This window comes from Phodopus roborovskii, unplaced genomic scaffold (assembly GCF_943737965.1).
Source record: "Phodopus roborovskii unplaced genomic scaffold, PHOROB, whole genome shotgun sequence".
NCBI lineage: Eukaryota > Metazoa > Chordata > Mammalia > Rodentia > Cricetidae > Phodopus > Phodopus roborovskii.
This window is the reverse complement of record NW_026126578.1, coordinates 10,448,409-11,527,836: the sequence shown is the minus strand read 5'-3', so window position 1 is coordinate 11,527,836 and position 1,079,428 is coordinate 10,448,409. Positions and strand designations below refer to the sequence as shown.

The window sequence follows — 1,079,428 nt, the reverse complement described above, 5'->3', positions numbered from 1 at the left end:
GAGCAACTCAGCAATCGGTCTAAGCTTCAGACACATGTTGGCATGTTGGTATGTTGGCTGCCAGTTCTTACTTTCAGTTTGCAAATTTGGGGCTGGTGCAGTCTGGGCTCCCCAGGGCCGATCAAGTCCACTTTGGACTTGCTCCCTCAGAAGCCTATCCTGGCCCTAAGTCTCCTAGGGACCTTGCTGGGGTCTCCAAATGTTATGAAATTTGTAATCTCTTGGAAAAGATCATAGATTTAATGATTTGTTTATTATGCATATGAGTGCTCTGTCTTCCTGTGAGTCTACACAACAAAAGAGATCCCATTACAGATGGTTCTAAGCCACCATGTGGTTGCTGGGAATTGAACTCAGGTCCTCTGGAAGAGCAGCCAGTGTTCTTAACTACTGAGCCATCTCTCCAGCCCCATAGTTAAAGATTTACTGATGAGCTGCTAACAGGACAAATAATCTCTGAGCCAAACTTGAGGTTGCTGTGAGAAGGGAGACAAGGGAAGGACTTTTAAGGAGGAAAACCACAAGAAGACTTGCAGCATCTATGCAAGAAAGCAAAAAACTGGTCTGTTCTGCCAAGTTAAATGACCCCAAACAATCTTTGGGTATCTACATAAGCAAGTTACAAAAGCCAAAAAAGCATTTAGTCAAATCCTAACAGGCAGAGAGTCATAGCTGTATATTTTTGGGTGGGGGGGGTCACTGATTCAGGGTTCCTGGGAGCTTATCTTCCAGGAACTAGAGTCATAGACAAACAGCTAGTGGGTCCAAGATGGATGCCTGGCATAAAATGAAGCTTCTTTAGCCATCACACTGAATACTAGGCAGTACTTCCCCACAGGAAGGTGTGTGTGTGTGCACCATAGTTCACATGTGGAGGCCAGGAATCTCTGTAGGAGACTCCTTCCACCATGTGTCCTAGTATGAAACTAAGATCATCAGCCCTGGAAGCAAGTACCTTTACCTGCTGAGCCATTTTATGGGTCCTTCTTTTTTTTATACTAGGCATGGACCCCAATGCCTGACATGTGCCAGACAGGAGCTCTATCACTGAGCTATACCTCCAGCCACCCCCAGCCCCAGTAGCCTCTCTCAGTTTAATGCCCATATGTACACTGGTCCTTGGTCTAGCACAAACAGCAGGATGTTCTCTGTAGCCTCCTCTGTATTGCTGCCGGGGCTATAGATCCTGTCTCAAATAAAATAAAATGAAAATTTGAGAATGGGGAAATCTTAAAAATGTATTAATTTTCCTGTGGACTCTATTTGAAAGACCATTTATTACGGTGTACTGTTTAAAGACAGTTTTTCTTTGGCAGTGTATGAATTCTTTTCCTGTTGTGACCACTTTAAGGGAGGATTTGTTCTGGCTCATGGTTTGGAACAGCTTGAAGCTGCAGCAGCTGCCCTATGAGGCTGCTTGCTCATGTCGCTGTGGACCAGGAAGCAGGAGGAGGCTAAACTATGAACATCAAGTTCCACCCCACAGAGATCCTCCCCTCCCAGGAAGGCTCCACCTCCCAGAGTTTCTGTAACTTCCCTAAACACCACCAGCAGCTTGGGACAAAGGCTCAAACAAATGAGCCTGTGGGGACACTCTATCTAAACTATAATATAATACTTCTTCCCCCCCCCCCCTAGTTTTACAGAGTCTGCTGAGAAGAAATACCCAGCATGAGTAAAGATTGCTAAGATTTCTTTGCAAATCACAACTCCCAGGGAGCTATACTGCACATGTGAAAACTTGCTAGTTTCCCCTGCTCCCTGTTACTTTTTGATCAAGTCATGTTTCCACCCAGCCTTATTAAGGCCTGTAGCACTACACTTAACTTAGCTAGCCTTCTTTTGTCCATTTTTTTTTTACTCTGGTTCCAGAATCCAACCTAGGGCCTTATACATGCTGGTCCAAACCAAATTAACTATATCCCCCGTCCTTTTGTTCCTTAAGGAATACAAGACGTCCAAGGTTCCTCTCTAGGCTGTGAACAGAAGGATATGACTGTGGAGTAGGAGATAACGATACCCACTTATAGAATGCAGTGTGTCCTTTCTTAGCTTGTATTGAACTCTCTAAGGAATGCTTCAGTGGACCTAACTGGGTAACAGAGAACCTGGGCCTTGAACATTCTCTGCACCAGCAGATCCCAAAACCCATGTGGGACTAGCATGCAGTTCTTTGTATGTCCACTAAGTGTCGCTGTGTCATCAGTTCTAGTTCCATCTTCATAGCTCACACCTTGGTTCAAAAGTTAAGAGCAGTTTCAAGTACCTAGTCTAAGTGACAGTTGAATGACCTAAGTAAGACATTTATGCTTTCCTCTCTAAAGTTCAGGGAGTTAAAAGACTATAAAAGTGGGAAGACAGAGAGAAGGGCTGCAAAATACCATCTTTTGGGCATGATACAGCCATTGTAAGCATAAATTCCCAGCATCTCCCTGCACCAGGCCTGCATAAGAATAGTCCTGTCAATCGTCAGTCTGGAATACTGGAGAGGCTGGCTCATGGGGCCTCCTGGCTATTGCTAGACTCCGAGAGACGGAGAGCCAATATTTTCTGATCCTACCGAGGTGTACCTACCGAGGATCCGACCACTCTCCAGTGAACAGTTCCATGTTCACACAGATGGCCTTGGTTAAACTCAGTGGGTTCCACAACAAAACAAAAGATGTGAATGTGAAAATGGATTGTATTGGAGACAGGGAAGGTATATGGGTGAAAGGGAGAAGAGAGGATATGGGTAAAAGCAATAAGACTGCATTTGATGTCGGGTGGTGGTGGTGCATGCCTTTAATCCCAGCACTCGAGAGGCAGAGACAGTGGATCTCTTAGTGTTTTAAGCCAGCCTGACCTACAGAGTGAGTTAGAGAACAGCCAGGGCTACACAGAGACTCTGTCTCCAGAAGACCCCCAAAATGCATTTTAAACATGTATGGAATTATCAAACAACTTTTTTTTTTTTTTCCCAGACAGGTCTCGATGTGTACAGTCCTGGATTGACTGTAATTTGTTATGGGATCATGGGGATTGAATTCAGGTTGTTAAACTTGTCAGCAAGTGCCTCTACCAGTTGAACCATCTCTCACAGACCTTTTTTGTTTTGTTTTTAAGCAAAGATCTCAACGGATCACCTGCCAGTGGAGCTGCCGTGTGCCAGGACTGTGCTTAGCCCTGGATGGTCTTGTTCCCGCCCCTAAGTCACTTCCTCCAGGTATCTGGGTAGTTTGTAGACTTGAAGGTTGTCTTTCAGCAAGTGAGCAGGTTGTAGCCACCGCTTACCACATGCTCACTCATGCCCGCTGCTGTTTGTTTGCACATCATGCACAATCCTCTCAGCTCTTCTGCAAGGGCGGCATAACACCATCACCTACACACCTCCCACAGGCTAGCTCAGACACAAATTTGCCTCACACAGAAGTCCCCAGTATAGACTCCAGTCTCTGTTCTTCAGTGGGTTTCTGTGTAACTAATGACGGAGCCACCTGAAGCCAGACCCCCGTTTTCCACTAAGTCTCTGGCTGGGTTCAGTCATCTTGCCTTCTTGACAACATAATTTCAAAAGGGAAGAATGATGGGGTAAATGGACATGATAGGAGTACCTGGCCAAAGGGACTGGAGATCCCAAATCTGAAGTTGCTAGACAGGTGAAACTGAACCAACCACCCCCACCCCAAAAAAACTGGTTAGTATATTGATTTATATTCTGAAGCTATGAGAATGATCAGAGGCTAAGTGTGGAGAATCAATGTCTAAGGCAAGAGGTAACTCACTAAATATTCAATAACAGGTGACCCTCTTCAGCACAAAGTGCCTTATAGGGGATAGTTTATAACAGGGCCGTGGGCACACTCCACAAGGCTACTTCTCCCAAGTTCACAGAAGGAATCTATCTTGCCATTGTCTTCCTTGGATGTTAGGAGTGGGGGCTGGAGATGGTTCGATGGCTGCTTTTCCAGGGGATCTAGGTTCAATTTCCTGTGCCTGAATGGTGGGTGGCTCATAATCAATCACCTATATAGCTCTAGTCCCAGAGGATCCCACTCCCTCTGCTGGCCTCCTCTGGCACTGCACACACATGGTATGCAGACATACATGTGGGCAAAACATCATGCACATAAAAGATAATTTTAAAAATTAAAAATAAATAAAATGCATAAGTGTTGGTTGAGGTTCAGTAGTAGAGCACTTGCCTAACATGCATGAAGCTCTGTGTTCTCTCCCTAACACCAATAATAAGTGAAATGAAATCAAAGGGCAATGCTTTCGTGTCTTTGCTTTTGAGCAGACAAGATCATGACATGAGCTCCTCGATCCCTTTTGCAATTTTCTCTTTGGTCTCTTAGTCTGTGTGCCAGGACTTCACTTGGCACCATAGGTCATCAAAGTCACTTTTCTTGTTTTTGGATAGGACCTCGACTTATGGCACCCGCCTATACCAGCCTAGAAAGAAATGCTGGGGGCAGGGTGGAGAGCTGGCTCAGTGGGTAAGGGTGCAGAGGACCCAGATTTAGTTACCAGCACCCCCCTGTAACACCAGCTCTAGGCCACCTCTTACTCTTGTGTGTCTCCTTGGGGAGCTGCACTCAAATGCACCCCCCCTGCCACATAATTAAAGAATAAAACCAAATTGCTTTTGAAATATACAGAAAAAGAAATGCGTGTGTGAGAGGGGATAGAAGAGGAATGGTTTGCAGGGCCGAACTGGGTCTGGGCCTGGGGAGGTCCTGGTCTAATGTGCATATGTGTTTTTCGCCCCTACAGTGGTGCTTGTAAGGAGGGAATCCATGTATCTCAGACATTGGCTCCTCAGGGCTTGCCCTGATCCGGTTGGGTCAAAATCCTGTGAGGAGCCAAGCATGGAGGGCTGGCCTATAATCCCTCTTACAGAGGGCCTGGATTCTATTCCCAGCACCCTCATGGCAACTCACAACCATCTGTGACTCCAGTCCCAGGGGATCTGATGCCCTCTTCTAGCCTCCACAGACACCAGGCTTGCATGGTGCACAAACATGCATGCAGGTAGGCATGCTTGGTGCACATACATACATGTGAGTAAAAAACAATACATACAAAATACATAGAGGAACAGCATCCTGTGACAGGTCTTGATACCAGATATTTTGATATTCTGTGTTGTCTTTGAGAGTACCAGCCTTTTCCTGCCCCCAGTAAGCTTAGCTTGAGGAGCTAGAGTCCTGGAAAACTTAACAGCCATGAAAATCATCCTGAATCCATGGTTTTCAGGGTCTCGTCTCATGAATTTGAAGGATGAAATTCGTGGACCACAGAGGATGAATTTTAGAGACAAGTTTATTTCAGTTCATAGGTGGAAGCTTAAGAGAGAGAAGACAGACTCCTGTACCCTGTATAGAAGGGGGGGGGGATCCTTAGAAGTGGGGTACCACTGAGCTTTTAGTCTTGGGCTTTTTAAAGGATGCATGGCAGAAACCAAAGTGAGCCAGGGAGGAGGATGAGCCAGTCAGTGCAGCTGGTCAACCACAGGTGTCCAGCTGTCCCCTTGTAGCAGACTTTTCTGACCCACTAACTAGTTCCCAAATAACCACAGAGAGACAATTAACTATAAATGCTCAACCGATAGCTTCGGCTTGTTACTAACTAGCTTTCACATCTTAAATTAACCCATAATTTGTCTATGTTCTGCCCTCTGCCACGTGGCAGTACTCACTTTCAACACAGCATGTTCATCTGGCTTCTCTCTGTGCTGTCTGGTGACTCCCGAGATTCCCTCCTCCTCCTTCCCAGCATTCTCTAAGTCTGATTCTCCAGCCTAACCTTGTCCTGTACAGCTATTGGCCAGTCAGCTTCTTATTAAACCTATCACAGTGACATTTATTCACACAGAGTAAAGGAATATTCCATATTGCCTCTCAGTTTCAGTCACCTATGACTTCCTGGCAAGCAGAGGAGATAAGGGATCAGGAACTAGAACGTTCTATCCTGGTGTCCCTGACCTCAAACTAGGACATTCTGCCTGGAGTCCTTGCCCTACCTGACTAATCTCTATCTCCCATTACCATAAACCTGAGGTGGGATCTAAATTTCATTTCCAGTGTCTGCTGGAAGGGGGAACCACAACCTGTCCTGGGTTAGCTACTTAAGTCTAAAGAGTCTCTGGAACAGTGTTAAATCTCACTGTGCTAGGCTGGAACCATGTCAGGGGATCATTTAAGAAGAAAGACTTGGATGGGGTAAGCACACCTGAGTGCTAAGCTTAGCCTTAGGAAATAACAAATAAATAAATAAATAAATAAAATAAAAATAAATTCAAGAGACCATGAAAATAAAGCAGGTTTGTGTGTTCAAGTCAAGGTATCCCTATGTATCCTTGGCTAGCCTGGAACTTCTAGGAAGACCAGGCTGGCCTCTATCTCATAGAGATCCACCACCTCTACCTCCTGAGTGCTGGGACTGAAGTGGTGTGCCATCACACACCTGGCTGGAGCAGTTTTTAATATGCCATTGCACAGAAGGATGCAGGGCAGGGAAAAGGCAAAAATGCTGGTGTGCAGATTTGACACAAGGCCCCCCACCAAGAATTCCTGCCATCTAATTCCTAACCTTATTAGTATAGGGCACAAAGGTTTATATAATGATCAATGATCAAAAAGTGCCCCGTGGGCTCAGTCATGTAGCAGACTATCTATAATTTTCCAGCCCTTGGAGTTCTGAGAAGCAGGCATCAGCTGCCAGCTAGGGAAGAGAGGGCCTAGTGCCCTGCTCATCTGCAGCCCTGATAAACTTTAAGCCCATCTCATACTAAGAATGGACCATCACAGTCTAATTCTTACAGCCTGCATTTTTGATCTGGCTTGTCTAATTCTGGAAAAATACACAGCCCAGAAAAAAAAGTGCAGCCTTACCTCCCACCCCACCCCCCCAAAGCATGCAACACACAGAACTGGATACATCTGAAGGGTCATAGCTCAAAAGGAGCCTCATAGTCCCAGCTCCTGGCAGGACTGAGCAGGACAAAGGCGGTCATTCCACATATTCTGCTGGTAAAGGCCAAGGGTACCATCGAAAGCACAACAAAACACCAGGATATGAGTGACCTGGTAAGGGAAATGGGAAAGGGGCACTCCTTAGGAAAAGAATAGGGGGGCCAATACAGAAGGAGGGAAGTGGATAAAATAACAATATGAATGTCTGAAAAGGACACAAAGAATCATCCTATTAGCTAGTTCCCTTAAAATCTATAATGCACATAATTCAGTGTGAACTTTTCTGGCCTGGGCTGACAGTGCTCCCTCCAAGAACCAAACATCACCTAACAAAAGCCCTAACACCAGACATGATCCTCTTTAAGAGACTCCCAAAACATATAGCCTATTGTTGTTGTCCTTGGTTACCTCCAGAGGTGGAAGATAAGTCCCTATTGCTAAAGCTACCATGCATTTCAGAAACAAATCCCAGAGACCCCTGAGCTGGACCTGACTGGAATGTCCTCTCCCCAAGGATTAGCTTTTATGGTACCAGAAAATGCCATGAAAGTTTCCAAAGGAAACGATCCTATCCAGCACTGATACCCATAAACTGCATCAACAACTAACATGGCACTATAAACCTATGGGTGCAGTAGTGGCATGCATATCTTAGCAGTAACCAACTGCTCTCTCATTGGGCTTAAGACCCACTTAACAAGAGGGTTACTATGCCTGTTACTGGGAACCCAGCCAGCTACACAGTGCTAGTGATACCATGATTATTGGAAGAGAATCTACAACCACGAATTTACTGAACCAGCAAAATCCCTAACAACAATCTATAAACATTTGTTCTTACACCCAGAGATAAGGTTAATCCTGACCCCTCATCAAGGGAACTTGTGTTTGCAATAGATGGAGGCCATCATAGAAACCCACAACCAATCAAAACACATTGTGGGGCCCAGTTCCAATAGATACACCTATAAGAAACATTGTAGAAGAGGCAACAGAAAAACTGTAAGAGCCAGAGGATCAGGGAGTTTGTACTGATTGTGTCTCCTAGAACATAGAAGTTACACCCATAAAGCCTCACCAACATGACTGCCCAAATGTGGTGAGATTTTGTTTGTAATCTAACAAAGCTTGCCTGAAGATCAGAGTGCAGATCTAAACTACTCGTTAGCCACACATCCAAGCCACTAGTTAGCCACAGAGAACAGGCAGTGGTGGCTGCACCTTTAATCCCAGCACTCCAGAGACAGAGGCAGATGAATCTCTGTGAGTTCAAGGCTACCCTGGGGTACAAGAGAGTGAATGAGTCTCAGAGAGAAACAGAGCTCACACCTTTGATCCCAGCGCTTGGAATGACATGCCTTCAATCCCAGCACTAGAGAGGACTATAAGGCAGGAGCTCAGTGCAGTCTCAGGGCAATGCCAGGTTTCATGGAGAGCATTGTGGTCTGCAGTCACACTGCGGGACAGGATCGTCCCTCTTTGGTCTTAGTCTCTAGTGGCTTGGCTATTTTGCTTTTCTGATCTCCAGCTTGAACCCCAATATCTGTCTCTGGGTTTTTATTATTCATGCTACACCCAAATGTGAGCTGAACAAGGAGTACACCAACGAACATGGGGATGGGGTGGTGAAGGTTGTGGATGGGGAGACACTGAGGTCTCAACTCCACAGAAGGAACTACAGACAACTAAGTAAAGTTAGGAACACACCAACTGAAAACATACATATAACATTATATGGACACAACGGTTCTGTTTAGGGATATATGTGTGTATACAGATACATATATGCATATAATAGCAGTTGCTGAAAAGAGAGGCCATCGATTTGAAAGAATAAGGAGAATTATATGGGAAAGTTTGGGGGAAGGAAAGGAAAAGTAGAAATGAAATTAAATAATGATCTTAAAAATAAACGGGGAAAAAAAAAAAGCCCACAACAAAAATCCCAAACAGAAACAGAAGCCACTCCTAAAGATCATGTTGGTTTGTGAAAGTCACCTGACTTTGAAATGGGCCTCAAGGTGTGGCTGCATAATCCCACATCAGGACAGAATAACAGCCCTAGTTCTCATGGCTGCCTGCTGGCAGCCTGGAAGAAATGGGTTGGAGGCGGGTGCTCACAGGGCGTTCCTAGAGTTGGTGCAGCCTCTGCCTGCCCTTGGCATCCTGGGAGGCCTAGGAGCTACAGAGAATAGAACGCACTTTGAAAACTGTATTTGAGCCCATCCTGGCTTAAAGTGTCAGTTCTGCTACGGACTGTTGTGAGCTGACCTAGTAATCATGAGCAAGTCCCCTTCTCTCCTCCCTTTTCTTTATTGCTTTATCTGGAAAAGTAGTGAACAACACCTTTTTTTCCTGCCAAATTTTTTTTTTCTTTTTTTTTACAAAAGATCCAGAGGTGAAAATAAAGGATGGCTGCCAACAGAGCGGCTATCTGTTTACCAAGACAGGTCGCTGAGTCACAGATTTCATTCCCTGGAGGAACCTAGAAAATTAGAAGTGTTTCATTGTCTAGGATAATCTATCTGAGTGTACAGCCAGAAGGAGACCCACATGTTTTCTGGAGACTCATTTCAGCTCCAGGACTGTGAGAGCCCTGCATCTCTTTAGGGAACTAACTGGTCCCTGCAAGGGCCCACAGTTTGGTGCAGAAATTTGGCTTCCCAATTAACTAGCTAGTGCCAGAGAGTTTCAGAACCATCCTGGCAGTAATGAAGATATTATAAACACATAACATGTACCCCTGTCTTTGGTTATCAGACTGCTAAAAAATGGACCCAAGACATCAGAATATTCCCCCAGGGATCTCACGCTGGGAACAAGAAGAGAACGGGACCCTGGTACCAGCTGCAGAGGAAGCTTGCCCACTTAGAGACACAGTTCTAACAGCCTGCCTCATCACCTTACAGCAGGGTCACAGGCAGGTCACCTCGGCCAGGATCCACCTTACTTGAGAGTCATGGGCAGGCTCCACTTTAGCCAGGGCCCAACTTACAGGAGAGTCACTGATCACATGCAGGTTCCAACTTGGCCCAGGCTACCTAGCTATGCTTGCCTTGGGGCCTTCTATTCAAACTTGAAGGCAGTACTAGGATTGTCATGACTGTTGGGTGGGGGACCATTGAACCTCTTTGTTTCTTGTCTCAATGTGGTGCTATCGAATACTTCTCCTCTTTCAGCTTTTTGTTATTTTTCAAGTCTTGAACTGGCCTGTTAAGGATACTTGACTGGTCCTGGTCCTTCAGGGCTGCCAGGGCCCAGTCTCTGACCCTAACACTGATAATAGTTTTGGTAGCAAAACATGGGCTCCTGTTTCTAGGGAACACAGGTTCCTTTTTGCAGGTTCTTAATCTCCTTAATAAAATAGTTTTAAGAGGTCACAAAAGGAAGCTTGAGGACCATTTTATTAGAATTTGCTTCCAGTGTTTCAATTTTCCTGAGGGTTGGGTGTTTCCTGTCTAGTTTATTGACAGGCCCAGTTGATGTGACTCATAAGGCGGGACAGTAGTATACCTTTGTAATCTTATGTTTTAAGCAGGTTAGCGTGTCATGTCTCCACTCAGAGTCAGATACTCCTTTGAAAGGGAGGAAGTAGCATACCCTTAATGGACCTTAAAAATCCCTGATGCTGCCTGCAGTAAGCTCCACACTGCCACCTTCAGCAGCTGCACTTAAGGACCCAATTCAGTACAAAACCGATTTGCGGCTTTGATGAGGGGTGGGGGGTGGGGGGGTTCAGGATGGACTAGTCAGAGCTCAGAATGTTATTAATGACATTTTAATATGCCCATAAACAGGAAGCTGGAGCGTGGCCTTCCCAAGGAGTGGCATTTCAGGCCTAGCACAGGCTGGAGGTCTGAGATCTGAGAACAGTTCAGAGGTTCAGCCCACGTGCAGGCAGACGTGGTGCTGGAGAAGGAGCTGAGAGTCCCACATTTTGACTCACAGGAATCAGGAAGTGAACTGAACTAGCTTGAGCAGAGGAGACCCCTACAGTGACACACTTCCTCCAATAATGCCATATGTACTTCAACAAGGCCACACCTCCTAACAGCGCCACCCCCTCGGAGCTGGTGGGGGTCAATTGCATTGAAACTGCCACTGCTTCCTTCTTTGCCTCTGCTTTTGTTTTTGATAAACAAGATTACAAATTGACGCTGGAGGTATATTGGATGAGATTGCAATCTAATAAGTTAAAACCAGAAGTCACTAAAGTTATACAAGGTGTTTAGGACACGGCTCTTACTGTAAATGGGGATTCTGATGCAATATATATACACACATATATATGCATACACACACACACACACACACACACACACACACACACACACACACACATTCTTCTGCTGGGTGGTGGTGGCTCTTGCCTGTAATTCCAGCTCTCAGGAGGCAGATGCAGGTGGATCTCAATGAGTTCAAGGCCAGCATGGTCTACAGAGTGAGTTCCAGGACAGCCAGGACTCTCTGTCTGTCTGTCTGTCTGTCTGTCTGTCTGTCTGTCTGTCTATCTATATCCTTCTATATTTTCTATGTCTCTAGCTTTTCTACTTCTTTTGGTGAAGGATCCTTCAACTACCCCCCCCAGAGGGGTCACAACCCACAGGTTGAGAACAGCTGCTCTAACCTGTAAGCCCCTCTTATCCAAGGACAGATAACTTTCTGGAATTCTGGGGGCTGTTGTTCATGTAAGATAACAAGCCATATGTTTTCTGGTCTGTAAACAAGGTTGGTTGCCCCAACTGCGCAGGATGTGTTTGACCACATGTAGGCAGAAGGCACACAGGGAGGAAGTACATCAGGATGTATGCTTGCCTCTGATTGGATGAAGGCAGAAAGCAAATAGCCTTGTGAGTTTTTCCTAATAAACACCTGACTAACAGGGTTCATGGCTATTCTCTGGGAATGCCGGGTATGGACTGGCCACTGTCCATCATCCTGGTCAGTATTTAATAAAGCTTGCTTCAAATTAGGCTCAAAAATTGTGGGAGTGATCTTAATTTTTTCCTGTTGGGATTGAGAATAGACTAGGCTAGCCTGGAATGCATAGAGATCTGCCTGCCTCTGTCTCCTGAATGTTGGATTAGAGGTGTGAAGCATCTACATATGCTATCAATATCCCCACCTTATTCCTGTTCATATGGCTATTTACTTATGTGAAGGTCAAAGGACAACACATGTAGTCCTCTCTTTTCATATGAGTTCCAAGGGCCAGACTCAAGCCATTAAGCTTACTTGGCAAGTGCTTTTATCCACTGAGCCATCTCACTAGCCCGCATACTGTCTTTTATATCGTGAGGACCTTAAAAATTGGAGTATGACTAAGAAAACTGAAGGTGGGGGTCCAAAGATTAGGGAAAGGGGTCCATCCTCAATGTCCTCCAAGCCTGTCAGTACCCAGATAGTTATCTAGCATCCTTATGTGGATATCTTTTACAAAATATAAGCCTTTCAAAATGGAAATACTGGGCTGGGATATAGTTCAGGTAGAGGATGTGTGACGGATACTTGAGACTTGAATTTTGATCCCTAGAACAACAAAACATAAGAAATAAGACAAGATGAGAAAGAAAACCGAAAAAAGAAAAAGAAAATATGATTGATTGGTTTGTTTTGTTTCTTTGAAGTGTTGAGGGTGGAACTCAGCATGCTAGACCAGTGTTCTACCACTGAGCACATCCTGGTACAGGAATGTTTTTGTTTTGTTTTGTTTTTGTTTGGTTTGATTTATTTGATTTAGTTTCTTGAGACAGGGTTTCCCTGTGTAGCTTTGGGGCCTGTCTTAGAACTAGCTCTTGTAGACTAGGCTGGTCTCGAACTCACAGAGATCCACCTGCCTCAGCCTCCCAGTGCTGGCATTAAAGGCATGCACCACCATCGCTGAGCCTGGCAGAGGAATTTTACCTTAAGATTTATTTTTATTAGCTGGGCATGGTGGCACATGCCTTTCACCTCAGCACTCAAGAGGCAGAGGCATTTAGTTCTCTAGTTTCGAGGTCAGCCTGAAAATTCCAGGAAAGAAACCATGTCTTGGAAAAATAAAAACTAATAAACATACTTATTTTTATTATTATTTCTATTCATGTGTGTCTGCCACACATGTGGGGTACCCACAGTGCCCACCCAATGTGGGTGCTGGGAACTGAGCTTGGGTCCTCTGGAAGAGCAATGAGCATTTTTAACGGTGGAGTCATCCCTCTGGCACCTAGGAAACATTCTTTTTTTTTTTTAATTTAAATTTGCAGCTGTTTTACCTGTCAATGCCAGTTCCCTCACCCTCCCCTCCTCTCCTGTCCCCCTCCCAACCCCCATCCCATCCACCTAGAAAACATTTTAAGAAGTAAAATGTATCAGGCACTTAGGCACATGCCTTTAATCCCAGCACTTGGAGGCAAAAGTAGGCAGCTCTCAGGGATTTAAAGACAGCTTGGTCTACACAATGAGTTCAGGCCAGCCAGGGCTACACAGTGAGACTGTCTCCAATATAATAATAATAATAATAATAATAATAATAATAATAATAACAACAACAACAACAACAACAACAAGAATAAATAAATACAGAAGCCAGGTGTGGTGGCGCTCCATGCCTGTAATCCCAGTAGAAAGCAGGGTCAAGAGAGTCTGAGAGCCAAAGTTACTTTTTAAGTTTTGATTATTATGCCTAAGAGATCCATGAAACAGCAATGTCTCTGATTTGCAAGCTCCTTGTCCAAGGACAGATAGTTTCTGACATGCTGAAGGCTGTTGTTTATGGGCGACAGTAAGCCACATGTTTTCATTCCCCTAACAAATTTGTTTGACCCATCTGAACCAGATGTGCTTGGTCACAAGTGAGCAGGAAATGCATCAGGATGTAGGCTGGAAGTATGTCAGGACATATGCTTGCCCCTGAAAACCCAGAGATGAACCTGGCGAGAGCCCATCCACCTGGGTAGTATTTAATTAAAGCTTGCTTCAGATTTGGCTTTAAACTGTAGTAGTGGCCTTATTCTTGGCCACTGGGATTAGCAAATTTTTTGGCAGGATTGTGTTACAGAATGAGACTCTGTCGCAAAGAAAATAATAATAATAATAATAATTCATAATTTTAAAAATTAGTCATGTGTAAGGTTGTGACTTGAGAAAAATCAGATGGCAGAAGTGTGACTTTAATCATCTAGATTTTTAGAGATGGGCTAAATCTGTTGAAAAGAAACAGCTCCCCATAGCCAAGAGGGGCATCTGGGTACATAATGTGGAATAATAAGGATCAGGAAAAACAGGCTGAATAGATGTTTATTCAGGGAGAAATAACTTACAACAGAGACAGATAAACACCAGCAGGTTCCCGTCCCAAGGATGCCTGTCTCCGTCCCTACCTTAGACCTAGTACCCTCAGGTCACATCCATGCTTGCCCCCACCCCCAATGAGCACAGTCAGGGCAACAGGTGGGGACAAAGTGAATATCTCACTACAGTATGTCTGGCTCTTTGCATCCCAAGAAATTCACTTTTCTTCCTAGTGTTGACCTTGGTCTTTTTCTAGGAGCCAGGAACTAAAAGAGCAGAAGTCTTTTTTTTTTCCCCTGCCTGTTTACCATTGCTGGGACAAAGACCTTAGGAACTTCAAAAGAGCAGAAAAACTAAAGGGAAACAGGCCTGCACTGGGGCCACGGAAGGCTGAGACAGATTTTGCCTTCCTTTAAGGTCTGGCCACCCTCTTTCTCCTCCTGGCCTCTACCAAAGCCTGGGCAACCACATCCAGGACCTAGGGTTGGGGCACCCCAGGCTTTTTTCATTACAGGGTGGTGAGGCTTGAGGCCTGTTGGTGACCATTATACAGGGGCACAAGACATTCTTTAGGGCTGTCTTGAATAACAAAGATTACACATGGCCTTATTTATCTGAGCACATGCTTTCCGTTTCTACACAATTGACTTACAAATTCTCTTTCAGAGAACAATGGCTATTCAGAGGTTTGGGACATTTTGTCCATGTGACTTCTGACTAGGGACTCATAGTCCTCGGGAGAAGGGGGTGTGGAGGGGGGAGTTTGGTATCAGTGCTACAAAGTAGGCCAGTACTTGGACGTGCAGGTCCTAATGCTTGCCAAGAATCTTTGGGCACACACCGGTGACTGGTTCTGACCTGCTCCAGAATACTCTGGCACATGGGGCTGTCACGTGTCCTACTAGTGTCTAACACAACTTTTCCCTCAAGATATTGAGCAACTGTGTCCTCAAGTAAGGTCATAGCAATGCAATTTCAGATCCATTCAGGCCAAGTAATGTTAAGAAAATGACTCAGAGTACTGGACACTATGGCTGCCTGACTTTCAAAAGTACCTGTTCGGCTCCTATGGAAAATAGGACAATGAGAAACTCTTATCCTCCTGTTCCAGACAGAGGCCCTTGAAGCTCTTAGGAGGCTGAGCACAGTGGAGTTCTAAAATCCCAGTGGGAGGCAGGAAATCAGGAGTTCAAGGCCAGCCTTGGCTACACTGAGTTGAACCCAATCTGGGCTATAGGAGAGCCCATCTTGAAATATCAACATCTTTGGACAGAGGCAGGAGGCACAACTCCTGCCATAGCAGACTGAAGATCTTGTTCCCCTAGACTTTTAGGGAAACAGGCCAAACTGAGATTCCTAGCTTTGACACAGAAAATCATTTCAGGACAAGCCATTTCATGAAGCAGAGTTGGGGTTTACTAAAGATTTTAGTATAGGCTTAAGCACAAGTGTTAGAAGAGGCACTCGGAAGACAGTGAGACACACCTCAAGCCTGGCTATGGTCTCTCTGGGGAGGAGTTTGTTGATTTTCACAGTCATATGGAGGGTAGGTCACAGTGGGAGGGTAAGGATGGGGAGGGAGCAAGGTGCAGGCACACACGTGCTCTACATATGTGAACATGCATACACACAAGCACACATACCATATACACATGCGGAAAGATGCTTTAGAAAAGATGAGGCAGGTGCACGCCTTTAATCCCAGCACTCACGAGGCAGAGGCGCTGGATCTATGAGCTTGTACCAACCTGTTTGAACCAGGACAGAGAAACCCTGTCTTGAAAAACAAAAACAAAACATATAAAGGAAGCCAGTTAACCAAAAAGACTGGAAACCCTTCCCTACTTGGGCTACAGGTAACAGACAGCAGTTGTGAGAAAAAGCCCATCTTATAAGCAAGAGAAGCTGGTGCTATGTAAATTGTCATGAGACATGTGCCTTTTGCTGGCTCACTAGACCATTCCCATTCTCAGGAGTGACCTTCTCTTTCTTGGCAGACTTTTCTATTACTTTATCACAGGTACCCAGTACAAGTCTTTGCCCTGTGACCAAGAATCTGGGAACCTCGGGAAGTACCCTCAGACTCTGATACACAACTCTTAACAGGATTTGGGTGAGTTTTCAAGTTATTATATTAATATCTCCAGAATATCTAGGAAACCTAAAGGAGGCTATTGGAAGGTTCCTGATGGTCACTTGGTAGAAAAAAGTCCATGTCATAGGGAGGGAGTGAGGGAGGGAAGGAGGGAGGGAGTGAGGGAGGGAAGGAGGGAGGGAGTGAGGGAGGGAGGAAGGAAGGAACAGACAGAGAACATCCTCACGGTAGGGGTAGGCAAAGTTAACAGCATTGTTTTAGTGATGTCTTAGAAAGCAATGAATGAGACAGTACTCAAGGCTACAAACTACATCGGTGGTTCTTAACCTTCTTAACGCTGTGACCCTTTAATACAGTTCCTCATGTTGTGGTGACTCCAAACCACAAAATATTTCACTGCTACTTCATAATCTTACTTTTGCTAGTTATGAATCAGAATGTAAAAACCTGATATATAACTGCAAAGGGGTTGTGAGCCACAGGTTGAGAACCACTGCCTTAAGTGAAAGAAATGTTAATGCTATATTAGCAGTTATTACAGAAAGTGTTAATATAGCTTCTCAGCTGGCAAGAGTCTCTAACTGGAGGCTGGAGAGGTTAGGAGCACTGGCTGCTCTTCCAGATGACCTGGATTCAATTCCGAGCACCCACAGCTGCTCACAACTGTCTATATAACTCTGGTTCCAGGAGCTCTGGTACCATTACATAGACACACATGTTGGCAACATACCAATACACAAAAGATGAAAACAAAATTTTAAAAAGTCTTTAACTGGACCATGGTGGAGAGACACCTTTTCTTTCCCATGCCCCTATATTTTTTCTGTCTCTCTGTCCTGCTTAAAAAGCAACAAAACAACAGCAAAACCAGCCAACTTTCTCTAAAATATTGCCCCATCTTGCTTTACCTGAAATGTTATCTGGCTTGGCTTGTTTAAGACATGGAGAAGCAAGGAAGCATATGGAATAGTTTAGCAATCTGCTTGGCTCAGAATGGGCTTTGCAGCCTGAGACCCTCACCTGTACACACTACATACAACCTCACCTGTACACACTACATACAACCTCACCTGTACACACTACATACAACCTCACCTGTACACACTACATACAACCTCACCTGTACACTCTACATACAACCTCACATGCACACACTACATACAACCTCACCTGTACACACTACATACAACCTCACCTGTACACACTACATACAACCTCACCTGTACACACTACATACAACCTCACCTGTACACACTACATACAACCTCACATGTACACACTACATACAACCTCACCTGTACACACTACATACAACCTCACCTGTACACACTACATACAACCTCACCTGTACACACTACATACAACCTCACCTGTACACTCTACATACAACCTCACCTGTACACACTACATACAACCTCACCTGTACACACTACATACAACCTCACCTGTACACACTACATACAACCTCACCTGTACGCACTACATACAACCTCACCTGTACGCACTACATACAACCTCACCTGTACGCACTACATACAACCTCACCTGTACACACTACATACAACCTCACCTGTACACACTACATACAACCTCACCTGTACACACTACATACAACCTCACCTGTACACACTACATACAACCTCACCTGTACACACTACATACAACCTCACCTGTACACACTACATACAACCTCACCTGTACACACTACATACAACCTCACCTGTACACACTACATACAACCTCACCTGTACACACTACATACAACCTCACCTGTACACACTACATACAACCTCACCTGTACACACTACATACAACCTCACCTGTACACACTACATACAACCTCACCTGTACACACTACATACAACCTCACCTGTACACACTACATACAACCTCACCTGTACACACTACATACAACCTCACCTGTACACACTACATACAACCTCACCTGTACACACTACATACAACCTCACCTGTACACACTACATACAACCTCACCTGTACACACTACATACAACCTCACCTGTACACACTACATACAACCTCACCTGTACACACTACATACAACCTCACCTGTACACACTACATACAACCTCACCTGTACACACTACATACAACCTCACATGTACACACTACATACAACCTCACATGTACACACTACATACAACCTCACCTGTACATACTCCATACAAAACCCCCACTCTATACATTGCACCTGGTAACCTGTTAGGGTCCTCACTTTTGTCAAGCTGTACACTGTACACCCATGTGTTTTAAACAGCGAAAATAAAGTTGTTCCCTTTAGGAATTCCTATTCAAAAACATAGTGGGCCAGGCCAACCTACACTGCTGTTGGGTGAATGTTTAATAAGGCAATCTCTCTCTCTCTCTCTCTCTCTCTCTCTCTCTCTCTGCACACTGTATTCTTAGGGAACTTTTAGGAAGAATTCTCTGTTTGCTCTTTTGTCTATGCAGAATCAGATGTTTCATGGGGAAGGATGTGTGCTGTGATCGAGAAGACTTACATAATCTAACTTTGTTAATAAAAGCAGAGAAATGCTCACACTATGCCCTTAGCAATCAAACTCTGCCACCTTTTGAGCCCCATAAAAGGAAGCTCCAAATAGTGCCTGACCCTTGAGTACATTCTCATATGAACCATTCTCATCCTGAACAACGCACACCTTTTCTTTGAACAAAGTTTCCTTGCTGCTTCACAGGTCTGTGTGCGATTATTTCAGTTCATTGAATAAGAGGTCAAGAACCTGAAAACACCCTGCCCAGACCTGAGCACTTAAAAGTCGGCCTCCAATAGAGATTCTCCTGCCTCACCCTCTGGAGCTCCTGAGACTCGAAAGAGGTGCTGTCACTGTGATGGACTGTCTTAGCTGTGGTGACAAAACACCATGACCAAAAGGCAGCTTGAGCACATCACAGTCCAGCACTGAAGGAAGTCCAGGCAGAAAGTTGGAGGCAGTACTGATGGAGAAACCATGGAGGAATGCTGCTTGCTGTCTTGCTACTCCAGTCTGTACATACCATTTGCCTCACACAGGCCTCAGTACTCACTGTGCAGTCGGAAGGTGACGGGTGTGCCACCCCTGGGCAGGTGGTCCTGAATTGTACAAGAAAGCAGGATGAGCAAGTCATGACCATTAAACCATTAATTAAGACATTGCCCCACAAGCTTGCCTGCCCACAGGCTAATCTGGTAGGGTCATTTTCTCAATTGAGATCTTGTGTTCCCAAACCATTCTAGCTTGTATCAAGTCGACAAAAACAAATAGACAAACAAACTAGCCAGCACTTGACTTCAGTCATTTAATTTAATGTTCTGGTACCAAGAAGGCTTTTAGACAGGGTCACATCACACTATATAGTCCTGGCTCGAAGCTCACGATTCCGTGTCTGTCTCGCTAGCTATCCAGATGTCCACCACCACACCCAGCTCCATCATTTCTTTGTTCTGAGAAAACTCCAGAGCTAACATATTATCACAGCCACCAAAACCAGCATTCACACTCATCACCACCCTTCCCCTCTCTCTCCTTTCTCAGTCCAGCCTCACCCAGCCATGAAAAACTCACCATACCAGAGTAAAAAAAAAAAACCTGCCACACAGGCTATGGATTCTGTTGCCTGGCCTAGGTGGAGACTTAACCTTCCAGTCAGGCTGGTTCAATCACGTTGGCTAAGGGACCATCCTCAGGAAGGCAGGTTCACCTTAAGTTGTGCCAAAGAGGTGGGCGGAATAATTAGTCCTTAAATGAGATGCTGTACTTTTCCTACCTAGAATCCCTGTGCCTAGTGAAGAAAGAAGCTTAAGGGCCACAGACACAGGGTTGTAAGTCAGCCTAGTCCCTGAGTTATTCTGCAAAGGGAAACTTTTGTGTTTCTTCCTCCCCTGTTCTCAGCATATTTTCCTTCACCCCCAACCCCAACCAAGATTTTTTACTTCCTTACTCTTTGTCCAAAGTTGCCCTCCCCACCCCGTGGCTTTTTATTGGCCATGTATCTGAGCTCCAGTCCAGCTTACGTGGCATCATGGCCTTTTCTCTCCTCTCCTCCCTTCTCCTCTGGGCAGTAGCTGAGGTTCATAGTCTGCCTGCCCTGCAGTTTTCCCTTTAAGCGCTAATAAAACTGTCCTTGTACCTCCATTTGAACCCATTGATTAATGAGACTAAGAACTCCCCCAGGAGACCCCAGTTTTCCCTGTATCACCAGCCTCCACAAATACCGCATTGCCTCTGACCGCCTGGTTGGAGAAACAGCTCTCAGCTAGTACTGTGTGGCTTTCTTAGGTGGCATTTGTCACAGGGAGTTACTGGGAACACTGAACCCTGCCTTTTCCCCACTGGGGCGAACTGCCCTCTAAGAGCTCTTGGGTCTCCATGGGGCAGCGACAGGATCTTGTGCATCTGTGCATACCATTGGGTTTACACAAGCCATGCATCTTCCTTCCTCCCTTTGGCCAACCTCTGGCTTGGCTTCTCTCCACCTCTTTCCCACAGCACATTTGGCTGAGAGAATCACACGCATGAACTTGTTCACTCCTGATATTTCAAGGTTCCCAGTCTGGGTGGTGCCACCACATGCTCTGTGCCTGGGTCCTTTCCCCTCTTTGGCTCCTTCTGGCCTGTGTTACATAGTCCACTTGGCACTGATTCAGAAAAATATAATATTCTGTCACCTCTTTCCCTCCAAACATGTCCTTTTCCTTCTGAGAGCCTTCCATATGGGAATCCTCACATAAGCCAGATCTGCAATCTGCCCGGTACTGGTAGCTCCTCTGCATCCTACACCCTGAACACCTGTGGATGAAGGAAAAGGTAGGAAGCAAAGTACCGAAAAGGGCAGCCCTGGCCACATGAAAAGCACTGGATCACCTCCCCACACCATCATCTTGGGACAGGAACACCGCTCTGCTGGTCCTTGTCTGGGAAAATGGTACAGGAAGCCTGGCATGGTGGTACATGGCTGTAACTCCAGCACTTGGGAAGTGGAAACAGATGGATTATATAGGGAGTGCCAGGGCACCCAGGACTACAGAGCTGACTCAAAAACAAAACCTCAAAATTGGGTACAGGGTCAGGAGACTCAGGAGACACGGAGTGAAGGAATCAATTATTATTTGGGCAGGATGGCCTTCAGTGTCCTTCTTTCCCACTAGGTTGACCAAAAATATGTTAATCCTAGCACTTGAGAGGCCTAGGCAGGAGGATTGCTGCAAGTTCAAGGTCACCTTGGGCTACTCAGTTTCATAGTGACTGGATTGGTGTTGGTTGTGTGTGCATTGTATATGTGTGTATACATGTAAGTATGTGTTTGTGTGTATCCATGCATGTGTGTGTGTGTGTGTGTGTGTTTGTGTGTGTACATGTGGCCAGTTTGGTGTCAGATATTTTCCTTAATTACTCTCTACCTTATTTTGTAAGACAGAATCTCTCATTGTCGTAGAATTCAAATTCAGCTAGACAGTCTGACCAGCAAGCCACAAGGATCCTCCTGTCTTTTGTCACCACAGGGCTGGGTTAGAGGCAACCACAGCCACATATGATGATATACATGTGTGCTGTGGCAGAATTGAGACCTTTGTGCTTGCTGCTCAGTGGACACTTTCCTGACTAAGCTACCTATCTCCCTGGGCTCCTGAAGTGTTCCTGCTGCCACCCACCCTCTCCAGAGAGGCCAGAAGCTGATCTGGAACTCACTCTGTTCTCAGAAGGCCTTGAACTCAAGATGCTCCAATCTGACCTCCTGCTTGCCAGTCAGAAGTTGACTCTTGAATTTTTCTTTAGGGGGGCTTCTGTTTTGTTTTGCTTTATTGATTTTATTTTATGCATATTTGTGTTTGCCTGCATATATGTCTTACACTGTGTGCATGTATAGAGTGCCTGAGGAGGCCAGAAAAGGGCACTGGATCCTTTGGAACTGGAATTACATATGGTTGTTGGCCATCACTTGGGTGCTGGGATCAAAACCTAGGTCCTCTAGAACAGCCAGTGTATGCTCTAATTACTAAGCTATCTCTACAGCCTTAGGCAACTAGTTCTCGATACAAGGCATTAATTATGTAGCCCTGGCTGGCTAGGAATTCACTTTGTAGTCCAGACTGGTCTTGATCTCATTAGAGATTCGCCTACCTCTGCCTCCAGAATGTTGGGATACAAGAGTGGGAGACCACACTCAGTTAAGCCAGGCTGCTGCTGCGCTGCTGATTCATCTCCTCCTCCTCTCCTTCTCCTTCTTCTCCTCCTTCTTCTTCTGCCTCTTCCTCTCCTTCAAGACAGGGTTTCTCTGTGTAGCCCTGACTGTCCTGGAGCTCCCTCTGTAAACCAGGCTGGCCTTGAACTCAGACTCTGCCTCCTGGGATTAAAAGTCTGCACCACCATGGTGCGTTTAATTTTTAAATGTGTTCTCCATACTAGAACTTTAACCTAGAGCATCATGCATGCTAAGTGAGCATGCTTTCACTGAATCGGTTATCACTCCAGTGATATACTTAGCACTCCCCCCCCCCAATCTGAGCTCATAGCTGCTTCCAAGTCACTGGGCCTTAATAGGGTCCATGCTAGGTCCAGAGATTGTTGGGTCTGTGAAGCTTATTGGCCAAAACTGAGCAGAAGTGGCTTAGCCATGAGATGTATGGGCTAACACCCAGGCTGTTTCAAAAGGGAGACTAAATTAAAAGGGCTGATTTGAGCTGGGACCCGTGGGGATTGGGTCATGACTCCAGAGTTTCAAAACCTGTCTTGGCTGGAGAAAGGCAAGAAGAGTATCTCTTCCAGATATCAGTTTCCCTCTGCCCCAGTTCTGCTCTAGGTCCGAAGGCTAAGTAAGCCTCTCCCTGCACTGAGATCTCCAGACAGAATCTCTTTCAAAAGGTCAGAATGCAACTAAGCTCCACCTTCCCTGTGCTGTGACTGTAGGTGGGAAGATGTGGGTGAAGGTTTCTCATGTGATTCGCAAGTACTGAGGTTTGGTTGCTTGCTTGCTTGCTTGCTTGGTTGGTTGGTAGGCTTGCACTGGGGTCTTGCTATGTAGTCCGTGCTGAAGTCTCCACCCTCCTGTTTCAGCCTCCAGAATATTAGGATTGCAGTCACCCATCACACCTGGTCTAGGCTTTTCTATAATTTTCTAGGTTTTTCTATAATTTGATTTGAGTTCCCTCTTCCTCAGCCTCCAGATGGCAAGTTTAATAATCTGTCCCTCTACTGATAGCCTTTTAATTCTTTTAGATTATTCATTGTCACAGGTTTTTTTTTTTTTTTTTTTTTTTTGTGAACTTGACAAGAGGGGACAGAGGGGAGTGGAAAGGCAGTTGAGGAATTGCTTCCATCAGAGTGGGCCATGTCTATGGGCATTTTCTTAAACATTGCTAGTTGATGTAGGTGAGCCAAGCTCACTGTGGCATCCATGGGCAAGACGGCCTGGGCTGTGTAAGATAGGTAGCTGAACAACTGGGCAAGCATCACTCCTCCATGGGTTCTGCTTCCGTTTCTGCCTCAGGTTCCTCCCTTAAGTTCCCTTAAGTTCCCGCTGCAGCTCTGTCACTGAGGGGCTGTAGTCTGTAAGCCAAATCCTTCCCTCCCCGTTGGCTTTGCTCTGTGTTTTATCACAATGTCAAAAGCAAACTAGGACAGCATCCAATTCTGCTGTGGAGAATTTCTAGCACATAGATGTCTTTGTGTATCTGAGAGAGGACAGCTTTCTTGGTTTTAAACTCTTTTATGTCAGGGTGTGTGCATGTATATGTGTTCACTAACATGTGCCACAGGCACATTGTGGAGGTCAGAGGATCACCATTGATTGATTGATTGATTGATTGATTGATTTTGAGACAGAGAATCTCTGTGTAGCCCAGGCTGTCCTGGAACTCTCTCTACTGGCCTCCACTGGGATGGAATGCATGTTCTTCCATGCTCAGCTACAGGACCACCTTTGAGAGTCAGTTCTCCCTTCAAATCAAGGTCACGAGTCGGCAGCAAGCACTTTTACTCAATGAGCTTTTTTTTTTTTTTTTTTTTTTTTTTTTGGAGACATAGTCTCACTATTTAGACTTGCAGCAATCCTCCTGCCTCAACTCCCCACTGGAGCCAGGTTCTCGCTGCCATGGAAGGTAAACGGAGAAAATGTGAACGGGCTTCCGAAAGTTGGAGGTCACAGGTGTGAATCTTGGTTTACTCTCTCCCCCCCTTCACTCCGTTTCTCCTTCCCTCCCTCTCCCTCCCTCCCTGACTCCCTCCCTCCCTCTCTCCTTCCCTCTCCTACTGCTTCCTTCTCTTCTATAAAGTCCCAGCTTACAGGAGCACTCTACCTAACACTGGCAGTCCCTCAAAGGATCATGGGAGCTGTGATTGGCGAGCTGCAGTCTTGTGGGTGACTGGAGAAGAGGCAGATGACTGAAGTAATGGGCTACCACGAGTGTCCTTCACAGATTAGGATTTTATTTTCCGACCCTCAGGTAAACTGTGACGGCTTGTGTGTCACAGCAGTTGCTGAGGCATCCCACAAACCACAGGTCTTCACTGTGTCTTCTTCATTGTGCTGAAAATCACAAACTTTTCCTAGTACCAAAGCTCAGCCCAGCAGTGACAATAGGCTTCTTCCTTCCTGAAAGCACAATAGTGTGTGTGTGTGTGTGTGTGTGTGTGTGTGTGTGTGTGTGTGTGTGTGTTTGTGTGTGTGCATGTGCACACGCATGAATATGCTAGGCTCACCTCGAACTCACAGAGAGCCTCCTATCTCCTCCCAAATGCTGGGATTAACTGCTCTTGCTTTTTGAGGCAGAGTCTTTTGTAGCCTAGACTTTTCTCAAGCTCCCTATAGAGCCAAAGATGACCTTGAACTTCAAATCCTCTCTCTCTTTCTCCCTGAGTGCTGGGATGGCACGTGTGAGTGCTGCCTGTGTTTTGCTATGGATCAAGTTTCTTTGTCATTTTAGCAGGAAATATGAGCCATCTGACTGTCTGTCCCACTTTCTCAAGATTGTTTTGGCTAGTTCTATCAGTTTTCATATGAGTTTTAGAGTCCATTTGTTTGTTTTCACAAAGGTAGTAGGAATTTCTAAATTTAAAAAAAATGTTTTAGGTGTGTGTTTATGGTGTATGTGTACATTTGCAGGTGGGCTGGCCTGGCCTGGGCATGGAGGCCAGAAGATGTCAGGACTCTCCCACTGAACCTGGAGCTACCTGAGGTCAGCAACTACCTGAGGTCAGCAAGCTTCACCCATCCCCCTTACACACCCTCCACAGCATTGGTATTACAAGCATACACGAAACCATGCCTGTGTTTTCTTCATGGGTTCTGGGGATCTGAACTCGGGTCCTTGTGCAGCAAGTGCCCCTACCTGCTAAGCCATGTTCCCAGTTCAAATCTTTACTGCTCTGAACTCACTATGTAGCCAAGGTTGACCTTGAATTTCTGATCTTCCTGCTTGGGTGCTAGGATTACAGATGTGGGCTACTATGCTTGGTTTATGTGGTACTGAAAACAGAACTTGGGGTTCTGTCTATACTAGGCAAGCGCTCTGCTGACTGAACTACATCCTAGTCTGTAAATCTTTAATTTATACTGATATACTTACTGAAATAGACTACACAAGGCCCCGTACCTTGTCTGATATGGTCATGCTTTATCAATAGTACCAGCCCATACGTGACCTAGAGCAAGCACTCACTACTAAAAGAACAGCAATAAAACCGTCCGAGACAAGAAATAGAATATTATTATTCCTCAGGAGTCATACAGTCACCTTCTGATCAATTCACCCCAATTCATTCATTATTTTCCTCTCTCCCCTGTCCCTTTCTTTCTGGGCCTCTATAGACCTGGCTAGCCTGGACGTCATTATGAAGCCCAGGTTGGCCACAGACTCCTGGAGATCCTCTTGCCTCAGTCTTCAGGGCTCTGGAATTAGAGGTGTGAGCTACCAGGCTGAGTTCCTAAGGGGTGAATACTAGAGAATAAATAAAGAGAAAATGGATGACATGACCTGGGAATTAAATTGGAATTCAGTCTGTGTTGCCTGTTGACAATAAATAAAAACCAGGGATGGAAGCTTTAAACTGTACTTATTCAGACAGCTGGAAGTCTGGGAGGGACACTTGCCTTCCCCAAACCATGCCCCCTTAGCATATTTTACAGGGAGTCAGAACAGAGGCGATAATTCAATCCAAACACTACTGCATCTTGTCCCTCTGGCCAGGCAGTTGCTCTTGACTCTGACCTTCCCCTTTTCTTTTATAGTTGTTTGTTTGGTTTCAGAGGGTTCAATACACTATGGCCACCCAGTTTTGCACTTTTTCCCGAGTCTCCGTTTGGATGGCATCCAGTTTGAAGGTTAATTTGGAACAAACAAACAAACAATTAGCTGAGTGTGCTTGTTGGATTATTACCAAAGTGTACATTCAGAATCCCTCCTACAAAACCAAGCAATGAATGTGCTTTTACAATTCAGAATAGGAAGGACTTCAGTTTCTCCCCTATCGGAAGTGGTAGGAAGTCTGTTTGACTGCAAGACAATACTTGGTGCATGAAATAATCAAAGTAAAATTTTGGAATGGCATATTAGGGAGAGATGGTGGAGGGTCTTGGAGTTCAGCTACAGGGAATTTGGACTTTGAGAGTTTTCAAAGAGTTTTTGAACTTAATATAGCTTAAAAGTTAATATTGGCAGCAGCACATAGAACACATTTGAATGGTGGAGATATTGATGACAGGAAGACCAACGAAGAACTTACTGTAGTCACTCAGAAAGGTTCCTGAGCATGTAGCAGTGGTAAGGTATGGCAGTCTCAGAGCTGTCGAAATGCCCCAAGTGTAATCGTAGATGACCTTGGGACTGAGAGATGGTGTGCAGACTGACACTCTCCAGAGGAAGGCTGTTTCCCAGTGGAGCAGCATTGCAAATGCCTAGAGATTTGCTGATGTCCTAACAGAGTCACATGCTACTTATAAAGTGCCTGCTAATTAGCCCATAGAGTCAGCAACTGCCTTTGATCTGCACCTGGATGTGATTGATGGCTAATCTCTGTTGTCAACTTGACTACATCTGGCAACAACTAAAGTCCAAGCTGCTGGGCACTCCTGGGAGAGATTTTCTAGATCACATCATTTGAAGCAGGAAGACCCACCCTAAATCTGGGTGGCACCTTCGGTGGCAGCCCGTGTAAAAGGACGTGGAGGAAGGAAACGGCTCTTGCCTGCTGCCCCCTCTCTCACCAGCGAGGAGTCCATCTCTCTACCTGTTGCCTCTGCATTCCCTCACTGACATTAGAGCCTGCTTCCCTGGGATTCCACCACAGACCGAAGACCAGCTGCTCTCCAGGAACCCAGGGTCAGATTGGAACTGCAGAGACACCCTGCCTCATAGACGGAACAACGATTGCATTCTTGGCCTCTCCAGTGTGAGTCAGCCATTGTTGGACTTCTCACAGTATCCTGTAAGCCATGTATATATTTCCAGTCTGTCATTTCTGTTCCTTTAGGGGACCCCTGACTAATATACTGGACTTGAAAAGCGTGTATCAGGGCGGTGTAGAAAACAATAAGGAAATCAGGGACTGTAGAGATGCTCAGCATGTGCATGTACCCCACGCTGACATCACACAACACACAACTAAATTGTTTTCTAAACTCTAAAATAATAATAATAAACTAGGGAAATCTTTGGAAACTAACTATAGAAGATAAATAGCAGTTCCCAGCATCAGTCAATGTAAGGGTAAGCTTTTTCCCCCCTTTCTTAAGTGAGCAAGATCTAAAATTGTTGGTCTGGACCTTCAGTCTAAGTTTCTTTCTTTCTTCCTTCTTTCCTTCCTTCATTTCTTTCTTAAAAGTAAGAATTATTATTTGTGGGTTTCTTTGAGTCAGGGTTTCTCTGTGTAAGAGTTTTGGCTGTCCTGAAACTTACTCTGTAGACCAGGCTGGCCTGGAACTCACAGATCTGCCAACCTTGCCCTGCTAGACTTTTTCCTTTTTTTTTTTTTTTTTTTTTTTTTTTTTTTTTGACATGGGCTTCAGGGATTAAAGGCAGGTCTTTAAACTTGTATGGCTAGTGTTTTTACCCACTGAGCCATTTCACTGGCCTAACTTTTGAAACTTTTGACTGAATTCCTAAAAAACAATTTTCTTTCATTTATTCCACCAAACACTAAAATAGTCTAAGAGGTTTTTTTTTTTTCTTCATTGGACTTTATTTTATTGGAGACAGAATTTGGTTATATAGCTCAGGTTAGCCTCAAATTCCCAATCCTGGGATTAGGGATGTAAAAGCTGATAGAATGCTTGCTTGCACAAGGCCCTGGGTTGGATACTCAGTGGTTAGCCACTCCTGTAATGGACTTGCAGGACTGCAGAGGGGCCTCATTCTGCCTGGCCAGTTGATACTGTCATACATAGGACCCACCACTGAGTAAGACTGTTGCTGACAATTCTCTCCACTCATAGCACCTTCCAGCACTACGAGGCTAGCCCAAGGGGAAGATACTAGACTAGATCAAGCGTGATTTCTCTATTCAGACAAGGCATGTATTACCTTCAGCAACAAGGTTTTACCATCTAGTTCTAGTGGGCAACCACCAGCTGCTGTAGTTGTCAGTACTGTTTTAGGAGGCCTCAGAGACCTCCCTGACAATGTTGTTTTTCTGAGACAAAGTCTGTTCTAGTTCTTCAGATTGACTGTCGGACTTGACCCAGAGTTCTCAGACAACACAGCCGCAATTGAGGAACTGCCTACATCATGTGGCCTGTGGACACGTCTGTGGGAGAAGGCCTTAATTGCTAATTGATGTTCAAAACCCAGTCCACTGTGGGCAATGCCATTCCCTGGGCTGTAAAAGAAAGCTGTCTAATCCCAGCAGACAGAGGCAGGTGGATCTCTGAGGTTGAGGCCAGCCTGCTCTACAGAGTGAGTTCTAGGACAGCCAGGGCTACACAGAGAAGCCCTATCTGGGGTCAAGGGAGAAAAGAATGGAACCTGCCTGCATGGGTCTGTGAGGCAGCCAGTAAGCAGCATTCTTTCATGGTTTTGCCTCAAGTTCTTGCTTGAGTTTCTGCCCTGAATTCCCTAGAAACATGAGCTAAATAAACCCTTTCCTCCCTTAAACTGCTTTTGGTCAGTGCGTTTCATTACAGTAACAGAAAAAATGAGAACACAGCCTCATTAGGTAGTTCAGTAATCCTACCCCTCCTACTCCTCCCCCCCACATCCTGAGTGACCTGTGCTAACCAGTCCAGTGGAGACTTGAGTTTGAAACAGAGTCTCACTGTGTAGCCCTGGGCTGGCCCAGAATTTGCTGTGTGGACTGGGCTGGCCTCCAGTTCACAAAGATCTGCCTGCCTCTGCCTCCGAAATTCATCACTGTGTCTGGTTCTTAACATTACAAAACCTTTTATTTGCATGTGTTTCATGCTGAATTTGTCCCTGTGCTTTAAGCTGTTGTTTCTTCAGTTTCTTCTGGTATGTCTTTTTCTTCCATGCAGCCTCCTCTTCTAGCTTAGGGAGAGTTTATTCTTTTTATTGAAGATATCTCAGTGATAGGCAGTTCAGGTATGGGTTGCCTGAACATGAGCTCTGTTTGTGTGGCGATGCATCTAGAGGGCTTTGTTCATGTGGGTTTATTCGATGACTGGAGGATCTGCGTCTGAGTCCTCAAGCTTAGCACTGACTGGTTTCTGCATTTTGAAGCATGTGCAGTAAAAATTCAGCACCCTTTTTGGGCAATCCTGTGCCAGGTTTCATTATTTGTCTTCCGACTCCGTTATTATCCTGCCAGGATGGTACACACTGCTTCTTTACAGTAGTATCTTCCAGATACTAGGCTTTACAGATAACGTGTACCCTGATGGTCTGGGCAGCCTCATTGATATTCTCAAAGTAAGCATGGGTATTTGAACCTCTTGTTTTACATGACATCATATGGGGTTCTGAAAGAATAGTGAGTCATTTTTTTTTTCTTGAGACAGGGTTTCTCTGTGCAGCCCTGGCTATCCTGGAATTCTCTCTGTATAACAGGCTCGCATCAAACTCACAGAGATCCACCTGCCTCTGCCTCCTGACTGCTGGGATTAATGGAGTGTACCACCACTGCTTGGCGGGAATAAACATTCTTGAAAAATCTTTCCAGATGCTGATTTTGCACATAAGTGATTAAGAACTTGGGCTAGCTGTGGTGATATATGTCTGCAATCCCAGCACTTAGGAGGCAGAAGCAGGAGGATCATTATAAGTTTGAGGCCACCTAGCCTACATAGTTCCAGGCCAGGCTACACAGGGAGAGTCTAGCTCAAAAACAAACAAGCAAACAAACAAACAAACAAATTCCAGCCTCCTATTAATTTTATTCATTTGTATGGGAAGAAGAGTCAGGAGGTGATGGCCCAGGCCTTTAACCCCAGCACTCAGGAGGCAGAGGCAGGCGGATCTCTATGAGTTCGAGGCCAGCCTGGTCTACAGAGCAAGTGCTAGGACAGGCTCCAAAGCTACACAGAGAAACCCTGTCTCAAAAAACAAGAAAGAAGAAAGGACATCTCATGGCCCAGTGGTTAAGAGCATATACTGCTCATTCAGAGGACCTGTGCCTGGCACAGTTCCTCTTTTGCAAGTGACATGATCTTGGGAAAATGAGTTGCTTGTGCTTCAGTTTTCTTATTTGTAAAATAAGGATAAAAAAACAAAACAAACAAAAAATTTAGAGGTATAGTGGCACACGCCTGTAACCCTAACCCTGGAGAAGCTGGGATAGGCGGGTTATTATGAGTTTGAGAAGAGCCTGGGCTACATAGTGAGTACCAGCCCAATCAAGACAACATAACAGGATGTTATCTAGAACAAAGAAAAACCAAAAACCAATGATCAGTTATCTACCTCTTGGGGCAGGTAAAGGTGAGGGCAATGCCAGTCCTTTGCCCACTGTGTATGGCCTGCTGCAGCAGCCAGCCAAGAGCTAAGGCAGTCATCATGCCTGGCACTTGGAGGTCACTCTCTATGTGCCATGGCCATGAGCCTGCCATCCTTTCAATCAGCAGGCAGGCAAGAGTGCAGACAGGAAGTGTTGTGGGGAGCAGGGTGGTGGCAGGAAGTGTGGCAACCCCATGAAGGCAGAGGTGAAGGGCACCGTGCCTGCCATCTGGGGAAAGCTCTGACTCATGAGAGGTGCTGGTGTCACTGAGTCTGCTGGGAGGGGAAGGGTGAGTTCACTGTTGGGCTTGGCATTTGTCTTTGCACAGATGTGTCTCTGATGGACGGGATGGTGTGGTGTGTGGAACTGTAAAAAAAACAAAAGTAGATGTGTCACCCCCTCCCCACCTCAATTTGTGTAATCTGGGGATCTGAGCCCAGGGCTGTATGTATCTAAGCAAGTGCTCTACCATGGCGTTCCACCCCCAGCCCCAAACCAAAATTCTTGAGATCGGGCTCCCTGAAGTAAAATTTAAGCCATTGCAGGGACGAGCTAGTCCTGGGACAGGGTTGCAGGTGCCAGCAAAAGTCCTAGCAAGAAGGCTAGGTGGCAGCTGGAAAGGCACCAAGCCCTTCTTCTGTTCCACACTGTTCCCTCCCTCCCCGTTTTTGTGCTCCCATTGTCTGAGGTCAGGGTTAGAGGTAGGTTAGGGCACGTAGGCACAGCTACACCTGGCTAGTAACACTGGCTGGGGTCAGGGTTGGAGGCAGAACAGCTACACCTGGCTAGTAAGCCATATGAGTTGCTATTTTGCACTGCTGGTGATCCACTGTGTAAGGCATGCTGCAGGAACCAGCCAAGAGATAAAGGAACCTATGGCCTTGGGCAAGCATTCTCACTAAGCCACCCCCACAGCCTTGACACATGACCTTATTGAACAGAGTTCAAGAAGGATTGACTTGTGGTTGTCTTACTTTTTTTCAGAAGGAATTATATCTTCTTTGTCTCCTCCTCCTCTTCCTTCTCCTTCTTATTCTAAGGATCAATTTATTTATTATATACAGTATTCTGTCTGCATGTATGCCTGCAGGCCAGAGGAGGGCACCAGATCTCATTACAGATGGCTGAGCGCCACTAAGTGGTTGGTGGGAATTGAACTCAGGATCTCTGGAAGAGCAGGCAGTGCTCTTAACTGCCGAGCCATCTCTTCGGCCCTTGCTTTTTGCTTCTTATTTAAGCCAACAGAAAAGCAAAAGTAACCAGAGAACCAGCTAAGAGGACCGCTGTGACCCCACAGCCCTGTACAGGGAGATCACTCAGTCTTTGAACTCAGTTCCAGATCAGTTATTTCCTCTCAGCAAATGCCTCACCAGTTCTTGCTTCTACTTCCGCAAATCAACCCCTCACCAGATTGCAAGGTGCATTAACAATACTTAGTAATTTGATATAATTCTCATCAAGTTATCGTACAAAACTGGGTTTTAACCCAGCTGGGAGATGCATGCCTGTATTTCAGCAATGGGTAAGCTGAGGCAGAAGGATTGTCATGTATGAATTTGTGACCAGTCTAGACTATCTGGAAAGGTCTTGATTTCTGACCCCAGTATACAAACAAATAAAAAAATTCCAAATTTGAAATCCCCAACAACCCCTCTACAAAACAAAAACAAACCTGTGTCCAAGTTCTGGTTTAGCCACACATTTTCATCAAGCTCCTTCGAGGTGAAGAGACCTCTTGATAGTACGAATTTTAAATTTTAGCCTAACAATAGCAGTGCATAGTGGACAGTGCCTATAATGCCAGCACTCCAGTAGCAGAGGCAAGAGCAATTCAGAGCAAGCCTGCATACATAGTTGAGTTCAGCACAAGTATAGTGTACCCCCCTCCCCCACAATACTTCGTGTGGCTGGAAGAATAAGCAGTCACTGTATAGAATAAGTCTTGACTTTTTAAATAATAATAATAATAATAATAATAAAAATAAAACTTAATAGCATTTTTTTTTTTTAAAGAAAGGTTCTTACTCTGTAGCTGAGGCTAGCCTGGAACTCATGTTATTTGCCCTGCCTCAGTCTCCCAAGTGCCGGATGATGACCAAAAAAATATCAGCGACTGCCTGCAGCCAGGCTTGGAAAGAAAGTTACCAACTCATGGAGGGCTGCATTTTACTGCATGTAAGGCATAGCCTAATGAAGACGTCTGTTTGTTTCATTTTGTTTTTTAGATTCTTTTACGGACTATGTTTATTGATTCTTGTGTGTCTGTGTATATGTGTGTGAGCATACATGTGTGGAAGTCAGAGGACAACTTGTCAGTGAGATTTTTTTCCTTCCACTCTATTCTATGGGTTCTGGGGATTATATTCTGGTTGTTAGGCCTAGTGGCAAATGCCTTAACCCACTTTCCCATCTCTCTAGTTACACCTTTGAGATTTTAAAGACAGGGTCTCTCTTCATAGTTCTGGCTGTTCTGGAACACTGGGTTGGGCTTGAACTCACAGAGATCCACCTGCCTCTGCCTCCCAAGTGCTGGCATCACAGGCACTCACCACCATGCCTGGCCACTTTTGAGATTGTTGAGACAGGTCTCAACATGTATCGTAGGTGAGCCTTAAACTTACTACGTAGACCAGGCTGGCTTTGAATTCCAGAATTCCTTCCCAAACCTCTCTCACTTTGAGACTGCAGACGTATCTGATGAATAAAGCTTTCCTTTTCTTTTCAGTGATAGAAACAGAGGTAGTCTGTCAAGATGTGTTTTAAAGGTGCTCCCAAGGGTGGCAGTGGGCTAATGAGCTAGGAACATAGATGCTCGCACACTGATTTTTAGATGGCTATTCCAGCACAAGGAGGCAGAGGCAGGTGGGTCTCTGTGAATTAGTGCCAGGATAGCCAGAGAGGTCTGTCTTTAAAACAAAACAAAAGTTGATTTTATAAACTGCAAAAGTTTGGTGGTATTTCTAGTACATTGCCATGTACAGACCACCAAGCATTTCTAAATGTTAAGCAGTTTGTCATTTACTTGGTCTCTTTCATAAGAAGAACTGGAAATTACAGACACTCTTTACCTCTCCTTAGTTCTCACACCTATTTCCCACCCCTTCCCACTGGCATGTGTGTTCATAAAGTTGTCTGTGTCCCTTTTGTGTGTTTAAAGCATGTGTTTCGGCTGGGCATGAGCTCAGTGGTGCAGTGCTTACCCAGTACACATGAGGCCCTGGGTTGAGCAATAACAACAACAGAAGCTGCATGTATTCATAGACACCTTTGCTGTTTGACGAGACTGTGCAGGCCACACTTAAGCAATGAGTCAGTTAGCAGCATTGTCAGCAATAATGTTCTGTCTTACGAGCCTTCCCCAGGGCTACACTAACTACCTATGTTAGAGGAGCTGCTAATGTTATTTATGTAATTATGAGAGTGTTTATACTGATCTTAGTTCTTGGTTTTCAACATTGGGGCAACTTGGCACAAATGGGAATTTAGTGTGTTATGACATACTACAAATGTTTGAAGACAAACTGCTTATAAACTTTCAAATTCAAGATTAACGTGTTTTAAACAGTATAGATTTTTGACTGGTAGCAGTGTAGTTGTAAGCATCACAGAGTACAGTGTGTGTGTGTGTGTGTGTGTGTGTGTGTGTGTTTGTATAGTGTGTTTATATATAGGGTGGGATCTGGTATTTGTAGACAGAGGCCAACAATGAGTATCTTCAACAGCTTTCTTATTTTTGAGGCAAGGTCTCTCCCTGAACTTGAAACTCACTGGTTTGGTTGAACTGGCCAGCCAGCAAGTCCCAGGGACTAATTCTGGTTTCCTATGGCAGAATAAACTTTTATATTAAATATAGCAATTGTGGGACTGGAGAGATGGCTCAGCAGTAAAGAGCACTCACTGTTCTTCTAGAGGACCTGAGTTTGATTCTCAGCACTCAATGAGGGATCCTATTGTGTTGAGATTACATGTGTGCACTTCAAAGGCTTTTTATATGTGCTTGGAATTAGAATTTAGGTCCTCATGTTTGCAAGCCAAGTGTTTAATGATTGAACCATCTCCACAGTCCCAAGACATAATAAAATTAATCTAAATACAGATTTTCTAAAGACATTTTCAAATCAGTTAACACACGGCGTCCTAGCTAACTGGCTAGACTTGATAATTTTGTCTATGTATGAGATGGTCACAGGGACTGATGTGGTATTTCTTGCCCCTTAAGATTATCTTTGTATGTACTTATTATTTTGTGCTCATGTGGTCATTGCAGTGCTTGTGTGAAGAGAACAACTTTTGGGAGTCAGTACTTTCCTTCTGCAGTGTGGATTCTAGGATTGAACCTGGGTCATGAGGCCCAGTGGATCGTTACTTATGAGCCATCTTGTGGTCCTTAGGTATATCTTTTTTATTCCTATGTTTTCCAATTATGGCTAGGTTTATTTTTTTATGGCTCACCGTTTATACTGTCTAGATCACACACACACACACACACACACACACACACACACACCTCTCTTAGCTTCCCTGCTTCTTAAACCTTTTGTACTCTGCCGTGACCTCTTAACCCTTTACAGCCATTCTGTATTCAAACACACCTACTGTGTGGCATATAATATACAATCTGATTGTTAAATCTGTTTGCTTTAACCTCAGATATCATGGGAAGTGGGAACACTGGGCAAACGGATGCCATTGAAACCTCCATACCTTGTGAACTGATTTCCACTCAATGAATTCTGACATGTGGAAAGACACAATTATGTTTGTCTATGTTTCTGACATAGCATAGTCATGGCATTATCTATTTTTGGTTTTTTGAGACATGGTCTCCTTATACAGCTTAGGCCTTAGCCTTCCCAGTCCTGGACTTACAGACATGTACTTCAATGCCCTGCTTGTACATTTTAAGCCACAAATACAGGTTTCTCAAAATTATATACTAATTTTGGTTTCCAATGGCAGAATAATTTTTTTCTATTCATTATAGCAATTATGGGACTGGAGAGAGGGCTCAGTGGTCAAGAGGACCTGGGTTCAAGCCTCAGCACAAACAGGAGGGAGCCAATGCACTCACTGTCTGTAGGCACTGTTCAAACATGGTATACAGAAATATGTGTAGGCACAACATCTACAAAAAAAATGAAAATCAATCTTAAAACTTTGAGAAAAAAACAGTTGTTCTGAGCAGAAAAGAACTTTTTTTTCCCAATAGAAGCATTGAAACCAATTTCAGACTGAAGTTAAAATTCACAATGGTATCTAGAATTTTTGTTTTATTTTGAATTAAGAGCTGTTCTACCATTTGGTTATGACTTTAGAATTTTAGATACTTCTTCCATTTTCATTGGCTATTGACTTGACTATCACAGCAGTGACTAAGTCTGTCCTAGGAGCAAGTTCAGTGTCATTATGCCAGCAACAAGTCACTGAAGCTATAGCTGGAGTATGAATGCTACTCAACCAGTGTTTTGTCCTCCTTGTTAACAAATTACAGAGGTGAGTATACCAAACTGGCTGACTGGTGACTGGTGTGGGGTAGGGTAGAAGGAAGTATCTTTTGTTGCTGTAGGAGATGCAGGGCTCACCCACTATGGAAAAATGTAACACCTAAAGAATGGAGAGACTGGGCATGTGAGCTGAGTCAGTGGCTTACCTCCAAGCCTGATGAAATGAGTTCATCCCCCAGACCCACATGATGCAAAGAGAGAACAGAGTTGTCCCCCGGTTATGGCATCTGAACCCATTAAAAAAAAAAAAAAAAACTGGCAAGAAGGATTAGGGGTGTACCTAAGTAGTAGGAGGCTTGCCTAAACATTCACACTGCCCTAAATTCAATCTCCAGTGCTTCAAAAACAAACAAATGAGCAAATGAACACAAGAAGAGAGATTCTGAAGATTCATAGCTGATACTGGAAGATACTGAATGTTGTTGAGTTCTCTGTGATGTGTGAACAGATAATCAGGAGATAACTCATAAAAATCAATAGCTAAGTCACAGTCAGGGAAAGAGAGCTAGAAAAAAAAATCTGCTTTGAAATATCTGATGGTGCCATTAAGGTAGGGATAAGGGTGAAGGCAGTGTGGTAATGAACTCAGGAATGTCCCTCCAGGCCAGGGAGAGTAGTAGCAAAGATCTTTATTAGCTGGGAAGGTGTGAGCATTTTGAGGAAATAAGGTGGTTTGTTTCATCATTATAGAAGCATCAGAAATTGCATGTAGTGATTGACAATGAGATCACTTCAACAGAGACCAAGTGAGAGGTAAGAGGGGAAATGGTGATGGTCCCTTAAAAATCTGCTTCAGCACAAGGTGTACTGGTCCTAGAGGAAAGTTCTTTGGTCAAAGTAGAGTCTTTTAAGAAGGAAAGAGCTGCAGGGAAGGTTTGATAGGGGTTTTGTTTCCTTTTGTTGAGGCAAGATCTCATTCTAGCCCTGGCTGACTTGGAACTCATCCTGTGGCCCATGTTGGCCTTGAATTCACTGCAGTCATCCCATATCAGTTTCCCAAGTGCGAGGAGTTAAGGTGTGAGCCTCCACACCTGGCAAGACGTGAGATCTTGGAAGACGTAAGTCTGCTGTCCTTAGGGGATATTTTATATTAAGCCTGAAAAATCTTCTCAACTTTGCCCCATGTAAGCTGGCATTGTGGACCTTCCCCCCCCCACCCCCCTTCTTAAGTTGGTGATGGAATCCAGGCTTTCAGAGAGCTAAGGCAAGTGATCTATCATTGAGCTATATCTAGAGATATGGGACAAATGTGTAGTTCTAAAATGCCCGCATTCGGTTTCTGATGTGCTGTGGGAAGGTACAATTGTCTTTCTTGACTTTGGTTTCCAAACCTTTATATCTTTTTGTTGTTGTTGAGACTGGGTCTGGCCTGGAACTTGCTATGTAGATCAGGCTGACCTGAAACATGGAAGACCCTCCTGCTTCAACCTCTCTAGTGCCTTTCCTGGCTGACGAGTTTTCCATGTCTGTTTTTCACCATCCCCCATCATCAGACGAGCTTCTTGGATATGAGACCTATTGTGGTCCAATGGCAAGGACAATAGGCTGCCGGCACAGGCTTCCTCTAAAGTCTAAACTAAAGCTTCTGAGTTTATTTTAATAGTTATTAAGTTTTGACCTAAAGAGTGTGAAAGATAAATTCTTCTTACAACCGAACACGAAAAAACCATTTTTCTTTGCAAACCAGCTCCTACATTTCCTTGTTCTGGTTCTTAATGAGGCAGATTTCAATAGGATATCTCACTCCTCGTTAATCACTCCTGTGTAAACAGACACAAAGCTTAAGTCGTTTGGAACCGACCATTACTTTAAACCCATATAAAATAATTTTGAATTACACATTTTAAGGGTTCGTACATATCTTCTAGAAGTAGTAGGGCATTTTCATCATACGTTAATATAGTAATAAAAACAAGCCCTACTGTTTGAGGAAGTGTTGACTAACGCTTTCGGAATTCCGAAACCTTCACAAGACGACGCCTAGCATTATGTTGGCCGCTGACACAAACGCACGCTCCGGCCGAATCTTTAAATTCTGGCTCGCACCCACGGACATCGAGGGAAGCATCCCCGGCCGCGGCGGCCCCCTCCTCTTCTGATCTCTTCGGGAAACGTCGAGGAAGCAGGGTGAGTTCGGCTGGGGGCATTCTGCCTGCACTGTTTACATTGTGTTCCCGGCCGAACTACAACTCCCAAGATGCACCGTGGTTCTAAAGCCACCGGAGGGGAGACTTCCGGTTTGAACCAGCACGGCTGCGCACGGGGTGTGGTCTTACTGGCTCGACCCGCCTCGTGCGATGCGCGTCACGGCGACGCGCGGGCGCGGGGGCGGGGAGACGCGGCGGCGGCGGCGGTCGCGGCGGCGCGAGCACAGTCCCGACGCGGTACCGCGGTGGCGGCAGCGGTGGCGGCGGCTCCGGCGAGCGGCCCCCTCCCTCCTCGCCCCCTCTCCCCTCCCCGAGCCGCTGCTTCCCGAGGCGCCCGAGCCGCGCGACTAGGCGGCGGCCAACTCGGGTGAGGGGCTGTGGCGCGAGCGGCTTCCCGGGCTCAGCAGATTGCCGGGGTCGGAGGGAGGTGAGGGCTGAGGGACAGGTGTCCCCGGCGCGGGCCGGGAGCGCGCGCCTGGCCGGCTCCGAGCTTGGCCGGAACTCTGACCGGCGGCCGCGCGCCTGCTGCGGGGGCCCGAGCGGCGGCCGGGGCGGGGGTGGGGAGGGGTGGGGAGGGGGCTGGGGCCCCGCTCCGCTCCGTGCAGCTGCGCGGGCGCCCGCTGTCCTTTGGCCACCGCCGGCCGGAGGGTCCGAAGCCCCTGGCTCCGACTCTCTTCGCCTTCCGGGCCGGTGTCCCCGTGACGGCCCGCCCCGAGAATCCTCCCGCCCCAAGTCTAGTTGGTGTCTTCTGCCACTCTGGCCAGGCTTGCTTCGGATGGGCTGTGCTCAGCGCTACTTTTCCAGCCACTGGGATGGGAAGGTTGCCCTCACCTTTTCGGTGGCGCTTCAGGCAGCTCCTGCGGGATAGTTGTTGGGCCCAGTTCCCAGCCCCTTTGGGTTTTTAAGCTGCCAGTGTTAGCTTGTTAGAGAATTGCTGGTAACGGTTATAAAATAAGTTTTGAAGGGTCTGAGAGGGCATTGTATTACAAAGTTGACGCATTTCTTCTTCTGGCTTCCTTGGCCTTGATTTAAACGTCTGCTTTTGGAGTTTTAAAACTTTCACGGGGTTGAGCAGTGACTTTTTGGTGGAAAGATTACATGTCCAACTGAGATCTGATAGGTACAGTGTGCTTCACTGGAGGTTTTAATATTCTAGTAGAATGATTTTTTTCTTTTAGTTTTATTTTTTGCTCTAGATGTCTCGTTTAAAATAGCTTAAAAATTAAAAACCATCAGTTTATTATAGTATGTGCACATATGTGCGTGGGGGGGGGCGCATGTGTCCACGGTACACTAGTAGAGGTCAGAGGGCAACTTTGAAGAGTTGGTTCTCGTCTATACTTATGTGGATTCTGGGAAGGCCTTAAAATTTTGTATGGCAAAGTCCTTTACTCGCTTAGCCATCTCGACATCTTTCATTCTTGTGTTACTATCTTGACTCCGATTTTCCTAAAGCAGACTGCCTACACTACTCCCCAAGAAACAAGTTAAAAGTACTGCCAAGTCTTTTATGATACTGAAAATTATTTGATCATAAAACTTTTCCCAGTTAAATTTGTGTGTGTGTGTGTGTGGTGGTGGGGGGGTAAGGTCTCACTCTGTAGCCCAAACAGTTGTCTCAAACTAACAAGAATCCTGTTTCAGCCTTCTGAGTGCTGAAATGAATCATTCACTTCGTTAGGCCAATGAAAAAGTTAAAAAGAACTTCCTTTAACTTAGCTTTTTGTTGTGTGTGGTTGGTTTTGTTTGTTTGTTTTTTGTTTTTGAGGCAAGCTATATCTTTGTAGCCCAGACAAACCTTAAATGTTAATCCTGACTCTGACTCCAGAGTCCTAGTATTATGGACAAATGCTCTACTCAGGGCTTTTTTTTTTTTCCCCCAAACATCCTTTCACTGGAACTCACTATGTAGACCAGCTGGCCTTGAACTCAGAGATCCACCTGCTTCTGTCTCCCAAGTGGTTGGATTAAAGGTGTGTATCACCTTTACTCAAAAAATAAAGCTCAAAGCCTTAATATTTAAAGGGGAGAATTACAGTTTGTTGTCAGTTCTAAAGTTTAAAGTGTTTTTACCAGAGGACTTGTCTTGTCACAGCTCACTTCTGTACTGCTTGTAGAATATAACAGTGCTGATTGTGAATGAACCATAAACTAAGATTATTTTAGCAGCAGGGACTTCCACACATAGGCTTCAGCAAATTGGTGGTAGATCATGATTTTTGAGAAGTTCAAATTAAATATGGAAGATATGTTCCCAGTGTCTACCTTTAACTGGCTACTCACCAGTTTATATTTCAGGCTTTGGGCTACTTAGTGGCAGATTTTATCTTCTGTGGATGAGAGTAAGATTTCCAGAGCTTACAGAGTTTGTGTTTTTCCATGCTTGTGCTCACTGTGTAAACTTAAAAACGAGTAGACTTTTTTCCCTTATGAGTAGTACCAGTTTATGTTGTACACTCAGTACAAGTTGTGTTTTGTTTTCAAAAAGTACTTTCATTTCCTTTATTTCAAGGGTTGACAGACTTTACAGCCTTTAGGTCAAGTGCTGCCTGTTGTAAATACAGTTTTACTGAGATATGGACACATGCAGTTGTGCTTGCTCTTGCTATAAAAAGTTGAGTTGTTTCATACTTGTCACAGATAGAAAGAAAAAAGTCAGTGTATGGTGGGTATTTGCTGTCTGTGTTCGTATTTGGGAGGCCAAGGTAGGCCTGTGAGTTTGAGACCAGCGTGGGCTACACGTTGAGACCCTGTTTCAGAAGAAGTGTTGTGAGGGGGAAGTATATTCAGTGACAAAACTAAAATGAGCCCGGAAATATAAAAGCTATTCAGAATTATTTAAGAGGCTATTTTGGTGATTATCCTTATAGACACTCTTGGTGGTTATTTTTATGTAAGTGGCTCATGTTAAAATGTTGGTGCGTGTATACGTGCGTGTTCGTGCCCAGGTGTCCCTGAAGAAGGTATTAGATCCCCTAGAGTTGGAGTTAGATATGGGTTCTACACTTGGGTCTTCTCTGAGCCATCTTTTTAGCCCCATTCTGCTGGCTTTGAGTTCTCTTGGTTCCTAGGGATGATAATAGGGCCACCAGGAAGTCTGGTGATAAGAGCCTTTATTCACTGAGCCATCTCACTAGCCCAGTTTTCCTCCCCCCTTTTATTTTTTTTAAATGAAGGGTATAGATATTGCTGGAAGTAACTGTTGAGCTAAAAGATGGCTTAGTGGGTAAGATTACTTGCTGTGTAAGCATGAATACTTGAGTTTGGATTCCCAGAACTCATGTGAAAGCCTGGCTGCAAATGGGCCTGTGACCCCAGTACTATAGAGGTAAAGAGGAGGTGAAGTCAGAAAGCCTAAAGTCTCCCATGGTGTGTATGATGTATTCCTTCCCTCTGCTTGACAAGTAGGGCATGTATGCACACACACAGTCGATTCTATTTTAGTCTATTTCCCTTTGGGCTTTCTTAGATGGTCAGTTACTTTCTTTGTTGTGCTTTGTAGATTTTTATGAAAGTTCCTATAGCTTTGGAACTCTTTCTCCTTGGGCATGTTTGGCTTCTTGGAGATTTCTTCTTTCTTCCCTTCTTTTTTTATGAGACAGGGTTCTCTGTGTAACAGTCATGGCTGTCCTGGAACTTGATTTGTAGATCAGGCTGGCCTTGAACTCACTAAGATCCACTTGCTCTGCCTCCCAAGTGCTGGGATTAAAGGTGTGTACCACCACTGCCCAGTACCACCACTGCCCAGCTCTTGGGGATTTTTTTTTTTTTTTTGCATTTTCCTGAAACAGCAGTCCTTTGAAACCCACTCACCCTTGATGTCCTTCACCAGAATGATACTTCCCTTTCATCAGCACTCATCCTTTTTTCTCAGCCTTTAGCACTTGGAATCCAACCTTTAGCATTCAGCTCTCCATATTTTTGTATCTTTGATTTTATGTAGACTTCTGTGGGCTTGCCTAAAACTTCTAAGGCAAACATTTGAAGATTTAGAAGTGTGTCAAAATAATAGCATACATCATCACTTTGGGGGTTGTGTCTGGTGGGGAGAGGGATAAAGAGAGTAGGGGCTATGTGTGAACTACAGTCACCTTCACTTTTTTAAATCTTTGTTTTGTGTAGGCTTAGTCTTAAGCAAGTCTTTCAGAGCTGGCTAGAAACATTGGGCTGCTACTTTTTGTTTTTTATTTTGTTTTTTTAAGTGTGTGTGGTGGGCATACATTATTGTTTAGGAAACATGCATGCCATGACACACATTTGCAAGTCACTGGGGTCCAGTCTTTTTTTTTTTTTTTTTTTAATGTGGGTTCCAGGAATCAAACTCAGGTCATCAGGCTTACCAAATAAGTGCCTCTATAACTGCTGAGCTGGCCCTGTTATCATTTTTTACAAATATAACACTGACTACTTACTATTAGGATCCCCCCTTTTTTTCTTTCTTTTTCTGAGACAGAGTATGGTCATATAGCCCAAGAACAGCCCGAGCTAGCCTTTGGACTCTTGATCATCTTACCTGACCCTCCTGAATGCTTGGATTATGGATGTGTGGCACTGTATCCAGGTGGCAGAATTCTTGTTCTTGTCTATAATATGTTTGGTCACAGTTATAAACTGTTACTGATGGTTGGAACTACTAAGTGCTGAAATGCTTATGCAGCAGAGGGATTTTTGTTCTTTTTGTTTGTAGAGACTTGCCCGAAGACTTAGAAGTTAGAAAGCTTATGAATTCCTACCTATCTGATGATGAATGAGCTCCTCAGAGCTTTATCTTTATTTTAAACCCTTACTTAGAGTCTGAGTTTAGTGGTACTGTCCCAGTTCTTGGGAGGCAGAAGCCAGGGAATCAGGAATTCAAAGTAATCCCTCTGGCTGCATAGGATGCTCAAGCCAACCTGGGATTCAGAGACCCTGTCTCAAAAACCAAAAAAGGGCTGGTGGCATGTTTCTAGAGATTCAGCTTAGTAAAGAGCTTTCCATGCAAGCATGAGGACCTGAATTCAAGTAGTTGATGGGTATGGTGATTAGGGTCCACCATCTTGCCATAGTTGTTAAGTACTAAGTGAGAAAGAAACCTTGTTTCCAAAACCAAGATGGAAAGCTTCCAAGGAATTGTGCCGAGGTTGTCCTCTGGCATGTGACTCATGAATTTCTGCACTTACCTACATACACATAATACATGCAATAAATGAGTACTTCTGTTTTTGGTTCAGGGAGATGGTGGAAGGAGAGAATCTACTTCTACAAGTTATCCTATGACCCACATGTGCACCATGGCACACATGCACATAAATACTCAGAAAATAAAGTATAAAACAACCCCTCCCCCAAAACACTCTCTTCAACCTTTATGATCTTTAAAAACAAAAATCCATAGACTCTTTTAGTTGCTTTAGTGTCTTTTGGGCAAAGCTTTGGAGATCACAAATCATGTGATTAGTTAAAAAATTAAAGCTATTTTTTCTTAATTTGTTTTTTGGACATGTTCATTTCAGCTTTTTTTTTAACCTTCTTCCTCATGGTGTATTATGCTAAGGTCTGTTGCTCCTTTAGCCTTAGCTTTGGAGGCATGGTCTTTTTTCTCTTTTCTCTTGCCCTAGGAAGAAATCAAAGCAGTGAGTTCTGTGTAGTGTTTCCTACCTATGACCTCGGGACTCTGTAGGCTAAGGCCTGTGAATGGAGAATTCTATGCCAGCTTGGCCTAAGTTTCAAGACTGTCTTCATTTAAAGAAAAGGAAAAGGTCAAGGCAGCAACCACTGTCTTAGTGACTTTAGAGAAACAGTTTTGATAATACAGTTTTGACATCCAGAGATCTTGTCTGTAGTGCATTAACATCAAGAGATCTTGTCTGTAGTGCATTAACATAAAATCATGGCATTCATGAAGTTGCATTTTTATGTATTTTGTTGTTTTATACTTTCATTCTTATTAGTCATGATAAGAATAGATAAAATTATCAAACTCATTAGGGCACCTAGGAAACTTGATTATTGGTGGGATTCTTCATTGAGATCATTCATAGCTTTGTAAAATGTTGCTAAAAGGTTCATATTTCAGACATAATTGTAGGAAAGCAGATGTTCAGCTCTTGAGGAAAGTTAGCTAGGTGATCTAGGGCAGCAGTGTCCAATTGTAAATACCAGTAGCTCTTTTTTCCCCCCGGGTTTATTTGGTTGTAATTTGGTTCTTCCACATTGAATTTCTCACATCTTGGATGTGGTATGGAATTGTGCTTCTGGATGTGAAATAGCACTTGGAAGCTGGGCAGGTGATGCTATGTTATGTTGACTTATAGTAGCACATTAAAAAATAATGTTATGGGTTTCTTTCTATGTCAATAAATTACCATCTATCTTGTTTTGTTCATTTGTTTGCTCCTTTGGTGGTGTTGGGAATTGAACACAGGCCTCTATCACTGGCCTACATCTCTAGCTGCTGGTGTGTGTGTGTGTGTGTGTGTGTGTGTGTGTGTGTGTGTGTTTTATTACTTTTTTGACACAGGAGTCTTTACTGTGTAGCCTGGCCATCAGCTTTTAATTCTCCCATTTCAGCTTAAGTGCTGGAATTACAACCATGTGTCATGTATAACCTGCCCTGCAACACCCACCAGCTTTTTTTTTTTTTTTTAACTAATGTTTTTTTGTTTGCTTGTTTTATTTTGAGACAGCCTCCTGTTTCCCAGACTGGCCTTGAACTCAGTATATGGCTAAGGATGATCCTGAAACTCCCAGTACTCTTGTTTCCACATCTGGGTGCTGAGAGTAGAGGCCTGTATCACACTGCATTATTCTTTTCTTAGAACTCACCATATAACTGAGGTTGGCCTTGAACTCATGATAGTACTGCCTTGGCCCCCAGAGTATTGGCATTATAGATCCTGGGTCACCACTGGTCATACTGTATGAATATAGTGATTAGTCATTTAAAATTTATTCTAGTTTTGATAGGCATTTGGATTGTTGCCTGGTGTTACAAGCCTGTCGTGCCAGTTACTTGGGAATCTGAGACAAGAGAATCACAGATTCAAGATCTAACTATACCTTATTGAAATTGTCTCAAAAAGTAAAAAGAAAAAGTGCTTTAGGATATAATTCAGTGTTAGAGAACTTGCCTAGTATGTGTGGGGTCCTAGATTAAATCACCAGTACTACCAAAAACAATTAGAATGATTCCATTTTTTTTTCCCTGCAATAAAGTCAATACTAGGGCCAGCAAGATGGCCCTTCAGGTAAAGCATTTGCTGTCAAGCCTGATGATGAGTTTGCTCTCCAGGGATGAAATGGTGGAAGGAGAGAACCAACTCCTGCAAGTTGTCCACATATACTCTCACAAATATAAATGCAATAAAAAATTTAAAAACAAAACCAAAGAAACCCTAATACTATATTGAACATTCCTCATCAGGACTTCTTGGTCTTGTGTTTAAGATCTTTGGCAGGTTGTTGGTGATGGTGTGTGTGTGTTGCTGGAAATTGAGTCCAGGGCCTCATTCATGCCAGGCAAGCTCTCTTTTTGTTTGTATTAGGAGACAGGGTTTCTCTGTGTAGCCCTGACTGTGCTAGAATTTGCTTTGTAGACCTGGCTGTTCTAGAACTCACAGAGATCCACTTGCCTCTGCCTCCTGAGTGCTGGGATTAAAGGCGTGTGCCACTATGAGCTAGGCAAGTACTCTTATCAGGCTAGGCAAGTACTCTTATCAGGTACCTAGACTCTTAGGTTTTTCTTCCTCAGATACAGGGTCTTGCTGTGTATTCCAGGTTGGCCTTTAACTTAGTGTGTAATCATGTTGACTTTGAACCTCAATTCTGCCACCAGAGTGCTGAGGTGGAGTGTAGCCCTCCCTTCAAGAGATAAGTTGTATATGGGGAATCATTAGGGGGTGTGGTGTCAATTTAAGTTTAAAATAGAAAACATAAGTAGTAGGTTGGATTGTAAGATAAAATGTATGAAACTGAAACTGTTCTATATGTATGTATTCTTACTAAGTTAGAAAGTAGGTCCTTGGGGTTGGGGATTTAGATCATTGCCTAGTATAGGGAAAACACTTGAGTCAGGTGTGATGGCCCACACATTTAATCCCCCGGGGGTGGGGGTGGTGGAGGCAGTCTACAAAGTGAGTTCCAGGACAGTCAGGGTTACATAGAAAAACCCTGTCTTGCAAAACAAAAACAAAGAAAGAAAGAAAGAAAGAAAGAAGAAAGAAAGAAGAAAAAAAAAAAAAAAAAAAAAGAAAGAAAATACTTAAGCAGGTATGTTGTTAGGTTGCCAATGAAATAACCATATTCTAAATGGCTCAAACAACAAATTTGTTTTCTGAGTCCAGAATTCCAAGTTTAAAATGTCAGCAGATGGGCTGTTCCTTTTGTCTTAATAGTGTCTTTATTCTGGGCATGCGTTCCTAGTGTCTTTTTCCTATAAAGACATCAGTCAGACTGAATTAGAACCAGGCATCCCCCCCACCCCACTCCCCACCCAACTTTTCCTGGAGACAGATTCTAGCTATATAGCTCAAGCTGGTCTGGAATTCACTCTGTAGAACTGCCTTCTCAGTACTGGGATTACAGATCTAGCTACCACACCCAGCCTAGGGGCCTACTTTTATTACTACATTTAGTTTTAATTACCACTTTAAAGGCCTCTTGTCTAAATATAGAAGCTAGAGAGATAGGCATTTAGTGAGTACTTGCTGCTCTTCTGGAGGACTGGGTTTGATTCAATCTCAAGTGATCCAGTGCCCTCTTCTGGCCTCCTTGGACACTGCACACATGGTGCACAGACATACCTGCAGGCAAAACACCCACATAAAGGAATCAAATCAAACCTTATGGTCTAAGGAACTGGGGGTTAGGGTTTCAGCCTAAGGATTTTGAAGGGATATGATTTTGTGCAACCAAAGAGTTCTGAGAACTTGGCCTATGCTGTTCAGTTTATGGATGGTGAACAAGATGGTTTGACACATATGGTACTGATAGTTTGGGGAAGTAGGGAGATAGGAAATAATCTCAGGAAAGTCAGGCTTGATGGTAAAAGTTTTTAGTACTAACTCTTGGGAGATAGAGGCAGGAGGATCAGGAATCTAAAGTCATTCTTGGGAGCCAGGGAGGTGGCTCAGTAAGTAAAAACACCTGTTGCCAAGCCTACTGGCTTGAGTGTAATTTCCTGGTACTGACATTGTAGAGAACCACTTCTCTCAAGTTGTCCTCTGACTTCCACAGGGTGGCATATATGTGCTCCACCAACCAAAATAAAGAAATACATTCAATTAAAAATAACACCAAATCAACAGCAACAGGGTCATTCTCAGCTGCATGGGAAGTTTTGAGTCAGCTGGGTTTCATGAGAGCCTAACTCAAGGAAACCCAAACAGAACCTAAGTAGATAATCTCAGAAGAGAGGTAACAGCTAGAAAGACATTAAACAGCATAAAGTGTTACTGTAATTGTTAGGAAGAGTGAGGTATGGTGTAGTTAGGTAAAAGTGGAAAAGTTAGCCTTTGCCCAAAAGGAGACCTTTTACCTGAGAGGTAAATGATAAGCAAGGCCTAATTATTTACAAGTCCAGGCTTGTTTCTAGATCATGAAGCTGATAAGATTGGCGTGGGAGCTGATCCTGTTGGCAAATGCCTGACTGAAACCCTAGTATTGAGACATAGAGGCATGAGGATCAAAAGCTCAAGGCCAGTATCAGGTATATAGTACATTTAGGCCCAGACTGGCTTCCAAAAAGTGTTGTATTTTATATGTGTTGGTGTTTGGCCTGCATGCATGTATGTGTTAGATCCACTGAAATTGGAGGTATAGACAGTTGTGAGTTGCCATGTGGGTTTAGGAATTGAACCCAGGTCCTCTGGAAAGAGTGGATAGTGCTCTTAACTGCTGATCCATCTCTTCAGCACTGAATGCAGATTTCTTTTTTTGTTTTGTAAAGATTTACTTATTTATTATGTACACAGTGTTCTGTCTGCATGTATGTTTGCACACCAGAAGAGGGCACCAGGCCTCATTATAGATGGTTGTGAGCCACCATGTGGTTGCTGGGAATTGAACTCAGGACTTTAGAGCAGTTAGTGCTCTTACCTCTGAGCCATCTTTCCAGCCCCCTTGAATGCAGATTTAAGAAGAGCCCTAGAACCAGAAAGAAGTAGGTTGAACATTAGAATCACTGAAAAGCATATGTCTACCAAGAATTTCTGTATCTGTCAAAACCGTCAAAAATAAATGAAGGCATTCCTAGAGAAATAAAAACTGGAAGAGTTCATTACTATGATACCTGTTCTGTAAGAAATTCCAAAGGAGAGCCCTTTGAGTTGAAGTGAACCACTGGCTGGTAACTTGAAGCTTCATAAAGAAAATGGTCTGTGTTAAATGCAAAGTATTATGATAAAACTGTATGGCTATTTTAGCAAAGAAATATTCGTAAAAAGGCACCAAAGGAAATTTGAACAATTTAATAACAGAATTGAGGAAGTCACTAGAGTTTAGCAGCATATAACAGTTAATCTCTATATAAGTCATCTGCTTTATGGGATTACAAGGTGAAGGAATAAAACAACAGACATGCATTTACATCCATTCATCCACCTATTTATTTATTTTAGACAGGTTCTGTAGTCCAGGCTAGGTAGCTGAGGATGAACCTGAAATTCAGACCCTGCTTCTGCCTTCCAAGAGCTGGGGTTATACACCCAGTTTATGTGTGATGATAGAGGTAGAACCCAGGACTTAGTGTATGTTAGGCAAGTACTCTGCCAACTGAGTTATGTTCCTAGCCCCAAAGGTATAATTTGTTACTTCAGAAACATAAAGCCATGAGTGAGTTGGGAAGCTTTGTAGCAGTGTGTTTATAATGCAGTTGAAATTAAATTTGTGTCTTAATCTGGTTTGTGTTGCTATGACAAAGTACTTTAGATTGGGTAAAGAATAGAATTTTATTTTTTCATAACAAGGAAGCCCAATATTCAGGTACTAGCAACTTTGGTGTGATGAAGACTGCTGGTTCCAAGAGGGCACTTTGTTGCTGTGCCCTCTGGAGAGGTGTGTTCTTATAATAATAAAGTGCTATACTTTACTATTGTCTATTCCTTGCAGCTTTTGTTGGAAACTGGACATTAGATAAGACATTGTGGCAGGTCTTATTACTTGTTGCACCTTCCTTTGGGATTATTATGCACTGTCGTATTTGTTTAATGATTAAGAGGCTTGTTTTAGTGAGGTCTGTTTAGTGAGCTCCAAATGCTGTTTTCTTTGAAGGAATCACTTCTGAGGTTAGTGTTTAATTTTTGTTCCAATCCTACTAGCTATCTTACTTCCTGGTTTTCTCCTGCAAACTTGAGTCCAGTTATCCTGTATCCTGATTCTTTTCCCAAAGACTGTTCTTTTTATTGGGGTGGGGTATTGGAGATTGGAGTTAAGGTCTTATCCATGCTTAGGTGAGTGTTCTGCCACTGAGCTATGTCCCTGGCATTCTCTGTTCTTTCTAGGGTTGGCATCTTCACCTGTTTTTGAAATTGTTTTTCTGTTTCTCACCCTGAACAAAAACTTTTCAGTCAAGTGTGGTGGTGTACACATTTAATTCTGGTACTTGGGAGGCGGAGGCAGGTGGATCTCTTGAGTTTGGGGCCAGCCTGGTCTACAGATCAAGTCTCAGGACTATACAGCAGGGTTATACAAAGAAACCCTGTCTGGAAGAAAACAAAAACAAACAAAAAATGACAGCCTTTCTTACGTTGTCTCACAGATGATGGGTAGCCTGTGTCTTGTCTGGTGTGGAACCACACTGCCTCTTAAGCTGCTTCAAGAATTTTTAGGACTGCTTTTTTTTTTTTTTTTTTTTTTTTTTTTTTAAATAGTATTTCCTGCCTAAGATAGGACTTCATCAAGTGGGGGCAGAGCAGAGCTGATATAGGCACTTGATTCTGAACTATGCTTGACAACTGCAAACAGGTAGCTAGGGAACAAGAAGTCTAGATGCCCTACTTCTGGGAGGAATCCTTTCTGAATGTTGGAGTCAGGGGAGTTTTTTTTTTTTTTTTTTTTTGTAGGTATATGGATATATATCTTTATCTATATACATAATGTATATGGAAGAAAACCTCAATTTAAATAGCTCTTACCTTTATTATTATTATTATATATTATTTTATATATACAGATGCTTGCCTGTATGTATGTCTGTGTACCACATGTGTGTCTGATACTCTTGGAGGCCAGTTACAGATGATTGTGAACCATCATGTGGGTGCCGAGAATAGAAACTGGTTCCTTTGGAAGGGCAGCCAGTATTCTTAACTGCTGAATTATTTCTCTAGTCCCCAGCACTTATCTTTGTTAAGAATTCGTTTTTTGTTATTTTTTTTTTTTTTTTGGTTTTTTTCTTTTTTGGGTCTCACCCCCCCCCACCCCCCCCACCCCGCTTTGGAACCTGTCCTGGAACTCACTCTGCCTCAGTCTCCCAAGTGCTGGGATTAAAGGCATGTGCCACCAGCAACTGGCATTTTTGTTACATTACATTATGTATATGCAGGTTTTTCTGTGGGGTCTGTACATGAGTACAGGTGCCTTCAGAGGCCAGAGGTGCCCCCTCACCTTCCCTCACCCCAAGGGAATCACAGAGAGTTGGCTGTGAGCTGTTGGACATGGAAGTGAGAACCAGATTTGGTTCCTTTGAAAGATCAGTATGTGCTGTCAACCTTTATTGAACTGTCTCTAGCACCCATTTCTGATGTAGTTTCTCTCTTCCTTCTTCTCTGGTCGTTTCTGCTCTTTTCTCTTTTGCCATCCGTATATACATTTTATGCTGCAATCACATGAATTTTCCAACTTATAATGGTTCATTTGATTATCATTGGCTTATTTTTTAAATATATTGTTTCATGTGTATGTGTATCTTGCTTACAAGTATGTACGTGCACCATATAATCTGCCTGGTGTCTGCAGAGGCCAGAAGAAGGTACCACTGAAACTGGAGTCAGATAGTTATGGGTGCTCTTAACAGCTCAGCCACCTCTCCAGTCCTGGCTATTGTAGGTTTTATCAGTAAATATAAATCTGAAAATTTGTCTTTCTCTTTACAATTTTTTATTGTATTTCATATTTTGGTTTTTTAAGATAGGGTTTCTCTGAATAGTTCTGGTTGTCCTGAACTCACTCTGTAGACTGCCTGGCTCTCCTCATTTCCCTCTTATTTAGGTACTTAATCTCTAGGACAGAATTAAACTGTAGTGTTAATAAAAGAAACCTTTCTTATCTATTACTTTACTAGATTTGTTTGCTTTTGGTTTCAAGGTCTTAGTCTCTAGTAGGAGTTCATTTGCTTCAAGTAGGTAGAATGTAAATAGACAGACTATAGTAAAATTTGATTCTCTAGAACCTTCTAAGATTAGGAGATTTCATTTTGTTAAGTTTTTGGTAACCTGAAGTTTACCTAAATTGCCTCCCCCACTTTTTACTTTTTCCTCATTGTGATACAAGGTCTCACTATATAGCCTTAATTGGCCTGGAGCTCACGCAGATCAGCCAGCTGTGGTAGTGCATGCTTTTAATTCTGTCTGGCAGTTGGGAGGTAGAGGCAGGCAGATCTCAGAGTTCAAGGCCAGTCTGGTCTATATAGCTATTCTAGGACAGCCAGGGCTACACAAAGAAACCATGCTTGAATCCCCCCCCCCCCCACACACACACACTGAAAAAAAATCATTGCAGAAAAAAAACTTTTGGGGGGGGTGTTCCAAGAGAGGGGGAAAAATCTAAAAATCTTTCAATTTCTTTGCTTAGGGGTTTTATAGAGAAATTGGACAAAGGCTGAGGTAATCCCTTTTGACGTTGCTGAATTTTCTGAGCTATCTTGGGCTGAACTAATGGAGTCCCATCTCTCCCCCCCTCCCCCACTATGCTTGTATCCCTGGCTCAACCAAGGAAATAACTATACCCCTATTCATGCACTGCCTATCAGGTTAGAGGTGATCAAAACCCTCTGTCCATCTCTGGCTCACTCTAGTTTGACCTTGACTGTTAGTCACTTGACCAGTGTTACTTTCGTCATCTGTCCTTGCCAAGCTCTCTGTGTTCCCACATGTACATGGTCAGCTTGCATGTACATGTCAGAATTAACTGTATCCCAGCCATCAAGATGTAGCTGTGGTCTTTCTTGGCTTCTCATGTTTTAACTCTTTGTCTATAGGGTAGTCTAGGGTTCATCTCTTAATTGGCAGTTAGTCATCATTACTTAAACACAATTTATGTGTATGCGTATTTTACCTATGTGTACCATGTGCATGTGTGTGTTACCTCTGGTGCCACAAGAGGGCATCAGATCTCCTGGAACTGGCATTAAAGATTGTTATGAATCACCATAGGTCCTGGAAACTGAACTTGGTTCCTAATTGCTGAGCCCTTTTTCTAACTTCTTGTGCTTCTTGCTGCATAAACTTTGAAAGTAACTAGAGAAATCCTGCAGTAAGCTTAAGTCATTACAGAGACTAATTCTGTGGCTAGCACTTAGTTTGTACATCAGTATCTTAGTATCTACATCAGTGTAACTTATACTTACATACCTGGTTCACATACACAGGACAGCCTTGCCTGGTTTTTACAGAGTCTAGGCTTTCTTTGTTCTTCTCTTTCTCCAATGAGAACATCATGTCTCAGCATTCCAATGCACATTATGTTCCTTAATCTTCCCTTCAGGTGAATTAACTATTTTAATCTATTTTGTTATTCACCTGATTGTCTAAAGTACATTTGTGTTCTATGAATGGTTAGATGGGAAGAACTTGAAAGGCTAGAACTTTTTCACAGACTAGTTAGGAAAAAGGTGGTTTATGAAAGTTTTTATCACTCAAGAACATTGAAATACCTTTCAGCTATTTGTTAGATATTTATATATATATGGCATCTCCTGGGATTGCAGACATAAAAGGGATATGCTCTGGTCCCAAGTTTTTAGCTTTTCATGGTAGTCTTATTAGAGACCAGAACAACTAAAAATGTCAGATATTAAGCATGTTGAATATAGTGTTGCTGGTAATACATATTAATTAGTTACTATTAATTAATACACAAAAATATGCATGAATTTAGAGATTTTGTCCTATTTTATAAAATATGTGTGCAGAGTTTTGGTTTTCCCACTTGTAAAAGAAAAATAACCCTGGTCATTACTTAATGAAATTTGCTAAAATCAAATTGAAATTTAATAAAATGAAACCCTGGCATTATTTAAATGAAGTTGGATATGTAAAATGGCATAATATGTAAGCTTACATGTATTCCAGGCTGGCCTGGAATTTGCTTTGTAGACTTGGCCTCAAGCTCACAGAGATTCCCCTGCCTGTCTTCTGAGTGCTGGGATTAAAGTTCTGTACTACCATGCCCAGCTTGAGTTAGGCATGTTTTTAACTGAAAACAAAATGATAGGGTTAAAAAAAAAGGCATAGGCAGAGCATAGTAAAATGTAAGTCTTTTTTTTTTAAAATAAAATCCTTGAGTTCTTCTTTATGTGTTTCTATGCCAGGGGCATGGTTTTGAATTTCTAACAATTGTTGTATGTGCATAAATTTATGCAATCACATTTTTTACAATTAATGTAAGTGGAAATACTACACATGTCCTTTTTGGTTGTTAGATTTTGGCAGTCTTTTAGCAGTGGGTGTAACTTATTAAGAATATTGTTCTTTTTCGTGGTTGAATTTTGTTCCTGAGGGTATAATAATGTAGCTCATGTGTTTTCCCAGCACTCATGTGTATAACTTTTCTCTCCTTAGGGTCAACTCGCTATCCCTTAAAAATCCATTCTCCCAAGAAGAAGGGACAGAAAGAAAGATCACTTTGTAAGAAAGGCTTTGGTATCCCATGAACGAGCCAGCAGAACACCGATTGGGGTGCACCAGGACTCCAGAGCCAGATATAAGGCTCAGAAAAGGGCACCAACTTGATGATACAAAGGGAGGTAATAATGACAGCCACCAAGGAGATTTGGAGCCCATTTTAGAGACATCTGTTTGTTCTTCCCATTATAAAAATGTAAGTTAAAAATCTGGAGGGTTGCAAACAAAGCATATGGACATACGGAGATAAGGGGTGATATTTGAAAAGAATACATATGTGTAATATATAATGTGTGATTTTTCTAGAGGAAAGGTGGAGGTGTTGACTTAGAGTATTTTTTTTTTTCTTAATTTTATGTATGGGTGTTTTGCCTGCATATGTCAGTACCATGTGCGTGTTTTGTGCCTATAAAGGCCAGAAGAGGGTGCCAGATTCCCTAGAATTGGAGATACATATGGTTGTGAGTCATCATGTGTGTGCTAAAACTTGAACTCAGGTTCTCTGTGACAACAGCAGTGCTGTTTTGTTTTGTTTTTTCAAGACTCTGTGTGTGTGTGTGTGTGTGTGTGTGTGTGTGTGTGTGTATAGCACTGGCTGTCCTGGTATTTACTCTGTAGACCAGTCTCAAACTTACAGAGATCTACCGGCCTCTGCTTCTCTGCCTCTGCCTCCTAGTGCTGGGATTAAAGGCATGTGCTACCATGCCTGGAAAAACTTGGTTTCTTACTGAGCTCAGATATTTGACTTCATATTTGCACCTTTCTGCTGGCACTTAAAATCATAGCCACTCTGTTTTGTCATTTTAGGAGAGACTGAATGTTTGTTTTTAAAGATTTACTTATTTTTGTGCTTATGAGTGTTTTACCTGCCTATCTGAGTGCATTGTGTGCCTGGTAGCTTCAGAGGCCAGAAGAAGGTGTAGGACCCTGTGGCTGGAGCTACCAGACTGTTGTAAGACCCCATGCGGGTGCTGGGACCTGAATCCAAGTCCTTTGAAAGAACAGCAAGCTGAGACATCTCTCTAGCCCCAGAACCAGCTACATTTTAGTTATGACATTGTCATTGATATTTTGGAGAAATTATGTACAACTTCTCAAATTGTGTATTTTCAGTGAATATCTTGGGGTCAGTAGAATCTTGAGGACAGAAGGTAGATTTTAATGTTTTATTTAACTTTCAGAGAAAAAGGGAAGACTTAGGCAGTTCATAATGGTAGCAAATGTGTTTGTGAACAGCATCAGACAGTGTTACAGGTGTGTTGATGTGTACACTGGAACTTTTATGTTCATTCATTGATGTGGTGCTGGGAGATTGAATGTCATACTGCAGGATTATGCTTCCTAATGGTTAGTTATTTAATCTTGCTATTATGAAAGATTACAGGTTGGCTATGCCATCCAGGCTATATAGTGAGACCCCATCCAACGCTTAAGACAAAAAATATTAACAGCAACATAGAAAAACATTGAGATGCATGTATATAGCAGTACACATTTAAACTAAATTAAAACCATAGTTAAACTGGGTGTGGTAGTGTACTCCTTTAATCCCAGCACTCAGGAGGCAGAGGCAGGCAATTCTCTTGAGTTCTAGATCAGTCTAGTTTTCAGAGTGAGTTCCAGGCTAGCCAGGAATACATACTGAGCCCTGTCTCAAAAAGACTAAAAACATACATTTGATTTGATAAACTAGTTTTATGTACTTGTGGATATGTTATATCTGTAATATTTTTAAGTTAAATCCTTTTGGTTTGTGAAGCTAGGTCTTATGTAGTATGTGCATGCGTGTATGTGCGTGTATACAGGACAAAAAATGAAAAAAAAAAGTTTTTTTTTTTTTTTTAAAAATAAAACCAAACAAACGGTAATAAACAATTCATGCTGCTAGAAGCAGAATCAATTTGGTGGCCTTGATTTAAGTTATACTTAATACATTCTAAATATAAAAGGTAATACCCACTTTGTATGTGATTGATTGATTTGGTTTGGTTTTAAGGTGTTGTGGGTCAGACCTAGGGCTTTGGATATGCTAGGTAAGTGCTGTTCCACTAGATACACTTTTGTTGTTTAAGATACCTTCACACACTTTTTTTTTTTTTTAAATAAAAATAGGCAGTAATTTGAAATACCAGTTTAGTCAGTCTTGGATTATGCTGCTTGGCCACTGGTCTCAGATATTTCTACATAGATTTTGTTTTCACTTTTCTTCTGTTTTAGTCTGGCTGGCAAGGAGAAGGATGTTGCCTTGAGAAGATTTCCCTGAGCTGATTCTGGGGTTGAACAGCTTGTTGTTCCTGAGGCGTTGTTTAGCCTCCTTTCCTGCCGTTTACTGCCCTCTCCTTCTAGCATTTGCTTTCTGAGATTGGTGTGAGTAGTGGTTCACACTAATTGAGTGACATATCATTGTGGAGGAGCCGCCATAGGCAGCGTGCTAGTTCTGGAAGATTGTTGTGAAGACTGTACCACACCGTTCCTCAAGCCTGTGGGAGGAGCCTGTGGGAGGAGCCGGCAGGGTAGCATGCTCCTGGCCCCCACATCACCTCATACCCAAGTGGCTCCCAGGGCCACCTCCTTGTTCCTGCCCCTGCTTTCTACATTGTAGTCTCTCCTGGCACCAGATCTCACTCCAGCCCTGTCCCTTTTGGGTAATGAAAGTGGGTGATCGTCCCGTGGAGCCCGCCTTTGTCTGTTAGTGGAACTTGACATCCTCTGTTTTGTTGCTGAGGGGGGAGTAGACTTCTTGTCATCCCTCTCCCTCGTCTTGTCCACTCCTCACCTGGATGTTTCCTAGAGAATCACCTTTGGTGTGGACACCTAAGTAGGAGCTGGCCCCGGATTCTTCATCTCAGACTGGAGAGGAAGGTGATGTAGCCTTGGCCTGAGGAGGGTATGAACATACTTGGCACAGTGCTCTGTTGGTTAACCTTATTCTCATCTTCCACAAGACCTGTTCAGAAAGTGAAAATCAGTTCTGCTTTGAGCTATAATTGATCTTTACCACAGGGAAAGTTGACCCCACTGCAGTTGACATCTGAAGGCTCCTGTGGAGTGAAAGTGAAAGGTGACAGACCCAGGCTTCAAGTGGCTTCCTTGTGGTCTGCAGGCAGCCTTCATGGATACTTATCTTCTGGTGCTTCAGGAAAAGGAACTGAAGCCACCTTACAGGGGACCATGTTGAGGAAGTGAACCAAGGCCTGGTGGTCAGTGTATGGATATGCTCTTACCTCAGGGTCAGATAACCCCAGCCTAGCACTAGAGATAAAAACAAATGGTGAATTTTTTTTTTTTTTCGCTTTTCAAAGATTTTTTTTATTAGGTATACAGTGTTCTGCCTGCATGTATGCCTGCATACCAGAAGAGGGTACCAGATTATAGATGTTTGTGAGCCACCATGTAGTTGCTGGGAATTGAGGTCAGGACCTCTGGAAGAGCAGCCAGTGCTCTTAACCTCTGAGCCATCTCTCCAGCCCCAGTGAATGTTTTTTTAAAATCATATTTTATATTTTTAAGGTAGGATCTCATTAGTAGCCCTAGCTAGCCTAGAACTCACCATGTAGATCAGAGTGGCCTTGAACTCTACATTGCTCTGCCTCCCCAGTGGAGTGATTAAAGGTGTATGTCATCATCTTGGCAAATGTTTGTTTATTAAAATCAAGACCAAAAGAAGGTTAGAAGGAAGAATTGTTCTGAAACAAAATTTAGAAGAACATAAAGTTCCTTGTGTGAAGGAGAAAGGACTTTAGGAAGTGTGCTGGTTCTTAGAAACATCAGTCAGTTGGGATCTTGGAAGCTGAACGAGCTTTCACGAGGTAATGGCAGATGCTATAGATGAAGTAGCTTGCCCCGAGGACGATGTTTATGATGGACAAGGTGATGAGGCTGTAGATGGTCACCCTCTTTGCCGAGGTTTTCCTGATCAGGCAGTGAAGGGGGGCAGAGCAGCTGTTGGTGTTGCAGTGAGTTTTGCCATGACTCACTATGGGCAGATATTTGAATGTGAGCAGGCATAGAAACACAATCTGGATGCTGACCTGCAGGAGGCTGTGGAGCAGATACAGATATAAGAGTGTCTTCTTTTGGTGGAAGCTCAGGAAGGATATCTTCTGGGAGGGGCTCTGTTTCCACATTTCCTCCATGAAACCTTTCTCCATTTCCTTTATGTTCTCTGTTTGCTGCATGGACTTCACCTTTACCTTGCTGTGCTTATGCCGAATCTGAGCCATGAAGAATTCCATGAGGAAGAACAAGGCTAAGAAGATGAAGTAGAAGTAGTACCACAATCCCATGATAGGCATGCTAAATAGTTGTTCAAAACACTCCATAACACAAGTGTAGGTGATATTTCCATGGCAGCTGAAGTCTTCATAGATTTTGTTCCAGTGCACATGGATCGCATACATCACTAAGCTGTATAAGGAGATGAGGCCAAACCATAGTGTTCGCCCTATGTAGTAGCCAGATTTGTCACCTGCTACTGTGTACAGCACAGGGATCATTGCAATTGTCACTTCTACTGTCATGTTCTCCTATTTTTCAGGAAAAGGCCAGATCCTTTACAGCCCCCTAGAAAGGAAAGCAGGGCAGGAAGTCAGGATTAGGATCAGTGGTGATGACTCACTGGATTAAAATGCATGCTACACGAGCATTAGGACCTGAGTTTGAGTCTCCTGAACCCACATAAATGACTAATGGAGCTGGGCAGAGACTGGTGATTCCTTGGAAGTGTGCCTACATAGCAGTAAAACAACAAAAGATACTGTCTCAGTGTGTAAGGTGAGGACCATCCTACATGTAAAGCTGTCTTCTGACCTTCACATGTGTGTTGTCACATGCATACACCTGCTTCTATCCACACCCCTACCCATGTCCACACACAAAACTTTTCAAAAAGAAGTCAAGATCAGAAAGTGAGAGCAATTGCTGAGTTACCTCAACCCATCCAGGAGGCCTGTTATGTTTCCGATCTCTCAGCACTGCTTCCTGGCTGTCAGCTCAGCCATTTCCCTCTATCATGGATGTTTCCTGCTTCTCTGGTTCAGCCTACAGCAGAGATCATCTTCCCTGCTATCAAAGAACCCTTCCAAATTAAACTCACGACTGTAGATCTCATCTGTTTTGTTACATTATGAAGTGTGGCCTTCATGTTTACATGGTCTATATTATCCAGCATAGAGTATTACTATTAATGTGGACATATTTATATTTGATAAATGAAGAATGGAATTCACAAGTAACATTAAAAATTCTCATTGTATCTGATTATTTCTATTCATCCTTCTGCCTAGTGAGAAGAATGTCCTGAGTTCATTCACCAACACCTTAGGGTAAAAAGTCAGTGTATTGTTTCTCAGCCTGTGGATAAGTATAGGTGTCATATGAGAATCTCTATAGACCATTGCCAGGACATTCCCTTCTTTCTTGTTAGGAAGAACATAGTGCCTATGACTTCTTCCATCTGTAACTCTTGGGTAGAACTATCTCCCTAATTGTATAGTGGTAACCCTGCCCATTCAGTGAGTCCTGTGCTGGTGGGCTACATACATTATTTCTTAAACTGAAACTCTGTGTCTGTTAAACATTGTCTGTCCTTTGCCATGCTCCTTAGCCCCTGAGAACCACCATTTTGCTTTTTGCTAGTCAAATTTAATGACAGGTAAGTGAAATCATAGAATGTTCATCCCTCAGTGTAGAGTTTACCTCACTTAGCATGATATCATAGGTGTTTATCTATACTGGATCAAATGTAAGAATTTCACTTAAGAATCTCTTGATGTAGTGGGTGAGGTGGCTCAGTGGCTAGAGTATTTGTTGTGTAATCTTGACCTTGAGTGAAAGGAGAGAACCAGTTATACAAAGTTGTCCTATGACCTCCATACATGACTGTGTCAGGTTCACAATTCTCTCTCTCTCTCTCTCTCTCTCTCTCTCTCTCTCTCTCTCTCTCTCTCTCTCTCTCACACACACACACACAGAGACAGACAGACAGACAGACACACACACACACACGCTGGCGAAGAAGAAAAAAAAAAGGATCTCGTCAAGCATGGTAGCCTGTCCTTTTAATCCCCACACTGAGGAGGAGTCCGAGGAAGAAGTATAGCAAATTTGAAGCCAGTCTGGGCTACATAGCTCCAGGACAGCTTTGAACTACAGTGTGATGAGACTGTCACTGTCTCTCAGAAAGAAAGGAAGGAAGGAAGGAAGGAAGGAAGGAAGGAAGGAAGGAAGGAAGGAAGGAAGAAAGAAAGAAAGAGGGAGGGAGGGAGGGAAGGAAGAAAGAAAATTGAAGAAAAAAAATCATAGGTGTATTGTGTGAACATTATCATTCCTTGTGTGTCAGGTGACACTGGTGTGGTTCATGCACACGCAGCAGGAGAGGCGGGCACCAGACTAGCTGATGGTCCTGTCCAGCGGGTAGGTGATCAAGAATGACCAAAGGGATAGAAGGGGACAAGGAGAAACACTCCAGCTGAACACCTTGGTGCCAGGCACTTTGTTACATACACACTGAACAGTGGTGGACTCTGTCCTTTGAATGACCTTACAAACTGGGCACAGCTATTACTATTTACAGATAAGAAAACATCTCATTTCTGCTTAAAAAGACTTACTTCTAAACCAAGCAGTTGGCGGTTAGAGTGTGCTGCTCCTGGGGTGACAGCTGAATCCCCTAGCCTCTTGCAGAAGCCCGCTCCTGTATTGGGAACCTCTCCTTCCTATCAACTGCTACTCTGCTAACTGCCTTGGAATCTGTCAGGGAGCTACTCTTATTTGTTGAGCCACCTGCCAGTCTTTCTGGACTCTGCCAATCACCACATGTGAAACAAGATGAGGGAATAAATACACAGACCATGGTTTATAAGGATGGATTGTAGTGGGACTGGAGAGTTGGTTCAGTGGTTAAGAATACTTGTTCTTGAAGAGGACCTGAACTCAATTCCCAGTATCCACATGGCAGCTTACCAATGGTCTGTAACTCCAGTACCAGGAGATTCCATACCTGACCTTGGCTGATAACAACATGTATATGGCACACATTCATACATACAGACAAAACATTTGTATAACTAAAATAGTGATTTTGTTTAAAAAAAAAAGTTGGATGGGAGCCTAGGAACCTGGTCCATTCCTCTCTGAATCTGTCCCTTGGCTCTATGCCTGTGTTCTAAGGTCCCAAATATCTGAATTTGGAAGAAACTATCATATTCACCAGCCGCTTCAGTATCTGTATTAATTAATCTTCTGTTGCTGTGATAAAACACCATAACCAAAAGCACCTTAGAGAAGAATGCAGAGGGTTGGGAGTATCATGACAGGAAAGTGTGCAGCAAGTGGCAGGCATTGTGGAGGGACATCGTGCTCAGAGGGCACAGCCTTTACCCCAAGCACAGACAGAGAGATTGAACTGGAAATGGTACAGGTTTTAATTTCAGAGTCCATTCCTAGTAACTGATATACTTCTTGCAGCAAGGCTGCATCCTTTAAACCTCCCCAAACTGCCATCAACTGGGTACCAAATATTATTTTTCATTCAAACTACAGCGGCACCCTTTCCATTCTTAAGCATCCAGTCTCAGTCTCTATTAATTTTCTCCATCTCCTACTTTAAAACAAAGTACAGAAATTATTGGCCAAGACTCCTGCTTTATTCCTTACAATTCCATAAACCTCCTTTCACCATTTCTATCATCTTTGCTGCTCATAGTAGCAGAGAGGCTATATTCATCCTCTTTGAAAAACTTGTCTCCAGCCAAGCGTAATAGTGCACACCTTTAATCCCAGCACTTGGGAGGTAGAGGCAGGTGATCTCCGAGTTAGCCAGCCTGGTCCACATGGAGAGTTCCAGGATAGCCAGAGAGCTACACAGTGAGACCCTGTCTCAAGAGTAGTAAAGAAAATATGAGAAAGCTATTCAGTGAATTCAGAGTGTCCAGGCCTTTGAAGGGGTCCTGTGTCAACTCCCAGCTTCTTCCCTTCTCTGCTTGGAAGCAAGTTCTTTCTACTGTGACCCTACTTAGCTGTATTCTGTTCTGTGAAGCTCCTTGAAAGAATAGACATGTGCACAAGCTATCTCCACTTCTCTGCACTGATCATTTCAGCCCCTCTCATTGAGGGTGTATGTGTGTCTGTCTGTTGGATTCAAACAAAACGGGCTCACAGTGTAGCCCAGACTGGCCTCGCACTTTAGCTTCTTCCTCTTTCTTCCTCACTTTTGCTTATGTTATGTCCTGCCTGAAATTTCAGAGCTACATATTCAGTTAGAATAATTCCATAGATGAGGATCATGGCATGTTTTCCTTTCCTGATAGTTGTAATTGTATGTTTTTATTTTTGGTTGCTGTTGTCACTGGTGTTTGTTTTGAGACAGGGTCTCATGCAGCCCAGGTTGATCTTGACTATGCTGTCTCCCAAGTCCCTACCTTGAGGTCTGGAAGCAGAAACTTTCTTCCTCCTCTTTCCTTTTCTCCCCTCCTCTATCTCTCCCTTCCAATTCCCTTTTCCTTCTTTTTTTTTTTATTCTTTAAGCCAGGGCCTAGTTATGTAGACCAGGTAGCCTGGTATTCATAATCATCCTGTCTTAGCTTCTAGTTTCTTCTTGGCCTTTATCATGAAGGGGTAGGGTGTTGTACTTGTCAAAGGTGATTTGAAGTTATTTATGTGTGATTGTATGATGTAAGGGTTAGGGCCCTTGTGCCAGGTTGTACATGTGGAGGTCAGCAGACAGCCTTGTGGAGTTGATTCTCTCAATCTACCATTATGTGGGTTCCAGGGATCAAATTTCCATCATCCAGCTCTCACTGACCTGTGGAAGTAACTCTTAAACCCAAAGGAAACTAATAAAGCTTTTCAAGGGACAGACTGAAGTGAGCATAGGGATGTTCTTATAGTATAGTTGTTTATCCCTCAGAATTAAGAAAATGATGTTTTACTTGTTTATATTTGTTTTGTCTTATTTTGGATTGAAAGTGTGCACCACCATGCTTGGCTTCATTTTTAATGCTAATAGGTTTACAATGAACTTACTGCTACTGACTTGTTAATGCTGGACTGAGCTTGACTTGAAACCTCTGCATCTGCTAAGGTCCTGTCCTTGAGTCTTGCTGTGATGTCTTTGCAGAGCTCTAAGGAACTCGAGTGTAAAGATGACAATTCCCAGGAAGATGAAGGGTTTATGGGCATTTCTCCCCTCCTACAAGCCCATCATGCTATGGAAAGAATGGAAGAATTTGTTTGTAAGGTAAGATTTCCTTTCCTAAGTAGACATTGTGAAAGTAGATGATAGTGCTTTGCTTTTGTCCTGCTTATGGGGGAAAATAATGGCAAGATGGGAATAAATAATTCTCCTGGTCTGAACCTGTTGATGATACATTTGTAAAACATACTGATAAAGTTCTTGTGTCATCAGAATGTCCAGTTGGGATATGAATCTCTCCTGATACAGGGTAACAGAGTAAATGTAGATTAGATAAGACAGAATGAAACAGTTTGGAGTGGTTGTACTAGAGTTATTAAAAAGCCATACAAAACCCTGTTTAAATGAACAGCATAGTTGCTGTTTCTAGAGAGTCCATGGATAATCAAACTGCTGAGGTAGACATTTCAATATTTTCATGTTCATTTATTATTTTCAGTTCAGCCAGTTTTTTGTTTTGTTTTTGTCTCAAGTCCCTAGGACCCATTGTAGGTGCTTTTTTTTTTATGATAGAATTATTTTTTTAAATGAAGGTAAAATTGAAGTTCCTTTTTAAAAATGATAACTAAAATTGAAGTTACTTGTTGAAAAGAATATAGAGTCTGTTAGGTTTTTAATCAGATAAGCAAGTGTCTGGGGTTGTGTCCTAGTTTTCATGATGCTGTCATTAAATACCCTGACATAAAGCAACCTAAGAGAGAAAGAGTCTATTTTAGCCTGTAATTTTAGGTTATATTGTAATGTTACAAGGAAATCAACTTCACTTAGATTCTCAGGACCCGAGCAGAATGAAACCAGATATTTGGCCAAATATCTCATTAATGGCTTCTGTGCAAGTACTGGGTAGAATCCTTGGTCCCCTATGAAAGCTCATGAGCCAAGCCTTCATTGGTCTGTATTTCTTTCAGCATTCTTCCAAGCTTCCACAAGGTCAACCTATTTAAATATTTTCTATAGAATTCAATGGCTTTCCTGGCCTGAAGTTTTAAACTTTACACTTTGTATGTAAAAACATACAAAGGCTAACTCAGTCAGAACAAGAATCATGTAGTTAGGTTCATCACAGCAGACCCCACTTCTGGTACCAGTTTCAGTTCCTACTTCTGTTCTTCAGTTTCTGTTGCTGTGATGAGATGTGCTGACAAAAAAACAGCTTAGGGTTTATTTTGGCCCACAGTTCCAGGTTAGAATCCATCTTTTTGGGGAGCCTTTGTATCAGGTACTTAAAACCATTACACCCACAGTCTAGAGCAGAGAAAATGAGTGTATGTACGCCTGTCTGGACTCAGCTTGCTTTTTCTACTTATTCAGTTCAGGACCTACACCCAGGGAATGGTCCTTCCTACAATGGACAGGCCTTCTCAACTAGTGTAAACAAGTTATGTAATTAACATGATTAATGTAATCAAGACAATTCCCCAAATTTGGTCATAGACCAACCTCATTTAGGTTATATCAAGTAACTAGGTATGCCAGTATAAACCTTCTCTCCTCAAGCGCCCGCACGCGTGTGTGCGTGTTTACGTGTGTGTGTGTGTGTGTGTGTGTGTGTGTGTTGTCTCCTTTTCCCTCCCTCATAGCTGTTGTATTGCATTCAGTTCTAGCTTTTTTGATAGTCTGAGCAAGAGGATCACTTTAGTCTATGAATTCACAGCCAGCTTAAGCAGTATAGTGAAACCCCCATCTGAGGAAAATAGAATTTTAAAAGAAGAATGAAAATATTTAAGAAAAATAGGTTGTCTTCTGCACAAATAAATATACAAGGGTTTGTTGTTATTATTGTTATTGTTTTAGACTGTCATTTTATCTAAAGAGTTAGGAATCTGCAGAATTTTCTGTTAACAGCTGTTCTTAGATGCAGTCATTCATAGCTACATGGGACAACTTAAGAACTAGCAGGAAACAGTGAAGATGAGAGTCATCTTGGCTTATTTTATTTATTTGACTTTAGGGATATACATGGATTGACCAGGTTAGCATCAATGAGTATAGGCCCTGAGGTTTGAACTGGAAGGTGAGAGAGATAAAGAGAAGGGAAGGGGGAGTAAGTCTGATTTAATAGGTAGGGTGGCTGCATCTGTTCTGATGTTGTCACTTCCCTTAGGAGAATAGAAGTGTCACATAGAGGAATACTTCTTTCTGTAGTTGTTAGTAAGGAAATCAGAAGGCAGAGAACAGGAAATGGGATGTGGGGTAAAGGAGGGGCACAGTAGCGGGCAAGTGACAGTCTTTCTACGTTAGTGGGGAGGAGAGCCCAGTTTATGTGGCTTAGCTCTTGCTTTGCTTCAAGACCCCCAACGGAGAGTAGGGAGAAGTCTTTTGAGTAGTGTGTTAGTGGAAGCACTACAGAGCACAGTAGTACAAACTCTTCTCCTTTGCTTGCTGCTGGATCCTGGGTGAAGTTGATCATCACGGTGTGAGGTTTAAGAAAGATACGAGGGTCAGTGGTGAACAGACTTTCTCAGGAAGCAGTGTCAAGGTCCTAACCCCCTTTCCTCTCCTCCTGGGGAGGGACAGCAGGAAAAGGAAGGGGGCAAAGCTTTGGGACTTGATGGTCTGGTAAGGAAGCACCTTTTATTTCAGTCTCCCTGGCAAAAGGATTGCCTCTGCACAATTAGAATTGCTTCTGACCCAGGGGGGTGGGGAATGCTAGCAGTGTGGACACAAGTGAGGTCTGTATGTCATTTGCTTGATCTTCAGAATTCATTAAGTGAAGTGCTGTCACCCTTGTTTTATAGGCAAGGAGAATTTTGTAATTGATTAAACTCATACTAGTTAACAGCAGAGACTCAAAATCTCCTTAGCCCTATGCTTTTTCCATTTAACACTGCAGTTTCCTTGTAGCAGAAAGCAGAGAGGAGACTTTTTAGGAAAAGACATGAAATGAAGCAGCGAGCATTAAGTATAAAATGGTCTTATTTAATGGCTAATTTTTATGAGCTTAAGTCTGTTGTCAATGAATGAAGGTCTGTGTAGCTGGGACTTTGAATTCCTCATCCCTCTGGCTGGACTAAAACCAAAGTCTTTTAGGACATAATTTGGTATATTCATGCTTTGCTGTTCCTAACAAAGACTGCTATTTAGAAATACATTTTTTAATCAGTCTTTATTTTCTCCAATATAAAATTATGGTAAAAGTTGTTTGGGAACAGTGTTGCTAAATGACAACTAAAGTTTGTTTGACAACAAAGTGTTTGATAACATTCTTCAATGAATAACTAGGTTTGGGAAGGTCGATGGCGAGTAATCCCCCATGATGTGCTACCAGATTGGCTTAAGGATAATGATTTCCTTCTCCATGGACACCGACCTCCTATGCCTTCTTTCCGGGCCTGTTTTAAGAGCATTTTCAGAATACACACAGAGACAGGCAACATTTGGACACATCTCCTAGGTATGTAATGTCAGTGGTATAATGAAATTAGTGATTTACTTAATTTTCTTTGATTTTAATGTATTTTGAGTGTAAGTACAGCTCTTAAAAAATATGATAGAATTTACCTCTTTCCCCTTAGATTTTCAGTGATAATTTCTCTTTGGTTTATTCTTTGTTCATCCTAACTTGTGCTGTGACTTTATTACAACAAACTCATCTTTTTTTCTCCTAGATTCTTGTTTTGAGACAGGCTCCCATGGTGTATCCCAGGCTAGTCTGGATCTCCGGCTTCTTGCTTCTCAGCCTCCTCAGTGTTACAGTTATCTGTGTGCGCCTCATGCCGGCCTTCCTACCTAGACCTTTTGACAGTGGTCTCAAGTGAGGCAAGGGAAGAAATGCTGTAGGAAATAGACAGTTATAAACATTGAAAAGATGTATGAGTCATTGCTTAGATTATTTTCAGTCAAATTTCAGTTGATGTGAATAGAATATGAAATAGACATTTTCCATATTTTTATTAAATTAAGAATACAGAGGGAAGAAAGAATAATCTTTCAGTAAAAAGAACAGTGGAGCTGAGGTAGTTGTATAAGAAAGAATGAAGTGGTATGAGACAGGGTAGCATAGGCCTATAATATCAGCACCTAGTAAGTGAGACAGGATTATGAGTATCAGGTCATCTTGGGCTTTAGAGTGAGATTCTGTCTTGAAACCAAAACCAAATCAAGTTCAGTCCCAACTTCATACAGGAGCTAAAACTATATACCCTTAGGAAAAACACAGATATAAGTCTTGGTGACCTGAGTTAGGTAACAGAGTTTTTTGTTTGTTTTGGATTTGTTTTTTTCTTTTCTTTTTGAGACAGGGTTTCTCTGTGTGATCCTGGCTGTTCTGGAACTTGCTCTTGCTCTGTAGGCTAGGGTGGCTTCAAACTCAGATTGGCCAGCTTCTACCTTCCAAGTGCTAGGATCAAAGGTGCATGCCACCACCACCTGGCAGATAACCTAACAAACCTCACGGAATGTTTTCAAGAAAGTTAAAAAAGATAACTCACAGAGTGAGAAAATCTTTACATGTCATATTATATCTGATCTACCATAGGACTCTTGTTACAAGTTAACAATATAACTGGCCCACCCATTTGGAGGGGGGCAGTAAAGCTTCTCTGTAGACATTTCTATAGAGAGGGTATAGGGATGACAAACATAGTATGGACATTTTTATAGAGAAGGAATACAAATGACAAACATGTACTGTTTGTTGCTTCTAGATTTTATGCCCTGAGTTCAATCCCCAGGACTTACAATGGTGGAAGGAAAAAATAGGTTCCTACAATTGTTCTCTGGCCTCCACACACATAAGTAAAAGTAAGATTGAAAAAAAAAAAAAGAATTTAGTTATAAGGAGATGAATTACTGATGTTTGTTACAATATGCAGAGTGAGCCATTAAACTAATTAAATGAAGAGACTTAATAGGCTACATAATTGTATGGTTCCATGTACATGAAATGTTCAGAAAACACAAATCCATAGTGAGAGAAAGTAGTTACTGTTTGTCTAATGATAGGAGCAGATTTCCTACCAGCCTTGTCCCAGAGCTGCATCAGCCCCAAATAACCCAAAGAGATTCTCTGTATTAGATATAAAGCTGTTGGCCTGATACTATTGTTTCTCATTGGCTAGCTCTGTCTTAAATATTATTCCATTTCTATTAATCTAAGTGTTTCCACATGGTCTTATCTTACTGGAGAGATGGTCCAGACTTCTCTCAAGGTCCTGTATATTAACTCTCCCTACTCACCTCCAGAATCCTCCTTGTCTCCTAGGCCCGTTTATCTTGCTTTCCTATAGGCCAACAGGGCTTTATTCATTAACCAATAAGAGAAACATATTTATAGAATGACATCTCCCATCATCTCTTTTTTTTTTCTAAATAAAAAGAAGGGTTTTAACGTTTATATAGTAAAATATATAACAAAACAGTTAAATAAGAACTATAGTTAACAATATTTAGTCCATTGACATTTAGCAAGATTTAAAGAAAATATTCCATCATCTCCTATCTTTGTGAGTATAAAGTCTTATATGTACCTTATCTTTAATCCTAACAGGAAAACTATAACCATAACTATTGTCTTTAACTCCCTCAAAGACCACAGAAGGATAATATATAAACTCTAGAAATGACAGAGACATCTCGCTACCTGGTCAGGCACCTGAAGTTCTTCTGTAAAGTTCCATCTTCAGCCTATAGGGCATAGTGTGTCTGGCAGACTCCTCAGCAAAGCAGGAAACTTTAAACTGTCCACCTGTGTTGGCAGTTTGTCAGTCACTTTTCTCTGTGTCTTGTAGACTGTCTGGCAGACTCTTCCATGAAGCAGGAACCCTACAGCAATGTCCATCTGGTTTTATCAGTCACTTTTTTGTGGGTCCTGATGTCTACTTTATGAAGCATATAGTTAAATAGTCTAGACAAGAGCAGTACCTTGCCCAAATGGCTAGTCTTGCCATATCAAAAAGCAAACTCTATGAGTTTCTATGATGTCCATCTTCCTTTCTGACTCAGGTGGTGTTGCCAGGAGTAGTTATGTCTCACTGTCAAGAAAAACTCTAAACCATTTTAAATGCCATATTCTGTAGGTCTTTGAAAGGTTTGAAGAATATATATATATATATCTATCTCAAATATATCTCTGTATATCTAGAAATCCTAACTAACCTAACTATGAGTTTTGACTATTACAGGTAACTATTTATAATCTGTACTAAATTATACATTTTAAATGAGCTATGTAAACACAATACCTAAACAAGAGGAGAAATATACTTATCACAAAATTGACCTTAAATTTGTATCAATAAATGAAAATCCATTCTAAAACAAAGAGATTGGTTGTGATCATTAGCCATTTGTAGCCGCTGAGCGATGGGGCCACATGCCTTTAATCCCAGCACTCAGGAGGCAGAGGCAGGTGGATCTCTATGCAAGGCCAGCCTGGTCTACAGAGAGAGTTCCAGGACAGGCTTCAAACAGTACAGAGAAACCCTGTCTTGAAAAACCAAAAAACAAAAACCAAACCATTTATAACCAATGCCATTTAAGTGAAAACAAACATTTATAGGCAATATTTGGTATTTGGGTATTGTTCTCTGCTCCAAACTACTTCCTGCTGTTAGGGTTGCTGTCTTGGGGATCCTAAGAAGATTCAGAAATCCTAGCTGTAGTGGTCTGCAAGGCTGTCTTGTCCCAGCTGTTTTGGATGTTGGATCACCTGGGGCACTGTTTTAGTGGGTCTTGCTTGATCATGTTAGTTTGGAAGGAATTCACAGCTTTTGAGTTTCTGTGGAAACAAAAATAGAAATCCTTTTCCCCAGTAACCTGTCCTTAGACTTAAATTTTGAAGTCAAGGCATTTTTAATATATATAAATCCTTAGCTAGTCATTATATTCTTTAAAAAGCTGAAGTATATATGACACCAGCAGTATTGGAAGTAAAGTAAAATCTTGGATAAACTTTTTTATTTTGATAATTTTTCTCACAGAATTTATGGTTCTGGTATTACTGCCTCTTGGAAAAATTGAAATCAGCATACAACAGCACAGATCACATTTCATCCATATCTCACACTCCTTTCCTAGGTTGTGTATTCTTCCTGTGCCTGGGGATCTTTTATATGTTCCGCCCAAATATCTCCTTTGTGGCCCCTCTGCAAGAGAAAGTGGTCTTCGGGTTGTTCTTCTTGGGAGCCATTCTCTGCCTTTCATTCTCATGGCTCTTCCACACAGTCTACTGCCACTCAGAAGGGGTCTCCCGACTCTTCTCCAAGTAAGTGTTCAGTTCATGCTGTCCATGCTGTCATCTGTGGTTTAGGGTCAGTGGGGCAGGGACAACCTGCAGCAGAGCTGGCAGGAACATCCTATGGGAACATCTTCCCTTAATTGATGCAGACAGCCTGTTTGCTTCTTAGTTGCTGCTGATGTCATAAGTCGTGGGGGAATAATTGGAGCCTCTAACAGATGATAATTTTTAGCATTAAATGGAGTTCTTTTTAATTTCAACCCTAGATTGGATTACTCTGGAATTGCTCTTCTGATCATGGGAAGCTTTGTCCCTTGGCTTTACTATTCTTTCTACTGTAACCCACAACCTTGCTTCATCTACCTGATTGTCATCTGTGTGCTGGGCATTGCAGCCATTATTGTCTCCCAGTGGGACATGTTTGCCACCCCTCAGTATCGGGGGGTCAGAGCAGGTGAGTGCAAGTGAATGTATAGTTCACTGGTCATTTACAGAGTGCTGTTAACAAACCAGTGCTGTGTTTTTGCAGTGCAGATAATGAAGTAACCACTGTTCTTGGGGGAACTTCTAACCTGGTAGTTGGTTAATAGAAAACATAGGGTTGAGGGGCAGTGATAAGATGTTTATTTGAGGAAATATATAATATAATGAGTTCTGTAATTGTTTCAGTTTAGTGTAGTTTGTGATAATTAATTCTTTTTGTGTTGTATTTAGTATTTATACTTTATTTAAATCACTTTGATAGACCTGAGTTCATGGCTGATTATGTACCAGTAAAGTAGATGCCATACTTCTCTGATGTAGAGTCCTTTGGTATTTAGGTAATGCCTACTGAGTGCCCTGTGACATTGGCAGTTTTCTTGTTTGAATGTGGCATTTGCAGAACCAGAAGATTGAAAAACACTGCCTTTAGTTTTAAAAGCAGTAGCCTGTGCTTAGTGATTCTGACAATCTTTATGAACTGGGACTCAGTTGTCTGAAGTTGTGTCTTGCTTTCTGTCCCCAAAGTAATACCCAATGCCTCCTAAGTGCTATTGCAACATACATACATACATACATACATATATATTATATATATATATTTTGTTTATGTGCATGCAATTAGAATACCAGACACAGAACTAACCCCATGTTGATGAAATAACAGTCTGCTCTCCTCCTTGTTAAGACACTCACAGGAGCAAATAAGCAATAGCCAACACTAGCTCTGTGGTTCTTCACTAGGTCAGCAGTGTTAAACCTGTTAGAGTGCATGAGATAAGAACATCTTTACTGAGTGGAACTGAGCAGTCTACTATTTATAAACCCCAGAAGGTTAAGTCCTGAGCCTTTGAGAGTGAAAAGCCCTATTAGCAGCCTTCTTTCATATGCAAAGGACAAGAACAGGAGTACAGCAATGCCTTAGAGGACAGTAGAGAGTTGCAATAGTTTTTATTAGGTCTGCTTGGTCCCTGAGTTTCATGCAGTTAGCATGCCAGTTTCTTCTCTCATTTGTGTATGCTGTGACATGCCCAGCTTACTGGTGGTGCTGGGTTGAGTTCTAGAGACTGTGGGGAAAGCTTCAGTCATTTAGAGCCTGTTGCAATCTGCCTGTAAAAGGATGACATTAAAGGAAGTTTTAGCAAACTCACCATGGTTTCCTTTCTTAAATGTCTTGGCAATGTGGTTCTGACTAACCCTCAGGGTTGCTTACACAGCCTTGCTTACTGCGAGGCTTTTCGTATCTGTAAATAGAACGTAGCTACATCGTCTTGTGTGATGGTGTCTCAAAGTTTGAAGGACCTTTTTTCTTTTAAAACAAGAATGTCTGACAGCAGTGGTGGTGCACACCTTTAATCCCAGCACTCGGGAGGCAGAGGCAGGTGGATCTCTGTGAGTTCAAAGCCAGCCTGGTCTACAAAACTAGTATCAGTACTAGATCTGTTACACAGAGAAACCCTGTCTTGAAAAAAACCCCAAAACCAAAGAAAGAATGACCATACTTTGAAATTTTAAGTTGATCAAGGTAAATAATACTATGTCATAATATGTCATAATATTGATTTTTCTTATTTTCTTGTGTGTTCTCTTCTTATTCTGTTCTCCTGAAATCTTAGGAGTGTTTGTAGGCTTAGGCCTGAGTGGAATCATCCCTACCTTGCACTATGTCATCTCTGAAGGCTTCCTGAAGGCTGCCACCATAGGGCAGATAGGCTGGCTAATGCTCATGGCTAGCCTCTATATCACAGGAGCTGCCCTCTATGCTGCCCGCATCCCCGAACGCTTCTTTCCTGGCAAATGTGACATCTGGGTAAGTGTGGTCAATGGCAATAAGGTGTACGTTCCCATTAGTGTGCTAATGGCACACTGGGAGTTAAGAGACTTGTGTTCCTGTCTTAGCTCTGTTCCATGTTGTCTGGTTTCTCTGAACAGTGAGCATGGTGCTAACTGCTAATCCTGTTAACCAGGCTGACAGACCACTCAGTGCCTGGCAAACACTGAGTGTGGCACACACAGCAGTTCATCAAGTGTGTTCTCATTCTCACTCAATAGGAAGCTAGGGCTCAGGAAGGCTCAGTAGCTTGTCTAAAGCAAGTGGCCATTAAGTGGTACACATAGAAATGGAATGAAGCTGGTTTTAGTGTCTGTCTGTGTGTGATCTGGTTTGCTGCACTGTAGTGGAGCCACGGTCATCCTTTCTGTTTTCCATCATGTTTCTCACTATGAAAGAAGGGCAGTCTTCCGCTGAGATAATTTTTAAAAAAGAAAAGTCTGAAGCTGGGTGTAGTGGTGCATACCTTTAGTTCCAGCACTCAGGAGGCAGAGGCAGGTGGATGTCTGTGAGTTCGAGGCCAACCTAGTCTACACCAGAGTGAGTTCCAGGATAGCCAGGGCTATAAAGAAACCCTGTCTCAAAAAACAAAACAACAAAAAACCGAAAGAGGGGTGGGCGGAGTTACTAATTTAGTTATTGTATGTTTGAGCGTGGGTGTTAGAACTGGTACACACACGCTGTGGTGCCCATGTAAAGGTCAGAAGACACCTTTCAGGATTTGCCTGTCCTCTTCTACAGCGGTTCCAGGGAGTGAACACAGGTTGCCAGCCATTGAGAAACAAATGCTTTTACCTGTTGAAATCACATCTTGCTGGCCCCAGGATCCTTTTTGGTATCCAAACCCAGTAATATTGATAGGAGATTGTATCTGGTGGGAGAAGGGAGGAGAGGGAGATAAATAGACTGTGGCTAATGAGAGGAGAGGGGAAAAAAGGGAGAAAAGAAAATGAGGAACTGGTAAGATGGGCATTTCTACCTGAAGAGGATCTGAAACATTTTCAGCAGTGTAGTAGATTTGGAGTGCTCTTAAAGCGAGGTCTGATTTGCAGGTTCTGCTAATCATTGTTGCTCACAGTTGTATGCTGAGCTGGCCACCCATGTCTGTAAGGTAAATGGAGATTGTCCTGAACTCAGTCTTCTGAGCTTCAGGTTAGCTAATTTACCTTCCGTTCCTACCTTCCGTTTCTTCTTAGTTACACTGCGTGTGTGTGTTTGTTTTCCAAGACAGGGTTTTTCTATTGTGTAATAGCCCTGGCTATTCTGAAACTGGCTTTGTAGGTCAGGGTGGCCTCAAACTCCCAGAGATCTGCCTGTCTCTGCTTCCAGAGTGCTGGGATTAAAGCATGCGCCACCAAGGCCTGGCTCAGTTGCATTTCTAATATCAGTGTCTTGATAAATAGCACTGTGCCTTTTCATCTTGAGACCATGAGAGAATGTTGTAATTTCTCAAGTGTCTGTCAGTAAATCATGTCCTGCTGATGGGGTCCTGGGGAATTTGGTGGTCTCACTGCAAGGTTTGTATGGAATTCGCCCCTAATTTCACTATGTTAGTGGCAGTACCTGTATTTCTCTGGGGAAGAGTTGGCTTTTGACTCAGTAAAATGTGAGGTCCCCAGTGGATATTCTTGTATCCACCTTGAATTTGAACTCTATCATATGTATTCCAAGTGTCAGTGCAAGCTGGGAAGCAGGGCTTTTCCCAGGTGTCTGCAGCACGCTGGTAACGATGCTTTCCCACCCTTCTGTCTCTCTAGTTTCACTCTCATCAGCTGTTTCACATCTTTGTGGTTGCTGGTGCCTTTGTCCACTTCCACGGCGTCTCAAACCTGCAGGAATTCCGTTTCATGATTGGTGGGGGCTGCACTGAAGAGGAAGCACTGTGAAACTCCGCAGGAGCCAGGGACTGTGACCCTGAACCCAGGCCTGCAGCTCCCACAGGTCTGCTCACTGGCTGTCGGTGCCAGAGAAGCCCCAAAGCATGGACAGCCTCATGGGCCTCGTGATGGCCAAGGGCTCCGTGGGTACAAGACTAAGAAGAGAAAAACAAAAATAAATCATACCTCAAAGGATGGAGTGCATCAATTTGGAGAAAAGGAGAATGGCTCATCCCCTGACTTCCTTTTGGGATCTACTGATTGAGGGCAACTCTGCAAGACCCTTGCCTGACAGACTGGCTTCTGATGTGATCGTATTTATTTGTAGAAGATGGGAATGTTTAGTTGGTGGTTCTTTCTTCTCCCTCTCTCTCCTTAAAGCAGTAATACATGAGTACTGTGCGCCGACTGATTGTGCCACTGCAGCTCCTCAAAACAATAATCAAAACCAATTTAGGTGAACATTTCTACCCAACACAGGGGTAGGAGTGTGAGTTTAGGCACTCTTTTGGGAGAACAAAGAAATTAATGTAAATAAGATTTCTAATTTACTGTTTAAATAAGAATTTATATAAACATTTAAAACATAGGGGCAGGGGAGGGAGGGAGTCTTTTTTAACAGAATGAAACATGATGCAAGTACCACACACTGTTTCAATTTTGCACAAATGACCGAAGGAGGATGAAGTAGTAGCCCCAGAATGCACGCTGTTTTGGTGCACCAAGGTGCCTTCCATAGGCCGATAGCACTTGGACCCTGCTGGGGCAGAGGGTTCAGCCCCAGTCCAGGGATTTCCTGGCCACTCTCAAGACTTGAGAGCTGTAGGCATTCAGAGGTGGAGGGGGTGATAGGAAGAGATGTGTGCTTTCTCAGTGGAAGCAGCTCAGGTTGTCGGAATGGCTCTAGAGAAAGTGTCACTTGAGAGGCTGTCATGTAGGCCCTTTCTGAAGAGTGGAGCCACCGCATCCTGCCATCCATGTATTAAAGAGATGATGAAGGGGAGGAGGGACCATCTGCACAGGGCTTGGCCAGTTCTTCCCTGGTGTCCTGTTTTTACCTGAATAGAGGTGTGGCCATTTTCCAATCCCTCTCTGTGGAGCCCTGAGCCATTCTGCAAACTTTGCTCTACTGAGAATCACTGCCCTACTATCCTTCTTCCTCCTCCTGGAAATAAAAAAACTTGTCTTCGTGTCCATCGTCCCCCATCCCCCCCCCCCCCCTGGCATGGAGCCAGCCACTAGTGAGTCTGATGACATCAAATAGGCAGGTGTGGAGAGCCAGCCCTACTAGGAATGATGGTGTTTTTCTCGGGTGCACTGTCTGGTCAGTGTGGTGTGACAGAACAGGCACTTCTGCTTCCCTTGGACAGAAAGTCAGCAGTGTCTACTGTGAGTAGTTAGCACTCACTGAATGCCGTTTACAAGGAGTATGGCACAGTTTAAAAGGAAGTGGTATGTTATTGCCGTGTAGTGGGATAGACTTAAGCCCACAAATTGAATTGCTGCTGGAAGTTACAAATAATTTCTCTGTCCCAGGGCCACTACGTTAATGGGTTTTAGAGAGTGGGGATGATCTTGGCTCCTAAGTGAGAAACCAAGCACTTGAGTTTCCAGGACTTCAGGCAGGCATCACATCCTGGGGCTGGGTATTGCAGTGGTACATGGGCCCTCTGGCATCTCAGAGGGGATGCTTGGGAATTTGAGAAGGTTCTCCTATTCGGTAGTGTTTTCTTGGTCATTGTTGTCCTTCCTTTACCATCAGATCTCCAGTTGCAACTGGGGATCCAGAAGGAGTCCATTGTAAAACCTGGGAAGAACTTAGGAGTGTTTGGTTGTGGATAAGGTCACTGCCCTAGGTAGACCAAATGGAAGACTGGGTAAACAACATTATGCTGGGTTAAGAACAGTGTTAATTCCTCAAGAAGCTTAGCAGGACAATGTCCATCTGGAAGGAAGCTCACCTAGGTTTGTGGTAGCAACAGCACATATCAGAAGCCAGACTTCTTCTCTGGTCCTGTTCTTAGGGACAGAGTATGAGATGCTACCCCATGACCCTACAGAAGTAGGGGTCAGAGTCTAGTCATCCCTCTTCCCGAGCAGGAAGAGTCTGGTTCACCATAGCACAAACTCTTAGGGTAAAGAATCAACACCGCCAGTGTGTAGTCCAGTAACTTCCCTTCTGGGTGTGTGTGTGTGGGCACATCATGGGTGCCCACGTGTCCGCGCAGCTCACTACAACAGCCTCCATGTGCACTTGACCTGGTGCCCCCCCCACCCCGGGAGCTTGTCAGGTTGGCACCTGAATGCCTTACCTTCAGCAGTCTGAGGCTGGCTTGCTATGCGCACCTGTTCATTTTCTCCTTGACCCTAGGCCAGTTAGGAACCTGTATACCTTCATTCTTTCATCAGTAAATAGTGGCCTTTTTCAGTATTTCCCCTTTCTAAGTTGCCGAAGTCACAAAGCACACTTTTGGGGATCATAGAAGGTTGGGGTTCCAGCAAGGCATCTATCCATTCACCATGGGATTTCCCTACTTGCTGTCTTCTCAATTTCTCTAATAAAAAGAGCCAAATGGAAGATAAACTTTGTTATGTTTTTGTTTACTTTTCCTTTTTTGCATTTAAAAACCCTATCTCACTTTAGGGATATCCTTAACACCCTGATTTAAACAGGAAGTTTAAGGAATTTTTAGGAACTTCTTGCCATCAGGAGGTTGATGAAGGAGGAACATGAGTTTAAAGCCAGCCTGGGCTACACAGAACTCGTCTTAAAATTGAGTTTTCTCTATCCCTGGCTGAAGTGACTGTACCGGTCAGAGAACCTGGCCACTTGCACATTGGGCCCTGTGTGTTACCAGGGCCATCTGCACTCCGCTGGAGGAGCTCTGTATGGCACTGCTGTAGCTCAGGAACAGTACTGTCTTCAATGCCGAACTCTAGTTGCACTTTCTTCCCTCACAAAGCTCCACTCCCAGTCTCCCCAGAAACCATTGAGAAGGGTGCAGGCTGCACACTCATGTCCTGACACCCTCCTGCTTGTCCTTTGGCTACATTAGCCTCAGAATAGAGGGGCAGGTACAAGTCCTCCTTACTCCTGTCGATTGCCATGGGACAAGATCCGTTTCCTTCCCTGGTCACCTGTCAAAAGTAAACGTATTCTTGGCAGTTTTCCACTATAAAAAAAAAAAAAAAAGTATTTCCAAAATTGCCATTGAGCTTGGTTTGGTTTCTACCAATTCCTTTCTGTAACTGTTTTTTGTTTTGTTTTGTTTTGCATTTGAGCCCCTCCTTGCCCTACACTTTTCTGTCTTTAAGATGTCCACTCCTAGGCCGAGTGGGTGGTGGTACACGTCTTTAATCCCAGCACTTGGGAGGCAGAGGCAGAGGCAGGCAGATCTCAGTTAATTCAAGGCCAGCCTGGTCTACAAAGTGAGTTTCAGGACAGGAACAAACAAAAACAAAACAATGCACTCCCATGTTCTCTTGAATCAAAACTCCATTAAGCATTACGAAATGGTGGGTGAAGCCTTTTATTTGAGGTGGTTCTATTAAAACGTGTACTCTGTAGCACATTCCTGGTGCTTTGGACAGCATCCTTGAGCTCTTGCCATCGAAGGTGACAAGGAGGCCAGAATGCTGTACCCATTTATTAAATGGCAGGGACACCAACTTCTTTCCTCAAGTCAAGGGGCTGGATCTTTAGCGGAAGCGGGGCTATCACCTGCCCGTATCTGCAGCAGTTTGTCAGAAATGCCTTTTCTTTAACTCTTAACAGCCTCAGCAGTGCCAGGCACAAGAGTCTCATGTTCATGGCCAGGAGCTGCTTGGCATCCTGCACTTAGCATTTTATCCTGTGGCTGAAATAGTTGATAAATTTGTTCAAATGCTCTGCCTGGTTGGGTGAGGAAGATGAGCTTCCCCAAGAGCCCATGCAGTGCTTGTCATTGAGACCTAATGCTGCTGAGTAGAGGTCACTAATGAAAAAGCAAGGAAGGCAGGCACTGTGGCAGGAATTAGGAAAGACCTGTCCTGCTGTGCCTGACAACACTGTCTTGGCATGAAGAAGGAAGTTCAGCTGTGACAGTTTGGTACTCACCTGGGCTGGGCAGCACCTCTGATCTTTCCTGCCTTCTAAGCTATGAAGCAAGGGGCTAGGGTAGTCTAGTAAATCGCCTGTTATACAAGGTCTTAATAAAGCCAAGATTTAGTTTCCTCTTTTCATTCATTTATTTATTCATGTGTTCCCCAAGACAGGTTTCCCTGTGTAGCTCTTCGAACTAAGATTTTGCCTGCCTCTGCCCCTTGAGTGTTGGGATTAAAGGTGTTTGCCATTGTGCTGGGCTTAGTTCCCTCATTTAAAAGATGGTTAAATCATGGGGCCTGAGAGGTTTGGCTAGTGAAGTATGAACCCTTGAGACTGGGGGAATGCAAGGCATGCTTGTAATCCCAGCACTGGGGAGGTGGTGACAGAAGGGTCCCTAGGGTTAGCTTCCAGCTAGTGTGAGAGACCCTATCTCAAAAAATCAGGTGGGCAGGGGGTGAGGAAGACAGCCACCCACCATCGTCCTCTGGCCTCCGCATCTGTGCACAAACGGGTCCACAAACATGCACCATTGCATACATCACACCTGACAAAAAAGGGAAGGTAAATTCTAGCACCTACTTGAGGGCATTGTGGCAAGGATTATATGTGTTTCCAACCTCAAGGGCTTTCCCCAGAGACAGTCAAGTAGTTACTTTTGTAGAGCCTGAGCCACAAAAAGCCCACCATGGCCTTGGAGAGCGCAGTGAGGTCCGTGGAGACCTCGGCCCGGCTCTGCTCTTCCTAGTTCCTCCCCTGGACCACACCTGCCCAGTGCTGCAACTGCAGGGCTCAACCTGGTGGCTTTTCTTTTTCTTTTTCCCTTTTTTGAGATTATAATTTTAACATCTCTCCCCTCTCTTTCCTCCCTCCAGACGATCCCATATACCCCTCCCCGTCTCCAGATTATTAGGGTAAAAAGGTTGGAGTCCTTCAGTGTTAGCATTCGATGACACCTCACAGGACTTAGTGGCTATTCAGGTCCTTATCTCTTCCATTTCTTCCCTCCTCACCATGGTCCAAGTTTTCCTGTCTCTCCCTCTGCCTGTCCTCCCTTGCACTCGTAATGGATGAAAGTGCCTCCCTAAGGACAGGTGTTTGTGATGACTGTGCTCTTGCTACAACCTCAGCATGGGCCTCAGGGCTCAATCCTGGGCCCCAGAACTCACATCTGCAGTCGACCAGCCAGGGAAAGACCGCCCCTTTGGCTGGTTCCCATCTACAGTAACTAATGTCCTTCTTCCAGTTGAGCTCCTGAAGCAGAGACAAGAGTAGAAGACTTGGGGTGGCTGGTACCCGGCACCCTGGAGAGCCTTGGGGATCCTTCCAGTGATCTCTGAGAGGCAGGGACTTGTGGTAGCCCAGGGCTGAAGCCCAGGAGACATCCTACTGCTGTGAGCTGGGCTCTCATCAGCTGGTGACGTTTTAGGATGTCTCTATGAGGGTCCCCTTTTGTGAAAGTTGGGTGGGATGGGGTCACCACAGAAGCTGGCGTGGAAGCAGCCAGGCCCACAGCGGTAGCAGGAGCAGAGAGAGTGAAGCTACATTGTCTGAAGCGCCACCACAGTCCTGGGCATTCTCCTGTGAAGCCAGAGAGGTAAGGGGCATTAGGAGAGGGCTAGTCCTCCCAACCCAGGGAGCAGCAGGCACAGTGTGGTTAGACAGATAAACCAAGAGCCTGGGAGACGGGAAGTTCCGAAGAAGAGAGGAAACCGACCTTTCTTTGAGCTTTTAGGGAAGAGTAGAGACAGTGTGCTGGGCCTTTATGAAGAGAAAGCTCTTCATAAAGGTATGGAGTAGCCCTCACCTCAAGGGCATCTCCAGGGGAGGCAGTTTGTGGCAGCCACACCCAGCGGAGACTGGCTAGTAAGGCCCTCAACTCAGTTGTTAATAAATGCCACTTGCCGTTGCACTAGATGGTGACTAGGGCTGAGGTAGCCGGAGTGAGGCAGTAAGGGGAAACTTACTGGGCCCCAGGCCCTAGAAAGTGCAGAGTCCCTTGGGGCCTTTGTTCCATTCTCTTCCTCTCTGCTTTCCTTTGTCTCTCACCTTCCCCCCTCCTCCCCTCCCTGCCCCCCCCCCACGCGGACCCGGAACTCCCTTGCTTTCTTCTGCCCCCGAGTGCTGGGATGATAGGCCTGGCTAATCTATTTCTTCTATCACACCACATGAATGTGACTGCAAGGACCCTCCCAGTATGATGCACACATACAGCTGTGTCACCAACGTCCAGAAACACCCATATCCCAGGAAGTCACACCAAGGACAAAACCGGAAAGTGAAGACCAAGCCCACACCTCTGGATGGAAGGCATGGCAGGGTCCCGGTCGCCGGCGGGGCTTCTGGGAACGCATCCTGTCACATTTGACTGAGGCGTTATGTGCAGAGCTCGCTGTCAAGGTCACAACTCTCCTCAGTTCCAGAGATCCCCGGGGGTCGGGGGAAGTGTCAAGGTCTGGGAACCCTGCCAGCAGGTTCAGGATGGGCCACGGCACCCCCACCCCTGGGCAGAGGGGCTAGCTCATAAGTCAGGCTGTAAGGAAGGGAATAGGACTGTGTACCCCAAACCTGAGCTCCTCCATGGTCTCTCAGCCACCCCCTCTCCCTTGGAGGAGGTGAAGGATATATTTGACTTCTGTGGCTTCCTGGAGGATGGGAGAGTAGGTGCTGCAGTCACAAGTATTGTCTGTCACTAGGAGGAGCAGGTTGCTGCTGGGAATCTGTTGCATCACGAATGTCCTGCAGCAGAGAGGGTGGTTGGTTCTAAATAGTAGGGTGCAGCCCCAGGAGGACTTAGGGGAGAGACCTTTCAGGGCCCTGGGAAAGACATGTAGCCACAGGCAGACCAAAGCCAATAGCTCAGTACTTTTATACCAGCCTTACAATGGCATCCCCCCTGTCCCAATAGCCCGGAGAAGGTGTAGAAGGAGCCATCATTAACATACAGGGGCCATTCCTAGCAAATATGGATGGATAGTATCCCTACTCTAGAGTGGGAGAACTTGTAATTCTGGACTTGACCACAAGGTGGCACAATGCTCCTATACACAACTTGGGGTTGGGGGTAGGGAAAGATCTTTGTGCATTGGCCCGGTGTTACATACATAGCAGTGATGGCTGTCACCAAGCATTTCGTATAGGTTGGGTGATGTTACAGGTACAGACAGGTATAAATCACACATATAAACTCACAGATGTGGTCATAACAACATGATGTGAACTCGGTATAGTTCCCATGCTGCACAGACAAAACAGGCTAGAAGAAGTAAACTTGCCTAAGGCTACACTAGAGGTAGAAAGGAGGGGAGCTAGACTTAAAGAGTCAAGTACATCTGCCGGGAAGCCCTTATTCTCCACCATCCCCTTGACATTTCCTTCAAGCCTTGAGATAAGCACATCAATAGTGCCAGTCGCAGGAAGGCTGCTCTGTGTTCACATAAGCTGTCACACGCGATAAAGAGGCAGAAACTTAAATCTGTCTGATGCCAGGATTTTAAGGTAAGGAATAGTTGGTATGGGTCTGGGCTCCTCAGACATGCTGGTGAGCAGCAAGACCGGCTGCGGGACAGAAGTTTCTGGGCTGGTTCCTCCAGGGTTTGGAATGGGAAGTCAGTAGGCTGGGCTCTCCAAGCCAGTCTGGATGGAGCTAGGGGTTTCTACCTAGGAGCTAGCCTGACTGGGTCCTGCTTTGACACTCTAGCTTGGGGTGACGATGTCCCAGGGTATGACAGCTCAAGGGATATAGGGCCAAGGCCCTCCAAGCCTGCATTTGCTGAGTATACCCCAGACCTACACATAGTTAGTTCCTGTTTTGTACAGGGCAGAACTTACTGCTTCTTTCCCAGCCTGTGGTGTAAGTGTGCAAGGCCCTGACACTAGCATGATATGGCTGGGTTGGCCTAAGCAGAAGGAAGAAAGCAAGCAAGGGGTTTCTAAGAGAAACCCTGTGGCATTGAACTTAGAGGGACTGACAGACATGGGGATTGGCCTCTGGACGCCTTGTCCCTGTGTCCCTCTAATGCAGACCACCAAATTGTTCATGTCCTCTCTCTTCTGTTTCAGCCTGAGGGATGAGGAGGGCGACCTTTCCCTGAAGTGTCTCTCCTGTCCTACTGGAAAGTGTCCTCCTTTCCTACCTTCCTCTGGGTGCCGGGGGTACGATGCTGCACCCTGGCTAGCCTTGGTGACTGCTTGAGGACCTACTTACTTCTGGCAGGCCCCGCACTCGATGATCCCATTGGTCTCCTGGATGGCTTTCTGGTGCACAAACACTGGGTATTCTGTGTCACAGGGGTGCAGCAGGCCCTGCTTCTTATGCTTGTGGGCTGTGGGTGACAGGAATGTGTGTGAGGGGGACTATCACACATCACAAAGGTCTTAGGAACCCCATTTTCAAGGGTGACACCCTTTAGTTTGCTACAAGTGTCAGGGATAGAGTGACCAGCACTCAGCAAAAGATGCTTTAGAACCTGGAGGCCTCACTGAGCTGCTGTGTGTCCTTGCCAGGACCCCTGAGATCTTTCTGCAGAGCACCGTGGCAGTGTGCAGAGCTACTGTCCTAAAGCATACTTTGCCTCTTAAAGCCCATCGGTGAAGGAGGCAGGGAGGGCAGCAGTGGCCTGGAAACACCTGGAAATGGAGGCGCAGACTTGCATTGCTTTTGCAAGGTCACATAAGGAGTGAGGAGAGCCACAGGTTTCCTCGACGCCTGGACCCAAAAGCTTCCCTCACAGACTATGAATCTCAGAGGGGAGGTAGGCTGCAGGCTAAACAGTCCTCATGGGCTGGAAAAGCACCCACAGTCCAGCCAGCTTCCATTCCTGTTTGTGCTGCTGAGCATCCCTACTCCTGGTCCTTGGTGTTACTCGGTGTCAGAGGACAGATGCCTCACAACTGACTATTATGGGCTGCTTTCCCATCACTGGAGCCACGGGTGAGAGGTCATTCTTGTGCCGGTATCTATCATAGTCATCAGAAGTAGGACCAGGGGGCTTCTGCGAGGTCACTAGAGAGTGTTCTGGCTTCCCGGAGGAAGCACAGACCGGACATGCTAGCACAATCGGGGTCTCTGCCTGCATTCTGAGCCTGTGGCGACTGAGCTGTTCTGTCACTGATCCAGTCAGGCCCTGTGAGAACTGCTGGGGGTGACTTCCCACCACAGCCTGCAATCATGAAGGGGCCCAAGGACCTGTCCTGGTCAGCAGCAGCTGAGGAGGCAGAGGGGAAGGACGGGAAATTGTTCATATAAGGAAGCCAAACAAGAAGGCAGTGGGAGCCTTCCGGCTACTGGGTGTCCAGAACGCAGAGAGAGTTGAGCAGGGTGGGCTGGAGTCAGGGATCTTCATGACACGGGAAGCCCCACACTTCTAAGTGTACTTGTGTCTCTTGGCTGGTGGAGATCATCCCCTCCCCGCCTTCCAGGCTAGCAGCAAGTGTCAACAGCAGCTAGCTGGGACAAAGCTTTGCCTTTGCTAGTGTAAAGGCCCTTGGGCTTGTCACTGTCTTTGGGGGCTCTGTCCTTAGGCAGGATTTCATGGGAGGAGTGTCATCCTAGAGGACACTCCCTCAAACTTGGAGTGCCACAGTTTTCTTCTCGGGGTGACCTGGTGGCATCTCAATTATGTGATGGGCCATACCTCCCTATGCATTGCATTCTCTCAAGAGGAGATGGCTGCCTCCTAGGGCAGCGCTGTGCAGGTGTGGCCTGTGTTCTGGGTTTTCTTGCTTCCCACAAATGGTGCTGCAAAGTGGGTGATGGGTTTGGGGACCCCTGCCCCACAACCAAGGAGTGTTCTAGAAACTCAGCCTGCTTCTGCTCACTCCCAGGACACAGACGTAAAGGCACCTTTACGGTGCCCCACTGAACTGGGGCAAGGCAGGCTCTGTCGGCCAGAACTACTTACAGTGATGAAAGACAGCCTTGGCTGCCCAGACACGAGGTACACCACAGGGTTGGACATGGCACAGGAAAGACACAGCATCACACGAGGACACGATGTCATAGGGCAGTGATGACGTCACATGGAGCGAAGGTGTTCAGAGGTGATTGATGTGATGTCACACACAGAGGTGAGGGGAAGGTGATGAGAGGAGATTATGAACATGGAGGCTTTGACCCCCGCCCCCCGGTCAGCCACCCCAGGCAAAAGCGTTTCAATGAGCTTCCCGAAGTGCTGCCCACATCTGCCTCCTAGAACTCACCCTCTGACCCTTTGTCATGCCAAGATCCCCAGGCACTCCACTGTAGCAGGGACCTGCAGGATACAGAGCACAGTGCTGAGGGCTGGCACGTGTAGCTCTTGGGGTATCACTGCTTCTAACCAACACCTGTAGGAACCGCCTTTCTGCTTGAGGGCGTGAGTGAAGGAGGGTGTAGGGTGGAGTTGCACGCTTCTCTCTTGGCTAGGGAGCCAGCCAGCTTGTGGGCCACAGGCAGCTCCCCTTGAGGGTACCCTCATGCACCTACCTACCTACCTACATGCAGGAACCCTCCCCTGCCTGTCACCATCATGACCCAGTCCTCCCCCAAAGGGAATTCAGCAACCTACAGGGGGCCCTCTCCTTTGGTCCTGGCCTCATGATCCAGTTCCCTGGTACAATGAGACCTCCTTGCCCCTGCAGGACCCCTGACCATGGTCTGCCCCCCCCCATGGAGGTGATTCTCCATCGAACCCCTACTCACAGCAGGAATTCATGCAATAGCCACTTGACCACCATCAAGGAGGCAGAGAGAGGCTGGAGGAAGAGCAGAACCATTTCAGGGAAACAACAGGTGATGTCCCTTAACAGCCTCCCTACAGACCCGACCTGCCTGTCCTCCAGGAATGTCAGACCAGACCTCAGAGACCTTCTGCAGGTAAGACTCCCCACAGGCAGGATTTGACAAACTCTTCAGGAGTCTGGTCATTTCCCATCTCTGATGGACCAGTGCTGGGGACCCCTGAAGATCTTATTGTGAGCCTGGGAAGTGAGGATGAATACCTCGCAGGATAAAACAGCCCCCATCCCTAGGAGATGAAGTGACCATCAGAACAATCCCGAATAGCCAGAAGGCCTGAGGCTGGATGAGAATGGGACCAGGTGACATCCTGAAGGACAGGGAAGAGGATGTGTCATAGTAGAGGGAAGGCCTGTGGTGAGACTCACACTGATCAAGGCCTGGGCTGCACTGTGGTGATGGTCTGGGGGCTTGCACATGGTCTGGTAGTCATACATGGTCACACTGGAATGCAAAAGCAAGCTCTGTCAAAGCCAAGATTACTCCATGCCCCAGTCTGGAGCCCTTGGTAACAGGATTTGTGCTCATTAGGGTCCCTGTAGGTGCCAAGTTAGAACAGTGAGCCAGAGCAGAAGCCAGTTCATGCCAAAATGGCACTCTCGTGCTTGAATGGCTGCAAGAACAGGGACATCATGCTTGCTGTTTTGCCTATGTTTTCCTCTGACCCTGGCTGGGGCTGGAGGGTCTCTCTGAGGGATACCCACAACCTCACACCCAGTCAGATTGGCTTCAGTCTCCCGCTCCAGAAAGGCATCTTTGAGGCCTCTCTGGGGACATCTGAGGTCAGACCCTGAGGGCTACCAGAGGACCAGGGAGGGCTGCACTTCACTTACCGGCTGAATACCCCCATGCTGAGAAGCTGTGTCATGATAGCACCATCCATTTCCCCCAGAAGTCTTCCCATCTGTGAGGGGGGAGCCAGAGATACTACCAGGCTGTCCCTGGAGATGCTCCTCCATGGAAGTTTCTTCTTCCCTGCAGCCCGCCCCGCCCCGAACTGCCCATTACAGTGCAGCTGCAGCTGGCTATGAAATCAGCCCAGAGAGGGCTCTACAAGGGGCGCAGAGCTCCTTAGAACAATTCACAGAGTCAGGGCTTTCAAGAAAATGAGTTTGTGGGCCACCTTTGCTGTATATGCCTTTTGTTGGGTGTGGTGGTAGTGGTGGTGTGTGTGTAGATGGTGGTGGGATAGTAGTGATTATTGGGATAAGGCAGCGGGAATGTATTTGGGAGGCCTTGGGCAAGGTGTGCTACTAAGAGATCATGCCATGCAACAGATCTAATGTAAGAGGTTTATTGAGAGAGGGAGGTGAGTGAAAGGCCATTTGGAGTGGGGACATGAGAGAGAGACAGAATCAGAGAGACCAGGAGTCGGAGAGAATGGGGGAGATAGTGGATGGAGGAGAGGGAAGGAGGGAGGCAAAGAGGAAGGAAGGAAGGGGAGAGAGAGAGTGAAAAAGAGAGAGACAGAGACAGAGAGAGTGCTGTCCAGAGGGACCTGTTAAAGGAGCCATATGAGTTGCTACAGTGAAAATGTGCTACACATGCACCTGGCAGTGACAGGTGATGATGCAGCCATCGAGCAGAATGTTTACTTTACAACAGTGATGATAGCGATGGTGGTGCTGATGGTGGTGGACGTTTACAACAGTGATGATAGCGATGGTGGTGGACGTTTACAACAGTGATGATAGCGATGGTGGTGGACGTTTACAACAGTGATGATAGTGATGGTGGTGGTGATGTAGTATTTGGTAGCGGTGATGATAATAATGGTGGCAGTGGATGATTACATTCAGTTGGGTTAGCTCTTTGCTATTCTAGGGACTGTGTATACTACATTTCTCTTCTATCGCCAGGTAACAAGATCCCTGCAGAAACATGTCTCTATCCTGTAACACCATACTGGCCCTGCTCATGGTGTGTGTGTGTGTGTGTGTGTGTGTGTGTGTGTGTGTGTGTTTGTGTGTGTAAAACCTGAAACTTGTGCTCTTTAAGACAGGGAAGCTGGGTGCAGATCAGGGATGGCTGACCAAAATTCCTGTAAGCCCATCCCATTCTCTTGCTTAATTGTAGGCTTATTCAATGCCAGCTAGCCCTGCTGTTTAAATGCCCAGTTCTGAGGCCGGAGGTCTGACTGTAAGGAAGCAAATCTTGGAAAATACTTCTGCCTCTGCAAACAAAAACTCCATATCTTTGGGCATGTCACTCAGCAGGAAATACCCCCTGCCCTTCTTTTAATAAGGCAGCTTGACTGCAACAATGGTAGCAACATGGTCCACAAAAGACTACACTTCCCAGAAACCCTTGTACTGAGGGCTGGCCAATGAAATGGAGCAAAGCCCTGTAGAAGCCTTCTGGGAATCTGTTTAAAGCAAGAGGACTATGTGGAGGCACCCAAACTCCACTGTTGCCCTCCTACTTGTGAAGTGGACTAGAAGGCAAGAGTTCCCCAGCACCGTGAGGATGGAGATACCTGGTGCCTCCAGGAAGCCGTTCCAAGCCCAGGCTGCTTTGATCTAGGAAATAACCTGTGATTTGCTTAGGCCAATGCAACAGGGAGAGCGTACTTCCTAATGGATACAGCTACTGTTGGCTTTTGTCCAAATGAATTAATATCTCAGATTGAAATTCTGGACCTGCAAAAGGAAGGTTCCGATGTGGATTTTGGGTCCAGATTTTAATATGCGGCTGTACCAGAAACAGAGCTGGCTGGCAAGGGGCTTCCCAAAGCACCTCCACCCGAGCTTATCCTTTCATAGCACAACCGACATGCTGGCAGAGCTCTGGAAGATCCAAAGGCCCAGGGTTGCCTGCCTTTGGTAAGGGTTTGGACTGGAGTCAAGGTCTGCCCTCATGCCTGGAGTTCAGTGGATGGCTTAGGTAGGGAAGAATTTAGGAGTGAGTGAGTTGATTCCCGCTGTGGGACGGTTGCCTCTGGTGCAGGGCTATCTTTCCTGATGTGTAGCTGCTCATCCAATACCCATAGATGTGCTCCCATCTATGTGTTCAAACTGGTCGAGTCCTAGGCCTGTGGATCTGGTGACCTCACCACAGCACAGCTCAGCTTACAGCTTGTCCCAGGCACGTACAGATGAGAAAAGAGATACTGAACATGTCAAAGAGCTGCGGCTCCAGTCTTGACATGAATCTTAGAGTTAACCCAGGGGTCAATATTCCTAATCCTTGGCTCCCAAAGACCTGCAGAATTGGTCAAGAGCATCAGAGCCAGTTAATTCTTTTGAGTAGAGACAGAGCAACCTGGGCAGGGCATTGAAGGACTCAGGATGGCGACCAGGTGATAGGGACTTGTACCCTACCCTTGACCCCCAGACAAAGCTAGTTTGAGTTCACCAACCTCGTGTGTATGTGTTTGGGGGCATGTCTTGGAGCTGGCAGAAGCCTCTAGACCAGTGGTTCTCAATCTTCCTAATGCTTCAACCCTTTGATACAGCCTCATGTTGTGGTGACCCCCAACCATAAAATTATTTTGTTGTTATCTCATAACTGCAATTCTGTTGCTGTTATGAAGCATAATGCAAACATCTGTGTTTTTTGATGGTCTCAGGCAATCCTCGTGAAAAAGTCGTTCAATCCCCAAAGGGTTGAGACCCACTGGTTGAGAACTGCTGTTCTAGAAGCTAGTTTCATTTATAGTTTGTTTAATTTCATAACAGATTTGGATCAGCTTATAAGCCTATGCAAAACATAAGATAATACAACACTCGAGAAGATGAAAGCACATAAGCTAAGTACTTAAAATAGAGAATGAAAATGTATGTTATATCAAATATAAATCTCAGAACAAACCGACTGTTTCTGTGATGTCTTGGGATTGCTGTTCACAAGCATACGGGGGGGTATGCTCTAGGGAGAATGGGAACATATCTGCCCAATGTGTTTTTCAAGGGCCCTGAGGTCTTCTTCACTGAGGTAGCCCTTTGCTGCTTTCCGTGGGTAGACTGGGCTGGGGACAGAGATTAGGAATCTAGGAATGCAAGCTAGGAATGAGAGCTGCATTTGGCCTATTGGGGACTTGCGTGGGTTCCGGGTCAAAGAACAGCCTTTTTGTTTTCAAATGGTTAAGGGGGAAAAAAAAATCACAAGGCCATTAATATTTCAAGCTCATGAACATTACATGAGATGCGTCAGTATCCATAGCAGATCCTGTTGAAACGGTGCCTGCTCACTCATGTGTCCTTCGCCTCTTGCTCAGTTGTCACCAGAGACCACCAACTCACAAGGATGATGCCCCCAAATGACCTCTGCCTCTCCGTAGGCTCCATGGCTCGTGTTCTGGCATATTCTTGGGCCTGCCTGTAATCTTATCTTGCCTGACCGAGTCAGCTGACAGCCTCTGCCACTCCTTACACTTACGGCCACCTTCCAACCCTTGAGCTGCCCCTCTGGAGTCCAGGCTCCACCGCTAGTCATTGTCATATGGCAGTGGGACCAGGGTGTGTGTGACTGTGACACTGTTGCCCTTAGGCCAAAGAGTAAACTTCTATTTCCATCCATTTTCTGACAGAATGGACTGTCTCTGTGTGAGGAAAATAAATCAGGAAAAGGGAGGAGGCAGACAGAACCAGACACCCAGGTGCGAGGACTGATGATTGGCCCGACCGAGTTCTGGCAGTGTCCTGGTGGACAGCCCAGGCCTTTCTAGTGGAGGAAACGCAAACCTGCTCTCCCGTCTCTGCTCTTGCTGCATGTTAAATGGGTGATTTAAGAACTGCACCCAGGGAACCAGTCCCACGGCCCTTCGGTCCCCTTCGCTCTCCATTCTGTGCCCAGACTCCTGATGCCCTGGTTCTACTTCCTGCCATGTTCTGACATTTTCCACAGACCCTCAGCCCCACTTGGAGGAGGCTACAGTGTGGTTTGGGGGGGGGGCAGAGGCTACCTTGGCCAGGACCCCGGTCAGCATCTGCTCTAATCCTGCACCTCTGCCAATATCCAGCACCTGGAGTTGATCCCTGGCAGCAAAACCCAGCCTGTGGTTTTCAGGAGGAGGAAACTGAGGCCCAGGGCTTGGGAGCTGCTAGCCGAATTGAACACACGCCTTCCGATGAAGTTCCTCTAGGGGTTAAGCGCAGCTGTGGCCATGTGTCTAAGAACTGGTTCAGGTGTCTATGTTCAGGTTTGGCTCCGGGTAGAGCAGCCTTCTTTTAAAGGAGTGTGATTTAAAGAATAATCCCTGTCTAATTTTAGGGTCTGATTTGTGGCTGAGCAGATAGAAAATTGCCACTGTGGCTTCCTCTTCTGTCTGAGTAGGTGGCTGGAGGGAAGGCAGGCTCTGGGTAAGAGAGGGTTGCCCCTGTGCCCCTGCCAGACTATTAGCACCCAGGGTGGCTGCAGTAAAATTTTCCACAAGAAGTCCCGGAAAGGAGAGGAGCACAGGGGTGGGGACAGTCCCCCTGGATACCATGATGGCGGGCGGGTGGGAGGATGGGTAAAGGAGGGTAAGACACAGGCAGCAGGCATACTTAGGACTCTCATGGTTGTGTGTGTGTGTGTGTGGGGGGACACCGTGGCGGTGCTGCCAGGCCCTCTCTGAGCAGGGTTCTTATTGAGTGGCCCCTCCCCACATGTGATGTCATTTCCTCCCATCACATGTTAGAGAGGTCAGCTTGGTCACAGTCAACAGGGAGAAGTATTTTTGCACTTGAGTGCTGTTCCACATTTGCCATCTTGCTCTGTGATTTGGATTGAGGGTAACTCCTTTTCTTCTACCAGATTTGCTCCCAAGTGGGGTGAGGGTTCCAGCTTTTGGCCTGTTTGGCTGATATAGCTGCTCAGGGTCTTGTCTTGCTCCTGCCCTCCTCTCTAAGTTCTAGCTCTTCGGTCACTTACCTCTTGGGGTCTCTCTGAGATCAGAATGAAGCCATTGTTGTCTATGATGAAGCAATCCAGATCCTGGGGGAGAGGCCGGGACACGAGGTCTTAACCAAGGCCATTGAAGCCTCCTGCTCACTCAAACAGCTGAGGAGGGCTGAGCCCTGCAGGCAGGGCCAGGAAGGAGGCGTTTGGGAAGGAAGGACGTAGTCCACAAGGGACACAGGACACTGAGTCCTCCTTCGGGAATAACTTACATTGTCCTCGCAGCTCTTCGGGCATGGCCCCTCTGCAGTGCTGCACTGGAAAGAAGAGGGGACACTGTGAATGGTGTGTCCTTTGTGGGTGCAAGCGAACGTGTGTGTGCGTGTGTGTGTGTGTAGGCATTGTGTGAAGTATGTATCTATGTGTACTACATGTATATGTGTTAAAGGTAGGTTTATGTGTGGTGTGTCTGTGGAGTGTTTGAACACATTTTATGTGTCGTATACATGTGCTATGTATAGTCTGTGCACATGTGTATACCTGTATATGTGCAGTGTGTTATGGTTATGAAGAGTGTGTTGTATGTGAACATATATGGACTATATCTCACACATAGAAGGTCTGCCTGTGGTGAGTGTGTGCATGTATGTGTGTCTATATATACACATTGTGTGGTGTATTCGTGAAGTGCCTATTGTATGTGGAGAATTTGCCTGTGGTAAGTGGAGTATATGTGGGCATTCCCTGTGTTCCCGAAGTATATGAGAACAGGCATGTACACACATGTAGGTGTGTCTCAGCAGGCAGGGCAGGCTGTGCTCTCCTGAGGACAAACACAGGCCACCTGCCGCCTGGCATTAGGGCTTTCACATGGTGAATGGGTTCTTATTGGTCCCCTTCACCTCCGTGGCCCTTCTCCCTTCTCTATGCAACTCCCTATGCCCAAGGCAGGGACTTGGCAGCCTGGAGTGAAGGAGTAGAGGGGATTTTTCACTGTGAGGATGACTCAGGCTAGAGGGACATTCGGAGGACAGTGAAGGATCCTGGTGTGTGTGTGTGTGTGTGTGTGTGTGTGTGTGTGTGTGCCGATGATAGGCAGGGGTAAGTGCTTAGGAGCCTGGACAGCAGACAGGGGCTGGGCCTTGGCGGGAAGGACCAAGTAAAGTTCTACTCTGTAGCAGGCAAGGGTGATTTGGGGGCAACAGCGGTAGCCGTTTTATCCTTTGTCCTGGGTCTGATCAGGTGACAGAGCACCGGATGGAGTAGAAGGGGTGAGAGGCCCGAAGACCAGGGAAGGCAGAAATGGAGTGGAGGTGTCTCCTGTGGGACGGATGGGCCAGGCTGTGAGGACAGTCCTTTTCTATGAATGGCTCTTTGAGTTTTCTATTCTCTTCTGGGCCCCTAGCTGCCTACCTGCTTCATGGCTGCCCAGAACTGGCGCTGGAGGTAGTCCACTTGCATCTGGATGCCCACAGCTGCAGAGAGCAGGAAGGAGGAGGCCAAGGCCAGATGAATATTTGGGGAAGGAGGAAACAGAGAAGAAAATAACAGAGCCCACTTAAAGAAGGATTATCCACAGGGGCTGTGGGGAGAGACACATGGGCAGGTGGGAATGACCGAGCCTTAGTCATTGGCAAGGGGATCTAGGGCCTCTGGGAGCAGGAGTCTGGTTGGAGAAGGGGATCCAGGCTAGGGGATTCTTCCTGTGGGAAAAGTAACACCAAGAGATGCCCAAGAAAGGTAAGGATCTGAAGCCAGAAAACTATGAGGATGGCTTCCCCTCTCATCCCTGGAAGCTCAAGGCACACTTGTGTGGCTCTTCGCCCTTGACACACGTGAAGAGAGAGGCTGGCGAGAGCATTGTTTGTGAAAGGTCATGAGGCCAAAAGTGGCAAACTGAGTCTGGAATGAAGGCCTTTGTGAGTCTGGAAGCTGAAAGGCCTCGTGTAGCACCCCCTGTAGGCACACAGGGAGAAGGCCAACTTGACAAGGCCGAACCATAACCGGACCACCCAAGTTTGCAAGGCCATTTCCTGGAGACCAGGAATGCCGTCAGTGCACAAATGCTTCCCTTTTGATGTCTCCCAACACAAGCGCCGTCTGTCCCTTTGATTCCCAAATAGGTCTGGAGAACCCAAGGGGGCATTCACATACTAAGAGAAATCTGGGACAAAGAGCGACAGGAGAACTTGGGGCCAAAGGATGGAAAGAAAAGGCAGGCTATGCTGAACAGAAAGGGAGGGTCCAAAGTAGGCCAACTTCTTAGTGTCCAGAATAATACTAAAGGAATTTTGGGGGGCTTTGGTTGAGTTAGGCATAAGGGTGTTTAATCCTTCACAGACTGGCACTAGCCTCATTTAGACTTCATGGGCAGAGGGAACAGAACTGAGCACGGGTTCCATGCTCAGCTAAGTTGCTAGTCAGGAAGTAACAAAGCTAGCTTCAGTCTGGAGCCCCGAGCCTCTAAGACATAGCTAAGTTCCTCTCTGTGCCTGTATGGGAGGCCTGGCAGGCAAAATGGCTCACAGCCTGTTGGCAGGCCTCTCTCATACATACTGAGCACAGGGAAGCTCAGGCTCTTCAGTCATTACACAACCAGCCTGAGAAAGTCTAAAGTCAATGGGTGCCCGTTCTGATTCTGAGCACCCCATGGCCCTTCCACAATGCACTCATATCCTAGCATGGCCCAAAGGTGTAGACTTGCCTCTTTTCTTAAAGACAGTGGGAATCTAGCCTGGCACAAGCCTGGGCAAAGAAATTAGGGAATAGTCATGTCAGCAGGGTCCCAGCCAGTGCAGCCCTAGCTAAAATCTGGATCTGACTTATTCCAGCAACGAGTTGAGCTTGCCATCTCCACTAAGCTGCAGACCCAGCCTTATTGATGCTTCTCATTTTGCAACAGGGTTTTGCTGAGTTGCCCAGGCTAGCTTTGAACTTGTGATGTTCCTGTATAGGCCTGTACCACTGTTGGGGCACAGGGGACAGAAGATGCAAGGTCTGGATTCTAGACCAGAACCTCCTGAAGGGCAGGTGAAAGTCACTCTATAGTTTCTCGCCCGGGAGACAGGCTAGGACTGGGAACCTACATTTCTCATGGCAACAGGTGATGCTGAAGCAGGTCTCAGGAGACCCTGACCCAAAGCTTTCCCATGTAGATGAGTTTTATAAGATGATAGGGATGTCCCACACCTATCCTGTCCCAAACTGTCCCAAATCACCATGGCTGCTGTGGGACTCCATATGGACTCTTGAGATTGAGGACCTGAATTTTTACTATTATTTTATCTTAATGTAAACAAGGCTAGCCCCATATAGTTGGCAACTTCCATGTTGGACAGTAGTTATTCAGCTAATCTGCATTTGCAGTTAAAACAAAAACCCGAGGCCCCAAACAGCGCCCCTTCTCCCTCTTAGTCTCGGGATTCTGTGTTGTGTCTGGGAGCTTCTGTGATCGGGACAGCTGGGCTTGAAGGTCCAAGTGGCTGAAAGTGGTGGGTGGGGGTGGGGGGACAACAGACAACATGCCATCCCAAGTGGGTAAATGCTCTCTCTCAGCAAGCGTGGTGGTACCTCTCGTCTCTCATTTTTTTATCTGAGGGTGCAGGGGACCCCTTTTTGCTCTCTACCCTTTCTCACTGAGGACTACCTAGAGCTCATTGCACACAGATCTTCTTCTCTCACAAAAACAATGCTAACTCTGCTTCCGGGCACTATCCTAGGGCAATGGTGCTGATGGTGAGGAGAGTCAACTCCCTGGGATGTAAGAAAGCTTATTGGACTTCATCCCTGGCTCCACTGGTCAAAGGGTCCCAGATTGTTTCTACAATGGGACTCTACCTTTCTCTCTCCTGTGGCTCAAGGTGTGTCTCACGGACTCATGCAGTTTCTAAGGTGGCTCTGTGACTCTAATTTGGGAAGTCTGGAGAAGGTAGGGTTTGGTTCTGCTTCAGAGAACATCAGGCTTCAGGGCTTCTTGGGTAGAAATGAGGGCTTGGCAAAGGGCAGGCTCGTGGTGGTTCCACAAGGCTAGCGTCTCTCCTTCACAGAATTCGGTATAGTAGCTTCCTGAGCCACTGTGTCACTGTGAGCAACCAAAGGCACTTCGTCTTCAGAAGCTGACCCATCCCTCTGCCCGAAGCCTGATCTCCTTGCAAAGTCTGCATTTCAAGGCTCATTCTTCCCTGTGGCTGTCTTCCCTCTTTATCAACCTAGCTTCTGAAGGCCATGGTTCCAGGATTCCATACAGACATGAGTATACACACTGCTTATTTCTGCTGTGACCACTGTGGCCAAGCCATCGTTCTCTTGTCCTGTGCCTTTAGGGTCCCAGCTTCCCATTCTGGCCTCTCTATGATTCTCCAAATGGCCACAGTCATCTCCCAGAAGGTCAAAACACATCACTTCTTTACTTGACCCCCACCCCCTTTCCATTTAGTGCAAAATGTAGATCCCTGCAAACCCATGAGGCAGCCTTGCAGGTGTCTTTGGTTTCCTCATTGTCTTGCTCAAAAGGAGTCAGCTCTTCCCTATTCCGGGACATTCTCGTCAATTGCCTCTTTCTGAAATGTTCTTATCCGGAACTCTTCCTGACTGGTGATATAATCAGGTCTCATCAACTCAACCTCATTACCTGGCAGCGACTCCCATGCTCTCCCCAGATAATGAGGCCCCTCCTCCTCGCCATTGCCCTCCCTCTTGTTGCTGTTTTATTTTCTAAGTGACATGATTTGTCTCACCCCATGGAGTGGGGTTCACATAGGGCAAGCGGCCTGGGATCGATTCTTAGATCTGGAGTCACCCTGTCCTATAACAGGGTGCAATGCATTCTTAGTAAATTTGTGTCAGCACCTGACTGGGGGCGGGGCAAGTTTATGGCGACCTCACTTCCCTGACTGCAAAGGTTCAGACCTTCCCAGGCAGCCCCTCCCCCACGGAGCTCCATTTCACGGCTCACACTGACCTGTCAACACAGAGCGTTATCTGTGTGCCCCAAAGTCCCTTAGCAACCCACCGGGAAAGAGAGATCAAGTGAGAGACAAAGCAGATCTTTCTTCTGGTAAGAAAGGCAAGATGCTGATGAGGCTGATACAGAAGTGGGGGGGGGGAGTGGGGCATGGGGGAGTGGGGCATGGGGGGGAGTGGGGCATGGGTGGGGGGGAGTGGGGCATGGGGGGAGTAGGGCATGGGGGGAGTGGGGCATGGGTGGGGGGAGTGGGGCATGGGGGGAGTGGGGCATGGGTGGGAGTGGGGCATGGGGGGAGTGGGGCATGGGTGGGGGGAGTGGGGCATGGGTGGGGGGAGTGGGGCATGGGGGGAGTGGGGCATGGGGGGAGTGGGGCATGGGTGGGGGGAGTGGGGCATGGGTGGGGGGAGTGGGGCATGGGTGGGGGAGAGTGGGGCATGGGGGGGGAGTGGGGCATGGATGGGGGGGGAGTGGGGCATGGGTGGGGGGAGTGGGGCATGGGTGGGGGGAGTGGGGCATGGGTGGGGGGAGTGGGGCATGGGGGAGAGTGGGGCATGGGGGGAGTGGGGGCATGGGTGGGGGGAGTGGGGCATGGGTGGGGGGAGTGGGGCATGGGTGGGGGGAGTGGGGCATGGGGGGGAGTGGGGCATGGGTGGGGGGAGTGGGGCATGGGTGGGGGGAGTGGGGCATGGGGGGGAGTGGGGCATGGATGGGGGGGAGTGGGGCATGGGTGGGGGGAGTGGGGCATGGGTGGGGGGGAGTGGGGCATGGGTGGGGGGGGAGTGGGGCATGGGTGGGGGGGAGTGGGGCATGGGTGGGGGGGAGTGGGGCATGGGGGGGGAGTGGGGCATGGGGGGGGAGTGGGGCATGGGGGGTGAGTGGGGGGCTCAGATTGTCTTAGGTAGTGGAGCTGTCCTGCTGAGGCTCTGACTCCCACAGCCCTAGGCTCTAACCCTGTCGTGGCACATTCCCTGACAGAGCTCAGCCTTCAGGCCTAGTATCTTTGTTCTGCTGGGCTGGGGATTCACCAGTACAGAGGACCACCTTCCTGAGTCACCTCCTGCTACCTGCTGTGCGGAGGCGGAGGCTGCGTCTGCCCAGATTTTTCATGAGGAGAAACAGGCAAAAGAGGCCAGGGTAGGAAGACTTCCTGAGTGGCTTCCCTGGGGTTGGGTCTGATGGGTCCCTGTTTTATGCCTTGACCTCAGTTTGTGAGGGATCTGCCATAGGTAGGAAGGATACATCTCAAACCTCTTCCTACCTGCCGGAGTTTACCTGGGTCCTTCTCCTGCCCCGCCCTCCCTACCCCAGACTGCCTGGGCCTTCCCCTCCTGCTATCTCCCCACAGGGATCTTGTGTTTTCCTCCAAGACCCCAGTGTCCTCTCAGCTGGGCCTATAACGGAGCAGAGCACCCCAGTAAGCCCACAGGCAGTTAGAGCCTCGCTGGAACCTATATCCTTGCTCCATGCTACTGCTTTGTCACCAGGGACAGCAAAACAAAGCAGACACACACACACACACACACACACACACACACACACACGTGCGCGCACACAGGTACCCCAAACACACACACACACAGATACAGACACGTTACCCCCCCCCCCCTGCACACTACACTCTGCCTCTGCAGTACCATCGCTTCTCTGCTGGCCTCCACACCTGTGTTGATCCTTCTTGGCCTATGACTAGCTGAACAGAGACTGTGCGGGAGGAGCCTGATTTCTGCAGCATTAACTGTGGATCTGGCAGGTACTCGGTGAGCACTGGGGTCATAGGATTCCAGGGCTGGAGGCAACCGCAGCAGAGCTCACTCTACCTGCTTATTCTATAAGGCAAGAACTCAGCAAGGCTCCAGTTTACCAGCTAATTAGCAAAGGTAAAGACTTGACCAACAAGAGGGCCTAGAGCTGTGGGGGAGAGGGAGAGGATAAGGTCAGTTACCCCCAAACAGCTCACAATACAAGACAGAAAGCTACCACATTATTTTCTCTGTGGTTGGAACCATAAAATGGCCCAGAATGAACATCCCTGCAGAGGGGATGTTGGGGTGTTGTTAATTTTACTCATATGTGGTGTGTGTGTGTATGTGTGTGTGTGTGTGTGTGTGTGTGTGTGTGTGTGTATGCACTCTTCCCAAGGACAATCTGTGGGAGTTTGTTATCTCCTTCTACCATGTGGGTACTGGGAGGTCAACCTCAGGCCATTAGGCTTGATGACAAGTACTGTCACCTGCTAGCAGAGCCACATCACCATCTTAAGTCTGGGTAGATCACTATGGGCAGAGTGCACCGTGCTCCTGAAGGGCCTGTTTTCCTGTGGCAGGAGGTAGGAGTGTATTAGGGCAGTGGCAGCTTGTCTTGTTGGAAGGGTAGGCACAGGGGACTTCAGAACAGATGGGGGTCTCTCTCTCAGCTTTCTTGGATAAGAGTTCTGAATGAAGAGGCCTCCAGCCCTGACTATATCGGGGAGGAAGGTCACCCGGGCACATCCCGCTGCTGCGTTACCTGCAAACTAGACATCAGCTAGACAGGCAGCCTTCCAGGATAGAAAGGAATGAGGAGCCTTTCGTGCCGCAGACTGGGAAGGCTAGCTCTCTTCTGGCTTAGCCCCTGGCTCAATTCAGCTTTGGACGGAACACTTGCCATCCCGATGAAGAGCAGTGTTTGACATGCTTTGCCTTGCTTGATTCGCAGAGGCCTTAGCATTCTTGGCTGTACTTCCCTCTTCATGTGTGTGACCCATGCTTTAGACCAGCAGGGAGTCGGCTCCTTCAGGGTTCCCTGTAGGCACTGAGGCACATGGTCTCTGTACTTGCTGGGCATCTGCTCCTCCAGGCTGCGGCTGCCTGCTTTGACACACTGTTCTCCTAAATTGTCCTGGCCAAGGGTGGACACATCTCAGCCCCCTGTCTAGAGGGCCCTCACTTTCCTCAGCATTTCTGAGGATCCGTAGTGCTTCTCTTGCAAAAGAACTCAGCCTTTAAGGAGCGGGCTCTTGGCACAGCTGGGCTCGGACACAGAAGGTGTCCCAGTAGGTCTGGGATCTAAGTCAGTCCCTGGACCTGTGGTCTAGGTCCGGTACCCCTTGGAAGGTCTTGCCTTCCTGACAGAGGTGGCTGCTCCTCAGACTGCTGGGAGGTGAGAGGAGGCACGGTTACCTCTGGTCTGGGACAGGGGTGAATCACCCATAAAAGCTGTCCTGCTACCACAGAGCTTCAGCGACCTATGCGCGCGCCCGCCATCGCAGATGCGCCCCAGCTGTCACTCCGCAGCGCGCTCTCCTCCCTCTGCTCGCTCGCTGTTGAGCACGCGCGCTCTGCTCCCTCTGCCTCTCCCCCTCTTCCTCGGTCTGTCTTCCTCCCGCCCTCCCTCTTTCGCTTCAGTTTGTCGCTGACCCCGGAGCCCCCTCCCTGGCAGCAGCAGCTCAGCCTGTGGATCCGCCTCCTTCGCAGGCGCTGCCCAGGCTCCCGCTGTCCTGAGCTAGACCCGACATCCCGGCGTTCTGCCTGCCAAGCTGCCCATGTCCATCGACCTGGTCTGAGCATCAGGTCCCAGTGCAAAAAGGTGAGTTGTGAGCAGCTTCTGGGAGAGAATGGGTCCGTGCAAAAGAAGGATGGCTCGGGTATGAGAGGGTATGAGAACTAGGGACCATCTACGTTGGACCACCTAGGGCTTCCTTCCTAGGGCAGTTGCTGGGGTGGGGTGGGGGGACCAGACACTTAGGACCAGACACCCCCTGGGCAACCCAAGGTACAGAGCATTAGGAACTCTGACCCCCTCAGTGCTGGGGACATAGCTGTGCTTTCTGCTTAGGAGGGGGTAGGGAGGAGGGGACACGGAGAAGAGCAGGGCTGGTGCCACATGATGGCCCCGGGTAGCATAGAAATGTCCCTGCAGCAGGAGGAGCGGCAAGCCAGAGGAGGGGGAGACAGCTTGGGTGTTGGAGACAGGCTGGCATACAGAGAGGCTTGGAGTGGGGGTGGAGGACCCACTGAGTGAGGCAAGGGCTGGACCTTTATACCAGTTGCTCCAGCTGGGTTTGCTGGCCTTCAGGTAGCTGTCCTTGGGCAAGGGTGCAAAGGAGCCCTTGCTAGTTGGAACAGTCTTTGCAGTCTTGATGGAGCCTCCCTGGTGGGGGTGTGGCTGGGAGTGAAGGAAGGGTGTCTGGTAGTTCTTCCTTACAAACCCAAGCCTTGATTTTAGCACACTGGAGAGCTAGACAAGCCAGGAACATGAGAACTGAGGTGGCCTGCCAGTGCATAATGGCCTTTGCAGCAGGTGGGTCAGATGCCTTAGGAGCACTGGGCACTCAGTGTAGGGGGCAGTGTACAGCCAGGTCACATTCACCTGGCTACCTGGCTCTCATGGGCATGGATGCCTGCCTCGGAGCAGGACATTAGTTCTCAGGAGCCCCAGGCCCATTTCAGAACGCTGGAGCTGGATTCTGCCCAGGAATCTGCAGTTCAAATTCCTGTATGGCCGGCAGGTCTGGGGCTGGGCTCTGATTGGTTGCTCTGCCTCCCACCCCCAGCTGTCTGCATTCCAGGGTGGTGGTGGGGACGTTGGCACCAGGCTGCCAGGGTTTGTTGGGCATTGCCTTGTGTGACTCAGATTGACAGGCCCACAGCTTAGGTAACTACAGCAGGTGGGGGGAGGGGAAGGAGCCAGCACGTGGCACTGGGCGGGGGAAGTCCAGCTGGTAGGGAAATCCAACATCAGCTTCCAAGCTGCCAAGAAGAGCCCGGCGCTCCCACCCCACCTTCCCACTGCAGGAGGGCTCTGGCTCTGCCAGAAGAGGGAGCTGGGGAAAACCAGGCCGGGCAGGCAAAGAGACCGGCTTCTTAAGCCCCCTAGCAGTGTTCTTTGAGGTTTGGCTAGAGGATGTACCTGCTCTCAGGACACGCTTACCCTATTCTTATTCCCCAAGTTAGGGTCTTGCTTTGGCCAGGTGGGTGGTGATGGAGGGGGCTGGAGAGAGAGAGAGAGAGAGAGAGAGAGAGAGAGAGTGTGCAAAGCTGGGAAGAGGAGGGAGTCAGCATGAAGCTGGGGTGTGGGGTGGGTGATCTTTCTTGGCTCCTGCCCAGGGAGGCAGTGAATGGTGGGAACCTTTTGGGTCCTCAATGGACTCTTCCGCTTCCCAGAGCAACCCTGGTGTGTGCTGGGTGGCTCAGGGGCTTCCCTGTTTTGCTTCCCAGGGGTTCTGTCAATGACAGGGAGAACTCGACAAGGAAATGTGACTCAAGAAGCTGGAAGTGAGAAAATAGTGGACTGAGAGGGACCCGGAGGGAGGGTGTATGGCTGCTCCAAGCAGACATCTAGAAGGGGTTTAGGAACTGCTTTAGTAGGCAATATGTGCTTAGGGGTGACTGATGGGACAGATGGGGGTATTTCCTAGAAGGGTCTCATGGCAAGGCCGCAAACCAGGGGACATTTCAGTTTCCTGTGTTCTGGGCCACATGGAATTTCAGTTGCTCAGACCAGATGTCCAGGCTCCCTGGAAGTCCTCTGGGAAGGGGCGGAATGACTTGCAGGCTTACTGTCCTAGCTCAGCCACCCACCAGCCTTGAGCCTCCCTGAGGGACAAAGAGGATAGTGTAGCCCATACATTCCCTTTCTGCCTCCCCTCTGGTGTATGGAGCTGGAACTGTGGTGCAGAAGTCTTGACCCAGGGGCAATAGATAGGATATGCCCAGCCTTGGCCCAGGTGTCAGGAGGGCATTCATGGGCTGCATGTTGTAGACACTCGATTTGAGGGGTACCAAGAAGGAGCTTGGAGGAATCCTGTGGATCCCAGGCCTGGTGTTCTTGGTTTTTAGTTAAGTGTGAGCCCACATCATAGGGAGAGTAGGCCTACATCTGTGGGAGAGATTGGAGGGAGGGCAGGTGGCAGGTGCACTCTGTCATCCCAACCTTGATGCTCTGCAGAGCAAGCCTGGCTGGCTGCTCCAAGCTGCGGGAGGGGGCAGCTGGGATTCCAGGGGCAACCGCTCCCACGCCCTATCTCTAGTGGGTACAGCAGCCGTCGGGCTAGCAGGAACACGTGCACCCCGCTACTGCCTCACCTGCCCGCTGCTCCAATCCTCCACTCCCTGACTGCCCCACCACATCCCCCAGCTCGCACCCAGGAGTGGTTTTCTGGAGATCTTTTAGTCTGTGGGTAGGATGGAGACAGGAATGGCTGTTTGCTCAGCTCTAGTGAAACCATCATGAGGAGGTGCCTTATAAAAGATAAATTTCTATATGAATGAGGGGTTGTCTGTCCCTGTTTCCGACTCAGCCTTTATCTGAGGGCTGGGGCTGAGGAAGGAGATTCTGAGGGCAGCTGAGTCAGCAGCTATGTGGCCAGGTAACTCGGGTCCAATCTATATTCCTCATTTGCCCAAGCTTTTCCATGCTTGTTTCCCGGTGATGCTTAGCATCCTCCCATGTAAAGGCTTGTAGGAGGCCCTCAGGTTGGGGCCCTTGTGCTGTCCTGCCTTAGGCAAGGTTAGTTAAGATTTTGGGTGAGCACCAGATGCAGTTTTCCTTTATATCTGCCATCTTCTGTCTCAGCTCCTCCAGGATCACCATATGCAGCCTATGATGTCTCCAGTTCCTGGCCTAGAGCTGGGTAGTTGTTAGACCCTGGCTGAGAGTGCTGGCCTAGGCTTTTCAATCTTGAATATGTCCCTGAACTGCCTGGGTTCTTGGTACCCAGCATATTCTCACTTAGCCAGTCTGGGTGGGACTTGAGATTCAGCATTTCTGAAAGGTTCGGGGCTATCTGACCTCACTAGCCCATCTGACTTAAGACCACATGTTTCTGGTTTGGGAGGTGCCGAGGTTGGCCACTCCTAGTTTATCAGTCCCATTCTTCAAACTGGAGCCCGGTGGAGTTCAGGGATTCCCTGCTGGGCCCAGCCTGGTCCCTCTGCTCTCTGTTTCTAGGGCTAGGACAAAACAGGTTAGTTTTTGGAGCAGGTCCTGTATCCAGTGCCCATGAGCTACAAGATGGAGGTGTGTGAGATGGACAGACAGGGGGCCCTCTGGCAGGACCTCCAACTCTAGCCTGTCTCCCACTCCCACGGAATGTTAATTTATTCCAGCAGTTGCCCAGTGCCTGCAGCAGCAGCTGTCCTCTGCTTCCCAATATAGGTCACCCCTTTCCTGAGGTGTCTCTGCTGTTTCGGGGTGGAAGGGTCTTTCACTGGGAGGTGCGTGAGTGGACTTGGAGTGGAAAAGCTAGGCAGTGCCCTTCCCCCACATCTCTCGGAGGATCAGGAAGGTGCTAACATCAACCAAGAGGCCACAAGCCACAGGGGGCACACGCTAGCTAGAGAGAGCCAGGGTATCTTCTCCTAGACATGCCCTCTTTTCTCCAGAACACACCAGTCACCAAAGTCCTTTCTGCCACCTCAGTAGACAACACCCCAGCCTGTGCTGGTTATGCAGGGCCCCGGGGGCATCATAGGGGGCAGAGTGAGAGGAAGAACCTTCATGGGAGCCTGTCCCCCTGTGGGAGGGCACAGGGATGGGGGCAGCAGCTAGCTGGCCAGGGCCTTCAGCCCACCTGGGCCTGAACAAGAAGACTGGCCTGGCTTTGTGGCTGCTGTGTGGGACTCTCGGCAGCAATCCCCTCCAGGCTGGAGGTGTCCCCGTGTTCCCCTGCTGGGGGTATGCTGGAACTGTGAGGCATTCCTTTGCTGCCCCAATGACTATTGCTAAGAAGTGCTGGGATGTGTGTGTATGTGGGTGTGCATGCATGTGCCCATGAACATGCCTAGCTTCACAGATCTATTACCCCTGTGTGGGAGTACATGTGTGCAAGGACGCGTGTTAGGATATGCTTGTCTCAGATTTCTCCTTATATGTCCACCTAACTCTGCTGCATACAGTGCTCCAAGGTTGTGTCGGAGAGCTCTGTGCACACATAAGTCTTTCCCCATTAGGGCCCCTGCAGGCTGACAGCCACCCGGAAGTGGGTAAACAGCCTGGCTCAGAAGCCGGTAACCCATCCTCACCATGTATCCTTGGCAAGCTGGTGATAGCTATGCATTTGGGTGGCTATAACTTGCCTACTGTTTGACAGGTGCTATGACCTGTGGTGTGACTGATGTTTTAAAGGCAGGGGCTAGAGGGCCGTTGTGAGAGGGAGACTGCTCAGAAGGCATTGCATGTGAGGGACAGAAATATATCAAATCAGAATATGGTGAGAACGACATGAAATGGGCCCCTGTGACTGGCCACGGCCTGTGTCAGGCTCAGGCGTCTGTGAGACTGGCCTCACCTTATGACGAAGATGCCCATCATGGGCTCAAGGCGAGGTGGGAGCCTTTGCTGAAATTCCTTAGGTGATGTGTACCTCACACACACCCACTCTGTTTCCACCCACTGAGCATCAGACCGTCACTTTTAGGGCTGGGAAGCTGGGGCAGAGTTTCAGCAGTGTGTTGGAAGGAGATGGAGGTCATGGATTTGAACCCACAGACTGACTGTGAACCTGGGTCCACGCATATGGCAGCCAGGGCCAGGCTTCTGCCCTTAGCCTACGGCCGTGCCGAGTTATAGCCATGCTCAGTTTTGGTGGGCAGCCCCTGCTGGACCTTTCACAAGCTGCTGCCGCCTCCTAACTGGGAAGTGGGGAGGTGAGGTCAAGGCTGCTCTGATCCCAGCAAGGGAGCAGAGCAGAGTGACCTATGAGGGCCACATAGGTCACAGCAGCACAGGCCACCTTGGTGGCTTCCTGAAGATTACTAAGGTGGGATGGAGTGGAGGCAGAGAAAATGGGTTAGGCACTGTAGCACACACCTTTAAGCCCAGCACTTAGAGGCAGAGGCAGGTGTATCTCTGTGAAATTGAGGACAGCCTGATATACATAACAAGTCCCAGGCCAGCCTGCGCTCAAACAACAAACAAAACAACAATGAAATGGGGTTATGCTGGGAGAACGCAATGGAGCACTCCCCAAACACCCGAGGGAAACCTGGGTCAGCCTGCTCTGGCTTCTAGACGGAATGCCCAAGCACCCTGGCAGCTCCACTCACCTCCTCAGTGTCAGCTCTGTTTTGCCATTGCCTGGGAGCTCTAGGACTAAACAGAGCTACGAGGGCTGCAAGTGGAACCATACAGGAGCCATGAACTTGGTAGTCAAAGAAGGTCAAACTTGCTGCTATCCTGGGAGGAGCGTTTCCAGATAGCAGTGCCCTCTGGGTACTAACGGGCATCTGGGGTATAGTACAGCCTCCCCTATCTGACCCTTTCCTGGCTCCCATTGTCCCTAGTGCCTTGAAACGGCTCTAGCTTCCCTTCTGATGGAGATGGCAGGGTGCAGGCTTCTTACCTATGTCTGGAGGGAGCTGGGGTGATAAGTAGGCCTGGGCCTCCTTTAGAAGACTCTGGGTTGTGGCAGACCCTAGAAAGGGTAAGTAGCCCACTTGTTCCCTGGAAGAGTGACCTGCTCCCTACTTCTAACCCTCTGCCATTTCACCCTCTCTAGGCCTCAGTTTCTCCTGGGCCAACGGCTGAAGGGCAGGAACCCCAAGCTGAAGCAGCTATAGATCGGCTAGCTGGCAGAAAGCAGATCATTGGGCTTCACCGCAGGGTGGCCGTGGGATCAGAAGCTGGGGGCCACACAGCACCCCACATCCCGTCAGCAGGCGCTGCCAAGGGGGACCCAGCCTCTGCCTCCTCACGGCTATGGTAAGCTCTGGGGAGGGGGGTGGAAGGGGTGCATCCTGGGGGAGAAATGAGAGGCTCAGAAATGAGAGGGGGCTCATTCATTTACCTAGGAGAGATGTGCCTTCATTTCCCCACCTGTGGCGTGGTAAGCCTGGGTGGAGGAAGCAATATTGCAATGAAATCGTTTTTAAAGCCCACCAGAGGCTTTAGGGAGCGGAACCCCCAGGGGAGTCAGGGGAAGGCCCGGAAGGGAAGGAGAGGGCTGAGCTGGGGGTTCAGCTGGCAGTTCCTGTGCCCTCCAGAGCCCCTAGGAGGCAACAGCTTACTCACAGTGAGAGCAACAGGAGAGGACATGAAGAATGTAAAGAGACACCTGGGCCTTGTCCCTAACCCCTGGGCTGGAACCGGCTCCAAATGTTTTGTGTTCTCTCTCTCTCTGGCGCTCTCTCAGGACTGACAGCCGGTGCATGCTGAGGGGCTGAGGGGCTCTCTCTCCAGAGCTGCAGAGAGTGTGGGTTCCACCATGCTGGCATCAGGCGGTGGCCCAGAGCAGAGGAGCAAGCTTGCCCTGCAGTGGAGGCAGGTCTCCTGTGAGTATGGGCCCAGCATGGGGTTGGGGTGTGTGTATCTGACAGGGTGACGGGCTTGATGTCTGACCTTCCTGGGTGCCCAAGGCCTTCCTTTGGAGGCTCAGACTCATGGCCTTGCTAAGTAAAGACAGTTCATGCAGTGTGCTTTCCTGAGGCTGGGAGATGGAGGCTGGACAGCTGGTTCTGCCTCATGCTTCTCATTCCCTGGCAATGACCAGCTAAGAGTTCTGCTGGAGAGTGGTCCAGCTTCACTACTGCTAACTGGGATCTGTAGCGTGTGCAGCATGTGCTGTGCAGGGGCAGAAATCTGCTCCACCCTGGTCCGCAGTATCAGTCAGCCTCGGCTATAAGGGAAGCTGCCTTCCACTTGGTCTCATCTGCTGAATGAACCAGAGACCCTGGCAGGGTCTGTATGCCGCCGTCTTCCCAGCTCTGTGGAGGCACCAGTGAGCCCTTGGCGTGCAGCTGTGGAAGAAGGGGCTGGTGCATTCCTCCCTGTACATGTGGCACACTAAGGTTACATACTAGCGAAAGCAGCCTTGCCCATGAAAATTCTCTTCAAAGGGACAAGGCCCCCTTAGCTGGTTTGCCCATGGCTATACAGTGAGAAGAAAGAAATGGCCCAGAGGGACATTGCTCTGCCTGACCTCCCTGGCCTTCAGTCCAGTTGCCCTGGCATGAAGCGGCTTGAATTATTCACCAGGTGAATGGCTATCCGAGGGACTCAGATCCCTTTCATCCTAGGATCACGCTGACACCTCTGTACAAGGTTATGTTTTCTTGTCATAGAGCTTTGCTGCAACTCTGAGTTTGGCAGAGGGGGGTGGGATGGGGGGGAGGAGTCCAGCTGCCCGTTTATTTCCCAGAAAGTGTGTGGAGTGTGGCTCCTGCCAGTGAGTGTCCCCTGATATTGATTGTCCTAGTGATCGGTTGAGTCCCTCCCCTCCCCTTCCCTCCCCTCTCTTCTCCTCTTCCCTCCTTTCCTCTTCCTGATTTCTTTCAATTCTCCCCTTTCTCTCTTTCTCTTCCTCCTTCCATGTCCCCTCCATTCCTTCTTTCACTTTCTTTAGCTAGTTCTTAAGTAGCACAGGCTAATCTCAAACTTGTGATTCTCTGCCTCAGCCTCTTAAGTGCTGAATACAGATGTATGCAAAGAGTTGTTGTTCAGGTGGTGTGTGGTTGTGTGTGTGTGCATGCGTGTGTATGGTTGTGTGGTACGGGGCAAGCTGGCTCAGAGAGGTAGAGGTCATTTCAGGTGGCCCCAGGTAGCAAGGAGAGGTCTCCAGGTGACTGTAATAGGTAAGTTGTATTCATTTCCCATCAAGAACAAAGTGGCTCAGGTGTCAGCCTCATGGTGTACCCTTCACTGCCATTAATCCCACAAGAAAGGGCAGGGAGAGTGTCATTTTGTCTCCTCAAGCTCTACCCTCTGGGGCTTCAGATGACTAGACACCCCCAGACAGACTGGAGACTGTCTCATCCAGGTGCACTGGTCGGGTTGGCTGCTGGCCATCCAAGTGGGGCCCCGTGGGTGGCGTCTGGCTTTGAACTTTACCAGTTCTCCATCTGGAGGCTTTTCTCAGGACTCTAGGTCGAGTTGATTCAATGGAGACAGAACTGCATGAGCTATTTCCCCAGGTTCCCAGGAAGGCAGACCTCCACTGAGGCTGACTACAGGGTCACCACCAGAGGGGCCTGACTATGGGTAGGGGGCTCACTTCTAGCAGGCATGTAGGCTGGATCCACACACTCTATTTGGAAGGGTTTTGGGCCAAAACAAGACATGGCAAGAATCCTGTTGCTTGATCCACTCGGGAATGCTACCTTGTACCCTAAGACTAGAAGTATAGGATGGGCCTGGCAGCTTCAGCGTTCAAATGTAGATAGAGCAATCCTGAACAGGCTTCTAGTGTTGGGAGCCGCTGGTGTACCCTGCTGTTTCACAGTGCTCTGATGCAGACCCCAGCTGGGCCTGGGTCCTACCTTAGACATGAGAATCAGTAAATGGGTCAGCATTTTGGATGCTGTAGGGCATACATATTCTGGACTCGACTTTCATGTGCAAAGCATATCTTAGTGTGCTGTGGCTTCAGGTGAGGATGAGGTTCCCATGGGAGAACCCAAGTCCTATGGCCACTGACTTTGAAAAGCTTCCCTGATAATCTAAAATCTTATATTTTGTAAATATTTGAATTATTAGAACATCTAGGACTGGAGACACTTATCAGTGGGGGCCATGAACAGGAACTGAGAAGCTGTGCCTTGTCCTCTAGGCCACTCCACTTTTTTTTTTTTTTTTTTAAATCACAGTGTGATGTCCTTTAGCATGGATGTTTCAGGTTCCCAAGCACCTTCCTGTGTGGTCAGTGAATATGAACTGACTGTAGCTTGTGTCAAAGGAGATGAGGCCAAGAGAGGACTAGGGCATGAGCAGGGAAGGGGGAAACAGAGGCTGGAAAACCCAAGCCGGTTACTTTCTCTTCCTGACTCCTCCCTAGGGATCACCTGCTGGATTGCCTTGTGTGCTGTGGAGGTGCTCCCTGCCTGTCCTTTCTCCTGCACATGTGACAGCCGCAGCTTGGAGGTGGACTGCAGTGGCCTGGGCCTCACCACTGTGCCCCCGGATGTGCCCGCTGCCACCCAAAGCCTTCTGCTCCTGAACAACAAACTGAGTGCCCTGCCCAGCTGGGCATTCGCCAACCTGTCCAACCTTCAGCGGCTGGACCTGTCCAACAACTTCCTGGACCAGCTACCTCGGTCCGTTTTCCAGGACCTGGTCAACCTGACAGAGCTCCAATTGCGGAACAACAGCATCAGGACCCTGGACAGGGACCTGCTCCAGCACTCCACGCTGCTTCGCCACTTGGATTTGTCTATCAATGGCCTGGCCCAGCTGCCCCCAGGGATTTTTGACGGGCTCTTGGCTTTGCGATCCTTGTCCCTTCGCTCCAATCGTCTGCAGAGCCTGGACAGGCTGACCTTTGAACCCCTGGCAAGCCTGCAGCTGCTTCAGGTTGGGGACAACCCATGGGAGTGTGACTGTAACCTTCGAGAGTTTAAACACTGGCTGGAGTGGTTCTCCTACAGAGGTGAGCTCTACCACCCCTACCCCTGCCCCCAGGTGTGAGGGCTGGGATGAGGTCGGGGAAGGAAGAGCTACATCCCTCTCCCTAAATATCATTACCTCCCTGCAGGCAGTGGAGGTCAGGCACTGCTCCTCTCTGCTCATTAAGACTCATTAAGGGCACACTGTACCTTTGCCTCCCTTTCTTAGGTTTTCCATGGGGACTTAAAGACACATGGTGCTCTTTTCTGTGCTCTCTATCCCACTAGTATGCCTCTGGGGCTTCCCTGCAGGGCAGGAAGAACAATCACCTTTCCTGGCAATAATAAGGCCTCCTGCCTCTCACATGAGGGCAGAATGTAACTGAAACCCACACACACAACCATTTTCCTGTGAAGGTGCTGGCAGCTTCCTGTCCCAAGAAGTCCCCTGCTCCAAGAAGTTTTGATAAGAAACTTAATATGCAGCTGGAGGGCTTTAGTTTTACTCCCTTTCCCTCCCCCTCCTTTAAAAAACTTATTATTTATTTGAACACGTGTGCATATGTGAACACACACTTATGCACATGTGTGCACATATGCCCCAGAACACATGTGGAAGTCAGAGGAGTTGGTTCTCTGGTTCCTCCGTGTAGGTTTTAGGGATCTACCTCAGGCCAGCGGGTTGGTCAGTGAGTGACTCTGTTCACTGAGCTGTCTAGACAGCTCTTTGTTGTTAAGTCAGAGCCCGACTCTTGCCCCAGGCTTGGGACTCATTCTGTATTCCAGGCTGAGCCTAAACTTTGCCAGGCAATACTCCTGGTTTCTCCCCCAACTTAAAGTTTTGTTTATTTATTTTATGTATAAGTGTATGCATGTGTGCCCAAGTGTATTATGTACACCACATGCATGCAGTGCCCTCCAAAGCCAGAAGAGGGCGCTCCTTGGAACTACTGTTATAAGCAGTTATGGGCAGCCCAGCTGGGTTCTGGAAACTACAAGAGCAGCAAGTGCTCTTACCGGCTGAGCCATCTCTCTGGACCTCTCTGCCTTTATTTAGCCTGAGTAAGTTTTATAATGAACAAATGAACTGATCACATGAATGCTTAGCCAGGCTCATACTTATAATCCCAGCACTTGGGAGGTAGAGCAGCAATGGAATGGGAAAATGAACAGCTCTTGTTTGAATTTTGGCCCTGCCACCTGCTTGCTGTGTGATCTTGAGAAGTTAATTAACATCTCTGTGGCATATCTGTAAAAGGGGAGAAAGGCGGATTGTGAGAACTAAACAGGGCAGGTGTGTATGAGGCCTTTTGAGAAGTATCCAGCATGAAGGACGTGCTCGGTGGAGCCCGGACTCTCTTGCTCATTTGCTAGTGGTATCATAAACTCAGGTGCACACAGTAGGACACAGTCAGTGCCCAGCACAAGCCAGCTACTTGGTTATGTGGCATTAACAAACCATTGCTGAAATTCTGAAAATAACACAGTGTGTTCCCTTACTCTTATCCCGTTCATTCCCTATCCAGCCACTAACTCATGCAGCTCAGATTTCCATGCTACTCGGATGCATTAATTAAAAGCACTTTACAAACTATAAAGTACTTTGAGCTATTAGTCATTATGATAATTCTGTTTTTTGTACATGGAGAAATGATTAATGCTGTTGTTTAGTTCCCAGTTTTACAAATACCCTTTTGTGCACGTTATCTATTTTAATCTCTCTAGCAGCTAATTGAGGCAGATATCCTTATTTCGCAGCTAAGGACATAAGATTTGGGCATAATTAAGTAAGTTAAATACTTTCCAGGTGACAACACAGCCAGGATTCAATCTCAGGTCTCTGGTGCAGGAAAATGAGGTCACTCCCTTCTCACTCCCATAATGGTTCTCTGCCATTCTAACCAAGGTGGCCTTGGTTACATGCTCACTTCACTTCAGCCTTTCCAGCACTACCCAGGTGGAATTAAAGGCTTGGTGCTGGCCTTAGGGCAGGAACATCCTTGCCCTTAACCAGCAGGCCGGAGCTACTTTCCCAGACCTTGTCTTCAGCCTTGCACTCCTTAAAAAACAAAACTAAACCAAGAAAACCCTCAGTGCACCAGCACCCTGAGCATTCTCCAGTAAGGTCTTTTGTGAGATTGGACTCTAGGTGGCTGTGTTGGGAGAGGGAGCCGGAAGTGGTGCTGTAGCTGAGTCTCTCTAGAAGCTGAAAGAAGGCTCCGGCTCCAAGGGCGTCTGTCCATGTTACGGTCCTTAGTTCCCGCTTGCTTACCTTACCCAGTTAGGCACTGATATTCTTTCCCTGCCCTGTCCAGCCTCCCCTGGGGTCAGACACTTTCCTGTGTCTCCATGATCTCCTCCCTAGATACCGCTGTGCTAGCGCAAACCTGACTAAGACGGATACCATGCCCTCTCCTTGGTGTCCTCGGGCCATCAAAGCTCTGTGTGGAGGAGTGGATGAGGCAGTGGCTCTGACTTTTGCTCTCTTTGTGAGAAGGGACACAGGCCAAGGCACTGTATTGAAAACAGTGGCAAGGGTTCACAGACATCATCGAGCATCTGTGCAGAGAAGGAGATGTACAATCTGGGCAGGGACATGGCTTGCTGTACCAAAGTCGTGTCCTGAGCATGCCTTGCTGTCCTCCTGCAGGCCAGTGTGACCTTGGAGGGACAGGCTTGAATGAGATGGATGTGAGTTTCTGTATAAAATACAGGAATGGTAAAATACAGGAATGCAGCAGTGGTGGCCTTCTGTATGACACACATGTATCACAGTCCTTGGCTTATCGGTACTACTTCCTCTTCCGTAATCAGGATTGACTACATTACTGGCAGGACCGTTCCTTTTGGGCCTTCCCATTGGAGGTCAGGGAGGAGGGGAGAGCACCCCAGTTCCAGATGCCTTCTCAGCACTTTTTTTTTTATCTTGGATGCAGGGGGTCGTCTAGACCAGCTTGCCTGCACCCTACCCAAGGAACTAAGGGGGAAGGACATGCGTGCGGTACCCATGGAGATGTTTAACTACTGTTCCCAGCTAGAGGATGAGAACAACTCTGCTGGGATGGATGCTCCAGGGCCACCCTGCACCAAAGCCAGCCCAGAGCCTGCTAAACCTAAGCCAGGGCCTGAGCCTGAGCCTGAGCCCAGCACTGCCTGCCCTCAAAAGCAGAGGTACCGGCCTGTGAGCGTGCGGCGAGCCATCGGCACAGTGATCATCGCGGGTGTGGTTTGTGGCATTGTCTGCATCATGATGGTGGTGGCTGCTGCTTACGGCTGCATCTATGCCTCCCTCATGGCCAAGTACCACCGGGAGCTCAAGAAGCGCCAGCCACTGATGGGGGACCCCGAGGGTGAGCATGAAGATCAGAAACAGATCTCTTCTGTGGCTTGAGCCAGCCACTGATGGGGGACCCTGAGGGTGAGCATGAAGATCAAACAGATCTCTTCTGTAACTTGAGAGCTATCTGTTTGGCCCAGGTAGGACAGCAAGGAGACCCATCGACACTGGTACCAGAGGGATGCCCTTCCCTCCATCACAGGCCCTGCCTCAGCCTGACACTGCTACTGCCTCCCTCAGCAACCTGGCCCCCATCTGCCCTCCAGTAGAGCAGCCTCCCAGTCTCTTTCCAAGGTTCTAGAGGTTTCCCTTGGCCAAAGGTTCCAGTGGAAGGCCCTCTCTGGGCCCCTGGCCTTTGGAACACCTGAGTGTCCCTGTAGGCCTCTGGCCATTGAGAAGAACCTACACCACAAACACCGAACACCTCCCTCCTGCCCAGGGTCAGCACAGCTGGAGATCCTCCCTACCTCTTGCTCATTCCCACTTCAGTCTGCATTAGGGCCTAAGAGGGAGGGACAGGGGAGCCAGGGGTAGATTTCCGTGACTCCTTTTGAAGCCAGAAAGATATTCTTAGGTCCTTGCAGTGTGAAGCTAGTCCGGCTCTCAGTGGCTGGTGCCAACGTGCAAACATCCCCCAGCCCTGTGATCTGGGTACAGTGCTTAGAAAAACCAAAGTGACTATAATGTCTTCCTTGGGTGGATGCCATTATCTTCCTTTATCTGCTATAGACTTCTCTGACTACATTGGTCTGGGTTTATTAATTTTATATTCTTGTTCTAGTATAGGGTTTTGAGACAAGGTTTTACTCAATAAACTAATTCACTGTCACACACAGGGCATTGCTATCACAGTCCCTTGGGTTAAAGTCACACACACACACACACACACACACACACACACACACACACACACACACACACCCCAGGTGGTAACTATGAGATCTTGGGGGACTGAGGCCCTCTGTCCCTTCAGCCTAGAGGCCATAGGCTCTCTTCCTGACTACAGTCTTCCTAAGTCATCAGGGGTTAGGTCCTGGACAACAACACAGGGACCCTTGGAGACCTTCTAAAGTGGGCCACAGCATGCTGTTGGAGGGATTGCCCATTGCCATGGCAACTCTAGTACCTCTCCTGCTAGGTTTACCAGAGATCAGGAGCTGTGTGTGTGTGTGTGTGTGTGTGTGTGTGTGTGCGCGCGCGCGTGCGCGCACTCGCACGCACGACAAGCTCCAGGCTCCTGAGAGCTCAGTTGCAGACCCCTGGGTGTGCCTGGGATGCTCCACCCTGCCAGTCCCAGGCACACCCAGCAGTTCCCACTGCTGCAGCCTGAAGTGTCACTTCTGTTCCTCTGCTTCTGCTGCTTCCTCTGTCACCTGCATCTTTTGTTTGTGACCTCAAATACAAGGCTGGGTCTGGGCTGTGCTCTGAGATTGGTGGTTCACCTTAAGGAGAGCAGATGTCAGGCTGTGGGTCCTGGATGAGGCTGGCTGCCTTCAACACATTCCCAACAGACTGCAGGAACAGGAACAGGATGGCTACATTCTGTGTGGAGGCCTCAGCAACAGGGCTTCCTTTCCCCAGGGGTTCATAGGCTCTGCTTGGTTTCCTGAGAGCGTGCAATTGCACCTGGGCTGTTCCAGCTAAAAAGTGGCTGCGGTCCTATCTGGTGAGGGCTCTGCACATGTTCAGGATTGCTGTCTGCTGTTCTCAACTGCCCCCTCCTTAGAGACTGGTATTCCTCTGTAGGAGATGCCAGGCTAATACCTTGCCTTGAGAAGGGTTTAGGTGGTAGCCAGAAAGAGGCCAGCTAGACAGCAAGGCACTGAGGATGTGTCTATGGGGGCATCGGGCAGCCTGGCAGCCCTTTTCCTTTTCTTCCATCACCTGCTCTACTAGCAGGGGCATGCAATGGGAGAATCCGGAGAGCTTTCACGGTGGTTCTCTGGCCGGTAGACAGAGAGCACAGGCTGCTATGAAGGACCACAGGATCCTCTAGGCCCAGCCACAGCCTTCCTTCCTCTTTTGGCTGGTGGACCAATCCCAGAGCTGGGATTTTCTAAGGGCCTGGAGGAGGGAGGGTGTTGTCAGTGGTGATATCTTTAGCCTGAGACAGAAGATTTTTAAAGGCAAAATTATATTTCTGGTTTGTTGTTTCAGAAGACCAATAAAGACTATTTTCCTATGTATTTCCTTGCTTTATTGGGTGGGAGGGGATGTGAGCATTGGGAGAATGGTGCCCTGTCTCCCTGTTTTGCCAGACAGCCAAGCCATTTGTAGAGGAATGTCACCCTGATATAGAGAGCTCTATGTGACAGATGGGCCCCCTACTCAGTATCCAGGACCTCAGGGCTGGGAGGGATGTGAAGACAGCATCTTGGGTGGGATTTGGCTCAGGACAAGGGTGTCAAGCTCTGGCCAGGGCTGAGCTGGGATTTTCAATCTAGCCATGCTCCAGCCTGGCAGTAACAAATGTGAGTCCCAGGGAAGAGGGAAGCTCATGGAGCAGAGGTGAGCAGAGCTTGCTAGGCCATGTGCTTGGGCATCCATTCAGCTCCTGACCAATCTGTCCTGGCAGTCAAGGGCGGGTGACAATCCACGTGGCATGAGGCTTGCATTTACATAGAAGTTGGCCTCTATGCAAGGCTCAAGGACTCTTGTTTTGCCAGGAGGTGGGGAGACTAGATAAGAGCTGCCCTGTTATCTGGGTTTTATTAGCCTCACCTGGAGTCTGTGGTGGTCTGCTGGAGTTTCATGAATGCTACTTTAGTCTAAGTAAGCACCCCACACCCCTGCCAGCCAGTGCGGAGCTGGGATTAGGGGCTGGAAAGCTGGAGATGCAGCACTGAAGAAGGGAGCAGCAAGACAGCATGACTTCTGGGATTGCTTGGTCCAGCCCTGGAGGAAAAGCTTGGCTCCCTGTGGCCCTGTCACTCCCCAGGGCAGGCCTGGCCTCTAGCCTAGTGATTCTGAACTCTGTCTTCAGAGACTCACATGTAGCCTTCACCGTGGGAGCCTTCTTGGGCTGACAACCCACTAAGTTAAGAACAGACTTCAGCGAGATGTGAACCCCCAGGGTACACAAAGCTGTGTAGCCAGAGAGACTTTCTTCCTATGTGTGGTCAGAGCCAGGTCACCCTTCTCTAGTCCTATTGCAGAGCCAAATCTGGTCTCCTCTGAGCCCCCTGCAGGAGCAGGACATCACAACACACATTGCTACCGAAGCAGAATTCATAGAGGGAGCCGGCCTATCTATCTAGACCCCTAAGGTGACCCAAGCCTCTTCAGACAGGACAGGTCTTGGACACAGCCCTTGCTGACACACCATGCAGCACACCAGCCCGTTCTGGAGAGCATCCAAGGCCCCAACTTCCAGGGACAGCAGACACGCCACCTACCCTTCCTTGAGCTGAAGGTCCCAGGATCAGGGAGGTTGTGCCAGGGACCAGGCAAAGGGAGAGGATGAGATGCAGGTGAACTCACGGTGTCAGGCCTCTCTAATGCCTCAAGCTTTTTCTGTCACAGCCGTGCACCCTGAGCGTCACAGGGACTGTCTGAAGGAGTTCAACTCGAGGCACTAGGACACGGTTTCTATGGCAACCCCTCCTGGCTCTAACTTAGCTCTGAGTTAAAAATTAAATCAGATAATTGGGGAGTGTGGGGACGCACAGCCAGCAGCCTGGCCTCATGTCCCTTCTCTCCTTTCCCAGGTCTTCAAGGTAGAGGGGCCAAGAAGGCCACCTCCAGGCAGAGCAAGGTAGCCATGGTATGCTGGGACTAAACCACAGGAGGGTTTTAGGGAGATAAGTCGGCTTGGTATCTGGCCCAGGATTAGCATGCCATGGGCGCTAGAAGAATTGTGCTGTGGTGATGAGCTACTGGGATGCAATACATCCTCTCCACAGGGTCAGAGGCATCTTACAGACTGCCAGGGATGCTGGGGTGGACATATCACCAAGTCACCTTTGGCTACCTCAGCCCAGAAGGGAATACACAGGAACACTGACTCTGGGTAGCACGGGCTGCTTAAGGAAACTTAGGCCTGTCCCTCCCATTCCTCTCCCTAGATGCTCACAGCCTTAGGAAGACACCAGGGTCCTGCCTGTCACTGGCCTCCCATCTGGCTAGGCTCCTGGGATGTGAGACAAGTGCCTAGTACCCCAGCTCCACCAGGATAAGTGATCATGGATTCCACAGCTTCTTGAGGAACGTGGAAGGCATGATTACTGGGGCTCAACGAGCAAGGCATAGGACTGTCCTAGTCACCAAGAAACTGCAAAGTCAGGCCAAGCCTATGAGGGCCACTGGGTGCTTTCCTTTTAGAAGTGGAGGCAAACTTATCAGGGGAATAACCCTGGATATCAAAAAGAGGTGTTCAAATCCAGGCTCTAGCTTTATTGCTAGTGCTGTGGGACTTTGGATAGGTAACTTCTCCATGCCTCAGTTTCTTTGTCTATAATATGGCCTCCCGTAGGCACCCTGGATTCCTGATAGAAAATGCAAAGTCATGAACCCAGGTCTGTAGTTCATGTAATGTCTTAGGAAAGCAGTGTCCCAGGGATAGGGTGGGGGTCTGGATTGTCCCTGCCCTGTGTGACCTTGAGCAGGTTTCTTAACCTCTCTGAGCTTCATTTTACTCCATGAATCTTTTTGATTCTATGGTTTTATAAACAAAATGACAAAAGCATCCACTTCCTTTCCCCGGAATTTCTCCTGGGAAAATTTAGAATCCTATATCCAGGGCATCTTATTCTTTCTTCCTGTGTGTGTGGTGCTGGGGATGGAAATGGCCTCAGGCCAACTAGACAGGTGCTCTAGCTGAGCCAACCCCGCCTTGCCAGCCCTCACCTTGACACTGCCTTGTAGCTCCCACCAGTGACTCAGGGTAGCGCCTACCTGCTGCAATGGCCGTCTTCCCATCCACTGTCACAGTTATTGCAGTGCTGGCCCTTACCGCCACTGGCTTGCCCGGGCTGTCTGGGAAAGTGAGAATTATTGTTATTCCTAGTGCCTGCAGAGGGGTGCTGGGGAAGAGCCTCTCTCTTTCTTGGAATAGGAGACAAGTAGGATAAGCCACCCCTGAAACAGGTGAGGTGGGGGAAGGGCCCTGCTGCTGTCCTGTTATTGCTGCCCACCACCTGTCTTTCAACCCTGTCATGGAAGTCCCTTGCTGTCCCCTCATCTGAACAAGTCAGAACTCAAGGGATCAGGCCTTAGCCTCTGCCAGCCTGAGCCAAGTGACGCTGTGCCTCTGCTCCATTTCCAGGCAACAAACCGGTCTGCTTGCTGGTCCTGCTTAGCTCCCTTGCAGTTGTGGCGGGAGCAGCCTGTCTTCCCAGTCATTGTCTGATCCTAGCTTGTTTTTCTGTTGCTGTGATAAACGCCACAACCGAAAGGACCCTGGAGAGGAAAGGGTTTATTTCCTCTTACTCTCCCAGGTCACACTCCATTACTGAGGGAAGTCAGGGCAGACAGTCAAGGCAGAGCAGGAAGCAGACATTGATGGAGTAATGCTGAATACTGGCTTGCTCTCTCCCTAGTTTGTGCTCAGCCTTCTTTCCTGCACAACTCAGGCCCACCTGCCCGGGGATGGCACCGTCCACAGCGGTCTAGGCCCTTCTACAATTAACCATCAAGATTGTGCTACAGCCCAGTCTGATCAAGGCAGTTCTTGAGTTGGGGTTCTTTGCCAGCTGACAAAGTCTATGCTGTCAAGTCGACAATAAAATCTACCCATACAGGAGCCAAACATGCACCTCATATTGAGGGCCAGGCTGTAAGCATTCCAGGCCTGAGTGGTGGGTGACCTGCCTTGCCTTTATGAGTCACACAGAGGTGACAGTGATGGTCCTGCTCAGGAGCCAGATGCGGTGGATGAACCATCTCAGTAGTCAGGATGGCTTCATGGATCCTAGTCGGTGGCATCCAACTCAACACCATAATGACTCCCTGTTTCATTGCTGCCCTTCTAGAACTTTTGGCCAGGTCCCTGGAGGCATGGGTTGCCTCTCACGTCTCTTAGGAGAACCAGGCCATCCTAGGCACAAGATTCAAAGGGTGGTTTCAGCTCTACATGAGAGCAGCTTCCCAACTAGCTGCTGTTTGAACTCTGACCTCTGTCCATCCACACCCTTGGGCCATTTTTCCAAAGGCCTCTTATAGTCTATAGGTCAGACTCCCCCACATAGCCTAAGATCGTGTTCTGTCCTGTTCTGTTAAATGTCCTACTAGTGAACACTGCCTGTGATAACCAGGCCTCAGAGCCACATGGAAATTGCTCAACACCAGAGTCTCTGTAATGGGGCCAAGCATGGTCACACACGTGCTGTGTTGTTAGAGTTCTCCCAATACTTTCAACATGTCTCAAGAATCTAACTACACCTGGACTCTGAGAACCTGTGACACTTGAGCTGCCCTTGACTCCAGAAGTTTACCATGGCGAAGTCAAAGGAGCCAGAGTAGAGACGGACATCAGAACCCTCACTTTTTTTTCTGGAAACATCTATAGGACACGAATGTCGGGGGCCCTGTAGGAGTTCTTGGCTCTGTAGCCTTGACTCTGTAGCCTTGGCTCTGTGGCCTGCCTTCCAGCTAGCACAGGCTTGTGGGAAACATTCAGTTAATCTCTGAAGACCTTGGGAATATCAATGTTAGTGTCAAGGGCCACATGACCCAGAACCTGTGTGACAAAGCTCAGGAAGAGATGAATGTGGAGTCCCAGGCCAGGCCCTTGGTGTTGGCAGATTGCAGTGTGCTGGCAGGCGGCATGGGCACAAGCTACAGGGACAAACAACTGAAGGGAGCAGCACTGAATCTAGCCAGACCCCAGGCCAGCGGGGGGCTGCACCACCCCGTGTCTGCTTCTAGCACCCCCACACCAATTGAAATGGCTTTCTTTCTCTTGGGGAGGATGGGAGCCCAGAAGTGTCCACGTGGCTTTAAGCGTGTGTGTGCTTGGGCTGAGCAAGTGTGCAAGGGCGTAGGAAGGGAGCGAGCTCCTGCTCCCTTCCTCAGCAGTCCCCTTTTGGGTTGCCAACTTCTCTCCCTCCTCCTGGCAGCTCAGTTCCCCCACCCACCTGCCCTCCTACCTCGTGGACACATAAAGCTTCCCCTAGCAGCCAGCAGGCAGTCTTGGTGACAGCGCAGGCAGCAGGGAGCCTGTCACCCTGGCTGGGCGGGGCCCAGGGTCTCACCAGGGAACAGCTATGGAGTCCGTGGGTGTCTTTCCTGAGGGGAACCCTTCACATGATGGGAAGAGCTGCCTCTCTGCCTCAGGTACAACACGGGAAGTCGTTCAGCTTGGTCTTAAGAGAGTCCTTGGTGGGTTCTGGGAATGAAAACACCTCTCTGCCTCCTGCCCTATATCTAGGGTGTCAAAAGAACCTGGACTTTTGTGAGGCAGGCCTGGCTCTAGCTTGTTGGCTCTAGCTTGCTGTATAAAAGGCTTCTGTGCTGAGTAACTTGAACAAGTCACAGAATGTCTCTGAGCCTTTGATTCTCCCAGGAGATAGTATCAACAACACTTATCTCATGGGGTTTAGCAGGGAAATGTTTGTAAAGCGCCCTAGACACTGGTATGTGGGTGGAGAGAATAACACAGGATGGAATGACAGGCTCAGTGGATACTAAGGAAGCTTTGGGGTTGTAGAGAATTCACTCTTGCTGTCTTCAGCCTAGAGAGGGAACCCTGGAAAGTCTGGGGTCCTGAAGCTGACGGCCCGAGGACAACTCTTTGTGCTGTGTGTGTGTGTGTGTGTGTGTGTCCCTAGTCCTTAAGTGTGCATGTGTGCACACATACGCAGTGGTGTTCTTCTGCAGGCCACCATTTCCTGCACACCTTCCTCAATTAAAACACACACACACACACACACACACACACACACACACACACACACACACACACACAGAGAGAGAGAGAGAGAGAGAGAGAGAGAGAGAGAGAGAGAGAGAGGTCATCTCTGAGATGCCTGCCGTTGCCCTCTTGGCCTCTCGTCTGCCGCATTCACCCATTCCGTGCATACTGTCCAAGTCCCAGCCCCTCTGAATTGGACTCAGCCTGCTTGTGGTATCCTGGTGGATACTTGTTGCTTCTTAGACTCCTGGGCCCTGGACAAACCCCTCAGCCTCTCGGGATCGCCATTTCCTCAAAGTAACAGAGTAAGACTGCACGGAGCCTTAGGCTCTCTGGGTTCTCAGACGTCTGATTCCCTCACACTCTGTGAAGGTCCTGGTGTTCTCTCCTGCTGTCCTCCAAAGTGACCAGGGCTGGAGTGGGAGTCCTCAACTTGGTGCCGCCTCTCCTTCCTGTCCAGTTGCCTGGGTCTGTGGGGTCTGCTGGCTGGCCCTGGCTGTCTCCCCTATGCCCTGGGAGTTGCATTGTGGGTAATCTGAGCGGTGTGGAGACGGGAAGAGCCACGTGGCTAAGGCTTCTGAGGCACAGCCTGGGGCTTTCATCTGGGCAGCCATGGAAGCTTTAAAGTCGCCCGGGTTCTCAGAACTGGAAGCCTCTTGGCGATCAAGATCAACCCTGCTGACCTCGCACTGGGAATGTGGGCCAGGAGTCAGCTTGTTGGGCTTTTGGGTCAGATCTCTTTCTTTTGCTCCATGCTGGAGCCTGAGCGCTGAATGGGAATGAGAACACGCAGTCCTAAATTCTGTGTGCAACGCTAGGCATGTTCTAAGCTGCAGTCAGGAGGGATGGAGCCCTGGGAGGGGGAGGGGGAGGGGGAGGGTGCTCCCATTTCTCATGCTTGGCAAGAGCACAGAGGTGAGGTTACCTGGCCCCTCTTCCCAGCGGAGATTGAAGACAAAGCTGCCAGGGGGCTGCTCAGAGGCCTGACGATACCACAGCGGGAAGTGGTCCATGGTAAAAATGCTGGCTTCATCTTCAGGTGTCAGGAACTTCCTGGGAGAAAAGGATGGGTGTCTCCTCAAATCTGGGAAGACATTTGTCCCTTTTCTCTGTGCCATCTGAGATTATCTTGGCTGGACCAAGACCAAGACTCCCCTGTGTGCTGGCAGAGTTGTAGGTAGGAGACACCACCACCCCAGCATAGGAGAACACTGTACCCCAGCACTCTGAGGACTAGGGAGGATGTCCACAGTTTTCAGTTATGTTGGCTACATGGCAAGACCCATCTCAGGATTTCCCAATAAAAAAAAGAGTGGAAAAAAAAAAGTGCCATCAGCTCCTAAGTATGCATTGCTATGCTCCAGGAAGCTCCTGCCTCTTCCAGAAGCAAAACAAACACAGCAACATCCGGTGGAAGGGGAGGCCAGCAGAGCGGGAATATACAGCTGTGTTGCCAGCAAAGCACACTTTCCTTGGCTATGGGTGATTTCCTTCACGCTGGCTCACTGTCAGATCTGAGTGAGGAAGCCATGCAGTGGATTCCTTCACTGCAGCAAAAGAGGCACAGCCTGCCCTACGTGGTTACATTGAAAGGCTTTCTGTGTAACATCAGTCTCCTTTTGGAGCAGCTTTTCCTTGCTAATTGTGGGTTTGCTTTCCCTGAACACACACAAGCCTACAGAGGGAGGCTGGTCCAGAAGCTGACTAGGAAGTGGGCGAAGCTGGGGAGGGTGCACAATTAAATGGCACCTGTGTGTAATTCACAAGGACTGACGTTTGAGTGAGTGGCTTCCCTGCTCTGGAAGTGGATTTGCTGTCTCGCAGTTCCCTGATTGCCTGTTGCATCATGGTCTGGGCAAAGGGAGTTCTCAGGTGAACACAGTGCACCTGTGTACAGCACCAGCTTCCCAGAGTCTTTGACCGCTCAAGGAAGGCCAATTTGTGTTGCCATGTCTTCCCATCCTTAGAAGCCCTTTTAGGATGGTACCATTTTCCTCTCCCCATTTCTCTGGGGATCAGGGAAGGGAAATATGAAAGGGGGGGGGTGATATCAGCAAATTTGTTTCCTAGAAAGCCTCTTGCTTAGCATGTGCATGTTCTTCACTGAGTCCTGAGAGAGGCACAGAGATGCTCTGTGGCTAATTGCGCCAGGACCTAGTGAGGGGGACAGTGAGCGAGCAGGAGGAGAGATGGGTGTATGAAATCATCCATCAGCTCAGCTGTCACTGTTCTCCTGGTGTTTGAGGCTTTGCTTCCCCGAGCCTTCTGAATTTTAGGACAGCAGGTGGGACCACCCTGCTCTCTTCTGGGCTCCCTCCTCCCATGCAGAGTCATCCAGAAGACAGTAACTGCCAGGGGTGGGGTGGAGGACTGAGCAGTATGTGGGCCCCCAGCCCACAATCTGCACTTTGCTTGGAGTAGGATTTGAGGGACCGAATGATTGCTTCAGGAGCTGTCCTGAGGTACATGGACACCCAACAGCACCTCTGGCTCCTTACCATGGTAATCACCTCTCCACTTCTTCCAGTGTGATAACCCAAATCACCTCTGGACATTGTCACACGCAAACACGCAGTAGCTGAGAAGTGCTCACCAGGAGCCTCTGCCTCCCATGCCCTGCAATGGGGGGGGGCAAATCCCAAGCTTCGGGAGCCATTAGCTATAGTGGCTCTGCAATTTAGGGACTGTGCAATAGCAAATCCGACCCTCACTCTGATCTGTGTGCAGTGAGGACTCCAAGGACAGCCCTTACCAGGGTGGGGAAAGACCCCACAGAGGAGGAGGGATAACTAGAACACATAACTGTTGCCCAGGCTAGACCCAGGGAAGGACACAATCCCTGCTTCCCTTTGCAGTACCTGAAGGGTAGAATCTGACCTACCCTTCCAGACTCCAGGACACACTAAGCCAAGTGGGCCACTGCTCCTTTTACTGTTCTGGTCTTTGAAATCCAGTCTCCTGTCCTCCATGGATTCACAGGGCACAGCATACTGAAGCTGTATCTGCTCTACATGCTCCAAGGAGACTCAAGACTTGAGCCATGACCCCCCCGCCCCCAGAGGCCAACGGATTCCTAGGCCTTACCTGTCAGAGATTTTCTCAGAGCCCACAAACAAGCTTTGTCTTAGGAGACCAGCCCGGGTCCCCAAAAAGGCCACATCCACGCCAGGCTCTGATGCTCTGCAAGGCAAAGCAATGGCAATATGTAAACTGTCTCTTCTCGTATCTGGGTCTTGGGCTCTATAAGGGCACAAGGCAATATGGGAAGCATTGCCAGGGCCCAGATGCTACAGGATTGTCTACACTGGCAGTACCCAGGTACAGCACTGGGCCTGGGGTAATACAGTTGGTTAGATGTCTGGAGTCCCTGGAGAGAAAGGCCTAGAGAGATGGGACCCCTGCAGCTCAGTGTCTGTGTTACTCAGGGTTTAACAGTCATAGGTAACAACACCCTAAATTAGCTGCACTGAGTCAGACTCTGAGGTTGGCATCTCTAAACAGCAGCAATCCAGTTTGTTCCTGGAGTCTACTTTGCAAACACCAACCCAGGCTTTCTAAGATACCACAGCAACTGGATATTCTCAAGCAAACCCTAGGTATTTAATCAGTAAATACTTTAATTTATATCAGAACTTAAGGAACTAAAACAAACAGAAAAACACCCCCAGTGCCACTGTCATGCCTTTCCAAAAGAACCAATGCACCCAATGTCACCAGATAGCCCAGTGCCTCATGAGTTTAACTTGAGTGAATCACATTCCTACTGCTCAGAATAGCAGCTTAGTAAACCGGTCTCCCTCTTCCCCATTTTGAGCTACAACTCATGAACCATATAATTTCCCCATCTAAAGTATATTTCTTTTAGTGCACGCATCAAATGGCACAGCCATTGCCACTGTGACTTTGGAACATTTATAGTCCCCCCTGAAGGAAACTCAATGCTCATGGCAGTTTTTAGCCTCTTAAACCTGGCTCTGGGTCTCCTATCTCAGCTTCCCTTCTCCTTGCAGACCATTTCCTGCACATACCAGACCACCAGTCTGGGTGAGGTCAATTGCTGAAGTATTGTTTAGCACGCTTTTTTTTTTTTTTTTTTTGGTCCCTTGTATTTCTTGTAAATTACCTCTTAGACCTCTTGGTCTGATTGTATCCAGCTATGAGCGTTTTACTTTCTATGATTTGGGTGAATGTCCCTCAAAGTCTCAGTTATGGAAGGCTTGGTTCTCTGGATGGTCCTAGCAGGAGGCTGTAGCGCCTTTGAGAAGTGAGGAATGGTGGGAGAGGGTGTCCTTGAAGGGGGCATTGGGACCCTGGTGCTCTCTACCCACATAAGCATTGCACTAGCCCCGCTGTATTTCCTGTAGCATAGGCTCTGCAGCAACAGGTCAGCCTAACACATGACTGACTTGGAAGCCAAATGAATGTTCTCCTAAGATGGTTGCCGCTGGTATTTATTATTCTAAATTATTATTATTACTATTATTATTATTATTTGGTTTTTTGAGACAAGGTTTCTCTGTAGCTTTGGAGCCTGTACTGGAACTCACTTTGTAGACCAGGCTGGTCTCAAACTCACAGAGATCCGCCTGCCCCTGCCTCCTGAGTACCGGGATTAAAGGCGTATGCCATCACCGTCTGGCATCTCTCGTATTTATTTTATTACAATGCTATGGAGCTAACACACAGGCGATTCAGTCCTGACGGGCAAATGCACACTGTGTTGACTTGGGGATACTCACAGCATACCCCTCCAACTTTTTCTTTATTTTGCTTTTACCGGGAATACTGTATACAGAAAAACTGCATCCCAAGAAACAATTTGCATAGAAGAGGCAAGATGTAATTGATGCTTTTGCTTATCTTAATTAGTGTTTGTCTCACACCTCCAAAGGGGACCCATGAATGGGTTTTGTCTTCCACAGTCTTTTCATGGATACAGGGTTTGTAGTGTAGCCCATTGCAGCTATGGCTACCCTCTGCTCCCACCATCCTTGGTTCATGAGCTCTCTGCAGTGGTCCCTGAGTCTCATTAGTCTTGCTAGCTTCTACCTGGTGGGACAGGATGCTCCTGGTTCACCTGGGTCTTTCCTGCCCCTGTCCTGTAGTCCAGATGTCCCCAGATTCACTTTAATGAGGACCAGCACTGCCAGTCCCTGTGACAGCTGGGTACTCCAGAGGCTGTGCTCCCCAGTAAGGCAGGGCAGGTCAGGGCCTTCCTCCTTATCACTTTAAGAGAAAATAGATCTGGAAGTCTGGTGACCGTTTACAGTTCAGGGCATCCGAGCTCCTGTAGCTGGAATTGTATTAGAGAGATTATAATGTATTAGAGAGATGCCTGATGTGGGTACTGGAAACCGAACTCTGGTCCTCTGCAAGCGTAGGAAGTGCTCTTAGCCACTGAGTCATATTCATCTTGTATATTTAAACATTTTTGACTTTTGAAGCTTCTCTCTCTTTTCTGGAAATATTGGCTCCTGATGTGGAATGTCCTTCTGTATGCTGAGGGTATGTGTTGCTTTTATTGGTTGATAAATAAAGCTGAGTTGACCAATGGCCAGGCAGAATATAGCTAGGCAGGAAATTCAAACAGTTGTGGAGAAAAAGAAGGTGGAGTCAGGGAGACACTGTGTAACCGCCAAAGGAGTAACATGTGGAAGCGTTACCGGTAAGCCACAGCCTCATGGCAATACGTAGATTAATAAAAATGAGTTAATTTATAAGAGAGAGCTAGCCAGTAATAGGTCTGAACCATTGGCTAAACAATTATACTTTAATATTAAGCCTCAGAGCGTTATTTCATAAGCAGTTGCAGGGACTGGTAGAAGGGAGAGAAACTGGTCCAGTAGGGGCCAGGTGACAGAGGAAAACCTCCAACTACAGGCTCCTAATGATGTTAACATAGTGTGACTGAAGCCACAGCATTCCACACCAGCATCCTTTCCAGCAGTGTGAACCACACACGACTTTATTAGTTTCTGCCTACAGCACTTTTGCTAAGTGTCCTGTGTATGCTGCAGAATTCAGTTGCACTGGATGGCAAGGGGTGCCATCTTGAGTGGTTTCATGTGCATTTCTTTTATTCAGATCTGGGTCAAGATGACACACATTTAAGGACTGATCCTTTCTTTTGGCTGTTGTCCCTGCATGGTTCCGTGCTTCTGCTCATCTGTTCCTGAAGCTCTTTGTCATTCACACTGTAGCTGTAGAGATGGTACCACCGCCACCCACTCAGTGGCCGAAGCATCCCAGTTCATCCCTTCTTTGCTCATGCAGTCATTTTCGGGTTGTTCAGTTTGCCAGTCATTCTCGCATTGCTTCCGAGCTTTGAGTCATTAGGAAGCTTGCTGACGCCCAGATTTCAGCACAGCTGGATCACAGTATCTGTTAGTCCTTACATGACTTCTTTCTTGTGTGTTTGAATATGAGTCACTCCATCCAGGTGTGCACACTCGTCCACTGGCCCTGCACCAGCTATTAAGCCCACCTCCCCTCATTAACGTGACACAGTGCCTTGGGATGCACCCCAAATCCACATGCGTGCCCCCACCCCGGGCCTGGCTGCTGTCTTGCGTACCACAATTCAGAGTGCTCAGAGGTTTGATAATGTCTTTACATCTAGGTAGGACCATCCCCTGGGTTGAGACATCGGGCTGTTCTGGATTGTTCTTTTAATGAACTTTACAAACAGTCAGCTGGATACAGAGACAGTCTCCAAGGCATGCCCTTTGAGTCTACACTAGGGAGGAGCTTCATGGTGTCTGTCTTTCCACTCTGAGACACCATGAGTCTTTCCATGTGCTCAGGCTTACTTCTTTGTCTTCTAGGATTGTTTCCCCCCTACACACCCCAAGATTAAACCTAGGGCTTCATGCCTGCTACCACAGAGCTGTATTGTGTATTATTTTTTGAGACAGTGTCTTACCCTGTGGCCCTGGCATGTCTGGAATTTTCAATCCTCCTGTCTCAGTTCTCTGGGTAGTTGGAATCACAGGTCCAATGTTTCAGATCTGTTATAACAGCTCACACCCTGTATGTTCAATGTGTTTTTATAATTCTAGAACAATATTTTTATTTCTTGCCATCCTAAAGTCTTTTCATGTTGTATCTCTTTTGGGGGGGTTTATTTATTTGCATAAATATTATTAATTTTTAAAATAAGATTTTTTATTTTTAATGGCATACATGAATATGTCTCTGTGTGGTTATAGGAACATGAGTGCAGTGCCCATGGAAGCCAAAAGATGGCGTCAGTTCCCCAGGAGCTGGCGTTATAGGCAGCTGTGATCATTGAGTGTGGGTGTTGGGAAGCAAACTCAGATCCTCTGTAAGAGCAATATGTGCCCTTAACCACTAACCCATCTCTCCAGCCCCAGGTATTATTAATTTTTGAACACTGATATTAACCTTCCACTTTACTAAATTCTCTTATTGGCTATAATGATTTTCCTATTATTTTGACGTTTCCTGGTATAAAATATTTATTTTACAGTATTGGATATAGAGCCTGGGGCCTCATACATGCTAGGCAAGCACTCTACCGTGGAGTCACCCCTTTCCCCAATCCCTGCTCATGTCATCTTTGACCAGAGACAGTTTTCTTTCTCCAGTTGTCACCAGCTAGAAGCATTTTCTCTTGTCTAGCTGCTTTAGTGCTTTCTGACCTTTCTGTATAGGAGTAGGATGGGCTGTGCTTGCCCACGTCTTCAGAGGGAGAGCCTCCAACTCCCACAACACGCTGCCTTTCAATTTTATGTGTGTGTCATATGTGTGTACACATGTCTGTGTGAGCATGTGCATGTATGTATGCATGCATTTGGAGATCAGAGGTTGATGACATGTCTTCTTCAATTGCTCTCTACCTTGTTTATTTTGCACAAAGGTCAGTCACTGACCCTGGAGCTCACTGATTGGGCTGGGTTGGACAGCTGATAACTCCAAGGATCTGCCCATCTCTGCCTCCCCAGCGTGGGGATACCATGCCTGTCTTTTTACACAGGTTCTGGGAGTACAAACTTAGGTCCTCACACTTGTGTGGCAAACACTCTATCAAGCCATCTTCCCAGCTCCCACCAGACCATTCCTTTGGTAGTGTAGAAGCTAGTGGCAAACAGTTGCCCCTCAGTACACTGTGTGTTAGTATCTGGCCCTAGAGATTGTCTTTATTTTAGGTTTATTTCTATACCTACATTTATACAATTCAAAGTTGCATCAAAATGTATGCAGTTCAAGTCCTGTTTCAGTGACCTATTTTTCTAACCAGAGAGTAGCAAGCCCTCAGAACCTCTGCTGAACAGCCTTCCATGGAAACCAGATGCACATTGGTGTATATGCACACGAACACTGTGTTCTGCCCCCTCTTGAAGAAATGGAGCAATCACACACACGTGCTTTTGAAAGTAGGAGATTGTTTTGTTAGAGGAGTGGCAGTGAACTTGAGTGTTAGGGAGGGTTGACATCTATGATCTTGAAATCTTCCTATTCAGAAACAAGCACTATAGCCCTTACCTCATTAATGTCACCTTGACTGCCTCCCCCTTATGCCAAGTGATCACTTTTTTTGTCTAGCCATGAAACACAATGTCACTAAGAAAAAGCCAGTAGACGAATGAGGGAAATCTCAGAGTCTGAGGTCAAGCCAGTGGTAGCTTCCTTCGAAGCTAGAAAGGAGTCTTCATTGACTGTCTTGTGCTCACTGGGGCACTTCTTGGGTAGTGGGAGACCAACTGAGAGAAGGCATTCAGCCCCAGGCTTGGTGTGGGCCTCAGTGTGACTAGGGCTTGTGGTTGGGAGAGCCGCACTTGATGTGTTTGAGTGAGGAGCTTGCTAGGAGCTGAGCGATGGGAGTTTGCTTCACAGGAGAGCTGTGAAGGCCAGTCAGTCCCATTCCACCATATCCCTGTGTCCCTGTCCTCATCGTGTTCCCTCAGAAGCGGTGGTGTCTTTCCAAGGGATAGAACATGCCTGAACGTGTCACCTGCTCTCCCAAAGCCCTCGCCCCTCCTGTACATACTCAGAGATGTTGAGTGCCAGTGCTGTCCAGTAGGCTTCCATGGGGGCTGTCACCACTGCGTCAAATAGCACCTCCCGTACTAGCTCCTCGTCACCTGGGGGTAAAGTCACAGAAACCAGCCACAGGTCACCTATGGACCCAGCACCCGCCCTATTAAGAACAGCACGGCTCCTAGAAGCTGGGGATGTAGCTCAGTTGTGGTGGTACAAGCCTGAAATCCCAGCTCTTGGAGTAGAGGCTCAGAAGTTGGAGGCCATCTTTGGCTACATAGCAAGTTTGAGGCTCTATCTAGTAAGAACAAGGCATACAGCACAGCACCCTACCCTACCCTATCGAAGTCAGGAGACCCTTGCTGGTGTCTCTGGGTTTTCAAGCCATCCGAGTGGGCATAAAGATATCAATTATATAACAACCCTCCTTGTTCTGCCTTCAAGTTCTCAACCACAGAATAGATGTGAGTTGACATTTATTTACATCCCACAAAACTAATATAGTATTCAACTCAATGGCTACGTGTTCATCACTGTATAACCCACCCCATCTACTTCCAAAATATCTTTATTGCCTTTAAAGAAGGTTCCAGATACCTGGGTCTTTTCATGGAGAGAACATACATGTAGCAGGGCAACCAAAGAGGAGGAAGGGGCTTGCTGAGGGCCATGGTCAAGCGAGCTGGCCAGAGGCCTGAGTGGCTAGACTTGGCAAATCCTCCCAGACTGAAGGGTTGAAGAGATGGCCTGACCAAATGCTATGCTTGGCGAGGACTTGAAGACAGTGTTCGATCGTTGCCCCATTTAAGGTGGTGGGGATGATAGACTAGATGACCAGGAGGGTTTGGGGGGCTAAAGAAGGTCCTAGCCTCTGATATGGGGATCCCTGGTACAGGCTTCCAGTTCCTAGAACACCCACTGCCCCAGCCAGCTCTGCCTGTTTCTTTGGGGCCTCTTCTTGTTCTCCTCAAGCCTTGTGGTTCCCGGGATGGGTTGATGGCACTCTCCACCCTGGAAAGCCTTGAACTGCTGGGGCCCAGAGGACAAGGGTTAGGGAACTCACACTCCAGGCCTGGGTCCATCCCTGTCAGGAAGCGGACCACAGCTTCCAGTTGGCTGAGTTTCCGGTGGTCTGGGTCGATATCCGTGATACAGTAGATCCTGGGAGTTCAGGGAACCCATGTTACCTCCAATCTCCTTATTCTCCCTCCCACCCTTACCTCCTTGCCTACCAGTCGCTGGCCAGGGACAGATCCGGATGAAGCAAGTCATGTAGGCCTGAAAGCAGAGCCCATGCTCAGGCTGACGCCCTGTGACTGTGGGCACACACCCCAGGTCTGCAAGCCCCTTTGCGGGAAGGGTTTTCATGAACACACCCTGAGCATCTTGCTATAGGTTTTAGTAGCTACAGCCTTAACTCTCTTTAGATACCAGTGTCTGTCAAGCTCCACCTTCTTGACACCTCCCTCCGAGGGGCTAACCCTTTGGAAGCAGTGACTCTATCTTCCCTTTTATCAGGGCCAGCCAGGGATGAGCCTGGGGTGGGCTGCGCCTGCCTAATGAGCTCTGGAGCCTCACTGGGCTCTTAGCCTGTCTGACTACGCATTCAGTACACTTGCTGATGGAATGAGTGAATGAGCTCTTGGTAGCTTAGTGCTCACACACAAGTAGGTGCTCAATGAAGCTTTGAAAGTTGTAGACAGAGACAGTGGGCAAACAACTGGGCTCAGGGACTGCATGGCTTCATGAGTGAGTGACAGACAGCTCCCTCTGCACCTTGGAGTAATGTGGGAGGGACTAATTGGGCAGTGGTAGGAAGGTGGGGGGATGAAGAGGCACACTGAGGGCCTAGGGAACTTAATGGCTTGGTGGCTGGGGACAGAGGGAGGGAGCGCCAATAGCAGGGCCTCTTGCTATAGAAGGATGTGGCAGGCAGGCATCAGTACACCACCTTGGCAGGGAAGGCCCACCATGGGAAACTGGAGAGGGCAGAGCCATCTAGATTGGCACCCCATAGGGCCAGGGTGAGCTGGAGGGAGGGGCCAAATGGAGAGATTTTCAGGGACGCCTCCCCCAGCTTCCAGTTAGCCAGCTCAGCTCCCTGCCCTATTCCCACTATGCTGTGGACTTCATCTTGCCCATCACCACACAGCCTCCTTCCCTCAGCTGTCTACTAAAATGTGTTGTTATTACTTAATGAGTCTGGGTGTTTTTGCCTCCATGTATGTCTATGTACCATACGTACAAGGCGAGAAGAGAGCATCAGATCCGCTGGAACTGGAGTTCCAGATTATTGTGAGCTGCCACATGGGTGCCAGGAATGGAACCCAGGTCCTTTGCAAGAGCAGCCAGTGCCCTTAATTGCTGAGCCACCACTCTAGCCCTCAGCTACCCATTTCTTCTAAGGACACCAATCTTCTGAGTGTGGCCATCCTAAAGATTTCATTTTGGCTTGACTACATCTGCCAACACCCTACCCTGGAGAAGGTCACGTCCACGGCTTCCAAGAGTCAGACCTTCAGCATCTCTTTTGAAGGGTAGGAAACTTAAGAGAGTGAGCCTGGGGGAGATGGCAGAAAACCTCTAGGAGAGAAGGCTTTTCTAGAAAGATTCTTTGGATGAGGTCAGAGACGGAGGCAGGGTTGGAGCCACTGTGGCTGTCTAGTGATGAGCGGATATGACTAGATAAATGGTAGGCTATGAAGTGATGAGACGTATCCCAGGGATGAGAAAGAAGAATGGGCAGACATAGTAGTGTCCCTTCTTTCAGGGCTCTCAGTGACATCCTGACCCTCATGAGGGTTGGTTCTCTCAGGGTGCCCAAGGTAGCTGGGGTCATGGGCAGTTTGGGTCATGGGCAGCTGGGATAGGTGTGTGGCCCTTTTCTTCTACCACACCTTGATTCCGCCCTGGGTTGACCTTGCTCAACAACCTGGGAGAGTAAATTCCCTACCACTACCACATCACCGTCAGCACATGGCTTGACCTACCTTCCTCCACAGATGTATTTCCCAGGAGGATGTATTCTCCATGGCCTCTGGTCAGCACCACTCCCAAGCTAGAGAGAAGAGAAAGCAGTTGTGTGCACAGTACTCACAACCACTCTGGCTAGTTCCTCACCAAGCAAGGAGCTTTTGGATACAGGGTAATGACATGCCTTTCTAGCTCTCCTCCTTTAGCCTGGCCTCACAGGTTATCCCCTCGAGGACCAGGAAGGCACTACTACTAGTTTATCAGTCATTCTTCCCAAGAAGGGCCCTGGAAATGCTACAGACCATGATTCCTGAGCTCCCAGGTTACTTAAGGAGTAATAAGTACTTGAGCTTCCAGGGGCCACCTGAAATGTTCAGGGCTCTCAGGATCCACCTAGAGGGTTCCTTTCCCACTTAACCCCTTCTCTTGGTAGCACATTAGATTTGAATCTGGGGAGCATCAAAGGGTGTGATGCCTAGGCTCTGACACAGCTGGTTTGCATGGACTAAGGAGTTGGCAATCTTAAGAAGTTCTCAGGTATTCTAGTGGGTGGTCAGGAAACCTGAGATCCACTGGGAAATGTGGCAGGAACCTTAGCACTATTCTACTTTGATCTTCTCATCCTAGTACCCTGTGCTGATATGTATGTGGATTGTGTCATGTCATCATCAACACAGTCAAGAGGTAGTTGCTATTATTATCATTTGCATGTCACAGATGAGGCACAGAGACATTAATTGTTTTGGCTCAGGTCACAAAGCCTGTAAGTAGTGGAGCTGGGATTCAAACTAAGAGTTTGGCTGCAGAACTAGACATTTAGCCACATTGGCAAAGCCCATCTGGGTCTCATTTCCTGAATGCTAGCTGGCCAGGATCTTTTGCTAATAGCACAAAATTGCTAACTTGGTAAGAAAGAACCACCTCTCAGATTTGAAAGTCCTATCATGAGTTGGTGGTATTTCTACTCTGTCTCAAATCCCAGTCTCACCTGAAAGGTGTGTCACTGATGTCCGTGAAGAAATAGTCATTGGTCAGGAATAGAACACGTTTCTGAAAGCAAAAGAGAAGTGTCCCAGCTCAGTGACAGAGTGGCGCTGGCTACCTGTCCCCCATCCACACCCTTGGTTGCTGACTGTCTTGCTGTGTCTTCCTCACACCTCACTCTCCACCATCACAGCCCCTTTTATTGTCACTCATGGGCAGAAACAGCTCATAGTTCTGCAAACTGGCTTTTTGAGTGCTGCCTTTAAGGTCTAGGCTTGCCCAGTCTATGTGGCCAGCTCAGTACTCGGAACATCTTAATTAATTTTAACAAACATCTGTTAGGAGCAGGTTTTCCCACTGTCCTGTTCCCAGAGCCACACCAACCCCAAATAACACACAGAGACGCTGTATTAGATATAATGCTGTAGGCCTGTTACTAGCATTACCTATTGGCTATCTCTGCCTTAAATATTAACCCATTTCTATTAATCTAAGTATTTCCACATGGTCTCATCTTACCAGAGAGAGGGTCGATATTCTGCTCTTTCTGTCCTACATGTTGAATCTCCTCATCACTTCTTCCTTTCTCCTAGTCTCCTAGTCCCCCTATCTTGCTTTCCTTTGGGCCACAGTGTTTTATTCATTAACCAATACGAGAAACAGATGTACAGAATGACATCTCCCATCAAACATCAGTGTAACTTAGATTATCCACATCGCTGCTATGTTGGACCCTTTCTTCAGGTCAGTGAGGTGACACTGGGGCTGGAAACATCTAGAGCTGGGATGTATACATTTGACTAACATCTTCCCGAGGAGAGTGGGACACTGCTCTCCTGACCCCATCTCTTTAACTTCTAGAAAAACTGCTCGGAAAGAAAAAGATGATATTCCAAAGAAAAAATGAGAGGGAGAGTTTCAGAAACCCACAAAGGAAGAAGGGTAGAAGTCAGCAGGGCTCAGCCTCAACTGTGTAGCTCACAGGGGTGTGGGAGTGTGGGATGTGTGGGGTGGGACATGGGGCATGGAGGTGGGAGCTTGGGGGGTTGGAGGTGGAACAAAAATCATAACTGGAGGCTAGCCTGAGGAAAGTCAGCAATCCTGACCCCATGGCAAGCCCACAGCCCCCACAGCAAGCCCACAGCCCCCACAGCAAGCCCATAGCTCCACAGCAAGCCCATAGCCCCTATAGCAATCCACAGCCCCACAGCAAGCCCACAGCCCTCACAGTAAGCCCACAGCCCCACAGCAAGCCCACAGCCCCACAGCAAGCCCACAGCCCCACAGCAAGCCCACAGCCCCACAGCAAGCCCATAGCCCCCACAGCAAGCCCATAGTCCCACAGCAAGCCCATAGCCCCACAGCAATCCACAGCCCCACAGCAAGCCCACAGCCCCCACAGCAAGCCCGCAGGCCAGCCTGGCCTACAAAGTGAGTTCCAGGACATAGAGAAACCCTGTCTCAAACAACAACAACAAAAAAGAAAAGAAAGAAAAATAACAAACCAAACTCCAAAGCAATACGTGGGAAGAAATAATTATGATCAGGGCAGAAATTAAATGACACAGAAGAAACAACAACAGAACAGTACAAGGAGTCAGTGAAAGAAAGAGTTGGTTCATCAAAAAGATAAATAGGTCTGCCAAACCCTTAGCCAAATTGTCCAAAAGAACAAAGGCGAATACCCTACATTAATAAAATTAGAAATGAGAGGGGAGACACAAAACAGATAGCAATGGAATTCAGAAAACCCTAAGAGCATCCCTTACAAACACATGTTCTAGACAATTGGAAAATGTAAAATAAATGGACGAGTTTCTAGATGCATACAGCCAACCAAAATTAAACCAAGATCAGATAAACAATTTAAACAGCCCCATAGCTAGCAACGAGACTGAAGCAGCAATTAAAAAAAACCTCTTCCAACTTAAAAAAAAATACCTAGGAGGATGCAGGCAGCAGAGCCCATCGATATGAAAATAGAGGGAATACTAAGGATGGCAAGATTTAAACAGGGAAAGGGTGTGGCCTATGATGTCCTAGTTTCATTTATGCTTATTGTGATAAAATACCATGAAAAATGCAACCGGGGGAGAAAGGGTTTAGTTAAGCTCACAATGCCAGGTTCCAGTACATTTTTAGAGGAAGTTGAGGTGGCAGGTACTTGAAAGAGCTAGTCATATCCAGTCAGCAGCAGCAGCAGCAGCAGCAGCAGCAGCAGCAGAAGAGAGTGAATGCATGCATGCATGCCCATGCTCAGGCCACCTCATTCTCCTCTCTTAAGAGTTCAGAACTCAAATTTGGGGCAGGGTGTGTGTCTCCCACTTTTAGGATGGGTTTCCCACCTCAAACAATGTAATCAGGACAACCACACACTGATTTGCCTATAGGAAAACTTGATTTAGGCAGTCTCGCTTGGACCCTCTCTTCCCAGGTGACTCTAGAGTGAGTTGCCAAAATTAAGGATGTAAGAAGTCATATGGATCTGAGTAGAGGTGCCATGAATAGGTGGATAGTGGCAATCCCGGACTGCCTACCAGATGTCTATGTTTCTGTCCGGACAGTACTGCTGACCTCAGCCTTGATCAAAGACACCTCTCTTACAGAGAGTGCCGGTGAGTGCGGGGGCTCGTGGCCAAGGTGCTGAGAACAGGCCACTGCAGAGCTTTAAGCAGGACACTCCCATCTCCTCCCCCAATAGAACACTTCTGAAGAAGGGCAGAAAGAAAGTTAGATCTGGACAATGGGGAGGAGGGCCATCTTTAGGGCATGTAGAGAGTCTGCTTCCTGTCTGCGGGCAGAGTGAGACCAATCATTTCCTGTTCTAGCTGCCATGTCTATCCCTGCCTGCTGCCAGGCCTCTCAGCCACTATGGATTCTTCAGGAACCAATGAGATGGCTGTCTCGAGTGAGACTGAGGCTTATAGGATTTGTTCAGGTCTCTTGTCCTGAACTGGGACCTCTGCAGCTCTTGAGGTCTAGTTCTGTGACTGGCATCTGACCGTGTGTCCACGTGTTTGTCTCATATCAGAGAGGAAGCGAGGTGCCCAGATGACCTTGAGCACCAGGCCCTTTCCCAACACTAGCCTGACTTTCTGCCAGTCCCACACCGACAGGGCTGGCATGTTACCACACTGCTTTGTAACTCACTGAACTATAAATTTCACTGAGATGTAGGTTTTTATTTTGCGTTTGACAATGAGCCTGTGCATGTGGCTTTGTTGTCAAGTGTGACACACAGTGTCATCAAAAGAGAGGAGGCGTTATAAAGCTTGGTAGAAAATAAACCTGAAAATTGAACAGGTTAAAAAAAATAGAACATGATATTGCTCTGGCATTCATAGAACTGTGGTTCCCTACATGGAACTGGAACGAGACTAGACTTAAGCGTTCATAGAGGGGACAGGACTCATTCAACCCTGTTTCACCTAGGACAGCTAAGAGCAGCCAGTGGCTGATGGGGACAGACAATTCTTCAGTGACGTAGCCACTAGAGAGTTACTCATTCTCCAGTGGGTAGGTTTACACGAGTGGCTCTGGATAATCCCAGTGGGTCACAAAGCAAAAACAAAAATCCATGAAATCAGGATAGGGAACTTTGTGTTTGTGAGGATGTTGGTGAAGGTAGAAGAAAGATAGGATGGAGAGATGAACGGGACCAGACTAAAACTGTCAAGTAAATTAATAAACATTGACCAGTGACCTGAAATAGGCTATAAATAATCAAACAAATTTAGTTCAGGATCTGGACAGAAAAACAGAAACATAGAGGGAAAAACCAGAAGACATACCTGAGAAAGTTAGCATGGAAGAGAAAAACTAAGCAAGGAAACTGACTTAAATTAGAGAAGTTGGAAACTAAGAACTAAGAATCAAATAAACCACAGTGGAAAGCATCAGCAATAGACACCTAGAGGAAAAACAGCAGGAGTGAAGGATGAGGTTGATGAACCACTACATTTAAACATTACTAAGGGTAAAAAGGAACATGATCACAACTCCAAGAACTCTGTGGTATATTCAAAAGACCAAACAAACCTAAGAATCTCCAGGAGAATAAAAGCTGAGACTAAACACTGAAGGTGTAGATAATATATTCAACAAATTTCAGCAGAACCTCCCAGAGTTAAAGAAACAGACACACAAATGCAACAGGCCTTTAGAACCCCAAACAGACTTGACCAGAGGAGATCTTCACTATGACATAGAACATATTGTAGACAGGAAGTCAGACTTGACCAGAAAAGTTCTTCACTATGACATATTATAGACAGGAAGTAAAAAAAAAGAAAAAAAAAAAAGCAAATTCATTGCTGTGAAGAGACACCATGACTATGGCAACTCTTATAAAGGAAAACATTTAGTTGGGGTGGCTTATAGTTTCAGAGGCTCAGTCCATTATTGTCATGGCATGGAGCATGGCAGCATGCAGGCAGATGTGGTGCCGGAGAAATAGCTGAGAGTCTTACAGTCTTGCAGGTAACAGGAAGTAGACTGAGACACTAGGTGATATCCTGGGTATAGGAAACTTCAAAGCCCATCCCACAGTGGCACACTTTCTCCAACAAGGCCACACCTCCTAATAGCGCTACTCCCTGAGACTATGGGGACCAATCTCATTCAAACTACAACAGGAACACTATTAAGAGCTATGGGGGCAGGCTGGAGAGATGGTTCAGTAGTTAATATCACCTACTGTTCCTGTAGAGGACATGGGTTTGATTCTTAGCACCCACATGGCAGCTCACAATCTTCTGTAGCTCCAGCTCCAGGGAATCCCAAACTCTCTTTTGGGGTTTTTAGGACACATGCACTTCTGTGCACATACCCAGACACATACACATAATTAAAAATAAAATAAATTAAATAAAAGTGGTAAGAGGAACAAATCTAACACATATTTTTTAGTAGCACTTGATGCCAGGAAAAGATGGAATAATGCATTTCAAGCTCTGAAAGTAAGTAACTGCTGACTAAGATCGCTGTGTCCAGCAAAGATATCTTTAAAAGTTGATGAAGAAATTAGGGCATTTTCATGACAAACATAATCTTGAACAGTTTGTGGCACCAAGCCAGCAATGCAGGAGATACTTAAAAGACTATTATAGAAAGAGGAAGGGGAGAGACTGTCTCACTTATGAGAGCACAGGAAAGAATGTTTCCTGAAAGCAATAGACAAAATAAAGCAGAACTAGGAAGAAACCCACAAGTCCAGCACAGTAAACCAGCAAACCTCTACCAATCAGGGAGAAAATAAAGACAAAGAACAAGAAAAACAATTGGCAAAAATTACAGGAATTAGTAAATATTCCTCAATAGTAACCTTAAATGTGCATGGCCTCAACTCAGCAAAACAAAACAAACAAACAAAAACAAAAAACCCAAACTGCTGAGTGGATTAAACATCTTTATTTGATTTGCTGCTGTTTCTAAGAGACACACCTTACTGGCAAAGATACCAGACTGAAAGCTCATTTTTAGCATATAAGAAAGCTACTGATTTTTTTAAATGTTGAGTTTGCATCTTGGAACTTTAATGAAAGTGTTTATCAGATCATAGAACCTTCTGGTGGAGTCTATAGTGTCTTTTAAGTATGTAATTATGCTGCCTGCATATAGAGATAGTTTGTTTTCTTCTTTTCCTATTTCCCCCTCTTTTATATTTCTTATATCTTATTGATCTAAAATTTTGAGAACTATATTGGGTAAAAACAGAGAGCTTGTGATCCTTGTTTCATTTCAGAATCCAGAGGAAAGGCCTTTAGTTTTGACCCACTTAGTGTAATGCTGGTTATAGGTTTGTCATATTCAGCCTTTATAATTTGCAAGAACTCCATCTATCCCCAATTCTTCAGTACTGTCTTAGTCACTGTTCTATGGCTGTGAAGAGACACCATGACCAAAGCATTTAATTGGGAGCTTGCCTACAGGGTTAGTCCATTATCATCATGAAGGGGAATGTGGCAGCACACAGATAGTCATGTATGGTGCAGGAACAGTATAGCTAAGAGCTACATCCTGAACCACAGGAAGAAAGAGAGGCACTAGGCCTGGTATAGGATTTTGAAACTTCAAAACTCACCCCCAGTTGATGGGAAATGTTATTCTGTAAATATGTTTCTCTTATTGGTTAATGAATAAAGCACTATTGGCAAATAAGAAGACAAGATAGGTGGGACTGGGAGACAAGGAGGATTCTGGGAGGTGTAGTAGGGAGAGTCAAAATGTAGGGACTTGAGAGAAAAGGTCCAGCCCTCTCTCTGGTAAGATAAGACCACCTGGAAACACTTAGATGAATAGAAATGGGTTAATATTTAAGACAGAGCTAGCCAATAAAAAATGCTAGTAACAGGCCAACAGCTTTATATTTAATACAGTGTCTCTGTGTGTTATTTGGGGCTAATACATCTATGGGACCAGGCTGGCGGGAAAACTGATTGTAACAAAATGGCGCCCAACGTGGGTACTAGGAATGTCCACTTAAAATTTAACAAAAGCTTAAGAAAGGATTTTAAAAACAAAATAACAGAGACAAACAAGTCTTCTTGGTAGCAGCATTTTTCTCAGTTGGGCTCTGTTTTGCTAGAGACAAGCAAAGACTTTCACGGCTCCTTTAAGGGAGGTTTCGTGACCCGGCATAAGTGGTAAACCCTGCTAAAAACTTAATAGTGTGTACGAGAGCTGGCAATGGCAGTGAATACATCTCCAAGCTGGTAGCAGCCTGCTGGATGGCAGCGTAGACCAAGGTGGTGAGCGCAGCTCTCAGTGCTGGTGGTAAACTTTACCCTGCCATTTTGGATAGACAGTGGCTAAAATAGCTGCTGCTTTAATTTTAACAATGTTGTTTAGCAGATAAAAGATTTGTGGCCAGAAAAAAGATTAATAGAAATGGGTTAATATTTAAGACAGAGCTAGCCAATAAGAAACACTAGTAACAGGCCAACAGCATTATATTTAATACAGTGTCTCTGTGTGTTATTTGGGGCTGATGTGGCTCTAGGACCAGGCTGGCGGGAAAACCGATGGTAAAACCTAGTGCATACCTCCTCCAACAAAGCCATATTTCCTAATCCTTCCAGAATTCAAGCATATAAATCTATGTGACCATTTTCATTCAAACCACCACAAATATCCTTATGTTTTTTTCTGTATCGATCTAGATGGTCATATAATTTATATCCTTAAGTTCATTTATATGGTGTGTTATATTTATTTATTTATGTATGTTGAGCCAGTTTTGCTTTCCTAGGATGAAAGCAACTTTGCTGCAGTCTGTGATCTTAACATATTCCTGATTTTGGTTTGGTGTTAAGAATTTTTTTCACACAAACACACTCAGGTATTCACACATACAAGTCAATCTACCTTCAAAAATACCAATTATGCTCTTCACAGAACTAGAAAAGCAATCCTACAGCGTACGAGGGTGTGCACAAGTCCCTTTGATGATGTAATGTGGTTGTCAACTGGATAAGATCTAGAGTCAGCTAAGAGACGTACCTTTAGGTGTGTGTGTGAGGGTATTTCCAGGAAGGATTATCTGAGGGTGGAAGACTTTGCCCTAGAGTGAGCAGCACCTTTTGGCAGCAGCTCAGATATAGAGGACGTTTGAGGGAGAAGCGGCTTTGCACTTTGCCTGCTCACATTTGTTCCTTCTTATGTGTGTATTTACTCTGTTCTTGCTGCTGACCCTGCCATCCTTTCCTGGCACCGGAAACCAGTATCCTTGGTCTCCCAACCTTCACCATCTGATTGGAACTGCTGAGTCAGCTCATCTTGTGACGTCCTCATAAGCCTGCTTCCACAGTGACACACTTCAATAAGGCCACACCCACTCCAGCAAGGCCACACCTCCTAATAGTGCTACTCCCTATGGGCCGAGCATTCAAACACACGAATCTGTGGGCCATGTCTATTTAAACCACCACACTGATACAGACTTGATTATCTCAAACAGCCATTGGCAGAAAGAGTAGTGCTGGAGGTATCACAACTTACATTGCAGCCATAGTAACAAAGACACCATGGTTAGTGGAGCAGAAGAGAGAATCTAGAGATTATACAGCTACTTAATGTTTGACAAAGGCGTTAAAATACACATTGGACAGACTTTAGCAAAGGATGGTGGGGAAACCAGGTTTCTTTATGCAAGTTAATGGAATTAGGTTTGTGTAGCTCAAAAGTCAATTCAAAACAAATCAGCACCTTTAATGTTAAGATCTAAAACTTAGAAACTGCTAGAGGACACATAGGAGAAAGATTTCAGGACACAGACACAGGAGGGGCTTTCTAAAAAGGATTTCAGCAGCATAGAAAATTCCCTAAACACTGACAATGGGACCACTAGGATTAAAAGATTTACACAACAATGGGAGGCATCTCTAGCAGGAAGAGACAGTTCACAGAATGGGGACAAATCTTTGCCAACTACAAATTAGTCAGGGAATTAATTTCTAGACCGTGTAAAGAACCACCTCTCCCAAGAAAAAGAACCACAAACCCAAACACTGGAATCAGTATATACTGCCAGTGGGAATGTAAACTTGTATAGTCACTGTGGAAATTGGTATGGCAGCTTTTCAAGACACTAAACATAGGCCCGCCATATGACCCAGCCATACCACCCTTGGGTGTGTGCCTGAGGAATCTAAGCCAACACAACACAGGACACCTGTCCCTCTTTGTTTATTGCTATTCTGTTCACAGTAGCTAAGAAATGAACCAGCCCAGATTTCTATCAACAGATGAATAACTTAAACACACACACACACACACACACACACACACACACGATTTTGGAACTTTAAAGAAAAGTGAAGTTATGACATTTGCAGAAAACTGAGTGGAACTGGAGATCATGTTAAGTGAAATAAGTCAGACTAAGAAAGACAAATACTCTGTGTTCTCACTCACATGGGAATCTAGATTTAAAATGACACATGGGTATCTATATAAATGTGTGTATTTATGTGTCTATGTGCAAAGGTTATGAAACTTGAAAGATAATCATGAGGGGATGGGCAACATGGTAGAGGAGGGAGGGAAAAGAGGATCATGGAATACACGTGACATGAAGCAGATGGGGAGGGGCCCAGGCATGGACTGGAGCTAGCCAGAAAGAGCAGGTTGGAACCAGAAAATATTATACTGAGTGAGGTAGCCAGGCCCAGAAAGAAAAACAGTGTGTGTTTTCTCTCACAAGTGGGTACTAGCATGTATGTATGTATGTGTGTATGATTTATATGTACACACATATATATAATCACACAATGCACACATATATCATACATAATTATATAATATATGTAGGACACACACATGTATTATCTATGTGGGAGCAAGTGTGTATAGAGTCTAGGAAACCAAGAAGGGGCTCATGAAAGGGGGAAGGAGACTTTAAAGAGAGAGGAAGAGAGAGTAATAGGACAGATGGATACAAAAGTGGACGAGAACCATGGTTGGGGGATGGGAAGATGGGGGGGAGTGAGCAGGACTAATTAAAACTACGTAGGAAATGCCAAGAGAAAGCCTGCTACTCCCTAACCTAATTTTGTAAAGAAAAGACATGTTTTCCCAGACAGTTGAGGGGGGGGGTCTTTGAGATTGGCACTCCAAGCACACAGGGCTCAAAGGCCTGGAGTCTAGAATTTGTGATTTTCCATGATTCTGGACTAGTTTCTGGTTTCTCTGATGTCTCCATCTGTAAGATATAGATAAGAAACCTGCCTCCATAGGGTGGCTGAATAAATAGGCATCTGTGCTGTGCTCAGTCTCACTTCTGACAACTCTGACTGCCATTATTGGTGGTGTTAGCAGTAGGAAGACAGGGTAGCTGTGTCATAAGAAGCGAGCATCACAGTTGCCATCGCCACCACCATCCTGCTTCTCTGATGTACACATGTTTCAGGCAGCAATGAGCAAATTTCTCAGGCAGGAAGAAGTTTCCATAGAAGCTCAGACTTGTTTCTGGTTAAGACTCTGCCTGGTGGCTTGATGGGGATGGAGATGCCTTGAGAAAACCTTGGGCCCTGGGAGAAAAGGGTGAATGTATGCTCCACCCACTGGGTGGGGCAGTGTGTTGGATATAGCGCAGATTTTCTGACTGTTAAACGGCCATGTGCGCATTAAGTTTTTCATGTCCTGGAACGCTCTGTACCTTGGCAGAAGCCATAGGGCAGGTTGAAGGCACAGGGAAGGGACCATGACTCTTTTGGTGTCAGTTATCCCGGGTGACTGACATTACTGACATTCCCAGTGTGTCCAATGAGGCAGAAGTTCCACAGCAGTCCTGGTGAAGACCAACTGCCTGTCTAGAAGGGACACCGGCCGGCGCCTCTCAGTTTCACCTCTGTGGAGAGCTGTGTGCAGGGAAGGACGTGGGTCTAGTAGCTGCAGACAGATGCTATATTCTTTGAGTGGAGGCAGGTGGGTAATGAAGGACGTGGTAGGGGTGGTTGTATGGGAGGAGGTGGCATTTGTTAATATGTCAAGAGATGACTTCAGAGGACTCATCAGAACCTTTTAAGTGAGAAGATGAAATGGACTTTTCTGATGACACACAGGTCTGAACAGATAGTGGGGTTTTCTGGTCTTGATTCTCTGTAGCAAGGGCATTCGCTTCCATTCTCTGTGTTTGGATAAAAATCAGCTATAGGGAGTGGTGAGTATTCCCAACCTTTCCCCATGTGACATGATTTAGCAGAGCTTCTGGCAGTTTGCAAAATTAACTATCACCTTCTCCCTTTTTATCACAAACAAGCAAAGGGCCAAATAGCAGGCAGCAGAGAGAGAACAGAAGACTCGGGCAACCTCCGTACTCTGTGTTCTCTATAGGACAGGTCATCACAGGCAGAGGTCTGTGAGTTCAAGACCAGCCTGGTCTACAGAGTGACTTCCAGGACAGTCAGGGCACATAGAGAAAACCTGTTTTGAACAACTAAAGCCAAAACAAAAATCAACTAACTAAACAAAAAAGAACCTGACATCAATGGATAAGCTGTGCAGTTCCTACCCTTTACCCCCTTCCCTCTCTCCTCACTCCCAAGACCACAGTAAAATCCAAGTCCAGGCTCAGTGCTGCCTGCTGGGACCTCATGGGCACTGTCTGATTCCTTACCCCTTTGTCCAGTGGCACCTTCACGTCCATGGAGTGAGAACCGGTTTCCCCGTTGATCATGGCCGTTCTCAGCTTTAAGAGAAAAGAAGGGGGAGTTGGTGCCTGTTCACCTGGAGCAGGGAGATTTGGGGCTTTGACCATGTCTTAGGATCCCTGGCTCTCCCTGTTTTCTCTAAGCAGAACTCTAGGAGGGAAGATGGACCTGTGTCTAGGTACCACTGGCTCTCAGTTCTAGGATTTCACTAAGGCAGTGTTATGAGGGGATGGCTGCTCTGGGATACAGTGTTGTGTTGCTGAGACATAATTTCCCCTAGGATGTGATCTGAAATTTGGAAGCTAAGCATAACACTGAGACCATGCTAGGCTGGTAAGCACAATTTCAGCCTGTCTCAGTCACCCATGTGACTCAAGGGTCACGGCTGGATATCCATAGTTGCTGAAAGAATTGCAGGCCCCAGAGATGGCCAGCAGCCTCTGCATTCTCCATGCACCCAGGCTCACCTGCTGGCTGCAGGGCTAACTGGGTGAGCAGCTTCTCATCCCCGTTGTCTCCCCACTCACGGTTTCTGCTTGGTCCTCCCACTCCACTTCTGAGAGGTCCACACTGTTGTAGTTGGGTTTGGGTTTCAGCTTCTTGCCATCTCTGTACTGGAGTAGGCCAAATGGGATGAAAAGGTGGGGTTAGCATCCACCCTGTTCCCTAGACTCTAAAATCTTTCAAATACCAGCATAAAATTAAAGTGTCTCATGATCTCCCAGGATGGCCCAGGCCAAGCTTTTACTCAGTGCAAAGCTGCCACAGCCAATGTGTGCCGCAGATGACCCTCCCGGCCTCCTGAGGGTCACACACTTCGCATACCAGGATCTCCCTATTTTGTGAGACAGCTTGTCACAGCTTGGATAGCTCTTACTACTAGGAAGTTCTCCCTCCGGTGGAGTTCAGACCTGTCTCCTAACTTTTACTTATTGTTGTCGATTTTCTTCTGGAACCACCCAGAATATGTTCCTCTTGACAAGACTTGGGATGCTCAGTCTTGTCACTCCTAAGACTTGACTGTCTCCGGCTAAATATTTCCAGTCTGAAAATAACTCAGCTCTCTGAAGATGCTCAACTCTGTCAATGTCACTCTCAAAATGGAGCTGCCAGGGAAAAAAAAATCAGTCTCGCACACGGAGTCAGGCCAGGAGGTGAGAGGTGTGTTCTGTGGACTGAAGCACAGTGCAGCTCTGACTGTCTGTTGGCTGCTTGGACAGCCAGGCCAGCTTGGCATCCCAGATGGCACCATTAGCCAGGCAAATCCCCTCGGTGTTCTCATGTGGCACACTCCCACGCGTGGGTGCTCAGTTTGCAGAGCGCCCACCTATTTCTCATACATTCCATCTTGTTAATCTCAGATGATCATTTCAGAATACTTTCTGAGCAATCATTTTCTCTTCCAGATTTTAAGGCATCTGCAGAGACATTTCATCTTGATAGATATTTTTAGGTGGTCAGATCCAAGGGCAGATCAACAGGACTTAATAACCCCCTGACCCAAAATTTGACACAGATCCATGAGCCAATTCCCCGAGTGGCATTATTGTCTTGTTTTTCCCTCTCACATGCTCTTATTTTCTTGCTTTCTTACTCTCCCTCCCTCTCTCTGACAGATATCATCGATATCTATAATTATGCCCATGGCACTTCCCTGGTTAATTTATAAAGCCATCAGTAAAAGAGAGTTTATCGTCAGAGTACATTAAAAACAGCACCATCTACTCCTGTAAATGGGTCCCCAGTAGATGTATGGGTGGCTGGAGTCACTGATGTTCTATATCTTCCTTCTGCTAGCTGTTTCATTTACGTGTGTTTTATTTCCTTCTGTCCCGATGATAGTATGACTGTCACAAGGCTGTCCCTTGCCTTCTTGCCCATGGCCCACATAACACTCTGTTCGCAGCCTTCCTGATGCCCACACTGACCAGATAGTGCTGCCCTACCCTCCCACACCCAAGTGTCTCTCTGGCAACATCCAGTGCAATTTCCTAAGTCCTGACCACACCTGGCAGATTGTAGTCAGTCCTTAGCCTCTCAGAAGAAACGTGTGATTTCATTTGCTTAGGGCGTTGACACAGAAAGGCCCCAGCATGCTTCTTGCCCCTTTTTATTCTATTGCTAGGGATATCCTCTACTATTTTGATTTCTGAAACTGTGCCTTTTGTTATCCTGATAGAGCTTTTCTTACAAAGTGCGTGGCACTAGCCTCCCTGTGTCCTTTGGTAAGCCATTACCTGCCAGGTGCCTTCATGCATTTTCTTTTCTTAATGCAATACGTGCTTGTGTTGATAGCATTCTTACTAGCATGGTGATATCAGGCACACAGTAGGTCCACACATGAATTGGCTGGTGAGAGCATTACTCCTGTGAGTTGCCTAGATGGATACTGACTGCCAGGGGGGTTTCTGGTCAACACTCCTTCCCTCTGTATGTCAACTCAGGGATCAACCTACACGTTCTCTCACTGTGAGTCAGTCATTATTAGCATCCATCCCCCAAGACCCTGCTAGGGTAAGACCGTCCGTTATGGGTTTAGATACATGCCCTGCCGAATCTGAATTGGGGATACAGGGGGGCAGAACTATGTGTCTCCATTCTGAGCCCTACCATTTGCCTTAAGTGTTCAGTCAAATGTCTTACGGGATATTCAGTGTCACTGGAGCCAGTTGGCATGTGCCTTGGTTCAGCTGGCCTCCCCAAATGACTCCTGGGGTAGAGAAGCACCTTCGTAAATTTTCCTGCTACGCAAGATTGTCTTGGGGTTCCTTAGAAGACTGAAGAGAAGAGTAGGTTTAAGATGCCTCCAGGACTTTAGCTCCCCTTACCCCTCCAGCCATCACACCAGCTGTGGACATTGCTACTGTGGACAGTGTTGATGCCCTGGAGGCAGAGTTTTCAGATATCAGGTGCTCAGGGGACTTATGTGAAAACACCCACAGCCTCTGGACAAAGTCAGAGGGAGACAGGGTCCCTGGGCATCATCAGAATCAAGCTTGGGGGGCCATTCACTGCCATTGTGAGAGGGCCTTGCTATTTTTGTTGTGAACTCATTGCTCACATTCCCTTTGTGGCCCTCCGGGGTTCTGCTGGGCCATCTGTCAGGTTGTAGGAGGCATGGAGTCACTTCAGCAGTGAAGGTCTGTGATAAATGTCTGCAGTGATTAGACTCTAAAAAAAACCTCATTTCTAACTAAGTACATGTGTGTGAATTTGGGTGTGGGTATGTACATGTGAATGCAGGCGTCCATGAAGACCAGAGGTATCAGCCCCCGGGGACTGGAGTTAGAGGGAGTTATGAGCTAGCTGAAAAGGGTTCTGGGAACTGAACCCAGGTGCTCTTAACTGCTGAGCCAGCTCGCTCTCCCTCAGGGTGAAGGCTGAGTTCCAGCTAAGCATGGTTGGAAGATGGTGGAGTTTGGAGATGAAGGAGTAACATCCTTAAAAAGGGCTATGGGAGTAGAGGCTCTTAGGCTCTTTCTCATTTTACTGCCTGGGGCAACAGGTTCACTCTGTCACGTGATCCCATCATGCTATGCCGCAACAGGCTCAAAGCCGTTGACTGAAATAACTCTTTCTTTATAAGCTGGTGACCTCAGATGCTCATTACAGTAATGGGAAGTGGGCTGTCCTGCAGGGTTCCATTCTCACAACCCCAGCCTGCATTACTCCTCGCTGGTGTGGTTTCATGTGTTTTCCCATGTACATCCTGCTAGATAATAAATAGTTTGAAAACAGGTATAATGATGTTCATTTTTTTTTCCTCTTTACCATCCAATGAATTTTAGCCATTTTTGTGAACTGTCCCCAAATCTCATATTGTTAGCTTCTCAAGGCAAAGATCTGTACTTACCAAAGGTCGGAGGTCAGGATGAGAGAGGATGTAGCCATTGTTTGTGTTCAAAAAGGCATATCCATGTACCCCAAGCTGCCAAAGCCAAGGATTGAGGCATTAGATGTGCTGGTTGGCTAGGTAGGGGAGGGGCGGGGGAAGGGTATGATCGAAGACAGCAGCTCCTAGCAGTGGGTTTCACGTGCAAGTCATACCAAGCCAGTGTCATGCTTCCCCCTACTGGTCTCCAGTCAAGCCACCATGACTAAAGCCACAGAAATGACAAGCTCAAGCAAATCTCTCCTCTCTTTAAGCGGATTTTCTCAGGTATGTTGTCACGGCAATGGGAAGCTGTGGCTCCCCCTCCCCCCCAGGGACCCCTCTCAGGCTCACCTTGTATCGGGGTGCCAGCTTCATGAGTTCTCTTAGGGTCACATCAGAGCCCACTACACCCAGGAGAATGCCATGGGATCGCTAGAAGGAAAAATGTGAGGCTCAGGGAAACTGGGCTTCTCGGACTAGGCCTCCCTGGAGCCTGGGAGAGGAAATATTTACTGTTCCTTTACAGTTAACTTGTGGGCCGAGTCCCCCAAACAAAAATGTAGACTGTCAGAGGAGGCCCCAGGGGCAAGCTGAGCTGTTAGGAAGATAAATGCCCTATGTTAATATTTAAGTAGTAACATTTAAATGAAATACAAAGCTAAGTGAATTATTAATATTCACGCTAGAGGGTGAAACAGAAGGACCATAACTTATGTAGCCTCTCTGGCATAAGTGACTCATGAGGAAGTATTTTCTGACCAAACAGACTATGGGAAGCTCTGGAAATCCCTTCACCAGAGGCCTTCACGTACAAGCCAGAGTCTACCCACTCTGGCTAATTAATTAAGTGTGGTTAATCTGGAAGGTTAGCAGAGGGGGCTGGAGAGATGGCTCAGCCATTAAAGGTTAGGCTCACACCAAAATTATAAGAACAGAGCAGAGGGCAGCACCCCTCCCCCAGGCTGGGAGCTTTGGGAAAGCAGGAGCTCTCTGCCTCGCAGTTCCCACAGTTGACCAGGAGGTTCTTGCATGGCTGGCCCAGGATTGGGCTTGGGAATCTGCAACCCACCCAGGCAGCTGGCTGTGAAACTCAGGCCTGGAACCTAACCTATGTGCGGAGGCATGGGGAACAGTCACTCACTGTCTCATTCTTTTTGCTGAAGACTGGCATGGCCACCGTGGTGAGGAGCGTCAGGCTTTGTGCCTCTGAGGTGAAGAGCTGCTGGGAAGCAAGGGCAGAGATCAGAGGAGGAGTGAGCCCAGGTGGGCACAAATCCTTTGCACAGTGGCTTAGCGAAGCAAGGATTTGTCTCTGCCACCGTTCTCTTTCCCAGACCTCCGCTAGACTCATATCCTGCGGCTACCTAGGTGTGGCCACCACTATCCATGGCCCAGCTTCCTTTCACTGCATTTCAAGTTCTCAGACTTCCTTCTGCTGGGTCCTCAGCATGACCTTAATACTCCCATGTGTGAGAGGTACAGGGAGCACATGCCAGGTTGCAGTGGAGGGCGTGGGCGGATGGAAGAGCAGCAAGCAAGAAGGGACGGTGTCAGCTTGCAATGTGGAGAAGTCAAGGCAATACCAAAGCATATCTTAGCCTCTTTTCTTGCCTTTCTTTTGTCCCTCTTCCTACTTTCCCATGCTGGGACAGATGGCCTGTGGCCACTGACCACCTGGACAATAGAGGGTCACCTACCTAGATGGACAAGGCTCTTCCCTGTGGCCCTCAGCTCAAGGAGTGGCCATCAGTGTGGGACAGATGGCATCTCCTGGGCAACGTCTCAGGGAAGAACCCACTGGAGCTGGTCAGGTGCTCTTCCTACTATGAAGAGATTTTAGAACGGACTCCTGAGGCTTTGGTCCCCAGCTTGGCAAGATGGTTTATGCCTACTGCTACATGCTAGAGTAAGTTTGCCCCATCCTTACACACAGAACTAAAGAAGAAAAGCTGAAAGTGTGACTTCTCAGCCACCTCTGCCTCTTGGAAACCAGCACAGGACTGAGTCTGGTCAATGAGAGGTAAGTGCATGAGCCAGGAGGACCCCTGAGCAGTCCTCTTTAAACAGCTAAGCATGACCTTCACCATCAGCCCCTAGAACCAGGAGGGCTCAGCCTGGGGAGGAAAAGTGGCTACAGGAAGGAGCCTGGCTCCCTGTGTTCAGGAGCCTCATCAGCTCTGAGATGCCCACCACTAAACGTCTAAGCATCTTCTCCACTTTTGTCTGATCTAAGCCACTGTTGTCAGGCCCTGATTCTAGTCTATATGAGTCATAAAGGCAGGTGGCTCCATACAGGAGGTGATTTTTGGGAAGAGGCAGAAAAGTCTCCCTCCTCCAAACATCTTTTTGACCTCCTGACTTTGATATTTCTCCTTCTGTGTAAAACATAGCTTCTTGCAGACTGTGTAAGGCAGGAAGCCCCAGGGTGAAGATAGGATGGCGGATCATTGGTGCGAACATTTTCTTCCCATGGCAGGTACGAGAGGACACTAAGGAGGGTAATGCAGAGTGAACACAGGGGTGGGGCATATTTGGGGCAGGTATTTAGGCTTCTGGGAGCAGTTGGGCACAAAGCTGGTAGTGGGATGAGGCCTGCTAGGGGAAGGAAGGCATGGGCAGCTTTTACCACCCTCATGACCCCTCCCGTGGAGACATGATATTGGCCTCTCCTGACCCAGAAGTCACCTCTTGCTCCTTCCCTTAACTCGGGGCCTCCCTGCCTCCCTGGAGCCATCACACTCACCCTGCTGTCCATATAGGCCTCTGTCCAGATGATGTCATGGTCGTGGTTGATGACCATAGGACGGCTGAGCACATGTAGATACTCCATCACATTCTCCTGAGCGTCAGCCAGTGTGGAGATCTGTGTGTAGTACCCTGGAGAGGGAAAGGCTGTGTGCTCAGAGGATGTGAAGGAGAGGGCCCACTTGGTTCCTGCACAGGGCCCATGCACATTTCCAGCTGCTGGGTGCTCCTAGCTGGGCATCTCTACTTCCTGGAGCCCATGTCTTGTGCCCTAGTACAAGACAAAGGCCTGCCCAGCTTCAGCTTGGAAGATCTTGGCGGGGCCTTCTCACTGCTGACACTTCTCCAAACAACAGCAGCGGCCTCAGTTGCCACAGTGGTGCCCACCAACAAGTCCCCACTTGTGTGCTCTCTAAGAGTGTGTTCAGAGACCCCAGCAAGATGGGGACTCTTGTCTTCCTGTGCCCGCAGCTCTTGGTTTCCCTTACTACTATTCTCTCTTGGGTGGTGGAGCAGGCTGTGTTTTCTCTTCATGGTAGGCATGAGGCTATTGGAAAGGGCACCTGGCTAATGAGGCTGTGAATGGTTTAATAGCTTCTGTTCTCATTGCCTACCGCCTCCCCAGGCCATTCCTTCCATATGCCAGCAGACTGGGACAGCTTTCCCTCATTCCACACCTCTTGCCTCTGCCTCCTCTAGAGAATACTGTTTCCTCTATGAGCAAGACCTTTCTTCATAGTTCCTAAACTGGAAAGTGTCTTTCCCACTGTTCCTCCAACCCTGCCTGCCCCATGCCTCCGTGTTGTCACAGAACATTTCCATCATATTGCGAGTAAAGTGCTAGCTACACCAAGATCAGGACTGAGATCATTTGTCCCATCACCCTTGGTCCACAGCCATCAAGTAGCACCAGGTACAGAGTACATGCTCAGTAAATTTCTGTTGAATAAACAGATCTCATTGTAAGCCCAGGTCTTGGGTTCTGATCCCAGATAATAGAGAACTGTTGGTACACAAAACATCCCAGAGAAAATGCTGACCTGCTGGGTGTGGTAATCTCTATATGTAATCCCAGCACTTGGGAGGCTGAGGCAGGAGGATCACTAAGAATTGAGATCAGGTTGACATATACAGTGACAGCCTGTCTCATAAAACTAACAAATAGGGTTGATAAGATGGCTCAGTGGGTAGGGGCATTTGTCAAGAAATCTGAAACCTAATAGGTTCAATCCCTGGAACCCACATGTTCAAAGGAGAGAACTGGCTCCCACAGGTTGTTTTCTGATCCCCATCGCATGCATGCACATATGCACATGTGTGCATGCACACACAACTATAAATAAATAAATAAATGTAAAATAAAAACCTTAATATCCCTAGGAAAAATCAATTAATAAAAAATTAGGGAAAAAAAAAGAAAAAGGGGGGGGGGCTGGAAAGAGCTCAGTCAGTAAAACAATTGCCAAGAAGACACAAGTCTCATTTCTAGAACCCAGGTAAAAGCTGTGTGTGGTAGCCTGCCTTTGTAATGCCAGCACCTGGGAGGCAGAGATGGGTGGATCCGAGGCTCCCCAGCCAGCCTGCCTAGCTCAGTTGGTAAGAGAAACCCTGTTTCAAAAAACCAAGGTGGATGGCCCCTCCTGAAGTCCTCTGGCCTCCACACACATGCACACACATGCATGCATTTCCCTAATGTGTACAAAGAAAAAAAAACCAAAATAAACCAACCAACCAACCAAACAACAACAAAACCCTCTTCCCTCTGCTTTTGTCTTTGAACAGAGTCAGTGCCTTAATTTGCCACAGTAGGGCAAAAGAGCTGACGCTGACAATTTGGGTCCCTTCTTGCCTCCTGCTCTGTCTTCTGTGTTGCGTATTTGTACACAGCTTTATTTGAGGAGACAGTTCTCTCGTGTACACCCTGGACAAGTGACCTTTGGTTTGTCTTTCAGATGACTAGAAGCCTGGAGTCCCTGCAGGGGCGACAGGCAGTCTCCTCCAGCTTCAGAGAAATCTGCTCTAGCGTCTCTGAACAAGCAGGCATGATGGGCAGACTTTTGAACACAGTACTACTCCTTCAAGAGACCTGTAGCCAGAGACCTGCCCCGAAGCATTGCGATCCCACTGACTCCGTGTGGACTGCAGGGCACTCAACTTCAGTCACTCACCTTTGTTGTTGCAGGCGATCCACTTCATGCGGTCAGCAAAAGTTACTTCTCTTCCAATAAGGTAAGTGAAAACTCGAACCTGTCACAAGAGATGGCCTCAGCAGCTGCAGGCAGTGTCTGTGCCATTTGTGATGGGCTTAGATTTAGGGCCATGCATGCTTCACCCTCTTGGGTCACAGAAACCCAGGAGGCCCTGGTGAGAACATGAACTGCCAGGCTCCTGGTGAGCATGGAGCAATTCTAATGTCTCAAACCATGCTGGTCCTTTGCCTTGATGCCTCATACATCCTTCCTCTGGACCCAGGATGCTGTAGCTTTCAGACAGCCCGTTAGAATATACCTGAACTGGTGTACACGTCTAATGGGAAGGAAATCTGAACATGGAGTTGTGCTGCATGTAAGACCACTATGGTTTTGGAGAACTCTCTCTCTTGGTGTCGGGATTGGCCCCCTTGCCCCTGCCTTGCAGCAGGGGAGTTACCTTGCGGTCTGGCCAGTTATATTTCTCAAACACTGGTTCATAGTCTTCCACGGCCCCGTCAGTGATAAGCATGATGGCCTGGTTGCAGAGACTTCCTTGTCTGGCCTCTTGGAACTGAGGGAACAGGGGTGAGGCTGTCATTACAGATACAGCCTGCAGCTGCAACATGGACTCCCTGTCCTCCACCTTCCCAGGCTCCCACAGCAGTAGGCACCTGATTCAGGATTTCGAAAGCCTCAATTAGGGCTTGACTCACGACACCCACACCTTTGACCATCAGTTCATCCACCAGCTGCTTGAAATGCTGTCAGGGTAAACATGAGATGAGGCTTTAGAGGATTAAGTGGACCCAGGAATCCTAGGGTTAGGAATCCTAATGGGGAGAGTGCTTAGAAGTATTATCAGTGCCTGGCTGCAGGACCCGAGCTCCACAGTGCAGCCAATCACATTCACTTGCATTCATGTTTCTCAAATGCCCAAAGAGAACTAAGTGGGAATGGCTTGGTACCAATGTATGTCTCCTCCGAGGAGGCAGGGCCAAGGATAAGGCTAAGCAGAAGGAGGACAGTCAAAGGTAACCTGGTTCCACCCCTATGGATAGCTGAGTGACCATATACATGTATGCAAAGAGTGACTTGCTTTGCTCTTGCCAGGGGCCATGTGGTTGGCCGAGCATTGTATGGAATCTTCACAGACCCCGCCCCCTACGCCAGGCGAGCTTTGGCTGTGTTGGACACTCACCTCTCGGTTGTCTCGGTCTGCCTGGACAAGGATGCCTTTGAAGCAGGGTTCAATGTAGTGGACGTAGTCATTGTACTGCAAGCCACAGTAAAGGAGATAGAGAGAAAACAGATGTCTCACCTGGGCAGCTGGGTAGTACTGTCTTGGGGTGTCTGAACAAGCAAGCTGAGGGTCTTGACTCTAAAACTGCTCCCCAAGTCCTGGTTCTGATGTAAGGTAAACCTTCTAGGGTGTGTTGAGAACTGACACCCCGGGGAATTTCTTGGGGCACTCAGATCAGCCAAGACGCCTTCTACCAAACCCAGAGCTCCCCTTGCATAGGTCTGTCCCCAGCCGGGGCAGAGGAGTCCAGACTACTTTTTATTGCCTATTGGATGGCCAGTTTCATTATGTAGCCCAGGCTGTCCTGGGATTGAAATCTCTTGGCTCAGTGTCTAGAATGCTGAGATAATAGGTGTGGGCCACCAAGCTACAGATGTGCCCTTGCTCTCTGCATCCGTGGTTATTCAGCTATCCATAGGGATGGGACTAGTGGGAAACATGGATTATTGCTGACCCCCTTTTCTTACTCTTCCTGGTAGTTAGAACGCAAATTTCAGGGTCCCTACTCTACCTTCTACTTAAGTAACAGGGATGAGAGGGCACAGTGGCTCACCATGAAGGTGCTGTGGGCACACTGGGGGATGCAGGAGTCAGGGATCTCCCTAGAAGTTTCTCTGGGGAATTGGGGCAGAGTGTGAGATGGAAGAGCTGCAAGCTTTGAGGGATAGTGTGCTTTCCTTCCCCACAGAGTATGGAACCTGTTGGCCATCTTGTTGTCACAGGCCCTGGGATGGGAGTGGGAATCAGCCCAGGTGGGTGTGTCGTGACAGACACTGATGGGGGATGTGGCCTCAGTGAAGGGCGTGCACATTTGCATGTTATTTCAGGTGTTTTGAGGGACCTCGTAAAGCCACCCCCCAGGCAGGCTGACGATGCTAGCTCAGGAGTCCCTGTGTGAAGGAAGGTATCCCCTCTGTGGTGGGAAGGACCCATGGCTGGAAACAAAAAGCTCTTTTGGTTCAGGAAAAGAATCTTTTCCCAGAGCAGGTGAGAGCAGCTTCAGATCAGGAAATCGCCATTACCGCAATGATATTCACGAAGTCATTTTCCCCCAGGGTGTCCAAAATGGTGGTGATGGTGTGCTTGGCAATAGCCATCCTCAGCCCCTTCATGCTGCCACTCATGTCCACCAGAATCACTATGTCTTTGGGAGAGGTCGCCGCTTGTATGTACCTTTAGCAGGAAGAAAGGTAAATGGGAGGGAGGCCAAGCTGGGACTGCTGCCTGGCTGGGAGCCTCCAGTTGAATTTATTTGGTCTGGCCCATGGGTTCCCCCAAGTTTAGGCCAAGGCCCATAGGCCCTAGGTTTCATTGTGCGCTGTAAGCCCTGGGCATGGAGGTTACTGGGGTGGTAAGATTAGAAGTAAGCCTCCTCCTTTTCGACAGAGGGAGTCATGGTCCCAGAGGACCTGGCAGCAGGAAAGGAGAAGGCTCGGATACCCTGCTGATCTACCAGGAAAAGGGTTTGGCAAGAGCAGAGCTGGAAACAAGACTGATCTGGAGACAGCCTCCAGCAGTGGAGGGAGGTCTGGAGACAGCGGGGAGGGAATGAGGGGTATAGCTAGCAAGCCTTCCTATTCCTGGATTGGATTAAGCCACTGAAGTCCCTCCCTAAGCCTCTGTAGAGGAGGGAGCAGGAAAGTCAGGCAGAGCCCACGGGCCGGAAGATAAATGCTGGGGTATGGCACCCCTCCTCTGGGAGCACTTACCAGCCACGGTTTCTGCAGTCGAAGGCAATGACTCCATTTTCATCAGGTTTCCACTTTATTCCTGGAGAAACAAAGGTTGCATCTCTCATCAGCTCGGTGAGCTCAGGCTGCTGCTGGCTCCCAGAATGGCCATGACCCCCTAGGGTAGGTTCTGCTTCTAATACAGAGAACATGGTGAAGACACTTAACTACACCATGCAAACTGAAGCAGCTTGTAAGGATGGAGGCCATTTCTACAGAGAGAATGTTACCATCCAAACTGACAGATCCTGGATAGAGCCCCCCCTATATTCCAGGGCTCATTAATGAGGCTAAACCCCATATCAGTGGAGGAAGAGCTGGGGAGCCATCTGGCCATGGGCATAGCAGCCAGGACCAGGGGTCTGACCTGCTTTCCCCTCCTCACGTTCAGGTGGCTCATTTGCATGTCTGGTCCCTCCTGGGCTGAAAGAAGAACCGTTACTAAGTAATTTGATGTGGGCAACTCCTGGCACCAAGCAGAGTAGGTGTTTAACAGCTGTCTCCTGAATGAACCAAGGCCCCAGAGACCTTGCTTGAACCCTAGTAGAATGCAGTCCAGTGTCCCATTAGTTGGGATAAGTGCACAGAAAATACCAGTGCGACCCACAAATCCTCTGCAGAGAAAGACCTTCATAATCAGGAATAATGGGTTCAGAGTGAATGAAAAGAACAGATGGGATTGTAATGTATTCTATGCAGGGGCTAGACAAAGCACTGTGGCAGAATCCAGCAGTGTAGTGGCTTCAGAATTGCTAGCAGGTGGGGTGGGGGAGGCTGAGGCTTCGGGTCATCCCCCGAGGCTCACCAAGTGAGAGTGGACTCCTAAGGGTGAGGGCAAGGAATGGAGAGGCTGGAAGGTGAGGTCTTGAAGGGAAGCAGGACAGGGGCAAAGGGCAGGCTTGATGCAGTGGGAATTGTGTGGCCTGGCTTTGACCTAGACTGCAGGTGACCAGAGGAGCGAAGCATTCCTAAGGCCACACTGACCTTGTGTGAGAGAGGTTGTGAGAAGCTTGATCTTGGAAGAGTGCAGAGGGGAGCTGAGCTGCTACTTTTGGCCTGAATTAAAGCCTTAGAAGAGGGCTTTAGCAGACCTGGATGCTTTACTTTCAAGTTGAAATTCAAAGGGAAATTCCCTCCCTTCCCTCCCCACCGGTTTCTCTTCTTTCCTCCCCCCCCCCCCCGTCTCCTCCAAACCCTATCCCTCCTGCCCTCATGGTTTCATGCCTATATAGTTCCCTCAGAGCACAAGCATCACTGGTCTCATGTGAAGGTGACCAAAGCCACAAGAAGCAAGTGTGAATGGTGGTGAGATCAGGGCCACTGGACTCATCTTCCCAAGAGTTTCAGAGGGTGCGACCACCAAATACAAAACACAGGCTGGACATGAGGCTTCATCCAGATCTGAAATGTCCCCAGGGGAGTCTTGAAATGGGGGCTGATGGGAGAAAGTTAGGTCACTGGGGGGAGTTGAAGGCCAGGCAGCCAGGGCTCCACAGTGGGATCCCACAAAGAAGAAGAGGAAGAGGAGGAAGAAGAAGGAGAAATGGTTTTAAAATTATGGAACTTTTAAAAATGAAAAAAAGTTCAGACAAAAAGAACTATCCTAATGAGAAAATTAAATAGGGGAAGAGAAAATTGGACTTGAAGGATTAGTACAGAGTTTGGTTGATTCTAGAACGAGGAGATCTAGTAAATATCCTGCTGGAAGTGCAGGAGGAAAGATGGGCGAGCTGTGAGGAGGACAGTGATTAAAGAGATGTTGGGGGACTGGGGAGATGTATTCTTTTGTCACACTTCTTTATTTATTTGGCTGGCACACACACATCGTAGCATGAATGCAGAGGTTAGAGGACAACTTGCTAGAGTCAGTTTTCTCATTCTCTGTATGGACCCCAGGCATTGAACTCAGGACCTGAGCCTTGGCAGCATGCACCTCTATCCAGCCAGGGACCTCAGCAGCTTGACCTTGGACCCTGGGTTCTCCTGTCTCCATTTCCCTAGTGCTACGATTACAGATGTGTGCCATAGTGCCCGCTTTGTGTGGTGCTAATACCCAACCCAGGGCTCTGTATGCTAGACAAGCACTCTACCAACTCTGCTACACCCCCAGGCCAATTTTCCTGTGATTTCTTCAGCAATATTTTAGTTATTCAAGGGATGAAAAGATGGGTTAACATCAGAAAATATAAGAGTTTGGGCAAAACGCAGTATGCCTTTCACAGGGAGGGAATACATACAGCTAATAATGAATAGAAGGGTGCTACTCTTAGGAAAATGCAATGTTAGATCCCAGTGAGGCACCATCATAGACTAACAGAGAATTTCAAAGCTTAAGAATACTCAGCTAAAGAAATGTGAATCAGTAGGGCATCTTACTCATCACTTTAAGGGATTATAACTAATACAGTGTTTTGGGAAACAATTTGTGATTTTCTTGCCAAAATTGAATACCTGGATATCTTAAGACCTAGTAAATCTATTTCTAGATACAAACTCAAGAGAAACTCCTGAAATGTGCCTAAAAATAAACAAAACATTTATAAGAATATTCATGGTGTGGGAACAGAGGCAGAACACTTGCCTAGCATGCTAGAGATTCTCCTGTGTCACTCACAGCACCAACACACACACACACACACACACACACACACACACACACACACACACACACGAGAGAGAGAGAGAGAGAGAGAGAGAGAGAGAGAGAGAGAGAGACTGGTGATATCAAACTGAATGAAAAAGCAAGCCCCAAAAGCACATTTACTACTCCAACTTTATAAATTTTAACAACAAGTGAAGCAGAGAAAGTATTCTTGAAGATAAGATGGCAGAGTGGGAGGCACTGGGGGCCTGCCCACCTAGACAATAATTGCATGGTTTGAATATATCTGATATCACTATTTTGGAACTTTGGAGTCTATTAAAGGCTTTCAACTTTCAGGAGAATTCTCTGATGGTAAATTGCAGTTAGTGTCTATCAGTTTCAGCTCTTAGCATAGTAGCTGCCCACCTCCGGTGTCAGCCCCGTGGCAGGCAGCTGTGCATGTATTCTTAGAGCAGCTAACACACAGCTTACAGGAGTCAGGTTTGACCCTGAAGACCCTGCTTCCCACAAATAGAGGATCCGTGCTCTGGTTGCTGCATCTCATGATTGTGATGCTTGTGAAAAGACCGCTGGGCATCTTTGTTGTGCTTCCCACTTCTGTGTGAGTCCCCTCTTCCTGACCCAAGTTACTGCTAGAGAATTTCAAGACCAGGTATTTCCCTTCTCATCAATTCATTTGCTCTTTTTGGAGCCATGCGTTAAAGGGAAGAACATTTTAAACAACTACACAGTTTAGAGAGGTCATATGGGAGGGCGGTGTAGAGGAGATAATATATAGGGGCAGGTAACACCAAAGACCTTTTGAAAAAAAAAATCACTACTATAGAAGCTTCCTAAAGCATATACATACACAGAGTTTAAGTGGAGTCACACAATAATGGGGCAACAATCCATATTAGATACCTCAGGCTAACAAATAAAAGATAAGTTTCAGTAATGGGTTGCCTCTTTTGGAGTTGCTATTCAGTGAAATTCCATAGAGCCCCAAACTTTACAGGATATTGCCAATGCCTTTGGTTAGTCTCCAGAATTTGATGGTATGCCCCTATTGCTGAAGGTACCACATACTTGAGTCATAGAATATGTTAAAAAAAAAATCAAGTCTGATATTCACCTGGAAGTTTTCTCATCTGGCCAGCTTTGACATCAGAGAAGAAGCTTCTCTGATGAGGGTTGAAAAATGCATTAAACAATTGATATAAGGGTAAGTCATTAGAAAGTAGTGCTTCTTCTACGATTGATAGTGATTAATACACACAGAGGCCCCCCAATCAGCCAGGGTACACAGAGAAAGAGCCTGCTGAGTGCTCAGCCCTAAATGGGACATCTGTATCACACCCCTGTTCTCCCTAAGCTCAGGGATCATTGCGGAAGATCATGGGGAAAGGCCGTAAGAGACAGAAGTGTATGACTGCAGGAAACAGTACTTTCCAGGTACAGCAGGATAGTTGTACACATGAATTCCTAACAGCTGAGACAGCACAAGACCTGTTCAAGCATAAGCCAGACAAAATCCAAGTATGGGGGCGTGCATGAAGTCTCATGCCTAATTAAGGAGGTGTTGATTGTGGAATATTACTTTACACTGTGTAAATATATGTCGCTGTGGTTGGTTTAATAAAGAAGCTGACTGGCCAATAGCTGGACAGAATAGGGTTAGCTGGGAGAACCAGACTAAGGACACTGGGAAGAAGAAGGGCAGAGTTATAGGAGTCACCAGCTAGAGATGGAGAGGGCACAGGAGGTGCAAGATGAAAGGGAGGTAATGCCACATGACAGAATGTAGGTTAATATGAATGGGTTAATTTAAGTTGTAGGAGATAGTTAATAATAAGCCTAAGCTATTGGCTGAGCATTTATAATTAATATTAAGCCTCTTTGTGGTTACTGGAAAGTGGCTGCTGGGACACAGAGAAATTGCCTATTGATGTGGGATGCCCTTCTGCATGATGTTAATGTTTTAATACCATTAAGTCAGAAGGGCATCCCATGAATGTTTGAATGTTTTATTATCATTGGGTTAATAAAGAAGCTGATTTGACCAATGGCCTGGCAGAATAGAGCCAGGCAGGAAATCCAAACGAAGATGTGGAGAGAAAGAAAGTAGATTCAGGGGGAAGCCATGTAATTGTAGGAGAAGCAAGATGTGAGGTAACAAGCCACAAGCCTTGTGGTAAAATAGAAACTAATAGAAATGGGTTAATCTAATTGTGAGAACCAGTGAGTAATATGTCTGAGCCATTGGCCAGACACTTATAATTAATATTAAGTCTTAGAGTGGTTATTTGGGAACTGGCAGTCTCAATGAGAAGCCTCTATTTATAGCCTATGACTGGTGTCTACCAGGAGGGCGAAAGACTGTTTGTTTTCTTTAAGGGTGTATCCCCTGGTGGGTTGACTATGCTCCAGTGGAAGGCCACACTGGAAAAAGTTTTTTTGTTTTTTGTTTTTGAAGGATAAACAAGATTGAAAAACCCTTAACCAACCACATAAAAAAGAGATAAGAGCTAGTCATTGGTGGCACACACCTTTAATCTCAGCACTCAATTGGCAGAGGCAGGCAGATCTCTGTGAGTTTGAGGCCAGCCTGGTCTACAGAGTGAGTGCCTGGACAGGCTCCAAAGCAATACAGATAAACAAACAAACGAACAAACAAAAAAGAGAGATAACCCAAAGTAGTAAAGTTAGATATGAAAAGTGAACCATTATGACAGATACCAATGAAATTCAGAAAGGAACTGTGATATGCCTTAAAAACATTTATTTAATTAAATGGAAACTCTAAAAGAGATTGATGATTTTAGAGATGTATAAGACCTACTAAATAAACCAGGTAGGATAAATAATTTAAACAGATCTGTAACATATCATGTGACTCAAAATTGCCAAAAAATCCAGTTTTAAGGAATCCAGCATTCTCTTCTAGCCTCCATGGACACTTGTGTACATATGGAGTACATTCACACAGACACATAGATACAGACACACACAACGGCCCTGAGAGATAGCAAATAAGCTAATGATGCATCTCAAGACTTGTGAAACACAACAATAGCCACTTTTAAAACTAGTAAATAGAAAGAATAACAATATTAGCGCTGAAATAAATAAAACAGTAACTAAAAGAACAATCTATAGATCAACAAACCAAGAGTCTATTCTTTGAAAATATTAGTTGCCATTAGCCAACTTGACAAAAAGAAAGAGGGAGAAGACCCAAGTCAACAAAATTAAAAAGGAGAAATTGTTATATCAGACTCCAATAAAATACATCCAGGACATGATTAGAGAACACTTTGGTAACTCCCAAAGCAGAAAAACCTAGAAGAAATGGATGCATCTCTAAACGCACATGACCTACCAAAATTAAAGCCAGAATATACAAGTAATTTGAAGATCCCATTGCAAGCATTGAGATCAAAACTGTAATTGGACATCATCCTGAAAGAAGAGCCCAGGACCAGATGGACTCACTGCTGGACTCTATCAAAAAAGCTCGAGGCTTACCACCAACTCTTCTTATGTTATCCCACAAAGCAGAAGGGAGGGAATGCTACCAAACTTGTTCTACAAAGCCAGTGTTATATTGGTACCCAAACAGGTACAGGCAAAAAAGGAAGAAGGAAAGATAATTTCAGACTAATTTTTCTGATGAACATAGATGCAAACATTCTTGTTTTGGTTTAGTTTTTGGTGTTTTGATCTTTCATTGTGGGCCTATGTACACAAGGCTGGACTTGAACTCATAGAGATCTTCCTGCCTCTGCCTCCTAAGTGCTAGGATTAAAGGCATGTCCTATCATGCCCAGCTCAAAAATTCTTACCAACATATTTGGAAACCAAATTAAGCACACATTAAAAAAATCATACATCATGACCAAATGAGCCTCATCTTAGAGATGCAAGCCTGGTTCAACACATGTAAACCAGTAAATATAATACACCATATAAACAAAATTAAGGACAGAAACCATAAAAATATTTCAATGCCACAAAGGCATTTGACATAGCTCAATATGCCCTCATAATAAAAGTCCTGGAGATATAGGGACTAGATGGAACACACCTCCAAATAATAAAGGTGAGTAAAACAAACCTATGCCAACATATTAAACAGAGACAGAGCATTTGCTCTAAAATCAGGAATGAGGCAAGAATGATCATTCTCCCCTCTCTTATTCAATATAGAACTTTAGGTGTTATCTATAGCAATCAGACAGGAGAGAAGCATAAAAGGGATAGAAATAGTAAGAAAGAAGTCAAATTGTCTCTGTTTGCAGATAACACAATTTAATGCTTAACAGACTATAGAATCTACTAGAAAATTCTAGATCTAGTAAACACTTATATCAAAGTTGCAGGATACAAAGCAACACACACACACACACACACACACACACACAGAGAGAGAGAGAGAGAGAGAGAGAGAGAGAGAGAGAGAGACGCCTTCATATATACCAACAATGAATTTGTAATGGCTCCAAAAAATAAGTATCTAAAAATAAACCTAACCAAATAAGTGAAAGACTTCTACTATAAAAACATTAAGACATTGAAAAAGGAAATAGAAAAAAGATAATAGATCTCCCATGCTCCTGATTTGGCGTAATTAATATTGTGAAAATAGCTGTTCACAAATTAATCTATATTTTTAGTAGAAGATACATCAAAATTCTGATGTCATATCTTACAGAGCTAGAAAAAGCAATCCAAGAATTCACATGGAATCATGAAAGACCACACATACCTTAGTAAGAACACAAACTGGAGGAATCACAATACCTGACCTCAACTTACCCTACTATACAGAGTATATGATGCTATGGTGATAAAGCCAGCTCAGTACAGGCATAAAAACTGGCAAGCAGCCGGATGAGAGTAAAGAGGACTTGGGAATATGCTGACAAAGCTACGGCCATCTAAATTTTGACAAAGGAGGCAAAAACACGTGATGGAAAAAAGAGCCTGCTCAGCAAATGGTGCTGGCAAACAGGACATCTATCAGCAGAATAACGAAAGTAAATCCATATCTTTCTCCATGTACAAAAATCAGTTGGAAATGAATCAAAGTTCTTAATTTAAAATCTGAAACACAGAAACTGCTAAAGGGAAACTGGGAATATTTTTCAAAACACAAGGCAGGCAAAAACTTTCTCAAATCAAGCAAACAAAAATAAGGAGATAGAAACAAAAATTAAAAAATCTCCCAACAAAGTGAAGTCCAGATCCCAATGACCTCCAGATGAACAGTACCAAACACTTAACTTCATACAAATTCTCAAAATTTTCTGAAAAACTGAAGAGGAGACACTACTTCTTAACTTAGTCTGTGAGGCCAGCTCTACCCTGCTGCTGCAGGAGGGTGCTTCAAGAAAACTATAGCACAATATCCCCTAAAGAACATTGGAGCACAATTCTTCAACAAAGCCCAGCAAAGTAAATCCAGTAGTAAATTAAAAGGGCAATACATTATTTCTAGAATGTGAGGATTTCCTAACCTGTGATAAATGACCAACATGAATGCAGAAAAACAAAACAAAACAAAACACAGCATGATCTTTCCAAATGAGGCAGAACACAAAGTTGGCAAAATTCAACTCACTTTCATGACAAGAAGATTCTATGAACTAGGAACAGATGAAAACTACTCCAACATAGCAAAAGCCACAAATGGAAAAATCCACAGCATAAGGTTGGAAGCACTTGCTGCTAGTTGTCATAGAACAGAGTCATTTAGTTTTAAACTAGCTGTGTTTAAAGTGCTACAAGTTCTAGTCAGAGCGATTAGGGAAGAACAAGAAAAGAGGCAAAGGTGAAGGGAGGAAGGGTTGTCAGTGCTCACACTGATCTGTAGGAAGCCCCATAAAGCAAGGGTTAGGCCTCACAGACAAATTCAGCAACATAGCGAGCAAAATCAGTTACGATGAACAGATTTGTGTGCTAGCCTTTTTCTTTGAGACCACCAATGTCCCAAATCATGACATGGAGACTTCTTAATTAGTTAATTGGTTATGAATGCTCGGGTTCACTTAGGCTCATTTCTGGCTAGTTCTTCTAACTTAAATTAACTTGTTTCTCTTTATCTTTTGCCTTGGGGTTTTTACCTTTCTTTCCTTCTGTGTATCTTACTTTCACTGCTTCTTGTGCCTTAGGCAGGCAACACATCTTTAATTATTCACATAGCCTTACATCATTAAACAAATGCAGCATAAACAAATGTAACACATCTTTAAATAGTTAAATATTCCATAACAATTTTGTATAATTAAAAACTGTAAACTGTTGGAGGTCTGGAGAAACGGCTCGTGGTTATAAGTGGTTTTAAAACATCAAGTTCAGTTCCTGACACCCACAATCGTCTGCAGTTCTAGTTCCAAGAAGTTCAATGCTCTCTTCTGGCCTCCATAGGCACTGCACCCAAGAGGTGTACATGCTAATGTGCAGTTACACAGTTATAAAGAAAAGTCATATAGTCTGGTCCCCATTTCTGACACCTTTTCTGTCATAGGTCTTCTGTAAGGTAAGGGGCCTTGGCCACTGCTATACCTTCCTTCCTCAGTGGATTGAGACCCTCTGAAGCCATGAATCAAAATATACCTTTCTTCCCATAAGCTGTCCGGATGGATGTTTTGTCACAACGATGCAAAAGTGAGTGACACTCGAATGAGTCACACCTTCTGATTCTAACACTTTTTGCAAGGCTGTGGTGATGAAAATAGTGTGTTGCTGACATACATATGGACACAGGGACACAAGACTTCAAGAGGGACACTGGAAAGAAATCCTCACTCACATCATGATCAAATCACTGTTGACAGCCATGCCAAGTGTACTGTAGAGCAAATGACAGTCTTTAAACAAATAGTGTTGAGAAAAGTGGGCAGCCACACATGAGAGCTACAAAAGTAACTCAAAATGAGCAAAAGCTTAAGCATAAGACTCAAAACTGCAAAATTCTTACTAGAACACATAGTGGAAAATTTCTGTGACACTGGAGTTGTCAGAAATTTCTTGGCCATAACACTAAAGGCAAAGATAATAAAAGAAAGGTGGGCTAATTTAAACACTATCCATTAAAAGACAAAAGACAATATCAACAAATTAAAAAGGCAACCCATTAATGGGAGGAAATATTTATAAATAACTAAGCCAATAAGGAATTAATATTCAGAATATACAGAGAGGAGTTGACTTCCCAGCCTGGAGACAAACAGAGGACCATTTTGTCATTCCAGTGTCTTCCCAGAAAAGGGGACACTGAAAGTCATTCTGGGCAAGAGATGTGGAGATGAGTTTTTCTAAGTTGGAGGAAACCAGAAAAGAGCCAAAAACACCATGGCTGGTGTTTTTTTTTTCTATTCATTTTTTGGGGTGTGTGTGTGTGTGTGTGTGTGTGTGTGTGTGTGTGTGTGTGTGTGTGTGATTTTTGTACACGTGTGTATATGGGGCTCGCACCAGTGTGTGCCCTTTAGAGGCAAAAGACCTACAGTAAGTGCCTTCCTGTTGTCCCCTCCACACACCTTATTATTTGAGACATTATTATTTGAATCTGCAGAGCTCACCAATTCCACCAGAGTGGGTTCCTGGTGATTTCCCAGGATCCCCCTGTCTCCATCCCTGCAGTGCACCATGCTCAGTTTTTCAGGTGGGTTCTAGGGATCCGAACTCAGGTCCTCACACTTGTGTGACAAACACTTTACTGGTCCCACCCCTTTTCTGTTTCTGTGTGATTGAGAGGACTCTCCCCATTCTGTATGAGGACAATGCACTCTGCTCTCCAGTTCAGAAGATCCCTTACGGTGAGGGATTGCAGGATCCTCCCTGGCATTGTCCACAGGCTTTCGCAGGACAGGCTCTTACTCAACATTGGTGACAACTACTGTGATGCCTAGTGGAGTTACTCAGGCGTTCCCCCAGCAGCTCCCACTGACTATGTCACAGCAGGTTGTAAGAAGGTCAAGTGTGGGTGGAAAAATGCCCTGGCTATGCAGGTCCTTGAGTGCTAGCACCTGTCTTCATACTTTATTCTCAGAGAACAGAGGTGACAGAAACGATGTCCTCACCTGGATAGATCCTGAAGAACCCAGTTGAACTGCCAAAATACTGCCAAGTCAGTGTTGGGTCTCTCTGGAAGTTCTCCACAAACACAGGGTTCAGGGCCTCGGACATGTAGACGCCGTTTAAAATGTCTGGGTCTGAAAGTGAGACCATGGAAGGAACTTCAGGGGGAGTGACATCAGATGCCCGTGTAGACACGGGAAAGCTTCCCCTGCTTCCCTTAGAGCTGTATCAGGCTCACATGCAGTCCATGGTCACTAACACAGAAATATCACCTCTTCCAGCCCACGTGTGAGGTTTGGATATAGCGTGTGGGCGTTCCCAGGGTTTGTGTTTGGATGTGCGGTGTTCAGTACATATGAGAAAGGATGGAGTTAGGGGCACCATGGTGGGTGCTGTCCTAGGGCAGAATTTTTAAAATTTTACGGACTCTGATGAGTTGGCTTAAAAGGGTTGCTGTAGAAGAGAGACTGGCTTTCCTACTCTAGCTTCCAGCTTCCCTGCATGGTTGCGCCCCCTTGCACAGACCCCCTAGCATGATACCCTCTGCTACAGAGGGGTGCAGTTGAAAACCTCACCAAAGCAATGCAGTGCTGGCTGGACTCGGCTTCTCCAGACCTTGAGCTAGGGAAACCTCGACTAGGTTATTCAGCTACGGGTATTTTGTCACAGCAACAGAAAACAGAATACTTCATGCATATGTAGAATAATCCATTTTCTCATTCTATCAAGGAGGTTGGAAAGACAGCTTAATGCCCTGTAGGGCTTCTTCCAAAAACTGATACAAAATATTTAAAACCCTCCAGGATCCTCATCCTATCTATCCCCTAGACTACCCAATGGTGAGGGCACATCACCTTTGTTGTACACGTTGGTAGGTAGCTGCACACTGCTCATGGAGACATTAACCCTCTGATTGCTGAAGTGTGCATCAGACTCAAGAAGAAACTCGGCTCCCAGCTCCACATAGTTGCCCTTCTCGTCCTTCTCATTGATGAGTACCGAGTTGTAGTAGTTAAACTGGGGAGAGAGGGGGACAGGCCCAGAAGAGACAGCTCAGGCACCAAGAAGGAGAGGCAGTAAGAGAGAGAAGGAAGAAGGAGGAGAGGCAGGGGAGCAACAAGAGCCAGAGGAACTGAGCGTAAGGCCAGCTTGGGCAGGAGGGGTTGTTGGTGCCCAGTTGTGCTGCGTTTGGTGGAAAATTCAGGCAAAGGTGAGCCAAAGAGGTCACAACACACATCACGATGGCTGGGTCTGAGGGCTCACGTGCTGGGTGGGGTCAAATTGGCCCAGTCATTGCTTTGATTCTGCACTTGGCTTAGTGTGTGTGGGAAAGTCACAAATCAGAGACACACAGACCAGGACACAAGGAGCCAGGTGGAAGCAAAAGACCATGTCAGCACTGTCAGTTTCTTCCAGGTGGTGAGGGTCCTGGAGACCCTCACAGTTCAAGGAGCCTCTGGGACCCTGCCCTGCTAGAGGGCCTGTGACCCAAGGGACCGTAATCAGAGCCTCCACACTCTCTTCCCTACGCCCGTCACGCTACAAGCTCCATTCCTTCCTCCCTCTACAGCTGAGGCCACAACACCCCTCCCAGCTCCCTCTTGTCCTGAGCAGTTTGTGAGCCCAGGCCCAGCTATGTCCCTCCCTGACTCCAGCCCTCACACACAAGATTGGGCCATCTCGGAAAAGTGATCCTAAGTTGAGAAAATGCCTCCATCAGATTGGCCTAGAGGCAAGTCTGTGGAGACATTCCTTGGTTAATTATCAATATTGGAGGGCCCAGTCCACTGTGAGCATGCCACCCCGTGGAAGATGGTGAATGGTTGTGTAAGAAAGCAAACTGAGCAAACCAAGGGGACAACCCAGTAAGTACTTTCCCTCCACGTGTCTGCTCCAGTGTCTGCGTCCAGAGTCCTGCTTGGATTTCCTAGCTTGGCCTCCCGCAGTGATGGACTGTGATTGTGACATTTAAGCCAAATAAACCCTTTTCTCCACAAGTTGCTTTTGGAACTTTCCCACAGTAATTGAAAGCAACCATGACACCCAGCACCCTCGGCCCTGGCCTCTCTCAGTCAATATCCCATTTTGCTGTTCCCTGGACACAGAGAGTTTGTATCCACTGCGCCCTCATCCAGCCTGAGCTTTCTTCTTCCTGTCCCTTCTCCCATCTCTCAGCTCAGAGACACTTGCTTGTGCCTCAACTTCCCAAGTCTCCTTCCCGGGGCTACCCCTGCCCCATCTGCTTGCTAGTGCTCCATGGCCCATCACGCATGCTTGCTCTACACCTTCTCTGAGAGCCTCAGGAAGTGGAGAGAAGACTTCACTGACAAAAGCCAGGGCACAGACTGGGACAGGGACATGGGATGAGTGGCTGCTGCTCAGCTCCCCTCACAGCTGGTCCTCCAGCTGCCCTGGGGGTGGGGCATCCACTGCCAAGAGGACTTACCACCAGAGATGCATTGAACTCATGATTCAGGTCAGCCTCCTCAGCGGCCTCCACCAGGCTCTGAGGGAGGGAGCGTGGAGAGAAGGGAGGCTCACCATCAATTGCTCTCCTCTGCCACACCAGTCCAAGCTCTCAGCTCTAGTCCTCCCTTTTCAACCCTCTGCTTTCTTCTCTTGCCTTTTCAGTCACAAGGACCCACCCTCCATGGTTCCCAGGTGCTCTGAGGTGCTCAGGTGACCTCATCCCTGAACGTTTACAAAGCCTGGCTGGGAACAGTAGCTGTCCCCTTCCTTGTATGACACACCTGTCCTGACACCTGTAGTGTCATGGTTAGTATAACCCCGTCTGCATTCCATGCAGCCAAGAAGCCAAGAAAGAATTATCTACAATCAGTGGAGGCCCTGCAGGGGCCCACGAGGGATGCTGGGGAATGGGCAGTGATACCTTAACAGCCTCGACTTTCCTCCTAAGCATCGTCTCCATGTCCTCCGAGAACTTCTTCACCAGCTCCAAGCCATCTACCTCTTGGATCTTCAGACTGGATTCTGCATCTTTGTACTTCTGGGCGGGGCAAAGTGGAAAGAAGTATACCTGAGTGCACCAGGGCCATTATTGTCCCTTACCAGCTCCCCTTCAGTAGCCACCCCATGACCTCCTAATCATAGTGTTAAGCTGCCAGTCTTCCAAAATCCTCTGTTCAGGACTCCAGACACGTGGAAATTATTATTCTCAATGGGAAGTGGTGGACACATGGGCAGCAATTAAACTTGATACCAGTCAGAGCCAGTGAGCCGGGCACCTTGGACACTGGAGTAGACAGAATACTGGTCGTCCCTGTCCTTGCTCTTTGTGGTCCACCGCTTCCCTGATGCCTTCTGTGCCGGTGACTGAGAAGCAGTCACAGAGTCCAGTCACCTTTGCCCAGTTCTCAAGAACAGCACACCCCGTGTTGGGCCCGCATCCTACTGAGGGGCCCAGAGTGGCAGTTCCCGGAGCCATGCTGGTGAGTCTAGTGGAGCCTAGGAAGTGGCTTCAAACTCCTGTCTGCCCCGGGATAATCCTCAATGAGTCACCGATGACTCTTGGCCAGCCAGGTAACCTGCTGTCCCTGTGATCTTGGTCAAGTGTCCTTCTCTGGAAGATGTGATGCCTCTACAGCTTTTGACAGTGCTGTAGAATGCATAGACCCTGAGTTACACTTTCACCCCCAATAACTACACAGTTCCTCCTTGACTTCCCCACCTGGGGCTGCAGGGTTCAAACAGGGGAATCAAACAAGCTGCTGCTCACAACAGAATGAGCTCCTGGAGTCTTAAGTCTGGGAGAGCCCTTAGAGTTTACCCTGGCCCCTTCCACTTTCTGCAGCACAAAGGAGATGAGAGGCTGGCAGTGTGCTCAGGGTTGGCATAAAAGCAGAGAATCCCATCATTTGCAATATGGAGAAGGTTACGGTAATTTGAATTAAAGCCTGCCATTATTTCTTAGGTTATGGTGCTAAAGGAAGGCAAGCCTTTGTGAACATGTCCGGTGAGCCAGGTTCCAGAAAAAGACATCAGCTCGTGAGCTGGCTGAGCACAGGCAGACATGGATCTGCACTTGGGCACTTAATTAAAAGGGGCGACATGGCTGCCCGTCCATTAGGCCCACTTCTGCTGGAGCCAGGCATGGGGCTCAGCTTGTCAGGGTGCATGAGATGTAGCAGCTCTGGACACAGCCTGGATTCTGGGGTTCACTGGAACCTCTCTCCCTGCAGAAGGAAATTGACCCCTGATGCTTGCAGCTGGCATGCCTAGGCTGTCTGTTGTCCCTTCTGTCCCCACCTCCATACTCTGATCTCCTCTCTGGCTCCTTCCCAGACAGCCACACCAAGCCTCCATTACCCAGCCAATAAACCCTTTGCAGGTCTAATCTTGTCCTTGACTTCCCAAGATCTGAACTGATGGAATGCTCTTAATCTCACTGTCCACACTGGTTTGCCCTAAGAGTGGAGCCTCCTGGGGTTCCATCTGAATATGATAAGATTGACAGCAATAGTCTATTGGGTCCTTTATAGCTCTGATGTTGGTAGCTCTATCCCTCTGTGGGAAGAGGCCCTCTGACCATGCTGGAGCTTCCTGGGAGAGGTCACTGACCTTCTGCAGCAAGAGAGAGCCGGAGTATCTGGTCACCGTGTTGTACAGGTTCCTGCCAAAGGTGTCGGCCCACAGCTTCACTCTGCAGGACAGGAAAACCTATGTGTGCATGTTCTCATAGTGATCAGATGTCAGCTCCTCAAAGGTGACTGCCGCATCATGTACATGCAAAACATGCACTTCACACATAGACACATTTGTAGCCCACAGGCATCAAAATGCATGAACACACACACACTCTCTCTGACCAACACCAGCATTCCCGTGATGGTTAACTTTGTCATCTTGACACAACCTAAATCCACCCAGGAAGAAAGTCTCAGTGAGGGACTGTCTACATTGGGTGAGACTGTGGATGTGCCTGTTCGGAGACTGTCTTAACTATGTTCTCTGTCCTTAACTACGGATGTGATGTAATTACCTGTTTTCAGTTTCTGCTACCTTGCCTTCCCAGCTGCAGTAGACTCTAACCTGGAATTGTGGACTACCTCTTTCTACCTTAAGGTGCTTTTGTCAGGGCGTTTATCACAGTGACAGAGAGTAAACTAGGACAGTTCCTATCTCCCCAAATTGCAGCCTGGCCAGGGTGGCTGCTCCAGGCTGTGGCACACACACTCTGCCTGGCTTCAGAGAGTCACAGAGCTGATGGGCTCAGAGTGGCCTCAAGGACTTTTCAGTGAGACAGGAAGGAAGAGGGAAAGTCTGCGGAGGTCCAGACCACAGGGGAAAGGCCCTGAACCAATTAATCTGCAACTTCCCAAGCCAACCTGCACATTTCAGTGATCAGTCCATTACTATGTGTCTACTCAAGGCCACAAGACACTGGCTTATTGAACCCTTAGAGAGTGGGGACAGGGAGGAATGACTCTAAGTGCTTGTCTGGAGTAGAGCAGGCTAGGAGGGCAACCTTGTCAGGGCACTGACCCCTTCTTCCTCCCTAGAAGACAGACTCCCAGGTCCTGTTGGGACCATACAGCCACAGCAAGTATGGCTCCTTTAAGGGCAGCAGCATCCACTTGCACTGGCATTTACTGAGGTCTGACTGCATGTCACACCCAGAAGCCATGCACTGTTAGGGCATGCCTTCCCATGGAGTTGAGTGGTATTCCTTTGGAGGAGGAGGATAATGATGGAGAGGGAAGAAAAGGAGGCAGGATGTGAGTTCAGCATCTCCAGTGAGGAGGTTAGCCTGGTAAGGAGATTCGGGAAATAATTTTAGGTAGAGAACTTGGAGGACGTCAAGACCTCCAGCTTGGCTTGTTGACCATTTCTAAGAATGTAAGGAAGGTGGCCTGAGTGAATCAAGGAAAGAGGAAGGTGATGCATGTAGCTTGGGTCATGTTTAATGGCAGTCTCCTGACACAAAGGGAGTGTCATTGGGTCGGTTGCATACTCCATAACTTCAAGAGCCACAGAAACCCTGCACCGTTGGAAAGCTCCCATGATGTTCAGGGAGAAGTGTTCATAGGCAGTGAGTGTGAGAGTCTGACAGGTGAGAAACTGGGTGGGGCCATTAGGACATGAATAGGATTGAGACACTGAGGGCAAATGGACTCTTGGCAAGGTTAATGACTACAAGAAGTGGGACACCCATGGTTTCAGGGACATGGCAAGGTTCTCTTGAAGGTGGCAGAGAAATCACCCAGGAGCCCATGCGAAACCAGTCACTGTGCTCTGAGAATCAAGGTGTGGGGTACCACGAGAAAAGGCGAGCTCCCAAAGCAGCAAGGTGTGGGGGCCACAGTCTCCAGGAGGCTTCTGGCATCCTTGTGTATGGTAGAAGTGGAGGGCAACTGGCCATGGCTGAGGGCTGAGTGGGAGGCCTAACAGGACAGAGATGGAGGCCTGCAAGAGGCAGGGCGAGAGGGGGAGGGGAGCAGGTGCAGCGTTCTGTCTTCCTGGGACAGGAAAGCAGCAGCAGAGCTTTGTGGAGGTGGCTATCCCATTCTGCTCTCGAGGTTTCTGTGTGCACGGCCTCCCTGGATGCCGGGCATCTTCTCTTGGCCCCCTGCCACTTTGGAAATTGCCTTCTGAGATAAAGACTGCTCAGCTTATGCAAGGCTGCAGGGGCTGCCTGTCTCAAAAGCCAGGCTGGCTCAGCAGCCCGGAATCCAGCGCTTTCATCTGTGGGACTGTGCTCCTGGAGAATGGCATTACCTCCTCGCAGAGGGACTGCCTGGGCTGAAGGGAAGGCAGCCCTGGAACGGTGCTGAGCAGCGCAAGGAGGGGTCACTCAGTGTCCTGGAAGCCCACTCTTTCCATATCACAAAAACTGCTTGCATGAGTCCATGTCCTGTCAGCTAGGTTCTAGCAGTTAGGCTCAGATGTGAATTGTGAAGTGTCAGTCTAGGACGCTCAGCTCCCTTTAGCATCTGGAAATATTCCAGACTAAAGAACAAACACCCAGAGAGATTGATTATATCAGATGTAAATGATGGAGGTCAAGTCTTACAAACACCAGTCTTAATGGTGAGGTGTATAATCAAAGACTTGAAGGAGGCAGGGAGGCATAGAAAGAATGAGGGCATTGGAACCCATCCTAACTGAGTTCCTAGACAAGGCCCTGATGTTTGTAGGCACCATCCTGCCTGTCCATTTACAGTGGCTCTGCCATTTCTTGGTGTCTGAGCACAGATCACCCAGTGAGTACTCAGAGGCCACAATAGTCATTTCTAGAACCACTGCAGCCCAATCCCACCCGCTATTGTAGTTATCCTCTCTGTTGAATGCCTATACCCTCATCTAGTCCTGACATCAACCACACAAAACCAGAAGGTAGGGGCAGGTAGACTTCAAAATCAGAAGGATCTGAGGAGGACAGGAGGCAGAAAGGGAAGGGTCTCTCAGAGGCAGGATGGTTATCCAGAGGGAGGAGGCTATGAGAGGGGTCTTCAGGGTAGGATCAAACTTGAGGCTCACGTTTCCAGAGGAACTTTGGTCTGGCCCATCACAGCAGGTAGGGAAGTGTCCAACAGCAGCAACCACAGGATGATTGGAATTTTCCTCAGGAAGGTCCAGGCTGCTGGCCACTGTCCATAGTGGTCCCATTTGTGGCTAGAGGGCAGAGTATGGCATCTTGGTACAGTTCTTCCACTGGGGATGGGGAAGGGAAGACAGAACCCCTTCTGTGAGTACATTTGCTACCACACAGAACCCTGGGCATGGAAGTGTTCTGTCTGCTGGCCAGTCCCAAGTAAGAGGCTCTGCCTCCAGCTGCAGCTAGCAAAGGGGCAGCCCCAGGTGATCAGAGAGGGGGGGCAGTGAACAAACACCCCCTCTAATCCTTTGGTCTCTCCTCTAATCTCTTCTTGTTGCCAGAGGAAGGGCTGGTGCAGGAGTGGGGTGACCTCAGCAGGATTACCCTGATTCCAGCTCTGAGCAGCTGGGCTAGCACGCCCTTCTGTTCCAAAGAGGCCATCCCATGTCCACAGAACAGCCTCTGAACTCGATGGAATGAGGGTGCCCCACTCCAGTAGCCGAGTTTGTTCAGAGCTGTCCTGGAACAGACCCTGAAGGACCCTCACAACCCTCTGAGCATTCCTAGGAGGGCATGGCCAACCTACTTTGTGGGGGGTAGGCTCTGTAGGCATTGAGAGGGAGGGAGAGAGAGAGGCAGAGAGAGAGAGAGAGAAGGATGTGGCATGGGTCCTATTTCCAGGCCTGGAGCTTTGGGGCCAGCCAATTGAAGCAGGCAAGTACAGGGAATAACTTAGCAACCCGGAGGTTCACTTGCCTGGGAAGTACACATTCCTCCTATCTAACAATGCACTTGGCAACCTGGGACCCTAATCTCACATGCTGTGCACACACACGCCCATCTGCAAATAATGTTACTCCAGTTTTGGCTAGCTCAAAGGAAAACCTATTAGACAAAGGATCCACATCCCCCTCTCCCTTAAGAAGTCACCAGTCTACTTTCTGTCTGATTTTGACTGCCTCGTGTTAGTAAATCATGTCATTTTTATTCGTTTATCACTGCCTTACCTTACTCAGCATAATGTCCTTAGTTTACGTGTCATATTTTCCAGAACACTTTTTTTCGAGGCTGTATTACTCCATTATGAATATGTATGCTTTGCTTGTCTATTCAGCCCTCAATGGACATCTGGTCAACCACCACATTGGCCAAAATCTTGCGCCCCCCCCCCACCAGATTACAGCCAGTCACTCTGTATGGCCTTGGGGTTTTTCTCCTTGCCCCTCATGTGCACCTCTGGAAGCTCATTGACTTGAGTACCCCCTTAGATTCTACGACTCTTTTGCATCCATGGACCCATCAGCAGGAATCCACCGCAGGAGCCTGGACAGAAATCTGACATATAGCTGTCCTTCCATATAGTGTTCCTCCACCCCACAGCCTCAAACCTTGGGAGACCACCTCCCTTTACTTCCCTGTCAGCTTCAGCAGGCATCCTTTGGTCACTTCATGACTCTTTTGCTTTCCTTGCATCTGGCCTCACCAAGACTATAGTCAGACAGCCATGCTTGCTTGGGTAGTCTCATGAAGTCCCTGTACTTTCTGTGGCTCTTGTCTGACAGCTTGTCTTCTTAGCCCCACCTCACATCAACCTGTATTTTAAAAACTCAGGGACTCTTTGGAAATGTTACGCCTTTGTCTTTTCTCTGCTCGGGGACCCTGTGGTTGCCACCTGAGTTAAAGAAGTTTGTAACTGCAGGTCACAAGGTCCCATGCCCATTGGGCCTGGCTTTCTCCCTGCTTCGGGCTCCCTTCCTGCTCTGGTCCCTGCTTGGGTATACTCTGCTTCGTGGCCTCCACTATGGAGTCTATGGTCCCCTCAGGGGCTCTTCCTGCGATGGCACCCTCCCCCTCTTATTGCTGGCCCTCTCACTTGGGCCAAGTGTCTTTAAGCTCTGGGCCTTGGAGTTTGCTTTCTGTTACTGTGGCAGATGTGAAATGGGGCCTCTGGTTTCTGTCCATGGTGCTGGAGTCAGGATGCTTAGAAACAGGATGCTGGAGTCTGATGAAGGTCTGTGCTGCCTCTTTCACCACAGGAAGCCAAAGAGAGGTGGGGCTCACAGACAAAAAAGTTACCAAACAGGACGAGAAACACACACACACACACACACACACACACACACACACACACACACACACACACACACACACACACCCATGGAATCCATTCCATGTTGACTATTGACTAGATAGCTACTCCTGGACACAGGACCTGCCCTGGAGTGTGGTCAATATGCTCAGTGACATTCCCTTGAAGAAAACTGGTTTCCCCATCTCAGCAAGTGTCAATAGCAAACAGCTTGTTTGTTACAGCTAGGGCTTTGTGCTCCTATGTAAAGGTTTTCTCTTTCTTTCTTTTTCTTCTTCTTCTCCAACTTGTGTATATTTGCAGTGGTTTTACTAGGAGAATGTCCCTAGTCAGGGATTTGAAATTTGAAATCTGAGGTGATCCGATCAGAGCCATCATATACATGCACATACATAAGCACTGCATTAGCAACTTTTCTGTTGTTGTGATAAAACATCATGGCCAAGGTTACTGAAATAATGGAAATTCAGTATCTCACCAGAAGGCTCGAGGCAGACGGTCCCAGGACTGGTTAATGCAGGGCACAGATGTTACCAAGGACCCAAGCTCTTTGCACTGTCATTCTCTGAACTTTGTCTAGATGCTGCCATTGTTCTAGGCATTGTACACACGATAGCATCTTGATGGAGGAGAGTGACTAATTTTTCTGTAGATCTCTTGTGCTTGGTAAACAAAAAACTGAAAAAACATCCCAGCAGACTTTTGTTTACCTGTCTTTGGCTAGACAGCATTCTCCACTCCTTTCTGGTTGGAAGTAACTATGGAATAGGACACTATGTCTAGATTAGAGCCTTCACAGTTCCCTCCTGGATGTGGCTGGGGCCACCCCATACTCCCCATCCCTGTCAAAAAAGAATGTAGCAATACAGGCAATTCCAGAAAATCTAGGGTCTGCTAGAATGGAAACATGGTAGGGAAGGACATCTGCCTGCAGCCCACCTTGTAAGGGTGCCCACAGTGTGTACTCTAGGCCTCTTCTTTAGCTAGTGAGCACCCCTTTCATATGCCTTAGGTACATTGCCACTGAAACTCCAGGGACAGGCTAGACCTGCTAAATGTAACCTCCAAGGTGCGGGCATCCTGGTTTCTCAGGTGTCTTTGGTGCTGGCCAATGGCTGGAAGCCGGTCTCCTGGCTCCTTACATGGGTTCAGAGTGTCCTGCCTAGAGTCAGGTACACTGAAGAGAAACACTGCAAAGGGTGAGGTAGCTGATGAGAGCCTGGGCTGTGGAAGGATGTCATCAATTTTAGAGACGAAAGTTTTCAAATGCTGTGGGTTGGCTGGGTTGAGCATCCTCTTGCCCCTGTACAGTGGGTTCAAACAAAGGACACTGGCTTGTGGAGGCAAGGTCACAAGGGAAACTGTATGTCCGGGGTGAAAAGAGCAGATGCGTGTGCAACATAGAACACAGTGGCAAGAAGTGGTTGGTTAGATACATGCATGAAAACAAGGAAAGTAGTGATGCAGCATTTGGTGGGTAAACAGAATCAAGTTCACAACACAACAGCATTGACAGGAATGAAAAACATCCAGGGGAAGAGTTCTCATATTGCAAACATCACTGGTAGAAAATTAATAATGTATTAAAATTACTAGCATGTGTACTACGTCCAGAAACACTAAGAGAGTAAAGGTAAACAAAATATTGGGAGAAAGTGTTTCTGTCCTGCAACAGATGACTTGTGTTAGAATTTATAAAGATTTACAAGCAGCACGGAAAAGCAAATAGCCCATAGGTGACATATGTTGGTCAAGTTTTCCCCAATGAGCTCATTTACGGTCATTTCATCTGCAATAGGGATACAAAGCATAAGCCAGGTCCCACCAGAGTGGCTGGAAGGGCAGGCAGTATTGTGTTGTGATGCGGATGTGTAGCCACTGGAATTCATATGTGGCCCAAGGAAGAAGAGTCTTGGGCTGGGGAGCATCTGCAACTCTATGTCCCACAGCTCAACCTTGAGAATAAATAATCTGAGAGGACCAACACAAGTTCTGTGTAAAAAGTGTTCATTGCTTTACTCATAAAAGTCAAGTCTGGAAAAACCTAAGGTTTATCAAGGTCCAGTAATGCAAACATTCATACAACTGAACACTACACAGCAAAGCAAAGAAACATGGTGATGAGGAAAGATGTCAGATAATAAAGGATAAGGTTTCTTATTTACATCTCTATGAACTTCAATAAAAACATCCATGACAGCAGGAGTTAGGACAGTAGCAGCTCATGCATGCTGGGAAGGCCCAGGAACTTACGTGACATGCCTCTAAGTCCAACTTGGGGAGACTTGCACTTCAAGTCTGGTTTGAGCTCTCCAGCAGCCAAACAGCATAGTCAATGGGCTAAAACCCTGGTGTCTTCCCAGAAGCATCTGATATTCCACCAGTGAGTTCCCAAAGGACTCCAGAAGCATGGTTGCTTTGAGTTGAATTTTGTTCCCTTGTAGAAGCACATTTTGAAATTCTGGCTTCCAGTACCCTAGAGTATGTCCTCATTTGGAAAAAAGACCATTGTCATCTGTCAAGGCAAGGTCTTGTTGGAGTAGAATGGATCCTATTCCTACACAGCTGATGTCCTTACAGAAAGGGGATGGGGACACTGGGACACAGCAAGAAGAACAATGTGTGTCCATCGAGGCAGGGACAATGATACTTTTCCAAGCAAAGTATGTCAGCTGTCAGCTGCCACCAGGCATGGAGGAGTTTTCTCCCTGGCCTTGGAGAGAATCAGCCCTGATGACACTTTAGTATAGATTTCTGGACTCTGGAGCTGTGGGACAGTAAGTTTCTACCGATAAAGGGGTCCAGCCAATAGCATTTAGGAAGCCCCAGAAAGAGAGGCTGTGTTCCAACAGATTCGGTTCTAGCCATCCTCTGTGCACCCAACCCATTTTCCTGGGAGGAAAAGTGAAGGGTTGCTTCTCCGCAGCCAGGAGATAACTCTGGATGGAGTGTATAAGGCATTCAGAAAAGGAAGTGTTGTTTTCGGGGGGAGGGGGTTCATGCAAGGTGACTGCCTCCCTCTGATTGGGCCTACACTAGGAATGGCTGGTAGAAGACAACCCAGTGGTAATAAAGCTAGGAATGCATAGAATGGAGGTGGAAAAAGTTTTGTGAAGGGTGCTGGAATAACCTGAAGGAGAGAGAGAGAGAGAGAGAGAGAGAGAGAGAGAGAGAGAGAGAGAGAGAGAGAGCGAGCACATGCATGAGTAAACATGCATGTGTATATATGTGTGAATGGACCCGAAAGTGTGCACCAACATTGTTGTCTATTTGTGTTCTGGAGACATTGAGAAATTAAAGAAAAAGCCAGGGGAGGGGCCCACCTGGAGAACTGGCCCTTTAAAAAAATCCCCAAACTCCTCCTCCTCCCATCCTGGGCTTGCTTTCTTAATTAATATCTGTAGGGAATGTTTAGATGCCACAAGAGAAACAGCAGCTTCATAAACAGCCCCAGAGTTGACTAATGCCTGGGCCCTTAGCTGGAGGAGAAAGGTGTGGTGTCAGGGAGGCCGCTGAGGGCTGAAGGTGCACCAAGGCCCTGTTTCTGCACCCCAAAGCTGCCTCTGAGCTGATGTCTTTGAGCTTCTCTGCCTCACACTCACATCCTACCCAGCACCTATGCCCAACGTTGTGCACAAGAGAAGTGGCATCTGAGAGAAGCGGGCAGGGACTGCTGAGCTGCTCCCGTGTGCAGATGCGCTATCCTGGCTTAGAGCCACCCCCACACAAGCTGTTCAGGGAGGACCCACGCTGGGCTTTCCAAGGGAGGCTTAGGAAAGCAAAGTCCTCAGATCCAGCAGATGGCAGAGCTGGGTGAGACTGGGAGCTCACCCACTCAACTCCTAGGAGTCTTTCTGGGCTGCCTCTGGGCTGCTGTGGAGAGTGATGGCCATTGTCCACTGGGGACTGAGGGCCACTGCTGGCAAGTGACCTTTCTAACCATCTAAGGTTGGGCCCAAACAGAGAGAGCCTAGATGTGGACACTGGAAAATATCACATGTGCTCAAGCCTTCCATCAGCAGGGGAAAGTGACACCCAGAATTCTCACCACTTGGCTTTTATCACAGGCAGCAAAGCAGAGTCTGGCCGGAAGTCAGGCTCCTAACCTGGTGCCTTCCAGGCAGTTGGTCTAAGGCTGGATGTGTGGCTGGGTGTCCATGGTGGTATTTGTTCTTGTTTTCCAAGGACAGTTCAAGGTTAGATCTAGTGTCAGTACCAATGGTTGACAGTTTGAAGCATCCCAGTTAGGATGAGTTATGTGTTTGCTCTTCTGGTAGATAGTAGGATGGTACCCAAGAAGAAATAGGGCTTCATTGTCCAGCATCTTTAACTAGTACCTCTCTCTGCCCATGGAGAAATTTGCCAATGTGTACTGCAGGCCTCACCAGCACCATGCCATGGGGAAGTCATGCCTCTCCTCATCACAGTAGGGTGGTGAGCAAGCTGGAGGACACTCTGTGTTGTTTCTAAGGCAGGGACAATATCCCTGACCCCACCAACTGTCTAATGTCACCATCCATGAAGTATCAGACTACCTAGTTCATGACTCTTGGAATCTCAGACTATAGAGACATCTTTATTATCAACTCTTCAACCTGTAGTTGTGGGTTTTTGTTTTGTCTTTTACTCTTTCGGTGCCTGCACCTAGCTCCCAAATAAACACAAAGAGACTTATTCTAATTTACGAATGCCCAGCCTTAGCTTGGCTTGTTTCTAGCCACCTCTTCTCTTCTCTTCTCTTCTCTTCTCTTCTCTTCTCTTCTCTTTTTTCTTTTCTTTTCTCTTTTCTTTCTTTCCTTCCTTCCTTCCTTCCTTTCTCTTTTGGTTTTTCAAGATAGGGTTTCTCTGTATAGCTTTGGAGCCTGTCCTGGAATTTGCTCTGTAGACCAGGCTGGCCTCGAACTCACAGAGATCCATCTGCTTCTGCCTTCGGTTAAAGTAGTGCGCCACCAAAGCCTGCCTATAGCCAGCTTTTCTTAAATTAAATTATCCTGTCTACCTTTTGTCTCTGGGCTTCTATCTTTCTCTATTCTATATGCCTTTCTTTCCTTCTTATCTGTAGCTGGCTATGTGGCTGGGTGGCCAGACCCTAATGTCTTTCTCTCCTTCCTTTTCTCGCTCCTCCCCCTTGCTCTCTTTTTTCTTCCAAGCCTATATTTCTCCTCTGGCAGCCCTACCTATCCTTTCCCCTGCCTAACTATTGGCCATTCAGATATTTATTAGACCAATCAGGTATTTTAGGTAGGCATAGTAATACTTCTATACAGAGTTAACAAATGCAACATAAAAGAATGCAACACATCTTTGCATTATTAATAAATATTCCACAGCATAAACTGACGTAACACATCTTTAATAGTTCACAACATCATCTGCCTTATTGTTTAAGTGGAGAAACTGGTGTGTGTGTGTGTGTGTGTGTGTGTGTGTGTGTGTGTGTGTGTGTAAAAGGAAGCTGGTCATCAGAAAAAAGAGAGGCAGAATCCACATCACATCTTGTGGTCTCCATGCCTCCTTTACAAGAAGCTGCCTATTTATGCCTCACCACATGCAGCCAGGGTGCAGCCTTCCTGGTGGGTAGAGGTGTCAGAAGCTCCCAGATTCCCCTCTCCAGGTCCCAAGACAAAGAATTATGGAGGAAGTTGTAGGTGGGGCAGGTGGAGGGACTAGGGGGCTTGTAGCAATGCCTTCTGGTAAATGGAAAAAAATGCACCGGCCCCCATTTGAGGAAGCAGGGGGCTTCCATAAAGAGCTTATGAGTGGTGGGACCAGCACAGGACCCTGAAGCACATAACAGTCATGTACCCACAGGATGTTAGGACCGGACACTGAGAGGCTGTCTATGTGGGCCTGGCCTGGAAACCCAGTCCCCGTACTCCTGTACTCACCCTGTTCTGCCATCATCAGCTCTGGGTCTTGGTATCATTTGTGTGGCCTCTACTTATTCAAGTCCAGGCTAGCCTTGCCTCCCGCTTCCACCTATGACAACTGGCTCCATGGGAAGACAAGGCCCGCCTCTACAGAGGTTGAGGGAATGGTGCACTGAGGAGAAATGAGTGACAATATACCTGAGGGGCTTCAGTGACAGTCAGTGGTCTACTGAGGCCCGAGAACAGTGCCTGATGTGGGTATCTGCTACTGTTATCAGTAGCATTTTTTCATTGTGTCTCCTTTTGGTAAACCTAGTCAGTGAGGCAGGGCACCTGGTGGCTGTCCCTGACTACTCCCTCACCATCTATGGATGATCTAGAGGGAAACTTCACCAGTATTGTTTTCCAAACCTAAAAGTTGCACCTCTGAAAACAAACACAAAATAACACCCCAACTATCATTATCCTTTCCTATAAAGCCTACTGCAGTGGTCCCATCCTTCCAGTGGGGTCTCTACTGCTGTCATGGGTTTAGAAAGTCTCCAAAAGGCCATCACTAAAGGCTTTGTTCTCCCTCTCTTGATGCTAATGGGAGATAAGGGAACCTTTAGGAGGATAGAGGCATAGTTGGAGGAAGTTAGATTCTTGGGGTGTAACTTTCAAGGGGATAACGGGATTCCTGGGTCTTTCCTGGGCATCTCTGTCCCCTAGCTGTCATAAAGTGAGCAGCTTCCTCTACCCCATGCACCCACCATGAAGGGAGGAGCTTTAGGTTTGCCTGCAGGCTCAAAGTAATGGAGCTAGCAACATGGACACAAACCAAACTCTGAGACAGACTTGCCCTCCGCTGCCTACCACAGAGCTCATTTACTTGAATGCATCCTCACAGATGTATGTCCAACTGCCACAGATGCTCACACTCTCTTGTGCTTGCCCTCTCCTCGGCTACCAGGGAGCTGAGGGAGGGAGGATGAAGACCTGAGCATCCTTTTCTACTAGAACCCACACATAATCTCATTGTCTACAGGTCCTGACAGCTTCCTTCAGTCACACCTCCTCTTCTAATTTCTAGCACACTGGTCTGTATTCTACCTCTGATTCCTGCCCACACCAGACAGGACGGTGTGGCTGCTCCCTGCCTATGTGTTTTGTGCCTCAAACACCTACCTCTGCCCTTTGATGATCTCCTTCACATATTTTAGGAGCTGCTCAGCTATTACCTCCTCCTAGAACCCTTTGGTCCAGCCTATTTGTTCCATGCTCCTCACAATATCAAAGGCCCAATGATTACCCTGGTAATATTGTTCTATAACTAACTTTCCTCCATCCTGGACTATGAGGTGTCTGCAGTGCCATCCACAGCCTGTGCACAGAAGACTTGGTGTACATTGATACCACAAGCAAATGGTGTGGTTCCCAACTCAGTGTGTGGTCAAAAGCTTGGGAGACAGCCCATTTCTAGTAGATGGGAAGACAGACATGTTCTCTGGGTATCTACAGCTGCACAGGTACGTTCCTTTGAGTAAAAGAAGAGTGGAGGATTGGGAAAGGCACTGAGGAGGAAGGGAAGCCAGGAATGGCTGCCTCTCAGCTAACATGGCTGTCTGATCTTGGTAAGATGACAGTATCTGATGGGGCATAGCGGTAAACGTGAGGAGACTTGCCACAGAATAAAGCCCCTTATCCTTTCGGGGTTCATTACCTATGGATATTGTGTGAGGCTCCTTTCTCTGTCCCTGGAAACACAGGAAGAACACAAGGGGGGGGGATAAACTTAAGAACCCCATGAGCCTGGGGAAGTGTCATGGGCAGAAAATGCAAAACTGTCACACAAGCTATTTAAGAGAGGACTCTAGCTGGCAATAGAGAGGAGCTGGGCCATGCCTCCCCTCTGAGGCTGAGTGGAACACATTCTCCAGTGGGATCACTGTTGCAAAACATGTGTGGTTGAGCTAAGTGTGACCTCTAGGCTTATGAAAACTCTCCAGTACTCACGTGGTGGAGGAGATGGGGCACGGGGGGGGGGGGCGGGCGATGACTGAGATCCAGGTCATTCTTACTCATCGAAGCTCTCGGCACAGCATCACTTGGAATAAGGAGCTCATGACAGCTCAGATCTTTGGGTCTGCCACCTTGGTCTCAAGCCCTGGAATGGCATAGGTGCCAACGTGCTGTGTATACCAGACAGATGGTGGGAAGGAAGGAGCGCGTTCCCAAAGGAACTGGACCTGCTGAGGGGCTGGTAGGTGCGGTCACTAGACAGGTACAGAGAAGGCCAGGACGTCTGTTGCTCAGTGTCTGTAAAGCTGGGCTCTCATCACCTCCAGTGTTACCTGACTCCCTGTATGGGTGGGGATTCATTTTGGCTTTCTCACACATACTTGGGACTCCATCCTCGGTCCTCACACTTCTAAGGAAAGTTATCGGCATCGGCTCTCAACCCCTTCTCTTGTCTATTTAGAACATCCCTTACTTCTGCTCTGCCATGTCCCTAGTCAGCTTGCTAGGCTTTGAGTTCCGTTCACTTCCATCTCCAGTATCTCTGGGACTCAGCCTAAGCTGCATTCAGAGCTAGCCCAGTGCACCCCTGCCCCGTCATGCTGTCTTCCTGGCCCTTGGAGACTGTTCATTTCCAATAGCGATCTGCTTTTCTCTCCCTGTTGGTGTTTCAGACCACAGTCTGCACACACGGTTTTTATTTGTGTACTTTTCTTGGAGCCCTAAGCTGTTGGAAGACATTACTCAGAACTAAATTTGGTGAAAATCTGTCTGGATAAGCAAGGTTGGGTTAAACACACCGAGAATCTGTAACCGCCCCTCTCGCTCCCTAATTGTAAGAGGGTTGGGGTGCCAAGCATTTGCAATCTGCAAGTCAAGCATTCAGCACTACACTGGAAAGGCTTACCAACATGAGCAGCCAGCCAGCTTCACATGACAAGGCATGGCTACAACCAGCTGGCTGCAAATGACAAATTAACCTTAAGGGATGACTCAATACTCCAAAGCTGGGAAGCAAACCGACTCCTCTGAAAACAGGGAAAGAGGCCATGTCTAGATGAAGCAGACATTATTTGAAGGGGGTAGAGGTTCTTGGCTGTGACTAGGAGTGAGCACATGGCCTGGAGACCCCGTTCTCTTGGTCACCCTATGACTCTAGTCAGGCTTGTCTTCTCTGTACCCAGGCTGGCTCATGGCTGAAGGCAACAAGGTCTGAGGCAGAGTGCTCATTCTTATGTATACCTCTCATCCTTAGCACCACACATGGGGCCCAGGGAGGTGGTCTCCATTCAAAACTGGTGGTTCCTCTTTAACACCTATGAGGGAGAACAGGGTGCGCTAAGATGCTCAGGGCTGGGGTTTCTTGAGGAGAGACATTCTGTTCAAGAGGAAACAAGTGTCCCAGAGCCTGAAAGCAGAATGACACCAACAACTTGTGTCTTTAGGGAACGTGTTCAGCCCAGGGCAGGTTTGCCCTGGACCTTTCTCTCTTTTCAATGCTTAATTGTCTGTACTTTGCGTGCTTTATTTTTCTTTTTATGAATTAAATTTGTGTTCAGACAATTTCACACATGCAGGTGATGCATACTTGCCACTCTTACTGCCTGTCAACCCCTTTTCCCACAAATCTGTGTTCTGGTCTATTCATTTTGCTTTGTAACTCACTGACATCACAGGGCCACCTGTGTGCCCATGGATTTGGAACTACCTGTTACAATCTGGTGAGCTCAGCAATGGGTACACATCTAAAGATAACTAAAGTGATACCCCTCTCCAGTCTACTAATCACAGCTAGTATTTCAAAGGTAAAGCGTGGGGCCTTGTGAGCCCCTCCCCTTCCTTGACTTGTTGATAGGAGTCTTGTGTGGACCAGTGTGGGTACCTACAGCTGTAAGTGAAAGGCCATACTAGCCATCAATTCTGAACAGTGGTGTTTTGCAGCCTTTTACTCTTATTTTTTGGCCCTTTCATACTTCTAGCCCCTCTTCCACATGTTCCTTGAGCCTTATAGGTAATGGTAGGTCTTGTTTGAAGCAGCAGGCCTAGTTTTTGAAAGGTCTGGGAACAGCTGGTTACAATAGGCTAAGTAGAAGTACGGCTAGCTAGACAGTTATGCTAGATGGTTCTTGAAGATGCAAACATAGGTTCTCCCCACTGAAGTGGCCACCTTGCCTGGTTTAAGTGGGGAGATGGGGTGGTGTTTCTTCAGAATGTTTGGGGCCTTCTCTGACTTAGCAAGTAAAATGCTGCTTGCTGTGGTTTTGATTTGAAATGTCCCTCAAAGACCTAGGTATTAAAGGCTTTGGTCCCCAATATGTGATGTTACTGGGAGGTAGTGGACAGTATGAAAGGAAGCGAGACCTTTGGAGGCAGGCCCTTGAAGGGAATGCTGGGACCCTGCTCCAGTTAAGGTTACCATTGCCATGATGAAACAAGCAAGTTGGGGAGGAAAGACCACATCATACAGTTCATCACTGAAGAAAGCCAAGACTCAAGCAGGGCAAGAATACGGGGGCAGGAGCTGGTGCAGGGCCATGGAGGGGTGCTGCTAACTGGCTTGCTCCTCATGGCTTGCTCAGCCTGCTTCCTTACAGAACCCAGAACCACCAGCCCTGGGAAGGCACCACCCACAATGGGCTGGGCCCTCCTCCATCAATCACTGAGAAAGAAATGCTCTACAGGTTTGCCTATAATCCTATCTTATGGAGCCATTTTCTCAATTGAGGTTTTCTCTTCTCCGATGATTCCAGTTTGGGTCAAGTCGACATGAATCTAGCCAGCACAGGCCTCCTTTCTCTTCTTCTTTGCTTCCTGGTTGCCACAAGGCAAACAGCTTTGTTCCACCACCACTTTCTTCCTCCCATGAACAGATCCCACATCAATAGAGCCAGCCGACCATGCACTAAAACCCTTGAAACTCTGTACCAAAGTAAAACATTTATCCATTGAGTGACTCATCTCAGGTTTGCTGTCACCAAAACAAGAATTTAACACAGAACTTTACCCGAAGTCAGGGACAGGTGCAGGGTTACAGTGACATCAGTGTTGCAGCCCATGAGTTTCTCCATAAAGAAGGGGCATGGCTGCTTCCACTGCATCAATGAAGCAGGGGTGCACAGCAAGGTGGCCCTCAGGCATATACCGTCAGGACAATGGTTGGAAGCCTCCCAGCCCAGCAGCTGTGGCTCATTCCAAAGGCTGGCAGGCAGTCCTGGACCATGACAGGTTAGTCCTCTGTACGCCGTGAGGTCTCTCAGTTCATAAATAAGATGCTGCACAAAGAGACCTGTCCAAGAGCTGAAGGCAGACTGAACTCCACTCATGCTCCACTCTCTACCCACAGCCACCCGACTCCCTTGGCTCTGCAAGGTGACACTCACTACACGGGATGCTGCTGCCTTAGAGCCACAGTATTCCAGGCTCTACCTGAAATTCAAGGAGGTTAAACTGTTGCCGGGGCAGAGACCTTGAAATGAAAGCTGAATATGAGTTCAGGAGGATCATGAGAAGAGGAAGTATTAATTTATGTAGGAGGCTCAGTCCTGGATGCTTAGAAAACCCTTCTGATCCTTCCTGTGTCCATGTGTCCACAGAGCTCTGTAGAAGGCACCACTTACCTGCTGAGGTAAGGATGTAGGCACCCATCCTGACTGTCCTGCAGGTGGCATCTGTGGTCTAAAGGAATCGACTTGTTACTTACTAAAGTGGACAATGGAGAGAGAACCTGCCATTTTGTCAGAACAGAGCACTGTAGCATTGATCTAAAAAGACTGCATGTCCTCTCACCTCCCATCCTGGCTTGCTCTGTTGGGTGGCAGCAGCTGCTGCTACAGTTTTACTAATTCATGTGAAGAAAGGAAACTTTCATGAATTAAAGCTATTCATTGACACAAACTTATTAGAAATGTTAAAAATGAAATTCATCTTTCCCTGGCTGCAGACACATCTTTAAACATGCAATTATAGAGTTTTTAAATGTTTTCCATTATTTTATTTTGTTTATCATCAAACCACATTTTAAAAGACTGGTCACTGGCCAAATAACATTTTTTTTTTTAAGTGTTAGGGATTTGACCCAGAACATTATATAGGCAAGTGCCCTATCAGGAGGTACATCGCCAGCCTAATATCACTCCAATTTTAGTAGACATGTTACCAAAGTGATGCTGCTTTTACTGATTTAGGACCACAGACCACAGATGTCTCTCTTGCTTTATTCTCCTTATAAACTACAGAGACGTGTATAATTACTGTTGAGTATTTGAGAGACTTCTATGGGCTCGCAGCAGTGCTGGGTGTTATGGGAGGCATCCCTTCCAGAGGCTGACACAGTGGATGCAGGTCAAGGCACAGTGCATAGGAGCAGAGCTCAGTTCCTCTTCAGCACTCCGTCCTTCCTTAGGGGAAAGCATGCCTGCCCTCATACAGGACAGGTGATGCTCTCCCTGCTTCTGGGAGGGATGAGCAGAGCTCAAAGCTCTAAGGAAACCCCACCCCACCCAGGCCTCCATTTTAAAATCTGCATAGAAAGAATAAGATTCTTCTTGGAAGCTCTAAGCCAAAGACTTTTTTTTTTTATGATCTAGGGATTATTAAGATGCTAAAATCATGAAGCTTTATTCATTGTGTATACACAGCAAGGGTCAGTTTCCATATGTGCCCTTTGGGAACTGCGAGGCTCTTCTGCCTCCCTCTAGGATTATGCTTCTGGTCTCTTTGCACACGAGACAGCAACAGGACTGCTACAGAGCCTGGAGAATCTTTGAACTTCTGCCTCTGAATAGCCACTACCTCGTCTCATGAAATCTCCCCTTCAGCACATTTTCTAAATGTGTTTGTTGAAAGCAAGAGCAGGCTGGTCCTACTGTTTGTGTCCCAAGAAGTAGACTGAATTGGGAAATGTGAGTGTTGCTTCAAGTTTTGGGACACCTTCTAGATAGAAACCGGCTAGAAATACCTTCAGAAAGACTCTCTGGCTAAAGGCTCAGATCAAACATGCCAAATGGAGCTTTACAAAAGAAAGTCTGACTTTGTTAACAAAGTCATCATTGCTTCCAAGAGCGCATGAAACCCTTAGTAGGTAACTTGTGGGGTAACATTGCCCCCTGGTGGTTAGCAAGCTCCACGGCACACAGAGCCCAACACTAGGAAATTGCTCTCTTTAGCTTGAGCTATTAATAAACAGCTCGGAGAATATCCCCTCCCATGAAGAGCCCAATTCTTCTTAAAATGGCCTCATGAATGTAGGAAAAATTTAATCTTGTATGACCTGAACCCAAACCATCTACCCATTCAATTTGTATACAGGAGGACGTGATTCTTCAAAACCAAGAACAAAAAAACCCCAAGATATTTGACAGTACAAAACCATTTTACTTTGTATTACTCTACTTTGTTAAAAAGGCAGAAATGCATTTGGTCACACAGTTCACAGGACGAATCCGGAGAATCGATTCTCAGTCTTTGCTCTCACATAGTTGGTCACGTGGCTTTTCTCATGGCTGCTTGTGTCACACTGAAGAGATAGGCTTCGTAGATTATGCTTAAGAAGCTGTCATCATTCTGGAAAACAAAGCCAACAGACCCAGGGGACTGTCACTAGAGCAGCAGAAGTCAGGCTTCCTGCCTGGAGCTGAACTGGCCTTGGGTTCAATGCCTTACCTGTGTTGTTTGTGCTGACAGCTGGCAGAGCGGACCTGTGTATGTGATGTACAGGGACTGGAGGCAAGGTCAGGCCAGAACTGCTGGATTTTACAGAACTGCTGCATGTGATGTCCACATGCTCACAGCACCCAACATAGACAACACAGAAGCCAGTTGTGCTGTGTGCAGGATGGGACAGGAGGAGCGAGTCCCAGTGCCTTGGCAACAGCCTAGGAGTTGGCGGGTCCTTCCTAAAAATCCTCCAGGTTGCCCACAATGTCTGTGCACTGTTTGAGGCATTCATAGGGATTTTACCCACAGCATGGCTCACTGGTATGTTCCCAAAGGCAGCATGGTTGTTCCCATGACCTGTGGGAAGTCTCTGGCTTTGGCAAACTTACGGGCTCTCTGTCTCACTAAGGTGGGGGAGAGAACTCTGGGCCTGAGCAGAGATTCTCTTGATTAATGCTAGAGGCATTCCCCTCCCACTCAAATCCAACAGTGTCTGCCGTCACTACATTTCACCCTTCCTGATTCATTCCCTCCCCACCCACAGTTAGTGTCACTCTCACGCCACGAAGAAAGAAATGTTATCTCTGTTTTTCCTACAAAGATGCCCAAGTGACTTTTAGTAAATATATCAGGAAGACAAAATCCACAACACGCAGAAGTGTGAACCATCCAAGTCATAACATACAGCCTTGGAGTAATGTGATCAGATTGGAATGAGCCATAAAAAGCAAGAATCTTTAAAATCCAAACTTATGTCTAGGTTTTTCCTCATTGTTCTGGTAAATAAATGTGCACATATTTGTCCTAAATTCTCACACGCTTATTGTGAACAGGTGGGCTATTTCTATCATGGTGCACATTTAAGATTAGCGACATAATTAAAATAGGAAGTCTCCCTTGTCCTGGACTGCCATTCCACTCCCCAACTCAGATGCTTGCTGCCAGTCCCATCCTTTTTGTTCTCTCTAAGACATATTATCTTAGAAATGTTTTCACTACGGGGAATCAGACATCAATGGGAGAACCAGACAATCACAGAGGCTGGCCTGCTCCCCCCGCTGCTGTCTGGTGAGGAACAGAGCGCTACAAATACTTTCAAGAAGATCCCTGAACACATTAGTGGAGGTGTCTGCTTCTGTGTGGTTTCAAGCACTACCCTTTCCAGGACCTATCACTTGGGAGTGTGCTCCGATACATGGTGGTCTAGCCTTGGCACATTAATTTACATGGTTCATACAACAGGAGATGTGAACACTGTAACCAGGCTCAGTGTAACACTGGACCAACATAAGCCTGTTTCCTTGTCTGTAGAATCAGACAAATACAAGGGTTTAAATGTTTTTATACTTTGTGTGTGTGTGTGTGTGTGTGTGTGTGTGTAGATATGTGTGTAAGTGTGGATATGCTACAACACACACATGGTCAGAAGACAGCATTCTCTATTCTTGTATTATGTGGGCCATCAGGCTTGGTGGCAAGCCCCTTTACCTGATCTCATTGGCCCATATTAACAGGCCTTCCCATAGACCCTGAATAAATTATTAAACAGCGCATGGCACTATATAGTATAGTATACCACAGTTACAGCCGAGACACTCAAGGCAGGGCTGACGAGACATCCGATCATTCCACCCTCTCCTGAACAGTCGGTTTCAAAACCATAGCTGAACTGTGTTCACAGCAGTCTGTGTTCACAGCAGTCATGGCTTACAACTGCAGCTTGCCCAAGATGCTGGCTCTGTGACTGCTCCCGAGCGTGAGCTCCCAGAGTGCCCTGGCTGGCTGACCATCACATGCTCCCTTTCCTGCAGCTGGCAGCTAGGAAGCCTTACTCATTCCTCCAAGTCACAAATCTCTTGAAGGCTTGAGACATCGCAGGCTACAGTAGTATTCTAAATATCACCCAGTTAGCTGGATTTAGGAGCTACTGGAGGTGTGTGTGGGGGTTGCTCTCATGGCATCCAAAGAAGGCATCAGCAAATATAGTCTGCCGTGTGCCCACTGGTAGGTCAGCAGTCTTACCTGGATGAGGTTCAGCAGTACTTCCTGGAGCTGCAGCCTGGTGAGGGGCCTGCTGGCCACGGTGGAGGATTCCCAGTTCTGCAGGGGCAGGAGGAGGCCGGAGGAGGCAGCAGGAAGTTCTTGGCCTCCCAGGGGCATGAGCCCATTATCAGTCTCCCTCAGTGGGGCACAGGTGAACTGTGTGGAAACCACAGGAGGCATCAGCAGAGAAGCCACTGGAGCAGGGACACACTGAAATGAGGTGATCTGCTCACAGCACAGACATGCACACAAGGCAGGGTTAGGAAACAACCCACAGCAGAGCTCCAGAGATGCAAGGCCCTGTTCACAATGGTGGTAGAGGTGCTCAGTGGGAATCATCCTGGATCCTGTGGGTGGGAAGGGCTGACAGGTCTGTTCCTGTTCTACCCTCAGGGGCGACTACACAGCTCTGGAACCACCTGTGATGCCATGACCTCTGTGTATGAAGCTAGACTCCCGGTGAGAGTTTAGTTTTCAGGCCACATACATTTAGGATTGCTGGATTACTCAGCACTAGCTGTCCACTGCCCTGCCCTGAGGTCCTATCACCGGTAGGAGTGGCAGGATATGCTCGTCAGATGCACACTCAGCTCTTCAAGGAGACACCTCCCCTGTGACTAGGAGGAGCTGTTATTTGTGGGTTTGCCCCCTCTGGTCCTTCCTTGTTTATCTACAGAGAGCATGCCTTCTGCTTCTCCTGGCTGCTATGGGGGGTAAGGACAGGGTGAGGGTGAGGATAAGGGGGCAGATAATGGGATGAAGAGCAAGGACTGGACACATGGATCCTGGAGCATCATGGCCCATCTGTCTGCCGAGTCTACCTAATCCCCCTGGCTGGCAGGTCTAAAACCAAGTTTTCAAATGGCTTTCCCAATTATGCAAGTGACATTCTGAACTGGGTCTGACTGACTCCTACAGCTACCATGTGCCTCTAACTCAGGTGACAAAGGTACCTTACTTCTCAGCCTCAGAGCACTCCAACACTCACGCGAAGGAAACAGAGAAGCAGCAATTTAGACTTGGCTGTAATTTTATCATCACTCCCTTGGCATCTTTGGGGGCAGAAAATGGCCTAGAGGAAGACAGGCTCTTGTTTCATTTAGCTTTCCCTATTTGCTAGCCCAAGGAGAGGAGTTGAAAGCTGATGCTCCCAAAGGGAGGAGTCACAGAGTCATGGGGGAGCACAGCGTGGGCTGATGGAATGTACACGTTCCTTATTTGGTTCTTGACATTTGTGAGAACTAAAAACAAAGAAAATTGTATATGCAGAGATCTAAGTCTGGTTATTAGCTCTGATTTTCTTATTCTAAACCATCAAAGAGAAATGAAAACAGACATTTAAAAGGGGGTCAACTCTGCACTGCTGTGAGAGTGAGGACATTTGCAACAGGAAGCCTCTGCATCTGTGATTTAATAAAAACAAACACCTAGACTTGGTCTTCACACCTAAACAATGGTTTGTGCCCTGGGCCTTTGTTTTTAAAATGTGAACAATCTCTAAGGAGCTACTAGTGATAAAACATGTCAAAAAAACCTTAACAGTGTTATGATATCTCTATATCCATCCATCCATCCATCCATCCATCCATCCATCCATCCATCCATCCATCCATCCACTTACCTACCTACCTACCTACCTACCTAAATAAATAAATAAATAAATAAATAAATAAATTAGGGGTAAATTTCCAATCTTTAAAGTCAGCAGGTTTTCAGGGATTCTGTGCCAATCCAAGGGAAACAGCTGATCAGACCTTCAGATGCCACTATAGGCAAACAATCAACAGACCCTGGTTCTGACTGTCCCAGTTGTGATGGGTACAGACAACTTCCCTCCCAGAAAGATCCACTATTTCTAGAACTGACACTATGTTCCCTGCTCTGGCAATTTGTGGGTGGTACACTTGTTTCACAATACTGATCACCTAGAAGGCAATAAAAACAGTAGCATCTTTACTGCTATGTCTGTTTACTTCAGGAACCTACAAGGTTGTTGGATTTAGATGTGGAGTCTGCTTTCTCCACCATTGCATAATAAAGTGGCTACTAACATGTAGGGAGTGCTCAAAATCATGCGTGGAGCCAATGAGCACACAATGATCAACCATAAGATGAAAGCCAAGAATCAGCCAAAATGTAGAGCCAACTGCCATGGGTCTTCATAGTCAAAGACTAGGAGTTTTTCTATATCTGGGCTGGTCTCCAGGCCTTATGACACTGTAAACCATCTCTCTAAGTGGCAGAGGACACCAGACTGTAAGCAGAGAGGAGCTTCTCTTTCCAGGCGGAAAGGCAAGGTGAAAGACAAAGAGACACACTGAAGGGATTTGGGTAGCTGTTCTAAACGGAAACCCACGTGACACACGCTCCCTGTGGCAGAGCCAGTATCACTGCATTACCATAGTGGCAGCTCCTAGTACATATTTACCTGAGGAAGAGGAGCCTGTTTCTCCATGCTGGATGTCTTGTTGGCCCAGGCTTCCAAGGGCTTTTCTGTCCCCGAGCCATGGGCTGACACGGGGAACCTGGCTGCCAAGGCTGGCCGGGGGGCTGCCTGTAGCTGCTGCCCCTGATGTACGACCTGAAGCTTTCTTAGCAGCTCCCCAGTAGGGAGCACACCGGGGCTGCTCTCCTGGCAGCCTGGGAGGGAGAGCGCTTGTGCTGGCAATGCACACTGCTCCTTCCTAAGAGCCTGATGTCCTGGTGTGGGAGGAGGAAGGGGGCCAGTGAAATACACCATCTGTGAGTGCTTCACACTTTGGCATGGAGCCACCTGAGGGGCCACAGCCGGGCTGGCAGGTACACAGGGCTTATACTTATGCGCTGCTCCAGAAGCACCTTGAAGCTGCTCTAGCAGCTTGTGGCTTCTGCAAGTGCTCTGTGCACAGTGTGCAGTCCCACCGTTCCAGGGGGACCCCAGGTGGACAGGACCGGGGAGAAGTCCCCTTGTATGACTGGGGCTGCCACTCTCACAGGGCCACTGCTGAGGGTGCTGTGGCAGTGGGTGTAGCCCCGTGCTCCCAACCATGAGTTTCTGAATGGCTGGGCATAGTTGCTTCTCCACGGGGAGTGAGAGCCTTCTGGGATTTTCATAGGACAGGGGGCATGCAAGTCCTTGATGAACGGGAAGCTGCTCTTGCTGGTGGTGGTGGTGGTGGTGGTGATGGTGGTGGGTGAATGTCCCAGAGGGTTTCAGAGTTTCATGACACGGAGCTTTGTCTTGTTTCCCAAATAGAGCTGTCAAAGATAAGTGTTGGGGCTCAGGGTCCGAGGTCTGGGGGGGAAAAGATATCCAAAAATAGGTTCACAGAGTTTGGTTATGGGAGGGGGAGGCCGTGAAGCATAACTCAGCTAACTGTTAGTTTCCTCTATTTATAAAGGATCAATGACAGAGGTGAAATTTATTAACTCGAAAACCCTGAGACCTCTGAAATGTCTAATATCTTTACAGCATTCTGCCCTCCCTGCCCCCAAGGCTGTTGTTAGACTACAGTATCTGGTCGCTTGATTAGACAGGAATGTGATCCTTGAGGGGTCTGCAGCTCACAGATTAGGGGACAAAATTACACTCCATAGTATAAGATTGCCCATACTTCATGGTAACCTATCTCTATAGCCTGGGTCCATCTAAGGTTGCTGAGAACAAAATGTACTGGACATACGCAGGATGTAAGCTCCTGGTTCCTAGCAGCTTCCACAGCATATAGAGAGCTAAGGCCAGAAAGAAATGAGTACTTTAATCTAACATGCAAGGACCAGGCGTACACGATGCCGGGGCCCGGCCACTACACCACTCCTGCCCTCCTTGCCCCTGAGCCAGCCCTCTTTCGCACCTTCTGCTTGAAAACACACGGTCCATTCTTAAGTCAATGTGTCTTGGTTTATCTACTAGAATGAAACCGATTCTTGTGGCAAGTAAAAAAAGCTAAAATAAGTTAGAAAACACTTCTTTTTTTTGAAAAATTGAAAATGAGACTTTCATTAGTCAAGTCATTTTATGCCTTTGGTTCATGCTCACTTTCAGAACCTATTTAGACTAATCCCTTGAAAGCCACCTCTTTATTTAGGAATAACAACTATGATGAAGGAACAGACACGTTTCCTTACAATCAACAGTGGGCCCTGCTAAGTAGCAAATTTTGTCTCTGCTGTACAGTCCTGAACAGCACACCACACACATAGCGCCACAGGCCTGTGGGGCTTTGACTACTCTCGGGCCCAGAGTTAACCCACAGCAGGGACTCTATGCTGCGCACCCAGGGCCAGGCATTGCTCTTAGTACAGGGCAGTGCTCAGAAATGTTACATTTTACTGTGCTGCCATGATGGCTGCTCCTCCAGTGGCCTGAGAAGTCACCTGTCCCAGAAGAATATGGGCCATGAGGTTATGCTTCGGTCTCTCCTGACACTTGCTGTTTTAACAATCTATGATCTTCTAAGGTGTCTCAGCTCATGGGCCACGAGCCCAGCATTTGGTAAATCCAACAGTCCCCGAGAAAGGGCACCCGTGCTGCACAGTTCATGCATGCTGCAACAAGACTCTGCCTTTCTCCCTGATCTTCTGTGTCCTTCGGCAGTGCCAGGCCCTCCCCTGCAGTTCCAGGGTAAAGTTCTTTGGGAATCCCAGAGAGGACACGGGTAAAAGCAGACAATTTCCCCAGTGTCCGTAGTTACTCCAGGTTATATACTCAGATTGGGAGATCTGGAGCCAGCAGCCTCAGGTGAGAGAAAACATATGACATTTTTCTTTCTGAGTCTGGGTTACCTCACCTCAATAGTATCTTTCTGGTTTTACACATTTACCTACAATTTTCATGATTTCAGTTTTCGTTATAGCGCAACAGTATCCCATAGCATATATGAACCACATTTTTGTTATCCATTCATCAGTTGCAGGACATTTAGGGTGTTTCCACTTCCTGGCTATTGTGACTAGAGTGACAAAGAACTACAGTCACTTAAGAGTGCAGCCCGAGAAACTGTCTCCTCCAGGAAAGAGCACACGCACTGGCTATCCAATACCAAATGGGCAGCGCTGCAGACATGTGCATAGAGCAACACTGTACACACACATGTGACAAATAACCTGGACCGAACAGGTTGTATTTATATATTTAGGAATATATACCATTTAGGAATTAAATAGAGGCCATTAATTTGAGAGAAGGCAAAGGGAATTTACAAGGGAAGGGTTGGAGGGAGGGAAGGAGGGAACAAATGTAATTATATTTTAATTCCCCAAATTGAAAAATATGTTAAAAAAAAAAGCAGAAGATGCATACCTTGTTGGGTGGGGGTTCTTGTGGCCTCCCGCTGCCACTGGGTCTCACGGGGACAGGTTTGATAAGCTTAGGGTTGTCACAAATGGCAGAAGAACTGGTTATCTGTTTTGGCTCAGAACAGGTCTTACACTGGAATGGAAAAACACAAATACTTCATTTTTGATCTGAATAAAAGAAGCTGGAGTGTTTTTACACTCTTTCTTGCTTATCTAATTGGTAGATGGCTATTTTTTAAATAAGTTTTCATGCATGAAGGATAATCTCTTCTGAAGGAAACTGTGTTTGTGTGTAATTCAGTTAGACCCAAGCACCCGCATGCTCTTGGATAGCTGGAAGGCTATGTACACATTTGCTTAAGAAGAAATAGTTTAAAACAACCAATCTAATAAGTTCCAATGGTAAGCAATCACAGAGTGCTGGGAGCTGCTAAAAATATTTAACCCAAGCATCTAAACCTGTTTGGTCCACAAACTAAAAAGTAATGCTATCTCAAACCACTGATTTAAAAATTGGTAACACCATTTTTATCTAATAGATGACTTCTTGCATAAACAGGATAATTTAAATGAAGTGTTCTAAGCCACTCCACAACAAATTAGAATTTTATAAACAGACAGGACAAGCCTCATCATTTCAAATACTGACTCATTATCACCTGTTAATCTAACCAACCGTGCAATCGCTAGCAGTAGGATTCATAACAAAACTGCCTGGCAACAATGCTGTGGTTTATTTTGTTAAAACATCAAATAAAACAATACAACAGGACCTTCCACGCTGCAGACTCTCTGGAGCATTTGCTTCAGCTGCCCAGCCAATGCCTCATGCCTGAAAATAGTCACCGTTTCTGACAAGGCATGAGTGACAGGCCCCATCTCATCCCGGGAGCCCCAGCGTTATTGAGGCATATTCTCTTATTCTAGCACACTGGGCTTGGGTTAGTTGTCACTGTGTGCACCTGTCTTTGAGATCAACCACACAAAAGTCTAACTGTATTTTCCAAGAGTTCTGTCAATTCTTTGGCCATTAGGCATTAGCACTGAATAGAATGTGGAATTGCTTTTAGGTCATAAAATGTTATTTTTGCATTCATCTCAAGTGAGTGACAGTAATGGGTGGTATTGCTGCATGGGTCGACTGCTGTCTTCCTTAGAGCAGGGGAGCAAGGCGAGGCAAGAACACGTAAGACCCCGACTTACAAAGTGCTGGCTAGAGGAGCTGTCGGTAGTCCCTCACGCCACTTACAAAGATGTGGTGTTAATTCTACAGAAAGGAAACTGACATTCTCCCACCTTCCCTTTGTGCTGAGGTAGCTCTGCCTCCCATTGTACATCACTCCTTAGATATGTTTTTCCCCTTTTCTTTTTTAGACAGGGTCTCACTACACAGTCCAGTCTGGATTCAAGATGACAACCCTAATCATAGGGAAATGGTAATCAAAGTTACAATGAGACCTCATATCATTCCAGGTAGAATATGCAAGCTCAGAAAGGAAAAAGAGGGGCTGGAGAGATGGCTCAGAGGTTAAAAGCACTTGTCGCTCTCCCAGAGGACATAGGTTTGGTTCCCAGCACTCAGGACCATCCATAACCCTAGTTCCAGGAGATTTGATTTCTAAGGGACCCAGGCACACATATGTTGCATACATATAAAATAAACATATATTTTTTTTTAAAGTCAAAAGATAATAAAGTGTTGGTGTGCTGTGGAGCAAAGGGAATCCTGGTACAGTACTGTCGTCAATCTGTGTAGAAAATAGTACCAAACAAAAACAAAAACAAAACCCACCAAAAAATGTAATCAGCAGAAGACCTGCCAATTCCACTTCTGGGCATACAACTGAAGAGTATGAAACCATAATGTCCAAGAGAGATCCATACATGTCCACTGCAGCACCATTTATAACAGCCAAGACATGGATCAGTTAAATGTTTGTCAACAGATAGATGGATATAAAGTATAGGAGCCTTTTGAGGATGTTCCTTATTGCGGGTCATGCTGGACATGTAATCGTGTATAATGATGATCTATGGCTAATGGTGAAGAGAGGGAGAGAGTGTGAACTAAATTCAAACAAATCAAAACTATTACTGTCTTTCCTTTGAGAGTACTCACACACCAGTACCTGCCTCTGACACTGATATTAGAGCGTGCGTGTGTGCATATGTGTTGTATGTGCACATGTGTGTGTATAGTCACAAACAAGCCACCGTTCATATGTGGAGGTCAGAGGCAGCTTTCAGAAGTCAGTCCCCTCTTTCTGTCATGTAGGCAGTGGGTTCTAGGAACAAATTGAGGTCTTTGAAGGTCCAGGAATTAAATCCAGGGTTCAGGCCCCCTTTGCTCACCAGCCATCTCACAGGCTCACACTGGTTAACACTCTGTCTACAGTCTTGTTATGTGAACTCTTGACTCCTCAGCTTTCTATAACATGGTCTTCGTGGTATTCTATAAGCATGTGAAACTGACATCTACTTCCTGGAAGTGACTTCCTGCCTCTCCTCCCCTTCCCTCCTCTCCACCCATACAAGATCAGACTTTCCAGGTCGGTTTCCAGTCCTGCCTGTCACATGAGTAGAGCCCAACCTCCCCAGCTAGATGTAGCTGGCTCTCATGTACACATGCCGCATTTCAGACATACACAGACAGTGTACAGGCCATCAGTAAAATGGGCCTGGCATGAAGAAGTGGGAAATGGACAAAGTAATAAAGAACAGGATTTTCCCCTCAGAATTCTTCTTGTGAAGTGTATCTCCATTTTTGGACATGTTTAAGAAGATGCAGTGGAGATGTTAGGAAAGAATTTCATGTCTCTTGATAAGGATTAAATGAACTTCTGAGATCCCTTCTGCCTCTGGAATTTGGTGGGGAATTCAGTCTTATTTTTAAATTGAATTGAAAAGTTAAATTTGTGTAAATTAAGGCATATAATACACATAATGTTTTGATACATACATACATTGTGGAATGCCTACATCAAGCTAATGAATGTATGTATTACCTTATATACGCAGCATTTTGTGGTGAGAACACTTAAAAAATCTACTCTCTATACCTTTCCATTATGTTGTTCTTTTCACTCTCAAAGTATAATCTACCAAGACTTTTCAGTTCAAACATTTTGGCTTGAAGTCATGATTTTCCTAATGATGTTATAATGTAATAAGACATAACTTTCTTATTTTTCTTACCTACTTATTAATTCCAAGATTATTTTTTTCTTAACTTTATTTTATTTTGCCCATTACGCTAGAGAGTGTTAATCTTTCTTTCTTCCTTTCTTTCTTTTTGAGAGTGTTAATCATTTATGTATCAGTTTTTAGGGGACACCTAGTTTTCAGGTATGAATATTCGCAGTTGTTACATTTCATTTTGTTTGTTTTGGTTTTGGAGACAGGGTTTCTTTGTGTAATAGCTCTGGCTGTTCTGCAACTCACTTTGTAGATCGGGCTGGCCTTGAACTCAAGAGACATTACCTGCCTCCCAAGTGCTGGGATTAAAGGCGTGTGCCACTACTGGCTGGCTTTTTGTTTTGTTTTGTGGTTTTTATATTTTTTAAAATTTGCAAAATGTTAATTTTTATATAGTTGAAATTAATTTGAGTTTTAAGGCATAGTTAAGAAGAATTCTTTTTCCCTAGATTGCAGAGTAATCTAGGAATTTTCTAACACATTTGAGATTTATCCTGGATGTGGCTTAAGGCAGTTTGGATTTTGTACTTTTCTGAATGGGTACCAGATGACTCAACACTGTTTCCTTAAGAACCCATTCATATAACCCAGAAACAGTTCATATCATAAACTTGACCTATAATTGCATCTAAATCTGGCTTTAGCTATCCTGTTGGCCTATCTGGCTATTATGTATGAATACCAACAATCTACAGCATCCTACATATGCATATCCAATTTTAACAGTCCACAGTATCCTAAATTTTCATAACTATTTTTTAGCATCAAGTAGAGCCTGCTTCATGGCTCCCTACTCTACCTCTGGTCAATATGGCTGGTTTTTATAGCCCCCCCCCACACCCCCATTCCTCAATACCCTAAAGCCCATTTCCCCCTTACAATCAGCTTGTCTGTTCCAGGAAAAGGAGAAGAAAAGGAAACAGCAGCATTTATTAGAAATCACCTCAGACTCACAGACTAAAGGAGAACTGACAACTTTACATTCAATCTTCTTAATCCTCAGCTAAGAACCGGACATATACTTACGTTTGTTCAAGTCTGCTTTTGTGCTTTTTGTTTTGATTTACTTATTACCTTTTATTTATTCATCGGGGAGGGGTGCCGCAGCACATGTGTGGGGGTCAAAAGAGGACAACTCATGGAGGTCAGCTCTCTCCTTCCACCATATGGGTTGCAAGGATCAAACTCAGGTCATGAGGCTTGGTGGCAGGTGGCCTGACCCACTGAGCTGTGTCGTTGGGGTCCATGCTTTGTGTTTTTGTGATAGGTCTCACTACTTAGTGAGGTCTGGGCTGAAATGCACCATCTTCCTGCTTCAGCTTCCAAATTCTGGGATTACAGGCCTGCCCCGCCAATGAAGACATGTTACATTTACATGTTACCACTGTGAATGTAGTAAGTCCTCTAACCAAATACTATTTGTTTGTATGAAGGCTGTTGATTTCTTAGGCTTTTAATTTACTGTAGAAAACAGTCTATAGCCTACTACAAACAAATAGACCTTGATTTATCCCAACTGAATTTTGAAGAGCCTTGAGTCTTTCTCGGTGACAATTGTGTCACAGTGGTAAGTACAATCATAAGGAAGGACAGAGACTCACCTTAGTGTACTCATCTTTGGCCTTGGTGAGCATCTGTAAGATGTCTACTTCTCTGCCCTCTCCTGAACTCAGGCTCACTGGGGAGGATTCTGTTCCAGCTCCATGACAGGCTTTCAACTGTTCACATTGAGTGAGGCTAGAAAAACAAGGGAAATGAGTATCAGGAAACCATCGAAAACCAGTGCTATCACTGCAGTTCTCTCCCGGGTGTTTTCATCCCATTAGAGACATCTTAGAAAGACGCTCAGGCTTTTCAAACAGAAAATGAGAGATGAGGTCTTGAGCCAGCTGGCCACATATGCAAATCCAGAGGAGGAGCCAGCAAGCCACGACTGTGGGCCACAGCCTGCCATACCTGTTTTTGTAAAGAGGACAACAAACACAGACTGCTCATTATTGGACACATCAGTCACATCATGGATGCTTTTACACTGTAGTGGCAGAACTGTCCCTGAACATGGAGGAAACTTTACAAAGACCAACATTCAACAGGGATAACTGGCAAGGGGGACCGGACCACCTCAGAGCCTACAGTTCTCTGGCAATCTGGAGGTATCACAAAGGTCTCACCCTAACACTGACCACATGGTCTTAGATGATGCAGGGAAACATCAGAAAATGCCTCTTTGTTTGCTTTGACTTTTAGCACCAATTCTTTTGTTAAAGCCCTGAAGTTAATGGTAAAGTAAGACTGGTGAAGTCACAGAGAGATTTTATTCGAACTAGAGAAGGGATCTGAATCCACACAAATCAACTGCTCATTGGTAGTAATGATCACTCATTTCCCTGCCTGAGCTGTTAGGCAGTCACCACAGAATGCTACCAACTTTACCATGACCTCTTGGTTGAGCGACAGGGTATTTTTTAATCCATATGAAATCCTGCTATTAATATCCCTTGAACAACTTACAACAACATGAAATGTTTAAGGAACTAGTTGTTATGGTGGTAAATACCAGTTTGAACACACTTAATCACCATCTGTGACTTGAGCTGGTTGCCTAAAATTAGCTTTCACAAGTGAGAATTTCAGGAGTCAATTTTATTTATAAAAATGTGTTCTCTGGTTTTCATTTCCTTGGTGGCCGCAGCGGGGGGTGGGGGGGTGAGGTGGTGAGGTGGGGAGTGGGGGTGTGTGGGGGTGTCACTTTTTCATCTCACTGCCCCTGGATTTAGAATTGAATACTGGCTCTTTGCAGACAGAGCATCTCATCCACATGGGGAACAGCTAGCCTAGGCAGAGACCCAGCTTCATAAACTCACTCCATTCTGAGGCTCTTGGCCATTTGCATAAACAGCAGCAAAACTGAGCAGCCATGTTCATAACTGATCAGTCCATCAATGTCACCCTGGCCTCCTTTTGGTGCAAACCAGGGAGGCTAAGAGTAAGAAAGTCTAATAGCAACGTAGAAGCAGTTCAGAACCAGCATGCAAAAAAAGAGATAAATAATGAGAGGGGAGAGAGAGAGAGAGAGAGAGAGAGAGAGAGAGAGAGAGAGAGAGAGAGAGAGAGAGAGAGAGAGAGAGAGAGATATATTGTGCACTGATAGCTAAACTAACAGGGACTTTGACTTTCCCAGGCTCGGGGATAGCCTTTCAGGATGACTCTGCATGTTTTTGTTTTCAACTGATGGACACATCCAGAGAAAATACTACTTATTTACAAATGAAGAAAATCTCCACATGGAACCAAACCACTCACAGCATGTGAGGCAGAACAAGGCACATTATTCCAACTGTGGACCTAGAGAAAGTCAGCAAACCATTTCTTACTCCTTTTTCATTAAGTAAGCAGTGTCCAGTGTTTTGGGATCATGTTGAAGATGATGGCTGAGAAACAATTCCTGGTAAAGCTAGTGTTGCTTCACACACTTAGAAATATGAGTCAAAGCCCCGGGTAGTAGGAAACTCTTGGCCTTTTACTACTTACTTTTTCATCAGTTTTGCAATTCTTTGGCACTCTTCCTTATCATAAAACCAAATGCCATAAATGGACACTGGGAAGAAAACACATCAAACAAGCCATAAGCATCTTCAAAGTCACACAGTGAAAGAGATTCCCTTTCTGTCTGAGAGGAAAATACATAATAACCAGTTATGGAAGGAATTCACTCAATCAGTGATTAAATAAATGGAACCAGTCATTGCAGTTACATGTCAAAAAGAAGAGCGTCGATGCTGGGAGTGAGTGCCGATGAGTCTGCACAGCGAAGCTGCTTCCTTGACAAGTGCAGCCTCTAGCTCAACAGGCACTTGGTAAATGCTTCTCACATGAGTGGCTACAGACTGAAAATGAGATCAGGATTTCTAAACTTCTTGGCTTTGAGATTTCATTGTTTCTATATTCCATTTGCACATTTCACAAACACATTTCATCTTTATTTTTAAATATTCAGAAACCTGATGCTCAAATTATGCCTAGAAACCTCCTTCCCTCTCCTTCTCCAAAGAATATGTTAACTGAAAAATTGGCAGTGAGTTATTAGGATTGGGAACCAGAAAAAATTTATTTTAAAAATAAATTTCATCTTAAAATGTCCATACAGAAAATTTACAAATGTTGGAAGGTTAGGCACGACTATTGTGTAACCATTTAGCAATGAGCAGAGATATAGTATAGTTGTGATTGATTCATTTAATAATTTTTCAAATAAGTTGTCTATTAAATTTAGCATATATTTAGCTCCATAACTTCTGTAATGGGGGCTAAAACAATTGTAAGGTACATCTGTAAATATCCAGTTGAGGTTCTCATCTTATATGCAAATAATCATATAAATAATACATGAACTACATGAACAATAAAAATAACTTCATTGAAAACAGCAGCAATATGATGATAGAGCAATGAAAATTAGAAAAAAGTATTTGAAAGGCAAACAAAAAATTTAAACTTTCAAAGCGTTTAATTATTTTGTACAAAGATAGCTGTGATAGTCTAAGAACACCCTTTTCTGCTCATTCATCTTACTAATGCCCAGATAGGGACTTTCTGCCTCAGAACAACACTGATATAAATATCCAAAGGCACAGAAAATGTCTTTTTAAATGCTATTTTAAGCAGGTATCAAAAAGAGGCTTTATGAATCCAGACCACCAACTTGCAAAAAAGTCATCACTGAGACTTGAAACTTCATTTTTGTACTGATCAAGTACATGCAAAATATTTTTTAAAAAAAAGCTTTATTGCAGTGTGTGTGTGTGTGTGTGTGTGTGTACAGGCCAGACAGGGTGTCAGATACATTGGAACAGCAATTGCAGGTAGCTGAGCTCCCAGATGTGGGTGCTGGGAACCAAATCTGTTCCTCTGGAAAAGCAGAAAATGCTCTTATCCTTGAGTCCTCTCTTCAGTCCATGTATGCAGAACCTTTATCTCAGAGACCTACATATCGAAGGGCAAAGGGAGATGAAGTCCCAGGCTTTTTCAACCAGGTTACTCTCTGAGATAGAAACACACACATATCTGTCCGCAGTGCTATGACAAATCTAAGAAATATGAGAATACCAGTATTCTCCAATCAGTGTGCTATGATTGCTTTCACATCAAAATAAGCCCTTTGCATCAAGATTAAATGTGTTTATGGAAACTGAGATTTAAGGTTACTTCCCATCTACCAGAAGTCACTCCTCACTCAGACTCCCCAGACTCCTGTCCTTTTATTCTTGTATGGTCACGTTGGATCGCTAGCACTCAGCCCTTGAGGAATCTACACAGAATCTGCACATCTGCATGGATCACTAGCACTCAGTCCTTGAGGAAATCTATACAAATCACTAGCACTCAATCCAAGAGGAAGCTACATGGATCGCTAGAATCTACATGGATCACTAGCACTCAGTCCGTGAGGAATCTACATAGATCACTAACACTCAGCCTCATGAGCCTGACTACTTTGTCTCAAATACAGTAGGTGCTGAGGACTATTTGAGTGGTTTGACCACAGTGAAATCTTTTCTTTTTTGAAGACTTAAGTTTTCCAAAATGGTAAGTCAGAAGACCACAGTGCAACCAGAAACTAAAGCCCGGTGGCAATGGGTGTGTTACCATTAAACCACACCATCAAGCATTCCGGGACCATTCCTCCTATGTGACATTTGACATACAGAACTACAGTTCCGTAAGGGCAGGATGCCAAGGAAACTGTTGGCACAAGCAAAAGCCCTCTGACATCTTCATTACCACAAGATGATGACACACAGATTTCAGGCAGAAAAACAACAGAAAACCCTCCAATGTTAATGCAGAATAAAGGAAGTACTGGGTTTGCCATTATTCAGTACCTCATGAAGATTTATTTAGGAGGCAACATGGTTTTTAACATAAAGATAGGATCATTTGAAACATTTCTCTTTACCCAGTTAATACTTAGCTTGAACACAGGTTTAAATAGGCAAGGGAAAGGGAGGATAAAACACAAATTTCCCAGCATTCCTGACTACTAAAAGGAGCACCAAGATAGAGGACTGGCCCTGTGCTTTCTTCTCCTTAAAATAGTTTTGCAGCTCAGCGGCATCGTGAATCCATGAAGTGCACATTCCAGCTCAAGTTCTCCGTGTCGTGGGCCCAGACCTCCACCCCCACCAGGCCTATCACCCTTCCACACAAGAGGCTGTGCCAGACAGCTCGTGGTGATATACAAAGACCAGGGCTCATCAGGCCTTCAGGAGGTGATGAGCTGACAGGCTGACAGAAGCCATTTGCTTCACATTTCCATTCAAGGGCTCCACTGGGGAAGGGCTTGACTCTGCACAGGTCTGAACACAACAGCAAAGGCAGGACGATGCAGCAGAGAGGAGCCAAGAAAGGAGGCGTGCTTTCAGAATTCTAACCTGAAAGTAACAGCCTGAATTCCCAGCAGAGCTCTAGGGCTCCATGAGCTTTTACAGTCCTCAAAGGAGGCCACGGAAATCGGTTCTGAGTTGTTAAAAAGTGTAAGGGAAAATTACAAATGGACTAATTAGTTGTGAAATTAGCTGTTAGCACCCAGCTGGAAGTCACAATGATTCGAGCCTTCGTTCAGCCGTCCATCCCCCCATACCAGCCGCTTTCCAGTCACCTGTCTGAGGAGTCAGAGGGGAAGTTCAAGGGCAAGGTAATACATGAAGCTCAACTCAACTGTTTCTACATCTCTCCTGGAGGTAAGAAAAGCGTGTTGAGAGCTCCCCTGAAAAGCAGGATTCTAGAAGGTTCCCCAGCACATGTTTGTGTATGTCTGCACAATCCCTTGTGTTTAACTGGGACTACTCACCGCACCGTGGTGAAGCTCTGCTTGGTACTGCCCTTTCACCGGATGTCATGCTTGGTCAATTCCCCATAGAAAACAGCCTTTCAGTGGTAAAATACCTGCCTCCCATTGTCCTTTCAATCCCTTAAAAGAGTGCAAAATTTCCATATTATATTCCAGGTCTGAGTTTTGTGGGCAGACACAGACAAGAGTGAGTAAGCTGACTGTGCTTGATAATGGCATGGATTCTTTAGTTTCTCCAGCAGGAAACCTGAAAGCCAATCAAATTTCAATGGGCCAATTAAGGGTCATTAGAAGCAGCATCAGATGTCACTTTCATGTGCATTTGCACTTGCACACACTGACTCCCATTAGTACAGCACAGTAGTTCATTTTGGATGAATGATTACAGGACCCGCCTCATCCTGTTTATGTTCCTAATAGATGTTTTTATTTAATATGACCTTTGGAGACATTGACCATTTGTTCTCTAGTCTATGCCAAGTACTTTTCAACTCAAAACCTTTTAATAAGAATCAGGGCTAACACTTTCAAAGCAAGCATATACCCATCTAGTTAGTAAGTGGTATACAAATGTGTTAAGGGATGCATAGCAAACTTTAAATGGGAATTCTGGTTTGATTATGCTTTCTCATCTGCAAGCCTCCTGCTTTCCCTCCCTCGATTCTATCCTCCTTCCTCCCTCTCTTCACTTACTCCTGAAAAGGGGTCAGAGCATTTGTTTGCCTTCAGAAGCTCTCAGCTCTCTCTTTACTGGGCACCTGGCAGAAATCAGTTCTGCAAGCGACATGCAATTGAGAGTAACTAAAAAAAATCTAAGTCTCTTCAGATCCCACTTACGTCCTGGTCTTCCCTAAATGAGTGGAATAAGAATCTCGAACCCAGTGTATAATTGGTGTAAACACCTGTTTGGTGGACTTTGTTCAATATATATATTATTTACTGTCCCAATTGCCCAGTTCAAGCTGTCGTCTGTTTGGCCATGGTAAAGATGTCTACTTCTGGGAGGCTGGCAGAAGCACACACATAGCACCCACCCTTCTGACAATATAAGCACACTTTAGAGAAGGAGAAAGTCAGTTGTGAAGCTGCTGCAGGCACTAAGAGTGTGCAGCTCAGGGAGCCCCTCACAGGAGCCTCTGTGGCCATACAAGGCACCATGAACTAGCCACAGGGCTTTCCCAGTCTTGTTTCTCTAAACTATGCCCCCGAAGTACACAATACAATATACAATTTGATAAGCAAAGTTTCAAAAATCATTTACACCCTTTGATTTGATGTCTAAACTTGGCAGGAATTAGTCTGTGTTTGGGTTTGTGTTGATTTGATCATGGGGTGGGTGTGTGTGTGTGTGTGTGTGTGTGTGTGTGTGTGTGTGTGTGTGTGTCAGAAGACAACTAGCCAGAGTTAGTTCTCTCCTTCAATTATGTATGCTCTGGGGATAGAACTCAGGTCAGCCTTGACAACAGTACTTTGCCTACTAAGCCATCTCACCAGCCCTTTGCTCTGAGATGGGTTTTGCTTTGTAGCCTACACTGGAAGGCTATTCACTGTGTAGTCCAGGTTAGCTTTGACCTCATAGTAACCTTACTTTGTGGATTATCTGAAATGTGTGTTTTTTAAACCAGGGTTGGCCAGGACTTTCAGAATAAGAGAGGAAACAAGGGTCTGAGGGAGGGAGGGAAGCTGGAGAGACTGGTATCCCTTGGAATGTTTACAGTAGGATGCTCTAGAGAGGCACCTGAGGGCTGTGTCCTGGCTCTGTGGATGGTAACCAAGGCTGCGGCTGGCTCTGCATCGGTCCTGTACTTGTACCATCTGGAATGCCTGTGCTAAACCCCACTTCCCTTTGGCATGCTCTTTAATGCCTTTAAAGTAATGTTCTTTCATTCACCTTCCGCTCTGGCTTTGCTGACCAAACACGGACACGTCTTGTAAAACAAAATCTTCACTGGCCCTGAGCAGCTACATAGCATTGTTATCTTTGGCCCTGGGTCTGGTTCTTTTCATATGACATAGTTTTACTGCACCTCACAAATCAGCAGTCCTGATCCCATGATCTTGGGATACTGGAAGGTTCACAGCCTGTGAGAAGCGGCTGCTATTTAATGGCAACTAGTACCATCGAGCAGTGGGAGCAAACAGTAGGAAACCTGAGGAGCAAAAGCAAACTGCCCATTCCAAATAAAGGAACTATTTTAGAATGCTAATGCTGGTAAAACTAAATAGATCAAAACCTCACACCCAAAGCATTATGTTAATTTGAGTCAATATGTATTTCCAGCCATCAGTAAGAACTTGTTCCTTTAAAAGTAAAAGATGTATTTAGGTTTTAGAACGTTTCATTTATAACAAAGATTACAAGTGTCATTAGACTTCCTAATCTCCTCAGAGTCACTGTCCTCCTCACTGGGGAAACTTGACAAGGTCAGAGCAATTTCACCATACACTAAATTCCTCATTTTATTTCTCTCAGGGGAAAGTTACTTTATTTACTCTAAGAGGTTTAACAGATTAAAGAAATGCCTAAAAAAATTAAGATGCAGGAAAACCCTAGATTGACAGTATCAGAAATAGGAACAATTAACTTTGTTTGGTTGATCACTTGTTTATCTCCACAAATACCAAATGGATTCCCTAAAACATCCTTCTATGTTTGCAAGCCTCTATTTATCCTTGAAATCCCCACTTCTTCACTCTTCCTGGGATAAACTCCCAGTCTTTTTGTGGGCCCTTGTACTGAGAGCGTCCTACTTAAGCATTTACACATCTCTCCCCTGGTCAGAGCAACAATGCGGCACAGAGAGCAGCACGTGGGGTCAGTCAACAAGTGTCTGCCAAAGACTATTACCGATAACCCTTGCCACGTTAGCATCAGCTCTGGCTTAATTAACCATCATGGACCAGACAGGCTGGGGTCCTCTGCCAAGAGATCCGCTCTACCAGAGAGTACAGGGCCTGCCTGGATATTCTAATGTTGCTGAGAGTTGATTTTGCCTCATGCACTTCACATACTTAGGTGTAAGTCTCAGTGACAGGACTTTGCAATTCAGATGTGAGATTCCAGAAAACGACACATTCCACTGACTTGGCGCTGGGCAGACACCAATGTCTTTGTTTTATGTGTGTCTATGATTGCAAAACTTCTCCCTCTGTCATTCTTCCTGCCTACTACTCCCACCAGCAACTGGGAGACAAAGAACACATTTCCTAAGAGATCACTAGGACTGTAGTGTAGCAAACAACTATGATACTCACATGCTGGTCGCATGCGGTAACAGTAACCCTGAGCTTACAAGCACCTAAGTTACCTTAATTATTCCAATAACACTCTGAAATGCTATTATCATAAATGAGTATCAACAAAAGGAAATAAATCCTGTCTCACGATTAGAGTTTGTGATGCTTAAAGCTAAATATAAAACATTTTTATACATCTAAAATTGTTCTCCTCAAAACAAAAACCCCAAAGCACAGACTTCCTCATGTTTCAGATCACTGGAAGGCTGCTAAGGTTTGGCACAGAGGCTCTGTAGCTAGTGAGGGGAGGGGTGAATCAGAAGCCCTGTACTCCTGTCACTCTGACCTTTATCTACGAGGACACAGGAGATACCAAGTGTTCCCAAAGCCCTGTATGTTGAAAACAAGTCATGTTTCAGTTCTGTTCTGAGAGGGGTTGTGTGTGGAATGATTCCAACACCAGCTCATGGCTTAATTGCTTTCTTTCTTCTGGACCCTTAAGAATGTAGAATAAACATAAGACTCCTTCTGGAATCAACACGATTATGTGAAATTATCTGGTGATTTTTGAACAAAAATCAACAATATAAAAGTAGAATGAAAAATGTACTCCAATTCTGTGCAGCCATACTGCCCATTGCCTGTATGCCGAGGCAGGGAGAGTGAAGAATGCTCCTCTCAGGAAGCATGGAGGGGAACATTCTGGAATATAGTTTCTCTGCCAAGATTTAGGCTTTTACCATAGCAAATTTGGCTTTCTCAAACAAAATACAAAAGATGGCACAACTACAAGCCATGAATGCAGCATATGAATGGGAAGATCATCTCTATGCGAATGCTTATTTCCTACTAATGCCAAGAATGGTGCATCTGTATGGCTGAGGGCAAAGCAGAAGTGACTTCATTTGGAGTTTACTCTACAGTGTCTGCACATTACCTGCAATGTGTCACTTTGCCTCACAGACTCTTCCTCACCCAAGCATGCCAATCTTATACCACTGAGTGAGCTTCAAGATACAGATCTTCTCATTAAATTCACGGAAGTCCCACCCATGAGTCCCCTAACAGTCCACAGTGGAAGTGCAGAGTCCTTATGCTGGGTGCTCTGGGTAAGGAGTATGGCTTGCCCAGGTGGTGTGGCATGCTGACAGGAACCTGTTTCAGGAACTATGATGCATGGGAACCAAGATTATGACAACTTGTACTCAGAAGTGAAATTCTGGCTTATTTGACATCTTTTGGAGCTTGCTGTAATCGACAGAATGCCAGTTTTTTACACAAATCATCTCCTTTGGAGTTTAGATACTTTCAGCATTTTCAGAGTACTGACAGAACACACGGTTAATTCTGGATTTAAGGCTAGACTGACAATTTTATCACTCAAGTTGTAGGGTAGGAGATGTGTAATGCTTAATCACTTGTTACACGGCGTGTTGGCTCTCTGGGCAAAGGGCTGTAATAAAGAGGCCAGCTTTTCACCTGGAATGGAAATGGTGACTTACAGCCTGAGTGTGGTGGTCTGAAAGAAAATGGCCCCTCATAAGGAGTGGCACTAATGGGAGGTGTGGCCTTGTTGGAGGCAGTGTGTCATTGCAGAAGGAGGCTTTGAGGTCCCACATATCCTCAATATACCACCCAGTGTGAGAGTCCACTTCCTGTTGCCTGCAGTATGTAGGACTCTCAGCTGCCTCTCCAGCACCACGTCTGCCTGCACACATGATGATAATGGACTGAACCTCTGAACTGTAATCGAGCCAGCCCCACTGAAATGTTTTTCTTTATAAGAGTTGCCATGGTCATGGTGTCTCTTCACAGCAATAAAACCCTAACTAAAACACTGAGCATGTTATAAGTTCTAACTTTCAGGAACCTTCTTCTCCTATTGAGAAGCACACTAGAGTCCTTGAAAGTTACTGAAGGCATCACTCACACCTACCACATGCAATAAGAGCCTCAATTGTATTCTGATTACAAATGAAAAGTCAAGGGCTTTTGCTCCACATTTTGTGACTTGGGTAAGTTCCCCATGAAGATCTTATATTACTTACTGGGCAGATCTGGAAGAGAAAAGCATGCTTTTGTTATTCTTGCAAATATCAAGTTTCTGTCTATAAAATGGATGTCAAGGACTTTTAGCTGTCTAATTATGTTAAAGGTGTGTATTGACCTTAGATGGCCTGAGGAGCTCAATTGCATTCATAGAATTTTCGTCTGTAAAATGGTATGCAGAGACATGCAGAGGGTGAAATGCAAAGCACAGACCTTAGAACAGTACCTGGCATGTGGAAGGCAATCAAAAGCTTACATTCAAGAAGATGGGAAGGAGGGAGGGAGGAAAGTGAAGAAGAAGCATCAGATTCTACGGCTTAAACAGGATAAAAATTACTACTTGAGAGGGCTGGAGAGATGGCTCAGTGGTTAAGAACACTTCTTGCTCTACAGAGGATACAAGTTCATTTCCCAACACCCAGATGGTGGCTCACAACCATCTATAACGCTAGTTCCAGAGAATCCAAAGCCCTTTTCTGACCACTATGCAGCAGGCTTGCATGTGGTACGCAGGTAAGATATTCATACATATTAAGGTAAATAAACCTAAAAATGAAAAATGTACTACTCAAGAGTATCAATATACCAGCTATTACTCTAAAATGGAAAATATAAGCCCAGTTGTCTATGGGCAGATAATGAGGCTCTCATTTTCCCTGCAGTGTTTTTCCATAGGGTTTGCTTTTAACCTTTCAGCTGCCTTTATACCAACCATCTGATTCTAAGGTTTGAGATTACAAATCTCAGGGCCTTAGAACCCGCTGAGCTGGAAGACTTTTATTCCTCTAAATATCTTAAAATCTAGAAGGCTTAAGAAGTCTAAATCCCATCTGAGAGGCAGAGGAAGGCAGATCTCTGTGAGTTCCCGGCCAGCATGGCCTATATAGCAAGTCCCAGACTGTCTGCCACACTAACCATGAGGTGGGAAATAGGGAAGAATTTCTGAAAGCTGGACAACCCTGTGGCCATTGTAAATCAACCACTCCAAGCAGAATATCTTCAAAGGCTTGTTTTAAGCACACTGATGTTAGAATTGGAGGCAAAATTATTCAACATTTCTCCTCCCTCCCCCAAACAGTTCTGGAGTTGGTATACAAATCATTATTTGGGCATTACTTCTAGTCTACTGTGCAAGATCCATTTATTTTTCTCGGCCCACATGGAATCACAGAACACAATTAAAATATAAGATACAGTTTCTATCCACAAGGGACTTGAAGTTTACTCCTCATGCCTATATAGTGACATTGATTTATGGTAGTGTAATGGCAGAGCAAAGGCTTTTCAGAACACATTCTATGTATAGTGAGCAATGCTCCTTCCAAGTCATGCCCAACCTTTATTTGTAAGTTTGACTTTTTTACTGCTGTTATTTATTGTGTGTGTGTGTGTGTGTGTGTGTATATATATATATATATATATATATATATATATATATATGTACACTTTAGCTAAAGTATGTACTTTATAATAGTCATCACGAAAATGCTTAAAATTATGTTTTAAAACTATCGCTCACTTGTTATACACTGTTCTGGGGAAAAGATTGCAGACATGATGTTAGAAAATTGCATCTCTGCTAGAAAATTGGCTATTTAAAAAAGTGAATTTTATGACAAAAATAAAGTCAGCGAAGATGGTAAGGGAAGACATGGGTCTCACTGGTTCTTGCACTTTCTAATCCTAGCATGGAACTCACATCACTAGGCAGCTAATTCAAGAGACCTTCAACAGGGGCCTGGGGTGTGGTGAAATGCTACAGTGCTTGTCCATCATACCCAAGGCCCTGGGGTTCACGGGAGAGGGGAAGAAGTACAGGAAGGGGGGGCAGAAGGGGTCAGAGGGAAAGAAGGGAGGGGAAAATTTTCAGAGTATAGATTTTTTTTTATTAAGTTTCCTAATCAACACTAGACTCGCACTGGTAGTGTGGCCGTTTCCTTATGGGAAATGCTTGAGACCAGAGTGTTTCAGATTTCGGGTATTTTTTTCTTCCTGTTAGAACATTTGCAGCCTTCACCTTTTACTCATCTCTAACCTGCAAACCTCAAATCTACACTTGATCTTAGCCCACCTGAGAAGAACTAAAACTCTCAAATCTAAACCTTTAGACTGTCATTTTGGCACTCAAAATACTCTGGACTTTTTATTATTTTTTATGTGTTTGGGTGTTTTGCTCCCATGTATACCTGTGTACCACCTCCATGCCCAGTGCCCACAGTTGCCAGAAGAGGGAGCTGGAGCCCCTGGAACTGAGGTTACAGATTGTTGTGGGTATTGGGAACTGAACCAGGTCCTCTAGAAGAGCGGATAGTGATCTTAGCCACTGAGCCATCTCCCCAGACCCAGTATCCTCGTTGCTAAAATAGGAAACATGGTGTTTCCAAGAAGTTACAAGAATTTAATGGGACAACCCATATACAATCCAACACAGTGCCTGGCAGACAGTAAAGCAATTTCACTCCAGATTTAATAACTCTCTTATTTGCTCTTTACATATTAATTAAAAAAAAAAAAAAGAAAACTGTTCATGGCTGTGCATGCATATAACCAAAACTCTGGCGGGAGGAGGGGAAGTATTAAAGATAGGCCAGCCATCTTAGAAAAAACAGCAAGCTTCCAGTACAGTGAGAGAACCTGTCTCAAAGTAAGAGGGCAGGAAACAATGGGGGAAGATTTCTGACATCTTCTTCTGGTCTTGCACACACTCACAAGTGCATATCCCTGCATAGCCATCCCTTTGACACACACACAGAGTGGTGATTTGGAAGAACAGCCTCCAAAGCGAATAGCACTATTAGGAGGTACGGCTTTGTTGGTACGGTATGTTTGTAGGTCTAGTCTCGTTAGAGGAAGTGTGTCACTGTAGGATAGGCTTTGAGGTACCCTATGCTCAGGGTATCACCTGTTGCCAGCAAGATGTAGGACTCTGGCACCATGTCTGCCATGCTCCCTGCCATGATGATAAAGCACTGAACCTCTGAATTGTAAGCAACCACTTCAATTAAATATTTTCCTTTATAAGAGTTGCCATGGTCATGATATCTCTTCACACACACACACACACACACACAGAGAGAGAGAGAGAGAGAGAGAGAGAGAGAGAGAGAGAGAGAGAGAGAGAGAGAGAGAAAGAGAGAGAGAGGGAGAAAGAGAGAGAGAGGGAGACTGAGGGAGAGAGAGAGAGGGAGGGAGGGAGGGAGGGAGAAACAAATACATACATACATAAATAAAAGACAGTTCACTTAGGTCAAATACCATTTCAATAAATTCCAATAAAGCTCAGCCTATAAACCCTTTTCTACAATAAATCAAACTATTTTTGTGTTTGATTAAAATTCAAAATTACTTATCAAATGGTTTTTTCTTTATTAATTAAATGAAGAGTTTGGGATTTATTTTCTACTTTCTTATTTTGCTCTTCAAGATTCACCTAATCGACTTTTTTCTTCCTCCAATGAGTCTAAAAAAATTCTCTGAGTAAACTCACTGTGAAGCAGTTCCAGACCTACCCTACTGCAATGGCAGGCACAACTCATGAGCTATGTGGCAGGGCAAAAGGCCAAGGGCCTCTGGAGGCCTGTATGGCCCCAAGGAGTCAGTGACCATGAAAACAACCTTGCATGAAGCCCGCTCCCTGACCAAAGGCATTATCGGAGGATAGAAAGCCATATGCAACTGTTACAATGACATTTGAGCTGTAAGGAACATCTGAGAGGTACCCAGACCCTGACGGCCTGCATGATAAACCTCCTGAGGAGGTTTATTTGTCAGAGGCTGAAAAGCTCTGACAAATAAACTAACCAAACAACATGCTTTAAAGGCAATCAGCATCAGATGTTAAGGAGAACAAAATGGGACAAAAATGAATGCAGAAGAGTGCAAAGACATTGCCTTCAGGTGTCTGCTGAACAGATTTCATTTTCTATATAGGGGCTCATTAGAAAAAAGTACACACAATCCCAAAGACTTCATGTTTGGTGCAGCTGGAGGTCAGAAGATGGTGTTGGCTTCCTGGAAACTATAGTGATAGACAGTTGTGAGCTGCCATATGGGTGCTGGGAATTGAAACTGGGACTTCTAGTAAAGCAGCCAATGATCTTAATTGCTGAACCATCTATTCTACATTCATTTTTGTGACTCTTTTATTAGCATTTAAATATGTTAATTTGACACAGGACAGTATTTTTTGTGTGCATGAGCCAGACATCTACTTTTAGTGTCCACACACACACACACAAGCACGTAGGCACGCATGCACGTGCGCGCGCATGCACACACACACACACACACACACACAGCTTCTCTGTATACCCAGGGCTGTCCTAGCATCATTTTTCTAAGGTGCTGACTACCTTGTTTTTTGAGACAGTCTCTCCCAGGTTTGGAGCTCATAGGTTGGCTGAGCAGTGAGCTTCAGGGAACCTCCTGTCCCTGTTTCTAAGGATTACACACATACCACTACATCCAGTTTTTTCAATGGGTTCTGGGGAATCGAACTCAGATGATAATGTTTGCACAATACATACTTTACTAACTGAGCTAGCTCCTTAGCTTGAGTAGAATATCCGTTAACAAAAGAATATAAATTCTGATATAACTATAAGCATACACTGAAGAAGCAGCAATAAACCTTTTTAAGTATTATAAAACCTTTCTTTGCATAGGGCATACTATTGGTAAGTCATGTTACAGGTTTAATAGCTCTAATTTTTTTCCTCATAAAAATTTAAGGACTAGCTAATTATGTACAATTAAGTATAGCATCATATTTAATGCATTGTTACATTCAGTTTTAAACTATTCATTGGGATTATCAAGTATTATTTGAATTACATGATGAAAATTTTGAGTAGAATACAGTAGGCAAGCTCTGTGTGTGTCAGGTATGTGGTGTATGTGTGTGCACACGTGTGCAATTGTGCTCACCAATGCAGGGGTATACAGAGGCCACAGGCTGATGCCAGGATGTATCCTCTACACCTCCACTTTTTAAAGACAGGGTCTTTCACTGAACATGCAGCTAACCATTTAGGCTAGACTGAATGGGCACAAGACCCAGGACCTGCCTGTCTCTGTCCCCAGGACACATACCACCATACTAGACTATGATCTGGGTACATGGGGCTTGGGTCCCATGCATACAAAGTAAACACTCTAAACACCAAGCCATCACCTCAGGCTTTCTGTATTTGTGTGTTGTACAAGTGTGTATGTGTGCGTCTGCACATACACATTTGTATGAGGGTCAGAGTTGACAAGAGATGTCTTTGTCACTCTGCCCTTATTTATTTATTTATTTGCTGGAGAGGAGGTAGCATGTGACACTGGTGTGTGTGTGTGTGTGTGTGTGTGTGTGTGAGAGAGAGAGAGAGAGAGAGAGAGAGAGAGAGAGAGAGGACAACTTGTGGGAGCTGGTGCTCTCCTTTCACTTTTATGTGGATTCCAGGGATCAAACTTATGCTGTCAGGCTTGGCAGCAAAGGCCTTTACCTGCTCAGTCATTTTGTTGGCTGCCTTAGTTGAGACAGGGTCTCTCACTGAACCTGGGCAGTTTCAGCTAGCCTGGCAGGCCAGCAAGTAGTTCTGGGGACCCACCTGACTTTGCCTCCCAGCACTGGAATTACAAATGTACATGGCCACCCCTGGCTTTGAGTGAGTGAGTGAGTGTGTGTGTGTGTGTGTGTGTGTGTGTGTGTGTGTGTGTAACTCAGGTCCTCATGTCACAAGCTTCTTACCTATTGAGTTATCTCCCTCGTACCAACTTTCTATATCTTAAACTCAGAGAATAGAAACCATTAATTATATTGCAAAGTCTCTTTGAAAGTTACCCACCAAGCACACATACTTACCTTTCAAGCAGTATGGTCCTATGGTGAAGATGCCCTTGAAGCTGACAGCTTCATTAGGCTTTCTCTGGTCCAACACAGGTAGGTGTCAGATGAGACACAAGAATGAAATGAGGGCAGAATACTATACAAGCACCTGCTACTTCATCCCAAGTATACCAAGGACCTACTGCAATCTCACCATTACAAATGGTTGAGAGACTCAAAAAGGCCAAAATTCTTTGGACTTTTTGATGATTACATATTCAAAAACATAGCCCCTCTGCCTCAGTCCCTCTCCACTGTGCTTGGTCGGAGGTGACACATAAGGGAAGACTACCACTAACCAATCATGAATTATGTGTTCAGTGACACCACCTATGTGTCCCTCTCCTGTCCTCTGACCAAGTACTCACCTCCCCCATTCCTGCTTTAACCACTGATTAAAGTCAACAACTGGTTCATTCTACAGGCAGCAGAGCTATCCATAACAGGGCAGAAGGAAATTCTCACTCGAACTTCTAAGAAAAAAGCCACTTCCAAGCTAAATTAAAATGCGAAAACCCCAGTTGTTGATACTAAACACAGAACACAAGGAGGACACTGCAATTTTAGACATTTGGCCAGACTTCAGAAGTGTGACCACCGCTGTATTAAGAGACTCACATGTGGCATTTCTGTAGAGAAGGAAAGGGTCCTGGAGCTGGAAGTCCAGGTCTTTAGTAATGGGCTCTGTTCTGTTTTCCATGCTGAGCCTATTCATAATGGTGAATCCATGCTGTGGAGAGGCAGACCTGGAAATCACGGAGCAGGGGAGAGACACATTGCTAAGCAGAGCATACCTGCAGTGTAGCCACATTCTGTCCTGTCTATTAACTTCACTGTGTACTTTCATTTTCCCATAAGCAGTCGGTACACATAGGAAGCAACATTTCTTTACTCCTGGGATCTTCTACCAACATCTATGCAGCACAGACTGCCCTAAAGTCACTGTTTTTAACTGTATGTGGGGCTGTGCAGATCTCGTGTGTTTTCTTATCTCCCTGCCTATGTTGTACATTCCTTTAAGACAAAGATGGTAACTGCTTTAAAAAATCTTACTGGCAGGGGCTGGAGAGATGGCTCAGAGGTTAAGAGCACTGACTGCTCTTCCAGAGGTCTTGAGTTCAATTCCCAGCAACCACAAGGTGGCTCACAACTATCTGTAATGGATCTAATTCTCTCTTCTGTTGTACATGAAGATAGAGCACTCAAATATATAAAATACATGAATAAATAAATCTTTAAAAAAATCTTACTGGCAGATACTTTCAAAGGGTTTAGAGTTAAAAGTGTACACATCACTACAAAAAGAAAATTTTCATTGAAAGTTTAAATGTTAGTTTGAAATTGAGAATTTCAGGAAAATGAGGCAACTCTGTCAACAAACCTATGAGATGAGGTACAAACTAAGGCTATGTAATAACAGCCCGGAGGGCAGATGCTTCGGTCTCTTCAATACCAAGCAAATGGCTTTCTGGACAAGCTACTGTAAAACTTCTCTCCGTAAAAAAAAGTGACCTTTGTGAGTTTCATTTTTCATTCCATTCAATAAATAATGAATGCCTCATCCATCAGGCTCAGGAACCCACGTTATATACGGTGTAAGCTAACAATCATGTGTATATCTGCCTGTGCTGAGGTTGAATTGCATCATAAGTCAACCAAGAAACTTCCAGTGACACTTAAGTACAACATCCCCAAGTAGCATCCATGCATTCAAGTTAAGCTAGGCTGCTTATCAGTAACAAATAGGAAGAAAATTAGTTTTATTTCACTCTTAACTACTTTATCAAGTACAACACTGCTACTTTGCCACATATAGGATTTTATTTTTAAAGACCCAACCTTTTAATTGATGGAAGGAAATCTTTGATGAGCTTATTCTACAAAGAGGCAAAGCACTGACAGGCATAGCCTCATTCCCAAAGCAGTCATTTCTATTCAAACTCAAGAGAAGAAAAGGCACTCCATAGACTGACAGAGGGCCCTGAACATTATATTCAGAAATGCCAGTGACTGTATCTCCATGAACTCTACCACAAATAGGATGACATGGGAAAGCAGAAGAAACAATTCTTGACACACGATGAGTTACCTTCATGCATTTCAATAGCATAACATCTTATGGCATAAATGGCACGGGACCATACCAGTTTATACAACAGGCCCAGAAACAAAGATGTCAGGTGCACCAAAACACTTCTGAAAGAGAAGTAAAGGTGTAGCATAGACAGCTCTATTACCTTAGCCTGAATGCTGCCATTCAACGCTGAGAAAAAGACCTCACCAGACCAGGCACACTTGTCAATGTGGGAAGGGCAGGTGTACATGTGGGAAGGGATGGGAGCAGCAGATGTCATCTCAACGAGACAGTTTGGGGATCAGGATTATGCAACAGGGAAGGATTAGTTTTCTCAGTTTAATGGTTTTGTAACTGATCATTCCATTAGCAAGATGTAGTATATTAAGAGGTCCTTGAGTACTGGTTGTAGTTCAGTTGGAAGAGCAGTGGCCTAGGATGCACAAAGTCCTGGGTTCCATCTCCAGTATTACATAAATTGGCCCATGGCTGTCATCCTACTACTTGGGAGGAACAGATGTTCAAAGCCATCTTCATGGGTTAGTTTGAGGCAACTTAGTCTACATGAAATACTATCTCAAAAAATAAGATAAAATGCCTGAAAATACAAAGCTATATTTGATTTGGGTACAAAAGAGAAAATAATTGTATAGTTCAGCAGAAAAGTCCTTAAAACATCATAAAAAAAAAAATATATATATTAGTGCATCTCCTCAAAATAATCCTTCTTAGAAATGAGAAATACACACTGTGCTTTAGTTTTTCTCTTTACATTTTACGTTCTCGAGTACTCATGCTGAATAAATCCACGTAGTACTTCTGGAATGTTCTGGAATATAACATAGACTAACATGCTAATAATTCTTGGATATTCACAACCCTAAACACCTGACTTACTTGTTGCTCAGCCTGTGGCCTGGCTAGCCATTCTGTCCTTTCTGTTTCCTCTCCCTGGATGACAGGGCAGCTGACACCTCCCCACATTGTTCCTACACCCCAACTGGTCTCTTAAGGCTATTCTACTTTTGCTTTCGATGTCCCTATTGGCCATAAATTCAAGCATCAACTCACATCCATTTCCCTTTGATACTCCTCTTAGACAGTGATGCCCAAGTGCCTGGATTCCTTAATCTGAATCCACTGAGACCACTGCATAAGTATTACTTCAAAACCCTGAAGACCAAAGGCCCGGGTGGGGGGTAAACTGAAACTTAGCCCCAGATCTTTGACCCCCTCTTCCCCAGCCGCTTGAGCTTGAGTGCCATTCAGTTCAAACCACACCATTTACCTAGAAGCTTCATGTCTCAATGCCACTGTGATCTCTATCCATGCACTTTCATGTCAGCTTCAGTTATTCTGGTCCCAGCTCATCATCTCCTATCTACTTCATGGCAGTCATCCTCTTAACATCCCGCCCAACTCCAGTTCCTTTTAGAACAAGTGCCTCCTCATGATGCTAATACATTGACTCTACGCATTTTCTCACAGCTTATTAAGCATCCTCATGTTCATAAACCTTCAGTTATTCCCGACTGTTAGAAAAATAAACTTCAGAATCCTTAGTCTGCCATTCTATGCTAATGGCATCACTTATGCTAATATAGACCCTCTACATCAGAATAAACTGTCCCTTTAAACGGGAGGCTGTGTCTTTACTTTTGCCTTTCTTTCTGCTGAGACTTCCTTTCCTGAAGCCCAAACCAAGACTGGTCATTCTATAATGCCCCCCACAACCACAGCAGCCTACTGTAGCTTTTATAGCAATCAGTTCTTGGGATGGCATGTCCTGTATTGTGTTTGTTTTAAACTTGAACATGGATAAACATACTAGCATACTTATTCCTCCAGTAAAACTGTTACATCAGTTAGGGTTTATATTAGTTTTGTATTTCATAATGTACTCCCCCTAGGTGACAGAATTCAAGTAAGATACCTATGTAGAAAATTGCATGAATAAAATGGAGTCATTAAGACAACATACATACTGTATGTCTGTGTACATGTGTGATTGATATTACTGGTATGTGATAAAAAGAAATTACTGAAAGCATGAGCTTATTAATTAAATTAATCCTGATCTAATAATGTTATTAACTAGACAATGGAAGACTGAGAAACAGATTCAATCCCAGGGCATGCTTTTTTAAGCAGTTAAGGGTGAAGGAAGGTGAGTCACAAAGCCCTTTCCAACCACTGCCTAATTTAGCTAGCAGTGTACCTCTAATCTCTTTGGCAGTGCACAGTGTTCACAAACTGTGCAATTCACTGGAATCAAGCGATGAATATGTACTGCTAAACCAAATAGTGAGGTTTAAATAGGAATTACACTCTGAAGTCAGTACCATCAGAATGTGCCAGGTCACATCATGTGTTGTTTCATTCTTCTTGCCAACTAGTAATTTCAGATGAGTTTGGTTGTTGTACTTCTTTGAAATAAAACTGCCCTTCAAGACATGACAAAACTAAGCTAAAATATTTCATAACTTGTTTTTCTAAAAATAAAATACTCTTACCTTGTATAAACAAATAAGGTTCCCTCCACATCAGTCTTCTCCTAAAAATAAAGCAAACACATACCATATGTATGTTCTCTTCATTCTATGGCAGAAAACAGGAACATTTTACAGAGACCAGGAACCACACGCAATTTCAAGTAGGTGAAGTGGCAGTGTAGAACGAGGGGCTACCAGACAGGGGAAGTCAGGGACTGGGGCGCGACCAGAGCCCGCTGAGTGAGTGAGCAGTACTTGGTCACTATTCTTTCCCAAACCCTGAGAGGCCCTCCTGGCTGGAGCAGAAGTGTGATCCAGACTTCATCAGAAAGGGATGGTGAGTGTGCAGCCTTCTCCTCCACTCACCTAACTGAACGCCCAGCAAGACGTCAAATGAACTTTTATCTGCACCTCAATATCCTTCCCTTTATCTTGTGTTCATTGCCGTATCCTGTCACTAGAACAGATGATCTGTCAATAACTGTGCTCTGACTGCCAGACACACAGGATTATGCTAGAGTCTTTAAGTGAGCAAACACCTTCTTGGCATGAAATACTGCAGAGTCACTTTGGCCCAAGACTTGAAATAACATTACACAGAAATATTACCAAGTTAGGACTCAAGAACTGCCAGAGAAAATCTGGGGGAGGTGGTCAAGTTAGAGGGTGAGCTTGAGTTCCCTCCACGACAGGAGGGATCCTGTTCACCAACACAGCACACATGCAGCTCTTTTCTCAACTAGTGGTCAGATTATCATAACTCAGCATTTAATGTGTGCTTTTGATATTTTCATCATTTAATTTTGGCATTCAATTATCCTACTTAAGGCCCCAGCATTTTATAATATTTATTACACAAATCATTTAAAACTAAGTACTCTATAATTCGGGTGCAAGATATACACATTAGAATAATGTGTTGTAAAGGCACAGAATTGGAAGCATGATCTTTTCAAGTAATCTACTTGGTTACAGCTGTTTTCTCAGAGACTTAGTGCAGGGGCTTGGAGAGTAACTCCGGAGGAGAGGCAGGGTTGTCACCTGGGAGCCCCTCAGAAATGCACATTCTAAGGCCCGAGTAAGCCCATTCAGAGCTGAGCTGACATAGCTGGTGTTTAGACAGCATACAACAGCTTTAAAAGGAAACTGTAAAAGCCAGGTATTTGGTACTGTAAGTTACACTGAAGGGAACTGAAGTGGAGATGGGTGTAGGGATCTATGTGCACACAGTCGTGCTCCTTGGCTATACGACCTAAGCAGCTTCCTACTCTGCAGTATTGACCTGTTCTCTTCTGAATGCAATCAGACCTTTCAGATTATCAGCACATATAAGCTAATTGCTTTCAACTGATTTTCCTTTTTGCTTGTGACAAAAATTCTCTCTACTTCAAAAACAAACAAACAAATAAACAAAAAACCCTATACTCCTTTATTTTAGTTCAGTATAATCTAAAATCAAAATTTTAACTATAACTCACAAAAACAATTCTCAGATTTGAGTCTTGTTTAGAGTTGCTCATGGGAAGGACTTATGGCTCAATAATTACAATATGAGCCTAGAGTGATGTTTCTGCCAGATCACACTGGGATAATTCATTTACTGTTCTGTGTCACCTTCTCCGCTGCAAAGGTAACTTACACAACGCATACCTTTCAATGAAAAAAAAAAAAAAAGCATATTTTAAGAGCTCTTACTAGGCTAAAAGGAGCTCTGGAAATGTATTTTGGTGTTAGGGATGTGCTGGCTCAAAATGAATTTCAAAGGCGGCCAGTTTTTTTTTTTTTTTTGGACTTTCTGTATAAACTGGTGAATTTAGGGTGTGGCTATAGTTAAAACAAATCCTCCAAGTAAGGTGGACATAGCATTGTAAGATCTCAGTTCTAGAGTATTTTAGCCTAAACTCTAAAAATAAAGCACTCTCTCTCTCTCTCTCTCTCTCTCTCTCTGTCTGTCTGTCTGTCTCTTACCCACCCACACCCCAAGTTTGGTGCTCAAAATAATAAAGATAATGCTGTTTCATAAATTATTAGAAATACACTGATACATCTTGAACAACTGAAAGCAATTTCAATTTTACTGAATATTCTAAGACATTAAAAAGTGGGCCCACTTTAGTTTCTTGAAGCCGTCTCTGTCACACTTGGGGCAGCAAAGCCACCTTGCAGCTTCATCTCTTTCGCAGCGGTCTCATCCAGAGCTGTGGTCTGACCTACTGCACCTCTCAGGGAACTCAGGGCTGGTAACCAGAAATAAGGGACATTTGTGGTTCTAAGACATGCCACCAGCCTCGCATCGTTTGTGTTCTGGACTAGCTATATTGATGCCTGCTAACTGTAGGTCATTTGGTGACACCTCTGCTTCTACTCTGCAGACGTTACCAATGCCTGCATCCTCAAAGTTTCCTGATACTATCAAATGTCACTGAGGTGTGGGTGGGTTGGAATCAAATACAGCTGAGAACAAATGGTCTGAGTGCAAAGTAAGAAACAGTTCCAGCAATAGTCTTTCATTGGCACATGAGGTATTTTGGGGAAGGAGTCTTTCCTAGCAAAAAGGAGTAAATATAGTTCTAAAATTCCTATCCCAGTCAAAGCAAAACTCTTCTTAATCCCTTTGTGCACATATGTGTGCCCTGGGGTTAGGCTGGAGCTGTGTACACGCTATACATGCTAAGCACATGCTCTACCACTTCGCTCTACCTGCAGTCCCTTATCTTCTGCCCCGGTCATTCCACATCTGATTTCCAATGCAATAAGGACTCCTCTGCTCATACCCAACCTGCTTCCTTGCAAATATTTCCTCTCTCATTCTTTGTAGTATTTTTATACTTCTGATTAAGTTTACACTCGAAAGGCTCCCATCCAGAGATCTGAGTGCTATCACTGGGGGATGGCAGTGACAATTTGATTGCCCCCACTGACTGCTCTGTTGTTGAACTAGGTCTCTCTCCTTTGCCAAGCAACCACAGCCTGGAAGATAAGTACTTTGAAAGAATGACCTTTTACTGAATGAAAAAACAAATCCAGGAAGCAGGAAAACAAAACTCCTGTAAATAATGCATTGTGACCCCTTCTATATAGCTGGGCTTCACTGTGTATCTGGTACACCTCTGTGCGGGTTCTGTAAGGTCACTGTCACAGGACTGGGAAGAGGCCTTAGAAAACTGCTACCCAAGAGGAGATGCTCCCCTGTACATTTCAACAGCTTCCGATCTGCACTGAGCCTCCCACTGAGTCAACTTACACTATTGACTTTTATTGGGTCCTACTCTATACTACAGAATTATACATTATATGGCTCTGGAGTGGTGCTTTTCAACCTCTGAGTCTCGACCCCTGACAAACCTCTATTTCCAAAAATATTTCCACTACGATCATAACCGGTGCAAAATTATAGTTATGAAGTAGCAATAAAAATAATTTTATTGTTGGGGGGGTCACCACAGCATGAGGAATTGTATTAAAGGGGCGTGGCGTTGGGCAGGTTGAGAACCGATGCTCTGGAGAGAAGTAAAGCACCTACACGTAGATTATCTTCACATAAATATACATGTTTCAGTGAGGGAACTCCCTTTACATAAAGACCCAAATGGTAATTTCCTCCGGTGACCATGACAAATGGCCTCAGCCTCCGTTAATCGAGCCAGGAATATTTGGATCCCTGGATGATAGTTAGAACTCCGCACATTTCCCCTCCAGGTTTGGCTACTAGGAGAACAGACACAAATTCTTTGCAACTATCCTAATAATTCCTGGTCTTTTTTCACTAGTGCCAGAGATGGAACCTAGAGCCTGACTCAGGCTCCATCTCCATTTCCTTCTTCATCCTTTTTGTGTTCTTGGTTCCCAGGCCTACCTAATGCTGAATTTGCTCAATAATGGAAGTTTTTCTTGCATAAATTTTGATGTTTGTTTCAGACTTGTTGAACACAGAACACAGATATATATATATCTGTGTTCTGTGTTCTTCATACCCCATCAAACTATATTAAGACCGATGGTTTATACAAGTGAATAATATTTGGCACAAAAGTCACAAGAGGGGAAACTGACAGGTTTATATTCAAAGGTATGGTTTATAATAAATGATATGAACCAATATCTAGGCCAGAACTAATTTGTCTCCCGTTCCAATTCCATTCTAGTTGCGAGGGAAACTAAACTTGATCCAGTTACTGTGGGCTGGGGTTCGGTCTTGTGAAATTCACTGAAATGGTTAGGCTACAAACCATACACTCCTCCATAAGCCTGGGGCGTCCCACACATGGCCATTTCCTCTTTATTCCCCTAAGCTGGCTCTTAGGTGGGTGCCTGCCCTGCATTTTTGACGTTGGCGAGGCTGGACTTCCTGCGCTCATCTAAGCTTGGGGCTCCGCTCTGGCCTCCGCTGCCGGAGCGCTTCTGTCCTCCGGCTTCGGGGCCTGGGCCGGGCTGCTAGCGGCGCCGGCCACACCTTCGCGATCCATCTTCCGCACCTGCCGGTGGGTCACGCGCGCAGCCCGCCCTCCTCCAGGATCGGGCCCCCGCCCGCCCAGCCAAGCCCAGCATCCCAGCCCCGTCCCCGCCCCGCCGTCCGCACGCACCCACTTGTTGGCCCGATGGAAGAAAGTGTACAGGGCCACCTGGCTGGCCACGTCCACGATGCGACTGATGTAGGGGTCGTGGCGCCGCAGAGCCGCCAGGCTGATATCATGCCCCTTCCCGGGCAGCCCACTAGCCGCCGTGGCCGCCATCTTCCCACCCGCCCTCTTGCCGGCCTCCAGGAAGCCCCCTCAATCGACCGCCGAGCGAGCGACCGCAGCGGGGCGACCTTCCGGCTCTTGGGGATCCAGGCTAGGCTTCGCCAATCGACGGCCGGGTCCTCTCGCAGGATCGTCGTCCTGGCAACGAGAAGCCCGGGTTGGCTTAATGAAGCCGATTTTTTCCGCTATTTCTTCCTTCAGGAGCCTTCAAGCAGTGTGCATTTCCTTCTTGGATGTGGCTCACCCCTTGGCATAGCTCTTCGATGACAAACAATCAAACATAATAACTCCAACAAAGAAGAACTCTGGGCCAGATTCTTAAAGTGTGCACCCCAAAATCCGTGAGGGATTCCTTGAGCCACTCAGAAGCCTGGAATGTTAAGACTGTCTACGACAATGCTGAGACATGTGTGATGTGTGCACACTGAGGACCTGTGCACATCGATACTGACCCAAGACAGGTCCCAAACTGAACCACCACACCACCAGTCAGGTGTTTTTTTTTTTTTTTTTTTTTTTTGTTTGTTTGTTTTGTTTTGATTTTTTTGTTTTTGTTTTTGTTTTTTGCTGCTGTGCATTCACTGGAAAATGACAAGCAGCTGAAGCCAGGTGTCACTTGATAAAATTCCCAATTCTGTTAAATAATGTGGGAAAAATGGATAAAACAGAGCTATTGCACGCCATATTTCACTCTAGGAAAAATGTTCTGTGCTTGAGTTGGGCTGCATTCATGGTTGTATTGTTGGGTTTTGTTGGTTTGGGGGAGCTGGTGTTTTGAGACAGAGTCTAGTTATGTAGTCATAGAAGGCTTCTATCTACCCCCACTCCTGCCTTGGGGTCTCCGGGACTAGGATTACCGGGGTGGGCCACCGCCCAGCCCATGGGTTTTATTTTTACTTCCATAGAACATTAGTTTATAACAAAAGAAAGAAGGGCAATCTGTGGTTATTCAGATAGATACTGGATATGCTTTTTCTTTTTAAAAAATTCTTTATTTTATATTCTCAAGACAGGCTTTCTCTGAGTAGCCCTGCTGTCCTGGAACTCATTCCATAGACCATGTTAGCCTCGAATTCAGAGATCTGCCCTGCCTCTGTTCTCAAGTGCTGGGATTAAAAGCATGTGCTGCTACCATCTGGCTCTGGACAGACTTTTTGAAAACTAAGATTTTTCCTGTCACTTCCAAGAAAACAAGGGATACTTATTGTTGCCAATGATATTTTTTTAGATTAATTTTAAGAAATAGGCCAAGACCTTGACAGTGTCTCAATACTTAAATCTTTTCTGGTGAGATCAGCAGTGATATTAATGAGTTCACTTTTAAAAATTACCATCTAATGTAAACTGTCAGCATTTAAAAGATATCTCTCTGTGACTCAATATTTTTCCAGATAATAAAATGGTATCACAAAATCATGTATCAGTAAGAGACCCACTCAAGGTCAAGGTGGACCAATAGACGTCAAGTGCCACAAAATATGAGAAGCTGATAGATAGGATTCCTAAGAAACTGAAATTTGTTAACTTTTGATATATCGTTGTGGTGGTTTGAAAGAAATGGCCCCCCAAAGGAAGTGGCACTATTAGAAGGTGTGGCCTTGTTAGAGAGAGTATGTATGTCACTGTGGAGGCCAACTTTGAGGTCTTATGTATGCTCAAGATACAGCCCAGTATCTCAGTTCACTTCCTGTTGTCTTTGGATCAAAATGTTAAGTAAGGACTCAGCTCCAGCGCCATGTCTGCCTGCATTCTGCCTTGCTTCCTGCCATGATGATAATGTAAGCAAGAGTTGTCATGGCCATGGTGTCTCTTTACAGCAATAGAAACCCAAACTAAGACAATCATCCCAGAATATTCATGGCTACCTGAAAAAGGTATAAGGATGTATCCCTTATACAATTATATTCTCTCTGAGGCCAAGGCTTGTTCACATATGTGAAAGAAGATAATAATGGCAGCAGATTGTAGGTAGAAACAAATACCATCTTCATTGTCTACTAAGCCAGATAGGAAAGATTTTTAAAAAATGTATACTGTTTTTCTTACATTTTTATGAGGAGATAATTATTTTTCATGAATTATATCTGTATTTAAAAGCTTTATGTTAGTTTTATTTTGTGAGATTTTTTTTTTTTTTTTTGAGATGGCTTACGTAGCCAATGCTAATCTAAAACTTACTATATAGTCAAGGTTGACCTTGCACTGTGGATCCTCCTGCCTCTCCCAGCTTACTATCTTTCATTTACTTGTTTATGTGTGATTGTGTATTCATACATACATACATACATACATACATACATACATATATATATATTCAAATGTGTGTGCAGACACATATGGACATGTGGGGAAGACAAAGGTTGACCCTGGGTACCTTCCTTGATTGCTTGCTACCTTGTCTTTTGAGATGGGGTCTTTCTCTGAACTAGGGCCCTTATATCTGTTTTTAAAAATTTATAGCAATGCCGTTAATACAAGTGCTTGGGATGCAGAGACAAATGAAGGCATGAGGGCTGGCTTAGTAGTTAAGAGCACTTTGGCTTTTGCCAAGGACCTGGGTTTGATACCAGGTATCCACATTTGGAGGTTCACAACAATCTGTATTTCTAATTACAGGGGATCTCAGGCCCGTTTCTGGGCTCCAAGCACCAGGTGTGCAGCGAACACACATACACACAAGCAAAAAAAAAAAAAAAAAAAAAAAAAAAAAACCCCACAAACTAAAAAAATTCATCAAAATAGTATTATCTCTTTGTGTATATGATATGTATGTAGTGTATATGTGTGCCTGTTTACATGTGTAAGTGTGTGTGAGCACAGACACATGATTGCACATGGCCTGCCTTGTACAGTCCTTGCCTCCTACCTTGTTCGAGGCAAGATTTCTTGTTCAGTGCTATATACACCAGGCTAGCTTGCCAACAAACTATGGGGATTTTTCTGCCTCTGCTTCCCATCTCACCATCAGAGTCTGGGATTACAGAGAGGCACTTCCACACTCAGCTTTGTGGGGTTCAGGGGATTTGAACTCAGGTTCTCCAAGTTGTGTGATAAACACTTTTTCCACCGAACCGTCTTGCCAACCCATTCTACTTGTATTATAAATGAATGAATTCTTTGTAGTTATCAGCTTTAATTATAGTACAATGACATAACTCACATAAATGAAACTTCTTTGAGAGGATTCTTAATAATTCACTAAGTATAAAGCCTTGAGACTAAAAGGTTGAGAACCATTTGCTTTGCATTAAGAAACCCTAAGCCCACATTTATGAATTCTGACCTAATTGGCAGAAATAGGAGCTTAAGTGGCCTTGCAAAGCAATAAATGACAATACAATTTTTATAGTTACAATTTTCTTTTTATTGACGTTCATGGTTAAACTCCATTTTGAATTGTCATTCCTGTCAAACTAAAGTTTAGCCTCCCAGTGCAGGAGAGTACAGCGGGACTTCGAAGAAGCTTTAAGCCTGGGCTTGAGGCTCATTGGCAGTGTGGACATACATTTATATGTTAGTGTAATGGTTAGGGCTAATTGTCAACTTGACAGGCTCTGGAATGGCCCATGAGGGACGCTTCTCAGCACACCTGTGCGGTGTTAGCTAGTTAGTTCCTGGGCGCGCTGTGGGGAGTTATCTTGATGAGGTCAGATGGGGTGAGACGAGCAGCAGTCAGGTGGTTCCATCACCAGGGTTGAGATCCTGGGCTATAGAAGATGGAGAAGGTGAGTTGATTTTATATGAGCTATGACTGGCTGCTGCAGACTCCTGCAGATTTCTCCACCACTTACCCTTGAATTGTGAAATGAACTAAACCCCGTCCCCTTGAGTTCCTTTTGTCACAGTCACAGAAAAGGAAACCGAAACGACTGGTATCTTATATTAACTAAAATTTTTATGAAATAATACTGCTTTAGTCAAGGTTCTCTAGAGGGAGAGAACTGACAGGCTAGGATGAGCTCACCTGTGTGTGTGTGTGTGTGTGTGTGTGTGTGTGTGTGTGTGTGTGTGTGATTTATTAAGTCAGCTTACATGAAGACAGTAATAAGAGTTGTCTCACATCGGAAGGCTGAGAACCCGGTAGTTGCTCAGTGCATGAAGCTCGGTGCCTCATGAGTCCTGACACGGCACTGAGCACCTGGGTGCCTGGGCAGCTGCTGCTCCTTACTCAACAATGGGAGCCTGGGAACTTTGCTTCTCCTATCACTACCAGCGGCAAAATCAACTCAGCAAACAGGGAAGGCCAGCAAACAAAAGAAATAATCTCCCTTCTGCCACACCCTCTTTTATCTGGGCTGCACATGGAAGGTGCTGCCCACACTTGGTCCAATCAATCAACCAATCAGGCAAGGCAATCGGGAAAATCCTTCAGTTCATCTTGAAGAAACATTGAGTTTATTGGGGTTACTTACAGAGCATGGGTGAGGGGTCACTGGCTGGAGCACGGATGACCTTGAAGCAGTAGCATTGCGAAGTTGTTACCCAGCCTTGATGGTGTCGGGGCATCCTCACAGTCACCTAGATGAAGCTTTCTTACTTGATTCTTCCCTAGTCTGTATGCTCTAGTCCCCTCATGAGACTCTAAGGCCATATGCATTAGGACAAAATTGCACATAAATGACTGAGAGGAATGGCCAATGAAGGTCCAGTGATCTACTCTGGCCCTTCTTTCTGGAGGGAATGTCAATAATCCACAGGCCTAGCTGGGATGGACTCTCACAAGTAGACACACAGCCTTGAAAACAGTGGCTGTTTTGCTTGGAGGATGGCACTGTGCAACCAAGTTTAACTTGTCATATGGGCAAAGGGGCCTCTCACGGTTAACTCTGGAGCCCTCTCTCAGTGTTTCTGCTTTTGTTCCCTTGGAGGGGCACACAGATTCCGTTGTGTTTTCCTCACCAAGGGTAGTGTGGCACTCCTTACTCTTTTCTTAGCTTCCCCCATCGTTTCCACAGATCGTTTTCCTCTTCAGTTTTCAGTCCTTCTATGTTTCAGGTGAGACGAACAGACCCTGCTTTCCAAAGAACAGACTGCCCTGGGCTCAATAGAGAGGTCAGGCAATGCAGGAGCCATCACAACAGTGGTTCTCAGCCTTCCCAATGCTGTGGCCCTTTAATGCAGTTCCTCAGGTTGTGGTGACGCCTCAAACATAAAACTATTTCACTGCTACTCCATAACTATAATTTTGCTACTGTTATGAATTGTAATGTAAATATTTGCCTTTTCCAGTGGTCTTAGGCAACCCCTGTGAAAGGGTGATTCTACGCCCCCCGCAAAAGGGTCATGGTCCCTATGTTGAGAATAGCTGCATTATCATACCAGAAATATTCACAAGAGCATCCAGGCCTTATAACCTGAGTGACCAGTGTGGTCGCAGTCACAGGGCTCCTATAGAGCGCACACTACACAAAATGTATTCATCCCTTTCTATGACTTGTCCAGCACCATGCTGTTCCCAGGCCTGACCTCACAAGGAATAAAAAGAGCATCCTGTCACCTGCTTAAAGAGTCACACAGGTAAATCTCATAAAGGATTTGATTCTTGTCTTTGTCTTGTGCTGGGCTTAACGAAGGAGGCACCCCATCTCTGTCCATCTGTCCTGTGCTCGGCAGTTTTCACCCGAGTATCTCACACATTGCCATCTGTGTTCCTCATCTTCTCCTTGAATGACCTTTGCCCAGAATGCTCACTCACTGCCTACTTCTCGGCGGAACTCTTTCTGCCTTTGAAAGTTTCACATTCTCCATTGTCATTTTTCTTGCAGCACCCAACTTAGCAGGTCCCGAATTAGAGCTATTAATGTAGTTACATGATATATATGTATGTATACACATATATATAAAATTCTAGAAAGGATAAAATAGGAACTACCATGATAAAAGAGAATTGTTACAGAAAGCCTAAAACCAGATTTTGCACCTACAAATAAGCAGATGGAGCAAATAACTACTAGTTTTATACAATAACATTTTATTTCATAGGTGTTATTTTTTATGCCTTCTTGTCTCTCTACCACTTGGTTCAAGCCTTGTGCATAACGGAAATTTAGAAAATGCTTACTCTGTTGAACAAAACCTGAATGAGCGGACTTTCTACATTAAAGAGCCCTGTCTTTTACAGAATATTGAAATCCAATCTGAGTTAAAGGAGTACACAGTAGTGAATTCTGATCTTTCAAAGTTAAATTATAAGGAATATAGGGAGAGATGGAAAGGGCTTTTGTTTATATTATTTACAATTTCTCAAATTATTTTTAAGCCTTAAGTATCAGGACCCACACTTGGCAAAATAAAACCACAATGATAAAGAAATAATGTCAGCATTGGCAGGTTCTCATCTGTCTGGCTCACACAGCATCATTCTTTCTCTTTGGTTCTCCTAGATGCCCAAAGTCTGGTCCCCTGTGGTGGTGCCAGCAGTCTGTATATTTCTGTTTGAATAACCTGTGTGTTTAGAATCAGTTTACCACCGAAGGGTTGAGGTCAGCAAGGGACAACTTCAAACAGACAAAGCCCTTTAATCCGTATCTCTTCTGCTTCTATTGGCTCCACAGAGCTGTAGGATTCCAGTCTCCACAGTCCTCAGCTTCATGCTGCAGGTTAACAGTGTGCCTTCGGGGTTCATGATTATCTTGTGACTGTTATTATGCGATAAGTATGTGCCAGAACTTTGTTCTATGGGGTTAGATACTGCAATTCATAAAGTACGAAGAATGATAAGAGATAATGTCTGTGTCTGGTATATTTATACCAGTGTGATGACAAGACAAAATTGGCCACATAATTCAACAAGGTAACTGTAAATATTTTTGAAAATACAATATAGAGAAAAATTGTCTTTTAGAATGTATGAGTGTTTGCATATAAATATGACCAGCCTTGTTTTTATAATAATTGAAAATACAAATACACAACCTGCTTTCTTGTTCTCTTCTTTGTTCTATAATTGACCTCTAAGTTAGGCTGCATTGGAAAAGAGGCACTTCAAGACTGCTCCGAGAACTTTAACCCAGCCTGCTTCAGATTTTATTCCAAACAATGGCAGAAAGTGAATTGTTAATTTCACTAGTAGAGAAACATTTTGAAGAAATGCCATTGGCTGTTTTCAATGTGTGCCTCACTTATTTCTTAGGCAATTGAGCACAACAGAAAGCAACCCACCCTTCAGAAGAAAACATAGTTTAATCTGTTCCTTTTATTTTTTAAAAAAATTGAGATTGTTATGTAATTAGATCATTTCTCACATTCCCCTTCCTTCCTCCAACTCCTCCCCTTGCTCTCTATCAAACTCATGGCTATTTTTTTCTTTAATTGCTTATATACATACATACATACATGTATATTCTTACATATGCAAGTACAACCTGTGTCGTCTGTATGGTGTTACTCATGTATATGTTTTCAGGGCTGACTACTTGGTACTGGATAACCAGTGGTGTGCTCATCCCTGGGGAAGACAATTTCTCCTGCTCTCAGCATCCTTAGTTGCCTGTAGTTCCATTGAAAGATTTTAGTTTGCAGAGCAAGGATGTAAGAAAAGGGCAGGAGAATAATTCTTGCAAGCAGAATATAGAAAATCATAAGGCATGAACATTGACATGGGAGGAGAGAGCAGAAATTATGAAAACAAGAAAGTTACTATGGTGAGGGGGCTAATGGTCATGCTAAACTGATCTTGTTAAATAGGGCTAGTTACAGCCAAGAGAAAGCCAGGGTATGAAAAAAGTTTCTCACAGGTCTTGGCCCACAACAAGGAAACAGGCCCCCAACCCTGGAACAAATGGTCCCAGATGAACAGCCCTGTTTGGGTCACTCCTGACCAACAGACAGTCTGGAGACTTTCCAAGTCATTCTATGGTTTATCCTTTGAATAAGAACAGGGCATACCTGGGTGATCTCTCAAACAGGAGATCATACTTTGTAATCAATCAATCACCTTGTGCCCCATGCGTGTATGCTGATTGTGGTCTTCTCTATAAAAAGAACCTGGACCCTTTGGGGGTGTGCAGCTTTCCCCAAGATTGCTGACACCCGAGGGCACTCATTCAATAAACACCTCTTGCTTGTTGCATCTCCTGGTTTTGGTGTTTGTGTCGCAGGGCTCTCCTACTGGCCCATCAGGACCCCAGAGTTAGGGTCCAACACCATGTCTAGGGTTGAGGCCCCACAGGCTTTCCCATTTCCATGTCAGCATGGCCAATTTTGTCATCCTTGTTCAGGTATCATTTAGGCAGCCATGTTGGTAAGGGTTCATGGGTGTAACTCACATGACATTTCCAGGAGACACAAGCACGCAGAAGACTCCCTGATACCGTGGCTCTTATGTTCTCTCCGTCCCCTCTTCTGCAGTGATTCCTGAGCATTAGGTGCAGGAGTTGTTTTGTAGATATACCCATTGGAAATAGGCTCCACAACTCTGCATTTTGATTGATTAGGGTTTTTCTGTAATGGTCTTTGCTGTAAAAAGAAGTTTCCTCGATGAGGAGTGGGGGCTACACTTCTCTGTGGGCACAGGACAAATACTTAGAGTGTAGTTAGGGACTGTGCTGGTTAAGTAAAGTGGCAGTTGTAGGTCTGTGACTTCACTAGCCCCAGGTAGCTGGCTAGGTTTCCAGTACTAGGCATGACTTCTCTCTTGTTGGGTGGATGTTGAGTCTAATTAGAGAGCTGTTGGTTGCTGCCAAGGTATGTATGCCACGATTACACCATTAGGGTTATCATTGTTGTGGTTTATAGGCATCGTAGCTGGTCAGGACACTTGGTTGCCTCTCTTCTTTGGAAGTTTTCTTGGTATCTCATGATATTATGAGAACCAGTCCTCAGGGGGAAGGCTTTCATGTCAGGTCCAGCTCAGGTTTTCTGGGTCCTGTATCTGAAGTTCATAGTATCTTCAGCAACAGGGACTTGCCTTCCACACTGGAAGGCAACCAGCCTACAATGTTTTGGGAATCTTTTAGACAATCCTGATAACAACTCAAAAGGGCTTTTATGGCTAATTGAGAATTTTGTTAGATAGTCTATGACTTTTGAGTGGAGTATTACTAGCTCACATGGGAAACATTTCATTTAAACTGTGTATGTGTAGGTATATGCATATACCTACTTGTTGGTATTATAGGTATTTTAGGTAGATGGTTAACAACATGATTCCTTATCACTTTTCAGACACCCTGTTTTTTTAACCCTCCTTCATATGTATTTATCTCCCTCCCTTCTCAATTAAAACACCCTGTCACTTTCCCATTTCCCCCTCTAGATCATGTTAGATACCCTTCTAGTCCCTTCTCCATTGTCGTTCCTTCCTCTCAATAGTCCCTCTTAACTTTCCTGGTTTCTACAGTTACTCCAAGTTATATACTCACACCTGAAAATTTGGAGCTCGGAGCCTCAGATGAGAGCGAACATGCAACATTTGTTTTTCTGGGCCTGGGTTATCCCATTCAATACAATTTTTTTCTAGTTCCATCCACATAGCTGCAAATTTGATGGTTTTATTTTTCTTTAGAGTTGTACAGTATTCCACAGTGTACATGTATACTATTTTCACTATTCATTCATCAACTGAAGGACATTTAGGGAGTTTCCATTTTCTAACAATTATGAATGATTTCTATCAATGTGACCTGCAGTGAGTAACCTCATTTTGACACAGGGATCCTAGTGTCTGCCTTTCTCCTTTCAAAGGATACATGAGATCAAGTGGGGAAATGTGCCTGAAGAAGCTTTGCAATCTTAGCATCTTCTTCAAGGGAGGAAACATCAGTATTGTTAGTAGCATTGTTGTCATCAGGTTTTTGTTTGTTTGTTTGGGTGTTTTTGTTTTGTTTTGTTTTTCGAGAAAGGGTTGCTCGGTATTGCTTTGGAGCCTGTCCTGGAACTAGCTCTTTATATCAGGCTGGCCTCGACACAGAGATCTGCTTGCCTCTGCCTCCCCAGTGCTGGGATTAAAGGCGAGCACCACCAACACCCGACATGTCATCAGTTTTATCCCTATAACCACTATTATTTGAAAGTGACATTATTGAGATGCAATTTGTACATCATGTTATTATTTCAAGTACATATCAGGAAGAAACTGATGCCCAAGTCATCTAAAAAATTATGCATGACAAGAAACACACTAATTCTCAAGGCAGCTCATTTTCCATATTTCTGTGAGGTAGAAGATGCAAACTGAAGCATATTTAATCAGAAACTTAATGGAAAAGGGGGTTAAGATTGAGTGATTCATTTGGGAGGTGTATCAGATAAGAGGTAGAAGTGTGGTGACAACTAGGGATGTGAAGAAGAAAGAGACTTGTTAGGTGACCTTTGGCCAGAGTGGAAGGTAACCTGTGAAAAGGTCAGAACTTGTCTAGTTTGTCTCAGCAGCTCTCTAGGTTAGACCTGTCCTGGCCTAACATGGAGAAGGCTTGATAATGTAAGCTGTAGGGGTGGAGAAACCAGACACACATGCTCTCTTTTTAAAATTTACGTTTTTATCTATATTTATTCTCCTCTCCAAGTCTCTCTCTCTCTCTCTCTCTCTCTCTCTCTCTCTCTCTCCCTCTCTCTCTCTCTCTCTCTCCCTCTCCCTCTCTGTATAGTATAGGAACTCACAATCAGTGCAGAGGTCAAGGGACATCCCCTGGTCATCCATTCTTTTATACTACCTTGAGATCTGAGATCCATCTTTGGACAGAACACAGGCAGTCAAACTTACTCACAAGCACCTCTACTTGCTGGTCCATCTTGCTGCCCACAGATTCTGTTTTGATATCCCTTGACCTCTCTTCACCAGCCTCATAAACCCCAAAAACTTTAATGTCATTTTTAGGGAATAAAGTGAAGATTGAATGTGTATACAGACTATCTATCATAGTATCCTTTGAGTTCTGAGGTGTGAGGAAGTGCCTTTAATTTTACACAAAGAGATAAGTGGCTTAAAATGCTAAGACCTAATGGTGGCAATTTATACCCTGTATTTTGGTTACAGTTGACTAGTTACTTGATTGCCAGGAAGGAGGAAATGGAGTGGAAAGGGTGAGCTGAGACTGTAGAAGACAGGTCTTCCTGCTTTATGCTTAATGTACCATGGAAGGGCCAATGGAATATATCTCCAGGTGGCCCACTGTGCCTGGGAAATTCACACGTGTCATGCCATTGATGATGCTGTTTAATGTGGCTGGCTTTGCTCGCAGGAGTCATGTCCTGGATGGAGGAGAGGGTGGGAATTGTTACTTGATTATTCTTCATATCATAGCACCTTGTAGGGATCTTCAAATGACTCTCTGGTTTGAGCAAATACAGTTCTGGGCATGTCAGCTTGCTTCTGTGTGGAATAAGGGAGTTTGAGGTCTGCTTCCCAGCTTCCAATTCTGTGGTTTTCTATTACATGCCTTCTGAGTGTATCGAATACATATCAAATTTTTACAGGCATGTATCTAAGTCTGGAAACAAAGGCCAAACGATCGGCTCACGGAAACATCACAGTGAATTTAGATTAGGATGGCAACCTGTTAAAGAGGTCTTACTGCCGCCCAAAACTGAGGCTGTGAACTCTGGATAAGAAGAGACACTCTTCTTTCACTTTCTGTGTCCCTTATCCTCAAGGAAAGCAGCTGCTGAGGAGAGGAAGGAATGTTTACTTTTGCCATGCACTGAGTGGCTGACTTCCAGGGAGACCCACCTCCTCTCCAGATGGTCAATGCAGGTGAGCACATATTCCAACTGGCCTGAAGTTTGTAAGCACATTAGGAAAGAGTATCAGAGACTGTGGGCAAGTTTCCTAATTACCACATGCAGTGACAGCCTGCTGTGGTAGCCTTCTCTTATGCTTAATTTCTCTCTTTTTAAATGGCTGTGTAAAGACTGAAGGAAATGGGACTTGGAGTATTGTATGTAAAGAACTGAACTTTCAAAAACATTTTATTTAAATTTTCTTCATATATATTGATTATATTTTCATAATATAATGGATTTCATGATATAATTCCTTCCCCAACTCCTCCTAGATCTTTTCCACCTCCTCACCCACCAACTTCATGTTCTCTCTTTCAAAAGAAAAAACAAACCAACAAAAATAAAACTCAAAGCAGACAAAAAATATGAAGATCAATAAGGCAAAAGTTCCAAATCAAAAGAAAACACACACACACACACACACACACACACACAGAGAGAGAGAGAGAGAGAGAGAGAGAGAGAGAGAGAGAGAGAGAGAGAGAAACAAGGAAAAATCCCACAAAGAACATGGAGTTCTATTTTGTGTTGGCCAACTACTCCTAGGCACAGGGTACCCAGTGTGTGATTGACACACTGACACTCTATTGGGGAAAACTGACTTTTCCCAGTCTATGCCAATTGCAAATAGCTTACTGATCTGGGGTTTTGTGTCTGCTTTCTCTTGTTGGTGCTGGGATTTTGTCTGTTTTGAACCTGTGCAGATCTGGTTCATTTTGTCACAGTCTGTGTAGGTTCATATGTGTATTGATGCTGTTTTGTCTGGAAGACACTGTCTACCTGGGGCCATCTACTAACTCTAGCTCTTACACTCTTTCTGCCTCCTCTTACACATATAAACACCGAGACCTACGACAGAGGTGTGCTTTTAAGGCACACTGGTGTAATAGTGGCACAGATTTTATAGAAGTAACCAACCACTTGTGATTGGATTTAAGCGCACTTCATATTTGCAAACCTGTAACTAGATGGACCATGAACCTAGGAGAAAACCTATTCCATTAAAGGAACATAACAGAAAAATGACTCCTCCTAATGACACATCTCTGTACTCTCAGATCAGAGCATTGCTCAGCCCTCCTCAGAGAAGCTTCTTCTTGCAGTATATAGTAATTAACAAAGAGATTCACAACCATTTGTCTGTCTTGTATTTCTACTCCAGTACCATTTAAGCCACTGCTACTTTAGGTCTTGTGATTAGGAGATACCTTACTGACCAGAAATATTTCTGTGTAACCTCAGTTGACTGATTGTTCTTGGATTTGGAATTCCTTCAATCTCTTCAAACTACAGAGAATTTACTCATAGAGTTTAATGTCTTCTTTGGAAACAATCTCCATAAATTGCACCCTAAGGGACTCAGGTCTAAATCTTGGCTCTATCTCCTAGTTGTGTAACCTTGGGAGGGCTCTGCAAACACTGGCCCTCAGTTTTTTCAGTATAAAACAGAGCTCTTGATAATGCTAACTTCATGAGCTATTATGAGAACTAATGTCTGGGAAGTGTTTAGAATATAAAGGAACCACACACATTAAATGGTTGACCACTGTTCTCAGCAATAGCAAGATTTATATCCAGAACAAAAATTAGCAGTTTGTGATAGTATTCAAAATATATAAAGGTAATGCGCAGAAGCATTGTTTCTCATTCTTATAGTTTACTAATGGTTGTGATTTTTTTATGGTCACCATCTCCAGGCTCTGCTGTATTTGAAATGTCCTTAGGTACCTTGGGTCAGGGAGTATGACACAAAAAGTGAGAATAATGATGTGCAAGACTCTGGCATTTTCAGAGATGGTGGTGGCTGAATTTGGAGGGATGGCTGCTGGTGGGCACAGCCTTGGGAGTTTTTGTTTCTGCTTTCATGGGAGAAATATGGAAACCACACTAGTTCTTATCTGTGATAAGATGATGACATTTATTTTTGTGGCTATTGTGAGAATTGCTGAAGGAGCTCTTTGACACTCTTTAAGTGTTTTGATATAATCAAAAAATATGAGGCTTTCAAAGCAGGGTCTGAGAGTCCAGAGGCAGCTGAGCCTTCTCTACAGATAACGTCTGATGTAGTATTATTCTTTGTTTCTTTGAGGTGGTTTGAGGATGAAATGACAGAGCATTTCCTCTTTTCCTGATGATAATAAGAAGTTCTCCCTCAGCTGGTGCCTTGACCCTGGCTGTGTAATGGTGACTCCCAGGAGTGGTGACTGGAACTCCACCCTGTGGCCCAGGATACTGGCAGGGTTATTGCTAAGACCGCTAGCATTAGTGTGCCTATTAAAAATCTCAAACACTGCTGTTTGAGTTTACTTACTTTTCTTAGGAACTTATAAAAGAGGACACGGAGCTGTCAGAAAGGCAAACATACTTTTTATAATACAAATGAGCGATGTTTAATCTAAATTGAGAGAGAAACCCATCCCAGTCATTCCCTTGTGAAAGAGGACATGGTTCTGTGTTACTTGTATGCCAGACAGCCTTTATGCTTAATTGCCTGTTGTCCCCATGCATGCTTTCTATGGCTTTATGTTGGCGAGGATGCCAGGCTGGGAGTGGGGAATACTTCTGTGAGTGACGTATGTGCACCCCAACCTCTTGGAGCTCAGCTCCTCTTTAGACACTCACAAATGAACAGGTAATCATGATAAAGTTGAGGGAGGGATATTGTCAAAAGTTTGGGGTGTCCTGGGGGAATGGCAGAAGCACACAAGGGGCTCCAGTTGCTCAAAATGATTGCCAAGTGTAACAAATGAAGACACTGCATCCTATCTTTGTTTCCAGACCAGAGTAGAGTGGTCCTCATAGCTACAGGCTGGTCCTGGTTACAGGACATCAGACTCTTCTCGGCTGCTTTGGGACACAGGTCTCTTAAAGAATCTAGAGACTTGTCTGAGTAATGTCACAGATGTCATCTTAAAGCCATCTTGGTCCCCACTGGTGCTGGGGCATATTAGATTAGGAAAGAATGTTTCAAAAGCATCTAGAATTAGGGTGATCTTCTAAGAGACCCAGTGTCTCCCTATAAGGAAAGCACTTGTTCGAACTGCTATAGTCTTTCTTACCTGCTCAGCTCTCAGCTTTCTCTTATTCCTTTCCTAAGAGAACAGACTGGACTGTCCACTTCTTCACACCTACCTCTCCAACGTAGTGAGTAGAAGCCTCAATCAGTCTAGGAAGGGCTGGCTGCATCTGGCATGCTCTGTCCCCTTACCTTAAGATGAAAAGTCACCATGCAATAGAACCAACACGCATACTGTGTGGACCCATACTTAGTCCTTTGCTACCAAAGGAGTGATGTGGCTTTTGCTTCCGTTAGCATCAAAACCTCACAAAAAGAGACAGTGTTAGCTTCTCACAGCCCCAAGTTCTCTCTCATAGAGTCTGTAAAGTCCAGGAAAATGCTGAATGAGCCATATACGGGACTCCAGGGGCCACCTATCTTCTTGGACCTGAGGCTGTGGCAGAGACAGAATCTGGATGATTTCCAGGCACTCAGGCTGGAATTATGACCAAACTAAGTGGTTTAGCCTTTCTATGCATAGAGGAAACCAGCACTCTGAGAAGTGGCTTTTTAGTGGTCCCATTAGGTTAGAATAGAAAGATCGGGAGCCAAGGTTCTCATCTCTGGCTGCATTCTGGCGTTGCTAGAAGGCATTTACAAAGAAGTACCAGGGACAAGAGCTCACACAGACAAGTCAGTCAGACTCTGAGGTTGGAAAATTTCAATGGGATTCTAGCTGCATGAAGCCTGGAGGCAGAATCCACTGGACAGCATGTATGGCAGCCTCACAGTCAATAACAAACTTCCTGGCAGGGTTTAGATCTGGGTCTACTAATGGAACTGGAACAACTCATGTGTCTATGCAAACTGTCACTTCCTTCTCCATTAGGTGAGGTTAATAATGTTCACTGAGTGATAATGGAAGGTCAAACAAAAGATTGCAAGTAAAGCACGTGGGACACAGCAGGCCCTTTATGCAAACAAGTGATTGGCTGTTGGTACTTGGCAATGGCACATAGGAGTGGGTTTCATATCTCCTGTCATCCCGGTAAAGGTCTTTCAACCAATATCATCCATCAAGGCCCTTGGGTCAGTGGAGTACTTCCTTTAAAAGTATATCCTTTTTTTTTAATAAATAGAAATGAATGACTTTATATTCTTTTTAAGATTTCTTTATGTTTATGCATGTATGTCTCTGTGTCTGCCAGGGGTGTGTGGGTTTCCTAGGAGGCTAGAAGAAAGGGGCTGGATGTCCTGGAGATAGAGTAACAGGGTTATAAACCTTCAGATGTGGGTGCAGGAAACTGAATTTGGATGCTCTTCAGGACCAGCTGCTCTTCATCACTATGATAACTCTCTAGTCTCATGACCTCATTTTAGAAGTAATAAAGAATACTCATTTTTAATTATTTGAGAATCTTGTACAGTGATTTTTTATCATATTCATCCCTTTCTCTTCCAACACTTCTCAAACCCCCCACTTCCCTCCCCACCCATCTTTATGTAATTAAAAAAATACATTGAGTTCAATTTGTGCTGTCCGTATATTCTTGAGTGTGTGAGTACCCACTGGAGTGTGGTTGACCCTTAGAGAAAACAGATCCTCCCTTTCCCAGAAGCTATCAATTGGCAATAGTTCTTCAGCCAGAGGTGGGACATCATGCCTACCTTCCTTCCTATGTTGGGATTTTATTTATCTTGAGCTTGTGCAGGTCTTGCCCATGTTGTCACAACTGCTGTGAGTTCATGTGTACAGCTGTCCTCTGCCTGGAAAACACTGTTTCTGTATTGCCATCCACTTCCTCTGGCTCATAAAAATCTTTCTACCACATCCCCCACAATGATCCCTGAGCCTTTGGAGAAAGGGTGTGATAGAGATGTCCTATTTAGGGCTGACACTCCATTGTCTCTTATTCTCTATGTACATCTTGTCCAGTTGTGGGTTTCTGTATTAATTGCAGTCTACTACAAGAGGACATTTCTGTGATGAGGGCTAAGAGCATTATTTATCTATAGGTATAGCATTAGGAGTGGGTTTACGATTATGCCCATTTAGTAGAATAATAGTAGGAGTTTCTCCCTTAGGGACTTTTTATCACAGATAAAAGGCTCTTGTCTCGGATTTGGTGCCAGGTATGAATTTCATCTTGTGGATCAGGCCTTAAATATGATCAGAAGGCAGCTGGCTACTCCTGTGACATTTGTGCAAATTTTGCACTACTGGGCATGTATTGCCAGCCAAGTCAGTGTTGTAGTTCACAGGCTTCCCAGCTGGGTGAGACTTTTCTCCTCCCTGCACTATGGAAGCTGGCTAGTGTGAGTGCCAGTCTGATTTCTCCATATTCTATTACTCAAGTATGTTTTGTTTTCAGCAATAGGTTAGCTTGAAGATTAACTCAGAAAAATGGTAACAGCCTATAAGGTTTGTGTGTCTATTGGATCTGATTGGCTTACAACTCCAAAAAAGAAAACCATCCTGGGGCTGGTCCTTTGTTATCCTCTGGTGTCTAGTAGGGCATTGCTGCCTCATTATAGGGTAACTCAACTTACATTCATTTTATGGCTGTGCATGTGTATACATTAGGAAGCTTCTAGGTTTCCGTGACTTTTTCAAAAGGTCCTTATTGTTAGTAACCCTTTCCATATTCTCTTCTTTACTTTGCCCTCCCCTTCCTCACCCCATTAACCCTTCCTGTTCCATTATTTTACCTTACCCCTTTATATCACTGTGCTCTAGCTCCCCTCCCTTGGAAACACCTCTCTCATTATGGTCCCTTACCAATTTCCTGACTCTATGGATATTCCAGATAGAATACACTGTATCAGTTACTTTTCTGTTGCTGTAGCAAAGCTCTATGACCAAAAGTGTCTTCAGGAACAAAGGATTTACTTTGATTTACAGTTCCAGGAGGTAAGAGTCCACCATGGCAGAGAGCCATTGTGGAAACTAGCAGATATTGTGGCAGGGGAAAGACCCTGAGAGATCATATCTTTTAACATGAAGTAGAGAGATCAAACTGGAAATAGGGAAAGACTATACACTCAAAGCCAAACCCCAGTGACATACTTCCTCTTGCAGGGCTATACCTCCCATAACATCCCCAAACAGTGCCACAGACTGAGGACCACGTGTTGAAATGTCTGAGTCTACATGGCACATTTTTCATTCAAACTGCTACACATACATATCTAAAGACTCAAGTATAACATCCACATATGAGAAAGAACATGCTGTGTTTGTCGTTCTGGATCTGGACAACCTTATTCAGTATGACTGTTTCCAACTCCATCTATTTACCTGTTCATTTCATTTTTCTTAAGAGCTAATTAATATTCCATTGTGTAAATGGGAACTGTGCATGTTCCCATTGATGGACACATAGGTAGCTTGTTTCCATTTGTTGGCTATTATGAGCAGAATAGCAAGGTGCATGGATGAGTATGCATCTTTGGGGTAGGATATAGAGTCCTTTGGGTATGTGTCTGTGTTACTTGGGTTTCTTTTGCTGTGATATAATACTTTTACCAAAAGCAAGTTGGAGAGGGAACAATTTATTTCAGCTTACTTTCCCAGGTAACAGCCCATCACAGAGGGAAGGCAGAGCAGAAACTCAAGGCGGAGCAAGAACCCGGGGGCAGGAACCAAAGAAGACATGTTGGAATGCTGCCTACTAACCCTCTAGGACTACCTGCCCATGGGTGGCCCTGCCCACAACGGGCTGGGACCGCCTACATCAATCATTAATCAAGAAAATTCCCTATAGATTTGTCTACAGCTAATTCTGTGGAGGTATTTTCTTGATTAAGATTCTCTTCAGACAACCCAACCTTGTGTCAAGTCGACATAAAGCTAGCCAGCATGATGCCCAAGTGTGGTATGTGTGAGACTATGTGGTAGATCTATTTCTAGATTTTTTTTTTTCCAGAGTGGCTGCACCAGTTTGCGCTCCTACCAGCAGTGAGCAGTGAATAATTGTTTCCCTTTACCCGTATACATGCCAGCATATGTTGTCTTTTCATTTTATCTTAGTCATTCTAACTAGGGTAAGATTTCCTCTCCAACTAGTTTTAATTTACATTCCCCTGATGGCTAAGTATGTTAAACATTTATAAAAGTATTTCTCACCATATGCATTCCTTCATTTGAGAACAAACCCTGTTTAGTTCCATGCCCCATTTTTTAATTGAGTTGCTTTTAGCTTTTTATATATTCTAGATACTAGCTTTCTGTCAGATGCATAGCTGGTAAATATTTTTCCCCACGCTGCAGGCTGTTTTTTCACTCAAATGATGGTTTCCTTTGCTATAGACAAGCCTTTTAGTTTCATGAGGTTCCATTTGTCACTTGTTGTTCTTGATATATGTGCTACCAGGGTCCTGTCCAAAAACTCGTTTCCTGTGTCTCTAAATCCAGGTGTATTTCCTGCTTTCTCCTATAGAGGAGTCAGAGTATCAAATCTTTTGTCTAGATGTGTCTTAGGCTCCATTGCTGTAATAACACAATGGTTAAAAGCAGCTTGTGGAGGAAAGTTTGTTTTGCGTATACTCCAGCATCACAGTCCATCATTGCAGGAAGTTGGGGGCAGAAACTCCAGTCAGGAACCTGGAGATGGGAAGTGAAGTAGAAACCATGGTGGAACATTGCTTTCTGGCTTTCTTTCTTTCCTTCCTTTTCTTTTCTTTTTATTAAATTTTTAAAATTATCTTACACACCAACCACAGTTTTCCCTTCCTCTTCTCCATCCATCCCCTCCCCTCCCCTCTCCTACCCTCCTTGCTACTCCACCCCCATCCATTCCTCAGAAAGGAGAAGGCCTCCTCCCATGGGAGTCAACAAAGCCTGGCAGGACCAAGCTTCTTCTCCCCCCTGCATCAAGGCTGAGTGAGGCATCTCACCATAGAGGATAGGTTACAAAAAGCCATCTCCTACACCAGGGACCTGTCCTGGTCCCACTGCTTGGGCCCCACAATAGACCAAACTATACAACTTTCACCCAAATGCAGGGGGCCTAGGTCAGTCCCATGCAGGCTCCATAGCTGTCATTTTAAAGTTCATGAGCTCCCAGGAGCTCAGGTCAGCTGTCTCTGTGGGTTTCCCTATCACAACATTGACCCCCATCAAATAATCCCTCCTCCCTCTCTTCAACTGGACTCTCAGAGCTCAGCCTAGTGTTTGGCTCTGGAGCTCTGCATCTGCTTCCATCAGTTACTGAGTGAAGGTTCTATGATGACAATTAGGGTGGTCACCAATCTGATTACAGGAGGCGGCCAGTTCAGGCACCCTCTCCTCTATTGCTAGGAGTCTTAGCTGAGGTCATCTACGTGGATTCCTGGGAGTTTCCCTGGCACCAGGTTTCTTACTAATCCCATAATTCAGCCTGCATTCTTATAGCACGCAGTATCATCAGCTTAGGAGTGGCACTGCCCACCTGGGCCCTTCCACATCAATAATCCCACAGGCCAGTCTGGTGGGGACATTTTCTCAGTTGTGTTTCCCTCTTCCCAAACAACTGTAACATGTCAAGTTGATGAAAAGCTGGCCTTTGATCCACTTGGAATTGAATCTTGTGCAGGGTGAGAAATAAGGATCTGGTTTAATTCATCTATATGTAGCTATCCAGTCTGAATAGCACTGTTTTTTTTTTTTGTTTGTCTTTTTTTTGTTTTTAGTTTTTGAGTTTCTGTCTATTCTCCAATGTGTATTGTTGATCTCTTTGTCAAAACTCAGAAGGCTGTAAGACTGTGTGCTCATATGTGGGTCTTCCATTCTAGTCCATTGTTCAATGTGTCTGTTTATGAAAAGTTTATAAAAATCAGTGCCATATTGTTTTTATTCCTGTAGCTCTATAGTATAACTTGAAATAGGATATGATTTTATCTCTAATGTTTTTATTGTTCTGATTATTCAAGAATGCTTTGACCATCCTCTCTTTCTATGTCTCTCTGTCTCTGTCACTCTCTCTCTCTCCCTCTTTCTCTCTCTCTCTGTGTGTGTAGATGAAAGTTTTTGTCTTGCTCAGTTCTGCAGCCATTTAGTCCTAAATACACAGAGACGCAAGTATTAATTTTAAACTGTTTAACTGATGAATCAGGCTTTTTATTAGCTAGCTCTCTCTTAATTATTAACCAATTTCTATTAATCTATGTATCTCCATGTGGTCTTGGCTTACTGGAGAATGTCTGGGTGTCCTATCTTCCTGGTAGCTACATGGCATCTCTCTGACACCACCTTCTGCCTTTCTCTCTCCCTGTTTGGATTTCCCACCTAGCTAAATCCTGCCTGTCCACTGACTGAAAGAGCTTTATTCATCAACCAATAAGGGAAACATATATTCACATCATACAGAAGGACATCTCCCATCAATCAACCCATGATCAGAGAGGTTCTTCCATCTTCTGATATCATCTTCAATTTCTTTTTTCAGTATCTTAATATTTCCATTGTACAGGTCTCTCACCTCATAGAATATTTATCTGTTGAACGAGTTTTGTGGAGGACTCTTTAGGGACTTTCATATAGAACAATATCATTTGCAAGTAAGGACACTTTGGCTTCTTTTCTACTTGTACTCCTCTTGTCTTTAAGCACTTCAAGTAATTTCAAGCACTGTATTGAACAGAAGAGGAAAATGGACATCCTTGTCTTGTTCCCCATTTTAGTGGAAATGGTCTGAGTTCTATTCTGTTCACCATGGTGTTGACTATAGTCTTATAGTACATTGCCTTTATTATGTTGAGATATGTCTCATAAATCCCTAGACTCATATTTATTAATTTACATATGTTGACCATCCCTGTAATCCTGGGATAAAGGCAGCTTAATCATGGGAGGTAATTGGAAGATATATATGTGGGAGGTAATCATGGAATATATATACATATGCATAATATACATATACATATATATATATATGTTAGATCTTTGACTTTGAAATAAGGGTAATAAAGTATTTCTAAAAAGAATTTGGAAATGTTCTTTTCTTTTTTATAAAATAATTTGAGGAATATTGGTACTAATTGTTTTTCGAAGGTCTGAGAATTCTGCTTTGGTTCTGGGCTCTTTTAATTAGGGGATTTTTAATTACTGAATCTCATCGGATATTATTGCTCTATTTAAATTATTTACTTCATCTTAATTTAATTTTGGTAGGCTATAGATATCTAGAAATCCATCCATTTCTTTTAATTTTTCAGCTTCCTGGAAAATAGGTTATAAAGTTTATTTTCACGATTCTCTGAATTTCTTCAGGCTTGTTGCATCTCTTAGATGTTAAAATTTTATTGTATCCTCTTTTTTTATTAACCTAGTTAAAAACTTATTAATCTTTTTAAAATAAATTTTATTTAAGTTAGAAACAATCTTAAAGGAACCAATTCTTTGTTTCATTGAATCTTTGTATGTTTTTCATTAATTCTAGCACTGAATTTGATTATCTCTTCCCATCTAGTTTTGTGGGAGTTAGGACTATTGTTTATTCTTGTTTTTCCAAATCCTTTATGTGCATCCTTAAGTTATTAATTTTAGATCTCTCAAATGTTTTAATGTAGGAATTTAGAGTCATAAACTTTCCTCTCATGACCACTTTCATGGTGTCTCATAGTTTCTGGATTCTTTAAATCTGTTTTTATCATAGAAAGCTTTTTTTCTCTTTCAGTTTTGAATGATGTTTTGCTGAATATATATATATATATATATATATATATATATATATATATATATTGCTGTGCTTCTCTGAGGATCTTTTTTTAAATTATTTATTTATTTATTTTATATAACCAAGTCCATTTAAATGAAAACAAACATTTATAGACAATATTTGGGAATTTGGGCGTCGTTCTTTCCAAACTACTTCCTGCTGGTAAGGGGCACTGTCATGGGGGATTCGAAGAAGATTCAGAAATTCTGGCTGTAGTCTGTAAGGCTGCTTTGTCCAGATGTTTTGAATGTGGTACTCTGTTTCAGGTGGTTTGGCTTGATCAAACTACATTAGTCTGGAAGGAATCCACATCTTTTCATTTTCTGTGGAAACAAAAATAGAAATCCTTTTCCCCAGTAACTTGTCCTTCAACTTAAATTTTGGAGTCAAAGCATTTTTTTTTTTTTTTTAATTTCATTTTCATCTTCCTTTCCTGGGTGGCTTATTTTTTTGTTTGTTTGTTTAGGTTTAACACTTTCATTAACTAATCAAATTCCTCTACTTTGTCTTCAGATTCTGATAGCCTTTCTTCCCTTTGATTTATTCTATGAGTGAGGCTTTCCACTGACTTATTTTTTTTTTTTCATTTCACTGACTGATTCAATTTTTTATTTCAAGTTTTATTTCTTCCAGAAATTAAATTTTCTTTAAATTTATATCTTCATTACATTTTATTTTCACATTGAAAGCTGTTTTCATTATTTTATTCAATTGTTTGTTCATGTTTTCTAGTCTCCATTGCAGAATTTATGCATATCACCTTTTAGTTCCTTGAATGTATTTTTAAATGGCTATTTTGAAATCATTGTTTTATTTATGAAAGAAGTTGCTCTCTTCAAGGAACATACTTGTGGGGATACTAGTTTCTGAAGGAAACATAATATTGTCTTGGTTAATCATGTGTGTGTTTTTGTGATGGAACCTAGGCATCTGGGGTTATGTTGTTGATGCTGTTTTTTGATACGTATGCCTAGTTTCACTTCATTAAGTGAGTGCTTGTACCTTTGCTTGCTGTTGCTCCACCTTATTTATTTGTGGACCAGATAAATTATGCTTAGGTTTAATCTTAGCATTCCAGATTATCTAGGGATAAATGAGGCTCCTTAGCATGGGAAGAAACATTCTGGGGCATTAGAAGATCCTTGATGCTGATCTTCAAGGGTCTGTGGAGGGCTCCCTGGGTTCTATAGGTGGTCCTTGGATTTCAGGGGCTAGGGTCACAGTGGGAGTAAATAGTACATCCTTAATGTGGCAATTGCACTATCATCAGGTTGAGTCAAGGCTGGACTTACGGGTCTCTACCTGGGGTTAGAATTGTAGGATGCCATTAGGTACTAGGGTGGCATGGCATGTGGTGTCATTATGGATTTTGAAGTTATCTCATTGGTAAGTGCTACCTTATCCTCTGAAATTCTAATTTAAATAATATGTATGACTTGGGCATGGAGATTTTTTTTGAAAGATCCCAAAAGATTATGCTATATACTAAAGACTGAGAACCAGTGATTTAGAAGCTTTGTAGTCATCAAGGGCTCAGCTAATCCTGGGGCTAGAAGGTTAAAAATCTTCTTGGTCCTGTCTTGGATGCTAGGAATTGGGAACACATTCTCTAGACAACAGGGAGTGTGATGGAAGATTTTTGTTATGACATTTTTGTACAGGTGTCAAGAACTTTGTTATATTCATTCCATCTAACCACCCAAAATCTTTTACTGTGTTTGGTTTTATTTTTGAGGCATGGTTTCATGTAGCCCAGGAAGAATTCAACTTCTCTGTGTAGCAAACAATGGCTTAGAACTTCTGATCTACCCAACTCCAAGTACTAGAATTATAGGCATGCACCAACAAGATGGGTATTTGGTGGTGGTGGAATCCATGTAGTTATGCATATTAGACAAGCACCCCACCAACTGAACTATATCTCCAGCCTCAGAGGATTTTGGGAGGGGCATGATAGCTAAGCTTCAGAAAAATATTTCTGGCTATAAGTAAAAAAAGAGTAAGCCAGAGACAGGATGATCAGGTAGGATGGAGTGTCAACTACAAGGGCCTAACATAGGCTCTGACATCAAGTTGGGGGGAGAAGTACTGGCACATGGTGAAAGAAAGGGATTAAAATATATTCTTTTTTTTTTTTTTTTTTTTTTTTTTTGGTTTTGTTTTTCAAGACAGGGTTTCTCTCTGTGTAGCTTTGGTTGTCCTGGAACTTGCTCTTTAGACCAGGGTGGCCTCAAATTCACATTTACCTGTCTCTGCCTCCTGAGTGGTGGGATTAAAAACATGTGTTATCACTGTCCATCTGAATCTGTTCTTTAGCTTGTTTCCAGTTGTGAAATTTCTTTGTTGCCTTTTTGGCAAGCATTTAAAGAACTCTGGTGATTCTTATAGGTGGGCATTGAATAAAAACATCCCTCAAAAAGCCACTCATTTTTGGTTTCAAAATGGCACAGACATGAATAGCCATCCCTTAAAAGTGAAAGGATACAGTTAGCTTCCCAAAAAACCCAGCTAACCTTGGCAATATAGATCATTACCCTCCCACGTGGATTTTTCACTAGAAGGGGGAAAACATGAGTATTCTGGCTACTTTAAATCAATTCAATTACTTGGATAATTGCCAAATATCCAATTAAAGTTGTTATGTGAAGATGGCTTTAGTCAATATATTATTTTAAATGTTTTTTTTTTCTGCCTTTCCTCTAATGCTTTTACCAATTAAGACATTTTTACTGTTATCATTTCTGTGGTGCTATGTGGCTCTAGTGATGATATGATTGGATTCTGTTTACTATGTGTTCTGCTAAGAGCAGCTGCTAATGTCTAGCCAAACTCTAGACACATTGGTAAGGGCTAGAAGGCAAAAAGAGTCAGCTGGTGACCCACAGGTTGGCTTTCAGGCATAGCTCAACCGATTAGAAAAATCACGATTTGCCTTCTAAGCTGACTCAACACAATATTATACTCTGTACCAATATAAGATGATTTTTAAAAATATTCTTTTAAAATACAAAAGCCAGGACCAGTCAGTTGGTGTCTGCCACCAAGCCTGCTGATATGAGTTTGATTCCCAAGACCTACATGATGGAAGGAGAGGAGTCCTACAAATTCACATGCATGCTGTGGCATGCATACATATAAAATAAATAAAATAAACTAATTAATATAATATAATCAAATAAAGAATACAATGAAATAAAGAATTAAAGTAGGAAAACTCTTCTTAGCTTTCATGAGCCATGCAAAACAGGACATTGGCAAAGTTTGCAGAACCCATAGTCTTAACAATCGGTGTGTTAAATCAAGTCCAGTTTTCTTATAGAGTTCTTTCATTAACATTTTATTTATTATTAAATTATTCTTTGAAAATTTTATATATTTATATAATGTATTTTGATCATATATAGCCACCACTACCTCTCACTCATGCCCCCACACACCATCTCCCTCCCAACTTCGTGTCCTTTTTGAGGAACCTCCTGAGTTCAATTAGTGATGCCCATATGTGCACAGATGTGGGCCATCCATTGGGACATGGGCAACCTCCCAACAGCCATGGCCCCAAAAGAGAGAGACTCTGCCTCCTTCAGCAACCATCAGCTGCCGATAGTTTCTCTGCTGAGGATACAGCCTGAGTCCCCTCCCCTGTCCAGGCTGAAATTTACACTGGTTTGATCCTGTGTGGTGACCATAGCTCCTGTTACTCGATGTGTGTAATAGCCATGAGTGTACAGAAGTCAGCATCTCACAGCTCCCCACCACATCTGGCAACTCCTGCATGCTTTCTGCCACTCTTCTGTGATGTTCCCTGAGCATTGGATGGGGCAGGGCTCCATATGGATGACACCCCCACAGTTGAACATGCACTTTGACAAGTTATGGCTCTGCATTAATCTGCAAAAAGAAGCTTCTCTGACCAGAATCAGGAACAGTATAAATCTATGGGTATAAACACAAATATTTAGAAGGCAGTTTGGCAACATATACATTAAAAAAACAACCACCATGTTCACCCCAACTCCCCCATCTCTATGGGTTTAAAAGCAAGTACACCAGTAATGGGCTTTTGACCAGGTTTACAGTACCAAACATGACATTTTTTTTTCCTGTGGAGCAGGTCTCATATCCAATGAGAAAGTGGGTATTTACACCTTCATGCCATTATTGCACAAATGGGAATAGCTTGACAGGAAGGTTGGTATTGTAGGATGCAGGGTTCAGTGCTGGATAAGGTCATTGGTGTTCCCTCCCCCAAGCCTAACAGCCTACATGTAGCATCTTCTGACACTATGTAAACTAATCACCTGGGAGAGAACTTCCAGGTCAGTCAAGGTTGATTTCTCTATGCCTTATGCCTAAAGTGTGTGGTATCTTCAGCAATATGGTCTTACCTTACAGTTATGGTGATTAATCCAGAGCAATGGTAATAGTTTGTATTGTTTTAGGTACTCTGAGACTCCACTGACCAATAGCTCATAGATGTCCTGTGCCTGGCAATGAGATTTTCACTTGATAACCTACATTTTCTGGAAGTAGCCTTGTTCACCAATGCACAGTAGCTCTGTTTTTAACTCCTTAAAATATATGTTCTGTATTTTATTGTTATTTTAAAATGTGTTTTAAATAGAAATAGAATTATATCTCTTTCTTCTCTCCCTTTCCTCCCTCTTACTCCTCCCACACCTCCTTCAAACTAAAAAGCTCCTTTTCTTTGATTATCAATGTCATATATGTATATGTATGCACAACTGTATATAAACACAGTCGGCTGTGTCTGCATCTGTTGTTTGTATGCATATGGGCCAGGGCTGACCACTCTGCATTGAATAACCAATAAGTGAGCTCATCCCTGGGAGTGGCCAATTCTTCTCCTTGCAGTCTCCTAGTCCTAGCTAGGTTTAATCCAAATCGTTTTATCTTTCTTGTGGCTTTTGTGAATAGAATTGTTTCTTTGATTTCCTTTATGATTATGGTATTGAAATAAAAAACAGTCTTATTTTATATACCAATCCCAGTTCCCTCTCCCTCCTGCCTGCCCACTTCCCTCACCATCTCCCCATCCCACCCCATCCACTCACCAGGGAGGGTGAGGTCTCCCATGGGGGATCATCAAAGTCTGTCACATTATTTTGGCAGGATTGAAGCCCTCCCTGCTGTATCTAGACTGAGAGAGTGTCCCTCCATAGCGAATGGGCTCCAAAAGCCAGTTCATGCACTAGGGATAAATACTGGCTCCACTGGCCCCATAGGCTATCCAAGCCCCAACTGACACCCACATTCAGGGGGCCTAGTTCAGTCTTAGGCAGGCTTCCCAGCTGTCAGTCTGGAGTCTGTGAGCTCCCACTTGCTCAGGTGAGCTGTCTCTGTGGGTTTCCCCAACGAGGTCTTAACCCCTTTGCTAATCACTCCTCCCTCTCTACAACTGGATTTCAGGAATTCAACTGTTTGGCTGTGAATCTCTGCTTCTGCTCCCATCAGTTACTGGATGAAGGCTCTTTGATGGCATTTAAGTAGTCATCATTTTTATTATAGGGGAACTGCATCTAAGGTAGCCTCTCCACTATTGCTTAGACTCTTAGTTAGGGTCATCCTTGTGGATTCCTGGGAATTTCCCTAGTGCCAGGATTCTTGTTTAGCTCCCTCTATCAAGGTCACTCTTTCCTTGCTCTCCTTCTCTGCCCTTCCCCCAACTTGACTTTTCTTCCTGATCACTCATGTTCTCCTCCTCTGTCCCTTTTCCTCCATCTTCTCTCCGTCCCTCCCCCTCCCCCATCCTCCAAATTTACTCAGGAGATTTTGTCCCTTTCCCTTTTTGGGGGACCATGTATGTCTCTCTTAGGGTCTGCCTTGTTTCTTATCTTCTCTGGGGTTGTGAGTTGTAGGCTGGTTATCCTTTGTTCTAAGTCTAATATCCAATTATGAGTGAATACATACCACTGTGTCTGGGTTACCTCACTCAGGATGATTTCTTTTGCCTGTAAATTTTAAGATGCCATTGTTTTTTTTTTTTTTTAACCACTAAGTAATAGTCCATTGAATATACATACCATATTTTCTTTACCCATTCTTCAGTTGAGGGGCATCTAGGTTGCTTCCAGGTTCTGGCTGTTAAGAATAATGCTGCTAGGAACATAGTTGGACAGATTTCCTTGTGGTATGAATGTGCATCCTTTGGTTATATGCCTAAGAGTAGAATTGCTGGGTCTTGAGGTAGATCGATTCCCATTTTCCTGAGAAACTGCCATACTGATTTCCAAAGTGGCTGTACAAGTTTGTGTTCCTGACAGCAATAGAGGCATGTTCACTTTTCTCCACATTCTCTCCAGCACAGGCTGTCATTGGTGTGTTTTGATTTTTAGCCATAAGATGGTATCTCAGAGTTGTTTTGATTTGCATTTCCATGATGGCTAAGGGTATTGAGCAATTCCTTAAGTGCCATTTGAGATTCCTTTGTTGAGAATTCTCTATTTAGATCTGTACCCAACTTTTAAATTGGATTACTTGAGTTCTGATTTCTTTTCAGATGTTTGTTGTTGGTATATAAGAAAGCTACTGATTTGCATGTGTTAATTTTGTATCCTGACACTTTGCTGAAATTGTTTATCATCTCTAAGAGTTTAAAAAATATGTTCTATGTGTATGAGTGGTGTGTGTGTGTGTGTGTGTGTCTAACACATGTCTGTTGAGGGCCCAAGGATATCAGAAGAGGGTGTCTGGTCGCTTTGGGACTAAAATTATAGATGGTTGTGAGCCACCAGACTGAGCATTGAACCCAAGTCTACTGCAAGAACCACAGGTGCTCTTGACTGCTGAACAGGCTCTCCAGCCCTTCCAGGAATGTTTTGACTGAGCCTTTCAGGTCTTTTGTATAGAATCCTATACTGTCTGTAAATAGGGATACTTTGACTCCCTGCCTTTGTATCCACTTTATTCCCTTCTCTCATTTTCTTGTTCTCGCTAAGACTGGCTCCTTATCTTACTAGGAATGCTGTGAGTTTTTCTCCATTTAGCATGACGTTGGATAAGGTTTATAGTATAAAACCTTTATTATGCTGAGGTATGTTCTCACTATTCTCAGCCTCACCATGAAGTGATGTAGGAAACTGCCCAAGGCCTTTTCTGCATCTATTGAGATGATTAAATGGTATCTGTCTTTGTGTCTACATATGTAATGGATAACAGTTACTGATTTACAAACATTGAACCTATTCTACATGTCTGGAATAAAATGAACTTTGTTATGATGAATGATCTTCTTAATATGATCTTGAGTTAGCTGTGCTAGTATTTTATTGAGGATTTTTGTATCTACATTCAGCAGGGAAATTGGTCTGTAATATTTATTTTTTGCTTTGGTTAATGGGAAATACTGACTCTGTAAAGCATTTGGAAGGCTTCCCTCCTTTCTATCTCATGGTATACTTTAAGTAGTATTTGTGTTAATGCTTTGAAGTTCTGGTAGAATTCTGTAGTGAATCCATCTGGTGTTGGGCTTTTTATAGTTGGGAGCTTTGTTTTTTTTTTTTTTTTTTAATTACTGGTTCAATCCCATTGCTGCTTTTGGAACTGTTTAAATAAATTATTTCTTTTTGGTTTAATTTTTGTGTGTCATGTGTGTCTAGAAATGCATCCATTTCTATTTGATTTTTCAGTTTAGTGGAATGTTCTTGTGATTTTTTTGAATTTCATTGGAATCTGTTGTAATGCCTCCCTTTATATGAATATGAAACTTATAAAGCAGCAGGTTCCATATGACTTTTTCAAGCATCCTTAGAGTTAGCTGTTCCTTTCCATCATCGACTCTACTCTCCCATCCTGGCCCCACCAAACCTCCTTCCCCATTGAGACCATTGATATTCAGAGTTAGGGCCGGAAGATATAATTCTCATTTTGTTGATTTTGTAGTGTTTTCTTAGACCTAGTTTGATTAATTCTCCTAGTATTGTTTATTTGTCCCTGTGACATCTTTGTTGTGGATCCTTGTCTTCAGACCAAAGTATTTCTCCCAGAGCCCCCCTAGACTGGGCTTATTTGTCATAAATTCCTTTAGCTTATTTTTATCATAAAATTATTTTTATTTATAATTCCATTTTAATAAATACTTTTACAGGGCCTCATACTCTGGGTTGGCAGTTGTGGTCTTTCAGGGCTTGGAATATATCTTTCCAGACCCTTCTGGCTTTAAAAGTTTCCATCAAATAATCAGGTGTTATTCTCATTTATAGATGACTTGACCTTTTTCCTAGATTTCAATACCCATTCTTTATTCTGCGTTTTCAGTGTCAACTATATAATAGGTTGTGGAGAGTTTCTTTGCTGGTCCTTTGCTGGTCCTTTGCTGGTTTGGTGTTCTTCAGGCCTCTTGTAGCTGGATATATATTTTTCTCTGGGTTTGGGAAATTTTCCTCTGTGATTTACTCAAAATATTTTCTGTGCCTTTGGTATGGTATTCTTCTTCTTCCTTGCCCATAATTCTAATATTTTACCTTTTCATGGTGTTCCAAACTCTTCCATGTCTGTTCATATTTTTAAAAATTGATCATTGACCCATACTAACTGATTCAATTCCTCAGTTTTCCTTTGATACTCTGTTTTTCACATGGCCCATTCTATTGGTGAAGTTTTCCACTGAGATTTTAGTTTAGTTTTATTGAGTTTCCAATATCATTTTGGTTTGGGTTTTCTTTACCAGTGCTATCTCTTGGTTGAATTCTACTTTTGTATCTTGGATTGACTTCCTCATTTCAATCAGTTCTTTGTTTTTGTAGTCCTCTTGGAGTATGTGCATATCTTCTTCAAGTTATTTGAATATAGTTATGATCATTTTTATGAATTTTGTCTAGAATTTCTTCCAGCACATTCTCACTGAGGGCCATGACTATAGAATTAGAAAGTTTTGAAAGGACTATGTTTTTGTGGGTTTTTATGCTGTCTTTGTTTTTATGTCAGGACTTGAATATCCTGAGTTGTTGTTGATTGAGTATGTCTTTCTAGTTTTCCTTTTTCCTTTCTTCTTTTAAAATCACTTTTACTGTAGTTATACCTAATATCCAAGAAGAAAAGTTGTAAGAGGGCTGATACATTGTTTTTATTCACAGGATTGATATTTGAGGGATGTGAGTTCTCTCCTTAGTCTCCTTTTAAGAATCAACACTGTGAGAGACAGCTCATCCCCCAACACTGCCAGGAACTGGAATCTGGATGGCCCAGGGGCCTCGGGTAGAACCAAGCAAACAAACAAACAACACCCCCAATCAAAACAAAACAAAAAGTTAATGAAATGATTCCTAATGACATTCTACTATACTCCTAGATTGGTGAGTAGGTCAGTTGTCACCAGAGGGGCAAGATGGGATTAGATGCAGAGACCCCACAGCCAAACATTAGGTGGAGCTCAGGAAACCCTGCAGAAGAGGGGGAGGAAGGATGGTAGGAACCAGAGGAGTCCAGGACACCAGGAGAACATGGCCCACAGGATCAACTTGGCAGATCAGAGGTGTTAAGCTTGGTGGCTTATGGAGTGGGAAATAGAAGGTCTGATCTGAATGCATGGGAACACAAAATGCCAAAGGAGCTAGATGGCTTGGGGGTACGAGAAGTAAGACTCTGGAGAAGCCAATCATGAAGTCTGGTAGCCTTGGGGCTCAAGGAACCAGGTAGGCAGGAAGCCTAGGGAAGCTATTTTTTACATTCATTATTTATGTATGTGTATAAGGGGATGCCACACACAAGCTGTAGCCTGTGAGCGGAAGTCAGAGGACAGCTTTCAGGAATTTGTTCTTTCTGTATGTGATTTCTATGGCTCAAACTCAAGTCATCAGTGTTGGTGTGAGAGACTTTACAGTAGGTAAAGTAGAAGCTATTTCATTGGCCTGAGCTTGTTATCCTTATAACTACCCTTGTTATTCCTTGACTTCTCGATGCTAAATGTGTTCATAAATGAATGTGGAACACATTTGCAGTAGTAAACCATTATTTCCCACCTCAAGATACAAAAGATATAAGCACCTCTGAGAACAGAGATGATGATAAAATAATTAGCAAGTGATGAAATTTTGAGTAATTCTACCTTATATTCCTAAAGCAATTCAATTGGTTTTAAGTTGATATAATTTAGATTTTTGTTCTGGCTCACAGACATTTCTGGAATTTGAAGTCTTCTCTCATAAATTAGTATAAGCTGGCTCACATTGCTAGGAGAAGGAAGGTAGAATGTGGAGAGGCAGCTGGGATCAAGTTGAAGGATAACACCCAGGATAGCACCAAGCACAGGCGTTGCACACATCAGAAGATGATATTACAGACCTGGTTTGGGCTTTCTATGTTGTGCATGACTTAACTGATTAGAGAAGGAAATAGTTCAGTTTGACTGGCAGAAATTTTAACTTAGCATGTAGTAAATCCCAATTTTTAAAACATAGCCCTAAAATTTATGTTAAAATAGAACTATCTTAGAAAATAAAAGAGATTTTCCCCCCTTACCATAATGTTGGGGTCTACTGTTATTTTTTCTTATTGCCTCAGCAAAACCCCCAACAAGAAGCCATGTAAGGAAGGGAGGATTTATTCTGGCTTGCTATTAGAGGGGACACGTCCTCCATGGCGGGGAAGACATGGTAGCAGGACTGGAAGGCTGGCTGCTCACATCGCATGTCTGTCCAAGAGCGGAAGATGACAAGGTCCACCCCAGTGACCCACGTCTTCCAGTCTTCCAGCAAGGCTCTGCCTCCTAAAGGTTCACACCTTCCCCCAAAGGTGCCACCACGTGGGGACCAATTGTTCAAACACATGTGTCTCTGGGCTTTCACAGTTAAACCTTAAGGCCGCATTTTCTTCCTAACCTGGCTTTCCTACAAACAAGCAACCCAATGGAACCAGCCAAGCAGTGGCACAGTGGAGCCCTAAACATGGTTTGTTGTCTTTGTTTTGACAGAGTTGGATCCTCCTTTAAACACAGCTGACAAGGAACAGTCTACCTCTTAACTGGTCAAATAGAATTCACGTGGGTGCTATTGATGAGGGCGGGGAAGGTAGGAACCAACCTGGGTGATTCTTGAGTAACATTGTGTCTTCTAAGGCCCTGGCAATTGTGGGATGGAATGATTGGTAGTTGGGCACAGGAAAGGGGAAAACCGGGGTCACCGTGGCTGAAGGTCAGAAATGGAATTCATTTAATTTTCTCACAGACTTATGTGTACAGCACCCATGATGTGCTAAGTAATTTTTGGTAGGAAATGTGTACCTCAAATGTGTCTAACATTTACCATGTAATAGTATCTTTAAGATGTCTGTGATAGGATGATTTTATGTTTTGATTTCTTTACAAAACAAAATCTTTAAAATCTTTTTCTTTGTTGCATGATGTATGTGTATTCTTATGTATACAAATGTAGGTGTTTGTATGTTTTGGTGTGTATGCAGAGGACAAAGGGCAATCTTGGGTGTCGATCCTCACCTTCCAACTGGTTTGAGAGTCTGTTTGCCAGGTTGGTTGGCCTGTGAGTTTCTGGGATTCTTCTACCTCTGCATCTCACCTCTCTATAGGAGTGCTGGATTTACACACACACACACACACACACACACACACACACACACACACACACACACTACTGCATCAGGCTTTGTGGGTCCTGGGGATCTGAACCTTGGAGAAACAGAGCAAGCACTGTCCCTCACTGAGCCATGTTTCTGTTTGTGTGGTAAGTTCTTACACTTCTGCAGAGAGAAGCCATGAATACACTTTCTCTTATTACCTCCTAAGAAAGCATTGTGATGCAAACACAGAGAGCACTCTTCACAATAGTGCTGAACACAAACATAGAAGGGGGTAGGATATTTTTCAGAGTCCCCCTCCCCCTTCCAACTCCATACCACACACATATCTTAAAAGACAAAAATTCAGGACTAGAAAATATTCTCAGAATAACTCCATAAGTCAGGTATTGACATTATCCAGATCTTCCTGCTGGTACAATCACGAAGCCTGGCACGGTTAAACTGCCCAGGGTCACATGCCATAGGTGGGGACTGATTTGGGTGGCAGGGCTATTTGTCTCGAAAGCACCTTGGTGTGAGCTCCTTCCTTACTGAAGGCGCTAAGGAGAACAGGTTTCCTGAGGTGAGGCTGGGAGAAGCTCAGACACCAGACACAGGCGGACTGCTGCCGGTTGCCGAGTGTGACAGGAGAGGAAAACCGCAGGCTTCCTGAGACTGGGTGTGTGTGTGTGCTTGGCTGCACTGGAGTGGTTGAGCGGGAAAGGAGGGAAGACAGAAGGCTGATTTGGTGGAGGGCCATGGAAGGAATAAAATTAGTCACTGTAGCTACAGAATAGAAGCCCTGGAACTACACGGAATCTACGGAGTCTCAGGATGGAAGAAAACTTGAGTGCCATCTGCCTAATACATAAATTTGCTCTGCATATTGACAAGGTGGTGGCTCAACCTCCTTGGATGTCCTTGGAATTGGAGAACTCATTAGCTTCTTTCTACAGATGGCAGGACAGAAAATTCTTCCCCGTGTGGAGCCTCAATTTACCAACTAGTGATTTCTACTCTGGCCAGAAGCAGGTTCTTGGGCCATGCACAAGCCTTTCACAGAGCAGTCCCTGGGGCCAGATCACCCACTCACACCTGGTTTACTAGTCACCGACAGGCACCCGTGACATCTCTTTATGCATACCAGCTAATATAACAGCTGGTAGGACTGATTTTTGCATGCTTCATGTAGGTGGCTTTGTTTAATTTATTTTCTCAATATTGATGATTGAAGCTAAGGCATGTAGTGTCATGGCACAGCTACATCTACCACCCCCCCCTTTCCAATTTTTAAAAATTTGGGATAGAATTTCAATTAGTGTGAAGGTTTTAAAACACAAAAGCCTAGGCTGACCTTGAACTCACTCAGGCCTTAAAAACGTGATTCTCCTGTCCCGGCCTTTCTGCTGAGACTCTACGCCTGTGCCAGCCGGCCCAGCTTGTGCACAGTCATCGTTTCTGTACTACAGTGTGGAACTTTGTTCAGGGTCACCCAGAGCCCTTGCCCTTGTAGCAGCCTGGGGTTGTGTACAGGCAGGTTCATCTTCTGGTTGTTTTGTGTTACTACAATATAATTCTCAAGACACACAGTAGTTTACAAAGACCACAGATTTATTCTTCTAGTTCCTGAGGCCAAGAAATAAATCACTGAGGTGCCATAGGCTGGGCTGGGCTTTCTTATCACACTATGCCACGCCGTATCACACAAAGTGCTAGGGCAAGACAGAGCAAACCTACTCCATGACATTTCTCACGGAGAACGTAGTCCATCAGTGGGTGTCATTTTCAAGACCCAAACGTTCCATCAGCACATTTGGAGGATTATCTTCTGAAAGCATCAGTTTTGGGGAACACATTCAGCCCATAGCAAGTACCTAAAAATAAATTACACCCAGCACACAAAGAACACTCTGGAAGGTAGGATCTACCTAGCACTTGCAGCTTGTTCAGTCCCTCTCTGAGAAGGGCTTTGTGCCTGACTCCATTCTCTGTTGCCTTAGTCTTGAAATTCTTAGCATATTTTGAACAGGAAGCCCTGGATTTTCATTTTGTGCTGAGATTCAAAATTATTACCTGTTCTTAGTCTACTGTGGAAAAGAAAAGGAAAAAAGCAATCAAACTGATAAATAGCCCCTCTTTTGGCAGTGCCTTGTGTCTAGTGTTCTGCAGGTTAATGTATGTCTGAGTCATCTTTAAAACCCACGCCTCATTCAGCAGCTCTTACTTCCACCACCGAGGCAATCCTGGGATGGGGTGCTGTAGAATTGGAGCATGGAGCAATAAGGCCTTTTCTTTCTTGTATCCTCAGTCCCATGCCCGGGGACAGGCTGAGTTCTGGGAAGAATAATTCCATGTTTTTGTTTTTTCTCACTTCCAACTTCTTTAACATCATGTCGCTTGTCAAACGGAATTTGTGGACACATGATAAGAGTTGAGAGCCTAAGATTTTCCCAGGAGGGGCCTCTACCTGCTGAGTGAGAGATTTCTCATTGCTCTCTCTGTGTCTGTCTCTGTCTCTGTGTCTGTCTCTGTCTCTGTCTCTCTCTCTCTCTCTCTGGAGGGTACCTTGCTTCCAGGCATCCTCACTTCTAGGCATCTCTGTAGGCTTAGTTTGCTCAGTGTACTCTGCCCATAACAAGAGCGCTGATCCAACCAGCCCTTCTTCACAGCTCCAGCGATTGACACTACTGCTGGCTAGATGGCACCTCGATTACAAATCCTTCTAAGTGTCAGGGAGACAGCACTGGGATGGGCAGGAAATCTGGGTTTCTATCCTGATTGATCTTTCCAGAGTGGATGAAGAGGTCAAGTAGGCAATGGCCAAGGCCTGCTCTGAGTATCCAGCACAGGATTTTGTGAGGTTTTGTGATAGTGAATGGAAAAATGGAGAGATGTTGAGTTTAGGTTTACTTGTCTTGGCTCAAAGTAATCAGGCTCTCAATTAGTCAGGATGTATTTGCTGAGGTCTTTTAATTTACTGCATTGTGAGCACTATGTCAGAATGGTATGTGGCCTGTCCAGGCAACTGGAGGCTCATTATGAGGAAACTGAAAATGAGCCAATCTCCCAACTTTCACTTAGCCCCTACAGCATAGTCTCTCTTCCAGGCAATATCCACTTGGTCCAGGCATCTGCCTATGATGTCCTTAGATGGGGAATACAAATTCAGCTGCCATAAGAGTGGGCTAGTCAGCTCTTGGTTGCTATAAATAACTGCCTGTCTGAGATAATCAGCATAGAACATTTGGCTCACTGTTTTGAGGTCCTAGCATAAGATTAATTGGTTCCATCACTTTGCAGATTGTACACATCATGGTGAGAGTATGTGGTAGATCACACTCTCATGGAGAGGAAGTGGAACAGAGAGGAAGGGGCTAAGATGCCAAAGAATACTTTCAAGGTCATATCCCCAGTGACCTGAAAACCTCTCGCTGCTCCCTTCAAATATCTACCATTGCCAAAAAGAGTTGTGCTGTGTACCCCAGATCCAACCGGAATCATCTAAACTATATTCTATTCACATATTTTGTAGGCTTCAAAGAAGGGGGTCTGTTTTGGTGGGAAGAATCACTTCTTACTTAGATTCAGAAAGGGAAACTGACCTTCAGCTGTACAGAAACATGTTCCATGGTTCCATGCTCCTTGAAACATCTGGAGGAACTGACTGAAGAGAATCTCAGCATAGTTGAGTCAGTGCCATCTGATCTCCCATTCCATCCCAAGCCAACATCTGATAAGCAAGTGTATTAGTCAGGGTCCTCTAGAGGAACAGAGGAACAGGACGTGTGTGTGTGTGTGTGTGTGTGTGTGTGTGTGTGTGTGTGTGTGTGTGTGTGTGTGTTAGATTGGCTTACATAATCAAAAGCTAGATAGTATAACCTTGCAAGCTGGAGAGCCGAAGAACCTGATAACTTCTCAATCAAGGAAGCTGGAAGCTCTGAAGGAGACAGGCCAATGATGTAGTCCTCATCTAAAGGTAACAACCCAAGTGCTTCCTGAACAGTTGCTGGCATCATCAATGTGATGCTCGTGTTGTAGACATGAAGAATGACCATGTCTACAGGGTCATGTAGAGTTCTACTTAGGAGGCCTAGGGGATGCGGCAGGAAATGTGTGGCAGGGTTAGAATTCATGTAGGCATCTTCCAAGAGTACAAAGGTGTGAAGATATGAGAATGAAACCTACATTGCAGTGGAGACCTGCAATGTTTTAAGGAAAAAATTTCCCCCATAGGCTCAGGCACTTGAACACATAGACCCCATCTGATAGTACTGTTGTGGAAGGCTACTGAATGTTTAGAGCATGGAGCCTTGCTGGAGGACTTACATCACTGGGAGCTGGCTTTGGGAATTTATAGCCTTCCCCAGTTGCAGTTTGTGCTCTCTGCTTTCTACCTGTGGTTGACGATCTGATCCATCAACTTCCTACTCTGCATCTGCTGTCATGCCTCCTTCACTATTATGGATTCTCCCTCTGGAACCATAAGTCAAATAAAGCTCTCTATTCCATAAATTATTTTTGGTCATGGTGTTTTATGACAGCAACAAAAAGTAACTGATACAAGACCCCAGCAAGTTAGAGACACTGAGAGCAAGGAATATGTGCTCACAGAGGCTGCAGCTAGTGAACAGAGTCAGGGCAGGGGTAGGGCACATGGGCTGCAAGTGGCAAGGCCATAGGTGTAAGGGTAGCTAGTCCTTGGGAGCTGATGCCATGCCAACGTGTGTCTTGGATGGAGCTATAGGATTTATTGCTTGCCCTGCTGGGTTTGGGTCTTGCCATTTGTCTGATCTTTTCTTACTATTCTCCTCTTCATCCTTTTGGATCTGGGAATGTTTCTTCTGTGTCTTTGAGTTGGCAGTGTATAAACTGTTTTATGATTTGTTTTTAAAAAGGAGACTCATAGCTGAGAGTTTCCTCCAAGTCTCGAGATGTTTTGGACTTTTGAACAATACTAAAACTGTTGGGATTTGGAAGAAGAGAGCAGTATATCTTTGGGTGCACTCAGAATGGCCATGCCATGCAGAATTATGACTTTGTTATTGCCTTTACTTGGAAATTCAGTAGGGTGTAAGGAGTTGTGTTTGAGTGTTGACTTGCCAAAGGACAGATTTTTGAAGGTTGACTTCGATTGCCAACTTGATTAGACTAAGAAGAGCTTAGGCAATCATTAAAATACATCTCTGGGTATACCTGTAAGAGTGTTTCCAGAGAGAACTAGCTGTGAGGTGAGACTTTAATGGGGGTGGTACCTTCCCATAGGCATGGCCCCTGATGAAGCACGGGGAGGAAGCTTGAGACTCTAGGCATTCTCTCTTTGGTTCCTGAATGTCACAAAGTGACCAGTCCCCTCTGCTCATGCTTCTGCTGCCATTATGTGTAGACCCAAGTGAGAGCGAGTTCCAGGATAGGTTGCAAAGCTACAGAGAAATCCTATCTTGAAAAAACAAATATATATACCAAAGTGACAGGGCTCAGAGACCATAGACTAAAGCAGTGGTTCTCAACCTGTGGGTCGATACCCGATTGGGGGTCACATGTCAGATATCCTGCATATCAGATATTTATATATGATTTGTAACAGTAGTGAAATTGCAGTCATGAAGTAGCAACAAAACAATTTTATGGTTGGAGGTTGCCACAACATCAGGAACTGTATTAAAAGGTCATAGCATTAGGAAGGTAGAGAACCACTGGACTTAAAGTCGCTGAGACCCTAAACTAAATAAATCTTTTTTTGTTTTAAGTGTTTTCCTCAGGTACTTGCCACAGTAATGGAAAGTTTGACCAACACAGGTGCTGTGTGTGAATATGGGGGTGAAGGATCCCACGATCCTGGTGAGCAGCAGACCTTCTTGTGGAGAACCAGGCTACTCCCAGTCCCCAAAGCTGGTTCTGTTTAGTTTTGCTTTTTGCATTCAAAGCTCCACGCTTTGAGCTTTCCCACTTCCGTGTACTCTGCTTCATCTTTCTGGAATGCTCTTCCACCTGTGACTTCCGACTGTCACTCAGAGGCCCCCTTCCGGAGACGCTGGTCTGCAAACATCTCACTGAAATGCGGTGGCTCCTGTTGATTCTGCCTCTTACCTCTGTTGTCTCGCACTCAGCGATGTGTGTTTATGTCTTTGCTCAGGTTAAACACTTCTGACATTTTGGCCTATCCCTTTATTGGTCACCTTTGCTGTGGGGCACTGTCCTGGGCACCGGACACACTTTCACTTCCTGGCCAGGAGAAGGGAGAAGATGCAGACCTGGGAAACAATAGGGAAGAAACTCCCTTTTCTCAATGGTACAATGTTTTTAAGGGTTAAATCAACTGCTTGGGAAGGTCTGGAGATTTCACAGAGGAGCTGACTTTCTTGTTGGGCTGTAAGACAGCAGATGGGGTGGGAGCAGCTGCTGGCTGCAAGGAATGGAGGATAACCATCCAATGTCTGGCAGAGGAGAGAGATGATGGAATATGAGTGTTGGTGTTGGGAAGGGGACACGAAAGAAGACCAAAGTGAGACTAAAGGTGAGCTGGTAAAAACTGGGCTCTGAGAAAGCTTTGGACTATCCTCTGGGTAGTATGGAGTTTCGAGAGTCCTTCAGGGAGTCCCATATTGTTTTAGAAGAGTGATGTTAGATTTGGAATGATGGAGGTTGGGAGCTGAGCCTGGCAACAAACAGTTAGTTAGACACAGTCCTTGCCAGCTGTTGACAGAGGCCAAGGATGAGAGGTGGAGGTAGCCTGAATGACGGCAAATGCAGATGCCACCAAGGTTGTATCGCACTTGGTACGACCAGGTGGATTTTTAAACATTGTGTATAAATGGGTATTTTGCGAACATTTTGTTGTCCATGCAAACCCCTAAAAGTAGGTGACTACTTGTTTGCAAGCTGATTATTGAGACATCCTTGAGAGTTCACGGTGGGAGCTGCGAGCCTGTGCCGTGCTGGTCAGTCTAGTTGGTGGGCGTGCCTTCTCACCATGCTCATGCTGCCATGTTTTAGAAGAATGACCCCTACAAAGGATGCTTTTCTTTTGGATTTATTGGTTTAAAAGAATGTCCTTTCTAACCCTTTCTTGTCCAAGAAAGCCCCTGTAGTATTTCACGAAATCCAATTTGTTTTCTGTTTTGTTTACTATTATTTATGGCTCAGTAATATACACAATGGGGGGGGGGGTGTCAGAAGGAGAATGTATTATTCTTGTACTGAAAAGGTGGTTTTGTTTGTTTGTTTGTTTTTGCTTTCACTTCGCTTTGTTTTGTTTTGCATGATATATGTCACCAAAAGGACAGATGGGGGGGGGGGCTTGGAAGAATGTCTTTTCCTTCTTGCCTGACATTGCCCACACTACATGATTGCTTTTGTAGTTAATTGGCTCAGATGCCGCATGGTAATTCGCCTCTCTTCTCTCCATTTCTCTCTGCCCCTTTGTGTTTGACTCTTCTGCTTTAATTCCTAACTGCTCAACAGTCTGTCTGCTGGTCCTCTCAGCTACTAGAGACTGAAAATAAATTCTCTTTTTGTTAAAGCTGCTATTAATATATTCCTTTTGTCTCTGCCTGAGTTATGAGTATCCCTCTACCCAGAGCATTGCATCATGGCAATTGTGTAACCTCTAGCATTGCGGTAACTTCAGTGTAGCAACATCTGCGGGGGGAGGGGGGGATCTTGAATGTGTGGACACTAAAAACAAGGGACCCTTCTTAGTTCTCTCTAGAAAAATTAGACTAACTCTGACACTCCTGACACTCTTTTTCCGAGTGACTTGTTAGCCACATTTAATTAAGGAGACCATGTGAGGCCCCAGCATCAAGTTTTGTGAAGAATCACAGGACACTGCCTTGGTGGGTGTACACATATATGTGATGAGCAATCTAGCTAATTGACTTTAGCCATATGAAAAGCTGAAGAGCCTGTCTCCAAAGCAGACCCAAGTGGATTTGTAACCTGGAGCAGTTAACAGGGGTGACCAACCCTGGGAAGGTTGGGGTTCACCTATGCATTTTATCTAGGACCTCACTTGCCTGTACCACTGAAATCCACCAATCTGTCAAGTTTCTATGTGTAAAGTAATGGGAACAGTACTGGTCTTTCAAGTGTTAAAGGATGACATAGAAGCAGCACTGGAATTTTAGGTTTTTCTAGGCTCTCTGAATGTGGATAACAGTTATGTGACTTGATCTATTGAGGTGGGCAGAGCTGGCAGTGGGACCAGGACCTAGCCCAGGTGCATGAACTAGCTTTTTAGAGCAGGATACCATGCTCAGCCTTGATACGGGGAGGAGGGGCTTGGCCCTGCCTTGTCTTGGTATGCCAGACTTGGTTGACTCCCCAAGGAAAGCCTCACTCCCTGCCTCCCTGAGGAGTGGCTGGGGGTGAGAAGTGGGGATCTAGGGGTGGAAGGAGGGGAGGGAAGGGGAACTGGGGTTGGTTTAGAGTATCTGACTAAACAGTCAAATGTTTTTTAACTGTGTTCCAGAGCTACAGAAACTCTAGGACAGTGACTTAGGAAGTCTTCCACCAGGGAGGGAGTCTTGCATCCTATCTTCTCCATTTACAACAAACAACTTCATTGAAGAAAAATTTCACATAATATACTTAGATAATTTTCCTCTCCCCCATTCTCCTCCCCACTTCTCCACTACCCAACTTTTTTATGTTCTTTTTTAATTGTCTTTCTTTCAAAACAAACAAAAATAAAAACAAAAACCCACCAGAAACAAAAATAAAAACTAACAAAATACCAATGTAACAAAGAAAAAATGAACAAACAAAATGCTATGAAATTAAAAAAATCCACAAAAATACATTGAGTTCATTTTATTTTATGTTGGCCAACTACTCCAATGGATGGGGTTGTCCCTGAAGTGTGGCTGATATCCCAGGCAGATTCCATTGGAGAAAACTGATTTTCCCTTTGCCAGCAGCTATCAACTATCAATTAGAAAGAGCTTCTTGGTTAGGGAGGGAAGCCAGTGTCTACTTCCCCCTCTCAGTCCGGGAACTCCATCTGGCTTGAACCTGTATTGGTCTTGTGCCTGCTGTCACAGTCTCTGTGAGTGCCCACGTGGACCAGTCCTAGCAGTCATTCATCACCTCCAGCTCTTAGACTTTTTCCATCTCTCTTCTGCATGTTTCTGAGCCTTGAGAGGAGAGTTTTGATGAGCACATCCCATTTAAGACTGAGCACTCCAAAGTCTCCCACTCTCTGCATGTTTTCCAGTTGTGGGCCACTGTGTTAATTCCCATCTAATCCAGGAGGAAGCTTCTCTGATGAAGGCTGAGTGCTGTCTCCTCCTCTGTAAGCCCAAACAGCGATGGACCTCATCTTTTTTGGTGGCTTTGTGTTGAGTGTTGGCTATGGTCTGTCATTCTCCTTTGTGTATCACTATTCCTTGATGTGAAGCTAGTTCTAATTGGATTCTTTTGTGCTGTTTCTGGGTTCTTTCCCTCCCCCACTCCAGGACTGATAAGGCAGTAATAGTGTGACTCCTTGCCTTATCACAACTCAACCTCAGTAATTCAGGTCAGTCACCTGTTGCTCCTGGGAGCCTACTTATGTCCCTCTCTGCCTGGCAGCCAGACTGCTCTTGTGCTCAGTCGTCTGTGGCTACAGCCTGAGAAGAGAGGGGTCCCAGGGTGTGGAAGACTTATTGTCAAAAGACACCTGGGTTTGTGCAGAGCCCATATGGTAGCAGAACAGCTCTCTTCATCACTATTTACTCTGACAATGGCCACACCCTGAAACGAAATGAAAACTTTGCAGTCACATGAGTCCACAGGGTCACCATGTAGGTCACCAAAGCACTACGTGTTTTGGAGAAGTTGGAGCATCTCCTTTGTTAATAGGGAGAATCCTTACTGCTAAAGATGGACATCTGAATGGAAGAAGACATTTAAAAACAGTAATATTGGAATCTGAGTAAGGCGCAATAATCTCTTTTCAGCATGAGTGTAAAACTGAGGAATCCCAGCATTCTTCCTCAGAACCAACTACAATCTCTTCATATTAACATCTGTTAAACCAATATTGTCAAGACATTATTTTTGCAGCATAGTGCTATGTTTTTTTTTCTTACTCTCATAAACCAAGAACATCATAGATAATTTTTGCCAGTGGCACACTTTAGAGCCACACTTACCAGCTGCGTTGATCTGGCCTTCGCTGGGAAGCTATGATTCCAATGGTCTCTGTAAGTGCCCTGTCTGGGCTGTACTTGGTCTACACACAGGACTGCTGTTCTGGATCTGTGGCTCTGGTGCAGGTGTCCATCTGTCTTGCTGATGGGATTAATTATGTTTATCTTTCTAGAGTCCAGGCATAGGCCTCAGCAGGGCAGAGTTTCTTGGAAGGGACTGGGACCTCTGCCAGTCACCTGATGAGCAGAGGCATGTGACCACTGTCCATGGGGCTGAAGGGCTGACTTGAACTCAGGGAACCTAAATTAGGAAGAAAGGATCAGTATATAGATACTAGAGGGAGGCAACAGGGTGGGGACCCTAAAAACATGCTGTTATAAGGCAAAGGTCAGCTTTGTCCTCTTTTGTAATTTTTTCTTTTCTTCCTTGTGTATGAGGGAATCTACAGGCAAGCCAACATTCCCCAGACACAACCTGTTTCTGAAGAAGGACAACAGTGGCTTAGACCTTCCCAAAGCATAACAATGGGAGTTTATCCCTGGATATTATTTCTGTCATGACAAAAAGACACAGAGATCTGCTGTTTATCTGTCCACAACCATCCCAGAGTCTACTCAGCCAGCCAGATCGTGTAAAAATGCTCCTAACCAGTGGGATATCCAATCCTCTGCAGGAAAGACTCCATCATGCTCAGCAATAAGGTCTCAGGGTGGTATCCAGAGGGATTTCTGCCTGAAAAATGGTGGCCTTGGCTCTGATGATGAATGGGTAGTATAGTGAGCAGGCTGCATGGTGAGGAGGCAGGTGGAGAGAGACAGACAGCATGCTCTGGGGGCAGAAGGAGTGAGCTGAAAAGTCCAGCTACCTTCCCAGAAGACAACTCCTGTCTGTTCTCTCTGCTTCCTTCCCAATGACTTCAGGAGAAAAGAAGGTTGAAGAGAGAGCTTCTTTGTATTCGCCTCGTCTTTATGGTGGAAGGAAAACTTTACCATAGACTGGGTCCTATCCCTTTCCATCACTTTCTCTGCCCCACAACAAAGGTTCTGAATGCAAAGTAGATTTACTGGGGGAGGCTTAAAGTTCTTGCCACCTAAACTATACCCCAAGCCAAGAAATCATTAGATTTCAGTGTACTGTTGACACCAGTTTTGGAGTAAATGACTCCATGGCTTCCTTTAGGGCAGTGATGCTCAACCCCTTTGGGGGTCGCATATCAGATATTGTGTATAATAGCTATTTACATTATAATTCATAACAGTAGCAAAATTACAGCTATGAAGTATCAACAAAATAATTTTATGTTTGGGGGTCACCACAACATGAGGAACTGTATTAAAAGGTTGCAGGATTAGGGAGGTTGAGAACCACTGCTTTAGGGCTTTTGGAGTTCTAAGTTTTGTACAGAATTTTCCTAATCCCACAAATCTTTTCCAAGATGCTTGGAGAATCCCAGCTTCTGCAGGAGCAGCTGGTTTACAGAAGTGAGAGAGCAGTAGGGGCTGTTTCTATTCAATCCTCCTATGAACATGTGATGATAATCTTTGCCATTTCTCCATATTGGGACAAAAATGTAGTGTATTATCTGTGTGTGTATGTGTGTGAGATATGTGGAATGCATGCAGTGTGTGTGGTGTGTGTGGCATATAGGGTGTATGTACATGGTGTGTGTACATGCATGTGGTATGGTATATGATATGTGTATGTGACACATGTGTGTGGTATGGGTGTGTATGATGTATGTATGCCTGTGTGGTATATGTGTTATGCATGCAGTAATTGTGTGTGTATAGTGTGTAATGTATGCATGTACAACCTGTACATGCAAATGGTATGTGTGGTATGTGATGTGTATGTGTGTGTGTGTTGTATACAGGTTGTGTGTGTATGCATGGTATATGTGGTATGTATGCAGTGTGTGGTGTGTGTATGTGGTGTGAATGTGTAGTATGCAAAGTATATGGTGTGTGCATGTGTGGCATATGTGTGGTGTAGTATGTGTGTGCATACACGTGTGTCCCTATGTGTGTCTCTGTGAGGCTTGGGATAAATGTTATGACCAGACATTTCCATCTGAAATTCCTCATGCTGCCAAACTAAGCAGAGGTGACCTAGATGACCTTGGTAGGCACTGCCAGCCTGAGTCAAAGTAACTGGACATAGGGACATGTTCTGGATGCAACCTAGGGAAAATTCTTCAATCCCAACACCCTCCATCTCTGCTTAGGCTATTTCATTTTAGGCTTTACACATGTGCATACAGCAGTGTGACACGTCAGCCTCAGTGTCAAAGACACGCCCTAACATGTGCAGTAATCCTTTGCCATCTACTGACTTTTGAGTGACCCTGGAGAATTGGACATAGTCAGCCTGCAGGCTCACCTGCATGCTTGAAGATATGCATGTTAAGAATGGCCTCTTTTGCTCTTGACAAAAAGATTTGAAGACAAAATTAGCATCTGCTTTTGCTTCCACTACATCGTGCTGACGCTGGAGTTGAAGTGAGACAGTTGATGTTCCAGAATGACTGACAAGTGTAAAACCTGGCTGAAAACAGCAATGTTGTTAAGAGACTGTCTGTGGGTGTTCAGATGTGAATTAAACCAATCCATTACACTTGTTGGGTGTTCACTGGGGCAGCAATATTTTTATGCAGAACCCGAGACACAGTTCAGTAGTGTTTATTATCGACCTTGCCGTGTCCTCTGAGTTATGGACTAGTGGCTCAGAACATCAGGAGCTGGTGTAAATAACTGCTATGGTTTCTTCCTGTTCTCTATCTTTGAGGTGATGCTGCCATCTCGGGCCTGGATTAAGTAGAAGATGTGAGTGTGGCTTTTCACATCAGAAATATTTATAGAATCCAGTCTGATTGAACAATTTCTAAAGCCATTGTGTTGGAAATAGTACAAGTCAGGAAGGGAGAAGCTCTCACTCTATGCAGTACACCCCACAGAGGCTTAGATCTCTTTGGGGCGCTTTTTGGTTAAAAAAAATGTTTGCCAGCCTGATCAGCTGATTTTCTTCTTCTCTCTCTCTCTCTCTCTCTCTCTCTCTCTCTCTCTGTGTGTGTTTGTGAGCATGCATGTAGTATGTGTGTATGTGTGCATTAAGATTAGTTTGTATGTGAAGGTCAGAAGTTGACATTGGGTTTCTTCCTTGATTGCTCTCCATTGTATTTTTTGAGGTAGGGTCTCTTGCTGACTCTGGAGATGACTAACTGGCTAGACTGGCTGCCCAGTAATCTCTGAGGATATTCCCATTTCTTTCTCCTGGTGCTAGGATTACAGAACCAAACCACCACACCCAGCTTCTATGTGGTTATTTGGGGATACAAACTCAAGGTGCTCAAGTATGATATGGTTGGGCTCCCCATCTTCCACCCAAAGAAAAACCTCAAGGATGGGTGCACAGGACCTCCCAGGGCTTGTCGGGCTCAATCTGTTTCCAGCTGGATTCCCATTGCATAGATGTTAGTGCCAAGGCAAGGCAGGCTTCATGACTTGCCTAAACTCTCACACGTCCTGTAAGTGACAAAGTTAATGTCCACATCAAAGGCTATGCTCCTTCTGTGTCTTCCTGGAATGTGGAAGAGAGAGAACACTTTCTGTGTGTAATGCCAGGGAGCCAATGAGAACCACATGGAAGACTTCCAAGGAAAGACAATCCATGAGCTGTTGCCAACATCTAGAGGTGGAAAGGCCAGGACTGGGGACAAGGTGAGGGCAGCAGAGACAACTGATATAGTATGTTATAATATGCTGTGTCATATAGTATATATGTGTATTATAATAATACTCCTTTATTTCATTCCTTTAAAGTAAACCCCAAACACACAAACACAAAGGAGTCAGTGTGGGTTGCTGTACCAGCTTTTGATTAGTTGGAAATAATGTTACCTAGTGTTAGTCAAGTTCATGGTCTTGCATTCATTCATTCATTCATTCATTCATTCATTTATCTAGCCACTTATCAATAAATATTTTTTCCAAGCACTTCCTATGCATCAGGTTCTGGACATCAGTGTTTGACAACAGTCCCTGTTTTCAGAGAATCTATGGAGTGCTGCTGGATGTAGCTCAGTGGTAGAGTGCTTGCCTAGAATACACCAGGCCCTAGATTCCATCCTGAGTGCTGGGGTTGGGTGGGGTGAAGCTTTGAGTATAAGAGTCTTGTAAACAGATGCTTTTTAATTCTGTGTATAAACTTAATTTGCAAGGTGTAAATGTAAATGTGCAAGTTAATCTAACTTGGTGGTCAAGGAGATTTAGTAACTAGCAATGTGAATATGAAGAGCTCTGCCTAGTGGGTGGGATGCACCATGCTAGACTCAGACAAACAGTATGATTGTCATGTGCAAAAAATGCATATTTAAACATGTACACACAAACATACACACATGCATATGACAGGAAAGTTCAAGGAGGACTATGAGGGGGAAGGAGAGGGCCTGAGAGTGAGGGTAATGGGGGAAGAAGGATATTTTGGATTGAACTATTTGCACATATATGCCCCAGGGGGCAGAGTTTTCCTTTGCCACATTCAGCATGCTGGTGGCTGTTCCAAGATAGACTCTTGTTATTCTAGTGTCAAGCTTCAAAGTCCTGAGAAGGAGCTGTCTTCTTGAAATTTTCACTCAGCCAGAGACATTCTGAATTTTAAAAAGTGTGTGTGGGGGGGCGGGGAATTGGGGAGTTTTTCTTGACTCCTCCTTAGTGGTATGGTAGGCTGTGTCATTGAAAACTGAAGTAGGTGCTGTGTGCCTTGAGTCTGCCCACAATAGATGCAGTCTGTTGTCACATGGCAGGAGTTGGGAAGCAAGACATCCCTGGCTGGTGAAAACTAGACATCTCCATTTTCTATCGCTCCCCACCCCTACCCAACCCCCACCCCACCCACTCCCAGAAGCCCCAGCAAAGAGTTTTTCATTGCAGGTACCTTCCAACCTCAGCCAAATAGAGCCTCATTGGCCTCCTGCCCTCTCACCAGAATGGACTCATGAGTTCCAGTGGAGATACAACCAGATTCAATCTGGGATCCCCATAGCATATGCGTCTACACCCAGGTGTGAGTATAGAAGCTAGAACGTGGCAGGTGAGGGACTTGGCTCATTGTTTTCTTACCTCCGAGGCAGGACTGTACTTAAATCATCTCAGACAGATGGTTAACTGTCCTATTTTAACAGGTCTCCCGGGAGGGCGATTTCAAAATTCCCTGTGGCTGTCTGTTCTAGTATTTAATCATCTTTATTGCCAGCGAGTTGTTCATGCCCATTCTAAATCTCTTTGGCTGTGATTTAAGTCTTTTTCTTGGGGGGTGGGGAGACACTATGGGTCTTTGGCTTTAGGAGAGGAGGCAGATTATGGTTTTAATTTTGTTGTCTTAGGACTCATTCATTTACACATCCTTTGGAACTTATTCTCATTGTTGGTAAACAGGGCATTGAGTTCGAATGGTTCTCAAGGACTCTACTCCCAAAGCTGTGAGTTCTCAAGTTCAAGTGCTTCATCATGGTCATGTGCAATTTACCACTTTGTGGAAGTATCAAGGCTTGGAGATGGAGAAAGCTTGTAGCTGAACTGTGAAGCAATGACATACAGTCCTAGTTCATGAAGCCCCTCTCCTGTGGAGACAGTACAGCTGCATGGGAGTAGACATCGAGGGGCAGGGGCACTCTATTTAGGTCTCTTTGAGGTCACCTTGCAGTGTGCCAGTTGGCAGGATAAGGGCAGCATGTTTTGAAGGTGCTGCCCTCCTGTTTCTGGCTCCAGAGAACATTTGAGTAGCTGGTCAGATTTTTGTCTTCTCTGCCTTGCTAGCTTTGAGGAGCAAATTCTGGAGGCAGGTAATACCACCAACCATTAACAGATAATCTTTTCGAGGCCAGGCAACTCTGTACTAGGAGAAAGGAAGCAGGCCTTAGAGGCATTGCTTGGTCTACAGACAGCAAGGTTTTGTACAGTGGGATTCCCAGTGCCCAAGGTAGGCAAACACGCTAGGCACAGGCTCTCACAGGGACCAGCAAGATGCTTAAGACAGTTAACCCATTTTCTGCTAGTCCTAAAACATTCTGGCATGTGTGTCCTGGGAGCCATGACTTGCTGCACACAGCATTTGGTTGCTTTGTTTATGGGAATGGTGTTTGTTTGTCCTGGGCAAAATTTCACCAGCTGAAGCTCCTGAGCCCTGGGCAGGAACAGATACTGGTCTGCAAATGACCCATCCCATCATGAGACACATTAATCTGTCCGTTGTGGTATACTCTTACCTCTTCAAGCTCTCTAAAGGGAGAGAGGAGAAAGGCCTTCTTGTTGAGTAGGCTGGCTAGGAATGTTAATCTCCTGCACATGGCAGCAGAAGGCAGTAGAATTTCTACTGTCCTGGCATGCTATCACTGACAGAAATTCTCATGGTATTTCAGAGTCAGCTGAAGGTTACAGCACCTCTGACCCATGTGAGTGTGTGTGAGTGTGTGTGAGTGTGTGTGTGTGTGTGTGTGTGTATGAGAGAGAGAGTATGTGTGTGCGTATGTGTGTGTGTGTGAGAGAGAGAGAGAGAAAGGGAGGGAGGGAGGGAGGGAGGGGAGAGGGAGGGAGAACAGTTTGAAGACGTTATTTCCCTTCTACAACCTATGGGTCCTAAGGATAGAATTCAGGTCATCAGGCTTGGCAGCATGTACCTTTACCCGCTGAGCCATCTTGCTATCCCTGTTGCTAACTTCTTGATAGATGGAAAACAAAGACAAGGATACCGGAAGGGACCTATAAGAGATATGGCCCCCAGACACAGGCCCCTAGTGACCCATTTCATCCACCTAGATCCCATCATGTCCCCTCACTTACCTCCTAGCCATGGCATCTCTACAGAGGCAATCCATTGGCCAGGTCAGAGTTCTTATGATCTACTCACCTCTGAAAATGGCAACATGGACACAACTCAGAGATGTGCTTCACTAATTCCCGGGCATTTCTTTTTAAATATTAATTTTTCTTTGTCTTGGGTATTTCATATATGTATACACTGAAACATAATCATATCCACTTAACATTTCCACTTCCAACATTGTCCTCTCCAAACTTCACATCATATCTTTAATACAACCCACTATGTCTAATCAGTGCTGCTTATATGTGGATGGACATGGGCATCTACTGGAGCATGAGAAAACAGCAGGAATGATTCTTCCTCCTCCATCATGTATCAGCTGCCAACAACTCCTGAGTAAGGTGCAGTGCCTAGAGAGCACCTCCTCCATCTGTGCCAGCATCTTGGCTGGCTTGATCTTGTGCAAGTCTTATGCTGGTAACCCCAGCAGTGTGGATTCTAGAGTGCAGTAGCCATATCAAGCCTAGAACTTCGCATTTTACCGCATTCCCCCACCATCTGGATCTTGCCTTCCTTCTGCCTCCTCTTCCCTGAGCTTTGGTGATGGTGGGGTGGAGCTGTCGAGACAGGCGTCCCATTTAAGACTGAGCATCCAGTCTCTTATTCTCAGCACTTTGACCAGTTGCACGCCTCAGCACTGACTGATGCCCACTGTAAAAAGACTCCTGGGCCAAGGGCGAGAGCAGCCAAAGCCTATGGATATAAACACAAATATTCAGGAGGCACTTTTACAACATTACATGCAGGCTCCAGACCTGGATGACCTTTTTCCCCCCAGCTGCTTACATAGCACATTCTGGTTCCATGAAAGCTAGCCAGTAGGGAGGAAGTTTTACTGTTTAGAGTGAGTTTGTTTTCTCTATGTCTTGTACCCAAAGTGTGTGGTATCTTCAGCAGCAAGGTCTTACCATGTAGTTATGTCGGCAACTAAAGGCATCCACAATATCTTGTCCTTCTTTGGAGACCTCTGGAGCTTCCCTGACCAGTAACTCCTAGAAAGTATGCCATGCTGAGCATTGTAATTTTCACTTAATTACCCTAGTCTTCTGGGAGTGGCAATGCCCACCTATGCACATGAATTCCATTTGAACTCTATTTTAAAGTTGTGTCTTGAAATTAGCTTCCTAACTAGTGAATTTCCATCAGGTATTTTCATGCATTCTTAGTTTTTGTTTACCCATCCACTACCCCTCTCTTATTCTCCTGAACCCATTCCCACTTAATCCTTTAAACCCAAGAATTTCCCTTTTATTTCATATCTTCCAATAATATTCCATATATTCTACTATCTTTTCAATTATATTTTAAAAATTGGGTTGTGAGTGGGATTCAGCTTTAAAAATATATTTATTAACTATTTCAGAAACTTATACATACATATAATGTATTTTGATTGTACTTACCCCCTATGCTTCCCCCTCACTCATCCCAGATTCCACTCCACCCATCCCAACTTGATGTCCTCCTTTTTTAACCCACTGGGTCCAATTTGTGTTGCTTATATACTCATGAATAGGGGTCATCCCCTGGATCACAGTTGACCTACCAAGGGCCATATCATTAAAGAAGATTAGTTCTTCTCCCCCCCCCAAAAGCTATCAACTATCAATAGTTCCCCAGATAATGGGAGAAGGAGCCCATCCCTTCTCCCTGATGGAATTTTTACTGGCTTGCTCTTGTGAAGGCAATCACAGCCACCATGAGTCCATGAGTGTGTCACTCTTGTCATATCCCAAAGACACCATTTCATTCTGGTCTTACCCAACCTCTGGCTCTTACAATATTTCTACCCTCTCTTCTGTGAAGAGCCCTGAGCTTTGGGGGAGGGTGTTGTGATACATATGTCTAGTTTATGGCTGAGCACTCCAAAGACATACATTCGCTGTACTGAGTTTCGGCTGTGCCCTGCAAAGAGACACTTCTGGGATGAGGACTTAGATGACAGTTTGATACTATGTCTGTTTAGCAAAATAATAGTAGTTGGTTCATCCATGGAGCCTATGCACTCCACAAATAATGGGTTCTGGGTCAGATTTACAGTATCAGACATCAGACATCTGTTTCCAAGTGTGTGTGTGTGTGTGTGTGTGTGTGTGTGTGTGTGTGTGTGTGTGTTGGTTTAATATGATCAGAAAACAGTTGGTTACCCACATAACATTCAAGCTGCTATTGCACCCATGGGCATACCTGACACATCAATCTTTACTGTAGCCCATAGGCTTCAGTTTAAGACTGTTATGGCCCTGTTATTTCCCCCAGCAGCCTGCATAGCACTTCCAGTGCAGTGAAAGTTAGATATCCCAGAGGAAGCTTCCTGATCATTACCAACTTTATTGATTCATGTTCTATGACAAAGTGTGTTGTATCATCAGTAACTGACTCTTAAATCAAGTTCTGATGGACAATAAGGAGCAATGGCAATATTCTGTATTGTTTTGGGAATCTCCAAAACAATATTTTGAGGGGGGTATATCTATCTCACACCTGGTACTGAGTTTTTTATTTGTAACCTATGGGTTCTGGGAGGAGCATTATCCCCTGTGTAGGGTAACCTCATATAAAGAAGTAAAGTTCCCATATAGATTTTGCAAACATCTTTATTGTTAATTATACTTTGTCATGGCTCCTCCTCTACCCTATCTTCCCAACTCTCTCTCCACTTAAAGCTCCTTCACTATTGAGGAGACCATTGGTATTCAGTGTTATTACTGAAAGAAGAGTATCTATTTCTGTCATTTTGTTGACTTTGTAGAATTTTCCTAGATCTCTTTTGATGACTTATCCTAGTATTGTTTATTTATTCTGGAGAAATCTTTGTTGTGTATCCTTGTCTTCAGATGAAACTATTCTGTCTAGTTAGCTTCTGTAAATCTGGCTTACTGGTCATACATTTCCTTAGTCTATTTTTATCATGGAACATTTTTATTCTCTTTCTATTTTAACAGATAGTTTTCCTGGCTATACTACTCTGGGTTGGCAGTTGTGGTCTTTCAGGGCTTAGAATATAGCTTTCCAGACCCTTCTGGCTTTAGAAGTTTCTGACAAATAATCAGGTGTTACTCAAGTGGATTGCCTTTATAGGCAACTTGACCTTTCTCTCTTGCAGTTTCTAGTGAATGTCCTTTAGCTTGTGTTATTAGTGTTTTAACTGTATTTTGATGTGGAGAATTTTCTCTTCTGGTCTTTTCTATTTGGTGGTGTTCAAGTTTCTTGTACCTGGCTAATATCTTTTTCACAATGTTTGGGAATTTTTTTCTATGATTTACTGAAATGTCTTTTATGCCACTGCCCATAACTTTAAGATCTGATCTTTTCATGGTGTCTCAGAGATCTTCTATCATTGATCATTGATTTACAAAATGATCTAATTTCTCTACTCCATTTTCTAGCCATGTAACTATTTTCTACATGATCTATTTTATTGGTGAAGCTTTCCACTGAGATTTCAATTTTTCTTATTGACTTCTAGCAACATTTCAGTTTGGGTTTTCTTCATCAATTGACTTTTCATGTCTTGGTTGGCTTCTTTATTTCGTTCAGCTCTTTGCCTTTGTAGTCTTGTGCATTCATGACTTTTTTACATTGTTTGAACATAATTATAATTATTGCTTAGGATTCTTTATCTAGAAGTTCTTTCAATTTGTTCTCATTAGGAGTCATTACTCTGGTATTAATAATTTTGGAGGAGCACATGTTACCTTGGATTTTCTTGTTGTTTTTGTTTCTATGCTAAGACTTGCACATCTGGAATTAGTTTGTTAGTATCTTTCTTATACTTTTTCTTTTTAGTCTTAAGTTCACTTTTCTTTTCTTCTTTGAGTGAAGACACTTGGACAATGCCCAGAAGAAGGCTAAGCTATAGTAGAGTGGAGTTGTTTTCTCTGTGGGATTAATGTTTAGGGTGAGGAGCCTGCTCTAGTGTTCATCTGAGTGTCAGATCTACCCAGAGTCAGCTGTGGTCTCTTGTCTGCAGCTTTGCTGTGCATGGGGAATAGGGGAACTCCCCATGATTGTGGGCTTCACTCTGGGTCACATCAGTCTTGACTCTGAGTCTCTAGCATTCACTGCTCCTGTGTGTGCTTTTGAGCTTCCACAGCTCTTGTCCACAGACCCCACTGCTGTAGGACACCCTATAGACATTTCTAGATTCAACCAAGTTCAGTAGCTAGTCAGAACTAGCTACTATACAACCCTCCCACATTTACTGATGTATAGTTGAGGTGGTCAGCTGCATCTCATTAACTGCAAGAAATCTAGGTCCCACCCAGATCACTGAGTCAGATCTGGACTTTGGTAAAACCCTACTTGGCTAGAATACATAATCAAATTTAAGTGAGCATGAGAGACACTAGTGAACTAGAACAGGTATAGTGTGTGTGTGTGTGTGCACGTGCGCGTGTGAGAGCAATCAAAGGCAGTCTATGGACTGTAGTAGTTTTCTTGAAATCAACAACCTTCTTGTTTTTTCCCCTCTCATCCATATTTTGTCTAGTTTGCTCTCTGTTGCTGTGATAAACACCATGACAAAAATTAACTTTAGGAAGAAAGGGTATTTGGTGTACACATCTCTATCACAGTCCATCATTGAGGGAAGTCAGGGCAGGAACTCAAGCAGGTACAAACATGGAGTCAGGATCTGAAGCAGAGGCAATGGAGGGGTGCTGCTTACTGGCTTGCTCCTCATGGCTTGCTCAGCCTGCTTTCTTATACAACCCAGGACCACCTGCCCACACTGAGCTGGGCCCTACCACATCAATCATTACTCAAGAAAATGCCTCACAGGCTTGCCTATAGGGCAGTCTAATGAAGACATTTTCTCAGTTGAGGCTTTTCTCTTCCAAGATGACCCTAGCTTGTGTCAAGTTGGCAAACAAGCTAAGCAGCACACCTCTTCCCAGTCCCCCCAACACAGACAAACAAATTACAACACAAACTGTGCACTTAGCATGACCCAAGCCCCTGGTCTACTGGAGTTGAGGATCTTGAGAGGATAGGAATCTATTGAGCTGTCGTGACTTAAAACAGGAAGAGTTCTTTCTCAATGGGATATCACACTTTAAAACAGGATACTTAATGAATCACAGTTTAACCGAAAGATTGCATTCCCATTCATAGAATTTGAGTCACTATGACACTCTGATGGAGACTGTGGATTCCCTAGGCTACTGTGACTTTCCTCTTCATGAGTTAGGCATTGTGTGGGTGTCATTTAACCCAACACCACAACAGCAGACCTTCACTGAAAGGGTGACCCAAACTTCTCAGCCGAGGTGGCCTCCTTATTGCTTGCAATCTGTTAGGTCTGTTAGCTGCTTCCTGAGTAATTGCTTTCTTATCTTTGCTGATACACTAAACCACTTAAGATGCAAAGTTCATGGGGCTAAAGAGATGGCCAAGCACTTTAAAGCAATTACTGTTTTGTATAGGACCCGGGTTTAATTCCCAGCACCTACATTGGGTGGCTCCAAACCACCCATAACTCTAGCACCAGGGAATTTGACACCTTCTTCTTGCTTCTGGAGTCATCTGCACTCATGTGCACACACCCCATGCCCATGCATGTAATTAAAAGAAATACAAAGTTTGTTTTTGAACTAATCTATGTATTTAAGGCAAGGTTTTGCAAGTCAAAGAGTCAAAGAACCACAAAAGGAAAGGCGTGTTGAGCTGTGATTCAGAACCTAAGAGCCTATTCCTGGAGATGACTGGACCTAGTTTTTTTTTTTTTTTTGGACCTAGGTTTAATAGTGCATTGGGTTTGTGCCTGGCATGACTGCTCAGGCAACTTTAAGTGTCTATTTCCAGTCATTGTAGGGACAGGCCTAGCTTCTAGGACATTTCTTTCTTTTATTGTCTGAACTGATTTTTTTTTGCTCATTCAAGTCATTTCCCAGAGGTCCAATCCACTTCCACAGCAGTGTTGTGACTGCTCGGGTCCAGGTATTTAGCGGTCCATTCTTCTATGCGACTTTTGTCCAAACAGAGCTCATAAAAGACAGATACAAGGAAAGGAAAATGGATAAGTCCATCTGTAAGTGTTATGAAAGTAAACACACCTTTTGTGGGTAAGAATTGCAAAAGACAGAGACTGTGTTTGATGGTCTGTGAGGCTTCATGAGCCTACGTCAGGCCTCTTAGTGGCAAGATCACGCAGAGTCCCAGCCCCCAGTAAAGGGTCTGTTCAGCTAAGTAACTCACTGAACAATGATGAGAGGACAACCTCCTTTTGAAGTGATCTCCCCGGTAACCTCCCAGGGAGATTTTTCAGGAACATTATCTAGCAGCTCAAGGCCAGTCTTTCATGTAGATACTTCTGTGAAGCGATTGAAGGAAGTAGGGCAGGTCTCTCGGTCCTAAAAGTTTTCCTTTATCAGCCTGAAATTGCACCATTAGCAATCTCTTGCTTTGAATTAACCCTCTACCAACTTCAGTGACAAAGAAATCATTAATTAATTAATTCATTCATTCATTCATCCATCCATCAAATGTTTATCAAACACTTTCTGCTTCAAGGGTAGGTAGGACAAGGTTCTTGCCCTTGGACTGCTCAAATTCTAGCTGGAGTTCAAGGAGATAAATGCTCACAGCAGTGTGACCAATGCTTTAGTAGTGGTACAGTTGTTTGAGTGCAGAGGAAGAGGAGTCCAAGCCATGCCTTTTGGAGTGAGTCTTAAAGGACAGGATACAAAGGATGAAAGCCACAGCTCGAGTGTGGGAAAGAAGAAGGGGTGAGTGATTTCTTTGGGCCTTGAGTTTTCTGGAACCCCGTGTTGGTGCCGGATGCCAGTGTGTTCTTAGAGTGCTTTGTGAAGACTCAGGGTGGAGAGCATTTGAAGGGGAAGCAGGGTGGAGCAGTGTATTCTATCTGAACACTGGTGAATGCATGGAGGAACCTGTTTGTTTTCTTCTTCCCCTAACAGCACCTCTCCAAGCACCTTGCAAGCAGGGCAGGGAGAGGCTCCCACACCTGGGGGAGGAGCACAGCTATTAACTTTGCCAGTGTGAGCCATACCAAGAGATCTTGAGGATGGACATAGATATGCTTTGTTTTTAATATTTATGACTTGGACATTTCAAAACTATGAAAGATGACTTAAGCAAGGCCCATGTGTGAAGGGAAATCATTTTAGCCCCATGCCCCCAAGCCTTGGCAGGGTCAGTGAGCCCCAGAGGAGCGAGCTTGTTGATCTCTTGTCTCAGGACATTGCCAGAATGGGGCCTTTGCCAGCTGCTAAGATGTGAAAGTGGGTACCAACCCAAGCACCCAGCCCCATCCCTTGATTGCTTTCAGAGCTTGAAGGGAAAATTTCAAGATCAAATTGGTTACTTGGACAACATAATTGAAATTTAATTTGACTTTTTGAAAAATTTGGCAGAATTTGGTTATGAAAAATCTCTCTCAGCAGTTGGCTGGGCACTGGAAAAATATCAAATACCCCTGATTTTCATTTATGAAGATTGATTCCAAACACTTTCTCTGCAAATAGTGAGTTCTTTAAAAAACAATTTGATCACATCTTTTGTGTGTATACTTGTGCATATATGTGTGAGTGTGTTCCACAGTACATGTGTGGAGCTCAGAGGACATGTCAGCTCTTTCCTTCTATCATGTGGGTCCTAGTAGCTTTTACCTGCTGAACTATTTTGCCAGCCCTGGCACTCTCTCTCTCTCTCTCTCTCTCTCTCTCTCTCTCTCTCTCTAGATATTTCTGTCCCTGTCTCTCTCCCCACTCCCTCTTTCTCTCCCACTTTCTCTCTGCCTGTGTGTCTGTGCATGTATGGGGTGTGTGCTCATGTGCCAGTATGGAGGCCAGAGGAAGATGTGAGGTGTTCTGTTTTATAATACTCCATCTCATTTCCTTGAGGAAAGATCTATTATTAAATCTTGGCTGGTGGCCAGCAAGTCCCCATGCTCTCCCTGCTTCCCTCTCTTGCTACCCACAGCAACAGAGTTGCAGGCCTATTCATGACAATGGTCAACTTTTTACACAGGTGCTAGGGATTCAAACTTGGGTCATTATGATTACACAGCCAGTTCTCAACTCAAACAGTGCAGGTTTATATTCAAGAAACAATGACCCATAATGTTCAGTCGACACTAAGCTCCTTATAAAGCTGTGTTTCTAGCCAACTTATATCACAGGAAATTCAAAGCCTCCTATCTAACTTAGAGGTAAAGTAGGGAGAAAGTTTTGTGGCCCCTCTTAGGCATGGATGCTGTCCCTCACCAGCATGGGAGAAGTTACAGGGGATTGACAGATTATTGTCCTTCTGCTACCCCAAAGATTCTTGAGACTATAGCTCTCAGGGAGGAATTGTGCCAGGGGAGTAGGGCTAGGGAGAGAGAGAGCTACCAAGGTTGACATATAAAAGAAGTCTGTTGGGGCCTGAGAGATGGCTCAATGATTAAGAGCACTGTCTGCTCTTTCAGAGGACCTGGATTTGAATCCTAGTACCTTCCTGGTGGCTGTCAGTGATCTGTAACTCTAGTTCCATGACATCCCATGCCCTCTCTGGACCCAATGGATACTGCATGCATATGGTATAAGACATATCAGACAAAACACCTATACACATAAAAAATAAAATAAAAAAGAAACCAGTTGACAGAAAAAAACCCCACAAAAACTGGAATGCCTTCCATACCTAGGCTGCATGACACAGAGAAAGTGTGAGGGAAAAAAGCTGCTGGTATGCAAATATGGAAGAAGATAGGTGCTGTGTAATGACCTATCAAGCCTCAGGAGACTACCCAGTGCTTTTGAGTGTATGCTCTATCCAGGATCACTAACCCACTCCATTCTTGGGAGTGCCCTTCACTTCTTAATAAACTCGCCCATTTCTAGTATTTCTATTATGTTTGAAAAAGGTCACCAGTTTTTCTCTTTTTCCAAGGAAAAGAGGGCAAACCAAAAGGGCTGGAATCATGGCAATGATACCTAGGTGGGTCCAGAAGCAATTGCTGGGCACTGGGAGAGACTATCAGAGACATGGAAAATTCATCTTCCTGGTAGTAAACAACTTGCTATTTCTATACTTTTCTTACCAAGCATTTTCATATTAATACTTTATTTTGTGCCCAAATCCTGTTCTTGGGTGTTCTCCAGTTTTATAGTTAAAGGAAACACAAGGCAGACAGCAATAGCCAGTGCTTTGATATGAGAGTTCATTCTACTGTGTGACCTTCGACTTCTCCACCATAAACAAAAACACAGTACATTGAGATTTCTCCAATAATCCACACAGAAGGACAGACTCAAAGAACTGCTTTGGCAGCTGAGATTTAAACCTTTGGAAGAGTCGACAGGGACGTCCAGTGTTAGTTCTGTTTGGCCTTTCAAGATTAAAACTGTATTTTAAAATGGAATGATTTTCTCATGGTATAAAATAGAAGCAATCCAGGGTTAAAAAGCTGCTCAGGAGTTCATCGGTGGCAGTGTCCTGAGGATAATGAATCGTGTGTTTCTTGGTACTTTGTTCTGCAAGGATATGAAGGAGATAAAAGTCCTTGACAAGGGAGGTAAATTGTTTTAGGTCAGGTTGGGGACCCAGAGGTGTTTGTTTCATGAACATTCACTCACAAATCAAGATCTTTAACACTGATCTTTCTCCAGCACAGCATCCTGTGTGGTGTTCACAGGCGCATTAGCCGTAGCCTGCAGCTGGATATGGACCTTCCAGGGTCTCACCTGAGTTATCCTTTCTCTTAACTCAGTTTCTCAATTTTGAGAAAGTATGTGCTTAGCATCTGAAATTATAAATGCTTGCAAATGATATAATTTCCAATGCTTTGGCAGTTTAAGGCAATGTTGTACCATTTGTGTAAGGTTTCCAATGTAGCGCCATAGCTACCTGATAGCATTTGGTGGCAGTTTGAATGAGAATGTCCTCTATCAGTTCAGGCATCAACTGGGAAGTTTTAGGAGGTGTGACCTTGATGGGGGAAGTATGTCACTGGGGACCCTGCTTTGACAGCACACAGCTCTCCTTCCCATTTGTTCTTTTTGCTTAGTGCTTGCTGCTAAAGATGTGATCTCTCAGCTTCCTGTTCCCATCCGGAAGCCTGTTGCTTGCTGCCATGCTTTCCCACTACAATGGACTCTTATTCCTCTGGAACCATAATCCAAAATAAAACCTCTCCCTCCTGAGTTGTTTTTGGTCATGGTGCTTTATCACTGCAACAGAAAAGTAACTAACACACCTTTTATCACCCTTTCAAAAATACATAAAGCCCCGTTTTTGGTAGTCAAAGAGGTTACATCATTTCCTTTTCTCCTTGGAGATGCTCTTCACTCCTTCCTTTAAAATAACCTTACTATTTGTGTGTGTGTGTGTGTGTGTGTGTGTGTGTGTGGTTGAAAATCTTTCATTGATCATGGTATCATATTGCATCAAAAAGAGGTAGAGAAATTTAAATTAACCATCTTTTTGTGACCATAAGGCTCCCTATTACAGTTTTTGAATTCAATATTCTTTTAATATTTTTTATACTTAAAAATTAAAATGTAATCTGGGTGGTGGTGGTGTGTACTTTCAATCCCAGCACTTGGAAAGGCAGAGGCAGGCAGATCTCTGAGCTTGAGGCCAGCCTGGTCTCCAGAGTGAGTTCCAGTACAGCTAAAGCTACATAGAGAAACCTTGTTTTGAAAAAAGAAATTAAAAAAAATACATGAATTAAAAACATGTATGTATGTGTATCTAATGATCACAGCAATTAACATTTCCATTTCCTCAAACATTTATAATTTCCATGTGTTGGAAACCTCTGAACTCTTCTGGTTATTTTTGGATATGTTATTAATTCTAGACTGTTAATTACATTACTGTGCTATACAGCAGTAGAACACATTCCATTCATCTACCTACCTGCATCTTGGTACCTCTTATTTAACCTTCCTTCTCCTTCCTCCTTCCTCCCTTTCCCTTTCTTACTCTCTAGTGACCACTGTCTCATTACAGAAATTATTAATGTATAATTGAGCAAAACAATGTACTCACATTATGAGCTTTTAAAAGTAATTAAAATCATATTGGAAATACACCCTTCGGAAAGACAGATAATTGGAGGAGTGTGGTGTCTGGTTACAGAGGTTTTCTGGATCCCCACATGTCAATGCATGCCTGGCACGTGTCCATCTACAGGAGGACGCTGGTAAAAGGCAGTAGCAGAGACATGCCTGTGAGAGAAAGGAGAGTCAGCAAGAGGGCTCTGGCCTCCTCTGGTTGTTCCCTCTGGACTCAGATGGAATCCATATAAATGCTGGTGTCTGCAAATGGATTGGAACACATGCCAAGGGGGCTACTTCATAATGGCTTGAAGGGGTTCTAAAGCACCCAGCAGTGCAGGCCCACGTGGGAGACGGGTGGCATACTCTTGATTTTTCCACTTGACAGCAGTTGGCATAGCTACTTCACAGAAACAGAGACCCAAGTGTGTCTGTGTTGTCAGCAGATTTTAAGAGGCAAAGGCATATTAAAAAAATCATACTGTAGAATAATTTGTGATGGATGTTGCCACTAATTTACCTAAAGCAAATGAAAACTCACATGCTGAAAAATCAGATGAATATTCTGTATGTGCCGCTATCACACGATTGTTAGGGTTCCAACACATCCTCTTTGAGGACCAATTGACTGACACTTTACTGATTGTAATGGAAGTCAATTTAACAAGGGCAACTTCGCAAACCCTCATTGCATGCTGCTCACACACACAGAGCTGTTGTTTTATTCCAGTCTGCTGGTCAAAAAGGGCAATGCTATATATTATGACAATGACTTCCAGATGCCTGGGGCTTTGTATAATAATTGTGACTTTTAAACTTTTTAATTTAAATTATTATATTTTTGAGAATTTCACATTTGAAATATATATATATTTAAGTAGGCATATGTTTCCTTGTAATTTTTCAAACATTCTTAGTGTTATCTCTCCATTCCTTTCCCCATCCTGTATAAAGCACCCCTCTAGCATCTGCATCCTAAATTACACTTCACATCCAGAGCCAGCTAGTGAGAGGTTCATAAAGTCACCACAGGGTTCCAGATTGGTGGATGCTTCTCCATTTTGTAGCTATACCATTTGAACTTCATGGCAGAGGAAGAGACAGTAGGATTGCATTTTTAAAAAGTAACTTTGGGGTTGGAGAGGCTCAGTGGTTAAGAGCACTAACTGCTCTTCCAGAGGACCTGGGTTCAATTCCCAGAATCCACATGGCAGCTCACAACCATTTGTAATTTCAGTCCCAGGGGCTCCATCATTCTCTTCTGATCCCCACAGGCACTGCACACATGTGGTGCGCGCACACACACACACACACACACACATACACACACACACACACACAGAGAGAGAGAGAGAGAGAGAGAGAGAGAGAGATGCAAGACATGCACACACACAATTAAAAAAAACTCAAAAAATTTAAAAATATATAGAACATTTAAAAGTAATTGTAGGGCTGGAGAGATGGCTCAGCCATTAAAGGCTAGGGTCACAACCAAAAACATAAAAGTAATTGTACTGGAAGTGACACCTTCACTTCTACTGACATTTTATTAGTCAGAACTTGTCCAAAAGATGTATCCAAAAGTAGAGTGGTTGGGAAGTGAGTGCACTGAGTGTCATTTTACAAACAGCATTGGTCAATTCAGGGGGAAATGATCACTAAGAGTTGTTTAGTAATCATTTAATAAAGTTATATTGATTGCAAAAATAATTACATAAGTTGAGCAAACATGAGTGAGTATGTTGGCCCCATTTGACAACTCAATTAAGTCATAATGTATGTGAGTAATATATATTTATATTTATATGTGTGCATGTGAAGAAATAGCCTCAGTGAGAGTTTCCTATGGTTCACAGGGCTCATAGGTATTAGATGTGAGCTGCAGAGGAATAAAAGAGAAGGGGTATTAGTATAGGTTCTGAAGTTGACTGATTGTCTGCCCAAATGCAAGCCTGTATCCTAATCCACAGAACATGTGGGTATGACTTAGGAAAAGGGTCTTTGCTGATGTAGCTACTTTAAGGATCTTGAGATGAAAAAACTAACCTGAATTATCCAATGACCCTTACTTAAATCCAATGGCAAATGTCTTTATTAGAGTGTAGCAGAAGGAGATTTGGCAGTTAAGGGAGACAGCAATGTGACCACAGAGTCATGTGGCCACAAGCCAAGGAATACTGCTGACCACCAGAACCCAGAAAAAGAGAAGAGTGCATCTTTCCTAGAGCCCCAGTAGGACACATGACCCTGCCTGTTTTGGAAGCTGTAGTCACCAGAGGAAGAACACATTACTGTTGTTTGAACCCTTTGGTTAGTGATAACTTTGTATAAAAGCACTGGGAAAGGCTTTTATACAAAAGCCTTCTCTCACACAGGAGTGGCTTTCTCTTTATTTCTAGGTGCTCTAAAATGCTGATACTCAGTAACTCAACACTGAGTAGCCTGGCAAAAAGGAGATGCCTTTCCTTGACACATCATTTAAGGGTTGATGGAGGAAGAGTTCCACTATATATAACATGGAGCAGGGGACTGAGTATATATAGATGATATAAGAGCTTGGACCTTGCCTATCCACTTGGGGAGCTATGGAAGAACCAACAGAAGCCGCTTTCTCTGTAACTAATGGCGGGTCTGAAGTTATGTGGACCAGCAGGACCAGAAGTGTGGACAAAGCCAATGAGAGATGTGAGGGATCATGGTCAAAATGGATCAAAAGCCTCAAAGAAACTAGAATCCCTATTTGTTTCTCACCACTTCGAACTTTACTTTGAAATAAAGCTGGGATCTTCCTGCGAAGCTGGCTACACGATTCACCCTGGAGGATGCGCAAAGGGAGGAGGGAAGGGGGGATCAGGAGGAGCCACGGTTCCCTGAGAAGAACACACTGGCATATGGATGACAGTGTGTACATGGACTTCACAGCATAAAAGCTGCTGCTTTGCCTCCACAGTTCAGATTTCCCCAGAGATCTGTTGTAGATATCTGTGACCTGGGGCCATGTGAGAAGATAGTTCTGAAAAAGAAGGCCCTGGCAGCTGAGTTGACCAGGAGAGGATGGTGCTGTTTCCAGGTTCTGGCCTCTGATAGAGCATGCTCTAGGCACAGTTGCCAGCCCGTGGGCCCTTCGGAGTCCTTCCTCCTTCGCTTGTTACCTGGTTTCAAATGCCAACCCTTATACACAGACTCTCGTGAACTAGGGATTAAATAACAAATGTCATCTGGGAAGGTTGTTATTAGGCTGTACCCACTGTCTCCTTGCCAGCAGCACTCTGACACCAGCAGAGTGACTGGGGCTCCTGTCAGGCACTTTGGGTGAGTGAGGACATAACAGTACATCTGGGCTTGGATCACCGTTCAGGGAAAGTTTCAGAGCTTTGGTTCTGTTGCTGTGACAAAACATCTGGCAAAGGCAATTTAAGGAAGGGGAGATTATTCTGATTCACAGTCCATGGTGGGTGAGGATTGGCTGCAGGAGCTTGAGGCTGTCAATCACAGCATCAGCACTCAGGAAGCAGAGTAAGGAATCCTGCTCCTCTAGCCTTCTTCTTTTTACTCAGTTAGGGTCTCCAGCCCACACAATGGTGAGGTCCACAGTTAAGATGGGTCTTTCCCACATCAATTAACCTAATTGAATCAATCCCTCACAGATATGTGTAGAGGATTATGTCCTATGTGATCAATTTCTGTCAAGCTGACAAAATTACCATCCAAGGGAATTTCTCCAGGTAGGTGGTAATGTCAGGGTTAAGTGGTTGTCAGGTGGGCAGATACACCTTGGGCCTTAGCTTATGTTCTCCCTGGCAAGGTAATGGGGCCCAGGGTCCATGACTGGGATGTAGCTGCCTACAAACTAGAGTGCCTGCTTGGTAGCCTGGCTCCCACTCTTACATTCAGACAAGAAGAAAGATAGAGAAAAACTTACCTATTCTTCTGTCTGCCCAAGGGAGTTACTGCTAGCATTTTGGTGAGATCCTCTATTGTCTTTTTCCTAATTCAAGAATCCACTTCTTAAAAAAAGAGAGAACCATACATTATATGATATTTTATAACTTTTTTCTCATCACCAACATTTCTCTGTAGTACCGTTTACACCAGTTGGATTTTCTTATGTTGATATGCCAGAGTTTGTATGTGGATGGCTAAGAGACAGGTAGAAGCCTGACTTCTGGGGTTCAAACACCACACTTGAATTTTTTGAAAACATGAGCTGGTGAACAAACTTTTCTGTCTTTGTTTTTCTCCCCTGTAATATGGGAACAGAAACACTGCACAGGGCTGTGCTAAAGAGCAAGCAATTTCACGTGTACGAGGCACAAAGACACAAATAATTTTAAAATATTACTACTTAGCTGACATTTTATTATTTAGGTTATTTTCATGTTTTTCCAGTCACACAAATACACTGAAGTGAACTTATTCATTGCACCCTTGTTTGCAAAGGAAATATTTGTGCTCACAGGGTAGAATCTTATCCAGAGAAGGCCATACCTAAGTAGACATTGTGTGTCCTTATGTACAAAGCACTGTGTAGAGGAGGAGCTCAGTTCAGTTTCTTAAGATGTAGGAAGTGTGTGTGCATGCGTGGCTGCATGTGTGTGTGTGTGTGTGTTTAGGGTGGCATGGCATGTGCATAGGTCCAATGCTGTGTGGTAGGCCTGGCACAGGGAAAGACTTGGGGAAGAGGAGGAGGAGAGAGAAGACGTGTAGCTAGGGTCAAAGCTGTCAGGGAAGGAGAGGCAGGCTGCTGCTTCTGCTCCTGCCACCTCCCACATCCCCACATCCCAATTCTAAATGGTCTCTGGTGGGTGGAGAATTTGTTACCTTGCAGAAGAACACTCAGGGCTGGGTTCCAAAGTTAGAAAGTGGGATCTGGGCGTACTTTGGAGACTAAATATTTAGGAAACAAGCTTTTCTGGAAAGGAAAGAACACATTAACAGCTGAAAAGAGAATGAAAAATGAAGGTGAAGCAGTGCAGAGGTAATGTTTGCCTGTTTGATTTCTACACTGCCTTCTTTAGAAGTCAGCTGTCAGTCAAACCTGTGATCCCCCAACACACAAGTGCTCATGGCATTTTGTGAAAAATAATTTGCAATCACTTCTTGAAACTCTACCCCCTGCCATGTCACCCTTGGCCATCCTTTCATCAGAGAGCAGGGGAATACAAGAAATAAGACTTTGGTGTCAGAGTCTTCTGGACCAAGTCCCAGTTGGGTGCCCCTGGCCATGGAACATAAGGTTTAGTTTCCCTTGTCTGTAAAATAGAGACAATAATTCCTACCTTATGATGTAGCAGTGAGCATTTAGCTGGGCAATGCCTGTGGAGCATTATTCCATGGCTGGCACAGAGTATATGGCAATAGTAGGCTTCACTCTTCTTGTGCCACAGGATGCAATGGGAATGCAAACAAATTTTATTATTGGCTTATGTAATCCGCTACACTCAGACTTGAAATGCAGTCCAATAATATCCCCAAATGAGGTTGTGTAATTTCTAATTGCCTTTCTCAGACTGGAGGTTGAAAGTTGGGTAATCACACACCAGGATGGCAAAGGTACACCCCTTCTAACAATAACAGCAACAACAATTAGATCACTACTGACATAGACTCAAGATGATAGAGTTTAATACCTTCCCAGGGGGTCTTGCATTTTAATCTGGTGCCAATGGAACCAACTGAACAAAGGAAAATGAGGAGTGATAAAGTTTTAGGTCTCAAGCAGTGGCCAGGGAGGCAACTAGAGATGATGTAGCCAGTGGCACTGAAGCTACTAGGGCACTCATTCATTCATTCACTCAACATGAATGTATTAGGTGCCTGCTACCTGCATATATCACTGTATATTCTGATGAACAAAATGGGTAAGACATCTATCTGCCTTTGAGCAACTCTCGGGGAGGGGAGACAAAGGGGGCAGAGAAAACAAAATAACAAAAAGCTAAACTATACACTGTTAGCTAGGGAAGATGTATGATGTGAGAAGAGTATAGGGAGATGATAAGGCTGGTGAGGGTTGTCAGGCTGCAGTGTTTACTCAGGGTAAGATCAAGATGGGGGGTCCCTGAGGTGAACTGCGAGCAAGGTCTCCAAGGGGTCAAAGTATCCTGTAAAGAAGATGTATAGGCCAGGAACACTGCAGGAAGTAGGGACAAGTCGAGCTGAGGACAAGAGGTTTGTGTGTGCGGGCAAGAGAGGATCATTTCTGATGTGCTTGGAGAAACAGCAAGGGAAAGCAGTAGGAAACGGTGATGGAGGTCGTACTTAGCCAATCCTGCCATCCTGGTAGGTCATTGTGACTTTCATTTAAGTGACAAAGAGGCCACTGGAAGGTGTGGGTTAGAGCAGCATCATTTTAGGTGGGGAGAAGGTACCTGAGGAGAGAAGGGTGACCAGAGAGAACCAGCTACTGGCTCAGCCCCGGAAGGGGGCAGCAGAAAAGGTGAGGGAGGTTACACTGCCTTTTGTTTAATGTGAATCCCATGACACACTGATGTGTGGCTGTGAGAGAAATCAAGTCAATGACTGCAGGGTTCTTACATGAGTGGCCAGAGGGGTCAGCTGAGCTGAGGGAAGGCTGTGTGAGGAGCAGGCCTGGAAATCTGAGGTTTCATTTTCAAGTGGAGAGGGCAAGTTGGCTGGCGTCTGGTCCCGAAAAAGGTCTAGATTGTGGATTTAAAGCTGACAGAGCCCCTTGCTTAAAGCCATGTAGATAGACTACTACATGGCTAAGGGTCACTTAGGGAACCTGGAGACAGGGAGTGAGGCAGGGCTGCTATCTAGATCGGGTTTCCCAGTGGTAGGCCCTCCAAGAAAGGGCTCACCAGCCCCACCTAGAGGGTCGTGCCTGCAGGAGGTGCTTTGGATATTAACTGTGACGGCGGGCGTCAGAGAGAAGTGCTTCATAGCTCCCCGCCAGGGTGGCAGAAATAATTAAGAGAAGTAGGTAAAGGTACAGTGGCAGAACACGTGCTCGCCTGCCCCCAAGGAGGGAGCAAACCTGCCTGTATTAATCTGTTCAGACATCTGGGCACCACCGCTGCCTGGCCCACGAGGCTCCGCCTCTTGGGCTCTTTTTCTCTCTCCCCGCCCATCTGCCCATCCTCGCCTGCATGTGTCACTTCTACAACCTCTCGGATTGTAATTGATCAACACAATCACGGCTCCTTTTGCTGTTTCCTTCGGTCTATGTGAAAGAGGCCGGGGAGTTGGGCACATTGTATTCCGAGGTCCCGGGATTCCCCTCCCAGGCCTTGCTGGCGTGGCGGTGCCCCCCCTCCCTGCTCCTCCGCCCCCCCTCCCCGGGAACCCGCGGGGGGCCTTGGGAGGGTGGGGGTCTGCAGGCCGAGGCCGGGCGCCTGGAGGTGTGTCCGCGCCCGGGCTCGCTCCCTGCCGTCTCGCAGCCAGGGCTTCTCGCGTGGCGCCGCCGCTCCACTCGGGCTCCGGTCCCCGCCGCGCGCCGCCGCCACATCTGGAAGCGTTCAGCGCGTCTGCTCCGGCGCGCCGGGCGGGCGGGCGGGCGGGCGGGCGCGGGCAGGGGCGGGCGCGGGCGCGGCGGGGCTGGAGGGAGGAGGGAGGCCGCGCCGCGCTCTCGCGCCCGGTGTCTCCCTCTCGCTGCCTCTGCAGAAACAGCTCCCTGCCAGAACGGCGCTCGGCGCGGCGCGGCCCGGAGCGGCGGCGGCGGCGCTTCCCGAGGGCTCGCCCTCAGGTGTTCGCGGCTGCTGTCGCCGAAGAACGCGGCTCGGGGCCTCTCGGCGATCGCCCTGGGCGGGCCGGAGACGCCTCGGCCCCCTGGCGGCTCGGGGTCCACCCCGCGCCGCGGGCCCGCCGCTCTCCCTCGCCTCGCCTTTGCGCCTCTTCTCGCTCTGCCTCTCCATTTATTATTATTATCATTTTTTTTCCATGGTGTAGCCGCCAGAGGTGCGGTGCTAAATTCTTGGAAGGGGCCCGGATGTACTGAGGATGCATTACAATCTCACGAAAGGAGGCGGTAGTGGAAAGCAGCAGTTTTTGGTGTTTGGTGCAATAATGGGGATCAGGTAATCACCCGAAGGGAGCAAGAAACACTGCGGATCCACGGCTTCCTCGATTTGCGCGAAAGCCGCCGGCGGCCTCGGAGGAGGGATTCAGCCAGACCCGCTCGCGGCTGTTGCTGCATTTCTTCCTCTTTGTGGCTTCTCCTTTCCAAGCAGTTTTTGGCCAATGGTCAATGAAAACACGAGGATGTACGTTCCAGAGGAAAACCATCAAGGTAAGCGGGACCCCATCGCCGCACCCGGCTCGCCCGTGCAGCCCACGGCGGGTCCCTGTGGAGCGGCCCGCGCCGCGTGCGCGAGGGGCGCCAACGCCGCGCGCGGGAGCCCGCGGGAGCCGGCCGAGCCGCCGTGCGAGCCGGAGCGGAAAATTCCCGCCCCTCCCCCTCCGCGGCCGGGCTTCTTCGGAGCATGTGGTTCCCATGAAATCCCGGGCGAGGGGGAAAGTTCCCCAAGTGTCGGCGCTGCCTGGATTTCTCGCCTTTGCCTCGAAAGCCGGCCGGCCGGGCCACAGGCAGCTGGGGGAGCGGCGGCTTCGGGGTCCCTCGCTCTGTCGGGGCGCGGCAGGGAACGCGCGCGGGCGCGCACCCCCGCGGAGACCAGCCCCGGGCCGGTGGCCCCCCGGGCTGCCCCGCGTCCACTCTTCCCGGCGCCACTTCCTCAGGCAGTGCGCTCCAGGTCGCGGGTGGGGGTGGGTGGGGGCGGGGGCTGCAGCTGTGTGCGCGTCTCGGCGCGCCTCCTCTCTCCATCTCCGCTCCCTCGGCTGGCTCCTCAACACCGCCCACCTCCCCGCTGCCATTGACCCCGGGCGGGCGGCCGAGCGAGCCCACGCCAGGTGTGTGATTGTTGGCACTCCTGTGTGGACTCGCACCTGAGGATGGAAGCGGCTTAGAAGCCCGGTGATGTGTGGGCTTCGCTTTTTCATGTTTTCAGAGAAGCATGGAAGGGTGTGACTAGCTCTGAGGCTCCATACTTAGTGTTCTCTAAGCATCTCCATGCTGGGCATCAAGTATCTCCAGCTCCCCCTCTGATGGTGGAAGGCTTTCAGGTAACTCCCCACTTCCTGGAAACTTTCTCCCTCTCCTCCCCAGTCCCCACCGACAAGTTATTGTTTTTGACATTGCTCACTGATTAAGGTGATCAAGCTGAAGTGTCTTGTAGTCTCAGGATGCCCTTTCGACAGCCTCTCTGCCCCCTTTACTGTCCCCTTTTTCTTTTTGCCCTCAGCAGCTACCATCGGCCTTCCACATTGTCTTTCCTTGCCTTGCCAGGGTACTTCCTAGTGACTGTACATAGTCCAGCTTGTAGAAGTAGTCTCCAGGCCCGCTTTCCAGCCCCTTCTTCCTTTCGCCCTATCACCACCATTTGGGGACAGGGCCATTGCCTTTGCGGATTAGGCTGCTGGGGTGCTGGCTTACTGCCTGGTCTTCATCCAGAAGCTGATTTGGGGCCCGCTGTCTTTCTGCTTCCCATCTTGGGTGGCAGCGTTGGGATTTGGGCCTCCTTAAGAAGAAAGACTTGTCAAGGATCGTGGATACTGGCCTTTCATGCCATAAAGGCAACCCCTGTCTCTGAGTTACCTGCCTTTCCTCCTTCATCTGTCCTCGGATCCCTTTCCTAGCTGATGGAGTGCTGGGTGGATTAGGAGGAGCAGAGAATAAGACACAAAAGAAAGGGTGAGATTTTTGCAGAGTGGGGGTGGGCTTGATCTCTCAGGTCCTGCCCATGTCCTCAGTCTAAGCAACTTGGCAGAGAACTCAGCAGAGTAGTGTTGTTGTCCTAGCTCTTACTACCGAGGGTGAGACATATTTATAAAACAGGTATGCCCGCAGTTTGAAAGGGTTCCTTGTAGTGTAGGGTGAGCCCCTTCTTAGCTTACTTCCTTACTCTGTTTCTTTTCTTTTTGCCACTTTGCTTCTCAGCATCATCCCCAGGCCCCTTGCAGGGAGCAGACATTAAATGCAGGAGCAGCAACCCTACAGGTTCCGATGAAGGATGTAGGGGAAGAGGAGGGAGAAGTGGCCAGGAACTCTACCTATCCAGCAGGAAGCCAGCTAACACTATAGCAACCTGGATGGTACTCTCCCTCAGAGCTGCAGTGGTTACATAATTCTCAGGAGCACTTTCGCCTCCATCCCTGGATGCGGTTGGTTCTTAGGTAAAAGAGCACCAGGGTCCTTGTCCCCCTCTGCCTCCCACCTTCTCTTCGTTGATTGGCTGGGCTTCTGAGGAGGTTTGGGGAAGGTGGCAGAGGTGGGAAGGACAGACCTGGAGGAGTGTGAATATTTACAAGAAAGCAGTAGCTGGCTTAGTAACTCATGATGAAACATAGTTGGGGGCTAGAGTTTCAGAAGGCAGAGAGAAGAGGAGCCAAATGATGACCTCAGAACAGCAGTGGTGACCAATCAGAGTGGAGAAGCAAATGGGTTGCCAGGTGGCTGTTTTCTTCTCTCCTGACGGGCTTGAAGGAACTGAATGCATCTCCTTCCCACAGTTTTTCAGTGGTGTGTGTGCACCTTGGAGCTGAGGTTCAGACTGTGGCAGCCAGAGGCCAGCACCTTGAAACAACCGGGAAGTTGAGGGAGGGGAGAGCTCTGTGCTCAGGCTTCCGGCTGGAGGTTATATACCCAAGCCATGCTTCACTTGTGGTACCCTATCAGCTCTGGTCCCATTCCAGCCTTCCACCATTCTGCGCTGATTATCCAGCGTAGGCTCCAGCTAGCAAGTGAATGTCTTAATATTCAACTGTTTAAGACGAAAACGGCAGATTGTCCCCTATCTGCCAGAGACAAGGCAGAGAGGAGGGGAAACACACTGTAATTTCCTTTAAACTACTCAGCCACACAGAGAACAGTAACTATTTAAAATACAGTAATAACACAGTGACCACAGTTAACTCTTTTCAAATGGTCTGAGAGCTACACGGCCTGCACCCCCCCCCCACCTTGTGAAGGCTAGAAGAAGGGTTGACATCAGTTTCTCTGTCTCTGCAAGTTACATGGAGGAAGCTAGAGGACCGGGGCTTTTTGAGTTCCAAATGCTGTCTCTGGGAATGGCTGGGTGCTGTTCAGCATACGAACACACTGGAAGAGAGTCAATAATTATTTATTTTCATAGAATACATGTAATGACAGTTAGCAGACTTAATGCACCTCACCCTGGGTTTTATGCAAAGGAACGTTGACATAGTCTTCTAAAATGGCTTGTGGGGTTTTCCCCCCATTTAAATCTCCTATTAAGTAGAGACTCATTCTGGGAGACCAGATGCCACAAAGATAACAGTGCTTTGTCAACACAGCGGTGAGCCACTAGGATGCCTCCCTCCTCCCCCGCGCTTCTCTTAGAGTCTTGGGAAAGATTTAGGATTCCTTAAATTGCCTTTTCTGCCCAAAACTGCTTTGGGTGGGCTATTCTTTGAATAGGATACACTAAAGGACCCCAAGGGGACACCAAATAGAGGTTTTGAGGCCTTGCTGATCTTTGGATGTACTCCATAGTATAAGTAGGAGCTCATTTCAAGGGCTTGGATGCATAATTGACTATAAACTTGCAGAATAGACTCTCTTCAGGACCAGCAGTAGAGCTGACTTCTGCCTCGCCCAGTAGGTGGCGCTACAGGGCTTAAGAGTCAGGCCATGGTCTCCAGGGCCATGGAGATGAGGAAAGACATTGGGAAGATGGAGAACCAGTTCCCTCATGGCCTGGTGCAGAGGTCTTTAAAGCCCTGCCTGTGTCTCCATGGTACTATCCACCAGAGAGACCTTCCAGAATGAAGGAGGCCCCAGTCCCTCTGTGTATCTTCCCCTTAGGATGCGTGGTTACATTGTACTTTCTTACCTCAGACTCCTGTTTACCCAGGATACTGACACCTTCCCACACAGCCTTGAGGGAGCTTTTGGATGGGCAGCTGAACATCATGGCCACACGTTGATTTCCTTCATGGTTTGAAAGGAATAGTCTAAAAACTAGTGGGCCCAAGGTTCCCAAGCTAGACAAGCCTGAGGCAACCTGAAGTTGGGAACCCGGGGATGCTGGCCTGTTCATCAGTGGCTCCACAGCATTTTCTTAACTCTGTCAGCGGAGAGGACTAAGACAGCTGTGAGCACATTCACAGTTGATTTCTGCCTTGGCTATCTCTCCTGTTAGGAGACCCAGGTAGGAAAATCCCTGAGGTCCATTCTGATGTTCAGTGCTATTCTGATGTTCCCTTCTCTGCTGCCCCTGGCTTTTGAGTTGTTCTGGCAGATTCTCTGAGTCCGAGGAGCCTGGCTAAGAGGGCATAAGAGTGGCTGCTGGTGCCCTCTTCCTTTTACAGTCATCCTGCCTGCCTGGTGTTCTAGCCTTGGGGGATGCAGGGATTACTGGTCAGCAGCCAGCCATAGCAGCTCTTTCTTGCTGTCTCCTGAAAAATGAAGATGAGTCTGCTCTAGTGCCCACTAAAGAAAGCCCATGGTGTGCTGGGGAAACATGGCCTGAAGACATTAGCAACAAGGCTGATTAGCAAATTAATCAGTTTAGTCTGATTTTAGAGTCTGTCTTTTCTGTTACTTAAATTAATGTTGGGCACCGTAGAGGATAGCATAACTGATTTTTTTTTTTAAGGCATGGGGAATTGTTTGGCAAAATATCAGGTGCTAAATACTTAGCAACATGCTGCTAATGAAATGACATTTGGATTCACGGCTATCAGCATTAAAATAATTTAGTAAACACTTGTTTACCGTTCCTTAAGGTTAGATAGTGAATAAAATAAGTAGTGACAGGACAGTGACAGAATCCCTCGGGGAAGATGAGATGTTTCCAGTGCCATTTCAAAGCCCAGTGCCTAGGTTTCAGCCTGGCCCTGTGCATAGATGGAGCAAAGCAGCCGGCAGACACAGAGATCTGTGAAACTGAAACCTGTGTGTTTGATTGACAGTTGGCTGCAGTTTGCCCATGCCTAAGCCTTGCTGATCCCCTGTACATGCAGTCCAGGAGGCCTGAGCAGACTAGAGCTGCTTGAGTAGTTTGGAAAGTCGGGGAGGTAGTTGCTTGTCAAGGTAACAAGTGACGTGGGGCTGAGTCCGTGTTGTCTCTTTCTGATAATATGGGCCCCTTGGCTTTTCTCATGCTTTTGGTGAGTGTTCTGTGGAACAGGGAGTCCCATAGGTGACTGGGGGTTCCAGGGTCACCTCACAGAGTGTGCATTTGTGAAAAGACTGGCACTTCAGAAAGTCAAGGTCCCGAAGTATGACAGAAAGTGACTAACAAGAGGCCCTGCTGATTGTGCTGTCTGCACAGAGCTTGGGGAGGTCCCAGGGAATACAGCTGCCACTTGTGGACTCTTCACACTTAATTTAAGAAGGGAGTTAAGGTTCTGTAAGGAACAAGTCTGGACCTCAGCAGGTGAGAGTCAAATGAAAGTTGAAAATAGACCCTTTCTTCCTCCAGGGAACCAAAGCAATGGTTGTGTTGGCTTTGGGCAGAGGATAATGAAGGCAGGGGTTGACTGGCAAGAACTTGACTGTCTTTACCCTTCCAAAACCCCACAATCACCATACTACATTAACTGCTAGATGGTCTTATGCTGTGTGCCTGTGCGCTCTCTCCCTCCCTCCCTCCCTCCCTCTCTCTCTCTCTCTCTCTCTCTCTCTCTCTCTCTCTCTCTCTCTCTGTATGTGTGTGTGTGTATACAAAGAGACAAGTGGTAGAATTTCTGTATTCATGCTCTTAGAAGGGCCTGTCAAGCATGGAATAAATATGATGCCTCTTTAGAATTTACTTTCTAGGCTCAAAGTACTTGATGGGTAAAGGAACCTCAGGAAAAATAAAAATTCCCATTTTCATGTGAGAAATAGAGGTTCCAAAACTGTCATTTGTGCTGGATGTGACTAGAAACTGTCATGGTCTCTATTCCCTTCTTTTGCTGACCACTCTGAGGGCAGGGGAAGACCTGAGCCTGCTGTGTAGGGTTTTGGGTTGACTTTGTGCAGGGAATCTCTCTACCTCCCTTTCTTCTTGGATCTCCTGCCTCTACTTAGGTGCTGACTTAAATTAATGCCTGGGGCATTACATGTTAGGAACAGGATTGAGAGGGGTGGGAACTATCTATCATTGGAAAGGGTTAAAAATAAGTTCGTAAACTGCAGAGTGGAAGTCCATATGTGTCCACAGAAACACAGAATTCAGGATTTTACACCCCCTTCTTAGTTGATATGCCTTTTAGCTTTTCTCATTCATTGACTCCCATTGGATTGGAGAGGTACAGAGTACCAGAGTTTGAGAAAGCAACACATTGGAGCAGTTGACAGCATTTCACAAGTGTTACTGGGAGACTGAGTTACTCCAGAATTTTAGAGATGAAAACGTAAGAACAAACGAGAGTCTGAGTTAGACTGACTTATACCTGAACAATCAAGGGAGAAATGAAAAGCTAGTTAAGATCGCTCTTGTGTTTTGACACTGAGAGCTCTTCTTGACAGCTGTCAGTCACTGTTGGTCAGTAAGATCTTAGGACTAAGGATTGGTACTGCTATTCCAACTTGAGGGACAGGACTTGGGGTGGGGGTAGGGTTGCACTATGGGGCCAGCTGCCATGTTGTCACCTTGTCACAGATACGGTGCATGGTTCCCTGCCTTCAGTTTCAAGTCCAAAGCCAAATGGGTCAGTCTTCTGATGCAAGGCTATGTATAGATAAACAAGGAACGGATGTTACTTATTGCTGTGCTCCAATGTCCAGTTTCCCAAACCTCTTCACCACTGTCCTGTACAGAAGGACAGACAGTCTGGAAAGTTTTGCCTGAAAAATAACCCTTGCTTTTGGGAAATGGACCAGTTTTTTTTTTTTTTTTTTTTTTTTTTTTTTTTGGCAAAAGTCCTGGTTGTTTGTAAATAAAGAGAGGTAATAGCTTCATATGCTGCTTTAAGGGAGTTATCAAATAGAAAAGGGCCTAAGTGTCCCATTTTAAGTTGCAGGATTAACCTTTTAATTTCCTAAAATAAAAGCAACCTCATCATCAAAGAGTATGCTGGGAAACTTTTGCACAAACTTTGCACCTTCTGCTTCCAGCCTTGGTCTCAGTATCGCTAGAACCATTCCTGTTTTAATTTTTATAAAAGGGAGATAAATGTCTATACTGAAGCATATCAACCCTAAATATTCTAGAAAGGGTCAGGAGTATTACCTAACACTTGACGTCCGGACAGCCAGCATGTCCTAGGTATAATTCTTGTGTCACATGCTTGTGCTTAGCATAGTTCATCTTTATAATGAGGTGGGTATTCACAACACCTCCAAAGAAGTTGAAACCTGTGCCTGTTGGGCTTTTAAAATAGAACAAGTAAGGTTTGTTCTGTTACTTCTCCATTGTCAGTCAGCTCTCAGTTACAAGTTATCTGCAATAACCAACTCATAGAGAGGGAAGGTTTATTTTGCTGCAGTTTCAGAGGTCTGTTATCCCTGTGGTCTGTTGGCTCAGTTGTGTTGGGGCTCTGGTAAAACAGGACATCATGATGGGGAGTGTGTGTAGGATCAAAGCTCCTTACCTCATGGCCATGGGAAACAGATTCCCAATATCCAGTGACCTGACATCCTCACATAAGGCCCCACCTTCTAAAGGATTGATGCCTTCAAGTATGGCTGAAGGCTGAAAAGCAAGCCTTCAACACCAAGGCCTTTGGGGACATTTCAGATCAAAACTATAGCACTTCATGTGGGAAAGAATTGAAAGAGAAATCTGCTCCTCACTTTGAATGAACATCTGTAGTCTTACGGAGCTGTCCTCAGATTTGCGTTTGTTTCAGCGGTGAAGGTGTTGTAAATGAAGGGTTGAAGATTGGGTTTACTGTAACTGGATATGGGGCCTTTCTCTGACTTCGTCTCCCTTTATTCATGTTCTGGCTAATGACCTAGTCCACAGTACCTGCCAGTCCCCTTTGAGTCCTTCACTTTAATTAGGATTAGTTCTAAGCCCTATGGAAGTGTGACCTTGGTCTAGCCTGTTCTCAGATAGCTCTGGGGAAATAGGTACTCTTTACTTCTGATACATTTGCTTGTCCTTGCCATGAGTCCCAACATCATGAATTTTATGTATTTACTTACTTAATTTAGTTTGTTTATTTGAGGCAGGCTGGCCTAGACTTGCTATGTAGCCGAGGTTAGCCTTAAACTCTAGATCCTTCTGCCTGTATCTTCCAGATGGGAGGATTACAGGCATGTGCCATTATGCCTGGCTGTTTATTTTTAAATAGCAGCTTTATTGAGATATAATTCACATGATATAACATATATTCACTTAACATGGCTTTTAGAGTATTTACAATTTTGAAAACATCTCCACTATTTAGTTCCCAAACAGCATTGTTTATCTCAAAAGGAAGTCATGTATAAGGGTATACATGATCTAGACCTTGGCACCCAAGAATTTGCTCTTGTTTCTATGACCTTTTTTGCTCTATTGACAGCAATAATAATTCTACAAGTGGAGTACTCCATGTAGATAACACACAGTAAATACATAGAAATATTGGAACGTTTGTGATAATCTATATGAGTTAAAATGTAGAGTCTAGGTCATTTTGGAGTGGGATTAATAGACAAAATCCCAGCAAGGAAAAGGGAAATGGACACAAACTTCCACCCCTAACAAGAAGCTATTTCAATTTATAGCTGCCAGTTAAGGAAAGATCCAATTTTTTTTCAATGAAGTGTTACTGGCATATCAGCCACACTCCCGTGTGTGTGTGTGTGTGTGTGTGTGTGTGTGTGTGTGTGTGTGTGTGTGTGTGTTTGTTTTGAGTTGGCCTAGTGTTTTTTTTTTTTTGAGGGTTTTTAGTTGTGATTGTTTATTTTTTCTTTTCTTTTCTTTCTTTCTTTCTTTTTTTTTTTTTTTGAGAAAGAAGTTTTGTAGATAGAGAGGTGGGAAAGATCTGGAAACAGTAAAGAATGCGGAGAGAATATGACCAAAATATGTTGAGTGAAAAAAGTTAAATAATAAGAAAATTAAAAATTACAAAGAAAATAAAGTGAGATTACAGTTTTTTTTTTTTTTTTTTTTTTTGCGTGTCAATAATGCTAGTTCTGTGAGACTTACAGATTGCTATGGTCTTTTAAATCTACAATGTAAAGTCCATAACCCAGTGTCATTGACTATATTTACAATGTTGTGTAACCATCACTATTCCAAAATGTCTTCATGAGATAGCATCTCCCTGTGCCCCAACTCCTTCCTTTAGTCTGATGACATTTATGCAACTTTTTCTCTATGAATTTGCCTCTTCTAGATACTTCCTGTAAGTTTTGTTTTGTATCTGGCTGGCTTGCTTAACAAAGTATCTTCAAGGTTCAGTCATGCTGTGGAATATGCCAGATTCCATTCTTTCTTTTTGCTGAATACTCCTTCCTAAGTCCATACCGGTTTCTTTATCTCCTTATCTGTTGGCTACTTACATGTTTCCACTTGTGGCTGTTGCTATAATGCCATGCTATAGGTTGTTGGAACACAGGCCCATACTTGATTTCCTTTGGGTCTGAAGTGTGACATTAATTATGCTGGCCATCTCCTTATGTGGCCATAGGAAATCCCACTGTTTCAGGAGTAAGGGTCCAGTTTGCCACTGGGTGCCTCACACTCATAGCTGAGATCCGACATGGAGTGTTTGACAGTTGAGCAGCTGCTTTCTGTTGAAGACTGGCTATCTCTGCCCAAATCCCAAAATAATGGAGATCTCACCTCGAGTTCAACTCTCACTTCCCTGCTCTCTGTAACTCAACAGGAAATGGGTGTTGGCAAGACAAAGCTATTGGATCTGTTTCTGCTCTCTTCCGGTCTCTGTGGATCGTGTGCATCAGGGTTGGCTGAGTGGTGCCATGTGGCCTGGTTCAGGATGGTAGCTGCCTCTAGCCATAATGCTGCCTTTGGAGAGGATAACTTCTCAGGGCTCTTATGTGGTGTGTGTGTGTGTGTGTGTGTGTGTGTGTGTGTGTGTGTGTGTGTGTGTGTAGTGGGTCATGAAAAGAGGAAGGCGTAAAAGGAGAGAGCAGGGCTGACAGAACGAGGGAAATCGTGGCATGTGCTATGGGGTGATGAGCAAGTGGCTCTGAAAGTCACTTTCCAGACATGGGGTAATCATTAAATTGCTTAATTGTTTAATCATTAAAATGATTAAAAGTAATCATTTTACTTGAAAGTAAAAATATACTTATTGCACTTCAGCCTTTGTGTGCTGAATTTGGATGACAAGTAAGTACTTGTTGCTGCCATGGCTGTGTCCCTGTGTGTAGAGGTGTGTGAAGACCTGTGCTTGTGGTTTGACCCCCACACTAGTAGATTTTGTGTTTGGGGCTCTGCCTTCACTTCCCTCCCTGCTCTTGAGTACAGGTGCATCTGGCCCTGTTTGAAGTTGGAATGTGGTTGCAGTGTTACTTGGGTTTTTCTAGGTTGATGTTCTGGTTGTCCTGTCTTGCTTTAGGAGATATCCTGGGGATCCAAGTGGATTGCAGTGATTCAGAACTCATGTTTGGTCTACATTGGACAGGATCTTACACTCTGATTTTCAAATATTTAAAAGGCAAAACTTTTGACCTATACCCAGCTGTCTGAAAGACCAGGAGATAAATCTTTTGAGGATAAACTGCTTGTGAAATGTTTCTGAAAATGAGGTATCTCAGACCAGCTGTGATGAAGACAACCCTAAACAATTCTCCAAACTTCTCACAGAATGGGGTAGTTAGTCATTAGCAAAAAGTTACAGGGCATCTGCTTCTTACAAGGCAGTTTGATTACAGGATCTCAGGCTTTATGGGTGTAGACATCCTTTCTGCTAACAGAGATAAGAATCTACCCACATACACAGACACACATACTTTTCAGCTGTATGAAAATACAGATTAGGCTTGGTGTTACAAGAAGGTAAAGTCTTTTAAAAAGGGTCTAATGACATAGTAATAAGCTGCTCCCTAAGTTCTTATCTTTACTCCCATATATTAGTGTATCTCTTGACCCTCATCAGAGAATCTTCTTTGTATAGGTAGCTGGCAATTAATGCAACTGGTAAAGCTTCACAGAATAAGAGACTGTGGAGTGCTCAGTTCTGAATTGGACATCTGTATCATACCTCTTCATTGAGGGATCATTGAGGAAGAAGGGGTACAAAGATTGTAATAGCCAGAGGTAGTTGACAACTTCAGTGACACAGTATTGCTAGACATGGCAGTATCATTTCACACATGAACTCACAACTTCTGGGACTACATGCACAAGACCTGTACATGATCAAGCAAACCCAAATCCACTCATGGCTAGAGGAAGTACTCATGAAGTTCTACCCTTAGCTGAGGAGCCATTAGTAATTACAACTGATGGGCAGGGGTGGGGGGAGTGAGTTTTCTTCAAGGATTTGGTATCCAAGAGGGTATCCATGCTCCATAGGATAGTCCTATACCCATGAGCATATGGCCAGTGATAAATAGACTTAGTGGATTGAATTTTAAAAAGTGTATAAAGTTGGGAATGAAAAATAGTGGTAGAGGGTAGAGGAGCTGTTGGAGGGGAGGAAATGGCATAGAGATAGTTTATTATTTTTTTTAATTTTTATTTTACTCTTTGGGGGCCCACCATGTAGCTCCCAAATAAATACACTGAGACTTATTTTTACTTATGAATGCAGGGCCTGGGTTTGCCTTGTTTCTAGCCAGCTTTCCTAGCTGAACTTATTCCATTTCTCTTTAACTATATTTTACCTTTCTTTATCCTTTATATCCTTATTTTCTTCTTACTCTATGGCTGGCTATGTGACTGGCCCCTGGAGTCCTTCCCTCCTCCTTTTCTTGCTCCTCCATCTCTTCCCTAGAGTTCTCCTCCTATTTGTTCTGTCTGTCTGCCTGCCAATCCCTCCTATTTCTCTCTGCGCTCTAGCCATTAGCTATTCAGCTCTCTATTAGACCAATCAAGTATTTTAGGCAGGCAAAGTAACACTGCTTCACAGCATTATATAAATGCAACATAAATGAATGCAACACATCTTTGCATCATTAAATGTTCCACAGGATAATCAACTGTAACACATGTTTCAAACATTTCTTCCTTTTTTATTTAACTTAGAAACAATCTTATGTATCAATCCCAGTTCCCGCTCCCTCCCATCCTCCCATGCCCCCCCACTGACCCCCATTCAATCCCTCTTCTGCTCCATAGAAAGGGTGAGGCCTTCCATGGGGGATCATCAAAGTCTGTCACATCATTTGGGGTAGTCAGTGAGTTCTAGATTAAGTGTGAGACTTTGTCTCAGACAGTAAGTTGGAAGGCTGGTGTAGTGCTTGCTATGCAAACAAGAGCATCTGAGTTAGGCCCCAACAGATGTATAAAATACTAAGTGTAGGGGTGAGTAACTGTAACCCAGTACTTGGGGGAGGTAGACATGAGAATCTCACGTTTAGCTAGGTATCCTGGCTAGCCTAGCCAATGGGTGAGCTCCAGGATTGGTGAGAAACCCTTGTTACTGAGAGTAAAGTGGAGAGTGACACCCGACTTAGCCCTCTCTCTCTCTCTCTCTCTCTCTCTCTCTCTCTCTCTCGACAGGTGCACTAACAGCACACTCACAAGTGTGCCTGTGCCCTGTGCATGCACACACACGCACGCACACACGCACACACGCACACACGCACACACACACACACACACGAAGGTGATAGCTGAAGTCATGGAAATGATAAAATTGCTAGGGAGAGAAGAGAAGAGAATGACACAGGGTTGAGATGGAACCCTTGTTGTTACAGGGTGGGAAGAGGGGACAGTGGCAGAGGTGGTGGCAGAGGTTCTGGGGCAGGAAATAGCCTTCCTCCTGCAGGGCCAAGACGGGATGGTGTTTCAGGCACCAGTCCACTGTCCGTGGTGGATGAAGGGGGTGGAAGGGAAAGGTGGTGGGAAAACTCCCCAGATTTGCTGGCTTGGGTATCATTTGGTCATCAGTCACCTTTGTCGTAGAGATGCTGTCCAGTTTAACTTCACATTGCAGAGGTGTGGGATGGAAGTCTAGGACCTGGCTTTCAAGGGTTTGGGCTGCTAGTGAAAAGACATAGGATGGGTGGAAAGGAGGAACAGGGGACCTGTTGATGAAGAATGTACACAGCAGTTATGGATAGGAGTGGAAGGGGTCTGTGTTCAAACACAGGCATTAGCAGCAAAAGGGGAAGTATGGAGTGATGTTGCAGGGAGAGCTGGAGCTTGTCCCTCAGGGCCCTCAGGAGTGCTGCGTGTGGGGCATGGGGCAGATGAGGCGCAAGCTGAGGCCGAGGAGCATGAAACAGGCAACAGCCAGAGGGACTTCTAGGGACATCCAGAGAAATCACCAAGACTTCCCAAGTCCCGGAGAGAGCTGGCTTGTTCTAGAGGCCAGCATTTCTAGAGAAAGACTTCCCAGCACTGTGTGGTCAAATGAGACAAGTGATAGCCAGGCCAAATGGGCAGAAGACTCTGGCCCTTCAAGGAGCCAGGGAAGCTAGAGTCAGTGTCAGAGAACTGGGATGGCTCTGGCCAGGTGAGGTGGCTGGTGGGGTGGAGGACCACAGAACAGACAGTGCTGGCAGTGGCTTGGGAGTTTGGGGATACACAGCCTGCCGCTGTTCCAATGGTCAGGTAGCCCACCAACATTCTCTGAGTGAATATACAGGATAGGAAGGTTTTTACTGGGAAACACAGAACACAAGATAACAAGCCTGGATAGCAGAGGGTCTGCAGTTTCAGGAATCCTAACTGTCCTCCAAAGGTCCATGTGTTAAAAGGCTGCTCTCTGCTGGTGCTTTTGGGAGGTGCTAATCCCTTTAAGGTAAGGCCTAGTGGGAAGTCTTTGGGTCTTTGGAGGCATGCCCTCCAATGGTGTACTACTGGGCCCCTGGTCCAAGCTCTTATTTTTTGACTTTTTGGCTATCAGGTGAATGGATTTGCAATGCCATCCACTTCTGACACCGATCAAAATTAATGCATCAACTGACCATAGGCCGAAACCTCTTAACACCTGTAAGCCAAAACTACTGTTTTCTTTTTGTCAGTTGGTTAACTCAGGCATTTGTTCCTGGCACAAATGTCCAGCTGTGTGTCCAGGGGTGATGTAAGGTGTATGTATAGGTAGGCGCATGTGTGTATGTAAGCACAAACACATGAAGATGGATTTCATTGGCCTCACACTTTGGCCTCCCCATTATCTTCTAGATGCTGAAACCAATGTAGAGTGTATGGCTCAGAGATCTAAGGTGTGTTCGGTGTGTGGATGGAAGGAAGCATGTAACTTGAAGACTGTTGGAGGTGTATGTCAAACTATAATCACATGATGTTCAAGCATGTAACAAGTGTGGTATCTGGGGAACGTGGATAGTATTCTGCTGGCCTCAGTCACAGGAGTCGTGTGTGATAGGAGAGAATAATGTCCCAGCAAGGCAAATGAAAGTGCCATCCTTAGGAGCTTCACCTAGAGACCACTTGCCTCCTTCTCCCACCCTGGAGCTCCCATGTTTCCCTCCTACACTGCCCTAGCTTTTAGCCTGAAATACTGGCTTTCCAAAGAACCTGCTAGCCCATGTAGCTTGAAGCCCTGTGATTTTATATCCTTACAATTATAGAGAGTACCAAATTCCTAAAATAGAACATTTTGTTACTATTTTATCCTTACCACCTCATAACACTACAACCAAGATGTTATGACCATGGGAAAATCTCAGTTGGATCCCTTAAGCTTTATGACACTTGTATTTTCCTGTAATTGAGAAAAGTATGTCTGGAGTGTATCATGAAAAGGCATGAGTTTTAGATGCCAAGGACAATATTAGCACTCTTTGGATGCCATGGAAATATATTATGCTGGATATCTCTGGGTTTACTCTTGTGCAGGAGGGAGTTAGTGGTCAGGAGGTGCCCTTCAGACCCGGATCCTGTCTCTGAAATGCGTGCAGGGATCTGTGATTGAGGAAGAGTTTCACAAACATCATTAGTGGTTAGGAGGAGAGCTTTCCCAGAAGTAGCAAGAAGTGTGGTAAATCCCAAGGCTGACACCTCTGAGTTGGTGGGTTGCAGGGGGCTGGTGCCCACACAGACATCAAGTTCTCTGCACTGGCCAGTGCTTCCAGGTTGAATGAAGGGCAGTTTTGTCCTCATATGATGAGAAGTATTGATGTCTCACTCCAGAAGCCAAGCCACATGTTTGGAGTGCCAACCATTATGAGAGGCACTCATAGCCCACTAGTCTTAGAGTCTTGCCTTTTCTTGTCTTTCTTGGTAGGGAGTAGGTAGGTTTGTGTGACAGCCTTGCTTGGCAGTCCTCCAAGGAACTGCATGGTCACTGGGCAGCCACAATCTCATCATGTTGGGTGGGCTTCATCTAGAATTTTACTTGGAGAATTTGGCCTTATTCTGGTGACCCTCAAGGACAGTGCTAACCCAACTGTATCTTGTGCCAGGTCTAGGCAGTGAAACACTTTGGGGAACTTGGGCAGAATGAAATGTTTTCATCCGAGAGTGTCAGTTGTGGAATGGACTCAGGGTCTGGATGGACAGGTTGTCTCCATTTCAGCTGCTGTCACACTGTGGACAACTGGCTTTAGCATTTTTTTGGGGGTTGGTTTTTATAAGACAAAGGAAAAAAGGAAATCCAGAAGACAGTGATCCAAAGAAATTTGTACTTGTGTGGGGGAAGAGAGGTGTGCTGAATCTCAGAAGAGGGGGAGAATCAGAGGCAAGGATTGGGTCCCAAGTGGGGCAGAGAGATGGGCTGGGTCCCTGCAGCTGGGGAAGCAGAAGCATGGACATGGGCCCAGAAGTGTGTGAGGGGTGAGCAGAGGGATGGTCTGTGTCTCTACAGGGATGAGAAGCAGAGGGATGGGCTGTGCCTCTGCAGGCTGGATTTCTGCTGTGGGGAAAAGTAGAGGCTTGGCTGGATCACTGCAGGCATCTCTCTTGATTGTTTCAAAGAGCCAGGGGCATCCCAAGCTCTTCTTGGTCTGGTCTATTTGTTGACTGACACAGATAACACTGGCTAAGTGGTTATGTTTAGGTCATGATTGGTTTGAGAAGTGATAAGCCAGGTATGGTGGCTTAGGCCTGTAACATCAGCTTTGAGAATCCAAGATAGGAGAACCAAGGGCCCTAGGATTGGGCTACCAAGGGAGGTTCTGTCTTAAACAAAACTAGTCTGGACTACCAAGGGAATAGCCTGACTTAACAAGCAAGCATATAAGCAAACAAAACAAAAAGAAAGAAGAGAAAATGAGATGAGAAAATGGATATGACAGTACATACAGCAATTCTAAACCCAGAACTCTGGAGGACACCTTCTAAAATTTGGCTCCACCCTTACAAGTTCTTTGATCTGTGTGCATGCATGTACATGGCGCATGTGTATACTTATGGCTGAGGCTTGCAAAATGTGTGTGAGAAGAGTGAGGCCTAGCTTGCAATCCCAGAAAGCACGTTGTTGCATGTGTAGCTATGTCTGGAAATAAGGTCATTGATGTTTGGAGGAACATGCATTCTGTTTTGGTGTTGTGGATTTTGGTATATTTGGTATTTTGGTGTTTGATATTTTCCTTGTCAGTGGTTCTGAACCCTCTTTGCCCTGCCCCCCCCATTTGTTTAAGAACATTTTTAGTCTTTTTAACTCTATTTATAAAGGGCCATTTGAGAATAGTAGAGGGATGGATTGAGATACAGGAAGAGAACACCTTGTATTTGGCTACTTTTGTGTCGTCAGCTGCATTGGGAAATTGTAAAACGGGCTATGATGGCAAAAGAATACTTCGAAGCTGAGTTTACACTAGGAACAAATGTTTTGAGTCTGAGCAAGAAGAAACACCCCTCTTAATTTGCAGAACAGTATCAGAGTGCAAAGGCATAGGACCTGTGGTCCTTGTAGCTCTGCCTTCTTTAAGACAAGGTCTCTTGTTGAACCAGAAGCTCACCCCTTTGGCTAGACTGCTCCCTATACCACTTGGCTCTGCCCACGATGCTGAGGTTATAGACATGGGCAGCAATCCCCAGCTTTTTACGTGGGTGCTAGGGATTCAGATTCAATTTCTTAAGCTTGTACAGCAAGCTCTTTACTCATGGAGCAATCTCCCTATGCCCCAGACTAATATTTCTGTGGCTTCGTGTATGAAACTACTGAGGGACACTGATTCAGAGTTGCTTTGTCTTATATGCAGTAGTGGTGACTAAGAAAGCACGCCCACTTCTTAGAAAGTCTTAGGGAGGGTGACTTCCTGCATCTTACATTTCTTCCTTCTGGATTCTTCTTAACACACACACACACTCTCTCTCTCTCTCTCTCTCTCTCTCTCTCTCTCTCTCTCTCTCTCTCTCAGTCACTCACTATATGAGGATTTGTATATATAGAGGTATTGTGTGTGTGTGTGTGTGTGTGTGTGTGTGTGTGTGTGTGTGTGTGTGTGTGTGGTCACCACTGAACTATATCCCCAGCATGCCCCCAATCCCTGTTTTTTGTTTGTTTGTTTGCTTGTTTGTTTTGTTTTGTTTTTTTGAGACTGGGTTATTAGATTATCCAGTCTGGATTTGGACTTGGACTTGAATTCCTCCTTTCCTAGCCTCCTTAGTAGCTGAGATCACAGGCCTGTAATACCTGGCCCAGGTGCTTCTTTACTCTGGAGTGATGATTTAGACAGGCATAGAACTGTGTCAACAATTATTCTACATCAATTTAAATATATTCCACTGTTTTCTGGATCCTGTTGTTTCCATGAAACATCTGCTGTTGGTGCTATTCTGAAATTTTAGAAGATATTCTTTTTGTCCTTACAGTTTTATAGTAGTGTGTTAAGTACATAGGCTTTGTTGACAGCTTGCTTGGACTTGGTGAGAAATTTAAGCCTGCAAACTCGTATTGTTCAACTCTGAAAAATTCTACCAGTATCTATTTTTTTTCTTATGAAATTAGACGCATTAGTGGGTAAAATACAATGTATCAATACTTGATATATTGTACAATGGTTAAATTTGGTTAAGTCATTATTTTATCAAATATTGCCTGCCTTTAATTGATTTTATTCTCCTGAAACTCTGGAGGAGGAGCAGGAGGCTTATAAATTGGAGGCCAGTCTGGATTAAATAGCAAGACCTCTCTCAAAATAAAATCTCTGCCCCAGGAATCTCTCCCCTAACCACCCCCCACAAAAACCAAGAGAACAAAGTATACATTGGACATGTTTATCTTTCCCTTTCTCATAAATGTTCTTTAATGTTCTGTGTTTCACTGTCTGCGCCACTTCTCCTCTGTCTTCGAGTTTGCCAGGTTTTTCCACCTTTAAGTAAGGTTTTGTTTTCAGTGACATTTTGATATTTTTCAAATAGTATTTCCCCTTAATACCCTCCTTCCATATTTCATGTTTACAACACTATTTTGTGGGCTCTGGCTCTTGGGGAACAGCTGTCCTGCTGTTGGGTGCACAGATGTGTAGCTTATGTGTTGTTCCCTTATGTGATATGAACATGTAGATAGGGTCCTTCCTGTCCTGTGATTTCTGCCCCATAGAGGTCTGAGCACACTGAATGTTCAGTCTGCCTCATACACTCCCGAACACTTTGAATGTTGATTTATTATGCCATTGCTGCTTTGCATTGGACTCCAGTGGGTGTTTTCTGTCTCACTCTTTGTCTGGAAACGGTTTTCAAAGTTTATGTCTTGATTTGAGTGCTACAGCGTACTGGTACTGTGAGTCTCATCAGAAAACACTTTCATGCATGGACTTCCAGTCCGACTAGGACTACATATGTGGAGAACAACCAAGATCAGCATATGCCAAGAAGTCGCTTTTTGACTGCTGGTGTTCACATTAACTCGGTAGGACTCCCTGTTCTGGTCTTTGCTATGACCCTTGCTGTCTTCACTTCCTACTCTCATCCAGTTGTTGGAACATTCTCATACCAATAACTGGTACTCGTTTTAAAGTACTTAGCTGTCCGCTAGTCTGCTAGAATAGAGGCTCTAGCTTCAAACTGAGGTGGAGGGAAAGGATCTCTTTCCTGTGCTGAGGCTTCCCGGCTTAGGGAAGGGGAAAGGCTTAGAGGAATCAGGGCCAAAGTGTTTTCCCTGGGTGCTGTTTTTTGCCCGACACTGGCTGGCTGCCATGTGTCTGTTGTTAGCCAGCCCACACTAGCACGTCCTTGGGCACCTTTGTGGGTTCTCCGAAGGCTCCTCCTGAACTCTTTCACATTGCTGAGAGCCCAGAACCAGGGATAGTGGTGTGGTCTCTGCCAGACTGTGCTTCACTTTTGCAACCTCTTCCTGAGAGACAGCCTTCTTGGGCAAAACACTTTCTAGTGGCTTGAAGCCAGCTGCTTTTGTATCATCCAGTCAGTCTGGTGGAGGACACCATATTTAGTTAGAACTTGGAGTCAGGCTGCTTCCCATTGTTAGCCATTCTCCTTGCTTTGCCAGAACCCCTCCCGCAGAGATTCTCTAGGTTGAAAATAGGTACCATCTTGGTTTAGATGCATCCCCCAGACTCAACACCTAAGACAGGGGTGCGCTAGGAATGTGCTCTGTTCTGTTACATGAGGTTACAGGTTCTGTTACTTGTTGGCGTCATGCAGGGCCTCAGAGGCTGACCTCTGTTTTGTTTCATCCTATCTCCCCAAGATGCTTGCCTTCAGGCCCACATCCTTTTCTTGGGCAGCGGGAGGAGATGGCTTCTGAGTTCATACCTCATGCTTACGGGCCTCCATGTCTCTAGCTCAGTGCTTATGTAGATTGAGCGGCTGGTAAAGGGATAGTCTTAGGGCCATTTCAGCTCTTCTAGTCCCACAACAAGCTATGGAGCCCATGTCTCTGTTGTGTGAGGAGCATGCTATTGATGGATCTTAGGCTTGGGACTTCAGCTAGCATTCTGAGATAGCAGGACAAATTCCAAGCTGATACCCATTTTTCCACATTTCATTTTTTAGGGGGGCTAGGCAGGTGGAAGCTTTAGGCCCCCCTTTACTAAAGAGAAGGTGCTTTGGGCCTGGGATTTATGCCAGAGCTCAGTTCTGTCCCTGTGCTTTGTGGTCTCTCACAGCTATTATCTCCTGTCCCATGTAGGGCCTCTAGCCCAGCCCTGGCCCTTGGGCCTATGAGCCACCCCATGCCCTGGCTTTTTCAGCTGTGCCCCTGCAGCTCATTGCTCCAGTTTGCCTTCTCCCTTCCTGGAAAAGAAGAATTCCCTTTGCGCCCAGCTCACATTGTTCAGCATTTGTCTTCAGGAAGGAACGTCTCCATTCTTTGCTGGCATGCATCAGGTATGAGCATGGACTGCCGCAGTGTTGGGACTGGAAATCCGGATCTGTGCTATGGGCCACTCGCAGTGCTAGCTTCCATCGCAATGACGTTGACAGGGCAGCAAGACAGAGAGTGTGGCTATGCTGGGAAGGCGCTGATTCGTTAATGGGGATGAGATTATGGGAACTACCTACCTCACTTGGTTTGTAAAGCAGGTCTCCCAAAGACTGGATTTATAGACCGTGTTTGTAAAAGGAGAAACTCAGAGATTAATGAGATGCGTTGTTTAGTAGTTTACTTCCTTGACTCAAGCTCAAACCCAGTGAGTTCTGTTCTGCCCAATAGAAACTCCTTGTTTATAGACAAAAACTTTTATGTTATTAGCTCATTGTTGTTCCTTTCCAAATCATTTGATATAAAAGGGACACACTAGGTCTACATTAAAATTTGCATTTGGTACATTAGGTGTGTTTGTCAGCTTTTTATTACTGTCACAAATACCTGAGAGGATGCATCTATAAAGAAAAGAGGTTATTTTGATTATAGTTTGAAGTCCAGCTGGTTCTGTGACTCACTGGCCGTGCTTCTTTCAGAACTTTTGGTGATTTAGTTTAGTGTGAGAGTTCATATTAGAGCAAAACTGCTCACTTCATGGTCAGGAGAGGGAGGGGTGGAGTAGAGAAGGAGGAGGATTAAAGAGAGGGTGAAAAGAGATGCTAGGAACCAGTGTCCTCTTCAAGGGCTTGATTCTAATGACCCAAGCTCTTTTACTAGGCCTTGCCTCAAAGTTTCGTCCACCTCCTTATAGCATCCAGGTGGAGAAGCCTCCAAATCCGGGTCTTTGGGTGGGGGGTGAGGGTGGGGGGACTTCCGGATCCAAGCTAAGCTGTAACATTAGGTAAGTTTTTTCGTGTCAGGTGTATATACCAGGTATAATACGAGGTCAACTTATTCTGTGTCTTCACCAAGGGAACCAAAGCCAGGATATTCTAGCAAGTGTCAGCTTTTAGTCATTCACCCGTGTTGCCTGTGTGCTTCCTGTGAATCTCAGTAGCCCTGATGGAGGTATATTTATGCATGACCAGTTTTAACAGTTGGGCATTATGAACCAACAGCTATTAGATGAAATGTTGTGCACATTGATGGATGAAGTAGATGGACACCTGCCACATTAGAGTTGCAGAGGTGTCCCTTATTGTGGCTGCATTGTTAGAAATGAGTGGACCTCTGCAGTCTGAAGGTCTTGCAGGGCTCAGAGCACCATTCTGATACAGCTAGCCTTTCAAGCACCAACTCTGCAAATGCTTAGTGCTTTGGCAGCTCTTGGCATAGTAGGAGGGGATGACATTCTGTGATGTGGAAGGTTGTCTGTGTGCCTATGTGGTTCACCCTTTGCTTCTTACGTTTCCTGTTGCTGTGGAACTTTCTCACCCCCCCCCCACCCCGAGGGACCTAAGACTCTCACCCTTTACCTCTCTTTTCCCACAGCACAAAGGCCTCATAGCAGTGGGATTCCTCCTCCTGGCAGTCCTGGATGTGTCTTGGATGAGCTTGGCTGTCCCTGGAGGTCCACTGTGTAGGGAAAAGGCATTCAGAGGAGACCTGCCCTTTTAAGGAAGTGGCTAAGACTCCACTGGGAAGGGCTGGGCCACCTGGGCCCTGTTCAGAGGAAGGCTGGGATCGTCTATTTACGTTTTATATAAATTTACTACTTTATCTTCTCTCTGAAGTATTGCATGTTCAGCCTTTTCTCTAATTATGAAATGAAAGATTCTCTCTCCTAACTAGGAAATTCTGGCATCAGCAAATAAGTTCGGGGAGAATTAATAACACTAAAAACCAGGCTGGGGATGATCCTACTGAGCCAGAGTTTCAGAGTCAGTCAGGCAGAAGAAATATATAAAGTGACAAGTAGGTTTCAGATTTGCAGCTGGTTATGGTTCTCTGGACTGCTGTGTTGAAAAGGACTTAGAGCTGTTAGCTAAATTCACAGGAAAGCCCTCAGTGACTGATTAGTGGTGTCTGCCAGAGACAGGGTAGAGATAACAAGATAGGTAGCCTGTCTACTATTTTGGCCACTGATTAGTGATGGCAGGTAGATTGATATGTGTCTACTGTTTTGACTGTCCCACATAGAATTAGAGAGGCGCTTATGTTGTATTTTGTACAGTTGATTGAGTTAGTCATATCTGTCAAACAAGTAGCCAATTCAATTAAAGTAAAAACCAGTTGCAATATGTTTGGTATAATAAAGAATAAAAAGTTCCTCTACAACCTTTTATTCAGCTAGCTGATAAATATAGACATACTTTTAAAGGTGAATTATATCCAAGAGCTTCCAATATCTGCTGTCAGTTATTTATAGTTTTAGTGTATTTTCTTTCTCAGTATTTTCAGAATATCTCACATATATTTTATTCTTACTTGATACTTGTGACAGCTTTGTTTCTGGGGTGGGCAGGAAACATGCTAGAATAATCTGACTTGGCATAGGTAGCGTGGTAGTCAGTAGTAGGTGACAGCGTCCCTGGTCTTCTTGCTTGCTAAGAATTCTCAGGGACCTCCCTGGGATCTACTTGAGGGATGGAAAATTCCATCCTGTTGGTAGTTGAGGTGCTGTCTCAGGCAGGGCTGTACACTAACTAGGGCTGGGACTCAAAATAGCTGCCTATTCCCTGTGTACAAGGCTGCCCTTTTTATAGCAAACCGGTGAGTTGGACCCCACTGCTTCGATAAAATACTTTGGGGTTTATAGGATGGAAATTTTTGCTTGGAAATGAAAACAGCCCATAGCCACTCATGCCTCGAAGTCAGCAGCTAATGCTGTGAGTCACCCCTCACCATCTCTGGCACCCGTGGGGGGCCTCTCTGTGGTCCACCTAGAGTGGTCTGAGTTTGGCCTTATTTGGCTTTCTCAAATGCTTAGCTATGGAAGTGCCTTTCAACCTGCCAACACCCAAGTGCAATGACGGGAGTAGGCCATGCATTTAAATGGCAAGAGAGCTCAAGTGGAGGCTGCCACTGACTTGGGGTCATTTACTTAACATAAATCAGCTCTCAGGGTGCAAGTGCCTTAATGCATTCCTTTGGTTCTAAACAGTTTGGAGTCATGTCAGCCAGCAATCTCTCACTGCTCTCTTTAGCCTGGGCCTTCATTTGGATTTGTTTCTACAGCTGGGAATCTGTGATTGCAAGGCATGGTGAGGGGGTCATTCTGAAGAATAAGGATCTTGGATTCCATCCCGCACTCCTTATGTGTGGGTTAGCTGCTCATGGGGACAGGCACAGCATGAGCCCTGCCCTGGCTATCAGCACCAGAGTTTCACACCTTTCCTCGTGTAATCCTCACTTCTGATTTATGGGGTGAGACCTACTGTGAGCGCCCCCCTCATTTTTTTAATTTTATTTATTTATTTATTAACAAAGGAGAGACCAGAAGTTCTAAGAGCCCAAGTAATTTGCATTGGTCACATAGCTAACAAACAGCAAAGTTGGAGCTTGACTCCGGGAGGGTCTGCTTTCTTTCTGTGGTTATATTCTTTCTCTTCTTGGATAGTTGTGTTGGGCTTTAGAGATCCCTCCCCCCTACACATACCGTTGTTATCATTGTTTAAGTGAGCAGAAGAAACCTGTAGATGCTGTGGTCTTACAACTCTTTCTGGGAAGTTCTGTTAGGAATGTGTGCCCTCATAGAAATGATGGATTCATTCTGGTCCTACCCACAGACACAAATCAGCTAGTCTGGGGCACAGCGTTTTAGTCTAGCACATCCCTGGGTTCCTCTGTGAAGCTGGTGTGCTAGGGCTTGTATTCGAGCCTGCCTGCACCACGAATGGCTAGGGAATCCGTTTTGGTATAAACAGGGTTGGGTATATTTAGACACAGTCTCCAGAGACTGTCATATGTGTTTATCTGCATGCTCAGAGATCAAAGTCAGGGAGGGGTCAGGAAGAAAATGCTTGAGTTGACATCCAGTTGACATATGGTTCTTTCTCAGGGACACAGGGCAGCCTGAGACACAGAGCCTATTTTAGGGTCTTCCTTTATCAGTTGGGAATTGTCATTGTCTGTTGTACAGTAAAAGACTAGCCCAGTCCGCCTTTCCTGATAGGATAGATTATGTTGACAGCCTTGATTTACCTCGCAGTCTTTTCCCAATATGCTCACATGTTGCAGCTCTCTTTTCCTCTCCAGTCCACCTACAGACGTGATCTTCTGATTCACTGTCTAGTATAGGCCAGAGACTTGAAGAGTAGTGTCGAGAGGGTCTGGTTTCATGGCTGTATATTACATATGTTTAATGTTCATGCTTTGAATGTGTTCCGAGAGGACTGGATACATAACAAACAAAAACACCACATCCAGCTCTCTTAGTGGCTGGCTTCGTTGCTAACAGAGCCAGCTGCTCCAAGGAAATCCATTTCTTTCTCTCCCCTCTCCTCCCTCCTTCTCTTCTTATGTTTCATCCTTTTATTAAGCAAATTGTATTGTCGCTCATTGACAGTTTCTGAGAAGGGGGGAAGGGGCACAGAGGCCTCCCCAGCACTAGGTATTATGGGCTTGCTGTCATTTGCTTCCAGCTTTTCTTCAATGTTCGTTACTGTTTATCCTGGAGTCAACTAGATTTGTATTGGACTTTGCTATTTCCCACGAGGTGACGCAGTTAAAATGATACTTGCTATGTGTAATGTGACTCGTTACCCTGTGTGGAAGGCTCAGAACACCTCCTGCCCTTTGCATGTGCAGTGACTTGTATTTGGACGTCGCCTGGTTCTGCTGTGCAGGCTGTTCTGTGCTCCAAAAAGGGCTTTGGAAGTGGAACTGGGGTCAAATGCCCTTGCAACTGGGAGAGGAAGGAGGCCGCTGCTGGGGCAGGATAACCTGTCACAGTCAGGGTTTGGACTTAGCCAGACTATGCTGCTTCTGAGTGGTGCTAGCAGCTGTAGCTTATGCTTAGTCAAAATCTACCATGTTACTCACTGGAGAGATGAATGGACAATTGGAAAATTTAATTTAGCGATGACAAATAGCTGTGCGTGTGGCTTTTTGAATGGTAGATTGCTGATAGCTTTATGTGTTGTGTTTAATTTGGATTATTAGCTGACCTAAGCAAGAGTTTGATACTAAGATATTTTACATACTAAAAGGATACTGCTATTTGGATGTTGCAGTTGGTTGTAGATATCTATTGTTTAAACTTCTCCTTTTGTCTTTTTCAAGAGAAAGGGGACCTTTAATATATGGCTAGACCATGGTTTGCAATGTTATATTTTATAGTTGTAATTATTATTACTTTAGGAAGAAGGGAAATAACATTGGATAGACTGGGCTTATTTGGAAATAAGCATATGGCTATATGCTATTATATGCTATGTCTTAATTAGGAATTTTGTGTGAGTTCTGTCATTTAATTCTAATAACAGTCTATGTTGTATGTGTGCGCGCGCACACACACACACACACACACACACACACATATATGCACACATGCACACATATATTTTGAATATAGGAAAAACTAGGCAAAAGTAGCAAGTGCCAGTGCTCTGGGGATCACAGAGGTGTGGATCTGGATATAGGGTAAAGGCTATATAGCTTGAAACTTGGAGGTACATAAGTCATGCATGCCATCAAGCCTGAGGTTGGAGGAATGGGAATGGAGCCCTTGACAAAGGCCAGAACCTAAGGAACTCCCTGTTTAAGAGGCTGAGAAGACACCCATACCCCTAGTGGGGGACAGCTGACCCTGGTGTCATGGACATAGTGGAGCTGGTTCTACTCCTCGCCTGAGGGGGCAGCCCCAGTGGCCTGGACTAACCAGCTCAGGTACCACCCAAGGCCACAGCTGGGCCTGGGTCTGCCCACTCTAACATCTGTCCCATGTGGGACCCGCTGGAGCTTGTGAAGGGACTGGTCCTGTAGAATGATAACCGCAGGATCTCCATGACTTGGGACGATTGCAGGAGATCCAGTGAGACTCCAATGATGACGGTGTACCAGAAACCAGAGGCCTTGAAGCAGACCAGTAACTCACTCCAATAAACATTTGCAAGTACAGCTGACTGGACAAAAGGATATATATACTGTGTGACACATTTTGGCTCTCAGTGCTACCAGAAGGAATAAAGAGGTGTTAGAGAGGTGGAGAGGTGGGAAAGACAGGGAAGCAAGGAGGTTTTTGTTTGTTTTTCTTTTTGTGTTTGTTTTGTTTTGATTATTTTTTAAATTTTCATTTGGGGGTGCTGCAGGGGGAGGGGAGGATTGGAGAGATTGGGAGGTGAGTGGAATTGGGGTGCATGATGTAAAACTCCCAAAGAGCCAATAAAGAAATTATGTTAACAACAAAAACAAGAAGATGAGAAGAGAAAAGCTTTTTACTTCCCTAGCATAAGTAGTTGGTGGCTTGTATATCACCCATAAGAGAGAGAAGCCTTAGGCTAATGCCACTTATAGGTGTACCATTTGAATTTGGTGACACCACAGTTTGGTCAGTAAAGGATTGCTCTTGGATTGTGTGGCCTAATGACATGGCCAAGCTTGTGTAAATACACTGTGATGTTTCACAGTGATGAAATCGCCTGTCATTGCAGTTCTCAGGGCATGGCTGGACTTGCACTTTGCAGAAAGTTTACAGTAAAAAATTCAGCACAACTAAAAGTAGGATGTCAATGAGTGAATAAAGAAAATTCAGTATATGCATATTATTGTGGGATTAATTATGTCTCTTCAAATTCCTGTACAGGAACCCTAGCTTGGGTGTACTAGCATTTGGAGATGGGGCTTTGGGAAGGTAATTAGGTTTGTATCAGACGGTTAGGAGAATGTCTTGTCTTGGTTGGTCTTCATGGTCAACTTGACTGGATTTTGAATCACCTAGGAGATACATATTTAAGCATGTCTTTGAGGACCTTAACTGAATAGGAAGATCTGCTTTGAATATGGACTTGTTGGCTGGAGTCTCAGAATGAATAAAAAGGGAGAGAGGAGGAGGAGCTGATGAGCACTGGAATTCCCTTTTCTCTACTTTCTGATCTGTGCCGTGGACCCTGCTGCTTCTATCACCATACATACCCTTTCCTCCACCACACTCTGTCTGCCTCTGAACTGTTAGCCATAATTAACTTTTACACCCTTAAGTTGCTTTTTGTCATGTATTTGGTTACAGTGATGAGAAAAATAACACATAGGCTTTTAAAGTAAGATTGATGTCCTTAGAAGAGGCACCAAATATCTAAACTCAGTGGATCAAAACAAAACAAAACAAAACAAAACAAAACAAAACAAAACAGGTAGCTATGACCATGAGAGAGTCTTGGGGGAAGAGGACAAGTGGGTGGGGGTAGGAGGGAGCTGGCATGGCTGGAAAAGAGGAGTGGCTGGTACACATTGTGTACATGTGTGATATTGTCTGAGAACAAATTTAATAAAAATGAAAACAAAACAAAACAAAACAACCTAAAAAGGAGAAGATTTGAAAGAGGACCCAGCTATATATACTTCTAGAACTGAACATGTTGTAGTAAATAATCTAATGGCAGGGTTAAACATAGCAGAAGATAAATCAGTGTATTGGAAGATAGATCTGAGGAAATTGTCCAGAAAAAAGGCAGAGAGATAAAGTGCTTTGTTTGTGGGAGAAGAGCAGAAAGAATTTAAGGAAAGAGAAAAGATTCATTGTATCTTTTCGTGGATGTCTAAACAGCCGTGGGAGTGGTGTAAAGGCATCACTTTAAAGGCTGGTGCCAGTTTTTATATTGTAACAGTGCAAAATGGAGTGGGTAATTAACAGTATATCTATCAGCATGGAAAACAACTCAGATATTAAAAAGAGATAATGAAGCAGTAGGGGAGGTGGATCCTTTCCCCAAGGACACAAACTTTTCCCACCAAAGCAGAGCTCATAGGACAGGGCGCTGTATTTAAAGTGCTCATGTGAGTTTTAAACTTGAGTTCTAGTATACCTAGCACATTATTTATGAGTTAGGATGAAAAGACACTTTTTACCTAAAGAACAAATGCAGGATATTTACTTCTCAACAGATTCTCACTGAAATTGCTACCAAGGGATGTGCCTTGTAAAGATGCCTTAATCTTCTTTTAAAGAAGAATAAGGTGCACAGTGTTTTAAACTAAGGTGGTTTAAATATGAACAACAAGGTGGATGATGTGATATGGGCTGAGTACAAAGATCAGAACGGAATGTATTCCAAGGTCTTGGTATTTTCCAGAGGGATAATGAGCTACTATTGAAAATATCTCAAATTTCAAAAGAAAAAAAAAAGGATCTAGACTTTGACCTCTGAACACCATCATTATCAGTGGAGTAACAACTAACATGCACTGAGTTCTTACTGAGTGCAGGATGTCTCATTGATGTTATTCCACCCAGACTCACAGAGACCATACACAAAAGACAAAGCCCTTGCTTTGAGAGGTTTGAGAGCCTATTTGACTTTGTACCTAATGCTCGAAATAATGACCAGCAATGAAATGTGGATGAACCAAGTTGAGCTGAGGTTAAAATACAGCGCGTTGCCCAGGTCCCATGTTGGTAGAGTGGTAGCACGGTGTTCTGATTTAAGCTTGTGTAACTTCAAAGGCCCTGCTATGCTCTCTGCAGGGCCCTGCCCTTCACTGTTCTGTCTCTGGGCAAATGCCTTTCTGAAAAAGTCAGACATCGGCCTGGCCTTGTACTCCTCTACACGGAATGCTGCACTCCCCCCTCAATTCCAATGCTGTGTTGTTGCATGTGTTGTGTGGACCAGCTGGGTCTCCTCAATCTTTGTTTTGATTTGAACAAGCCTGGGCTTGCTGTCTCCTGAGTTTCTGTGTGGCACTCAGACAATATCTCCAGCATGGTGTTGCTAGGAAATGCAGTAATGATCATGATGCTGGATCATCCTCTCTTCCCGCCCATACACACCTGCCTTTGCCATCTGCCAGGGATGCTTCTGGCACCTTGACCCTGCCATGCAGAGATACTCTACTGTGCTTTGGACTGTGGATATTGGTTTGGCTTTCTGTGGCCACAACGCTATCAGTGACACAGATCCAGTGGGGGGGTGTTGCTAAGCACCATGGACCCTGTTCTAGTCACACATTGGAAAAAGAGGTGCCAAGAGCACTCAAATCTACTTTATACCCTTGATATGTATATTATCTGTGTATATATTCTCACATAAATGCACATATATACACATACATACCTACCTACTTACCTACATACATACATATACATGTACTGAATTGATTAAGTCAGTGAAAGTAGTTTTTGCTGTTTCTTGACTTTTACCCCTGGAGTTTGCTTACTCACGTACTGTTTGGTTTTCTGAATTTTGAGTTAGTTTCAGGCTGAAATAGTTAATTGGTGGCCCCAGGTGAACCAGCATAAGTGCAGAATGAAAGGAGAGCTCCCGTTACGGTTTCCTGTGCACTGTCATCATTCCTCTGAGGATTTTTCTTAGTGCATTTGGGCAGACCTGAGACCAAATTCATACCAGCGGGGCTGCTAATTTAAATCACCGGCACTAGTGGGCTTGGGGACAGATGGTGTGGTAAAGGCAAACAAAGGCTCTTGGCTTGCTGCTAACGGAAGCCGTGGGCATCTCCAATCTCTGCTTTCCCCACAAAGGCCCTGTCTGCAAATCCCAGCGTCACTATAGCAGCCCATGCTGTGGAGGCCTGTGTGTGTGGTTCTGTGGCTCAGCAGAGCTCTCTGACTTCCTGGGGGTATGGTAGAGGACCCAGCTGTATCTCTCCCTTTCTGGGAGGCAGCTGAGGTGACTGGTAGTAGCCTTCATCAGGCAGTGGAAAGCTGGGTCTATTTTTCCTAACCAGCCATTTCTGATGTGGCATTGGTAAGGCTGTTGGTCCTTGGCTCCTTCAGTTGGAAATGATAGTATCTACTGCTTCATTATAAAGAGAACATCATGAGAGGATGCAGGAGAAAAGATTTGTAAACCCCAAGACAATATAGACATAAGGCATTGTTTCTCTCAGCTCTTAGAGGATGGATTGTGGGAAGTTAATGGCTCTTACTGTGCTGTGTTTCAGTGCCAGGAACAGTCAAAGCTGTCAATAACTATCCATTAATGATGTGGCAGAGACCTGTCTGAATCTGTGGAAGCCAGTGCTTTGTAAATTAAGTGCATGCACTCATTTGTCATTCATGGGGCAAATGTTTATTGAATGTCTACTAAATGCTGGACCCTGGGAATATAGAGGTGAATAAGACAGGCGGGACTGTGATTAATGTTTCCCATAGCTTTATGGAGTTGGAAGTCATAGCTAGTTTTCATAGAGTTCAGTTTGCTCAGTAGAAGGAACTGTTCTTCTTATTGGTAGCTCCTCTACCCTGCTCTCTGATGAAGAGATGTGTAATGGTGATAGTTGATGGCAGTTGATCTTTGAGAACTTTATAGTGCAAGTCAGAAGACGTGTTATTGGCCTTTGAAATACTGAAGCTGAGGAGCTGCTGATCTAGCCTAGTCTTCATAGTGTAGGCTTGGACTTGGCTTGACATTGTACACAGGGCATCCAGCTGAGGACCCAGTTGTCTTCTGAGAGCAGTTAACCTAGTTTTCAATAGCATTCATCTTTGGAATGTTCTTTCTTATCTTGAGCAGAAATCTGCCATCCTGGTATTTCTGCCCATCAATTCTTCCTTCTCCATTTGGAGTGGATGGGAGTTATTGCTCTTTAGAGAAGCTATCCACATGCCCCTCCTTCCTTATTTCATATGTGTATGTAGGCACACATGTATGCTTGTTTGCATGTGTATGAGCACATGTGTGTATGTGGCAGTCAGGAGTTGACCTTGTATGTTCCCTTTATTGCTCCCCATCTTATTCACTGAGGCATGGTCTCTCACTGAAACTGGAATTTATCTGTTGTGGCTAGTCTGGGTAGCCAGCTTGTGGGGATTCCCTGTCCCTGCTGTCTCTGACTTTTGAGTGTCAAGGTTTCAGTGCACCCATATACTCAGCCAGCTTTTACATGGGTCCCAGGGATATGAATTCAGGGCCTTGTGTGGCAAGTACTTAACCAAATGAACCACATCCCCAGCCCTTCATGCTCTGTCTCAGCACATTTTCCAGTTTCCATGTCCCTTTCTTTACCCAGTCTCCTTCATGTCCTACCTTGTGCTATCTTCACCCTTCACTCCCCTTTCTGTCCTCTGCTTAGCCATGGCCCCTGTTGGATAGTATTGCCTGTGAGGTACCACGCTTGAGCATGAGCTCTCTTGTGCCATGGGCCCAGCCTGCTCTTTCCCTTACTCTGATCTTTGAACGAAGAACGAGGAAGCAAAGATGGCATTTGCCTTTTTGGCACATGAGCTACACTGCTGACTCGAGTTTGAGTCTTCTAACTCTCAGAGTCCTTGTTGGATCCATGGCTGTGAAGCTAGTATTCCTCCTACCCTTTGTTTAGGCAGTGTGCCTTTCTCATGCAAGTGCAGGCCTTGACAGTGTAAGCCTAGTCTCCTTCATCTTGTCAGTTTGGGCTGGGTCTTTAGCATGTCGAGGTCATTTGAATCCTGACTCAACCTTCTAGCATTAGTGATTAGTCCTTGATTTACTTGTGTCAACAGCACAGTTAATATTTTTCTTTGACTATCTTAATTCAGTATTAAAAAAATGAGTGCTAAAGGAAGAGCTTTTTGCCACATCAGTAGAGACCTTCTCAGCTTCAGTTACCTGGGCATCTTGTCGTTGCTGGTTCTGGCCATTCTGTGCTTGATGTCTTCTGCTCAGTGGTGGTAGCTATGCCCATTGTTGAGCTATGGTGGTGTGGTTAGGACATTCACTTCCTAACCCAGGTATATCTGTCTTCAATTCACCTCTTTTTTTGCTGGTTACTAGTTAGCTCAGGATATTCTCATCACTCTCTCTGCCCTGGAGATCCATTCTTCTGTGTCTGGAAGTACTACTTCATGATGTTATCACCATGCTGGCCAAGCCAGCTTCCCAGGAAATACTCTAAACATTTTTGTTTTCATCTCATTGTGCATGTAGTTTGGTCTGACATTTGACTTTTGCCCACCTAGGGCCACATAAGCCACCTGCAGGCTCTGATTTGTTATGCCTACATAGCCATAATGGCCTCTGGCTACAGTCTTCATTCTTGGTCCTGTTTCTTCTAGTTTGTTGCCTACTATGTCACCAGAAAGCAGAAACACACCAGATCTCATCGCTGGCACTATACCAAGTGCTTTCCTGGCTTCTTGCCCACTGTCCTTGGTGGTTGGGCCTCCATGAATGGGTTGCTCTGCCAACCTAATTTCTTACTGCCCTTCCTACCAGCCCTACCCTCTAAGTGGCCTGTTGGCAGCTAACTCTCAGGTAGGCGATATTGACTCATATTTTGTTTGTGCCATTCCTTTACTTGGGGATACATTTCTACTTTTCCCAGTCAGTTAACTTTGGCTTTTTCTTCAAGAGTGTCATGTTTGTCGCCTCTTTTAGGACTCCTTTCCCAGATCCAGACTGCATTAGGTATCTCTCACTCAGCTGTCTGTTAGATTTGTTCATGGTAGAGTGATGGCTGTCAGTACTTCCTGTTGTTGGAGGGCTTTCTAGGACAGCAGTGTCAGGTTGGTCATTTAGCAGGAACTGTACTGTAAGAGGCCTTGAGTCTCTGGCACTACTGGGCTGAGTGTTTTAGGCCCAGTGATACAATACAATTTCATTTTTCACTAAAGAGCTGGTAGCGTGAACTTCACCATCTGGATAATTAAGTATACGGTTTAGTAGTGTTAAGTATATTCACATTGTTGTGAAAAACATCACCAGAAAAATTTAATCTTGCAAACCTGAACTTGAAACTGCAGTTACTTGCGTTTCTAGGGGTCTTGTCTTTTGCTGACTGGCATGTTTCACCTCCCGTAATGGCCTCAGTCCATCTCTGTCATGGCGTGTTGTATTCCATTGCTGTTAAGGCAGAACGATATTCCCCTCTGTACATATAATCGTAGCGTGGGGCTTGTTCTTTCATTGACAGACAGTTGGATTATTTCCACCCTTTCACTATCATACCAACATGGGGATGGATCATCTCTTTTGAGTCTTTGAGGCTTCAGTTCTCTTGGATTCATATCCAGCAGTGTATTTACTGGATCATAGTGAAATTCTATTTTTATGTTTTTGAGGCCCTGCCATGTATTTTCCACAGCAGTTGTACCACTCCACATTCCCATCAACACTGCACAAGGGTTCCAACTTCTCCATAGCCTCCCAACACTTGTTTTCTGTCTTTTGATAATGGCAGCCGCCTTAATGGGTGTGAGGCTAGTAGCTTACTGTAGTGAATATCTTTGATATTTTGTAATGCTGGATATTTTTCTATCATATTTTAAGAAATGCCTTTTTAAAAGAAAACATTTTGGGGCCCGTGAAATGTCTTAGCAGAAAAACACAATGCCTGCCATCAAGTCTCTGGAATGAACATGGTGGAGGGGAGAACAACTCCTGTTAGTTGTCTTCTGAGCTCCTTTCTCTCTCTCAGAAACAAACACACAAACAAATGTAAGACAAGTTAGTGTTTTTGTTTCATTTTTCAGTCATGGGATGGATGGCCTAGGGTTTTCTTCGTGCTCACCTGTGCTCTACTGTTGAGCATCACCAGGTCTCCTTGGTTCATTTAAATCAATTCTGGAGACTCTTCTTTCTGGTCCATATTTTCTCAGACTCTGGGTATTGTTTATTGCAAAGCTGGCTGGCCCAACTCTGCCCCAGCAGAAATGCAGAACGAGTGCTTCCTGTTTGAAATCAGAGTTTGAGGTACTCATTCTCTCTGGCCCAAAACCAGCCTGTCTTGGAAACATGACTCCATCTTGCCCTGCTGCTTTTTAGTTTACAGATTTTATGCAGAGAGGTGCAGGGCATGTCTTTCCCTACTGCTGCTGCAACAAAAGAGGGCAGACGTGGTTAATGGCATTGGTTTACCATCTTTCACTTCTGCAGGGCAGATGTCTCACATGGGTCCAAAGACCCTAGGCCCCTCTGGATGCTATAGGGGATGAGTTCATTTTATGTTTTTTTCCCCCTAGCATTTGAAAGGTGCATCCTCTCTGTCTGCCAGGCTAGCACAAAAGCATCTGCTCCCTGTTTTTTTGATCCCTGGTAAGGATCTAGGTGGTTACATCTGGTCCATTTGGATAATCAGGACAGCAACTTGGACATGGACTCCTTTGGGACTGGAAGTTTCTATTCAATACAACAATGGGCCTTGGGCAACTTGAGGTAGTCTTGTAGTAAGGTATCTAATTTTGTGCCTTCTAGCCTCAGACTCCCCCGTGGATTAATGGAATGGCATCCATGGATCTAGAGTCCTGGGTTTGAGTGTGGACTTTCCTTGGCCTAACTGGAGCTTACAGCAAGAGGCTGGCTTCTCTATACCAAATAAGGGGGTTGGTGGCGAGGGCAGGTGCTTTCTGGGGTTCTCACAGTTCTGCCCCCAGCCCCTAGCTTCCATTTCTCATCTGGTATCTTCATTATGCTTTCTCTTCTCAGCTCATGGAGCAGTGATGCTGCCTTGAGCATGTTAAAAAGGAAGATGAGACTTTGGGAGCATGGCTCCTGGGTACCAGTTAATTAAAAGGGAGACAGAGTGGTGGAAATGAACGATGGCACCACTGTGTTGCCTGTCCACCTCCTCCAGTCCCCGCATCATGTTCCTTGGGTCAAATCAATGAAACTGACATGTGAGCTCCATGTACTTGTAGGTTAGTGTAACTTGTGCAGTGGCTCATGTGAAACTGCAGTTATGCTCCACTTTATATTTGATATGGCAAGATATTGCAAGCTGCTGAATAGATAGAAGTATGTCTCTTTGTGCCTGGGATGGTCTGTAATGAATAATGTCTGGGTACTAAGATGGGCTGCTGCTCTAAGGGTAAGACTTGTAGCTCAGCGCATGGCATTGAGGGGAAGATTTCCCGAAATGTTCTTTGTTCTATTTGGAACAGGTGGTCTGACCCTGCCATGTCAGGGCTGTGAGGAGTGGCTGCAGGACAAATGACATCCTGTGGTGTCTGGGACGGCAGACACGGCTGCATATTTACCATTGTCAGCTTGGGACAATGTTGCTGTGGCATAGTTATTCTTCAGTAAGCAGGCATGAGCACTAATGCTCCATATTTGATTTATATTATATTGTTCCATTTTAGTGATGACAATGCTCAGGGTCTAAGAGATTAAATTAATTTAGGGGATATCCTGCAGTTGTAGAGAGTTGAGACTCATTCTGAGTTGAGTCTAAGTAAATGCCCAGTTCCCATACACATCCTTCTACTAATGTCACTTGCATTTCCTGAATTATTCCCCTATCTGAGTCAGGGCTTTTGGACATGGGTTATAGGAGCCATGAGTGGAGAGGAGAGAACAACTGTCACTGACACACTAAGTCACAATCTGGAGAGTGGATGGCCTCAAACTAAGACCAGACACGTTTCAGAAATTCCAGATGCCTGTAGTTAACCTGCAGGCTAATCTGGCCTTGGCTGCTACGGTTTCCTGTCCAAACTAAGTCACAGTCTGAAAGAGAAATGTCCCTAGAAGGGCAATCACCGTGTGTGTGTGTGTGCGTGTGCGTGTGTGCATGCATATGTGTGTGACTGTCTGGACAGGTTACTGTGTATGTTGTGGTTGGGCTTTCCCAGGAGGCTGTGACTCCCTGAGCAGATACTGTTTCGTATAACTGCATCATTCACAGCTCCTGCGGTGAGGAGATCCTGGGAGTCACACACATATTTCTGCTTTCCTTACTCTGTACTTTGTACCATGAGCTACAAACTGGGGGGGGGGGGGGGGGGGCTGGGCTGTAGGTTATACCTAAGCAGGGGTGGATGCTGCAGATGTATCTGGTAGATGTGCAGAAAGTATGGCAAAGGCCGTGAGCTACACAGATGTGAATGGCAATGCTCTGTGCTTCCACATCCTTCATTGGTGACATGTCGATGTGTGCACAACTGCTTGTGAATACACATACTCAACAGCAAGTCTGTGGTCATGAAAGGGCCTTGCCTCATTGACCCCTTTCTTGAGTATAAAGGAGCAGCACACTCCTCACGGGTTACCCAGCTGTGTGGTCCCTGCCCTAAAGTCTGAGGGTTGAGTTTCATAATTCCTTGACATCTCAGGGAAGTTGGGCCAAACTCTTACCATCTTGAATATGAACCCCATTTATAGTTTTATAAAGTGCCCCATGTTTTTGTCACAGTGCTTAAGGTATAGAGTCTGCAGCAAGGAGCACAGGAACTAAAGCTCTGTCGACCTCCATGCTTCATGCTAGAAGCGGGGTTCTTTCAACCATTGACAGTGTGTAGATGTGTGTAGATGGATGGTCTTCATTCTTCTTCTTCCTACTCCTGAGGAAGCCACCAGGAAGGGTAGGTGAATCAGTTCCAGTGCCACTGAAAGCTGGGTGGGTAGGGGTATAGGTGTTACTTTTCACTCTCAGAATCCTGCCTTAGCGATTGGGGAACACCCTAGGAAGTGCCTGTCTGACATAGCAGAGACTTTGCAGCCAAGTTATGTCATCATTCATGGAGGGACTTCACGGGTGGATGTGGGTGTGTAGGGGCCTCCGGATCCATCTGGGAAGCTGAGTCCTTTTGACAGCATGTTCCAAACTATCAATTCCTCTACCACCCACATAAGAATTCTAGAATCTGTGAGTGTCAGGAAAACATGCAGGACCTTAGAGATCATTTGATGAACTTTTATTTGTCACTGAGTAACTGCACACAGAAGGGAGGTGACCTTGTTTGGATGTCTTATGTACTTGTTCAGGAATCTTAGTAGAAGAGGGAAGATATGGTCCAGGTATCCAGCTATGCTAAAACAATGGACTTAAGAACAAGAGGTCTCCAGGAAGTGGGAATGGCTGGAATCATGTACACCTCAGTGGAAGTATGGGTATGAGGTACAGACAATGGATAAGTCCATTTCTTGAGCCTTCCCAGGCTCCTTCCCTGAATCATCTTTCATTTCTGTAATCCTGGGACCCAGAAGCCTTTATAGTCACAAAATAATGCCATCAGTGCCACAGTGACCTTGGAAGATGCTGCACTAGGGTGAGTGCTCACTGGTGTCTTAAAATGCTTGAGCATCATGCTGAGGTCATGAGGTTAGCAAGTAGCTCAGAACAGGCCCTGGGGGTTTTCATGATCACCATCTGTGCCTCTAGCCACTAGTCATGCTACCTTTCCTTTGGGGAGGTAGATGCTATTACCATTTGCTGTTCAATCTCCCTAAACTCAAGTATTTCCACATGCTACCCTCTGTTCTCCACTGTCTCTTGTCTTCATTGAGCAAGACCAGATACGCATTGTCTTAAAGATTATAACCCTCACGATTACCACTGGACACAGGGAGAGGAACATAAACAAGGGGACAAAGTCACAGGTTAAGGTGCTTTACAGACGTCACGGGCCTTTTTCTGCTTTGTGAATTCTGTTCTGAGATGAAGGGAAGTGGGGCCTTTGGGTCTCTACCTTCATCTTAAGGATGGTGGTTCACACCACGCTTCTGCTGCTGCCTTTTGGCTTGGCCTTTTAAAGCAATTGAGGCAGAGGAAAAGCTAGGCAGCCCTGAAGCACATTGGCCTAAGTAGGGGACTAGGGTCTCCATGGACACTCTGCCCCAAGCCTTGGCCACACTCAAAGATGAAGGCATCAAATGCATCCTCTGTCCTAAAGGAAAAAGGGATGTTGAAGTAGAGGGCCCTAATATGACTGGGTCCAGAAAGGGACAGAAAATTTTGAGTAGAAGGAAGATGACGGCCGGGAGCATAGGGACGATGGGAGAGATGCTTGTGGAGACAGCATCCAAGAGTTTTCTGAGTACATGGGATCACCAGTGTGGGCTTAAGGTGCCAAAGAAGTTGGAGGATTGGTGGCAGATAAGTCAACCCTAGCCTGAGTCTCATTGGACAGGGCCACAGGTGTTTCTATGCCTCAGTGTACTGTCAGCAATGGCAATTGTGCTTATAAATCTCCAGACTTGCAATTGTCAGGGTGTAGAACCGAAAGGCATTCCTTCATCCATTACCAGCGAAGGGACTCTGCTCAGCTCGTGTGTGGTGTGCCTGGCTCTGATGGGCCTTGTCCTTCTCTCCTCTACCCTCTGCCTTACTAAAAACCATTACAGTACGTTCCTAAAGCTAGCTACCAAGCTTCCTTCCCTTATTCAGTCACTTCCTCCTCCTGAGGTTGACTACCAAGGTCCAGCTATTAAAACATTGAAGTCCACCATCAAAAGCCCCCTTTGGTTCATCTAATTAACATGCCCAATTAAAATTAAATACCTCATCCAAACACGTGTTCCCCTTTGAACCTTTATAAATCCTCATTTTTCCATGTGGCATGACTGTCTTTCCTTTATAAAGAGGCAGTCCTTTGTTCTCCTCCAGGACAGATATCCCTTTCCCCTTGTTCCCTCCCCCTTCTCCCCGTTCTCTATCTCCTGTGTTTGTCTCTTATTTCCAGTCTTCCATCCTTCTGGGGCAAATAAATCTTCTTTGTGCTGAGAACTTGGTCCTGGGGGTCCTAGGCCAGTATTTTCCCTTTCAGCTTTTTTTTTGTGTTCATAGTATGGGCTAGCTCCAGAAGAGGTATCAGAGAAGCATAGTGCCTATGCTGTGGTCTGCCCTGCAGGTGGACAATACCCAGCCAAGGCTCTGACGTCTGGTATTTAATGGTGCTTGAGACGTATTTAGACAGGAGTCTGGTTTGACTCACTTGTGAAGGCATGTTTGTGCATCTGCATGTATGATTTATTTGATATTTGAAAGTAATTTATAACCAAGATTCTTTGAATCCTTCCCTGGTCCCGTGTCAATGCTGAAGGCTTGTAGAGGGCAGGGTCTGGACTCCCTTCAGTACTGGTCCAAATTATCTTGTCATTCCTGCCGGAAGGATGGCTTGGTGAAAGCTTCTACCTTCTGATTGAGTTATAAGAGTTTTTTTTGGGTTTACTTGCAGAGTATTGGTGAGGGCTACAACAAGAACTTTGATGACCTCAAAACAAAACTGGAGTGTCTGTACCTAGCATGAATGATGTCTTTCCCAAGCTGCACAGATGGATGTCCCTATGCGTGTCTTCTCTACTCTATTTACTCTAGCCTCTCCCTAAAATACCATCAGCAATTTGGGCAGGATCTCACACAACTGGTTAGGATGATTGGCTGGATACACAAGTGAATATCTATTGGCCATTCCTACTCCCTCCTTCTCTAATGGAATGTCAGTAGTCCTGAGTCCAGCTGTGATGATCTATTGCAAATGGGTACAGCTGGTCTGGTGAAGATGGAGGCAGTTTGATTCAGAGGATGGTCCTGTATAATGCTCAGGAATGGAATCCTGTATTATAATATTTTCCTTCAGGTTGAAGCATGTGTCAGAATATCCTATTCAGGGCTTAACAATAATCGAATGTAGAACACATTTCGATAACCCACCCATCCATTGATGAACACTTGTGTTGTTTCTGTCTGTTATTTCTTGTGAATAATACTGTTAAGGATCCTGGTTTGCAAATGCCTGTTGGAACATTTACTTTTTTATAATTTTGGGTGTATGCCTACTAGTGGAATTGCTGGGCCATCCGATAATTGAATATTTAGGTTTTTGAGGGACTTCCATCTTACTTTCCAGTGGCTTGTGGCATTTCATACTGCCAACAAGACGTGTGGTGGTTCTGCTTTTCTGTATTTTTACCAACACCTACTACTTTCTATTGATCATAGACATACTAGTTGTGGTACAGTGCCTCTCTGACTTTGTGGACTTCCATGTAATCTGTGATGAGCCCAGGATGGGGTCTTCCTTGCTACCCTTCCCAGATGAATGCCCATGGGTTGCCCTTGGCACTTAGGCATAGGCTTTCAGGAGGTTGTACATTCCTATGCATAGCTAACAAGAGGCAGTGAGTAGAGTATCTGGGTACTGCTTCTCTATTGGAAAGATCCCAACTGTCTTTTGAGGGAGGGGATGCTGGGACACTTTATTTAGTTCAAGTAATGGGGAGGAGAGGCCTTGGTAGGGTCAGGCTAGTTGGCAAGAACGTGAGTCATGTGATGCCTGGCCCAGAGCACTGGGGCCTGAGTATTGAGACAGAGGACTTCTTACAGTGTTTAGAATTTTATTCTGAAGTCAAGGAAGAGGAGAGTTAAGGAGATGACTTGCAGGAGTGAGCACAGAGAAGAAATGAAGGAGCTGGGAGGAGAGTTCAGAGCTCTGAGCTTTTGATCTTAGTTTCCCCTGTCAAACATGGGGACAGTCTAGATCTAGACAGCTCTATATCAGTATGGAGCTTATTGTTTGCCTGTGGGTTTATTGCTGTTGTTTTTGTTGTTGCCCTCTACCTTGTTTGCCTGTTGGCAGAGGTTTGGAGGTTAACAAGACAAATAGGTGTAACAATTGTAAATGAAATGCACATAGCATCATTATTAAATGTACTGGGAATGTGAAGCAGTAAGGGAATGATGTTCCTTTCTTCCACCTTAGTGAGGATGAGAGGCATCTAGGGGTAAGATGAGCAAACTCTCTTTCTGTACATATATTGTTTTCCAGTGTGTGACTATGAGGGGTAGCACCCCTTCTTTCTGCAACCCCAATAGTGGAACAATTTTAGAGCCTTTCCTGGATGGACCCCTTGGAAAAGGAGCAACATTTTGTGGGGTCTCTGGGTCTCTCTGTACTTGTAGTTTCTTCTCATAAACTGACACTTGATCTGTGTGTGTAGAATGCAACAAATTTAAAGAAATGGTGTTTAAACCAAAGGATGTGTGTAGGGAAAATATTTAAAAAATAATAAATACTTTTCATGTTTCTCTTCATTAAAAGAAGGTAGTCGTCATTTGTGGCCCGAGGCTCTCTGTGTGGGTATCTGGAAAGTTCTTATTAATAGCTGTTGCTCTTTGGGTAGAACTTTCAGATATACAATCTCATTCAGTATTCTCAGTCATCCTGCAAGGAATGTGTTGTTAATTCTATTTTCAGAGCAGTTGACTGAGGCCCAGAGAAATGTCTATTTACTTGGTACTTTATAGAATCAGGGGCCTGGGTGCATGTTGTACGACAAAACTTTCCCTGGAGAGATGCAACACACATGATTATTCACCCCAGATAGGGAACCCACAACAGGCCAGAGAAAATACATCACCAAAATCCAGTCTGGTGAATCTATGTATTTTACTGAGGTTACTCACAGGAGAGAGGAGTTTCTCACAGGAGCAGAAAATGACTCAAAGACAGCTGCATAGCTAAAGCTTACCCCAGCATAGGTACAGCTCACGAAGTGGAACCTGGACCACAGTGCACATGTAGGCAGCTGAGTGTCCTTTCCAGATGCCTCAGGTCTAAAGCTCTCTAGGCAGCTCGGCTGGTTTCTGTTTCTTCTAGGCAGCCGGTCTGCTCTCAGAGTCTTTGCAGTTTTTCTCTTTTCAGAGTCTTTTTGCAGCTCAGTTTCCTTTGGGGGATTCTAAGCTTTTATTGCTTACTCCGGCAAAGAGGGGCCAGGTGAATCTGCTCAGTTTCAGGGACTTCCTGAAGCTATTTTGAGTTGCTTACCTTTCTGCTTAAGGAGCTTTCTGCAGGATGCAGTATTTTAATCTTTAGGAAAAAATATTGTTAACACAATAGTATGAGACTGCATAGCTGTGCAGCTTGTGGAAAGACATGCTCCCTCTCTGATGTCTGGTTCTGCTTGGACTTCTTCCAAATATTGTGTTTGGATAGACAGTCCATTTGAGATATGATTCAACTAAGTATCCTGACAGATATAGGAGCATGTTTCACTTCTGATGTGCCTTCCTGACCTTTTTTTTATGGATATCAGTGGGAACAAAATTATCTTGGAAGCACATAGAAAGAGAATGGAAGAGATCTGGCCTCTTTTCAGCTGTCTTTCAACCTGGGACACGATCAGTCCACTTAGTTCTGTTCTGGAGAGCCACTGCTGGAAACCCCTGGCAGCGTGTCTAGAGCTGTGACTGCAGATGGCACAAAATCACCAGGAGTTCGTGTGGAGGATGTATGGAACTCTGCGCCTCTGTGATATCAGGCAGGGGTTTGCTAGGTGGAACTGTGCCCCTTCCAGAGGGTGCTTTTGACAGTGGGACAGAATTCTGGCACTGGTTTAACTGTGGTTATCCTGGTAGATTCTGTAATCTACAAAGCAAAATCGGACCTATGCCCCCTTACCAAAAGAATCATTTAATATAGAGAATTTGGAAAGTGTAATAAAACATGAGGGTTTTAAGGGTTGAACTCTCACCATTTTGTCAGGGTTTTGCCAAGCTGCTGTGACACTGTTCCTAGATTCCAGCTACCCCAGGGACTTCCTGTTTACCCAGCATGATGTCTGTCCTCAGACAGAGTCAATTCTGTTACTTACCTACAGAGTCTGAGATGCTGACTTTCAGTAGATTCACTGTACTCACTGAATTTAGGTGTGCTGACACTAAGCCATGGTGGTGAACAGCAGAAATGGAGGCTTCCTTGTCCTGTGTGCAAGGGGACACATGGAGGCTCATCTTACTAGTGTTGTGGTTTGGCCCGAGCTATTGAAGCCTGAGATTTAACTGCATGCATCTGTGAGTTTCCCCCTTCATGCCTGCTGATACCAAGGATGGAGTGACATTATGATTAGTGTCTAGTGGGGAGAGGTTAACTGTGACCAGGAGCAGATGGCTTTCCTCCGTGGGACTCTCTTTGGGGAATCCTTCTCCTCTGTCTCCTTCTTGACTTGCTTTGCTGTAACGAGCATAGAGAAGAGGTTTCTGTGCTGGGTCTGAGAAGGTGTGGGTGCTGTCAGCAGAGCCACCTTCTGGTTAGTGTGGCCTTGGGAATGCTCAGGTTCTCCAATTGCTTCCCCTACCCCTGCCTTTGGCGGATCATCAGAGGAAGGTGCTCTATTTAGGGCAGCACTGATCTGCTGAGTTGGGGAGATGCTGCAGATGTCCTTGCCCCTTGCTGTCCCTTCATTATGGAGCAGATGTGATGACTGTGGCCATGGGGCTGTTCTCTGTACCTCATCTCTTGTAGAAAGACAAGGAAGAGTTGAGATGCTCTGTATTGTGTTCAAGCAGTTTGGGTGCACAGCTCCAAGGCTGACACACTCAAGGGAGTGTTTCCTTTCAACCTCCCCTCCCAGCTTGGGGGGGTAATATCAGGTTTCTCTCTGGACATTGAATAACATTGTTTCCACACTTATTTTTTGAGTGTCAGATAAAGATAGTCATGGCTTTGTTGTCTGTTGGAGCTGAGACTCCTTTGGTAGGCCCTTTTTTTCAGGCAGTGGTTATCTGAAGATCAGAAAAGCTACCCATTTAGTATATCCAGACATGTTCTTGGATGCTCCCCTACCCCTCTTAGAACCAAGTGCTTTCTTACCTCCCTTTCCTACCCCACACCCACCCCAGTATTCCCTGAGTGCACAGGAGCACTGTCCATCATGGTAGTCTCCAGACTCCTGTGTCTACTAGGGTGGAAATTCATTGAAATGAAATAAAACTTAAAATGTGCTTCCTTAGTTGTACCAGAGATATTTCATGTGCTCCACAGACACATTTGACTGGTAGCTACCATACTGGATAGCTCCGGATGACATTCCATTTTCACTACTTTAAATGTTATAATTGAACCTGGGAATGGTGGTTCATACCTGTAATCCCAGCATTTGGGTGACTGGGGCTGGAGAATTGCCTTTCTTTTGAGACCAGATTGGGATATACAGTGAGTTCCAGGCTCAGCCAGGGCTGTAGAATGAGACTCTGCCTCAGGAAACACAAAACAAACCCTCATACCCAAACAGCAACAAAGCTGAACTGAATAGCATGCTGTAGGATGACATGCCTCGAGCTGCTGTGGCCATTTTAGGAAGAAAAGTACTTGGTACAGGAATTGAAGAATTCCGAGTGATCTGGAAGGGTTGGGGGAGGAGGCTCTAGGATGGGCTTGTAGGAGTGGCACCCTAGCAGCACTGTGGAGCAGGTCAAGGGGACTGCATTTGGTTAGGAAGCTGGGAAGTTGCAGTCCACTGTGCCTCATGAGATTAGTTGGCAGGACCCTGGTGGACTGTACCAGTGAGCAGATTCCGGCTCCACCTGGTTTAGTTTCACATAGGGTCTTGATTGTTCACTCCCGTAGCTGTGTTAGGACTTCTGGCTTCAGAGAGACTGAGCCTTGTCTCAGATCTTTGCCACTGTAGTCCAGGAAGGAAGTAGAAAGGAGTTAGAAGTTCAGCCAAGATCTCCTTCTGCCTGTCACTCCCTGTTACAGAGTGAGCCTCGAAGGCCCATGGAATTCATCTGTGCATGAGATCCCTTGAGCTGGTGATGGACAGAATCTCGGTTAGTTCAAAACCAGGAAACAGAGTCTTCTTGTTTTCTAGTCACCAGATTTGCATGGTTCAAGCTGGTGTAGCTCTGGTTTGAGGATGGCTACTTTGTGTTTAGGGGAATATGGGACACTTGTCATCATGAGGGATTGGCATATGTAAAATTCAGATAGATGGCTGCAAAGGTCTTGAGTGATTTCTGGACCCAAAGAAGGCCTTTGCAGTGTACTCTGAGACTCTCAAGTGACCAGGACTCCAGTTGGACACCAGTTTTCAGCCCTTTCCTTCCTGGGGTGAACTGTCTCTGACCTATAAGTCACTAAGGCATTCTTCGGGAGTCACCAGCTCTATTTGTGGCAGAGGGCACATGACCACAGAAGGAGACTGTGCTGTTGAAGCACATACCTTTTCCACATTTGTGGCTCCCTTTATGTTGCCCAGGAATCTGGGCATCTTTATCAAGGGTGGCATGGAGGAGGGAGGGGCAGGAATACTGGAAGTTACTGGTTGGATTCTGCTTTCTTGGATTCGAGGTTTTAAGTCAGAATAGTTTAAAGCCGGGCCAGGAATGTGAAAAGGAACCACTAAGCAGAGAGCAGAGGGAATAACATGCTAAGTACATGTAAATGCACTGTGGCAGATAAGAGCTGGGCATGCTTGAGGGGTGAAAGGAGGTCAGTGTGTAATAAGCTCAGGGAAGCTGGGACAACATGCACAGGCTTCAAGAAACACAACTAAGATCTCGGGTTTGAAAATGATTGAAGTAGCAGCATGACAGGGCCTGACTTAGTATTTGTATTTCCCGAAGGATCATTGTGACTTAGTTATGAGTGAGGCCTGGGTTAGAAATGGGGAATCCTGGAAGTGAGAGGAAATGTCAGGGATTCCTGCAGCATTTCTGGGCAGGAGATGGATGGTGGCCTGGACTAGAGAGGTGGCAAAGGAGGCAGAAATCATTAGCCACCCCCCTTTCCCCAGTGCTCCTCCCCTGTCCACGGAGCAAGTGGAAGGCTGCAGTGCTCAAGGTGTAGACAGACAGAGTCTATCGAGTAAATTTTCAATGTTTGCCTGTGGTCTATGTTATGTCAATCAGCTCTCTGTCACTATGAAACTACTAGAGGCCACATCATAGAGGGAGGAACGGCTTACTTTGACTCACATTTTTAGAAGATCCAGTCCATGGCCCATTGGCTCATTGCTTTCGGATCTGTGGGAGGCACTGCCTCATGGCCAGGGAGTATGGCTTGCATAGACCTTTCACCTCAAGGTGGCTGGGAAGCAGAAGGACAGGAAGGGGTGGGTGATTATATTCCCTCAGGGACATATCCCTAGTGAGTCAAGTCCCTCTCATCAGACCCCAGGTTTGTCACCTTCATGTAATGAGGCTGAAGCATACGCGCTTTTAGGGGATACTTACCATACAAACCATGACAATGCTCTTGCTTATCTATGTCATCATTACTATAGTCACTAGCAATAGATGTTGAGCATCTTCTGGGATGGGGAATGAGTTAAAGCCCCACCCCCACTGGACATATTCCTGACTGGGAGGAAGTGAGGAAGCATGTGTCCATTCCCTGACTGGGACATCCCTCTAGGCCCTTGGTGGGCAGGGTGGTATGAAGCTAAGGGGGTCTGTACTGGGGTCCTGCTTGTGTCCTTGTCCTTCTGAGAAGAGGCAAAACCTTCATGTAGCAGGCATGGATGCTGCTGTTTTCAAGGGAGCCCAGTCATTGGACAAACAGGAATCATTTTTCTTATGTCTGGAAGTGGTCGATGCTGTAGAGCTCTTACCTGTTTCCATGTGGTCTGGTCTGCTGAGCTGCTATTCTGGAATTTTCTTGGGCACCAGAGCATCAGTGGATATAGCCCAGTAAAGCTGGAACCAGATCAGACTTAGCTGGTGGCATCGGTTCAGCTGGCGGCAAAGGAGGCAAAGCTTTGAATCAGCCTTATAATTTGAAAATTGTTCTTTGCATTGGGTGGTGATTTTGTGCTAACAAAAAACATCAGAGAAACAATGTGGGCTGCCCTACCTTCATGGGGTTACTCTGGACTCAGAATCCTTGCTACAGAGATGGAAGCTGCCCACTCCCCCAACTCCTGGATGGTAGTAATTCTCATTGTGAGTGCCCTTGAGACACTCCTAGAACCTTAGGTCTGAATGGGAAAGCAACTCGGAGAGGCCAAGGTCACGGTGACCTAAAAGTATAGCCCTCATGGAGACTGGCCTTGGAGAATACACTTCTTTCTTTCCTGCATATGGCCATTTATGGTGGGAGTGTCCTTTATCACTCAAAGGCTATAGCAGTATTCTAGGATAGCTGTATTCTTGTCCTCTGACCAGGGAGAAGTTGACATTCCATTCTCCTGCACTCTGAGGCTTCTTAGCATGTGCTTTCTCCAGATGTATGTTCCAGAGATGTTCTGGTGTTCTGGAAATAATGGGTCTCAATATAAATAAGGAATCCTATGGAGTGTGAGGGTGCTCAGGAGTCCACCCAAGAGTCATCCCAAAGCCCTGGTTCTGATTGGTTTGTGATATAAGTCAACTGATACGAGAGCAATGAAGGTGATTGACTAAGGGTGATTGTAATGCATTGGCATGAGTAGGGGACTGGGTGTGCAAAGTTGATAGGCAAACATCGCTGCTTTTATAGATGTAGGAGAAGGTAAATCCAGGAACTGAAACAGCATCCACTAAATTTTGTCAAACTAAATAGAGTCTACAAAGTCAAAATTGTGTGGCACAGACAGAACAAAGCAAGGGAAAACTAATTACAGCCAGGTTTGGCAAACCAAGATGGGACACAGGACTACTTTAGAATTGGTCACACCAGTGTAAGAAAAAGGAACAGGGATACTTTCCACTCTCAGTCACCAGGGAGGTACTCTTGGAAGTCACCACAGGTGTTAGTGTTGGAGATGTTATTCATTAAATATAGATATTCACCACTTTCTCCTCAGCCCAGAAAGTACAGGGGGAAGTGTATATGTATTCCTGTGCTTGTATGCGCACACATGTGCATGAGTATGGAGTGTTGGACGAGCCAAGGAGGGAGGAGTATAGTGTGGCAGCTCACCATGAGTTCTGAGTGCAGCAGAATCTTCCACTGTCTCATTTTGTGACCTTTAATGAGTCACGTGCCCCTTTTGTTTTCTTGTGTGTTGACTGAAAACACTTATCTTGCTGCTTAGGAGAGCAGCTCTACTTCAGCTTCCCTGACTAATCCAAACCCATGCTCTCAGCTTTCTGCTCTGGGGTCTTAATAAGAAAACCAAAGTTCCCAGCCTTCTTTATCCTCGGCATCTGTATATTGAGAGCAGGAAATGTTGAGTTGTGACAGAGGGTGCTTCTCAGTCTGGGAAAGGTCTATTCTCTACAGGTCTGATAGTCTGGTAAATATACTGTACCCTTGTGGTGCACCAGTTGCCTGGAGCCACTGGTCAGAGGAAGGGAAGAGAGCAAAGGCATTGATTGTATGGTGAGATGAATATGCTAGGGAAGAGGGCAGAGTGGAGGCACTTTACCAGGATCTGTGGATTAAGGCGAATGTCTAATGCCACAGAAATCAGACAACAGCTGTGCAGGTGGCTGATGACAGCTGGTACCAAAGAAGGCCTGATGTGCTTGTGTTGATATCCAGTGGATGATAAGTAGATGGCATCTGTGCATTTCCTACCCCTTCCCCTCTGTCCACAGTAGGCAATGATAATCTGTTATGATAAGCTTTCCTCTCTTGTGCCCAGAAGAGTCTCAGCACCCTTTGAGCAGCATTATGGAATCTGATGTCAATCATTTGACTTATAATTTATTGCCTGTGGCTGTTGTGATGGGGGAAGACACAGACTTTGGAACCCAGCAAGTGTGTTGAGCCCTGTGCAAGCATGTTGGTTGGGTCTCTTTTGATTGCATGAGACAAGATAACTGACTTAATAGCAACTGTCACTAAAGTAACAATCATCTTAGTGGTGGAAGAAAGTGGCTTGGAGAAGGATCTAGCACACAGGTCCCAACACATCCCAGCAGTGCCTCCCTAGGACCCCATCCAGATCCCTTCACTGGATATGAGCTTGCTTCAGCTTCACTGCATTGTATTTATCTTTCCTTTTGGAGTTCCAGTCAGAGTCGAGAGTATCAAACTCTTCATTGTACTGTGTATTTGCATCATCAGTTTCTATGCTTGTATGCCTACTCATCCACCTATTTTTCCTTCTTCCTAATTCCTATGTCTTACCCTCGTATTCTCCCTTTCCCGTGTTCTTATAAATAAGTATTTTAAGGCCCAGTTGTTGCATTAATTTCACCTCCCCCTGTATTCTTTCTCACTATCTCCGTACTATGAAAGCACAGTCTAACCTCTTGTCTGCTTAAGTCAAAGCAGTGAGACCGGAGAGGAGAGTGACAAGTCCAAGGTCATCCAGTTGAACAAGGTCAAACAAGGCCTAGAATAGATTTCCTGGCTGTATTTCTCAGCATACATATTAGCGTTTCTCCCAAGTTCCTGCAACAGCTTGAAAAAAAAAAAAAACATTATTTTCCAAAAATTGAGTCTGGGATCTAAAGTATGTCCCCACGGCTCCCATTTTCATCATAGTAACTGTTGTCTTTTCTTTCTCTCCTCGCAGGTTCCAACTATGGGAGCCCACGCCCAGCTCACGCCAACATGAACGCCAATGCAGCTGCAGGGCTCGCCCCCGAGCATATCCCTACTCCGGGGGCAGCACTGTCCTGGCAGGCAGCCATTGACGCCGCCCGGCAGGCCAAGCTAATGGGCAGTGCTGGCAACGCAACCATCTCTACCGTCAGTTCCACACAGCGGAAGCGGCAACAGTACGGGAAACCCAAGAAGCAGGGTGGTATGACTGCCACACGGCCACCGCGTGCTCTGCTGTGTCTGACTCTGAAGAACCCCATCCGGAGGGCATGCATAAGCATTGTTGAATGGAAATATCCTTTATGCTCTGGGCTGGCCAAGGTGTTCCTTGGACCTGCACCTAGGGGTTGGCTGGTCCTCTGGGGAGACCAGGTGTAGACTTGGGCTGGTGATGTTAAGTCTGTCTTATATTTGCCTAAGTGACGAAAGTTAGAAATCTAGACCTCCCTGTAAGACTCCATGAGTCACTATTTCAGAGGACAGGTCCCAGGATTTGTGGGTATTCGTAGCACCTCTAAACCAAACATCCAAAATCTCAGTTTTCCTCACACCTAAAACTTTTATAGTATCGATATAATGCCATAAATGGAAAATTGTTCTCTTGATCTTATGTGACAGGATGCAGTCAAAATGCTAAAAATTTGTATAAGGTGTGTATAGGACAAGATAGGTATCAGGTAGGACTGCTGAGTTGCTTGGTGGTACTAGGTTGCAAATTACTAGGTGGGACCAGATAGTAATTAGGTGGGAATGCATAGTTACTAGGTAGAAATGGTTATTAGATGTAAGTATTTACTGGGTTGGGTGGGAATAGATGGCCATCAACTTAATACTTAGAAAGTGCATTCAGAGATACAGGGACCTGAATTTGAGCCCTAACTGGATGATTAGTGTGGATGACCCTCTTGAGAGAAGGTGCTTTCCTACCTGGGGAGGGATGCAGCACACAGTATTAGCTACATGAAAGTGCCAGGACAGAGAGCCTCATGGATTCAACAGCTCTTGAAAAGGTGGGTCCTGGTACTCTCACCAGATGGGCAGTTTAGACAGTGATTTGGTTCTTGGAGGGAAGAATGGATGCATCAGGTTCTCTGGGCGCTCCTTGCATCTCTGCTGTAGCTCTCCCTGTCTGCCTGTTTGTCTTCTTGACATACTGTATCCTCCAGCATCAGCCTGGAGCTTTACAGTGTGTGGTGATGTGTAGTTAGGTGCTTGTGTGATGACTGCATGTAGCAGGGGAGGTGTGGGAGACAGCACTTTGAAACAGTCCAAGCTTGGCTCCCTGACCCGTAGAGGGAGTGAAGGCATCTGAGGAGTAGATATTCGCTGTCGGTTGTCTTCCTTTGCCCCTCCCTGATAGGTCAGCAAACAATGAGAATGGAACCTTGCAGCTGGGGCTAACAGTCACTGTCCTGAGCGGGTTGGGGTGTGGCTAGGAAGAGGGAGATGCAGTAGGAAGGCCAGAAGAGCTAGCTTTCTGAAATGCCCTCAGGGCCACCCCAGGCAGAGCAGCACAAAGTGGTCTCAAAACTGACTCAGCAACCTACTTTCTGGGTCTGGGTATGACTTCAGGTACAACACAACCTTTGTAAGCTTCAGTTTCCTCCATTAGTAGTAGAGATTACTGTCTATCTCCAGGTATTTGGCAGGGGTGGGGGTGAGGGGTGGGACGTGGGACAGTCATCACAGAGCTTGACATGAAGGCTCTGGAGGAGGGCTGGATCCTGTTCTTGCTGTCACCTCTCCAACACTAGCTCCTGTGGCCATTGTTGGATCCTGGCCATCTCAGTGCTGTAGACTGTAAAGGATGAACCTATTGCTGTGACTAGGCTCTGAGCCTGGCTCTTCTCCTTGCCTTCTGGGGTTCTTGGGCAGGTGTGATGATGGCCATGTTCGTAAAGGGGAGATTGGTCAGGCTCTCCTCACATGGACAATGTAATATCTTATGAGGCATCATCAGCTCTGCCGTGGGGCTGCTGGAGATCCATCATGAAGGCTGTCATTCAGTTTCTCCATGTGCAGAGCTCTGTGCCCTAGCCTAGCAAGCCTCTGAATCCAAGCTTGAATGCTGTGGCATGAGGTGACACTGGACATGGCAGTAGGAAATCTGGTTCCAGGGCTGCATGGCCACTCAACTGTGGGATAGTTCTTAGTTTTCTGGGCCTCAAAGGTTTGGAACAGATGGTCTTTAGGGTCTCTTCCTGCTTCAAAATCTGTTACATCTGTGGGAGTTTAGTTGGTTCCTCTACCCTGCAATTTTCATCCATTCCTTTCCTCTTGTTAGGTTCTGTGCTGGTTAGCACTTTTGTCAATTTGGCACAATCTCAGGTCATGTGGGGAAAGGGAACCTCAATTAAGAAGATACTTCCATCAGATTGGCCTGTAGGCAAGTCTGTGAAACATTTTCCTGATTTATGATTAATGTAGGAGGGCACAGCTCACTGTGGGCAATGCACCCCTGAGGAGGTGGCCCCAGGTTGTATAAGAAAGCTGGCTGAGCAAGTAAACAGCACCCTCTGTGTTCTCTGCTTCAGTTCCTGGCTTGAGTTCCTGCCTTGACTTCCCCTCTTGATAGCTAAAAACTATAAACTGCAATATACTCTTTCCTCCCCAGGTTGTTTTTGGTCATAGAGTTTTATCATTGCAGTAGGAAGCTAATCAGAGGAGGCTCTTGGAAAGAAGCTAGAACTTAGTTGTGGGAACACAGATTGGGACTTTCTGTGAAGTCTCCCTTTCTTCCTTTCAGTGGTAGGTGTGGTGTGGTCACAGCAGAAGACTGTCACTTTTGTGTACTACTCACTGTGTCTGGCCCTGGTGTTTCCATGGTGAAAGTACATCGGAGTATGCTGTTACTAGTGAGTGGACCCTGGGTTGATGCGCTATAGCCCAAGACATCACTACTTGTGGGAAAGGACCAGTTAATTGAGCTTTGTACACTAAAGACAGGGCCTCTACCTCTGAACCCACAGTGCATATCCTGCTTGGCTTTGGACATCCCTAAGCCCTAGGGAGGTAGGACACTCCCAACTTTGCTTCCAAAAACTGAAAAGCAAAATCTGTAGATTTCTATGAAGTGCTGCTTTGTTTAAAACCCTATTCCAATGCTTTCTCTTACCATGTATGCATGGTCCATGGTGACAGTTGATGAGCCATGAACTGTCATGGAAATGGGGTCCTGCTGGGAATCCTTCCTAGGGGCAGACAGGGCTTTTTACCCCAAGCTCACACGAGGAAAATGAAATCAAATGTAATCTAAATAAACAAAAGCAGGGAAGAAGTATTTAGAAACCTGTGTTTACTCTGGCACGCGACTGGCCTCCACTGCTCTTGACATATTAGGAAAAAAATTTGGCGGGGGTCCACTAGAAGCACTTAAAAGGCATATGTTTCTCTTCAGAATACAAGGGGCCTGGAATGCATTGTTTAAACAGAATTCTTATGAATCTTTGATTCATTTAAAAAATATATGTATGTATAGATGTATGCTTGTTTCACTTGTTTTAACAGTGGCATGGATTTCCTTAACTCCTTTCTCAGACCATTTGAAATAATTATTTTACTGACTATTTTTGCCAATTGTGTGGCCTTAGCGATCTATATTCCCTTTCCAGAAGATGACTCCAACGCCACCAACTCCAACCTGGTAAGTCTGGCGATTCTGCGTTTTTTACTATTTGCGAAGCAACTGAGCTTAGACCACATGGGTTCTGAGTACAAGTGCAAGGTGGGAGAGAAATGAGATGTATGTTTGACAGGTGCCAGTATTTGACACAGTTCAGGTCTTTGGGCCATCTTCCTTCCTTCCTTCCTTCCTTCCTTCCTTCCTTCCTTCCTTCCTGCCTTCCTGCCTTCCTGCCTTCCTGCCTTCCTGCCTTCCTTCTTTCCTTTCTTCCTTCCTTCCTTCCTTCCTTTCTTTCTTTTCTTTTCTTTTCTTTTTTTTTTTTAGTCAGTACCTGCCTTAGCACAGTCTGTTCCCAGAAAGAATATTTCAGTCAGGCAATGGTGAGCTATGCGCATGTATGGGTGCCAGAGTAGTGGGTCTTGTGTGTGTTACAAATGTACTGCTTAATTCTTGAGTGCAGGTGTTGGAGCGAGCATTCTTAGATCATCAGTTGTATTTTGAGTGCCACTGTTCCATTGTCAGGCTTTGCTTGTGTGATCATATCATCCTGCATGATTGCATGATGAATAATTTCTAGGAAGATTTTAGCAGCGTTTTTTTTTGTGTGACCAAGAGATATCATTGAGTTAAAATGGATTTATTTTTTTGGGAAAGGCTGCTTTCCATTTGGATTGCATAGAGGCCAACACTGGCAATTTGGGGTTAGTATTTGTCCATGGAAAAAGTGGAGAGTATGTTTACTTTTGGCTGAGTGTGAAGTCATTGCAAATGCAAAGGCCTTGGCTGGTCTGGGCATGTGAGGCAAGCTCTGGAATGCACTTGGCAGAGCTGGGGCTGCCTGGAGAGCTCCAGCAAAAGCCTGCAGAGAAATCTCGACTTTCTCCTACCCATGCCAAGACATTGGTAGTCTTCATGTGATTTCCTAAAGCATGTTTGGTCACCAAACCCACCATCTTTCCTGTCGTTGGTGCCTTCTGGTTAGATGAAATTGGACTCTTGCATGAGGTTGGTGTAGAAGAGACAGGAATGTTATGGGATTCTCCTCCCTGTAGTGGTGGCTGCTGATGCTGTCAAGGGGGGTCCCTTTTCTCTCAGAACCTTTGACATCTCCAAAGAGATTAAATCTTTCAACTCGTGGGTCTCGACCCCTTTGAGGGTCATAACCATGCATATCAGATATTTATATTATGATTCATGACAGTAGCAAATTTATAATTATGAAATAGTTATGAATGATTTGTTTTTGTTGGGGCTCACCACAACATGAGGCACTGTAATAAAGGGTCACAGAATCATGAAGGTTGAGAATTACTGGCTTAGATGCACATTTTAGAGTTCTCTCCAATTTCATCAGTTTTTGCAATTAGCTATAGACCTGTACTGGGGAAAGTGTTCTGTCATGTGTGTATGGCTTGGGGTCATTCTGTGTCTCATGGCTAGTATGGGGCCATGTACTGAGGATAGCTTCCAAAGGTCCCAGAGATAGGCCCCAAGTATGGAGTGATGGCATGGCTAGAGTCAGTAGGCAGAATGTGTTTGCTATAGTTACTGCAGCCAGTGTAGGTATGACCTTGTTCTTAAAATAAAGAGGTTTTTCCCATGTCAAGATATTATGAGCTAAAGTGTCATCCCAAAGTAGGAGCTCCTTCCATTGATTCTAGCTCTTTGGATGTTTGCCTCTCTTCTCTGCTGCCCTTCGTTGGAGCTCTTGTCCTGTCATTTAACCCGAAGGAGCTTTAAAAGCAGTTCTGGTTAGAAACAGAATTCAGATCTGTTCTCAAGCCAATGCATGTTTGGTTGGCTAAAACCTTCAGCCTCTCTCTGAGATGGAGGCCTAGTAGGTGATAACACATAGTCTGTGTTTAACTTGCTTTTGGGGTGGCTAGACACAAGGAATGCTGTATGAGTGGCAGTTTGTTTCCAACCACAACAGAGTGATGGAATGCTCTAAAACTAGAACTTACCAAAACAAACAAACAAAAACAAACATACAAACAAAGACAAAAAAAGCAAGTCAGATACTTGACAGTGGGTAGGTTTTGTGGCAAGTAAATGATTCTTTGATATATCTAGGGCTCTCATCCTCATTCTCTTCCCTGGAGATGCAGGCATGTAACCAACTGGATGGTGGGGAAGGTGGTAATCAAGGATAGATGTGAGGACCTTACAGACCAAATAACCAAGCGCCTCCCGACTTCTGGGCAGAAGTTCTGTGCTGTGGAGATACCCTGCAGTGCCGGGGCCTGAACTCTGCTCTTCCTCCTTCAATAAGTCTTACCTTGATAGTCTTCACCCTTCTTTCCCCTCAGTGAGCTTTGTTTATTTTCCTCCATATACAGGAATGTTACCAGTGATTGATCCTGGGCCTCTCTTTTCCCTCCCCCCCTCTCTCTCCTTGATCTCATCTCTGTCCCCTAGCATATAGGAAGTGACTCCTAGGACTTGCTTCTCCAGCTGTAGACCCTTGTGCACCAGGGCAGTACTTCCTACAGTGGAGGCTCATGGGCCTTGCAGCTCCTCCTACGACTGCCTATCTGGAGATTTTAATTGTGCATAGACCATGTTACAGCCCTTCCCATTCAAGTCATTTTTAAAATTTTTCTGTGCCTTAGTTTCTTCACCTCTGAAGTGGGAACAATAGCCTCAATAGTGTCTATGTCATAGGCTTGGGGTGTTGACTGAGTGAAATTTTAGCAGTTCTTCCGAGAGCATTGTAGGAGTGGATGAAGATAGGGCATTCCCCGTCATGTCCATACTGTTGCTGTTGTTATCACTGTCCTCATCCTCCCCGGGTGAGCATGGCTTTTTTCCCTAGACTTTCATGGCCACTTTTCTCTGGCATCCTCTCTCCAGGCTCTTCTTCAGCGGTACATCGTGCGCTCAGGTAGTCATTTGGTAAACATTCACACCAGGAGTCACGTGCTGCATTTGGGATACCTTAAGAGACAGAACCCATGACTAATAGGGAAAGTGATGCATGGGCAGATGTCTGCACAGGGAAAGATCTTATGAGAGGTGATTTCAAGGTCAAAATAGGTAAAGCCCTGTGGTCATGCTTTTTATGGTGCAGCACTGGTTTTTAGTGAATGAGAGGAGCCAGGTGACAGGAGATTCAGCTTATGCCAACAGTTTGACTTAACTGTAGGCAATGAGGAGTCCCCGAGTCTTTGAAAATAGGAGACATCATTGCAGGATGAATGAGATGACTTAGATCATGCTTTAGTGTTTGTGAAGAGACAACAAGATGTTACAAGGTCCAGCTGACAATAACAGTAAGTCCACAGATGGGATGTAGAATCAGAAGACAAACTTTGATGACCACACGTATGCTGTGGTCTTGGGATATTGATGGTAATCCATGTGTTATAAGCTAAGAGGACTTCAGGAGGGTCACATGGAAGGTGCATGGGAGACTGGCCTAGTGAGGATCTGTGGGACATGTGAATGGAGATACTTGTGGGTGATGGGAAGGCTGGGAACAACAGGTTAGGGAGATGGGGGAGACAGGAGAAGAGGGAGAAAAAAGGGTCCACAGGACAGAGAGCACCAGGAGCAGAAGGCCCATGGTAGACTCTGTGAGCATCACAGTTTGCAGAATAGTGGAGGAAAAGGACTTGTGGAAAGTGAAGTCCCTCCATGGGGCCTTGCAGGCAAAAGAGACAAGAAGTCCCCACGAGGGACTGATTGATGGGCAGGCTTGTTATTACAGCTGTCAGAGTCTGATGACAAGAAGACTGTGCTAAGGTGCTGAGATGAACTTAGGCTACATTAGGCTGAATGTGTGCTTCTCATGCTTGACACAGTGGATGTATCACAACTGCTCACTGAGGCTCTCTGGCCAAAACAGTTCCCTGGCGAAGTCTTTTATTGCCCCTGGAAAGAAGCTGGAGAATTCCCCCAGCAGGTTAATAGCTTGTTTGTTTGTCTTGATAGAGACTTGCCATTTCAGAGACCTGACTTGAGCCACAGCACAGGAGAGTCAGAAATGTGTCTGAAACTGTGGTTCTCTAACTCTCTGGCTTGAGAATTGTACGACCGCTGGAGACATTAATATTCTCAGACCTGCCCTGGTTCTGAGTCTGGAGTGGGGTCCGTGTAGTCTGTTTTTAGCAGTTCCCCCCATTGCTTCAGAAACAAGGAGGCATGCACTGCTCTTTGTGAAAAGTGATCCAGAATATTCTCTATTGTGAGCGACTCCACCTTCAGCTCCCTACACAGTTGGTTTCTGTCTACCCACAGCTCTCTCTAGGATCCAAACAGAAAGATGACACATGTCAACTGCTGAGAGGGTTCCCACTCTTCTGGGTGCAAGAGCAATTTATTTAGCAAGGCATGCTCGTCCCCAGTACAGAACTTGTAAACTCACATGTGTGCCTGCTCCTATTCTCGGTTTCTCTTAGAGCTCTACCAACTCCACCCATCTCCGTTTCTAACACTTCGCTTACTTTTGCTAGCAGATGAAGAACAATCCAGAGTAGAGCTGTATTTTTATTTTTAAGTAGTTCCTTTGCTTAAATAAGTTTATGCAGCATATGCTATATCTAGCATACATTTTTGCACTCACATCATCTTGGTTACCTTTTCATACTAGTGAAGTACAGTGAAGCTGAACTGGGCAGTGACATGACATTTCCTTCTTTACGAATCAGTGTCCTGGTGTTGACCATGTCAGCCACTGTAAGCCCCACCTGCTGACAACTGTTACTCTGCAGGTAAATTCTGTGGTGCCTGGTGAATAGCCTCTCCCAACCTATTGTGTGTGCAGAATGCCCGGCTCTTTGTAAACCCTCAAGTTCATAAAGACTTGGCTTGAGTTGAATGTTAAGAGGGTGTGATGGCATTTGATGTTTTGTGGAGAACATGTACCATGTGCTTTCTAAGCAAAAGCCAGGCTCCAAGTGTCATTAGAGAGAAAGGCAGAGCAAGAAGGAGAATTTTATGAGCCTGGCCCTTTTCTCTTCAGAGTTTGGACTGACAAGCTTGGAACATTGCAGTACTGTTCACTGTTGTAAAATCGGGGCAATTAAATTGCACCCTAACCTGTTGTGAAGATTAAATGAGGTGGTGAGATGCATGGAGCCCTGGGCCAGCAAACACTCCTATCCTTTAGAAGTAAAGACCTTCACCTAAATGTCTGGGAGTGTGCTAGGATCTACAATGATTCAGGATGGCTTCTGCTTCAGAAGGGTACAGAGGAGACCAGGCCACTCTAATGCAGCTGGATGGCTGTGTGGCTGGGGCTCTAATCTGAGTATGCTGATGCATTGGGGGGGGGGGGACTGGGAGGGAGAAACCTGTGGAATTCAACCCTCTTCCCCCTGCCACTAACTAGTCAGTGAGCTCAATGACTCAGTGTCTCCATTCTTGGATAGCACTAGGTTGAAGATTGGCTTGCATTTAGACTGCTCTGAGTTCTGAGGTGAGTGTGAGTCTTCTGGCCAGGTCTGAGGAATGAATGACCAGCAATGCCTGTGTGTGTTTCTCCACACACTTCTCAGTGATCGGCATAACCAGTTTTGCCTGGGAGTGAGCTGTCTCTCTCTGGGTTTGTGCAGCTACAACAATGGCCTGACAAGAGAGTTTTCATGATGCCATCTGTGTGTCACCCTAATTCAGCAGACATACTTTATAAGTGTACAAGGGCTGCCATGCACATACTGCACAACTACAGTCACGAGCTGTGCCACCCCTGCTTGCTTCTGTACACCTCTTCCTCGCCAGAGAGAGGCGACACAAGGCTCCAGAAGGCAACCTGCTTTTATGTGAGAGAAAGCCTAGGCCAGTACACGCAAAAGGACTTTTACAGAGCAAGGCCTCCTTAACAAAAATAGAACCAGAAGGGGGCTGTCCTAAGAGCTGTGCTGTCAGGGGTCAGGGCTTACAGGCACTTCCCTGGGAGAGACTGGCACTGTGGCCTGAGGTCAGTCACTTAACTTTGGTTGTATCTTTTTAGAAGAGAGAACATAGCATCTTTCTTTTGACTCCTCCAGCTGCTGGAGATTTGCATATACTATTTAGAGTCCCCCAGTGACCCATGACCATTTTTATTTACTTGTCTCCTCAAAATGGGGATTCAGTTCTTCCTGCTCAAGACTAGATCTCCAGTGACTGGCCCCTGCCTGGTTATTAATAAATGATCTTCGAGTCAATGGTTAGACAACTGACTGAATACTGGCAGATTTTGTTCATGCTGATGAGGGAATGAAGGTGTGTAGAAGTAGAGAGACTTGGTGAACAAGAGACAGAGAGAATTGAAGCAAAATCATGGGCCCTTCACTCTGTTTTTTTGTGGAGACGTTCCAAAGATGAAACTGTGACAGCATTAGCAGATATTTTGAAAAAGCCAACCAAACCAAATCGAGATCAAACTTGTTCCTGTTCAAGAGCAAGCTGTGTACATTTGAAGTTGAATGAAGTTAAACAGATTGTTCTAAGACTTCTCTGGGCCTATCTAAACACTTTCTTAGGGGGTTGGGTGTTTGTGATGCTGGGAATGGAACCCAGGGTCTTTTGCCTGTTAGCACATGCTGTCTACCTGAGCCACAGTCCCGACCCCAGTTTCCTGGCTTTAATATAACAGCAACAAACACGGCTGGCGAATCTGTGTTAACAGGGATTTTGTGGTGCTCTCTCTGTGTGTGCTACACGCTACTGGGGACGTTGGAGATCCCCTCTGAGGGTTTTCAGTCTCCTCAGTTAGAGAACTTGAGAACGACTCAGAAGGAAGATTGAAGACAATTTTATTAGTGTTTAAAAGGAAGCCACAGGCCAGGGAAGCTGTAAATGTTGGCAGCTGTCCAGGGGAGGAGGAGCAAAAGCCATGAAGTTCTGAGTTCATGTGGAGGTTCAGCAAGCAGCCACATGACAGAGGGGGCGGAGTTAGCTTTAGAGCAAGAGTGAAGAAGCCCCGAGTGTAGAGAAAGTGTATTTAGACTCTAGACAGCACTAAAAGGAAAGACAGAGCAGGGCAAAAAGGAAAAAGCTTTCGTGTAAACTCAGAGAGGAGGCAGACCTAAGAGCTCAGGGCAGCATCAGAGTGACTATGCAGAGAGCAAGAATTCTGGGAAGGGAAAGCATGTTATCTCATCAAGATAACAATTATCCCTACACCTCTTTAGATGAATCCACTTTCCCAGGGGATGGGGTCTGGTATTTCTTAGCCAGGTCATTGACAGTCACACTGGAAAGTTGGGTTTCCATTCGGACCACAGGCAGATTCTGTTCTCGTGCCTAGGAAGAAACACCTTTCCCTCAACAGGCCTCCAGTGCGCCTGTGACATTTATTTGTGCAGTTGCTGTCCTACGTGCTTTGGACACAAGTGTATTAAGACGCCATAGTGATGATGTGGGCTGGATATGACTATTATTCTGTTTTATTGATGTGGCCACCATAGTTTAGAGACTGTAAACTATTTGCCCATGGAAGGGTAGTGAGATATGTAGATGCTGTGTCTGCTGGTTTGTTCTTATCCACTGGGTCACAGGTATCTGACTCCCCCCATCCCCATCTTCTGGTGCCCCCATTTCTGGACCAGGAAGAGGAGGTGTGAGCTCCTGCTGTTACCACAGCTTGAGGAGGGGTAGATTCCTCAGAAAACTTCCTGGTAATGTTTTCCTGTTGAAGCATAGAGGCCTACCCCATAGCTTCAGGGGCTTACCAAAGGAAGGATGGAGCTGGGTTCTGGCTAGGACTTGGTAAGGCAAGCTTGGGAGAGAAGCTGCTTGAGAGCACAACAGTTCAAGTGGAATGGCGAGGTCCTTGGTGGATGCTTGGTTAATCAACCTTCAGGGTGCCTAGGTTATTGTTTGACTCGGTGTTTCCACACTAAATATTTCAGAGGGAGCAGACAGTGTCTGCTTTGTATTTGCCCTTGGAGCACAGGAGACGATACTTTGAAGTCTAAATATCATGACCCCTTGTGCTCTGTTTTCACCGAGCCTTATTTATTCTAGGGGAAATATTGCATCAAGTTGTTGACTCCTTGTGTAGTGAAACCTTTCCCCCGGTACCTTGGCACTTACATAAATTTGAAGAAAGCCTTCTAGAATATAAAATAAAGATCCCTTAAAAGAAGAGTAGTGACCATATTTCACTCTCTTAGGCCTGCAGTAATACTGCGATGCCATCGGGCTGAGCAACTTGTAGTGTGCCTGTGAAGAGTGTCATGGTAGAAAAGGTCCCCGCCATCTTCCCTTCCTGCTCCTATCCTGTGGACTTGGAAAGTTCTTTCCTGGTCCTTCTAGCTATGTGCAAAGTAAAGGAAGGCAGATTCCCATGGCCGGCTCACACATGAATGAGATGCATTAGCTCTAGAGCTCCAGCAGCACTGATTTTGGCTTCTCAGTGCCTTTCCCCCGTTACCCCGTCTCTTCTCACTAGTCCCCGTGTGATGGAGGCACTTGGATCTGTGCCTCCTGACAACTTTAATGTCAGCTGGCACTGTTTTAAGTACGCGACATGTGTTAACTCATTTAGTCTTTTCAACAACTCCATCAGACTTCTGTTATAATTACAACCATCCCTTTACTTATTTATTTATATTTTTACTGACATAACAGTAACTGTACATATTTAGCATCACCATCCTCTTTTAAAGATGAGTGTGTGAGGTCACAGGCTGAGGTCCCATCTGTGCAGGTGCCCCCCCCACCCGTCTGTATCCATCACTGCTGTGTGACATGACCTCCTTGAGGTGTGGGCAGGGGTGGGTCTCCTTAGAAAGTAGTGCTTTATTTGAGCCCATGACTAGTGTGTGTACCGTGCACATGGCTGTCTTTCACCAGGGGTGCCTAAACAGAAGCTGTAGCCCATATCAGGAGTGGAACTCTTCAGGATGTGCTGTGTCTGAGTGTCCTAGTGTCCACTTGTCTACTGGGGTGGTGGTGGTGGTGGTACGGATCATCCATTGGCTCCTGACAAGTGGACTTGGCTTTGACACCTGGCTTTCCTATGGACCAGTGACTCACGTTAGCCAAGATCTTCAATCACACAGGACTCTAGACCTTTTCCTAAGTAGAGGAAAACATTATGAATTGGAGTGAGGGGCACACTTCCTGAGCTAGAAAGAGCCAGAAAGAGAGAGCTGTGAAAACTGCATTGAGCTCCAGGCCTCCTTGGGACCTGTCAGTAGTGTATGGTGGTAGGGCTGGGAGCATCACATTGGGGACTACAAAGGCATCCAGCTGTGGGCAGCCAGCCTGAAGGTATCCTTCCTCTACCTGTCCAGCTGTAAGAGGGCTCCTCTGCGGCTCTCATGTGCAGGGAGGCTTCGCTGGAGCGGTCTGAGCAGCCCCAGTTTTGTGCAAATAGCACAGAACTGTATCTAACAAGCTGTATACTGCACAAAGAGGAAGTTGAGCTGGCTGTTGTGGTCCCAGGGTCTGTTCCACCTCTGCCGCTGACTACCAGGTAGGCCTTGCCACTGCACTGCCTTGGACTTGAGACTTCTCTTCTTAGTTGTGAACTACAGACAACAGCGCGGTGAGCTGTGAGAAGATGCGCAAGAATGGTGGGAAAGACAAAATGGCCCACAACCATGCTTACTGCTGCTGCTAGAGCTACATGGGTACTCCGTCTCTGGAGTGTTTATTCTGTGTTTCTGGCACATTCCTCTGTGAGCCTTTTCCCTTTGCCTCAAGATAACGTAGAGATGTAAAAGAAGTAAAAGCCAAGTTCCAAATTTAGTTTCTGACCTTTCTAAGATGGATGGAGAGCGGTGTGGCTGTCACCTGCTTGCTGGAGAGCTGGCTAGACCGCTGTAGTTGGGAAAGTACTTCTGTATGTGCTCAGGCTGGAGAGACTACCCCTCACTTTGTGACTGGAGGGCTCATTCAATAAATTTCTTATTTCTTCTGGGTCCCTTACCTTTCTTTCACCCGTTGGCTCTGGATGGGCCCACTACACTGTGACAACTTGGTTTTAATCCTGACCATCTGCAAGGACTATTTTCTAATAAAGTCATGCTCCCAGGCTTGACAATGAGACCATAAATAGACCTTTCTGAAGGACACAGATTAGCATCCGTTCACAGAAAGTGGGAGTAGGGATCACATGTGAACAGCACCTGGTGCGGTGCCTGGCGGCTGGTGAGAACCTCAGGAGTGACTGCCCAGCCTTGGCTGTGCTGGGACAGTGAGGGCCGTGAGTGCATCTCTCCTAGGAGCTTAGGTCTGATGGGCCTCACTCATTTAGCATTAGTATCACTTATCTCTGGACTCCTTCCTTGTTCCTCAACCTTCTGAGTGACCTCGGGCTAGCATTTGCCTTCTGTTTGTCCAGAAGAGAGTATGGTAAGGTGCTTCTTAGACATCTGTGCTTCCTTTCCTGATGAGTAATCCTGCTGACTCGCATGTCTAGTTCAGAGACACACTGGATGGCAGGTGTGTCCTAGGAGTGTGTTGGAAATACAAAGCCGCACAAAGCTTCACGGGGAGGTCTCTCATTTCCTCTGCTCTCTACCTCAGTGGCAGTCTTGGTTCCCATGCTCCTGACAGATGAGACTTCAGAAGAGACACGGTAGCGGAGTAAGCAGCCAAGAGCAATTAGAACAAGCATCGATGTGTTCTTTAGGCAGAGTGGGCTGAATTGAGCAGCTTCAGCCCTATCATAGCATGGTGCTTTTCTCTCTTCCTGTTAACCTGTTCCTTGTGCCTCCTTCAGCGTAGGCACTTCTGGGAAAAGGGCTGTTTTTTTGTTTTTTCTTAGAAACCTATTTACATAGAATTCTGTATGTAAATATATAAAGATGCAAGAATGTGCCTAGGGGCTTAAGCACTCCTAAAGTTGGAATGCTCACTTGGGGAAAGAGCAGCAGCTCTCTGTGTTCCCTGGCTAGAAAGCCTTGATGTTGGTTTGATCTGATCTAGCTACTATGGACCGCTGTCACTCATTGTCTCTCACATCCAGGCTTTGAGGCCCTGCTCTTGCCCATCTGGAGCTGACCACTGCCACTGTCTTTATACCTTGACCACCATTATGTCTATATCCTGTTTTAGGATCTTGAGCAAGTCCTTTTTTGGGAGGCCTATTGGATAGTCCTTCCAGGAGCTAACCTCCTGCCTAACACAAGGTTCTGTCCTTAGGAAGTCTGTGTTCAGGATCCTTAAGGCAGAGCCAGTGATATTGCCAGAAACCCACTAGGCAGAGTAGAAAACAAGGTAAGGTCAGGCGGGCATCATAAATGCCACAGAGAAAGTAAAGGGGAGAGAGCGTCATTGACAGTGGGTAGGTAAGCATGGACGGACTCTTTGAGGATGTGGTACCCATACAGCAATAGAGACACGGGTTGAGAAGGAGCCAAACGGGCAGCAACCTGTGGAGAATCCTGCATGCAGAGCAGGGCAGGGCAGGGCAGGGGCTTGATGGTGGGAGACACTCAGGGTGTTTGTTTCACCTAGAGTCGGGTGAAGGAGGGTGTGAGCTTGGGCAGGGGTACTGTGGACCCTATGAGGAGTCTGGGGGTTTATCCCAAGGATGGGGATGGTGGTTATTTAGCTGTTGCCAGCCTCCCAAAGAGCAGGTATTTTGACTGCATTAGAAGGAGGAGCTTTGAAAACTGAATGACTGCAGGACCTTTAGCTTTCCAAGAGAGCACACTGCGCTGCCAGTGGGCCAGAGCTGATGTCACTGAGAGAGTGCCCTGGAAGGTGCAAGCTGCCCTTTCTAGAAGGGAAGATAGTCTTAGAAAATGTGCCCAATGGAGAGGCACACGGAGGTGAGCTCTTGGGAAGAGATTTCCCACCCTCTGGGTGGGAACACTGGGTTTTGGTGACTTAGACCTCATTTGCCTGATTAGCAAACCCTTCAGGTTTCTGTGTGTCTGGAAGCACTTTGTCACCATCTACCAGGCTGGGGAGTGAGGGTCTTATTACCTTCACTAGGTGTTTAAACTTGTGGATTGCTTTAGATTTGAAATCTCCTCTGTGCTATATCTGTGGCTACAGCATACCTTTTACTTCAGGTCTATTTGTTGTATCTTACTTGCTTTTCAGCATTATCTGGCCAACTCACTGGGTATCTGTTATGTTCTATTTCCTGGGCAAGGGACATCCAGTTATAAAAGATATAGTATCTGCTGGCCTGTGTGGTTCCCAGAGTTCTGAGGACAGTTGGAGATTCACCCCCAATCATTGTAGAGGTCGGGTATCGCCAAGCTTGTGGTTTGGTGGAAAGTGTGCATTTTCCTGGCATTTCTCTTTCTTCTCTCAATTTGCTTAATGATCATTTCTTGCTAATGGTGCTTTGAGGAGTCTGGAGAGGCCCCAAATTGCAGGGGAAAGTGCTAACAGGAACAGAAGTGCTGACCTGGCTGTGTGCCCCGGGGCAGGGCTCTTACCCTTCTGAGCCTCAGTTTCCATCTGTTACTTAGGGCTAATTACACCTACTTAACTACCGACTTTTGCGAGAAGCATTATCTCATTAGAGATAATGTTCTTAAAAGTGCTTTGAAATTTTGTGTAGCTTTTTCAAATGGTAAGCATTGTTATTTTTATTATTGAGTGCTACTAATTCAGCACCAAAGGTGGTGAAGAAAGAAAAGGCCATTGTTATCACCAATGCTCTGTCACAGATGGGTACTAGGGTGTGTTTGGATGGAAGGGCCATGCAGAGAAAGGCCATGAATAAGCCATGGAAGAATTTGTGGTCGGACAGGGAGCCAGGAGGTACAAAGGAGCCTTGAATAGGACACTGAGAGGTTGTGGATCTTTCATGCTCCTACAATCAGGAAAGGGTTCCCTGGGAAAGAGACATATGAATTTAGCTGTCACTATCAGGAGTCTAAGAATCACCTTGAGACTATCATGAATCAAATGAATAATTATTGGGTAGCAAACAGTGTGCATTGGGAGACATGTAAATACATTTTGGTTGGGGAATCAAGTGCTTCCTAAGAGAAGATAAGTATGGGTTCACTATTTCTTCTTGGTGGCAGAGTGTGGAAATGCTAGTTAATATGAGAGCCCGAAGAGGTAGCTGAGATTCCATGGGAAAGTTCAGAAAGCAGGATGTCCCACCAGAAACACCCTCTAGGCTTTTGCTGGTAGTTATCCTTTATTCACAGCCTAGTCTAGTAGGGTTGAAATATTTGCTTTCCATCTTCAGTCTTGCCTGTCTACCTGCTCAGTGGAAGGATCACCAAGAACTTTGCAGCCTCCCCAGTATTCCCTTGTTTTGGGTGAAAGGCTTTGCAGGGAACCTGTGAATTTTAGAGGTCCTGACTCATTCAGGGTACATGTCTCAGAGTTTGTGACCCAAGCCAAGACCAAATGTGGAGGAAGAGGAGTAAGGATGAAGACTGGAAAGTGGGAATGTGGAGAACCTGTATATATCCAAAGATGGTTTGGAAAAGAGGCACCGCGTTCCCTGGGATCTCTGGGGCCTTCCTGTTATTACAGTTCTGTCCCAGGTGTCTCCCTGTTCTTCACCCTAGATCTGTAAAGCACAAAGCTTTAGGCTGAGGACAGCAGTGGGAAATGATAACATATAACACAGCTTCGTGACAATCCCTGGAGTGTTATGGCCTGCTTGTTTAATGTTTTAGAGCCTTCAGAAGGATCCAGCTAACTTTTAGGAAGCCAGGCTGACTAGAGAGACAGAGTACTGTGGAGGAGAGAAAAGTGAATGTAAATCCTTCCCCTGAGCCAGCCAGGGTGCCCTCTAGCCAGCCTGCTTTTATGTGACCTTAGTACAATGGAAGGATTATTGACAGTGGGTTTAGGTAACAAAATGCTAATTCCAGCAAAGCACACTCCTGGCTTTATTGCTATGAGGTATCACCAAAATGCTCTTCTAGTAAATACTTCCCAAAGGCTCGTCATACCATCTTATGGTGTGAAACCTGTTATTTCTGTGTACTTAGATAGGCTGGTGATTGGTAGAGATAACCCCACACTTCACTGGAGAAATGGGAATGAGAAGGAAAAGAAGAAACATGCTTTTTTTTTTCTTCCATGTTCTTTATTCCTAATCTTGGAATTAGCACTGCCAGTGTGCAAAGTCACACTGGGGAACAGTATACCTGTCAAGAATTAGGATAATGCCAAGAATGGGGAATCCATGTGACTTCTGGGACCATAGTGTTTGTGTGCTTATATTCGTATACAGACACAGTTATGCTCAGACAGGCAGGCAGGCACACCTGCACACACACACATTTTTGTGACACCCATGGAGTCCTGTAAATAAGAAGGGCCTTGAAACGACACGTATGAAGGTGGGGAAAGGCCCAAGTTCATCAGTCTGCTGTAATCAGTCACCTGCTTGACTGCAGAAATCTGGTGGGTCTTTGGCCACCCGAGTCTGACAGATGGTCACGGAAGTGTTGCCAGTGTGTTTCTTGTTAAAATACGGCATTGGAAAGACCTGGCATAAAGATACACCTTTTGATTTTAAAACTCACAGCATGCACTGACAAAGTAGCATTTGAACTTGTCTTCCAGACACCGCCCAGCCACTGCACGTTATCATTTTGTGTATTGCACTAAATGCCCTCCACAGCCAGCCCAAGCTCCTGATTTTGAGGGGCACATTACAGTCTTGGGTTCCATGTCACAACTTCCCTTTAGCTCCCGATTATCTCTGGTTACACAAACATCACCTTCTAGCAGTCTTCTAGAGCAGATAGCCTTTGCCAGGAACTCTTCAATTTGTAAATTTTGTAACCTTTAATCCCAGTAACAATTTTGCAAGCCAGATGTTTTCAGCTCTCATTCAGCAAAGAAGCAATTCAGAGGCAAAGTGACCCAGCCAGGATTAGACAGCTAGAAGTTGGAGGAGTCAAGAATTGAACCAAATTCTGTGTTATTCAAAACACACAGGGATTATTCTCTCTAATGTATGGAACCTTTGCTTCTATGGCTACTGCAGATAATGGAGTAAGAAGGGTTTGAAGAAGGTGGGCGGGTATTTTGGTGTCTGGCATTGCAAGAGTGAGTAGGAACAGGATGTGCTGTAGTATAGCAACTGTGCCTTCTGGTCCCAGGCACCAGTCAAGGTGGGTTGCTGGGTATCCCTAGGACCCGTGCTTTGCATCAGGTCTAGATCAGCCACAATGGTTTCTTTCTTCCTTCCTCCCTTCTTCCCTCCCCTTCTTTTTCCTTCTGGTAATATTTTCTATAGAATTCAGTTTTTCCTGCGATTATCTGTATTTGGGAAGATGTGATCTTTTGGGGTTGGGGGTCACCTGAGCAGCAGCAGAAGACTTACAAGATAACATTTAGGGTAGTGTTGGATTCCTTAGAAACCTGCTGAGCTTGCTTCATTTTAGGACTCACGAAAGGTGCTTGGATGTCTGGGATTGAGGGAGAAAGGATAGCTTAAACTGCCTTGAGATTTTGCTCTTCATTCTCTTGACCCTGTAGAAATACAGATTGATGCTCATGTTCAGACCAGTGAGGACTCAGGCTGAACATTCATCCATCCCAGGCTCAAAGCCAATGGAATGAGAAAGACTTGGCAAAATATCATGGGAAATGTCATGGTCCCTTCTGGATTCACTTAAAAAGCCCAAGACCCATTTACTTTTGATTTCAAGACATTTCTATTAATAGTATTTTGGGAAGCTGGGATCTAGGAAGATCCTGGCTGTAGGAATTGCCAGTTGCATGCAGCAGGCTTCTGCCTTCCAGGTTTTCACAGTGCTATAGCCTCGACCTTAAATGCTCCCAAATGTCCAAGTGTTAAAGGATTGGTCCCAGGGTGGCTCTTCTGGAAAGTATTGGGACCTTTAAGGAGTAAGGCTTAGTGAGAGATCTTGAAGTCTTGGTGAATGTGCCCTTGATGCTGCCCCCCCCCCCCAGTGTGTTTTTGTTCTTCTTCATATATAACATTACTACATGTTGCTGACCACATCCCGAAGTGATGGGGCTAACCCATTATGGTTAGCGAACCTGCTGTCTCTTGTGTGTCAGTCACCGTCTTTCTTTGTTACAGTGACAGAAACAGCACAAAGAAAATGTTAGTTTTTCCAACTGCTTATCAACTACTTCGTCAGAATATTTTAGAGCAGGATTACCTTTGAGAAGAGATGGCACCTGGAACATATGGAAGGACATTGTCCTTCAGCTCAGAGCAGCAGATGTCTTGATTAGAGGGGGAACCTCTTCTTAGGCGTGTGCTCAGGCTGGTAAAATCACCAAAGTAGCTGCCAAGGAGTCAGAGGCTGCTGAGTGGGATGGCGGCAAGCCAGAGGCTCAGGAGTGTGGACAGCAGGCGGGGCTTAAAGGTAAGCTGGCTTTATGAGTGAGGACAAGCGGGAAGCAAGGTAAAGACCCAAAAGTGACCCAGTGACATAACCAGGAACAGAGACTACATGAGAAGGAGTGAGAGGTCCAGCAAGAAGCCCAGGCCACAGAGCACTCATATTTCACAAGGAATTTGTGAGGGTCACAGCCCGCAGAAAGGGGCTGGTAGACTTGTTTATTGGCCCAGGATCTTCCCGTATTTGTAAGGTTGGGGCTCAGTCTTGGTTCGGGTCAAATGGAGGCTTTTAGGTTAAGGTAGGGCAGGGAGGGCTGGGGTATTAAAGAGAAGCAGTTATTCATTTCTCTCCTTAGGAGACTTAGACAATGCCAATTTCATTTGCTCCAAATCTTGATTGAAAGAGGTTTAGGGAAAACCCAGGGGAGCTGACCTGGAGTAGATACTTATTTAAATGAATAATTTTAAAGTGATACAGTTGTGCTCACCTTTAATCCCAGCACTTGTGAGGTGGAGACAGACAGATCTCTGTGAGTTTGAGTCTAGCCTGCTTCATATAGTGAGTTCCAGGCTAGCCAGGGCTCTGTATTCTCTCTTTTTGTCTCTGTTTCTGTCTCTGACACACACACACACACACACACACACACACACACACACACACAGAGAGAGAGAGAGAGAGAGAGAGAGAGAGAGAGAGAGAGAGAGAGAGAGAGAGAGAGCACAAATCAAACAAAACCCCATAGGAAACAGTGATCTCACCAACTTAAGCTTTCAGTTTCTTTGAGGAGTGGAGGTGACAACTCTTTCCCTCTTGTTTCCTGTTCGGTCACTCTCCTAAGACAGAGACAGTAATTGCACAGTGTGGCTTGAAGTACAGAGCACTTAGGTAAACATCTTGGTAGGATGATGTATAAAACTCAGTGGCAAATGTTACCTCTGGACAGGTGCCAAGGGCCCGAGGGCAGCTTGCTTTCTTGGATCCTGTATGCTTTCTTTGTGTTGACTGGTTCTTCTGGCTGCCTTCACTTGACTGGTTCTTCTGGCTGCCTTCACTGTGCCAGTTTTTGACAATTATGGAGAAGGATGAGAAAACTCAAAGATTTTGTGAGAAAATTCTTGTGCTGCATTCACAACAAACTACCAGTGGTGTGGGCTCCTTTGATCACAGCCAATCTCAACTGTGGCAGATTGAAGTTCATGATAGTTCAAGCTAAGAAAAAAACTCAATAATGGTCTAGTTTATTTTCTTGACTGTACAGAATGAGAAAACTGAGGCTAAGTTAAATTTTGTTCAAGTCCAACCAAAGCTGAAGCCACATTTACTGTGACTGGTGTACTGTGTATGTCCTGCTAGCTAACTGGTGGGAGCCAGAAAGTAGAGTTTGGGATTTCTCATTATCTTTTTTTTTTTTTTTTTTTTTTTTTTTTTTTGTAGTTGAAAGCTACATTCATCACTCTTGGGACATTTGCATAGGCATAGAGTAGCAGAACCGAAAATAGACTTTCTTCTTTCCTCTGCATAAAAGCCTCACTGGCTTTGGACTAGGTCCCTGTCATATCCGTTGCAGTAGCCAGACCAAGGGATCTGTCCCTGAAGCTGGACATGTCCCAGGCAGAGAACAAACACTTGTCATAGAATGAGTCGTGTAGTTGGGCGAAGAGCCAGGTTTGCATAAGTGGTTTTGTATTGATGAAGAAGGGAGATTTGTGCTTTGTCTTGACCTCCATCGTGAGACTGCTAGCTACAGCAAAGTAGAGATGACACAAGGCCACTCTGGGAGAGCCATTAAGCTTATTTCCTTCTACCCTAAATACATGGAGAGTGAACTCTCTGACAATAAGAGCAGGTGTTACCCACACAAAGAAAACATACAGGATGCAAGAAGACAAGCTGGACTCAGGCCCTTGGCACCTGCCCAGAGGTAACATTCATCACTGATTTTTGCCTTGCTTTAGAGGGTATGGGCCAAAGTTTGGGCAGAGGTCCAATTTCAATGGCTTGTTATCTGTCAGCTAACCTAACCTGTGCTGCCCAGAGTTGTAGTATTCTTACAGAGATCTGAAAGCATCAGGGACTTGGCAATGCCTAAGTGGCTTACATTGACCCTTGCATAGACTTTGAACCTAGTGTACTCAGTGCCCTGTTGCATGTGAGACTTAGTCTTTCCTTGGTAACTGTGGTGATGTCTGAAAATAGCATCAGATATGTAGCTCTCTTGGGAACCATGTGCCCATTTTCTTAGGGGTTGTATTGCTGTGAACAAATACCATGACCATGACAACTCTTATAAAGGAAAACACTTAACTGGGGATGGCTTACAGTTTCAGAGGTTTAGTTCATTATCTTCAGGGTGGCAAACATGGTGCTGGAGAAGGAGCTGAGAGTTCTACATCTTGATCTGTAGGCAGCAAAGCAGATGTCCCACACTGGGCATAGCTTGAGCATATAAGACATCAAAGACTTTGCCCACAGTGACAGACTTCCTCCAACAAGGCTATACCTACTCCAATGAGGCCACACTTACTAATAGTTCCATTTGCTATAAGCCAAGCATTCAAACACATGAGTCTATGGGTACCATTTCCTATTCAAACCACCATACTCATAGACCCTGTTAGGATACGTCTTATTGTGGGGTTGTTCATGCAAAAGAGCATACTCTGATTAAGAATATGGTCTCTATAATCTTCCACAGTGACAGATGTTTCAGCTGAACTCATGGTTATCTAGAATAAAATGCTCCAGTTCTTATCCTCCCTTATAGTTGAGTGCTGTTGTATAATCAAGACCTACTTGATGGCAAATCAGTAGAAGTGATAAGTTCTTGGTTGTTCTCTTGAAAGGAAGCCATGACTTTTTCCTTTCATTCTTGCATGAATGCAGTCACACCATGAGCTGTGTCAGATCAGGTAGATCGGCACCCTGGGACGTAGATCAACAACACAGGGGGTGCCTAGGACACCGACTGGGAAAGATTTCATGTGAGTTTCCCATGTCAGACCAATCATTTTGGCCTCTATCAACCGCAGCTCAATCAATGACTTAAGTTATACATGATTTATTGGGAACTTTTACTTTAGAAAATAAAACAAGATAACATTGGATATGATGGTAAATTCAAGAGACAGGGAAGGTGGGAAACTAGACCAGAGAATGGGTGCATCTAGATTCTAGGAAGCCCTCTTTTCTGGCTTCCACCGCATACACAGGACTTTTGTGCTCCTAGGAAATATAGGTAGATTCCACTGATATGAGTACCCAGTGGACTTTTTTTTTTTTTTTTTTAGGTAATTCTATGACTTGATTCTCTTGGAGATTGCATGTGGTGACAAACAAATTAAAGAGGAAATGGAAGCTGAGGAATTAGTTTCAGAAATGACATCACCTAACCTGTGTTGGACAGCTAGCTGTCTATCAGTATGTAGCTAGGGTAGTAAGATTCACAGGCTATAGGGTTAGGAGAAGGTCTCAGATCTGACCAACTTTAGTCATCAGCTTTAGTGTCTAAGAGTGGTTGCTTTAGTCCTTCAATTCTTGAGTCTGAAGTTAAAAAAGAATCATTGTAAGTTGCCTGGTCTGGTCTTTCAGTTTCACAGTGACATTGTCCTTATGCAACTCTTCATTTTAGGATGGAAGCTGCTTTTTGTTGTTGTACTAAAATATACATGTGGTAAAAATTGCTGTTTTAACCATTTGGGGTATGTTTTAAATGACATAAGTATATATACACTGTTGTATAACTATTATCAGATCCCAACTCCAGAACTGCTCATCTTGTAAAACAGAATTCTGACAACTACCCTTTACCTCAGACACCATTGTGCTTCCAGTATTCTTGAATGTGGCATGCTAGCGCTTCATGTTAGAGGAGTCATGCAGCCTTTTTGTGAGTGGAGGTGAGTGATTTTGCTAGTCAGAAGGAGACAGGGTCCATGATGACCAGGAATGGGAGAAACTCATATTGGAGTTCTGAATTTTCCTCCAGGTGAGATGCAGCTATCTGGTGTCAAAATGCTATCTGCCATCAGGGTATCAGTATTGTTTGGGACTGTTGGGATCATGGTACCATTCCCCCATAGACAAGGATCCTGGAACCAGCTAGCTTTATGACTTTTATGACTTGTACAGTTTATTTGTATGTGTGTGTGTTTGGGTGTGTGTGTGTGTGCTGAAGATTGAACCCAGTTGTGTTATCTTAATGCATCTTTTAGATTGTTTTTTTTTAAATCTATGGTTCTCTCTCTCTCTCTCTCTCTCTCTCTCTCTCTCTCTCTCTGTGTGTGTGTGTGTGTGTGTGTGTATGTTTGCATGCTCATGTGTACATACAATCCCTGGTGTCATTCCACAAGTGCCATCCACCTAGTTTTTTGAGACAGGATCGCTCATGGGCCTGGAGTTTTCAAAGTAAGTAACATTGGCAGGCAGTGATCCCCAGAGGTCCACCTGTCTCTGTTTCCACAGCACTGGATTACAAGCTAGTGTTACTGTTCTGGTCTTTACATGGGTGCTGGGTATTGAGCTCAGGTCTTGATGTTTGTTGGGCAACCACTTCGCTGAACATACTATCTTCCTAGTCCCCACTCAATGAATTTTTATGGCCACTCTTTTTCCTCATTGATCCTTGGTGTTTGTAGAACTATCTAGAATGATTAGATTGCTTGTTGAGGAGCTTCTGACCTCAATCTCATTTTCTCATAGAATGAGTTAATCCTCTGAGAAGACTAATGTTGTGGGGCTCTGGCTCACTAAGGGGTGCTATATATGAATGCTGGGAGAAGAATATGGCCAGTTTGGGAGGTATAATCAACCAGAACCAGTGTGTATTGACTCCTAGCGAGGATGGGAATATGGCGTTTAGTTTAGGGGGTGTGGACAAGCCTTGGTTGGGGGATGAGCCAGACTTCTCTGGAAAGCCATTGGGTGGGTACTTTCTGTTGTTTTGAAATGTGAAGTTATATTTCACACTTAAGAGAGGAAAATTGGAAATCAAATTTTCTCTCTCAAACTTTGAGCAAATTGTATATTTTTCACACATATCCTCTATAGCTTCCCAGACCTTTCACTTTTTTATATTAATGTTGTCAAGTGTTTTCCTTAACATGGAAAATTCTCAAAGCTTAACATTAATAATTCCAACTAACATACAGAAAAGTGACAGAAGACAGAGAGTATGCCCAGGAGGATTCCATTCATGTCATGAAAACGAGTAGAACTGTAAAGTCAGACATAGTTAGAGCATAGGCCTACATCCCAGCTGCTTAGGAGATGGAGGCAGGGGAATTGCATGGTCAAGGACTTCCTGGACTCCAGAGTGAGTTCAAGGTTAGCCCAAGCAATGTAGTAAGCTATAACCTCAAAGTAAAATAAATAAATAAATCAGTAAGTAAGTAAGTAAATAAATAAATAAATAAGAAAGACTGGGGATACAGCTCAGTGGTAGTACACTTGCATAGCATGTAGGAGGTCCCAGATCCTCAGGACTATCCCCAAATAATTATTTTAAAGGGTGGTGGCATTGGCTGGAAGGACAAGTGGGTTGTCATGGGGAAAGACATACAGCAATGGGATCCTTAGAGGTTGGTAATAATGTATTCCTGGATCTGGGTGGGGCTTGGATTGAGACTTTGTCCATCATTATTCATTAAACTGTGAAAATGTTTTTCTTTTGTTCTAAATGTGTGGTATATTTTGTAGACATAATAAAGTGATTTGGAAATCAGAAAAAAAATAGTCTCAGTACTTAAGAAAACCAGATAAATATTTCATATTGAATGGTCTTTTCCAAACCATATTAGAATGACAGTAAAGAAATCTTTAAAAAAATGATTAAACCACAAAGACAAAAATGCAAGGCAAAGAACACATTTGCAGCCACACTTTCAATGCATGAGTGTGTGTGAGTGCACACAGGCATGCACGGGCATGCACACACACGCACACACTCACCCACACACACATACACTTTCTCATACACACACTCTCACACACACATGAACACACAGTACACATGCACACTCTCACACGCGCACGCACACACACACACACACACACACACGCACATTTTCTGTAGTGCTTGCTTTTCATGTGTGTGCTTTTCCACCTGGTATTCACTTTTTGGTATTGAAGTATTCGTTTATAATTTTATTACATTTTGTTTATATATCTATGTGTATGAGCATATGTGAGTGTGTGGGCATGTGCCATGGCATGTGTGGAGCTTGGAGGACAATTTGCATGTTTGTTCTCTCCTTCCACCATGTGGGTCTCAGAGATTGAATTCAGACTTGGCTTCAAGTGTGTTCTCTCACTGAAGCCATTTTGATGATCCCTGAAATGAAATATTTGTTGATAGCATATTTTGCCTGAAAATTTTTGTGATGATATCTAACAACCAAACAACTGTATCCACTTCTTTACAGGGAATTGCTTGTTTTTGTTTGTTTGTTTGTTTTTTGTTTTGTTTTTGTTTTTTGGTTTTTCAGAAGACTATAAATCTTCCAGCTTTTTGTTTTGACTGACTTGGGTAAGTCAGTACTGAGAAGGTTGGTCTCCAGTGCCTCCTTGATGTTTGTTGCTGGTGCTCCACAACAATGCCTTTCTTTGGTAGCAAGTTAAGGTTAGAGCTGATCTTGAACTCACCAGGGAGATTCTCCATTTGTATGCAACATCAGCAGAGAAATAAGGCAACAGTGTTTTGAGAGCTAGAGAGTTAATGGAAAAGTAGCAACTGACTATCCATAAATAAGGTAACTGAATCCTAGGCTGCAAAAGGGAAAATTCAGATGTTTAAAATGTAACTCATCACTTCTCTAAATTTTGGAGTTACTGTCATTAGATGGTTTTGGAAATGGTTAAAAATGGGGCTAATGGAGAACTGATGTAAGAAATAATTAGACACTAGGTAGCTTCCCGCTCCCCCTTTTGCGGTCAGTTCCTTTCTTAGCTGGATACTGAAAGGCTGTTTTCTTGTGAGCATAGGGCAGAAGCCACTAGACTGGGCAGGATATGAGTGGAGCTGCCTTTCCCCATGACAGAATACAGATCTGTAACCTTCAGGTAGAAGGTTTGAACTCCTCTTTGACTAGAGAAGCCCAGCCTGCAACAGAGGCCCCAGTAGTTGAGAAAGGTCTACGCAGCAAAGCCAATCACAGTGAAGCCTAGGAAATGGTCCCACCTGCCATTCATTGCCCTAAGTTAGTATTGTCCTAAGTTTTTGATATTTAACTCTAAATACAAAGATTAAATACCCGAGAAAGCCTTTAAAATGGAATTATAAACCAAAGTTAAATACCTATTTAAAGCAGAATCGTAGGTAACAAACAAACAAGCAGATACCTCCTTTAACCCCATCTTCAGAAAGATAGAAATGGGAGCCAATTGCCCTATAGAAGAAACACTCAGAAAATGAGACTTTTTGAAAATAAAAAAAATATTATCACTAAGGACTATAAATAGTTATAAATCTAAACTTAAGAATTTCTAGGAAAGAGTGAATCAGAGTCAGAATTGGAAACTAGAAGAACAAAACAAGAAGACAGTGAGTGTGAGAAGTCTCACATCTGAATGCTAGGAATTTCAGAAAGGGATACATGAAAAAGCCGAGGAAGAAACACTAGTGACAGATGGAGCAGGAAGACATGTATTTCCTTGTTGAAGGGCTCCCCATGTGTTCATACAAATGATCATGATGGTACGTAATTGCACAGTTTGAGAAAACTAGGGGCAATTGTAGCACTGTAGTGTCCAAAAATAAGAAAACTGTATTGTAAGGGCTTAGGAATCAGTTAGATTTCACAGGAGCATGGAAAGCTAGAAGACAGTGGAGCAGTATTCTAAAAATTCTGGAAGAAAATGGTTTCTGGTTGAGAATTTTATACCCAACTGAACTATCACTCCAGAAGAAAGTAGAACAAAAGGTTTTCAGATTGTTACAAGTCTATAACAAATAAGGAGTTACTTGAAGAAGTAACTGTGAGGAGAGATCAAACTAAGGGCAGTACTGAGTTCAGGTATTTAAGCTCCAGCACAGGAGAGCGACAAATACAATCTGTGAAAAAAAAATTCTCTCCAGTCATAGCAATGAAAACACAGTACATTGGCATGAAGTATACATAGCCTGGGGGACCCTGGGCAGAGATGGCCAAAAAACCAACTCAGTTCTCACCTTAAATAATAGGGAATAAGTGAAAAACCCACCAAGAACCATGATATTTTAAATATTTAATTAAATACCAAAAGATATAGCTAGGGGTTAAAAGAAGTTTGTTAGGAGGAGGAACCGAGAGTAAGAAAGATGTATTAATGTTTTTGTTGTCGCTGCTGCTGCTGTGACAAGTGAAGGACAAGAAGCACTTAAGGGAAGAGTACCTTATTGTGGCTCATGGCTTGAATGTGCAGTCCAGTGTGGAGGGGGAGGCCAGGCAGGGGAGGCATGGCAGCAGGAGTGTGAAGCTCCGTTTACACTGCATCTGTGATCAGGAGGCAGAGGAAGGGATGCTGGTGTTCTGCCTCCTTCTCCTTATACCGTCCAGTGCCTCACTCAGCCCATGGAAGGCCCAGCTTATACTTGGCTGATTTTCCCACCTCAGTTATACTGGAGACCCTCTCAGGGACATGGCTCATAGATTTGTTTACATGGTGATTCTTAGTTACATAGAAGAGTAACAGCTATGGAAGACAACTCTAGTTCGTTTCTGTTTTTGTTTTTCTTTTCCTTCCTTCCTCTTCCTTCTTTTTGCAATGAATCTTTCAGACCTATTTGACTTTTATGTCTCATGGGAGGCAAAAAAAAGAAAAAACAAACAAACAACTGGAAAAACCCGATAGGTTATGGCTGATGAATTGCTATGTCCTTTGGAATTATTTTACATAAATCAAATAATTCTGTGTTGTTCATCTATTCCACAAATCTTTCATCCTTTGATGTATATTATGTGCATTGTAGCAATTTCTTTTTTCAGTATTTCCTGCTATTTTTATTTTTAACTCTGTGTGTGTGTGAGAGAGAGAGATGTATGTTCGTAAGTACACATATATGTCTGTGAGGGCCATAGGGAGATGTTGTTGTGTGTCATCACGTTGTTCTCTCCCTGATCAGGGAGCTTACCTCTCTTCCTCCTCCTTAGCCAGGCTGCCGGCCAGCAAGCCTCTGATACTCCTGCTTCTGTATTGTTCCCACTCACTCCCTAGTCCTGGGTCAGGTCACAGTTGTGTGCAGCCATGCCTAGCCCTGTGTGGGCGCTGAGGATCTGAACCCAGGGGCTCTTGTTTGTATGGCAAGTGCCTTACCTGCTGAGACATCTCCCCGCTGTTACTTTCTATTCATTGTTTCTTTTCTAGACCAATGTGCTGGGATCTTAAGTTTAAGAAACTACTGACTTCCTATCCTACATTTTTTAAATACTCATATTTTTAAAAGAATGAATATCTTTATGTTACCATGTATTTATACTTAATCAGTATTGAATATATAATATGTATTATATATGCAATGAAATTTATTTGCTTTAAATATAAAATTTCATTGACTTTTTGGTTTATTAGCAGAACCGAAAGTCACGATAATTTGATTTTAAAAACAATTACATCACTCCAGTATAAATATTATTTATTTTTCCTATTTTATTAAATTTGTTCTTAGACATTCTCATACATATGTAAAATATGTTTCAATTATCAGCACCTTTGTACACAACCCCTGCTCCTTAGAAATTCCTGTCTTACATTCACGTCTTTTGTTTTGTGACCTCTTGAGTTCATCCAGGGCCATCTGTATGATCATGGGTTTAGAATTGGCCTTTGGAATCTGGTAGACTCCCCATTGGGTATACCACAGATTTTCCAGGTTGGGAGACGTAGGGACCCACAGGCTCCCCCATCCCTGTCTGATGATTGACAGGGCCAGTCTTGTTCAGGCCCAGTTTGGATGACTGCAGTTGCTGTGAGTTCATGATTGCAATGGCTGCACCATGCCTAGCAGATGGCCTTTCCTGGCCCTTCTCCCTATTTTGTGACCTTTAAATTCCTTCTGACCTCTCTTCTGAGATGCTCCCTGAGCTTGAGAGGCAGTGGTATAAATGTCTTATTTAAGACTGAACACTCAACTATTCTCAGTATCTTGAAAATCCGTATAACTCTACAACTCACTATAGTTCACTACAAAGAGAGTTGTCTCTGATTAGGTTTTTGTCTGTGGGTATAAACAGAGATACTTAGAAAGCAGTTGGACACCACCAGTTTAACTAAACAGTGGTAGTAAGTTCTCTGGTAGAGCCTGTCTGTCCCACACTCTTATTCCTCAGTTTCTACTGGGCGTGAGGTTGGCTCTAATGTGTTGGCAAGTCTCAGGTGTGCTGCCTCCCCAGCAGCAGATCGTCAGGGGTGATACATTTTTCCTTTTCTTTTAAGGATGGAGAATCATACCCGACCCAGGAAGCACAGAATATGGTTTATTTGCTAAGCACAGTGCTTAACATATAGCAAATATCCATCAGGTGGATGAGCATGTTAGAATGATTCAGGATTGCTTTCTTTAAGTGAACCAGCCATCCACCTCCTGTATCCTTACAGTGGCTCTGCTATTAGGCAGAATTGGTTTCAAGACAGGGATGGGGGAGCTCATGAGTCCCTACCCTCCACACCAAACTATTGGCTACAGATGGATTCTGGGAAATAGGGAGTCAAGATCTGTTGTTTGCCCACTGAGGACTCCACCAGATGCCAAAACCTTTCCTGTCCCCTAAATATATATTTTCCCCTGGGATATAATTATTGAGATTTAATACTTTGAGTCTTGAAGGATATTTTGAATTTCAAGAAAGTACAAATGTCTCCCAGTGGAAGCCTACTATGCATCATTATAATAATTTCCAACCTGGAGTGCCCACACCCTAGTGTCTCATAAAGGTCGAATGGTGGCCAGAGAACACTTTTTAATACTTTAAACTACCTAAGTGAAAATTGCCCATTTATTCCAGGTAAGGCTGCAAAGAGTAACCACATTGTCAGGCTCCTTTGCTTCCATCTGAGATGTGTTTCCTTGTTGACTTGGTGTGGTAGCTCTGCCTGTGCTGATAGGATGCTCTCTTGGTGGCCATCTGTCTCTGGCAAATACAAGGACAGGGCAGGTCATCATCTGTGGTTTAGTTAGCTGACAGCATCTTATGAATTACATTGTTGATATGATGGTCCATGAAAAGGGCCTTTGGGAGTGAATAGATGTGGAACCTGTAGGCTACTCACTCAACCCTGTAGTGCTACAGACAGATGTCCAAGAAGGGGTGTGGAGACCAAGGGTACATATCACGGGGTGCACAGAGTTGTATAAGGGCATCAAAGAACAGTTTCATTGGCCTGCTTCATCATTTTGCTCAGGGCTGTCCTGAGGTGCCAGGGTTTCTATGCCTCTGTATGCAGTCCAGATTCCACCATGGAGCTGCCTGGCAGCAAAGATAAATGCTCCAGCAAGGCAAATGAACCCACAGGGAATTGGAGCCTCAAACCATGAAAAACGATGGAGATTATAGCCTACTTTTTTCCTTTGTAAAAGTCACTTGCACTTTTCTGGGACATTGCTTGCCCTGTAGAAAGATGTGTAAGAATGCTGTTTGGAAAACAAAGGGCTCTCTATGGTGTCTAGTGGTTCAGCTTCTGAGCACTCAGAATGGAGAACAGAGCTACAAACTGTGTATGACTTTGTGAGCCATTTGCCTCCTGGGTTGCTGAGAGCAGGAACTTGGAACTTATGTTTTGTGTTGTTGATTATTAAGTGAAGAAGTACTCAATTAGTATACCCAGCCTCCAAGACCATTTGCAGCCTCTGCCGAGGGCTTTGATACTCAGCTTTTCTCAGTTTGTTAGCTATGTTCTAAATTTGTTGCCAAGCAGATTGTGAGGTCATTAATGCCAGGCTCTTTGTTTTTTTTTTTTTTTGTTTTTTTTTTTGTTTGTTTGTTTGTTTTTTTAAACCAAGCACACCACAGTTTTCTCATCTGTGAAATCAGCATAAAATGTCTATTTTGTAGGTTTGCTGTGAGTGTTAGAGGTGAGGTGGGGGTGAATTTTGGTTGTAAATCTCCCCACTCTTTCTCCCAGGATTCGTGGGAACAGAACTTATTTCCAAAGAACAATATTCAGCAAGCACTTAAAAAGGAAAGGGGTGGTCATGGTTGTGTTTTGAGACAGGATTTCATTATGTAGTCCTGGCTAGCCTCAAACTTGCTGTGTTGACCAGGCTGGCTTCAAACTCATAGATTTGTCTGCCTCTTCCTTCTGAGTGCTGGGATTAAAGGCATGTGCTACCATGACAGTTGACCATGTTCATAAAGACATATACCCACCCTACCTATGTTAGGTCTCTCTGCTCTCTCCACTGAGTCTCAGCAAGCATGGACAGTGGTGATTCACCCTTTGGTCAAACTTGGATGAAGATGCTGATTTTTGCCTCTGTGGGGAAATGGGCCCTGCCCAGTTTGTTTTTCATATAGAGACTGGAAGCAGGCCATTATGGCGGTAAATGGTCCATCATTTCTTGTTATTTACAAAAGAAAATCCAAACAAAACAGTAAAAGGGGGGAACCCAGCTGTGAGTCACCTTTGCTAACCTGCACACTGAACATCCACGGGAATAAATAAAGCAAGAGCTGCTTTCTCTCTCTGTGGTCCTGGAGACAGGGTGTAAGGCAGGTGGCTGTAGCTGCCCTCCATTATGGGTGACAGGAGTCTGAGGAGGGCCTGCCTTCCTTGTGGGAAAGTTAGAGAGAGCACACAGAGGACTCCTAGCTTGCTGCCTGCTCTCGAGGGGGTTTCCTAGAGGTCTGCTGTCACTAGCCATGGGCCTTTGTCCTCAACATGGATGAGTGAGCAGTGAAAGATCATTGCTCTTGTATTCTTATGGCACAAAGCATGGCCTTCCTGAAGATCTCCATGAAGTAAGTACAGCAATTGGTGCCAGCCACAAGTCCCTGCACATGGAAGACTTATAGATACGTCTCCACAATTTAAAAACAGGACAACTCAAATTTATATTATCTTGAAAAGTGATAGTCAGTTTTCTCTTAATCCAAATGGTAGGCCTGCATGGCAGGTTGGTGGAGGATCTCTTTCAAGAGAAAGGAGTCAGAGGTGTCGTGGGAAATACAAGGAGTAGATGGCTAGGGTGGGCTGAACTCCTCACCCAGTGCTTCTTTACTGACAAGCTGCTTTGGTACCGTTTTTGACAACCCAGAAATAAATAGTCATGTTTCTCCCCTCATCACTCCTTGATGGGAGATACCACATCAGATGCCCCTTTCTGTCTTCCCAGGCAGTAAATGACTTTTAGTTTGTGGTGAAGATTCACAGAAAGGATCTTTTCAAACCTGCTCAGGTGCAAAGAGAGTTTGTTGAACATGTCTAGCATGGCTGGGGTTGGCTTTCCTCCCCATTGTTTGGAGTTAGATTAGTTTGCAAGGACTCTGGTGGCTGTGTGTTTCGCTTGGCCTCAGAATACCCTAGTGATGATGATGGCTTGTCAGGGTCACGGCCCTAGTGCAAGCACAAGCTATTTGTGGCTGATCTCAAACATAACTGGCGCCACCTTAGTCCAAGGGTGGAGCAAAATGAAGTGACATCTACCATATGTGGTGGAGATCAAGAACAGCATCTCTTTCTCTGTGTTTGTCTGAGTAATTGGAAAAGCAAAGTGTCTACTGCCGTACTGAGTTCCATCAAGCTGTTTGGTTTTTATTCCATCCCTGGGACATTCCTCTTGCTTCTTCTCAGTCCTACTTGCTTGAAAGGACCCTTTTCCCTCCACAGACATTCCGTGGGTCTTCTGCTTCATCGTCCAGTTAGTTCTTTGGTAAAACTGTTCTGTGATTGCCATAACAACAGTGATCCTGGCTACTTTCTTTGGACACCCTTTTTCATGGATAAACAATGATTGGAAACCCTGAGGTCTGACTTTGTTACCTAAGGCCAACCCCTTCCCTTTGATTAGCTAGGTAGCCCTTAGTTGTCAATGAAAGAGATGGCCTGGTATAGGCTGAAGGCCTTTAATCTCAGAGCTTGGGAGGCAGGAGCAGGTGGATCTCTGAGTTTAGGGCTTGCCTGTTCTCCACAGTGAGTTAGTGTCCAACTGGGGCTGCATAATGACACTCTGTCATAAGAAGAAGGAGAAAGAGGAGAACTGGGATGATCTCTGTGGTCCACTTTAAATTTAAATGCTAAAACTAATTATAGACTAATCAGGAATCTTTACTGTCCTTACCTCTTTGTATGCTACCCCACATAAACTGTCTTTGTCTTCTCATCTGCTATCATGACCTTAGCTTTGTGGAACATAAAACAAATAAACAATAAAACCCAACTATCTGTGTTACCAGAGGGAAGCCACAGAGACATTGAGCAAGAATTGAGCAGTGTTTAAATTTAGAGACTCAGGAGTCAGACAAACCGGGGGGTTATGTCTTAAGTTCCACCATGTAATTGCGCCATCCAACCAAATCATCTTTTTATCACCACTCTCTTCGTTAGAGATAGGGAGTTAACACCAGTCTATTAGGACAAGGGCTAAGTGCAGGCCACACACAGTGTAAGGGCTCACATGGAGTGGTGGCAGTCATAATGATCACACCTGGGAAGGGGCAAGAAGCACAGAGGTGTGTCTTCTAGTCCTTCCTAGAACATTTTCTGATTTGTACACTGTATTGTAAGGCAATGCCTTTACCATTTCAACAAGCAATTAATGATTTGAGGAAATGATTTCAGTTCTAATAAGAACATGAACATTGCTAATTATGCGCATGATAGCGTTTTAAGAGTGCTGTGATTTATGGAATTGGGAGAGATAAACATGGGTTGACTCTCTGGAGCCTTGGATTACTAGCTAGTGATTCAGACAATCACTTGTGTTTCCTGCCAGCACAAATAAACCACACTCAAGCTTTAGCTTCTTATCAAACAGTGAAAAATGGAAAGGACTCTATGACAAGAGACGACTTTAATGAGGCAGGGCATTTTTCAGGTGTCTGCTGAGGAGCATTCTCTAGTCTGCTCTCAGACAGTATTATCCTTGCTTTGGCTTCTCTGGAAGCTCCATGTTGAAGTGTCTAGAACCCATTGAGTGTTAACACTGGAGGACAGTTCAGTGACAGGAGCAGTTAGGAGGAAGGAGACAGAATTTGAGCAGCTGCCTTGCTCTAAAATGTTGGGAATATTACTGAACTTGATTCCTTGACAACAGGATGAACATAACCTGGCTTTAGCAAGGAACCAACACTTTCAATGACCTTTTCTCTGTTTAAATGAAAAAGTTATGTTTGGTGAGTGTTACCTTTTGGATAACTTCTGGACAGACTCCAGAGTGGTGTGTGTGTGTGTGTGTGTGTGTGTGTGTGTGTGTGTGTGTGTGTGTTTGCACCTGGAGTTCAAGTACTTAGAAGAGTTACAGTGCACAGTGTCCTCATTACACAGAGAATAGATCTGATGAAACTTGTGCTTTTTGCTGATGATGGGTGTATTACACTTAGGAGGACTTCTTGGTTTCCTGTTTTTTATCTTGTGAAGTGATATTTAAGTTTGTCATTGACTCTTAGAGTCAGAAAGAGTGGTACAAGAAAATGAGGTCCATAATAAGAGTTCAGAGGGCAAGAAAACTGAATGGAACTGGCCTCTAATCCGAGGAAATGTAGTCAGTGAAGAAATGGGTTTTGATAGATCAGGGCTGGGCATTGGGGAATGCCTCTGAGTTTGTAGAGTACTTGACTAGTAAGCATGAAGCTCCAGGTTCCATTTCCAGCACTGTATATACCTGGAATGATGGTGTATATCTGCAATGCCAGTATTTAGTGGGTAAAAGCTGGAGAGCTAGAGGTTCAATCCCTCCTTCTTTGACTAGGGGGAATGAGAGTTAATGACTAGCCTATGCCTCATTAGACCATGTATTATTTTCTTCTTCTTCTTCTTCTTCTTCTTCTTCTTCTTCTTCTTCTTCTTCTTCTTCTTCTTCTTCTTCTTCTTCTTCTTCTCCTTCTTCTCCTCCTCCTTCTCCTTCTTCTTTATAAGTTTTTAATTTAAGTTTGAAGTAAGCTTGTTCTGCATGTCAGTCCCAGTTCCCGCACCCTCCCCTCCTCCTCATTCCCCCCACCAACCCCCATCCCTTCCCCTTTCTGCTCTCCAGGGAGCGTGCAGCCTTCCATGGGGAGTCTTCAAAGTCTGTCATATCATTTGGAGCAGGGCCTAGGCCCTCCCCCATGTGTCTAGGCTGAGAGAGTATTCTCTATGTGCAATGGGCCCCCAAAGTCAATTCATATACTAGGGATAAATGATAAATACTGATCCACTACCAGAGGCCCCATAGACTGCCTAGTCCTCCCAACTAATATCACATTCAGGGAATCTGGGTCATAGACCATGTCTTAAACTAATCAACCAACTAACCAGCCAACCAACTAACCAATCAACCAACTAACCAACCAAGCAGGACAGGATTTACCCACCAATCCCATCAGTGTTCCAGTGATTCTTTAAAAGAATTATTGCTATTACTTTATTATTTGATATGTGTAGATGTTTTGCCTGCATTTATGTCTGTGTATCACATGTATTCCTGGTCCCCAAAGAGGCCAGAAGAGGGTGTCAGATCCTCTGAGACTGGAGTTACAGACCATTGTGAGCCATCATGTGGATTCTGGGGATCCAGGTCCTGTGCTCTGGAAGAGCAGCCTGTGCTCTTAACCACTGAGCCATTTCTCCAGCCCTTCTAGTGATTTCTGAGAGACCCCAACCTGGGAAATGTGTCAGATAGTCACTTTTACTGTGAGGCCAGCACACATTTTGCACTGATGAGTGACGAGCCACTGTGGCACATTTTCCAGGCATTCTGTGGTTTGTCCCCTTCCTTATCCCATTCAAGAGCAGGGGGTTGTCTGCTCTTCAGTGTGGTTGGCCTTTGGGATGCTCACTTGTACTCTCTGTAGCTGAGAGAAACAGAGTGAGCAGGCAGCCTGTGCTCAGCTTGTCTTTAGGTGCCTGGCTAATTCTTCATGTGGCTTCTTCTGTTTGACACACTGTTCCCACCTAAATTGCCTCTTTAGATTAGAAGTGACACACTTATGTTGGGTTATAAAGGAAAGGGAAACGAGGTTGCTCTTGAGCGTTTTCTTTTAATCCTTCTCTTCTTTGTCTTTTTCTCCCCCTTTTCTTCTTCCTCCTCATCCTGGTATGATAGGCAAAGGAGTATACCAATTAACCAATCTTGAGAGCAACCCTGCCAACAGCCTCTATGTGTGTGATGGGGCAGTGTTGGAAATTAAACCCAGGGCCTTGTTTACGCTCCTCAAGTACCATACCACTGAGCTATAATTTATCCCAAGAATTAGTTGCTGTTGTTGGTTTTTTTTTTATTTTATTTTACATGTCGATCCCAGTTCCCCCTCCCTCCCTTTTCTCCCTCCCTCCCCCACTGCCCCCTCACATGTTTTTAATATGTAATGGGTTGTTAGGAAAATTAAATGACCTAGTATTGTTAAATACTAAGAGCACTGTGCCTAAGATGGTAACCAGGAAAGGCTATCTAACATGTGCTAGTCTCTGGGGAGGGTCAGTAGGCATTAGGAGCGGATGATAAGAGTCAGATCCATCTCGGGAACAGGGGCGCATAGAAGAGGTCAGTAGTGCACAGGTGAGGTCAGTCATCCCTGGTTTTGAGAATGGGTGGGTTGTAAGCAGACTCTGCTCTTCAATGTCTCCGTCCTCTTCGTCACAGTGTGGACATTTTCAACTGTGAGAACAGTGCAGAGGCACTAACCAAATCAGTGACACTCGCACTAACCAAGTCAGTGACACCCAAGCTTTGTACTTCATTACCAGTTACACATTGCTCTTCTTTTCTCAACCAATGTTTCCCATTAATCTTGTGTTGCATATTGACACAATGAATAAAAGTCATACCCTACCCTTAAGAAAACCGAAGAGGAGTAGGAAGCCAACAAGGCTTTAAACAGGAAGTTCCTGAGTGGTCAGAACAGGGAAGAGAAATGGGAAGGTTTCTGGGGAGCCGATGCTGAGATGTGATGAGTAAGAAGTAGCCGGTGAGGGGACGAGGGGATCCCAGTAGCTGCTGCTTTATGTGCAAAGGTGTGGATGACAATTCTTCTCTGCTAATTCCACACTGAGTCATTTCAGGCTTACTCTCTATTGCACAGTCTCTTCCATGTACAATATATTTTTACATGTCTAATGATTTTGGATTATATTATTGACATTGTCAGTGATATGTAGAGTGCATGTCAGTGATATGTAGAGCAGTGAATGTAGAGTTCATGAATTCTGTTTTATTCCTCTGATGAGTGTTTATTTTTTATTTCAGTGGACATCTAATTTCACTGAACTGAAACCCCAAACCTGCAGTTGGCAGAAACTGCAATCTTTAAAAAATTATTTATTTATTCATTTTGTGTGTATGAGTGTGTGTGTGTGCGTGCGTGTGCATATGTGTGTGTGTTCAAATAAATGTCAGTATATTAGAGTGGAAGTTAGAGGAATGTCTGTGAGATTTAGGGTTCTTTCTTTCTCCCATATGGGTTCTGAGGACCAAGCTCAGATTGTCATCTTAGTGGCAAAGGCCTTTACCAGCTAAGCCACTTTCCAGCCCTGAATCCTGCTAATCTTAGCTGTGTTGCTTGGAGTGTGCCTCATGCATTTTTGTTTATCTCCGGAGTCAACCAGAAGTATGGATGCTGTTTATACGCAGAATTTGAGCTCCTTTCCCTTCTGCTCTTTGTTACACCTCTTATTTTTTCAGCTGCCCCAAATTTTATTTGTTCATTTTGCAGGTTTCTGTATAGTTTCAGCCTTTTCATGTAGTGATAGCTGTTCTTGAGGGCAAAAAAAGCTTTGAAACCTGGAAAACTTACTTAGTATTCTCTTCTCTGAGGTTTTGTTCTTTATTGCAAATGAACAGGTATTTGTAGTGTGTGTGTGTGTGTGTGTGTGTGTGTGTGTGTGTGTGCGCGCGCGCGCGCGCACTGCGCATGTGCATGTGATTTAACTGATTATTACTATATGCAATGGGCAGGTCAAATAAGCTACTTTATGACATTGGAAACAGAGCTCCCAAAGGAATTATTCAGAAAGTGCAAGTGATTTTGTGGTTGCAGGGGCACATGTGTGTATTGCAGGGGACTGGAAGGACAGATAGCTTAGAGGAGGGTAGATGTGAGGTCTGTATGTTACAGAAAGCTGAATTTCATCCTGAGTGCTGTGATGAAGAATGCTAATCATAACAGTAAAATAATCAACTCAGAGTCTCAGAGTCTTTATTTGGTAGTTGTCTGAAGAGATGAAAGATGGTTGGAAAATCATATATAAAACGGGGTACACATTCCTGTTCTGTAAGCTGATGATTAATGTCTGTTATGTCTTGAATCTCTTGGCTTTCCTGGATCTTAGAGTTCTTGCAAGGCTGTCTTTTGCAGAGCCCTATACACAGATCTTTCAACCTAATGTTAACTGATGCCATTAACAACAACAAGAATGCATTTGATATTGTGATGGTTTATGAACAAATTCACGAAGTAGGCAAAAGACAACACATGCAAATTCACTATAGGCCTTTTGCTTCATACTGGTGGTATCATTATTGGTGTCTGATTGTGTCACAACTGCTATTATCTGCCCCCTTCAGTCCTATTAGAGGATAGATATGGGCCTGTCAGAACTTGGAATACACAGTAATGCTTCTTTATACCAGGGTGTTGGAATTGGAGAGGGCAGGGGATGCATTCTCTGAGAATCCCAGGTGGTACTCATGGCAGTAGGAAGGCACATCAATTTGTTGTTTCTAAATCAATAGGAAATTGAATCAGTAGAAAAGTAGATTTGCTCAGTCAGGAAGTCTCCCACCCCCCAACCCCTTGTAGGTTTCCTGGAGAGTAGAACACTTAGGCCTTGTTGAGTCAGAATGGAGTAAAGTGATAATCTATGTCCATTGTTTTGGTGGGAAGGATGCCTTGGGCCCAGCAGCTGCCTTTAATACTCTGGCCTCCTCCACCTTGGTAAGAGTTCAGGGTTGGGATGTTTAAGGAATTAGGATGCTGCCTTGGAAACTAGCAGCTTAAGACTTCCCTGAGGCTGTGGAGGCAGCAACACAATTCCTTTGAGCTGCTGTTTGCACACACATAAGCCAAGGTTTTCTTCTTCAAAGTGCAAGGCCCGGGTGGTGACCTGTGAACTGCCTTTTTGTGTTTTCATTTCCACAAATGTCACTGTGGGAAGTCTGGGTCTGAGTACTTGCTGTATGCACAGTATGCTGAGCTTAAAGACACAGCACACTTTTCCATGTTGGCCATTTTCTTAGCCTTAGTGAAAATACCAAGAAGTGGGAGAGCGTGTCTGTGGCGTAGGATGTTCAAGTTAGATCACACTGCACAGTCGCTAACTGATTAATTCTGGAAGAATCAGGCCTCTTCTCGGACCACTGATTCCGAGTTGGTCTCTTGGTTTCTTGCCTTTGTCCGAAGTCTCTTCTAGTACAGCTGCTTACATGGATGCAGCCACTGCCCCTGGCTTTACCTATTGACAGCTGCCCATTATATTGGAAGAAGGGGAGTATGGAAACAAAGTCACTTGCTCATGTTGCCCCATGTGTGTAAGTCCCTGGGGGTGGGGGAACCAGAGGAATACAGGAGGGAGGGAGCAGGAAGTCTCCCATCCAGGCTGTTGTAGATTTGGGGCCTGCTTTCTTCACCCTTTGTCTCAAGCACTTAGCATTATGTTTGGGCACAGTAGATGCTTAGGAGATGAAAGCCCAGTAGTGATTGGCAGTTAGATTTTGCCATGACTTTTGTTTGTGCAAGGCTGTATCATTTTAGGATTTCTTGCATCTTGGTTCTGGAATTGTTTCTCAGTCACATTCTTCAGACTTTGTGGGGAAGGGTGTTTTCTTTATATGGGGACAAGCCCCAGAGGAGAAACACTTACTTTAGATAGAGAGCTTGGAATTGAAGCACAACTTAAAGAGAGGACAGGCCTGGCTGCCCCTCCTCATGTTCCGTTAAACAAGCCAAGCTTGTTTCAGTGCTGGGTCTTGGCCCAGGATGGAGAGTATCCACTAATGAGGCAAGTGACTTCAAGAAGATCAAAATAATTAGTCAGTTTTCACTGCAAACATGAGTCACCATTTAAAGACATCATGTTCTGGTTGGAGAGCTAGGGGGTTGAGATAGAAGACTCCTGCCTCCTATTCCCCAGGGTGCCAGTGTGTTTGAGAAGCCTACTAGCTGTGGATACTGGAGGCTGACTTGAGTCCTCCTCTGCCTGCTTTTGGCTTTCCCTCTTCCCATATCCAGTGGAAAGGGAGATGAGGGACTTGTCACACCATTCAAGGTCCAGGGATTAGAATGGGTTACCTGGATGGAGGTGGGTAGTCTGGCATGAAAGCTAGCACTGCTTGTCAGGCCTGCAGGGGCTTACGGAGAGTATTTACTGGGCTCTTTCTGACCAGAGTGATACCAGCTTCAGCTCTGGGACAGGGAGAAAGGCTGGGTACTCTCTGTGTCTTGGACAGTCCTATTTGGCAGGGACAGATACCCTTGGCCTTGGGGGCAAGTTTCTATCACACAGCTTTTCCCTGGGTCTGGAAAACTTTTGGCCTCTTCTCCAAAGGCTCTGTGGGTAGGGTGAGCTGATAGGGTCACAAGTCTGCTCCTGTCTGGCTGAAGTCAGAGGTGGGTCTGTTGGAACAGATCTTACTTCAGAACCATGAACTCTGGCCCAGAGAGACCAAGCCTGGGACCTCTCTCCTTACAGATTACCTCCAGCCAGATGGCAAATGGGTAGGCAGGCTGACAGCAGACCATTGCCACTGCTTGAGCAACCCATAGTCATGTGCTTTCTAGAGTGTCTGACCTGGGTGAGCGACCTCAGCTTAGGAAAAAGTGTGCACCAAAAAAAAAAAAAAAAGTATGTAACGGAGCAGGAGACCTGAAGCAGATGTGGGCACTTCAAGTGCCATGGCTGCCTCCACACTGGAGCTGGTCCATAGCCAAGGGGATGCTCGTCTCCACCCGTTCTCATTGTTGCAGTGAGCCAGAGGTCTTCTCTCATGGAATGTTAGCTCCGAGTAGCATTTCCAGATTCTTGTCACCAGGAGCTCTTGGTCCTCTAATTAAATAGTAATGTGCTTGTCCAGTAAGAACCATATGGTTGCAATGAATCAAGACCAAATTATCTTAGCTGTAAAAATTAATATTAGTATTGATGACAGTAAAACTCACATTTTTATGTCTATTTTTTCCTTTGTAGTAGCTCAGAATGTAAGTATTAAGAATGAATGTCCAAGCCTGTTGGTGGTGGTGCACGCCTTTAATCCCAGCACTCGGGAGGCAGAGGCAGGCAGTTGTCTGTGAGTTCGAGACCAGCTTGGTCTAAAGAGCTACCCAGAGAAACTCTGTCTCAAAAAATTCCACCCCCCCCACACACACACAAAAAAATGAATGTCCAAATATTTCTCCAGTTTAATGTAAGGGGTAAAGGAATACCCACAGAGAAGGCAGGGGAATAGCTTAAGACTCAAAGAAAGAGGCTCAAATTCTTCCTTTTGCTTTGTTTTATTTCATTAAAAAGTCCAACAATATAGAGATAGCTATTCTTTTATAGCAATAAACTGGAATAGTGGAAGGATTAGGGGAACATGCTCATTAGTGTCAAAGAGAGGATGGGACACGAATGAACTGAAGGTAAATTGCCTTGCACACCCTGGCAAGAGTGGAGAAAATCAGAAGAGACTTGCCCTAGTGAACCTTGTCTGGAGCGAAGACACAATGGAAAGAGAAAGGAGAGGAGGGGGAGCCCTTCTAGCGACTCACAGCCTGGGGCGGGAGGTGAGGGCAGAGTGGACAGGAAGAGGATCCATCATGGAGTAATGAGCTGTGAGTGGCAGGGGCAGTTCTGGGTGAGAGGCTGGCACTAATCCAAGAGAGATAGGGATGTATGAGGGCTATTTCGAGTGGGGTGACATTGCCCAGGTGAAGGGTGGGATGACAGGACACACAGGTGAAAGGTAAGGTGATACCCTGCTCCTCTACAGAGTCGGGTGAAAGGTGGGGTGATGGATGCCTACCATGACAGCTGAGGTTTGGTGACTGTTGCCCAAGTGAAGGTTGCCCTGGAGAGCGTGGGGGGCCGTTTTGCATAGGACAATATCTCAGGAGCAATAATAGAAAGTACAGACATCTCCATGCATCATCTTGTTCCCAGTATGCTTTTGCATTGAACAGACAGATACATTGGCTTTCTGGCTTGCACAGGCAGGTAAGAGTTTATGTTAGGGCTTCAGAGGGCTAAAGGGAAGAGCTGCCAGGCACACAGTTCCTAAGAAAACTGGAGACAGTGCCTTGATTGACTCTCCCTTCTTAGAAAGCTGTGTAACCAGAAAGACCTTTTTATTCCTCTGGTATTAGTGAGTTGGCTCTTAAGTGCTGGTCTAGCCCCATTAGAGCTTGTGATTAAGGTTGCCATACAGTATATCACATTTCTTCTTTGAGATACTATTAATAGCAATATGGAAACAACAGGTACACCCCCACTGGCTCAGGCAAGCCAGAACCTTTGTCACCCTGTTTATGACCCTTGAGTTGCATAGCACACCGCTTGCAAGCAGACACTGTGAAATGCATATTATATACCAGGTGTCTTCTGCTAACTATGGGATCCCTTTCTTTCCTTTCTGAACACATCCTCTTTGTCATAGAGCCTTCCTGATTAGGTTTGTGCCTCAGTTTCCCAGTAAAGGGGGCACAGTTGTCTGTCTCTTGCAGTTGGAGTGAAGCTGAGATGAATGGCTTGGCTTTTCGTTAGACCAATGCTTGACATGAGCACTGTACACATTGGCTGTCAGCATGATCCTCTCAATGACTTGCTAACTTGCACATTGTTTCCTCATCTGGGAAGCAGGGACAATAATACCTGCCTTTTAAGGGCCTGGAATTCAATGAAAGTTACCCCGACACTTCCCTAAACTCAACACCAGACATCAAAGGATGGGTTTAATACCTTTCATGCAAGTTCACAGATTTACTGCACAATTTATTTAGATGTGGAATACCTCCCTGTAGTGGCAGAGGAATTGCCCACGGGGCAGGAAGTAAATGAGCGCAATATGTGTCCTTACATGGGGAAAGGGGAGCAGGGACCCAAAATGACAAAGGGCCAGATGTCTTGGTACCCTCAGGCAGTTAAGAAGCTCCCAGACACATCGGAGCAGGTGGCCTTCCTATGGGATGAAGAGCAGAGGGGCTTCCTTTCTCATCTGATTAGTAACCACGCCTGACCCTGCTTTGCCTCCAAGATCAGACTAGATGGTGTGTGCTTAGGGTGGTGTGGGCATAGACCAGATGGGCTTTCTCTAACAAAGGAGGGGATGCTCTGGGACCTATCATGCTCATAAGGTGGCCAGGTCCTTCACTTCTAGAATTAGATCTCACCCAGAAACGATGGAGACTGAACACTCTTCTGTGTACTTTGAATATTATTTTTGTTTCATTAAGATTCTCTATAAAATAGGAAGTCATTTAAAACTCTGTAGTGGAAGGTTCCCAGTGTAATTCACATGTAGGGTCTCCTTATCTCCACTTCCATCTCCAGCTTCAGTGGTTATCAGCACTTACCAGTTTGGTTTTAACTATTTCCCTCCAGGTCCTTTTATCCCCCCTTGAATATTTGAGAGCCAAATCAGCCATTGTATAAGTTCACCTGTAAGTACTTTAGTGTGCAGACAAATCCTGTTTTTAAAATGTCTTTATTATTCCAAACAGCAATAACAGCCAAGATCCTTAATATCATTTGATACTTGGGCACATTTATTTTTTTATTTTACTGAAAACACATTTTTCTCATATAATATATCCTGATTGTAGTTTCTTCCTTCTTTACAATCCCCAGTTCCTACCTCCCCTCCTGTCTGGATTCACCCCTTTCTGTCTCATTAGGAAACAGTCTTTTAAGGAATAATAATAATAAAACAAAATATAATAAGATAAAACAAAAATAAGCCATTGGAATAGGACAAAACAAGCATAAGGAAAAGGTCCCAAGAAAAGGTACAAGAAACAGCTATAAACACAGACCCACTTGTTTTCATACTCAAGAATACCATAAAAATGCAGCACTGGCTGTCATAATATATATACCCAAAGGACCTGTAGGATTAAAAATAAAAATAAAAAACATTTTTAAAAATCCCTTATGTAACACCATGGGACAAGGAACCTCCACAGATTCTGTTGAGTTCATTTTCTGTTAGCCATCTGCTGTTAGACATGCAGCCTACCCTTAAGAGTACTTTGTTTTCCCAGTGGGACTCCTTGGAGAAAACTAAATTTGCATTTGCAAGTGGTTATCAGTTGGAGATAGATTCTGGGATAGGATAGGGTTAGGGGCATGTATCCATGTCTCCTTTCAGCTGTAGGACCCTGTCAGATGCAGACCTGTCTGGGCCCTGTGCACGCTGCCTCGGTCCCTGTGAGCTCATCTGTGCATAGATCCTGTTATTTTAGAGGGTCTTGTTTCCTTGGTGTCCTCTATCCCTTCTGGCTCTTACACTGTTTCTGCCTCCTTTCTTGTAGCGTTCCCTGAGCCATGAAGGAAGGGATTTGATGGAGATATTCCATTTAGGGCTGTGTGTCCCAAGGTCTCTAACTCTTTGCATATTCTCTGATTGTGGATATCTGTATTTGTTTCCATCTGTTGCCTGAGGAAGCTTCTGTGATGATGGTTGAGCTAGGCACTGATCTATGAATATAGTAGAATGTCATTAGGAATCATTTTACTGCTGTGTTATTTTAGTAGAATAGTAGCATTTAGTTTTCCCTTAGGTCTTGGGCTATCTAGTCTCAGCAGCATCGAATAGGGGTTCAATCTCGTGGAGTGGGCCTTAAGTTAAATTAGATATTAGTTGGTTACTCCCACAACCTTTGCACCACTATTGCTCTAGCATATCTTGCAGACAGGGCACCACTGTAGGTCAAAGGGTTAGTATCTGGTTTGGGTTAGTGTTCATGTTGCATGCAGAGTACCTTCCTGTGTCAAGGACACTATCCCATAGGGTATTGGTAGCTTAGTTCCCTGGGAATGGGGGCAGAGTGAGGAGAGGCCACACATGTAGTCTGCTCTGGACTGGGGATGAGATGGGGATTTGATATAGGGCAGAGGAGGGAGATGAAGAAAGTTCGCCTCCCTGCTCTGCAGCCCTGCTTGCTTCTCTGGCAGGCTTGGTTCGAAGGCTCCCAAGGGGTGCCTGCTGGAGCAGGACATGGGATCACAGGATGAGCATGTGATGTCAGGTTACGTGTCTTGGAGATCTCTCTGGATTTGTAATGATCCTACTGGGAATATCATTGCTTATTGAAGATATTGGCTAGAATTTCCCACATTTTGAATTGGTTGGTTACTTCTTCATTTTGTCATTTATTTTGTTACTTTGTCTTTCATATTTTCTGCATCCTGGAGTTAGGTGCAGGCTCTTTTTCTGAGGGATGGTTGGGGATGCTGTGGTTGGGGTGGCACTCTACTAGTTAGTATTTGTAGACTAGAGTGGGCCCTGGGATTGCCAGTTTCCTGTATCTATGAGGACACATCTGGTAATCTTCCCTCACTGCCTGCATCTGCAGAGGACAACCACACAGGCCCATCATTTTGTTAGTACATGTTGACTCTCTTACTCTTTTCACTTTAATAGCTAAGGTTGCTATGAGGAACTCATCTGGTGTTGCAGTTTGTCAGACAAAGCAGGGCAAATGCCTCCCCGTTGTTTATCACTTTAAGAGCAAAGAGTTGGTCTCCTTGCAAAGAGGAAGGATTTTATTTACTGAATTCTGACTGGATGATGGGCGTTGTTCTAATTCCCAGTGGCTCAGCCATCAGCAAAATGACAGAGATCCTTGCTTTCTTGAAACTTGCGTTCCAGCGGGGAAAGATGGGCAATATACAAGTTAGTGTATAACCGAGTTAGTTAGGAGGCGGCAAAGATTATGAAAAAAATGCAGAGAGAAAGTAGTGAAGGGACTTAGGACACGGTGGGGTCTGGGCTGCAAATACTGAACTGGGTCGGAAGTTCAGGTAAAACTGCTAGGGCAGAGCTTGCGAGCAGGGTGGAAGTGGGAGCATGTCTGGGTGTGGTTGTGTGAGGACCCATTAGGGGCCAACCTGGCTGATATGGGATGAGCAAAATGAAGTGAGTAAAGGTGTGGCCAGATGGGTATAATCATGTGAGGCTTATAGGCCATTTTAAGGACTTTGATTTTTTTTCCCTTACCAAAATGGACAGCCATTGGAGGATTTAAAGTAAAGTTATGATTTAACATTTTTAAAAATCTCATTTTTAATATAAAATCTTAGTCAAATATTTGGGAATTTCATAATTTATACAATGTATTTTGACCATATTTATCACCCATCTCTCCCTCTAACTCCTCCCTTACCCACATCTATTTCTCAGATGCCCTCACTCCCAACTCCAGTCCTCTTTTTGGAACTGCCTGTTTGTTAATGGGTTTGTAGCCACCCACTGGAGCGTGGTCACCCTGTCATCATCACTCGTCACACCCATAAAGAAACTGACTTTGCCTCTCCCAGAAGCCATCAGTTGTCAATAGCTCCTCAGTTCGGGGTGGGGGCTCAGAAACCAGGTCTGAAATAGTTGCTTCTGGACACGACAGTTGCCATACTGGTGAACTTACACCAGCTGCGGTTGCCTGCATGAGACTTGTGCAAGACTTAACCGTTTTTAAAGGGTTCTTCTAGCTCCTAGGGGAAGGGGACATAGGCAGGTGAGGGCAGAGGGGAGTTTAAAGTCAAACCTCCCTCCTTGCCACAGAATGCCTGGCAAGGAGATGAAGGCGACTCAGTTGCTTGTGAGGGACTCTGAAGCTAGCTAGAAGCTGGACAGCATCCCTCTCTGGATTCCATCCTTTAAAGATGCTAGGCATTGCATTCTTCTTGGCAGTGTTGAGCATGTTGTGATGCAAAAATCTTAAGGTGGGGTCCCCCCTACCCCTCCCCTCGACTCAGGAGGGTGGTGCATGGTGAAAATGCCACCATTTGTCCCTGGTCCTTTTATGTATTCACATCTGTGAAACTTCTAACCAGTTCAGCCCAGGGTGAGTTTTTGATGGTCCCAGAGTTAAGTAATGTTGTTATGGGATGAATCATTTACCCATACCAGGTCATGATTTAACCAGGGGAGGGTACCTTACCTGAAATGTGGCCAATGCTGTAAGGCACTGAGCCATGTCCCTTCTCCTTAATATTCGGAATGTCCCATTGAGCTTGTGAAATACCTTGTAGTCTAGGCAGCCTTTTCAACACCAAGAGAGTCTTTTCCTGGGAGAGAATTTATCCTTGCTTGGAACTTGTGCCCACCACAGTCTGCTTAGCAGCCAGGAGAAGGCCTGCTACTAGCCTTGACCCCTGTCAATGAGCTGTTCTCCCTTGTTATCTTCTCCTTTATGGGTTTGTATGTAACCAAACAGTCAAAGAAACACCCACTCTTAACAGAAGAGGGGTTTTTAAAAGTAAAACATCAGTCTAAATCTAATTCAAGTAGTTTGTCTCAAAGAGAGCTTGTACGCTCCCTTTCTTGTCTTTCCTTGTCATTATTTCTGGTCCTTCCTGCTGGCATCCTTCTAGATGATTCCCCTGAGTCCTTCATAAAATTGAGAAGCTGAGAGGACAAGGGAATGACTGCATATCTCCTTGAGATTCAGGCTCCGAGGACACAAAGGAAAGAAATAACCAGGGAAGCAGATTTCCCAGTGCATGAACACTGTGCCTTAGACCTGGTTCCTCATCTCTTGTTAAATGAAAGTTGCTTGCTGGGGGAACTGGCAAGCACTTCAGTTGGGCTGTAGTTTTTGTGGCTACTGGTACTGTCACCTTAGCAGAAATGGCAGGAAGCTGATGGAAGAGGCAGTTCCTGTTGGGAGGAGAATGGGAATTATAGTCTGGGTCTCTTTGGACTTGGGCTGTCAACTATTTGTTCTTAGACATATATGAAGTATAAATCCTTACACATGGTGTAAACTTAGCTCAGAGTCAGTGCTCTTCATACAACCCAGGCTTGCAAAGAATGGCTTGCAGCATCAAGAAGCCTAGATTTAGTAAGCTGGACACTAAGATCTAGCCTCTAGTCCCTTCTGGGGCTGGTTAAAAACCTCTTGCATCTGGAAAGTCTCTTTTTTCTGATCTCTGGTAAATTATGGCCTGGGTCTCAGCAAGGTGAATGCTCATGGATGGTAGTGAGTCAGGTACTCAGGACCAGGTCTTAACAGGAATCCTGGCAGTGAACCCTAATAGGGGCCTGAGAGGAAAATGTGCATTTTTTTTATAGGCAGAGCAGCCTAACATAAACAGTCCTCAGCACAGGAAGTGTTTGACTTTACAGTGGTGTGGGTATGATACACACTCAGCAAAGACCTTACTTCTACTTTATTGCCCAGACTGGCCTCACACTCTTTAGCTTAGTTCCCCTCGTAGCTACAGGCATGCACCACAATGTCCTGCAACATGCAGACCAAGATTTAGACATCCTTGAGGTTATCTAGCCTATTGCCTTATGGAGTGCTTTAAGAGTTCCCGAATTAAAAGCTTTGATTGGAATTATTGGACTGCCTCTGTAATATTGGCTTTATACCCAAATGCACAAATTAGAAGAGATTCAGCACGTGGATGCCCAGAGGAAGGAGAAGATAGGACTAAAGTGAGAACGTGAAGGATGGTCATGGATTGCCTCTGAACAGTGGCTGCAGTGGGCATGAGTGGTCCACTAAGAAAGCACTTAGTCCACATGCATTAGACTCTAGCCTTCCCTCTGGGAAAGCTCGTAGCTTCCTGCCTTTGGCTTGTTTAACCTTCAAAGAATTGGATCTACTGCTGCTAGGCTGCCCAAGGGCTGGCATCCCCTGTGTTCCTTGCTATATCCTGCTTAGATTGAACCTTCTAGCTTGTCAGACAGAAGAAAGATAGCAACTTCTTAACTTACTCTTTAGTGCCCCAGGCTTTGTTCTCTACTGTTACCTTGGCCAGGTAGATCCACTTACTGCCCCATGAACATGCATTGCTGGTGCCTGCTAGAATAGGGGCATGTCTTTCAGTTTCTTGTGGCCCCATTAGTATCTGTGCATCTTGAGGCTGAATGCATAGTAGGTGAAGGAAGGAGGGATCGCCCTGAGCCCTTCCTCCTTTCTGGTGTCTGCAGGTATCAGAGAACCTGGAACAACATAAATCTCCACCTGGGCCCACCTGGGCTGGGTTAGCAAGACACCAGGATGGAAGTCTCCCCCCCCCCCCCCCCCCCCGCACAGAACCAGCATCCACTAAGAACCATGAAGGGCCTGGTCGTAGCAAACCAAGAGAGCCGTTCTGCCTGTCAGGATCAGCTGTCCCTGAAGGATGAGTCAGTGGAGAATGGAACCAGGGAGTGAATCACTGGGAGGAGAAACTTAGGTTCTTCTCTGCTCAAAGATATTTAGGCCCCACTAGGCCTCTTCTTACTGATCTGACCTACATATAAGTTTGGTTGTGTGACCTCTATGTGTAGTTACTTGGGTTAATTTCCAAGTGCCCCCCTCCCTTCCACTATCCAGAGTTCTGCTTTCTAGAATATCTTACACATAGAGAAGTAAGTCAAATCACAGTGAAGGGGCTGGCTGTTGAACTGCAGACCGAGTTCCAACACATTACTTCCCTAAAACAGTTGATGTGTCTCATGAGGTTGTCAAGTGAGACTATGGGCTTGCTTAATGAGGACATACACTGAAGGCCTACTGTGTGTGGCCAGTCCTGGTGCAGAGTGCCAGCTTTTGGGACCAAGAAAATATGTTCGCATTAGTTTTATTCTCTATAAAATTTGGAGCTGAAACAAGATCATGTCAAAGAGGGAGGAAGTCTCAAGTCTTTTGTCTCCAGGCTTGTTCATGAAGTTACTAAGACCTTGGTTCCCCACAGGTCACAGTATGACCACAGCAGACTGTTGAGCCAGCTGAGACATGCAGAGCACCCATAGTTAGGTTCTAAAGTCTTGCCCAAATTCATGAGAGGGACAATCAGTTTGAAGATGAGCACATGGAAAAACAAACAAAGGAATGCATATTTTATTTTATTCTTGTGATCAGTGCTAAAATATGGTACAACCTCAAGCTGCATCCACAGATGAATAGTGAACAGGCCAGAGAGAAAAGTAATTAAAAGTAGTCAACATGCTGAAGTAGTTATAGACTAAGTGATTGATACACATGGTATCGTTTAATTACAGCTTGTTTTCTTTCTCCACCACAGCCCCATGGGGTAGATATGATTGTTGTTACCATTCTATAGATGAGAAATGCATCTTAAGGGATGAATTGCCCAGGGCCCATGTTGAACAGCTGAGGACCCAGGCAAGAAGATGCATTTCCAGAGGACTCTATAGGGAGGAAGTAAGCTGGGCCTGAGTTATTGTTGATGGAGAATTGACCTATATAGGCTACATGTTAGTTTAGTGAGGGGCTATTCAGAAATGAATCGTGTAGAGAGAATGTACATTTTTCACCCCTGAAAACATTCAGAGGTTGGTGTGGCTGCTTGAGGTATCAGAAAGGAAAATTTAAAAGCATAATGGAATTGACCAGTTGATGTGTGAGTTTATGTCTAAAAAAATGATGGGGTAGCTGCCAAAATGGAGTCAGTTTCTTTTGTGACTACTGACCTAAGCAAGAACCGCAAATGGCATTTCAGAGCACCTTCTCACATTTAGAAGAAGATCATCCCTTCCCCTCATTTCAATGAGCCGAGATAGAAAGAAGTACAATGCTTGATCTATGCCCATTTGAAAGAATGATGAGGTTCAGGTTGTCTGAGGACACTGCAATGGCCAGCAGATTGGCAAAGTGGCCCACGTGTACAGGGAGAAGTATGTCATCTACACCGAATGAGTGCAGGGAGAAAAGGTTAATGGTTCCTCTGTCCGTGTGGGCATCCACCCTAGCAAGGTGGGCATCACCAGGCTAAAGCTGAATAAAGACCACAAAAGGATCCTGGAAAGGGAAGCTACAGCATGGTAAGTAGGAAAGGAGAAGGGCACGCACAAGGAAGAAATGATTGAGAAGTGCAGGAGTAGAAACATCTCCTACACAGCTTTCATTAAAGACTGCTTCAGTTAAAAAAGTAAAATCATAGTGCCTGCCTTGAAGCTGTATAGTCTCTTTAATAATATCCCCATTGACAAGCCCACCCCACTTCAGATCCTGTGAGCTAGTGAGGAGGTGCTGAGCAGATCCAGGCATTAGAATCCTCATGCTGTTAGGTCCTGTCCTGGGCTCTTGCTGATAGCATCCTTGCTTCTTTCACTAGGTCCTTCCCCAGTGTCTTCATAGTTTTCTCGTTATTGGGATTTCTCCTCTCCTGTGCCACCTCAACTTGAAATTGGCTCCTATAGCTGGAGATTTACAGTTTTGGCATATTGGTGAGGCATGGTGATGTCATTGATGTCTTATATTACCAAGGTCACAAAACCTGAGTTCATCCTGGCGAAATGACTTCTCCAACTGAAGTTTCTATGAGGGAAGTAGCCAGCTTAGCCATACATTCCTCCACCTTGTGCCTCACATTTGCCCAGGCAGTCTTTGTCCAGACACCATTGTGGAGCTGACTGTGCTGGGAGCTGATCCTTGTATGCTAGTCTAAGAGAGCATAAGGACATTAGGAGGCATTGGTGACACAGTACATAAGCCTTGTGACTAAGGCTTATGAAGCCCTGTGCCAGCTTAGGGGACCACTTACCCAGAAGCCACAAAGCCCAGCAGGGGGATTTTATGGTGCTTCCTTATAAGGACTGACTTGGGAATCAGGTCCCCCTGGTCCCATGCTCAGTCTGCCTCAGACTGCTGGGAAGCTCACAAGCCCTCAGACTAGCCGTCACTCCTCACTAGTTAAATGTTGAATGGGAAAATATCCCTTCACATGCCTGTGAGGAGCAGGTTGAACGAGTTAACGGAAAGAAACTAAACACGGTTCCCTCTCTTCCTAACTTTGGAGGAAAAGTGGGGATGCTTTTCTTGAGGTCCATGAGTCCCCAAAGTTCCTAAAGTCTTGGTCTCTGGCTGGTGCTCAGTTGCCAGGACCCACTCGCAAGCTTCTGAACTACAAAGTCCCATGTGTTAGTGGCTTGTGGGGAGGGACTGCACAGAACTTGGTAAGCTATGCAAATGATCCTGTTGCACAGCCAGGCTGTGAGACATGCTGGAAATATCTGGGTGTTCTTCAACACACGTTGCTTTTGTTCAAATCCACTGAAGCCATAGTGTCTTAGGTAAAACACATAAATACACCCCAGTGACCTCAGCCAGCCAGCCAGCATACATACCATTGCTTGTTTCCCTTTGTGGATTGGGCCAGATTTCACTAACCTGGAAAAGACTGAAATTAAAAGTTTGAAGTGTGGTTTCTACTAACTACAGCCTGTTTTTGCATCATCATCAGGCTGAAGAGTCAGGGCTGGAGAGGTGGCTCAGCAGTGAAGAGTGCTTGCTACTTTGCAGAGGACAGGAGCGTGTTTTCCAGTGCCCATGTTGAGCTCCTCATAACCCTCTTTGTCTCTTGTCCCAGGGGATCTGACATCTTCTGGCTTACTCACATGCATATATACACAGAAGTAAAAATAAAATAAATCTTTTAAGAAGTACACTATGAATCCTAACTCAAAGCACTATAATAGGGGACTACCTGTGCAAAAAGATGCCCTGCCCAGTGTATGTATGCATTTTTTCCAAAGAGAGTTATCCAAATTTCCATTTTTCATCAGACTACCAGTCCTTTATGGCCCCACAAATAGTAAAAGGCACCTTTTGCTGTGGGTCCAGGGAATGATGTGCTCCGCCTCCAGGACACTCCCAGGTTGGAAGTCTAGCAAGTAGCCGGGGAAATAAGGGCCTATCATCAGCTGTCCCAGAGCTTCATAGCTTCATAGGATTCTTGGTTGTAGCTTGTGTGAAAAGTTGACATGGAAAATGTTTCAGGCCACTCCTGGCGAATGTTAAAACCATTAATGAATTATGTCCTAGTGAAAAAGAGGCAGAAAGGGAGAGCCAGCCTGTGTCTGCTTTGAAAGCTTTTGTAATTTTCCTAATTGGCTCATTCCTTATCTGAAAGGAATGTCCTCTCCACTCTGTCCCCCACTGCCAGCTGCTCCTGATTTCCTGGCACTTCAAATGCCAGAGCAGATGTGGCTGCTCTAAAGGATTTTCAGGTGTGTGAGGGGCAGTTAGGGGCAGGACATCGGCCCCATGTCTGTGGCTGTGGGAGCTGGTTCTTCATCAGGTACCCTGAGCTGGGAGACCTGGATGTTTTGACATTAGCATGTCTCCCAAGATGCTCATGGTGAGTGAGAGGAACTCTCCTTCTCCTTCCCTTGTCCCACTGAAAAAGGTGCAGAGATTTCCTGCCACTTCTGGTCTGCCCCAGAATGACTGAATGACTGCTTCCTAGGAAGCTTGTATAAGTTTGTTGTCTTAGGTTAAGACTCAAGGATACAGATTGTAGCCAGAGCTAAGTGTAAACTACACTGATAGTAATTAGCATCTGCTACATCTAGAATGTGGAAGTGTCAAAGTATGCCTCGAGTAGCTTCCTATGTGTTTTTATTTGTGTAGCACGCATATCCTGCTTGTCTCCTAAGTACGAGGCACAGTTGTGGGCTCTGGGATTCCAGTGGAAGCAAAGCCAATCCTGCTCTCTTGGAGCTTCCTTTCCATTGAGGAAGACAGGGATAAGATGGCTTGGTGAAGTGTGTGGAGAGAGAGCCTAGCCTTCCAAGCCACCTATGTCAGAAGCATTGCGTCTTCACCCTCCTTGCCCTTTATTCCCCAAAGGACTCTGTTAGGGGCAGTTTACCTGCCAGCCTGGTCCCACAGCTGCGTCAGTCCCAAATAACACACAGAGATGCAGTATTAGATATAAAGCTGTTGGCCTGTTACTAGCCTTTCTTATTGGCTAGATTTGTCTTAAATATTAACCCATTTCTATTAATCTAAGTGCTTCCACATGGTCTTGGCTTACCAGAGAAAGGGCCCAGAGTTCTTCTCAAGTCCCTACATCTTGAATCTCCTCCCTACTACTTCCTGAATCTAACTTGTCTCCTAGTCCCGCCTATCTTGCTTTCCTATTGGCCAACAGGGCTTTATTCATTAACCAATAAGAAAAACATATTTACAGAATGATCTCCCATTAGGACTCCTTATTAGGCACTAAGAACTGAAAGTCCCCCTTTCTCCAGGAGTGTTTGCTTCTTAGCTGGGGTGAAAGTTTTCAAAAGAGAGGTCCTGAGTAGACTTCTTTAGGGTGCCTGACTCCAGCAGAAGCCTCGGGCTTTCAGGACCAGTGACTCGTTTCTCCTGGGCCAGCTGTACTTATCACCCAACAGAACTGTAGGTCATCCACTGTGTCTTGCCAGGCCGTAAATTCAACTGTTGCCATTTCTGCTACCTTCCAGGTTTCCTCTCACTAAGCTCTCTGGTTTTGTCACTCACACCTTATTGGTTGGTTACAGCCAAAATTACTCCCTGTGCTAATGTTTGGCAGACACGGTAGAGCTAGGACAAGGGATCCAAAGATGAGATGGTCCTGTCCCTCTGCTCTGTAGTGCCTCTCCTAGTTTCTCCCCTCCGCTATCCCCTCATCTCGTTAACAGAGCTTGGCTGAGCCCCTGAAGCTCATTTGTGCATGGCTGTGCATAGCTCCATGGGTGAGTTCTGTCTCCCCAAATTCATACACTGATGTCTTAAACTCTGTCACTTAGAATGTCACAGTATTTGGAGGCATGGTTTTTAAAGAGGTAATTAAGTTACAATGGGTTTGTTAGGATCTGTTCTAATGCAGCATGGTGAGTGCCCTATGAGAAGACAGGACTAGGATGTGGATGTGTGAAGGGAGACCTTGCCAGGATACAGAGAGAAGACATCCCTCAAAAAGTCAAGGCAAGAAGCTTCAGATGTAGCCAATTCTGCCCATATCTTGACCTCAGACTTTGAGCCTCCAGATTGCAAGGAAATCTGCTTTGCGAACTGAAGTCATTCTTTGTCACAAGTAACCAGGGCACTACCACAGGCCATACTTGTGGCCTTGGCAGAATGCCCCTTCTCTTGTGTCTGTGAGCTTGGTCTAGTTGGCTTCTAGCTTGCTGCTTAAGGACTAGCCTGACATCTTGTAGCATTGGAAACTCTGGTCTTAATGAGATGAGTGTCCACAAATGCTTGTGAACCAATGGAAGCCACAGACCGTTCATTTATTCCCTGTACATAGTATGGCTTCCATTTTAAGCACTTGCCTTAACCATGCTCTAAGGGAGCAGTGAAGAAATTTGTGTCAACAGCTATTCCTACTGTGCCTGTGACTGTGGTTTCTGGCGAGCTGCTCTCAAGGCCTTACTTTCTTATGAGACAGCTGCTCAGCCAAAGACTGGTTAGAACTTGATGGTCGAAATAGAGTTTTTCCTTTCTGTAGAGTGATGAGCATATAGCCATGCCTGCTTTCCTTTGAGCCCTCTAGTCATGCCTCAGTTGCCTTATAGACTAGAGGGAAAATTTGTCCCTCTGTTCTGGTCAGGGCAGCTAGATGAGGGTGGGGACATGGGGTGGGCTGGTTGATGGACAAGAGGATCCAGGAGTGGCAACAAGACACAGAGAGATGCCATATGCAGAGAGTGAGAGTGTGCCCTGTAGTGGTCTCTGTGTCCTCTATGTGGGTCTTATTTTTATTTTTGTGGCTGCTGAGAGTGAGCCAAAGTCCTAGCATATGCTAGATATGTACTCTACCACTGGGCCATACTAATAACCCCTACATGTTTCATTTTAAAGAAATGAAGTGAGGAAGAAAGCCCTCTGGGATTCTAGATATGGGAGTCTAAGAAGAAGAGATGCCGAGGCTGAGATAGAGTCAGAGAGAAGAAACCTACAGGGATCTAGAAGATGGTGGTAGACAGACAGACAGGAGAGAAAGAACTGGAAGATAGATGGCCAGAGGGAAGAACAGAGAGTGGAGGATGAAGAAATTGGAGCCAGGGAGCCCAAACTATATATTGCCTGTGGATGTTTTGTTCCTGACTTGTTCATACTTCTGCCTGGAAGTCAGTACTTACGTATTTCCATAGTATGAATATAATTTGGATATACATTAATAATATGGTTCCTTGGTTCACTGCTGTGTGCCAGGCTTCATGCCAAAGCACTGACAAACATGACCTTTAATCTCCTGACAGTCCTATGACGTTGCTTTTATTAGCCTCACTTCAGTGAACAGGAAATTAAGACTCAGAGTAAATCATATAACTATCTGGGCACTGAACTGGGACTTTGTATTCAAGTCTGTTACCCCAAAGCTTGTCACATTAAGTACATGTGACACTTCTTTGTTCTCTCTTGGTACTGTCCATGTTCAGCTTTAGTCCCTGTCCCCCCAAACAAGCTACAGGCATGATCCAGCCATTGACCATCCTGTACCTTGCCACTACTTTGTGCTTTTACTGCCAGCAGACCCACACACATAAACTCTTGGTACACTTTTATTCTATGTTGAGGTTCTGTTTGTTGTTTCCAGAGCCTTTCCCAGATGGTATTTACAGTAATCTTGCCATTCTTCTGTAAAGGCAAATTGTTCTTTGCATCTTGTGGATGTGGAACTAGGAGAGGTTAGGTAATCATTTAAGATTGTTATCTGCAGCTTCTAGATGGTAGGGCTTGAACAAGACCCACTGTAGCAGAGTTTAAGTCCAGCATTTTTGCCCACCCCCCTTTTTTCCCCCAAGAAAGCTGCCTTTTCAATGCTAGCCACTTACCTTAGGCCAGAGGAGTTGAGCCACATTGATGAACTCCATATAGATCATCATCATATCGTGGCAAGGCAGGACATAGAAACTTCCCTTGTCCCAAGTCTGAGTGTCTTGATCAGGACTATATTTGTTCCTTCCTTGGAGTTCCTACATCTTGGTCTCACAAAGTGGAAGGACAGTTCTCATAGGGGAGTGTGAGGCTGAGCTTTTCAGGGCATGGGTCAGTTCCCATAAGCCAATGGATGCTGATACTCTAGAGAATGGGAAGCCCCAGTAGGCAGCAATATGGTGAATGAGGTTCATGTCTCTGCTTTGCAGGATGATCAGATGCAATTATGCCCCTGCCCGGTTCAGGTCACTAAATTTGTTATACCTGAAGCAGAGGAGGCTCCACAGCCTTTGCGTGTTCTCCTCATCTCAAAGACTAGTCAAGTGTGTGACCCTAGAACGGGCCTGAGATGTTGTATATACAGAACCTTGGCTTTTGTAGAAGAACCACAACAACTGGGTCTGCTTCTCCTTCTATCCTGGTTCAGGTCAGAGAAGACTATCAGAGGAAATTGGTACCTAGACAACAATAGGGGCTTGCAAAGAAGTCTTTCCACTTACAGTTAAAATAAACAGAACAGCTTCTTATAGGCATGGGTCCCACCTGTACATAGATCTACCACTTTCCCTGATTGTTTCAAGCCTATAAATGCTTAAAACCCCTGGTGTTTGGTAACTACACTCTGTAACACAGTAAACATATTACAACGTACCCACAGCTCATATCAAAGAGAATATGTTGGCTGCAATGAAATTAGAAGGCATTGTTGTACTTTTTAGATGAATGAGCTTTGCTAAGAATAAATCACTCAATTTGATCTTTCAACATAATCTCTATGACACTGCTCAATAACTAAGTGAATTGAGCTGCAGTTTCCTAACTGACACAGTGTTTGTAGATATCAAATTAAACATTCATTTTGATTTTACAGTGTTATATGTTGGAGCCAGTCTAGTTTTGTTTTGTTTTGTTTTCAGCATTTAAGGGTTTCATAGGGCAATGGGAAGCTTATGAATACTGGGGTTACAGAGCATGTTACACGAATGGATTCATTGGATGGATTAGATCTTGTCTGTCCCGTTCATCCCTATCTCCAGAGAAAAGGGGAGATAGAGAGTCTATTTTGGTGACTCATTTTCTAACCTAGATTATACCAGATTCACAGGCCCTATAATGTCTGATATTTTATTGGTGATTGTCAAGTGTAAGTGGCTGCCATGGTTTGGATCTGAAATGAGAACCAGAGGCTCATGTTTTGAGGGCTTGGCTCAAGGATGTAGGGTTGAGTAGGAGGGAGTTAAGTTATTGGGTGCCTGGTTTTTCTTGTTGCTCTGCCTTCCAGGTACTGTCATATAGCTTCTACCACAATATTCTGTTTCACCACAGACCCAACAAATGTGTGCTGTGAAACCATCAGCCCAAATGAAACATCTCTCCTTTAAGTCATTAAGTGCAGTTTTTTTTTTTTTTTTTTTTTTTTGTCATAGCAATGTAAATCAGACTAACTTATAGGTGATCTCTGAGGACTATGGAAACTTGAAAAGTATCCCACACAGATGATACCAAATCAGTTACCTCACATCCATTAAAAGAAGGGTGCAAGATTCACCTTTGCCCCATAAAGAACCCTCATTCAGATACAGTGACGGCAGAGTCATCTTTTAGCGGGGATACAACTGTTGAGCACCACTGGTGACCACAGGGATAGGGGATGAACTAATTTGAGATGAGAGGTATGCAAGAGTTGCTGCCACAACAATGTTCCTCTAAGTAACACATTGTTTCCCAAGGCTTCCTTGGTAATCTCCACACCTCCCATCCATCTGCTTCGTCTACATACTTGTACTACATAGTTGTATTTCAAAATAGAAATGCTCAGTTTTCATTAGATCACCTACTCTTAGAAGGGGGCAGTATTATCCTTATCCCATTTAAAACACCTAGAAGGTACTTTCATCACCTGGAAAATGAAGCATGAGTGGATGGCAGAGTCCAGCTGAACCAAAACGAGCAACTGTACCCTAAAATTTAATATAACAAACCCAGCAACACCAGGAAGCCCAAGGCTGGACTCAAGACTAGTTAAGCCCTGGCTTGAGGGAGTGAAACTGTTTGGAAAATACAGGAGGTTGGGAACATGGAGTGGTTAGCCTCTCTTTCAAAAGTGCAGGTTCTCACTGAGCAGGCACATGCCAAGGGACAAACCTTACTCAGGAGAATGCTGCCTGGCAGGAGTGCCTTATGGATCTCTATCTTACAGTATTTTCAAGTCTTTTGTTTCAATCTGTTGGCAATGTTTAAATGCCACATTTCACACAGAAGTACAATATTACTAATGAGGCAATAAGGAGTCAGACATTTTATGGTAATGTATTATGTTCAAGAAAAATCTCCTTGCAAGTACATTTTAAAGGGTTTTGTTCACATCATCTCATTTTTTAGTGAAAAAGAAGATCTTACTTCACTAGCTGAGTAAGTTCTGATGGGGCATGCTATTCTGTTAGTGGAATAACCTAAAAGATCCTTTACCTGGACTTGACACCTGGGCTCAGATTCTCAGTCTCAGCATGATCGAGAGGAGATCATTCAGGACCTCTGCTATCTTGTTGGTGACTTCAAGGGTCCTGACTTCCCTGTAATGAGTCGTCCCTGGTATTCTTAGGTCTTTTTCTTTTTCCGTTCTGTTTCTTTGGATACCACTCATTAGCAGAACCCTTAATGAGTATGTCACATTAGCAGGGGATGTCACAACCTCATGCCATTTTATTTGAACTTCTCTTATGTCAGGTGAGTCACTGTGACTGAGGCCAGCCAAATGCTCCCTCTCCCCTACTGGTTCCTTCTCAATGTCAGACAATTTTGCAGGTGGATAACAGTGCTTAATCTTGAAGCCCTTGAAAGCTAGACATGATCTCCTTGCCTTACACAACAGAATCCCACATTGGTCCCCAAATAAGAAGTCATGAAAGTCTCCATACAACAGTGATGTCTTTCCTCTGTGGCTAGACCCTTCCATATGACTAGCCATGACTAGGGAGACTCTAGCCTTGGGCTTTCTGTCGTGGCTGGTTTTGTTATATTAATTTTTCAGGTATGGCTGCTTGTGTTGGCTCAGTGTTTTAGATGGGAGGCACAAGCATAAGGAAGGAGAAGGACAATGCTCTTCCCTTTCTGGAGTAGGCGGTCTGGTGGGAATGGGTACTTCTGTTCTGAAATTGACAGTTCTGAAACTATGTAGGCAAGGTAGATGGGCAGTAGATTAGCAGGTGACCGTGAAAGCCTTGGGAAATAATGTGTTAATCAGATGAGCCTCACTGTAGGAACAAATATCCCCAACTCTTGATGGCTTCACAGGAGAAAGGTTTATATGTTGCTCCCATATATATATCTCAGGTGCATTATTGGGATGCCAGAAGGGTAATTCAGGGTTTGAGGCTCCTGTCTTGCAACTGTGCTGTCCGCTTGGGTCTTGACATTTTCTGTGTCTGCTCTGTAGTTTACAGATGTGGAACAAGAAAGTGTGTGGTAAGTTGCAACCAAGTTTTAGGGTACAGGCAGAGGATTGGCTCATGGCTTCAATGGCTGCACCCCCTCCAGGAGACTGGAAAGGAGTCTAGCTGTGAACCCAGAATGTTTGGTGGCTATCAGTAGCATATCTAATGCAAGAAGCTATTTACCCAATTGGGGAGATCTGGAGAGACTCAAGGCTCACGTGACTGCTGAGGGCTGGGTAGAGCTTGCCTGTGGAAGAATCAGGGTCCCAAATAAATGATGATGGAAAGTGGTGATGCAAAAGAATCAGGGATAGCTTAGATTGGGCCTTCATACAGAGCTGTGTACTGGTCCTAGGCTTGTAGTGGCATGACCCTGCCCTGGCCTGAGCAGTGCAGGGTGTCCACTTTAGCCTTGAAACCGCATCCCTTTTTGAGATGGGAATGTCTTTCATGGTCACAGAAAGTCCTGCCAGGAGTCTCTGGCTATATACCCTCTTGGTCCTGGAATAGTCAGACATATACCCAGTCCTTACTTTCATGGAACCCTGGATTAGTCAGACATATACCCAGTCCTTACTTTTATGGGCCCTGTGCCTTTCTTCGCTGTCCCCCAAAGGTTTGATTCCTTTTTGTTCTTGGGTTGGTCCTTGTCCTGGATGTATTTTTAAAATATTTGTATTAATTCTTTGAGAATTTTATACAATATATTTGGATCATATTTACTTCTAAGTTTCCCCCTGAACTCTAATTTGTGCTTCTGGGTGTGGGCTCACCCACTAGAGCATCATCAACCTGCGAGGAGTCACATCCTTAAAGAAAGATAATGAGTCTCCCTCCCCAGAAGCCGTAGAGTAGCTCACATCTCCTCAGTAGGGGTTCATTCCCATTTGATTCTGCTGTTGGCAGGTTTGGTCTTGTGTAGGCAGCCATAGCTGCTATGTGTTCATGAGTACCACAGTCATGCTGTGCCCCGAGGACAGTTTTGCTCCTGTCCTCCCCGCCTCTGACTCCTGTGGTCTTTCTTTCCACCTGCTCTCTCACATAGGTTTCTGAGCCCTGGGGATGGGCTGTGATATACGTGTCTCATTTTTGGCTGAACACTCAACAGTCACTTGTTCCGCCCCCCCATGCTTTTAATTGAAATTTTGTAGTCTCTGTCCCCCTCCTCCTCCATCCTGTGTTATGAGTGTCACATATACTCTCCCAAAGTGAACGCAGTGTTGCAGTGATAGAGGAATCTGGGCTTCTGTTGGTTTGAACTGACCACCAGCAGATGTCCCTGCTTCTACAGGGTCCCATGTAAACGTTCACCCCCGGGGCCTGACCTGCTATGGTAAACTTCACCGAGGAGCCTCGGGGCTCACCCCCACCCCAACAGTGTTTGTCAGGATTTACCCCACAGCCTTAGCTTTACACTGGAGACTCTGCAGATTCCATCACCAGAGAAAATAAGAATGTTGTCCAAACTAGGTCTTTTGAGGACACAGGGGACACTCTTTTCCCAAGAGCAAACATTGACTAGGATATCTTTTTGGTTCTCATGGGAGCTGGGAGAAAGTCTCAAGTTACTAAAATAGAGAACATGTTCTAATGCTGTTTTTAAAATGAAACAGTTATGTTTCTGTGAATGGGGGGAGAGAGGGAAAGACAGAGAGAGAGAGAGTTTATGGTGTGGTATTTAATAATCACTGATAATGACAGCCCGAGTACAATGGCCATTCCTCATTATGTACTGTGCTATGGCAATTGTAGTAACACACCTTTGTCATTTGGATCATTCATGTGGCAAATGTTGCAGAGTAGATCTTATGTCCTAAATCCTCAGAGAGGTCACAAAATCTGCCCTGTCACACAGCTGGAGGGCAGACAGCTAGGGTGAATCCTAGGACCTCACCACATGCTTCTTTCTAGAAGTAGCCGCTCATCTTGTCTGTCTCATTTGAGCCCCTGTGATCTGCCAGCTCACTTTTTTATTTTATTTATTTTTTATTTTTATTTTTGAAATAGTCTTTTTATGTTGTCATCGAACTTACTACTTAGTCCAGGCTGGCCTGGAACCCACAGAGATCCACCTGCTTCTGTCTCCCAAGTGCTGGGATTAAAGGTGTTTGCCACCAGCTCCTGGCTGACAGTTTACTCTTCACAGTTAACAGCTTTCTTAGCAAGAGAAATGGACTGGGATTCCTTGCTTCTCCTCAGGTGATATGTTATGATAAAATTCAGTCAGGATTCCCGAGCTTAGGTGTGATGAAAATCTGAATGAGTTTGATTACTAAGATATTTTGAGTTTTTACACATAAAAGTAATTTATGTAGTCCTCAGCTTTTGAACTGCTTTTCCATTCATGATTAAGTTGTATTTCTGATGTAGAGAGCTATGAATGGCACTTACTTTTCCAGGCTGGCCTGCCTAGCTGGAACATTATATAGTTGCTATGAATCATAATGGGAGACAATATTTTTGCAAATGAATGATGTGGAATAGTAGCTATAGAATCCCTCTGTGTTAAACCACCTTGAGAAGAAAGGCTGGCGGTAGTCCTGTTGGAAAACAGGCACATCTCCAGCAAAGGATGAAGACTGCACTAGCCATCTATGGTCTGATAGAAGGTATGAGGAGTAACCAGGAAGATGCATAGTCAGAGGAGGGTCGGAGGGTCAGAGCTCTTGCAGGTCAGGACCATGTAAACCATAAGCTGTGCACACTCTTGTGTCCTGGAAATTCTGCTGCCTGTCTGTTTCCCGAGCGTGCACAAGCTCGCACGTGCTTGTACGTATGTGTGTATGTGTATATACTCACATGCACACACACACACACACACACCACACCACACACCACACACACCCTCTACCCTATCTTGCTTTTAGGACAGGGCTGGGGATAAGAAGTGAAGGCCATCATGGTATCTTTGGTTTCAAGCAGGCCAGAATATATGTTAATTTAGTTTCTATTTTACTCAAAATGGGTAGTTAGAAGCCGCTCCACAAAGGCAGTTGTCACCTGTTGTGGGTCAGTAATCCCATGCCTGGCTATGCTACTACAGCGAGCTCTCTACAGGCACAGCTGATTCTGGGTACAGCTACCACCATCCTCACCTATGGCTGGGGGCTTTGCTTGACTCTGTTCGAGCCTCACATAACACACACTGAAGACATGGAAATCCCTGGCTGCCTTGCTGTCTCTGTGGAGGATGGGATGCCATGCTTGAGGGTACATTTGTCTGCTCTGGATGATCCACCATGTCCCCTGTCCCACCCTTTCTGCCTTCCTGTATCTTGTACCACTGGAAGCTCTTGTGGGCCATTGAGAACAGCCAATTAAACCCAGAGTGCTCTGCAGTTTAAATCCAAATTATACCCCAGGAAATCTGTCACAGTGTGTGTTTCCCATTGAATTAAGACTCAGTGATATAATGTAATTATTTATTATGTAATAAAAACCTATTATGGATAGCAATTTTCAGTGACTAATTTAATTTTACTTATTAGTGTTCATTTAGGTCTTAGCTTACAATATGTTTGGTACAGGTACTGAAACCATGGCTTTGTTTTTGTCAAAATTCAGCAGTTTGGAATCTTTCAAGGATAAGATCTGCCATCTCCCCAAAACATTTTGATAAGTGAGATTTTCCTATGTTTAAGTCAGTGACTGAATAGGGTAAATGGGTATGGTAATTTTTTATCAGAAGCACCACACTGAAATGAATTTTATTAATTTTTAAATCTGCAAGGTTGATGATAGTGTAAAAAGTATCCTGTTTAAACTAAGTCGTGCAAAGCAGTTCAGTTCAAGAAAGCCTGGTGTGTGGACTGGCGACATCGTGGTCCCTCCTGAGCTGTGTTGCCAGTTCATTAGGCGTCTGCCCTTGATTTACATTTAGTCAGTTTGATTCAATTTTATTTCATCTTCAATGAATTTTTATGACCCAAAGGTCCTTGTTTGGAAATGGACTTCCAATCTTAGTAGGATAGCCTCAGAGTAATGGGTTGGTGCGGCTCCTACCAAGGCTATCAGCCATGGAGGCGGGGCCAAAGCTGTCCTGGAAAGGCCAGAATTCCACTGTGCACCTCTGTCCCTCTGTCCTGTGTTCATGTCTGGCAGCCTGGTCCCTCCAGTGAGGCCTATGGCTTGCAGCACTGGTGTCCCCAATCATGCTTCCCTAAAGAGAGGTGGCTTCTCAGGAGAATTCCTTGTCTCCCTGGAACCAGAGGCCACCCCTTAGAGCTATTTAAATGTGTTCCTTAGTTTCAAAGATGACTCTCCACTTAACAATCAATTACAGCTCTGCGTATTATGTAGTGGCTGCACATACGTGGGTGTGTGATCTCTGCATTGCATGGTGTAGATGAATTTTTTCCACATTTTCAGACTGTAAAGACTCGAACCAGGAAAAGGCAAATTCATCATCATCTTTGGTTTGAAATCTCTTGCTTTCTTCCTGGTGTCTTTGGCAAGGCTGGCTGGTTGGTCCTGGGCAAGTGCAGTCACTAGTGGCTGCCGGAGCAGGCATTTATTGTCACAGGCTCATGGAGATGTGACAAGCTTTAAGAGATGTGCCTTTATATTTTGTCATGTTATTTTAAGAAATGTTTTCATGGTGAGGATGCATTTTATAATTTTTTAACCCAATATTATGATCTCTTTCCATAACCTCTTTTCTAAGCTTTTCCTGGTGTATGCTAGCCTGTGTAGTATGTTAACCTGTGTAGTACATGTACTGGCTGCCTGAATGAGGTGTTCTAGTGTGTTGTAAGTATGCTCTTTCTAAGTGAGTACACAGGGAGTGGCTGCAGCAGCAGGTGTCTCCATGGACTGTTAGGAGGATTCTCCAGCATCTGCTACAGCAGGCCTTGCTCCCTGCTTCCCCTGCCCCTCCCCACCACACTTCAGCTCAATTGATGCTCTCCATGCTTATACGCTGTGCCTGCCAGAGACCGCAGGTGTTGCCCACTTGTCTCTGCCAGCTATCAGTGCAAGTGCAGTCACTGGTGTGAAGTGGTCACTGTCCTACGTGGCTTCTTAACTCATGGGGGTCACTCAGTTATCTTCTCATATCACTTCGAAAAGCTGAGATGCTTTAATTTCTTATTTTGTCAATTATTCTACTGCCACCAGTTCTGTAGGCCAGCACCTGGTACCTGTAGAAAGGTAGGGTGAAGCTGAGTGAATGAATACATGGCGCAGGGCTTCCCTTTGTTTGAGTTTGAAAATCCAGTGCACATTCGAGAGGATTTGTATCAGCATATCCACAAAGAAGACCGCTAACACAGTATAAAACCCTCTCTGTGAGTGTTTTGGCCCTTTTTAAATGTATGGTTGCAATTTTCACATTCAACCAACTACATACTGGGAAAAAAAGTTGGGTCTGTAATCAACAGGTACAATATGAAACTACAGTATGAAAACCATGTACTCTTTGCATGATAGCAGGTTTTAAACAGTTGGAGAGGATTAAAGATGTGTGTCAGTTACGTGCCAAGGCGACAGGACATAAGTATCCCTGGAGTTTGGTAGTTAGTGGGTCTATAAACCAGTTATGAGGGGGTAACTAATGTCATTTAACACTTTCATAGTGCTTACCTTACTCTGTGAGGGGTTAAATCTTCTAGTGGTCATTTATGGAGTACCTACAAAGTTCCAGACACCATCTTAGAGCCATGGTTATCAGAGATAAGTTTTTCCCAACAGAGGGAACTGTCAGAGTCTAGAAGTGTTTTTAATGGTCAGCATGGGTGGCAGGTGTGCCAACACCATCAATTAGATAGAAGTCCGGCCACTGCTATTCACTCTGATCTGCACAGGGTGGCTCTGGAATGAAGAGGTATCTGGCTCAAAGTACCCTTAGTAGTAGTTCTGGAAACCAGAACTGTGATCGTGAAGGGACAAGGCCCTTCCTCTAACAAAGCTTCATATTCCTATTGGGGAACAAGTGTTAACAATCATTAAACATGTCCATTTCTATTTTTTCTTCTCCATCTTTTCCCTTCCATTCTCTTCTTCCCTTTCTCCCTCCTCTCCACTCTTTCTCCACTATCTTCCCTTTTTTTATGTGTGATAGGGCCTCATTATGTAGTCCAGGCTGGCCTTGAACTTCCGAGTGCTGCCGATACAGGTATGTGCCACAACACTCATCCAGCCTCCATGTCTTCCACACTAGGATTTTTCTATTTCCGTTTCCCTGGTGCTGTGGCAGGATGGTCGGTGGGCTATGGCAGTGGATGGAGATAGAACCTCAGTTGGGTTTTCTGCGACCGAGGATGGGTGGTCATTTTCACCATTTCCTTGATAGCAATTTGGTGCTCTCTGTGAGTTTACAAGGCTCCTGCAGCACAGCTCCATTGTAATACAAGGTGCCTGCCCTTGAGAGGCCTCACTGCTCCCCCAGGTACCAGGCACGTAGTCCATAACCTGCACCTTCTGCCTCTCCCTTCATCTCCACACTTCTTAGTAGGCCTCTGCTGCCAGTCTTGGAAACGGTAAAGGGATTCAGCCTTTAAAGACATACTTGGAATTTACTCTCTCTCTCTTTATATGTGTGTGTGTGTGTGTGTGTGTGTGTGTGTGTGTGTGTGTGTGTGTGTGTAGTATTTTTACTACTTGTGAGTCAGGTCAGTTGAGTGTGGCTTCTTCTGTCCTGGTTAGCAATGTATCAGGTATCAGCAAGTGATGAGAAGGGTTTCCAGGACTGGGTAACCAGCAGGTCAACTTTGTCTTCAGGCTCTTTCTTTCTGTTAGTGTTCTGCCACCTTGTGTGGGGAGGCTCAGTCCTCAGGAAGTGGCCCTGGAAATCAGATGTCTGTGGCAGTACCAATGGAAGTAACAAGAGTACAGAGTGGGAGGGACAGGGGCACAGGAGGGAGGGAGGGACAGGAGCGATGGGGGGAGGGGGGACAGGAAAGAATAATGTTTTTGAGAGGCCTTTGAGGGTAGAAAGATTTCCAAGTGGCCTGCAGCAGACAACACCATGGTCTGTCTGTTAACCGCTTTCCACACACCTCTCTGGCGAACACTACACCATGGTTTGTCTGTTAACCGCTTACCACACACCTCTCTGGCGAGGAGAACAGGTTGTCATTCTCGGTTTGCAGTTCCGCTGCTGGAAAAGGGTTAGACACCTGAATGTTAATCTGGGACCTTCAGCAAGGGAGAACTTGTGATTGACTCATGGCAGGCTTGCTTCCAATATTTTATTTTCTCTTATTGGAATGGGGGTGGACCTCAGAGTACTGACTCAGAATATTCCTCACATATGCAAAAGATGGATGGGTTCTTTTATGAGTTGTAATTCCAGGAGTGACAATGGTGACCTTGAGCCACAGACCCCCCATTGATAAGGATGATAGGTTACATTGACTTAGAGTTTTAGACAGGCCTTAGTGACGTCCGGCTTCACCTCAGGGACACTGCCACAGCCTGCTGAGTACCCTGTTCGGTACCCCCTTGCCTGTCATCGATGCCTGCAGCACTTTTGATGCTCATGGCTCTGGGCTGGCATCGTCCTTCTCTCTCCACAGTCTCAATTCCTTTCCCTCAGATAATCAATGCTGCTGTGGAGTCTGAAATTTTTTGTCTGAGCTAAAACCTGCATAAGAGCTAAATAAATATAGTGAACAGTCATTTATAGCTTAGCGTATTAGTCGAGCATATTAAATATTTCACATTTCAAGTCCTCATGTGGCGCACTGAAAGACAGTTCCCACGTTTACTAGCGTACATAGGAGTTATTCTGGCCAAGAGCAGCAGTTTTCAACCTGTGGGTTGCAACTCCCTTGGGGATCAAATGACCCTTTCACAGGGGTTGTGTACCAGATATTTGTATTATGATTCATAACAGCAGTAAACTTGCAGTTATGAAGTAGCAGTGAAAAATAATCTTATAGCGAGTGGTCAGCATATGAGGAACGGTATTAAAGGGTTGCCACATTAGGAAGTTTGAGAACCACTGGCTAGAGGATCTTCAGTTTTCTGATTGGGCCTTCATAGTTGGGCAGCACTTCTTCCTGCTCTAAGATTAACCTTACCCAGCCTTCTACAATCCCAGAGAGGGGCATGACTGACAGCAGGAAAGGAAAGCATCCCCTCCAACATGATCCCTGGAGCCTTCATTTAATTTGAAAGTGTTTTGTGTAGAAATTCCAAGCTTTGTTCCTCGGCTCTGAGGATGCTGCAGCCCCACGGTTCAAGTGTCTGCCTGGAAAAGCAGTGTGCGGTTCATGAGGAGACACCATTGCTTCCGGAACACCTGGTGCCTGTCAGCAGACCAAAAGTAGCTGGAAGCAGAATCATCATGGAATCCTAGCAGCCTTTCTTGGAACACTAGAAAGTAACTTGATTTCCTACTTGGGGTTATGGCCACATGTCCCTTGTCTGAAGTGAGGTACATGTGTTTGGACTACCAGGGCATGGAAGCAGCAAGCTGGTGCCAGGGAATGATGCAGGGTTCTGTCCAGTTCCACATGCTCAATGCCATCCTCTAGTGCCATAGGCAGCAGGTGCAGATACGGGCTTCTTCAGTCTTTCTAGGTTGAAGCAATGATGAAGCTGAAGAATCATATCTAGCAGTTGGCTTTCCCTGGGGTGTGCTGCCTCTCAGTTGGGGTGCTGTTATGGTACAGTATTCTCAGTTACAGAGTTTTGTTGGCCTTTTCTCCAGTTCCCCACCCAGGTATCATGACAACCAGCAATGGCCCCTTTTAATTCTTGCTGTCTGCTGGGGACCATACAGTTCCCACAGAGAATATGTTAGACACAGAGCCAACTGAGTCATAGTTCTGGAGGCCACATTGTCATGTGTTCAGCTGGCCTTCTTGCTTCCACAAGCCTCAGGAATTGGAGGTAGCAGATGCTGGGGGCACTCCCCCTTGTGTTCATCTAGTTGCCAGCATGCCTTGGCTTCCTCCAGTGCTAGTGACAGGACTGGGATAAGCTGTCCCTCTCCCTCTTCTCCCTTCATGCTGTGGTCTACTTGGAGATGTAATTGGGAAACTTTTTTTTTTTTTTGCACCAGAGAGCTTGCTAAACAGATCCCAGGAGGATAGAATGGGATGTTGTGACTTTAAGGGTCTGCTTCTTGTCAAACCTCAGGGCCAGAGCCCCAGGCTCAGTTCTTCAGTACAGTGCAGGCCCCGTGACGTCCACACAGCTGCCACTTCAAAGGGTAGAAGCAGGGTTAGGGAGGCTGGGCAGTTTCTTGAACATCAAATGGTGATTGCAAAACAATAATTTGGTGAGTTATGAATGAATCAGAAACAGACTAGTTACATTTCTCCCAGAATGCTTATTTAAAACACACACTCATACTTACACTCTGCCCCAAAGAACATTTATCCCTTCCCACGGGAGAGGGGTCTTAGCCACATGTTTTGGAAGACTGTAAAACTAGAGTGCTTCCCCACCCAGCAAGGCTTCCGGGCCCACTTCTCTTCTTCCTTTCTGCCTGCCATGCTTCCTAAATAAACCCATTCCTTCCAGCCCTTTAAAGGATGGGGTAAAACCACACTGCAGGGTTCTTGAACATTAGACTGCGAAGGTTCTTTGGGCAGTGTAGTGGGTGTGTCCCGTCTCTCTGAGAGACTAGATTCTTGCAGTCCCACATAGGAGTTTGACTGGTAGAGCAGGACTTTGGGAAGTGGCAGATAGCCGAGTTACAGGGAGGAGGTGAACTACTGTCCAGGGGCACATACTCTGTACCTGTTGTCTAGGTACATGTCCCATCTCTTGAAAAGGCTTTCCGCAGCTTCTGCGCTGACCAGAGTTCCCTTTATCTTGCTGTGTTGTGCTCTCTTCTCCCACAGCACTTAGCACGGTTTGTATCTGTGATATTTGTGTTCTTGCTGCCCCAGTTGACAGTAAGCTGCGCAAATTAGGGTCATCACAGTAACCCACTTGCTGAGCACAGTACTAGCAGTTGATGCTAAGTGGACAACTGGTGCTTGTCTTGGGTTGGTGTGACGGGAAGTAGGAAGCAGATTTGGAACTCTCAGTCTGTTGAGACACCTGTGATGGAATACATCAGACCAGGTGGCCCATAAACAACAGAGGTCTGTTGCTCACAGTTCTGGATTTCAGGACGTTCAAGATCAAGGTGCCAGATATGAACGGTTTCTTGGATCACAGAAGCTATCTTCTCAATGAGTCTTTACGTAAATGTGAAATGAGATGACCAGTGCTCTTTCTTATATACAACCATGCCCCCTAGAGAGAGGCCCAGCATTGCTAGCTCTTCACCCTCTTTCTTAAGCTCTGTGACCTACTCAGATTAATTCTGCCAATCATCATGTAGCCTCCCTGTATAGTCTGTAGGGAGCATGTAAGGCACCCATCATAGCGTAATGGAAGTAAAGGTTTATCCTGCTATCCTGCGACGTGTGTCCTACACCTCGGTTTTACATATAACCCATATATATATATATATATATATATATATATATATATCCCCCAAAGCGCAATAGAACTTTGTAAAGATATATCTCAAGTTATACTTCTATATATATATATTGGCAAGACAGAAGGATCCCTTATAGGTGTACTGGTACCTGCTGTGTTAAGAGGGCACACTAGTTCAGGGTGTTGCCCAGCTATGGCTGTTGTGTAGGAAGCCCTTCCAGGCACTAGCGATCCTTGCCATGAGTGTCAGAGGGTTTGCCTAGCCAGCAAGCACCCCCCCTCAGTGTTTACAGCTTCTCTTCCATTTCCTTCTGCTTACTGCTTCTCCTAGGAAGAGCTTGTCCCTTGGGTCCTTGTAAAGGACCAGTGAAACCAATGGAAAAGATTTTACTGAGAAAGCACATTCTGAGTGCTTTACATCGGGTGTGATCCTTCATGTGATTGTTTACAGGATGCTGTGTACCAGGCATCCTGCTGTGTGCCTGCCACATTTGGGGAAATGCATTGTAAGTGGTTTTTGTTGATGCTTTGAGAAATGGTTTGAGATTGAAGCATAATGCTTTTTATGCTTTTTTTCTATTTAAGATGATGAGATAGGTCAGTATCTCCCAGAACATCAGAAAGCTGTTGTTGGTGTGCCATATTCCTATCTTTAAAAAAAAAAATGAGGAGTTGACAAGCTTTTCCACATAGGGGCTTAACAAGTCACACAAGGTGACTCAGTCAGTCAGGGTGTTAAAGTAGACAGTGTGGTCTGTTGATTTGTGAAGTTGGAAAGAAAAGGATACATGGGAGGAGGGGTTAGTTGGAAGGGTTGTGGAGGGCAGTGGCCTCACCAGACCTAGAAAACTGGGGTTCTAGAGAGTGGAATGCCATGGCTAGCTGTTTCCTTCGGTGAGTATTCTGAAGCAATTAGGATACATCATGTTCTGTGTAAACTCTGAACTGATGAGTAAAGGAACATAAAATCCAGTAGGATGCCTGCTCTCATTTTCTTTAAGTCTACATTGAATGAAGGAACACATACACATGAAAGAGCACACACACACACACACACACAGACACACAGACACACACACACAGATTGAAGGCAGCAGAGTTATTGTTTCCTGAAAGAGGGGACGGCTGGATAGAGCATGGGTCAGAAAAGGGGATGATAATCTGGGTGTTCCTGAGTGGCTGCCCTGGCTTTGACTGGATGGCTGTGTTGACTGAGATAGCCTTTGGTAAGATCTTGATGAGCTCCATATAATAATAATGCCTGGTGCTGCAGTGGTCCTCTGGAGCCCCACCTTCTTCCATGCAAGCGCACCCAATGCTGCAGCTCTCCCACTCCCCCCAACCCCCCACCTTCAATGGGAGAGATGCACTTAGTGCCAGCCTTAGGGACTGGGGACCCTTGAGGGTTAGGAACATGGAAGAAATGACTATTTAATGGCCAGAGTACCTTGATTCTATACATGGCTAAGATATAAGTCACTTTTGAGCCCTGGAGTGGGCAGCCAAGTGAAGCTGGAGTGTATGTTATCACCCACTTCCATCTATCTGGAGAAGCTTGCTACCTGAACATGGTTACTAAGACACATGCAGCTCACACTGCCCCATGCTTATCAGACAGAAGTTGTGCACTGGGCAGGGGCCAGCCACAGCACACAACTGACAGTGGGTGTTACACACCCTGTCACCCCTTGTCCTTAAGTCTTCTACTTCCCTTGTCAGTGACAACCGATGCCAGTGTCTTAAGACCCACTCACATTTACATGTATATGATCATTCATGAAAACAGTAACCAAATATCTCAAAGATTTTTGCAAGCATCCCTTCTATAAACCTGTGTGGTTGGAAAGCAAACAAAATTAAACAGACACTAGTGAGTCTTTCCACAGCAGGCTTGGAGTGTGTGTTTGAAAGTTGTAGTAATAAGAAATTCACCGAGGAAGGGCTGTCATGTGCCTGAGATTTGATTGTCCTCAGAAGACAAGTTGTTCCATGGTGTATGTGTGTGTGCAGCAGATTGACGCTTCTCTGCAGACAATGTGACACTTTGCATGGTTAGCAACTGGCTTGTGGTGGTTGTTAACTGCACTGTACCCAGCGCCCAGTTGCCCTGTTGGCATTTGTTTGGCCAAGGGTAACTACTATAGTTCAGGAATGCAGTGAAAGGAAGTGGGGTCTAAAACTGCTGTCTTGAGCTTCAGGACACTCCCCTGTGACTGGGAAAACTGTGTGGAAGGTATTTGTACTTCCAAAGGGGAATCTGCTGGGCACAGAGTAAGACAGACACTTTTATTCTCCAGCCACCGGTTTCTTTAAAATTACTTACACATTTCTTCAAAATAGCCATTTCTTTGTTTTTCTTAAGAGCCCACATCTCTCTAGTCTTCACATCAAACTCTCAACTAAAATCAGAAGGTTTAAAATCCAGTTATTTTAAGTGATGCACACTCTTAAATGTGTGTTTGCTAAGACAGTTGTATTGGAGATTAGCAAGTCACACTACATAAAATACAGGGACACATGGTGGCAGAACAGAGCCGCGGGGAGGGCACCGGAGAGGAAGAGGGGAGGGCAGAGGGAATTTACATTTTACTCCAAACCATTCTAAACGTGGCAGATGGGAGAGTAAGAAAACAACTTTGTGCAGGAGAAAGGCAGGAAGAGCAGGGAGCCTTGTCCTCTTGGGGCCTGTTGCTTCAACACTTACTTTAGGGCCACTGTGTTTGCTTTCAGGGGAGCCATGGCTGGACATAGGAGCATGCTATGTCATGCGGAGTTCAGGGTAAGCTGAGCTGACACAATGGCCCCAAAGAGTGAACACTATTGTGGGAAGATGGGAAGACTGCTAGTTACAATGGCTTTGGCGTGACATCACTTCCTTTGAAAGTGTTCAAGTGATATGCCTTGTTTCCTTTATGGGGAAGCCTGAGAATTTGGTAGTAGGGAGGGTGACAAAAAAGACTGAAAAAGTAGTGTTCAGCCAAGTTCACCTGAGCTTGTGCTGGCATCCACCTTGTGTGCTAGGTGAGCCGAGTCAGCAACAAGACAATGTGACCAAAAAAAAAAAGTCAGGGTTGAGTGATGTTCTTATCATTCATCTGTTCAACCCATGTTTCACGGTCACCTATCGGCACATCACAGGAATGAATGACATTTGGGATTGACTAAGTCCTTTGAGTTTTAACTTGCAGGCATAAATGGAACTTTGTGCCATCAGTGAGGAAAGTACACAGTTGGGAAGTGGTGATAGACTGGGTTCCTGAACACCAAGGTAGTGGTTTCCTAAGGAAGAGCTTTAAGTCACGGTGCACTTTATCACAAACCACCCAGGAGAGGCCTTCTCCAGTCAGCTTCAGACCTGCTTCCTTGTGCTCTGTGGTCAAGGGGATTTCATGCTGAAACCCTGTGGGCCAGGGCAGATGTTGGCATGAAGGTACTCTAGCACTCAGAGAGACAGCATCCATCAGCAAGCCCACTGCATCAGCTCTCCTGGGGCTTCAGTCAAGGCCAGCATGATTAGGGGGTTTGTGGTTTACAAGATGCTACTTCCTTCTTGAACATGTGATCACAGGCCAATGGCAGATTGGTGGGTCAGTCCTGGGTCCAAGACCATCAGCTTTGTGAACACATAGCCTTGCTAGCACATGTTTGGAGTGCATGTACTCATTGGTAGAGAGTCTGGGGACCCTCCCTTCTTTAGAGACAGGGATATTAGAAGGCCATCTGACATCGCTCATTGCTGTGTAAGATTGGGGGTGGGCAGAGGGGAGGTGGGAAGATGTGGTGGGAGGAGAGAAGGCAGGCAGAAGTGGTTGGGATGTAACATAAATTTAAAAACAACAATATAAAGCTGTGAGTGGCCATGAAGGCTTCTTACAGGCAGCAGTCTTGCCCATCTTCATAACTTAGCCAGTTGGGCTGATTTTCCAAATAATGCTTAGGTATGGTCTTACTTGGAGACAGTGATTTGAAGACATTGTGGAAGGGGCTTGCTCTCATATCCCCACTGGCTTAGCTCCTTTAACCTGTTATTTTCTCTCTTACCTTTAAGTTACTCCCTCAAACTTAGGGAACTTGGGATAGTCCAGGATGAAGAACCAAGAGATTGTTGGTCTTTCTCCAGGTTGTGTGTTTTATGGAATTAGGGGGTTACATCCCCTTCTTGCACTGGTCTTAGTAGTCACTGCTCGCTGTACTTCTGCTGAGAACACCAGCTGTATTAGGGAGGAAGGTCCGAGGGCAAGGCTGCAGGGAAAGGTACCAGGAAAGCAAATGCTGCTGCCAGCTCCACTCAGAGTAGAGGTATCACCCTCTGTCTAAATTGAGCAAATGGTGTTTTAGATTAGAGAAGCTCGGTAGCTCCTCTGTGTGAGGAGATCTTACTAAAATTCCTTGTAAGAGAAACCATGGCCATCAAAGTTCTGGATTTTAGTCTGTCCGATGCATTTAACATAAGACACAGCTATATCCATGGGGACTTGGTGTCTGAGGCTAGAGACCTGAGAGGGGATGGGATTCGATTCTTAGAATGCAGAGCGTAGAATTCCAGAGAGAAGTTCTTTCCTTTGGCCAGATGCCACTGCTGCCCATGCCTTGATGTTTGTGCCTGCCATGTTAGTCAGGAGCCTCTCCCCTTCCCTCTTTCCTTCAGCATATTACCATGCTTTTATGATGTATCTGGGATGATACCAGATGCTGAGGCCAGAAAGGTGTCCAGTTAGATGCAATGTCTTCCCTCTTGCAACTTAGTCTGGTGGGCAGGGATAGAGGACATATGTCATACTGGGTCCTTGAGCCTTTGCTACCAAAACCAAATCAGAAGAATTAAGATGCTGCCCCTCAGATATTTACCCACCACTCTTGATTATTATGACAGTCTCTTCTGCATGGTAGTATAGTTACAAAAGAATCCATAGGTGTCGGACTCCACTGGTGCCTTTGGGACATGGGCCCATGTGAGCATTTTTGGAGAGGCAAGTATAGTGCTGAGAAAAAGAACATTTGCTATTTCCCACTGAACAGAGGACTCAGTTGCTCCAGATTCAGCCAGGACTGAAGTTAGAACTCTAGGCCTGAGGGAAGTAGCAAGCCCTCTGGGTTTGCTCAATGCTTTGGGTGTGGTCTTTGCCTCTCTCTGTCCGTATCTGTCCCTGTGTCAGATACTCTTTCTCTGGGCTGGGTGCTGTCTGTCTTGTGTTCTCTGGGGTCAGGCCACAGTGGGTGCTAGCTGGAGAGTGCCTGGGTGCAAAGGAGGAGGCGGGCTTACTGCCTGTTAGCCATGGACATCTCGATGGGGAAGAAACAACAGCTTTATTTTTAGGCTTTGCTAATTCTCACTCTTCTAGTTCGCTGCTACCTGGCAACAGCTTATTGTCATGGCAACACCAATGTTAATGAGTGAAGCTCTCCCGTGTGTCTGCCCTACCCAGTGCTCTGTGACAGACACTTGGTGCAGAACTATCTTTCTGGTCCTGTAGGGCTCAGACGCTAGAGTCCTTGCTCCTCCACAGGTCTCCCAGACTCTGTTATAAAGGAAGGGAATGAAGTCGTTGCCAACAAGGAGCCTGTGGCTCTATTTCCATGTTCCCGTTTACTGAAGTGTTCACAAGCTTCCTATACACTGCCTCCCAGTAGCCTGTCCCCTTCATATTCTCAAGTGGCAGCCACAGGCCAAGGAATAGGAACTGGTTTATCTGGTTTATGTTTTGGGGGTCCTGAGGTTGTGCTGACTTTTAATGTTTTAATGCCATTTAAGAGGCTGGTGCCCATAGTGCAATGGCCTGTACCATGTAGGCCAAGAGTCAGTGATTCACCTTACTCTCATCTCTCCTTCCTTTCCTGTCATCTGTGGCCCTTCCCTTACTGCTTTTGCAGGACTCCTTGAAGGGGAATAGCCATATGCTCATGCTTCTTTGTGCCTCAGTTTCCCATTGCAAGTAGCAGTGATTCAAATTCTTGGTGTCTCATACTGCCTCACAGTGGTGTGTGAAGTATTCTGCCCTCCTGGGTTTTTTTTGTTTGTTTGTTTTGCTTTGCTTTGTTTTTTTTTTTTTTTTTTTTTTTTTTTTTTTTAGAAGTTCTGTTATGTGGGTGACTTGCTGGAATGTTGTTTCCTCATTACAAATACTGGATAGCAATGGTACTTGTTTCTGAGCCTTATTACAAGCCCTCCACCAGGGCAGTGTGTGTCTAGTGCTAGAGTCAGGAGCTAGAATAAAATCATGGCTCCACAAGTATTAGCTCTTATTATGTCAGCATATTACTTAATTTGAAGTCTAATTCTTTGAACTAAATGCTGTTATTATTCTGAATCGCAAGGAAGGAACCCCTGGCAAAGAGTGGTTAAACACCTGGCAGGGTCACTGGGAAAGATGGACAGGACATGACGTAGAACCTAGGTGTACCACATCCCTTCACACTGTGCAGGATCCTGTGCAGGCTCATGTCCCAGGCCCCCCAGAGGTTCCCTCTTCCTGGAGATGGCCTCAGGGCTGCAGGAGCATGCCTAATCCCTTTGTACTCTGTGGATTTAAGGTGCTATGTGAACATGGCGTGCTGCCACCATGACTAAGTGTTGCTTCTAGAGAGGTGGCTCATAACTGTCACGATCGTCTTGAGGGTGATAATGCGAGGCTCTGCAATGAGCAGTGGATTTGGAGCTTGTCACAGTCACCCTTGCATGCGCTCAGCCTGTTTCTGAGACCTGAACTCCCTGGCAGTGGTGCTGTGTTGGCCAAAGAAGACTCCTGTCAGTGCTCAGCAATGTGTCACAGCTTCATCATCTGCGCTTTCATAGAGCTCAAAGGCAGCACATCCGTACACTATAACATAAAAGCCACACAGGGCATTTGGTAAGATGCTGTCCTCCCCTCACCCAGCCCCCCTGGACTTCTCTCTGGAGACACACTTCTCAAGTGAGCATGAACATGTTGATTCTTTGTGTCTTCTGCTCTCCATAGGTTCACGTCCCCCTAGTACTTGCCAGTGCATCTGTGGAAATGCTCCATGTTTATGCACAGCCGATGATTCCCTCCTTTTCAGCAGGTGAAGCAGTTTGTTACTCCTGGTAAAGGAGATCAGGTGTGCTAATGATTGTGAGTAAGCTTAAGAATACCTAACGGCTAGTTATTGATAGGAAGCAGTTGCCACCGCAGTGGCATTCATATAGACAGGTATACTTAAAAGTAAAATGAATCTTTTTGAGACTCGCATATGTGGACATTGTATTCACATAATTTCCACCTCTTCCTCCCTTCATGTTTGTTCCTCCATGTCCCCTTTCCCCCTTCAAATTTCCAGCTTCACACACACGGAGCCTGCTGAGTCCCTTTGGTGTTCATATGTATGTTTTGGGCTGATTGCTTGGCATTGGGTAACTCGGGTTCAGTGGAAAGAGTAAAGGATGGTCACAGGTCATTGTCAAGCGGGCCAGGGACCTGCACCTGAGCTGCATACAAGCCATTCTGGTCACATTGTCCTCTTGGTCTTGCTGTCCCTACTGCCTTAATGACTAAATTAAAGCCACCTGAGAACTGAACAGGCCTAGACACCCTTGCCTACCTGTTTGCTCATCAGTGTGTTCCTTCCAAGAAATAGGTGGCTCTTGCTGCACGATAAGAGGCTTAGCTAAGGAGGCAACTGCAAGCAACATTCTCAGCTTAAAGGCAGTCAGTGAGGCCACCGGGGTAACTGCTTGGATATCATCAGACCTTTCTGGGTTTTGATGAGAAAAGACACAAACTTACAGGCCAGAGATTTTCTAAATCTAGAGCCCCAGGAAAGTTTACAGTGGTGGTATTCACTCTATTCATCACTAGAACAGTCTTGGAAGCCTCTAAAAATGCCCATTTCTGGATGCTGGAGAGATAGATCTGTGGGTAAGAACACTTACTGCCCTTGCAGAGGACCCAGGTTTAGTTCCCAACACCCACATGACATTTCATGGCTGCCTGTTGCTTCAGTTCTCATGGATCTGATGCCCTCTTTTGATCTCCATTTCCTCTGCCTCCACACAGAGGTGTTAGTTCAGAGGACATTGCAGAGTTAGTTGTGGCTTCTGTGTAGTTTAGAGCTACCAGAGGTGATTCTAAATGTGTAGACAGAATGAGAGTCACCGGTGTAGAAGTGGTGCGAAATAGAAGAGAGAAAAGATGCCAGCTTCAGCAGGGGACTTGTTCTGCTGGTCACACAGGGACAGTGGAAGATACAGCCCAGTTTTAATGTGCAGGATTCAAAAGATATTTGTATATTCATGTTCATAATAGAGCCAAAGTAGATGCAACCCAAGTTTCCATGAACAGATCTGAGGGTAAACAAATGTGGTATCGATACTCAGTGGGATATTTATTGTTTGGCCTTAGAATGAGAGGCATGTTGACACATGCTATCATGGTAATGAACTTGAGGATATATTAAGTGAAATGAGTCAGTCACAAAAGGAGAAAAGATTTCATTTATATGATTTGTAGAAAGGCAAAGTCCTGGTGACACTAAGTTGAGTGGAGGCTTCTAGGGACTATGGTGAGGGTATAGAGTTGATGTGCAGGATTTCTTCTTCAGGGCATCCAGGGTATTCTGTAGTGAGTTGTGATAAGGGTGGACAGCAATGGGAAATGTCTAATACTTAAAAATGGGTAAGCTGGTGGGTTTTATGTCATGTGCATTTTAATACAATTAATATTAATTTCAGAGTAGTAAGAATGATTTTATCTTAAGATTTTAGAGAAAATTATGAATAAGAATTTTTAAATATCCCTTAGTATTTGGCCATGTTCTTTTTTGTTTGTTTGTTTGTTTGTTTCCGAGACAGGGTTTCTCTGTAGCTTTGGAGTCTGTCCTGGAACTTGCTTTGTAGACCAGGCTGGTCTCCAACTCACAGAAATCCGCCTGCCTCTGCCTCCTGAGTGCTGGGGTTAAAGGCGTGTGCCACGACTGCCCCGCTGGGCACACTCTTTTTACGTGTGTTTGTGTGTGTTGAAACACACACTTCAGATTCTGCTTGATCTGGCGCTTGGAAGCTGGGTTTTCACTTGAACTCACTTTGCTTTCACACTTTTTTCTTGCAGGCTTTGTTGCATTAGGGGAGGAATGTGCGAGGTAGTTTTGGGGTCTTGATTTCTGCATCTACATTAGATGTTAGGAACTCAGGTTTTCTCCACAGCCCGCCCTGCCACCTTTTACTGCCTTCCACTCCTTGATGTACCCTTTGGGAATGTGCAGTAAACACTGGCAGGAAGTTTCCCTAGCTGCTTTCCCGAGATGGGTCATCAACGAAGTCCTAAAAGATGCAACTCTATCCTAGACAGTGTCTTTATGCCCCACAGAAAGCAGCTCCATTGCCAACCCAGTCTCCTCTCTTAGGCAGTAGATTGTCAGTAGTACAGGGCTATGCTCTGGGTTGTCTGGGGTGGGGAGAAGACAGGGGTATTCCCCTAACAGACAGTGCAGTGTTATGGGCAGATCTTTTCTTATGGTGCCCACGGGGCAGAGGAGGCTGGTAGACCTCAGAGGCATGGAAGGAAGTTTCAAGTCCAGCCATCTCTCCACTTGCCAAGAGGAAGGGCTGTCTGGCAGTGCTGGGAGGGAAATCAAGCCAGGCAGCCTTTTCCAAATACAATGCTGTATTTAATTTTACTCAGGGAAACTGTGTCTAGCTATTGCAATACATGAAATATAAGATTTGTTGTGTTAGAACAACAGGATTAAAAAAAAAAGTGTGTGTTTGTGTGAGTGGAGTTCCCATGTCTGCTGTAGTTTTCTCAGAGCATTCAGGTCATTTCAAATTGATTTTCAGTCATTCAGTGCCTGCTTGCTGGGGCATCACTGATCAGTGCCCAGCAGCCTCCAGGCCCCGCCCACACTGTGTGTGGTGGGTCGTCATTAGTCTAGCCTGAAAAACACCCTTTGGGAAGAACAAGACACTGGATGGAATGGTGAGAAGTTGTAGGTATACAATGGATACTAGATGCTTGTTTGCCTAGTGTTTGGAGGGAAGGGTTCAGTTGGAACCTGTGCTCAGTAGATTCAGCATGGTTGAAGAGGCCTAGAGGATTCTCTTTTCCTGAGACCACTGCCCCTTTGTTGATCGCCATAGGCACAGGTATCCTGTCCCTTTCAGGGCTTGTGGGCTGTTGGCTGTGGAAAATTGGATGAGGAGCCAGCCAAGCAGCTTCACTTGCTTTCTCTTCCATCTTCCGTTTCCTTCCTGACCCCACTATTAGTTTTCAGCATGATGTCAAAGTTCTCCCCTCTTCTGCCTTCATTTTGCAAGTCAGGGCTTGCTGAAGCAGGCACCCATGCATTTGATTCCTTTTCTCATTGCCACGGCAGGACATTTGACAAAAGCATCTTAAGGAAGGAAGGTATTCAGCCTGTCACAAGCCAGGGAACAAATGGTGGTGGGGACTGGTTACATTGAGTCCATAACCAGGAAGCAGAAGAGCTTCCTGTCTTTCCAGGGTCCCAGCCCATGTGATGGTGTTTCCACATTCAGGGCAGATCTCTTACCTCAATTAAGCTTCTCTGGAGACTTCCTCACAGACCCAGAACAATATCTCCTAGGTGCTTCCAAACCCAGTTGAACTGACAGAAATGATTACTTAACACTCACAAATAGAGCCCTAGCTGCAGCCTGGATCTCCCCCTTCTTATTGATCTGCTCAACTAGAAAATAATCTAGAGTCAAGTGTTGCTAAGCATAGCTCCCTTGAGATGGAAATAGAACTGGCCCAATCTATCCCTTGTCCAGTTTGAGGGAACTGCAGACCATTAGCCTACAGCTTAGCATTGTCCTTGTGTGATGGCATAGAGTGGGGACGGATTCCTCCTTAAATGACTAGGAGAGTGTTGTGAATACTCTGTGATAATGTAGGGTGCTGGCATAGCACAGGCAGCTGGTACAGGCCTCTCCGCTGCTTGTCATGGGACTGCAGGTATGGAGCGGTCGCTGCAGTTGAAAGGGCTGCATGTGCACCCTTTACTCTGTTTGAAAGCTAAAGTTGTGACTTTTTTTTTCTTTTTAATATATGTTGGTTCTTGAAACCATGAAAAGTAGCTATGCTGCCTATTCATAGTTGATCGAACTAGACGAATCATTTTTCCTATGAAAATAACTGGGAAAATGCTGTGATTTCTCTTGATGTATTTCTCTACAGGACACAGCTCCTGGGGTCTGCTTACAGGAGCTTACCTCTTTGTGTATAAGGATAGCAGTGTGATGTTTGGTTGGAGTCTGACATATTACTGGTATAGGAAAGACATGAAGGCTGTTGGGGAATCCCACTCAGTATAGGGTTCACACTATTTAGTGTTTCTTGTCTTCTCCACTTGATCCTGAAGTGTGTTTTACAACACACTTACCTCTGACATTGTGTTTGGCGAGGGCACTACTAGAATGAGTTCCTTGTTCCTATGCATTCATTCATTCGTTCGTTCGTTCGTTCGTCCGTTCGTTCGTCCGTTCGTTCGTTCGTTCGTTCATCCATCAAGTCTTGATCAGGGAGGCCGTGGGCTCTGCTTCTGGACCTGCACTTGTGACATAGCAGGTAGCAAAGGTTTATAGTCTCTCTCTGCCAGGGGAGGAGGGCAGAAAATAGAGATCTAGGCATAAATGAATAAGAAATCTTGATATTTTGATGAGTCATATGAAAAAGAAACCAAAGAAGAACAGAACAGAATGACAGGATAATGTGGTAACTTAAATTACTGGCCAGAAAACACCCTTCTGGGACTTGGAAGCTAAGAAGGAACTAATCTTGTGAAAAAGATAAGAAGAGACTTCTGAGTGAAGGGACAGAGAGTGCAGAGGCCCAGGCAGAGCGACCACGACATATGTCAGAGGAAGAGAAGAGAAGACGCGGCTGGAACAAGTCCTCATGGTGTATGCCACCACGGGACAACTCGGGCGATAACCATTCACTGGATGTCCCAAAACAGCTGGTGAAGACTGTTCGGAATGTCCCCGTTATATCTAAGATGATACATAGATATAGCCGTTACCCTGAACTGACCATCACATACTATGCTTATATATTGAACTGTCACAGTGAATCCACATAAATATGAACAATTACTGTGTCAGTTAAAAGTCAAAATGTCTAACCAAGAAAGGAGACGCGAGATTGGTGGGCAGCACAGCGAGTGGAGGGTGACAGGTGAGCAGTGCTAGAGGGCAGGCAGGAGAAATGGTGGCGTGTTCACTCCCTCTAAAAGTTCATTCTGCCTGTGGACTGGGAGATGGGCTTGGCAGGGGCTGGCAAGCCATGCGGGAGGCATAGGGGCTGGCTCCAGCCGCCGACGGTGGATGTGGGATGGATGGATGTGGACATAGCCTTTCCATTATATGAAAGAGGCCTGTGTGTGCTCTGGAGGGTGGTTGCCAAGGCATGCTGGTCTGCGGTGCTCCCGAAGGCTTCCAGGTGCTAGGCAGGGTGGTTGCTGGCACACACCACTGATGAAGGTGTGGATGATGGTATTGTGAGTTGGACGTTCTCACCGCTGCTTGATGGCAGGGTAAATAGCTTACTTTGAAGGGTAGTTGGACAACACATACAGAAGAGTTAACAGTGCTCCATCCATTTGCTTCAACAGTCTGTTAAGAAGAGAAAGGGGAGAGAGGATGTAATTATATTTTGGCTTTTAAAAAGTGAAATTAAAAAAAAAACTACTTAATTTCTCTCCTGGATAGCAAAACCAAAACCGAACAACCAACCACCAATCAGAAGTACCTGAAGCTTCATTTACCAGAAAGTTTTGGAATTCTCATTCATAATTATGGGTGCCAAACTTGGGACAATTTAATTTTTCTCTTGTATTTGTTAGCCCTTTGGGAATTGGTTAAGTCAGGGTGCATCCACATGAAGAAATACCATGTCTCATTCTAATGGTGATGTGTGGGTGGGAGGGAGGGGGATGATAGTGGCATAGAAGATGTTCAATTGGATTTCTAAACAAAACAGTAGATCATAGGATGTTAATTAATATGTTCTTAATTTTAGGACATGTATGGGTGTAGATGAGAGACACAGTATTTCAGAAAGTCCAGAGGGTATATGCTGGAATTCAAGAGGCAAAAGAACAGATTGTTTTATTCTCCACTGGGTTCTACTAAACTTTTATAATAAACATTTGAAATAGAAAGGAAAAGGGAGGAGGGCTGGAAAGATGACTCCGTGTTTACAAGCACTGGCTGCTCCCCCAGATAGCGGGGGTTTGGTATCCCAGTGCCCACGAGGTGGCTCAAAGCCATTTGTAACTCTAATTCTAGGGCATCCAGTACCCTCTTCTGCCCTCCATAGGCTTGAGGCACACACAGTGCATAAACCTACGTATTGGCAGAACAACCATACCCATTTCTACAAATAGGAAGCAGAAGTGTTAATGTTTGAAAATAGTGATGGGGCCTTCCTGAAGGTGAATCTGAACAGCGGAGCCTCTGTGGGCTGCACTTTCTCTGAGACCTGTGCAGAAATGGAGTGGAGAGGGTGCTGACGACTGAGGAAGAGTGAAGGAAACAGGCTCTAGCTCTCCTGTTAAGGGAGACATCTGCTCTTAGTGGGCCCTGGATGCAGCAGTCTGCAATGTCATGACCCTCACAGCTTTGGCTGGACATGCATAGAAATGCTAAACAATTGAACAGACACACACCATTTAAAATCTCGAGTTGTGCAATGCTGGGAATGTCCTGCCTGCCCACAGGACTCAGGGTGTCCTGGATAGTGTGTCCACATGAGGATGTCTAAGGGAGGAATCCTACTCTAGAGCGAAGCTATAGAAAATAAACCCAGAGCTCTGGCAGAAGGCTTGGCCCCCATGGCAGCTGGAGATTCCTGTGGAGGAAGACAGAGCAGCCATGCCTCACCAACCTTTGAGATTTATTTTGCCAGGGAATCACAGCTCCAATGAGGCATGGAAAATACCTTCCAGGACAATTTCAGACAGCTGTGACTGTGAGTGGTACCGGTGGTCACCCAGTGTCTTTTGGACCTGAGTAGAAACTGACCTGCCATTTGAGCTAGCATTCTGATAGCTACCTATGAAGGTGTCAGTACTGCAGTTACCTCTGATGGAGTCTCCTGAAGTTGATGACCTTCCTGACTCACGTTGACAGGATGTTCAAGAAGGATGCTGACATGGTAACACTTGTTGATCAGCGTGTTTTCTGGGCGAGCACTGTGCCTCGTGGCTTACATACATTAGCTCTTGTAGTTGCAGCAACCTTGCAAGGCTCAGTATTCCTGTCCGTGTGTTACAGAATAGGAAGCAGGTAAAGTAACTGTCTCTGGGTCACAAAGCTAACAGTCCTGAGCTGGGGACTAGATCTCTTTATCTCTAAGCCCCAAATCCTCTGTTTTCCTGTCTCAAATTAAATCACTCTTCTAGCCTTAGGGTTCGTGTGTATCTCACAGTATGACTCTGTGCCTAGCCAGTAGCAGCTAAAATCAAGGAAGGCACGGTTTCTGCTCTCAAGAAACATACAACTTTTCAGAGTTTAAGGCCTATAGCAAGAGTTTAATAAATAATTTTTGAGTGAGTAATAATATATGCAAACACATTGTAGTTTAAGCTGACAGGTATCTCTAGCCCCAGTCCGATGTACAGAGAAGTCTTTAGAATTTTAAAGAAGGGAGAGGGTATCGCTAAGAAATCAGAAAATAAGATATTTGAGACATGACACATGGGATTTCCCTTGGGGTGTAAACGGTAAGGATTACTTCTTTGACATCGTCTTTTGGCGTACAGATTGGCCTCCTGCTTGCTGAACGATTTCTACTGACCCACCCTATATGGCCCTGTCCTGTTTCCCTTTTCTAGTTCTGCTTTGTAGTGTTCACAACTGCAGGCTCAGAAAGGAATCTCTTATCATAACAAACACGGTGGTTACAAGTGATTTCTATGAGAAAGTAGGATTCTCAGCTTGTCATTATCACTTCTCTGTGAATAAGTCACATGCCTGTATCTTTAGTCTAAGTCTTATGCACCTGGCAAAGAATCTAAGTATAATTATCCACCATTAAAGCTCAGAACATGCCATTCTCCCTTGTGCATGGGCCCCAGTCTTCTGAGTACTTGTCTTCTCATGGCAGTACAAGACATGGCCAGCCCCACTATGAAAAGTGTCCAGGAAGAAGACAGAGCGAGAGGCTTTTGCCTTGTGTTAAGAGGTGACGTTAGAGATTGAGTTCATACACTGGCCCCACTTTGACAACTTGGACACGCATGTATTTTCCCATTCAGTTTTGGATTAAACAAGGACAACTAGACCTCCCTCCTATAAGATTGCAGCTTGGAGCTGAAGGTAATTAAATTATAAAGTACCGTGGGGTGCAAAGATGGGAGGTCTCACGTAAGCACTGCCCTGCCATTGCCAGTGTTGTCTCAAGGGGGTGAAAATATAATGTTTGCTTATTGCAAAGTGGTTCTGTGATGTTTGGTTGAAAAGCAATAGTATGTACTAGAGCCAACTGTAAGCGCTATTTTTCTTCAAGCACAATTTATAAAGTGCTTTTTATCACACCCAGATTTTGCAGGACTGGAGAACTTAAATGTTTGGGGTTGTGGCTTTTTGGAATGAATGAATAAACACTAGCTCTCTGGAGTGGAGAGTGTGAGCTTGTCAAGGCTCCGTTTCTGATTTGCCTTCTGATCTCGTGTGCGTCAGTTCACCTCTGCTCCTTTGTTTCTCCATCTGTGAGATGAGGCTCGGTTTGCCAGGATCTCTTCAACATGAAGAAGATAATGTGTGGAGCCCTCTCATCTGCCGCATCATTAGAAAGCATTTATTTAGCACTTATGTGTGTTACATAAGGGAGAAGTATAAAGCCTGGGATTCCTGCTTTGCCTGCAGTACTGTATTCTTATGTCTTCTTTTAAAGGTGTAGCTAAGAGGTGAGCAATCACTCAAATGCTATGTTTCATGCTACACAAAAACTGACAGCATAAATTATTAACCTCAGACTACAGGGAATTTTGCTCTTGTCAAAGAGTACACACACACACACACACACACACACACACACACACACACACACACACCATCCCAAAAAAAACTGGTTAGAAAGTTCTTATGTGTCTATAACTAAGTTACACAGGGATCCTGTTTCATGTAAATGAAATTGATAATTGTTTCTCTCTGAGACTTGAGCAATGAGACTCCAGTGGAGGAAGTGGAGAGGGGAGAGCCCTTGGAGAGTTTTGCCAAGGATCTTGGTGTTGTGACTTCTGTTACTGACTTAATCTCCTTAACTTCTACTGAGACTCAAGATAGCAGTGGCTTAGGACTGCTTTAACGATGCCTCAGTAACAGCAGGCAACAGATTTACTGGTCTTTATGGACCGTTAGGACTTCATGAGAATGAGATCCAAATCGAGCTGGACCTGGATGAAACCCTAGCCAGCCAGAAAGACACAAGTGCTCCCACTGAGCTGTTGGAATGGCTTTCTCATCAACTAGACACTTGAAAGTGAAGCCCCAGAGAGAAACTGAGATAACTTAAAGAGAAAAGGTTCCCTTGGGCTCACGATTTGGGATGTTGTCCAGATTTAGTTGGCCCTTGTTGCTTTGAACTTGTGGTCGGGCACATGATGGAGGACGATGCTTGCATCATGGCTAGCAGCCAGAGAGAGAACCGACCTGCATCTCACAGTCTTCCCTAAGGACATATATTTAATGATCTGCCTTCTGACTAAGCCTCACCTTTTAGAGCATTATAGGGGGAAAAGAATCTTGTACCTCACGGTCAAGCTTGGGAACCTATCTGGTGACAGGAATTTCTCATAATCAAGTGGCACAGCCATAAGCTTTGTGATCAGCTGAGATGAATCCCAGCTTCACTTTTTCTAGCTTTTGATATGTTACTTCACCTTTCTGGGTCTGTAGAATTATGGCAGTGATGTCCTGTAAGGTGGAGCACCACCATGGGAGGTGGTGCACATGCTTAGCTCTTGGAGAGCCACTGTGGTTCTATGCTCGCTTTTCCTTTTAAAGAGCTCACAGAGCCTCTTGTTGTGATGGAAGCCAATGGGCTACCTGTGGGTGACTTTGTCATTTGTTGCACTCCTGTATGATATTAAGTATCAGTTTGGTATTGGTGTAACATACAGGTTGATGTTCCAGTTGAACATCCTAATCTGAAAGGTTTTGAGTGTATCATAATACCACATGTGGCAAGTTGCAGTAAAAATTTAATCTAGATGCCCTAAACATTGTATACAATAACTTTCAGGTTTAGGGCATCTAGATTAAATCGGTTTTTTTTTTTTTTTTTTTTTTTTTGTCTTGAATGCCATCCCTAAGCTATCTCATTATGCTTGTACAAATATCACAGGCTCCAAGGCACTTGATCTCAAGCATTTCAGGGAAGGCATTCTCTACCTGTACAATGAGACTGGTGAATTGCCTAAGGGGTAGCCTTAAACAAACTATACTGTGTATCATTGATTCTGTTGACGCTAAGGCACACCTTCCTACATTTAATTTCTATAACATTGGGATACTTTTTCTAATGGATGCTAGGCTGGAGCTTAAATGGTAGAATTTTCTTCTTTTTATTTTTTGATTTCAAAAATAATAAGTATGTCTTACTATCAGTGAACCTGGCTCTTTGTTCTCTGTCACCTGCCCAGTGTCCATGTGGCACACTGACATCTGGACAAAGGAACAATAGAGGAAAAGCTTCTGGGTTTTTTGGAAACATTTACACAAGGAACAATGGGCCCTCAGGGCTGATTTTGGGTGTTAGAGTTCAGGTGGCTGTAGTACCTCTCCTTCCCTGGTCCCAAGATGCATTAGTAAACTCTTATACAGGAGATTCCCCATCAGCTTATTGAGGTTGGGTCTTTATTTATTTTATTTATTTAGTTATTGTTTTGAGACAGGGTCTCACTAGGTAGCCCTGGTGGCCTGGGGCATACCATGTAGATTAGGTGGTCATGGATTTATAGAGATGCACCTACTTCTCCCTCTTGAAAGCTAGGATTAAAGGCATATGCCCATGCCTAGCCTAGGTTGGGTTTTCTTACAAACATTAATTCAGTGCCTATGTGCTATGTTAATCACTTGATATATATATAAACAAGTAACACAGTAACTCCATTAAGTAGATACTTCTCTTTCTTATTTTACTGATGAGGAAACATAGGTTTGGGAGTTTTCGCCAGAACTTGAACTCAGATGTCTTCTGCCCCAGCTTCTGTGATCTGAACTGTCCTATGCAATTACTCATTCCCAACTGGAGTCAGCAGACTGCTCCTTAAATCCTTGAATGCTACAACGACATGGATCTGCAGTCTACCAGGAGCCTAGCTCACCAGGGGTAGGTCATAGATTTAGAAGCCTAGCTCACCAGGGGAAGGCATGGTTATATAGATATTGTAGGAACTATTCTCCACTTTAAAAAATATATATGTTATGAGGGGCTTCTTTGATTTAGTAGAAATACATTAATTATTTTTCAAAATATGACTTGAACTTTCCTAAAGTTGGCAAACAATTCCCCTGTTGGGTAATTCCGGTGCCATCTGTTCCCTGGCTCCCAATTCTGTGTTATCTCTGCACTGCCATATAGTGAGATGCCGGGTAAAGGAACATCAGGGCAAGTGTCACAGGCCACATCCATGTCCACCTATGTCATCTCTCCCTTTTAGCTCTCTGTAGAAAGTCAATAACTATTTTAAAATATTAAATGGAAAATAAGTAAGCAATTCATAAGTTTTAACTTTGGTGTCATTCTGAGTAATATGACACAGTTTTGTACTTGCTACCCTATTCTGTTTCTGCCTGGGATGTGACTCTTCCTCCTGTCTGGAGTATCATCCACTCCGTATGGAGTACCTGCCTATTAGTCAGTCAGTAGCTATTCTGGTTACAAAGTAGCCATCATGATGTTGCACTGATTTGCTTAAAACATCTCGTTCTGATCAACAACAGCTCCAAAGTGGAAGTCAGGTGATGTTGGCAATTTTTATTTCAGTGTATTGTTGTAATGCTTCTATGTTTGCTGTTAATTTCTTCACTCTGCCTCCTCTGTAAATGTTCTTATAGGAAAAATCAAATCTTTAGAGTTAAGTGCCATGGAGCCTTAGCATATATCCTCCACAGTAGGCCGAGGGGTGGGGGGAGTGCTCCATACGTATGTGAGTGTATGTGTCTTCATATCTGTATCTGCCTGTTGATGGATCACATACACCCTGGAGACACAGATGACAAGGGCATGGCTCGGGATTAGCCAATCGAGTACAGTGGATAGCAAGTGTCTAGGCCAGTTAGCACACAGGGCGTAGTTACAAGGAATGTAAGAACTGAGAGGTTGCAATGATTGGAAGCAAAGGTACAAGACTTGCTGTCTTGAAGAAGACACTCAACACTTCATTTCCTTACTGGCTCACTTGACAAGTAGCCAGAGCCCAAGCTTTAGCTGTTTTGTCTTATAATGCAGAGTAGAATAGTTTTTCACAGCCTCATTGAGAAGATTCGTCAAGCTTTCAGAGTTCAGTGCTCCCTAATATGCCTGTGTAGGAGCATATATATGTGTACTTATGTATGTGACAATATAGTTATTATCTTCTCTAGGTGCCATAGATCTAACAGTAGAACACCCCCAAATCCCTGCACAGGAGACTTAGGCTCCCATGGAGAAAGATAGTGAATAAGTACACAAACAAGAAAGATTATTGGATGGGATCAATGCTACAGAAAAAGGCAAGGACGAGATTGTAGGTTGTGGTCAGGGTTACATTTCAATGAAACAACAAGGGAAAGCTGTCCAGGGGGCTGTTTGAGCATTGGCAGAGACCTGTGGGACCGAGAGGTCTGGTGAGGAAGATACTAGGAGAATTTATTGCAAGCAGAGAGAACTTTGAAAACAAATGTTCAGAGGCAATATTCCTGATGTAATGAGGGAGGAAACATATCAGCGGTGTCCTGAGAAAGGGCTGTCAGTGGGCAGGCAGGCCACATGAGAGGGCATTATGTCCTCACAGCTTTCACTTGGAACAAGACAGGAGCTATTGGAAAGCCTGAGCTGAGGAGTAAGTGTCATGGTCTACTCGGTTATGAGGGTGACTGATATCTATGACAGAAGTGAGTGACATAGGGATGGTGTGTGTGTGTGTGTGTGTGTGTGTGTGCGCGCGCGCGCGCGCGCGCGCACGCACATGCGTGCATGTGTGCATGCTCACAATACTTCAGAGATATAATCATCTTTGGTGTCAAGGCCAAATGTAAGTGGACAGTAGGAGGAGGAAGAGGCTGGAGAAATATGGTTTGCATTGTGGGTTTGGCTCTTCCTTGTCCCTGTTCTGAATGATTTCCCATTAGTGTGGGCTTGGAACATTGCACAGGAAGTGAGGGGCTGCTGGGCTGCTTACAGCGCAGGTCCCATGACCAGACTGTGGCTGAACCTGGGAAAGGTCCATTTCATTGGCGTGTGAGAGAAACATGAGTAGAGCTCAGGGGCTGAGACTAAGGGCATGCTGAGGACAGAGAGTGAATTTATTAGTGTTTGTTTTGCTTTGTTTTTTTGATCTGGCTTATTCCATGGTACCATGGTGGTTCTCTGGGAGGTATGTAACCAGGATCTGAAAGCTCCTTTACCATTGGTAAGAAGTTATATGTATGCCTGACCCAGTCCCTCTGGAAGAACCCATGACCCTGAAAGCTGAGAATACAATCTCAAAGACTCAGGCTTGGAAAACCTAGTCCCACAACCCCTTCAACTCCAGTAACCCCAAGACCAGCTAGTTCTCCATTGCTGATCTGTTTTCTTCCTTCTTGGGGTCAGGAGGACTGGGGTTTTCTGAAGTAAAGAGGCATTAGCAACTAGAATTCTGTCTATGAGTCTCTTTATGCCTGTCTGTCTCTGTGTCTCTGTCTCTCCCACCTCTCTTTTTCTCTGTGTTTTCCACTGTCTATAACAAAGACACAAAAAGTTAATCTGAGACAAGAAAATGTAACTTATGCAGCACTTATTTTCTCTGCATTTGATTTGTGTTGGCTACTTACAGAAGCCTGTGAGGTGGATACATTTTTATCCCCATTTTCCAGGGAAATACTACAGAGACTAACAACATTACTGGCCCCAGAAGTCAATTTCTCATAAGTGGTGAAGCTATTTTTTTATTTACTTATTTTTAAAAATTTATGCTCCTTTCATACAATATATCCTAACCACAGCCTCCCCTTTCTCCTAGTTCCCCTCCTCCTCCCCTAGATCCACTGCTTCTCCATTTCCCTCCATTAAAAAGCAGCCATCCCAGGTATATCAATTGAACACAGCATAACGAGATGCAGTAAGACTAAACACAAACCCTCATATTAAGGCTGGATGAGGCAACCCAGTAGGAGGGAAAAGGTCCCAAGAGCAGGGAAAAGAGTCAGAGACATCCCTACCTGTTCTGCCTGCAAGATGCACCAGGGCAGTGATAGACAGAGCTTATGGGAGTGGCCAACTGGTGACTGGTGACTGGTTTAACTTGAGGCCGCCATAAGAGGGAGTCCATGCCTGATACTGCCTAGATGGCCAGGATCCTGAGCTCTGTGACTCAGACACCTGGGGTAGAACCAAACATGACGAACCAAAAGAAAAAAAATTATGAAATGATTCCTAATGATATTTTGCTATAGTCGTAGATTGGTGCCTAGCCCAGTCGTCATCAGAGAGGCTTCCTCCAGCAGCTGATGGGAGCAGATATAGGGACTCACAGCCAAACATCCCCCAGAAGAAGAAGAGGAAGGATCGTAGGAGCCAGAGGAGTTGAGGGCTATTACTCAGTCTTAGGTGGCTGACTCAGGAGGCTTATCCCCCTTTCCTTTGTCAGACTTGTAGTTCTTTCTTATTTACTCTGTGGGGTTTGTGAGGATGTTTCTGGAATAATGTGCACAAACAAGCACAAAGTTCTGAGTGGTCATAACAATGAAGAAAAACCAGCCTGGATTCTTCTTTCCCTTGTCCAGTGGGATACCTGCCAGGCAGCTGGACATTTCACTTCTGTTTTATGTTGCCATTTATTGATGTGTAAGTCATCATCACTTTTCAAATGTTGGAAACTCATTCATCCAGAGTCAGGCGTATTCGTTTTTAATATTTACCAGTCTCTAAGCCAATGCCTTCAACATAGTAGATGTCTAGTAACATGCAGTGGTTTCTGAAGTTAAATGGGTATGCTTGATAACTAGTTTTCACCAAAGACTGAAAACAATGAAATGAGAACATTTTAAAGGTGGAAATGATAAGATCAGTTATAGAGTCGAATAATGCTTTTGTGACTTTTCAAAAACTTTTCCATATAGTTCATCTTTCCTCGTGAAGGGGTAGAACCCACATTATTCTCCAACTTAAGACAGTAGATGAGCTGCTCAAGGTCACAAATAGGCTCCCTCTTTTGGTATGGATGTGAAGCTCAAATAGACACTAGAACTAGAACTTTGATTTCTCAGGCTTAAGTGACATCAGTATGCACTCTTGTTGAGGGCAAAGCTTGACTCCAGGGTCTGAGAATATTCTCTTTTTCTTTCTGGTAATGTGCAAACCATTCGGCATGGTGGTGCTACTGAATGTATGCTTGCCTGACCAGTTACTAGTCCTTGACAAGACCAAGACTTTTCCAGAGCATATACCATGTCAATAAACACACTGCTTAGTCAGCTTGACTCCCCCTTCATTTTTATGTTGAAGATTATAAAATACAATATGCAGAGTTCCTGCATCCCCTTTTATGCCTGCCTCCTAGAAGTTCAGCATCTTGCAGAACCATATTAAAATGATTAAAACCGTGAAGTTAATGGTGGCTTACAAGTCTTTAACATGAATTTGTGAGTTTGCTAGTTTTTCCTTTTACATCCTTGTTTCGGTCCTGGCTCTAATTCAGGATCTCACGTTGCCTTTAATCATCTCTTCTTGCTTCCTTTTCGTCTTCAGTCACCTCCCACTGGGTCCAAGACACGCTTCCTTTGTTTTTATCATCTTAACTTTTGAAGATTGCGGATCAATTACCTTGTTTGTTGGTTTGGGTTTGTTTGTTTGTTTTTTTTTTATAATAGAGGATCAGGAGAAACAAATAGGCTAAATAGATGCTTATTCAGGGAGAAATAACTTACAACATAGACAGATGAATACCAGCAGGTTCCTGGTCCCAAGGATGTACTCATGTCCCCATGCTGCAACCAAGAGAGTTCCCAGAGCCCCTTCCTTAGACTTAGTTCCTGCAGGTGATATCTGCCCCTGTCCCCACCCCCAATGGGCGTGGCCTGTGCCACAGGTGCTGACAAAGTGAGTATCTCACTACAGATGTGCATTTCTACAGACAGAGCATGTGGTTCCAGGTATTACAGAGGTGGTATGCCCCGTGTGTTTTAGGAGTGGGAAAATGATGCCTTTGTCTGTATTGCTGCCCTTTATCACTCAGTGACTGCTGGTATCTTGTGTATTCCTTCACTGTGATGCTGCTATTTCTCATCATCCAGTACATATCCTAGGAGAGAGAGCATGAGGCTTTGAAAATATCCTGGCCCTTGTCAAACTTTTGCATATGATTTTAGAATTCATCGGTGGCTCTTGCCTGCAACAGCTGTGGTCACTGCTACTGCCTGAGATTTTTCTGTTGTTCCCGTCCTTTCTACATTTACAAACAAGTCTTCCAGTGGGGAGAACTGTTGCTCTTTCCATCTCTATTTGATCAGTGTTAATTTATGTCAGTATTGTGGTTATTTGGTTTATTTGGGGGTGGTAATTCAGTGAGGCTGGTTTTGCTCAGAATTTCATGGCTTTGCCTCCTGAGAGCTCCTTCCTGCTCTTTGACACCCAGCAATCCTTTTCTACTCTTGAACCCCAGGGTCCTTCAGGCACCTTGTGTTTGCTCTGCTTGGCCCTAGAATCTGCTGCTTCTCCAGGGCATCCCAGGTTCCTTCTTCAGAGCGTGGTATTGGATGGCCCTGTGTTCACTGCTCTGGACACTTGTCCTGTGTCAATCCTTTCTTGATGACAGAAGCATTACGTTCAGGGCACTAGCTTTTTGTCTCATCTAGAATCAGTAATAGTTTGTGACTCTTCTGTCTTGAGTCTCAGTGATCTTTACATTCTGTCCTGTCACCACTCACATGTGAGTTCATGTTGTGAACCAGCACTGTCCTTCGTCCAGTGCGCTCCTCACATCTTTGTGGAGGGCAGAGTGTATTCTAGGGTTCCTGATGGGAGCTTTCTTTCCATTGGTAACTCAAGCTTTGTCCTCAATTTATAATACAGCCCTGTCTGTGAAATCTGGGTGGTGTTGCTCCTTTTCTTGTTCACTGCATATTTTGAGAAGTCATTTCATATTATTTAGCATTTTATAACTTTGTGGATTCAGGCAAAGGTAACAGGGTTAGTTCTGATGGCAGGTCCAGAAGCCCTTAGAATATGAACCACGACGCTACGAGAGCTATTGGAAACTCTGGGCCATATTGTGGTTCTGAAATAAGTGATCTCTTTATGCCTCTTGCAAGGAGGCTGGAGATATATGTTTGCATTTTGAATGACCTTGTCAGTGTCGCCCTCTCCCATGGGGCTCCTGGACCCCAGGAGGGTCTCTTCAGCAGCAATGTGACTTCAGAGGTCCCCGTCTGGCTTTAATTTACCCCCTTCACATCTGGCCAAAGCTGGTGCAGCCTAAAGGCGCTTCTGAGTGATGTCAGCAAAGGTCATTTTAATGTGTACTGCCTTGCTCCCATCACTCCTGCTCCCTATCAGATTTACTTTCGTGGTCTTTTACTTGGTTGGTTAATGAGCATCGTCTGTACATTTTTGAGTATAAATGGATAGAAATTTCTTTCTAAGCTCAGAAAGGTGTGACTTCCGAGGGTGCCCTGCTGGGTGAACAAAGCAGCTTTTTCAGATGGAGTAGTTGCCTGGAAGCCTCTGCTGCCTGCTTTCCTTCAGGGGAGATTAGATGCTGAAAACACATGCTGAGACTGGTTCTCTCTTCCTGTCCCTTTCTGGTATCTGTTAAATTGTATCTTTTGTGTCACTGAGCGAATGTGTGTTCTCAGCATGCAAAAATGCACACATGATACTGCCTCTTACAGAACGCCAGGCTGTGGTCGAGATGGTTGCTATACATTCTGAGGATAATAGGAATAGTTTGCATTTGCCTTGAAAGGTAAGACCAGCCCCAGGCACCTGACAGTCTGTTAGAAGTGCAGGAGATATGGGCAGTGCAGAGCTGAGCCTCTGAGGAGGTCACTGATGACCAGGGGTCAAAGGTTAGAAATGGCTCTTTGGTAGTGCTCTCTGTTTTTATGCTGATGAAATCATCTGTGTTTGTATTTTTATACATGATATGCAGCCCAGCGAATAGCATAGTACGTCCCCCTTGTTTGTAGTGCACTACCTGCCCTTGAGAATTTTAAATCAGTTGACCTACATAACTTAATTTATTTCAGTGAAAAGTAGCAGACATAGACTGGCAAGAGGGTGAGGACAGGGCAGAAGCTCCCTCCCAAAGCATTGGTTCATGCAAAACAATGGGAGCAGCCAGGGATTCTGGGAAATAGACTAGCTGTCATAGAAGCCTCCACTCCCTTCCATGACATCCATTAGGAAGGTTAGCCTCTTGATGTCATCTTGCTAGGGACTCCATGGAAATTCCCTTCAGGGGAGAATTCTGCAGCACTGTCCCTTAACTTTCTAAACACCACATTTCCCCTTCCAGCTGTCTCTGTGCTGTATTCTCTAAAAGTTCCTGGCGGGGGTGGGGGGTAGGAGGGGTGGGGGTGGGGGCTGGGGAGCTATGGACATAGTACACCATCCATTTTCCTCCATGTCCAGAGGTTTTAATGCCATAGAAACTGATAATTATCTTCGTTGCTCTATAGTAACAGGCCAACATGTCGGGGAGCCACGTCAGAAAAGCCACATGGCCTTTATCCAGCCTGGATTCTGTCCTCTTCACACCCAGGTTAGCAGCTGGTCACTGCTCCAGCCTGGCATTGTAGAACAGAGCTGCCCAGCATGGGAGCAACTTGGCCTGATTGATTAATGCAGAAAACCATGGGCTGCTTACTTTGAACTGTAAAAAAGTTAAAATATAACTATCATTTCTTTCTTCCCCCTCCTCCCTCCAATCTCTCTCAGGTCCCCCTTCCACTCCCTCTCAAATCTGTGGTCTCTTTTCTGTGATTATTGTTATAGTAAATGGACCCAGCCAGCTGCATTTATATATTCATTTGCTTATATTTAGAACTTTTGTTGTTCTGGTAGGGATGGGAGGGGTCAGTTAACCATGGAGAAATTATCTCCTTTATTTATCTGAACAGCATTCCTCTCTGACATCCAAGGGTTATTCAGGTTGTAATGGGGTGAAGTATTATGCTCTATGGGGTATATCTGTGTGCTTCCTTGGGAACAAGATCCTTGCAGGGTTATATCAGATGCGGGTTTGGTCATGGAGTACATCCCACAAAGGACTTGTCTATCAGGTTATATGGCAGTAGTCAGATGTAGAAACCACTCCCATTTACAACCATCTCTCCATTTATCTGGGTGCTGGATATTTGGTATTGTCATATTCAAACCCTAGAGGGTATTTGAAGAAAATTTCGTCTCTGCTGAACATGCACAGACTTTGATCATTTTTTCACCTTAACAGTGGTGTGTAACACCAATTCATAGTGTTAGATATTATATGTAGATTTTTTAAAATGTACCAGAGCATAGGAGTATGCAAATGAAGACAATGTGGCATTTTTAAAGATGAGGGACTAGGGCACCTGTGGATTTAAATCCTTGAAGGGTTCTAGAACGGTATTTCCTCAGATGCTGAGGGCAGCTATGATGCTAACAACATGGCTGACACTTTTCTAAGCGCTTTGTATATATGAGCTCATTTGGTGCACACTGGACTCTCATCCCTATCCAGCTCCCTGTGTTGCCAGTGTGGCTGACTGGGGAAGAGGTGTTAAGGTAGACCATTTCATCTGTGGATTCCACTGTTGAGATTATACTTAGCCATGCACTTAATAGTGGATTCTATGAGCAATAAAGCAATACCATTAAGACCTTCATTAGAGCTCTACTGGAGATGAGAACTGTAGCCATAGAGGATAATCAGTTTTTGCTTGTAGACTTAGTTTCTTGAGACTTTAATGCAAAATAGATTACCATACCCTGCTCTCACCCCTGCCTGCTTTCTGGCATCTTCTCCAGTGGGCTTTTGTAGTAGTTATTCCCTTGGTTTTAACTTGGCATTTCTGGGCTATTTTCAGTCTTGTCTTCTTTTGAGTTACTCCAAAAACAGTTCTCTCAAACACATCCTGGAAGTGTACAAGAGATCAGACACCATGTTAGATTCCATCACAAAGCAGAGTCACCATGGCAACTCTTGGCTTTTGAGTGTGCCCAGCAACCCAAGCAGAACTGATAAGTGAATCGAACCAAGTTCTGAAAATGGAGAAGAGTGTTATGCCCCTCTAAATGAGGCAGCTTCACCATGCTGCGGGGGTTTCTACTGACAGAAGAGGACACATAAAATCTCTTCCTTGGAGTCCTGAAGACAGCCTCTAGAGGGCCTTTCTGGCCCTCAGCTTCCAACACCATGAGGATGCTGCAGTGCCTTGGGATACTCTTGTTCTTCTGCTTTGAGTTCTGGTGGATAACCACTTCTGAATCTTGCTGTGTTAATGCATCAATATTTTGGTTCATCTGCTTATTGGTGGTATGGGGTATATGGCAAATCCAGTAGTTAGTGGACCAAGGGTCACCAGACTGTGTCATGTGGTGGTCTTAGGAGAATATCAATGCTAAATACATGGAATCAGAGAAGGCATGGCCTTTTGGATGTGTTAATGCAAGCATCTCCCACATCTGGAGTGCTTTCTCCTTTCTGCCCTTTCCTTTGGTGGCCTGCCCTGCTCGGGGCCTGGTAAAGTGGTTCACTTTGTCTGTCTCAGTTGGATGATATCATCAGAGAAGCACTCTGTTCTTCTCCAGTGAGTCCCATGAGATGACTAATGTCAGATGGAGCCAAGGAACAAGAACCCCAAGACCCAGTGGCATGCAAATGTTGATTCTACTGCTGCTCAATAGAAGGATGACAGACTCAGTTGCATTAGTTGGTGGCTTGATGCCTCTCAGGCTCATTTCCATGGGAATGTGGCAGAGGGTTGTATTAAGTCTAAGAAGGCACAAGTACTCTGTTGCCGAGGGTAAACATTTGACCTCCTTGGAGCTATTGTCAGCTGGAAGGAAAGATGAGTTCTCCTGCCGCCTATGGAACCTCATCTTTCATCATGCTGCCTCAAGAAATGACCTGAGAAATATCTAGATACAGTACCTTTAATCCTGCCTCAGTCTTCAGTTTTACATTTAAGCCCGAAAGCACGGTTCAGATATGTGTGTACATCAAACTAGCCAGCAACGCTGTTTCCATTGCTAAGCAGAACTTTTGGAAAGAGCATCTTCTGATAGAATATTAATTAACAAATTGACTGTCAGGCTGAATTAAGATGCGTCCCCATCTCTACTTTACATACTTAGTTCTGAGCATTTCCACTGGCATAAAGGTGACAATGATAGGTTGTATATGCAAAACCTAAAGTAATAAATGCATTTTGACTGATCTTCGTGTGTGTATGTGTTTAAGTTTATTCAAAAGCCATGAAAATACTGCTGTCTCCACAGACTCTTTGTGCTAGCTGTCACCAGAGAGAAACAGTCTGATTTGGGATCAAGGCTCAAATTCTGGAAATGAGGAAACTAGGAAGCTGTTAATAAGCATTTTTTTTTCCAGAATAACCAGTGTAAGTAGTATAGTGCAACATAAAGCAGGCAGTCCCGGTGAAGGAGTGGCTGGATGGCTAGTAGATGATGATATGCTCATCTTACAGAAATAATGGTGCTGAGCTATATACACATTGTATAAGCAAAAATGCCTGTGCTGAATTTAGAAATAACTGGAACATTCCAGAAAGGCATCAGATTTCCTCACCCTTACCTTGCATATGGTTTCTGAGCTGCAGACCCAGAAATTTCTTACATTCTGTTATCTAATGATTATGGTGGGGATGGCTAAAAGGTTTGGGAACTGGGGAGTTTGGAGAGAAATTACACCAATATCCTGTGGCATCTTAAAGACATTGGGATGTCTGACCCTGATGTGAAACTAGCAAGTAGCTACAACAAGTCTTTGAGTCTTTCACAGTTCAGGTAATGCAGATGGGGTTTTAACATGGAGCCATGAAGTATCTTGCATGAGGTCACTGTCTTGGAGTGGAATTCTGAATTATTTGATCCTGTGGGTAGTTTAGCCACTTATATCCAAGGGTGGTTTTTGTGCTTTTTAACATCCCCCACCTCTCCCTTTCTCCCCACTCCCCTCTCTGTGTGCATGTGTATTTGTATGAGTGGATGTAACTGTAAGTATGCATGTGCCATGGCCAGAATGTGGAGGTCAGAGGACAACCTCATGTTCCTCACATTACACCTTGTTTGAGACAAGGTTTTATGTAGCTTGTGATTTTGTTTGCCAGACTTGTGGCCTACCAGCTTCCAGAGAGTTTCCAGTCCCTGATTCTCATATCATCATGGGAGTATTGGGATTGCAGATGTATGCTACCGTGTCTGGATTTACATGGATTCTGGAAATCTGAACTCAGGCTCTTAGGTTTGGAAGGCAAGTGTTTTGCCCACTGTGTGCTCCAGTAGTTATCTGAGTGACAGCAGAGCTTGGGTTAGCCCCAAAGCTTTCCTTCTATGCATTTATTTATTGAATTTTGAAGGACAAGGTCTCACTATGTAGCTCTGGCCTTTTATGGCTGGCCTGGAACTTACTGAGATCTACCTGATGCTGCCTCTGGAGTGCTGAGACTAAAGGCGTGTGCTCCCCTCCCTGATTCCATGCTTTTTGAATACATACTTATGGATTCATGGAAGGGTTTTGGAAGCTAGGTTTCTGGAGTGTTCTTAGTCCCTGATAATACACCAGCCACAGGCATTTTCACTTCTTCCCAGGAAGCTCATGTCCCTTTTGGTAGATTTTATCCCTCCAGCCCACCTGATCTTCTCCCCTACCACCACCCTGCTCTGCTCCCTGCACACCCTGCCTCCTTTCCAGTTTCAGTGGTATTCCCAGAGCAGGGTTGGGATGCTTCATTGGCTGAGGCTGAGGATGCAGGTGCCATTCACTGCAGCTCAGTAACTGTGTCCATCTGCGTTTCTGGTCGGGGCCTTTGAGCATCTGCAGAGGTGGTGTAAGCTGACAGGGAGCAGACAAGGGGCAGAGAGGACCTGGCCGCCTACAGTGTGACCAGTGAAGCTTAGCACAAAGGGTCCTGGGGCTTCCATGGATTTTGGGAAGAAATGGAAATTGTGGATTAAAAATTAAAACTGAAATGTTTGAAACAGTGATTTGTGAAGAATTAAATTTCTTTCAAACTGTTTTATTGTTCAGAGGGATTGTACCAGTCACAGTGAGGGCTGTATTGCTGGATCACTTAGAAAATGTTGTTGCTACTGGAGAATCGATGCTAACAGAATCCTTAGGGTTCACAAATGGCCCCGGCAATAATTCTTCAGAGAAGCTGGAAGCTGCTGTTGTGTTGCCTGGGCACCTGGTCCACAGACCTGACTCCACTGCCACGGTTTCCTTCCTCACATGAATTACAAGAATGGAGTAGACATGCAAATCCTTTCCCTTGACATTAAAAATAAAAAGAGTGTACTATTAAGTAATGTGGAAAGATTGAATGTAGGCAGAAGGACACGAGTCATTCTATTTGCTTTTTAACTTTGTCACAGTGTGTGTGTGTGTGTGTGTGTGTGTGTGTGTGTGTGTGTGTGTGTGTGTGTCTGAGTTGGATAAAGTAGTGACAGGTGTAAAATCCTGAGCAAAGCTCCATGGCTTCAGAATGGCCATTCTAACTGGATAGAAGTCCACTAGGGTGTATGAAGTTTGGGACTGGGCAAGTATTTGAGTGGCTTCCTTAAACCAGCTGTTGTGATGCTTTTATTTCTGACTTAATTAGAATAACGTGGTTTTAAAAGTATGTGGCCTGAGCAATCCTACAAAGTGGGGAGAGTAGGAGTCTGGATTGCATGTTACTCATCTTCTGATGAAGTCCATATGTCTGGAGAAGTGTCTGTCTCTTCCCTGAGGTAAGCAGAAGCTCACCCAAAGCCATCCACATGGCCCAGATTTAATGGTAGACCTGCTTTGGAAGGCCAGGAGGGTGAGTCCCATGGAGCTAGAACAGCTGCTATAAGAGCAATACTGTCTTTAAAATCTCTGTGAATGGCATCTCACATTGACCTTGCTGATGGCAAATGTGCTGGATATTGGCCAAGATAAAAGGTGATGTTTTCCTCCTTACCTGTCCCTTGCCATGGTCCCTTTCACCGCTCTGTTGGCCATTCTCTTTGCCTTATGCTTTATTCTGTCACTAACACTCAGCGTACCTGTCTCAAAGGCCCTCCTTTTCCCCTTCTCACCATCTTCCACATTTTGACCGGCATGGAGTTCCCACTGGTAACCATGGTTGCATGTTAATGGCTTGTAGTGGCTGTATATCTCAGTGCACAGGGGACACCTCCAGTGTCCCTGAAATAATGCTTCAGAGGAGAGCTGTAGTGTGCAGGACCAGCCTGCGCTGTGTCCCTTTGAACAGCAGGAGGGCGTGGCAGTGGGACAGGGAGGCGTTGTTCTGAAAGGCTCCTGGCAGCTTTGTTTCTGACTTGATTTGTTCTAGAAGCTTGCCTCCTCCACACTTGAAGGAGTAAAGGTGCAAAGTGAAGGCAGTGTTTGCCACAGACTCACCGGGCGTCGGGATGGGTGGAGCGGCTCTGTATGCTTGCTATTGAGCCACTTCACCCTCGTAACAATTCTTGGATGTAAACATAACTATTCCCACTTTCAAATATGATAAAACAAGCGCTTATGCTCAAGCAGACTTGCCCCAAGTCTTATGAAAGCTAAGGTTAAAGCGGCCCCAGACCCACGTCTTTCATCGTGTTTGTGTTGTTTATTTTTGCCCTTCTCCTTGCCTCTGCCCCCACCCCACGCTGACTCCAGAGAGCAAGTGAGCAGGAGAGAGCGAGTGCTTGTGAGGGGATAGATATGTGATCAGTCATAGACACGAACAGCCTAAGAAAATAGGTCAGAGGAAGGACGGGGCCCACCGCATCTGTTGGAACCCTGAAGATTCCCAGTGACTGGAGAAGATGAATGAGTGGGATCTGGGCTTGCTTTGCTGTTTGAGTGTTGCTGCCTGTACTGTGTATCACAGTGGCCTGCTGGCCTCATGTGCTCTAGGGCCTGAGTGTCTCCCCGTGTTCGTCCTCATGAATGGAGACACATGGTTTAGTGGAAAGGCCCTGGACAAAGGCTGTGAGGCCACAGACCCTATACCTGGTTCTGGGGCAGGCCTCAGTTTCCTCATTTGTAAATGAGAACAATGACTGGCCTGTCCAACAGTGTAACACAGTTGCCTGGCTTTCAAGGATGCTTTTGTGTGAACGTGAAAATCTTGGGTGTGGTAGTGTTGAGAAGCATTGCTCCTGTTAAGATGAAAGAGGTGAACTGACTTACACAAGGTCACATGACTTGTAAGTGGTAGTGCTGACCCTGGCGTTGGGATATTTTGTCTGGATAGTTTGGTGTTTTGTGTTAGGATACTATGGAAGGAGGTCTGAGTTTGGGTAGGCTGTGAGTGTTTTGTAGGCTCTTGAGTAGGATTATTCATATATAGCTGTTGGTAATTAGTGATATGCCATACACTTGCTCATAGGAACTAAAGCTGTGTTTATCTGATGTGATGGTCTAACCAGACAGTGAATGTGTGGAGGCTGGGGAATACTCTACCAGGAGAAATAATTACTTACCTGTTTGTAAGGATTCAGGCATTACGCTGGCCTGCCCCTGCTGTCACCTGACAGAATGCACTCAGGCAGAACCCTGGTCAGCCCAAGGTTCCATGATTGCATAGTCTGTGTGAAGGTTCAAAGGACCCCTTTAAAAGAAAGACTTCACCCACTTATGCTCTTTTCCTGCTCTCTCTTTTTCTCTGTTCCCTTGGGGCAAATGGGACTTCTCCTGCCTCCCTCCTCTCTTCTGTCCTCTCTCTGTGTCTCTTCACCTCTTTTCTATTTACTCCCCCCTTTCCCTTTCTAATACAGCTTTTCACTTAAGCTCTGTCTTCCTGGCGTGTTTGTCCCCCACCTCAGTCAACCTCATCTGCCATGGAATCCATCAAGGTGTTTCCCTCACCCATTTTCCTAACACTGCCCACTCGTAAGGGCTGTGTAACCTCAGAGATAACCTTTCCCATTCTTAAGAAAAGTTATTCTAAAAGTGGACTGGACTTTGGTTATCTTTTTATAAAAAAAATCTTTTTTTTTAACCCATAGTCACCCCTACCCTGTGTGTGTGTGTGTGTGTGAGAGAGAGAGAGAGAGAGAGAGAGAGAGAGAGACCCCACCATCTCAACAGTTTATATGACCTTAAAAGGCTCTAGTCAAAGGTCAGCTGAAGCAGTGGACAAATGCTTCCTTTAGGCTATGTTTACATTACGCAGCCCTGTGATGGTGTCCAGCTCCCAGCTTCTGAACTATTCTTTACGAAGCATTCAATGGGTCCTCCCTGTCCCATGCTCAATTCGTAACTAGCTATGGGGAGGAATGGCTGAATGAAGAGACAGCACCACAGTGCTGGAAATCCTGTGTGTCCTTTCAAGGAGAACTTTCCAGTGGGTGGACCAGTGACTCAGGAGAACATCCCTTCCCGTGGGGAAGGTGCAGGGCCATCTCTACACCACGCTCTGTTTCTCGGGTTAGCCCAGTGTCACAGAAGCCAATAGATTTGCTATACACTGCAGGTGACATCATAGCCAAATAAGAAATAACATAGGAGAGGGAAAGATTTCCACAGGGGCACAGAAGTAGATTTCTCTTTTCTCTGGACCTGAGGCAGGTCTAGTTAGTCTCAATGCAGTACAGAGGTGTCCCCAGTGACTCAACTCAGTAGGGATAAACTCTGGAAGAGAACCATGTCTAAACATATGCTGGAAAGAAGTGAGCCATAGGCTTCTCTGTATCTTCCTGTCCAACTAAATACAATTGTGGTTCTGATAGTTACCAACTCTGGGACTTGAACAAGTGGCATCGACCATCAGTCTTGGTTTCTTCACCAATGAAATGAGGACCACGGTGTAGCAGAACTTGTGGAGCTGCAGGGACCATTTGGACTCAAGGCATTTTGGTTCTAACCAAATGGTTAGAGTGGTACTACTGTTGCACTGGATTGATACCTAGTTTTATTTAGTAGTTGCTGCTTGTCATTTCTAGTATGCCGAGGTAGCTAACCACAGGGAGGTGAAGACTCAGATGCTCAGTTTCAGAGCAGGCCTGAGCATTATGGAGGTACCAACAGTAAGTTCCTCAGGCAGTTCCTGAACCAGCCAGTGGTCTTCCCTGTGAGAATACCTTCTCACTTCTCGTGGCTATGGTGGGAGTTCTGTGTGCTCTAGGGGTCTGCTGTGTTCTCAGTGAAATGACAAGATACCCGACATAACCACTCTTTCATCTTTGACCTTGAAAACTTCTCTCTCTAACCAGCCCAGGGTTTCTTTCCTGTCCTTGTGTGTTTACTAGGAAAAAGACCATTGCATATAATATGGTGGACACCTTACTTAGAGGACCTTGTGATGCAAGATGGTGTGAGCAACTTTATAGTGTGAGCTTCTTAGTGTACCGCATGAGTGGAAGAGGGGATGAGCCTCTGTGCCAAGTCACAAAGGACCTGGGAAAGGCCTGAATGGGCAGTTTTCATGTGTTTATATTGGTTCTCTCTCTGTCTCTTTCTTCCCCCCCCCTCTGTGTGTGTGTGTGTGTGTGTGTGTGTGTGTGTGTGTGTGTGTGTGTGTGTGATCATCTAGTTCTTATCTCATGGTTATTTGGGGAATGATAGCCCTCTCTTAAATGAATGAAGAGCCTGGGCAAGCACCGGAATACTTGTGACTGAAGGAGACTAAGTGGAGAAGACACTTTACTTGATGGCCTCCCAAGGCTGCCATTAGGCATAGGGCAGAGAGCTTGTGACTTGTGGAGCACCATCCAACATTTTAAGGCCCTGAGGTGAAAAAGACACACTTGACCTTGTTGAAGCCCCTCTTGGGGATGACAGGTGGTTACTTTGAGGCAAGAGATGGCATCAAGATTTCCAGCAGAAATGCCCAAGTCAGGGAGTTTGAACTTACTGAGCAGAGCCATTAGGAAGGAGCCAGGTGCCCTGGTGCTTATGTGGGTGGCACTCACACTTGAATGCTCCCACTACCATCCTTCCTGATCTGGATCCAGGACAGTATAAGCAAGCCCAGTGCTGGTCCTGTATGAATGAATGTAAATAACTTCTGGTGGGTAGAAAAAGAAATTGCTTTATAACCAAAATTCCCTTTGGTTATGTGTTGCTCTTAGACAAATAATTAGAAACAGCTGCCCTGGAGTACTACCGAGAATGGAATCTTCCTAGTCTCCATAAAGTGAAAACACTTTGGGGATCAGAGCCAAGTCCGAGTGGGAACTGGGCAGGAGTCAGGGCTTAGCTGGATATCTGACACCAGGTCCAATGGATCCCAGGCACTTCCATTCTCTCGGGTTTTGGCATCACTGAGGAAGTGCTAACAAAACCTGTCTCTTCCTGTGACTCCACCCCATGAAATTTCCCTTTGTGGCAGGCTGGGCCAAGTGGCCATCCACTTGAAACACCATGGGCATGGTGATAAAGACTGTCTGCGTTCATGTCCATTCTGCAGTTAAAATTTGTGTCGTTATTTGTGAAGTGTCTGCTGGAGTTCTGGAAGAGCCTGCTTACCATTAAATCAAGTCAGCTCAGTGCCTGCTGCAGTTACAGGGGGAACTAGAATCCCAATTAATAATGATGTCTTTCTACCAGAGATGGCCGCTTGCATAGATGTGTTTATCCACAGGGTGGCCTTATGGGGTTCACGGTGTGCAAATACTCACTGCGCTTGAAACAGAAAGCCCAAAAAAGGCTTGGTTTATACAAAGTGGCTTCTGTGATCCAGCTGCAGTCAAGGTCTTCTTCAGGTCTTTAGCTCTGATACTAGACACAAGTCTCTGGGGTTTCAAGACAGTCTGGGAGGAAGACAAGGGAGGGGGCAAATTCAGAATGGGAAGTGGAAGAGAGTTGGGAAAGGATTCTTGTGGGGGAAGAAAGGGTTTATTTGGATTATTCATCTTGATCCTTGATCCTTCATTGAGGCAGGACCTTAAGGCAGGATCTGAGGCAGAAACGACATAGGAATGCTGGAATGCTGGTTGCTGGCTTCTTCTTCATGGCTTGCTCAGCCTGCTTTCTTATAGAAGCCAGAACCACCTGCCTAGGGATGACATTGCCCTCAATGGGCTGGGCTTTCCCAAATCCATCATTAAGAAAGTGCTACATAGACAAGACAATTTGTTGGAGGGGATTTCTCAATTCAGGGTCCCCTCTTCTTGGCAACTGTAGTGTGTATCAAGTTGACAGTAGCTAACCAGTACCCGGAGGGACTTAACCTGATTTACCCATAAGCTTAGCCCCTCTAGGACTTTCTTTCACGTTCACCCATCCTCAAAGAGTTGGTCAGGTTCCAGGGGACTGCTCTAGCCCTGAGGGGAAAGTCTTCAAAGACTTCCTTTTTGTCAGGGTAAATAGGGTTAATTTTAGGTGAAATACTTACCAGGTCCCCTGAATTTGATCTAAGCCACTTAGGCTTTAGAATTTGTTTGTAATAAATCTTTATTCTGGGTTAATCTGTATGCTTTCCATGTATTATTTATTAATTGATTCTGAACTTTAAAAGGACAGAAAGTATTATTTACTGCCCAGTGCTCAGAGCACCAGACACTGCAGTCGGCAATGGCATTATTTCAGAAAAAGACACCATCATCTCTATAGCTTGCCTGTCATAACTACTGCCCCCTGCCTGAAAGGAGGGCATGGGGATTCTCTGAAACCCACAGTAGTGCATATTGCTAGATGTTTGTTCTGAAGTCTAAACCATCCCTGTCTAACTGAATTTATGACCATTTCTTTTAGAATCGGCTTAATACACAGTAGAAAACCTCCTATCATGTGCTTGAGCTATAGAGTCATTGAGAATATTCAGAAAATAAGAAGCAAGGCTGAGGGTGGAGTGCAGGAGAGATGAGGGGACAGGTCCAAAGGATTCTGACATGGCTATCGGTGCCATAGGCACAGGATGGATGAGGCTCTCCCGAGTTAACACCCCTGGACACTCTCTGGGTTAGCTGGACCACATTTAAGATGAAAATGAGCAGAATCAGAAAGTCACTGAGCTGTGCTCTGTGAACGCAACTTCTCGCCTGCAGCCCCAAGTGCCAGGCGCTCTCCTTTCTTAGAACTAATCAGGCCTCATGCTCTCACGCCTGGGAACCTGCAGACATGCTTCACTCCATTTGCCCCAGGCTGGTGGCCAGGAGGGAAGAGAACAGAGGAAACCTGCTGAGACCCAGGGTTCTTCTCAGATGGCTGCTGAAGACTCAGGCTGAGGCTCATGGGTATGTGCAAGCCTTTCCATGTCATCTTCATACAACCTGCTCTACTCCTCTTCATCTTAAGCTCTGTGTGATCCTCACCAGACCTGCACTTGTAAAGATTGTGTGTGTGTGTGTGTGTGTGTGTGTGTGTGTGTGTGTACAAGAGTGCAAATCTGTGTGTAAGCTACAGGCATCTGACACCCCTGGAGCTGGAGTTACAGACTTGTGAGCTGCTGGACACAGGTACTGGGAAACTAACTTGGTTCTTCTGGGAAAGCAGCAAATGCTCTTACCACCGAGCCATCTCTCCAGTTCCAATCTCTTATTTATGAATTGCCTTTTAGTGCAGAAAATCTCATAATCAACTAATCTGGACCCATACGTGCTCATAGAGACTGAACCAACAACCAGGGAGCCTGCTTGGGACCTACCTAGGCCCTCTGCATATATATTCCAGTTGTGTGTAGTTTGGTTTTGTGGGACTCCTAACAGCAGGAGCAGGGGCTGTCTCTGACTCTTTTACAGGTTTTAGGGATCCTACTCCTTGGGTCGCCTTAATACATGGGGAGGTGCTTAGTCTTACTGCAACTTGATGAGCCTTGTTTTGTTGATCCATGGGAGGCCTGCACTTTCCTGAACAGAAATGGAGGAGGAGTTGATTATGGGGTGGTGACAGAGGGAGGACTGGGAGGAGAGGAGGGAAAGGAAACTGTGACCAGGATGCAAATTTAATTCATTAATTAAAGCTCCTTGGCTTCTTTCCCGAGCAAGCTGAATTGAACTGAGGGCACTGGACCCCTCCTCACCTTCCACACCAATTGTCTGGAGTTGGGGCTCCCCGCTCTGCTGTGGTATCTGTCCCAGAGGATTCGGGAAAAGGGAAACTCCCATTTCAGCAACTGTTCTTGGTGACTGTTGTAGATGAGGGCTGAAGTGTGGTTGGTGGTCTCTTCAGTGTCTCAGATGAAGCCTCTCCGTGTGCTAACTTGTCCCTCCCACTTTGCAAGCTGTTAGGAGAATGTTCCATCGTTTACTTTTCTTCACACTTCCTGGCAGTTGAGGAATGGTTGCTCTGGAGAACTTCTAGATGAAGGGATGCCCACCTTAGCCTGGATGAAGGGATGCCCAGCTTAACCTGGCACCTCCTTTCTGGGGAGCAAGAGGCCTATGATGTAAGGCAGGGAGAGCACAGTCTTAGGTTATGGTGGTCCTGTACCCCACAAATGCAAGGGGGGCTAGCTGTGTGAACACTTGCAGGGAGCTTGGATGTCTTTCCTGGATGACATGCTGTGTAACCTTGGATAAGTCAGCTTTCCTTTCTGTTTGCCATCTGCAGAATGTGCAGGAAGGGCCTGGATGCAAACTGATCTTACTGAGGCACTGTGAGACCTGGAAAGCATGGGAAGGAGTGAGGCCAGGCCTCAGCTTGCTGCTATAGGAACAAAGCCTATTGTGAGAAAGAACCTTCTCCAGGAGAAGGAAGCGCTTCCCTGGGTCTGGTCATACCATGGCTGGGGGGGGGGGCGTGAGGAAGAGCTCTTAGTCCTGGGTCTCAGCCTGTTTATCATTGCTTTTGACCATTTGTACCTGCAGAAGGACTGCTGGCCGGAGCTGTCAGATTAGTTTTTTTTTTTTTTTTTTTTTAACAAATGGTCTCTGGCAGAGTGAGAGGGAAGTGTCAATCAAGAGGTCAGCCTCCTTGCTTAGACCTCTGAGCAGATGGGCCTGAGGCAGCCTGGAAAGACACTTCCTGGCTACTGTGTGACATGGTGGCCATCAGAGGACCAGAGGGTCAGCCACATTCACACCTACTGTTCTGTATCACTTGCACACAGATTGTGGGTGGAGCAGGGGAGGTGGGTCATGCAGGCCTCAGAACTCTTGTCCCAGCCTCCATTAGGGCTTAGCCTGGGGATCTTCAGCAGTCTCTATAATTCTTCCTTGTACATTGAGAACTGCTCACCTGTCCATCACCTGTCCTACACCTGTCCATCAAAGCAGAGAGTGTGGTGAGCATGAACTACACAGAACTGCTGGCCACGCCCATCTTCCTACATCTGGATTGCTGGAGAAGCTCTGTTCCTATTCCTCCTTTGCTGTACACCAAGCTGACTTCCAGCTGGTTGTGTAGGTTGGTCTTCAGCTTTTGATCCTGGCACATCTACCTTCTGAGTGTTGGGATTTCAGGCACACGCCACGAGCCTGGTTTGCACACCAGCCTGGTTTATGCTGTAAAGTGGCTCAAACTCACAGTGTCACTCATGGAGAACAGTCACTCTGGGATCGAAGCTATATCCCCAACCCCTGCTTTTTCCTATTCTCCTGGCTTGGGGACAAAGCATGTGAACCAGCTGCATTAAAGTTTTTATTACCTGCCTGGCTTTACATCACAGGTATGGCACAGGCTTGTTGAGTTGGTGAGAGGCTCCCAGTAACCAGATGGGGTAAGGAGAAGCTATGCCAGACAAGGGCTGAGACAGAACAGGGAGCATTGTCCTGAGAGAGGAGTAGCGGATGCAGCATTCCTCAGCCCCTTCACTCACAGGGTCCCTTTATGTCTTCAACAATGGCTAAGGACTCCATGGAGTTTTTACACATACAGGTTTTCCGTTGTTCCATTAACTGAAATTCAACTTCCTAAAATAGTGAACTCAGGAGAGATAAAAAATATGTTTAATGAAAAACTTTTCTGAAAAAAAAAAAATTAAGTGAGAAGGACCCTGCTTTACTTTTCTTCATTTGTATGATTTTTTGGAGTCCTGCTTGATGCAAACAGATCCTTGTACTTACTGCCACTCAGTGTATTACAGTGTCACATTGGGTAGCCTCTGTGAAATGACATTTGTGAGGAAAGGGAAATCCCTTCTTAGAATTACCAGCAACACTCACAGAGGAGTTATACCGGTCTCTGGGGCCCTGAGATTCCTTGAATAAACTTTGAAGAACCACTGAGTCTTTAAGCCCTTCTGATGTGTTTAGTATAATGCCTTGCTTGGGGTAATCACTGAATAGGAAACTATTGTAAATGTCACCACAAACCAGCAGACATAACATTAAGGGGAGTTTCTTACACAACCATGGGATCAGTCTCTACATGGATTCCCAAATAGCCTATGCGACAGCAAATCCCTTTTTGGCTTCTACAGGGAGGTCCCTTTACTTCTCCTGTGGTGGACAGCAGCCCTGAAAGGGTTTTGCATGTGTATGAGTCTGAAACACTATCATAGGCTATGTCCTTGCGCACTAATATGCAAATTATGTTAATTAGATGTCAAACTATCCTCTTCACAACTAGGAGACAAAGGGCTTGCCTCACCTTGCCGTCATCTTTTTGTCTTCTTGGTGTCTTTGAGAGACAAAGATGTAGTATGGTCACTCAGTAAGTCCGGGGCGGCTGGGTTTCACATTTAAATCTAAATTTTACCTGAGTTTCTTGTCCCAGAGCAGTGGTAGCGAGCAGGCAGCTGGAGAAGTGTCTTTGTATTGGCAGGAGTTTTGTTTAGTAGCACAACAAGGAGCTCAGAGGCTCAGGAGAGGCCAAGATGGGCCTAGAGCCCAGTATAGTCCAAGTCTGTCTTCTCACCAGGAGATCTGAAAGCCATATGACAGTCAGCTGGAACTCCAGCCACCTTCCTCTCTGCCTGTGGAGTCCAGAAGCCATAATGTAGGCAATAGGCTGAAAGCTGCCGCAAGCTGCTGTGTTGGCATGTAGTTTGGAAGCCCTTTTCACTTAGCCCTCCATTAAACACCTGGTATGTTTTGAGGCCCAGTCTGTTTCCTCCCTCATCTCCAAAGGGGGGGAAAGACCCTGGACCAGTGAAAACAAGGGCTCTGCCTTCCATTTTGGTAGGCCAGTCTCTTCTCTTTAGTGGTCATTCATCTTGGACCATAGGTAGATGACAGGGGACAGGGCACCAGCTCAGGGACCTGTCTTGAACCAGTAGCTATAGTCTATCAGACTAGCATCTGTGCTTGGGAGAGTCAGAGCCAGTCATATCCTGAGGAAGCTAGGTGGCAGCCAAAGGCCAGGATGATACTTCACAGGTTTGGGGTAGGTCTCTAGACTGTGGGGCAACCGCCGAGTCCACAAGTTAGTGATAACGAAGCGTAGCAAGCAAACACATGGGGAAAATGAGGTAGTCCTGCAAGTTGACTTCCAGCTCCCCTTAAACATGTTATCTTAAAAAGATTTGCCTGTTATCTTTTGTATATATGTATTTTGCTTGCATGTATGTATGTGTGCCACATGTGTGCCTGGTGTCTATGGACATCAGAAGATGGTGTCGGATCCCCTGAAACCGGAGTTGTGGATATTTGTGAACCATGTTGCAGTTACTAGGAAGCGAACCCAGGTCTTCTGCAGGAGCAACAAGTGCTCTGAACTGCTGAGTGAGCTCTCCAGCCCCACCCCATCTTTTAAACTCTCTAAGTCCCTATAGGTAGAGGGAGCCACTGTTCTCTCAACAAATATTTGGCAAGTGACCTTGATGTGCCAGCATTATTGTATGTGTGTCAGCATTTACATCAGTGAACAAATCTAACAATTTTTTATTTTATTTACCCACTGGGAACTGGTACATTCCTGGAAGAAAATAAAGGAAGAAAGGGAAAAAGAAAATACGTAGCGTTAGATACGGAGGGGTAATGAGTGAAAGGAAGGGCATAGATGATTCAGAATGAGGCTACAGTTTCAAATAGAAGGCGCAGAGAAAGTCCAATCAAGAAGATATTGGAGCAAAGACTGCCTTGAGGTGATTAAGTACGCTCTGTTCATATCTGGGGAAAGGACACTCAAGGGCTGAGGAAACAGCAGGTGCCAAGAGAATGTGGGCAACAGGGAGGAAGCAGGTGTGTCTGGAGTCCTTTGAGATGAAATGAGGGCAATGAGCAGTAGAGGGGGGAAGAACACTTGAGGCTGTACAAGTAAGTCATTGGGATGAATGTGGCTTTTCATCATGGTGACATGGGAATCTCACAGGGGCTTTAGCAAAGGGGGGGGGTCATACTATGATTATGTCTTAAAGAAGAGTTAGCTCCTGAGGCTGGTAGGCACATAAAGATCTAGAAGGCCAGTCCAGTGTAGTGACATACACCTTTAGTCCCAGAACTCCAGAGGCAGAGGCAGAGGCAGAAGTATCTCTGTGAGGTTTTTGGTTTTGTGTTTTTGAGACAGGGTTTACTATGTAACCCTGACTGGTCTGGAACTTATTATGTAGATGAGGCTGGCCATGAACTTCTAACCGACAAGGATCACAGAGAGCATTCTATCCAACTTTCTCTCCTTTCTATACTGTGAAATGATATGACTTGCTCACCTAGAAGCTTCAAGATTATGGCAAATCAGAGGATCTTTGTGACTGTCCCAGGCAGGAACAGTCTTAGGCATGGCTGTGTACTCTTATTTCCTCTGTGTTCACCCTGGAGCTCCTGCACTTGAATTCCCTGCGTCCAGAACAAGGTTGAGATGAATGGGAGGCCTGAGGTCACCTAGCCCCTTTGGTAGCCTAGCTGCCTAGTGTATGAACATGATTCATTCAAGAGTCAATATTTCCTCAATATTGTGTCTTTGACTGCACGTTCCCTGTGTTCTCACTGTGGGTGGTTAGCTTTGCACCAAGACTGTCTCTGTCTTTGTCCACATCCATTTGGCCCAGCTCTGAGATGCTGCCTCTGGCATGGCAAATCCCACACCAGTCTGTTGTTTTGCAAACCCCTCTTTTCTGCCAGGAGCCTGAGCTGCCTCTTTCTAGACTGTGTCTTCAGCTTCTGGATTTCTCCTTAAAAGTTGGCCATTGGGTGCCTTCCTGTGGAACTGAGGTCATTCTTGCCCGCAAGTGACCTGGAGAATTAGGCAACAATAGCAGGGGTTCCAGGACAGTGAGTCCAATGATTGGTATCTTTGCTGGCATGGTGGTGTGAGGCCCTGATCTCTCCAAAGCAGGGACAGTCATACTGACCTGCCCAGACCTTAGGAGGGGACTGCCAGTGACCACCGCTGTCTGGCTGTCTTAGTAAAGATCTCTACTCTTGGCTCCCAGCCAATAGCTTTTGATTACAGAGCTGGGAGCCAGCAAACTGGGGCACTTGGCTCATTCCTATTTCAGACCCCCAAAAAAAAAACCAAACAAACTCCCTCTCAGGTCTGGGTCCCTCTGAACCCACACGTGCTTGGAGCTTTCCTGTTACGATGCAGAGTCTACATCAAGGAAGGGAAATTTCCCCAAGTCTATGACTTGTCCCTGTTTTCACCTCAGTAGACAGTGAGGGAGGTAGACTGTTAGTAAGGGCCAGGGAGTCCTGTCCCTGGTTGTCATTTCCTCCCACACTTAGCCTTTCTTCACAGGTAACAACCAATTCTCTTTCATCCTGGGGTAGCTGGACAGCAGAGATCCTTGCCAGTCTCCTTTGCAGATAGTGCAGCAGCTTTGATGCGGCCTTGTCTCATCTGGAGATGCTAGAGTGCAGCCTGGGAGGCAGGCAGTGGGTTAGTCCAGAAGTGAGGAGGGAGGACTGAGCTTTGCAGGCTCTGCCCTGCTTTATCCTGTGCTACCCATGGCTTCCTCACCACCGCCACTACTCCGTTCCTGTTTGCTACCCAAGGGGAGAAGTGGGTGGGCTTGGTCATGATGGGATTCTCAGAGGCCTTCTGATTCTCTGTGGATTTCCAAAAGACCCTGCACTGTTTACCTGGTGTCTGCCCTGCTCTGTGCCCTGTTCTATCAGTGATGGTATCAGAACTTCCACACTCTGTCTGGAAGTGTGAAGAGTTAAATGCCTCACCCTTGGGCTTCATGGACAAAGTAGCAGTTCTCCTGATCTGCTATCAAAGAGCTATAAAGCACAGGCTGCCATGAGGAATGGGCAGGAGAGAGCACAATGGGTGTGCCTTCAAAGACCTTGGAGCCACATTTCCCCAAAGTGCCTTACTTTCCCTTTCCTCGGTCTTCTGAATGAGCCTTCTGGGCATGCTCTTTGGAGATGCTGTTGGGCTGCTGGTGGCGGGAGCATATGGCCTCATTATCTTGCACAGAGCATGGATTGGAGCATTAGCAACTGGCAGGGGTCCGGAGTCATTAAACTGGGCATATTGATCCAGGACAGAGGGAGGCTTTGGGCACTGTCCAAACTGTGACACCTGCTCTCCTCCTCCACTATCCCACTTGTACTCCAGACACACTTGTTAGATGGAGTTTGGGGTTTGAGGTTGGTGCTTGCCAGAGTTGAACATGTTTTTATGTCCCTGCCCCATTTATGGAAGACATATCGGGGTCAGAGAGAAGCAGGAGCCATCACGGTCTTGTAGTGAAAATAGGCTTGGCTCTGTTGTGCTGAGCAAGAAAACGTGGGCCTTGGATGAAGAAAGCATAAAGATCTTCCCACTTCTCCGAACACTGTAAAGATCCAGTAAGGCAATGTGAAGCTCTTAGGAAAGCTTGGAGTGCATGTATTAAAACCTGAGCATGGGGAGGCTGGGGAAAGGGCAGGGGCTGGGAGCTAGGAAGGTCTGGACCTGGGTCTCTCCTTCCGTGCAGGCTGTGCCACCGGAACTCCATGCTTCTCTGTTCTTTGCTTGTCTGTGTGCTGAGGGATGAAAAAACATGGGGACAGTTACTAAGAACAGTAGTGACAGCATCTTGTTCTTTTCCTTCTTGTAGCCTCCAGGGAATGAAGGAAAATCTTCAGTACTGTGTGGCTTTGTGTGAATTTCCCCTCTCTGATTGCTCCATGAGAGCGGGAATTCCTGTAGGCATTGTCTGGTGCTGTGCTCTGGAGCCCAGCCTGTCACCTGGCTCTTGTGGCTACACACAAGGAATACGGGGAAGTGGCCTATGGGTTTGTCTTACTTTCCTCCCCGCCTTTCACTCTCACAACAGAAACATTAGGTATGGGTTGCATGTGTCCATACCAAAGTGCTGGGCTTGTGATCTGGGATTTTGAATATTTGCACAGGCACACTAAGGTATCTTGAGGGGTATGACTCTAGTTCTGACATGGAGTTAACTTACGCTTCACACACAACTTAAACACAGAACTGAAGGAGCTTGCAGTCCCTTTAATGCATCTATAGTGTGTCTGTGACCAGCACACAGTTCAGGTGTGGAACTTCCTGCTTGTGTCATCATGCTTGTTCTCAATACACATTGGCTTTTGGAGCATCTCAGATTTCCAGGGTTTGTATTAGTGATAGTCAACCTGTAGATCATATTTCCATGTAAAGTAGGAGTGAAATGAGATCAGAAAGGGATAGTGATGAGCCTAGGCAAGTGATGGTACTTGCTGGCTCCATAAACTCATAAGTTAAATTCTATATCCCCCTCCACACAGCCCACGGGCAGACATTACGGTACCCACTGTACAGATGAGAAACTGGGCCTTGGTTTGGGGGAGAAGGAACCAGGAAGAATGCCCAGCATTGGTCTAGGCTTGGGACTGTGTCTAGAGGAAAGAATTGAATCATAAAAGGGAAAACCCATTGTCCTGGAGTTCTTTTGTCCAGCAACAGGGTCTTTAGGGAATGCTTGGAGTCCTCTCTGTTCCCACTTCTACCCTCCCCTTCCCACTGAGGAGGAGAAATGGGGGAGGGGTTGAAATGTCTCTATGGGATTCTGAGAGAGCACATCTAGGAGCAGTGTCCCCTCTGTGGTTCAGACGAAATCCTAGTACGGCTGCCGTCCCCAGCCTTGCTCCTTTGGTCTCAGATCACTGCCAAACATCTGACACTGTCCAGGACAGATTGCATGGAGAGTGAAAGAAGGCTTTGAAAACAGGACTTTGGTGTCCCCTCCCATGTTGCTGCTCTAGTTTAAGAAGCAGGTTTTCAGGATCTTTGGTTTTCTATTCAAATGGTGACCACATAGGCCTCCATTTCTGAACAGCCTATGTGTTTTCTAAGGACCGGTTTGTTTCCCTCTGTCACTGAACCTTGACTTGCTCCTACAAATTTCAATCAGGTGGTTTCTGGAGGAAGAAGCTAGGGGAAGGTTGCTTGGTTAGCTATTAGGGACATGGCAGGGTAAAGGGAGGCAGAGCCCAGAGGAGGCTGGGAAGCCTGGGGTTCTAGCAGGGCCCATACTCCTAGAAGAAGGGGCAGAGCTCTGGCTTGACTCTTATCCACTCACAGGCTGCCCCAGCCACCTTAGTTCCAGAGGGTTGTTTGGAATCCCATCCCAGGCTTCAAAACTTGTTTCTCTTTCAGAAAGGAAGCTTTGAATGGCTACAAAGAAGATGTCCTTGGGTAGGCTGGGTATGTGGGGGGACTGTCAAGGGCTACAAAGAGGGAACACTCAGAGTCTACATTCGTGGGAGAGCTCCTCCAAGGCCTCTTTGGTGAGTGCCCTTAGCAGTGGGCCATCAGAGTCGTGGGCAGCTAGTGAAGGCTGCCATGAGGACTTCCCGGGGCTGGAGGTTGCTAGGCAGTGAGGAGGTTTCCCAGGGAGACCGTGGATAGAAACACCATCTGCTAAAGATGATTTAGTTCCGGAAGAGGCAAGGGAAAGAACGGAATGGTCCTTGCTGTCCCACTCAATCTTACTGCACATTCGTGCTGAGCGTTCTGGCCAAACTTTGGCTAGGCAGATTTGAGGTTCTTGTATATGGTCTAGGTGTCCCAGGACCTGGCTTTTCCTTGACTGTCCAGGTAGGTGGCACGTGCCAAAAGCTCCCATGTTGAGCAAGGGTGATAGGCATATGATTAAATACTTAGGTTTTATCAAAACACTGGCAGTTATAAAATGCCTCTATCTCTACTCAGGAAAGGGTGAGCAGTGAGCAAAATGACTTCACTATGCAAAGCACATTCTGTAGAGGTGGAGGGAATGCTAATCCAAAACCAGGGAGGAACAGTGGGGACCAGGGTTTGATTTACAGACTGGCTGCAAGAAATCAGCTAGGCTAGTCCTGCTGCATGCTGCCATTCACACATGAGCCTCAGGAGTTAGGTAGGCTCTAGGACAGAAGATATTGTGCAGACATTTTGTGATGTGACAGCAGGGCTGTCTTTTTGGGACTGGGTCAGTTACTCAGTACTTTCTACATAGACTCCTAACTAAATGTCACATTGAGTATCAAGTGTTTGACTGGTGTCACAATAAGAAGTATCGTCTATACAGATGGCTCAGCTGAAAAAAAATCAAAGGGCATCTTTGCAGAGAGTAAAGAAAACAACAGAGGCAGTGAGGTGTCAGCATGCCAGCTGGCATGGACATCATTACCACCCCAATGTCCAAAGGTGCAAGGACAAAAACTATCACGAGGGATGGAGACAGGAAGGAGGGACCATAAGGTGGAAACTTTGGTTGTTGCTAAGAACACAATACCAAATTAGAGGGTGTCATGTAGTATATATCTTCTCATTGCTCAAACTTGAAAGCCAGAGTACCAAGGGACCTCCCAGATGTAGACCATAGGCCAAGGAGGGGAAAAGAGGCAACTGGGTTGAGGCACATGGGCAAGCGGTTGTGTGTTGGTTTAGTTTAAACCCTTCTAGAAAGTGCATCCTGAGATGGAGTGCTCCCTACTTTCAAATCATTCTGCCCTCAAGCTTTCCATGCAAAACATACCGAGCAGGTTGACTGGGTCCCCAAAAGGTCCTTACAGAATTCCCGAGACAGCAGCATTCTGAAGGCAAGGACAAAGCCACTCACTGCCAGTTATTATAAGTGACCTTAAGCGTCCCCATTGGCTTTGGTGGTGTCTATAGATTCATATTTCTAGGGCCCAGGAGCTCTGTGATCTCTATGACAGCCCTTAGGCTGGCTCATTGGCATAGATGGCCACTTTGTCTCATGGCCTGAGTCTCTGGTGAGAGAAAAGGATTGGGCCTGAGTGAAATGAGGGAGGGAGGGACACTCAAGACTGATGACGTGTCCTACACTGGAAGGTCATAGCCCTGCAGGACTCATTGCTGAGGACAGTGGAGAGCAAGGGCACCAGGCATGTCACTGGTCTTTCCTTGGGCTAAGGAGGGCCATAGGCATGCAGGAGCAAGCAGGATTCCTTGTCACCAATGCCTCTTTCTTCTTGATGTCATGGTGTCTTAAGTTATCACTGTGCAGATCTGGGGGTGATCTTTTGGTAAAGCCTTAGTCCACCGAGTGGGACAGCTGAAGTCATTAGCATGTTTGAGAGAGTCACATAGCCAGCAGGTGGGGGTTGCTGGACAGTGAGAACCATAGCTCTGGCTTGGTGGTTTGTGGCTCACTTTTCAGGCTCCAAGGCCCCTGTTCAGGGTAGAAGCAGGCACTGTTCTTTCATATGTTCTTCCCGTCCTGAAGTCCAGCAGCGGTTTGCTTCACAGGGCCAAGAGTGGGCTTTGTCACTCAGGAGTTATAGCCACTCCTGTGTGTCAGACTGCACAGAAGGGCCAGGAGCCTGGCATGTGCAATCCCCTTCGTAACTTGCAGGACCAGCTATAGTATGTTCAGATTTTTTTCCCCACTTTTCCCCACTGTTGCACTAGATAGAAAAATATATCTGTAGATTTAAGTTCAAGGTGTGGTGCTCAGACAGATATGTATCATTTGGGTCTAATCAGATCCTGTCATGGGAAGGGCATGAAGAAAACTCCAAAGAGAAGTGCCAGGCCTGGTGCACACACTTAAATAGCTGGCTGTAATTTATTCAGTATTTAAGACCATTGATTCCTCAACCTATAGACAGGGAGAAGAGTAATATCTGTGGGAGGGAAGAGGTAGAGACTTAAAGGATGTTCAGTGTCGGGTACAGAGGGCCTGTGCCTCTTGCATGAGTGTCCCAGCTACATGCTTGCTCTTATCAGAGCATCCTGATGGGCGAGCATTCTTACAGGGGTGGTGAGATGGGATACTGGTGAGGTCACTAAGGCAGCAAACATCCCACAAGGATCAAGCTGCTTCCTATATATCTTCCTCCTTCATGGCCTTGGGTCACAGTGCTATGGACCCTGTTCTAAGCTGCACACCCAGCAGTCACCCGAGGAAGTCCTGAGGACCCCCAACATCAATTCAAAAGAGAAGAAAATGTCTGAGATGTTTCAACCAGAAAAGCCAGGGCACTTCCTCTGTTTACTTGGAAGTGTCTGGCAATGCTCCTAAGCTACACCTGTTTCTTTGGATACTAGAAGGAAGACTGAGTTGGAGAAGGTGGATGCTCCGCTTCTAGCCATTGAGAGACATCCAAGGACACTCCTGCCACTCCAGGCTAGCTCTTCAGCAGGCTTAGGGCAGTAGCCTGAACATCTGGAAGTTAGTGGCCCCTCAGGTCATCTTTGTAAGGGCAATAGCTGTGATGTCTAACTGTAAACCATACCAGTTACAGATGCTGACCTATGTCATTCTTGTGCCCCCAGTGACATTTCACCATTGAAACTAGCCTTTTTTCCCTTTCATGGAAACTGAAGCTTATAGAACTCTGGGATCTTACCCAAGGACACCTGACTATTTGCCCATGGAACTGGACCCATCTGACTCTAGGATATCCTGTTGTAGTGCATGAGGCCAAGCACTTTGCAGAATAGAAGACAGTGGCCTTGCTTAAAGGATCCCCAGGAGATGGAGGGGAGAAGGATTGACTGGCACAGTGGCCCCTAGCTGGTTTGAGACACCCCTTCTGGCCCCAGTTGCAAGATTTGGGGATGGGATGAGTGTTCATGTCCGTAGATTATCCCACAGACCAGTGTGGTGGCATGCTTGGCTGGCACACTCTGCATACTTCCTCCAGTGTACACGGCCTCTTGATGGAGTGACAACTGTGATTCAGCGCTGGCACAGGTGGCAGCAGAGTCGTGGTGAAATGGGGGAAAGGATTGCAATTATCTCTTAACACATCTCTACATTTCTCTGCTGTCAGGGTGGTTTTGTTTTCTGATTTATTTTGATCTGCTGGGAAATTAGTTGCTGCAGTGCATTGAGTATGTAATCCCTGTCCTGTGAACTCGCAGCCATGGGCTCAGTGTAAGCCCAGCAACACATGGCTTTCCTGCCTTTCCTTAGTTTACACAAGGCTCTGTGAGTCTGTTAACTGCCTCTCTGCCCTGACTCCTCATCATGCCTTAACAGACTTATAGGTCGGGCCTATTGAAAGGCTCATTCCTATGTCTGGTGAACATGCCACTTGAACTGTGTTGCTCTGAGCTGGCTCTCCTATCCTCGAATGAATGCCCAGCCCTCTCTGTTCCTCCCTCTCTGCCTCTGTAGGTATCCCTTCTTGCTATTCACCTTACAGGCAGCTCTCACACCCTGTTCTAGCTTGTAGCCTGACATGCTAAGTTTTCCTGGGGAGATGAGAACAAACATCTCTTCATCCCAGATGGGCAGCACAACAGATAAAGTATGATTTCACCAAAGTCTACCTTGGTGAGAACAGTCAGTTTGTTGAACTTTCTTATAGAGCCAGGTGAGGGGTTACTCACAGGAGTATGGGTGACTCCAAAATAGTACATTGCTACAGAGGCCTAGCCCATCAAGATGAGGACCTCATGAGGTTGAATTATAACATCCTGCTTTCAATTAACCTTCACATCCAATTTACTCCAGCATCTCCCAAGATCACTTGCAACTTGTTGAGGGGGTAAAGGCTAGAATTTTAAGTGCAGATCTCAAGACTTTTCCATCATCCATCTTCTAGGGAGTGTCAGTAACTCCTTCTGTTACTATAGGCCTGGATACCATTGTGGTTTTCTACTCCAGTTGCCATGACTACTAGGACAAAATCTAAGATGGCATCTTGTGCCCAGAGGAAAAAGTACCACAAAACACAGACTCACACAAACCAGGTTTTCACTGAGGACCTGTCACTTCTGTCTGTATTTATGGAGCAGCATGGGACTGACACCAACTACTTCAGTACTACCATGTCCTGGGACCACCCTCCGAGAGAAGGTGTCAGTCTCAGACAGTGCAATGGCTTTTATCACGATCAGGCCGAGATGAGGAGGAAGTCCACTTGCTGCAGGGAATTCTCGGTGTAGAAAAGGGAGCTGACCCTGCAGGTGGACAGGCCCAGTGTTACCATGGGCCTTCTCTTGAGGGGTCGTGTACAATGGATGTTCATCAAAGCAAAGCAGAGTATTAGGAGCCAGAGGAAGCTTCAGATGGCTACATTCCCAGAGTGGAAGTTTGGGCCTGAAGGAGAAGGCAGGGGTGTACTCAGAACACACAGTTGGCATCCTTTGTGGGAAGAACCCGATCTCTACTCCTGCACCCTTTCTGAAAGAGGGCGGCTGCCCCCATGTCCTAGAAGACAGTGAGTGTGGGCTGGGACTATGTGTCTGCCGCCTCTCTAGGAGTCACACTTTTTTTTAAAAAATTAGTTTTGAAGAAGGTCACAGATCAGAAAACATTTTATTACCAAAGATTTCCATTGAACCATGATTTTTCCTATTTGCCCCAGCTACAGAGGGCACCAATACGGTAAATAAATGATAGCACCCAAGTCTAGCTTATCAAACCAGTGGGTTTACTGAAGTTACTTACAGGAGCGTGGCTAACTGCTGCTGAGTCCTCTGGGCAACAGCATTTCTGAAGAATCCCATTCTACCAATTGTTTACCTCTAATAACCTCAGGGAGGAGAGGGGCCTCGTGAGGATGTCAGTGACCCATGAGCCTCTCCCTCTGAGGCAATGCCAATGGGCCACGAGATACCTACCAGATATCTCACTCTGATGTAAGTTGGCAATGGTCAAGTCCAACCCAGAGGAAACCGCCCACCATACTTCCATCCAATTCAAAGGAAGCAACCCACCATACTTCTCTTCTGATAAGAACTTCAGAAGTGCGGGAAACTCTTTGGATCAAGTGTGTGTGGAGGAGGTGGTGGCTCAGAACCATACTTCTCCCGATAACCTAAGACCATCCTTAGGCATGTGTCTAGGACCCCGATAGCCCTGAGGGATGTGGTAAGAAAACACTGTAGCCAGGGCTGGTGAATCTTTGCTTCTGTCCTGTGGCATGTACTTTCTTAGCAAAATGACTAAAAGCAGAGACCAGCACTGTTGACAGAGGGGCCCCCAGCAGAATCATTTCTGATTAGGGAACAACTTGAAGAGACAGTAAGTACAGCACAAGAGAGGGAAGTTTAGCTAAGATATGCCAGGGTCGGAGCAGAGAGGATCCGAGTTATGTGGAAACTCGGTGCCCAAATCAGGACAGTGGAGATCAGAAGGACCAGTGAAAATCTCTAAAATGTGGTCACTTAGTGAAACCATCTGAGGTCTGCAAACCCTAACACCTCAGTATGGCATAAGTTTTCAACATATCACAAGTCACTGGAAAATAACAGCTTGGAACTTTCCTGGTGGGTACTATGCCCAGCACGAATAGCACTTGCACATAGTAAATCAGTACACACACACACACACACACACACACACACACACACACACACACACACACACTGAATACAAGTTAAAGAGGCAACCGCATAGTTCAAAAGGTCTCAGTAGTGGGCTTATAGAAATGTATTAGGTCTGTAGCAATAAGATAAGGAAACCAAACTTTAGGGAAGAAGCTATTTCTGTGGAAATCAGGTTGCAGGAGACTCAGAGTTGAGAGTTCAGACTAATCAGTTGCAGAGATGAAAGGGTAGGGCTGGGTGGGAAGCAGGAAATAGCAGCTTCAGGTCCACATGGGGTTATGAGTCTGTGCTGCAACTTTAGGGGAGGTCACTGTGAACTTCCTCCCAGACCAGTAACAATAGCTGCTCCTGTCCAAGGGGTGACGGAAGGGGAGTTGCTCTCTGTACACAACGTGTCAGCCAGCTGTGCCCTAGGCTTGATGCTACCCTGTCCCTCCTATCTTGAAGGAGAAGAGATACTATCAGGGTGTGACAAGTCTCAGTGGATTTAGCTTTCTTCATCCTAGTCATCTGCTTCGAGACCTTTCCTTGTGATAAAGGATTTGAGTATATTCAATTGCCTGGGAATGGACCTAACAGCTTGAGACGCCTCTGAGAACCAAAGCTCCTCATCTCTTCCTGCTTACTTATCCTTGCCCAGTTGGCTCTTCCTACCCAAGCTTGTTTGCAGTTGGGTGCAAGGAGGTGGTCATAGTTCCAGGCATCATAGCCTCTTTTCAAGGTAGGAAAGTAGTGTCGGCAACTCTCCTCCTGTTTTCCCAGGAGCCCTAAACTTCAGGACACCCAAATGTCCTGTGGGGAGGACCTGGTTAAAATACAGGGTTAGATACAGCAGATCTGCAGCGGCTCCTGAAACTCTGCCTGTTGACTGAGTACAGAGAGCAAGTGGTGCTGCTGGGAGCTGGGTCCTTTCAAGCAGCAGACCCTTACGGAGCTTCTCCTTCATCTCACGCACAGAGTTTACTCACAGAGTAACAAATAGCTGCAAAGGCTTTTGGGCATGTTGATAGTGGAGGGGCAAAAAGGAGAAAGCAGTAAGAAAGTCTAGTGGGAACTCAGGGCTAGCCACAGAAGCAGACTGCAAAGGCACTAGAGGCCACAAAGTTGGTCTTGGAAGAGTTAAGAGTTTTTCTCCTTTATCCTGTCCCACCCAGCCTACGTTGACACAAGCCAGTCTACCTTACTTGGGAATAGGAATCTTACTTAGGGAATTTCATTAGCATCAAGCAGGGAGCCTGACACACAGCAGGAAATCAATAGATGCTGTTGGTCTCAGGACCTCAAGTATGTCTTTTAGGTTTATGGAGGTTCAGTTTGCCCAGGGAATCTTGTTAAAACGTAGATTTGGGGGGCTCATAAGATCCAGAATGTCACATATGGAACTGGCTCTCAGTGGAGGATGCCATCACCCATCTTGGCTCTGACTTTGACTGGAGAGGTCCCAGGACATACAGATCCAAGTCCACCAGGACCATCCTATCAAGCGAGAAGCTGTTGCTAAGCATCCTGCAGACCTTAGACCTGTGCCTCATGATTGGGAATGAGACCTGTCACCCCTGGCTTCCCCAACAGTTGCCTCACCAGAAGGAACATTTGAAATGGAGGCCCACCAGGTAGTGGTCTCAACCTCTTCAGGGGCTGGACTTCTAGAACAGGCCCTCAGCTGTGACCTTAGGGAATATTGCCCGAAGGGCCCAGACACTATGCTGTTTGAGCTGTGATTGAGGGAAGCAGTCTGCATAGAGGGACACAAATTATTAGGGGGGGTAAGCATTTGTCCCTAATTTTTTTTTTAAAAAAATCAGGAACGGAGTTACTGGAATTTCTTCTGAATTAGAAGCCAAACAAAAAGTTTCTTGTGGTTTTAGTTACATAAGAGGCTGCTGCCAAGACGGAATGAATGAGAAGAGCTGCTGAAAGAAGGGGCAGCAGGGGAGCTTGAGGACCCTAGGGTGCGGCAAGGGATGGTTGGGCATGCTGCCATTTGTAGCCAGTGACTGTCAATAATTCAGGGAGAACTCTAGCTGCACCTATTCTTCTCCCCAGGATAAAAGGAAAAATAAAAAAAAAAAATTGAAAAGATCCATTAAAGTGAGGCTTGCTTGTGTCGGGCATGTACACATGCAAACCATTACCATTGCTTTGTAAATGACCATAATTCAGGGCTCTGCACTCTGGGGGTTCCTGTTTTATTTGCCTGCCTGCCTGCCTGAGCCACATGCAGCCCTCAGTTCAACTTGAGTGTGAATCTGCAGCTGGGCCATAATTGGCTTCTTTGGGTGATCCCCCAACTTAATTTTTCCCAGGACATAGTTTCTTACTGGCTATCTTCCTTGTAGCCACAGCACGGCATGATCTCCTGAGTTTTCCAGACACTCCCCTACTGGGAGCCCTCCTTTAGTGACAGGGCATAGGACTGCCCAGAACCCTGTCTCCTGCCAGCTTGTCTTCTCTCTAGATCTCCTGCAAAGCAAGGGCTACTAATTGCTGGCATTGCTTGTTCTCAGCCTCAGATCAGGGGAGCAAGGATGGCTCAGATCTATCACCGTGTGGTCAGCCAATATGGAACCACCAGGAGAGAGTCACATGGGCAAATGCTACACCCAGAGCTTTCTTGCTCATTCCCAAAGCCAGCTGTTAAATTTACCAGCATAGAGCTGGTTGGACTGGCTTATGAGGGGAAAGGTAGGGTGGTTCAGGGCCTGGCCCCAAAGAAACCTTCACCATCTTTCTGTAAGCCTGTGCTGGCAGTACATAGGAGCTTCCTGGATGTCTCCTGCTAATTCCCTTCCCCATGTGGTTTGTCCCAGTTCCAGGAGATGCTGTGTTCCAGGAGAGAGCTATGTTCTAGAGAGACTTTCACTGTCAGCTCTGCGCCCCAGCTTCCTTCTCCCTGTTTAGGATCTCATATGTGACATTATTTCTGCCCTCTTCTCAACCCGTTGCCTTCAAGGCAGGCCTTTGCTGGAGGATAAGAAGTGTTAACTTATATGAGTCCCAAGAATACCGCACTGGGGGCAGGGGGCGTTCAGTATTTCCCACTGGGGATGGGGTGGTGCTTTGAAACTACACAGTATTTCAGGCTTTTATGTGTTTAAACCATCACCTCTTAGGGCTCCAGCAGCCTCATTTTATAACCAGAAGGCAGAAGCCTGTGGAAGTCTGGACTCTATGTAAGGTTAAAGTTAATGCCTCCTCAGGCTCTAGCTGGAGGCTAGAGCAAGAAGGGACATTCACCAAGAGCTGGGCCCTTAACACCTGTGCTCAGCCATTTCTGTGTTTTGCATGTCCTTTGTCCTCACTGAAAGCCTCGCCTAACCAGACACTCATGTCTACCTTTGCTTTAGAACTGCAGTCAGAGCTCACCTAGACCAGCCGGTTTGAATGGTTGTTTGTGTGGGGAGGGAACAGGAACTAGGAACCTCTTGCTCTTTGGTAAAGCTCAGGGGATGCCCCACATTCTGGCCTACACTGAACAGAGTTATTCTGTGTAGATCGAACAGATGAAAAGATGACAGTAGCAGGACACTAGATTGGAAGGGCCCCTCTGTGGGCCAAGGCTTCACCAGTGATGTTGGGCTATGCACACAGCTGACTCTCTGGCTTCAAGGAGGGTTTTGTCAGAGAGTGTCTGGAATTGTAGAAGTGAGGGTGCCGCGGTCCTTAAACTTTGAGCTCCCTAGCTAGGTAGGTGGCAAGTGAGTGATAGTGTTACCTAAGCCTCAAGAGTCCCTGAAGCAGCTCTTTTCTGGAAGTATTGTCAAGAGATGGTCTTTATGTCTTTGTTACGCTTTCTATCACTAAGGGATGCTCACAGTAGTAAAATACATTTCTCCTTAGTTTCAGAAGGATATACCATGGCTGAAATTTGACAGAACAAAAGTTGGTAGTGACATTCCTTTATACCTCTGTCTCAAGCACTTGACAGTCCTGGAACCTTAAGCGGATTTTAAATTCTTGTTTTCTGGAGATAAACTCCAATATTTTGGGTTAAGGGTCATATAAGTTGACCCTTATATAGTGGGGGCACCAGGCACAGATGCAGGAAGTGCCACAGGACCTCCCCCAATGGCAGCCCTCCTGCCTCAAACCCTCCAATAGATGGGGACACAAGTGTTGACATTTTAGGTGTCTTGGTTTCCTCATACTTTTAACCACTCTTTTCCTTCTTGAGAATGGATTCAAGTCTCACTTAAGCTCCTCAAAGGAGGGGGGGGGACAAGAACCAAGACATCATTGTTCACTATGACTGTGATCTAAGCATGTGTGCTAGCATGGCTGCCATGGAGGCAGTTCTGTGCAGAACGCTCTTCCACAGAAAGAGTAAGAGAGATGAATGTGACTTGTTTGTTCTTGGGTTTTAGGAAGGTTGAGTCAGAGTGAACACCCTGCATAGTTGCTTCAGTCCACATGGTCCCCCTATGGGCTTGTTCATGAAAAAGCTTGATGATTCTGGGCAGCAACCCTGTGTTTTTACATTTTACACTATTAGTGCTCATATGTAGCCACACATTATAACCATTCCGTATCTTTGAAGAAGACTTTCCAGATCCTCTGCCTACTGTAGAGCACCTGGTCTCAGGTCACCTAGAGGATTTGTTGGGCACAGGTTCTTGGTGGCTCTGGGGCATAGCCTGGGAGCCTGCATTTTTAACCAGATTGTGATCAGGCTGAGCAGCTGAGTCAAGACCAGAGTCAGGAAGTGTGAGGGAGTGTGAGCATCTGTAAAGAAGTGTTCACAGTGGTCAACAAGTGAAATCTCTTCAGGAGAATGTGTCAGGACATTGAATCTAGTGGCCCTCCTGGATTTTCTTGGACTGCCCAGTGATGGTGTAGCTGGAGGGGGAAGCCAGACTCCTCCAGACACAGCTTTGTTAGACAAAAATCAGCATTGGAGTTATTGGAAAACAAAATTCTGCAGGACAGGGTTATAGAAGAACTGAACAGGTCCAATGAATGTGTGCTTGCCTCATCCTTAGTCTATTTAGGAGGTTAGATCTGTATAAGCTATGAACAATGTGCTGGCAGTGTTCGGCACTGAAGCTAGAGCAGTGAGTCCCCATCCTTAGGGGGTTCTTCTGCGTTCACAGAGGCTGCTGACTTGGCCATATGGGTGATGGTCCAAGGCGCTCAAGTATATGAGATAACATTTCAGATTCTGAGTGATTAGCCTAGATACTCTGTTGACAGAAGAATGGCTTTTCTGTTTTGACTGTATATGCTTGTAGCCCAAGTTACTCTTTACTGATAAGAGGGCATTTGTGTCAAGGTGTGTAGAATCACTGAATGTTTACATTTAGAGGTCACCCGATCCAGCCTATTTACTTTGAGCAAAAAGGTACCAGATCTAGAGAAGGTAAGCAGCCAGTCTGTATTCGTGTGGCTACGGGCAATAACACTGATGCAAAGCAGCTGTCCTGATGACCCACTCAGTACTTCTCTGACTTTTCTGCCACCTCCAGAGGAATAGAGCTAGCTCGGGGGAAGTTTCCGGGCACTTAGGACCAGATGCCCCCACTCTGAAGAGTTAATGTTTTAATTGGCCTAGCAGAGCTGAAGTCTGCAGGTGGGTAAGTGAGGACAGGTGGAGAAGCAGCAGATGAGAACCTTCTGGCCAGCACCTGCTACCTCAGCAGATGTCATGGCGACTGGGGACTGGGGGCTGTCTGTGACCAAGTGGAGGGGAAGATGCCATGCACTGCCCTTGTGACTCCAGGTACAGCAGGGCAGGTGCAGGCTTCTACAAGGGCTGTCTTCTGCAAGCCCCTTGGTGGGGCACTTCCTGGGAAAAACATGGGTCAGATACTTCAGACGGTCACAGGGATAAAGCCCAATGAGGACAGAGGAAGTGCCCTCTTTGGAACAAAGAATTGAGCTGTGCCTAGGAATTTGCTTGCCTTACTATGCAGAGCTAGGGGGAAGGACCACAAAGCAGTGTACGATTCTGTGGAAGCTTTGGTGGGAGCATGGTTAATTGCACTGTCAGTGGAGAGTGGCTGGAGGAGCTTGCATGCCTGGGTTTATTAAGGAAATATGCTCAGGATTGTGCTCCCAGGACACCTCCTGTCTGACTCGGGGCTCTTCCGCTTAGCGTCATGGGAGATGAGAAGAGTCAAGGACTCAGAATGGTATGCAGTGATGGCCTTTCCTGTATCAGCTGCCCACGCTGCTCAGATCTGAGAAGTACCCCAAGATGATCCACGTGGGTGACAGTGTCTGTGGGATGCAGGCGTGCCCTGTTGATGCTATAAGAGAGCCTTCTCAGGCCCTCATAAGTAAAAAAATATTCATGGAAGAAAGGGAGGTGATCACGTGGATGTTCTAGAGACTGGATAAGTCCCCAGTTTGACCAGCTGCCAATCATGCACACAAGGCATTTGAGCAGGGGGAGTCCATTGCCTTTGTGTTATGGGATAGTAATGAGTAATGGGCTTGTTTCACAGATTTGAAGTGTCTGAAGCACCTAGGAGTGTGACTGGTACAAAAGGCTCTTAAGTGATAGATAGCCCTTATGAAAATAAGGGTATTGGAAAGTCCTCTCTTTGAAGAAAGGACAAAAAAAAAAAAGAAACAAGTTTGGAAATGGAAGTTATTTGATGAGGGATCTCAAATCTGAACAGTAGCCTAGGATTCAACATGGAACCAGACAAATTTTTCGAAGGGCCCTGTCTCCCTTTGCAGCCCACACATGGAATTTGCCAGCACCACCTACTGGTAATCTGTGGGGACTGCAAGCCCCTTCTGTATGAGCAGGACAGGTGGAGGAGGGGCGAGGTAACTGGTGAATTGCAACCCTTCTGGTTACTTGAAATAAGGGTGCATGTAAATAATATGTTTGTTTTGTCTTGTGATTGATGCAAATACGTTTTTATTAAATCTTGCCACAGAAGCATCACACTGTGCGGAATGGAAGGACTTGGCTAACAAAAGCTGGACACAAGTCTGTGGCAGTATTTGGAAGCACTTTCTTGCCATCGCCCTGGCTGCTTCCTGTTTGCCCTCTCCTATCCCAGATGCTCCCAGGGAACTGATGACATCCACCTCATGTGGGACTTGTTTTCTTCATGGCTGTGATACACTAGTCAAATGAAGAATGGTTCTAGAAGTCTCCCGCTTCCCCATGCCCTTTACTTCCCTCCACCTCCTCCTCCCAACCCCCGCCTCTCCACCCACGCTTCCCCCACCATTCCCTTTTCTTCTTTCCTCCGCTCTCTCTTCTCCTCTCCCTCCTTTCACCCCCACTCCCTTTCCGGCTCTCTTATTTCCTCTACCCCTCCATTCTCCCCGATACTCCCCGATCATCTTCTTCCCTTTCCTCCATCCCTTCTTCCCTCCTTCTCTCCTCCTCTCCACTTCCATCATGTCTTCTGAGGATTACCACAGCCGCACTCAGAGATCCCTTGCATTCCCTTACGTAGAGCCCTGCTAGCCAGTCTTTCATGGGTGCCCTGCTAGCCAGTCTTTCATGGGTGCCCTGCTAGCCAGTCTTTCATGGGTGCCCTGTTGAGTCTCCTTCCCAGTCCCTCGGAGCCTCCCTGAAAGGAGTTTTGGAATCGCACCCTCCCCACCCTATTCTCATTACTGTTTGCTAGCAATCTCCCAGCATAGTAAAATTATTCATTTTTAATTCATATGACACCCTTTCCCCCTTAGACCAACCCCGTTTTAAATGCCATCACACCCCCAGCACCTCTCAAAGTTTCTTTCAGAGTTCTCCAGAAGCTTCCATGGCCACTTCTTGGCTCAGCATTCTTCGCGTGGTCTCATGGCCCTTACTGTGCTTATCATGCGTAGGCCCTGGCTGGTGTTCCTGTGTGCTCTTGTTCCTCTTCCTAGCACAGGGGACGTTTGGGCAGTTCTCTTTACTCCAGTGCCTAGCAGAATTCCCCAAATGGTAACCATTCAGTGGATGGCTGCTGATAGTGATTCCGGCTCAGATAGGTAATAGGGTAAAAGTGATATTAAGAGAATTTAGGGGCTCACATTAATAGCAGTACCTGCCATGTGCTCATGACAGGTCACACACAGCACTAGACCCACTGTGACCATTATGTGATGTAATGTGGCCACACATGGATTGGCATTGTTCATGTTGCAGGTGACTGAGAAGGGATATACCTTATCTGGGGATACACAGCCTGACCTTTGGGCACATGTCCTCTATCAAAGTGCTGGGTGACTTCATTTCTTTTCTGATCCTGCTGCCTCCTTAGCCCCGAGATAGGGAGCAGCCTTTGCCAAAGCCAGGAGAATGGAAGAGATGTCACATGCCAGAGTGGCTGGGAAAATGAGGTTTCTCATCAGGTGTCATCAAAATGGATGATTTGTTCCCTGTGCCTTAGGGATGGGAAAATGAAAAGGGAGTTGGGAGGGGATGTTGACAGATGGGAAGAGAACACAAGTGTTTGTCCATGCTAATGAGTGGGGGGTTATGGTGGGCACCTGCTCTACTGGACCCGAGGACCAGTTACTCGGCTGAAAAACCCAGAGATGGAAGAAGCCGGAACCCCTGGCTGCAAGCAGTGACTGCAGCATTCCCATAGCAGCCCAGTCTCACTGCTTCAAAAGGGAGGCCATGGACAACAAGGTGCTCGGCACTTAGGGAGACTGAGCCTTGGGGTTGGCCTGTGGCTCTCTGGGAAGTGCAAGACCATTTGTAGCACTGCCCCAAGACCCACTGGGAGGTTGGAGGAAAATTATTGGGATCAGAAGTGATGCGGGCCCAGCCTTGCTTTCCACACCAAGATCAGCCCAAAATACCTTTAACCAAGACCACCCATCCCATTCCCCCACTCTGTTCCCACCCTGTCTAAGATTCCTTATGTCACTACAGACCTTGCAGATTTGCTACCATAGAGGAATAGGGAAGGGGAGGGATGCCAGGGTGATACCGAGCATAGTGTAATACAGGACCCCCAGGGTGGGAGGGCATCCTGTGGTCCAATAGTAGGAAGTGTGTTTAAGGAGCAGAAACTTCTCTTCCTTGTTAGTGCTGCTGCTTGAGCTCATGAACATTGCTTCCCTCCATGAGGGTTCTTCCCGGTCCTCCAGGGAAAGAGAAAATGTCCATTAACTTATATCAGAACCATCTCATCTCAGATCGCATAAATACACAAACAGCTCTGAAAACAAAGTGTTCATCTCCGTCTTTCTTGGGAAAGAGCCCTATTTGGGGGTGGGGGTCAGATGCCTACAATGAGATGACAAAAGAGGCAAGAACTTCATGATCAACCTCTGATGCCATCTCAAATGCTATCCTCTCAGTCTAGCCCCTCAATTCTGTTGACCTTTATTTTCTAGAGATAGGACACAGCATGTGGGACAAGGGACGGTCTGAAAGAGAGCAGCGTGGGTCAGAGGCATTGCTCCATCCTAGCACTGTGTGGGCTTTGAGAGCTCTCAGATGCTGACTGATACATAGTTACTGTAGAGTCACAGGTTTGTCCTTTGTGAATGAGTGCACTACCTTGGCCCTCTAGTGTGTCTCTGTGGTTATTACTTTAATTCTTCAGAGACAACTGGATGTCTGAGAAAATGTGCTGCAATTCTTGCCTTCTAAAAGGATACAGGAGAGTGATGTATGAGGCTGTTTCTGTTTCATCCAGATGGGCATTCTTCCCATCATCACTACATGCTTGTGAAGTTGATGAGTGGCATTGCCATATTTAAGTCACTCAAGGTGCATCCTCTCTGCTTTATAGCACAAATATGAACATATATAGTTATGTGCATTCCTGTATGTCTCATATGTGAATATTTCTCAGCACTCTATGCATATGCTTGTGTATATAATGTGTCCATTTGATCTGTGTCTAACCAATAGGTATGTACAAATACATGTTGATATTCTAACCTTTCCCAAGAAACACCACACATAACACACCATACACATGTGAGAAGAAAGACAAAAGAGCCTAAATGGAGTTACTGCTTCTATTTTATACCTTAGTGATTCTTTTCATAATGTGTCTGCTTCCTGGATGATCAGTGAGGACAAGGAAAATGGGAGTGTTTATTTTGAGTTTCATGCTCTAGCTCAAATTCTCAGATGCGTTTCACTGTTGGGGCTTGACCTCTCAAAGTCTCCTTTTCCTCATCCAAGGAAGACAGCCAATCTCTTCTGATGCTCATCGTGCTGTTGTGATGTTTGAATCAAGGGAAGCATTGAAGAGACCTGGCCTCTTGCTTTCCAGGCATGAGTGTCCAGCAACCAGCAAGGGCCATGATGAGAGCCTGAGTTTAAAATTTAAGTGTCCCTAAGGTGAAAGAGGCTTCACTGACCAGTATTAAATCAATCATTTTTGCCCTGGCATTGGGAAACCAAGAAAGCAGAATCCAGGAGCCTCGGGCCCACCGATGCTTGTCACAGTGTCATTCGCTAGCCTCAGAACTGGGTTTTAGTCAGAAACACTCAGCTTTCCTCTTTGAGCTACAGATTACTCATCAATGAGTCCCCAACCCCAACTGTCCCTCCTGGTCTGTCCTCAGATGAGCATGGGGGACAGCCACCTAAAGAATTGGCCATTATCCAGAGATTTGGCTTCCTAAGTTTGGGGGTGTGGGACTGTAGTAAATCCTTAAATCCTATTTTATTTACTTATCCTAAAGAAACCAAGACAAGCTCGTGGGGCCATGGAAGACTTTAGAGCTTTTAGTTTTGAGACTAGCTGGAACTGTCAAGGAGAGTACACTTTGTTTATGTGGGAAAGGATGTTTCAAAGGTCAAGGCTGAATGTCCAGTCTTTCATCCTAAAAAGGACAGGGTTCTAAGCTACACTGGAAACTCGCAGTGAACCTTTGAAAGAACAAAAGTTGTGACCCAGGGCCCACTTCTTTGTTCTGCTCACCTTTCCCAAATACCAGGGCTTTGTTTTATTTTTACTATCATTGCCATCATCATTGCCATTGTCGTCATCATCATTTGTTGCTTTTAAAAGTCCTTGAAGTGTCCCTAAAGTGCAGCCAGGGTAGAGTTCTACTAACCTAAAAGGAATCCAGCTCCTAGGGAGTAAGGAAGGAGAGCTGGCAAGCCAGCCAAAGGGTTCCTGTTGCCTACTGTGGACATGCGCATTGTGTACTGACTGGAGAGCCCATGCCAGATGCAGGTATGACCTACTTCATGCAGGGTCGGATCTCTGTGATCTTAAATGACCATCAGAGTCCCCCAGTGATCTTTGGGAGACCCCCTGGCTCCAACCCGAGATAGACATGAAGAAGTTAACTACTGTCACTATGGCTATAATTGTTATACTAAAGCTTCTCCAAGAACCCACAGATTCCCAAACACATGTGCAAAGACACCATCCTGGTTTGCAGGTAGAAATATTTTATATCTTCCCTTTTGCTCATTGAGTGGCTCTGAGGCCCATCAGGTCCATGCTGATGAGTGCTGGGACCTGAACAAAGTGCACAACATCTTTGAGCTTTGGACTCAGTGGTACTTGTCTCCCAAAAATGTTTCAAGAAGTAAAGGGGGTAAGGGCCATAGAATGTTTGTGTGTGCACCATATCATATTAGCATCATAGTCAAAGCATGACTCAAATGGAGTTGGCACACTAGAGGAGGCATGATCAGGGTTTAAGAGTTGGAATAAATAATTCTGGCCTTGAAGCCTGAGGCATACCTAGAGGCAAAAGGGTGGGTGTAAATTATTTTTTAACTTGAATTTGAACCAGAAACTTCCACAGGGAAAGCTGGACTGAGATTGTATGTGTCAGGCTGGAGACATACTTGTTAGGAATTAAAGCCATTCTTGAGAAAACAAGCAAGTCCTGATCTCCATCCTGATAATTCAGTTAACATGTCTTTATTGAGTGCCCACTATTTACACAGCTTTGAGCTACTGGAACCACAGATAAATGGTCTTTCTGACCTTGACAGTCTGATCTGGTAGCATAGCACCCTGAAAAAGGAGGAGGGAAGGATGTGTAATTAAGTGCTTAACTGGGCCAACCTGAGCTGAAGAATTTAAAGCTGGGATCTGGTTGAGCTCTGAAGATGGCTAGAGAAGGCCTCTGGAGAGGAGTGGGGATATAGAAATACAGACAGTGGTGGCCAAGGAGAGGTCTCAGGGCAGTAGCCTGGGATAAGTATGACAGTAGTTATGGGGAATAGTGAGCAGCAAGGCTACCTGGGAGGGACGGTGTGGGTTACCATCACCTTGGGGCTGCACAAACATTTGTTCTGAGTATCTAGGTCTGTGGCCTCCTGCCAGCTGCCACGTTCCATGGGCCTGTGCATCTGTTCCTTTTATGAGCAAGTTTTTAGCTGGGCCTATTCAAGATAGTGTGGTGGCTAACATTCCCAAGAACACAGTCTCAGGGAGGTGCTTAGATCTAGGGCTGGCAGCTGGGGTGGGGGACAGAAGATCAGGTGGCCTTCAGCTTCTGTATCACCATTCAGGCACGAGTAAAACCCCTCTCCTAGAACACCAGCTCTTTATCCTGCTTGACTATCTGTAGGTCTTCAAAGTCTTCTGGTCCTCAGATTCTTAGAAACTTGTTAGGTTTGATTATCAGGCAAGATCTTCATTTTGGGTCAGTAGCTGAACAGAGACCAAAGCAGAATTTCCCACAATTCCAGGTCCATGATTTACTCCAGGTCAGGAAGTAGGCAGGTTCTTATTTGCATATGATCCAGAGACAAGCTGCAACTCTTTCTCTCTCTACGAGAGCAAGAGATGCTCAAAGCGCCTGAAGATTGAGAGAATGATCACGGGAAAGGGCCCACACCATCCCTCCTGTGTCTCACCAAGGCACTGTGTTCCTCTCAGTACCAGTGCACATTCTGAGTCACTGCAGCAGAAGGTCCTGCAGAATAAAAGCGAGGTATGAAATCACCTACTCTGTACTGGTAGAGTGCATTTCCTGAGTGTCAGAGAGAGGTCCCAGCCTGTGCTCAGCATGTTCAGGAGCCCCGAGTCCACTTCATATTGGTTGGATGTTCATCCGATGAAATTGAGGATGAATGGGGGTCCTGCAGGTAGGCAATAAAAGACGTGATTGAAGTGACTAAGAGGCTGTGTTTCTGGGTTCATGACTTTACAAACACAGTATAATTTATTAGGAAATTGAAAGCTTTGGTCTACTCACATGTGTTTAGTTTTCTGGCAAAAGGTCCTGCTTTTGGAGCTAGGTGGTGTTTGTGAGTGACTAGTGTCCTTGTTTGCAACCTTGGGGAGGAATGGCTTAGTTCATCTTCCTGCTCACAGTCCATCACAAAGGGAAGCCAGGATGGGCTCAAGCCAAAAGCTCGAGGCAATAAGTGAAGCAGAGACCATGGAGGGATGCTGCTTCCCGAGTTGCTTTCCCTGGCCCTTGCTCTGCATCCTCATACAGCCCAGGACTACCTGGGCCTGCCCATATCAATTAGCAATCAAGAAAATGCCGGGCAGACATGCTCGCAGGCTGGTCTGATGGAAGCAATTTCTCAGTTGAGAATCCTTCTTCCTTGGTATGTCAAGTTGTCAATAAACAACCCGCACAGCTAAGTGTTTATGAGCTGAAATCTGACCACCACTGCAGTTGGGAAGTGCATGCTGAGTTCTTACTCTGTATCTTCTTTTTGGCTGTTTCGCTAGAATACCCTTCTGGGCTCTGTCCTTGTTAGCTCCCTATCATGGAGCTTTATGGTGGAGAGTCTGTGTCTTAGAGGCTCAGCACAGCCCCGAGACTGCTCAGACATTTCTCCTCTCTGAAGGCCTCCCATCCACCAGGTTTAGTCTGCCCTCTTGCTGAGAACCAAAGGCCAAACACACTCTTTGTTTCCTCCCCCAGTTGCTTATTCCTAGAAATTTCTCCCTAGTGGCCCTAGCCCATGCAAGCCTGAGGACACTTCTGCCTTGCTGGCCTTGGCTCTCTTCCTGTGCCTTTGCTCTACCCTTTAAGGTCCCCTCGCAAGCCATTGGCAGGGTGGGATGAAAAGTGGATGCAGATGACGAATGGCTACTTCCCTCCCTTGGCTTGTCTACTTTTTTCTTTAGGAGGGTTAGACACACCATTAGCTTCTTCCTCAGAATGTATCCAGACCTATTTTTAGTGCCTTGAACATGTTGACTCTTACATAAGATTCATTCAGAATATATAAACTATTCAGTAAATATTCCCTCGTGAGAAGAATGGTATTTTGGTCTGTTTGGTTTCTCAGCCCTTTGCTTTTAATTTAGGGTCGCCAGGCATAGCAGCTCTCGCTTGGTGCCAGGATGTAGGCTAAATGCCTGGGGTGGATTTTGGTGCCTCCACAGACTCCCAGGGGCTTCACAGGTGTAGCACACCATCAGAATGTAGAGGGGGTCAGCCGCAGATGAAGCCACGGAGCGGCTTCTTCATGCCACAAAGCAACAGGTCTGGTGCTGGGAACAGCACTGTGTGGGGACCATCTCCAAGAACTTTCTGCCTGGGCTTGATGCCCTGCTACTGATCTCTCTTAGCCTTATCTAACCGGGGATGGAGACAGACATCTGGTGTGGGAATTTGGAGCATTAACTGGTGGGGACTGTAGTCTGCCTCGGAGGTGACAGGATTCAGCGTTAGGACTAGCATTCTTTTGCCTGGAGATTTAGTTTTTGGGAGACCATGTCACTTCACTGAAGTTGGTTTTCCCACAGCTCTAGAGACCAGAAGTGTAAGACAGGGTTGGTTGGTTTCTTCTCAGGGGTCTCCCTTTGTCTCTCCATGTCACCTTCATTCTATGTGTCTGTCAATATCTAAGCTCTACTTTGAAAGGGACACTAGTAACTAATGACCCCATTTTAACTTAATTGCCTCTTTATCAACCTTGCCTCTAAGTATAGTCCCAACTAGCACAGCTCATGGTACTGGGGCTTTAGGATGTAAATGCAAAACGTTGGTGTCCATGTTTCTGTCTCCACACAGGTTAGGTGGCCAGAACATGGAGAGGCACCTAGGTCTAATTCCTACCTAGGTACCTGTGGGCTAGAAGAGGCCTTGGATACCAGCATGATTCCTCCAGGTTTGGGGAGTGAGCCACTCTGGGAAGGAGATAGGCCCTACTACCCCTCCCCCTCCCTGCTTCCTACTTTTCCTGGGCTCTGGATAGAAGTTGAGGGGGCTTTCTACAGAGCCGCTTCCCCCACTTAGGGAAATGTGGTGTCTCCTAAGCCAACAAGGTGAGGTGTAGGGGCGGGTAGCTCGGCCTCCCTCACTGCCAGGGAGCAGGAGGGGGAGGTAGTTTGTCACTTCTGTCAGAGCGCTCTTAGAGTTCAGACAAGGACAGGTGATGTCTGCAAGGGCTCAGAACTCCAGTGGGAAGTGGAAAGTGAAGGGGTGGGTCCGCCGAGCTGCCAGCCAGGGTATGTATATTCATGTGCTTGTGTGCATGTGCGCATGGAATGGTGGTGGGAAGCTGAGAAGGCTCTAGATGTCTGGAGAGTGACCTGGTCTAGGAGAGTCTGAAACCACAGACCTCTTTGGACGAGCAGGTGGTCCCCTTGTAAAGTGGCAGTTTGCAATAACAAACCCCACGTTCAATACATTAGCCCAGCACTACAGGAAGATCCCTAGTTACCTGACCACTGTGCCATGTAGTGTCTGTCCCCAGTGCTGACAATTCAACCCCACAGGCAGGCGAGACAATGCCATTTCTTGTGACCAAGATTCTGCCTCCCCCTTTGTGAAGAGACAGAGGACATGTTGAGTCCAAATCCCTCATCAAGTTCCCGGAGTGCTCCAGACACATTCAGTCATCGCTAAGAATGGGCTCTGCACTGGCTTCTAGTTCTAAGGATGCCCTATACCCTGAAATGCAGAGTGAAGGTGAAGTGTGCATGGTATAGCACCTGGCCCAGGCAAATAAGCTAAGCTAGGAAATAACTGCATCCAGGAGCCTTGCCTTTGCAGAACCTTGTTCTCAAGTGGAACAGGCAGCTCTTCTCCAGTTGGACAGGTACTCACTAGACACATGGAAGCTGTGCTGTGTTTGCAGGAAAACTGCCCTGATGCTAGCCCCACCCTGAGCTACTTAGAGAATTGCTTGGCAGAGACACCTCAGGAGGCATCTGAACAGCCATCTTTTTGGTTTCCTAACCTCACACGAGTATATACACCCCAGGCATATTCCTCTACTCCATCTGGTCCTTTCTGTTACCTCAGAACCCCCTGTACCCAGCAGCTTTGGAGGGACTCTGAGACCACTTCATTAACCTCCTCATTTTACTCAGGGGAAGCTAAGCTCAGCGAGATTCGGGGACTTGTCACTGGTCATGAAGCAAAGGTTGCTTTGTTCATGGTAATGTGAGATGGAGCGTAGATCTCTCACCTCCTGGCAGATCTCCTGGCACATATGACAGTGTGCCTTATTAACCCCACCCCTACTGGGCATACCTTGTACATGCTCTCTGTCATCCCACCTCTCGCTCCTTAGGCACATTCATGGAGATTTAGACACTCCATCAGCCCATCTGCCTCCCTTATGAACACCCCCCACCCCTGAATGCTGGCAGGCATGGCTGGGGATAATGCTAATAATACAGATGTCTTTCAGCGTTCGTTATGCCCCAGGCACTATTTTAAGCATGTTGCTTATGCTAGCTAATTTACTTCTCATATTGTCCTTCCCTGTTTTCCAGTCGAAGAAATCAAGGAACCAAGAGGTTAAGGAAGTTTCTGGAAATTGTGTTACCTTAGGTAGAGCAGCAATTAGGCTTGGACCCAGGCAGTCTCATTCTAGGTCCATGTCCTTAATTGTGTGTATCTTTCCACAAAGGACCCACTGTGCCACTCATTATTTTGAATGTTAGGTAACTAAGCTGTGATGGGGCTTTAGAACTTCCAGATGTCATGGTTATGTTCTATAGGGATGTGTTTCTCAGCCTCTGGTCCAGGGAAGCATGCTCTGACTTACAGCCTGCATGATACCCTCATGGCAGTGGGCATCCCAGGACAGCATGATAGGAGGGTCTTCTGGCTGCCACAGCAGTACCTGTTGGCTCCAAGGATTCTGCAGAGTCCTCATAAATAACTAGCCTGAGTCCCAGGATTAACATAATGAGAAAGTTAACTCCTGGTGACCTTTGATCCTGCAGAATATAAAACCGAAAGGAGGAAGAACCTCCCAAAATAATTATGTTGCTCTCCCTACCTCTAAACCTTCAAAATGCTCATGATTTCCCCACAGCCACATTCTCAGTATATCTGAAACTGTACATCTGTATATTGTAAATTGTCTCCCAGAGAATGCTGGGCAAATTGTAGGCTTGCTGGCTTAAGAACAGGCTGAACACTGGTTTGCCTGCCGCAGACTTATCAGGGCCATTACTGCACAGATGTCTGTGGTGGGAGAACAAATCCAAACTTTGTTGATGAAGCAGAATCCCTTCCCCTCATCTCACATGTAGGGAAGAGGGTTTCCAAGGTCTGTTTGCACTGCTGCAGTGATAGGCAATGAAATAGTGTCTGTTGCCCAGCGACTGGATGTGGAGGAAGTCTGGACTGCCCTGGCCACCCTACACTCAGTTGAACCTAGGAGCCATCTTTCTGCCAGCAGCCCTTCACATCTGGAGTGTGATGTCTTTGGTTTCCTCCCATCCTGGGGTTGCTTGGGACACGACCATGAGTCTGATGGAGATGCAGGTGGTCCAAAGGAAGTCCTTTCACCCCTATGACCCACAGGAGCTCTTCCAGCCCCTACTTTACTCTACCTCTTTCCTATACACAGGTCCTGAGTACATTTCTTTGGGGGAAATGATTTGATCGCTAAAAGAAAATCTTCAAGCTGCCAATTTAGTATAATTCCTTCATTTGGCAGTTGAGAGGAATTAAGGCTCCATGCTGCTCAAAGACTTGTGCTGGACCCACAGCCTCTCAGAACTGCAGAGCTAGAGTTTGGGCACAGCTGCCCACCTTCTGGCATTTAAGGGACTTTTAGCTATAGATCTCTGCCTTCACGGAGGTTCTAGGAGGAGAGCATAGCTTTGAACTTTGTCAGTTTACTGTGTAGCAGAACCACCAAGGGTACTTCCTAAAAATTATAGAACCATCCATCTCAAAGGACCAGAACCATATGGGGTTAACCAAACCAGGGACATCACCTGGGAAGGATTATTCACCCTTTAGTGGCTCTGAATTGACAGATCCTAAGCTGGGGCCCAGAGGGGCTTTGCTGGCTCTCTGGTGTATATGAATATGCATAGTCTATGTTCTAGGACAAGAAGTGTAAACCCCTCTTTAGCTCCTTTTAAGTAGCAAGCTCTGATTCTGAAAGATCAATATTGCCCACTGTTGCAGACTCCGAGAAGTTAAATCTGGAAATAGAAGCCTTGGAGCTGCACAGACTCCTTTACTCAAGTGGGTCTATTTTGCGGGAAGGGCCCTGACCATGTCTCCAAGGGTCACCACTCATCCCAGGAGGCCTGTGAATCTGCCTTTTGTGATGAGCACACCCTCTTGCCAGCCTTCTGTCCTGTGGCTTTGATGCGGCTCCTCTCTGGAAGGAGTTGCCATGCCCAGACTTTGTGATTTTATCAGTCACTAAATACCACATGCTAGAACATGAGGCTGAAAACTCAGACCCATGATTGCCCAAGGGGGCTAGAGAGATAAGCTAGGGTTTTACTTGTCAAATGAGGATGGCAGGTGGCACAGTGGCATCACTCTGATGATCACTGAAAACATTCATTTTTTTTTTTTTTTGGCTATTGAGTTCTGCAAGTTCCTCACATATTTAGAATATTAATCCTTTGTGAGATATATGCTCTGCAAATATTTTCTCTCGTTTCATAGACTGACCTTTCAGGTAAGACGCTATAGGAAATGTTTAGAGCCTTCCCTAAGCCGATGTGATCTCCCTTGTATATTTTTGCTTTTGTTTCCCTTAACTTTAGAGCCATATCTAAAAGATCATTGCCAAGGCCAGCATCAAAGAGCCTTATCTTATGCTTCCTCGTAGTAGTTTTACAGCTGTTATCTTACATTGAAGACTATGATGTAAGCGTCCCATTTCATTCTCTTGGCTGTGGGTCTCCAGGCTCCATGACCATTTCGGGGAGGGACTACCCTTTCACTCTCTGTGTTTTGCTGTCATTCCTGTCAGACATTAGCATGCTGTTGCACTTCTGCACCCTGTACTGTTTGTGGTCTGTGTGTCTGATATGCCAGCACTGTGCTGTTTGGATTGCTTTGGCTTTCACTACAGTTAAAAATCAAGAACAGCAGTACCTCCAACTTTGTTCTTTTGAAAGAGTGTTTTGTCTATGTTTTTAATAATTTAATTATGTACTGATCAGATTACAAATGGGTTAAAGGCCTTGAGATGATTGGTGTGAACTTGGTGGAACCTAGAATCACCTGGGAGATGGGCATGGCTTTGGGGATTATGTTGATTGTGTGAGTTGATACAATCAGTTGTATTAAGTGGCACCACCCTGCTCTCTGTGGGTGGTATCATTCCCTGGATAGGGATCCTGAACTATATAAAACGAGGAAAGCTAGCTGAGCTCATGCATCCAACCCTCCCTGGTTCTTTACTATGGTGCCATGTGACCAGCTGCTTCAAGCTCCCACCATCTTGACTTCTGAGCCATGATGGCTGTACCTTGAGCTGTGAACCCAAATATCCCTCTTTCTTCCTTAAGTTGAATGTTTCAGTGATTTATCAGAGACAGGAAAAGAAACCAAGACAGGCCTGAGTGGCCACTTTTTCTGGTGAAGTATGCAGACAGCCAACAGAAAGAGAACATCCAACAGTGATCTCTATCACTGATCACCACAGAAAGACAAATCACTGTCCTGTAGTGCTAGCATTTCATGTTTCTTAGGGTGTTTGTTTCAAAAAGCAATAAAAAAACAAACAAAAAGGTCACAAAAACAAATATGGAAGGAAAACAACCCGGAAAAGCTATTCCGAATGTTGGTGAGAATGTGGTAAATATCGACTCCTGGCATACCAATAGAAATATATATTTTCACATTTATTATAGAAAATACTATAGGAATGCATTTGAAAACTAGAAAATTAAAAAATCCAAGTACCATGTGACATAACAATCCTATATGTATCTGGGTACATGTCCAAAGGACATTAAGACAGAATCACCAAGAGATGCTATTATTCCTGTGTTCATTGCAGCATGAGGTGCAATAGCCAAGGTATGGGAATAGAACAGAGCCTGTTAAGAGATGAATGGATGAAGAGATATGACTTTTACATATAGAAAGAATATGTATTGTTCATCTTTAAAGAAGCAAATACTACCATTGTGACATGGGCAAACCTGGAGGGCACTGTGTTAAATGAAGTAAGCCAGGCACCAAAAGTCCAACTCTGTCTGTATTTGTATGTGAACTCTAAGGATACCTTGGAGAAGCATAGCATGGACCCGTGGCTACTAGGGTTGAGGTACCGGTGGCAAGACACATGGGAGAATATAGTAAAAGCATATAGAGAGAACAGCTGAGATCCATAGAGAACTGAGGCACCTCATGAGCTGCTGGACTTCCCAAAGTACTGAGTATCTACTCTCTCTAAGGTGCCAGTAGGAGTCATTCTGTGAAATCTAGAACATCTATGATCTGAGACCTGGTGACCTAGGAGTCCATAAGGTCTGTGTTCAACTCTTGCTGTTTGGTTCCTAGAGCAGCTTATCTCACCATCTGGCTGCTGTGTGTGGAGCAACCTGTGTACAGTGGCCCCTCAGGAATGGCAACCCACCAGATAAGCAGTTGTATTATTTTATGAGTTAAGAAACAGGCATCAACACTTTTCTGCTTAATAAGGGTGCCTGAACTCTTTTCCCTCCATTTCTTTAACTAGAAAGCAGTGTGGCACCCTGTCCCCACCCTCAGATTGTGAGAACATAGAAATCTTGAAATATATCATCAACAAATACAACTGGCTTTTTAATGAGTGGGAGGAAAATGACATTGACAAATAATGGGATTTTCATAGAGTTTTGATTTGTTCAGAGATGTTGTAAACCCTCCAGTATCATTGAGTCATTTGGAAATTTGACTTCCAAAGGAGCAAATGTTAAGTATTTTTTCCTACCAACCTGGATTTTCTGAGCTTTGAAGAGGGAAATGATAGAGAAGGCACCCGAAAGCCTAGGGTGGTGATTCATAGCTCCATCCAAATGCATCAGAATGGACAAAGTGGACTCTGGAGCCTTTCTATTCACAGGATCTCCTCTTCCTTCGGTGTGATCCTGTTCTAGGCTGTGCGATATACCACAGGTCCAGCAGGTTTGGGAGATGATGGGGAAAACTCACCTCATCCCTCTCCAGCAGAACTCAGGGCTGGGTCTGGAGCAAAGTATAAAACTTTAGGAAATGGATCCTGATTATAAGCGCAATGGTTGTTTTCTCCAGGTTTCTCTGCTTGGCACCCAGGACACCTGCATTGCTCAGGAGACAGTCTGTATTGGCAACTCAGAGGGAGCCAGTAATACCTAGTCTCTATGTACCAAAAGCAAACTTGGGCTCTTTCAGTTAATGACTTCCAGGTGCTGGAAGCAGTGGCCAGTGGAATTTTATTGCCCTAAACTGTGGTTCTGGGCTGCATACTTCTGACTTGAAGGTAATTTGGAATGTAAACATTGTAAGGCATGTACTAGAATTAATTAAAGCTGCCCTGTATTCTCTAGGCTTGCAAGCCTACAGTAAACTGTTTGCATGAACACCAAGATGAACAGAGAGAGCAATTGGAGGCTACAGGAGCCTTTGATTACCACTAACCCCACCTTTACCTTCAGAAACAAAAAACAAAACAAAGCAAAATCAAAACAAAACTATGTTACAGGACCAGAGCTGACCTACTTACCTAGGTAGTCAGCAGTCCTAGCCTAAGAATAGGGGTTCCAAGATGCCCACCACCACAGCACATAGCAGCCAGTGCATAGGAAGCATGGCTGTTCATCATATGTTCATATGGAACCAATCACGGGCCCAGAGCATTTTGCAGACTTGCTGGAAGTGTACTTAACCAGGAATGCAAATGTGCACTTGGGCGAGAGCAGTACCGTCCATGGTGGGCAGGGAAGAAAACCATGGCATCTAGTACTTGGCTGATAAAACTAGAAATAGCTTCTGGAGGTAAATTTTAAGTTCACGATGGCATTCAGAAGTGACAGTGTGAGTGTGTTTAATGTCACTGAGCTGCAAACTTAAAAATGGTTAACATGGTTAATTTTAAGTCACATATAGTTCGCCTACTAAACTAAAAGGCAGGATATTCAGGCAGGAAAGGTTCTTTAGGATTATATAAACTATCAGAATCTTTAGACTCTTCCCCCCCCCCCCCCATAAGCTGTCAGAGGGTGAAGTCGTGGCTCCCTTGGAACTGTTCCATGCAATGTCGGTGTATTTCAGGAAGATACCTGAAAGCCACACCCTCAGAGCTCAGCAACCCCCCACATGCCCCTGTGTCTTTGGAGTGGTGACTCTTAAGGAGCTCTAAGAAAATCTGAATAAATGGTGATATACACATTGTTAGTTTTCTATCAATATAACAAAGTGCCTGAAGCAAATGGCTTATGAAGAGAAAAGGTCCGAAGTTTGAAGGATCTGGTCCACTATTCAGTAGTCCAATTACTTGGGCATCTTGCAAAACATCACATCTGAAGGATTCTGTGGCAAAGAAAAGGAATCATTTCATGATCTAGGAAACAGAGAGAAAAGGAGAAGTAAAGACTGAGATTCCAGCATTCCCTTCAAAGCAAGTCACCAGTGACCTATCTTGTTACCAAGTCCCACCTTAAGGAATCCATCACCTCCTGTCTTAATCTCTGCTCTATTGCTGTGAAGACACACCTTGACCACAACAACTCTTTAAAAACAAAGCATTTAATTTGGGGCTGGCTTATCATTTCACAGGGTTAGTTCATTGTTACCATGGCAGGGAACAAGGTAGCATGCAGGCAGGCTTTCTAGCTGTAGCTGAGAGCTACATCCTGATCCACAAACAGAGAATCTGGACCTGGCAGGAGCTTTTGAAACTTTTGACACACTTTCTCCAACAAGGCTACACATTCTAATCCTTCTCAAGTAGAGCCACTCCCTGGAGACTAAACTTTCAAATATATGAGCCTATGAGGATCATTCTTATTCAAACTATTACAGCTACTAATAGTCCCACTTTGGGGTCCAAGCTTCAACACATGGACCTTTGGGGGACACTTTAGATAAAAATTATAGTGATCAATACTGACTGTAACTGGAAGCCAGTTAGCTTAGCTCAGCTCCAGAAGGAGAAGAGGGAGCCCATATTCTTTAGTGTTACTGGGTCAGGTGTGTTTGTGTGTACCCAACTACTGACTTTTCTGTTGATAGAACTATTTGTTGAAGATTCTTCCTTAGTAAGACTGTGTTTACTGACCTCCATTCCGCCTTCTGATGTTATGCAGAATAAATTCCTGTCCACCCTTCAGTATTGTACAGTGGCTCTATTCCTGTGAAAACCTTCACGTGCCACCTTCCATTCCTTCCGATGATCTTCATGTGGCTGTCATCCTAGGCGTCTTGTCCTCAGCATCTTCTTTAGATGTACAGCAGATTTTAGGGTATCTCTAACACCAAACACAGTTCGAATAGCAGCTTAGAGAGGAGAATGGAATCTCCTGACTGTTCTGTCCTCTTATATCCCACAGTGTTGTCCAACATTGATGTCCAAACATACCGCTCTTGTCTTAAAAAAAGAAAACAAAACAAAACAAGAAAACAAAACAAACAAAGCAACAAAAAACACCTGTGACCATTTCAAGCCTCTGGTTGTTTTTACATGAATGACCTGATTAAGGATTTCAATTCTGAAATTAGCCTATATTTCAGAATTTAGCGTATATGCAGAAGTTTACCACCATCTTCACTATGATTGGTTATGCTGGGATCAGAATAATATTGATTCTAATCCCTCATCTTCATCTGAGTTACAGGGCTCTATCTCTCATAGTTTGATGGTACTGTTGGGCAGGATTGGACCAGGAGTCTGGTGATTTCCCTTTGATGAAACAGTAAGCCATTAGTTGGCGATAGTATTAAAAGATAGCTATTAACCCCAGTTTCCACCTAGTTGTTTATCAGCCTTATTTTTAGATAAATGGACAGAGTATTGGACATTCTCCAAGGGCAGAATGGTCTGTAGCTTCATGTGTTGGGTGGCCAGTCCATTCCATGATCTGTGACCATCTGTGAAGACACTAGACCTCACTGTCATTGATGATCTAAATCATATCTTCACCGAGGAACTTATCTCTAAGCTAGTCCTAGTACAAACTGAGGCCTCTGAGGTAGATATTGCCTTGAGCCCTCTGATCCTAGCTTGGATGTCTTTGGACAGAGAAGTAAGGGCCTGGACAGTTTTCGCCTCCAAAGACTACCCCTGTAATCGGGAAAAGTGAAATGTGTGACAGTTTGGAATGACACTTGCTTTTATTGGTTCCTGACTACCGAGGAGTGTGTTCCCTGACTTTAAAGAAGTCAGGCTGTTTGTCTCTAATTATGAAAGCGTGCTGGCTCCCTCCTGTAGGAGAAGGGCCTGATGGGAAAGACTGCAGCACTCAAGGCTGACGGAACTGCACTTTGGGCTGGAAAGGTTCTTACTGCTTTTTATCTCCTGGCACTTTTTCAATTAAGGAGCCTCTTCTGAGATGATCTATCACCTCCCTGTCTGATAAGGAAATAATTTCCATCAGGGCAGCTCCATTACACATCACATGTTCTTGCCATGCTGTGGAAGTGGAGAAGAATCTATCACTCTCCGCTTGCAGCCGCATTCCTGTGAGCACGGGTTTGCAGCTGTGAATACCAACTTTCTGCAGGCTCCCGATCTTTCTACTCCACCACCACCTTTTGGGTACTAGAGTTTGAAAGCAAGTTTCCATGCATGCTAGGCAAGTGCTCTATTGCTGAGCTATCCCTCCATCTCTCTTTCCCCTCTTTCCATTCCTTGGAAACATTGTCAATGCTGAGGATTCTTACTGGTATGTCATCTCCTGCCTCTGCCTGCTTCAAGGCGCCAGCATCTTCTGAGACTGTGGTCCCTCTGACTCTGGTCTTTGGGCCTGGCAGCACTGTTCCTACATTCAGCTATGTTGCAACACTGTCTCAAACCATGTCAGTACTGTCTGCGGTTGGTTAATATTCTTTGCCAGCTGGACTGAGTTTGCAGTCACCTAGGAGACACACCTGTGAGTGTGTCTGTGAGGACATTTCCCAAAAGGGTTAACTGAGGAGGAAGGGCCCAGCCTGAACACAGGTGGCAGTGTCCCATGGCTGCCATCCCACACTGGGAATAAGGTAAGGGAAAGAGAAGGCTGGTGAGTGCTGCCTTTGCCCTTTACTACTTACTGGTTGGTGTCACACATCAAACTGCTCCGTCACCATGCCTTTCCTCCACTAAGAATGCATTTCTCCAAGGGAAAAAACTCTTTCTCCTTTGGTTTTAGTCATGTATTTGGTCACGATGATAAGTAGCTAAAGCGCTGTCCACCATGATGAGGACAGGGCATTTTAGAAACAGCAAAGGGACTGTTGGAAACAGTCCAACATAACAACTTTAGCTCTTTCTCCCTCCTATTTGAATCAGGTTATCATGTAGCCCAGGCTGGCCCTGAACTGCTTGCTGCTCCACCAGCCTCCATTTCCCCCAAGTGCTGGGATTACCTGTCATGTAATGCTTGATATTTTAAAATAGAAACTTTAAATTTTTGACAATTTTATATATGTGTACAAAGCACTAGGCTGATATTCAGTCCCAGTCACCCTCTGGCATCCCCTTCCTTTCCCCAAGAATGCCTTCTTCCCACTTAGTCAGTCCCACTGTGGTCATACTGTTATAGAAAGTGACCGCTCCTTCAGTGACATTATCAGTCATTAACTGTTTTTCCCACATAGAAAGAGCGTAAGGAGGGCCACCCTACCTTCAGCCCTGCCATCTTGCCTGTAGAAGAAATGCAGAGATCGTGACTTATCAAAGGTCACAAGGTTTCATCTCGTTCTTGATGCCTCACCTCATCACCTTCCCCTTAGCACCTAAGGGCCCTTCATTCTGAAGGGTATTTTAGGAGAGCGTGCAGATCCTCCACACTCCCCTGCACATAGGACTTTCTTAGAACTGCTGAGGTGCAAAGCAGAGTAGGAAGGGCCTTTCCTCTGTATCCGGACGACTTGAGGAAGTGTGACTCCCTGGTCCTTTCCTGATGGAGATGCCTGCTTTCTATCCATGTGGTAACCCGGGAGGGAGAAATGGAATTTGTGACAGAAGACCAGTCTCCCTCAGCTACACTGATGGTGCCTGGGGGAATATGGCACATACTTTTGGATTGCGTTTCTGTCTGGCAACTGACCTTTCTTGATTAGGAAGTGTTGTCAGTGATCCCTCTAAGCCCTTCAGGCTATAGTTAATTTTCCTTAAGAAAAGAAAGGAAGATGTGTCTTTGTGCCCTGTGCCTTTAGCATAGAGCCTAAAGCTAACAGGCAGCCTTCCATCTTCCTGCATGGACCTGAAGGAAGAAGCTTGAGAGTGGAAGAAAAAGAATTGATTGCATAAAGATCCAGTTCAAGCCTTTGTTTATAGGTGCTGATACTGATCAAAGACATGCTCAAGTCATTAGGTTTGAGTTGGTGTCCCTGGAGACTTGCTTCCCTTCCCAAAACAGAGTCCTTTGGGATGTTTACTAGATCTCCCCAAAATAAAGTACTCCAAGGAGGCATGGCTGTTTGGCAAAAGTCTCTTGATATCACCAAATCCCAGGGAAATCCCATTCTCATGGGGCAAAATGACAACAGAAATGTTGCTATTGCATTGCTCTGGTGTTGAGATTCTCCTGCTCCTTCTGTATTCAATCCTCAGGATAACCAGCACAGTGCCAGAGGCAGTACTGTTCTTTTTTGTTGTTGTTTACCAGTGTGGGGCAGACATCTAAAGCTGACCTGTCCAAAGCAATGGTAGGGCAGGACAGTTAAGAACAATTTACAATTAACTTCTATCTTTGATGCCACTTAGCTGAGTGTCCAGTTTGGGGGGGGGGGGACTGTGCTACACTGAAGTGTCCATTTCCTCATTCATAAACTGTGGCTAAATGTATCTTTTCCACCAGGCTTCTCTGAGGGGAAATCAGTGTGTAGGGCAGGTGGTGAATGTCAGAGCTTTTTGACTATTTTTATCCAGGTAGGAGATGTTTGCAATGCATCTGTTATGTGCAGACACAGGCCCAGCCAGCACAGGCCTTCAGCACATCTGTTCTTGTGCACCATAGGAGTGTGCCACTTCAATTAGAGCTGGCCATTGCTCAAGGGTTTGCTTTGGAAAGCCTTGGTGCTCTTGGGTAAAGAGGTTTAACCTCAGGCTCTGGAGTGTAGCATGTATGTGACTGCCAAGCTTTAGAGACCCCTGTGGCCTAAAAGAGATGGCTTAGCTCATGAGTTCACCAGCAGAAAGTGATGCATCTGCGATGTGAGAGCCTCAATGTAACCCCATATGATAATGTATACATGCATGCATACACATGTGTTGTACAAGCTGGTGTACTCAGGGAGAATGCATACATGCACGGAAAGATAGCCAATTCACAGGGGAGAACTGTAACCATGGCTAGCCGACTGCCAATTTGGTTTTGTGGGTTAAATGAGATTATTCAAGCAGAGCGCCCAGCATAGTATTCAGAACTTAAAAGAAAAAGGATAAGTTGACTATCATTCAAAAACCAAACCCAAGCAGGAAATAGAAAACTAAGGTGGCTAAGATGTGGAGAAATTGGATTCCTTCTGTATTTCTGGTGGAAATGTAAGATGGTACTGCAACTACAGAAGACAGTACGATAGATTTAACAATAAAATAAAATAGGAATTTCTCTATATATTGCCAAAATAGTAGAAAGTATGGTTTCAAAGAGATATTTGTACATAATTGATCACAGCCTTCTCATTTACAACATACAAAAGGGTGGAAATGCTCCATGTGTTCACAGACAAGTAAATGGACAAGCAAACATGTATGTATATACATGGGTATTAGTCAGACGCTAAAGAGAAGTAAGTCCGTGTGTGTTGTGATGAACCCAGGAGATCCTATACTAAATGAACTAAGTTCCTAGGTAGTCAACTCCAGAGAGAGAGAGAGAGAGAGAGAGAGAGAGAGAGGGAGAGAGAGAGAGAGCAGTTACGAGGCCTAGATGGGGAGAGTGGGTTCATGTTTAATGAGGATAGAATTTTATTTTCTCGAGGCTAGGAGAATTTTGGATACTGGCTGTAAAATAATAGAAATGTGCATAACACTACTGAATTTACACACTTACACAGAAGCACAACAGAAAAGTTTTGTGGTGTGTATTACCATGGCTTTAAAAATATGCATAAAAAATCTCAGAAAATAATTATTGCAGCAACTAATAGAATCAAAGAAATGTCTTGATGCTATGGTCCATTTTCTGTTTGGGTCACAAAATACCAGAGACTGCGTAATGCATCAATAGAAGTTTTTATTAGCTCATGATTTGGGCAGGGGGAGGCTGAAAGTAGAACAGTAGGTCCTGGGAGGGATATTGTGGGCATCACATTGGGAGGAGTGGTTTTAGGAAGGAGGCAGCATGTTTTTTATTTTATTTTATTTTAAGAATGTCTTCTGAGATTTCACCAGGTTCCCATGAGGTCTGTCAGTCCCTTCCAGTGGCAGAACCCCATGACCTGATTACTCCCCACCAGCACCTCTTAAAGGTCCCATCACGCCTCATGATGCCACACTGGGGACCAAACTTCTAACATGGGAACATTGAAGGACCATAGCTGCACCAGGAGGATGGGCTGGCACATGGATCTGAGAAATTATGGAGGAGAGAACCCAGCTCAGGGACAGTGCCACCCCTGGGTTCCTTGCTCACCCAGACAGCATGGAGAGACTTCAGGAGCACAGAGAATAGCACACATCCCTTTTATTTCATAATCAAATTGAAACAGCCCTGGAGAGGCGCTATCACCGTGACTTCAACTCATCCTAAGGAATGAGTACTGACATCCTGCTTTAATTAGCGGAGAGCGGCTAGGGACACAGGCCTGAGGAAAAGTATGTTCCTGCTCTGCGGTGCACACACAGTGAGGGTGTGTGGCAGGAGCTCTGGGCACAGCTCAGGGGCACATGGGGCGGGGCCTGTGTCAGTGGATAGAAACCACTTAGAATAATTGGCCCATGGTTGGGAAGGTGCAGAATTGTTCGCTCCTCATTCTCTGGATGGAGAGCATAAAGTGTTAAGGGGTAACCTGCAGAGCCTGTCTTTACCCTTCTAGAGCCCACGATGCTTTTGTTAGAACTGTGAAGTGTAATTACAGACCTGACAGGTGACAGCAAGTCAGAGGAAACATCTTACTCTGTAGACACTGAAACAATGATTTCAAGCAAGGTGACAGTGTGGGACTCTCTCAAGCACGTGGACCAGACGTGACCAGCACTAGATCCTCAGAGACTGTCACTTCAGAATATCAGAGGTAGGTAGATCCAAGGACACTGAGTGTGGGGCAGCACCAAGGTGATGTCACCTACCCATCTCCCGCCAGCCATCCTCACTTTCTTCAGCACTGCCCCCAGGTTGAGAATAGTGCCTGCCGGGGTCAGGCCGCGCACATCTGGATACACCTGGAGCTCCTCCTCCAGGGTCATTGTCCAGAGGAGACTTTGCTGAGAAAGTAAAGAAAGGGAAGAAGGCCAGGAGTAGCCACCTACGGGTCTGCCTCTGGGGCTGAGAATGGAGTATTTCAGAATTGAGTTTCTTTTGTGACATGGTATTGAGGACCTGGCCTGGGAAGTGACTCTTCTGTTAGACCCGAGGCAGCTCACATCATACCATGGAAGTTTCTAGGACAAGGGCTTAGAGACTGTGCCCTTGTCCAGCCAGGACAGGTGACAGAGCTCTTAACATGGCACAGAACAAGAAGGGGACTGAATAGACTTCACATTCCTAGGAAAATCTTGTAAAGATAAACACACACACAGCTCTGAAGACTCAGAAGGCATCGCCGTTCAACGTCCTGGCCTCCTGAGCTGCTTTTGTCCCTGGCCCACCCCATACAATGTGCCTGACCTGGACCCTAGCCTGAGGGGATCCATAGGGTGGGAGGGCTTGGGAACACTGACTGGCCAACCTCTCTGTTATCTGCAGGCACACGGCCAGGTTCTCAGTAGGGGGAAAGCTGCTGCCCTATTCCCTTTGCACACCCCTCTCTCTACCCAGACCATTTTGCAGACTCTTCTTTTACTTGTTGATTTGCTTCCTCTATGCATTTTATTTTATTTTTGATTTTTCTTTTGTGCCTGTGTTTGCCACACCTATGTGGGCGCCCACAAAGACCAGAGGAAGAGCTTGGATACCCTGGAGCCAGGCAGTAGGGACAAGTTGAGGGTCCGGAGAACCAAACTCAGAGCCTTTTTGGGAGAGCAGTAAGCCATCTCTCCAGCCCCTGTGCATTTGATTTGATTGGTGTCTGTAAGTGTTAGGGGCCACAGGGGTTGTATTGGGCTAAGGCAGCCCATGCTTGCTCTGAGAAGAAAGGCTGTAGGAGTGCCTAGGAGGAGGGGACATGACCTGTGACAATGCTGCTGGGGCCTCCCTGTGTCCCAGGAGGCTCCAACTCCTTCCTTATATGTGAGTCATTTCAACATTTCACAGAAGGCACCGTTACTTCCCAAGGCAGAGGAAGCCCCCCATGAGCTATTCTGGTCTTGACACCAGCACCCACCCCTATAGTATTCAAGTCTCTGTATCTAGGGGTTTTTCTGGAGGCTGGTCTTTTACTCTTACAGTTTTTCTTCCCATTTTCAGAGGATATCGCCAATTCTACTCCCAACTGGTCCCCTGTTAAGGCCCTGAGATATCCCCCACCAGAGGACAAGTCACTTTGTTACACCTTTGGGGGATGGGTTCCAAATGGCATTCATTCACACCCTGAGATCAGTTCTGCTGTCTGATGGTTAGGTGCGCCACCTTTATTTGTTTCCCACTACGGTGTCTGATGAACATGTGAACATATATGAGTGCATATATATGAATGTTCATTTTGTGAAAACAAAGAATGAAAGCAGCGAGCCCAATCTTGATTCCTTATCCATCAGGCGGCCATGCAAGACTTAGAGTCTGAGAAATGTACACAAATCATTAAATAACAATTACCATAATTAGTGGGATGTGCACCCTTGTGCCCAGCTCCTCTGGTTTACCTGGCCAGTAGAGTAATGAATACTGTGGGGCTACCAGCATTGGAAGAAGATGGTGTCTGGCTTCTTTGTGTGCTTTTACTCCAAAGCCATGTTCTTTTTCAAAAAAGATGTCACCATCACATTCTCTGAGGCCACCAGTTCCTGTTCTTCTGTCCCCCATTTAGGACTCCAGAAGAGCACTCGGCAGCTCATGTGTATCCATGGTCAGACACACAGGCCAGGGTTCCTAGGGTAGGAGCAGGCATGTGCTAGTGTGCCTGGAACCCAGAGTCCATCTGTACCCTCTGTGCTTCTCCACTCCCTATCCTAAGTGCCTGTGAAACGAGAGCACAAGCCTGGCATGCTCCCCTGTAGCCCTCATCCTATGAAGGGTTTCTAGGGCCAGAACATTGTGGCAGCAGGTGGTTTAAGGTCATGGATGGCTGGACCTCCAGTGTGTGAACACATATTTACAGTTGCTATGATTCTAGGATGAAATGGGGGATCTGGCCTCTTCCTGTAGCCTCGGGGATATTCAGCCACTCTGGCTTCACCATGGCTGTGGTTTTACTTGCAACTATGACTGTCTGCCTATCCAGCAGCTGCTGCAGCCTCTTGGGTTCCTCGAATCCTGTCTGTCCGTCCAAGAGCCTCTTTCTGACTTCCAGAGGTGTTATGAAAGGAACAGAGATGGTGTGAATCTTGGCCTGCCTGTTCATCAGCTATTTATGGGCTCTGCTGTTTGCTTCAGCTAAGACTGTTAGTTTTCAGAGTCCCTTCCTGGAAAGTTGCACCGGGCAGGACCAATTTCTTATCTGTACCCTGGAGGCTTAGAACTTCTTGTATGGCTGATGGTGGTGAGAGATATTGATGTCCAGCCTTATGCTGGTATGGGTCAGCCAGGTAATTAGTCTTGATGGAAGAACTAAGGACCCAACTGTGGGTCCCATATGAGCTCCTGTAGGTCTAGGAATAGAGTAGTGCCTAGAATCACACGGTTATAGACAAATAGACTAGTAAACAAATAGGGCAGTTTGAGGTGGTATTATATGCTATGAAGAAAGGAAATTAATCTGGTGTTAGAGACACAGGCTTGTTGACAAAGTGACATATTGTCGGAGCTGGACTCCTGGGAGGACCCCACAATGGCCTGATTCATTAGCTCCTGCAGGGACAATGACCAGATTCATTAGCTCCTGCAGAGTTTGCTATTGTTTTTCCAGTGACCAAAGCTAATTTATTTATAGGACATTATTAACAAATTAATTCAAGGGATTAGAAAAACAACTTAGCAGTTAAAAGTGCTTGTGCTCTTCTAGGGGACCTGAGTTCGGTTCCTAGTACCCCATGTTGGGTGGCTCACAACTGCTTGTGACTCCAGCTCCAGGAGACCTGAAACCCTTTTCTAGACTCTGTGAGCATCCAGACACGTATGGCACACATATACATACACAGGCACACATGAAAATAAATAACAGTTGTTTTCAAAAAATCAATTCAAGGTGTTCTTCTGGGTGATAGCATCGCCTTTCACCTGTGTGCACAGTTTAATCTTTGCGAGTCCTCTCCAGTGCTGGTATAGCTGTTTTGGTGATGAGTCAGAGATAGTGACTGAGATCCTGGGACAGGCCCAGTTGCCTGCGGGTGGGTTCTTGGCTGGGGATTAAGGTGTTTGTTTGTTTGTTTTGACTTTATAGTAAGAAAAGTGAATGGTAATTGGGGTGATGGAAGCACCAATTCCAGGACCATTTGTCCTTCCTTCCAACTTGAGAATGTCCTAGTAGCCAGAGCCGTCATGATAGGTGTAAGGCCAAGCAGCAGGGATCTCTTCCACCAATGGCACCATGGTTCGGCTTAAGCTAGCCCTGTAGGAGCCACCAGGGGATGAGAGGGATGGAGCTGAAAGCCTGAGCCACATCTTGTAGCCTCATGTCCCCCCTCCTGCCTCCCCCTTCTCTTTTCTCCTCTACGCGGGTACAGGGATGTGGGCACACCCCCAGCTCACTCTCCAGATAGTGCCACAAACTTCCAGTTAATGTGCTTTTAAACAGGCTTGTTCCCTTTGTCTCTGTCTGGTCAGTCACGTCTCTGTGTAAATGTGAAGTTAGAAGGTAACTGTTAAGCTTACAATCCATAAAAATGAAAAAAAAAAATAAGCAAGCTTAGTTGACAGCAATGTGTCAGCTCTCCTTGGGGCCAGATAAATGTGTGTTAAGCTATGCCCACACTGTCTCTTCCACTGTGTTACGTCTCTGAACATTCTACACTGGACCTATTACCCAGGGCAGACCTCAAAAAGCCAAGGTCTGGTTCTGCCTCTACCTTCTGTGAGAGATGCCAGCTTACCTAATTACTCATCGCCTTCTAATGGGTCCTCCCATCTTTCCCCTGGGCGGTGGCAGGCTCAGGGCAGCCAGAGTAGACTTAGATGGTGTCGGGGAGGACATGGTGGGAAGTCATTTGGGGTTTCTGGAGTCTTCCTTCAGAGAGTCTCTGAGTGTGGCATGGGGCAGGGAGGCTCTCTGAACAGGACCCCATCCTGCCAGCAGAGCTGGTAGTGTGGGGCGCTGATGGTAAAGACAGTTGCAGGAGATCTGAGCTGCACTTCCCACTCCCAGGACAGCGCTGCCCTTGATCTGGTGAGTGGGTTATGGAGTCCTCTGGATGTTTCCTGTTTGAGAACAAGCCATCTGGCTCTCTGTAAGCCTCATGTCCAGAATGTCCAGAAGACTGTCAAGTCTTTCCTTCTAGTCTGGAGATGTGAGTCAGTCCCCAACTCTGTGGCTTAAAAGTAGCTCTCTCAAGCCTGTTTCCTTCCCAGGAGAAGGGCTAAGTGGATGCCCAGGCACTTCCATGGGCCTTGCCTAGGCAGGAGGTTTGCAGAGAACCTAAAGTAGTGTGTTTCTCTTTTCCCCTTAAGGCAGTTGGATTTTTCTAACCTCTTACTTCCAGCCCAAGGAAAGGCTTACTGTACGGACTGCTAGAGAGCTTTGCCTGAAAAATGTGAGCAGGTACCCAAAGGACACATTAGATCCATTCCACTTCACCCAAGACCATTCCCTGTGTGCCCGAAGCCCACCTAGCCACTCCTGCAGCTTGTATTCCTAGGAAAATGTCCCCTCCACCTGCCTCTGTCTGGAATCAGCTTGCCTGAACCTGAAGCTATCAGGTACCTTTCTCTCTGTGAGCCTGGCTCCCAGAGGAGATGGGTAAGATTTAGTGTCGAACCCTCCAATTGTTAAAAATATGCAAAAGAAACCGACAGGGCTTCAAGGGGTATGGAGGTGGCAGGTACCTGGCTCAGCTCTCCACTCAGTGGTCACAGGGAGGAAGGCACTTGTGTGTCTCAGCTATTCACCAGGCACAGTGGGCATGTTTATAGTAGTCACCCAGTCTTTCCTACCACCCTGCAAAGAGGGAATTGCTATTTCTAATTTTAGAAATGAGAACACTAAGGAGGTTCTATGACTGACCCAAGAGGTTGAGTCACACAGCTTAAAAACGCCCCCAGGCTCCTTCCTCTCCCAGGAGAAATCAGTCTGTAATTCTCTTGCAGATCAAGTAGCTCTCCAACTCAGAAGAAAGGGTTACCCTGTTGCCCTCAGACGACAGGGCCTATGTTTCACCAATTTCATCAGGCCCCTGCCTATTAGCCTTCCATATGCTGTATCACCTAGCAAACATCCCTGAAAATATCAGCAATGTCTTTGAATTTGATTCATTGATAGAAGCAAAACTTAGCATGGTGCTTCATTGATCTCTCTGGTTCTTTTTACGCAGAATGGCTCATGGTTGGAAGATATCTGAGAGTTAATCTAGTCTAATTGTCCTAACTAGAATGTGTCTCAGCAAACTACAGGAAGCTTTCTAAACATGTCCCTGAGCCAGGAGGCTCGGAATTTAGCCCACATCTTCCGGCATCATTCCTTTCTTTCTCTTCTGCTAGGAAGGTGGATGGCAACTGCCTTGGACCACCAGTAGGAAACGATAGACCAGTAAGTTGGAAGTACTTGGACTTTATAAACTGTCCAGAGCCAACAGTTTCCTTCCAGAGTTCCACACAAGACAACAAAAACAAACAAACCACTTCTATTATCTTTAATTCACAGAAAGGAAGTCCAGACCTACCCTTTGGGATTCAGGTGTTGGATGTGAGATTCCTTACCACTTTATATTTTCAATAGCTTTACACACCCTCTGCAGTATCTATTATTGCTGATGTTTCCTTTGCAAAGCCACACAGAAAAACATGCTGTTAGGCATGTTCGATTTATCAGCAAGCATTATCCTGGGTGGAAAATGTACCTTATTCTGTAAGTAACTAGCTCTGTGGCTTTGAGTTCATTGTGATCCACAGAGCAATGACAGTTTTTGACTGGATGGCCACAATGCTTCATTTATTTCTAACAGACCCCGAGGCTGCCAAAAATTCTAAGAGGCATTGGTGTCCATGTAGGAGTTCAGGGTGTATGCACCTGATTGGCTGAGTTCAGCTTATGACATGCTGGTTGAAGGATGACCAGAGAAAGGATGGAGTTAGGAATGGGTGGTGCAATAGTATAGTTAGAAGCAAGATAATGAGCTTGGAATGCGACGTTATTATGGAAGGTGAAAATCCAGTTTCCTTGTTATTCGTACTTACAAGTGAAATATCAGCTCTGTGGTGGGCACTGTGCATGTGGTACCTGTTCTTCGCAGAGAGAAGATTTGATACAACTTCAGCCCAAGGGATAATATTTCTTCCTCTCTTTTCATGCCAGGGATAGAACCCAGGGTGCTATCCATGCTAACTAGACAAGAGTGCACCACTGAGCTACATCCCTAACCTTTGGCTGGGTGGAATTTTAAGGGCAGCCCTTGTGATGCATCCCACCAGGGCTTGAACTTTCAATCTTCTTGCCTCACCCTCCCCAAGTAGCTGCATCTGTAGGTTTGCACCACCAGGTGGAGATCAGGGCAGTCATGTGAGATTGATCTAGAATCAGGACTGCCAACTACCATGTTGGTTGCCCTGAGAAGAGAGTATTGGCTGGGATTTCTTGCTCCTCAATAATCCCTGAACTTTGAAGGGTTTCCTAAGCAATGTGGTCTCTGACTGTTTCTTGTCCTGGTCAATAGAATCTCCTAGGGAATACTTAGCTCCCATGGGTGGACCGTTTCTGTCTGATAGACCTTTGGGCTGCCTTTTACCACAATTCTCAGGATAACAGCATCACACTAGTCACTGAGAAGAAGCATTTCTTCCCTTTGTTTTTATTTTAGTTTGTTCAGAGTCACATAATTCTGACTCCAGAATGGATGCTGAAGTGAGCTGAAGGTGGAAATGGATAGATGAAGACAAGCCACACATGCAGCCTAGATGGTCAGAGTCTTGCACTTTCCCATTGCCCCTGGGAATGGCTTTTTGAATAAAAAAGTGAAGACTGGTGAATTGACAGTCTCCATGCCAGTGTGGGGATGTGGGTGGCCATATTTCTTGACGAATTGATTCTGGTGAAAGCTGTGTCCTGGATAAGCAAGTTTTCCTAGGGTCTGTTCTTGGGCTATTTATTTACTGGCCTGGTATGGTTTGAAGCTGAGGACTAGATAAGGGTTTCACAGTGTCATATTCCATTAGAAAATCATTTTTAATATTGTTGATGCATCTTTATTGTGCCATTGATCACCTGAAACATGCATTTTGACAGCAGAGGTAAGACAAGATCACTTAGTCACCTTAGAATGACTAAGAGCAAGTGACATGAAGAGGAGCTTGTCTGTGTACAGGTTGGGTGAAAATAAGTGCCATGTATTGTCATCCCTGTTCTATTTTTACCTCTCTGGTTCAATTGTTCTGTGGAAACAACAGCTTCATGAACATGAACAGAACTGGCTTTGATGGGAACTAAGGATCTCTGAGTGACCGGCTGAATGAGTAGTACCTCCTGGTCACCGGGCCACCACTGAACATGCAGATAAGCTGTCCCTTGCTAGATAGTAACTAAATGTTGCCACCTTTTAGTCCTAACACACTTTCTTTCCTTAAAAAAAAAAATGTGTCCTTTTTCTATACTTGATGAATGGGTCAGCAATAGCAGCAGCAGGGTCTAGTGCTTAGTTATAAGTTTTCAAACAGAGAACTCTGTAGCAGGATTAGGGTCTCTGCCGTAATCGTAAGCAGCTGCATTGCCATACTCAAGACCCAAACGTGGACTGTGCATAAGGCATGCTTGCTTCCTCATAGTGTCCATACCTGCTGCACCATGACGTATTGTCACTGCAAGGAAGCGTCCTGCCAGGCTCGGCTTCTTTATCAAGGAAGTCTGTCCTGTTATATAGATTCTGCAAGTGTTCTTCTGCATCAAATAATGTCAATTTAATTTTATCATTTTGGGAAAACTAAAAGCAGTTCCGCTGTCCAGCTGTGGATAGAGTGCCTGTGTGGTGATGACAGAAACTTTCAAGTATATGGGAAAGATACAGGTTCATGTATACTTTATGAAGTTAATATCAGAGGAATACAATGTCAGAAGGGGGCAAGAACTAAAATAAGAACAAAAAGAGAGCCATTTGAAGGCTGAGTATTGCTGTTACAGTCTTTGTCATGAGTAAATACTCGAGCTTCAGATGGACTCTGAATGGGGTCAGCATAAGGGTCTAGGCATTCTACCAAACGAATTCATTCAAACACTAGGGATGTACCCAGCATTGTAAGATAATGGAATTTACATAGTGCAAAAGCATAAGTAATAATAGGAATGCAGGAGATGCCTGAGAGACCCACCTTCTTGTGGGAGGTATGCAGTGTAGAGGGCTGGAATACATAGTCTTGGAAAAAAATCATCTCATGTTTGTAAGTTTCAATGTCTCATCCTAGAAAAAGAGGGGTTAGCATTACAAACCACAAAGATCCCTAAAAAATAAGGGCTGACCTTCATTATACTTATATATGCACCAAATGCTATTTCAGTCACTGTTAAGTGTGGAGATGCCTTAAATCCTTATGATGCCCTGGGGAGAAGCTTCTGTTGTTCCCATCGTGCTGGTAGGAGAGCCATGAGATTGTATTTGAGTACAGAGGCCAAAACGCTTAGCTAGCATGCAGTGTTTGCGAGGCTCTAAATTACGTAAGATTAGGAGAGCATAGCAGTTTTACCCTGCAACCTTTATACAAACCACTTGGCCAGATGGAGATATCAAAAGCAATTTCTAAAAACAACAATGATAAATCAGCAATGAAGGGAAGGATTATATAATAAATGGTGCTAGGACAATCAGTTAGCTACTTAAAAAATATCAAAAAGGTTTAGATCTTCATCTCATTCAGTTTCCCACAATATAGTCTAAGTTAATTAAGTAGATTAATGGGAAAAGAAGAAGAAAATAGGGGTCAGTATCAAATCTCTGCCAGGGATCTGACTTTATATAGCTTCAAACAATAGAAGAAATTACAAATGTAGATGGCAGTTTCCACTTCACAGTGTTAGAAATATCTCCATCAGAAATAAAGGAGCAAACAGAAAATTTGTGAAAGTGCTTACCATAAACATTACATTTTTCTTATATTAAGTTAATATTAAAAATATGTCTGAAGCGATAAGAAATACAAAGGCTCTGATGGATAAGTGGGCAAGGGAGTCATTCAGTAACCCAGTTGTAATTTAAAAATTCTACGCAGAGAAGCCCTGTCTCAAAAAAGCGAAAATAAGAAAGAAATGCCATGCTATCATTATATTTGTACATCCACATCATATATACATATACATTTGTGATTATGGGTATAGGGTTAAGAAGGAACCACACTCCAGCATCTGTTATCTAGAACTTGGCTCTCCACTAAAAGAAATCAAAGTTCTTACAAGAGAACCTCCTGCAGTATCTTGTGTGAGAAAGTCTCTGAGAAGGATAAAAGGACAAGGATGTGACACAGAGGCCATTTCCAAGGAACCCTCACTGACCTGGTCTAAGATACTTAGCATGCTGAGAGGAGCGATGATGATATTAACAGACAAAACTGGATCCACAAGTCTGTGCTGATATAAGTAAGTTAGTGAACAAATAAATGGTGGAGAATGAGGAAAACTTCACTGTGGGTCACAAAACACTAACAGCTGTAAATGGAACAGTGGTGTTAGAATGTTACCCACCCCTTGGCCACCATCCCATGGCTTCTAAAGAATCATCAATGTATGCTAAAACTAGCAGATGGTCCATGAATGAGGAGCATGATGTTTGTATAAATTATTGATGTAACTGAACAGTAACCTTTCAACAGAGAAACTAGACACCACTTTAACCTAATGACTAAAGTTAGCCTCATCACTACTGGACACAACAACATCACACTCCTAGTTTCATTTCTTAAGATGAGCACAGTGTCTGTAGTGGACTTGCCCCAAACACACAATCTTCATCTAATCAGGAAGAAATATCAGGCAAATCCAAGCTGATGGATAGTTTGCAAATATCCCTGTGTATCCTTTTCTAAATGCCATGATCCTGAAAGGCAGTGCCTAGGAGAGCCATTGAATATTAAAGAAGCCTCTGTATTGTAACAGCTAAATGCAATCTATAATCTTGGATTGGTTCCTGAATTAGGTTTTCTTTTTCTTTTGAGCTAATATATATTGAGTAAAATTTGAGGTTTTCAAGATAGATACCATGTTGCATCAGTCTCTGTTTTCTGATTTTGCTGATCATATTGTTTGAGAATCCTGGCATAAAAGAGCATCATATTTGGAACTGAGTGTCAGATGATTCAGAAAATCTATATGTATGTATGTATGTATGTATGTATGTATGTATGTATGTATGCATGTATATACAAGATTGCATGTATATGCACACCACACACACACACACACACACACACACACACACACACGCACACACGCGCACACACACACCTGTCTTGCAGAAATGATGGGGCATAAATGGAAAGAGAAATGATACACCAAAGCCAACGTGTGACTAGAGATAGAGCTGGGATTTGACGTGACATTGGGTAGTGCTGTTGGCTTTCTTTGTCTAAAGTGCAGCACCTGAGATAGCATGAAAAGAAAATGTTTCTTTGGCTCCAGTATATGATCAGGCTCACCCACTGCTTTGGGTCAGGTGGACATGACAGACTACGATGGCAGGAAGCATGTGTTGCCAGAAAACTGCTTACCTCATGGCCAGGAAGATAAGGGAGAATGGAAGGGGCTGGAGTCCTACAGTTTTCTTTAAAAACATGGTCCCAATGACACACAACTCTTTCCCACTTGGCCTTATTACCTAATGATTCCACTGCCCATTCAGCATCACAAAGAGGAAACTGAGTCTCTAACATGTGAGTCTTTTGGGAAGGACTCCATATTTAAATCACTGCAGTGACTCTAACCTGCACTAATTCCAATCCTAGTTGACCTTCCGGCTCAGGAGAACAGTAGGTGAAATCTGGTTCTCCCAATCTTCTCTGACCCTGACAAGTTAACTTATATGCATCATCCCTTCTGACATCGGCTCCAGGCTTGAAAGATAAAGTTATTTCTAATAGGTTTCCCCTAGTTGTAAACCCCTTTCCCTTGGGTTGCCCAGTCTAGTGAAAAGGATGGAATCCCCCATTAGCCCATCCTTGCTGCTTCCTATTTCACCTGATAATGAGGTGCCACTATGTTACTGCAGTTTGGCACTTAGCAGCTCATAGTAATGACACTGCAGGCTTTGAGATGAGTTAAAAGCAAGAAAATGCTTGCCAGAGGTTGACTTTGAAGGGCGCTATGTTGCTTCATTAATATAGCTCAACCCTGTCTGGTGATCAGGAAAGTTCTTCAGGGAGGAGAAGAGCCATAGTGAAACCAGAATGGGCTTTGATCCGGGACTTCATTTCTTCTGAGCTGTGTGGTTTCCAGGAAATTTGTTAACTGTTGCTTTTATTGTTAAAGGTAACAAACCATCTCAAGCTTTAAATGAAAAGATGAATACCAAAGACCTGTCATAACCAACTCTCTTGCCAATTGCATGTCCCTCCTAGTTAAAGGGATATGTAGTGGTTTTGTGTTTCCTTATGTGTGTGAATTATCTCAAGCTGTGTTTCCAGGACTTCTGATACAATGCACCTCCATAGACCTATGCAGATGCCCCAAGATTGACACACCCAACTCGGACATCCTTGTATGTGCTTCCAAGTGAGTGGTAGTCGCAGATGAGCCCCAACGTCATCCTGCAGGTGAACTGAACGTGGCAGTCCTAGTGTTTCCATTACATGCCAGCCATGTGTCTTCCCTTTACCCTAGCTGGTCAGAGTGACTACCTGTCATCACTCAGAAGCCTTGTCCTGGGCCGCGTTTTCTAAGTGGTCTCCATGATATATGTCTCCTGACTGAGTGGTGTATGGCACAGACCTGCTCCTTCCCACTTGCTGAAGACGCTGGGAATTAGGATAGTGAAATCCAACAGCTACACTCTTTATGTCAACATCACTCCCTTCCTCTTGAAGATAGTCTTCAGGGATGCACTTCGTTTGGGTCATCTCCTCTGCTGAGCTTGTTAGACAAATTTCATCAGGTAAATGGAAAGTGGTACAATTACATAGGAAGACAGAAGGGTTTTTCTGTAAGTGGCCACCTACTAGGTGACATCTCAGGTGCTTTTTATTCCCAGGAAACAGACCAGCCCTCTTCCTTCAAATGACCTTCTTAGCTCACCATGTACTTTGTAATAAAGAGTAAAATACTGTGTGAAAGCCTGCCAGGACCCCACTTGATATAAGCACTTAGCCTGAGTACAGCATTTCCCAGGAAGACTTAGGGTAGCAATGTCTGCCTGTTTCACAGCAGCTTGTACTGGGATCAAGTGAGACATCACAAGTAAAGTCTCTTGGTGAGATCTGAAGTACAGACTCAAAAGCTATCAGAGCTGTTACTGAAATAAGTGTATGCTCCCCACCACCAAGGGTCGGTGTTATCAAATACAGATAATTGGTTAGTATAGAAGCAGTTACAAATAATAACAGAGAAAGAGGAGGGGGGAGAGGAGAGAGCTCCAAACTTTCTCTTTGCTTGTCAGTGACAATTTCACCAACTATTTTTGAGCTGCAGTGATTCTCAAGGGGGAAAAAAAACATCAGCAAAGCATGGATGGAGAAGTTTTACTTCCCTACCACTGTGTGGAATTGCCCCCTCTGCTAATGTAAGATGCGGAGTTTTCTAATGAAAACATCCAACATGCATTAGAAATAACAATTATGACTCCATCTACTGACTTTCTGTGTGTTATTCATCTGCTTTACTGACTTCTAGAAGATTGGAGATGATCTTATTAAATTTAAGGTAACACGAACAAGGTCAATGGTAGGCCTTTTTTGATTTTTACGTGATGGACAGGGCAGTGGTTCTAATACAGAGCTGTGTTTGTCACTGTCCTATTTTGCTGCCCAGGTACATGATGCCTATTTTTAGCAGCTTTGTGGTATTGTGAATCCCAGACTTCAACCCCCAGTGAGTCAGAAGGTCTGGCTGCCCAGAGATATGTGACTCAGATGACAAGAATAGTCCAATCACTAGGAGGTGAGGGTTTAAAGCAAAGCTTTTGTACTTAGTGGAAAACGTAAATGAAAACAGATGTTTAAATAGAAATCTATTACCCTTCTGGGAAGGTTCTTTTCCCTCATCCCTGAAAGTTTTCATCCTCTACCCGGGGAGGAACCTGAGCTGTTGGCCTAGAAATAGGGCCAATTCATTAGCCATTTCCTCTACCTCAGGAGTCTTCCTGGCAACCCAAGGGAGAGATTTCTAGGTCACATCAGCATCAGGAGTTAACAAAACAACCTCCTCATGGTCAGAAATGTTGGGTCAAAGAAGCAGAGAACAGATATGGGGCAGGTGAGGGACACTGGAGTCTTGAGATTTTTATCTATCTTTTAGGGGCAAGAAGCCGAAGGAAGTGGCAGATTTATTGAAAAGATGAGAAGAAACAGGTTGATAGCTCCTAGATTATATATTGGATAAGAAATTATCATAGTTTATATATCTATCAATCTACCCATCCAGATATCTTCCAGTCCATCTAGCCAGCTACCATTCTGCCCATTCATCTTTCCATATACCCACTCATCTACCCAGCTGTCCATTGTTCCAGTCATCTACCAACCCATCAGCTGTCCATCTAAATATGTATTCATCCCTTCATGCATATACTCATATATCTTCCCACCCACCCATTACTCCTCTACCCATCCCCCATCTGTTTACAACCCACCCACTTACTCCTTCTTTTTATCCATCTATCTACCCACCTATCTATCCATCAGTCTTTTCAACCATCACCAAAGCAATCCATCTACAGTTTATTGATTTACTCATTCATCCACATGACCATTTATTCTCTCACCTAACCTCTTCTTCCATCTATCTGTCTATCACACACACCCATCTATCCATCCATTCACTCACTCATCCATATATTTATCTTTCATCCACTCACCTACCTATCCATACATCCAATACATCCATACATCCATCCCATCTATCTTTCCAGTCATACACACACCACCAATCTATTCAGATGTTTTTCCCACTATAGCTCTTTGCTAGGTACTAGGGGAACAACACCCATACCTGAGAAGCATACCAGTTGGTTGGAGGAGAATTGGTACAGACACATTCCAAGGTTAAAGTTTCATGATTCCAGGTTGTTGATTTTTGTGCACTTAAAATCCTTGTGTACTCTGAGAGGTTCTGCTCCCATTGCTATAAATGGTCATTCAGGGTAAACCATAAAATAAACCTCAATAGACGAAGCCAGGATCTTTATTTTCCTTTCATTTCTTTTCTTTTTTCCTTCATGTGAGCACCCTTGTACTCTTTGTTACCTGGAGAGCCTTTTCAGAGTTAAGGCACCCACCTGAAATGATACCCTCCCTTAGTGTAGGCTTGAGGGGTCTAGGGATGGACGCTCTCTCCTCCAAGCCCACCAGAATAAAGATTCTTATCTAGAAGCTTCATACATTGTGATTTTAGCTACTGCTTTGATTTTCCAGTGTTCCATGAAAGCTCCTGAATCTCTTCCCTAAATAAAAAAGTCATGTTTGGTATTTGGTAAAATGTTTGTAGCATAGTGCTCAACCAAGCAGAACTAAGCTACTGACAAAATACTGTCTCAGCCATTTAATAATAATAGCTAACATTTGAACAGCACTCTACAGTTTAACAAAGCACCTTTAACATACCCGGCCTCCTGAGCTTTTTGCAGTGGCCCATGGAGGCCCAAGGGCAGGTTATCATGGGTGATTTGCCCATGATATTATCTGCCCTGGGGTGCTCTTTCTAGGACCACGGAAGATGAGCGAGGTCACATGTAGATTCCAGAGCCAGAAGCTGCCCATAGCCACCCTGTCTGAAGTCTTTGATCATACCTCCACCTCAGACCCAGTTTTGCTCTCTGCCTCTGATGTCAGCACCCTGCAGTGTCTTACATGTGGTTTCCAGGTCAGACTCCTTAACTGTGCCCTTTTCCTGCTTTAATGCTTACAGTGACCATCCCAGAGTTAGGTTCAAGATCTCAGTACTGTTGTCTTCTCTATGCAGTTTTCTCTATCTCAACCCCCATCAACCTCCCCCAAAGCTACCAGCGTATTTTCTCCCCTACAGCAGCATGGACTTGGTTGGACCATGTCATGGTCTACTTAGATCATTGGATTGGCCAGATACAAAGTAGGAGAAGGGCTGCTGTTTTTCTGCTGCACGTGTGGCAAAGGGCAATTAATTAACAGCATTCCTCTTTTGAATCAGCAAGTCAGAACATTTAAATTAATGAGATGTGCATCTGTAAACCAAGATGGACACTGTGGACCATAAATAGCTTGGCACTGATGCTAAAGAATATTCTTCATGAAGAAATGTCCCCAACCAACTGCCATGGCAGTTGGTATATTGGAAGAGGTTGCTTCTCCCCAGTTGCCACACTGACCACAGATAGTTCCTCTATACTGTTCTGGAAGATCTCACTCTAACCCCCCCCCCCACCCCCCCCCCCCCACCCCCCCACCCCGCCAAGGTCTGAGTAGATAGGGTGTGAATTGGAGAAAGGACTTTGGAGTGGGTAGCAGGAGAGAACAATGGTGAGTGTGACTGTGCATGGGCCAGGGCCTGGAAAGCATAGGAGAATCTATCCTGAGGCATGAAATGCACCCTGGAAGTGAAAGAGGATGTCAAGCAATGAATGGACCACTGCCCCATCCCTTTTTCCAGCTAATCTGCCCCAGTCCCTCCATTCTAGAAATGAAGACACCATCCAAAGACCTTTACAGGCTCTGCGGGCTAGGCTGATAAGCTCACTATGAATTACAAATTGTTTTGTGAGGAAAGACTTTCCTCCTCTTTTTGTCCCTTAGATAGGAACATTATCACTTATTGTAAGTTAAAGAATCAGTTTTAAAGTCATAATTCCCCCTTTAAATATAATCATTATAGAAAATTTTAACAAAATTAAAAAGTAAGAAAAAAGCCTCAGACCTCAGGGTCACTATTCCTTTCTAGTTTTATTTAAAATTTTACTATTTATTTTATGCATTTGGGTGTGTTGCCTGCAGTGTATGTCTGTGTACAACTTGCATGCATGGTGCCCTTGGTGGCTAGATGAAAGTGTCAGATTCCCTGGAACTGGAGTTACAGATGGTTGTGAATCACCATGTGGGGTGCTGGGGAGTCAAATGTGGGTCTTTTTAGAAGAAAAGCCAGTGTTCTTAACCACTGAGCCATCTCTCCAGTTCCACAGAGACTGTATGTTTGATATAGTCATGTTTAGCCAGTCTATACTGGTCAAGCATTGAAATGCATACTTAAAAAAAATCCTGCTATATGTAACTGCTATGCAGTATTGCTTTTTTCTTTAATGATATACCATGAGTATCCTTCTGTACCATTAAATATAAATCTACAATATTATTTTAGTACTTGTGAAAGTCAAATTATATGAAGGTACCATAATGAATCTAACCTGTTTCCTGTTTTGAGAGTATTTCAAGAAAGGACTGTTTTCACTATTGTCAAGAGCATTGTTAAGGTAAACCTTATATTTTTACTAATAATTTAATAACATGTATAGTTATATATACCAAATAGCTTTATTCCATATACACCTCTTTTTGAAGTTCTGTTCAGTGTGCTTTATAGGTGGAAAGCTCTACCCCTTGCTATATTTTTTGTGCCCAAATCTAGATTTGCCGTTATAGAATGTGAGCCCTGGGGCCCCACAGCTTTGCCAGTTGGTTAGGCATCACTGTCAGAGATCTGAAAAGGAAAAACACAATATGAATAAATTGGAATCTATGTTGAAAAATGTTTTCTGAACCAACCCTACAGTTATGACTCAAGACCTTCCGTAAAGCCTCTGACAAGATCTGGCTGGACCCTAGTGGGGACATCCTCATGGCTACCTTTGTTTAAACAGACACAGTCCCCATGTGCAGGAGAATTTAGAGAATTAGCAGACTGGTTACTACCCTGTGGCCCTGCTTCCCAGTCTGCTTTGGATTTTAATTGATGCAGGGGAAGGAGACACGTGTTGCATGCGGGTTGCGCTCATGTAACAGCCTGGATGTGGTCTGGATGTGCCTTTGTGATCAGACAGCCCCTTCTGATCTCACTAGGTGGTACACTGCAGCAGGAGAGATGGACACTGGGTACGGTCCTGAGTTCCATCCTGACCTATCAGCCTTGTGCTCTGGCGAGTGACTTGCAAAAGAGTGTGCAGTCCATCTCAAGAGGTCACTGGGGCTGAGAGCCCAGCATAGAGCCGCCTGTTTCCCCCTTTTTATTTGTTCAAACTAGGGATCCCTGTATTGGACCTGTGAGAACCCTTGTAGATCTGCTTCATTATGGTTCTAAACCAGACCTGGGAGGGCTTGCCTTTCCAAGAATCAATTTTGGAGTAGCTAGGGAATCTCGGCTTTTTCTAGATTTTCATTTTGCATAGAGGGCCTCAGGCCTTGAGGCTCCTATAAAAGAAGTGTCCTGTCCAGCACTTCCTGTGGTGACGTTGCAAGTGTTTGTGCACTTGTCTTCTTGCCTTGATGATTTTTGTCTAGTAAATTGAAAAGCGAATTCCTGTGTGCAAGGATATGTCTTTTCTGTCATTTGACATTCCCTTACCCTCAACTGACATCCTTGGGATATGTGCCTGCGCCACAGGGCCTGCATTCAGGGGTAGTTGCTTAAATGCTAGGAAGCTAGAGTGGAAACACATCTCTTGGTAGGCCAGACAATTGGCCTGGCTGTGATGTCTTGTTCACTGTGGGTTTATTTTAGCCAAGCATGACCCCTGACACCCTCATTCCAGAAGAGCTGTGTTTAGCTCTGGCTAATACCCTGAGTGGAGGGACATCCATCTCACCCTCTTTAGGTTAATTTCTGACTCTCTTTTTTCTCACATCAGCATTGTGATGAGCCCAGCCATTTGTTTGGGGGGGGGCAGACTATCTACTTATTCTTTAAACATGAGAGCAGTGAGATGGCTCATTGATATTACCCACTTGGAAATCATCTTAGGAACCTTGGTTCCACACAAGAGTATCATCTGATGGGTTGCAATCTGCCTCCAATTGCTCACCAAACTTGCCGCTATATGACCCACACTTAAGTCACTCCATGTCTCCCTCAGCAGGGAGCAGCATTCTTATGTCTGTTTGGGACCACATCAGCACCTTTTCTTTGTCCTGCTCTGTGCTGTCATTTCTAAAGGGTGCTAATCAAGCCTCCAATATACCTTGAGTTCTTTACACACTTAAATCACTTTGAAATTCAATGAGGAATTGTTCACCCATAGTATTGTTTATTTTTCAATGGGATACTGTTTATCAGTGGCATACTAGTCAATATTGTGAATACAGACTTTCTAAGCTCTGGACCATCAGAGTCCTGAACATACTTTAGAAATAAAATCTCCGGGTGTTGGTTGGGCTGTGTCAGGTGTTGAGGCCTTGGGCTCTAATGGGTTTGCCTCATTGGGACATTTCCATGCCTCCTTAAAGAACGTGGGTATCCTGCAATCTTTTGTGATGGCACATAGGGCTGTCATTGTGAGCATCCGTGCTCCTGGAACTTACAGGATGCACCATCAGGTTGAGTGCACAGAGTCCTTTGGTTTTATATGGAATAAAAACACCTGTATTTGGTTTGTATACTTTGTCTCTTTTTTACTGTAAAACTGAGGGTGCTGACTTCCTATTACATATCTCCTTGTGCTAACAGGCCTCTTCCATTAACTTAGCACTTTTTGTGTGCATCGTTTCATTTAATCTTTCTATCAATTCTGTTGATTAAAAGAAAGGGAAAAAGTAAAAGAAAACACCCAAAACTTCAAGACCTGAGCAATGTGCTCAGACAAAATATTACCAGAAGTACACTATGGCCTGAGAGCCAGGTTTTCTGACTCTTAGTTTGGGATTCCAATGCTAGAATGCCTCTTCCTTCAGCAACTATTTTCAGCTTGGTCCTGATGATCTGCTGTGAAGAACGGGTCTGAATGTCCTAGTAAAGGTCTATAAGGATCTTTAGCGCATTAGAGGTTTTATGCATTGGCTTTACCACCTCTCTTTATTTGTACTTCATAGAACCTTTTCTTCTTTTTTTTCTCATGTGTAACCTAAACAGATGGATAGTGAGGCTTAGCACAAAAAAAAAAAAAAAAAGAAAACAAAACAACCAACAGAGCTAAAACAAACACAAGATGCCCAATTAAATGTAGATTTCAGAGAACAAGTAATTTTAGTATATTTCATGCGATATTTGGCACATATTTATAAAAATGAATTTTTTTCCTGAACTCTGTATCTAGCTGGCAATTTATCTGAAGCTCCAATAGCAACACTCTGGCTCAACCAGCAGTCCCGAATTTTTGTATATTTCTTTTAGGTGACTTGAGGGAGAGTGTGGGCTGGGACAGTGCTGTAGGATTGCAGAATCTGTCTATCCTGTTAAATGGGTAAAGCTTCCTGGAAAAGATGGATCTTGAACTGATTCACACGGCATTAGTTGTTCTTTTTTTTTTTTTCCCCTAGAGACAGAGATTTTCTGTGTAGCTTTGGAGCCTGTCGTGGGACTCGTTCTGTAGACCAGGCTGTTGTCAAACTCACAGAGACCCACCAGGCTCTGGAGTGCTGGGATTAAAGGCGTGCACTACCAGCGTCCGGCTGGTGGTTGTTTTTGTAACTGCCTGAGAAGGAGCTATTGGTACAGTCATTATGGAAAACAGCATAGAGGTTCTTCGAAATAGTAAAAAAAAAAAAAAAAAAACAAAACAAAAAAAGATCTACCACATGATCCAGTTATCTCATGTCCTACTATTCATCTTAAAGGAAATTAACTCAACACACCAACAAAATGCCTTCATGCCGCCCCTATTTTGACACTATTCACTATAGCTAAAACGAATAAAGAAAATGTACTCTGTATACACAATTAAGCATTAAGTCATGCAGAAGAATATAATCCTGTCATTTTCAGCAAAATGGTTGGAACCAGAGAACATCATGTTAAGTGAAATAAGCGAAACATAGAAGAACATACCACACATATTCTTTGTCATAGGCAGAAGATAAAACAAGGCAATCTGAAAGTAGAACCGGAATTACTAGAGACTGGGGAAAGTGTATAGGGTGATGTATGTAGGCATGGAAATATCATACCAAACTCTCTTCATTTGTTTTATTAATATGTATTAATGAAAAGACATTGTAAGGCGTTTTAAAAGGAACTATAAATATGACAAAAGATCAGGAAGCAAAAAAGGATTTCTTCCTAAGTCCATCAAGCTTTTACTTTTCTAGCAGTATGTTTCTTTACGAACTGGGCAAAGTTTGCCTCCTGCCCCATGATGTGGGTGCTTGGTGCCAGTGCTGGAGATGGGGAAGGCCACACCCCTGGTGGATCTGTACACCTTGAACTCCTCAGGAAGTACACTGCACCCACTTGGCATTGGTCACATCATATTACAAACCCCGGCTTTTAGGACGTCCAGAGTTTCTTGAATTTAAGAAACCGTATTTCCCCTAGAAAGTATTTGTGAGTTCTCCCAGTCATGCTTAGAAGGTGATCGCTCCCTGCTTTTAGGAGATGTGTCTGGGATACCTCAGATGAAGGGAATGCAGCAAAAAAAGGTTTCAGGTGTGCATTGTTGCTCACCTGGTTTTCTGGTGTATGAAGAATGAAGATTGCCCTGGGCCCTCTTACAGCCTTGGGAGATAGAGACATGCTCCATGCCTTTGTCTAAGCCTTGCACTGCCTCTCTTCTTTCTTGGAGAGGGAGCGAATTAAATTTTAAAAATCTACAAACCAAACAATGCCCATTTAAAAAGTATATTCAACTCCTTTTTTTATCAAGTGCTAGTTATGCATGAAGCACATGTAGATGGGTACAGTCTAAACCCCCCCCCCCCCCGGTACCAGCTGTTTTCTTGGATGCTGGCTCTGCAGCCACCCTGGGATGGTGTGCTCAACTGACCAACTTGTGCCTCATCTCCGGTGGGTTTCCATGAACTTGCCCCATGTCCCTCAGTCAGAAATAGTGGGATTGAGGCTCAGACGCACCCCTCTTTTTTTAATGCTACCCTTGGTATCTGTTCAGTCAAGACCTTGATTACCAACAGTAGAAGGAACTGGATGGAGCCAATTCCAGATTAAAAACTGTTATGAGTATGTGCTGTGGCCTCAAGGGACTAGCTTTGGGGTTTTCCAAGCTTCACAAAAAAAGCGTAGACGTAGATTCTAGCCTTTTCCAAATATCTCTGGCCTAAAAATGATGCCGGAAGCCATGTAAGGTCAAGTTGTCTGGCTGTGAGCCCATGTGTCTCTGGTTTGAATAATCTGCAGAGGAAGGGTGTGCTAAAGACAACCAGGAGAAAGCTGAGCAGGTGGACTGTGGGAACCTCTGGTGCTCAGTAAAAGGCTCAGTGTCCAGAAGCAGGGTGTGGCGCCATCTTAAGTATTTTGGAGGTCATAGAGGTTACAGGGAAGTTTATGGGAGTCTAGAGCGCAGGGGTGACATTCAAACAAGTCACATTGCAAGGGCAGGCTTGCTTTACCTAATTCTCTGGCCTTCATTCCTTAGGAACTGTATCACAGGAAAGTTGTGGGCACCTAGAAGAATGGCTAAGACATAGGAAGCATCTTAGTGGATCAGAACATTGATCATCAACCTGTTCTGAAATCTGTTATGATAGTTCAGTCTAGTGCCAAGTGCTTCATTACATGTATTAACTCAGCCACCTTCACACTTAATTCTAGAGGTTAGAGTCTATGAATAGCTGCTATCATCTGTGTGAGTTGAATTTGAACCATGAAGCCTTGTTAAATAACTTCTTATGATCCCAGCCAGAAAGTGCCAAGGCATCTTGGAATAGTCTGATTAATTTTGAAGACTGCAAATGGTTGACTGCTTTCCCTGAAGGTGACAGAGGCTGACCACCAGAAACCATTCATTTCTAAACAGAGATAAAGAGGCTATTGCCTGGTTGGCTCATATAGTGCCCAGTGCCCTTGAGACCATACGAGGAATGAGGTGTAATTGTGTGGGTTTGAATTCTATAGGATTCTCCATTCTTTGATAGACCAGATTCTAAAGTTCAGGGGGTGCAGAGGGAGAGAAGTACAAACCAACTTACTCAGGACCCTGCTCATTAACACTAACTCTGATACCCGGCCTGGTGGCAGATAAACAGAGGATATGAAGGTGTACTTAAGAGGCACAACATGCTCTCTGAAAGATGTCCTGTGTCCTGGCTCTTCTGGACAGTCATGGGGGAAGCCAAGGAAGGCTGTCATCTGTATCTGTGGAGCTGTCTGTGTCTGTGTATACTATGTTCTACCCTTCCCTGAGCCTGGAACAAGCTTCCATTTCACAGACCTTGCTCTCTGCACTTTGGGACAGTAGACCTGTTACTTTTAAAGTGACTGTGCCAGAGAAGCAGGGTTCTGCCAGTGCTTCATCCGTTTCTCTGAAGCTGCCTTGTGTGCACTTTGGAGCATAGTCACTGACCCTGCGAGCCTTGCAATGCCTTCCTTTATCTCCAGAATGATAAAGAATGGATTTGGTGGTTCCATGGTGAGTGGTGGGAAAATCTTAAAAGACAATGTTAAAAGTCAGGAGCTAAATGTGATGTGAATAAAACCCTTGTTTGCATGTAATTCGTGGCGACCATGTACAAGCATTACAAAGGAAACAGTGTACATGTGACAGTTGTTCAACTTTCTTTGGGGTGTCTATGGCTTATGCCAACATTCTTCAAAGTGCTGGTTGGGTCTGGGTCCATCTCCTCTTGCCAGAGTATTGTAGGACCCAGAGTTATCTGATCTCTTCTGGCAAGAAGAGCCATCCCCCTTGCTTGGGATGTGGCCTCTGCTTAGTCTTCCTCCTGGTTTACTTTCTTCTCTTCCGGCTGGCAGATGCCAAGCTTTCTCACCACCCTGTCTTTGGAGGTGTCTCCATTGGTCGGCAGTGACTGTGAGTGAGCAAGGGAGAGTGCCCTTCCTTGCCTCCCCATACTGTGCTGACCTCATTCATCAGTGAGGAGAGAATTAATGGGATTTTCTGGGATCCAGGCAGTCCACCTTCCAGATGGCTTCAGCTTTGCTCTTCAGCCTGCTGGATGCTGAACTCGAGTATAGAATCCACTCATTCATCTGTCCTGAAGACAGATCCTCAAACCCTGTTCCAGTTGCCTGGTTTATGCTTCCTGGAGCTGGACAGGACAGGGCGTTAGGCCCCATGTGTTTTCCCATGGACTCTGCAAAGCTTCCAGGGAGGCCATGAGAACAGTCAGCCCAGGTCAGCAAACAAGTGGGCTCTGGGTCTCATGCCTCCATGACAGCTGGCCACCTGGAGACTCTCAGAAGTTAGGATCCCTGGAGCCACAATGTTCTCCTTTTACCTCAGGATCCAGGAGTCCTGGGTGACAGGTCTTCTAGAATCCCATGTCCCAAGCCTTATTCTCATGGCTAGGACCCTCTGTCTGGTTCAGGCCTGACTTGGCTGATGCCCTTGGCAAAGCTCCACTTTGGGAGTCGAACTTATCCTCCCCACCAGTCAGAAGGCTGAGCACGTGGAAGGCCAGGTCTTCAACCCCAAAATAGCTGCTAAAGAGGGACCAAGTCCCTGAGAATAGGGATCTGAAATGTGGTGGGGGGGGGCTATTGGGAATGGCTAGACCAGAGTGGGGTGCCAATTTCTATGAATGATCCCTGACTGTGTGCTCCTTCTCTCTTATGGGAGTGGAAACATCCTGGGCCAACTCCCAGGGATGATGGGCCTAGGTAGGGAGGGTCTTGAAATGATAGCTGTGGCTGGACTCTCCCACAGGTCTTCTGTCCCCCAACAGTAGTGGAGGAGTACTGCCCTGCTACCTAACACAGGCCAGCATACTGAGTACTGTCCACTGGACTCCAGACACAGTGGTTTAGAATGTGAGGACCTCATGGTGGCTTTCAGCCCATGACTTCATCATCCTGCTTCTCAGCAGTTCAGTGAGATGGTGCAGACATGGAAGTGATTGGCATATTGAAGAAACCTTTTCTACAGGTGATTGCCATGTCTTCTTTCTGAGGGATAGTCTTCCCGTGGGAATGGGGCTTAGAATCCCAGAGAAGAAGGATTAGGAGTGGTCAGCCCAGGAGAAGGAGGATGAACTAAGACCTGGTTACATTTAGGAAGAATCCAGAGAATGTTTGGTATGCTGAGCACAAACTGCCTTCCCTGCTGCTTAGAGGATTTGTCCCTTAGGGACCCAGAATGGAGGGCTCCTGGAGAAAGAGCTGGGAGTGTCTTGGGGACAAGAGCCTTTCCAGGACCCATGGAACCCCAGGGAAGCAGCTGCTTAGCTGTCTCCTTCCCGGATACCTCAGAATAAGTGGGACATAGGTATGGTTCAGTGATGGAGCATCAGCTAAGTGCATGCTGGGCCATGCTTGTTCCATCCCTAGCACAAAAAAGAAATAAAATAAAATAAATAAAAAAGGGAAAGAAAGAAATGAAAAGGATAAGGATACGATGTGACCCAGTAATGTCAGCATTCTGAATCCTGCAGAAAAACCTTGCTTTGAAGTTGACCCAGTTCCTAAATGGGTGGATAATGGAATGCCTCCTGGAGCTAGGCATTACCTTCAGCTTTACACTTTGGAGTTCAGTTAGCTCAGGACACTAAAATGGCTGTCTTCCAAATCCTCAGGAAACTGAAAAATGGTGGTCCCAACCCAGAAAAAAAAAACAAAACAAAACAAAACAAAAAAAAAAAAAAAACAAAAACAAATAAACCAAAAAACTATATAACCATTTCTAGTTCCTTCATCTTCCAGATGGGAAAGGTAAGCTGGGGGAGAGTGTGGTTATACTTGGGTTACAGTGCCATTCGGCACAGGTGCTACTGTGAGTACAAGTGAGAAAGTGGCTAGGCTCAGGGTGCAACCAGATAATGTCCCTAATCCTGCAGGCACTGCAGCTGTTTGGGACGGATGTGGTCCTTAGAAGACACGGGGTATGGTAGTAGTCTGAGCTCAACTCTGGCTAGAGTTTGACAGATTATCTGAAGATTCCCCAGATGGGGCCAAATATAATAATCTCTTTTTAAAGTTAAGGGGGAGAATGGAAGGGACCACATGAACTCAAAACGGTGTGCTGTAAAAAGAGAAGAGCTCGTGTGTCTCTGCCCTGTCCACCTCCTGTCTGGAAGCCTAGCCCCATGCTTGTCTTCACCATGGATGGGAACTGTAGAGCTTGAACAGCCGAAGGAGGAGGTTGTGGAAGAGCTCACAGCCCAACACAGGTCTGCACTCACTCACATCTCAGCTCTGTGTCCCCGGAGCTGTGCAGTCTTGAACCCTCTAGCTCTCTAGGCCTCTGGGTCCTCACCATAGGACAGAGATAGGAACCAGGTGTCTCAGAGGCCGAGCCTCCCACAGCGCCTGGCCCCAGCTCCCTTAGGCGCTGTCAGAGTTAGTGCTCTGGAAATGCTGCTCTCTCACCAGGAGTTTGCAAGGCTCATTCACTGGGACTCAGGGGGGATAGGAGGATAACTCTCCATAAATACAATGGTTCCAGGGAAAGAAATGGAGTGAGGAAACATAGGTGCCACCACATTTACAAGTTTTTGGAATTCCTTTTTGGGTCATTGGATATGACATTCCCCTTGGGAATTGTGTTTACGCAGTCAATGGTCTGTCTCGGAAACTCCAGTGAAAAGTCAGTCCCTTTCTCCCATTTACATAATCCTTGATGGCCTACAAGGAATTCTTTATTACTGAAAATGCCTTTTTTCCCCCATGTTACCGGAGTCTAGACAGACACTTCACTTTGGTCTGTTGAGGACCAAAGTCAAGAGGATCCCCAGACTGGTCCTTCTGCACGCAGCAGTGGGCAATATTAAAAATAATAGACTGAGAATTCATTTCACAGCAGACACTACTCTATGCTCCATGGCAACCTCATGAGGAAGGCACGGTGTTATCCCAGTTTGCAAATGAGAATGTTGAGGCTCTGCAGGAGTCTTGTAACTTGTCAAATTCACATAACCATTCAGCATCAGTGCTGTAGTGTGTGCCAGGTTTTGTGTGTCCCTATCTCATGGTATCTTTCAAGTCCAAACAAGAAGTATCAAGGACAAACACGGTCTGTACACCCCTGTGATACTATTAAGTAGCAGAGAAAGGGGCTGGGTTGGATAGCCAGTTTGTTGTTGTTGTGTTTTCTGTGAACTAAAAGCCCAAGTTTCCAAATGTTGGACAGCTGGATGCCTCCTTAAATGTGTGACATGCATTCCCTTGGCTTGAATGAATCCCCAATCTTCCTTACCACTGAGTCATTGCTGAGCTTAGCTCCCTTCAGCAGCTCCCTTCACCCTTCCTATCTTTCTTCCCTTGGCCCCATAGCCTGATAATCATCACACACTAGTCTTTTGATTTAGAAAGGGCAGTACAGTTTACTTGAATGTTCTTCTCCTTAACCTAGCAGCCCCTCTGTCACCTTGGAAGGATGGATGGAAACATCCTAAGATAATTGAAGTTCTACACATGCCCATGTGGTTTTGTAGAAGGGTAAACTGAGGAATACTAAACAGTGGTCCAGCGTCTGCCTCAGTTCTGGTCTGCTCCTTCCAAGGCCATTTTGAAGGCAGAATGAATTGTGTCAATTACTGTGATTTGGACCCTCTTAGGGATGTACAACTCTGTCATCAGAAATGTCTTACCCACTGCAGGAAACTGGGCAGCATCCCTGTTTTCTGATCATTTGATGTCAAAGCAGACTTCCTTCTCCAGAGTGAGCAATCAAAAATCTACAGTTCCATCCAGGTGTGTCTTGAGTTAAAGAGAACATATTGCCTCTGGCTGAGTTATTGGTCCAAATACCAGCCCCCCATAACCAGCCTCTAATAGCCTCTAGCTAATAGAAACCTTCTTTGCTTGGTTTCTGCTGAAGTGGCCCAGAAGCAGCAAGGTAGGTATCCTCAGGGCCATTCCCTGGACCCAGAGGTCCCTTGGTTTCCTTGGAGAGAGAGCTGGAGTGTGGTGGGTTAGCCACTCATTCTCTTGTCTCAACTGCTTTTCATCTCAAAGGTTGTGGTAAGCAGGTTGAGGGAAGATGGGTGGGGTGGGGGTTGTGGAGTAGGGTGCTTCCTGTAGTGTGTGTCCTTGGTATCTATGACAGCCACTTACTCGACAGTCAATTGTTAGCACATACAGCATGTGCAGTTCTCCTTGACTTGGTGACCCGGGAACACCTTTCTTGCCATGTGTGGTTTGCAGTTCTGCATCACTTGAACGTCCTTGTGACACCACCCACCGCCTCTCCACAGAAGTACTCAGGCCTGGAAAAGTTCCAGCAAGGAGTGCGGAGCAAGGACACACTCAAATCCTAGCTGTGGGAAGGCCTCAGAGCAGGTTCTAGGACATTCTGTCTGCCCAGAAGGTCTAAGTAACTGCCCTGCTCTCAGGGACCTGACAAAGGTAGTGCCTGCCTTTACTCCAGTGCAATACAATCTCCATGTCTCCAGGGCTAGACTTTCTCTCCATGGGCTCCTGTTTCCTCTAAAGCAGTGGGGCAAAAAGGTGGACAGCCTGGGGCATCAGCCATTGGACCCTGGATTGAAGTCCTATGTTTGGCACTTCAGTTTGGCAAGAGATGCCTGGTTAAAAGCTGCGGTGCAGCTGTTACCTTCCCTCCCTCTCCTGCTCTACTAACAAGGCCTTCCTTCCACTTACGGGTGTGTCGGGGTGTCAAAATAGTGGGACCTCCATCGACAGACCATCTGGAAATGCAGTTGCCCCATAATTAAATTGTTATATTAGCAACGTTATAATCAATTACACAGAGTGAAATGCTCATCTCTGATGCATGCGGGTTGCGGGAAGATGGGGTAACATGTGGTAGGGCGTGAGGTCCTTGATGAGATGTAGCAGGCAAATCCTAACCTTTGCTGGTGACATCTTCATTTTTTTCAATCTGTGAGGGGAGAGATTTTCTGCTCCTAAGGACCACTAAGCAGAATAAGCTCTGGGTACCTGTTGGAGGATATGGATGTTTCAGGCAGTGAGAGTCAGGGAAGCAAGCTTGATTCACCTTGACCTACATTGTGCTTAAGAGGCAAGCTCTGGAGAAGCAGTCTCTCTGAACCTCATTCATCCTGGTCAGGTCCGAAAACTGGTTCCTTGTACTCACATAGACTTTGTCATAGCTTTCGGGTCAAGTGAGACTTTTCAAGACGAATGGATTTTCAACTTACAAAGCATACACAAGAGATAAATGGGTTGTTACTGTAAAGAAAAGGTGGATTGGGCACTCCATCATGTGTAAGGCATGGTACTGTAGGGAGGTCTGCATCTGGCAAAGAAGGTGGGCACAGTTCAGAGCAGTGCTTCTCAACCTGTGGGTTGTCACTCCTTGGGGATCAAATGACCCTTTCACAGGGGTCACATCTCAGCTATTTGTATTACGATTCATAACAGTAGAAAAATTGCAATTACGAAGTAGCAACAAAATTAATTTTAAGGTTGGGGTTACCACAACATGAAGAACTGTATTTAAGGTTCACAGCATTAGGAAGGCTGAGAACCACTGTCCTAGAGATTTGTGGGGCCAGCAAGTACTTATGCCCTCCCTGTCCATCTCCTTTCTGGACAGGGAAATCCTACCAAAAGCAGGGGGTAAAGAAGGAGAAAACTCCAAAGGTTTGCTCTGATCAAGACACTGTCCGGAGGGGCAAGTCCAGAGCCTTTCTTGAATCTGTCTGTCCTTTCTTGAATCTGTCAAACACCTCATTGGTATTGGGGTTCAAGTACTGTACTTCAGAGTTGGGGCTGGCTGGAGGAGGTATGGTAGAAAGCATGCATCAGCTCTGCACAGGATCTATGAGGATCTCTAGTGTGAGAGAAGCTGAGGCCTGGCTCTGGCCTTTGCTGGGAGTTTTGTTTGCACTCCCCTGTGGGGGCAGTGTAGGTTGTGGGGGGAGCAGCAGGTTTCAGGGTGGGGGTGGAGGGCTGAAAATGGCAGATGGCTAACCCCCTGGCTCTTGTCAGAGCCTATGGATGTGGTCACAAAGGAGATATAAAACTTGCTTCTGAAATGTGGAAGTTGCTGGAAGATTAGATGCAATCTGTTTTCCAGAAACTCTTGAACTGTGGAAGCCTTCCTTCTGTGTCTGTGTGACATAGTTAAATTGCTAGAGTCCCCAGACCTTGCCTTCCTGCCTGCACCTTGTCCAGCAGCCCAGGCAGAGCAGGCTGGCTTCATGCTTCCTCCTGTGTCTCAGGGTCACTTTGCAGTCATTGCTTAGACCTGTGATGCTCTGAAGCCTTCCCTTGCTGCTGAGCTGCAAGCCAAGTCCGCTAGGTGGGTGCAATCGTTTTTAGAAACCCTGGAGAGAGGGGTGTTGTTTCCAAAGCAGACCAAGCAGCTAGGATAGGGAAAACATCTCCTTGAGTGTACCTTGCTCCAACCCACTGGCCTACTCCTCCCTAACCTGCTCCTCAGAAGCCAGGAGAAGACATTGCTTTTAGCTGGACACTCAATAAACAGGGCAGAATTGAATTCATTTAGTTAAATTGAATCAAATTGAATAGAACCTAAGTTGCCCCACAGATCATTAGGCATATGCACCAATTACAGAGCAGAAGCCCAGCCATTTCTCTGCTTCCTGTCAAGGCGTTCACTGGGCCCAGCTCCAGCCTACCTGGTGGCCCACAGCAGAAGGCCACCCAAGAAGGCTTAGGGACAAAGGAGACAACTGTAAAGACCTGTTGGTTTGGGCAGTGAAGGGGCTCCTCATTTGTCACACACCTCTGTGATTCAGAAAGCAGATCTCTAATCTCATTGTCACCAGAGGAGATGAGACTAAGAACTACAACTGCTCAATTCTCCTTCAGAGTAGAGTGCAAAATGGAACTGTCCAGAACTGGCCCCAAGAGCAGTATAAGGGGCAAAATGTCCCAGCACTCGTTCCTGTAAATGGACAGAAAAAGTATTCACATTGTAATTGTGCTAGAGACAGGGAGACAGACAATGGCATGGGTGTTTCTGCAGCCCTGGGCCCCCATCTTTCTGTCCTGAGGCTGGCAGGAGCAGAAGCCCGGTGTACCAGACATGCCTTGAGGGCACCCACTTTGGGGAGCACAGATGAAGGAGAAATATGTAGCAGAGAAGCAAATGACCTGTGTTTTGGCCGACTTCTCCTACCCCAGGGCCAACAGTCTGACTCTGACCTGTGGGATTAGTGGCCTAATTTGCAAATGAGAAAAATCAGTTCTTACGTAAGCAAGCAGGGAGCTGGACTTGATTGTCCACAAGACTTCCTCCAGATACACGATGTGTTCTAGATGCTTCATTTCCACTTGGTAGGCAAGGGCAAGGAAGAGTGTTGCTCACAGACCTGGGACTCACGCCTTGCCCTTCCTACCACATGGCTTCACCCTTTTCACTGTTACCCAGAGTGCATCTGTCCTGCTTTGCGTGCTGTCCGGGTCTTGCTTTGCCTGGGTGTTTGAAACTATCCTTGCAGTATTCACAGGGTTGTTCTAGGTTTCATGTGTTTCTCTTAGATCGGATTAGAACTGGGCTTGCCTTTTTTTTTTCAAGATTAGCTTTTCTGTTCCATCCAGAACAACCTGCCATTCCCCAGCTGGACTTTCTAGTTGCCAGCATGTCTAAAATTACAAGCATTACCTTGCTTTAAGGCAGCTGCTATTTCTATGCCCCGATGGAAGCGAATACTAGAGAGTGGAAATACCCAGAAACCAGGGGGTGGCTTGTTGGCTAGATGGAGGCAAATAAAGCTGTTTCCTTTCATGTCCCGAGTCAAGATGTGTCTAATTCGGGGGGCCTGTTTGTTCAGTTCATCTCGTTTCTGCATTTCCCCCTAAGTGACATGTCTCCAGGCACACAGTTCCTTCCCCTCAAGGTGAGCAATCCCTCTCCAGCTGATCAGAATGACTAGTGAAGAAAGAGGCTAATAACAAAATTACCCATTGGTCCAGGGTTTGTTTGAACCAAAGGGAGGAAAGGCCTCCATCGACTTCTGCTTGTTTTATTTTTCCCTACAAAAAGAATCACAACAAAACCCCAGACTTTCCTGCTGCTGATTTAGCAGTCACATCTGAAATGCTCATAGCCAGCATTTCCTCCACTTGAGAAAAGATTATAGCAGGTGGTTCCAGGAGAAGAAATGGTTCTTGCTTGTGTCCATGCCCCCCTCCCCCGCATTCAGAATTCATAGTCAGCTCACTTTTTTTTTTTTTTTTTTTTTTTTTGCCATGTGATTACATCATTTCTTTTCAGCCTCCTTATATCCATTTCCATCTGCTGGACTAGGACTTACAGACTTCCTCAGGAGTGCACTTAGTAACCATCAGTACTAGGGACTAACTGGTACCCACATCCAGTACCAATAATCCTGGACACTGATAACTAATAAATGCCCATTTTGTTGGAAGACAACAGCAGCCTACAAGAAGAGCTAGGAAAACTGGATAAATGCTAAGTTACAAGGCACTGGCTACACTTGGCTTTCTCAAAGCTACACAAACCAAGCTGGCCAGAAAAGAGTAACGTGAGGGTGTTGGGACCTGCACTGTCCGCAGGGCTGTTCTGTAAGCTGACCTCCAGAGTTCTAGGCCACTTGGTTTCACTTCCCTCACAAAGCCCAGAGTGCCTCCATACTTGGTAATTGTCCCGGGTCCCTGGAGGCTGCATTGGCCAGGCCAGGCCTCCTGCACTCTCCTGCCCTTTCTTCGAACTGCCTTCCTTTGTTGCCCCCATCCCCTTCTTCCCACTCCTCAGAGGAAATAGCTCTGTATCTGCTGCGGGGCTGTGTCCTGTTTGCATTCTGCTGATGCCTTGCTTGCTTGCTTGCTTGCTTCGTGCCACCTGCTTGACTGACTTTTCATGCCATTCCCTTGAGAAGGGCTTTTTGCATCTCTTAAAAGTTTTCAAAGTGCATTTTTTAAAGGTTAGCTGAGGCCATTGTTGCCAGGGGTCACTGATGACCAATTATTTCTCCTCCTGTTCCTTGTCCTTTGCCTTAATCTCAAGCTTCTGTATCCCTTCCATATTCCGCAGTGTCCTTGGTTGGGTCTTGTGCCGGCTCACCCTGCCAGTTGCTTTTGGAGGCCTCAGCAGTCCTGCCTGCTCTCTGGTGGCCAGTGGGTAGACCTTCATCCTGGCAACTGTCCTTGTTGCCTAAGCAAGCACTCAGGGAAATTTGGGGGCCTGTTGCCATGGAGATGATGGGGGGTATCATCTAGTACCTTTCTCAGACATTCTTATGCAACCTGCCCTCTTTCCTGGATTGCTGGGATGCTACATGGAAGTTTCTTAAATTAATCCTGTCAAAATAGCTTTTGAATTCTTTCAAAGCGGGACCTTTTTTCTTTTTTTCTTTCTTTCTTTTTTTGTATATTGAGAGACACAAACTGTTCAAGATAAGAATTGAGAACAAAGAACTCAGGCCTGGAGAGAATTTGGAGAGCACTTAAAACCATGGAGATGATTGATGGGCTAAAAGCTAGGCCCTTGGATGAGAGGTCAGAGGGATGGAGAAGGCTAACAGGTGACTAGAAAATCACTGCAGGCCTGTGGGGCTGTGGGGCTGGAGCCTGGCTCTGACAGGGAGAGCTGCTTGGAGCAGGAGCAGGAATCTAAGGCTGTTGGAGGAATTCTTACATCAGAGGTTGGGTGGGTGAGGTCAGCACTACAGTGGCAGTGGCAATGATGTGTAGGGTCCGCAGGATGAGCCACGGCAGGTATCCTTCGAATTTTGAATGAGCAAACAGGCTAAGACGATGGCAAGCGCAAATAAAAGAACAAAGAGGAAGTAGCAGATATATAGTAAGTCGTCATCAAATCGGGACTTCCGAACATCCAGCGGAAACTGCCTGGGGAAGAGTAGGCAGTTAACTCCTGTTCCACTTTGAGCTTGCTCTCCATAGATGAACTTCCTAATTGTCTTCCTGCCACAGACATTTTTCTACCACGAGGTAGACAATGGTAACTTCCGTTGGAAATAATTTGCCTTCCAGCTCCTTTCCAGGGCATAATGTTCTTAATGCCCTTTAGCTATTTGCTCTTTTTTCCTCTTCCTGTTGTAGACCCAAGGACCCAGCCTGATCCAGGACAGGAGAGTTTGGAGGAGACAGAAAGGGTGTTCTTGTTCCCAGAGTCTACTTTTAACAAGTATAAATAGCACATAACAGTTTATACATAGATACACACAGACACAGACTCATACACACACACACACACACACACACACACACACACACACACACACACACACACTACAGCAGCAGCAGCAGCATTTCCTAGAACACATAGCAAAGTAGTTTACTATGCCTGGTGTGTTGGCACATTCCTATAGTCCTACTACTCAGGAGACTGAGACTGGAGGATTGCAAAGTTCCAGCCAGGGGAACATAGCAAGAGTCTGCCGCTCCTGGCTCTGGCTTCCTGGTTTTGAATCCCTAAAAGGGAAGCCTAGTCCTCTCCCAGCAGATACATTGAAGCCAATGAGAAGTGCCATCATTTGGAACTTAAGATCCTCCACAGGACCTGGTATTGGACACTCAGGGTTGCTCAATTGAGAAGTGGGGCTTTGGGTTCTTCTTTTTCCATTGTGTTTCCTGTCCACCAGTTGAGAAACACTTCATACTTACCAATATATGTTGCCTCACTACACAACCAAAAGATTTTGGGTTATCCCTCCCAAAATTGTGGCCCAAATAAACCATCTTCCGCATTTGTTGTGGTGATAGGAAGCTCACTGATATAAGAACCAAGAGGCTAGCTATGTGATGGAAGAAACACTTCCCTAAATGCTTCTTGCTGTCCATCCCGTATCTGTCAAGCTCTTCACCATTCATAAGCTCCTCCAAGAACCTAGTCTATAGGAGCCCCATTGGCCACACCCACTGTCCCTGTCAGTATACTGGAGTGGACCCAAGATAGGCCAGAACTTCCCCGTGCCTCTAAGGAGTCCTTGTATCTCTTCTGGACATGAACACACAAACTGCTGGGGAAAAAATATTCATTCTTACATTTTTTGTGGGCAGTACCGTAACCCTAACATAGAATCACTGTGGAGTTTCCAATATTAAGAGTAATTAGTGCTACATTACTATAGCCTGGGAGTTGAGGGCTGGGGCACCTCAGAATATGAGCAAGGGACTTTATCTGTCCATCTGCAGTGGCTGTTTCCTCTGGAAGGGAAGATGGCTGGAATTTGTATCTTGTAAGTGCTACCAGGTCTGCATCTCTGGCTGAAGAACTCCTTAATGATCCTGTGGAGCAATGCTGGGTGTTGCTTGTGTGCACCTTTTATCCCAGCACTTAAGAGGCAGAGGCAGGCAGATCTCTGTGAGTTCAAGGCCAGCCTGGTCTACAGAGGGAGTTCCAAGACAGGCTCCAAAGCAACACAGAGAAACCCTGTCTCCAAAACCAAAAAACAAAACCAACCAACCAAACAAACAAAAAACCCAAAATCCTCTGGAGGGTGTGGTCGGTTTCGTGTCATGCTGAGTGGGATGTTTAAAACTGTGCATATTTCCCTTCCTACATTGCTTGTCTGGGAGAAGCTGGGATGGATGGGAAGATAAACTGGTGTACTCATTACAGTTAATCTGACTTAGTTAAGAACCTGCTGTCTCCTGCATGGGTCCATGGACAAGCTTTTTTTTTAATCACTTAGTGGCAGAAGTATGGACTCTGTATTGGAACCGTATTGGTACGGTTCCGTGTATGCTTTAAATGTATTTATTTTTATCAAAGAGTACAATGCAGAGGGACAATAGGAATCCTGAGGTTATCCTGGCCTTGCTTACATTTTCCACAGTGTTACAGACTCCTGCAGCATTTAAAAGAAATAAAAGTTCCAACAACAATTATCAACTTTGCTTCCTGGTCATTGGGGACCAGGCACATTCTGATACTTGGGAGGGGAAACTAAAGTGTAACATAAGAAAAATCCCTAGCTGTCTTTCTACCTTGCATTTCATCAGGCGTGTTACCTTCTTGGATCACATTACTACTTAGATGGAAACACCCGCTTTGTTGGGCTCCTTCAAGCTTAGGTGCCTCTCTACTAATGAGACTCATAAGAGATACTCCCTCAAGTGCATACAAGTGTTGCCTACTGTGGTCTAAAATAAGAGGAAAAGTCAGGAGCCTGAAATTCAGTAGCCATGGTGCTGCCAGCCCAGCCGGAGCTGCCCCCCCTTTGGGCAGTTGTGCTTTGAGAGACAGTGACGTCATGGTTACTCGTGCTTTCATTTATGCAGTGAACTGATTCCTTGCAGAGCCTGTAGGTTCCAGGGGGATTCCTTAGTTGGTGAGACCCAAGATAAAAGGTTAAGAGCCACAGCAGAACTCTTCGAGCAGTAAGCACTTGCTACAACATAACATGGGAAAGGGCACAGGCTTTAGAGCTAGACAAGGTATGATATACAGCTCTGTCTCAGATTAACCATGATCTTGACTCTCAATGCATTCATTTGTAAATTAGAATAAAAGTCTCCACCACCCAGGCTGGTATGGTTTGAATACAAAATGAACTGTATTGGCACGTGTTGAATCCTTGGTCTCCAGATGGTGGTGCTATTTGGGGAAGTTCTGGAAATTTTGTGGGGTGGACCTTAACTGGAGAAAGTAGGCCACTGGAGGCAGGCCTTGGAGGTTTTATCTGGTCATACCCCCCCCATACACACACACACACACACACACACACACACACACACACACACACACACTTCTTTGATTCCTGTCCAGCAGGAAGTAAGTGTCTTTCCTTGTCCCCAATTTCTGCTGCCATGATTTTCTGGCAAGGTACTAGGGGCGAGCACCCATGGACTGAATTCTCTAAAACCATGAGCTCAAGTAAATCCTTTCTCTTTGAAGTTCCAGGCATTTTGGTCATAACAACAACTAATACACGGGCTACTCAAAGTAGATGGCATATTTATAAAGTATCTTGCTTTGTACTTGCCACGCAGTAGGTGTTTCAAAGTAGTGGCTGCACGCCTCTTTTGTGCTGAGCTCTGGGGATATACATATAAACATTTAACAGCTCCCACTCTCCAGGACCTTGGCATGGGCTAGGAGTATCTTAGGGCTCTGGAACAGGCCCAAGCATAAAGCATGTACTGTCTGCTGCTGTGTTGTAGGAAGGGTGAGGAGCAGGCCAGGTGCAGGTGACTGGAGGACCTCATTTAACCTGGCTGCTACTGGGATGCAACCCCCTTTTACTCTTCTGAATCCAGTTTTATTGGTCCCCCCCCCCCCCCGCTTAAATCTTCATCTGAGGAGCCCTGCAATACAAATGTCCTCGACATTTCGATGTGTTTGTTTGAAGACCATACAACTTAGGGCTGGCCTGATTTTCCATAGAATAAGTATATATGTGTGTGAGAGTCAGAGAGAGAGAGAGAGAGGGAGAGGGAGAGAGAGAGAGAGAGGGAGATAGAGAGAGGGAGGGAGGGAGAGAGAGGAAGGTTTGTGTGTGTGTGTGTGTGTGTGTGTGTGTGTGCGTGTGTGTGTGTGTGTTCTCCACATGGACTAGGAAGCAAAGACAGGCTTATATCCTTTGTGCAAAATATATAGTCGGGACTCAGTGTTATTGGAGAGAAAGCAGACCTTCCTGAGTTAAATTTCCTTTTTCTAGGCAAGTGTAGATCAGACCACTGGACTATGGTTTCAGATGCAATGAGGCAGAAAGGGGAGCCAGTGAAGGATAGCTGAGGTGTACATGGGCCTGGCCTAGACTCTGCTGGTGGCCACAGCTCTGGCAGTCATAGGAATGCAGCCCTCTCCTTAGTCCTTAGCTGTGGACAGCATGGGAAGAGCTGGTCTCACCCTAAGCAAACGTTTAGCCAGACTCCTTATTACAGTCATACTGGTGACTGTGCCGGGCTGGCAGTCAGGTTGCTCCAGTCCTGTCGGTGGCTGCAGCGGGCTAGCCGAGAGGTTATTACAGCCCTGTTGGTAACCACACCAGGCTGGCAGTCAGGTCCTGTGGCAGTGGTTCCGGGGTGATCAGATGCCAGGCAACAAGGATGCACATCCCCTCTTATGGGCAGTGATGCTCAAGGCCTCACGTGTTGCCCTCTCAGCTTTCTGGAGGGACACTGTCCAACCCTGGAGCCAGGCTGTGCTGGGGGCTGTCTGTGAAGCTAAAGACAAGGCAGCTTGGGGTTCTCCAGAAACCACCTGAGGAGTCTAGGCATGTACTGGAGAAACTCTGGAAGTCATGAGAACATCTCCCCTTCTGTTTCATTTCCACTTTCCTATTTTAACAGGTTTCCATATTCTGGATTTTGTACAATACTTTTTATATCATACATCATAACAGCAGCAAAATTATAGTTGTGAAGAAGTAATAAAATAACTTTATGGTTGGGGTCACCACAATATGAGGAACTTTAAGAAAGTGTCACAGAATTAAGAAAGTTGCGAACCGCTGTTTTATATAAATTGTGTACTTTTATGCCTCACATAACACTGCAGTCATCCACATCAACAAAAGCAGCTTCAATTATCAGCGGCCACACTTACCTATCTATCTGCAAGCATCAATTTTCTGGCGAGTTCTTCCCTAGTCTGTGCCAGCTTCCTTGAGAAAGGATCTTGCATGCTGTTCTCTAAATGCCTAGTATTGAGATTGTATTTGCCCTCCATGTTCCAGAACTTTCCAGAATTCTGTTATGTTCTTTCTTTCTTTTGGTGGTGGTTTGTGTGGGAGCAGAGCCAGGATGTGTATGGGTGGTGAGTGGAGGAAGAATGCCTGGAAGGTCTTTTACAGCCTCCAGGAGCTAAGAGTATTCACATAGTCATCCAGTCCCCGGAGCCATAATGAAGGTGTGTTTCAGGCCTGGCAGCTGTGAGGCAAATGTCATGGGTAATCCATTATGCCTAGCTATGACCTGAAGCCTTAATTGCTGCTCAAAAGAGTATGATAATGTCTGCAGGCCTCCGCCAAAGTGACCCATCCCAGCCCTAGGGCCTACTGCCTCTGTGGTCCACAATTCCACATGAGAGATCAGGGTGAAAGGCAGCACCCTTTGCCCTTTAGCTCTTTCTGACCTTTTCCTCTCACCGGTGTGTGTGTGTGTGTGTGTGTGTGTGTGTGTGTGTACATGCATGAGTGTGTGACTCTCCTGTCTGTCTCCCATCCTGCAGTAGGAGCTTTGGGCTGCAGTGACAAAGGAGCTTGCTATCCTGTTGGAAAGGTCCAGCCCCAGCCAAAGAGGGTGGGAGTGAGGTCTTACACAGGTGTCTGTGCGGTTATGTAACCCTCACACCCGAGTGTGGCAGCCTGGTGCAGCCTTCATGTGAGAGGAACATTTAGCTTGGCGGTGTAAATAAGATAAGACTGGTGGTGTATCAAGACAGCTTATGAAATAGGTGCAGAAATAGTCCTATCTTTGGCTATCATCACATTTGCCTGGAAGTAGAGGGTCCACTAACCACTGAGGATGCTCCTGGTGTTTTCTCAGAGCTTCTGACCCTGCCCTGGTGAAATTACTGAACCTGGGTAGGGAAAGAGAAGGCGGAGAGTCTGTAGGTTCTAGTCCCGACTGTTTAGAATGTATTCCTTACAGGGTGATGATAAGTGTGTGCACACTCTAGGAAGAAGTCAGTTTATTTAACAACACAAAATCATGTTATCTAGTTATCTCTGGGGGTGACTAGTGCTTCCATCAGAAGGATGCCAAAGATGGAGCTGACTTTATGGACACTTCTTGGGAGAAATGGGCTTGCAGTTGATTAGCTGGCTGGTAATCAGAAGACAGTAAGAGTAGCCTACTTGACATATCTAACTAGTCTTCATAGAACTGTAAACATGAAGGCTACTCATATTCATTGAGGACACCAATGGGAGAAATGATCAATGACACAAATAGAAAAAAGTATGTTTACAAAATCTATGCTGCCTTCCCACTTAACATGACAGGAGACCAAACATGCTGGATATGCTTCCTGAGAACTTCCAAATAAAGGACTATAAATATGCCAGCAAGCTTGCAACCAGAAACCACACTGCAAATCAGCATCAGTGCAGGGATGTCTCAAAGAGAAGGCAGATGTGTGCAGTGAGAGGCACGTCCTTGGCCTGATCTTCACAGGGCTGCCATTGATAGCTCCCTAAAACTGGATAGATGACAATTATACACATTGTATAAAGATATACAATGTGTATTAATCAGGCTTCTCTAAAGGAACAGAAAGAGAGGGTTTTCATAGAGTGGCCTACAGGCTGTAATTTGAGTAGTCCAACAATGGCTATCTTGTTGGTTGCTTAGTCCAGGAGATTTGGTGTCTCTGAAGTCTCAATTTGGTGCTGGAGTCCCAGAGACATCTTAGACAGCTGCCAGTTTTCAGTATGTATTGGAATCCCGAAGAAGTAAGTTAGAGCATGAGCAAATGCTCTACCTTGGGAACAAGGTAGGTGAAGTTGCAGGAGAGCGAGGACAAGCAGGCAAAAGCTTCCTTCTTCCAAGTGCCTTCATGTGGGCCACCACCAGAAGGTGCAGCCCAAATTTAGGGTGGGTCTTCCGCTTCAAATAATCCAATCAAGACAGATCCCTCACAGGTGTGCCCAGCTGCTTGGGTTTAGTTAATTTCAGGTGTAGTCAAGTTGACAACCAAAACTAGCTGTCACACAAGGTCTCAGAAAATAAGCTGCTTATGTCTTCCCCATGAGACAGTGAATCAGTTAGTCCTTAATGACCCAGGTAACTGAAATGAATCTAAACCAAGGTCCCCAAAACAGTACAAAATAGACAAATTGATCCTAGAAGCTATACAAACGATGTGGGACATTACCACTGCTCTTGTTTGCCCTCCAAGAACTAGATGGTAAGGCCCTGTTGCTGTAGACACTGCATGTTTTGCTTGCAGGACAAAGGGAAATCAAGTAGAAACCGAGTAGAAGTTTCCTGCTGGCTAGCTCCCAAGGTACTAGAAATTATTACACAGACCAGTAAGGGAGACAAGTCACCCACAGTCTTACCCAGGGGTGGGCTCTGCACCTCACAATACCTGCCAGGCAAGATGTGCCCACTGGTGTAATAATGGCATGGCAGTTGTGGTGGTAACCAATAGCTTTCTGATTGGATTTCAGGTATGCTCTATAGGAGTGGATTCACTAAAGCTAGCCAAAAGCCCACGGGTATGGAGGTCATAGGCCCAAAGTGGGGAACCTACTGCTGTTATTTTATAAAATGGAAATGTTGGCAAACTGCATTCTAAACATTTGTGTTTATATCCACCCCTACTCCCAGTTTTACTTACAGAGGCATAATTTTGTAGTGGGCAGTAAAATACTGTCTTCTGGACACCATAGCCACTGATTTTTTGAACTCATGGCAGCTGTGGTTCCAAGCCTGTAAGCATTTCAGTGTAGACTGGGGAGAAGCCGATAAGGCCCTACTGCTCCTTGAAGAGCTATTAGCAACTTGTGGCTACTGGGGCAGGGAGAATCATTTCCCCCAGTGGTGCAGCCCATGATCCAGTAAATAACCCACAGCCATGCTCAAGAAAGCAGCCCAAATTAAACTCAGTGGATCATACAAAAAGACACGAGGGGTCAGGGAGCTATTGGAGACAATAAGAGATCCAGGAGGGGGAGGAGATAAGGGAGTGATGAGGGGGTACATACGTCCAAAATACTTGTATGAAGTTGTCAAAGCCTAAGTCAAAATGTATTTAAGAATTAGGCCATAACAGGCAAGAGGGCAGACATCTGCAAAGGGACATTGCCTCTTGTCCTTTAGACGTCAGCAAAATTTACTTAACCTGTGTGAACCTCAGCAAGAAAACGCAGCTTCTGTGAGCATTACCCAGAAGAGGAAAAGCACACAATACATTACAACTTGTATGAACTCATTAAAACTATTAATAAAATAACTATGCTATAGTTCCAGAATGTAAACTAGAGGGCTGCGCTATAACTCAGCGATAAGAGTGTTTGCCCAGTGTGTATGAGACCCTGGATTCTGTGTCACTCCTGCCAATCAGAACTTATTCTAAAAGGTACCTTGAGAAATAACTAAAATACACGATAGAAACTATATATACACCATTAATTAACAATGGCAAAGAAGCACAAATGCTGGGGAAATCTGGTATTTATATGTATTTAGCTTGTCTCGGTGCAGAAAGCCTTAAGTTGCAGCTGTTTTGAACATTGTAAAGTTGGAGGTTTAGGGTGTGTATATATTTAACAAATGTAAAGGTTAGAAATCAGGTTTCAACTTTCAAAAACCATCAGAAGCCCAAAATCAAACAAAGTATACTCTATGAAACAAAAAAAAATGCAAAATAAATGCACAAAAGTATCAGAAAGCATAGCAAAAAAATGGTAAAGTAAGGTCTCAGAATGTTAATTATGATATAAGTAGGTTCAAAGAGTAGGAAACTATCATTGTCAGAGAAGAACATGACAATTAGTTATCCAGTACCAAGTGGCAGCCCTGAAAGCACACATACAAATAATATCCTATAGACCAAGGAGGTCGTATTTGGGAATATATATGCATATACACATACACACAGGCACGTTACAACAATTAAAGAAAAAAGCCACTATGCCTTTGAAAACAAGCAAGGAGGGATATGTGGGAGGTTTTGAGATGATGTAATTTTATAATCTCAAAAATAAAAAAGCCCTAAGAACTGAAGAATTAGGTTAAAAATAAAATCCATCCATATTCTATACAAGAGACACACTAAAAATAAAGTGATTTGGGGGGTGGAGAGATGGTTCAGTGGTTGAGCACACCTACTGCTCTTCTGGCCCCCATGGGTGCCTGTACTCATATGTACATACCGGTATAAACACACACACACACACACACACACACACACACACACACACACACACACACACACACACACACACACACACACACACACACTCACACACACACACTCACACACACACACTCAGACACACACTTTAAAAAGCCTTTTAAAAATGAAGTGATATAGGAAGTCCTGACATTGAATTAATTATTTAGGAAGTATCTTAGGAATAGATTTGATAAATGTATCAAGGAGCTGGTGCTATGAAATAAATTATATTACTTTGGGAACTTAGAAATAATAGGGAACAAGGAAATTAACAAAGAAACATAGCAACAAATGCTGAAGTCTTTTGCCTTCTCCCCCTTTTGATTGTAGTATTTAAGGACTTTGAGCAATAATAAACTTGGGGTGAATCACGGTATTCACTGGATGCCCTCCCGACTCTGTCTTTTGCCTTTAGTCTGTTCTTTCCTCAATCCACACTCCTTTCAAGCTCAGATGGATAAGTCCTCTGAACCAGACATGTGGTTGCCTTCTTCAGAAGACCTGCACAACATGAAGCCAGTTAAAAATTTCCAGTGTGTAAGAGGTGAGACTCCTGAGGTGCCACCATAACCGAGGAGCTACTGGCACTTGATAGTTGCTGTGACAAGAGAAAGGGGTGTGGCCTGTAGTAGGTTTCTTTAGGAGTGTGGCCACTACAGTGGATGACCCAACACTTATGCACATAGGCAACACTAATTGGGCTCAGCGGGCTCAAACTTCTTTCTGTTAAAAAAAATATCAATTTCAAATGAAGAACAGGAATTTAGTAATGAAACCCTGGAGGCATTCCCTTTAAAATCGTTTGTATACTATACCAGTGCTGACTGGTATTTCAAAGGGTCTAGAGGGGCCAGTGTGATAACTTAGTAGGGGAAGGTGCATGGCTGTTCAGCTTGACAACCTGATCAGTCCCCTGGATCCAACTGACAAGTTGTCCTCTGACCTCCACATGTGTGCCATAGTATGCCCATTCCCCCTTATAAATACATGCATATTTATATACATGTATGCACACATATATGTAATGGCATAAAAAAGTCTAGAGGATACAATGATGCAGGAATGCAAAGGAAGAGACAAACAAAATTGTCAATATTTGCAAACAGAGTGATTAAAGTCCCAGAAAATCTAGCTAAAAATGGTTGGGATTAACAAAACCATTTAGAAAAGTGTTGCAGATGACATAAATATTTTAAAAGCACAATGTTTTAGATACCAGAATTGCCCATTTAGAAAATAGAAGGGAAAACAATTCTCATATATAGAAAGTGCAAAACTTTAGCATATTCTTAAATGGGATATTCTTAAACACACCTGATTACATGATGATAAATTCAACCAAGGAACAAACAGTCTGAGTAAAGAGAAACGTATTTATAGCAGAAAGACTGGACTATATGGAGATGACAAATATTCCCAACTTACTCTAACTGAAAAGTTATAGCCAATAACTTAGGGTGTTTTCTTTGATTGCTTTGGAGTGTTTGCTTACTTGATTGGTTTCTGACTTTGGTGGGATGTGGAAAGAAGGGTACTTGGCAAAAGTAGTTTTATAGTTTATATGGAAGAATAAACAAAATTTACCAAGGAAAACATGAACACCATAGTAAGGAATATACCCACAGCAAGAGAGCGTAGTGTGTTACTGGACAGAGTGGCATGAAAAAAGGGACCTTCAGGCAGCACAGTAAAACACGAAGGAAAACAAAACCCCAGGAGAGATGACCTGAAGTCTGGAGAATAAAGTTCTTAAAAAGGAAGGTGTTCAGTGGAACTCAGTGTGCAGAGAGGGGGAGCCAGAGGCACCAGCAGTCAATCTGTGTCACCCCCTGAGAGGCAAAGCACCCCTGCTATGCACCAGCCCACAAGGTTGATCTCCCTGGTAGAACCAGTTTGAAATACCTCCAGGTAATGTATGAAGCAAACAGTAAAACATGACATGGTGTGTCGTATTAGGGTCACATATAACTAGTGAGAAGCTACAATAAAGGAAGGGGCAGGGCCCATCAGGGTCTTTGGGATGTTCCTACTCTTTGTCAGTCATTTTCCTTCCAGGAATCTGGGCTAAGAAACTAGATTTGTATTTTATGTATAATGTTGTTCACTGTAGCTTTATGTATAACAGCCAAAAAAAGAAAGAGCTTCACATCAGGAGAGTGTTTAAATCAATCAATAAATGTTATCATTCATAAGAGCTAATAAAAATTGTTTCAAAGCTGACAAGTTGAAATGCTCATTTTATATTAATAGTAAAATATAAACCATATGGAGTATAGTCATAAAGTTTAAAAAGAAAATAATTATACAGAGTATCATATCTCAACTTGGTATGAGGATGAATTTAATGGTATATGAATAAAAATTCTAGACCAGAACTAGGAGCTAAATTTATTATTAGAAATGTAAATTTATATGTACAAGCTCCAAAATATAAATAGAAGAGGACTTTAATTACAGCATTATTAAAAAGACAGAGTGTTTTGCTGCACGGGCCAGGTGACATGGCAAAGCAAGGTGTCCTTAAGTGCTATTCCTATTGTCCAGGCAAGGGGGCCACAGTCCCCATGCTCTGTTTAAGTTTGGCTGGGATATTTTCCTCCGTGCTTCCAGCAGTCTTGTTCATCTCACTTTGGCCACTGGCAGAGAGGGAACCTGCAAGATCAACTAGAAACCTTGTTATGTCAGGGACTAGAGAGGGACTTAGGGATGTTTAACCTGGAGATAGGGAAATTAAGGAGCAACATTTTTACCAACTGCAGGTATATGGAGGAAGAAAACTATAAGTGGTTGCAGAGAGGGTAACTAGTTTTCTGGGTCAGAATTAAAGAGACAGATGCTCTGTATGGTATGTTCAAGAGTTCATCATTCAAAAGGCTGCACGTGGTACCCAGCAGCATCGTGAGGAAGGGATGATGTCTTTTATGCCTCTTCTACCTGTGAGAATTTGTGGTCCTAGCTGATGGTTGTCCTGATGGCCAAGTAGGTTGAGAAGGAGGGAAAGTGGAGGGCTGCACAGAGTGTTTAAGCCTGGGGGGCCTCAACTTGCCTTTGGGGTAGAGTCACCTGCCACAATGGCTCACACAGTCTGCTGGGTCTACCCCAGAGTTTCTGAGTCACAGGGCTGGAGGGAGATGTCTGGATTTGCATTTTGAATAAATTCTCTAATGTTGTGACTGCCTGAGATTCACATTTTGGGACGTACTGATTCAGTTTAATTGCAATTCGCTGTATAGACAGTCCAGTTTCAGCAACAAACTGTGGCATCGGGGGTAGGGGGGAGGAGGGACACACACGCTATAGACAGTCCAGTTTCAGCAACAAACTGTGGCATCGGGGGTGGGGGGAGCAGGGACACACACACGCCGAAGGATCACTTCCTTTCTTAGCTCTGACTCCTGGATAACATAGTTGCAGTTTGTGGGCTGTTTGGCCACCCATTCATCCCAGAGCCACGTTCCTGCCCTGACACTGGGGTAGCCCTACCATCAGGCCAACCCATTGGTACCAATCATTAAGATAGGGACAGGCACCACCATCTAGTGGTGTGTTAGCTGCTCTTAGATGGTAGGCAAGTGTGTTGTCACCAGAAAATGTACAAAGAGCTAGAGTCTTAGTCTAGAGCATTGGGATGGCTGTCTGTGTATTGCTGACTGTTTTCTGTGACATGGAAGGAAGCTGTTCTCACCAAAGCACCTTGTTCTTATTACATCAGATGTAGACATGATGTAGGAAGCCACAGAGAGGCCCCCAAAGTTTGGTGGTGATAGGCTAATTCTCAGTGACTCTGGGGGATTTTAATGAAGACATGTGGCCCCTGTAATCATCTCCATTCAAACTGAGCCTCATGTATTTGAGTTTTCAGCTAATTGGTTTAGGAAAATATCCATGTGCACACCCCCACAACTCCTGCTGCTCTCTTACCCAGCTTATGGTGTAAAGTGTGAGCAGACTGTGTGCTTAACACACTTTGGAGTCTGTTGCTATGGTGCTGGGGAGGAATTTGGTTCTCATAGCAACATCAGGTTGACTTGATGCACCTCAGACCATTGGCAGAGCTCAGGCAGGAGCTTATGTGATCCCATGTAGTTTGGGACTGGTGGCACACAGTGTACTGAAAATTGCTCTGTTTTCCCACAACCCATCCACCCCTTCCTGCCTATACTCACTCGTTTTTGCAAACCATAAGAATAAGTCAAAGCATTACTTTGGTGTTGTCATCCGATTGCCATTTTGAGCTTTCCCTCCCCATGCCAAGGCTAATCCTTGCACTGGCCTGTTGCTGGGAGGTCCAGTGAGAGGCCTAGGGTCCCATTAAGTGGGAACAGCTCTCTGAACAGGACAGAGAGGGCTAAGGACTTCCTCATGCAACTTCTTTCTGGAGACCCCTTAGCAGTGTTAATGCACTGGGTGGGACCAGCACTGGGAAAGGCCAACCAACCCACTTTGCAGAAGCTTTTCAACTCACTGCTCAAACAAACGAGGGTCTCCACCCATCTGCATTTCATGTGCAGAGCTGGCCTGTGGCTTTAGGACCTGTTTATGATCTGGGTGTCTGGCTGAACAAAGGATAACCTGAATCCATCGTAACAGGAAGGAATCTGGTTGGACTCTATAGACCTTTGGTGAAGGGAGAGTCACACTGGTCCTGACTGTCCAGTGCCTTACAGCATCTCTTGTGAGAAACAGCACGGCTTCCTTTTCCCTGTCCTCATCACTCACCATGCCCTCAATCTACAAATGTTCACTGAGCATCTCCATGTGTGGAACTGTATTCTAGACCCTCAGCATGAAAGATCGCAAGATAGGACTTAACCTCCTGGTACCTGTCATCTAGTGGGCTACAGCCAGTAAGCCAGGAGAAGTAAAAATCAGGGTTAGGGATCTAAGATACGGTGTGAGGTATCAGATCTCAGTGAGTTTGAAGCCAGCCTGGTCTTCAAGAGCTAGATAGGACAGCTTCCAAAGTCACAGAGATCTGCCTGCCTCTGCCTCCTTCAGCAAATCCTGCCGGTGTGTTCCCCACTTCTGACACCAGATAATGATGCACAGATTAAGATACATGGGGCTAGGATGAAATATGGGTTATATATTTTATTCTTGGAGAAGTCACTTACACGAGTAATCAATGACCCACAAGTTCCCGCTCCAAGGATCCCCACTCAGGCTGCTCTCCACGACCCGACCAGAACCAAGAGAATGATCTGGGGTCCGGGACCCTAGACCTAGCCTCCCATAGGTCACATCAGCACCTGTGCCTATGCCCCAATGCGCAGGGTCAGTGCAAGTGTGCAGGTGCGTTGGGTATCTCACTACAGTGTCCCGTTAGAAAGGAAGAGGGGAGCTGCAAGCTGGGGTGACATGTAGAAAGAACTTCCCAGGCAGCAAGTGGAGGCAGGGCTCAGCATTCCACTGGGTGGGTGGGTGGGGGCTGGGAACCATATCTGTAGCACTTGCCCACCTTGGGAAGAGATGAGTCCTAAGTAACTTGCATGGGGCCACTGACCATGTGTAGAAGGAAAGCAAAATAGTGAGATATTTGTAAAATGTTCCCACCTGCCTCATTTCCCCCATTGCCTTCCCATTTGTGATTATGTTCTGTATGACAACGGAATACTGAGTAATTTGTAAATTACTCTTTAGCTCGTAGTGTTAGACTCCACTTTGTAACTGGTAGAAACCTTCTTGCTTCGTCATAACATGGCTAAGAATTTTACATGGAAAGGTGGTAAATTTAAATCTTGAGTGTTCCCTAAAGGTCCCTGTGTTAAAGGGTTGCCTGTGCATGTCTGTGGAAGGTTGCTTGATTGTTAATTGAGGTGGAAAGGCACTCTGATTGTGAGTGGTTTCACCAGTTGGGCCCTGGTCTGGGCGGTTGAGAATAGTAGCTGAGAAGTGGCAGCAAGCAAGGATTCCTGTGTCTGTTGGCTCCCACTCTGCTCTGAAGCAGTAATAAAGCATCACCTGGAATTGTAAGATAAATAAACATTGATATTGCTTTTAGTTAGGATATGTTATCACAGCAGCAGAGGTGATAATCGGATACTTTTATAAGCCGGGGACAATTTCTAAGTCACACCTATCTTGTTCTCTAGGCTTAGTAAGCAAGGTTCTACTTTCTTCTCTTGCAACTGGTGAGGCTTTATTATGCCACCCTTCAAAGGGCATTGCAACTCCTTTTCCACAAACTTACCTTATCTGTGGGTTAGACCCTTTGCCTGTTCCCCTTCCCTCTGGACAACACTTGGTGGCTCAGTGGCCACCAAGGAAAGAGCACAGTTAAGACAATGCAGAAGGGACAGCGTCTTCCTTCCCTGTACTCTGCAGAGGTGCCAATGGAGCTATGACAGGCAAGAACAACTTGAGTCCAGAAGAATCATGGACTCCAACCTCTGCTTCACAGAAGATGAAGCTTAGCTGCTTGGGGAACAATGTCCCTCTTCGGGTAGGGACTTACAGCCGGTGGTCTTTCCGTGGGCACTTTTATTTACAATATTTATTTTTATTTTCTCTTCCTTTCCTGATGAGTCTTCCCCACTCTTCACAAAATCCTGGTGGCCTTCTTTGGTATGCTATAATGGTCTAGTACTGGAATGTTAATTGCCACAGGTAGAAAATTGGGTTCTACTGAAGCTTTCATTGTGGTGGCGATTGTTGCTGTCTTCACTCTTTCTACTTTTGGTGTATTTGGGCTCTTCTGGGCTTTCTTACATCTTCCCCGACCTCCTAAGTCTTGCTGATGTTTCAGTGACTGGGTGTGTTAGTCATTATCCCCTAGGCTGATGTGCCAGTGAGGCAGCCTAAACACATTGGTAAAGCTTCTAACCCTTCACCATGTGTAATAGTGTATCGTAGCCTATACCATGCTGCCTCCTGTGGGCCAGGCTATAGTGTGGAAACTTTGACCGAGTGATTTTCCCACTCCTGGGTCTTGGCAGCACAGCCTGGTCTCTCTGGTGCACACCCATGTAGAGGTCCCCATTTCCATGATGGTACTACTCCTCCCCCATCACTTTAGAGAGGTCTAAATACCATTCATTTAGAAGTCAGAATCTAATAATAGGCAATACCCACAGCTGCGGGAATGATACATCAGCATCAGGTGACAGCAGACCAACTTCTGTCCCTGACAACCCTGCTGAATCCAAGTTGCACAGCTAAGAGATGGAGGCTGACCGCAGTCACCCAACTGTTAGATTCTAGATTCTTTGGAAATCTGGGTGGCTCCACGTGAGTATCTATGGCAGGAGAATTACGTGTTTGGCAACCTTCTCTGTGACTTGTCCAGCAGCAATCACAGAATGCTCCCATTGCCCACCTGTGCCCGACATCACATAGACAGTTTTGTTAGCTTTGTTGTTTTGTTGCTATGGAGCCCAGGATGGGCTCAAACCTTTGATCTTTCTGCCTCCAGCTCCTGAGTGCTGGGTGTACCTGTTCTCTGTATCACCCACATATGTAACTTTCAACTTTTAGGTTCCAGTGCTGACTTGCCTTTCAGATGGGGAAACAGCCAAGAGATGGCACGATTGATCCATCCGGGGTCTGTGGCCTAGGAAAGGTCAAGCTGGTCTCTTGCCTCTCCCCTTTCCCCCGGAAAACACTCTCTATGGCTCTTTGGCACCAAGAAAAGGGCGCAGCTGAGACAGCGCCCTGTGTTCTGCAGGGGAGATGCCAATGCGCAACAGAGCTGTGGTGTGAAGGCGCAGGCAGTGCCTACCTCGGCCACACAAGCCTGACACCAAGGTCAACAGGTGCATTTTCTGGGTCCCTATGGAACCATGAGCAAGTCTTTTGTCATAAATTGGCCAAGCTTAGCTGACTCACTGCAGAGAGTCCTCAAGGCCACAGACACTGGCACTTTCTTAGATTTGACAACTCATTATAGATGACTGCATATTTCCCTCTGGAAGCATTTCTGACTTCTTGTGTGTAGTCAATGTGAAAGCACTGCTTGCGGTTCCTCTTAGCTGCACTGCCTTGCCTTTCTATGCATTATGTCCCCGAGGATGCTTTCCATTGTTGCCACTGTTGCTGATACTAAGTAGCCCTGGTGAATGCATACATTTTTATATACTTGTCTGGGGCAGAGATTTTTCTCACGGTAATTGTCATTAGTTTGGTTTCTGTTGCTGTGAGAAACAACATAACTTGAAGCAACACGAGGAAGAAAGGCTTTATTTTATCTTATACCATATAGCCCATCATGCTACTCACTGTGTTTAACTGGGAAATCCAGGTCAGGAACTCAAGCAGGGAAGGAGCCTGGAGTCCGGAACTGAAGCAGAGACCACAGAGGATGCCGCTTATTAGCTTTCTCTCCTTGACTTTTCCAGCTTATTTTCATACATACCCCATGATCACCTGACCAGGGGTGGTACTCAGAATGGGCTGGAATCTCCCAGATCAACCACTAATTATGAAAATGCCCCCACAGACTTGCTTACACCCCAGTCTTATGGAGGCATTCTCTCAATTGAGACTCCTTTTTCCCAGATGATCCTAACTTGTATCAAGTTGACAAAAATCTAACCAGCCCAGTGAAGCTGTAATTAACAAGATTTCCCTAGCCTCAGTGTTGGCCAGGACTCAGTGGTGACACAGGCTGACTATCCTGCAGAGAGCAGAGTGCAGGTGCAGGAATGAAGCCAGATAGGGGCTTTCTCCCCTGGGGAGGAACAAAGATGTTATCAATGTAACGTTGTTACAGAAGAATCATGTAAGCTGGAGGGGTGGAGAATCTGGCTGAGCAGGGAATCAGGGCACCAGGCCATTTACACCACCTGCCCCAGCACAGAGCTCTCCGCCAGTCGCAGGAATTGCCAAGGTGGTTCACGGGGTAGCAGAAGCTAAAGTCACAGTCACAGCTTCCTCCGGGCCCCGGGCTATTGCTTGGGCAAGCGCTAGCTGTGCACTCACAGAAAGCATTGTGCAGTAGAGGGCACACCGGAGCAGAAGTCCAGGCCAGCCTCCAGGGCTGGGACCTCCTTGTGACTTGGGGCAAGTTTGATCCCCACTGGTGAGTAAAGTATTTCTCATCAGGCTTGTGACAAAGTCTCTGTAAATCGTGTGTGTGACAGTCTCAGGAGACCTGTGCTGTGGGGATGGATAGAGCAGGTAAGGCCTCGCTATCTCCATAACTCCAATCGTGGACCAGAACAGGGCACGCAAAGTTCTCAACAGACAATAGGTAAGCAGTGGCTGGGTGGCTAGCTCAGGCACAGAGGGACAAGTAAATGTACAAGGAATGTTCCTAAAGATTCTTGCCACCTCCTTCTAAAGGGTTGCCTTGGCCCTTTGTCAGACTAGAGACCCTTCCACTCACTGGAGTCCCCTGTACGGTGGGCACTAGAGAGGGCTTAACGCTCACTTTAGGAGGACTCTGACACTGAGCTCTAACCAGAATACTGGCCTTGGACTGAACAGTCCCTCTAATGGCCAGCTGAGTGTGTTCCTAGCTCACCTTTCTGCCTAGATACCTCCACTTGTGTCCACAGAGACAGGACAGGACCCCTAAGAGCAGAGTTGCCCAGGCTCCCTGGCTGCAGATGGATAACCATAATCACAGAGAGAGGATCTGGCCTTTTCTGAAGGGCCACCTGCTGCTGCCATTGTCACATTCTGTGCTCTGCTGCCATCCTCTGCGGGGGTGGAGCTGCATCTTGGCAGCCCTGGGCTAATAATTAGGGGTGGGACAACTCCCCAGCTGGTGAGATATTTGGGGAGGGGCCTGAAGGAGAGGGGAGGACTGGGACCCAGCCAACAAAAGGAGGAATTAAAGGGGCTGGCCTAGGAACCCACAGTTAGCATTTCAGCTCCAGCAGTCGCTGTGGGTTCCACAGGAGCAAGGCTTTCATGCATGTTTGGTCCCTCCCTCTCAGGGTGCCTTCTGTTTTTTTCCTGGAGGTCTGGGTGTGCTCATCCAGGCTACTGACGTAGGGCACCACACTGGCAGAGCTCAGAAGCCACACTGGGCTTTTGGACAGTATTGCTGTCTCTGTCTTATCAGACTTCCAGTGTGTTGCTCTCATGGCTCACAGGTGCGCAGGAAGGCCCTCACAGGGAGAGAATTAGTGTTTCATCTACTCACCGTTGGTATCCTTCAAACTGTCATTTTGGTTGTGGGGTGACAGCAAGGAAATTCTGGAAAGTCCCTCTGCTTCCTTCCCTGCAGCCATGGACCCTATGCACAAAGGCAAGGCATCTTTGTGGACACAGCTGACCCTGCTCACCAAGAAGCATGGCCTGTTGGCCCCATTTTGCTGCTGAGTGAAATGAGGCTCACAGACATTTTGTGGCTGGCCCAAGTCACACCAGTAGCAAGGATGAAGATGTAAAACCACTGGTGACTCCTAGAGGTCTTTCTGGTTCTGTCTGCCATCCTGAGAGTGAAGTACAGGGTCTCCGTGTGTCACATTGGGAGTGTCACTACCTCTTACATGGGAAGGCAGAGTAGGTCTTGAGGGAACCAGGGGAGCAAGTCTAATAACTCAGTGGACTGGTATAGATTTCCAGTCCACTGAGGTTTGGGCTAGGTGCATAGCTTTGCAGAGCTATCATACACTCCCCAACACACACACACACACACACACACACACACACACACACACACAGAGAGAGAGAGAGAGAGAGAGAGAGAGAGAGAGAGAGAGAGAGCAGAGAGAGAGAGAGAGTAGATCATGGATATTATTGCCCTTCTTCAACCTCTATGCCTTCCAGCTTTAATGCTGTTGGGACCTAGATATGATGCAGCCAGACCCGGGTAAAGGTGGAGCACTAGGTCTTAGGAGTGAACTCCCAAGGTCAAGATGGAGCAAAAGCTGGGAAAACTGGAGCAGCTTCCAAGGGATTTTGTGTCTGTCCCAGACCACAGGCCCTTTTGTTGAGGTGGGTTAAATGCCTTAGTGGATAGGCAGACTTGACAGCCTCTCTCTGGTCTCTTTAGTCTACAGCCCTTAAAATCTCACTTTCCCATCAGAATATCCCGGGGCTGGAGGATTCCTCTCATAAATCCATCCTCGGGGCATCAGATTCCTCCAGCGGTTCAGCCTAACACAGTTAAGCCAACTAATGAGTTCAAGGGCCTTCCAAGGATGAGTTGATGGGGGCCATCTGCCCTGTGGTCTCTCGGGACTTGTTGTCTACAGGGATTTTAAAAGTAATAATAAAACTGACAAAATTTGGGTCCTTTAAGAAATTGTCATTGCACCCTACAAGTTCCAAATACTGTCAGTGATAAAATATGCCTCTCCATTTGGAGGAATGCCTCCCACACTGGATATCGACTAAGCTTTCTCTTGGGGTTCTGTCCTCTTTTTCTTTTTCCTCCTTTCCTTTCCTTTTACCCTCTTTCCTTTTCTGTTCTTAAAAAAATAACAGGCCCCCATGGACGGTTTGTCTCGTCTGTCTCCCTGGCCAATTCCATGTTTACAACACAAGTCTTAATTTTCTTTTTTGTAACTGTGTTTAGGAAACTACCTAGAGAATGGTAAAGCCACGAGAGGGAAGGAGAACAAGTAAGAAAAACACTGTTTTCTTCTTTCTGTTGTTTCCTGATAAATGTCATGGAAATATTTCTATTCATTTTGTGTTTTAGTAAAGTGCTTTTTTTAAACCAAGGCCTAAATCGGGGCCTTTCTTGGCAGTGTCCCTTTAACAAAGCGGGGTGGGGGGGGACACGCAGGGATGCGTGGGGCTGCAGAGGCTCATGTACTGTACAATTTTCTGGGTCCTGACTGATAAATTATCGTGCGTCTTCTGTGCATCTGACATGCAATACAATTTGTCCGTGCAACAGTGATGATAGGTTGTCCCGGACTAATAGTCACGAACCCTTTATTTAGCTCCTTCAGCCTTTTAGAGAAATTGTAAGTAACCATTTGCATCCCTTTATCAGTTTTCTCTTTCACGTTTTAGCATAAGTAGAAACCGTTTTTTAACCTTGAGAAATTTTACTCACCCAGGGCTTGGGGCGAAGATGGGGATGTGTTGTTGTTAAAAGTGTAAAGGGAATATGAAGCCAGAGACAGATCCAACCAAAACTGCTCTTTTTTTTCCCCTTGCCTTTCCCATAAGCTGTAAGAATTTCTATGTCTTAGAAGTAGTCCCATCCACTTCCCATTTCTGGGTGAGAAGATGTGACACCAAGAAGTAGAAGTAATTTGTTCATGCCCCCATGCCTCTGATATGTATATGCCATGTGAACTTGAACATGGGGACATGGCATTGAGCTGATCTTGCCTGTCACAAGGAGCTGACCACAGTGTTGGAATGTTGTTCTTCCTTTGGGTCCCCTGATTCTCATGGCCATCCTTAGAATGATCAAATCAGTTTCAAAGGCCCAGTGTTTGGGTGTCCCCCTGGGTCTCTTGTTAGTTGAGCGTGCACTCTTGAAGAGAGATGCTGTCCCTGGGCTAACAGCCCTGGCTTAACCACTTTGGGTGGCGTGTGTGCTTCACATCTGCTTCACGCAGAACAGACTTTGTCTGTTTGGTGTCACTTCTAGTTGCTTTAACATGTAAAACAGCCTGTTTCTGTACAGGGAGAATACTTGTGATTTGGGCAACAAAAAAGCAATATCTAGAGAATGGTGTTAAGTTTTGTTTTGTTAAGAGACAGGGTGCAATGTATCCCAAGATGACCTTGCTGATTTCTCCTGCCTCCATCTTATAAATGCTGGGATTATAGTTTATGTGCCACCATTCCGGTTTATGTGGAGCTGGGGATCAAACCCTGGGCCTCATGCATGCAACATCAGCATTCTACCACGTGAACCACACTGCCTGCCTCTCTCTAAAGGATGAGACAATGATGAGAAGTCAGTCTAACATTTAATCCATGTGTTTGGATGTGTCACTGTTCTCTATCTGGTGATGCTTAACAGAGTTTCAGCTCTTCTAGAGCATTCTACTTTCTCTTAGAAGCTGGGCCCTTCCTTAATGGATAGATGAGGTGCTATATGGTTCCTCAAGCCCCTTTCCCCCTGAAGAATGAATACACAAGCCATTTGAGGCAGTGTCTACCTTGTTATCCTATCCTAATAAGATGTCTGTAACATTTGTGTTCTTAGTAACTTTGACTCTTTTTTTTTTTCTGGGGACTGAGATACTGTGTGCCTACATATGTGTGTGAGTGAGGTTTCCACATTGAGTATTCCCCCCCCCCAACAGCTTCATCCTCTAGGCCCCTCAACCCTAAACAGAGGCACTGCTCATTCTAGACACAAGAAAAGCCCAGCTTCAGCAGGGCTTATCCCAGTACATATCACAAAAGTCTGTTCTGGGCTGAAAGCTGGCACGAAAGAGCCCTGCCAGTGCGCAACATTAGAATTACAGACATAATAATACTAATTAACTTCCCCAGGCCTGTGCTCTCTGCATTTATTATTTGTAGGGAGACAAAGCCTTAAATAACAGGCCCAGCCTCTTTGGGAGCCCCGCTTGGGGTAAGGGACTGTCCTCATTACAGCAAGTGAGATGGATGGTGTACTGAGACCAGGGCACATCCCGAGGAAAACGTGCAGCAGGTGCAGCCTCCTTCTGGGCTAGGCTGGAAGCTTTCTACCGGCACCATGTCAGGCAGAGACGAGGCCAAGGTATGGGGACTCAGTGAAACAATTTCAGGTGGCCTGGCCTCTTACCAGGTTCAAGTCCTTAGCATCTGCCTCCATGGGCTGCTGTGAACAGTGGTGTTCAGCTTGGCTGCCTGTGATGTGAGAAGGTTTCTTATTCCTTGATTGCTGCCTTATCATTTATGAATTAAGAAAGGTGGGGAGGGAATGAAAGCAAATGGTTTTGATCAGGACATACTTCAGAAGGTCCTTGAACCTCCTGAAATTACATACATGTGAAGATGCTATGTTGCTTTAGCAGGAGGTAAATGTCCATTGCTAACAACTGATTTTAAAGGATGTTTGAACTCAGAGTTAAGGTCATGAATGAGATGGTCCCTGAAGGCCATCATACTCTAAAGTTGGTGACTTTAGAGCTATCAAACCTGATGCATTTTGTCAGCTAAGTCACACTTAGCAATTGGTTTGTGGGGATAGGTGAAGGAGCCTTGGGTTAGAAGCACCCTATACATTAGAAGGCTTGGGTTAGGATCACCCTATACATTAGAAACCTTGGGTTAGGAGCACCCTATACATTAGAGCCTTGGGTTAGGAGCACCCTATACATTAGAAACTTTGGGTTAGGATCACCCTATACATTAGAGCCTTGGGTTAGGAGCACCCTATACATTAGAAACCTTGGGTTAGGAGCACCTTATACATTAGCTGCTTTAAATAATCGGCCTACTAGGCTCCACCAGTGTTTCTGTCAGGCTTGCTGTAGCCTCCTACCTCCTCAGCACCAGCTCTGAGAACCTTCCCAGGATGTCCTCTGTGTGACATCTACCCATTTGGGGGAACATTTTTTACTGTTGGGCAGCCTAGCTTGTGGCAGTGAACTAAGATGCTCTCCCAGGCTTGCTACCTGGGGGCCCAAGCTATCACTAGGCTTTATTACATCCTTCAGTTTGCACTCATGGAAAGGGACTACAGTGGGCAGCATTTCTAACTGGCAGTTTTACTAATAAATAATTAATAATAAATGGATTGACTGTTAGGAATGCTGGAGAAACTCGCCATGAGCACTTAGGAGGATGCTGTGAGGAAATCCAAACAATTACCTTTGAAGACTTTGGAATCGGGGAGACTAATTGGAAAGACTTATTCCCAGGCACTGCTACTCACTGCTTCCAAGTGGGTACAGCCTCCTCCATCCAGCAACAGAGTCTCTCTCTGCTCTGATCGACAGTTCTTAACTATGCATGGTCCAGGTTGTCTCTACGGTGGAATTCCAGAGTATCCCTGAACTAGGTTGGGGAATAGCTAGATCTTTACTTTCAGACTACTAGCTCATATTCCTCATGGTGTGTGTGTGTGTGTGTGTGTGTGTGTGTGTGTGTGTGTGTGTTATGAATAGAGGCAATAAACTGAAGCATTAGCATTTTCCACAACTTTGTCCACTGCTAGAAACCATGCCTATCTTTAAATCCCATGGAGTTAGGTGCAGATATCTCAAAAGTATATTACTACTTTGAAATGTTGAGAATACATTCCGTTTTAGCACTGACTGCCTTAGGAAGCACATGCATTCTTAGTTTATGAGTATTTTGTTGACTATAGTTCAGTGTGGTTTGTTTGTTTTGTGGTCCTTTATTCTATGTAAGTTGGTTTCATTTGCATTCCTTTTTTGCATTTTAAGCATTGCTCTAAGAAGCATTGCTCAACAGCCAGCGTCGTAGCCTCGCAGTGCTGAAGGGATCCACATCAGCCTGCTCTCTGTCACTCACCTGCCAATTCAGTGCTGCTTCTGCCTGCATCACTCAAGGGCTCCCATGAGAATCCCGGGAGTGAACTACGAGATGTAAGAGCCACTGTTGTGTGTACCCGGAGTTTAGACAAGTCACGAAGAAAGACTTGGTTTGTAAAATTCTAGAGCTATTTTGCCCTGGGTACCCCTTTACCAGATCATTAAATAAGGAAATAACCCATGAGCGTGGAAGGGAACTTGAATCAGCATGGGACATACTGATTTCAAATAGAGCTCTTCAGAAATCTGGGGGTCAGTTTATTTGCCGGGTTCTCTCTCAGCAGCTCCTTTGAGTACTGTAGGAAGGGGCAGGGTGATCATAATAGGAAACCACTTAACTCCAGGCCCCTGGAAATAAAAGGAACCATTTATCTTCGGGCTGGAATCATGTAAAGTCAACAACCGAGCACTTAACCAATTGGAACAGCGTGTGTGTTGTGTGGGTTAGCTTTCTCATCATTAAATGGGGTGCTCTGCCTTTTCGACATACCAACACATGGAACTGTTGCTGGTGCCCCATGTGGATGTTCTCTGCAGTAGTTGGGAAACTCAGGAAGAAGGGGTTTCCTGTGATGTAATAAATACCTGGGACAATCAGCTGAGACAAGGAGTTTCTGTGGTTTCAGAGCAGGAGCACTTGGCTCCTTCTGAGTTGCTTCTCCTGCTGGGAGCTTGTGGTGGAGGATGCTTGTTCATCTTACTGTGGCCAGGAGACAAAGGGATAGGAGAGTGGATTCCCAGTATCCCTTTCAAAGGCATGCTGCCAGTGACCTGGTTTAATTATGCCAAGTCCCACTTATCCAAGGTTCACTGGCCTCCCCATCATCCCACAAGCTGGGGACCAAGTGTGCAACAACAACACACAGACCTCTGCAGAAGGTTGACGATGCAAACACCAGCAAGTAGTGCGAGGAGCATTGGGACTGAAGTGTGGAGACTTGAGGGGACAGTGAGTGGGAAGCCTGGAGTGCCATCATCAGATCACAGGCCCTGGCTGACAAGAGCAGTGGTGTGGAGGGCTCTGCCCTCCCACCTTAGTCTCTAAGCAGTGGCGTCTTGATGTCTGGTTGAGGACGGGGTCAGTTTTGACTCTGGAGTAAGCCGTGCTGGTTTTAAATAGAAGGGTCAAACTCCAAACCTGGAAGAGGCGAATCCAAGGAGTCAGCAGGGTAAGCTGGGGAATTTCACTGCTTCATCAATAAAGAATAAAGTGAACGGTTATCATCATCCCCAGAAAGGGGCCCATTTCAGAGTCAGTCAAGATGGGAAGCCTCTTCCTGACTTCTTGGGCAAACAGAAACCCAGACTTTGGAAATAAAGCCAGGCACATGCCCTTTACCCCAGTGGCCTTCACAGAGCAGCCATCCAGGACATACCAGTGGAGAATGAATGGGCTGGGAGAGGGAGGAGCGGGAGCCAGACCTGGACGTATTAGGCCTAGCTCTGTGCTTTAGTCCCTGCAGAGCTGTTGAATGGACAGCGTTTCACCTCCCAGCAAGCTGTGTGCCTCCATTGACCCCACATCACACAATACTTCCTTCCACCTAGACCGAGGTCTCTGCACATTTCTGTCTAGGCAGTCCTGAGGCGCTGATTCTCTGAGAGTCATCTTTTCAAAGATGTTCTGTATTCTTCATCTTTCCACTCCTCAGCTTGCTTAGCTGTGCGTCTTCTACCCTTTCTGTGTTTGTCTTAGGTAGGATCTCTATTGCTGTGAGGAGACACCATGCCCATGGCAACTCTTATAAGGAAAACATGTCAGTGGGGGTGGCTCACTTACCAGTTCAGAGCTTCAGTCCATTATCACCATGGTGTGACTTGGTGACTTGCAGGAGAGGTATATCCTGCAGGCAACAGAAAGTGGTCTGAGATACCGGACATCTTGAGCATATATGAGATCTCAAAGCCTGTCTTCACAGTGACACACTTCCTCCAGCAAGACCATACTTACTCCCAAGGCCACACCTCTTAAAAGTGCCACTCCCTTTGGGGGCCATTTTTTTTCAAACTACTGCTGTGTTCTTTTTGGTCCATGTCACCGTGCAATGTTGTGTTGAGTTCTCCAGGTCCTACTGCTCTTACTTTGCTTGTAGATCCTAGAACTGACCATAGATTCCATGAAGGGACTTACCAAAATTGGTTACAAGTGGATGTCTCCCTAATACTCTATGCTGCCTCTTTTGTCTTTAAACAAAAGCAGGTGGTTGTCCCCTGCAATGCGCAGCTGTTTCCTCAGCCAGGCTCTCTTGGTTTTCATGCATGCATCCCACCTCATTATCAATATTTATGAGTATTTAAAGTTACCACACACAATAAACCATGCAAAAAGCATCGTCCCTGCTTTCAAGTTTACATTGTAAAAGGGGGGGGCAGCACATTCAAACGTCATTTTTGTTTGGGGTTTCTGTAAAGTGCTGGTGAAATATCCAGCAGTGTGTGGGCTTTGAGTATAACTCAGCTCCATAGATACTTAGAGAGGAAGGGGAAGACTTTTAAAGGCAGACAGAGACAAATCATTAGGATGGCTAATGTTTCCAGGGAGATAACACAGTCTCATCCATGGAGAGATGTGCAGCAGGAAAGAGGATGAGGGAAAGAAAGTTTGTGGGATGCAAGCAGAGGAAGCAGGTATCGTAAACACTGAGGGGAGCCAGGAAGCCAGGAGGATCACTGGTCTTTCCCCAAGAGCACTGCCACCAAATAGAAATGGTTGGTAACAAGACAGATGGCTAAGAAGGAAGACAGTCTTGTGCACCTGAAAATATAGAAATAATAAAGAAGTTCTTTAGAAAGCAGGAATAAGTCAGGAGCACAAAACTTAATATCACTCAATGTCGCAGTGAGTGAGCCAAGGACATTGTGGCTTCCTAAGTTGGGAAATTCTATAGACCAAAGTTTTAAGTGGAACATCATGTTTTGCCACTCAGTTTCCTTTCCACCAGAAAAAGCAATAAAAAAGTCACTGCATTTTGGGGGGGATGGTGAGAAGGGGGAATATATGACATGGTTGAGAATGGTAGTTATGTTAGTGTCGTCTGTTGTTATGATATGATTTGCATTTAAACTTGCTAAGAACCCATTAGCTGCCAAGAGGGAATAAGGAATCAATTTCCAAGAATGTACAATTTCCTCTAGAGAAGTCTCAAAACCAAAACACTAATTTACATGAAAAGCTGTAAAGAAAGTAGTTGAAAAGTGCATTCATAAGAATCTTATTATACTTATATAAATTTAATACACGTGTTCTTAACAATTAGTCTTGGATTATTCATGAAAACTTCATAAAACATTAAACAAAATTAGCCATCATCTCACATGATTTCCTGGCTAAATATTTTCTACTTGTAATTTATTAAATGATTTTTCAATGAAATAGGGCATTCTGAGGAAAACATACAATATTTTAGAAATAAAAACGTACTGCTCCAAGATGCTATTTGACAACTATACAATTGGACAACTTTTTAAATTTTTTATTTATTTTAACACGTGTTTTTAATTTGTTCTTTGAGACTTTTCATACATGTGTATAATGTCTTTTGGTGGTATTTACCCTTGCCTCCCTCTCCACCTCTGTCATGATCTTCCCATGTCTCCCTCTGAGCTTATGTGTACTGGTCTAAGTCATCCACTAGAGGATGGAAGCCTACCAGGGGCCAGATCCCTAAAGAAAACTGACTCCTCCCCCAGCAGCCATCAACTGCCAATTGCTCCTCCCCTTCCCCATCCATGTTAGGATTTTGACTGGCTCAATCTTGTGCAAGTCGTTTGTGGGAAACAACAGCCTCTCTGAGGTCATATGTGCACTAGACATGTCATAACCAGAAACCACTGTTTCATATCTGCTACAATCTTTATAGAACATGCATGTTAAGTAACTATAAAAAAATCACACAGCAGAAAGAGCTAAAAGAATACAAACATGTGGGATTTAATTTGTCTTTTACTGCTGGGCTTGGGTCATGAAATAATCAAGCAGTTCATTCTTAGCACATCTTTACTTTTCTGTTTGTTCTCGGGTTGTTTGAAATATTTGAATATATATAGAGCATGTAGCAAAAATAAACAGCAGATAACTCTACAATGTGATGTGAGCTGCCTTGGTCCAGAGTAAATGGGTCACAGCATTTTCTTCCTTCCTTCCTTCCTTCCTTCCTTCCTTCCTTCCTTCCTTTCTTCCTTTCTTTTTTTTAATATTTTATTCAGTTTACATACCAACTACAGTTACCCCTTTTCCCACTACCCCCCCAAAGGGTAATACCAACTACAGTTACCCCTCTTCCTACTACCCCCCCCCCAGAAAGGGTAAGACCTGCCATGGGAAATCAACAAAGCCTGGCACATTCTGTTGAGGCAGGACCAAGCCCCTCCCCTCTGCATCAGGCTGAGGCTGAGCAGAGCTTCCCACCATAGGGAGTGGGCTTTAAAAAGCCAGTTCATGCACCAGGGATAGATCCTGGTTCCACTACCAAGGTCACAGCATTTTCTGAAAGATCACTTCTGCCGCTGTGGGCGAAGGTGTATACACTGAGACAGACTGTTCACGGAAACATAAGATTCCTACCTGGGTCTGTGGGGTATTTGTTTATACCACAACCCTGTAGATACTCCAGACCTTAAAGTAGCTGCAGTAACTATACCTATGGCCAGAGCCAACCAGTCCTTTTATTCCCTATTAGATCAAACAAAAATATAGATCCTTGTGTATGTCAAAAGTATTATTTAGCTGCCTGGAGGCACACTTCTTTAATACAAGCAGTAGGGAAACCTAGACAGACAGTTCCTGTGATTTCCAGGCCAATTTAGTTCAGACCAGCCAGGACTACATAGTAAGAACCTATGTCAAGAAAAAAAAAGCGCTATGCCAATTATGTATAACTTGCATAAAAATTCCACATACCCAGACTGGGCATTTCAAATTGAAAACATTAACACCCTAAATTTAACTGGCTCCACTCCCCTAATGTTAAGCATGAAAACCTCAGGAGAAATATAGAAATTTAAATAAAAGTAATGGAATCTGTCATAAATCATAAAAAAATAGTTGTCATGGATGATAACCAACGACTGTTTGTGGGAAAGCTGAGATGACATTCAATTGTGTGAATTTTAGAATGAACCAGAAAAAAGATGGAAGGTTGGTTAACATCTTGTTTCCCTACTTTACACTTCACCTCTGTGGATGTCCAATGTCTACAGTCACATTACCTGTTGTTAACTGTGTTCTCTGCTGTCTCTGTATGGCTCTTCACTTGATGTAGCAAATTCAGCAATGACTACATCAAATCTGCCTTTTATAAGAGAACAAGCTTTGTCTACAGATGAAGAAACGCTGAAGGGCCACACCCAGCCTGATGGGACGAGTTGCACATCTCTTTGCTGTTCCAAAAACTACTTGGTATACTTGTTCCATCTTACCCACAATCCCTTTCTCCTCATTATCAGCAGAGACGTGGGGCAATAATGGTAGTCATCTCCCTTTATTTTCTAATAGAAACACTGGGGATTGAGAACTTTTCCAGGGAGACTGTACATCATCACACATACCTCCAAGCTCAGTCTCAGTTATTGTGTTCTTGAGCCATCTGTTGCTTTTTCTCGGCATCTTCTGTATTTTGCTCAGTACTTAAGATGGCTGTCCAAAATGACCTTCGGGCTCCTATAACATTTTTATAAGCACTAGTATAAGACTATAGACTACTGCACAAGCTTGTGTGTCATCCTTGCACGGGGCCATGTGTGTATCCGAGTCTTCTTCCAATTTTCGTGTGTGTGCTGCTGAACCAAGCATAATTGGTTTTTGTTTTGTTTTTTCATGGTATTCAATTGTGCAGTTTTCCTTCCCTGGGCAAAAGGAAAACCCGGGGAGGGTAAGCAGGATGAACTATTATGCTTGCCTACAGGAGCCACCAGAGGACAAACCACACCATATGAGAGCAGCATTTCTGAGATCTCCAGATTTGAATGGAAGCCATTGCTAGGCTTGGCAAATTCCTTTCACTTTGGGGGAATTTATAACAAGAGTGAGTACCCACAAGGTATGTCTGTGTCCTATGAAGCTTTAATGGGACCTGCATCGTCCCATTTGGGAAGGGGCTGAAAATGTTTAGGAGCCAACTCCCGGGCAAAGAAAGATGGAGAAACAGCTCCATCTTCAACGAGAGAAATGATTTCCATTGTCTGAAAACACACAAGTGCAATGTGGATTCCCAGGGCAAGGGAGCCTTCACACCTGTAGCAGGGTGTGAGATGAGTCACAAGGAAGTTAAGGAGGAGGAAACAGGCAGGGAGCAAAAAGGAAAAAAAAGAAAAAAAAAAAAGGAAACATTGGCAAGAACCAGACAGAGGGAACAAGACTCCAGGCTGGAAAAGGATCCAGGGTTCTGCTGAACTACTTTACGCTATGGATGGGACGATAGTCTGCCCAGACTCAAACTGGCTGCCTGTAGGAGGCAGGGGCAAGGCACTGCTGCCCTTGAGTGCCCCATCCTATTTGCTGCTTCCCTCTCTTAACAAGCCTCATGGTTTATTTAAGAGATTGTGTGAGAGGACAGGGCCATCAGAAACCACCTTCCTCGATCTTCTCAGTGGCTACCAACAGTGCCTTCAGCCTTTCACTGTCCAACAATCTGTCTGTCTTCCCCTCCCTTCTTTTTCACACACCCTGGAATGTCCAACATAAGTCCTGGACCTCCTCTACCTGCACAACTGCTTCTAATAGGACTAGTGTCCCTGCCCCATCAGTCAATTGAAATGTCAGAGAAGCGAGAGGTCCACTCTGCTAAAGCATATGCTGGACACGCGTGCTGTTGTGTAAGTCTTACATCTGTCGGCAACTTCAGCTGCCCCTTCTGTGTCTATCCAGCTTCTTAGTGGGGCTTACACATCAGTGGTGCTGGCCTGTGGTGCACATTTCAGTCACCTGGAGATCTTGTAAAAATTGCCCATGCCTGTGCCTAACCCCTGTTGATCCCACACAGCTACAGTGGGTTTGAGCTCACTGTATGCAATATACACAGTGGAACTATCCCTGAATGGCCTGCGGCAGCCAATGATTAAAGTTTCAGGATTCATGCAAATGCGTTGTTAAATCCAGCCATTGTTAAAATTAAATTATATAGCTTTCCTTTTGGCAGTATACAGTGGCAAGATGGTGATGCAAATTTCCAGGAAGAGGAAATTGATTGCTAATGGCATCTCTAAAGCCGACTGGATGAGTTTCTCACACAGGAGCCAGCTGCAGATGTTTAGTCTGGAGGTGAAGTCTGAGGTACAAAGGGACAGAAATCATCCTCTTAGGAGTAAGATACAGAATATTCTTGGTGAGATGGGCCAGTGGATCATGGAATTGATTGAGGTAGCCCAAAAGTGGTTTGTTTTCTCTGAGTCTAAGTAGAGCTTGAGGGCAACTACAAGAGGTCTCTGTGACTAGGCTGGCCTGCTCTGCAGAGGGATTGCTATGGTGTGTCATGGTTTATCATGGCAAGTTAGGCCAAGGGCTATAAAAGGTTGTATCTGGGAAACTCCCAGGACTTATGGCTAAATCCACATAGGTGACTTGGTGATACACAGTAGAGACCCTGTTCACTACTATCTATAATCATGCTGCATATACAATATCCAGCTCAGATGAGGTGTGCGGTGATTAGCATGTGCCCTGGGACACACATGGTAAGATTGGACCTAAGATGCCCTTGCCATACCACTTGAACATCATGGAAACCAAAGATGAGATCCTGCCCATCAGGGTTTCTGTTTAAGAACAGAGATCAAAGCTACGTGCCGTGTGTCAGCCAGTTCCTATAGCACAGCAGGGTCTCCCTGGCATCTATAACTGGAATTTAGATGTTAAAATATGTAAACACATTTAATAAAATTTTACACAAAGACACACAAAGCACATAAATGTATAGTCTAATAGATAATAGTTTTTAAAAGGTAATAATATTCAGAAGTCAGCATTCCCTAATTGTTTTACTTTATTTTATTATTGACTATGCTGCTGCGGTTATTTAGATTGATTTGAATCTTTCAGGTGGGAATAGTGTAGTGTGCTCCTGACTCTCCCTCAGTAACACATCATTGGTAGCTTGAAGCTGACCATGATAGAAGTATTCATATCATAGAAACTGGAAGATGTTACCCTAGTGAATATCTACAAACATGCATGTACCATGTGCACACACATATGTAAGTACCTATAGCACTTGTGCACCAACTGCAGATACACACACACACACACGCACACGCACACACACACACACACACACACACACACACACACACACACCCTCACCTGGCTGTGGAGATAGAGCTTGACATAATTTTAACAATTTCCCAAATTGACTCTAATGAACAGCCAGAGTGAAGAGACTCCAGTCAAGAGTCTGGCTCCTGCCTTCCTCCCATATTTCCTAGAAACCCTGTGCCCCATCTTCCTTCTATCCAGTGACCCACAACTACCTATAGTGGCTCAGATGCATCATATTACTCTTATTAATGTATTTTTACTCCACGACATGTGGCTTCTTCTGTCTGGAACTCACTGCCTCCTTATTTTCATGATAAGGTCTTGATAATCTTTCAACGTTAACCAAACAACCAACAACCTATGGAAGGCTCTATCTACTGCCTCCTCCGCCACTTCCTCCTCCATGAAGGCTTCCAGTAGACAAATCCCAAAGGTAGCTCCCAAGGCATAGAGAAAGTTTGAAAAGTTGTACCTAGATGATCTTGTTTGAGGGCTTCAGGGTCATGGAGATCATCAACTGAAGGATCGAAAATGAATTGATGATAGTCTTTGGAAGGTAAGGACAACTGGCCTGGAGAGTCAGTCAGGGGCCAGGACAGGAGGGTCTGGAAGGTCATCTTCAGAAGTCTGGTCTGGTTGAAGCAATGAGACACCACCATGACATAAATCAGATCTTATTAGAACTCACCTAGAGCTGGCATACACAATTAATCCCAGCATTTTGGAGCAGAAGGAGGCATATCTCTATGAGTTTGAAGGTAGCCTGGTCTATATAGTATGTTTCAGGTCATCCAGCTTTTACATCTTCAACCATAAGATGAGTAAATTCTAGAAAACAAATATATAGAATGGCCACTATGGTCAATAAAAGCACATATTTGAAATTTTCTGCAAGTAAATGCTGTCTCTACCATACACACAGAGGTAAAGCTATATGAGTGGTGGATGTGAGAAGTGGCTTGATTATGAAAATTGCTTCACAACTTATATGCTGTCAAAACATCAAGATATACAATACACCTCATTCATATGCGGCATTAATTAGATCTCCAAAACGTTGGAGACAAAAAAAGCAGAATCATGGTGCATGATGGTTAGATTTTGGTGGTGAAGTTGAGGGAAGAATGAAGACCCTAGCTCTGACTGGTTCATGATTTGTCTTTGGGTTGGTAAGTTAGCCATGTCTATGACGTCTCAAGTGCAGCTGAAGAGTTTCATTGTTCATCTTTGGGGCCATCATGTTGTCTGTATCTAAGACAGCTGTGAATGGTTACAGGGCTCGTCTTGGGATTAGTGAAGTTGGCTGTGCCTATTACACAACCAAGTATAGCAGATATTTGGTTGTAATCTCTGATGGGAGAGGTATACTAGAGAAACATAACCATGGGATCATCAGCTTCTGATGCCATAGGAATAATAGCTATTCATTGTCTGGAAAGAATGACTAGAGTATGCAGAGTTCGGACTTCCTAGGGCATCACATTTAATAAATGCCAGTGTTGGGAGAGGCCAACAAATGGAGTGGGTGGAAAGAATGGAAGAAAAGCAGTATTTATGGAGTCAAGGAAGCTCTAGGACAAGGAAGCTCTAGTATGAGAGTAATGAATAAACTCCTGTTCTTGTGCAAAGCAGAGAAGGGAAGGTTGGAGGCAGAGTTTTCCTGTCCCTACCGCCTGCTCCCAAATAACCAACATGGAGACTTAAGATTGCTTATAGATGCTCAGCCAATAGCTCAGGCTTGTTACTAACTAGTTTTTACCACTTAACCTATGTCTATTAATCTATGTGCTGCCCTGAGGCTCCTGGCTTTTATTTCTATCCCACTTTGTGTGTCCGACTTGTTCTCCTTCTGGCTGGTGACTCCACTCAACTCCACCTTTCTCCTAATCAGAATTAGCAGTTTGACTTTCGTGCCTAACCATTTTCTCTTAAGTTATTGGATAGTGAACTTGTTTATTAAACCAATCATAGCGACATCTATTTACACAGTGTGCAGGATTATTCCATAGCAAAAGGTAAGGCCTTGGCTACTGTATCTTCAAACACAGTGGTCCTAGGATGCAACCATGCCAGGATGCCAATGAACACACAAGGGAGAGACGTGGAAATGGTGTTTCTGTGTGGATAGGGAGGGGGATTGTGGACACAGTCATTCAGGCTCCTTCCTCACTGGAAGCAGAGGTGAGTGAGAAGAGTTTTGAGATCAAAGGCTGTTTTCTACTTTGTCATCTTCTTTGATTTTTGGTAGAAGAAGCAAACTGTCTAAATTTTGAGTCAAGAGAGAGATTGTTAGCTTGCCCTCTATGAATGAAGGAGAATGACCTTTTGAAATAATCAATGCCATATTTCATTCTATAACCCCCTGTGTCTAACCTGATAAACATTTAGGATTGTCATAAATGTTTCCTGGCTTTGCCTCATTTTGTTGATAAATGTTTCTGCAGACTGCTGGTTAGCTGTCTTCACTTTGGGCCTTTGTTTTTCTTTTCACTGACAGGTTTAAAAACTAAACAAACAAAAACAAAACAAAAAACCTGGTCCCCAGCCTCTGGGAGGCAGTATATTCGTGTGTTCATTCTTGCTTGGGCATCTCTGGCAATCAACCATCACTTTTTTAACTCTTATGGGTCCAAGTCATTCTGTTCCTTCTGTCTTTGCTGGGCAAGCTCCAATTTGTGTCTAGTTCTTTCCTTTGTTTCTCATTCACCAGCAGGAACAGAAAACAGCCTCCAGTACCTCCTGTTCCCAGGCTTGGGGCATTAAAATGGCTGATTTCTTAAAAATTCTCTTAAAAATGCTTCTAAAAACCATAGACTGTGGGAAGCTCATGGCTAGAGAAGATGAAAGGTTACCTCACCCTTCCTGTACCTCCAGGAAGATCTGTTTTTAATTTATTTATTGTCAATGGATCATCTTAAGATTTTTTTTTCAAGAAAGACTCCACATACCCAAGCCTTATAACTAAGGAACTATATAATTGAGCTTTTAAATGGGGATACTTGAAAGAATTAAGTAGAACACCAAGGACAACTGATGTATCTGAGGACTATCCTGAGCTACCGGGATCATACGATCACCCTGCCTATGGTGGATGTGCTCTGTGACCCATAGAGCAGAGAGTCTCCTTTTGGCTGGTGTTTGAGATTTGGGACTAATAATAGAGTACTGTTCGTGGATTAGGATTGTTCTACTTACTGAGACCAAAGATGAGTGAGATTCATCACTTGTCTTAAAAGTTTGTTGAGGAAGAAAGATAAAATTCCCATAATTAAGTTTGATATACTTTGATGGGCTTTGTGAGGAAAAAAGAGATGCATTGGAAACTTCTCTAGTTCGCTTTCTGGTGCTGTGATAAACATGGCCAGAAGCAAATTGGAGAGGAACGGGTTTATTTGGCTTAAAATTCCAGGTCACAGCCCATCATTGAGGGAAGTCAAGGTAGGAGCTCAAACAGGAACCTTTGGGAAAAACTGAAAGAGAGACCACAGAGGAGTGCTGTGTGCTGGCTTGCTTCCAGGCTGGCTTTCAGCTGCCTTTTTTATATAGCTCAGGCCCACCTCCCTAGCCCCGGTACCTCCTGCAGTGTGCTGGACCCTCCAACATTAGTTAGCAATCGAGAAAAATGCTGCACAAACATGCCCACAAGCCAGTCTGATGGAGGAAAGTCTTCAGCTGAGGTCCCCTCTTCTATGTGTGTCAGGATGACAACCAAGATTAGCCATCGTAGGAAGAAAGCAGAAGAGGCTGGATTGGCAGGGCTCCAGAGCAGAGGAGGCTCCATGAGAGTGAGGCTTTAAAGAACAATGTGGGTTTGAGGTAGCCCCAGAAGCTTTCTGTTTGTGGTGCTCTTGAGAGGTGTGGGGGGGAGCAAATGTGGAGTGAGAGGATTTGGGGACCTCCTGTTGATCTTCTTAGCACCACAGACAGACAGAAAACCAGGGAGACAGGAATGAGCAAGGGAGGATGCCCGGCGACACCAGAGGTGGCCCAGAAGAGCTGTGGGGCCTCAGACTGTGCAGTCACTGTGGTATCTTACAAGAACAGTGCAATAGGATTGGTCAGGAGGCATGACTAAAGGGTAGTCAGGTTGAGTTTTAGGAAACATTGGTGTGAGGGTGTGCCTTTCAGGTATTTGAAGTTAAGAAGTTAAAAATACATGTGAGCTCAGATTAATAAAAAGAATTTCCTTTTCAGGCTAATGAAATTTGAAGGAAGTCTCTTTTTACCATAAAAAAAAAGCTACTCTGTCAGCATACAGAACATGCCACTTTTGGCCACTACCCATGTGTAGCTGTTTAAGTTCAAATTAATTAAAATTACAAGTTACAATTCAGTTCTTCAGTAGTACAAGCATTACAATTCAGTTCTTCAGTAGTACAAGCACTACAATTCGGTTCTTCAGTAGTACAAGCATTACAATTCGGTTCTTCAGTAGTACAAGCACTGCCTGACAGGTGTGTGGTTGCCTTCTGACCAGTGGCTGCCAGATGGGGTAGCACCTTCGTGGCCTCAAGAAGCTTTGCTGGCTCACCTTGCTCAAGACCCCAGTACAGTCCATTGGCTTCTCACCCTTCACTCAGAACCAAGCATGCCATCTTTGTTTTCAAGTTCAATTATAAAGTGAAGAGAGCTAGTGGATGTTTTTTTGTCAGATTGGCTGAAGAGCTGTAACCATCTTAAAGCCAACTTTTCCCTAGATGCTGGCTTAAAGTCCGAGATAAAGGAAAAAGAGTGATGGAAATCCATGAGTTATTTCTGATGAATACAGTCTTTTTAAGCTTACTATAGTAACGTTTTCCACTGGATAATTAGCCTTTGTGTATCCATATAACTTAGTTTCTCTATTTTTAAAGCTGTGTGTTCATTAGGAAAATTTGGCAATTGTAGTTCAGTCTCTTCTAGGAAGCTACAGAGGCTTTCTAGCTTCCCAGCTGTCTGAACCCATTTAAGGAGGTCTTGTTATCAGTAGGAAGAAAAGTATCCAATTTCCCAGGACCTTGGATGTGTCCATTTGTTGGCAATAGATTTCTGCCAGACCACTTGTTAGCTAAGAGCATACTTTTCATTCCTTCCTAACTCAGCATTCCCAGTCATCCCTCACTGGGAATTTGTCTTTGGGTGGTTTTATGTCTCCTAGAGATTTATGTTTTTAAAAGTAACAATCTTTTATGTATTGTTCTTTTCCATAAGTATCTAGTGTCCACTGGAACAGGCACTCGGGTACAATCTTCTAGGGGTTGGTTGATTTATGGAAGCATTCATTACAATGTGGCAACTAGAGGGACATCTGGCCTTGGTTATATTGCTTAGATTCCTGAGACAATCTACATTGTTAAGAATCCGTGGCATTGGTCAAAGGCTTCCATAAGCACTTTGGTGTTAGTGCAATAGAGTACTTCCCACTCTTCAGGCACTGGCCAGTACCTAGCTTTCAGCCAAAGCTTATCCCCATAGCTGCTTCTGAATTAACAGTTCATGCAGTTCGGTGCCCCATGTCATAACCGTCATAACCAGAAACTCAGGCTGCAACTCTAGTCTCCACAGAAACCTGTTCTTATGGGGAACAGCAAGGCCCCCAGACACTACTATGTTGCTTCCTAATAGACAGTAGAAATCCAGCCTGGCTAAGGAAGCCTCTTTACATGGACACTGGCTGAGATGAGGGGGCACAAGCAGCATGGAGTGATTGCTAGCTCTGCCTGTGGACAATGGCCTTGTCTTCAGCCAGAGTGGCCCCTCTGTGTCTCCTCCAGAGAAGGCCATGTACTCAGCAGTCAGCTTGTGTATAGGAATAACTGCCCATCCTGCTTATTTTTCTGCATGGCTGTCAACCAGCTGCATAATCTTGAGCAGGCTGTGAGTGGGAAGAGCCCAGATTTCTCCCCCATCCCTTACATGGTCCAGAGCAAACCACTGGACTTCTGTGAGCCTGTTTCTGGGCTGTATGAGATGAGGGGAGCTATTTCTCAGGGTTGTTACAGTGTTCAGTGATGCATGTCAAATGCCTGGAACAGATGCTCTGATGGTACTCAGTTCCCTGGCTCTCATGTTTAAATCCTTTTGGGTACAGATTTTCTTGCCTACTAGGGCAGATGATTTCACATTCTGTTGGCTGGGAAGGGAGACCAGGAGAGAAGCTATACAATTCTCCAAGAATTCAAGGGTCAGCCAGTGGTGGTCCAGGTTGGAAGCTGGGGTCCTGCAGTCCAGTTTTAAACTGTCCCTGCTCCTAATGAGGCTGCTTTGGTGTGAACAGAGGAACCACGTCCCATCTCATGGGAAAAGCCTGGACTTGGCCATGATAAATACTACATTAGAATCTAAGGCCTATGAAAAAGTAATTGTGGAGGATAAAAGAAAAGGCTCTCCACTCTTGATGCTTAGGGAAAGGCAGGATGAATGTGAAATGCTCCAGGAAGAGCTTTAAATTGTAAACCTTTGATTTAAAACTCACAGAAAGCCTCTTGGTGCCTAGAGATAATAGCCATTTTCTCTCTTTGGCAACACTGGTGTCATCCCATTTACTGGATGGGTAAATTGAAGTTTTCAATGCTGGGACACCCTGGGTTCTGGAGGGTTTTCTCCTCTGAAGTCCAGGGATGCCCTGCAGGGGAGTGAATGGAGCCCAGCAGAAAGAAAGGGCTACAGAAGTGGAGAAGAACACATGGAACAGTACCAGCCAGCCTGCCGCTGGTGAGAAGTGTGGGGTGCCCTTCTCCAGCCAGTCTGTGACCCCAGATCCCAGTGCTAGGCCAGCCTGTCAGCATTCCACATGGCCAACTCACTTCGTTCTGTGCATTTGCATCATTTTATGTTTTCTTGGTATCCTAGTGACATTTTCATGTGAAAATTCCCAGCTTTATTGAGTTCAGTAAAGGGAAAGGACTTGTATTCACAAGCATCGAAGACAGCAGGAATCATTGTGCCCTTAATGGACTCAGGTTGTAACTATAATGAAGGTGAGAATTTTCCAGGATGAGCTGTGTCTTTCATATGACCTGAAACCTCCCCTGTAACCCTCATATGGAAGGGACCCCTGGGCACCTTCATGAGACCTAAGATTTGGAAAAGGCAGGCAATGAGTAGGGTGCTGACTCCCCGTTCTCCTCAGCATTTACATTAACACAGGCCTGAGCCACAGGCAGCTCTGCTGCCAACATCTACCTCACTGAGAGCTTACAGTGTGCAAGGCGCATACCTCAGTCCGTGTTAGGGTACTAGGTCTTCAGAGGTTAATGTGTCAAAGTCTGCAAGGAGTAGACCCTTGTGCTCAGTAGAGCCCAGGAGCCTGGCCTTATGGTAGTCTGCTCTCCCGACAGTGAACCTCGGCACTGTACAGGCTGGCCAGTTGAAGGTATGTCAGTGATAACTTCTGTAGTTTTGGCCTTTGAATCCGATATCCTACTTGAAAACATAGGGCCCCGAGGGAAGAGTGCTTTGGCTGAGTCAGGGCTGGTCCCTGTGGTTCTGCCTTGGTTGAGCTGGGTAAGCCTCAGTGTCTGTGTCCCAGTGTTCTGAGAGGCAGAGTGACAGAAGGAAATGAGGGGAAATGCTGAAATTATGGGCAGCAAAGCTTTCAAGTCTGAAGATGTGGATATCTGTGCAACAGGAGGGAGAATTGTTTCTCTCTTTCTGTGGTTTGGGAGCAGAAAGACCATCCAGGGGAAGCAGTGGTTTGTTCAGAACCGACGGGATCTCTGGCCTGGGAAATGTTCTGGGCTTGGAGTCTGCTGAACAGTGGCTTGCTTCCTGAGGCTCACGGGCCTCTAAGACACAGTTCCCAAAACCCAGAGCTCCTATGAGCCCCATGGGTTGTTGCCACCAGGACTAGCTCTGTCACCACCTATTAAATTTTCTAGGGACCTAACTGAGCTCTGGCATGAACTAGGCCTCCCTGACTATTTAAAGTTTCATTAGTGGTTTTCTGAAGGCACAAGTCCAAGCTTGGCTGAACTATCCCATTCAGAAGCACAGGAACACTTCATAAAAACAAAGTGTTGAAGGATCATCATCCCAGGAATCTGGTCCTTCAGAAGTCCCAGCTGGAGTCCTGGGAAGACGGCTACAACATCTCAGCCCCCTTCCCATTGGGAAACTTTTGTGTCACACAGCTGTCTGGCTTAGTGGTGTTTCATAACTATTTTGGTACCCATAAGTGTGCTGGCTAATTTTATGTCAACTTAACAAAGGCTAGGTTTACTTGAGAGATGGGAACACCTCGACTGAGAAAATGCTTCCATAGCATTGGGTTGTAGGAAAGCCTGTAGGATACCTTCTTAATCAGTGATTGATGGTGGAGGACCCAGCCAGCTGCAAGTGGGCTTCCTCTGGGATGGTGGTCCTGGATTCTATGAGAAAGCAGGTTGGGCAAGCCATGAGGAACAAAGCTAGTAAGCAGCTCAACCTCCAGGATCTCTGTGCTGGGTCCTGCCCTGTTTGAACTCCTGTCCTGACTTATTTCAGTGATGAACAGTGATATGGAAGCATAAACCAAGTAAGTCTTTTCCTCCCCAACTTGTCTTGGTTATGGTGTTTTATCACAGCAATGGTAACCCTGATTAGGACAACGAGCGTCCCTGAATATCTGATTCAAGCTTTGGACTCTCCTTGGCATATAGCGTGTAACTTTGGGCTTGAAACCACAAGCTAACTTCTAGGGTTAGCAATAGATCTGGGCTGAGAACCTGATGGATGTTAACCCATAGTTTCTTCCAGATTCAGACATGGAGATATGGTATGTTACCACCAAGAATAGCAAAAGTAGACTGTTTTTCTGCCTTGAGGGTTTATTTGTTTAGAATCTCGAAGTCTGTGAGTCGTACATTGGGGAAAGATCACTACACTCACTTCAGACTTAATGCATGTATTATGAACTCAGTCATGACAGGCTCACTCCTACCACAGTCACTCCATGGCAGCTGTGCAAAGACAAAGGTATTTCGAGTTTAGGGACGAATTGGGTTAGTTGCAGCAGGGCCCGGAGGTGGTTTTGAACTAGTGCCACTGGCAACAACAGCCCAGCATGGAGGGGGAATTCACAAACTTTAAAGGGGATAAACCTGAATTCAAATGCTCATTGCTGTTGATTATTCTCCATAGCGCTTGGCAAGTCTAGAGTCTGGATACTGGAAATTCAAGTGTACAAAGTAGTTGGCATGAATAGGAGCTCAATAAAGTAAGCAGTAAGGGTTGGTAGACACAGGAGTTATAAAACCACCAAGGGTAGAAACACAGCCCTGTGTAGTGGAGCAGTAAGTGTTGGCAGGAGCTGTCCCACTGGTTTCTGTGCCTGAAGCTTGGGATTTAGAAGGTGAGGCCTTGGAAGGAAGGCAGTGCTAGAATGTGTGGCAGCCAGTCATGTGAACAGTATACCTTGTCCTGCAGATATCCTAGGTGGCAGGGCAAGCACTGAAGTCTGGGGGGCAAACAAAACAAACAAAAAACCAGTGTGATGGCTGACCCTTTGTAACCTTTATTTATGCATACATGAGGGTATCGGGGATGTGCATGAGTGTACCATAGGTCAGAGGACAACTTTCAGGAACTGGTTTTTCCTTCTGTTATGTGGAGTCTTATGGTATAGATATGAATACTTTATTTTGGGATGGATTTTCATTTATTGATACAAATTTAAGGGCAACCTTGTGATATGTATATTTCTCCTTTTGTTTAGATATTGTGGTTGCATAGCTCATTTAGAAATGTAATGTATAATTTAATACAGATTTTAGATAGTTACCTATGATAGTCAAAGCTTAGAGTTAAGTTAGTTAGGTTTTTCAAGATACACAGAGATGTATTTGAGATAGATAGGCATTCTTCAAACCTTTCAAAGACCTACAGAATATGGCATTTAAAATGGTTTAGGGTTTTTCTTGACAATGAGGCACAATTGCTCCTGGCAACACCACCTGCATCAGAAAGGAAGATAGACATCGAAGAAAGGAGTTATGAAGTTTACCCCCAATATGGCAAGAGTAGCCATTTGGACAAGATACGGCTCTTGTCTGGACTGTTTGACTTTATGCTGTATAAACTGAACATGCAGGACCCACAGAAAAGTGACTGCTGATTCAAGATGGACATTGCTATATAGAGTTCCTGCTTCATGGAAGAGTCTGGCAGACAGTCTGCAGGACACAGAGAAAAATGACTAACAAACTGCCAATACAAGACGACAGTTTAAAGTTTCCTGCTTTGCTGAAGAGTCTGCTAGACACACTATGGCCTATGGGCTGAAGATGGAAGATTATAGAAGAACTTCAGGTGACTGACAAGGCAAGATGTCTCTGTCATTCCTAGAGTTTATATACTATCCTTCTGTGGTCTTTGAAGGAGTTGAAGACAGATAGTTATGGTTATAGTTTTCCTTAGTTAGGATTAAAGATAAGTTACATAGACTTTAGACATACAAAGATAGGATAGATGATGGAATATTTTCTTAAATCTTGATAAATGTTAATGGACTAAATAGTGTTAACTGTGATTCTTTTATAACTGTTGTGTGATATATTTTACTGTTAAGGTTAAAACCCTTCTTTTTTATTTAGACAGAAAAGAGGAGATGATGGGAGATGCCATTATGTATATATGTTTCTCATACTGGTTAATGAATAAAGCACTGTTGGCCAATAGGAAAGGAAGATAGGTGGGACTAGGAGACAAGGAGGAAAGAGGAAGTAGTGAGGAGGAGTCAAGATGGAGAATCTGGAGAGAACAGAACCGCCATTCCTCTGCTCTCTGTATGACCACGTGGAAATACACAGAAATGGGTTAATACTTAAGACAGAGCTAGCCGATAAGAAACACGTAACTGGCCAACAGCATCATATCAAACACAGAGTCTCTGTGTGTTATTTGGAGCTGGTGCAGCGGGGACAAGACCGGCGGCGGAAGGAAAAACCTTACTCCTTACAGAGTCTGAGTTGTGAATTCAGGTTGTCAGGTTTGACAAGTGTCTGTCCCTCTTGTGTCACCCCACTGGACTGTGGTGGTTATCCCTGATTGACAGTTGATTGGGTTGAGAGTTTCCCAGGAGATTATTAGTACAACATGCTCTGGAGTATGTCTATGAGGTTTGTTTTATAAAAGCAATAGTTTTTTTGTTTGTTTGGTCATCTCTAAATATAAATTTAACATAACAAACCCATGCTCTGTGTCGGGGTTTGAGGAGGAAATATCTTTGTTTTCTTAAGGAATTGCCTTATTTTTGTTAGCGTTAGAAGAGAGTGTGTTGAGACCCCTGGAACTGGAGTTACAGATGGTGGTGAGCCTCCATGTGGGTCCTGGGAACTGAACAGCAAGTGTTCTTAACTCCTAAACCATCTCTCCAGTCCCATACTTCTTTCTTTCTTCCTTCCTTCCTTCCTTCCTTCCTTCCTTCCTTCCTTCCTTCCTTTATTTTCTTCTATTTTTTTTTTTCCTTTTTTTAGGTCAGGTCTAATTATGTAGCCCTGAGCAGCCTGGAATTAACTGTGTAGACCAGGTCAGGTCTAATTATGTAGCCCTGAGCAGCCTGGAATTAACTGTGTAGATTAGGCTGCCCTCAAACTCACAGAGATCTGCCTGTATCTGCCTCATGAGTTTAAAGGTGTGTGCCACCATGTCCTCCCTACCTCTTAGTCCTATTTAATGTGTTTCAGGTTATCGTAACATTATTTGTTTTCTCTCTGTGGTCACTGGGTTATTCTTATTCCTCTTTTCAGTCCAAAGTATTGATTGCAATATTTTCTGTAGGGCAGGTTTGGTGGACATGGATTCTTGCTTATATCTTAGAAAGTTTTCTTTCTCCTTTAACTATGGCAGGTAGTTTTAGTGGATAAAGTAGCTGGCATCTGTGGTCATTTAGAGCTGGAGTGAATTGCTCCAGGCTCTTCTGGCTTCTAAAGTTGCCATTGAGAAGTCAGCTGTTATTCTGATGGTCTTGGTTTCATATGTGACATGTGACTTTTTTGCCTTACAGCTTTCAGTAATCTTTCATTGTTCTGTATGTTTACTGTCTTACTTGTAATATGATGTGTGGAGTTTCTTTTCTGGTCCTGTCTATTTGGTGTTCTGTGAACTTCTTGCATCTGTATAGGTGTGCCTTTCCTTCATTTGGGGAAGGTTTCTCCAGTGATCCCATTGAAGATATGCTCTATGCCAATGGCTTAAAATTCTTATATGACTGTAATTCATAGATTTGGTATTTCACAGTGTTCCAAAGTCCCTGGATGTCCCTGGGTGTGTGTGTGTGTGTGTGTGTGTGTGTGTGTGTGTGTGTGTGTGTGTGTGTGTGTGTATGATATTATTTGATTGTGTGGTCTAATTCCTTTACCTTACCTTTGCATCTTCTTCTGTCTTCTACTAGATCCATTCCCCTGAATTTTCTAGCTGGGTTATATTTAGACTTTCAACTCCATCTTCATTTCAGTTGAGTTTTCTTTAGTATTTCTGTCTCTTTATTGAAGTCTCAATCTTCTCAAAGCTTGGATTGTCTTCATTATTTCATATATATGATTTGTGGTTTTTTGCACTGCAATCAGTCATTCCTGTCTCTTTGAAGTTCATTCAGGTGTTTGTTCCTGTCCTCTTTGAGCTCTCTGAATTGTTCAATTATGTGTATGGTTGCTCTTTTAAATTCAGTGTTGAGGCTCACCTAGGTAATTTTTCTGTAAAGTAGTGGCCTTTGGGGAGGGAGATATTTTCTTGGCCTCTTATATTGTTTTTATAGGAACTAGGTACACAGATTTATTTTATTAGTTGTGTGTTTGCCTATGTTGAATGGAAGATTGGGTCTGTTTTTGCTGTTGCCCAAGTTGGTTGATTTCAGGGCAATCAGGAAGAGTGTGTAGGCCAGTCCTTCAGATGTTGGGTGTTGGTTGTCATTGGAGAGACTGGGGTGGCTCCAACCAAGAAGGTACATGAATACAGCTCCTAGCTGACTCTGAGTGTTGAAAAACAACCTAAGGCAAGGGACTTATGATAAACTCAAGTAGAAAATGCATTGTGACCCCTGGCCAGGCTTGGTCATGGAGGTACAGTCTAGGACAAGAGCAGGGCAAACTTGTGGAGAGAGAGCGCACTCTGGCAATATCCTTGATTCTGCCTGCAGGCCTAGGGCAGACTCCCCAGAATTCACGGCCACAGATTGGACTCATGGCTGTGCTCAGGGCATGGATTTGGGGTGACTCAACAAAATAAGTATGTGAATGTGACTTCCAGCTGGGCCCGGGCATGAGGGACAATGTGGGGGCAAGAATCTGGCACAACTCACCCAAAGAACTCCTTATTAAAGTTAATTTTTATTTAAATCAAAAACAACCTTATTTTACATAGCAGTCACAGTGCCCTCTCCCTCCTGTCCCCCCCATTCCTCCCACCTACCCCTCCATCCTATCCCCCATCCACTCCTCAGGGAGGGTGAGGCCTCCCATAGGAGACCATCAGAGTCTGTCACATCATTTGGGCCAGGGAGTAGGCCCTCCCCCATGTATCTCAGCTAAGAGAGTGTCCCTCCACAGGGAATGGGCTCCCAAAGCCTATCCCTGCACTAGGGATAAGTACTGGTCTCACTGCCAGAGGCCCTATAGACAGCCCAGGCCTCCCAACTGACACCCACTTTCAGGGGGGCTGGTTCAGTCCTCTGCTGGTTTCCCAGCTGTCAGTTTGGGGTCTATGAACTCCCACTTGCTCAGGTCAGCTGTTTCTGCGAGTTTCCCAAGCATGGTTGTGACCCCTTTGCTCATCATTCCTCCCTCTCTACAACTGAATTCCAGGAATTCAGCTCAGTGTTTAACTGTGGATCTCTGCTTCTGCTTCCATCAGCTACTGGGTATAGGCTCTATGATGGCTTTTAAGGAAATCATCAATCTTGTCCCTTTCCCCTTCTCAGGGGTCCATGTATATCTATCTTAGGGCTCTCCTTGTTTCCTAGATTCTCTGGGGTTGTAGGCTGGTTATCCTTTGCCCTATGTCTAATATTCATTTATGAGTGAATACATACCATGTTTTTCTTTCTGTGTCTGGGTGACCTCACTCAGGATGGTTTCTTCAAGTTCTATCCATTTGCCTATGAATTTCAAGATTTCATTGTTTTTTGTTTTGTTTTGTTTTTCTGGTGAGTAGTACTCCATTGTGTAAATGTACCACATTTTCTTTATCCATTCATCAGTTGAGGGGCATCTAGAATGCTTCCAGGTTCTGGATATTACAAATAGTGCTGCCATAAACATAGTTGACTAAGAGACCACAAATGACAGCCCAGACTACTATACCCAGCAAAGCTTTCAGTCACTCTAGATGGAGAAAACAAGATATTCCATGACAAAACCAGATTTAAACAATACATATTCACAAATTCAGCCCGACAGAAAGTACTGGAAGAAAAACTCCAACCCAAGGAAGTGAGCTACACTCACAAAAACATAAGGCAATAGATAATCATATATCACCAAATGTCAATAACACCACCATCACCAAATTCAAAACTAACAAGAATCAGCAATCAATGGTCATTAATATTCCTTAATATCAATGGTCTTACTTTGTCTATAAAAAGACACAGACTAATAGAATGGATAGGAAGAGAGAATCCATCCTTCTGCTTCATACAGGAAACACACTTCAACTTAAAAGACAGATATTACCTCAGAGTAAAGGGTTGGGAAAAGATGTTCCAATCAAATGGATTTCAGAAACAAGCTGGTATAGGTGCCCAGATATCTAACAAATTATACTTCAAACTAAAATCAATCAAAAGAGACGAAGAAGGTCATTTTATGTTCGTCACAGGGAAAATCCATCAAGATGAAGTCTCAATCTAAACAGCTATGCTCCAAATACAAAGGCACCCATATTTGCAAAAGAAACATTACTAAAATTCAAATCACACATAAAACCCCACACACTTATAGTAGGGGACTTCAACACCCCACTCTCACCACTGGACAGGACCACCAGACAGAAGCTTAACAAAGAAACAAAGGAACTAACAGAAGTTATGACCCAATTGGGTTTAACAGACATCTATAGAACATTCCATCCAAACACAAAAGAATATACCTTTTTCTCAGCACCACATGGAACTTTCTCTAAAAATCGACCACATTCTCGGCAACAAAGCAAACCTCAATACACACACACACACACACACACACACACACACACACACACACACACGCGCGCGCGCGTGCGCGAGCGCACGCGCGCGCGGAATAACCCCCTGTATCTTATGGGATCGCCGTGGTTTAAAGTTAGAATTCAACAACACCACAAAGTGCACAAAGCCTACAAACTCATGGAAATTGAACAATGCTCAGATGTATCACTCGTAGGTCAAGGAAGAAATAAAGGAGTTAAAGACTTCCAAGAATTCAATGAGAATGGAAACACAACATACCCAAACTTATGGGACACTTTGAAAGCAGTGCTATTAGGAAAGGTCACTAGAGAATTAACAGCACACCCAGAGGACTCTTATGACTCCTGGCTAGGTAACCAAGGTCTGGGGCAGACTCTCTGAGTGACTCCTAGCTCCATCTAGGGCTGGGAATATCTTAAAGACTATATCTGATCTCTCCAGCATCTGTAGGAACTTGCTGGCTCCAGGATCTGTTGAAGGACAGAATCTGAATATAAAAGAAACAGACACGGGACAGGCTGCGAGTGAAAAAGTCTTGGGGAAATGAGAGGACTGAATTGTGTCTTGCCACTTCTGCTGCACGTTGCAGAATTGTTATGAGCAATACTGAACATGTTAACCTGGCACCCAGAGGGAGGCCAGTCACATCACCTTGAAAACCTATTAGGCTAGGGATTAAGTGCACTTGGCATGGCTCTGACAGGCACTGGAGTGGGGAGGAGCTGGAGCGCCTGCAGCTGCAGGGGAAGGTGCCTTTGCTCAGGAGTGACTGCTTTTCTAAACACAGATGTCCTGCCGCTTTCCCAGGTAGAGCCAGGGCTCTGCTATGGCTGTAGACTATATGAGGATCAGACAGCTCCTTAACTGAGAGCCCAAGGTGCCACTATTTGACATATCTGAATACATCACTTAACCTTTCTGACCTCCGTTTTTACTAAGGATGGCCTGATCCAGGGACTGTTGAGAAAACAGGGGAGATTTGTGTGCAAGCACTGTGAGAAGGAAGTGGAGTCTTTGCCAGGACTTGTTGCCCTCCCTACCTGACAGCATTCCCTCCTGATCAATGGCCAGGCTCAACAGCAAAATCTTCATCCCTCTCTATCTTAAAAGCCCCAGAGCTTCTAGAACTTTGCATACTATTCAGAGTTGATCATCAATAAGCCCACATTACTGAGGGCAAAAAAGGGCCAGAGGTAGGTAGATCCAGGGCTGCCCAGCCTTGCTTGCCCTATCGTTTTTCCACAGACCCTCCAGGACCCATCGTTGGCCTCCCTGACTTCTCCTTATCACTAGCCAGGAATTCCATTCACCCAGCTGTAGCTCAGAAACAAACTCAGGATCTGGAGAGGACTTTGAGTCTAGGGAGCTAAGAAATGTCCGAGAGACCCCTGTATCAGTAGCAACGGAGGTGCTGTCACAGGGCCCGGGCTGCTGTCTGTCACTGTTACAGACATGAGAACAGCACCTTCTGTGTCTTCAGATCCTTTCTGCACAGCTTCCTCTGTGTTACTGAAGAGTGCTGTACAGCATCCGCAGCTCCATGATTATTCAGAATAGGCTGTTCTTTTGCTAGCTGGGCCCTGGCTCTCCTGTCTCCCAGCTGTTTAGATTCTATGCTGGTATCTGTTTCTATGCACCAGGGTTCCGTTCCCCACTTAGTCAGGGATTTAAGAGATTGAGATAGTCCTGTAGCAGTCACGGCCTATTAAAAGAACAACAACAACCAACAAAACACACTTCCTAAAGGTGACTATCAGGGCGGAGGTGAGAGAGGGGCCCTAAGTTTGCTTTGAGTCTTTTTTACCCAGGAGAGAGCTGAGGTTAAACCATTTGACCATAGAGTCCAAGTATTGCTTTGCTTAGCTTCAGAAAAGAGACCTCTTCTTTGTGCTCCATCACCATTCTCCTGTGGTACAGGCTAACTTCCAGTGAGGAATGCAGCTCTACGAACAGCAAAGCAAGCCACCAATCTCAGACGGCTCCTATGCAGCAGGTGGTGTGTGGCCAGCAATAGACCTCAGCTTTGCTGCAGAGTTAAACATGCACCAGGACTGGGTTTGAAGACGGCTCCACTCCTCGCTGTATCTTCTGTTTGATTTGGCCTTGCTGAGGGTCACATCCTCATCTGTAACCCAGTAACCTTCCCAGCGCTGCTGTGAAGCTCAATGGCATGGTGCAGACAAAGTGCTTGGCCCAGCAGCCTCTGAGCAGCTGGGCTAGTTTGTGTTCTCCCACTCTGCATGCTGCTCATTCCATGATATCTTCCCTCCCTCTGTATGTCTGCTATTCCCTTTCCTCAATGACCTAAGGGCAGTGCCCAGGCTGGCCCTCTCACGACTGCAACAATGACCCATCACTCAGGATGCAGGGCCAAATTTGAATCCCACATGACCCATGTTGCAAGCAAATTTTAACTTCTGGAGCCTCAATTCCCACTTTGGTGAAGGGGGCCTAATGCCCTTCACCTTGTGGTGCCGATGTGAGGGATAAAGCAGCCATGCAAAGGACCAGGCCCCTACCTCAGCCTCTGTAAGACAGTTTTCAGAGCCTTCTTAGCACCTGGTCAGTGCACTCCAACCTTAGTGGTAGACTTGGTGCAGGACTTGCACTTGTTACTGTGGTTGTCTTAAGGTCCCAAGGCCGTACCAACCAGTCAGTGGGGAGTGGGGATAAGTAGGATGGTCTTCCCTGTGTGCTACTGAGCAAACTATAGTAAAGTCAGTGAGGCTAAGGGTCCAGCAGATGGGAGAACAGAGCACCAGAAATCATGAGACAAGAGAGCAAAGCACACTGAGATTTATGGACAAGGAGGGCATCCTATGTCCCTCTGTGTGTGTGTGTGTGTGTGTGTGTGTGTGTGTGTGTGTGTGTGTGTGTGTGTGTGTGTGTGTGTGTGTGTGTGTGTGTGTCCCATCCTAGAGAGGATGTGATTGATGCTCATTTTGCTTCGTTGTAAGGATTCACTTGCAAGGAGGTGACATAAAGGCCTAGAAGGTAAAGAACCAACTGCAGACTTCCCAGGATTCCCCAAAGTCAGCCCTTCCTCCAAAGTGAAGGCAGAGCAGATCCAGCTCAGAAGACCCCGACTGATCTTGTTTCTGACCATGGCCTTTGCCTGATGGCTAACTAGTCCTATGCCATTGCACAGGCCAACTATGCATGGAGGGTGGAGAGGGGGACACGTGCTGAGTGTGCAGTGGTTTCTAGATACAGGACTGAAGATACACACCCCCACATTGCTGTGGCCTCTGCCTCTGAGACTGAAGGTCTAGGCTGCCCTCCCAAGGCTGTTTTTCTTTCTCTGCTTTTCCTTCTCTGCTTTTTTTTTTTTTTTGGTCTCTCTTTAATTAAACTTTCTTGATGAGGTGACAGCTTTCATCATTCTTGGCAGCTGCTGAGAGACAAGATAATTTATAGCTGTATTGGCACTATATGATTAAGAAGGCAGTGGTAAATAACAGACGAGAAGACGACTCTGGCAATCTGAAGAGTCCTCCTCCCCTCCCACCCCTGCCTGTAGATCCCAGTCGAGCTGCAGGTGGACTTCTGCTGGCTTCTCAGGAACACAAAAGCAGGTGTCTCTCCCTGCTCCCAGATAGCAGAGATGATTGCTTATAGGCACTGCTGTGGCACTCGGACGGACATTTGCCCTGTCCCAAAGAGTCCTCCCCACTGAGGGCTCCATTCTCCCTTCTGGACCATAGGAGAGGTTCTGTGCCATTACCCAGGGCTCAGTGAGGACAGAGGATCTCCCCTCCAATGAACAGGTCTATGTTCAGTGTCACTGACATAACCTTGCCTTGGAAGTGATTATTATACATACACGGTAGACTCCTTAAGCTCTGCCTGCTGAGTGGGCCCCTTGTGACAGAGAGAAGGGCTAGAGGACACACAGGAAGCTAAACTTGAAGCAGGATATGGAGAAACATGTTTCATCCATGGGTAACACTGTGACACCCCACTAACACTTTTTGAGAGAAACACATACCCCATGTTCTCTTGCTACACACTAACATCCTGTGTGTCTCTCTTCCCTAGAGCTCCCCAGCCAAGTTACAAATGACCCCCTTAGCAGGCACAGGGTGGCAAGCTCCCAGGTATGTGTCATCATCACTTTTAAGGCAAGATTAGAGCAGTGACACAGTGCACCATCCTTTTTATTGGAGCAGAAACTCTGTCTCTGTAGAACCCTGGTTAGTGTCACTTGCCCGTCCCAGCACACACCCTACCCCATGCCTAGGACGGAAGAACTGGGGGGCAGCCTAGTGAATAGGTTGGTTTGGCTTCCTGAAGATGGAGCAGAGAGACATAGAGAGCAGTGATGCAGCCGCCTGACTTCTGGGAGAGTGTTAGGGTGTGAGCAAACAGTTGTTTGAGATTCCACTGGAGAACCCTGTGGCTCTGGTTCCACAGCTCTGCATGTGGAAGGCCAAGCATCAGAGACTGGAGAGGCGCAGGGGAAGAGAGAGCTTTCGGACTCTTAAGGGAGATCCTGGCACAGTGCTAAGGACATAGATTTAAATGGGTGAATGCAACATTTCTAATTGAGGAGCGCCCTGCCTCTGTTTCCCTACCTGACAAACAAGGCTTTCTGGTTAACCAAGCTACCCACTGTGAGGAAGCAGGAAGAGCTAGGGAAGGGATCCAGATGGATATCTAAGTTTCTTCAGTAGGCACTTCTGACATAGTTAGGATGTAAGCTGCAAGGCACTATATGTGTGTGTGATTATTTCTCATTTATCTTGTGTAGATTGTGCGCATTGCCACAGTCATGATGCAGACTGCCCCATTGCTCTGGGACCCATTCATGCCCTGTCACTCATGTACTCCTCCCATTCTGCCCTTGGTAGACAGTAGTTTGTGCTCCATCTCTATAATTTTGTCATTTTATCAATGTTGTATAAATGGCTTTTTTTCCTTCCTAAGGATTGTGGAAACATTTTCCAGAACCCCATTTTTATTTATATCTGGTATTTATGTACATAGCTCTAAATATTATGTATGCAAACTTTGTCATATTTATTGGTATAGTGGTATTACTTTTCCCCACTCAGAGGAAGCATAGCTATTTTATATCTCTTTACCCTTCTTCATTTGTAATATAATTCCCTTAGATATCTCCTCCACATGCTTGAAAAACACATCAGAGTTGTGGCTTTTGCTTCGATCACCACACTCAATTTAGAAAATTCAAGGGTGCTGAAAAGGTATTTAATGCATTTTTCTTTTGTTTAAAGGAATTATCTCCTTCCACTTAGATATTCTTTTAGGATTGGTCTGTGGGTGATAGATTTACTGAGTTTTCTTTCATCTGTGTAAGCACTTTGAGCCTTATTTATCGTTTGTTTATGAAAAATATTCGCACTGGGCATAGCACTCCAGTGGATGGTTCTTTTCATTTAGTACTTGAAAAATATTACGCCACTTCCTCTGACAGCCATGGTTTCTAATGAGGAATCTGCTGCTATTCATCTCATTTCCCTAGCTAAGTAGGGTGCTGTTTCCCTTAAGAAACTGTCTTTAAGACTTTCTCACTGGCTTTAATTATCAAGTGCTCCAATATGATGTGTCCTAATGTAGCTTTCCTTTGGGTTTATCCTATTTCAAGTTTACTCACCTTCTTGAATGTGTAAGTTCAAGTTTATTTATTTGAATTGTTTTATCCTTCTCTCCTTCTGGGACTAGGAAGACTTGGATGGCAGGTCTCCCATTACAATCTCATAGGTCTCTTGAACCCAGTTTACTTTTAAAGTATGTTTTCCCTATGTTGCTGTCGTAGGGTTTTTTGTTGTTCTGTTTTGTTTTGTTTTGTTTCCCTGCTGCTGTGATAATGGAACAAAAGAAACTTAAGGAAGGAAAGGGTCTGTTTAGGTCACAGTTCCAGGTCGTGGTCCACCAGGGTGGGTAAGTCCCAGCAGCGGAAGCCTGAGGTGGTGGTTGGCCCCAGACCTGCCTGCAGTCAGAAGAAAATGATTCTTGCCTGCTAATGCTCAGCTCACGATTTCATTTATACAGCCCAGTTCCCATCCAAAATTAAGAGGGGTCTTCCCACATCACTTAATGTCATCCACACAGTTCCCATAAATATGCCGGAGGCCCACCTCCCAGGTAATTCTCAATTAATCAAGTAACACACTTCTCAGTGGGTCATTTCTGTCATTCTACCGCCATGCTCACAGATTCCCTCCTCTGTGAGCCTCTGCTTCCCCCATGAGCCTGTCCTTTCTGTCTTTTCATGCTCTGTGTTGTGTTTTTCAGCACTGAAACTCCCTACTTTCTTTTTAGAGACAATTTCTTTTCTGAGAATTCCCTGATTCACTCTGCCGCTGTTGTAAGCATGCTAGTATTTGTGTGTCAACATGTTTTTATGATAGCTGCTCCAGTTTATCTTTGTTGGATAATTGAACAACTTGGGTCACTTCGCATTGGAGCTGTTGATTACCTTTCTCAATCAGATGAGCAGTTTCCCTATTCCTGGTGCAATGGGTGGCTTTTATTTAAATCTGGATATTCTGGATCTTATGTATTATTTTATCCTGGTTATGATTTCAAACCAAGTACAGCTGCTTCCTTTGACCCTGACACAGTGGGAGAGAAGCCTGTTTCCATCTTATTATTGTCAAGTGCAGATGGGAGCCCCATTTCCCATTTGGCGTCTGCTCATATCCAGTGGGGATGGGGGACAGGACACCACTGACACGGATGACTCCTCATTGCTGCTTTCCTCCTGCTTATGCTCCCACTGCTCACAATTCAGGGAAGCCTCATTGCCCCTGGACAACTAGGACATCTTAACTGCTCTTAGGATAGAAGTTCTGTTTCTTTGCAAAGCCTCCAGGGGTTCTGAGATGCCTCATTACCACCCAGTGGGAAAGAACACCCTAACTCCCTGCTAATCTTGATCCCACCCTGCAAGAGTGCCCAGGTGCTTCATGATAGCTTGGCTAGGTTGAAAGTCTAGAATGCCTTACTCAGCCTGTGCTGAGGGAGATGGGAGGGGAACCATTTGGTAAATGGCAGGGTTAGAATGACTGTTGCCTGAGCTTTTCTGTCTTAACTTAAAAATAGGTGAAGATACAGGGTATAGCTCCGTGGTAGAACACCTGCCTAGCATGTATGAAGCCTTGGATTAATTCTTAGTACCAGACAATTTGAAAGCTAACAATCAAAATAAGGTAAAGGACATAAAGAGGTCCATTTTCAAAGAAAATGAATGACTAGCCAAGATGCCACGAAGAGATGCCAATCAAAACCACAGTAAAACATCACCTCACATCCATTAGGATAGCTACAATGGAAAGAAAATAAGCAAGATTTGAGGTGATGGGCAGAAACCAGAGCCGTTGTTCATTACTACTAGAAGCATGCAGGAGTTTGGGCCCCCTGGAAAATAGCATTGCCTTAGCACCTGGAAATAATTTTACCTTTAAGTGTATAATCAAAAGAACTAAATGTTGGTTAAGAAGATATTTACACACCTATGTTCACAGCAGTGTTATCTACAGCATCCAAATGGTAGACACAGTGCCCACCAATACCAGTGATGGGTGACGAGCAAAAATGATAGTTATAAATAGTGCAGTATGATTTATCCTTAAAAATGAAGGAAATTCTGGCTTATGTTACAATGTGCATAAATTAATATCGAAAACATTGTGCTGAGTGAAATAAGCCAGTCACAAATGTTCAAAAAGTGTATGGTTTCTACCTAGTGGGAGGTACCCAGAATAACCAAACTCATAGAGACAGAAATGGGATGTTATCCTTTCAGAGGCTCCAAGCCTTGGTTTGGGATGAAGGAGCTCTAAAGATTATAACAATGATAGAAGCACAACAATGCAAATTATGTAAAGTTATAGAGCCAGACACTTAAAAAAACGGTTAAAATAGTTCAGCCTTCAGTCATTGTGACACGGTGTTTGAGGTAATGTATCAACAGAAAGGTTTGTTTGGCTCCTGGTTTCAGTCCATGACCACTTGGCTCCATGTTTCAGGCCTAATACATCATAGTGCATTATGATGAGGAAGCCTGGAAGAGGCCTGTTCACCCTTCGGCAGTCAGAAAGCAAAGAGAGAATGTCAGAAAGGAGACAGGATGCCATTATCCCCTTCAAAGACACCCCTCCACCACATGACCTAAGTTCCTTCTCCAAGTGCCCACCCTCCAATAAAAGTCTCACCCACTAGCAATAGCACCGTGGGATAGAGACCAAGCTTTCAGCATATGGGCCTTTGGGGGACAGTCAAGAGTCAAACTCTAGAGGTGCAAATGACCAAAAATGAATAAACAATACAAAACTTGTGGGCGTGGTGACACACACTGTAACCCCTGTACTTGGAAGGTGAAGTCAGCAGAATCACAAGTTTGAGCCTGAGCTAATAATTGGAGTCTATCTGGAGAGAAAGAAGATGACCAAAGAATAAGTCAAACTACAGATGTGAATTTGTGGTTTTATGACAACTTCTAAGAAAATATTTCTCCTGATAGGTGTCCTCTTTCCTGATTCTTTGGGCTTGTCTTCTGTGCACTCACTGTGTTTCTGGTTTGATCAAGAACCATTCCACAGGCCCTGTGGCTCCTAGCCAGTCAGCTTTCTCACCTGTTAGAGCCTGTCACTTGTATTGTTTTGTACCAGGGACAGAACATGGTGCCTTACATGTGCTAGGCGTGTACTCTGCCGCTGAACCACGCCCTAGCTGGTTGTGTTTTGGTTGCACTTAGTGAAGACAGAGGAAAATACGTCTATGCATATTTTCAGAAACAGTTGTCATCGTCTCTTCCTCCTCCTTTTCCTTTGCTAGGTAGTAAAGTCTCATTCATTCCACTTTACACTTAAAAAAAAAATCTCATTTTTCTCAGAGGTTCGACTGCTGAAGTCAACATTTCTGGGACAGCAACTGTAGCATCAGATAAGTTGCACATTGTCATCCACCAACACATCTCATTGCTGAGCACCCCTCTCAACTGTGTGTGAACGATGCTGGCCCCAGGTGGCTTTAGCTTGTGCCCGTTGTCCATCCTGAGCCAGTTTTTCTACTTATGCTGGCCTGTCTCTTCTTGACTTTATAGACATTAGTGTCTTAACTTCTGACCACAGTCTGTTGCCTTCTGTGATCAAATAGTCCTTGTGTTGACTTTCCTGGTCCTTTCGATGACTTCTGACTTTTAAAACTGCTCCTGGTGGGATGTTCGGTTTCAAGTCCCTATTTGGTGACAAAGCTCATTCCCAGGCCCGATGAGCCGCAGAGCAGCACCCTCACAGAAGTGAGACTACATTAGCTCAGCTCTCTGGCCTCCTCTTGGAGACACCAGTGCTCTTGGTCTGATGAACTCTAGTGAAGTCAAAGTCAATCAGAGCATGAGATTAAAACAAGGGTGGTGTGCTGTGGTTGGGCTCCCTAGAGAAATCTGCTGACTGACATTCACCCATAGTGTGTGGCAGTAAGTGTAGAGTTTTATTAAGATTCCCATTTCAGGTTTTGCCCCCAATTCCTAATTCTCTTTGGCAGTTGTGCTTAGAGAACCACAGAAGTTATCTGACTTCTGGGTTTGTTTCCTTTTGAAGTTAGGTCCTTCATCTCTGGGCTTTCTCCTCTTACTGCTTCCTTTAGGATCTTACGACCTCTTCCCTGACTGACACTGCAAGTGTTCCCCTTTACAAAGCAGTCCACCCACGTTCCCTTCATGCCAGCACAACTCCGGCCAGGACTGGAAGGTCTTTGGATGTGCAGCACAGGTTGCTGTCAGGGCAGGGGACAGAAGGAAACAGACTTGAAAGAAAACTTGGCCAGAGAGGAGAAAGCACAGGTGGGAGACGGCATGGAGAGGCGCTAGCAGGGAGCTTGGCATGGAGAGGCGCTAGCAGGGAGCTTGGCATGGAGAGGCGCTAGCAGGGAGCTTGGCATGGAGTGGCGCAGGGAGCTCTGGGGAACTGGACTCTGAGCAGGAGGTTCCTGTTGGTGGTGCAGATCTTCCCACCGGTCAGCTATAGACTTCAGCAGGCTGGCACCATGCTGCTCTCAGAGACCCTGCCTTGGGTTTGTCTGACAGCCTCCAATGGCAGCATTCTGTGTTCTGTGTCTATTAGTCACTCTCCAGAGCAGTGTGGTTTGGCCAGGTGATTGGGTACAGTGTTACAAAACCTTCATTCCCTCACTTGGGGCAAGACACATTGTCACAACCTGGAAACAGACTCTGGCTGTGCATCAAGCCTGCCATGTTTTACTTCCAGAATCACCATAAGAGGTCTTCAAGACATGGACCTTAGTGAGGAAGTATGTAATATAGCTTTTGTTGCTAAAGGGCCATGATTTCTGTGAATCCTTTTGTACAAAGGAAGCCAAAACCAAATGTTTAAAGTGAGCCAGCAAAAATAAAGCCCTGAGTGAAAAGCATCTGGATCATGTATGTGAGAGTGTGTGAGTATGAGTGTGAATAGGGTTTGCCAGTGTGTGTGTGTGATTATGAGTGGTTGTGTATGTGTATGTGCGTGTACGTGAATGTTTGTGTGTGTGTTTGTATGTGTAGCTATGTGTGTATCTATGAGTGTGTATTGATAGGTTAGATTATTTAATCATTTCTGTACTACCCATGTCCTTTCCCACAATGCATATGACTTTAATCATATGCATATCCAATTATATGTAGACATAAGATGGTAAAGAGAAGATTCTCCCTAAAAGGTTACTAGAGGAAATAGTTAGTTTTGTTTTGCTGTGGATGCAACCAAAACTAGTTCAAGTCAGATCAGTCCTTCTTTTCTTGGTACCTCGATACATGGGGAATACACTTGAATTGAAACTGTCTAAATTCAATTGTGACCAAGGATGGAGGAACTTACTCAGTTGTTGAGGGGTGGAAAAATGTGTAGCCCACTGCAGGTGTGGGTTGGGGAAAGGCTTTCTGCTGACATAGGGTAAATTGTGTGGAGAGGGATGTGCAGATGAAGGGACTTGGATGCCAGGTGCATTATTATAAGGGGGATGTGTATAACCAAGAGCCAAATGGGACCCCAGGGTACTAAATATTTGCTATGCTTCCCTGACTCAGCAGTCTCTGGAGGGGCCTTCGGCTGCTCAGGAGGCAACCATGTCTTCTTCCTCTCAAATTGCTGCCCTAGAAGTCTCTGAACACACTGAAGAGAATTCTAGTGAGAATAAGATTGCAGAGCCTTTGACAATGGCAGGGGCATTAACCCAGTGAGCAATTCCTCCTAGCCCCTCTTGTGATCGGTGTCTCTGTCTCTGAATCTACCCTCAACAGGAAAGCCTAGGGCAGAGAAGGAACTGCTGTGTCTGTTTTCCTTCATCTGGGGAGATGGAAAGCCTGGGGAGGGGAGTCATCTGGATCCCCAGACTTCCCCAGGCAGGCTTTCACTGGGAGGCAGGAAAAGTCTTTTCTAGATTCCAGAGCTGCCTTCTCCCTGCAGCTTAGTCCTGATTCATGGCCAAGGGGTCCATGCTGTTGCCTCAGTCCCCTTTAGTGCTGATTGGTGCTGTAGGTGAGAGGGTCTTCAGGGAGAGCGTGTTGCATGCTACTGCAACCACACAGGCAGCCTCTCTTCCTGCAGATTTCCCTTGGCCCTGCTGGAAGACAGGCCCAAGGAGAAAACCTGTAGACTCCTAAGAACTCAAATGGTAGGCTGTGTGACCTGTGCCTCACTCCGCTCCTGAGCTGAACTATATGGGTGCAAGGGTGTTTGGGTGGCTTCGAAAACCTGTGTTTATCAACCTCAGCACTGAGCAAAGAATGGGACAACCTGGACTGGTTCTTGGAAATGATCTGTAAGAAAGGGTAGAAGGAGACAGCTACCAAAGGATTGGGCTCCTGCCCTCCTGCCCTCCCTCTTGATGATGCTGATTGTCATCACCCTTGTCATAAAACTTCTGAGCATCCTTTTCCTCTTTTTTTTTTTTTTTTTTTTTTTTGTTTGTTTTCTTTTCCTTGTCTTTCTTTTTCTTTTTTCTTTTCTTTCTTTTTTTCTTTTTTGTAGCAGTAGCCAATGCTGGTACACACATGCTAGGCTGTGTGTTTCTTATGTTTGGGGAGTGATAATAAAACAGATCACAAGTATGGAATTCTCCTGCCCAGCCAGGCAGGTAGCAAATGAAACCAGCTGGTGCCATGCTGTGGTTCCAGTGAACACCAGCCTGGCACAGATGTTACCTTCATGCCTTACCCAGCCGTGCTATCTAAGTACCAACATGACCTTTTGTGATCATTGCTACAGGTTTATACAGCTGGCTAGTCTCATCATCTACCAGCTGCTACTTGCAAGCAATGATAAACACTGGCCTCCCTGACATTTGTCCTTGGAACCTTAAGTGATGTTTTTCAGCAGGGTCAACAGGGCCAAAAGGGCAGAGGTTCTGTTAGCCTTGTTTCTGATGACGACTTGGGAAAATACTCTGGAAAGTGGAAATTGTGAGGGTCCATGCAGGCAGACACCCAAAGGACTGTGGAGCGGGATGGGTGTTGGTCTCTCTAAGGCACGTGTCTACAGGGCTCCTGACTGGGTGCAAGTGTCTCGTGCCAGGCCCTTGGAGAACTAGGTCAGGCGCTGGGGTGTGTGATGAACTTCACTATGAGCTATTTCTCTGAGTCCTGACAGCAGGTGCGCTTGTGGCTGTGGTTGCTCACACCCTGCTCTCCAGGAAGAAGAGACATATGAACAATGAGGGTCTGTCACAAGACAAGCTCTCTAACTGCATGTCTTCCAGCCATGGGCCTAGCAGCACAATCTGCTCAGAGACTTGGAAGATGGAACAGCAAGGTGCAGATAAAGGAACTCCAATTCTGGCCCGATCTTGGCCATTTGCCCAGCATAGTCTGACCATTTTCATTGCTCAACAAATCATTTCAACCAGAGAATGACTATCTGGAGGGATATGTAAAAGAGCTATTTAACAGGTGCCTATAAAAATGGATTTGATACATTTGCAAGCTGTGGGGACCTGAAAAAAGTCATGGGATCGGAGAGAAATCCAGCTCCAGAGCTCTGGGATCGCTTGTTGAGGAGGTGTCAATGCCATTCTGTAGGAATAATCAAAAGGGCCCGCCTGCAGAGAACAGTGGAAAGCAGGGCCCTTGTCAAGCCTACCACAAGGAATGCAGGAGAAATGATGTCTGAGCAAGCAGAAATATGATCATCCAATCAATGAGCTCTTGGATGGATCTCAATGTTTCTGAGATCCCCAGACCCCCAACTGCCCTCCAAGGTTCTTTCCCCATTTCTGTGGAAATTGCCATGCCAATTATTGCTTCTGAAAAAAAAAGTGTGCTAGAATTGTAGGATTAGTTTATTGCACCAATTTGTTGCCAGCAAGGCTGCTGGAGCCCACTGACATGCCACTCCCAAGCCCAATTGTCTTGAGACCACTTGCCCTACTACTGCTGAAGTTCATGGTGGCTTTAGCTGGATGACCCTCGTCCCCTGTCTTGCCAACCCTACTGCTGCTTCCTCAACTCCACATGGCCACACGGGTCTCCAAAGGTACCCTGGCATTCCCAGTTCTGTGTTCACCATGATCCTTTCATACAGAAAGCCCTCTCTGGATATCTTATTATGGGACCTTGTTGTTCATTGAGGTCTAGCCCAAATGTGGGCCCTCTATGCGTCGTCTGTCCCCTCCCCAGCGGAAACTGCTTCTCTCCCTCTGTCCCAGGTACCATTTTGTCTCCCCGACATTTGTGTGCACATTTCTATGGTAGGACTATGAAGGCCTCCGAAGCTAAGACTCTAGAGTTTTCAAATATCTTCCACGAGTATCTCCGCACTCACAGTAGTGCCTAGCATGAAGTAGTGACAAGAGAATGGGACTCAGTGAGGCCATCCCACACTGACCTCCCAGCTCCATCCTGTGCTAGCCATAGGGCCTGGGGTAAGATTCTTGGCTTCTCTGAGCCCTGCTTTCCTTGCCAGTAAAATGGGGCCAACACTGTCAACCGGAGCTATGTATGAATTATCCAATGGCTTGCCAACTGCTTGGGTACTTTGATCCTCTTGGCTTCTTGTCACCTTGAGTATTTCTCTTAAAAGGCTGACCACCTACACAGTGTGGTCTCCTTTGAGGTCCTTCACAGGTCTGAGCTTGACAGTGATAGTTTTACAGTGGTGAACAATCTAAAGGTTATGTGTTAGGAGCCATGGGCAGGGCACCAGCTCCCTGGGATGGACAGAGTTTAATCATGTGTGTTTAGTGGGTGGTACCAGGTTCCACTGGTGTCCTTATGCATAAGCCAGGGCCTCCCAGCCACTGGTCTTAGGAAATCCAGTATCTTTTGAGATATGAATAGCTGTTCTGAGATAAAACTCGGAATGTCACAATGCTCATACCCCAGCCTATTCCTCTGACTGTCATAGGGCATGTGAGTGTTCAGAGGCTCTGAGAAGTCCTGTAGCAGACACCATTCATCTTCTTATAAGCTGGAATTTCCCAAACGTATTTTACTTCTTACTGAATGTGGGCATGCCTGAGCAACAGATGTGACCTCAAGCCAGAGGGAGGTCTGAATCCAGGAGTAACTCTGGTTTCTGGACATAGACTTACTTTCTCCCAAGGCCAACTTACTTCTCAGAAACATCAATATAACATTTGTAACCTGGAGTTGCCTTCTGGGCTCCTAGAGTCAGATGTTGGTCAGTGCTGTGCTGAATTCGTGCCCACCAGGCCTTTGCCACAGAGCATGAGGAGCCATGGATTTAGAGATCACCCTGACTTTACCATGCGCTCCTCTTACCCAGCTACACCCCCTCTTTGGGTGGGTCCCAGGGCACTCTAACTGTGGGGAGTTGAACTGTGAGTGTCCAGCCATGGTTGCATTTTATACTCGTTCTCTTACATTTTCTCTTCCTGGCTGTTTTACCTTTTTATTCTCCTTTGCATTTCAGATTTCCCTTGGAGATATTACTTGTCTTTTATCTTCTGTTTCTTTTTCTTAGATGAGAGTTGCTCACTTGTGTTCCCAAAGCCATATGCACATTTTGCTGTTCAGGTTCCCACTGTGGCCCTGGTCCTTGTCATGAACACCCAGCACCCTCAGGGTGGACTTCTGAATGGTATCATTACAACGAGGAAAATGAGCAGCAGGAGCAACTCTGACTTGACAGTGTGTTGCATAATGGTCAGCAGGACAGGATACAGACCTGTGGCTCAGGGCCCCTTCCACACTCACCTTCCATAGTCTGTGTGGATATGCTTGGTCTTGCTGGGGCATGATCGCTTGCTGGCAATACTCCACATACCCCTGCCACCATGGTTTTCTCCTTCACTTTTCTGTCCAACAGACCTCTCTTGCATGTCAGTCTTAGTCAGCCTGCAGAGTTCCTACAGTCTCTTCCTCAGACCCCTTTACCGGCCACTCTCTCCTGGTGAGCTTAGTGACCTTCATGCCCATGATGGCCTTTTCTCCCTGACCTCTCAGAGGAGTGAGAGCCAGCTTACATACAGTGGACTTGCAGGAAGGAGGGCATCCCCATGTGCACCTAGAGCTTCCCCCGCACACACCTCTGGTCCTAGTGCACAGATTGCCTTTGAACACCACTAAGCGTGTGCCAGCTCACTGCTATTTTTGAAAATACTCATTTGTCCTCTCACTTCACGCCTAGTTCTTCTTGCTGAGTCCAAGCTCCATAAGAGCAAGGCCTTTTGCTGCCTGTTCACTCTCCCTTCTCTTGCTTATTCACTGTGCCCAGGGCTGAGAAGGTGTGAAGCACACCGTAGAAGCTCCACTGGGAGGGGACAGAGGAAAGGGTGGAGAGATGGGGTCAGCTGTAAGATTCACAAGTTCCAACCCTCGGTGCCTTCCTAACAGCCACACAGCTACCTTCTGCCACCTCCACTGAATAAATAAGACCGCTTAGGGAATGGTATTGATACAGCTTGCCTCTGTTGACTTGCCGATGAGGGAGCACAGTCTTTCTGTCTGGAAACCAGGCTCCCATGTGCTGTGCTCTGATCCATCCTAGCCTGGAGTCCTGACAAGGGCAACTGGGATCCAACCCCCTGGACCGGGGGGAGCCACGACAGGAGGAGGGGAGTTACTGAGCCCTTGGAACCAACTGCAGAAGTCACTGTATCACACCATATCACACACCTCTGACAAAGGTGTCACTGTTAAGACCCTTTATAAATGAGTACTCAGAGATAGGGAGCCTGGGGGCTGGGACAGTGTGCCCTTCATGTTCCACTCCTGTAAACCGCCTGCCGTGGATACTCTTTTCGACTTATGGGTGCCTTTTCCTTTTGAAAACCTGTCCACATGCACATCACACAAACATGGTTTTTAGCTGATTAAGTGTGATGCTGAGGTCTTCTTACAGAATATTGGACATGAAGCCCTCAGGCGAGGAGGTAGCTCAAACCATTCTGATGTGGAACTAAATGGAATTTGCTTCAGGAGTGACCCTCCTTGTACCCAGCACTCTGTACCTGTCAATCCTAGGATGTTAACCATCAAAACCTGACCTATGCACTGTTGCTGACCTTGGCCTCCAGGCCTCTGGTGGAAGTGCTTTAAATACCCGTGTCTGGGCCAGGGGCCTCCTTCTTGACTGCCATTACATTACAGTCGTGTGGTGTGCTTTTAAAACGACGCCCTCCTCCCAGTTAATGCCATCTCTGGGACAGGCCTGGCACTCTGTTCCCCAGGAGGTCAGCATTGATGGGCTCCTCCAGCCTCTCACAGCAAGGAGCCCTGAATTTCCGTGTCCCCGACTTCATGGCATGTACGGTGGCTGTGAGGTACTCCATCAGATGACAAGGGGAAGGTGAGGGTACTCTTAATCAGAGACGTGCAATGCACACTACCTCCCCGGAGTCTAATTCGGTTACAAATCACTTCTCCTTGAGAGAACCCTTGAGAAGGGAGTGGTGTCAATGTCGAGGACTCCAGGAACTGACTGCAGAGTTATTTTGAGCAGACTTGTCACTACACCCTGCTTTGGCTGTAAATGGCCACCTCTCTTTCCTGCATGCAACTAGGACTACAAGACTGGTGGGCTTTTTTTCTGCTGTGTCCAGTCCTGGAAAGGCCACCTTGGGACAGGCTGACTTCGTGGGGCGGCCTCTGCGGTGATCCACACAGGGCAGACCCTGCCTCCTTGGGCTTGTAGGCAGTGAAGAAGGGGATGTTGTTGGAATAGTCATTTTCAACATGGCTGAGCTGAAGAACTGCCCCTTTCCTGAGTGTGTGAACCCAGCAGCTTCTTGAGCCGCTGAGCCCTAATGTCAAGGAGGTTTTGCTAGGATCAGATGCACCCCTTGATTTTGGAGCCTCTTATAAAGTTCCCAAAGTGTTGCGTGTGGCTGCCACAAGATGCTGGCACTTTTCTGCCTCTGGGATGGGCTTTTCCCTATCCCAAATGGTACAAAGATAGATGTATGTTAATTCAGTTACTCCCAGGGAGAGGAACCTCCAGATTTATTTTTTGCAGTTAGGTAGCATGTCTAACTTGGGTCTGTCCTGAGAACAGGTTTTGAGAGAACTTGGTGGGGCTGGTAGAAGGTCAGGGAGCCCTGGCAAACAAGCGCTTCCTGCATCATCCTTGCCCTGTTAGACCAGAACTTCGTGGAGGAGACCAGAATTTGAGCACTGAGGTTGGGAGAGAAGGACTATGGGAAGGGAAGAAAACTGCTTCGTGGATACAGAAGGGCACAGGTTTCCTCCCAGAAGTAAAATGATCCACAAGAAGACTCCACCCATGGTAGTTACCAATGTTTTCAAGGAGCTGATGCCCTGATCTGCTGGCCAACTGGGTAGCAGGGGTAGTGGGGTTCTTCTACCTGGTGTTATAAAGCTTTGCCCTTGGGTACTCTCCCCTGTTTACCCCAGAGGGAACATGCTGATTGGCCAGTTCCAACCACAGAAAGGGACTTAGCAGGATTTTCCACCTCCTGGGCCCTGGTAGACGCATATCTACAAACACTCAGAGAAACCTAATATAGTATTTTATAGCATAACATCAGCCCTGGGCAAAAGTGAGGGAGGGTTTTATGTATGTTAGGAAATGTGAGTCAGTAGCCTGCTGGCCTATATTAGCTAGGGCTCTCTAAAGAAACAAGTATCATTTATATGGTCAGTGGGAGGAAGGATGGATGGATGGACAGATAGATGTGGGAATTTATTGGACTGGCTTACTACAGGATATGCTCAGAGGAGTCCATGGCCATCTCACACTAGAGATGCTGAGCTTCTATATTGTACAGTCCTTAAGGCTGAATGCCTCCACAGCCCAAATCTGACCCCAGAAGCCTGGAAGGTTCCTGGAGAACTGCTGGGTATCAGTCACTGGAATCACAGAGAAGTTGGTTCTGATATTGGTGAAGGGATGTCAAAGACGTGGGAGATGAACTTGCCAGTGAAAGAGGGGCAGCAGGCAAGAGCAGTTTCCTTTTTCCACGTCCTTTTACCTGGTCTGCCACCAGGTGCCTCCCAGATTTAGGGCGGGTCTTCCTGCTTCAAATCACAGGAGCGGTCAGCAGCTTGGGTTTCTGTTGTTTCTAGATGCAGACAAGTTGAGAACCGAGATTAGCTATTAGCACCCATTCCATGGTTCTTCCTGGCATCCCATGCCTCCTGGCAATCGCTGTCACTGCCAACTAGACTCTAGGGCACAAGCAAGGGCCACACAGCCTGGGATTTTACAAGACTCTCCAGGTGCCAAACGTCTATCTGTTTGTTTTGATCTGGAGACTCAAAGAATAGTCCTTCCATGTAGTCGGAACCTATGTTGTAGACACACAATGGTACTCTGTTACTAATGGTTGCAGTGGGGAGATAGGAGTGGAGTTCTCAAAAGTATATAATGCCTCGTTTCTGAAGAGATTCCACTTTTGGTTCCCTTGGAGAGAAGCAGCCAGTTAGGCTCAGGACAGGGTGTGCATCACAGCTACGCAGCAGTGGATGCCAGGGCCAGAGCATATCTGTACGAGGCTCACTTCCTGACCACCTCTGCATCTCCCATGGGCTCCAGCCTGGCTGTACTTGAACCTTGCTCTGGATGCTGCCAAGCTTGCCCTAAGGGGTCATTTTGTCGGTAGCTTTGTACTTCTGTGTGTCAAGATAATGTAGCTGACATATACCTAGTGCTAGCCAAAATGTGCAGGTACCATTTGATGGGGAGTATGAATATCAGAAGAGGAAATGCTGAAGAGCCACAAAGATGCTTGGGCTGAGGGCTCTACTGTTCCAATTACCCCCTCCTTCTCTTTGCCCTCCTGTGACATCTTTTGTCCCTCATCAGTTGCCACTGTTAATTTATGTGAGAGATTGGCCAAGGGAGGCACAGCCTGTCCTTTGCCCCAGCTGTGATGCTGGAGGGAGTGGGAGGGGTAGGAGGGCTGATTGTGACCTTTCGAGCTGCTGTCCTGATAAAGGGACACTAGACCTTGGTGGGCTATGCTCTACCTGATTGTGGGCCCTTCTCTCACACAGGGGCTGGTGATCTCAGCCCTGAGTCAGGCAACTGGGACCATGTGCTTAAGTCCCTTTAAGTATGTCCTCTGAGTGAAACACAAGATTGAAGTTGGTCTTGGTTGCAGGGACTCTATACGCGCGTACTTTGAAATCTTGGATTGTGGCTTACTGATAGGCAGACAGACTTGGCAGGCATCAGTTCCCTGGGAGATGGCAGAACAGCTGAGGAGAAGTCTGGGCTGGGTTCTAATCCTGCGTCCCTCTCACTCTCTTCCAGTGACTTAACCTCTCTGAACCTAGTTTCGCTATCTAGAGAACACACATCTGTTTCCTACAGAAGTTTCGAGAACTAAACGATACTCTACATTTGATGTCCTTTGTGTAGTTCTGGATGTCCCTGTAGCTGCCCTGCCTCTCATCTCTGCATGAACTGAGCTTCTTGCAAGCAGGTGTTGTGGGTACGGATATGAAAGGCCACAAAACCAAAGTGGCCAGTAGAGGTGAAGTCCATATAGGCAGTAAGACTCATGGCTGGTCCAGTAGTCGTGGGTTGTCATCAAAGACGTGTCATTAATACAGTTCTCATACTCCCAATACAGAGACTAAGAAAATTCAAAGGTAACAAAAAAGCATGTTGTTACTGATTTTCTATGCTGGTTGGTATTGCAGCCATCTTTACTGGATGATCTGTCAAGTTTGCTCAACAGTTAAGTAACTTCTAAAAATGTTCCGTAGATGAGAAAACAAAAGGGCGAAGAGAAAGAAAGGCAGACAGGTGTGCCCAGTAGCCTGCAGGCAAGCTGTCAGAGAGGCTGAGGCAGGAGGCTCGCACATTGTAGGCTAGCCTGGGAAACTTAACGAGACTCTTTCTTAAGGTGAGAGGTGGAGCGAGGGTTGAGGTAGAGTTGAGTAGTAGAGTCCTTGCCTAGCATGCACAGTCGTCATTACTGCATTCATGATAGCTCAGAGAAAATGAAAGAGACTTAGAAGGGCTGTGTACCTCAGATAAGGTGAGAGGTCATGAGTCTCATCCCCAGTGACAAAAGTAAACGAGAAAAACAGAAAGAAATCAGAAGCGATACTGGTCAGAGCTTTCTATGTGTAGCCTTTCAGACTATTGGTTAAATCTCTGCTTGAAGGAACCCATGGCATTCTTCATAGAAAACAGCCATCCCAGGGCCTCCAAGATGGAAGACAGTGGTCAGGACAGCCCGATAGCATGGCCCAGAGGCGGAGAGTCCCTGCTGCTGTGTCCATCCCTTGTTCATTGAGCCACATTCCTGGCTTCCTCTGATAGGATTGTGATCATGATTCTTGGCGCGTGTGACGGCATGGTGAGCCTGGCCAGCAGCAGAGTGCCCCTCTCAGTCCCTCGACTCTTGGAACTCTTGTCATAACGAGACCTTCATTTTTAAATCTTGCCATCTAGAAATAAAGAGGCTGCAAAATTTTCAGAACCAGAAATCTAAAGTAGCCTATTTAATTATTGGGTAAACCAAGTGGCTCTTCCTCCATCAGATACCTGAACCCATTTGTAATTGGCTAATTAAATAAATACGGAGCCAATTATTCAGCATGAAGAAAGAGATCAGAAAAGAAGACAGGCAGCAGAGGAGACCTGCGTAGCTTGCCAGTGGGAAGGCGCTGGGCATCCCAAGCTAGTGGACTGAGAGAAAAAAATCTGACAGTTTCCTGCTTCTGCAGACACCTACAAGCCAGAGGTGTGGCTTCATCTTTTCTTACCAGAGACTTTTGGTTCTTTCCTTTGACCCATCACCTCCATATGGATCTTTTCAAATCAGGTTCATGGAACTTCTACCGTAGAAGAACCAAGACCTGCCTTGAATGTTGGCCATATTTTCCAGTTTGCCTACTTTATACCTCGTCCCCGCACACTGTTAATAGAGCTCCTTTTTCATTCTCTAAAAGGTTCTTATTTGAATGATTAATTGTGTGACTGGACTCATGATGTGGACAACAGAAGGACATTAACTTCCATCAGTGTTGGTGAGATGTTAAGAAGGAGTCTGAGGTCCCATCATAGCTCAGCAGGTAAAGCTAGGTTACTTGGTCATCTCCTAGTTTGATTGAGCACTGGACAGAATTAAAGATGTTTGGATTTCAGACCGAGCCATGTTCCTCCTTTCCCATCTCATCTTGGGTGGTCATTGCCCCAGGCTGACACGGGACCAGGTTATTTATAAGTATCTTTCAATGTCATGATTCTAATCTAGTCTTGGACCTTGTGGGAAATTGTATGCGGTGACATCTGAGCTCCCTCCCAATCCTCTTGGCCACAAAGTGGAGGTCTGCTTTGAGACAGATGCCACCTGGTATTTATATAACGCACGTTACAATTTACAAAGCACTTGTCTGTATGTAGCCCCAGTCACGTGGCTCAGGCTTTGTTTTTGTTGTTTTCATTTGATAGTTGAAATTAAAGCTAAGATTAAATTATAGGACTTAGCTAGATGCCAGAAATCTGTGTTTGTCCTTGTAATGATAATCTGCATGGCCTGAGAAAGTTAGCTTTATGTGTAGTAACTCATTTTCCTCATCTCTGGGACAGGAGTGATATACTTACTTGCTTTGGGCTTGAGTATTTGTTTGGTTTTCTAGAGTATTCCTATATGGTTCAGGGGACAGTGACTGATGGCTAGTTTTCATTTGCCAGATTACCACAACCTGGAATCATCTGAGAACAGTGTCTTTTTAATTTTTTTTTTCATATGTATCTGTGTCATGAGTTTGTGTGTACAGGAACCCACAGAAGCCAGAAGAGGGCCTACAATCACAGATGGTTGTGGGAACCAAACCCAGGCCCTCTGGAAGAACGGAGGAGCTGGTAATTCTGTTGTGAGACCTAAGTGGAATAGTGAGCGCTCTGGAGACACAGTAGAGCTGTAGGATGAGTTGGCAGAGATGGTGTAGGTGGTCATGGTGGTAGTGAGTTTGTGGTGACTGGCGGACCTGACAGGGAAATGGCCTCACTGTGACCCTTCTTGACACTGTGGCATCAGACTCAAGGCACCATGTCTGAAAGGTGTTTGTGTGGACAAGTCACAAGCTACTGGTCTCCTGAGAAAAGCACAGATGACATCTAAGGAGGGACTTCCTCACCTATTCCCGCCAGAGTCTCATGCTGACTGCCCATCACAGGCTGCAGTGTTAACGGTGAGGGGGTAGAACTCCAAGAGGGAGCACTTGCAGGAAAGCTTGAGATCAGTGCAGAAGTCGGGAGGCCTCCAAGTAGCTTATGGAATCCCAGCACCTTCCTTTTCCTCTTTTGCTTCCTGCCTCTGGGGCGTTGGGGGTGGGGGCGCAGGATATCGGATTGTTGTAACACATGCTCCCTGCCACTGACCTCTAGTACCTCACACAAGAAACCCAAAGCTGAGGGTTTCCTGGCCATGGAGCAGAACCTCTAAAGCTGTGAGTCAAAATGACCCTTTTCTCTTTATCAGTCAACCAGCTCAAATATTTCATTATAGTGCCAGGAAACTGACAGTAGGCATTGAAAGGATGTTAGCTTGAAGGCTAAAATTCCTCCTTCATTCCGGTAGCATCAACAGCAAGGTATCTGGTCCACTGTGCTTTGGGGCTATGGGTGGGTGGGTCAAACTCATACTTGTCTTGCCTCTCAGATGCCACCAAAAAATTGTCCCTGTCCCTTTGCTGAGTATTGTTCATTATATAGTTCCATCTCAGTCAGAAGTTTCTCACAGTCCCTGGGTAGCAATAGCTCACGTTCATTGTCAGTGCCATAGGCCAAGGCCAGAGTGTTAAGTGCCTCCATTGTTGGAGTCTGTTCAAATTTTAGGCAGTTTTTTTTTTTTAAATAAGAAGTATCTCAATTAGCTGGGTTCATAGAGACAGGATGCCCATCCCTTGCTGGATGAAAGTAAATATGAGCTGGCCAAAGGAGACAGAAGGAATGGTTAGGAAAGGAAAAGTCTAGAAGGGTCAAGAGGATGGGAAAAAGAGATGTGGAAAGGAAGAGAAGCTAAAGCTATCCAGACATGAGAGTGGGATTGTCTTCATGGGGCATGAGACAGACTCTTCAATATCTGCTGCCTTGTCTAAAAAGTAGGTCAACTTAGTGGTGTCAGGGGACCAGGAGATGAAAAGTAATGGGTTTTCTGACACCACCTCCTCCCCCCCCCCAAATAATACGTTTCTCCCCTGACACAGTAAGCCAGATCAAACCGAATTGAAAAAGTATAACAACAGTTATATTGGAGCAGAGCAACTCCCAGGCAGTTGTCTGGTCCCAGAGATCGAGGCCAGAGAAATAGCTCACACAAATAAAAGCAGAGGGAGTCTATGGGTTTAAGTGAGGGATGATGACACATTCTCCACAAGCTGGGTTTGTGCCCAAGTACTTAGGCAGGGACTTGGGGTGCTAGCAACTTCAGGGAAGGAAGCTGCGGTAGCCACCAAGAGCTCAGAACTGGGCTTTTTGATTCCTTTTTCAGAGACTGTCTTTGCTGGTGGGGATTTGGAGAGAGAGAACGAGACAGGAGTGGGGCTTCTCAAACAGTGTAGGGTGAGCAGGAGGTTACAACCAAACAAAAAGTAGTGTGGCATTTTGCAGACGGGCTCATCTGTGGATGGGACAAGTCACGGATCTTCTAAGAATAGAGCTCTGAGAGCCTGTGCACTCTGGTATAATGCATTATGGAGGGCCAGGGCTCTGGCCTCCTCAGCTTGCCTGCCTCTTCTGCTGGCTTGTCAACTATTGCGGTTCAAGGCAACTTTCCTGATGGGAGAGCTGGCAGAGGTCATGGTTTAGAGGCTGAGGCACAGGGATAGAAGAGTATTCACACAGGTAAAGGGTCTTGGCAATGTGGTAGATGGCAGCCCCCTGCTGGCTTTTTGTAGTTACTTTGCACCCCAAAGGAATGCAAGGCCCCTTATCTGGGAAACTGAGTGCCAGCTAGGGTCAAGTATCAGAGCTTTCATTCAAGAGACAGTCCTAGAATCATTAGACTGATTGAATTCTCAGCCCCAGAGTAACACAACATGCACACACATGCACACAGAGAGAGAGACAGAGACAGAGACAGAGACACAGAGAGAGAAACACAAATACACACAGAGAGACACATACACAGACAGATATACACACACAGAAAAAACACAGACACATTCACACACAGATACACAGACACATACACATAGAGACATACATACACAGATGCGCGCGCATGTGCACACACACACACTTTCTGTTTACCTTACCATGCTACTCTGATTCTGGAGAGTTATGAGAGATGACCTACTAGAGAAAGCTGAAGAAATGCACAAGGTGTTTAAACACCATATGAAGAAGGTATGACCATAATTTTGAAAAAATTTAGATCACAGAAGAAATAACCATATAAATCAGAATGATAGCCTTGACAACAGAACATTGCTCATTCTTTTTTTCCCCCCCAGGGGGTTTTGTCTCAGAATTTGCAAATATTATCATCACAAAAAACCAAAGCAACACACACACACACACACACACACACACACACACACACACACACACACACACGAGTCAGGCCCATAGGAAAACCTGCTCAGCTGAGTGTGCTGCCTGGGTAGAGACAGAGCTGGGAATGGGGAGTAGAGGGAGGGCCAGCAAAACACCTGACCCTCACTTATTCTTGGCCACATAAGAAAAGTGAGGCCAGGGGCGAGACCAGCAGGGCCCCTGCCGCTTCCCTCCGCCAGTAACCTCAGCAGCTGGAGTCCTCAGGCCTGCTTTGAGCCTTCCTTGCTCTCAGCACTGGCTCAGCTGTCCTCATTTGCAATGCTAAGCTTTTCATCTGCCTTCCCCTCAAAGCTCTGTAGTTAACTTAAAAGACCTTAGTGAGGAATGAAAGACCCGGGGAGCCTACATTAGCCAAGGCCAGCACCAGGGACAAACGGAAGTCACTAGAATAACAGGGGGACGCTTCTAGAGAGTTCAAGAAATCCCTAACAGATTTGAGAAACCAATAGTTTTGCAAGTGAGGTTTTGATTGCTTTGGACCTGGGCACTTCTCTAGTTTTGGGGTATTCACAAGGAGGAGGGAGGGGGCGTAGTTTTCTGATAGTTTTTAATTAACCATAACCTAGGCTTATCTGAGAAGAGGCTCTTCTTTTCCCCTTTGGAAGATTTGTTTATTTTTATTTTAGGTGTGTGGATGTTTTGCCTGCATGTATGTTTGTGCAGCACATACGTGCAGTACCTGAGGAGGCCAGAAGATGGGTTCAGATTCCCTAGTACTGGAGTTAGAGATGGTTGTGAGCTTCCCTGTGCTGCATGCTGGAAACTGAGCTGGGTTTCTCAGTAAGAACAGCAAGAGCTCTTAACTGCTGAGTCGTTTGTCCAGCCCCAAGAATCTTTTTTAATATTCAATTTATGTGTATATGTATGAGTCTACATGTGTTTATGTGCACTATCAATGTGCAGGAGCCCACAGAGGCCAGAAGAGGGCATCGGATTCCTGGAACTGAAGTTCAGGTGGTTGTGAGCCACCACATAGGTGCTGGACATCAAACTTAGGTCCTCTGCAAGAGTAGTAAGCACTCTTAACCCCCGAGCTATCTCTCCAGCTTACTGAAGAGTCTTAATGAGGAATCAGGTTGGCCTGTAGGCATGCCTACTGGTGACTGACTTGATTATTGATTAATGTACGAAGACCCCACCCATTGTGGGTGGTGCTATTTCCTAGGCTGTGGCTCCTGGATTATGAGAAAGCTAGATGAGAGCAAGGGGAAGCAAGGGTATTTGTTTCCAGGATGTGGTGTGACTACTTGCTGAAGTGACTGCTTTGACTTCACTGAAATGATGAACTCCAGCCTGGAATTGAAACCCAAATGAACCTTTTCCTCCTCTGCATTGCTTTCTGTCAGGATATTTCATCATAGCAGCAGAAACAAAACTAGAGCAGTGACCATTCCCTATGTTTTCAAACTCCTTTGTGGTGCCGTCTAGATACGCAACAAACCTGGTAGAGAAGCTTTGTAGGAAGCAGAATGCAGCTCAGAAATGGATAGAACACTGAGGCCCAGGATGTGCGTGTTCAGGTCTCTGTGCGGTTGCCAGATCTCACCAATAAGAAGAAATATATCAACCCCGTGAAGTGGAGCCTGAATGTAAGACAAGCCTTTGCCCATGAAAGACAGTAATCTAATTGGGAAGGCAATATGTAGTAAACTGTGTAAAGTTAACACTATGAAAAATAAATAATAGCGAGAATATCACAAGGTAATCAGTATCCAATCAAGGCCAACAAAATGATAAGGAATGTTGAATCTTTAAGAATGGATGAAGTCTCAGGCTAGAAGCAGCAGTATTACAGACCTGAGGTTGGAGAGGGGATAATTTAGGTAAAGCTCTAGGCACTGGGAAGCCCTGCTTCTGTTTGAAAGGGAAAGAATAGAAGGTCAATGCAAATTATGGCCAGAAAGATGGTGTCCCCTCCTCTCACATACTTAGTGACTTTAAACAACTCTCTATTTAGCGCACATCTAAGTTGGTCATTGGGACTGGGCTCAGTTGTGTGGTTTTTATGGCCCTAGGATGGTGGCATAGGGGTCTTAACCAGGTCATTCGTCAGATGTCTACTGTGAACTTGTGGGTTGTTGGATGGAGCTGGCCCAGGCATAACTGGATGATTATGTCCTTGTTTCCAAGAGTCTATCAGAAGCTTGTTTCTACAGAGAAATGCCCTAGAACCTTGAGAGCCCAAGGCTTAGACACACACTGTAACTTCTACAGGGTTCTCTTGGTCAAACAAGTGACAGAGGCAGTTTGGCTTAAAATTATCCTGATGAGAATCACTATGTAGCCCAGGCTGACCTTGAACCTGTAATCCTCCTGCCTCAGCCTCTGGAGTGCTGCTAGTAAAGGTGTTCACCACAATACTCAACTTGTACTGCTGCTGTTTTTGCCAACTTCTGTCAGTGGTGCGGTTGGGTTCCATGCCAAAGGAGACCTTCTTGGAAGGGACGCAGGAAGTACCAGTTGAGCCAGAGAGCGTGATCATCTGTGGCCTGTGCGTTTGCAGAGGCTTGTCAGTCTATCACATGACGACCAGAATAGGAGGAATGCGGTGTGCCGGGTGTGATGGAGATAGGGGCAGTTAGTGGAGGTTGCTGAGTGGATTTTATTCTAGAATTATAGGTGGTGATTGGTTTTTTAAACATTTCTGCTTGGCAGAATGATGAGTTGGCAGCCTTGTGTCTCTGATGCTTCCTTTGCTGTTGTGTTGATCTCTGAAATCTTGACAAGAGCCTGGGAATCACTGGATTGGATTACTGAAACCAAGGATTTCCAGAAATGAGAACTATCCTACTGATGATCTGTGCAGTCAGAAAGTCTGCCCAGCTACTCCAGTCCCGGCTGGACTAGCATTATACGAGATGTGGCTTTTTAAAAAACAGTTCTTTTACTACTGCTACTACTACTACTACTAATACTAATAATTAAATTTATCATTTATTTTACATCCTGACCCCAGTCTTCCCTCCATCCTCTTCTCCCGTCCCTCCCCCCAATCCACTCCTCTTCTGTTTCTGTTCAGGAAGGGAGAGGCCTCTGGTGGGTGTCAACAAAGCATGGCATGTCAAGTCGAGGTAGGGCTAAGCTCCTCCCCTTGTATTAAGGCTGGGCAAGGCAACCCAGTATGAGGAATAGGTTCCTGGAAGCCAGCCAAAGCCTTAGGGACAGGCCCTGCTTTCACCGTAAGTAGATCAATATTCTTTTATGTTTTAAAGCATAATAATTTTATTTGGTATAGCTTTATCTGACACTGGTGCCTACAAAGACTGAGATCCTAAAGACCCAAAGACCCAGGGTGAATTATCAGTTTTATACTTCAGGCCCTGCTCTAGCAGGAGTGTTCCAGCAGGAGGATTAGAGGTTCAAGGTCAGCCTGGGCTACATTGTGATTCTCATCAAGAGTCAGTGTCTGTTTCTCACCTCTTAAGCCGAGCTGGCTCTGTTGTTGTTGGGCCAAAAGGACACTGCAGAAGTTGCAGGAAGAGCTGTCTCGAGGTCCTCACTTTCAAATAACAAACCTTTTTTAACCCTACCTGAAGAAGAGTCCCGGAAGATTGACCTGTGCTTTATTGCTACAGCACTGCCTACACAGAGTAAGCCCACATTCCTGCCCTGGATGTTTGCAGCCCTCCGTGATCAAAGCCTCGCGTCTGTTCTAGCCTCTGTGCCCTATATTTCCCTTCATATTCCTCCAGCTCATGGGAATGCCTGCTTAGCTGAGGGTGCTGTGTAGGGCAGGGGCAGAACTTAAGCTGGAGACGGATCAGAAAAGAGCCAGCAAAATACCTGGCCCAGTGTGGCAGCGGACATTTCCTGTAAGAAAAGGGCCTGACATTATCAGGTTGGGAGAAAGCTCAGGCCAAGAGCAGAGCCTGGTCTCACCCAGGGACAGATACCACACAAACACCCATGTATGCCCCTTCCCACGCTGCTCTGATGTTGCAGGATTGCTGTGTGTGTCATAGAAAGAAAAAACAAACAATAAAACAAAACAAAAACAAAGAAAGGCACAGGAGAAGGTGTGATAACAATTTTGAAGCAATATACATACAGAAAAAATAAATTAATCATACATACTGGAATGATAGCCATGGTAAGGGGATATTGTTCTTTCTTCCCTAGGAGGTTTGTCACAGAATTGTCTTAATATAAAATTTACCACTGTTATTTTCAAAACCCATCAGGCAGCTTTAACATCCACATTTGGGTGAACTTGTCGTCTGACCCTCAATTTTGTCACCTTTCCATTTTGTCCTTCCCACTGCTCAGTTCCTACCCCACCTCCTCCAGGCAACCACTGCCCCCTTCTGCTATGGAGACAGCTACATAGTATTCAGTTTGTTCTTTCTGCTTTCTTCCTCTCTCTCTTTCTGTGGTTGGGGTGTGTGTGTGTGTGTGTGTGTGTGTGTGTGTGCATGCGCGCGCGCGCGCGCGCGCGCCTGCCTGCCTGTCTGCCTGCCTGTCTGTCTGTCTGTCTGTCTGTATAAGGGACACTTGGTGTGACATGGCATTGCATATGGAGGTCAAAGGACAACCTCTCATGTCTGTCCCTGGCTCCCACCTTATTTCAGACAGGGCTGCTTGTTGTCTATCACTGTGTATATCAACCTCTCTGGCCTGGGCGCTCCTGGGCTGTCTCTCCTGGCCTGCCATCTCATGGTAGGAGTGAGGCAGTTCCATGTGCTGCTGTGCCCAGCCTCCTGTGGGTTCTGAGGATCTGAACCCAGGCCCTCATGTTTGCATAGCAAGCCCTTTAACCATGAAACATCTCCCTGGCCTTGTTTTGCTCTAGTTTTTAGAGATATTGATTTTACCCTCCCCACAATGGCAGAGAGCTGTGCTCCCAAAAGCATGCACCTCCTTGGAGACTCTGAGGTAACATCCTAGTGCCACGGGCATCTGGTAGGACAGATGAGGAGTAGTAAGCCATCCAGCCACGAGACTGTTTCAGAGGGGAGCTCAACTCCTCACATTGTAGCAGAAGCCGGAGCCTGGGGGTCAGCCCTCCAGCCCCTGTGTGTGTGTGCGTGTGTGTGTGTGTGTGTGTGTGTGTGTGTGTGTGTGTGTGTGTACATTCACATGCACTGCCTGCCTCTCTGTGCTCTAACATGGGTCCCAGTAGTGTATCCCCAAGTGGCAGTACATGGATATCTCCTTAAAATCAGAGATGCCCCGAGCCTGCAGTGGTGGTAACTGTGAAGTGGGAGACGAGGAGTGTTTCTCCCATGCTGGCGCCTCCTCTGTGGACTGCATAGACTCTACACTGTAGAGGGACTGGAGCTCCACAGGTAGTGGCTTCATGTTTGTTTCTTAGGGGTACTGTAACAAAGTACCATAAAAAGGTGTGCTTAAGACTAAGTATTCTTTTCTCTCTGGAGGACAGAGTCTGGAATTAAGATGTGGGTAGGGCTGCTCTTGAGGGAAGCTGTCCAGAGCTTTCCCTTAGCTTTGGTTGTGGCCAGAAACCTTGGCATTCCTTTGCCTGCCAGGCTCTGCCTCTGTCATCATGTGGCTTCGCAGGCTCCTCCTCTGGTGTGACCTCACACTGTCCAGTTCTATCTGCAGAGGCTGTTTCTAGATACAGTTTCATCTTGAGACTCTGGGGATGGGGGGGGGGCACTATCCTAACCTACAGGGGTCTGGATTCTGTGGCAAGAGACTAGGAAGGAACTGTGCCTGTTCAGCTGTTAGAGCTAAGTTGGGTCCTGTAGTCACTCAGCACCCACCAGGGTGCTTTGGAGACAAAGTTTGGAATCAGAGAAGTTGGGTATAAACCTCTCTACTGTGGAGCAGCTAAGCCTGCTTCAGCTTCCTCCTCTCCCATTGGAAGACAGATACTCTTTCCCTCCTTGCAGGATTAAGAGTGATGAAATATACTCAAGCACATAAAAGTCCCCCCACCAGCCTCCAAGCGGCACCCACATTCTGGACGCCAGCCTCCAGGTGGCACCCACATTCTGGATCATCCTGTGCTCCCCATTTACAGGGGTTGGCTCCATGTATCAAGTTGAGAAACATAGGAGGTTGTAGGTGCCATTTGATAGAACTCAAGCCCTTTACTCATTGTCAGGTAGCACTTACTGCCCACCCCAGCCCATCCTCATCCTCAGCAGTGGGCAGCAGAGCCATTCCTACGGAGATGTGAGATGTGAGCTGTGCTATTAGCCTGGTGTTTCAGATTTCAGCATATTAACGGGGGGAAGGGGGAGCAGGCACAGACATGCAGACAGTAACCAGTAGTATTCCTAACTGGTCTTAGATCTGCTGTTCATCCTGAGTGAGCAGGAAAGAGTATTCCTAACTGGGAGACAAAGACGTGAACTGTCTTACCCAAGGATCAGAAATGAGTTAGCTTACCTGGAGTGCCTACCCCCACTTGCTCATCCCTTGTCCAGTCCAGGGCAGCCAGAAAGGCGTGGGACCAGTGCTGGACTGTCATATATGTAAACACTGTTTGCTTATATTTGAGCAGCCCCAGTCTGCACTTCGGTCAATACTTGCTACTTGTATGTTCCTGGGTCTGCAGTGTTCACATTGAATGGGTGTCAGTGCCCAGGAATACAGACAAACCTTTCTGTGCATTCCTCGCAGACCTCAACATGAGGTCCTCACGGCACAACATGCATGCATGGAGTGCAGTCAGCATGCTGCCCTTGCTGGCTGCTGGCCTGCCAGAGCCTCTTACCTGTAGGCTGCTTGACAGGGATCCTGTCTGCCCAGTGCACCAGCCCCACACTGCCACTCTGTGGGCAGCCCTTTCTTCACACCCACACATGGAACCCAGGCTGATTGCTGGCAGAGCTCTCTCCCTCCCAGGTGCCAAAAGGGCCACCGGTGGGGAATGCCTGTGAGACTAAGAAAAGTCTGTGACTGAAAGTAGCCATGGAGATTATTTACATTCTTCAAGCTGGGGAGCCTGCCAGAAGTTCTGATAGCCAAATCCTGAAGACTCTGGCTCAACAGATCTTGGATAGAGGCCCGGAGCATGTCTAGGTGTCTGAGAGAGCCAAGCTTAGGCGCTGCGGATAAACCAGCCTTTTCATTTCATGGATGAGAAAAATCAGATCTGCAGAGGCTGGTGACCTCTCCCAGGTCACCAGGCGACATCGGTGAGACTAAAATTAGAACCCAGGGTTCTAACTATGAGAACAGTGCTGTTACGGTTATAGCTTCACTGTTACCTTCCAGAGAGAGAAACAGTCAGAGGACATATGGGACCCAGCCATGCAATGTGTTCTGCCGTGCTGCAAGGGTCAGTGTAGGATTGTGGGCCAAGCAGGCCCAGCTTCTGATCCTGTAAAATGTGACTGTCAACGTGCCTCCCAGGGGACAAAGATATGCATGTAACGATATATGTAAAGCATTGGGCCAGGACGTGGCAGGAAGCATGAAGCAGGAGCTAGGAGTTCAGAATGGCCGAGCCCCATTTTGGCTCAGTGCTCCACCGTCCCACAGTGACAGTGACCAAGGAAGCCATAGCAAACAGAGATGACCATTCTGCTGTTCTACGATGAAGACCCTGTGACACAGGGCTTACAAACCGTCAGGGTGATTGCAGGGATCTCTAGTCCACGGCCCTGGGGTTCCATGCCCTAAGATTTCCCTCCACTGATTTTATCTTCACCTGGGGAGACAGCCCACAGCTCACCTCCCTCTGCTGAGGCCCCTGGAGGACAAGATCATGAGTCACCTTTCTAGATACCCCATTTTAGGGCATGTCCCCACGGTTCTCTGCTTTCTGTTTTATGTCACCATAACTGGACTAATCAGTAAGATGTACAGGCCTATTTTTTATAGGGAAAAGGAGACACCAACAGAAAGCCAGAATTATGACTGTTTATAGCTCACAAGAAACACTTTTAAAATTACATTGCCTTTGGGATAGCCAGGCAGCCATCTCGCCATGGCTCCTCTGTGGCCTGTGGGCTGTGCACAATATGCCTGCTCTCCCAGCTTCTCTAGTCAACCATCACTATCCCTTTCCTGGGACCCTGTAGGTGTCTCCCTGTTCAGTCGAGGGCATCCAAACATTGCGTTACCTATTATCTTCCTAAAACAGTTATTATTCTTCAGTCCCAAACCACCATCACTTAATCACTTCTCTCTCTCTCCCTCTCTCTTTCTCTCTCCCTTTTCTCTCTCTCATCTCACTGAGATTTGAACACAGAGTCTCTAACACACTAAGTCATAGCCTGAGCCCTTCACCGTGGTGTGTCTTAAACCCAGCCGCACTATGCTTAGTATAAAATGTGGATCTGTGCTGTCAGTCAACTGCTATGATGTAAGCCTTCTCTTTTTACCTGGCATTGTTTAGCACACATTCTAGGTTATATTAAGTACAAAATATCATTGCAGTAAGCACTGTCATGATCATCTTTATGATATTTTCACACACTCATATATTTTTCTCCAGATACATCTACCATTTTGTTCTAGAGGGAAAACTAAGGCAAAAAGGCTCTGCCTTTTGTGTCTCCTAGGGAACCTCATTGCCTACTTGTGTATTTTCTCATGTGACAACGACTCCGCTATTTAACGTCATACACCCCAGCCAGCAGTCCTAGCAAACCTACCCTTTCTCCTGTCCTGTACTTCTTGTGTCTGCAGTGATCATTGGAGGATTGTCCACACGTGGCTCAGCATGATCATTTGTCTGCATGATGCATGCTACCCAGCCCTCTCCTGACTATGAAGCCACAGGGCAGAGGTAGCATCTTCTACTCTTTAATTTCCTAATTGATATGTGATATGTGTGCATATTTATGGGCTGCAATAAGGGAATTGTGAGCATGTCTATAAGGCATAATGACCAACTAAGTGTAACTAGCCCTTTTACCTCCCCAAATGCTTTTGCGTGGGTGAGTCAGGATTCCTAGTCAGTGCTTTAGTGGCCATGGCTATGGACCATGGTTACTGTGCTGTGCTTTCAGTGACTGTAGTGTGCAGTGACAGAACACAGGTACTGTGGTGTACTGTAGAACAACAGAACTAGTTGTTCCTATATTATTACCTGTTGGCCACAATCTGTGCTTCTACCCCCAGTCTCTAGTGATTATTCTGGTCTCTTCTACAGGATCAACCCTCTTGATCTCCACATGTGAGTGAGGACATACAGTACTTAAAGTGTAGTCCTTTGCATCTATGCCTCTGGGGTGGAGGAGCCCTAGTCCTTGTTCTCCATGTTGACAATGATGGGGTTCCTTGGTTAAGCCACATGGTGGGAGTGGAGAAGGGTTGTTTAAGAAGGGAGCCATCTTTCCCTATGCCTGGAGTTGCACACCAAGTGCTAAGTGAAATAGCTTGAGACAGGAAAGCATAATCATAAGAGGAAGCTGGGACATTAACCTTGGTGACTCTCGCCATCCTTTACGTTGGGGAGTCATGTGTGCTTCTGGCCCTGCACGAAAAATGGGACAGAATATGCTGTGACATAGCTCCAGAGCACTCAGTTCCTAGAGCAAGCCAGGTTTGAACCACTAGCTATGCTCAGAAAGCTTGCCATACAGTCTGTAGAGCCAGATAGTAATATGCTAAATAAGCAGACAGGCAGACTGGCCAAAGGTGAGCATGCACACAGGAGAAGGAAGTCACCAGGCCTGGAGAAGATAGAACAGTCCTTTCCAGGGGGGTGAATTCAGTTGGCACTAGGGTAGTGGGAGGCTCACAAGCCAGGGTCCCTGCGGCCGTAGTGGGAGCAGGAAGGTAGGAAGTAAGCCTCTTAGCTGGTGCTGTGGCACTGGAAGGTGACAAGGGACAGCAGGTGGGGAGGAAAGAGAAGTGGAACCCGGTGAGTCAGGACTAGGGACCTCTGTTAAAAAGTGCCACACTCAGTGTGAGATGATGGCACATTCCTTGCTCAAAAGTCCCTTCATCCTTTGAAGGTAAGGAAACACTCAGAGAAGACATGGGAAGGCCAGGTCTGTGCCCCGCATTCTTCATCCTGGGTGTCTGATGGTGGAGTAACAGAGGGCCTCTGTGGCCGGCCGGCCGGACTGGAGGACTGTAGTGGGAGTACCTGCTCTCCTGTGGCATGGCCTCCACTGTCACTCATGTGCTGTAGTGAGGGCAGAGCTTGGAGTCCTGCAGGCTGCACCTGATGGAGTCTGGGCCACACTGGAGGTCTAGTCAGACCATGATCTGAGGTACTCTCCTCTTGCCAGGCTTATGCACTTTTGCTTTTTTTTCTGGTGTGAGATTGAGCAGGATTTTTTATGTGAAGTGGACTGTGTGGGATGGGGGTGGAAAATACAGGTCTAGAACAGCTTCCAGTGAGGACAGGGTCTTGGTGAAGCACCCCAAAACCAGAGCCGCATCAGCCAGAACTCACTCACCACGTAGCAGCTTTTGTTAGACCTGAGGTCTTTCCACCCTGTGTTCTTGTCACCCTCGGCTCATTGCTCCTGCCCTCACCCTGTGCCCATCATGGTCCCAGTCGTGTCCCACAACTTTTCATACACACACGAGTGTGACCAGCACCATAGCGTCAATCAGAAAACGTTCCTTCCTACCACATTTGCTATTGGGTCACATACCATACTGGGTGGTAACGAGGAATAGAATCCCATGAGAAATGAGACCAGTGGTTGGTTTGTAGAGAGCTGTATGCCACACGGGATAGTGGGTTCGACCAGCTGTGGAAAAGACCATGGGCTCTGTACAACAGCTGTGGTGACTTCTGCTGTCCTATGTCCAAACATCATCAGTGGACTGAGTGCCCTGGGCTAGGGGACTCTGTCACAAGCTTGCTTACATTGCTGAGTGTCACATAGAAACCAGCCATTCCAACCCAGAACACATCCTCGTTCTGACACAAGTGCTAGAGTCCTAGGGTAGTGGAGGAGAAAGATGTTAGGGTTCAGCTTTCTCTATTAACCTCCCCCAAAAGGAAAGAAAATCAAATGTGCCAGCTCTACCTGTCACTAGCTACGTCCTGTTGTGAATGAGCCTCTAACCCTCTTTGAAGAGCTTGCTTATATAGTCATGGAGATGATGTTTACACCCCCTGTGCTGTGCAGTGTTGCTGTGAGGAACAGGATTGAAGAGTCTGGCCTCACACTATTGCTAATTGTAGTGGAGATGGAGGAAGTTTCTGCCAAGGATGGGATGAAGACGGTAGTGATGGCGGCAGTGATCACGTGGAGTAGTGTGCTGGTGATGATAGTGATGGAGGCGAAGATGGACAGGATAACAGTGATATCATATCATGACCGTGATGTGATGTAAAGAGGAAAGGGAAGAGGAGAAAAGTTCTCACTTCCTTTTCCGCATGTGACACTCAGCATACCTAACAAATGGGTGTGAAAATACTGGCTGGGGGCTGAAGTTCTGCCCAGTGAGTTCCCGCTGTGGTGATGATCATGTGCTTATCAAACCTCTCAAAGACATGGGACCTCCACCTTGAAGACCTTCCTCAGTCCCCTCATTCATACCAAGGGACAATGGGTTTTGGGAGATACAGGAAAATGCACACAGCCGTGTGTTAGGAGACTGTGAAACCAGAATGGCACCTATTCCTGTGGATCAACGGGCTGAGGAGAGCAATGTACTTCAGGGTTCAGAATAAATAGAACTTAGCAAACAGAATAGGGGGGAGGGATGTTTTTATATTATCTTCATGTGGTTTTGATAATACAAAGCAGATGGGGGGCCTTGTGCCTCTTGTTTTTGTTGAAATAAATACAAACAAAAGAGGACCAGGAGCATGCCACCACTTAGAAGGCTGCTGATGTGAGCAGGGAGGAGGAGAGATGGATGCATCGGGCAGTGTTGCTGATTGATGCCCTCAGCAGAGGCCCTAAGGAGGATACTCAGCCATTAGAACAGAAATGATGGGTCCACTCAACAAAGGTGTGTTGCACACTTCCTATGTGTCAGCTACCATGAATACAAGTATTCAAGACAGCGATTGCCACTCCAAGTGACAGCTCTGATTTCTCATTCTCAAGGTGACCCAGGGGCATGTATAATTATTCCCATGTCACTGGCAAACAAGCTGGACCTTAAAGGATTTATGTAGCTTGTGGTTTGATTCCGGATACATATGAATCCAGAACCAGTCTCCTCTGAGCCTTTGCCTTTCATGTAAAGTCACCTCTGAGCCGTGGGTGACAAGAACACCTGCTTCTGCCCTGAAGATGCTGATTCCATGTGCTGTGCACAGAAACCCCGTGCACCAAAAAGTGTGCTGTGATGGCACTGTGTGCAAGGGTGCTGCAGTCCCGACTTGGCAGGAGGGGGCCATTGGGCTGGACCTCAGGATGAGAAGGAGCCTGCAGGTGGTGAAAGGGGATGGGGTTTAGAAAGAAAGGGAGCCTTTCACAATTAGCCAGTCTTGTCTGGGGATCATGAGCTTTGGGTTGGCTGGAGGAATGAGTGATGGTCAGGAATGTGGCCTGATTGTGATGAATCCTGGAGCCACACTCAGAAAACTGGAATCACTGGAAGGGCATGGGACACTACTGAAGGTGTCAGAGCCGTAGACCAGGCAAGGCATTGTTTTAATTCCTGGTCATTTGAATGTGATTGCCCCCCCCACCAATAATCTCATAAGGAGTGGCACTAGTAGGAGGTGTGGCCTTGTTGGAGGAAGTGTGTTGTTGTGGGGGCGGGCTTTGAGGTTTCTGTACTCAGGATACCATGTCAGTGGACTTCTTGTTGTCTGCAAGATGTAGGACTCTCAGCTACTCCAACACCAGGTCTGCCTGCATGTTTCCGTGTTCCCTGTCATGATAATAATGCACTGAACCTCTGAAACTATAAGTGAGCCACTCCAATTAAATGTGTAGAGGTTAATGGTTCAAATGCTGGACACTAAGCAGGACTGGAGGAATCCACCTCCTGGCAGGGGTTTACGCTTAGAAAACCATGTGCTCAAGGAGACCGCAGGCCCAAGGTAGGGTGGGACTGGGGGTTGGTGAGCAGGTCTCCTGCCCCACACTCTGATTTGAGCCCCTGTGCTATTCCTGGGCACTGACGTAAGATTGGCCCGTAGGGAAAGAGGTGTGCATGAAGGAAAGTGGTAATCACTCAACTTTGTATGATAGGCAAGCACAGAGAAATACACTATGTAGGATGTGGGGTGTATGTAACTACTCTAAAGCCAGTGGAACTAGCATGTTCAACTAGTCCAAATACACTTGCCTCTTGCCCTCAATATATAGTAGTTTTCTTTTTGTGTCTACTTTTTACTCTTGGGGGCATTAAGTGTTTGTTTGTTTGTTTGTTTGTTTTCTTTTCCCTTTGCCCTTTACAGTAATGTCCTGAGAACACTTTCTAAATGAGGCTCCTGAATGAGGCTTGCCCTAGACTCTCCCACTTTCATTCTTTGAAATGTGGACTCCCCACCCACATCCAGACAGGCTCCTAATCCACCGCTGAGGAACCCACCTCTGTGACTTTAGATGACCAGAGCTGGGAAGCACTCAGTGTCCTGAAGAATGCTTCTTTCCGTTTTCATGGTGACAAAAAGACATAAGACTTGCTGTTCTGACCACAGATCCGGGTCTGACTCCATGTTGTTAGGTGCACCCCAAGAATCATCCTTGCCAAAAGCTGAAACTACACCTGTTAAATGTGGGCCCATCTTCTTTCCCAGCCCTCAGTTCTTCGGCATGTTCTCTCTGTCTGTGAATTCACCGGTGGGGGCGTTTTGTATAAGTAGAACCACACAATCTTTGCTCTCTTGTGATTAGCTTCTTACACACTGAATGATTACCCCTGTGGCATATAGGAAACCTTCATTCCCTTTTACAGCTAGATAATATTCCATCGTGTGCATTTTCCATCTTTTGTTTATTGCTTGCTCTGGGTATGGAAGGAAAGCTTCCTCCTGCACATCAGGGGACCCTGGAATAGTTGTGGGTTTTTACTGCAGTGTCTTTGCTAACCATGCTTAGAGGTGGCTCTTCATCTACCAATGGGCACAGTGACTCAGGGTGTCAGCAATAGTTGCAGTGTAGTTCTTTATCTGGAGTAAATACTCACCCAGATGGAGATCTTCTCTGCTGTGCAGAGACAGTAGGTATGTGGGCCTTAATTCTTCTGGCTTCATATATTCCACAAGCTCATCAGTGTCCTGAGAAAGCATCCATGCAGACTCAGGTAGAGCAGACCTCAGGAAAGATCCAGCGACATGGAAGAAATGTATGAGAGAAGACCCAGAGAGCATGGAGCTAAGGCGTTCCACTTGTTGGTCCCTTGGCTGGAGAACAGACAGAATACTGTGCGAATTAAAGGTCAAAGTGAATGGTGCTTGTGTTATGAAGCAATCTGGACTGCGGCATGTTGTGTGAAGTGGGTTATTGTGCTCATTGTCTGTGTACCTGATATGCAGATGAAATTGTGCAACTGAGTGCATCAATTCTGCTTGGGGTAGACTTCTTGGCAGCTTTGACAAATACACTTACATAAATTTACATTGGTACCCACAGGCTCTCTGGTATGAGTGCTTAACTTTGGGTGGTGGCATTTAGTACATCCTAGCTCTTTCATGTGTGTGTGTATGTGTGTGTGTGTGTGTGTGTGTGTGTGTGTGTGTGTGTGCGCGCGCACGCGCATGCCTATGTGTGTGTTGCATAAGCAAACACATACATGAGTGGCCTGTCTAGTCCTCTGTGATTGTTCCCATCCTAGAAGACTTACCCTGATGTGGCTTCTGCTCAAGAATGTGTTCCCTCCCACACAAAGAACAATAATTGCACTAACTGCAGATGTCTTCCATACCTTGGCCTTAACCAGACCTGAGATTGGCATCCTTGTGCACTGCTGGATTTTGGAGAGACAAGAGGTGGGGTTCCAAGTTATAACAAAAGGTGTAGAGCGGTGTTCCCTCTTCCAGATTACATCCCAGGCAGACGCCAACATACTAAGTTGACAGAAGTCTTCTAGACTGGCCCATAAAAGCAGTATGTACCTGCTTTCTGATTACATAAGACTGGCCCCCTGTATTCCATTCCCCAGGGCCAGGACCCTTAGAAACCAGTGTTGAGCTAGCATAACCTGCTAACATTTAGGCATCTTACTGCTGCTGGCTTCTGTGCTTTCCACAGCCTGGGATACCCAGGGCTCAGTGCAGAAATATGGATTTCCTTCTCAGTTTACATATGATAAAGCAGATTCAGACAAGTGGAGTGACTTGTCTAAAGACGCAAGCTGAAATCAAAAGGGTTGGTTATGACTATCAAAACATCACCAACTATGTCCCTTGGAGCCTACCTTGTAGTTGAATGGGTAAGCCATACATAAATGAACAACAGCGTATAGAAAATGAAGACATCCCACACATATCATGTTAAGTTCTATGAGGTATTTGGAAAATGTGTTTCTGAACCCATGGCCCTTTCCACTCAGTTCATCTGAATATCTCAGACTTGTGTGCAACCATGAGCCACCATTTGTCACTAGACCAGCTAGAAAACAGCAAAAGAGAGAAGGCGGTGAGGAGACAATGAACAGATGAAGGGAAATTATATTGGGTTGTAAATTAATATAAGGAAAAGGCAGCCATCATGCTGCACCCCTGCAGGAGGACCCACCGCTGTCAGAGGAACAGACAGAGTCCCCAGGAACTCCAGAGAAGCAGCCTTAGCCTCTGCTGCAAGTGCCAATACCTCCTCCACCCAGAACAGTGCGAGTGGGGTGTTAGTCTGCTCCAGTTGGCTTCTGACATTTCTTAAATCCCAGGATCACAGTCAGGCTTATACCACATCCCCAGAAAGGTATGTGCTGCTCAGAATCCAGACGCACCCAGCCCTTTGCTGCAGGAACTGAGGCCTTGGGAGGGTTTGTGTGTATACTCAGGGCCCAGAGGCACCTGAACATTGGAAAGAATGCTCTTTGACAAACGTGGTTTCTGCTCATCCCCTGTGGGCCCTTAGATGTCTCTATGGCAGTTCACTGTATGCTCTGAAGGTATTAACCAGCTGCTGCAAAGTTTGTCCAGCACGCAATCTCACAGGCTGTGCCATGACTGGGTCCCAGGCTTGTTACTAAAAGGCAGCTGTCCCGTGTCTCTGGATTCTTGCCAGACCCCCTTTTATTAGTTCCTGGACTCAGCATTTTGTTATCATTTTATTGTAATGAGGTCACAGTTAGATTATGGTAGGCTAACAAACACGTGCCACTGTTTACCTCACTATGCAGCCCTGGCTGGCCTGAAATTCCTTATGTAGACCAGGCTGGCCAAGAACTGAGAGATTTGCCTGCTTTGCCTCCCAAGGGCTGGATTAAAGTTATGGGCCTGTTTCAGGTCTATCTCAGATATTTAGACAGCTTACCATGAGGGCTTTGAACCCATTCTTGGAGAGTGAATGGGGACCAGTAAGAAAAGTTTCTGTGGTTCCTAGGAGGCAACATGAGCAGAACAGACCTTTGGGCTGGGTTCCCATCCTCTCATTTGTCTTGTTTCTTCCTGACCTCGGTCTCTTCAGTGTCACCGAGGTTAATTCGACCATCTATACACTCTATGACTTTAAGCAGGGTCCAATCATGTCTGCCAAAATGTGCACATGCTTTCCTATCTTCCTTACCACATTGGATCATCCTGCACACTTCCTCTCCCTCATCTGTGTCCTCCCTGGGAGGCCTCATTGAGTCTTGCCTGTCAGCTGGACACTGCACTGAGCCCTACCTCTGTATGCCATCGCCAGTATGTCCTGTTCAGCCCAGCCCGTAGCTTCTGCATGGATCCTTCCCTCACTCTGGCCCCCAGTGTTCAGGCGTGTCCACAAACCCCCTGTCTTGCTCTTGCCGCCCCTATGGGTCTGTTCTCAACACACTGCATTACAGCTGCTTGAGCTTTCTCCTTGGTTCTATCTTCCCCCTTCGGTCTCTCTCCTCCTGGACTGTCTGGCCTGCAAGCCACACTCTGATCCCCACTTTCCAACCTTCCTCATCCTTGCGGAGTCAACTCAAACCCCGACTTTGTTCTTCCACAGCCAGCTGTGCTTGCCCCCAGCACCCCATCCTGCTGTGCTGGCACCACTATCTGTGTGTTCCCGGCGCCTGCCCTGCTGAAGCAAACCACTGAGGCCGGTTGCAGAGCCTTCCCCCACCCCAGAGGAATGATAGCATCCTACAGTACACACACACACATTTGGGATGGTCTGTGTGAAGGTTTGATCCAGTTCAACCTGGAAGAAAAAACAGGCTTCATTGGGACAGCTTACACAGGCCAGCGCTCAGTAAGGGAGGGCTGATCTCTCCTCCTTCTCGCAGCCTCATGGAGCAGAGTGGTATGTCACACCCAGGATGTGCAGTGTGCATCTGCACCACAATGGAGGGCCCACCTCTGTGTGATGCTCTCTTTTCATGCCAGGAAAGCAAAGCAGCCTGTGCATGTGGGAATAGACAGACTTCTTGGTGCCAGGTAGTCTGCATCAAGGGTCACAGCTGTTTCTTAAAGCCATCTAGGAATTTGGGGTTCCCAGAATATAGGGCCCAGGGAGTCTTTGGAACATTGCAGTAGCTCTTCCTGAGATGAAATCTGAACCTGGGTGCTGTCTCTTCCAGAAAGCTTATTGTCTAGATTGATGAGAGGAAACCCCAGGGTCAATTTCTGGCAACTCCGTCTAATTATATCTATCATAGTGGTTGTGAATGATTGATTGAGATGGGTAGGTAAATGACAGAATGGATGAAATCATGGACATATTTGTGGATAAATGTTTGGATATGTGTATGGATGGGTAATGAATGGGTATATGGGTAGATGCATACAAGGGTGAATGGGAAGAAAGGTACGTGCATGCATAATTATTAGATATGTGGGTGGGCAAGTGATAAAAAACAAAAGCATAGTGTTTATGAGTGTATGAAAGCACGTGGAACCTAGTGGTGCCTACCCAACTCGCATTTGTTCCCTTTAGTTTTCTCCTCATCACACCTCCAACTGAGTGAGATTCTGTGGAGTGGTGGAGGAGTACGGATTGGAGTGGAGTTGTACAGGTTTCGGGGAGCATGGATGGGCATGGAATAGTGTCCTGGTGCTGAAATGCAACTCTAAACTATCCGGGGATGGAGTCTGGAGGTGGACTGAGTGACTGACAAGCTATAGTAGCGCCTTCGATATGCTGCTTTCCTCTTCAGTATGCAGGGCTCTGTTCTAACCAAGCACCATCTGACAGGAAGACGGTGAAACTTCCATGCAGGGTAGATTGGTCCTGCTCCCTAGAACAAGCAGTTATATCTGCAGGCCAACTTTGGTGCTAAAATAAGTAGGAAGTAAAGGACCTGAGGTGCTGATTAAACCCAGCTGAACCATCCACCCCCTCCCAATTCTCACCACCTGCTTGAGGGCTTCAGCAGCAGCATGCCAGTTGGTAGTTCTGAGATTTTAGGGTGTCTCAGACACCCCTGGAATTGTGTAGATAACACATTCCTAGGTACTATAGCCAGGTACCTACTTTAAGCAGGTCTGAGTGGGGCCTAGAATCTATGATTTTTTACATTGAAGCCTCAAATTGTTTGCCCAGTACTACTCACTGTGAGCCTGGTCTTCCCTGAGTGTATGGGGATGGGAAGAGTAACAAGATGCACTGGCCTTATGTTCTGGCCTAGTTTCCCACTGGGCCCCAGAGCCCCTGGCTCGGAGTATCCCCCACAGAAGGCCCTCATGGGAGGTAACAGGCCTTCATGGGCAGTGATCCTCTCTGGTATGTGGCTTATATGTGTGTGGTCCCAGAGCTCTTCTCCTTAGCCTGGTAGAGGAGAGGAAATGGGTAGTAGGACCCTGAGCTGTGTGCCTCCTGGAGTCTGTGGACTGGCCTGGCCTGCTTTGTGACCTGGGACAGACTGCTGCTGGTGTATTTGGGCTCCAGGAGGAGGCAGCATCATAAGGATGAACAGTGGAGCGTGAAAGCAGCCAACCAATCTCTAGCAGGTAGTGCCACCAGTGTACCGGGGTAGGGAGCGGGGAACCATTGCTAAGGAGGAAAGCGTGTGAGCACCAGGAGTCGGTTCTGTTGACCGTGGTTGGGATAAGAGCTGCATGCTAGCTAAGCACCAATCTTTTTTCTAGGTATTAGAGGAGAACATGCAGTCTGCCCCAATAGATAATTACATAAATAGATAAAGGAAGGAGGGAGGGAGGGAGGGAGGGAGGGAGGGAGGGAGGGAGGGAGGGAAGGGAGGGAGGGAGGGAGGGAGGGAGGGAGGGAAGGAAGGAAGGAAGGAAGGAAGAAAGGAAGGAAGGAAGGAAGGAAGGACAGGCTTTTATATTCACTGCCTAGTGCCTGCTCAATTCTCCATTGGTTGGTTTCTTCTGTTCACCTACAGTGTGTCTTTGGACAGAGAGCTATTTTCCCACAAGAGAGATCTCAAATGTCTGGATCCACATATTACCTCTCTTGGGGGCAGTGTTTTTGTTTTTATTTTGGATGTCAGCTAGTCCCCTCACCAAAGCCAGCCTGCTGCCCTTGGGGCTAGGACTCAGCTGGCTCACCTTCTCAGCAACCCTGCTGTCCTGGTATTATTCCCCTGGAGATCAAGACTATATGAGTTCTCACTTTAGAAGGCACAACAAAATGTTAGCTGGTTAAATGAGACTTTGGGGGTAAAGGAAGAATGTGAATTTTTGCATGGGGTTAATTTACATTCTAACAGTGGTGGCATTGGAGCTCTGGTGATGGAGGGGGCTGTGGGTTTCCTCAGCTCGCAGGCTGCATGTCCAGCCCTCTTCCACCTGTGCTCGCCATCACTGAAACACTGCATTCTGGGAAGCATATCACTAGGCCATTTTGTCACTGAGAAAACATCACAGTGTACTTTCATGAGCAGTGACACCTGTGATGTTACAGGCCATGTGCTTTGTTGGGAGCCCACTGAGCACGCCGCGTATAGCAGACTGAACCGGCACTGAACTCTCCTGTGCCTGAACTTCCCGGATCCCAAAGTTAATGACTTATTTTCCTCTCTTTTCTATTTTTGTTTCCTAGGAACGAGTGGAATATCTCTTTCTCATCATTTTTACCGTGGAAGCATTTTTAAAAGTAATTGCCTATGGACTTCTCTTTCACCCCAACGCTTACCTCCGCAATGGTTGGAATTTACTAGATTTTATAATTGTGGTTGTAGGGTAAGTTCAGAAGTTTCCTTTTCCTAATATTACCCCCCTCCCCGTGCCTTTTCCGCTCTGTGTTCGTACCAATGATTTGATCTAAGAACTTGCCTTCACGCATAGAAGGATCTGTTCAAACTCACTTTGAATTCAGACTGTGTCCCAAGAGAGAAATTATAAACTTATCACCCCTCCCATATGCCACTTTTGTCATATACAGAGAACCCATGTGTATACATATGACCATAGAAAGGTGTGTAATTGCACGCACACACACACACACACACACACACACACACACACACACGACTCTGAGTGCTCTGGATCAGCATTCTGTTTGCAGATGAGGAGAGCCTTTATGTTTGAGGACTTTTATTCACTTTCCAACCACATTTGACCACTTCTCCGCTATTACCCTGAGGCATTACTAGTACCTGCTAGTACATGCAGTCTATGAGTTTGGGACATGTTGGGGACATGCATTGTGTTGCCAGAGTATGGTCCAGGGGACACACATGCATGCTGCCTATCCCCATCCTCATCTCCAGAAAACCAGATTGCTCAAGACCACTGGGTGCAAAGAAAATAGGGAAGTCTGAACGATGCCGGTGATGAGTAACCAAACCAAGACCAGATATACCATTCTCCAAACATGCCACCCTGAAATAGTGTGTTGGGAATCTAAATAAAAATTGGAAGCCATTGAGAATAAGAAACTGAAAGCTCAGCCCCAAACCGGATATCTAGACCAACACCATAACCACCACCACCACTTACTACCCACCACCACCACCAATGCCACCACCGCCACGGTGTAAGAATCATTGTAAAATAGGGAGAAGAATGAACGTGAGAGTTAGAGTGCTGTGAAGTACTGTCCTGTGGACACAACATGGCTGTAGCACTCATGAACTCATGGCACCCGTCATTACCTGCACAAGAACAAGCAAATATCAACATAGATGGAGCCGACGTCCTCCAGGCCCCATGTCTTACTGAGCAGTTGATAGATGTCAGGGGAAGGAGAATTACTCCTTTTTGAGGGTGTGGGCACTGTAAATTTTCCATGCTCCAGTGGATAGAGCAACACTCCTACACGTATGGGTAGTGCTAACTGACTGGACTCAGTGATTTATAAATGAAAATGCATACAGCTAAGAGGGAAATGTGTTGGAGAAATATGGGAGAGCTGGGAGGGTAAAGCAGGGGTAGGTATAATTATATTTCATTGTATATATGTATGAAAGTCTCAAAAATTAAAATTATAACAATAAAAAAAGCTCACATAAATTTAAGTTTAAAAAATCGGAAGCATGATTAGTAAATTCTCCAGAGAAAACTGACCAGCATCTCTCTTGGCTGAAAGCCAGAAATGTCGCCAGGACTCTTGCTGGCTTCATTGGAGCCAGCAGCCAATGGTGCTGAGAGTTTGGGTGGCCCTGATCTCTAGCTGGTTCCTGAAAGATTCTAGGGTCACCCCCTTAGGGAGGCAGAGTGCGAAAGTAGCACTGAAGGCCTGCTAAGAGAAAATGCATTCTGGCATGAGTGGAGACCGAACATTCCAACAGGACCAACATTCCAACAGGACCTGGCCCATGTCCTGGCCAAAGGGACCCCCCACCCCACTCCCCCAGCCCCCCGGGAGGCAGGCTCACTTTAAACTCGCTGATGAAATGATGCAATAATTAATTCCTTGTGCTAGAGGACTAACTCAGGCATGCTGAGTCAACCATTACTAAATAGGCACTGCCTCCCTATTACAGTTTCTTTCTACAAGATAGGCTAGAAAAATACCGCCATCTTAATTACTTTGAAGAAGAACAATGCTCCAAAATGAGAAGAGGGATCTGTAAGAAACATTTATTCTGAGTCTTTTCTATCAAACACTATGTAACTTGTGTTTTCTGATGAGGAATTCAGATTCATTTTTTTTTTATCTTCCCCAACTTATAAAATCTTTAGGCAAATGTTTTCATCCCACCCGCCCCCATAGCCTTTTGTTTACGCACACGCCTTGCTACTCTTGTTTAAAATGGATGGCCCTTCCCTGATCATTCCCCCTGCACCTCCTTCTTTTAAGAACCCCCCCCCAACTGAGGTCAGACCCCAGACATTGGGAAAAGGCACAGTTACCACCTGCATTAGAATGAACATCAAGTGCCCCTCCTGTCTCTCTGTGATCTGCTCTTCAGAGCCCGCCCTCTTGACCAGGAGTAAAGTGTTGCCTTGTTTAGACACTTGAAAAAATAGAGAGGTTAGCAACTTCCCCATAAGATTCTCCATAAAATACCTGCTCCTAACGGGCCTCTGTATGTGAGGGGAGCATACCATACCGTATTAAGACAGTGGTGGATTCCAGCCATACTTGAGTAGTTGGAGAATGGAGCTACCTTTACAGCTGCTCTCACCCAACCACATGCCAGATCCTGTGAGCTGGCACCACTGGAAACCTGGCAGTCACTTCCAGGGTAGCCACTCTGCCAATTAATTTTTCCCAAGTCTGGCAGGCTCCAGTGCCAAGTTCAGGGTGTCAGGAGGCTCTTATCCCTGGAGCTTATTTTTGGTGAGTCCTTCATGCTGTCCCTGTGGAGACCCAGGCGTTGGTGGCTTCCCCAGAGCACCCGTTGCTCATTATTTTGAGGAGCAGCTAATTGTTTGTCAGTGCAGAAAATAACACAGGAGTGAAGACAGTCTTCCTAGTGATTTCCTTGTCCTTGGCCATCCAGACAGTTCCTAGGGGTTAAGGTTTGTTTGTTTTTGTTTTTTTGTTTTGTCTGCCAAACATGGTTTGGTTGTTGAATGACATGCTTTGACCACATGAACATTAGGTAGACTCAAGAAAAGCAAGGAGCACTGAGTCATTAGCCAGGTCTAGCTAGGTCACAGATTGGGAAAGGAAGGACGAATTTATGTGAGGGGTTTCACTGTTTTATCTCCTGCCAGAGTAAACTTAGACCTGACTGAGCCGAGAACGCTGTAGCAGCTATCTCAAAGGTGTGCTGTTCCCAACCCTCTAAACCTTTCGGAAACTTGGCATCTTTCTCAAGATCTAAGTGTCCTGGGAGCTTAAGACACAAACAGAAAAGAGCCAGTGCTCTGCGCACAGTGGGGCTCTGGCTCCTGCAGGGCCCTTATGTACATACTACACTTGCTTATCAAAGGTGCTGTGTGGACGATTTTTCTTTGGGCTGCCAGCTCTCTCTCCCTCTCTCTCTCACACACACATCTCACATTATTATTAATTATGAAAGCTTTGCATATAGCTTAGGCTTGCCCCAGTAGCTCTTATAACTTAAATTAGCCTATTTATATTAATCTACATTTTGCCTTGTGGCATTTTACCTTTCTTCCATCTTGTGTATACTATTTCCTCTCAGTGTTCTCTATCATCTCTCCCATGCCTAGACTTACCTCCTTCTCCTCCCCCCCTCTGACCAGAAGGCCTCCCTAACCTCTTCCTGCCTAGATATTGACCATTCAGCTCTTTATTAAACCAGTCAGAAGGCACCTTGACAAATATACATCTTCATAGTATAAAAAGTTATTCCACAACAGTGTTGAGTATCATCAGATGTGCCCTGCCCATTTATGGCCTTCTCTGGAGCAAGGGAAGTGGAGACAAGACTAGTGAGGGACCTCAAACAGGAGCCTTAGAGGTGGCATTCAGCACTTTCCTGCCCAGACCACAGGAGAGTACATCAGTGGCCAACAGTTGTCTATTTGTACTTTGTTGATCCTTGCTTCATCCCTTAGAATGTGGCTTCGTACTGCTCTAACTCAGCCAACTTTTCACGGGGTGAGCCCATGTTCTACTCCATTCCTGGGGTCTGGGCTAAGATATAAAGTATCCAGACTTGGGATTCCTTAAATAACCCTTGCTCATCTTATGGTCTACTATGACCTTTGGGGTATCCCTCATTGATCTCACATGAAGCCATATTAGATTTCTATTACCAGGGGTATTAGCCCTATGACTTTTACATCAAGTCTAAATCCTAGCTTATCTTTCTAACTAGAAAAATATCCCCTGCCCCCAGAGGATGCGAGTTTCTGGCCACACCTCCTTTTATCTCCCTTACAGTAGTAAGTGGATTCTCCTTTGCCTCTCTGTCTTTTGGGAAATCTTTCCTCCTGTACCTTCCTCTGCAGCTACTTCTGGAAAGGTTTCTTGAGACCTCCTACAAATCAGAAGGGACTCTGATGACAACCAAGTGCCCTATGTATGTCTGATTGCCATTCTGGTGGCATGAGATAAGAATTATTTCCTTCCCAAACCTTGGTCTGATGAGAAGAGGGTGACTGAATGAACATAGAGGGGACTTCAGAATCTTGAATGTGAGCCACCTGATCCTGCACAACCCAAGAAATAAGGGCTCTTCAGTTGGTCCCCATTCAAGAGATGCTAGCCAGCCCCAAAGCCTTCTGCTATATTGCTAGCACCCTTTTGTGATGGCGGTTCTGTGTCTCTACTTCTCAGGGATCTCTGGAATTTTATTTTCATCTCTTAAAATCTCTAATGCCTGGCTGTAGAACTACTTGCCATGCCCCCAGCCTAACAGGACGTTGGAAGCAAGCCCTCAGGAATCAGGGGCACAACCTTAAATCCAGATGATACAAACTGGGTGCTCCTAGCCAAGAGCACATCCTCCAGCATGTTTGAATTTCCTACCTGTCCTGCATTAAAAACAGACCCTTACTAAAGTGTTCCAGGCTGGAGGGGGCAGGGCTACAGAGAAGACAGTCATAGACATCTGCTCCCTTCACAGAACGCTATTCTGTGAACATCCTATCCTCCAGTAAGTCTGCTGCTGTCTTTCCTGCACACTATGAACACAATCTGGCTTAGATCTGAAATGTTGTCTTCGGGGTTCAGGGATGTAGGCTTCAGTGGAAAGGACTTCCTTTGTGGACCCACTCTCCTAATCCTGGCAACTTTTGCTGGAGACCTGGGGCACATGAGTGCAACCCTCAAAGACTTTAGATCTGGTCTGCTTGAGGCTGCCAAACTTCTTTTTTCCTTTTTGGGGGTATATGAGTTGGGATTTGTTTTCTACTTTCATTTATTTATTTTATTAATTATCAGTTTTTATTTATTTTACATCCTGATTGTAGTTTCCTCTCCCCACTCCCTCCCCTCCCTTCCCCTCTACCTGCCGTCCTCATCCACTCCTCCTCCATCTCAGAGAATGGCACAACAAGTTGAGGCAGGACCAAGCTCCTCCCCCTGCATCAAGTCTGGGTGAGGCAACCAGCTTGGGGAATAGGTTCCCCAAAACCAGCTTAAATGCCAGGGACAGATCTTGATCCCACTGCTAGGAATCACACACACACACAGAGAGAGGCCAAGCTACACCACTGTCACACATGTGCAGAGGGCCTCGGTTGGTCCCTAGCTGTTGGTCCAGAGTCTGTGAGCTCCCTGGAGTTCAGGTCATCTGTCCGTGTGAGTCAAGGTCATGACACAGTTGGGAGTTTGTAAATGTTACACTAAAGCTTCTTTTAACCAAACCCTTGTCAAACAAAGTTTTATCCCAAGAAATATGTAGCTCAGAGCCTAGGGCGTTCAGCTATGGTTCTGCTGTCAGAGCTGTCCCTGCCCCTGAGGAATTCCATGGGAGATACTTTGAAAACTCTTTATCTAGACCATGACCCCTGTGGCCTGACCCTGCCTAGCCTTGAGCTTCTGCAAACCTAAGCCTCCAACTACACCTGGCCCTGTTCCCTTGACTGGTTCCTTGGCCTCCTTCCCTATCTGGATCTCTGTTACGAGTAGTTTTTCTGCACCAGCCCCAAATAACACACAGAGACCCTGTATTTGATATAATTCTGTTGGCCAGTTACTAGTTTCTTATCAGCTAGCTCTGTCTTAATTATTAACCCATTTCCATTAATCTAAGGACTTCCACGTGGTCTTACCTTACTGGAGAGAGGGGCTGGCGTTCTTCTCTCTCCGTCCTCCATCTTGGATCTCTCCCTACTACTTCCTCTCTCCTCCTAGCCCCACCTATCTTGCTTTCCTATTGGCCAACAGTGCCTTCATTCATTAACCAATACAAGAAACATGTTTACAGAATGACACCTCCCATCAGATCTCCCCAGTGCACTGCCTCTCCATAGTCCCTGGGGGGCACAGGCTTCATTCCACGGGAGGTGTGGGAGGAGGTTCCTGTTTCTACCTTCAGGTTATGCCTTCTTACCTTTTATTATATGTGTCATCAGACTCTGGACCCTCTCCTTGTCTCAACCCTCTGCTCACCTGTGAGTCCCTCTTTCTTGTCCACGCAAGTTCTCCTTAATACCCGCTTGCCGTCATGCCTCTCACTTGTCACCTTCTGGAGACTGTCTTCCTCAACTGCCCCTCCTCTGCCATGACTAGTAAAATACCCTCCCCATGTTAGAGTGCCACATCACATGCTGCTCACCTTCTCCCTGCAGCTGCCTCAATGAAAGTTCATGACTTCACCCTGCTGCCTTCTGTATGTACCCTCTCCTCCTCCACACCTGTCCTTTTCACCTGCCAATCAACTTAGGGCCACTCTCCATCATTACAACCACACTAGCATGGGCCCTTGGCTTACTCGCTGTTATCTTTGTTTGACTTGTTCACCTAGAGAAAAACAGATCCCATCCAGCTACATGGAAATTTTGGTACCTGAACACAGAAATACATAATGCTGAGGACAGTTCCACTCAGGACCACCAATGTCAAACTGGCCTTTGGTGATACCAAACAATCCTTTCTCATGTCCCTACACCTACTGCAACCCCTCTTTACAACCCCCTCCATATTTCCAGGCTGCCCCTCCCAGGAGCCCTGGGAAAGGCATTCCCCAAGGGAAATGTAAACAGAAGAGAGTTGTCCTATGTCTCCATACCACATCTACAACCTTATAACATACCCCACTGGGTCTCTGAGAGAAAAGCTGGCACCCCATAGGCCTTTTCCTTCCTCTCCTCTCCACCAGAAGGCATGTTAGCTTTTGTACAACTGAACTCTACCCTATGTAAAGCCAACATCCTCAGGGTACCACCAAACCATCCCTTCCTGCCTTCCGAGGAATGTGAGTCTTCCCCGTTCTTTATCACCAGCTTTTTCATCAGATGGTTCGCATCTCACACAAAACTCTTACACCGCGACCACTTTTGTTTTTCTCTGCTCACATTTGCAAGGAGTTCCAAAGAGTTGCTGTACGCGAACCTTTAGTCATATGCAACCACGGCACCTGAAACTGAGTGGTACTGTACACGTAACAACATGAAACATATTTCAAAAATTGAATTTAAAACGAAGGATGACAAATACCTCATTGTTTTTCCTACATGTTCTGATGCTGTATTTTGATGTTGTTGGTTTCGATAAAATGTGTCTCTGTAGTCGGTTTTGCCTCCTTTTAGTTTATTAGCATGACTACCTGGAAGGTTACTCCCTTGGCTCACATTTGGGCTTGCTTGTGTTTCTTTCAGGCAGGGCTTGCTGTTCCCACTGGCCACAGCTTTTGACACTCTCTCCTGGGCCCCTACTAGGCCTTCTCCAGTCACTCCCCAAATCAGATGTTTTCTGGGTCTCAGCGCCTTGGTTGTGGTGAGCGAAGTGGTTAGTTTCCCATGTGTGTCTTTGGCTCTGGACAGTTGATCATGGCCATCCTGCTTTCTGCAGCCTCCATGGAGCACAGTCTCCTGCCCACAATCCACTCCCCATCGCTCGTCTTGTTCTGTGATTGCCTGCACTGTGTGGGAGGACCCTATGATCCAGTCCTTTCACATCCAGCTTCCAAACAGACAACAGCAGAAAACAGTTGTCTCTTTCGTAGACCTTCTTCTGACCTCCAGACACACAATGCCATCTCAGAAAACCACCAGACATACCCCAGGCAGCCCAGACTCAGAGAAGGTGGCAGTAGAATGCGGACGCCTATACCGCCACAGTCCATCCTTCCTATTGCTTCAGCCCAGCTGTTAGTCACCTCTCATTCCTGTCACTCCACACTTCCCAACAGCCAGTCCCACTAGCTCCATCGTAAAATAAACCCAGTATCTGATGCTCACCATCCCCAAAATGACCACCTGGCCTGAGCCCCAGCCTCTGCCTCTGGGCCTCCACAGCTGGCGCCATTGGACTCAGTCTTCCCTCAGACTGAGCCCCTTTCCTGCCCTGGGTTCCCGTGGGGCCCTCCTTCCTATCCAATATCATCTTCCCTCTGTCTTCTCTGTCCTAGTTGTACTGGCAGTGTGTTGGCCCTTAACATCTTACCTTGCATCTCCCAGGATCACTGTCCCAACCACTTCCCTGCCTGGTGTGGTTCCCAGACAGCCACAGAGGCCACACACTCACTTTCTTTGAGCCTCTTCTGAAATGTCGCCAGGGCAGAATTTCTTTCTGAGCTGTCCCCTATTCAAAGACTGGTCTCTCACCCTTGTCATTACAGACCCCTCTCTTTTTCCAAGTGTCACTCTCTAGTTACTGACAGCTCAGATCCTGACTGCCCCTAGAGATGCGAACTCTCAGGGGTCAGAAAACATCTCCACTCTAACCTGAGTGTCTAGAACAGTGCCTGCACACAGTAGGTGCTTGTGTTTGTTAGAGATGTGTGATCACAGACACATTGTCAGAGCAGAAATCTGTGCATTTTAGCGTTGTGCCTTCACGTGTTTTGGTGGGTCCTGCTTGAAACTCTCCCAGTGACCCCTCAGTGACAGCTGTGTGCACGCATGAGTGAGGTGGATTTCTAAGGTTATTTTGTTCCCTGGCACAAATCACACTGGGTTGGTCATCAGGATGGAGGAGCAGGCAGGGAGCTTGTGGTTCCTAGCACTCATGGCAGAGAAGCTGGATTACAACACAGCAGCGATGACAGTACCCAGGAGACAGGGTAGACTTCCCTGCTTTATCCCTGTGCCATGGCAGCTGTGCCAGGACCCTAGCTCACCCAGACCAAGTACATCAACACACTCTGACAGCTAAAGGCTGCCCCTCACCTCAGCCCGCATCTCTGTGGAAAGCGCCTGTGTGTGTGACACACTGGCTGATGGAATGCCAACTTGTAAGCCTTTCACGGGCCTCCAGTGGCCACACCCGTGACAGACCCAGCGGCCTAGGCTGGGTGCTTGGATTGGAGCCCAGCTGAGCAACCAGCTGAGGTCCTGATGCCTCCTCTCTTCCCTCTCTTCCAGGCTTTTTAGTGCAATTTTAGAGCAAGCAACCAAAGCTGACGGGGCCAACGCTCTGGGAGGGAAAGGAGCTGGATTCGATGTGAAGGCGCTGAGGGCTTTCCGCGTGCTTCGTCCCCTGCGGCTGGTGTCCGGAGTCCCAAGTAAGTAGAGCCCGGTTCCTCCACTGTGCTCTTTTCATAACTGCCCCCTTCCCCTTGCCGAGCGGCCAGGGGCACTTTGTGAAGGAGCCTGGTTTCTATGAGAGGAAAGTGTTCTTGTAGACAAATCTCTGATTTAGAGTTGAAGTTCTGGTGCAAATGCACGAAACACGTGAGGCCCAGCTTCTGTAGAAACCCAGAGAATACTTCCACTAGTCACACAGCCAAAAGAAGACAGCCTGCGTAGAGACGGGACCCCTCAGCTGTGTGCATCTTGCATGCCCAGATAGGAATAAACACATTTACAGCAGAGGAACCTGCTACAGAAGGCTAACCCCTAGTCTGCCTTAGCTCATGAGATTAATTTTGCTCTCTGTAGTCTCCAAAAGAAGGTCAAGAAAGCACTGCTAGATTTCTGAAAGCTCAATCCGCAGTCATTTCCTCTTTTCACATCCACGGGGCATCCTCAGCTGCACACAGAGACCTGATACCCGCCATCCAGAAAACAGGTTTCTGCCGGGAAGTGGTTATGGACAGACTTGCTGCCCTCTGGGATATCAGCCTCATGGACACTCCCTCTGAGCTCAGGGGCTTCAGGCACCTCTTGGCTGTAGCAAACCCTGAGCAACCTGCTCCTGGGGAAGCAGCCCCTATACTATCGAGTCTGTAGGGTTCTTTTCTCTCATCCTGTTCAGTCTGTGAATCAGGAAAGAAATCTGTGTTTGTTGGCTAAGATTGTGGATCTCAGGTCGGTATACCAACCTGACTTATGTGACTACATGGCCAGAGGCAGGGAAACAGACTGTCCTTTGAGAAGTATCCCCTCCTATCTGCTCTCTACTGAGCCCCTGAGTTCATTCTCTCTGCTTGATAGCATCTTAGATTCACAAAGCCCAGGAAGCTGCCTAGGGCTCTCCCCTTCTAGTGTGTGTGTAGAATGGGAGGGGGATCTTAATTAACTAGCAGCAGAGTCAGGGCTAGACCTGGTTTCCCAACTGCCCTTTCTGCTGTACCACATCATCTTTAAAGAATTAAGGCTATCGCCGGGCAGTGGTGACTCACGCCTTTAATCCTAGCACTTGGGAGGCAGAGGCAGGCGATCTCTGCGAGTTTGAGGCCATCCTGGTCTACAGAGTGAGTGCCAGGATAGACTCCAAAGCTACATAGAGAAACCCAGCCTCAAAAAGTAAAAAAAAAAAAAAAAAAAAAAAAAGGTTAAGGCTATCATTCTTGGTTGTCTTCAGTGTTTACATGTCCCAGTGTTATACTCTTTATTCTCCTTGGTCTCTGTTCAGTGATTAGACTTCTCTCTAGCCCAGGTGCAGAACTTCCTGAGTAGGTGAAAGCAGGAGGTAGTGCCTTGGTCAAAAACCATGACCAAAAGCAACTTGTGGAAGAAAGGGTTTATTTTAGCTTACAACTCTCAGGTCACACTCCATCACTGGCAGAAGTCAGGACAGGAACCTGGGGGCAGGAACTGAAGCGGAAGCCACAGGGAATACTGCTTACTGACTTGCTGCTCATGGTGTGCTCAACCTGCTTTCTTATATAACTCAGGACCGCCAAACCAAGGGTAGCACATCCTCACCAGCCCACCCACATCAATCATTGATCATGAAACTCCACTAGGACTTGCCGTGGGAAAAACCCATTAAGGTTTTTCTCCCCAGATGACTCTAGCTTGAGTCAAGGGACAAACCAGAACAGGGCAGTAGTTGTTCACTTTGTAATGGATACTCTTGCGGCAGAGCTTATAGAGCATCTCAGACTGAAAAGTAGCAGAGCTGAGCCCCACACACACAGTTAAAACTGCCATTGTCTACTTGGCCTCAACCATTTCACATTATTTATGGTTTATATGATGGCTAACACCAAGCTCCACTTTTGTAATACCTAACGACTTAGTGTTCCTGATTATTTCTGCATAACTCCAAAGAGTGGCATTAGGGAGTAAGATAGAGGCTTACCGTGACTGTCAACACAACAGTAAAGGAGCCTTTGGCAGTACAGCCAATGTGCGCGAGAGAGGAACTGTGAGCTAACCCCAGACTTCTACCACAAAGTTACCGTAGATAGGCTGATTGTCACCCTGTTACTTACATTTTCATTAGGGGCTTGGGACATTACCACATTGTAACGGATGTCAGGGCCTATTGCCCTGGAGGAAGGGGGCAGTGCAGGGCGAGAAGAGGACATCACTCAGCCTTTGCTACAGGAACAGATGATCCCAAGCGCCATATAGGCTACAAGTGGAAACTGAGTATGTGGTTCCCAATGCATAATGGAGAGGATTAGCTACAGCCTTCTGACATGAGCAGCTCTCTGCAGTAGACAGACTCTACGTGGTGTCTAATTCTGGAGCCTCAGCCACAGCACCAGTGGCTGTGCTGTCTTCACGGAAGAAGCAGGTGATTGGAGAAGATGGCCTGGAGTTAGCACACAAATAGTCCCAGGCTGTGCTTGCTCACATTCCATCGGCCAAAGCAGCCATCTAGCTAACCTCAATGGTGGGATAAAAGCATGTAGTCAGTCTTCCATACTGTGGCTCCTCATCAGAGATTTCAAGCAACCGCTGATTTTGGTGAATCACAAATACAGAGAATGGCTCTTCTTTGATCTTAGAGAAGGGGCTTGGCCCGGCCTTTTGTGCTGTCTTAGTTTCTGTTCAGCATTTGAAACAGTGAAATATGAGGCCACAATGAACACATGCAGTGGATTAATACCGCCCCCTTTTCTCACAGAGTTTAGAAGAACTCTGTCTTAGTTTGGGTTTCTAGCCATGCAATGAAACACTATGATCAGAATTAAGTTGGGGAGGAAAGGGTTTGTTGGGCTTGCACTTCCATATTGCTATTCATCATTGAAGGAGGTCAAACAGGTCAGGAACCTGGAGACAGGAGCTGATGACAGTACATGGAGTGGAGCTACTTACTGGCTTGCTCGGCCTGCTTTCTTATAGAACCCAGGGCCAGTGCTGAACAGCTCCATCCATAATGGGCTGGGCCCTCTCCCACCATTCACTAATTAGGAAAATGCCACTACAGCCTGATCTTATGGAGGCATTTTCTCAGCTGAGGTTCCCTCCTTCCAGCTTGCATCCCTCTAGCTTGCATCAAGTTGACATAAACTCACTGGAGTCGCCTCTCCAAGCTGTCACTACTTCTTGTTCTCTCATGTTTTACTGCACACACTTATCCAGGCGTTCTTCTCCCCTGCTGTGCTTCAACAGTAGGGTCTCCAGTGGCCTCTTCTCTGGTCCATTGGCCTTTATCTCTCTGCGCACTGGGTAGTTCTGCATAGCTGACCTTCCCTTGTCCTTGAACCCCTCATCACTTGGCATCTGGGATACTATTTGCTCCAAGTCCTGCTCTTGCTTTTCTTGCAATTCTTTGTGGTTCCTCGTTTTCACCCTCCGTGTCACTGGAGTGCTCCTGGTGCAAACTTTGTGCCCCTCCCCCATCTGCACTCATTCCCAGTTGTCCTGTATTATTCAGGTTCATGGTATCAAATGTCACAGTCTTGTCCTCTGCAGACTTCAGAGCATTAGAGTCACGCATGCAGTTGCAGCTGCATTTTTCTCATCAGATGTCCACTGAGCATCACAAATGATCATGCCCCAACCCCACTCTCCAGCTCCCAGATCCTCTCCCTCCTTAGTAGGTCTTAATACACTTTCCAGCTGTGCTTTTGGAACCAAATACCTGTGACTTACTACTTCCTGATTTTTGTTTATTTATTTTGTTTTGTGTTGTTTTAATTCTTTGCATCAAATACACCAGAAGATTCTATCAACTTTACCTTCAAAATATGTGAAGAGTGTTTCTTGCTGTCTTCATATTCTCTTCCTTTCCTGCCACCATCATCTCTCATCTGCACAGAATTCTCTGCCACCACCTGTACCTCTCATCAAGTGTGTTAATTAGGGAGTGTGTGCGTGTGCGTGCGTGCGTGCGTGCGTGTGTGTGTGTGTGTGTGTGTGTGTGTGTGTGTGTTTATAAAAAGGGAGTTACTAGAGTAGTCTGCAGGCTGTGGTTCAAATACTATAGCAATGTCTGCCTCCTGATAGAAAGGCTAAGGATCCACATTTAGGGTGGGTCTTCCACCTCAAATAATACAACCAAGAAAAATGTTCCTCAGCTGTACCCAGCTGCTTGAGTTTTATTTAATTCCAGATATGGTAAAATGGACAGCCAAGATTAGCTAATACACAGCCTAAGCTGAATGCAGTAGACTATATGGCTCTCTTGAGCCACTAAGTGGCTCTCTTGCCCACTAAGAACCCTCCGAGGTTTCCCGGAAGTCCCAGTCTATGTCCTCTCACCTCCCTCTACCCTTCCCCAGTTCCTGGTTTCCTCAGCCTTGCCACCCCTGTAGAACTCCAAACACTCTGCCAGGGCAAGTGCCATTACTTCTTCCAGCTGTGGCCTTGACTCACATGCTGCTCGCCTTCTCTGCTGAGATATCATTTCCTTCTGGCTTGTCACCGATGCCCTGTGTTGAGTATGACCTTTAATGTCTGTGCCCCATACCGAATTACTGTCTTAATTGTCTCACATCACTTGTCTCTTATGCCATACCAATTATGATTTTATTCATTTGTCATATATTATGGTCAGGGTCACAGTTTACAATATCTTTGTTCACAGCCATATTTTTGGTATCCACAATGGTACATGGGTGTTGTAGAAAGTGTAGACATCATTTCAGACCCTCAGTGAGTGCCATACAGCATAGCTCCCTACATGCTATGAATGTGATGCCTGTATGTATATGTGCTGCATTTATCAGTCCACCAGCTCTCCATGGCAATGCAATTTGTGAGCTATAGTCAGAGACAGGTGTGATATGTGATGTCTAGGGTGCAAGTTTCTTAGAAACAAAGGTTAATTCTATGGTTGATTAAATTGCAACTCCAAACTCCATTGGTGAGGGGCCCCAAAAGCTGCTGCTGTTTTTTAAATATATGTACTAAATGTCACTGATGGGAGATTATGCATAGAGAGGGATGACTGTGAGAGAATAGGCCTGTGAGTCATCACCAGCCTCTTCCAGACCTTACTTTATGGGAGAAGTTGCTGGCCAAGATATAGACATGAATGTATGCTAAGTGTGTTCTCAAAGGTTTTGTAGTAGGAAAAATACTCATAAAAATGATACGTAGAATAAAAACTAGAGATTCCAAAAAATATATATTTAGAGATGGAGTAAGGAGTGCCATGATGAGTAAGCTTTGGGGATGCCATAGTTCCAGCAGTAGGGACTGAGGATCAGAAAGCCTCCTAGAGGAGGTAGAATTTGGAATGGATCTCAGTAGACAAACAAGGAAGGACATTACAAAAAGAAAGGGCAGTGTGATCCTGGATATGTACACAGGAGGAATTAAGAGCTGATTATAGAAAAAAAAAAGACTCCCAATGGTAATGCAATTCCATGTTATTGAGAGACTTTTCCATAATAAAGTCCCTCTCCTTTGTAAGGCCTCCACTCTTTCCCAAAATGGGATGTGAGGCATACATGATGAGTAGAAGAATAAAGCTGTATATAACAAGAAGCCTGACACAACATGTGTTCAACAGTGAGCATTGACAGCTGTGATCCAAAATTAAAATGTATATGCAGTGGACATGCTCACTTATGGAACAATAAGCAAGCCCCTCTCTATGTGTCTCTCATGTGTTCTCTTGGAGACAGCCTTCCAAGAGTGGACTGAATCAAGGAAGGTAGCAGATGGAAGTATGAAATCATCCTTTAGGTTCATGAGGCCTTTTATAAAAACCTAGAGCACCCTTGCTCTGACAGAAAAGGGAATTGAAAGGCTGTCTCCATTCAAGGGAACACCAGCCATGTTCCCGTCCCATGAACATCTGGGCGCCAGCCACAACACTAAACGATGGGATACACTAGAGATGATGAGCCTTGTAGTTTATTCCAAAAAGGTAGGGATGGACTTTAAGGGCCCCTGTATGTTTGTGTTACCAAGACAGACTAGTCCTAGATAGCTCATAAATCCATGTATGGCTCAGTCCCACCTTCAAGAAGGAAGTAATGTGGACCTGGTCAGGAGTGAACAGGAAGACTGAGGTGGACACAGAATACCATGGCTATAAACAAGCCTCTAAGGACACTGCTGTCCTCTGTACTAGTCAAGCTCCAAAGACTGCACTGCAGAAAGTGACAGCCAGGGCAGTCACAAGGATGTCAGCACTCATGGTGGTTCTCAAACTGCAGGGAGGGTCATCAACCTACCCAGGTCTCAGCTGCCTTACTCAGACCAAAGCAAACTTGTGCAGGACACCAAATTTCCTGTTGTTGTTGGAAGAAAGAAACTGTTAATTATGGCTTAGATCTTTAAAGTTGCCCCAAACCAATGTGTTAAAAGCTAGAGCTCAGCCTATGGCACTATTTGAAAATAACAGACCATTTAGGAGGTGGGGCCTGACAGAAAGTAGTGATGCTGTTGGAGGTATGCCTTGAGCCAGACAGCACCATGAAGTGGCTAGGTTTTCTCTCTTCTGCTCTCCCATCATGATACACTCTGCCACTCCAGACTGTACACAACAGAGCCAAGTGACCACAGAGAAAACCCCTGAAGCCATGAGCCCAAATAAACATTACTTCCATAAGCTGATCATCTCAGGTATTTAGTCATGGCAACAGACAGTGAGTGACTAAGAGAGTCTTTTAACATAGAGCTGCCTGCCAGGGGGCTAGCGAGGTGGCTCACTTGTTGCTTTTGGACCACATTGGTTCCATCCCCAGCACCCATGTGGTGTCTGACAGTTGTCCTCAACTCCAGTTCCAACTATGCCTTCTCTGACCTCCTCAGACACCAGGCACACATGTGACACACGTATACACATGCAAGTAAAGCATACACATGGAAGAAAATAAATAAATCATAACCAAAAATGTGTAAGATGCTGCCTACAAAAGAGAGTAACTTAATCAGTGTGCTCACTTCCCAAGGTGAGGCACACTTAGCCTGCACCTGTCTGTGACTATGGTACCTGACACCCACCTCAATCTGTTCCCTGTCCACTTCTCCCCTTTCCCTCCTAGGGATCATAAGGTGACCATACTGATAAGTGAGCAGAAGACATCATCACCAGCCTGTTAACAATGTCTTCTTTTTTCACATCTTCATGATCTAGAAAGGTCCTGATTTAAGCCACTTTCATTGCTCCCATATAGAGTTTTCTAGACCCAAGGGCACACACTTTAATAAAGAGAAGGAAGGCTCAACCTACATAGGTCCTAGCAAACAGTGAAGTAAGTGTGTGTGTGTGTGTGTGTGTGTGTGTGTGTGTGTGTGTGTTCATCCTAGTGTTTAGGGAATATCTCACAATTCCAGACATTTTGAGATCAAGTCTGCCTAGATTCCCAAAATCATGTGACTTGGCTGTGATGATCATTTTAACTGTCAAGTACAACCTAGAATCACCTTAGCAGAATCACCTTAGCAGAGTTTTAGTGAAGGGTTGTCTAGATCAGGTTGGCCCTTGGCTATGCCTAGGGGTGTTGTCTTGAATAGCTGATCTAAGAAGAACTGGCTACTGTGGGTGGCACCATTCCCCAAGCAAGGGATCTTGGACCATGTAAGTATAAGAGCAAACTGAACACTAACAAGAGTGCATGAATTTATTCTTTCTCTGCTCTTGAATGTAATGTGACTAGCTGCCTGGAGTTCCTACCTTAACTTTTCTGAAAGGATAACCAATAACTTGGAGTTGTGAGGCAAATACACCCTTTCCCTCTGAGTTTATTTTAGTCAGTGTATTCTGTCACAGCAACAGAAATGAAAGTAAGACTCTGAACCTTTAATCGACATCTTTTAGAGGAAACCGAGTCTCAGAAAGATACCCATGCCAGAGCCGAGGCTCAATTTCAGTGCTCCATTCCCTTGCTCTTTTGACTACCTGTAACTGTCTTCTCCCCCTTTAATTCCGGTGAACAGTACATAGCCCCTTGGGTGTCAGTAGGCTGTGCATGAGAATGCAAGTAGTGAGCAGAAGACATCATCACCAGCCCTTGCTGACCCCTGCCTGGCAGACTGTGGCAGTGAGTTCTGACTTCTGTCCTGCTCCTCCACCTTGAAAGACATGGGCTGTCCCTGTACCACCATCTTCCTTCAGCACTCATCCACAGAACCTGTCCACACTCCTGCGCCTGCTGAGTTTCCTGACTGTCACTCGCTGTTTTTTCTCCTATCTTTTCCTTCTCGCTTTCTGCCTTGCTTCCTCTACTTTTCTGTCAGTTCTTCCTGAAAGGTTCTGTATGCCACACAGACTTTATCAAAATGAAGGCTCTCTTACAGAGCTGTTTATGAGGTAATCACCTAATGACCCTCTCCCATTCTACACCTGAGACTACTAGGCCCCCCAGACTCTACTCAGAATCAACTTCACAGCATAGCCCAGTCTACCATCTCTACCCCTTGATCTCAGGAAGCAGGGAGGATAACCACACCGTGTCATAATCTGATGGGAGATGTCATTCTGTAAATATGTTTCTCCTATTGGTTAATAAATAAAGCACTGTTGGCCAATAAGAAAGCAAGGTAGGTGGGACTAGGAGACAAGGGATATTCAGGGATAGGTAGTAGAGATTCAACATATAGGGACTTGAGAGAACAGAACTCTGGATCCTTTCTCCAGTAAGCCAAGACCACGTGGAAATACTTACATTAATAGAAATGGGTTAATAAGACAATAAGTAATGCTAGTAACAGGCCAACAGTTTTATATCTAATAAAGCATATCTGTGTGTTAGTTGGAGCTGGCACGGCTATGGGACCAGGCTGGGTTCGTGCCCCACATTGGGCACCATTTTGTTACAAGCATGTTTTCCCTCCAGTCTTGTCCCACAGCCTCGCCAGCCCCAAATAACATGTAGAGACACTGTATTAGAAATAAAGCTGTTGGCCTGTTACTAGTGTTTCTTATTGGCTAGCTTTGCTTTAAATATTAAGCTACTTCTATTAATCTAAATATTTCCACGTGGTCTTATCTTACCAGAGAGAGGGCCTGTACATTTTCTCTCTTGGTCTTACATGTTGACTCTCCTTTTACCTCTCCCCAAACCCTCTTTGTCTCCTAGTCATGCCTATATTGCTTTCCTATTGGCCAAGAGTGCTTTATTCATTAACCAATAAGAGAAACATATTTACAGAATGACATCTCCCATCAATAATCACTAACCTCTGCCCTCTTCATAAATCAGAATGTGTGACTGGGAAGCGACTGTGGCTATCTAGTTGACCACTATCAAAATGGGGTCTTTAGCCAGCAAATTCCAAGGCTCCCAATATCATAGAGCTCTTTGATTGCAGCAAACAGGACTCAGCTTCCTATGCTGCCTGTAAGACTCTACCAGGCCCATAATTTTGTAGCATCTGTGGCACCCACTTGGCCTCTAACACACATTTATGTAAGCATGCTTGCACACACAACACACTATTCTGTATCTGTCTGCCCTGATGCAAGAGGCAGCCCAGGACTATTGTCTGCAAGGTACTCTACTCCAGAGGGCAGCTGTGAACAGCATGGTTTTTCCATACTCTGCAGAGGTGGCTTCCCAGACAAGCTCCTGTGCACACCCCCTGGCCTGCTTTGTTCCAAGGAGCCCCATGAAGGTCCTGATGCTCGTGTGGCTTGCCTACCAGAATCAAAACAGAAACATGGCTGCAAGGAGGAAGTGAGCCCACCCTTTCTCCTTACTTGACTCCAGACAGCCCTTTCCTGTGCCCTGCCCTTTTCTCAGCCAAGCAGCTCTCATCTTTCTCCCTTCCAGGTAGTCCTGTGGCATGAAGCCAGTCCATAGCTCTAGTCCTAGATCTGCTGCCTACAGTTTCTCTCTGTATACAAACTGTGATTAATAATATGTACATCACAGATAAGAACAAGCCTTTTCCTAATAGAGCCCTGTACCCTTCCAACAATAGTCTTTTAAGTCCACCCCTAGACAAGCCACAGCAATTGTAAGAGAAAATGACCCCAAAGGTCACAAAGTCAGTGAATCCATCCAATGATCCCCTCATGCTTTCTCAGCTCTGCTGCCATGGAGTTTTATGAAAAATAAATAACAGTATGTGACTAAACCAGAGAAATCACACTATTGGGTAGAGCAGGGTAAAAAATGATAATAATAATAATATCACTGACAAAGAATACATGCCACCAACAGCAAAGTTAAATGTACTGTGGAGTTTTAAGTCCTTGTCCAATAATGAAAATGCATCTTTTCACTTGGAACACAGGTAGGAGGATAACAGGACATGGCCCATTCAAGGCAGTGTACGGCCTCAAGGTGAAGCTTTGACTCCAGGAGCTTAATTAAGTGATTAACTGGCCCAGTGGTCCAGGAGGCAGGGATATCATGCCAGATTTACAGGCAGGAAGGACAGTTTCCGATGCTTCACTCTCGGGAATGCAGAGAGATAGGCCTAAAGAATGCAGTCCAGAAGGATGGCGGGTCTGCCCCACAGAGAGGACTAGCTGGAGAGAATGAGGTGGCTGATAGTCGGGGTGTGGGCACACTCACATTTCAAGAATTCATGAGCCCCCTGGACTATCCGAGATGATGAGGAAAAGCTCTATTGCCACCTCTGAATTTAGTGGTGAAGTTGGCCTGAAGGTGAGCAGAGCCTGGATCTATGCCTGCATTGGACCAGCTGCTTGACTTTCATTTGTCCAGGAGACTTCAGCTTTCTTAACTATGAAATGAGAGGGTTAAACTATTTTCACATTGTATTCCTGAGCATTGTCATTTTGTATTTTGAAAATAGAGAATAACAGGGGCCTAAGAATTTTGAGACACTAATTTTAGAACTTTGGTAGTCGCTGGCAAGTTGTGACCTTATGCAAGTCCCTCTTGAGATGGTAGTTGGCTAGACAGTCCAGAGGTGGGAAGTTTGCCACATGACAAGTCAACAGGCATGATCAATGATGGGAAGTATGTAAGGTGATAAGTCAATAGGCATTTCTGTGCCTGGCCCTTTCTTGGAAATCTCAACCATGCAAAAGCAGCCAATAGCAAGGTGACTAGAACGTAATTAAAACTAATGCTAATGATAAAGTCCACTTAGACTTGTAAGTGACCCATACTAAGTGCTAGAAAGGAAAAAGAAAAGAAATGAAAACATAGGGAGTTCAGGGTCCCATTAAGTGATCAGTGTGCAGAGCATGAGCCCCATGCCTTTCTTATGCTCACTTTCTCATGCCGACTCATGCACCTACTAGTTAAATGACAGCAGCACCACCTCTGAGGACCACATTCCCAGAGTCACCAGGTACTGGCCATATGCCCCCACTTCCTTAGTCCATAAGATAGAGGCTAAAATTGCATCTTATCTCATGGAAATTTTGAGGCTATAACAAGCAAATGCTGTCGAGGCATTCGAGGTTGCAGTCAATACATTGGAAGCATTCTACAAATAATGGTTGTCTGCATCCTTGTGACTTCAGCTTCCTACCTACTTACATAGGTTCCAAGTTGGATTAGTTAGGAAAGGCAGACTTCCTATGCTTGACTTCTAAAATAACATGCATGTCATTCAGCTTTCTGTTGCTGCAACAGAAGCTGAGGAAATAAACATATAAGAAGGGGCTTGTTTTGGCTCATGGGTTCAGAGGGTCTGATCTATGATTGATTGGTGCAATTGCTCTTGAGCCTGTGGTGGGTGGGCTTTCAGGGTGAGGTACACAAGACAGGGCAAAATCTTAGTTCATGACCAGAAAATGAGAAAGAGGGAATGACTAGAGTCTCTCAATCCCCCTCAAAGTGACAACACACACCTCTGGTGACCCAAAGACTTGCTTGCACTAGGTCCTACCTCTGAAGGTTCCGCCACCTCTCAGTAATGCCATCCTGGGGAACCACACCTTTAATGCATGGACCTTTGGGCTGTAGTCAAGATCCAGACTTAACAGCTTTTCAGAAGTACTGATTATAGTCAATGAAACTAGCAGATCTTACAAGTATAGTTACAAATTATAGTAAGCTTACAATTTTATGACAGCATAGTTTCATTAAAACCCGTCCTGTTGGTTATACATATTTTATAATCATGCCCCATGTTACTGTTTTACAGTAAACAATCAGATGGCTTAAGTAAATTATGGAAGAAACTGAAACAGTCTTTTATGTGCCTGCTTACCTGCCATTTCCCAGTCTCCTACTGTATACACGGGTTATGATATCTTCAGACACTGCTTCCTGCCCCTCTGTCACTCTGAGTGCTCCCCTCAGAGCTCCAAGTGCACACATGTGTAGCCATCACATCTTAGTCTGTTTGTCCTTAAAGATTTGTTCATTGTTTTCTAACTTCTTTTTTGGTCTCTGTCCCACAGATTGGATAATTTACCATTCCGGTTCACTTGTGTTTGTTTGTTTGTTTGTTTTCCTTCTGCTGCTGTCTCTATCTCCACTGAGCTCATTCAGTGAATTTTTTATTTTAGCCTTCAGTTCAGTTGGTTTTTAAATATAGAGTTTTAATTTGGTTCCTTTTATTATAGCTTCCAAGTACCTGAGGCATGCTTCTGTTCCCTCTTTAAGACAATATACTTATTTCACTAGCTGTTTTCCTGTGTGTGTGCATATGTGTGTGTGTGTGTGTGTGTGTGTGTGTGTGTGTGTGTGTGTGTGTGCGCATGCATATAACAGCTCTTTAAAACTATTTGTCTGTTAAGTCTAACATCTCGGCAGTCTCATTTTGTATTGGATACACTTTCCCATTTCTTTGTGTATCCGGCGATTTTTTATGACCACTGAAATCATGTGTAATACACTACAGAGTCTCTGGAATCTACCATCTTCCTATGCTTTTTAATTCTTGGTGGAGATCAATTGAAAATCCAAGCCCCTCAGCCTTCCAATTCCATTTCCACTGAGCCATCTTCCCAACCTGAAAATATAGGGTTTTATTTTTATTGTATGACTTTTGTTGAGTTTGAAGGGGTCCCCTCCATGAAAATTATCAGTGGCCGTGTTTCTCTTAATGTGTTAGTTGTGCCAGAATGGACAGATGTTGAGCATTTTGTTTAAACTGCATAGGATGGAGAGATGATGAGCATTTAGTTTAAACCGCATAGGAGAATGAGCAGACAGCAACAAAAACATAGTTCTTGTTTTCAGGGCACCTCAGCCAGGAGAGAGGAAGTTGGGATTGCTTGGGTAGAAAAGTATTTGTTGGAGAAATAGGTATAAAGAAGTAAAGGGCCAGCTTAGTGACTCAATTTGGTAACACTGTAGTGAGTGATTTGCTGCCAACCCCATGAGGAAATTCATCATTTTCCCCCAAACCTATACTTTCTGTGCACTTTTTAAGAAAGGAGTAAGAACCTCTGATAAGTGTGACCAGACCATCTTGCCTGCCCCCCAATCCAACATTACCATAGATATTCACTGTAAAGATAGCCAGTCCCCAGAAATTTTATTCTTAAAGTAGCCAAGGTGTGGCCTAAGAGAACTTCCTAGAATCTATACAGGCATTCAGAGACTGGTTCTCTAGTTCTGGGCATGGAAAACACTGCGGGGAAAACAGTGGGGAGATCTTCCCACGTGATGTGGGAAGTGTAGGTTACTCTTGCTTTTGGAAATGTTAGGTGAGGTAATTTGGATCAACTGTCCCGATGAAGACAGCATTTGATAGCTTGGAAAATCTTCTAAATTGTGTAACACTAGGAAAAGATGTTTGACAGTAACAAACATGTAAAGTCTCTGGAGAAATACAACACCGTCAAAGCTGTCAAATTATTTTGAAAAGCAGTTTTTTTTGAAAATACAGTCGAACTCATTATACAAAATAGCTAGGTACAAAGAGAAACAAAATAAATAAATGAAAATGAGCAAAGACTGTAGACAATAGGAAGAGATGCACTATAGACTGATACTAGCCAGCTAGAGGATATGGAGTGTTGTTTACTACATTTAAAGACATCAAAGACAAGGTCAGTAGTTTCCCAGAGAACCAGAAGATGTGGGAAACAACCAGATGCAACTTTAGAAGCAAAAATACAAGAGCTAAAATTAAAAAAACCAGTCAATGTTGACACAGCTGAAAACGGTTATTGAGCTGTAGAGAGAACAAAAAAAAAAAAAAAAAAATTTAACAAGAAAAAGAAAATCCAGAGAAATGTAAGACTAAAGAATAAGTGGTTATTGAATTTTATTAAACATTTCTTCTATATTTACTCACAATTGTTATATGATTGATTGCATCCTAATTTGCCAAGCAGTGACTATCCTGACATAATGGGGAGGCACTGATAGAGAAGAGCATGGGATATCTACAGAGCTAGAACGGTCTCCTCTATCCTGGGTGGCCGTTGGCCTGTGATAAATCACTTTGTGTAATGCCTTCACTTTCTGAAGTCTTTAAAAGAGAATAAGAAATAGTAGGAACCGATGCCTCGGAAACCCTAGGAGTTGCCCAAGGCGATTTGCTTCTGCTCAGTGTTTGTCAAAAAGATGCAGCTTGCAAGCAGCAGCAGGAGGGAAGATGGCACTTTGTGACTTCTGGGGGATTAGACTTGTCATGGGAGATATGAGACCTCCCTGAAGACCAGAGGACATTGACCTTTATCTGACATGGCACAGAGTGGGTGGAGCTTATGTGCAATTTGTTTGTCATTTTTGCAGGGGTAATTGCTAAGGAGTATGCGTTTCCAAGTTTTGACTTTTAACTTCATCTCTGCCATTGAGCAGATACATAGACTTGGACCAAAGTTATTTATTACAACCAAACCTTGGTTCATTTCTATTTAGGAGAGCTGTTGGGGAATTCAGTGGGGTGATGTACGGATCACACCAACACTGTGCCTCGCATGTGCTGAATATTCAGGAAGCTAGCTAGCTTCAGACCACCTTGTCTCCATTCTTCCATAATCAATTTTCTTCTGATATTAGGATTTCTCTTACGTCCTTTTCTCTGAGCCTCTCTCTCTAACCCAGATTGCCAATGTAAAAATGTAAAAGCCCACTGAAGGTGACTACTTTAATGATCTTTTGTTTCTAAGTCATTAGGCAGCAGGGCACCCACCGTCTTTCCCAGGGACACAGCTGTCTCTTAGTGTTTAGCAAATCTGTGTTGGTACAGAAATATATTTGAATGGAAGAATTAAACTGAAAATAAATGAACATACACATCTGAAAACAAATGACAACATGTAAAAATCCTAAGATGTGGGACTCCAGGAAATTATACAGGCAAGAACTCCTCTCCCTGCAATAAGATTCTTCCAGAAAGAGAATATGCTAGCATCCTTAAGCTCAGTACAGCCATTACTCCTTAACCTAAGATCGAGCTTTTAGCCTCTCTTCCTAGCTTCAGACCTATTTTCTCTCAAAGGCCATTAGGCTTATGAGACTATTTAAAAGTGTCTATTGTCTCATTAGCTAAAGGAAATCATAGACTTCAATTATGTGAGATTCATCATGTCTCTAATTTCTAGTGAGTATAAACAGGTTCCTACATATCAGAAGCAAGCATGAGACACTGGTCACAATGCTCAGTGCTGGTGACTAGCACATCCCCAGTGCTGGGAGCTGATGTACTCTACACGGGGTTAGGTACATGTTTGGGATGAAGACCCAGAGATGACTGGTAAGTTAGGATCAAAGGCTGTTTATATCATCACTCCTTCAGAAGGAAGCCATCGACTCACAAAGCTTAACAGGCTTCCAAATAGAGAACCTCCTGCTGGCTTTATTGTGATAGTGCCACATAGAGGGTCTGACACTTTGCCCCCTATTCTAGCTCATCTTTGCTTCACCTTATTGGCTCTCCACCCCTCCACTCTACTGTCTGGCAGGTATGCCAGCTGAAGGCTCTGCTGTAGAAAGCTTCCCTTTCTTCCAGCTTCCGGTTGGGTTCAGTGGATGGAAAAGAAAGTGGGAACTCAGAAGGAGGGAAGAGGGTGTTGTTGAATCCCCCTGATACTGTCCTCCCAGACCCTTCCTTGAGGAGCATCACCCGGTAGTCTTTGGGAGCTTCAATTCCCCCCTTCAGGATGGGGGTGACTGCTGCCTCCCCAGGACATTACTATGCCTGTTGTCCTTTTACCCTTTGCCTGCATAGAAAAGGAAGCAGTGGCAATGACCCAGCTCTGAGTATGCTGCCCATTTCTTGCAGGAACCTATTACCCTGAGATCAAGCCTTTCTCAAAAGAAATTTCAGTGTTCACTATTGGTAAGTCCTATAGAAAAAGATTTTGTAGATGCCATCTAGGTGGAGAACTTCCTCAGGTTTCAAGTCTGGGCCATGAGATGATGGAAGCAATATTTAGGGACAAATCATGGGTGAGGCTGCAGAATGGGTCAGGACATAAAGGAATTAGAGAGAATGTCCTGTGTGCTAATCCAGGCTAGAGACAGGCCTAAACTGGGTGTTCGTGGCACATAACTTTAATCCAAGCATTCAGGAGGCAGAGACAGTCAGATCTCTGTGAGTTCAAGGTTAGCCTAGTCTACAGAGAGAGTTCCAGGACAGTCAGAGCTGTTACACATAGAAGCCCTGTATCAAAAACAACTGAGCAAACAAACAAAAGACACAAATAAACAAAAAGAAGAAGGCAGGCCCAAGTGACTGCACATTGTCATATTTATTGGAACTGGTTTTAAGAAGATGAACTTGTTTAGGTATGTGAATGATGGGATGGGAGGGCATGGATGGAGGAGCATGATTTAAAGTTAGAAGAGAAGGCAAAGAAAATGTTGGTGTAGATTTTGACTTTGGTCACTGAACTATTTTTTAGAATATGTTTATTAATTCTTTCAGAATTCCATACAATGTATGGAATTCCATACAACAATTCCTATCCAATTTTGGTCTCCTTCCTTCATTTACTTCTTCCTTCCTTTACTCCTCCCTCCCTTCCTTTCTGCCTTCCTCCCTTCCTCCCTCCCTCCCTCCCTCCCTCCCAACTATGACCAGTTTGTATTGACCAAACACTCTTTACTATGGGGCCTTCCCTGGATTGTGATCAATCTGTCAAGGGTCATACCCTTAAAGAAAACTCTCTAGTAGTTATTAAATACCAATAGGTCCTGGTCTAGGGGTGGAACTTCATGCTTACCTCCCCTCTCCAGGGTGATACTTTGTCTGACTTAAACTTGGGCAAGTCTTGTGCATACTGTCATAGCTGCCATGAGTTCATATGTGCAACTGCACTGTTGTATCCAGAAAACGGTTTGCTTATACTCATCTACTACATTTGCTTCTTATAACTTCATTCCACCTCTTCTATGGAGATCCCTGAGACTTGGAGGGGTATAGCATGAATATCACATTTAAGGCTACAGGTTCTCGTCTCTTAATCTCTGCATATTGAATAGCCGTAGATATCTGTGTTCATTACCATCTACTGCAAGAAATAAATTCTCTGATGAGGATTGAGAGGCCCACCAATCTTCATGTATAGGAGCAAGTCATTAAGACATGTTTATTTAAATATGTTCATTTGTCAGAGTAATAGTGTACATTCTTCCAGGAGCCTATAACTGTCTTGCCACAGATTTTTTTTTTTCCTGAATAATGGTGCCATGTATGGATTCCATCTTGTGAATCAGTCCTTAAATCCAATCAGAAAGTGATTGATGACCCACGTTTATGCCATGTTACACCAATGGGCATATTATGCCAGGGCAGTCATTGTTGTAGCTCATAGGGTTTGCAATTGGGTAAGATTGATGATTCATTTTTTCCTCTGGTAGTATACATGGCACTTCCAGCACTATGAAGGCTAGCTAGTAGGGATGGGGCTTCCAGGTCAACACCTACTTGAGTCTCCATGTTCTATGACTCGAGTTTATAGTGTATCTTCAGCAATAGGGTCTTACCATCAAATTCTGGGGGGGGCAATTAAGAACAATGACAATAACCTGTAATGTTCTGAGGTCTATAGAACTCCATTGGAAAATAATTTAAAAAGATAAAACTCATTCCTGGTACTGGGGTTTGTATTTGTTAGCATATGGTGTCTAGTTGGGGTATTGTCCCCCTGTCAAAGGTTAATAACATTTAAACTTTTGTATGCATATGTTTTAGGAAGCTTCTACAGAAATAGGTAAGTCTTTGGCTATAGTTTTTTTGATAATTTTTTTAATTTGATAATTTCGTATGTGAGCGGCCGTATCACTTCCCTATGCTATAATTTGTGGGCCTATAGTTAGCTGGCTTTGCAAATACCTGGTCACATAACTGTCTCCCCATCTAGCTGGAGCCTGCATCTTTGTGCTTCTGACAGAGTCTACACTCAAAAGGGTCCTGGAAGGAGGGAGTAAGGGAGAAGAATTGATTATCCAGGTAAAAAAAGAACTACAATTGTAGAAACAGGACAAGAAGCTATTTTAAAAGAAAATATAATCATGGATAAATAAGGAAAGAATTATGGAGGCATCGGCCTAGACTGGCTGCTGGAGATGATGAGCAGCCTGAGGATGCTCTCTATGCAAGAGTGAGAATGGTAGAGGTCACTGTCAAAAAAAAAAAAAGCTAATCTCATGCCTTTCATACTGTAGTATTGGATGCAGTCTTTGGTCTCTCCCATAACTGCTGAATGACTCTTACTGCTGCTAGAAGTAGTGGCTCCAGCGCCCATCACTTATGCTCCTGGAGTGAAGGGTACAGGAATATGTCGTCCTCTGCAGTGCCCTTATGTTTAAAACTAAGTAAACAAACAAACAAAAGAAATATAATAAATCTGTAGTGTAGTCAGGCTGTCAGGGTTTCTCAGTATCAAGCATTGCTATTTCATGTTTTACTAATTACAAATCACCTGAAGGGGTGATACTACTAGAATCAACTCAAACCTACCACAGTATGTGAACTGCTTCAGAGCTCTCAGGAAGGCTTTGGATGCAGTTGCCATGGCTCCTGGCTGACCAGGTGCTCTGGGGCCTTGCCTTGCATTGTGGTGGCTGGATCAGCAAGAAGCATTAGTATTTGTTGGAACTAGATTAGAAATGCAAACTCATGTCCCGCCCCAGACAAACTGAATCAGTACTGTCTTCTGCTCCCTGTACCACCATCCTCTACCTGTGCCCTGTAACAGGTTGGTTCCTCTCTGTACCTCTTTCAGCTATGGTTTGTAGCATCTAGTTCTCAGAGGTGTGACCAGGAGGAAACAGAATAATTTAAGTAGAATAGTGCCTGCTGCACCTCAGCTCAGGTGTTCTCAGGACATGATTTATGAGGTTACAGGGCTTTGACGGGCCAGTGGAATCTTTCACCCAGTCTTTGCAATCCCCCCAAGCCCTTTCACAAGAGCTCAGTCAGTCAGTCTGTGAGTTGCCTGAGTATAGTGATACACTACCCCATGCCACCTGCATGTCCAAGAACATACCTTTTCTGTTTTTTCCTGGATGTTTCCTAGTTAGTCCTCCTTCCCTCCTGCAGTCATACCAAAATAATTATCCCCACTGTCCTCAAAACAGCAACTCAAGTCACGGGAAGATCGCTGATATCAACAAGCCCCATCGCCTGTGTCCTTGTCCCATCCCATGCATCTTATCTCCTGATGTAACTTTCAGTTTTCTGAGCGATTGCTGTGCTTGCCAGTGTACTTGCAGACCCCGTAGTTGCTGTGCCTTTGCACAGTGTCTGAAGACACCCTGTGCATAGTGTTATTTCACTCTAGGAGATCTGCTACATGCCTGAATACAAGGAAGAGAAAACAAGATGAGACTCAAGGAGGGGGCAGGCAGGGAGCAGCATTCACTGACATAGGGCAGATGGCATGAAGCCAGATACCTCCAGATGGCTGGGCATGCTGCTGGAGTATTAGGAGAAACTAGGAACCATAGGAGCCAAAACAGCAAGGGAGGAGGTGAACTTGCCTCCGTAAATGACAGGGTTCAATGATGCACCTTCAAAAGTGACAAGCTTCAGTGTGTCCTTTGATACAAACGGTCTAACTGCTGAATGATGCCAGGGAAGACACGAGAGTTGGAAGGCTGGTTAACTAGACATCTGAGAGGATAGTGGGAGAAAGTCATGGACTGAAGTCCCCAGAAGTACATGAAACGCTAACTGATGGGATCTCTGTGAGGTTGAGAAAGTGAGCAATTGCACCTCCCCCCAACTATGCCTTCTAATTTCTCTTTCATAAGCTTTTTCTGTTTTCTCTGTAATTACCATGTATTATTTATATAGTGAAATAATTTATGAATATTTATTAATGGTTGAAAATCAAGCTAGTGGGTTTTGCAATCTGGCTGGTGAGATAGTCTGGATAATGCACCTCTTGGGCAGGTGCTCAAGTCCACCAAAGAGGTAGGGGGCACACGGAACAGAGCTTAGAACTCATCGGCACTGTTGACGGATGAGTGAAGCGTGTGGACTGCTATGACTTCCAGTTGGTATCTTCCGAGTGGTGCCTCATGGTTCCTGAAGTACCCTGTGCATCCTACACCAACTGGACAACTGACTACTACTGTAGAACCTGGCCCTGGGGTGCAGCCATTCAGAGGACATCCTTCTCATGCTGTCAGTAAATACTTCTCAGTGCCCAGGGGATGCTCTTCACAGGCAGGCCTTGGTGATGAAAAGAGCAGGCACAGTCCATCTTTACAAAATGCCACCTAACTGGAAAGACAGTCATAAATGTTTTTAAATCCCTTTAACACATAAATCATTCAAAACATACAATTCAATTGGAATGTTACAAAGGAAGAGGGCATATATCAGAGGAAATGGCTCTGATTAGGGGTTTGGAGGACTCTTGGGGAGGGAGCTGCTTGGGCTGAGAGCTGGAGAACTGATAAAGCATTCTGAGGGGAAGGGATCATCCTATGGCTTTTCTATAGGGCGGCAGCTCAGCTGTACCATATTTAATGATGCTATGTCTAAGAAATGTACAGCAGATGATTCTGTCATCGAGTAAATGTCCTTGACAAACCTTCTTAGCACAGGTTATTTGCTGGAGGTGGCTTCTTAATACAGAGATGGAGCAAGTACAAAATGCTGTAGTTATTACTGTCGTCACTATACTGTTTATCACAAGCATTTCAAAAATAATTAAACACATTATTTCATTTATTTGTGAGTATGTGTGTGTGCGCGCGCGTGCGCGTGCTTGTGCGTATACTATGTGAGTGTCAGTTCCCTCCTTCCACCATGTGACTCCCAGGGATCAAACTCTTGGCAGTACAGTAAATACATTTAGAAGACACACAGCCATCTACTGTCATCTTTAAATATTATACACTGTTCATAACTGCATGTGTCATATTTTGATTGTCTCGGGCAGTGTTAAGACAGTCGTGTCAGTAAGCAATAGGCACTTTTAACTCCATTTTAATCCTTGGGTACCACATGCTCTGTGGCACATGGCTGAGACATCTTTGGATCTCAGAGAAATGCTGTTTGACTGAAATCCAGAAGGGGGATGGGCAGGGCAGGACTGTATGAAGAAGGGGATGGACTGGGCCCTACAGTGCCTTGCAGAGCTCTAGGAAATCCTGGTCTTCCTTCTAACAGGCACTAAAGGTTCCAGAGTGGCCTTTTGTGTGGCCTGCCTGGCTTCCACCCAGATCACAACTCCCTTTTTGTCTGTCACCTGTCTGTTTCTTGGCACTTGGGGCTGGTGTTAGAGGCCTGATACCCTCCCTGGTGGCCTGGCAACCAAAATGGGGTTCGTAGCTTCTGTGAGGAACACCTAGAAGTCTCCTCTGCACCTATCAGCCTCTCCTGGAAGTTGCCTTGCAACTCAACTTCCCTCTTGGTTTGGCAGACTTTAATGCTAATGTGTGTACAACTTGCTAATTAATGGGATCATTTGGATCTGAAAACATCTTGCTCTAATGGGAGCCTGCAAAGTGCTCACATTAATTCACAGGTAAAATCATTCTAGCTTTCCTTTTTTATTTTTTTCCTTTTCCTCAGCTTGGCTTAATAGCTGGGGGGAGTTCTTCTAATTAGTCTTGTGGAAACAACTGGCCACAGCTCAGAGCTTTAGTGACTGTTTCAGGGTTGAGAAATGTGGCCCATTGTGGTTATCCAGAGTTATATGGCTGCAGGTAAGTGCAGAAAAATAGAACAGAAAGACCTTGGTGTCTGAGAGGATAGGGAAAAGGTGACACATCCTGTGAAGATGCTATGAACATGCCAGCCTTGTGTGGGACTTGCAGGGGCTCTGCTCTCCTGAGGGTACCAGAGGAATCCTCAGGGTGATGTTCTGTGCAGCTGTCTTCACTATACTCTCCTGGAATGTGGATACCTAGTGTAGCTTGCTGCTCATGGAAGCTCACAGGAACTGCCATAGGCTTCAGAGTAACCTGTTGTTATCACCTCATCATCCTGCCACAGCCCCTTTCTGGTAGCATTCCTGGTGAGCATCCTTGGTGCAGTCACTCGATACTCATCCCTCTCCCCTAGAACAGCAGAACAAGCCAACTCTGGGGTACCCTGATAAGACGAGTGTTCTCCACAGGGCTATCCATCCATTCGCTCCTATTCTCCTGGTGGTATCTGGGTACTTTTAGTTTTTTTCTTGGTGATAAGTACAAGGCCAAGCTTGCTGTTTCAACTCCTTTTATGAATGTGGCTCGGGGACACTCTCTATATTTGTGCCAGTGTCGTCATCTAATCTGCAGAACTTTCTTCGTCCCCCAAACAGAAATTCTATGCTATTAATTAAGAAGTCTTTTCCCATGGAGCTTTGGAGAGTGACATTCAGATGATGTGGCCCCTGGTAGATCTGTGTGCTACGCAGTGGTCCCCTCATTTACTACTAAAAATGTACCTTTAGAAATACACAGCTGGCCCTGATATGGTTCTCAGATGTATCCTGCTGGTAGTTTCTCCTCTGGAAATCACACCCTCCTGGATTCCTTCCCATCAGGGTGATGTGTGTTTTAGAGCAGGTGGACTGATGCTAGGTTCTAGTAATCCACCACAGCAAAGTCTGGCAGATGACTTAAGTCCATGTGGTTGTGGGTAGTCAGAGTGAGTTCTCACTGCACTGAGCTCCAGGAGGAAACACGCTGTCTGAGATGGGCTATTTAAAATCTTGATGGTTACAGATGAAAACAACATGTTCTCCCCCCACAGAAGTGTAGCATCTGCTGATCCTGTCATTTGAATGTGCCTCCAGGACAGATTTAGAGTCAAATCAACCTGAGTTTAGGTTCTTGCTCTTTCATTCCTTGGCTGTGACCTTGAGCCTGTTTCCTCATAAAACGTGGGACTCGTGGCTCTCACTCAGGTTGTTAAGAAGATCACAGGAGGTCTTGTTAGCATATGTCTAAGGTCAGCCTTGGCTCAAAAGAGGAGGCAGAGGTTCTGTTGCTGCTACTTTTGGTGATTTTGTTGCACAGGTCTCCAGGTGGTCCTGAACTCCATCATCAAGGCCATGGTGCCTCTGCTGCACATTGCCCTACTTGTGCTGTTCGTCATCATCATCTATGCCATTATCGGCCTGGAGCTCTTCATGGGGAAGATGCACAAGACTTGCTACAACCAGGAGGGCATAATAGGTAAGAGGTGGGGCTCTGGGCGGCAGGTGTCCAGGATTGCTGCAGCCACCCATGCAGCGGAACTGGATGAGGCATTCAGTTCCCCATACTTCAGACCACAATGAAAAGCCAGGTCGGCATATTCCCCCTCTCATCTCCAGCTTCTGCTTCCACTACTGCAGGTGTCTGTTCAAACAGCAGGTGTGCGCTTTGTCCAGCACTGCTACACACCCTGTAAAGGATCTACACAATTGGAGAAGCAATTAAAGATTAAGCACCCATCTTTCATCAGTTTCTCGCTCCTGAAGCAGGTTCTGAGTATGTGAGCTGCCACTGCGAACTGATGAGCATGTGTATCCAGCCAGTGTGGTTCAGCATCAGAGCCCTTCTGGGAGCCTGTACCACCAACCCCCATCCCCACCCATCTTTCTACCCTCTTAGAACTGGCCCTGGTTCCTTTGCAGCTACCATTTTCTTCTGCATTCAAAGACAGACCCCCCCCAGGGACCCTCCCTATCTTGGAGTGGATGAAAATGCTGCCATTGACCATTCCCTTGCTGACATTGAAATCTGTGTTCCTCAAGGAAGAGGTTCAGCTCCATGTCACAACCATAAATCCTACCTTTCTGAGCCTCCCTTCTTTGTATTCCTTCCATAAATCAATGATTTTAACAAGCAGTACTGGCTCATTAAGCACTTTAAATGGCACCAGGGTTTTGGCTTACAGGATAAGCTATAGACTGCTCTATTTTAAGTGCTCTCTTAAATGACAGAATAAAACAGGATGCTGTAGAGGTGGCTCAGAGGTAAAGAGCACTGAGTCTTTCAGAAGAGTCAGGTTCAATTCCCAGCACTCACATGGTGGCTCACAACCTTCTGTAACTCCAGTTCCTGGGATCATACACCCTCTTCTGCTTCTGAGGGCACAAGACACACAGATGGGACACAGACATACATTGGAGCAAAACATTCAAATACATAAAATGAAGGAAAAGAATGCATTAATCCTCTTTCTTAAAAAAAAACTCATAAGGCTTTAAACAGACATATACAGTAGTCTAAAATATATACATATATTTCTGTATATAACACACAGCATTGGATTCCGAAGCTGTTGGCTGTTAACATTATTTTATTTGGGCATTATTTAGGAAAAGGTGGAGCACATATCTGGATCATGTGCTCTAATAATACTGGAGGCTTCCTTCCACTCTACCCTCTTATTCCCATCCAGTGTGAGCTCTACAATAGGGCTGTGGGTGATGGTGCCAATCTGTATGCTAGTGAGGTAAAAAAGCTCATACCCCGAAGCTGATGCTATTACCTGGTATGCAGGGGGTTTTGTGACTAGGTAGACTAACTGAGGTATCTTCAAGATTACTCGATCGTCACAAGGTCACAGCAAGACAAACAACACATATAAATCTATACTTATATAATCATATTTTTACTTTTAAAAGATTCTGTGTAAGATAAATTATTCATTCTCAAGAGAATTTCCACATTATTTGAGTTGTAATTGTGTGAAATTGGTGACAATTTAAAATATGTTAGCTGATACAGAATTTTTAATTGGAAGAGCAAGTTCCTGCATTCAGCTAAAATTCTGAGACATTTAACCTTACTTAAAGAATACCAGCCAACATCATGATCACTAGCTCCTTTTTATTCAAATCCTTCCTCTTTCTCTGTTTATGTATAGCTAACCCTAAGCCAGTAAGTTACCTAATTGATCTGTAGCTAACTCTGAACCAGTAACTTACCTAATTTATCTGTAGCTAACTCCAAACTAGTAAACTTACCTAATTGATATGTAGCTAACCCTGATCCAGCCTGGTTGGTCCTTAAGGGCAAACTACTGCTTGAGTAAATGTATACAGTTATACTACATCACCACTGACCCACTGAACCCAAACTCGCCAGACTATCACAGAGGTGCAGAATCTCAGTGACTCCCCATGAATTTGGTGGTGACTAATGGTGGGACATTCACCAGCAAAATAGGGAGTTCTGTCATAAACCAAAGACAGTGACTGTCCATGCCATCAAACATTGATGTGGTACACCACCAAGCCATGGAGAGCTGCTTAACCTTTCAGCTATCTCTGTCATCTTAAAGGAAAGAGGGAAAAGTATGTCCTCTGCTGCTAAGGGTCCTGCAAGGCTGTGAGCAAAGTGTAGCCTTGAATAATTGTTACAATTGTGGAGTTTGTTACCAGGCCCCAGTACAAGAAAATGGTATCATAGTCAAAGAAAACAAGATGCTGCCCTCTTCTTAGGGTATAGCTAGAAGCCCCGTGGAAAGCCACCTCCAGCACCAAACACCTTCTTTGTCTGCCCTCAGAAAGAAAACCACACTGGGGTTCAACTCTTGGAGATGTCAGCTTAAGGTCATACTGGGACTTGATAGAGCACAGGGTTAGAAAAGTCATCTGAACTACCTCTTGCATCCTTCCACACACTCAAGATGCCGTTTTTGTGATGAGTCCCTGTTCAGCAACGTCAGAGGCCAGTTAGTCTGCTGGGTAGAAACCAAATGAGCCAGGGTGTCAGGGCAAAGAGAGTAATGTCCCTCAGAAAGGTGTCATAAGGCTCCTGTAGGGAGCCAGAGCCGCTATGGGAAAAGAGGCCAAAGATTCCTGGCTGTGGCAGCCTTACTTTTGGAACAAAGCAGTTGAATTTCCCCCTTCCCTCCTTTTCATACTGTCTGCCCATAGCACAGAGGCAGAATTCTAGCTTCTCAAAACAGCAACAGCAACAAAGCCACCATTGGTTCCAACAAGGTGAGCATCCCCAATGAGGAAGAGACAGAACCTATAGGGATCTTGTCACATTCCTATCTGTAGACTAGGAAGTCCAAAACTCTGTGTTTCTGAATTTTATAGAACCTTTGGAATGGTTTGTTTGCTTGGGGTTTTGGTTTAGTTTGGTTTGGTTGTCATTTTTAAGATTTTTATATTTAACATCTTTTCTGTAAATTTAGATTTTACAAAAGGCTTAGTGAGTCTTTGTAATAATTGTGATGGAATACATGTATTCTTTTAAACTCTGATATTGTTTCACAGGCTGGATTTTATATTCTTCTAACTTTTCTAATCCATGTTTCCTGTGAGATCCCTGTAAGCCATGGAACTATTGTTCTGCCCTTAGGCTTCTCTTTCTATGTCCGGTGTCCAATGGTGATGGTCTCCAAAGAGGCTGTTTTCTCCCAGTCTCTCCAGCAACTGCAAGGCACCTCCCGGTTGCTCAGCAGATATGTCGCCATATGCCGATACCTTTTGTTTCTGGTGTTCCATCTGTCCAGTGGACCGGGAGCCAGGGCACTCTGTAGCTCTCCCCAGCACGATAATTACCCCTGAGACTGGCACAGAATTTGTTGGCTAAACCTAGCAATGAAATCACTACCATTCTATTTTGTCCTTCAAGTTGAGACCTAAAAAATGTAATTGCTGTTGTCTTGGTGGTTTTTCCTTGGAACACGGCCGAAAGCTCCCCCAGGATTCCATCCTTGCTGAAGTTGATTCCATTTCTAAAACCTCCTTTATTTTACCAAAGACTTCATTTGATCTTTCCACACTGACTACTCTCTTCAGTTCCACTCTGAAATGTATAGCCCACATGGCTCGATTTCTCCTATCTCCCTACCAGAACCTCATGACTCTGCAGAAGAAAAGCAGCACATCCTACGGTTACACTGGCTTCCCTCACCCTCGCGCGTGTGTGTCACTAGGACCTGCTGATCTGTGTGTTCACATTTTTCAAGTGTTCCTTTTTATAGATACCTATTTTTACTGGATCATCGCTGCTTCTTAATTGTTCTGTGATTTTTTTTTTTTTCAGGGAAGATTTTAAGTAGCGCGGCAGCTCTTGAACTTGTGGATGATCTCCCAAGGCCCACTGCTTTCCTCCCTCTCTCTGTGAGATCACTGGCCCTTCATGCCATTTTCTTCTAACATATTTGTAAATTCACCAAACACGTTTTCCTCCCTGTGAACTCACAGAGCTGGCTTTGGCAGTACCTTCCCCCACTCCTCCCCTGTTTTAGGAACTGAAGATCCAGGACGGACTGTCAGCCTAGGAGCCACATAAAGAACAGATGACTGACTTCTTTATGCAATAAATAAGCAAAAGCAAAATGCAAGTTTCACTTTATCTCTCCGCTATCTCTTTCGTCCCCTCTGCCTCTAGAAAGCTGGTTCCAGAATAAGAATGGAATTAATGATCTGTTTGCTTCTGGGTTTTCCTATTTTTCAACTCTCATTTTTTAGGTGCTTTGCTTTGCTATTTTTAACGTATTATTTAGGTTTGAAAATAACTTTCATTTCTCTACTTCCAACAGTCTTAAATCCTCATCTCTAAAAGATTTGACAATCTTAAAAGTCATGAAATGTTGTAACTAGGGGTAGTTCAGCTCAGCTTCCTTAGTATGTAGCCTCTGGAAGCCAGACCATAGATATAAAAATGGTATGGACATTTGCTACCCTCAGACAGCTCAGAGATCAGTTGTAGACCTGTGTCCTTGGTCATCGGGTCATCGACTATAGCACCAAGAGAGAATCAGCCAGGGCGCAGCTTTATTCTGAACAGCCGAATCCTGGGAGTGTGCCAGATGCCCATCACCTGGACAAAGCAGTGAAATACACTGCTCAGCAATACAAAGGAACAGTCGAGACTGAAAGGCGGCAGCGTGCTTGAACTCAGAAGCACCGTGCTAAAGAAGGGAGGGGGTACAAAGAGCCTCTTAGGGTGTGATTGTATTTATGTGAAACTTAAAGGAAAGGCAAGCTAAAAGACAGAAAACAAATCAGCTTGTTAGGAATTGGGGGACAGAAGCAAGGATAAACTAGAAACAAGGACATGGGAGTAGTTGGGGATAGCAGAGAAGAGGAGGTGATAGATGCTGTCCCCAGGAAGATACTGGCACACCCTTTGAGCCACAGCACCCACCGCCATTCTCCTAAGAACCCTTTCACAGGTAAGGGTTAACATTTCTCTGCCTCTCTTTTTCTTGAGAGTAAACAGTTTCAATTAGAAGCCACAGACATCAACAGCCATCCAGCCAGTCATCTTCCACAAAGAGCCTGTGTCCCATGGGCAAAATAATCACACTGTGATGGTTTGGATCCTTATAAAAGGAGAGAAGATTCTGGGTATCTTATTATCTCTAAATGAAGAACCACAGGCAAATTCTCTCTCTGGAGTTGCATTTTAGCCATTGTCAGAGGCAATTGTTTGTTCAAACTCGGGTCTTCTGTTTGTTATTGCTATAGCTGCAAGATAAAATCCTGGGCTTTACAAACTCTGATTCCCTACTTTGTCTTCTGCTTTCCAGAACAATTTACACTTGAAATGGATGCATCATTACTACTTTCTTCTGATTGGCCCCTCGGACATGATGCCATGCTATGACAAAATAGGCAATACCCTGGTGTCTGTGAAATCAATTGTGGTTAAAGTGCAGCTCCCAACACTTGCTTGAAAATACTGATCAATGTCATTGTGCTCCTGAAATGAATGTCTGGGCTCATGTGTTTTTAATTCCCATGTGAGGGAATGAAATGTGTGGTTGCTGCTGTGGTTACTCATGAGCCCTATTTTTTCTCTCTTTCTCTCTAACTTCTTTTCTTCATTCCCTGCCCATCATTGTCCCTCCTTCCCTTCTCCTTTTGTCTCACATTTCCTTGGTGGTGGAGATGTCCCAGCGGAAGAGGACCCTTCCCCTTGTGCTTTGGAGACAGGCCATGGGCGGCAGTGTCAGAACGGCACCGTGTGCAAGCCCGGGTGGGATGGGCCCAAGCATGGCATCACCAACTTCGACAACTTCGCCTTCGCCATGCTGACAGTGTTCCAGTGCATCACCATGGAGGGCTGGACAGACGTGCTGTATTGGGTACGCAGATGGGGCACTTAGAGGGTGGGCATGTGGAGGGCCCGAGCCTCTCTTGACAACTGGTCTTCCTACCAATTAATTATACTGGGTCACACATGGACCCACAAGCTGAGGTTGTGGTTGATGAATGTCTTTGATTTATTCCAGTACTTTCCTAAGAAGCAAAGTATAACATGTCCACTTTTGTAAGGTTTCCACCACTACCAGCCTTAGCGAGGGTCATCTTAAGCTTGGCAACTGTGGTCTGAACGGCTGGTGTGCTGCTGATGCTATGCGGATGAGCTGGGCTACACCTGGCATAAGGGCTCAATCCAGCTTCCCTTCCTTCTCTATAATTCCTTCTGCCTTTAACTTTTTCCTGTCTCTTTCCTAAAAGGGAGCTACAGGCAGAATTCTCAGAGAAAAGTCAGGTCTGATCTAAAAGGAAACACCATAAAGAAAACAGTTTTGTTTTTTTTTTTAATTGAATGGGGTAGCCTTGTGGCATGCTGTTATATTTTGATTCTCATGTTAGTTTTAACATATTAGACTACTCCATCAATGCATATTAAGAAATACATGTTCTGAGGGCCAACCCAGCCTAAATATATTTCCTTTGACTTTAAAGATGCCCCTCATAAAATCTAACTAGCCACCCTGCTTCACCCATCTTTGAGTCCTTAAAGTTCCAGTATATACACATACCATATCTGAGCTGTCTTCGTTCTGGCAGAATGGAGTCCATTATTTGTAAAATCCCATAGAAAACACCATCTTGGTGGTGTTTCCCACTTCAGCATGAGAAATGACTTTGCCAGAATCCAGCATTGCTCTTCAGAAGTTGGGTGAATAAAGTGTGCTGCCAGTCTTGAAAATATCATCTTTCCCAAGTTTCTCAGATAGTCAGATCCATTTAGCCCTGTGAAAACATCTAAGAGGCTGTGTGCTCCTGTCTGCAAACTAGCGCAAGGAGAGTGAGGGGAAGCAAGGGAACATCCCGCGTGCAGTTGCCAGAAAGAGAAGCAAGGCCAGAGAAGCGCTGACTTCTCCAGAATCCAAGGCGGTTTTGTAGCTGCTCTTCCCACTGCTTTCACATGCACCGTCTCCTGTAAACACGAAACCTTCTTTCCCAGCCGTGGGCATGCCAGAGCCCAGTGTTGCTGTGAAGTGTGTGCCTCTCTCTAAGGGACTTGCAGCTTGCCTGTCCTTGTTCCCAGCAATTGTTTGCTGAGTGTCCTTGTGAGCCAGGGTGCTCTAGGCACTGAAGATTTGGTAATGAATAAGATCCATTTAGTCAAAAGAAGCTCGGTCTATAGGATAGATGAGAGTCTGAGCTGAGAAACACAGAAGCCTGTGCCACGGCAGGGCTGTTGTGTTGACATGCTGTCGGGAGACATCACTGGTTGTCATCCATGTCTACCTCAAACTAAAATGAAACATTGGGAAACATTTTCAGCCCTGGTCTCCATAAGAACATGGTTTTGTGTAACTTCAAAGACAATAAGATGGAAGTTGGGTATTCTGTAGTAGGCAAATTTCTTTCACTTACTAGAGCAAGTCAACTTCCTAAATGGTTCTAACTATCCCTTCTACTATGCACAAAGGACCTTTTACTTCCTGTCCTGATGAGCATGGACAGAAAGGTCTTTGCAAATTTCCACCTCTGGGCTGTAGATCATATGCTGGGCTCCAGCATCTCATTATGGGAGTCTCAGCCCATGCCTTCAGTCGCTGTTGGAAAGCCGGCTGTAGCATCATACTGAGGGCTGGTACAGGCAGGGGGGAGTAAGTACAATTTACTTTGCTGATGGCGCTGGTGTACTTTTCTGATCTTCCCTCTCCCTGACTGCAAGTCTTTGATACCCTACCAGCCAGATGGGACCCTAAGATGCTGCCACAGTGACAGCCAGAGTGGGGACTGGGAAGACGCACGCAGCGGTAACTACCAGTTTTCAGCAGCTGTGTTGTACCTTCTCCCCCGGGGGTGTGATGGAGCTCAGGCTGAGGACAAAAAAAATTGTCAGAGGTGAAGGAGCTCCAGGGTCTGGGATGTGTCTCACTTTGGCATTCCCAGCATCTTTCCAAAACAATCAGATTGTGGGTGTGCACATGTGTGCATACGAGTTGTGTGTGCCTGTGAGCACACGCAAACACATTGAGACTGTGTTCCTCGGTGGTCACTCATGATAGCTCAGCGCTGCTGCTGTCAGACAACCCCTCTAATTACTTTGACCTTTCTTGAGCCATTCCGTTTTCTATTCTCTTTCTCTCTCCTCCTTTCTTTGCCTTAGGCAGTCCTCCTCCTCAACTCTAGGTTTGTATCACTAACCCAGAGACTCAAATCTCAAAGTGTTTTAGCATCCAACATAGCGCTTTCTAAATATAAAAATCCTCAGAGCTGCCTCCAATAGTCCCTGTTAGGAACTTGGTATCCGAAGAGAAAGTTCTCCAAGCTGTTATGGTGCAAGTTTGAGTTTGAAGCCCTAGAAATAGGAGCAGCCCTATCTCTGCAGTGCTCCTGGGATACCGCTGGATTTGAGCGAGTCTGGAGCTAGTTCCCAGGGAACATGGGTGTGTTGGTCTTCCACGCAGAACACACGTGTAAAGTACAAGTCTAGAGGGCCCAGAGAGGAGCAGGGAAGACTCCCCTGTGTAGTAATGCATGGAACCCCCAGAGTGGGGTTCCCTTTAAATACCCAAACAGCTGAGTAGATGTTTCTAGGGAAAAGAAACTAAACCAAAACGCAGGCTTCCATGTAGTTTTCTTGGGAAATGACTCTTTAAACCAAAGCCTTTCCATGTACTCCCAGAATGCCTAAGTGTGAAAATAAAACAAACAAAGCACCAAGAGAAGAGAGAATCTAGAGTCAAACAGTGTCTCCATTGGTTTTCTTACATTTTTTTTTTTTGAGATGTGGGATGTTTTTTTTAACTTTGAGCCAAATAACTACCTTACACAGAGAATCTCCGCCCAAACAGTATGCTGGTTGGGTTATCAATACAGTAATGAGAGAATTAGCACCTCTCAAAGCCATTGTCTACTTGTTCACTTATACACTCATCTATCCACTCATCCAGTTCCACTTCGCTCATTTACCAGTGTTAGATGAAGTCTTGCGGTTTAATAATTCAATTTAACGTATATTTATTGAGCATTTCTTATGTTCCCAGAAGCAGGGATGGTGTGGGGTTGGGGACAAAGAAGAATAAGACCAGCCTTCCAGGAGTTCAGAATATAAGGCATGCAGTATTCATTCACAAAGGAGATTGGCTCCCCAGTAGAACGGTAGACAGCAGATGCTAATACCTTTAGAAAGCATTCATTGGTAGCTTTGGATATTAAAGTATGTTTTAGTGTGTTAGCAAATAAACCACTGTGACAGCCAGCGTGTCCTTGCTCACTGTGCGTGGTGGCTGTGGGGTAAAGCTTCAGGCATCCTCGAGGACCATATACCTGCTAGCAGCCCTTCCATCTGTGAGTCATGGACTAAGATATCACTCTCTCAGCCCATACATGCCTCATGAGGTCAGAACACCAGCCCATTGCTTTCAGAGGTTGTTTGAATGCACACAGTTTGGTTTTGCTGACTTGCCTGGTATTAAGATCTGTTTTTTTTTTTTTTTTTTTTTTTTTTCCTCTACCTACATGAGGCTCTTATTATTTTGGCTGCCTGGGGAGTTTCCAGCAACCAATGAGTAGGTACACAGGGCTGGGGCAGTATTAAACTTGCTTCTTACTCTGTGACCCATGTGGTAGACACTACATCCCAGGCAACATAGGTCATAAAGAGCAACCACGCATTGAGCTATTGCTCCAAGGACATTCACTGACATCAGAAACACTGAGTGGAAAGCACTGTGGCTTTTATGACTCGCATCTGCTTGTTGATGGAAAATGGCCTCTCTTGGTACTTGTAGAAACCATCTAGTCTCTAGATCCACAGTGCTTGTGTTGAGAAGAATACATGGGATGTGGATATCAGCTTGGATCAGAGAGACCTTGAGAAATTCATGGTGGAGGTATTGTTGTCTCTTCTGGTTTTTTGTCGCCCCCCCCCCCAACAAAGAAGAGTTAGTGGTGGGTTTGAAAGTACAAAGCAAGGGTCCTTTCACCAAGTTAGATGCTAGTTTCAGCAAGGCCTTGGTATTTTCCTTTTAGTGTTCCCTTTGTTTGGTCTGGATTGAATAGGAAAATTCTGTGTTTGTTTCGCCCAATGAAGAACCATCCCTAGTCTCAGTTCTGGGGTTCCTAAAAACTGCTTGACTTTGGGCAGGAGGAGCCAGGATGTCTCTCACCTTCTTTAGGAAAGCAGCAGAGCTCCTGCTGTTCAGGACCTGCCCAGTTTGACTCTCCGGATAAGGGTGACAGTGAGCTGAGTCCCTTTTCAATGTTGCTTTATATTTCTTTTCTTCTGAGTAGATCTCTTCCCAGATTGGAGATAATGGCCATGTCACTCCAGCCAGCATCACCCCACTTAAGAGACAGCCACCATTATCTACTCTCTACCCAGTCGACCCAATAGTATGTGGCCTAGAACAAAGCCAACAGCCACAGGCGCTTCCCACTGCAGTCCTCAGTGAAGCTGAGCTAACTTGTCTTGTGTGGCCCAGGGGAAAGGGACCCCAAGACTAACCAAGAACCCAAGGAAACCTCTAAGGCAAAAAGGACTTGTGTGGCCTGGAGGGCTGGTTGGGGGACAGGAATCCAGAGGAAGGGCTGGTGGCTTCCTTGGAGCAGGTTGATAACAGAAGCTGGGGATGGGCTCCAGAGGGGCAGCCCACTGCTGGATGGTGCCTGGAGCGCTGTGTCTGTTTGCCAGTTTTCTGGTGAGTCTGTTCTCACCAGCTTTTCCTGCTCTCCCCACTTTCCCAGAATATAATAGAAGCACTTAGAAGAGGCGGGGCCTGCTTCTGACCTATGTCAACACAAAACAATTAAAGGGGAAAACCACAAAAAATGCTCAGCACCCCAGGCCCAGGGTTCCCTAAAATCCCTCTCAGCAGGTGCCTAGTTCTTTTACTGCAACCTCAAGTCCAATGCTACACCTACATCTTGCACATCCCACAGCAAGCACTTGGTGAATAAATGTGGATGCTGTGTGAGCAGGCAACAGGCTCCTGCACAGGCTCTGAGTTACAGTGGCGTGTGCAGGCCCCTGCAAGGCAAAGCCTCGTGGCTGGGTACATGGCTCCTTTCCCTTGCCTTGCTCCCCCAGAACTGTTTACCTTTCCTGCTTGTGTTGGCTGCTTCTGCTCTCTTCTTCTTAGCACGAGGACACACTGAACTTCTAGTCCCTCTAGTCTGGTTTCCAACTCCAGTTCCCCCTTCTTCCCCTTCGGTCCCCCGCCTCCCCGCCTTGCTGCTCTTCCCATCCACTCCTCAGAGGGGGTAAGGCCTTCCTTGATAGAGTCAATAAAGTCTGGCCTACCAAGTTGTAGCAGGACCAAGCCCCTCCCCCCCCCCCTTTATCAAGGCTGAGCAAGGTATCCCGCTGTAAGGAATGGGCTGGAAAAACCCAGTTCATGCATCTGAGACAGGTCCTGGTGCCACTTCCAGGAGCCCCCCAACAGATCGAGCCACATAACTGTCACCCACATTCAGAGGGTCTACTTTGGTTCCATGCAAGTCCCCCAGCTGTCAGTCCATAGTCCCTGAGCTCCCACTAGCTTGGGTCAGCTGTCTCTGTGGTCTTCTCTGTCATGCTCTTCCATCTGCCTTGTTCATATGACAGTGTTCAGTGATCACCCTGTCATCATAGAACCTCCATCCAGTAACTGATGGAAGAAGATGCAGTGACCCATAGCCAAGCACTGAGCTGAGCTCCTGGGGTTCAGTTGAAGAGAGGGAGGAGGGGTCCTTTGCACTATTAGCTCAGTGGATTCCTACTGGTCAAGGAAGGGCCCAGGGAACAGTATCCATATAAAAACAGACTGTCACACTCTGCTAGCCACTGCTGCCTTCCCAGATATTTCTCTTTCCTTCATGACTATTCCATGGCCAGGAAGGCTTTGGAGCTGTGGGCATGGTTCTAACAATAGCCCGGACCCCAGGGTGGGGGACAGGGTTATCTGCTGCTACCACAGGGTCCTTTGAACCTCCACCCACTTCCTTCCTGCTCCATAGCTCCCTCTGCTGACAGTGGAGCCACTATGCACAGTCCACATAGTCCTGTCTAATCTGGCCCTTGTTTCTGCAGCCTCATCCAACAGTCCTCTCTACTTCCTACTCTCCATCTTCTTATTTCCTCCTACAGTTGCATCTCCTACCCTGTCTTTATCATTGCTTTTTTTGTATATGTCCCCAGCTATTGAAGACTTCGTATTTACAGTTCAAAGCCTAGCAGGTCTTATGCTCATGAATCCCACTCGACATTTCCTGAGTACCTACCAAAGCAAGGCACTGCTCCTGGCACTTGGGATTCACCAGTGACCTAAACAAGCCAAAGCCACCTGTGCTCATGAAACCTACACTATAGCTTATAAGACAATGAATACCCAACATGACTCATAAGGAGCCCACACAGTCATAAAGTGACAAATGCTATGGAAAAACAGAACAAGGCGAGTGGGAATGGAGATGCTCAACAAATGGTTAAATTGAATTTCACCGCAATGTGGACATGTATGGGGAACTCTTCACTGACTCAGCTCAAGTCAATGAGCCACAGGCACATTTTTTACACTGCACCTCTAACTACAGAACAGCAAGCCACTGGGAGCAGACAGGTCTCTGAGCGCCTCTCCATCTTTAGTCCTATCACATGGAGAACAACACATCTGTAACTCAGTTGGAGCACAAAGGTAGAAATCAAATTGAGGCAGCAGTTATCAAATTTTCATATTCCTTAGGAAGATCACTTGGGATGCTGTCATAATGCAGATGTGCTAACTATATTGAACTCCTAGGCTATGAGACAAAACCCAGAAATCTACTTTTGTTCCATCTCAGGGCCCAATGTAGTGGAGATGCATAATTATGTCCTTCCATATACAATTGGTAGCAAAGACAGTGCTGTTGGTCAGGGAGCCACAAGATCTGATGTGTCTCCCACATGTAGTTACCCTGTAGTGTGCGTAAGAGCAGACTGCTACCCCCAGAGCTCCAGGGTGAGATGGAGTGTGAGCATTTCTAAATGAGTCCCTAACGGTGCTAGATTTAAGGCCACACTTTGAGAACTGCAAATGAAAGTCAGTCAGAATGCTGGCACCTTATAAACTAGAGTTTTATGAGCTACATTCACAAAAGACAACATTGGGGCTCACTTTTAGTAAACCAGAAATAAAGTGTGTTTAATGCTTGGAAAACATCAGAAAAAAATAGATTTGAGAGGCCGAATCAGAATATATTTCCTCTTTGACAGAAGCACTGTCCAATGACTTGTCTTCACACCCCCTCCCTCCAGAAGTACAGGGAACATCTGACAGCCACATCAAGGAGCTGTAGGGAGAAGTTGGAAGTCAGGGGACAGAGAGTTCTGAAGGGATTCTCACAGCAAACTCCCCACAGCCCAAAGGAGCCAGTTCTGGCTCCTATGCCTCCAATTCCTGCAGGCCTTTGTGACTTGCCAAAGAGTGCCTCTGCCAGTCCATCAGTTACAGGCTAAATACCTCTTCTGTCTAGGCTGTGGGGTCAGGGACAAGGCCCATTCTCTGACTCATAAGCCAGGGAGGGCACCACCTTTCCTGGCCCATTTGCTTGTGAAACACTGAGGCTGAGCCCTCCGTTGCCTGACTCTAGGAGGTAGATCACTTTCTCGTGTCATGGACGCTTCGGTCCCAGCCCTGTCAGTAAAGCTGGCCCTTCTCACAACCCAAAGTCAGCCCTCCTCCGGGTTCGGCTGAAGGAAGATTTAGTGATCACAGAAGGCCAAATGAGCTAAGCCCATTCTAGGATGGAAAAAAAAATGTTTTGTGAGGTGACCCACCTTCCTAGAAAATCCAGTAGAAAAAGGATCGGGAAACCATTTCTTTTCCAAAAAAATAAAACAGCAGGAAAAGTCAGGCCATTCCCCACTACCACTACCAAAAGACCCTGCGCAGGTCCTTATAGCTCAGGTCAAGGTTGTAGGGAAGGAATTCAAATAGGGACGAAGCCACATATGTTGGCAGATCCTGATCCATTTACCAAAACCCAAGTTAGCCCCTTTCTTCCTGTGGGTCTGTTCTCACTCCCTGCCTGCCTGTCTGTCTGTCTTGCCCTCCACTTTGCTTGCTCTGTCCTAACTCTCCTTCATCTTTCCAGATGCAAGACGCTATGGGCTATGAGTTGCCCTGGGTGTATTTTGTCAGTCTGGTCATCTTTGGATCCTTTTTCGTTCTAAATCTGGTTCTCGGTGTGTTGAGCGGGTAAGCTGACCATTTCTGTGTCCTTTGTAACAATGCAGCCGAGCAAGGTCCCAGGTTCCACTGCATTCAATGCAGAATCCTCAGAGACAGGACCCTAACAGGCCCAGAAAAATGGGACAAAAAAAAAAAAAAAAATTCTCCATGCAAGCACAGATTCTGACCATTGGCTGCACAGGCGGTTTGGCCTCTGAGTTGCACATTGAGGATCCCGGGTCCCACGCTGCTCAGATCAGCGCTGGGGAGCCAGTGGCTGGCGCTTGGCCGTGCTCGGTTGCTGTATGTGCCTGACTAACTATCATTCCATTCTTCCAGGTCAATGATGCCGTAGGAAGGGACTGGCCCTGGATCTATTTTGTTACACTAATCATCATAGGGTCATTTTTTGTACTTAACTTGGTTCTCGGTGTTCTTAGCGGGTAAGCAGGACCAAGGAAATGGTCTTGATTTTTCCATTCATTTTTATTTATTCTTTCTGCTCCTCCTGGCACTATTCTGTTTCTGGCTCTGATGAACCTGGGATAAAGGGTCACTCAGGAGCCTTGAAGTGAAGGTCTTTGGCCTGACTGTGAAGAGGGTCAGATGCATAGGAGTTAACTCATTGGTACAGGTGGTTGACCCTAAAGAAGAGACACCCAGTCCCTTACCTATTCCAACACACACACCATGCCTTCCTAGCCCCAGGAGCTGCTCAGGTAGTTAGGCAGCTTCCCCTTGTGGCCTACTCACTCAGCCTGAGGAGCTGCACAGAAAGACCCTTGAGTGGGAAGGACTTCACAGCAGGGATCTGTAAGAAGGTTCACACACACACACACACACACACACACACACACACACACACACACACACCTATCTCACAGTGCCCTTGAAACTAAATACTGGCCTGATCTCATGAACCAGTTATCATCTTCAGGCAAATAATACAGACTTTACATCACTTTTATTGAGTGAGCAGGCCAGAAGGAAGTTTGGGTTTTGGCCTAGCATTGTCAAAAGCAAAAACATCCAAAACTCTGTGATGTACGTGTGTGTCTGTGTGTGTGTGTGTGTGTGTGTGTGTGTGTGTGTGTGTACGTACATATGCAAACAAATACTAATTCTCGTTTCAAGGCCACATAGCCCATCACTGATGTTTACTTTTCTGAATGCAAAAGGCATATAACCATTTAAAGCCACAGGTTATTATGAGGTTATGGGTAAGACATAATTTATTTTCCTTTAAATCTAGATGGCCACAGACATAAACCTACCTGTTTTCAGCCCTTGCTCAGATGCAATTAGAAGTGAAAGAATGGCTCAGGCTAGGGCATCAAGTGATCCCAATGATGGTCAGCTTCTCATCAAGGAGACCTGGGGTGTTTCTTCAGCCATCTGTTTTTTACTAGCTCAAGCCAGCCATGCCAAGACCTGACACCTAAATGCTCCTGGTGACTCTCTGGCCCTCTAATAGGGGACCTACCTACTGACTTTGTTTCAGCGGGAGGCAGGCGGGGATCTGTTTCTGCTCTGCTTGGATAGGTCAGCTGCTTTATAGTCTTCTCGGGCACCTAGGGACTTCCTGTCACTGCAGACCAGGCAGTTCTCTGCCTCCCATCATGCCCAGGGCACAGGGTTCAGTCTAGAATGGAGTGAAGAAAGTAACTTATTCCTTCCTTAACCCCACCCATGGCCATGGATGGCATCTCATCTTTTGCCAAGGTGAGACTCAGGAGATGAAGATGAAAGGGAGATGAAATAATATATAAGCTCCTAGTTAGCTGCCTGGAGGGGGCAGGGAGTTCGGTTTTATCTTCCAACACAAGAAAATGGCCCGTTGTTTATACATGGATCTCACAGACAGCACTGGAAAAAAGTCAAACATATCCCCTTTGAAGACAGAAATTTGGCTATCGTAGCTCTGTATTTGCTGGCTGCATAATATCTGGCAACTTTATCTTTTTAAACTTTCATTTTCCATGTCAAAAAAATGAAGATAACATCAGCTCCCAGGTGGTTGTCGTTGTAGCATGAACAAGGCCTAGTATGTGGTCAGTGGCGGTGCTGACCCTGGGATGATTACTTTGACTTTTCTTTTGAGATGGGGAAGATAAGCCAAGAGATGTCACTTTTCTGGCAATCAGCAGACCTGGCCTGGAGTCTTAGTTTGACCCCTGTTTCCTTATGACTGCCTGCTAGATCTACATTGATTAAGCTTAGTTTTAGTGTAGTACATAGCTCTAAGCCAAACCAAACAAACAAACAAAAAGGAAAACAACCTAAATTCCATTTTCTTCCTTCCGATGTTAGGAGCCAAATCTTGGCATGTAGAACCCTCCAGGAATTCAATATGGAGAATGAGGACTAGAGTCCAAAGGCCCCTGCTTCAGCTCATAACCATTGCCACCCCCACCCCAGAGGAATGACCCGCCTGCTGGTGTCAGATCAGAGAATTTAAAGGAGCAGCTGCTGATACTGAAGGGAAGGTCGTTTTGAAATCACACCTTGGTCTCATTTAGATCAAATGAGGATGGATGTGCAGAATCCACAATTCTGATGCTTAATGGTTTTCAGGACATTTAATTCCCATGGGACAGGGACATAGAGGCTGTTTACCCTTTGCTCTATGCTCCAGAGTTCAGCTGGTCCATTTTGTAGCCTTCCAGTACCCGACCATTCTCAAAGTTGCAGCATGCTTCTGGCAGCTCCACAAAGATTAATGGGCCTTTGCCCAGCCAGACAGGTGTCTGTAAGCAGTTGTCTACCCCTTCTGGCTTTTTGTCAAGGGCCAGTTTCTCCTAATGTATGGCCTCTAATCTGTGCAGTGACAAACCTGGAAATAGGCTCCTGCTGGTTAACCACACTTGTGATGCTTTGGAGTTGGCATCTTGACTAATCCGGACAACAGTGTAATAGTTAACAAGTATTTGGGGGGAAAAAAACACAACAAAACAAACAAACAAACAAAAAAACTACTCATTGTTGTCAGTTACACTTTAATTAGACCAACCTTCCAGAATATTCAGAAAGTCTTAGAGCCCATGAAATGCACTATCCCAAGAATAGCATGGAACAGTCTCCCCATACTGTGCCAAGGCCTGTGCTCTACAAATCTCATATTTTAGTTTACTTAGTTTTCAGGATCCCATGAACTGGATGTTACCTGTGTTTTTATTTCACAGAAAAAAGAAACAGGTTTGGATGGGGAAGCCACCTCCATTCTGATGGGAAACACTAGAGGATGGAGGGCTGACTCAGAACCTCATCAGTCCACAACCTCTTCCTGTCACTCCCGTGCTACTCCTACACTAACCTGTTGCAAGAGGAAGTGGAGTGGAAAGATCAGACTCTCCCAAGGTGGAAGGGTAAAGGAGAGATGTAGCAGAAGCAGCTTCTGGGCACAGCCAGAGCACACACAATGTCCAAGCTACCTAGCTGGCCCAGTGGCAGGTGTTCAGACTGCAAACTCTGAAGAACTTGATGGGCTCTGAGAGCAGAGGCAACTGTGACTGAAGGGTTGGGGTGTGAACCCCATATCCACTAATTAATAACATTCTTTACAGCCCAGTGAAGCAACTCACCCTCATAAATTGTGTCCTTTAGCCAGCAAGAAAAGGCTAAGATGTGTCCTGTGTGTTCTACTCAGAGTAGGATGGCATTCCATACGGTTTCTATGGCAAGAGTAGAAATTCCAGGATTTTGGTTACCTGAGGGCTCTGTGTCCTTTATCTCACATATATAGGCCTTTCTGATGAGGCCACATAGTGTGAAGGACATACAGCTCCTGGAATCTTTTCAGAAAATTTCCGTGTTTTGTAGTGGTCCTCATATCCATCCTATGCAAGGCACAGGACTAGCATCAGTACAAGTAACAATTGGATAAGAACTGATGCTTTCTCCTCCCGAAATCCCAGTCTCCCACATACTAGAATCCAAACAGTGACAGTGAGACTTAAAATTGCATTTGAGGCTGTGGGTGAGGCCTTTGGATGTGTCTGTACCTAGGATCTCTCACCTGGGTAACTGCCGCATCCTCTTCTGCATCAGGAGACAGGCATGTATGTCTCTTGCCAGAAAAAGCAGAGTCCCTGCTGGGTGGGAGAGTTACAGCCTGGAAAATGATGCCACCATTAAGGCAGGACATCAAGAGTGAGAAGGGAGCCAGCACACACTGTGGCAGGAGAGGTGGCCACACAGAATGGATTCTCGCCGTTCAGTGGTTAAGTTCTGCCAACTTACGTTGGACAGTGTACTGGTGAATACTGGACCACCAATGAAAGTACAGAGTTAGAATCCTGCTATGAGTATCTGGTCAGATTTGACAACCCTACATGCGTTTCTGTCCACAACTTATTTAGTAACTATCACCCATTCATTAACACTAGACTCACAGTCATCAGCACTGGAACTCGTGCCTAAGTGAGCTTATCTAACACACATTTTCTATAAGACACATCACAGCTTTCTCACTCATTAGAACTGTGCTTGGGACCTTTTAAACAGCAAAATCTCTAATGAACAGCGCAAAAACACAACAGCAGAAAAGATGCAGTACTGCATACACTGAATTAGGAAGAGCATCTTAAAGCACTTTACCTTGTCTGACCTCAGCAGGGAGCGTGTGGTTTTATTTCCATTACGTGCATATCTACACATGATTGAAAGTGCCATGAACGTTGATTAGGAGATTGCGAAGAAATTTTAGAAAACCCAGAAATAGCAGGCACTGTTATCTGTCCAATATTGATTCTCAAAGGGCCTAGTGTCCCATGTGATTCGCCCCAACCACACTCCCTGTTGCATGCTTTACCTGAGAACTGACCACCCCTCTTCCCATGTTTCATTTTGGCCATTGCTAGTGACAGATTCACTCCTGCCTTGTGACAAATCCACAGTAGTAACTGATTGTCTTGCTGGCTCTAGCCCCTAGGCTGGGGACAACCTGCCTGTCAGGCTGGGTTTCCATGTCTTCATCCATTCAGACTCCAGAGCAGGCACATGGCCGGCTTCCAGGAGAGGATAGAGACCCAGGGGCTGTCACTCAGTGCATCACTGTCACATGCAGCCTGGAGTTCCGTGTAGCCACACTCTGGTTGTATCCGTGCCCGTGGTACTATCCAAACCCCATGCTGCCTTGTTGCTCAGGCCACATCTTCACTCCTAGCACAGTATGCTACTTCATAGAAACATGCAGCCACCCTGTTCCCCTTTATTCCCTGTGACTGTTTATTTGGGTTTCTCATGGCTCGGGGGTGTGGCCAGTGAGTTTCCACTCCAAGGGCAGATGCTGTAAAATATGACCAGTACTGCTTCCTAATTCCAGCTAGTCCAGGGCCTGTTCTTCCAATACTGAGAGGGATGGTAGGCGTCTTATAACCAGAGCTTGAACTCTCTGAAATCATCCAGAACTAAAGCACTCTCTTAGTAACTTTATCCCTTTGAAACTCACTCAAACCCACTCCAGGGCAAAGAAGGGGGTGGGGAGAGCACTTGGGTGTGCAGAAAGATTGCAGGAGAAGATCCTTAAGGTGCCAGGTTTTTTAGTTTATTTACATTTGGAGGCATGTACCCTGAATCTGTTGTCTGTAGAGAGTGAGGTCAAGGCAGAAGAGGCTTCACCATATGTAAGAGTTGGGAAGCCAAGCCAAGGAGGGGCTGGCATCTTTTCATAGCCACCCCAACAACAGAAGCAGGAAGAGCAAAGCCAAGCCAGGTCCTGCCTTTGCCATGATCTGTCAATCCAGCACCTCTTCTCTGGCATACAGCTTTCTGGGAAGGAAATAAAAGTACCCACTGGTTGGCAAGAAGCCCAAGAAATAGCAAGTTCAATCCGATTATAATTGGATTCAATCAGATTTGAGAAGAAAATTCAATCCAAACCAGACCCTTGTGAAGGAGGTAGCTGAAGAAGAGTCCCTAGCTTGAGAGCCCCCATTCTCCCAATCAAAGCATTCCCCGGCCTTAACCCCATTTCACCACAGTGGTGAGAGTATTAAGCCTAAGTTCTGCCAAATACCACAGGCAGAATGCAACACTAGGTGAATAGTATGCGGTGACAGACTCCTGTATGTGACACCAGGCTCCACTGAGCCTTTTGTCCCCCAAGGTTTGTTGATGATGTGATTACCTCCACAGTGCCTTTCCCTGCAGCCACAAGCTTGTGCACGAAGCTCTGTTGGTAGTTCCATTGTCAGTGGTCCTGAATGGGGCTCTTACTGAGAGGTAGGAACTATGGCGCAGGGATTAGTCATGGCACCAGAGAATTCACGTGCACACCCCTACCCCCATCCTACCTCCAAGGACCCCATTTTCAATAGGTCAAAAGCCCAAACAAAGCAAATTCTGCCGCCCATGGAAAGAAGGGGTTCACACCTCCTGTGGCACCTGGAAACGAGCTTGTCTGTCATTGCCTCTGCTCCAAGCCTTAGCCTTGCTTAAAGTGAATTCAGGGATAGAGAAAAGGACCATCTGAGACAACTGAGAAGAGAACGTTCCCTATGTTTCCTTCTCCCAACAAGTCCCAGGCAAACTACAAATGTTATTTTCAACTGAAACATTAACTTGGATACCATCTTCATTTTATGTATTTTTCTATCCTGGCTAAATTGCTTTAATCCAAATGGCAGGCCCCAGGGTATTTTCTTGTGTTTGGAGTCCTTTGGGTATCCATGTGGGTTGAACTCCCTCCAGGCATGCTAAGAGCAGTAGAGTGGACTGTAGTTGTAAGGGCAGAGATTGAAGAGATCACACCTACTGGGCCAAATAGACAACTGATAAATACTTTCTACCTTCTGTGGGGAAATGCCCTGAGCAAGTAATTGCATTGGCTAGTTTTCATGGGGCAAATATTCCAAACTTAGCTGTTATCGAGCAGATATCACTGAAACCCGAGTTGGAAAAAGAAGACATTATTGGCTCGGAGACCCAGTACAAGTAAGTGGGCTCTTCATCACTGAGTCCTAATAATCTGTTATTTGAAGATGCTTTGTCATTAAAAAAAAAAGTGTGACCTAATACTAGGTGACACGTGTGTTTCCTTGTTGTAGAGGGGCATGACAATTAATGTTTGGCAGGGATCTCCCGATCTTTGGAGAACAGGAAAAGTCTATTGTGATCTAGAAAGTGAGTGGACAGCCCTCATCCCCTTAGATTTTCCTGGCCTGTGTCAAGAGCATACTGTCAGTGCTCCCCCTCCGGTGCTGGAGACAGCGCTCTATAGAAAGGGGGTGATTTGGACAGGGTTCTCTTCACAAAGCAATTAATACCTGCCTTGTCTCCCCTTCTCTCTGTCTTTCTTCCTGGATGACCCTTCTGTGGCGCCCTACCCACCTGCTCCCCTCCCTCTCACACCAGAGAGTTTTCCAAAGAGAGGGAGAAAGCCAAAGCTCGGGGGGATTTCCAAAAGCTTCGAGAGAAGCAGCAGCTAGAAGAAGATCTCAAAGGCTACCTGGATTGGATCACCCAAGCGGAAGACATTGACCCTGAGAATGAGGATGAGGGCATGGACGAAGACAAGCCCCGAAACAGTGAGCACCTATCTTTTCTTTGACTGGGATCTTGGTGAGATGGGAAGAGCAGTGAGCCAATAGATGGTGTTTACACCAACCTTTCTTTGCAGCCCATAGTTGATGTTCCTGGAGGAACATTCATCCCAATGGTTACTGTCATTTGCTACTCATAGGAATTAATCAGAAGGGAAATCACTGCCATTAATGTAGAAACCCTCATATTCCATTTAGAAACTTTGACCTGAAAACACAGTTGAGTTTGTGCTAAGGCAAGTGAGACATGCCTCTCCTGTGGGCTCTGTCTCTTAAGGTGGGGGCAGGCATCCAGCTCCTGTTCCTCTGCTTGGAAAGGTGTTCCTGGTCAGGATTCTCTCTGCACTGGCAGAGGCCTTCTGGGTTATCCCCAGATTTCTCTAGAGAACTGGAGTGAACACTCTCATTAGTTGGTAAGTTATAGTCAAGGATCCAAGGCAATGCTTCTGGGAAGGTTGGAGGAAACGCAGAGGAATTCCACAAAATCCATTTAGAGCCAGATCTCTTTCACTGGGTTTTCTCTTGGCAGATTGCTGGGAAACCTATCGAGGGATAAAAATGGGACCAACAGGTGACTGTAAATGTTTAAGATAACAAATCATGGAAATTCAAATATAAATCTGATTAGCCCAGCAGCTTTCAAAGTGGGGTTCCTAGTCCAATGGGGGTAGCTGGAACTTAGTAGGAATGCAAACTGTTGGACTCCTGCCCAAACCCTAGGGCAAATTAACCAAAGATTTTGATGCATGGTAAGTCTTAGAACATTTTAGGTTAGCTCTAATTACTGTACATTATAATAGATCTTTTTTATTTTGAATCACCAGCTCCCAAATAATGACATGGAAACTTTTTATCAATTGTGAAAGCTTGGCCTTAGCTTAGGCTTGATCCCAACTAGCTCTTAAAACTTAAATAAACCTACTTTATATTAATTAATTAATATAATTAACATATTAGTTATAAGATATTTAATATAAAACTTTATATTAATCTGCATTCTGCCATGTGGTTTGTTACCTGTCCTCAGTATCATATGTCCAACTTCCTCGGCTCCTGGCTGGCGAATCTCCTGCCTCAGATTCTTTCTCAGAATTCCTATCTCTGCCTGGAAGTTCCACCTATCCTCTTCCTGCCTAACTATTGGCCATTCAGCTCTCTATTAAACCAGTCAGAAGGTGACTTAGGCAGGTGAGGTAAAAGAGATGCATCTTTACACCATGTGCAAAAAGATAGTTCCAACTGTGCATGCTTCCTGTGACCTTGGCCTTTGTGGACCTAATACTCTGCATCTTCTTCTGTACTCAGCATTTCTCTTGTATTTTATATGTTTGAATAGTTGCATTTCTGTTCTTTCAAGCAGCATGACTTAAAGACAGATTTTCTTAAACATTGGGCATCTGGAGCACAGAGCCATGCAGGTGAGGGTAACAAGACAGAATCTGCCTCTAGATAGAGAGGGCCTCAGGAAGAGACTCTGCATGAGAAGAACGGGTGGAGGAAGAAGACGGTTCTCTCACTCCAAAGACTGCTATAATAAACCTATCAACTACTCCCTTCCCAGTAACCCTGCTCAAGGTACAAAGACAAAATTAAAACACAGAAACATCAAGGGATTGGTAACAACGTAATTTAATAACCCAAGGAAGCCTTCATGCTCCACTAAGTAGTTTTGCAAGCTGGAAGATGGGGCCTTTGATAAATTATTACAATGAGCAATGATGCCACTGAGGGTTTTTCTGGAAAAATGCATGGCAGCCTCTGTTACATTGTTGATGGAACCACAGGCCAGTTGATTAGTTTATGGCATTGAGTGGACCAGTACAAAGGTTGCCGGTGAGTCACAGAGGAACTTACAGAGGGTCGATGTCTTGGCTCTCTTTCTGCCCTTGCTCAGGGTTAATCAGGATAAATATTTTGTTAGGATGTGTCATGTAGAAATGGGCAATATTCACAACTTGTTTAACAGCCAGTTGCCATTCACAGAGACACGTGGTTGTCATCTCCTGTTAAATTAAGAGCTTCCAAAAGACACATGCTGCTTCTCCATCTTGCCCTTTATAGGGGTGAGTTCCAAGGAGAGTTTCCGGCATAGAGCATACCCTGCTGTTGAAGCAGATTGCACTAACAGACTTGTTGAGTATCTGGTCACTGCTGAGGTTTCCTGGAGCCGAAACATTGACAGGGTTAGACTCCAGAGAGTCACCTCTGCCCCATACGGCTTCCTTATGGCTTGTCCCTGGTCAGATCCGTCCTAGGAAAACTGGAGTGAGATTCTAGATCCTATGGAAATGGAAAGATGGGGGGATTGTTCCTGGGTATGTGTGTGGGGTGGGGGTCAGGGGAACAAAGATCCAAGAAATGGAAAGTACAGTAGTTACATATGATAAAAAGGGAACGTGAGACTCCAGAACAAAGCTGGAATGAGTTCTTAGGGTTCCCAGTAAATGGGGAGTGGATGTAATGTAGTGATTGGATTCAAGGAAGACCCAGCAGAGAGTAGACCTTTAGTTCATTCGTGGATGGATGAAGAGATGAGCTGAGCTAGATTCTATATTTATAGACACTTTACTGTTTGGATATAGTTTACTTGCCGAAAGGGCAATTCTGTGGCTTGGAAACTCTTTAGGACTTCATGATGTGCTCTTTGAAATAAATACAAGTGGAGATTTTTTTCCAGTTCTTTTCAGCTCAGAAACAAAATTGTGTGTGTGTGTGTGTGTGTGTGTGTGTGTGTGTGTGTGTAAGAGAGAGAGAGGTACTGTGTATGTGTCTGTACATGCACGTGTGTGAAAAGTCTGTGTGTCCCTATGTGTGGATGTATACACACACCTTCATATCCATGTGGAGGACAGTGAGAACAGGGATCAATCAATATCATGTGTCATTCCTCAGTACCCATCCACCTTGCTTTCTTAGACAGGGTCTTTCGCTGGCACCTGGGGCTCTGGATTAGGTTGTTAGCCAAAAAGCTGTAGGGATCTGCCTGTCTCTCCTTCCTCATCACCAGAATTACTCATGCTTGCTACTCTGCCTAGTGTTTGCATGGATTCCAGGAATGGAACCCAGGAACTTATGCTTGTGCAGCAAGAATTTTATCAACTGAGATTTCACCTCACCTCACAAAATAGAGAGGTGTGACTCCTTCATCATAGTTCTGGTGACTTTGCTTCTGCTCCAGTCAGCAACTCTTATCAGCACAGACCGGCCACTAGTGCCAGTCACTTGGAGGCAATGCTAACTGCATTGTGGGGACACCTCAGTGACACATCATTGTGCAGTCGCTGAACAAACCTAAGTGGACCTGTCAGTCAACTTTCCTAAGAAAAGATGCAAAGCCACTGAGAGGATAGAAGAATTGGATGTTGGAAGATAACAAAGAAAAAGCATTTAGTTAGGAGATTCTCCCTTAAAGGATTAGAGAAAATTATGTAAACTAAATATAAATAGTTATCTGTATATAGACACAGGCTCCAGTTATTCTTGTCATCCATTCATCCAGTTGCAAAGTAAAGGTCTATTCTTGCAGGAACTGTTGTTAGCGCTGGAGATATAACAGTGAACAAAGTAGTTAACACCCCCTGCCTTTGGAGAGGTTCTATTCTAATAGGTGGAGAACAGATTAAATCATATGTCAGAGGGACAAGTATTTGAGAGTTTGTGGTGTTAGTTGAGGTGGTCATGGCACACTACTGAGAAGGCAGGGTCTAAATAAAGATTTGAAGATACAAAGGAAGCGCACGGGTATTGGGAAGAGATTGCTCCTGGGAAAGGGAAGGGTGATGTCAAAGGAGAGAGCAAGGCTAGTCCATGTGAGAGCAGAAAAGTGGCTCATGCCGTTGGGTCCTGGGCAGAAGTGAGGCAGACAGTGGTGGAGAGGATGGGAAGGGAAGCCGGGAGAAGACTGTGTAATTTGTTGACATGAGGATCTGCATTTTAGCTGGAAGTAAGACAGGAAGCCACTGGAGGTTTTGAGAAGAGACGTGATACGATCTGACATGCATTTAACAGGGTCCCTGTGCCACTATGTGTAGAGTGAAATGGAAGCCACCAGGACAGGGACTAGCTGAGAGGAGACTCCCTAGGAGATGATGGTATGGTATCTTATCTTGGCAATAATGGAGGTAATAAAGTCAGAATTCAAGATGACATCATTTGCTGACAGATAAAATATGGGACATGAGAGAGAAAAGTCATTAATATTCCAAGTCAGTATAAGAATGGGACTGCCATTTACTGACATAAGGAAAACATAGCCAAATGAGGCAAGAATATGGAGAAAGGCAACTCAGACCTTTAGGTTTAAATGCCTATGAAATGTGCAAAAGGAAATGCTACGTAGGTGACTGGCAATGACTGAGTTCAAGAAAAAGCTTTGACACTGAGCTGTAATTTGGGAGGTCAGCAATATAGAGAAGGCACCGAAACACACTTGTCGGAGTGAAATCACTAGGGAAAGAGTGACTAGAGATTAAGTAAAGCCAAGAACTGAGACTGAGGTTTGGAAACTGATTGATAAAAAGGAACCTGCCGGAAACATTTGCAAAATGAGACCAGAGAACTAGAAGGAAGCCAGAGTAAGAGTGGCTGCGGCTGGAGGCCAGTGGGGTGAGGAAACACTGGCAGGAACCCTGACTGAAGCCTGAGGCGGCTTGTTCTCATTCTTTGGGCTCTCGGGCTCTTGTGCCACTATGTGTAGAGTGAAATGGAAGCCACCAGGACAGAGACTAGCTGAGAGGAGACTCCCTAGTCTAGGAAGAGAAGACATCCCTTCTTGGGATGGCCTCACACATGATTGCAATCCTCCTGTTCAGCTGGGATGCTTCAGCTGCCAGAGATCTAGGGACTCAGTCCTTCATGATACCATAAGGGAGAAAGGAAGAGACTCACTCAATCAGTCCGATATATCTGTGGCCCAAACAAGACCATAGCTGGATCCTAATCTTTAATGTGTCCCCAACCATAGCCAAGTCAGCACCAGGCTATGCCACAACAACTACTCATAGATAGCCTTGACAAAGAAGGACATGATAGGCACTCAAGAGCCACCCCAACACCATGCATCTGTAGACACAAGAAATGGCCATGTATAGCTTCCATGTGAGGGAGTGTTCGTGTTAAAAACTGGGACAACAGTGAGACCTCTAGGCTTCAGTGAGCATCCTTTTCCAAGGTACCCATTGAAGACTATTGCTGATGCACACAGCTCATTGTCATTGGTGGAGATGCCCTGCTCCAAGGACATAGTCCACTTTCCTGGTCCAGTCTCTATTTTGATAGAAGGCATTAGAGGGGAAAGCTGAGGATAAATAGATGGGGACACACGATATGGCTCAGCAGGTGAAGGTATTTGCTCTGCACACCTGTCAACCTGTGTTCTATCTCTGGAACCCACATAATGGTTTGAAAAAAGGAAAAGAAAACCAACTCCACAAAGTTGTCCTCTGGCCTCCACACACATGCTATGCACAAGCACTCCTTCCATACAGACTAATAAATGCATTTTTAAAAAAAAGAGACTGAGGAGAATTTCTTCTCTTCAAGGTAAAAACTAAATGCATCTGTTCAATGTTTACTCATATTGGAATTTCTCCCTCATATTACTAAGACAATGCAAGTACAGACACAGGCTTCTGAAACTTACTGTAAGACACATAATTATTTGGATGAGCAGATAAAGATGGGCATGCAGTAGAACAAAAAGTGGACTCTCTACACAGATAAGAAGATTAAACATTTGCAAGTGGTGGTGGGTAACATGACTCTGTGGAGTCACTTTTGTAATCATCATTAACCAACAGAACCATATGCCTGCTGTGTACCCTGCAGGAGTCAGGATAATGCATTATTGAAAGACAGAGATTTCAGGGCCTAGGAGAGCTGCAGGTTGCCCACAAAGAGCCCCATGTGGTTTGCAGGCATAATCTGAATATCATTGATTTACATTAGATATGGGTCAAGGACATGAACATAGTTATTTGATCTTAAAACAATTTTTTTAAAAGGTATAGTCAGCATTTCTCTGGATCTCTTTATGGCCAGGGACAGTCACATGTCTTTATCATTGACAGAGGGTCATGATGGTTCTGCTCAGATTTCAGGAGACAGTCAACATCCATTGTTTTCCTTGGTTCTCTTGACTGACACTCTGAAGTCGGCATGCCCCAGAGGCCACCCTGACCTCACACTGCTCCCGGGAGACAGAGGCCATCCAGCCAGATGCAGCTTCTCTGGCCCAAGCAATTCTAATGAGACCCCCCCAACCCTGAAAAGTTGCCTTCAGAATTGGGTAATAAAGTGGCAGCTGCAGATGGGAAACCACATCCTAGACTAATTATTAGAGAAGTCAACTTTCTAATGGAGTTCCAAACACCCAAATGCATGGATGAGCTCTGGTGAGGTCATGGGGTAGACCAAAACCAAAGGATTTGTAAACCTAAGTGTTAGCCTTCTACTCCATTATGAATAAACACGCATTTACTGCATTTTGGACTCATTCACAGTCATTTCTCAGACTGAAAGAAACTACTCTCACCAAAGAGCTTCAGGGCTCACCAGGCGGATAATGAGTAGGTGGACTTTTTGAGGGGTGGGGTTTGAGTTGAGACGGTGGCTCATTTAGTCCAGACTGGCTTTGAGCTCCTGATCCTCTGCCTCCCAAGTACTGAGATTACAGGCATGTGCCACTGTACCCATCTTAGATAAACTTTGATTAGGTTAAATGTCTATTATTTCCAAAAACATATTATTTGAATTCTGAAAAGTTTCCTTGGTTTTGGTTATTTTATACACACACACACACACACACACACACACACACACACACACACACACACAAACACCAGGTACAGGAGAAATTAAGGGTTCATTTCTTGCTCGAGTGTTTATTAGCATCTCCCTCTATTTATTAATTTTCACTGAGGTCAGATGGATCCTGCTAGAGTAGCGCTTGGATGATATATATTACCTTTAGCCCTAGGTGTCTTGATTAGACCTGATGTGCTTGTTCTAGTCTGTCAGACCACTGAGACATTCAAGAGTTTAGAATCCTGCCATCCCTGGACTTCTGGGATGACATGGGATCTGTACACAACGATCTTTACCCCCAAAACCACCTTGGTTGTCTTTCAAAGACCTCCCCATGCACCCTAACTTCTCTGCATGGAAATCCTGACCCACCATTTAACTTTAAACCTTTCTCTCTTCTCCTGCTGTTCTTAGCAGCTCTTCCCACTGCCCATCCCTTGCAGGACTGCACGGTACTTCCTAAATGTGACTTGTGTCTTTTTGCTGTTTTAGCCGATGCTGGGCTGGACTGTCCATTCTTTGAAGCAACACCTCCCTCTGCCCAGCACTAGCAGAGCCTGGGGGAGCATGGGCAAATAGTAAATATTGGTTGAAAAGCTGGGAGTGGGAAAAATAGGAACTTGGGCCCATCTTGTCACTGTCAGATCTGAAACCAGAGTGGGCCAGATAATGAATCATATATGTAAATTAACTTTCCGTCCTCTGATTTGTTGTTGTTGTTTTAATCTGGCAGCCTTTCTTTTTCACCTCTCAGGGAGGATAAGGCTATTCCATAATGCTTTTCTTCATGTGTTTCTCTTTTTTCCCTTTCTTCAAATATGTGAAGGTTGAACTCTGGATATCTCTTGATTTTCGTTCTCTCAGGACCAATAGCTAGCCAGCCAAGAATAGCAGTCAGCAAATGGTTAAGAGGCAAGTAAGGCTAGATGCTCCATGGCTTCTTTGAGTCCAGAACACTGAAGGCATTTCTGAGGCTTGAAAGGCTGATCTTGCTTCCTTCAAGGGGTGAGGAGGTTTGATTTCATCCATGTGTGGTCTTCAGCATAATGCTCATGCCATCCACTGGCTTGCAAAGGAGATTAATTTATGGAGTGAGTGTTAGCACCAGCTGAGACCTAATGAGGTCTCTGCTATACCTCCTGGATGGAGTGGAAAGCGACCATTTTGGTAATAAATAGAGAACAGCATCTAATTTGTAAAGTCTTCTTTCCGTAGCTAGGCCTAATCTGATCAGTGAGACTGAAGGGAATTGTTGATCTCCAAAAATTATTTTCCATGTCTTAATCTGGCCAGGAAACCTCACTCCTAATGGAAATGGCATATTGCTCTGGCAATAGTTGGGAATGACATTTGTCATTAGACTAACCCAATTGTTGCATATTGAAAAATACGCTTAGACTATAATCTACTTAAAACCAAACTGGAGCTGAAGCCGAGCATTGCCCTGTTCCTGGTCTCATTGGTTCATAGAATCTAAATCTCTTTCTAGTTAAAACACAGAAATCCATGGTAGTAGTCTTCCAAGATGTCAGCTTGACCTCACTGATTAGCTGGCAGAGCCAGATGGCCCACCACAGAGCCCAGATGGTGGTCACAAATAACTTCTTTGACATGTTGGAGATCAGGTTAAAAGAGCAGAACATTGTCTCTGGCACAGCCTTGGTTCAACTTAAGGTTAAAAAACTAATAATCATCCAAGCCCAATGTGGTGGCTCACCTAGGAGGCTGAGACAAGAGGATTGAGAGTTTGAAGCGTAGATAGACCTTGCCTCTAAAGAAACAAATTCAGGTAGCACAATGGGGACTTAAAGAATCTCTTTTTCCTGGCTTAAATCTTCATGTTAGCTAAAGTTTGAGACTTTTCAGTCTTTTCACAAGGCCTTAAGAATTTCCCTGAAGAGGCCGTTCCATGGGTAAGTTTCTGCTAGCACACAATAGGACTTCATAAATATTTCATGCAAAGAAGACCGCAGGGATGGATGTGTCTGAGAAGCAGCCAGCCTGCAAAGGACCAGGTAGCTGCTGTCATTCTTAGGGACTGACCCTGAGACAGCCATTGCCACTAAATGCTTAGATTCCTGCTGCCTTTGGAGACACAAGGTGTGTGACCCCGAGGTTCCTTGTGTCAGCCTACACTTCATTTTTGCATTGCCCAGTAGAGATAGTGTCCAATGTTCTCCATATACATATTACATTGTTTTTAGTAGTATGACTGACAGCCACAATTAATTAATTCCTCATCTTAGTTGTATTGTTTTTAATCCTCACCAAACTCTCCCAGAGTGGTGGGATTATGTCTCCATTTTCAGAAGAAAAGGTCATTTGCTTGAGAATGGATGACTGTGTAGTAGGAGGCACACACTGGCTCTCCCCAAGGTGTATAAATCCTTGGACCCTAAAATCGATTCTCTGAATCTCATCCATGTGAGACAGAGCACAGAGGCCTGTTGGGAAAGATAATTAGAGAGAAGTCCTAGAGAGCCCTGGTTCCTGGTCTTTGCCTGAGTCTAGATTAGCTCAGTGTCCTCAGACAACCCCTCTCTCCCCTCCCTGAGCCTCAGTTTCCTGCTCTGTAAAATAATATATGACTCAGCTCAAACCTGTACACCCCTGGGCTTTCAAACCCTCTTGAGGACCACTGTGGCGCTGTCCTTGAACTCCCTGTTCCAGAACAGATGTGTGCCTGGTCCAGCGAAGAGACAGCTAGTTTGTAGGGGATCGCTGTCCCCATTTTGACTGGGTGTCAGGAGGCTGCAAAGAGGAAAGTGCTTGGTACTAAAGAACCTAGAGCATGTCTCCTCACCCTCAGCTGATGCCTGGAGCTGTGAAACTTCCCTGTACTGGTCTGAGGTGCTGTGGGTGCAACACTGTTCATGGCACTGTTAATTATCTTCGAATGGTCAATTACTCTAATTGCTTTGCTTTCTCTCTGCCTTCTCATCTGCCTCACGTTTCCACATAGTGGTTATACTTTTGAAAGTATCCCCTGCCTCCCCGCGTTGGTCAGTTCCCCCCAGTGGCCCTTGGAAGCACTAGGCTGTCGCAATGCCGTGCCTCAGTGAGGCTCCTGAGGTTGCTGCTACAGCTTCAGGTTCCTGCTATGGCTCTAGAGTGCTGGGCAGGCCCTGCTCCTCCCCTTCACACTGTTGTTCGGTGGGCTTCTCTCTGTGCCTGAAGGTCATAGCTTTGCTCCCTTTCACCCAGTTATCCTTGCAATTATCATTTATCACCCACAATGCCAGAGACAACAGCAACAGAGCTGACTGGATTTGCCCAAGGGACCCTGGTGCTCTTACACAGCTCACAAACACCCACATGCCCCACAGTCCACAAGACTGACCATCCTCTCCCTTCCTCAAAGAGTCCCACCCATCATGACCAGGACTCTATCCTGGGGTGGCTTTACCTGCAGAACTTTTGTCTCAGAAACAGACATTTAACTCCAAAGTTCACAGTACTCTGATTCTTTCTTCCTTTCTTCCTTCCTTCCTTCTTTCCTTCCTTCCTTCCTTACTTAGTATGTATTCATATTTATGGTTGCAATGTTTTTGAGTCCATTGTACAACAGTCAAATCATGGCAACTAGCATCATATGTAACCCCTTATGTACTGGCAATCTGTTACTCAAAGACCTCTCTTGTGGTGATTTTGATATATAAGATGTTATTATTAACTATGATCATCCAACTGTACTCAAAAACACTGAACACAAAAGTTCACTTCTCCAACCTAGGAACCCTCCTTGCTTTGCTCTCTAAATGTGTTGTGTATAGACTCAGGCCGATTCCTTTCTTAACTCTTGGCTCAGAGCTGCTAGCATGGAGGCTGTGACAGGACTTCTCCCTCAGTGACTGGGCACCTACAGTACCCTCACCCTTTTCATGATTGGCACCAGATCTACCTGGCTTCAAATTCCTGGGTCCTAATTAGCTAGCTGTTCTCTTTGAACAAGTGATTAAGTTCCAAACCTCAGTTTTGTCGTCTGTAAAATGGGCTCCTATAATACCTCACTCATGGTGTTCTCAGTTCATAGGTGTGAAACATGAAAGAATGGCTAACACATAGCAAATGCTTAAGAAACAGACTGTTAGGATTAAGACAGAAGATAACATCATATGTACTTCTTGGGGACAAAACCTAAAACAGACATGTGATTATGACATGAAATACTCCTGGGCCAAGCTAGGAAGGGATCAGAGATGCACATTTTTTTCTTTTCTTTCATGCCATGCCAGATAGACAACACATTCTTCTAAGCCTGGGTAACTAGAAAAACACCCCCTGTAACCTAGGAAGAGCTTTATGCTTAAAAGACCTGGTTCACAGAGGATCCCTACAAAAGACCCATTCTACTGTATGCAGAGGGTCTGTGCCACATCCCTTTGGGCTGCAGCGGAGCTGTCCCTGGCCCTGTCGTTCCTAATGAAGGTAGGCATTGTGGGAAAGGAAAGGAGAGATGAGCATCCACACTCAGCAGCTTGTCTGCTGCAGGTGAACTCCCTCCCTGCCTCCTGTCTATTCACCCTCCCGTAGACCCGGTGCCATCGTGCTGGAAAGGGATTTTCTGTTTGGAGTGATGGATGCTTATAACCTGCTGGGGTTGCAGCGACCTTGGTTTCCTTCTTAGGGTTATAGCAGACCCAGAGCAGCCATCTGTACCTCCTCCCAGTTAGCAGCAGCAATAATAATTATGATGATGGTACACCACACCTGTATTATTCTTTTTTTTAATAAGTAAGGCCTCTGTTTGGATTCTTAATATTTGATCTTGTTTTATATTTACCTTGTTGGCTTAGAATAAGCCTGAGCTTAATTGCTTGTATAGAGGAAGCTAAGCAGAGTTGGGCTGACAGGAAGTGATTGAGAATGTTCTGGAAGTGGCGGTACCTTTTCCTGTGCTGCTGTCACCTGGTACCCCTTTGCTTCTTCTTTCTCGCTGCCTCCTCACTCTTTCTCCTTAGCCTTGGGTTCCTCCTATCCACACTTTCCTAAGAAAGCCCCTTCACCAATCATGTAGATGAACTCATCCATGGTAGAGATAAAGCACACAGGATTGAACTTGTCATGAAATGCATCAGTGCTCTGGAGCTATTTAGTATCCAAGGCCAGGAATATCTTGATGTGTCCTAGGCTAATGGCACTGGGGGAGTGAGAGATCCTGAATTTCAAGTCAGGCACACGACTACACAGTGAGAGATCTCTGGCTGTATGTTTGACTTGTCAATCACTGAAAAATGATGAACTCAAGTATCTATTCTGCAAGAGAAAAGACCATCCCATGGGAGATGCCTTTGTTCCTCCCACGAATCACTAGAGTAGCATCTATAGCTAAGACATCAACCTTCTTCCTGGCAGGGTTGTGCTTCCCTGCACCATAGTGAGAGACTAGTTATCTTTCACCCTTTCACCTGAGCAAGCTGTCCAGGCATTACCTGACATAGCAATAAGCCCTGGATTCATGGCCATCCATTCTCTGCCATGTACCAGCTTTCCTCCCAAGTACCTATCTTCCATTGGATTCATGTCCTTGCATGTCCTTGCATGTCCTAGGAGCACATCTGTCAGATCCTCACAGAGAGTGCTTTTAGACAAGTGGTTTAAGGAGAATTTGATGAAGAAGGCATCAGGATTCAAGAAAGTCGGGCACGGGATTCATAAAGTCAGAACTGCACCCTAAACTAGCAGTAGAGGAGTTTTATCTATGGGTCTGCCTGCAGGTACAAAGGACAGAGCAGCTGTATGGAGAGGGGCCACATGGCCAGACCTTTGTCATCAAGAAGCAACCAGTATGCCCTATGCCCAGAAGTGGCAAAGTAAGGACCTGAGCCCTGTCTCCTCTGACCTACCCACTGGCTAGTGCTCCTCACTGGCCAGCCTCAGAAAGAGAACCTTTAATATGGTTTATAAAAGTCAGCCTCCTGGGGTGCGCAGCATGGCAGGCATACAAGCAGCCTGTCCTGACAACTATGGCAATACAAAACATTGCAGCTACTGTTGCATAGACTCTAACTATGGGTTCAGAGAATTCTAAGACGAAGTTCCTAGTCTTGAGAAAGTTTGGATTTACTTAAGAAATAACAAACTCTAAGAAAAACAGTTTAACATTAGTTGATAATACTAGTAAGTGTTTATGTCAGTTATCATTTTACAAAATTCTTTTTACAAATATTATTTCACTTAACCCACACCAAAAGGTATTTGAGTAAATAATATCATGATCTTTCTGTGGAGGAGGAAATGTGAGTCCAGAAAAGTTAAGTGGCTTGCCTGAAGTGTGTGGTTGGCAGAGGGTAGGACAAAAACTAGTATCTAGATTTTTATTTAACATTATAAGTGGCAGAAGTGCTCTAGGAGATGAGGAAGGACTCTGAGCAGTGGGTGGTTCTAGAAGCCACCAGAAGCTAGAACTTGATCCTCAAGAATGAATGAGTGGTAGGAGATCTGCACTGCCTGGGATGGCCCAACCAGTACATGTCCCTGGCTTCGGAGCGAGGCCCTGGGGTCTCATACAGGTCTTCATCCCGCTCTCTGAAGTGAAGTGGCCGATCCCCAGCATCAGGAGAGGGTCACCACTGGGACCAGCAAAACTTTATTCACAGAAATAAGTGGCAGTCTAGACTTGGCTTTAAAGCAGCAGTTTGCAGGCCTACAGGATGTGAAATGGAGTAAGCAGACCCTCCCCAGAGGAGGGTTAAATGTGATGCCATGGAGACAGGTACATCAGGGACAGTGATGAGGCAGCTCAGTGTGTGTGGAGAGTTCTTCGGGAAGTGTGGAAACAGGCGCCATCGTAGCCTAGGCTACCTAATAAAGTACCACAAACTTAAGTGACAGAAATGGATTGTCTTCCTGATTCTGGAGGCTGGAATCTGAGATCAAGGTGTAGGCCAGACTGGCTCCATGGAGGCTGTGAGGGAGGGGTCTGTGTAGGTCCCTCTCCTTGACTTAGAGGCACTGTCTTCACCCTGTATCTTTCCGTGATCTCTGATCTCTCTGTCTCTGTCTCTGTCTCTGTCCACACGTCTTTTCATTGGGGCACAAGTCATGTTAGATTGTGGCCTCGTTTAATTATATAACATATTTAAAGGCACTGTCTCCCAAAACAGTCCATTCTAGTTAAGAGGGTTTAAGACCTCAGCATGTGGGTTTCTAGGGGGCATAATTCAACCCAAAGCAGATGAGATGCCCAAGTTAAAGGGAGTATAGCCTACAAGGTAAAGCACTAGGAACTCTTTTGTTTGCTAGCCATACTGTCATTAGTGCGTTGAGGAAATAAATGCTAGCAATCACACTTTTAATATAAAAATGTAATGAAGTGGACATCTGGCCAAGTAAGTGGCAAGGCTCCATATAGGAGTAGATGGGCCTGGCCATTGCAGCCCAGCAGGTTGTATTCCACGAGTGACCCTGGGACTTCTGCCAGCATTCTCCCTCATGGGGAAACACCTTCAGCCACCGCCAGTAATGTCTATGCTGGTGTGGTAACTCACTCTCAATGTGAAAGGAGCAGGTAAGTTCTCTGAGTTTGCATAATGGCTTAACAGCTACATTGCAAAATGAAGACAATATTTTTCTTTGCAAGTCTCAAGAGAAATTAGCCATCCTCACTGATGTCACGTGAAGACCTTAGAGAACCCCACACCTGGGACAAAGTCAGGGCTGTTAGAGAACCCAAACATTTCAGAACTCATCATATTTTATCTTTCTTCCCAGATTCATTTCACATTCTCTGGTGCCTCTTAGGTGGTAAGAACACACAGGAAAAATCAGCCTAGGTGTCATATATGTGATTGTTTCTCCCTGTATCTCTTCTAAGCCTTGAGGTTGGGAAAGAAGAAAAAAAGGAAGGGACTCCCAACAATCTTTCCATTTCCATTGCTAAGTGACCACACTAATACTTTCCTTTACCAAAACACAAACTGCTTTGACTCTCAAGCCTCTGTCAAACCCCTTCTGAGTAATTTTTGTACTTGTGTGAATGCATCTGTCCACCTTTTGATGCACATATTGATGTTGTGGTGGCCAAACAAGATCTAATTTCTTCTTAAGGGAAACATGAGTTTCCATTCACTGGCCCAGTCCAGATCAGCCCTGCCACTTGGGGATCTGTTTCATGAGGGTCTGTCCAAGGGGAGCTGTAGTTTTATTGTGATCTGGTTTCCTAGATGGTATGAACCTCCTCATTGACCACAGCTACAGAAAGAGTACCAGAAAAGCTGTGCCAACATAATTCAAAGACATCACTTGGTGTCTTATGGTGGACTCCCAGAGCTCAGTGGCTAAGATCTCAGAGGGCTTAGATCTCACATACCTCCCCTGATGTATATTATTGTGTGGCTCCACATTATCTCATGGAGAAATTATATGTAGAGATTGTTATAATTCATTACAATTTCCACAGCATCTACCCAGTCATTTTCCAAACAAGATGAGAGACACTAACTGCACCTCAACTGAGACACAGAGACAAACCACCAAGTACCACTCAAGCAAGAGAGGCTACTGAGAGTAGGTGTTTAGAGGGATGGATGGGGTAGAACATACTAATTCAGGGATGAAATGAGCTGTTAGCAAGCTGTTGCCTAAGTAGATGTGGTGGCTCCTAGCTACCTGGGAGGCAGAAGAAGGACTCTTTAAGTTAAGCAATTCAGGCATCCTAGCATCATCACAGAAAGAAAGTATGTGCAACATTTTAGCTATTGCTGCCAAAACTAAGAAAATAGTGATGCCACCTGTCACTTGCAGCAACAATAGTGGATTGCTTTCTCGAGAAAGCTTTGTGGTTTTTGTTTGTTTGTTTGTTTGTTTTGTTTTGTTTTAGAATCTTCCTCCAGAGATCCACATTTGGTGATAGCCTCTGTTATCAGTAAATTCAAAAAATGAGCTTCATCTCCCCTCGGAACACATCAGATTAGGCTGGGGAGATGGCTCATCCAGTAAAGTGTTTACTGTGAGCATGTGTGCACACGCACACACACACACACACACACACACACACACACACACACACACACACACACAAACTCAGGGGCTGTGTTTTACAAAGGCCATCACATAATCACATTGGAATAGGGTGTCCTCTGACCCCTGAGTTCTTTCCCATCTTTCAGCCAATCACCTTAGCTAAGCAACCATAGGTGGTCAAGCTGTCTGGCTCACCTGTGGGATACGTGGCTCACATTTGTGATTCTAGGCCTAAACAATCAGAGCACATAGCTCCCGCAGAAGTCTCCCTTAAAACAGCAGCTGCCACAGTGCTGTGTGGTCCTTTAATGACAGGAGCACAAACTTCATTTCAGCTGTTTTATCTCCCAGATGCTTATGGAATAAACGATCATGAATGTGCCTTTCTGGTGAGAGAATGCTCATTTCAGCTAGGAACCTTTAGAGCTGTGACTTGACCCACAGAGCAGATTGAATGGAGACTGAGCCAGAAGTTCAGCCAAACCCCACCATTGATTTCCTGACCACATGTGCTTACAGCTGAACACCATATATTTATTTGTCAGGTTCTTCTTATGGCTTTTAAAGTTACCCTACAGTTATTTCAAAAGCCAGACAAAATGGGGCACACTTTTCGTCAAGCACAATGCTGGATAATGCTGCTGGTTGACAGGTCTCTGACCTTTGTGACACTGACCAGAATCTGTGTACACACACACCAGCCGCAGAAGCTTAGCAACAGGCAGCCTTCTGTGTCCATTTCACCCCTCCACAGAAAGCACGGTCCTCGTGGGCTCTCATTCTTGCTTTAGTTCTTGTTCTTGTTCTAAAACGTACCTCTCTAGAATGGAAATGGGAGCTAACTCACTTCTGATGTTTGATTCAGGTAGGATTTTTTGAGAAGGAAGAAAAGCCTCAGAGCTGATTTGAGAGTTGCTGTTTATTCTACCGTGTGTTTTGTACACTGGAGACACGAACCTTCCTGTAGGTTGGCAATAAGTTTGACGCCTTTCTAAGAGGAGCCAGACTTCTGAATCCCCACTAACAAGAAAGCTCATTGGCTATAGTCTGAGTTGCAGGAGACTAGGATGAGTTCCTTTCACAGCCTTCCCTAGAGCACATGGGCCACTTGCCTGTCCTCATCAGAGCACAATCGTTCTTATAGGAGTGTCTGGTAACTTCCTACTCCCAACCACTGCTGCTCCTCATTAATGAGCTGAGGTCAGGACGTGTCTATCACTGATTTCCAACAGCTGCCCTGTAGCCTCACCAAAGCACACAAGTATGAGTGTTATCAAGAGAAACACCCTTCCTGGGGAGCTGGCTAAAGCATTGGTTCTCGGGACTTGAGGCCATCACATAGCACAGCTGCCCTGTCCATTAGCTCCTTCCTCTTCAGTTAAGCCCAGACATGAGCGGAGCCTAAGGCTTTCTGTGCACAGGAAACTTGGATGAAAAGTCAATTCCCAAGACAGCTTAGTTGTTCTTTACTCAACCCAGACTCTCTGGTTATTCCTCTTCAAAAGACAACAGAGTGTCACATACACTGTGTATGAGTTACAAACATGGTGTGTGCAAAATTAAACAAATTAAACATCTGAAATCCAAAGAAAAGCAGATGTATATGTACTTTGGATGAAACCAAGACTGAGGCGTTGGATAGCCTCTTAGTAAATGAAACAAAATGACTGAGCTAGACAAGGGGGAAAGTAGATCAAAAGACAAGTGGGAAGGAAGTGTTGGAGGCCACAGAAGCTGGCATTTATGGTCCCTGTGAGGAAGAATCTTGAGCAACCTAGCCAATGGGATTGAGGAAATTCAGGCAAGCTGGACCTTAGCAGCTTTAAAAGGGACATCCCTACTCAGGTGACACAGATACTAGGCAGTTTCTAGTTACATATGCCAGTGTGGTTGGGAGCCTCGTCTAGAGTCCGCCATTTGCTTTACCTGGGGCCCATCATTTGTTTTATGTTGTTAATTCCTGTGACTTAAGAAGTTTGACAAGATTTTATGTTTTCTTATATGTTTTGGTTTATGCTTTTCATTGTTTTCATTAATTTGGGGAAATAAAAGTGTTCTATGTAAGAACTGGGTTGTTTCTTTTGCCTGTGCTGATTGCATGTTCTCTGTTGATGTCTTGTCCCTGATGTTGACACTGCCCATCCTGTCTGTGAAAGGAGGCGCTGCGGCGGGCTTGCTTGATCAGAAGAAAGGGAAGTTTGCTTGGTTTAGTCACTCTACAGAAACCCATGGTAATGTCTCCTATGCTCTCTGTGTGTAAATGTATGTTGGTCCATACAGATTGCATGGGAGAATGTTCCTCTTGATGTGTGTGTGTGTGTGTGTGTGTGTGTGTGTGTGTGTGTGTGTGTGTGTGTGTTTATGAGGGGAAGACTGCTGACCCTCATCTCCTCCACTGGATAGAGTCATTGAGCTTGACAACCAGCACCACCTGTTCCCTGATAGAGATGGAGCCCTTCCTTTGGGTAGTGACAGCTAGAACCAGTCACTGTAAATGCAGAATGAGCCCCAGAGCTGGAAGTACCTTGACCTTAGAGGATAGGCTTTCTCCTAAGGCCCAGGGCACTTCTTCTGAATTTTGGTGTCTTTCCAATCCTAGCACTGCTGTTTCCACACCATTCTACTCACACACTAAGAGTTCTCTGAGAGCCAAGTATCACAAAGTCCGGTGGCTTTCTACATATGGCTCACATCTCCTAAGCATGACACCTGGAGAGTTAAAGGGGCCTGAGTCTGGTGTGGCTAAAGATTAATGAACTGAAAGGCAAAATGCCCATCACTTTTACAACTCCTTATGTAAGTGGGTCATGCACAGCCCAGGGAAACCACCTCAGGCCCCTATTCCTAGTCCTCAATGCTAAGTCACCTCAGAGGACTAGTCCCACCCAAAGACCTTGGCTGGCATGTGAATGTCAATGCTATCAAACTGAACAACATTGCTGGGCTACTCTGTGCCATCCAGTGGTGCACCCAGAGCCTGACTCAGCTTCGCAGTCATTGGCTTTACCCTAGATGTAGAAAAGAGACCTGGTCTACACTGGAGTAGTCAAGGTGAGCCTGGGACAGAGACAGTGCCCAGTTACTAGTCCTGTCTAGGGCTACTGTGTGACCTAAACCATCATACCCATTGTCTAAGCATTTCCTGTGACATCAGGGGAACATATTAGAGCTGGGTAATTTCAATAGTTTCCTCCATCCTTTAATATCTATGAGATGATGTCTAGATTACTTTTCCTCAACATTTCCGATGCAGAATCCTAAGTCAAAGAGAACTACTCCATGTAACAGTCAAAACATAGTAAGTCATGGGTTTCCTGTTTGGGTCTTCTACTTTGGAAACGAGTCTCTTTCAGTCCACTTGATGTGTCTTAAACCATTAAAAAGAAACTGAGGGAAGTCCGCCTCCATCAGCATTACCATGTAACCAGTGAGAGTCTTCCCCTGGGCTGTAGTAGTCCATGGAGACTTGTCGCTAGCTGTGGACACTGCGGCTGCCTAAGGCTAGCGATTTCTTATCAAATGAGGTTTATTCTGGAAGGAGTGCTGTTTCACATTGCTCTAAAGAAATAATGGTAAAACCAAGGAACTCCATAGGAGTTGTGGTACACACCACTAATGCCAGCACTCCAGAGGTTGAGGCAGGGGGACTGCAAGTTTGAGGGCATCTTGGAATATATAAAGACCATATAGTCTTTTTTTTTAAGTAAAGAGAGAGAGAAAGAGAGCAAGAGAGATTGACTCATATTACATTAAAAAGGATGATGGCAGTTCTGAAGACCTCTTTGACCTAAATTTTAATTGCATAGAATAAATAAGTGAAAAGAAATGATACCTTCTAAGCCACCATGCTCAGTCTAAGCTAGAAAAGTCCCTTCTAGAAATCTAGCTTGCTGCTGCCATAGTATAAGATTTTGAGCATTGCTTGGGAAGATTGGCTCCAGGAGAAACAGGTAACTAGATGGTAGTGCCAGGACTTATGGGAAGAGAGATGGTATCCCTGCAGGCTCTCTTTGGCCAACATTTAAGCATAATTCTGTGGAGCCTGCAACTAGACACCTCCAATCCTTGTCTCTGCCATGTTGTGTGGGGCCAAACAGGTGAGTTTGACAGTTGCTAGTTACCTCAAGCCCACCATCTCAGGTGTGGTCCTAAGTGTCATTGTTTTATAACACAGTGCACTGCAGGAAAAATAGTGTTCTCAAATCCAAGAAATTGGAGTAGCAAAGTTCCCTTCCTGCAAACAAGCTAGATTCCAGTCTTGGGAGGAGCTGGTAGGGGAAAGAAAGAAGGCAGTGGAGTCTTGTTTTAAGAGCTTCTCTCCCCATGGTAAGTTGACAATGCAAGTGGAAAACTTTACCACCCTTCTGAGGGCAGAGCAAAGATGCAACCATCATCCTGGCCCAACTGTGACCTGTAAGGTAAACGGTCTGATCACCAGAGTCCCTCCTACATTCCCACTCAACTGCAGTGTCCTGGCAGCTGACCTACCCAGTCTGATGAAGACAGTGCCAGGGCCAGGCCCCCACAGACAGGCCAGCAGGTGGTGCCCAGCCAACCCTGGGCTAGGATGGTATATTGTACACTAATGTTCTTCTCCTACCTTTCTCTCCCTACCCTCAATGCCTTCCATGTCTCCCCTTCACTCACAGTGAGCATGCCCACAAGTGAGACTGAATCTGTCAACACTGAAAATGTGGCTGGAGGTGACATCGAGGGAGAAAACTGTGGAGCCAGGCTTGCGTGAGTACCCACAGCAAACTTAACACTGAGTTCTTCCGGGACTGTGCCCTGGGAAACCGGCTCATGGGGGCAAATGGGATGGGTCCTCACTGCAGAGGTGCAATCAGAACCTGGATGACAACCTGTGCCCTGTGTGTGTGGAGGGAAAAGAGGCCTGGGGTGAAGTATGGCCTCGAACGTGGCAGTGGGCTCTTCAACTTCAAGTTCATCTTCAGCACTTCTGTTAGGACCATGAAACATGGATGCTGGACCCTTTCACCCCACCAGAGAAGTACAGAAGTAGGGGTGCTCTGATGTCTGGGGTTTTTTCCTTATTCCCTTTTGTCTCTTTCATAAGAGCCAGTGGGCCAGGGTCCCTGCAGGTGCTTAGTCATCTTCTCCATTCTGACAAACATGGCCTCAAAGAAAATCAGCAGCTGAGAAACTCCACTACCGGGGGATGACCTTCTGGTCCTGCGCAGCTCTCAGCAGCCCTTCAAAGGAAGGGAGCCATTGCCTGGGGTACCACCTGGATGTCCTTAGCCTAGGAGGCTGCAGTCCTTAGTAACTAAGCCTTCCTCCCAGTCCCTGGTTCCCAGGGCTCTGACCTGATATGAGAGCAGCACACGCATGGATTGTCACAGTCTTGGACACAGAATCAAGTCATCCATGTCAATGACCCTCCCTCCCTAAATGAAGGGGGGAAATTGTTTAATTACTAAAATTGGCAAAACCGATTTGATTACTAGTATCACAGAAAGCAGAGTCTGGGGGATAAAGGGCTATGCCACTAGGTAGCCACACCCAGGCTTCACTTTGGGAGGCAATGGCTGCTTTTCCTATGGCCTTGAGCATGACATCTGTGACCTTGTCTTGGCCACTGGAAGGAACTGCAGACAGAAAGCTCTGAGTAGGATTAGCCCAAACAAAATGTGTCTCCAAATGCTCCATGAGTAGAACAGCACCTTCTTCTGTGCTGTGACTCACTGTCACACAAACCCAGCCTTCTCACGACAGTAGGCGCGTCAGAGTGTGCCTGTGAGTGAGCCAGAAGAGGGAGGTAAGCAAGGCTGAGGGGCAGTGCAGCCAGGTTCCAGGGTACACAGGGCTGTGGCATCACTCACTCTGACAGTGGCACCAGGGAGTCTGCCCTGCAGATTTCTCAGCATTGTGGAGAAGCAATTATTGTCAAAATGTTGTTAAAATATTGTGCTAATTACATCTGTAAGCAGTACTCCCAGCCTCTTTTCTTCTTTTCTCTTTTGGAATTTTACAGAATAAGCACTTGAGTTTCTAGAGGTGGCCCCAAATAGCAGTGATAGGGCCGGGCATATGGGACTTTTCTAGCCCATAAGTTCTAGGCGTTTCTGCTTGCTTGACATCAAGGATGGGAAGTTTGGAAAAAAAAGATCATCAAGGTTATTACAATGCTGGCTTTGGGGCATGGCCCAAGGTATAAACCAGGAGGGGCCAGGGAGCTGGCACTGAGAACTCACTTCACAGTACATTTTCAGAGTACATGATGCGAGATTGGAGAGCAAACACGATTGTCCCCTGTGGAGGGGAACTGGCATCGCTGATCTATCTGTCACCTCCTAGGAGGATGTACTCTGCTTCAGGAGTTATGCAGAGTACATACCCAAGTTGATACATACCTACGCTGCATACTAAATATAAAATTGTGGTGCCAGAATTACAATATACACTCCATCAGCTGCTTTCTTTCCCCGTGTCCCAACAAGACAGTGATGGGCTAAGATGGCCGCCATTCCTATCGGTGAATAGACTTGAGAAGAGGAGCAGACTGAGGGCAGAGTGAGAGGTCATCATTTTGTAAGGACTTGCATGTAAGGAGAAGGCTGGGGTAAAGATGTCGTGTGGGTGGCAGAGGGACATAGAAAAAAGATCTGCAATGTGATGCAGTTTGGTGACAAAGAAAGACATCAAATAAGGATTCACCAAAATTTGGTAAGAGAAATTGATAACAAGGCTGAAGCAAAACTGGAGGAGGTCCAGCCTATGCGGGTACTGTGTGAACGGCAGGGTAAGGAGCTCTGAGGTTCAGTTCTGAGTAGAGATGGAGGCTAGCATTTGAGGCTATTGATAAGTTCATAGGATAGAGTTTGTTAAGAGAGGTATAGGAAGCAGGAGACCTGGACCAAACTTTGGGGAAACTGACACACAGAATAGAAAGACACAGGCAAACACAGTTACACTGGAAGGGAGATGTCAGGAAAGCCCTGTCTGTGTCAACCTTCATGGCAGTCACAGCCTATGGTGGGTGATAGAGATAGTAGTCATCCAGAAAATGGCACTGACCCCACAGAGCTGACAGTCTAGTGTGGAAGGCTAGAAATTGGGTGTTATGATTCGTAAGTAAATGTAATGGCTCCTCAATAGTGGAGAATCCTGGTTTGGAGTGTCAGGTTAGGGAAAGTCGCTGAGGGATTAAAAATTTAAGTTGAAAACCAAGAATGACTATAAATACTGAGTTCCAGGGGCCAGCGTGTGTGAGGGACAGTGGTTCGAGTGCAAGGCAGGGACTGGTAGGCCCCACAATGAACTTGGTCTTTGATATAAAAGTGTGAGAAGTTACTAGAGGGTTTTAAGAAGACAGTGCTGTGAGGGAGTCCGTCTCATCAATCTTGCACTCTTGGAGGATCATTTTGACATTAGGAACAATTAGGAAATAGGGTGACATATCCATGAAGCAGCCACTGTGGCCGTTTGATATAATGGCAGCATCAGGTAGAGTTGTAATGTGGGGACAGAAAGGATGGGCGGATTGCCAATGTGTCCTGGAGCTCTCTGCTCCAAGGGGTTTTAGAGGTATACTGACCCTGGGAACCAGTCTCAGCAAGAGGAGGTGGAAATGTGCCAGTTCAGGGCACCCACTAAAACAGTGAGGCCTTGCAAAGGGATAGGGAAAGGAAGAGGTGCCAGAGGAATAAAGGGCTGGCTTTCACTGCCATCCGGGTGATATTCGAGGCACTGAGAAGTCACCGAAAATCAAGAGACTAAAGAAACTGCAAAGGAATTGGGTCCAGGAAATAGATTTTTTTCTGCCTTGGAAAATGAAAGGGAGCTGACATGAGACCCCAAGCAAGCTCCTTCTCTATGGTACAGCTCCTTTCTCCCAAGAAAGGGACAGGGTGGACCAGTGGTTCCCGCAGGACCTGAGGCTGGACACTGCCTTTCAGGGCTACTTAGGGGGGCACCACTACCATCTCGTTGGCTTATTTGGCTCCACGTGAGATCACAAATGAATAAGGCATTCTACGGCTTGAGAAATCACACAGCCGAGACTGTCCTTCCAGTTCTGAGGACCTGTGGTTCTGTAGAGAATGTGGAGTAGAGTCAGGAGCACACTGGGCAGTAATGGGAATCATTCTAAGACCCATCATCATCTTTCTCAGGGTGGGGGCTGGCAACCATAGAAACTTGAAGGATAATCTTGAAGATACAAATGGGAAGACCACCAAGGGACCTCTAGATGTGCATCTCTGGACATTCTGGAGACTGACACTGTCAATGTAGACTTGGCATCTTTAAAATGTATTTTTTTTGGTACTTTTTATAGCCTAAAAGCACTTTTAAAAAGGACAGTTATGCGAATCTGGGTGGGAATTAGCCACAGTGACCCAGCTAAAGGCCAAGTAGATAATCTGCCTTATGTCAAGGGTCACACTGACATCACTAAAGGTCAAGCTGAACACTAGAAGCCAAGTCTATTGTTTGCCGGGGAGCCTTGGAAGTGGCAGAGTGATTGAAGAGACTACAGGCAAAGCCTGGGTTCTGGGAAGGAGATCCAGGCTAGAGATGTGGAGCAGCTGGGTTTAGCATCCAATATCTGGAGCCATGTTCAGCTTGGACAGACTCCAAGATATGTCCCCTCTCATCATAACAGCTGGGGTCATGATCAAGCTGAGGAGTCAGAGAATCTGAGTCAGCAATCTTTCTGAGTGTGCTGAAGGCAAAATGAATACAATTCAGGAATACTCTCCCACAGCAGGTAGTAAGTATACAGAACTCAAAGAAGGAAGGGGAAGCTGAAAGTATAAACAACTCCCAAGACATTCGGATATTTGTCAGATAACGATAAATAGAAGTGGGTAGCTAAGAGGGGAAAATGGTTTGGGGCTGTGTCTAATTTTGTATGTCAAAATCAAGAAGGAAAATCTTGGTCTTCTGGGTTGATCCTAGAGGTCCAGGTAAGTCCCTGGGAATAAACAGACTTCAGTCCCCACCAGTGATGTACTCTGGGGGTCACAAGCGCTGGCTAGTCATTAACCTCCTTGTATCCTTGCTCTAAAACAAGTCCACCTGAGACATGAGGTAGGGATGGTGTTGCCCTTACTATGAATGACGGAAAGGTCCAGAAACTTTGGAGCAAGCTACTCATGCTTGGGTGCACTGGAGGCTTCTGCTGTTTCCAGGACTTTACAGGTCTGCACAGACATCAAACATCAGTAGGAGAAAGGTGTGCTAAGGTGTTCAGGGCCTTCTGGCTCCTTTCTCCACAATGAAAACAGCTATCCAAATATGAAGTCTATCGTTACTACTAGAAGACAGTGGGCTATGAGCAGTAGTGTCCTTCTATTTTTTGAAGTCCTGTAGCTAACTGCTCCTGCATACAGGGAGTGCCAAGTAACCAAAGCCTTTCATCTTATAACAAGTTATAAGCCCACCCCTTCTAGGGCCCACCCTAGTGGCATACTCCTTTCTATATGCACATACCGAGTAGTGTTGCTGAGGGCTGGGGAAATGTGCTTATATTAAAAAACAAATGGATATTTTGGATACAGAGAACCTAAAGTAATGCTCACATGCATCTGCTAGCAACAAGAGCAACAAGAAGCCTTCTTCACGTGAGGAGTACAGGGTTAGACATCAGGACTCAGAGCCAAGTAAGAGACTCATGGACCATTTCCTTCGGCCCAGGGACTACAAGGGCACAAAGAGTGGCCACACATTTCACTCAACATTGAACTCCCCTTATCCCATGTCACACACTCATTTCTTCAAGAGAACTCCCAAGTTCCTCATCGGGGAGTTTCTGCGGTCTCACAACTTAACTGGACTGAAAGTGAGACTTGCAGGGGGCAAGGGGTCTGAGATGAGCCAGAAACCATTGAGACCCTCTGTAGGAAAGAGAGCCTGGAACCAACTCGGCTCGCTGCAAGATCCCTGAGCTCAGTATGCCCCTGCTGCAGAGAGTAGCCTACCTCCCTGTCTCCATTTAGCAGCTAGCAAGCATTTCGTCCCCCATTAAATGGTAGCTGTAGATAAAAGATGCTGCCCTGGGCTCTAGGTCCCCCTCCCACTCACTCAGTTAACATGTGATTAAACCCTGCAGCCTAGCAGGCAGTCTTGGGGGTGGGAAAGGGTTGTTAGCTAACAGTTCAGAGCAATAAAGGCACTTGGCTCAGCTTCTCAGTGCCCTGGAGATATAATTATCTCGTGCACGATGGCTTTGCCACCTGTCACATCTTCTGCTTTTTTAAAAAATAAAAAAATATATATAATAATGAGAAGAGTAGATGTTTCCTTGTTATATGACATAGCCTGCTTTTTGCCTAACTGGGACAACATGGCTTTAAACAGTCACCTTCCAACATTTCTACAAGGGTCTCTGATAATTGTCACTTTTCATTTGGATTCTATTCTTTGTGGCCATTATTAAATATAAACTGTTTTATTTGAGAATTTCATAAAATGAGGATTTACATCATTCCCACTCCTCCCCTTCAACACCTTCCATATACCCACCGCTCCCCTCAATTTCTGTTTAGTCATTTCTGGTATATATTTATAAATATATAACCCACTGAACCCATTTAGTATTGCTCATATGTGGTGTGTTTAGAGCTGACCACTGGGAATTAAATACCCTGCCAGGGACCTCATCCCTGGAGCAGACGGATTCACCCTCTCTTAGCAGTGTTGATTGCCTACAGTTCCTCATCTAAGGGTGGGGCTTTCTGAGATTTCCCGTCTGCCCTGTGCCATCATTTTGCAGGTCTTGCTTGTGGCTGTTTGAGCAGTCTCACTCAGCCTACTATTTTGCCTGTATTCACCTTTCTCTTAGCATCAAAGCTAAGCTGACATGTACCTTCAAATGTTTGGGTTTTTTTTTTTTCCAAAATATTTTCTCAATTGCTTGCATCCTCCTCCCCCCATCTCCTTTCTCTTCCCTCTTCCCCCCTTTATGTGGAGGAAAGTGAGTGCTTTGTCATTGCTAATATTTCCTTTTACTCTTTCAGCCACCGGATCTCCAAATCCAAGTTCAGGTGAGTGAGAAGCAAACTGCTCCTCTTCCTTCTGCCTCTCTAGCTTGATTCCCCAGCTACTGTGTCAGATGACCAAGGTAACTCCTATCAGCGGGGGTCCTGCTGGGGCTTTAACTGCTTTTTTTTATGGGGGTTCACAGTTTGGTCGAGGGAACTAGCTCAAGTGTTGAGACTAGGCTTCTCTTGCATAGTTTCTGAGTGGTTACAACAAGCGTGTCTATGTATCTACATGCCTACTTCCTGTATAAGATAGAGTACAAATAGGTGTGTGAACATTTGTTACTACTTGGTATACTTCACAACTTTGAGGGTTACAGACAGAATGTCAATTTTGCCACTGCTTGGAGACGGTGTCAGAAGCTTCCAGAGTATCCACCGTGTGGCTTGCCTCTGGCTTTACCTTCTGCACGTCTGCACAAATACTTTATTCCCACCTCATGCAACTCCTTGCAGATTCCCAAATAGTCTCTGTACTCGTGCACACTAAGACTTTCCTGTGGGGCTTTTGCTCCACTGAAATCACCATCTATGTCTCTTTCTGGGAATGTCAGGCTTGGCAATCAGCTCAAAGGGTACAGCACCTATGGCACCCTTGGCACACCACACTCCCAAGGAGATTAACACGGTCTTCCCTTCATCCTCCATTCCACATGCTTTGTCACACCCTCGTCCTAGTACTTACCATATTATACTCTACCTGTTGCAATGCTGAAAAGAACTTTGTCTGAACATGGAGTCTGCTCAGTGCCTACCTTGCTACCCCACTGGTTGCCTGTACAAGCTCCCTGAGTACTTGACTGGTTGTGTATGGAAGATGGGAACGTGAATTTAATTCCAAAACACTTAGACACCAAAAACATTGGCCATTTATTTTTCATAGCACAGTCTTGCCTCCCAAGTCTCATCATATATGTATGTTTAGTTCAGACAGGTGTTTACAACAGGATGTTTTAAGCACTTCCTGGAGGTCACAAGTATAATTTCTCAGAATTCCTCTTCCCCAGCTCCTGTCTGAGGTGGATTTGGATACCCCAGGGGAGGAATATCGCAATCCCAGAATCAGCTTAAAGAATGAGGTTCTGAAGTTCTCAAGATTCTCTTGACTCCTACCAGCTCTGATACATGGGTCTATGTGGGTTGGACATCTACCACTACAGGCCATATCGTGCCCTGAGCCGCACTCCTCCAGCCTTGAAATCTCCACTTCTGTTCTCTGAGTCCCAAGCTCTGCAATCCAGTCCTACCTCACTTCATAGTTCCACATTTCTCATGATCCATCACTGAAGTCTGGGAACCACAGCTCCAGTGCACATCCTCTCCCTACCTGCATCCAACTCTCTCTGACAACCAGCCAGATGAGTGATGGGCTAATTATTAGCATTCTTGGAAAGGCCTGCAGAGCCCCAACTCCCTGAGCCCCTCTCTATGATATCCAAGTGTTTGTAAGCAAATCCCTCTAACTTAATGGCATTCAACACCCTAGCATTAAGATTAAGTGAGGACTCCGGTATTTGACACTGCTCCAATTCCGTTACCTCCTTTCTCCCATGTTCTACTGGGATTGGAAAATGCAGGCTTCCTTCCCCTTATTATTCTTTCAAAACAAGGCCTCCTTGGTATAAAAAAAAAATCCAGGATCAGGTCTACCAGTGGTGACTTTTATTACATGAAAGAGAGCTCTAAAGACAAAAGAATACTCTCTAGATATTCCTTCTTCATCTCCTGCATGTGGAGAAGTAGCTGGGTGTGTAATAAGAACTTGGATGTATGGATGGATGGATGGATAGATGGATGGATGGATGGATAACCTGGTCTTGAAAAGACAATAGACTTGACAGACATTCAAACAAATGTCATTTTTGACAAGTACATATACTCTGAACAGTTCCACAGCCCACACACAGTAACAGTAAAGAGATTAAATTTTATAGTGAAAATATTTCCTGAATTCTATTCTCGCTATATGCAAATGAGGAATCATAGATGAATGAATAGATAAACCCAATCTGGAGTCTTGTAGAGAAGATCCCATACTTGGTGGACACTAGTGAGTTATCAGGAGACCTTGAGAATTGGGTGGTCTATTGTGTCAGGGGTGTCCTTGCAGAATCTTTTGATCCTTGGGACTTGGCCCACTCTGCATCTCTAATTGCTTACTTAGGGGCCGCAGGGGGCGATGCTTCTCTCTCTGCACTTCCAATTTAAGAGAAGCACAGCAATAACCTTGTATTCACAAATGGCTTCTTGTCAGTGGGTTGGCACAGTTATTAAAAGCACCTGTAGATGATCCGTGAGACTTAAAGAAGCCCAGAGTCACAGCTGGGGACTAGCCTCATCCATGCTATAGCCAAGTCCTGGCTGATATACTGAACCTGTTTCTGTGCATGCTTTGGAGATTATTCTAGTGGCCATGTCAAGGAAGTGCAGAGGAGCAGCAGGAAACAAAACATTTTCATTTAAAGCAGGGTAATGAAAACCTTGTCATTTCAACAGGAATTAATGTAACACATTTCAGTGACATAGTCTGTGTTCTTTGTTGCACCAAGACTTTTTGCAACTTAGCATGTCCCTTACATTTACTGTGCATCTTAGTTTGGATTGGCCACATGTTGCTAGTAGCTGCCACCCAGACAAGGAGACCCTGGTTGTGAGCAATATCACAAGCAGCTGACTAACTTACATCCTTCAGCCCACTGATGGTGTCTGGTTGGGGAATAGCTAAGGCTGGTAATGGATTGAAAATGCTTGCAGAATTATCAACATTTTCCAAATAGTTCTCTCAGTTGGGGAAACAATTTAATAATGACAGCAATAGAATTTGAGCTTCAAATTGGCCTATTTTAGGTGCAGGACTAGATGATACGAAGTCATAGTTAATTTTGAAAGAATAGTTAAATAGAGTTTTAGGGAAAAAATTAGATGATACTTTGTTACTTTGACAATTCAGGTTTTCATGTAAAGGAAAATTAAGACTACATTTGAGATTCACTAAGCATCATTGATCCAGGGACCTGTTGGAGTCTTTCCTTGCACAACTATGCAGAATTCAGAGAAAATCTTATGGGTTTCCAAAATGTGAGGACTGTCAGGCCTAGTCTTCAGCAAGAACTGCCTGACATGTCACTGCATTTCTGCTGTGCCATGAACAACTAGGCATAAGCACAAGTCTGCCCCAATCTCTATAGTCCATTTTTAGGCTACTTAGTCATAAAAGAGTTAAATGTAGCGCTTTTTCTCTGCTGTTTGTTCCAGGTTCTGTTGAAGATGGTAACTTACTCCAGCTAATAGACAGCCTGCTGTGTCCACTATTTCCATGTCTCAGGCTTGTCAGCATTTTCATGCCGAGAAAAGCCGTTTAGGAGTGTTGTCCTTTCCCCTTCCCAAGGCCGGAGGTTTTTAAGCCTTGCCTTTTTCAGTGAGTTAGACCTGGAGCATGTCTCTATATCATGTCTCACACAACCTGTGAGCCAGCATCTTACTGTGCGAGATGGACTGACTGCATTTAATACTACAGATCTGTAACAAAATAGAAGACATAGTCCCTGCCTCTTGTGGGTCTAATTATCTCAGTATAAAAAGTCAGGAACCATACATTAAAAGTTAACTGCTAACACCAGGCAATGGAAGTCCTCTGCTGGGGGAAAGCTCTCTGGAGGCCTCCATGACTGCCTAAGATGGAATCTAGGGACACTCTTACAGAGTCGCCCAGCAGGTAACATCATCACCTACTGCTGTGCCTTAGGTGGGCTTTGTGCTGAAAAGGACTGTGTCTGTTAACTGTTCATATCTTACATTGTCCATAGCAGGTGTTACAAAAGTGTTTCTTGACTGCACAAACAAAATGTGTAGTGATGTAGGCAGGCTCTGGGGGGATGCCAGGGCTAGAAGAGCACAAAGCCCACTGCAGAGAAGCTGGAGTTTGAGTTGGGCCCTAGGGATGTGCAAGACCTAGGAAATGGGACTAGAAGATGGAAGTCTTCATAGTTGGGAGTGTATTCTGTGTTGCTAAAAACAAATACGGTGCAAAGCTCTGTGCTGGGGGTGGGGGTGAAGGTAAGAGGAGCCAAGACAGAGGGAGCAGAGCACAATGCTGTAGGCAATTAAGTACAGTAGACACATTCACTTCCATCCTTCTCTCCCGTTTCTGTATTTCTAGTAAATGACTTTCAGCTAATGCAAAGAGAACATGAATAGCAGGCAAATTGCTCCTCCCTGTTTTATCATTTAATTTCTATATCCTCTATGCATATGTAAACACACAAATAAATTTACACATTCTAATAAACTATTACATTTATTATATAGTAGGAAGTGTTGCCAGGAAACCAGCTGTCAAGCAAAACTATGTTTGAAAAGTAGGAGATGTACAATTATCTTTAAATACTTTCCCTGGATAGTAATTATTCCCATCCCCACCACAACCTAAAATCCATGTGACTCTCCAGAGTGGCTCTGTGCAGTAGCAACCACATTTAACAGAGCTGGCAGAGAGCTATTGTAGACCCATGTGATGGGCCTGGCTGTACAACAACCCATGTTCACCACTTATAAACATGACAGAAATGGCCATGGTCAAATTCTCAGTATTAAACTTACTCCAAGTCAGTTTTAAAAGCAACCTTGATTGCTCTGTAGTCTGCATGACAATTATCAATGGTTTCTACAGTATGGGATTGTGTCTATTTTAAATCATTATCTTTGAAGTTAATATGCTTTTTAAATTATCTATAATATTAATAATCATAGGAAGAAGTAGAGATGTGTTCCAATAACATGAAACTATACAGTATCAAGTTCTGGCAAATGCAAAAGACCATCTCTTATTGTAACTACCTGGGACTCATTGTCCTAGTCACTTGTCCCTTTCCACATATTCCCCGATCCTCACACTTGCATGTGGCATGGCTAGATGTTTCAAGCACCCTGAAGAGCACTTGCAGACTAATGTCTGAATTGCATGGTGTCTCTTCTGTGCATAGTAAATTTCCCAAAGCACCAGCTAAGCTGAGTGCCCCCTGCAAAGCTGGGGCATCCAGTAAAGGATGAATGAGGTCAGAACACTGAGATTAATCTATCTATCCTCCAGCTTGCAAGCTGAAACCCAAGTTCCCCCTGGTAGTTTTAAGGGAAGAGTTCAAATTCTTAGATTGCCCCTGGCTCTTCCATTCTCACCATAGAATTCAGTTAAGCCTTGGTAACAGGAACAATAGGGAGAAAAATGACATAGAGACATAGATGAAGCCAAACTATCCCAAAAGGCAATATGGCCAAGTGGAGGGAACCATTCAATATCCCAGAAGGAAATGTGAGCAAATGGAAGGAACTATTCATGTAGAGGTCTGGCTCCCTGGCATCAGAGAATACAATCTGTCCTTGGCATGGAGCTTGTGATGTTGAAAAGGTCTCCTTTAAGGAGTAGAAAGTTCAGCTTGGGGACAGAGTATGTGACATACGCAGCCATTTCTATAGCCACTTCTGGCATGCTTGCATATGGTGCTGTGTGACACTGAGGATCATTCATGATTTTTCAACTGATGCACTACCAGTACAACTCTACAGAGAAATGACTACATTTTTCTGATTATCTCTAACCAGAAGACTGAAGATATGGATTAATGACTTATTCAGAATGTAGCATTACAGGCCCATTTCATTGCACTAAAATAGAAGGCTGGTCTTTGCATCCTGGCCCAGAACCCCCCCCCCAAACACACACACAAATCCACACTGAGGATTTTATTCAAGTATCTATTACTAGTTTGAGTCATGCTATGATATTTTCATGCTGTTCTTTTCTCAGTGCTAATCATGACCTATCAAACAGCTGTTCCATCCACTCATGGGCTGCAGAATGAGGTTTACAGGTCTCTACTGCAAACAGATTTTACATACCTGCTTATATGCCTAGACTAGAAAGGGACAAACAGAAATATCACATGTCAAGTGCAGATACTTGTGATTGTTGCACCAGAGTATTGTCTCACTTCCTCCTGCCTTCTTTACCACCCCAGCAGGGACCCAGCATGCCTAATGATCTTTCTGCATGCATGCCTGGCCACCACCCTGAGCCACATTCCCAGCTAAATGCATTGCCCCTCTCCCAACCGCCCTCTCTTCTCTGGTTTTTGGTTGGTAGTGGGCACGACACTCCCAGACCACCAGGTAGGCATTTGGGTGCCCCTCTTAGTACCTGCCTCTCCTCTTGAATTCCAAACTCCCCCGTTGACTTTGCATCCAGTCTGCTGCGTCTTTGCATCCAGTCTGCTGTGTCCTCGGTGTCCTTTGTGCCACTAATAAAGTTTTTCTTACATCGTGGCTTACCAAGATAGCTGGGGCTGTCTTCCTGGTTCCACCTAGATCTAGAAGCTCACCACATGTCAGTGTCTGTTGTCTTCTTTTCGGAAATAAAATCTGATTGCATGGGTCTTCCTATGGTGGGTCTTGACCTGGCTGTCTATTGTCTGATTCTCCACTCTTCTGCATTGCATTCCAGGCAGCTGTTAAATACTTCCTCTTCTGACTCCCCAGCAGAGCTGTGTGTTGGGGGTGGGGGATGGCAGTGAAACCCTTTATCATAGAGTCATAAAATGGGAATGTTTCTTTGGGATCATCCAGCTTAATGGTTCTCAGCCATACTAAACATTAGAGCCAGCTGGAGGAAGTTCAAAAGTACCAATGCTATCTTTCCGGTATTTGAACATACCATACCCAGTTCATCAGTTTTCGATGAGATTGATTTGACGCTGAGGTGAGGTACCCTGGAAGGGGTGGCTGGGTGGTTGTGAAAGCTTTCCCAAGTCATTCTACACATAGCCACACGTGAAAACCAGCAGAGCCCTTGCCCGGGAGCACGGGGGAATGCTGTGTGACTGTAGCTGAGCTTTAGGGGTTCTCTGTGGGGGGTACCCACTTTTCTAAACAGAAACTCTAAAGGTTCATTGAGCTCTCAAGAGATCGTAGGAGCCTGTGAATGTAAAGAACCTCACTGTAAAGCAGCCTCTTCCTCTACATGGCAAGGTGGTACAGGTCCAGTGGAAGGGGCAGGGTGGGGCTGGAGAGAGCATCACCCTGCCTTTCCCACTAGTATATTGGACAACTTGCTGAACCCCAGTGGCTCTTAGTTTCCTCCTCGATACCAGGCTAACACATGCTTGACTTACAGACTTTTGGAGAAGCCCTAAGACATTCCTAAAATACCAAGCCCACAGAAGGTTTTATTCATAGTAACCATTTACTAGTCCTGCCACTGCCACCAGCATAATGACTAATTTCCCCCTATACTTGCCACACTATTTCTGATAATGCCATTAAAATAAATTTAAAACAGTTGGAAACTCCTTTATCTTTCAGCACTGGAGATTGAAACCAGGGCATATCCGTGCTCGGCTTTACCGCTGAGGTATATCCCCAGCTGAGAAAATAAAAACAGCCCTACTTGTTGGGCAACTTCAGCTTCATGCCAGATGGCTTACATGGCATTCTATGCATGTCTACAGGAATCCTGGGAAATTATCCCTGTTCTCATTTCTAACCAGAGCTTAGCGATGGAGTATAGACAGACCCAAGGCCACGTGGATAGCTAAACAGTGGAGCCTAGTAAGCTTGGGAGAAGTCTGACCACCCCACTACCAGGTTGTATAGTAAGGCCAAGCCGGTGACAGGTGAGATGTCACCTCATGTGCTTTGGGTTGGCTGGAGTCTAGATCTCCCAGCCAACCCAGTGTTTCCTCCTTACCCTTTTCCAGCCGCTACTGGCGCAGGTGGAATAGATTCTGCAGAAGGAAGTGTCGCGCGGCAGTTAAATCCAACGTCTTCTACTGGCTCGTGATCTTCCTAGTGTTCCTCAACACACTCACCATCGCCTCCGAGCATTACAACCAGCCCCACTGGCTCACAGAAGTCCAAGGTGAGCAGCCCCCGGCTTTGGACTGTTCACTCTTGCTAACTCAGCCCTGGTCCTGGGGAGGGATGAATTATTGGTGGCAAGTTGACAAGAAAGCAGCCAATGACCTCTGCCTGACTGGTGCCAATGCTGGAAAGTCCAAGGTCCTGGAAGCGTGCAAGCTTCATATTAAAATTCATGCCCTTGTTATAAACAGACATGGCCCTTCAAACACTGATGTCCCTCTCACTGTCCCCTACAGCCATAGTCACTATTGTCAGTAGCAGGTCAGGAGCTGCAGCTTCTTTGGCTGTTTCAGAACCCTGGCTGCCAACTTCCCAGAAATCATTTTCCGTTCCTCTGGCCTTACTCTAGTTCCAAGTAGCTTTCCCCAGACATAAGAAGATAGGCAAGAAGCAAACAGAGTCTGGATAAGGAACAGTATCCCCAGAAGCTAGCTAAGACCCCATGTTGTGCCTGGACCCCCCCCCAAGATATCTACAACCCATGCCTAAGCATCTCTGGGGAGTGAGGCAGATATGGCCCAGGTTGTGGGGATCCTGGGATGAGATGTCTAGTGATAACATGGCACAGAGCAGATAGCCTGCTCTCAACTTTGGCTATTGGCTTGGGCGGGGTCACTGACCCCTCTGTACCTCCTGTCTCACCTCTAAAGGTTGGGTTTAATGAGAGTAGCACCAAGCCTCTCGAGTTTCTATGGGGAATAAGGAGGACAGCATATGCTAAGCCTCTAATGCATGATGGATGCTCAGCAAATCCTTATAATATGGAAACTGGACCTAATTGTTCTTTCAGAAGTAGCTGAGAGAGATCTCATGAAAAGGAGGGAGGGAGGGGGAAGGAGGTGGGGAGGAATGAGTGGTTCTTTTTTCCAGGTATGACAGTGACTGGTGTTTTTCCTCCCCTTTCTCTTTGCTCTTCTCGGTTGCTTGAATCCCACCCGGTTGGTCCTACACCCACCAGACACAGCCAACAAGGCCCTGCTGGCGCTTTTCACTGCAGAAATGCTCCTGAAGATGTACAGCCTGGGCCTGCAGGCCTATTTTGTATCCCTCTTCAACCGCTTCGACTGCTTCATCGTGTGTGGGGGCATCCTGGAGACCATCCTGGTGGAGACGAAGATCATGTCCCCCCTGGGCATCTCTGTGCTGAGATGTGTGCGGCTGCTCAGAATCTTTAAGATCACCAGGTGCGCGTGTGCCTCCTCTTTTCCCTTTGGGCGCGGGACTCAAGGCCGGAGGACTGAACCTGGGTGAGGGAAGAGCTGTAGTTTCTGGAGAAGTCTAGCCTCTGATCATATGCAGCAAGAGGAGTTGTGGTTCATGTGGGTGGCATGGCACTCAGAAATGCCCTTAGCTGCAGACTGCTGTCCTACGACTTGGCTGCATTTACTCTGCTGTGTGACTAGAAGTGCAGAGGCGGGTAGCCAGGTGGCTTTAGGAGAAAGCATTAGGGACTCAGTCACTTTCTGTCCTTGGCTTGACCAGCAATGGCGTTGATTCATCTGTAGGGTACAAGATGGCTTCCGGACATTGAGGTACCGTCGATTCTAGAAAAGCAGTAAAGGGCTTGAACTGGTTCTTTGTTCCCCTAAATCTCAGGCAGGCCCGTTTTTAGAGATGCTGTTCAGAACCAAACAGACAACGGAGCAGCAAGTGTGAGGGAGGGTGTGGAAAGCTGGGGACCCTGACTGGGGATCCTGACACTCTGGGTGTGTATTAGTGACTTCTCTCAAACCTGTGACTAAATATCAGACAAGAGCAGTACAGGAAAGAAGGGTTCATTTTTGTCTCAGGGTCCATCCTGTGGGAAGGTGTGGTCCCCAGAGTGTGAGGTGGCCAGGCACAGCTCGTCTGCAACCAGGGAGTACGGAGGGACAGGACAGAGGCTGTGCTCAGCTCGTTTCTCCTTAATCTCTGTGTAACTCCAGTCTGAAAAGTGATGCTGCCCACATTCAAGGTGGCTCCTCCCACCTCATAGATATGCCCGGGGGTTTGTGTACCCTAAGTAGTTCTAAATGTCCCCCAAGTTGACAGTCAAGATTAACCAACTTGTAGAAATGGGAAGTGAATGATACAGCTGCTGTGAAAAACAGAGCGGCCGTTTCTCAGTTAATTAAAAAAAGAATTACTGAGTGACCCAAAACTTTACTTCTGGGTATTCACACAGCACTAAAAGCCAGGTCTTGAAGTGATGTTTATACACTCTCATTTAGAGTGGCATTATTTACAAGACCCAGAAGGTAGACGTGCCCCAAGTATTGTGGGTATGGATGAAGTAAAGGTAGTATTTACATCCAACAGAATATTACTACCCTTTTAAAAGCAAGTTTGTATAGATGGTACCACATGGATGAACTTTGGGGACTCTATGCTGAGTGAAATAAGCCAGTGACAAAAGACAAACAACACCGTTTGATTGCACTTATTTGAAGTTCTTAGTCATAGTGCCAGAATCACAGAGGCAAAAAACAGGACAGTAGCTTAAGGGAAGAGGGTGGGGAGAAACTCGGAGTTACTATATGAAGACCAGAGTTTCAGTTTAATAAGATAAAAGGATCATAGATATGGATGTTCACACTATTAATATACTTAATATCCTTAAACTGTAAGCTTTAAAGTGGGTGAGGTGGTAATTTTATGTTATATGTGTTTTAAGACAATAAAAAATAGGGGAAGAATAGGCTGCTGAGATGGGTCATGGGCAAAGGCACCTACTCTGACGCCTGAGTTCGAGCTCTGAGGCCCAGTGGCAGAGGACAGAACTGACTCCTCTAACTTCCATACAGGTGTACTTGCTCTCTCTAAACAAGCAGTTCGGTTATTAGTTCAAACCTAGGGACCCCCACGATCATCCTGAAGGCAACGGCCTGCCACCAAGCCTGAAGCCCTGAGTTTGACCCTTGTAAGCCACGTGGTGGAGGAAGAGAACCAGCCCTGGCAGGTTGTCCTCTGACAGCCACATGTTTGCCTTCTCCACTGCAAAATAAATAAATACAGATCATTTTTAAAATGGAAAAAAAAATCTCTTCCAGAAATCTCCTCAAGGGCTACTCTCACTGTTAGGAAAAGCTGAGAAATGGGTCTCTCTGACAGGCGTGGGTCACTACAAATGCAGCAGAGATGACCAACTCTGAGTCAAGATGGTAGGAATTATACTTCAGGGGACTTTGATCTGGCTTCACACACACACACTTGTCCATCTGTATGTCCATTGGAGTGAGGACTGTTCATCCTCACTACAGGGCAGGCAAAGCCTCAGGAAGAGGGTACAGCAGGAATACAGGGAGTGGGCAACCTGTTCCAGGTCAGTGCTCACCCTGGGCTGCTGAAACCAATTTATAGTCTCACATCATCATTTAAACCATTTTGTTGAGATTTAATTTGCATGCCATATATTCAACACTTCAGAGAGCACAATTCATTTCTCTGTGTGTGGATTCAGTTTTGCAACCATTACCACATTCTGGTTTTGGAACATTTTCATCATTCCCTAAAGAAACTTTATATATATTTCTCCCCCCCACCCCACCCTCTGACTTGTTTAGATTTGTCTATTGTGGCAAATTTCCTGAGAAAGAAATCAATAGTCCATTGTGGATATTATTACATTCTGAATGTAGCAATGAAAAATGTGGTCCTTTGTGCCCAGCTTCTTTCACTTAACTTAGTTTCTTCAAGTTACACCCAGGTTTTAGCATAGATCAGAACTTCACGCCTATTCTGGTGATTAGTATTCCAAGTATGGTTATCACACACTCATCATAGTCACTCCTCAATGATGGGCATTGAGTCTAGCTACTTTGTGCCTATCTTAACATTGGTATCCAAGGTTTTACAGAGATGTATGATTTTCATTTCTTTTGGGTATATATCTAGGAATGCAACCTCTTGATTATTCAGTAAACCCTTTAAGATTTTGAGAAATGATAAAATTGTTTGGTTTTGTTTTTTTGTTTATTTGTTTTGTTTTGAGACCAAACCATTTTACATTCTTACCAGTGATGTACAATTTAAGGGTTCCAGTTTCATGCTAATTGTTCACTATTTATTTACTTGTTTGCTTGGCTTTTTTGTTGTTGTTGTTGTTTATTTGGGGGATTTTTTCTTTTTTTACCTGTCTTCTTAAATGACAGATGGTAGTTTACATATTTATGGAGCACAGAGTAACATTCCAATATGTGTGCACAACACATGATGATTGGATGATGAAATGGAACACATCATCTTCCACCTTTCTGCTAAAATCATTCAAAATCTTTGCTACTAAGACCTTTGATATGTTCAGTTCACTGTAGAAGTGAACCACTTGGCACTTTTCTTCTGTGCTGGACACACTAATGTCCTCCAGCTCCCTCCACAACACTGCAAAAGACAGTTTCTTTTCTGCCTTCTTTTGATCATTGCATTTACTAGAAGAATGAGGTTGACTTTGCAATACCATCCTGGTTGTCAGTGTAATGCATGTGTGTGAACTGGGCTGTGGCCAACTTAGCCAAAGTGTTCAGGTAGGACTAGCTGGGGAGTCTCTCAACCCTTCTCCAGGTAGAAGTCACCAGATCCCTTAGGAATCTGATTTCTGGGAAATCTTTGGAAAAAGGAGTATTAAACCCCTGACTTGGGTTGTGTTAAGAAACAAGAATAGAGACTTGTGCCTCCAGGTCAAGGACAAGTGTGTCACAACTCACACAAGGTGCTCCTCTGTGTGAGTCACCAGGCCCTATGAAGCATCGTAGTTGTCACTGTTCTTGTCACAATTCTCTGGGCAGCCACCTGAACGAACAGTATTGTTGAGACTCCAGAGGGAGGCCCTTGGATTTAAGTTCAGTGATGGCAACCAGAGGCTTTTTCATGTTTAGTCCAGTCAGTGCTGTCTGCTATCAGGGAAGGACGGTGAGGTCATGAGACCTCAAGCATGGGCCAGGAACTCTGGCCATTTTGAGAGGAGGAGCTCTCAAAAGGATTTCCGCAGCTCAAAAACCACAGACACTGTTCACACTGCACTGTTTAAAAAAAAAAAAAAAAAAAAAAAAAAGGTGTGTGTGACTAGAAGCAAGATGCAAGATGTTATAACAATATCTAGCAGTGAAGTTCCTTTTCTAAATGAAACTGGAAGAAAAAAAAACAAACAAAGCAGACCTCAAACATGGGCCATGTAAGAATTGTTGAAGAGGCAGTTCAAACTAGAAAGTCAAAAATACTGCTTACCAGACCCCAGAAAAAGCAAACACAATCAGCAGTTGTCTAATAAGAGGCAATATGAACACAATCCTTTAGGTCCTGTCTTGGGACTTGAACAAAAAGACAGCTTGGCCCATCAGCTCCACAGCTCGTTGTGGTCCAGAGAATTGTGTGAGAGACAGGCCTGCTGTTGGCTGTCACCGGTGTGATACCTGAGCAGTGCAGCTTTGAACAAATGGCCTAACTCTCCATAGTCAGTCTCATCTGAAATCATTCCTCTTCTCATCCTTGAGATCATTGAGGCTGAGTTGCCCTAAGAGATGTCAACAATGGGACTACCTTATCCAACACAGTGTGCCTTAGTACATGTTAGCATCTATTATTACTGTGTTTCTACTGTTATTATAGTGTTTCTACTGTTACAAACCAGAATACTCTTGCAGTCCCCTGTTCCTCCCCTACAGCTGCGCCTCGTACTCTGAAATGTGCCTTTAGACTGACTTAGGAAGACACGTTCACCCTAAATCACAACCACATGTTGGATACCTAAAGCCCTATGTGAATGCTGCTTGCAAATCTCTCGGGCTGCAAAGATCTCCTTGAAGATCTCCCAGGCTGCAAAGATCTCCAAGTCCTTGCCCAGAGTCTTGCCCAGTCCTCTCAGCCCTCCCAGCTTTCTTTTTTTGGTGGGGGGGTCGTTTATTTGGCTTCCATATCACTGCTCATTGAAGGGAATCAGAACAGAGACTCAAACAGCAGCAGATGCACAGGCCATGGAGTGATGCTGCTCACTGGCTTGCTTCACCTGACTTGCTCAGCTTGATTTCTTATAGAACCCAGAACACCAGCCCAAGGTTGGCACCACCCACAACGGGTTGCGCCCTCCCCGTAAGTCACTAATTAGGAAAATGCCCTTCAGCAGGACTTATGGAGGCATTGTTCTCAATTGATTTTTTTTTTTTTGAGGCAGGGTTTCTCTGTGTAACAGCCCTGGCTGTCCTAGAACTCACTGTGTAGATCAGGCTGGCCCCATGAACTCATAGAGATCCACCTGCCTCTGCCTCCAAATTCTGGGATTAAAGGAGTGCACCACCACTGCCTGGCACCAACACACCTTCTTATCTTTTCCAAACAAACAGTTCCACCAACTTGGGGCCAAGCATTTAAATATATGAGCATATGGGGCCACTGTCAATCAAACCACATTTTTAGCCCTTACTTTGCACAGTGACTGGATAACTAACCTAACTATTTAACAGAACTAAGCGAAGAGACCAGGCGCTAGCAGAAAGAGGTCAGATTCAATGCCTGATGTCAGGTGGAAGAAGCAGAGGAATGCCTCTGAGCATGTGTTCTTCATGGCCTGATTTACAAACCTCTGCTAAACCTTAATTATAAATCTTCTTATGGTGTCTCAAGTGGGTTTTTGTCAGATTTTGAAACAGGGTTTGACCTCATAGCTCAAACTAGCCTGGAGCTCACAACCCTCCTACTTTAGCCTAAGTACTGAGATTGCAAGTGTGTGCCATCATGCTTGGTTTCAAGTGTTTTCAACTTACTTTCTCTAAAGTAATTTCCACTAGTATTTTGATTGGTTGAACTTACAGCTAAATTCTAAGCGACCTATACACAACTCTTAATCCTCCCAGCTCTTTGCTACCTTCTAAAGCCCTCTGCTCAGGAGCCCGTAGAGCCTCTCACATCCTTTAAGGCCACCAAAAAAAAAAAAAAAAAAAAAAAAAACCAAGAGTTTGGTATTTGTGAAGATGCTCAGACCCAGGAGCCACATGCTGTCTTTTGGGCAGGAAGGGAAGTTACTCTATGGGGTGGTATCTGTCACCCCTAGGGGTTTAAGCAGATTCCCTAAGGATTATTTGAATGTGCCTCCTCTCAAACCCCATCACATTTATGATTTTGGGGAGGGGGCGTTAGGTAGTGCTGAGCACCTCTGGTCTAGAAACTCAAAGAAGCACCTTCCCAAAGCCATCCCAAGGTCAAGACCAGGCAATCTCTATATCTTCACCAAGTCATAATCTTCATACAGGATGGAGAGGACAGAGACAGGTAGAAGGAGCTGTGCCTTGGGCCCCTAACCAAGACAGTCTAGAATTCCTTATAGCTCCTTCTGACCAACCACACAGCATTTTGTATTCCTGTTACACAAATACCCCCAGAGTCTGCTGCATCCTCCAGGTCCAGGCTCAAATTCACTGCAGTTGGGCCAAGGATGCCCACTGCTGGGGTCCCTGTAGCAGGCGCAATGCTTGTTCACTGCATATATTCTGGCCCCCATATTGTATTACTTGATTCTCATCCCTTCTTTTTCTTTTCTTCTGTCCCAAAGTGTCATAGTACACAAACTTACTGTGTGAGAATCCATTTACAAACACTATTTCAGCAATAGATAACTTTCCACCAAACCAAGAGAACATTTCACAGCCCAGCATAAGAATGGTTGGCAGGGGACCTTCAGTGATGACCGTCTCTGGAACAGGAGTAGGGTGGATGGAGCACTGTGAGGCATCCCCAGCAGTTAGTCCTGTTGTTTCCGCCATCTTTTATTTATAGCAAGTGCAGGGCTGTTTGACACCAACATGAAGGTAAAGGGCTGGCCCCAAGCTTCTTTGAAGCAAAAGATTTCTGAACTGAAAGGTTCTGCAAAGTCTCAGATCATTGAAAATGAGAAAGGAGAATTCTACAGAAGCCCTGATCCCGAAACGGATGTGTAGAGGGGAAAGAGACAGTGACAAAGTGTCCCTGAACAGAGGGTATTGAGTCAACCCGAAAAAAAGAATGGATGGTCAGTGAGTGAAAAACTGAAGTCAAATGAGGCAGAGCAGAGAGGAGGGAGAGGGGAGGGCTAGGTAGAAGGGAACTCATGTGGGTCAGAGTCCCTCGAGTGTACCACAGTTGAGGCGGTGGATAGGGACAGGTAGGCAGGAACACAGATTGGAGAGGATGGTGCAGTAAGAGGAACACGGATATGGAATGGTGGAACAGAGGGCCTGGGGGTCCCAGCGGTACTGTGTGGCCTCCTGACCACAGATGTTTAGGTCTCCCAGGTTTTCTGTGAGGTCTCCAGCTAGAGGCCTGAGCATTTGCTCTCCAACACTCTCTGTGCTGGTGTGTGAGGCTGTGTATGTCATGGTTTTGATCAGTTAGGATAAAGGCTGATGATGTCGTTAAACCTTCAGGCTTAGCACCAGCTAGCTTCCTGAAAAGGACGGTGGATCTGGGGAGGGGGCTGTAGTCCTGTGTTTAGCAGTGATAGCCTTGAGACTAGATTGAGAGGCTTTGCAGGCCTGACGGTGTCACCTGTACTGCCAGTGCTACTAGCTGAGTACCTACAGATGTCACCATATTGCCCAAGGTGGAAACCACCGCCCACTGTCATCTGTGGCATGTGGAGCTCAGACAGCCAGCTCCCTCACCTCAGAAACACACTAGTGTCCTGTTGTTTAAAATCACATTTTAATTTTGTTTTAATATAATGTTTTATTAATTCTTTGAGAATTGCATACATGTATTGAATGTATTTGTTTCATAATTGCCTCCTTCTTCTCCCCTGACACTTTCCAGACCTCCCTGCTTCCAAATTCATATCCTTCTACCCTTATCTCTGCTCCTATCTCACAACATATGTACACAAAAGTAAACACTGCCTGTCCCTTGGGTAAGTACAAATGTGTTACAATTCATTCATTCATTCATTCAATAAAATACTCAACGATCACTTTCTGTGTGCCAGGCACACTTAAGAGAATAGAGACAGCAAGATATCCGCTAGGAGTTTCAGTGAGGGTCCAGTGATGACGGTGTGTTGGAGACCTTGAACAAGACCAATGACTTATTGCAGTGAACATTTTTTTGGGTGGGGCTGATTGGACAAAAGGGCATTCTACATGACAAACAGCAGCTCTTGATGCCACCAGGATAAACGAAGAGGTATTGGAAAGATAGATGAACAAGTAAGATGGTTTTGTTTTTTGTTGTTGCTTATTTGTTTTTGTTTTTAATATTTTGGTGGGGCCATACTACAGGGGCGAGGAACAGATACATGATGTGAAATTCCAAAGAAATGATAAAGAAATATGTTTTTAGAAAAGAGAGAAAATAAGGGAACCAAACAGCACATGTGACTCCCCTCCCCCATGGACCTCAATTCTGGTAGGGGAAAGAAACAGTAAACAAAGAAGTAGACATTTGTCTGGTGGTGATTGTTCCTTTAAAAATAGAAGGAGCTGCTGTTCAAATAGCTCACTGAATAAAGTTCTTGCTGTGCAAGGCTGACAACCTGGGTTCAATCCCAGAACCCATGTAGAGGTAGGACAGAATGAATACAAAAAATTATCCTGTGACCTCCACAGGTCACACACACACACACACACACACACACACACACACACACACACACACTGAGAGAGAGAGCATGCCACACAATAATATAAATTTTAAGAGGTAATACAGGAAAAGGGGCTAAATTACAGGTTGGAGAAGCTTGCTCTGAAATCAGAGGCCAAGGACCTAAAGGAGTTAGCCTCTACTAACTTCTGAGAGAGCTGGGCAGGCCATTGGTGGAGCAAGGACCTATTTGGCAGAGCATCTTGAAATGGCAGGAAGAGAAGCAAGACTCATGTGGCTGGAATGAAAGAGGGAGGGAGAGCAAAGGAGGAGCCCGGCCAGAGGTCAGGAGGGTTCAGGGTTTTCTACCAGGTATCAGGGACAGCAGGGGCTGGGTGTGGCTCCCATTACAAAGAACTCACTTCTCTAGTATGGCGAATTGCTATGGGGAGCCCAAGTCATGACAGGGAAACTAGGTAGGAGGCTGCTCCAGAAATCCCAGAGAGAAGCTGGTGGCTAGGCCAAGGTGATGGATGGCGGGGTGGGAGGAGTCAAGATTTGTTTTGAACATGGAACCTTGGGATTTACTGCTGTGAGGCAAGGAACCTGCAAATTGGCCTCTGCTGGGTAGGGTACAGGGTGCAGTGGAGAAACGGGTTATAGTTAACTAGTGCTTCCCCTTGCCCAGCCCCTTGATCTCCATCCAGCTCTCGGTGAGCTCTGCTTTGCCCTAGTCCTTTACCTTACACTGCACTTTCCTAGAGTTTCAGGCCTCAGGAGACCCTGTAGCATACATCAGGGATTTTCAGAGCAACCAATGCTAGCATGTGAGAACTGACACCAGAGACTGAGGAAAATGCTGGAAGCAGATTGTGGTTGCATACAGTTTGATATTGGGGGTGACTTGCTGATGGAAGGATGGTCTAGAGGGGCAGCCAGGCCAGCTGGATCCTACAATTTGATTCAGAAAAAGGATGAGTTTATGGATGAGGACAAAAGTTACTACATCCTCGCCACAATGGACCCATTGTCTTAAGATAGTATCAAAGAACTGAGAGCATCTCCAGAGCTAGGGTCTGATTGTAAACCCCTGCATGCCATTCTAATTGTTTTAGATCTGTAGTTTACTGCCAAACTATGCAGGAGGAAAAGAAACACCCAGGGTTACTCTGGGGGAATTATCAGGGTAAGACTCAAGATGGCTGTGGCCATGTGAAGCTGAATCAATAATCTGGGTTGTGGGTAAGGACTCTGCTACAAAAAGTGTCACTCTGATGGGCTCCTGAAGAAGTTCTTACTCCTTGTGCTCACCGAACTAATAAACTGTAAACAGAAGACTCCCTGGAGGACTCTTGCCTGAGCTGTCCTCAGTAGCATGATGGGTTCGTTGTAATCTAAAATTGTCAGAATCCTTTGGGTTCTTAGTGAAACTGCAGATATCTGGGCTCAGATACAGGGTCAGAATTTCCAAAACAACCAACCACTGTGACAGGAAAGTTGGGGCCATCGCTAAGCTCTGCCCATTCTTTCCCAGGAGTAATACCCTTCCTATCTCCCCAGGTAGCTGCTGATGCAAACTGCTCAGACTGGCATTCTTGGAGAAGGGAGTGTATTTTCTTTGCTAAAAAAAAAAAATGTGATAATTATAAACTTAAACTAACGGTGTGACAGACAGAATGCTGGGCACTGTCTTGAGAAGAGGGAGTGAATTATCTTTCAGGTTACCTAATAAGGTACATGCTGCTGTTATCTCCACTTCTCTCCAGTCAGGAAGGCAGGAAGGGGATGAGGAGTGGATGTTTTGTGCCAGGACATGAGCAGCTGGTGGAGCGGGTGGGAATGTCTGGCCCCTGAGCCCTCTCTCCTTGCTGATGCTGAATTTATAGCTCCAGATCTTAATTGTGAGTCCATTCACACCACTACCCAACCCAGAAAAGGGAATGGAGAGGCTAGCAGAGAATGGAACTTTGTGTTAGAGCCAGCAGGGGCACACGGGTGAGGGCTGATGGAGGGCAGCAGAGGACAGGCAGCTGAATTTCCTGTCTGTCCCCAGGTACTGGAACTCCTTGAGCAACCTTGTGGCGTCCTTACTGAACTCAGTGCGCTCCATCGCCTCCCTGCTGCTGCTCCTCTTCCTCTTCATCATCATCTTCTCCCTCCTGGGGATGCAGCTGTTTGGAGGGAAGTTCAACTTTGATGAGATGCAGACCCGCAGGAGCACGTTTGATAACTTCCCGCAGTCACTCCTCACTGTGTTTCAGGTATGGACTCGATGCTGCCATGCTCACTGGGAGGGTAGTGAAGTGGGAGGTGGGCAAGAAGCCATGGGAAGATGGGGTGGTAAAAGCAGTACCCTGTCACTGGGCATAATGCCAGCCTAGATCATCCGCGGAAGGTCTTTCTATTGCTTCTCGTCTTTCAACCTTCCACGGAGCTGCATAGGTGGATAGACTAATGATGCAGCAATCTAATTGTTTAATTGATCGGATTAAAAATGTTTGTGTGGCCTTGGCACCCACTAACCAAAACAAACAAAGAAACAAAAACCCCTGTATGAACACACAATACAGAAAGAAGAGTAGACTGATCTTGTTGGGAAATAGAGGACCTGTCTTTATTCTCCAGCATCCTTGCCACTGGAAGAATTACAGATGGCCCAGAGTTATGCTTTCATGAATGTTTAGGCATATAACAGCTAGAATAACATATATTTGAGTTTCAAAATAGGCTTATTTATAGTTAAAGGGGAACAATCTGTGTATATTTTATATTGCCAAAATCTTAATGGTGATACCAAATTATTACGTTTAATAGATGTGGGTATAGCCAATCACTGTTCTCATGATCATATTCAGCTGGTACTGCCACCAAGGGAACTAATGGCGGCCATCTCTCATACTGTCTGTTAAGAACAACAGAATGTGCTGATCACAAAGCTGTTTTATATGCTAATGGCCATGCACTATGTCTGTGGTAGGGATTAACTTGCCCAGGCCTGTGGTCCCCAAGACTAATTGGGAGCCAGAACAAGGAAGAAAAGTTGAAATGATATTTGGGACATTGCTGTTAACAAAGTGGGACAGGGCAGGGCAAGCAGGGCAGGGCAGGGGAGTTTGGGGGTTTGCTGTTGGTCTAACGCTGTGTCCCTTATTGGTGGGAATGTGTCATTCAGATCCTGACCGGGGAGGACTGGAATTCGGTGATGTATGATGGGATCATGGCTTATGGCGGCCCCTCTTTTCCAGGGATGTTAGTCTGTATTTACTTCATCATCCTCTTCATCTGTGGAAATTGTATCCTTTGATGCTGATGCTGCCCCAACCCTGCTGTCCCACTCAGCCTTTGCACAGTGCCATGTGTGTGCTCCAAGGCACTGGCTGGGGCTCTGTGTTGTGGTTGCCCATTCACAGGCTAGCTGGGCAAGACCACTCTTGTAAGGAAATGTGTCCTGGCCTAGAACCACTTCAGCCATGGTGTGGGGTCTGGGTGCATGCTGCAGCTGGGACTTAGGAGACAGTGCACCCCACACTCCTGAACTCACTCACACTTTAAGGTACACTCTCTAGGAGGTGTGCTCTGGTCACAGTCTAGGTGGATGAGGCCCCTAAGCAGTGTGGCCTGTGCAGCCAAAGTCACATAGACTAGGACGCAATATGTCTGGAGATGTGTGCCCTGGCCACTCTGAAGCTACTGCACCTACTCAGATCTCCACTCTGTGTGTTGATTAGTTCCCTCCCTTTGAAGCTGTTCTTGGGGCTAAAGTCATAGGCAGAGCTGAACAAATTACCAATTCATTCCTGATAGCCAGTCAGAGGCAGGGACAGGACCCCAGGACCTCAAGCCTTAGGCTTTTCTTCTCTCCCACTGGTTGAGCCTATGAGAATGGAGTCTAGAGCTGGGTGATAAGATAGAAACACCTCTAGCCCAAAACTTGAGTGAAACCCTTGGTTTGAGTAGTTCAGAAATCAAGAACACTATGCCACTTGCAGACAAAACTGGTATTCCATCAGCTAGATAGCCTCTGGCACATCAACAGCCTTCTTCCTCAATGTCTCTATAATGCATGACAGTCTGAGAATCCCTGATCAATAAGCCAATATCTGGAAGCTTTCCAGTGCCTACAGGTTGCATTAGGTAGAAAACCACATGAGCATCTCATGTTGAAAATTATTAAAGGTTTGTATAGAGTTGATGTCAAAGTATGTGTAGGAGATATATATGCAAATCAAATGTCTTTGGTCCCTATCCCCGAGGCAGATCCCCTCATGTGTATTTCAAAATTTGAAAAATGAATTGAATTGCAGATCTTGCTGTACGTGGTCTGATAAGAGCCTCTGGGCTTGCAGTGGAATAATAGGGAGTACTGTTTGAAGGGTCTCTGTGAGCTGGCTGGAAAGATGCACACAAGGGGCCCTATGCTCCCATCTTTGTGGGGTGTTAGCACTGTGTGGGAAGAGGTGTGAATATAGGGTGCCCAGGACAGGGCATTGGGTTTAACAAACTTAAGACACTTCCAGCTCTACTTTCTTGGTTCTATGGTCCTCTGGGTCACAGTGCTTCTGTTGAAGAAAAAGCAGGACTTGGCAGGGTGGGGGACACAGGCAGATGACTGCTTTAGTAAGAATTGTCAAGTCTGTCCAGCTGTAGTCAGAACTTCTAAGGGTATTTGTATATACAGACCGACAGGGGTTCCAAGCCACCTCCTCAGTGCCCTGTTATGTGAATTGGTCTTAAGAGCCATCTGCTATCAAAGCCAGACATTTCATTGGTTAAAGGAAGAGTGAAACCTAGCAACTAAAGAGCAAGGCAGGGCCTGCTGCTTCAGACCTGCCCTGCTCACATCTGCAAAGCCCACCTGATCTGAACCACTTAGAAAGCTCGGAACACTAAGCAGGCTAATGGGGAAGGAGGAGAAGGTACACAGCTGGTCTCCACCCAGAGTGGGCTTCTCCTGGGGAGCTCTTACTTCTGCATGCTTTGTCCTCTCCCTGTCCCCTGTGGCTGTCACATTTCCCAAAACCAAGGGTCGTTTTCTTTAAGAATGGACACAAACAGATATCCTACTGAATGTGTTCTTGGCCATTGCGGTGGACAACCTGGCTGATGCTGAGAGCCTCACCTCTGCCCAAAAGGAAGAAGAAGAAGAGAAGGAGAGAAAGAAGCTGGCCAGGTAACCCTCTAAGCTTAGAATGCCATCCCCATGTGGGAGAAAGGGCTGGTGCTCCTCCAGTGGCCATCTTGGTTGAAATGGACTAGAGTGAAACTTCTATAATAATGTGGCTTCTCCTGTAGCTCCTAGTCATTGCTATATAGTCTCCGTAAAGGTGTTGCATTTCCCCCACCGGTCCAGGAAGTGAGAGGCCATCCCTTGGGAAGAGAAGGTATGGAAACCCAAGGAAGAGATAGGGGGAAGCTGCCTTCAGAAGAAAACACAACTTCCAGCTCAGAAAATGATGTTTTCTCGCTATTTTTGTGCCATTGCGTGTTAGGAAGACAACATAAGGTTCTACGTTCCATCCCATAATTATCTAGCCAGGACTGTCATATGCCGTGCCTCTGCTGGACACCAAGCAGAGATCCTCTAAGAATCCTAAGTGAGACCCAGCATCCTCTGATTTTAAAGGGGGAGACACTAAGGATCTGAAAGAGGTCAAATGTGTATTAGACAGAGCCAGGGGTGCCCCAGGCCTGTGGTCCTCACGATGGAGCTGCAAGTGTGTGATGTTCCCTAGAGCAAAGACAATGTGTGAGGACCCAGGGCTGATCTTGCTGCCCCCAGAAGACCACAAAGCAGTTCCTGTCTGCACTGTCCACTATCATTCCAGTAAACATCCATTTCTGGGTTTTTTTCCTGCTGACCGGCCAGGACTGCCAGCCCAGAAAAGAAGCAAGAGGTGATGGAGAAGCCAGCGGTGGAGGAGAGCAAAGAGGAGAAAATTGAGCTGAAGTCCATTACTGCAGATGGAGAGTCCCCACCCACTACCAAGGTGAGAGCTGCCACTAAGGCAGGGGCTTCCTGTTCTTTACCGGAAGGAAAGGGGAAGAAGGAGTGGTGGTGCAGGGAGAGGAGAGTGACAGATGGAATCGAAAGGGAAGAAAAGAGGCGTTGGTGGAGCACCAGCTTTTCTGATGTTCTGAGGGGAGCTGAAAGCCATGGGGGCAAAGGTGAATGAATTCTTTTAAAACTCAGAACCTGTCTACGGTATGATTCCAAGGCTCCCCTCCACCCAAGAGCTCCAGCACTCATCTAACTGAATTCTTCTTCCTTCCCTTGGCTGCCTAGATCAACATGGATGACCTCCAGCCCAGTGAAAATGAAGATAAGAGTCCCCACTCCAACCCCGACACTGCAGGTATCATTGCACTACCTGACCTGAGACTGGAAGGCTGTGGGTAGACTCAGCTGTGTGGGAGTGGCCCGGCACTGGGGACCACGGGACTAGTTTCCTCTATGAGCACCTTCACCACTAAGCATCTCATGTCTGGATTTAAGTATTACCAGTTGTCGTCTGGGAGAGATGCTCTTTCTGGTACCCTCATAATGCTATTGAGATAATACCACATTTGAGGAAGATTTTGAATTGTGATTACTTTGACTTAGTCTTTTTTTTTTTAATTACTGTTTTATTGTTTAAGAGGAGAGGGGACAACATATGCAGGATACAAATTAAATATTTTCTAATAGTGAATTTCACAAAGAAATTTATCCTAAAATAATTCTTCCATATACATATCATTTTATCAGCTATTAAAGACTACTGCAAGCTTTCATACTAATTAGACAGATAGTCTTGTTTTTATATAAAGAAACAAATTTTGGCTGGATATTTGATGTTGCAGGATGCAGAGCATCTTAACATGTTTAGTAGTTGATCAATATTTTTATTTTATAATTATCAGGGCTAAGAATACTATCTCACATAAACACTATTAAACAGTAGACCTATGTTTAGGGCCATAAATTGTTAGAAATGAAATCCTAATCCCAAGCCAAATTTCATTTAATGATTTTTCTTAAAGACAGTCAAGTTAGCAGTCCAAACAGATACTTTTAAAATCTAGAGATACTTTGATTCTTACATTAGAGGGATGATAGTAAAATATTGCCTACCCCTCACAATTAAACCATTATGTTTCTGCAACAGAAGATTCTATATAGGCTTTGTGATACGCAACAGTTTTAGATCTGAATTGCGATGTATGGGGCAGTGTCTGCTGGCATAGCGTGGGGAGTTAGTGCACACAGTGTAAGCTCCTGCTGGGTGGGTGTTCAGAACCCAGGCTGCACTGAAGCTGCATGAGCTGCGCTGAAGCTGAGTGAGACACGCGCAGGCGCAGGCACAAGCACCGTTGATTCATTTCACCTTTGCTTTTGAATTAAATTTGGTGGTTGCACATTCATAAACCTTTCGTTATGGGCAAAGTTCTTATAACGCCCCATATTTAGTTACAAGACCCCTTATGGGGCCATGACCCATACATAGTTTTAGAAGATGTGCTCCTATACCACCGTTGTGTTTAAGGTTTCATTACACCACGTGTGTTGCTGTCACTGTCAAGTTACATATTTTATTAGTATAGCATATGTTGCTGCATTATGCTCACCTAATAATAGTCAATCCAAAACCCATCTTGTCATTACTCAGGAGGCATTGTTCACTATGAGGACAGCTGCCATCACAGATGTCCCATTTGTGGCTCCATGAAATGCTTCAGGTCTCTCGTTGCAAAGGGAACTCTTCTGACAAGTTAATGTGCATCTGTCTGATGCATGACTTGACAGGCAGTCTCCTTCCAGAGGGTTTTAAGGTCGGAAGCCCTGGCTGCCCCTCCATAATATACATCCCAGCTTCTGGAAGCCCCATCCCAACAGGAGCCTTACGTTTGCTTTCTCGAGCTACTGATTTGTCACAAACTCCAAGCTTGAAGCCAACACACGGCAAATGACTGTGGGTTGTAGTGACCTTCCTTCTCTGACCAGGCTAAACCACATTGGGCTGGTAACCCGGGGAGGTAGCAGGAAGCTGTGTTTTTAACCAAAGCTGTGGCGCCATGTTGCTTTCCCTCCACTGGTTATCTACTGAGTCTACAAAGGTGCTATAGGCCTCCTCCCTGGAAGCAGCTCCCTTTCTCCTAACTCCCTTCTCCCTGCAAAGGAAGTAGGACTTGGTATCTATGCCTTACACAAAAAAAGAGCAAAGTGTGTCCAGGGTTTGATGTGTCAAAACCCTCAGGGCTTATTGGGAATGCTCTGCAGACTATTAAAGGCTTGCTAGAAGCAATTACTCAGTGAAATAGAAAGATTTTGTCTATCTTCCCAATAAATAAATTCTATTTTAAAATAATGTTTTTGAGATAATTGGGAGAAGATTGAATATGGACTAGGGACTAAATTATTTTAAGTAGATTTTTGTTAATCATGTTAGTATAATAATGTGGTAATTATGTTTCTAAAATACTACAGTGTTTATGTCTAGAGTCTGAAGTGTTTAGAAGTTGCTTTTAAAAAGCATTTCAACAATCTTATAAAGTGCAAGCAGAAAAGATAAGTAAAACTATATCAGCAAATGTCAGTAGATGTTGAAAGCAGATAAAGAGAGCCGCTCTACAAATCTCTCCACTGCTGTGTATGTTTGTAAACATTTAAGTAAAATTACAGTAAAACACACCCACGCCACTCTGGGCCCCGGGAAGAGCCTATCCCAAGCTAGTGTGGCCTGTAGGAGGCAGCCCATGTACAATGTGGACTGTATTTCAGACTTTTCACACACATACTCAGCTGAGCAGAGCTTGAACGCCTCACCAGACCTCCCATGTCTGTGGTAATGATCTTGAGCTGTATTGTTCTAAGTAGAATATAGAGCGTTGGCTTTTTTTAGCTTTTGGTAAGACGGCTTGCCTTCATTTTTCTTGGTCTTTCCACCCCTTACTTCTTATGTTGGCCAGCTTCCTGTCGGTGATGAAATACCAGAAAGAGTGACTCTGTAAGGATGAAGGGCTCTGACTCACTCAGTTTCAGAGGTCAAAGCCCATGGTCATTTAACGGAGTCACGTGGGCCTTTGGCAAGGCTCCATAGGGCAAGGGTGGGTGTGTGTAGTTCTTTTCTTAAGAAAGTGTGGAAGTTTAATCATCATCGAAACTAAAGGCTCCTGGGCTGGGGGTGTAGCTTAGCTGGTACAATGCTCGTCTGTGATCACAAAGCCCTGGTTTCTGTCCACAGACCACATGGACGCCACATAAAACAGATGACTTGGGAGATATAATAGGAGGGTTAGATGGGGAGATCATTCCTTAAAGCCCAGGTACTCAGGATACTGCAGGGAAGGCTACTGTCCGCAGCATGTGTTTTCTGGGAAGCAGATGGGAAAATGCAGGTGGGTTTTTTGGTTTAATTGGTTGTTTTGGATTCTTGTTTTTTTAGTTGATTAGAGTTTTGATGAGTTTTTGTTTTTTGCTTATTGTTTTGAGACAGTATTTAACTGCATAATTCTGGCTGACCTAAAATTTAGTGTATAAACCAGACTGGCCTCAAACTCACAGAGATCTACCTGCCTCTGCCTCCTGAGTGCTGGGAGGTATTTGGTCTTGGTTTTTGTGTTTTAGTTTTAAGTATAATGTGTTCATTTAAAGGAATATTCTTATTAAGTGTATTCCTTAATAGTTTCATAGATATACAATGCATTCTGGTTACTCTTACCTCTCTACCCTCTCCTACTTCCCTCCTACTCCTGTGAGTCCCCTCCCTCTTTTCCCTACATGTCCCTTTCTCATACGCATGTCTCTGCACTGACACTCTTGTCAGAGAAGGCAATGAAGGGAAGCTCAAAGAGGGAGTGCATTAGCCTAGGCCAAAGCACATAGTATTGCAGCTTCCTGGAACCTAAGAAACAACCACACATCGGGTGCCTTAAAATAAGCAAGGTTGATGCTATCACATGTTTACATATGTCTGACACCAAAGAGAAGGGCCATTCTCCTTCTGCAAAGAAAGAGTCCTTGCTTGCCTAACTCCTTTTGGCAGCCAGAAATGCTGACCTTGTAGACCTCCCATGGTAATCTCTGCCCCTATCTTATTCACATGGCCTTCTAACCCGAGTGTGCCTTTAGACCTGGTTTCTAAGGCCATACTCGGAAATTCTGGGTGAGCATGACTTTTGGAGAATACTGGTCAACTCACTGGTTTCTAGCCAGAAAATGACTGGATTTGAGCAGATAGTTGGTTAGGAATTGGGAGCAGGCACGATGAGACTGCGAAAGTTGAACACTAATCTCATATGCTCTGCATCTGTCCTCTGGATAGAGATGGTAGTGTGAGAGCTGCCACCTCCACAGCTTCAGCTACATGCCAGACAGTGTTCTGAAATGTCTGTGTACTCTCAATACTATGCCATCGGAGGAACTGAGCACGGGAAGACTAAGTGTAAAAGCCATATTCAGAAAGCCCCAGAGTCATGATATAGATGAAGGCATTTTCTGGAGCATTGCTGGGTATGACAGCCATTGTAAGCACCCTTTCCCAGGCTGTGCATTTCTAAGAATATTTGACCAGAAGCACACATAGTGCCTTCCCCCTTAGATGCGGTGAGGCAAACTGTCCGACTTTGACTTCCCTAAGCTCTGGCCACTGGCCAGAAGGGACCTCTCCACTTGGTGTCATTGTCCAACATCAGGACGACAGGCCTCTTGTCATTGCTCGGGCTCTGCTATCCCTGCCTCGTTTTCTGGGAAGTCATAGGAAAATACAGGGATTTTGAAGTGTAACTTGTTCAGTTTTTTAAAATGAACTTTAATTAAATTAGTTCTTTGACAGTTTTATATATTTATAACATATAGAACATTCTGGTTACTCCTATGACCACCCCCTACCTCTCCCAGCTCCCTTCCACCTCTGTTACACACACACCCTTCCCTACATCCCTGTCTCTGTGTGGTTCTGTGACTCGCTGAGTTTAATCAGAGCTGTCTGTATGACTGTGGTATTAGGACTGTCCATTGCAGCCTGGTAGGCTCTTCCATGGACATTCAGCTGATGGCAATGACTGCCCCTCCAAAGAATCTAATGAAGCCAGTAGTTCAGCATGGAGAGGTAGGGCCCCATGAATCGCTTCTTCCCATCCATGATTGACTACTGACAGGCCCGATCTTGTCCAGGCCCAGGAGAGGCACCTCAGCTGCTGTGGGACCATACCTGCATGGCTGATATACCAGAAGATAGCATTCTGCAGCCCTTATTCCTCTCTTCGGGCTCACGTGGTCCTTCCATCCCTTCTTTTGTCATGCTCCCTGAGTCTTAGGTGTAAATGCCCCGTTTGGGACTAAGCATGCAACCTTGACTTATTCTTGGCATCTACAGCAACCATGAGTTTCTGTGTTGACTACCATCCATTGTGACAGAGGATTCTCCTATTACAGCTGAAAGCAGTATTTGTCTGTGGCCAGAAAGATAAATATTCAGAAGGCAGTTTGTGGCCATGTCAATTCAGATATAAAGCACGTTCCCTCACTTAATCAAGGGGAGTTTCAAGAATAGACTTGGCTGCAAGGGATTGCACAAGTCAGCTTAGCCATCCCCCTTTCTCACCTGCAGCTAAGATGGCAGTGCCTGGGCTTATCCCAGCCTGCTGTCTCTTTTTCTTAGTATTAGGGGGCTTTCCAGCACACGGGGTTTTCAATTTTAAAACCAGAGCAGTTTGGACAAACTAGAACATATTGTATCCTATTTACAGGCCCTAGTATTATACACTCCTAGCAAAGCCTCTGACAGCCCCATGGGGCAGAGCAGAGCATCTGCCTGGATTAACATTCCACAGCTCAGAGGCACCCAGATGTCTTGATCCTGCAGTGGGATGTGTCTGGAAGGAAACCTGAAGTTGAGAACGGAACTTTTGCTCTTTCTTACAGGGGAAGAGGATGAGGAGGAGCCTGAGATGCCTGTGGGGCCACGCCCCCGGCCTCTGTCTGAGCTACACCTGAAGGAAAAGGCAGTGCCCATGCCAGAAGCCAGTGCGTTTTTCATCTTCAGCCCAAACAACAGGTGTGCAAGAATGGCAAGGAAAGAAAACCACTTCCTCCTGGGTCCAAACTAGCACGAGACTGTATCCAACCTACAGGAGAAGCCTGGGTGTTGCCGGATCCCCACAACATATGTGGGAACACCAAATTAGGAGAGCCCTGGAGTGTTAATCCATTGGTCTACAGTTACTTCCCTCCCCAGGATTCTCGTGTATGAAATATTCCTAGTCAGCCAGTAGTTACCTCTGATACTTCACTAAGTCCCTTTACCCTAAGACACAGAGGTGCAGCAGTACTGAAATGCTCTGCCTGTATATTAGGACCAGGGGACGGGCTCCTGAGGCTCAGGCCATGCCTCATCTTTCCTGACATCTCTTTCCCACACAGGTTCCGCCTCCAGTGCCACCGCATCGTCAACGACACCATCTTCACTAACCTGATCCTCTTCTTCATCCTGCTCAGCAGCGTCTCTCTGGCTGCTGAGGACCCGGTCCAGCACACCTCCTTCAGGAACCATGTATGCACTCTATGTTGTTTTCTGCACCCTGTCTTTCTGAGAGTGGGGCGGGCCCACAGCTTCTGCTTTTGACATCACTGCTCAGTTAGGAGGCCTGTTCCAGACCTCATAATCTGTACACAGCGAAGAGTCCTCTGAGAGATTAGGACTTTGATAGAAAACCCAGCCTGGGAGTTTTCACTGAGCAAGTGAGCATGTACCCAATGCATCTGGCTAGTTGATAATGGACAGTGGTCAGGTATCTTTGTTGCCTGTGGATGTTCCCCAGGAAACTCAAGTTGCCTGTAAGTCAGCAACGTGGCCACTGGTTTCATGCCCTGCTCCCATTCCCTCTGACTAAGAAGGAGCATTGGCAATTAGCTGCCAATGGGAAGGTTGACCTTGTAAGAAAACAAAACAAAGAACAACAACAACAAAAAAAATACGATAATCTTCAAGAGTTAATCTGTTTGGAACTACCCAAGGCTCTAGTGATCAACATGAAATCCTAAAATAAAGATTGTTGTCCTTCAAAACTCCTTTATTAAATTTCAGCCACACAGGCATGAAGGAAAGAGCCAAAGCTATGTCTATAAACAAAGTTCTTAGCTCTGGGGCTCTGTCTGCACCTGGCTGTCGGCTGAGGTCCCCAGGAGTAGCCTTAGACCTGATCCATCTCCCAAGATGAAATCAAATATCAATGCTATGGCTGACCTGGAGGACTTCCTTCTTAGGGCCCAAGGCCGTGACAAGTGTAATGTCCTCCCCTGATACAGGGCACCAATGTGAGAGCTGAGCATTTGAGTGGCCCTGCAAAAACAAACCCATTCTGCTCTCTTAACCAACATCCAGTGGTCTGTTCTGGGTTTGTAAGTAAATTGGGTGGATGACAGAAGCATCCAGACGATGCTCTTTAAACCTGATTCCCCTTGAGGCCTGGAAGCTCCCCCTACCTGCCCGCAGATGCCGGGCGGAGCCAGAGCCACCTGTGCCAGCCCTGAGTGGGAACTGATGTTGGGAAGTCCTTCCTACCTGTCTCCTCACCTGTCTCCGCGTGGGAAGGCTCTGGTGGTGTACGGGGTCGCAGCTTGTTTTGAAGTGCTTTTCCTTTTCTGGTGAACATCCACTGACCTCTCCCCTTTCCTGCTTGTGTCCTGCCCCGCCCCCTCCCCATCCTATTTGTTTTTGTTTTGCAGATTCTGTTTTATTTTGACATTGTTTTCACTACCATTTTCACCATTGAAATTGCTCTGAAGGTAAAGCCCCATCTCCCTCTGTCTTCCTTCCTCTCTCTGCCAGTCCCGGCTCTCTGCTGCTGTCTGTCTTGTTGCTAACACATGCTCCTGTTGGTGTTGGGTGCACTCTCAGAGCCACTAATCCAATTCTGCTTATTTTTCAGATCCTAGGCAATGCAGACTATGTCTTCACTAGTATCTTTACATTAGAAATTATCCTTAAGGTAATGCCCCCCGAGCCATGTGTCTCTGTCTCTCTGTGTCTCTGCTCTGTCTGCTGACTCTTCTGTCTCCTTCTCTCTCTGACTCTTGTGTCCTCACTTCATGCTATCACTTTGCCCCAGCTCAGATGCCAGGAGAAACCTACCCTACCACACAGCTCCCTTCTGCTCACTTAGCAGTAGTTCTAGGCCTAGAGAAGGCATGCACTGGCTGTGTCACCATGGGCGCTGTCCCGTCACTGGCTGAGCATGGTGGCTGTCAGCTGCGCTCATTACACATGTTCGCGTGTACCTTCTCCAATCAGTCCATGGCTGAGTCCTACTTGAAATTCTCTCTCCCGCCTCCTGCATAGAGGAAATGCCACCCGGGCTCTAGAAAAGCAAAATCTCTGGAGCATGAAGGAGCCACTTTGGCCCCTGTCTTTGGAAGCTTGTCATCAATACCTTCCTCAGTGCCAAGGCTAACAGAAGCTGGGGCCGTGTAATAGTGATGGCGGGTCTGAAGCAGGATTGGGAGCCAGCATCCCAACTGAGTCATATAGCAGACAACTAGAGGTTGTTTCTAACCCCTTGGTGACCTGTGCTCTAACCTCCTGGTTTTTACAGGTTGTTATACGTATATCCAAACCTGACCATGGGGGTCTATCTGGGCTGTAGGACCTTGGGTAATTCTGGCTTCTCTCTGAGCAAGAGGGAGATTTTACCCTTGAGCAGAACACAGGAGTCGTAGTCTCTGAGCACAGGCTTCAGCTTAAGCATCTTCCTGGGACACTTGCCTGGGATGCCCTCTCCCAAAAATCTCAGGACTCTCTTCAGCCCATCCTTGGAGTAGATGCAAGCTGCTGTCCACTCTGAGTGTGCACCAGCGCCAGCTACAGACCTTTCTTTTCCTGACAAAACCCTCAGATCATGCCCAACCTTTTAGTGGGCTTGACATTTCTGTGTCATCCAGATACAACTTGAGGTGGGCAGTTTCTGTGTGCCACCCAGGATGTCCTTGTGCCTCAGAGGCCCAGTGGTACTGACCCTTAGCTTCCCTTGCTCCCCAGCTGTGTGGCTCAGATTTTTCTTGCCTGCCAGGGAACATAGATGGGGAACAGATCCCTGAAAGTAGGTACCCAGAGCCTACGTTCAAATTCCTCCAGGAAAGGACTCCCTTTCCATAGTGAGCTGCTTTGCTGCTGCACCCTAGACTCAAGGCCACAGACAGGCCCTGAAAGATCTTTCCCAGGGCAAGAAACTCTCTGAGGCCCAGTTCTCAGGACCCCGTGCAGAGCTTCAGTTGAGGATTTCAATGGTGCTTTCTCCTTAAGATTGCCATGCAAGCGGAAATGAAAGTCTCTGCAAGCATTGCCATGGCAAGCCCCTCCCCCACTTCTTCCTTTGGCTTCCAGTCTCTTTTCGCTCACTGTGCTTCTGAATCCTCCTCCCTGCATTCCCAGTCCACTTGCCACACTGCCCACATGTGGGTCTGTCTGCCCAGCTCGGAGGTCCTGTATCAGTGCCAAGGCTATGATTGTGATGCTCCCCAGAGCCTCGTTTGCTCCAAGGGACTGTTTGGAGGGTCTGGGGCCATTTGTCTTTAAAAGGGCAGGATGGGTAGGAGCATATTAGTTTAAATAATGGAAAGGACTGTTGTGTAGAAGAAAAAGAAAGTAGGATCTGAATCAGCCAAGGAAGTGCACAAGTGATGGGGTGGCTGTCCCTAGAGGTATACCTGGAGGAAGGTGATGTCGGGGTCGGGTGGCAGGAGACAACGTCACCTCCAGCTCAAAGAACTCAGAAGCTTCTGTCTCATTCCATTCCTTTCTCACAATACAGATGCTTAGTCCCAGGCCTTTCCTGGGAAATAGCTTAAAGTTTTCAGGAAGCAGGGACCAGGTGGGTGACAATCAGTAGCACAGCATAGAAGAAGGTCACTTGCACAGGTGTCTGAACTTGGCTTTTTCTGGTGCCATGAATGCACATAGACTTTCAATAAATGTTCTCTCTTCCTAGTACCTACCTGCCCTTTCTCACCCCATCCTTACTCTGATCTTGCCTGGGCACATGTCCATTGCTCCCACCCAACATTTTCATGCATTCCAAAGGGCTACTCTACTTCTAGTGTCGCAGACAAACCAAGCCCAAAGTCAAGGGACAGAAATTGTGCTATGAGCCACATTGTCCCCCCATCCAAAACTTTCTGGTGAACATGAACGGTGGCAGCCACTTAACTCTACTGTCTGGGGTCCATGTCTTCACAGAGCCATAGGACAGTGAGCCCTCCAGATTGTAGTCTTTGGGAAGGATCTATAGCCATATTAGCCCAGAAGCTTTTATGTAATCTCCCCACTTCTAAAAACTGCTGCAGAGCACAGATTCCCCAGTCCCCTGTGATCTCCTGCTGCAGGAGATAAATGGAAAGAATTAGGTCGCAAGAGCTATTTTTGCCAGTTTCCCCATGTTGGCTTTTGTATTGGTCTTTGGGTGTACCACCCTGGACATGCTCTGATTCCAAAGAGAAAAACTGGGCTTCAGATGGCCGGTAACTGCTCTTGGACTCTCAGCCATCAGATCTGGATTTTTTTCTTGGGCAGATGCTTCATTACCTGCAGCTTTGTACTGGCTTCTCCTAGGTATCTATGAGCCTTTACTGCAGGCAGCAGAGTGTGAGTGTACAGGGTGCACTTTCTCACAAGCAATGCTAGTCAGATCCTAGAACAACAATCGTCACCCTACATGTTCTTGTTTTGGACATTTTCAGAGAGTGTTCCCTTTGCTGTCTGACCTGCACAAAAACATGAAACATCAATCACACTTTATAGAAATGGACACCACTTCCATTGCACAGGAAGAATATAGGTCTCAAACTCAAGTAGTAGTGAAAGAGAACACAGAAACATGTCCTAAGTGCTTTATGCATAATTACTCCACTGATGCTCACAACCCAGGGACCAAGTGTTGCCATTGTCCTGATACACACATCACAGAAAAGTTAATTTTTCACATGAGGCACATGAAATATAGCAGGGTTGGGCCATATGGCTTCAGAGCCTGTATTTCACACCATTGTACCACTTTGCCCCTCTGAACATGGCTCCAACTCTTAAAAAGACCCCACATGTAGTCTAGAAGTCAGACAGTAGCACCCAGCTACATTTGACAAAGATCCTAAGCACTACTGAGACCAGCTACAGTTATTGGTACAACAGAGATTTTCTAGGGCATGAGGTTTTTTTTTGTTTTTTGGGATTTTTTGTTTTGTTTTTTTGTTTGTTTAATTGTTTTGTTTTTGTTTTTTTAATGGTGAAGCCAATTAAGTCCTGGGCAAATCAGGATGGTCGGACACCCATGTGGGCGTGTCTCATTCTTCCACTGATGCCTAGTGCCTCAGCTGGCCCTGAGAATGAGATGTGGAAAGGAGGTGTGCGGACAGTGAGAACATCCCCTATGCAGAAGCAGCAAAGTGCCCTGCAGAGTGAAGCCATGTTGGCCTGGGGATGAAGGGCAGTGGAATGTTAGGGAAGAGCCATGGTGCCCATCTGAAAGGGCTTTGGGTTGAAGAACCTGACACTTGTCAGTACTACGTAATGTCCTGAGCTGGGGAAGTTCTTTGGTAATGGAATGAAGGGCAGAGGAGTTTCTTGGCACTGTCGCCTTAGATCCTTCCTACTGTCCCTATGCAGTGCTTGGGCTCTTCCCCGGGGATGCTGACGGCATAGGCAGGAAGCGTGGTGTCTAAATGTTGTCTCTGAAGCCTGGGCAGGCCACTCACTCATGTTCTCTCCCTCCCTGCAGATGACTGCTTACGGGGCTTTCCTGCACAAGGGCTCTTTCTGCCGAAACTACTTCAATATCTTGGACCTGCTGGTAGTTAGCGTGTCCCTCATCTCCTTTGGCATCCAGTGAGTCCCTCAACTCAAGATGGGGGCAAGCGGCTAGGAGTGGGTGTCAAAGAAGTCATCCAAGCCCTGGGGGAGCCTTCTGGCTGGAGTCACAGTGTGACTATGGTTGGAATGGGGTGGAACCTAAAGTAGCACACAATGTTTGCTCTGATCCCTTCTCCTCCCCGTCCTCCCCTCCTCCTCTTCCTCTTCCTCCTCTTCCACCCCCTTCCTCGAGGTACTTGGGATTGAACACAGGGCCTAAATTGCTAGGCAAGTGCTCTACCACCAAACACCCAGACACAGCTCTTTCCCCTTTGTATTTGTCCCCCGGGCTTGCTCTAGCCTCCTGAGTAGTGAAGATTATAGGCCTGCACCACCAAGTCCTACTTAATTCCTTATATCTTTGTCTTCCATGGTCTGACACTTGGGGTGTATTGAAACACGAGAATTAGTTTAAATGTCTAGATTTTTGTCATGGCAGGTTCAGGTCCCATGATAACAGACATCTGTGGTACCTTCTTCTGCCTGAGTCTCTTTCTCTGTGCTTAAGGCCTGGGGCTGTCCTAGAGCTGCCCAAATCTGCCATTGCTGTGATCTACCCTGGCCAAGCTCAGACTCTTTCCCTGATCCCCACTTCTGTCCTCCATCAAAGCCACACATTTACAGACACAGACACACAGACACACATACACACGGGGAGGAGCGGGGTATGTATGCACTTCTGTTCTGGAAAGAGAAGGGGGAAGAGATAGACTAAGAAGGAGGAGGGGAGGAGGGTGGGGAGCACTGATCCTTAATCTCAGCTCCACAGAAGAAACCTTCTAGGTAAGTTAAAAAGAATGGCTATTTCCTGGGTTCCATCCATGGAGGTTCAGATACACAGGACCAGGCATGAGTTGTAAAACTCTGTAGCCTAGTTCCCTCTAAGGTCAAGTTTAAACCTTGCTCAGGTTTGAAAGAAATTTGATTCTGAGTTTCTACCTATTTTAACAACTGTGCTTATTAATTCTACACTTTGAGTTTTAAAACATTTTCACATATCTGTTCTTCCATGATACACACACACACACACACACACACACACACACTCACACACCTACGCCTACCTATAATGCTACTTTAAAATTTAGTGTTCAGGACATTAGGAGAATTAGCTAAGGTTATACCAGTGACCAAAACTTGTATTCCAAGCATCCTGGGTCTCCCTTCCCAAGATTGGTTCATGGTTAGCCTCTATGGTGATATGGACCACGGAAGTGAGACCCTTTTCTTTAGTCATGAATTATGCTATCTAAAGTTTCTCTCTGGGAGCCTAGACATCTAGATTCCCACCTCAGGGCTACTCCGGTGACAGGTTCACTTTAAACCAACAATTCCTCTTGGTTGTTTTGATTTTTGTTTTGTTTTAGAATCTGTCCCTTAAATTCTTTCCATTTTGATGCAGTGCAAACTGCCTACCTCCCAGAGATGCCGTGGGAAGAGTGATGGAGAGGAATGTCCTTTGTCTTTTGAAATAAAGATGTATGAGCCAGAGAAATTGGATTTTTGTATTAGCTCCCTCTTGACATAGGAAGAATAAAGTCAGCACTCGCTAACACATCAGACCAATTTTTTTGGTTCTCAGGAAAGTTTGAGTCCTCCTATCCCGTGCTAAAGCAAATGCCTTAATTAGACAGCACCTCAGGTGGGAGGTCACTTCAGATGATGCTAAACTACTGAGTGTGGTTAATGACAGATGGAATCCATCTAGCCATTCTCCATGAAGGGCTTATGGGGGCACCTGTCACTACTCTCCACCAGGAAGTACCCATAGCCCAAGGCACCCAGATATGCTGGCATGACCTGGACATTCCATGTTTCTTGGAACACCACTTTCTCTTTGAACGTTTTTACTGGCACATCGTTGTCTTATAGAAGTCTGAGCATGTCCTGAACCATGGTAGAATTTATACTCAGGCATTGAATTTGGAAATGTTCTAGAATTCCTTCCCCGTGCCTGCCACCTCCAACCACAAGGCCTGAAGTTTCAGCATACATTTGGTATGTAGTGTAGTGATGTCTTCATCAGACAAGATAATGAAAACTGCCATTTGCTTGCTAGATTTGTAATATGTACCAAGTCCCTACTACCTAATGTCCATAAATTCTCCTTCAATCTCTAAAACAATCCTTGGAGCTAATTACTGCCCCCATTTACCAGATGAAAAACCAGGGCACAGAAAATTAAGAAATGTGTCCTGAGTGATTCAGCTGGCAGGTCACAGCGATGGGGATAGTGCAGGTCTGGCTTGCTTTCATTGTCATTTTTCTTTTGACACTACAGATGCCTCTTACGTCACATATTATATTGCTAGTGAGTTGAGCTTTATGCCCTAACCCTCCCTACACCAGGGCTGGAGATCAAAAGAAGGCCTGAAGCATGCCAGACAAGCCTTCACCCTGAGCTGTATCCCCATTCCTTCTGTGTCTTTACTATCAGGGAAGTCCTGTCAGGTTCTTAGCAGTGAGTGATAGAAGTCCCAGTCCCCGAAACAGAGTCAGCATCATCTATCTATCCGTCTGTCCATCCATCCGTCCATCCATCCATCCTCCATCTAAGAGCAGTCATTCAGAACAGCATCAGCACATGCCAGTCTCTGCTACAACCCAGGAACTGGAACTGACCACCCACCCTGTTTCTCTCCCAGGTCCAGTGCAATCAACGTTGTGAAGATTTTACGAGTGCTGCGGGTCCTCAGGCCTCTGAGGGCCATCAACAGGGCCAAGGGGCTAAAGGTAAAGTAAGAGGGTCTGGGTGGGCAGCTATCAAAGCAGTAATCATTAGCTGTCCCTCTGGCTGGAGGAAGCTGAGGTGACAGACAGGCTGCAGGACCGGTATATAAGTGTCAACAGTGGTAGAGTCACTCTCTTAAGCAAAATGTTTCAAAGGATCACCCTTCCCACACAGATACCTCGGGTGATGTGTCAGTCTCTGTTTACCTGATTCTTGGCAAGGTAGACACTGAGGCTGGGGTCCCAGAAGCACTCATTTGCATCAAGATAGCATAAGCAAAGAAGGTTACTGACTTGATACAGAGAGTGGCTAAGACACTAGGAAGTTGATGGCCCTCCCTTGTCAGGATCTAGCATTCGTGTAGTATTGAATGATTCTTCCTAGCTGGTTCCTAAAAGGTATCTATCTCCGGGGCAGTTACAGAGCTGGCTCCAGGGAGTGGCCTCCAGAGCAATTGAAATCCCTTCATTTGTTCCTTACCTGGCTCCGCTCACAAAGCACATACAGTACTGTTCCTCTTAGAGTACACTCAGATAGGTAGGACCAAGACAAGGGAGAAGCCATTTTTGAGTTAACTATTATACTGATTGGTCTTCCAAACCCCTATGAAGGCAGAAAATAAACAAACAAACCAAAAAAAAAAAAAAAAAAAAAACCACAGATTTTTCCCTTAAAGAAGAAGTTGTTTGTTTTGGAGCCAAATATGAGTAATCACAACCTGCTGCTCCAAATACCATGTTTTTGTTGTTGTTTAATTACTTAATCATTTATTATTTTAATTGGCCCACAGCATTGGCTTTCTCTTTATGGAAATTTCATACTTCTCTCTAATTGATTATCTCCCCTCTCCTGTCTTCTCCCCAGAACACCTTTCGAATCTCACATGTTCCTTGGAGCCTCTTTCTCTCCATCTCATTGTCCCCTGTCCTGGAGGTTACTCATACCTGCTCCCACTAAATACACACACTTGGTTAGAATCCGGGCTCCGATTGAAAGAACTGGTTATTGCCTCTCTGTGCCTGGTTTGCCTTATATAATACAGTGTTCTCCAGTTCCAATCATTTTCTTACAGATTTCATTAACTTTTCTTTATGATGAGAAAAAAGTCCAGTGTATATATGTAATACGTTTTCATTATCCACTCATGTGCAAAGACCATGTTTCCATGTGGTACCAGTTGTTTTCTTTTGAACATTTTATGCGTATGTGAGTATAATATAGCTCAGTCTTTTCAATCACCCCCTCCCCTCCCCCCACCCCTACTCCCTACCAACCTCTCCCACATCCCTTCCAACTTCTTGTCTTCTTCTTAAATAACTCACAAATTAAGTTTAATTAATGCTCCTCACATGTGTGGGGAGGGGCATCTACTATGGCATTGGCAATCAACCAGTAGCCACCCCCCCCACCCTTACAAAGAAAAAAATGACTCTCCATCCCATCCCTCAACAATCACCAAGTGCCATTAGCTCCTCAGCTAGGGTCATGCGTTAGGAGCCCCTCCCACTCCATGCTGGAATTCTTAACTCTTTTGATAAAACTAGTGGGGTTTCCTAAGACTTCTTCATATATCCTTAATTTTGGTTAACCCACACACTACCTCTGATTTTCCCAACCTCCATGTAAACCCTTAGCTCTCAGGATCCATGACCCCATTCTTTCATACGTGTGCTACTCTCCCATTTTATTAGAACGTTGCTTTGGTTTTGGGGACATGGTTCCCATGGAGCTTCTTCATGCACACTTTATTTTGCATAACCCTTCCCCCCAGCTGTTTCTTCAGCCCCATGACTGCAATACCTGCTTAAACGTTTCAGTGCCCAGCATTTCCCTTCTCTACTTTAATTCTATAATCTATCCCCTCTTTATAAGTGTATTCCCCATCCACTAGCCCATTGCTAGTTTCCAGACTTCCATATGTACTCCAGGATAAATACACAAAACACAATATTTGAAGCTAACAACCAACATATGAGAGAAAACATACAATTTTTATCTTTCTGAGTTGGTGTTACCTCATTTAATATAATGCTTCCCAGATCCATCTGTTTTTCTGTGAATTTTTTAATTTCATTTTCTTTACAGTATGTCTCTTTTTAACAAAGATGAATCTTAGTTGGGTTTCCTTTGCTGTGATGAACACCATGACCAAAGGCAAGTTGAGGAAGAGTTTATTTCAGCGCCCAGGTATGGCCCATCATGAAGAGAAGCCAGAGTAGGCACTCAAGGCAGGAACTGAAGCAGAAACCACAGAGGAGTGCTGCCTACTGGCTTGTTCAACCTGCTTTCTTATTCAACTGAGGACACCTGCTCATTGGTGTTGCCATCCCCAGTGGGCTGTGCCACCCTACATCCGTCATTAATCAAGAAAATGTCCCATAGACTTGCTTACAGAAATCTGATGGATGCATTTTCTCTTCTGAAGTTCATCTTCCCAGATAACTCTAGCTTGTGTCAAGTTGACAACGCCCCCACACCTAGATCAGGACAACTGGCCCCTTGTTATTTTATACACAAGCATAATGCTGTTAAACCATGAAGTTTCCTTTCTCGTTTATCCCCAAGATGTCATGTTATTATTAATATCACACTGCAAAACATAGTATAGTTTTATAAGTCCCATGATATTTAAAGTTCAAAGTCTCTTAAAATCCAGTGTTCCTTTAAAAGTTTGATCTTTTAACTGTGGACTCCTATAAAATACAAACTAAGTTAAATACTTAGACCGGGGCATAGTCACAATCAACAGAAAGCAAAACCAGAAGTAGGCAGTGTAAAAAGTTAAGTGTTTGAATCTGAGCCTCACTCATGACCTTCTGAGCTCCAAAGGGCCTGGATAGCTTCCCTTCTCCAGTTCATTTCATTGGCTTAGGCTGGTCCTCGGCAGTCACCCCATGGTATTGCTATCTCTAGTATCCTGAGGCCTCCACTGCAACTAAAGCTACACCTTCACCAATGGCCTCCCCAGACCTGTCTTCAAGGACTCCAGCCCTTCTACCCAGGGCTAGGGCTAGGCCTCAGCTACTTTCCATGACCCTTTTATGCCTTCAAAACCAGTACCACCTTCAGCTGCCAACCCGAGATGCAGCTCTGTATACCAACCCTGAGAAAATACTCCTAGAAGATTCACCTTCGTGATGCTGGTCTCTTCTTAATCACTGCCAGTTTCTCAGCTCCAGATATCAATTGTCCCATCAAAACAAAGGTTTCACTTTAATGATTCTGGTCTTTTGTTAATCACAGCTGATTCATCTCCAGTTGACCAGAACCACAGATGGTTGGTTCAGAGTGTCACTCAAACATCCCTGATAGTCTTTGCTTCCCTTTGAAACATCATAAGACAGGCCTCCCTATCATCTCCATCCCTTTCAGCATTCCCATCACCCAAGCTCCTATAACATCCCAGTAAAGCTATGAGCACTAAATGGTTTTTCCAGGCCAAAGTTTCAAAGTCCTTCTACAGTACTCACAAAAACGACATGGTCAGGTTGTCACAACAATAGCCCATGAACCTGATAAAAATTTTTGTCCTACTTAGGTTTCTATTGCTATGATAAACACTATGACACTATCAGTCAAGTTTCTCTAAAGGAACAGAAATGGTTAGGGGCTGCGGTACAAGTAGTCCAACCACAGCTGTCTTACAGTGTAAAGGCCAAGGATTCTGTAGTTATTCAGTCCAGGAAACTGAATGTCTCAGTGGTCCCAGTCTCATGATTGAGTCCCAAGGAAGTTCTAGAGGGCTTGCTCTTCATTTTACATTGGAATTCCAAAGAAGAAGGTTCTATCCAGAGCCAAGAAATGCCTCAGCAACAGAATGATGCACTTGCCAATGAAAGAGGGTGTAAGCAGGCAAAAAGCAAAAGCTTCCTTGTCCTTTTTATGTAGGTAGGCTGCCACCAGAAGGTGTGGTCCAGACTTAGGGAGATCTTCCCACCTCAAATGATCAAATCAGGAAAATCCTTCATAGACATTCTCAGGTTTACTTGGGTCTTAATTGATTCCAGATATACTCAAGTTGACAACCAAGATTATCTATCAAAATGACCAAAACCAACTTGAGTTTATTTTAGCTTATATTTCTAGTGCATCGGGAAGTCAGGGCAGGAACCAGAAGGCAAGAGCTGAAGCAGAGGCCATGGAGGGGTGCTGCTTATTAGCTTGCTTTTCATGGCTTGCTCAGCCTGCTTTCTTATACAACTCAGGACTGTCTGCAGGTGGCACTGTCCCCAGTGGCCTGGGCCTTCCCACAGAAATCATTAATCCCACATTATAAGCAATCTGATGAAAGCTTTTTCTCAGTTGAGGGGCCCCTTTCCAGGTAAGTCTAGCTTGGGTCAAACTGGAAAGAAAAATAAAGTACAAAACAGTTCATTGATTAAATTAATTTTAATGGGACACCCAGTAATTATTTTATAAAGAGATAATAACTGTTTTCCAAGAAGGTAAGTATATCTTAGATTTCAAAGAGCCAACAAGGCTAAGGAAGCAAAAGCTTTAGTTTTTAACAGCTAATGCAACATGGTTACTGACCCACCAAGCTAGAAAACTGAAGACCACAGGCAGGAGGATGGAATTTTGAGATCAAACTTAAAATAGATTTAAATATTGTCTGCTAAAATAAGTTTTGTAATTATTACATGATTTAACAGGCATTCCCCCAAGTATGAATAATTTTTTTTCAAGTAATTCTTTTTAATAGAATTTCTCCTACTATGGAGGTGGTGGTCATCCTGCTAAAAAAAAAAAAAGCTTTACCCACTACTAAACACACTGTCTTAGTGTTTTAACATGTGTATGAAATCTAATCACTAAGTTTTAGTCGCTAAGTTTAAAGTTTGATAAAATAGAATATCTCTGTTCTCTGGGCCTTTTCTTTTTTAATTCTAGTCAGCCATCAGTTTTATCTCAGGGGAAATTTGACCTCAAGAATTTTTAATAACCTTTCATTATAGCCAATTTAGTCATACTAGTGCCATCTCTTTTTTTAAGTTTTAAGCTTTACAGCCTTTTAATTGAAAATATTTTAATAATTATTTTATTAGATCTTTGAGAATCTTATGCAATATATTTTGGTCCTAGTCATCCTTGCTCCCCTTATTTCTCCTAGATCCACCTCTACCTCCCTGCCCAACCAACTCATGTCCTCTTTTTTTCTTTAACCCATTGAATCTAATTTGTGCTGCCAAAATATTCTTGGGTGGGAGGCCATTCCCTGGATCATGGTTGATTCACATGAATCATACCCTTAAAGAAAATGGACTCTCCTTCTGCCATCAGCTATCATTGCCAACAGTTCTTCAGCTAGAGGCAGGACCTTGTGCCAACCTCTCTTCTCCATGCTGGAGTGTTTCTGGCTTGAACCTTTGCCGTCTTGGGCATGTTGTCACAACTGCTGTAAGTTAATGTGTGCAACTGTCCTGTTGTGACCATAAAACAGTTTCATTGCAGTCATCCACTGCCTCTCACTCTTGAGTGTTCTACCCCTCTTCTAGGTTCATTCCTGAGCCTTGGAAAGTATGTGTTATGGGAATAGAAGTGATCAAGTGGGGTAGGGGCATTTGCAGGGTCGAGGAGGAATTATGGGAAAGGGAGAACTAACACTAAAGAAGACCTTTTGAAAAGGTCATATGGAAACCCACTGCTGTAGAAGATCCTTAAATACATAATATACACATGCGGGAACAGTTTAAATGGAGTTACCCTATATCAGGGGCAGGCACAGTGCTCTTACTTGACACCACAGGATAGCAAATGAAGAATCTAGTACCCAGAATAGGTTACCTCTTTTGGACTTGTTGTCCAGTGGGGTCCCACAAACCCCCAAACAGTATAGGCTATTGCCATTAATCTTAGTCACTCTCATGAACTTGATGGTAAGACCCTACTGTTGAAGGTACCACATACTTGAATCATAGAACATGGAAAAATCAAACTGACCTGGGAGCTTTGTCCCTACTGGCTAGCTTTCATGGTTCTGGAAAGTGCTATAGATGCTACCAAATGAGAGAAATGATCACTGATCTTTCCAAACTGTGACCCCTATGAGGTAAAATAATGACTTCCCTGGCAGGACTAGCCCACTGGTACAAATAATGATATGAATGTTACTGGAATCAACCAACCAAAAACCAAACAACCCTTCACCTTTGTCCTCTACAGAGATAGGAACACTGCTGGTAACAACAAACAGATCCCAAATTTTCACCAACCCATGACTAAGAATGCTATCAGATGACATCAAAGGCCTATGACAGAGATTTTTCCACTTTGCTATAATCCATCAAGTACATTGTTTCCACCAATGTACTTGAATGTGCCTTGATTTATATGGAAATTTAAAGGAAGACACAGGAAGTTGAAACACAACATGTGAACAGTTCTGGAGACATTTTCCTCAACAACCTTAAATTATTTGTTAAAGATTTAAGCCTTCTTATAATAAGCATTTAGAAATTGTCTCTGCATAAAAAGCATTGGTTTGTCATTTAGGTCTACATGGCAACTGGAAGGCAGAATCAGAGTGAGGCATTTTGTCTCTATCCTTTTTATCACCTTTGCTTTGGACCATTTTTTTATCTTTATAGTTAAGATTTTAATCATTTAACAAGCGTTTTATTTAAAGTATTTTCTCCTTCTTTTCTTGTATTTTCTCCTTTTTTAAACCAGAAGGCACAGTAAGTTACTGCGCTAAAAATAATGCAAAAGAAAAATTACATTTATGTTGTAATGGAACATATTAGGATCATCTGTAAATCTTAAGATGCCATTGTCTACCTTTAAGTAGGTTAATACGTTTTTTAAATGACAGTTTTGTTTTGTTTTGTTTTGTTCTTCATAGTTTTAGTATTGTCTTGTACCTAGGCTTGGTTAGATAAAGACTTTGAAATATGTTTTTCAAGTGTCAGCAGCAGTTAAAAATAATTTTAAAATGTTTACATTTCTATACATACATATAAGTTTAAAACTAAGCATATACCAAGAATAGCACTTGCTAATAGCACTTCTTGAATGCTATATAAATGGAGTAACCACAGATTTTACCTTGAGACACAAAGTGACACATAAAGACAATTGCATGAAAATAATTACCAGAAACAGACATAACACAGACAAGTGTGCATTTTAGTAGAAACCAGGTAAGAAATTTATATCTCAAAGATACGGAACTTCACTTAAAACAATGAAAGGGGCCCAGTGATGATAAAAGGCAGTGAAGTCTGTATTACTTAGGTAAATGGGGTAATCCAGTTAGAATTCATAGGAGATGTTCCATTAAGAGGGGACAATTTTGTTTATTGAATTTCCTGTATGAAGTTCCCAAGCAAATGTGTAACAGAGTTCATCTGGACAGTGAGCCTGGGCATTTAGAAAGACCTCCGCTTCAGATGAGGGGGAAAGGAAGATGGATGGGAGAGTGAACGGTCACAGGAGGAAACCAAAGCAGGTGAGACTGCAGGCATGACTAGTGGGGGCAAGTATAGAGAAGCCATAACATGCCACTGAGTGGGCAGAAGTTTTGGTCCAGCAGTGGAGATAACGGTCCCAGGAGTGAGTCACAAAATTAAGATTCATCAGACTTCAGAAGAAGGGAAATTCTTCATCCTGGAGAGACTTTAAAAGTCTGGCATCCTGTAGGTCTTTCAGAACAGACCAGGAAGGAAAACCACAGGCACAGATATCAACATTTTAGCCACATGTTTTGTGTCCTTGTGCTACGAAGAAGAGTAGACAACCCAAAGGGGGTTATTTAAAGGGATTGGTTGAGCATTTCCCATGCTAACACCTATGTTGCCTTAGCTTCTTTTCCTATTGCTGTGGTAAAATAAGTACTTTGACTAAAGTAGATTGAAGGATAAAGTATTTACTTCAGTTCACAGTTCAACAGTACAGTGCTTGAATTATGAACAAGTTCTGTACTGGCAGCAAAGTCAGCCATCAGGAACTTGAAGCTGCTGGTCACATGACAATAAGAAATCAGGAAGTGAAGAATGCTTTCTCCGTTCTATGCAGACCTACCCAAGCCCAGGGAATGCTGCTGCTGGGATTTTAGTGTAGGGTTTCCCAGGTCAATTAACCATAATCAGCATGCCCAGAAGCTAAATAATCCCTATAAGTGTACCTGAAGGATGTCTCCTAGGTGATTCCAGATCCTGTGAAGTGATAATTAACATCAACCATCACATAAAGGAAAAATGATTGTGAGGATTGAAATGGGCAGGATAAGGCAAATGAAGCCTTCCCCAGTACCACAAGGAGAGGGGTAAACGCTGGCTGGTAAAAGGAGAACACGGAGTAGCCCTGCTCCATCAGAGTCTTTCCTGAAGAGGCTCTCAGAGCTGTCTCTGACGAGCTGAAGGAATGGATAGACCTTGTACAAGGGCACACCAGTGAGGGATAAAAAGGGACGTCCCATCTGAAACAGTGAAGTCTTCTCTCCCACCAACAGAGACAGAGTTGTCGCCTAATATCCCCCCTTTTAACTTACAGTATTCATGAAGATGATCAGCAGCAGCTAGGAGGTCCATTGAGTTCTTTAGCATTCAAAGTATAGAGAAGAGCAGTGAGGGAGATAAGAAAAGGGAGCCCAAAGAGATTCCCAGAAGGAAGAATCAGCTCCTCGCCCTTACAGACCATAGCGACTGTTCTTTTCCTTACTGCCTTAGCGATCCACCAAAGAATAGCTTTAGTTACAATCTGTCAGCTGAAAATGTGAAATAAGGCCTTCCACAGGGAACCAAAAGAACCGATGCTGACCATCCAGTGTCACCTACCCTGCAGGCCTTTGAATATCATTGAAGATTATTCCCACTCAGAGATCTTCAGTTGTCCATGGAATCAGTCAATTACTATAGGCTCCAGAGCGGAAAGGGAACAAGGAAATCAAAGAAGGGTCTCCTGGGCTACCACAAGGTTAGGTGGAAATCACAGCCAAGATCACAGAGTGCCAAGATTTTCCCCAAGACAGAATAAGCAAAGAATTTTATTCATTCTCTATAGACAGCGAAAGGCCAAAACGCTAAGGAAAGCATTGGCCTTCGTGGTCCAGCATTAGGATTTGTGTAGGTAGTTAGTTACTGGTTCCTAGAAGGCATCTGCCATCTATCTACAGGGCAATTATAGGGCTGCCTTCAGGACAACTGAATTGATTCAAATGTAGGGTTAAGGCAAGGGACAAGCCTTTTTTTTTTTTTTTTTTTTTTTTTTTTTAGGTAACATTGCTTGGTCTTTCCACCACTCAGATAGGAGTTTTAAAGGGCTTGTATCTCTGTCATCACAGAGTCCAAAGAGCCCTTTGTATTCTGAGTTCATCAGCATGACTGGAAAGTCAGCTGGCCTCTGGGAGCCTGCATAGGATGAGCCCACCCTGCCTGTGTGGAGGGACCCAGGGAATGGCTCCAGGCTGCTTAAGCTGAAACCTTATCCCCTTCCCATTCCTTCTTCCTTTGCAGCACGTGGTTCAGTGTGTGTTTGTGGCCATCAGGACCATTGGCAACATTGTAATTGTCACCACTCTGCTGCAGTTCATGTTCGCTTGCATTGGGGTCCAGCTCTTCAAGGTAAGGTCCTGCCTCCTTTCCCTCTCATCAGCATTCCCAGGGAAGGGAGCCAACAGATCCAAGAGGGGATAGCAGTCTAGGTCATGTGTATAGAACCATGTGACCTCAGACCACAACCTTTCAGACCTGAGGCAGTGTGGCCTCTGACCACAGCTGACTTGAGCTTTCCAGACCAAACGAGTAAAGGGAAATCGGCTCTCCCTCTCCCAGCTAAAGGCCTCTGTGCCACCCTTCAGTTAGCTGACCTTCTTCCCAGACAGCTTTTACCCTCTGGTACCTATCTGTCAGTCCTTGACTTAAAGCTCACAACATTATTTACTAGTAACAGCATCATGCCCACACTACACCACCCAGGCTCAAACTCAGGACTGTGCTACATACATAATCATGATCATCTTCTGCTGGGTCCATCCCTTGGGAGTATCTCTAATCACTCCCTTCTTCTCTTCTAGGGAAAGCTCTATACCTGTTCGGATAGTTCCAAACAGACGGAGGCAGAATGCAAGTGAGTTTAAGCTAGCAGGCTCCCAAAGCCAAGCCTGGTTAACTCGGGGGAGGTTGGTGACTTGGTTAGAAAGAAGTGATGTGTGTCATCTCACCCATCTCATTACCTGACCTCATTTTTGTGAAATGTGACTTTCAGAGTCCAAGCCCCTGATTCTTCTGATGGCTGGGATAATGTGGTTGCATCCTATCCAGCGGGCCAGGAATCATTGATGGTAGAGATATGGGACATCCTGTGATTGCCTTTCTCTTCCTTTCTCAGGGGTAACTATATCACATACAAAGATGGAGAGGTGGACCACCCCATTATCCAACCTCGAAGCTGGGAGAACAGCAAGTTCGACTTTGACAATGTCCTGGCAGCCATGATGGCCCTCTTCACCGTCTCCACCTTTGAGGGGTGGCCAGAGTGAGTATGCATATCAAGGCTCACAACCATGACATTAGAGAGTCAAGACACTAGCTGTCCGATTATTATCCAAGGTCTTATACATTCTCTGAATTATTCCCAGAGGTCAGGTTTGTATTGTCCCCAGGCAGTGAGATTGGTTCTAGAACTTCTGTAGAACTTGATCACTACAGAAACACAGAGTTTTAGCTGGGCATGGTGGTGCATGCCTTTAATCCCAGAACCGGGGAGCCAGAGGCAGGCAGATCTTTGTGAGTTTGAGGCTAGCCTAGTCAATGTAGTGAGTTCCAGACCAGCCAGACCCTGTGTCAAAAACAAAATCAAAATCTTATAAAAGACATTGTTAGGGATGGAAGATGCTGAGGATTTCACTGAGGATCATGTGCATGTTATACAAGTGCTGTTCCACTCAGTACATCTGCAGCATTTTAGAAATCCCAACCAAAAAAAAATGGATACCTTTTTAACTCCCTTTCCCAAGCTCAGTGTGAGTCGCAAGATTGGGAATCCCTGCATTTTCTTTATGGCATTTCAGAGTCAAATACAGAGAGAATTTCTCCAGTGTAAACCTTTGATCACCATGGAGTTCCAGTTTACCACTCCCCACATGCATCTGACATGGGTGAAGGTAGCTGAGAAGGTCTGGTTAGATCCTGTAGTAGTCTCTTCAGAAAAAGCCTTGTCTAAATTGATACTGTCGAGAGTAATAAAGAGACAAAAGCCAGGGGCCCAGTCCCTCTGCAGATGTGATATTTTCCCTACTAGACCAGCTCATTGGTCTTCACACACCATTGCTGGTAGCAGTCTGGTCCGTCTAGTATCCTTTGTATGTTGGCTGAAACACCTATGTCTCCATCCAACAGTATATAGATGGGTCTTGCCATTGTTATGTGGCAACTTGTAAGCGATATATAAGAGAATACCCGTATACTAGGGAAATCACAATAGAAGAGGAGGAAGTCATCCTGGTCCATGAAGATAGTCCCATATCCCAGACTGAAATGAATGGCACTCTTACGTATATACATAAGTGTAATTTACCAGTGTAAATGATGTGACTAATCTAGAGTCATGCCAGTTTTACTTTATCTAAATGATTTTTTTCTCAGATTTACTTTTGTGTTTGACCTCACCTCCTTTAGTCCATGCCAGTTCACAAAGCTGTTTCAATATTTACAAGTATTTCTGTATTTGAAATTGATGTCAATGATGAATGTTGCAGTTCAACAGCTCTTGACAGTTTCAAAATACTGTGTATATATTATGTCAGCTGCTCTGTAAGATAGGAAAGTAGGGAATTACCATTTCCACTTGACAGTTGTGGATACAGTGCCAAAGAGATTCATTGGTTTACCTGGATGGGACTTGAGCCCAGACCCTCTGGCCCCAGCCTGGAGCTGTTTCCTTTGATTGCAGGGATCCCTGGGAGCAGTGGGTGCCATCATCTCATGGAGGTGACACTGCTTCTCCAGTTCACTCTGTGAGCCTGTCTCCTCCTGTAGGCTGCTGTACCGCTCCATCGACTCGCACACAGAAGACAAGGGCCCCATCTACAACTACCGCGTGGAGATCTCCATCTTCTTCATCATCTACATCATCATCATTGCCTTCTTCATGATGAACATCTTCGTGGGTTTCGTCATCGTCACCTTCCAGGAGCAGGGGGAGCAAGAGTACAAGAACTGTGAGCTGGACAAGAACCAGGTAGCTCTCTGGGAAGAAGAGGAGGAAATGGGGGGAAGACCCACTCACAGGAGAGCCTAGGGTGTTTGGAGAGGCGTGTGTGGATACCGAGGTCCTCTGTCCTGTCATCCAGCAGCACAGGGTTTTGTTCCAGATTCCTGTGGCATTTCTCAAACCTGACAGACATTAAATCCTCACAAATCCCAGGTCTGGAAAATGTGCTCAATCAGTAAATATTTGTCAAGCTTCTGCTTAGCAATACTTTGTTTCAGGCAACATGGAAAAAAGAAGCTTATGTCATATCCAAAACTTGGAAAGTTATTCTCCAGATGTGTTAGGACCATTGACAAAGGAGAGAAGAACTAGAACAATGGGAAAGAGAGAGTTTGGGGTGGCCAAGAGAAAGGTCTTAGGAAAACTCTTAGATGGCTTCTCAAGCAAAACAGAGATCTGAGCATGGGTTGACATGGTGACACCAAGGTCTAGACTATGTTCTGTTAGCTTATGGGAAAGGGCTGGCAGCTCCCTTGGTGAGTAATGCACTCTTAGGGATGGACATGGGTATAGAACCTCAGCTTCCTTTGCCCTCCCAATGGAAACATGCTCTGAATAAAGCCACCTCATAAGGACATGGCCCTGTATGCACAGCTCTATGCATGGCAGGAAAACTGGACCCTTTGTCAGCTTAGATTCAGCATTTAGACTTAGAGTTAAAAGAAAGACAAGGAGGGAAGGCAGCTGGGAAGTGTAGATGAGGCGTGTGGAGAACCTGGCCTAACAGCAGTTAATTGTAGTAAAGATATAAAAGCAGGAGGTTAGATTGGCAAGGCTGGGGGATTAAGCATGGAGGTCAAGGGTCAAGCAGGCTGGAATGGCTCTCTGCTTCCTGATTTAGAGTTTTAGGTGCTGTGCATAGAGATTGCCTGACATTTTCTGTATTCCCAAGACTCTGGTTAGAACAAGAGTTCCTTTCTTGACAGTTGTCTTCTGATTTTGTAGATACTCGACAATAAGAAAGAAGGGCTTTGTATAGAAAAAACAAATTAGGCAAGAGATATCCCATGAAGAATCTGGTGTGGGACATAACCAATGATAACTATAAGCCAATCAGCAAACAATTGCTGAGCAATGCACCAGTCATAACCAGTTGGAGAAAAGGAGTTGAGCTCATTGCTTACAATCTGGATAAGATTTGATGGAAGGAGTCTCTGTCCTTGAACCTCTGTCCTTGTTAAGGGATGCCAGAGAAATCAAAAGCATGCTTCACATTGCATGCCACATTTGTGAGTAGAGCCCGAGAACACAGGTTGTAGATTCACATGCATCCTACCTTTTATTCTCACACACACATCATCATGCCCACTCTTCCTCCATGGGCCCTCACTCTTCCTTCTTTTCTTCCAGAGACAATGTGTGGAATATGCCCTCAAGGCCCGACCCTTACGAAGATACATCCCCAAGAACCAGCACCAGTATAAAGTGTGGTACGTGGTCAACTCTACCTACTTCGAGTATCTGATGTTCGTCCTTATCCTGCTCAACACCATCTGCCTGGCCATGCAGGTTAGTCTATGGCTGGGGTGATAGACTAGGGGAAATGCTGGGGAAGGATGTAGTAGAAGGAGCCTCAAGGCCAGGTCAAGTGGTTCATGCCTACAGTTGGGAAAGTCAGAGAGACAGAAGAGTGAGAGAAAGACAAGTATCCCTTCTAAGAGATGGGGTTCCTCTGAAACTGTATGGAAGAATCCCTGGGGCCCTGGGTTTATGACAAATTGAGGAGGTAGAGAACCAAGGGAATAAGCCTGGAGTCATCATAAGGCATGGGATGTAGACATGGATTCAACACCCCACCTACAAGAAAGTCAGTTTGTGCCAGGGTTCTCAAGTACCAGAAGCATCCAGAAGTCATCCTGCCCAGTCATCAGGAACTCAGATCTATACTATCTGTTATCAGAGATGATAGGAAAGGCAAGAGCTTGCAATGTCCCCAGAGTCCACCTGGCTGCCCAAGGCATAGTGGGCAGCCTTCTAAGGATGGCTCAAGGAAGATCTCGCTAGACATGGGGACATCTGAGAAAGCTGAACAGAGGTGATAAAGAGCCAGAGGACTTCAGTCTCATGTTCACAGTCTTCCTCTTCCCTCCACTTAGCATTATGGCCAGAGCTGCCTCTTCAAAATTGCCATGAATATACTCAACATGCTTTTCACTGGCCTCTTCACGGTGGAGATGATCCTGAAGCTCATTGCCTTCAAACCCAAGGTAAGCCTCTGAGAACAAGCTGTCTGATGGGATGGGGATGGGCATGCGTCCACAGGACAAGGGATGTGAAGGGAGAACTTACCAGTGAAGGGCCATCCCTTCTCTGAAGAGCGCTCTAAACACTACACTGACCAAGAGATGAACCAGGCCAACTCCTTGAAACAAAACCTTCCCTCACAGTCTTGTCTATGACTGGGATAAACAGGAAGTAAATTCCTCCAAGAGCTCAGCTGTGGGCTCTCCATGAGCTAAGCCACAACCCTTCCCTTCCTATTGTCCACAACTTGGCAAGCCAAACTTCTCCTGGCCCAGCCCCCCAGATCTAAGAAGGTCCCTGATAGGCCCCTCTCCCATTTCATGTGTCCTGCAGAACAAGTGATTGTGAGAAGTCTAGGCTGGGCTACGTTCGCTCAGGGCCCAGCACTCCATGCCATGGACACATGCTCAGATACATTGCACAGGAAGACCAGTTGCCTATAGATTTCCCTGTCACTTCTTGCAAACAGCACCTCATCAAAAAAAGACAAAGCTAGCACTGTCTGACTGAGGTGGGAATGACAAAGCTGACTACCTGTCATTCTTCATCACCAGCCCTGCCCACTGTCCCAGATGACAGCCTAGCAGACTAGTAGAAGTCGTGCCTACAGTCCTTGACCTTCATAGAAGGCCAGAATCTCTGATATTCACTGGCCCGTGACTGGCAGCTACTTCAGAGGGCAGCTGTAACAACAACTGCCCTAATATATCTTGGAGAGTGGTGAAAGGAACAAGGCTGGAGAATCATACTTAGTTCTGAAACCTTAACCAGTATTCCAAGCTTCCTCCCCACCTCTTCACCAGCTTCTCCAGATGCAGCACAGGACAGCAGGGGTCGAGTCAAAAACAGGACAAAAAGACAAGTCTCCAGCTATATCATGTTTAAATTTTGACAGTGTATCCAGAATCAACTACACAGTTATTAAGGGAAGGAGCTGCTGTGTTCGCTGTCACATGGAGCTGTTCACAAGGATGTGTCCTTGGTGGGGGCTCTGCTGGATATTTTCCAGAAAGAGCAGAGACAACCTTTGGGTCACTTTAGGATAGTCCATACCGTATTCATAAACACTGCTTCTTCCTTTCAACCACAGGACACATAGGGGCCCTGAATACTAAGACTCCTAGTGAGCCTCACTTGGTGCAATAAATGGTGTCTCTCTCCATCCAAGAAGGAAATACGTACTCTGTCATATTTCTTGTCAAGTTCAGGTCCATTAAGGGATTATTGGTGTCTTGGCCTGAAAAAGACTACCAAGTTGTCATGGCTACATTCTCTCTGAGGCCCATAAGCATTATCACCCACATGTTGTCCTATTCCAGGTTCTGTGTCTTAGAATCCAAAAGCATCACCCATAGCATCCTGAGCCAGGCCAAAAGAGCAAGATTGCTGGCCTTCGCTCTCAGCTTTCAACCTCTCATGAAGCTGCCATCACTTTCACCTCAGCTCATGAAACACATGGCTTAAATATTAAGTTGTCAGTCATCCCACAATAGATTCGACTATGTTCCTGGTGTCTGAGGCCATCCCAGAGCCTGAAGTGAACTTTCTCACTCATATCCTTCTAGCATTAAGCCACCTGCCCTGAGAAGCCCACGAGATTGACATCCTCTGGGACCTGGGCCATTTGGTATATCCTACAGATGAAAAACAAACCTGCTCATAAGACATAACCAACTGGGATGACCTATCAGGGTTTCCTATTTTCTTCACTAGACAGGATAAAATATGATAAACTTTTGCTGGGTGCAAAAGAGGGGTATCTCACCTAGCAAGAGTCAGTCTCTGGCTTCAGAAGATGGCAAGGGGATCTCTTCTATTAATTTCTCAAAAGGGACCTTGATAATAGAAGAGTGAAGACTATTAGTGTGGGTGACCAAAGGCAGCTGCTTAGTTACTTGAGAAGAAGATGAAGGAGAGACTGGTCCCTCTACACCCTCATTAACTGTATTTTTCGCTGATAAACAGACTAGAAAAATGTGCCTTTGAATTTTTCAGGAAGAATATCAAGCAGAAACCCTCATAATTCTGGTAGAAATATCTACCTAGAGTTGGCCCAAGAACAGTGGAGTAGTTTCTAACAGACCTGCAATACTAGTGGCTTCTAGACTTTCATTTTCACCAGTTGCTCATGTAGGGTATGAGTTCCCTGTGAAAGAACAGTTAGCAAGAATGTAGAAGGTGGATGTGTTAGCCATCCTGGCATTATAATTATAAAATGCCTGCAGAAACTAGCATAGTTTTGAAGGTTTGAGTGCAAGGTGCTCCATCAACACATTCCAGGGAGGGGGTAGGTGGTGGTGCACGATAGCAAGGTTGTAAATAGGAGTGATTCAGTTACATCTGTAATCAGGAATCAGAGCAAGTGTCAAGCTAGAATTCTACAATCCTCAAGGAGCAGACCCTCAGTGACTTCCCTTCCTTACCTTCCCTTCCCCCTCCCCTTTCCTTTCTTCCCCTCCCTTCCTTTCTTCTTTCCTTCCTTCCACTAGACTCCATTTTCTGAAAGTTCCTCCCTTCTCCCAATAGCATCAATCTGGGGGCCAAGCTTTTAACAAATGGTCTTTTGGATACTTAACATCCAAACCACATCATTGACATTGCCCATAGTCAGGGCTACATCATCTGGAGGTGTCCATGATTTAGTTTTCCACCCATATCCTCTTCATATCTGATTGGTTGACGGGCTGATCTATTAGTTTGGCTCTATTTCTTTCTTCCATTGTCTCTGCAGTGATTGATGCTTATGAACTTTTCATTCATATCTGCTTCCTTCACTACTCAGTGTAGAATAAGTTTACTCAATAAAATCTCTATCTGAATCCCACTACCAACTCCTTCACTACTCAGTGTAGAATAAGTTTACTCAAGAAAATCTCTATCTGAATCCCACTACCAACTCCATACTTTGTTCATACAAAAATTCACAGATATATGAAATGTTAATACAACAGTTTAAAGACCTTTTGCCTCTCAAACAACCTGTAGAATGCATAGGTGGTCTATGGAAAAGGATAGGTGAATGCCAAAGGAATTCTGTCCTTAGATGTAGAGAAAACAGGCTTAAAAAAAACCCTGTATGATCCTTGGTTCCACATGAATATGCAGATGCAAGTTGGGGGAAAGGTTTAGTTGGAATGCAACTAAATAGTTGTTCAATTATATGATAGATTGTATTTCTACCATGACCTGAAATATGTCGACAATTAAAGAAAAATTAAGGAAACTTTTATGATAAACGCTGAAAACTAAAATTTTATAGCAAGGATTAAAGAGAAGCTAATAACTGAAGATATGAATTCTCAAACTGGGAAAATCTCCATTGCTAAAACATTATTTCTTCTCAACTTGATCCATAGATTCAGCACAAGCCCAATTAAAATTCCTAACGAGCCCTACCCCAATAAGAGAAGCAGAAGAGAGGGAGCCATACAGCAGACTCCAGGGAGTTGTTAGGATTCTGTTCATGTTGGCAGCTCTGATCTAGCTGTGGAGGGCAGCACAGGGCCTGCTGAAGGGTGAGGTAGCCACAGACTTTCCACTCTTACCCTGAGGACTGAGTGCATGGGATAATGTCATCACTTAAATCCCCAAGCTCTGCTGTTGACAAAGGTTCAGCAAGAATAACAAAGTGAAGACTTGAATTGATGAACCCAGGGCTGTGCACTACTCCCAGCACAGGACATCTAAGGCCAAGTGTATCCCTAATGGATGGTATTAGACCTCTCTTCTTCATAGTGTTCTCAGTAGGACTGGAAGTCACTTTACCCTCCATGCTAGAGGCATCCCTATGGGGCCTCTTTTCTTCTGGGAAGCCCCTGGGCATTGAGTGGGGGGCTCTGGGACTAGTGTGTTGGTTACTTAGTGAGGAACAGCCTGGTGTGGGCTCAGAGCATGAGTTGCCTGCCAGAGCCCTCTGGAAACACAGCAGTACAGGATGTTGTCAGCACTGCGCTGATACCACCTGATGGTGAATCAGCTGTGAGGATGAAGACAAGGAATGAAGGATGGCTCAGAGTGTCCTGGCCTGTCCCTCCGGGAATAGACTAGTGCTACAGTTCACTGAAATTGAGGAGAGTGGGGAGAAATCAGCCTGAAGGGGATCTGGCGATGTATTGGGTTTTAAAAGCTGTTAAAATCTGAAACAGGCAGTCTGGGCAAGAGATCTATTTTAGGAGTCAGTACTACATATGGGCCTCTTAAGTAGAAGTTCCAAGAGAGCTGTCCTGGAGCCTCCTCATCAGAGAATGTGGGTGCTGAGCTCACAGACAGGTAGGACACTGGGGAGGTGCGTGGGGGAGAGGTGGTCTGGAGGCTAAGAGCTTGGATGGCCAAAACAAGAGATCAAGATGAACCACTGACTCTCAGGCTAATGGGCTGTGTGAGTAGAGCCAGCTACAGAGAAGAAAGGGAGCATGAATGCAGAGCCCAGCAGCTGCCCTGCTTGTCCAGGGGGGCAGGAGGGGTCCTAGATGTACTAGTTCCCCTCTGTGAATGGTGCAGAGGGCTGTATTCCTTCAAAGTCACATTGATGTAGAAAATACAATTTAAGCAACTTCAGGAGTAAGTAAAAGTATTTTTCCCTTAAAACTTGTGTGGAAGCCGGGCCATGTTGATGTACACCTTTGATCCCAGCACTTGGGAGGCAAAGGTAGGCAGATCTCTGTGAGTTTGAGGCCAGCCTGTTCTACAAAGCTACACGGAGAAACCCTATCCCCTGTCTCAAAAAAAAAAAAAAAGTGTATGGAAAGTTAGCCATCATTTTTAGGCTAATGGTCTTGGATCCTTTCTAGACCTGCAAGCCCCCATTTCATGATAAATATTCTGTAATGCCTTTTTAATTCACAAACATTCACACCTATACATAAAAATGTCGAAAACACAGAATCTCTTAGCCATAATGTAAGTGGAAAAGGTTGTGTGTGGTAAAAAGCTCCATTTCCCTCAAAAGCTGAGGACAAGGGAAGAGCAAAGTATGGGAGGGGCCTCAGAGTAAAAACTGAGGCTGCAACAAGCCAGTTTTATTTGTTCGCAGAGCCCTTACATGCGCCTCTCAGAGGACTCAGCTGTCCCACACAGAAGGATGTCCATGTCCCAGCTCCCACCCACTAAATCCAAAAAGCTGGCTTGGCTCCCAGGACCCTCTCTGTAGCTTTGCCCAGTTCCACAGTGCCCCCTGGAGGTCAATGAGAGGAATAAAGCGAGTTAGGACTTCATACAACTGAATTTAGGTGAAATCTGCTCACCCTAAAAATCAGTGTCTTTCCCTGTCAGTGGAAGCAGTTGACCCGCAGACTCAACACACGTCACTTAAAGGAATAGAAAGTAGAGAAAGGAGGGCCCTGGGTGTGACATGCCTCCACCCCTTCCGCTCCTTCTGGCCTCATTAGGAGAGGCCAGGGGCCCGTGGGTGTACAGCCAGCGCCTGCTTGCTTTTTAGCAGCTGATTTGTAAGAAGGCATTCCCCTGATTATTGTTTATTTATGGTGTGCCCACGGACACCTGATGTGCACAGTGCCCAGCAGACAGGCACAAATGGCCTCCTCCGGAGGGACCTCCTCGTCACAGCTCTTGTACCCAGAGATTTGCATATTGTTGCAACATTGTGACAGGTTCCTTTCCTGCATGGTGCTTTTACCATGAATGATAAAAAATAATTATATGACTTACATAAAGCCTTAGTGTGGGAAGGGAAGTATTAGCTATTACATTTAATTATTTAATGTGGAAAAGTATTCACACTGTGTAAAAGCCCAGTGGGAAAGTACACTGTGGTTCCCTGTCTCTGATCCTGCCCCTGGAAAAGAAACTGAACACACGAGCAGAGGGATTCCCAAGCCTAGAAGGTGCTGAGGCATGAACTCAACCCACACAAAGCCTGCCTGGGTGGCCACCAACTTCCATATCCTCCTGGGCAGGAAGGGTCTCCTATGATGCAGGAGCCACCAGGAAGTGAGGTGATAATGGCAGCAACAGTGGGCGTTGAGCACTTCCTCAGAACCAGACCTTGGAGGTGCTGCCCGTGCATGACATCACATAGATGGCACATACCCAACTGCATGCGCAGTTGTTATTGCCATGGAAGGAAACTGAGTCACAGGGGTTAGACAGCTTGCTCACAGCTGTCAAGGCTCGCCTCTGAGAGTGAAAGCGGCCCACCATTTCATCGGTGTCTTATTACAAAGGTGGTGCAGGCGGCTGAATCAAATGACCTCTGTTGAATTACACCTGTGACATCAGGCAGACATGGGGCCTGGGACCAAGGGATGGTAGGTGGGGTGGGGAATGAGGAAGGGTATTAAGCAGGAAGGGGCATCTCTTTGCGGGGTTTTGCAAGCTTCCCCAGAGCCTGTGCCATCACACTGTTCAGAGGGCTGCAGCAGGACCAAGCTCTTTCCCTCCCAGAAAGGGCAGCCTGCTTTTCCTCATTCCATCACTCCCGTTGCTGCCGGGTCTTCTTGCCCGTGGAGTGTGGGGCAGTGTGCGCTCAGACCTGAAGCTGTTTGCCGTGCCTGACTCCAGGGATACAGCCTCCAGCACCCTAACCTGAGAGGAGTCTGTTTGCATAAATCTTTTCATTTATTGTACGTAGTATGTGCAGGGAGAAGCAGCTATGGGATCCTCCAGTCTACCTAGATGCAACTAAGGCAGAAAAGGCTCCTGAGACCCCAAAAGGAGTGTAGCCCATAGCCCCAATTCTGTCTGCTTTAGGGAGCAGACCGCCTGCTTTGGGGTTAGATTTAGGCCCAGCCTTGCATATTTCTATGCTCCTGGGAGCCCTCATTGCATGTTGACGAGATAAATAAATGAATGCCTTCAGTTTGTTCCAGTGGAACGAACTCCAGAGCAGAAGGTGTCAGTGAAAGCACGCATTCCTAGGTCTGTATTCCTCCAGCCATCCTGAGGGTACCACATAGCCCTCCCGGTGTCTTCAGGGTCTGCTCTTGCCCATTGGCCTCCAGTAACTAGCTTTCGTGGGAAGCTGCCCAGAGCTTCTGAATTAGCAGCCACAGAATGGGCCTGACAGGAGAGCTGAAATCTTGCTGCCTCTCAGGCTGGAGGCTGTGAGCAGCTGTGTGCTCTGTTGTGTCTTCGCCACTAGACGCCACTAATCTCCATGATTAGCTATATCTAAGTGGCACCCTAATGTAATACGATTTATATTATCTCTGCTTGGTGTCAGTTAACCATTGACTCCATGATATTCCATAATATCGTCTCTTCGCAGACACAATGAGCCTTTGCCACAGCCCCTGCCATTTCTGGCTGGATTCAGCACCTCTCCCCAGTTCATCTACCCCTCAGCTCCGCAGCCCAGGACCCAGAACTATCATGCCTTCCAGGAACTAGGTTCAGCCTTCCCTTATGCCTGTCCCCTCCACACCAACTCGCAACCTGCGCTGCTCAGTCTCATGCCTGACACCTTTCTTCAGACATTTGCTCCCCCAAACCAGGAATCTCCACTTGTTGGGGACCCCGTGCCCTAGACTGGGTATAGGCCACCTTTTGTCCCTGTCACTTTAGACCCTGCACGGAGGCTTTGGCAACTCCCACGGGTTTCATGCTGACTGGTGTCTTTTCCCTGTCAGAACTGTGTGGCCAGTCCAGAGTTCTGTACTTTGGCTCCTTCGCATCTAGGCCCACTCCCAGCCTCTCCCTCCTCTTCCTCTTCCTTTTTCCTCCTTTCTCTTTTTGTTTTCCCTGTTCTCAGTATCCCTATTTCCTACCATCTGTGTCTTCTACATCTCCCCAACCTGCATAGTCTCCCCCCTTCCCCCCAACCTCAGGTGACCTTTTTCTTCACCCACACCATCCCCCACCTCTTGCTTTTCACATTATTTCTGTGATTCCTGAGAGTGTTTGTCACTCCATTCCATGGCATTGAGTCTTCCCGTCTCTGTTTTTGTTTGAGGCTTTTTTGTAGTTTCTTTTTTTAACTTTTCACCTCTCCTTATCAACAGTCTCACTTCTAATCTCAGCTCAGGTCTCCCAACGCTCTCCTGTGCTTTAGTGGCCTGGAAGGGAGCAGTCCTGGGTCAGTGTCCCTGGATAGACGCTGTATCACCTTCCACGGCAGACACCAGGAAGGTCCTGCCTTCCTCTTTGCTTGTCTGTGCCGGGCCCATATAAGGTAAATGATGAGGGTAGACAGGAAGGAACATAGGAGGCAAAAATAACAAAGAATAGTAAGGACATGATTTTGGCCTTAAAATTCCTAAGAATGAATAACAAACCCTGGCATACCAATAAAAGTATGTACAGGGCTTTTGTGGCTTCCTACATACCACACAACCTGTCGTGAGATTTGTGCTTCTAACAGAGGAGGCTTCTGGTCTGGGCAGAGGAGAAACAGAATCCAGAATTCTGCGTTTTGTGCAATGATCATACTCTCTGGGTCAGAGACGGAGACCCCCCCCCCCAGCACAGTACTCTTCTCACACAGCTTTGTAGCTCAAGAAAGACCACATCTCCTCTGGTTTGAATAGCTGCCTCCTAAGAACTTAACGGTGAACTAGCTGTATGAACTGGAGTCTAATAAGAATTAAACCATGACAACCTGCATCCTGTCACAGGGTCAACTGTGCCAGCCTGATTGCACTCAAGAACATCTCAAGACTAGCAGAAGGGGCCTTGCCAAGCCCAAGCTTCTTTCCTCCTCTTTTACATGCTTTGCTTCTCGGTGACTGGTTTGGATTTTCCCTTTGCTCATCCCCACAAGAAATCTGAGCTTGTAGATGCTGCTTAACAATAAAGTAGCCAGGTTAACTCTAGCTAATGATAACCATAGCAAATACGAATTTAGAGCTCCCTCCACTTAGGCACAGGTCTAAGTATGATGTGTGTATGATATCTTTAAACCTCACCTTAACACTATGACCAGTCCCATTTTTCTACATAGGAAAACAGGCACAGAAAATTTAAGGTATTTGCTCACTCTTAATGCTATAGTTTGGATCTTGACTCTATTGAGATACAATTGGACATTTAGAAGTAGGGACCTGATGGAAGGTAGGTCCTTGAAGGAGTGTCTTTGAAGTGTAGAAACCCTTTCTGTTTTCTTTTGCTTGACCAATGTCTTAGTTGGGGTTTCTGTTGCTGTGACCATGAAAACTCTTAAAGGATAACATTGAATTGGGGTGTCTCGGTTACAGTTCAGAGGTTCAGTCCATTATCACCATGGTGGAACAAGGTGATATGCAGGCAGACATGATGCTGAAGAACTACCTGAGAGTCCTACATCTTGCAGGCAACAGGAAGTAGTATGGTATCACATTGAATGAAGCTTGAGCATATATCTGAGACCTCAAAGCCCATCTTCTCAGGGACACACTTCCCTCAACAAGGTCATACATACTCTGACAAAGACACACCTCCCAATAGCGCTATTCCCTTTGGGGACCATTTTCTTTAAAATCTCTACAACCACCATGGGATTAAGAGATCTATTCTACCACCATGAGCTACCTCACCAGAGATCCAAAGCAGCAGAAACAATGCCCCGTTAACTAAAGCCATGTGCCAAAATCAACTTTCTCTCTTACTGATTCCCACATATATTTTGTCATGATAATAGAAAACTCACACACACACACACACACACACACAGTACCTAGTTAGTAAGTGGCAGAATAGGATTTAAACCAACTATAGCCAGAGATCATACTGTTACTACCACTGCCTCTGTCAAAATGGTAGGTCTTCCATAACACTGATGGTTAGAGATAGAGCTAATCCAAAAAAGAAGAAAATCCAAAATTCTTGTATAGCATGAAGCTTTTGTAGCCATTTTTCCTTCCTGAAAATGATTTGGTGAAGCAAATTATTGTCCATTATTCAGCAGCTTCTCCCAGTGGGAGGAGGTTAAGTAGTGATGATAATCAGACTCTAGACCCAGGGGCCATGCCAACTTTCCCCAGCGAGGCCAGAGGGGAGACCCCTATTCTGACTTCATCCCAAGATGCGGTTATTTGAAAAGCGAAACCATTCAGCATGTAGAATGTTGCAGGTAGCAAGAGAAGTCTTCTAGTTGTAGACGCACCATCTTTTATGTATGCACCACCTTCCCTGAGTTGGGTACTCAGAGGTTTGGTTTGCCTCTTCTAAGAGCGCCAACACAATGCTCTATGGCCCTGATGTTCCAACTATAGGCAACCCGCTCACCAGAAGAGAAGACTGGTGGCAACTATAAGCTTGTCCTAGTCAAATGGATTTCATAAAAAGAAAATGTTTGTGATTTTCCCCACCTTCCTCTCTGTTACATCCCCTAGCCCCAATCACTCATGGGAAAATGAAAGGTGGGGGAAGTAGGTGCGTGTGCATGCATGCATGTGCATAAGAAAGAAAACACCTGACTTTTACATGCCAAAGCATATAGAAGAAATCTTCCTCCAGACCCCTCATATAAGGACTTGGCCAGGTGTCTCCTTGGACAACCTAATTATTACCAAATTGGGCATGGGCTTTGTTTCTGGAACTGGTGTGGGGCAAGTGGAAGGTTATGGTTCTTGGAATAGTGGGAAGAAGAAACCAACCAAGGGGATGGAGACCCGGAAGCTGGCTCTGAAGCCATCCTCCGGGTCCAGATGGGAGGAGTCATGGGCCAAGGGACAGAGGGATGGGAATGTGGGTCTATAGGTCATGGTGAAAAGCTGCCCCTTAAAGGGACTCTCCACCCTTCTGCTCTGACCTTTGCATTCCAGCTGTGCATGTATCTGCCAGGACTGGGTCCACCAGAGCCTTTGGCAACAAGGGAACTAATTGGTTTTTGCACCCAATGGTTTCCACAAGGTAATTTTCCAGAGGACAGAGAAACCAAGCAAAAGCCCTGGCAATACAGCCTGGGACAGGCAACCAGGTGTGATTAATCCCCACAGGCCTAGCCAGTCCAATGATAAGCAGCTATGGCTGGGTGATAACTAACAGTCATTTCTTTTTTTCTGTACAAAAAAAAAAAAAATGCATCCAAGAGAAGGGGTGAGCAGAGATGCACAGCTGGAGGCTGACAGGGTCGCCCCTTAAACCCCAGCCCCTTCCCCTGGTGCATACCAGCAGATTAACTGTGTGTGTGTCTGCTTTTCACCGTGCAGCCCACTCTTCACTTTCCTCCTCCTCTCTCCCCACCCAGCCGTATCGCAGACATGGCCGATTTACCCATTTGTTTCAGGTCTTTGGTGGATGGGGAGACTCCAGCTCAACTGCCTTGCGCGAAAACTGCGACTCCCACCCTCCTCTCTCCTCCGTTCCATACCCCAATAACGTTTGCTTGCCACGTTTTCTAGGTTGGTGCTGAGCATCCTACAGTGTCACTTTTGGCCCAGCTTCTCTCCCTTCTCTCCCTTCTCTTCACTTCAGTGTTTCTTCTGAAATAGCTCTATTCCTAAACAAACAACTCACATTTAGAGACGGCCTCTGGCATTTTCCAAGATCTAGTTTTTAAGCATACACATATGTAGAATTCCCCAAATCAGTGCCCCCTTCCTACCCTGAGTGGTGTATAAGAACCTAGGAGTGCACTGGGTTTTCCTGCTTAGAGTGTGTGGCTTAACTAGAAAAGAGAAGGCCCGCCTGAGATAGTCAGGGCGTTGCTCCAGGAGGCCAGCAAGAGAGCCCTGGCACAGGCTGACCCTCATCTGACCTGTGACCTGGACAGCCTTGGCCCCGGACTGGCTGCCCAAAGCCTCCTGGGGCAACAGAGGTTTTCTTTGGGCAGAAATGCCTGGGAACTTAGAGTCCCCTTTCCTTGGGGCCTGACCTCTTTTATGAATAATAGCCTTAAGCCAGCCTGTCTTGTAGTTTACTGTGGAAGGAGAAGTCTGGGAAGCCAGACAATTTAGGGAGCTGGGTAGAGCAAGGAGGAAAGGAGAAAGACTCAGCTCTTGTGAGTAAAAAATAAAAAAATAAAAAATGCAAAAGAGAGCTGAGAAACTCCCTGCACACACTCCTCCTGCTTCCAAAGCCTCTCTAGAGAGCTCCCATCATGGGACCAGGGGCCCTGCCAGGCAAACGTGGGGGCAGAGCTAATCTTCCCCTTTGGAGAGCATGCCTGGGGAAAAAATGGAGCGAATGTCATTTCTTTTTCTTCCTTCCTTCCTTTCTTCCTTCCTTTCTTCCTTCCTTTCTTCCTTTCCTTTCTCTCTCTCTCTCTCTCTCTCTCTCTCTCTCTCTCTCTCTCTCTCTCTGTAAGAAAACAGGTCTCCTTGGTCCTAGGCCCCTACATCCCTCTAAGGGGCACATGACTGTCCTGTTATTGGGGTTTCCTGGGCTATGGCTCTGTGCTCTGTAGGGTCGGGGGACAGGACATGGCACTTTAAGCTGCCACACTTCCCACAGAGGCAGTAATCAAGACCTGAGAATGCAAACTGCTCTTAGTAAGGCAGCTGCCCACCCAGGAGTCTCCCCGGCCCTCTGGGTATTCTGGAGGCCTGGCCACACAACTGTCCATGTCCTTCAAAACGCCTTCAATGGCGGCATATCTCTTCCCTCTTGTGAGTAAGGGGAAAGTCAAGGGAACCATGTATACAGGTGACTAGTAAAGTTGGGAGCCTGGTCTTTCCCTTCTGAGCCTAACTCTCCTCCACAAGGCTCTCCTACCTTTATTCTGTTTCTAAGAAGGCAGTAGCCCCACCCACCTCCCAGTCCCACCTCCACTAACCCTGCCAGGGAAGTCCTTAAGTCCTTGGGAATGCTCATCACTTTTGGGAGCATTTTCATTTTGCTGAGACTTTATGTCAAGGAGCCCTAAGGGTGCTGTCTAGTGAGACCTCCTAGATCAGGAGACACTTCGATCCCATTAGGAAAGCTTTTACAAGGCAAACTTGCTCTGAGAAGGACAGCCATGTCCAGTGCAGGAAAGAAGCTAAACTCCGTTCCATCTATATAGGGTTCAGCTCACTGTGGACACTGTTGGAGTGATTTGGTCCTCTGGTTGTCTCTGAGCTTGCATTCCAGTCCTGTCAACCGCAAGACATCAGCCACTGACTTCCATCCCTGTGATAGGTCCTTGTAGTGAGAGCTGAGGGTGTGCGGGGCCTTTACCATATCCTATATGCTATTACAACTGTATGTTATGTACTAGAGGCGATGACACATAAACAGTAGAACCCAGCCACACCCTGCACCACTGTGTCTTACTTACAGTTGTCCCTATGCCCATGGCCTCTTCTGCCCTGAAGGGGAAGGGTCCTCTGTGGAGGAGGTAAAGAATGCGGACCATGTGACCCACGAGAGGCAGGACAGGAGGGCTGAACTGTATGTCTCTCTGCTGCTCATACCCAATCAGGCTTCTGACAGACGCTGACATTTGGAACTCCCAACAGCAACACTCAGGCGCCTGGACAGTGATTCTGATGGTGATGTTGCTCTGTTCTTGTCTGTCTAATACTCCTTTTTAATCCCCATCCTGCCTGCCCCTCCCTCCCTCATGTAGGGTTACTTTAGTGATCCCTGGAATGTTTTTGACTTCCTCATCGTGATTGGGAGCATAATTGATGTCATTCTCAGTGAAACTAATGTGAGTACCGCTCTGCCCTCCCCAGGGGCCCTAGCCCCTTCCACCTCTACTGCCTCCTGCACTCCTCTCTCTCTCTCTCTCTCTCTCTCTCTCTCTCTCTCTCTCTCTCTCTCTCTCTCTCACTCTTTGTTTACCTCTCTTTATGTTTTTTTAATTTCTGGTTTTACCCACCTCCAGTCATGCTTTTTATTGAACCCGCCGTCGTCTTGTAGGGGAAAAAAAGCAGAAATCCGTTCTCCTTTTTTTTCCCACTTGTCCTGGCTGCGCTGGGCCCAAGGGCGCAGAGCTGAGCGGATGGGACAGGCTGCACGTTGGCTGGGCCAACACTGGCTGCCTTCCGGGTGGCTGTCGCCCACCCACCTCGGAACTAACCTAGCTTTTGTCAGGCCTCTGGACCCTGCGAAAGCCGGGTTGCCCAGGCTTGAGCTGCCAGAACTGTAGAGTGGTAAGAGATGTAATATACCCACGTAACCACTTTCTTTTCTCATTTTTTCTCTTCTCTCCTTTCTTTCATGCCTCTTTTTTTTTTTTTTTTTTCATTTCCCTCCCTTTGTTTTGTTTTCTCCTCCTTTGTTGGTTTGTCCCCTTCTCTCTTTCCTGGCTTTTCTGCCTCATGCAGCACTATTTCTGTGATGCATGGAATACATTTGATGCCTTGATTGTTGTGGGTAGCATTGTTGATATAGCAATCACCGAGGTACACGTAAGTACATGGTGTCTGTGACCCAGCTGACCCCGCCTGCTCTAACATCCATTTGTTTCTCCCTGCTTTATTTTTGTCTTTCATTTTTATTTTCTGTGCTGTCCCACCTCCTTATTTTTATTTAATTCTTAAAAATTTATTTAAATTGGTTCAAAATTGTTTCTTATTGCTTTGTTTGGAGATTTCTTTTAAATTTTTTTTTTAATCTTTGGAACGCACTAAGACTTCCTTTTGAGTGTTGGTTGCTGCATCTTTTTCTCTCTCCCTTTATAATCAGCCTGGCATGACTCACACTGTATAGGAGGGTGCAGCTATGTGAATTGTGGAGTGAGAAAATGAAGGGGTTCACAAGTTCTGGACAACCTTTCCTAAACCAAAACTTCACCTCCAGATACTGCCTCTCCTCCTGTTGGTTTTCCATCCCCATCACATCCTAAAAGGTGTGCCCTCAAAGCAGAACACCCAGACTTGAGGCTAGGAATTTGCCTCCATTGCCAGCCATGGCCTACCCTCTCCCAGGAACTACTTGATTGTCTTCACATTGAACAAACTCTGATGTCTGCTTTGACATCAGTATCCCATGCCAGACACTTTGAGGGAGAGAAGTACTGATGGCGTGGGGATTTTCTTGTCCTCCATCTCTGGGAACAGTAAAGAGCCTGGTGGCCGGGTGATTTACTGAGAGCTTTGGGTGGGTTTTGTCTTTCCATTGCCTGGAAACAGGATCCATGTAAGAGCCTCATATCCATATGAACTCATCATAGAGAGTGGACTGTGCACCTGCCTGCTGTCCCTCCCCTCATCCTTCATAACCTGCCCCTGGCTCACTGGCCTCAGGCAGGCCCCACAACCACAGCCCTGTTCCCTCTCCTCCCCAGAGCTGCCTCCTTCTATACAGTTCTTGCACATGTCTTCTTGTTACCTGGCATGTTTGAGTATCCTCTCTTTATCTATAAGCAAGTTCTCTTGCTGTTAGTCCTTAACATGTATTGTTCGGTTTCTGTCATTATTTTTCCATAAGTAAGAGACTTGATAATGCTTGCATAAACCTTTGATGGATGGATAGAACCATTGAATGATAGCACAGAGACCTGATTCTGGGACATGATCTTAGATGTTTGGAATTCTCTTGCTGTCCTCTACACATCCCACTACCCCCATGCAGCCTGGCCCATTCTCAAGATGTTGAACTGACATGTTCTTTCACTAGTTTGATTCTCCTCTGTGTAGCCACTGTGCTTAAGAAGGAGGAGCTTACATTCTACATACATCCCTTCCTTTTTCCCCTTGCCTATGCCCTTGCTTATCCAGCTCCAGCCTCAATTGCCCCTCTGTCTCTAAGAACTGGAGTTTGTCTTTGTCTCAGTGTGTGTGTGTTTGTGTGTGTGTGTGTGTGTGTGTGTGTGTGTGTGTGTGTGTACATGTATGTAAACCCTTAGGCTTGACTCCTTCTGAGGTAACCCTCAGATAATTAAAAACAAAATCAGTCTTCCACAATGGCTGCGACCTTCTGAGTAGACTCCCAGAATGCAGTGTGTGAACCCTAAGTTATATTCCTCTTGTAATTTAATTCTCAGAACTTAAAGACTCTACACTTAGCACAGATGTCATTCACTCTGCTGCTCTGAGGGTCCTGCAGGGAGAGCAGTTAAAAGAAAGACTGAGGCATGGACTTTGCCATCTGTCTGTAGACAGTAGTGGAGACTGGTACAGAAATCAATGCAGAGATCTGCAGTGGGAAAACACGGGGAAGGACAGCCGGCTGCTTCCCATGATGGCTGAAGAACCATTGTAGCCCCAGGAGTTCCTCTGGGGTTCTTGTACTGCTATCAAAAGCCATAGCTCTCATCCTGCCATAATATATCTATTTCTGTTTTCAATGAAAACAAAGAGGAAGCAAATTTACAGTTCCCTATATAAAATATATGTGTATAGATGTTTGCTCACGTAAAAACACCGATTTAAAACCCCTGTGTCAACAGTAAAGGTCTATGAAGTAAAACCGAAAGCATCCAAGTAAATCACATCAAAACACCTGCCTCTAACTAGACCATCTCCTTGGTATGCCCATAACATGTAGCCTCCACACACCAGGAATGCCCCCTTTTCCAGATGCTGTTAATAAGACTCGTGGAACTGACCAGCAGGTACAGCCATCTGAGGAAGTGCAGGGCACCAAAACTGACACCCCAGGGCCTTGGCAGGCCTGTGGCCACACGTGTTGCCAGAGAACCCTGCACCCAGCAGCAGCCAGTAGGATAGCTGCATGATAAGAATACCATGTGCATATTCTTCTGCTTTGAGGTGATGATCTGCTGCTAGGCCAGTGTCAGGGAAAATTCAGGAAATCCTGCATCCCTAACACCTTCTCCAGTGAAGGTGGGGTTTAAATGAATCTACAAGCCCCAAGATAAATGATAAATAGGTATTGATTAGGGAAGCACTTACACAGAAAATAGTAAATAACTGCCACGGTCTTTCTGCTCCTGAAGATGCAGTCCCTGCCTTTCCAATGCTCTGACCACAACCCAAGAGAGTGAGCCAACCTCTCCTCTTCTTCATAAGGAGTCATGTCTGCACACCTGTAGCCACTCCTTTAGGATGTGTCCACCACTGAAAGTTCACTGACAAAGCAAGATGCCACTACATTTCCCCTTTTTGTCTAAATAAGAGGGTTTTAAGCCTCAAAAACTATATACAGTGATAACAAATATCAAGTATAGTCCAGGAGAAAAGAAGGTAAAAACACCTACAATCAGCAAGAGCAACATTAAGCAAGAAACACATACTAAATGTCCAATCCCAGGGTAATGGCATGTAACAGAGATTACTCTGATAGCTGTCCTATTCTGGAAAGTCTAAGTCGTATACCTAATATGCTCTAGCTAATGTGAGAGGATATTAGTTATGGCTATCTAGTCTTCAACCTCATCAAAGGCCTGAGAAGGAAAATAACATTACTAGGGTAAACAGAAAGTGTAAGTGGGTGACTTCTTAAAGGTGCAAGTAATGACAGAAACAGCAGGCTACCTGGACAGTCACCCAAGGCCTCATAGTAACATCTGGGCAATCAACTTTGGCTAAGGCCTAGAGTATCTGACAGACCATCTCAGAAGCGGGGAAAATCTGAAAGACTGTCCTACCCTGACTTGACAAGGTTAAGTAGTCTCTTTATGTTTATCTCCTGCTAGCCCAGTTAGGACAACGTGTCCAATGTTAGCAGTCAAGGCAGGAGCAGTTCTTTGTCCAAAAGCCTAGTATCACCAAGAAGAAAATTAACTCCAAATGGAGTGTCATTGGTACCCATCATACTCTTGGGAATAGCTTGGTGCTATCAGGAGCAATTGTGTCTCGTGTCAAAGGAGTTCTAAATTAGTAAAACATTTAAATGCCATATTCTGTAGGTCTTTGAAGTGTTTGAAGATCAAATATTGATGTTGAGTACATCTCTGAGCACATAGAGAACCTGAATAACATCATTAGGTATAAGAAGCATGGGTAACTATAATCTGTAATTCTCAAAAACATATATTACCAAAAAAAGCATGTATTACTGACTGAAACCTCCCATGCAGATGCCATCTCTGCCCTTCCTATGCTCTGACCACAACCCAAGAGAGTGAGCCAGCCCCCTCCTCTTTCTTACAAGGGACCATGTCTGCACACCTAAAGCCATGCCTCTAGTTCACTGGCAAAACAAGATGCCATTACACTCCAGGCCTTCCCATATTTCTCTAGATGCACAGAATCATCACAAGCACAGATTCCCAGGAAACCTGTTCTATGCAGAAGCTATCCAAGATGGCTTTTCATCTGTAACCCATCACCTCAGGCTCCTCTGTGACATGGCTGGCTGCTGTCCTCTCACAGACTCTCTTATTCACCCTAATGTCCTTACAGTCATTTTACATATTTAAATCCATCTACTTTCCCTTTTTGCCTTCCCCAAGGGAGTATCCTTCCCTCCCAGGAAATGGACTTTTCATCAGTTCTGGGGGTCAGTACCCACTCAACTCCGTATGCTCATAGTCGCTATCTATAGCAAGGCACTTCCTTAGCCACCTGGGAAATATCTGTGTCCAAAATGGCTCTACATTCATGGGTTTGCATTCTAGTGAGGAAGCAGTAAGAACAGAGAATAAGGAGGTTCAAAGAGGGCTGGTCAGGGGCACCAGGCATGAAGAGGTGGGAACATTTATGTTCAGAGCCACTTTGTATTTATATTCCCTTTTTCTCCTCAGTTTTGAACTCTGGAGATTCAGAATGGTGTCCCCCAACAGAGGCAGGCACTTTGCAAGTGTCACTCTAGGCCCCACTATGCCTCATAAGACTATCTCAGACCCAGGCTTCTCCCCTTCTCCCTAGTGCATCACCTTGTCTAAATCTGCCCTGTTCTTCCTTTGTGAGCTCTGTAGAGTCAAAGTGTGGTGTTACTCCACTCTGGTGAAGCCTTGCATCTTCTCCAGTCCTGGAGTATGAAATCATACCTCCTAGAAGTGTTCCATGGTTGTCCATGTAAGTTCTGATAGCATCATCCCCCCCACCCCAAAATACTCCCTGATCTCCCAAATGGGAATGAGTTTGAGGGTGTGGCCAGCAGCTTTCCTGAGCACTTTTTCATAATGCCTCTTAAAGGATTTTGAACAACAGAAAATACTAGAAGACCTCATTTCTTACATTATGGATGTGGAGAATCATTTTCAATTTGTCCATTAGGAAGCCATGATTATGTTTCCAGCCTAGGCACCAGGAACCAGGTGTCTTAGGACAATTAGTCCAGGTCCCTGGGCCTCAGTTTATTTGAATGTGGTAGGAGTTGGATGGGAAGAGCTGAGAGTCTCTTGTAGCTCCTGGCCTCTGTAATTCCAGGCTGGTGAGGTCAAAGTTCCTTGTCGCTTTCCTAGAGCTCCCAGGTCCTCAGCATCCTCAGCTCTACAGGACTCTGGTGTGGCTTGTGTGGGGACTATACAGAGGCAGGGGCAAGACAGACCACTCCAGGGAGAATTGGAATAGTATTGGGGAAAGAACTCCAACCCTTGGAGTATTCCAGACAAGTTAAGGAGAAGAAATATGGAAGAGTTACTAGGTACAATATGTTGGACCACAGAAATGATCAGAGCAGGGAAATAAACTAAGGATTGATGCCTTTTTCTGTGACCTTGGCTGATTAGGAAGAAAAGGGAAAAGGGAGATGACATAAGATCTAATCCTTAACGATGTCAGTCATCAGGGAAACTGCATGACTCATGATTGAATCAAGACTTCAGGACAACACACACACACACACACACACACACACACACACACACACACACACACACACACACGTGAAATCTAGGCAAGGCAAGCAGTCTTCCAAAGCCTTACAGCTAACTGACTGGTGACAAGTCTATGATTCAAAGCCATCCCTATCAATCAACTTTTGCACTCCCACAGAGCTACGGCCATGTATTGAGATGTCCGTCAGCACAGCAACACTGAAAGTAGGGGGTGGTGGCTTCTGCCGCTCATGGGCCCTCCCTCATCTGGTACTTTCTGCAGCTGACCTATCCAGACCTGCTTAGCAGCTTTCCTGTGCTGAAGCTTACTTTGCCAAGGGATGCTTGATACTCCTGGAATGCTCACACAGAGCATTGGGTGGGGACCTCACAGGGTCAGAAGGGGACTTACTCTAGGAAGAGCAGATATAGAGATGGAATGCACATTATATCCACTGGTCAAACCAACAGGGACAAGAGACAAGGAGAGAGAACAGGAGGATGACATAGAGGTTCGGGTTAGTTTCAGGAAAGGATGGGTTATGATGCTAACTCCAGGTCTCCCCCACTGCCATCCCTGGTGCTGTCTTTCCCCCTCAGCATCTTTCTAGCACAGATCCACAGGCACAACTTACTGGTCCCCTGGCAATGAAGCTTGTCAGCTCCTTCCCTACCTCCAGTTCCTTCCTACAGTGGAGAAAAGCCTGGGCATGGAGACTGCTGCCTGCTATGTGTCCACCCCTACAAATATGAGAAACTCACAAAGTAGAAAACAAGACAGACATAACCATAGGCTTAAACTGCTTATCTTGGGGCATCGTGGGCATCCAGTGGTAGTGGTGGTTCCAGGCCCCCTATGTAGTACACCAGGGGGTTTCACTTGCAGCCAGGAAGGTACTGAAGACCCAGATGATCACGTGAGGTTGTCTAGGGATCAGCATCTGGCCTGGCTATGCTTCTTCCCACACAGAACTTACTCATGATCACGCCCTGCCTCTGTTGTGAATGGTTATTTCTGACACCATGTAAGCACAGTGTGTGGGAGATGCTAAAGAGACAATACTCCAGCCAAACAAAAGCTTCCTGAGTAGTATGGCTTTAAGGCTCAAGAAAACGTTACCCAAGAGTTTCTCTGTCTTTTTTGCAAAGTTGTCATCACCTGGGCTGGGGAGCCTAGGACACAGATCTCAGAGAGCCCTCATTCCCCAAGCTACTGTGAAATCTAGTCTTCTGCTGTGAAGACACCACCTAAGGACTATCAAGCTAGGGCACGATCCTAAAACAGTAAAATACCAGAGAAATAGTCAGACCTGAGCCTAAATTTTGAAGTAAAATATAGCTTAAGTAGATGATGCCGTAATCCATGCAACAAATGGCCAAGTAAAAGAGCATCAGGAGGGAAGGTGGTCAGGACTAATGAATCTCCAATGAATCCTCCAATGAGGGATCACCAATGTTCAAGAGGGTTAAATAAACTATTTTATTTCTTTGTAATGGCTAAGGCTGGTTTAGTGGGGCCAGCTGAGCTAGTGAATTTTCTAAATTGCCTCCATTTTTGCTCTTATTTAGGATGAGATTGATACAGAAGTCCTTCAAGGGCTGACCCAATGTACTTGAAAGTGATGAGTAGCTGTGATGACATTAGAGTGTTCCTCAGAGCAAAGCAACAACCCAAAACAACCTCACTTCAGAGCCCCTGACAATTCTACAGATCAGATGGCCTCCACATGGCTCTCCTATTCCACTGCCAAATCTCCAGAAACACTGAACTCCTTATCTAGCAATCCATGGGCAAAAGCCCTGAACAAACTGGGGGGGGGGATTAAGGGGAGCAAAAAGATACACTAAGAGACATAGGCTTGAGCATCATGGCAGCTGCCTCATGCTGATGGTAAGGAAGCTTAGATGCTTGAACAAGAAATGCCCTGTGTGTGTGAGTGTATATGTCTGTTCATCTGTTTCTGTGTTTCCTATCAACCCAGTAATCAAACCTATTGACCCATCCCCTCTAGACATGTAGACTGGCCAGGTAGCTGGCAATCCTCACAAACATAGAATGTGTGGTGTTTTATAAATGACTAGAGAAGGCCCTTCCACCCTCCTCCCCAACTCACTCTCTCTATCATCCCCCATAACCATCAAAACCAACTCTCTATGGGAATCTTTTTTTAATTAATTGCTAAAAACTATGTTACCAAGAAGTTATTTTCAGACTTCAAGAAAATATGTATTTATGAACAGTTCTTTCCTTCAAAAACTCCATTACATGTTTCTTTGTTTGCACCTTAAAAACACGAGGCAACATCTGAAAGTCGATGGTGAGGGCCTAGGCTACAGCACCAGTGGGTGAGATCAGTTAAGTGTGACTGCTACATGCTAAAGCCCAGTGTTGGGGTATTTCCCTGGAAATTTACTAGGGAAACTGGGAGAGGAGGGGTCTTGAGATGCCCCTGTAAGCTCTTGCCCCCAAACAAGTTCAGCAGTCTAACCCTGGAAAGCAATTTCTTGGGACACTGTTGATGGTATCCTAAATTGTGTACAAGGCCTTCAGCATTAAAAAGCAGGGAAACCTACTCCCATGTCAATGGCCAAGGGGTCTCCTCTTCCCTAATCTGAGCTCTAAACAAGGCCATGCCCAACCTGAGCTTGGTCTTTTAGAGAAAGCTCCTTCTGGAGAAGTTGCAGGCTACCTCCTTAGATTTTCTCTAGTCGTAATTAGAATTCAGCTTTCTCTAACCTGAGAGGCTGTCACCCTGGAGCTCTTCTGTTTAGTGTTTATGCGTGGACAGTGATGGGCACACGTGAACCAGGGTTTGTCTTTGGCCCAGCACTTCATAAAGAAGGCTAGAGTGTAGAAAATGGACGTCCTAGAAGGTTAGCTTGAAACAGACTGAAAACAAAAACTAGACAAAAATTGAGTCTACCCACAAATCTGGAAGGCCTTACTTCCTCCTCTCTATTGGGGCTGAGTTATTTCACTCATAGCCGGAGGTGGCCACTGACTAGGATAGGATTTTCTTGTGGGTCCTTGTGGGCCATGTGGCCTGCTGACACACAGCCTTTGTTCTCACCGTGTCCCTCACCCTGCCGGCCCACGCTTGTGTATTTCTTTCACTTGTTTCCTTATGCCCTCTCCTACCGCTGTGCCGTTCCTCTGTTAGCCAAGACCTAGAATACCAGGCTCTTCGTTGGAGACTCATTACAGCTTATCTCTGTCTGCCTTTCTTTAAAGCCAGCTGAACATACTCAATGCTCTCCCTCTATGGTAAGAACAACCCTTCAGACCACATTCCCAGCTTCTGTGGTCCCCCTTAGCCACCTCTTCTTATCCACCCCGACTTCCAGAGCCCTGGGAGCTCAGCCCAGCTCCCACTGCATGTGGCCACCATGTCCATTGTGTGCCTTACCTGCCTGTGCTCACACGAGCTGTGCAAGGGTGTGTGTACAGTGGTGTTCCTCTACTTCCCCAAGCTTCCTTTGGGTGGCGAGTCACCGGGATCCACCGCGAGAGAACGGGACCCATGCTATTTCCTGTTAAACTTCCCAAGGACTTTGTGTTTCATCTAATGTGGGAATTTGTGAAGGATACTTTTGAGAACTGTGACTAAGGCTCCAGGGAAAAGGCAAAAGCGGGGATGAGGTCCAGCTAGAAGGGAAGGCGGTGCTAATCAGCTCTGTAACTACCCGCCTCTCCTGGGCTTCGTGTGGAAGGCTGTATGAGAGGCACAGCTGTCATTTGCTATGGCACAGGGGTGGCCCGATAGCTTTGTCTTTTTAAAACCATTTCATTTTTTTCCCCATGTCTACGTATATTTTAAAACACACTGTAAACCTTTAGAGGTTTTTCTTAATATGAGTCTGTCTTTACTGTAAACGTTTCTATTTTTCTGGCCACGAGTCTTTTATCTGGTTAACAACGACATTGTTGAAATGGAAGTCATATTTGTTCCTGCTGTGGTTTACCAAAGATGGCAGAGGCTCTTTTACCGCCAGCACTGAGAACTCTTCTCACGGCCTTGGTCTGCATGCTGCCGGCCTGGAGATGTGGTCACCCTACTCCTCTACACGGTAGTCTCTCTGCTGTGACCCTAAGCCTTAGTCTCACATCCTTCCTGGTTCCTCAACTCCATTACATTTCCACTGTAATGCATTGCATTGCATTGCATTGCCACTTTTGTGTAACATATGAGACACAGGAAAACAAACCGACTGGACCACTCCTGGGGAAGGAGTAAGCATCCTTTTGTCTGACTGGTAGACATGCCTTACCTTATTTTAAGCTCCTTGGAATAGCTTCCCCCTTTCAAACCATGCTAATGATTCCCCAAGCCCCTAAAAGATAGATTGAGAGATGTAGTTGTGATCCCCTAGCAGCCCATGCTGGCCAAAAGGCTGCTTGGGAATTTTTTGTTTTGATTTTTAATGCATCAGACCTAGATGTCCCAGAGACGCCAGCTTCACAAATGCTTGACACCTGCAGCTGAAGTCCTCCGCTTAAGCTTGTTCTGTAGTGTTTGCTTTGTTTTGTTGCGGGTATTTTTTTTTTCCTCGCTTGAACAGGATAGGATTGGCAGATAGTAAGAAGCTCTGAGCTCCCTGTACGGTCCTTTAAGGAGCAAACCTTCTAAGGACAGAAAATAGAACTAGAGGAGGCAAACAGAAGCCCATGCTAAGGGAGCCAAAGATTTCCTGGGTAGGACCAGCAGCCTGCATTGCAGGCCTTAGCGGTTCCCGCTACCTGTGAGTCCATCCACTGCCTGGCACAGCTAAGCGTCTTAAAGCAATTGGGGTAGCTCCAATTTTAAAATATAAGAAATATTTTTGAATTTTGTCCTATCTGGAGAGTCTGAACCCTCCAGAACCCTCTTGGCTTGCTTTCTTCAGAGCCCTTCCAGTATGGAATGTGGGGCTGATCTGGAAAATCTGCCCCCCTTGGGAGGTGGTCATTGACCTGATGGTTGAGTATCTCATTGCTCCAACCTGTTGCCCCTTGCATATTCCTAAAGTTCATTACATATAACCCTTCCTGGTAGAGCTGAGATAAAGCCACCCCACCTTCAGGGATGGTCCAGAGGCCATAGAGAAAGGACTGAAGGGCTTGTGGAGCCCAGAGCTCAGCACTAAGGAATATTCCAGGACACTGATAGGCATGGTGCTGTCAGAAAAGGCCTGAGCTAGAAACACTGCCAAGTATAGCAAGTGGACAAGTTGAAGGGCTGGGACAGAACAAGCAACATAAGACCCTCCTTCAAGGGATGCCTGGGATGGGAGCCATAACAGGAAATTCTAGGGTCCTTTCTCTCCTGGTGCTGCTGCCAGCAGGGCTGGGTAGGCTGCACTAGCTTTGGGGAAGGCGGAAGGGCTCCCAGCAGCTCTTGGAGCTTTGGAACACAGCCAGTTGCTCACATGAGCAGGAGGGCCAAATTTTTGTACTCAGGTATGAGGGCAAAAAGCAACACTCCTGCCCCAGAGACCTTTCTAGGCATGTGTCCCCACCCTCAGGCTCCTGACTAAGAAACCAGCTGTGAATCTTTGGCCATAGATTCTCAGCAGCCTAGAAATTCTAACCCCACCTCAGCCTCCCTCGTCTCAGAGCTGCCTCTGGCTCTTTCTCTGCCTACGTCTCTACCATAGATACCCTGAGTGGTACCTCATAGTGGTCATGTACCAGGCCCAGCCATGTCTAGGACTCAGTGCACAGGGTACCTGTGCCTTGCCCTGCTGGCGTGGTGAGTCCCTCCAGACTGTAGACCTCTAGGGAAGGTCACAGCATCCGAGGCCATGCCTTGAGGACCATGAAAGGGCAGCAACTCCAGACTGCAGTGAGACATGGGACTGTGTCGCCCCGGTAATAACACAGCAACCCACTCCCACCATGGGAAGTAGAAAGTGGTGACAGGGAGAAGTGAGACTTGAGCATCCAAGGCAAGGCATGCTCAGAGGCTACTTCAGACAGCTGGGCGGGAAGTCCTCACCATCCAGAGGGTAGAGGGTAGAACGGGGTTCCACTCACAAGGCCGCACTCCCAACTGACAAGATAAGAGCTGCTGGGCTGCTTTCTCCCCCCACAGGAGGGCAGGAGCCTCTAGGGCAGTGGCTCTAGACCCAGTTTCCTTGCTCGTAATAGTTGAAGAGCTAGGGATTATGGGAAAGAGGAGGATAGGTTGCCGACCTGGAATTAAGGCACTGGCCTCCCACCTCGAAAACCAGGAGTTGGGGCCTAAGGAAAGAGTCTAGTGCAGCTGACCCCACCCTGGCCTGCCTCCTCTCAACCAATGGCTGTTTCTCAGAGGATCCTTTCCTGCCCTGCCTTCTTGCTGTGTTAACTGCACCCCCTATTGCCAACGGGTTCTAGAGCGCAGAGGAGAACTCCCGCATCTCCATCACCTTCTTTCGCCTCTTCCGGGTCATGCGCCTGGTGAAGCTGCTGAGCCGTGGAGAAGGCATCCGGACCCTGCTGTGGACCTTCATCAAGTCCTTCCAGGTAGCCATGCCATGTCCCCCTTGTGAAGCTGGTAGAGACAACCTCCACTGCTCCAGGAAGTGGAATGACCTAGTGCTCCAAGTCACTTTCTCTAGGGCCCCCACCAAGGGCAGGCCTGGAAAGAAACAGCTCCAGCATAGCATTCAGGGCCCGGGCTGGCTGGGGCTGGCTCTGGCTCTCATGCTGTTGTAAGTGGCTGTGTGAGTGTGGGATGGCAATGAGGTAGCACCTGGCTGGCCTCGTTCTGAAGGGAAAGAGCATACGAGTGGATCTGTGATTCCAGACTCCAAGGCTCAACACTTCCCAGAGAATTTACTAGAAATAAAGGATTGTAAGGCCAGCCCTGAGGAGTGCCAAGTATAAAGTTCATGAGAAGCACTTAGACTCCTGGGAAAGATCTGTAGAAATTCCTAACTGTGCTTCCCAGACACCACACAAAAGCCAGCTTCTCTTCCCACACACCCACTCTTGGACTTCCCTAGACCTTGCACCTAGGCCTTAGTATCCCGTGCCCTGGACAGCACAAGTTCAAGTCGGGCATGGAGTCTGCCTCCAGCCAGATGTGCTCACAGTTGTGATTGTGCCCAGAGGACTTGTGGTGGTGACTTGCCTGCCCTGTTTGGGGTCCCCTTCCAAACTCACAGCTCTGTGGATACTGCCACCCAAAGCTCTCTGATGGATGACCTCAAAGTCCAGCCCAGCTGTACACAGATCCAGTGTTCCTATAGTCATGTCCCACCCTGCTGGCCTCTCCACCCCTAATGAGAAGCTACAGACACCCCCACTCCCCTACCACAAGGATAGGGTACTGGGAGGTTTCTAGGTTGGTCCTGCCTTGACCCCTGAGACATCACAACATTTCCTTGTAATGGGAAGTGGCTGGGGTGACCTTGAAGAATGGGACTTGATCAGGGAGCAAGAGAGCCCACCATCCATTAAAAAACTGTGATCTCGCAGTGCCATCTAGTGGTATATGGGCAGCATCTTTCCTTAACCAGAAAGCTAGGTTTCCATGATCTGGCAAAAGGTGGTGATTCCCAGCACCTCCTCCAAATTGGCCATGGCTCTGTTTAGGAAATCCTGAATGAGTAAAATTTGTGAAATCTAATTATGTATATACTATTTTGTCATATATTTCACAAGCCTTCACAAGCTATGACCTTTTAAATGTCATAGCTCCAGCCAGGTGTAAGTGTGATCATTCCTCATCATTCAGATCAGGAAACAGGCCCAGAGAAATTAAGTAACATGTCCAGGCTCCAGAGCTGGAAAGTAAGGGCAATAACATGAGAGCCCATAATTGTTTTTACATTTGTCATGATTAACTGTTTTCATGGCAGTAGTGCTGACTGCTCATTTATATTAAAGTGGCTGCTTAAAGGCAGGGTATAAACTGCCACCTTCCCACAGTGGTCTTGTTGGGTAACTGCCACCTTCCCACAGTGGTCTTGTTGGGTAATTTCCATCACCCCTTCCTTCTTTGTGCAAATATATAACTGTAGTCTGAGGAGGGATGCTCCTTGATTGTTCTTGGTAAACAATATGATGCCTCCTCCATTACTCTGAAGCATGCTTTTAAAATCAAAATATGACCTGGGACCAGGGCTCAGTGGAAGAGGTCCTCAGTTCCTTTCCTAGAAGATGGATGGATAGATAAGATAGGTAGGTAGATCGCAGATGATAGATAATGACAAATGATAGATAGATGAAGATAGACAGGTGATAGATGACAGATTGATAGAAATAGATAATAGATAATGACAAATAGATGAAGATAGATAGATAGATAGATAGATAGATAGATAGATAGATGGATACTGACAGACTGACTGACTGACTGACTGCTGATATGGGAAGCCAGAGCCCGCCCCTCAGGTTCCCTCCCAAACAGCAGCTGACTGCTGTGCAGCTGGGACTGCAATGCTTTCTGGGAAAGGACCCTGCTAGCTTGTGGCCCTGGGTCTCACGGCCCCTCTGTGCTTCCTTCTAGGCCCTGCCCTATGTGGCCCTTCTGATCGTGATGCTCTTCTTTATCTATGCAGTGATTGGGATGCAGGTATGAGAAACTCTGTCTCCTTGGTCTCTTCCTAGCACCACCCCCCCCCCCAGCACTGTATTCCTCCCTCTCTTCTGACTTGTGTTTCTGCCTGTCACTCAGCCTCCAAAGAGCTGGAACTTCCCCAACAGGATGTACTCTAGGCCATGGGCAAGAGACCGACAGCACAGGGATCCCTCCTTTTTTGGGTTCTGCCGGGGGAATATACTCATAAATTAAGCAGTGGGCCTCAGGAAAGAACAGCAGAAAGTAGGTGTGTCCCACCAGCATCCTCTGCTTTGTTCACATGTGAAGTGCCCAACTGGGGGCAAGAAAAGAAGAAAAAGCTGCATCAAACATGCAGCCATCTTCAGGAACTTCCTTCCCAGGGGCCTGCTGCACTTGCTCTGTTTCCTCATCCAGAGTCCCCCATCCCCACCCCCACCCCTTCAGGGCTCCAACTGAGTCTTTCTAGGTTCTGTCAGGCAGTACCTCCCGAGCCAAGCATGTACATGAGCCAGGATCTTCACTTAGCAGCTCCCTGTATAAAATCCCTAAAAGTTCCTGAGGGGAAAAATATGTACCTTGACATCAGATACAGGGAGACAGTGCTGGCAGCTTGTCAGAGAAGCATTGCTTCGGAGGGTCAGAGAAAACACAAGCAGGCCCCTGATGTCAGGAATGAATGAAGCTTGTCCAAGCTCTGGACTGCCCAGTCAATATCACTGAAAAACCCAAGCATCAGTCGTGTATTTAGGTGCCTAGAGATGCAAAGGCAAGAAGGCAATGAGCCCTAGTTCCTACACTGAGCGCCTCAACCTCTGCATACATTTACCACTCCCAGCCCCAGCTTCCTCTGGGTGGGAGACCTTTCCTGTAGGCTGAGGGCATGTTTCTCCCTCAAGTTTTCCATTCTGGGCAGGGGTCCAGGGATCTGGGGACAGTAGATGTCTGCTGAGTCACATCAGAGACTGCTTGGCCTAATAGTCCCAGAGAGGCTGTTAGACAGTGGCTGGAGATGAGCATGCTGTCCTTCTCTGGTCGCTGAATTCCTCTTTCTTCAGGTGTTTGGGAAGATCGCCCTGAATGACACCACAGAGATCAATAGGAACAACAACTTCCAGACATTCCCACAGGCTGTGCTACTGCTCTTCAGGTGGGTCTCTGATGACAAGGTGTGCATGTGCACTTACAAGACAATAGCCCATCCCTGTGAGAGTAAAGGGAACAGGGCAAGTATGGCCTCTTCTACCTCTTGGCCACAAAGTCACGTTGTCATTTATACCACCTTTCCATGTGCAGCCACAAGGCACCACACACATCATCTGGGAGTCCCCTGACCCAGTCATTAGTGGGTCAGTTAAACACCAAAAGCATGGTGGCTTGGCATCTGAACTGGGGCATAGGCAAGCCTCAACACACTGACCTTGAGCAGCAGATCTACCTTCTCTGACAATCTGTTTAGCAAGTCATACTTCTTGGAAATCTGCCACCATGGGTGTAGCTGAGAAGGTGGTTTTCTTACACTGCCCGGAGGTCATCTCTTACACCACCATCTTGTTCTCTTGACTCACCATGATCCCTTTATCGGCTTCCATCTTCTCAACTTCCTGCTCTGCAGGATGTCACACTCTGAGACCCCATCTAGTCCCCCGATGGGTAGATGGTACCGTTTCTCTTGTCTCCAAGGGAAGTGTTTTCCAGGTCTTTGAGACCCTTTTCAAGTATATGGGGAGAAATTCTGTCAGCTGATGCCACCTCCACCATCTCCTACAGAACCTGACCCCACACCCAAGTTTATTACTGCTCAAAATGCATTTATCAAAATGATGGGTCTCCTTAACATCAGCCAGGCATCACTGCCTCCCAAATCACACACCACCAGAATGCAAAGCTAGCTATTGTAAACTTGCTATTTCACAGAGGCAAGCTTGTGCCACACTTAGATGCAGATGGCCACAGACCTCAGACTGGCCACGATCTCTCTCTCTCTCCTTTCTAAAGTTCCTAATGGCAGAAAATACCTTTTCAAGACAAAACTCTTTACTGCTGAAGATGGAAAAGGGAAAGAGGAGTGAGTGCTACAGGCAAAGTAGAAGCGTTGAGGGACATCTCAGTGGAAGAAAGGAGATGAGATTCAGTTCACAAAGGGAGGAGACAAGAATAGCACGTTTCCAGACAGTTTGAGACCAGGGAGGGGGTGAGAGCAGCCTAGAGCTTCTCCAGTCCCAGTGTCAACGGCTACAAGGAGAGGTCTGGGTCACTCACTGCTCCAGGGCCACCTGGGACTTGCATTCTGGTGAAGCTCTGCTATGCTCTTCAGCTGTGACAGCAGCGTTTGACAACTCACCCCAGGGCTTTGGAGTCTGAAAGACCCAGCAGGGTGCTCCCTGTCAGGACACTGCCCTCTTGAGAGAATCCACCCACCAGGCCCCTCTGCCTGCCTTGCCTGTCTGTGATCCCCGGAGAGCTCACGGATGAAGACTTTACTCAGAGAGCCGGGTTCTCAGTCACAGAAGCAACTGAGATTAATCCCGAAATGTGTGAGGGAACCAACATCAGGAAGGAGAGGCGTCTGTGTCATGCTCAAGATGCAAATAAATGAGCACACCGGGAGGAAAAAGGAGGGGACAGATCCAAAAGACTCTAAATTAAATGCAGTTCACATTGCTAGGGTGACTGAAGCCTAAACACTTCTGTTAAATTAGAAGAAATAGTAGCAGTAGCCATTATTAAACAGGGCAAGGATGGAGAGAAAACACAAGTATTTTTATTTTCCTTTCTAAAACATTTTTAAATATACTGTATAGCAGAAAGGATGTATCCAAAAAATGTATTGATGACCTGAAATATCAACTGAGGTTCACTATATAACCAAAGTGCAAGAAAAAATAAAGCATAGACTAAAGCTTAAGACAAAGAGAGTGGAGATAGGAAAATCCTACCATGGAATAGAAATTCCAGACAAGAACAGACAAAATGAAGAGAGTAATACACTAGGCTGATCCAATAAAATTTCAAAACAGAAGTAAGCCTTCAGATTGAAATGGCTTAGCAAGTGTAGAATAGGTTAACCAAAAAAAATAAAAATAAAAAGTCTCTGGCCTCCCAGAGGCAGTAGCTCATGCCTATACACTCAGAACTCAGAAGACTGGAGCGTGAGTAAAGCTAGTTTGATTCCAAGACAATACCCTCTCTCAATCTTGTCTCCAAACAGCCTTAACTGTTAGTTTATGCTGACTTTTTAATGCCAACAATAAGAAAAAAGTCTTAAAGGTTTCCAAAGTATAAAAACTCCAAGATCTCTCTCTCTCTCTCTCTCTCTCTCTCTCTCTCTCTCTCTCTCTCTCTCTCTCTCTCTCTGTGTGTGTGTGTGTGTGTGTGTGTGTGTGTGTGTGTGTGTGTGTGTGTTTAGGCCATCTGTACAAAGACACTACAAGAAAAGGAAAGTATAGACAAGTGATTTCAACTTTCCTAATGCTGTGACCCTTTAATTTAATTCCTCATGTTGGGGTGACCCCCAACCATAAGATTACTTTCATTGTTACTTCAAAACTGTAATTTTGCTACTGTTATGAATTATAATGTAACTATCTGTGTTTTCTAATGGTCTTCAAACCCCCAAGGGGGTTGTGACACACAGATTGAGAACCACTGTCATAAACCAATATTTTTAATTAATATAAATATAAAAGAACCTTCAACAGAATGCTAGCAGACTGAATTGAACAGAACAATACAAGCAATCAATCATTGTGTACTAGGGGAATTAAAACCTGGAATGTAAGTGTGGTCCCCCATGTGCAAATCAAGAAGTGATACAGCACACTGACAGAATGAAGGACAAAAAACCACATCTCACAGTGTGACTCATCTATATGAGGAGTAAAGGGCTTGTAAACATGCATATTAAATACTGAAAGTCAACATCTAGATACATAGAGACTGAATGTGTACATTCCAAAGCAGGAGGAGGAGTGTCTATATGTAGCTCAGTGGTGCAGTGCTTGTCTGACAGACCCAAGGCCTTGGGTTGGATTCCTAATCCTGCCTGAAAGCAAACCACTAGATCAAAACACTGGACAAGGGAAACTTCAAAAGAAGGGCAAAGGTGGCACTTAAATAAGCAATTAGGAAAATAAAGTCAGAAGGAAGAAAAAAGATAACACAAAGACATTAAAAATTGAGCTTGTTTAAAATTCCCATTAGAAATTCAAGCATTAGGACCAGCAGTATAGCTCAATGGGTAAAGGTGCTTGCTGGCAAGACTGACAACCTGAGTTCAATTCCCCAGGACCCACACAGTAGAAGAGAAAAAAAAACTGACTCCTGCAAGTTCTTTGACCACCACACATGTGCACTGAGACACACACACATACACACACACACACACACAAGTAATTTTAAATTCTTTAAATAAAGATCAGGCATGATACATGCATATATAAAAATTTACAATGAAATTTATTAATTTGTACAATTAAAATGATTGAATAATAACATTTTTTTTCTTTCAAGACAAGGTTTCTTTGTGTAGCTTTGTAGACCAGGCTGTCGTTGAACTCACAGAGATTTGCCTGCCTCTGCCTCCTGAATGCTGGGATTAAAGGCGTGTGCCACCACCGGCCAACCGAATAATCACAACTTTTAAAAACAGATAGTATATTGCTGGTGCTAAAAATTCTAGCCAGGCACAGTGGCACACAACTTTAGTCCCAGCACGTGGGAGGCAGAGGCAGGCAAATCTCTGTGATTTTGAGGCCAGCCTGATCGACATGGTAAGTTCCAGGACAGCCAGGACTATACAGAGAAACCCTGTCTCAAAAACCACAAACAAACAAACAAACAAACAAACAAACAAAAAGAATTCTTACTCTAGAATATGTGTAATAGACACAGTAAAACAACATGACCCAAAGAGAGTGAGGATAAAGGGATGGAAAAAGGAAACCCCAACAATGCCTGCCATGAGCGTGCAGCAGTCGCAGCATCCGTAGAAGTAAAATTCCAGGTAAGAAGCATTAAACAAAACAAAGAGGAGGATTTGATGCTGGTAAAAGGTTTAATCAAACAATAACATGTAATAATTACAAACAATAGAAGATTAACAGTCTTGTTTGGAAATACAGTAATAGAACTCAAGGAGAAAACACATAACGGTGAATGACTGAATATATAGTTCATAAAAAATAATAGTTTGACATAGCTGAAAGACCATCTAAATTACACAATTAAGCAATGTCACTTACAGACCTGTCCTCAATAAATTCCAAAAAGGCACATTGTCTTTGGGCATTCAGAAACATCCACAAAGTAGCCCCAACTTAAGTCATAATGAATTTAACAAGTTCTAACGCTTCTCCAACAGCAATACAGCAAGCTAGAAATTATGCACAGAAATAGCCCCTTTAAAATCTCCCCACGTGAAATGTTAAGACACTCCACTATCAGCTTAAGTTGAAAGTACAGCTCTCAGCAGTGGGAACCAAGGTAAGACGACTGGTCAATGACAAAGAAAATGAGAGCTCAAGCGTCCGCGTCCTTATTTAGGAAATTATACGAAATAAACTGATGGACCAATGAACATCAAAATAATTCCAAATTATGAAGGAGTTCACGCATGAAAATAAAAGTGTAAGTTGCCAAAATAAACAAAACTTGATTTTTAATCCTTAGGTGATTCCTTAAATACCAATAAGTAAATATGTATTTATTAAATGGAAACACTAATAAAACAAAAGCACAACACCAAACATGGGAATGTAGCATAATCATGGATGTGGAAGCCGCCGGGCATTGGTGACGCACGCCTTTAATCCCAGCACTTGGGAAACAGACGCAGGCAGATCTCTGTGAATTCGAGACCAGCCTGGACTACAAAGCAGAGAAACCCAGTATTGAAAAACAAAAAACAAACAAAAAAATTATGGTCATAGAAAAGATTTTTATAATGACAAATGAACTTCTTGCCTCATGTTTACCTCATCTCCAAGGCGATGGGCTACTTTAGAATGAAGGTACACATCTTTCTTGCCACTGGCTGCCAGAGAGCCTGTAAAGCATGCAGTGAACACAAACTTTGTAACTCCTACAAGAAGCATGTGCTCAGAGGACTGGCGTCTGGCACTCAGAGGAAGGCCGGGAGGGTTATGTGCACTGAACAAATGCAAGAACGGCATGGCGAAGCAGGGATGTTCCCGCCACTGACGAGTGGGCCTTCTTGTTATCGTGGACAATGTGCATTGCAGAGAAACATGTGCAAATCCTTCCAGGTTGCTTGCATCTTAGTATTTGATTACGTTGGGGAAAAGGTAGAAGGGTATCCCTGACTGCCTGATTACTTGGATCCCCTCTCCCAAAACTAGCAAGATACAATAACTTTTCAGTCTCTTAAAGATTATCATCACCAATATTCTGTGAAGATTTTGTTAAGGAGAAAAATGTCACTCCAGTGGAAGACCACACATCCAAGAATATTTGGGCAACAACCAATTGATCTTGATAGTACTTTTTAAGAAAAAAAATAAAGTATTAACTGGAAAATCACTGATAAACCAAGAAACTAAAAATTTAAAGAACAAATTATTCTTTGAAAAAAAAAGTGTCTCAGTGTATACTTTTCTAGATTGCCACTTAACATAAATCAAAGTGAGCACATCCATTTAGTTCCAGCTTATCAGAGGGAGCAGCCTTCCCTGCCAGGTACAGATTAGTGCTATTTAACAGTGAAATGCTCTCAATAAATGAGGAGCATTAGCTACAATAGATACTGAAAAAGTTGTCAAAATCACAACCTTTACAAGGCCCATGCTGATGTGTTTTCATCTGTGGTCGAAGACTAAATAATTCCAAGTCATCCAAACTCTCAGAAATAAAAAGAGACAGAAACCTCCCCCACTCAGGAGAGAAGATGAACTAGTACCTTTTTTTGTTTTGTTTTGTTTTGTTTTTTAGAAAAGCAGTAAGTCACAAACACACGTAGGGCACTGCCATCTGAAGACAAAGGCTAATTCAGGTGGAAAATGCACGCAAACTGATTTTATAGCAGTGGGTAGGATCAGTGAGATGGGGAGCCATCACAAAAATCACCAGTTTATGACAACCAATTAGTAAATACAATAGACATATTATGCTATCATATTTTGTTGAAAGTTCTATCCAGTGTAATAATATGAGGAGGATTGGCTGGGGTGATGGCTCAGTGGATGAGGTCCCTGCCTTGAGATCATGGGGACCTTGAGTTTAGAGCCTTCGCAAGTGTGGTATTAAGCTAGAGCCAAGCCATATCTGGAATGAGACATTTGTAGTGAATGTAGCTAACCTAGGAATTAATGTGAAAATACCAAGGATTTTTTAACTAAACAAAAAGGTACATAGCCCATGAGTCAAAGGAGCAATGCCTGATCATGCAATCAAGAGGAGACACAAGTAAAACTCAAAACCTACTAATCATTTCAAAACCATTTTTTAAAAAAAGATGTTTATTTTATTTCTTTTCAAGATAGGACCTCATGTAGCCCAGGCTGGTCTAGAAAACGAAATTTAAATTGCAGGGAAATATTATTCCACACCATCATCTGAGGATTAAAATTTACCAACACCAAGAGCTGATGTGTCTGCAATGACACTGATGACCCTAGTCTAAACCAGACAAGTGCTACCTGGTAAAAATGAAGACTTGGTAGTTCCATTCCTAAGCAGACACCCAAGACACGGACCTGCACACTTAACTACAGTGGTAACTGTGACAGCAAAAAACAGTCATTCTGAAAAACCCACTCCCATAGCAAGAATGGGATTTTAATGTACTCATGGAGGATGCTCTTGTGTAGCAGTGAAAACAAACTACAGCTACAATATGTCTACATGGACTGCATCTAAAATCTTCACAGATAAAAGAACAAGTCTTCAGAAGCCTCTGTGTGTCTTGAGTTTTAAAACATTCAAAGCAATGCTTTATATTTCCATATTTAATGAACACAATCAATGCCCAGTGAACCTGGAATGCTCAATTCCTTTCAGCAGTCCCTCCTGGAAGGTGAGGCTGAGGGGGTCTTGCCTGCATGGGTGAGTGGCCAGCTAACATTGGACTGTCACCTCTCTTGTCCAGGTGTGCCACTGGGGAAGCCTGGCAGGATATCATGCTGGCCTGTATGCCAGGCAAGAAGTGTGCCCCAGAGTCTGAGCCCAGCAACAGCACAGAAGGGGAGACACCCTGTGGCAGCAGCTTTGCTGTTTTCTACTTCATCAGCTTCTATATGCTCTGTGCCTTCCTGGTAAGCTGAGGTGGGATTCGACAGCACAGAGAGAGCGGCCAGTTTGGGGGCAGCATGGGGGCAGGGCAATCCCAGCAAATGAGCTGTCTTGGGAAGACTGAATTAGTAGAGATATCTCACCCCTGAGAAGGGCCAGAAGCCTTGGCCCAGCGTGAATCATCCAGACTCAATCTTGTCCATTCACAGCTCTTGTGGTTGCTAGAAGTTCTGCATGAACTTGTATGTCTCAAATACCTTGCTCAGGAGTGAGGGAAAGGTGACCAGACAAAGCCCCTCTCTGTCCCTGGTAACTTGGTATGAAGAAAGCTCATCTGTCTAGAGTAGAATTCATCCCTCATGATGCTCAGGGGAATAGTGTTGAGTTCCTGTCCAAGAGACCCAAATTGTAGCAGTTGGCATCCTAAATTCTAGCATATTTTGGATCCTTAGAAACCTTGGTTTCTGACTTGCCTGGGCACTGGCTGGTGAAGTGGGCTTAGGCAGCAAATGTGTAAGTCTTGGCAAGTCCCTTAGTGCACCAACTGTTCCCTGTAGATCATCAACCTCTTCGTAGCTGTTATCATGGACAACTTTGACTACCTGACAAGGGATTGGTCTATCCTTGGTCCCCATCATCTGGATGAATTCAAAAGGATCTGGGCCGAGTATGACCCTGAAGCCAAGTAAGTTCCTAGAGGGAAACTTCGACCCACCAACCTGAGAGGGGGTTGAGTGACCGACCTGTAGAAGAGATCCAAGAGAGGTCAATATTGGGTGTACTAACTGAAAACCCAGAAATGTATCAGACCAGGATGAAGGGTCAAGGGCCAGCAAGAGGAGGCGAGGTACCATTCACAAAGCTGGGGAACATGTCAGTTGGATGGAGAAATAAAAGACTCTAGGATCAGATGAAACTAGCAACACTTGCATTGGGTCATTTGGGGTTAGGTAGACTTCAGCTCCATCTTGACCTCAGGTTTATGGAAACTTTCATTTACCCATAACTGTTAACTGGCCTAAATGCCTTCTGGCCAAATGGTTCACTGATTGAGCAACACATACATACTGGGATGTAACTGCACTACTAGCATGCCTTCTCCCTGAAGCGCAGCCCTAACAAGCTTCTGTGATGAAAACTGTAACATGTACCCTGGGTTTGAAGTTCTATCATGTGTCTCTGCACTGCTTGGGGACTTCACGTAGCCCTGCAGGGAATGCCCCTGCATCTGGCCCCACCCCAGTAGGTGAGGCCTGGCCTTCTGACTGCCTTTCCTTCTCTGCTTCCTTCTCTAGGGGACGGATAAAACACTTGGATGTGGTGACCCTCCTCCGTCGAATTCAGCCCCCCTTGGGTTTTGGGAAGTTGTGTCCTCACCGTGTGGCCTGCAAAGTAAGAAATGACCTGGGTTCCTGAGGGGAAAAGACAAATATGGAGAGGCTAAATACCTGTTTGCCTTTGTGATTATTAAGGGAACAAGGATATTTTAGGTATTTAAAGAAACAAATGTGAGCCAGATTCTGTTTTAAGGACCTTCCAGATCTAAAGTCCCAAGACTAAAAGAACAACCATCGCAGTGAGGGAAGCAGGTATCCCATCTGAATAAAGGATTTATACGGCCCATCAGGCTGCATGGCCCAGGTGTCAGTGACTCTCCTCACCTAAAGTAGTGGGTTAGAAACCATTAGAGAGGCCACAAGTGATGTCCCATCACAAAATACAAACTTTACATAGACAAGAACCTGCCATTTTTATGAAAGCCCTGAGCCAATCTATGATCCAAAACTGGCTGGGACAAACACTTGGGGCTCTGATAAACACAGCTACTCACTGACCTTGAGGGTTAGGGACCAGTAAACCTACTGCAGGTCCTGCCACGCAGCCCAGTGACTGCTGAGGAGCAGTCCCTCACTTGGTCACTATCCTGCCTCCATTCTCCTCATCCTGTGTTTCCGGTGAGAGCTCTGGTGAGCTCAGAATGGGCTGGGGAAAGCAGTGGCAGAGAGCCCAGCCGCACAGAGGAAGAAACACAACAGCTGAGCTCCTTGGATAACGCATTCATGGAAAACAGAGTGTAGGAAGCATGGAACCTTTACTTATGCCCTGTGGTAGTCTGATTTCCCTCATCAGCACCTCTACTTTAATCCAAAAAGAACTTGAGGAGATTTCCAAGGGTCCTAAAAATATGAGAAACAGGAGCTGTCTATCATTCTGCTTTCTGGGCTGTGACAAGTACCTGAATTTCTTAACCCGTAAAAAGGTTTCTTTTGGCTCACACTTTTGGAGGCTTCGGTCTGTAATCACTGGGGCTGTGCTTTGGGTCTGTGACAGCTTTGGAACATTACAGTTGAGGAAGAGGCTCACCTCAGGGCCTCTTCACCTCAGAAGCAGGGAGGGGAAAAGACAGACCAAGAGCCTAATACCCTCCTCAAGGGCATGCTTTCCTGTACTTTCTTTCCACTGGGCCCCACCTCCTGAAGGGTCCACCGCTTCCCAAGAGTACTGAGCCTGGGAACTGAGCTTTTATGGCATGGCCTTTGGGTGACATTTAGGATTAAAGCTGTAAGAAGTACCAATCAAATATACGATCAAACAGCCCAGAGGGACTGGAGTGTACAGGTCATGACCTTCACATGTGCCTGTTAGGGCCAAGAACAGGGACTGAAGCTTTCTAAGTTGGTGTCTAAGAGATTCAAAATGATGCATTCACCCGGGGAAAAATACAACCCCTGGCAAAATATCACAGGAAGACCCCATATGATCTGAGGGAAGACATCAGTGCCATCCATGGTGGACATCATATCGTTCTTTCTCCTGATGACCCCTGTGTGTGCCGCTGGCTTCCTGAGGGAGGAGGAGGCTAGGGAAGCATTTTTTGGGAGTAGAGAGCAACAAAATCCTGTTTGGGTGAGTGATTTTGGTACCAGGACTGAAGTAAAGATAAATGAGTCTATGTGAAGATAAAGGGTTCTCTGTCCCCCCAGAGCCATCTCATATTCCTTTTCTTTGGAGTTGGATAATTCTGTCTGGCAAGCAGGTGGCTGTTCTTGCTGCTAGTAGATAGCATAACTATCTGTAGGCCTGAGCACAGAGCAGGAAAGAGTGCTCTGTGGCAGCAGGGAGCTAAGGAATGTGGAGGCTCAAAAGTACTTACCATAAAGCCTAGTTCCTCCCTGGAAAAGCTTTGGAGACACTGTGGTGACCACATGCATACCCCTCCCACTCCCAACAGCACCCATCCAAGTTTCCAGGGGCCTCCCAACCTCCCCATCGCAATGATTGTGCAGAGCCTTTAAGAACTGCTTGTCCTTGTCACTGATTTAGCCTCTTTTTCCCTCCAGCGTCTAGTGTCCATGAACATGCCTCTGAACAGCGATGGGACAGTCATGTTCAATGCCACCCTGTTTGCCCTAGTCAGGACAGCCCTGAGGATCAAAACAGAAGGTAATGGCTCTCGTGGGCCTCTGGTACCACTGTAAGCATGAGTTTTCGGGCCCAGCAAGGTCCTGCTGCCCTTGAGAGCCCCAAATAAACACACAAGACTTACATAATTATAAAACTGTTGGCTAAAGGCTTGGACTTCTTACTGGCTAGTTCTGTCTTAATTATTAACCCATTTCTATTAATCTGTGTATTTCCATGTGGTCTTGGCTTACCGGAGAAGGGTCTGGACCTGTTACATGGTGACTGCTTCTGTCTATGTTTCCCAGAATTCTCTTCATCTCCTAGTCCCACTTCTCTCCCTGCCTCTGTTGGTCACGGTGTTTTATTAATCAACTAATGAGAGAAACATATATACAGAAGAACACCCCCATCAGTACCACTGATAGTAGGGTGTTTAGGAAAGTCTAGCATCCCCATCAGAAAGATGTTCCTGCCTACACAGCATCAGTGCAGAGTAACACCAACAGCCTGCACTCTGATTCTCCAAGAGGTGCATCGTGCTTATATTGTCTCTGGTTCCTGAATGGCCCCCTTGCCATAACTTATTTATTTTGAACCTTTCTTTTCCGCCAAACCCTGGTAACCTCCTGAGGACTGAAGGTTTAGTGCAAAGCATGGAAGAGGTGGTTGCTATGCAGATCAGGATCAAGCCCCATATTGATGGACTTGTATTAGAGACAGGCATGTCTCCCAAACATTCAGTTCTCTTTTGAAATTTAAAGGATCTATGTAGGAATGGTGACAGTGACAAGCAGTGACTATGGTAAATAAAGGTCACAAAATTGGCCTTAAATTTGTATCAATAAATGAAAATCCTTTCCAAAACAAAGTATTCATTTCTATACCATAATCCCCTTTTTACCTTTAAAAGGGATTGGTGTGATCATTAGCCATTTATAACCAAACCCGTTTAAATGAAAACAAACATTTATAAACAATATTTGGGAATTTGGGCATCATTCTTTCCAAACTGTTCCCTGCTAGGTGGGGAATCCTAAGAAGACTCAGAAATCCTAGCTTTAGTCTGCAAGGCTGCCTTGTCCCAGCTGTTTTGAATGTTGGATCACCTGGAAGACTGTTCTGAGGAGTCTTGCTTGATCAAACCATGTTAGTCTGGAAGGAATCCACAGCTTTTCATTTTCTGTGGAAACAAAAATAGAATTTTTTTTCCTCAGTAACCTGTCCTTAGACTTCAATTTTGAAGTCAGAGCATTTTTAAATATATAAATTGAATTAATTTAGCAGCATTAATAATCAAGTGTATTTTAGCAGTTGCTGTTCCTTCTTAGCAATTGAGCAATTCAAAGACAACACAATAGCATACAGTATCCAGACTCTCTGTGTATTTTCCATCATTAGGTGGCTTTTTTATTACTCTTTCTTTTACTTCTGTTTGCTTGGTTTTTGTTTGTTTGTTTTGTTTTTGAGACAGGGTTTCTCTGTGTAACTTTTGCCTGTCCTGGAATTCACTCTGTATACCAGGTTTGCTCTGAAATCACTGAGATTTGCTTGTCTCTGCCTACTGAGTGCTGGGATTAAAAGCGTGCTCCAGCACTTCCCAGTAACTTTTTTTTTAAACCAAATATCCTCTTTATTTTCTCTCCCATGCCTATGTATACTTTTAAACACACTGTAAAAACTTTTAAGGTTTTACTTTATCTGAATCTGTCTTTACTATATATCTGTACCTTTTTTTTTTTGTAGCCACAAGTCTTTTATCTGATAAACAATAACATTGTTAAAGTTAAAGTGGCAGCTGTTTTAGCCACTTTTTTTCCAGTATGGTGGGGGTATGTTTACCGCCAGCACTGAGAGCTTCGCTTTCTGCCTTGGTCTATGCTGCTGGCTTGGAGATGGGGTCACGACTACTGCCAGCTGCTCGTACACAACATTGAATTGTTAGCAAGGCCTGTCAAAAGAGCTGTGCAGGTTTTTGCCACGTATGCCTTAAAGAAGCTGTGGGAGTCTCTGCTTGTCTCTAGCAAAACAGAGCCCTCCTGAGAAAAATGCTGCTACCAAGAAGCCGTGCTTGTCCCTGTTCTTTTGTTTTTAAAAAGCCTTTTTTTAAGCTTTTGTTAAGTTTTAAGTGGAAGTTCTTAGTATCCACGTTGTAGACGCCATTTTGTTACGTGCACTTCCCCCCCCAGCCTGGTCCCATAGCCACGTCAGTCCCAAAATAACACACAGAGACTCTATTAGTTATAAAGCTGCTGGCCAATGGCTAGAGCTTCTTATTGGCTAGCTCTGTCTTAAATATTAACCCATTTCTATCAATATAAGTGTTTCCATGTGATCTTGTCTTAGCAGAAAGAGGGTCCAGACCTCTTCTCTCACATCCTACAACTTGACTCCTCTTTACTACATTTCCCAGAATCCTCCACATCTCCTAGTCCCACTTATCTGGCTTTCCTATAGGCCAGCAGGGCTTTATTCATTAACCAATAAGAGAAGCATTTACAGAATGACATCTCCCATCACCTTTTTAGTAAATATACAATGAACAAAGTATAGTGTTATATATATATATATATATATATATATATATATATATATATATATGAATTCTGTGAGTAGGTCATGGGCATCATTTCCCTTTGGTAATAGGTGCTGTGTGACTTAACCTAATCACAGGAATACCACGTATCACATTCTCATTCCATAGGATGCACAATGGTAGCAAGGGCAGGCATCCTTGGGAGGATCCTCTAATCCTATCTAGGACATCCCTCTTACAATTGCTTGTTAGCTTTGATTCTCCACCAGCATGAGACAGTGTCTCAGGCAGTGTGCATCTAATGAAGTCCAAACTACCACAGCATAGGCCTTCGGGTTTCTGCCTCCACTCTTCGATTTCTCCACTTCCTTCCCTGGGGTACTCAGCAGAGATCCTTTGGACACAAATGTGCCCCTATGTTGTGTATATGTGCAGGAGTGGATTGCCCTTCCCTCAAAACATCTCCATTTCCTGCAGCAGCACAAGGAGGTTGTTTTAGTTAGGGTTTTCTGTTGCCGTGAAGAGACACCATGACCACAGCAACTCTTATAAAGGAAAGACGTTAGTTGAGGGTAGCTTGCTTATAGTCTCAGAGGTTCCATGTGTTATGATTATGAAGGGGAGCATGGCAGCGTGCAGGCAGGTGTGGACGGAAGCTGAGAGTGTTACATCTTGCAGGCAACAGGAAGTCAACTGACTGTCACACTGAGTGAAGCATGAGAAAAAGACCTCAAAGCCCGCCCCCACAGTGACACACTTCCTCCAACAAGGCCACACCTCCCAACAAGGCCATTCCCTTTGGGGGCCATGTTCTTTCAAACACCACAGAGTCATTGTGAAATACCTGTATCAGGATCAGCCTCTGTGCTGCCTTGCATAACGACCAGTATCAGAGCTAAGATTTGAATGTCTGGAGGCACCGTCATGCTCTTCAGCTATAACCAGAAGGGGGTGTGGCTTGGGGGTGGGAGGACTTTGCAATGGAGTAGGAAAGGAAGGAGAATGGTATTGGACAGGGCAAGAGAGGACAGTCACAAGGAAAGTAAAGAGAAAGGGAAGGGGAAAGTGAAAGAAACTAGAAAATAGGAAGATGGGGGATCAGAACAGCAGGGGAACCAGATGTGATGCCTTGGGACTTCCCAGCACATGGGGGATGTTTTCAGTCTGCATTTCCTTCTATCAGGGAACTTAGAACAAGCCAATGAGGAGCTGCGGGCCATCATCAAGAAAATCTGGAAGAGGACCAGCATGAAGCTGTTGGACCAGGTGGTGCCCCCTGCAGGTGGTGAGTGTTCCCTGCATTCCCAGACCAGGGTTACTGGCCCAGCCAGTAGGGTTTCTCCACCTTCCTATCCTTTAGCTGTGCCATCATTGGCAGTGCAGACACAGCCCTCGAGACGTCCATGTTTGGGTCCACCATGAGTGATCCTTCCCCATGAGACTTCCATGCTTGAGTCCACCATGTCTGATCCTTCTTTCTCTGGCCCCTTTGGTGGGATCAGAGGTCCTACTTGTCCTGCACAAGCTTGGCTGCAAACTATCCTGTTAGAAGCCTGCTGTAATCCCACGTTCTCACATGGGAACAAGCAAGCCCTTCTGTGCTTAGTGTTTGGCAGAACTTTTGTGGGAGCCCTACAATATATGGGTCTAGATTTACCCATAAGCCACTGTGCTGACTGCTCTAAAGTCAGTTGCTATAGAGCCCTGGAAGGAACGTTGCCTGAGATTCACCATGTCTTTTTAAGCTCTTTTTTTTTTTTCTAGAGTAACATTTCTCATGCCTGCCAAACCACAAGCCCAGTTTCATAGCACGTACTTCCTTCCTAACCTACGATAATCCCAAATCAGAATCATAGATAACCTGCCCACACTTGTAATTTCCACAGCACTAGTAGAATGCTTTAAAATGAGGTATGTTAAAAGCAAATGCATTCAGTTTAAAATGTGCAGTACACCCTTACAAAAAGCCGTAATAACTGATGGAATCCTCACATGCAAACACTTAGACTAACTATTGAAAGTAAACAAGATAGCGTTAAATACTGTCAACACTTTTCATTTGTCATTATATTTTATTAACATGTTAATTGAGCCCACACATTCCAGAAACATCCTTAAGAGGTGAGACTTCCAGTTTGAGACTTCCATTAGGCAAAGCAAGGCATGCTGGGAGTTACCATGTGCCACCTAATGCTTTGTTTCTTCATTTTATCTAATGCCCACAGCATCTCTATGAAGTTCACTCTAGGCAATGATGTTCCCAACTATGTAGATTTCCCAGTGAGTACTGTGTAGACTCAGGCATCCAACTCAGGCCTGACAACGTAGGGCTCCAAGTTCATTCTCAATTTTCCTCATCAGGGATCTCCAGGGTTTTCCCTTCATGTTGAAATGACCTTCCTTATGGTAAGCCCAAAGCTTCTATAGAGCTGGCTACACTGAAAGAACAGTGAGGATTGGGAAAACCATTTCAGGTCCTGAGGTCCAGCTCAACCATCTGTCCTTCTCACACCAAAAAGGGGACAAGACAAAGGGACCACTAGCTTGGCATGAAACACTCCCCCTGAGGACGTACAGCTTTGCTACCATTTGGCTCACTCCTAAAATCAAGACTATGTCATGTGTGGTCTTATGTGTCCAGCCCAGCAAGGATACTTGGTCTAAGCCAGTCTAGCTGACTGGAAGGGAAATCACCAACCTTAAAGAAGGCCCCCTGCCACTAGCCCCTCTCACCCAACTAGAACTATATTGACAATTAAGAGACTGATCATTGGATGACAAGTGGAATCAAACAAGACTTAGTAATGTCCATGCAGGAGAGTGGGGGGGGGGGAGTTGGAATTAACCTTGATAATATCCTAGATTTTCTGTATGTGGGGGCAGAGGGAAAGTCAACCAGGCATACACGTCATTGTATGCTTCTGGTCCCAGCTACTCAGGAGGGACTATCACTTGATCCCTGAGACTGAGACTGGTATTGGGGTACAAACTTCAAGCTGAATATCAGAAAAGCAAAGCAGCTGCCACTAGCTTCTTACCTCTACCTCAGGCTGAATGGGCTGATCCTGTCTCTACAAGCTCTCACACAGCCTCAGACTGTAACCTCTCCTCAGCATGCCTGGAGAATGAATGCCTCCTACTGAGTACTTGTTCCTGTCTTTTATACCTCTCTAGTGCTGGGATTAAAGATGTGAGCTATGCTTATCTTTTAGACTCATTGAATCTTGTGCAGATCTGGGTGGCTTTGAACTCAGAGATCCATCCACCTCTTAATCCTTAGTTTTAAGATTAAAGGTGTGTACCACCAACTTCTAGCTTCTGGATGTTGGTATTAAAGTGTGTATCACTGCCTGATCTTTATAGCTTGAGGCTTACTTTGCTTTTCTGAATCCTCGGGCAAGCTTTAATAAATCATAAATAATATATTACTACAGGAGGCCACCTGGGTAAGATAGGGATATCTTGTCTCAGTTAAAAAATAAATGACAAGGAAGGATTATAGGAGCCAAAGGGGTCAAGGACACCACAAGAACACAACCTACAAAATCAACTAAGTGGGGCTCATAGGGGCTCAGAGACCGAAGTCACAATCAGGGAGCCTGTATGGGTCTGAGTTAGGTCCTCTACATATATGTTATGATTGTGTAGCTTGGTTTTCTTGTTGGACTCCTAACAGTTGGATCAGGGCTGTCTCTGACTCTTTGGCCTGCTCTTGGCCTCTTTTCCTCCTACTGAGTTGCCTCATTCAGCCTTAATATGAGAGGCTGTATCTAGTCTTATTGTAAATTGTTATGCTGTATTCAGATGATATCCCTGGGAGGTCTGCCCATTTCTGAAAGGAACTGGAGAAGGAGTGAATCTAGGAGAGAGAGCAAGTGAGGGATGGGGACTGAGAGGAAAGGGGGGGGGGAACTGAGGTTGTGATGTAACATATCAGTGAAGAATAAATTTGAAAACAGGAGAACAAGAACATGCTTCCTTATTTCTGGAAAAGAACTCAAGAAAGTAAGCAGACAGGGATATGATGACTTTTTAAGCAGCCTTTTTACATGTTTTCTTTTGTATTAAACAATTAAAGCTAGTATGTTAAAGAAGTGTTAGGTGCTGAAAAAAATCCAGGAGTTCTGGTGGAATTGCTCATCCTTGTCTCCTCTCCTCTCTCTCTCTCTCTCTCTCTCTCTCTCTCTCTCTCTCTCTTTGTGCCTTAGATGACGAGGTCACAGTAGGCAAGTTCTATGCCACCTTCCTGATCCAAGAGTACTTCCGAAAATTCAAGAAGCGAAAAGAGCAGGGGCTGGTGGGAAAACCTTCACAGAGGAATGCACTGTCCCTGCAGGTGAGGGGCTGAAGGGAAGTATCCATCCATACTCAGGTCCTGGTCACTTCTTCCTCACCCTAGCCAGGGTCCAAGTCTCGCTAGCTACTTAGAGGCCCAGTCCCATCCCAAGGAAACTTGTGAGCACTTTAAACCTTCCTGAAGGTGGCTATGAAAAGGCAGTGTGTTCTTCCCCTCTTCCATTCTTGCCCATATACTTCCTTCAACCATCCTGCCAGCTTTCTCAGCCCCCAGTCCTATTAGCACCTCTGCTCCTAAGACAGCAGATTTTTGGTGGTCCTGTAATATGCCTTCATTCCTCCTAGATATATGAGTAGGTTCTTCTACTCTAGGGTGGGTGGGGTGGGAGGGTTTCCAGGGAAGCCAAGAGGCAGGGACTTGGGAAGGAGCAACTGGTTGACTAAAGATGAGTAGAAAGGACCAGGATCTTCATGAGTCCTTCTGGGTTGCAGGCTGGCTTACGCACGCTGCATGATATTGGGCCTGAGATCCGACGGGCCATCTCTGGAGATCTTACTGCTGAGGAGGAGTTGGACAAGGCTATGAAGGAGGCTGTGTCTGCTGCCTCTGAAGACGACATCTTCAGGGTAAGTGCCGTGACTAGTGTCTTCATGAAGTTCAGTTTGAAGCAATGGTGCACTAATTTGGTGTTTGCCTGATCTCTCTGAGGAGTGACACATTCTTCCTAGTCAGCAGTCCTCATTCCTGTCCTCTTTCCAAGCCAACTCTGTGCCATGCCATCCTCCTAGGACACAACAGCTCAAAACAAAATATGGCCAGCTCTCAGAGAACAGGGGAGCCTATTTCTGTAAAGAAATTTTCTCGAAGTTTTCATCAGAAGGTGTGAGGTAGGAACTCCCGGCCTTCGTCCAATCTGAAAACCTGTTTCATTCACCACTATTTGAATACCTGGCATATCTAATTAAAAATACAAACTTCTGGCTTTTCTTGGAGAAGAAAATCAGGCTAAGTGGCCACATTCAGTGTGGGTTCTTATGTGGCAGCTAGACTAGCAGGGATTGTTAAGATGGAACACATGATGTCCAAGTCACAGTGGTACCCTCTAGGCCTCCTCCTCCTTTCCTGGAGTAATATTAAGGCAGTGAGAAAAATCACAGCCTGCTGTGCCATAAGCTAGTAGTTTCCCATCTGACTTCCTCCTTTCTACTTCCTGCCACTCCCAGTCCCCAGGTCTGGCTCCTAAGGACCTTCAGATATCAAAGTAGACTAACATTGCAAACCACTGCTTCCCCAACCCCTAACCACTAATCCTCCCACCCCTAGCTCTGGGACAAAGAAAGAATATTGGAGACGAATACTTGTCCCTGACTTCAGATCTCAAAGAATCTCTACAGGAAAGGAAGCAATGATATAATCAATATAGTAGACTCTTCATTTTTCATTTCGTTTCAATTGGGCCAGTACAGTTTGCAGCTCCATGAGCCAGTTGTATTTCCACTAAAGCAATCTGGTGTGCATCTGCCCTTCCTTCTTCTCACCCCTCAACACTCACAGCAAGCTCCACCAAGCTAAACAGCTGCTTTCTGAGAAGGACAGCCATCTTGAACTTGTCCTTGAAACCCAACCTCAGTCTCTGGTGCTGCCTTTGGAACAAACTTCCAGGGAGGCTTCTAAACCAGCAACCTCCTGCCTGCCCAGGCCCATGAGGGAATTCCTGTCCTAGCACTGTATGTAGGGGAGTTGTAGAACCTTGAGCATCTGGTACGTCCCTGTCTCTACCATGTACCCAGAGTGTGTGACTCTCTGGAAGGCAAGGTGGCTTCCCGTGGTCTGTGTTTAACCACGGCCATACAAGGTGAGAGAGGGAGATGCAGGAAGGAGGAGAGGGGATGCAGAGAAGTCTTCTCTACCTACCCCTTCTGTCTTGTCTACAGAGGGCTGGAGGCCTGTTTGGCAATCATGTCAGCTACTATCAAAGTGACAGCAGGAGCAACTTTCCTCAGACCTTCACTACCCAGCGCCCACTGCATATCAACAAGACGGGAAACAACCAAGGTGACACCGAGTCTCCATCCCATGAGAAGCTAGTGGACTCCACCTTCACCCCCAGCAGCTACTCATCCACAGGCTCCAATGCCAACATCAACAATGCCAACAACACTGCCCTGGGCCGCTTCCCCCATCCCGCTGGGTACTCTAGCACAGTCAGCACTGTGGAGGGCCATGGGCCTCCCTTGTCCCCTGCTATCCGGGTACAGGAGGCAGCATGGAGGCTCAGCTCTAAGAGGTAAGCAGGACGGTAAGCCTGGGCATGAGGGCTCACACACCCTAGCCAGATAGCACCAGGAAAGACAGACTTAGACCCCTCAGCTGCTGTGTGGCCGGCCTCCAGTCCCCAGTGGAGGCTGCTGCCCTGAGCTCGAGGTTGGAGTCGGCTTGCCACACCCATCTGCTCCTGCTCACACATGGCAATGTCAGTGAGAACATTACTGTTTCCCAGATGTCTTCTGAGACGCCATGCCTCTGACAGTCCTCCCCCCTCTCATCTCTCCTCAGCATGTTAACCTGTGGCCCTCCAAGATGTACGGATTGGGCCAGTACAACAAAACCAGCCCTTGCCCTTGCCCGAGGCCCTAAGCCTGGCTTTTCATTCAGCTGAGATTGGCAGTGTGCCTACCTCTGTAGCAGTAGTGCAGAATGGTCCTGGGGGCTTGACCATGTCTCCTGTGCCTGGCTTCCCCTTTCCCCCATTGCCGGTGCTGTAGGACACAGCACTATAAAGTACAGGTGTGGTGGACGCTATAACTGCTCTAGGTTGTCCTGGGCTGCAGCAGGTCCCTCTTAGCTGCTTCGTCAGCTGCAGGCTACTGAGACCGGGTGGGAGAGAACACCTCTGCATCTTGCTCCTCTAGCTGGTTCTTGGTGTGATTGCCCTTTTTCTTGCCCTCTGGCCTAGAATGTAATCAAGAATTCCTGGCGTCCCTTCTGAATCCCAAGGGTCCTGATCTGCTATCCACGGAGCAACATACCTGCTCAGTGGCTTTCACACAATCCCATTTCCAGGTGGCTACTTACAAGTCTGTATGGACCGTGCATTCGAATGGCTGTTGCCATGGTATCCATCCTCCCTACTATATACTCTGGGACACAAACTGCTTTAACCACCCAACCAACAGCAGTGCTGGCCAAGCCTTGAACTCAGATCTTCACACAGGGTGTGTGTGCTGCTCTGACAGCTGGTTCCACCTAGGAGATTATTAAGATGAGACAGTTGTCCCAAGCTTGTTCGATAGCCCCAGGCTTTTCTGTAACACTATATCTGTCCCACCACCTCTGAGGATTCAGTCTTAGTGCTCGCTCTCCCCTCCTCCTATGCCTTGTGAAAACCTCTCACTTCCTTTTTTAAACTTTGGTTTCATTTAGTCTTTTTTTTCTTTGACAGTTTCATACACATATATAGTGTATTTTCATCATATTCACACCCCATCACCTCTCATCTCCTTCCGCTCCTGCTTGTCTCCTTCTTACTATCATGCCTTTCTTTTTGATATGGCCCACTGAGTTTAATTAGGGTTGCTTGGATAAAAATGGGTAGAAGGTTACACGCTGAAGATGAGCCCCATTCTCCCGGAGCCAACAGCTCCTCATGGAGGGTTGGAGCCTCCTGAGCCCTGCCCACTCTGTGAAGCCATGTTGATAGACCCGGTCTTTGTGAGAAGGCAGCAAACAGTGGAACCCTCCAGCTCCCGGCCCCCTCTCTCCAAATACTCCTTGAGCCTTGGAGGGAGTGGTGCAGATATCTTGTTTAGGACTAAGCTCTCAACACTAAAGTATTCTCAGCACTTGGACATGTGAGTCCCTGCTGCTCACAGCTAAAAGAAGCATCTCTGACCAAGGCAGATCAGAGCACTAACCTATGGTACAAATATAAATACTGAGAAGGCATTTTGACTGCATAGCCATGTAGTAAAACAACAGTAATGGGTTCCTGTAGGCCTAGGGCACTGGCATGCTGGGCCCATAAGAGCAGAGCTGCAGAGAAATACTGAGCCACACATAGAAAGAGGGAGAGAAGAAATGACACCAAAGGGGCAGGAGGCCCTATCCCAGGAGGGGCAGCATCCTACTCAGGGCACATCCAGGCGTGGCGGGTTCTTTAGCTCGGGAAGTACCCAGGCACAGCACAGACTCCAGCTTGTTCTGCCTGCTTAGAACAATCACTCCCATGTGAAGTTTCTTCCCTTCGCCTTCACTCCAGGGTCAGAACACAGGCATATGGAACATGATTCCAGGAACTTGTCAGGTGTTTCAAACAGCCACTTAAAGGTTCAGCTATCCACAGCTGGCCTGTGGTGCCCTGTATTGATTGCACAATCCAGGGCTTGCTTCAAAACTGCATCTTCTCCACTTTAGTCTTTGCGCATGTTCAGGATTGTGGGGTGTGTGTGCACTCATGTGTGCATGTTTAGAGGCCAGAGACTGACATCAGGTGTGTTCCTCGATTGCTCTCCACTGACACAAGATCTCATTGAACTTGGAGCTCGCCAGATCAGCTAGTTGTGCCAGCTTCTCTGCATGGGTACTAGGGATTGCATGCCGGTCCTCATGCTGTGTGGCTATTACTTTACTGACTAAGCCTCTGCGTTAGGCAGGGAATGTGTTACTCTAGTGTTGGAGAGGAGAAAACTGAAGCATGGGGTGAGAGAAAGGTCTTGGGCCAAAGAGTAAGTGATTTGGGGACAGAATTCAGACCTCTTTGAGTCTCCCACACAGAGCCCTGACTCAACTTGTGGCATCTATGGCTCTGTGACTCCATCAGAAGTTGTGGGACTGTGTCTCTACACATGCCCAGTGTCATCTTCCTTGCTGAGGAAGAGGCAGGAGGGCTGGAAGATGGTAATACCTTTCTCCACTCTGGATGCTGCAGGTGTCACTCCCGAGGGAGCCAGGGGGCCTCGGTGAGTCAAGAGATGTTTCCAGAAGAGACCTGCAGTGTGAGGATGAGTGAGGACGCTGAGTACTGCAGTGAGCCCAGCCTGCTCTCCACAGATATGTAAGCCTCCTGCCCAGGCGACCCTAAGTGTAGGAAAGGGAGGGACCCCTCCTCTGGACCAGACAATGGCATATCAGTAGCACCTGCCCAGGACTCCCTGTGTGACTTGGCTTGCCTCACTGCAGAACACTTCCAGGAAACCTTTTAAACTATGAGACTGTGATCAAGTCATGGGTGTATTTCTTAGTGTGAGTCAGTATACATAGACTATGCTTAAATGAACGTGTATGGGACAGCTTCTTTTAAGTCTGCCCTGAAGAGGCACAGTTGGTATGCCTTGGGATGCTAGTTAAGTCCTCTTAGGAATATTTAGCTTCCATCTAGATCTCTGGGTGGCTATAATGTCCATCTGGTGAGAAGGACCAATGCTTTTTGGTTTGGTTTGGGTTGGGTTGGGTTTTGGTTCTTTCGAGACAGGGTTTCTCTGTGTAGCCCTGGCTGTCCTAGAACTCAGAGAGATCTCCTTGCTTCTGCCTCCCAAATGCTGGTATTAAAGGCATATGCTGCCACCACCTGGCTAGGACCAGTACTCTTAAGAATTGGATCAGCATATATTTTATGAATATATCAGCAGAAATGCTGACACAATGTAATGTATAAAGATGGAGGCGTTTATTACATACTGTCCATACCTGTTGAACTATCCCAGTGCACCTGACAAACTGTGCTATTACACATCAGTCAGCAAACTTGACTGTCTAAGGAAATGGGCATTAACTGCCCAGACTTAGTCATTTCACATTATCTACATATGTGAAATGGTCACACCATGCCTCATAAATATGCAGGTCAGTTAATAATAATTGATGTAAATAAATAAAACACAACAACAGAAGACAACAGAAAATTACTGCAAAAGCAAATTGTGTTTAAGTATATGGGTCTCTAGGCTCCTTGTAAGATATTTATCTGCTGCAGACACCCTTCACGTTCCAGAAAGTGCTTTGCTGTGCACCAGCTTCTCTGGCCCTTAAAGTTAAAGGCCCAGATGGAGAGATTCTGGTACTTACTAAATACTTGCCTAACTCCAAAAAGATCCAGCTTTGAATCCAGGAGATTTTGATAAGTAGTTAGGAAGCGATCGCAAAAGAGGGAGACAATGTGGACCTTTCTAAGCAACTACCCACGGAGTGGTACCAATGCCATGGGGAACAGACAGACATACAGAACAAACCCAACAGCATCATATCTGGAGTTGTGTACCAGGTCAAGCAGAAGCCAAGTCCGCAAGTAAGGAGTCAACAGAGCAAGAAGACGATGTACTAGGGAAGAGTTATTTAGTTGGGGATGGAAACAAGGCTTGGCAGAGTAAGAACATGAGATTCCCATGTCCCAAACTTCCCGTACATATACATTCCTAGAATCACCATGATCGGTTGCAGGGGTAGAGTCAGAGGAATAGGCTTCAAGCATAGTTCAGTGGTAGGGTGATTTCATGGCATGCTCACAGACCTGTGTTCCGTCCTCAGTGCTGCAAGAAAATGAAAAGGCAGACTTAACAAGGGTTTTAGTAGTAACAGTCTGAAATCTGATCTACATCACTGAGGATTGGAATACAACTGTGCTTCTCAAACTGAAGACTGATCAGTGGAGGGTCATGAAGTTACTTCAGTGGGTAATAGCCAGCTGTCAATGAAAAAAAATAATCCCAACTAAAGTAGTATAGAAATAATCAGAGAGTGGTGCATGCAAAAGTGGCTAAGTATGTCTATGATACTGGGGATATGTATAATATATTTTTCATTGTTAGTCACCATCAAAAAGTTTAGAAGTCCTCAACTAGAGGCCCTAGGAGGTTGTTTTCAACCCGTGCGTGGGTCACGGCCCCTTTGGGATTCACCTAAGACCATTGGAAAACATAGATATTTACATTATGATTCATAACAGTAGCAAAATTACACTTTTGAAGTGGCAATGAAGATAATTTTATGGTTGGGGTCACCACAACCAATGTGAAAAACTGTATTAAAGAATTTCAGCATTAGGAAGGCTGAGAACCACTGCATTAATTGCTGCCACTGTCCTGCGTCTGCTGACTGTTTGGTTGCAGGATTGCTACAGGCAGTGGCTTACTTACGTGCTTTTGATAGTGAAGGGATAGTCGGGCAGGGAAGAATTGGAGGGATGGAGATATTGCGGGAGCATTGAGAATGACCATAGTGAACAGCATAGACCTACTAGGTAAAGACAGGCAGGCATCTAAGGTACTTCTAAGAGAATGTTTGGGGGCCTAGAATTCTTCTTCCAACTTTCTCTGTACTCAAGAGCGCCTCCACTGACTGAAATCAGAAATGCAAGGCTCAGGGATAAGATAATGTTACAGTACTTATCTAGCATGCATGAGGCCTTGAATTCCAATCCTCTGCCCACCTGAAAAAAAACAAAACAAAAACAAAAACAAAAAAAAAACAAAAATCAACTACTAGGGCCCTGTACAGGATATGTATCAAGAGCCGGGACCCCCAACAAGCAAGCCTATGAAACAACTACACTGCCTGAGAGCAGACCCAGGTTTCTTAGCACACCCTGCTTTCCCGTTCCCCATACCTATAGTATAGGCACACAGATGGGCATTTCCTTTAGTAAGGAAAACAGAAACTGGTTTCTGGGAATAGCAGCTGTCCTGGTGGGTGGTGCCTCTCAGCCTTCAGGAACAAGCGCCAAGTGTTCTCTGTTCCAGACTCTCCTATCAGGATGATGAAAACCGGCAACTGCCATCTCCAGAGGAGGATAGGAGAGAGATCCAGCAGTCTCCGAAGAGGGGCTTCCTTCGTTCCGCCTCTCTAGGTAAACTCACATGTTGCTCTGGAGACATAGAGAGTATAAACCTCCAAGATGGCAATTATCAGGCACCAAGGGACAACTGAGAAACTTGAGCCTCACCTAAGCAGCCTCTAGAGATGGGCTTGTAGACATGCAGAGTGACAAGATAATGTAGCAGGCTTTCTTGGGCCATCAGCCTCCAAATCATGACACAAAGACTTCTTAATTATGAAAGTTTGGCTTCAGCTTAAGCTTGTTTCTAACTAGCTCTTATAGCGTAAGTTAACCCATTTCTGTTCATCTACATGCTGCCATGTGGCTCATAGCTTTTACCTCTCCTCCTGAATGCCCTGTTCTCTCTCTCCATCTACTCTGGGATCTCCCTGACTTCTAGATTCAACTCCTCTCTCTGCCCAGAAGTCCCTCCTAACTTCTTCCTGCCTAGCTATTGGCCATTCTGCTCTTTATTAAACCAATCAGAAGGACCTTGGCAAAGACACATCTTCACAGTGTACAAAAAGATTATTCCACAAGATAGCTCTCCAAGGACAGAGTTTGTTGGAATGGGACTTAGACATTGGCTACTCAGATGCCTAAGAGATAAGCTGAGGCATAAAATGAGCTTGGGACCGGTAGCACCAACCCTCGTACCTCACCTGAGAATAAGCCTCTTTCAGTTAACTTTCTGTCACTGTAATAAAACACCCGAGATGATCAGCTTAAAAACAAGAAAGATGGATTTGGGCTCGCAGTTTTGGAAGCTCAGCTCATCACTTTGGGGCCTGTGGCATCATGATGGGAAATGTGCCCTTTGCCTCCAGGCCATGAATATAAAGGAGGAAAAGAGACCAGTGTCCCATGATCTCCTTCAAAGACACATCGCCAAAGGCAGAAACCTCCCCTGAGGCTTTGCTTTTTTTAGATATTAAACCAACCTCTCAGAGGTACCAAACTGGGGACTAAGCCTTTAATACACGGCCCTAGGTAGATGTGATCTAAAATGCATCAGAGCCATCACGGGCCAGCGCCATCACCTATGTCCTGATTCTAGTCCTTCGCTTGCTTCGCAGGTCGAAGGGCCTCCTTCCACCTGGAATGTCTGAAGAGACAAAAGGATCAGGGGGGAGACATCTCTCAGAAGACAGCCTTGCCCTTGCATCTGGTTCATCATCAGGTATTAACACCTGTGCACAGGCCACAAGCCATACCTCTCTAGGAAGACAGCAGATCCCAGAAACCCTTCTGTCTTCCCTCTTCACACAGCTGCACATCAGCCCCCCTGGGTAGGGCCATCCTCTGCTCTGCAGATACCACAGTGACACTGAAAGGCTGGTCTACATGACATCCCAGTGAGAGTTCCTTTTGTGATTCTACCTGGAAGCTTCAGGGCTCTCCAGCTTTCTCCTTACAGCTGGCAGATATCCCTCCCAAACACACTGCCTTATGCTATACTCTCTGAATCAGATGTAGTCAGGCCTAGGGTTTATGGGACCTGAGAACTGCACTCGGCAGCTGTCTGCCCACTGCAGTGCAGAAATGATGGCAGCATGGTTAAGAGTAGGGAATGCTAGACATGGTGGTCATGCTTCCAATCACAGCATTCAAGAGGCTAAGGCAAGGGGATGGAAAGTTTGAGACTAGTAAGGATAGGCGGGGTTGGAGGGGGGAAGAGTAGGGAATGGTCCCCAAGGAGACAGGGCCTGGGAGACCAGTTAGAGCAAATCTATCCTAGCATGGCAGAGCTGAGAAGTGAAAACACCAGTGTCACACTCACTCTTGGTAGTGTAGAGCAAGTAGAAACTTCAGGCTACCGCCAATCACTGCCTGCAGCAAATGGGGATCTAAACCTCAGCTCCCCAGTTTACCTTTGTAATTCCAAACTCCCTTAGGACATGTGCTTTCAATGTGAGTGAGTGTGTGTGTGTGCATGTGTATATATGTATGTCAGCATGTAGTCAGCATGTGTGCATATGTTTATATGCGTGGGCACATGCGCACAAATGTGTGTTATAAACTGATGTCAAAGCACTGTCTAAATAAGGATTATTGTCATGAACTTTCCAACATAATGAACATAGTTTTACGCTTCCCTTAGATTTCCAGGCACCCAGAAGCTGGGGAGAAGGAAGAAAAGCAGGATGTAGGGACACTATATGTTCTATTTAAAAAGCTTTCTCCAAGTTGGTTTTGTCCATCTGTCTTTGTGCCCATCTGTGGAAAATGAGGTTTCTCTTTGAGTCCCTTTGCCACCTCCAACCTGTTCTTTGTCTCCCAGAGGTGACTGTTGCTAACACAGTGTCATTCTTTTCAACAAACACATGACATCTGAGCAGTGGACAGTGCGAGAGAGTCTCGGACAGTGGGAATGCAGGGTTACCCTCTCTGGAACTTTGGCGATAGAGAAGGCAGACACGGGAATCGTTAATCAGTCTGGTGTTAAACAGGAGTCAGAGCGCCCAGCTTGAGATTGACAGGGTGTTGTGAGCGGGCCTATTTCACTGTAAAAGTTAAAATAATGACTACTGGTTTTGTCTGGGACTTTATGATAGACACTGTACCTCAAAAGCCTTATTTCCCTTGACTTCACACTGGCCTATAGGTCAGTGCATGAGAGGGCACTGGCGAATTCTGACTCTGCGGAGAACACGTCATCATTGTCCTCTCTGCCTAATGGGAAAGCCGGAGTGACTGACTCCAGAGAATATGGATGGCAGAGCCAATCTACTCAGTGGATGATCCGGACTGCACTCAGTTGTAAGGTCCTGAGGCTAGAGGGAAATGCCTCGTGTCAGAAGGAAATGCTCACTAAAATATTGCTGGATATTATTGAATCCTACACCAGGTCTCAGTGAGGTAGACAGGATTTGTTTGGGCTTTGAGAATTCTAGACAGAGCTCACTGGAAAACATTAGCTTCAAAGTTACTCAGAAGGCAGAGGGCTGAGCGAGCCCTCTTAGTAACTCCTTTTCTTACGTCCACAGGCTTTGGCGGTGGCAGGTTTGAGCCCCCTCCTGCAGAGAAGCCATTCTCCTACCAAGTTCCCCAGGCCATGCCCCACCCCTCCTGTCACTCCAGGCAGCCGGGGCAGGCCCCTACAGCCCATCCCCACCCTACGGCTGGAGGGGGCAGAGTCCAGCGAGAAACTCAACAGCAGCTTCCCATCCATCCACTGCAGCTCCTGGTCTGATGAGACCACTGCCTGTAGTGGGGGCAGCAGCACGGCCCGGAGAGCCCGGCCCGTCTCCCTCACCGTGCCCAGCCAGGCTGGAGCTCCAGGGAGACAATTCCATGGCAGCGCCAGCAGCCTGGTAGAAGCGGTATGTGGGCTCCTGGGGAGGGAGGGGCCCCAGGGAACAAGAGAGGAGGAAGCCTGGCTCCTCCCCAAGTGTGTCACCTAGAGAGCTGCTGAAGGAAGGCATGGCCTGCAGAAAATCACAACAGTGACTCTACAAGATGATGGCTACTGAGTGTGATGGGCAGGGAGAAAGCCCTTAGTCAGGTAGAGGCCAGGGAACCCTAAGAAAGGCCCTGCTGCCCCCCACGCTGCTGCGTGCTGGGCTTGTTCCTAGAAGGAGGGCCAGGGTTCAGTGTGCTCAACTCTGACTGCTCAGGAGAACAGCTCCCCGGAGCTTTGGAAGCTTGCCAGAGGAAACTGGCATTTTCAGGGCTCCCAGCGACTATTGTGTGAGTGGCCAAGTGTAAGGTAGCACTTTTTCTGCTTGGCTTTTGTTCCTCCTTTAGAGATTTTAGTGTCACGGGTCCCCTGTCCCTGAAGAGCATCGATTCCAACCCTAACACCACATTTTAGGGGCCTTTGACAAACTGAAACAAACCCCAGTGAGTGTGGCAAGGTCCTGAGAAACCATCTCCTAGGAGAACTGGTGGGGGGGAGACCTCGCCAACACGCTCTCCCCAGGAAAGAGGCTTGAAAGGGAGTCAGTCTCCATCACTGGACACATCAAGCTGAGGCTGCATCTGTCCTGTGGTCAGATGGACCCGGGAGTGGAGTCCAGTCCCATCATCTGGTCCTTCCAACTCGGAAACACTAACTCTTCACTTGACTTGATTGTCCTTACTCATCTCAAACATCTCGGAGACTCCTAGGTGCGGACCCTATAGGAATAGTGAGACCTCTGGGAAAATGAGTTTCAGCTCTCATGAGCTCCCACTGTGGTGGCGAGGACAAACAGATGAAAAAGTAAGGTGGCCAGAACAGTCAGGGTAGAGTAGAAAGGTCAGACACGGTGAGGAGAGAGAGACTCGGGAAGAGGGGAAGGAACAGGGGCATGGGAGAAAAAAGAGACCACCCTGACTGCCATATTGTACCCCTTGGCTCAGAGACTTAGTAATCTTCCTTCTAACTAGTCACTAAAGCAGCCAGCCCGAAGGGTGGACACATGGTGGTCACCTGCAGCCCTCCCAAACAAAAGCAGAGCATGCATCCTACACAAGGAGCCCTGGAGAGTCGAACAGCTGGCCAGGGGTGGGGGCAGTGGTTAACAACATGAAAGAGGGCTTGGGGGGCCAGAGAGGAGAAAAGAAAAGGCAGACTACGATCTGCCTGCGGAAAAGCAGAGCAGAGTCCACAGCCCCTCTGCAAGTTCCTCATTTGGTGACAGGACAGTGTTTGAGCTCTCCAGCCTAAATCTCCCTCCTCTGATGTGTGCATGTCCCAGCTCTACTCTCCTCTGAGTGTCCCTCTTAGCACACAAATACAGACATACGCACATGCACACTTAGGTACACATCCACACATGCATGCACACACGCATCTGTACACACATACCCACATGCACATGTTGTGTACACACAGATGCTCTGCTTCGCAGCAGCCTGGGACTGCATCCTTAGGGAGCTTGGAACGCCAGTGACCACGCCCCTCTTCTGTCTTCTTGCCCCGCCTTTTCAGGTCTTGATTTCAGAAGGACTGGGACAGTTTGCTCAAGATCCCAAGTTCATCGAAGTCACCACCCAGGAGTTGGCTGACGCCTGTGACATGACAATAGAAGAGATGGAGAATGCTGCAGACAACATCCTCAGTGGGGACGCCCAGCAGAGCCCCAACGGCACCCTCCTACCTTTTGTGAACTGCAGGGACCCGGGGCTGGACAGGGCTGTGGTCCCAGAGGACGAGAGCTGCGCATACGCCCTGGGGCGAGGCCGGAGCGAGGAGGCGCTCCCGGACAGCAGGGCCTTCGTCAGCAACCTGTAGTCCACAGGGCTGGCAAGACGCGGGTGTTTTTTATTCGTTTCAATGTTCCTAATGGGTTCGTTTCAGAAGTGCCTCACTGTTCTCGTGACCTGGAGGTAACCGGAACAGCGTCTTCATTCACTGCTGTCGGGACAAGCCTCAGAGCTGGGCGGTGTGCGGAGTCGGCTTTTCAGGGGAGAAGGCCAAGGCCGTGGTGCAGGGCTCCAGCACCTTCCCGCGGCAGCACCGCCCAAAGGACCCCACCCCCTAAGCAAAAGGGTGTTTTTCCCTTGCTTGTATAAACAGTCATTTGCACATGTTCTGTCTGAGCCTGGCCGTCTCAATGGAGCAGGGATCCAGGGATGTATGGCGGGAGTAGGCCAGCGCCCCGTGTAGGGGCTGGGGAGGTGGCTGCAAGGTTCCCAGCAGTGCAGGCCTGGTCCCCCTTCCCCTGCAGGAGCTGAAGTGCAGGTGGCTAGAGCCAGTGCAGACCACACCATCCGCCCTCAGCTAGCCAGGCCAGGGGCGCGGGCTGCTGCCTAGTAATCTTGATTTCATGGTTTGGTGGTTCTTGTTAGCATGTTGCGGTTTTCTGGGTTTTGGTTTCTTTATTTTTTATTTGCTGTGCTTTCCCACGGGGAAGGGAGGAAGAAGAGCGTTTACAGTTGCGCAGCCTCACTCACTGTTTCCACGTTTGCGTTATTTAAGTCGGATTTGGTTTTATTGTATTTTTTAAATGGTGCGGTTTTCTCCCCCACACCTTTTTCCACCCATGGAGCGAAGGCTCAATGTCACCACAGGACGGTTTACCTGTTCTGTGTATGCCCAGTAACCTGTTACAATTTCCTTAAGTAACAGCACCTTTTCCCCTCTTTCTTTCTGGTTGGGTTGAGCGTCACAATCTGCAGGTAACAGGCAGTTAAGGTGTTGCGTGCCTGGGCGGTTGAGCTGGGCTCCGTTCTAAGCTGGACGTATGGTAGGTTCAAGAGAGAGGATGTATGAGTATCTGTGTATCACACGTGTGTCCATAGTGGGTTGTCTGTGCGTGTGTGCACCCACATGGTGAGTGCACACCCCATCCACCCCCCACTCCCACCCCTGCACAAAAGTCCATAGATCCCCGTTCCGGTTTGACTGCAGGGAGCTCTGAATCTGGGGCTGTTCGAAAGCAAAAACAAATCACTGTCTCTGCTTCTGCTTCTGAAACGAGACTCGGTAACTGCATTTCCTGTCCCACGAGATATGCAAAAGCAATGCAATAATATCCATTTTAAAATACGATTGTGAGTTGTGTCAGCATTAAAATTCTATTTTAAAAAAAAACACAAAATTTAAGGGAAAAACTCAAGAAGACATTTTGCTTCGATATATTCTGTGTAATGTTTTATTGCATTGATAATGTTTCTGTTGAAGAAACTGTTATACTTGAATTCAGGTCAGTTTCAGTATTTTTCAAATATTTTTTTAAAAACTGAATTGCAATTGTGCCAAGCAAATATAATGACTTAAGTTTGTTTTAAAATTCACTTCTTGTATATTTTGCTGCATGTAAAGTAAATCATTTTGTATTTGGAGTGTGACAAGCTTTACCTTTGAACTCGTAAGTGCTTTTTCTACGTGTGGTTGGGGAGGAGATGGTTTTCTTTCGTTTGCAAAGTGAACAAAGGTATCCCTGGTGTCAGCCCTCACTCTGCTCTCCACTGGCAGGTAAGGGAGGTACCATTTTGCATATCCTGTGTTTTGTTTCCATTTCCCTCAATATCTTTCCAAAAGCAGGCGGTAAGATAGTCAGTGCTACATCTTGCTTTGCAAGATCAGGACATGTTTCACCCGGATTTTCACTTGCTGCCTTCTGCCGTTCTCTGTGGATACGTGTCCAGGATGCGCCTGTGGAGGTGGCTGGCTTTCCGAAACACTCCCACAGCACAGGTCCCAACTGAGAGGATGAGGTGACAATCACACTGTGGCAGTGGTAGGACAGATTCGTCTTTGACACATGACCTACCCAAACACAGATAGCCAAAGCCCAGACAAGGGTGACAAATCTGCTGTCATGGGCTGTTTCGTGAAAATGCAAAGAGAAGTGCCCAGTGTCCACAGGGTAGCCAGAGTCTAGAAACAGCTTTCTCCTTGGATGTCTGTGTGCCATTAACCCGGCGTGTATGTACCCTTCGCAGTACCCATAACAGCTTCTAGATATATAGAGTAGATGGCATCCTTTGTCTTGTTTGCACAAAGTTCTATGACTGTGTGGATATGACTATTGTGATGTTGGAGATGGGAGCCCTCTGACTGGCTGTCTGGCTCTTGTATGCATCTGACCACTAGGGAAGTGTGGTGTTTTGATTGCTCCTACATACAGACATGCATATTCTGCATACTCGTGCTGCCTTGGTTTCCTTTGGAAGCTTTGATCTGCATTGTCAGAGTCTACTGACCAATGACATAAGCTACAGGCCAAGCTCCTACAGCTCCTGTCAGGCCTCTGCCCAGTGTGGTTCCCTGAACCCCCCAGCACCAGTCATACCCACAGGCTGCCTTCTCCTTTATGACAAAGAAGACCAGAGTAGCCATTCACTCATACACTGCACCCTGCAAGAATGGCATCATCAGGGACAATGGGCCCCACCCTTGGTTGCTAGAAGGAAAGGAGGTTCAGTGGTCAGTGGGTTTTTCGTGCTTAGCTTCATGACCACCTGAATAAGATTGACACATGCTGCCTGTCACCAGGACAGAGGGGAACAGTGCATAGAAAAGCCAGTGAACATCTATGCCAGACAGTCTACTCTCCACCCAACATGGAATTTTCCCAATGACTGTTTTGAACATGATTATCAGGCCTTCTGCAAGCCTGAGAGTTCCTGAATGTCAGGAGAATTAGGCTGCAGCTGGGGACCAAAGGGACATGAAGGAGCATAGGCCATGTACTTTCATCTGTCCTATGACTAGCTTTTTCTTTTATTTCCGATCTCTAAGTGTGGGAGGACTTATACAAAGTCCAGTTGGTTTCTTTCTGCCTGGTCCTAGAAGGTTCTTCATATCATCAGGTTAAAGGAGAGAGGTTTTCCTAGTCCTTGTTTGTAAATCTTTTCTCTATTATCATGGTTCCCATCCTTCTTAACATGTTTGGGAATCCAAGGCCCAACTCTGCCTTTTACCTTCCTCTGGTGCCCTATTGCGGGTACTATGAAGCGAAGGTCTGTTTCTTTCTTACAGTTCTCAACCATCCAGAGCTCCAGAGACCCTAACTGAACACAGCAGGCAGCCCTTCCTTTGCCCAAATCCACACATTTCTGAGAACCCTGGAAATCAGTAGAAGGAGTTGTACAGAGACCAGGAGATGCACTCCACCTCCCCCAGATGGCAGGCCAAGAGGGCAAGAATCCAGGTCAAGCATGGAGTCCAATCTGGTCTTCAGGGCTTTTAGCTTTCCCATGCCACATTTCAAATGTCACCAAGGGGAAGGAAGGCCCCTCCATCCTGGCACCCTGAGTGATTGAAATGCCCTCACTCAGGAGCTAGTAACAATTGAGCTAGGGCCTAAGGAAGGACTGTCTGGCTTTCAGAAGAGCTACTCAGAGCCCAGGAAAGGCAAAATGTGCTGTAAGTGTCCTGGCTGATTCTGCTCTTCAGCAAAGCCCTGGCTCTGAAGCAGGCGTCAGCACAGAGAGAACTAGAGGGCTGTGGGGGTGAGGAAAAGGCATGTCCTGATCCCATCTGTGTTATCCCATCGCATGGAAAGCAGCTTCTGTGTGGTCCAGCCCTGGCAAAGGCTGATGGCGCCATGATCTGCTTTGGAAGTTGTGAAAAGTAAATTCCTGCCCTAGGTGTTTTTTTCTTCCAGCTAAATCAGCCTAGCTAGAGAGATGTCGTCCTTACCTGGACACGTGAGGCCCCTCCACTGCATCTGGCCAAAGAATGTGCCAATGGGGAAATCGTTGGCGGAGCTTGGGTCTCACTCACCGGAAGTCCATGTTCTACAGCAGCTGCTGTGGGGAGAGGCGTCCTGAAGGCTGTGAGGGTAAAAGCACCCCACCTATGATGTCAGTACATTCCCCTTCTTTAGCATTTCACTCCTCCTCCTCTTCTTCCCCCACTCCCCCTCCTCTGCAAACCCAGTGAATGGAACACAGAGGTGAAAGGAACCATTTTGCAGAGTCTTAAAGTGTTTTGTTTCGTTTTGTTTTTATGCCATATCTTCACCTTGTTAGGGAGGCAGTTGAATCACACACACACACACACACACATTCACACTCACACACACTCACACTCACACACACTCACACACACCCTAAGGCACAAGGGCTGAGACGATGGCCACATAGTGTTTTTCCCCACAGGAGAGAAGGACTGTAGTAGGCATGTTCAGCCTGTTGAGTCTGTGACTCTGTGTCCCTGAACAGCTATGAATGTGACACAGCACATTTGTAGGTGATGCCTTATTATAATGGAAAAACACTGAACACCTTGGAAGAGGAACACGTGGAAGAAACTAGAACAGTTGCCATGGGTGAAAATGGTGACAGTTTTACTACAGTGAGGAGATGCTACCACTCTTAAACTCTCCCTTTGCCTCCAACAGTCTTAAGAGGTTTGGTCCCATATAATATATGATATAAACCTTGTCTTCCTGGCATGTGAGGAAGACCTGCTATCCTATCTCTGGAAGGATATATCGAGCTGGATATATTGAGCACTGCAAAGCAATTCAAATACTGAATGTAAAGTCTGAATTGAGATTTTTTTTTTCCTGTTGCATTTCTCTTCGGTCTCTGCTAGCTATAAGGAAGACAAAGCCAGGAAAAATGCAATGAAAAGTGAAATGTTTTATCACCAGAGCCAAACTGTCTCAGATGCTCACTGCTTTGGAGTTGCAACCCCTCATCCCCATGGAAAATCCTATGCACCCCAGTTTCCCAGCATCTAAATGATTTGTTGTATAAAGGCTACAGAACAGGTTGGCATGCGACTCACTCCAGCGTAAATGAGTCAGTCAATGCAAATTTGCGACCTACAGCTTCCTTCATGCACCACTCAGCAAGGTCACTACAGAGACAGTTTGGGGAGGCAGAGGCTATAGGGAATCAGAGGGTCATTTTCTTTTTCATTTGGGGGGATCGGTGTGATGGTACTGGGGGATTGAACCAAGGACCTTCCTTGTGCAGGCTGGGCAAGCACTTTAGGTTTTATTTTAAAAAGCCTCTGCCTCCTAAGACTTCCTAGCAGGAGAACTACACCAAAGGTAAAAGCAGGAGAGAACCCTTGGGAATTGAGGACAGGTGATTTGTAAGCAAGCAATGCCTGCCCAGGGCCCTTTGGAAGGCATCATAGTGACTCGTGAGCTAAGGGCACCTTTCTGTTCACCATACAGCACACTTCCACATCTGCATCCCTTTCTCTAGACTTGAAATCCACCTCTCAGCCTTCCTACCAGACCATGCATCCATCTGCCCTGCCCTGCTCGGACATGTGCTCTTTGCTCACAGCCCTGAACAAAGCCTGAATGGCAGGGTAACAGCTGGGTTTACACACATCTGTGATGATAGCAGTTAAGAACAACCTGTGGGAAAGAAGTCATTGAGAAATAGGGTGGTAGATCCCCAGGGGTGAACACTTCAGTGTCTGCCTCTCTCATAACACCGCAGTTCTACTTTAATCTGCCATTGTTGCTAAGGAAAACTTCCCTCCATGTAAAGGGTCCACATAAAGCAGATGCCACCCCCACCTCTCCATGTGTCTATTCAGCCCACTTTTATGTCCCCGAGAAAACCTGTGTCATGTGCCATGCCTGTTCCCAGAGAGGCTTCTATGTCACTCATATACGCCTGCACACCCCACACCTGCCCCTCCAGGCTCCACGACACCACAGTCTGACTGTTGTAAATATTGTTGTACAGTTTGTAATCATCAAATAACCCTGTTGTCAAAGGCCCTGCCTGCTGCGCCTTCTCCCCTCGAGCAAGGCCAGGGAATCTAGAAGGGAAAACCTTCAAGGAGAGCTTCAGGGTCCATCTCTGTGTGAGACGCTACTGTATATTCCTGTAAGATTGCATTTTTATCTAAGGAATGATGTTATTTAAAAAACAAACAAAAACGCAAAAAAGAATTGCAAATAAATTTCTTAACAATGTCGATCTTGGTTTAATCAGTGTCTCCCCTGTTCCACACCTGTCCTTTTCTCCTGTTTCTACAGGTCACAGAAATAGAGTTGACCCTCAATATTTCATTTGCAATGGACCCTTCAAAGCAGGGGAAGATGGGGGATGTGACTCCAGCACAATCCCTAACTTCATGACCACAGTGGACCTCACACAGATGTTCTTTCATTTATGAAAGGGTCCACAAAAATGACCAAGGAAGCAGAATAAGAGAAATGAAGTAGTTAGCTCTGAAAATAGAAGTACTGTCTCCTAAATAATTGAGTTTGGATAAAGTGGGGAAGGGGTATGTACTATGGAAGGGGAAAATATGATGTACAGGGCTTTGCAACTATCAAATACAATGTTCTGTGGTTACCATGACGATGTAGACTGACTCTCACAAAGCTTGTAGAATAATCCCCATGACAAAGAGATTGTTGTAGGGATTTCAGGAGGCAGGGGAAGCTGGCTCAGGAACCCTTCTTCTGCCTAGAGAAGGGCTACTCTGCTGGACTCTGGCTTCTTGTAACTCCCCGGAATCCCCGAAGTGGAATGCCTGACAGTCAATTTATATAACTTTGGCGGGTTCAGCTTTCATCCCAGCAGCAGCCATATGTCCCACTCGGCCTGGCACAGCCACTGAACCTTCATCCAGAGCAGCTGGCATGGATGGAGCCTGTGGGGACCACAGCACATGGAAAAGCAAATCACCCGAACATCAAAGATCTGTACTCGGCAGAGATTGCTGCTTCTAACCACAGACATGCAACCACAGAAGCAGGAAGTCAACATTGTACCCCTATCACTGAAAGCTGCTTCCCCATCCAACTGAAGTGACTTCTTTCATCCCTTTTTCTCTCCTTTTGGAAACTAGACATTAAAGACTCATCATCCAAAAGCAACTATTTAAATGGAGAACATTGGAAAGTTGTTGCCCGTATCTAGGGAAAGATAGCCTAAGTTCATACATCGTACTCATCAAAACTGATTCTGGGTACAGAGCTTACCCTTCTTCCCTATAGGCTTATAACCCCAACGCTCAGGAAGGCTGAGGCAGGAGAGTGACTATGAGTTTAAGGCTAGCTTGGCCTACATTGTGAGTTCCAGGCCAGCCTGAGCTACAGAGAGAACTTGCCAACTGACCCCATAAAGAAAGGTACTAAGAAATGTGGGGAAGGTGACACCTGGTTTCCAGAATCACCATATTTTTTAGATTCAACTGTGCAGCAAGAAATCATAAAACATACAAAGAAATAGGCAATTATGACTCATTCAAAAGAAAAAATTCAGCAGACCATCTCTGAGTAAGACCAGGAAAAATACTAAACAAATATTACTCTCTTTTATAATTACATTTATTTGTTTGGGGGATGCAGGATATACACGTGTGGAGGTCAGAGGGCAACTTTTAGGAACCAGTTCCCTCCTTCCAGGGCTCTAACTTTCTTGATGATCTCAAAACTGAAGAAAAATGTAGAGGAAGTCAAGAAAACGGTATACAAATAGAACGGCCAGTTTGTAATCCTGGTGCAGGAACTAGAGACAAGAGGGCTCCAGGAGCTTGCTGATCTGCTAGGCTAACTCATGGGTCAGGACCAGGGTCAATGAGACACACACATGCACACGGTGCGCTACATACACACAAACACAGAGAGGGTGTATATGGCATAGCAAATGCATGGTAGATTAGCAGTAATCCACCTTGATGAATAGTTATTTTTAAATTAAAATTTGCAATTCAAAGACAGGTGTAACACAAAAGAATAAAAGACCCAAAGACAGATATTGGGGTTCAAGCTGAAGATCAGGGAAGCAAAGAAGCTGGCCACTAGCTCAGGCTGAAAGCATAAGCTCTTCACTAAGTCTCAAACTGCTGTCTCTCCTCAGTGTGGCTGGAGAAGAAATGCTATACTGAATGCCTGATACTGACTTATATACCTCTCTTGAGCCCTGGGATTAAAGATGTGAGCTATAATTCTCTTTTAGACTGATTCGATCTTGTGTAGATCTGGATGGCCTTAGACTCACAGAGATCCATCTACCTCTTAATCCTGAATCCTAGGATTAACGGTGTGTACCTCCTAGCTTCTGGCTGCTGGGATTGAAGGTGTGTGCCTGGCTTCTATGGTTTATGGCTGACTTTGCTTTCTGAATCATCAGGCAAGCTTTAATAAATCATGGTATCAAAAAGAATGAAACACTTAGGAATTAATTTAACCAAGGAAGTTAAAAAATATACAAGAGAAACTACAAAATATTTCCAAATGAAAAAGCATACAAAGAAGAAACACATTTCATATGCACAGATGTCAAAACTACTCAAAGCAGACATAAAACTCCATACAGCTCCTATCAAACTCTCAATCACAATTTCTGCCAAAATAGAAAATCCACTCTAAAATTCATAGGAAACTACAAAGAAATTCAAACATTCAAAAGCTGCAGCTTTATGCTTTCTTATTTCAAAACCTAGAAAACAGTAAAGTTGTAGAACGTTAGTTTAAACACAGATATGAAAACTTCACTGGCTGGCTTTGTGTGTCAACTTGACACAAGCTAGAGTCATCAGAGGAAGGAGCCTCAGTTGAGGAAAGCCTCCATGAGATCCAGCTGTAAGGCATTTTCTCAATTAGTGGTCAGTGGGGGAGGGCCCAGCCCCTGGTGGGTGGTGCCGCCCCTGGGCTGCTGGTCCTGGGTTCTATAAAGAAGGTAGGTTGAACAAGCCAGGAAGTGCCTCCTTTCCATGGCCTCTGCATCAGCTCCTACCTCCAGGATCCTGCCCTGCTTGAGCTCCTTTCCTGACTCCTTCAGTGATGAACAGCAATGCTGAACTGTAAGCCTGATAAACTCTTTCCTCCACAACTTTTTGGTCATGGTGTTTAGTCACAGCAATAGAAACTCTAAGACCTGGACCAATGGGATGGCATACAGATTGCAGAAATAACCCCTCATACACGTGGCAAGTCAGCTCTGAGCAGCATTAAAGACCATTCATTAGAGGAAAGGGCATGTTTTCAACTGATAGATCTTAGAAAATCACACGTCCATGTGGAAAAGAATAAAGTTACATCCTTAGCTAACTCAACATACAAAAACTGAATCAAGAGCTAAAATTATAAAATATTTTAGAATCAATTATAAAGAAATATAATTATGACAGTAGATTAGGCAATGATTCTTTTTGATGTGACACCAAAGAAATAGGTTTTAAAAAAAATGTAGCCTAATAATTGGACTTCAAGAAAGCTTAAAACAAAGGTGCCTTGCTATGTGTGGAGCTCCTGTCTGTGAGCCCAGCATTCATAAGGCTGGGGTAGCAGGATTTTGAGTCTAAAGCCATAGGGATACATGTGAGACCCTGCCTAAAATTTTTAAAAGGAAGCCTATAGAGTAAAAGAAAATATTTGTAAATCACATATTTGGTAAGTAATAAGCCAGGCAGTAGTGATGTACACCTGTAACCCCAGTACTTGGGAGGCAGGGGCAGGCAGGTTTCTGAGTTTGAGGCCAGCCTGGTCTACAGAGAAACATCCTGTCTCCAGAAAAAAATGGCAAGTTATTAATAGTCAGAACATGGAGGGAGCTAATAGTCAACAACCAAAAAAAAAAAAAAAACTGATAAAAAATGATAAAAGTTGGCAACGAACTTGTGTAATTTCCCCCAGATGTGTGTGTGTGTGTGTGTGTGTTTACAATAACCACAAAAGAATATAACCCAAATTACTAGTCATTTTTGAAAAGACAACCTAAAGTCACCCATTAGGAGGGAGTGGAAAATGACAGTTTCTCAAGCAGTTAAACACAAAGTTGCCACGTGACCAACTGATCCTATTTCTGGATACACCCAAATATTTGAAAGCAGATTCTCAGTTGTTCATAATAGCTAAGATAAGGAAGAAGCCTACATGCCGGACAACTGAGGAAGGGAAGCATAAAATCCAGTGCCTGCATAAAGCCCCACATCATTTGGCCTTAGAAAGGAAGGAGGAGCCCCGAGGACACGAGGCTAAGTGAAATAAGCCTTCATTAGCCACTCGCCATGGCTCCACTTCGTGTGGCTAAAAGTTAGAGGCAGGCAGCGATGGCTGCCAGGAGCTGAAAAGAAGGGAAGGGGAGGATTTAAGTTTTGTGAGCTGTAGATTTCTGGGCAAGACTATGGTGATGGCTGTATAGAGACTAGGAGTGTATTAATGATATTGAACTAAAAATTGTTAATGCTGTCACTATTTTACCACAGTCCAAGAAATATAATTGAATGTGGAATGTAATTAAATGTGGGAGAAATCTTCCATTCTCCCCACTGACGATGAAGACAGTTTGGGGAATTGCAGGTATCAGCCAACTGTACTCTTTCCTCCAGAACCTTCTCAGCCTCCTCCACTGCCCAGACCTGATCTCAGTAATTAACAGTTTGAAGGCCAAAGAAAGGCGCAGGGGATTGATGAAACCTGAGGCTTGCCTCTGCACCAGGCACAGTAAAGGTAAGCTCAACTAGCCTCAGCCTACAGGTCGCCACATACTGGTGGAGAACCATCAGTTTTAAGTAATTGCAAGTTGCCAGTAAGCATTCAAACACTAAGGTTTTGAGTGGTGGTGGTGCATGCCTTTAATCCCAGCACTTGGGAGGCAGAGGCAGGCAGATATCTGTGAGTTTGAGGCCTGCCTGGTCTACAGAGTGAGTGCCAAGACAACTAGGGCTGTTACACAGAGAAACCCTGTCTCAAAAGCCAAAAAAAAAAAAAAAAAAAAAAAAAAAAAAAAAACTAAACTAGTATTTTTAATCAAGTAGAATAGATGAACTTACTGTGTTGAATGGGAGAAAGGAGAGAAGTAAAACTCCTGGCAGAAATTCAGTGCAACTGTGGAAGTGTATCATCAAAGTGAAGGGCGCCCACCTGTGTGAGGGACCGCATAACGGGTGTTAAATGTGCATACACACACAACCACCTGTTCCTGCATGACTTCTACTTCTGCCCAGTTCTCCCCGTATCCACCAATGGTTACTATCTGAATGAGAGTGTTCACTGCTAGTCAGGCCACATTTACTAGTGGGCCGGAATGCTGTGTAGCAAACAGTCAGTGTATGGATATGGCCTAGGAAATTATTTCATGTAATTTCTTTCCTCCATGTAGTAAGCTGGAACAAGTGTTCTCTTCATGTATGTATTCCTATCCTGCAATTCTCCCCTCCTATTCTCACCATATGGATTCCATATTATTGTCCTATGGTGAATGAGTTCAGCAGTGTCTCCAAGCCTCCCTTCTCACAGGCATGTGTGCTCAGGGACTGTGAAGGGTGGCAAAGTAACCTGGGGGGGGGTGCATGCCTCTAATCCCAGCGCTCTGGATACAGCAGCAGGCTGATCTCTGTGAGTTCAAGACCAGCCAAGTCTACAGAATGACTTGGGCTGTTACACAGAGAAACCAATCTTGAAAAAACAAACAAGCAAACAAAAAGGCAGAATGGCAAGTAGAAGACCATGAACCATCTGGCCTTTACAAAACTCTATGTTGTATATTATTGGGCAATATTTCATAATAAAACAATACTTATATTTACAATTGGCTATAATTTCCCATAGAATCCCACTGGAAAGGAAGAAAGGCAAGGTTCATCTCTCTCTCTCTCTCTGTGTCTCTCTCTGTCTCTTTGTCTCTCTTTGACTTGATTTTTTCTATTTTAAAACAATCTTTTCTCTCTTTATACATTTATACATTTATTTGCATATATAACAAAGAATAAGAGATCATGAATTTTAAAGGGAGTAGATAAGGGGAGGAATATAGGAAGAGTTGATGGGAGCAGAGAAAATGTAATAATACTTTAAGTTTAAATCTTTTTAGAATAAATAAATCTTTAACATTATATGCAAATAAAAGAACATAAAAACACATTTATCATATTGACCATGATGGCTATTCTTGGTTGTCAACTTAACTATATCTGGAGTTATCTAAATCACCCAAAACGGAGGGGTACTCCTGCGATGGACTTTCCCTTAATTTGAAGTGGGAAGAACTGGTCCCAATCTGTATCTTTGAGGTGGAAAGACACAGTTCCAGTCTGGGCCACGCCTTCTGCTGAAGCCTATATAAGGATGTGAAAGACGGAAGTTTTGCTCTTTGCCTTTCTGCTTCCACCTTACTAGCAAAGTCCATTCCTTCATTGACATTAGAGCCTATTTCTTTGCAATTCTGGAATATACTGAAGATCAGCTGAGGCCTCCAGCCTCGTGGACTGAACACTATTAGATTCTTGGACCTTCCATTCACAGGCAGCCATTGTTAGATTAACCCTGTCTGAACTGGTTTGAACCAGATAGAACCGATCCAAACAGGATAGAACTGGATCGAACTGGTCTGAACCGGATCAAGCTGGATAAAATAGGTCTGTATGGGTCCAAACAGGATAGAACCGGTCTGAACTGGACTGGTTTGAACCGGTCTGGACTGGTTTGAACCGATCGAACAGGTCTGAACAGGGTAGACCCAGTTTGATATGGTCTAAACCAGACCAATCATGATAAAACCGGTCTGAAGCAGATCAAGCCGGATAAAACAGGTCTGTACCGGTCTGAACCTGTCTAAGCCGGCACGAACTGGTATGAACCGGGTAGAACCAGTCTAAACCAGTATGAACTGGTCCAAACAGGATCAACCCGGTATGAACCACATCAAACCAGTCTACACCAGTCTGAACCCAATAGACCCAGTTTGATCTAGTCTAAACCGGGCTGAACTGGATAGAACCAGATAGAACTGGTCTGAACTGAATTTATTAAATACATAAATTAAATTAATCCAGGAGTATTTCTTTTATTAACAGTTGTTATTTCCTCAGCAGTCAAACAATTTAAAGATAACAGAACAGCATATAGTATCCAAAGTTCCTCTGTGCTTTCCATCTTTACATGGCTTTTTTATTACTCTATTTCTTCTACTTCTAGTTTTTAATTTTTTGAGATAGGGTTTCTCTGAGTAACTTTTATCTGTCCTGAAATTAACTCTGTATACCAGGTTTACTTTGCAATCACAGAGCTCTGCTTGCCTCTGTCTCCCTAGTACTGGAATTAAAGGCATGTGCCACCACACCCAGTTACTCTACTTCTTTTTTTCTTTTCTTTTCTTTTTTTTTTTTTCTTTTTTTCTTTTTTTCTTTTTCTTTTCTTTTCTTTTTTTTCTTTTTTTTTTTTTTTTGGCCTTTACAAGCATGTTTTATTTATTGTTTAGAGTAAAACTTCTAATCGTTTCTCTCTGCTGTCCTATATCAAATATTACTTTTTTTCTTTTTTTAATTATTTATTTTTTATTTTACATGTTGATCCCAGTTCCCTCTCCCTTCCTCCCTCCCTCTTACCCTCTCTTCCCCCTCACATGCACCCTGACCACCCTCCCCTCCCATCCCCCCACCCCAATTCCACATGTAGGGCAATGCCATCCAGGTGGGGTCATGTAAATCTGTCAGGTCATTTGAAGTAGGGACTAGGACTTCTCTCCTGTCCTTGCGGATGTGTCTGCAAGGTCCTTTTGTGCACCAGGGATATATCCTGGTTCCACTGTCTGAGGTCCCTTAGGCTGCTCAGTCCTTCTAGCTGAGACCCATATTCAGGGGGTCCTGAGTCAGTCCCATGCTGGATTCCCAGCTATCAGTCTGGGGGCCCATTAGCTCCTACTTGTTCAGGTCAGCTATCTCTATGTGTTTCTGCAACCTGGTCTTGTCCTTTCCCTCTGCATCTGGATTCTAGTTCGACTCAGTGTTTAGGTATGGGTGTTTGCTTCTGTTTCCAACAGGTATTAGATGAGGGCTCCATGGATATCCGGGAAGGGCATTTATGGTAGCCTTTCCACAGTTGCTAGTTGGCGGCAGTCTTGGAGGTCTCTAGACCTTTCTTTAGGTTCAGTTTTCTCTTCAAACCAATAATGGCTCCCTCTTTTATGTTTGTTCTCTCTCTGTGTCTCTGTCTCTGTCTCTCTCTCTCTCTCTCTCTTCTGTCTTCTATTCCTACCCTGACTCAATCTTCTTAGTCGCACGTGCTTTCCTCTCCTCCCCCTCTCTTTCTCCTACTTCTGTCTCCATTCACTGCCCTCCCCCACTTCCCCTGTGCTCTGGGGGACTTGTCCCTTTCCCCTTCAGTGAGGGACTTTATATGAATCTCTTAGAATACACCTTGTATCCTAGTTCCTCTGGTGGTGTGAATTATAGGCTGGTGATCCTTTGCTCTATGTCTAAAATCCATATATGAGTGAGTACATACCATGTTCCTCTTTTTGTGACTGGGTTACCTCACTCAGGATGGTTTCTTCAAGTGCCATCCACTTGCCTGCGAATTTCAAGATACCATTATTTTTTTCTGCAGAGTAGTATTCCATTGTGTAGATGTGCCACATCTTCATTATCCATTCTTCAGTTGAGGGACATCTAGGTTGCTTCCAGGTTCTTGTTATTACAAATAATGCTGCTATGAACATAGATGAGCACATGTCTTTGTTGCATGGATGTGGATCATTTGGGTGCCTAAGAGGGGGATTGCCGGGTCCTGTGGTAAACTAATTCCCATTTTCCAGAGGAACCGCCATACTGATCTCCAAAATGGCTGTACGAGTTTGCACTCCTACCAGCAGTGGAGGAGTGTTTCCCTTTCTCCACATCCTCTCCGGTGTAAGTTGTCATTGGTGTTTCTAATTTTAGCCATTCTGGCAGGAGTAAGATGGTATCTCAAAGTTGTTTTGATTTGCATTTCCCTGATAGCTAAGGATGTGGAGAACTTTCTTAAGTGTCTTTCAGCCTTTTTGATGTCCTCTATTGAGAATTCTTTCTTCAGTTCTGTACCCCATTTTTAAATAGGGTTATTTGGTGTTTTGTTGACTAGTTTCTTGAGTTCTTTGTATATTTTGGAGATCAGCCCTTTGTCAGATGTAGGATTGATGAAAATCTTTTTACATACCAATCCCACTCCCACCACCTTCCCCTCACCCCACCCCATCCACTCCTCAGAGAGGGTAAGGCTTCCCATGAAGAGTCAGTGAAGTCTGGCACCTCACTGTGAGGCAGGACCAAGGCCCTCCCCCCCATATCTCTCTCGGCTGAGCAAAGTATCTCTCCATAGGGAATGGGCTCCAAAAAGCCAGTTCAAACACTAGGGATAAATTCTGGTCCCATTGCCAGTGGTCTCACAGACTGCCCAAGCCACACAACTGTGACCCACATTCAGAGGGGCCAGTTCGGTCCCCGTGCAGGTTCCCCAGCTAAGATTTGATTCTTGAGAAGCTTCAATATATCAATATCCTATATAATTCCATCAGCTATGGTGACTGCCTTGTTGATACTCAACAAATCATTATATAACATGATGCTAGAGTCAGAAAACATTGCCAACATAGTTATGTGCAATTTTCTGCGTGGCATGGTTCTGAATACCCTATGAAGCATCTCCTCCTACAGCTGACATGTACCATTGCAGCAGATGTGTCTCCTTCATTTAACATAAGGTATTGTTCTCAAAACCTGGCTCCTGAAGCACCTAGCAAAACAACCTGTAATTCTTGATTTAAACACCAATTCCAAACTGTTGTGTGACAGATTTTTCCTGAGGAGGCAGAACACACACGTCTTATTCCAGATGGGGTGCCCATGGATACCATCCAAGTCCACCTTGGTGAACCAACAAGTTTATTGGAGTTCCTTACAGGAATATGGGTTCAGGGCTACTGACAAGAGAAGAAGTGTATCACCACAGCCCATCCCAGCATGGGGAGACAGTTCACAAAGCTGGGGACCCAGATCACACTACTATACATACAACCTGCAGGTTACTCAGAGGGGTTAGAAAGTTCTGGATGCTTCAGCTGGTCTGTGCCTCTTCCGGACAGGGGGCTGGGTGGTCTTTGTTCTAGGCCGGTCAGCCAACCTCTGCTTCTTCTAGGAGGCTTCTTTGCAGGTTGGCTTGTGTGAGAGTCACTCTGTGCAGTCTTTTCTGTCTGCATGCACTTGGGGAGGGAAGGGACCAGTGAATCTTGCCAGTTTCAGGAACTCCCTAAAGCTCTTTTGACTTGTTTGCTTCCTGTTTTATTGAGCTTTCCTACAAAATGGAGTATATCAATCTGCTAGTAAATAGTTATACAACAGAGGGATCAAGTATGGTGATGGAAGCCTAAAATTCTAGCACTCATGAAACTGAAGTGCCCTGTAAATTTAATGACATACAGAGTGAGACCCTCTTAAAAAACAAAACAAAGATACCCCACACTACTCCTGGTTCCTCCATACCTGGGTACCCAGGTCTACTGAATCTACTTCTTAGGAGTTGAGGGCCATGAACATGCATTTTAGACAAGTTCCTAGGGCAGTTCTTCTATAGAAAATGTCGGTAAACACTAGCATTGGACTTTGATTCCTGATAAAATGCAAAGGTCAATAGGACAGAAAACTTAATGTTTCTGTCACTCCATAGAATAAATGTAAAGGGTCTGAGGGTATAATAAAAACAAAAACTCAATGAACAATGGGACAAAAGTTGTCAACATCTGGGAGAGAGATTGGAAAAGGAAGAAAAGTGTGGTCAAAGCTCCAGGGGATTGGGTAGTGGCTGGGGAAGAAGGCCACAGACATCATGTTCCACCTGTCTAGAGGTTGTCATTTGGCTATGGAATCAGGGAAATAAGTCATCAAACACCGGTGATCTAGCCTTAATTCTAAGGGAAATCAAAGGTGAATGGTGTGACCTTCAGCATGTGGCTGCTGTTATGATTTAAGTAGCAGAAGGTAAACTGTTAGATTGGAACCAAGGCGCCCCCCAAAGTCACACCATGCAACAGATGTCCCATGAGAGGTTTACTGAGGCAGAGGAATGTAGAGGCTGCCCCTGATTGAGGATAGATAGGGAAAGAGGGAAGGAAGAAAAGGCACTTGCTCTTTTAGAAGGTATAGCACAACATATACCAACATAGGGAGAATACTAGACTTGTAGCAGCTTTGGAAATATGTCTAATTTTGCCACCTGATGATGGCATGACCTGCTGTCCATAGGTTATTAAAAGTGGGCTTTGGGGTGGGGTTTTCCAAGAGCTGCTATCTTGAGCATCTTGTCGGGAAAATGAAGGAACCCCTTGAAGAGCATCATGGTCTTCAGGATGATATAGTTGTCAACATGATTCCTATCTTGTCCTCCAGGGCAGTAAGAGTTTTTCTGATGCAAGGGCCTCTTGGCAGTCAGGAGCCAAGGAATACCACAAAGTCACACCATACAACAAACCTCACACAAGACATTTATTGGGAAGAGATACAGAGTGGCAGCTGCCTCTGATTCAGAACAGAGACAGTGGAGGGTTGGGTGGAGGAGAGGGCTTTTTTAGGTCTTTGAGAGAATGGCAGTGAGCTAGTAGCAAAGTACAAAGTAGTAGAAAGTATTGTTTGGCTGTTAATGCTGAGTTGTGGGGGGCAGGGAAGCAATTTCCAAGTCTCAGGTCAAGCCAGGGGCAGGGTGTTTTTCCCTTGGCCCTGGTCTTGGGCTTGGAGTCAAGTCAGGGGCAGGGTATTCTTCCCTTCTCCCTACATCTATGTCAAAGGAGTGTCGTCTCCACTCTAGGAATTAAGCTAATGTGTGGGGATTTGACAATATGAAGTAGAAAGGAAGATTTGCAGCTCTCGGGGGTTCAGAAAAGATCCCAATACATTGCTTGTACTTACTTTAGCATTATCCAAACATGACTGTGACACGCTAAGATGCGGTGTCACCCGCAGACATTCTCCCTAGTACTTTTGAAGTCTAAAGACGTTTTGCAAGAAAAAGCATTCATACTATATGCACACACCAAAATTATTCATTCATGCGATTTATCAGTTATTATTTTCTGTAAGCTCCAAGTGTACCATTTTTACCTTGCTTCACGGTGAGAGCTGGGCCCCATACATAAATCTGTCTTCTCTGTCAGCTAACTTGTTGTCTGCCAGTGGCAGTGTTATCAACAGAAGTCAATAAAAGGACACCATAGGGCTGCTTCAGAATAGTGTGACTTCCATTCCAACTTGGGAGGGCCTTGGTGACATGATCTGATTCAGCAGGAGTGAGGGTCTGGAATGGCGAGGTGTCAAGTGAGAGGACGAGCAATGGCAACAGACACAATCACCAGCTGGGACCAGGAGGTCTTGCATAAACTGATAACTTATGCCAAGCAAGTGTATTAAGGAGTACAGCATCACATATACTATGTTCAGGAAGAAAACAGGCAAGGTCAGCAACGAGCTAAGTCAAACAATGTTGGCAAAGAGAACACAGGATACCTCAGCCACAACTGCCTAAGGACTGATAACCACAGCCCAGAGGGAAGAGTGGGGTCCCCAGAACCACAACCTTGACCCCTGTGAGGAAGCACTGGCTCCGATCCTAGAGAGCCTTGCTAAGTCCACTCCTGGACAAGGACGCAGAACTGCAGTTCCCTTTGTCCTTTGATCAGGGCCTCTGTGAAAGTCTTGGGTTGGTGTGGCTCTCCACAGTGTCAGGGTCCCAGTTATGCTCTGCTCAGTTGTTCCAATTGATCAATTCCAGCCTGTAGTGTTTTCAGCATCGCTCTCCCACCTAGTGTTGGCCCATGCTCCCAGGCAGGATTCTTTCTCCCTGGAAGACTGTCTGAAGGGCCCTTCCCAAGCCCAGTTTCCATAGGGGGTCATTCTGCCCCAGAAACAAGAGCTGAATTTTGCCTTCACTACTTCGGATTTGATAGTTAAGGCATTTTCATTTTACAATTCTTTATATGAAATACAAACAAACAAAACCTTCTTGTTCAAATTTCTAGCATGTTTTGTTTTCAGACTGGCCCTGATACAGAATTGGTCTATGGAGACAGATCCTCATCAATTGGGGTTTAGGAGTGTTCAGGTTTGAGGGCACTGTTAAGTTTGTTGCCAGTGGAACTATGTGTTCCATGACACACATTCCACTCTAAGTGATTAAATCACCACCTGTATCTGGTGATAAAGTGCTGACTGAATAAATCCCTGGGGAGCCGGAGAGCTGCTTGGTTACTATGGTGTTGGTGCTGCAAAAAGCCGGCAGCATGTAATTTAATGGCTGAATGCAATGAAGCACTTCAAGAAATAAAAACACTCGGTGTATAGTACAAGAATCAGAGGGTTCCATGGCAGCCCTAATAGAATATCATTTCTGGTAACCAGAAGGCCACTGTCATTGAAAGTCACACAAAATCAACTGGGCAATTGGCTGGATTAGTAGCAGTTTAATTCATGACCATTACAAGTTTTTCATACACGTATAAGACAGGGGCTTAATTGGGAAACAATGAGACCCTGATACCTGGGATTGGGCTTCCTTTCCTGGAAAGGCTTGATAATGTCTGGGTCAGAAGCCTTTGAAAAGAGGCCCCCATAATTAGTTTCTGTTGCTCTAACCTGTAGCTTGAATCAAACCTCAGTATACTTCAAAACCTCAGATGCACAGTCTGGCCTGGGAAGGTGCATTTTAATCAGTAAAAGTACTGCAAGACTTTAGATTTTTAAAAATATGTATTGGCAGAAACATGAGGATGTGGGTATGATTCTTAAGGAGTAAGACCAAGGAGAGTGGGAGAAAGCTCTATATCACCCAGGGTTTAAATGGAGTGCTAACCAGAGAGTCCAGGTCAGAGAATACACAGCTGGGTGTGTCTGCCTAGCTCTCGGATCCAATAGCCTTTCATTCAGTGGGGTGAAGATGCCACAGACTGCAAGGCATGTGGAGGAAGAGACTATGGGTATTTAGAAAGAGAGGACCATGGCCTCCAGGCCACATTCCTGGAAAGGCCTAGCAGGCTCTCTCAAACCAAGGTGTTGGGAATCTCCACTCTGGTCTCAGACCCCAGTTCCAAACCCCGTCCTTTGCAGCTCCTTCTCTGGAGCTGCTCAAAGACCAAAGACCAGCCTACAGAGTATTTAAGGCCCTCTTTTTTGGGAACAACAGTGTGATTTCTCCCCCCTACTTCACCCCATCACCTGGGGGTACTTTCCTCATTAAACCTAGACTTTTAATTCGGCCTGAGCTGACTTATTCATCGGTAGAGATATCCTCTGCCAGGGATTCAAAAATACTTAACACAGGCATTGAAAGGCACACAGATAAAGGAGCAGCCACAGCTTTAAGGAGTCTGTGTCTGCTTTCCTAGTATCAACACTTGTGAAAACACCAAGAGGCGAAAAGAGTCTCACAGATTAAAATAGAACTCTGATGCAGGCTCAGTCAACTGCTGGGGTAAGGCTTTATAAATAACCAATTTCCTCACTGAGCATATAATGTTTTTCCTTGTCAGAAATAAATGCTGATGACTGCTGATCAAAAGATTAAAAATACTGGATCAAGTGTGAGAGACAAAGTTACATTTTAAGTTTTAAATACTATGCCTAAGAGATCCATGAAGTACCTCCAACCTGTGAACCTCCCGCCCACATGTAGAGCCTCCTTGGCTGTCCAGGAGCTTAATTTGTAGACCAGGCTGGCCTTGAACTCACAGCGATTCACTTGCTTCTGACTATGTCACCACTACTTGGCAAAACTACTATTCTTAATTATGCAATTATTCACTTAAAAAACTCAAGACTACTATAAAAATTATCACCAATTCTCCATTTACAATGGGATATCGACAAAAGATAAAATTAATAGTTTTATTCACATTAATAAAATTTCCTAAGAAAGGGAATCAAGGGTTGGTGAGATGGCTTAATGGGTAAAGGTGCTTGCTGCTAAGCCTGATGATCTGAGTTCACAAATTAAGAAATACGAAGAAGAGGTTCTTTAACAATGGTAAAAACAATATCTAGAAGAAATGTAAATATAAAGACAAAAATCAAGCTCTCAACAAATAGAGAAACACACTGTTCCTGGATAATAAGACTTGATGGCTTGAAATAATTATACTCTGGGGACAGTGGATGTAGCTGAGATGATAAAGTGCTTGTCCTGGGCTCCACCGCCAACAAACCATTAACATGGGACATGGTAAAGCATGCCTATAATCCTAGCACTGGGGAGGTACAGGCAGGAGGGTCACAAGTTCAAGAGCATTCTCAGTTACACAGCTAGTTAAAAGGCCAGCCTTGGGTAGCAGAATCTATCTAACAACAAAAAGTGACAATTGTACTTCAATACAAATCTAATGAAGAGCAAACTAGTCTGCCATTTTAAATAATTTCTTAAGAGTTTCATACTATGCTGTATTACATCATTTCTACCTCATCCCCCTCCCTCCAATTCCTCCCATGTCCTCCTTGCTCTCTTTCAAGTTCATGACCTTGTCTACTTTAATTATTTAATTATTGTTCTACACATGCACACACACACACACACATCTATATATGCCTCCTGCTGAGTTGCTGCTGCTTGTATTTAGGGCTAACCACTTGAGATTAGATAAACAATCAGAGTTTGTCCCTGAGAGACTGATTCTCCCTGTCTCAGCAGTCATTAATTGCCTGTAGCTATTCATCTAGGGGTGGGGCCTTGTGGGACTTCCCCTGCCCCACTGGCATATCAATTGGTGGTGGTGTTATGCAGTTCTTGTCTAGACTATCTTGATGAGCTCTTGTGGGTGCAGCTTCCCTCTCATATACAGAGGACATTAGCAGCAGATGGGCTGGTCCTCTTGTTCTAACAGTCATTTCCACCCCCTCTTCCAAGCTGTTCTCTGAGACTTACATGTAGGGGCTTTGTTGCAGATGTAAAAGTCGGGGATTAAGCACCCTATGGTCTTCTATGGTCATTTTCTTAACTAGTATTATTCCTAACATAAATTTTATATTTGAGATTTACTTTCAAGTGTATGAAATGTTTCATTTGCATGTATGTGCAGTACCCATGGAAAGCAGAAGAGGGCACTACATCCCCTGGAAATGGCATTACAGACCACTGCTAGCCATCATCCCTTGGGTGCTGAGAACTGAGCTCATGTCCTGTGGAAGAGCAGTCAGTGATCTTATTGGCTGAGCCGTATCTCTAGCTCCTCCCCCCCAATTCTAAATACTTACCCTAATATCTATAGGTGAATGTAAGTCTCACTTCTCCAAGAATCTTCTTTGAGCAGCAGATGGACGTTATTACAGAGATCCACAACTGATCGAAGTTGCTAAAGCAGAGAACCAGCCAGCAGCAGACAGTAAAAAATTCAGAGCAAAGCTCAGAGAAGTGTGATAGAGTAATAGAAGGCAGGATCAGTGCTTTACGCCCTAACACAAACATTCCAGGGTAGAGGCAGGAGAATCACTATGGGTTCCAGGTCCCGTCAGGCCAGAGTGAGACATTCTACCCCCCACACACAAAAGATAAGTAGTAAAAGAACTTATTTCAATTTTTATTGCAAAAAAAGGTAAATCCACAACTGTCAAAATCATTCTGTGGAGTTCATCGTCAAAGTAGACCCACATTGTGGAGTAGAATTCCCAGAAAGAAGCAGTGACCACAGATCACAACTACAAGTTTTGAATGTTGTAAATCCGTAGCCAAACTATATTGAGACACCTTGTTCCCCTGCGCATGTGACTTAACCTCTTTGTCACTATTAGGTAAAATCTTCGGAATATTCAAGCAGCCTCCTAGTTTCCATCCATCAGAAGGGCTAAGAAACCCATCAAATGGCATCTGATGGATGCCAAGGCCGCCAGTGTTGCTAAAAGCCCTACCTACCTGATGTACCCACCAATGCACTTGAAAAGTGTGTGGATTTGTTGTTCTGTTATATAATTTCTTAACATGGGATGGAATTTGGGGTAACCTGAACTCATGTTCCTGGGACTTGGTCAAAATAAATGGTATTTTATTCCCTTTGTCTTAGAGTTTCTATTGCTGTGATGAAACACCATGACCAAAAATGAAATTGGGGAGGAAAGGGTTTATTTTGCTTATTCTTCCATATTGCTGTTCATCATTGAAGGAAGTCAGGACAGTAACTCAAACAGGCCAGGAACCTAGAGGCAGGAACTGATACAGGCCACATACGGGTGCTGCATACTGCTTGCTCAGCCTGCTTTCTTATAGAACCTAGGACCACGAGTCCAGGGATGGCATCACTCACAATGGCCTGGGCCCTCCTCCATTAATCACTAATTAAGAAAATGCCTTACAGTCAGATCTTATGGAGGCATTTTCTCAATTGAGTTCCCTCCTTTTGATAACTCTATGTGTCAAGTTGACAGATAGCCTGAGGTGAGTTGTGTATCTAGACTGACAAAATAATTAAGAATTTAAAATATCAAAGCAGATACTTTCACTGGGAAAACTATTTACTATGAATTACTTTTTCCACATCCAAACCCAAAAATTTAAGGTCACATTGTTTCATTCAGGCCCCAAATGCAGACATCTTTACCTTCCATCAACTTGTATAATTAATTCATACACTGACTCTTTAGGCTATGAACCACAACAATGCATTTCCCAAACTACTTAACGGATTAGCTTGCCAAAAATCTCTTCCCTTCATCTCCCATGCCACAATCCCATCCATGGTGTCTATAGTTTGGTTCATTTTTGGATTACAGGTTGAGTTAAAGGAGTCGCCTGCCTAGAGGATTGCTCCACAAGGACCTTATAACGGCCACGGAAATACAAGGCCAAATCGAAGCAGGCTCTAGAAGGTTCTGGGCTCATCTGCAGGCGCCCGAGAAGCCCGCGATCCCGGAATGCTGGGTTCTCTCTCCTAGGCGGCGAGCGCTCGGTCCCTGTAGGAGCCCTGCTGCGATCATCCTCCGGAAGCCGAGGCTAGCCCACGCCCCACACTAGCTGAGGGTGGACCTGCGCTCCTGGGGCAGAGACCGCCCACCTTGGGCCAAAGTCCTGGGCTAGAGAACCCGCTTGGCAGCTACTTAACCTTTGCGAGAGGCACAGAGGGCGGGACCTGGCCCTGCGCGTGCGCGCTGGGCCCCGTTTGCGCCTGGGCCTTTGCGCGCATGCGCAGGGACTAGATGGCGCGGGTTGCTGCTAGTTTGCAGCTTTGCTTGGCGATTATCGTGCTTTAAAACCTTCCCGAGCCATGAAGCTACTTTCACGTTGGGACTCTGTGAAACTAGGCTGGCTTTTTAGTTGGCGCTAGGGCTGCGTTGTGGTGGCAGCCGACGCCACGCGGGGGAGAAGGTGCCTGTGAGGGGCGTACCCTCTGGCCATGAAGAAGATTTTTGGCTTCAGGAGTAAGGGCCCGTCGCCGTTAGGCCCCTCTGCCCGCCCGCGGAACAACTGCGTGGGCTTCGGGCGCGAGAGTGCTAGTGGCTCCCTCACGCCCAGGTACCACATCCACGACAAGGACATGGGCAAGATCCACAAGGCTGCAAGCGTGGGTGATGTAGCCAAAGTACAGCACATCCTTATCCTTGGGAAAAGTGGCGTGAACGATAGAGACAAGAAGGACAGGTAAATTCATAGGTCCCGCCAGCTAGCAGGGCGGGACGTGGCTGGTGGGGGAGCGCGCACCTTGTCTGGCTTCGGGGTTGGAAGGCAGGGCCAGAGGCGGGCTCTCTCTTAGGAAGCTTGACTCTTTCCACCTTGCACTTGCATGCTTAAACCTTGGTGGAAGTCTGGAGCCCTCCCCGTGAGAGCAGCAAAGACAGCAACAGAAAACACCCTAGCTGGCTTCTGACCCACGTACACCTCCCTTTATTAGCTATGTAAAATGAGTTAACTAAACAATTTAAAATTTTGTACACATTTAAAAATGTTCTCCATTGTAAAATAGAGAATGGGAGAAATATTTCTGTTCAAGGTTAAACATTCTTCCAGTAATACCCGATAGTATATCAACATACACCTGTGTGAATCTGTTTTTTTGCTGCATTTTTAAGTGGGAAAATAATTCCATGTTCTCGAATAGAAGGTTGATAATTCCTAGAATGGGAACTCTGTATTCGTATTGATTTTACATAAACTAAATAAGAATATCATCGTTTTAACAATTTTGAGTTTCTCAGGCTGCTTTTGACTTTGTGATGTCACTAGATGTCAAAATATAATACTAGTCTTCACACATCAGTCATTTAACAACAGCCAAGAGACACATCAGTGAGGAGCAGAATAGAAAACCCAGAAATACCCAGTCAAATATATGTAAGAATTTAGAAATAGATTCTGGTAACACCCCTATTAGTAGGAAACATGACATTCATGAATGAAATGCTTGTTAACTTGTTTGAAGGAAACTAGCTACATACAGTTTTATGTCACTGAAATAAATTCCTGATAAATTATAATTCAGACATTAAAAAAAATAATGAGAAAAGAACCGACACAAATAAGACTAAGAATGACTACAAAACCACTGTGTCTCTGGGTGGTGGTGGCACTCACCTTTAATCCCAGCACTTGGGAGGCAGAGGCAGATGGAGATGGATCTCTATGAGTTCGAGGCCAGCCTGGTCTACAGCATGAGTTCCAAGACAGCCAGGGTTACACAGAGAAAACCTGTCTCAAAAAACAAACTCCCATATAGCCCCCACTTGCTCTATTTCAAATTCGTGGCCTTGCCTTTTCATTAATTGTTACTTGCATATTTGTATATTTCTATACATATGTATTTCTAAGTATAACCTGCTCAGTCTGTGTAATGTTACTCATACATACTTCTTGAGGAAGACCCTCTCCCCTCCTCTCAGCTTTCCTGAGTGGCCTGTAGTTCTTTGTGTAGAGTTAAAACCTCACAGGCTTTTCCCCATCCACTTTGACACATCCATCGGTGTTATTCTTGTTTGGTTCATATTTGGTCAGTCATGTTGGTGAGACTTTAGGTGTATAACTTCTGACATTTCTAGGAGACACAATCTCACAGCAATCTCCCTGTTCCTTTGTCTCTTAAAATCTTTGTACCCCTCTTCGTTTGATTTTAAAAGACTAACCTTTCTGGGTACAGTAATCCTTGCTGGCAGTTGTTTGCTTAGGCTATGTGGTGCCACATTTTCCTGGCTTTTAGGGTTTGTGCTAAAGTCTTGATGTTATTCTTGGAGATTGGTTTGGTGTGAAGGTGTCAGATCCCCTGGATTTGGAGTTACAGACACTTGTCTGTGGATGCAAAGATAACGATTCACAGGACTAAGCTCAAATATAGATTAAATATAATTTATTTCGGGAAGAAGTCACTTACACAAGAAGCAGGTTCCGCTCGAGGATCCACACAGGCTGCTTCCTGTGACCTGACCAGACAAAGTAGAGCAAGTCACCTGTCCCCAACCCCAGACCTAACCCACATCATCATATCCGAACTTGTTTGGGTGTGGCTAGTACCACAAGTTCAGCTGGGGTGGCTGTCTCACCACAGTTGTCAACTGCCATGTGGGTGCTGGGAATTGAACCAGGATCCTCTGGAAGAGCAGCCAGTGCTCTTAACCCTGAGCCATCTCTCCAGCCCCTTGCCATTTGACTCTGTTGTGAGCCAAAGAGATTCTTCTCATATTAGAGTCATTTGAGACTTTAAATGCATCATATACATGGATGCCCATATCTTTCCTTAAAGTTGGGAAATTTTCAGCTATGCTTTTATTGACCTTTGTGTTTTGTTTGTTTTACACTTTTAGTTTGTATCTTAGCTTCTTCTACTTCGTGGATATTCATACTTAACTTCTTAATTAATAATCCAGAGCTAATGAAAGTTGTAATCATGTGTTTCTTTCTTTGTGTTGGTAAGTACAGACGAAGTGTTTCCTTGACTTCATCACCAGATATTCTTCTGTTTGTTGTAGTCTATTGGTATTTTCCACTATGGATTTTATTTATTTAATTTGTTCCAACATTTTTGCATGATTTCGTTACTCTTTTTTTGGTTCCACCTCCTGGATAGACTTACTTCATTTATCCGCTCGCTTAAACAGCATTAAAATCACTCATCATTTTACAAACTAGACTTTTGAGTTCCCTTCCTGACATTTCAGCCACTTGAGTCCCTAGGTTTGGTGAACTAGTAGAGCAGTCATTGTCTCCTCTTCATATTGCCTGTGTTTTAAGTTGCAGTTGTGCATTGTTGTAATACCTGACTCTTCTAGTTTTATTTGGGAGTTGTGCTGAGATCAGCCTTCTCTTGAGGGCTCAATCCCAAGTGATGCTCAGTAAGGCTTCACACCAACATCACCACCAACCAGTACCCAAAGTAGCAGCAACCCTATTTTAGCGGGTGCTGTACTGATCTGAAGCCCAGTGTGGTCAAGAGTCAGTTTCAGTACTGTACACGGAAGGAGGCAGGGTCACCGGCTTCTGTGCCCTTCACAGTCCTTGTTGGTTACTGCCTTCACTTGTCAGTATGTCCATGGGAAAACCTCCCCAACTTCATGCCTATCTCCTGAGGCTGTCTACTTACTACCCAGACCCTGTGGCTTCAGGTCCCCAGGCTCCGTGAGTTGTAATTGCTTCTTGTTTTCAGATAACCAGAGTAGCCCAGTCTCAAATAATCGGCCTACACTCAAGATAGAACCTGGATGTATCACTCAAAGAAATGGAAAGCAACAAAATAGATTTTTTTTTTCCCCTCAGTGCTGGCCTGTCACCCTGGAGGAATCAGCTGTCATACCCCCTTCCCCATCCACACACAGATTTGAAACACACATGAACTGTGGACTCGCCCTGTGGCCAGGACTGTCATTCTGTTTTCTTTATTTTTAAGTATTCTGTGTTTTGTGTGAGTGTGCAAGCGTACATGCACTTGCCACATGTGTACTGGTATCTGCAGAGGCAGAAAGGGGTGCTTGATCCCCTGGAGCTACAGTTACAGGTTGTTGTGAACAGCCTGGTGTGGGTGCGGGGAAATAAACTCAGGTCTGCTAGGACACCAACAAGAGCTTTGACTACTGAACCTTCATAAGCTTTTTGTTTTTTCAAGATAGGATTTCTCTGGGTAGCATTGGCAGTCTTGGACCTCGCACTGTATGTAGGCCAGGCTGGCTTCAAATTCAGAGATCCACCTGCCTCTGTCTCCCAAGTGCTGCTGGGATTAAACATTTTGTAGGTATCATTGTATTGTTTTATTTCATTACAATATTGTCTTTGTAAAATAATAGAAATAGTTATAACTATTACTATACTACATGAGTTAGAAAGCATTTTAAATACTTCATACAGATTCTCATTTAATCATTACAGTGGCATCCCGTATGATGACTTACAATTTTTAAGATTTTATTTAATTTGTTATTGTGGGGTGTGTGTATGTGTGTACGTGCACATGCCATGCTGTACATGTAGAGGTCAGACGACAACTTTCAGGAGTCACTTCTGTTAACATGGAACTTAGGGAGTGTACTCAGGTCATGAAGCTTTTGTGGCAAATGCTTTTGTCCATTTCATGGGTGAGAAAACTGAGGCAGAGAAAGGCTAAGTGAGGCTAATAGCTAGCAGACCTTAAAGAGTGTTGGTACCCCAGTCAAGCTAAATCCAAAGGCTATACTTTGCACATTGGCTGCTCTGGACTAGGAATCCTGCTGTAATTGTTTACTTAGCATGAGTCTCCGGGCTTCACTGCAGCCACGCACACAAATCCAGTAGGTTGCCCATGAATGTTCTGCTGCCAGAGGAAAAATAGTTGTTGGGAAAGAGGAGACATTCCATACTGGTTAGTGTTCACATTACAGGAAATATGTTTTTAGATGATGCTCTGTAATTTACTAAGAGGTGCTCTCATTTTCACAGAACTGCGCTACATCTTGCCTGTGCTTACGGCCATCCAGAAGTGGTGACTCTGTTAGTAGAGAGAAAATGTGAGATTAATGCCTGTGACGGTGAGAACAGCACCGCTCTCATTAAGGTACGTAGCGACCAGCAGTTCAAACTGAGGTGGATTTGATTTACATACCTAGGGAAAAAAGAAATCGATTTCATTGAAATATAGTTAATAAGTAAAACCTGAGATGTGCTGATTTTGAACTCCTAAACTAATTATCCATCTCTTGATGCAATAACAACAGGCCATCCAGTGCCAGGAGGAAGAATGTGCAACTATACTGCTGGAGCATGGTGCAGATCCGAATATAATGGACAGCAGTGGCAATACCGCCCTCCACTATGCTGTCTGCAGTGAGAACACATCCATAGCAGCCAAACTGCTCGCACACAATGCAAATATGGAAGCCAAAAACAAGGTATAATGATATCCTTATTTCCTAATAACCAAAGTACATTTGTCAGCGTCATATTGTGATAGTTGTTTTTGTCGCCTTGATTAGATTGAGAAAAGACACTTCTGTGTATTTTTGCGAGGATATGGTTAGATCATGAGGACTACATCTAATCTTTGCTTTAACCATTGGTAGAGTCTAAGTTTGGATATAATTGCCCTTTAAAGGTACTTTTATTGTGGTAAAAAGAATTTAAACATCAGCATCAGAAACTCACTGGTTAAACTATTGCCTTATTTTCTTTTTATTATATTTGTTTGCTCATTTACTTATATATTTATGTATCTACCTATCTGTTTATTTAGCTATGCATGTATGTATGTATATATGTATGTATCTATATCTACTTACCTATCAATCAATCATGGGAGGTGTGTATGCCACAGAGGGCAGGTAGAAATCAGTGGACAACTTTAGGGAGTTGTTTCTCTCCTTCTACTGAATGAGCCTCAGGGTTGAAGGGCAGTGACAAGCTTGGCAGTGAGAACCTTTACCTGCTGACCCATCTCCCTACCCCCACCCACCCGCTCACCCACCCATCTCACCCACTCACTCACACAACTGCATTTTTAAGAGATTTCCTTTTACCCTTTTAGAAAAATGAGATGTTTTAGGGACTGGAGAAATGGCTCAGTGGTTAATGGCACTCATTGCATTACAAAGGACCCAGGTTCTGTTCCCAGCACCACATGGTAGCTCATAGCCATCCATAACTCCTATTCCAGAGACCCAGCACCTCTTATTCTTTATATTTTACTGCTTTTGCATTTAGATTGTTCTGGTTTTTCTAAGACTGTGAAGTGCATCAGTAGGTCATTTGTTTGAGTGCGCTCTGATTTTTTTATTGTAAGCACTCAAAGCTATAAAGGCTCCTCTTAGAACCTCCTTCAGTGTCCCCAAGGTTCTGGTGAGTTAAAATTTCCTTCTTGATTTCTCCAATCACCAGATATTTATGTAACTTCTTTGTTTTTGATTTCTAGGTTTATTTCACTATGATAATACAAGGCATTATTTTGCTTCTTTTTTTTATTGTTATGTTTGATTTGTGGTCTGGAATGTGGCATGTTTTAGAGAAGTTTGCATAGGCTGCTATGAAGAATGTGTATTCCATTTCTTTGTAGAAAAGACTGCAGATGGATTAAGTGCATTTGAGCTGTGGTGTATTTTAACTCGGAAGTTTCTTGATTTTTAGTTTGAGTGAACTATGTAAAGATTAGAGCAGAGTGCTGAAGTCAGCCACTATTATATCAAAATATGACCTTTTATGTCTTATAATTTTGTTAGTTTTTCTGTGATCAGATTGCTGTTCTTTTATCTGTTACCTCTTAATCTTATGGGTCTGCTGTTCTGCTGTTTTGGACATGCTAGCTCTCCTGTTTAGCTGTTCCCCTCATGGAATTTGGGAGTCCATTTTCTTTTTCCGCTGCGGGATCAGGTCATCAGGCTTGCACGACAAGTACTTTTATCCACTGAGCCATCTTGCCGGCTTCCTGTAAGAATGTTTTATAGTGATGGCTTGCTTGTTGTTAACTGCCTCAGTGTGTGCTTGTTGTGAAGTGGTCCTGTTTCTTAGTCAGTTATAAATGGTAGCCTTGGTGGATATAGCTGGGTATTCCAGGGCTTGAAATAATTGTTCCCTATATCGGCTTTAAGATTATTGATGGGAGATCTGACATGTTTCCCTTTTGAAGCTGGTTGGCGTTTTTCCTGTACTCTTTATGTTGTTTTCTTTGTGTTTTGACATCTTGACTGTTGTATGTCATGGGGCGGATCTTCTCTTGTCATATCATTGATGCCTCTTGTTTTTTTTTTTTTAGGCTTATGCTTGTTGTTGCTATTCTGATTTCACTAACAGGTTCCCCTTGCTATTAGTGTTCCTCTCAGCACTTTTGTCTACCACACTGGTTCATAAGCATTACATTTGTACTGGTGATTTATATTTTGCCTAAGATTAAAAACAAAAGCAGAAAACCTGAGTCTCAGTTAAAATGATGCTGGAGTGAGGACAGTAGTGAACAGGTATCCAGGATCTTCAAAAGCAATCCTTCCTCCTGCACTTTTCAGCAGAAATAGCATTCCTTCATATTATAAGAGAAAAGCCACAGACCGTGTCCTAATGAGCAGTGAGTGTCCATCTGCATCTGTGTCTTCTCATTCAGTGCCATTTCCTTAGTGACTCACTTGGAGCAGGAGTGTCTGACATTGGATTCTGGGATCCTGGCATAATAAATAGATGAGAAGCAGCACGTTTGCAGAGTCCAGAGCAGTGGTTCTCAATCTTCCTAATGCTGTGACCATCTAATACAGTTCTTCATGTTGTGGTGACCCCCAGCCATAACATTATTTCATTGCTACTTCATAACTATAATTTAGCTACTGTTAGGAATCATCATGTAAATATCTGATATGCAACCCCAAAGGGGTCATGACCCACAGGTTGAGAACCCCTGGCTTAGCGGGAACTTCCACACTCTTACAAAGCTTTCAAACCTACTTCCCTGAAACTTACTCCTTCAGTGTTAATGTTTGCCACAAAAAAGTATTTTCAAATAAAGGTTGATTAAAATTGGAGATTTCCTTTACTACTAGACATGTCACACACCATTGTACGGTTTATTAAATGGTAATTTTGTTCATTAATTCAATAACACATTTAAAATTTGTAGTTCTTTTAGACCTACTGAAACAAAAGATAGCATCACCTGCCTTCAAGCGATGCTGGATTGGCTAGATTGCATTCATGTGATCCCTAAGTACAGTTCAGTTGAAGAGTCAATGATTGCTTTTAATGTCTTACAGGATGACCTCACACCTCTGTTACTTGCTGTAAAGGAAAATAAACAGCATATTGTGGAATTTTTAGTAAAGAAAAGAACAAGTGTTCATGCAGTTGAGCGGCTTGGGAGGTATAGTACTTTGCTCTTTCAGGAAACAGTTGGGGCTGGAGAATGACTGTGCTAAGAGTGTTTGCTGTGTGTTTAAATCCCTAATGCTCATGTGAAGCCAGTCATGGCTGTACATGCTTACAGCCCACATGATGGAGTGTGGAGAGACGCTTGCCAACCAGGGTGGGTTGGGGTATTTAAGATTTAGTGAGAATCCTTGTCTCAATCAATGCAAGTGGAGCATGATAGAAGAATACACCTAATGTCCTCTGGTCTTTGCATGTGTGCACAGCTGCACATGTGTGTATGCACCATATCTCTCTCTCTCACACACACACGTATGTACATACCACACACACATGTACATACAGCACACATATACAAACTATATACCACACACACACATACATGTCATACAGCACACATATACGAATACACCATATACCATACACACATACTCCTACACCACACACACACACACAGACACGTATGTGTACACCACATACACATACAGCACACAAATACAAATATACCATATACCACACACACATACTCCTACACCACACACATATGCATACAGCACACAACATACACCACACACATATACATATACCATACACCACACAAGTGTGTATACACCATATACATGTACATATATACCACATACCATACACACTAAATAAACAAGCAAAAACTGGTGCTGAGTGTGTTAACAACCACTCAGAAATATAAATTAAGAAGATTAACTTAATTAGTAAGATGTTGAAAACGTCAATACCTACATTAGTTAGGTAGACAAGCAGATACTCAGACTGAACAACACAGCATATAGTTGGATTCATATCCCTTTTAATGAGTGATGTTTGCAACCTGATCTATGACCTTATATTAGCTCTAGCAATTTTATATTAGTTCTATAAACCTTTAGTTTGCTTTTTGACTCAACATTGAATCCTTAATTATTTTGTAACATTTTAAACCTCTGCTTATATATTCCTTTTAAGTAGAAGTTGAGTCTAAGTAGAAGTTGCAAATCATTCTTTCCATTTTTTGACGTAAATTACTTTTGTGAATAATGTTGATGTTAGGTTGTCACATGTGTAGTCATCATTACATGCTGTTCATTTTTTTTCCTGTTTTGTTTCTAATAGTCTAGTGTTTTTTAATTAGTTTGAGCAAGGGAAAAGGGATAACCTGAAATGGGTGATCTTTTCCTTTAGTGAAAATAAGTCATTGGTGGATAATGATGGGAAGAGATAGTTTTAGACACACATATTACTAATCTTCCTTGTATGAAAGGAGGGTAATATACCCTTTGGATTACACTAGGCTTGAGGAGATGACTCGGTGGGTGGGAGTGCTTGCTGTGCAAGTGGGAGCATCTTAGTTAAGACTCTCCAGCTCCTGTGTAAATAGCTGGGTGAGAGGCTGTGTGTAACCCTAGCATTGGGGGCAGAGACAGGCGGATCCTGGGGCTTCTTGGCCACCCTGCCTAGCCTAATCAGCCAACAGCATTACTGGTTTGGTGAAAGAGCCTGTTTTATGGGAGTAGAGTGGAGAGTGGTAAACCAGAAGCTCGCCTTTTGGGCTAGGCAGGTTGGGTAGCAAGCTCCCTGGATCTGCCTTAGCTTTTCAAAATGTTTAAAATTTGCATTAACAAGGAAGCTTTTCAGCAGACACCTCAGTCAAGGAAGATTACATTCCTTCCTCATCATGACCAACCACATGTAACAGAGCAATTTGTCTTCCGTGACAATTAGAGATAAATGTAGAAATTAAGCATTGTTTAAAAAGAGAACTACTGGTTTAGAGCTGGAGTAAATAGACAGGAATAGTGCCCAGGCCAAGTCTTAATCTTTATGTTTTCTGACCTTGGTGTCATTGATTAGTTCAGTCATAGGAGGCAGTTACCTAATTTAATGATAAGTTTGCCAATACATTTAGTTCAAATTACTGTAGCTGATTTGGGTCAAATAGCCACAAAGAATTGAGGTGTCAATAATCAAGGTAAACCTCAGTATTTTGTAACTAACTGTAGCAATGTTAGAACCTGTAAACAACATACACTCACTTGGATTTTGCTTGGAACTCCAAAATAGCTTAGCATCTATTTATATTTTCTCTATGGATCTTCAGAGGAACTTAGTAGCCAAAATTACTAAAATCCATGATTTTTGAAAGGAAGCATTCAGCCTAATAGAAATGCACTGCCTAAGAGTAAACGGCCCGCAGGACTGGGGCTCTGTGCTGAGGGCACCTTCCTTCCTGACCAGCCATTCTAATTTAATTGGCCGCCTTTAGTTCTTAACCATTTCACCTGTGTGTTTTTCCTTCATTAGAAGCACACTCAAAAGCTTGGAGAGTTTGTACATTTTACTTGAATGGGACATGATTCTGATATTAGCTCTGATATTGTTTGTAATACTATTATGAGTTTAATTAATATATTTAGTAATTGTTTTGCTATTAAGATTAAAATAGTAATGTTTGTCTTTTTTTTTTTAACATAGCAACAGGCAAATATTTGAATATGATGGGAAGAGACTAAAAAATTCTGAAAGTAGCAATCCAGGTAAGTTTTCTCATGAATCCCTCTTGGTGGACCTTCCCTGCGTAAACATACCAAGTTAGGAAAGTTTGGTCACAGAAGAGCAATATAAAACAAAACCATTATGTAAGTGACATTTGTACTTTTTTCTTTACTTTCAGTCTATAATTGAGGATTGTTTAAGAAATTAGTTACAGGAAATTTACAAAATAAAACAGTATTCCTGAAAAGAAAAAAATCATTTAATTTTGATCCTTGAGGTTACACTGTTAAGAGAATGCTATTGTAGTTGTTGGGGTTACTAAAAGCATTGCAACTAAAAGCAGGTACATTTTCCCACTAATTTTTATCAATTTTTTCCCTAAGTACAGAATTAAAATTGTTGTGTGTGTTTTCAGAGTCTTAGTTCAGGAGAGATACCAATATTGTTCCTTTGAGCTTTTCATAATAGGCTTACTAAATATCTATTTCAAACAATAAATAACACACATTGAGAATGGAACCTTTAGTTTTTAGGGAAGTTTTAGGTTCACAGCAGAATTAACAGTAAGCAACAGAATTTCCCATATACCCTGTGACTCCCAAGCATACATAACTTCTTACATTGTCATTACCCTCTACCTGCTAAAACTGTTAACCCTACATTGACACATCATTGTTACTTCCTGTCTACCTTACATGAGGCTTCGCTCTCAGTCTGGTTCGTTCTATGGCTTCAGGCCAGTGTATGACTTCAGGTACCAGGGGTATCATAATCAGAATAATTCCGTTGTCCTACATATTCCCTGGACTCCACCTATTTCTCTCTCCCAGGCCCCCCACCCCCTGGCAGCCAGTGCTCTTTACTGTCTTCAGAATTTTGCTTTTCCCCCATAGTCATGTAGTTGGAATAATACAGTAAGCGTGTTTCCCAGTGTTCAGTGCCAAGGTAATTGAATATAGTCATTTAAGGTTCTTGCTTCCACCACACCGCCAGGCCCATTTTGTTCTGTTCTGTTTTGTGGGGCAGGTGCTCTGCCACTCGGCAAAGGCTTGGGCTTGGCTTAATTAGCATCATGGGAAATGCCAAGCACTGATTTGTTTGTTTAATTCATACTTTGCATAGAATGAGAAAGATTTTTTTTTCTTTTACCAGGGAAAGCCAACTGTTGTCTCATTCTGAAAGCTTGAGTTAATAATCTTATTTTTATACATTAAAAAAGATCAATTTGTAGAGAGGGAGGAGTGAGTGATGAGCAAAGGGGTCAAGACCCACAGAAACAGCTGACCTGAGTAAGTGGGAGCTCACAGACTCTGGACTGACAGCTGGGGAACCTGCGCAAGACCGAACTAGGCCCCTTGAATATGGGTGTCAGTTGGAGGGCTTGGGCAGTCTATGGGGCTGCTGGCAGTAGAACCAGTATTTATCCCATGTGCATGAACTGGCTTTTTGGAGCCCATTCCCTGTGGGATACCTTACTCAGCCTAGATACAGAGTAGGCCCTCGGTCCTGCCCCAAATGATGTTACAGACTTTGATAATTCCCCATAGGAGGCCTCATCCTCTTTGAAGAGTGGATAAGATGGTGCGGGGAGTAGGAGGACAGGTGGGAGAGGAAACTGGGATTGATATGTAAACTAAAATTGTTTTTAATTTAAATTTTAAAAAGTTTTAAAACAAGATCGGCTACTTACTGGAAATTGCACAGTACTCCTAGATTGTGCCTATTTGTAGCACTGTTTTTTGTTTGTTTATCCTCAACTGAAAACCTGGGAAAGTCATATTGTATCATAACAAAATAATTATACTTCTGTAGTTGTTCCCAGTGCTATTAGTACAGAAAATTCCTACATATGATAGGGATTCTGCTATTGTCGCTCTGATGATATGTTCAGTTAGGATTGTGGTCATAGTATGGCAGTTTTCCTTTCGGTATCAGATTTTTATACATTCTGTTCTTGGGTTTGATAAATACAAAGAAGGAGGGACAAGCATCCTTAATGGATTAATTACCTAATCAGTAGCATTATTAGTATTCTAGGATAGCCTCTGGGTGTGGTACCAAAGAGAATGCATTAATAATAATAACAACAGATTATCTTACATTGTTCTATTGTTAATTTTAAATGTACTTTATGCTTTTCTTTAACAGTGGATAATGGTTCTGAAGATGAATCTTTAACCAGGTGGGTAGGAATATATAACATTGTTAAATTAAATGTTAACTGGTTAGAGAATGGAGGAGATAGAGACTAAGATTTATTAAGTGTTCTGCTGTGAGCTAAATAACTACATTGTGTAGTATGATTCATATTTATTTCTTACAGTGGTCATAGGATGCAAAGTATCTATTGTTGTTAACTACCTACTCACCATTGCTTTCCGACTCATTAGGCAGCCTATGAGCCCATGGTTAATTGGTACCTTATCTGTGATTTGACTCTTTTCAAAGAAGGTTTTTTATTTATGCTAAGTTTTTTGAATTATTATTTTATGTTTATGAGTGTTTTGCCTGCATGTAGGTCTGTGCCCTGTGTGTGTGCTTGGTGTCCATAGAGACCAGAAGAGGGGATCAGATTCCCTGGGACTGGAGTTACAGGTGGTCGTGAGCTGCTGATATGGGTGCTGGAAACCAAAGTTGGGTCCCCTGCTCTTAACTGTTGAGCCATCTCTTCAGCTCCCAAATCCAGTCTGCTGCCTCTCTGTACAGATTGATAGGGGCCTCTGGCAGAACTGGGATAAGATTTAGTACAGGAAAATTTAGAAAGTCAAATTCAGTTGTGTTAACTTTGTTCTAAAGTTTTCCTTGGAAGTAGTTATATTCCTAGAGTTTACCTAATCATTTTGACAGTTGAGGTGGCAGGCTGTGCTGTTTTCAGTCATCAAAGATTTTAGAATAGATCTTACCCCAGCTATGGCTGTAAGGACCACAGATATTCCAAACTGGGCAAGCCCTGGAGAGGAACTGTTAGACTGGAAGAGAGAATAGAATGCAGAGAGAATTGTATTAATTACACTTATATCTATTTACAGGACTTTAAAAATATTATCTTATTTATTTGAAGTCCAGGTTGGCTTCAAACTAGCTATGTAATCAAGGATGTCTTTCAATTTCTGATCTTTCTGCCTCCATCTCCTGAGTACTGGGATTATAGGCCTGAACCACCATGCCCAGTTTTATGCCATACTGGAGACTGGTTCTGTGCATGCTAGACAAGCACTCTATAAATCCTCAGTCCTAAAGGATGTTTTAAATTGATTTTTCAACTTACAGATTTCCCAGAGAGAGAGAATGAATGAATATATAGCACAATTTCTAATTGTTCTTAATAACTCAGAGTCAGATCAGAGAAGCAAAGCGGCCAGCCAGCAGAATGTTCTCACCTCTACCAATGCTCTGACCAAAGGGGCCATCCTGTCCTCAGACCGCTTGGACTGCACTGCTCCTCGGACTGCCAGACTCTCTCTTATCTCCTCCCACCTCATATTCCTCTCTCCAGCCAGCCTTATCACTTCTGTCACCACCTCCTTAGTGCTGGGATTAAAGGTGTCACTCCAAGTGCTGGGATCACCTTTGTGTGAGCTCTGTTTCTTTGTTAGGCTGGATCAATTTTGTGTAGTCCAGGCTGGCCTTGAACTAGCAGAGATCTTTCTGCCTCTGTCTTCCAGATGCTGGGATTAAAAGTGTGTATGACCACTGCTGGCCTCTATGGCTACCTAGTGTGGTTATTAGCTTTACACTGTGATCTTCAGGCAAGCCTTATTTGTCAGATCGTAAACAAAATGTCACCACACACATTTTTAGGTGTGGGATATATTGAGATGGCTTGAGGTTGAAACTTGTTTTCTCTTCAGCTGTATTCATTGAAGCCGGGTCTCAGAACTAAACCCAGAACTTGCCCATGTGTCTGGTCCTGCAAGCCAGCTTGCTGTGGTGACCCCATTTCTACCTTCTGAGGCTGGAGTTACAGATGGGCTACCGTGTCCCTCTGGCATTTATGTGTGTTTCTGGGGACCCCGCTTCTGGCCATTATACTTGCATAGTGAGCGCGTTTAACTGCTGCATCATCTCCTAGTTCACTTCTTATTTCTTCAACAGTTTTTTAACTAACTTTTCCTAAAGAAAATAAAATCTTTCCCATTTTCTTTTTGTCAGCTAAGTATTCCTTATATTCTTTAGACAAAGTGAAAACCTAGAATTTCAGAATTTTAAGGAACCTTGGAAGGTTTCTGCTGACATTGTTAAATGGTTTGAGCTCCTGAGTAGTCCATTAGCAGACAGGAAAGTGGCCCCACACTGGATGTCACCTTGACTCACAGAAGGTGGCGTAGAGTACCAGCAGACTGGAGGTTCATGTGTCTGTACCATGCCGGGTGTCCCCTCACATGTGCCTCTTCCCAGCTCCCTGGTGTCCTTGTGGGTAGGCCACAGTAGGGTTAGCCGGAAGCACAGTCAGTCACTAGCTTCCAGGTGGGTAGCTGTCATATGAGCCCCATCCTTGTCTCAGGACCCATGCCTTCACAAGGTGAAGGTTTAAAGGTTGAAAATTGCCATTGAGCCCTGCGGAAAAGGGATCTGGGAGTGGAAACCTATAGGAATGAAGGTTTTTAGATGGTTAATAAGGAAGTAAAAAGTACAGTGCCTGAGTACCCATGATGGTTTTCAAGGGATTAGTAGTTTATGTATACTTATGAAAGATGGCCTGTTCAGGAAAATTAATTCAATTTTTATAGTTTTTATCATTTTACTGTAGAAAATGTGTTGCCAGCAACATTAGTTTGCATTTAGGTATACTTAAATTAATTTTCTAACCCTCTAAATATTTTGTGGGATTCCCTATACTGTTTCATGGTACCTGGAAACTGTAGGGTCCTAGGTCTTTCTACGTACCCTTCCTAGCTTACAACACTCCATGTAAACCAGACTGGTCTTCAACTTACAGCAGCAGTCTGACCCACTTTGTGATTGTAGGCATGTGCCATCAGACCTGGCTTGAGGTGTCCTAATTAGGTCCCCTAATTTCCAGGCTGAGTACAAGGCTGCCATTCCTTAGTCTGCTGCTGAGTGTTCGAGTGGAGTAGATAGGGTTTGTCCCATGCTATAGGTTATCAGATTCTCTTCAGTTCTGGAGGCAAAAGTGACATCAGACATTGATGAGGTCACTGATTTGTTCCTGGACTTCTTTTAAGAACTCGGCTTGGAGTTTTTGTTGTATGTTTTCTTAAGGTCTTCTAACACACCCAATCCTGCTGACTCCTGGCCGACGTCAGATGAGGATGAATACAATTTTGATAGCAAGGTAAAATGCAGTGTTGTGAAAATAATGGTTTTGTTGTGTGTTTCCTGTTGAATTTAGTGGTGGTCTGTCACTGTTCTATGTGGAGTATTGAACAGACAAAACCATTTCATGGAATAATGACCACTATTTTTTATTTCAATGAATATCAAAGACTGACTGTTCCTTGGGGAAGTACAGGCTGGAAAATCCACAGTGACAGGAAAATTCCATCAAGGAAAACTTCCTACAATACAGAAAATATGAGATTGAATCAAAAATTACTTCCATAAATGCACCTTATTAGCACTGTAAATTATATGAATATGACTTTTATTACATACCCAAATTAGTCTCTGATGGACCCAATTAGTATAGTAAATCATGGACTTTTCACAGTACCTTCATTTTCAAAACTGTAAACATACAGCATACAGTTTCTGCTACTCTTTTTTCTTGGACACCTCTTGTATGACATAGTTTTTGTTTGTTTTCTGAGACAGTTTCTTTGTGTAGACTCGGCTGTCCCAGAACTCACTCTGTAGACCGTGTTGGCCTCTAACTCACAGAGATCCCCCTGTCTCTGCTTCCAGAGGGCTGGAATTAAAGGCGTGTGCCACCATTGCCCTGCTGTATGATATAGTTTTTAGGTAAGCCTTTCTCTGTTTCTACCCTTAGTGTGCATATAAATTGCCATAATACCAGAAATTATAAAAACACACTTATTAATAGTTTATGTTTAAAGGAATTTCCTACTTCATTCCCTCCGGTAAATGTTCCGCCACAAATAATGTCTACTGAGTTTCTAGAAATATGTCTTATCTTTATATTCCCTTTAAATGTAAACTCAGGTGCCTTGTGTTGAAGAAATGTCATATATAAAAGCATAAAGTCTGTTGAAATTCTTAAAACAGGCTTATCTTTGTATTCCCCTTTGATGTTTAAATGTAAGCTCCCATGAGCTGCACTGAGGAACTGTCATGTAAATAAACAAAAAACCAAGAGCAGTAGAGAAGTGTCATGGAAAGGAAGAAGACACCAGTGTATGCCTACTGCCCTGAAACTTTGGAGTTTGGTTATGAATGACATTATTAAAATATCTTAAGCTTATTTTGAGAGTCACCCCATATTGGATTAAATAATATATTTTTGAAGCTATAATTCTAATTCTAAGCTACCCATAGAATTTTGATTAGCAAATCTTTCTCCAAGTAGGACATTAATGGAAATTGTTTTTTTTTTTTTGCAATGTTTTCTTTATCTGATAATGATGTTACATCTCTCAGGTGATGGTAGATAACCACGATTAACTAATAAAGCATTATTTTATAGTATAGAATTAAACTTTTCATTATAGCAATGCCTATAAAATGCTACCACAAATCATTATTAGGGATGTCCAAAGTCAAGGCTCTCACACTTCTTTACAAATCTTAGGCTTCAGTGTTGTGCTGGATAGTTTATGTCAGCTTGACACAAGCCAGAGTTACCTGAAAGGAGAAAACCTCAACTGAGAAACTGCCTCCGTAAGATCAGGCTATGAGGTGTTTTCTTAATTAGTGATTGATGGGAGAGAGCTCAGCCCATTGTGGGTGGCACCATCCCTGGCTCCTAGTCCTAGGTTCTGTAAGAAAGCAGGCTGAGCAACCTACTAAGCAGTACCCCTCTATGGCCCCTGAATCAGTTCCTGCCTCTGGGCTCCTGGTCTATTGAGTTCCTGTCCTTTGATAATGAACAGCAATATGGAAGTATAAGCCAAATAAACCCTCTCCTCCTCAACTTTGTATTAGATCAGATAGTAAGAATGAATATTATAATTATATTTTCATTATATGTTATTTTAGAAATTATTTTTGTTTTTCTAGAATGTTCCCAAAATTAACTTAACAGAGCTGTGGGCAGCTGCTCAGCAATCCAAGAAAAACCGTAAGTTATTTGAAAGTTGCCTATTCTTGTGCTATTCATTGATTCAGAAGTAAATGTTTTCACATTTTCTTTTTTTCTTTTTTTTTTTTTTTTTTTTTTTTTTTTTTTTTTTTTTTTTTTGGTAATGCAAACAAAATGTGACTTTGAGAACGTAGGAAATAGAATCCTGTTTGACAATAGTAATTCCAATAGTGAAATTGAAGGTGCAGTTGAAATCGATCCTGGAACATCAGCCAGAGTCCAGACCTCTACTCCTCGTTGTCAGTCACCTGACCCAATGGTATGTACATTCTGTTATCTTTAAACTTAGGAATCCCTTTTGATTAGATGGGTTTTGGGGAAAGGGATCTTTCCTCTTTTCATATAAGTATCAGGTTATATTCTTTTTATTTTTTAAGATTTACTTACATGAGTATTTTGCTGCATATGATTCTGAGCTACTGTGTGGGTGCTGAGAATTGCAGTTCTGCTTATAAAACACAGCAAATGCTCGTAACTGCTGAGCTAGCCCCCTATACTACTCTTAGAGCATTCTTCAGGTCTGCCTTCTGAGTCCTCTTTACTCTGTGTGGTCATCTCAGACTACAGGCACTGACCTTTATCTTACTGCGATCTACTGTTAGCCATTTTCACTAAACGGTGATTAGCCCCCTGTAAATTGCGCTGAAATACTGAAGGTGATGTTTTCCCATAGGAAGGAGCAACTGAGCCTGCAGCTGGAAGAGAAGAAAACAGTGCTGATACTGTCGAAAGGGCTTCACAAGAAACTGGTGCTGATACTGTCGAAAAGGCTTCACAAGAGCAAGCAGATCGTGACAATTTAACCTGTGCTGGTGGTTGGCACAAAAGTAATAAAAGTGGTGAGTTAGTGAATACTTCCCATGCTTTATACCATTACAAAAAGCTGAAGTTCTAGGTCAGAAATAGTATCTGTTTCTTCTAAATATCTTTTCTCTTGCTCTTTTTTTGCTGCCTGCAGTTCTTTCTGAAACTGCTTCCTTTTCACTGTTATCTTTAACAGTAATTTTGTGAATGTAGATAAACATGCATGCATTTAAAATTTGGTGATAGACATTCTCATTAATGTGTGTGTGACCACATTTTACAGAAATGATGTCTGCATTAGGATTAGGAGAAGATGAAGAGGAAGAGTCGCCTTGGGATTCTGAGGTACTGACAAAAACCATGAATGAAGGTGCTACTTTCTCATCTATGTAAGGCCTTTGGGGGGCTGTTTGCTCACACTTTCAACCTTTAAATAATAGTTAACTACCAAGTGCTGCTCATAGTACAGTTCTGCTAATTATGTGATTTATTTAATAAGGTGGAACTCAGAAGGAACAACTTTGGATTAAATTAAGTAAATTAAAAAAATCATTTCAACCTGTGACCTAAACCTGAAAGGTTCTGTGATAGATATGGATGTGTGCAAGGTCTGTGGGATTCAGAGGGAAAAGATGTGGGTGTGTCCAAGCTCTGTGGGATTCAGAGGGAAAAGATGTGGGTGTGTCCAAGCTCTGTGGGATTCAGAGGGAAAAGATGTGGGTGTGTCCAAGCTCTGTGGGATTCAGAGGGAAAAGATGTGGGTGTGTCCAAGCTCTGTGGGATTCAGAGGGAAAAGATGTGGGTGTGTCCAAGCTCTGTGGGATTCAGAGGGAAAAGATGTGGGTGTGTCCAAGCTCTGTGGGATTCAGAGGGAAAAGATTGGGTGTGTCCAAGCTCTGTGGGATTCAGAGGGAAAAGATATGGGTGTGTCCCAAGCTCTGGGATTCAGAGGGAAAAGATATGGGTGTGTGTGGTCCTATGGGATTTATAGTTTTTACATCTGAAACGGGAAAAGGTTAACAAATGAGACTTGAAAGTGTCATTCTGTCTAGATTGTAAAGTATAAATCTTCAAGGGAAATGCCAGGAGAAAGAAAAGAATGAATGTAACTTTGTGGGGTTAAAGCAATTTTGTTTAAATTTGTCTTAATTTGATTTCTTCTTTAATAGATTTAAATTATTTTCAAAAATGAAATACATTGAGTACCTGTGTAAGATCCATGTTTGAAGTAACATAAATATCAATAACGATAACCAGTTTTAATGATACCACTGTAGAAAGAGTTGGGGATGGCTTGGAAGTGTAGCAACTGTACATACTGGAACCACCACAGCCAAAGGACATGTTCATACTTAATTCTGGCATTTCACATTTATAGAATTTTGGGGAAAATTAACCTATCTGAACATCAGTGACTTTGTTGTACCGTAAGGATATTGTGATACACAAGTGTAGTGAGGTGATAAAAACATTTTGTGAGGTGTAACGTGTGTCTGCAAAGAAGTAGCAACCAGATCCCAGTGCTCTTCAAAACAAAATGAACATGAACACCAGTTTCATACTTGGCAGTAGAGAAGTAGTGTCAAGAAAAGAATGGGAAGGTGGAGGGGCCATACAGATTTCCTTTTTGGAAATGGTAAGTGTCAATAAACCGTTGATTAAGATAACCGAGAAGAATACAGTGATTCGGTGAATAAGGTCTTTCTAATGAGAGCCTAAATGCTTTGCCCCTGGGAAATTTCTGTGCCTGAGTAGTTATCATTACGTCTGAGGCAGTTTGATGTTAAAAAGTACAAGTGAAGGCTCAGTGTTAGAGTAATAATGAACAGAAGACCAAACAGCGTATTGTAAGTTAGTCTAACAGCTTCATATAAAGAAAATAGGAGGGGGTTTGGATTTCAGATGGAGTACAGGTGGCATTACTAGGGTGCTTTATGAGAATGACATTTAAACTCCCAGCTAAAGGATGACAGCAGCCCCTGAGAGTCGAGATCATTCCAAAGAACAGCGAATCACATTTGTTCATCTTTTTGATCTAAATGTCCTGAGATGATTCAGAAGTACCAAGTTGAATAATTCTTTTATTTATGTATGATACACTATATACAAAATAATTCCCCAGTACCTTTTAAATAGTTTTGCATCCTTTCTTATCAAAACTTACTGCATATTTTAGGGTTTTTGGTTTTTTTTTTTTTTTTTTTTTTTTTTGGTTTGGGAAGGGGTCATGTTCTACATTTTATTTTATTTTTGTGGGTTTTTATTTATACAAACATAAAAGGTTTTATCATTTGTATTCAGCATTTTTGCTGGCAGTAAAAATTTTACAGAAAATTATTTAGATTTTTCTAAGTCTTCGTTTACCTAAACATAGGAAGATCTACAATGCTCTATATGTAATCAGTGTGATACGCTCTGAGTTTCTTACCACACATGCCAGTTTTCTTGTTTTGACTTGAAATTTTATCATTGGGCATATTTTAAATGTTTCATACTATATTAAAGCAAGTGAATTTACAAGAATTTTTTGAGATGTCTGTTTCTTAATTGCCCTCTGACATTGCATGAGGAATAAGAAGTAATGTTAAGTGTTCTGAGCTTGGTTGCTCACTGAAACATGGAAATAAATTTTTTAATGAATATGTTCTCCTGATCTTCTTTGCTTACCTTCATACTTGGCAACCAGATGCAGAGCAAAGATAGATTTGATCTAGAGAGCACATATAAGTTTCTTTATTGACATGTTTCTTGAGAAATCCTTATGTAACTCATTTTGATGTCTGCTTCAACAGAGTATCTCTGACAGTGTTTCACTGAAAAGTGTAGGTCATTTATCTGGGACTGCAGATCAAACAGGAGAGACTAGAATACATGGACAAGTAGAAGGTAAGAATTGTTTTATTTTTAAGAAGTCATTTGACAGATCTGTATTTAGAATATACTGTGTTGTCGGGTGAATTTGTAGAAGCAAGCAGTGGTAAGTTGTGTATGAGTTCCCAGGGTTCAGCCACAGAGCAAACGGGGAGTGTTGCTAAGAACGGCACTGCACTGCCTTTCATTAGCAGCCGCTGAAGCTTGAGGGAAAGGGCACCAAAGATGAGAATGGCAGAGAGTGCAGAGGACAGATGATGGGCAAGCAGGGTGTGCGTGTTGTGATGGATGGGATAGTACAGAAGCCTGTGTGTAGATAAGAACACGGCATTAGAGATATGGGAGATATGAAGGAAGCTTCATGACCTAGTGCGGGAGGAGCAGAGTGAGTTCCACCCCTTTTCTGCCTGTTGATAAGGCTGGGGTCAGAGCGTCTGATTATGCAGGGCTATTGCTATTGCCTATAGACAGACATGCACCTGTGTATCACTTACTCTTCTTGTCTCCTGACCAAATGACTGATGTGAAACAGATTAGGGTGTATTCGGGTTTACAGCTTACCAGGAAGTCTTTATCAGGCATGGTGGGAAGAGTGCAGATAGATGGTCACATAGGAGCCAAATAGGATTATTGATAACCTATTCATGTTCCAATGTAATAACAGTTTCATGGAGTTTTTATACCAAAACAACAACAACAAAAAATCATAAATCATCATGTCTTAAAAATACATGATGGAAGCTGCCTCTGTTTCTGTTTGCTATGCAAGTTTGAGGACCTGCATTTAATTCTCCACCACACACATTAATAAAATAACCCCCTCACAAAAAATTAAAACAGGTAGAATATACTTGTAATTCAGGACTGAGGAGGCAAAGTCAGGCAGGTCACCAGGGTTAACTGACTAGCCAGCCTAGACTGCTCTGCAAGTACTTGGCCAATGAGAGATTCTATGTCAAAAACAGCAAGAACCACCACAAAGGGGGGAAAAAAAATATGGACAATGGGCAGCGTCTGGGTAGCCGTGGCCTCAGTTTATCTGAGGGCACAGGCACTCAGTCTTCTCTTCCGTCCCTATACAACACACACAACACACACAACACATACACATATACACATATACATCAAACACATATACCACACACACATACATATCACACACACAGATCCACCCACCATAATAAATGGGTAGAGACATTAGGGGAATGGGTTACAGAGAGTCTCTGCTCCAGGCATCAGGTTATATTTAATAATGTTCTCAGCCTTCTGAGTTGGTGGAATCTACGGGATCTGTACATTCTGAAGAGGAGTATCCTTGGCAGTCACAAGGATGGGCCAAATACAGAAAATGGACACTAGTCATCTGGCTGTTTGTGGGCTCGCAGTGATTCAGCTCTGGACCAATACCATTCTAAGTCTCTATTATTTAGTCAGCCTTCTGGAATATTTAACATGGGTGTGGATATTGACCAAAGACTCGGGTCAGATCCCGAGGTGAGATTTGAATGGCTAGCGAGAGTGCTAAAGACGAGCCAAGGCAATCTGGTTCTGGACCTGCAGTGTTCCGACACTGCTGTCACAGGAGTTGTGACTTTCAGCGCTGGGGTCTTTAATACAAGTGCTTTTCCCCTGAGAACATTAGTGGACAGTTCTATCTGGCCAAGCCTTCAATTTCTGTGTGTAAAATCAACTAGGCTCTGATGTCCTGTGGTCCTGAGGAGACTCACTTATAGAAGCTGATTAAGACGAGTGAGTATCAGGAAAACCGTCTTCAGGAGAAAGTGGGTAGAGCCGAAAGAGAAGTCCTGAATTATACCAGGTCTAAGCCATTATGGTCTGAGTTTTATTTGTTAATTGTCCCTCTGTATCTTACAAAACACATCCATGTGACATACAAGTATAGTAGGAATATTATTCCTAAAGTTTAAAAAATCAAAATAGAACTTTGTATGGCCTAAAAAAGTAAATTCTGAGGTAAAGGAAACAGGTCTTTTTTTTTTTTTTTAATTTCATTTTACATTTCAACCAGTTAGCCCTCCCATACCTCTTCCCATCCTCCCTTGTCTACCTTCCCCCCTCCACCACTCCCCTAGTCACTCCTCCTCATGGATAAGGATTCCCATGAGGAGTCAATATAGTCTGACACAATAGGTTGGGGCAGGACCAGGCCCCTCTCCCATGCATTAAGGCTGAGCATGGCATCCCACCATAGGGGTGGGCTCCAACAAGCTAACCCACGTACCAGGTGTGTATCGCAGTCCTACTGCCAGGGGCCCCTCAGGTAGCCCAAGCTTCACAACTGTCTTCCACATAGAGAGAGCCTGGTTTGGTCTCCTGGGGTCTCCACTCCACAGTTCATGAGTTTCTATAGGCTTGGTTCAGCTGTCTCTGTAGGTGTCACCATCATGAACTTGACCTCCTTTGCTCATATGTTCCCTCCTCCCTCTCTTCAACTGGATTCCTGGAGTTCGGGCTGGTTATCGATTGTAGGTCTCTGCATTGTTCCATCAATTACTCAATGAAGGCTCTATGATGATAGTTGGGGTATTCACTGGTCTGATCACAGGGCATCCTCTTCACTATTGCTAGGAGTCTTAGCTGGGGTCCTCCTGATGGATTCTTGGGAGTTATCCTAGCACCAGGTTTCTCCCTAAGCCCATAGTGGCTCTCTATTAATGTATCTTTCATTGCTCTTCTACTGCATCCCTCCCCAGCTGGGCCATTCTATTCCCTCCTGTTCTCATCCCCTCTCCCTTTTCCTTACACCCTCCCCCTCCCACCCCGTTTACCCTGTATCTCATCTAATTTCCCTTCTCAGACCATCAATGTGTCCCTCTTAGGGTCCTCTGTGTTACCTAGCTTCTCTGGAGCTGTGGATTGTAGGCTGGTTATCCTTTGCTTTACATCTAATATCCACTTATTTGTGAATATATACAGTGTTTATCTTTGAGTACCTCACTCAGGATGGTTTTTCTAGTTCTGTCCATTTACCTGCAAATCACCCTCTGACCAGCGGCACTGTATTTCCCTCCTGTGCCCATAGTCATTTGTACTCTGTAAACTGTTTTTGATTTTTTTTGTTCATTTGGGCTTTTTTGTTGTTGTTTTGTTTTGTTTTGTTTTGTTTTAAGACAGGGTTTCTCTGTGTAGCTTTGGAACCTGTCCTGGAACTGGCTGTATAGACCAGACTGGCACACTCCTTTAATTCCAGCACTAGGCAGGCAGAGGAAGACAGATCCCTGTGAGTTCGAAGCCAGCCTGTCTACAAAGCTACACAGAGAAACCCTGTACCCTGTCTTGAAATACTCCCCACCCCCCCAAAAAAAAGGAGTGTGCCATGACCACCCAGCTCAATTCTTAGTATTTGAAATGATCTATTATTTTGTTTTTTTTTTTTTTTTTCTGGCCAGTTTGAATCCAGAGGTGTAACCTCATGTGGATTGGCTAGTTCTAATTTTACAAAAGATTGATCTAAATCTGAGTACTGTAAATCTTTAAAGATTACTTACCCTGTGCCTATATGTGTTTGCCTGTGAGAGTTTATGTGCACCACATTACACGAGTTCACATGGGGGCCAGCAGGGGGCATTGGGTTCCCTGGACCTGTAGTACCAGGTGGTTGTGAGCGGCCTTGTGGGTGCTGAAAACCAAAAGGGATCCTCTGAAAGAGGAGTGAGTGCTCTTAACTGCTGGTCATCTCTCCTGCCTCGGGTAATTATTTGGGGACAATTATTTCATCTGTGCAATATCATGGTATTATACTACATTTTAGTTTGAGTAATTAAGTAGAAAGTCACGTTACAGAAGAAAGCTAATAACAATATAGTTTGACTTTTAATTTTCTTCTAACAAAATTGTCTATTTTTCTGTACCAAATATCAGTGACAGAGTTAGAAGAATTCATGCATTAAGATTTCATAGGTTTTATAGGTATAGCCAAATCCTACTTATTTTATAAGTGGGGAGGGAAATAAATGGTACATCAGCAGGGGTCACTTTGCAGTGTCCACTTTCCTCTCATTGGTGAAACAGCAATATTATTTAATTTAAAAAATATAAGTTATAGTAATTAATTCATGAGTCCTTGTTAGAAGATAGTGATAAAAGTGGAATCTTTAAACATGTAAGACTTTGTTCAAGTAATATAGGATGTTATAACAAAATCATGATTAATGGAAGGATATAATGTCTTCGGTGTGGCTTTATTAAAGCCAAAATTAGCATTTTTTAATATATCAGTGAAAAATTAATACCTAAATATTAAATTATTTAAGAAACCTAGAAAGTGAGAGAATTTTTGTTATAAGGATTTTGAGTCTAGTTATTTAATGTAGACAGTTGCCAATGTATCTGAAGACAATTATCACCCAGCTCTTCTGAGGTCCTTGTGGATGTTCTTGTAGAGGCTGCCACAAGTTGGAGGTGAGAAAGATAAATTTAAGAGTTTATTGCACAATGGTTTGTGTGCAGGAAATGGGTACCAGTGCCTTGTGGAGCATTCTTTTCTAGGCTGATGAAGCCTTTGATATGACATCTTTCCCAATTGATGGAGCCACCTTGTTTTAGCTGTCATTCTACCAATTTTTCTCCCCTGGAAGCTCACATCGGAAAGATGCTAATCAATTCTGGGTTTTTAATTACCATGTTTAAAAGTCTCTTATAATTGTGTCTATCTCTTTCATTTTTTATTTTTAAATACTTTTTAATTATTTGAGAATTTTTTATGTATATGGTATCTCCTAGTATAATTTAAGAATGTTTATTTTATTTTTTGGCTTAAAATTTCTTTTTTCATATACTGTATTTTTGGTCATGTCCTCCTTCACCCACCCCCACCCCCACTTTCTGCCCAATCAACTTCATGTTCTTTAAAAAAATACACACCAAAACAAACAAAAAAAAATAAACAGAAAGAAAAATAGCAAAAACAAAAGTACAAAAAACATGGTGCTTGTTTTGTGTTGGCCAACTATCCCTGAGCATGGGACCTGCTTGGAATATGGTTGATTTACCCAGTGTCACTCCATTGGAGAAAATTGATTTTCCTTTTTCAAGCAGGCATCATTTGCAAATAGCTTCTCGGTTAGATGTAGAACTTTGTGTCCATTTCCTACTCTCTTTCTTTGTTCTGGGATCTTGTCTTACTTGAACATGTGCATGTCTTATGCATGTTTTCAAAGTTTCTGTGAGTTCATGTGTCTGTCAGCCCTATTGTGTCTGGAAGATGTTATTTCCTTGGAGTCATCCATAACCTCTGGCTCTTAGAATTGCTCCACCTCTTCTTCTACGAGAGTGAGGACTTGATAAAGACATCGCATTTAGGGCTGAGTGCTCCAAAGTCTCACTCCCTGCACATTGTCTAGTTCTAGATCTCTCTGCTAATTCCCATCTTTGCACGAAGAACCCTCTTTGATGAGGGTTCAGCAATGCACCCATCCTCTCTCTGATTTCTTGTTGGCAGCCATTCTGACTGGGGTGAAATAGTATCTCAAGGTAGTTTTAATTTGCATGTCCATGATGATGAGAGATATTCAAGACTTTTAAAATAGTTATTGGCCATTTGTGTTTCTTTTGAAAGCTTTTCAATTCATTAGCCCATTTGTTGGTTGGTAGTTTTGTTTCTTTGGTATTTAATTTCTACAGTTCTTTGTAAAGTCTCAACATTAGCCCCCTGTTTGAAGCATATTGGTAAAGTAGCCTTCATATATACCAGTAGTATACTCTCAGAGAAAGAAATTAAGAAAAATATCCCAGTTATATTAGGTTAGAAGAAATAAGTATACATACAATATACCTAACTAAAGATGTCAAAGACCTTTCCAATGACAGTGTCAAGACTTTGAAAAAGGAATCCTAGAAGATGCTAGATGATGGAAAGAACTTCCATGATCCTGTATTGGCAGTATTAATATTGTGAAAATGGCAATATGACCAAATTAACCTATAGATTTAATGCAATCCCCATCAAAATCCCCAAGACATATTTCACTAAGAGAAAAAAAAAATCTTAAGACTTCATAAGGAATCATAAAAGACCACCAACAGCTAAAACAACCCTGAGGAATTAGAATGCAGCTGGAGGTGTCACAATGGCTGACCTCAAGTTATACTATAGAGCTAGGATGCTCATGGCATACCTGCCATGAAAACAGACATGAGACCAGTGAAGCCAAATAGAAAACCCTGAGTAGACCGGCAAGGCTATGGCCACCTACTCTTTGACAAAGGCTGAGTCATGCAACAGAAAAAAGACTTGAACAAATGGTGTTGAAGAAACTAGATCTTTACCTGTAGAAGCGTCAAATTAGATTCTTGTCTCTCCTTGTACAAAATTTAGTTTGAAATTAGTATCAAAGACCTTAAAATAAACCATGAAAAATGTTAAAATTTCTAGAAGGAAACACAAGGGAAGTCAGGCATGGTGACTGATGACTTTAGTCCCAGTACTCAGAGGGAGGCAGAGGCAGGCCTCATCTACATTGTGAGTTTCAGAATAGGGCTATACAATGAGACCCTCTTTTGAAAAAAACAATAAAACCCATCCAAGCAAAGAAATAAAACACAGGAAATACTTTTCAAAACACTGAGTAAAAAGTTTCTGAATAGGACTTCAGTAGCACAGGAAGCCCCAGATACCAACAGAGAGGCTGCATGAAGTCCAGTTTCTGCACAGCAAGAGAATCTGTTAACAGGAAGCAAATAGCCCATAGAATGGAGGGATAATTCTTAGTAGAATTTTTCCTACTGTTGTATTGGTCACTGTCCAGCATCTAAAGGCTACCTAGTGAGAAAACACCCAGATTTAGTATTTGTATTGAATCATTGAGTCCTAGATGACTCAGTCAGTAAATATATCTAGTTTTCTATAAATGTCATTAAGAGTAAATCATATTGTGAATATCAGAGAATTAGGTTCCATGTTGAATCAACATACTGAATTTTGACTTTAGGAATTTGTTATTTTATGTTCATTGGTGTTTTGTCTGCATGTATGTCTGTGTGAGGCGTCAGATCCCCTGGAACTAGAGGAAGAAGCAGAATCTAGGTTCTGATGAAGAGGGGAGTCTAGGGAGCTCATGGCGTCATCAGTACATCTGCAGTCACATTGGGTTATTGCTGCTTTAGATGTTACTAGAATTAGGAAGTGCTGTTAGAATTTGATTTACCACAGCCATACAGCTGTCCTCTGAATAACTAACTAGCAAACATCAGGTCTCATTAATATATTACTTAGATTAGATTAATTAAATATTCCAACCTCTGCTGAATTTGGGGATAGCTAATTTTCTGATGAAGTAGTTGTTTCATGGAAATTTATTAAAGATTAACTTGGTTAACAACTAAACCAAACTGATTTGAAAGCATTGTGTTATGGTTCATTTCTTCCTTTGATTTTTTTTGAGACAGGGTTTCTTTGTGTAGCGCTGGCTGTTCTGGAACTCACTCTGTAGACCAGGCTGGCCTCAAACTCACAGAGCTCTGCTTGCTTCTGCCCCCTGAGTGCTGGGATTAAAGATGTGTGCCACCACTGCCTGGCTATGTTGTTCATTTCTTAATTTTTATTTTAAATAAATATTAAACCAATTTTTAAACAAAAGTTTATTAACATCTCTTATCCTAATACCTGACAACTCAGTTCACGTTTCCCTTTTAATAATCATTGAATAATAAAAATGCATATATTATTTCTTAGATGTGACTTATATACCTTCTTGCATGAGTGGATCAAGAAACTTTAAGATGGCTAAACTAGAGGAGTCAAGAAATGTAGGCATTCCAGTAGCCCACAAGGGTATGGAAAAAAAAAAAACCTGGTATTTTTATTTACTATTATTCTACAAGTATATGTCCAACCTGCTCAATTTAGAAAATCTTCTGTGGTGAGAAGTGAATTGTACATTCAACTGAACTACTCCATCTTTGTTTTTTCTAAATTATAGGGTGAATTGAAGAAGGTGATAAATGCTTGTAGTATAATAAACCATTCTGGTGTGCTGCATTAAAGACACACTTTTACCATCATCTCTGAAATTTATCTTCACAGTCGTAACTTGTTCCTTTAACTAACAGTCACGTTTATGTCTCCTCATCAGCATGTTCACATTGGCAAATACACGTCACATTTCTATTTTAGTTACAGTCATTACCTCACTTTGAGTCCTAACTGCATGTTTTGTCAAACTTACCTTCTTGTTCTTTATTGAATATATTTCTGATATGATACTGGCCTAAGCAGAGGAGGGTGGCAGAACTGATCATTTTCAAATGTAGCACGAGGCATTGGCTCCATATTAAATATGATTGGTTTATCATATTTATATATAATTAATTATGTATACATTATATATAATTTCCCTTTTGCTTTTTAGAGGTCCTCAGGAAATATCCAGTCATGGAGGTATAGTAATATTTTCATCATGAATTTTAACTACATGTTATAAAATCTACATTTGTTAAATGCATATTTAGTAATTTTCTGTTTCCAAACCTATCCAGCCTACCATCAAAAGAACAGATCCTGTTCTGAACAAAACAGCAGGAATGAAGGATGTACCAACATTCAAGTCAGGTAAATTGTGTACTATTCTAGGAGAAGGTACATCAAATATTGTACTCATTCTTCTGATTCCTAAACGTTTTTTATTCCCAGTTTTGCTGGAAAGATTTGAAGTAAATAAGGGAACATTGTTATTGATATCATCAGTGGTGAGGGAACAGGGACGCAGCTCTGCACTGCCACCGTCGGAGGCCGGAGGAGGAGCTTCAACTGACTCAAATTCTTTTGAGTTAGTGACTTTGACACAGAAAAGCATTTTAGGAGTAGCCAGGGTGAAGCAGAATTGAGGTTTTTACTAAAAGTAAAGAGAGACATTCGGGAAATAAATAAAAGCATACCTAATCATGTGTGTACACGTCTCATTGAGCTGTGATTTATTTAAAGATCTTTTTAGCATAGCCTCTAAGCAGAGGAGTTCAAAGAGGGCTGCTCAGGGAAAGACGACGACATGCTCATGTGTGGGTGTGGGCTTCTCGGGGGGACCCCAATATTTCATCGAGAGCCATGTGGTGTCTCTGAATGACTTGTTTAAGTTTGGGATGATTGACGAGTTTCCTAAGGTGGTAAATGTTTAGCTTTGTAGCTAATGATTAAACTTAACTTAGAACTCTTAGGTGATAAAAAGAACCCAAATATTACTTATTTTTTCTGTGTTTATAAAGATTTTATATAGCTAAGTTTATTTTAACTGAGTATGTGCATTTGTCTGCAGAACCAGACTTAGAAATAGTATCAAGAGAAGAGCAGAAAAGGCTCAGTAGCAGTGAAGACAGCCAGCAACTGGTATGTGAACGCTTAATCCTCGTTCAGTGTGCTCGTGGCTCTAGTGATAGAGCATGTTGGATGAGTTCCTTCAGGTAGCCTTTTTGGGTCAGTATAGTATAATATTTCATTTTAAAAGGATTGTGTTTATTACATGTATGTATGTGTGGGCAAATGCATGTGTGTGCAGGTACCTGCAGAGGGCAGATGAGGGTATAGAGACTCTTATAGCTGGAGTTACACGCAGATACCAGCTCAACAGTATTCTAAGACTCAATACAGGTCTTGCAAGAGTATGTGGTCTTAACCACTAAACCATCTCTCCAGCTCCTAATACTTCATTTTAAAAAGTTATATAATTTAAAATAAGGCTAAGAGAAGTCCTCTTTGGGTAAGAGTGCCTAGTATATAAGAAACTATAGTCCTGAGTTCAAATTTCCAACACTCATGTAAAAAAAAGCCTGATATGGACATGTGTATTGGTAACCCTGGCACTGGGGGCTGCTATTGCTGATTCTGGGAGCTCAGTAGCCAGCACCAAAATGAAAAGCTTTAGCTTTGGTGAAAGGCAGGCCTGTATCAGAGAGCAGAATATTAGAGCTGACACCATTTTCCTCTGGCCTCAGGATCCACACATGTATACTCTCATGCACACACAGGTACATTGGCATACAGGCATCATTCACTCTGCCCTTAGTCCCCTCAAAATAACTTTAAACTATTCTCTGAGCCAGCACTCGATTGCCTGTACAAAGAAGCATACCTCTGGAGTGAGGCTGTGGTACTGGGATAAATGCATTAACTTCCTAGTTATTTTATTGTCAGAAACTGGTAGATGCTCTAAATGGTTTTTCCCATTGTGTTTATCAAGCAGAGACTGTGTTAGAACTGGACTTAATAGAAATGAACACACCATCATAGTTTATAATTGGAATTGATGTTCCTCTTCTTTCTACCTGGTATTTATTGATTTTGTCACTTAATGGTGTGCCTTCTCCCCACTCAGTGATCTTTAGAAAAAGGACTAATCTACTCTTTAACGTATGATAAGGTAAGCTTGGTAATACTAAAACAAAAAACAAGCAGCCCTCTAACTTGTTTTTAGTGTAAGTATAGTGCAGACAAACAATAGACATATTCAGTCTAATGGTTCAAAATATCCTATTTTTGAGTGAGGTAAATTAGCTTTTTATTTAGTTGTGGTCTAGTAATTTAGAAATAGCTATAACATTTTCTTTGTGTATGCTCAGTATTTAAAGATAAATACTCTTAGTCTTTAAAAACAATGTTTTTTTTAAGGAAGAACACCTGAAAATAAAATTCTTCATATCGTTCCTCTTTCTCAGTGTACAAAACACATGTCTTGGGTATCAAATCTAAGTCATGGTTAAACTGTCAAGTGGTGAAAATCAGTGAAAACTAAGGACTTTTGAAAAGAATTCTTTTTCCATTAAATAATGCTTGTATATTCCTGAGGTTTATTTTATTTTGTGTGTGGGTATGTGCATGTGCATATGTGTACTGGTGTGCACACCTGGTACATACAGAGGTCAGAGGTCTGCAGTGGATCTCTTGGGGTGTGAGTTGTGAGCTACCATGTGAGTGCTGGGAACCAAGCCAGTACTCTTTCCATAAGTTTATCCATAGCGTCAACTTTTCATTAAAGGGCGAAGAAAAAGGAAAGCACAAAAATAGTGAAGCGAAAGCATCAGGAAGTCAATACGATGGTGCTGTTGATAATGTTGGCAATGGAGTAAATCAGTCCTGCGGAAAAACTGACAGTCAACAATTTCCTGTGAAGGGGAATGAAGGGCATGATAGGTAAGATTATGGCAATATTTAGCAGTGTATGTATAGTTGTTACTGTCCTATAAAACCAATTCTAATTTAGGCTACTATTTATTATTAAATAAACGTTATGCATATATTAGACATATTCAGACTGATATGATTGTCAGAAAAACATAAAAGGACATATTTTTCCACTTACATTAATTACTATTAATTAATATTATTAATTTAAAAAAATAACTAGGATTGGTAAAAGTAAAGGCATTTTCATGCACTGTTAACGAGTATGGTAAATACTTTTTGTAATTAGTTTGATAGCATGTAATGTAATTTGAAATGTACCCTTCCTGTGATCTACAGCTTCATTCCTGGGGTCAGGTCCTCTGGGATAGGAGAACATGACTTAGAACCTACTTGCATTCATATGTTAAGGATATTAGTATATTTTGTTACACATGATAGGTAACTTGACATAATGTGTGTTCAGGATATGTTATATTATGTTTCACATATTTACCTATATATGTTACATGTATATGTATTTTAAGAAAATGTATTTTAATATCATATCTTAAAGTTGGAGATAATCTAAGTGTTCTTCAATAAGGAAAGTGTTAAGCTGTCGTTTTAAAATTATAATGTAAAATCAATAACTACATTTATAAATTATATTAGGTCTGTAGTCTACTAATTATTTCACAATTGAAATATATTTAATACATTTAGTTTGATGACTCAGTTTAAGAAAACTTTATTGTAACACATGTTGCATTTTCAGTTACATTCAGTTTTAAGAATTTTTAAAATTCCTGTAGATGTCTTGCTTGACTTAATTATCATTCAGTGGTATGTTATTTAGGCCCCATGAGTTGGTGTTCTTTCTGTACTTTTATTGTTATTGATACCTAGCTTTATTCCACTACGGTCTGATGGAATGAAGGATATTATTTCAGTATTTGTGTATTGATGGAGATTTGCCTTGCGTCCCAATATGTAATAAGGTTTGGAGAAAACTTCCTGGGCTACTGAGAGGATACGTCTTTATTGTTTGGGGGCATGCATGTTCTGTAGGTGTCTGTTAGGTCCATTTGACCTAACTCCAGTGTTTGTTATTTTTCTGCAGATAAACTGTCTGTTGGGGAGAGTGGGGGATTGAGGTTCCTCGAAGTCACTGTGTTGGGCTTACTCTGTGGTTTTAGATCTAGTAGAACATTTAGGCACACCTGGTTGCTGCACATATGTTTAGAATTGTACTATCCTCTTAGTGGATTGTTCTTCAGTGAATATGAAGTGTCCCTCCATAATTCTGCTGACTAGTTTTGGTTTGAAGTCTATTTTGACATTAGAATAGCTATGATATTTGTTTCTTAGTTTCCATTTTCTTGGAATATCTTTTTCTACCCGTGTTCCTTAAGAAAGTGACTGTCATTGATAGTGGGCTTCTTGAAGTCAGTAAAAAGATGGATCCTGCTTTGTAATCCATTCTGTTCTCTGTGTCTTCTTATCAGGGAATTGGGACTATTAGATTAAGAGTTACTACTGGATGATGTCACGTTAGTCAGTGTTCTTTAAAGGAGCAGAAGTGAGAGAATGGGCATGTGTTAAAGGAGTTCGTTAGGCTGGCTTACAGGCCATGGTCTGGATAGTCCAACCATGTCTGTCTCGTGAGGGAAAGGTTGGGACACTGGCATTGTTCAATCCCTGAGGCTGGATGTCTCTGCAGTCCCAATCTGGCACTAGAGTTCTGGAGAATTCCTGGAGAGCTCTGGTCTGTCTATGTTGGACTCCCGAGGAAGTTGGATTTAATACTGATTGCAGCAAACTGACAGACAGACTTGCCAGTGAACGTGTGGGCAAGTAGGCAAAATCAGTTTCCTTCTTCCATGCCCTTTCGTGTAGGCTGCCACAGAAGGTGTTGGTCAGGCGTGGGGTGGGTCTTCCTACTCCAGATAATAAAACAACTTACAGGCAGCTTGAGTCCCAGTTAATTCCAGATGTGGTCAAGTTGACAGTCAGGATTAGCCACCGAAGATGTGTATTAACTCGTCATAATGTTGGTTTTGTGCTGTTTTCTTAGGCTTGTTTTGATGACCTGTCCTGGCCTTATTTACTGTGGTCCCTTGGGCACGTTCGTCTTTCTCTTCAGGCGGGAGTACTCCTAGTGTCCTCTAGAGCTGACTTAGCGGTCAGACACACCTGAGATAATTTGTCAACTTACCTTCTTGTTCAGTGTAAGCATGTACCATGTTCAGGAGAGGATTAAGTTGTAAGAGAGTTGAAACTTGGTTTGTTTTGTGGAACGTGGATAGATGGCTTGTAGGTTTGACAGTAGGCTACCGTTTTCATGAACAAACTTTACCCAACATCACTCCCTTGCTGGTTTTCTTCTGTTGCCTTCTTGTGTGGCTCTCCAAGTGTGGTTACTCTACCTTGAGTAAACTCTGATCAGTGAGTATTGGGGGGAGGAGATCTTGGGGAGCTGGGTGTGTAGACAGGTGGCCTGTGAAATTGGGAGAGGCAGGGCCTATCTGGGAACACTCACAGGGTAGGAACAGGCTTACGTTTGACCTCTTCAGAACAGCTTTCCTTATACTCAGGTAAAACTTCTCTTATTGCAACTCTGATACATCATGTGTGCCATTTATGCATTTGCTTAGCATGTATTTAGCTAGTGTTTAATTAACTTTTTTGTTTTTTAGTAAATTAAGGTGGAAAAGAGTCAGAATTTCACCAAAATTACTTTTCTTCAATCTTTGTCAGTAGAATTATTTTTAAAACACTGGCTCTTTTAATGGATTGTTTTTAAGTAGTGGTCCTGCCTTGCTTACGAAGGAAGCAAAGAAAAAGGAAAATGGAAAATGGGTATCCAGAGAATCTGTTGTGATGCCAATGACTGAGAAAGCTGGTTCATTACAAATGCAGGACAGTTCCAGTCTAAGTGACACAGACCACAGTGAAATGAGGTAAAACAGGAGTTCTTTATTCCCTATGAAGGAATGTTAGCTGTGGAAATAAAACAGAATGTTGTAGTCTCCAGACAAAGAACTAACCTGTACAGTTGTCACTGAAAGGGGAAGACAGGACAAGTGACTTCAACAACTATAGTTTATGAAGGGTCACCACGGAAGTCCGACTGCAATACCGAAGTGTAGACAACTCCTCAGATTTTTATGCTGAGAATGGTAATAAAAAAGGGGGCAGTAATAGGAGAAAAATGTGTCATTTAAGAATCTTCTTTAGAAGAGTTGTTTAGAATATGTTTGCATGATGTCAGGATCCAGCAGAGAAATGTATGTTTACTCAGTGTTCGTGTGTGTATGTCTAAGGTATTAAACTTGACATCTTCTCTGAAGATTTATGTTAATTGTCCTCAGAATTTCCAGTCAAAAAAATTTAAGATTCATTATTTTCAGCTGGGCATGAGAGTACACACCTTTAATCCCTGGACTCAGGAGGCAGAGGCAGAGGCAGGTGGGTCTCTGTGAGGCCAACCTGGTCTACAGAGGTTGTTCTGGGATAGCCAAGGCTACTCCTACTTGGAGAAACCCTGTCTTCAAAACAAAATTAAAAAAAAAAAATCACTTAAAAAACTATATGTACAGGTGTTTTCCTGAATGTATATCTGTGTACCATGAACAAGCAGTGCACACAGAGACAAAAAGAATGTATTGGGTCCCCCTGGGACTGGAGTTGTAGATGGTTGTGAGCAGCCGTGTTGGTGCTGGGAGCCGAGCCTTAGTCATCTGCAGGAGCAACAAGTGCTCTTAGCCACCGAGCTATCTCCCAGTCCATCTATTTAAATTTTTCTGGTGTTAAGATCTATCACTCCTCATTCTAAATTGGGAGAGAAATGGAATAAACTAATATGAATGAAACTTGAAAATGATGTCCTAAAAGTTCAACTATCATAGACACTTTAAATTCAGTAAAATAAAAAAAGTAATAAAAACCATTCCTAGCAAACATTATTATATGTAACGTGCTCATTATTTCCTGAATGTAATGCTGAACAGTTGAATTTATTGATGATGCCTGATTTTTAGAAAAAATTAGTTCATACAAAGGAATTTTCCAAAATTATTGAGGTATAGGCCTTTTTATTTAGAAAATATTTGATTCAGAAATATGATTCAGAAAGTATTAATAATTCAAATAAAAGTAGAATAATAATGTGGAATCATTTACTACTATCTCACGAAAAACACTTGAAGATAGGTGGGACTTTTTCACACTGCATAGCATGCTCCTGGGTTATGCTTGGTCGGCCACTGACCATCTGTGTTTCTAGGGCAAATTAGCTGTCTTTTCTTTGCCTCACTCACTTTGTAAAAGGCCTACTATGCCCTAACCTGTCCAGCAGAATTGTGGACTACAATGAGGTGAGCGTGTGAATAATGCTCATCGTAATGCATCATCATTGTAGGTCCAGAAAAAGCAAAGTCTTGTCATTAAAAAACAATGCTTCCAGCCCAGGCCTGGTAGTTTATGCCTGTAAGTCAAAACTTGGAAGGCTGAGGCAAGAGATTCATGATGAGTTCAAGGCCACCCTGAACCACATACTGAAATCCAGGCTTACCTAGGCTACAGAGTTAGACCTTATCTTAGAAGCAAAGCAAAAAAAGTTTCCTTGTGCAAGGGCTTCAGAAGCACTTCCCAGATAGGTTGTAGTGCCCACAAAACCGTGTTTTTACTGCAAATGACAGGAACCAGCAACACAGCTTAGAAGATGAAAGCATTTGCCACCAAGCCCAAGGACCTGACTTATATCCCAGAACACACATGAGCAGAGGGGAGAGCCAGCTCATACATGTTCTCTAGCCTCTTCACTTGCACTATAGCACACATGTATATGCACAGACATACACATACCCTTACACTAAAAAAAATGTAAAACGTTTCTTAATAGTATATTTCATTATATCAACTAAAAGAAGTAGCATGTTTTTCCTTTTCCTTTTAGCATCAGAACTTTGATCTATGTTTATTCTTTCTGTCCTGAGGATTTGATTCAGTTGGTAGAGTGCTTGCCTAGAATACACAAAACCCTATGTTTGATTGTCAGCAGCCCTCTGTGTACATTGGTGACACACACTTAAATCCCCAGCCCTGGTGGTCAAGGGAGGATGCTCAAGGTCACCCTCAGCTAAATAAAAAATATATCTGTGTGTGTTCAAATTCCTTCTTATGTTAATAATTGTTGTATTTTTTTACTGTTTATAATCAAATCCCCTTAAAGAGAAATATTATATTTTAAATTGCCTGTAAACTTTGTTGTAAGAGAAATAAATTTCAAATGTAGTAGTTTTATATAAAAGTCAATAATCTTAGATATTCTTTGTATTTCACATAATATTAGTCTTAAAGGATTTTTATGGGTTTGTATTTTATTTTAGGTCCACAAAGAAAACATCTAATAAAAATAACAAGGTAATGTAAAAAATAATAAAAACTGGGATTTTGTTTTAAAATACTATAAAGGTAGTGATATGTAAGTTAAAAGATAAGAAAGATAAAGTGAGAAAATACAGAACCTTGTTATGAAAAGACAAAAGGAATAAAGAGTAGCTGTTGATAAAGGCAGCCTCCTGCCACCCATCAGCTCCTTTACGAAGTATCTGTCTTTGCTTGTGTAACACATTATTCCATGTATAATATAAACATTACGGAAACATTTTAAATGGTGTTTATTTTATAGGTCAGAAAACAGGCGGCTGCTGTGGACAACCTGGATGACTTGAATGAGTCATCTGAAACAGCCTCTGAGGACTGTGAGCTACAGTGTCCTGATTATGAGAACGTTTTGTGTGAAATTGAGCATCTCAGAATGGAATGTAGAGGTATGATCTTTGTATAAACAAACAGCCTTCCCACATACGATAGTATATGCACACTTTGCTTAGCAGAGATGTGTGTGGCAGTGCTTTCAACGTAGAAATATAATTTATATTACAATAGTATGTAAGCTGTTTGTTTATACCGTCAGCCAGAACACTGGAGTTATTCTCACTGGAATTTTCTTCGTGGGACTGACATATCCAGTCTTTTTGTTGATCTTGCTTTTCCTCTGTGCCTTACTGTCAGCAGATGTTACCTGGTGTGCTGGCTAGTTATATGTCAACTTGACATAAGCTAGAGTCATCCGAGAGGAGAGAGCCTCAGTTGAGAAAATGCCTCCGTAAGATCCAGCTGTAGGCAAGCCTATTGGACATTTTCTTAATTAGTGATTGGTGGAGGAGGACCCAAACTATTGTGGGTAGTACCAGCCTGGGCTGGTGTTCTGTGCTAAGCAAACCATGAGGGGCAAGCCAGTCAGTATTGACCCTCCGTGGGCTCTGCATCGGTTCTTCCCTCCTGGTTTCTACTCTGTTTGTGTTCCTGTCCTGACTCCTTTGATGATGAACAGTGATATGAAAGCATGAACCAAATAAACCCTTTTCTCTCCAACTTGCTTTAATGTCTTATCATAACACTAGTAACCCTAAGACATCTTTGTCTTTGTGTAGAGCACTATAGAACTAGAGAACTCTTTCCCCTGTATAATTGGAAAGATTCAGATATGATCATATTAACTCTGCTATGAGGTTAAATTTCTCAATCCTTTAGTTTTTTCCTGCCTTTTCTGATTCCCAGTTGTTGTCTTACAAGTTTGCTCTTGCAGTAGAATATTTTGTTTTACACAGTGTCAGCATGGCATATTGAAATATAAAAGGTTATATGGTTAGTTTCAATATATGTATTAAACACATATTTAGTCACCATAATCAGGATAATTAACAAAAACATCACAAAAACCTCCCTGTTCTCCCATGCTCCTTATTAAGAAGCTGACAGATTGTTCTCCAGCATGCCCCCATTCTGTTTTCCAGTCCACAGGGCAGGAGAAATCCAGCGGCTCTGTCTTCATAGAACTGCTCATCAGTATTTTAAATCTTGCTATCTTTATGCATATCATTGTGGTCTTAGTGTACCTTACTCTGCCAATAAATATTCAGCATTTTCCATGAATTTATATGTCCTTGCTCTGATGAACTCCTTTCTGATATGTATCCATCATCTTATAAATTGTTTATCCAGCCTGAATAAGCAGAATAGATATTCTTCTTGGTCCTGTGGGAGCAATGGGTGAGATTTCATCTAATCTTTTCAGATATTTTATCCTTGGTTCATGTAGTATCTTCTTATACATCCATTGTTCGATACTTGGCTAAGTATTCCAGGGGCCCTCTACAGACCTGCAGGGTCTTTCTCTGTGTTGATCTATTTCTCTGCTCTGTCCTGTTATCTCACACTGTCTTGGTTTATCAAAATCTGAACTTAATTACCTCAACTCAGCAAGTTTGGGGAGCTTTACTTCACTTCTTTCTCCTATGAGAGAATCAGAGACCTGGGACATTGGTAGAGTTCATTTATTCCGTCTGTCTTGACAATTATTGAGATATTTTAACTGTGTTCATCTGGGTTGTTTTGAGTGGGAACAAAGCTCCATAGCTTCACCTCATCATGGCTAAAGCAGACTGAAAGAGAAGCTCACTAAATGCTTTGTGTTTTCTGAACATGGAATATTTGACTGAGTTTAGTTTAATCTACTTAACATGAAGATCCCCAGGTCTATCCAGTTTCATATGAAAAACCCCAGGTGTATAATTCTATATTTTCCTTTTAAGCTGAAAAAGAACAAGGGTCTTGCCTATGTTATTTGCAGAGCTTAGTGTACTGTGATCCACACTGTAAGCACTTACTGTACATTTCTTCAGTGAATAAGTGAATGAATATAAAAATTCAGTCTTTTAATATGCTCACTCATTTTATTTCTCTCTCATTTTCCCCCTGATTCAGATATTGTTAGTCTATTGAAAATCCGGGATGCAGTTTATTCATATAAAAGACTAATAGAATTTAAAAAAAGCCACTGTGAACTGCTTACAGGAAAACTTAAAAAAATGGAAAATAAATTTAAGGAATTACAGAAGGAAGTATCAGAAGCAAAAGAAGTACGATCACAGTTAGAGCATGCAAAAGTAGCATGGGAACAAGAACTCTCCAGTCTGAGGTATGCTGTCTTGGTTTCATTTCATCACTTTTTAATGTCCTATTACATTCGCATACTTACATGCGTGTGTACCCCATATTGCGTACATGTTTTGACATGTGTGTGGAAGTCGGGTGCTGACTTGGAGAGTCAGTTTCCTTCCACGATGTGGGTTCCCAAGATCCAACTCAAGTAGTTTGCCTTAGAGCAGGCTCCTCTACTCAGCAAGCTATTTCCCTAGCCATGATAGCCTAGCTTTAAAGGAATGTTCCTAAATGTATGATACAGAGATGTACTTGAATTTTGGCCTTTGTTGACATGTCATGGAGTTTTCAAGAGAAAAAATTTCTTGGTCTTCTGAAATGTGAAATTCTTGTAAATAATATAGCAAACAAACTTAACTATGAATTATCCTAAGAAACAGATATTCTACAATAGATTCCACTATAATCATAGTTTTAGTGGCTATATGAAAACAGCCAAAAAATAAAAACAAACAAACACAAAAAAACCTCTATTTATTAATTAAATAACCTTTTTTGGGAAGTTTGTTTATTTGTTTGTTTTTCAAGACAGGATTTCTCTGTATTGCTCTGTCTGTCCTAGAATGTGCTCTGAGACCAGGCTGGTCTGAAACTCACAGAAATCCACCTGCCTGCCTTCCAAGTGCTGGTATTAAAGGTGTGTACCACCACTGCCCAGCCAATCAATAATTTTTAAAATTTGTTTTAATATTAGAATACTAATGTAAGTTGGTTTCTATATAAGTATTTACTTTAAAAAAAAAAATCTCCAGTATGTAATATGACCACTTGGGCTCAATACACAACCTCATGATTTCTATGTAATATTCACATAGAAATTACAGAGAGGAGGGAGAATGAATGTGTGTTTGATGTCATGAAGATTGTGTTTAATCTGTAGTTAGCTTTTGGTAGTTTCTGCTAGATTAATTCTCTGTCAGTCAATGAGTCTGGGAGGTCCTTACCTTCTAGTGTCTCCTTCAGTGCCGTAAAGCTTTCATTGAGGATGTCTTTCACCTTGTGATTACTTTTATTCCTAAGTTGTATCATGCGGTTGTAGTTTGCTTCTACGCTTTGTGAGTGGGCTTTCCTGCAGTTTCTTTCTCAGGAAGTCTGTTACTGGTATCTAGATAGACTGCTGGTTTTTAGACCTTGATTGTGTAGAGTGTACAGGAATAAGGGTTGTCTGGTTGAGCTTCCCCCTCAGCTACCCCAAACCCTGCAGCCTTCCCAGGGCCAGCACCACATACTTTGCCTTTCAGAGCCTGCTCTCCTGCCATAACTACCCCAGATCCCTGTCACCTCCCGAGGACAGGACCCTGCTGCACAAATTGCTCCTAAGGGCCTTTCCCCCTCTCACAGCCACCCTAAGCCCTCACCACCTTTCCCGGTCTCCCCGCTACCACACAAGGTGCCAGCATCGACTTGGCTTATTATCCTTTTCCTCCGCCACTCCAAACACTCAGCTGTCTCAGAACCCCCTCCATGTGTTTCCAGAAAGGGCCTTCCTTCCTCTTCTGGGTATCCCAGCTCCACTGCCTCCCTAGGACCCATGCCCCCTACGTTACCATTGGTATATTCCATTTGTCATCCCTTGGCCACTTCAAACTCCCGCCCCCTACCAGGACTTCCTCCATACATGCTGCTTTAAGGGTCACTTTCCTCCCTCATCTGGGTCTCCCAGTCTGGACCTGTGCCTGACTCACTATCTGTAAGGCCTGCTCTCCTCTCTGGGATGCCAAAGCCCCACCTCCCAGGACTCCAGTCACCCATGTTTCAGGCAGAGCCTAATCTGCTTTTCAGTTTTCACCGTCTCCTTACTTTTGTACTGTAAACCCACTGTTCTTGGGCTCCTGCCACTTTCTTTACAGGACTTCACCTCTTGCTTGGTAGGTTGGTCCCCAGCCTTCCATCCCTGGGCATTCCTCTTTCAGCTTCTGAACGTCTACATATTCTTCCTGCTTGCTCTGCAGGAAGGTTGCCCACTGTGCCCTCTGGCACTCAGAGCTTGCCATCCCAGGACCCTTTGCAGCTCTTGCTTACAAGTGAGTCCCCACGTATCCTGCTCCTCAGCACCCCATCTCTGCCCTCTAAGGCTGAGTGCCTGCTTTCTCCATATGTAAAGCATTCACTCTTCCTTTGTCTAGTGTTCTAATCTTAGCACCTAAAGACCTTCAAGGAGCATCTGTTTATTGCACCACAGAAGATGGTTTCCCCCAGCATCTTGCTTAAGGTCCCTCATACCTTACTTAAGCCTGTCATATCATGACATGTGCTAATCACCCTGGAGATGACGAGGACACAGCCACCACACATTAGGACCATTCCAGCTCCCCCAATCAAGGTCACATCTCTGTTACCACATCCATCATAACTCTCTACTGTCTCACTCACCACCTTTGTGAAGCACCCTCCTACTGGGCAAGAGCCCACAACTATGTGGGCCTTCAAACCCGGGTAATCAATGGTGGGTGATCGTTTTGATGTGCTTTTGAATTTGATTTATATATCTTTTTGGTCTTTTGAGACAGGGTTTCTCTGTATTGCTTTGGAGCCTGAAACTAGCTCTGTAGACCAGGCTGGACTTGAACTCACACAGGAGATCCGCCTGCCTCTGCGTCCTGAGTGCTGGGATTAAATGTGTAGGACACCAACTCCCAGCTTTGATTTGCATATATTAATGAGAATTTTTGCATCTGTATTCATAAGGTAGATTGATGTGTTAGTTTCCTTTTCTGTTTCTTTACCTGATTGAGATATCAGTGAAGTGCTGGCTTCATGAGAAGAACTTGGAAGGAAATGTCCTTTCCTGTGTTATGAAATTGCTGAGAAGCATCGGTTTCAGTTCTTTATAGCTCTGGTAGAATTTCGTAGTGGATTCATCTGCACCTGGGTTTTATTACTGTTTTGGTCTCCTTGCTTGTGGTAGAGCTGTTTACATCTTAAAATCTCTTTTGGGGTATGTCATATACATTATGAAATTCGTCCTGTCCTTTTAGAGTTTCCAATTGCTGAAATAAAGATTTTGAAAGTATATCATAATAACTCTCTGGATGTTATTGGTGTCTGTTGTAAAATACCTGTTTTTCTCGAGTTTTAGTAGTTCGGGTCTTTGACTTTTGGTTAACTCTGATAAACCTTTGTTGGTCTTGTTAAGTATTTCAAAGAGCCAATTTTTTGTTTTCTTGATTCTTTGTATTATGAATTTGTTTCTATTTCATTAACTTCTGCTCTGATTTGATTATTTCTCTATCTGGTGTTTTGGGATGCTTTTGTTTTTACTTTTCTAAGGTGTTAAGGCACATCATTATTTTATTTGTTTTCTGTTATTTGTTATGTAATCACTTAGGGCCATAAGCCCCCTGTTGTGACTGCCTTCACTGTACCCCGTAGATTTTGATACACTGTGTTTTTGTTTCAGTCGATTCTAATTTTAATTTACCCAAAGGGATTTTTAATTTGTTTTATCTTAATACTAAAAAAAATAAATAAGCCAACAGAATTCACCAAAAGTGTTATAACAAAAACCATACCAAGTTTGCTCTAGTGGCTAGTGGAAAGTTTCTATACCCCGATATTGTGTCTCTCTGCCAATGTAAAAAAAAAAATCAGAATAGGTCGAATTAATAAATTGAGGTTTAATCTGAGCAAACCTCAGAAGAGAAACCATGAGGGGAGACCTGGAGGAGGGGGCTTTAAATGCCCTCCAGGGGTGGGGCCACCTATGGTGGTCTTGCTCAGGTGTGGGGTTGAGTGGAGATTCCCAACAGGCACCGGAGCCTACACTAGCTGTGATAATGTCGGTGTGTGTTGTGTGGACATTGGAAGCTGCTTTCTTAAGCTGCAAGCACTTAGGGAAGCCTGAAATGTTTCATAAAGATAAAATTCTCCTCTTGGTACATGGTGTAAACTTTGTAACTAATATCTTTTAAACAACTAACTTCAAGTTGTCTATTTTGATTACAGAGTAATTGCAGTATGTACAAAAAGATAAGTTTTATTTTTTTAAAAATTACTTAAATTTTATATGTGGGAGTTTCGTCCACACATATGTAGTGTTCACTGCATGTGGGCAGTGGTTGTGAAGGCCAGAGAAGGGCATCAGAACCTCTAGAACTATTGCTGTAAATGGTTGTGAGCCACTGTGTGGATGCTGGAAACTGAACCTGAGTCCTCTGGAAAAGCAGCCTGTGCCCTAACTGCTGAACCTTCTCTCTATCCCTACAAAAGATAATTTTTATACTATAACTTTACTGAATAAGTTCAAATTTTCTTTCCAATAATATTTACCAGACTTCTAGAAATTTGCCAGTTAAAGTTTTTATTCATCCCTGTTATCATCAAGAGCATGTGGGCTTTAGAAGAGATTGAAGTGAGAAACCCATGAGTCATAAAGAAGAACAATTTTTTTTGTTGTTGTTAGTTTGTTTTTCAAGATAGGGTTTCTCTGTGTAGCTTTGGAGCCTGTTCTGGAACTCGCTCTGTAGACCAGGCTGTCCTAGAACTCACTGATAATCTGCCTGCCTGTGCTTCCTGGGTGCTGAGATTAAAGTCATGCTGAGGAACAGTTATTTATCAACAGGAATCTTTTTAGGCCAGCATTATCACCATTTTGAGGTCCAGGTCTCAAAAATGAACTTCATTTTGTATAAACAGGTTAATGTTATGATAAACGCATTTCATTTCAGATTTGCACTGAAACAAGAGGAAGAGAAGAGGAGAAATGCGGATCAGCTCTCTGAGAAGACTATGGAGCAGCTTAAAAGGAAGGATGAGCAGTATCAGAGTGAGGTTGACATGAAGCAGCAGCTTGAAGTCTCTCTCAGAACACTGGATATGGAGTTGAAGACAGTAAGAAATCATTTGAACCAGGTAAGTTAATATTCTATAAAAATTTCTTTTGGGTTTTTTGTTTTGTTTTGTGGGGAAGAATGGGTTTTTTTTTGTTTTGTTTTTTTTTGTTTTTTGTTTTGTTTTTTTTTTTTTGTTTTGTTTTGTTTTTTTTTTTCCAATGCAGGGTTTCTCTGCATAACCTTAGCTAAACTGGAACTCAATGTGAAGACCATAGTGACCTTGAACTCAGAAATCTGCCTGCCTCTGCCTCCCGAGTGCTGGGATTAAAGGTGTTCCTGGATGATAAAAATTTCTTATTCTTACCTTTATTTGTTGTACTTTTAATGTCACTTTAATTACATATTATATTTATACACACATGTCACATATATCTCTCTATGTCCCACTTAATGAAAATATCTGTTGGTTTCATTATTATGCAAACATCATGAGTATGTCAGACATCAGCCTCATCACAAGTTGATGTACTTGTGTGGATCCAACCAGGATATATGCAGTTCATTGTTGACCCATGGTGCCTTGTGCTAAGAATAAATTTAAACATAGATGGCCAAAATTATTTCTTATGACTCTTGGAAACTGTTAGTGAAGTAACAGAATGTAAGTTGTTTACTCTGGAAAATAAGTGTTGGTTTGGCTCTCTTAAGACAAAGGCTAACTGACTTTGAAACTGTGTTAAAACTCATTAAATGTTTGTAACAAACTAGTTTACAATTCTCTTTCTGTCTATAAGAACTGTGTTTGTTTTTTAAGCAATGTAACTATTATATACAGTACACATTTGAGTGTTTCTTGTGGGGTAGAGCCCACATGTTTTCATAGGCTGCTTCCAAATGTTTCTAATGTTCTACTCTGTTTTTTAGACATATGTAGTCAAGGTCTGCTCTTGTTCTCTATAGTTAAATGATGCCTCTATAGTGACTCTGTGTGTCTGCATTTTCTTATACTGCCAGCTAATTTATTTTTCTTTCTTTTATATATATATATAATATATATATATATATTATATATAATTTTTTAAAAATTAGAAACAAGCTTGTTTTACATGTCAATCTTAGTTCCTGCACCCTCCCATCCTCCCCTGCCCCCCCCCCCCGCCTTCCTGCTCCCCAGGGAGAGTGAGGCCTTCCATGGGGAGTCTTCAAAGTTTGTCATATCATTTGGAGCAGGGCCCAGGCCCTCCCCCATGTGTCTACTCTTAAATATGCCCTGTTCACAGTGGCACAATAGTATGAGACTGAAAATTTCATGAAATGTATCTCTAGACTTTAGAGGAACGGAATGAAATTCAGAGACAGCTTTCCCAAGAACAGAATGCCAGAATGTTACAAGATGGGATTCTTGCAAATCACCTTTCCAAACAAAAGGAGATAGAAATGGCGCAGAAGAAAATGACTTCTGAGGTATTTTCTTTAGTTCTCTAAATATGTGTGCATTTATATGTTTATACCTTTTCAGAACCAGCCTTATGCTCCATGGAAAATATAGAGGATTTTGAACCATCTGTGTGTATACATAATACACATGATTCGGGGGTAGATGGCAGAAGCTTTCTCCCCCAGTCTAACGTAGAGAGCGTGCTTTGGTGAAGGAGCACACACAGCAGGGTCAGGACCTGGGAATTCTGCAGCTTGTTATATTTCTAATCTCTCCTTTTCAGAATGGCGGTGACTAGGCCACTCATGTGTGCAAGTGTACTTATTTGTATAGTGCTTATTTTAAGCATTTATCAATAAATGTAGTTCCTATGATAGTCTTAAAAAAGTGTTAAAGAAACTTTCCAAAAAAAAAAAAACGAAATTAAAAGAACTTTGGGAAATTTCTTCTGTGCAAATGAAAGAACTAAGGCTCTTACTTTGGACCGGTTTATATATTAGATATTAAAGTGTAAACCTAATTTTTTTTTTTTTTGCGCATGAGTATGTGTGTGTTTGTGTCTGTTTGGGAGCACATGTATGTACATGTATGTAGAGGCCAGAGGTTGGTGTTGTATGTCTTTTTGATCACTCTGCGCTTCAGGTATTGATGCAGGGACTCTTACAGAGCCAACTTGGCTAGTCCATCTAGTCAGCTTGCCCCCAGGGACCTCCCATCTCTGCTTCCCATGTGCTGGGACTGTGGGGTGGGATGCACATGCCCCAGGGTGCTGGGAAGCCATATTCTGGTCCTCTCACTTGCATTAAGCCATCTCCTGATATGAAATGTGAACCAATTTAGGAATCTTTACATCGTGCCTTAAGCCTGTTGTAATCCAGAGAAAGGCTTTTCCAGTGCTAAGTTTCTTAAAAAGTAGCATTTCGCTCTTAATTTCATAAAATCATTATCTTTGATAACACTTACAAACTTTTGGGAATTTATACTTCTACAAGCTCCGAAATTAGATTTTTTTTTTTTTTAGTTGCATCTGTATATTTCAGTTCTTAGGTTGCAGAACTTCACATGCTTTTCTTGAATTCTGTAAGAAATTGTGCTAGCTAAATATTTGTTTCCTTACTTAGGTGTTTGTTAGTCATGAAAAAGAAAAAGATCTATTGCATAAAAACCAGAGGTTGCAGGATGAAATTGCCATGTTAAGGCTGGAGATGGACACAGTAAAGACCCACAGCCAGGAGAAGGAGAAGAAGTACCTGGAGGATATTAAAACAGCAAATGAAAAGAGCGATAAGCTTCAAAGGATGATAAAGCTGAATGAAGAAACATTTACAAAAACAATATTCCAGTACAATGGACAGATTAATACTCTTACAACTGAGAACACAATGCTGAGTTCTAAGCTGGAGAATGAAAAACAAAATAAAGAAAGACTGGAAACAGACGTCGAATCATTCCGATCTAGGCTGGCTTCTGCTATGCATGACCATGCTGAAATTCAGACATCAAAAAGAGACCTAGAAATTGCCTTCCAGAGGGCAAGAGATGAGTGGGTTCGTTTGCAAGACAAGATGAATTTTGATATGTCTAATCTCAGAGATAACAATGAGATTCTCTCCCAACAACTTTCTAAAACTGAAAGAAAATTGAATAGCCTAGAAATTGAGTTTCATCATGCAAAAGATGCACTTAGAGAAAAGACTTTGGCTCTGAAACATGTACAAAGAGACCTCAACCAGACACAGTGCCAAATGAAGGAAGTTGAGCATATGTATCAAGATGAGCAAGGGAAGGTGAATAAATACATGGGGAAGCAAGAATCCATAGAGGAGAGGCTCTCTCAGCTACAGAGTGAAAACATGTTGCTCCGACAGCAGTTAGATGATGCTTCCAACAAAGCCGATAGCAAAGACAAGACAATAGTTGATATCCAAGACCAGTTCCATGATATGCTAAGCAGACTCCAAGCTGAGAGTCAGAAGCACAGGCTGCTGCTGGAAGAGAGAAATAAGGAGTTAGTCAGTGAGTGCAATCACTTAAAAGAGAGAATGTGTCAGTATGAGAACGAGAAAGCAGAAAGAGAAGTGAGTATCCAGAAAGATAAGTAGATTTTAACTTATTTCTATCAAGTGTATGGGTGTATGCCTGTGTGTATGACTGTGCACCACGTATATGCCTAGTGCTTACAGAGGTCAGATAAGGGCATCAGATCTCCTGGAATGGGAGGTATAAATGGTGTAAGTCGCCATTGGGTGCTAGGAATTCCAGGTCCTCTGGAAGAGCAGCCATTGCTCTTAACCACTGAGACATTTCTTCAACCCCAAGAAAGATAAAATGCTTTTAAAACATTCCATGGGGAAATTTCAAAATACTGTTCGTTAGTACTAAGTGTTGAATCTAGCTTGAAACTATTGATCATATTTATGGTATTACTTTGCAAATAAACCTGTGTCAGCAAATATAACTTAGATCTTATTCTCGAAACAAAGGTAATCCATATTTGATGTGGTGTGTCCATTACTCAGAATTGATGGTTGCATGTTATGTACATGCTTTGAATTATTACACTGTACGTAAAAACACGCACCATTGTTATGCTTAAATTTTTGAAAGAGTCATAATTACGTACATAGCACTGAATTTGAAATCCAAAAGGAAGGGAAAGAAGAGACAATTCTTTTTTTTTTTTAATTAGACTTCATTAAATGTGTTACTTTGAGTAAACACATTATATATTCTTTGGAATTGTAAGAGATTAAGTTACATATTTTGCTAGCTGTATGGTGATGTTAATAATATGGTTTTGTGCTGCTGAAATAATAAATGGGAGGGCATGAGCTTTTAAATTGTGATTTGATGCTGGAAACTGAACATGCTAAGCTTATACTACTACACACCCCAGCCATGAAATAATCTTAATGCTTTTGTGTTGCCAAGTTTTAGGGCCATAATGAAGCGAGTAAGTGGAAAATTTCATGACAAAAATGAATAGTTTGCAGTTATGATTCCATGAAATAGGTAGCGTCAGTTGTTCATGCTGGATTTCATCAGGGAATGAAAATATAGATACTGTATTTTGTAGTATTTTTTTCTATTTTCCCCTTCATTAGCTTTGTATATATTCCTGTTGGTATAATTTTGTCCTGTGTTACTTGAATTTAAATCAAATAATACTTGTCCCAAATTATATGTCTTATGACTGTAACTCCAAAAGCATGTGCTTCCATTAAATCCTAAGTCGGGACAGGTATGTGAATTTTAACAAAGTTAAAAGTATGTTAATACTTTCACATCAGCATCAGGTTTTCCACATTTTAATGAGCAGCATGCTCCTGATTCCATTTCAAGGCTCAGTCATGATCGTAAAAATGCAGCTTTGTTCAGTGCAGAAAAATGGTTGTAGTTACTGGCAGTGTCAGTTGTCATTGAATCTGCATTTCCAAACTAATGAAAACAGGAGTGTCAGGATTCATGTACATCAGGGATGCAGTGAGCAGGGAGAGCATCGTAGGAGCTGGTATCAGCTCACCTATGGCCACCTTCATTCTGAAGTAAGACGGTCAGAGGGACTTGAGAAGGGGATTGAATTACGAACAAGTTGGACACCTTGAGCCTCTTTGTGCATGTTCATGGTGATGCACAACTGTAAATCCAACAGTCAGAGACAGAAACGGGACACTTCAAATATGAGACCATTCTGAGCTACATAGACTTATGGTCTCAACTCAATGCCTAGCAAGGTAGGTCTTAGATATTGCCCAGGCAACAGGCAGAGACTTGTATGTAGAGTATACTGTTTGGTCCAGGGTCTCCCTGTGACATGGGTCTTCATAGCTGTGAGAGACACACAACCCAACTTAACATCAGCCCAAGTGGCCAAGGGCTTAGCTTCATTAACACTATCCCACACTTGTGGCCACTGTTGAGCTCTGAATTAACAACAATGTATAGCTAGTTATGTGGGCCTCAGTCCTTTGGTGGCCTCAAGTACCACAAGGCAGTGGGGTAGTCCATCCTCATGGGCTCTGCCCTAAGTTGGGCAAAGTCCTGTAGTGCTTGACCAAAGGCCAATAACTGAAGACTAAGCACAGGAACACAAGGACCTCATGGTCTTACTTATACAGAGAATCTTAAAAAGCTGGTTCCTTAAACGCTCTGTTGTATAGTAGTGGTTCCCAGAGATTGGGGTGAGAAGAAGAGGGAGGAGTGATGGGAAGCAGTCTGTCAGTTCATGCTCAATTACCGTTATGAGCAGGAAATGTGGAGCTATTGAACTATATACTGTATAGTTCAAACGCTAGAAGACAGGATTTCACCATCAACAAACAGTCATGTTTGTTAGGAACCATAATTGTGTCTAATTTGATTTAAGCATTAATGTGTACATGTATCACAATATCATGTGGTACCTTGCCAATATGTGCAATTTTATGTCTTTACATAATCAGTTAAGAATAAAGATATTTGAGGAAATTAAAATTAAATATGTAAAAGGTTCTACATTGTAGAATTTGCCCCCAGCAAATTGATAACACACACTACTATATGCAGTGATAGTCTTCAAAGTACATGGAAGAGCTAACTGGTACATTGTATGTTGTGATATAATGTGTAAAATTGGTAACTAATATCTTCCCAGGTAGTTGTGAGGCAGCTTCAACAAGAACTTGCCGATACCCTGAAAAAGCAGTCAATGTCAGAGGCTTCGCTAGAAGTTTCCTCACGTTACCGCAGTAATTTAGAAGATGAGGCACGAGATTTAAAGAAGAAATTAGGTCAAATCAGAAATCAAGTACGTATGAAATGTAATCTGTCAACTGCTCATGTACAGCTTATTAAATAATATAGTTTTAGGATAATTTCAGTAGACAGCTTTCTTTTATATTTTCATTGTACAATGTCATTACCTTTATAATGAGCTTATTTCTTAAACTCCAGTTTTATTCTCCTATTTACTTTTAATTGGACTTTTCAAAATGTATTTCTTGTGGGGGAACAGACTAAGCATGCTGTGTCATTCCAGTGGACATCAGAGGCTAACTTGTGTGCGTGTCGGGGACAGTGTCTGCCCTTCTTCTATCTCCTGGCCCCTGGAGACCCAGCTTAGATCATCAGGTTAGCCACCGGTGCCTTCAGACCCCCAGAACCATCTCATTGACCCCATTTTTTTCTTATAATTTTGTAAGCCTTTAAAAAGTATTCATTACTGGGAAAACTGAGAACTATATATCTTTCCTCAGAGATATATCTATTGCAGTTGAGGCCCAGTAGGTTAAACCAGAGATGATGTCTGTGGAAAGTTCCAGAAAATCTGTTTCCTTCTTATCCTCACTTTTGTGAGTGGAAACAGCATCTTTGATACTTATTTAATGGATTTCCAAATAACTTGTATGGAAAGGCCACATGTGTGCTATCTGTAATCAAAGCTAGTTGGGAGACCAAGGCAAGAATTTGGGGGCCAACAGAGGAGTATGCTCAGGGGGAAGGATGTTTGCTCAATTCCTTGTGCTGGAAACAAACAAGCAAATGTTTTAGGGTATTTGAAACCCATATCCAAAGCTAGGCATTTCTTTCATTTAGAAATATAACCACATGGAAATATTCAGATCATACATAGTGCTCATATCCAAAACCAGAATGAAAAAAAAAAAAAAAAAAAAAAAACAAAAAACCAGTATCTAGGTTCTGCCCTGTGTTTTCTGTGTGCTTTGTTTGTTTTAGAATCTCTCTATAGCTCCAGCTGGTCTAGAAATATCTGAGTAGAGCAGGCTGTCCTCCAGTTTGCAGCCATCCCCCTGCCTCCTCCTCTCAAGTGCTGGGGTTATAAGCAGGCCCCAGTACACCTGGCTTGCCATTGAATTTTTTCAACAGAAGAATATTATTGAGCTGTAATGAAATACAATGCATAGCGCACTACTTAAGTAAAAATCAGCATCTTAGGGTATTCACAAAGTTGCATAGTCACCACAATCAGTAAGAATGTTTTCATGATCTTGAATAAACCACGAGTCTCTTGTTGTCACCCCTAGTCCTTCCATCATCCTGAGACACGTCAATCTGCCTGTATATAATCTCTCTCTTTTCTTTTTGAGCATTTTATATCATGCGGTGTTTAGTCCTTTTGAATGGCTCTCAGCATGATGTTGCCAGCCCTTCCTATCTTCCTGTTGTCAGTAGTGTGCTGTTGCTGTGCTATCTGCTAGTGAACTGCTGTTTACAGGGTACTTTGCCTTTATCATGTTGCTGTTTCCCTGCTGCTGGGTTTAACCGTCGTAGTTAACTAGGCCTGCGGCACCACCCGTACATCTTCACTCATCCTGCCTTTTTATCTTCTCAGATTGTATTCTTTTTGCCTCATCTAACTTAGAACTGACTCACAGTTAACATTTTCATGAAGCCTTCCCTGACTCCTCTGACTCAGTTTAGCTTGCTCTAACATCCTGGCTTTCCATTACTCTTGGTTGGGTTTTGCTTCTTTGGTTGGTTTCTTTTGTTTGTTGTTTGTATGAAAGATAATCTTATTGGGATATAACTTTACCTAAAGGGTTGGTGTCTGGTATGCATGTATCCTTAAATAAATTGAAAATGTTTTTGCTTAGAAATCCTTAGAATAAAAATAAGTATTTCATACCATTCCAGTAATTACTTCTTTGAGGCATTAAGGTGATAAGACTTTTTGTTTGTTTGTTTGTTTGTTTTTGAGACATGGTCTCATGTGTCCTAGGATGGCTTCAAACTGTATATAGCTGAGGATGGCTTTGAACTTCTGACCCTCCTGCCTCCATCTCCCAAATGCTGCAGTTATAGACAAATGCCATCATGCTTGGTTTATGTGTTGCTGAGGCTCTAACCCAGGGCTTCATGCATACCAGGCAAGCACTTTACCAGCTGACTTAGATAGCTAACCCCTATAATGAGGCTCTTATTCTTAATATAGTTTAAGGAATTGCATATGAAATGGAAAACACATAAGCTAGTAGAGGAAAAATGTTCTATCGAACATTTTTATTCCTCACTATGAGAAAAAAAAGTAACTGCATTTGTCTTCTTTCATTGCATAGCCAGAGTTGGGATCTGTAAGTCTATAGAACTTTACCAACTGCAAAGCTCTGTCTACAGCTTTTCTGGTATTCTATACTGCAAAACCTTCATGTACCATTAGAGTCCTGAATAAAGCAACCTAATGTACTTTGGGGGGTAAATTAATTTAGGAATCTCAGTTTATCAATGGATCCCCATATTTTCAGCCTCTGATTGTCATACCATTACTACTTATACAGGAAACACTGTTTGCACTGTACTATATGACCCTTGCTGGCTGAGTAGTATGAAATAAAAAGAAGCTAAAAAGTATTCTCCATGGACAAAGTTACTGGTGACTAGTGAAATTTCTGGAAGTTGCACGAAGTACTGGGGATATAGTATGAGCCTCCCTTTCTCCATTTCCTGCCACATTCGGTTACATAAGGAATTAGCCAATACAGTTTGCATAAAGGACTTCTATGGTCACTCACTGCCATGTACAGTTAGGTACTTTATTTATATTCCCTAATTAATCTTTCAGTAGTCTTTGATATGGATAGGATTATTCCCACTTCTCAAGTGAAGAAATTAAGATACAGAAAGTGCATTTGCTCAGAATCTATATATCTAGAAGCTAGTTGTGGAGGGGCTTTGGACTGAAGCATTTTTTTGTTTTTATCTCAATCAGTCAATTTTACCAGTAAAGACTTGAGAGCCAGATGCTGGGGTGGAAACCTGCTAGCTCAGAAAGGCAGAGAAAGCATCCAGCAGACCTCCCTCCTCGCCGATGTCCCTGTAAAAGACCCTATTTCTCTTATGTCTCAACAAAAACAAAACCCCTGAAACTCAGTGTCCCCCCCTTATACTTCCTGTGTGTGCCCCTATCTCTCCCTGTTTTTCTGAGACCTCTTACTCTATTGTTTTTTCTTAATAATCCTATCTTCACTTCCTGTTGCTTGCTCTCCTCTTGACCTATGGTTGACTTTATTTAGTCCTGTTTGCAGTATTCAAGCAGAAAACTGGATTAAAGGTGTGCTAGGACTGAGCCACACCACAACTAGAAAAAGGGTTTTCCAGTAAATAATAAAATCTTGGGGTTCACAGTGTGATCAAATTATCCTGCAACAGTGTTCTGGCTTCTATGTGGATATACATCCACTGAAACTATTTCATAAGACAGCTACCAATCATTAAAACACCATGCTCATAACTGGCAGAGCCATGGCTATTTATAGATATGTAGATGCAGAACACAAATGCATAAGATTTTTTTTGTTGCTGTTGTTGTTTTGGCTTTGTTTTTTTTTTTTTTTTTTTTTTTTTTTTTTTTTTTTTTTTTGGTTTTTTTGTTTTGTTTTTTGGGGTTTTTTTTTTTTGTTGTTTTTTGTTTTGTTTTGTTTTTGGTTTTTGTTTTTCAAGACAGGGTTTCTCTGTATTGCTTTGGAGGCTGCCTGGCATCTGGCACTTGCTCTGTAGACCAGGCTAGCCTCCAACTCACAGAGATCCACCTGCCTGTGCCTCCTGGGTGCTGGGATTAAAGGTGTGTACCACTACCACCCGGCATGCATAAGAATTCTTAAAAAGGCAGTTGACAAGATGGTGATTGGAATACAGAAATACAAATGCTTATTGTCAGAAATTCCCTCTTCTCTGGGTTTCACCGGTGTTATCAGTTTGCATATCCGGTATGGTACAATGAAAGGCTTTGCTGACTGGGCTAGCCAGGCAAGAGTAGATTATGATTTACAAACAGACAGTAATAGAGCAGACGTTGGCAAACTTTTCTGTAAAGGGCCAGGTACTGTTTTAGTCTGAGAGTGTAAGATCCATGTTGGCAGCAACTCCATTTCATTTGCACGGAAGAGAATTGCACATGAACACTGCAGATCAGGGAACGAGGTGTGCAGCTTTAGAATAATAGATTGTTAGTAAAGGTTTGTTTTATTCTTTATTCCAGTTGCAGGAAGCACAGGATCAACACAGGGAGGCTGTGCAGCGTGCTGAGAAGATGCAAGACCACCTTCAAAAGTACAGTTTAAACCGCGTAACTCCAGTGTTTATACAGCAAATAAGCAGCACATTGTGGCAGCTGTGTCAGTTCTGATAGCAGTCTCTCTGAAGCCAGGGCAGTCTCACCTCTGAGACTCTTCAAATGCATTCCTTTGAATAGGGATGTGCAGTTAGGGGTGTAGCCTGCACATGAAGATCTGGCTTTGACCCCTGTTCCACAAAACATATTGAAATAAATTATAGATACCTAGCCATCTGCATTTCAGCCCTTAAGAATGTATGTAGTGACGCAGTTGATTTTCAGAAACTGTGTGATATTTTTAAAAGTGCTTTGTAAATATAATTATTTTTAAAATATCATTTTAGGCTTGAACTTGAAAACTCCAAGTTTAAAATTACAATACAAAAGCAATCAGAGAAAATCGAGCAACTTCAGGAAAACCTATCAAGTGTGAATTTGGTAAGTGGTCCTCTTCCTGGATCCTTTGATGCTAAGAGGGAGGGTTTGCCCTAGAGTTTTTGTACTGTGGGAACACAATGGGAAGTCCTCTAGTAATACTGGACTTGGTGGGCAGTGTGCAAAGTCTCAGTGTTGTGTTCTGTTCACACTGTTTGCTCCTCACAGTACAAGTCCTCTCTATAGAGAAGCTAGCTGAGTTCGTAAATTAATGATATCAGCACTAACATTTTTATAAAAGGACTGAGATGGTCTAGTGATTTATAGATACCACATCTTGTTTACACATCCGTCATTGATGGACTTGTGAGTTACCTTTGCCTGTTGGTTAATAGATATAATGTTACTATGGACATTGGACAATATTGTCCCACTAGTACTTTACAGTAATTTTTAAATTCTAAGAAATGCTATTTGATCAGGACTCCTGAATTATTTTTTAGTAATCAAAGACTTTCACTAAAATTTTGAGAGTAAATTGCTTATAATTTGTATTTATCAGAAATAGGTACCAAATCATGATCTAAGTGTTTTCCCCCACTGAATTGTTTTCCACCTTGAATTAAAACAAAAAGAGTTAATGCTAGAAAATCTCACATGATAGATGTATTGGACACCAGTCAGGGTTGTTCACACTGCTGACTCAGCCACCAAAGGCACACTGTGTGGTCCATCCCAAAGGCACATGTTGATTCTTCTTTCCTGTGGCCAGAGAAACACGAAGAGTAGTTTCTATCTAGATTTCGTCAGGCTATCTAATTTTATTTCCTAACATAATACTATGTTGATGAGGAATCTTCTATGAGTGAGACAGTTGAAAGATGTCCTGCTATATAGAAGTCTTAAAGGAATGCATTAAGATTATAAATTTACATTTTTGTGGTCTTGTGGGTTTTTTCTTTTCTCTTTTCTTCCTTTTTCTTTTTCTTTTCTTTCTTTTTCTTTCTTGAGACCAGGTTTCTCTGTGTATCACTCACTGGCTGTCCTAGAACTAGCTCTGTAGACCAAACAGGCCTTGAACTCAGATAGTACTAAATCCTGTCTTTGTCTCCCAAGTGCTGGGATTAAAGACATGGGCCACCACTACAGAGTGTCACGGCAGTAGGAGCAAGTGAAAGCAGAGAAAAGGGCAGACAAGGAGAGGTCATGGCAGGGCACAGCCTGCAGAGATATGCCTCTACTCACCCACTGCTTCCAATGAGGCTCCACCCTTTTTATCACCACCTGATATTGCCATTGCATTTTAAATTGCCTAGTAATCTAACTGTTTCTGGCAGACTATCACAGATATTCCCAGATTCACTAATCCCCTAGTTGGTTCTTTATCCAATCAAGTTGACAGTCAAAATTAACCAATGTAGTTCACATCAGCATCAGGTTTATAGCTCTATATAAACAACAATATGCATGAGCTCCTGTAAAATAATATACTTTTTTTTTTTTTTTTTTTTTTTAAGAATTGGGTTTTAGATTTTAAAATTATTTTCTTGGGACCAGTGAGATGGCTTATCAGAAAAAGGAGCTTGTCTCATTAGCTAGACAACCTGAGCGGATCCTCTGGGCCCACATGATGGGAGACACACACACACACACACACACACACACCACACACATACACACACACACCTAACAGACACTCAAAAGGAATAATGTTTGAATACTTACTTTCTTTAAAAATTATTTTAAAGTCTGAAGAGAACAAAGAAAAACTGAAGAAACTTGCTGAGTTGAAAGAATCTCTGGAATATACTTTGGACCAAGAACAGAAGAGAAACGATGCATTAGAGAAAGAACTGGCAGAGTAAGGTTTTATATTTCAGTCTCAGTCTCCTCAGTCACCCTCTTCTATTATTTCATTTTTTACATTCCAGTCCCATTGCTCCCTCCTCTCCCCGCGCTCCCCCACCCCCTCTGCTCCTCAGCCCTTCTTATTTGACGTAACTGAAGCCTTACTAACAAATCCATTTCCTATCTGCATTTTCACAATTACTTTAAAATTTACTTCAGAAACTTACAGTAAGGACTAAAATTTTTCTATTGCTAATACATTACATTTACTCTTTAAAGTTCCTTGAGATAGTGGTAATATCTTACACCTGTGATGTCAGCTGAACTCTTCATCAACTTTGAAGTTTCTTTTTTTTCTCTTTTGGTATTTGGAGACAGGGTTTCTCTGTATAGCTCTGGTTATCCTGAACTCCCTCTACTGACCAGGCTGGCCTTGAACTCACAGAGATCTGCTTGCATCTGCCTCCTCAGTCCTGGGATTAAAGGTGTGCACCACCACTGCCCAGCTGAAGTTTCATTTCTGAACACACTTTTGATCTTTTTCCTTCCTTTATAGTGTCCTTCCCCGTCATCATTTAGGCATTTTGATATCTTAAAAACCTGTTTGTGTTTTTCTTTAATTATATCAGAAATTACATAACATATTTTCTTTCTCTTTTTAGTTACAAAAGTTTATTGTGGAGACAATCTGTTGTTACATGGGCATCTCCCATGTGTACATGAAGTTTACACAATATTGAACTTTTATTTTAAAAAATTTAAATGCGTATTCATACGTGCATATATAGTCATCCTTAGTACTGTTTCCAGAGTCTTAGGCAGAGGCCTGACTCTGAGGGTCCTCAAGAGGCCTACTTAGCTCCTCTTTCCAGTTGACTAAATGGTAAAAAGAACAGTGAACACAGGACAGGGATTTTTTTTTTTTTTGGAAAGCTCATACTGGGAAGAAATTGGGGTACCCTGCCATCAGGGCTCTGTGAAGAATGTCAGGATTATTTCAGAGGATGACTGGGAAAGAGAGAGAAGGATGCTTGTGTCAGAATGGTACCCAGTCCATCAGTAAGGTGGATGCTGTCTACAAATAGCTTTAACTGTTGCCTCAGCATGTTTATAGATAATGTCTATTATTGCTAGAACCCAGGGTCACTACAGTGAATCAAAAGTCACAAAGTGAATCACAGAAAAGGTCAAGCCTGAAAGGGAGGATGGATTCAGTTCACTTGGGTTTAGAGTAATGACTGGAGATTTCTGGGTGTCATACCAGGGGCCTGGAATGTGATACTATAAAAGTTGGAATTTGACAGTGTGTTGATTATCTTGTCCCTGAACATCTTAAAAATATCTTATTACTTATATCTTTGTGTCTTTAAAAGGAGAATCACCAGCTAGCTGTAGATAAACTCTCCTTAAATGACTAATATATCTGTGGATTTGGACAAGAGAGTGACCTACATTTCAGGGTTGAACAGGGGATTAAGAATGAAGGTCAAGCTTTTTATGTGCTTTGAGTTTCCCACTGGACATCCATTGGCCTAAATGAGAAAGTGGGGCTTTCATAAAACCAGTAAGTCTCTGCTATGGTATGTGCAGGAGATTGGATCTAGGACTTCCTGCAGATAGCAAAATCCATGGATTCTTGAACCCCTTAAATAAAATAGTGTACTATTTACATTTAACCTATTCTCAACCTCCAATACACTGTTTCTCTTCTCTAGTTACTTAAAATTCCAAAAAAGTGTAAATGTTACAGGAGCAATTGTTACACTATGTTGTTTAGGGAATAATGGCAAGGAAAAGGATTTGCGTGTGTTCAGTGTAAGTGTACTTTTCCCTTTTCAGTGCTTTTAGTGCATAGTTATGTAGATGTGGAACCCACAAGTACAGAGAGCTGACTGCATGCCTCATTCTTACAAACATATGGAAACTACTTAGGTACAGTGACGTGAGCATTTGTGATTCTGTCACCAGCCCTCCATTTATTGAAAATAGAGTCTTGCCAGGCAGTATTGCGAACATCTTCAATCTTAGCACTTGGGAGGCAGAGCTTGGTAGATCTCTGTCAATTTGAGGCCAGCTTGGAGTACAGAGTGAGTTCTGGATTGTTATATAGAGAAACCTTGGGGGGGGGGCAGGAGAGATTATTTACTCATATTCTATATCCTGATTACAGTTTCCTCTCCCTCTACTCCCCCCAGTTCCTCCCACCTTCCCCTCCTATCCCTGTCCCCTCCCTCCCTTTCTGTCTCTCATTAGAAAAGAACAGGCTTCTGAGAAATAACAAAACATAACAAAATAAGATAAAGCAACATCGATGTTGGACAAAACCCCCAGAGCAGGCGCAAGAGTCAGAGACCCACTCTTTCACACACCCAGGTCCCATAAGAAGTTTAAACTGAAAGCTTAATCTGTATGAGAGGGCCTGGTGCAGACCACACAGGCCCTGTGCTTGCAGCTTCAGCCCCACCAGCAGTCTTTTAGAGAGGAGGGTTTTCCAGGGTTCTCAGCCCCCAACACAACTGCTTTTCTGTTTGTTGCTGAGATGTTGAGTTTTCTCTCTGATTCTAATCAATGCTTTTTCCTTAACTGTCTTATGTGCAGCGATTGTGTGGAAGGTTGAGGGGTGCTAGAGCGGGATCCAAGGGCCTTGGTCACACTATACTAGAGTCCTGTGTCCTATATGCAGTTTTCGTCTTTTAGATTGTGTCGATGTTCCTTTCAAAGACTTCTAGACTTCTTTTTCTCTCACTAAGACTTTGTACACTAGTTTTCTTTTGAAGTTCTGTTTTGTTTTCCCTCCACTCAAACTGCAAAGACTTGCTTTTCTTTTTCCCTTTTCTTCTTTGGATAATCTATCTCCTTGATACTTTTTGGACTTGGATGCTAAGCATTCCCTCTCTGCTATATCCTCAGTGCTGGGTTGCTTGTGCTTTGTCTTAGAGAGGAGTGGCAACAGGCAAAAAAGAGGATTCATATGTCTTCTCCTTGGTTGCTGCTATCTGGGTTACAGCTGATATGTGTTTTATATTAATATAGTGAGATAAGTATAAATAATTACAGGTATTCTGTACATAGTTACAATATTAGCTCATATTAGCTCTATCTCCCATACATAGCATAAATTTTTCTTCACATTGTTTACACAAGATTTTAATTTCATTAGAATGCTTTCAGATTTTAGGTATGCAAATGAGATAGGGTCACAGTTTACAAATGTATCTCTTTTATATAATAACTGTTGAATGTACTATTTAAAGGCTTGACTTATTCTATGCACTTTTGCAGATTTAAGGAAGTCTTAAAAATGACCAAAAAGGGATTAAATGAACATGAAAACAGAGAACTTACTCAAGATAGCAAAAACAGTCAATTTGAAATGGATATCTCAGTTAATATGCTAATAAACAAGGTAATTTTTAATCAGTTTTGGGGCCCCAAAATAACTTACTTTTAAGAATCTAAATGTTATATTCATTGAAGTTTTCATATTGTTTTATTTTATGGACTTGATGTCAGTGAAAATTGTATTGTTTTCTACTAGAAAGTCATAGTGTTGATCTTGAACCCAGGCTGCAGTCCATCATTATATGATACTAAATCATGAGTCCCAAGACTTTCTTGCTGATTGATTTATTTATTGGTAGCAGCTTTATTGGGATATAGTTAGCATATCCTGTATTACATTCATGGAATAGTGCAATATCTACTACTTCGGAATATTTCTTGCTACTCTAAAATAATGCCTTTTATCTAGCATGTGTCTCCTCCTCAGCACAGCCTTAAGGACCCACCGAGTCTGCTTTGTCCCTAAAGCTCCTGCGATCCATGTCAGTGGAATCACAGTGTGTGTTCTGGCTCCTTTCACTTAACACTGTGTTCAGGGCCCATCTGTGCTGTAGCAAGATGTCTTCTTGTTGCTGAGCAATGCCCTATCCTGTGATAGAACACACATTAGCTTTAGCTCTTTATCACTTATTGCCTCCTCTTTGGTCAGGTATTGGTAGCATTACTATGGACAAGTACAGCTTGCATCAATTTTCATTTTTCCATGAGTACTTTAGAACTGCAGAGTCCTGTGGAACCCGCTAGACTTGAGCAGCTGCCTCTGCCAGGGTACTTCCAGAGTGGCTGCTCTGTGTCACTGACACTGTTAGGGTTGACAGTTTCCCTATGGCCTTGGTAACACTTCCTTCCTATAATTTTACACGCCTCTCCCCAGGCCAGTACTAAATCAAGTTTGGTTCTCAAGGGAGAACTTTCCAGTCATATTGCATATTGCTACATGCCTTAGGTAATAATAAAGGGCAGCATAGTTAGAAGCCCTTTAATTTCACGCCTGTGAAAATATTGTTTTGCAGCTAGAAGAAGCCTGTGGCCATTTCCGGCCTTGCTGATTCCATGACACAATGTGAAGGTAGACTTGTAAAGATGGGGCCCATTTGTTGTCTCTTTCTTAATTTAAATTTTTGATTTCTTCCCCAGTGTTTCCCTTTTCACTTATATTTGTCTCTAATCTAGGGCAGAGGACTTGCTAACTCAGTATATTTGTATGGGCTGCACTGTATTTCATTAATTCATTAATTCGTTGCATTTATAAAATCACCTGAGGATATTTGCCTACTAGAAAGATTAAGTATACGCTTCCAGCTTTTCTCATTGGAAACAGAGCTGATTTTAGAGTTGTTTCTGATTTGAAATCTTTCTGTTTCCTTCCTTCCTTTCATCCTTCCTTTCATCCTTCCTTTTAGGAGCTTGCCATGGAGCCCAACCTAGCCTTGAACTCAAGGTCCAACTTCCTCTGTCTCCTGAACCCTGGGACTACATGTGTGTACCACCAGTCCCAGCTAATCTTCTCAACCTGGTATCTGATTCTTAGGACAAGCACTGGAGCTCATCATTTTCTTGTCAGAGAAAACAAACTAAAGCTTCACAGCTCAGTAGAAGGCAGGAGCCTGGCACTGTGATATACCTCTGGTCCCAGCACTTAAGGAAGCTGAGGCAGGAGAATTGCAGTTCAAAGCCATCCTGAGCTACTTAACAAAACATTTTCTCTGAAAAATAAAAATACAGGCCAGGTATTGGCAGCACACACCTTTAATCCCAGCACTTGGGAAGCAGAGACAGGTAAATCTCTTGAGTCTGAGGCTAACCTGGTCTACAGAGCAAGTTTCAGGACAGCCAGGGCTACACAGAGAAATCCTGTCTTGAAAAACCAATAGACAAACAAACAAACACTAGGATTCATGGGTGCAATATAGAGAAACAGTTTTCAGGAGCACAGCACGTATGTCCAGGTGGCTCACCAGAGACAGATTCCAGAGTAGTCATTTAAAGTTCAAAGCCAGCCTGTGAAGTGGCTTAGGTGTGTGATTGGTTTTATGCTGTTCTGTTCTTGGCCTTCTTCATACCAAACCGTAGCATTTTATTCCTGCAGATTGATGATCTTACGTCAAAACTGGAAACTGCATCTTCAAAATGTGTACATCTGGGTAAAAAAAATGAGGTTCTTCAGCAGGAGTTACTGTTGATGAAAACTGTACAAAGGAAGTGTGTGAAGCTAGAGAAGAACAAAAAGAAACTGGAAGAAGAGGTGGGAAGCCTCAGAAGTCACATGGAAAAGAATATGGTGGCGCTCAGTCAGGTGCAGCAATACAAGCAGGAGGTGGAAGAGCGGGCGAGGCAGGACTTGGTGGAAAAGTTAAAGCAGGTCAACCTCTTCTTGCAGGTTCGTTCTGTGTCTGTCTGTGGTGCACACAGTCTGTCTCGCTGCAGATGTGCTCCAGCTGTGCACGTCGACATGTTTGTTTCCTGGAGTTTTAGAGAGATAAGGTGCTTCTTCCTGTGTTCAGGTTCTTCATGGTTAACTTTTGATCTTCCATTACAACCATTTGACTTTTAGGCTAGTTTGCGTAAAGTAAGATTACTAGAAGGAAAACAAATTGATGTATAAAGTATACCAAACTCTTGAGTTACTCTTAACTCATCTGGCTCAAGCTTTTGAGCTGACTCTACTGTTCTTTGAAATAACGGATTTTCTAACATAGAAGTCATTCAGAACTGGGAATACCCGCAGTGGTGACTTGTTCAGCTAGCATGCACCAGGCCCTGGATTTGATTCCCAGGATACATTTAATAAGTGTTTAAAATCCCAGCATCAGCATCTGCTTTCACGTGAATAGTGACTGGGTTGTAATTACTCCTAAAGTGTATTCTTCCGATTTGCTATAGGCACAGGCGGCATCTCAGGAAAACCTGGAGCAGTTGAGAGAGAACAGTAACGCTTCAGTGAGGAGTCAGATGGAGCTGCGCATTAAAGACCTGGAATCCCAGCTCTCCAGGATGAAAACTCAGGAAGACTTTGATAAAATAGAACTAGAAAAATACAAGCAACTCTACCAAGAAGAATTCCGAGTTAGGAAATCGTTGTCGAGTAAACTAAACAAGTAAGTCACGACACTGAATGTCAGAAAATGAACTCCCTGCTTTATCTCAGCAGCAGCATTTTCAGGAGACTAGGAGGCTGCAAAGGCTAACTAGACTGGAAATAATGTTGCAAGTGACCCTCAGAATGTTACTTTGGGATAGTTTATATTCTTTTTGTTATTTTGTCTTAGTTAATGTGATCTGTTAGGCTCTCAGACAGATATTTTTGAAGCTTTATAATGAAGACAGTTATATTGTTGTACAGTTGCTTATCCACATTCCCTTAAACAGGAGTGTTAGCAGCTTGACTGCGTTTTGTTTTGGGAAGAAGATAACTTAGTCCCAAGGATCAGGTACTGCTGATATTACTCTGGGCACTCTGAGCATTTGGTATTTTAGTTTTCTTTGATTGTCGTCTTTAGTATCTCTCTTACAGGTTCTTATAAACAAACTATAATTGACAGATTTCCTAGTCCATGTAAATTTTACATGTGATGCAGGGAAGTGTTAACGCTGGACGGAAATGTCAGCCCAGCACCTCATTCCTGATGTTGCTCTGAGTTAGTCCTTGGTGCCAGGTTGCTTGATTTATCCTGAATAATGGGAGCAAATGCTTAAACTTCTCTTGAGGAAAGTTTCCACTTACATCTCCTCAGGGAGTGAAACATGTTTTAATTGTACATGGGGATGTGTCTGGTAGTGAAACAAATCAGTCCATCAGTCATCTCCCAGATAGTGCTTAACAGTGTTTCTGATGTCACCCTCAGGATGCCAGGAAGCAGAGCCCTTCCAGAAGACAGCCATGTTACTTACTGGTTAAATCGTACATCTCAACTACTTTGTTGGAATTACTTATTAGTTACTTTGGAATCCCTCTAAAAATACTTACAACTTGCACTTTTTAGAATAATTTATGTCCTGATAGGTTTTCTCATGCTAAGTCATTGTTGAGTTGTATATTCAGTGTATTCACATGGCTGCTTTCCAAACTGCCCTTACTCAGGGCCCAGTTGGGACCTTGAGACACTAAGTGTTTGCCTTTTGTGGTCTTCACAGGACTAATGAGAGGCTGGAGGAGGCCAGCACTAAACTGCTCCTGGAGGAACAGCAGAATAGGTCCTTGCTAAGCTCTCTTAGTACAAGGCCTGTTGTAGAGTGTCCTTGCATTGGAAGTCTTCATAACAGTTTGGTATTCAACAGAGCACTTATTCCAAGGGAAAACATAGTGATCCCTACCTCAAGCCTACAACCATCAAATAAAAGGATGGAAATCTTCCTGACCAAGGTTAGTGTATTTCTTTTTTACTTTTGGTTTCAAGTTTCTGATAAAATTCTCACTTTTAATTTAATACATGCTCCTGAGTTGTTTTGTTGACCTATGCATACTAGTGTCATAGTAATTTATGCTAAAAGAGAAATATTATTAAGTTCCTAGAGTTCTCATTTCAACAAGCACTCACTGTTAACTTGGTTTAGTGAATGTAGCTAAGCCAATACATTTCTTTAAAAGTTATGACTACAGGTGTAGCTTGATATGTTACTGCACACCTTCTAATGACAATTTTCCTGCCTCATCCTAAGTTTCCCATTCAAATGACAAGAGAACAGGAGACATCCAAATAGCTACATGTGGGTATTCATGATTCAGATGGTCCGGTGCACACACTACGTGTTAATTAAATAAATGCATTACTTTGCATAAGATTAATTTCTAAGTTAAAAAGTTCCACTTTCTTAAACATTATAAATATTTAACTCATTTCAGATGCATCAGGAGTTAGAAAAAAGTATAAATAGAGAACTTAAAGAAGGTACGTACCAAACTTTATGAATTAAGTTTACTTTGACTAATTTCTGAAACAAATTATAAATATTAAATGACATCATTTTTCTTGTTTGTTATATAGATTTTTTAATTAATCATTGTCTTACAATGTCTTACAAATTAAATTTGTGAAGATATTTCTTTCATGGTTTAATGTAGCAAATGTTTATCTAATATTTTGGAGAATTTCATAAGTACACTGTATTAGCATCATTTCAGCCTCTCCCTCCACTCAAGTTTCACCCATGTCCCCTCCCCCACTTCTCAAACTCATGATCTCTTCTAATATATTCAACCTGCAGGCCCAATTAATGTTGCCCTTACTTGCCTGTTTCTCGTCTTTGAAAAGTACTGGTTTTCCCTTTCTGAGCAGCCAGTGTCAGCCTGTAGCTCTTCATTCAGGATGAGGCTGTCTTAAGTAGGGTTTCTGTTGCTGTGATAAAGACTGTGAACAAAAGTAATGTGGGGAGGAAAGGGTTCTTTTCATTCTTCACCGCTGTCACTGAGGCGGGTCAGAGACCGGAGTCAGAGACTGAAGCAGCAGCCATGGCTGCTTACACATCCTTCTTTCTTATGCAACTCAGAGCCACGTGTCCAAGGGTGGCACCACCCACAGTGAGTGGGGGCCCTCCCACATCAGTCATTTATCAAGAGAATGTCCCACAGATTCACCTCCAAGCAATCTGATGGGGGCATTTTCTCAACTGACATTCCTTCTTCCCAGGTAAATTGTGTCAGTTTGACCAGAAAAAAAAAAAAAACAAAACAAAACAAAAAACAAAACATTAAAAAAAAAAGGCAGGGGCTTTGTGGATTTTTTTTCCTCCGACCTTATAGGCATGCCAGCTGATGGAGTCTTTGCAGGTATTGTGGAGGTAGCTGTATTGTTGGGAGTTGATGGATGCAACATCCTTATCCTGTCCTGACAACATTATGACACTGCCTTTACCTTCTTGCTACCTTCTCCATGATACTCCCTGAATGCCAGGGTAGGAGTTGTGATATAGATGTTCCATTTGGAGATAAGGCATCACATAGTCACTTAGTCTTTGCATTTTGACAAGTTGTGTGTCTCTGTAATAGCCTCCTTATGCTGCAAAGAGGCGGGGGGTCTTCTTTGATAACAGATGGGAGCTACACATATCTATGGATATAAGGAGTTAGAAGATGTTAGAAGTTTACAAAGCACTTGGAAACTGTATCACTTTAACAACATGATAGTAAAGGATTCTCCTCTAAAGTCTGTGACCTGCCCAGCCACAGGTTCTTGGCTAGGTTTGGAATACCAGGCATGAATTCCCTCCAATTGAGTGGGCTTTAGGTTCAATTAGACACTGTTCATTACACCTCTCCCCCCACCCCCATACAGGTGCCACTGTCTAACTGTTAGGGTACCATGCCTGTGCAGTTATGGCTCTCGGGTCTTACAGCCAAGTAGAGATGTTGACAACTTTTCTCCCTTGGTAGCTTATACAGTACCTTCTGATCCAGTTCAATTTGTCTAGTCCTTTGTCTAAGTTTTCAGTGTCTTCTGCAATATGGGCTTATCTCAACCTCCAAGAGGTAACCAAGGACTACTGGTCTTTTTGTTTTGGGAGTTACCTGGACTGACCTACCATTGGCTGACCAACCATTCCGAAGGAAGTTTCTCATGACTGTGGAGGCCGTGTTAATCTGTGGTTCTTGTGGGAAGCACTGTCAGCCTAAGTGGTACAACTTCCTTTAAGATTTACACACTCACACACACACACACACACACACACACACACACACACACACACACGTAAATATTAAGTAATATGATGGCTTCAGGCTTTATCAGACAACCTTGGTGTTTGTCCCTCTCCTGATTTGACCACCTTCCTCCTCCCCAGTATTCCGTTTCCCACTTCCACTCACCCGTACCCTGCTATTCTCCTTTCAACTTAGCCCCACACCAACATGTGGTCCCTTTATACTTTCCTGGGTTTAGTTCCTTTTTGAGAACCCTGCTCAAATCCATACCCATTTTTAATTGGCTTATTGGACTTGACTCTTCAGTATTTGTGTATTCTGATATTCTGAATATTAATTCTCCATCATCTATATGCTAAGACTCTCCTGTTTCATGGTTTCCTCTTGATTCTTCCTGGTGTATATGGAAGAGCCCAGTTTATCAGCTGTTCCTGAGCAAATGGGATCCTATTCACGAAGTCCTTTCCTGCTTGTGTGTGTCGTGTAGGGTACTGCCGACTATTTCTTCCAGCAGTTTCAGGTTTCCATTGAAGCCTTTTACCCATTTGGAGTTGCTCTTGTGTAGGGTGGTAGGAAACAGTCCAGTGTCATTATTCTACATGTGGACATCTAGTGTCCCGGCACCATTTGTTAAAGATGTTTGCTTTCCTCCAGTGTATATTTTGGGAATCTTGTCAAATATCAGGCAGCTGTCTATATGTGGTCTTAGGACTTGGTTCCGTGGCCTTTACTCTGTCTCCGTACCCATTTGTGTGCTGTGCCATGCTGTTTTCAGTACTATGGCTCTGTGATGTAACTGGACGTGGTTGTTGAGAGTGGACCATATCATCTCATCTAGTCATTCCTGTGCTTGTCACAGTAGCTTAACACATGATTGTTGAGTAAGTGAAACCCAGACATTTCGACATCCACAGTGATAGTTAAGGACGTACCTGTGAGCAAAGGTAGATTTAGCTGATTGTGATTGTGCACTGTAGTTCTACCTGCATTACCAATCAGTTTCAGCTCTCCTACTGACAGGTGCTTAGTTAACTGTGAAGTCTTTGAGATATATACAGATACACCTCATACACACACCCGCATACATACATGCATACGTACATATCTGTTTCTTTCCAGCTGCCGCTGAACTGGAATCTGATTTCTGCAAAGTTTCTCCCCTTGGATCTGTTACTAAACCAGGTCAAGATCTACTCTCAGAAGCATCGCAAGAATATATAGACATTTTAAAGAAAAAATACACAATCTGCTGAATTTAAAAAATGAAAGGAAGAAGGAAAAGGCATGTCAGTAGGAGCGGTCAGTAGGACTGTTTGGGAGAAGGACCAAAGGAAGAGAGGACCAGAGAAGATGAGGGGGCACACCCTGTGTGTGTCTTAAATGTCTCAATGAACTGGATGCGGTGGCACAAAGCTTCAACGCCAGCACTTGAAAAATAGAGGCTGGCAGATCTCACGTGTCTCACACAGAAAAAGAAAGTCATAATGAAACCTACTATTTTGTACAAATGATATATATTAATATATATGGTCTAAAATATATTTATTAGACTTTATATATTTTGTTTACTATTAAATGTATGACTTAAAAACAGAAGTGAAGAAAACTTTTTTGTCATATGTATTAAAAAATTAATGTTTACCTGGGGGGTTTTGGTGGCTTTAAGCAGATTTTACAAGAATTAAACCAGTATTACCAAGTTTTATATATGATAATACCTAAGCCTGTTTCTCATAAGTACTTTGGTGGGATGAAATATCTTTGTATTTATACCTCTGTTTGTATCACTATATATGAGCCAAAAGATTTATCCAGACATCACTTTAGTATGCAGCTGCTGTAACCATTGTTAACATTTTAACGTATTACGGCCACAGTATCACCATCAAACCTAATTTTAATGTTAAGCACTGATTTGTAGTTCTTGATCCTACAGAAAAGCACAGTTACCTAAGGCTTTTTACCTATTCTGTTTATTCATTTGCTTGTTCACCTTTGATGGTTGTTTCCGACCGTCTTGCCACCATTCTCGACTGTTTTAGTATTTTTTGTAATTGACAACACCCTGAGTAACTGTGGTGTCACCTTTGTTATGAGAAGGATTTAATCCTCAGATTCTTTCCAGTTTGACTTCTGGCCTACAGTGTCCTTTAACAAAGACTAAGGCCATTCAAACTGGTGGATTCCACTTACTTACATTAGACTGCTTCAGTCTGGAGCATTACTCATACTTTCCTTGATTTTCATGACCTTAAATCTCCAGAGTAGAATTCATGTAGTGTCCTTGAATTGACTTTTCTGTTTAATTATGAGTAAATCATGCATTTTTTTTGGAAAGAGTATTACAGATGGAATATTTCTCATTTTATCCTACTATGTGATCTCTAATTTAGATTTTTCCCTTTTATTACAGTGTTGATATTGATCACAAGAGCAATTATGTGTTGGGTTTTTCCTCTATATACTTTTGTAATAATTATTTTGTGGGGAAGTAATTTGTGACTGTAAATATGTTTCTCATCAAACTTGCAATGTATTAATTTACTAGTATCCATGTGGATTAATGATTCTTCACTTAATGAGTTATAAGTTGTTGATAACATTTTAAATTATTTTTATATTTTAATAAATTAAATTTTTGAGAATTTCGTGCATGAGTGCTGTGTTTACATCATTTTTACCCTTCCCTCTCTCCCTCCAACCTCTCCTATGTCCCTCCCAACTCCCTTTCAAATTCATGGCCCCTTTGTTATTTTTATATACACATACACACATGTATAAATGTACCACACACACCCTCTTGAGTCCATTTAATATTCCTTTGCACATGTGTTCATGTGCATGTCCTATTTTGGTAATTGATGCACTATCAAAAATTTTTTAAGAATAGTACCAAGAAATCTTGATTAGTATCATTTGCTTTCCCAAATGTAAACATTTGTTTTTATCTTCCTCTTTCAAAATAAATGCAAATGAGGGAACATAAAAGAGTGTTTCTCCCTTGTGAGTTGCAGACATGACACATTTATTCCTAAATGCATGTCTTTTAAAACCAGGAGTCGTCATAACATACCTACAGTGGAATAATCAGAGTCAGGAAGTTCAGTATTTAATCTGCAAGCTTTATTTCAATTTTAACAGTTACCTTAATATGTCTTTTTTATAGTCAGAAAATTCGGAATGACATGTTGTGCCCGACTTCTCTCTATGCTGTGATTTTTGTCTGGCTTGAGCTTGCAAAGGTCTTGTAGCATGCTAGCATGAATGCTGTGAATTCGAATGTTCAACTACCCTATTGTGTTGGGGAAACTGTTTTGGTGTTATCCACCATCTCTAGCTCTTTCTGGCCCCTCTTCCATGAAGATTACTGCCCTACTTAGGACTTAGCACTCCACATCCAGTATTATCTGCACACTGACCTGTTGAGGGTTTCTGTGTTAATTGCTATCTACTGCAAAGAGAAGCTGCTCTGGTGAGGGTTGAGGGATTGGGTTCTCCACCAGGCCCTGTGACCTACTGAGTTGCAGGTTTGGGGCTCTCACAGTGCCAGGTGTGGGTTCTGTCCCATGAAATGGGATCCAATCAAAGTGGCTGGTTACTCACGGAACACCTGTATAGAAGTATTGCGTCAGTGGGCATGTCTTGCCAGAATGTTCATTGTAGTTACTTTTCTCCTCCTATAGAACACATGACAGCTTCCAGTCATCAAGAATGAAGCTTACAGTTAAGTACCAGCTTGATTTCCTCACTTCCAGTTCTTCAGCAACAGGGTCTTACTGTCAAGTTCTGGAGGATAGCCACAAGTATTGGCAGAAGCCGGTGAGGCTTGCCTAGTGGGTCTGTGTGGCCCATTAGCCAACAGTTCAAAAAGAGGTAACCCTTACTGGTACCAGAGATTTTATCAGTATCATGATTGTAGGTAGCTCCAACAGTAGTGGGCTTCCATGTGGCTTTTTCAAAAGACATTAATGTTGGTTATCCCTCCCCATAATCCATCCTCTATCCTGTTCTTCTACCCCCACCCTAGTTAATACTTCCTATCCCATTATTCCCCTAGTTAGTTTTTTGTTTTATTGATACAAGGTTTACTCTGTGTAGCTTTGGAGCCTGACCTGGAACTCATTCTGGAGGCTAGGCTAGCCTTGAACTCACGGAGATCCGCCTGTCTCTGCCTCCTGGGTGCTGGGATTAAAGGCATGTGCCACCACTACCTGACTCCCATAGATGTTTAAAGCTATTACATTATTCAGTTATCTGTTTCTAAAACTCAAAAGTATTTCCAGATTAAGGATGTAGAAATGTGGATGTAGAAGTGTAGTACAGACAGAGATGTATAAACATTCATAATACTTTATTCATATGACTTTCTTCTTACATATGACTTTTGGTGTACAGTGAGGTTTGATTTTTTTTTTTAATTTGGGGGGGGGGCAGGGTTTTTGTGTACAACAGCCCTGACTGTCCTGGAACTCACTTTCTAGACTAGGCTGGCCTCAAACTCACAGATATTCACCTGCCTGTTTCTGAGTGCTGGGATTAAAGCTGTGCGCCACCACCTCCTGGCATGAGGTTTGGTTTTGGAGAGGAATTTCCCTGCATGTTTTACATTCATAGGGCTTTTCTCCTTGTGTGATTGCTGATGTTTCACAAGGCCTGATTTACAGTGAAAGATTTCTCCACACAGTACACTGGCAAGGTTTCTCCCCTATGGGAGTCCTGTGATGTCCTGGGAGGGATGATTTGTGATTACAGGATTTACCACATGCCTTACATTTGCATGGTTTCTCCCTTGTGTGTTCTCTCTGATATTCTCCACATTCCTTACATTTGTTGGGCCTTTCTTCTGTGTGTGTATGGATTCTCTGTTGTACAATCAGAGCTGGCTGACTTACAGCAGACTGCTCTTCGACATTGAGTACATTCATAGGGCTTCTCCCCATGTGGATTCTCTGATGTGTGAGCTGTGACTTCTGGCAGAAGGTTGTTCCACACTCACTGCATTCAGTGTCTGTCCTATTATGCTTAGTCAGGTATGATTTATTGTAAAATAGTTTTCCACATTCATGAGACTTATATGGCTTCTCCCCTGTGTGTGTTCTTAAATGTTGAGAGAGGGTTGACTTATGGCTGAAGAATTTCCCACATTTTGGACACATAAAGGGTCTCTCCCCTGTGTGAATTTTCCCATGTGCTGTGGGGTCTTATTTTAGCAGAAAGTCTTCCCACATTCATAACATTTATATCTCTATGAGTTCAAGGCCATCCTCACCTACAAGAGCTAGTTCCAGTACAGGCTCCAAAGCAATACAGAGAAACCCTGTCTAGAAAAGCAAACAAAAAACCAAAAGACAAACAAAAAGACTTGAATTAAACCTAACCACTAATAAAGACTTTAAGGTACTGAGGAAAGAAACTGAAGAAGATGCTAGAAGATAAAAAAGGCTTCCTATACTCCATGGTTCCTCTCCTTGTTCCAGCTTAGAGAGCACCTCTGGCTTATTCACACAGTACACTGTTAGCAGAAATATTTAAGGACATGGGCAGGCAGCCTAGACATCATGTCTCCAAATACAGGTAGAAACATGAGACCCCATGAACATCTTACTAGAGAAATGAAGAGAAATGCCATCAGGGCTGGGGAAATGGGTCAGTGAATAAAGCATTTGCTGCACAAGCCTGAGGACCCACGTTTGAATCCCGACAACCCTCAGGTGTGTGGTGTGAGCAACTGTAACCCCAGAGCAGGACTATGGAGAAATGATAAGCAGAGACAGGAGAGTCCTTGGACAATTGCAGACCAGCTAGCCTGGGGCATCTCAGGCAAGGTAGAAAGCCAGGGTTGACACTCAAGATTGTCTTCTGACTTCCACACACACATTATGCCATATGATTTTCATACATGAATGTGCACATACACTCCACAATCTTCTGATACCCAACATTGCTCAAGACTGTCTTATGCTCCACAATTAAAGGAATACATAAACGTTGTGCGTTACTCAGGAAATAGCTTTACCCACAGAGACAATGCAGCCATAGTTCTCCAGTATCACCTCCCTGTACAGGGACTGCTGGCTGGTGTCCAGGTCCTGCCACTCCTCCTGTCTGAAGCCCACAGATACATCTTTGAATGATACCAGTCCCTGGAATTTCTCTTCCATCTGAAATAGTTACACTTAGGTATTATGGGGAAAGATGTGTGCAGTGAGTCTTTACCGTGATTATTGTTTACATCTCATCTAGATGGTTTTAGAATATTTGCTTCAGTTTGTACTTTGTGGGGAAAGGAAAATAATAATGGGAACATGTTCCCATTGTGGTAAGTTAAAAAAAAAAATCCATGGGAAAATGAGCAAATCCCCTAATGCTGTCGGTTGGGGGGATATTCGATCACACTGAAGCCCAAGTTTGCATTTGTGTTGATTCGATAAAACTAACCTTGGGTCAGGAGGTAGTTGGTAGAAAGTAAACCTAGATCATCAGAGGGCATCCCAGAGAGACAGAGAAAATAGTAGGGAGGGATTTGGAGTTCGGTTTGGCAGAACAGAAGCACAGGTCTTTTGGAGATACCAATAAGGAGAGAAGAAATGCAGCATGCACTTTTATTTACTGTAAATACATACCTAGGTCCTAATTTTTCCATTTGGAGACACTGAGACATGGATAAAATGGAAAGATTCTTTTTTTAACTGCCATGATTGTAACACCTATACAAGATATAGGAGAAAATAACTAATTAATTTAGTTTTGGAAATCTTCTATGGTACATGCCTTAATTTAGGTTCATTGTTATATATAAAGAGAGAGCCAAAGAAAAGATATGAGTGTATAATGAAGTTATGTGATTAAGTTTCTATTTAGAGAACTAATTCTCTTGAGAAAGGCAGTGAACAACTTAAATAAAAACCACCACCACTTAACGGAAAATACTGATGTAGAAGCCTGTTACACTAACAGTACTGATGATGGAAGGGACAATAAACAGTGGACACCAATTCACTGAGCAGAAAGGTCCTGTTTCTCCAGGCCAGCCACAGATGTTAGAACATCGGCATGGCATTTTAGGAAAACATGTCACAATACTCTGAACTAGAAATGAAAGGATAAAGATAAAAGGTTTGTGATGTAACTGAGTAGAGATGAATCATCCAGTGTAAACCAGAAGCTTTAAGAAGATTGGGAGAAAAAAGGTAAGTGATTCTTAAGCTTGGTGGCTATTGGCATCACACCGACTCTTTGTAAAACAGACTGGTGAGCCAGACGGTGGTGGTGTGTGCCTTTAATCCCAGTACTTAAGAGGCAGAGGCAAGCATGTCTCTGTGAGTTCAAGACCAGCCTGGTCTACAAGAGCTAGTTCCAGGACAGCCAAGGCTACACAGAGAAACCCTGTCTCGAAAAACACAAACTAAAGCAAACAAACAAATAAACCAGACTGGTGAGTTCCCTAGCTTCTGTCTTCCACTTGGAGTAGTACCTAAGGATCTGCATTTGAAACAAGTCCAAGGTTACACATCTGAATCCAAAGCTGACATCAACAGATTAGAGAAGGCTGTGTGTGAGGCCCGTGCCCCATTGCCGTTGGCACCAGTCACATGAAATATAAGAAGCATCCCTTTTTGATTGGGCAAGGCTGTAAGTGGACAGAGATACCTGTTTTGAGAACACGTGATGGATGGTCCATGTCTATATGAAGCTGAAAACTCATCAGTGAATGACCTGTAACTCATATGGATAATGCTTTTTCTTTTTCAAAAATAAAGCTGTCCTGTCCTTTAACCATCTGTGGTTGGCAGGCAGGAACTTTGTTCTTAATTACTTTTCCAGCACCTGACACCTGGAAAGGTACCATGTACCTACAACGTGTGTATATGTGTAACTATGAGCATAAATAGGTGAGCCATGCATTGATGATGTGATAGGTCAGGAATACAGGCGCTGTCATGGATTTACAAAAGCAAAAGGAAAGGCAGAAGTAAACCATTTATTACGTTCAGTATGTACATCCACATCAAGAAAGCTCTCTGAGGGTGGATTGTCTTGAATGGCTGAGGGGGGTGGAGTTTATCACAGTAGCTGTGGGGGAGATTATTTAGTTTTATGGGCCATTTGTGCTGAGTCTGTATCTCTCTCTCTTTCTCTTTTGTTCTCTCTCTCTCTCTTGCTCTCTCCCTCTCCCTCTCTCTCTGTTTCTTAAGACAGAGTTTCTCTGTGTATCCCTGGCTGTCCTAGAAGTCACTCTGTAGACCATGCTGGCCTTGAACTCTGCCTCCCAAGTGCTGGGATTAAAAGGCCTCTGCCACCACCATTTGGCTACTTAATACTCTGTTAAGCAGTGTTTTACTTCACTGGTTGTCTTTTCTAAGATTAACCATTTAAGGTTAGACTAGCCATCAAGGTGCCACAGACCATTATGGATTAGTTTACTTTAAAAAAAATATTATGTGTGTTTTCTCTGCCTGTATGTCTACACACCATGTGCATGCAGTACTTTCAAAGGCCAGAAGAGGGCAGAAGATTTCCTGGAATTGGAATTACACAGTTGTTAACTGCCATGTGGGAACTCGGGTCCTTAGCAAGAACAAGTGCTCTTAACCAGGGAGCCATCTCTCCAGCCCAATGGGTTAGTTCCTACTCACTGGGGGTAAGCTCCAAGAAGTCAGGGTTTGCTTGTTAAAATGTGGGGGGTTTTGGTTTTACTTTTAGCTTTCTTACTTTCCATTGGGTATATGTGTAACTGTCCTGCCAGAAATGAAGCTGTTCTAAAGAGAGACACCAGACACCATCAGACTATCCGAGAATATGACCCAGTGAGTTGGGTTTTTTTTTTCCAGGGGAAAGAAAAGGCTGGGTGGGCCCTTGACACCAACCAGAAGAAACACATCACAATTTGCAGGTCCTACATACCGGACCTCACTTGGAATAGGACGATTTGGCTTTGTATGCCTCTTCTACACTATGTAAACTAACCTCATGTGGGTCCCTGAAGGTGGACCTTAGGAAGGCTGGATGCTGGCCCTCTTTGTGCCTCTTCCCAATGTGGCCACACTGAATGGAATTCCCTTCTTTGCCTTGTCACTGATACTTGTAGAGACAAAAACACAAAAATAGAAAGGCTGGAAATAAGCAAATCCCACCATCTAGCAGGCAGGGTCTGACTGCTGGGCTCCCGACCCAGAAACCTGTGAGGCTTTCACAGTAACAGTTACGCTTAACTGGTAATGACTCTGACATCTCACCCCAAATGGTCAGTCTCAGGGAGGACAGGTCGCACGCATTCTGAAATCCACTATCCTGTCACTGGGCTTCCCTCTTGACCTCATTCAAACCCATCCCACATGCCAGCCTTGCAGGAAAAGCAGGTGACTTACCTGCAAATGACCCCATTTCCTCTTAGGGATGCCAGTCGCTCCCTAACCCCTGAGACACTGTCCATTGTATTTCTTTGTACAGTCTATTCTTTATTAAAACCTTTATATCAACTCTGGGCTAGTAAAACTATGAGTGAAAGTCCTGTACCTTTCACTGAATCTTGTGCATGCTAATGAACTAATTAGAACTAATTGATTATGAAGAGCTCGGAATGCTACAGGTCCAAAGCCAAGTTGTTATGGGCAGTCTTTAGTGACTGCACCCAAACACACACACACACACACACACACACACACACACACACACACACACACGGCAGACAGGCTCTCACTATGTGACCCTGGCTGGCCTGAAACTTGCTATGTAGAACTGGCTCTGTAAATTTGAGGCTAGCCTGCCTCAAGTGTGCCTGCCTCTTGAGTGCTGGCATTAAAGGCATGTGCTATTTTGCCCCTGCAACGTTAGCCACCTTAATAGCCATTTATTGTCCTCTCCTGTGCGTATGCTAACATCTTTGTGACCATTAGGTAAATTGTTTGGAGTTTACAGATATGTAGCCCCTGCCAACCAAAGGTCTGTGAGTGTCATCAGATAGTACCCAAAGCTTAGGGCAAAGGTTTCCCCATTGATGTTAACCTATCTACTGATGTTTTCACTAATGTGTTTGTGTGCTTACTTAGGCTTCTTTTGTTCTACAATAAAGGCTTTGAGATGGGACTAGAGAGATGGGTCAGAGGTTAAGGGCACCGGGTGCTCTACAGAGAACCAGGGTTCAGTTCTCAGCACAACTTTAGGGCTCACAACTGATCATAATTTCAGTTCATGGGATCAGGAGCCCCCTTCTGGCCTCATCATACATGGCACACACACACACACACACACACACACACACACACACACGATACACAAACATACATGCAGGCAAAATACCCATAAACAAAATAAAATGGCTCCATGAAGCTGTTCCCATGTTAAAACATGTTTGGGGTGCCTTAAATCCGTGTCTCAGGACCATGATCACTAAATTTGGTTCCAAAATAAAATTTTCTTATCCCTTTAATGTGAGAGCTGTGTTTCTGTCAACAATGTTTTTACCCTGAATCTTACAGGCTGTTTGTTTCCATGTTACTTTTGTCTCTTTTTGCTTGTTTTTCAAGACAGGGTTTATCCGTGTAGTCCTGATTGTCCTGGAACTTGCTTTGGATACCAGGCTGGCCTAGAACTCAGAGATCTGTCTTTCTGTGCTGGAATTAAAGGCTCACTGCTGCCTGGCAATACCACTGTCAATTTAGTAGGCCATTTGAGGACCAGTGGGTGAGCCTGGCTTCTTTTGGCTGCCAGGGCTCAGCCTTTGATTCTAAAAGCTCTGGCACCATATATACATATATTGTATACATTTCATGTATATTATATTGTAATCTTATGGAAGATTAAATATTTCTAAATTTACTACATTGCAAACTGAAGTTGTTGACAGGGACATACACAAGTTGTTTTACATATTCAGTATATCATTCTTAGTGAGAGGGTACTAATGACATCTGTATTGGTTGGATAATTCTTTGGGAATTAACATGTATGACAGTTTATTTAATATCTGCTCTTTTGGTTTATATATACTACACTTTTTTTTTTTTCTTTCACACTTTGTGTTATCGTTTACATAGCTTTGAAATCAGGCAACCCTAGGACAAAACTGAAATCTTTGGATGTAAGATCGCTCTTGGTTCCAAGTACTTAAGCTGCCCCAATACACACTGCACAACCTCAGACAGCGTCTGTCTTCCTGCCCAGGGTGCCCACTGCCCGCCCAATCACCCGCATAAAGACCAGGCGGGCGGGGTAGTGGCACCGCACACAGCGGTGAGGACAGTGAGCCACTCAGCGCCAAACTTCATAACCTGATCCAAAATGGAGTCGTCGCGGAGGCTTCTGGAAAGCGTAGTTTCCCTCAGAGGGTTGTTCGGCGCATGGGCAGAGCCCTCTTCTGTCACCCGCGGAAGTTTTGTCCTTTGCCTAGGGGGGACTGGGGAGCGGGGGGCGCTGGGGAAGCTGGGGGACTGGGGGGCTGGGGAGGCTGGAGGGGGTGACTGAGCACCACAGCATCCTCCGGGCCTGGGGGCCTCGGAGTCTGACGGGTGCAAGCGGGCGAGCGCAGGACCCCCCACTCCGGGAGGCGGCGGGAGGGGCGCGGGGCGAACTGGGGGAGGGAGGGGAGGGCAGCGGTGGAGAGGTCGGTCTGAGCCTCCGCCCGGGTGACGTGGCGCTCATTCACCGCTTCCTCGTCCGCCCGCCACGTTGGCGTCCGCCCGCTGCTCAGCCACCCCCGAGCGTCTGCGGCGGAGGCCGTGGGACTCCCTGACACCGCTGTCACCGAGGTGAGAGTCGCCCTGGGCGCACAGAGCGGGACAGTCGTGCAGAGTGCCGAGGAACCAGCAGGGCGGGATGCTTCCCGGTTTCTCGTGCAGGGTCCTTTCATCTCGGCCCTCTAGGCGCGAACACTGGAGGCTATTTGATTTACCCAGTACCTGCGGGTGGCCTTAATCCTCTTTTGTTTTACTCTGTGGTTCCCACCAGTCCCTGGCGGTCCTGTCTGCGTTTGTTTTCTGCGCAGCAGCTGAAAACAAAGCGATGAAGCATACTTGATCATACCTGGAGTTTTCTATTTCTAAAAATTCTTGAGTCTCCTCTCGATCCCTTTAGTGTGAACGATTAATTAAGGCTCTCCCTACATCCCTCAACCAGCTTTTGTGAGATTGTTGAGCCGTTATTTGGAAGAACAGTATTTCTTCTTAAAATCCCTTTCAAAATTAAATTTTACTAAGAAGGTGAATATTGTATTCATCCTCGGAGGGAATAGAAATGAGGCAGATTGGTTGGGGGAGGGGTGCGCGATCCGGTCTTGTAGCTCCAGACTAGTTTGAAGCTGTTGATCCTCGTGCCATGCCTCATCCTTGGGAATACTGGGTTTACAGGTGTGTGCCATCAAGTCTAACAGACACAGATTTTCTTCTTTAAAAGATGAAAACTGTAGTTCATTTATGTTCTCTATTATGAAGGCGATTTCCTAATGCTCATTTGTATCTGGCCGTTTTACTTACATATTAGGCATTTTGAAAGCGTTCTGCTGGCTGGATTTGAGCATTTGGTTCTTTTAACTGTATACTCGATATGCCTGTTTAGGGCATGTGGAACTAAAACTGTTGTCTAATTAATGACTTTTTAAAAAACAAGGTCTCACTATGTATTACAAGCTGGTCTAACTCTGAATGTGTAGCTTAAGCTGGCCTTGATCTTACTGTCCTCCTGCCCCAGGCTTTGCAGTGCTGGGGTTAAAGGTGTGCATCACCGCATCTCACTTCAAATTGATATTTTGGGATAGATTTGTTTCAAAACTAGATTTGGGAGTCATGTCAAAGTTTGTTAAAACGTAACTAAAATTTACCCCAGATTTAGCCTGTTTTGTGAGGACATTGAAACTAAGTCCCTGCAATAGAATGAAAGACAAAATGTATCACATGTAAATGAGAACTTGTCGTATGTAAATGAGAATGGGTCATTTGTAAATGAAATACATCATATGTAAATGAGAATGTATCATAAAGTTCTTGAAGAAGTGTTTTGTTTTCTTTTTGCATTAAGACTGTCATTTAGGGAGAAGATGTGTCTCATGTTTGAAAGCTTTAAAGTGACTTTCTATTAACTTTTGGGGAGTTGTACTAACAGAAAAAAAAATGTTATCACCAATGTAAACACAGTTCTCAGTGTTCGAATGTTGTACCTCCTTTGAAGTGATCTATTATTCAGTGTTTAAGTGTTCAGTTCTTTTGTATTAGTCAGTAAGCAAACACCGGCTTTTCAAACAGACAGTTGAAATGTTTAGATTTAGTTAAAAAAAAAAAAACTGTCTTGGGCTCATCACGGTTATGTTAGATAAGTATTACTTCATCGTAGACCTTCTGATTGGGTCAAAAGGACAGCTTCTCTGTAGATAGTGCTAAAATGCTGTATACAAATTTCTCACAGGAGACCCGGAGCTGTGGCATCCCATTTCTTATGACTTCACCCTCCCAGCTTTAAAGGGTAGAGAAGCCCTTTCTAAAAACTCAACAGAAAATGAACAAGTTCAAGGTGAGTAACCTAAAGTGTTTAACTCTGTGTGTGCACACATGTTCAGTGAGGTTTTTCTGAAGAGAATCTATGGGGTTGGAGAATTGACTCAGTGGTTAAGAGCAGTTGTTGCTTTTATAGAGGACCCAGGTTTGATTCCCAGCACTGACATAGTTTCTCAAAGCCATCGGTAACTCCTGTTCCAGAGAATCGATGCCCTCTTCTGACCTCCGCAGCTACCACCATTTACATGGTGCACATACATACATACATACATACATACATACATACATACATGCATGCATGCATGCAAGCAGGCCACTCATACACATAAAATAAAATAAATAAATCTAAAAAGATAGAAAGCATCTCTATATTTAACTAGGAAAGTATGACTGGTTTAAAATCACCTTTAGGGTTAAATAAAACAGTAGCTCTCAAAGTATGGTCTGCAGAGCCCCAAGTGCCCTCCAACCTTTTTGAGGGATTTGGTAATGTCAAAGGTCGTATTATTAATGAGCAAATTGCGTTTGTCCGAGTGGTGTGAAGGCAATGATAGGTTGATGACTGCCCTGCAGGACTGAAAACAAGGAGGATGATGTCAGGGAACAGCTGAGGAAAGATTGCACAAGTTGAGTAGCAGAAGTGTGAGTTACATTGACATATGGAATGTACTGTTGTACATCTTTGGCACATATTATTGTACAGTGTTTACATATTAAATATAGTGTAGAGAGACTCATTCCTGAGGTCTGACACAGATAAGACTCAGTAGGCAGGGATGCAATCTTCAGGAGAGAACTAGGTGGTAAAGTCATTAAGGAAACAATCCCTAGATCAAATCTACTGGGAACTGGATCTCTCTCTCTCTCTCTCTCTCTCTCTCTCTCTCTCTCTCTCACACACACACACACACACTCACACACACACACACACTCACACACGCCACCTCTCAATGTGTGATTTTGTATATCTATATGATTTTGGGCCCTCAAATGAATGAAAACATACTATATCTGTCACTCTGATAATGGCTTGACTCAGTTAATGTTTATCTGCCATCACATCTATTGACCTGCAAAACACCATATCTTCTTTATTCCTTAGGGCAGAAATTCCTTTGTGTGTAGATGCCACATTTTCTTTATCCATTTTTCTGTTGTTGGACACAGGTTAGTTTTATATTGCAGCTATTATAAATAGTGCTACAGTAAATATTGATGTTCAAGTGTCTTCATGATATGTTGATTTAAGTCTTTTTGTTTTATTTTATAATCAGAAAGGGAAAGGGGATTGTAGTGGGAATTGTTTTGTAAAATTATTAGTAGTAGTAAAATATGAGTATTTAATATATGTCTTAATCTCGGCTAGCTAAACTATGAGTTACCTTAAATGCCATGTAATGGAGAAACACGGGCCCTTAAGATATAGGCATCATGAATGTTGTTGCCATTTGGTGCTGGTTGTTACTGTGTACTTTGGTTACTAAGAGTGAACCTGAATGGAGTCCAAGTTACTTTGACATAGAAGTCTGAGTATGTCTGAGAGCTTGTCAGAGCCCTTAATTTGTTGTATCTTTACATTTCAAAATACTTGAAAATTCTTTCAGAATTTGCTACAGTATATTTTTGATCAGGTCATCCCTAGTCCCCAACTCCTACCAGATCCACCTCTGCTTCCCTGCCCACCCAACTTTGTGTCCTCATTAAAAAAGAAAGAAAGAAAACTTAAATCCAATATTTTGATAAATGTGGTTTTCCACTGGAGCCAGACTACCTATACGGAGCCACAGCTTTAAAAAAAAAAAAAAGTTCTTGGTGGTGACACACGCCTTTAATCCCAGCACGTAGGAGGCAGAGGCAGGTGGATCTCTGTGAGTTTGAGGCTAGCCTGGTCTACAGGGTGAGTGCCAGGACAAGTTAGGGCTACACAAAGAAACTGTCTTGAAATACGACCCCCCCCAAAACACCCAAAACTATTCTTCCTCTCCCAGCAGCTATCAGTTGTTGATAGCTCCTCAGCTAAGGGTAGGACTTGATCCCCTCCCCAGTTTGGAATTTCATCTGGCATGAGTTTGCACAGGTTTTGTGCATGCTTTCATAACCATTGTGAATTCATGTATGTCCCCATGTGCCTGGAAAACACAATTTTCCTCTTTTTAAAAATGTTTAAATTGTTTTTTACATTCCAATCATAGTTCCCCCTCCCCTTTCCCCCACTTCCCTCCCCCCAACTCCCATCTGCTCCTCAGAGGGGGTAAGGCCTCCCCTAGGAAGTCTCTAAGTCTGTCCCATCATCTCCTTGAGGCAGGACCGAGACACTTCTCCAGCCCCCACCCCACCCCTGTGTCTAGGCTGGGCAAGGTGTCTCTCCATATAGAATGGGCTCCAGTATGTCAGCTTGTGCTTTAGTGTTAGATCTTGGAGCCACTGCCAGTGACCTCATATATTGTTCCAGTCACACCATTGTCACCTATATTAAGGGAGTCTAGTTCAGTCTTATGCAGGTTCCCCATTTGTCAGATCTGAGTCAGTGATCTCTCACTAGCTCAAGTTAGCTGATTCTGTGGGTTTTCCTTTCATGGTCTTGACCCCTTTGGAAAACACCATTTAACTGTAGTTAATGCCACTGCCTCTGGCACTACAGTCTCTCCACTGATCCCTGAGACCTGGGAGACAGAGGGCATGATAGACTGTCCAGTTAGGTCTGAGCATGCTACAGTCTCCTATTGCAGTTAGGTCTGTGTTGATCACCAGCGACTACGAAAAGAAGCTTCTTGGTGAGGGTTGAGAGATTCCTTAATCTGTGGTACAGTGATAAAAACTTAGGTCGTTTATTACTGTGTTCATTTAGCAGAATAATAATAGGTTCTTCCCTAGGGCCCATGACCTAACCAGCAGCAGGTTTTTAGTTCTGTTAATGGTACCAGGTATGAGTTCTATATTGTGAAGCGGGCGTTAAAGCTAGTTGGTTATTCCCATAGCATTTATGATGCTATTGTACCAGTTGGCACATCTTGCTAGGACAATCATTACAGAGGCTCAGTGAGATGGCTGGTGATTTTCTATTGTGCATAGAACCTTCCAGCGCTATGAAAACTAGCCAATGGGCAGCTTCCAGGTCGGTACCAGCTTGATTTATCCATGTCTTATGACTCAAGTATATGATACTTTCAGCAATAGGGTCTTGCCATCAAGTTCTGTGGACAACTAAGTCATGGCAATAGCCCGTGATATTTGAGTTGTCTGTGAGACCCCACTGACCAACAGCTCAAAAAACCTGGCACTAGGATTTTTATTTGATAGCCCAATGTATCTGGGAGAAGTATTGGACCTATTATAGAATGACGCTACTCAAGCTCCTTTCAAATATGATTTGTATGTATATTTCTAGGAAGCTTCTGTAGTAATTTTACATATTTCTATTCAAAGGCATTTAGTGTAGGTTATCCCTCTCCATATGCCTCCTCTACCCTGCCTTCCTATTTCCCACCCACCTTAACTCTTCCTGATCCGTTATTCCTCTTTCTTCCTCCATACCACTTGTGTTCTATTCCCCCTCTTACTAGTCTCCTGCTTTCTATAGGAATTTGAACACATATCTAAGGAGTCAGAGCTAACCTGTACATGGTGACATTTATCATTTCCTTGGTGTAGGTTGCCTCACGCAGAATGATTTCCAGTTCTATTTATTTATCTTCAATTTTCTTTTTTTTTTTTTTGATGGCCAAATAATATTCCATTGTGTGTATATACTACATTTTCATTTTCCACTCATCCTGTGATGGACATCTCACTGAACTAAAACATTTCTGCACCGCAAAGGAAATGGTTGCCAGAATGAAACGATGGCCTGCATAATGGGAGAAAATCTCTTCAACTGTTCAGTCATCGAACAGGGATTAATAGCCAGAATATATAAAGACCCAAAAACGTAAGCACAAATAGAATGAATAAATCAATACATACACAAAACTTGCTTGCAAATGGAGAAATACAAATGGCCAGAACATATGTGAAAAATGTTCAGCATGTTTGATCATTAGGGAAATATAAATTCAATTTTTAGTGAATTAGTTCTTTTTTGTGTGTGAAAAGCTTTCAACATTATGTAGATCAGGTTTGCCTCAAACTTATGGCTATTGGTCTGCCTCTGCTTTCTGTGTGCTGGCAGAACCACATACATTTTATATTAGCTCTGACAAGTATAAAATGCCTTGTCAAAATTGGATTGGAATTATTACATTAAATATGCTGATTGGTATATATATTATATATTATACAGGCCATGCACGTGTTTGGTTGGATTAATATTTAAGTATTCAATGGTACTATATATAGAAATACATATTAAAATATGTTGATCTTAATTATTAGCCACAGAAAATGCTTTGATGATTCTTTGAGGCTGCCCACATAAATATATTTTATCTACAAAGAAAAATAGTTTTATTTATCCTTTTGTAGTTTAAATTTTCTTTCATATCACTGGCTATGATTTCTATCTAGGATGATGTTGGAATAGGACTACCTTCCTAGAGATTTTTTAGTATATAACATACTTTGCTAACAGAAGAATAGACTTTTGAACCAGCACCTGAGCAATGGTCTCATACCTCATCATAATAAAACCAACTTTTATTGTGATTTGATTATGAATAAAATAAATTCCTAAAAGTCAGGGAGGATGCTGAGAGTTCCCATCATTAAACACAAGCATGAAGCAAGGGCTTCCTTCTGGGGTACCACACCACCTAAATCTCCCCAAACAGTGCCACCAACTGGAAGCCACAGTCAGTGAACCCCAGGCCCAAGTGAGAAACCCTATCCCAGAAAAACAAAAGCACAAAAGTAAAACAAAAACCCAGATGGACACATGTGAACACGAACCTGCAAAGCCTAACCCCAGAGATGTACCTCTTCCAGCGAGGCCACACCTCCTAGTCCTCCCTAACCAGCACCACCACCTGGGGACCAATATTCAAATGCAGCGCCTGTGGAGGACATTCTCCTTCAAGCCACCACAAGGAGGAGAACAGAGAAAGAGATGGTGTCAACCTCTGGCCTCCACATTTGCACACACAGTGCACACGTCTGGCTGCACACAAACACACGAACACAAAAGCTCTGTTATACTTCTTGGTTTGCCTGTGTCTTCGATACTGTGTGTATTGCTCATGTCTCTGTCATGTACCATGTGCCCTGCTGTCCTAGTTTTCTCTATAGATCACTGATCCACCCCTATAACCCCACCACATACTTCTGTCTCATTAGTGGCTCCTGTTGTCTGCATCTATAAAAGTGGGTGAGCATTATAAAAATGTCTAAGGCAGTCCACATGGTGTAAAATTGAGGAATATCTACTCACATTTTTTCTCTTAAATAAACTTAAATTCGAAAAATGATGTGGACTCTTTGATTCACCAAGTTGGACTTCGTTGGAATTGTACTTTGGTCGTCATTGGTGCCCTATCTGCAGTGAAGAGACATTTGTTAGTGTCTCCCCGAGAAAAGTTCACACAGCGGATGCAAATAAATATGACATGAGGTCTGTTACATGTATGTACAAAATATGTTTTCTGGGGACAAAGGAAAAGCACCAAACATTCTTGGTGTTCTGTTACCTGACTTCATAAGTTAATTAACTTAGTTTTACACCCTGTTCTCCTTTTATGTCGTTTACATTTTCCTACAGTTGTTATTCCTCATACTTCCATATCATTGCCAACTATGAACTCTTTATTTCTTCTAGCTTTTATTAGATGGTTTGACCACCTTATAAAATCTAACAGCTGTTTCACAATGCAAGTAACTGTCGCCGTCTGAACATACTTCTGCCATAGCATTGGCTGCAAAAGAGACATTAAGGATCTGTATCTTTGCCTCTTGACAAAAAGAAACTCCTTGACAAAATGTAGCCAGCCAGCATGGCTATAACAAGTCCACTCAGAACTAGTTTAATGAACTAGCCTTTTCTTTTTTGTCCTTTGTCCTGGGGTTGAACTCAGGGCCTTGCACATGCTAAGCAAGCATGCTCTACCCCCCCAACCCTTGTACCTTCCTGTCAGTCACGCAGACTGAACTGGAATTGTTGTTTCAGGGACCCGTGACACTAAGGGATGTTACTGTGGAATTCACCAAGGCAGAATGGGAGTTACTGACCCCAGCCCAGAAGTCCCTTTACAAGAATGTGATGCTGGAGAACTACCGTCACCTGCTTGCTGTGGGTGAGAGAACTTCCCTCATCTATGACCCCAGTTGTCTCCGTTTCTCCTCCCATGCACTGGAACATGTAAGGTCTCTGTAAAGTCGAGTGACACGTTGTATCATGATCCCAAGTCAGCCTGCTTGGGGACACCTGAAAAACTATGTGTGTCTCTACATCTTCATTTAAAGAATAAACTTGTGAAGCACAGGTGAGACCCTCACCGTTTTCCTGAAATTGTACCTCACTTCCAAGGAAATCTGTGTCATCCCCTTTATCTTTAACAGGCTACCGCGTGGTTAAGCGGAGTGTGATCTCCAAGCTGAAGCAAGGAAAAGAGCCATGGGTATCAGGAAGAGAACTTTCAAATCGGAGTCGTGCTGGTGCGTTTGAAAAAAGTCATGTTGCGTGTGGTCCTCGAAATACTTGTCGAGAATGCCTCTTGAAATAGTTTCTCAGGAATCTCCCTAAGATCTCTAGAGTTCTAGAATCGATTGAAGATACTGTCTACATATGTTTGAATTCTACATCACACCATTTTTTTCTTTTTTCCTTAGAAATCCCCCCTCTACACTTTTCGCTTTTTCTTTTTCCTTTTTCTTTTCTTTTTTTCTTTTTATTAAGACAGGGTTTCTCTGTGTACCCCTGGCTTTCCTGGAACTTGTTCTGTAGACCAGGCCTGCTTCAAACTCAGAGAGCTACAGGGCCTCTGCTTCCCACATGCTTAGAGTAAAGGTGTGCACCATTGTGGAAATCCCTCTTTTTTTAGACATTCCTAAAACAGCTTTACATCTCTTTTCTCTGTGAAAATTGAATTCCTGTGCTATCTTAGCTCAGAGTTTTGTCTTTCATTTCCAAATGTCCAATTTTCCACTACCACTGGAACATGGGACCATATAACCTTAAAGATGTTTTCACAGACTACCTCTCACCTCTCCTCTATTAACAACAGAATACTATTCTTAGCACCAGTTTTAACTTCCTAGTTTGTCTTTAAACTCTGAATTCTGATTCTAAATCATGATGCTGCTTGTCAATTATATTTCTTTCAGCAGAACTGATGGTTCTGCTTGGGTTTTCCCTGAGCATGCAGCTGTGCACATTATTTGCAGAGATGTAAAACCAAGGTGATCTCCATCTGTCTTCTGACACGTGTGCTGATTGGCAATGCTTGACACACACTGCTTGTTTGCTAGACAGTTGTTGGGTGAACAAATGTTTAGTAACAAGAGATACTGCCTACTTTCTGCTTTATAAAAATCCTCCAAGGACTTCCCCTTTCAAAAACCGAAGCATGCGCTTTTCCACTGAGAACCGACCCTTTGATATCTTTGCCCTATTTGGTGTCACATTGTACTTTCTTACTCCTGTTTTTCTTAGACTTAAAAAACACCGAGACTGGGTCTCAAGTTGACCTTAAACATGTCACCCTTTGTTTCCTGTGCAATAATTTTTAAGGATCTTGTAGTAAGTTGGAAGGAGAGCGAAAGGAGCTAAAATATAAAAACAAAACTCGTGACGTTCATCGAATCATGGGTAATAAATAATGTTTTGGAAATGCAGGATTTGGACCAGGTCAGGATATGATCAGGATTGGAAATCTCTGATGCAACAACTAGGAATTTACTCTCCCAAATAGTTTGTCCCCTGATTTTTCTTTTGTCCTTCCTTTCCAATGTATGTGTTCCTAGTTCCTCTTGTTCAGGTGAAAATTATGCTAACCATATGAAAAGTAAATGCCTAAATAACAGGGATATTCCTCAACATATGAGGAGATTGATAGTCTGAGAAATTCACTTTATTGTTGATGTCCAGATTGGCCTGGACAGATGATGAAGTACAGTACAAGCGTGTGCTCTGCTAACTGCAGTAATATAAGTCTGCCTGGAGATTCATTTTTGGTTTCTGTTATCCATGGTCGACTGCAGTCTGGAGATATTAAGTGGAAAATTCCAGAAATCAACAGTTCATAAAGTTTAAAGCATGTGTCGTTCTGAGCAGCATGGTGAATTCTTGAGTAGGCTGTTGTTGGTCACATGCCGTTCTGAGCAGCATGATGAATTCTTGAGTAGGCTGTTGTTGGTCACTAGCATGAATAGTCTTTTCCTCCACTGCAGCCACATTGTGTGCTGCTTGCATTAGTCACTTGGTAGCCATCTTGGTTGTCTGGTCGATTGTGGAAGGACCATAGTGCTTATGCTCAAGTGATTCTCATTTTATTTACTAGAAGTCTCAAAACAAAAATCCTGGAAACTTAGCTATGCCAAAGGGAAGCTTTTAAGTACTTTTTCCTAATGAGGAAAGTATATCATACTAAATTAGGGGGGAAAGCCATAGGGTGTATATAGTACAGGACTATCTGGTTTCAGGCATCCACTAGGAACACCGTTAAACAGTAACCTGTGTTTGGAGATATAAAGGCCTGTATGTGAAGCCATCCAATTACTCTCTACTCTTGACTGTGGGTATCACTAGCTGCTTCAGGTTTCTGCCTTGACTATCCTGCAGTGATAGACTCTCATCCTGAATTGTAAATGGAATAAGCCCTGACCCTCTAAAAGTGCTCTGTCAGGTCATTTTATGCCTGAAGCAGAAATGAAACTAGAATATTCTTATGTCAAAAACAAAAGTCTAGGGGCTGGAGAGATGGCTCATCAGTTAAGAGCACTGGCTGCTCTTCCAGAGGACCTGATTTCAATTCCCAGAACCCACATGGCAGCTCACAGCTGTCTGTGACTCCAGTTCCAGAAGATCTGACACCCACACACAGATACACAGGCAGGCAAAACACCAATGCACACAAAATTAGTGAATCTTAAAAAAAAAAAAAAAAAGTCTAACAAAGCCTGAAACTCACTTAGCAGGCACTGAAGGAACCTGATTATAAACCCAAACATCTCCGACATCTCTGTCAGCGTAACTCTAAAAACCTGGAGGTGAAAGCTGAGACAAAAAAGAAAGAACATGGCTCAGAGAACAAAATATGTTGCTGATTAGTAATGTGGGAATCAAAGAACCCTGCTCTCTCATTAAGGACAGTGAACAGGAAGTTGAATAAGATAATAGTGGGCATCTATGGCTAGGAGTTACTGGCGTGGGGGCGGGGAGAGCAATTGCATGCATGCATTTCTTTGGCTCCTCTGGATTTCTCAATTCTTACACAATTCAAGACCTGACCCAGGGAGCAGCATCTCCCACCTTTAAGCTGCTTCTTCCCACATCAATTAACATAATCACCACAGGCCCACAGACCTAGGAGATTCCCCTTGAGACTTTCTAGGGTAACAAGGAAAACTGTCACAAATGGTATAGAGGAAAATTTCATTTGAGAGTGCTTTCATCTTGACAGACTTAACTGAAGACTAAGAATCAACCTTTGACCATAATGGTGTGTTAAAATCTTGATTCCTTTGTAGACAAACAACAGAATATTTCTGACCCCAGGACCAAACACCAGGAACGTCAGGCTGGAAATGCAAGGCAAGTTCAAAATTAAATGTGTAGGATAGAGCTTTGGGAGGAAGAATAGTCTTGTTTGAAAGTGGGGAAGAAATTGTTGATTAATACAAAATATGGTTAAACTGGCACTGGAATGAATCTCAAAGAATGTGACCCAAACAGGCATGCCTTACTGAGGGGCATGATTCAGCGTCAAAGCAGTCAAACTTTATGGTTATCTTTGCCCTTTCCTGAACTATGCAGTAAGGGAGATTTTATTCCAGAAAGTACAGTCTGGCCATTAAGAGACCCTGAGACTTCAGGGGAAGCCTCATTCTGTGGCATGTTAAGTCACTCTGTAGGTCAGTGTTTGCAGTGGAGAAGCCCTATGAACCTGATACGCACTATCATGAAACTCACCGTCAAAGTTATTCAGAGAAAACACAGCCCTGGAGAAGCTTTGAAATCAATGCATTGGGAATTCTCTCTCTAGGAAAGGAGAACTCAGCAAATGTCGGAAAACTCCCACCCAGCATGAGAGCTATGACTGCAGCGAATGTGGAAAGTCCTTCTGCCAGAAGTCTTCCCTCACCGTGCACCAGGAAACACACACCAAGAAGTCCCACGAGTGTGAGAAGTGTAGGCAATCTTTCTATACAAATGAAGAGCTTACAATACACCAGAAAGTTCACACCAGAGAAAAAACCTACCCATGTAAAGAATGTAACAAAATTTTCTACCACCTGTCATCCCTCACTAGACATCTGAGAATCCATGCAGGGGAGAAACCCTACGAATGTAGCCAGTGTGATAAATCATTCTATCAGAAGCCACATCTCACTGAACATCAGAAAACACACACAGGAGAGAAACCTTTTGAGTGTAAGGAGTGTGGGAAGTTCTTCTATGTGAAGGCATACCTCCTGGTGCATCAAAAGACACACACAGGGGAGAAACCTTTTCAGTGTAAGGAGTGTGGGAAATTCTTTTCCCAAAAGTCGCACCTCACAGTCCACCAGCGAACACACACAGGGGAGAAACCCTATAAATGTAAGGAATGTGGGAAACTCTTCTCTAGGAATTCACACCTCAAAACCCACCAGAGAACCCACACAGGAGAGAAACCCTACAAGTGTAAGGAATGTGGGAACTGCTTCTACCAGAAGTCAGCCCTCACTGTACATCAGCGAACTCACACTGGGGAGAAGCCGTTCGAATGTAGTAAGTGTGGGAAAACATTTTACTATAAGTCAGACCTCACCAAACACGAGAGAAAACACACTGGGGAGAAGCCCTATGAATGTACGGAGTGTGGCAAGTCTTTCTCTGTGAACTCGGTCCTCAGATTGCATGAAAGAACCCACACGGGGGAGAAGCCCTATGAGTGTGACATATGTGGGAAATCCTTCTCCCAGAAGTCACATTTTGTCATACATCAGAGAAAACATACGGGGGAGAAGCCCTATGAGTGCCAGGAGTGTGGGGAAAACTTTATCCAGAGGTCACAACTCAATGCACATCAGAAGACACATGCCAAGAAGGGGAAAACTAGCAAATAGTGTGAGTTCAGAGCCCCGGCCATAACTCATCCTTCTGTTGTAATCCACACAGAAAGAGAACCTTCTAAGTATCGAGAAAAACAACTGTCAGCCGTGTTTTTCTCTTATAGAATTATCGGCACATGTACAGAAGGAAATTCTGTGATGTTATTAGGAAGGACTTTACAGTATGGTCAACAGGTGACATAAACTGTGAAAATTATAAAGCATGAAAGATAACATGGGGCAGAAATCCAGTAAGCAAAAGTTCAGATGTTTCTGTCATAGCATCTAGCCCCATCCAGAGTCCACAGTGAGGACCTCTCATGGGTATCCAAGCACTCAGAAGTCTTCACACACAGCTGCACTTGTCTTAAAAAGATTGAGGGGAATTAGGGTACAGATTGCAACAGATATGGAAGCCTCATTAGGAACACATCCATCACTGAATGTTAATTATATTAATACTTTAATCATACCTATGTAGGCATTTTCAATATTTGAGATATTTTTAAGAAAAATTGAAGGAATTTACCTTGAAGTCAGCAGTCACACTGTAAGTCATGTTGCTAGTTCCAAGATTGATTTTCCTTCCTAAACGAGCAAGCAACAAAACCAGAAACCAACAGCTCTCGAGTATATCAAGCTACTTAAAAGAACAAAAGTAATCAGGAAACACCATTAAACAAAAAAGTGCTTTTGATACGTATGGAGTAGGTGTGTGGGGGTATCAACAAAACAGATTTGCAAGTGTGTGACTTGCACGTGGAAGCCATCTGTCATTGTGCCTGCGTTCAATAGCTGTACTGTGCGAGAACACTTGTGAGTCCCCACAGTGATTTCCACTGATAGTGCTGTTACTGTGACATATGTTGGTGTATACTTTAAAAGCATATTGTATCTTTTCGTCTGCTTCCTGGCACTTACAAATGGGTTCAGACATTGTTACCAAATGGACCCTTCAAAGGAAACTTAAATGTTATTGTAATTTTATCAGCTATATTGTGATCAGTCAAACTTTGGGTTGGAGATGGATTTGTAGCAGTCTAAGCTGCTTCTTACTGTAGATGTTTTGTAGCAGTATCTGTGTTTGTATTTTGTGTGAAAAATACCTCATGGTTTTCCCTTTCTTTTCTGGGTAGCGGAGGCAATGTGGCCAGTGGCTAAAAGTGAGATTCTAGGCTCTTACTATCTTGACCCAGACCCCAGCCTGGGCATGCCATGTAACTTCACTGTGCCTCAGCTTCCCTTCCTGTGAGAGCAGTGACAGGGGCATCCTAAAATTGTCTTGAGGTTGACTTAGATTGATATTTTAAAACACTTAGAACAGTGTCGTACATAAAAAACTCAACATTAGATATTGTTCTCATTAATTTGTATTTCCTGAATCACACAGTGAAAAGGTTGGCAACCCACTACGTATCTCCAGCCTTATTGCTGTTAGTGCCTTGATTTGATTTGGTTGTGTATCCACCCATGGTGGCTCAGGAGCAGATCCTGAGTAGGCAAGGCCAGGGATTGGTGAACCACGGTCCATCTGCCAGATCCACAGCCTGTTTTTTGTAGCCTATAAGCTGAGATTAGTTTTATATTACTCAATGATTGCAAGAATTAAATATTTTGTGACACATGAAGGTTGTAGGAAACAAAATTCCAGTGTTATAAATGAAGCACTTTGAGAACACTAATATAAATCCGTTTGCTTACACTCTGCCTGTGGCTGCCTTCACACTGTGCTGGCAAAGCTAATAGAGGCAAAGCTAATAGAGGCTAATAGAGCCTAAGATATTGGCGACTCAGCACTTTACCACACAGGTTTCTGTTACTCAGCGTTACACATACTGTAGCTGGTCCTGAGCCCACTCTTACAAATGTTCCGTTTACCAAACATGATGCATCAGTATATGGGTGAATGATTTCTGTGCAGTCTATTTATTTTGTTCATTGTATTTATATGTGGAAAAGGCCTAGACTTAGAAGTATTTTTCCCAAAGAAATGTGTTTTTTTTTTTTTTACTTACTGATGGAATGTAACAAATATATGAAATAAACTTTGCCTCAGTTAAATTGACTTGAATGTTCAATTGATCTTTTCCCATGATAGTCATTCATTTTCTTTCAAGTTAATGACAATTTTTCTTTCATCATTTATAATTTATACTGTCTTATAACATGGCATCTACATAATAATAACAATAATAGTAATAATTGTGTGTGCGTGCATGAATTTGTGTGTGTGCATTTGTGTGTGTGAGATTTCTTAGCCCAGTCAACTCTGCTCCCCACTGGCTGGATGAAGCCATCCAACTGACAGACTCTGGCCAGTGCCAAGGCCCATGGAAGAAATAGATCGTTTCTGCTATTTAAACTATAAAGTTGAGTATGTGGAACTGAACCACGAAGGAGGTTGTGAATAACCTTTTCATTGGATGACTAGTCTCTGGCTTCACAGGGGTGGTCTGGGATATCTGTAAGCCCTCAGGAATTTGCCCCCATTTATGCCAAGGCTAGTCTCTGGCTTCACAGGGATGAGATCTGTGGCACTCAGGAGTTTATTAACATATATGCCAACTGTTGAATTGTAAGAAGAGCTTGCCCAAGTGTAACCTCATGCATGAAAAGCAATTTTGTCCAAGTTAGATTATCACCCCTGCCTATATCTAGATCTTGAGATTATATAGCAAAAATAAACCTTCCCCAATGTCCAGAGTTTTAAAGTAAATATTGGGGAGGGAGAATTACTTTTCTTTTGGTGGGCAGTTCCTGGTAGGTTGCCCATCCCAGGGGATGTCCTCACACATGGGCAACACTAAGTAGGTTCAGTGGATTATTGTCTAAAATAATTAAAACATTGGGAGGGAGTCATATTGGACAGTCGGGGAGAGTTGGAGTAAGGGAGTGGTGTGTATATGATAAAGACATGTTGTATATATGTATCAAATTTTCAAACAATTAATAAAAGTAAGACCCAGGGATAGAGTTTATCTAAAACATTCAACATTTGGCAAGATCTTGCTGGAGGAGATGTGTCACTGGGGGCTGGCTTTGGGGTTTCAAAAGGCTGGCACCATTCCTATTGTGAATCTCTGCCTCCTACTTGTGAGTCAGATGTTCATGCCTCTGCCCTACCACTCTGAAACTGTACACACGATCAAACCCTTTTTTTCCAACAAGGAAATAAAAAAGCCCTGGTCATGGTGTTTTGTCACATCAATTGAAAACTAATTAAGAAAGTTTGCCTCCTAAAAACTTTCAAACAAGGGCTGGGAAGATGGCTCAGTGTTTAAGAGCACTTGCTGCTCTTGCAGAGGACCTGGTCACAGCTATCTGTAACTCTGTTGTCCTCTTGTGACCTCCACAGGCACCAGGCACATACATGATGCACATACATGCAGCCAAAACACTCAAACACATAAAATGAATCTAATTTTAAAAATTCAAACAAGTAGGTATGGTGTCTATATAGCAAAGTCCAGGACAGCCAGAGCTACACAGTGAGACAGGGTTAAACAAACAAACAAAAACAATCAATTAGGCCTCAATGGAATCTTCAGTCCCCTACCTCATCTGACTTTCTCTTCAGATCTGGCCCCAATTTGCCCTCAACAACCAACTGATGGCCTGAATTTGACACATTCAACTCTTCCAACTTGTGGGACCTCCACAGCTTCCTCCAATGAAATGGAAAGTGGTTGGAGATTCTCTAACCCCAAGCCTTCTTTTATCTCTACTCCTGTTCCTTCTCTTTCCTCCATTTTTGCATACCAGGTCCTACTAGCTCACACTCTCAAATTTAATCTCCTGGACTGTCTCTCAGATTCTGATCTAGCAGATGAGCCCCCCTCCCTATCAAACTTCATCAGAGACTTCCTTTCTATCGCTGCATCATGCCCCCTCTTCTTTTAGCCCACCTGATCTCAGAGCATCCTTCAAAGCATACCTTCGACTTTCCTCCCTCATACTCCTCACCATTCAGTCTTTCTATCATTGCCTTCTATGTCTCCTTCAATTTCTACTCTACCTGATCCCTCTTCCTCAGCCTGAAGTCCAGCCCAGAACCTTATCTTTCATCCCCGTCTTTGCCTATACTTTTCTTTTGTACAGGGTGCCTTATCCCACTAACTGGTGTGTGCTATTAGAACCATTCCAAAGTTCTCCCTTTTCTTTCCTGACCACTTAGATCCTAATGACCACACATACTTTACATATATAACCTTTTCCTGACCACTTAGATCCTAATGACCACACATACTTTACATATATAACCTTGGCAAGCCTAGCTTTGTCTCCCAATCAACTGGTCAGAATTGCATAACCTGCATATATCCTTCCAAAAGTCACATTTAATGAGAAGTGCATATGTCTATCTCTCTGGTTCAAAATAAATTGTTAGGTATAAAAGTTAGGGGAGGGTCTTATGAAGTCTATTTTCACTACCCAGAAAGTATCCATAGAACTCACAACTAACTACACCAACTCACAGACTTTTGATAATAAAGGAACATAAAATTGGCACACAATAGTCATAGTCTAGAACTATTGAACCCTAGATTTACTGATCACGGCTCAAGCAGGAGGTATGCTAAAGGAAAAGCATGTTGTCCTATACCAGCAAGTCTTCAAAAATACAACATCTCTTAAAACATCGAACATGCCAGTGATCTTTTGAAAACAAGGATCAGGTAAGTGTGGACCTCATCCCTTATCAAAATGGCATCTTCTACAGCAGCAAGAGCCAGTTACCAAAGGCCACAAATTATCAAAATACAGAGTGCAACTGAAGGTGGAGTTCCCAGCCCCAACTGATACAACATGGCATCCGTATCTGAGGCTCAGGCAACATTGCAGAAGACCTGGCAGAGATTTTTAGGGCCAGAAGACCTGAACTCTGATGTGAGACTGTGCTGTCTAGTTATTGCAGGAAGCTTCACCCATGAAATCTTAGCGTGAACGAGACGATTCCAGCTATGGTTGACATTCCACCATAACTTTAAGCACAACTATCCTTTTGGAGTGTAACGAATATACTGATTTGATCCCCACCCTGTAGGGTTCTGACAGAAGGTTGGCTCTAGATCGGAGTGATAAAGATACAGAAACTAGCATAGTGTACCAGAAAGCCCTGTCCTGAGAAATGAGTCTGGCAAGGTTGTGTTTTCACTGTAAACGCCTTTAATTCTGGAAACCCTGGTTCCTAGATACTGTCAATAGCATCATTTTACAATAGAGGGTGAGACAAGAGTTGACTCTGTTCTCAAGGCAATACTCCTTCCAACACTGGACTTAGGGACCCCACTCCTAGCACAGATGGGCTCAACGCCCCTTCCATGCGCATGCGCACGCTGTATTACTGCATTCCTGCTTCTTTCCTGGCCTCGCGTTCCTCCTAGGAAACAGTTCCTGGCCTTCGGCTCCCTGTATTGCGGGAGCGCCGCGGGTGAGCCCTAGATGGCGGCAGGAGCGGAGGGTTCCGGGAGCTCGGGGCCATCCAGACTGCAATCAGCAACGAACAGGGGCTCGCGGGGGACCCGTCTGGGGAAGTGCTGGGGTGCGTTTGGACGCCGGCGCTAGGCTGCGGAGGTTCAGATGGTGCTGCACCTCTGCAAAGCAAACCTAGGGCCGCTAGCTCGTGTTGCGCGTGCGCCTTTTTGTGCACTAGGAGGGGACGGTCCGGGGTTGTAGGGAGGGACCGTGAGGAGTTACGCATGCGTGACATGAAAGTGACGCTGTGACGCGTGCGTTCTCTGACTGCTGGGGCCAGACGCTGGGATGTAGGGGCGAGTGGGCAGTTCTGATCCCGAGTGAATGAATTTCTGGGACAGAATAACCCACTCCAGACTCAGTTTCCTTTTCTGCACAATGTGACTATTACGAATACTTGGTGCCTTTTTTTTTTTTTTTAAAGCTGTTAATACTTCGTGTGTAAGGAATACCCTGTGAGGGTCGCAGAGAGCCCAGCCTTGCCGCCGGGCCTTTGGACTGGTTCCTAAGGCACAGAGTTTGGAGTGGAAGAGGAAAGAGCCGGCCTAGTTAGCCTCCAAGCCTTCTGCCCCTCACACTCGGGATCCCCGTTCTGAATTTGATACTTGCTCGTTTTTTTGTGTGCAATGACACAATATCCTGTAACTATGGAAGACTGTGTGCCCGCCGAAAGTCTGGGACAAGTTTAAGGAGAGAGAGGTGAGCTGGAGTTGAGAGAGATGGGTGCACCCAAGGTGCACAGGGAATGCCACTGTTTTGGAAACTGATTAGGGGTGAAAGGTTCACCAGCCACAGGTCCGGAATTGCTGTCACCCTCTTTCCTAAATGTCCCTTGCACCCCTCCTACTTTGTTGTCGGTGAGGGGCGGTCCCTGACTCACACAAAGGTGTCATGAAGGCAGAAGCTGTTGGCCATGCTTTTTTGGCCATAAATGTCCACTGGGCAGTATAGGTGGCCCTTTGGGTTAATCCGTTTCAGAATTGTTGTTGTTGTTGTTTGTTTTTACATTAAGCTTGAGAACCTGAGATATCTTGCAAGTTTTTAGTGACACAAGGCCTGCAGATGGTTGTACATTTGTCACTTTTCGGCCAAAGTTTCTTATCAAGAGATGTCAAGAGAGTTGTAAGCAAGCAACGTGGGACACATTTTGAAAATTTATATTGCCTTAAAAACCCGCATCTCTTTTCTTAAGTTTTCTCAAATTATCTGACTTCAAGGGATTAATGGTGTCAGGTAAACAATGATGTCCTGATTTCTCTCCTTCTCCCTTGAATATCAGTCCAGACAAAGCCATGCCGTTTCTCCCTTCAGGTTATTATTTGGTGAATTACAAAGATCTTCTCATCTTTTTAATTTTTCTGTAAGTTGGGTGGTAATTCGAAACAAGTGTTTGTATTCAGTCAGTGAGAAGTATCTGAGCTTGTTAGGGGCACACTTGAAGTAAACTTGAGTGGAACTGCATGCGCGTGAATCCAGGGCTGCAGGGCAGGCCAAATCTCTCCTCATGCTCTTCTTCCTTTCCCCTCAGCTCGTCCCACCTCTGCTCTGCAGAAAATGAACAAGTCCCAGGTGAGTTTTTAATCTTATTCAGTCCCATTTTGTTTTGAGGATTTGTAATTCTTTTTAAAAGAAAAAGTAAAAATGGGCAAAATTTTACAGTCATAGTAAAAAAAAATTGAATTCGGACAGTTGGCAGATTAGGGTTTCTAAACTTAGAGGAGTGTTCGGGTGATAGAAATTTCTCTGTGTTCTCTGGTTAGTCACACAGAGGTGAATGTGATGTCCCTATAACCATCTCTTGTTAAGTGTGTGTCTTGTGTCGGTTCCAACACTGAGGCTGGAGTAGACTGCTCTGGGGCTCCTGTTTGGTTCAGGACAAATGCTAATGGAGGGAGAAATGCCATCCTGTGTATGAGCTCTCATTTGTGCTTCCAGGCAGCTTATGTTTATACATCTCTCATTCACATTCAACTTCAAAAGCGAGGCCTTGTCCCCTTACCACCATTCACCTGAGTCAGTTCTACAAAGGGCCACCAAATCATCTTCTTGACCAGCCAGTGAATAGCCTTGTCTTTTTGCCTTTCTTGATGGTCAGCAGCATTTGGTAGGTTTGTCAATGGACTCTTTTAATTTTTTTTATTTAACAATGTTTTTCACGAAATGCATTCCTGTTATATTCTTTCCCTCCCTCAGATCCTTCCATATTCTTCCCACACTTAATGTTTTTTCTCCCCTGCCCCCCAAATTTAAGAAGAAGAACAACAACAAACAACACAGACAAACTAAAACACACACGCACCCATGCACGCATGCACGCATGCACAGAGACTATTTTGAACGTGCTCTCTGTTTTCGGACCCCCATGCTCTAAACTCTCATTCCTGTCTGGCTTCCCACCAACCCTTATGAAGACATCTTTTCTTTTTGCTCCAGACATTGCTTTCACCCTTGACCCTCTGCTCTTTGTTTTATTGATGGGTTTCATGTGCTTTGTTTTTTTCTTAATGTTTTTGGGTTAGTAATATGCTAACATTTAGAATAGTATGCTAATAAAATTTTAAAAACCTGGGGTGGGGTGGGGTGGGGGTGGGAACTGATACGAAAGATAAAAAAAAAGTGTGTACTCCTTCCCACTCCACACTTTCTGTCCCCTCTAGATGGGGTGATATTCATCCTCTTGAGACATTTTCACTGGACATGAAATGGATTCTATAAATAATTAGGCTAGGTCAGTTTGCAAATTTTGGGGGCAATTCTAGACATAAATGTATGGTCATCTTACTATAGTTAACCATTTTGTAACACTGTTACAAAATGTTAGTGTTACTTGAATTAAAACATGTGCGTGACTGTTCTTATATATATCTTCCCTTTCTATTTACAAACCTGATCTTAGGGCTTCTCAAACTCAGATGCATCTGTGAGTCTGGGACATCATTTTAGTGTGTGCTCTGAGGTAGCAGATGTGGGTGAAGCCCTGAATTTCCCTCCTTCCCCCTTTCTCACATCCACTCCTCTCTTCTTCTACCTTCTTCCCTTCCTCTCTTCCTCCCTTTCCCCCTTCTTCTCTCTCTCCCCTCTCCCCTCTCTTTTTCTTCTTTTTCTTGGAGATTAACTCCAGAGCCTTGAGTACACTCACCAAATACTCTGCTAATTCAGCCCCCGAATTTTTGAGTCAGGTTCTTGCTGTGTAGCCTAGAAAGGCCGTTAGCTCATGACCTGCCTCTGTTGCCCTGATGCTGGGATGATGCAGACCACAAGCCCAGATGGATTGTGAATTTCTACAGTCAAATGCATCACCACTGAGCCGCACCCTCTGAATTCTGAATTTCTAATGAGCTCACAGCAAAGCCTGTTGTGCCATTCATTTGCATGGCACGATATATTCTATATTTGCCATTCTCCTTTTTTCACTTCACAGTACCTCATTCAGGATTTTTTTTTCTAATTCCATCCATTTACCTGCAAATTTCATGACATTATTTATTTATTTTTAACAGCTGAGTAATACTCCTGTGTAAGTGTCCATTTTCTTTTTCCATCCTTCTGTTGAGGGACATCTAGGTTGTTTCCAGTTTCTGGCTATTATGAATAGAGCATCAGTGAGTGAGGTTGAGCATGTGTTCTTGTGGTAGGACGAAGTGTCGTTTGGGTAGATGCCCAGGAGTGGCCTATTAGTCTAGAATGTTGTTTCAACATTGCCAACCCTTTCACATACCCTCTTTTGTTGTTTAACATGTTCCCTGCTGTCGGTTTATTGAATATTGTGTTAGATTTCATTTAGGTTATTTCTTTTGCATTTGGTGTGTTTTGAGCATGCTCACCATTTCTTCCTCTCTATCCCCCTGTCCTTTTTTGATCTCTTTCCATCCCCCAGTCTCCTTTCTGCTTTTGTGTCATACTGTGTCACATGTGTAAGTGTGGCATTGTTCAGTAGACTGTGTGTGTTCAGCTGAGTACAGACAATAAAAGTTTCTATCAAAGGAACAGAAGACATTATCTGAGAAAGATCTAAGATCCATTAGTGAGGGAAAACTGATATTTATCTTCTGAGTCTGGTTTATTATAGTGAACTGATGTTGCACCCAGTTTTCAGCTAACAAAATAATTTCATCCTCTTTTAAGGTTGATTAAAACTTCATTGTGCATATATAATTTCCTTCACATATTCATTTGTTGATGGGCACCTAGCTTGTCCGTCTGTTACTTGGCTCTTTTGATAATAATACCGTATGAATAAATGTGGAACTATTTCTGTGGTCTCTCAACTTTAAGCCTGTGTTAGTTTCCTCTCTGTTGCGGTGAACGCCATGACAAAAGGCCATTTGGGGAGGAGCGGGTTTATCTGTTTGCACGTCCCAATCATAGTCAATCATGAAGTTATTCAAAGTAGGAACTCAAAGCGGCATGGGAACCTGAATGCAGGATCTAAAGCAGAGACTAGGGAAGAAGTCTGCTTGCTGTCTTAATCTCCAAGGCTTGCTCAGCTGCCTTCCTATACACCCCAGGACCACCTGCCCAGGGCGGTCCACAGTGGACTGTGCCCTCCTTCATCAATCACTAATCAATAAGACTTCCTTCCCCTCAAGGCTTGCGTACAGGCCAATCTGATGGGGGCATTTTCTCAATTGAGGTTTCCTTTGTCTAGATGATCCTGGCTGTGTCAAGTTGAGAAAAACAAAAAACCCAAACAACATAGACCTCTTTGGGTATACACTCAGAAATAGTATAGCTGGGTCATTATTAGATCTATTTTTAGTTGTGTTTGGTGTGTGGGGGGGGTATGTTTGCAGGTGCTCATGTGTTGCAGTGGGAGTGTGGAGGTCAGAGGACAACCTTGGGTGCTAGTCCCCATCTCCCATCTCATTTGAAATAGTCTCTTTTGTTCCAGATGGCCCTTGAGCTTTCAGGAATTCTGTCTCTGCCTCTCATCTCACTGAAGGAGTTACAGACATATACTACCATGTCTGGCCTTTACATGGGTTCGTGGGATTTGAACTCAGGTCCTCATCCTTGTCAGAAAGCATTTTATCCATGGAGCCACTTCTCAGTTTCTTGATTTAGTCCTTTGAAGAGCTTCTTTACTGATTCCCATCAAGGCTGGTCTAATTTACTTTGCTGCCAGCAGAGTGTAAGGGCAGTCTGCCTACCATTTGTTGTTTATTTTATTAATGATAGCAAATCAGATGGACTCACATAACATTCTGAATCATAAAACAGTTTGATTTTCATTTCTCTGATTGCTAGAGATTTTGAACACTTTCCATGTTTATCGACCATTTATATTTCAGCTCTTGAAAGTAGTATGTTCATTTCATTAGCTCATTTATTGGTTGGATTTATTATTTTTTTGTTTATTTTTTCTTTTGAATATATATATATATACATATATATATATATATATATTCTGTGTATAAATCCCCTGTCGTATGTACAGCTAGCAAAGTTTATTTTTTTCATCATTCTGTATGTTGTTCCCTTACTTGTTTTTTTTTGTTTTGTTTTTTCTTTACTATGGATAAACTTTTTAATTTGGTAAAATGCTATGTTTCAGTTCTTGGTATTATTTCATAAGCTATCAGAGCCCTCTGTAGGAAATTCTGACTAGCATGTCTAATTGGAGGTGCTTTCTCTGACAGTGTGGGTCTTATGTTAGTCTTAAGTGAAGGTCTTTGCTCCATTTTGAGTTGATTTTCATAAAATAAGAGGTACTAAACAGCTTGAGTCACAGGCAGAAGGAAGTGAACTGAGACACTAGGTGTGGCTTGAACATATAGGAGACATCAAAGCTGCTCCCACAGTGCCACACTTCCTCAAACAAGGACACACCCACTCCAACAAAGCCACGCCTCTTGGTATTGCCACTCCCTTTGGGGGCCATTGTCTTTCAACTACCACACACCCCCATACTAATAATGCATAAAAATAGAAGACAAAAAGACAAAAATTAGCTTTTAAAGTAGTAGTTTTTAGTGTGGCTTTTTAAATACACCTTTAGTTTTGGCTAGTTCTTTCCATCACTCCTTCTCTCTAGTGCCCCTATTCCTGTTTGAATCTTTTATCCCTTTCTTCCATTTCAGATCGCATGTGTTCTTCTCTCCCTACTCTCCTTGATGCCTCTTCCCCTTCTACCTCCCCAAGGCCCCTTTCTCACTTCCAAGTTTCTATAAATATATCAGGCTAAGGATACACATGGAAGAACTTAAAGCTGTGCTTCACAAATAGGAGAGAACATTTGGCTTTTGACATTGTGGACCTGTATACAGTGTAATATTTTTCCGTTTCACCAATTTTTATACAAATGTCATAATTTTATTTTTATTTACAGCTGAACACATTTCCACTGAATGCATGTACCACATTCTCACTGTCTGTTCATCACCTGGTTGGTATTTAAACAGATTTCATTTCCTACCTCCTCTAAATAGAACCACAGTGAGCCAGACTGTGTAAATATCCCTACAGTAGGATTTAGACTCTTTTATGTGCATGTTCACACGTGGTATATCTGGGTGAGTGGAATTCTACTTATAGACCTTTTTAAATCACCAGACTTTTCTCCAAAGTGTATGCCTTAGTTTACACTCTGTTCACACTGTATGAGGGTTTCCCTTTTCCTAAACTCATGCTAGCATTGTTCTGATTTGCATTCCTGATGATTGCTATTCTGACTGGGGTAAAGTGTTGTTATTCTGCGAATTCTGTTCAGTTCCACACACATCCCCGCCCCCCCCCCCCCCGCCACACACATCTTTTAATTGGATAATTTCTTTTCTTGATGTTTAGTTGGGTTTTTTTCCCCTTGTATATTTTAGATGTTAATTCTCTCTGTTAGAGGTGTAGGAAAAGAATTTCTCCCAGCAGATGCAGGGTGTAGACTGGTCCTGAACCAGTGTTTGGTCTGTTGGTATTGAGGGAGGCTTCCAGAGGCTTCAGGAGAAGGTGCAGACCTGGTGTAGAGAGTAGATCTGGCTGTGGGTTAGACTGCAAAGGGACAAGTCCTGAACTGACTATTGGTGCTCATCAGGTTCCATATCTCTCAGTGGCTTCAGAGGAAACTTTGGTCATAGGATGGGGAACAGGATTTAACTCTGCCCACAGGCTTGTTTGAAGTTCCACATCTCCCAGTGGCTTCAGGTGAAACTTCAGACCCAAGGAGGAACCAGATTTGACGCTCGGTGAGGCCCATGGAGAGTTAAACAATGCTCAGCTGAAGCTGCAGATCCATGCAGGAGGCCCTAGATGTTACAGGGCAATACCTGACCCTCCCAGAAGACTATTTCAGATAGGACTTCCAGCCCTAAATACCAGACCTATAAGTTAAATGACATCTCAACCCTACTAGGACTTATTCCTCTCCTGAACACTGGAGACAATCACTGCTGAAAGAAGGTGACTTAAGTTTAAAAAATAAAAAGTACTCAACTAACAATCAAATTCCATATGCACAAGTCCCAGCACAGGAACCAAAACAACATAAAACACCAAGATAACACATCTCCTTAACAAATCCTGAACTGGTGCTGCCTTAGTTTGGGTTTCTATAGCTGTGATTACTAAAAACAACTTGAGGAAGAAAGGGTTTATTTCCCTTACACTTCTAAACCATAGTCCATCATCGTCAAAGGAAGTCAGGGAAGGTACTCAAGGCAGGAACCCAGAGGTGGGAAATGAAGCAGAGGCCTTGGGGGAGTGCTGCTGACTGGCTTGCTCCTTGTGACTTGCCAAGCCTGCTTCCTGAAAGTCCACCAGACTATTATACCCAGCAAAACTATTCAAATTGAAGAAATAACTTTCCATGATAAAACAGATGGGGAAAAAATTTGTCTGCTAAGCTAACTCTACAGAGGATACTCTACAGGAAGGAATACTTGAGTCTGAAAGCAAGGATAAGCACACCAAATTGTTCACTGGGAACAGTTTCAGAACAGTTAATCAAAAAGAAGAAATGAGGCCTAAAAATACTCTGATAATATGGCAGACATTAATACACATTGTTCAATAATAACTTTTTTTAATTAATATTTTTAGTTTTAAAACAATCTTATTTTACATACCAATATTAGCTTCCTCTCCTTCCCATCTTCCCACTCCCACGACCATCTCCCTACCCCATCCCTCATCCCTCATCCACTCCTTAGAGAGGGTGAGGCCTGCCATGTGAAATCATCAAAGTCTGCTGTGTCATTTGGGGGAAGGACAAAGGCCCTCCCTGAGCAAGGTATCCCTCCAGAGGGAATGGGCTCCAAAGAGCCAGGCATGCAGTAGGGATACATACTGTTTCCCCTGTCAGTGGTCCCATAAACTGTCCAAGCCCCCATCTGACATCTACATTCAGGGGGCCTACTGTGGCTTTATGCAGGTTCCCCAGCTGTCAGTCTAAAGTCAGTGAACTCCTACTTGCTCCAGTCAGCTGTTTTTGTGACCCTCCCTCCCCCTGCATCTAACAAAGGGCTGATCTCCAAAATATATAAAGAACTCAAGAAAACAGACACCAAAATACCACATAATCCAATTTTAAAATGGGGTACAGATCTAAATAGAGAAATCTCAAATGGCTGAAAGGCAATTAAGGAATTGCTCAACATCCTTAGCCATCATGGAAATGTAAATCAAAACAACTCTGAGATACCATCTTACACCTGTCAGAATGGCCAAGATCAAAAATGCTGAGGACAGCTTTTGCTGGAGAAGATGTGGAGTAAGGGGAACACTCCTCCATTGCTGGTGGGAGTGCAACCTTGTACAACTACTTTGGAATTTAGTATGGTGGTTTCTTAGAAAACTGGGAATCAATCTACCTTAAGACCCAGCAATACCACTTTTGGGCATATACCCAAAGGATGCACACTCACACCACAAGGACATTTGTACAACTGTGTTCATAGCAGCATTATTTTTAATAGCCAGAACCTGGAAGCCCCCTATATGTTCCTTAACTGAAGAATGGATAAAGAAAATGTGGTACATATATACAATAGAGTACTACTCAGTGATTGAAAAAAAAATAACAACAACAAAACCCCCAAAAAACAAAACAGTGACATCTGGAAATTTGAAGGTAAATGAATGGAACTAGAAGAAACCACCAAGAGTGAGGTAACCCAGACAGAGGAAGAAGAATTGTTATGTACTCACTCATAAGTGGATATTAGTGTAGCTGGAGTTTCTTTCCAGCCTGGTCCCACAACCAATTAGTCCCAAATAAGCACACAGAGACATATTAATTATAAACTGTTTGGGCAATGACTCAGGCTTCTTATTGGCTAGCTCTCTTTTAGTTAGTAACCCATTTCTATTAATCTAAGTATTTCCACATGATCCTGTCTTACCAGAGAAGGGTTCAGCATGTTATTCCTTGCAACTACATGACATTTCACCCTGGCCTTCTCTCTCTCTCTCTCTCTCTCTCTCTCTCTCTCTCTCTCTCTCTCTCTCTCTCTCTCTCTCTCTCTCTCTCTCTCCTCTCCTCTCCTCTCCTCGGAATTCTGCTTGTCTCCTAGCCCAGCCACAGGCCAGTCAGTGTTTTATTCATCAACCAATACGACACACACACACACACACACACACACACACACACACACACACACAGAAGGACATTCCCCATCATATTAGATATAAACCAAAGGATAATCAGCCTACAGTCCACAACCCCAGAGAAGCCAGGAAACAAGGAGAGCCTTAAGAGAGACATACATGGACACCCCCCCAGAAGAGGAAATAGACCAGATCTCCTGAGTAAATTGGGAGCATGGGGGAGGGGAGGGTAGTAGGAGACTGGGGAAGGGTAAAAGAGAAGGGGAGGAAAGCATTAGGAATCATGAAGGTCTAGTTGGGGAAAGGACAGAGAAGGAGAGCAAGGAAAGAGATACCTTAATAGATGGAGCCATTATAGGGTTAATGAGGAACCTAGTACCAGGGAAATTCCCAGGAATCCACAAGAATGACTGCCCAGGCCTCCTAACTAACAGCCACATTCAGGGAGTCTGGGTCAGTCCTATGCTGGTTTCCCAGCTATCAGACTGGAGCTCATGAGCTCCCCCTTGTTCAGATCAGCAGTTTCTGTGGGTTTCTTTCTCAAGCCTAATCTTGACCCCTTTGCTCATTATTCCTCCCTGTCTGCAACAGGGTTCTAAGAAGGAACTGTGTTTTTGCTTGCCTTGGCAGGATTCATAGCAACTAAAACACCTTTAGCTGAATCTCAATTTGTACAAGACATTTCCTTTTATTCTACATAGTGTAGCAAAGGGGAGGTATCCTGTTTATTATTTTTCAGTGAACTCTAAAGAAACTCATTCTGCTAAATCTTCTCTACATTGATCAGTCCTAATGACTTCATTCAGAAAAATATTTTGTTACAGGAGCAAGTGTCATTCAAGGATGTGTGTGTGGATTTCACCAAGGAAGAGTGGTATTTGCTGGACCCTGCTCAGAAAGTGCTTTACAGAGATGTGACCCTGGAGAACTATAGCAACTTTGTCTCAGTAGGTAAGGGTTTTTCCTCAGTGGTTACCTGTCGCACACATTTCCAAGGTCGGAAGGGAATGTTTGTAATTTCCACTTTGAGCCTTAGGAGTCTTAAAACTTAAGGGTCTGAGATGACTGATCATTTTTGCTCTGACAATAGTGTATTCTCACCTCTCTGCAAAATGTTGAGCACCTTCCTGAACCATAGCTGACAACACACCTTTCTTTTCCTTCATTTTTGTTTTCAGTTCACAAAACTAAGCTATTGAGTATCCATCCTCTGTTATTTTGTCTTAACAGGGTATTGTGTAACTAAGCCAGATGTGATCTTCAAGATAGAGCAAGGAGAAGATCCCTGGATACCAGAAAACGGATTCCAATGCCACCCAGGTACAGTAGTGAGTTCATTGGCAAGGGAAAGTCACCTTGTGTCACTGGGTAAGGTAGGTTACTGCCTTAAGGTTTCCATTGCTGTGAAGAGACCACCAGTCCAGGGATAGCACCACCCACAATGGCTGAGTCCTCTCCCATCAGTAACTAGCAAATGCCCTGCAGGCTTGCCTCGAGTGGGACCTTATGGAGGCAATTTCTCATTGCGTTTCCCTCCCCTCAGATGACTACAGCTCTGCCAAGTTAACATAAAACTAGCCAGCACACTTATCTCTACTTGAAATATACTTATAGTCTCTCCTTTTCTAAATTTTCATTTCCTTTTAATATTTTTTTCAAATAAGTAATACTGCATCTGTGAGGTGTTTGGACATTGTGTGCTTACTATATCCATTAAGTCAGAACACATTTTTACTGTTACTAGCATGCATTTTATTTCCACAACCTAACAGTAGCTCAGATCTGATCATCCAGATTGCATAGGATTTGTTTCCCACTGAGATTTCATCCTTCCAAAAAGAATGATCTCTTATGTGTCCTCTTCTGTCTGTTGTTGTCTATGGATCCAGGTTTCCCCCCCCCCCAAAAAAAAAAAAACAACTTAAGCATATGATTAACATTCTTGCAATTGAGTACCAACAGTTAAGGATAGCCAAGATTTTTATGATAAAGTGTACTGAAAGTTTCAGTAACAGATATAGAAATGTGGTGGTTAGAGGTCCTACATGTAAATAAACACAGGCGATGTTAGACATGAAAGCAGAAAACTTATGTGTAAATGAAAAAAACCTAGAAATAAAGAGAGGCTTAAACACACAGTATAGAAAACTAAGGAGGATTTCAGAGCAACCAGGGTGTGAAAAGATGGCATATAAGGTGAGCTTGGTATAAACCATGTTTGGACTCTGCCAAATCTACTTCTTTCTTTGTTTATACTTCTCAGTATTCTGTGTGTTTAAGAACTATTCAACCGATCCTTTGTGAATTTTCTGTGCCTTGGATAACAACTCAGATAACCTCCACCTGCTCATGCTACAGTGTGTTTGGAGTTTATTTCACTGTTTTTTTTTTTTGTTGTTGTTTGTTTGTTTTGTTTTTTTTTAGCATGCTTTCCCACAGCATTTCAGAAAACTATTCCTGTAAATAAAGGTAAAGAAAAGAACCTCTAGATCCTGGACTTTCAGACCCGAAGAAGTGGGTGTTTCCAGGACTCTCCAGAGTGTCATGTATAGTAGAGAAAAGCATGGCATCTGATGGGAACCTCCTCCCCTGCTGTGTGTGAGGCATGAGGCTGCTGCGCCCTGTTCCCACCCAGGGCAGATCACCCTCTCAACCCCTTGGCTTTTGATCTTTGCTGCCACTTTGCTGGTCCTCATGGTTTGTTGGGCTCACTTTACCATTTTGAATATTGTGACTTTAGCCACTCTAGTTTCCTATGAATTGTGTTTTTCTTCATCACTTTGTGTCTACTTTTGAAGTTTATATTTATGATGATTTAAATATTATGACCAGTTCCCCATCCTTGCTACAGCTGCATATTTTTTCTCCTCAAACCAGGATGCTAAAGAAAATGTATTGGATTCAGTTTGTAACAGGAAACTGAATCTAAAACAACAGAATTAACCACAAAGTCGAGAATTTCTGTAGAAGTTCTCTCATCCATTAGACATGTGTTAAGGTGCTTTAGCTTCCCAAGTCCCTCCTCTGCTCTTTGGAGGGCCATTTTCCTCTAGGTTTCCTCACCCCTAGTAAAAACCTTTCTTAAAAAAGAAAGAAGGACAAGTATTAAGAGTCATAGGTTGTGGTGACCTGTTTTTCTCGTTTGTAGAAAGGAAATGGAAATTGGACGACCTGTTAGAGAGCAGCCAGGAAAACCAAGATGAACATTTTTGGCCGTTTGTGCTCACCAACAAGATCATACATGTAGAGAGTGGTGGTAACACAAGAAAAACTTCCAGTCTTGAAATGGACCCTGTTTCTTCAAGAAGTTATCTGTTCAAAATATGTGACTCGTGTGAAATGAATTTAAAGAATATTTCAAGTGTAATTATCAGTAAAAAGAACCATTCCAGAAAGAAGCTTAATGGGTTTAATATAAGTGAGAAACCACTCCCAACTAGTAAACATGAGAAAAGAGATGGCCTCAGCCTTTGCCAGGGTCTCACTCAGCCAGTTTCTTATCAGCCTTTGGGGTATAATGCAAACGGGCAAGGCATCCACGAGGAAGTGGCCGTTTGTACAAATCCGCACTCTCAGCTCGGGGAGGTGCTCTATGAACACACGGGATGTGGAAGAACTTTCGTTGACAGTTTGAAGCTCAGTGTGTCTCAGAAAGCGCATTTGCATATGGAGCCACATGAATGCAGTATTTGTAGAAAGTCCTTTTATGTGGATTTACAATTTGGACATCAGAGAGCTCTTCCAGGAAACAGTCCTTATGAGCATAATGAATATGAGAAAATCTTCTGCGATGGGTCAGCTTTCATTGTCCACCAGGAAGCTTACACAAGAAAGATTGCCCAAGAGTATAAAGTGAGTAGTAAAACTTGGGCAAAGTCAGCTCTCTTTAAACATCAGATTGTGCAGATGGGGGGAAAACCCTACGCATACCATGAAAATGGGAAACTATTCAGCAAGAAATCACATCCCACCCAGTCTCGAAGAGCTCACTTGGGAGAGAAAACCTTTGAATGTGGTGAGTGTGGTAAAATGTTTTGGGAGAAATCAAACCTTACCCAGCACCAGAGAACACACACAGGAGAGAAACCGTATGAATGTTCTGAGTGTGGAAAAGCCTTTTGCCAGAAACCCCATCTTACCAACCACCAGCGAACACATACAGGAGAAAAGCCCTATGAATGCAAGCAGTGCGGGAAAACATTCTGTGTCAAATCAAACCTTACTGAACATCAAAGAACACACACAGGGGAGAAACCCTATGAATGTAATGCATGTAGGAAGTCCTTCTGCCACAGGTCAGCCCTCACTGTTCACCAGAGAACACACACAGGGGAGAAACCGTTTATATGCAGTGAATGTGGGAAGTCATTCTGTGTGAAGTCAAACCTGATTGTACATCAGAGGACTCACACAGGGGAGAAACCCTACAAATGTAATGAATGTGGGAAAACGTTCTGTGAAAAATCAGCTCTTACTAAACACCAGAGAACTCACACGGGGGAGAAACCCTATGAGTGTAGTGTGTGTGGGAAGACCTTCAGTCAGCGGTCAGTGCTCACCAAGCACCAGAGAATTCACACCAGGATGAAGGCCCTTGCAGCTTCCTGAATGTTGACCTTTCTTATGCCTGTCACGTCAGTTGTACAGTTTTAAAAATGAGCTTAGAGACTGCCAAAGAATACCACAGACTACTAGAAAATGCCATTTTGTGGAAGTACATGAAAGCTTTCAAGAAAGAAAAAACTTTGATTAGAAAGATTGTATTGAAGGGAAATCATTCATATAAACAATATGATTAAAAAAATCTATAGAGTATAAATTGTGTAATGTCTTCCAAATGTGTTTCAAAATTGTATTTTAAATACAATGGATAATATTAATTTTACTTGTATTCGTAAGAGTATGGGACTTAAAAGTGAGTGACAATAGCATTAAACATATATGTAAAGAACATCTGATGTTTTTAGACCTTGTGTGAGTATGCTAATGTAATATTCATGTAATTTAGGAAGTACTTGATTTATGTATTGGAACCCAATAAGGATGTGAGGGAAAAAATATGAACCCCTAGTATAATAACTATTATGGTATACTTTCCATACTAAGTATCATGAGTGACTTTAGGTGGATAAGTTTATGTATGTTTATGGACATATGTGTGAATGTGGGTCTATATGTTTGTATATGTAAATATATTTATATGCATGTACTTATATTTCACATGGAAATTCTTGCCCCACGTTGGGTGCCACATGTGGACCAAGTTTCTGTCCCACCTGGTCCTGTTTCCATTTAGTTCCAAATAAGTACACAAAGGCTTATATTAATTATAAAGCCTTTGACCAATGGCTCAGGCATCTTATTGGCTAGCTCTATCTTAATTATTAACCCTTTTATTAATCTAAATATCTCCCTGTGGTCTTGGCTTTCCAGAGAATTCCCAAGCCTCTTGCTTCCTCAGCAGCTACATGGCCTCTCTCCCTCAGCTCACTCCCTGCGTTCCTCTTCCCAGCCTTCTCCTAGTCTGGAAGCCCAGCTTATACTTCCTGACTGGCTACATCCTGCCTGTCCATTAGTCAAAACAGCTTTATTCGTCAACCAGTAAGAGAAGCATATATTCACAGCATACAGAAGGATATTCCCTATCACCTATACTCAAATGGTGATGTCATAAAGGCAACTCACATCAACTTAAAAGTGCTTATAATTGTTAAAATTTCAGGAATTTTGTGAATAGATTGTTTACAATTACATGAAGTTACAGTTAAATTATATTGATAGCAAAGGAAATAAATAGCACTCATCATTCCTATTAATTTGCTGTCTTTCACTGTTAGCCATTGCTGTATACCATTGGTCTACATGCTGAGAGTGCATATCTCTTTCAGACTCTACCATGTGCCCTTTGTACTCTCATGTTAGCAGCTTGGTCTTAGAGTATTTACTGTGGAACTGACAATCTATGTGTCAGGGAATTGATTTCTTCAGAGAAGCTGTGCGTATATGAATTATATGACAGATTTAAAGTACAAAATACCCATCTTTCTTTCTATTCCTAAAACAAGTAAACGGCTACAGCCATCATTACTAAACTGCCTCTAAAGTAAAAAAGCCTAAAGATGGTTTGAGTCTTAATTTCCTCAGAATTTCCAGCTCTAAACACTATACCAGTAATTCTCTTGACAGGTTGTCCAGTACATGAGTCACATGATATTATTTCACACACACACACACACACACACACACACACACACACACACACACACACACCATTATCACATACTTTTCACTATTCTGGACCATGGATAAGTATGGCCATTATTACCAAACTACTCATTTGGTGAAGAAACCAAACTATATTTCTGAGGGTTTTTCTTAGCTACCTCTGTGTCAGTCATATAAATGCTGTTAATAAAAATGGTATTTACATGACTTAATATGAGCTGTAAATGGTAATACTGCATTCTAAAAATTAAATATGGTAGTGTATAATAAAATGTTCATTGTGTACCCTTGCTATTTCATTGTTTATCTATTTAGGCATGATTGCATGTAACCATAGTTCTGTGTCATTCTGTAACTATATATTTGTATTGTGTCTCTACCTCCTCTGTTCTATTGCCAATACATCCTGGAAACACACTGATCAGTATTTTAAGAGATGCTGGTCACCTTCTTTGCTGAGTTGAGTTTTATCTCTTTTTTTCTCCTCCACAGATTGTTTGGAAAATAAGTTCAGATTTGTCAAAGCAAACCATGATGACAACTCCATTCTGACAATTGTTGAAGTTAGAGAATTCTATGTAATACTGCAATTGATCTTGTCATAACATGAGAAAACATGAGAGATATGAAAAGAGATAACTTTTGGGATGCGTGTTGTAGGAATTTTGTCATCAGTCCATTAGCCAATGGTAAGAAGCCCCTAAGGGCTGAGTTTTCAGTAGAGGGTACATGATCTGAATACCCCAACAAAAGGACAGGGCAAGGTGAAGGACGCTTTCTTGGGTGTAGGCAAGCTGAGAGCAAGCCATGGCAGCCCATGTGGCTGGCAGATTAGTTCTCATTCCCTTTTGGAACAAACAGCAGTGGAATTTGTGACATTGTATCAGCTGGACCCATAGTAGCAGCAGCTTCATTCTGTCCTATAAGTGTAGTACTTGATCCTGATTTGTCTGTTAATAAACCAAACATGACCTCATTTGGCTTCCTTCATTAGATGGGATTATTTACACCTGTATATGATGCTGGCATATAGTCTGTCGTCTGGAAGGAAAATGACCCGAAGATGACAGTGCACACGGTGCAAAAAGCTGACTCAGGTATGATGTCACTGAGCTGTTAGCCCTCTACACTATCTTCTTCTGGGACTTTGTATCATGTTCAACAACACCTGTTTCTTGCTTGTTATTAGGGTATTCCAGCTGATAACAGATCACTTCTCCATGTGCTAACATTCTGTGCAGTGGTTTGTGGGAAAAATTCCTTTTAATTTTTTTTTTTTTTGATGTAGGGATGGATGCTTTTTCAAAGAAAATAAAACCTAACCAAGTAGGTAAAGGACCTTTACATTGAAAACTTGAAGTCTGTGAAGAGATTGAGTAAGACACTAGGTGATGAAAAGCCTCCCATGTTCATGGATTGGTATAATTAATATTTTGAGTAATTAATAATTATGTGTAGTATTATAAAATGACTATTCTACCAAAACAATTTATAGATTCAGTAGAATCCCAATCAAAATTCCCACAATATTCTTCAAAAAATAGAAGGAAAAAAATCCTAAAATTCATATGGGAGCACAAAAGGCCCTACATAACCAAAGGAATCATGAGGGAAAGAACAATTCTGGATGGATTATCACCCCAGGTTTCAAGATATAGTACAGAGCTATAGCAATACAAAAAATATTATGGTACTGGCACAAAACAGACATGTAAACCAATGAAACAAAATAGAAGACACAGATACAAGACATAACTATAGATATCTGGTATTTGACAAAGATGACAAAATACTCTTCTTCCCAGAGTTCTCTCTGCCTCCAGAAGTCCCACCTAACCTCTTCTAGCCTAGCTATTGGTCATTCAGCTCTTTATTAAACCAATCAGTATTCCACAGCAAGGCATGACTATAAATCAGCAAATCCCACCTCCGATGAAGTACTTGTCCATCAAGGATCACATCCTAAAGATGCCACAATTCATAGGCAAATGCAGTCCTATTCAGAAACCCTCATGTGTCTTCTAGCAGTTTCACATTTCAGGTTTCATACCAAGGTCTTTGATTCATTTGTAGTGAATTTTTGTGTAAGGTGATACATATGTGGATCTAATTTCATTCTTCAATCTGTGAACATCAAGATTTCTCAACAGTTTTTGAGGATGCTGGCACACATGTGAACACCTGCCAAAGGCATGAGACTAGGCTCTCACAGAACTGAGGTGGAAGAACTAGGCACCAGAGCCATGTGTCAGTAGCCTAGTAGTTTAAAGTTTGGCTCACATTGTCAGAGAACACTGCAGATGAACAGTAAAGCCAGGTCCAGATTGGAAGAAAAAAAAACCCTCTAATTAGATACAGAATGCTTGAAAATGTGTTTAGGTGAGGGTGAAAGAAAACAAATCAGATACAGATAGTCATAAAAATAGTTTTAAAATATAAATCAAAGTATTTTTAAAAAGAGTAAATTAATATAAAAAGGATAAGCCACATAAAGATGGGAAATAGTATAACACATGGAGTTTGGACCTTTTATGGTGCTTTGTTAATTCTGATTTTTTATGCTAATGAACAGAAAACAGCAATTGCTGAGAGACATTGGATTGTGGAAGGGACCGCTGAATTAAACAGCCTATATAGTTTAGGGATGTCTTAACTTTAGAATGGAAGTCAGAAAAAAATGTACTGTTTGGGGGAGGTTGTGCTTCTTCCCCCCGCCCCCAGGAAACAGGAAACAAAAAGCTGTGATTGTCTTCAAAACCAGGGGAGACCTCCTGAAAATATTGGCTACAGACATGAGGGGGAAAAGTCAAGAAAGGTTACCATGATAAGTGACATATATGCTGATCCCTGTGCATGGGAACAGCTTTGAGGCTGGATGAGACATGATAAATATTGCTGGCTACACAATCCTCATGACAGTCTGGTTATACAATCCAAATAGACTTACAAAGTTGACAGATGACTTTTACCTTCTCAAACATAAAACACAAAAAATCATCTGTAGCTGATTTATGTTCTTTAGTTGTGTTAATGTAACTACATATGTTAGCTTTAAAAGTTTGTGTGTTTTCAGAAAAATAGGGACTTCAGTGATGACAAGTAGCCCAGGTAATCCAGTTTCTCAGGATGTCTCTGCTATAGTTTCTTTAAAATTCTGCATTCAAAACATCTTCAAAGCTGCTAGTTGAGATGGTCCATCCTCATGGACTATTCCATCTAGGACTTCAGATAAGCCCTGCACTTTCCTGTTACACAGAGACTAAACAAAAAGTAATACATCTAGCTCTTCTTAGGAGTTAACCATTATCCCAATTTTCTCAGGGTCCTGTAAAGATGCTGTCCCCTCAGACAACAGGACATAGTCTAGGAACAGGATGCCTACAATCCCTAGAGGTAGAGTAGGCAGGCTTTAGTTAATTGATGGGTTATGGAATGTTTGTCATCATTTAGGGAGCATGGTTGTAAGTTGTTACTGGTCATGGTCAGGTTAAACTAAGCAGAGGAGATCAGATTCAGAGATCTTGTTCTGCAAAGATGAAAGGGGGATATAGAAATTATATGATAAAAGGATAGATTATTGAATCTAATTTCAAACTAAAAAAACAACTTCTAGCCTCAATAATTTTACAATGGTGTGGATTTTTATATATAGGTATAAATTTGAGGTTATTTTTGTTATACTGTATATATGTAAGGTATTTTTGTATATTGATACAAATTTAAGTTTTTTTTATATACTGTAAGGTATCGTATCTATGCAGCTCATTTAAAATGTAATGTAATGTTCTAGTCTTTGAAAGCTATTATTATAAACTATTTAGAATAATTAAAAATGCAGACAAGGAGTTAGTCATTTATGACAATCCATCTTGTAGTCATGTTAGGTATGTTTTCAAGTTCAAACAAAGAATACATATACATATATATGGGTGGATAGATAGATAGTCTTCAAACACTTCAGAGACCTAAAGAATATGGCATTTAAGAAGTTCTAATAGCATTAGGCTTTTCATGAAAGTGAGACTTGTCTGCTTCTGGCAGCACCAATTTACTTCAAAAGAGAATGATAGGCTTTATATGGTGTTTGCTTTCATTTGTGGCAAGGTTATCTACTTGGCAAAGAAACTGCCCTTGCCTCAACTGCTGACAGTATGCTGTCCAAATTGGACACAAAAGAAAGCAACTGCCAAACTTTGCCAAGACAAGGTAGGGAAGTCCTTCAAAATTACTGCTCCACAAAAAGTTTGTCAGATATTCTAGGTCTGTAGGCTGAAGGTGGATGCCCCAGTGTTGCAGCCAGTTTCTCTGCAGTTTCTTAGTTTGGGAAGTTGTTTGCTCTGCACTTCCAGTTTACTCAGATAATAGTTTATCCTTCTTAGGTCAGTGATAGGGTTGAAGACTATATAATTACAGTTTCATTGTTACCAAATTCATAAAAGAAACTTTAAAAAGAGGTGTAAAGTGCATAAGGTTTAGAAACATAAAACCTTAAGTTGTTTATCTAAAAGGATGATTTTTGGTGTAAAAAGATATTTTTATGATAGTAATACAATTTATAATAGAAAGTGATTTAGGTATAAAACTTTGGACTCACAAAGATAGGATAGATAAAGAAGTAATTTCTCCCAATTTGCCAAATAAAATGGATTAGATATTGCAAACGTAATTCTTACCTAATAATCTTTCTTACTGTATAGTTTTGGTGTGTTAGAGTTAAACATGTTCCTTTTTATGTAGACAAAAAATGCAGAATATTTGTTTACCCTGTGAAGATGTTTCTTTGTCAAGGCATCTTCCAATTGGTTTAATAAAGAGCAGAATGGCCAATAGGTAGGTAAGAAGAGGCCAGGCGGGACTTCTGGGGATAGAGAGGACTTTGGAAAGAAAAATGGAGAGGAACCAGGAGGTTAAAGATGAAAGAGAGGTAACACCATGTGACAGAATGTAGATTAATATAATTAAATTTATTTAAATTATAAGACCTAGTTAGGGAGAATCCTTAGCCATTGGCTGAGTTTTCATAATTAATAAGTCTGTGTCATTATTTGGGAACTGGCTGGCAGGACAGAGAAAGACTACAGTGCCCTCTTCTTGGTCTTTGTTTCCTGGGTGCAGGGGGTGTTATCTCTTAACCACTGTTCCTACCAACATGATTTCCTGGTTATTATGGATCCTAGTCTCCTGGAATAAAATCTTTTTAAGTTGTCTCTGGTCATGGAATTTCAGCATAACAATAGAAAATTAAGTACTACAACTGTTATACATGTATTAACTAATACATCTATGAACTCCCCCCACCCCTGTACAGTAAGGACCTAATCCTACTATGGCCTATTAGTAGATTCCTGGCTTTCATGTGTTGTGGTGATATATTGTTTATGATTTAGTAAAGCCACTGGAGATCAAATTGCAAAGCTAGCCATAGCCATAGAGCCAGACAATGGTGATTAAACACGTTTAATTCCACCAGCCACACTAGTTATCTATAGAAGCTGGGCAGTGGTGGCACACACCTTTAATGCCAGGACTCAGGAGACAAAGGCAGATGGATCTCTTTGAGTTCAGGGCCAACCAGGGTTACATGAGAGTGAATCAGTCTAAAAGAGAAACCACTCACATGAAGGAGATCTCAGCACTTGGGATCCCTTTAATTCCAGCTCTAGAGAGGTATGTAAGATAGCAGCAGGACATTCAGTAGTCAGTCTTGGAGATTTATTTTCCAGGTACTCTGAGGACAAGATAGCCATTTCTTGTAGAGGTAGAGCTAATGGGATGTGGCTTTGCTTCTCTGATCTTTAGTAGCTTTATTAAATCATAAACAAATATATCACCACAAAATGCACTTCAAATTAGATATAAGAGACAATTTGAAGCTATGGCTCACATATGAGAGAACATGGTGTTTCATTTTCTGTGCCTGGAATACCCTAACTGAACCACCAACCGTGGACCAAGTGTTCAAATACATGAACCTATGGGGAATTTGCCATTTAGGCTAGCACATTTGGCTCCTGGATCCTACAGGCATTTGACTGTCTCGTGATGTTACAAAATGTGTTCTGTCTAATTTCAAAGACCCCATAGTCTTTAACAGCTACACTATTCAAATAGTCAAAGTTTCTTTTGAGACTTAAGGTAATCTCTTATGTGTGACCACCCTATAGATTAAAAACAAAACAAACCAAATCACATACTTCCAACCCATGATGACACCGAATGTACATTCCCTTGCAGAAGTGAGAAATGGGGGCATAGTGAGGAAATACTAGACCAAAGCAAACCCAAAACAAGTAGGGCAAATCCCAGATCCCATAGCTCTGTGTGCCCAGTACCTGGGACTTCAGTTTGAAAGGATTTGGATCACTTTTCCATTCTTGCTTTGTTGCTTTCAACATTATATCTCTCTCTTGGGCTGGCTGCATTTCCTGTGTACAGTTCTCCTTGGCAGATGTCTTGTTGCTTTGACATGCCCAGTATTTTGGAGTCTTCACCATGATCCAGCTTTTCTTCCTTCATGCAGCAGTCTCTCAATGCCGCTTGCAGAGAGTCTTGACTCTGCTGCACATTGCATTACCTGAGTGGCTCTCTAGAGCAAGAATCCACAACCCTGTCTGTGTTTCACTCTTCATGTCTCCAAAGAACACAAGGAGAAACTGCCAAGTTTGGCTGCCAGCCTGGGATGGACTTCCTCCACTGATTTAATCATATAGTCAGCAGCTATTCCTATAGAAAATAAGGAAAAGAATACTATGGACCAAAGAGCAAGGATAAGTGCGTGGAAACTGACCACCTTTGTAAGTCCTGCACAAAAAGTGTAAAAGGAGGAGAAGTTGTGAAGAAAGGATTCAGTAGGAGAGGCAGGGGGACAACAGAAGATCATGGGTGGTATACATAATCAGAGTACATTGTATACAACTATTAAATCACCAAAAGTTATACAACCCCCTCCCCCAAACCAGATCATTCCCTACGAACAACTTGGTTTTATTTGGGAGATGCTGAGACAGCTCTTTATGCACAAATTAGTAATGTAATACCTCATATAAATTGTCCCAAACACAGACATAACATCATTGTCTCAATTGATACCAAAAAAAAAAGTGTTTGACAAAATTCAAAGCCCACTCATGATAAAAAGTCCTGGAAAAAAAATATGGGTAAGTTATAATTTTTAGTGCACATTGACTTTTAAAAGGATTTGCAAAATGCAAAGATAAAGTGTCCAGAGGGTTTTTTGTTTGTTTGTTTGATTAGTTAGTTTGCTCTTTTTGTTTGTTGGTTTGGTTTTTGTTTTTTCGAGACAGGATTTCTTTATGTAGCCTTGGCTGTCCTGAACTTGCTCTATACACCAGGCTGGTCTGGAACTCAAGAGAATCTTTCCTATAACTACTTCCTGCTGAAATCAGGGCATTGTTGGGTGATAGTGGTCAAAAGATCCGGGAGAGTGCAAATCTTACAGACTGTAAATTGCTAAACCTTTGATTTTGTTTCATAGTTTTCATATAAACCTTTAAGGATGTTTTGTGTTAATATGCTACGGAAAGGTACAAAACATGGTAGTTTGAGGCAACCCATTATCACTACTATTCAATTGAACAATAAGCTCTTGTTGCCTTTGAGGTGAGAGCTGTGTTTTGTATGGACCTTTTATTTGTTAGGAACCTAAATCAATATTCCCGGGTCACAGCCACTCATATTTGGCGCAATAACCAATAGCGCAATATTTCTCATTCTTCTCGAGATAAGGGCTGCGTTTAGGGTCCGGCATAGTTATAGTATAGGGACTGGGGGGGGGGGTGGGGGTTCATGGACTTTTCTTCAGGTGGGACGGGAAGATGCCCTGGGAATACAAGGCTGAGCACCAAGAAAACGGTAAAAGGCGTTGTTTTCTTGAGAAAAAGCCCTGTCCAGGAGCATGGAGAAACACGGTTTGTCCCTGGTCAGTCTTGGCAAGAGAGGGCACTAAAGAGCTGAAGAATCTAAGCATACTAAGTGCTGACATTTAGAACTGAGCTGTAGCCTGTTGGACTAGCCCTGGGCAGTGGGGTTCTGAGCTCTCAGGTGGGGACTGGCAGTGAGTCAAGGGCCCTCTGGCTTTCTCAGCGCAGGCTACAGAGCCGCCTGGACCCCTGGCGTGGAGTCAGCGTGCGCAGCTCTCCTCTGCGGGAGTCCTGCAGCTGGGCTGCTCTGGCTGAGGACGCAGATTCTAGACTGTCAGGGGCAGGAGCGAGCGAAGTTTACCCTATAATCTTGTTCGAGAGCGGAGCTAGTGCGAAACCTTACAAGCGCGCCTGCACCCACCCTCAGCCAATCAAGAACTTACTTCCGGCTTTCCCCTGAAAGCCGTCCGTCCGCGGATCTCTTGTTCTCTTTCATTTGTTTCCCTCCGGTAGGTGTGTGAGAAGGACAATTTCCGCTTCCGGTGTCGTGCTTGCCGGCTGGAGCAGTTGTGGCTGTGGGTTTGGACGACTCTGCGAACGCGCAGTCTGGTTCCCGGCGAGATCGGTCCTCAGGCCGCCGACAGGCTGATCCCCAGCCGCGCGTCTGGGCTGGAAGGCAAGTTTCCCAACCGCAGATCTGTGCTCCGGGGAGTGCGGGCGGCGCCCGACCCTGAGGAGACGTGGGGAGGGATCCTTCCAGCTAGTGACCTAGGTCTTACCCTGCTCTTTTGGGTGAGCTTTTCCGAGCAAAAAGAGGAGAGCACGCCAGGGGAGAAAAATGTGCTTCCTCCGCTTGCTGCGAGACGGGTTTGTCCAGCACTGTTGCGATGTTTTAAAGTTTTATGTTCGTTTTCATTTAAATTAGAAAGCCACTTAGTTCAGTGAATGGCCAGGCTTGAGTTGTCCGGTAGTAGGCACTTGCCATATATGGCTGTTCCCGTTTAAAATTAATTAAAATTTGAGGTTGTTTTTCAGTTTCCCAAGGTGCGTTTGAAATTCTCTTAACCACGTGTAGTTAGTTGATGGCTACCGTATTGAGAGCCATCGATAGGTATATTTCTGTCATTACAAAAATGAACACTGAGGATAGTTTAAGATACATAAAACATAATAAAAAGGATAATATTGGTGCCGGTAACTCTTCTACTTTATGGCATAAGGAGGAAATGAATTTGAAGATGGTTAAGCAGCTTCTACCTCTATACAGAGAACAACGATATCATTACTTCATAAACAAATGAAATTTACTGCTCCCCCCGCCCCGTGTTGCCCTGATTATAATATTTTCCCACCACCATGCCACCCTGTTCCATATAGGTTAAGACTTATTCACAGTTGATAAATAGCCATCATGGAAGCCAAGGATCACAAGAAACACAGAAAGAAGCACAGTGGGCCTAAAGCTGAGAAGAAGAAGAAACGATACCTGCAGGATCTACAGCTTGGAGATGAAGAGGATGCCCGGAAGAGAAATCCTAAAGCTTTTGCAGTTCAGTCTGCTGTGCGGATGGCTCGGTCCTTTCACAGGTGTGATTAGCGCGGGGGGGGGGGGGGGGGGTTGGTGGCTCTTCCATCTCATTAAGTGGTAGGAGCCTCTCTCTGATGGCAGTTGGTTTTGTGAGTCTAATTCAGGACCTAGGCACACCCTAGTACTTTTCCTAACATTTTAGAACTCCAGCCAAAGAAGGACTTTGCCTCCAACATCTGCCCTTTGTTTTTTTTCCCCCTCCAATTTATATCAGTTCACAGAAAAATTGTGCAAATTTTAAATATCTATGGCAATATGCATGGTGGTGCCCCTATATTCTTCATTTAATGTAAAGTGCTAAAATAGCCATATTTAGGGAGACATTTATATATCCAGCAGTTTCCGTTAAACATTACTGAATTAAGTTTTTTTGTTTGTTTTGCATTTTCAAAATTGGGCTTCTCCATGTAGTCCTGACTCTCTTGGAACCCACTATGTAGTTCAGGCTGACCCCCAAACTCACAGAGATTCACCTGCCTCTGTCTCCCAAGTGCTGGGAATAAAGGTGTGTGCCACCACTGCCCAGTCTGAATTAAATTCTTTCAACAGCATTAAGAGGTTAGGAGTTATTCTTATCCCAATTCTGTGGATAAGAAAACAGGTCCAAGGCAGAAATTAAATAGCCCGTTGATTGATAGAACATTTACTTTATCTCATATAATTTATGCCTTTACTTGTTTCATATACTATCTTCATCTTTGTCTTTTATTCTCTTAATGTCAAACCACTCTGATTATTAGCTTTATTTTTTAGTCATCTGTTTTATCTTTACTAAAGAATAGATTTTGGTGGTTAGAAGTTAACCAGTTAAATTAAAGTTAATTGTATTCTTGTATTATCTCTTCTGTATAAAATCTAACTTTAATATGTTAAGGTCTTTTGTGTTCTGGAAGTAAACTTTTTTTTTTTTTTAAACAGGACTCAGGATTTAAAGACAAAAAAGCATCACATTCCAGTGGTTGACCGAACCCCGCTAGAACCCCCACCAATAGTGGTAGTGGTGATGGGGCCTCCAAAAGTTGGAAAGAGCACTTTGATACGGTGCCTCATTCGGAATTTTACCAGACAAAAGTTGACTGAGATCAGAGGCCCTGTGACAATTGTGTCAGGTAAGGAGTGCTGCCTTCAGGCTAAGAATTGTTGCCTGAAGGAGATAACATACCTGAGTTTCGTTTGCTCAAACTGAAAATATAATACCAATACGGTTACATCACATTACCACGTACTTGCTTTTACTGAGTGCCTGTAACTTCTTAGACATAACAGTGTTGATGTATACCAGCTTAGTCTGACTGGTTAACTTTGCCAAGTGTGCTTCTTGAAATGGCTTAGCACTGGTCCCCTCGTGAGCACATTCATTTTACAATCAGTTAGCGCCCATGCACACCTGCTTTTCTTCTCGAAGCTACTCTTATGAGAACTTATGTGCTTTCTGTTTGTTTCTGTTTTTGAAGCAGGGTCTCCGTGTAGCTCTGGTTCCCCTGGAACTTGCTAAATAGACCAGGCTGACCTTGAACTCCCAGAGAGACACCTGTTTCTGGCTCCCGAGTGCTGGGATTAGGATTTCTGTGCTTAAGTGAGGGAAAATAAAGTCAGTTCCTCAAATGGTAATGGTAGAAACCCAAGTGCCCTGTTACAGTAGTAATGGAATAGGACATTGCTTATTTTTGGGATATCCTTAATCATTATATTTTAACTGGGCAAGTTACTGTTCCATGAACATTTTGGTTTATTAAGTTTGGGGATATTTCTATATATAGTAGTAAACATATGGCTATCCCACGAATATCCTGTTGTATTAGGTTTGATGATGTTTTAGCCAAATTGAGATGGAGATAGAGAGTGACCTGTGGCTCAGCAGGATCATGGTCATTATAAACCCCATCTAGGATTATACATTTTTTAATACTTTTATATATCTGGGTGCATTTGGTGTATTTTAAAATTAAGGAGAGACCAATGCAAGGAAACCAGGATGGAATTGATACTAGTTTGATAGTTTTGGCTATAAAAATGAACTATCACATTCCTATAGAGGTGTGTGATATTTTACTGAGTGCAGTTAAAAACACAATCATTATATAGTTGATGATAGAGCTTTTTCAAGCTTTTTAAAAGATAAAAATTTCATTTCTGTTCTTATAGGTAAAAAGCGCAGACTTACCATTATTGAATGTGGCTGTGACATCAATGTAATGATTGATCTAGCTAAAGTAGCAGATCTGGTAAGTGATTGAAGGTGACCTGGGATCATGATGGAGAGTATGAGGTGGGATAGGTTGTTTATCTCATTTGCAGGGAAACACTGTGTTTATTAAGGAAAGGTAGAGTAGAAGTGGTTGAAATTATGATACTGTTAGTATCAGAAAAATGAATGTGCATGAGGAACACATTATAAAACCTAGATAAAACTATAGGGTTGAGAGAATAATGAACAAAATTAATATTTGATTATACATGGCATGCTTATATCAATACATGCATGTATACTCATGCTTACTTTCACAATGCCTGCCATTTCTTGAACTTTCCTTAGGCACTATACTAGTAGATTTCTCTAACTTTAGCTCATGTTCTCATTCAGGTATTACGTATACTTTACATATGATGAAATTGAGACTCCCATTTGTCTCTCTTTTTTTTTTTTTTTTTTTTTTTTTTTTTTTTTTGAAGATTTCCCTATGTACTCTGTGTATTTCTGGCTGACCTGAAACTTGCTTTGTACACCAAGTTGGCCTTAGACTCAGAGATCCACCTGCCTCTGTGTTCTGAGTGCTTGGCTGATATCTTTATATTTAGCTAGTTAGTGATTTATTTGACTTACTGTGTTTAATTATGGAAGCTCATGTGAGTTTGGTTATTTATTGGAACACTGGCAATTTATCGCCTGTGCCCCTCCCAGAATCCATTAACTGCATGGAGCCTCAGTGTGGGGTGGAACCCCATGCATGAGGGAATGGTGATAGACTCAGTCTTGTCCGGGTAATCACAGATAGAGTGAGTTCTTCTCCATCTTCTGACTTTTAACATTCATTTCACCCTGACTTCTGCAGTATTGCTGAGTTGTGGAGAGGGTGATACAGTGGGGTCAATGTCCTATTTAGGGCCACTCTACAGTCATTATTCTTAGCACTTTGACCATCAGTGAAAATTTGTATTAACTGCTACACATTGCAAAAAGAACCTCTGGATTTGTTTTGTTTTTGATTTTTGATACAGGGTCTCATTATGAGTCCTATGTGCTAGCCTAGAACTCACTGTGTAAACCAGTCTAGCCTGAAACTCAGAGATCTGCCTGTCTCTGTCTCCCAGGTGCTGGGATTAAAAGTGTGCAATACCATACCTAGCTAAACATAAATATGTAGAAACATGTCCTTTTAAGAAAACACCAGTAGTAGACTCCTTTAGAGCCTATGACCTCCCCAGCCACAGGCTTTTGACTAGGTTTACAATGCTAGGCATGAGTTCTGTGGAACAGGCCTCAAATTCAATCAGAAAGCAGTTGGTTACTACCATAATGGTCATTTGAGTGGTGAACATAACTTGACTGGCAGGTCGTCATTGTTGTGGCCTGTGGGGATCACAGCTGGGTAAGACACTTGTTGACTCTCCCCCCAACCCTCACCCCAAGCAGTTTGTACATTTCATAAAATTACATTCTTCATCATTATGGTAGGGTGAAGCAGTCAGGGTTTATCCGTGGATAATCTGTATAGTACTAGGTACAAGAGAAACATGGAACATGAATTGAGTTTGGGAACAACTGGTGGTGGACATTACTTATTTTTTTTTTTTTTTTTTTTTTTTTTTTTTTTAGCTGTCTTTGAACCTAGAATGACAGGATGACAGATATCCTGGATTGTCTGTCTGTCTGTGTATTTAATTTAACTAGATGCCAAACAGCTACAGATTTTTCTATTTTGGACCAGAAAGACTCCAAAGTTAAAAGTTATCAGTCTGTCCTGATTATGTTTTTTTTTTCAAAGATTTATTTTATGTATATGAATGATTTGCTTGCGTGTGAGTCTGTGTTCCATGTGCATGCTTGGTGCCTGTGAAGGTGAGAAGAGAGTGTCTGATCCCCAGAAGTTATAGATGGTTTTGAGCTGCGACGTGGTGCTGGGAATTGAACCTGGGTCCTCTGCAAGAACCAATGCTCTAACTGTTGAGCCATCACTCTCTGTAGTCCCATCAAACTATACTGATATTAAAGATAAATATTTTTTAATTTGGGGCTTATTAATAAAATATTATTCTTAGTACAATTTGAGCTTTCCAAGCCTTATGTTATTAAAATGACTAAAATACTAATGATTTTGTAGTTTTGAGAGCATGAATATTAATGAAGATAATGTGTGTGGCATTCTTTTGAATATTTCAGCAAACAAGTGTATGTCTTGATTTGACCCATGGGCCATAACTTGCTGACTCTTGGTCTGGGTGGAGTATTTTCATGCCTTCTGTGAGAAATTGTGTTCTGTTTTTAGGTGCTTATGCTTATAGATGCCAGCTTTGGGTTTGAAATGGAGACATTTGAGTTTCTAAACATCTGTCAAGTACATGGCTTTCCTAAAATTATGGGAGTTCTCACCCATCTGGACTCCTTCAAGCATAATAAGCAACTCAAGAAGACAAAGAAGCGGTTAAAGCATAGGTTCTGGACTGAAGTCTACCCGGTAGGAAGAACAATTACTGAGGGTTTTCCTGAATGCAGGTGTTTGTAGTCCTTGGCCCGTTTCCTCCACTTGGGCCTCATACAGGTCTCTTGGTGTGTCTCATTTGCTTCCGAACACACACATGAGACAGTGTAGCCTCCATTGGTCATGCCATGGTTTAAGGCAGTGCTTAGACATTTTTGCTGGTTCGGGGCCTGCGTTCCTCCTCGTACTGCTGTGGCCCATTGGTCACAAAGTCCTTTCCCAGCTCAGGATCCACAGTATTGAACTGAGAGCAGTTTGCATTGTGAGACCCTCACATGACAAGTCCTGACGGAGGTAGCCAGGTGTTTAATTGACACTCTCTTTTATTTTTTTCTTTTTAATGTTTAGGGTGCTAAGCTGTTCTACCTTTCTGGAATGGTACATGGAGAGTATCAGAATCAAGAGATTCATAACCTGGGCCGATTTATTACAGTTATGAAATTTAGGCCTCTCACATGGCAGACTTCGCATCCTTACATCCTGGCAGACAGGTAGAATATAAGTGTGAGAGTCTTTTCCTCCTGGTCTGTGTATTTCTTTTCAACTGTTTTAGGTTTGAGAACGATCAGTGATAGTGCCTGTTGTGTGTACTCACTGGGAGATGCTTTGCTTTTTAGGGTGAATAATTATAAAATATTTACAGTGAAGCTAAGGGCAGGAGATATAGCTCAGTGCATAGAGGGCTTGCACAAAGCCTTTGGCTGATTCCCAGTGTTTTGTTTTCTTTTTCTTGTTTGTTTGTTTGTTTGTTTGTTTGAGACAGGGTTTCTGTTTAGCTCGGTCTGTCCTGGAACTTGCTCTGTTCCATGAACTGGCCATGAACTCCACCTACATCTGCCTTGGAGTGCTGGCATTAAAGGTGTGCACCATCACCACCTAGCTTTTCCTTTCTCTCTCTCTCTCTCTCTCTCTCTCTCTCTCTCTCTCTCTCTCTTTCTCTCTCTCTTTTCTTTTCAAGTAAAAGCCAAGTGGTGGTGACATACCTTTAATCTCAGCACTCAGGGGCAGAGGCAGGTGGATGTCTTAAGTTCTGAGTTTGAGGCCAGCCTGATCTACAGAGTGGATTCAGGACAGCCAGAGCTACACACAGAGAGACTCTTGTCTCGAAAAACCAAAAACAAACAACAATAAAACCAAACGAACTGGATAACAGGAAAATGGGAAATTTTGAGGCATCAGTGATGATAATCCTAGTGCCTAGAGCACCAGTCACTCAACTCTTCTGTTTTACTTATGTTTTGTTTTCTCAGCCTATAATACCTCCCTTAGAGGAATCTAGGCTAAACCAAAGAACCTCGGCCAGGAGGTTAATCTTCACTAAATGTGTTCTGTCCCCTTCCCTGACCCAATAAGGATATCATTTCCCTTCTTGTGGAATGCACTATCCTCTGGAGCCAGTTGGAGGCAGTCATGGTTTTTCTCAGTGCCCTCTGGATCATGCTTCCTTATTTCTGTTATTTTTGTAGTTTTATAAATGATGTGCTTAAGGAGCAGGTCTTCTTGTGGTGCCTGAGATTGAGCTCCAAACGCCATGTGCTGGGCAGCATTGAACCATTGAGCAGTGCTCCAGGCCCATGGACAAGAGTGGTCAACACATGATGAGCAGTAGAAGTACTTTTTACATTCCTTCCTGCCATGTGATTATATTTTATTTTCCTAGGATGGAAGATCTGACAAACCCTGAGGACATCCGCACAAACATCAAGTGTGACCGGAAGGTGTCTCTTTATGGTTATTTACGCGGAGCCTACCTGAAAAATAACAGTCAGATTCACATGCCAGGTATTCTCTTACTGTAGAGCAAACTGTATTTGTCGACCTCTTGGGATGTTTTTGTTCCTCTGCAACATTGAAAAATTACATGGCAGAGCCATGTTCTGGAGGTTTTAGAAATAACCCAGTTAGTTATGTGTCATCTGCCAAAATGTTGAGTGGCTGCAGTCACTTACTGTCTAGCTAGCAAGGTCAACTGCCTTTCTGTGTCATGCCTCAAGCCTTGCGAGGCGGGAATGTTTTTTCCAGCAGTTGACACTTGTTTAGTGAATGCTTCACTTCCTGTGTTCTGTGTTCCAGGCGTAGGAGATTTTGTCGTCAGCGATGTCAGTTTTCTCCCAGATCCCTGTGCTCTTCCAGAACAGCAAAAGAAGCGCTGTTTGAATGAGAAGGAGAAGCTAGTCTATGCACCTCTCTCTGGAGTCGGGGGTGTGCTGTATGACAAAGATGCTGTCTATGTTGACCTCGGTGGTAGTCATGGCTTTCAGGCAATGGTAAGAAGGGGTTGCTTCTTAATTATTCTTTACAAATCTCTGTCAGATATTGTGTTCCTCTCTTAGTTTTTAACGCTTTTTTCTTTTAATCCAAGTTATGATGAAAAGAATTGATCATAAAGAATGTTTGTCGTTGTAATAAGCAGAAAGTCAAAATGCTATCTTCAGATTTGAAGTCCCCAGTTGTTAGTACCACTGCCCTGCTCATCTTCCTTCTAGAAAACTGCAGTGTTTTCTAGGTCTAAAAAGCTTTTATTTTGTTTTATCTTCACTTTTTTGGGGGAACAGGATCTCTCTACATAGCCTGGCTGGAGTGTGTGTATGTGTGTGTGGTGTGTAAAATATGTACACATGTACTTGCATGTATTATATAATTTATGTAAATATAAAATAATGATTTCTTGAGGTCTTATTAAAAACCCTGTGTGGTTTGCCCTCCCTCTTTTCCCTGTTGAGCTTCCTTCTTCCCTCGGTTAGAGCCAGGTGTGTGTGTAAGTGTAAGAGATTTGAGGCACTTTTATTCTTTTGAAAATTTTCTTTGACAATTTTACACATGTGTATAGTGTGTTTTGCTCATTGCCACCCCAGTTACTCTCTCATTCCTTCACTGCTGGACACCTCAGTAAGTCCTCCTCCTCTCAAACTTTCTCTGACCAGTTCCAACATGTATGTGATGGGTTTCACACTTGCTTCCCTCCCTTGTCTCCCCTCTCCCTTCCGCTGAAACTCTTCTCAGCGTGTCATTTTTATAATGGCCCGCTGAGTTTAATTAGGGTATCTAATTAGGGTGTTTACATGAGAACGGGTTTGGAGTTATTTACTGGATGTGTATTACAGAGGTTAAGAGCACTACCTGCTCTTCAGAGAACCTGGGGGCTCACTTCTGACTTTTACTCCAGTTCCAGGGAAACCGATGCCATCTTCTGGCCTCTGCAGGCATAAAGGCATGCACGTGGTACACAGATGAGGATATGCAGGCAAAAACACCTTACATGCTACACATTAAAACATAGCAACAACAAATCCCCCTCAGCAGTCATTAACTATTAGTTGCTCCTCAGGGAGGGATGGAGCCTCATGAACCCCTCCTAACCCAAGTGCCAATGTTGACAGACTCCTCTGTGATCTCAGCACAGCTGCTGTCAGTCTCTGAGTACAGTGGCCGTGCCATGCACAGAGGACATCGTTACAGAGCATTATTCCTGTCCTCCAGCTTCTGTACCTGTACCTCCCCCCACCCCCATATTCCAGGGTGTTCCCTGAGCCTTGGCAGTGATGGGGACTTAAATTTTAGTTCATTTTTTGAAATGTAATCTTACTGGGTTAAAATCATCTTGGCTGTAGTGCTGAGACCTGGAGTTTTCCTAGCTAAGGTCTTAGGTCAACAGACTGTGTGAATTGAGAGATGTTTAAGTGTTGGGGATCAAGTCTAAGCTATGAGAGAAGAAGTTTCTTTTCTCTTTCTTGAGGCAGTGAGGAAGGGTTTTTAGAACTAAAAGGTAGTTTTTTAAAAAAGATTTATTATTTGTCTATGTGTCTGTCTGTCTTCATACATGCATGCATGTATGTGTGTCCAGGTAGGCACAGAGGCAGAGGTGTCAGATCTTTATGGTGTTGGGGTTAGAGGCAGCTGCGAGCCTCCTGGTGTGGGCGCTGTGCTGGAAACTGAACTCACAGGTCTTCTGCATGAGCAGTATGCAGTCGGAACTGCTGAGCTGTCTCTAGCCCTCTCCAGCCCATGTTCAGGATAATTTGAGAAATGACGAAACCAGCATGTCTCCAGAATCCTTGTGCTTTCCTCACTTGCACATTTTTTCCTGGCTTTGACAGGAGGAAACAGGCCCCACACATGAACTGGTCCAGAGTCTCATCTCCACCCATGCCAGTATCGATGCCAAAATGGCTTCAAGCAGAGTGACACTTTTTTCTGATTCCAAACCTCTGGGGTCAGAAGATATAGATAATCAAGGGTAAGTGTGCCCTTTTCTAAGTTTCTCATTTAATTTTTTACTTTTACTATGTGTGTGCTCATGTCCATGCTGTGTGCATACAGATTGTTAGAATTGGCTCTGTTTACTGTGTGGATTCCAGGAATTAAACTCAGAAAGTCAGGCTTGGTGGCGAGTGCCTTTACCCAGTGACCCATTTACTGGCTCTTTCCTAATTTTTAATTTTAAAAAGTTAAAGTAAAAATTCTGCCATCACAGTTTTTATTTTGATGGAAATTGACTCCAGGTTCTTTGGTTTACTGTGTGTATGTGGTTCTTGACAGTTTTTCACTTATGTAACATTACATAACATCGAATTTTCTGACAGTAAAATATGAGTCTTGTTTTCAACAGAAGTATTCAGAATGTTGTTCAAATACAACGCAAACTTTTCTATTGACTGCTTTTAGTTATCTAGGAGGTCATTTGGATATTTTCTAGTGACCAAAATTGTAGAGTTCTATAGCTGCTTATTTAGGTCCTGTCCAAAGGCACATGCTTATTTCTGAAAGCCTTCCACATGTTGTCTCCATAGGAGCTGTCCACTTTAGGGCTCGTTTTTCAGCCTGGATTGGGAACTTGTATACTTATGTGCCATTGTACTTAGTGGGTGCTTGCTAAACATTGATTTTTGTTTTTATTCATGCCTCATAATCATTCCAAAAATGGTAGCTTATATATAGTATTATTTATTATATAGTACATTATTGCTTAGCATAACTTGAAAAATTACAGACTTCATTTAAGAGTCATTATTCCTGGGCCTTGAGAGATTTCTCAGTGGTTAAGAGCAAGCCTATCCTACTTCCGCAGAGGACTCAGGGTCAGTGCCCAGCACCTACATCTATTGCTTCATAAATGCCTATAGCTCCAGTTCCAGGGACTCTGACACCTTCTGACTGCCTTGGCCACCACCTACATGCTCATGGTACACATAAACTCTGTAGGCATACACTTACATACACATAATTAATAACTTTATAATTTAAATATCCTGAGCATTTTCTTTATATAGCCATTGTTTTGTTATTTGTGTTTCTAACTCAGGAGCTGTTTTATGTTATACTATATTTTTTTTTATAATTGATGGTTTAACAGTTCTATATACTGCACTACATTGAATAGCTGTATTTAGTTTTAAATTTAGCTTTACCATCTCAATAATTCTGTACCATTGAATGGAACCCAGGTCTTCTGTAAGATCAGTGAGTGCTTTGAACTGCTGGGCATCTCTTCATCCCATGTCAGCCTACTCTGCAAATTCAGTACCCAAAAAACGAGTCAGCCCCCACACAGAGCACTGTTGAGAACTCTGGCCAGCTGGCATTCCTTCACCAAGAGCTTTCCCTGCCTGCTTGCTTTCTGCATCACCACTGACTCTGGACTTGGCTTTTATTTTTTGTGTTGCCATTCCATCACTGTCGTTTGTCTCTGATGCCTGCATGGTCCCAGATGTGACCCTTAGTGTTGAGTGTCTTCTATGCACACCCCATTCATCTGTTAGCATGGGCTTAGTTTTTTCTGACACAACAGGTGTCCCAGGATGACATTGTCCTTTAGGCCTGGAGTCAGGTTTTGAAGATGTGCTAGATACTAACTTCCCTTTTGAATAGTTGTCCTAAAGTATAAATTGTTTTGTTTGTTTCTAGCAGTCTTCCTGTTCTGTTAGTGGTTTGCGAGGGTGTCATTAGGTAGCTGTATGAGTTTGCTTAATAGTTATTTGTCATCATTCTTTTGTGCTGTCATTTTGGGAATATGACGGTGCTGTTTGTCTAGTAATGCTAAGGAATGAGCTCTAGGCTCTGCACAGGTTGGGCCAGAGTTCTACTAACACTCTACCCTAATCCACTTTCCTTTGAATTTCTATTTGGGCACAGCTTACTGTGAGCCCAGGCAGGCTAGAACCTTGAACCCTCCTGCCTCAGCCTCCCATTTCTTTGCATAGTGGGTTGACATTTCTAGAATAGCTAAGTCCTGTACAGTTTGAATTAGTTTTTATTTATTTGAAATACAGGCTGTGGATGCCCAAAGAGGAGAAGCAGGTGGATGTGAACACTGGTCGAGTACGTCGGAAAGCCATCTTTGGAGACGCAGAGGACGAGTCTGCAGACGAAGACAGTGAAGATGATGAAGAAATGTCTGAAGGGGAAGAAACGGAAAATGGCTCCAGTGATGATGAAGAGGAAGAGGAAGGTGCTGAAACCACCAGCTGTAAATACATGACTGTGAGGGGGAGCAAACGACCAAAGCTTGAGGAGCAGGAAGAAGACAGTGAGGCAGACTTGCCAGCGTTTGCCGACAGCGATGACGATCTTGAGAGGAGCTCTGGGGAAGAGCAGGAGGCAGAGGAAGCAGACGAAAGCAGCGGAGATGGCGAGTCTACTGCCGGGGAGAGAGACAGCGGGGCAAGACTGTCCGAAGCTCGTCAGTGTAAGGACCGGCTGGACGCAGTGAGAAAAGCAGCCCTCACCACTTCTGATTCTGGTCACTGTACTGCCGAAGAGGCATTTCCATCGGAAGATGAGTCTGAAGGCTGCGGGCTCAGTTCGGAGGAGGAGGGAGACTCAGAACACAGAGGGGCCGGCAGAGGGAAGCTTGCAAGTCCTCAGGGGCGCAGTGGGCGGAAACTTGAGTCGGAGGTTGATGAGACCAGTGACATTGAAAACTTACTCCAAGAGGAAGAAGATCACAAGGAAGAGCATAGCAGCTCCGTGGAAACGTCAGGTAAACACTCCACAGAAATGCCAGGCATCCTCAAACTGTTGTTGTCAGTGGGATGTTTACATTTTCGAGTCCGATCTCTGGATTTGCCAAGTACTTATATGTGTCATGAGTGTGTTTTAGGATGAGTGAACTTTGGCGTTTGAGGCAGAGGCCAGTGAGCAGTTGTAACTGGTGTTGGTCTTTTAGGTGCCCTCAAGTGGAAGGAAGACCTTTCCCGGAAGGCGGCAGAGGCCTTTCTGCGGCAGCAGCAAGCAGCTCCAAATCTTCGGAAGCTGGTTTATGGGACAGGTAAAGAACTCTGTTCAGAGCTCAACGTGCTTTAGGTTCTTAGATTATTTTCTAAAAAGGAAATGAGATTAGCAAAAAGATTGGGATTATACTTTTGACCCCCATTATTTCTGGCTATCACGTTTTATATATTTACCAGATATTTTAAAAACAGATTTTAAATTTACTTACTCTCTGTGTGTGTACGGTGTGAGAGAGTACTGATGCCAAGGGTATGTATGGAGGTCAGAGGACAAAGGTGTGGAGTTGGTTCTCTCCACCCTTTTATGGGTTTCCTTAGGTCACCAGACTTTCAGTCAAACATCCTCACCTTCGAGCCTTTTATTGACCTTGGCAGACGTTTATAATCATGTCACACGGACCATAAATTGTTCTTTTTGTTTGTTTGTTTGATTGGTTTTTCAAGATGGGATCTCTGTGTGTATCCCTAGCTGTCCTGGAATTCGCTCTGTAGACCAGGCTGGCCTCAAACTCACAGAGATCTGATTGCCTCTGCCTCCCGAGTGCTGGGATTAAATTTGTATGCCGCCACCACCACCCAGCCATAAATTGGTCTTATAACATGTTGCTCAGTTGTCATGAAAGTTTTAATGAGAATATTGTTCATTATATCATTTTATAAAGTCCTTCACGAGATTTGTTTTGTTAAATTTAATGTTAGGAACATATTTCTGCCTTTGAAAGCTCCCCCTCCTCCCATGAGAATGAGAAGCCCTGTGTTCTCTTTGCCCATGTTAATTAATTTTTTTAGTTTATTAAACTTGCTTATCAGTTCTTTTTGGGAGAATACAGAAATAAGTTGCACTGTGATAAGAAAATTGATTTTCATTTAGATTTTGCCTCCAGATTTTTAGTGACAGGAAGTTCTAAGGGAACTCTGCGTAGAAAATCTTCTGTAAGATCTTTCCCTTTAAATAAATGGCTTCCCTTCCCCAACCCCCAGTATTTCACTCCACAGCTCTCTTGCTGCTTTGTAAGAGGATAAGTCTTCAGACACTTTAAGTGGCAGCTTTTTGGCCTTTTGGCTCTTTGTGGGTCAGTGGCCAAGGGACATAGCATGTCTATAAAGAGTAGGAACCACGGTTCCTTGAATTCTAAGGTGTGTGTTTTAATTAGTTCAGGACAAGGAGTCTTCTAGGATTGAAGTTTTATTTTCACCTTTCTCTTATGGTGGTCTCTTTAGTGATGGAGGATAACGAAGATGAAGATGGAGATACCGTTGAAGAGCTTGGAGGGCTGTTCCGTGTTAGCCAGCCGGATAGAGAGTGTAAGCACAAGGCTGACTCTCTGGACTGCTCTCGGTTTCTGGTGGAGGCTCCTCACGATTGGGATTTAGAGGAGGTAATGCTGAGCGTCTGTTTGCTTGGGAAGAATTGGGGCTGGAAGTACACCAGTGGCCTGTGGACACCCAGTCCCTACCACCCCTCACCTCCCACCACATTCAAATCTGTGACATAATTAAAGAACATGTTCTGATTCGGTATTGCATATTTGTCACTGTAACGGATCCTTTCCCCTTATCAGTGTTTCTGGCAATAAGCAGTGACGGGTGCTGAATTTAACTGGACTTGACTCCATAGTTGTGGTGGAAAGGAAATGCTCAGCTTTCAGCTACTGGTGTGAAAGCATCGCAGCCGCCCCCCCCACCCCCGTTTTTTTTTTTTTAAGCTCAAGATTACTTTGTTTCTCTGGGATCCTCATTGATTCCAAATGAATTTTAACATTTTACTTCTATTTCCGTGAAGAATGTTGTATTTATTTTCATTGGAATTTCATTGAGTCTGTAAACAGCCTTTGTAGGATGACCTTTTTCATAATATTAATTCAACCAATTCATGTAAAGTGTCTTCACTTTCTAGTCTCTTTCTTCAGAGATTTGAGGTTTTCATTGTAGAGGTCGTTTGTCTCATTGGTTAGGTTTATTTATCCCAAGGTATTTTATTGTCTGTGATGCTATGGTTAATGGGAGTATGCCCATGTCTTTGCCAGTATGTTTGTTGTTAGTGTATAGACAGACTTTTTTTTACTCCGTCACTTTGCTGAAATTGTTTCTAGAAGTTTTCTGGTGGGACTTTTTGGGATCTCATGTCATTTGCAAATAAGGCTCTTTTGACTTCCTACTTGTACCCTTTCATTTCCTTCTCTTGCTTTAGTGCCCTGGCTAGTGCTTTGGGTGCAGTATTGAAAAGGAGTGGGAGTAGTGGGCAGTGATAGGTTTCTGCAGAGGCAAAAGGCCAGAGCGGGCTAGAGTGAAAACAGATAAATACAGGCTTGTTGGGTGGTCCCAAAGGATGGGACCAGAGAAGTGGTGCCCAGCCTAGAGTAGGGAGCATTTATAGACTTAGGAGGGGTGATGACATGCCAGCTAGGAGCTGGGATGTCGCCCAAGTGTGGTCAAAAGCTAAGCCCCCGGGCTGATACTTGGGTAGGCTGGCCATGTCAGAAAGACGGGTTGCATTTGTGCTTTTGGTAACATTCCTTTGTTCTTTCAGTACAGGTGGGTTGGGGGAAGTAGGGCAGATGGGGTTTCCCAGCTCGGGCAGGGGTTCCAACTGAACAGGCAGCTCTGTCTCATTCCTGATTTTAATAGAATTGCTTCAAGCTCTTCTCCCATTAGGATAGTGTTGGTGGCTGTGGGTTTGTTTTATATAACCTTTATTATGTTGAGATGTGTTCCCTCCAGTCCTACTCTCTAGGACTTTTATCAAGAAAGCATGTTGGATTTTGCAATAGGTCTTTTCTGCATCTATTGATGATCATGTGTTTTTTTTTGTTTGTTTGTTTGTTTTGTTTTGTTTTTAAGTCCACTTATGTGATTTATGTTGAACCATACCTGCATTTCTGGGATAAAACTAACTTACTTGATCATGATAGATGATCTTCTTCATATGTGTTTTTATTTGTTTTGCTAGTGTTTTATTGAGGAATTTTGCATCTATGTTTATCAGGGATATTGGTGTGTAGTTTTGTTGTATTTGCCTATTTGGAGTTTGTTTGTTTTTTGAAACAGGGTTTTTCTGTGTAACATCGATGGCTATCTATCCTGGATCTGGAGTTGTAGACCAGGCTGGTTTCTTGAGTGCTGGGATTAAAGGCATGCACCACCACCATCTGGCATTTGCCTTGTTTTGATCCTAGAGTAATACTGGCACCTTGAATGAGTTTGGGAGTGATCGTTCTATTTGTTTTTGTATAATTTAAGATTGCTAAGTAAGGACTGGTTATAAATTTTCTTTGAAATTCTAGTAGAATTTTTCCTGAATCGTCTGGGTGGGGACATTTTTAGTCAGAAGGAGTCTTATTACCCCTCTGTCTCCTTGTTGGTTGTGGGTTTAAGTTGTTTCTCTCCTCAGGGTTTAACTTTGATCCTTTGGATGGATCAAGAAAGTCATCCATTTCCTTCAAGTTTTCCAGTTTAACAGTACAGATTTTTTTAAAGCATTCCCTTAGAATATTCTAAATTTGTTTGTTGTCTGTTGTAATGCTTCACAGTTTACCTCTAATTTTGTTAGTTTGGTTCTCCTTTTTCTTTCCTTTGGTTATTTGGGCCAAGAATCTGTTGTCCTTGCTTTTCTCAGAGATCCTGCCTTAAAGTCATTGATTCTTTGTGTTGTTTTCATTTCACTAATTGCTACTTTGATTTTTATTATTTCTTGCCTGCCATCTGCTGGATTTAGGTTTGGTTTGTTTTTCTTGAGTTATATCAAGTCATTTATTTGTGCTCTTTCTGACCTAATGGGCACTCAGAGCTCTAAACTTTCCTCTTAGAACTGCTTTTAATGTGTCCCAAAGGTTTTGTGGTGATGTGTTTTTCATTTTCATTTTGTTCCATGAATATTTTTGTTTCTTCTTGATTTCTTCTTTGACCTATCCATCTCTCAGTAATGAGTTGTTAAATCTCCATGAATTTAGAATTTATATATTTACTGGATTTTTGTTTGCCATCAACTTTTATTGTATAATATTGGACAGGATACATGGAGTTACTTCAGTTTTTATCTATTTGTTAAGGTTTGTTTTGTGACCAAGCATGTGTTCTGTTGTAGAAATGCTTCCATGTGCTGCTGGGTAGAATGTGTGTTTGGCATTTGGGTGGAACATTCTGTAGGTATCTGTAAGATCTGTTTGATGTCATTTAATTCTGAGTTTCTCTCTCTCTCTCTCTCTCTCTCTCTCTCTCTCTCTCTCTCTCTCTCTCGCCTATTAGAGAAAGTGGGATGTTGAAATCACCTACAATAATTAGGTTTGTGTTAATCTGTGTCATTAGTGTGTTTTTCTTTTTTCCTTTAATTATGTCTATGGATGTTCTCTCTCTCTCTCTCTCTCTCTCTGTATGTGTGTGTGTGTGTGTGTGTGTTTTGTCCATGGGGCAGACAGACATCAGAATGGGCCTGGAGTTACAGATAGTTGTTTGGCACAGTGTGGGTGTTGGGAATGGAACTCAGGTCCTTTGGAAGAACAGTCAGTGCTGGTTACTTCGGCTGCTGAGCCAAATTGGGTGCAGCAGAGTTTGGTTCATGTGATATTTTCCTGATTAATTGATCCCTTGATTAGAATGAAGTACTCCTCTTTGTCTATTCTGATTATTTTTGGGTTGAATTCTATTTTTATCAGATATTAGGATGGCCATGCCTGTTTGCTTCTTGATCCCATTTTTTGGGGAATACTTTTTTCCATCTTTTTACAAGGTGGTATTTTTAAACCTGAGTTTCTTGTAAATGATAAATAAATGGATTTTTTTTTAACTTTTTATTTTGCATTAATGTTTTGCCTGCCTATATGTCTAGATCCCTTGGAACTAGAGGTAGATACAGCTGTGAGCTGCCATATGGGTGCTGAGAATTGAACCCTGGTCCTCTTAGGAGTAGCCAGTGCTCTTAACTAATGGGCCATCTGTCCATCCCCTTGGGTTTTGTTTCTTTTTTGTTTGTTTGGTTTTTCAAGACAGGGTTTTACTGTTTAACAGTCCTGGCTGTCCTGGAACTTGATTTGGTCTTGAACTCACTGGAGATCCTTGAACTCACTGGAGAGGAAAGGAGTGTCTCACCAGTCAAAGATGGTTCTTGAAGAAAGCAGGTTCAAAGGCCATGGATCTGGAGCTAGGCTTGTGGGTGTTGACGTGGTAACCATTTTAGGAAGGGATGTGGAGAATGGGAGAGGGAGGAAGTGACTTATCGGCAGTGTTGTCTGAGTAACAACGAGGCTTTGTGGGTCTGTGGTCTAGAACTAGCCTTTGTGTTTTCAGATGACAGAGAGCAAGGGTGGTGGCATCTTAACTAGGGTTTCCCCTGCTGGGGTAGAACGCCATGATCAAAAACAACTTGGGGACGAAGGGTTCATTTCTCCTTAAATGTCATAGTTCACATCCAGAGAGGTCAGGGCAGGAACTCAAGGCAGGAACATGGAAGCGTGGATCTGTGCAGAGGCTGAGGAGGAGTACTGCCTAGTGGCTTGCTCCCCATGGCTTGCTCAGCATTCTTATAGCACCCAAGTCCACCAGCCCAGGGTGGCTTGCCCGTAGGATGATCCAGTCAGGGCATTTTCTCAACTGATGCTCCCTCTTCCCAAATGACTTGTGTCAGGTTACATAGAACTGGTCTGCACAGACTGAAAGGGCAGAATAGATTTAACAGGCAGTTCAGGTGAAGAGGGCTCAAGTCTAGAACTAGGCTTGATCTCTTGCAGATGGCTGCTGGTTGGCACAAGGGCAGGGAAGGGGAGAAGTCATTTTCCCAGGAAAGGTAGCTAGGGAACCTAATATAATTATTTATTCTTCGATATTTCAAATATATATGTACAGTGTATTTTGACCATATCTACCCTACAATGCCTCTCCTCAATTTCATGTTCTTTATCTATTTATATCTTTAACTACATTCGTCCTAAAGATTTAGCCCTTGGTTGAATCCTAAGGAATAGAGTTAGAAAAATCATGTAACTGCTCATCTTATTTATCTCAGTGTTATATACAAAACTGTATAAGAAAAGTATGTTAGTTACTGTTGATAAGATTAGAGAAAACAAGGTTTTTTTCCTCCTATATTTATTCGTCATTCCTTTAAAAATCAACTGTACAATTTTTCACTCCCACCAGTAGTATTTGTGGGTTCTAGTTTATTTACATCTTCAAAGGTTATTTTTTGTCAATCTTTTTTTATTTTAGTTACACTAGAAGGTGTGAAATGTGTCATAATATTGATTTTCATTTCTCAGCTAGTGCTGTCAAGCATTGTTTCAGGTGGTCGATGTCTATTTGTCTATATACTTGCTCGTACTGTTTGGATATTTAGTTATAAGAGTTGTTTATGTTTTCTGAGTACATGTCCCTTAGTAGTTTATATATTCTGAGTATATGTCCCTTCTATACATGATTTGCAGACATTTTTCTGCTATTCTGTAGGAATTATCTCACACTTAGGTAGAATGAATGTAATCACAAAAATGTGTATTTGCTTTCTTACTAATTTTTGAGGCAGTTTCTGTGTATTCTAAGGTGGCCAAGAGCTCACTGTGTGGTCCAGACTGAACTTGAATATTCTCCTGCCTCAGCAAATCTAGTGCTGGGATGATAGTTATGTGCTAGGATTACAGGGCCAGTTTGAAGTGTCCTGAGAAATATTTAGAGGCAAATTGCTCTAAATATTATTTCTCAAAATAATTTCTCAAAAATAGTTGTTTTGTGTAAATGAACTAAGTGCTGGTTTTTCTGTGTAAGGTTATGAACAGTATCAAAGATTGCTTTGTGACGGGAAAGTGGGAAGACGATAAAGATGCAGCCAAGATCTTAGCAGAAGATGGTAAGTAAGGACTGCATACTCTCTTTGTATGTTTGAGTGTGCACATGCCTCTGGGAGCAAGGGCCAGACAGTCTTAGATGTCATTTCTTAAGTGGTGTTCCTTCCTTAGACACTGCTTACCCATTTATTTGTTTTTGGCTTGATCTCTTACATCCCTGACCTCACTAAGTATGGTAGGCTGGTTGCCTAGCAAGACCCAGGGATCCAGCCCCCTAACTGGGATTGCAGCCCACTTAGCTCTTGTTTTGTTTTACATGAATTCTAGGAAGAGAGCTTAGGTCTTTGAGCTTGCAAGTACAAGCGCTTTACTAATAGACATTCTCATGCCCTTCATATTTTTGTTATTGTCTTACAGTCAGGTTGAAGATTGGTCAGTTGTCATTGCTGTTGGGAATTGACAGATAATACCCTGTTTTCTGTCTTTGGCTGACCTATTTGCTATATAGGGACTTTAAAGGAAAGTGAGAAACCTCCTGTAGCTTTTGTATGTAGATATTTTATGTACGGGGGTGGAGGTTGTCTTCAACATGTTTGTTTTAGTAAAAGTAATAGTCATGGGAAATTCAAAGTAAAAGGTACATATTAATAGCAGGAAATTTTAGAAAGAACATATACTAAAATTCTTCTACACATAAAAGACCTTTAACATTTTGAGGTCTTTCTTTCTACTCTTTTAAAACTCTGTATGAAGTCTTGTTGTCTTAGGGTTTCCCCTGCTGGGATGAAACACTATGACCAAAAACAACTTAGGGAGGAAAGGGTTCATTTCAGCTTACAGCTTGTAGTCCATCATCCAGGGCTGTCAGGGCAGGAACTCAAGCCCAGGACCTGGAGACAGGAACTGATGCAGAGGCCGTGGAGGAGTGCTGCTTACTGGCTTGCTCTGCCTTCTTCATTAGAGCATCCAGGACCACTTACCTACAGGTGGTACTGCCACAGTGAGCTGATCTGTCCCACAGCAATCATCAATCAAGAAAATGCTCCATGTGCTTGCCCACAGGCCAGTCTAGTGGGACATTTTCTCAATTGAGGTTCCTTCTCCTCTCCAAAATGACTCTACCTTGGGTCAAGTTAACAGAGCTAGTCAGGATACCTGTAATCATACTTTTAAATCTAGCATTAATTTGCTTGAAAGATTTTGCTTTTATTTTCTGGGTACCATACCTCTTAAGCAGTTTTGTGTTTTGTCAGTTTTACAGAGCACTGCTAATGTAAAAAATTCAAGGTTATCCTGGGCAACTGAATAAGACCCTTCTTATCATGGAAAAGGCCTGAAATGCATCTCAGCAATAGAGTGCTCATCTAACATAAGCAAAGGCCTTGAGTTCATTTCTGGTATTACACATGTACACCTGCACACGATAGCACACATGCCCTCAGAACATGCTTTTCAGACAACTCTTGGATCGCCTTTTGTAGTTCATAATGACCAGGTTTTTTTTTTTTTGAAGGCTATTGTATGTGTGCTCTCATTATTCAGCATTGAGTACTGTGTATAACCTTTGCACTGGGGTTTAGGAATTTTTGTAAATGTATTTTTAGTTTTCCTTGTATAAATACTTTGCCTGCATGTATGTATGTGCACTGTGTGTGTGCCGGGTTCCCCTGAAGGCCAGAAAAGTATGTCAGATGCTCTGGACCTAGTGTTACAGAATTTTGTTATGACAACAGTGTCTGATGATGTCCCTTTTTATCCCCCTTGTGACATAATAAAGCTACATGGCTAGCATGTGTGTGGAGGACAGAAGACAGCCTGCAGGAGTTGGTGGGTCCTAGGAATGGGTCTCAGGTCCTCAGGCTTGGCAGCAGCCCCCGCTACTTACTGAGCTGTGTCACCATCCCTGCCTGTTACATTTTATTTATTTTTTTAGTGTGTAAATTTACAACAGTTCTAGTTATATACTTACTTTTACAGTTTTTATCATGAATAAGAGCTTCCTATCTGTATGAATGTATCTTAATAACAGTAAGTATTGCCCTCCCAAAGCCATTCTTAACTTGTCTATTTTAAAGAGGACAGCGTCTAACTGAACCTACAGCTGTAACAGTGAACAATGAACAATGAATTAATGAACTCTTCCTATGAGCTCAGCATTGTTTTGAGCCCTAATTTTGTTCCAGGTTCTATACTTATATAGTCTTAGCTTTCCCCAGGGCACAGTACACAATGTGTTGTGTTGGTTTCTGTCAGACCCTTTATGTGGGCTGTTGTCAGGCTATCTCTTTTCACTTATTCTTTGAAATGTTGTTTTGGAGTTGACTTTCAAGGCTGCTCTTGTATTTTTTCATATAGTGTTCATTACTTAGACATGAAAGATAGTGAGGTTTCAATTTTTGGGTTCATTTACTTTTCCTAAGGTAATAGTGAAATGTTTTGGGTTTGTTTGTTTGTTTGTTTTGGTTTTTGGGTTTTTTTTTTAGCCATGTAAGTTTAGGACTCTTGGCATGTATAGAGATGGACATAATAGAGATGAAGTTTGGAATGCAGAACACAGGGTCGGCAGGTGGGCAATGCTAGTGTCACAGATCAGACATGTAATATAAATGCTCTTTTTCAGAGGAGCTCTATGGTGACTTTGAAGACCTTGAAACAGGGGATGTGCACAAGGGAAAACCGGACCCGGATACTCAGGTACAGCTTTGATGTAGCTCTGCCAGCTTCATGCTGAGAGATCTGCTTTGGGAAGTGGAGCTCTTGACTTCCCTGTAAGATGGACAGATAGCTTCCTAAAGAGTGGCAGCCGATGAACAAACTGCTCATTTGTACAGCTTGGGGATGATCTCTTCTACCCTCCTCCCCCGCTGTGGTCATTTGTCAGGTTCGTGCTTTTTATTTGTCTTTCTTTTGCCAACATTCAGTGATGAAATTTAAAAGCACCGTAAGGGAGTTCTTTATTCTTCCTGACAGTACTTTGAGCAGTGTCTTGGAGCTTCTGGCTAGGAGACACTTGTGTCATGCGCGTTGCCACACCCAGCCAGACTAAGAAGGGAGTAGCACCAAAGTCTGTTCGTTCAGGGCCATAACAAAGAGTTTTTACACTGCTTTGTTTGTTTAAAGAAAGTTCTCCATCAGCGTCTCAATACTTTTTTTTCTGGAAATTTAAGAGTGAAGATGCAGAAGAAGACGTTAAGGAAGACACTGACCCATCTGAGGAGGAAAGTGCCAAGAAAAAGCATCTGAGTAAGAAGAGAAAGTTGAAGGAGCTATTTGATGCAGAGTACGATGGAGGAGAAGGAGAAAGCACATATTTCGATGATCTTAAGGGTGAAATGCAAAGACAGGCACAGGTAAGAAAGCAGTCCTTGACCACCTGCCTGCCGAGGCAGCGCCACCTGCTGGCCGGCTCCCCGGTTTGCTTAGCTTGTCCAAGTTGAAAATGTGTGGTGGGGTTCTTCAGACCTTGCCTGTTTTTTCTTGTCACTAGGAAAGCCTCAGCACCACTTTTGTAGCAAAGCCCCACATGCTCAGGAACCAGTAATGACTGGCCCCTGCTTCTGAGGAACAGTAAAGAAAGACAGAAAAGTTAAGGGAACATGGGAAGAGAAGTCACTTGTCCTGGGATCTAGTTTACATTTTGTATGAAAGTCAAGAGACATCAACACAATTGAAAAAAAAATCAGAACTGCCTACGTAGATAATGCCCGAAGAATGTTAAAAACCCTCAAACTATGTTTATTTCAGGCCAGAATGTTTGTGGCCTTGAATTTAGATGTGTTAGCTGAGCTCATTTCTATATCTAAGCAGTACATCACATAAAAACCACCTTAAAATTTCATTTACAAAGGAAAAGTGTTTTCTGTACATCTGTCATCCTCTAGTACTGTCTGCCATAGTGCTTTGAGACCCATCTCTTGCTGAACCCTGCTGAGGCTCTCTTGTAGTTCCCAAGCCCATTCACGCCTCCCGTCTCCACCCTCCACAGAGCTGAGGTTGTGGGCATGCATGGCCAAGCCTGACTTTGTCTGTGTGTTCTGGGGGTCCAAGCTACGGTCCTCATGCCTGCACAGCAAGCACTCTTACTCACTGAGCCAGTTCCGCAGCCCACTAAAGAAGGGGCTCTAAGATGAGGAAGTAAACCAGCTTGTATATATTTTCACTTAAATAAATTTTATTTTTAATCTTGATACTTTGTAAGTTACATACTTTGAAAAAAAATGTAACTTACAAAAATGCAGAAAGTTATCTGCCATTATAAGGATAGCCAAATAGGACTCGCTTTCTCAAGAAGTCCACACCCTGACTTGTAGCTGCACACTGCCTATCTCTCTTAATAGCTAATAAAGTCTGTAATTTAACCTCTCTCTAATTGCCCTGAATGGTTCTTAATGGTCTGGCTTACCTAAGTGGGGGCCCCTTAAAAGGAGCGGCTACTGGCAGCTGTGCTGGGCTGCATCTCTTGGCTCTGGCATGTTGATTGGAGACGGTGCAAGTGTAAGTTCAAATTCTGGTCACTTGCTACTTTGAATGAGTAGCTATGTGGCTTATGTGCACAGAGTTCTTTCCAGGAGAGTTCGAAACATCTCGGTTGTTCAGACAGGGGTTACGTGTAAAGGCAGGTGCAGATGGGAGAGGAGTGTGCAGGAGATGGTGGGGTGCTCCTTCCTAAGGCCGTGTGAGGTGGTGATTTCACCAGAAGAGATGCAAAGCTGCTCACACAGCCGATGGGGAGTTGCGTTGCCCTCTGTGTGGAAGAACTGAGAATTCCTTTGAACTTGCAAATGTGGTTGCAAGCTTTGCTCGTCTAGACCTTCATGTAATGAGAAGTGTCTCCTTTGCTGACTTTAGCACATGCTAAGATTGGAAGGATAGAGATTAGTGTGGCTCCAGTGTGACAGTGTTTCCCGAGTAGTCATAAATTAGTGGCTTCCAGTCTGTATTGACTTTTGACAGGAGTGACTAAAAACACAGAGATAATTTTTGTAATCTCTATTTCAAGCCATTTACAATTTAAAATCTTGTGGAAAGTTGTAAGAAGTCCATGTTTTCCTGTGAGTGATGTGGGGCCTATGGAAGGTTTTGGGCAGGAAGAGGCAGCCATGATCACTTCTCTTTGAAAGGATGCAGGGATTAGCTAAGTTGGGCTAGAGGTGGCAGTGTAGGTGGTGAGGTCTAGATGTAATTTTTTTCAAAGGATGGATCAATAGGTTTTCTGGTGGATTATATATATGTAGGGATAGAGAAAGGGTCGGTTCTCACGGTAGGGTAGAAGCCTCTAGGTAGTGTAGCTTTGTTTGAGCTGGTTAGGTTAGTGATGATGCTCAGACAAGCGGTGTTAAAGTTTGATCAGGGCCTGAATACACAGGGCTCAGGCTCCTTTAAGCCATAACGTAGCTTGGGAAGTAAGCTGAGAGGGAGAATAGGAGTAAGGAGTATGTGTGAGTGGAAGTGGGGAGTAGGGCTAAGAGTGGCCAAGAGACAGAAATTTCAAAGAGCAGGTGTGCCAGAAGCCCAAAGTATATACTTCAGATCTTATTGCTATAGAAGTATACTAGGGGAGGTAGCAACCACTGGATAAGGCATGGCGAAGGTCTGCGGTGACTGACAAATGCTCCCATGCAGTAGCAGGTGAAAGCAGCAATGAGGAAAGCAGCTAATGGTCTGGAGACTAGAGTTTTGATCAAAGTGAAACAGAAATGGAACAATAGTTGGTGAAGAAAGGGGACTCAAAAGGCTTTGAAAAAATGAGAAAAGTAACGGAAGGAAGATTTTTGGGGGAGCCAAAAGTTTGGCATTGAATAGAGGTGTGGTTAAATAATTTGTAGATTGACTCCTGTGGTGCCCAGCATCATAGCCACGTGCCACATACAAGTGCAACTGAAGAACTGTATTGTAAATAGTATTTAATCTTCATTTATGGTCTAGCATGGTAGCGTGCAACTGTGATTTCTGCACTTAGAAGACTGAGGCAGGAGGATTCGAAGCTCAAGGCTAGCCTGGATTATATAGCTCTTATCTCCAAAAAGGTTTTTATCAAGTAATTACTTGTCCTTATCCACAGTGCAGAGCTATAATAAAGGGCTGTGAGGATACAAACAACAGAACATAGATGACTGGAAGCAGAAACAGCCATCAGCAAAGAGTGATAAGGGAAGATGGATTGGCTGGTCTAAGACTGATGATGAGCAAAGTTACATAAAGTGATTGACAGAGTTGGGAGAGTCAGAGTTTAGCCAGGACACCATTTGCTGAGCAGTGTTCAGAGATCCCTTTGGAGTCAGTGGCTGTGACTTGGAACAACAGAAAACACAGTTGGTATATGTCTTAAAGTATAGCGGTGAAGTGGATATAACTTTTTATTACAACAAAACATAAATTGTTGTGTTCATGGTTCCTTTGTATTTTTTTTTTAAATTTAATTTTAATGTTGATTAAGAATACTGGTACTGTGGGTTTATTTTGCTTCTGTTTTTGTTCCCTTGTCTTTTCTGTAGCTTAATCATGCTGAATTTGAAGATCAAGAAGATGAAACCAGAGTTCAGTATGAGGGTTTTCGTCCTGGAATGTATGTCCGAATCGAGATTGAAAACATCCCCTGTGAATTCGTGCAGAACTTTGACCCACACTACCCAATTATTCTGGGTGGTTTGGGCAGTAGTGAGGGCACTGTGGGATATGTGCAGGTGGGTGCCCTTCGATGCATGCTTGGAGACAGGTCATTTGGTTGTACACTCTGTTTTATTGAATGTTTATGTCTCCAGATGCGCCTCAAGAAACATCGTTGGTATAAGAAAATCCTCAAGTCTCGAGACCCAATTATTTTTTCTGTAGGATGGAGGAGGTTTCAGACCATTCCACTGTATTATATTGAAGACCACAATGGCAGACAAAGGCTTCTAAAGTACACCCCACAGCACATGCATTGTGGAGCAACTTTTTGGGGTAAATTGTGATTATAGTAATTACAAGATCAGTTTATACTATTTAGGCTTATAGTTTTGTTCTTTTCCTGCCATGAAACCCCAACTTAAATATTTGTTTCTTTGAGAAGGGGTTGGTATACTATTTTTTCTTGTCTGTTTCCTTTAAGGTCCTATCACCCCACAAGGAACTGGATTTTTGGCGATACAGTCTGTCAGTGGTGTAATGGTAAGTATCAGAGATACATTCTTTATCAATTATTCAAATGAACTAGAGACTGAACTGAATTCATGAAGCTAAGTTGAAAATCAGCTACTTTTAATATGTGCCAGTTACCTTGGTTTTTTGTTTGTATATTTTTTGTGGGGGATCTTTTTTTTTTTTTTTTTTTTTTTTTTGTCTTTATCCTCCCCCCTACCGCCCCCCCCCCCAGCTGAGGACAGAACCCAGGGCTAGGCAAGCACTCTACCTCTGAGCTAACCCCCAACCCCACTACTTTTAATATGTAATACTTTAGTTTCTCCTTATTTTGTATCTTCCTGTAGCCTTTGCTCCCCCTCCCTTCCTCCCTTTTCCCCACTCCCCCACACTTTTTTCTAATAAGGTCTTGATGTGTAGCTCAGGTTGGTCTAGAACTCACAATCTTCCTGCCTCAGTCATCTGAATGTTGGAATTCCTGCCTGGCTTTCCTAAGTAGAGTATGGGAGTCATGAGAGAGGGAGAATTATAACGACACTGATGGCATTGTATATTTTTGTGCCTTGTTTGGACATATTTAAAAACAGTATTTAATCAGTGTTCACTGGATGCTAATTATTATAGTACATTTTGTGGACCCATCATAACCCTTTAGAGGATGCTGTCCATTAGGGGTGATGTGTGGGCAAAGTATGTTCAGAGTTGTCTTTGACTGGGCAGAGCATGTTTCATTTATTAGCTCTATATAACATATGAGAAAAAAGAATAATAGACAGTCTACCTAGAGATCTAAAAATCTCAATTTTAAATGTTGGAATTGAATTTGCCTTTTCCTTTGGTTCTGAATTGATCATTGTTGTGAAACTGTTACCATGAAATCACTCTCAGGAGAATGTTCCAGTCACCAGCAGTGGCTTATTATACTTAAAAATCCTGGTTTACAACCAGAGAGCTGGAGGCAGAGTTCTGGGATACCCTCTGCCGCCTAGTTGGTGAGCCAGGCTACATTAAACCGTTTCTCAAGCAAACAAAACTCTTAAGTAAGCACCTAGTAAGTAAAGAAATGAAATTCTGTCTTTTGTAGCTAACTGTTTAAATGAATGGAATTTTGGCATTATTATATCACAGAGAATTGTCATTTTTCTTTTCTGCTATTATTATTTTCAAATTTTGGTGCTTCCTTTTAGCCTGAATTTCGGATTGCTGCCACTGGAGTTGTCCTTGACCTGGATAAATCCATAAAAATTGTGAAGAAATTAAAGCTAACTGGTTTTCCTTATAAAATATTCAAGAATACCTCATTTATTAAGGTCTGTATATCCACATATTCATATGCTATAAATTATACATTGTTAAGGAAAGAATAGAATACTCTTTATTTACCTGAAATGTTTGAATTTTCTTCTCATGTTTTGAATTGTTTTTATTTTTGCAAGGGTCTATCTTTGGGTAGGAAACTTAAGTCTAACTACAAGTTCATCTGTGTGTCATGTATACATTATTCACAAGCATGAATGTAATAAAAGACCCAGAGACAGATATTGGGATTAAAGCTGAAGATCAGAGAAGTGGCCAGCCTCTAGAGAGTTCTTACCTGTACCAATGCTCAGACTGAAGGAGCCATCCACCAAACCTCAGACTGCTCCCGACTGCACTGCTCCTCAGACTCACTGACTGTAGACCGAATACACGGTCCTCCTGTCTCCACCCGCCTGAGATTCCTCTCTAGTGCTGGGATTAAAGGCATGCACCACTACCACCCAGTTTGTATGGCTAACTAGTGTAGCTGCTGAGATTAAAGGTGTGGCTACCGCTGCCTGACCAATTAGTGGCTTAGGTGTATGTGTGGCTAACTAGTGGTTTAGCTCTGCATTTTTATCTTCAGACAAACTTTATTTGTTAGATTACTAACAAAATACCACTACACATGAAGGTCTTGTTGCACAGTGTTCTACGTGTGCCCTTGTTTTGACCGGAAATCATCAAATGGGGTTAGAGAACAGATTTTCCTGTACTTCTAAAGTACAAGTTTAGAATTTTATTTGAAGTTTTGATCTTTGAAATTTTTGTTTTATTTATATTGATTTGTACTGTAAAGATACTTAGCTACAGTGTGACTATCCCAGAGCCAACACAGACTCACCCACTGGTTTTATTACTTTAAAACTGTGTTAATAAGGGAAAAAATCCTAAATTTGTCTGATTGTTGAGTAGAAAGTAGACAAAGCAGTTTACAGCAAACAACAAGGTTACAGTAGACTGTACATTCAACTACACAGTGTTTAGAGAGGGAAGTTTGAAAGTTTCATTTGGGAAGGAGTCTCTATTAAAGACACAGAGCTGAGATCATAAGGATCATAAGGTGGAGCTCCCTGATAGAGTGCTTGTGTACAGAGGGAGACACTTAGTACTCAGTGATAGATTACTATATACAGAGGGAGGCACTTAGTACTCAGTGATAGATTACTATATACAGAGGGAGGCACTTAGTACTCAGTGATACAGTGCTTGTGTATGGAGGAGGTACTTAGTACTCAGTGATAGAGTGCTTTATACAGAGGGAGGTACTTAGTACTCAGTGATAGAGTGCTTTATACAGAGGGAGGTACTTAGTACTCAGTGATGCAGTGCTTGTATATGGAGGAGGTATGTAGTACTCAGTGATAGAGTGCTTTATACAGAGGGAGGTACTTAGTAATAGAGTGCTTGTAAAGCCTAGAGTTTGGTTCTCAGCACTGCAAAAATGAGGTTGCCAAGGCTCTCTAGGCCAGTTCACACCCATAAATACTCTTTTCCATTGTAAAGAGTTATTTCAGTGAAAATAAAATTGAGTGGTATACTTTTGATGTTGGTAATTTCACTTTTACTGAAATTGGTTTTTGTTTTGGTAAGGTATATATGTGAGTGTTTTTATTTTGTTGCTTGTAGGGAATGTTTAATTCTGCCTTGGAAGTAGCCAAATTTGAAGGTGCTGTCATTCGAACTGTCAGTGGAATAAGGGGACAAATCAAGAAAGCACTCCGGGCTCCAGAAGGAGCATTCCGGGCCAGCTTTGAGGACAAGTTGCTAATGAGTGGTAAGAACTCTTTGTGTTACCATTGTAATTAATTCTAGCTGTTGTTGATTAGGAGTTTTGATCTTCAGAAGGATAGTCAGCTCTGGCTCTGTCCAGTTGGAGTATCCTGTACTTAGCTGATGCACACAGAATTTGTACCTCCTTGGCTCACACCCAGAGCTTTGTGATAGTTAGCAGTAGTTAATTGGTTAAGTTCTTTTTCCAATACTGTTTAACCAGCTAGAGATGTTGGGGTGACTTGGGATGTGCATAAATGTGTGTATTGTTTGAGATGGATACAAACCTTCTTTTGGAACCTCCTCTTCTAGATATTGTTTTCATGAGAACTTGGTATCCTGTTTCCATCCCGGCCTTCTATAACCCCGTAACGTCTTTGTTGAAACCAGTGGGCGAAAAAGATACTTGGTCAGGAATGCGGACTACACATCAACTGAGGCTTGCCCATGGCATCAAGCTAAAGCCAAACAAGGACTCCTTGTATAAGGTAAAGGTCTTGTGTGTCTGTGTTTCTAGACAGTGTCACATGGGTGCGTTATTGTAATAATTTTAGTTTTTATGGTGCTAGAGTTCAAATCCAGTGCTTTGCATATGTTAAGCAAGTGCTCTTCCTCTGAGCTAACCCCCCAACACTGTAATGTCTTACTTATATGACTTGTATTTTCAGTGTAAAGTCTGGTGCTGAATTTGATTTCAACAATTGTATATTTGTTTGCTGTTTTGGAGAAGGAATGCAAAAATGGTGGCAGTGGTTTTTTCAGAATTGGAAATGAAGTTAAAACATTTTGTAAAATCATAATGTTTTATTTGAGAATTACTTATGACATTGATAGATATATATGGATTTGACAAGGTGGTTACACACTGTGGGGGAAGCAGATAAAGCATTTCTGCCATTTCATCCCCTTGCTCAAAAATCTACTTTACAAAAATCCCAAACACGAAACATTTATGTAAACCACGGTTATTGTGTATATCAGATCTCTTCCTCTCTGGGTATTGTCACACTCATCCTGCATTTCTGCCATTCTGTATCTTTTGACCTCCCTCTCCCTGATCTCGTACTCATTTGGTTTCCTTAAGACACAGAGACTACGCTTGGCTTTGCCTTAGCTTAGGCTTCTCCCAGTAGCTTTTTAAACTTAGTTTAACCTGTTTTTATTCATCTATATTTTGCCTTGGGGCCTTTTACCTTTCTTTCATTCTGTATGTCCTACTTTATTGCTTCCTCCAAGTCTGGCTGACTGGCTCCTGGAGTGTTCCTGGTATCTCTTTTTCTTTCTTCCTCCAGCCTAAATTGCTCCTCCTACTTACTCTCCCTGCCTGGAAGTCCCATCTATACGTTCTCTCTTGTTATTGGTTATTATTCAGCTCTTTATTAGACCAATGATTAATGTAATTAAAAGGGCTCAGGTGATGGCACAGGATGTATTAATGGCTCCAACAATCAGTTCTTTTGAGTGGAATCCTATAAAAAAATGAGGGGAGATAATGTAAATGGGAGAGTTTTTATTGTTTCCTCTTTTTTGAATATCTTGTTCATCATTTAGGCTGTGGATAATGGATCCAGAGCCTGTAAAGAGGTTTTGTTAGTTTTGTGTTACTGATGGCGTTGAATATCTTCTATCCCTTCACTTTTAGCTTAGGTGTTCTTAACATCAAACTGTATTTCTGCTAGGTAGCATGTAATAGGATCTGTCTTTTTAAAAATTCAGCTGGCTACTCTGTGTACATTAGAAAGATTTATTTTCTCCTATTTTGTTAACTGCTTTTTAATCTCCCATTTGTTTAAAAAAATAAAATTCTGTTTCTTCCCTTTTTGGGTACCTGGAGAACTCTGTTTACAGTAATCTCTGGAGTGGTTAATATCCAGGTCAGACTATTTAATTTCAACATAGAATTCAGTGTGTGGATTATGCTGTATGTGCTGGTTAAATCTTAGTCAGAATAAGAGTTTAACTTTGACTGCTGAGGAAGAGATGTTAACAGTCATTGAGAAGCTAGACTATCCTTGTTATATGCTAGAAAAGAACCACCCAGATTCCCAGAGAGCAACCCAAGCTCTCTACTGAGACACTTTGAACCTCTCTTTGTGCTCTGTTTAAGACCCATAGCTCCACTCTCTACAAGTAGACCCAGCTGAATGTCAGAAGACCCGTGAATGTTAGGTGTGCACTCTTTTTTTGCTTCGGTGTGTAGATACCCATTGAGGCAGTCCACATGCATGAGTGATGATTGAATTCTGATTTCTGGTAGTTAGCAGATGCTTGTGTAGCTGAGTTTGTAGAAAAGTCAGTCCATGAGACGATCTTATATAATAGTTTTAAGTACATGTATGTATACTTTAAATATAATCTTTGTTTTATTTTTTTTTCCTTTTCAGCCAATCCTGAGACAAAAGAAACATTTTAATTCACTGCATATTCCAAAAGTCTTGCAGAAGGCTCTGCCATTTAAGAACAAGCCCAAGATCCAAGCAAAGGCAGGAAAAGTACCAAGGGATAGGCAGAGACCGGCCGTTATACGTGAACCTCATGAGAGGAAGGTACTGTCTGAGTGTGCTGTATTTCTCATTGCATTTAGATGTGAAGCTAGTGCTTTCGGCAGCACACCATCATTTCCACTGTATTCTGAGACTTCACTGGGAAAGCATAAGGGCCAGGCTTGTGCAGAGTCCTTGAAAAACCAGAGGCTGTTTGACTTCCTTGGTTAGTCATTTTCCACCAGTGTCTGATAGGGAGTAAGAGATACCTGTCTGGTGAACAACTTGGCTAGCTGTATATGGTTCCGTACAGTGATCAACGTGGGTGGTTTTAACATAAAGGTAAAATACATGCCTACATCGCCATGCAAGTTGTAGTGAATTTTCACTCAAATAATTTCCACTTGGGATTGAATCTCATTTGATCCCAGCAGTTGGTGTGCTGAGGTCCTGGTTACATAGGTGACAGGCAGGCTCCGGCTGGCTTGTTGTGCTCACCACTTTTTGTCTTGTCAGGTCCTGGCTCTGCTAGATGCTCTGAGCACAATACACAGTCAGAAAATGAAAAAGGCCAAAGAACAGAGACACCTTCACAACAAGGAGCACGTGAAGATGAAGCAGAAGGAGGAGGAGGAGAAGCTGAGGCGGCAGAAGGACCTGAGGAAGAAGCTCTTCCGGATCCAGGGTCAGAAGGAGAAACGAAGTCAGAAGTCCAGTCTGAGAGGGGCTGAGAGGAGCTGATGTCTCCGGAACGGAGAGGCTGTCCTGTAGAGCTGTAGCCATGCCGGCAGCAGTGCTTATGTATGACACCACGTCAGGGTGAGAGCCGGAGGAGACTGGGGTGTGTCCTCCAGACTGCCTCGAGGAGGGGCTGTAGGACCCACTGGTGGGATGTGCTGTCGTTCACAGATCCGGCGAGATGGGGCATGACAGGGTAACCTAGGGGTTGTGAAATAGCTCGATGCTTCTCCCTGTCTCAGTTTATTTTGTGCTATAAAATATTAAACTATTTTCCCATTAATTTTGCCTTGGTGATTATTTGGGGGTGGAATACATGATGGTTTGCTTATAAATAACTGTTTATGGAGCTGAAGAGGTGGCTCAGAGGTTAAGAGCACTGGCTGCTCTTCTAGAGGACCTGAGTTCAATTCCCAGCAACCACATGGTGGCTCACAACCATCTGTAATGAGATCTGGTGCCCTCTTCTGGTGTGCGGGCATACATGCAGGCAGAACACTGTATACATAACAATAACTAAATCTTTAAAAATAAATATTCTGTTTCATGAGGTTCCCAGGGAGAAAAAAAATTACTAAATCAAGCTTTCGGATTTTGTGCGAAGGGTGCATTGTTGTAGCAGTCTTTCTCATTTTCTTTTAACTCTTTCATCACTGTTCCTAGTGGTATTTCATGTCTTATTTCATATATTTCAGGGATTAATAAATAGCTAGGTAAAGTATGTATCTTTTGTTTTTTGAGACAGAGTCTCTGTGTAGCTCTGATTGTCCTGGAACTCACTGTGAAGACCAGGCCATTCTTGAACTCACAGAAATCTACCACCTGCCTCTGCATCCGGAGAGCTAGGATTGAAGGTAGGCACCACCATGCTCGGCCTAAAGTCAATGCTTTTAAAAATCTTTAAACCAGGGGACTGTGGTCCTGTCTTGGATGATCCTCATGCGTTATACTGGACTATATGTATATTTGGTTCTTTTAAAAAAAAAAAAAATATATATATTTTATTTTACATTCCTGCTGCAGTTTCCTCTTCCTCCTCCCCTCCTACTTCCTCTTCCCCATTCCCCCTCTCTGTTTCCACCCCCCCCCCCCCAGTCCACTCCTCTGTGTCTGTTTAGGAAGGGGCAGATCTCCCATAAGTATCAACAAAACATGGCATATCAGGTTGCAGTAAGACTAAGCTCCTCCCCATGTGTTAAGGCTGGGCAAGACAAAGTCCCAGTGTGAGGAGTAGGGTCCTAAAAGCCTGTAAAAGAGTAGGCTACAACCCCTGTTCCTACCGCAGGAGTCCCAAAGGAGGACCAAGCTACACAACTAATGTGTATGCAGAGGGCCTAGGTCAGTCCTGTGTGGGCTCCCTGGTTGTCAGTTCTATGTGAGACCCTATGAGCCCAGGTTAGTTGATTCTGTGAGTTTTCTTGTGGTGTCCTTGATACCCCTGGCTCCTACTATCTTTTCTCCTCCTCTGCAGGATTCCCCAAATTCCCGCCTAATGTTTGTTTGGCTGTGGGCCTCTGCATCTGTTTCCATCAGTTGCTGGATAATGCCTCTGGTAACAATTGGGCTAGGCACCAGTCTGGTCATAGGAGATGGCCAGTTCAGGCTACATAGCTGTGGTTGCTAGGAGTCTTACCTGGGGTCTTCCTTGTAAATTCCTAGGAGATTCCCTTGTGCCAGGTTTTTAACCTGACTCCAAAATGCCTCCCCCCCTTCTAATAATGTCTTTCCCTCAGTGGTCCCTACTACCCAACCTGATCCCATGCCTACCTGCCCTCGGTACATTCACAAAATCTTTTCTATTTCCATTTCCCTGGGAGATCTGGGTGTCCCCTCAGACCTAGTCTCTCTGGGTCTTTAGATTGTAGCATAGTTATCCTTTAGATTGTAGCTAATACCACTTATGAGTGAGTACATATACCATATTTGTCTTTTTGGGTCTGGCTATTGCAAATACTGCTGCTATGAGCATGGTTGAGTGAGTGTTCTTGTGGTGTTAGTGTGCTGAGTGTGCTTCCGCCATCTTTTTATTTTGGTTGGAATCTGTTTTGTATATATTAGGATAGCTACACCAGCTTGCTTCTTAGATCCATTTGATTGGAAAATCTTTTTCCAACCCTTTACTCTGAGGTAGTATCTCTCTTTGAAGTTGAGGTGTGTTTTTTGTATGCAGCAGAAGGATGGATCCTATTTTCGAATCCAATCCTATAGCCTGTGTCTTTTAGTGGCAAATTGAGTCCATTGATATTGAGGGTTATTAATGACAAATGATAGTTAATTCCTGTTATTTTGTTGTTGGTGGTGGTGCTGTGTGTGTGTTATGTGTGTATATGTTTGTGTTTTCATTCTTTGGGTTTTGTTGGTGTGAGATTTTTTTTTTATTGCCTGTGTTTTTATGGGTGTAGTTAACTTCTTGGGGTTGGAGTTTTTCTTCTTGTACCTTTTCCAGGGCTGGGTTTATGGATAGATGTTATTTAAATTTGACTTTATCAGGAAATATCTTGTTTTTTCCATCTGTGGTGATTGACAGTTTTGCTGGGTGTAGTAGTCTGGGCTGGCATCTGTGGTGTCTCAGAGTCTACTAAACATCCCTTCTGGATTTTAGGGTCTCCTTTGGGAGTCTGGTGTGATTCTAGTAGGTCTGACTTTATATTGTTACTTGGTCATTTCCCCTTGCTGCTTTTAATATGCTGCCTTTGTTTTGTATGTTTAGTGTTTTGATTTTTATGTGAAGAGGGGATTTTGTTTTCTGATGCAAGTCTATTTGGTATCTTGTACCTTTATAGGCATGTCCTTACTTAGGTTGGGAAACTTTTATGACTTTTTAAAATATATTCTCAGCTGGTTTTCTTCTTCTATTCCTATTATTCATATGTTTGGTCTTCTCATAATGTCTCAAATTTCCTGAATGTTTTCTGTTAGGAATTTTTCAGATTTAACTTTTTTTTTTTTTTTTTTAACTAATGAATCTATCTCCTCTATTGTGTATTCAGCACCTGAGATTGTCTCTTCCATCTCTTGTATTCTGTTGGTTATGCTTGCATTTGTAGTTCCTGTTCACTTACCCAGATTTTCCATTTCCAGGATTCCCTCTGTTTGTGTTTTCTTTATTACTTCTATTTCCATTTTCAGGTCTTGAAACAGTTTCCTTTAACTGTTTTTTCTTTAAAGGATTTATTGATTTTTTTTTTTCCCAATTTTTTGTTTTTTTTCTCAACTTCTTTAGTGGATTTTTCATATCCCTTTTAAGAATCTCTGTCATCATAAAGTAATTTTTACGGTTGTTTTCTTGTGCTTCGGCTATGTTGGATTGCTCAGGTCTTGCTGTTGTAGGATAGATGGGCTCTATTGCTATATTGTCTTTTCTGCTACTGATTGTGTTCTGACATGGGGTTCAGACATCTGGATTTTGTCCCTTGGTTTCTCTTTCCTCTCTGGTTTTCTGGCCTAAATGGCCAAGGGTTATGGTGACTAGTGTGTCTTCAGGTCCAATAGGATGTCCCCTCTGGGGTTTTGGGGGCTAATGGTCCCTAGATCCAGCCTGGCTCCTGGTAAAGCCAGTCTTCTTCTGAAGTTGTAGCCAGGGAGAGGCTGGGGTCCCTTGATCTGGCGTGGACTCTGGAGTCCCTAGGACCAGCCTGGTCTCCAGTAAAGCTGAACTCTTCTGAAGTTGTAGACCCAGGGTCACTAGATCCAGCCTGACCTCTGGTAACTCGGACGTCTTCTTCCAAAGTTGTAGACCAGGATATGGGGGTAGGGAGTTGGGGGAATTGTGTAGTCTGGAGTTGTTGGGAAGGCTCTAAAGGGGTTTTGTGGTCTTACCTGGGTTCCTAGGTCTAGCCTGGCCTCCTGTAAGGCTGCTGGGCTGTGGGCCCTAGTATGGAGCCTAGGGGAGGGGGTACAGTCTGGGGTTATTAGGTGGGTTTTAAGGAGTATTAGCTGGTGGTGTCTCACCTGGGATTCCTAGATCCTACCTGGCCTCTGGTAAAGCTGAGAAGACTTCCAAAATTCTAGGCCAGGATATGGGGCCCAGGGGTAGGGGTGCAATCCAGGGTTGTTGGACAGGGTTTTTAGCAGGTAGTGGGTAGTGTCTTCCCTGGGGTCCCTAGGACCACTCTGGCTTCAGATAAAGCTGCCGGGGCTGTGGGCCCCTAAGTGACGCCCAGGGGAGTGGGTGCAGTCTGAAGTTGCTGGCTAGGCTTTATATATTTGGTTCTTAATTGAAATTATTAATGTGTTGAATCAGATGTGTATGTTGAATACATTGTATGCTTACATGTTGGTATTTTATACTAATCTAGTTCTATATAGTATAATCATAGATTCACACAATACAAACTTAATTCCGTTTCCCCTGTTGGTAACATTTTGCAAGTATCCTAGTCCATTGATTTTTAAGCTAATTCTATGCTAATCTCTCTATTGATCCAGTTTTAGTATGTGTTAGTGTACTTCTAAGTATTATTGACTTTTAAGAAATTAATTTATAATAAGGAATTATGGGGTTTACTGATGTTTATTTTTGTTTTCTGATATTTTTATACATGCATATAATGTATCTTGATTGTATCTTTCTGTTTATTACCTTCTTTTCAAACAAGGAAAGTTCCTCTTGTTCAAGAGCAGTGGTTCTCAAGTGGTGGGTCAAGATCTCTTAGATCAAATATCAGATATTTACATTATGATTTGTAATAGTAGCAAAATTATAGTTATGAAGTAGAAATGAAATAATTTTATGGCTGGGGGGGTCATCACAACATTCAAAGTCTAAAACTTTGAATAGGTAAGTGCTCCTCCCCCCTCCCCCCTCTGTCCTCCCACCCCATGTCTCCAAGAAGGGATGGGGCTGTGAGAATCCCTCTAAATGGGACTCATGGACCACAAAGACTGATATGTACCCAAATACTTTTGAGGGCTTCTGAGTAAAAATTTCCTCTAGAGCAGTTAGGATGTCAGCATCCAGGATGCTGAACGGTTGGGAACTGACATATAGTAAGACCATAAAAATTGTAAAATTAATATTCCTGTTGTGCCCACAGGAAGGTAGGAAGTAAGCTAAGTTTGTCCCAGAACCCAATCTTATCTAACATCTTCCAGGAGCATTTTGGCAGTTGCTCCCCCCCCCCCCCCATTGTCCTAGCATCTCTCTTTGTTCTGTGCCCCATTTGCCCTGATACTTAAATTCACCTCTACTTGGGAGTTTAGTGCCCTGGCTCCTGTGTCTGTTTGTCCCCTGGGGCACCCATGCCATCTCATAACTTTATTTACATCTGTTTGCGGAGACATGACAGGACTGGGAGGCTGACCTGCTGTAGTAGCGCACCTTCTGAGTCTCTGCTGCCAGGACCAGGCTACTGGGAGCGGAGCTGGTGGCTGCTCCCTTGGGTTGCCTTTCCAGGCCTGGAGCTGGCCCAGGGCCCTCCACGTAGGACATGCAGGACAGCGGATGCTAGGCATGCACACGGAAGATCCTGATTTCCTATCTATATGATACGCTGAAGCAGTGATAGGCTGTGGCTCTAAAGTCTGCCCTTGTGACTAGAAGCAGCATCGATGCCCCGTGCAAGTCACTGTACCCCACTGGGGGTGAGTGGGAGGGAAGGAGTACAGTGTGAGATTGTCAGCAGCTGTGGCTCTAGAGAAGCCAGGAGCTGCTCTTTGGCTCAGTCTAAGGAACTCCCATCAGGACCTCTTCATTGGGAGTTACGGCAGCGGCCACGAGGTGGCGCCATAGGCAAGTGCTGCAAGAGGAAGGACAGCCTGACTTGAGAGGATGGGGAGGGGGCCCTTCAGCCTCAGATGCCCCCTCAGATGAAGGCTGATGGTTTCTGCCAGCCCGGGAAGGCTGACCCATGCATACATGAGCAGTGACCACAAGAGTAATTGCTAGTCAGAGCACTTACAGTTATTTAGTGCTTATAGTCCCAAGGCTGAGTGCATAACATGAATTAGCTCTTTTTTATCTGGAACCTTGCATGTTTGCTTGTTTGTTGCTGTTTAAGGAAGAAAAAAAGAGTGTCATTTAAAACATCCAGTGTTGAGCTAAAAGCACAAACACGTTTAATTTTGGCAATCAGTAGCTATGTGACTTTGGACATCTTTGAGTCTATTATATATATTCTTTCATATAAATCAATTTTTGGCATAAATGTGCATGAGTATGCATGGGTATAATGCCTGTGGGAATGCATGTGTGAGTTTGTATCTCTGCTCATGTGTGTATCTGAGTGTGACTGTCTTGGTTTGTTTTATGTCAACTTGACACAAGCTAGAGTTATTTGGGAAGAGGGATGCTCAGTTGAGAAAATGCCCCCATAAGATCTGCCCGTAGACAGACTGCAGTGCATTGTGAGTAACAATTGATGTGGACTGGCCCAGCTTGTTGGGGGCAGTGTTGCTCCTGAGTGTGGTCCCTTGTGGCTTAAGAAAGCAGGCTGAGTAAGCCAAGAGGAGCAAGCCAGTGAGCTGTGCTCCTCCATGGCTTCTGCTTCAGCTCCTGCTTCCAGGTCCCTGCCCTGCTTGGGGTCCTGCTCTGGCATCTATGATGGACCCTGTTGTGGAAGGATGAGTAAAATGACCCTTTTCTCCCCGGTGCTTGCGATGTAGGTTAATGCAGGGAGGGCAGAGGAAGGGTTGAAGAGTTGAGAGGAAATGCACTGCAGTTGGTAGAAAACACTTTTGTTTGTCAAGAAGAGAAGGTTCCTCCTAGATGCAGCCTAAGAGTCCCGTTTGGGGGTGTAAGGCTGGGGAGAGAGGGCTTTATCCCACGCTTTGGGAAGAGGAAAACACAGCTGAGCTGGAGAAAGGACAAAGCAGGAACCAGAGGCTCAGAGAAGGCTTTGGCTCAGAAAGGGCAACTGCGCTCCTGGGCTGCCATGAAGGAAGGGGACTGGCTACAGTGCTCCCCTGAAGGAAGAGTGCTCCCCTGAAGGAAGAGGACTGGATACAGTGCTCCCTGAAGGAAGGGGACTGGATACAGTGCTCCCCTGAAGGAAGGGGACTGGATACAGTGCTCCCCTGAAAAGTCCCAAAGTCTCTCCTCTGTGCAATGTTTTAAAATAAACCCCATGTAGATTAGAATTTTAACCAGGATAAATAAACAATGAAGCACGTTGCTCAGTGGAAAAAATACTTGTTTGGCAAATGCCAGGCCCTGGATTCAATTCTTAGCACACTTTTTAAGGTAGTTAATTTGAGCCAATCACAGGAAGCAAGGGTAGGGCAGTGGCCACAGAAGGGCGAAATCCTGCTGACCTAAGGTCTCAGGACCCAATAGGACATGCAGGGCTTAGGGAAGTCTCCGAATCCCTGTCCCAGGGAGGCTGGGGATGAGTTCCTGAAACAGGAAAGGGGAATGCTTAGACGAAGCAGCAACTGGAACCCTGAAATGGACACAAAGGGCCACCCAACACTGGTTTGGGGAAGGGAAATAGGCCCAGACCTTCAAGACAACAAGGAGCTGCCAGCCATGAAGGATTTCAGGAGTCCCAGGAGGCGGGAAAACCCAGTGGAGCGTGGCATGAACTAGCAAAGCTAGGGTGGCAGCTCAGGCCCAGCTGAGGGAGTCTGTTGGGGCCCACAGCAAGCTGACCTCATGCGCATTAGAGGGCAACCAATCTGCTGGGTCTGCATTCACCCTTGTATTTGTACTGTCACTACTACGTTTTCTTTTGAATACACATAGTTTCCTGGGAACTTTTCAGAAAGGAAAAAAAAAAAGTTCTTAGAGAAGAAACACAGAACACTGGCACAGAACACACCTTGGTACATATATCCCTAGGTCTTGTGGCTTGGGTTACTAGGAGTTGTTTCTCAAGTATTCTGGGACTGCAAAGGGTAAAAGCCGATTGGATGCTCCCTTCGGTGGGGGCTAAGAGAGTTCAGGTGTCTCCTATCATCTCCTGCAGCTTTTTTTGTACTAGGTAAAGGTTTGATTGGCATGCCCTTTATTTTGAACCTCAACACTTTCCTCTTGTTTCACAGCTAAAGGAACTGAGAAGCAACGTGGATGCCTCGTGGGTTCTCACGGCCTCTCTCCTGTTGGGTGGAGGTGAAGATGGCCTCAGGCTAAGACAAGGTAGTTCTCAACCTTCCTAACTCTGAACCCCTCTAAACAGTTGCTCATGCTGTGGTAACCCCCAACCATAACATTATTTCACTGCTACTTCCTAACTGTAATTTTGCTGCTGTTATGAATCATAGTGCGAATATCTGATATGCGGGATATCTGATACTGAACCCATGTTTGGGTTGCGACCCACAGATTGAGAACTAGAAGGTGCTGTGCTAGAAGGCGCTCTTCCTAAACAGGGTGAGTATGGCTGGGCAGGAGCTGCTGCAGGCGAGTCTCAGATCCTGCCCTTTGCAGCCCCATGGCTTTTCAAGGCACCCCTCCCCCATCTGTACCAGTGGGCCTCTGACATGGTCACTGGGGACCTGGCTTAACAAGGTGTCTACATGTACCCTCTGGGAGGGAAGGCCCTGAGTCTTCAAACCCACACTGCCTCTTGGCTTATGTGCCCCTTCAGCCCAGGTGAGGCAGTAAGACCTGTCTTTCCACCTTGGGTCCCAGGACAGAGCCTCCTGCTTCCTCTGGCCCTGGTGGCCCCTGGTTATGCCATGTGTGAGCGGCAGCCTTTCCAGAAGCTGCCTTCTCCAGGGGGATTTGATTAGGTCCTGGTGGTGTGACCTTGTTAATGCAATCAGGAAGTTTTCTCAAGACTTCAGCTGCCTTGCTGGCAGCCTGGCCGGCTCCCAGGGCGTGCACGCTTCTCTTTGCTCACAGCTTTTCTCTGGACAGGAAGAGCCCAGCACCTCCAGGGACCAGCTGGATACAAGATGGGAAGAGCCCAGGCTGCCTTCACCAGCCTTGCTTGTCTGTCCACCTCTCCTCTTTGGCTCCGTTTTTATTTGGAATGATTGGGTTTCATCAGTTAAAAAAAAAAAAAAATACTGACCAACAAGAATCAGTACTTTGGAGAATTCTCCACAAAGTGGTCATTTTCTATTAAGGTTAGGACCTTAATGGAACATTTTAAGAGAAGAAACTTGGGAAATGTCCAGAAATTCTCTCCATTAGGGTAATGAGCCGTAACCAGACTCTGAGGATTGTGTTAATTCCCAGGATTTCTCCCCAGGATTGTCCAGGGCATCAACAGGCAGCAAAACCCAGTGGGAGCGAGTGGAGGGAGCAGGAGCATTCCAGGGGATGAGTGAGGGGACACCTGCTTCTCCAGTTTCTTCTCCAGGGCCCAGTCGGCTCCCGGCTGACCTTAGAAATGACAGCTTCATTTGCAACAACAGGCAGAGGGACAGATGGACAATTCAGGGGGGAAGGGGCAGTGCAGACAGCTGCCAGGGTCTGAGTCTAAGCTTTCCCAGCAAGACAGATGGAAGTTGGTCCTCAGATCATCTGTAGGCAGGGCCTAGGAGAGAGGAGCAGAGAGGCACTGGCAGTACCACAGGCTATAATAAGACTGCAGGAGGACCTTAGAGACAGATGATGCTTCTCCATCCACATACATCCTCGGGGCTGGGTGTGGTCACTATGCTGTCTGCTTATAGTGTTCTCTCTCTGGTGGGGCTGGACAGAAAAGCCTGGGCCTCTTTACTGCCTATACTACCTAATGTTTCCCTGTGGGCTCCTGTGAGTACAGTAAAGATGCCCATGAATGTCCTCTGGTCCCTGCAGGCCTTCTCAGGGCCTATACTTGCCGGCCTCTGCAGAATCCCATCCCGTGGCCCCAGATTCTGACCACCCACATTTTCTGCTGCTCACATGATGCACAACTTGGCACACACAGGGTCATACAATGTCCTGTTCACTTCCCCAGCAGTTTCCTCCAACCTACCCTCTTAACAGTCCCTGTAAGTCTCCCTTCCTAGACTTTTCTGATGAATACTTTGGGGACTCCAGGCCTGGGAGGAAGGGCGGGGTGTTTACTCTCCAGGGTTAAGATTCAGGCCATTAGGAAACACAGCCACCTCTGTGCTTTTTGTAACTACACCTTTTACCTATCGCTGGGCCCCTAGGATAATCTTGTTACTTAGGCTCTGTTAACCCTGGGTAACTGGGGGATAGCTTAGCTTCAGGATGCAGTAGCATGTTCTGGGTCACCTGCCCCAGATGACTTGCCCCAGGAGACGCAGAGAACATAGATCCTGTGTATGGAGCTGTGCCATGAGAAGAGATGGAGAGCTGGTGACATATAGACACCCTTGAGATCCGTGTTCCGGCCATGCCTCTGGCTGACGGCTCACAAGGGAGTTTTCAAGGCTGGTGGCCCTCTTCCTCTTTTCCACCCGCCTGTGTCCTTTGTGTCTCGGCACAGAATCTGGACATGTGAGCAGGCAATGGACATCACCACCCCCTCTTGTAGCGAAGGGGAGCTGCTAACTGCCTTCATTTCTTGCCACATTCCTTCCTCCTGTCTGTGTCCATCACCGGATGAAAGCTAACACCGGGCTGGGGAACCAGAAGTTGTGATGGTGGCATTTAGACATTTCTGACGAAACTTAAGCTTGAATTAGCTACTAAGTGATAAAATGTGTCAGGGAACCAGGACTTAACATGGGACTCTGATGAGGTCAGAATGAAACTAAGTCACATAATGTGTCTTCCTAAGATCCAACTAATGATAATGTACCCTGGCAGGGTTAGGTAGCACCAGCTTTTCTCAACCTATGACTATGGCTTCAGGTCATGGATTTCCTTTCTGCCTTGGCACCTAGGAAACTGAAGACTGTTTTAGGCCAGTACCACATTTGTTCAATTTGTCTGTTTCTCTGGTGGTACGTGTTCTCTCTTAGTTTTTCATTGAAGGAGCCTTTTGTTTTTTTGTGCATCATGATTGACAATTTCAGGACATCATTTCTGGAGAGAGGTTGGACATAAAGAACAAGTAAGCATGGCTATTAAGATGGCTCAGTGGGTAATGCCACCACCAAGCCTGGTCATCTGACTCCTGAATTTACACAGGAGTTGAAAACAACCAACTTCTGCAAGTTGTCCTTATGCGCACGCGCACGTAAAGAAAACAATACTTTTCTGTATACTGAGTAAACAAATGATAGGGTGTGGCAGTGCCTGCCCAGGCTGTGGGTTATGGTAATTCTAAAGGAAGAGGGGTGACCCTGTTTCTCTCGTATGGGTGACCATGAAGCCATGCCAAGAAGGATACATTAGCAATGTCATCTTGGCACCCCCCACTCAGTGCTATCAGGCCTGCATGGCCGTGGTCTTGGGGGCGTGCCTCATGCATTTGTGGCCTGGATGCTGTACTGTGCTTCATTCTCATGCAGAGTGCTTTATTCTAGATGTGAAGAGCTCGAGGCACCAGCACCCTGCAGTGCCAAGGTCAGCAGCCTGTGCCTACTGGTTGAACCAAGGATGGGGGGGGGGCAGAAGGAGTATGTCCAGCAGGGGGTGCCATACAGCTACAGAATCCACAAAGGGGTGGGCTTGCAAGCATGCCAGGAGACTCTTCAGCAATCAATGACGACCCCTTGGGTTCCCTAAAACCTCTCACCTACTGTGCCCTTCACCCTCTTTGTTGTCCCCTTAGGTCTATGTGTCCCTGTCACTGTCCCTCTGATGTTGTCCCTGTCACTGTCCCTCTGATGTTGTCCCTGTCACTGTCACCAATCTTTCCTCCTGGCTTCTATAGTCAGCCGCTGGGTTTCGACAGCACAACGATATCTGTTGAGTGTCCCCGTCCTCATAGGCAGGAGCCTGGCAGCTGTGGGTTTGCTGTGTGCCTGGTCCACAGATCCACAGTAGGTGATGTGGCTGTTCAACAGATGGTTGGATCTCACCCAGATTTCTGCAAAGCCTTCTGGGATTTCCCTCTACATAGTCAATTAGGGATGTTTGGGGTAGGGAGACCCCAGAGGTGCCCTGCTCTAGCTCCATCACTGCAGAGTCTCACATAGCTTACGAAGGTGACCAGCTCTCTCTCCTTGACTCTAGCTTCATTTGTGCATGAGTCACCATCTGGAGTGTACCTGCATTTGTTGAATTTGACAGTGCCCCATTCAGCCCGATTGCCGCCACCAGCCTGTCCTTCCTTCCCCAGCAGCTAAGTGAGGGGGTGGCTGCAGAAGTGCTTCCAATAAAGCACTTTCACATCATCATCTTAAAAAAAAAATCTTAGCAGAAGCAATTGGAAAAATTTACTGGCTTGTCAGAAGAGCCATTGCTCATCAGACAAGAGAGAGGAAAGCAAAGGTCATCAATTCATGGGCAGTGTCTCAGGAAGAGATTAAATCATTTAAGACGCGTCCTTAAGAAATCATTGAGCCCCGATGCTGCTCTCTTCCTCAGCCTTCCCATAAAACCCAGGCTCCAAATGTGAAGTGAGGTGGACGATGACGCCACTTGCCTAAGACTCTCCCTTCTGTGTAGCAGTCTGAATGGGCTCACTCTCTCTCCCTCCCTCTCTCTCATTCTCTCTCTTTCTCTCTCATTCTCTCTCTCTCTCTCTGTATATGCTAGACACTCACAATCCTCCAAGTACTGGTGTGATACAGTTCTGTAAACTAACCATCACTGACTAGCTGTGAGGGTATTTGGTTTTGCTTGTGTTGTGAACTGCCACAAATTCATCCAGATAATGAGGGGATAAGGATAATCCCTTCACTGCAGGATTCCAGCAGACATGTTAGAGTCCCCCAAGGGGACTGTTTCAGGACTGAGTATACCGAGCATGGTGCTGTCCTTGTTCATGTCAGAAGGCAATGGAAAGAGGAGCTCATGGACCCCAGTCTGACAGCTGGGAAACCAGCATAGGACCGACCCAGACCCCCTGAACATGGGTGTTAGGAGGCCTGGGCAGTCTATGGGGCCTCTGGTAGTGGATCAGTATTTTCCCCTAGTATATGAAAGGACTTTGGGAGCCCATTCCACATAGAGGGACACTCCCTCAGCCTAGACACATGGGGGAGGGCCTAGGCCCTGCTCCAAATGATGTGACAGACTTTGAAGATCCCTCATGGAAGGCTGCACCCTCCCTGGGGAGCAGAAAGGGGATGGATGGGGGCTGAGAGGGGGAATGAGGAGGAGGGGAGGGTGAGGGAACTGGGATTGACATGTAACACAAGCTTGTTGCGCTGTGTGTGTGTGTATCAAATAAAAAAGGAAGAAGAAGAAGGAGGAGGAGGAGGAGGAGAAGGAGGAGGAGGAGGAGGAGGCAATGGAGCTGTAGATGAGTTCCCCCAGAGAGCCGTGGCCAGTGGCTGGGAACTTTGAGGCTACTGACCCTGGGTTTAAGTCTCAGTTTCTCTCTTGCTACTTGTGAGTCTTGCCTTCCTCGGCCTGTCCACCCAGGGCCCTGTGAACCAGGAATATGAGGGGCTGTGCTCACCCCCCATGGGTGAGGGTGTCTGGCCCTTAGTGGACCTGATGTGGTGGTGGACAGTCTCGGCAGCTAACCTGATCAGTGCAGATGAGACCAAGCATGAAGTGTGATAATGAGGGAGTTGGCTATCCGTACCAACAGCACTGCACCATGTGACACTTGGGGTCACTGGTATCCTGAATCGTCTGTGGGGGGTTTCAGCATGGCCCCTGCAGTCTGTCAAGGGCCTCCTTACAGAAGGGCAGAGGGAAGGGAATCATCTCCCATCCTGCCTATTTGGGCTCCAGCATGGCTCTTCTGCCTAGGGACTACGATTTACGACATGACATCAGCTGTCCTGCTACTGACCCTGCGCTGCCTACTGTCCTAGGTGTCCAGCCTGCAGACTTTTCTGCCTCTATCAGCATGTGAGAAATTCCAACGATACAAATTTTAATACATGTCCACATCTCCTATTGGCTCAGTTCCTCTGGGCAATTGTGACCAGTGTAACTCTGATGATGCTCAACACTGCCCAGTCAGTGATGAAAACAAAGCGAAGAAAGTGTTTGATGTCTTTGGAATAGAATAAGAAACCTGTAGGTGTACCCATCCCTCCTTTCTGTTCATCCCACAAGTGCCGACCACCAGGTCCATGCTGGCCTTCCTGGATGCATGCTCTTCTGAGAGGTGGGTAGTAATAGCAGACAAGGAGAAGATGCAGGGAGGTTGTCACTTGGGGGGCCAAGGCTAGCCTCCCCTTACCTGGATTGCCTGGGCAAGACCCTGGCCATATCAGTTTCTCCCACCCCACCTCCTAGGCTCACCAAGTCCATAGACCAGAAGACATCTAGAGAAGTACCAGCAGACAGGGCAGCAGCTCAGATGGGCAGATACTGCATCTCAGGCTGGGCTTGTTTCTATCTTCTCTGAGGCCATGAAAGCCAGAGTGGCAACTCTGCTCATTACAGGGTTTGGACTCTTGTCTGTGGACTCTAAGGTCCACAACATAACATGCTCCTGGCTGCTCTACTTGAATGCCTCCTGTCCTCTCCGTGTGAGAACACCACCTTCCCTCAGATAGGCCTGCCCCCTCCCTCTTACTTCCTGTGTGTGTAATGTCTTTGTGGTCTGGCTGGCATTCAGTAGTCAAGAGTATTGCTCACACTCATGCCTGGTGAGCCATTCATGGCCTCAGCTAATGAGTCTTACCATGCCCTACAATCACCTGGATGACATTGTGTGTTCTTCTTACCCACAGGGCCCATGGTAAGCTCTGTGGTCCCATGAGGCTCACTGGCTACTATTGTTAGTTGGTTTTGACTCTTTGGGGGAGGGGCCTGTCACCCAGCTTCCAAATAAATCACATGGAGACTTATTCTTATGAATGTCTGGCCTTAGCTTGGCTTGTTTCTTGCCAGCTTTTTTTTTTTTTTAATTTAAATTATCCCATTTATTTTTTGCCTCTGGGCTTTTTCCTTTCTCTATTTCTATATATCTTTCTTTACATCTTACTCCGGGGCTTGCTGTGTAGCCAGGTGGCTGCCTCTGATGCCCTCTTCTCCTTTTCTCCTTGATCTCTTTTCTCTTTTTTATTGATTCTCTCTGCCTGCCAGCCCTGCCTAGCCTTTCTCCTGTCTTCCTATTGGCCGTGCAGCTCTTTATTAGACCAATCATGTGTTTTAGATAGACAAAGTAGCACAGCTTCACAGAGTTCAACAAATGCAACATAAAAGAATGCAGTGCATCTTTGCAACATTAAACAAATGTTTCACAGCGTAAACTGTAACACATCTAACAGGCCACCTTTGTCTTCCTTTGTTCTCAGCTGACACTTCCTGCTTGGCTGTGGGAGGCAGTCCCTCCCAAGGGACTAGTGTGGACTAAGTTGGTGGCTGGTGCTGAAGGACCGACCTCAGTGTCCATAGAATGTGCTAGCTTCCTGCAGAGGTGAAGTGTCCTTCTTCTGACTGTAACCTCCATTCAGACCTGTCGTCAGCATGGCTAAGGGCAGGGCAGAGGACAAGTTCCCTTGGGTAGACACTTTGGGTTGTTCATACAGATAGATGAGAGCTCTCCCTCATACCTCCTGGGGTTCTAGATGCCACCATGGAGTGAAGTCACTGAGTGCTGTGTGTTCCCTAGAGAAGCAGCCTAAACTGTCATTTTCTGTGTGCGTGTCATATAGAATGCCTGCCCCCACATCATACTCAGGGATCTAGAGCTATTCCTTCAGGGTCTCCTGTCCTCACCTCTCCTAGGTCTGTGGGTGGGTAGACATTCTCTAGGTCTCCCTATGAGCCTCTTTCATGCTTTTATTGCCCCGAGGGAGAAATAGTATGTGATTGGAAACACAGAAAGTCCACCTTCCATGCTTACTGGAAATATGGGTATCTTCCTGGAACATAAGCTCCTACCAGATAGGAGATGCAGCCATCACCTGGATAGGAGAGGCAGCCATCATAGTCCCTCTGCAGGAGCCAAGCCTACTGTAGTTAGTAGTAAGCAGGTAGAGACATTAATGCAAAGAGAGCACATGACAAATCTTGCAAAGACTCAACAGGTCCTTTAAGTGAAACTTGGAATGGGTAAATCCAAAATGGACTGTTGATGCTGGGAAGGCAACAATGTACACAGACCAAGGGCACAGTGACATAATTTATCTCTCCTCTATTGGGACTACCTTCATTTTAGCATTGGAAACCCCATAATTAATCTTGGTCTTTGGGTAGTTGGCTCCCTGTATGGAAGATGTGGGTGATGTAGGAGAAGAGACTCCAGGAGCGCAGGCAGTGCTCAGATAGTGATAAGCATGCTTGCACACCTGACAGAACAACATGATAGGATCTGGGTGCTTCAGAGAAGAGTGTGTTTCAAGAAGATTCTTGGAAGCCAGGGTAGGGGAGGAAGATCATTGGAAGCTGATGGCTACAGAGTCTATCCAAGAAAATCGATGCGATGCAGGCTGGATTGGAGGGCAAGCTGGGCTTTCTGGAGTGTATAGTGGAGCTCCTTTTATACCAGAGGGTTGACCAGCTGTATCTAAGATTTTGTTGACTGGAGGGGTCCAGTCTGCATCTGGATAGGACTGAAATACACAGGGCCCCAGGCTGCAGGCACTGGGATCGATGTGTCCCAGTGAGTTGTTCAGCAAAATTATGATCTGTTGGAAGTACTCAGGCAAGAAGGGACAGGGGCTGCAACAGAGAGGCTGTCTGGAGAATTGGACCAGGGGCACAGTGGCTGTGGGGACTGAGGGTGATTAGAGCCTGTAATGCAAGCACTTAGGAGGAAGAAATAGAAGATCCCCAGAGCAAGCTGGTTAGCTAGACTAGCCAGAATTGATGAGCTCTGCGTTCAGCTAGGGACCACGCCTCAGTAAATAAAATGGAGAGCAATTGAGGATGACACCAAGTGTCAACTTCAATTCTCCACACATGCACACATGAACCCACACTCCTGCGAACACACATACCCCCACATACACAGCTCACACATGCACAAGAAGAAAACAAAGGTCCTGAGAGCAGGTAAGTTTGGAAAAAACACAACTCATCAAGTCCAAAGAATCCTCTGATTGATGACTCAGCACTGGGCATGCTTGCATGGGGGCAGAGATAGACGAGGAGGGGTCAGTTTCAGGCTCTGCACAGGCATTGGCTGCAGCAATAGGACAGGGTGCTAGACCGAGGAGGAACTTGGGACTGAAAGAAACCTCATTTCCCCGTCTTGACCTTTCTCCTCCTCCTCCTTTTTCTCCTCTTCTTCATTTTTCTTTCTTCAAGGAGAAGAGATTTAAGCAATTATATGTCAGACAGAGAAGTAGACAGGAAAAGAATTCAAGGAGCCAGATTGGGGGGGGGGGCTTGCAGCTCATGGGAGAGCAGGTCTTTGGTGGGCCAACAGATGCTTTGTCACCTCCTTCCCCATGCCAGTAACTGTACTTATGAGCATGTATGTATGCGAGTGAGCTCCTGAAATGCACGTGAGTTTGTGGGTGTGAGTCTCAATTCATGTGTGTGGATGTGTGGGACCGTCTCTGCATGTGCATTTAAGTATGGCTATATGTATAAATATGAGTATGTGTGTGTGTGTGTGTTGTGGATGGGTGAGGCTTCCGTGGATAGCAGCATGCATGGGAGCAAGTGGGCAGCGAGAGACAGAGGGAGAGAACAAGGCAGCAGAGCGTGCCCCTAGAGAGTGGATGTTGGGCAGAGGATGGGAACTTGATGGGAGTCAGAAGAGTGAGAGCTCATGAGATGCACAAGGGCACAGTGGAAGCTGGGGGGCGGGGGAGGAGGGAATGTTTCATTGTGGGTAGTTGGAAGCTTCTAGTGCTAGAGGAAGTAGTCACTAGGGTGGCTAGCACCCTCCCCTGACCCAGGACATGAAATCCTGAAGGGAAGCCCAGAAACAATGGGAAACTGTAAGGATGCCTTAGGAGAAAACAGAGGGTTTCCCAGGTTACTGGGGCTATGAGGGCATGGAAGGAGGTTCGGATGAGCCTCCCAATTGTCCTCCATCTTGTTAGTGTTGAGCTTACCCAAAGGACACTGGCCTCTGAGCACAGAGAGGCTGATTCTTCACCAGACAGAGAACGTCTTCGTAGCAAGAAACTCAGACACAAAACGAAGTCCAAACACATGTACATGAGTCATTCCCGGCAGCCTTCAGTCTGGCCATCGGCCTATGCTATGGCCTACAGCTGGGGGCTTGGCAACACGCGGTAGCATCAGTCCAGGGACATGATTTTCTGGGGCCAGCTTTGGCACGGGGCTGCTGGTGGTGAGCATGGAGCCACCTGGTGTGTGACTGTTTCCCATCCAATCCACTTCTCACACAAAAACATAATTCATCATGCTGGAGAGTGGGGCTTGCACAGCCAAAGTGGCTGGTGTCTCCCAAGGGAGTAGACAGAGGTCACAGCACCAACTAAGCCGGAGCCCTATGACAGAAGATTCTCAGAGAGAGCCATCTATGCCACAGGAGATAGCTGTATCAGGAACTTAAAACGAATGACCAGAGTCCTCAGAGGACTTTGTCCCATAGGGAGAATGTGGGAAGAGATGTGGGTTGTGGAAAGTAATTGTTCCATTTATTTATTACTTTATGTGTATTGTTTCCTGGTTCTTTCTATTTTGTGTTCTGTGGATGAATGGGTGTGTCATTTCTTAGTGAGGAGATTTTCTTCTTCGAGTCTATTGAGATCTAGTCTATTCAGTTGACTTGGGATTCTTCTCCCTTTTCTGTGATTTAAACTCATAGACTTGACTTTTCATGATGCCCCAGAACTCCTGCATATTCCTTTCATCCATTTTTTTCTTTGACAGAGCAGGCCACTTCCTCTATTTTGTCCTAAGTCCTGATTGTCTGCTTCTACTTGATCCACTGGGCTTGGAAGGATTTCCACTGGGTTTTTCTAATTGGATGATTAAGCTTTCCTTCTCCATCTTCATTTCACCTCACAATTTCTCTATATTGAATTCACTCTTTAAATCCTGATTGTCTTCATTGTTTAGTTCAGCCATCTGTTGTGGAATATTTAACTATGTAAAGATGTGTTACATTTGTTTGTGTTGAAGAATATTACTTTAACTATGTGAAGGTGTGTTGCATTTGTTTCTGCTGCCTTTGTTAACTATGTAAATGTGTGTTACTTTTGGTTATGCTGCATTTGTTTAATTATGTAAAGATGTGTTGCATTTGTTTCAACTTGCCTGCCTAAGGCGCCTGATTGGTCTAATAAGAAGCTGAACAGCCAATAGCAAAGCAGGAGAAGGATAGGCGGGGCTGGCAGGCAGAGAGAATACATAGGAGGAATCTAGAGAAAGAGAATGAGGGAAAAAGAGAGAGATGCCCGGGGCCAGCCAAGCAGGCAGCCGCCAGCCAGCTAGATGGAGTACATACGGAAAGAAAAGGTAAAAAGCACCGAGGCAAAATGTAGATGATGAGAAACGGGTTAACTTAAGCTAAAGTTAAAAAAGCTAAGGCCAAGCATTCATAACTAATCATATGTTTCTGTGTCATGATTTGGGAGCTGGTTCATGGCCTAAAAGAAAAAAGCCTGCTACAGCCATCTGTGTTTTTTTGGATTTCAATCAGCGGTTCATTCCTACCCTCTTTAAGTTCACTCAGGTATTTATGTTCTCTTTAAATTCTTTGATCATATTTGTAATTGTTATTTCATTTGATTTTGTTTGAGGACTGGGTCTCACAGTGTAGCGCCAGTTGACCTGAGAACACTGTCTTCCTCCAGAGTAATGGATTAAAGATGTTTGCAACCACACCCAGCCCATAACTATTGTTTTAAATTCTGTGTCCTGGGGTTCATTTGGTAATTTCCATGAAAAACATTTTTATAGGACTGGGATTATTAGGGGTGGGAGGGCATATTGACTTGGTCTTTTATTTACTTGTGTTTTTGCCGTGGGACCTGGTATGTGGAGTTAGCCCATTCACTGCGTGTCTGATATGAGTTTCTTATTCACTTATGCTGAGAGGGAGTTTGTGCTATTACTCAAACCTGGGTTGAATTTTGATTAGGTACAGAAGCCTTTAGATGCTCAGTGTTTATTTCTTATTATAGAGGCTGGGGTGGTTCCCAATCAGTAGTGTCATTGTGATCTCAGTGGCAGAGTGTGATTGCTTGGGTGAGGTCCTGTGACAAGGGTGATACAGTGTTTGGGCAAGGTTTAGGGACAGAGAGATAAATGGGACTTACCAAAAAGCCTCATTGATGGCTGCTAGTACAAGGTTCAGAGAGGGGAACTAAAAAGACTCAAGCTAACAAATGTGGCTGTTTTCTGAGTCTCAGTCAGTGTGTGAAGGCGACATGTTGGTGAGAGAATTAGAAGATGCACCAAGAATGTTGGACTTTTGTTAGGCCTGAGTTTGGGGGGAGGGGCAGTACATAGTGAGGAACTGAGTGGACTCATTGAGAAAGCCCATTAGTGTGGCTTCTGGCAGGCTTTGGGTTTCTCTGTATTGTTTTGGAACCTGTCTTAGAACTAGCTGTGTAGACCAGGCTGGCCTCGAACTCACGGAGATCTGCCTGCCTCTGCCTCCCAAGTGCTGGGATTAAAGGGCTGAGTTTGCATATTTTTTTAAGTTTGCTGTTAATTTCTACTTTTAGCCATTTAATCAACTATGATCTTATGGAGGCATCAGTTGAGGTTCCTCCTTTCACATGACTCTAAATTGTGACAAGTTGACATAAACCTAGTTGGCACTCTCCTTTGGTTTTAAAGAATAGCTTTTCTGGGGACAGTGATTTGAATTGGCAATGGAGTTTCAGAGCTTGAAGTATGTCTCTCTGTGTTCCTAGGACTTGGTGCTTCTCTCTTGCAACTTGCACTATTCTTTCTGTTGTACTTCTTAAAATTTGTTTTCATCAGATTGTGAGTTGCCATGTGGGTGCTGGGAATTGAACTCAGGATCTCTGGAAGAGCAGCCAGTGCTCTTAACTGCTGAGCCATCTCTCCAACATCAACATTTTCTTCTGTAGTGACCTGAAAGAGAATGCCCTCCACAGGCTCATGTATCTGAGTACTTGGTCCCCGGTTGGTGGAAGGATTAGGAGACGTGGTATTGTTGGAGGAGGTGTGTCACCCAGAGCAGACTTTGAGGTTTCAAAAGCCCAGGCCATTCCCATTTATCTCTCTGCCTCATCAAACAGACAGGATCAGATCTTATTATGGTTAAAGTGTTAAGTATACAGAGCAAAGAAAATGCCTTAGTTATTTTTCTCAAGCTCTGATATCATGACAAAGGCAACTTACAGAAGAAAGAGTTTATTTTGGGCTTGCAGTTTCAAATGGCAGGGAGCATGGCATACAGGCATGGCACTGGAGGTGTAGTTTCTTTTCTGATCCTATCTGCTTGATATTCTCAAGGCCTCCTAAATCTGGACAGCCATCTCTTTCCTAAACTTAAGAAATTATCTGAATTGAATATATTTTCTGTGTTTTTAGCTTGCACTTTTTCTGTGCCCATGATTCATAAACTTGGCCTTTTAATGACATCTCACAGATCTTTCAAACTCTGTCCATACTCTCATCAAGTTATCTATGTGTTTTAACTCATCCACCTTGTCCTCAAGTTCTGATATTCTGTCTTCTACTTGACCAATTCTATCGGTAAAACTTTCCACTATTTTTGAATGAATTGAACTTTTTGTTTCCAAAGTTTCAATTTTTCAGTATTTTCTCTTTAATTTTATTTTCATATTATATACTGAACTCTTTTATTTCATTTAACTGCTTGTACTCTTGAATACATTTAGAAGTTCATTCATATCTTCTTTGATTTGGTTGTATATCTGCCTATATATGTTCCAAGTTATTTGTCTGGTATTTTATTCAGTCCATTCTTTCTGGAATCAGTTAATACTGAAGTGGTGATTTTCAGAGCAGTCATTGAAAGGCTTCCGGTCTGTGGTTCCAGGAAGGCAGTAAGACAGACTGACTGTCCTTTGGGGTAAGAGGTTATTAGAAGAGACAGATAGGCAGAAGGACAGCGGGGGCTTTGAGAACTCTCAGATGGCAAAGCAGGGACTGTTTTCACAGGAAGGGGAAGTCCTATACCATGAGACTGGGGAGTGGTCCACAGTTTGTGCTGAAGTCAGGCTGTCTCTGGTTTCTTAGTGGTAGGGGAAGGGGTATGGAGTCTTTTAACCTGGGGCCCGTTTGCAGAATCAGCCGTGAAGGTTGGAAGAAACACCATCACAGAGGGACATGATCTGAGCAACGGCTGGCCTTGATTTTAACAGTCATGTTTCCCTGACTTCTCATGGTGTACATGTGCACACATACATGGCTGGAGTGAACACTTCAGGACATTTGGCACAGCTGCTCCTTCTGAGTGTTGTGTGTGTGTGTGTGTGTGTGTGCGCGCGCGCGTGTGCACGCGCACGCGCGTGTGCCCACTCATTTGCTCGCAAGTACACACGCTTCAAGTTTTGAGATCCCACTACAACACATGGGTGGGGAAGGGCTTTGGAGCTTAGGGATATGGTTGTGTGGGTATTTTCTAGTCTTTCCAGAGAAACAGTTTGATTTCAGAGTTCACTATGGATCTGCCCTCCCTGCTCCAGGGTAATAGATAGTGTCAGGAAACATCAGCAGCATGTTTTGTCCAGTACCTGCTTCATGCAGCTTGATGGTCTCTGTATGAAATTCTACTTCTTACAATTGCTGCAGAATACTACAGGCTCTCTGTTGTTGTTTCCAGCCCACTGATGCATGTCCCCAGTGGTTTGGCTGGGGTCTTCTGGCTGGGTGGGTAGCCTGGTCTAGTCACTGGCCCCTCTCCCTGTCTACCACCTCTCTGCCGAGTGCCTACTTTTATTTACTGTTTTTCTTCTTCTCTTTGATTTGGATTTATTTTATTCTTAATTTATAGTTTCTTAAACTAAAACCTGAATCAACTAACAGACTCAACTAAGAGTCTGTTAAGATATGAGGATTCAATCCTGCTACAGACTGCACTGTCTTATTTTTTATTTATACTATTATTGTTGTTATTTTTGTTGTTGTTAGTGGTGTGTGTGTGTGCGCGTGTGTGTGTGCTCACGCGTATGTGCCATGGTGTAAATGTGGAAATCAGAGCACAGGTATGTATATATACACATACATACACACATATGTACATATATATGTATAAATATTTAATCAAGTACAATCTTTTGTATGATTCTATAGTAATTTTTTCTTTTTATTTATTTTACATCAAGACCTCAAAGGACAGTTTTGTGGAGGTGATTTCCTCCTTCAATTTTTACTTGGGTTCCAGGGTTCAAACTTAGGTCAGCAGCAGCAGCAGCAAAGGCTTTTATCCACTACCATCACTCAGGCCCAGCATACATTAACTAAAATAATGTGACTGCAGTTGATGTCACAGTCTATGCCCTCAGAAGCCAGGTTTGGTCACTCATCTTCAAGAAGTCAATTAAAACACAAATATATAATGAAAAGTAGAAGCGGGAGACTTCTACCTGGCCACATTGGGAAGGGACAGAGACACCCAAGGGCCTCCCTCAACTCCATCCTTGGAGCCCTGAAATGGGATTAAGAAGAGGGCCAGGGATATGTATGGGTAAGAAGTCTACTCAAGGTGTCCCACCAACCACTGACCATCATGGTCTGAGATTCAGTCTGAATCCTGACAACATATTTCCATATTAAGTAACCTAATTTACAACATTATTTATAACAAAGTATGTTTTCTCTTAGCAGCTATACCAATAGCAAAATTAGTCCATTTTTTAACATTGACCAGCTATGTATATTTTAAATAGAACAAGGCCAAGAAATCATGTAAATGTATCTCTACACAGATGAGTGCTGGAAACAATGTTTGCCTAGCAACAAGCAGTTTAGAGATCATTTTGACCACTTATTAAAAGCACATCTTACTAATTCAGACACTATTTGATGTGACACTAGTTTATATTATTTTGTAAGACCTAATGGAACAGGCCTTTTTATTACCGAGTAAGTCACCATAGACCCTCAGAGTATCTTTTGGTAGGAAATATATTTCCTGTAACTTTCCTTTAACTTAATTAAATTCAAATTCAAATTTAAATTTAGTTAATTTAACTTAATGATCTGACAGACAAATCTATTTGTATGTGCCATGGTCTTAACAAAAGTCTTATATTTATCATGAAGCCATAGTCATATCCTAATAAAAATTTAATTTATATTAATTAGAGGTATGTTTATTAATATAGACCATTTTGGATGTTACAATGCTATAATTTTAGCCAGTTTTTTAAATTCTGTAATCAGATTTTTTTCTTTCTTCCTGTTTTTGTAATTATTTGAAAGCATCTAGCTCAAACAGTCTGCCATCTAGGAAGCTCACCATTAACATCTTCACTAATTAACTCTTACGTAGACCTGTGGCCACCCCAACTAAAATCTAACTTCCCTTTTAGTCTTGGTTTTGTTTTATTTTAGCTAGCTTCATTTTTGAAGGAAGGAGAAACATGTGAAAGTATTATCTCCTCCATAGCCTGAAGACCTCTTTTTTAAAAAATCATTGTTTATTTTTCTGTCTTCTTTTACATATGGATCCAAGTTCTCTCTCCCTTTCTCCCTCCCTCCCTCCCATGCCCCCTGACCACCCTCCCATCCCACCCACCCCACCACTCCACAGGGAGGGTGATGCCTTCCAGGAAGGACCAACAAAATCTGTCAAGTCATTTGGAGTAGGGACTAGGCCCTCCCTCCTGCCTCTAGGCTAAGGGAGTATCCCTCCATGGGGAATGTGCTCCCAAAGTCCTTTCCTGCATGAGGGATACACCCTGGTTGTCCCACTGTCAGAGGTCCCTTAGACTGCCCAGGTCTTCTAACTGAGACCCATATTCAGGGGGTCTGAGTCGACCGACTCAGCTGGTTTCCCAGCTATCAATCTGGAGGCCCATTACCTCCCCCTTGTTCAGGCCAGCTATCTCTGGGGGTTTCTGTAGCCTGGTCTTGTCCTCTCTCTCTCTGCATCTGGATTCCAGTTTGGCTCAGTGTTTAGCTGTGGGTGTCTACTAGATGAGAGTTCTATGATGGCAGGTAAGTTAATCATCAATCTCATTATCAGGGAAGGGCATTTAAGGTAGCCTTTCCACTGTTGCTTAGATTGTAGGTTGAGGTCAGTCTTGTAGGTCTCTGGACATTTCTCTAGAGTCAGTTTTCTCTTCTATAGTGTCTCCCTCTTTTATGGTCTCTCTCTCTCTCTCTCTCTCTCTCTCTCTCTCTCTCTCTCTCTCTCTCTCTCTCCCCTCATCTATTCCTCCCCTGACTCAATCTTCCTGGTCCCACATGCTTTCCTCTCCTCCCCTTCTCTTTCTCCTGGCTCTCTCTCTACCCACTGTCCCACCCCCACTCTCAATATGCTCAGGAGATCTTGTTCCTTTCCCCTTCTGTGAGGGAGCTTGTATGAATCTCTTAGAATCCTCCTTGTATCCTAGTTTCTCTGGCGGTGTGAATTATAGGCTGGTGATCCTTTGCTCTAGGTCTAAAATCCATATATGAGTGAGTACATATCATGTTCCTCTTTTTGTGACTGGGTTACCCCATTCAGGATGGTTTCTTCAAGTGCCATCCACTTGCCTGTGAATTTCAAGATCCCATTTTTTCTGCAGAGTAGTATTACATTGTGTAAATGTGCCACATCTTCATTATCCATTCTTCAGTTGAGGGGCATCTAGGTTGCTTCCAGGTTCTTGCTATTGCAAATAATGCTGCTATGAACATAGTTGAACACATGTATTTGTTGCATGGATGTGGATCCCCCTAAGAGGGGGATTGCCGGGTCCTGTGGTAGACTCATTCCCATTTTCCTGAGGAACCACAATACTGATCTCCAAAATGGCTGTACAAGTTTGCACTCCCACCAGCAGTGGAGGAGTGTTCTCCTTTCTCCATATCCTCTCCAGCATAAGTTGTCATTGGTGTTTCTGATTTTAGTCATTGTGGCAGGAGCAAGATGGTATCTCGGAGTTGTTTTGATTTGCATTTCCCTGATAGCTAAGGATGTTGAGCACTTTGTTAAGTGTCTTTCAGCCTTTTCCTGAAGACCATTTTAAAGCACACATGTCCCTCTGCACATGCCATGCATACTAATTTCAAAAAGGCATGCCAGTAGTCTTTATTTTCAGTGCACAATGAATTTAAAAGAAAGAGATACAAAATAAAAGTGTCCAGGAGTTTCTTACTCAGGTATCTTTAGGTGGTCTGGGAGCTGAGATTGACTTTGCCTTCTTACAGTCTTGAGTTTGTAAAAGACTAGTCAGCCACCAGCCCCACTAGAGGGTGTTTGAAAGGGTGGTATTTTCATGGCCACATAAACCCCAGCAGAGAGCTGCTCAGCACCCTTCATCATCAGGGATGGTGATGTAGAACCTGATAACTTAATGGAACCCCAACCTTTCCTGTCACACATCAAAGGCCCCAAATGAAAGCGCTTTCCCATGGACAGAACCTGTCCTACACATGGTGTGAGAGCTGAACTAGAACAACAGAGAATAGAGAAGGACAGCCAGTCACCAAATGGCTGAAGAGCCCAAGCAGGGACTCGAAGCCTGAGCTGCATCCTGGGAAAGAAACTTCCCAAGGCTTAGCCTGCCGTAAGAATCCAAGACAAAGTCCAAGTACTGTTTCTGTGTTTCACAAGCAGAAGTTAAAAGAGCCAGCTCCTTGTAGGAAGGGAAAAAGAAAGATTCCCAACAGTAACTTGGCCTTCGGTTTCTTTTGCTCTCCGTACAGGGTCAGCTTGCTATGTGTGGTAGACACTCCAAAAATGTGTCTCTTGTCCCATCTGGGTCAACATATTGTTATCCAACTTAGATTCATGATCTTCACTCCAAATAGCCAAGTTTGGCCTCCCATTCTAGCAGTCAATTAAAACAGCCCAATTATTAGTCAAAGACAGAAAAGGGAGGTTCATCCAATGTGGCCACATTTGGAAAAGAGATAGTGTTCAGTGACCTCTACTCCTTCCTGAGAACCCTGAAGTGATATTAAAGTCTAGCTATGCACTTCTAAACAGTCCCAGGTGTGTGGTCCTGCCCACTGTTTGCTGCTCAGCATGGCAAGCTCCTCAGTTTCATCTTACAAGGTAGTGCAGCGACCTGTCAGAACTCTATGGATCTGTGTCTGGAAGACAGGTTCTTTCTCCAGCACCAAGCCTCGGAGCTTTTCTTCATCTACTGTGAGATTCTTGGGGAAATTTCTATTTCCTGGGATCCATTGCTTTAGTCACCTGATGACGGAATGTGTTTGTGTGGAGTATTTCAGAAGCCTCTTGTCTTGTTTACAGACCTCTGGTTAGTGCAAGCATTTGCTTCAAACACCCAGTAGCTGGTGACCCCTGAGCCGGCATGCCTGTCTGGGCTTTAAAATTAACAAGGTGACTGGGTGTGGTGGCACATGCCTTTAATCCCAGCACTCGAGTGTGGATCTCTGTGAGTTCCAGGCCAGCCTGGCTTACACAGTGTGACACACTGTCTGAAAAAGCTTAGCAAGACTGACAAGGTTAATATCTGATGCCCTACATCTAACGTCCATGATTAGTATTATTTCTCTCCCTCCCTTTCCCTCTCGCCTCCTCTCCTTTTCTCTCCTCCCTCTTTCCCTCACCTTCGTCTGTCCATTTCTCCCTCTGTTTTCTCCCTCACTCAATTTATGAATCACTAGGAAAAAAATTGCAGACATCAAATCATCCCCAAGAATTTCATCCTGTATTTTAAAACAAGGACATTCACTTGTGCAAACTAATACAATTATCTAATTTCACATCGTCTTTTTGACAGTTCCAAGTAGCATAGGCCAGTTCTGTAGAACATTTTTTTTTCAGTTTGATGTTCTTTATTGATTAGATTTAGGTTGTACATTTTGGGCTGGTGACACTGTGTCTTTCTTAGGGAAACAATTGACACTGACTTGTTCTGTTACATGTTATTAACCTTGGGTCAGCAAGGTAGTATCTGCCAGAGTTTTCCATTGTGTAGGCATCTTTTTTCCACTTTTAAGATTTATAAATAATCTATATTGGTTATCTATCCTCTAATTTTCTCCATTTAATGGTTTGAACATCCATTGATGGTGAATCAATGGTTATAAATCATCAAATAGTGATTTGCTACAGGTCCCTTTCTTTAAAAAGAAAAAAACCCTGTTATGTGCCTAAGTTGTGTGTAGAGTACTGCAATATGGTGGCTTCCAATACCCTGCTCCTTAAACTGTGAGTCATGGCCCATTGTAGTGGTCATAACTCAATATGGGGGGGTCACTAAAATTGAGCAAAATATGTCAACAGCAAAAGATTTTGGAATGTGAAATAGCTGGAAAATAATTCAGAATCAAATACCCAGTGATCCACAGTGTTTTGGGCAGTACTCGTCCTTGATCCACCACTCAAGTTTTCAACATCAGTATGGGAAATTTGCACTATAAATGCCATGCGATACTAACAAATGATTCAAGACTATTATATGTCATGAATTGCAGGCTTTTCTTTGTTTGTTTCTGCTTTTTGAGACAAAGCTTTTCTGTGTACCCCTGCCTGTCCTGGAACTTGCTCTTTGGACCAGGCTAGCTTTGAACTCAGGAACCTGTCTCTGCCTCCTGAGTGCTGGTATTAAAGGCCTGCCTGTGCCATCACACCTGGCTTCAAACTGAAGGGTTTTTGTTGTTTTATTTGTTTGTTGGTTGGTTTTAAGAGACGGGTTTCTCTGTAGCTTTGGAGGCCGTTCTGGAGTTGTTTTATTATTATTATTTATTATTATTATGTGTATTAACTACTTTTCTGTTGTTGGGACTAAAAAGAACAACAACATGGAAAAAGCAACTTACAGAAGAGTTTGTTTTTGGCTTATGTTTCCAGAGGGAGAGTCGATGGTGATGAGGAAGGGTTGCCACAGACAGAGCAGAAAGCTGACAGATCATATTTGCAACAGCAACAGAAAGCAGAAAGAGTGTATTCGAAGTAGGGCAGGACTATGAACTCTCAAAGCCTATTCCCAGTGATGTTCTTCCTCCAGCAAGGCTGAAGTACCTCTCCAAACAACACTGCCAGCATAGACCAAGTATTCAAATACCTGAGCCAACTAGGGGCATCTCATTTTCAAATTACTACACTCTACTCCCCGGCCACCACAGGTTCATGGCCATATTATATGCAAATGTATATCTAACATTAAAGTCCTGATAATCTCTGACAGTCTCAACACAGCTTAGACACTCTCTCTAAAATAGTGTTTTATCAAGCTCTAAGAAAATAGGCTTCTGATCAAAGTCAAGGGGCTTGATGATTTCAAGGTTCCAAAAATGGGGCAGAGTACCACATGAAGAGACACAAGGAACATTGACAAGTCCTGGCCAAAGTGTTCTTACAGAAAACCCACTGTAATCTATTAAGTGAATAGCTTAATCTACTCATGAAGGAGAATCCCAATCAACTCCTAAAGGTTCCAACTGATCCATTACCCAGCATCTTATAATGAAGATTCATTTTTGACATGGATTTTCTATCTAGGGGACAAACCCTATATGAGGCATATCACTGGGCATCCCTAACTCAGTCAAACTGATGCCTAAAATTAATCATCATAGTGCATTTATACTGTCCCATTTTGTATTCTGCCCTGCTGAATTGGGCCTGGCATTTAGAAATGGGTCTGGAATCTGGTTGAATTAATTGAGTCTGTCCCATAAGGTAATTCTAATCCAACACCCATATGGCTCTTCTCTCTTCCCTATTCTCTACTTTCTGTTTTCTTCAAAAATAGAATTACTCAGTTCTAATACACACACACACACAACAACAACAACAACATTTAAAGGAAGTAAGAAATAAAGAGAACCCTTTTGTAGCAAGTCCCTGGCACAACTGTGCTATTTTGCAAGACAAGGTTCTTAAATATGGGCTGGGATGACTCCAGCAGGATCCATTTGGTACCATGAGGGGGAAGGGCAAATGGAAGCTGGTATGATGTTCTGGTGTGTGTGGAGGGAGGTGGTGTGTGTGGAGGGAGGTGGTACGTGGGGAGGGAGATTGTAACCCTTTCCTAATGCTTCCCTCAAGCAAACACCTCCACCTGGACCTGCTTCAGGCCAGCTGGACTTAGGAGCACCCTCTATGCAGTTTCTGTTCTCCTTTGGGTATTGTGTTCTGGCCAGTGTGGTCCTGATGCAGAGGGCTGTGGCCCTACCCTGCCCAGAACTAATTCTCAGTGCTACACTTGACCATGGCTTAGTTCACTTTCAGGCCTTGTCCCTTGCAGGAAAAGAATTGATGGTTTATTATTGTGATTATTTTCTTTTAACAACTACCAGTGGGAATGTATCCAATCCACCATTTTCCTGAAGTCCTGCTTGTCAATTTGAGGCTATTTCCTGTTTGTGGGTTTCTATTAAAAAAATGTGTTGCCAATATCTGTCCTGAAGCATTTCCAAAATATGTTTCTTTATCAGTTTTAGCCTTTCTGGGTTGAAATCCACTTTGGATTGATTTTTGCTCAGGGTGAGAAATACAGATACAATTTCATTCTTCTGCAGGTTGATATCTAGTTTTGCAACCACCATTTATTGAAGAGTCTGTCTTTTCCCAGTGCATGATTTTGACACATTCATAAACTTAGACTGTGTGGCTTTATCTGTGGGTCCTCTGTTATGTCCCGTTGGTCTACACATCAGCTTTTGTGCCACCATCACACTGCTTTTCATCACTGCAAGTCTGCTGTGTGGTTTGTGGCCGGATAATAGGATGCCTCTGCCTGTGTTCTCTTTGCTTGCAATTGTTTTGTCTGTTTGTGCTCTTTTGTATTTCCATGTGAATTTTAGGATTGTGTTTTCTTCTAATTCTGTGAAGAGTATCATTGTAATTACAAGTTATTGAGATTTTATTCTTTAGTCACCTTGAAAAGAGATTCATGGGAACTCACTGTAAAGTAGGGATACAACAGTACCTAGTTTTTGTTTAACTCATTTGATAGAGGATATGATAGTTAAAGCAGGCCATAGCCGCCACCCCCCCCACCAGCACTGGCCACAGCCCAATCTGTCTGTCTAGGTAACAGTCATATAGACTGAAGTGGGTCAGCCCACTTCAGCCAGTTCTTACATTAAATTCCTTATGTCTTTATTTGAATCTTCTACTCGGTGTTTGAACTTTTAAAAACTAAGACTCAGACATTTTTCTCTGGCATTTCTATCCCCAAGGAGGCATCTTGTGGGCTGTAGTGAGTGTTGTCTTGTGGGTTTTTAGTTCTCTGTTGTGCTTTGCTCATCTGTTGGGAAGCATGCATCTCCTGGTTTATAGTTTTTTGTTCATTATCCCATTTAAAGTTTGAATTTTGAGAGTTTTGTACATAAGTACTGTATTGATATAATTTCCACTCCTATTTCTTCCTCTTCCAACTCTACCTGTGTCCCCCCCATTTCCTCTCAAATTTATGACATCTTCAGTTGTTACTGGTGTGTGTGTGTGTGAACACATATGTACACATACATACTGATAAATCCATTTAGTGTTGCTCATATGTACATGAGTTCAGGGATGACCACTTGGGACTGAATAATCTGTTAAGAGACTTGTCTACTGATTCTACCATCAATTCCTGTAGCTCTTCAGCTAGGGGTGGGACCTTGTGAGATTTCCCACATCTATGCTGGAAAGTTAACTGGTGTTGTCTCTGTCCTGGTCTTGTTTAGGTGACCATACTGAGCTTCATGGGAGCAGTTTTCCTGTCATATACAGAAGACACTGTCTCACAACAGAAGTCCGATGACTTCACGGCTCCTGTGTATTTTCTGTGAGTCCTCCTGGTAAGTTGTCTTGGCTTGCATTTATGTCCATGCAAAAAGTCACCTGCAATAACAACAATGATGATTTGATAGAAGTTTCAATGTTAGTTACATTCAAAGATATTGTGCCCTTGACTTGTGTCTCTATAAGGTTGATGGGCAGGAACCCTGGGGTCTTGGTTGGAGAAAGTGTAGTATATTTAAGTAGTGAGAGGAAGGGAGGAATGAAAGATAGAATAAGATGGAATAGAGGTGAAGTAACAAGAAAATAATATAGTTATAAGTATGAGGTGCAGTAGAGAAGATATTACTTATTAGGTTTGGAGAAAAGGGCAGACATATGGACGTTTTACAATCTAATACAAGTTATAAGATATAAATTGAACATTTATAAGTCAAAAATGTATATATTAAGAGAAAAAGTAAATACTTTTTAAAATGAAAAACTAAAAATTTAATAATACGAAGCAGAATGTGTATGCATATAAAACAGAACATTAAAATAAAAGATTAAAGAATAAGATAAATAAGCACAGCTTATCAGTAAAATGAAATAGGTGTGTTCAGTAAACTGCAGTAAGTATTATATTCTCAGTCAGTTCCTCCTGGCTGGAGAGAGCCCATGCCTGGCATTTTCCTGAGTTCTGTCCGTCAGGACACCACACTGAGTCCCACATGCCTCCTCAGTCAGTGTCTCAGCCTCAGACTTCCTTACCACCACCTCCACAGTTTGTGTGTCTGAGGTCTATCGCTTCGATCAGGGAGAAGCAAGACGTTTCCGGCTCTGTCCTTTACTTCTGTGGTTCTCGCTCCACAGGTCACAAATTGGGGAGAAGGAATGTGCAGTGAGGGTGTCCCAACTTTGGGACCTCTTACCCTTTCTATGGAGCTGTGTGTGGGGGTCTGAGTGCTGCCCTTTGCTTTTGGGGTCTCAAGCTCTCATCAAGGAGGGTCTATCCTTGTGGTGCCTTGGCCAGATCGTTTTTCTCTGGGTTATGGCAGGGCGGGGTATTGTGGGCACTGGGAAACTCAGTTTCAAATCTCTGCAACTCTCGTCTGCTGCTTACTCAAGTCCTGCTGGAGACAGCCCTGCCTCTGATTTGGGCCCAGCAGGTGAGGTACTACAGCACTTTCCTCTTTGGCCATGCACACAGACAAAGTCCTGACACTCAGGGTTCCAGACACGCAGCCCTGTGCTGGGCCGCAGGGCTGGTCTGTCAGCAGCAGCCCATCCTCTTCTGGTGCTGCTGCCATGGAATTCTCCACATTCATACACCTCATTTTTCTCTCCTTTTACACATTTCATATTTATGGTTTGCATTCTTTCATAGATTTCCAAGGCCTTTTTCTCGATCTCTCCCTTTTGCATAAATTCTCTTTATTCTTACTCTTTTCTTATTTTTGACCCTCTCCTTCACGACTCCCATGGAGGCATCCTCTAGTCACCATCTTACCAGAACTCTGCTGGGTGTTTCCCAGAGTTTGAAATGCCTCCCTCCAAGCTTCCTTTCTTTAAAGGTGTCTTTTGTCAGGTGCTAGCCTGGGATCTCTTGTCACACACAGCTCCATGGTTTGCTTTTGCTGCTTTCAAAGTACTGTCTTGGCCCTGTCTATTTAGTAGATCATCAGTACTATGGCCGAGGGAGGTTCCTTTCCAGTCTTGCCCGTTTGCTTTGTCCTAGACGCCTTCTGTACCAGGAATAGTATCTCTTTCCTTCATTTTCTAGAAACTAAGGCCATGACCTTGTTGAAACCGTTTTCCATGTCTTTTGCCTGAAATGGGTCTCTTTATGGCCATGATTCTTAGATTTGGTCTTTTTATGGTGGGCTGTATATCTTGGAAGTACCATTTGTTAAACATTTCCGTTTGTCCTTGTCTGAATGTCACACTTCGCTCGTCCATTGTGTCTCATGTCAGCTATGCTGGCCTATTTTCCTTACAGCCTTATTGTGTTTTTCATTTCCTGGGTTTTAGTTTGGTTTTTCTTCCGTATTTCCATTCCTTTGTTGTATTCTTTCTTCTTGTATTGACTTTCTTCATTCATTCAGCTCTTGTGTCCTCCTGGAGTTCATCCAGGGGTTTGTTTCCTTTGACTTCTTTGCATATAATTTACAATCACTCTTCTGAGTTCTTTGGGATCTCCAGTTTGTTGGTGGATATTACTGTGGTAGCAGTAATTTTGGAAAAGTCATGGTGTTTTGATATTTCATGTTTCTTATTGCCACACTGGGATTCATGCATGGGCTTTTCTTTGCTTGGGTTCTATTTTATCAGTTGTTTGTATCCGTTCAGGCAAAGTGTTTGCAATGTGCGGGTGAGGCCGGACTGTAGGAGAGCTGAGGCTTGTAAGCTCAGAAGTTAAGTCTTCAGTCTGGGTGCTAAGATGGCCTCTGTGTTGACTGAGCTGCTGGCTCTGCCCACTACTCCAATCTCAGACTAGCTAGTTAACCACAGCAACTCTAACTTCAGAGAGTGCTGGGTGACAGGCAAGGACTGTGTGGTTGCTGGGATTTGGGTCACTGAGATTAGAGTATGAGAGTGAAGATATAGGTTAATATAGCTATTCCAAAATCTCAAGATGGGAGAAGCAGCTGCGGAGAAAGTTGGATTATTGTTAGCATCCATGGATTCTAGGGCTTCTTAAAGCTGTGGAAGGTTAAGGGCAGTTAAGAATATTAAAAAATAATCAAAAGGAAGTGATAGAGAAGGAAGTAGAGGGGAAGCAGGAAGAAGAGGAAGACGGGAAGCATATCAGTTGTGTGTGAGAATAGTAGATGGCATGGAGAAACATCCAGCATGGTCCTAAAACCTAATGGAAAACAAAGCAGGAGGTAATTATTTGCGATTATCTGTAGTTGAGATATGGTACGTTAAGTTCTTTCCAATCTGTTTAATGCTCACTGTCCCATTCTGTAACCATCTGGGGAAGGTGGGGACTGCCTCTCTGACCTACAACCTTCTTTCTTAAACTGAGGTTGCTTGTCACCCCGAATAGCCTTTGCCCATATCATCCCAGTGTCCAGCATTAATATTCTCTGGTCCCAGATGTTGCTATTCTTAACTCCAGTTATTTGGATATCTAGAGTTTAGGATATTTAGAGTTAGGATATCTAGAGTTAGGTAGCTACCCACACACATATTTGCTTTAATTATGTTAAATTCACAAGTTTGAGAATTTCCTTTCTTTAGTTACCCCCTCCTCCCCCACCACACACACACACATTTCCCACATTCCCTAGAGGAAATGCTTGGTCACCAAAGGTGGCACTTGGCTGCCTCCTCTTGGCTGCTCAGGGTTTCCTGGACAGTGACTCATTCCCTGTAGATGACTGAGAACGGTCTGCCAAGCACGCCGATGGCTCATTTGTGCCAGCACCACACTTTCCTTGGCATGACTGACATCCAGGTTTCGCAGGGCCATTTGTAGGCAAGTCATCATCAACATCAAATGACAAGTTGACCCAAATTTCAAACACCTTCAGAAACACATCTTTCCCTGAGGAGCTCAGGCACAAGTGCCAACGGTGATTCCCTGACCACAGCAGAAGATACCGGGGTCATCTGGAGCTCCTGCCCTGTCAACTTGTCTGCAGCCACCTCCGGGGTGGTCATCTTTCTCCAGGCTCTCGTAGGCATGGTGAGGAAGATGTGGCAAGGCTGGCTTTTGGGAAGCATGCCTAAAGAACATTCAAGGGATTTCAGGTCCCCAGAGCGGCTCTCCTCTGTGGCTGCCTGCAGAGCATCACCTTCCCCTCTGGGAACATTGCCTTCAGAGTGTGATTGCTCAGTGTAGGTAGGGGGGTTTCTGATAGATGCCCTGGGAGTCACATCCATAGTCCCTGACAATTCTTCATCCTTATGAGAAGATATACCCTTTGTCTTCTGAAAAGGAACTGTTATTCTTTGGTGTACCCTCTAACTTTTCCCTGTTTGCTAATCCATTACAAAAGAAAGAAAACCGTTATAGAGTGAGTGGGAGACTGAGCGCTGGGAATGAGTTGGGAGGCAAAGAGTGATTTGGAACCTCCTGCCTCTTTTGCCTGGCACTCAACCTGTCTTCACTGTTTCTTGTGTTCCTTGATGATACCCTCCCAGCCACCAAACAGTCAATGGGCTGTTCACTCTCCACCCCAAAGGCAGATTCTCCATTTACAGAATCTAACAGCCTGACATGCTTTGCTGGCCCAGCTTGCTGGTTTTACTTTACAAATGAAGTTAGGAAAGCTATAAACGTAAGTGTAGCCAGTGTACATAAATACATAAAGTAAAATAAAAATTCCTGCTTCCATTGTCCTCTGTAAACACCAGTTTCCAGTTTCAGAGGTAGTTGCCACTATTTAGTGGCAGCTTGGGTTATATTCCAGATATTTTCCGTGAACCTGGAGGCATGCACATGCTCACAGTAAGAGTTACACAGACTCCCTGATTCTGTCCTAGATGCTTCCCAGCAGCTTTTCTCTGGAGAATCATCCCTGGCAGTTATTCAGAAATGTCCGGCAGGATGCCTCACCTACCTGCAGGGCACCCTTAGCCAGTGATAGCATAACACAGGGGCAGCCTGGTTCCTTGGCTTCCAGGTGGGCAGTTCTGTGGTGCCAGTAATGGCCAATGTTGTCCATGGGACCAGGCAGAGTCATCCCCTACATTCCCGCCTTGTCTTTCTTTTCCCCAGCCCTTCCATGCTTCCCCGAGTCCTTCACAGATTTGATCTGAGAACATTTCCCCAGTAAAACCCTTGCATAGAACTGCAGGGGCGTAGTCTACCCATCTGTGCACATGAGCAATTTCAAGTCAGACCATGCGTGTGTGTACCTAAGCTTTTGGGAGTTGATTCTTTTTCTTCATATGACAATATACTACAGAGTCTGAAAATAAGTCTACTTAATTTTGATGGCAGTAGGCCTCTCTTCAGAATTGATCAATAGTCCTGCTAATGAAATGGAGCTCATTCATTCATTAAACAAATGGTTCCCAAAGATGCACTGCTTGCCAGGTGCTGCTTTAAGCCCTGAGGTTGTCTTTAACTTTTTTCTCTTAGGAAAAAAAAAAAAAAAAAAAACAAACCCAAATATTTTTAAAGCATATTCAAGCATTTGTGTAAGTGGTTTTGGAGGATGGATTCTTGGAGATGAAATCATGGGTCAGAGAGAAACTGCACTTACAGTTTTAATGGGTACTTTAAAAGGAAATGTTCCTGCTTGAACTGGAGCCAAGGCTCCTTGCTGTGTATCGCCCCTCTCTTCCTGCTCTTCTCCTGGAGGCCAAGTGCATTCTGGGAAGCACCATCCATGTAGCTCTTTCCTTTCTTCCTACTTCCTCTGATCATGGAGTGCAGGAGTTCCTCCCCGTTTTTCTCTTGGGGAATCCAGACCAGACCTGGACTGGGACAGTGGCAAAGGGAAGCCAAAAAGGAGATGGCTTAGGTGGAAGACAGGGGACTCACAGAAAGCAAGTGACCCACACTGTGACTGAAATGATTCCCTAGCAGTTCATGTGTTGGAAACTGATCCCTAATACAGCCATGCTGAGTGGCTATTGGTTATGGCAACACTGCACTCAGAAATGGATTCATCCATGCATGGGGTAATGGATCAACAGATTATCACAGGAGTAGCTTTGTCACAACAGTAGCTCTCTTTGTCATGCTTCTCTGCCTCTCCATGCCTTCTGCAATGGCATAATGTAGCAGAAGGCCCCAGCTGGTACTGAGCAGACAAAGGATTGTCTCCAGAATCATGTTACATATACCTGCATCCTTTTAAACCTTTTTACATTTACATATTAACTCTGTGTGTGTGTGTGTGTGTATGTATGTATGTGTGCAACACACACAGACATGCATGTGTGCATGTGTATGAATGCCCACGCATGGAGGGGAATGAGTTCTGTTCATCCACCATGTGTACCCTGGAATCGAGCTTAGTTCACCAGGCTTGGCCATAAGTGCCTTTGCCTGCTGAGCCATCTTAACGGCCTTGCATTCTTGTCTGTTTGTTTGTTTCAATTTTATAATCTTCACTATAAAAATTTATAAATAAATAAGACACTCTTTATAATTACCTGGACTTAGGTATTTTTGTTAAAGAAGCAGAAACTATTCTGAGTTGTCTATTTTTCTAGACCCACTTGTTAAAGCTCCTACCAACTATGTTTTACCCACTGTCTCAGAGTCGATTCAGACTCAGGGTCCCAAATTAAGTTTTGGGTTTTTACTTACAAACTTGCTTTTCCAGTTTCCCATAACCCATGCCCAGGGGACTGATGACTCTTCATCCCCCATCCTTGCCCACCTTCCCTTTCTGACTGTTCTTTGGGTCCTCCATGCCATCTCCTCTCTCATTTCCCTTTTTCCCTGTTCCAGTCCAGTCCGGGTCTTGCTGTCCCATAGACAGGCCTATTCCTCACTTACACAGTCATGTGAGAATGCATTCAAAAACCTACATGCCCACATCCATTCTGAGCTCACACAACCCAGCAGGCATTGACAGCAGGGAAGCCATGTGCATCCAAGCTTCGAGCAGTGTGACTCAGCTATCCAACCCAGGGGCCTCTTGGGTCTTGAAACACTTGGAGTGGCACTATCCACAAGCTATATGTTTCTACCACAGCCCAGAGCATTCCAGACTCCTCCTATGCAGCCCTTTCAGCTCCCTGCAACATCCTCTCTTGGACCCTTGGGCAGTGTTCCTTTTCTCTTGGGCAGCCGTGGACTCTGAGGATGTAGGGCATCAGAAGAGATATGTGTTCATCTGAAAGGGGTATCAACCACATGTGGTGGAAATGGGAGAGAAAAAGGAGATGAGCTGCCTAGACTGCCTGCCAGTCACCAGGCAGGTCTCTCTGCCATCTATCATCAGGTTCTTCATCAGTAAATTATAGCAGAGAGTTCTCAAGACTCACTCTGTGGAGACCTAAGAGTATTTGGAGAAAATTTGGCAGACAGACCATCTTTCTGAACTCTTTGTTCTTTTCTTGACTGAGGTCAATGGGTTTGCGTTTGCCCTCTTGAGTGCCGGTAGTGATGTCTCATTGGATAAGAAGAATAAGTGGAGTGTAGTAAGTGAAGGGATGAGAGCCTATGCTTTTATATTATTAGGAAAATGCACACCATTCCTGAAGTGGCAAGGTCATTTGATTTTACTTCCCTGGAGAATTGTTTTAACAAGAGTGATTGAATCACTGTTGGCAGCAGTGTTAGTTAGTGGATATTTTTTTTGGAAAGAAGTTTAAAATATGCATAGGAAACCCTAAAATTACATGCGTTTCATTTTATTTTTTAAATTTCTGAAGAAATAAAGATAGTGACTAAAATTTAACTTTGGGCTAGCAAGACAGCTCTGGAACCCTCATAGTATAATGAGAGAACTAACTCCTACAAATAGTCTTCTGACTTGGTGTCTGCACATGCACACAGCACACACACACACACACACACACACACACACACTCTCTCTCTCTCTCATACACACATACACACACACACACACACACACACAAAAGTGTGAACAGTGAAAGGTTTAGCTTTGCTAGGGTTGTTTAGAATAGAAAGATTTGAAAATAACTTATGTCCAATAATAAGGGATTGTTTAAATAATACTATAACTTAGAGCCAGTGGAATTCTGGAGAGCTATCAATTATTATTAAAGCATAATTTAAAAATATGTCTTTTATTTTTATTTATGAGTATGTGTAGGGATGCATGTGGTTGCCTGTAGAAGCTCCTGGAGCTGGAGTTATAGGTGGTGGTAAGCCACCTGATGTGTGTGCTAGGGACTGAACTGGGGTCCGCTGGAAGACCAGCAAGTACTCTTAACTGCCGAGCCATCTCTCCAGTACCTGAAATTTATTTATTTATTGAGGACAACTGTCTATTATTGCCACAGCAAAGAAAAAGATGATATTTTCAGCTAAATACTTAGTGGATTTGTGGTCATTGAAACCTTCTTGGCAGAGGACAGCAGGCATGGGAGGGCCGGGCCCACTCAGGTGCCCACTGGAAGTCCAGCTTTTTGTCCACATTCATTTCAGTCCTACAAGGTAGCTCCTGGGTTACAGAGTGACATTTTCAGAAGTAGCACTATTTTGGAAGGGCCTCTGCTCTTCCCAGGCAGGACAAGGGGCAGATGGCCACAGGAGTCAGCCAGAGCCAAGCTTCTACCCTGGGCACATAGAAGTTCCTTTTCCAGCCTTCCCACCCTCGCTGCATGGTCTTCCCATTAAGATTCAGGCTGGCTTGGTGGATTAGATCATTTCGCTTCCAGTAAGCGAGCTGGCTACTTATGCATTCTCCAGCATCCTCAGTGCCAGACACATTTCTCAATCCTCCTCTGCTGGTCAGCCAAGGCCAGGAACAGAGTGTTTCCACCTTCCTTACATCAGTCTGTCCGGCTATAGCAGGTGGCTCTGTTGGAAGGCTACCATCCTCAAGTCTGGGTGTCCAAAAAGACCTTCTGCTTCCGTGTCCAGGCAGAAGCCCCACCTGGGGAGCAGAGCTACTGCCTCTGGGGTCCACCCTTTCAGACCATGTCCCTGTATGTGTACACTGTGAAAGTGCAGCAGCTGCTGGTGGCTCTGAGTGGCCGGGTGTCCTCATGGTGGGTGGTACTCTCTGAAGCCTCTGAAGTGACATTGTCATCACTTGGACAAAATCGCAGACCTGCCCCTGAGTGAGGAAGGGTCTGGAACTTAGGTCTGTCCAACTCTGGCTTGAGGGCATGGTGTGGATAGCTGGCCGACCAGGCTGAAGTAAGCTTTGGATTACTCGGGTACACACAGAGCTAGGCCTGTGTCTTGAAAAGGCAAGTAGAGGAATAGTGGTGGGTACAGGGTAACTTGCCCGGGGCTGACAGTCAGGTCTAAGAAGGCACGGTGGTAAAAGAAATGTGCTAGCTGAGAAGGGATCCACTCAAGAGAGTCGAGGCTGCAGAACTTCTCAGAATCCTTTATCTAGTTCGCCAAAGCGAGAATTCCAGAAAAGTTGTCAGTGTGTGAAAGGGAACCGGAATGTTGATCTATCCATACCTCACACGTAAACTGGAGGTCAAGGCAGTAACAGGATGGCCTGGAAGGCGGGACAACTATGAATGGGTGATGTGGTTGGTCCTCAGGGCTGGCCATCAGAGCCTGCTCCATGCCAGCTGCTGTTGAGATGCCAGTGAAGTGGGTGGTCAGCAGTCAGGATGTGGCTCCAGGGTGCAGTCGAATCTGCCTTACTGCTCCACCAGGGTACTTTCCATTTCACCCAATGTCCTTTCCCTGTAGGGAAGCAGCTACAGGCTGCTCTGTCTCAGCCACACAGGGGCTCTAGCTCCTCAAGGGTGTGGACTGCAGCCCTTCAACCGTTCACAACAGTTTCACTCCGTCCCCATGGCTGACAATCTAAGGGGACTGCTCCCACCACTTGGGTTCTACCTTTGTTTTCAGACAGGGTCTCGCTATGGAACCCACCCTGTAGCCCATTGAGTCAAGGTTGGCCTTGCAGTCTTGATTCTCCTGCCTCAGCTTCTCAGTGCTCTTCTTGGATGCTAATCTTGGGTCACTTCTCCCCAGTAGGGTAAAAAGACTTGCTGGCTCCCTGTGTCCTTCTCTGGTCCTCCCATCTGACCCTAGGTGCACCCTGGTCCCAAGCTCTTTAAATCTCTGCTGCACCTGAGGTCCTGGTCCCCAGTCTGCCAATTCTCTATGTCTAAAGGCCAAAGAAGACCCAGTCTGTGAGGTGGGAGCGCAGGCTGGTGAGGGAGCAAGAGGTGTGGTCCCAGAGTGTAGAACTGCAGTGAGCCTGGACATCGGCTGTTTGGGGAGCTGGGCCTGTGACAGAGCCTGCAGCAGCACACCGTGAAGAAGCCAGTGTCCAGTTTCCCTTGGTGATGTTCTCTGAGGGCCCAACTCTCCCCGCAGTCAGCTAGATACCCTGAGAGTTACTCCCGTCTGGTATGATGCCTGCCCTCCGTGATCTGCTTTGTCCTTAGATCCCATGCCTCTTGCAGAGTTGCCTTAGTTCTCACATGCTGTCCCAAAGGCTGTTGTGATTGCCTACCATTGCTTTAAGGAAAAGTAAAAATGCCCTAGGCCAGGAGCCTATGACCAGGCCAGGCCTGAGCGTGCAGCTAAGCATCTCACTTGGTCATCAGGCTTTGCATTTAGGACCACCATGGACTGAGATCCAGTCCTTCTCTGCAGGAGTGTGAAGGTGACCCAGCCAGACCTCAGATGGACACCTGTAAGCATTTGATACAAAAATAAACCAAGGTCACTGTCTTTTGCAATATCACATGCTGCCCAAGCAGAGCACACAATGTCCCTGAGCATGGGGCTGGGGTTGCAACCCCAGCATGCAGCTGCATGGAGTTTGTCCATTCTGTGCTATCCAGATTTCAGTGTGAGCATTCCTGGCACAGTCCCCATTGTTACGCCATTGTCACCACCCCCAACCTTGGAGCTACTTGAACTTCTCACACCCTCCACCTGCATGGTCTGGTGATGTCATCTGCTGATGTCACTAGTTGAGGAGAAATTGAAAAGGGCTTTCTTGTTCCTCTCTCTGCATTGGGCCAAATGCTCAGATACCTGTCCTTTCCACTGCATTCTCTGTAGGGCTGTTGAACGCCTGGGAGAGAGCCAATGAGCCTCCAAAATGCCAGTTGTACCCATTCTGACACCACAGGTTGAAGTTCCAAGCCTGGCTTCATCAAAGCAACACCTGAGCCTTGGGGTAGCAGGAAGACAGGGAAAGAGCCTGCCCACTCGTTTTTCCATGTTGACAGATGTCTCTAAAGAGAGTTGGCTGCCACATGTCATCTACATACATCTGTACCTCTGCAGGCAGATGTGACCTCCACCTGTCTCCTTGTAGAACTCACAGCAGATAGTGCATGTCACAAGCACCAGCCAAACCAATGAGCGACGGCATGTCCAGGTGGGTGACGTCAGATAAGTGAGATGCTCCCTCACAACTGTCTGCATTTGTGAGTGCACATCCTATGTAGACACAAAGCCACAGGAGAACCAGAAGCATGCAGGTTATCTCCATTGTAAGGGTGTAGGAAAGGGGGACTTGAAGTTCTCTGTAAGGTCTGAGTTTCCAACAAAAATATATTCATGTATTCAAGACGTAACTAAAATACATCAAACTAAAAAGAAATATCATGAGGAAAAGATTCTGGGGCTGGGGAGATGGCTGAGTGGTAAAGAGCTTGTACAGTTCTTGTGGAGGACCCAAGTTTGGTTCCCAGTGCTCATACTGGGAGGAGGCTCACAACCTTCTATAACTCCAGGTCCAAGGATCCATTGCCTTCTGGCCTCTGCAGGCACTGCACTCACATGCAGTGCCCCACACTAGAACAACTAAAAGATACTAAAAGTAAATAATTAACTAGAATACTGTAATGGCAAAACCATAGAGTTCAGAGACTTTTTAAAAAATCAAACAGATAACTATAGTACTCTGGTAAAATGACTAGGGATATGGTAACTCTTACCAAAGTAGATCTTCACTGTCAACTGTTTACTGACCTTGTCCTCTCAGAGCACAAAGACAGTCTCCAGCCTTCTGCCTGGCTGACCTGGAGGGGCCTCAGGGAGAAACAGGTAAGGCTTTCAAGTGGTGGCTCTGAGCAAAACAGACAGACAGACAGACAGACAAGGCCAAAACGGGAAGAGGTGGTCCCCAAAGACCCCAGAGACGAAGTCTGATGCTGCCCCTGTCCTGAGTGGCCCAGTCCTGACTGACAGTCTTGGCACTGTGGATGGGCCGGCCCCATGCAGCTCCTTGATCCATTGTACTCCCATTATCTACAAAGAATGCAGTCTGTGGCTCTACTGGAATCTCTCCTCCTCTCTGGAAGAAATGTAAGGCTCTCTGCTTGTCTGTTATCTCTGGACCATAACCTTCTTAGGGATGCTGCCACAGACCCATCTTTCCAAGAGCTCTGTGGTCATGCGACCAGCCCTATGTCACCTACTATAGCCCCTCGTGTAGGCAGTAGGTGCACAGGGAGCATCTACCAGACGAGAGGAAACTCGAGGCTGAATGTGATGGATCCAGCCTATTAGGCCTCTGCCATTGAATCCTTAGAAAGCTCAGGTTGTGGGGAGGAAGGCTATGCCCTTCCTCCAGGGATCTGGAAACTACAGCTGGTGATAAACCTGCTGTTTGTCCTAATTAGCAGCCTTAATACCTCATGCAAGCCATTAACAGGCTGGTGTATTGATACACATCTTTAGATGTAATTAGTAATGTTGTTAGCCTAATCCATAATCAATACCTGGGTAATTGCTTCCTAGAGTTTATATTTAGTCCTTGGGGTTATGGCATTGTGAACAACATCCATCTGCAGACATTCTAATGGACCTATTCAGGTTACTGACAGCCAGGCTCATCAGGGAGTCCCAGGAGTTGTGGCCTCTGGTCAGGAGGGGACTATGGTGGGTCACAGAGTGGGTGTTGGCTTCCAGGCTACCTGGCCTTTAGAGGCTTGAGTGGCCATGCTTCTGGCTCATCCAGAAATGGACTGCAGCTCTAGAACAAGAGGGACCACTTCAGAAACTAGGTTAAAGGGTGACCCTAGGTCCTGGGAGACTCCAGACCTCAGGCATCATCCCTTTTGCATATGACACTTCCTGCCAGAAGACTGTGAAGAGGGTACTGAGGATAACACCCAGACTAGAGATGCTGAACCATTAGGCCATCACGTCACATTCTTCTATGTGCCTTCCGCTATTGCCACTTAGGCTTGCCGGGAAGGTTGCAGTTGAGCCCAGTGTTTTCCTCTTTGACAGCACTGGTGGCCCAAGGTCAGGCAAGAGTGACAGGAGAGGAGCCTGTGGACAGTTATCTTATGAATGGGCTCCCATCTGACTGTCATTGGAATTAATACCAAGCTTCCGCTTCCAGGAACGTCTCCAGCAGAAAGATCTGAGCTCTTGAGAAGATCTGGGCTGGAATGCTCTGAGGGCTAACCATAAATCTCTCCCCAAAATGATGATGCATAAGCTAATTGCTCTGGAGGCACCGTGCTCACCCCTTGGAGCCAACATGTCATTCTGCATCCTCCCAGCCCTACCATTCTCTGGGAACAGGGCCAAATAGGGGTGGATGGGCGTTGGCAAAGTCACCATGAAGGAAAACATTTTAATTCATTTAATTATGAGACTCTCAGAAATCCATGCTCTGTTTCTCCTTGGGCTGGTTAAAGAAAATGAGAAGTGGCTTATTCCCACCCCCACCTTCTCCTTAGCCAAAGAGGCTCTGAAAAGTGTGGGGTGTGGGTAGCATGGAGCTATGCACAGCCAAGAACAATAGCGTGGACCATAAAATGCTAGCTCAGCCATTGCTGGTTTGCAAGACTTCTCTGTGCAGTTCACATTGTTTTTCTCTCCTTCCTTATGAAGAGTCCACGAAGCATCTGCCTTTTGTGGCACACTAAACTTTGTGCTTTCTTCCTTTCCCAAGCAGTCTTGATGACAACATGTGCAATTTATAGATCATAATCAGCCTTTCCATATTATTCACAAGGTCATTAGCAGAGTATCTTTTTACCATCCAGTCTATCTGTCCTGTAACACAGACTCACAAAGTCCATGGTCTCTATGCTGGGCTCTGCTCTGGCTCCCAAGAACCTACACAGTAGCTGTCACTAGACACTTAACATCTTCTCAAAGAGATCACTGAGTGAAGACAGTGTATCAAATGTATCAAAAAGTGGAAAGGAACATACGCAAAATACCTGGCCTGGGGCATCCATCCACCAAGGGAGACAGACTATGGCATCCAATCTTTACCATGGAAAGCAGGAATCTGGTAATTGAGAGCCCTAGGCAGGAAATCCTCCAAACAGTGCTTCTCGATTTTAGTGAGTAGCTGCTAGGCCTTGGTGGCTGAATGGGCTAACAGCCAGGAGGCTTTTGGAGGACTCTGCTAGGGATGTATCCGGGCACTGGTACCCTAAGCCTGGATGTCGAGGTCTTTCTTTAAGCTTTACAGTGGAAGCCATAGAGAACATCACAGGGGCAGGGCAGAAGCCCTGAGTGGCCCGCTTTTGTCCCCAAGCCATAGAGGAGGTTGGGTCAGGCAGGAGTTGGAACACTGCTAATCCACGTATGAAGGACACAGTCTGTTCTTCCCAGAGGAGGCAGGATCCTGGCTCTGTCCACTAGCAGGGAGTTCCAGCTTCTCTCTGTTTCCCTACTTCTCTGAACCCCTTGACCAGTTTGACTTCTGGTTCCATATGGGCCCTATCCCAGGACAGAGACCCCACCAAGCAGCCAGCTCCAGCTTCTCCAGACAGGACAACAGACTGCAGCCAGCAGTATCCAAGGTGTTCTTTAGCAGCCCTTTACTGATCCTAAGCATCACTGGTGGTACCCATTCTGCCCCCATAGCCCTGGGCAGGAGAATCAATAGTCACATAAACATACAAAACAGTTTCTGAGGATGCATGCTATGAAGAATAGAAAACAAAATGGGAAATGCCAGGGACTGGGGCTGGCAAGATGGAGGTAAATTGCAAACACAGCTGGCTCGCAGGGCCGCCTCTGCTGAGAAGTCAGATCTGCAAATAGATGCCTGGAGTAAGGGAGCAGCAGAGCAAAGGGCCTGTGGCAGGAAGAAGCTTGGAGAATTCTGGGCAGGAGGAAGATGGTAGGCGACAGAAAGAGCAATCCAGGAAAATGCAGTGACCAGTGAAACTCATGGCTTTGGTTTAGGCCCCCTTCTAAGCACAGGAAGGCAGGGGTTTGCATAAGGCTGAATGTGGGCTGTACACTTAGAAGCATTGTCCTGAGAGGGACCCTGGGTGCCAGGAGGAAGAGGCAGGACCTCCTGGAGGAAACTGGCATTTAATCAGGGCCACTGCCCACTGTTTTTGTTTGTCCTTGCCCTACTCCAGTGTTAATCTCTCTGAAGGTACCACCTTGCCCTCCTCAAATGTCAAGATAGGGCTCACATCTGACCACCCCTTGGGGAGAAGGATATAGTGAATGACTGCTCACTGGAAATGGGTTTCCCTGTAGAATGATGAAAATGTTCTGGAACTAGATAGTCCCATGACATAGTGAATGTCCCAAATGTCTTTGGCCCTGCAGTTTAAAATATTTAAAATTGCCAAGTTTGGGTCCCATGTATTTTTGTGACAATAAAAAAAATTAGTTCAATGCCTTTTCATGAAAAGTCTTTCTAGAAGTTAAAGAACAGAAGGAAATTTCCTCAACTTTTGAGTGTCTTCTCTCTTTCTCTCTCTCTTTCTCTCTCTCTCTCTCTCTCTCTCTCTCTCTCTCACACACACACACACACACACATGCACACGCACATGCATACACACTTATTATAGCTAACTCTGTATTCAATCAGAAAGACTAGATCACTTCTTCCTAAGATCAGGAAAACCAGGGATGCCCATTCTTGCCTTTCCTATTTGACACTGTACTAGCAACTCTGACTGTGCAATGTGGCACATACATATAAGGAAATAAAAAATGTTCCTGTTAGGAAGGAAAAGTAAAATTGACTCTATTGTATATGATTATCCACATTAAAAACAAAAACCTAAGAAGGGCTAGGGACGTAGCTTAGTCTGCAAAGTGCTGGCCATGCAAGCCTGAGGACCCAAGCTTGAGCCCCAGGACCCACATTAAAGGATGAAAGGCTGTGCACGAGGGTGCACGCTTTCAATCATAGGACCGGGGAAGTGGCGACAGGCAGGTCCCTTGGGCTTGCTGGCCACCAGCATAGTCTAATAGTGAGTTCTGGGCCACTGACAGACCTTATTTCAAAAACACAAGATAAGAGGCACCTGAGGAACAACACCCCAAATTGACCTCTGACCTTCATATAGAAGTACACACACATGTACACCCAGACATACACATATGTACAAAATCCTAAGGATTCTGTAAAAAGTAGACAAGTAAAAATAAAAAAAAATCTCTTGTAATTTATGAGTTCAATCAAGTAGGACACAAGATTCACATACCAAAAACTACAGAAAGCACATAAACACATAGACACTAAACAACATACTACTTACTGATAACTGGGCCACTAAAGAAATCATGAAGGAAATTTTTAAAAAATATATGAGAATTGAATGAAAGTGCAAATACAATTTAAAATCTAAGGGACATAATGAAGACAGTCCTAACAGGAAAACCTATATTGCTAATTATCTACATAAAAAAATACAAGAATAACTTAATGATGCTCAGGAAGACCTTTGGAAAACAACATCCCAAAACAGTAGATTGGAAGAGATAACCAGGGCTGAAATTAATGACAGAATCTAAAATAGAGTCAATGAAACAGGGATGATTCTTTGACAAAATAAACAACACTGATAAACCTTTTAGCCAAATTAATCAAAAGAAAGAAGACCCAAAATAAAATTAAGACAGGAAAGGCAGACACTAGAGCAGATAGCAATGAAATTCAGAAAATCGTAAGGACAGACTTCTTAAATCTCTATACCATTAAGTTGAAATCTAAAAAAAAAAAATGGATGAATTTCTAGATGAACACAACATAACCCAAATTAAACCAGAATGAAATTAATAGCTTAGAACATCCATGGCCAGCAACGATTGAAGCAATAATAAAATGCCTATATATTAAAAATAAACCCAGGACCAGAAAGATGCACTTCAGAGTTCTCCCAGCATCGATATTAGTCAGGTGCTTGCATAAGATAGAAAAGAAAGGACATTATTTCAAACTTTATGAACCCAGTATTACCTTGATAGAGAAACCAAATAAACAAGAAAGAAAATTACAGGTCAATCTCCCTGATATACATAGATACAAAATCTCTCAATAAAATATAGGCAAATGGAATCCAAAATTGTGTAACAAAGATTATGACCAACTTAGTACCATTCTAGAAATGCAGGTGTGGTTCAACATACATGTATTAATAAGTTTTACCCATCACCTGAATAGACTCAAGTATAGAAATCATATGATCATTTCATTAAGCAGGAAGGCCTTTCACAAAATCGAACATGCATCCGTGATAAAAGTCATGGATAGACTTAGAGTGGAGGGAGCATACTTGAACATTAAAATCCTACACATGACAAATCCATACCCAATATCATGCTGAATGAATAAAACATCAAAGCATTCCACTAAGATCAGGAGCAAGGGTGCTTGTTCCCTCCACTCCTAGAGCAATAAGACAAGAGAAGAAATAAAAGCAATACACATGGGAAAAGGAATCCACCTGCCACTATTTGCTGATATGATTTTGTATCTAAGAGACACAAAATGCTTCACCAAAAACTCTTAGACCTGATAATAAACACTTTCAGCAAAGTGGCAGGATACAAAATTAATGTACAAAATCCAGCAGCCTTCCTACATACTAATGGAAAATGGACTGATAAACTAGGGAAATAGCCGGGCATCACTGGCTCATGCCTTTAATCCCAGCACACGGGAGGCAGAGTCAGGCAGATCTCTGTGAGTTTGAGGCCAACCTTGTCTACAGAGCTAATTCCAGGACAAACTCCAAAGTAATACAGAGAAAACCTGTCTCAAAAAAAAAAAAAAAAAAAAAAAAAAAAAAAGTGGGAGGAGGAATAAATAAGCTAGGAACTAGGGAAATAATATTATTCACAATATGCTAAAAATCTTAGAATAAACCTAACCAAGAAAATGAAAGACTTTTATAGTGAAACACTAAGATAATGAAAAAATAAATTGAGGAAGATACCAGGAAATAGGAAGACCTCCCATACTCACAGATTCGAATAAGCACTCTTGGGAAAAATGATTCCTTGCGCGCCTGTCCCCTTGGTCTGTCTCAGATTTAGGGCCTCTGTTTCTTTAATTGTTGTTACACAGATTCCTAAATACTTGCGTACAACCAGTTTAGTCCATGCTGTGTTACTTGAATGTATATGATTTCGGGCATGGCTATGTGGGCTTACATAACCAAGTTGTGCGACCTTCCCTAGGTAAGACTATTTCTCTTCCTCTCAGTATTCCTTAGTGGGTTGTAGTTCTTTGTCTAACGTAGAGGTTTCTGGATATACCCCCTTCCATGTTAGTATGTCAATCAATGTTGATTGTATTCAGGTCTTGTTTAGTCAACAATTATGAAACTTTATAGGTGTAGTTTCTCTGACATCCCTAAGAGAATCAATCTCACAGCACATTTCTTGTTCCTCTGCTCTTACAATCTTTCTGCTCCTTCTTCTGCTATGATCCCTGAACCTTCGGTGCAGAAGTTATGTTGTCGATGTATCAGCTGGGACTGGGTACCACATGGTTGCTTGCTATCTGTATTTTGATCAGTTGTAGTTTTCTGTAATGATCTCTGTCTCTTACGGGGTAAGGGCATTTCTTTGATGAGAGGTAAAAACTATATTTGTGGGTATAAGGATAAATATTTTTAATGTAGTTAGAATTTATGCTAGTTTAGTTAAGTGGGTTTTGTAGGTGACTTCACTAGTCCCAGATGTTGGTTAGGTTTCCAGTATCAGCCATAATCTCCATCTTGTTGAATCTGCCCTAAGTCCAATCAGGGAGCTGTTGGTTACCTCCAAGATATGCATGCCAATTTTGTACTCTTAGGATATCATGGCATGTTGGTCATTGTTTTAGTTCAAAGGTATTCATAGGTATAACTGTGTGGGATTTTGGTTGTTTCCTTTCCTTGAAAGTCTGCATGGCATCTTCTGGTATTGACAAAGACCTAAGTGTGAAACCTAAAACACAGAAACAGGATGTAGGTATAAGAAAAACTTTCCTACTAGGACTTCATTGTCCAGAAATTGAAGCCAACAATCGACAAGAAGGGGCATCATAAAACTAAAAAGCTTTTGCATGGCCAGAGAAACAATCAATCACCTGAGGAGGAAGCACACTTAATGGGAGAGAATTTTTGCCAGATATATATATATATATATATATATATATATATATATATATATATATATATTAATGACAGGGTTAATATCCAGAAAATATAAAGAATTAATGTGTGGGAAATAAGACTCACTGGGACTCTGTATAGGTTGAGAGAGGTTTATTCAAGGACAATTCACTTACATATGAAACAGATGACCGCTCCACGGATGCCACCCGGTGGCTCTCCGCAACCCAATCAGGAAGCAAGAGAGTGAGCTGGGGTCTGGGACCCCAGACCTAGCCTTCCCTGTTACATCCACACCTGTGACCACGCCCAAATGGTCAGTGCAACAGGTATAGGCTGGATGGATATCTCACTACAAAGAAAAAAAAAGGAAAAAAAAAAAAAGGGTGGGGGGACTATGGATTTGAACAGAGGGTTTCTCAAAAGAAGCAAAAATTTTTGAGGAGTCTCTCAAAAATTTTCATTGTCTCCAGCAAGCAGAAAAATGCAAATCAAAATCACTCTGAAGTTTTATCTCGCCACAGTTAGTGACAAAGATCAACAAGAGAACCAGCAACAAATGCTGGAGATGGCATGAGGAACGAGGGACCACTCCCTCGCCATAGGTGGGACTGCAAACTCATCCAGCCACTCTGGGAATCAGTGTGGAGAATTTCCATAGAAGTAAAAATAAATCTATGATATGATCCAGTGTATGTCCCCAAACTACATACCCTGCTCCACCGATGCGTGCCCAGCCGTGTTATTGCTACTCTTGTCATAATAGCTAAAAAATGCAAATAACAAACATTCTTCAGCTGACAAATGGATAATGAAGTGTGGTGCATGCACACTATTTGGCTGTAAAGAAAAATAAAATCATAAAATTTGCAAATGAATGAATGAGATTAGAAACTATCATGTTGAGTAAGGGAAACGAAGACAAATGTCACATATCCTCTCTCTGTTGTGACTCCTAGATCCAGATCTTCAGATGTGAGTATATAACCTGGAATAGCCACAGAAACCAGGGGAAGTAAAAGGGACCATGACCAAGTGAGAGGGAAAATAGCAGGTCTAATAAATTTTTAAGTAACTAAAAACGAAATCAAAACAAAATCTTCAGGATGGTGGGAATATCATTGCTCTTTTCAGACTCTGCAATAGGGTGACCTTACTCCCACTTTAGATCTCCCCATCTATTCTGTTCATCTATTCATCTATCACCATCTGACTATCATCTACTCTGTTCTGGGTCTCTTAAGAATTTTGCCCTTGGAGGCCAGGCAGCGGTGGTGCATACCTTTAATCCCAGCACTCCTTGGGAGGCAGAGGCAGAGGCAGAGGCAGTTGGATCTCTGAGTTTGAAGCCAGCCTTGTCTACAAAGTGTGTAGGCAACGCTACACAGAGAAACCCTGTCCTAGAGAGAGAGAGAGAGAGAGAGAGAGAGAGAGAGAGAGAGAGAGAGAGAGAGAGAGAATTCTGCTCTTGGACTGAAGAGAGGGCTCAGTCAGTGATGTGCTTGCCAAATATGATCTGAGTCTGATTTCTACCTTGCATTTTTACTTAGGAATCAGAGAGTGAACAGAAATAGGACCCAGTACAAAAACTCCAGGTCCACCCACCCCCAGTGATTCACCTCCTCCAGAAAAGTGCCACACCCTGAAGGTCCCATGACCCTCCCAAATAACACCACCAGCTGGGGACCAAATGTTTAAACACATGAGCTCATGGGGACATCTTACATGCAAACCACAGAGTGGCTGCCTAAAAGTTTATTGTGAGGAGCAGCAGCCATATGTGCATGGAAAGAGAATGGAAGCCAGGAAGGAAACGTTGAGAATGGAGTTATGGGACCATGTATTATAGGGTTGCCAGCATGATGGACCTTGTAGGATTCCTGATATGACACACAGTAAGACCATTACAGAGGGATAAATGGAAAGTTTTGCCTGGTCTAAAGTGGTGGGTCCTTTCTTGATTTGTGAAATCAGTGATGTAAAAGTTGTTTTATATATCTGGAACACTCAGGATGACCATTTAAAAAACCATTACACATCAAACATAGAATAGAGTGTATGGTGGTTCATGCCTACAATCCCAGAACTCAGGAGGTTGAAGCAGGAGGACCATAAGTTCAAAGCCAGCCTGGGCTACCATGGTGAGACTAGACTTTAAAACAAACAGGAATATACTGTAGTGAGAATAACACAAGGGCTGGAATGTAGCTCACTGGTCAGGTTCTTGCAGAGCTCATGCAAACCCCAGCACAAGGGGGAGGGGTGTCTTTCATCTTCTAAGTATCTGAGATCATCAATGGAAATTAAATTGCCAGCTTGGAGGATTTAGGCTACCCTGATCTTGTGAGCTAAGGCTAAGATCCTGCATGGAGTCTGGGCTTCTGCTCATGGGATTCATTGCCTTTCTTCTTTGAACTGTGGTCCAGGGCAGATGCATTTTCTTGTCCCTTATTGGGAGAGGCAGTTATTTCCGGTTTAGCCTTTAAATCAAGTTTGGCACAATGAGGGACTCCTGCAGAAATCTGGGCCATTCATGGGCTGAGGACTTCTGTCCATTGCCCATCAGGAAGTCATGAAATTCACAAATTGAAGTTCATCTCTTCTGGCAAATTCCCTCATGCTAACAGTTCTTGGCTTGCATTTCAAGGATTAAATAGTCTCTTCCTTTTCCCTAAACCTTTAATGCACTTTAGAAAATTAATTCTGAATTTTGTCCAGGTTTTCAGTGTAAGAGATACTCAACCCACCCACTAGATCATCAGAGAGTATTCAGAATGACCCAATTTTCAGATTTCCAAATTGTATGTTTCAAAAAACGTATGCAGTAGGTTTTTCAAAGACCTTATTCCCTGACCTTTCTGCCTTCTTACTCTCCCCCATTGCCAACATCAATGGTAACACCTAGTTCTTCCAGTTACCTTCACTGTGACAGCAATCTGTGCTGGGACATAAAGTGCTGGAGTCCTCGGTAGGAAGTGCCTTATGGGGGCTGTGGCTGTGTTCTGGTGGGATACCATGATTCTAGACCAGACTCTACCTAAACACACTCCCTAGCCCGATTCTGTGGCTTGAAGAACTTAAGCCATGTCCCTCCACACTTGTTTCCAGGACAGAGTTAAGAAGCTGCTCACGCTATGGCATAACAGTAGCCCTTGGTTTCTGATCCTAACCAATACCAGGCTCTTCCATGTTCCATGTGATGTGCACTGTACTGAACGAAATCATAAAATGTGAAACTCCCTGCCACCCCTAAAAAGTGGTAAGAATTCAGACCTTTCCTTTGTCCTCAGAATTAGTGTGAGACTCTTCAGGTAGACCAACTGGGGATTTGGCATGGGCCAGTCCACTCATGTGTGGGTGCTCTGCTATACCCCATCTGTGCCCGTGTGGCATATACTGAGGGCAGAGTAAGAACCGTGAATGAGGAGTCTGAGATAGCCCTGCTCTGGCTCTCAGCTCTTTCCAGGCACATCTGAGCTTCAACAGAGAGACTCTGGCCAAGGAGTGAGCTCTCTGGCAGACATCTCCACATGTAGACCATCCAGAACATTGTCTTTGGCAGCGGTAATATGGTCAAGTCAGTGCTTGTAGACTTTCCAACTCCTTTGCCAGGAGGGGAGCTCCTCAGGTCAGGATCTCTCTTGCCAACACACCAAGTCCAGTAGGCAAGGGGGAAATCAGGGCCCACAACTGTTCAAGTGGGAACCTACACCCCATCCTAACCAGTCCTTGGCCTTGATGTGATTGTATAGGGGACTCCAGGACAGAGACCTGGAGCAGAAGCAGTCACATGCTTCAGTAACATGAATGTTTGCAGGTCTCAGAGGAGAAGACAGGACCATGTGGTAACCAGGCCATACTGAACCAGCCCTGGGATGTCCCGTGTGGCTTATGTGGCACCTTGGCCTACACGCCCACAAACCTCACTTGCTGAGAACTCAGCCACTCTTGACCAACATGCCCAATGGCTTCTCCTGAGAAGACTTTGAGAAGCAATTGCTAGCATTTTCTCAGAGCCCATAACAGTTGTTGGCTGCATCAGACACACACTCGGCTGAGTTGGGGCCTGGCCATTCACACACACAGGAGGGCCCAAGCCACAGACGCAAAGGCTCAGCGGTGCAGCCTGCAGCAGAGAACATCTGTCCCAGGGCTTCGCAGGCACCTTCTCAGCATGCCTTTCTGTTTATGTAACATTCGCCTTCTGACTGTTTACAGCAGAATGTGGTCCTGACAATACAGTATCACAACGCCCTCCCAATTCAGTCCGTCCAGAAGTGATCCATGTTAAGGATGATGCTTCCAGAGCTGTCATATCCTGAAGCAGATCCAGACACAACCCCTGAAAGAATGTCACTCACCGGAAAACGGACAGCCTTGGGGAGCCTGGTGCCTAGAACCACAGAAGCCATATCTGAGTCCTGGCTGATCTTAAACCAATGACTCACTCTGGGCCACCATTTTTCTCATCAGGAACAACAAAGAGAAACAATTACTGCCTCGTTTATGATAATTATGCTTCTGCCATACCATCATTTCCAGGGTGACTCCAAACTCCCTCAGATGGACTGCACCTCCCAACATGCTCCCCTGACAATGCCATACAGTCTGATGCTGCTGCTACCAAGAGTCGGGCTTGGTGTGGGCTCCTGAGAGGTGGGGGTGGGGGAGAGTGAGAGTCTGCTAACCCCTTGGGATTCGCACACCCTATGAATGCCTGCACCATCCCTCCTCTCCTGGCCCTTGTTGACTTGGACTCTAGCACAGGCCTGGTCACCAGCTCTACACAGCTAAGAAAGCCAGAGAAAAGGAGAGTGAGGGTTAGGACATTTCCCTGCAAACCTTGGCCATCTTTCTGTTGGCCTGATTTACCAACCTAAACTAGGTCAGCTGGAGCCTGAAGCCAAAGCCCTTACTCTGCCAGGTGGGAAGCACAGCTGTTCCCACAGGCCTTTTGGGTACTCAGAGCCCAAGTGTCCACCCAGCCTGTCCCTGCCTAACCATCGGCATCAGACCCTGCTCGCTGTTAATCTGTGCTCCTTACTCAGGGAGCTGTGTTTATTCACGAGCCCAACATGAAAGCACACACAGGAGTCTTCCTCTTGGCTCAGATTCCATTCCTGTTTCTGCAGGGCCCTGCTCTGTGCAGGTATTTCTATTCCAGACCATTTGCCAGGCTTCTCAGCTCCAGAGACTGGGCCCGAGATGACGGAAAGAAGTTAAGATGGAGGGCATGGGGCCAGGAAGTAGCTGCAGCTGCTGCTTCAGGATGGAGATCAGGACCTGAGTCCCCAAAAGGAGGTCCAAGAGGTGAAAAACTTGCAGGAGAGCCATAGGACAGATGGGGATTCCCATCTCTGGCAGAATCCTGTCCAAGTCATAGGCTCTGTGTCCAAAAACAAGTGTGGAAGGAGCAGAGGTTTCCTAGGGACAGCAGCTGCAGCTGGGTATCCGATGTGCTGGCTCTGGGCAAGCTGGGAGAGGAATGATGTCATACTGTTATGGTCTCCAGTTTAGTGGAGGCTGCTGTGGGCCCCAGCTGTATCCATGAGCAGTCCCTCTTGTATAAGTCCAGGACTCCCAACACTCTAGGAAAAGAGTTCTTCCCCATCCAGAGACCCTTTCTGGCTACCTAACAGCCACACTGACAACTTCCCAGGGACCCAAGCTGGCATGTGACAAGGGTCTGAGGGAAAAGGAGAAGGCCATGGGTAGTCTCTGACAGACACAAGCATGTCTACATACCAGAAGACTTCCTTTACTCAGGGAGCAAACAACTGAAGGCTGGCCCTAGAGCTAACTGGAGTTGAGGGCATCACTGGGACCCGAGGAGGGTCAGCCAGCTCAGATCCTTAAACACTGGAATTTGTCTAACCGGCTTCAGTGTTGATGGTGGGCTGGCCATAGGTCCAGGGATGCAGGATGCTTGCAGTGGGTCTCTGTAATGCACTGGCCACAGGTACATGAAGATGGTATCCTGGGGCTCCTGTGTGACATAAAACCAGGGGTGCTCTGTTACCATGCCTGACTTGGAAATCAACCCACCTGGCAGCAGGCCTTGTCTGTGAACCATGATGCCTGCCAGAGCGCCTTAAAAATTATTTTCACATAATTTTGTAATATCCAAATACACAAAACTGTAAGAAATGGGTGGGAGGGCTTTATATGCCCTTTTACCTAGTTTCATCAGTGATGACATTCTAGGAAGAAAAGGAAGGGGGGAAACTACAGTGCAGTGTCCCAACTGAAACTGACTAAGTGTAGACATAGGACATTCCTGTGGTAGCCATAGACCATGGGAAGCTGAAAAGCCTCACTGCTACTGAGCAGTTTCGTCATTGCAAGAAATGTTATATAAATGGAATCATCAGATGATGTAATCTTTTGGCAGGGGCTCCCCAACCCCCATGCAGCTTGTCACTGGAGACCTACCCAAGGGCTCTGTGTATCCACGGTGGATTCTCTCTTGATTCCGTGAGGGGATGCGCCATGTGTCTTTCACCTCTTCCATGTTTAATGATTACAGGGAAAGAGACGTGGGCTTTTGTGTACTGTGCTTGTGTGAACATCACTTTTATTGCTCTGAGATGAATGTTGAGGAAAGCAAGTGCGGATGGTTGCTAACTGCGTATTTACTACCTCATATCCGAGCGGCCATCTCTGTGGGCTGCAGGTCAGCTGCAGCTCAGCACTTGGCATTCTCAGTCTTCCCATTTTAGCAAGGGATGTCTTAATGTGATTCCGAGTCCCGTCTTCCCTGTGGATAAGGATGGTGAGCATGTTTGTTGTTTTTTTTTTATTGTTGTTTGTTTGGGTGAGTTTATTTCTAAGCAGTATATACTCTTATGTAAAATGACTGTATCTTTTATCATTTCCCAACTAGATTATCACTATTTTTAAAGTTGAGATTTGAGAGTTCTTTAAGTACAAAACAAGCCTTTGCCAGGTAAAGTTTGGAGAGATTTTAACCCAATCTGTAGCTTGCCTTTCCATTCACTTAAAGTGATATTTCACCAAGCAGAAGATTTGTTTTGAGGAAGTCCAATTAGTTTCTGTCTCAATTCTGATCAATCTTTCATTATTTCCTATTTATATTATGCCTGTCTTAGTTAGGGTTTCTGTTGCTGTGAAGAGACCCCATGACCACAGCAACTCTTATAAAAGAACACATTTATTTAGGCGGCTAACAGTTTAGAGGTTTAGTCCATTGTCGTCATGGTGGGGAGTGTAGCGTGGTGCTGGAGAAGGGCAGCTGCATGCTGATATGCACACAACAGGAAGTAGACTGGCACACTGGGCTGTATTTTGAGCATAAGAGACCTCAAAGCCCTCCCTCATTCTTCCTCCAACAAGGTCATACCCACTTCAGCAAGGCCACATCTCCTAGAAGTGCCATTCCCTATGAGATTACAAGGGCCTATTACATTCAAACTACCACAATGCCCATGACCCAGTTTGAGTTAACTTTTAAACAGGTTGTTGAGATTTCAATAAAAGCTCCTTCTTCTTGAAAACAAACAAACAAAGAAAAACCACCTTTCACTGAATTAACTTTAAACTTTCGAGAATGTTTGAGGTCCAATTGTGAGTCTTCTCCTGGGTGTTGTCAATCTGCATGTCTGCTCCTATCCATTCCACAATCTCAACTCACCGGTCTCTAATAGGTGCAAGAAGGCCATGCATTTATCTTCCCATTTAGAGGCTGCCATTGCTGGTCCAGGTCCTGCCCCTCTCCATGTAAATTCTATGGGGAAATAGTGTCCACATTAAACACACAGAAGAATCAAGGCCTTTACCACATCTATTCCTGATCAATTTTTGTCAAGGACTCCATTGTTTTTATTGTTATTGTAGATGGCAATGCATTTCTAATCTCCTCCTAAATATTCATTGCTGACATACAGGGATGAGATTGATTTTTACATGATACTAGTTTGATAATTTCACTTACTGGCTCTAAGAGTTTTTATGCAGTTTCTTTTTAATGTGTATAGTTTTCTAGACAGACCATTGTGTCATCTGCAAATATAGACAGTTTCTTTCCACCTTGTGTTTTTTACATGTTTGTCTTTTTGTGGTGGATTGGACTTCGTGTCATTTGAATAAGGGAAGTGCCTGCAGACATGCCCTCCTTAGTCCCAATCTCAGAGTAAAAAGCACTCATCATGAAGGATAGCAATAGCTACAGGCTTTTGGCAGATGATTTTCCTGAAGTTAAAGAAACTCTCCTCTGTAGAGGGATACTCTCTTAGCCTAGACACATGGGGGATGGCCTAGGCCCTGCTCCAAATGATATGACAGACTTTGAAGACTGCCCATGGAAGGCATCACCTTCCCTGCGGAGCAGAAAGGGTTGGGGGTTAGTGGGGGGACCAGGGGAGGATGGGATTGTGCAGAAACTGGGATTGATATGTCAAACAAGCTTGTTTCAAATTTAAATTTAAAAAAGTCAAAAAAAGAAAGGAAGGAAGAAAGGGAGGGAGGGAGGGAGGAAGGAAGGGAGGAAGGCAGGAAGAAAGGAAGAAAGGAAGGAAGGAAGGGAGGAAGAAAGGAAGGCAGGAAGGAAAGAAGAAAGGAAGGAAGAAAGGAAGGAAGGAAGGAAGGAAGGAAGGAAGGGAGGGAGGAAGGAAGGGAGGAAGAAAGGGAGGAAGGAAGGAAGGAAGGGAGGGAGGAAGGCAGGAAGAAAGGAAGGAAGGGAGGAAGGAAGGAAGGAAGGAAGGGAGGGAGGGAGGAAGGGAGGAAGGAAGGAAGGGAGGAAGGGAGGGAGGGAGGGAGGAAGGAAGGGAGGAAGAAAGGGAGGAAGGAAGGGAGGAAGGAAGGGAGGGAGGGAGGAAGGAAGGGAGGAAGAAAGGGAGGAAGGAAGGAAGGGAGGAAGGAAGGAAGGGAGGGAGGGAGGGAGGGAGGGAGGAAGGGAGGGAGGGAGGAAGGAACTCTCCTCTGTTGTAGTTGTCTGAGGATTTCATCTATGAATAAGTGCTTCTGCTTCCACTGGTATCACGATGTGAGATTTTCATTCTCCAGCCTGTTATAAATCGTATTACATGAGTTGATATTGTAATGTTGGTCATCTTTGCATTCCAGTGATGAATTCCAAATGGCTAGATTTTTATAATCCCTGTTACACTAATGTTTACTTGGTGGTTTTCGTGTTGAAGTGAGAGAGTGCCTGTAGTTTTCCTTTTGTTTCTCTATGTGGTTTTGGCATAGCCTAGGCTCATAAGACAAACTAGGATAGATTCCTCCATCTCCCATTTTCTGGAAGAGATTTTGTAATATAGTACTAATTCCTCATATTCCAACTTTGGTTTCTTGCATTGAAAAGGACCCTTTGACCCACAGATAACTATTCAGGCCATGAAATGTATATTAAATGGTACTGGTTGGGTTTTAGTTGTTCATGGCCTTTGAAGAATTGGTCCATTTATTTTGCACTGCCATTTGCACTCTTCCAGTCCTTGCCTTTGAAGGGCTGCAGGGTCTTCAGCGACAGATGTTTATCCTGATGTTGACTGTGCCCTCTCATCAGCTTACTTAAAGAAATCAGACTGCTGCGTTATTGGTCTCGCTGTTCTCCTCTGGGGAGATGGGGAGAGTCCCATCCATCGCTCCTGCTCGTTATTGCCGCCTTAATTTCACTTTGCTCTGAGTTTGCCCTCTTCTCCTTTTTCACGTTTCTTGTGGGTGGTAATTGGGTTATTTGTTTGAAATGTTTCCTGGTTCCCAGTGTGAGCACTTAGTGCTATACATTCGGAGCTTTGGGGTGTTTTTTTTTTGGGGGGGGAGTGTTGGGGTGTGGTGTATGTGTGTGTTTGTTTGAAATGAAAGGTTCATTGAGGTGCCCTGAGCTGAGACAGCAATGTGCTTGGGAAGCAGACGATTAGTGGGTTAGTGTTCATCTGTGTACCCTGCAGCCTGGTCCACAGCTTAGTTGTGTCAGCTCTCAGAGTTCTGTCACCCAGAAAGTAAGATGCTACTCACCATCAGGGATTTCAGGGTTTGTTGAGGCTTCTCACCTGAGAGCAGATTTCCCTGTTGTAAACAGCCTTTCCCTTTTCTCTCCTGCCCCCGTTTTTTTAGCTCCAATTATTTGTGTCTGATCAATTTTAAAATAACAGTTATTTTACATGATTATAAAATCAATACATTTTTTAACAGAATACAATTTGAAAACTAGAAAAAAAATCTGTGGGAAAAAAAAGGCTGGAGAGTGTATATAGTTTAAACATTGGAGCATGTGAAACATTGTACCTATGTGAAAGCCAGGCATGCCTGTGCACATCTATAACCCCAGCACTGGGGGCCATGAAGATAAGAGGCCCTGGGGCTTGCTGGTCAGCTGGTCTCACTGAAGCAGCAAGCTCCAGGTTCAGTGAGATACACTGTCTCCAAAACTGTGGTGGAAAATGATAGAACACGAACACGCGCTGTGTCTGCCTCTGGCCTTTGCTCATGAAAACGCGAGTGGATGTACCTGCACACGCACCTGTAAATACATACAGATGAGAGCAGACAGACAGACAGAGAGGGAAGGAGCAAGGGAGAGAGAAAGAGGAAGGGAGGGAGAAAGAGGCTCGAGACATAGAAACACACACACACACACACACACACACACACACACACACACACACACAACTATTAAGGAAGCAATATGTACAAAGGCCTTGTCTTTTCCACCAGGCCCTGAACTCTGCTGATCTTAACAGATGTTCCCCAGACTTCTTAGATGTGAGTTTGTTTGTGTATTATAGAGTGCACAAATGGTTTGGACAATGTTGCTTTCATTTTGACGACATTTCAAGCATATTTTGTGTTTTAGATAGTCTACTAAATATTAACATATGAAGATATGCCATAATTCCACAATTGGTGTATATACCAGTTTACTTTACTTTAAACTTTGCCATTAGAAGTTGAGTTGTTTGGGGGGGGGGGAAAGTCCACACATAAGTATAAGGTATGCATCTTTGATTGCTTCCATAAGATAAATTCCTACAAGAGGGGTTTTGTGTCAGACATTGTGATCATTTTAAATAACCCCCCCTCTAGAAAATCTATTCCCCAATCCACTATCAGATTCCCTGCATTTCTCTATGTGAAATTACCAGCTTTGTTTTGTTGCTGTGGGGCTTTGGGGGGTCTCACTAATATAGCCCAGGAGTAGGCATTGGGTCCCCGTGGTCATGAGGAAGTTTCATTTCCAGAGAAGCTGTCTGTTGGGCTCTTTCCAACTCCCGAGAGGCTAAAATAGAAGCAGAGCATAATCCAGGGCCTTAAAAATTCACCTTGCTGCACAAGCCCGGGTTTCTAGGTTGGTCTGGCAGGTTCTGATCTGGGTGTCTTCCTGCTACATGACGGCTTCGAGTCTCAGCCATCTTTGCCATCTCCTTACAGAAGTCTAAGATAGACAAGGATGATGGTGCTCTGGCCATCACGGGTGATGTCTTCATTTTCCTTTAAACTTCCCCTATGCACTTTACTCACTCTGCCTTGCTGACTAATTTTGAAACAAATCCTTCTTAGTTTTAAAATCAGTTTCACCGTGCTTTTTATGAGCAGACGGCTGCCCTCTCCAGTTAGCTTTCCACTCCATGGTGTGTCTTTGTGGACACACGATTGCTTTGGGGTGCTCTTGGCTCTCTGCATATTGGGTGCAATGCTCCCATTTTCCCCACCAGCTAGTGAATACACCAAGGCCACTTACGAAAGTTCGCCTTCCAGCTGGCATTTGGTACTTCCTCTGTGTGGGAGGCTATGGGTCTCCAGGGGAGCAGGACAGAAGGACAAAGATGTTTGCCCAAGGGTCTCTGCGTGGCACCCAGGAAGGCCTTACCCTGTCATGTCCCTGCATATACCCACATCTTTCCTGGTAAAAGAAAAGTGTCACTGGGAACCACATGGGGACCCTTTCCTCTGAAGGCAGGCACCGTAAGGCCCCGGGGGTGATCTCCTTTCTCCTGAGCCGGCAGCTCAGTTCTTACCAAAGAGAAACTAAGTGCTAGCTCTACAGCACCCAGGGCTGGGTAACGGGTCCTATCTATGGCTTCTGTCTGTCAGGTGCTAGGACCCCAGACAGGAAGCTGGTCTCTGTTCCTCCTCAGGCTTTCATCAAAATTGCACTAGGTTGGGGCAGAGTGGGGGTGGCAGGGGATGTGGGAACAGGCAGAGACCGACCCTGGAGGGCGAGGTGCTGGGGAGCGGATGTGATCCTTCAGATGTCATCTAAAGCTCCTAAAGTAAATTAGGAAGAGCTCTCCGTCATAATTAAGGGGGACACAATTAGACAGACAAGGAGCCCTTAACCCTGTAGAGTTAGCCAATGACACCCGCTTTGACCGCAGGTTACCTCCCCCAGTCACTACTGTGACAGAGCGTGCCCTGTTGGCAGCTCCTGTCCAGAGCACTCCTGCTGTGGTCCCAGCCCCTCAGCAAGAGGCCTCTTCAGGGCAGGGTGGGGGCTGGGCACCCAAAGCACCAGCAAAGAAGAGGCAGCTATCTTGTGTCTGGCATCTGAGCAAGATGGAGAGATCCATCAAGTACAATTAGGCAAACAGCTCCTTCCTGTTCTGTTTAGCTGACTAATTCAATAGGAGCCGAAGCAGAGGCCTGGGTAGGGCGAGGCACTCTCAAATCAAATGAAGGCCCAGCTTCTGCAGCCTGCACGCCGGCATTAGCATGCTGGTTTCCGCTCAGCCCCAGACTAGGAAGTCAAGCTAGGGCCACCCCCTGCCCCCCATCCTCTTTCCTCTACCATGCCCTGGCTAGAACTACCAGGGCCATGCTATACCGTCCCTGCCTCCTCTCCACCAACCCCATCAGACTTCAGGGGTGCCTTCTCCGGGTGGATGGAGGTTAATGCAATTGGCGGGGCACAGAAAGCACCCTCGTCTCCATCCAGGCCTGCCTTCATACTGGACCACCCACAGCAGAGTTCCCTGTTTTATAACTCACGTTATAAGTGCCCTTGCTCTGAGTGAACAGCACTGCTGGGCAGTCTAGGAGGCAGGTGGAACTCAACAAAGCAGGCTTTTTTTTTTTTTTTTTTTTTTTCCTGAGTAGGCATACAGGAGGGCTCTGGTCATATCTGCCAAGTGCATAGGGCTGGAAGGGACAATCGTGGTCTCTCTTGCAGGATGTTGTGCTCCATGTGTTTCTCAATAACCAGCCTGGATAATTTCTGTTCTTGTTTGCTTTCTTTTTAAAATGTGTATGTGGGCCAGAAGCAGGGAGAGTTCAGGGCTTGCCCCAAAACATTTAAGATGGGGTCATACACACACACACACACACACACACACACACACACGCACGCACGCACGCACGCACGCACGCATAGCGCCTTCCTCCCCATGGCCCTTGACTGCACTGCAGACTCAAATTTCCTTACAGGTGTCTGGGCGGTTGGATGCCCTCTGAGCATCAGTGTGTTGCATGTGAGTGGCCCACTGAACACTGAGGCTGTGGCCAACATTAACCCTGGTAAGCAATTCTATGACATTTTGCATGAAAAAAAAATGTATAATTATGCCCTTCAAGTACATTTTGGAAATAACACCTAAGAGTCAGCCAAACCGATCGAGCCAGAGGAACACTAGTAAATTCTGCAAGGGATCTTGCCAACTTGCTCTAGAAAATAGTTCCACATTTTCCAACAGGGTAGTACACTATTATCAACAAGTTCAGATAAAAGAAAATCATATCCTATCTTGAGTTTATTATATTTAGCTCTGAGCATAGTAAAACACTGTTACATATGTTTTTACTCGCTTTTCTAAGGTGTCTTCTTCCTTACTGGTACATGAGAACTCTGAGTCAGTTTAGGAGAAAAGGGTTCTTGGCTCCATTTGTGTTACAAATGGGCTGTTTGTTTTACTGTACCTAAGCTTTTAAATGTTTATTTAAACAAATAAGAAAGGTCTCCCTCTTTAAAAAAAAAATTGTGCTTACATCTAGAAATTTTATGGTTTTATAGTATGCTTAAATTGTCTCTATGTCTGGTATTGATTTAGAATAAAAAGCTTTATTCTATCAAAAGGAGCCTTGCTCTTGCATATGGCTGGTCTTTTAATACCACTAGTTATTGAATTGTCTGTTACTGCCCCGTTGCCACAGTTCCCACTGTGTTTCCTTCTGGAGCTCCATTTGCAATCTCGTGGCAGACTCTGCCCCAGCAGTCCTTATGCAATATCAAACTATTATAATCACAGTTACAGAACAATATCAAACTATTATAATCACAGTTACAGAACAATATCAAACTATTATAATCACAGTTACAGAACAATATCAAACTATTATAATCACAGTTACAGAACAATATCAAACTATTATAATCACAGTTACAGAACATGTAATGTTTTACTATTGTCCAGCACTTCTATTGTTGCTGTTATGAATAGGATTCTTCATTCCATTTTATCTTTATTTAGTCACAGTTTGTGTATTGAAAAACCCTCGATCTTTATGTGTTATTTGTGTTGGTGGCCTCTCCACAGAAGTCTACTTTTGGCTGATTCTGCTGGATTTACTTGGCAGCCAGGCTCACATCTCGATATGAGGGTCACTCTGTCTTCCTGTCTTCTCTGTCCCACTCCTTGATCTTAATTGGTTGTCTCCAAGACAATATCAGATCACAGCAAGAGTCCTGCCCTTAGTCTTCTGCCTCTGTGCTCACACGGACCTGTGATCCAATTGCCTTTGGGTTGGTACACACTTGCTTGTGTCTCCCTCCATTCCCTTCTCAGCGAGGTTACATATTGAATTATGACAGGGTTTTTTTTTTTTTTAGAATATATTAAAGCCTGTGTTTTCTATTCTTTAAAAATTAGTTTTTGGTTACTTCTATATTTCTAGAAAGCCATTCTTTTTAAATCTAACTATAGCCATGCAACTTTGGTCTGGACAAAGGGCTTTCTTGAGGGTGTCTGCAATGGTGGCAGGTAGGTATTAACAAGGCTGTTGGGGACTTCTGAGATTATGTGAGTAGGAAAGCTGAAGAGACTGTGATAGGTCTTCCACCTATCTGAAGCTGAGTCCTGAGCAGTTTAAGAGGTATGTATCACCTTAGCTTAGTGGAGATGGCACAGTGTGAGCTGGGGTAGCAGGGAAGCCTGGTCTCTACTACTTGTTATGCGATATTCCTTAAGGGGACAGGCATGGGGTGTGTAGTCATGTGGCTGCCCTCACTGGTCAAATGGCCTTGCAGGAGATAAAACATGGATAAAGTAAAGAGGTGAGGGGCTGCAGGGTGCAGGCTGCTCAGGGACTCATGTGCTTGCATGGGAGTGTCCAGCCCTCTGAGGAGACCAACTGGATCAATCCACTTTAACCAACAGCATGCCAGCCACAGCCACAGGAGTCATCCTGTCCTTCCTAATCAAAACATCATTCAGGTATCTAATTGAGATATTTACATCCTTTCTTAAAAAAGCCTTTGTCTTATTGATATGAAAAGACACCACAGCAACTTTTACAAAGGAAAACATGTAGTTGGGGCTGGCTTACAGTTTCAGAGGTTTAGTCCATTGTTGTCATGGTGGGAAGCATGGCTGTGTGCAGACAGACATGGTGCTGGAGAGGTAGCTGAGATTTGACATCTGGATCCACAGGATGCAGGGAGAGACAGTGGTACACAGGCCAGCCTTGAGATTCAGAGACCTCGATGCCCACCTTTTCTAGTGACACACTTCCTCCAACAAGGCCACATCTAATAGTGCCACTCTCTATGGACCTATGGGGGCCATTTTTATTCAAATTACCATACCCTTCAAACCCTAAGACATAGTTTGCACTGCCTGTGTCCGTCTCTTTGTGGACCAGTACATCTCAAGTGCATCAACTATAGATGATCTGTGGTGGCTGTGTTGGAAAACATGGCCCTAGAGGTGTGTAATCATGAGTACAACGCCAAGAGCAGAGGCTAGGCAAGGGTGTGGAAATCAGTGTTGACAAGGACAGTTGGCTAGTCACAGGTATTTAGTACAGGGCTGCATGTACACACATAGACACACACACAATTTACATATATCCTAACATATGTCATATATATTAATTACACATGCCTCATACATATATACACACATATATAGCACATAACCTCTGCATATACAAATCATATATATATACGTATATGTATATATATATTACCATAAACATAACATACATTCATATAATGTGATACATGGACATACATCACATACATACACACATACCATTTATGTACACAATGTAATACAAGACTTGCATACAACTCAAGGTGCGCACACACACACATACACACACACAGAGGTTGTAGAGCTCCAGCCAGCCCTGGGCCAGGACTCAGGGCCTCAGGATTCTTCTGGAATATGTACAAGGCCAGAGAGAAAGAACACTGAGCTTAGAAAAATCACACAAACACTACTGTGATGCCTCACAGGCAGACCTGAGCTTTACTGTCTTCTGTAAACTTGGTTGGGTCTGCCCTTTCCCTTCAAGGAACCTCAGAGTGAATGGTGAGGAAAGATGGGTGATGTCTCTTGACTTCCCTTTCCAGGGTGTACCTGAGAAGAGGAGACCTCCCTCGTGGTCATAGCCACATCCAGTGCCCCTACCCTTTCACAGAGAGGAATGCGCCTTTCCAGAAAGAAGCATGGGCCTGTAGGTGAAGCCTGCATATGCCTCAGCCCTGAGCCATTTCCACTCAGTCAGGGCCTGGCTGTAAGCCTCAGTTCCATATCTAACCCGCGTCACTGCTTGGCAAAACCCCCTGCCCTCTGTGTTGACCAGAACCAGTGACAAAAGAGATTGTTGTGTCCCAAGGACAGGGCTGGCCTCTTGAGTGCCCCATTGCAGCTCTGGAAGGGGCTTACTTTAGGGGCAGCTGAGTGGGCTGGCACACGGAGCTGCCACACACATATTCATGGCTGCCTTTTACATATACCACACATACTTGCACATACATGACCCATCCCAAAGCATACCATACTCGCTACACACATGTGTACCACATATATAAACACACATATAATGCTTATGCACACACAGCACCTCCCATATGTACATATACCATATATTTATAGACAAACACACAAACCACTCACCACATACATCACGCCATGCAAATGCACATCATTAATGCCTACACATACCATACACATGCACACACACACACATATATACTGCACAAATATATACATCACACCCCACTCTACCTCTATATCATACTCTCTACAATACTCACACATATACATACTTTACATGCTACATGAACATACCACACTACACATATACTCTACACACACACACCATACATTTACATACACAATTTACTTTCCACAGGTTATCACACATATACAGAGCACACAAATTGCACATAAACATGTACTCTAACCTTCACATACATATATAACCATACAAATGCATACTTCATACTAATACACAAACATACACAGCACACACAACACATACCTCATGCATGTGGACACATATAATGCATAGCACATGCATGCACATATATTTTACTTATTACTGCATGTGTAGCATAATAAACCCCACATAGCCATATGCATACTATACTGTACACACGCATACTATACTATACACACACACACCACAAACATACACACCACAAATGTGTAACACATCATATCACAAACTTATACATGCAAATGTACTATATGCCCCACAGTCTGTATTCACAAAGGTTTTGTCCCTGGCCTAGGAAGGAGAAAGGACTTAGCTGGGGAAGGGCAGGACCAGGTGGGGGCAGGGGAAGAGAGCTGCGCTCCCCTGGGTGCCTGGGCGAGAGGCTGCAGCCAGCAGCAGGCAAATTATTCAAGGGATCAGATAGATGCAGGTCCAGTGGAGGCACTTTGGTGCCTGTTATGGTTCAGATATGAAGCGTCCCCCAAAGACTAGTGTTGAAAGCTTGGCTCCCAATGCACCAGTGTTCAGAAGTGATTAGACCATAGGGCTGTGATCTCATCAGTCTATTGATGGCTCCATAATTGAGTGGACTATTAGGAAGTGGTAGAACTCACAAAAGCTGGGACCAGGTCAGAGGAAGTAGGTCACTGGGGGCATGCCCCTGTGGTATGTGTTTTGTCCCTAGCCTGCCCCTCCTTTTCCTCTCTCCTTCCTTCCCTTTCTCTCTTCCTTTCTTCCCTCCCTCTCTCCTTCCATGCTCCTGCTCACTTTACTTCCCTTTTCCTTCCTCCTCCTCACCATCCTTCCCTTCCTCACTCCCTCCCATTGCTCCACCATACAATTTCATCGCTTTGCCTCATCTCAAGGCCAGAATGACAGGGCTAAATAAGCACAAACTCAGACCTCTGAGACTGTAAGTCAGAATAAGCCTTTAAGTTGTTTTCCTTGCTAATTTTGTGACAATGACACAAAGTCTGACTAACAGCACTCGTGGGTTGGTGATGCAGGTCAATGTGGCCTTCATCCTTTCTCAGGCTCAGATATGAGCTGCCCCAAACAGGCTCTCACTGCTGTAACCTAACCAGGATTGAAGTGGGCAGAGGCTGCCACGTGAAGCTGACTTCCTGGGACTTCAGGATCACATGGGAGAGACCGCAAGCCTGCTCTTGTTGGTTAAAGTATGGGACTTCAGGATCTTGTTGGTTTGAGTACTTCCTGAGGGCTAGACTTGTCCTATGATTCATAGAAGTCCAAACTTCAGATGCTGTGGCCTCCTGTGGCTCTGCCTTCCAGCCACATTGCATGAAAGCCCTGAGTCTAATTCTCACTCTCATGAGCTGAGGGTTTAATGTCATGCACCCCAACAGGGGCAGCCTGCAATTGCCCCTAGATCCTACCCACTGTGAGCCTGGGCTCTACAGGATGGTGGGTGGGGGAGGGCCACCTATCTATGCAGGGGTCTAACTCCCAATTGCTCTGGGTCACCTCTAAGCAAGATGGACTGCCCCTGGGAGTTCCAGAAGGCATTTGCCCTAGAGCAGAGCAGAGGGAAGCCAGCATAATCAAACAGGCCATCAGTCATAGAGCCCTGAGCCCCTGAACCCCGCCTCCACCATCCAGGTATCTCTGCACTGTTTTCAACCTCAGGCCTGCACCTCTGGCAGCTCAAGATAGTACTGAAAGAACAGAGGCTTGAGAACAGTCACTGTCCCGTGGGCACAGGGAGTGTGGCTGCAGGGATGGGTGGGAAAGGACCCTCCATACTATAAGAAGATACATGCTTTTTCCAGGCCCTCTGAGCCTAGAGTTACAGCCATTCTACCTTCTCTAGAAGGTGACCAGGACTCTCAGGACCAATACTTGTAACCTAAATCCAGAGAAGAGAGCAGCAAGCAGGAGCTGGCGAGACTTGTGCCTGGACCAGAAGGGTTCTTTGTCGTTTTCCAGATCCAGGAATCAGGTTTGGTTATGCAGCAAAACTAAGCAGAAACTGCCAGGATGCTCCTATAGTGCAAGAGGGAAGGAAGGGTACTGCATGGTGGCCTCATTCCTGAGCCATGCACACATCTACTGTTTGGCCCTGGCAACACCTGCTATGCCCAAGATGAGTGTAGCAGAGATCCCAAGAAGGCGAGGACTGGCAAGTCACCTGAGATGTAGCTGAGTTGTGCAGGGGTGCAGATCTGCTCAGCAGAGATTGAAGCTCTCACTGTTATATACTCATCAACAGCCCCTCAGCCCCGCAGCCCCGCAGCCCCACAGCTTTCAAGGACTACCAGTCTTAAACAACAGGACCATGAACATACTCCTCCTGTGAGTATAACGAGGTCACTTTTACCAGGCTGCCCATGTGGCTCAGCTGAGAACGGGGTCTACAATATTGATTAACTTTCACTTTGGAGACACAATATGGGCAGATGAGAAATTCCCAGTGGCTTGATGGTCAGGGTCTCTGTTCCCACATACATCAAGGATGAGACGAGGATTCCCCCCACCTACCACCTGCCAGCAGTCTCCATGTTGGCAGCCCTATAAAGGGACGACTGACTGTGACCACTTGCTCCTGAGACAGTGGTAAAGTGATATTAAAAAAATCCAGGCAAGGATGGATCAAGGTTAATGCAGTTCTCTTAGTGTCCTGTTCTACTGGAAGAGGCACTTTGCTCATGATTCAGCTGCCAGCTCCTCAGGCTACTGGAAGGTAAGACAGATACAGCAGGAATGTGCTCCTGAGAAGCAAAACATACTGAGGGAATTCCACAGGCAAGACACAAGTGACTGTCAACAAGAAGGGGCTGTTCTATTCATGGGGTGTCAGGGGAGGCCAGGTCAACAGCTGAGGATAAGGCTGTGTCCTATGGCTGTGAAAAGACGCCATGATCATGGCAACTCGTTAAAAAAAAAAAAAGTATTTCACTGGAACTTGGCTACATTCAGAGGTTTAGTCCATTATCCTTGTGCTGGGAACCATGCTGGCCTGCAGGCAGACACAGTGCTGGAGAAGTAGCTAAGAGATCTACATCTGGATCGGCAGGCAGCAGGAAGAGAGAGAGAGAGAGACTGGAACTGGCTTAAGCATTTGAAATGCCAAAGCCCACCCATATTGATACCCTTCCTCTAACAAGGCCACATCTCCTAATCTTGCTCAAGTGGCACCATTCCCTAATGACCAAACGTTCAAACCTCCCAGCCTATGGGGGCCATTCCTATTGAAACCAGCACAGGCTGGTGGTCAGGGTTCAGTCTATTATACTGCTTTGGAACCTTGGACATGGCATTATTAGTCTTTCACCTCAGCCTCCAGTATCCATGGCATGGGGGTGATAATGGGCAAAGAGGGAACGTATTTGAGTGACATATGGTAAGAAACAGTACAGTTTCCACCAATGCTCGGTGTGCTGAAGCCTTGGTCACGAGCCTGTAGCACTTATGGATCAAACTCTTAAGAGGTAGGGCCTACTGGGAGGAATTCGGGTCATTTGGGGGTTAATTCCTAGCCACCATGGAATGGTCAGGCTTCCCCTACTACATACTGTAGTGTGCTATTCACTACAGGCCCAAGGCAATGAGATCAAGTAGCCATGGACTGAGACACCTGAAACTGTGAGCCAGAGTAAACCTTCTTTCCCTTTAAACTGTGTCCCACAGCAATGGGAAGCTGATGGGCAGGGTTACTCCATACACACTCTGGTTAGTAAGATGTCTGAGGGAAGGCCAGGTGCTCAGCTCTGTTCCTCAGAAAGCTCCAAGAGACATCCTGGTGACTTTAGGGTCAGATTCTTTGGAGGGAAATTCTGCTTCCTGAACATGGAACCAGATGGGTTCATAGTTCAGAAAGAATGAAGTATGATTTGGAAGTCAATACCAGACACTTGAGGGACATGCCCATAGGATGTGGCCTTGTTCTCTGTTCTCACAGAGCCCTTTGTTCTCTGTTTTCACAGAGCATGTTTGGGGAAGAGGCATGATAACCCATCCTCTACGCCCAATCTTCCACTGGCATAGATTGCGGTGGGTTCTCATCCAGTATCTCATTATGACCTGAATGTAAAATGCCCACACACACTCATGTTTGACCTCTTGGCCCCCAATAGTGGAGCAGTTTAGAGCAGTAGTGGGACCTTTAGGGAGTAGGGCTTAGCTAGAAGAAGTAATTCATTAGGGGACACATTAAGAACTATAGGCTAAAGGTGGGCAGTGGTGGAGAACGTCTTCATTCCCAGCACTCAAGAGGCAGAGGCAGGTGGATCTCTGTGAGTTTGAAGCCAGCCTGGGTCTACAAAGCTACACAGAGGAATCCTGTCTGGAAAAATCAAATGAGAGAGAGAGAGAGAGAGAGAGAGAGAGAGAGAGAGAGAGAGAGAGAGAGAGAGAGAGAGAATGAATTACAGGCTAGTCCTGGCCCCAATCTCTCCATTTTTTGATGTGTAGAGATCAGTGCTACAAGCTCCTCCCACAAATGGAGCACCAGCCTCCATGCCTCTCCTGCCATGAAACTGCGAGCTAAGGTGAGTCCTTCCTCCCACAAGATGCTTCTTGCTAGGTATCTTATCACAGTCACAAAAAAAAATTAACTAATGCAGAAAACTGTTACTAAGACATGGAGTGGTTGTATTCCTGTGAGAAACCCGATCGTTCACTTTTAAGCTGTTGGATCCGATTTTCAGGAGAATGTGGGAGAAAACTTGATGGATCATTCCAGCAGAAGTGAGCAAGACCAGAATACAAACAAAACTGCAGGCAGGGAAGGTAGGTTTCAGAGGGGAAAAGGACTCTAGAGAAATTAGGCCAGATTCTATTTATACTATATTCTTGTGTCTGTCGTGTCCTGAAATTTTGAGCAAGGCTTAACTAAAAATTAATAGCCTGATTTGCTCCTCAGAAGAAATTTCAAGAGAGCATAGCATTCAGAGTGTGGTATGGATATAGTTCACCGCTTTTTACTGAGATTCATATTAAGAAAGAACAAAAAATAGGTAAGAAGAAAGTGAAATCTTCAGTTTGGTGGGGAAGGGAGCACAGCGGTGGTTAAAGTTGCAGCAGGCAGAGTGGATGAGGATAACGTAATTAGAATTACTAAACCACACTTAGCAATGTGACTTGAAGACACGACTCCATCTATCAAAGACTACAGGGTGTAAAACTGAAAATCCATTCAAAAACATCCATTTGTCAAAAAACCCTGAAAAGATAAAGCCTCCTCAGTGCTGTCCTGGAAAATGGGTGCCTAAGGAGCTGTTTCCCAGGTTCAGTCTTGAAGGTAGACAGGCTGCTGCAGCTGTGGCCCAAGGGATCCAGGCCACATCTTGAGCTGACAGCAGGATGTGTAGCCATAATCCATGCAGTGCTGATTTTACACACATGAGTTACAGAGCCATTCAGGCTTGCACCAAGGTTTCAAAAAAGCCTCTGAGGCCAGATAATGTGTGACAGTGTTGGGTTTCCTTCAAGAAAATTCTGAAAGGCCATTGCAAGAAGTCAAAGTTTCAGCAGAGGTTCCAGGATATTGGAGATTCCAGGAATATGCCAAGGACAAGTGCATGTACCAGGACAAGAGAGAGGCTGTGTATACTGCAGGGTCCAGTGTGAAAGGGATGTGACTAGCCATGCCCATTGCAACCCAGATGATGCTATCGGTAAGCCCCAGATGCTGGACATGGAGCTGCAGGGTTTAGTTGTTTGCCCTTCTTGCCCTTGGTCTTTATTCGACCTAGCCTTTCCTTGCTACACCACCACTCCTCTCTTCTGGGATGGGAGGAAGTTTATTCTGTGCCATTGTACAGTGAAAGTAAATAATTATTTTCATGAGTGCTCAGAAGGTAAGTGACTGCCTTAGTCTTGGAAGAGACTTTGAACCTTGGGCTTTTAAGCACTATTGGGATTGTAAGACTAAGTTGACTTTTGAAGTTGAATTGAATGTGCATTGCATCATGAATTGGCCACAAGCATGTGAGGGCCAGTGGTGGAGTGTTACTGTTTGGATATGGGTCCTCACAGGATTACATGTTTGAATACTTGGTCCCTAGCTAGTGAAGCTGTTTGGGGGAGCTGCATAACTTACAGAAAGGGAGGGCCTAAATAGGGGAGATGAGTCAGTGTTGGGGGTGGGGGCCTTGGAGCTTTTATACCCCAGTCACACTTCAACACAATGCCTCTGCTTCAGAACAAGTCATTCTCCTTTAAGTGGCTTCTTGTCAGTTATTCGGTCACAATGCTGAGAAAAGTAATTAGCAACCCAACAAGTTTCATGGATAAGGAGCTGGAGTGATGATCATTCGCTCTGAGCTTCTAACATGCCACTAAAATGGAATCTCCCATTTCAAGAGCTCTGTGGTTGACATGAACATGGCCATCCTTAACTTTTTTCGTGCTCTGCTTGTACTCTGAAGAGGGGTCCAGGACACAGGCAAGTGGGGTTAATGTCACTGTTTTACGAGCCCAGGCTGTGAAAACTACAGGGTCGTAGGGAGCATCTACCATCCCTGTGCACTGCAGAGAAATAACCTACTCTGGGTCAGAGACCAGCTGTGATGGGGCAAAGAGATGAGATAAGAGTATCCTGGTACCCGAGCTTTCAGAGCAGAGCCCCCCCCCTTGCCTGTTTCAGTGGCATTTTAAAAATCCAAACTGGCATTGGACTCCACGCCAGTTCATAAATTTAAGATTGTTCATAAATTTAAATTTTCCTTGTTTACTTAATGAAGAGCTATACAGTTTTCTCCAAATGCAACTTTATACTAAAGGCATTTTATAAGTTTTCCTGTGTTTTCCTGTATTTCAGAGAACATTTATGAATTTGCAAGAATACCTTTATGTAAGTAATTCTTTAAAAAATAAAAAAAATCCTTTATGTAAGTAATTCTTTAAAAAATAAAAAAAACCATTTTATTTTATGAGTGTTTGCCTGCATTTATGTCTGTGTACTGTGCGTGTGACTGGTAGAGCATTGGATCCTCTGGAACTTGAATTACTAATGTTTGGGAGCAGTCACGAGTGATGGGAACTGAACTCATGTCCTCTGCTTCAGTCACCTCTCCAGTGTGTGCCATGAGACTTCCTTTCACTTCCTGTTCTCATTTGCTGTCCATCTGTGATATTGTAAAGCTCCCACTCAAGTGACAAATGTACCTGTTTCTCCTTATATCACCAAATGTACATAAGCACAGCCAGAGTTTCATTGGCAAGGATGGTTGCAGTACCCCCTCCTTAGCTCTTTCCACCCTGGATTCTCCTGTGCCTACTGTTAGTAGCCCCGTGCCAGCTTCTTAAAGCTTTGCTCTAAGATTTTTCTGGATGGATTTTTTTGATTTTTCTGGATGGATTTTTTTGATTTTTCTGGATGGATTTTTTTTTTAAAGCCCCTTACTTTCCTATGATCTGGGTTTGTGTGCCTCTGTGATGTTCATTTACTCCAGAGGACTCAAATTTTGTTCTGTGACAGGAACGCTGACTAAGCTAAGAGCTGAAGCGTGATCACTCATGTTCACATGACACGCACACGCATGTGCACACACATACATATGAGCCCATATACACTCACACAAATGTGCCTTTGTACACCCAATGCACAAACTGAACCATACATGTGCACACACTCTCTTTTTTCATATGTACACTTGAAGCAGTTTTAATTAATAGATTTCCTTGTGAAAATAGACACAGATCCTACTTAAGCATTGTGTAACCAGGAGGAAATGATATGCAGGGGTCTTGGCTAGTGGGCTGCATTCTAGTCCCTTCTCTTGAGGGCCTTTGCTTTTCCTCACTAAGGGGGGCTATCATGAGGCCATTTCCTGCTGAGCAGCTTCTTCTGGCAGCCCTGAGGGGAAGTGCTCCTGGGGCTTTGTTGGAGGATGTTAACTGCCTGGGGGAGGATGGTAAAAACAATAGTCCCTCTACCTGAGCTCCAGAGAAAAGAGGCCAGGCCTTTGGAGCAAATAAAAGTCTAGGGCTTCTTGGTCAACCACAAACCCAGGATGCCCAGTTCTGTCCCTCAGGTGTCAAATTGGCAGTTTCATTAGATAAAAACTGAATAGTCAGCAACATGACATCATAGTTCCTGGAAACTGAATTGTGGCCATAGCTCTAGACGTTCATTTTGCCCTTCAGGGGTTTAATTTTTAAAAATACATGTTCTTTCAGTGCCCTGTGCTTCATTTAGTTGCATCCAGAGGGTAGCTGCCCTGGGTCAGCCCTACCTGATTCTCAGCAGCCCCTCCCCCACACCACTGTGGTCCCACTAGTAATTAAGCGTGTTAAGGGTGGGGGGAGCTTCAGTATCAGTAATTCAATCTCCCTGTTTACTGATCTCTGCCATTAGCAGAGTTGAAAGCAAAATGTTTTAATTAAAAAGATTGGCAATAAGTTGGTGTAATGCCATAATTTGCACAGGACCCCTTCTAGAAAATGACTTTGCCCTGTCTTGGTTGCTATGACAACTAATGGAGGGTGATTGTTCTTGCATGAGAAGCAAAGCATAGAGAGGACCAGGAGGAAGAAGAGGGGCTCTACAGGGGACAGAAGCAAGGAAGTAGAAAGGCCAGACCTCTGCTAAGCTCCAGAAGGATCTTTTCCTGCAAAGGGGGGAGGGGGAAAAGCATCTCATTGTTGCTCCTTTGGCTTGAAGAGTCCATACCCAAGTCCCAGCTCCTACCAGGTGACCCGTGCATCTTGCCAAGACTGCATTAGGGCTAACCGGTTCAGTTCAGCCTGCCGAGAGTGAAAGGCGGCCGCAGCACATCTGAACATTCTCACAGGAGGAAAGCCTATTTAGGTCTCTGTAAACCTTGCCTATGCAGAGATGACCTGTTTTGCAGGCAAAGGCCATGGGATCCATTAGTTTACTCAGTGGTTGGGCACTGGACTGGAGAAGACCAGATGCAGATCCACACATATCCATAGTCTCTTTCAAATGGGCTAAAGACTGGACAGTAAAGATCATGCTTGCTGTAAGAACTCTCAGTACCAGTGCTGACTGACTCTCTGCTCTGGCCATGGCCATGTGGTCAGGCCACTGTAGGAGAAGTATGCTGGAAGTTCCTCCAAGAAGTAGTAGAGATGCCTGGCTGGGCTACATGGTCTTCAGCTCTGCCCACTGGCAGGCACTGGGGAGAGATCGGGAGCGCTGCCAGCTCCACTTGGCCTGCCAGCCTAGCACACTGCTTGGCACAGGGTAAGCACATTGGCCCCAGAAGAATGGGATGCAAATCAGAAGAAAATGCAGCTGTCCCAGCAGGAGAGGGGACAAGTTCTGTCCAATGAGGAGCAGAGTAGGGCTGGGGGCCTCAGCAGGGCAAAACCAGAACTTTGGAATGACACAGGGTGTGGCCATGAATTCTAACACAGCAACCAGTGCCTGTGAACTGCGCACAAGGTCTCCATGGCTACCAGCCCAGGCGAACCTTCTGAGCTACACCTCAGCATGTTGTAGGGACTTGGGAAGCTCATTATACCTCTGCTCACCCCACCAGGACAAGGCACTCCACCCTTCAGTGCCAGGCCAGATCACCATCTCCAACTGCAGTCAAAATGGAGAGGCCATGACATCAAGTAGCACTCGCTATTTGGGCAGAAGCTGGAAGATTCTGGATGATGTAACCAGTATGGAGTCTAACAATACAAGAGGAAAGGAGTGGTACTTGGGAGTATTCCTGCTGGTCTGCTTGGGAAGTCCCCAGGGGTGGTAGACAGCCAGGGAAGGAAAGGTTAGGCATCCACTATCCCTCCAGGCCCACCATATTGACTTGCTCCCAGATCAGTACTGCACAACAGGGACCCACCCAGTGCTGCTCAAGAGTATCCCCTCCCTTCCCGAGCATCACCAAGCAGAGTGGGGGCAGGGTACATTGGCTGGTGAGAGAATGGCTCTCTGGAGCTGGTAGGTCAGGAAGCCCTGCTTGGCGCCTGAGGGCTTGTCTGACCCAGGCCTGCTCCTTATCAGCAGCAGAGAGGGTGATCGATCACGCTCTGCCACACTGGTGTGGAAGGACAATAAAAGAGATATTGACCATGATCCTAATCTAGTGTGCATGCACTAGAGCCCACAGAGTGCAGCACACTGAATTATGGGACCAGACACAGTTGGCGGCAAGCACCCTCTGAATAGGAATAAGATAAGAAAATGCCATGGTGGGTTTGATTCGATGTAACTGGCGTTCTGGGCATCCCCTAGTTACTAAGTGCAGTGGGGTACAGAGATGAAGATGGGGATAGAGCCAACAGTGTCTGGTCTGATGGACATGCACAGGCCCTACTTTGGAGAAGTCAGACAGAACAGAGGGGCATGTGTTTTTGGTTCTTCTGACAGAAGACAGTAAGGGCAGTAAGCATGGCTGCCTATAGGAAGCATCAGGCCTGGTCAAGATGTAGTGAACCCAGGTCTGTAATCCAGTAGTACAGCACAGTATCCCACATCCCTGCACCACTTCTCCCTCTCAGATGTTTCTTTTAGGTGCCTTTTCTCCCGAGGCCGGAGAGGATCTTTTCTATGAGGGGCCTACCATCACGAAGACTCCTATATCGATAACCCTGGCTAGCCTCACTCCACTCCAGCAGGCCATCATCTGACTCAGTCACTGCCCAGAGCAGGGCCTCAAGGGTATTCAGTACGCAGATATATCTACTAAGTGACTAACCTCTGTCTCAGTTTTTCTCATCTGTGACATGGAGATAGATGACTCATCATGGTCATCAACTTGACACACCTGGAAAAAGGGAAGGCGCTTCAGTTGAGGACTGATCTCCATATGTAGGGC

The 1,079,428-nt window shown here is 44.7% G+C and overlaps 9 protein-coding genes across 26 annotated transcripts; 7 read left to right on the top strand and 2 right to left on the bottom strand.

The window, feature by feature from the left end:
* Positions 1-39,074: 39,074 nt before the first annotated feature.
* Positions 39,075-75,445, top strand: Adipor2 (adiponectin receptor 2). Of its 2 annotated transcripts, none has more exons than XM_051203772.1 (8): positions 39,075-39,241; positions 54,630-54,888; positions 63,811-63,930; positions 67,108-67,279; positions 70,903-71,089; positions 71,329-71,516; positions 73,159-73,352; positions 75,131-75,445. In XM_051203772.1, exons 2-8 carry the CDS (start codon positions 54,718-54,720, stop codon positions 75,257-75,259), a joined length of 1,161 nt encoding a protein of 386 aa, XP_051059729.1. In that variant the 5' UTR covers positions 39,075-39,241; positions 54,630-54,717; the 3' UTR covers positions 75,260-75,445. The 2 variants fall into 2 exon arrangements, with proteins under 2 accessions (XP_051059729.1, XP_051059730.1); XM_051203773.1 differs by having other exon boundaries at positions 39,084-39,301.
* Positions 75,446-80,793: 5,348 nt separating this feature from the next.
* Cacna2d4 (calcium voltage-gated channel auxiliary subunit alpha2delta 4) lies at positions 80,794-175,728 on the bottom strand. Its single transcript, XM_051203719.1, is given in 39 exon segments — positions 80,794-80,912; positions 81,629-81,711; positions 81,958-82,070; positions 83,539-83,656; positions 85,235-85,255; positions 85,533-85,585; positions 86,014-86,066; positions 86,478-86,553; positions 86,943-87,013; positions 91,963-92,025; positions 92,202-92,246; positions 93,343-93,404; positions 118,418-118,498; positions 122,299-122,426; positions 124,458-124,553; positions 130,384-130,477; positions 131,437-131,534; positions 131,606-131,651; positions 133,364-133,431; positions 134,335-134,396; positions 145,447-145,518; positions 146,008-146,094; positions 149,334-149,408; positions 149,706-149,786; positions 150,496-150,573; positions 152,098-152,231; positions 154,268-154,346; positions 154,749-154,862; positions 154,963-155,052; positions 155,490-155,564; positions 156,614-156,764; positions 157,301-157,361; positions 167,990-168,121; positions 168,842-169,004; positions 170,434-170,493; positions 170,878-170,994; positions 172,566-172,647; positions 175,485-175,680; positions 175,683-175,728. Coding segments are annotated over 39 exon segments (3,429 nt in total). The 3' UTR covers positions 80,794-80,807.
* Lrtm2 (leucine rich repeats and transmembrane domains 2) lies at positions 106,520-113,578 on the top strand. Its single transcript, XM_051203720.1, has 4 exons — positions 106,520-106,573; positions 107,004-107,142; positions 109,641-110,231; positions 113,124-113,578. Exons 2-4 carry the CDS (start codon positions 107,076-107,078, stop codon positions 113,576-113,578), a joined length of 1,113 nt encoding a protein of 370 aa, XP_051059677.1. The 5' UTR covers positions 106,520-106,573; positions 107,004-107,075.
* Positions 175,729-190,851: 15,123 nt separating the features above from the next.
* On the bottom strand, positions 190,852-229,085 carry Dcp1b (decapping mRNA 1B). Of its 3 annotated transcripts, XM_051203680.1 has the most exons (9): positions 228,827-229,078; positions 224,265-224,305; positions 220,296-220,423; positions 205,201-205,267; positions 203,271-203,406; positions 198,479-198,607; positions 195,626-196,471; positions 193,177-193,353; positions 190,852-191,061 (listed from the first exon to the last, which is right to left on the bottom strand). In XM_051203680.1, the coding sequence occupies exons 1-9, from the start codon at positions 228,974-228,976 to the stop codon at positions 190,981-190,983; spliced, it is 1,755 nt and encodes a 584-aa protein (XP_051059637.1). In that variant the 5' UTR covers positions 228,977-229,078; the 3' UTR covers positions 190,852-190,980. The 3 variants fall into 3 exon arrangements, with proteins under 3 accessions (XP_051059637.1, XP_051059638.1, XP_051059639.1); XM_051203681.1 differs by lacking the exon at positions 198,479-198,607 and having other exon boundaries at positions 228,827-229,085; XM_051203682.1 differs by lacking the exon at positions 220,296-220,423 and having other exon boundaries at positions 228,831-229,081.
* Cacna1c (calcium voltage-gated channel subunit alpha1 C) lies at positions 208,235-822,647 on the top strand. 15 transcript variants are annotated; one of them, XM_051203679.1, is made up of 50 exons: positions 208,235-208,409; positions 348,189-348,511; positions 351,756-351,860; positions 627,720-627,859; positions 637,013-637,152; positions 660,463-660,621; positions 666,294-666,490; positions 675,128-675,231; positions 682,142-682,314; positions 700,254-700,328; positions 702,747-702,837; positions 709,080-709,106; positions 716,852-717,012; positions 717,973-718,198; positions 728,584-728,791; positions 729,703-729,823; positions 731,586-731,700; positions 732,397-732,517; positions 732,814-732,883; positions 738,433-738,565; positions 738,931-739,060; positions 740,236-740,295; positions 740,439-740,498; positions 744,276-744,382; positions 747,052-747,139; positions 756,590-756,697; positions 757,150-757,202; positions 757,464-757,610; positions 759,113-759,314; positions 760,698-760,856; positions 761,444-761,554; positions 775,015-775,098; positions 775,718-775,801; positions 784,292-784,324; positions 787,415-787,543; positions 789,534-789,599; positions 790,643-790,734; positions 797,689-797,854; positions 798,389-798,516; positions 799,127-799,223; positions 801,173-801,275; positions 804,953-805,054; positions 807,978-808,105; positions 808,558-808,692; positions 810,001-810,353; positions 812,994-813,119; positions 815,800-815,906; positions 816,953-817,056; positions 818,864-819,199; positions 820,792-822,647. In XM_051203679.1, exons 1-50 carry the CDS (start codon positions 208,271-208,273, stop codon positions 821,092-821,094), a joined length of 6,729 nt encoding a protein of 2,242 aa, XP_051059636.1. In that variant the 5' UTR covers positions 208,235-208,270; the 3' UTR covers positions 821,095-822,647. The 15 variants fall into 15 exon arrangements, with proteins under 15 accessions (XP_051059636.1, XP_051059622.1, XP_051059623.1 ...); XM_051203665.1 differs by lacking the exons at positions 675,128-675,231; positions 740,439-740,498; positions 815,800-815,906; ... (1 more) ...; positions 818,864-819,199; positions 820,792-822,647 and adding an exon at positions 674,712-674,815 and having other exon boundaries at positions 812,994-813,171; XM_051203666.1 differs by lacking the exons at positions 675,128-675,231; positions 740,236-740,295; positions 815,800-815,906; ... (1 more) ...; positions 818,864-819,199; positions 820,792-822,647 and adding an exon at positions 674,712-674,815 and having other exon boundaries at positions 775,718-775,795; positions 812,994-813,169.
* A 22,530-nt stretch (positions 822,648-845,177) lies between these two features.
* Ankrd30a (ankyrin repeat domain 30A) lies at positions 845,178-915,938 on the top strand. Its single transcript, XM_051203683.1, has 34 exons — positions 845,178-845,599; positions 849,851-849,965; positions 850,126-850,299; positions 853,135-853,241; positions 855,731-855,792; positions 857,900-857,933; positions 860,975-861,047; positions 862,889-862,949; positions 863,105-863,229; positions 863,644-863,809; positions 864,058-864,119; positions 866,567-866,660; positions 874,339-874,437; positions 875,015-875,043; positions 875,142-875,214; positions 875,915-875,985; positions 877,631-877,785; positions 880,566-880,718; positions 883,149-883,182; positions 883,451-883,592; positions 885,592-885,805; positions 890,496-890,679; positions 891,927-892,064; positions 893,160-894,116; positions 896,672-896,824; positions 901,013-901,083; positions 901,432-901,525; positions 903,211-903,323; positions 906,593-906,716; positions 908,742-909,032; positions 909,536-909,750; positions 910,787-911,015; positions 911,496-911,541; positions 914,409-915,938. The coding sequence occupies exons 1-34, from the start codon at positions 845,355-845,357 to the stop codon at positions 914,540-914,542; spliced, it is 5,037 nt and encodes a 1,678-aa protein (XP_051059640.1). The 5' UTR covers positions 845,178-845,354; the 3' UTR covers positions 914,543-915,938.
* An 8,903-nt stretch (positions 915,939-924,841) lies between these two features.
* Positions 924,842-940,019, top strand: LOC127236148 (zinc finger protein 25). The gene is made up of 6 exons (XM_051203625.1): positions 924,842-925,036; positions 926,685-926,789; positions 932,868-932,994; positions 933,260-933,355; positions 936,389-936,452; positions 936,904-940,019. The coding sequence occupies exons 2-6, from the start codon at positions 926,775-926,777 to the stop codon at positions 937,967-937,969; spliced, it is 1,368 nt and encodes a 455-aa protein (XP_051059582.1). The 5' UTR covers positions 924,842-925,036; positions 926,685-926,774; the 3' UTR covers positions 937,970-940,019.
* Positions 940,020-943,702: 3,683 nt separating this feature from the next.
* Znf248 (zinc finger protein 248) lies at positions 943,703-958,056 on the top strand. The gene is made up of 5 exons (XM_051203725.1): positions 943,703-944,128; positions 944,958-944,998; positions 953,791-953,917; positions 954,197-954,286; positions 956,115-958,056. The coding sequence occupies exons 2-5, from the start codon at positions 944,984-944,986 to the stop codon at positions 957,572-957,574; spliced, it is 1,692 nt and encodes a 563-aa protein (XP_051059682.1). The 5' UTR covers positions 943,703-944,128; positions 944,958-944,983; the 3' UTR covers positions 957,575-958,056.
* A 9,616-nt stretch (positions 958,057-967,672) lies between these two features.
* Bms1 (BMS1 ribosome biogenesis factor) lies at positions 967,673-1,001,056 on the top strand. Its single transcript, XM_051203529.1, has 23 exons — positions 967,673-967,747; positions 968,449-968,658; positions 969,578-969,768; positions 970,805-970,884; positions 973,147-973,335; positions 973,708-973,850; positions 975,020-975,141; positions 975,433-975,626; positions 977,457-977,596; positions 979,629-980,338; positions 980,525-980,626; positions 981,810-981,967; positions 987,342-987,423; positions 989,982-990,055; positions 990,529-990,711; positions 993,856-994,044; positions 994,123-994,303; positions 994,452-994,510; positions 995,668-995,790; positions 997,409-997,556; positions 997,865-998,040; positions 999,937-1,000,098; positions 1,000,552-1,001,056. The coding sequence occupies exons 2-23, from the start codon at positions 968,483-968,485 to the stop codon at positions 1,000,774-1,000,776; spliced, it is 3,807 nt and encodes a 1,268-aa protein (XP_051059486.1). The 5' UTR covers positions 967,673-967,747; positions 968,449-968,482; the 3' UTR covers positions 1,000,777-1,001,056.
* The last annotated feature ends 78,372 nt before the right edge of the window (positions 1,001,057-1,079,428 follow it).

What these genes read in the sequence shown, in the direction of transcription:
- Adipor2 (XM_051203772.1), top strand. Translation starts at nt 54,718, where the DNA reads ATGAACGAGCCAGCAGAACACCGATTGGGGTGCACCAGGACTCCAGAG. An exon ending in GTTCTTCCCATTATAAAAAT is followed by an intron (nt 54,889 to 63,810) that starts GTAAGTTAAAAA and finishes ATGTCTTTGCAG; the next exon opens with AGCTCTAAGGAACTCGAGTG. An exon ending in GTCTCCCGACTCTTCTCCAA is followed by an intron (nt 71,090 to 71,328) that starts GTAAGTGTTCAG and finishes TTTCAACCCTAG; the next exon opens with ATTGGATTACTCTGGAATTG.
- Lrtm2 (XM_051203720.1), top strand. Translation starts at nt 107,076, where the DNA reads ATGCTGGCATCAGGCGGTGGCCCAGAGCAGAGGAGCAAGCTTGCCCTG. An exon ending in GCAGTGGAGGCAGGTCTCCT is followed by an intron (nt 107,143 to 109,640) that starts GTGAGTATGGGC and finishes ACTCCTCCCTAG; the next exon opens with GGATCACCTGCTGGATTGCC. An exon ending in GGAGTGGTTCTCCTACAGAG is followed by an intron (nt 110,232 to 113,123) that starts GTGAGCTCTACC and finishes TCTTGGATGCAG; the next exon opens with GGGGTCGTCTAGACCAGCTT.
- Cacna1c (XM_051203679.1), top strand. Translation starts at nt 208,271, where the DNA reads ATGATTCGAGCCTTCGTTCAGCCGTCCATCCCCCCATACCAGCCGCTT. An exon ending in ATATGCTCTGTGCCTTCCTG is followed by an intron (nt 797,855 to 798,388) that starts GTAAGCTGAGGT and finishes TGTTCCCTGTAG; the next exon opens with ATCATCAACCTCTTCGTAGC. An exon ending in AGCCTGCTCTCCACAGATAT is followed by an intron (nt 813,120 to 815,799) that starts GTAAGCCTCCTG and finishes TCTCTGTTCCAG; the next exon opens with ACTCTCCTATCAGGATGATG.
- Dcp1b (XM_051203680.1), bottom strand. Translation starts at nt 228,976, where the DNA reads ATGGCGGCCACGGCGGCTAGTGGGCTGCCCGGGAAGGGGCATGATATC. An exon ending in AAGAACCCCCACCCAACAAG is followed by an intron (nt 196,472 to 198,478) that starts GTATGCATCTTC and finishes TTTCCCCCCCAG; the next exon opens with ACCTCGGACCCTGAGCCCCA. An exon ending in TACTGCTGAACCTCATCCAG is followed by an intron (nt 191,062 to 193,176) that starts GTAAGACTGCTG and finishes TTTGTTTTCCAG; the next exon opens with AATGATGACAGCTTCTTAAG.
- Ankrd30a (XM_051203683.1), top strand. Translation starts at nt 845,355, where the DNA reads ATGAAGAAGATTTTTGGCTTCAGGAGTAAGGGCCCGTCGCCGTTAGGC. An exon ending in GTCAGTCACCTGACCCAATG is followed by an intron (nt 863,230 to 863,643) that starts GTATGTACATTC and finishes GTTTTCCCATAG; the next exon opens with GAAGGAGCAACTGAGCCTGC. An exon ending in ACAGACCACAGTGAAATGAG is followed by an intron (nt 880,719 to 883,148) that starts GTAAAACAGGAG and finishes ATTTTATTTTAG; the next exon opens with GTCCACAAAGAAAACATCTA.
- LOC127236148 (XM_051203625.1), top strand. An exon ending in TTCAAATCGGAGTCGTGCTG is followed by an intron (nt 933,356 to 936,388) that starts GTGCGTTTGAAA and finishes ATTCCTTTGTAG; the next exon opens with ACAAACAACAGAATATTTCT. An exon ending in CGTCAGGCTGGAAATGCAAG is followed by an intron (nt 936,453 to 936,903) that starts GCAAGTTCAAAA and finishes TTCTCTCTCTAG; the next exon opens with GAAAGGAGAACTCAGCAAAT.
- Znf248 (XM_051203725.1), top strand. An exon ending in TAGCAACTTTGTCTCAGTAG is followed by an intron (nt 953,918 to 954,196) that starts GTAAGGGTTTTT and finishes TTGTCTTAACAG; the next exon opens with GGTATTGTGTAACTAAGCCA. An exon ending in CGGATTCCAATGCCACCCAG is followed by an intron (nt 954,287 to 956,114) that starts GTACAGTAGTGA and finishes TCTCGTTTGTAG; the next exon opens with AAAGGAAATGGAAATTGGAC.
- Bms1 (XM_051203529.1), top strand. Translation starts at nt 968,483, where the DNA reads ATGGAAGCCAAGGATCACAAGAAACACAGAAAGAAGCACAGTGGGCCT. An exon ending in ATGGCTCGGTCCTTTCACAG is followed by an intron (nt 968,659 to 969,577) that starts GTGTGATTAGCG and finishes TTTTTTAAACAG; the next exon opens with GACTCAGGATTTAAAGACAA. An exon ending in AGTCTGTCAGTGGTGTAATG is followed by an intron (nt 994,511 to 995,667) that starts GTAAGTATCAGA and finishes GCTTCCTTTTAG; the next exon opens with CCTGAATTTCGGATTGCTGC.